Genomic DNA, 1,138,955 nt, shown 5'->3' with positions numbered 1-1,138,955 from the left:
TACACATTCTTTTTTTTTTGTTTTTCACCAGCACCTGCCAGGCTCTCTGAACACTTTTACATTTGCTGCCTAGATAAATGACTGTGGCATGATCTGTCTTCAGAACTCACTGGATTTCCTGAATATGCTATTGTCTTTCTTGCAAGGATTAGAATTTTGACCCAGGAAATGCTCTGTGTATGACCCCTGCAGCGACACCAACCACTGGTGTCCATAAAGTGCTGCTCCATGGCAAGTGAAACGCAGACAGTGGGGAAAGAGTTTTGCAGGCAGGCTGCCCTACGTTAGAGGACAAGCTACATCACTCACCAGCTGTGTGACCTTGAATAAGTTACTCAATTTCCCTGGACCTTCTTCTTTTCTGTCAAAATGTGATGATAATATCTGTGTCATGGTTGTTGGGGCAAGAGAGTTATAAAGGTTCAACGAGGCAATTAATGTAAACTGCTTAGTACATCGTCTGGAATGATAATTTACAAATGGCATGTGGTATAATTGTTTGTAACCTTGTCATCAGCTCAGATTTCCCTGACCAATGGAGATTCAGACAAAACTCTCTAGAACTTTAAATTATGCTGCAATGATCCCCAAAATTCCTGCAGATTCTGGAGGCTTAGTCTCAAGTGGACAATCTTCCCATTTTCCCTCCATCCCCCCTCACTCCCAGGCCACTGGCTTTGTGCCTGCATGTGCTATTTCTGTTTCACTTTGCACCCACCTGGACGTGAATCCCAGCTCAGAGGAGCGATTTTACACTATTCAGATGCTGACAAGGTAGAACAGTTCTCATGCTTCAATACTCATTTTAGTACTTCGACTTCCAAATTTTTCCTTCTAATTCAGAAATGTTCACTCAAATTTTCTGTAAGGCCAGATCAAGAATGTGAAATAAAGAAAATTCAGCACATGGTACTATGGTTGAGTAGTCTCTTCTTGGGCAGCTTTCCAGTGAGAACATGTTCATTTTTATCCTTAAGGAGGTAAATTACTTTGTTATTTTATAAAAATCACCATTCACCCAATTATTGACCCAGACCCTCGGTTCAAAAACAAGAGCAGGATGTGTGTTTGTGTGTGTGTGTGTGTGATTTTTCACACTTTGATATTTTTAATAGAAAATTTAAAACATAAGCAAAAGTAGAGAGAATAATGTAATGAGTTAATGAACCCCCGTATGCCATCACCCAGCGTAGGGAAGAATCAGCTCATGCCCAGTCTTATTTTATCTCTGCTTCCCCACACCACACTAGCCACCCCGTTCAACCCAAATGGATTCTTTTGAGGCAGATCCAAGGCAGCAAACCATTTTGTCCATAACGATGTCCATATGTATTGGTAAATGATAAGAACTCTTCTTAAAAACTAAAACCACATAACCATTATCATACTTAAAAATAGATGACATTCAAATTTCTCTAATTGTATTATTTTTTTCCTTTTTTATTTTTTGAGAGTTGGTTTGTTTCAACATTCTTTTGAATTTTTTTTTTAATGTACAGGTTTCTTCTCTCCTTTGTTTTTCAGTTTATATATGGAAGAAGCAGAGGCATTGTCCTGCAGTTTCTCACATTTGGTATTTTGCTGATTGCAACCCTGAAGTGCATTTCATCTGCAACCGTTTTTTTCTGACCAGCGTTTCTTATAAATGCTAGACTCTAGAATTGGAAGTTTGAGCTGATTCAAGTCCAACTTATTTGCCAAGAATCCTCCATTAGAAGTATCGCATACTTCTCTTAGGAGACGCATACGGACCAGTTGTCTCTGTGATGCAGCAGCTGCTGATGGTCTTTGTTTACATCCATTATTTCAGTAGGGGTTGCAAAATGGCAATATTTTAATTCTATCATTCCTTAATTTATTATTTGAGAGACTTACATAAAGAGAAACTTTACCTTGAAAAATTACCCTGATACACTGTTTATACAGCAAGGACAGGCAAAACCCTTGATTCCTGCCCCGTATTTTCATGTTTATAATGTGGTTCCCTGGCATCCACTAAAGGTGGTCAGTGAGTATTTGCTGTCAAGTGTAATTATGATCTCATGGATTTTAACACATTTGATTTGTTTAAATTCATCAAAGTCATTGTTCTTACTTGTTCTCAAATTTTTCCATACTTTCCAAGTGATAGCCACTTAATTTTGGCTTCTAAATGCTTCGAAACAATCACAGTTTTTAGTAAATTCCTTGGTGTCTGGTATGTCAAATGTGCTAGGCACATGTACTTTTCCTGCCCCAGAACTATGGTCAGCAATTTCTCCAAGGAGGCTTGATTCCTTTAAATATCATTTTCCAATGATTTTTCAAAATTATAGGGCCAGGCCCAGCATTTTGGGAGGCTAAGGCAGGCGGATCACTAGGTCAGGAGTTTGAGACTAGCCTGACCAACATGGTGAAACCCCGTCTTTACTAAAAATACAAAAATTAGCTGGGTGTGGTGGCACATGTCTGTAATCCCAGCTACTTGGGAGGCTGAGGCAGGAGAATCACTTGAACCTGGGAGGCGGAGGTTGTGGTGAGCTGAGATTGTGCCACTGCACCCCCCAGCCTGGGCAACAAGAGTGAAACTCTGTCTCAAAAAAAAAAAAAAAAAAAATTATAAGCTGGCTTTAGGGCTGCCCATTGCTTAAGAATTGGTCATTGTTCCCAGCTTTTTTCAGTGGACAGAATTGAAAACACTACTTTAAAGAAAATGCATCGTGAGTTCATACTAATATTTTGAACTTGAATTTAGTATCACAGCGTTTTTTAAAATTTAGCTCCTTTGATTTTATATTTATCTATCTTCTCTCTTCTACCTAAAATCTTGGTTGCAGACAATATTAACATAATTACTTACTTGCCTTACTATATATATTTTAGAATAATTAATATTGATATCATTGCTAAAAGTGTGATTTCTGAAAACAGTGTAAGATTTCTTTTTGTTTTTGTTTTTGTTTTTTGAGACAAAGTCTCGCTCTGTGGTCAGGCTGGAGTGCAGTGGCACAATCTCAGCTCACTGCAACCTCTGCCTCCCGGGTTCAAGCGATCCTCCTGCCTCAGCCTCCCAAGTAGCTGGGACTATAGGCGTGCACCACCACGGCCAGCTAATTTTTTATATTATTAGTAGAGACGAGGTTTCACCATGTTGGCCAGGATGGTCTCAATCTCTTGACTTCATCATCTGCCTGCCTCAGCCTCCCAAATTGCTGGCATTACAGGCATGAGCCACCACGCTTGGACAACAGTCTAAGATTTTTCTAGGTAAATTTTGGTATCTGACTGTGTACTCTTCTAGGTCTCTTATGCTATTCTGGAATCAAATTGATTACCGGAAAGCTATATCCTGGATGGATCTCATTAACTAACACTGCTATGGAAAGTCTTTACTCAGTTGCCCTTTAATGTTCCGTCCTTTGCTTTCATCAAGGGCGGACATAGAAAAATGCCAATACAGAGAATGTCTCCATATCTTCTACACAATCACTGCAAAGAGATTTCCTCTTATATTGTCAACCTGAATGACAGAGAAATGCTTTCTAAAATAAAATATTTATTTGGGTATAGATCATTGCAATGGGAATATGCCTGCCATAGTAAACTATGCATGGATTCAGGGAGGTAAAGAAAGACAAAGGTTTTTAAAGGAAAAAATGAGGAGGATTACATAATTATTTGGAAATGATTATACTTGACCATAAAGATTAATAACAAGGGTGATCCCAATGCAGTTGAACAGGCAGTTGCTGGGCAGATATCCTTGTAGAAGTATTTTTTGTGTAAGGTTGCAGTGGCCATTGTGCAAGATTGTGGTTTTTGAGGCTTTTGTGATAGTTTTGTTATTAGGCATACAAGCATGAGAACCTGTCTTCATGGTCTTCCACAGGCCTATTTGTCAGGGTTTGTTTTGATTTTTAACAGTGCCAACTCCATTTTGATTCTGGCAATTTCACAATTGTTAGGTGAATCTAGAATTGGTTTGATTTGATCCAGATACAATGCTTTCGGCAAGAATCCTTCCTAAGTAGCATTTCATATCTAGGAGGAGGCACACAATGACCAGCTGTCTCTCTTTCTGTGAGGTAGCAGCCATGGATGACCCTTGCCTAGACTTACTTCCATAGAGGTTTGTGAAATGATAATATTTTAATTTTATTGCCCTCTCTTCGTTTATTAGCTGGAGGATTTCTAGAAGAGAAACTTTTCCTCATGATCCACAGCCCATGGCAAACATGATTGAAGCCTGGAAAAGCTAAGGAAAGTGATCACCAGTTGCCTTCCCCAATCTTAGGAGAAACTTAGTGACTCCAGGCAGCGTCTGAAATGGAGACCAATGTATTTAGACAGTGCCGTCTGGGGGAATTTATGTAAATATGCCGCAGAGGGATAAGAGCATAAGAGTTAATAGGGCTGGTTTAACATTGCCTACTTGAATATTAGAGTTTGCCCCAAGCAACGATTTTAGTTTTGGCATAAATTCTTCCAATTCTTTTTTAGACTGTTGTAAAACAGAGTCAGTTACCTACGAAGGCCTCTTCTGGTTGGTAGCAGTAAAGCCACCACAAGGGCAAGTGATGAGAGAAGGGCATGGCCACGGTGTCGGGGTAGAGGTGGTGACTAGGACATCGCATAGATTAGGAACAGCCTTCACAGTGGCAACGGTTGTGAGTCAGCATGCCTGATTCAAATCCTGGCTTTGTCACCTGCCAGCTATGTGAACTTGAGCAAGATATTTGACTTCCCTGAGCCTCAGATTCCTCAACTGTAAATGGGGATTGGCGATTTGACTTGCCTTTCAGATTTGTGCACATTAGAGATAACATAAGCCAAACACTTTGCCCAGTGCCTGGCACAGAACAGACGTCAGCTAACTAGAGGTCACAAAGTAACTGTTTAATTAAATAGTTAAGTGAAAATTGAGCCCACCCCTAAATCCAATACATGAACATTTCTGGTGGCAAAGTAACCTGTGAGTCTTTAAACTAACTTTAGATAGACTCTATGCAATTCGGCTATAAGTGTGCAAGTTTCCCGCTGCGAAGGGTTCTAGACTTCACAAAATATGAAGACATTGCTGCAGAATTATAAAGTCAGGGCAATGATTTAGTGGCTACCTACAGGAATCAGAGTTCCCACCGTGCTTCCCAAAGCCATTTGCTGAGAAATATTAATAGTACGACAAAATCATGTTCACTGTGATGTCTAGTGACCCATCTTAAGGTCTCTCACTGAAGCTTGCTGTATTTTATTTTTTAAAATAGAAACTTGTAAGAGGATCTGAACTTGACTTTCTGTGGCTTTCTCTGTATTTGGTCTGGTATGTTAATGACACCAGGTTTTAATTTTAGCTTCCTAACGGCCTAGGTAATAGCACGAGATAGGGTGATCGGCCACCAGTTGCTTAGGCTTGTGACAGATAAGGCTAACTGCTATCAGTTTCTGGTCTGAGTGTGGGTGGAAGATGAATGAAAAATACTTTTAAGTCAGGGCAAGTAGAGCTGAAAGGCTCTTTAGAAAAGTAATTTATAGAAAATGTTGGAATCTCCTCTTTATACCTTCAACATGTACTGAAATAACTTGGTACCGTTTTTAGACAAACAGGGTTCAGATCTCCCTAACAAAGACCTGTAATCCACCTTAGTTTTTACTTCCTTGGTTGGGCCATTATATTTATGAGCCCAAACAGACAGAGGAGGGGTGTGATATCGAGGGTCCACATTAGAATTCCCAAACCCATATTGGTGAAGAATATCAAGGCCAAAGAATAGCCTTGGAATTGGGATTCAGTCCCAATTTGCCAGTCTCTAAATTTTTGGTCTTAAATAGTGTTATGCCCAACCCCTATTAATCTTATAGGGATTCAGGGTTCGAAAACCTCTGGCACAAGATTCAAGAGGCTGAAGAGCCCCAGAGCCAGCAAATGAGACATGGGATTTTACTGCGGGTTCACATGCAGGGGGACAGGGTCCAGCAGCAGTGGGCTATACAGGAGAAGTGCAACTACTTGCAAAAAGCATCAGTTTATACAACATTTTCACTTAACACCCTCCCCTAACAACCTCCATCTGGCAACCTTCATTAAACCCAAAACAAAGGACCTCCATCCCCAGTATGGCCCATGTTCCATGGGATGGGGGCGGAGGGTGGAAGGTGCGGTGGGAGATGCTCAGATGTTCCTCATAGACAAGGAACCAATCTCCGCGTTGACCACTCCCGGATTCCCGAGCTCAGAACACACATTGAGGTGCATCTGCCCTGCAGGAGCATGCTCAGATTATGCTTAAGTTATTGCTGTCAGGTGTGTCTACCTTAAAACCAATATGCCTTAAAGAATACCAGCCTAATTATTAGGGAGCTGAATCAAGATTGGGAGAAATAAGTTCTCATTGCCCATGTCAAGCTCAGGAAATATGCCATTGACACTGAGTCCCATGGGACTGGGTCCCTGGTAATTCTTTTTTTTATTTTTTATTTTTTTACTTTTACTTTTGGTAATTCTTTCTATACTTCTTTGCTTTGTGACCAGAAAAGAAAAGGAACCTGTATTCCAGCGATATAAAAAAAATGATTTCAAAAAGTCCAAGGTCCTTACAGACCATGTTAAATTCCAGAACAAAGATCAGCAGGTCAGCATTGCTGTATTGGGAGCCACTTTCTACCCTGGTCCTGAAGAGGATTTTCAATATTGAGGGAGGGTACATTTTAGAAAGTCCACTGAATCGAGATAATTCAGTTATTGCTGGGGGCAAGGTACTCCTGGCATTATGCACAACTCTGAATAGTACCGGTTGGCTACCCCTGGCTTGTCTGAGTTGAGCCGAGCTACACTGAAGTTAACCACTTCCTCAGTAGCTGTGGGAGAGGATGCCTGCCTCCTGGACAGCTGAAAGAGAGCAGCTGCATTTGAGGGGGTCAGGTGGTGCTATTGCTCTGTAACGGGGGTCAGGTGGTGCTATTGCTCTGTAACAAGGGAAATGGGGAGGAAATATAAAGGGATATCAGCTGGAGCGGAGCTGTGGCGGGAAACGCTATAGGGGATAAAGTGGTGGGTATTACTGGTTCATGAAAATGCTACCTAAGCAGGCTTTTCAGCGAAGGCAGGATTCCCAACCATATAAAGCTCAGAAAGATCGAGTGGGAGGGGCGACTGGTGAGCATGTAATCACGGTGGAAGTATGATATTTTGGCTGTGGATCTGAGTTGATCAATCTGCTTAGTGGACTTGAGTCCCCCCACCCCCGCTTGTCTGATTGGGGCTCCTGGGAGGTAAGTAGAGCTGGGCAGGAGGCTCACTCAGCGGCTGCTACGGGAGCTTTGCCGAGGGTAGCAGCTCAGGCTTTATTCTTATTATTTTTTGAATCAGATCCGGATTCAAATCTGAGAGAATCGATTTGTATCTTCTTTGCTCCTGTATTTATTTATTTGTAAAGTAGTAAAAATACCTTCCCGTGTTGCTGTGAAGATTGAGATGCAGAGCAAAATTGCTTGGTAGAGGGTAGACACCAAGCCAGCAGTTCTCAACCTCGGCTGCACGTTGGAACCAAGGGAAACTTTAAGAATGACTGCTGCCAGGCTTCACCAAAGACCAGTCAAATCACAATCCCAGTGGCTCTATGCGGCCAGCGTTGAGAACCCCTGTACTAAAAACTTATTTGTACTGAGAAAAACCTCTCTTTAGAGATAAAGAAGAGGAGTGGAGTTTGGATAACTTCTAGTCAAGTATTGTGTAGTTAACTACCATTGATTTTCTTTAGTATAAAGTGGTAACTTAGAAGAAGTACAGCTACCTCTGTCCTGTAAATCCCTTTAGATATAGTCCTGGTTCTAGGCAATTCCCTTTGTTTCTCATACTTAGGAGAGCAGACTTGGGAAGATCTGAGAATTAAAAAAAAAAAAAAAACAAACCCTCTGGAGCCCTCCCTTTTTGAGAAGCTGGTCTATCTAATCAGGTTTAAAGCAGGAGCATGTGGGCTAAGTGAGACTCCAGCAAGGAAGTGAGGGTCCTCCGCCGGCCTCCTCCCAGGCCTCCTTAGAAGGGATCTGACGCTGGCTGAGGCTCATTGATAGAGCCAGATGGTCTCTCCCAAGCAGGGCTTCTGTTCTCCCCTCCTCCTCCACTGCACTGTGGGCTGCTCCTGTGGACCACCCAAGGCAAGGGAATTACACAGATTGCAGATGTGAGCTTTCATTTCCTGTGTTTCCTCCTGTAGCTATTGGAAAATTCTAGTTTGAAGATAACATGGCTTTTCCAGAAACTCCTGGATTGTTCCTGAGACCAGGCCCAATGTAATCCTGAGTGGGAAAACTAAAGGGAGGAGAATTTGGCCTCCTTGTCTCCTGAGTTACTAGGTTTAGTCATGTAGAAAGAAAATAGTCTTCGTTCAGGCAGGCAGTTGAGTCAAGTTTATCTAGGGCTGAACTGCCTGGGCTGAGACACTATCAGAGGGGCTGAGGGGCCATTATGCCCACATTGTCATTTTCTACTTTATCCAGGGCAAAGATAATCTTTGTGTACTGAAATGTTCTTATTCACATTTTAAAAACACAAAAAACAAAAGAGGTCAAATAATAGGTAAAATTAGTTAAAAAAAAAAAAAAAACCTCGTATACTTAAAGGAAAATAAATGATTTTGGAAACCGTAAGACATTTCCGATAATAGAACAAAATGATCTGAAGGGCCTAGACCGAGGTAACTGAAAATGTTTAGCCTATGTTTTGTATATTTATGTCAGTTCAATTTCATTATTTTGCAGTGAATATGCATTAGTTGCAGGGAATACTTTTTTTAAGAACAGCTTTATTGAGATATAATTGACATATCATACAGCTTACCAACTTAAAGTGCACAATTCAGTAGTTTTTAGTGTATTCTCAGAGTTGTGCAACCACCACCACAATAAAACTTAGAAAATGTTCATCACTTTCAAAAGCAGCCCCATGTCTTTTAGCTCTCAGCTCTAAATTCCCCCTCTGCCCCCCAACTGCAGGCAACTCCGAAATCTTCTTTCTCTGTCTATGGACTTGCCTATTCCAGACATTTCATGTGAGTGGATTATATAATATTAGGCTTTTTTTGTCTGACTTTTTTCACTAAGCATAATGTTTTCAAGGTTTAGTCTTGTAGTATCAGTATTTCATATCTTTTTATATGAATATTCTATTATATGGATAGACAAATATTCTATCATATGGATACCACATTTTATCCATCAGTTGATGAATATTTGGGTTGTTTCTATCTCTTGGCTATTATGAATAATGCTGCTATGAATATTTGTGTACAAGTTTTTGTGTGATGTTTTTATTTCTCTTGGCTATATACCTAGGAGTGAAATTGCTAAGTCAAATGGTAACTCTATATTTAAGTTTTTGTTAAAACTCCCAGACTGTTTACCAAAGTGGTTGTGTTATTTTACATTCCCACCAGAAGCATATGAGGATTCTAATTTCTCCACATCATCTTCAACACTGGGTATTATCTCTTTTTTATTATAGCTGTCCTGGTGGGTATGAAACACCCTGGTGGGTATGAAATGCCATCTTATTGTGGTTTTGATTTGCATTTTGCTTATGCCTAAGGATGAGCATCTTTTCATGTGCTTTTTAGCTATTTGTATATCTTTTAAAAAATTTCTATTCAGATCCTTTATTTTTTGATTGGGTTGCTGTAAGAGTTGTTTATATCTTCTAGATACAGTTCATTTGTCAGATACGCGACTTACAAATATTTTCTTTCCTTCTATGAATTGTCTTTCACTTTCTTAACGGTGTTTTTTGAATCACAAAAGTTCTTAATTTTGATTAAGTCCAGTCCAATTTGTTTTTTTTTCTATTGTTATTTGTGCTTTTGGTGTCATAGCTAAGACATCATTTCCTAATCCAAGGCCATAAAGATTTACCCCTGCTTTCTTCTTAGAATTTTATAGTTTCAGCCCTTATAATTTATGTCTTTGATATATTTTAATTTTTCTGAATGGTGTGAGGTCAGGGTCCAGTTTCATTGTTTTGCATGTGAAGATCAATTTCACAATTTACTAAAAAGAGTATTCTTTCCCAGGAAATACTTCTCTTAAGGGCAGAATTTCCAGAGGCAATCCTGTTTTGGTGTCTAATGAGAGACCCACAGGCACAGAAGGGGGACCATTTAATAAGCCTTAGTGTCCAAGTCTGAGTCCTTCCAAGCAAAGCTCACATGCATGCTGGTCTCCTACTTGACCCCATGACAGTACTTCCTAGGCAGTCACTGCACACTGTCTGGCTAAGTGGTGATGACCACCAGGGCTAACATGAAGGGGTAGTGTTCTAGGAGGCGTATGTTTTGGAGAATTAAAACAGTACAGTTCACTATGGCTGTGTGGAGTTTGTTGTGCACATGGGACACCTTGGCGAAGTTGTGGAATAGTCAGTTGGATATAGAAAACCAGAGCTTTGACCAGAGGAGAGATCTGGTCTAGAGAGAGACTCGAGATGTTGGCAAGTAGATGGGAGCAGAGTTGACCTCCACAGAGTGAGTGACAGGACAGGATAACCTGGGATTGGGCCCAAGGAGTTGGATGAGTCACAAGTAGGACTGCAAGGGACTAGCTCAAGAGGTGGAAGGAAAATCAGAGTATTGGCAAGGAAGCCGGGGTAAAGGGAAATTTGAGGAGAGCTCGCCATGGTGTTGAAAGTTGTGAGAGGTCAGGTGAGGTGCAGACTGAAAAGCGTCCATCTGATTATCATGAGGAGGTTGTTGGCAACCTCGGTGAGGGTGGTTTCAGTGGAGCAGTGAAGATGGAAGCCAGACACTGTGATCTGAGCATGAGCTGGATGGGAGCAAAAGCTTGTTAGGTGAAATCTGATAAGAGACAGAGATAGGTCTCAGAAAACCAATAAGAATGATGGTCATTTCTTGGAATTTAAAGAAAATCCAAGATCAAATAAAAAGCTTAGCTGTCTGAGAAAAAAATGTCTGAGGGAAGATGAGCATGCTCATGTCTACCAGATCCAGCTTGCATGTTCAACATCAGACCGACTGCATCATTATCTCAGACATTCCTGCAGAAATGGGTTCTACATGGTGGGGTAATTAATCTCAATTCAGAATAGGCTTTGCTGAAGAATATTTACTGGAGGATAAAGCAATGATTCCTTAAGCTAGTGTTTCTCAGAAGGGCCTATGTAATCACCTGCATCAGAAATCCAGAGTGCCAGCCAGGCATGGTGGCTCACATCTGTAATACCAGCACTTTGGGAGACCGAGGCAGGAGAATCACTTGAGCTCAGGAGTTCAAGAGCAGCCTGAGCAACATAGAACCTATCTCTACAAAAAATTTTAAAATTAGCTGGTGTGGTGGCACTTGCCTGTAGTCCTAGCTACTTTGGAGGCTGAGGCAGGAGGATTACTTACGCCCAGGAAGTCGAGGCTGCAGTGAGCCATGATTACATGCTGCAGTCTAGCTTGGGCAACAGAGCAAGGGACCCAGGGACATACCCTGAACCAGGATTTCATAGTGTAAGCCCCAGTTTTAGTGAACTTCAGTTTGGAAAGACCTGGAAGGCATTTGTCCAATGTACAACTGATGATGTGAATACTTACTAGCCATCCCATTCATGAGATTCTCCAGCCACTTCATGGCATGCGTAGCTGGAGCCAGATTGAGGGCCCCGCCTGCTGGGCAGTTGCTTGGAGCCAGCATCTATAGATGAAGTTAAAAATCTTCCTGGAATAAACAAAGTACAAAGTGGGTCCACTTCTGTCAGAGTAGATAGTGGGGAAGAAAATCTTTACTAACCTCAAACTATCTTCCTTAAATATTTTTCAGAATATCGCAAGGTGGCTGTCAGCTAAGATTTTTAAACAGCATTATGTATGATTCAGTGTTTCTTACTTAGAACTAGTGATTCATTTTGTTATCTAAGTTTTAAATCTTGTGATAATTCTCTCAAGTGTTCTGGTTTGGAAAACTGCCAAAAAAAAAAAACTCAACAACAGAGAAGCCTCCAAACAAAAACCCCAAACCCAAACTCAGAAGTAAGTATAGGCCAGGCGCAGTGCCTTACACTTGTATTCCCAGCATTTTAAGAGGCTGAGGTGGGCAGATCTTAGACCCCAGGAGTTGGAGTCCAGCCTGGATGGATGAAACCCCATCTCTACAAAAAAAATGGGATATGGTGGTGTGTGCCTGTAGTCCCAGCTACTTGGGAGGCTTAGGTGGGAGGATGGCTTGAGCCTGAAGGGCCAAGGCTGCGGTGAGCCGAGATCGCACCACTGCACTCCAGCCTGTCAGCCTGTGACAGAGCGAGACCCTGTCTCCAAAAAAGTAAGAGCTACATGGAAGTAAGACCTGTTTTGCTTAAATTTATCAGAAAATGGACTCTGTCCTGGCCAGCAAAAGTAGTTAAGAAAGATTCTGCTTCAGCCTAAAACAATGACTAGCAGAAAATTAGTTTCACTTCATTCCACTAAATAAATGTGGAACAAAAACTGTGAACTCTAGGTTTCAGGGGGTTCAAAATTATTTGCTTTTCTGGGTTCCTATTGGCCTTGGTTGAGCCTGCAGGTAATCATGACTATTTAGAATTATTGAATTAAATAACTGAATGGAGTTGAGTCCTAAGAAGTACTTATTGAGTACTAATTGAAGACAAAGTTTCTGCCATCATCAAGTTAACAGAGCAAGACAGATATTAAGTAATTAAAATATTATTTTACACTTCTGTTAGGTGAGGGTTGTGTGTTGATGGACTCATGATAAAATATTCTGAATGTGTAGTATGTAACACATAAAGAACATAAAATGCAAGTACTTGAAAAATTGAGAAATTTACCACTCATAGATTTCATTTTGAGTTTTAAAGAATAAAAATAGGCCAGGAGCAGTGGCTCATGCCTGTAATCCCAGCACTTTGGGAGGCCAAGGCAGGCAGATCACCTGAGGTCAGGAGCTCAAGACCAGACTGGCCAACATGGTTAAACCCCGTCTCTACTAAAAATATAAAAAATTAGCCGGGTGTGGTGGTGGGCACCTGTAATCCCAGCTACATGGGAGGCTGAGGCAGGAGAATCACTTGAAACTGGGAGGCGGAGGTTGCAGTGAGCTGAGATTGTGCCATTGCACTCCAGCCTTGGGGACATCAAGACTCCATCTCAAAAAATAAATAAAATAAAATAAAAAAGAATATAAATATTAGAAATGTAACATGCTTTGACTTTTAGGAATAATTCCAAGTTTTCATAACTTTTTTGTCTGGGAGGCTATCTAGACTTTCTTACAAATGTCCATAAATTAATTACTTATTTATGGACATTTGTATTTTCTAGGGATAATATTGGAGGAATGCTTAAAACATTATAGACAAAAGCGTTGAAATGTTTTCACCACCATGAAGCTGTGAGTTGAAAGCATTAGCCCAAGTCCTTTCACTTGTTCAGTTTTGTTTTCTTTTTTTTTTTTTTTTTTGAGATGCAGTCTTGCTCTGTCGGCTAGGCTGGAGTGCAGTGGTGCAATCTCGGCTCAATGCAACCTCCACCTCCCAGGTTCAAATGATTCTCCTGAGTCAGCCTCCTGAGTAGCTGGGATTACAGGCACCTGCCACCACACCTGGCTAATTTTTGCATTTTTAGTAGAGATGAGGTTTCACCATGTTGGACAGGCTGGTCTCAAACTCCTGACCTCAGGTAATCTGCCTGCCTCAGCCTCCCAAAGTGCTGGGATTACAGGTGTGAGCCACTGCGCCTGGCCTTCAGTTGTTTTCATCCTATAAATCATACCTCCTTTGCTTTGGAAAATTAAATCAGTAATATTTATCAATTACATTTTCCTTATTCCTATTATTAGCAAGTCTATTGAACCAGCAATGTCTCACTTTTCATGAAAATGAGTTCCTAAAATGCAGTGGTGGCTACCTGAAACGTGCACATTCTTAACATTTGGATTTAATCTGGAAGGATGTCTAAACCATGTAAGGAATATATGAACAGCTCTCAGAATCTTGTTAACCTGGTATCCCACAGTACAGAAATAGCTTCTGTAATTCAGAAATGCAATAATCACCTGTTAATTTCTCTGATGGGTGGTTTAGGCATTTTCAGTGTTTAATTAACCTAATTCTTTGAGCTGGAAGCTGGGGGCTAGAGATAGCAAGTGATGTACAGAGGAACCCCATTTCGGAACTTGGCCATCTTCCAACAGGAATGGGCTCATGCAGGGATTTCTGCCCTTGGACTTTTTTTTTTTTTTTTTTTTTTTTTTTTACTCGCATAAAGCTGGAAGGAAAAAAATCTGGCAGAGTCTATAGCTGTAGTGAATAGGATGGGATTTGAATCAGAACAGGGTTGCAGTCCCGATTCTGTAGTCAAAGGCTGTGTGACTTAGACAAGAAATAAAACCTCTCTGTGTCCCCATTTTCTGTCTATAAACTGGAATCTACTTTGCAGACATGCTAAATGAGAAAACAGAATTTTAATTGATATACCAACATGTCACGATCATTGTTATTGTTGCTGAAAAACAATGACTATAAATGATACATATGCACTTTATTTTTGAAAAAAAAAAACTCATAAATTTAAAAGCACTTTATTATTTTAAAATTTTCAAAGAAGACCCAAACTTCTTTATGAACAATGCTGTGTGATGAGATGCTTGCCCTTGATTCCAGGAACTGAAACATGTGGCAAGTGGAAGCGATTTGATTTTGTAGAACAAGCACACTTTATTCAGCTAATGGGAGGGCAGAGGTGTGAAGAATGTGAGAAGTGCTTAGCCTCAATAACCTCATTCTTCTAAATGAGTGATGCTGGCTGTGGGACAAAGCAAGAAGGGCCTTTGCTGAACCCACCAGTCCACCAAGGATGTTAACAGCTGGCATGCAACTAGATGGTTTCACTTGCAGGGTCCTCAGGATAAATGAGGTCTATTCCCACAGTGGCTTAGAGCACTCATGAAACCTTCTCATGAAATCTGGAAAGGAGGGAGCCCTTCTAGAGAGTGGGCTGGGCTCTCTTGCTTTCCCTCTGTCAGATGCACACCTGGAGAGGAATGGAAAACACAACCTCAGCTCAGGAGAAGCCAAGAAATGAACATGAGAAGGTCCACAGAAACAGGGCCAAGTGTAACACACCAGACACAGACATGACATTGATGCTCACCTTCAGTGTGGATTCCCAGAGTGACCAAAGTGTGGAAATCAGGAATTGGTCTAAAAGAAGCCTTGACTTGAGAAATCTGGGGGCATTGGCTTTTATTGGTTAATCAAAAACCTCATTTTGATTGGGGAAAAATAAGTTGTTCCTAGGTAAATCCATTCCCTGAATTGTGGGGGGGAAAAAAGGACTTGGTTTGTGTTTGGGGGAAATTTGCTATCGGTTGTTTCTTGCAGACTTTGGAAGGGACCCTTGGATTTCAAAAGCAGGCACAGCCATATTGTGTCTTTCCTCATGTCTTCTGAGTCATTTATGATATCTCATGTGGCTGGTTATCAATGAACTGTGTCATTGCTCAGACATGGCGCCCCTGCTCCGTCTTTTGTGTTTGAGATGGAATCTACATAAATATTTGCTGATCAAGTCTCCTGTGCTAAGTGTTGGGGGTACAAAATATGGAAAGTCTTTGATGTCATGAACCTCACACTCTAGAGATAGTTGGATACACAAAAACTTTTCCACTCTAACTTCTTGTCTTTTCATTGACTCATCTACATTGAAAAATGTAGCAACCTGTTTTGAGATGGATTAGATGTAAGTTAAACTTCTTTTGATACAAAGTCATTTCTTTCCTGGAGTAAAAGTAATGACACTTTTTATGATACCCAGTGGCTCTCGAAGAGCAATAAAAAATGTTAATGGTTAATGTTTGACTGAAGCTGAAGGGAGAGGCTGGGAGGCAAAGCAGGGAAGAGGGAGTGTTCCCGGGGGAGATACTCCAGTCGTAGCAAGAGTCTCGACCACTGAATGGAAGAAAAGGACTTTTAACCACCATTTTGTGACTTACAGAAAGGTAAGGGCTGACATGTCTTAACTGTGTCAGTAACGTATTTATTCCAGAAGGACAAAGTAGATGGAGGGGGAGGGCACTTAAAAAGTTGCTTGACAAATTTGTTCCTTGAGGTGGGCTATGCAGATGCGGAGAAGGGAAATTTGTTGCTGGCATGACAAGTTTTGCTTATGGAGCACAATTTTTTTTTGTAGTTTCTTTTCATTGGTCCATATTTTATAAATTCATTTGATGAAGTGGCTGCAGTGAAATCAAGCTTGGCAGTGGAATTAAAGGGGAAATTGAGTTCTCTGATGTTTAAACAAGTATCACATCCATTCTTTGTGATGAGTATATAAAAGTCCCTGGTCTTAAGATGCTCTAGGGCTCTTGTATTCTAGAAATTGGGGTTGGAATCACATTCTCAAAAAGCATGTCATTCTATCTACTTCTCAGAGAATGAGATTCAATTTGGGATTCTTAGAATTGTCTAGGACACAGCAAGGGAGGGAACATGCAGAGAAGAAGAAAAGTCTTTTTGTAAAAGTACTAGAATAAGAATTGAAGACAGACAGACCTGCCTTCACAAGTGAGAGAAGAGGCTGATGTGCGTGTTAATCAGCTTCCTGGGCTGCTTTTGGCCTTGGTGGTGGAGTTACCACCTGCTAATGTGTGGTTATTTTTATGTTAAGCCACACACAGCTTATTGGTATCTTCAATGGTCCGATATTTGCCTCTGTCTTGGTCTTTTATGACAGGTGACTTTATAGGGACAGATGCCCTCTGTGGTAGGGGATGCCAAGCAGCAGATTGGAAGGACAGTGCCTTCTCTAATATTTTCTTGTCTTTATTTTTCTTCAAAAGCTTAAATAGCAAATGAGGCATTATTTGAAAGAAGAAGAAAAAACACATGTTTAGATGAAAGGAAGATGAATGCTATTCAGCTCTCACCAGGAAACAAAGCGAGTCCTTTACTGAGAGAGGGTTTCTAGTGAGTTACGGGGCCATATGAGTCTTCAGGGTTGGCCAAATGGGTTAGGCCAGTTTCATCATTTTCCAACCTGTGGGCACAGAACAGAGAGCTGCCACTAGAGACTTGCCTAACTAGGTAGTTGTGAGAAGTAAATTAGATAAGTAGGTAAAGAGCTTACTATGTTGCTTGGTGCATGGTACACATCCAGTGAATGTTAGCGCTCTGTTCCATGAGAAAGTTCAAGTAGGTGACTCAGGATGAATTGAGAAATTTTTGTTTCATTCTTTAGAAAAATAAGAAAAAAATCAGTGATGCCATAAAAATAGCATCTACCATTATGCAAGAGAGGAACTAATTCTATGTTCAGGAAGTAGGATTCAAAAATATGAGAATAATAAAACTATTGGTTTTGCTATATATATAGCATTTTAAAGCCCCTCTCATGGTTCCCATATAAGTCTTTGGGTGAGGTGCAGGTGGGGCATCCTTTGAAACTCACCCAGATGACCCCTGAAAAAAGTCATCACTGTTCAAGGTGAAGGTTACATTTCCGGTACCTCCTCCTTTCTCATACAAAAGGCAAAATATGGCTGGGTGTGGTGGGTCATTCCTGTAATTCCAGTACTTTGAGAAGCTGAGGAGGGAGAACCGCTTGTGCTGGAGTTCAAGACCAGCCTGGAAGGTCTGAACATAGGGAGATCCAGACTGTACAAGAAAATTAAAAATTAGCCAGGCATGATGGCACTTACCTATAGTCCTAGCGACTTGGGAGGCTGAGGTGAGAGGATTCCTTAAGCCCAGGAGGTTGAGGCTGCAGTGAGTCATGATTGTGCCACTGCATTCCAGCCTGGGTGACAGAGTGAGAACCTGTCTCAAAAAAAAAAAAAAAAAAAATCTGGATGATGTGCAAAATATATCCTGGCAGAAACTCTACTTCTCGTTCCATTGTCAAAAAAAATGTCTAGAAGGATGTGTCCCTCATTTTTCTTCCACATTAACAGCAACAGCTCTGAGGAGGAAAGCTGGGCATTGTCATGCTCCTTGCTCTGGAGGCCGACAAACAGTGCTTGAACAGAAGCTGGTTCACATGGGTAGAGATGTATAGATTTGACATAAAATTGCATTGATTCAGAAATCTCTGGTATCAGATTTAGAATGGGGCTAGTTGTTCTGTAACTGCTCGTTGATTATCCAAAGAAAGACACACGGAATTTTAAGGGAATACCTATCTACTTATTTGTTACTTGTAAGAACAGACAGGAAGAAGAAGGAATGTTTACTTAGGTACAAGAAATATTAACTTAATAAAAGCAGATATTCCCCTAGTGGCTGAGGTATTAACTACACTAAAGTTGATTTTTTTTTTTCACTTAAGCAATACGTAACAAGCTAAGCTATGCTTGATTTTTGTGTATGTGGTACAAAGAAAATTTCTCTTCAAATATTCTGTAAGACTGACATGGAATTCTCTCATTCATGATATTTCTGAGTTATTCATTTTTGACCATATACTTATTACTTAAAAATATTAGGACTTGTTCTTAAGTGACGGATGAGGAGAATGGAAATGGTAGATTTGTTCCCTTAACATCTAAGCTAAAGATGAGTTCTCTTCCTCACCAAGAGGCCATCTAGCAGAGTGGCTTGGTGCTTGGCCCCTGCATTCACACCACTTCCTCAAGCGCTCTAAGCATCAGTTTCCTGCTCTGTGGGATAACAACAGGACCCACATTATATGATTGTGTTGTTCAAGTAAGTTGTCCAAAGTGTTTAACTTAGCTTGCATTTGTTGAGCATTTGCTATTTTTTAAAACAATTCCAATGATTAAAAAAAAAAACAATTCATGAATGAGATTTCATCGTGGTCTGGCACCTTTTATTAAGCAGAATTAAATTTATTTTCCCTTCCTCTCCTACCCATCCCAGTTGTCAGTTACGATTTAATTACAGAAATTGGAAAGTGAACCTGCCATACTTAAGCATGACTGCACATTCTTGGCATTAAAATTCCTGCCTTGGGTCACTTTGCAAATGAACTGGTATTAGAGTATTTTTCTTTCTCTTCTCTTCTCTTTTCTTTCTTTCTTTCGATCCTTCAGTGTCTAAATCCTATGGGATGGAACCTAATTTAGATTTACTTCCTACTGAATTTCTAAGGCCAGGATGTGTTGCTTTATTATCTTGACAAAATGCTCATCCGTAAACTTTATATTACATAAAGAAATGTTGTGTAATACATAAAGAAACACTTTGTCAAAAAAAAGTCAAGCCACCCTTTATGAGAAATAGTGATTCCAGTCCTCCTCTTTAGTCCAGGGAAGATGCTTGTGATATTGTTCTGCTAGATCTGGGGGAGAAAGGGTCTCCCCCTGCCACCTTCTAGGGTTTTTGCGGGTATATAGCTGCACACGTGAGGGAAGTCAATGCTGAAATTCTTCCTGGCTACCTGCTTAAAACCCATTTATGCCTAGTGTTCCATTATTGGAACACTAAGCATGTGGGAGTTATTTATATCCTTCTGCACAAGGTCATCGTCAAGGTCTGATTGCAAAAATTCAAAAAATTGCAACCTCAGGTATAAATGGGTTACAACATCAGGCAAGTGCCCTGGTGGGACAGTCACTGTTGTCCCTAGGTCAGTGGCTCCCTTTCCTGTGACTGCTCTGGCCCCCCTTCCATTCAATGCTGGGATGTTTTGGGAGACTTGGAGGAGAGGCCTCTTCTCCCCAGCTGATCCTTCCCTTGCTCTGTCTTGGGGAGCACTGGGGGAACAAACGCCAACCAGGAACAACATGACACCTCTCTCAAATATTTCTTGGAACTTGTTATTCTTTTCTTTAATAAGAATAATTATGCTAGTAATCCCATTACTGGGTATATACCCAAAGGATTATAAATCATTCTACTATAAAGACACATGTACACGTGTGTTTATTGCAGCACTATTTACAATAGCAAAGACTTGGAGCCAACCAAAATGCCCATCAATGATAGACTGGATTAAGAAAATGTGGCACATATACACCATGGAATACTATGCAGCCATAAAAAAGAATGATTTCATGTCCTTTTCAGGGACATGGATGAAGCTGGGAACCATCATTCTCAGCAAACTAACACAGGAACAGAAAACCAAACTCTGCATGTTCTCACTCATAAGGGGGAGTTAACAATGAGAACACATGACACAGGGGAACATCACACATCGGGGCCTGTCCTGGGGTGGGAGGCAAGCGGAGGGAGAGTATTAGGACAAATCCCTAATGCATGTGGGGCTAAAACCTAAATGACGGGTTGATGGGTGCAGCAAACCACCATGGCACGTCTATACCTATATAACAAACCTGCATGTTCTGCACATGTATCCCAGAACTTAAAGTAAAATTTTTAAAAAAAGAAAAAGTGAGACAAACATTTTTTAAAAAAAGAATAATTATGCTAGTAATGTGTATTATAATTGATTATATCAATCTAAACCATTTTAAGTTCTCCAGGGGACCATTTAGCCTCCCGTGAGCCCATCTTCCCTATCATGAACCTATTGGTAGAACAAATCATCACCTCTAATTTTGCATGTGTGTAAATCCAGATTTTCATATACTGAAAGATTGGCATATCTATATTACAGAGTTTAGTGACAGAAAGCTGGGCTTATGTTTATGTATGTATGTTCATCCCTCCCTCCCTCCTTTCCTTCCTTCTTCCCTGTCTTCCTCTCTGCTCTAAAAACAAATCATCCAGCTGCCCATTCCCTCCCCATGTGGAGTAATCTGTTTGAAGTGTGAGGCAGAAGCCCAGATTTATACCTGTCTGCTTGTTTCTAGCTTATTAATGGCCACTTTAATTGGGTCCTTAATTTGTCAAAAGTGCAAATTGGTCAGATGCTTCTGCGGTTCTCTAAACCTTGAGTGATGCAATTGGTGCCAGAGATCTGTGAGCCAGACCAAAAAGATGGGCGTGGCAGATCTGAACATTAATCGATGAAAAATGGTTTGGGCGAGATTTTCATCTGATCTTTATATCTATCTGGCCTTGCCTTATAATTTATGCCGCTCTTAGCAATATACAGTGAGGAGGAAAAATAAATGGCTCACAGGATATTTGGCACTGTTTGGTCCTGGTGGTGTTATGAATTCCAGTCACATCCCTTCCTGCCCACACTACCTTAGGATATTTGAAAACAAATTCTGTAGCTCTCTCCTTCTGCAACTTCTTTGTTCTTTGAAGCTTCATGGCTCAGCCTTAGTGCTAGGTGAATTATTTTAATTCAAAGCCCTTCATGCTTTTTAAAAAATAAATAAATAAGAGATGACTGACTCTAAGATTTGTCTATCACTTAGCTTTTTTCACGGGGGACAAAAATCAATGCTTATGTGTTGACTTGTAAATCTGGAGATCTGGGACGTAGAAACTCCTTGTCCTTACTCAAATAAATGGGTAAATGACAAGAGCGTCTAAACATCACCTTCCCATCTTGCAAGATGGTGGGTGAAAAAGTTGAGAAGCCGGATACTAAGGAGAAGAAACCTGAAGCTAACAAGGCTTTGCCAGTGGCAAGGTGAAAAGGGGAACCTCAGAGCTAAAAAGCCCAAGAAGGGGAAGCCCAAAATCCTGTCCTCATTGGAGGAATTGGCAGATATTCCTGATCTGCTATGTATTCCAGAAAGGCCATGTACGAGAGGAGGTACTTAGCTGCTAAACCCAAGATTGAAAAGAATCTCGCAACCGTTACAAACCCAGTTGAGGTGACAAGAATGGTGATGCCTGGCTATTTAAACTTCACAAAATGCCTTGATATTATCCAACAGAGATGTGCCTCAAAAGCTGTCCAGCCATCGCAAGAAACTCTGCAGTCAGCATGTGAGAAAACTTGGAGCCAGCACGGCCCTCGAGACCATTCTGCTCATCCTCCCTTGGTGCCACCAAGGCAGGAGGGTGGTTTTCCTGGAGCAGCTGGGCAGTAGCTTGTTACTTGTGGCTGGACCTCTGGTCTTCCATGGAGTTCCTCTGTGAAGGACACACCAGAAATTTGTCATCACCACCTCCATAAAAATTGATATCAGGACTGGGTGCAGTGGCTCACACCTATAATCCCAGCACTCTGGGAGGTCAAGGTGGGTGGATCACTTGAGGCCAGGAGTTCGAGACCAACCTGGCCAACATGGCGAAACCTCCGTCTCCATTAAAAATACAAAAATTAGCCGGGTATGGTGGCACACACCTGTAATCCCAGCTACTTGAGAGGCTGAGGCATGAGAATCACTTGAACCTGGGAGCTGGAGGTTGCAGTGAGCTGAGATGGCGTCATTGCACTCCAGCCTGGGCATCAGAGCAAGACTGTCTCAAAAAAAAAAAAAAAATCGATACCAGCAGTGTGAGAAACCCAAAACATCTTACCAATGCCTACTTTAAGAAGCAGTTGTGGAAGCCTAGTCAGTAGGAGGGTGAGATCTTTGACAGAAAAAGAGAAATGTAAGACTACAAAGCAGTGCAAGGCTGATCAGAAAACCATGGACTGGCAAATTTTACCAAAACTCAAAGCTATTCCTCAGCTCCAGGGCTACCTGCAATCTGTGTGTGCCCTGGTGAATGGAATTTATCCTCACAAATTGGTGTTCTAAATTTCTTAAGAAGAACCTAATTATGTAACTAAAAAAAAATAAATGAATGCCGTTAATCCCCTTGGGAGCTTGGAGCCTGGTGGGAGAATCAAGGAAGCCTTGGGTGGGCTGCTGGGATGCGGGGGGTCCCTAGGTGTCTAATGACTGAGCAGAGCCCCCTGTGAGGCCACCTCTGTCCTGGGACAGCAGCACAGGCTAAACAAAAGTTCCATGGGGTCTTCATTTGCTAGGGCTGCCTTAACAAAATACCACAGAACGGGAGGCTTAAACAGCAGATATTTACCATCTCAGTTCTGGTGACCAGAAGTCCAAAATCAAGAGGGCAGTAGGGTTGGTTCCTCCTGAGAGCTGTGAAGGAAGGATCTTCTGTGCACCTCTCTCCTTGGCTTGTAGATGGCTGTCTGTACATTCACACAGTGTTCTTTCTTTGTGGATGAGCCTGTCTCCAAATCTCTTCTTAGAAGGACATCAGTCATTGTGGATTAGAGCCCACTCTAACAACCTCATTTTAACTTCGTTACCTCTGTAAAGACTCCAAATAAAGTCACATTCTGAGGTGCTTGGAAGTTAGGACTCCAACATATGCTTTTTGAGGGGGAGGGAGACACAATTCTACCCATAGCATTTGGATTGATTTAAAAAAGGGAAGATTCCTAAGGTGAAGCACAGAAATGAGGAGAAATAGTGAGACACAGAGATACATTTGCAGTAGAAACAAAACTTCCCAGACCAAGGCAGCCTTTTCCTCCAGGCAGGTCGGGGCAGGTCATGTCAGCATCTGAAAAAAAGAGCAGCTGCAAAGTAGGGGGAAAAAACCTTTTCAACATTTTGGAAAGATCTGTAGTGGATTAAATGATACTTGGTGTCTCATCATCAGGATATTTGTGTTTCAGAGGGAGTGAAAATTAGCCTGGCATTGTGACCTTGGGCAAGTCTCTTAATTTCTGTGGTCTTCATCGTTTGATTTTTCATTTCATCTTTAAGAGGTATATTATAATAGCATCTGCTCCATAGAGTTGTTCTGAGAAATCAGCAAGATAGTTTTTCACCACCAAGTCTTATCGGTGCATGCAGCAAATTGTTTTCAGTCAATGTTTGCTGCCTTTGTCGTTATCCGGGCTGGATGCAGATCCAGGCCGCGGCGGGATTCCCATGTCTTCTGTTGTGTGGTAGATTAAAATGAGGCACTGTTCCTGCAGAGCAAGCCCAGCAGCCCTGGTTCCCGTCTGCAAGCAGGTGCCCTGGTCTACTGTTGAGCAAGTGGTGGTCATGGTGGTGCCCATTGGGTGAGGGGCAGCCACAGTTTGGGAACCGAGGCCTTCTTTTCAAAACTCCTTTTTTTGTAAAAAAAAAAAAAAAAAAAAAAAAAAAAAAACAAAAGATAATAATAATAACCCTCTGATCTATGTTGCAAAGGGTGTGCTTGGTCTCTCAAATAATTGCTGTAGTAACTGTCTGAATTTAGTCCTTGTATCTGAGGGAAATCCTGACAAACGGCAAAAATTCCACGCAGACGGTTGGCCAATTATTACAGGTAGTTCAGATAAAATGCCACAGAATCCTCTGGAAATCTATTTCAATTCTTTTCCAAGTAGTGTTTTTGAGGAAACCTAGGTGTCTGGCTTGGTGGTTTCGGGCAATTTCAGTGATGAAGGATGGCTTCCCATCAGCACCATTGCGACCCAGGGTACCCCACACTTGAATGGTATTGTGTCCATGGAAGGAGGAAGTGTAGGTGGGACCTGTTTGAGAGACCAAAGTCCTCTTTTGACATAATCCTAGCACTAGTGTAGTTTGCCTTGAATCATTCGGGTAAAGGCTTTGCCTTGCTGCCTCATTTGGCTGTGAGGATGTTCCTGTGTAGGCTGTTTTTAGAATATTTTCATTAGTGGGCCACCAAAAGTTGGGAATTGTGAAGAGAAATGTCCTGTTGGACAATGTTTACAGTTTTGACTAAGCAAACGTGAGTGGCAAAATGAATTTTTGGCCAACAGTATTCCAAATATTAACTCGCTGAATCTCTTAACTCTCGAAGGTAGGTATTATTATTATTATCCCTGCTTTATAGATGAGTAGATAGGGCCACGAGTCAGCCGGTGGAGGAGTTAAGACCCAAGCCAGCCAGTCTAACTCCTGGGTCTATGCTCCTAACAACCGCATGGTGTGGTAGATTTGTCTTCAAATAAATCATGGCACCCTACGTGTGGCAATGGAAAGCAGTGACTTCTACTTCCCACTGGAAACCCTCGGTGAGGGGCAGGCCTAAATGTAAATGACAAAATAAAGGATAAGTACATTTCTCCTTCTACTTCCTAGGTTCCATTGAAACATCCCAGACAGTGATCTCTCTGAGCATCTGACCAAAATAAGGCATTCCTTTTATTTTTATTTGCTTTTCTATCATTTAACTTGTGTTTTTCTGGAAGACTGAAGGTGTTAAAAAAAAAAAAATTAGTTCAAGAAGAGATGATCTAGTTCGACCAGTTCTGGGTTATTTACTGAGCAGAAATCTGTTAGTGTATTCAAAGGAGAAACAACTCTTTTCATCAACAATAAAAATGTATTACACAATAAAGCTTTGAATGTTGAATGAGTTTCCTTTAATATATCATGTTTATTGAAAGCTCTTACAGGTGAGAACAAATTAATAAGATATCCATGTTAGGTAATCATAAATGTTTTAGAATTTACCCAACATCTGATGATGGCTTGATATATGCAAGGGATAGTATGAAGAGACCTGATAAGTTAAAAATAAGGCCTCTGCCCTTAAGGATTTTATTTAATAGTGGCAGTAATGCTAACAGACAAATGATAAAAAAAAAAAAATATATATATATATATATATATATATATATATATATATATATATATCAATCAGAACTGGCTCTGAGAGGAAGAGACTGGCTGGAAATCAAGGAAGATTTCATGAAGGAAGTAGGGTTTAGGTCCTAGCTCCATGAAGATAGAACCTGTACCCCTTATTTTGGTACCCCAGTTCTTGGCACGGTATCTGGGACATACTAGAAGTGGTGTAGTTCATTGCTATTTAAATAATTAAGTTGAACTTAGATGGTAAGATGTGAGAAGCAGAAATGAGGAAACATCTCCATCCAACCTCATTAAGCAAATATCCATTGTCCATTTTCTCTGGGCCAGGCCTTGTGCCAGGCAGGGAGAGCAGCAGGGGTGAGAGCTTGGCTGCCAGAGAGCTCAGGGTGCAAAGTCCATCTGGGTGGAGGTGTGACTGGGTGTGGGAAGGGAGTGGCAGATAAGGCTGGAAGAGTTGGGAGCAGCATTTGAAAGATCTTGAATGCTGAGGAGTTTAAGGAGAAAGATCTCCCAATGTGTCATTATTGCCTATATTTTTACTTGTATTAAGCAAATACAGGTTGATAGCTGACCGTGTACATTTTGCTAATATTACAGAAAACTAGTTTGTTAGACTTAATTTATTCATTTATAATTGATAATATCATCTTGCAATATGCTAGAATCTGAGGTTGTTACTTGTTTCTATGTGTTTCCAAACCAAATAAGTACTCTAAAGCAGTAATGTCTTGTTTAACTATGAGTTAATTCTAAAATGATGTTTAGATATGTCAACCAAATTAATTATGTTGCAAAAGCTAATTTTTAAACATGCAAGGAATTTATGAATCTTGGAGTCCTGAAGGGTTTTAATCCTAGCTTTTCCTTAAAATAGTTGTGGAATTTCAGGGCAAGTTGCTTAATTTATATAGCATGTATAAATATATATACATACATACATGATATTTGTATATCTCTACAGCTCTATCTCTGTCCATGCTCTATGTCATACATCTACATCTAGGTAGCTATCAAACTATATAAAGCACAGTAGCAAGAGTTGAAATTCCAGAGTTTAAACTCTGGAATTGATAATCTGGTTGGAGGCAAGGTAATGTCACTTCCTAGCTGTATGTCTTTAGGCAAATTGCTTGACTTTTAACCTCAATTTTCTCACCTACAAAATGAGAAGAACAATTCCCAGCTCATTATATCTGAGAAAATCATAGGAGCACAAACTTTTTCTTTTTTTCTTTTTTTTTTTTTTTTTTTAGACAGAGTCTCGTTCCATCACCCAGGCTGGAGTACAATGGCCCAGTCTCAACTCACTGCAACCTCTGCCTTCCAGGTTCAAGCAATTCTCCTGCCTCAGCCTCCCAAGTAGCTGGGACTACAGGCACCTACTGCCACTTCTGGCTAATTTTTGTATTTTTAGTAGAGACGGGGTTTCACTATGTTGACCAGGCTTGTCTCGAACTGCTGACCTTGTGATCTGCCTGCCTCAGCCTCCCAAAGTGCTGGGATTACAGGCCTGAGCCACCGTGCCTGGCCAAGAGGACAAACTTATTATTGAGCAATGGCTATGTGTTTTCCATGTGAGGAGACTAAGGCACCGAAAGATGAAGTAGTATATCCATAGCCACATAGCTATAGAGAGCAGTGCTGCGTTGCTAGGCCAGCTTTCTGACTCCAAGCCTACCTGCCATACCACTCTGTTACTGTTTTTATTTTTAATTTTAATTTATTATTTATTTTTATTTTTTGAGACAGGGTCTCGCTCTGTCACCCAGGCTGCAGTGCAGTGGCGCAATCATGGCTGGCTGCAACCTCTGCCTCCTGGGCTCAAGTGATCCTCCCACCTCAGCCTCCCAGGTGAAGTGGCATCATTGTCTGGGATAAATACCCGAGGTCATCAACTCAGGGTAGAGAAATAGAAAACCTGGGCAAACAAGAAGTGAGTTTAAGAGCAGAGGTTTAATAGGCAAAAGAAAGAGAAAGCGGATTAGCTCTATCTCCTGCAGATAGAGGGGGGTGCCCGAGTGGGTCTTCCGGTTTTGTGGTGAAATGGCACAGGGTTTTATATATGAACTTGAGGAGGCGGTATCTGATTTACACAGGGCCGGAGAGATTGGTTGGACCAGGTGTGATGTTTGCATAGTGCTTGAAGAAGCTGGCCTAATCTTTTATTATGCAGATGGATTCTCTACCTGGCTAGCACCATATAGTCTGTTGCTTACTGTACACGTGGTTACAAAGAAAAGGGAAGATGGAGCCGCCGTGTTGAACATGCCCGGCCCCCAGATAGCCTTTTCCTATTGGCCGAGCTGCTGGCATTCACCTGTGGAAACTTCCAGCTTGCTTATCTATGTCTGCAGCTGGATTCTACAGGCTGCTCTTTGTTAGAAATGATTTTGGGGCTGCTTTTTGTTAAAAGGAAACCTTACTGAGGACTCTCTTACCCTTACTATCTGCCTAAATAATTTATTTCCAGCTCCTGTATCACAAGTAGCTGGGATTACAGGCAATGAGTCACCCACCTGGCTAATTTTTGTGTTTTTAGTAGAGATGGGGGTCTCGCCATGTTGGCCAGGGTGGTCTCAAACTCCTGAGCTCAAGCAACCCACCTGCCTCGGTCTCCCAAAGTGCTGGGCTTCTGGATGTGAACCATTGTTTCCCGCCTGTTACTGTTTTTAAAGACCTCTCTGCAAATCTACATCCTGGGTGATGCTTAATAAAGGATTGTTTCTTTATCTCCCAGAACATTGGTGAGGCTAAAATGAAATAGCATTTTTACCCTTTAAAGTTCAAATATAAGTTATGCAAATGTAGGGCATGTAAAATTTTCAGGATCTAAATTTTTAGAGTGGTTAAAATGTTAGTGAAATTTTTTCCATGCTGGTGATATTAGTGATATGTGTTCAATGTAGAAAAACTTTAAAGAATAAGATGATGAAGTAAACCAAGATTATTCCTAATCTCTAGAGATAATAAAGTGATTGGAATTTTCGTGAAATAAATACATTGAAAAAATTTTCTTGACTCAGCCAGGTGTGGTGGCTCACGCCTGTAATCCCAGCACTTTGGGAGGCCGACGCAGGCAGATCACGAGGTCGGGAGATTGAGACCATCGTGGCTAACACGGCAAAACCCCATCTCTACTAAAAATACAAAAAATTAGCCAGGCGTGGTGGCAGGCGCCTGTAGTCCCAGCTACTTGGGAGGCTGAGGCAGGAGAATGGTGTAAACCTGGGAGGCGGAGCTTGCAATAAGCTGAGATCGTGCCACTGCACTCCAGCCTGGGCGACAGAGCAGGACTCTGTCTCCAAAAAAAAAAAAAAAAATTTCCTTGACTGTCTTTTGGGGAGGGGCAGTCCAAACTTATGACAGGTAACAACACTGTTTTCCAGGCCATGTGGAAAATTTCTCTCACATCTTAAAATCAATTAGTCATGACATGTCTCATAGTGAAAGTCACAATCTCTGTGAAATGGGAAGCCTTAAGGAGGAAGGGAAAAATAATATCGGACAGGAGACAATAAGGACAGAGTTCAGATTTTTGTTTGATCTCTTTTGGAATAGTAAGAAATTAATTTTTTCTTAGGTTTATTGTGTAGGTAATGACAATATCTAGAAGATCAAAGAGGCAGCTGGTGACATCTTTGAATGAAGAATTGTGAGCATTCTTTAGTTCTTTTCACTTGCGGAATCTCATATGTTTGTGGCTTTGAATCAAAATGTTTAGTTATCCTGGAATCTGCCAAAATACATCTTCTCCATCTGTATAATAGGAGTGAAAGGAATACTCATTGCTGGCTGGGCATCTGTAATCCCAGCACTTTGGGAGGCCGACGCAGGCAGATCACCTGAAGTCAGGAATTCGAAACTAGCTTGGTCACCATGGTGAAATCCTGTCTCTACTAAAAATACAAAAAATTAGCCAGGCGTGGTGATGGGCATTTGTAATCCCAGCTACTTGGGAAGCTAAGGTGGGAGAACTGCTTGAACCCAGGAGGTGGAGGTTGCAGTGAGATGAGATTGCACCACTGCACTACAGCCTGGATGACAAAGTGAGACTGCGTTTCCAAAAACCCCAAAACAAACACTCATTGCCCATCATTTAAGACGCTGAAATGAAGAAGATCATAACAAAGCAAAGCAGTTAGATAAATGGAATTATTGTGAGCATGTTTTGAGATGTTGGCTTGCATATTGCTATGGATGATGTGCATGAAGCTTCTGGAAGACTGGGCTGCTCCATATAGAGGAGAGGCTGGCCTTTTGGGATACCATTTTACTAGATTTATAACTGGATATCATCCATTGATTCTTACTGATTGGAAAGACATGATTTTAACAGACTGGTAACTAACCATTTTTTTATCTGGTTCCTTCACAGGAATTTGAATAAAGAAAACTATGATACTTCAGGCCCATCTTCACTCCCTGTGTCTTCTTATGCTTTATTTGGTAAGAGAAGAGGGTGTTCTTCTCTATTTGTTTACTAGAATATTTTCTGCTATCTTTCTACCCCACACCAGGGAAAGAATGGCTATTATTACTTAAAAAAAGATGACCTATCAAAATTAAGTTGTTGTATAGAATGGAAACATAGCTTGTTCCACTGTGATATTTTCGATGAAATGGCTACAAATCACATGTCTGCCCTCGACTAGGGAATGTATTTTCTTTCCAGCTCTTAAAAGCCAACACCAGTTATGGGTAATGTTGAAAACAAATCTATCTATAGCTCAGGGAATCTGAAATGACATTGCACTGATACATGAATTAGTCTGTGTCCCTTAATCTTGACTTTCTTTTTTAAACTTTGCGCATGAAAACTTACCACCAAAACATCAAGAAAAGCATTTTCTCTATTTTCAGCCTTGCTCTGCTCTATACTTTTCTTCTCATCAAGGGTTTGGAATTTTCTGGTTGTCTTTAACCATTTGTTGGGTTAACCCTATTGACTGACAGGCTTCTAGAGCTCGGAGCTGGATAGAAACTGGGGAGTCCTCACCCTTGACCTTGGGGTAAACAGTAGGTGCCTTTTTTTAAAATCTACGTGACTGCTGAGGTTCATAAAGGTTGCCCCCAAAATTGCTGCATTATGAAACGAGATTATAAGATTTAGAGGAAGCATTTGCTCTCTTTTTTTTTTTTTTAAAGAAGGAAGCTTCTAGATCCTCATACCTCAAATCTTACTTCCTTTCTTCTGGGATCCATAAATAATACATCAAATTTCAAGTCCCAAAAAATACCCTAGAGCTCACATAGTGACAGTGTGAAATTGAATGAAACTTGAAAACTATCAGAGCCTTCCTCCCGGGGGAAATCTGCAGTTCAAACTTTATGAGAAGCCTGAGTCCTCACAGCCTGCAGGCTCAAAGCCTGTCTCCAGGATTGTGGAAGGGCTGGATCAAACATCCCCACTTGACCTCTCTCCTCATGCTACCCCCTCAAATGCCCTTTGTCACCTATGTTATCCCAGGGTAGTGACAAATTCAGACATGGATTCAAACTCGGTGCCTCCACTACCAGTGATAAGAATTTGGTGAGTTACCTAAGCTTTGAACCTCAGTTTTCTGCCCTGTGAAGTGGATCTAATAATAGTACTTGTCTTATGGGATTTTGTGGCAATTCAATGAGATACTGCATTTACAAAGCTCTTGGATCAGCGACTGGTGGTTAAACACACAATAAACATTAGCTACTATAATTACTACAGCATTTTAAGTGTTCAGTGTGTACGTCCACATGGACTCTGACCTCCATGAAAAATGGACTGTGCTTTTATCATCTTTGCAGATTCAGCACTGAGCACACTGCTAAATTATTTAATAATAATATCTAATTATTAGGCCTTATTTGCTTCTTGTCTGAGAAGGGAACATGCATTTTTATTCCTGGATGAAAGGTGAAAATAAGGTTTCCTTCTCTCTACTCTCACCCCAGTGGGATTTCTATCTAGAGTGAAAATACTGCCCAACCACTGCTGGCAGCAGTGCCTTACCCAGGTGAAAGCCACAAGCACAGCTGTCTCTGGGTGAAGTCAGGGAGTGGGATTTCAGGGGTGTTGGGAGGGAGCCACTTCTCTCTCCTACCTCCTCCCAAGGCCTCTTCTATGAAGACTGGAAGTTTGCTTGAAGAATCTTGCCTTCTGCATAGGGCTTTATTCAACAGAAGCACTAATTTACTCCAGACTGCGAGTAGATCTTCTGTTCTTTTCCAAGAGATAGATTTATCAGAGGGTTAGAAACACAAATACGGCATTGATGTACTTCAGGGGCACCAAAGAGAGAGTAAATAAGTGATCCAGGGTTTGGGAAATGGTACTGAACAGGGAATCGGAGGAAACCAAGGCAGAGCCATCTGTTTTGGAGTTATGCCTGGGCCTTCCAGAAGGAAGATGAGTTTGGTACAAATACTACATAATCACTGCACTGAGCTCTTGATGGAGCTACCAAGTAGGTGAACCTGGCAATTGCACATGTCCTTTGACCTGGAAGGCAGTAACAATGTGGTTAAGAGTTGGGGCTTGGTGGTCCAATGGCGCTGGGTCTGGTCTGGAGGTAGCTCTGTCTCTGAATGCTTTGCTTCTACTGTGGGACTTCTCTGGAGATACTTTCTTCATAGCATTGGTCAGAAGAAATGATGTCTTGTGGTGATCAAGTCCCATTACTGCCACATAAAAGATGCTAAAAATGACTTTAAGATGGCAGTTCCATTCTCTTCCTTTCACCTCTTTGTGCAAGATGGAAAACGCTATTCCCTCCAACTCCTGCATAAAGCCGCCATCTTGTCCTTTCACAGATTTCCACCATACCATCTTTCCCACTTCTGGGGAAAGCGGCTTGATGATTCACAGTGTCCACATGCACTTTGAAATCTTTATAGCCCCAATAGTCATGTTTATTGGCAGGAAGAGAGATTTGTTGCCCCAATACAAGCACGCAACTTTGAACCCTGGAACCAAGACTTGATTCTCATTTTCTGATGGGTGAGCCAGCTTGTCCTTGTTGGAATAGTGCAGCCTTGTTTGTGTGTGGCTAATGTAGTTTTCACTGGTGTGACTAACTGAAAGACTGCTTGCTGACATGAGTGCAAAGCTGATAAGCAGCAGCTCCACAGAAAGCACTGACCTCACTTAAGCAACCATGGTGGTACCTGGACATCTGTCCTGCACACCCAGTTCTTATGCCCTGCCTTCTAGAGGAGCTGATGGAACAGGAAAAGATGTGGAAAAGGAGTGAAAGGGATGAAGACCTCCCAAAGGAAGATAAACTTAGAAAGGAGGAGATGGGCTAGAAGTCTGGCAACATTACTTTGTGAGTTAAGGATGCATTTTCTTGGCCGGGCATGGTTGCTCATGCCTGTAATCCCAGCACTTTGGGAGGCTGAGGCGGGTGGATCACCTGAGGTCAGGAGTTCGAGACCAGCCTGTCCAACATGGTGAAACCCCATTTCTACTAAAAATATAAAAAATTAGTCGGGCATGGTGGGGGGGTGCCTGTAATGCCAGCTATTCAGGAGGCTGAGGCAGGCGAATCGCTTGAACCTGGGAGGCAGATGTTGCAGGGAGCCAAGATCGTGCCACTGCACTCCAGCCTAGGCAACAAAAGTGAAACTCTGTCTCAAAAAAAAAAAAAAAAAAAGCATTTTCTTGCAAGTAACAGGAAATTTGACTTATTTGACTTTAGAGCATTTTAAATAAATAGGGGTTTATTTTCCTCAGATAACAAGAAGTCTGAAGTAGGCAATCCAGGGCAGGTTTAGCAATTCCATGATGTTGCAGAGACTTGGGCTACTTTTCTTTGCTACACCATTTTTTGAGCTGGTTTGTCCTCTCAGGGTTCATCACAGCTGCCCCAACTGCAGACACAAGGTACATTGTCTCAGCAAGAGTCACAGGAAAGGGCAATGGCAGCCACAACTACCCTTTTTTTTAAAATCAGGAATATGGAAGCTTGACCACTGCCAGTGGACTTCCCCTCTCATTTCATGAACCAGAACTGGGCCACTTGGCCACCTTCCTAGCTGCAAGTGAGCCTGGGAAAGGGAACTTGGTTTACCGGTCTCTGTGGTGGGAGGAAGAAAAGGAGAGGGCTTGGCAGTGGCCCAGGGGCAGCAAATCTAAGGCCCTACCACAAATCTGAGAACAGAAGACCAAACTTCAAAGCCCCTGTGTTCTCATTCATTATTGCTTTTTTGCCAGACATCCAGCATCCAACTTAGTCAAGGTTCCCCAGACTGAGGGATCTAGCATAAGACCTTTCTCTGATCACTGGCATATTGATGGCTTTTGGGTATTCCCAGCAGGGAGCAGTTTCCATGGCAAGAGTGTGCTTGCTCTCCCTAAATAACTGGAAAATAAATGGTTTTCCCCCAACCTAGTGGCACCTGGACATCTGTCCTGCATACCCAGTTCAGGGAGTGAGAAGACTTTTTACTCTTTTATTTTTATTGTCTAGCTCCAAAAACCATTGGCTTGCCACATCATGCTTCTGATTTCAATCTCTTTCACCCCTGATTTCCACAAATGGGAGACCCAAAGTCGTGCCCAGGAAGGAGAGAAGGCCAGCGTGGGGATGAGGCACTAAATCCCTGGTCCTAGAGGGTGCCCCAACGTGGCTGCATGACTGGCTGTCCCTTCCCGTGGGTGCCCACTCCATCTGCCTTCAGAGGTGCTGTTGTGGTGAGGGCTACAGTGATGCTCCCCATGTTCTGAGACTGGGAATGGTGGGAGTCACACTCTCATGCACATCTTCAGTGCAGCCTGCCAGTTTTCCCTCCAGGTTGCCTTGGCTGTTTCACCCGCTCTGGTGGGTGCTGGTGCATAGAGGCTGAGAGGGCTGGTTCCAGAGTTGCAGGTTCAAATCTTGCTTCCAGCCACTACCTGGGCAAATAATTTAACCTCTTTGGGTCTTAGTGTCATCACCTGTTAAACAAGGGTAACAATAGTAACTTTCTGCCAGAGTTTTTGTCAGGATTAAATGTGCTTAGGACAGAGCTCCACATGTACTAACTTAGCAAGTGTGAGCCACTCTTCTTACCATCCCAGCCACATTCACTACTACTCCAGTCTTGACTTGGGTGTCTGCAGAGCCTGCTTAGCTTTCAAGTTTAGGGTCTTTGGATTTTGGAACCATTGTGGGGCTACTGCTTAAAGTAAACATTTTGTACTTTTATTTTTTTCTAAATGAATGTAAAGAGCTAATCAAATGTTAAAATAGTAAGCTTTGCTTAAAGTTATAGTTCAAATTCAGATTCAAATTTGGCTAAAACTTACCGTGTAACTGTGCCAAGCAAACTTTGTACTAAATACGTCTATATTTTCTTTCTCCCCCTTATAAATTCAAAACACTAGAGTGCTGGCAATCTGCTGTAAATGTCTTTATAAAATAAAAAGAGTGGAGGGAGGTGTTTTATGAAGCTGGAGTAAAAACATATATAATTTAGAAGACAGTGTGGGATTGTGGAAGACCATGGGCTTTAGTTCAGTTAGGCCTGAGCATGTGTGCTGTGTTAACCTTTTTAAGCTTCATTTGTAATATGGGGATGTTAACATTCTTCTCATAGAGTGATTCTTCTCATCTCACATTCTGCTCAGATGTTTAAGAAAAGCAATGGAAAGGTTTGTAACAAGCTACTTTGACGTGGTAGAGCTTCAACAGCTATTACACTCTTTCCTGTTTTGATCAGATTTCAGCCATGATAGAATCCTATGTTTTGTATATTGGTGCTGGAAGCCCTAATAAAATCAATGAGTGACACAGACACTTCATACAAGATGCTAATTTTCTCTTTCTTTTTTAACAGGCAACTGGATATGGCCAAGAGGGGAAGTTTAGTGGACCCCTGAAACCCATGACATTTTCTATTTATGAAGGCCAAGAACCGAGTCAAATTATATTCCAGGTAAAAGCTACCCTTGATCACTGTCCTCTTGATTTTGTATGCTCTCTTGGTGGACTTTTACTTCCTTATCTATTGTATAGCAGGAAATAAAATAAAGGCATGGCATTCTCATTATCAAGAATGATTTCAGAAGCTAAGTTAAACAGAGAGATGAGTGGCCTCAGTATCATAAGAATTGTACCTGACATTCTATTTGGACTTCCTCAATCATCTCTGGGGCGAGTGCTCCCAGCCCTCTGCAGGGAGCTTGGTGGCTGCAGGCTCTGCCTCTCCCCTAGAGTAGAAAGGGAACCTGTCTCTGGAGAGGGGAATGACCATCCACCCTCGAGGCTGTCTGATCAATGAGCTTGCTGCTTCAAGTACTGGAAGATACGGCTTCTCTGGAGTCAGTGCTAGAATGAGCTTTCTGGCCAGAGGACTGCCTTTTCCTTACCACCTTCTCTGAGCCCCCATGTGGGCCATTGTCAAGGTGCACTGGGAGGTGGACGTTTTATTTAGTTAGATAACCATGAACAGTATCAGATGGAGGGGCAGTCTGCAGGTGGGAATAAGGGAAGGGACCTAAGTCCCATCTTAAGTGCTATTAAAGACACAGAAATAATCCTGGAAATGTAGTGGAGAAGGGGAAAACACTACTGTATTTACCAGACATCCCCTGAGAAAGTCACTTGGCCCTGAAGTGATTGGAGGATGCTGATGAGCCTTCTTGGGGGTGCCCGTGACCCCTCCCCGTCCCCTGAACCAGGGAAGTGGCAGAGGTTGCTGAGCTACCTACCTTCTAAGGCAAGTGCCTTCCATTAACTGCCAAAAATTTACAGACGGCCCTCTGTATCTGTGGGTTCATGCATCAGCAAATTCAACCAACAAAGAATCAAATATATTTGGGAAAAACAATAAAAATGATACAAATTTAAAAATACAGTATAATAATCATTTACATAGCATTTACATGGTATTAGGTATTATAAATAATCTAGAGATGGTTTAATGTATATGGGAGAATGCGAGTAGGTTCCATGACCATAATACACCACTTTATATAAGGGCCTTCAGTATCTGTGGATTTTGGTATCTGCGTGGGTCCAGGAATGAGCCCCCACCAATGCCAAGGGACAACTGTATTGTGCTGGACAGTTCCCCTCCACAGAGGAGAGGCTGAAAGCTATCTCTCTTCCCCTTTCTTTCATTGGTACCAGCTTAAGGCAAAGGGCCCCAGAGTAAGAGCTGGCAGGGGCATGCTTGCATGTCTATGCAGCCCGGTGAGGTAGGGTGTTATTAGGGGCCTCCACCTCTCCAGTCAGGGAAGTCAGGGCCTGAAGAAGCAGTGAATGTGTTGAGAGCTGGAGGTTGATGGGAATTAACTTGGTGAGGAAGGGAGGGAAGAAAGCTTAGAAGAGGCCCGGCAGGGATGGCTGCCCTCTGCCAGGAGAGGGCAGGAGACATACCAAGGACTAGCAGAAGGCCATGCAGGTAGGGAGGATGGAGCCAGGAGGAGCAGGTGGGAGAGGAGGCCACAGAGACAGGGAGGACCCTGACTCCTAAGGATCTTGAGTTTTTCTCAAAAGCAATGGATCTGAATCAAGACTCCATTGAGAAAAGGTCACTCTGGCTACAAACTAAAGGAGGAAAGAGAGGATTCAGGGAACTGGCTAGGGGACTCTGGCAGGGGCTCACACAGAGTTGAATTACTTACTTTTTCTCACAGACTTTCTTTTATTAACCATGTACGGAGTGACTACTATATATACCAGCTGCTCTGCTGGGTACTGGGGATATGGGATGACCCCGACTCCATCCCTGCTCCGGTGAGCTTACCAGCTAGTAAGAGAAAACTAACAAGGAAACAGACACATGCACTGAAGCTTCTCATGGGAGGCTGGTGGGATGTGGAGGGGGCAGAGGGTAAACTAAGAAAGAGTGACTGATTTTTATTTGTTTATGTTTATTTTTAATTGACAAAATTGCACATATTGTGTACAATGTGTTTTGAAGTATAGAGAGAAATGACTAAATGAAGCTAATTAACATATGCATTATCTCACTTATCTCTTTTTTGTGGTGAGAACACTTAAAATCTAAGAATGATCAATTTCAAATAAAGATGGTAGTGAGCGAACAGAAGAGGTTTCATTGACTCCTAAACTGAGTACTCAAAAACGAGCAGGTGCTCACAGTCAGGAAGCAGGTGCTGAGTACAGGATGGGAAAAAGCATGGGGGTGTGCACTTGTCAAGAAAATGACAGCTGGCATGTGGGCCAGAGTATAGAGTGGGAGACAGGATGCAGTCAAAGGTCTGCATGCCTGCGGAGGTCAGCACGGGCTGGACTAGCCCTTCGTCCTATAGCAGGCTGCAGGGTGCTGCTGGAGGGTTTCAACAAGGAAAACCGTAACTAGATTTGTGCTGTAGAAGCTTACTGTGTGATCACTCAGAGCATGAGCTGCAAGGGAGCGAGCCTAGACGTTAAAAGGATTTTAGAAAACTGTTTTCAATAGTTCAACGGGAAGTGAGGGAGGCCTGGTTTGAGTAACTATAGAGGTCTGAATGTTGGTGTCCCCACAAAGTTCATATGTTGAAGCCTAATCTCCAATGTAATAATATCAAGAGTTAGGGTCTTTGGTGGGTGATTAGATCATGAGGGCTCTACCTCTATGAATAGGATTAGTGCCCTTATAAAAGACGCTTGGGGGTGCCTGTTTGCCTCTTCTGCCATGTAAGGACACATGAAAGGTGCAGTCTGTGAGGAGTGGGCCCTCACCAGACACTGAATCTGCTGGTTGGATTTCTCAGCCTTCAGAACTATGAGCGATAAACTTCTGTTGTTTATGTTTCTGAATGAGCACAGGGGATGAGGGAACAGAAAGAAGGACAACTCTTAGGTCTCTGGCTTGCTTGACTGGGTAGTTAGTGGTGTCACTGAGTGAGAGAGAGAGAGAGAGTACAGCAAAAGATTTAGAGAAAAGTGAATGAGTTTTAGGCTTATTGATTTTAAGGTTATCTGTGGGGCAGCCAGGTGGAGAGGTCTCAGACAGTGTTAATATGGGTCAGGAGATACAGATTGGGGAGACTTCCTTATATAGGTGCCAATAGAGTGCTTGGATATGACATAGATACCTGTCTGTGGTGAGTTATCTCAACTGCTCTTAGGGGCTAGCTGAGTGATAAATGAAGCCATATGGAAAAAAGAAAAACAACAGCCAAACAACAACAACAAAAAACAGATATGAGAAAAAAACCCAACTGCACAAATATGAAATCAAACGCTTTCTCATACTTGTCTTTAGTATTTGGGACAAGAGGGAGTAGTGGGGACTGTGGCAAACTGAAAGTAAGTCAAAAGGGGATAGGCTTAATTTAGCTCCAGACGATTTTCACGAGTTAGAATTTGGGTACTACTCTACTAGATTTTATAATTTTCCTAGAAAAGGCATAAAATGTTATATTTATATAAAATTCACTGATGTAAAAAAATTGGCATAGTTTTTTTTTAATTACAAGCTAAATAAAACATATTTGTGAAACAAAGTTTGTGGCTACTTCTGAGATTTCTGTATGAAAAGACCCAAGGTCAAAATAGAGTAGGTGTTCTGTGAGTACAGGTCCACACTCCATTGAAGACAATCAGGATTGTACATAGATGCAATCTTCAACTTACAAGCTTTACAACGGACAAACATCCAGACCTAGAAACTGTTCAGTAGGATCATTCCAGAGTCTCTGGGGATCCTAGCCAGTAAAAGTCATGCCTTGGGCTGCTCCACTTTTCTTTTTTTGTTTTGTTTTAGTTTTTCTGTTAGTCATGCTGCAAAGTTATCCCTTCTTAGCAGGAAATGATAGCCTGGTTATCATGGTTGAATGTTTCTTCTTTACAGGGGTGTGTGTGTGTGTGTGTGTGTGTGTGTGTGTGTGTGTATTGGGGTAGGGTGTGGGGTTGGGATGACAGAGTAGTGAGAGGAAGATGAAGGGGATTTTCTTTTTAGAATCACAGAAGCTTCATGCTAGAAAACACACTGGGGAGTTTTGGTACAACCGCTTGTTTTAAAAATGGGGAAACTGAGGCTTAAGTTAGTTAATGGCAGAGCCAACAATAGAACACAGGTCTCCTGACTTCTAGTCAAGCACATTTTGCTCTCTCCATCTTTGTACGTGGAAAGAATGCAGCAAACCCAGCCTTGGTAAGATGTGCTCGGAGCTCTTTGCTTCAGTGGTGGGGAGGAGGTAGGTGTACAGATCCTCTCATCCAGCACCTGGACCTACAGAGGCATGAAGAACACTCATTGCCCCATGAGGTTGGTTCTTGGGTTTTTAATATGTCCTCAAAAATAAAATGAACTGAACCACCATACACTTCTTTCATTGTGGATTTTCAACTAGTGCCAGCTCTGTACTCACCAGGGGCTTCCATATCATCAGACAGTGTGATATAAATCTGAGAGAGGTCTTTTTTTTTCTCATTTTAAATAAGATGTAACCCTAAAAATTCATGCCTCTAAAATTCAGTAGTTTTTAGTATCTAAAAAGACGTGCAAATATCACTGCTATCTAATTACAGAACATTTCCATCAGCCTCCAGAGAAATCCTATGCCTATTAATAGTCACTCTCCAGCCTCCACTCCCCTCAGCCTTGGGCAACCACTAATCTACTCTTGATCTCTATAGATTTGCCTGTTCTAGACATTTCATGTAAATGGAATCATACAACATATGGCCTTTTATGTATGACTTCTTTTATGTACCATAGTATTTTAAACATTCATCCATGTTGGTAACATGTACCAGAACTCCATTCCTTTTTATGACTGAGTGATATTCCATCATCTGGATATATCACATTTTGGATATCCATGTGTCAATTGATGGACATTTTTTTTCATTTATGGCTATAATGAATAATGCTGCTATGGCTATTCATGTACAACTTTTTATGAGGACATGTTTTTGATTCTCTTGGACACACACACACACAAACACACACACACACTCAGTAGCAGGACTGCTGGGTCAAAGTTAATTCTGTTTAAACTTTTGAGAAACCACAAACTGTTCTCCAAAGCAGCTGAACCATTTTACATTTTCACCAGTAATGTATGAGTTCCAATTTCTCCATATCCTTAGCACTTGTTATTATCTGTCTTTTTTTTTTTTTTAATTATAGCTATCCTAGTGGTTGTGAAGTGGTATTTCTTTGTGGTTTTGGTTTATATTTCCCTAATGACTGATGTTGAGTATTTTTTCATGGGGCAATTGACTATTTATATATCTTCTTGGGAGAGATGTCTATTCAAATCCTTTGCCTACTTTTAATCAGGTTATTTGTCTTTTTATTGTTGTAAGAATTATTTACATATTCCGTATACAAGTTCTCTCCCTTATCAGATATGATTTGCAGCAAGTATTTTCTCACATTCTATAAGTTATCTTTTCACTTTCTTGGTGGTGTCCTTTGGAGCACAAATGCTTTGAATTTCGATGAAGTCCAATTTATATTGTTATTGTTATTTGTACTTTTGATGTCATATCTAAGAAACCATTTCCTCATTCGGGGTCATAAAGATTTATGTCTATGCTTTCTTCTCAGAGTTTTATAGTTTTAGTTTTTCTATTTAGGTCTTTGATCCATTTTGAGTTAGTTTTGTGTATGGTATGGGGTAAGGGTCCAACTTCATTCTTTTGCATGTGGATATCCAGTTGTTCTAGCACCATTTATTGAAAACACCATTCTTTCCCCCACTGAATTTAGCATCCTCATCAGAAATCAATTGAATTGTTTCTGGCCTCCCACTATGATTCCATTGATCTATATATGTTTATGCCAGTACTGCATTATCTGGAACTACACCTTTGTAGTAAATTTTGAAATTAGAGAACGTTAAGTCTTCCTACTTTGTTGTTGGCTATTCTGAGTCCCCTGTAGTTCCATATGAATTTTAGGATCAGCCTGGAAATTCTACAAACAAGGCAGCTGTAATTTTGATAGGGATTGTATTGAATCAGTAGATAAACTTGGGAAGTATTGCCATCTTAATAGCATTAGATTTTTAAATCTGTAAACACTAGGTGTCTTTCCATTTATTTAGAACTTGTTTAATTTCTTTCAACAGTGTTTTGTAGTTTCCATTTTATAAGCTTCATATTTCTTTGCTTAAGTTTATTCTGAGATATGTTATTCTTTTTGTTGTGGTTGTAAATGGAATTTTAAAAATATCATTTTTGGGTTGCTATTTGCTAATGGTTAGAAAGATTGATTTTTGTTTATTGATCTTTTATCCTGAAACCTTATAATACTTGTTTATTAGCTGTAATAGTTTTTTTAGGTTCCTTAGAATTTTCCCTATATAAAATCATGGCAACTGTGAATAGTGATAGTTTTATTTTTTTATTTCCAATCTTTATGCCTTTTATTTCTTGTTCTTGCCTAATTCCCCTTGCTAGAATCTCTAGTACAATGTTAAATAGAAGTGGCAAGATTGAGTATCCTTGTCTTGTTTCTGATCTTATGGAGAAAGCTTTCAGTCTTTCACCATTAAGTACAATGTTAGCTGTGGGGCTTACTTCGGTGTCCTTATTAGGCTGAGAAGTCACCTTCTATTCCTGGTGTGTTGAGTGTTTTTATCATGAAAGGATGACGGATTTTGTCAAATGATTTGCTGCCTCTATTGAAATATGTGGTTTTTATCCTTGATTCTATCAATATGGGATACTACCTTAATTGACCTTCATAGATTGAACCAGCTTTGTATTCTGGTATAATTTCCACTTGGTAATGGTATATAATACTTTTCATATGTTGCTGGATTCAGTTTGCTAGTATTTCATTGGAAAATTTTGTGCCTATATTCAAAAGAGACATTAGTCTGAAGTTTTCTTGCATTGACTTTTTTCTGGTTTGGGTATCAGGATATTGGCCTCATAGAATGAATTGAATAAGTGTTCCTTACTCTTCTAGTTTTGGAAGAATTTCTGAAGGTTTGATGTTAATTCTTCTTTACATGTTAGGTACAATTCACTAGTGAAGCCATCTGGTTCTGGGCTTTTTTGTGTGTGGAAATTTTTTGATTACTAATACAATCCCTTGTTATAGTTCTATTCAGATTTTCTATGTGTTCTTGAATCAGTTTTAGTAGTTTTTGTCTGTCTAGAAATTTGTCCATTTGATCTAGGTTGTCTAATTTGTGGGAAAACAATTGTTCACAATATTCTCTTTAATACTTTTTGTTTCTATAAGGTTGGTAGTAGTCCTCTTATATTCCTGATTCTAGTTATTTGAATCTTACCTCATTTTTCTTGATCAGTCCAGCCAAAAGTTTGTCACTTTTGTGGATCTTTTCAAATAATCAACTCTGGTTTTGTTGACTTTTCTCCTGTGCTCTTATATTCTCCATTTCATTAATTTCCACTCTGATCTTTGTTATTTTCTTCTGCTTGCTTTGCTATTCTTCTTTTTCTTGTTTTTCTTTTCTTTTTTTTTTCTAAGTAGAAGATTAGGTTCTTTGGGATATTTCATCTTTGTAAAGTATGAACATTTACAGTGATAGATTTTCCTCTAAGTACTGCTTTATCTGCATCCCATAAGATTTGGCATGCTGTGTTTCATTTTCATTTACATCAAAGTATTTTCTAATTTCCCTTGATTTCTTCTTTGACCTTTGGTTTTTAGAGTATATTGTTATTTTACATATTAGTGATTTTCCCAAATTTCCTTATATTGTTTTTAATTGTATTCAATTGTCAAATACTTTGTATAACTTCAATCCCTTTAAATTTATTGAGACTCGCTTATGGTCTAACATATAACCTCTCCTGGAGAATGTTCCATGTGACTGGCTTTTGTTGGATGGAGTGTTGGGTGTTTGTTAGCTTCTAATTGGTTTATAGTATTGTTCAAGTCTTCTGTTTCCTTATTGATTTTCTATTCTATTATTTAAAGTAAAGTCTTGAAATCGTCAATTATTACTGTTGAATTATTTAATTTCCTTTCCATTCTGTCAGCTTTTCTTTCATGTGTTTTGAGGTCCATTGTTAGGTGCATATATGTTTATAATTGCTATGGTTTCTTGATGGATTGACCCTTATATCATTATAGAATATCCCATTTTGTCTCTGAAAATTTTGTTTTAAAGTCTGTTTTGTCTGATAGTAGTATAGGTTAATTTTATCCTCATTTTGAAGGATAGTTTTGTAGGATTTACAGTTCTTACTTGGCCACTCTTTTTCTTTCAGCACTTTGTTTTTTTTTTTTTTTTTGGTTTGTTTGTTTGTTTGTTTGCTTGTTTTTGTTCGAGACGGAGTCTCACTCTGGGAATCTCACTCTGTCCTCCAGGCTGGAATGCAGTGGCACAATCTCAGCTCACTGCAAGCTCCGCCTTCTGGGTTCACGCTATTCTCCTGCCTCAGCCTCCCAAGTAGCTGGGACTACAGATGCCCACCACCATGCCCGGCTAATTTTTTGTGTTTTTAGTAGAGATGGGGTTTCACCGTGTTAGCCAGGAAGGTCTCGATCTCCTAATCTCGTGACTGCCCACCTCAGCCTCCCAAAGTGCTGGGATTACAGGCATGAGCCACTGCACCCGGCCTCTTTTAGCACTTTGAATGTGTCATTCCACTGCCTTCTGATCTCCATGGAAAATTAGCTGTTAATTTTATTGAGGATCCTTTACATGTGATGAGTCTATGCACTTTTAAGATTCTCTATCTTTCAAATGTTTATGATGTGACTAAATTTGGATTTCTTTGAGTTTATTCTATTTGGAGTTCATAGTGATTGTTGGATATATAGATTCATGTTTTTCTTAAATTTGTGAAGTTTTGGGTCATTCTGTCTTCAAATAATCTTTTTTCCCCCTTTTTCCTTTCCTTCTGGAACTTTTATTATGTATGTGTTTTTCTGCTTGATGGTGTTTCACTGGTCTCTGGGAATCTATTCATTTTTGTTCATTTTTTTTCTTTCAGTAATCTCTATTAATCTATTTTCAAGTTCACAAATTCTTTCTTTTGCTAGCTCAAATCTGCTTTTGAACACCCTCTTATGAATTTTTCCTTTCAGTTATCATCCTTGTCAACTGTAGAATTTCTATTTTAAAAATTTCTATTTTTAATCAATATTCTATATCTGATGAGGCATTGTTTTCAAACTTTAATTCTTTAGAGATGATTTCCTTTAGTTTTTGAATCTATCTAAAATAGATTTTTAAAAATCTTTAGTAAATCCAACATCTGGGCTTCCTCAGGGACAGTTTCTATTGACTTTTTAATATTTTTGTACATTTCATAATTTGTTGAAAACCAAACATTTTAAATAATGTGATGTGGCAACTCTAGAAATCATATATCTTTCTTTTCCTGGAGTTGGTTGTTGATGCTGTTTGTTTGCTTAGTGACTTTCCATAATGAATTCTGTAAAGTCTGTATTCTTTGTCATGTCTGGCCACTGAAGTCTGCTCAGTCAGCTTAGTGTTCAGCTAATGACTAGATAGAGAGTTCCTTAAATGCCTTAAGCCAGTAAGTCTCCTGGTGTTTACCAAGGGGCACTGTGTGCATGTTGGGACACAACCTTCAACTATGTGGCAGGCAGTTTACAACTCTGCCTTCGCCTTCACTTTCTGCTTATGCAGAGCCTCCAAGTCAGCCAGAGGTGAGGGATTAGGGCCTTCTCAGGTCTTTCCCAGGCATGCACACAGCCCTGCTCATGATAGTGGCCTTGTAGATTGCCAGGAATATATTAGAGATTTTCAAAGCCCCTTATGGACATCTCATTTCCCAGCTTTCCCTTTTAAGTGTTTTGGTCAGCTGCTTCTTTGCTTCAACTGTTATCACAGCCTCAGGCAGCTGCAATGTTGAACAATTGCTAATGGTTGTTTTCAACAAATGCCCCAGGGGAAAAATTGTGTGTGGTGTATGAATTCTGAGTCCGGTCAAATGAAGATAAGTGTTGTAAGTAGATGTTCCCAGGGAAATGCCAACAGGATAGATAATGATAGTTCTCTGGTGATGGAGCTTTTGGGAAGCTACAAACGCTTCTCACCCTCTCCATGGTACTGTGGTGTGAGGCTGTTGCTTTCAAGGCTACTTCAGATCTTAGGAAAGGACCATGGGATTAGGGTGCATTAAAACACCACAAACCTTAGTTTTTTTTTTTTTTTTTAATAAACATTCCTTGGATTTTGCAAGCATCTGGTTAATTTCCCATATTCTTAAAAAGATGATATTTACAATTTTTGCCAGTGTTCTCATTGCTTTTATGGAGGAGCAGTTTTCTGTAGGCCCTTACTCCACCTTTCTCACTGATGTCCAGGTCTTTTTCTGAAAACACAAAATAGCAACATGTTCATTTATTATATAAACAATATAATATCAACAAGCAAACATGCACAAAAACTTTTTAACTTACAATCTTACCCATTTAACACATCAACTCTTCTTATATTTTAAATTCCATTTCTTACCTACTGACATGAATTCTTTTGGTACCATAACAGTCTAGATTTACTCTCAAATTTACTTCTGTTACTTTACATCATTGTTTCTTATGTTTCTTCATAATTTGTAGAATGAACATTTTAATGATTAATATTCTGTCAAGTTCATGTGCCATAATAATTTCACTGTCCTTTTTTTTTGACCATTTAGGAGTTTTCAATCTTACTGGTATTATAAATAAAGTTACTTTCACTATAAGCATGTACTTGTTTGAAGAAATATTTCCTTAGGGTAAATTATGTATAGTAATGTTTGCTATCAAAGGGTACAAACATTTTATGCCTCAAGTTATTTCCAAAAGGATTATAGGAATTTATATTTCCATCAACAATGTTTCTTTATATCCATACTAACTTTGATATTGCTTTTAATTTAATAAAAATATATAAAAGTATACTAAAACTTAAGGTTGAACAGCTTTTATGTTTTCTTAGTTTTATGTGAATTTTCTGTTGCTGTGGTCTTAAAAGTGATATAGCCATATCTATGAATATGGTGGTCGGTATTTTCTCCACTTCTGAAAAAGTAATAGATTATCATATAGCATTTGCATTAAGTTAAAGCCACTTATAAATTCTTTTCCTTAACATTAACGTGTCTATTAATCTTTGTCACAATTTTTAGAAGTGCTAAATGACATATTTTATCCTAGAGAGAAAGCTACCCTTTTAATGCTTCTTAGAAGCTAGTAATGTCATAGATTTCAGATATTACCAAAAAGTCTCTTTTAACCCCAGCTATAATTTAAAGCATCAATGACTTTTGTCAATGTATTGAATAATAGTATACAGTCTCTTGAGGAAAATGTATGTTAAATGTTACACAGTTATTGTGCAAACAAACTTTTAGAAGGTACCACTTTAAAAGTTGAGGATTTCTTATTTAGTAATTGAACCAATGAAAATTTTACCTGAAATTGGTGACTTTCTACAAATTCCACAACATTGTTTTTTCCCTTACAACTTAATCTGTTTTTTGCTTTTTCCCCAGTTTAAGGCCAATCCTCCTGCTGTGACTTTTGAACTAACTGGGGAGACAGACAACATATTTGTGATAGAACGGGAGGGACTTCTGTATTACAACAGAGCCTTGGACAGGGAAACAAGATCTACTCACAATCTCCAGGTAAATTGATACCAGCTGAAGGGATCTAACTCCAACCTCTCTGAGCACCCTTTGTTCTGGAAGTATGGCTGGCACCTTCCTTCCTTGCACAGAATCCAGTTACAGCTTTCCTTACATTAATGGGACGCTTTGCAATCCTCACATGTCCATTTCTTACCAACTACAGAGGGGTGTGGCAAACATATCCTTTTCCTTAGGCTTTTTAACCAACGTAACCCCACTTACATTGCCAGGACCCTCTGATGGCATTACTTATCCAAGTAAGACCATGCTTAGGTACTTGGATCAAAAGTCAGCACATCTCTGATACTTCAATGGTATCTGCCTGTGGCTGTTGCATTGGCTTGGGACCCATGAAGAAGGCTGTATCGGTGCTGGGATGGAGCTCCTTTGGGCGTTGGAAGAAGCAGAGGGAACCAGTAGCCAGGAGCTGACTAAAAAGACCCGTCTCCCTCTCTTTCTCCTTTAGTTTTCACCGTTGGTATCTGAATACCTAGGAAAGTCAGAGAGCCTACTATGGAAAAAAGAGTGAGATAAAAGCTTTCTGTCTGGTACTTCTGCTGCAGGCCTTGCAGGCTGACCGCCATAATGGCTCTGGAAGAGAACACAACACTTTCATATTCTCAGGGGTCACAGTGCTCTTGTTTCATGGACTTCAGCCATCCAGAACAGATGCATGTTCAGTGTCCAGAACACCCTGCTGATAGAAAGTCACCATCATGATTAGCCAGGCTTAACTGATACAATCCCTGTTTTAGCATTTCCCAATTTGGCCTTTTGTGAGTTCTTTCTCTCCTACAGTCACCAGGCCATTGGTTCTTTGAGTTCTAATTTCCTTCAAGTGATTTTTGGGCATGTGACATGAAGTTCAGTCTCACCAACATGGTTTCCTTTTCCTCAACATCAGGTTGCAGCCCTGGACGCTAATGGAATTATAGTGGAGGGTCCAGTCCCTATCACCATAAAAGTGAAGGACATCAACGACAATCGACCCACGTTTCTCCAGTCAAAGTACGAAGGCTCAGTAAGGCAGAACTCTCGCCCAGGTAACAGGCAGGGGCCAGAGATATTTATGGAAAGATGGAAGGGTGTCAGGTGGAAGGGGCAGACTTGTGTGGCTAATAGCTGCAGCTGTCACTCAATAAGCACTATCTTACCTACATTTCACACTGATTTGGGAGTTGTTTCACTATCTCTATTGCTCCAGAGCATGGTCTCTCAATGCAGCACTATGTATTGACATCTTGGGTCTGATAATTCTTTTTTTGGTCAGAGGCTATTCTGTGCCTTGTAGGATGATTGGCAGCATCCCCCTGACCTCTATCCACTATGTGCCCCCCTGCCAAGTTGTGGCAATAAAAATGTCTCCAGGCATTGCCAAATATCCTCTGGTGGGTGGAGGGCACAAAATCCCAGTACTTTGGGAGGCTGAGGTGGGAGGATCACTTCAGCCAGGAGTTTGAGAACAGCCTGGGAGTTTGAGACCAGCCTGGGCAACAAAGTGAGATCCTGTCTCTACAAAAAATAATAGTTTGCCAGGTGTGGTGGTGCATGCCTGTAGTCCTAGCTACTTGGGAGGCTGAGGTGGCACAATCACTTGGTCCCAGGAGATTGAGGCTGCAGTAAGTTGTGATCACACTATTGCACTCGGTCTGGGCAACAGAGTGAGATTCTGTCTCAAAAATTACCCCCAGTTGAAAAACGCTTTTCTAGGGTGATCTCTAAGATACCTCAGAGCTCTAGAACACTCTAGAAAGGTAAGCTTACTCCCCTGTATCTTCTTAGGAACCTCCATTGATATTGTCACTGGTGGTTTCCAGCTCTTTTCTTCTCTTACATCCCATCTGTGGCTCAGCCCTTCTCTATGCTGCATTGACCTTCTACCTTTCACTTCCACAAAAGCCCTTCATTAAGCCCTTCATTAAGGCCTTCATTAAGGCGTGAGTGTGTCCAGCAGGCACCTAGGAAGGAGCATCACCTCCTAACAGTTGCACACAACATAAATGAATATTAGACTTCAGAGTTCTTAGAAATATGGTTTATCTATTAACATTTACTGTATTAGAAATTTTAAAGATATTCATTTAAAATAATACTAATCAAGACTTGGGGCCATTTGCATCATCCCACCATCAAGCTTCTTCCTTCTCTTTCTTCAATGCCTGCCTCCGAGAATTCCAGGAAAAAATTCACTTCAGTTTATTATGTGGAGTGATGTCCCTGTCCCTGAAGCTGCATACCAAAGACTCACACAGACTCTGCTAAATGTGTAGGCTCCAGGCCGTACCTTTTCTCTCTTCACTAATAGAATCTGCTAGAGAAATGGCTCTCAAACTTTTTGGTTTCAGGACTTGTATATTCTCTTAAAATTTACTGAGGACTCCAGAGAACTTTTAGACAGGTGGGTTATATCCAGTGGTGTCCTGGTAAAGGCTTAACAGCTATTTTTCTAGGGGGACAAAGCTCTGATTTGTAGAATTTTCTAGTTTCCATGTTGCAAATACTCCTACCATGGCCTATTTCAAGTGACCATTGGTATTAATAATTGACACACAAAATTTCTGAAAATTCAACAACTGAGTCTCATGAGCTGTCTCTAGTACATCACTGGTTATATCTATCAACATTTACTATATTAGAAATTTTAAAAAATTATTAATTCATTAAAAATAACACTAATCAACATGTTTTAATGAAAAATAATTGATTTTAAAGACAAAAATAGTAAGAAAAATGGCATTGTGTTAATCTTTGCAAATCTCTTTAATGTCTGGATTAATAGAAAACGCTTGGATTCTCATGTCTGTTTCTACATTCATTCTCTTGCCATGTGCTAGTTTGGTTGAAATATATGAAGGAAAATTAGCCTCACACAGATATGCAGTTGGACAAGAGAGGAATATTTTAATAGTATTTTCAGATAACTGGACATTCTTTAGTACTATACCCAAACTCAATAAATTGTGGTTTCTTAAAGATTAGTTGCAAAGTGAAATCAAAATTAATACCATATTTTCCATTCTTTTACACTACAATTCATTAAATTATCTTGTACTTTAAATGGATCTTTTACAGAAACATGACCTTTAGCTTTACAGAGCACTTGAACAGTTTCAGGGACCCTTAGAGGTTCTTGGACCAGACCTTGAGAAACCTTATTTTAGGGAAGGGGGGAGTGGGATAAATATTTATTTCCCCACTGGTGTGAATTGTCATACCTTTCCCTATTATATCTCCACTTTTTAGATGGAAAAAGTAGCTATGGTTGGTTTGGGTTTCAATTAATATCTTTTTTTTTTTTTTTCTGGGTACGTCTTGTTAAACAGGAAAGCCCTTCTTGTATGTCAATGCCACAGACCTGGATGATCCGGCCACTCCCAATGGCCAGCTTTATTACCAGATTGTCATCCAGCTTCCCATGATCAACAATGTCATGTACTTTCAGATCAACAACAAAACGGGAGCCATCTCTCTTACCCGAGAGGGTAAGTTCAGGGGTGCCCTGGTAGGACTGTCTCGATCAGAAAAAGGGAGTTTGGTCTGTCTCTTCCAGAGACACTTCCTATTCCCTTCTCCCCTACTTCTCACAGGATCTCAGGAATTGAATCCTGCTAAGAATCCTTCCTATAATCTGGTGATCTCAGTGAAGGACATGGGAGGCCAGAGTGAGAATTCCTTCAGTGATACCACATCTGTGGATATCATAGTGACAGAGAATATTTGGAAAGCACCAAAACCTGTGGAGATGGTGGAAAACTCAACTGATCCTCACCCCATCAAAATCACTCAGGTAGTACCCAAGCCCAAGTAACACTGAGAGCCAACTAGATAAATGGCTTCACTTTGTAGAGACCCACCCTCACAGTCTTCACTGATACACTTATTAGATACCTTTTTCATAGCATGATTATAAAGCAAATTATATAGCCTCTGGCCCCGAGTCACTGGACTTGACCATGCATCATGGGCAGGCAACTTGGATGCAGATATTATGTTAGGCCGTTTTTGTATTGCTATAAAGAAATACCTGAGGTGGGGAATTTGTAAAGAAAAGTTTAATTGGTGCATCGTTTTGCAGGCTGTTCAAGCGTGGCTCCAGCATCTGCTTCTGTTGAGGGCCTTGGGAAAATTACGATCATGGCAGAAGGCAAAGGGGGAGCAGGAGCATCATATGACGACAATGGGAGCAAGAGAGTTAGGTGGGAGGTGCCACACACATTTAAGCACCAGGTCTCATGTGAACTCAGAGTGAGAACTCACTTACCACCAAGGGCGTGGTGCTCAGCCATTCACGAGGGATCTGCCCCCATGATCCCACCTCCCACTGGGCCTCACCTCCAATACTGAGGATTACGTTTCAACATGAGATTTGGAGGGGACAAACATCCAAACGACATCAGATATATACTTTTGCTTTCAGAGAGAACTTCACTCACCCTCACCTTAAAAGTAGACAGCAGTGATGTTTGTTGTTCCCTGTTAGCAGTGTGGGATATGGCAGCCCTGCAGTGGGTCATTTATGGTGCACTATGTATGGACATGGTTTGATTTGGGGGTTGCAAATAGATTTGAAAGGCTGCTGCTTCTTATTGTGGAAAAAATCTTGACCCAATAGACTTGCCCATCTTAGGCTGAGGGACGGAGATAGGACTGGCTAGGGGTAAAAGGATCATAGTAGGGAACCTTTCCCCTTGGAAACTCCCTCACCCCTGGCACTCTATCTCCTGTGTGTGCCTCTCCCCTCCGTTCAGATGCTCCTACTTCCCCACCTCTGTGGCATGTGCTCTTACCCTGGGCCCCCTCCTACCTTAGCTCCTAGAAATTCACTCTGGACTCCACCCAGATTTGATATTTTCTGGAAGCCCAGGAAATTCCTCCACATGAAAGCTGTGGGTTAGTGGGAGATCCCTGGATTTGGAAGCAGATGAACAAAATCATATTCCTGTTCCATCACTTGAATGACTGATCATAAACAAGTCATTTAACTATTCTGAGCCCCAATGTCTCATCAATAAAATAGGGATAATACTTCAGTGTTTTGTGAAGATTAACTGAGACAGTATCTGTAAAAGTAGATAAAAATATTAGATATAAAAGGTATTATTATGAAGAAGTACTAGTCTGTAGTTCCCCTAATTTTTTTTTAATGCTACTATTGTTAAGGGGCCCTGGAATGGCCTATTCCATCATATTTATTGGGATGGGCCCAGGGACATTTATTTATTGAATGTTGAATTAATGAACTTCAACTTCAGGAGGGAAAAAAAAGGAAGAACAGCAGGAAGAATTCTGATTTCCCAGTTAGAAAGAAAGCATGTCAGCACTCATTACCATGAGAATTTCTGATTGGGGGCCTAGACTAAAGTCTTCATAGCTATTATTCAGGTTACTCCCAAAGGGATTGGTAAATGCTGCAAAGAACTCATGCTTAGTTGCCTTGGGGCTGCCAAGGGAAAATTCTAGAGTGCCTACCCAATTTTCAGGTCTGGAAAAAATGCTCTGGGTGTTCTGAAACCCAAAAGGAGAGAGGGAGAAAGAGAGAGGGGGAGAGGGGGAAGGAGGAGCGGGAGAAGGGGAGGGAGGAGGGGGAGGAGGGGGAGGGGGGAGGGGGGAGGGGGAGATGGGAAGAGGAACTCAGACTGAATTTTTAGAACACAAGAGGAGCCCACTTTAGAACCAAGAAGGTAGTCTGCAGGGACAATGGGTGATGCTTAAATAATTAGCAAGGGACAAAGTTGCTGCTGTGATATCTTCCCAGGCTGCTCTGAGAATAGTTTACTGTGGAAATTTCAACTAGCAGTAGGACCTTGGGCAAGTCGCTTAAATTTTTTGTGCCCTAGTTTCTTCATTATAAAATAGAGATAACAGTAGTCTGTACGTCAGAGGACTGTTTGGAGATTAAATGAGATATAACACATAAATATGTTTAGAATTGTGTCTGGCATGTGGCAAACTCAGTAAACATTATTAATATATCAGACCAGGCTCTGTCTATATAGCAAGTAGACTGGTCTTACTTGTGTTTATTTTTTATTTTTGCCAGGTTGTTTACAAACAACCCTAGGAGTTGGCAGTTATTCTCATCCCTGAAGTCTCTGAGGCTAAATATTTAGGAAAGGAATGTCCTTATTTTTGTATCATTTGTCTTACTTAATGGCATGGAGAAGACTTCAGAGTGGCCCCTATTGCCCCTGTTCATCTTCATTGGTGAGTATTAGATGCTCACCATACATTGTGGCTTAGTCCTCAGACACTGCCAGCCACAAAGTACATTTTGTTTCTTAAATGGATGGTTCGTGGATAGAAAGCTTTCACAGTCAGACTTCCAAAAGAAAGCAGCCCAGAAACCCTGTAGAGGGTTTGTGAAGAATTGCTTTAGAGAAGAAACATTTCCTGGTGTGCTTTTTTCGAGCAATATAACTTGGTGGGGGGAAACAGGCTTATTTTAGGTTAAAAGTGAAAAACGTAATTCAGTTGTTACAAGAAACCACAAACATACAAGGTTGTCAGAGATTTCAAATTGAGAACTAGAAAATTATTTCCTTTCCAGTTCTCTCAGTCCAAATACAGCTTTCCTCACAACTGACTTTGGGCCCTGTAGGTGCGGTGGAATGATCCCGGTGCACAATATTCCTTAGTTGACAAAGAGAAGCTGCCAAGATTCCCATTTTCAATTGACCAGGAAGGAGATATTTACGTGACTCAGCCCTTGGACCGAGAAGAAAAGGATGCAGTGAGTAAAAGAGAAGAGTTTCACAGGCGACAAGACAAAGTCCTATGCCCATCTACAGTTGAGAGCAAAATGGATTTTACTTTAAAGAAAAAAAAAACACACATTTCAGACTCCAGCATATTATTGGTTTTCAAAGACATGATAATTTTCACATAATTCTGACCCATCTCAGTTTTTAAAATTTTCCAATTCTAAGTGAATTAAAAATAAGGGAGTAAATGACATAGAAATGAAACAACGATTTTCTCTGCTTTTGACAGAGGGTGGTGGGTGAGTCTTGCCTTAACTCTGACTTTCCTGTTGTAGTATGTTTTTTATGCAGTTGCAAAGGATGAGTACGGAAAACCACTTTCATATCCGCTGGAAATTCATGTAAAAGTTAAAGATATTAATGATAATCCACCTACATGTCCGTCACCAGTAACCGTATTTGAGGTCCAGGAGAATGAACGACTGGGTAAGAAATGAGAGCTGCCTAATGCTGTGTAACTGCCCTCCATTTCTCTCCTCTGCTGGGTAAAAGGTGAGCAGGAGACCTTACTGGGAGTCAGTAATCCATGTCTTCCACAGCATAGAGGTTGACTGTACCTTGGGAGTCACGTAAGGACCGTATTTGGGATCAAACAGTATCTGGATAGTATTCTTAAATTGGGGCTTTTATAGCTACCATTACCGCTACTACCATTATCACTATCATTATCAACCTTACTACTATCATTAGTATCACAGCCACCTACACTAGTATCTTATATACATGTATATAGGGATATCTCATTTGCAGGATTTCCCCATACGTTATTTGACTTCTAATAATCTCATTAAAGAGATAATCTCATCACATTTGCCAAAGAATTTAAACATTTACACCCAAAGTCAGACAGACACCCTGCAATAAGTAAGCAACACCAATGGAAGTTGACTTTTGACCCTTGGGCCCCCCTTTCCAAGAAGCTGATAATATAATTCAAGAGGCTGCTAGATGAAGTCAAATCCCATCTATTTTTATCATTTTTGCTTTGTCTTGCTATGTTTTCTTTTACTGTGTCCTGTGATAGCTTTTTAGTTTTTGTATAGGAACAACTACTATAAGAACATTATAATTTCTGGGAGTTTTATGGCTTCTCTGGGTTTGGGACAATGCTTGTCTGTTTCCCCCTTGGCAGTGAGCCCCTTGACTGAGCAGACTGGCATTTCTTGAACTGTTTTGTTCTGTTGTGCTGTGTACCTTTCAGAGGCTTCCAAGTGTAGCAGCCTCACGACTATCATTTCTAGAGCTTCACTGCCCTTGTGGAGAGATCCTCCTGTGCTTTGTGGATGGGCTCACATTTTCTTTTCGTCCCTCCATTCCTCACCAGACACACCTCTGACAGAGTGGGTGCCTTCCCGGAGGCTTGGTGGGCGCTGCTGGAGCGGCTTGCTCACACTGCTCATTATTTTTCTTCTTGCTATCAGGTGTCGTGTGGGCTGCCTTTTGTCAGTGTGTTCTGTGTCACTGTGTTCTGTGCAGGTCCTCTCTGTTTCATTTTTCTCAACTCTTGCCACAACAGGAAGAGTTAATGCCAGCTTGAAGGACTTCAGTTCGTTATAAGGAAGAATCTTCTCACAGTCACAGTAGTGTAACAGTAGCCAACAAACACGTGTGCCATCACCTTCTTGGGAAATCTGGGATGGTCTGTGACACTGAATAAAGGTGGAAAATCTTTGACAACTTTCTTGACCCGGACATGACACTTCAAGCCTCTTTTACATTGGGCCAATCATATAGTCTATTTGTTACCTATTTCTGCAAAACAGATTGCTCTAAATCTTGGCAGCTTGAAACAACAAGCATGTATCATGTCACAGTTTCTGTGAGTCTGGAATCTGGGTGAAGTTCAGCTGGATACCTCTAATTCAGAGAGTTCTGAGAGAGAGGGAAAGAGTACGGCAGAGCAGGAAAGGACAGGCATCAGTCTTTCTATGACCTAATCTTGGAAGCGATCCCATCACTTTTGCCATTAGAAACAAGTTGCTAGGTCCAGCCTGCACTCAACAGGATGGGGTTCTGAAAAAGCACAAATATCAGGAGATGGGGGTTGCTGGAAGCTCTTTTCGAGGCGCCTACCTCATCTGGGAAGAGGATAGTGCTGGTTTTCTGAGACTGAAGAAGTCATTGTTGGTAGAATAAATTTTGAAGGGGCTCAGCTTGCTATTTGCCTCTCTAAAGGTGAGAATTTATTTTGTAAAAATATTTCAGAGTCTTTAGTGGACCAAGAATTCTTATAAATCAACTGAGCATATTCTATATATGTAAGCTTAAAAGGGTACAAGACAATGCTCCTGCCTTGTGGGGACTTACTGTCTAGCTTAGCTGATAGGACATGAGTAGGTGGAAATATTCACAAATAAAACCTTGATAAAATACTGAATTAGGCCAGGTGCAGTGGCTCATGCCTGTAATCCCACCCAGCACTTTGGGAGGCCAAGATGAGCAGATCACTTGAGGCCAGGAGTTCGAGACCAGCCTGGCCAACATGGCGAAACCCTGTCTCTACTAAAAAAAAAAAAAAAAACTGCAAAAATTACCCAGGTGTGGTGGTGCATGCCTGTAATCTCACCTACTTGAGAGGCTTGTAGAGATTGCAGTGAGCTGAGATCATGACACTGTGCTCCAGCCCAGACAACAGAGTGAGACTCCATCTCACACACACACACAAATATATATATATATATATATATATATATATATATATATATATATATATATATATATATATTCCCCAGTGTATTTACATTCTCCTGTTTGGTATCTTGTGGAACTCGTGTCCCCAAGTCTTAGCAACACTAACATTTATTCTTGAATCCCACTTGCCACCAAGTCTTATGTATTCATACAGAAAATTTAGACTCTCATAAAAACCCCACCTCCCTAAATATTTCTGCATATTTCTAAGAGATGCTACGTATACTCCTGTATCAGTTTGAGCTCCACTTGTTCCAGGCCTCAGTCACTCAGAGACATGGTTTTCCTTTCACTTCCGACTGATCCACAAGGTCCTCTGCTCCCAGCGAGGGGTGTCCTCTGATGCCAGCAGTCCTCATGGTGCCTCTGGCAGCATGGAGGTTTCCTGTGAGTGAGAGGAGGACAGTGTCCTCAGTTTCTTGCTCACTTGCTGAGGGGATAGGGCTATAGCAGGGCTGCTGAGACACCAAAGGACCACAGAATTTAGTAAGACACTCTTTCATCCCAGCACACAGATACTTTTCTTGCAAGGGCATATGCATGCCATATGCACTAGAAACATATTCTCTTCTGTCCTATTCATTCCGATGGTCCCTGCATGCAGCCCATGAGGCACATCTGCATGTGTCCAGCTCTACTGTAGACATACATAGGTACTTTCTTTTTCCTCCCCCAACCCAAAACCAAAAAACCTCTAAATTTCCATATGCGTCAGTGGATGCAAACTGTGTCAGCTGATGGGGGAGGGGGTGTAACTCCACAAATGGGATGAATTCAAGTTTGAGCTCCTACGTGGGATTCTTGCTACATATAAAGAGACCTACAATTCCCACCTCCCAGAGTAGGATGGTCTGGAACCTGTCAGAACTTGCCCAGAGCTGGGTGCAGAACCGAGTCATAGCCACTGGTTTGTAGAACTCCCTGGACTGAAACCCTCACAGGAATAAAATACTTAGGACCACAAACTACAGCAAGGTGGAGAGGATCCTGCCTGGTCCCTGCCCTGTGTTATCTTTGGAGTAGAGTCAGTTTCTGCAATTGTTCCATGAAGTTGCTTAGATGCAATCTAGGGTTGGCTTCTCTTTGTTTAGTGATACCATTTGCCATGTGTATTAGCGTCCTAGGGCTACAGCAACAAATCACCACCAATTTGGTGACTTAAAACAACAGAAATCTTTTCTCTCCTAGACCTGGAGGCTGGAAGTCTGAAATCAAGGTGCTTGCAGGGCAGCGTTCCCTCCAGAGTCTCAAGGGGAGAATCTTTCCTTGCCTCTTCCGGCTTCTGTTGGCATCTGGTGTTCCCTGGCTACTTGTGGCAGCCTATCTCCAACTTCTGGCTTCCTCCTCCAGATCATTTCCTCCTCTGTGTGCATCTCTGTGTTTCCCTTCTTATAGGGGCACCTGTCACTGAATTTAGGGCTGCCTCTAAATCCAGGATGATTTCATCTCCAGAGCCTTAACTAGTGACATCTGTGAAGGTCTTATTTGCAAATGAGTCCCATGCTCAGGTTCTGGTAGACATGAAGTTTTGGGAGGGAGTACTAGGTGTTATGGGCTGAATGTGTCCCCGTGCCCCCCAAATTATATGTTGAGGTTGTAACCCTCTGTTCTAGGCTACATCTTCCCCCTCCCCCAGATTCATAGGGTGAAGTTCTAACCCCTAGTACCTCGGAATGTGACTATATTTGGAGATAAGGTTTTAAAAGAGGTAATGAAAGTAAAATGTCCTTACAGTGGGCCCTAATCCAGTATGACTGGTATCCTTATAAGAGGAAATGTGGACATAGGGAGGTTCAGAAGGAAGGTGCTGTGAAGGCACCGGAAGGAAAAGACAGCCACTCACAAGCCCAGGAGAAGCCTCGGAAGAAACCAACCCCAGCAACACCTTGATTGCAGACTTCTGGCCTCCAGAACTGTGAAAAAATAAGTCTCTGTTGTTTAATCCATGATACTTAATGACAGCCCTGGCTGACAAATACACTATTCAACCCATTACATGATAGGATGAGAAGAACCAAAATAACTCTAAGAGCATTTGTCTGCTATTCAAAGTTATTCATGGTGTTTTCTAGGAATGTGCTTATTTTAGTGAAACTATTTTAATAGATTATGTGGAGCCTGTAATGGTGGGTTTTCCTTCTTTCCTTCCTCATAGGTAACAGTATCGGGACCCTTACTGCACATGACAGGGATGAAGAAAATACTGCCAACAGTTTTCTAAACTACAGGATTGTGGAGCAAACTCCCAAACTTCCCATGGATGGACTCTTCCTAATCCAAACCTATGCTGGAATGTTACAGTTAGCTAAACAGTCCTTGAAGAAGCAAGATACTCCTCAGTACAACTTAACGATAGAGGTGTCTGACAAAGGTTAGTATCATATCCACCGTCTTGAGTGCAAATCATTGTTTTCCTTCTAGCTATGAGTTATTTTCCTGCGCTAATGTCTGGTATGTTATAGAATGATGCCATTTAAACATTCTTTGCTTCCTTTGTGAAACACACATAACACAGAGATAGCTGGTTGAACACTGTAAAGGCCGGAGCTGCAGCTCAGGCACCATTGTTGTGTTGGTCTGGGTCCTATGGGAAGCAGATGCCAAAAGGAGATTAAATGTACGAGGATTTTATTGGGGGGAGCCCGTGAGAAAAAATTGCGGAAGGGCACAAAGAAGGCTGGGAGAGTCATCAGACCTAAATACAAGCCTGATGCCTGACGCTGGGTGAAGGGGAGATGGAGAAGGAAGGCTGGTGGGAATGTCCTAGACTAGGACAGTCTGAGGAAAGCTTGGCACAGCTGTCGGGGAGTCTAAAGGGGGCTGTCAGAGGAATTCATTGTCTTTGAAAATGAGCTTTACAATTGCTGCTTTTCTCAGTCACTGGCTGTGTACAGTCCAGGGGAGTTGAGGTCTCAGTGTGAATGTGGTAATAGATTCCAGAGCACAGCAGTGGAGCTGTTGTCAATTAACAACCCTGTTGTTGGAGGTCTGCCAGGCACATTCTGCAGAACATAATCACAAACAGGAAAATGAATTGTATTTCCCAATTCTTGCTTTCAGACTGAAAGGACTCTACTGTAGGAAAGTGGAGGAGAAGAGCATCTTTCGGAAAGTTCTATCTTACCCTAACAGCTTCTAGTTGGCCGTTTGACAGTATCAGGAGACATTCTTCCCCATACTCCTTATACAATTGCAGAGCAAGTGGTTCTTAATCTCTATTGGGTCACAGGAACCTTTGAGAATCTGATAAAAACTATGCATTCTTAATCAACTGCACACATTGTTAAACAAATGTGCACAGACACACAAAATACCTGGATTCAAAGACAGACTCATTTCAAGGGCACTCAGACTCCTAGAAGGTCCTTTGAGTTAATGCGTACTAATCTTCGATTACCATATAATTCAGTAATTGTTCTGCTGGCAGGCACGGATGACACAGGTATGGAGAACAAACAAGAAACGTTTCACACTGTGCTTCATGTTTCTGTCCTTTACAGGGATATTGAGATACTAGGCAGAAGCCAGGTTTAGTAGGGCCCTAATGCGGAATGTTTGAAACCCAGTAATTTGACAAATATTAAGGCCCTAATATTTGTCTAGCATTATTGTAAGAGATAGAACAGATGTAAGTATAATAAACCTTCCCTATTCATGACGAGCTAACAATTTCACACTATCAACAGTCCATTCTTTCAGCAGTTATTCTGCATTTACCTATTTGAGGCACCATGCAAGGTACTGGGGAGACATAGATGATTCTGTCCTCAAGGAGCACTCATTCTGGTAGAAGAGACGGACATGTGAGTCAGTAAATTGCAAGGAACTGCCCAAGGTAGCCCATGAAGGAAATAAGTGACTCAGTGGAGGGAGAGAACAGGTACTGCTTTCTGGAAGAGGTATTTCTGAGCTGGGCTTTGAAGGATGAATATGACAAGTTACAAAATCATGTAGGACTTATGGGAGAGTGGGAATCCATGTGGAAATACATGAGGACCTGGAGCAATTTGAAGATAGAGTTTAAAGTGGGAATCAGATTACAAATTGTTTATTTGCATGAGTACGTCTATAGAAAATATGGACCAGATTATAAAATATATTAAAATACATGTGTGTGTTGATATAACTAAACATTCAACTGTGCACTACAGAAAACTAGAGACTAGGCTATAATTAACACAGTTTTACATAAAACCAGGGAAGGCCTTTTACCCAGAAAGGCCCACTGCTGGTCAAACGAGGTGTGTGCAGAGCAGTGAGCCAGTGGGTTCTGGGTCTGGGACCACTCCAGTCTTCAGCCATTCTTGTTGTCTACAAACGTTCTGAGGACCAGCCTTAACTTCAATCAATATCCACTTGGTTGTAATTGGATTGTTAATAGATTCTGTCCCTGGGATCATGTCCAGTGCATTGAGCACCAGCTCTAGAGTTAAACTACCTGGGAATATTAGTCAGGATCCCAGCAGGAAGTGGAGACTCCCCTCAAAGAGTTGAAAGAAGGGATTGTTTGCAAAGGTTGTGGGCAGGGTTAAGGGAAACCAACAGGAGGTGTGAAGCACAGTAAGCAGCATTTTCTGCCCTAAAACCTGAAGGAGCCAGGGAGGGGAGCATCCCCCAAAGGAGCAAGGCCTGTGCCTGTCACTAGAAGAGGGCTGTTGGCAACGGGGGCGTGACACCCCCAGCTACACTCTTCCTGTCCTCCCTCCAGTCTCTTGCCACGCCTCTCAGTGGCAGAACCCAACTGTTACCCTCAGGGTGAGGATGTACATTGATGCAGTTCATAAGGTCAGCCCCTTGGGCTACAGAGCACAGACAGAGGAATGGATGGTGGCTGCAGAGGGCAAAGGGAACCTCTGGGTTTGAATCCTGGCTCCATCACTAGTTAGTTGTGTGACCCTGGTTAGGTTACCTGAACTTCTCTATTCCCTGGCTTCCTCATCTGTTAATTAAATGGGAATGACAGTAGCACCTACAACATGAAGTTATCATGAAGATGAATGAGTAACTCGGGTAAACAATACAGTTGCTGCTATATAGAGGCCGCTAACAACTGTATTATGATGAAAACATCTGTTCTGTTATTCACAGTTTACAGATAAATTGAGTGAGGCACCCAAGCTCTCACATACATGCTAAGTGGCAGAGCCAGAGTCCAAACAGTGAATTCCAAGCCCAGAGTCTTAACCATTATACAGTGCAGTGCACCATGGTTAGAACAACAGCAACCCAACAAAGAACCTGTCATTTTATCTCTTGTTCTCTCTCCCCCAGGCATCCTGTCCCCACCTGCACTCCACACACATCTGGAATCTAGCTGAAGTGGCTGTGTGCCTAGGTCTTGGAATTGTGAAACCCATCCCTGAAAGCCTGGGTGATTTCTCCAGGGTTCCAGGAGCTACCTCTGTCCCCACCTTGCTTCCTGCAGGCTGGGTAGCCAGACTCTTGTGAACAGGCCAATGGTGGTAGTTCCTCCCTTATTTAGATAGAAGAGAGCAGGCCCTTGGACCTCACCATCATAGTAGTCAGAGCAGATGTAGGTTGGATGTGTTCAGAGAAGGAGAGACAGCCACTGGGATGCTCACAGAAGGCTTTCTGGAAGGACAGTTTTGCTCTGGACTTTGAAGATTACATAAGTTTCACTAGTCAGAAAAAGACTGCTTCACAAAAGGAAGCCATCCTGCTCAGGAACAAACCTTACCTAACTTTACTTAGGAGGACAGCAGGTGGACGGCAATGAAAAACCTAGAAAAATCTCTCTTAGATCTGTCTTTAGCCACCCTGCCCCACACTTGGTGACCACTTGGGTACAGGTGGGAAACAGAGAGCCCACTCTCTGCACAAATTGCATGTCAATTGCAAAATTGTGGCTATGGCTGTCACTTCACTTGCCAAGTATTTTCTTGCAGATTTCTGATATTAATGCATGGTTTTCAGTGAAAATTTCTATGACATATGACTTTGGTTTTCAGATTTCAAGACCCTTTGTTTTGTGCAAATCAACGTTATTGATATCAATGATCAGATCCCCATCTTTGAAAAATCAGATGTGAGTAGTTGTCATTATTTGTTTTTTCTTTACTTTATTCATTTTACTTCACCCTTTCTTCTGGGATAGAGACACAGACAGTAGCTAGGAAAAGTGCCAGACTTAACAGGTAACCTTGGTCAGTGCACAAATAACCCAGATGCCATCTTCAGTGGAACTTTTTGGGGAACAATAACATTTACTATTACAGGTGTCTGGGAACATTCATTTATAAACTCCTGCCAATAGCTCATTTATTCCAAGGGCTGCTTAAAAACAACAACCACAATCTTTGTCAAATTGAAAAAAGGTGAATGGCGGCTTACAGTTTGTCATTATATATTTTTTTGTGTTAGGACAATAAATAGATTTACTGCTAGGTCTCAAGCATTTTTAGCCAAAAATTTAATATTTGGAATATTGGCGATTTAATTTGTAATAATTGGGTAAGAGAAAGGGAGAAGAAAAAAATTAATCTCTGACTTAAGCCAAAGAAAAATGTGCCCAAGACATTTGAGAGAATTAGAACTGGACAGAAAGAAAAAAGTCAATTTAGAACCTCAAGAAAAATGCAAATTACTGTTTTCTTGTCATCGATAGGGCGTTCAGACTTGGTGATGACTTTATCATTGTTTCCCTAAGGAGGGAAGTCTCTATTTTGAAGGAGCAAGAAGCCTATTTGACTAGACTGTTATGTTATTTTTGAAGTCAGTTATGAGGCAGCCCAGAGCCCTGTGATGATGTTCATAAATCAAAATAGGGACAAGCCTGCAACAAAGAAGGGAATTGATTTATGAGGGGGCTAGGGGTGGGAAGAGGTGTGAGTGGATATGTCTTGTATAACAGGCACTGAGGTTCAGCAGGCATCAAATAACCCATTTCTTCTCAGCCTCCATTCTCTTGGGCTTTTGATCCTTTCCTAACTTTGTGACCTCCTCGCCTTTTATCGAGACAGTGTTTTTTAGATTGAGGGTAAGAATCCTGCACTTGAGGTCTCAGAGCTTAAATACTAATCTGGCTACAGAGAGTGAACCTGCTTGTTTCAATGCTGTGGTCCTCTCTTCTGAGACCTACTTATAACCTTCTTTAGGATCATGATGCCAAGAGAGATAATCTGGGGGATTTTCAGTGGAGTGGGAGATGGTCTAGGCCAGTGTTCAAGAGCATAGGCTTTGGAGTTGCACAAACATGGCTTTGAATCCCAATCCCTTTGACCCACTAGCTGTGTGACCCTTGGTGGGTTTTACTTCTCCAAGCCTTTGCTCCTCGTAAGTGGAGATGGTAACATAACTACTCCGTAAGGTGTTTTGTTGATTTTCTTTATTGAGCACTTACTATGTGCCAAGAATTTAGGAGCTTTACATGCATTGTCTCCCTTAACACCCACAGCAAACATGAAGTAGGTTCTATTACTATTGTCTCCATTGGACAGATGATGAAACTGACACTTAAAGAAGTGAAGTAACTTGCTTCAAGCCACTCAACTAATAAGAAGCAAGCCTACAATTCATATTCAGGCTGTTTAACTCCAAAGTTCAAGCTTTTAATCAACCTCTATTCATTGGTTGATTTAAGAATTAATTAAATAATGTATATAAAGTGCCTACCACCTGATAGATACTCAATACATGGTGGCTATTTATATCATTACTACTACAATAATTAAGTTATTAAACAAATTGGATATGGGAGGGGGAATTTGTTTTAGAATCCTACCAGTAGCTCTCTGAGGTATTGCGTTCTTTGGTACAATGGATATCAGCTCATGAGTATGACTGATGTTAAAATCAACTGCAATATATTCATCAATAGGAAAAAACATGCCCCATGAAGATTGATGCAAACTATGACTTGTGTCTATTCTGAAACCAGAGAGATAAGTTTGTCCTTTGGCTTTGATGACAGCAGACCTTCTCATTGTTTCCTTCTCCATTTTCTCCTTAGTATGGAAACCTGACTCTTGCTGAAGACACAAACATTGGGTCCACCATCTTAACCATCCAGGCCACTGATGCTGATGAGCCATTTACTGGGAGTTCTAAAATTCTGTATCATATCATAAAGGGAGACAGTGAGGGACGCCTGGGGGTTGACACAGATCCCCATACCAACACCGGATATGTCATAATTAAAAAGGTAAATAGCCCATTTATTTAATAGAATTTGTCTTTGTTTGTGGGTTAATTTACTAATGACAGTGTGAAGACCTATAAGCAGAGGTGATGTATTAGCAGCCATCTCTCAGGCATGGTGATGGGTTCCTGGATTCCTGGATTCCTCTTAGTCGTTCCTGTCTTCCTGACAGACGGGAAGTCAGGATTCTAGACCTGGCTCTGTTGCTAGCTAGCCAAGTAACTTTTGCAGGGAGGTAACGTCATATAAAATATATAAAATGCAGGATGAACAATTTTTTAGTATAAGTGTGTTCTATGCAATATTTGGGATGCACTTATACTAAAAACTTGTTTGTCATTTATCTGAACTTCAAATCGAACTTGGTGTTCTATGTTTTTATTTGCTATTTGCTAAATCTCGCAACACTCTTACGGTCTGGGAGTGGCACTCAGGGTCTCGCTTTCACTTCCCCCTTTGCAAATGTGAGGAGTTGGGTTGGATGACCCCATGGGCCTTTTAGGCTGTAAACCCTTTATTCTAATGTGCCAGGCAGAGATACCTTTTGAATAATGCAACTGCTGGGTCTCCTTCCAAGGTTTAATAGACAAGTGTCTTTTTAATCCCCCTCTCCGCTGCTTTACTTTCACCTTTTACTGTATTGCTAAGCCCACGGGCTCTCATTCTGTCTCTCCCTCTGTAAGGACTGGATAATCTGGAGTCAAAGTCTTAATTACCTTGGTTCCTGTCTCTTTGTACAGGATTCTCCCAACCCTCCCTCAATCTACTCCTGTCCCCTGCCATGTATACCTGAATCTTGACTCTTTTCTCTGTGGCTGCCTCATCTGTGTTTAGAGCATGTCATGGGTTTACCAGATGACTCAATTGGAAGCAGCACTCAATGCCGTCCAATGTACTTACAGTTAAGATACTTTCCTAGGAAAGAGAGTGAAACCTCGCTGTTAAAAAGGGCCAGAGAGAATCTGCAAGGGTGGCTAATTGTTTAAGGTTTGCAGTGCAGTGTGCTGGAAGCTGCAAAGGAAAGCTCTGGAGTACAGTTTTGAGCCAGAATAAAAGAAAACTGAAAGAGGCTAAAAATGAAGACAAAATAGAATAATTTCACAGAAAATGGACAGAAGCACAGAGAAAAAAGCACTAGTGCTGAAGCAAGCCCTAGGACAGAGCCTTGGAATTGTGATCCTACTGTTACCAAACATTCCAGCTTGAACCAAGGGCCCTGCTGCATTTCAGCAGAGAGGTTGCTGTGGACCAGCTCAAAGCCTTAGCCTTGTGTGTGAGTCTGACATTTGGAAAAGGTACCATGACAACCTCCCCTTGTGCTCACAGCAGTCTGCATGGAGAGAGAATACCACAGAAAGAAAGGATAAAGGAAAGGGCAGTTTTCAGAGCTTGCAGTGGGTTGGTGTGTTCCTTTGCAGGTGACGGGGGCAGCTTCCTTTTATCCTTTTGCAGGACCAGAGCTCTCTAGGAATCTAAGGGAAGATAGAGGCCCATCCATCCCAGTATGAACAAGGCCCGTATGTCATATTTTTTTGAACAGCAGTTTAACTTGGCCATTTGTGGTTAATGGGCCCTTTTAGGGAGATGTTGGCACCTATCTCAATGATTAGCTGTGGGTGAGAGCTGTAAGTATCCTCCCTCACAACTTGACACGAGAGGTATGCTACAGTAGAGTAGGCCTCTGACCAAACTCTTTGTCACATCCTTACTTTATATGTGGTTCTATTTCAAGTGTCTATTATGTCTCCTGGCATATATTAGAGGTTCAATAAATATTGCTTGACTTAATGAATAAATGAATTCTGTCCCATATACAATTATGAACAAGCAGACACATAAGTGATCATCGAACCTGTGCTTTAGGCCTGTGACATCCCAGCTCTCTGTCCCTTGGGCACTGTGATAACTGTCCTTGAGCAAGTGGATTTGTTCAACCATCCAGAGGCAGGTGATAACTGGCAGAACAGAACTGAGCCCTGGAACTCTGCAGGGTACAATCTGCTGGCCAGGCCAGATATCTATACTCCTGTTCACAATGACTAAGGGATACACTATACTCGTAACCAAACAGCACATCTTTTTTTGAGACAGATGCAGTGCCGCAGTCATAGCTCATTGCAGCCTCAACCTCTTGGGCTAGAGCAATCCTCCCACCTCAGCCTCCTAAGTAGCTGGGACCACAGGTGTGTGCCACCACACCCAGCTAATTTTTTATTTTTGTAGAGATGGGGGTCTCCTTATGTTGCCCAGGCTGGTCTTGAACTCCTGGGCTCAAGTGATCCACCTGCCTCAGCCTCCCAAATTGCTGGGATCACAGGTGTTTGAGCCACTGTGCATGGCCCAAAGTGCATATCTTGGACACCACTCATATCACCAAGAAAATTTATTTGTAAGATCACTTTGCTAATTAACAAACTTTCTAGTTCTAATTGAGATAGTGTTGGCTGAAGGACTATCATAGCTACCTCTGGGATATAGATCTCGGATTAGGTTCTTTCAGATGCTAAGCAACAACCAACCCTGGGCTGTGGATTCTTGATTAGGACACACCAAATGTTAGCCAATTCCCCACTAGGATATAGAATAAAAATATAACAAATGTATGTAGCCATACTATTTGTTATTGAAGTGTTTTATAGACTATATAATTTGGTTTTTTATGTATGGCTTTGTCTTCTAAGTCCTTGCCTATTAAGCCATCAAGGGACTACCACTGTTCTGAACCACTGTGTTAATAATTTTTAAAAGTTTAAGTTTGTTAATCACAATTATATCATTAACAGTTCATCTGAATTACAAATGTGCTAATCACAGGTAAAATTCACTGAGGGACTCATACGTGGCAACTATAGTTTGTTTGCATAAACTCTCTTGCTTCTCCCACTGATTCTGAGGGAGGCAGAAATTCAGGCCCACAGCAAGGTACAGTCAGGCCTTCTGGTGATGGCAGAGCCGGGAACTTGACTCCAGGCCTCCACCTCCTCTCAGGAAATAATTTCTGTGAGTCCTGGTGTTGCCACTTACTAGCTTGTGGCCTTGACCAAATGATGTAACCTCTCAGGCCCCAGTTTTCCAATCTGTAAAAATGGGTAAAATGGTAGCACCTTTCTAGTAAGGATGTTGAAGAATTAAATGCAAAAGTATGTGTATAGTTCCTAACACAGCATCCAGCAGCTTGCAGACTTAAACACGTGGCATCACTTGATTCTAATTAATTAGAGCTAGGATTCTACCTGCGGACAGGTATGCTTTCCCCTGTTGCCTAAGGGGGCCAAACTTGCCTAATTCAAGAGTCAGATGGTGCATACTGAGGACTGCGGCCTCAGCCTCTCAAGGGGAAAGCCTGGAAATGAGTAATTTTGGCAAGTGCCCAAAGCAATCCTTCAGATTAAACAACTGTCAGAAATGCTCCCTGCTCTGTATTTACTTCTGCCCAAGCTCCAGCCTCTCGTGTGCTTGGTTATCATGCTCTTGGGGCCAAACGTGTGTCATGAGCAGGAAAGCTATTTCTTTGAGCCCTGCCTGGCTCAACAATAACTCTCCTGAGATCCTGTTTCTTGAAATTCAGGGTTCTGCCTTATTTTAACTTGCAAATTTTGTCACTTCTCTACTATGGCTGATCCTTTTGAATTCTCAGTTCACTAGCTATTTTTAACCAGACCAAATGTCATCTGGAAAACTAATGTGCACACTTTGATATCATCAGTGATCGCTAGTGAAAATTGTAAATATCCCAGTCTCAACCCCTCTCCTTCAGCATTTTCTTTGCCTCCAGGTTGAATCTAAATCTCTAGGTTTGACCTTTCAGGCGGTTTTGTGCACAAAAGGAATCGTGGTATGAGCAGGTTTTTTCAGTTAACTTGAATATGTCTTGCCAGATGGGACTGAGGCCATTCCAAGAGGCAGTGACGGGTCTCTTGACTTGGCCTCACAGTCATATCCCCAGGTCATGAAACACAATGCACGTGGCCGGACAAGGCTTGTTCTTGGCTCAGCTCTGCTTATTACCATGTGCTAATTTAGCATCTTCCGTTTATAATGATTTCTCCAGAAGATTTGGTTTGATGTTTTTCCAGGTGTGGAAGTTATGCGGATAGAATCCTCAATGGCAGGCTGCTGCTTTTCATTTGTTCTTCCATCCAGTGTTTAGGGAACACTGACACTGCCTTCTAGCTAGTCTTCCCGCCCCAGTGTGGATCACCTCGAATCCATCCCCCATGTAGCTGCTCCTGGAGTTATCTTTCTAAGACACACATCTGACCTTGTTAGTCAAGGATGAAGTTCCAACTCCTCAGCTCGCCGTACAGTCTTGTCTTTCCACTGTCAGCCTTGCACGTTCTCTTCTGGTAATACAGGCTGCTTCTCATTTGCACACACAGTGTCTCATTTCTTTAAACCATTGCCTCTGGGGCCACAGTGATGGGATGAGGAAAAGCCAGGGAGGGTGCTTAGGACCTGCTTGGTGGTGAGGATGGATGCATGTGCTCTGTCTGAGCATATGGACAACTGTGCTGCCTGCCTGGGCCCGGACTTTGCTGGACTGGATAGGAACAGAGAGCTGTGTCCTTTGTCCCCATCACAGGCTCATTCTGGGGGCTGCTGCCTTCCTGCTTGGTCTACTAGGCTTTTATCTCAACTGGACAGTTCTGTCATCCCCTGAGACTGGGAGTGGGTCCTGTGAGTGAGAAACTCCAGCTTGTTCTCCCCACCTCTACTTCAGGGGGAGAAGCCCTAATTGAACCGTGGACCACGTGACGTGTATTGGACCACGTCACGAGGTCGACGAGGGCCAGGCCCTGCAGACAGTGGGTGCTTATCACTATGAACAACCTCTTTTTTCACACTTAGCTGGCTTACATGATTTTATCTCTTATATATTTGAACAAATTTCAATTGATTCTTCTTTCTCAACCCCGAGTCTTCACACACAGTTCCCACCCTTCTACGTGAAAAATTGTCCCACAGCACTTATGAACTAGAGAGTGAGTCATGATGGTGTGTGTTGGTGCATGCATGCGGGAAAGGGGATTCTGGAAGGTGGGGATGTTCTCCAGAATCTCCTCTCCATGGAGGCCCTCAAGGACCAGGCCTTCCTGGTCTTTGTAGTTCCTGACCAGCCCACTGTGGGCACTATGTGTCAGGGAAGAGATGAGAAGCAAAGATGAATATGATGCAGTTCTTCTTCTCATGGAGCTTAGGGTCAGTGAAGATCTAAAATACATCAACACTTAGATCTATTAGGTGCTATGAGACTGCACAGGATGTGCAGCTTGTCAGTTTGAGGATGGAATGTAGGGATCAGGAAGCCGACACGGAGAAGACAGCAGTAAGCCCACTCCTGAAGAGGGGGAGTACTCTTGGGTAGCCCTGTTAAATTCTGCCTCATATTAAACCAAAATTGGTTTCTTGATGTTCATTCCTGGTTCCATCTGGCATGTCCTCAGCAGATCATCTGTCATCTCTGTTTCCCTTTCCCATCCTCCATGAGTTTAAAATCTTTGATTTGGGGGCTTGAGTTTTGAGGCCCTTGGAAAATCATTTCCCATAAAAAATGGAAATCTCTATGTAAGCATTTCTCAAGCTGTCACCTGAGAATGTCTTGGGAGAATCAATACATTTCTGTTGAATAAATGAAGTGTCCCACAGTTAAATAAATTTGAGGACTTCCGTGTTCCAGTTCCTCTTCTAAGACATATTAGCGTAGTGCAAGCTCTGGTAAGACCTGCAGAAAAGACTCTTTCATGGCTCTGTAATCATTCTGAGAAGGTTTTTGCTGACACTCGATTGAGAACCACTGCTATGAAAGTTTGTCTTGTTTATAATTGACAAAAATTGTATAGGAGGACAACATGTTTTGAAATATACATACATTGTAGAATGACTAATTAGAGCTAACTAGCATCTGAATTACCTCACTTATCATTTTTTGTGATGAAAACACTTAAGATCTACTCTTCTGTGATTTTAAAGTATACACTATATTGTTGTTAACTATAGTACCACGTTGTAAAATAGATATTTTAAACTCATTCCTTCTAACTGAAATTTTGCATGCTTTTACCAGCACCTCCCCAATCTCCTCATGCCCCAGCTCCTGGTAACCAACATTCTACTCTCCAAGTTCAACACCTTTAGATTCCACATACAAGTGAGAACATGTGGTATTTGTCTTTTCATGCCTGGCTTATTTCACTTACCGTAATATCTTCTAGGTTCATCCGTGTTATCACAAATGATGGAACTTCCTTCCTTTTTAAAGCTGAACAGTATTTCATTGTGTGTGTGTATATATATATGTGTGTGCGTGTGTATGTATGTGTATGTATGCATATATATACTGCATTTTGTTTATCCAGTTGTTTGTTGTTCGACACTTAGGCTGATTCCATGTCTTGGCTATTGTGAATGATGCTGCAGGGAACATAGGAGTGCAGATATCTCTTTGACATACTGACTTTATATACCCAGTAGTGGGATTTCTGGATCGTATGGTAGTTCTATTTTTAATTGTTTGAGTTTCCTCCATACTGTTTTCCACAATGGCTATTGTAATTTACATTCTTACCAACAGTGTACAGGGTTCCCTTTTCTCCACATCCTCACCAATGTTTGTTTTTTGTCTTTTTGATAAGTCATTCTAACAGGTGTGAGGTAATATCTCATTGGGGTTTTAATTTGCATTTCTCTGATGATTAGTAATGAGCATTTTTTTCCATATACTTGTTGGCTATTTGTATGTCTTCTTTTGAGAAATGACTATTCAGGTCCTTTGCCTAGGTTTTAAACAGGTTGTTTTCTTGCTACTGAGTTGTTTGAGTTCCTTATAAATTTTTTATATTAATCCTTTTTCTAATGTGTATTTGCAAATATTTTCTCCTGATCTGTAAGTTGCTGCTTCACTGTTTCCTTTGCTATGTAGAAGCTTCTTAGTTTGATGCAATCCCATTTGTCTATTTTTGCTTTTGTAGTCTGTGTTTTTGGGGTCACACCTAAAAGATCATTGCTAGGCTGGGCATAGTGGCTCACGCCTATAATCCCAGCATTTTGGGAGGCTGAGGTGGGTGGGTCACTTGAGGTCAGGAATTTGAGACCAGCCTGGCCAACATGGCAAAACCCCCTTCTCTACTAAAAATAAAAGGGTGAGTTTCCTCTATCTCGTGAGATGGTTTGCCCTTCTGTCATAGGATAACACAGCACAAAGTCCTCAACAGATGCTGGTGCCATGTTCTTAGGCTTTCCAGCCTCTAGAACTGAGAGTCAGATAAACTTCTATTCCAGCCAGGCATGGTGGCTCATACCTGTAATCCCAGCCCTTTGGGAGGCCAAGGTGGGCAGATCACTTGAGGTAAGGAATTTGTGACCAGCCTGGCCAACATGGTGAAACCCTGTCTCTATTAAAAATACAAAAATTAGCTGGGTGTGGTGGTGGGTGCCTATAATCCCAGCCACTTGGGAGACTGAGGCAGGAGAATCACTTGAACAAACCTGGGAGGCGGAGCTTGCAGTGAGCCAAGATTGCGCCACTGCACTCAAGGCTCAAGGCTGGGTGACAGAGCATGAGGCTCCATCTCAAAAATAAAAAATAATAAAAAAAGATCATTGCCAAGACCAATGTCAGAGTTTTCTTCTATGTTTTATTCTAGTGGTGTTATAGTTTCAGGTCTTATATTTTGTCTGTAATCTATTTTTAACGGATTTTCATATATGGTATGAAATAGTCTAATTTCATTCTCCCACATGTGGATATCCAGTTTTTCCAATATTATATATCGAATATATGAGAGTTTAAGAAGGATAGGGAATGAATCTTTTAAGGGAGCTAATCACCCCAAAATTAATTTTCTCTCTTTCTCCTACACAGCCTCTTGATTTTGAAACAGCAGCTGTTTCCAACATTGTGTTCAAAGCAGAAAATCCTGAGCCTCTAGTGTTTGGTGTGAAGTACAATGCAAGTTCTTTTGCCAAGTTCACGCTTATTGTGACAGATGTGAATGAAGCACCTCAATTTTCCCAACACGTATTCCAAGCGAAAGTCAGTGAGGATGTAGCTATAGGCACTAAAGTGGGCAATGTGACTGCCAAGGATCCAGAAGGTCTGGACATAAGGTAAAGGGCAACAGTGCTGGGCAGGCCTGGCTGCGTGGTCACCAAAGCCAATGGGGAGGAGGAGGAGCTGGCCTGCACTGACTCCAGGGCTGACCCTCACAGCATACCCAGCAATGATGAAATTGGCTTTGGTTTAGGAAGCTGTCAACACCCTGGGGGCATTCCAAGGGATGGTGGTTCATCAATAACCATCTAGGCTCAGACAAGTGGGAAGCAGCATGAGGTTCCATTCCAGCCCATGAGCTTCAGGTCCCAGCTGAGAGCTGGATGGTTCAGGAAGTGAGGTTCACCTCTGAGAGACTAGAATAACCAGGCCCTGTGTCTAAGCCTGTTATCTAGGCTAGGGTTTAGGAAAGGGTTCCAGCCCTAAAGGTGTATTGGAGTTCTAGACAGAGACCAAAGCCCAATTGGACAGACCATGCCAACTTACAGGGCTGAGGGAATCTTCTGGATGTAGGATACATAGGTTCCTTGGCTCCAAAGAGCTGATCTAGGGCACCCCTGGAGAAGCTGGTGCTCTGGCTGAGGTGGCTAAACAAAATGTGTAAATATTTCCATCTTAGCAATTCCTTTTTTTCAGTTCAGTAAGACCCACACAGATTTGCCTTAAAAAGTACAATGATGATTAACTTAAGAAATATATGTTTGTATATATCTGTATAATATCTATAAAATCTTTAAGATCATGTAGTTAAGACTTGAACTCAGATCTTTCGCTGCTGTTGTACATTACACCTCCTGTCTATGGCATAGGAAATATTTCAGCATGACTTAAATCACGCGTGTGGCTATGAATGGCAGACAATTCCTTAAGTTTCTCTAAACATCTGGAGGGAGTCTTGCCTCCCATTGAGCTGTCCTTCAGGCACTTGGATTCACTTCTAAGACCTTTATCTGATCATTGAGAAGCAAAGTTACCACCTGCAGTTTTACTCTAACTACTTCTGTAGTTTTACAGAGAAGAAAGAACAGTAGGGGATATACTGTATGGTTTAGTGTAGATACTACTGGGTCAAAAATTATGAGAAGACACAAAATGTTTTTAATCTTTATACCATTTATTTAACAAAAGTTCCTATCTTCTTCATGAAAATGCTATAAAAACCATTGGTCAAAGACGTGAATAAAAAGTTTATCAGTGGGAAAAATAAAGGCATGTAAGAAAATTACTGTGATGAAACAAGGAAAGGATACATATACCATTAAGTTGAGGTCAGGAAGAGGAGGTTAGCAAGGGAGACTGAGAAGAGGTGTTCTGTAAGGTACAATTCCAGAAGACAAATGAAGAAAGTGTTTCAGGAGTAAGGAATAATCAATAGTTCAGACATGAGTAATAAGTCTGTTAAGAATTAAGGATGACTCCAGTGTTGGTCTGAGTAATTTAATTCTCCAGCTCCACAAACTTAAAATCTGTTAGCACCCAATGGATTTGAATCCAATCCTTCAGCAAATATTATAGATTCTTTTATTGAAATATATTCAGAATCCACCTGCTTCTCCCTGCTTCCAGCCTGCTCCAAGGCACCACCATGTCTGTTCTGGATTCGTCCTTGCCCCTGCCGTCCCCCACCCCACTCTGAATCTACTCACTGAATTGCAGTCAGTGACCTTTTAAAAAAGTCAATCAGATCATCTGACTCCTCTTTCAAAACCCTCCAAAGCATTCCATCTCTTTCAGGATGAAATCCCAAGTATAAAGGGTTTCATACTCATTACCCATGTATATAACCTAACACAGTGTTTGGCATATGGAATATACTAAAAAAATACATTGTGGGAAATTAACACATCATACTTTTTTAATGATTCTCTTGTCCTTTGATATGTAGGTTGCTTCCAGTATTTTTTATTATAGAAAATGTTTTAAATAGATGTATGCATGTAATTCTTTTTAAACTTTGATTAAATTGGGTTTTTTTAGGTAGCATTTCCAGGAGTGAAATTATTTGGTCTAAAGATATGGACATCCTCATGACTATGATGTGTTGCTTTTTAAAGGACTACCATTGGTTTTCCTGTGGTTCTAGTCTTGTCTGTCTCAACTTCATCTTCCAAACACCTACCAATGAGCTCCGTTGAAAGCACAAATATGGCCAGGTCACCTTCTTGCTTAAATCATTGGCTGGCTGCCCATTGCTTCTTGTGATCTGGCTCTTCAAATCTCTGTGGCTTCACCTTTTGCCACCTTCTGCTTCCCAAGTATACCCCAGCACTGCTGAAATGCCTGACCCCACACTCACCATGCTGTTCCTTGGCCCTTGGTGCTTTATCTCACACTCTTCCTTCTACTTGAAGCGTCTTCTTCTTGCCTTAAACATCTACTACTTCAGAAAGACTTTGCTGATTCCTGTAAACTTCTCTTGGATTCCATAGGGCCCCCTCTGTTGTGTTTACCACATTTTATTGGAATCAACTGTTTATCTGTCTATCTCACTTGCCTAAGAACACCTTTTTGTGATCTCTTCCCTTGGCCCACTGCCTGATCTTCCTCAGCACTCAATAGATGTTTGTTGGATGAGGAATTCACTGTGTTACCAGGGTCTATGAGTATCCACCCATCTCGCCCAACGTTTCCACCACTGGGTGTTCAAATTTTCTAGGTGGGTGGTTTGCTAAGAGGTTTTAAAAGATACTTCCAGGTTACTTTAATTTGAGTTTTTGATTGCCAGAAAAGTTTAACTACTTTCCCCAGAAGTTGTGAACTATACCCTTCCTAATACAAGCACAAACACCACATTGTAAGGATGAACAAATCCTTTTGAAGACAGATGAAATGCAAATAAAGCATTAATAATATGAGATAATAGATCCTTTAAATATGTTTTAAATAATATACAAGTAATGCTGATAATGATAATCTCAGCATTATCATTTGTATATTATTTACAACATATTTCAAGGATGCACAAACATATTTAGTTGACGCACAAACTAGCTTCACATTTTCATGCAAAGTAATGCAGGCTTTCTTTTGCTCTTTTCATTTGATGAAGCTATTCACTGAGGGGAGACACAAGAGGTTGGCTTAAAATTGACCACGTGACTGGTGAGATCTTTAGTGTGGCTCCATTGGACAGAGAAGCCGGAAGTCCATATCGGGTACAAGTGGTGGCCACAGAAGTAGGTAAGCAAAAAAAAAAAAAAAACAAAAAAAAAGGAACACAGATTATCAGAAGATACATGGGTTGAAATGGGAGGGAGGATAAGAAAACTGACAGGGCCAAAACACCAGAATATCACAACCTTAAAGTGGAAGGATGAGAAGGGTACAAAATATAAGGGAGTGCTCATATCTTCCTTTTTTTTTTTTTTTTTTTTTTTTTTTTGAGATGGAGTCTTGCTCTGTTGCCCAGGCTGGAGTGCAGTGGTGCGATCTCCACTCACTGCAACCTCCACCTCCTGGGTTCAAGCAATTCTCCTACCTCAGCCTTCCGAGTAGCTGGGATTACAGGCACCCACCACCATGCCTGGCTAATTTTTGTATTTTTAGTAGAGACAGGGTTTCACCATGTTGGCCAGCCTGGTCTCAAACTTCCGACCTCAGGTGATCTGCCTGCCTCCACCTCCCAAAGTGCTGGGATTACAGGTGTGAGCCACCACGCCCAGCCCCTTTGTGGTTTTGTTAAAGGTGAAAAACACCTGTGCCCCCAGCAGGGCTGCTGCTCACTCTGTGGTTTCCTGTAGGGGCTATGGCCTCTTCTAGAGAGTTCTGTGTCCCTGGCTGAACTACCTCCCTTCTTCCAATGTGGTTGTGGGTTTCCCCCAGGAGCTCTGAGTGGAATCAAACCACTGACCTGTTCACGTAGACCACCACTTGCTCCTTCAGCCTTAAATTGTAACTCTCATCCTTTTTGAAGCAGAAAATGTTTTATGAAATGTTCTCTACTTTGATGTGTGTGAGAATCCCCGGGGAGCTTGTTGAATAACACTAGGAGTCCACCCCTGGAGTTTCTGATTCCATAGGTTTGGGTGAACAAGGGGTATCTGTGTTTTGACGAAATCAGGTGAACTTTTGAAAGGAAAGACAGAAAAGCCCAGGATGTTTGAGCCATTCCTGTGTAATCTTTGTATCTTATTTATTTTAGTTGTGCTGATATATATTGCCTGCTGGCTCCAACTGTGGAGTTCCAGAGAACTTTTTTAAAATAAAAATAAACACATAGGAATAGTATGTTTACCCAATAATAAGCCTGGCAACTAAAAAAGAGTTTCTTTGCATTTTCATGGAATTTTCAGACATACAAGTAGGAAATCTGTTGATCCAATGTTGACCAGTCTCTAATTAGCTAGTAAATGTATCTGGCAGGTTTACCAAAAAAGAGAATTAAACAAATTACTCAATAAATATGTTTTTAGACTCCCCCACCACAGCCCCGGAAAAAAACTTTCAAAATGTGAGGGCCAGGGTTGAGAGCTGAATTGGAGAAGAGAGACAGGAATCATAAAAACGGCCCCTGCATGTGGAAAGATTAAGAAAAACAAAATTACTTCAGTCAAGTCAAACCAAAAAGGGTAGAATGCAGAACGGTGTGCCAGCTTGGGAGGGGTGTGTGTGAATGGACAGGCCCTCTGCTTCTGTCTCTTGCTTGAGTGCAGCACATTCCACTATCACATTGTATACATTTAACTCTTGATTTAAAACCTCCCAGTGAAGCAGCAGGCAGGTTCTGGCTGAGCCTTTATGCTGTGCACACCCCTTTCTCATACCATGGGGATCAGAACTTCACTCTGGATGTGTCCCAAGAGTTTCTCACATTCTAGAAGTTTCAGAAATCAAAACCAGGGTCCAAAACCCTGTTCTGTTTTTAGTTTCTGGCACTGACATGATATAAATAGATACAATAACTTCGAGAACACAGTGGCCTTTTCTTCTTTGGTTAAGTATAGCCATGGACATAGACGATGTTGAGAAGAAAATCAAGAAAACAGGGTTTACTAGAAATGAGCAAGAAAACATTACTGGAATCAAACAAGGTCAGAGTCAGAAGTTGTAGAAACAATGTCTGTGATTGGTGTTGAGGAGGACATGATAACAGTCAGTGTTTATGTTGCACTGACAGCCCCATACTGAGCACTTAGTGTAATAACTTACTCCTCATACAACACTATAACGTAGGTGCTATTATTGACCACATACTGTGAACAAGGAAACCAAAGCACTGAGAAATTAAGTAACTTGCCCAAGATTACATAGCTACCAACCAGTTATGCTGCAGATCCAAGTTTTTTACTCCTATCATATAGTAAATAATGTCTGTGGAGCCTTTTACTATTTTCCAGAACATTCACTCATATGTGGGATTCTTGCAAAGCCACACAGCTGAAGAAAATAAGCTTAGAAAACTCTACTAACATGCCTAAGGCCTGCTAAAGAGCAAGTGAAGGTGTGAGTGCTAGAGTTAGACCTCTTGGATTGAAAACCTCTCTGCCTTGGGCAAGTTACACAACTTCTGAGCTCAGTTTTCACAATTATTTTGAAGTAATATATGTAAAATATTAGCACATATCTCTTAGTTATTATTATGATGGTCAGTAAGACTTTTTCACCAGTAATGAAACTAGGTCTTTGATTCTAAAAGCTTGTCGTCTTTCTAGCATCTCAGTGTACCTAACTCCTTGAATTTTAAAGAAAGGGAAATCTTTCTTATTAAGAGGAAAATGAGTGAACTGATCCCATGTTTCAATCATTCAATTCCTTAGGGGGGTCTTCCTTGAGCTCTGTGTCAGAGTTCCACCTGATCCTTATGGATGTGAATGACAACCCTCCCAGGCTAGCCAAGGACTACACGGGCTTGTTCTTCTGCCATCCCCTCAGTGCACCTGGAAGTCTCATTTTCGAGGCTACTGATGATGATCAGCACTTATTTCGGGGTCCCCATTTTACATTTTCCCTCGGCAGTGGAAGCTTACAAAACGACTGGGAAGTTTCCAAAATCAATGGTGAGTTGTCAGAAATACATGGAAAAAAACATAGATGGATGATGAAAGTAGGTTTTATTTAACTTGGTGGGTTTGCTGTACTCAGCAAAGAGCTTTCTTTCATGCTTCAGGAAGGAAGTTCATGCTTTGGAAGCTTGTACAGGGAAGGACTCCAGAGGGGAAAAAGCCCCAGGATTTCAAGGGAGGAAAGATTATGACCACACAGCATTCTCTTGGTGTAGATGAACAGTTGGATGACCTAAGCATCATTTGCAAAATTTTCAATGACAGATGGAAAGCAGATTTTATAGAAATTTTTTAAAACTTTGAGATAGATATATATATTCAAAGTATACAATTTTATGAGAATTGATTACATGTAAATACCACTGAAGCCATCAGCACAATCAAGACAATGAACATTTCCACCACCTCCAGAAGATATTTCATGCCCTATTATAATCTCTGCTTCCCACCCATCCCCTCTCCCCAGGCAACCATTGAAGTGCTTTCCATTACTATAGTTTTCATTTTCAATAATTTCATCTAAATAGAATAGTATAGTATGTATATTTTTTTTGGTCTGGCTTCTTTCATCTCAGTATTTTGAGATGTATCGGTGTTGTTACATGCATCAGTACTTCATTCCTGATTATTGAGGGGTAGTATTCCATTGAATGACTATACCTGTTCACCTGTTGATTGTAACTCCAACTTTTGCTATTACAAAGCTGCTGTGAGGATTTGTGAACAAATATTTTGTAGGGACAAAGATTTGCAGTTTTCTTGGTTAAATACTGAGGAGTGGAATGGCTGGGTCATATGGGAGTTATATGATTCAGTTGTTAAGGAAAGGTTGAACTACTTTCCAAATTGTTCTTAACATTTTACATTCCCACCAGTGTGTGAGAGGTCCAGTTGCTCAGCATTCTCCCAGCACTTGCTGTGCTCAGCCTCTTTAATTTTAGCCATTCCAGTGGGAGTGGAGTAGTATCTCATAATGGTTTTATTTGTATTTCTCTAATGACTAGCGGTGTTGAGCATCTTTTCATATGCAATTTGCCATCCATCTTCACTGGTGAAGTGTCTTGTTAGATATTCATTTTTTAAAAATTAGGCTGTTTGGATTCTATTGCTGAGTTGCAAGCATTTTTAATATACATAGATGATGTGCTTTGTTAGATATATATCTTTTGTAAATATTTTCTCCCAGGCCATGGCTTGTCTTTTCATTTTGCAAGTCTTTTAAAGAGCAAATTTAAAAATTTTGGTATCTATTTTTTTCATGTTTTATTCATGATTTGTATGTTGTGATGCTTAAATTTTTGCCAAACTTAGGGTCCCTAAAGTTTTCTGTTTTTTTCATTTCCCAAATTTTATAGTTTTAGCTTTTGCATTTAGCTCTATGCCTTTTTAAGGTAATTTTTGTATAGGCATACCTCATCTTATTGCACTTTGCTTTATCGTGCCCAATGGATCTTCCATTTTTTTATAAAATGAAGGTTTGTGGCAACAAAGTCTCTTGGTGCCATTTTTCCAACAGCATGTGCTCACTTTGTATGTCTGTCACATTTAGGTAATTCTTAAACTTTTTCATTATTATATCTGTTATGCTGATCAGTGATCTTTGATGTTATTATTATAATTATTTTGGGACACCCGGAGCCATACTCACATAAGACGACAAACTTAATCTGTCAGTGCGACGTCGACGTACGTTCTGACGCTCCACAGACTGGCTGTTTCCCCATGTCTCTCTCTCTCCTTGGGCCTCCCTATTGCCTGAGACACAATATTGAAATTAGGCCAATTAATAACCTTAAAATGGCATGTAAGTGTTCAGGTGAAAGGAAGAGTCACACATCTCTCACTTTAAATCAAAAGTTAGACGTGATTTAGCTTAGTGAGGATGTTATGTTGATAGCCAAGATTGGCCAAAAACTAGGCCTCTTGCATGAAATGCTTAGCCAAGTTGTGAAGGCAAAAGTTATTGAGGGAAATTAAAAGTGAACCTACAGTGAACACAAATAATAAAAAAGCAAAATAGCCTTATTGCCATTAAGGGAGAAAGTTTGAGTGGTCTGGATAGAAGATTAAAACAGCAACAATAGTCCTTTAAACCAAAATCTAACCTAGAACAAGGCCTTAACTCTTCAATTCTGTAAAGGCTGACAGAGGTGAGGAAACTGCAGAATAAGTTTGAAGCTAGCAGAGGTTGATTTATGATGTTTAAGGAAAGAAGCTATTTCCATAACAAAGTGCAAAGTGATGCAGCAAATTGATGCAGAAGCAAGTAATCCAGAAGATCTGAGATCCTTAATGAAAGTGGCTACACTAAACAAACTTTTCAATGTAGATGAAACAGCCTTCTTTTGGGAGACAATGCCATCTTAGACATCCATAGCTAGAGAAGTAAATGCCTGGCTTCAAAGCCTCAAAGGACAGGCTGGCTCTTGTTAGGGCTAATGCAGCTGGTGACTTTAAGTTAAAGCCAACCCTAATTTAGCATTCCTAAAATACTAGGGTCCTTAAGAATTATGCTAAATCTACTTTGTCTGTGCTCTGTCAATGGAACAACAAAGCCCAGATGACAGCACATCTGTTTACAGCATAGTTTACTGAATACTTTAAGGCCACTGTTGAGACCTACTGTCCCCCAAAAAAGATTCCTCTCAACATATTACTGCTCATTGACAATGCACCTGGTTACTCAAGAGCTCTGGTGGAGATGTACAAGGAAATGAATGTTGTTTTCATGCCTGCTAACACAGCATCCATTCTGCAGGCCCCAGATCAAGGAGTAATTCTGACTTTCAAATTATTTAAGATATACATTTCATCAGGTTATAGCTGCTATTAGATAGTAATTCCTCTGATGGATCTGGGCAAAGTAAATTGAAAACCTTCTGGAAATGATTCACCAGTTTAGATATCATCAAGAACATTTGTGATTCATGGGAGGAGGTTGAAATATACACATTAGTAGGAGTTTGGAAGAAATTGATTCCAACCCTCATGGATGACTTTGAGGGGTTCAAGACTTCAGTGGAGGAATCACTGAAAACGTGGTGAAAATAACAATAGAGCTCGAATTAGAAGTGGAGCCTTGATGATGTAACTGAATTGCTGCACTCTCATGATCAAACTGGAATGAATGAGAGTTGCTTCTTACAACTGAACAATGTGTTTTGTTTGTTTGTTTGTTTTTGAACAATGGAATCTGCTTCTGGTGAAGATGCCATGAACATTGTTGAAATAACAAGCAAGGATTTAGAATATTCCATAAACATAGTTGATAAAACAGTGGCAGTGTTTGAGAAGACTTACTCCAATTTTTGAGAGATGTTGTCTTGTGGGTAAAATGCCATCAACCAGCATCACATGCTATACAGAGGGCTCTCTCATGAAAGGAAGAGTCAATAAGTGCAACAAACTTCATTGTTGTCTTATTTTCAGAAATTGCCACAGCCATCCCAGCCTTCAGCAACCACCAACATTGAGACAGGAAATGATTTGCAGCAAAAAGATTATGACTCATTGAAGGGTCAGATAATCATTAGCATTTTTTGGCAACAAAGTACTTTTAAATTAAGGTATGGACATTTAGGGGTTTTTTATTTTTAGGTATAATGCTATTAACAGTCTAGAGTATAGTATAAGCTGTTATTTCAGTAGAAAAACAAAAAATCTGTGTGACTTGCTTCACTGAGCTATTTGCTTTATTGCAGTGGTCTGGAACCAAACCCATATCGCTGAGATATGCTTGCATAGGGGGTGTGGTAAAGACCAAAGTTTATTGTTTTTAACATAGCTATCTAACTGTTCTAACACCATTTGTTTAAAACATCCTTTTTTTACATTGAATTATCTTAACAACTTTGGCAAAAATCAAGTGACCACCTATACATAAATCTATTTCTGAATTTTTCTGTTTCATCAATCTGTTTCTATTTTTATACCAATAACACATTGTCTTGATTGCTGTAGCTGTATAAGGCTTGAAATCAGGTAGATTAATTTTTCCGACTTTGTTCTTTTTCAAAATTCCTTCATTCTATGTCTTTTTCATTTCTGTATAAATTTTAGAATGTAGCCTGTTCCTTTCTACCAAAAAAATCCTGTTGAGATTGTATTGAATCTACTGGGGAATCTGGAGGAGAATTGATATATTAAGTCTTCCAATTCATGAACATGGTATATGTCTCCATTTATTTAGCTCTTTAATTTCGTTCAGCAATGTGTTTTAGTTTTCAGTGTATAGTTCTTACAAAATTTTCCCTAAGCATTTCATATTTTTGATATTTTAAATATTTCAATTTCTAAATATTTCTAGATATAGGAATATAATGATTTCTGTATACTGATCTGTATTCTAGAGGCTTGCTGACCTTATTTAGATTTCATAGATTTTCTACATAGACAATCATGTTGTCTGTGAATAATGACTTCTTCCTTTTCAGTCTGTATGCCTTTTGTTTATTACTGGCTGAAACCTTCAGTGAAATGTCAAATAGAGGTAGTAAGAGCAGAAATACTTGACTTGTTCATGATCTTAGGAAGAAAGCATTTAGCCTTTCACCATTAAATATGATGTTAGCTGTAGGTTTTTTATTGTAGGTCGTCTTTATTAGATTTAGGACTTTGCCTTTTATTCCTATTTGTGAGGGTTTTTTTTTTCCTAAATTGGAAATGGATATTAAATTTTTCAAGTGCTTTTTCTCCATGTATTGACTATGTGGCTGATTTGATTTTTTGGGCCTATTAATTGATGCATTATTATCAACTTTTGAATCTAAAAATCACCTTATTCCTGGGATAAAGCCTACTTAGTGATGAAATATTACCATGTTTATGTATTGTTGGATTTGCTAAAACTTAATTTTTGCATCTATATTCATGAGGGATGTTGGTCTCTCTCTATATTTTGCCTTGTATAATGAGGAAGCATTCCACCTCTTTATCTTCAATTATCTGGACAAGTTTGCATAAAATTGGTATTACTTCTTCTTAAAGTTTGAAAGAATTTGCCAGTAAAGCTATCTGGGCCTGGTGTATTTTCTTTTTAAGAAGTTTTAACTACAAATTCAATTTTATAGATATAGAAAAATTCAATTTATATATTTCTTTTTGGTTGAGCTTGTACCTTTCAAATAATTCATCTATTTCATTAATCTAATGTATTGATATAGTTCATATTTTATTAATATCTGTAGAATATGTAGTGATATCACCTCATTCTGATATTGGCAAATTATCTTTTTTCCTGATAATCTGGCTAGAAGTTTTATTGATATTTTCAAAGAACCAGCTTTTGGTTTCATTGATTTTTTTTCTGTTTTTGTTTTATATTTCACTGGCTAGATCTTTATTGTTTCCTTTATTCTTCCTACACTGTGTTTTTGTTCGTGTTCTGTTTTCATTAAGGTGGAAGCTGATGCCATTAATTTGAGATCTTTTTGTTAAACAGGCATTTAGAGCTATAAATTTATCTTAGGTGTCACATTAGCTGCATTTTTTTTTTAATAGACAGGGCCTCAGTCACCCAGGCTGCAGTGCAGTGGTGTGATCATGGCTTACTGCAGCCTTGAATTCCTGGGCTCAGACGATCCTCCTGCTTCAGCCTCCCAAGTAGCTGGGACTACACGTATGAGCTACCACACTTGGCTAATTTTTTATTTTTAAATTTTTTGTAGAGATGGGGGTCACACTATGTTGCTCTGGCTTGTCTCAAACTCCTGGGTTCAAGTGAGCCTCCCACCTCAGCCTCCCAAAATGCTGGGATTACAGGTGTGAACCACCATGCCAGGCCCACAAAATTTGATACATTGTGTTTTCCCTTTAGATTTCTTTTGTGATTATGTGTTATTTAGAAGTGTGTTATTTAGTTTCCAAATATTCTGGGAATATTTCCTATACCTTATACCTTTCTAACTTCTAATTTAATTACATCATAACCAGAAAACATGACTAGAATACTTTTAAATTTATTTAGACATTTTTTCTTTCAGTACTTTGAAGGTATTTCACCACCCCCCCTTTTTTTTTATTTATTTTTTATTTTTTGGAGACAGTCTTACTCTGTTGCCCAGGCTGGAGTGCAGTGGCACAATCTCAGCCTCCCAGGTTCAAATGATTCTTGTGCCTCAGTCTCCCTAGTAGCTGGGATTACAGGTGCACACCATGATGCCCAGCTACTTTTTGTATTTTTAGTAGAGACAGGGTTTTTCCATGTTGGCCAGACTGGTCTCAAACTCCTGGCTTCAAGTAATCTGCCTGCCCCAGCCTCCCAAAGTGCTGGGATTATAGGCATGAGCCACCGGGGGTGCCCTGCCCACTATGGTTCTTCCTTGTTCCATTGAATGTTTGTATTCTTTTTTCTCTGGGTGCTTTTAAGATATTCTCTTATTACTTTTAAGTAATTTGATGTTCATATTGCCTTGATGGCATTTTATTCATTTTTCTTATTCCTGAAGTTTGATGATCATCTTGGATCTGAGGATTTGGAGTTTTCATCTAACATGGAAAAAATATTAGCCATTGTCTTATCAAAAATGTTTTTCTCTCCACTATCTTTCTTGGCTTTCAGGAATTCGATTACACATGTATTAGGCCACTTGAAGTTGTCTCAAAGCTTATTTTTTTTCTATTTCTTTTTGGATAGCTTTATTTCTATATCTTCAAGTTTACTGTTTTTTCCTGCTATATTCAATGGCTATATTATAGCCATTCATCCAACCTAGTCTATTTTTATATCAAACTTTGTAGTTTTCTTCTATAAATTAACTTGGGTTTTTAAAATGTTCTGTATCTATCTACACTTCTCAGTCTTGTAGCTTCTTGAACATATAGAATATAATTATAACTGTTTTCATGTCTTTTCCCACTATTTATGTAATATGTATAATTTCTGGGTAGGCGTCAATTGATCTTTTCTCTCATAGGTCATATTTTTCTCTTTTACTGAATGTCTGGCAATTTTTTATTAAATGCCAGACATTTAGATGCTGAATATTTTGTATTCCCATAAATATTCTTGAACTTTATTGTGAAATACAGTTAGATCATTTGGAAAAAGTTTGATGCTTTCATGTGTTGCTTTTAAATTTTCTTAGATAGGGCCAGGGCAGCATTTATTCTAGGGCTAATGTTTTCAAACTTGTGAGGTGAAGCCTTCTATGTATTCTACCTGGTAGCACATGAATTATGAGATTTTTAGCTCTAGGGACCAGGAATGATTCCTGGCTCTTTGTGAGCGCTGTGTTCTCTAATCTTTTTAGGTGGTTCTTTCCCCAGCCTTGAGTAGTTCCTTCATATAAATACACTGATCAGTACTCAGCTAAAGCCTTAAGAGACCCCTCTATAAATCTCTTTAGTGTGCATTCTCTTTGCAGCTCTCTCTGGGACTCTGCTCTGTAAACTCTAGTTTCTTAACTTTGCCTTACTCCTGTGCTCCATCACCTCAACTCAGGGACATCACTGGGCTCTGTCTGAGCTCCTGCTCCCTGCAACTGATACCTGGATATTTGCTTTGGGTGGTAAGCTGAGGCAATTATAAAATTTACCTCATTTGCTTTCCTTCTTTCAGAAATCACTGTCCATTGCCTAATATATAAATCTTTAAACCCATGGTTTCACATATTTTTTGTTCTTTTAGTTGTTTTTGGTGGAATGGTAACTCTGGTCCCTGTTACTATATCTTATCTAGGTGGGCCATAATAATTTTTAAATATGCATATTTAAATCTTCCCAAATTTGGGAAAATTTCTTGGCAGATATGAATAGGGAGGGCATAAGTGTGAATTGTAGCAAAATCAAATTTTTGTTTAGAAATTTGAAGTTTAGTGTTTTTGTACTCTCAATTTTCTATTTTAAAAAAGGTGGTAAATGCCCTGAAAACCAGGTATAATATCATGCATACCCTTATTTCTGGACTCAGAGGGATTTTGAGGCCTATAAATGTTATGACTTACCCAATTACATAGCTAACAAGCAGCAGATTTGAAACCCAGAATCAGGTCTACAGAAGCTCAGTCCCAGGTACTCTCCAATCTTCTGACACATACAGTCGATCCCCATTATTTGCAGATTGTGTTTATAAAATAATCTACATGATAAAATTTGTAACCCAAAAGTCAGTACTTACAGGAGCTTTCGCTTTTGCTTTCATGGACACTGGCAGGGTGGTGAAAAATACTGGACACACATATTCCCAGCTCTCACATTGTTAAGTTAGTTAGGTTTTTTTTTACTTTTTGCAGTTTATGTAGTGCGCTGTTTTTCACGTTTCTGTGCTTTTCATTGGTGATTTCATTGTTTAAAATGGCTCTGAACTGGGTGGGGTGTCGCCTCACCTAGGAAGCACAAGGGTGAGGTGATTTCCCTTTCCTAGTCAAGGGAAGCCATGACAGACTGTACCTGGAAAAACAGGACACTCCCACCCAAATACTGCACTTTTTCCAAGATCTTAGCAACTGGCAGAGAAGGAGATTCTCTCCCGTGCCTGGCTTGGCAGGTCCCGTGCCCACAGAGCCTTGTTCACTGTTAGCACAGCAGTCTGAGATCAAATTGCAAGGTGGCAGCCTGGCTAGGAGAGGGGCATCCACCATTGCTGAGGCTTCAGTAGGTAAAGCGGCTGGGAAGCTCAAATGGGGTGGAGGCTACAGCAGCTCAACAAGGCCTACTGCCTCTATAGACTCCATTTCTATGGACAGGGCATAGCTGAACAAAAGGTAGCAGATAACTTCTGCAGACTTAAACATCCCTGTCTGACAGCTCTGGAGAGAGCAGCGGTTCTCCCAGCATGACATTTCACCTCTGAGAACAGACACACTGCCTCCTCAAGTGGGTCCCAAACCCCCATGTAGCCTAATTGGGAGACACCTCCCAGTAGGGGCTGACTGATACTTCATATAGGTGGGTAGCACTCTGGGACAAAGCTCCCAGAGGAAGGATCAGGCAGCAATATTTGCTGTTCTGCAATATTTGCTGTTCTGCAGCCTCCACTGGTGATACCCAGGCAAACAGGGTCTGGAGTGGACCTCCAGCAAACTCCAACAGACCTGCAGCTGAGGGACCTGTTAGAAGGAAAACTAACAAACAGAAAGGAATAGCATCAACATCAGCAAAAAGGACATCTACACCAAAACCCCAACTGTAGGTCACCAACATCAAAGACCAAAGGTGGAGAGAAACCAGAGCAGAAAAGCTGAAAATTCTAAAAACCAGAATGCCTCTTCTCCTCCAAAGGATTGCAGCTCCTTGCCAGCAACGGAACAAAGCTGGATGGAGAATGACTTTGACGAGTTGACAGAAGCAGGCTTCAGAAGGTTGGTAATAACAAACTTCTCTGAGCTAAAGGAGCACATTTGAACCCAACGCAAGGAAGCTAAAAACCTTGAAAAAGGGTTAGATGAATGGCTAACTAGAATAAACAGTGTAGAGAAGACCTTAAATGACCTGATAGAGCTGAAAACCATGGCAGGAGAACTTCGTGATGCATGCACAAGCTTCAGTAGCTGATTCAATCAAGTGGAAGAAAGTGTATCAGTGATTGAAGATCAAATTAATGAAATAAAGCAAGGAGAAAAAAAGAGTAAAAAGAAACAAAGCCTCCAAGAAATATGGGACTATGTGAAAAGACCAAATCTATGTCTAATTGGTGTACCTGAAAGTGACGGGGAGAATGAAACCAAGTTGGAAAACACTCTTCAGGATATTATCCAGGAGAACTTCCCCAATCTAGCAAGGCAGGCCAACATTCAAATTCAGGAAATACAGAGACCACCACAAAGATACTCCTCGAGAAGAGCAACCCCAAGACACATAATTGTCAGATTCACCAAGGTTGAAATGAAGGGAAAAATGTTAAGGGCAGCCAGAGAGAAAGGTCGGGTTACCCACAAAGGGAAGCCCATCAGACTAACAGTGGATCTCTCTACAGAAACCCTACAAGCCAGAAGAGAGTGGGGGCCAATATTCAACGTTCTTAAAGAAAAGAATTTACAACCCAGAATTTCATATCCAGCCAAACTAAGCTTCATAAGTGAAGGAGAAATAAAATCCTTTACAGACAAGCAAATGCTGAGAGATTTTGTCACCACCAGGCCTGCCTTACAAGAGCTCTTGAAGGAAGCACTAAACATGGAAAGGAACAACCAGTACCAGCCACTGCAAAAACATGCCAAATTGTAAAGACCATCGATGCTAGGAAGAAACTATATCAATTAACAGGCAAAATAACCAGCTAACATCATAATGACAGGATCAAATTCACACATAACAATATTAACCTTAAATGTAAATGGGCTAAATGCCCCAATTAAAAGACACAGACTGGCAAATTGGATAAAGAGTCAAGACCCATCAGTGTGCTGTTGGGAGACCCATCTCACGTGCAGAGAAACACATAGACTCAAAATAAAAGGATGGAGGAAGATCTACCAAGCAAATGGAAAGCAAAAAAAGCAGGGATCGCAATCCTAGTCTCTGATAAAACAGACTTTAAACCAACAAAGATGAAAAGAGACAAAGGAGGCCATTACATAATGGTAAAGGGATCAATTCAACAAGAAGAGCTAACTATCCTAAATATATATGCACCTAATACAGGAGCACCCAGATTCATAAAGCAAGTCCTTAGAGACCTACAAAGACTTAGACTCCCACACAATAATCATGGGAGACTTTAACACCCCACTGTCAATATTAGACATATCAATGAGACAGAAGGTTAACAAGGATATCCAGGACTTGAACTCAGCTCTGCACCAATCAGACCTAATAGACATCTACAGAACTCTCCACCCCAAATCAACAGAATATACATTCTTCTCAGTGCCACATAGCACTTATGCCAAAATTGACCATATAATTGGAAGTTAAGCACTCCTCAGCAAATGTAAAAGAACAGAAATCACAACAAACTGTCTCTCAGACCACAGTGCAATCAAATTAGAACTCAGGACAAAAACTCACTCAAAACCACACAACTACATGGAAACTGAACAAGCTGCTCCTGAATGACTACTGGATAAATAACGAAATGAAGGCAGAAAATAAAGATGTTTTTTGAAACCAATGAGAACAAACACACAACGTACCAGAATCTCTGGGACACATTTAAAGCAGTGTGTAGAGGGAAATTTATAGCATTAAATGCCCACATGAGAAAGCAGGAAAGATCTAAAATTGACACCCTAACATCACAATGAAAAGAACTAGAGAAGAAAGAGCAAACACATTCAAAAGCTAGCAGAAGGCAGGAAATAACTAAGATCAGAACAGAACTGAAGGAGATGATAGAGACACAAAAAACCCCTCAAAAAAACAATGAATCCAGGAGCTGGTTTTTTGAAAAGATCAACAAAATTGATAGACTGCTAGCAAGACTAATAAAGAAGAAAAGAGAGAAGAATCAAATAGACGCAATAAAAAAATGATAAAGGGAATATCACCACTGGTCCCACAGAAATACAAACTACAATCAGAGAATACTATAAACACCTCTACACAAATAAACTAGAAAATCTAGAAGAAATGGATAAATTCCTGGACACATACACCCTTCCCAAGACTGAACCAGGAAGAAGTTGAATCTCTGAATAGACCAATAACAGGCTCTGAAATTGAGGCAATAATTAATAGCCTACCAACAAAAAAAAGTCCAGGATCAGATGGATTCACAGCTGAATTCTACCAGAGGTACAAGAAGAGCTGGTATCATTCCTTCTGAAACTATTTCAATCAATAGAAAAAGAGGGAATCCTCCCTAACTCATTTTATGAGGCCAGCTTCATCCTGATGCCAAAGTCTGGCAGAGACACAACAAAAACAGAGAATTTTAGACCAGTATCCTTGATGAACATCGATGTGAAAATCCTCAGTAAAATACTGGCAAACTGAATCCAGCAGCACATCAAAAAGCTTATCCAACACAATCAAGTTGGCTTCATCCCTGGGATGCAAGGCTGGTTCAACATACACAAATCAATAAACATAATCCATCACATAAGAAAAACCAATGACAAAAATCACATGATTATCTCAATAGATGCAGAAAAGGCCTTTGACAAAATTCAGCCCTTCATGCTAAAAACTCTCAATAAAGTAGGTATTGATGGAACATATCTCAAAATAATAAGAGCTATTTATGATAAACCCACAGCCAATATCATATTGAATGGGTAAAAACTGGAAGTCTTCTCTTTGAAAACCGGCAGAAGACAAGGATGCCCTCTCTCACCACTCCTATTCAACACAGTGTTGGAAGTTCTGGCCAGGGCAATCAGGCAAGAGAAAGAAATAAAGGGTATTCAATTAGGAAAAGAGGAAGTCAAATTGTCCCTGTTTGCACATGACATGATTGTATATTTAGAAAACCCTATTGTCTCAGCCCAAAATCTCCTTAAGCTGATAAGCAACTTCAGCAAAATCTCAGGGTACAAAATCAATGTGCAAAAATTACAAGCGTTCCTATACACCAAAACAAAGAGAGCCAAAACATGAGTGAAGTCCCATTCACAATTGCTGCAAAGAGAATAAAATACCTAGGAATCCAACTTACAAGGGATGTGAAGGACCTCTTCAAGGAGAACTATAAACCACTGCTCAACGAAGTAACGGAGGACACAAACAAATGGAAGAACATTCCATGCTCGTGGACAGGAAGAATCAATGTCGTGAAAATGGCCATACTGCCCAAGGTAATTCATAGATTCAATGCCATCCCCTTCAAGCTACCAATGACCTTCTTCACAGAATTAGAAAAAACTGTAAAGTTCATATGGAACCAAAAAAGAGCCCGCATTGCCAAGACAATCCTAAGCAAAAAGAACAATGCTGGAGGTGTCACACTACCTGACTTCAAACTATACTACAAGGCTACAGTAACCAAAACAGCATGGTACTGGTACCAAAACAGATATATAGACCAATGGAACAGAACAGAGACCTCAGAAATAACACCACACATGTACAATCATGTGATCTTTGACAAACCGGAGAAAAACAAGCAATGGGGAAAGGATTCCCTATTTAATAAATGGTGCTGGGAAAACTGGCTAGGCATATGTAGAAAGCTGAAACTGGATCCATTCCTTACACCTTACACAAAAATTAATTCAAGATGGATTAAAGACTTAAATGTTAGACCTAAAACCATAAAATCCCTAGAAGAAAACCGAGGCAATACCATTCAGAAGACAGGCGTGGGCAAGGACTTCATGACTAAAACACCAAAAGCAATGGCAACAAAAGACAAACTTGACAAATGGGATCTAATTAAACTAAAGAGCTTCTGCACAGCAAAAGAAACTACCATCAGAGTGAACAGGCAACATACAGAATGGAAGAACATTTCTGCAATCTACCCATCTGACAAAGGGCTAATATCCAGAATCTACAAAGAACTCAAACAAATTTACAAGAAAAAAACGACCCCATCAAAAAGTGGGCAACAGATATGAACAGACACTTCTCAAAAGACATTTATGCAGCTAACAGACACATCAACATGATCATCACTGGTCATCAGAGAAATGCAAATCAAAACCACAATGAGATACCATCTCACACCAGTTAGAAGGGTGATCATTAAAAAGTCAGGAAACAACAGTTGCAGGAGAGGATGTGGAGAAATAGGAACACTTTTACACTGTTGGTGGGAGTGTAAATTAGTTCAACCATTGTGGAAGACAGTGTGGTGATTCCTCAAGGATACAGAACCTGAAAGACCATTTGACCCAGCAATTCCATTACTGGGTATATACCCAAAGGATTATAAACCATGCTACTATAAAGACACGTGCACACGTATGTTTATTGTGGCACTATTCACAAGAGCAAAGACTTGGAACCAACCAAAATGTCCATCAATGATAGACTGGATTAAGAAAATGTGGCACATATACACCATGGAATATTATGCAGCCATAAAAAAGGATGAGTCCATGTCCTTTGCAGGGACATGGATGAAGCTGGAAACCATCATTCTCAGCAAACTATCACAAGGACATAACACCAAACACTGCATGTTCTCACTCATAGGTGGGAATTGAACAATGAGAACACTTGGTCACAGGGCGGGGAACATCACACACCAGAGCCTGTCAGGGGGTGGGGGTCTGGGGGAGGATAGCATTAGGAGAAATACCTAATGTAAATGACGAGTTGATGAGTACAGCAAATCAACATGACACATGTATACCTACGTATCAAACCTGCACATTAAGTTCTAGGGTACATGTGCACAAAGTATTAAAAAAAACCACACAGGGTCAAACCTAAAAGATGACCCATGATAAAAAAAAAAATGGCTTTGAACTATAGTGCTGAAGTGCTATCTAGAATTCCTAAGCACAGGAAGGCTGTGATGTGTGCCTTACAGGGAAAAATTGTGGTTTGGGACACAAATTAAAAGTAATGTCCAAAACTGCAATTATTTTCCACCAACCTAAATATGTGTGTTTGATAAGCTTTGTTCAGGAAGTTCTAGTGCTGTTAGATGTGAGTTAAATGTTAGAATGAACAATATATGTTAAATAAGATATCTTTGAACAGCAACACACAAAAAGCAAGGTTATGTATTGATCAGTTGGGGAAAATATGACTAGAAGCTCACAGAAACCTAACCCTGTCTTTCCTCTAGGAGCAATGGTTCAGCATTCATTAATTCAGTGTTTGGGGCAACTTTATAGAGCATAAGTGCTACAAATGATAATTGACTATATTTAGTATAAATTTCTACAGAGAAATCATGAATTAAGAACTTAAAGGATGCTTTAGCCCTTTCTTACCTTATGGGAAGATACATGTGGAATGATGTGGATGATACTTTGGGCAGTTTAACTCATATCTAGCCATGTTCCAGTCAACCTTAGTATGTGATACAAAATGAGCTTTATTCCTGCTAATCCAGGGTCTGAAGTTGTATTTTCATTTTTTTTTCCTGTCCTGGCAGGTACTCATGCCCGACTGTCTACCAGGCACACAGAGTTTGAGGAGAGGGAGTATGTCGTCTTGATCCGCATCAATGATGGGGGTCGGCCACCCTTGGAAGGCATTGTTTCTTTACCAGGTAGATATTCTGCTATAGGCAACTCAGGCTAGTATCTGTCACCATGGGCCGTTTGAGGAGATTCTTGTCTTTGATATGGGATTCTGCAACTATTCACTTGAGAATTTATCCTACCAAATACTGTCCTGCTTTTCAGTTACATTCTGCAGTTGTGTGGAAGGAAGTTGTTTCCGGCCAGCAGGTCACCAGACTGGGATACCCACTGTGGGCATGGCAGTTGGTATACTGCTGACCACCCTTCTGGTGATTGGTGAGTGTAATTTCTTAATTCAAAGAGTCTTATCCTGGGCCTCAGAAATGTGAGCTCATCTCAGGGCCTGTCTTCCTGGACTGGTCTGGTGGCTGCTCAAATGGCAACTCAGGCAATAGCCCAGAAGGTAGATCACCAGCAAATTACATCAGACTTTCTTGATTGGAGTTACAGCTTTAGTACTACCCTCTGTCTCTATTGCCTTATTAGTTTAGAAATATAAGGGGCTTTATGGTCATCAATTGTCATATATTATGCCTAGTTACAAAGCTTTTGTGATAAAGAGGGAAGAAATGCAGTAGCTGTGCCATGTGTCAGGCACTGTGCTTGATGGGGAAAGAGTGACATACACAGATCCTACACCAGAGTTTATGGTCTCACCTGCCATTGTTGTTACAGGCAGAAGTTAGCCTTCCAGTGGCGATGCTGAGATATCTGAAATGTGTAGTGCAGAACTTCCCTATGCATAGAACCCTGATTCTTTACTACCCAGAATAACCCATTGCATCATGACCACAGCCTCTGCCATAGCCCCTTGCTTGGCTAGACAGTACAGTCCCCTGATCTAGCTGTCTTTTTCTTTTTTGCAAACAACTCAGTGCCTATTCCAAGTGTTTCCTTACCCAAAATGCTTGAGAGCAGAAGTGTTTCAGATTTTGGGTTTTTTCCAGATTTTTGAACATTTGCAAATACACGATGAGATATCTTGGGGATGAGACCCAAGTCTCAACACAAAATTCACGTGATTCATAAACATTTTATACACGTAGTCTGAAGGTATTTCATACAATATTTTAAATAATATTGTGTATGAAACAAAGTTTTGCCTGCAACCTGTCACATGAGGTCAGGTGTAGAATTTTATGCTTGTGACATCAAGTTGGTACCCCAAAAGTTTCAGATTTGAGATTTTCAGATTAAGGATACTCAACCTATATAGTAATTGCCCTCTTTCAACTGTTGTCCCCACCACAAGTTAAACATTAGGAATAGATACTTCATTATTTCATGTGTACCTGAGTGAAGGGGTTTATGGTTTCATATCCTTTTTCTTTTAAAAGAAGGACTAGGATTATTCTAAGTATTATTGATTGTTCTCTCAGCATCTGATCTTTTCTCCCATGATCCAGTGTGTCACACTGGACTCTGATTCATGCATCTAAAGGGGGTCTCACTTCTTTATACCCTTCAGTCTGGACTCCCTATGGCATGGGAGGGCCTTCATGTCATGGCCACTTCCCATCCTAATGTGTGCATGGTGATCATCTTTCCTCCCTGAGAACCACTATCTACTGCACACTTTTCATGGTAATTGAGCTGTCTTTTTGAGGTCCCACTCACTTACATAGGTCCCTTCTGCCTCTGTGCCTTTTCTTATTCTATTTGCCCTCCCACCTTGAAAGGATTTTTGAATTTACAAATCAGATAGCAATTTTCTTAACGTATCAATTTAATTCCATAATCTTACCACAAGTTAAAGACTGCTTGAGTTTGGGGACATCCAGAAATAGAAGTAATAGGATTTTACAGTTTCATGACCTTATTTTCAAGATAGGGTTGGAATTATAAGTTTCTGAGCATCCAGACTTTTCTGCCATGATTCCTCCTATAAACTTACTAGCAGGTTAATTTCCTTAAAACAACTCCTTCTTCATAGTGGACTCTGACAGTACACAATCAGTGCTGAGCTGCACAGTGTAATTTTGATGTATCAGGTGGGAGAAACCAAGAAGGTTAAGTAGTCTACCCAGGGTCCCACAACAACATAGGCAGGATCCAGGAGGAAGGCGCCCAAGGAAATGCGATAGTTGGTATGGACACGATGAAAATCAGCTTCAGGGAGGTGAACAGGTCAGAGAACAGCTTTCTAGTTGTGCTAATTGGATTGTTTTCTCTAGGAAAGGGGAAGAATAGAATCAATATTAAGTATATATAAAGTTCAGGAACTTTGTCAGGTGCTTATACACTCTATAGTGTGGGACATATACACTCCATAGTGTGGAACATTAGGTCCTATATTCTTACAGCGAGATCCAGTGAGAGCCACCAAGTCAGCTATGATTTGGGACTTGATACATACATACAACAGGATAAATGATAAGCTCATTTCTCCAAGAAGGCCAACGACTAGAGTCCCTTATTCACTAGGACAGTGAAATTTTGTTGAATCACATACAAAAATGAAGTTGAGTCATTTTTTTCCTACCACAATACTACTTTATAACTGAATGTGACAGTACATTTTAAAAGGTCCCATTTATTTGACCCTGGGTTTTTTCTTTTAGGTATAATTTTAGCAGTTGTGTTTATCCGCATAAAGAAGGATAAAGGCAAAGATAATGTTGAAAGTGCTCAAGCATCTGAAGTCAAACCTCTGAGAAGCTGAATTTGAAAAGGAATGTTTGAATTTATATAGCAAGTGCTATTTCAGCAACAACCATCTCATCCTATTACTTTTCATCTAACGTGCATTATAATTTTTTAAACAGATATTCCCTCTTGTCCTTTAATATTTGCTAAATATTTCTTTTTTGAGGTGGAGTCTTGCTCTGTCGCCCAGGCTGGAGTACAGTGGTGTGATCCCAGCTCACTGCAACCTCCGCCTCCTGGGTTCACATGATTCTCCTGCCTCAGCTTCCTAAGTAGCTGGGTTTACAGGCACCCACCACCATGCCCAGCTAATTTTTGTATTTTTAATAGAGACGGGGTTTCGCCATTTGGCCAGGCTGGTCTTGAACTCCTGACGTCAAGTGATCTGCCTGCCTTGGTCTCCCAATACAGGCATGAACCACTGCACCCACCTACTTAGATATTTCATGTGCTATAGACATTAGAGAGATTTTTCATTTTTCCATGACATTTTTCCTCTCTGCAAATGGCTTAGCTACTTGTGTTTTTCCCTTTTGGGGCAAGACAGACTCATTAAATATTCTGTACATTTTTTCTTTATCAAGGAGATATATCAGTGTTGTCTCATAGAACTGCCTGGATTCCATTTATGTTTTTTCTGATTCCATCCTGTGTCCCCTTCATCCTTGACTCCTTTGGTATTTCACTGAATTTCAAACATTTGTCAGAGAAGAAAAACGTGAGGACTCAGGAAAAATAAATAAATAAAAGAACAGCCTTTTCCCTTAGTATTAACAGAAATGTTTCTGTGTCATTAACCATCTTTAATCAATGTGACATGTTGCTCTTTGGCTGAAATTCTTCAACTTGGAAATGACACAGACCCACAGAAGGTGTTCAAACACAACCTACTCTGCAAACCTTGGTAAAGGAACCAGTCAGCTGGCCAGATTTCCTCACTACCTGCCATGCATACATGCTGCGCATGTTTTCTTCATTCGTATGTTAGTAAAGTTTTGGTTATTATATATTTAACATGTGGAAGAAAACAAGACATGAAAAGAGTGGTGACAAATCAAGAATAAACACTGGTTGTAGTCAGTTTTGTTTGTTGATCCGCTCTGCCTCTGTTTTTATTTGTGGAGGGGAAGGACAGAATAACAATTGTTATTTTTTGTGTATAAAAATTGCCTCCCCAGCAGCCCTAGTCAGGGGCTTATAGATAAAACTCCCATCTCCCTAGACAGAGCACTTGGGGGAAGGGGTGGCTGTGGGCACAGCTTCAGCAGATTTAAATGTTCCTGCTTGCTGGCTCCGAAGACAACAGCTAATCCTGACAAGGAGGATTCTCCCAGCACAGCACTCGAACTCTGCTAAGGGACAGACTGCCTACTCAAGTAGGTCCCTGACCCCAGTGCCTCCAGCCTGGGAGATGCCTCATGCAGGAGAGCTCCGGCTGGCATCAGGCCAGTGCCCCTCTGGGACAAAGCTTCCAGAGAAAGGAGCTGCAGCAATCTCTGCTGTTCTGCAGTCTCTGCTGGTGGTACCCAGGCAAACAGGGTCTGGAGTGGACCTCCAGCAAAGTCCAGCAGACCTGCAAAAGACAGGCCTCACTGTTAGAAGAAAAACTAAAAAATAGAAAGCAATAACATCAACAAAAGGGACCCCCACATAAAAACCCCATCCAAAGGTCATCAGCCTCAAAGACCAAAGGTAGATAAATCTATGAAGATGAGGAAAAACCAGTGCAAAAATGCTGAAAATTCCAAAAACAAGAATGCCTCTTCTCCAAATGATCACAACTCGTCTTCGGCAAAGGAACAAAACTGGATGGAGAATGAGTTTGACAAATTGACAGAAGGTGGGTAATAACAAACTCCTGTGACCTAAAGGAACATGTTCTAGCCCAATGCAGGGAAGCTAAGAACCTTAATAAAAGGTTACAGAAACTGCCAACTAGAATAACCAGTTTAGAGAAGAACATAAACGACCTGATGCAGCTGAAAAACACAGCATGAAAACTTCGTGAAGCATACGCAAGTATCAATAGCCGAATCAATCAAGTGGAAGAAAGGGTATCAGAGACTGAAGATCAAGTGAGAAGATAAGATTACAGAAAAATGAATGAAAAGGAACAAAGCCTCCAAGATATATGGGAAGATGTGAAAAGACTAAACCTATGATTGATTGGTGTACCTGAAAGTGACAGGGAGAATGGAACCAAGTTAGAAAACACACTTCAGGATATTAGCACAGAGAACTTCCCCAACCTAGCAAGACCTATCCGAAAGATAACATTCCAATTCAGGAAACACAGAGAACACTACTAAGATATTACTCAAGAAAAGCAATCTCAAGACACATAATCATCAGATTTTCCAAGGCTGAAATGAAGGAAAAAATGTTAAGGGCAGCCAGAGAGAAAGGTCAGGTTACCTACAAAGGGAAGCCCATCAGACTAAAAGTGGATCTCTCTGCAGAAACCCTACAAGCTAGAAGAAAGTGGGGCCGATATTCAACGTTCTTAAAGAATTTTCAATCCAGAATTTCATATCCAGCCAAACTAAGCTTCATAAGCAAAGGACAAATAAAATCCTTTACAGACAAGCAAATGCTTAGGGATTTTGTTACCACCAGGCTTGCCTTACAAGAGCTCCTGAAAGAAGCACTAAATATGGGAAGGAAAAACTGACACCAGCCACTGCAAAAACACACCAAAATATAAAGACCAATGACACTATGAAGAACCTGCATCAACTAATGTGCAAAATAACCAGCTAGCATCATGGTGACAGGATCAAATTCACACATAACAATATTAAGCTTAAATGTAAATGGGCTAAATGCTCCATTAAAAGACACAGCCTGGCAAAGTGGATAAAGAGTCAAGACCCATCAGTGTACTGTATTCAGGAGACCCATCTCGCATGCAAAGACACGAATAGGCTCAAAAAAAAAAAGGGATAGAGGAATATTTACCAAGCAAATGGAAAGAAAAAAAAAGCAGGGGTTGCAATCCTAGTCTCTGATAAAACAGACTTTAACAAAGATCAAAAAAGACAAAGAAGGGCATTACCTAATGGTAAAGGGATTAATGCAATGAGAAGAGCTAACTATCCTAAATATATATACACCCAAAACAGGAGCACCGGATTCATAAAACAAGTTCTTAGAGACCTATAAAGAGACAGTGGGAGACTTTAACACCTCACTGTCAATATTAGATCAATGAGACAGAAAATTAACAAGGATATTCAAGACTTGAACTCAGCTCTTGACCAAGAGGACCTAATAGACATCTATAGAACTCTCCACCTCAAATCAATTTTAACTTAACCCCACATCAATATTAGACAGATCAACGAGACAGAAAATTAACAAGGATATTCAAGACTTGAACTCAGCTCTGGAACAAGCAGACATAAGAGACAACTACAGAACTCTCCACCCCAAATCAACAGAATACACATCCTTCTCAGCAACACATAGCACTTATTCTAAAATTGACCACAAAATTGGAAGTAAAACACTCCTCAGCAAATGCAAAAGAATGGAAATCACAACAAACTGTCTCCGAGACCACAGTGCAATCAAATTAGAACTCAGGATTAAGAAACTCACTCAAAACCTCACAACTACATGGAAACTGAACAACTTGCTCCTGAATGACTGACTGCTGGGTAAATAATGAAATGAAGGCAGAAATAAAGATGTTCTTTGAAACCAATGAGAACAAAGACACGACGTACCAGAATCTCTGGGACACATTTAAAGCAGTGTGTAGAGGGAAATTTATAGCACTAAATGCCCGCATGAGAAAGCAGGAAAGATCTAAAATTGATACCCTAATATCACGATTAAAAGAACTACAGAAGTAAGAGCAAACAAATTCAAAAGCTAAGAGAAGACAAGAAATAACTAAGATCAGAGCAGAACTGAAGGAGACAGAGACATGAAAAACCCTTCAAAAAAAAAAATCAATGAATCCAGGAGCTGGTTTTTTGAAAAGATTAACAAAATAGACCGCTAGCAGACTAATAAAGAAGAAAAGAGAGAAGAATCAAATAGACACAATAAAAAATGATAAAGGGGATATCACCGCTGATCCTACAGAAATACAGACTACCATCAGAGAATACTATAAACACCTCTACACAGATAAATGAGAAAATCTAGAAGAAATGGATAAATTCCTGGACACATAACACCCTCCCATGACTAAACCAGGAAGAAGTTGAATCCCTGAATAGACCAATAACAAGTTCTGAAATTGAGGCGGTAATTAATAGCCTACCAACCAAAAAAAGCCCAGGATCAGACTGTTTCACAGCCAAATTCTACCAGAGGTACAAAGAGGAGCTGGTACCATTCCTTCTGAAACTATTCCAAACAACAGAAAAAGATGGAATCCTCCCTAACTCATTTTATGAGGCAAGCATCATCCTGCTACCAAAACCTGGCAGAGACACAACAAAAGTTTCAGGCCAATATCCCTGATGAACTTTGATGTGAAAATCCTCAATAAAATACCGGCAAACCAAATCCAGCAGCACATCAAAAAGCTTATCCATCACAATCAAGTCGGCTTCATCCGTGGAGTGCAAGTCTGGCTCAACATATATAAATCAATAAACATAATCCATCATATAAGCAAAACCAATGACAAAAACCACATGATTATCTCAATAGATGCAGAAAAGGCCTTTGATAAAATTCAACATCCCTTCATGCTAAAAACTCCCAATAAACTAGGGATTGGTGAAACATCTCAAAATAATAAGGGCTATTTATTGATAAACCCATAGCCAATATTATACTGAATGGGCAAAAACTGAAAGCATTCCCTTGAAAACTGGCACAAGACAAGGCTGCCCTCTCTCACCACTCCAATTCAACATAGTATTGGAAGTTCTCTGGCCAGGGCAATCAGGCAAGAGAAAGAAAGAAAGGGTATTCAAATAGGAAGAGAGGAAGTCAAATTGTCTCTGTTTACATATGACATGATTGTGTGTTTAGAAAACCCATCGACTAAGCCCAAAAACTCCTTAAGCTGATAAGCAACTTCAGCAAAGTCTCAGGATACAAAATCAGTTGGCAAAAATCACAAGCATTCCTATACACCAATTATAGACAAGCAGAGAGCCAAAACATGAGTGAAGTCCCATTCACAATTGCTACAAAGAATAAAATACCTAGGAATACAACTTACAAGGGACATGAAGGACCTCTTCAAGGAGAACTACAAACCACTGCTCAAGGAAATAAGAGGACACAAACAAATGGAAAAATATTCCATGCACATGGATAAGAAGAATCAATGTTGTGAAAATGGCCATACTGCCCAAAGTAATTTACAGATTCAACGCTATTCCCATCAAACTACCATTGACTTTCTTCACAGAATTAGAAAAAACTACTTTAAATTTCATATGGAACCAAAAAAGAGCCCGTATAGCCAAGACAATCCTAACCAAAAAGAACAAAGCTGGAGGCCTCATGCTATCTGACTTCAAACTATGCTACAAGGCTACAGTAACCAAAACAGCATGGTACTGGTACTAAAACAGATATATAGACCAATGGAACAGAACAGAGGCCTCAGAAATACCACCACACACCTACAACCATCTGATCTTTGACAAACCTGACAAAAACAAGCCATGGGGAAAGGATTCCCTATTTAATAAATGGTGCTGGGAAAACTAGCCATATGCAGAAAACAGAAACTGGATCCCTTCCTTACACCTTATATAAAAATTAACTCAAGGTGGATTAAAGACTTAAATGTATAACCTTAAACCATAAAATCTCTAGAAGAAAACTTACGCAATACCATTTAGGACATAGGCATGGGCAAAGACTTCATGACTAAAACACCAAAAGCAATTGCAACAAAAGCCAAAATTGACAAATGGGATCTAATTAAACTAAAGAGCTTCTGCATAGAAAAAACAAAAACCAAAAAAACCAACAAAAACAACAACAAAAACTGTCAGAGTAAGCAGGCAATCTACAGAATGGGAGAAAATTTTTGCAAGCTACCCATCTGACAAAGGTCTAATATCCAGAATCTACAAGGAACTTATATTTACAAGAAAAAACCAACTCCATCAAAAAGTGGGCAAAGGATATGAAGAGACACTTCTCAGAAGAAGACATTTATGCAGCCAACAAACATATGAAAAAAAGCTTATATTACTGGTCATTAGAGAAATGCAAATCAAAACCACAATGAGATAACATCTAATGGCAGTTAGAATGGCAATCATTAAAAACTCAGGAAACAACAGATGCTGGAGAGGATGTGGAGAAATAGGAACACTTTTACACTGTTAGTGGGAGTGTAAATTAGTTCAACCATTATGTAAGACAGTGTGGTGATTCCTCAAGGATCTAGAACCAGAAATACCATTTCACCCAGCAATCCCATTACTGGGTATATACCCAAAGGATTATAAATCATTCTACTACAAAGACACATGCACACGTATATTTATTGCAGCACTATTTACAATAGTGAAGACTTGGAAGCAACCCAAATGCCCATCAATGATAGACTGGATAAAGAAAATGTGGCACATATACACCATGGAATACTATGCAGCCATAAAAAAGGATGAGTTCATGTCCTTTGCAGGGACATGGATGAAGCTGGAAGATATCATTCTCAGCAAACTAGCACAGGAACAGGAAACCAAACACTGCATGTTCTCACTCATAAGTGGGAGTTGAACAATGAGAACACATGGACAAGCAGGGGGAACATCACACACCCGGGGCCTGTTGGGGTGGGAGGCAAGGGGAGGAAAGCATTAGGACCAATACCTAATGCATGTGGGGTTTAAAACCTAGATAACGGGTTGATGGGTGCAGCCAACCACGATGGCCCATGTATGCCTATGTAACAAACCTGCACTTTCTGCATGTGTATCCCAGATCTTAAAGTAAAATAAAAAAATTAATTTAAAAATTGCCTCCCACGGAGAATTAGCCCAAGAGAAGGAGTCTGTAAAAAAATAAATTCACCCCTCACATGATCATGGATTGAACTGTTTCAGGTAGGTATATCAGGAATTTTTAAATTTTAAATAAGAAGCTTGGTGATTTGAAAGCATTTCTAGGCATGGAACTGTTGTCTGGCTCCTGATTTGAGCCTTGGGAGCATTCAACATTACGTGACCTCTCAAATTTTAACCAGGAATAACTCAACTGTGGAAGGTTGCTCATAGAATGGCTGTTGAAGCAGGCCATGGGGTTGGGTTTTTCATACATAATCTTTGTGGTCATCTATTATATTTTTTAAAAGCAAAAAGACAAAATACCCAAACTGTTTTTAAGACCTCCGTATTGCTTTCTTGTACAAGATCACAGGATCCTTAGGGTGTCACTTCCCCAGCTGGAAACCTCTGTGGCTGGCGGCACCTCTGCTTGGGTTTTGCTTGCACCTTTGGGCTTGTTCCACCCACTCGGCCCAGCAGGCTGCGCTTGGCTTGTGCTATGGGCCCAGATCCCACACCTGCCAAGAACGAGCCAGGCAGAGAGAGCCAAGGGGTGTATGAGTGAGCGATCGTGGGGTCTGGCCACTGTGCACCGCCGGGCACACCGGCACAGACACCAGCTCTATGCAAGGCTGCAGCTGGACCAGATGTACCACAATTCTGCTGTGGACATCAGCGTCTGGACAAGGAATGCGATGGTGCCTGAAAGCTTGGAGATGCCAGGGACTGCAGAGCCCCAAAGAGGGTATTACAGCGTGCCACAGCCCTGGCTCAGCCCCGAAGTCTGGCCTCCCAGAAGGGCCACAGCTCTTCTCGTCGTCACCCACAAAGTGGCCAACAGGGGGAGTGTTTCAGCCCTGTTTGTGTTACAGCTTTTTCAGTCCTGCCATTTGGTGGGTCCCGAGTTCTTGTCCTGCATCCAGGAGGAATGAGGTATGCAGACAACTAGAGGCTGAGCAAGGCAAGAGAGGAGCTTCACTGAGTGACAGAACAGCTCTCAGGAGACCTGAAGTGCATAGCTACCTTCTCCAGCAGGTCTTCCCGGTGAGGGTGTGAGTCTGACTGAGTGTGAGGGTTTTCGTGTACGCAGAATGGAGGAAGTGCATGCTGATTGGTCCATGGGTAGCCATGGGCGGGCCTGGAAAAACCACCATCCGATTGGCTGAACCGTCATCAATGAAGCTCTCACTCCAGGCGGCGGACTTCACCTGGAACTGACAGCCCGCGCCCCAGGCTTCAGGCTGTCCCCTACCTGAAGGTGGGGGTTTCACAGAGGACCTGCCCTACCTTGCCTAGGAACTCCTCTGCCTTTAACATGTCCACTCGCCTAGGCTGTCTGCACTGAGAGGTGCCTGCTGGCCTGTGCCAAGCCGCCCTCAGCACCCTCCCCATTCGGCAGCCTCCCTCTGGCGCTTGTTGGTGCCCCAAGTCCGGAGGGGGCCGAGGCAGCAGGGGGCTGGTATGTCAGCACTCCCCTGAGCTCATGCACACCCGGCTGGGTTGCAACAGTGCCCGGGCTTGGCCACAACTTTGCTCCACCCTGGGGCAGGCATTGGGAGTGGGGAGAGGTCAGGGAGCAGGAGCAGGCACTTTCAAGCCTGTGGAGGCAGAGGGCTTTTTGGGCCTCCAGGAACGTGCAGGGACCACAGCAGCTGTGCCCAGGAGCTAAGGGTTCCCACCCAGCCAGCTCGGTGGGGGGCGGGACTCCCGCCTGTGCAGCCCCGGCTGTGCCTCCCCAACTGCAACTGGCCTCCCTGCAGCGGCCGCTCCAGCAGGGCCGCCAACACCGTCAATATTATACTGTGTTTCAAACGATTTGACCTCTTTCCACCTGGAAATGGGTAAGGTTCTCTCCTGTCTGACCTCAAAAGACAAAACCAAACCAAACCAAACCAAACAAAAGCACAAGAGCACCAAAAGCAAATTCAATTCACAAATTATACTCCAAGCACTGAGGAATAGTAGAACTTTTTAAGCAGCTCTGTAGGTTTTTTACTTGTAAGTTTTTAGGCGATGAGTGATGTGATGTTCAGGTCACTTAAAATTGCATTATTGCTTGCCCTGCTTATTTTCAGGAAATCATATCATTACTAGAAGATACCATTACTCACCCGCTTCAACACCATATTATTCTCTGGACCAACTTGTGTCATGCAATAATAGACTGATCACACAGAACTTTTTCATCAAATCATTGATTCGTATTTATATTGCTTGTGCTATTTCTTTCCTGGGTGGGTCCTTTCCCTCAACCCTCTCATCTTTCCATGACCAGCTCCAACCCATTCTTAAAGACCAGTTTAAATACTGGTCCCTCTGGGAAACCTTCTGACTTCTTACAGGACACCAGGCCACATCTAAACTTCCACATTGTAGTGAGGCCAATGGTTTCCCTGGCCAGGCTCTATTCCCTCTTGTAGTAAGAATAGTTGGATCTCACAATGGGAAATGGCTCCCCAGTTCCCATCCAGTCTATATCATTTGAATAGAGCCAACTCCCCATTTTTCTCCATCCCCTCAGCTCTAGAGTTGGGCACTTTATCTCAGCAAGATTCACTTGGAGAATTTTAGTTGGAACTCTTAGAAGATTAAAGTATTCCAGTTACCATAAGAGGTGAGTCTTCCCCAGAATGATGACTACAGAAAATCAAGAAAGGAGAAAATCTTGAAGCTGTTGAATACTTGGATCCAGCTGTTCTGATGCACGGCCTTGCCCTAGACTTTTCCATCCTATGAGCAAAACATTCTTTTTTTTTTTTTTTTTTAATTTAAAACATGATTTTTTGCCCCTTGCAACCAAAAAGGTGGAGATTGACACTTTGCATATGGCCCTTCTCCTAGTCTACCATTAGTGCCTGTTTGATTTCCCCACATAGGCTGAGACTTCTTAGAATCTCTCTCAATGCCACTGTGTGAGCCCAAGTCCTGGCTCATAGTGCTTCCTCCATGATTTTTTGAAGAAGGAATAAATGAAATAGCTGATTCACTTTGGCCACTTAAATGACAACAGCTAAAGTGCCACCCATTTGACAAAGTCTGAACTAAAGAAAACAACTGTCATCCTTTGTGTTCACCTACAGTATACTCAAAGACCCCTTCATCCCCCACCTCACCACACTCCTTTTCTCTACCTGCAAACCCTGATGCTCCATTCAAATATCCTCAGAGCAGGTCGTAGCTGTGAATGAGGCCTGTGAATGGCAAAGCTCTTGATAATTTCTAGATGATTAAGCAATGATTGTGAGACCGAGAGGTCTCAGGGGTAGGTGGGGATAGAGTTGGAGGGTCTTGTGAGCAGTTATGTAGAAAGTCTTGGGGGCTTCTATGGAGCACTAAATCTAAGAGTGGAGATATCAAGGTATTGATCCATGGTATAGCTAATTCACAAGCAGAAAGCAGAGATTACCTCAAGTATCTCATGCACACAGGGATTGATTCACTTCCAGGATTCTCTACAATGCCATATTCATCATGAGAGCTTGGTAAACATGGAAAAAATACAATAGCTTTCAGTATCAACTTTAAAAACCATTGTAACCATTTCAAGTGTACAGTTGAGTGGCATTAAGTACATTCACAGTGCTATGCAACCATCACCACTATCGGCTCCAGAACTTCATCCTTCCAAATGAAACTCTGTACCCATTAAACAATAACTCCGCCCAGTAACACTATTGTAACTTTGTCTCTATAAATTTGACTATTCTAAGTATCTCATATAAATGGAATCATATTTGTCCACAATGGCAACATTTGAAAACAAGTTTTAAAATAGTAATCAAGAGAGAAAGAGAAAGTAGCATTCAAACCTAGAAAAAGTTGCCTCATGAGACTGTCTCAAGATTAATGCTATTTTTTATTTTTTTATGCATTCATATGTGTCAGACATATTGTATACACATAAATGCACATTTTGTACCTGTGAAGATATATCCACATAATATAGACACAATACACTTGTCCTCCCCAAACACCACACACACACTCAGTGCTCCCAGGTTTCTCCTTACAGAAGTCTGTCTTGTTCTGGCTGAGCCCCAAGGAGCAGTCAGCTGTTGGATGACCAGTTGTCTAGTACAGGGGTTCTTGATGAATGTATGTTAGCATCACCTGGAGGAGCTTTTAAAAAATATGCATTCCAGGGCTCCACCCTCAAATCAACATCTCCAGGCATGGGGCCTTAGCCTTAGTATTTTTTTAAAACTCCCCTGGTAGTTGCACTATGCAACCATGGCTGAGAACCCTTGTTCCAGACAATTCTTGGAAGACCAAGTTAGTACCAGGCTGGTGTGGAATATGATTCTTTTTAGTGTCTAAGGACTGAATTATGTCCCCTGCAAAATTCATATGTTGAAGCCCTAACCCCCAACGTGACTATATTTGGAAATAGGGCTTTAGGAGGTAAGGTTAAATGAGGTCTTCAGGGTGGGGCCCTAATCTGAGAGGACTTGTGTCCTTAGAAGTAAAGACAGGCCAGGTACAGTGGTTCACACCTCTAATCCTAGCATTTTGGGTGGCTAAGGTAGGCAGATTGGTTAGTTCGAGACCAGGCTGGGTGACATGGCAAAACCCCATCTCTACAAAAAAAATTACAAAAGTTAGCTGGGATGGTGGTGCATGCCTGTGGTCTCAGCTACTTGGGAGGCTGAGGTGGGAGGATCACCTGAGCCTGGGAAGTTGAGGCTGCAGTGAGCTGTGATCTCGCCACTGCACTCCAGCCTGGGCAACAGAGTTAGACCCTGCCTCAAAAAAAAAAGTAGATCGACATGAGAGCTTACTCACTCTCTTTCCACACATGCAGAGGAGCAGCCACACAGGTACACAGTGAAGAAACCATCTGCAAGCCAGGAAGAGAGGCCTTCCAGAAAGGCCTTTTCAGATCAAGGCCTGACGGACCTTGATCTAGGACTTCTAGCCTTAGAATTAAGATAATTAAACATCTTGTTTAAGCTGCCCAGTCTATGGTATTTTGTTATGGTGGCCTGAGCTGACTGATACAGAATCTGAATCAGGGTCCTCCTTCAGAACAACATCAGCTTCCCAATGCCCTTAACCTCTTGGGCACTTTTAACCCTAACCGGTCCTGCCCAGGCCTTTCTGATGCCCACTCGGACTGTGACCTGGAACTCAGGGAAGATTCCTCAGCCCACAGAGATCCTTCAACTAAGAGCGGCCTGGGTCACTCTGTCACCATGGCAGAACCTTGCGAACCCCAACCCTGAAGCATGAAGAAGCTGGTTCTTGCCTGCAGGAGAGCAGCCTTCCTTTGCAGACCAGAGCTGAGCAATGAGCAGCAGTGCTTCACTTTCACCATAGATACAGCTCTCAAAAATACACATTAGTGTCAAGTGATTCTTTTAAGTATGTGCTTGGAAAGATGACTTAGATAACATCGACAATGAAAAAACAATATTTTTATAATACAATTAACTCTAATTTTATTGACTTTTTTCTTGTTTTTTTTTGGTCTGCCTTGAATGTCAACCATTTTACTGACTTTCCATGTTTTTATGTTTACTTACCAGCATGATGCAAGCTCCATTCAACATCTCAAAACGATTTCCTGTATCTGCTATGTATGAGTCATTTACAAGCCATCTGGGCCCATAAAACAAGGAGGATGGGCTACTGAGATGGTGGGCTACTGAGATGGTGGGCTACTGACTACTGAGATAGTAGGCAATTCTAAAGGGCAAGGGGCTGCCCTGGAATCCGGGGATAATTATGTTGACGGCAAAAGCAAAGTCATGCTTGCGGCTTCCATGTGTGGCCTCCAAATCATCCTTGGTTTCTTTGGACAGAAATCAAAGCATGTTTTTTCACATGTTCCTCTTCCTGGGCAGGGAGGCAGGAAGGTTGAAGAAAGGAGGAGTGGGCTACAGAAGCAAAAGTTCATCTGACTGAGGGAAAGCACATCCATTTTTTCCATTGCGACATTTGGGCAGATGTGCAAGTCTGGGATTTGAAGGCTACATTAGGAAGAGGAGGAGGGTTTGCAAGTGGGAGGTGGGAATAAAAATAGCACGTGTTTATCCAGCAATTCTAGTTCCTCTTTTTAATTAAACACAGGACTGAAAGGAAATGGAATATATTTTTGGTAGCAGAAGACAAATTGGACCTCTCTCTGGCTCCCGGCCAAGGAAAAATCCCAAAGGCAGAATTTCCCAGGGCTCTGTTCAGTCACAACCAAAGTCAGTCATGGCTTGGGTCATGGAGAACACAAAACTAGGGAAAGGGTCTTGACACGGACAGGTCAGCTGTGGGGCATGGGGGGAAAGGCCCCAGCTGAGGGTTTCCCACTGAGGCCTCTCTCAGTGGTATCTCAGGCAGCCTTCCTGGGGCCTACGAGGAGGGGGGCAAGGATTTATTGATAATATTATCTATTATCAATAATAATAGATAATATGCAGCATTAACAATGTGCCAGGCACTATTCTAATGCTTTACAATGTATTTTGTCGCCGAATCCTTGCAACAACTATGAGACAATTGTTATGTCTATTGTTCACATGAGAAGCTGCCACAGAGAAAGGTTATGTAACTTGCTCAAGGCCGCATGCCAAATAAGTGACCCCAGAAATCTGACTCCAAAGCCCATGCCCAAAGTTAATGGCATTTCACCTAACCTAAGGTGTCATCTATTGTAAGATGTATCTTTACTTTATGTGATACCGGGACAAAAAAGAACACTGTCAATTAATTTCAACATGCCATTATTGGCAAGAACATCTTCAATTTCAGAGAGACTAAAATGTAAAAAAAAACAAAAAACAAAAAACGTGGATTGACAGTTTTTACAAAAAGGTACCATGCCTGTTCTCAAAGACTTGGCAGTTGAGTAGGAGAGACAGGCTTATGGCATTGCCATGTTATGTGGTAAGCATCAACTGTCTCCCGAGAGAAGTGTACAAATTACTGCAGGGGCAGAGAGAGGAGCAAATCACTGCTGCCTGAGGTTACCTGGGAACCCTCACGGAGGAAGTGGCATCCAGCTGAGCCTTACAGTTCCTCCGAAGACAGAAGGGAGGAGTGGAATTGGGACATTTTGAGTATCTTAGGGGCCTTGGTTGATTATGCTAATGTTAATAATATAACAGTAGCTAACAACTTACTGAGTGTTAACCACATGCTGAGCACTGTGTTAAGGGGCTTTTTGTGCATCGCCCCATTTAATCCTCATAGAAACCTTGAGAAGACCCCCCATGAGATCCATTTTACAGGAGAGAGGCTTGAGGCTCAGGAGATTAGCTGATTTACCCCAGCACACAGCTGGCGGATAATGGAGCCAGGACGAGAATCTCCAGTAGCATGGCTCTCCAGTCTCAGCTGTCAACCATGTGGCTGGGCCACCTCTCAGAAGGGAGGTTCGGGACAAGTCATGCTCTCCAAAGTCATTCTTGTCCACTGAGCACTTCGTTTTCTGGGAGAAGGCTGAGAGAGGGTATATATGGCCAAACACAAGGATTGAGAGAGACCTTTGGGAGTCCCAACTCATGCTGAAGTCAGGTTGGGGAGGACTGACGGTCAGGGAGGTTCTGGAAATGCTGGTGCAAGACTGGGGCCTCTGAGTCATTTCACCTGCCAAGTATTGCTGAAAATTCACTCTGAGCGAAGGTCTGTGCTGGGCACCAAGGGGGTTATTGATGGAAGTTGTACACTAGGCACCAAGTGCTGAATGAAGTATAACACTGGCAGGCCTGATGGATCTGGCCCCCTCTCTTCCTGCTGGGCCTCATCTCCTGCCTCCTCCCCTGATAAGCTCTTGGCCTGGCCATCTGCTGCTTCCTTGTGAAGGTCAGCCTCCTTCCACTTCTGTTCCTTTACCTGTGCCTCTGCTTGGAATGTTCTCCTACCCTCAGCTCCTTTTTCATGGCTGGCTTCTTCTCTTGCTTTGGGTCTCAGTGTAACTGTTGCCTCCTCTGAGAAGTTCTGCCTCCTCTGAGAAGTTCTGAGAATTTTCCATCATAGCACCACGTTCATTTCCTCCCTAGAACTTTTCATAATGTGTAGTTATGTGTTTTATTGGTTTGCATCTTCAGGGCAGGGACTTTGAAGATGTACCCTGACAGTGGGATTGCTACATCCAGCAGTGAGCATGCTGCCTGCCATGTCGTAGGTGCTTCATATTTGAATGAACAAACAGCTTTGCTTAGAATTAATGAGTCAAGATGCACATAAGACACAGAAAATAATCAGCTACTGAACTGCTCAAAGAATGGAGAGGTTGATGTGCGCTGAAACTGTCAAACAGATGTAAGAGTTGAACAGGGCAGGTGGAAATCACAGTTAGGGGTGGCTAGAGAGTAAAAAAAACAGCTGGGGGAGAAAAAGTAGTCTGTGTGGGGACAAAAAGTTTTCTATTGGCTGCAGGTTTGAAGCACCTTCATGTTCAGTGTCTGGAATGACCTCAGCTTTCTTCCCTCCTGGGTCCCTCCTCCTACTTACCGAAACATGGGGCTGAGACCACCAGGAACATTTGTCCAGTTTCTCCTCAGTGTGTTTTTGTGGGCTCCCTCGGGAGACACAACATGACTTTGAGACTGAACTCTCATAAGGCTCCTCAGTCTAGGAATGAGGCTATTTGGGGAAAAATCACGATGAATGCTGTCTTCATTTTTGGATCATGGACAGAATGACCCCCAGTAACCAGAAAGGCTCTCAGATGACTGTATTTTAGAATCCCTTCAAGGTTTTTAGAAGTGGAACGAGTTGGGTACAATGTGTGTTATTTAGGTGATGGATAACCTAAAAGCCCCAACTTCACCACTACACGATATATCCATGTAACCAGATTACACTTGTACCTTATAAATTTATGCAAATTGTAAGAAGTACAGCCAGACCTCACCAATTACAGTGTGTTCTATCAGCTATTCCTGTTTTGTTTTGTTTCTCACATAGGGAGATAATAGAACACAACATCTAAATCACTGAATTATGTACTTGTATTGCTCTCAACTCATGGATTTCCATACTTTTGAAAGTAACCAAAGGTCAAGACTTGTTACCATTTTATACATGTCCTGATTGATGTTCAATAGGCATTTTAAAAAATATTGTCTAGAGACATATCTGTTTACAGAGTATCAAGTCTTATTTTTGTTCTGTATTCATGAATTTTCCTCCCCCTACCCCACCTCCTGCAAGAACACACTCTGAGCTCATTGAGGCAGGAGATCATGCTTAATATTGAACTCCAATATCTGCAAAGAATCTTCAATAAAACAGCTGCTTGGTAAATATTGAATTAAACTGAAGTGTTCCAAGACCTTCTAGAAGTTCAGTTCTCTGCTCATGCTAGTAGAGCAAGTTGTCTCTATTCATCTGAGCCCAAAGTTGTTGCCTGTTAACCATATAGATCACACTCTGTATCCTACTTGTCAGAAACTATTAAAGAGCAGGAATCTCATTTTAGCTTTAACTGATCTGTGACTTAATTTGGAAAGTCTCTCCTTACCCCAAATTATACATGATTGAATAAGAGTAAGAACAAACTAAAAATAACTTTTTGCTATATAGTGAAACAACAATTTAAAAATTTAAACAAAATCCTTTGCTGCAAACCCAAAGGAAACTTCTAGCTATTTCAGAGTTTGAAGAGAATATTGATTGCCACATTTCAGCCAAGGACAACACCATGTGATGGAGGAAGAAATGAAGTCATCTGGGTACGTGTTTTCTGGAACCCTGCCCTAAATGGCTTTCTCCTTGACATATGTCCAGCTCTTTCATACAGCTTAACATTAGTAATGCTTATAACTTTATTTATAAAACCACATTTAAAATATAAAGGAAGCATGGAAAAATGCTCAGGGTGAAGGAAAGGAGAGAGAAAAGAAAGGAAGAAAGCATTCATTGAGGGCAAGTGAGCATTCACCACGGTAGCGAATGTGAAGCTTGCTCTGTCAATCAGAGCCTTGTCCAAAGAGTCATCTCAATGGTTGGCATGATACTTGCTCCCTGAATTAGGGTTCTCTGAATTTAGCTAAGTATCATCATCTTCAGATTCAGGCACTATTCACTTATTATAACTTTCTACTTATTACTTTTTTAATTCCTAAAAGGCAGACAGAAAGTAATAGCAGCAGTCCCTACAGCCTTTGTTCTTGTAGTTTCCTACCCATTAATGTTCTCGCTCAACAGAACCCTATCAAGTCTTGGCTAGGTGTGGTGGCTCACGCCTGTATTCCTAGCATTTTGGGAGGCTGAGGTGGGTGGATCACTTGAGGTCAGGAGTTTGAGATCAGCCTGGCCAACATGATGAAACTCCCATCTCTACTAAAAATACAAAAATTAGCTGGATGTGGTGGCAGGTGCCTGTAGTTCCAACTACTGGGGAGGCTGAGGCAGAAGAATCGCTTAAACCCGGGAGGTGGAGGTTGCAGCTGAGATTGCACCACTGCCCTCTAGCATGGGTGACAAAGTGAGACTCTGTCTCAAAAGACAAACAAAAAAAAAACCAGAACCCTATAACCCTATCAGGTCTTCAGAAGGAATTTTCGATGTTCCTAGACTCCAGGCTCAAGGACTCTTCCACCAAATGATTAGTAAAGAAACGCTTGCAGTAATGTTTGCTACCTTCAACCATTTTTGTCTCTGGTATTTTCCCACAATCAGAGCCTGATCCTAATATCGATGGGAAAATATTTAAAGGAAACAAAATGCATGAAAATCTCTCTGTGAGGCCAGATCTGTGGAGTTACAGAAGTACTCAGCAAAGACTCCCAAGCAGCTGGGAACAGTCAGAGTGCTGCAGAATTCCTAAACCATGCTAAGAGTTTTGGTGTCCTGGAAAAAGCTCCAAAATGTTCCAATCATTAAATTGCTCAACTTAAATCACTTTCAGATGAGCAAATTCGGACAAACATTACCGACTTTTTAAACTACATCATATGTTCCAAAAGCAAAATGGGAAACAAAGCTGAATGGTGTGTTCTTTCTCCACTTGCCTTTGCAGGTGATTTCAAATTTAGTAGATGCAAAGTAGAGTCGAAAGAAGTTTTCAGTATGTCTCTCCTAAGAACGAATAATGTGAATGTATATAAACCTTGGACCACTGATTCAAAGGAATTTAATCTTTAAATAGTTCTGCCAATAAGAGTGCTTAATGTCAGGGCAACTAATTCATATTAGATGCTCAGTAAATGTTCATTTAATTCATACTAAATACATGAATAAACAACATCTAATAAGCAGAATAAAGGTGAAGAATAAAGTACTTTGAAAGTTCTACTCAAAGTTTGTCAGAGTATGATGGCCCTGTGAAACAGAATAAAAACAGTGGTCAAAAAAACTAAGATGAAAACTTGCAGACTGAAGTGCTGACAAAAAGTCAGAGAAGAAAATTATAAGAAGGAACAAGTGGTTGACAAGGTGCAATGCAGTAAGAGACCTCAAAATCAGGACCAATGGGCATCAAGTGGATTTCACAACAAAGTGGTAATCTGGGCGGCGATTTACATACATGATTAATTCAGTAGGCAGCCTCTAAGATTGCCCCCAACTCCTGGCATTCATGCAGTTCTGCAATCTCGTACCCTGAGTATGGACTGCATTTAGTGACATAATCCTAGTGAATAGAATCTGGCAGAAGTAATGGGATGTCGCTTTTGATATTAGGAAACAAAAGTTGTCTCTCACTTGCTTGTTCTCGGGGAGGCCAGCTGCTATGTTGTGAGCTACCCTAAGAGAAGCTCATATTTAAAAAAAAAAAAAACCACTGATGTTTTTGGTTAATACCCAGTGAGGACCGGAGACCTGCCAACAGCCACGTGTATCCAAGCACATTCCTGCAATCATTTACTATGTTAGGAATCTGTATTAATAGACATGGATTCCTTTATCTCAACAAGTATTGCTATGTTATTGCTAAAAAGCACATTGTAGCCATTATCTCACCTAATAGCAATGAGCTGTGGCTCTGTGGACTTAAGAAGGAACACAGAAGACATCTTTGCCTAAATGACTAAGCTGAGAAGACAGAAGTCTTCTTAGACTCAGTTTACTCTTTGGTCTGCTCATTCAGGGCCTTAACGTCTGCTTAGAAAATTCCAACCCAATTTGACTGAAGAGACAAAGTAGGCGACTAATGGTCACCAAAACAAAATATTCCCCAAATTGCCATCTTTTAAAATGGGATTTGTTACTTTCTTTTTTAAAAAAGGAGAGATCTGAAGAAAAACATTTTAAGAGGATTGACTTAACACAAATGTCTGGATGTAGCTATTTTGATTTAGGGAATATTTTGATCTAACTGCTTTAACCTCAGTGTTTTGATGCTTCAACAAAATGAAAAATTACTGCTTTTTTAAAATTGCCAAGTGACATAGCCAACAGATTTCTGGATCTCTCTATTCCTGATCCTCCCCCAGCCTAGAACACCCTGACCTTAACTTCCAGGTAGAAGTTGTCATGGGGTGAAATTTAGAAATGGGGTAAAGATGTTAACTTTGTAGGATTACAGAGTGATTTTTAAAATGTAAAATTCCAGTGGGGTAAATTTTTTTGCACATTAAGATAATCTGATTATCAACTTGACATTTCAAAATGTCAAGTACTTAGAGGCACATGGGCTAATATCTTTTGGCTTTTGGGATTTTTACTCAACATGAGCCGTCTCTACTAACTTAACTCCATACAAATGTGGTTTTCCAGCTTTGAATGTTGGTGGACTGCAGTTGTGTAATCTATGTGCCATTCAATAGGCTCCCTAGAATGTGTTATTGAAGTTAAAAGCACAAGATCTGGTGTTAGCATGCCATCTACTAGCAGAATGACACAGGGAAAAACTATTTAATGTCTTTGAACCTTGGGTTTTCCTTTTATAAAATGGATCTAATAATAGTATTTGTGTAGATTAAATGAAATGCTATAAATGAAGTCCTTAGTAGACTGCCTGTACCATATATTATAAACTATTAGTACTGTTTAGTACAGAAATGTTTATTTAGCCAGGCACGGTGGCTCACACCTGTAATCCCAGCACTTTGGGAGGCTGAGGCGGGCAGATCACTTCAGGTCAGGAGTTTGGGACCAGCCTGACCAACATGGTGAAAGCCCTTCTCTACTAAAAATACACAAATTAGCTGGGCGTGGTGGTACTTGCCTGTAATCCCAGCTACTTGGGAGGCTGAGGCAGGAGAATCACTTGAACCCAGGAGGCAGAGGCTGCAGTGAGCTGAGATCACGCCGCTGCACTCTAGCCTGGGTGACAGAGTGAGATTCAGTCTGAAAAAAAAAAAAGGAAATGTTTATTTAAATTGGAAATGTTTATTTAAATTGGACCTGGGAGGGTGATTTCATTAATAACATCATGCTGTTGATAACATATAGATCAAACTAGTGTCAATGTTGTTAATATCAGTGGTCCTCAAACATGATTGCATATCGAAAATTACGTGGAAAAACTTCACCTTTCTCCCATGGAGCAAGGAGGTTTAGACTTAATTTTCTACCATAAACCACTAGAAAACTATACAAAATATGAGCAATTGTTTTCAGACATTGGGCTATACACACCACATGACTGATTCTTGAAGGAAGATAAACAGACAAGGTGAGCCTTGTGAATGCTCCAGCTTGCTGCCCAGAGGAAATTTATGGAGCACTGACACAGGGAGAAGGAACCCAAACAGAGTATGGCAGACTTGTATTAGTCTGTTCTCAAGCAGCTGATAAAAGACATACCTGAAACTGGGCAATTTTCAAAAGAAAGAGATTTAATTGGACTTACATTTCCATGTGGGTGGGGAAGCCTCACAATCATGGCAGAAGGCAAGGAGGAGGAAGTCATGTCTTACATGGATGGGCAGCAGGCTAAGAGAGAGCTTGTTCAGGGAGATTCCCGTTTTTCAAAACCATCAGATCTTGGGAGACTTACTCACTATCATGAGAACAGCATGGGAAAGACCTGCCCCCATGATTCAATTATCTCCCACCTGGTCCCTCCCACAACACATGGGAATTCAAGATGAGATTTGGGTGGGGACATGGCCAAACCATATCACTTGTTGAGTTGAAGAGATGGACAGAAATATTGAGGAGACTGAAGTGGCAGAAACTGTGAGACAGAGCTCCAGAAAGAGGGAGAAACACAGGAAAAAGAACTACAAAAATTTGGATAGGTTTTCCCTTGAATCTTTGCTGAGTACAGTGCTGCATGTGCATAAAATGGGAAATTCCAAAAATCTGGGTACAGAATGACTGGAGAGTTGTAAATTGAACAATTCCCAGAGCTCACACAGGGAGGAGAGAAGTTTCAGCTCTGATCAGTCATACTGATGAGTCCATTTTGATCACCCACAACATTCAGTGGAGAACCTAGAGGTATCACATCATAGAAGATGTGAATGACCTTCTGTGATGATCAGAGAAGATTATCTGATGAATGGCTGCACCATTCTTGGGGTAAAGAATACTCTAGACTCACTGGCTTCAAAGGGATAAAACAGATAAGCAAATAATTGGTTGCAAAATAAAATGCAACACTCCTTAAAGGAATACAATAAAATCCAGCCACTCAACAAGGTAACATTCACAATTTCCAACATCCAATCAAAAATCACTATGCATGGCAAGGTAGAGAAAAATGTGACACATAAGTAGAAGTTGATAGAAACCATCCTGGAAATGACAGATATAAAGAAACTTGTGGAAAAAGATATTAAAACAGATATTATTATATTTAAGTAAAGAAAAAATATAGTAAGGAGAGCAAAAGAAGATGTAAATAAGAACTCAAACAGGAATTAAAAATGTAAAAAACAATATCTGAAATAAAAAACTCACTAGAAGTATTAATAGATAATTAGCCACCACAGAAGATTAATGAACTTAAAGACAGCAATAGATATATCTAAACTGAAGCACCGAGAAAAAAGAATTTTAAAATTAAACAGTTCAAGTGAATGAGATGACAAGCCACAGTCTGGGAGAAAATATTTGCAAAAGACACTTCTGACAAAGCACTGTAATCCAAAATATATGAAGAATTGTTAATAAGAAAACAAGTTGATTTTAAAAATGTACAAAAGACCTGAACAGATACCTTACCAAAGAAGATGGCAAATAAGCATATGAAAAGATGCTTAGCATGGTATGCCATTAGGTTATTGCAAATTAAAATGAGATATCACTACACACACACCTATCAGAATGGCCAAAATCCAACCACTGACAACACCAAATGCTGATGAGGATGTGGAGCAACAGGAACTCTCATTCATTGCTGGTGAGAATGAAAACTGGTACGGCCATTTTGGAAGATGGTTTGGCAATTTCTTATAGAATAAACATGCTTGTACCATAAAATTGAGCAATCACACTCTTTGGTATTTACACAAATGGGTTGAAAACTTATGTCCATACAAAACCCTGCAAACAGATGTTTATAACATCTTTATTCATAATTGCCGAAACTTCAAAGCAACCAAGATGTCCCTCAATAGGTGAATGAATATACAAACCGCAGTACATTGAGAGAATGAAATAGTGTTCAGTGCTAAAAAGAAATGAGCTCTAAAGCCATGAGAAGACATGGAGGAATCTTAAATGCATATTAATAAGTGAAAGATGCCAATCTGAAAAGGTTACATACTGTGTGATCCCAACCATATGGCATCTTAGAAAAGGCAAAACTATGGAGATAGTAAAAGCATCAGTGGTTGCCGGGGTTGAGGGGGAGGGAGGGATGAATAGGCAGAGCACCAAGGATTTTTAAGGCAGTGAAACTATTCTGGATGATACTATAATGGTAGATACATGTCATTATACATTTGTCAAAATTCTTAGAATGTACAATACCCAGAGTGAACTCTAATGTAAACTATGGATTTGGCAGTGGAGAAAGGGAGATGACTCAAAGTAGGTTCACCAGTTGTAACAACTGTATCATTATGGAGCATTATGTTGATAGCTGGGGAGGCTATGCTTGTGTCAGGCAGGACGTACATGGTAGCAGTACTTTTCTGCTCAGTTTTGCTGTGAACTTAAAACTGCTTAAAACTGCTCTGAAAAGTCCTTTTTAAAAATAACAGAGCCTCAATGACCCATGGTACAATACCAAGCACTCTAATATTTGTGTAATTGGAGTCCTAGAAAAAGGGGTGAGGGAGAAAAAATATTTGAATAATGGCTGTGAATTTTCTGAAATTAATAAATACTATAAACTCCCCCAACCCTTCCCTCTGCCCAAAATACACCAAGGTACATTATAATCAGATTCCTGAAAACCAGTAATGAACCTAAATCTTATGAGCAGACAGAGAAAAAAGGCACACCAAGTACAGAGAAACAAAGATAAAAACCACTGCAGACTTGACAGTAGAAACCATACTGGCTGGAAAACAATGACATGACTTTTTAAGAATGCTGAAATAAAACCTATGAATCTAGAATTCTATATCCAGTAAAAGTATAGATAAAATACACAAAATGTTTTGAAAATCTTTTCAAAAATACAGATAAAATAAAACTTCTGCACACAAACAAAAGCCAAGGAAATTTGTCATCAGCAAATACGATCTACAAGAAATGTTAAAAGAAAATTCTTTGGGCAAGAAAAAAATGATACAAGATGGAAATTTGAATGTATGTAAATGAATGGTTAATTTTATGTGTTAAGTTGACTGGGCTAAGGGATGTTCAGAAATTCAGTAAAACAGTTTCTGGGTATGTCTCTGACAGTATTCTGGAAGAAATTAGCATTTCAATCAGACTGAGTAAATTGCCCTCACCAATGTGTGGGGACATCATCCAACCCACTGAGGGCCTGAATAAAACAGGCAGAAAAAAGGCAAATTTGCACATTCTGCTTGACCTGAAACAATCCATCTTCTCTTGCCCCCAGATATCAGTGTTCCTGGTTCTTGGGCCTTTGGACTTGGACTGGGACTAACACCATTGGCTCCCTTGGTTCCCTGGACTTTTTTGAACTAGAACTACACCACCAGCTTTCCGGGGCCTCCAGCTTGCAGATGGCACATCACAGGACTTCTCAGCCTCCATAACTGTGTAAGCCAAAGTCTTAAAGTAAATCTCTTTCTACAGATCTATATATATGTAAATATATATACGTGTGTGTGTGTGTGTGTGTGTGTGTGTGTGTGTGTGTATGTCTGTGTATATCTTATTGGTTCTGACTCTCTGGAGAACCCTAACGTAACAAAAGAATAAAGATACTGGAAATGGTAAATATATGAGTAAATATTAGAGACTTTTACATTTTTATTTGAAACATAGTTGACTGTTTAAAGTGAAAATAATGTATTTTGAAGTTTATAACATGTAGCAATAAAATGTGTGACAAAATAATACAAAGGAAGATATACAGGAAATGGAAATATACTGTTAGAGGATTTTATATTCTGCACAAAATGGCATATTATTTGAAGACAGGCTATCAGTTGAAAATACATATTGTAAACCTTAAACTTTTAAATGCAACAAAGAGATCTATAGAATACATAGTAGAGATAGAATAGAATGCAAAAAATAATCCCAGAAAACCAAAAAAAGAGGAAAATGGTAATAAAGTATAGATGAAACAAATAGAAAACATTTAGTAAAATGGTATATTTAAATTCAACTACATTGATAAAATAAGATATCTTATTAAAGCACAATTAAAATATTATCAGGCTGGATTAAAAAGGTAAGACCCAAATATATGCTGTCTACAAAAAATTTTTTTAAATGGTAAAAAGTAAAAGAATTAAAAACCATATATCGTGCAAACACTAAATGTAAGAAACCTGAAGCAGATATATTAATATCAAACAAAGTAGAATTCAGAACAAGAAACATTACTAGAGAAAGAGGGACATTTAATTATAATGAGTCAATTTATCATATAGAAATAACAATCTTAAGTGTGTATACACCTAAAAGCTTCAAAATATGTAAAATAAGAACAGAAAAATAGAAAAATGTTAATTATATTTGGAGATAAACATTCCTCTCTCAGTAATTTATAGAAGTAGACCAAAAACCAGTAAAGAAATAAAAGATTTGATCTTCTTTAGCAACCAACTTGACCTAGTTGACACTTATAGAATGCTGTACTCAACAGTAGGATACACATTATTTTCAAGGGTGCGTGAAACATTCACCAAGCTAGAACACATGCTGAGCTGTAAAACCAGAATCAACATTTTTAAAAGAATCAAAATATTGCAGAGTATGTTCTTTGACTGTAGTGAAATTAAGCTAGAAATCAGTAACAGAAAGATATATGGGAAATCGCTAAGTCAAACCACATACTTAACTACACAATGTTTTCAAAAAAAGGAAATGGGAAAATTAGAAAGCGTTTTGAACTAAATGAAAAACACAACATTAAAACACACATTAAACACAACATTAAAATGTGTGTGATGCAGCTAAAGAAGTTGTTAAAGGGAATTTTATAACCCCACATGCTTGTATTTTAAAAAGAGGAGGGCCTAAAATCAATGATCTAAGCTTTCATCTTAAGAAACCAGAAAAAGGAGTAAATTACACCTAAAGTAAGTTGGAGAAGGGAAATAAGAGCAGAAAGTAATAAACTAGAAAATGAAAAAGCAATTTTGAAAAATTATGGAAAAGCTGGCTCTTTGAAGGGCTCAATAAACCTTAAGTGAGACTAACGGAGGTGGGAGAGGGGAGAGAGAACACAAATGACCAATATCAGGAACAAAAGAAGAGATATCACTAGATCCTACAAACATTAAATAAGGGAATATTATGGACAAATTTATGACAACAAATTTGAAAACTTAGACAAAATGGACGAATTCTTTGAAAGACTCAAATTACCGAAACTGACTCAAGAATACATAGGTAACTCTTATGAAGCTAATCTAGCACTGATTCACCGAATGCCACTGAAAACCATTGGTTTGGTTCAGATTTTATCTAAGCATATCAGTGAACCAAAGGCATAGAAGATTTGAGTGGGATTAGACTGTCCAAATAGAGCCTAACAACCTACTGAACAATAAAATATACAATTACAGTTGATGGCTACATCACCAAATAAATCTCTGAATATTTGTTCACTGACTTGACTGAAAATTTTGAGTCAGTTATTTAGGAGTTGTATAAACATAACCTTCAAGATTCAGATGTGAAGGCACTGTGGGTGGGCCTTCCCAACACCCATTCCCAATTCCCTTCTTCCTTGCTTACTTTCTGAGCCTCCTTTGCAGCTAGATAAGAGTGGCCATATGCTACCATTCTGGCAAATGAATATAAGCAGATGTTTGCTAAGGGTGGGGGAACATATCTTGATAAAAGGGGACAAATGTTCAGCAACCATCCTGCAAATGAGAAACTGGGACAATCCTGACATCACTGAGCGCTGAATCAGTAGTGACAATAATGGCCTCCCTCTTGTTTTTTTTATTGTTATATGAGAAAAATTCTCATTTCTTTAAATGCTTTTAAGTTGGGTTTTTATTTACTCGCAATCATACACAGTCTTAATAGAAGACTATGACATATTTATATTCCCACAGCTAAGGCAAAAAGGAAAACATCAGTTTAGTTCTTCCCTTGACTATACAAATCTTAGAACCACCTCTTAGCATCAATGCACGTGAGTTTTGTCATCAATAGATAATAATCATAATCATAATAACTATATAGTGAAGATGATGCTGAGGGACAGAACAAACCAGAGGCTTCAGAATCTCTTTCAGCCACTGGAAAGACAGACAGTATGGCAATACAGGAAGTCCTTACACATCAGAATGTTGAAATCTAGGCTGTGATTCTCCTTGTAGCATAATAAAACATCAGTAAGCAGCAGTTTTAGCATGAGTATGAAGAGTCTTGAAATTTTTTAGAGGCACATACACTGAGAGCCAACTCCCAAGAGGATCACGAAAAGTAAATTAAGCACGTTCAATGTTTTTTCCAACAGAAGCCCATGATGATATTTCATATGGAGGAATCTTTGCCTCTGTGATTCATTTTGCAAATCCTATGACCCATGTTTCTTTTCACACGATAAAACACCAGGGTTCTGCAGAAGAACTCCCTGTTCAGCAGATATTTGTGGTCAAAGTTCCGAGAAGATTTTTGCCCATAAATGGCTCACACTCTATCCAGTTAGAAAGAAATGGGAGCTCACAGAATTTCACAGGACAGCTGAAGCCCCAGCAAAACCATGCAAACAAGCTGGGCATGCAAATAAATGGAGCAAGACACAGTCACTTACCACTTCCAGCTGAAGAGGAGTGGCAATGAGATTGATCCACACAACCATGGCATCTTACCTTTCTTTCTTGAAGCATGGAGCCCTGTTAGCTCACCATTCTAACTGATGTCTTGTGTAAGAAGAAAGGACCTAGCATCACCCAGCTCCACCACTTACTAGCTGGCTATGATGACTTTAGGGAGGTAGTTTAAACATGCAACCTCCTCATATGTAAAATACAGATAATGATGACTATGACCTCTTCCTATTGGAAATAAACATTTATTGAGAGCTTACTGAATACAGAACACTGTTTTAAGTATTTTAAATGTGTTAAACTCATTTAGTCTTCACAATTCTGACATATTCTCTATCACTATTTTTATTGCATTTTAAATTGAAGAAATTGGAAGAAGAGTAAGAACTGTTCCTGAGGCTACACAACTGGTATGTGACAAAGATTGGATAGAGGGTTGCTGTCAGGATTGAAAAAGAAAATGCAGGTAAAACTCTGCCTGGCACATAGTAGGTATGTGTCATGATACATGCTAGTTATTGTCTCTCGGTTACCTTCTGCTTGTGATGTCACCTTAGAAACAGCTACAGAAAATCTATTGAGGGTTATGAGTGGGGAAAATGGCACAGATTAAAGTACTGAAGCTTTCTATTGAAAATTGTTAGTGGGGTAGTGACATGCTGCGTAAAGCAGTTATAGGTGTTTCTTAAGAACCCATTGAGGAAAAACAGCCAGCACAAGGCAGATACAGACCCAGTGTAAATGGAGAACTAAAGTTAAGCTCAGGGGAGGAACAAATGCTGAGTTCTCACCCGGGTAGGGGGAGTTATAAATTAATGTAAAGGGATAGCCCTGTAACAGACACTTTCCCAACCCTCCCTAAAATAATCTACAGTGGTCTAATCCTTTTGTTTTTCTTTGCCATAGCTTGAGAGTCATTGGCTATCTTTCTGCCCCACAGATAACCCCACTCTATTAATATGGACTCTTAGAACATTTTTTCCATTCCCCAAGATATACTTAATGCTAATCCTGTTCTTGATTTCATCTTTAGCCAAGCTGAATTTTATGCTTCTTTATTTGTATTGCCTCCAACCCTGTTTAAAACCTTTCACTGTTCTCCTTTTCTTAAAGATGTTTCCTGCAATGAAGAAGATTTATTCTTTAAATGAATGTCCATGGAAATAGTTTTAAAGACTTTCTCTTCAACAACTCTCCAGCATAGCTTTGTGATGTTTTTAGAAATGAGATCATTTGGGACTGTCTTGTGATTTGTAGCATCCTTGGAGAATGACTCCTTTCTTTCCCAGAGCCCCCCCTGCCCCCAACCCCGGCACCAAGTTTACCTGTATCTTAGCTCCATTGTCTCCTTCCCCCTTGATTCTGCTCTTCCTATTCTTTTCCTGCATCATTCATCTCCCCCTCTCCTAGGTCATCTTTTCCTACAACTCTGCAGACTCTGTCTCTTCTCTTGCTAGTCCCTCCAGCTTTCTACCATTTTATTTCCTACAGTGGTCAATTCTCTCCAATAGTGCCCTCATTTGGAGTTTTAGCTTTGTCACAACCTTAGCCCTATTACCCTCTGAGAATCCCCTCTCTAGGGTGACCTAGGACCTCCTATTTATCAAAGTCATAACCTTTCCCTGGTTTCATCCTCCTTGATCTGAGTAGCATTTGGTGCCATTGAGCTACCTCATGCTTCCTGAAATTCTTCTCCTCCTCCTGGAAGAGGTGCTTCCTCCAGGCAGTGATCCCTGATTTCCCAAAACGAGATGTGACCCCCTCCTCCCTGCAAATGCATGTCTATGTTGTCCCTCTCCTCATAGATTATAACCTCCTTGAGGGCAGGAGCCTAGTTTTATGCCTCTCCCCCACCACGCATATACAGCCTGGAGCTAACACAGTGCCAAGTTCATAGCAAGGTTTCAGCAAACATGGTACCAGTACAGAAATAAACTTGGTCTCAGAATGTCAGGATGGAGCTGAACATGGCCCAAAGATGACTTTCATTTGGACAGCCTAGTGATTTTTAAATATCTGAGTTAGTTATCAGCATTTAAAAACTGTGGTATTTTACATGAAAAATTCAGATTTCTTGGTTGTTCTCTTTGACAAATCTGATTTAATCTCATCTGGGTCCCTATTCCTGCATGGCCACAGAAGGCAGGATCTGAGCATCTGCTGTCCCCTTGGGTGAGACTCCTGTCCTGTTTTCTGTTTCATTCATGGACATTTCCTTCATGGCCCCTCTAGGCACTTTAGTCTTGTGAACCCTTGAAAAATGAACCCGTGCAAAGGGTAAAGGCAGGACACACTCATTGGCTCAGTTATCAGTGTTCCTGCCAGCTCTGTCCTCTAGCTACCTGTCAAGAGTTCAGAAGGAATGGGACATTGACCGTCATCTCTGAGCTCCCTGTCACTGGCCTGGACCTGGAGAGAATGCTTCCTCAAGGAAGCTTTCCATGGCTGCTCCTCTTGGAAAACCTCTCCTTCTTTTATGCCCCTACAGCAGGGTGTACAGGTAATACAGGATCCCCCCTGCTCAACATGCATGCACATGCATGTGTGCATGCACACATCAGCTCCTGCTGTATATATGGCTTGACTTTGGCTGCCTGCTGCCAGTGTTACCCCTACATAACACTCAATGCACATTAGGGTTGTTTGCCTTTATTCATAGGTCTGTGAGTGTTTGGGTGGTGAGCAGTGGAGGAGGAAGAACCTAGATAGGGGCATGGAGAGGAAGAAGAGGAAAAAGCAGCCGTGATTTAGAAAGACAGCAGCAATGATTTCATATCTATTATCTTAGGGATGGCCCTATGCATTGAGTGTGGCCTGTGTTGAAGAGAGAAGACCCAAAGCTGACACCACTGTCCAAAGGGGCTTTGACTAGTGCTGCTCTGATGGCCCAGAAGACACAGAGCAGCCAGAGGCCCAAGAGAGTCCTTTCTGGCCTTTGCAAAGAATGTCTGCACCTCCCTCCACTCAGAGGCCTGGAGGGTTTGGATGAGGGGAGATGGCACGCTTGGCCTGGGTGGTGGGCTTCTTGTGATGAGCTGTCACTGTGAAGAGACTTGCTGTGCTGAAGGCAGTGTGGATGGCAGGGAGAAGAAGAGGAAGAACAGAGCAAATGTGCACGGTAGCAAGCTGGTTGGAAGCACTTGTGAAGCACCGCTGGGGGCTCCCAGGGGTAAACTGGGGCTCTCTGCTTAGGTCCCACCACTAGACAGATGGAAGCTACCATGTCATTAGACATTGATTTACAGGTATTTGTGTTCACATCTGTATTCATTGGAATATAAAGTTGGCTTCTTTAACAAAGAGACCTAAGTTAAAGTCATTTACATTAAAAGTTGCCTTCTCTCTCAGGTAGAAGTCCAGGGACATGGTCCATGCTTGCTATGGTTGTTTTATAATCATCAGAGCCCAGGTTCTGCTGCTCTGCCATCCTCACAATGTGGCTTCTACCTCATGGTTCTTCAGGGCATCTCCAGCTCCTGCCGTCATATCTGCTTCCAAGTAACAGGAAGGAAAAGAAGGGGAAAGCATGGGGACATCATTTCTTTTTAAGGCACAACTATATGTTACACAGATCACTTACATCCCATAATCCAGAACGTTGTTATAGGACCACCACTAGCTGCGAGAGAGGCTGGAAGACAGTGTTTGGCTTGGTAATCATATACCCAGTTAAAAATTCTATTACTTTAGAAGAACAGGAGAATGAATATATTAGATTTCAAATATAAGTTTCTTCCAGAGCATCTGTCTCCACTAGACTAGAAGCTCACTGAAAACCAGGGCTTTAGTCAACCATGATTCCACCAAGCTCTAGCATAATATGTACACGTAGTTGACAGACCATAAACCAGAACTGCCATGACGTCCTGTTCTTGCTACTCTGTCACTATGGGCTAGTCACAGTGGGTAGCACACGTACCCGCAATGAAAGCCGAGCCTCACAGAATTGATGCCTTCTCTGCCATTTACTTGCTCTGTGTGTCTGAGCAAGTCAGTCCGGACATAAGTTTCTTCATCAGTTCAGGGGGAATAATAATACCTGCCGTTATAGGGTTGTGAAGATTAAGGGTATGTTTAGTGCCTGGTACTCAGTTGGCATTCAATAAGTGGTTTAAAAAAATTAGACCATCCCATGGCAATGTCAGGGAGAGGCCACATGCAGAATTTCAGTCTCTCTGGGCAGTGCATACAGCTGTTGTTGAGGACAACAGAATAGTTCCAGGTGGGTGTGTACTTGCTTGAGGCAATTATCTGTATAAATGACCAAGGAGAGAACTCAGCTAGTAACCTTAGGAAACCAATAGTCTGAATTTCTCCACCTATTTGTGATAAGACTTTTTCTCAACATGGCATTTTTGCCAGGTACCAAGAGAGATAGGTACTGGGAATCCTTTTCCCTCATGGCCTAAGGGAACTGGGGGGAAGCAAAGAGCATTTCAATTAAAGGTTTCTCTGTGCTGTGGAATTCCAATCCTGCAGGAGGTTTGGCCAAGAGGCTCATTGCATGAGGTTCTCCAGCCCACCCTAAAGGACTTCTCCCTGTTCCAGACAATAAGAATTCTTGGCTCAAGTGCAGCAGACACATAGTGTGGGAACTAACTCAAGGCAGTCACCTCCTTTCTTTCCCTCCAGAAGGGCGAGAATCTAGACCTCTCTCTAAATCACTTAGAGTCATAGTATTGGCCATGCAAGCCACCTTTCCCAAGGTATTGATAAAAATAAGTATGTGGCCTTGAACATGTCACCTGCAGGGACAAGAGTCACACTGACAGTGTGACATGGGAAAAGCATGGGACTGAGGCAGCCCTTGGATCAAGTGTCAGTTTCACCACTTACAAGGGAGATTTGGGGCAAGTCCTGTAGCCTTGCAGAGTCTCAGTTTTCTCCTCTGTAAAGTGGAGGCTACTTCATGCCTCAATAGGATTAAAAAAAACAGAACTGAAGTCATGTATCAAAAAAGCATCTCGTACATGGAAAAGCTCTGAAAATGTTTTCAATATTGTAAACTTGGTCAAGCTCCCTTTAGAGACTTTAGTGCTTCTAAAGGGAAATACAGGGGCCTCTCCCATGCAGTACCACCCATCCTGGCTGCTTAGGGGGCCCTGCCTCAGATTTTTGTTCACCCCCACCTGATGAGGAACACTCAGAGAGCAATTAGATTGCTCCCTTCTGATGTCCCAGCCCCATGAGTATCTGGGCCATTGGTTCCATGGCTCTCCTCCCTGACATGAACAGACCATTTCCAGATTAGTTAGCAGGTTAGAACTTGGCATTAGAGTTGGAGAGACCTGGCTTTCTCAGTCACTTGCTGGAGACTTTGAGTTATTTAGCTGTCTGACTCTTGATTTCCAAGTGGGGAAAATAATAGCAATGTATTAATTAGAATACTTTAGGTTGCAAGTAGCAAAACAAACTCAAACTGGCTTAATCAGTAGGGATATCAATTATCTTACATAACAAGGTTTCTAGAATAATTCAGTTTTCAGGACTGTTTGATTCAGTGGCTCAACTGTGCCATTGAGTAAGCTGGTCTCCCTCTCCTGGCTCTGCCATTCTCATGCTGGCTCTGCCTAATCTGTTAGCTGTATGGCTGCAGCCATCCCAGGCATCAAAGATTAAGGAAACTTCTAAGATCTTCCCCAGGAATGTTGTTCTCTCATCTAACTTTCCAGATAAGAGGTACCTATGCCCATCCCTGAACCAATCACTGGGAAGGAGACAGGTTTAACCTGAGATGAATCAAGCCAGTTGCTGGAGCAGGGGTGCATTTGGTTTTCCCAAGGCCACACTGGGGAAGAATGAAATGGATTTTATTAGAAGTGTTAAATTACATAAGCAGGATGCTATGACCATGATGCTGTCTCCATACTCTGGGTTCCTGGGTAACAAACTGCAACCTAATTTAAAGAAACAGAAACCTCATTTAGGAGCATATTTTACAACAAAGAGCTGAACTTCGGCCATTAACAGACAGCCACCTGATCAGACCATGCTCAAATAAGGCAAATACTTAGCTGTAGCCTATCAAGTAACTTCTCTACTTTGCTTCCGCATTCGGTCCATAAAAGCTCCCTGTTCACATGGCTAGGTAGAGCTCTCTGAATTGCCTTTGGTTTTGAGTGCTGCCTTATTCATGAATCATTCTTTCCTCAAGCTGTTAAATTTGTCTGAAGATTTTCTTTTAACAGAAGAAAGGGCAAAATGGATGCTAAGTGGGCAACCAAGAGTTTCCTCTGCCAGTGACCCATCAGGGTGGTGTCAGGGTTCAAGGAAATGGGGTAGTGAGTGCTTGCTAAATGGCACCTATTAGTATTCTCTTTTTTCATTTTCCCATCAAATTCTATCCTGCCTCCTGCTGCCTCAAGACCCAGATGTGTGATCATGAGGATATTCCAAACGTGGCAGTTCTTAGTATCAGACAGAACTGCGGGGACAAGACAAAGAGCAGAGGGGACTGAAAACAAAAACAAAATACCTTCAAATCATAGCCCTACAGAATTCCCTTTAGGACCATCATTTGTCCTGAATGTCCTCACAGCAGCCCCATCGGCCTCCTGCTACTGTTGCTGTGTCTGCAAAGGAGTGGGCCTGACACACGTTCTCAGACGTTATACTGTAGCTGGGAGAATGTGGCCCATCAGACAGCTCACTCTGTCTTCATCACCACCCCTAGGGCCCTTGCTCCTTTTTATCAGTTAACTCTCTCCAGCACAGGAAGCCATGTGCTTATTGACCTCAATATCCTCTTTGGCAGAGTTATCGCATGAAAAATTGTGAGTGCAACTGGAATATTTTGAAAATATGAATCTGATATAATTTGTTTGTCTTTAGTCTGTGAATTAGAATTTGGAGCCTTAAGCTTATTACTCAGAAAGAGAGGGTGGTTGCTTCTAAAAATAGCAAAAATACTGTTTTTCCATAGCCCATTCTTGAATATTGGTTTCCACATTAGAACATTCCAAAGTATAGAATGTGTTATTTATTTATTTTTAAAGCAAGGCCATCTGGCTCAAATGCCGATGCTTAAGAAGACACATCCTTCATGTTTCCTAGTTTCCTAGTAAAAGAAAACAGCATCACAGAATAAGTGCCCTGCTGAGGGTTCTCTTCTCCACCCATACTAGATTCCTTCACTCTCTTCTCTGGTCTCATTGCTTTTGCTGTACTATTCTTCTACCTATCTTTACTTTCTCTTTGCCTGTCTTTTGTTTTATCCTTCTTTCAAGACCCAGCTCAAAATTCATCTTCAAGAAGCCTTTTGAATGGTTTTTTTTGTTTGTTTGTTTGTTTTTTTTCTGAGACAGAGTCTTGCACTGTTGCCAGGGCTGGAGTGCAGTGCTGCAATCTCGGCTCACTGCAACCTCTGCCTCCTGGGTTTAAGCAATTCTCCTGCCTCAGCCTCCTGAGTAGCTGGGATTACAGGTGCCTGCCACCACGCCCAGGTAATTTTTTGTATTTTTAGTAGAGATGGGGTTTCACCATTTTGGCCAGGCTGGTCTCGAACTCCAGACCTCATGATTTGCCTGCCTCTGCCTCCCAAAGTGCTGGGATTACAGGCATGAGGCACCGCCCCCAGCCTATTTTATAGCTTTTGATTGTACAGAGTCATTTTATATACTGCTTCAGATTCAGGAAGAAGTTTGAAAGATGTTCATTTTATAGTTGTCTAGTTCTGCTATATGCATCTACACCTAGGACAAGAGTAATTGTACATGTGATAAAATAGAAAATAATATGGGTACAATCCAACCTTATTAATTGGACATTTCATTCTAATTAAATGGATGTTACCCTATTAGGTAGATAAATAAAGTGACTGAGAGAGAGGTGGCCAAAAATTAATTGCTTCCTTTTGAAATATAGCAAAACATACCAGTTGTTAGAATAATTAACAGGGAGACCATTAGGCTGAGATGTCTCCAGCACCTTGGGTTCTTATATAAGCAAACCAAACCCCAACTTAATGTAAACAGTAAAACAAAACTTAAGGTTAATCAATCAGAAACCACCAACTACCCTCTAACCAGAGGCTTTACTAATTAGAAGCTACCGAGTAACCTCTAACTAGGGACTCTCCACTTTAGCCAATCAAATAGTTTCATTATCTGGCTTTTACAAACACCTAATAAAATGTCCTCTTGTGCCCCCTTTGGTGGAGCACTGAGCCACTTGTGATCTGGCGCTGCCCAATTCATGAATCACTGAATTCAAATAACTCATTAAAATTTTAATGTGCCTAAGTTTATCTTTTAACACAATCAGCCAACAAACAAAAATTCCATCAAGATACATTGCTTCTAATGGTTCTGTGGGCAGGTCACTCTGACCCTTAAAGTTGATCAACATGGTGATAGCACATCTCTCATCAGTATTCTGAACTGATATAACCCTGACCAAGTAGCACTGGGCATAAAGAAAAGAATCCTCTCTCTTAGCCTAAGAGCAAAACCTCATGCCTGTAGGGGAAAAAGCAGCATATTGTAGGCAAGGCAGCACTGAGAATACATTTTAGTTCTTCTCACATATTAGTTTCCCCTTGGGGTACCTATTTAGGCAAAGTTAATGAACATTTGTCACTCAATAAATCTTCTATACTATATGTCTCCCAAGCATCCAGTTCTCTTCATCTTTTCAATATTTTCAAAACTATGCAAAGATTCCACAAAAATTAAGACATTACCCATTTCAAAAGCTAACACTAAAGACATTATTACATTATTTTGAGAAATTCATAGAATTTAGTCACCAAATTCAAAGGGGCAGAAGGCCATCCTAGAACAGCTGGTCTTGATCACATTGGGGCTCAGAACACAATACCCTAAAGTATGGTGTTTTGGTGTGCTAAGTTCTATGAACTGAAGAAAAATAGAAAAACTCCAGAAGTAAAGTCTTTCTGACTTTCTCCTATCCTTCTGTCTCCTGCCCCTCTTCCCCACCCCAATGCCACCCTTCTCAAAGCAAAGTAAGTCATAGAAACCAGAATTCCTCTTTCCCAAGGTGGGCTATAGAAACTGGAACTCCCCTCTCGCAAAGCAAGCCCCCAAACCTAGAAAAGTCACTCTCTCCCTTCAAGACCCTCATTCCAGAGGGACCCTGCCCCTACAGGAGGCAGGAATGCTACAGAGAGATGCCAAGAAGAATCTAAACAAATTTGCTGGGTTTCACCTGCCCTCCTCTCAGTCTACCATCATTAAACCTACCCTTTTGTCCAATCACATTTCTACAGGGCTGTCCATTCTTCACGGAACCTAACTCTATTAGTCTGTTTTCACGCTGATGATAAAGACATACATGAGACTAGGTAATTTACAAAGGAAAAAGGTTTAATGCACTCGCAGTTCCACATGGCTGAGGAGGCCCCACAATCATGTTGGAAGATGAAGGAAGAGCAAAGGGACATCCTACATGGCTACAGGCAAAGAGGGTTTGTGTAGGGGAACTCCCATTTATAAAACCATCAGATCTTGTGAGACTTAGTCACTATCACGAGAACAGCACAGGAAAGACCCTCCCCCATGATTCAATTACCTCCCATCGGGTCCCTCCCATTATGCATGGGAATTATGGGAGATGCAATTCAAGATGAGATTTGGGTGGGGACACAGCCAAACCATATCACTAACCACAAAAATAGACAGGTTTCCCTGGGTCTTTGGGTCTTTATTTCTGAAGGCTTCTGTGTCACCTAAAACTTTGAATACATTTGTTATGCTTTTCTCCTGTTAATCTGTCTGTTACAGGAATGTCAGCTGTGACCCTTGTGATAAGCGAGGAAAAACATTGCATTTTTTCCGCTGTAATTATGAGATACCGAAGTTCTCAGATAATTGACTTGTGACTGAGGTTTGATAGTGCTTCTACTCCAGACGTTAGTAACCAGACTAGCATTTTTGGATTGGGTCCCTTCTGTTAGAGAGACTTCATCTATCACGCCTACAGGATTTTCCAAATCTTTGCTCATATGCTGGGACTTTCTGAGGTATTTTAAATCTCTTTTTCCTTTGGCCCAACTCTTTGTAGGAATAGTCCTTCTCAAGTTTTAGCATGTTTAGTTTCTTTTTTCGTACATCTTTTATAAGGGGGCACCCTTTTTATTTTTTAAATTTATTTTTAATGATTATGGACACATAATATGGGGTACATGTGATATTTTGATAAAAGCATACAATGTGTAATAATCAAATCGGAGTAATTGGGTTATCTATCACCTCAACCATTTATCATTTCTTTGTTAGGAACATTCTGATTCCATTCTTTTTGTTATTTTGAAATATGTAATAAATTATTGTTAACTATAGCCCATCTTGGGAAAGAGGAATTCTGGTTTCTATGACTTACTTTGCTTTGAAAGCGGTGGCATTGGGGTGAGGAAGAGGGGCAGGAGACAGAAGGATAGGAGAAGGTCAGAAAGACTTTACTTCTGGAAAGTATATATAGAAAATAATTCCCCCCATCCAAATTATATCCCTGTTATTCTTTGTCAAAGCATGCTATTCTATAAGTGCATTTAGAAGAATTCTAATGATGTGGTTGAGTCCTTATTTGTTATATTCATCTCTTTACCCGCCAGGAAGCTCCAAGAGAACAGGAATCACATTATTATTTTTTGAGATATTGTTTACCCACATAAAAGTAATCTTAAGTATACAGGGCAATGAATTTCTATGTAGACACCCATGTATTCATCACCTAGGTTAAGATGGAGACCATTTCTACTACTCCAGAAAGTTCTTTCATGTCACTTTCCAGTCAATATTCCCCATTCCAGAGGTAACCGCTATTCTGACTTGTATCACTATAATTTTTCCTGTTCTTGAACTTCATGTAAATAGAAACAGTATGTATATTCTTTTGTACTTGACTTTTTTATTCAACATAAATGTTTTTGAGGTTCGTTTTTTCTATGTCTCTAACATTTTTTCCTACTGGTTGCTAGTATCCTATTACATGAATACACCACAATGTGTTTACCCTTCTCTTGCTGATAAACATTTGAGTCACTAATACTTTTAACCATCATCAAGAAACCTGCTATGAACAGCCTTACAGAAGTCTATGATACACACCTTCATTTCTTTGGGTATATACCTAGGGTGAATTGCTGAGTCATAGGGTAGACATATATTTAACTTTATTTAACATATATTTAACTTTAGTGTATAGTGCTAAATAGATTTTTCCAAGATAGTTGTACCCCTATACACTTCCTTCAGCTATGATTGAGAGTTCTAACTGCTCCACATTCTCGTCAGCACTTGGTGTTGTCCATCTTTGTGGTTTTAGCCATTCCACTGTGGTATCTCACTGGAGTTTCTATTTGTATTTCCCTTAAGAGTAATTTATGTTAAATGAAAATCTCTCAGGACAATCCTTTTTCTCCCACAATCTGTAAGCATAACTATTTGTTGACAGAGAAGTTAGCATGGTTAAATATAAAGGCAGGTATGATAAAGTCTGTTTCCTATGTTCTACTGGTTTAGTTTTTAAGAGCTGTTTGTTTACTCTAAAAGAAAAGCATGCTGTGCACAGTGACTCATGCCTGTAATCCCAGCACTTTGGGAGTCTAAGGGGGAAGGATTGCTTGAGCCAAGGAGATTGAAACCAATCTGGTTAGCAGAGGGAGACCCTATCTCTACAAAAAAATTAGAACATTAGCTGGGCATAGCGATGTGCACCTGTAGTTCCAAGTACTTGGGAGGCTGAGGCAAGAGGATCACTGGAGCCCAGGAGTTTGAGGCTGCAGTGAGCTATGATCTTGCCACTGCAGTCCAGCCTGGGCAATAGAGTGAGACCCTGTCTCAGAAAAAATAAGTAAAATAAAAGCAAAGCATTTCTATTTAAAGTTTTACCTTTAATTTCCCTGACATGTAGAGAAACAATTTCCTTGGGCCATTGTATTTGACAGTTTGGTTTCACAGAGACCTTCTGTTAGATGATACACTGTGTTGAGTACTATCTGCCCCAAAATTAATGTCTACCTGGAGCTTCAGAATGTGACTTATTTGGAAATAGAGTATTTGCAGATATAATTAGCTAAGTTAAGATGAGGTCACACTGGTTTAGGATGGGCCCTAAATCCAATGATGGGTGTCCTTATAAGGTGCCCATGTGAAGAAACAAAGACCCAGGGGAGAGGAGGCCATGTGAAGATGGAGGCAGAGACTGGAGCAGGGCAGCTACGAGCCAAGGAACTCCAGGGATTTTTGGGAGCCACCAGAAGCTAGGAAGAGGCAAGGAAAGGGTTTGTCCTAGAAACTTCAGAATATGGCCCTGCCAACACCTTGATTTCAGACTTCTGGCCTCCAGAACTGAGAGAGATTACATTTCTGTTGTCTTAGGTCACTAGGAAACTAAGAGATGGCTTTATGGAGAATGCCACATTCAAGGAAACAGCACAGGGTTAGCTAAGTATTCTTGAATTAGCACGCGGTTAAGGAGGCTGGGAGGTCTGGACTGGGCGTAGCAAAGCTGCTGTGGCCAGACTGCTTCTCTAGATTCCTCCTCACTGGGCAAGACGACTCTGAAGGCAATGTAACAGCCCCGGTCAGGGGCTTACAGACAAAACCCCCATCTCCCTAAGACAGAGCACCTGGGGGAAGGGGTAGTGTGGGTGCAGCTTCAGCTGATTTAATCATTCCTGCTTTCTGGCTCTGAAGACAGCAGCTGATCCTGACAAGAGGGATTCTCCCAGCACAGGGCACCGGCTCTGCTAACGGATACTCTACCTCCTCAAGTGGGTCCCTGACCCCAGTGCCTACTGACTGGGAGAGAACTCCCAACAGGGGTTGACAGACACATCATACAGGAGAGCTCCAGCTGGCATCAGGCCGGTGCCCCTCTGGTATGAAGCCTCCACTGGTGATACCCAGGCAAACAGGGTCTGGAGTGGACCTCCAGCAGACTGCAGCAGACCCTCAAAAGAGAGGCCTGATCGTTAGAAGAAAAACTGAAACAGAAAGCAATAACATCAACATAAAGGACCCCCACCCAAAAACCCCATCCAAAGGTAATTAGCCTCAAAGATGAAAGGTAGATAAATCCATGAAGATAAAGAAAAAAGCAGTGCAAAAACGCTGAAAATTCCAAAAACCAGAATGCCGTGTCTCCTCCAAACGATTGCAACTCCTCTCCAGCAAGACACAAAACTGGACAGAGAATGAGATTGACGAATTGACAGAAGTAGGCTTCAGAAGGTGGGTAATAACAAACTTCTCTGACCTAAAGGAGCATATTCTAAGCAAATGCAAGGAAGCTAAGAACCTTGATAAAAGGTTACAGGAACTGCTAACTAGAATAACCAGTTTAGAAAGGAACATAAATGACCTGATGGAGCTGAAAAACACAGCACGAGAACTTTGTGAAGCACACACAAGTATCAATAGCCGAATCGATCAAGTGGAAGAAAGGATATCAGAGACTGAAGATCGACTTACTGAAATAAGGCGAGAAGACAAGATTACAGAAAAAAGAAAGAAAAGGAATAAACAAAGCCTTCAAGAAATATGGGACGATGTGAAAAGACCAAACCTATGATTGATTGGTGTACCTGAAAGTGATGGGGACAATGGAACCAAGTTGGAAAACACACTTCAGGATATTACCCAGGAGAACTCCCCCAACCTAGCAAGACAGGCCAACATTCAAATTCAGGAAACACAGAGAACACCACAAAGATACTCCTCAAGAAGAGCAACCCCAAGACACATAATCGTCAGATTCTCCAAGGTTGAAACAAAGGAAAAATGTTAAGGGCAGCCAGAGAGAAAAGTCAGGTTACCTACAAAGGGAAGCCCATCAGACTAACAGTGGATCTCTCTGCAGAAACCCTGCAAGCCCAGGAGACAGTGGGGCCAATATTCAACATTCTTAAAGAAAAGAATTTTCAACCCAGAAATTCATATCCAGCCAAACTAAGCTTCATAAGTGAAGGAGAAATAAAATCCTTTCCAGACAAGCAAATGCTGAGAAATTTTGTCATTACCAGGCCTGCCTTACAAGAGCTCCTGAAGGAAGCACTAAATACGGAAAGAAAAATCTAGTACCAGCCACTGCAAAAACACACTAAAATATAAAGACCAATGACACTGTGAAGAAACTGAATCAACTAATGTGTAAAATAACCAGCTAGCATCATGGTGACAGGATCAAATTAACACATAACAATGTTAGCTTTAATGGGGCTAAATGCCCCAATTAAAAGACACAGACTGGCAAATTGCATAGAGTCTAGATCTATCAGTTTGCTGTATTCAGGAGACCCATCTCACATGCAAAGACACAAACCGGCTCAAAATAAAGGGATGGAGGAATACTTACCAAGCAAATGGAAAGCAACAAAAAGCAGGGGTTGCAATCCTAGTCTCTGATAAAACAGACTTTAAGCAACAAAGATCGAAAAAGAAAAAGGCATTACATAATGGTAAAGGGATCAATGCAATGAGAAGAGCTAACTATCCTAAATATATATGCACCCAGTACAGGAGCCCCAGATTCATAAAACAAGTTCTTAGAGACCTGTGAAGAGACTTAGATTCCCACACAATAATAGTGGGAGACTTTAACACCCCACTGTCAATATTAGATCAATGAGACAGAAAGTTAACAAGGATATTCAGGACTTGAACTCAGCGCTGGACCAAGCAGACCTAACAGACATCTACAGGACTCTCCACCCCAAATCAACAGAATATACATTCTTCTCAGCGCCACATCACACTTATTCTAAAATCGGCCACATAATTGGAAGTAAAACACTCCTCAGCAAATGCAAAAGAACGGAAATCATAATAAACAGTGTCTCAAACCACAGTGCAATCAAATTAGAACTCAGGATTAAGAAACTCATTCAAAACCACACAACTACGTGGAAATTGAACAACCTGCTCCTGAATGACTACTGAGTAAATAACAAAATTAAGGCAGAAATAAAGATGTTCTTTGAAACCAATGAGAATAAAGAGACAACATACCAGAATCTCTGGGACACAGCTAAAGCAGTGTTGGGAGGGAAATTTATAGCACTAAATGCCCACATGAGAAAGTTAGAAAGACCTAAAATTGACACCCTAACATCACAATTAAAAGAACTAGAGAAGCAAGAGCAAACAAATTCAAAAGCTAGCAGAATACAAGAAATAACCAAGAACAGAGCAGAACTGAAGAAGATAGAGACATGAAAAACCCTTCAAAAAAAAAAAAATCAATGAATCCAGGAGCTGGTTTTCTGAAAAGATTAACAAAATACATAGACCACTAGCCAGACTAATAAAGAAGAAAAGACAGAAGAATAAAATAGACAATAAAAAATGAGCCCATATAGCCAAGACAATCCTAATCGAAAAGAACAAAGCTGGAGGCATCACACTACAAACTATACAAGGCTACAGTAACCAAAACAGCATGGTACTGCTACCAAAACAGAGCTGTAGACCAATGGAACAGAACAGAGACCTCAGAAATAACACCACATATCTACAACCACCTGATCTTCAACAAACCTGACAAAAATAAGCAATGGGGAAAGGATTCTCTATTTAATAAATGGTGCTGGAAAAACTGGCTAGCCATATGCAGAAGACAGAGACTGGACCTCTTCCTATACCTTATACAAAAAGTAACTCAATATGGATTAGAGACTTAAATGTAAAACCCAAAAACCACAATAACCCTAGAAGAAAACCTGGGCAATACCATTCAGGACCTAGGCATCGGCAAAGACTTCATGACTAAAACACCAAAAGCAATGGCAACAAAAGCCAAACTTGACAAATGGGATCTAATCAAACGAAAGCGCTTTGGCACAGCAAAAGAAACCATCATCAGACTGAACAGGCAACCAACAGAATGGGAGAAAATTTCTGCAATCTATCCATCTGACAAAGGTCTACTATCCAGAATCTACAAGGGACTTAAACAAATTTACAAGAAAAAACAAACAATTCCATCAAAAAGTGGGCAAAGGATATGAACAGACACTTCTCAAAAGAAGACATTTATGCAGCCAACAAACATGAAAAAAAGCTCAACATCACTGCTCATTAGAGAAATGCAAATCAAAACCACAATGAGATACCATCTCATGCCAGTTAGAATGGTGATCATTAAAAAGTCAAGAAATAACAGATGCTGGAGAGGCTGCGGAGAAATAGGAATGCTTTTACACTGTTGGTGGGAATGTAAATTAATTCAACCATTGTGGAAGACAGTGTGGCAGTTCCTCAAGGATCTAGAGCCAGAAATACCATTTAACCCAGCAATCCCATTACTGGTTGTAAACCCAAAGGATTATAAATCTTTCTGCTATAAAGACACATGCACATGTATGTTAACTGCAGCACTATTTACAATAGCAAAGACTAGGAACCAACCCAAATGCCCATCAACGATACATTGGATAAAGAAAATGTGGCACATATACGCCATGGAATACTATGCAACCATAAAAAATAATGAATTCATGCCCTTTGCAGAGACATGGATGAAGCTGGAAGACATCATTCTCAGCAAACTAACACAGGAACAGAAAACCAAACACCACATGTTCTCACTCATAAGTGGGAGTTGAACAGTGAGAACACATGGACAAGTCGGGGGAACATCACTCACCAGGGCCTGTTGGGAGGTGGGGGATGAGGGGAGGGACAGCATAAGGACAAATACCTAACGCAAGTGGGGCTTAAAACCTAGATGATGGGTTGATGGGTGCAGCAAACCACCATGGCACATGTATACCTATGGAACAAAACTGCATGTTCTGCATGTGTATCACACAATTTAATGTAAAATGTTTTTAAAAAACAATAAATTGAAAAAAAAGTAGCACCTGGTGCACTGATGTAGAAGCTTCACAGTGGAAACAGCAATGCTTCAGATGAGATATGCTTTTGTAGTTAAACTAAATAATCTGATGGTGCTGATGAAAAGACCAACTTTGATTTTTTTAAGACTTGCTGCATATCGAAGGATTAGGTTCCGTGGGCTCTCAGGAACCAATTCACTACTGTTGAAGACTGTTTCATTTGCCTCAAAGTAGAATGAAAATATCTCAAGGTAGAGCACAGCACAGTGCCCCACACAAAGAAGGAGGTAGCAAATATTGCTCAGTAAACTTTGCAATACACAGGTCTCTCAGTTGTCAAGTGACAGAAACCAACTGGGACCTGCTTTTGTCAGCTCAGAACTGTGAAGACCAGGACACAGCTTGTTTCTGGCAGGGTCAGACCCAGAGGCTCACAAGATACTATCAGGGAATTGTCTTGCCATTTCTCAGCGCCATTCTTGGGAGGATTTTTCCCACCACTCCTTGTAAAGGCAAAGGCAATGACCAGCAGCTCTAGATTTATGTAATCCTTACAGTTAACAATACTAATTTAAAGAAAGAAAGGAAAGAGAGAGGAAAGAAAGAAAGAAAGAAAGAAAGAAAGAGCAAGAAAAGAAAGGAAAGAAAAGAAAAAAGGAAAGAAGGGAAGGAAAGAAAAGAGAAAGATGAGGAGGAAGAGAGAAGGAGGAGAAAAGAAGAAAAGAAGGAGAAAAGAAGAAAAAGAAGAAAATAAGTGCTTCTTAATAGAAAAAGTCCAGTGTAAGTTACTGATTTACCCTGTTTCAGCACCACTGGCTGTGACCTGGGTGGTAGAGAGCTCTGGACAAGCCCAGATCACATGGCTAAACCACGAGGATTGAGAATGGGAAGGAAGGATTGTTTTTCCCCAGACCTTGGCAGACACAAAAACATATCCATCACTCACCTAAGCTGTCACTTGGAGTCATCTTCAGAACGAATTGCCACCGCTGGTCATTGCTCAGCACTTTTTTTTTTTTTAATAGCCTCCCTGGCTGTCTCTAGGAGTTTCATTTTTATGGCATTAAACAGTAAGAAGAGAACAGTCTGTCATCAGCACCAGTCCTTTTCTATAGCAAACTTCCCTGGGCTGACTCCATCTAAAACCCATCAGGATACAGCTACACAATCTAAAAAGGAATAAAGACACTAATAGAAATTTCAAGGAACGAAAGCATTAAGATGGAACCTCATTGGTCTCTAACTACAAAAAAAGACCCATATTAAGATGGGCAGGATGAGATGGCATTGCAAGGAATACCCAAACTTCTGAAACTGAATGAAACGAAATAGAGTGGTTAGTTTAAAAATACAAAGGAATCTATGCCCAGGGTATCAAATTAAGCATTATTTGATAGTTAAGAACTTTCTCTCAGGTCTCCATAGGACAGGAATTCATCAAACTAACTTATAAACTATTCCAAACAAACAAGCTTTGGAATATAAACAGGTTTATGTTTAAAAATGAGAACCAAATTATTAGCAGCTACCATTTATTATAACATGACATGATATATCAGGCACTATGCTAAATGCTTTATATGAAATGTTTAATCCTCTCAACATCACGCTAAGGTGGGTACTCATGCTGTATTTAAGACAGTACTAGGCTTCTCCACTCAACAGTTTACAAGTTTCTTTTTTAAGTTAATAAAAAAATTTTAAACCTCTGTCTCCATGGTCTTTGAGCCTAGAATGGGAAACAGAAGCCACTTGCTCCACACGGATCCAAGAAGGATGAAACCCAATAGCCCACACAAGGAGAGAAGCATCGCCCAGGCCTAACCCAGGGCCCAGAGGGGGCTCCATCCACTTAGTGCCCTTTTGTTGTCTCCTCGCCCATTCTGCGGCCACTCCTATCTCTATATCTGTGTGCCAGCCTTGTAAAAAGTTCATTAGAACAATGACAGTGAGCTGCCACTGTGAAGCAAAAACAGACCAAAAGATGAACACTCTCTCCCAGGGCAAGTCCCAGGAGCCCAGTAGCTGTTGGCTCCAGAGAGTGACAGGAAACAGGCCGGCTGGTGGCTGCCAGGTGTCCTCCTGTGCCATCTTGTTGACATTTTTCTCAGAGTGAATACTGCACATCCAAGTTCTCTCAAAACACAGCATCTCTCTCTCTCAAATGCTTCTCTCAAAACATAGCATCTCTCTCTCTCAAATGCTACTCAAAAGAAGCACAGGGATCCTGGAGCTTCGGATGGTTATAAGAAGTATTCCTGCTATTTGAGAAATAAGTTTTGCATATCTAAATGCCCACTAATTGTTGGGACTTGGGTTCGCAAAGCAATCCTGGACCATGTCATGACTCTGGAAAATTCTACCACAGAGGCCCTTTCCCTGACTCTGTCTATGGCTACTGAACGCTGATTTTTTTTTTAACTTTACAAAAAGATATTGCTTATTTTGCAAAACTAAGACCTCAACAAGTAAAAGAAAACTAGAAGCACTGATAATCTTGTCTGTCTAATACACTAGTTCACGTCCTTTTGTCTCTCCCCAAAGAGGATTCATACAATGCAAACTATTTAGTGGTTTGACTTTTTAATTTAATAATATTCAAGTGAAAGTTTTTCCAAGTCCATAAATATATTGCTGTAACTCAAAAATAATATAGTATGGACACAGCTACTTTTATATTTAAGTAAAACAAAATGAATTTGGTAGATGCTATATATTCTGATAACTCCTTGCTAAAGCTGATATCTAAACAACTGGTTGGAAGAATTCTTAAAAACGTAAAAATGGTTGTTTCCTTAATGGTATATCACAGAATTGCTTTGGTTACTTTTCTCCTGAGAGTGATGACTTTTATTTTCTTATTGCATTAACTTAACTGGCCAGTACCTCTGAGGTTCTGTGTATAGATACTAGATGTCCCTGAAAAGCTAAACAGAAACATTAGCTAAACATCTGATGCAGGTTTTTCTGCCAAGAGATGAGAGTCAGAGCTGTCTGCTTCACTCTCCCTTGGCCTTGTTTACCATCCCATCCACCATGTGATGCCATTAGATGTAGGGGGTGGAGGGGCACATCCAGCCTGCTGTTATGGAGGCACTGTCTCCTCCAACAGACTTTATCTTGTCACTGAAATGGTTGTCATTTGTAAGGCGGCTTCCTGGCAGTAATGTTTAGAGGTGGTGTCTTTCTTGGATTTCTTTCTTATTTTTCAGTATGCTGGTGATGGCCCTTTGCTTATCACAGTATTATGCAGCTGTGGAGGGGAGTGGAAGAGAAAACAGGAAAGAGTGTTTGCTAGAGCTCTGGGCACCTTAGGGACAGCACAATAATTATCATCTTCCCTTTCACGAGACTCAGAATGGCTGTGCTGCCCAAGGCCACATCTCTGTAACTGTGGAACCCATCACACTACAGTGCAGCAATACATCAGCACCGGAGAGGTGTCATGTGCCCTCCACCTGTCACTCACTGGCAGGCCTTCTGGCTCTCATCTCCCTGCCCTTCCGAGGCTGCACCGGCATGGGCTGCCCCCGGCCAGTGGCAGGCAGAGGGGCGGGTTCCAATGTAGGTCAAGATCATCTTTTCTTTGGGGTCAAGATTAGGGGAAACCGCGGCTCCATTTCCAAGGTGCTCTTCAGAAATGTGCAGCCTTGGGAAAGCAGGGAGATGAGCGCCAGAGGGCCCGCCGGCCGGTGAGTGGCAGGAGGAGTACACACAACATCTCCCCCGTGCTGATGGATTGATGGATTGCTGCACTCGAGGCTGATGGGCTCCACAGGGTCTGTCACAGAGGTGAGGCCTTGGGCAGCACAGCCATTCTGAGGCTGCTCTCCACTTCAGATCTGCTAAAGAGCTGTGTCACTAAGTCCTTAGACTTCTTGTCATGAAATAGATGAGTCAGCAGTGGGAGCAGCACCTACTGTCGGAGAGAAAACCAAGACATGGGTAAATTTAGACTGTTGCGGTGCAAGGGGCTGGGCATGCTGGCACGCCTTTAGAGCCACGTTTCCCGCAGAAACCAGCCCCCAGGTCACCGTGTGTGTCCCCAAGGGTGGGAGTTACCCCAGTACCTCCAGCCTGGTCCTCACTCCGGCTCTCATCCTCTCTGCGTTCCAACACCATTCTGGCTTCTCTGGGCTCAGGTGCTCTTGTTTCGGATTCTATCATTTCCCTTGAGGGGAGTGATATTTCCACAACTGGCCCCTGAGGCTTGTGTTTTGACTGTGTCCTTGGCTCTTCTTTGTCACTGCCACCCTAGGCTGCAAGCCCCTCCCTGGGTGGTGTCCTACACCTCCCCAGCCACCTGCAGAGACACCTGACCCTCTGCTGCCCTCTAGTGTCACAAACCATACCGCAGCACCTGGATGCAGAGTTAACTGGCTGTAGAGTTAACAGCCTTTTAAAGGCTGACAAGGAGCCAGTTCCTATACTGGCTCAGCTGCTTCCCACTAGGCTTGTTTAAAATCACCACAGCAGCCTGGTACGGCAGCATCGTGGGGTCTTGGGAGCCTTCCTGCATAGGTGGCTCCTAAGGCTCACTCCACAACCGCTTGCCTCTTTTCCGTATCTGCTTCTGAGTGTGTGAAATAAAAAAGCTGGAGGGCAAATGAATAACCCTCCTTTTCCTATCTCGGCTTTGGTCCCGACAGAGACCATACATAACACAGAAGGGAGAGAAAGAGCCCTTGTTTATTGCGTTTGCCATTTGGGACCAATTATTGAGAAATGGCACATTTACTGAGTGGACAGTTCACTAACTACTGTAGTGATTTCATCTCAAATGATCCAGAGTCTTCCATGAAAAGAGCATGGGAAGCTTTGAAGGGCCAAATAAAAATGAAGACTCCTCATCTGCATTTTTTAGTGTAGTACAAACCCCATACCCTAGTCCAATGCTTTTCAAACTTTAGTGGGCACCAACATCTCCCAGAAGAATTTTTTAAATCCAGATTCCTAGGCCCTGTTTTTAAAGATTCTGCTTTATCAGGTCTGGGCTAGTCCCCGAGGATCTGCATTTCTCACAAGCTCCTGTGTGGTGCTGGTGCTGAGGTCCCTGGACCTCACTCAGAGTAGCACTCCTCCTGTCTGCCAGCATCTCCCAGGAAAATGTCGTGGAGATTAGCATTTATGTAAAAAAAAAAAAAAAAAAAAAAAAAAAAACCCACAAACAGGAACTTAATAGCTTCTGATGTACAAGGTACAATTATGCAATAAGATAGTCTTATAAGCCAGGATTTTTTTTTGAGAAACAATTTTCCATATCTGGAAATCGACCCCTTCTTTTAGCGCATAAAAAGAAAAATCAGACTTGAAACACTTAGCAGAGTGCTAAAAGTATAATTGGAATATTTGTAACACAAAGAAAGGGTAAATGCTTGAGGTGATGGATACCTTATTTACCATGATGTGATCACTATGCATTGCATGCCTATATCAAAATATCCCATGTACCCCATAGATACACCTACTATGTACCCATAAAAATTAATAAAAAAAATAAAGAGCTGGGGGAGGCCAATCCAGCCAGCAAGTGCCACTGGATCCCAGCAAGCTGGGGGAGGTCAGATCGTGACTAGGGGAGCTCTCCAGGCACAGGCTTCTACTGCAAGGGCCAGGAGGGCAGGATGTACCCAGCCAACTAAGGAACAGCCTCCAGAAGACTAGAGAAGTAGAGAATGTTGCCCTGGGCCACTGCTGCTAGCATAGATGATGTCTTTGTGCACATTAGAAGAAGGTACTTTTTTGGGCGGAGGGAAGGCAAAAGGCACCCCCCTGGGGTGGCCAATTAGAAAGAGGTGCCCCTTTCTCCAGGTTGATGCAGCTCTGGCTAGGTCATGGCTTGGCATCTCAATCACACTGTGGCATGTTCAAGACCCAAACAGACCAACAGCAGCTAGACCAAATGCTTCTCTGCCACATCCCTCCCCCTAGACACCATGAGAAAATTAGGAAGAGCAGAGGCTAAGAGCATTTTTATTCCAGAGATTCCATCTACCTAAACAGGCTATTTAAATTACCAGAATGCACTAAGCTTTGAGCAGAGATAGACATATGACTAAAATTTTGTATTTTTTTCTGCTTGGAAAATAGGGGCTCAGGAGAAAGGCCAGGTTGGCGCTGGACTAGAATTTCTGGTAGATTGTTGGTGAAGATGGCTGCAATGATTCCTCCCGCCCCTCTGCACGCCCCTCTGCAAGAGAGCCATGCTGCTCCTCCCAGCCAGAGAGGGAATCTGTTTCTCCACCCCTTGAATCTGGGCTTGGCCATCTGGCTTTCTCTGGCCCAGGAAATATTAGTAAACATGAAGCAAGCAGAGGCTTACAATGTACTTGTGGCTGGGCCTTGCTTTCTCTCTCATCTGGGATGATGACCACGTGCAGAGAAGCCCACCTGAGAAGTGCAGAAGCAATTCGGCCCAAACCCCTGCACTAAGGGAGTCGACTAAACTCTAGCATTGCTTTTAGTAGCCCCCACCGCCCTCTTGAGTTCCTGTCTGAAAAGGGGCAAGGCTGCCAAATAACTTAGTTTGTCCCAGCCAACACCTGGAGACAAGCCCTAGACCTTACTTCTTAGAGCATTTATTTAAAAAAAAAAAAAAAAAAAAAAAGCTTACAATTGTGAATGCCTCCTCTGTCCCTGTGAGATGGATATGTATCTCTACAACCCAAGAGTGTCTTTCTCAGGGACTTGCAGGCCCTTCCTTTGAAATGAAATCATCAGAAAGTCCAGGGCCCCTGCCTCCCAGTCTCGGTGGGAGGGTAGGAGTCTGACTTTGATAAGCCCATTAGCAGACACAGCTGGCCTGATTGCGTTTATGTTGACCAACTCTCTACCTGTTTTTGGTTTTTTTGATTTTGTTTTTTTTGGTAAATTTTTCACCTCCTCACTGTGCTGAGCCCCCACTTGCTCCTTCTCCTTACTCCCTGATTCTCCCTTTAAAACACCCAGTCACCCCTTTGCAAATCTGAATGGAGCTCAGCTCTTGCCCCACTGCAGTAGTTTTTAAATAAAATATCTTGTTACTGCCTTTAACTAATGTCCAGCTCTGTTTGTTTTTGGCAGGCCCCAGCTGTCCCAGAAATCAATTCCTAGCTGAGTGCCCAGAGACCTAAGGGAAGTGATCTTAGACCTTCCAGTTCCAAACCAGCCAGCCAGCCCAGCTCAAAGAACCACTAAACCAGTAATAAATATTTGAGAAATAATAAAACTGCTTGAATCCACTAAATTTTGGGGTAGGCTATTACACAGCAGGAGCTACCGGATAGGATTTTAAAATTATGTTTTTTTCCTGTAAAGTCAGGTTATAGAGCAAGCTAAATTTGTGACTCCATTCCACTTGTTATGATTCTAATAACCCAACTAAAAGCGTGCAAATTAAATCGACTAGGGGAGTTGGATTGCCTAGCAAAATGCAGGGCAGATGGATTTTTTAAATCATTAAGCTGCACTCTGGGCTAAAACAGTCAAGTTTACCAGGGAAAATAAATATCTACCCTCCAGACAAAACAGCCTGGTAGCAGGCTGAGCACTCCGGGTGGCTTAGTACATTTAGGCTGCTATAACAAAATGCCATAAACAGGTAGCTTATAAACAACAGAAATTTTTTTCTCACAGTTCCGAAGCCTGGGAGGTCCAAGATGAAGCCTCCAGTAGACTCAGCATCTGGTGGGAGCTCGCATCCTGGTTCATAGTTGGCACCTTCTCACCGTCCTCACATGGTGGGAGAGTGAAAGAGCGCTCTGGGGCCTGTTATAAGGGCACCAATCCCATTCACCGGGGCTCTGCTCTGGTGGCCTAATTACCTCTCAAAAGGCCCCACCTCCTAGTTACTATCACCTTGGGCGTTAGGATTCCAACGTATAAATTTGGGAGGGACACAAATATTCAGACGATAGTAGTGCCTATCTATTCTATTCAATTATCTTAATATTTCTGGACGATTCTTACGCAGTTAGAACACACTAATGTGTTGCAATCAGTCGCAAGATGGAAAGATGGTCTATAGTAATTATAACTAATTACTATCAGCTTGTTACTAGTGTGTACTAGTACTGCCAATAACTAACTTAAAAATTAGCGTGGTCTCCAGGTTCTCCCAGTTGAATGGCTATCTAGCTCCCTTGCATTTGGAAGTGCTTTCAGGAGTGGGTAAGAAGAACAGAGCTGCAGAGAAGGCAACAGGACTTGCATGCTGCTGCATAGGAGTCATTTGTTTCACATCACATAGAAAAAGATTCAGAACTTTGGTACGGTTTGATTGATTACCATGTCTGCCAACAATGAGTCAAAACGCATTGCCTTGCTACTCCCTAGCTTTGTGCTAATCAATACCTGAGCATGTTTGTCATTTTCTACTAGGCTGAGTATAAGTCTTATTCCTTCACAATGTCCACATTTTACTGTAGCTGAGAGGGCCTTAATTATTTCATTTTTTTAGCAAAATTTACAAATGCAGTAAATTAGCTCCATTTTAAGTTTCATAAAGATTCTTGAAATGTTTGCTCATATCTGGCTCAGCTAAAAAGATGTCATGGGACTGGATGACCAGTTGGAAGTGAGAGAAGGTGACGGGTGATGGATGGAAATGTCTGAACTGCTTTGAAGTTCTTAGTAGGCTTTTGTGAGGGAAATACCTTTACTTATGACCTGGAAGATCAGTATACTGTCGTAATTTATGAAATAAACCAAATTAGAAACCACTTAAATAAAACTAAAGAAGTAAGAATCTTGGACAAAAGCCAAGAATGATTTTCCACTTCAGGAAAGATGTGAACCGCAATCTATAAGGCACACTGATCTGAAATGCTGACTCTATAGATGGGAAATCCCCCAGAAATTGGCAAGGACAGGAGAATATTAATACATTTATGCATTGGCATTAAATGCACAGTTTGTAAACTTGCTTTCTGTTCAGAAAGATTCTTTATGGCATTACTAGAATGTTCACTGCCTTCAAAATTGACAGTTATCTTTGTATAGTGTCATTTTTCATGATTATGCTACTCTGTATGTATTACAAAGGCAATTAAGGTGGCATACATTTATTGAGCACCTGCTATTTTCCAGCAACTGTGCTGAGTGGGAGAACAATTGAAAGGTAATTGTCATGCAGTATAACAAGAGCTAAAATAGAGATAGGTAAAAACTTCGATGGGAGGAAAAAGTGCTTTGTATTCATTTTATCCTAATTTCTTACAAACGTGATCCTATAAAGCAATTATTATTCCATTTTATAGTGAAGGAAATTGAGGCACAAAAAAGCAGATTTTACATCACTAACATTAGAGTCCCACTGTCATCATCATTTATACTTACTGAGCACTTACTAAATGCTTGGGCTTGATATTCATTTTCTCATTTAATGTTCACAGTAACACCCAAGGTTGAAAGAGGTTCATTCATTCAACATTGAGCACCTATTGTTTCCTAGGTAGGGGAATGCAATGATGAATAAGCTGCAGTCCCTGCCTTTAAAGAATGTTTAACCTAATTTATAAATTACTTGTACAAGACACTGGCGCTAGTAAAGGCTGAGCTGGGATTTAAATACAGGTCTATCTGGCTTTAGTACTAGCGGTCCATCCCATACTCACTGACACTCATTCACTCACTTGCTGTGTGAGGTTCCAGGCCAGATAGCCAGGTGACACAGCCAGGAAGTCACCAGGGGATCAAACAGCTGGGAAGTGACCCCAGATCTCCTATATTAGTCCAGTGTCCTTCCTATACCACTGCAGCCCTCATGACCCCAAACTGGGCAAACTCCATGGAAAACACTGGGTGGGGTTGGGATGTGGTCTCACCTGGCTCTGAGGCCCCACTCAAAAATGGCATCCATTTGCCAGTCTGACTGAGAGCCCAACAGCCGCATCCCCTCCCCACTGCTGAAGAGAGGTGTCCACTGCATCCCTCACCCTTTGCTTCTTTTTCCCGGGCTGACTGCACGATGCCAGGGATTTAGTGTAGGCTTTTCTTATTTATTCTTGTCTCCTTGAGGTTTTGCTTATGTGTACTTTTTAGTTTCCAAAGTGCTGAAAGATATATTGTCTTTTTAAATTCCGGGCAGCTCACTGCAGAGCTACTCACAGAAACAACACATTTTTAAAGAAGAGGTTGCTACAGATGTAGCATGCACTTTAATTTAGAGTTGTCCTTGTCACACTGTTGGAGCCATTGGTCTTGACCTCTGGGATTTATCTAGCTTAATGATGGTTGCAGCAAATATTATTTTTGCCTGGATTTTTACATTTTTAGAAGAAGGTTCAGGATTGTTTAAATACAGTTTAAATCTATTTAATTGAGTAAGCATTTTAAAGTTTGTTGAAGTGTAACCATCAATAATGGAATCTCCTAGGTTAGAGGCTAAGAGGATGGCAGGAATAAATTAGGCAGTCTGTGTCCTCTGGGGGGCTCTGATTTAATTGAAAGAGGTTTTTTTTGTTTTTCTTTTTTTTAGAGTAGTGATTGAGAGCAGGGTTTGGTAAACTTTTTTTTGCAGAATCAGATAGCAAACACTTTTGGGTGTGTGGGCCATGTGGTCTCTGTCACAACTACCTAAGTCTGCTTTTTTAGCCTAAGAGCAGCCATAGATGATAGCAAAAAAATGGGCATGGTTATGTTTCAATAAAACTTTATTTACAAAAACAAGCAGTGGGCCAGATTTGCCCATGGGCCATAGTTGGCTGCCTCCTGTTTACAGTAACCTCTCTACCATCAGACTGCCCATTTTACCACCCTGGTTCTGTCTCTCACTGTGGGACTTTGGGAAATCCACTGAATCCCTTCAAGCCTCAGATTTCACATCTATGAAGTGGGGAAGGAATACTGGTTTCCTTGTGGGGTTGTTCTAAGATTGAATGAGAAAGGGCTTACTTAGGGCAGTGGCTGGCTCCTGGGAAGAACTCAATAATGTTAACCATTTCTCCTAAGCCAGGAGCGCAATCAGAAGCCTCTCTCTGGTGAGGACACATAGTAGTGATGACAGCTGTAGAGGCAGAGAAAGGTAAACAATAAATTAAACAATAAAGCATTGTAAACAAATTATCTTTCAAGAGGGGGACTTAAGCAAGGCCATGTTGAAGAGGGCTATAAAGACCAGATAGCCTTTTGAGGCTTTCTCCCATCCCCCAGACAAATATGGCTAGCTTTTGCTCTGTTCCCATCATGCCTTGCACAAGCCTCAGTTAGGATGTTTGGAGGTCCCACCAAGGTGACTAATGGTCAACATCTGTCCCTACTCCATTGGGAATCCTGATGGCATTCTTTTCTTCTGGGATCCCAGGACCCACAGAGCTGGGCTATGTCAGGTGATCTGTAAGTGTTTAGGATTTGATATAGATAAAGAAACAGCAATGCTGTAGCAACCCTAAGATCTACAAAGCCAGTCTAGTTTAGAGGAAGTTTTGGAAGGACTTCCAGAAATGTTGCTAACATCATCCTCCTCCTTTTCACTACAGTTCCTGATTTGAGTCTTCAATATTCTCTGAATGTCTGTTACTTTTCTTTCTGGGGGTTAAGGACTAATCCCTGTAATGTGTACAAGATGTTCTTGAATAACCAATTGTCTTCTGATTATTAAATGAATAATCTTTTACTCACAGAAATAAAAAAGTTATAACTCCAGAGTTGGACAATCTGTGCTTGGCAATTCTATGGTGGATGGAGTCCACACCACTGTGCAGAGACCCAGACAAACAAAGCTTTGGCCAGCCAGCCAGCCAGCCCCACACGGTCACACTCACAGTAGGCACCCTTCAATGCCTTTCTGGCGAAGTGTGGATTGGGAATGCCAAAGGGGGACACAGCTGACAACCACCTCAGTTCTAAACAGGCACCGATCAATGGATCCTGGCACCTGGTTCATCTCTTATTTGAATTGCTTTTGAATGCCCAGGGTAGGGAAAGCCAATAAAGCCTGCAACATAATGTGCTATTGGCCTTGGCCAAATGCACTTCGGCTGTCTGCCTCTTTGCTATGGTGAGTCATCCTAGACGGAGGGAGGAGGGAGAAGGGAGAGAGGCCTCCTTACAAAGAGTGCAGAGGAACTGGGGAACTGGGGCCCTCACATCTTAGTTCTTTGTGCAACCTGGGCATATTTGTTTACTTCTAGCTGTGCCACAGAATCAGAAATGCAGCAGAAGGAAAGAATGAAGGTCTGAAAGAGGAAGAACAAAACTTACATGTATCAGTCCATGGGACAGCATAGTGCTGCATGCTGATACCCTTGAGCACACTCAATCCCCACAAGAAGCCTGAGGCTTTCCCACTAGGGCGCTTTACCCCAAATCCTAGATGGATGGCAAGGATGGCAATTACCAAGCATTAATCAACTTCCACAGACCTCCAAGAGGTTCTGTTACTGGTTCACGCTGTCCTCTAAAGCAGCCAGCGCTTACTAGAGTGGCTTTTATTAAACTCAGCATTTTCTCTTTTGCCACAGGAAATTGACACATGCTAGTTTCTCTACCTGGAACTCTTCTTTCCCTGACTCCTCCTCCCCCAGTCTTTTCTCTAGAAAACTCAATTATCTTAGTTACAAGCTGTATTCCTTCTCTTCAGACTTCTTAGCTCATAATTACATGTTTATTAGTAGTAACCAGTTCATGTAATGAGCATTTCATCCCAGTCCTTGGCACAGTCCCTATCTCCAGAGCCAGAATACTAGGATTTACATCCTATCACCAATACCTACCAGCAGTATGGCTTTGGGCAAATCACTAGATCTCTCTAAGCCTCTATAAAATGCGGCTTAGAATAGTGTCAGCTTCGTAAAATTGTTGGGAGGATTAAATGAATGAACATGTATTCTAAATACCTTAGCACAGTGCCTGGCCCTTAACTGATGTTCCATATATGCTAGTTATCATTATTATGGAAGATACTCCGTAAACATCTTCTGAGGTACTCACGTTGCTGCTTCTCCTTGGTTTTGACACGTGCTTGGATTTCTGCCTTCACAGATGTAGTTGAGACCTTGATTTTAATTGCTCCTGACTTCCTGGTTTTGATGAACCGGTTTTGCTGTCAGATTGATTCATGTCTGTCTGATTTTTCTCTTCAATCCTGGACCCTGTTGACAGCCCCAAAGCTAACTTGGAGATTACTAGCCCTGGGTCTAGTCTAGCGTATGACCACTGCTCCAGAAGGGAGAGAAAGGTGACAGTGATGAGGCAGAGTTGGACCCATCCAGCTCTGATCTGGCGACACCGCCAGCCACAGGCTGCAGGTGAGCTTTTTAGCTTACACATAATTGCATAGCCCATCCCCCTCTGGAATCTCCTCACACTATATTGTGTGTCCTTCAAGAAAAGCTTTTGCTAAATATGCAACTTACGTAAAAATGAGCATCATACATCCCTTTGTACACAAATGATATACACATTGCTCTGCACAACGACATGACTCTTAATAAAGCTGTATCTTTGTCTCATTTTAAAAGATGAATCAAGATGGAAGGAGAAACAAAGACATTCAAAATACCACTTGTCAACCTGTGCTGATTCTTCTAACATTATTGATAGATGACTCATTTTTCCCAAGATAATACAATTCTGTTATTTCAGAAAAGGTCGTCATTTTTAAACCAAAAGAAATCTTTGGTCTTACGCAGGGATTGAATAGCACATGTACGTAGTAGACACCAAATGTTAGCCACTGTTACTGCCATTATCATTACTAGAGTATTTTAGAAGGGAAGGCTTCCCAGAAAGAGCTGATTACTCCTTCTGTGCCACCACTGTTTTTTGCATACATACTATAGTCACATCTATAGTTCTGTATTTATAGTTGCGTGTTTGTATTTATTTCCTTTTGAGTGTTATTTCTCCGTTCAACCCCTACAGACTCTCTAGTACCTGGGAATATAACAGGCAATCAGTCTTTTCGCTCTTACTATGGTTTTAATGTCCCCTCCAAAACTCATGTTGAAACTTAATCTCCACTGTAACAGTATTAAGAGGTAGGGCCTTTTAAAAGTGATTTGGTCATGAGGGCTCTACCCTCATAAATGGACTAATGCCATATCTTGGGAGTGGGTTTCTGATAAAAGGATGAGTTTCCTCTCTCTGTCCATGAGATGGTTTGCTCTTCTGTCATAGGATAACACAGAACAAAGTCCTCACCAGATGCTGGTGCCATGTTCTTGGGCTTTCCACCCTCTAGAACAGGGAGCCAAATAAACTTCTATTCCAGGCAGGCACGGTGGCTCATGCCTGTAATCCCAGCACTTTGGGAGGCCGAGGCGGGCAGATCACTTAAGGTCAGGAGTTCAAGACCAGCCTAGCCAACATGGTGAAACCCCATCTCTACTAAAAATACAAAAATTAGCCAGGTGTGGTGGCAGGCATCTGTAATCCCAGCTACTCAGAAGGACGAGGCAGGAGAATCGCTTGAACCTGGGAGGCGGAGTTTGCAATGAGCTGAGATGGTGCCACTGCACTCCAGCCTGGGCAACAGAGTGAGAATCTGTCTCAAAACAAACAAACAAACAAACCATTTCTATTCCTTATAAATTACTCCATCTGTGGTATTCTGCTGGAGTAGCAGAAAATGGACTAAGACAACTCTCAATCCCCTCGTAAACATACAGTTTCCATTCTTAAATATAAACAGGCAGCCAAGGATCACCAGACTTGACGAAAGCAAAGGCATAGAACCCAGAAAACAGGGAACCCAACACTGGAAAGAGATGAACCAAATAACCAGGATAATGGAAATAACTTCTAAGACAATAGCTCTGCAGCAGACCAAGAAAGAAACCAGAGGATATGGAGCAAGAGGACAGAGGATGTCTTCCAGGAAAAAGTGCAACTAACAGGTTACCTGAAGTATTTGACTACATTGAGGGGAACTTTATAGTTTTGTAAATGAAGCTCTTATAAATTAATGGTAAGTACATAAAAAACTAAGGGAATAAAAAATAGTGCAATCATTAACTCCAGTAAAAAACAAAAAGTTATACAGGAAAGGAGATAAAACAAATAATGAGTGTATAGTCATAAAAATATAAGCACAAAATAGTATTTAACCAAAACTTGGCACATAAATATGATTGAAAGACAATAGATAGGGGAAATTGAGATGACAGAGAAGTATAATAAAAGTTATCTTCCAGAGTATGAAGCTAATAGATAATGTCTATACAACTGAGAAAAAAGTGAACAAGAAATATCTGTAAAAAAAATTACTTAGACTGTACCAAAGTTTCTCAAAAAATTAAAAATTGAATGAGCATATGATTAAGCAATTCTACTTCTGGGTACATATCCAAAAAAAATTAGAAGTAGGATTTTGAAGAGATATTTTCACACACATGTTCATTGCAGCATTATCTACAATAACAAAAAGGTAGAAGTGGCCAGGTGTGGTGGCTCACGCCTGTAATCCCAGCACTTTGGGAGGCCCAAGGCAGGCGAATCACTTGAGGTCAGGAGTTCAAGGCCAGCCTGGCCAACATGGCAAAACCCCGTCTCTACCAAAAAATACAAATACGCTGGGCATGGGGGTGTATGCCTGTAATCCCAGTTACTCAGGAGGCTGAGGTGGAGGATCTAAGGTGAGCTTGAACCTGGGAGGCAGACGTTGCAGTGAGCTGAGATCGCGCCACTGCACTCCAGCGTGGGTAACAGAGCAAGATCCTGTCTCAAAAAAAAAAAAAAGCAACCAAAATGTCCATCAGTGAGTGAATGGATAAAGAAAATGTGGTGTGTGTGTGTGTGTGTGTGTGTGTGTGTGTAAATACACATATACATATGTAGAGAGACAGTGTGTATGTGGTGTGGTGTGGTGTGGTGTGTGTGTGTAAAAATATACATATGCATATATAGAGAGAGTGTGTGTGTGGTGGCGGTGTGTGTGTGTACATAATGCAGTCTTAAAAAAGAAGGAAATCGGCCGGGCCCTGTGACTCACGCCTGTAATCCCAGCACGTTGGAGGCCGAGGCAGGCGGATCACGAGATCAGGAGATCGAGACCATCCTGGCTAACACGGTGAAACCCTGTCTCTACTAAAAATACAAACAAAACAAAACAAAACAAAACAAACTAGCCAGGCGTGGTGGCGGGCACCTGTAGTCCCAGCTACTCGGGAGGCTGAGGCAGGAGAATGGCGTGAACCCGGGAGGCGGAGCTTGTAGTGAGCCGAGATCGCGCCACTGCACTACAGCCTGGGCTACAGAGCAAGACTCGTCTAAAAAAAAAAAAAAAAAAAAAAAAAGAAGAAGGAAATCCTGCCGTGAATGAAACTGGAGGACAAGTTCACATATGCTAAGTGAAATAAGCCAGTCACAAAAAGAGAAATACTACTTGATTTGTGGTTGCCAGGGGTTGAGGGAGGGGAAATGGAGAGTTGTTGTTTAATGGGTATAGAGTCTCAGTTCTGCAAGTTGAAAAATGATAGACTGGATTAAGAAAATGTGGCACATATACACCATGGAATACTATGCAGCCATAAAAAATGATGAGTTCATGTCCTTTGTAGGGACATGGATGAAATTGGAAATCATCATTCTCAGTAAACTATCGCAAGAACAAAAAACCAAACACCGCATATTCTCACTCATAGGTGGGAATTGAACAATGAGATCACATGGACACAGGAAGGGGAACATCACACTCTGGGGACTGTTGTGGGGTGGGGGGAACAGGGAGGGATAGCATTGGGAGATATACCTAATGCTAGATGACAAGTTAGTGGGTGCAGTGCACCAGCATGGCACATGTATACATACGTAACTAACCTGCACAATGTGCACATGTACCCTAAAACTTAAAGTATAATAATAAAAGAAAAAAAAACTTTAAAAAAAAGATGTATATAGAATTGTCAGGTTCGGAAAACAAAAAACAAAAAACAAAAAAAAAAAAGAAAAAGTTCTAGAGATCTATTGCACAACAATGTAAATACAGTTAACTCTGCTGAACTGTACACTTATAAATGGTTAAGAGGGTAATTTTTACATGTGTTTTTACCACATTAAAAAATGTCTTAAACTGTACAGTTAAAATATGAGACATTTATTGTATGTAAGTGATATCTTTAATAAATTTGAAAAGGGCAAAAAGAAAGCATATTGTTTAGAGAAAACACTAGAAAAAACACTTCCTTAAAGAGGTCATCTCTGGTGTTGTGGGGGGTGAAACAAGAGCTACTTTTTCACATTACAAATCTTTGAGTATTAAATCATATTCATGTGTTACTCAGAAAAAATAAACATCGAATGAAAACAATTCATTCAAGGACATGAGAAAACACTAAAGTTTCCATAGAAAAATGGGTCAAGATTATGATCGCAAGAAAGAAATACAAAGAGCTAGTGAAAATGAGAAAAAAGTGGTCAAATATATTAGTAACTAAAGCAATCCAATGACATGCTATTTTTCCTGTCAAACTAGCAAATGTGGATAGAAATCGGTATCATTCAATGATGGTATGGATGGAATGAGATGAACAGTCTCACACGTTGATGTAAACCTTCAAGAGAGCAATTTGGGTATGTGTATTAGGAACCTTCAAGATATTCATACCTTTTTCATCCAATGGTTCTATGTCAGGAAAAAGATTACATTTTTAAAATTACATACAAAAGCATCCATCACTGCACTATCATTTCCAATGTTTTATTATGAAAAATTTCAAACATACAAAAAAGTTGAAAGAAAAGTACAATGAACTCTCATATACCATCCACCTAGATTCAACTATTGATAACATTCTGCTATATTTGAAGGTAAGTTGTCAGCATCACGACACTTCATCCCCAATATCTTCCATGCTGGCACTATTTATCATAGCAAATTTTTGGAAAGAAGCTAACGTATAACAGCAAAGGTGTGTTATATAGCTCACAGGATAATTATGCAGACATTAAAATAATGTCCATGATGCATTTTAATTACCTTGGAAATGCTCATAGTATATTGCTAAATAAATAATGCAAAAGTCAAATTGTACAACCTCAGCAACACCAATAGTTAAGAGTGGTTATGTTTAGGTATTGGGATTATAAGTTATTTTACTTTTTTTCCAGTACAGAGTACGGAGTGCAAATTTTAACTTTTAATATTATAATTTTTTAGTTTTTAGCAAAAACAAATACCAAAAATTCCCAATTAACATTTTAAATTCCCAATTAACATTTTTTTTAAGTTTTCCTGAGACGTGATTTGTTCATTCAACAAATATTACCTAGTGGGTTCTTTCCCATGAGATGTACTGCCATTCTTTACCCCCATTACTAATACCATTTCTAAGAGTGTAGAGTTTCAGTTTCGCAAGCTGAAAAAGTTCTAGAGATCTGTTGCACAATGACATGAACATCATTAACACTGTGGAACAGCATTGTTTGGGTATTTCCTGCAGAGCCTGATGCAATATTCTGCACACACAACTGCTTAAGAATAAGGTTCAGGCACCTGGTGTTCTGTTAGCTGCAAGTTCTTGCTCTCTGGCCTTTGTCCCAGGCTACTCTAACTTGTGAGGCTGCTCAGTACCTAATATAACATAAGGCTTGTTCTACCTCAGTGGCAGGCCAGTTTGGTGCTTTGGGGTAACTTTTTTTCTTTTTAGAGACCGGGTCTCACTGTGTCACCAAGGCTGCTGGAGTGCAATGGCATGATCATAGCTCACTGCAGCCTCCAACTCCTGGCAAGAGAACCTCCTGTCTCAGCCTCCCAGTAGATGAAACTATAGGTGTGAGCCACCGTGCGTGACCTGAGATCACTTTCAAAAGCAGAAAATGGACATGGGATTGAAACCCCCACACATCCTCTATGTTTCAGCCTCCTTCCCAGTATCTTCATGAATGAGCAGACATAAAATCGGGCCGGAAGATCAGACACTATTTAGAAGAGAGCAGATTTATGTAAAGGTCTCTCATAATTAACCTATTTTGAAACATTTACGTCAGGTTGGAATAAGTACTTCTTCTGACAAAATTGGAGAAATAATTACCCTGCAGCTCCCCAGTCAATAGCACCATGGAAACCAAACCAGTGACCTGCTCTGGTAGCCCGTGACTACTGTGAATTTATTTTAAAAAGGCATAATTTTGCACGGACACACAAATCTTGTTTAAAGGCAGGACAATAATAAAATAAAAGTTATTAATGTTTTCATATGACTTTTCTCCCCAAGTGCGTAATATAATTTTTTTTTTTTTTTTTTTTTTTTTGCTGAAATCCAGGGCACAGAGACAAGATCCCAACGATTCAGAATTAATTAAATACCTCCAACTTTGAATATTACCGCTTTGTGACAAAACAGAGAAAAGAGCAAAAGTAGAACTTCGACCTTCATATAGTCATGAAAAGCAAAACAAAAACCATTAATAGAGTGTTCTTACTAGTGCCTTTTATTATAGCCTGCCTGCCTGGCTGCTCCCAGATACGAACTGGCCCCCAGCCCCTAGAAACCTTGAGTACCCCAGAAGTGGTCAGCCCTGCACTGTGGAATAGACGTAGGTCCCTAGTTGGTGCCTTCAAACTGTCTTCCACTCTGATTGTCTTTGACCTCTAGAGTAATTTAAAAACAGATGATGTTTTGCTATGGAAAGTTCTGCTTCTGGAGATAGGCCCAAACTTTGGATTTGGGGAAATTTTGCATCTATTGCTTAATAATTCCCAACACACATCATAAAACCCCCACGATCTGGGCACTTTAGTTCACCGCACTGAAAAAATAAAAATAATAAAAAAACAACAAAGGCAGTTTATTTCCCACAGTAAGTTGAAAGGGAGAGCTGTAGTCCCTGCGGGGGCAGGATAGGCATTTTTCTCCTCTTCTTACCCAGAAGGAAGCCTTTCCTCTCACTCTAGTCCTTCCTTACTCCACAGGAGCTGCTGACCTGGCTGCTCAGATTCTAGGACATTAATTTGGGGTCCTGTTCACCAGGGGGCAAGGGTACTAGGAGTTGGTGGCTCTCTCATCTTCTGCATGTGGCAGTGAATGGATTTGGGGCAGGTGTGCCAGCTTCCTTTCTCTCCTGAAGACTCCCCTGTTTGCCTGAGGCCTCAGCCACTCGCCCCAGTCCTCTTCACTGTCATTTTGCACACAGCAGCAGTCCTCCACATTTAAGGAGCATGCAAACCACAAGACGGGCTTGTTAAGGCACAGACCACGGCACCCTACCTAGAGTGTCTGATTCCACAGGTCAGGGTGGGACCTAAGAATCTGCATTTCTAACAAGTTCCCAGGTGATGCTGTTGCTCCTGGTCCAGGGGCTGCATTTTGAGAACCACTGGCCTAGCGTTTCAGACCTCGTCCCAGTTTATGATAAAGCAGTACATTGCTTTCTTATACAAATTGGGTGTCCCTGGCTGGGTGCGGTGGCTCATGCCTGTAATACCGACACTTTTGGAGGCCGAGGCAGGTGGATCACCTGAGGTCAGGAGTTCGAGACCATCCTGGCCAACTTGATGAAACCCATCTCTACTAAAAATACAAAAAGTAGCCGGACGTGGTGGTGGGTGCTTGCAATTCCAGGTACTCCGGAGACTGAGGCAGGAGAATTGATTGAACCCGGGAGGCAGTGAGCTGATATCACGTCATTGCACTCCAGTCTGGGCGACAAGAGCGAAACTCCGTCTCAGGAAAAAAACAAAACAAACAAACAAAAAAAAACTGAGTGTTCCTGGGACTGTAGATGAATGCCTTCAAAACTTCACTCTGAGGCCTAAGAAGAGTAATAAAATTATTAAATTATCCCAGAAATAGATCATGGGTTTTATGAGGTAATAAGAAGAAACTCAAAAGGGTTTGGAGAGGAAGAGGCCTGAGAATCTCAAGGAGGACTGACCACATGTCCTCCATGAGGCTTCAGAGGCAGGGAGAGAGGGCTCGGCAGACACCAGGAAGTATTTTTGAGCTGCAATGGCAATGAAATAAGCCCTCCAAGGAAGGCTGTGGAAATCCTGTCCCCAGAGGCCTTTAAATACAGGATCAATGACCATTTCACTTTGTCGGCTTGAATCTGGGTTAAAAAACACATAACTGGAACAATCACGATTGATTTGACCCTCACTCTCTTCCAGGAACTATGCTAAATGCTATATATTATTTTACTTTATTCTCATAACAACTGTATGAAGTTGCTGCTAATATCCTCATTTTACAAATGAGACTAAGACCACAAGGGCCTCTTGCTCATGTACCTGGGAAGTAGCAGAACTTAAATCCAAATCCATATCTGTATGATTCCCCATCCCAATTTCAAGTAATGCATGAAGCTATAATTAGGTATTGGCATTATGTACTTTCAGATTAAAGAGTCATTCGTGGCCCAGTGTGGTGGCTCATGCCTATAATCCCAGTACTTTGGGAGGCCAAGGCAGGGAGATCACTTGAGGTCAAGAGTTCGAGACCAGCCTGGCCAAAATGGTGAAACCGCATCTCTATTAAAAATACAAAAATTAGCTGTGCATGGTGGCACATACCTGTAATCCCAGCTACTTGGGAGGCTGAGGCTGGAGAATCACTTGAACCCGAGATGCGGAGGTTGCAGTGAGCCACGATCATGCCACTGCACTCCAGCTTAGGTGACAGAATGAAACTGCATCTCAAAAATAAATAAATAAATAAATAAATAAGAGTCATTCTTGTCCCAGGAGGTTGAGAGGAAGAAAGATCCTTGTAATTGAATGAAAGACACATGATTGATATGTTTTGACAGGTTGTGGGGGAGGGAGGTGGGGCAAGGAGCATTGGGAGCATGAAGGCACTTGCCAGCCAGTGAGGAGCTGGGGGACCTGAGGAGAATGACCCCAAAGAGGGTGGAGAGAATGGAAACAGAGCGTATAGCATTTACAAAAATACTATACTCACAGCATGCATGTCAACACCTGTTTCTTCTTTATTCTTCATCACAACAAATGGCACCACTAGCTACACCTGAGCAGAGAACCTGAGCGTCACCTTCCTGTTCTTCTTGCCCACACTCTAATAGAAAACAAGTTCCATGGAGGTAGAGATGGCCCATGTTATGTTCCTAGCACCCAGTCAGGTGGTGGGTGGGTCAGTCCCTGCTTAAACCCTGTCAAGTCCTTATGGTTCTCAGAATAAAGTTAGTGCTCCTTGGGCGGTTCACAGGTCCTGTGGCCCGCCTCCTGTCCAGCTTTCTCTTCCTTCTCTCTACAGCCTTCTATTTCGCCCCCTGAAACCATTCCTTGCTGCTCTCAATGCCCCACATGTGGCTTGGAGCCTGTTACTGCCCAGAATATCACAGCTACCTGACCCAAACCCATTCCTCAACCAACTATCACGTATTATTCTTCAGGATGCAACTTAGATGTCACCTTCTCCAGAAAATTTTCTTGGATCTACTCTAATTGGAAACCTCCAGGCCCCTCTTCTGTGTTTCTGTATCTGCCTGCACCCTTCTCATTATAGCACTCATCATTTTTCATATCTTCTTGAGGCTGACTTTGTCTCTATTCTCAGAACATAATACCTGGAGAGGAAGAGGCCTGAGAATCTCAAGGAAGATGCCTGATGTGTAGCTTAATAAATAAGTATTTGTTGAGTTGACTTAAAATGGCAAGAATCAAACTGTTCTCAACACTTCCATGTCACGTACCTCTTCAACCAGGGCTGAGTGAAGTGCAGTCAGGACAAGGCTGGCTTCATTTCATGAGCATGTGTTGAGCATCTGCTTCGTGAGTGGGCACGAGCGAGGTACAGAATGATCCTTTCCAACAGGGAGCTCCTGTTCTAGTGGGGAGGACAAGCCACACACACAGCTGGGAATTCTCACAGGACAGATCAGCTCTGAAGGGCCTATTCCCTCCTGCAGGGAATTCCTCCTCCCGGGGCCAGGAAGTGGAGCTTGTGCCATCCTAATGCCCGCATTCCACCAGGGCATGGGGAGGGAAGAAAGTGGGCTGTGAAACTTGGCCTCAGAGAACACCGAGGACTCCTCACTTTCACCGCCACAGCATTTCACACTCTCACCCTCACCTCTGAGGTGAGCTGTGAGTTCTGCCTCTGGCTCAGTACCTTCAAGACATCCCAGGGCCTTTCTTTCTGTCCCTTAACAATGGCCATTAAAGGCGAACAAGGAAAACCTCTCTCCAGCCATCTGCAACTAAAGAAAATGCCCCGAGGCCCTTTAGCTTCAAGTCTGACCACAATAGAGGAGATCTTAGTATTTCTCAGGCTCAGAAAGAACAGGCTTCTCAAATCTGGCAAGAGATCCAAATTGGTGTCCCAACACGTCTGAATTTAAAGAAAAAAGTCACCCTATTTGTTTACTGATATTTGTATAGCGCAGGGTCTGGGCGTTCAGCTTCTGGCTGCCTTTCCTGGGATGGGGGCAGAGCTCGCGGGAGAGAAACACCTCCTATGAAGGAGACTAAGTCTGAGGTCTGAGGCAGCTGCTCTTTCAAATGCATGGCGGGCACTGAGCCCTGCCTTACAGCCAGGTTCCGTGTTGGGCACTCAAGGACAAGGATCCATTCTGATGCGCTTTCACCAGACAGTGTGCAATGATGTATGTCGCAGCATGGTGTTTTGTAACAAAAGTCTGTAGAAAATTTAAATTTAAATGTCCATTGCTAACAGGCCACTTAAATAAATTATGGAACCCCCATAACATGGCATATCAGGCAGCTGTTTAAAAGAATGTATTCGGCTGGACACAGTGGCTCATGCCTGTAATCCCAACACTTTGGGAGGTGGAGGTGGGTGGATCACTTGAGGTTAGGAGTTCGAGACTAGCCTGGCCAACATAGTGAAGCCCTGTCTCTACTAAAAATACAAAAAATTAGACAGGCACGTTGCATGTGCCTGTAATCCCAACTACTCGGGAGGCTGAGGCAGGAGAACCGCTTCAACCCGGGAGGCAGAGGTTGCAGTGAGCCTAGATCGCCCCCACTGCACTCCAGCCTGGGTGACAGAGCGAGACCCGTCTCAAAAAAAAAAAAAAGGCATGTGCTAATATGAAATGATCTCTAAGTTATGTTGATACGTTGTGAGAAAAAGAAGATATAGAACAGTGTTTATAGCTTCTATTAGTATAAAAAAGGGGGATTGCTGGGTGCGCTGACTCACGCCTGTAATCCCAACACTTTGGGAGGCTGAGGCGGGCAGATCACTCAGGAGTTGAGGCCAGGAGTTTGAGACCAGCCTGGCCGACATGGTGAAACCTTGTCTCTACTGAAAATGCAAAAATTAGCCGGGCATGGTGGCATACACTTGTAATCCCAGCTACTTGGGAGGCTAAGGCAGAAGAATAGCTCGAACTTGGGAGGCAGAGGTTGCAGTGAGCCAAGATCATGCCACTGCACTCCAGCCTGGACAACGGAGCCTCCAGAAAAAAAAAAAAAAAAAGAAAAAAAGAAGAGGGGATCTATCTATCTATCTATTGTTGACAGAAAAACCAAACTCTGCAAAAATATTTTAAGAGGTTTATTCTGAGCCAATCAATGCTCATGGCCCAGGAAAATAAACTCAAGAAGCCCTGAGTAAGTGGTCCCCAGGAGGTTGGATTACAGTTTAGTGTTATATTTCAGAGAGGCAGGAGTTACAGGCAAAGACAGAAAGCAATATGTGGAAGGTATACACTGATTTGACCTGAAAAGGTGGGATGTCTTAAAGCATGGGCTTGTAGCTTATAGGCGGATTCAGAGATTTTTAATTTGCAATTGGTTAGAGGAGTAAGGCTCTGTCTGAAACTTGGAGTCAACAGAAAGGAATGCTTGAGTTAAGATAAGGATGCAGTGTCAGAGGCAGCCACAATAAAATGACATGTTTAGCAAGATTGATGGCCTGCAGGCCTGACTCAACCCTTGCCTTGAATAGTACTAGGTCTTGTTTATAATTTGGTGTCTCATTGTCCCAAGAGTCTGTTTTGTCAATCTTATGATCTCTCTTTTAACATGAATGCTGGTCAGTTGTGTCTAAACCCCAAAGTGGACGGGGCATGATGAGGTTCATCCGACCTCTCTTCCCATCATGGCCAGGAACTCAGCCTTTAACGTTTCTCCCTGGGGTTCCCTTGGCCAAGAGGGGGTCCGTTCAGTCAGTTGCAGGGGCTGTAGAATTTTATTTTATTTTTATTTTACACTATCTATCCATCCACATACACACACAAACAAAGGTGGTCTGTTGTGGTTGTTGTTGTTTTTTTGAGACATAATCTCGCTCTGTTGCCAGGCTGGAGTGTAATGGCACAATCTCGGCTCACTGCAATCTTCACCTCCCGTGTTCAAGCAGTTCTCCTGCCTCAGCCTCCCGAGTAGCTGGGACTACAGGCGCGAGCCACCACGCCCGGCTAATTTTTGTATTTTTAGTAGAGACGGGGTTTCACCATGTTGGTCAGGATGGTCTCCATCTCTTGACCTTGTGATCTGCATGCCTTGGCCTCCCAAAGTGCTGGGATTACAGGTGTGAGCCACTGTGCCCAGCACAAAAGTGGTATTAAATGCTTATTGGCTTACTGTTGAAGCTCTGGGTAAGAAACTAGAGAATCTAAGTGAGAAGAAGACTTAACCTTTATTGTATATATTCCAATAATGCCTGAATTTTTTAAAAAAATCTTTAAAATAATGTTCCCTTTTGAATTAAAAGGCATACTGTAAGGAGGGTTTGGGACTCATAATTACTGTCGCACACCTGTTAGGCACTTGGTGGGCATTATCTCATTACCCTGCACAGCAGCCAAATAACAGGTGAAGGAAGACACAAACAGAGCTGTGAGAGCTGACTCAGGCCAAGTTGGTACCAGGCCCAGGGTGTTCAGAGTTGAGTGAGCTCCAGTTTTTTGAGCAAGACAGGAAAGTAAGGACGGGAATGCAGTGCTTGGTGAAGCAAGCCATGATCTGAAGAAGAGGGCGTGGCTGTTCAGGAAGCACATCACAGGGCACCGAGGACGTTTCCTCTGACATCCTGAGCCCGGAAAGTCGAGGAGGATCGGCAGGGGAAGTAGGGGGAAGTGCAAGGGGAGCAGGAACTGCTGGGACAGAGCAGGAAAGGCCAAGGAGTAGAGGTCAGGGGAAATGGCTCCCCAGAGGGGCAGGTACAGGTGTGATGGAGGGTGGAGGAGGCTGTGGACAAGCCTATTCCACACGACAGGGTCCTGCAAGTCCAGCTAAGGACCCAGCTCCATGCCGAGGCTGCAAGGAGCCACCACAGGGTCTGAACAGAGGAGGGGGGTTTGTGCTCACTCCTCACCATCGTCACCATGTTTTCTTCCTTTAACACTTGCTACTGTCTAAAACATTCTGTTTGTAGATTCTTTGTTTATTGTCTTCCTCAAGTACTATATAATCTCTTAGAAAGGAAGGACCACCTGGATCTTGTCTGCTACACCATCCCTGCGCCTAGAGCAGTGGCTGGCATGTGCAGGCACTCAGTGTTAAATCAATAAGTGGATATTGATTGAAGATTTGATGAGCATGTGACATAAGACACGTGCCCTGCCTCCCAGGATGGGAAGAAGACAGCATGCTGGTAGCTTCCACCTGCCTATCTGGATCCACTCCCCCATCTCCCACGATGTGCCCCAGGAAGGTGGGCTTGTAGGAGCTGTGCCCAGCAGCTCCCTTGTGCTCTGGCTTCTGGGAGGGTCTGGCCAATGGGCAGCACTGGCAGGAGATGGGAGAGGTCTTTTTGTGTTCTGTATTCTGATATTTTGCCATCTGGGACGCTGGGGTTCCTTTCTTAAGCAAACCAACCAATCCAGAGTCCATCCTCCCAACTGCCTTCAGTGCTACTCATTGGCCGGACCCTCCCAGAAGCCAGAGCCGCTGGACTCTGCTCCTACAAGCCCACCTACAAGGGAGCCGCTGGGTGCAGCTCCTACAAGCCCACCTTCCAGCAGCACATCAGGAGAGATGGGGGAGTGGATCCAGAGAGGCAGGAGGAGGCCACCCCCATGCTGTCTTCTTTCCATCCTGGGAGGCAGGGCCCGTGTCTTATGTTTTATGCTCTGGGTCACTTCTCTCTGCCCTAATCACCCCAAAGCCAGGTACCTAGGGATAGCCCTGCGCTCCAGAGCCCTCTGAAATTATAAATGAGCCAGTCCTAAGTCTGCTTACCCTGCCTCACCTGTTTCTTCCCAAGGAAACCAAAATAAAGGCTCTTTGCCCACATTTTCTCCTTGCTAATTTTGCCTGCTGACCAACAAGGTGCTTCCCCAGGTGGACCCATAGGTGGCCCCCCTGTGGCATGCCATGCTTCCTGTTGCTAGGGAATTGTGGATGTCAAAACTCCTTCCTTCATGACAGTTGTTTCATGTCTGCCTGCCATACCATGATTTAAACAATTCCTGGTAACCTTAAGACAGGGGCGCGGCGAGGTCGAGATATCTATTCCCTGGACGCCCCATCCAGGCAGCTTCCTTCACTACTACTTCCTGTGTTTGCCCTTACACCTCACCCACTCCTGGGTAAAGAGTCCCTTTATTAAATTCCTCAAATGATCCGACTAATGTGTGCCATCTGCTTCCTGCCAGGACCCCAACTTGTACAGACAGAAATACAAATCATTGTAACACGGTGCCCAGTGCGTACTTAACAGTTACTGAATGAAGATAGAATGAAATGCATCCAATAAGAGGGGCACAAGAGCTGAGAAAACAAAGGGGGCAGAAACCAGTTGTGTTGGGATTGGGGAAGTTTTGAGGCAGGATTTGGCATTTGCGTTGGGCCAGGAGGGATGAAGAAAGTTTCAGCAGGCAAGGATTGGAGACGGAGAAGTATATCCCAGACAGAGAAACCAGCTCAGAGTAGTGATGGCGGGAAAAGGCAGGGGTTGTGTGCAGAACAGTAAGAAATCCAGTTTGGCAGAAGGAGAGCATTTGGAAAAGACGGCACTGGATGAAGAAGCTTGAAAGATGGCTTGGGAGCAAACCACCTACCAGGGGAGGTCAAGCCAAGCCAAGGAATTTGACTTTGTTGCCATTTTGCAAATGTATGGCTATTGGTGGGGGCACCCAAGGGGTTTTAAGCAGAGGTAACATGGTTGGATCTAGAGTTTAGACGACACAAACAGAGCAGGGAGCAGGGGCAGTTGGAGGGAATTCTGCAGGTGGGGAGACCAGCCAGGAGGAAGAATCATGGCAGTCATCCACCCAAAAGTCCCCCAGACGACTAGTAAGCGCAGATTGGTAAAGCGTTCGGGTTTACGAGTCAGGCAGACCAGGTTTGAATTTTGGCTCTGCCACTTACTATGTAACCTTGGATATTAATTTACCTTTTTTATTTCTATTTCTTTGGGTCAAAATGAGGGTAACAATAGTCCACCCTCGAAGCTGTTGTGAGGATTAAACAAGATGCACACAGAAACTGTTTAACACATTGTCACATACTGAGTATGCTGAAGGTGTTAGCTATTATTGTTGTGTATATTCCAGCCATGTCTTTAATAGCATTCTACCATATACCAGCAATGTGTCTATGAAGCAAGTTCTTCTCTGTAGGCTGATGTTTTCCTGCTGTTAGCACACTGAGCACATCACATATCCCTGACAAGTCCTTAGAACTGTCTCCCCAAATCACTGCCTACGGGAAACAAGAAACATAAGCATTAGGTCAGAACTAAACACCAAATACTTCACATGGGCTTAGGGAATTAATTAATTAACTGAAATAGCTGAGAGGAGATTAAATACAGAACTCTTGAGGGAAAAAAATGTGCCACAAGAACAGGCAGAGTTCTATTGTTGTGGTGCTGCTTTTCTGTGATGTTGGTGGTAAGTCAAGTCCCAGAGACAAGGAAGAAAGAGGCTCAAATTCTTAGACAGATAATCTTGTCTTTATTACCCTCAGCAAAACAGATATTACTGAGACTGAAGTGATACAGCATTGCTGTAGAATCTGTGACTGAGGCATTACATTGAAATAACACCCTAAAGGACAGCAAAAGAGAAAGCTATTATCCTCCTTTGGACTCCTGTCCCCCAGCCACCCAGGTCCTCTTCCTAGAAGCAAGCAGTGTTACCAATTTCCTATGAATCTTTTTAGAGACATCCTGTACATAATCCAACAAAAAAACTTTGACCCCCTTTTTTATACAAACAGTAGTATACCAAGTACATTGTTTTGAGTTTTATTATTTAACAGTGTATCCTGATAATCATTATAAAATGAATACATGAGAGCTTCCTTATTCGTTGTACAGTTGCACAGTGTTCTGCCATATGCGTATACCATGATTTAATGAATCTCCTATTGATGGACATTTAGGTTGTTACTAGACTTTTGTTATCATAGCGTGCTATAATAAGTAACTTTATACCCATAACTTCTCCCACCTGTAGAGATAGCATGTTAAATGTGTATCAGCATTAGTATTTTGGGGATGGGGGTCACAGACACTCTGAGAATCTGTGGAAGTGATGACCCTATAGCGGATGCTGTTGGTGCCCTCCCAGATCCCCTTTACCAGGCAAATGCACACAACCCCCAGCTGCTGTGAGTGTGGGCTGCCCATGAGTCACAGCTGCCCCCTTCCAGAGCACCACTGTGATAGTGTGATATCATAAGAAATATGTATTTGGTTTCTGTCCCTGATTCTTGGCACACAGCTCCTGAAACCCTCGTATATGATAGGGGCACTACAAGAATCTTTTGTTCTAATATTTGGTCTTTGACCCCAGTTTCTGACATAGAGCTTCTAAGACCTTTGTAATTTCCTGAGTGATAGAGGAATCTAACCAAGAACTCCTAAATCCCTTGGAATTTTCTGGGTGATGGTACATCTTTTGTTCTAACTAGATGACTGTTGATGGACTCCTGGATAGTGCCAGCATGGGGCCGGTTGCTGGAGAACCAACTGTGCAATTACAGGGTTGGAACTTCTGGGAAAGAGAAAGGGGGTGAAGATTGACCTGTTCATCAATGGACAGTGATTTCATCAATCATGCTTATGTAAAGAAGCCTCCATAAAAACACAAATGGACTGGGGGGAGCTTCCGGGTAGCTGAACACGTGGAGGTTCCTGGAGGGTGGTGCACTGGGAGATGGCATGGAAGTTCAGCGCCCCTCCCCCATACCCTGCCCTGTGCACCTCTTCATCCTGCTGGTCATCTGTGCCCTTTGTAATACCCTTTATAATAAGTGGGCAAACATAAGTTCAGTGTTTCCCCGTTTTATGAGCTTCTCTAGCAAAATAATTGAACCCAAGGAGGGGGTCCTGGGAACCCTGATTCACAGCCGGTCAGTCAGAAGCACAGATCACAGCCTGGGACTTGTGATAGGCATCTGAAACTGGGGACATCTTCTAGGACTTGTAGGTCTGAGCCCTCATCCTGTGGGACCTGATCCTATCTCTAGGTAGACACTGGCAGAATTGAAATGAATTAAAAGGATACCCAGTTGATGTCTGCTGGAGAATTGGTTGGTCTGTCTGCATGAATGGGAGGGTGTCGTTGGGGGAGGAAGATCCCCTCCCATATTTTGGTGACCAGACGTGAAGTGTGTGGACTGTGTAAGAGAAGAAAAAGTGTCTCTCTTACAGCCACTTTACAAGAAGTTGGTCAACAGCCTCCACTGACACAGGAGTATAAAAGCCGGGCCAGTGCTCAAGTCAGTCCCTACTGCAGAACACCATGGGTTCAGGCTGGAGCTGGGTCTCCACTGAGACCGGACATCCGCTGAGACCACATTCTCTTTTGGTCCATTCCCCTGCTCACTCCTGCTCTCCTGAATCCCCCTTTCCTGAGATCACTCTCTACTGCACATAAATTCTCATTTTAGGCTCTGCTTCAAGGGTATTTGACCTAAGAAGGTCTTTCTCTTCAAGAAACAAAAATTTAAAAATACACGAAGGTACCCAGGAAAACTTTACAGATAATTTCAGAGAGTTCAACAGCGTTCTGAGTTCCAGATTGAGGAATTTCACATAGAATTACATGTGGTTCTACTATTAAACATCCTGAAGCATCCCCGGTCTGACAAACAGAAATGCCACCTCATGTGTGGGATTACATTATATTCAACCATTTCTTCTCTACTTCAATTTCTCTATTTCCTTTTCCATGAAAGATGTCAACCTGATTAATTTCCTTTAGAGCTTCAAATATCTAAATCAACAGATGGACTGTCCACAATCCATGAGTAACAACTGGAAATTTTTACTCCCAAATAGGTTTTAGTTCCCAAATGCACTTGCCCAGAATAAAGAATTTTAACTCTTGGAAAAGGGTGGAAATGAGAAATCTTTCCATGTTGCTCAAATGTCCTGATATCATTTTGGGGAGAAATATGAGGAATATATTCTCAATATTTTGAGGTTAAATGCCCCCAATTTCTTTAGAGGTTTATAGAATTCTGGGGGACACATTCTGCTGGAGTTTGCCAATTTCTGTTAACCAGTTTTTAAAAGTTAAAGGAAGACCTCTTTCTTAATAATTGGTAAACACAAATGCTGCAGATTCTGCCAGTCGAGTTTAATGAATCAGATAAATAGGTCATTAAGAATGCCTTTACTTTTACTAACTGTGGCATAATTAATATATATTTGGCCTTTATCCCTGGTTCCTGTTACAGAGCTCCTGTAACCCTTGGGATTTCTTGAGTGATAGGAGTATCTTTTGTTGTTTCTACTGAACCCCTTTCAACCTGAATTTATGCCAACAAAGTGACTCTCAGTGAGCCTGTAGATATGGGGGCTAGTCACCAGAGGAACCAGCCCTGTAATTAGAGGGTTGGAATGTTCAGTCCTATCTCGTGACCCCTTGGAGGGCAGAAGGGCTGGATATTGAGTTCAGTCACCAATGGCCAATAATTGAATCAATCATGTCTACATAATGAAGTCTTCACTAAAACTCCTAAACCACTGGGTTTGGAGAGATTCCTGGTTGGTGAACACATAAGGGTGCTGGAAGGAGGGTTCCTGGAGAGGGCAAGAAAGCTTCCTCCCCCAGGCCCATGCCTTGTCCTGTGCATCACCTCCATTTGGCTGTTCCTGAGTTGTATCCTTAATAATAAATAGTAAGGAAAGTGCTTTCTTGAGTTCCATGAGTCATTCTAGCAAATTATTTGTCCTGAGGTGGGTCATGGGAAACCCTGAATTTGTAGTCAGTCAGGCAGCAAGGTGGGTAGCTTGGGCACTGCCTTTGTGGCTATGTCTCAAGAAAGGGCAGTCTTGTGGGACTGAACTCTTAACCTGTGGGGCCGGACACTAACTTCAGGAGATAGTGTCAGAATTGAATTGAATTGTTGGGCATCCAGTTGGTGTTTGAGAAATGGAGAATTGATGTAGAAAAGACACCACATATATGGTGTCAGAAAGAATCTGAAATTAATCCCAAATGGTATCTAAATACAGCAGCTGAAATTTCCAAAGGGAATTATCAGGTCCTTATCTTTCAGTGCTATCACATATGGAGAGAAGTGACGGATAAGAGGCAGAATAATAAGGACACCATTAATAGCAGAGGTTATTTACTGAGCACCTGATATTAGCAATGTGCTAGGCATTGTGCTAATCAGTTTTCATGAATTATCTGATTTAAATCCTCATAACAACATCATTACGTGGGGCTTACATACGAGGAAAATGAGGTACAAAGAGATGTTCTTTCAACTTCAATGATAAATATGTATATCAAATCAGGAATCTCCAAACGTTTCCTGATGGAATGCACACTGAAGTCTTATAATTGCCCACAGTAGAGATGGGCAGAGGGAAAGAGAAGTCAGAAGTAAAGGGAGATGGGGTAGGAAAGACCTGCTGAAAATTTAAGTTACCCATAAATACGCTGTTGGTGATGCTCCCATCACCCTAACCATGAAGAGGGCTTCAGGGTGGTGATAGCTGACTAGAGGGTCCTCCAGGCCTGTTGAATGATGCTTGTGGGATTTCTTTCCTTCTTCTTCTTTTTTTTTTTGAAACAGAGTCTTGCTCTGTTGCCCAGGCTGGAGTGCAGAGGCGTGACCTCAGCTCATTGCAACCCCCGCCTCCCAGGTTCATGCAGTTCTCCTGCCTCAGCCTCCCCAGTAGCTGGGATTACAGGCACTCGCCACCACACCTGGCTAATTTTTGTATTTTTGGTAGAGACGGGGTTTCATCATGTTGGCCAGGCTGGCCTCGAATTCCTGACCTCAGGTGATCCACCTACCTTGGCCTCCCAAAGTGCTGGGATTACAGGCAAGAGCCACCATGCCCAGCCACTTATGGGATTTCTGAGATACGAATTAATCACAGTTCTCTCCCTTCTGGCCTCCATATTCTCTATCCATTGAGAAATAATTTCCACTTTTTTGAGAGCAAAGCTGAATTGGAGAGCATAATTTGGAACCTCAGACAAAATAGTGGTCCTCCCCAATTCCCCCAACTTAAAATTAGGGGGCTGGGCATGGGAAGCAAGATGGGGAATCAGGCCTGGCCCCACAACTTGTGAGTAAAAGAGATTGAGACACAGGTAGGGGCAGAAAGAGAGCAACTCGCCCCCATCAAAAAGTGGGCAAAGGATATGAACAGACACTTCTCAAAAGAAGACATTTATGCAGCCAAAAAACACATGAAAAAATGCTCATCATCACTGGCCATCAGAGAAATGCAAATCAAAGCCACAATGAGATACCATCTCACACCAGTTAGAATGGCGATCATTAAAAAGTCAGGAAACAACAGGTGCTGGAGAAGATGTGGAGAAATAGGAACACTTTTACACTGTTGGTGGGAATGTAAACTAGTTCAACCATTGTGGAAGTCGGTGTGGCAATTCCTCAGGGATCTAGAACTAGAAATACCATTTGACCCAGCCATCCCATTACTGGGTATATACCCAAAGGATTATAAATCATGCTGCTCTAAAGACACATGCACACGTATGTTTATTGCGGCACTATTCACAATAGCAAAGACTTGGAACCAACCCAAATGTCCAACAACGATAGACTGGATTAAGAAAATGTGGGACATATACACCATGGAATACTATGCAGCCATAAAAAATGATGAGTTCATGTCCTCTGTAGGGACATGGATGAAGCTGGAAACTATCATTCTCAGCAAACTATCGCAAGGACAGAAAACCAAACACCACATGTTCTCACTCATAGGTGGGAATTGAACAATGAGAACACATGGACACAGGAAGGGGAACATCACACACCAGGGACTGTTGGGGAGGGGGGAGGGATAGCATTAGGAGATATACCTAATGCTAAATGACAAGTTAATGGGTGCAGCACACCAACATGGCACATGTATACATATGTAACAAACCTGCACGTTGTGCACATGTACCCCAAAACTTAAAGTATAATAATAATAAAAAAAAAGAAAGAAAGAGAGCAACTCACATGCACGCAAGGGCATTTTACTCATTATCCTTGCCCAACAGAGAACGTGAGCATCCAGGGACCAGTAAATGTCAAACTACTGTCATCTTAGCAATTAGATAAATCACTGCCCCCATAGGAGAAGGGATTGAGAGGTTGGGAGAGGGACTAGAACTGTTTCCTCCAGGGAGTAGAATAGATGTTCCCTCCTCTCTATAAAGATGTGAGAAGACAGGTTCTGCCTCAACCTCCATGTCACCTTGACCTCCTACAGGAACCTCTGCCATAAAGCAGAGGTTCTTACTCAATTTTAATTTGCTTTCCTCTAAGGGATGCTACATATCACAGAAATAGCAAGATCCAGACTCAAATAGAAATAGGTAAAACAAAAACAGAAGCATAAAGAAACAAAATGCTTCAGGCACATTCTCTACCACTGATGAAAGAATAAACACTACCAGCGTGATATGACACTAGATGGGATTCTCTTGCCTACTTTACTTTTTCTTTGGATTTTAAACATTTCAACCTTAAAGAGCATTTTCATAATGCTCTACTCTCACTATCATGGATCCTGTAGGAAAGGGGTCCAAATGGCTATATACATATATACACACATATATATACGTATATATACGTATATATATACGTATATACGTATATGTATATATATGTATACATATACGTATATGTATATATGTATATATGTGTGTATATACGTATATATGTATATATGTATATATGTATATATGTATATATGTATACATATATGTATATATGTATATATATGTATGTATATATGTATATATATATATATATATATATATATATATATATATATATATGTATTTGGGTTATGGCCTGGAACACAGTTGCTCAACTCAAATTTGGTAGAACTCCCCAATCCATGCTGAGATTTTCCCAGGCAGAAATTGAGAAGCAATTTGCATGCTCTTTCACATGTTTGTAAAAAGCATATAAAACAAAGCATAGAAGTGCATTACTCCCTGAAACTAAAATTTAACCCATTGGGGGCGAGGTGGGGGGAAATCTGAATGTTATTCCTCAAATGGGGACATATGAAAATTGTATGCAAAAAACCCATAGAACATATAGCCCTTTGGGGATGGTGAAAATGTTTTAGATAGAAGAAAATCTAGATGACCTTGGGTATGGAGATGACTTTTTAGATACAATACCAAATGCATGATCCATGAAAAAAAATGGACAAGATGGAATTTATTAAAGTTGAAAACTATCTTCTCTGTGAAAGACACCATAAAGAGAATGAGGAGGCAAGCTACAGATTGAGAGAAAATATCTGCAAAAGACATATCTGATAAGGGACTGTGTATAAAATACACAAAGAACTCTTAAAACTTAAAAATATTAACAAACAACCCCATTAAAAAATGGGCAAAAGACCTGAACAGATACCTCATCAAAGAAGATATATTAAAATATACTCAACATGATATGTCATTAGGAAAGTGCAAATTAAAGCAACAATCAGATACCACTATACTATTAGGATGTCCAAAATTCCAGAATACTGACAGCACCAAAAGGACATGGAACAACAGGAACTCTCATTCATTGCTGGCGAGAATGCAAAATGGTACGGCTATGTTGGAAGTTAGTTTGACAGTTTCTTACAAAAGGAGACATCCTCTTACCAGGTAATCTAGCAATTGTGCTCCTTCCTATTTACCCAAGTGAGCTAAAAACTTATGTCCACACAAAAACCTGTACAAGGATGTTTATAGCAGGTTTATTCATTACCATTAAAACTTGGAAGCAGCAAACAAGATGTCCTTTAGTATGTGAATGATGTGGAAATAGGAAACCAACCAAATGAGAAAAGCACAGGCTACTGTATTAGTCAGAATTCTCCAGAGAAACAGAACCAATAGGATATATATATAGAGAGATATATAAAAAGAGAATTATTATGAGGGATTGGCTCATGCAGTTGTGGAGGCTGAGAAGTCCCATAATCTGCCACGTGCAAGCTGCAGGCTTAGGAAAGTCAGTGGTGTAGTTTCGGTCCAAACTCGAAAGCCTGAGAACCAGGGGAGCCAATGGCGTAAGCCCCAATCTGAGTCCTAAGGCCTGGGAACCCCAGAGGTCACGGTAGAAGTCTTGGTCCAAGGATGAAGGCCTGAGAACCAGGAGCATTGATGTCCCAGGGGAGGAGAATATGGATGTTCCAGATCAGAGAGAACAAATTCGCCCTTCCTCCACCTTTTGTTCTATTTAGGCCCTCAACAGTTTGGATGATGACTACCTGCACTGGGGAGGATGATCTTCTTCACTCAGTGGCCAATTCAAATGCTCCTTTCTTCCAGAAGCACCCTCTCAGGTTACCCAGAAATAATGTTTTTCCAGCAATCTGGCTGTCTCTTAGCCCAGTCAAGTTGACATATACAATCAACCATCATAGCTATTTATTCTGAACTTGCTATAGCAAGGGAATCCACCACTGCCGCTTGCATTTTGGCAGAGACTCAAAGGCAGGAAAGAGTGGGGAAGCTTGATAGTGGAGAAAAGGGAAGGCTTCGGATGTGCCCTGTTGGGAGGCTGTTGGAGTTAGGAAGCTACAGGTAGGCTAACTAGAAGCAGAGCATTGTATATGATTGGTTAGGGGTGAATATTTGGCTTTCTCTAGTTGAAATTGGAAGAGGGGACAAAAATTAGGGAAGCCGTCAGTTATTAATCAAGTTCTGGCCATTTGGGGCTGATTGTTACGGAGGTTATTATTTAGCTCCTGAATTGTCACTAGAGATAACAATCTCACTTCCTGCAAGTTGGACTTATATCAGGCTGGCTTCCTGGGTTGTTTATTATAAATAAAAGGGTTGGTCTCCCAGGCAGATTGCTGCAGATTGTGAGTTAAAGTTCTAGTTTTATATATGGTCTGGCCATTGTCCATTTGCATATTCAGTCTCTCAACAAATAAACGATGTGACATCCAAACAATAGTATATAATTCAGTGCTAGAAAGAAATGTGTTATCAAGCCATAAAAAAATGAAGGCAACTTAAATGCATATTACTCAGTGAAAGATGCTAATCTGAAAAGGCTACGTAATGCATGCTGCCAACTATATGACATTCCGGAAAGTGAAAACTATGGAGACAGTAAAAAGATCAGTGGCTGCCAGAGGTTAGAGAGGAAGAAGGGATGAATAGGCAGAGGTCTGGAGGATTTTTAGGGCAGTGAAACTATTCTGTATGCTACTGTAATAGATACACGTCATCTCTTGTGCAAACCCATGGAGTGTATAACACCAACAGTGAACCCTAATGTGAACGCTGGAGTCTGGGTGATAATGACATGTCAATGTCAGTTCACTGACTGTAACAAATGTGTCATGGTGATGGGGTTGTGTGATGGAGGCAGGGTGTACGTGGGAATTCTTTGTACTTTCTGCTCCATTTTACTGACAACCTGAAACTACTCTAAAAGCAGTCAATTTAAAAGGAAAAAAGTTTTAGAACTAGATAGTGTTAATGGTTGCATAACATTGCAAATGTACTAAATGCTAACATAACAAATTACATATTTTAAAATGGTTAATTTCACGTGAATTCTGCCTCCATTTTTTTAGAAAATGGGCATATACTTAAAAAAACACACACATAGTGATCATCCTAGCTTCTGACCAACCACCCTGGTTCATTACTGGGACTCAGAGGAGACCAGGCCTTCTTGGAAAGTGAAGGAAAGGTGAGGCCCCATCTGGGAAAGGATCCATGCCTAAGCGGGGAGAAGGGAAGGCAGGTTTGGTCCAGTGGTCATGAGGAGGGTGATTCAGAAAGTGAACAAGTTTCTGATGCCCACATCTCCCAGGTGTAGCTGTGTGTCTCTTTGTCCTCTTGTCCTACTTCTTGGCCTTTGTCACCCTGGCCTTGAGTCACTGTGCCCTGACAGCAGGATGTCGTGTATGCTCCCAGATAGTGCCAGAGTCCAAGGGATGGATCTACTCACACAGCATGGCGGGTGCCTCTCACCACTTACACCAAACCCTGCCCTGGCTTGTCCTCTCTACACTTCCTGCCAGCCAACTACCTCCACACCATGCCAGCTGCTTCCCAGGGCAGGTTCACAAAACTTTGCCAAAGGCTTTAGTAAGAATGGAATGACACAACTCAACGAGGAATGCAGCTGGGCACCAGGTCTCCCCTTCCTGAAGTCCTGGGGCAAATCTACCCAAGTCAGGTTCCCAGCGGAGGCCTCCCTCTGAGCCTAGTCCATCACCATGCTGTTGGTTCTCTTCCTTCAGAACATACGGCAGTGCTTCTCAAAGGGAGGTCTCCAAACCATCAGCGTCAGAAATTTCTTTAAATGTGGATGTGCAGATCCTTCCCCAGAGCTACTGAATCAGAATCTCTGAGGTGGGAGCATTTTAACCGGCATGTTCGTTAATTCCTCAGGTGACTGATGTTTCCCCACCATCAGGGGCTGCAGGGGCTGCGCTGTGAGGACCACTTGGGCTTTATTTTGCGCCCTCCTCTTCACAGCCTTCTCACTGTGGGTTAGATAGCACCAGGCATCAAAGGGGCCCAAGAATTGTTTTCCAGGCACATTCCAGTGTCAAAACACAAGCTCCTGGTGTCAAAATCCCTTTTAAGAAGCTTTGCTTTGTAGATGTCTTTTGAGCAGGTCGTCAAGGAAGACGTTTGTATCCCTAAGGAGTTGTCATCCTCATTTTTGCTTTAATTGCAATTTTGTGAAACATGAAATTTTGGGTACATCTTAACACAGCTTAGTCCATTACATCCCAGATACTCTTGTGATTTGTCATCTCAAAAATGTATCATAGGAAGGAAGGAAGAGGCAGGGGAGGCAGGGTGCAGAGCTGCAGGCTCCCCCACTCCCTGGCCCACTCCTTAGATGCAGCTCTGCTAGACTTGGGCTCAAGGTCAACTTGGCTTTCAAGATTTATGGTGTTACCTGAACTTTTTCCACGGTCACTCTGTGTATCTCTTCCTTCCCTCATTTTCCTTCCTCAGGTTTTACTATAGAGTAAAATGGTAATAACACAAGAGAGACCAAAAAGAGGATTTTATACATTGGCTTGAAGCTCATGTTACCCATAGTTTGGAATTGTTACCTAGTTACCAAAAGATTCTGGCTTGGACACCAAGAAAATTCATTTGACACTAAAAACTTAAAAATGCCAGATACAATCCAGTGTTTAGACAGGCCTGGCAGATGAAACATTCCAGAGTTGGGAAATGGTACAAGAACAAAACCCACTCAAAATCCACAGGCCTCTGCATTTATGCTTTTTCCCCTAACCCTCCTTTTTTCCCGTCGTCACTTAATGGCCTATAGATTGGCAACACATCTGTGTTCTGCCAAACATCCCTTCGTCTGTCACTAATGATTAATTGTGTCTTTACTTGTGGCAGTTCTACAGTTCTATAAAACCAAAAAATAAATAACTCTGGGCCCTGCTTTAATAAAGAAGGAAGGGGGAATCAAGATCTAGTCCCTCTGCTTTTCTACATATAGAAAAGCCTAGATAAGAAAACATGGCCATTTGTAAATACGTATTTATTTGTACGTCTCCCCTGCTGAACCTGTGTTAACCACAGAGCAAAGTCTGACTCAGGAAGTCTGGGGTGAGTCCAGGAATGTGCATTTCCAACAAGTTCCCAGGTGATGCTGCTGGCCTGGAAACTCCACTTAGAGAACCACTGGTCAAAGCCATGATTCTCTCAACCCTAGCTGCACATGAGAAGCACTGGTGGTGTTTTTGAAAACTTAATGTCTGGGCCCATCTCAGAAGGATAGGTCATTTCAAAGTCACGTGAGCACTTTTGAATCTCTCTAGGTCTGTGCTTGTCAATCTTGGCTGCACATTTGATTACCTGGGGGAGATTTTAAAATCCTGATGGCCAGGCTTCCCCACACCTCAACCCTATCCTCAGACATTAGTAGTTTTCAAAGCTCCCCAGGTGATGCAAATATGTAGCTGGCAGCATGGAGAACTGGAATTCTGGACCTTTATCCCTGAGCAGCTGCCACAGCTCAGTGTGTGGGCTTCAGAGTCACCCCAAGCAACCTCAGGAACAGTTTCTTTTCTGTTAACTGGGTTTTGAAACAGAGGCTCTAAACCCATTTATGTTGAAGCTAGAGGGTTTGGGTGGCATTTTAACATTCGTGCAAGCACGGAGGATCATTACCAACTCCTTCAACGTCAAAGAAGCAACCACTACGTAGCCTGCCTCTTGCTCCTCCCTTCCTCGAGAGGTGGGAGCAGAGGGTGACATTTTAAATAGGCTCAACTGTAGAGCCTCACTGGGAGGGTGACATTTGAGGGACATGGGACAAGATGTGAAGGAGCATGTTGGTGATGATTAATACAAGGTTAATCTGGCCCCACCTGGTGTGACTGCAAGCTGGGAGAGGAGGAGCAGACCCACAAACATCCCAAGAAGTACCTGGGGAGAAAGGTCTGGGAAGGCCTGCTGGGATGCTCAGGACAGCGGGGGCATTCGGGGGCCTGGGGTGCTCCAGGACAAGTCAGGAGGGGACCCACTAGGGACCCAGGGAAGCTTGGAAAACACTATTTGGCTGAGGTCTGGTTGCTAAATATGGCTTTTTTGATGAAGGACCCAAAGGACACACTTTTGGCTGGGTGCAGTGGCTCATGCCTGTAATACCAGCACTGTGGGAGGCCGAGGTGGGTGGATCACCTGAGGTCAGGAGTTCAAGACCAGCCTGGCCAACGTGATGAAATCCTGTCTCTACTAAAAAATACAAAAATTAGCCAGGTGTGGTCGCGGGCACCTGTAATCCCAGCTACTTTGGGGTCCGAGGCAGGAGAATCGTTTGAACCTGGGATGCGGAGGTTGCAGTGAGCCGAGGTCGCAACATTGCACTACAGCCTGGGCAACAGGAGCAAAACTCTGTCCAAAAAAAAAGACACACTTTCTCTTCTAAAGTGGTAGTTTAGACTAAGCCACTTTCGGGAAGAATTCTTGACCACATGGCCTTTAAACCTGAAAGAGACCTGAAAGATCATCTGGTGTCCTTTTCAACCTATGTTTCACAGAGCTCTGGGGCTCCCAAAGTTTCTTTAGGGGATCCAGTAGGAGACAAAGTGGGAGGCAAGAACTGCGGTGGACCCCAGGAGTGGCTTGGGGGGACTTTAACCCCCCATGGCAGAAAGTCTGGTGAGCAGTGTACTAGCTTTGCAGCACCGAGACAATAGACAGCACAGGCTGCCTGCTCACTCCAGCCAGGTACTCTTTTAAGCACTCTGCATGTTTGAGTCCATTTAATACTTAGCAACTCTTTGAGATAATTCTATAGCTTATTACTATTAATAATAAGGAAAGACACCAAGAGAGGCCAAAAACTAGTCTCAGACCACAGAGCTGTAAGTGGCTGAGCTGGGACTCACACTCTGGCAGCCTGGTTCTAGATGCCATGCTCCACCACCATGCTGTGCCCGATCCGTACTGCTGTGCCTACCATACCATCCCAGTAGCAGCCTGTAAGCCTTCTAGCATCCTCTTGGCCACACAAGAAAGGCTCAAGGCTTCCCCACCTACAGTTCAACCAGAGTTCCTCCAAGTTTACCCCAGCGTGGCACGGCCCCTTCTTTTTTATCTCCAAGTGTCTGCCACCATCCATGCCATGACAGATCAGTAGTGTGTCTCCTGATTCCATATGGTGGGGCAGGCAGAGCGATGCAATTCCTTCTCCTCTGGAGCTCTTCCGAACGGTAACTGGTACTGGCAGCATGTGCCTTTCCCAGGTAGCCAGACTCACAGGTTTCCCCTAGGCCAATCAGGCAGAACCACAGTCTAGGGACTCTTTACCAAAAGGCCAAAGGGCCAGGTAAGTGGCAGAATGGAAAAAAGGCAGGACAAAACCTGGCCCTCTCTCTAGCTCAGGTGTTCTCCTGGACTTTGCCATAGAAGGCCCTTCCAACTCCTTCTGTCTGCAAAGAGAAGGCCCCGGCCCCATGGTGTCCACCTCCCTTCCCCACCTCATTTTCTCTCCAGAAGAGAACTGCCCCTTCTTTACCCTCTTCAAATCTTACTCTGGGCCTTACTGCCCCACTTCCCCGACTCTCCATCTTCTGTAAATGGGGAGGATGAGGTTCTGACCCTTGGTTCTACTCACTGGCCCTCAGGTTGCTTTGGATGCTCTGAGGTTTTTCTTGGAGTTTGCAGGGAGAGCTGTGGGGGCACTGAGCCCACTCAGCTGCACTGGGCGCCCCTCTTGCAGTTCAGCCTCCTAGTAGAAAGAGACATTTTGAGGAGGAGGCTGGGCAGTAACCTTGGCAAAAGCACTTTGCTAGTTTCTATTGGAAACCATGCAGCTTCGTATCTAAGGATGCCATTTCTCCTCTTAGCAGACCTTGCACCATTTGGAATAACCTTTATTCTCTAAGTCTGGCTGTGGGCCTTGCCCCTTGGAACCCACTGGGCCCCACAATTATGGTGCTTCTCTGCCTGCCCTGAGGCTGTCTGCCTTGTAGGTGAAATTTCACTCACTATAAATGGACCTTCATTTCTATCCAGGAGGAATGGCACTAGATTCTGTACTTAAACTTTTAAAAAATACTCTGATATTCTTGATTTAGGTGGGGGTGACACAGGCTTTTCATATAGACATACATTTATAGGCATTCCAGGTAAATTTTGGGTTTAAAAAAGAAGCCCATGCTTGGTGGCAGGGCAGGGGAGTGGGGGTGGGCAGAATTCTGAAAACAGATATTGAGTCTTTGTATTTCATTTTATATTTGAGGAAACTCAGCCCAAAGAGATGTCTCTGACAGGGTTACTGAGCTCTCCTTTCACAAAAGAAGAATAAGCCTTATGTTTCCCATGAAGCAGTTTTTACAAAGAATGGGGCTGCAGCTCCTTCTAGAATAACGTGTAGAGTAACGTGTGGGGTCCCAGCCCGTGCTTTGTTCCCCTTGAGCATCTCTCTGACTGGCCATTTCTTTTGCAATAACTTGGACGGAAAGTGTGGCAAGGTACAATTGAATGTTATTATTTCAAGGGTAGAACATGTCTGTGCTCAATCCTTCTCCTTGCTGGGCTGTTTCAAGGCCTGCGCCTCGGGTGTCTGCATTCCTCAAGGCTAAATCTGATCCCTGGGAATGTAGCTGTTTTTCTTCCTAGATTCTGGGCAGTTTGCTTAAGATAAGGAGATGGCAAATAGGCAGAATTTGGAGTTATTAAAGGAAAGATTGGAAAGGCAATTGCACAGTCTATACCTGTACTGGCACAGATGACATCATCCCTGGGGAGGGGACTTCAGGCGTAGGGAGGAGACTGCCTCCAGACAGCGCCTGGTTACTGCCATTATAAAGAGAAATTCAGCCAGGCGCAGTGGCTCACATCACTTTGGGAGGCCAAGGCAGGAGGTTTGCTTGAGACCAGGAGTTTGAGACCAGCCAGGGCAATGTAGCAAGACCCCATCTCTACAAAAACATTAAAAAAATTAGACGGGCATGGTAGTATGCACCTGTTGTCCCCAGTACTGAGGAGGCTGAAGTGGAGGATCACTCGAACCCAGGAGTTTGAGGCTGCAGTGAGCTATGATAATGGCACTGTACTCCAGCCTGGGTGACAGAGGGAGACCCTGTCCTAAATAAATAAATAAATAAATAAATAAATAAACAAACAAACAAGAGAAATCACCCTTCACTTGTTTTCTTTCCTCCTTTGGGAATGTCCCTATATGACTAATTCTTACCCCAAGGCTGCTGTGAGATTGGAGTGGAGCAGAGTGAGAAGCAAGAAATGATAGTGGCTAAGAGCTCAAATTCTGAGTCAAAAACCACCTGCAATCCCAGCTGATCTTCTGCTCCCAGATCTCCATTTTCTCATCTTTATATGGGGTGAGAACAGCATCTCCCTCATATCATGATTATGACAATTCAATCAGATAATGTGACACTTTTGGAAGAAGTTGTCTGTAGTGTGTTTTGCTTCCTTGTCTTGTTGTGTCTCCTTGGCCCTCATCACCTGGTCACTAATGATCTGCACGTGGCAAACCCAGTGGCTGCTCCTCCGTGACAATGATTCTACGTGACCTGTCTGAAATGCTCAACACAGCCGCGGGCCCTCTCCTCTCCTGGCCTCTGCGACAGCACCTTGCCCTCCTCCCCGTTTCTCACTGGCCCCTCCTTGGCCTTTGATGTCTCTTCATGCTCTTTCTCAGGGCTGTGTGCTTCCTTCCCTCCCTTTCATCCTCCCCCAGGGTGATTCTATCCAGTCCCAGGGCTTCAGGTGCCATCTGGAAGCCAACGATGCCCAAATCTGTATCACCAGCCTTGACCTTCTCCAAGAATGTCACACTGAGGTATCCAACTTCCTATTGGACATTGCCACTTAAGTGCCTAATGGTCATTCCATACTTCCTGTGGCCAGAAAAATACCCTGAATTCTTACTCCCCACCCCTCACTCAAAAGAGCCTGCTTCTTGGTCTTGCTTCTAGGAGTTATCTTCAGTTGTTCTTTCCTTTGCAGCCTCCTTCCGCTCACCTCCTGCCACTTCCATCTAATCCATGAGCCTGTCCTGTCAACCACATCTTAAACACTTGCCTTGGATCCACCCATCTCTCTCCATCTCCACTGGTACCACCCCAATCCACGCCCCTTTATCTTGTTCCTGGGCTGGTCACTAACCTCCCTGCTTGCCTTCCTGCCCTGCTGCAATCATGCTCCTTACCCTGGCAGGATCATGTCCTGGCCAGCCCCGACCAGGCCCCCATCCATTCTCTCCCTCATCCATTCCACTGCAGCCATACTGACCCTCTTACTATTCCTCACACTTGCTAAATTCATTCTTGCTTTACAGCTTTTGCTTGACAGGTCTGCTACCCTCTTTGCTCTGACAGGTTGGCTGCTTCTTATCAAGGTCTCAGCTTGTGTCAATTTCTCAGAGAGGCTGTCTCAAACCATCCAAAGTCACCACTGAGTTGTTTGCTATTTCATCATGTTTGCCAGTTCTAATCTACTACATAGCATTTATCAAAATGAGATGGTTTTCTCATCTTTTTAAGTTGCCTGTTTATCACCGCTAGAACATGAACTTCTTCAGAATAGGTGCCAAGGAAACAATGGGGGCTGATAGCCATGTATTTATTCATTTACTGTAGACATATTTATTGAGCATCTACTAGACGCCAGGTACTGAGTGCGCCTCTGAGGATGCAGAGTTAACTGAGCTGGAGCTGCATCCCAAAGGTCCTCACAGCGTGGTAGGAGAGGCAGCCCATGAACAGATGTCTTAATCAGCTTGGGGCGCTGTAGCAAAAATACCATAGACTGGGTGGTTTAAACAACAGAAATTAATTTTCTTTGGGTTCTGGAGGATGGAAATCCAAGGTCAGAGTGCCTGTATTGTAAGGTTCTGGTGAGGGTCCTCTTCCTTGCTTGCAGACAGCTGCCTTCTTGCTGTGTCTTCATAAGACAGAGAGACAGAGTGAGTTCACTAGTGTCCCTTCTTATAAGGGCTAATCCCACAGGACCAAGGCTCCACTCTCAACTTCATCTAAACCTAATGAACTCCCAAAGGCCCTGTCTCCAAAGACCATCACATTGGGAGTTAAGGCTTCACATATGAATATGTGGGTACACAAATCAGCCCATAGTAATAGATTAATAGGTAAGTGGATGATAAGTGGATGGTCTTAACTCTGGGGAGGGAATCAGCAACTCCAGGTGACCTAACAGGGAGGGTGGTACCTGAACAAGAGGTCTTGAAGCATGCATAGGAGCTTACCAGGTAGTCAGAGATGAGATAGGGGAAGGATATTCCTGGTGGATGGATATGTGAAAGGAAATAGAGGTTGGAAATAGCATAATCTTCCTCAAAACGCCAGGTCCCACCCTCACCAAAGCATGGGTGTGAACTTTGTATGCCTCTGTCGTGCCTACTCACCCCCTCTACCATAGCAGCATCCTGCACTTTGGTGGTATATTTTCTGCTACAAGACTAAAGTCACTAGGATTTGGAGCAAGAGGAAATTTTAGTGCACCTTATTTTCTTTACAGATAAGGAAAATTTAACTCAGAGAATCAACAGTGAGCTTCCCGAAGCTGTACTGTTTCCTTATAGCAGAACCAGGCTCAGGCCCCAGACGTCTGACTCTCAGGCAAGTGCTCCTTCCAACATATCATAATGGGTGTTCAGCACATCTCATGTTTATTCCAATATTGCAACTACAGAGAAATGGTGATAGTGGAGACAAGCAATGTTTAATTTTCCCCAGTCCCTGCAATCTCTAAGGCAGTTTTCTTATAAGACATATTTAGCTGAAGTTACCTCTTATTCAAGAGGAACAAATTATTCACTTATCAAAAACATCCTAGTTATCTGTTTGCAATCTGCTTTCTATACTAACTTTCTGGAACAGGTTGAAGGAGCAAGAAAATAAGAGTTGACTGTGCTTTGTAAGCTATGTAAATGCTATTTCATAATAATGATGACTTTGATATTTATATTATGTCATTGGCACCTGTGATGGTCACAGTGTAGAGCAGGCCAGCCTAGCCCACAGCAGTGGGCAGTTGTTGCTGACCTAGAAAAAACTGAAGAGTAGAAGCACAAAATTATCTCTCCCTAAATGCCCTCCATTAATGGATAAGCCAAGAGTGACGGAAATAGAGGAGGGTACAGGGAAGGTGATGGAGGCTTTGGAGGAAGGGACACTTAGAAAGTACTTTTTTTTTAGATGGAGTCTCTCTCTGTCACCCAGGCTGGAGTGCTGTGGTATAATCTCAGCTTGCTGAAACCTCTGCCTCCTGGGTTCAAGCAATTCTCCTGCCTCAGCCACCTGAGTAGCTGGGACTGCAAGTATGCATCACCACGCCCAGCTAATTTTGTATTTTTAGTAGAGATGGGGTTTCACCATGTTGGCCAGGCTGGTCTCGAACTCCTGGCCTCAGGTGATCCACCCGCCTCGGCCTCCCAAACTGCTGGGATTACAGGTGTGAGCCACCACACCCAGCCAGAAAGTACTTACAAATCTCCCCACCACAGACACGAAGCTCAGAAGGGTGATATGTTGCCAGGACCCTTGGTCAAGTGACAGAAACCCAAAGCAAGCTAGTTAAAGAAAAAGGGGAGAACTTATTGGTCTACATAACTGTAAAAATCCAAAAGGATTTACAACTTCAGCCACCCCTGGATCAAGACCCAAGTGAGGTGGTTGGGGTTCCAGCTCTCCTCTCAGGTAGGTGGCTTCCAGGAGACCAGGAGCCACACTTCACCGGATTAGCTACACACCAGCAGAAAACTCCCTGGGATAACCCTGTTTGGCGTGGCTGGGGCCCAGTCCCCAACCCTGAGCTGATCACGTGACAAGTGGGACAGGGATAGTAGTAGGCCCAGAGCTCCACGAAATGGGTCTTCTGCAGGAAAGAGGGGCTCTGCTAACTTAAGAAGAAGGAAAGGATGGTGGGCAGGCTAAAACAAAAGACATCCACCCCCATTATTGAAAGATTGAGCTGCATCTGCTTTGGAGGTTTCCAGCAGAAGTGACTCCACACCGCACCAGCCTCAAGGGCATTCTCAAGTTCTCCTTCCCTGGGGTCACTAGGATTGCACTGAAGGTGCATACTAACCTATTTTTAATATTGGAAAGGAAAATGTGTAATTCAGAAACTCTTAACCCTACTCCCATGCCCTCCCCCAAAACACTCAAAGTTAGAAAGCAAAAGGCACACACAGTTTTAAATTATTTGCCACTTTCGATTGTCCACACCACGGCTGCATTTCTTTAGCTGGGATGATGGGGAGCTGGATGTAATCTCTGTCGAGGGAGAAACACAGACACCCAGTCAAATGCCTTTCCTGTTAATAAGGTGATGGGCTCCAAAAAAGAGGAATTCTATTAAGTGACATGGTCCATGACTCCCAGTGACTCATAGCCCTCCCTGAGTACAAATTGCTTCCTGATGCCAGTGGGAGGTTTCCGTGGGTGATTGAATCAATTGATGTGCGTTACCATGTTATGCCACATCACTTCTTGCTAAGATTTATTTTTTTAAAAAAGTCTCAGTGCAGGCTCCTAAACTTTTTTTTTTTTTTTGAGACAGAGTCTCGCACTGTCACTGGGCTGGAGTGCAGTGGTGCAATCTCGGCTCGCTGCAACCTCCACCTCCTGGGTTCAAGCGATTCTCCTGCCTCAGCCTCCCAAGTAGCTGGGACTACAGGCACCCGCCACCATGCCTGGCTAATTTTTTTGTATTTTTAGTAGAGACGGGATTTCACCGTGTTAGCCAGGATTGTCTCAATCTCCTGAACTCGTGATCTGCCCGCCTCGGTCTCCCAAAGTGCTGGGATTACAGGCGTGAGCCACCGTGCCTGACAGGCTCCTAAACTTTTAGATTGACAACAGGCAACACCTTTAACACAGATATTGTAAGAAAAAGAAAATATGAAGTTTACGAAGGCTGAATGCCATTCTCTTCTCTAAAATGAGACAAAGAGGAAATGGCAGGAAGGACCCACTTCTCCCTGGTATGACAGGCCCACTTGTTCTGTCCAAAGGGCCTCCATCCACACTGCTTCCTCCCAGAGGTGATGGGTGAAGATGCCTTAGACATGTTTGCCATCTGCCAGTGGCTTTCAAGGCTCCCTCTCCTTGGACCCTAGAGTACAAGGTTGCACTCCAGGCTGTCACCAGCAGCTGGAAGCATGCTCACCAAGTCGGGCATTTTCAGATATCTGTGTGTCTGCCCTAGGAAATAAGAGATTGTGGCAAAGATCATTCCTCCACTCCTAGCAGCCTGTGTGGCCAGTGTATTGTCCCACCCAGGGAGAGGCCAGAGACCAACAAAGAGCACAGACTCTTCGAAAGAGGGCACGTGACTCCCTATAGCCAAGGCATTCTGAAAATGTTCATTCCTTTCATCTCGAGCTGTTTCTTATTCACCAGATCACATTACCTTTGCTCTACTTTGCTGACCAAGGAGTCTGAGGCAAAGACCGTGCTGCTGGTGGTTAACAGCACACTGCTCCACAGCAGGATCTTCTGAGAACCAGCTCAAGTGCTGAAACAGCCACGGGAACGACTGAAATTTCAGCAAAACATATAGGCATATGCTGTCCTCAGCAGAGTGGATTTGCATCTACTGTGTGAAGCCCCAGATGTGAATTTCGACTTTTTATTTTGAATTTTTCTAAAGAACAGAAGCAATATGAAAAAAGAGAGTAAAAAGAGACTAATTCCTGGAAGGTTTTTATTCTTCCACTTTGCCACTCTTTTCCCAGCACCATGAGATCAATGACTGATTATGTGGCAGCAAGTTAGATTTGGGGATGAGACTGGAAGGAGAGTCTGCTCAAGGTCGCCAGCCTCCCTTGCATCACATCAGTCCTTCCCTTGCTCCTGCCCTACTCAGCGGAAAACTCGTTCCCCACCTTTCCTAGGAAGAGCCTCTAACGGGCTCTAGACATTCCTTTCCACATCATGAGGACCTTGTCCCATCCATTGTCAACAACAATGGCTACAGCTTATTCATGGTCTGCTATAGGTTTGCCACACTGTTATTACAGGTTTTCTCATCTAAATGCTAATGCTCAAACTATCCCACTGTGACGGGTGTTATTACCCCCATTTAATTGACGCAAAAACAGGCACAGAAAGGAGAGGTACCTCTCTCTAGGTCTATCAACTAGTACATGGCAGTGGGCGTTGTAGGAGGTGGGGTTCTGTGTGACCCCCAGTTCTCTGCTCTGCATTTATTCACATACTCACTGGCATTGACGGCAGGAAAGCCCATCTTTTGATTGCTGGCAGACATGTTTTTCCTAGGTGAATGGGGGATCCCAAAGCCAGGAAAGGTTCATGGTGGTCACATGTGAGATGGTGTCCAAGTGTGATGGAAAATGCCTGGGTCTTTGTGCCCGGGGTTCTACCTCAGAGGGCTAACAGGCCATCTGCACTGACCTTGAAAGCTCCATGTGGGATCTATCCCAACGTCATCCATCTCCCTGCCCAGCCTCTCCCTTGCATGGCAGCCGCACTCACAAGCTCACTTGCATTCCATTCATGGCACTCTGTGATGCTCCGGCCTGACATTCTCACGCATACTCATGTATTTACTTCCTGATTTTCTTTTTTAAATTTTTGAGACAGAGTCTTGCTCTATCGCCCAGGCCGGAGTGCAGTGGTGCAATCTGCAACCCCCACCTCCCAGGTTCAAGTGCTTCTCCTGCCTCAGCCTTCCGAGTAGCTGGGATTACAGGTGTGTACCACCACGCCCAGCTAATTTTGTATTTTTACTAGAGACAGGGTTTCACCATATTGGCCAGGCTGGTCTCGAACTCCTGACCTCAATTGATCTTCCCGCCTTGGCCTCCTATAGTGCTAGGATTACAGGTGTGAGCCACCATGCCCCGCCAACCTTCTGATTTTCATTGCTTAAAACTACAACAAAACAACATTTCACACAGGGTGGAAAACGACAGTATCCAACCAGAGGCAGTCGTGGTGTGATGAAAGAGCACTAGGCTGTGGTCAGACCACTTGGATTCCTATCCTAGCCCCACCACTTACTGGCTGTGCTGTGTGACCTTGGACAGGTCACTAAACTTCTCTAAGCCTCGGTGTCCTTTTCTATAAAGTGTGGCATTAATATGATGATGAAGGTGATATTGGTAACATGTTTAGTACCACGCTCAATAAATGGTGCCTCATCATCATTAGTGTCATTGTTATTTCCCACTTAGTAAAGGAATAGAATTGTTGAAGGTGGGCAGCAGGAAGAAGTGGCCCTTTCCACTTACTGGCCTTGAGAGAAAACATATTAGTTCTGATAAAAACAAATTAGCTGCAACAAGCTACTACAAACTTCTTCCCAATTATTTAAAAAAACATCCCAGGCTGGGAGCAGTGCCTCACGACTGTAATCCCAATAATTTGGGAGGCCAAGGCGGGAGGACTGCTTGAGTCCAGGAGTTCGAGACAAACCTGGGCAATATAAGGAGAGCCTGTCTCTACAAAACATAAACAAAATTAGCTGGGCATGGTGGTGCATGCCTGTGGTCCTAGCTACTCGTGAGTCTGAGGTGGGAGGATCACTTGAACCCAAGAGTTCGAGGCTGCAGTGAGCCACGATGGCACTACTGCACTCCAGCTTGGGTGACAGAGTGAGACCCTGTCTCAAAAAGCAAAAAGGAAAGGAAAGGAGAGAAGAGGGGAGAGGAAGATCCCTGACCATGAGCATCACCACTCCACATTCCTCTGCAAGTGAAACTGTTGGGTCCGTCTTACCTTGTCCCCCTGCTCTGGCCCTTCAGCTTCCTCCTTGCTTTCCCCAGCGCTCTCTGGTGCCAGGAGAGCCTGAGAAGCAGCAGGTGAAAGCCTAGTCTCCCACGCAGCCTCTTCCATTTGCCCCCACCGCCCCTCAATGTTGCTACTTACTAAATTGCTGGCTGGAGAACTCCTCACCTGTGGCAGGCGTTCTGTGGGAAAAACAGGTCAGTTGCTGCCCTGGGGGAGCCCAGCCACAGCAGAAAGGGAAAATGCTGACGGGACAACTTCTACTTTAACTTGCAGGAGGAAAGTCAAGTGCTTCTTGAATTCTTCTGGTGACCCTGAGGTGGGAGGTGAGAAGAGCAGTCCTGGGTGGACTGTGGCCTGGCAGCTACCATCATTGCCCTCTTCAACCACAGGGTCATCAAGGCTACCATTGAGTGGCTGCTTTATCAGTGAAGACAACACAGGGAGAAGATCTCATCAGAGGGGACTTGGCTATTTCAGTGATCAAAACATGCTCCTAAACATGGATAACATCATTAAAAGATGCCACCTTCCTGATTTGGGCCATATCTGCATTCCTTATCACTATGGTTTGAATGTGTCCCCTCCAAAATTCAGGTGTTGCCAATGTGATAGTATTAAGAGGTGATGCCTTTAAGAGGTGATTAGGGCATGAGGCCTACTCCCTCCTTAATGGGATTAAGACCCTTTTAAAAGAGGCTTCTTGCAGCATTTAGGCAGCTTGCCTTCTGCCTTCTATGAGAGTATTGTGTAGCTGAGGAAGCTTGGGTATGTTAGCTAACTTCTGTATAACCTCTCTGTGCCCGAGCTTTCTTATTTATTTATCTATTTTTTAAGACGGGGTCTCACTCTGTTGCCCAGACTGGAGTGCAGTGGTACAATCATGGCTTACTGCAACCTCCACCTCCCTGGCTCAAGTGATCCTCCCACTCAAACTCTTCAGTAGCTGGGACCCCAGGTGTGTGCCACCATGTCTGGCTATTTCTTTATATTTTTAGTAGAGATGGGGTGTCACCATGTTGCCCAGGCTGGTCTCGAACTCCTGAGCTCAAGTGATCCTCCTGCCTCAACCTCCCAAAGTGCTGGCACACCACACCCAGCACATATTTAAATAGGGATTGGCTCGGCAGGTGGCTCATGTCGGTAATCCCAGCACTTTGAGAGGTTGAGGTAGGGAAGGATGACTTGAGGCCAGGAGTTTAAGGCCAGCCTGGGCAACAATGCAAGACCCCATCTCTACAAAAAATAAAAAAATTAGCCAGGTGTAGTGGCTAATTTTTAGTCTGAGCTACTCAGGAGGCTGAAGCAGAAGGATCACTTGAGCTCAGGAGTTCGAGGCTGCAGTGAGCTATGATGACACCACTGCACTCCAGCCTTGGCAAGAGACTGAGACCCCATCTCTAAATAAATTTTTTTTTAAGTGGGAATTATAATAGTGCCTCCCTCAAAGGCCAAATATTTTCTAATATTCATTTTAAAATGTATATTATTAATATATAAAGTGTTTATCCAAACGTCACCTAAAATGATCTTGTAAAATACCAGTTGTCTTCATGCTATGTTTGAGATACACTGATACTACATAAAATAAAGAGAAGGAAGTAAGTGTGCTCAGCACAAGCCCTGCTGCCCCCTGACCCCCGCATCACACACATACCCACTCAATCCACAGAGGAAGGCAGCATTATAATTACGTGACCCGCCAGCATGTTGAGGTTGAGTGGCCTGACACAAGGTGGGGAACAGAGGAGAAACCTGTGCTGTGTCCAAAAGCCCCAGGGGTTTTCCAAGGTGTATGCAGACCTCTGTCTCTCCCAGGCTATCAGGCCCTTTGTGAATGAATTCACAATGACCCTGCCAGAAGTTTAGGCCAAGAATTCCCCTTTGGATAAGATGGATTCTGAGAAATCATTGTATTTCCCTAAACACAAGTCTGTGTTTTTACCCAAAGTCCCATCAAATCTTAAAAGCCCTTGGTCAAGCTTTTAAAGCCTTGCCAATATTATAAAGACGAGACTTATCAGGCTTCTATTAATAAAAACCTAAGCATGAAGAATAAAGGGAAATCTGGACTCTTGGCCACAGGGGAACAATACATTGTAGCTTCCAAATGTATGCATTTTAAAGGCACTAAAGGTATCAAATGTCATATTGCTACAAGTCAGACAGAATTTAACATTTTTTCACCTTCCTACCACTTTTTTCACCTTCCTACCACTTTTTTCACCTTCCTACATGTACATATGTGTAAATTAAGATACATATTTTTGAGAGCTATTGAAAATACTTTTGAGAAGTTTTGAGCTATTTTTGAAAAATGTCTGACGCAAAGTAATGCAGGGACATTTGGATAAAAGAATGACAAGAGCATCCCTGAGAACTGAGAAAGGTGGAGCACCACTCCCCTCACACCTCTGAGCACTCCCACAGGTCCAGCGAGTTCTTTAGTAGAATGTTAGGTTTGGATGATTAAGCAGGGATGGGATCTGAGCTAAATCAGAGACTGAAGGCCAAGGTCTGCACTTTCTAATTCTGTCTCTGCTGGTAACTCCCTGCAGGACGCTGTGTGCTACCTCATAGGAAAATAGAAATAAAGATTTTACTGAGCTAATTACAAAGTGGCTTTAAATAATAAAAATATTTATGATGGAGAGATAAATATATGGCTATACATATGGAGAGATTTTACACACGTGATTTTAGCAGTAAAAGAGACTTTAGTTCGATCATGTTGCTTTTAACAGATGAAGAAACTGGGGAATTGAAATGCCAAGTGATTTGCTTAAGGTCACACAGTAAATTACTGCTGGATTAGGGATCAGGAAATAGGCCTCCTGATGTGATTCCAGGTGCTTTGCGTGCTAGTACATGGGCGGCAATGTAATGGCATAGTGAAGACAGTAGTTGAGTCTGCAGACAGAAAATAAGTAGATGTGGTTAAAGAGTTCTTATAAATTCTTCTTATGAAAAGTAGGGACAGATAATTTTTTTCTTTTCTTTCTTTGATAAGAATAGAATGGAAAGGAAATTGGTATAGTTTTGAAAGGTTAGGTGATAGTAAAATAATAATTGATATTAAATATTATATTAGTAATAATAATAGCAGTTAATAACATGCATTAAATATCATATGCCAGGCACTATGCATGTGAGCCTCACGTGATCCTTATGACATCTCTATGATATTGAGACTATTCTTAGCACCATTTTAGCAAAGAGAAAACAGAGTTTGATGAAAAATTTCCAATTAGATGGCCTCCATATGTGGTTGATTGCATGAGCCAATTCTGCTGCCTTACTTTGGGCATTAACAGATGGAGCCCACCCTAAGAGTAGAAGGCCAGGGGACTTAAAACCTTAAAACCCATGGGAGAGAGATCTGAAGGACTCCTTGTGAATGTTTCTTACTAAGTTAACATATATATAAACTCACTTAATTCTTTCGGCAACCATAAGACCTAATTACTAAGGTTTCATTAGTTCCATTTTATAGATATGGAAGCTGAGCAAAGACAGATCAAGTAATCTGACGGAGGTGGAGCCAGGATTCAATCCTAGTTTCCTTTACTTCGGAGTCCATGCTGTAAACCACCATGCTCAGCTTTCTCCTGATCCTCCATTTTGTCATCTGTAAGACGTGGGTTATAACACAAATAATGTTTGGAAGACGATGATACCTCACGATGCCAGGTAGATGAAGGCACTTTATAGACTATTAGGTACCGAAGGACACTATTTTTGTGAAGATGAGAAGAGAAGCTTTGTTTGAAACCACCGAATTTAAAACTTAAGAGTTTTCCTAGTAATGTTTACTAATTTTTTTTAATTCTGGAAGCTAAAATTCTAGATGCCTCTTTGCCATTTTCCTTCTGCATACATTACTAAAATATGCATGAAACCTCAAGATGCAAATTGAGCTTTCTAATGAAAACCATCACCAGTTAAAACACTTGGTAAGACTGATGAGGGGAGTTAAAAATCCAAATAGCAAGCTGGCTCCCAAAGGGTTGTTCCTGTTGATCTCGGGATTCTGAAAGAAAATAATTAAAGCAAGGCCCTTGTAAGGTTCCCACCAAGATTTATGGACAGAAACTTAAATATCTCAGCTATTCCGCTTCTGTTTAATTGCTCCACTGTCAGTGACCTCCACAATGGAAAATCTGAGTCGCGGGCAGCCGGGGAGGGATGTGAGCGCTCGCAGCAGCCGGGAGATGCAGCAGAGGAAGTGGGAAACCCTCCCGCTGCAGCGGCGCTGCTGCACTCACAGTAATAGCTCAGGAGCTGAAGTAAGAGGTCAAGGTGGGAGGGAAGCAGATCCAACTGCCCATAAATATTCTTAATACATTGTATATCCCTATGCACATTGCTTTGAATTAGTATTTCTTGTCTCCATCTTGACCACAGGTTGTTCCCCACAAACATATTACGTACTCAGACACACATGGTCAACTTTCCAAAACAGAACAGCTTGCTGAAAGAGAACTCTGGGATGTTTGTTGCTTAAAACGGCATTTATTTCTTAGGACAAGTTCTAATCAAAGCCAGCCATGACTTGATGTCTTATAACCACCACAGTGAAACATTTCCAAATCTAGTCTAGAGGGCATTCCAACAATAGAAAACAGAAAGGCTTCCATCCAACCTAGACTGTCACAGCACAAGTAGTATGTTTTAATGCAGATAACTGGCCTTAAGCTTGGCTAGTGTCAAGTCCTTTCTATTTTTTCCCCTCTGTTTTTCTATTTTTTAAAAATTTGTCCTAGATAGTGCTTACATGGCAACAAATATGAATAACCAACTGTACGCTGAAAGACTTTCCACAAGGGGATATGAAAATGAGGGCACAGGGACACCGCCCTTTTGAAATGATTTATCGATGTACTGAAATCTATGTATTTGTGACATCAACGTACTGAAATCTATGCATCTGTGATCACGAGGACATACACACCAGCGCTCACTCACAGCTGAATCCATCCAAGGCTGAGATCTTTATTGTGTGGAGAAGGGAGACAAATGAAACACTTAGGTCAACTCCTCACAGTCTTCTTCCAGAAGTCAACCTCTTTAGCTTTGGCCAAGTCGTATGTATTTATTAGTGGGTGCAAAAGTATTTGCAATTTTTCCATTAATTTTAATGGCAAAAACCGCAATTTAATTGCACCAACCTACTAAGTGGCAGCCCTAATTCCTTTCATGGAGCTGTAGTTCAAAAAGGTTATTGACCTTCTTAGTGAGTCAGTTGGCAGAGAGTCTTGGGGGTGCAAACAAGCACATTGGTAAAAGGAGCACACATAAAAAATGGATGGTGAGCAGTTACACTCCTAGATATATACCCAAAAGAACTGAAAGCCGGGACTCAAACACAAACTTACACACAAATGTTCATAGCAGCACTGTTCACAATAGCCAAAAGGTAGAAACAACTCAAGTTTCTGTCAACTAATGAATAGGTAAACAAAATGTGGTATGTCTATACAATGGAATATTACTCAGCCTTAAAAAGGAATGACATTGGGTTGGGCGTGGTGGCTCATGCCTGTAATCCCAGCACTTTGGGAGGCTGAGGTGGGTGGATCACCTGAGGTCAGGAATTCAAGACCAGCCTGGCCAACATGGTGAAATCCTGTCTCCACTAAAAATACAAAAAATTAGCCAGGTGTGGTCGTGGGTGCCTGTAATCCCAGCTACTCAGGACGCTGTGGCAGGAGAATCACTTGAACCCAGGAGGCGGAGGTTGCAGTGAGCCGAGATTGCGCCATTGCACTCTAGCCTGGGCAACGGAGCAAAACTCCATCTCAAAAAAAAAAAGGAATGACATTCTGATATGTGCCACAACATGGATGAATCTTGAAAACATTATGCTTTGTGAACAAAGCCAGACACATGTTGTATGATTCTATTTATATGAAACACCCAGAATTGGTAAATCCATAGAGACAGAAAGCAGATTAGAGGTTACCAGAGACTGGGGAAGGGGTAGGGGAATGGGGAATGACTGCTGAGTGGATACAAGATTTCCTTGCAGGGTAAGGAACATGTTTTGGAATTAGATAGAGGTGGTAGTTACACAATAAAGCAAATGGACTAAATGCCACTGAATTACACACTTTAATTAATTTTATGTTATATTAATTTTACCTCAATAAAAAGGGAAGAAGCAAATAGCCAGGGAAGGAGGTCCAGACCCTAACAGAGAGGAGGAAACTTGGCTGATTACTCTCTGTCCTCTGTCTCTAGCCCCAGGGCCTTCTTTGCTTCCTCTCACCAAAGATTCTGCTTATTTGGGTTGCTGTGGGTATGGAGCGCTGCCTGGAAGTTGAGAAATCTCCATGCGACCCACTCATTCAGCCTAGCAGTTACCTTCTAGCCCCTGGTCTACATGCCACCTAGGGCCAGCATCCAACGACAGCTTGTTCTCTGTGTCCTGGATTTCTTCACAATCTTTGCCTTGAACCATTCCACGTCAGGCTACCTTGCACCCCAGTCCCCGCTGTGACAGTGACCTCAGAGCTTTGCCTCATGGCCTCTTACCTCAACCTACACCCCAGCCTTGCACTCACCCTTCACACCTGATCATTGAGTCGGCTCCCGGGCTCCTCAGCTCCTGCCCATCTCAGGTAGGATCATTACCCATTAGATGGTAGCTGGAGACCCCTAAGATAACTGCTTTTACCTGAGAGCCACATGTCCAGATCCACTCATCCAGTTTGCCTCATTCAACAACTTCCAAGGGACCAGTGATTTAAAGGGCATGGTAGGATTTAATGCATTCTTCTTGGAGCCAGAGGATTTTGACCTGTATATAGGTGGGTTTTCTACAACAAGAAAGCATTTTTAGATTCAAGTAATGAAATTAGGTTGCTGTCTTAGCCTGAGTTCTTCGGGAAGCAGAGCCTGAGACAAATGCCTACATGTAGTGGTTTATTTGGGAAATGGACCCAGGGAGGGGTGAGGAAGAGCGAAGAGGAACTAGGAGCTGGGCAAGAGGGAAAGTCAATGCCAGGATGCATTCTCAAGCTGGCCCCTGCTACAGGGGGAGCGGTGCCTGATCTTATCAGAACTTTCTGAGGAGCCTCATACAATGAGTCTCAGATCTTCCAGACCCCATTACTAAAGAGAGAAGCATTTGTCCATTGAGTCCTGTGCCCTTTTGATCAAGAGTGTCCCCATAGTCCCCATTTCTGGGCTGCACATGCAAAAGTGCCCAGCAGGCTCCTGTGGGCATCTCATGCCCTGATGTCAGAGGAGCCCCAGACAGGAAAAGAGAGGTGCTCTTGCAGCTGCAATCTACATCAAACCCTGTCTGGAATCTGTTTCAGCAGCAGCAGTGGGAGCAAGAAGTGAGGTCAGGGGGCCCTGTGTCACTGCATACAAGGTGAGCTTAAGGAAATGAACATGTAAAAGGAAAGGAAATGAGATTGTTGAGCTTAAGGAAATGAACATGTAAAATGCTCACCACAACTTCTGTGAATGGCTTACATATGCCGGCAACTGTTTCTGCCATTCCTCTTTACCCACTGACCAGTAAACCATCACCAAATGAGAGGTGCCTTAAACCTCCATTCAGTCCTCAATTATTGATTGTGCTGGGCAGTATTCTAGGAGCCGGAGCACATAGCAGTGAATAAGATCACAATGTCCTTGCTCCTAAGAGCTCATATTCCAGTAGATAGAAACAGACAATATAAAATAGGAAACAGGAAAATATCAGATGGGGGAAGTGCAGGAAACTAAAATAGGGTGATGGGATGGGGACTGAATGGGAACAGCTTATCCTGTTACCTTGAAAGGTTAGACAGGTGGGTGTTTGGCTTCTGGTTCCTGTCTCCAGTAGTTCTGTGACTCAGTCACATTTTCTTTAAAATCCATTTCAATTGCTTAGTCAGACATAATTGTACAATTTTAAGGTCTCACATTTTAAAAACCATATCATGATTCATATAATCATATGACACATACTAGTGATTAATGGAGTTTCTTAGGCAAAATAGGATTTAGTTATTGAGTCATTCTCAATTCATTGCTCCCCCTTGTATCTCTGTCTTTTGCTCTCTTTCTTACACACACACTCATATATGCAATTAAGGTTAATTCTACTTCCTGCTATTTCTCAAATCCACTCTCCCCTCAAGAAGGTCCGCTCCATCCCCACAGCATGTGTGGTCCAGGCCTCTTGTTCAGACTGTCAGCAGCTTCCTGATGAACTGTCCAAGTTCTGCTTTGCTCCAAAGCCTCATCTTCCGGTGTTTAGAAAAATCTTCTTCTTCATAATTTTCACCCACTCATCCTAATTCTGCCCTCTAGAGATTCAACTAATAAATCTAGACCTGCTACCACACAGCTACCCTCCCAGTGATTGAACAGACTCTTCTTGGTCTCCCCTCCATCCTGCACTTTCCCAGTTCCTTGCCTTTTTCATGTATCATGGTCTCCAGACCCTTCTTCATCCTGGTAACCTTGATCTGAACATAGTTAGATTTATTGTTTTAAAAACTAAACACAGGGCCTGGCACAGTGGCTTATGCCTGAAATCCCAGCACTTTGAGAGGCCCAGACGGGTGGGTGGCTTGAGCTCAAGAGTTCAAGACCAGCCTGGGCAATGTGGTAAAACCCCATCTCTACAAAAAATACAAAAAAGAAAAAAATGTAGCTAGGCATGGTGGCATGCACCTGTAGTCCCAGCTATTAAGGAGGCTGAGGTGAGAGGATTACTGAAGCCCAGGAGGCGGAGGTTTCAGTGAGCTGAGATCGTGTCACTGCACTCCAGCCTGGGCGACAGAGCAAGACTCTGTCTCAGAAAAAACGAACAAATAAAACAAAACAAAAACCCTAAACACAGTATATCAAGTGTGATCTGAACAAAGCACAGTGATGCTATTTCTTTCTTTGAATTAACTTTTTAAAAATACATTTTAAGGACAGGCACGGCAGCTCATGCCTGTAATCCCAGTACTTTGGGAGGTTGAGGCAGGTGGCTCACGAGGTCAGGAGTTCAAGACCAGCCTACCAACATAGTGAAATCTTGTCTCTACTAAAAACACAAAAATTAGCAGGGCATGGTGGCATGCGCCTGTAGTCCCAGCTACTCAGGAGGCTGAGGCAGGAGAATCACTTGAACCCAGGAGGCAGAGGTTGTGGTGAGCCAAGATCATACCAGTGCACTCCAGCCTGGGCAACAGAGCGAGATTCTGTCTCGAAAAAAAAAAATTAAGAGTGCAATTCTATGAGTTTTTAAAATAAATACACCTGTGAATATTTCCATCACCCCAGAAAGTTTCCTCATGCCCTTTCCAGTCTGAACCCACACCAGCAGCAATCATTCTTCTGATTTCTCTTTCCATAGTTTAGTCTTGCTTATTCCAGAATTTCATCTAGGTAGAGTCATAAAGCATACAGTCTTTTGTGACTGGCTTCTTTCACTCAATATGTTTCTAAGATTCATCTATGTTGTTGCATGTATCAGTAGGCTGTTTCTATGGCTGAATGAGATTCCATTGTATGTATACCACAATTTGTTTTAAGTTTGGGGCTATTGTGAATAAAGCTACTATAGATAAATTGTTTTATAAACTTTTGTTATCATTAATCTTTTTAAAATAATTTTTGATTTTTAATTCTTATGGGTACCTATTAATAGTAGATGTGTGTATATATATATATATATATATATATATATATATATATATATATATATATTTATGGGGTACATGAGATGTTTTATTTATGCAGGCATGCAATGCATGATAGTCACAGCATGGAAAATGGGATATCCATCCCCTCAAGCATGTATCTTTTGTGTTAGAAACAATCCAATTATACTCCTTTAGATATTTTAAAATGTACAATTGAATTACTATTGACTATAGGCTCCCTGTTGTGCTATCAAATACTATGCCTTATTCATTCATTCTAACTATTTTTTTTTGTACCAATTAACCATCCCACCTTCCCCAGCTCCAACTACACCCACCACCCCTCCCAGCCTCTGGTAACCATCCTTCTACTTTCTATTGTTAATCTTGAGTAAATATTTTGAAGTGGAATTTCTGTATCATAACAGAAAAAAATGTTTATCTAACATTACAAGAAATTGAAAAATAATTTTCCAAAATGGCTGTGCCAGTAACGTAGGAGAGTTCCAGTTGCCCTGCATCTTTGCCAAACTTTAGTATTATCGAATCCTAGCTATTTTCTTAATCTTAGCCATTTTCATGGGCACGAAGTGGTGTTTCATTGTAGTTTTAATTTGTCTTGTCTTTGTTCAGTGAAGCTGAGTGTCTCTCATTTGCTTATTGGCCTTTTATATATCTTCTATCGTAAAATGCCTGTTAAGTCTTTTGCCATTTATTTCATTGGGTTGCTTGCCCTTTTTATTTTATTTTTATTTTTTATTTTTTGAGACAGAGTCTTGCTCTGTCACCCAAGCTGGACTGCAGTGGCATGATCTTGGCTCACTGCAACCTCCACCTCCCAGGTTCCAGCGATTCTCCTGCCTCAGCCTCCTGAGTAGCTGGGATTACAGGCACGCACCACCTCACCTGGCTAACCTTGTATTTTTAGTAGAGACGGGGTTTCACCACGTTGGCCAGGCTGGTCTCGAACTCCTGACCTCATGATCCACCCACCTCAGCCTCCCAAAGTGCTGGGATTACAGGTGTGAGCCACTGCGCCCGGCCTGCTTGTCTTTTTATTATTGAATTATAGGAGTTCTCTGTATTACCTAGATAAAAGTGTTTTTTAATCAGATATATATATTGTGAAGATCTCATTCAGGTGTGGTTTGCCTTTTATTTTCTTAATAATGTCTTTTGATGAGCACAAATGGTTGATCTTGATTAAGTCCAATGTTTTTCTTTTATGCTTAGTGCTTTTTTTTGGCCCTAAGATTTGTCTAAGCAATCTTTGCCTAAAATATAGTCACAAAAGTTTTTCTAGTCCTAAGTTTTCTTCTAGAAGCTTATGTTTGTAACTTTTGTATTCAAGGCTATGACAGATCTTAGTTTTTGTGTGTGGCGTAAAATAAAGGTTGAGATTTGTTGAAGTTTTTTCCCCATTAGTTATTTTAGCACCCTTTGTTTAAAAGCCTTTCTTTTCCCCATTAACTTACCTTGCTTGTTAATATTTTTCTATTTCCTACTACATGGGGAGCTTCTCCAGACACATGTCCCTCACCATCACCATTTAAAAATGTTTCACAGCCTGGGCACGGTGGCTCATGCCTATAATCCCAGCACTTTGGGAGGCCGAGGAGAGCAGATTATCTGAGGTCAGGAGTTTGAGGCCAGCCTAGTGAAACCCCGTCTCTACTAAAAATACAAAAATTAGCTGGATGTGGTGGTGGGCACCTGTAATCCCAGCCACTCAGGAGGCTGAGGCAGGAGTATCACTTGAACCTGGGAAGTGGAGGTTGCAGTGAGCTGAGATTACCCCACTGCACTCCAGACAGGGCAACAGAGTGAGATTCTGTCTCAAAAAAAAAAAAGTTTCATACACATTCAGTTTATATGCCCTTTAGCCTTTACTGACTGAATGCTCTGTGCTGAGCATTGACTAAGAGGATTAGTGGGTACCTAGAACTCTCGTCCTGGAAGAGTTTCCATCTGTTAGTGGAAGCCAACATATAAGCTAATGATTTCTATATATGTAATGATTTCACATGATGGGACAGGACTTTAAAGGGGTTTGTGGAACTACAGGAGAAGGCATGTGACAAGGAGGCAGCGTGTCATAGTGACTAGAGACCATTGGCTTTGGGCTTAGGCAGACCTAGTTTAAAATCCAGACTTCAACATAACCTAGCTGCTAAGGCAGACCTTGAGCAAGCTACTCATGCTTTCAGAGGCTCTATTTCCTCAGGGTTGTTAAAGTCTTGCATGACACAAAGTATGTAATTATTACATTTGCCTGGAACTCAGTTAAGTGCTCAATAAATGGTTGCTATTTTTATCCCATGGGACTCAGGGAGGACACCCTGAAGGAGGTGGCTCTTCAGCTGAGCCTTGAAGAATGTTGAAAGTTGGCTAGATGAAGAAATGAAGGAAGAGCATTTCAGGCCGGAGTACTGGAAAGAACATAGCTACAGCAGCATCAATCAGCACAGTACAGATGGGAATATTGCTAGATCTTAAAGTGTAAAGAGGTGAATGGCCAAAGAGATGAGGTGGCGCCAGGTCATAGAGAGCTTTATAAGCCATGCTAAGGTGCTTGAGCAGTATTTTCATTCAATCCACCTGTGAGCAATTAGGGGCAGTGTCGGCTCCCTCACCTTTTCTCTAGGATCTAAGTCAGCTGCAGTCAACAATAGACTCACCTGTAGGCTCATATATGAAGCTCACCCAGTCGACAGATGAACCTGGGATGATACACTCCATTGCAAAGCCTTGGGCACCCTGTAATGTAGGATGAGAGCCATGAGTCTCCCAGGAGTCCCAAATGAAGCCTGACACCCACTCCTAATTCAACAGCATAGCCCCTCTTAAGAGCAGAGCCCACCTTACGCTTTGTGCTGTAGTTGTATTTAGATGGCTCTTCCCAGATGGAGAGCCTGCCCCCTCCCCATCTGTCCTCTTATTGAAGAAATCCTACCAGATAGGGACAGATGTCCCTCAACTATGCCGCCTTTCAGCTGCTTGTTAGCATTTTAAGCATTTGTTACATATTAGGCCTCTTGCTAAATGCTTGATGTCTGTTATCTCAATTACTTTAAGCCTCCCAGCAACTTCACAAATAGATGTTATTGTTTCAATTCACAGATGAGAAAAATGACCGTCAAAAATATTAAATAACTTGTCTAGAGTTGCATAGACAATAAATGGCAGGTCTAAATTTGAGTCATCATCTTAACACCTACTATTGCCTCCTGTTTCCTAAGTAGCCACTGAGGAAGGGCTCGCCCTGCATCCCTGCTCAACTGGCCTGATGGGACCTCTCAGTCCCAGTCACTCTGCACTCCTCAGGCACACTTTAGGCTGCCCTCCTGGGACTGGCTTCTCTGCTGAGTCACTTAGCAGGTGCTGGGCGTTGGCAGCAACCCTGGTTCATCTTACTCTGTGTTGACTCCATGGCACTGCTATCCTAGCCTACCTTCAGCCTGAACTGAATGTTTTATTAGCCCCATTTCACAAACTAAATAACCAGGGTTCAGAGAGGGTAAGAATATATAACAGCAAATCACAGCATCAAGACTCAAATCTAGATCCCCTGTCTCTGAGACCAGCAACATCTCATATACTATATTGCTTTTCTGGATAGTTAAGTTGCCTGTCGAGGAGGCATTCCAACAGAAGTGGGAGAACAATCTGATAGAAAAGTTGTACGAGGCCCTCCAAACTCTGAGTTTATAATTCTGCCTAGTAACTAAGAATATAAGACCAAACTATAGAAAAGAGAGAAAACAATGTAGAAAGAACCATATTACTAACAACATAACTCATAGCTTGTCTACTTAAAAAAAATATTTTTTAACGTCTGGCCTATATTTGTTTCTAAGTTTGTCCACTTTTCATTATTGTCTTATCAAGAAAAGAAAGAACAGTAGAGGGATGAGTAGACAAGGCATGGACTCAGCATTAAATAACCCAAACAAAGATAAATGTGAAGAAAACATGGAACCCTGATTCCTATTTGCAAAGGCAAGGATTGTGCAACCAAGTCAACATCTGTTCCCCTTATATGATCAGGATGAAAGCCCATCTCCAAAATGACATCATTTTGGAAAAGAAGTCGTATAACCATGTGAGGCATTACAGAATCACAAAACATGGGTTTGCCAGGAGTGAACCAGAGATAGAACCTGACATTTGCTGTTTTGCCCAATTTGCTGAGTTTATAAAGCAAAAATCAAAATCAAGTCTTTCTTCCACATCTTGTCATCTGTTTCTCTGAGTGTGTCAGCAGAGTTCCAGAGTTCCAGGGCATCATTCCGTTTTGACAGCTTTTCAGCTGTGCCCCATGCATAGGAAAGCTAGAGTGGTGTGCAGTGGTGTTCAGTGTAGTGAGGTATTTAGAAGCTGAAAGTGCTGCTAGGCTTCAGGGCCTCCTGGAATGATGTGTATAACTCAGCAGCTCTTAATGGGGTGTGTCATAGATTTCATCTGCTCCAGCCTTTGACTGGGATCACAGGGGCTCTTATGAGTTTAACCATGAGTCATGAGCATGAGACAGTTAAACGGCCAGAGACCTTCATCCAAATTGATAAATTCTATAAAACTGTCTCCACCATAGTTGCAGAAGGTTGTTTTGTGGAAGGCATTCATGGGCATTTTGCAAAAGTCATCAGCAGTGACATGGTAGAAGAGACATATCCCCAGTACTTCCTGCATTACGCATGTTTATATAATAACAAAAACAAGTGGAAATAACCAGAAACATAGAAACACAGTTGATGAAAGAGAAACAATTAGCCTTTATTTATTTACTCCCCCAATCATTTCTTGATCACTTGCTACGTGCCAAGTACTTCTACTTGCTGAAGATACAGAAATGATACACATACAGAAATGATAAACACATTCCCTTCCTTCAAGGGAGCTCATATTTAATGGGAGAAATAGACATAACTGCAAATACTTGGAATCCTGTTGTGATTATGCAGAAAGCACTTTGGGAGTGGAGAGGAAGAATGGATTCGCTGGAGACTGAGGGTGGGTATCACAAATGAGGCTCCATTTGAACTGGGTCTTAAAGGGAATATAGGAGGTTGTCAGACAGAAAGGTTAGGGTGGGAATCCAGGTAGAGAAATTCCACGTGCAAAGACTGAGAAGAATGGAGAGTTTGGAAAATGGCAAATCATTTAACGCACTTCAGTACCTGAGTGTTGAACCACTGCAGTGAGAACAACAAAAAACCCTTTGCAAATCATATACATATATTCTAATGCTAAAGCTATCAGTCCAAACTTTATCCAGGTAGAGCAGCACGAATCATGGAAATGGAGACAGACTATAGCATGACACACGACTCTAGTAACTCTGGACTAAGGGTTTCTCTTAAATCTTAGTGGGAAATGACTGGGTGTCAATATTAGAATCACACTATATACCATCCTACACCCCATGACCTACCATGTGTAAATAGCTAAACGGTTATGCTGCATATATTAATTCCAAAGTGCAGGTTCAGTTGTTCTCAGCAAATCCTTTTCTTATGGCTATAATGGCCTGAAGTAAACAATGCCTTTAAAATAGTGGTAAGGACAGGTACAAGAAATGAGTGGAGCCTACTGATATTTGCCCAGTGGGTAGAGCAGAGGGGTCTTTATAGAACGGTGTCTGCCAAAGATCTGGCACATAGTAAGTACTCAATAAATGGTAGCTCAATAGTGACAAAGGGTCATAAAAAATAACAAGTGGAAACTCAAAGAGTAGCCCAGAGAGGCAGTTGGTTTGAGCTTGTTTTGAGTAACCAAAAGTCAGTTAAGAACCACTGAAAATACAGGTCTGAACATGCACATTAGAGGCCAAATTTATACTATCTGTTGGGGGGCAGACCCCTCAGCTGAATAAAAATTAGCACAGGGACATCGAAAACCCTGGGGCATTAGTAGATATTGATATAAAACTGCCTTGTGGAGACAATTTACCTCTGCCAGATCCCTAGAACCTCCTCAGGAGGAAAGAACTTTCTAACGATGAGCTCATAATAAAAAATTGCAAACCATATGAAGAGACAAACTATCATAAAAGAGAATTAGGAGGCATAAGACCTGGAAATAACAGAATGGCCTGAAAATAACAAAGGATTCAAAGACAGTGCAGACGAATACTCCTATAACTTCTACCCCCATAAAACATTTAATTGAAAACTTAACGAAAAATAAGGTGGCTCCACCTCCAAATTCTTAATGGCTTCTTTAATGCTTAAATCTTGGTTTTTGAACTGACTCACCTGTCAAATTGAAATATAATTTGAGGCTTGGTGCAGTGGCTCATGCCTGCAATCCCAGCACTTTGGGAGGCCAAGGCAGGTGGATCATCTGAGCTCAGGAGTTTGAGACCAGTCTGGGCAGCATGGCAAAACCCCATCTCTACCAAAAATACAAAAAGTAAGCCAGGTGTGGTGGCACGCGCCTATGGCCCCAACTACATGGGAGGCTGAGGTGGGAGGATTGCTTGAGCCTGGGAGATGGAGGTTGCAGTGAGCCAAGAACATGGCACGGCACTGCACTCCAGCCTGAGCGAGAGAACGAGAGCCCGTCTCAAAAAAAGAACTATAATTTGATACCAATCTCGTTAAAATCTACCCAACCTAGTCAAAACTAGTCCTTTAAAAGTTATCTTGGAAAAGGCAAAGAGGTGGAAAATGCCAAAGTAGTTGAGTTAAAACAGACATCCCATTTTACTCTGTTCATTAAACCAGCTCTGAAATTTTACAAACAATTTCATTTATTCATATTTCAACTGGTGCTTTCATTTTGTTTAGGAGTAGACTTCATATCCATTTACTTTGTTAGCAAGATATGTCAAAACTCCAACAAAAACTAAAAAAAAAAAAATTTCTTGGTCTCTCACTGTTTCATTAGAACAACACCCCAAAAGGGGTTTATATAGTTTATTTTTGCCTATAGAATGTTGAACTCTTTCTAGAAATGACTGCCAAACTCTAGCAGATTGAAGGATCAGACAATGATGCTGAAGCAGGAAACCCAAATTTCTGTATGTCCATCTGGAACTCTTTTAGGATAGTAGTTCCTGAACTTGAGGGTTTAGGGATAAATAAAACTAAAAATATATTGAAAGAGTTATAGATAGTTGCCATCTTCTTATTTGCTAGATAAGGAGATTGAAAATAGATATCTACCGTTAACATAATCTCATTTTTAAAAGAACATATTGAAATCAAAATACTAATAAAGAACATAATCTCAGAAAAAAAGGATTGTCCTCAATTTTCTGTATAAGTATCTTTATGAAAAAATACATTACAGCACCCCGGTTTTCCCCATTTTGCCATTAACCAGTAAAGTACTGGTGATGGTTTCAGATTTAGTGCTCTCCAGCTTGGGGATGTAGGGCATGTGTCCTCTTAACTCTAATTTGGAAGCAGGGGCTGCAGAACTCTAAAATCCACACTCGTTTAGATACACATTCAGCCTTAACATGGGCAGACTCTACACCCCATGACCTACCGTTATAACTAGGTTGACCATGAAACTATTGGAATTTCGAGGGTTCCTTGTGGTTTTCATAGCGCTTACATATGTATTCTCTCATTCAATCTAAAAATCAGAAACTAGAACAAAACCCCTTCTTCAGGGAGAAGGTGTTATATCGATTCTTATCTTGTAGATGAAGAAACTAAAATTCAGAGCAGTCATTCATTTATTTGGCCATATATTCAACAAACATTTATGCAATGTCTTCAGGCCCTGCAGCACTGTGCTAACTCCACTGATGTCAAGATGAATAAAAAGCTGTCCATATTCTTGACTTACTCAAGATTACATGCATAGTTAGTGGCAGAGCTGGGACTGGAGCCCAGGTATTTTGATTGCAAATATTGTGCTTCTCTACCAAGCCTGAGCTGCTCAGGAGAGCTCTCCCTTCACTGTGAGCATTACTGTCCACCACAGACAGCCCTCCTGATCCCCAGCCTTGGACAGATTGAACTCCACATTTGTTCAACATGCATTTAGGGTGGCTAAGCCCTGGAATAGCACAGAGGGTGTGGATGGAAAAAGGGGAAGAAGGTCACTAGAGGCAGTATCCCAGCCAGCAAAACAAAAGCCCTGTAGCAAACTGGGAAGTTCAAAGATGAGGTGTTATTATTTGAATATGAATATGCTACAGGCCCTTAACCCCAACATGCCAAGCAGCTTATCAAAATACTCATTCCAAACATATGATGCTCTCCTCTGGAGAGAAGATCTGATAAGTAACATTTTCTCTAACATCTTATATTCTAGTAATACCTAAAATTAGCATCCTGGATGGGCGTGGTGGCTCACGCCTGTAATCCCAGCACTCTGGGAGACTGAAGTGGGAGGCTTGCTTGAGGCCAGGAGTTCAAGACCAACCTGGGTAATAAAGCAAGACCCTGTCTCTACAAAAAATTTTTAAAATATTAGCCAGGCACGATGGGCATACCTGTAGTTTCAGCTACTGGGGAGGCTGAGGTGGGAGGATCACTTGAGCCCAGGAGTTCGAGGCTACAGTGAGACATGATTGCACCACTGCACGCCTCTGGGTGACAGAGCAAGACTCCGTCTCAAAAAAAGAAAAAAAAAAAAGAGAGAGAAAAGAATAAGTTTAGCTTCCTGGTTGCCTACACCTTAATCTTCCGCTGCGCTGGCTTCTTGTTTGAAACAACCTTTGTTCAGTCCTTTGCCAAAACATATTCTCATTATGCACCACCCAAGTCAAAGCCTTTTCTCTTCAATGAGACTGCACTGATGCATCTAGAACATTTCATCTTCCCAGCTCAATTTCAGTGAGTCTCAGCATCTGAAATTCATATATTCAAGGATTATACCTAGCCTGCCACATACTGATCACCAGTATATGATCAGACCTATGGGTGTCCTGGTCACATGGTTGTTATAATTTTGAATATCACCCTTACATATATTGGTATGCAGTTATTTGCATTTGTAAAATATTTGTAGGTATTCTTGTTTCACATGTCTGCCAGACTAAGACATGTTACAAGTCAGAGGCTACTTACAAATAGATATAGATATCTGTTATGTGTCTGGTGCAATGCCAATGATGGATCATTTTGTACAGTGTATTTGTTTATAAGTTTTGGAGTTAAGAGAAAAAGAGAAAAATTAGCCTTTACTCTTCACTTTATTCTATTATATACTCTGTTTAATGGAATGTTTAAACTCTTCTATTCTTTCTGAAAATAGAAAATAATTGGCACCATATATGAATATGTGAATGAGAAGCTATTGTGTCCACCTTGAAAAGTGCCAGTTCAACAGAAAACATTTGAAAAATCTGTTGCCATCTTCATGCCGTGTGGCCTTTCTATGCATGTAAGTGCTTGGTGAAAAACACCTGGAAGGTGAGAGCTGCTCTAAGATGCACTGGACCTTCTTTCAGTAATGGTACAAGCCTCTCTGTGAGGAAACAGTAAAATACTTTTATAACTCACCGCATTGTGGCCTCCACAACTTTATCAGGGGCAATGAGAGAAAACACTTGCTCCTGATCCATCACAAGGCATAGGAGTACCATTGAAAGTCCTGCAGAATGCCAAGTCACACTGACTAGGTAGTCAAGTGCATGTGACTCGAGGTGTTGTGAGCTCCCACGTAAGTTCCTCGACTTCACCTTAACGCATATTGAACAGGTACACTCTCAAAATAGCCCTAACTCATGTGAAATCTGCAGCTGTCATCTTCAAAAATGCTTTGCACAGGCCAGACGTGGTGGCTCATGCCTGGAATCCCAGCACTTTGGGAAGCCAAGATGGGGGGATCACTGGAGGCCAGGAGTTTGAAACCAGCCTGGCCAAGACAGTGAAACCCCATCTCTACTAAAAATAGAAAAAATTAGCAGGGCATGGTGGTGCACACCTGTAATCCCAGCTACTTGGATGGCTGAGGCATGAGAATCACTTGAACCCAGGAGGCAGATGTTGCAGTGAGCCAAGATCACGCCATTGCACTCTAGCCTGGGCAACAGAATGAGACTCTGTCTCAAAAAAAGAAAAAAAAAAAAAAAAGTGCGTCCGGGCACAGTGGCTCACGCCTGTAATCCCAGCACTTTGGGAGGTTGAGGTGGGCAGATCTCAAGGTCAGGAGGTCGAGACCAGTCCAGCCAACATAGTGAAACCTCATCTCTACTAAAAAGACAAAAAATTAGCTGGGTGTGGTGGTGTGCACCTGTAATCCCAGCTACTCAGGAGGCTGAGGTGGGAGAATTGCATGAACCTGGGAGGCGGAGGTTGCAGTGAGCTGAGATTGTGCCACTGCATTCCAGCCTGGGCAACAGAATGAGAACGAGACTCTGTCTCAAAAAATAAACAGACAAAAAAACAATGCTTTGCACAATCAACAAATATTTGTTGAATAAAATTGAAGAAATCAATGAATTAATTAAACTCTTTGCAGCCCAGGAGTTGCTACCATTCTCATTTATGTACATCAAGTTTAAATGACAATTAGATTGATCTAATCTTAGCACTGGTTCTTGGGAGAGACCTATGGTGTGTGCTTGGGTCCTGTGGATTGTCAGTAACCTGTGCTTCTCTTTAAGCCTTTTCATTTTGCATATTTCAAAATGGAATAAAAGTCCATGGGTATATGAATTCCAGGAAGCAGTTTAATTTGGAGAAACATATTCTCCAAAACAACCATTCTGAAAAGAGCACCAACTCAGATTCTTGGGTGAAAGTCATATTCAATTGCTTATTCAGTCCTTCCATCCTCTGTTAATTCCTGTTCTCTTTCCCGGTTGAATAATAGTAAGTAGAAGGTTAGATATCAAAATTCTCTCTCCTCCCCACCAAAATAACAGGAATCCAAAATAATTGCACTCCAAGGGCCACATAATAAACTTGGTTCCTTGTCTACCTTCCAAAGAAGGAAGTAGATGCTCCTTGCAGGGAGAGCGGCTGGAAGAGGCGTGGGATCCTGACTGAATCCCTGTATCTCCTAGGGAATCTTCCAGGGCCAGCTGAAATTAGGCATAGAGGCAGCTGGTGTCAGGCAGCTCCATTCAACACTTTGAGAAGTACATTTTTGTAGCTTGAGAGGACAGGAGAGAGTTACCAGATGTGGGAGACAGGTGCAGGAGAGTGGGTGAAAGGGCATTACAACTGAACCCGACCTTCCTCCTTGTTCCAAAGGATGAGAAAGCCCCAATGCTGCAGAGATTTGTTTACACTAACAAGCTCTTATTTCAAAATGTAATTACCCATGGGATAATTAAACTTACAGGACTAGACATACACATTAAACTCAATTAAGTCTCCTGCTATCAGAGGCATTATTTTTGGGCAAGGGGGAAAAAAGACACACCTTCCAGTTAAAGAGGGATGAAAAAGAAAATAATCTTGGACAGTGTTTCCCAAATCTGCTGCATAAGGACCATCAGCAAAGCTTGTGAAAAGCACAGATTCCCTATCCCTCTTCCCCACCTCCCCACTCCCTATCCCTTCTCTCCATTCTGATTCAGAAAAGGCTGGAGTAAGGGCCAGGAACGAGTAATTTTAAGTGTCCTGCATCATACAATGCTGCCAGCCCAGGGGTGAGCTTTGAGGGGGCACCTCAGAGGCTGGTTTGTTGACCTGACTGAGCATCACAGTCTGACCCTCAGCTTGATGAATACTGAACTTGATGTTGCACCAGAACTAATCAGGGCTGATCAGGGCTGATTCACTTACAAAGTTCACAAGAAATGTATATATAAATCAGAATGCCAGTTTACTCATTACAGAATGGGGTAGTCCTTCCCAGAGATCCAAATGCTCGTGTCTGCCATGCAGAAAACCTGGACAACCAAATTTTTAATTAGATGGCTGCCTGCTGTTGATCTGTGAAATCAGATCAAAGCGATGCTCCCAAAGGCATTTTCATTCAGACTGCAGAGAAGTGCAGTGAGTAATCTTTGTACAGTATGCCCTAGACCAGATAGCCTTAACCTTGGCCAGACCTGGAGAAACATTGCCAAATTCTTCCCCTCAGACTTTTTTTCTAGAGTCTATAAAGACAACCACTCTTTTTGTTGAGTTTATTCTCCTTTCAAATAGAATACAATACATTTTACTGAATTTCACTTTTGGAGTTGAAATCACATTCCATTCGTACATCCCTGGTCACCTATATGACACTTAATTTGTCCGTATCCTCACCAATATCTTAGGTGACTCCTTCGATGGTAAAACTTATTCTCTATCCCTCTACTCTGATTTGATGCTCAACCTGATGGATACGTACAATAAAAATATCTTAAGTATCAAAGAAATAAGAAAGTGTGAGTGCTTTGAAGAAATTAAATTAGAACAAGGGTGACTTGAGGTGGGAGTTGTTCAAGGAAGCCTTCTCTGAAGATGTGACATTTGAGCCAAGAGCTAGAATCTTGTAATTGTGTTCTCAAAGCAAATTTATTTCCAAGGTCATACAGTGCCTGTATCTCCATTATAAATACTAATGTTGCTTAACTAAAGAATTCAGTATATGGTTTTGTAAGTTTTGTTATGAACAATTATTGGGAAAAAAATACTCACCTAGATAATTTGAAAACTTTTCCATTACTAAACACAAAAAATATTGGACAAAATGAGAAATATTTATAAACTTACCATTTTTGAAAAAGATATATTTTTAATAAAAAAAAGGAGCTCACAATAAAGTCAGAGAAATCCCCAGGTAGCAAAAAATAATGAGGGAAATGAAAACCAGTGAGATCAACATGAGAGCTGAAACTAGCTGCTGCAGGAAAGAGGCTTAGATACTAATCCCTGCGTGGGAATAGGAAATAAAGCCTTAGGCCCTAGAGACAGGAAGTTAGAACTAAAACCACAACATGAAGGCAGGATGAGGCACAGTGGAATTTAAAACAAACAAACAAGCAAACATGCCCACCATCTTTAAGTAGGAGTTTAAATATATATGTATATATATATATATATATGTATATCTGTGAAGATTTACAGCCATGAAACTATCTGATATTCAAATTCATGGCATGGGCATAGTCTAGGAAACTTCAGGTTGAGAGGATGGTATAAACGTGGTGCTTAGCTGCTAATGTTCCTGGAGTAGCAAATATAAAGCCTCTCTTGAAGAACATCCCCTTAACATGGTCTCTGTAGGGATTTCCAAAGATTAAGTTCTAATGAAGGCAAGTTCGCAATCTAAAATTATAAAACATACAAGGAAATAATATGATGAAAAAGGGTCAGCAAACAGTTCCTGGACAGAAGGCAGAATTTGAATGTTAAACACTAAAATTTTTGAATAAAAATGATTTTAAAAGTATCTAAAGGATTAAATATATAAAAGAAGGACTTAAGAAAAAAAATCACAAGAGTCTGAAAAAAGATCAGACATAGCAGGTGGAGCCAAGATGGCCAAATAGGAACAGCTCCAGTCAACAGCTCCCAGCATGAGTGATGCATAAGACGGGTGATTTCTGCATTTCCAACTGAGGTACCAAGTTCATCTCACTGGGGAGTGCCGGACAGTGGGTGCAGGACAGTGGGTGCAGCGCACCGTGCATGAGCTGAAGCAGGGTGAGGCATTGCCTCACCCGGGAAGCACAGGGGGTCAGGGAATTCCCTTTCCTAGTCAAAGAAAGGGGTGACAGATGGCACCTGGAAAATCGGGTCACTCCCACCCTAATACTGTGCTTTTCCAACGGGCTTAACAAACGGCACACCAGGAGATTATATCCACACTTGGCTCGGAGGGTCCTACGTCCACGGAGCCTCGCTCATTGCTAGCACAGCAGTCTGAAATCAAACTGCAAGGTGGCAGCGAGGCTGGGGGAGGGGCGCCTGCCATTGCTCAGGCTTGAGTAGGTAAACAAAGCGGCCAGGAAGCTGGAACTGGGTGGAGCACACCACAGCTCAAGGAGGCCTGCCTGCCTCTGTAGGCTCCACCTCTGGGGGCAGGGCACAGACAAACAAAAGGCAGCAGTAACCCCTGCAGACTTAAATGTCCCTGTCTGACAGCTCTGAAGAGAGTAGTGGTTCTCCCAGCACACAGCTTGAGATCTGAGAACAGGCAGACTGCCTCCTCAAGTGGGTCCCTGACCCCCAAGTAGCCTAACTGGGAGGCACCCCCCAGTAGGGGCAGACTGACACCTCACATGGCCGAGTACTCCTCTGAGACAAAACTTCCAGAGGAACGATCAGGCAGCAGCATTTGCGGTTCACCAATATTCGCTGTTCTGCAGTCACCGCTGCTGATACCCAGGCAAACAGGGTCTGGAGTGGACCTCCAGAAAACTCCAACAGACCCGCAGCTGGGGGTCCTGATTGTTAGAAGGAAAACTAATAAGCAGAAAGGACATCCACACCAAAACCCCATCTGTACGTCACCATCATCAAAGACCAAAGGTGGATAAAACCACAAAAATGGGAAAAAACAGAGCAGAAAAACTGGAAACTCTAAAAATCAGAGCACCTCTCCTCCTCCAAAGGAACGCACCTCCTCACCAGCAATGGAACAAAGCTGAATGGAGAATGACTTTGACGAGTTGAGAGAGGAAGGCTTCAGAAGATCAAATTACTCCTAGCTAAAGGAGGAAGTTTGAACCAATGGCAAAGAAGTTAAAAACCTTGAAAAAAAATTAGATGAATGGCTAACTAGAATAACCAATGCAGAGAAGTCCTTAAAGGACCTAATGGAGGTGAAAACCACGGCACGAGAACTATGTGATGAATGCACAAGCCTCAGTAGCCAATGCAATCAACTGGAAGAAAGGCTATCAGTGATGGAAGACTAAATGAATGAAATGAAGCGAGAAGAGAAGTTTAGAGAAAAAAGAATAAAAAGAAACAAACAAAGCCTTCAAGAAATATGGGACTATGTGAAAAGACCAAATCTACGTCTGATTGGTGTACCTGAAAGTGACAGGGAGAATGGAACCAAGTTGGAAAACCCTCTGCAGGATATTATCCAGGAGAACTTTCCCAATCTAGCAAGGCAGGCCAACATTCAAATTCAGGAAATACAGAGAATGCCACAAAGATACTCCTCGAGAAGAGCAACCCCAAGACACATAATTGTCAGATTCACCAAAGTTGAAATGAAGGAAAAAATGTTAAGGACAGCCAGAGAGAAAGGTTGGGTTACCCACAAAGGGAAGCTCATCAGAATAACAGCTGATCTCTCGGCAGAAACTCTACAAGCCAGAAGAGAGTGGGGGCCAATATTCAACTTTTAAGAAAAGAATTTTCAACCCAGAATTTCATATCCAGCCAAACTAAGCTTCATAAGTGAAGGAGAAATAAAATACTTTACAGAGAAGCAAATGCTGAGAGATTTTGTCACCACCAGGCCTGTCCTAAAAGAGCTCCTGAAGGAAGCACTAAACATGGAAAGGAACAACCGGTACCAGCCACTGCAAAAACATGCCAAATTGTAAAGACCATCAAGGCTAGGAAGAAACTGCATCAACTAATGAGCAAAATAACCAGCTAACATCATAATGACAGGATCAAATTCACACATAACAATATTAATCTTAAATGTAAATGGGCTAAGTGCTTCAATTAAAAGACACAAACTGGCAAATTGGATAAAGAGTCAAGACCCATCAGTGTGCTGCATTCAGGAAACCCATCTCACGTGCAGAGACACACATAGGCTCAAAATAAAGGGATGGAGGAAGATCTACCAACCAAATGGAAAACAAAAAAAAGGCAGGGGTTGCAATGGTAGTCTCTGATAAAACAGACTTTAAACCAACAAAGATCAAAAGAGACAAAGAAGGCCATTACATAATGGTAAAGGGATCAATTCAACAAGAAGGGCTAACTATCCTAAATATGTATGCACCCAATACAGGAGCACCCAGATTCATAAAGCAAGTCCTTACTGACCTATAAAGAGACTTAGACTCCCACACAATAATCATGGGAGACTTTAACACCCCACTGTCAACATTAGACACATCAATGAGACAGAAAGTTAACACGGATATCCAGGAATTGAACTCAGCTCTGCACCAATCAGACCTAATAGACATCTACAGAACTCTCCACCCCAAATCAACAGAATATACATTCTTCTCAGTGCCACATAGCACTTATGCCAAAATTGACCACATAATTGGAAGTTAAGCACTCCTCAGCAAATGTAAAAGAACAGAAATCACAACAAACTGTCTCTCAGACCACAGTGCAATCAAATTAGAACTCAGGACAAAAACTCACTCAAAACCACACAACTACATGGAAACTGAACAACCTGCTCCTGAATGACTACTGGATAAATAACGAAATGAAGGCAGAAATAAAGACGTTCTTTGAAACCAACGAGAACAAAGACACAACCTAACAGAATCTCTGGGACACATTCAAAGCAGTGTGTAGAGGGAAATTTATAGCACTAAATGCCCACAAGAGAAAGCAGGAAAGATCCAAAATTGACACCCTAACATCACAATTAAAAGAACTAGAAAAGCAAGAGCAAACACATTCAAAAGCTAGCAGAAGGCAAGAAATAACTAAAATCAGAGCAGAACTGAAGGAAATAGACAAAAAACCCTTCAAAGAATTAATGAATCCAGGAGCTGGTTTTTTGAAAGGATCAACAAAATTGATAGACCGCTAGCAAGACTAATAAAGAAGAAAAGCGAGAAGAATCAAATACATGCAATAGAAAATGATAAAGGGGATATCACCACCAATCCCACAGAAATACAAACTACCATCAGAGAATACTACAAACACCTCTACGCAAATAAACTAGAAAATCTAGAAGAAATGGATAAATTCCTGGACACATACACCCTCCCAAGACTAAACCAGGAAGAAGTTGTATCTCTGAATAGACCAATAACAGGCTCTGAAATTGTGACAATAATCAATAGCTTACCAACCAAAACGAGTCCAGGACCAGATGGATTCACAGCCGAATTCTACCAGAGGTACAAGGGGGAACTGGTACCATTCCTTCTGAAAATATTCCAATCAATAGAAAAAGAGGGAATCCTCCCTAACTCATTTTATGAGGCCAGCATCATCCTGATACCAAAGCCGGGCAGAGACACAACCAAAAAAGAGAATTTTAGACCAATATCCTTGATGAACATTGATGCAAAAATCCTCAATAAAATACTGGCAAACGGAATGCAGCAGCACATCAAAAAGCTTATCCACCATGATCAAGTGGGTTCATCCCTGGGATGCAAGGCTGGTTCAATATATGCAAATCAATAAATGTAATCCACCATATAAAGAGAACCAAAGACAAAAACCACATGATTATCTCAATAGATGCAGAAAAGGCCTTTGACAAAATTCAACAACGCTTCATGCTAAAAACTCTCAATAAATTAGGTATTGATGGGACATATCTCAAAATAATAAGAGCTATCTATGACAAACCCACAGCCAATATCATACTGAATGGGAAAAAACTGGAAGCATTCCCTTTGAAAACTGGCACAAGACAAGGATGCCCTCTCCCACCACTCCTATTCAATATAGTGTTGGAACTTCTGGCCAGGGCAATTAGGCAGGAGAAGGAAATAAAGGGGATTCAATTAGGAAAAGAGGAAGTCAAATTGTCCCTGTTTGCAGATGACATGATTGTGTATCTAGAAAACCCCATTGTCTCAGCCCAAAATCTCCTTAAGCTGATAAGCAACTTCAGCAAAGTCTCAGGATACAAAATCAAGGTGCAAAAATCACAAGCATTCTTATACACCAATAACAGACAAACAGAGAGCCAAATCATGAGTGAACTCCCATTCACAATTGCTTCAAAGAGAATAAAATACTTAGGAATCCAACTTACAAGGGACGTGAAGGACCTCTTCAAGGAGAACTACAAACCACTGCTCAAGGAAATAAAAGAGGATACAAACAAATGGAAGAACATTCCATGCTCATGGGCAGGAAGAATCAATATCATGAAAATGGCCATACTGCCCAAGGTAATTTATAGATTCAATGCCATCCCCATCAAGCTACCAATGACTTACTTCACAGAATTGGAAAAAACTACTTTAAAGTTCATATGGAACCAAAAAAGAGCCCGCATCACCAAGTCAATCCTAAGCCAAAAGAACAAAGCTGGAGGCATCACACTACCTGACTTCAAACTATACTACAAGGCTACAGTAACCAAAACAGCATGGTACTGGTACCAAAACAGAGATCTAGACCAATGGAACAGAACAGAGCCCTCAGAAATAATGCCACATATCTACAACTATCTGTTCTTTGACAAACCTGAGAAAAACAAGCAATGGGGAAAGGATTCTCTATTTAATAAATGGTGCTGGGAAAACTGGTTAGCCATATGTAGAAAGCTGAAACTGGATCCCTTCCTTACACCTTATACAAAAGTTAATTCAAGATGGATTAAAGACTTACATATTAGACCTAAAACCATAAAAACCCTAGAAGAAAACCTAGGCATTACCATTCAGGACATAGGCATGGGCAAGGACTTCATGTCTAAAACACCAAAAGCAATGGCAACCAAAGCCAAAATTGACAAATGGGATCTAATTAAACTAAAGAGCTTCTGCACAGCAAAAGAAACCACCATCAGAGTGAACAGGCAACCTACAGAATGGGAGGAAATTTTTACAATCTACCCATCTGACAAAGGGCTAATATCCAGAATCTACAAAGAGCTCAAACAAATTTACAAGAAAAAAAACAAACAATCCCATCAGAAAGTGGGCGAAGGACATGAACAGACACTTCTCAAAAGAAGACATTTATGCAGCCAACAGACACGTGAAAAAAAGCTCACCATCACTGGTCATCAGAGAAATGCAAATCAAAATCACAATGAGATACCATCTTGTGCCAGTTAGAATGGCAATCATTAAAAAGTAAACAACAGATGCTGGAGAGGATGTGGAGAAATAGGAACACTTTTACACTGTTGGTGGGACTGTAAACTAGTTCAACCATTGTGGAAGTCGTGTGGCAATTCCTCAGGGATCTAGAAGTAGAAATACCATTTGACCCAGCCATCCCATTACTGGGTATATGCCCAAAGGATAATAAATCATGCTACTATAAAAACACATGTACATGTATGTTTTTTGTGGCATTATTCACGATAGCAAAGACTTGGAAGCAACCCAAATGTCCAACAATGATAGACTGGATTAAGAAAATGTGGCACATATACACCATGGAATACTATGCAGCCATAAAAAATGATGAGTTCTTGTCCTTCGTAGGGACATGGATGAAGCTGGAAACCATCATTCTCAGCAAACTATCGCAAGGACAAAAAACCAAACACCACATGTTCTCACTCATAGGTGGGAATTGAACAATGAGAACACATGGACACAGGAAGGGGAACATCACACACTGGGGACTGTTGTGGGGTGGGGGGAGGGGGGAGGGATAGCATTAGGAGATATACCTAATGCTAAATGACGAGTTAATGGGTGCAGCACACCAACATAGCACATGTATACATATGCTATGTAACAAACCTGCACGTTGTGCACATGTACCCTAAAACTTAAAGTATATATATATTAAAAAAAAGATCAGACATACTTTGAAAATAGAACTTTAAGAAATAAAAAATACAGTGATAAAAGCTAAAACTCAATGGATGGGAATGTATTTGTAAATCATATCTGATTTACAGACTTGTATCCAGAATATATAAAGAACTCTCTAACTCAACAGTATGAAAGCAACCTGATTAGAAAATAGAGAAAAGATGTAATCAGACACTTCTCCAAAGAAGAAAAAGGGATCTGTGAGTATATGAAAAGGGATGTTTAGGTGAAATGTGAAATAGTGTTCAACATCACTAGCCATAAGGGAAAAATTCAAATTAAAACCACTATAAGATACACTACACAGCTATTACGACAGCTAAAATTAAAAAAAAAAAAACAGCAACAACAACAAAAACAAAACAGAACAACAACAACAAAACCCTGACACTGGTTGAGCATTCCTGATCCAAAATTCCAAAGTCTGAAATGCTCCAAAATTCAAAACTTTTTGAGTGCCAACATGATGCTCAAATAAAATGCTCACTGGAGTATTTCATACTTTGGATTTTCAGATTAGGGATGTCGAACCAGTAAGTATAATGCAAATGTTCTAAAATCTGAAAAAAAACCCCACAATCTGAAACGTTCTGATCTCGAACCTTTCAGATAAGGGATACTCAGCTTGTAATGCTAACTGTTGACAAGGATCCAGAGATACTAGATCTCTCATACATTGTTGGTAAGAATGTAAAATTGTAAAATCACTCTGGAAATTAGCCTTCCTGGAAGTTTCTTTAAAAATTAAATGTACAATTACTATATGGTCCAGCAATCACACTTCTGGGAATTAGAAGTAACAACTTTTGTTCACACAAAACCCTGAACATGAATGTTTATAGCAGCTTTATTTGTAATAGCCAAAAACTAGAAACAACATACATGTCCTTCAATAGGTGAAAGATTAAGAAGTCTCTGATACACTCAAACAATGGAACACTGCTCAGCATTACAAAGAAATAAACCATTGATACACACAGCAATTTGGGTCTTAAACGCATTATGCTGAGTGAAAAAAGCCAGTCTCAAAGGGCTACATGCACTGTACAGTTTCATTTACATAAAGCTCTTGAAGTTATAAAATTTTAGACAGGGAGAATAGATTAGTGGTTTTTCAGGGATAAGGGAAGGGGAAGGAGGATGTGACTATAAAAGGCACATGAAAGACTTCTTTTGTGATGATGGAGCAATTCTGTATGTTAATTTTGGTGATGGTGGTTACACGAATCTGTCTTTGTGATAAAATGTAATCACAAGTATATACAAAGACATTAAAAATGTGAATATGTGAAAATACTGTGAAATCTGAGTGAAATCTGTAATGTAGTTAGTGGTATTGCGCCAACCAATTTCCTGGCTTCAATAATTCAATAATGCACTATAATTGATAGGTCACCAATGGGGGAAGCTAGATATGATATGGGAAGTCTATGAACTACTTTTGCAATTTATTGTGATTCTATAACAGTGCTTTCAAAATTTAAAAACATATATAATACATACACATGCATATACACACACAGAGATATATATACATATATAGCCTATATATGTATATATATGTGTGTGTGTGTGTGTATATATATATACATATGCTGTTAACCTGTCCATTGAGATATATATATATATCTCATGTTATCACAACGACAGATTCATGTAACCACCATCACCAAAATTAACATACAGAATTGCTCCATCATCACAAAAGAAGTCTTTCATGCTGCCTTTTATAGTCACAGCCTCCTTCCCCTTCCCTTATCCCTGAAAAACCACTAATCTATTCTCCCTGTCTAAAATTTTATAACTTCGAGAGTTTTATGTAAATAAAACTGTGCAGTGCATGTAGCCCTTTGAGACCGGCTTTTTTCACTCAGCATAATGCCCTTAAGATCCATTCAAATTGCTGCGTGTATCAATGGTTTATTTCTTTGTATTGCTGAGCAGTGTTCCATTGTTTGAGTGTATCAGAGGCTTCTTAATATATAACAGCAGATATGGCAGAAGAAAAAAGACAATTACTGAACTGGAAGATTGATCTGAGGAAATTATCCAAAGCCCAGAAAGACGAAGAGATAAAAAATATAAACATTAAGGGACATGTAGGACAAAATGAGGGGTCCCACTAAATTTAATGGGATTTTCAAAAAGAAAAAAATAGAGAAAATGGAAGAAAGAAAATATTTTAATAGACAACGGTTGAAAAAATTACATGAGGTCATGAGTTTGAGACCAGCCTGGCCAACATGGTGAAACCCTATCTCTACTAAAAATACAAAAATTAGCTGGGTGTGGTGGCAATGCCTGTAATCCCAGCTACTTGGGAGGCTGAGGCAGAAGAATCGCTTGAACCGGGGAGGTGGAGGTTGCAGTGAGCAGAGATTTTGCCATTGCACTCCAGCCTGGGCAACAAAAGCGAAACTCCTTCTCAAACAAAAAAAGAGAAAAGAAAAAATTACAAAATTAATAAAAGACATGAATCTGCAGATTCAAGAAGCACAACCATTTGCAAACAGGTTAAAAAATATATATCCACTCATAGACATATTATAATGAAACTGCAGAATATTAAGAAAAGAGTGATCTGGCTGGATGCAGTGGCTCACATGTTTAATCCCAGTGCTTTGGGAGGCCAAGGTGGGAGAAGCATTTGAGGCCAGGAGCTTGAGACCAGACTGAGCAACAGAATGAGGCCCCATCTCTACAATTTTTTTTTTAAATTAGCCAGGCATGGAGACACAGGAGAATTGTTTGAGCCTGGGGGGTTCAAGGTTATAGTGAGCTATGATTGCACCACTGCACTCCAGCCTGGGTGATAGAGCAAGACCCTGTCTCTTAAAAAGACAGAGAGAGAGAGAGGTCTTAAAAGTAACTGGTATGGCTAGTTTTATCTGTTGCTAACCACAATTCACAATTTTCTTTTCACTGAAAAGCCAATTGCCTGGTGTTTCTCTAATACTTACATTTGAAAACTGCCATCCAAATGCACTGCTACCTAAGAATGTCTAGAGTTTATTGCTTTAGAGAAAAAACTTAAAACACCCTGCATTGTCTAAATTTTGGAGCAATCTCCGTAATAAGAGCTGAGTAAATATGACGGGTGCATGATTCTGGCTGGCCAAGAGTTTAGCAAACAAACTGTAAGTCTGCCTTAGTTTCACTCAATTTGTTCTTCCTGCTATAAGCTGTGAGTAAATCAAAACTACCATTTCTCCCAACCTAGTCTGTGTTAGTAGTTCTTCCTTGGCATAATAGCTCAGTGCAAACACCCTTCAGTTAATTTGTTGAGTGCCAGAGGGTAGAGGGTTAGCCCCATGCATCTCTTCCACCTGGGCTACCAGCGATTGAACTGGAAAAACCAAACTGAGACAGTGAAGGATAATTCACCCTTCTTCTTCCCTTTGCACCCCACCTCCCTTCCTTCCTTTTCCTTTATTTTCCTTTCTTTATCTCCTACACGTAGTGGACATGACTTTTCAGTGTATCAGGCAATTTCAGTTAAAATAACCCTGTAGTGATTTACAACATAGAGTAATGGGATGAGAATGAAAAGTTCTGTTTTGGATGCTTCTGGAAATCTTAAATCTCTGAGTCTTGTTTGTACATATCTCTAAAATGATGCAGAAATAAAAACCTATCACATTGCTTATCTCAGAAGAAATATAGTATTATAGCCCTACACTTCACAAATGTATGTGTCTTATCATGACCACACCCCAACTTAAGCTGGAAGGAGAAGGCATTTTTTCATTCATTTATGTATTTTTCTGTAAATGCTTTGTCAAAAAATTAAAAGACAATCCTTGAGGACTAATTGGGATGATGTGGAAGGATTATCCAACTCTTCCTGCTTGAATTCTTGGTGAATGAGGACATCAGGTCAAGTAGCATTTCCTCCAGAGTTGTACAAAAGTGTAACACATATATGCAGCAGGTTCCTAAAGAAAAGGAGTGTGCAACAAATCTACTTCCACGCACATTTCCTCACACTTGGGATTTCTACGACCCTCTCCCATTGGATACCCTCTCATTCTGTGTCCAGAGTTGGTTCCTTCCAGTGCATTCGTGGTCTCGCTGACTTCAAGAATGGAGCCGCAGACCTTTGCAGTGAGTGTTACAGCTCTTAAAGAAGATGGCAGGGACCCAAAGAGTGAGCAGCAGCAAGATTTATTGTGAAGAGCAAAAGAACAAAGCTTCCACAGCGCAGAAGGGGACCCAACCGGGTTGCCACTGTTGGCTGGGGTGGCCAGCTATTATTCCCTTATTTGTCCCCGCCCATGTCCTGCTGATTGGTCCATTTTACAGAGTGCTGACTGGTCCATTTTACAGAGTGCTGATTGGTCCATTTTACAAACCTCTAGCTAGCTACTGAGCGCCGATTGGTGTGTTTTTACAGAGCACTGATTGGCGCATTTTACAAACCTCTAGTAGCTACAGAGCGCTGATTGGTGCACTTTTACAGAGCACTGATTGGTGCATTTTACAAACCTCTTGTAAGACGGAAAAGTTCTCCAAGTCCCCACTCTACCCAGGAAGTCCAGCTGGCTTCACTTCTCAATTCCTCATATTGCCGATGGCTCTCATTGACTTCGGCAAATATATTTCTATAAGCAGCAGTTAGAAAGGAGCAGATTATAAACTTCACGGTTCTAGGTGTGTGGATAACCAGAATGAATTATACAAGGAGGAAAACTGTACCATCTATTTCCGTGTCAAGATCCTTATATGCACATGGTTGGAAAGGGTTCCCAGGCTGCCATCTTAGATCTGGAATAGAGCTTCTGCTCTGTTCCCCAAGGGCCTGCAGAAGCAGGTCGTGTTGATGTCATGCAAAGATGACTCAGTCTCTGGCCAGAGGTCATCTTGATGTCTCTTGGGTGAATCTTCAATAAGGAAAGATTTGACCTGAAATTCACAGTAGAGGCAAACAGAAGATTTTCATTTCATCTTTACACTTAGGGGCACTCGGCTGTACTGTTTTCTCATCTCTACCCACTCATGTATGTCACATGCTCTCTCCCTCTCTCCCTAGTTCTTTGTTTCCTCACCATTTACTTGAAGTGCTAAAATCCTTTCAAAAATTACTGTTAAATAAAAATAATGAGAAAATGGAAAATCACTACCATACTCTATCTAGGGAGTGACTAGCAATTCTGACAATATCAGATAAATATACGTAGGTTTTATCATCATTGTATATCATACCAGTAAACCACAGCTGGCTAACGTCACACCTACTTTCAAAATGTAAACCTTATAGTAATAAGTGTTCCACGATGACATGGAAATATTTTCATTTCCTAAATTTCCTATACAGATGATGCTCATACAGTTGATATTTCCGTTGTCCCAGATAATAAATTACTCCACCAGGTTACATCCTTCATGTACACAAACTTCCAGGCTGTTTGTCTCAATACTCCCTGCAGCTGTTACTTAGGTTTTTGCTACATAATTACTGTTTATTCAAAATCTCTCACTTATGAGGGGATTTGCCCACAGAGCTCTCACATTCAGCTTTCAAAACGTGATGACGCTTATGTTTGGTTCTTTTTGCTAAATATTGAAGGCAGTTTTAGTCCTGACCAAAATATTTGCACGATGCTAATTACATTTCTGTGGACCATCAAATTGAAGTCTGTGGAAGAATAAATGAAAAATGTGCATCAAACTTCATCATTGCAATTTCCAATTGTTTAGAACAAAGGATCTTGAAATTGGAGGAGGTACAAATATGAGCACCCCCCTGCTTAGCAGCAGTAATAATAAAACCAGCTGACAAATGTTGAGTGCTCACCATGACCCAGGCCTGCTCTGAGTGCATCCACATTTAATCTCCAAACAGCCATATGGCATAGGTAGTAGCATCAATCCGTTTTTAAGATGAGAAAATCGAGGCACAGAGAAGTTAAGTCATTTGCCTAAGGCCCCTCAGCTAATGGGTAATCAGCCCAAATTCAAACCTAGGCATTGCATCTCCAGAGCTCATGCTCTTATGAAAGCGATTTCTCCATCTTGGTATATTTTTAGAAGTTCAACATCCTAGGTACTAGACAAAGGAAAGAAAAAGGAAGACAGAAGCCTCTATTCCTGCCCTGTTCCTAGGTCCCCTTTCATTCACCGACCCCCACCCCCCATTCTTTACTATCCCCTACACAAACGGGGAGAAGTTCCCACAGAGCACGCAGCGCCATAATAGCTGCTTCTCCTACTATAGGTGATAGGAAAGATCTGGTCTCTGTCTTCTAGGAGTTTATAATCCAAGACAGAAAACAATATAAAGAGGTATAAAAAGAACATATGCAGCCTAGGCAACATAGTGAGACCCCATCTCTACAAAAAAGTTTAAAATTTAGTTGGGTATGGTGGCAAGAACCTGTAGTCCCAGCTACTCGGGAGGCTGAGTTAGGAGGATTGCTTGAGCCCAGTTTGAGGTTATAGTGAGCTGTGATTGTGCAACTGCACTTCAGCCTGGGTGGCAGAGTGAGACGCTGTCTCTAAGAAAAAGTGATAAAATAAAAAGAACGTATAGGCATGATGAGGGAAACATGGGAAAAATAGGCAGTTTATATCAAATTTGACAGTAAAGCCATAAGATCTGAGGTGTGTAACTGATAAACAGTTGCTGAAGACAATTCCAAAGCTAAGTTCCAATAGGGTTTCTGCCACTTGTCGTGATAGCTGTGAAATGTCAGCCCCATATTTAGATGATTTGTGTAAAAGTATCTCATTATTTTATACATGCACCTTGAATATTAAATGGTTTCTCCCTCTCTCCTGTCCATTTCCCTGGCTTTCCTGATCTCTCTCCCTTCATCTCCTCTTCTTCCTTCTTGCCTGCTTTTATTCCTTTTGTCCAGGCACTTTAATTGCTCCTCATGGAGTGCTTGTCTTAGAAGACCCTGTTTCAGGCACTCAGAGAGCTACCAAGTGTGAAAAGCAGAGACCCCCCTTCTCAGGGAGCTTACCTGCTGTGCAACCACCTTTTAAGGATGTAAATCTAATCTTGCCCATCAGGTTTAGAACCCTCCAGTGGCTTTCCATTGCTCTTGGGATACAGATCAAAATCTATCAGGCACCTTCTCTAAGGCCCTGCCACCTCTCCTCTGAGTTGCATGCATGCCCCCACTGTTTGCATCTCTCCAACCTTTCATCAGCTGCTTGCATGGGCCAGATCAGGCTCTCAGTTTTATGTTCTGACAGCATAATCTTCTTTTCATTCAGAGTCCTTATTGTAATTCACAGATGCATGCTTGTGTGGTGATGGATTAGTGTTGATCCCCCCACTGGACCGTCAATTGCAAGAGTGTTGGGAGAGGGTTAGAGATAAGACAGAAATGTCAGCTGAAGTCAGATTGGAAAGAATTGCTGATGTGCCAGACTGAAGCTTGGAGGACTCAGGAATGAATGGTTTTTAGCAAGGAAGTAAGGTAATCAGAACCGTGCTTTAGGAACAGAGTTGAGCCTAACAGCAGTAAGTGAGGCAGCATGGAGAAAGAGCAGGGCCCCTTTAGGGGGCCATTGCTGTAGTCTGAATAAGAGGCATGAGAGGTTGCACAAGGGTGATGGGAAAGAGAAGGGGAAGAGAGATTCTGAAGATTAGGCCAAGTCAACAACTTGCTTAAATGTGGAAACTGTGGGATAAGCAGGGTCCAAAAAGATTCCAAGTTTTCTAATCAGGGTGTCTGAGAGCTTAAGTGACTTACTGATTCAAAGTAAGAGGAAGGAGGCCCTTTGAAGAGAGGATGGAATCAGTTCTGTAAGCATTCAGCTGGAGGTATGAAGGGACACAGTGGAGAGGCCTGCTGAATGCTGGATATATGGGAAGGGAGGGCAGAAGAAGGGTCCTGGCTGGTAAAGAAGATGTGGGTACCATGTGCATTGATATGATACTCATTAAGGGGATGAGGGGAAGGAAGAGAGGGCAAGACAAAAAGGAGGAAAAGAAGCTGGAAAGTAAGAAGGGCATACAGATTTATAATCCTTTGGGTATATAGCCAGTAATGGGATGGCTGGGTCAAATGGTATTTATTGCGGCACTATTCACAATAGCAAAGACTTGGAAGCAACCCAAATGTCCAACAATGATAGACTGGATTAAGAAAATGTGGCACATATACACCATGGAATACTATGCAGCCATAAAAAATGATGAGTTCATGTCGTTTGTAGGGACATGGATGAAGCTGGAAGCCATCATTCTCAGCAAACTATCGCAAGGACAAAAAACCAAACACCGCATGTTCTCACTCATAGGTGGGAATTGAACAATGAGAACACATAGATACAGGAAGGGGAACATCACACACCGGGGACTGTTGTGGAGTCGGGGGAGGGGGGAGGGATAGCATTAGGAGATATACCTAATGCTAAATGACGAGTTAATGGGTGCAGCACACCAACATGGCACATGTATACATATGTAACAAACCTGCACGTTGTGCACATGTACCCTAAAACTTAAAGTATAATAATAATAAAAAATAATAATAAAATAAAATAAAAAAAAAGAAGAGCACACAGAGAGAATAGAATTGGGGAAGCCAGGGAGGCAGGGTTTCAAGCAGAAATCCATGATTGTCCTGTGAAGAGCTCAGCCAAGAGCTGGAAGAGGATGAAGCCTGAGCAAAGCCGACCAAGGTCACCAGCTATGGGAAAACTGTGGCAGCAGATTTAGGGAGGACGGTTCGGAGGGTAAAAGCCAAATTGCAGGGATTTTATTAAGACTCGAGGTCATCAGAGATGCTACTGCCCTCTGCTGCTGGACTTGATGTAATTAAACAAGGTAAATCACAGTATTTACTGAGTCCTTGCCATGAACCAGATGCTTCATGCTATTTATTTTTCATCAGTCTTATGAAGAAAATACCTCATTTTAGTATTGATTCCTATATAATTTACAGTTAAAATGGAGCTCAGGGAAGTACTATAACTTGCCTGAGGACATACAGTGAGTAAAGTCATGAGACTGGAAGCTCCACAAGGGCAGGAAGCACAAGTTTTGTTCACCATCATCCATGCCTCACTCACAATGCCTGGCACACAGAATGGATTTTTTTAAATAAATGAAGAAATGAATGGAGTCCAGTGTCATAATCAGGTCTGTGACTTCAAAGCCCATAAGCTTTCCAGGCATATGATGCTGCTTCTCATCCACACTTATTCCAATAGAAGACATTGTCCTGGTGCCAATTTCTTCAGAAACAAGATTTAAGATGTTGACTTTGTGAGAAGTGTTGTTTCTAAATTAAAATATGTGATTATATCTTAGCTTTGCCAATTACCCTGTTGATAAATCAATCAAACAATCAAGTCAGTCAAGGCTAAATTCATCTTTAAGGCAGTTTTGCTTTCTAGATCATGTTTATGTCAAAACTCACAAGCAGCTAAGTATGCATAAAATTTAAGAAACATATTTTAGGAATCAATCAATAAAATATGTGATTATATCTTAGCTTTGCCAATTACCCTGTTGATAAATCAATCAAACAATCAAGTCAGTCAAGGCTAAATTCATCTTTAAGGCAGTTTTACTTTCTAGATCATGTTTATGTCAAAACTCACAAGCAGCTAAGTATGCATAAAATTTAAGAAACATATTTAGGAATCACTCATCCCAAGAGTCAATCATGAGCTAAATTTTTTCAAAGTATAGGAGACAACTTCATATATTTTTCTAGAGAAAATTATTTCCCTAAGGTGACATTCCTTCATATATATTTCAGAAGACAAACTCGTAGGAAATAGTGGTCACACACTTGAAGCGGATTATTGGAATTTGAAAGGAAAAAGACTCAAATTTAACTTCTATAGGAGAGACATTTTTAGTCTTTTTAATGAAAACATTTGGAAGAGGCATTTTCTTAATAAAGCAGACTTAAGCCACACAAATCTATTTATTTCTGTTATGGGAATCTGGCATCATATTGATTTTCAGCTTCTTCTAATTACTCCAAATTAAGCTGTGAGCTGGGAGGCTCGATGGTCCACTAAAAAGCACTGCAAATGGAAGCAAATTTCAGATCCGCCTCTAATTAAACATAAGGCTGAATAATAAACTAGACCTTCCAAATATCATCTGTAAAAAGGAACTAAAAGTGTGTGATTATCTAATTTACAGAATTGTTTTAAAGATGAAAGCAGGCAATATAAATATAAACTTGTTTGGTAAGAAATGTAAAAGCACCTTACAAATGCAAAATATCATCATTGCCTGTTCCCTAAAAGATACATCTCATCCATTCCCATGCAGAAAGAAAAAGTATCTTCAAGCAGTAATAGTTGCTGTTGAGCTTTCTTTGTCTCATTATCTTACTGAAACACAGAATTGAGTGGCTCCTCAAGAATTCCACAGGCAACACTGCCCTTAAGCACCCTGGAAAGAAAATTGTCTTTGGTTATCTTACAAAGCCCTAGAGTTGCAAATGTCTGCCTTCTGAGAGCTTCTAGATGGTCCTGAGGTTGTAAAACTCCCCATGAAGCGTTTGGAATCATTTATCTTCTGTAGATTTGGGCGTTGATTGCCCCAGTTGTATCTTTCCCAAAGTAAAATTCAAGGTAAACATGGCCAAAATTAGCTTCAGGCATAACTTTCAGACCAGGAAGACCCCTGATTCTTGGCATTTGGTCTGTGGCTCTTTTCAGGATGGATTTCAATGGCAGTGTTCTCCTTCTTGGTTCCACCCTGGGCTAAGAAGATGGTGAGAAACAGGCCTGCCTCCCAGAGAGTTGGTTGCCTTCTTCCTGGTTCCAGCACTGAGGCTGCCATCTCTCCTATTGCTAGGAGCCAATCTCCAACCTTGGGCTGAAGTGGATAATTAGCTCTTATCAGGGCCTCTCAATCAGGACACCCCTGGAATGGTTCTGAGTGCAAACTTAGATGTTTAGAGGGTCCGCAGGCAAGGACAGGCAGGGCACAAACAGCCACTACAAAGTCCTTGGAAAAGCCCACGGTGTTAAGTCCCAGATTCGCATCTGAGGATTTCCTGGAGAAAGGGAACAGAGGGCAGGGGCAATGTTTTCCAACACAAATAAATAGAATAAACCATCTATTTATTCGGTGATTCTCATGTGCCAGGAACTTACATGCTTTATCTCATTACCCTTCATAACAGTTAACCCTACTAAGTAAATATTATAGTACCTCTTTTACAGATGAACAAATGGAGGCATAGAATCTCATTTATATAAAATATTTTATTGAGCACCTGTTATTTTTCAGACATTGAGAACTGAGTGATGGGTGTGGCACAGTCATTGTTGTTGAAGAACTTCTGGCCAAGAGGAGGTCAAATAATTTGCCCAATACACTGTCACTGATAGGAATTAAGGGCCAGAATTTAAATATAGGTCTGTTTGGCTTGAAGACTTGGCCTTTATTCATTTATTTGTCATTTATTCAGCCATCATTAAAGTATTGAGCACCTACTATGTGCTGGGCACTTTGCCAAGGGCTGAGGTTAATAAGATGAATCGGGTACAGTTGGTTCCTGCCCTCATGGAACTTAACCCCTCTGTGCTGCCACGTGGACCCCTCGCCAGGGAGGCGCAGCTATCCTTCCTCTGCCGGGGAGCTATAGCCCTACTGCCAATTTTAGGCTGATTCTCTAAGGCCCTAGTTCATTCCTACTGTTACCACAGTGGGACATTTCTAGCTTATTTTTCTTTCCATTTAAAGACAAGAACATTTGCTTTGTTAGAGAAAACGCCGATTCTGGAGAGAAGAGATCACTTATAGACGGGATGAATATAACTGAATAAAATAAAGAAAATAAAAGGGACGGATTTCCTGTGTCTTCCCAAGCAGGCCCCGCCTTTTTCTCCATGACGGGCATCCTGCTGGATTGAAGGTAGAAAGCAGGTTGGTTTTGCCCTGGGGCTGCGTCAGAGTCCCCACCGGATCTGCACACATCACCGTGGCGTCAGCTGCCCACGCTTCACCTGCGCTGAGGTCATATTTCTCCGACCACGTTAGCAGGATCGTGTGTGGCGCCCGTGCACATCTGACGAGCATGTAACTGACGGCGTTGACTCCTGCCCCCGCCGCGGGGAGCCGGGAGCTCTGTGCAGACGCCCAGTCCCTGCTGAAATCAAAGGGGTTAGCAGCCTCCCAGCTCCCTCTGTTGACGACTTCAGCCAACTGTCATCTCTTCTCCAAGAGCCCTCTTCTGCTGCCCTGAGCCTCAGATTCTTTTTTGTTCCACTTTCCTTTAGCTTTTTGACTTCAGGATTAATTTGGGGACTAAATTATGTCTGACTAACCCTTGCATTACAGGCAATGTAATTTCGTTTTTGTCCTTAGTATTCAGAAAGGAAACTGTTGACGCCATTATTTCCTGTTCTATCAAAGAGGTGGGCTGATGTTTGTGTGTCTCACGTTCCTGTTAGGAAAGCTATAGTCTGTATCATGCCTATTACTTTCGTCACCTCTCTGGCTCCTTCTTGTAGGGTCTGTTGCTGTCCTTCCTCCTGGCTTTACCCACCTTCCTGGTGTCCCAAAAAAGCCCATTCATCTCCCATCCTCAGTGAGGGCTGGCTATCCCCTTGTTTTCTGGGGTTTGCCTGGGCATGTCTCACCACAGCACTAAAGTGATCACTTCGCTGTTTACTTGGCCCTTTTCTGTAATTCTCCCAGAGCAATGTCCTGCCTTTTGCTCCGCATGTCACATCTCAAGCCAGTCAAGTGTTTTGCTGCATGGATGAATGGATCTCTATACACCTCACCCACTGCTACTCCACAACAGCTACCAATGATAAAGATGGGATTTGTCTTGAATTGCTTTCAGGTCAAAGTTAGCCTTGATAGTCTAGGTTGCCAGATTTAAGTTTAACAACATAAGGGGAAATTCTTAGCCCACTGCCTGACACATAATGAAATTTAATAAACATCCATTTCCTTCCTTCCTTGGAAGAAGTCATTCAGCCTGAATTATCTTAGAAGGAGTCCATTCTTAGATATGAATAAGCCTGTACCCAAGATTAGAGGAATCAGAGCTCCGCTCATAAACATTTCCATCTTTCCAAAGAACAGCTCTAAAATCCAATATGGCAGAATTTGTGAGCTAATAGAAACCTGGAACTAAACAGCCCTTGGAAATCATCTCTATTGACTCTTAGGCAACTTGGCAGGCTTTAAATAGATGGAAAAAATTAAAATATGCAGATATCACAGCAGCTGCCGAAGATTACCTCTTGGCTTTTTCTTGAGCACAGTCTCCAGTAAGCGGACTATAAGCGGACTACAGTCATTGTGCTACTCCTCCCAAGGAACAGTTCACCTTCCCTGGGCTCATCTGCTTTGATACATTTGTTGCTTTGAAAACATAGCTGGCTGGGCACAGTGGCTTATGCCTGTAATCCCAGCACTTTGGGAGGCCAAGGTGGGCAGACTGCTTGAGCTCAGGAGTTTAAGACCAGCCTGAACAACACAGCAAAACCACATCTCCACCAAAAGTACAAAAAATGAGCCAGACACAGTGGTGCGTGTCTGTGATCTCAGCTACTTGGGAGGCTGAGGTGGGAGGATTGCTTGAGCCTGGGAGGTGCAGGCTGCAGTGAGCCAAGATTGCACCACTGCACTCCAGCCTGAGTGACAGAGTGAGACCCCATCTCAATTAAAAAAAAAATAGCCGCTGACTTATGGTGGTCCTTAAGGAGATACTGCAGGCCCCTTGTGAGATCCCATAAGTTTAAGCTCGGATGACTTCCTTCAGAAGTGACAGCACATCTAAACACAGGTCTGCCTGGAAGGAGATGGTTTGGCCTAGGAAAAAGAGCACAGGCTTTGATGTCAGGTGCACCTGGATTTGAATTCTGAGGCACTTTCTGACTGTGGGGCCCAGTGCCAGGGAAGTCAGTAACTTCTCTGACCCTTGCTTTGCTCATCTGCAAATGGGCAAAATTAATGAGAAAAATGGGAAAATTATGAAAAATGAGAAAATTAATACCTATCGCTGGAGATTGCTGGGAAAGTTAGACAACTTTAGGTCAGGCACATAGTAAGCACCAGACTAAGTTCCTTGTTGCACATTTGAACATCACTGGATCAAACAGGCTCAAAAGACGTTCTTGACATATCATGCCATTGAGAATAGGAAAGGATTCAGGAGAAGGCTTTGCTAACCACACTTACACTATAATTTTTTTAGGATAGTCCATATCTACTGGTAAAAATAGGTTTCCTAATAAATATAATAAAGAAGGCGAAATAATAGCACTTTTTCTGTTGTCTTAATTGATTGAATTCCATTTCTGCTATGTAACAAGATATGCCCGGTGTTGGTCTGTACTATATCCATACAATATTTTCTCTTTTAATTTGCTGTCACTTTTTGAGCACCTATCATATATTTCATTAGGTGCTTTACATAGACTTTTCTCATTTAAGACTCCCAATAATCCTATGGAGGGAGTGTTATTATTCCAATGTTACAGATGAAGCTCAGTGAAATTCAGTGATTTTCCTAAGGCTGCACATGTTTGCCTGACTCTAAGTCCCCTCCTGATTTTAGAGGGTGTGTGTATGTGTAGACCACTGAAACATGGCCTTTTTATGTGCATGACACTGGCTTATATTTATCAGAAATGCACTGTGAGTTCTTTCTCCCATGAGGATGGTACTGGTACTCAAGAGATATTTGTTGGATAAATGAATCTTCTCCTTCTCATCAGACCTTACTTGTAATCAGTCATGTCTTTGTGTTAGTAGCCAGAAACATCCATGGCATGGAATTTCCTCCCTCTGAACAAAGATCTTACTTTTGTTTTTGCTAAGCTAACTATGTCAGATGAAGGTCTGGACATCCACTTGACATTCAAAAAGTATCAGCTATATTCTTTTCTTATTTACAAGCCTTGTCTACCACCCCAGCCTCCATGCTCACTACTTCTCTACATTCTGGTCACACTAGGCTGCTTCTAGGTCTTGAAGGCACCATGTTCCTCCAGCCTTGGGGGTCTTCCCAGGCTGCTCCATCTGCCTGGAATATTAACCCTTTCCTGAAGAGTCAAATTCTGCCCAGTCTTCAATACTTAACTTAAATAGAACTTCCTCCAGAAAACCTCCCTGACTCTGTTCCAGTTATCAATTGCTGGGTAACACACCTCTTCAAAATGTAATGGCTTCAAATAACCACCACTCATTTGCTCATGAATCTGCAGTGTAGTTGGGTTTGATTGGGGACAGCTAATTTCTGCTCCATGTGGCACTGGACCAGCTTAACTGAAAGTGGAGGGTCCAAAGTGGCTTCACACACATGTTTGGTACCTCGGCTGGGATGGCAGACTGGGTCCCATTCTCTTTCTATGAGATTTCTCCAGCTGGACCTCTTTATATGGGTTTGGCTTCCAAGGGGAGAAAACAGAAGCTACAAGGCATCTTAATGACTATGCTTGGAAGTCACAGGGTATATTTTCTGTCACATTCTATTGATCAAAGCAAATCACAGGGCCAGTTCAGGTTCAAGGGGAGGGGAAATAGACCCATCTCTTGGAGTGGCAGGTGCTTAGAGGGTTGGGAGAAAAGGCTGGTGGCCTTCTCTGCAGCAATCTTTCACATGCTCCTAGACTAGGCTAGTTCTATCACATAGAGAACTGTTCCCTTCTCTGTAAAACTAAGTGCACTTGTAAATACTTATTCAATGTCTATCTACATTCTCCTATCGCCTCCCACATCAGCCTGAAAAATCGATTAGAACAGGAATCCTGTTTATGTTAATTGCTGATTAGAACTGTGGGATGAATGAATGAATGAGTAGGTGAACATGCATGCTATAGTCCAGGCATACGGTGCAGCTACCACTCATGTAATGTATGTAGTTTTCCTTTGTTGGTAATCATAAGCTTGATACTTAAAGTCATGTGGCACTTCCTCTCCTCTGGAAATATTGACCAGTATCTAATGAGGATTAAAGTTTGATGATTTGTAAGGGCACAGAAAAGCTTACAGTCCTTAAGAGTGCTTGGAAAATTCTTACTTCTCTAGGAGGAAAAGACAATGATTATGTTATCAGCAATTTGTCTTAAAGTTATTGCAACATGCCTTCTTTTTTGGTGCCTGGAAGTCATTACTGCAATATTAGAATAACTGGCCTTGCTGATGTTTGACTATAAGTGGTTGTTCTGAAAACACATTGGAAAATCCCTGCCCCAGTCCCCGTCTATCTTTTGTGTGTGTGTGTGTTTTTAATGTTAACAAAAACCAGAAGGGGAGTTTAAGAGAAAAGCAAAACCAAACATGGTTATGCAGCATTCATGGGAGTTTGTTTCAGAAGCTCACATTTCAAATGCTGAATTAATTGCAGGCTTATAAAAGTAAGAGTGAAAAAGAAAATTTTCAGAACCAGGAAATAAAAAAAGAGCAAGTCTGGGAAATCAACCAATGTGCTTTTCTTTTGAATTTTTTTTTCCATGAAAACAGAACAGGATGTGAGGCACAGGGAAATTGGGACTTTTTTTAGCCAGAGCAGGGTTTGAAAAACCTGGTTTTGACCTATGAGTCGTCTGATGCACAGATGCCAACCCTGGAGCCCTTCTGGTTGCTGCCCATCTCCTCGGCCTTCATCTGCATGACCAGCTGAGCTGAGCCAAGGCCTGTGACAAGCAGGAACTGGATTATCAGCCACCCTTGCATTGTGTCTCATATGTTCCTCTCTATATTAATCATGCTTAGGTGCCAGGAGTATTTGCTAGCATTCCTAAGATGAAATGAGTTCCTGTTGGCAATAAGTAATTGTTCATTTAAAAGACAACTTAAAATGTTTAAAATATGTGTGTGTGTGTTTGGGAGGAGTATATATATGTGTGTGTATACATATGTAAAACTTCATCAGCAGATTAAAAAGAGAGTCTTAAATTAGAAGAATTCAGGCAAGCATGGCCTCTTATCCTCGTAGAGCAAACACTCCACATCTCAAAGCTGAGAATGACATGTTTTTCATTTGGATTTCTAGGCCTAAGTTCAGCATTTATTTCTTTATAAATACATATAAACAAAGTCTCCAGGCAACCATCATGAAATAAAAGCAACTAGTTCTGAAAAGCAGAATAATGGCTTTCATTTTAGTCTTCTTTTTTGCTACTTGGGAAATCTCTCCCACTCTACACCACTCCCACCAATCGCCCATACACATTCCCCAGTAAAAACAATAGTAGTTTATGGGTTTTTTCACCACCAAAGAGGGAAAAATGTCTTGAGCCTCAACATATTAAATATCAGAGTTAAATGGGTTCACAAAATTCCATTGGTTAGTACCCTAAGTTGGCTGATCTTAGCTAAAACAAACATCAAAGAATGCGGGAGTGCTCACTGGCTTCTAGGATCATCTGCCTCATGCAGGTTGCTTTTCTTGCTGTATGGCTGCCTAGCAACCTGCCACCAGCCAGTCTCACTCCTTCCTGCTCATTTCCTTACACTGGTCCCCAAAGGCTTTCCTACTTGTTTGTCCTACAGTAGCAGGATCTAAACACCCAATGCCCGCAAGAGTGGCTTGGAAGTTGTTTGGGATAAGATCGTGGCAGTCCTTGAATGCCAAGCCCTGGAGTCTCCCACTAATTTGAGAGATAATGGAGAGCCACTGTCACTTGGAAGCAGCAGACCAATGTGATCAGAGCTGGCCCCTGTTTAGGAGGCTGTGAGGTAACAGACCACAGTGACAGCCACAGGGATGAAACAGGATGCAGAAAAAGAGCTGCATGCCTGTGGTAGAAGACACGTTGGCTGTGGGAGCCCTGGAGATACCAAAGGCGCTGCCATGCTTCAGGTCTGGGGTGGGGCCATCTGCAGATGCAGTGAGTCAGGAAGCTACACGGAGAGAACTGTAAGAACCACACTGCACTTAATGAGTCTGAAGGGTCAAAGGAACAGAGAGGCTGAGGTGCCCACATTCTCCCCAAAGCTTCCTCTAGGAGGAAAATCACCACAGAGACTATTCGAGGAGCTATGTGACTGTGTGGCTTCCTTCAAATCACAAAAGTGCTGTGAGGGAGTGGACAGGTTGGGACAACTTGTAGTGATTTCCCCAAAGCCTCACTATGCCACTACCGGCCCACAGGGCTGTCCCATGATGCAGGCTGAGCCACGTGTAGTACCTCCTCCCACTGGCCTGTGATTGGCCTAAACTGGGCAAGAGTCTGTGGCTAAGGAATCAGAGTCATTTCTTGGAAATGTCTACAGAGGTCTCCATCTGGAAAGATTTGAGCCTAGAACATGTTCCTCACCAGTGAATGCAGCCCATCTTCAAAAGGAGAGAATAAAACCCTTTTATTATTACCACTTTTATTGCTATTTATTATGAAAATTACCTTTCCAGAGGTAAGCAAAGACAAGAACTTTACCTGGTAGGGATCCAGTCCCTGAGTCCAGCCAACTCTGAGGCTAGGCTTTTTCTTGGCTGGGTCACATGAGCTAATAGATTCCCTTTTTATGGATTAAACAAGTTCAAGTTGGGTTTTAGTCACTTGTAACTTAAGAAACCCTGCATAATATTGCACTGCCATCTTGATTATACAGACAAGGGAACTGAGGCTCAGAGGTCAACTAAATCATCATAGAAACGTATATTAAGGCACAAGGTTTTGAAGCTGGATTTGTCTGGACTCCAAAGCCAGAGTTCTTTTCTTATACCATTTTGCCTCCCAATTGATCCCACAATTGCTGTTCTCAAGAGAAGGGGTAAATAAACAGACATGTTTGGATCTCTTCATGTTGTCCATAATCCCCTAGTGAAGCCATCTGTGACACTGTTTAATGCCCAGTGCCACGGAAAACAGGAGATTTGTTCATTTTGCAGATGTTTTCCATTCTCTCCAGATAGTAACTCTTCTCCCTGCTCCAGCTTTACAAGCAAAAACCTACTTCCAGCTTGGGAAGAAATACAAGACAGGTATTTGCCACCTACCACTTAAAGGGAGTGGTAGAGAACGCTGTGCTTTGATGCACAAATCCTCATTAAGGACCAAGGGTAGAGAAGGGGAAAGGTGCACTGAATGGGGCAAGCATCCACCCTCCAGCTCTCTAAGAAACAGGAGCTGACTCAGAAGTTGGGGAGAGCATGGTTGGAGATGTGGCCATTGCATAAGCTCACAAAAACTTCTCCAGCTACCGTCAACTTCTGAGTCTGTTTCTTCCAGGCTGCAGATTCACAGCAGACCCATATTGCTTGGCACAGCACAAATCAAGGGCCAACTCCAAAATTAACTTCTCATGGTGAGGACTGGGGTCATATAGATCAGTTAGGACCACGGGAGCGAGCCAGAAGAGGGAGGGTGGAGGTGAGTCTACCAGTCACCCCAGGAGATGTCAAGCATGATGGTGGGCCCTAAAAGCAGTGAAGAGGTCCATTACCTACTCTGTAGGCAGGACCACAGGAGATCAGGGAACCGAGTGATCATGGCAGATGCCACTTGTTTGTGAGCAAATAGGAGACACAGCCTGGGGACCCAGGAGGACATGGTAAACATGAGTACAGTAGTAACAAAGATCAGTTACTCAGTCTGCATGGGCACGGTCCTATCTGAGGCTCTTTACCTGCACTCACTATTTAATCCTCACCATCAGCTTATACAATAGACATCATTACATTGCCCAGATGAATAATCAAGCGCAGGGAGATTGAGCAACTTACCCAAGGTTCCACACAGGGGAGAGCTGGGTCTCAGCTTTGAACCCACAGTCTATGACCCAGATGTCCTGTGCTTACCAGTATTTTACTCAGCAGGTGGGGTAATGAAATGTGGGTTATTGTTCTTATGGTGGCCCCATTTGCAGCCACAGGTTATAGTCAGGCCTGATGGGAACATTTGGTTTGTATTTTGTTGCTGTTGTTTCAGATCAGCCTTATTCACCACTTGACAAAACACGTCCAAGGATTAGTTTCAACAGAATGACTTAGAAAGCCTTAACTCTTCAGGCTCCACGTATGTCCTTACATAAGAACCTGTCCACTCTCTTGTAGCTGTAACATTCTTTCCCTATTACAACCCCATCCTGATAATACCCATACCTGATAATCCCATAACATGCAATCAAATAATCCGTTCCATGTACAGATGCTCAGCTGCGACACTCGGCATGGGGCTTGTCTGAGGGGCACTGGAGTCTGGACATGTGTGTTCACATTACCACCTCGTCCTTTCTAGAGGATGGCATGGTGTACACCTGCTGGGGGTTCTTGGTTATTTGGAAGTTGCTGCTTTTGTTGCTCTGCGTTCTTCCTCTGACATTCTTCCTGTCAGTCCAGATGGCATTGACTTTTGAGCCGGACCTTAGGCCATGCTCATATACGTCTGCCAGGGGCATTTCTAAGCCAACAGATATGGATTTTTATACATTTACCCAGAATGGGGAATGGAGCTGGGGTGAAGGAACAGCGTGTACAAGCGGGTTTTTAAAACAGATCAGCCACTAGAGGGAGCGATAGAGGACGGTCTTCAGGGAATGCAGCAATTCACTGTGGGAACCATCCCACCTGAGTCAGTGAATAATGTCTTTATCCGAGAAGGAATATGGTCTGGGCTACATTTCTGTCATGAAGAAGATTTGCCATCTCCTTCCTGCATGTTTGGCTAATTACATTTTCTCAGCTCCCCTTAATTATACAGACCAGATGCTTTATGACTAGAAATAGCATCAAAGACAAATAGTCTGTGACGAAGAGTCATAAATTGGAAGAAAACAACAAATTAAGTAGTCTAGTCATTGTCACACTTCAGTCACTGCAGTCCATCTTCTCTATTCAATTAGTTTTGCATTCAATGAGTGCAGCGGTAAGCATCTCTGAAAATTGGAGCAAAAGTATTTTGGTTGTTTTCATGCTTTCCTTTTTTGTTTTTTCTTTTGTTTCTTTTTTCCTTTCTTTTTGGAATAAGCAGCAAAAAAAAAAAACAGCATTTCAAATCGTTTAATGTAAAAATTCATCAGCTGAAGAGTGCAGTACAGAAAAATCCCTTGGCAGTGCTCATTTTTTAAATTAGTTTTTAATTATTCAAAGAATACATGAATATATTCTCCTCATTTAAAAAAAAAGAAATTACAGATATGTTCCAGTCCCCCACTCCCAGTCCCCCTAACTCAGAAGTTGAAGAGAGCATGGTTGGAGACATGGCCATTGCATAAGCTCACAAAAACTTCTCCCTAAGAGCACTCCTCCCTCTCCCAGAAATAATCATGATTTCTTCCTCGTGTGTTTTCTCCCAGACATTACTCTAATTATTTATTTAGATTTCCCTTAATCCCTTTGAATAGCCAGGCTTATGTCAGGCCTTATAAGATACTAGAAAGAGCACCAGACGTGGAATTGGTAAGCCTGCTTTTGAGTCCTAACTCTGCTCCCTGTTATGTGGCTGACTTTAGGCAAGCCATGTAAGAGCTCTACAAAAGGGGTTAGCAAAACCTCCATTTGTTCAGACATTGGTTCATTCATTTATTCTACAAATATTTATTAAATTCCTCCAAAGGACTAAGCACCTGGGCAAAGCCCTGGCCTAAGGAGGCTTGCAAAGAAGTGAAGAGATCATTGTGGGCATGTACGATAAGGGGCATGTCATGGAAGTCCCAGGACGTGGAAGTCCTCCTTTGGGAAAGGCTTCCAGGAGGACGTTATGGCTAAGCTGCAATCTGAGGAATAGGAAGGAATTAGGCAAAGAGGAATTGGGGTGTAGGTCAATGTGTGAGTGCAGGAGGTGGGTAGAGAAAATGTTATGTTCAAAGGTTCACTGGCAAAAGAGAATAAGTATACTTCAGGCATTTTTTTTTTAAGTCAAAGAGCTAAAATATGATTGAAGCAGAGAATTTGAAGGGGGCATAACTAGAGAGGAGGTGGGAGAGCTTGGCATGGACCATCATAACCACGTAAGGAGTAGGGGCTGGAGCCAGCAGATAGCAGAGAGCCATTAACTTTAACCAGGTTCGTGCATGTTCAGATTTGCCCCGTAAATGGTAAGTGCTAATGATATTAGCTATGATTAATACATTACATTCCTTTAGGCAATACAACCAGTGTTGTCATTAATAGCGGTCACTATCTAAGAAGCAATTTCCAAGGGAAAAAGAAGAAAGAAGAGGCTGGCTGGGGTGGGTGGTGTGACCGTGGCCAATGGTCCTTTGCAATCAACATTCTTTCACCCCAAACCCTCCATCCCAGTTGTATCTTTGTAGTCCTACTGTAACTTTCATCTTTTTTCTTCCCTAAACCAGAGATCTGAGAAACGAGTAAAATAAAAAAGACAGGGAAATTTCAGGAACACAGAATCCAGGGACCCGGGAGCTGCAGGTCATCGGTGGGCCTGTCCTGTTGCCTATTGTGTGAACTCATGCTACTCAGCTGAGCCCCTGGCCGTCGCATGAGTGGGAGCATCTAGCTAGGGAAGCTAGGCTCCGTCAGGCTCACACCATGGGGTGCCCGGAGCTGTGCTGCTCTCGCTGGGTATGTTTCAGCCCAGGCACAGGCAATTGGAGGGGGAGCAAATGGCCCGCAAATTAGGCTGTGTGCTGTTGACCAGGCCACTCCTCATTTTTCCTCATTACCCTCCCCAGGTCTTGTCTCCATTGTTAAACCAAGTCAGGGACAAGGGGGTCAGTGAAAAAGATGCTGGGTATGATCATCTTTTCCAGCTCAAACATTCAGTGATTCTTGCATTTTGGTGAATCTGGCCAAAACCAGCTCCATAGGAGCCAAGGTCTCTTTGCTTACCTTGGGGAAAAACGCTCCACTTGCAGGGGTTTGGAGAGTTCAGTGCCCCAGACCTGGCCAGGCATCTGCCTGGGGATACAGCCACAGAGGCCACCAGCAGAAAACCAGAAGGAAAGCATCATGGGACCCTTCTTATTAAAACCAAACCAGACTTGCTGTGCTAGGAAAGGGAAGACACAAATGAATCCCATGAGGACAGCTGGCTTTGAGTTCCTAAAGTGTCTTGAAGTCACCATGGCTTTCCGTCGCAAAACCAAGGACCAGGGTGGAAGCTGGGGAGAAGTAGATTTCTTTGGATTCAAAAATCTTAGCCGTAAATATCTAGTGTCAAACCTAGAGGATTCAGAGCCTGGAGCAGAGGTGGGCAAACTTTTTCTGTAAAGGGCCAAATAGTAAATATTTTAGGCTTTGCAGACCCTGTAGTCCTTATCTCAATTACTCAATTCTGTAGCAGGCAGCTCACAGACAGTAAGTAAACAAATGGGTGTGACTGTTCCAATAGAACTTCATTTACAAAAACAGGCTGTAGCCAGATTTGGCACACAAATCATAGTTTTCCAACCCTGCCTAGAGTGATTTCGAGAAACCAGAGAGCAAGGAAGAATACAATCCTTTTGTGGGCTGAGAAAAAAAAATCTTGGATGAAACTGGAAAATGAAAGCAAGAAAGTTTAAATGCTAGTGTGGCAATTACCCTTTGCCTTCACCTCAGTGTTGAAACTGAGTGGAAGATAAAGATGGTAATAAAATCCTGGATATGCTTCGAGATTTATGCTTGGAATAGAGGGTCTTTGTGCCCAGTGCATGCTGCCTGCAACTGTAGGAGGAGACAGATGCAAAACACACCTCACATCCACACAGGATGGCCAGGGGAGGTCAGAAAAGGCAGTGTGGTGAGTTTAGCAAAGGAGGATCTGAGCCAGCCCTGCCACAGCTCCAGGCCTTCCTTGGCTCCCATAGGGCAGAGGAAACCTGGACTTTCCACACACCCAAGTAGAGGTATGGAAGGTGGCTCTGGAGAGCGCAGGGTTGGCCAAGAGGATGGTGAAGGACAAGGTACGCAGACCCCATAGCTGAGCCAGGTGGTGGACAGCACAGTGGGAAATCACTGTGGCTGGAGCCAAGTGGATGCATGGTCAGTAGAGAAGCCCAGCTCCCACAGCAATGGCCAAGACTGTCCTCACGAAGAGAAAGGATATGTGGCATCCATTGTGGGTGCCTGGGGACAAGAGCCCATGAAGAACCAATGCCTTTTCCCTGACACCACAGATAATGATGTTTGGTGATGCCCAAACCCCTTGGAGCTTAGATGACTGCTGGGCAGGAGAGGAAAAGAAGAATGCAGAGATTGCCTGAGTATTGGACCCAAAGACACATACAGTCTAAACCAGAATTGATAGAATGACCTTGAACTAGCAAGATTAGCTTTTCTACCACAGGCTAGAAAGGGAGTCTCTGAGAGCTACGCTGGGTTCAAGCACAAAAAAATAAAGTTATATCTAGGAGCTCCAAACTTTCTGTCTGTGAATTTGAACACAAGTATGTAGGAAAAGAAGGGGGCAATCAAAGGAAGACTATGAAAAGGTGGGCTGACTCCTTAGATGGACAATGTCTGAACCTCAGAGATACATACTCAAGTCTGTTCTGGGCTTCAGGTTACACTGTCACCCCAAACCCATCATTGAGGCTCAACAGAGTTTGAAAACAGCACGGTTTTTGAGGGGGAGGATTGCAAAGCCTCAGAGACTAAGGCATAGGGTCTTTCCTAAGCCCAGAGGGGTGGCTGCCCTACAGATGTGTCATCACTTCAAAACAAGCAGGGACACCTCTGGGGTGGAGGTGAGGGAGTCCTGAGCACGTGTGGCCTAGGGTTTCAAACAAATTTCCTTCCACAGCTTCATATCATTCACAAGGTGAAGAATCATCCAGCAACTGACACAGTGCTTGCATGGAGTAGTATGAATTAATGCATGCCATTACCAGCTCCTCCTGGTTCAGTTACATGCTCATGTCATCATTGTCCCATAGCAATTTGAACATGCTGCATGATAATTATTTCTTGAGCCGCTTGTCTCCCCTGATGAATGCAAGAGCAAAAGCAAGGACTGTGCTTTCTGTTCTCATGGCTCCAAGTTTATGTAAATAGATAAAATGTAAAATAAATTTCAAAATCATCAATCCCCACTTCCTGAAAGAGCAGCAGGAGCACAGGGAGATGAAGGGGCTGCTCGTCTTCTGCCTGCCATGTCACGCTGCCTTTTCCTAGCACTGTCAAAAGCCTGTTTTAAATGCCTAGGCCATAATCTAAAACACTGAAGGCATCTTCAATGGAGTATTTGAAGTAGGTGGAATATTTACTGCATTTTACTCTTTTTGAGAGAGACAGAGGGTCTCACTCTGCTGCCCAGGCTAGAATGCAATGGTGTAATCATGGCTCACTGCAGCCTTGACCTCCCAGGCTCAGGTGATCCTCCCACCTCATCTTCCCAAGTAGCTGGGACTACAGGTATGTCCCACCACGCTTGGCCAATTTATTTACTTATTTATTTGTAGGGACAGTGTTTCCCCATGTTGCCCAGGCTGGGCTTGAACTTCTGGGCTCAAACCATCCTCCTGCCTCAGCCTCCCAATGTGCTGGGATTACAGGCATGAGCCATTACACCCGGCCTTTCTATTTCATTTTATTTCCCCATGGGGACTTTCAAAATTTGGGCCGGTGATTAACACTGGACTTAACACAGGAAATGCACAACTGACATGAACTGGATGGGGATAAATAACCTGCCTCATCACTGTGAAAAGGAAGTGACTCTTTTCTGCTCAGAAAGAATATATCAGAAATCCAGGGCAGTTACCACATTGTGATAAGATGCCTATGTGAAATCAAATAAGGAACACACAAAAGGAAGAAGCAGCAGTATAAAAGGCACAGAAAAAGACAAAACTCAACCTCACCCAAAAGTCATGATGGGTTTTGTTGAGACCATTGACCTGTTTCTACAATCTGAGAATCATTTCCCCTAATTACAGGAGTTATAAAACTGGATGATATATCAATGGTCTGCCTGCATTCATTTTCTATTGCTGCTGTTACAAAGTACTACAAACTTTGTGGTTTAAAACAAGACAAATTTATCTTACAGTCCTAGATGTCAGATATCCTAAAATCAAGGTGTCAGCAGGGTTGCATTCCTTCTGGAGTTCCAAGGGAGAATCCGTGTCTTCACCTTTTCCAGCTTCTAGAGGCCACCTGCAATCCTTGCCTCGGAGTCCCTCCCATCACCCCAGCCTCTGCTTGTCATCACACCTTCCTCTCTGACTCTGACACCTTGCCTCCCTCTCCTAAGGACCCTCCTGTTGCCTCCCTCTCCTAAGAACCTTCATGTTTACATTGGGACCACCTGAATAATGTAGAATATGCTCCTCATTTCAACATGATTAACTTTTTTTGATTCTTTTTCATTTATTTATTTTTTTCTCATTCTGTCACCCAGGCTGGAATGCAGGGGCATGATCACAGCTCACTGCAGCCTCAACTTCCCAGGCTCAAATGATCCTTCCACTTTAGCCTCCTGAGTAGCTGGGACCACAGGGATGCACTGCCACACCTGGCTAATTTCTCCGGTTTTTTGTTTTTTTGTTTTTTTTGTAGGGATGGGTTTTTGCCATGTTGTGCCAGCTGGTCTTGAACTCCTGGGCTCAAGCCAGCCTCCCACCAACATCATTAACTTAATCAGAGCAGCAAGTGTCACATATGGTAACACAGTCACAACTCCCAGGATTAAGATGTGGACAGTGGACATCTTTGGGGGGCCATTATTCAGCCTGACCCTGACTCAAGGTCTGGACCAACAAGAAAAATGGGCAGCCAGCACTTTTTTCCTCCTTTCCTCTCCTTTCATCCCATTTTCTACATTCAGTCAGAGATTGTCAGAACACAATTAAAAAAGAAGCAAGATTGGGGCTGGGGACTGACAGAGGTGCATTGCATGCCAGGAAATGTGCTTTCTAAAATCAAGGGCTGTGGATAGGGCCAGTGACCAGAAGAACCCTGGTAGAAGTGCATTCTGGGAGTTGCAGATTGTCATGCCCTAGCTCTGTTACAGTATCTGAAAGCCAAGTAGTGGAGACAGGGACACAACCTGCCTTAGCACAAGAGAAGTGCTCCAGACAAATGACCGCCAGACAGGGTACTGTGCACATACCCTGCCATCCATCTAAGGAGCTGAAAAGGGGCTTTGGTTTCTCCTTCTGGCTTGGCCTCTTTCAGCCTCAGAGTGCATATATACAGTCCAGAGAGATCTTTTCATATCTGAACTGCAACCCAGAGCTAAAATTTTCTCCCTTGGCATTCCTAGAGCCAAGGAAAATAGGAAATAGCTATTTCCACCTCTGGCATGGAAAGTAAAGTGATTAGGATCAATCCAGCTTCCTAGGATAACTAAAAAATCTGGATTACCTTTTAAAGCATCAAACATCAAAACACACTAGTGAGAAATTACTGAGCTCTAATCTAAGAGAGGTTAAGAACCTAGAGAGGTAAGCCCAGTGCTCAGAGGTAAGCCCACTGCCTTTATTCTGAGTGTATTTCATTTGTTGATCCAAAGATACAGTTGAAAACTTAATCTGGCAAATTCCCAAACCCAAGAAGACAAAGACAAAATGCAGAGCCCACCAAAAATAGGTACGGTGGTAGGACATCCCCTCTCCAGGTACCCAGAAGGACACAGCCTCAGAACAAAGTGAATTGGAAGAAAAATCCCACAGTGACCTGCAGCCTGGTTTTACCGTGCCTCGGTGGCCAAGGGAAGCTCAAGAATTGAACTTAGATTAAGGAAGGCCTAGGCTAATAGCACCTCTAAGCACCTAGCAGAAACAAATGAAAATGCTCTCAGGATGAACATGTCCTCACCTTAGGCTTCATATCACTACCACAAACAACTTTTCAAACACTACAATGAATGCATAGTGAAAGATAACCAGGTGCACTCAGAAACCAAATGCTATATGCAAAAAAGAGCAGAAAGACCAAACAACAGAAATAGATACACAAAGACCTACCACTAAGATTATCATATGCAAACTATACAACAACTATGCTATGTTTATAGAAATAATACAGAGGCTTAAAAGTTTTAGTAGAGACCTGGAATATATATTTAAAAGTAGCATGATGGAGCTGAAAAAGAACCAAATAGAAATTCTAAAATTTTAAAATGCAATAACCAAAATCAATAGCTTGCTACAAGATGACTTAATAGTACATTATACATGGCTGGAGAGAGAATTGGCAAACTGGAAGATGGGAGAGAAGAAACTATTAGAATGCAACACAGAGAAACAAAGAGATAGAAAATACAAAAGACAGAGTCAGAGACCCTGAGGATCCACGGAGGAGGTCTAACAGGCTTTTTGAAATCCCAGAAGAATCAAGAGGAGAGTGGATGAGGCAGAGGCAACATTTGAAGAGATCATTGGGATATGGCTGGCATCAGGATCCCTAAATAGCCATCAGTTATGTTCTGCAAGCATTCCAGGAGATAGCCAGCTGGTTGGCTCAGAGCATGCAGAGCTCCTCAAGGGGGCGGTGTTGCCTAGCGCCAGACGCCAGTCTCAGCATCTCAGCTCTGACAAAGTCCAAATGCTCTTCACTGATGGAAGAGAAGGCGGTTAGCTAGAGTTAGAGGAAGAAAGTGAATGGTCCAACCTCAAGAACTTGTATGGCGCAGATATCAGGAGGCAGAGAGAGAGGAAGAGACAGAGACCAACAGAGAAAATGAGTAACTCCTAAAAACAGAAATAAGTTCAGTATGCCTGGGGCATAGAGGCAGGTGATGAGATGATAGAGAAGACCCCAAAGGAACAGGTAGAACTGGGACATGAAGAACCTCATGAACCGTAAAGACACTGAGGCCTCATTCTATGGGTTATAGAAGCTATTAAAAGATTTCAAACAGGGAAGGGATCAGATTCACAAGTTAGAAGAAACACTTTGGGTAGAGCATGAAGAGTTCATTGAAGTGAGGAGTGTGTTGACTGGGGCACCATTAAGAGGCCATTAGATGTCATCCAGATCAGAGCTGACAGTGACCTGCTTTACATAATGGCATTTAATAAATGACAATACCTAAAATCAGACAAAAAAACCATCTATTTGCTGCCGAGTGGTCGAATCAACATGTGTGGCTTAACCACATAAAATCTAGATTATGTGGCCACCTCCATCTGTGAAACAGTCACCAAAATCCAGTGAAGAAACACCACCCATCCAGTACCACCAAAGCAGTTCTCTGTCATGTGTGTTCCCTGCCTGCACAAACCTACATGTACGTATCATGGGATAGAGACTCCTGAAGGACTGAAAGGCTGCTCTGGTGAGGCGGCCTCTGTTTAAACCAGCCCCAGGTGAAGAGAACATCCCTTGAGACGAATTTGGAGGCCAGGATTAAAGTCTTTTGGAGGCCAGAGCAAATTAAGGTTTCTATGTAAGAATTAAAAAGTACTTTGATCATGAGACATGGGTAGCTTGTCTCCCTCACTAAGAAGCAGGAGTGTTGCTCGTGGGGCCCACGTGCTTCTACGTGGTGTTTGACTCTGTATAAAGTCTAGTCCCAAAGTTCAAGGTGTCTGAAGAAGCCAAAGTATGAATATGTGAATATTGACTGTGCCAATAAACTCATCATCTCAACCCAGGAAAAAAAAAAAAAAAAAAAAAGACAGTACCTGATGTTGGCAAGGTGCCAAAAACAGCCACTCCCAATCACTGCTGCTGAGATAGTGAGATAGTTAATTGATGCAACTTTTTGGAAAGCAATTTAGGAATACGTAACAAATGTTTAAAGATGGATATACCTTTTGACTCAGTTATTCCATTACTTGGATTTATCTTAAATAAATAATTAAGAATGTGCAGTCCATTTCAATATTAGTTATAAGAAGAAAATATTGGCCGGGTGCAGTGGCTCATGCCTGTAATCCAAGTACTTTGGGAGGCCGAGGTGCGTGGATCACCTGAGGTCAGGAGTTTGAGACCAGCCTGACCAACATGGTGAAACCCCACCTCTACTAAAAATACAAAAATCAGCCGGGCGTGGTGGCACATGCCTGTAATCTCAGCTACTTGGGAGGCTGAGGCAGCAGAATTGCTTGAACCCGGGAGGCAGAGGTTGCAGTGAGCCAAGATTGTGCCATTGCACTCCAACCTGGGCAAGAAGAGCAAAACTCCATCTCAAAAAAAAAGAAGAAAATATTGAAAACACCCTAAAATGTCCAACATTGGGAAACAATCAAATATATGTGCACAAATAATATTTATGGTTATTAAAAATTATATCATAAAAGATTCATTTTCTCCTTTGTGCTTTTATCTCTTAAACTTTTCTATAATTTACAGGGATTACTTCTGGAATTAGGGGAAAAAAATCAACGGAAAATGTTTAGAGTTTATGAAAACATTTACAAAACTTCACAAAATAACACAAGGAATAAGTATCAAAAATAAAAATTATGCAAGGCATATGCTTTGGACACTATGTAACAAAATTAAAAAGTAATATGGTACTGTATGTATAAACTGCTCCAGCCAGGAGGGATGCAAATAATATCACATTTTCAATTAACTAGAACTGGTTTGAGACCCCACATTGCAGACTGGCAGGAGTCATGGACTTCATTCTTGGGGCTTCCCCTTTTCCACTGTGGGTCTCTTGCAGTCATCAAGGAGTTTACCAAAAAGGAAAATCAACAGGCTTTTATCCTCAAGCAGAGAACAATCTGGATTTATTCAGTTGCTGCTGCATTTGCCATAGTTGTTCCTTGATACACAAGGCACATTTTCCAGCCCAGGTTTCTTCTATCTATCCCGCACTTCTGGTCCCTGTTGTCCCAGAGTTGCCCTATCAGTCACAGTCCTTCAAAGGGCCACAGGGTTGTCAGCAAACCCATTTCTTTGAGGTGAAACTTCCTTCTCCTTGCATGGGCCCCAGGATCGCAGCTCTTGGTATGTGGACCAGTCTGTCACCCACAGCTACTTTTCTCCAAGGTCCTACCACTCTAGAGATGTTTTGCAAAAGGGGGTGCCATCCTCCTCTCTTCCTAAAATCTGTCTCTCTTCTAGGACCTGGGGACAACATCAAAGGCTGGGGAGGTTTTTTTTTGTTTTTTTGTTTGTTTGTTTTGTCCATTCGTGTCGCCCAGGCTGGAGTGCAGTGGCACAATCTCAGCTCACTGCAACCTCTGCCTCCCAGGTTCAAGCGATTCTCCTGCCTCAGCCTCCTAAGTAGCTGGGATTACAGGCGCCCACCACCATGCCCAGCTAATTTTTGTATTTTTAGTAGAAACAGGTTTTCGTCATGTTCGTCAGGCTGCTCTGGAACTCCTGATCTCAGGTAATCCGCCTGCCTCAGCCTCCGAAAGTGCTGGGATTACAGGCATGAGCCACCACACCTGGCCGGGAGCTTTATTTTTCATCCACCATCACATACTCCCACATCCTTCTCTTGAATTAAACTGTCATAACATTCCTTTCTTTTATAATGCTCCTTGATTGTCTATCATGAAATGTCAAACTTTAGAAATGCACACAAAAACACAGGTGACCAAATTTTTAAAAGCGAGCAAAAGATTTTAAGTAACATGTCACAAAAAAATATTCAGATGCTCAATGAACATATGAGAAAGTGCTTGCTTTCCTTAGCCATTAAAGAAATTGATTTTAAAACCACATCCATCAGAATGGCAAAAATGAAAATGAAAGTACCAACTATTAGAGAGGAAACTATTAGAGAGAGGGCAGTCATAACTCTCTGAGACTATTGTTGAAAGTATAAATTAGTTACAACTGGGTGCAGTGGCTCATGCCTGTAATCCCAGCACTTTGGGAGGCCAAGGTGAGCAGATCATTTGAGGTCAGGAGTTCAAAAACAGCCTGGCCAACATGATGAAACCCCGTCTCTACTAAAAATACAAAAATTAGCCAGGCGTGGTGGTAGGCGCCTGCAATCCCAGCTACTTGAGAGGCTGAGGCAAGAGAATCATTTGAGCTCAGGAGTCGGAGGCTGCAGTAAGCCAAGATCGCACCACTGCACTCCAGCCTGGGAGACAGAGCAAAGCTCTGTCTCAAAAAAAAACAAAAACAAAACAAAAAATTAGTTACTAACCGCTTTGGAAAACTGGCAGTTTCTACCATACATGAACATATGACCCACTAATTCCACTTCTAGGTGTATACTTAACAGAAATGCAAAAGTATATTCACCAAAAGACGTGTACTAAAATTTTCATAATTGTACTATTCTCTTTTTTTAATTAAAAACTTTGTTATAATAGAGATAAGGTCTCGCTTAAGTTGCCCACACTGGTCGTGAACTCCTGGACTCAAGCGACCTGCCTGCCTCGGCCTCCCAAAGTGCTGAGATTACAGGCATGAGCCACTACAATCCAGTCATGTACTATTCTTAAAAGCAAAAATGGGCCCCCTCCCCCTCCCCCTCTCCCTCTCCCTCTCCCCGGTCTCCCTCTGATGCCACCAAAGTTGTGAAAGCCGAGGCTGGACTGTACTGCCGCCATCTCGGCTCACTGCAACCTCCCTGCCTGATTCTCCTGCCTCAGCCTGCAGGGTGCCTGGGATTGCAGGCGTGCGCAGCCACAACTGACTAGTTTTTGCATTTTTTTGGTGGAGATGGGGTTTCGCAGTGTTGGCTGGGCTGGTCTCCAGCTCCTGACCGCGAGTGATCTGCCTGTCTCGGCCTCCCAAGGTGCCGGGATTGCAGACGGAGTCTCTCTCACTCAGTGCTGAATGTTGCCCAGGCTGGAGTGCAGTGGCGTGATCTCGGCTCGCTACAACCTCCACCTCCCAGCTGCCTGCCTTGGCCTCCCAAAGTGCCGAGACTGCAGCCTCTGCCCGGCCGCCACCCCGTCTGGGAAGTGAGGAGTGTTTCTGCCCAGCCGCCCATCGTCTGAGATGTGGGGAGCGCCTCTGCCCCACCGCCCCATCTGGGATGTGAGGAGCGCCTCTGCCCGGCCGCGACCCCGTCTGGGAACTGAGGAGTGTCTCTGCCCGACCGCCACTCCATCAGGGAGGTGAGGAGTGTCTCTGCCCAGCCGCCCCGTCTGAGAAGTGAGGAGCCCCTCCACCCAGCAGCCGCCCCGTCTGGGAAGTGAGGAGCCCCTCCACCCAGCAGCCGCCCCGTCCAGGAGGTGGGGCACAGCCCCCGCCCGGCCAGCCGCCCTGTCCAGGAGGGAGGTGGGGGGCAGCCCCCGCCCGGCCACTGCCCCATCTCGGAGGTGGGGGGCACCTCTGCCCAGCCACCCCATCTGGGAAGTGAGGAGCCCCTCTGCCTGGCCGCCACCCCGTCTGGGAGGTGTACCCAACAGCTCATTGAGAACGGGCCATGATGACGATGGCAGTTTTGTCGAATAGAAAAGGGGGAAATGTGGGGAAAAGAAAGAGAGATCAGATTGTTACTGTGTCTGTGTAGAAAGAAGTAGACATGGGAGACTCCATTTTGTTCTGTACTAAGAAAAATTCTTCTGCCTTGGGATGCTGTTAATCTATAACCTTACCCCCAACCCCCTGCTCTCTGAAACATGTGCTGTGTCCACTCAGGGTTAAATGGATTAAGGGCGGTGCAAGATGTGCTTTGTTAAACAGATGCTTGAAGGCAAAAAAAAAAAGCAAAAATGGAAAATTATCCAAATGCCCATTAATCAAGACTGGATAAATAAATGGTAGGATATTCACCCAATGGAATACTATATGGCAATGAAAATAAATGATCTGCTTTAACAAAGTTGACAAGCAATGGGGAAAGGCCTTTCTATTCAATAAATTGTGCTGGCATAACTGGCTAGCCAAACATAGAGGAATGAAACTGGACCCCTACCTTTCACCATATACAAAAATTAACCCGAGATAGATTAAAGACTTAAATGTAAGACATAAAACTAGAGATCTGTTCCAAGATGGCCGAATAGGAACAGCTCCAGTCTGCAGCTCCCAGTGTGATCAACACAGAAGACGGGTGATATCTGCATTTCCAACTGAGGTACCTGGTTCATCTCACTGGGACAAGTTGGACAGTAGGTGCAACCCACGGAGGGTGAGCTGAAGCAGGGCAGGGCTTCACCTCATCTGGGAAGCACAAGGGGTTAGGGGACTTTCCTTTCCTATCCAAGGGAAGCTGTGACAGACTGTACCTGGAAAAATGGGACACTCCCACCTAAATACTGCACTTTTCCCAAGGTCTTAACAACTGGCAGACAAGGAGATTCTCTCCCATGTCTGCCTGAGTGGGTCCCACACCCACAGAGCCTTGCTCACTGCTAGCACAGCAGTCTGAGATTGACCTGCAAGGCACGAGCTGGTGGGAGGAGGGGCGTCCACCATTGCTGAGGCTTGAGTATGTAAACAAAGCAGCCAGGAAGCTTGAACAGGGCGGAGCCCACCGCAGATCAGCAAGGCCTACTGCATCTAGACTCCATCTCAGTGGGCAGGGCTTAGCTGTACAAAAGGCAGCAGACAACTTCTACAGACTTAAACGTCCCTGTCTGACAGCTCTGAAGAGAGCAGTGGTTCTCCCAACATGGCATTTGAGTTCTGAGAATGGAGAGACTGCCTCCTTAAGTGGGTCTCTGACCCCCATGTAGCCTAACTGGGAGACACCTCCCAGTAGGGGCCGACAGACACCTCATATAGGCAGGTGCCCCTCTGGGACGAAGCTTCCAGAGGAAGGATCAGGCAGCAGTATTTGCTGTTCTGCAATATTTGCTGTTCTGCAGCCTCTGCTGGTGATACTCAGGCAAACAGGTTCTGGAGTGGACCTCCAGCAAACTCCAACAGACCTGCAGCTGAGGGACACGACTATTCAAAGGAAAACTAACAAACAGAGAGGAATAGCATCAACATCAACAAAAAGGACATCTACACCAAAACCCCACCTGTAGGTCACCAACATCAAAGACCAAAGGTAGACAAAAACAAAAAGATGGGAAGAAACCAGAGCAGAAAAGCCGAAAATTGTAAAAATCAGAGCACCTCCTCTCCTCCAAAGGATTGCAGCTCCTTGCCAGCAACAAAACAAAGCTGGATGGAGAATGACTTTGATGAGTTGACAGAAGTAGGCTTCAGAAGGTCAGTAGTAATAAACTTCTCCGAGCTAAAGGAGCATGTTTGAACCCATAGCAAGGAAGCTAAAAACCTTGAAAAAAGGTTAGATGAATGGCTAACTAGAATAAACAGTGTAGAGAAGACCTTAAATGACCTGATGGAGCTGAAAACCATGGCACGAGAACTTCGTGATGCATGCACAAGCTTCAATAGCTGATTCGGTCAAGTGGAAGAAAGGGTATCAGTGACTGAAGATCAAATTAATGAAATAAAGCAAAAAGACAAGGTTAGAGAAAAAAGAGTAAAAAGAAATGAACAAAGCCTCCAAGAAATATGGGACTATGTGAAAAGACCAAATCTACATTTGATTGGTGTACCTGAAAGTGATGGGGAAAATGGAACCAAGTTGGGAAACACTCTTTAGGATATTATCCAGGATAACTTCCCCAACCTAGAAAGGCAGGCCAACATTCAAATTCAGGAAATACAGAGAACACCACTAAGATATTCCTCAAGAAATTGTCAGATTCACCAAGGTTGAAATGAAGGAAAAAATGTTAAGGGCAGCCAGAGAGAAAGGTCGAGTTACCTACAAAGGGAAGCCCATCAGACTAACAGTGGATCTCTCTACAGAAACCCTACAAGCCAGAAGACAGTGGGGGCCAATATTCAACATTCTTAAAGAAAAGAATTTTCAACCCAGAATTTCATATCTAGCCAAACTGAGCTTCATAAGTGAAGGAGAAATAAAATCCTTTACAGACAAGCAAATGCTGAGAGATTTTGTCACCACCAGGCCTGCCTTACAAGAGCTCTTGAAGGAAGCACTAAACATGGAAAGGAACAATCAGTACCAGCCACTGCAAAAACATGCCAAATTGTAAAGACCATCGATGCTAGGAAGAAACTATATCAATTAACAGGCAAAATAACCAGCTAACATCATAATGACAGGATCAAATTCACACATAACAATATTAACCTTAAATGTAAATGGGCTAAATGCCCCAATTAAAAGACACAGACTGGCAAATTGGATAAAGAGTCAAGACCCATCAGTGTGCTGTTGGGAGACCCATCTCACGTGCAGAGAAACACATAGGCTCAAAATAAAAGGATGGAGGAAGATCTACCAAGCAAATGGAAAGCAAAAAAAAGCAGGGGTTGCAATGCTAGTCTCTCATAAAACAGACTTTAAACCAACAAAGATCAAGGAGACAAAGAAGGGCATTACATAACGGTAAACGGATCAATTCAACAAAAACAGCTAACTATCCTAAATATATATGGACCCAACACAGGAGCATCCAAATTCATAAAGCAAGTCCTTAGAGACCTACAAAGAGACTTAGACTCCCACACAATAATAATGGGAGACTTTAACATCCGCTGTCAACATTAGACAGATCAATGAGATAGAAGGTTAACAAGGATATCCAGGACTTGAACTCAGCTCTGCACCAAGCGGACCTAATAGAAATCTACAGAACTCTCCACCCCAAATCAACAGAATATACATTCTTCTCAGCAGCACATCACACTTATTCTAAAATTGACCACATAATTGGAAGTAAAGCACTCCTAGGCAAATGTAAAAGAACAGAAATGACAACAAACTGTCTCTCAGACCACAGTGCAATCAAATTAGAACTCAGGATTAAGAAACTCACTCAAAACCACACAACAACATGGAAACTGAACAACCTGCTCCTGAATGACTACTGGGTAAATAACGAAATGAAGGCAGAAATAAAGATGTTCTTGGAAACCAGTGAGAACAAAGACACAACCTACCAGAATCTCTGGGACACATTTAAAGCCATGTGTGGAGGGAAATTTATAGCACTAAATGCCCACAAGAGAAAGCAGGAAAGATGTAAAATTGACACCCTAACATTACAATTAAAAGAACTAGAGAAGAAAGAGCAAACACATTCAAAAGCTAACAGAAGGCAAGAAATAACTAAGATCAGAGCAGAACTGAAAGAGATAGAGACACAAAAAACCCTTCAAAAAAAATCAATGAATCCAGGAGCTGGTTTTTTGAAAAGATCAACAAAATTGATAGGCCACTAGCAAGACTAATAAAGAAGAAAAGAGAGAAGAATCAAATAGATGCAATAAAAAATGATAAAGGGGATATGACCACTGATTCCACAGAAATACAAATTACCATCACAGAATACTATAAACACCTCTATGCAAATAAACTAGAAAATCAAGAAGAAATGGATAAATTCCTGGACACATACACCCTCCCAAGACTGAACCAGGAAGAAGTTGAATATCTGAATAGACCAATAACAGGCTCTGAAATTGAGGCAATAATTAATAGCCTACCAACCAAAAATAGTCCAGGACCAGATGGATTCACAGTTGAATTCTACCACAGGTACAAAGAGGAGCTGGTACCATTCCTTCTGAAACTATTCCAATCAACAGAAAAAGAGGGAATCCTCCCTAACTCATTTTATGAGGCCAACATCATCCTGATACCAAAGCCTGGCAGAGACACAACAACAACAAAAAAGAGAATTTTTTTTGTTGTTCAATATCCCTGATGAACATCTATGCGAAAATCCTCAATAAAATACTGGCAAACTGAATCCAGCAGCACATCAAAAAGCTTATCCACCACAATCAGGTCAGCTTCATCCCTGGGATACAAGGCTGCTTCAACATACGCAAATCAATAAACGTAATCCATCACATAAACAGAACCAACAACAAAAAACCCATGATTATCTCAATAGATGCAGAAAAGACCTTTGACAAAATTTAGCAGCCCTTCATGCTAAAAACTCTCAATAAACTAGGTATTGATGGAACATATCTCAAAATAATAAGAGCTATTTATGACAAACCCACAGCCAATATCATACTGAATGAGCAAAAACTGGAAGCATTCCCTTTGAAAACTGGCACAAGACAGGGATACCCTCTCTCACCATTCCTATTCAACATAGTGTTGGAAGTTTTGGCCAGGACAATCAGGCAGGAGAAAGAAATAAAGGGTATTCAATTAGGAAAAGAGGAAGTCAAATCGTCCCTGTTTGCAGATGACATGATTGTATATTTAGAAAATCCCATTGTCTCAGCCCCAAATCTCCTTAAGCTGATAAGCAACTTCAGCAAAGTCTCAGGATACGAAATCAATGTGCAAAAATCAAAAGCACTCCTATACACCAATAACAGACAAACAAAGAGCCAAATCATGAGTGAACTACCATTCACAATTGCTACAAAGAGAATAAAATACATAGGAATCCAACTTACAAGGGATGTGAAGGACCTCTTCAAGGAGAACTACAAACCACTGCTCAATGACACAAACAAATGGAAGAACATTTCATGCTCATGGATAAGAAGAATCAATGTCATGAAAATGGCCATACTGCCCAAGGTAATTTATAGATTCAATGCCATTCCCATCAAGCTACCAAAGACTTTCTTCACAGAACTGGAAAAAACTACGTTAATGTTCATATGGAACTAAAAAAGAGCCCACATTGCCAAGACAATCCTAAGCAAAAAGAGCAAAGTTGGAGGCATCACGCTGCCTGACTTAAAACTATTCTACAAGGCTACAGTAATCAAAACAGCATGGTACTGGTACCAAAACAGAGAGAGAGAGACCAATAGAACACAAGAGAGGCCTCAGAAATAACACGACACATCTATAACCATCTGATCTTTGACAAACCTGACAAAAACAAAAATGGGGAAAGGATTCCCTATTTAATAAATGGTGCTAGGAAAACTGGCTAGCCATATGTAGAAAGCTGAAACTGGATCCCTTCCTTACACCTTATACAAAAATTAATTCAAGATGGATTAAAGACTTAAATGTTAGACCTAAAACTATAAACACCCTAGAAGAAAACCTAGGCAATACCATTCAGGACATAGGCATGGGCAAGGACTTCATGTCCAAAACACCAAAAGCAATGGCAACAAAAGCCAAAATAGACAAATGGGATCTAATTAAACTAAAGAGCTTCTGCACAGCAAAAGAAACTACCATCAGTGTGAACAGGCAACCCACAGAATGGGAGAAAATTTTTACAATCTACCCATCTGACAAAGGGCTAATATCCAGAATCTACAAAGAACTCAAACAAATTTACAAGAAAAAAAAAACAATCCCATCAAAAAGTGGGCAAAGGATATGAACAGACACTTCTCAACAGAAGACATTTATGCAGCCAACAGACACATGAAAAAAAGCTCATCATCACTGGCCATCAGAGAAATGCAAATCAAAATCACAATGAGATATCATCTCGTGCCAGTTAGAATGGCAATCTTTAAAATGTAAACAACAGATGCTGGAGAGGATGTGGAGAAATAGGAACACTTTTACACTGTTGGTGGGAGTGTAAACTAGTTCAACCATTGTGGAAGACAGTGTGGTGATTCTTCAAGGATCTAGAACTAGAAATACCATTTGACCCAGCCATCCCATTACTGGGTATATACCCAAAGGATTATAAATCATGCTACTATAAAGATACATGCACACTCATGTTTATTGCAGCACTATTCACAATATCAAAGACTTGGAACCAACCCAAATATCCATCAATGATAGACTGCATTAAGAAAATGTGGCACATATACACCATGGAATACTATGCAGCCATAAAAAAGGATGAGTTCATGTCCTTTGCAGGGACATGGATGAAGCTGGAAACCATCATTCTCAGCAAACCATCACAAGGACAGAAAACCAAACACGACATGTTCCCACTCATAGGTGGGAATTGAACAACGAGATCACTTGGACACAGGGTGGGGAACATCACACACTGGGGCCTGTCAGGGGGTGGGGGTGCTGGGGGAGGGATAGCATTAGGAGAAATACCCAATGTAAATGACGAGTTGATGGGTGCAGCAAACCAACCTGGCATATGTATACCTATGTATCAAAACTGCACGTTGTGCACACGTATCCTAGAACTTAAAGTATAATTTAAAAAAAAGAAAAAAAAGACATAAAACTATAAAAATTCTAGAATAAAACCTAGGAAATATCATTCTAGACATCAACCTTGGCAAAGAATTTATGATTAAGTCCTCAAAAGCAATTGCAACAAAAAAATTAACAGGTGGGACCTAATTAAGCTAAAGAGCTTCTGCATAGCAAAAGAAACTATCAACAGAATGAACAGACAACCTACAGAATGGGAGAAAATATTCACAAACTAATATGCAGAATCTAAAAGGAATTTAAATAATTCAACAAGCAAAACACAAACAACCTGCTTTAAGAGTGGGCGAAGGACACACACACTTCTCAGAAGACATACATGTGGCTAACAAACATACGAAAAAATGCTCAGCATCACTAGAGAAATGTTAATCAAAAACATAGTGTGACATCTCATACCAGTCAGAATGGCTGTTATTAAAAAGTCAAAAAATAACAGATGTGGGCAAGGTTGCAGAGAAAAGAGAATGCTTATACATTCTTGGTAGGAATGTAAATCCACTCAGCCACTGTGAAAAGCAGTTTTGAGATTTCTCAAGTAACTTAAGACAGAACAACCATTCAACCCAGCAATCCCATTACTGGGTACATACCTAATGGCAAATAAATCACTCTACCAAAGACACATGCACTTGTATGTTCATCACAGCACTATTCACAATGGCAATGACATGGAATCAACCTAGATGCCCATCAATGGTGGACTAGATAAAGAAAATGTGGTACATATACACCATGGAATATTACACAGCCACAGAAAAGAACAAAATCATGTCCCTTGCAGCAACATGGATGCAGCTGGAGGCCATCATCATAAGTGAATTAATGCAGGAACAGAAAACCCAGTATCACATGTTCTCACTTATAAGTGGTAGCTGAACACTGAGTATACATGGATATAAGGATGGGAAAAATAGACACTGGGGACTACCAGAGAGGGGAAAGAGGAAGGGAAGCAAGGGTTGAAAAACTATTAATACCTATTAGGTACAATGCTCACTACCAGGGTGACAGGATCATTCACACCCCAAACCTCAGTATCACACAGTTTACCCATGTAACAAACTTGCACATGTACCCCTGAACCTAAAAGCTGAAATAAAAAAAATTAAAGTTGCTCCTGCTTTGCCTTCCACCATTAGTAAAAGCTCCCTGAGGCCTCGCCACAAGCAGATGCCACCACGTTTCCTGTATAGCCTGCAGAGCTATGATCCAGTTAAGCCGCTTTTCTTACAAATTAAAATCATAATAGGCCGGGCGCGGTGGCTCATGCCTGTAATCCCAACACTTTGGGAGGCCAAGGTGGGTGGCTCAAGAGGTCAGGATTTCAAGACCAGCCTGACCAAGATGGTGAAACCCCATCTGTACTAAAAATACAAAAATTAGCCCGGCACAGTGGCAGGCACCTGTAATCCCAGCTACTTGGGAGGCTGAGGCAGGAAAATTGCTTGAACCCAGGAGGCGGAGGTTGTGGGGAGCTGAGATAGCACCACTGTACTCCAGCCTGGGTGACAAAGTGAGACTCTGTCTCAAAAAAAAATAAAGAAATGCTGATATTGTCTGTTTCTTGACCTGGGTGCTGGTGACATGAACGTGTTCACTTTGTTAAAATTCACTGAGCTGCACATCTTTGATATGTGCACTTTTGGGTATATTATACTGCAATAAATTTTTTAAAATGTTACCTCATTTTGTGGTCACAATCATATGATAGAGCTATTATGTCTACTATACAGATGAATACGTTGAGGCTCAAAGAAATTAAATAATTTACTCAAGGTCATACTGAAAGTATGTGGTAGAGCCTGAATTGGAACTAAAGTCTGTTGAAATCCAAGGTCGTGCTGAAAGATTACTCTGGCCTTTCTTAAGGTTCGATTTGATCCTTCCCAAAAATCTTCATAACTGTGTCTTTTCTCTACCTGTCTGCTTTCCTAGAGGTTCCATGCCTTTTTATTTTACCAAGAAAATTCCTATCAGTTTTCAAGGATCAGCTTAATTCCCCTCCTCTGTGAAGTCTGCCCTGATACCTCTCCCCATCCCCAGCTGTTTGCAATAGGGATCCAAAACTCACACGCCAGCAGAGGTGCAGCAGATATTAAATGGGGAAAGCAGCTGGATGTGTCACAGGGGGAAGTGAAGTCTGTGACAAAATTGCAGAGGGCAAACCCCACCTGGAGGAAACAACAGCTACTCAGTTTCAGCCAATTGCTGCAACTCAGGAATGCAATGTCAAGATGGCAGAAGTCTGGACTGGTATATAAAATCTTCCTTTTAAATGCTGCCTTTTAAAAATTAAAACAAAAAGTACCATCCGTGTCAGCGAAACATAGCATGTCTGAGGCTGGATTTAGCTTATGGATCCAAAATTTGCAATCTCTGCTTAGAGCTTGGCAAGATTAGACGAGACCCAGCTGATTAAAAACTGACCAACCTCTTCCCTTGAGGTTTGCCTTCTCCCTGCTAGAAGCATTCTTTACATATGGCAGATGGGAGCTGTCTATTAAAATTCCAAGCTTTCATTCTTATCTTCACTTGTAGCCCCCAAAACCTGAGAGGAAGAACTGACAGAAGCATCGTGGGTCCCCCCAAAGCCACCACCATCCCTTAATGTCCTACGATGTACTCGAAGAAGCATGAGAGAAAAAAAGCAGCATTTGAAATAGAATGAAAACTGCCACATTGGGGCAGTATAACTACATCCTGCTGGCAATTGCCAACCACCTGGGCTTCTCAGGCCCAACCCCAAATCCCTGGAGGAGCCTGCCTGATAAATAAAGCAGGCCAAGAGGTGGAGGCTTATAGAGGGTGAAGTATCAATTTAGGACACTATGTTCTCTAGTTTAGAGCAAAAATTGAACTTGAAAATAGCTGGATCCATTTGGTGAGAAAGGATCAGGAAGGGGATTAGAGGAAAACACATTATGAAAGAATCTTACTGGTGTTTTTCCCTTGGGGATTCCTTGCCACTTGCTGTTGGGCTTTGGAAACAACCCAAGTAGAATTTGCTTTTATTAGCAACAAAAAGCCAATTTCTTTTTCCTATTCAATGGAGGGGGAAAATGAATAAACAGACCTGGGCCTACAAAAAGGTCAAAAATTTCCAAAAGTGTACTGTTAGGCCAATCGTTTGAAAGTTGGAATGCATTTTTGCACAGAACCAAAGTGTTATCTAAGAATTAGATTTTCATGAATGTGTCAAAAGAACCTAGTTAGCCCATAATGAAACTAAAATATTAATTTTGCAATTGAGAAGAAAAGAAAGTAATGTCTTAAGAAAGAAGAAAACAGAGCAAACATATTGAATAATTCAGTAATCATTTATTAAATATTTGCTTTGTGCAAGATGCAGTTGATTTGAGCGTGATGTTTAGGAGATCAGCTGTGGCCTAGCAGAGCAGGTTTAGTGGATGAGAGTAACAGAAGCCTGCTTAAAGTGGGTGAAGAAGGAGGAGGAGGTGAGAGAGCAGAGCCAAGTTCTTTATAGGACCTCCATTGGGGAAAAAGAATGTTCTCCTGATAGCTGGAGGAAGATTCAGGTCCAAGGTGTTAAAACTGTTGGTATTCTCTGTTATGCTTTTAGGCTGCTAGAAAGAAGTAAACATAGAGGGAAAGGCAGAAATACAGGTAAAATAGGCAGTATCAACTGATATATGTCCTTGTGCAAAGACTATTAGTTATTCCCTACGGTCTGATCTCTGCCTCCCTTCCTTAGGAAGAGAGCCCTTATTTCAATGCACCTAGCTAGAAGACTACTTCCCCAGCCTCTTTTGTAGCTATGTGTAGCCTTGTGACTAAGTTCTGGCCAATAAGTTACAAGCAGACATTTTAGGTAGACATTTAGGGAAATTACTGACTTGAAGAAAGCCCCTTTGTCTTTCCTACTGTCAAAACATACAAATATTAAAAATATAATTTCCACACATTATCTGAGCACATCCCAAAGTATAATTAATCATTGATGAGGGAAGCCAGTAAGATGACAAAGCAGGTTCAGTAGAAACAAACAAACAAAAAACACCAAAAACTCTGAAATAACAATGCTAAGTTAGATGCAAAAGTGACAAATGTTCTGCAAGGTTAGAAAACCATCTCTGCAGGTTTTCATCTGCATCTAATCAATTCTTCTAAGTTAACATCTAACTCTCCAGTCTGAACTCTAATCAACAGTACCTAAAGAGTAGTTCATTTCCCAAGAGTGAGATGACCATTAGGGGAACTGGACAATGCTTTAGTATGACATTGGCAGGATATGAAGTCATCCTTTTGCATTATTTCCAAGTTTCGGGTAATTTTCCTGAACACCACCTTCCTTCCTCCTGCTGACTGGAATGTAGACACAGTGGCTGGAGCTTCAGTAGCCACGAGGATGGAAGCCACAAACCAGGATGGCAGAACAGAAAAGGAGAAGGAGACCATGTCCCTGGTGACCGTGGAGCCACCGAAACAGCTCTGCACCACCTAATTCTGGATTTGTTTTATAAGATAAAAAAAATAAAGTTATCTCTTATATAAGCCACTGCTATTTTGGATTTCTCTTAGATGTAGCCAAGTCTTATCATCTAATGAAGCAGGAGGGAGATAGAGAGAAAGAGAGAAAGAACTGTGTAAATAATGCTGGAAATTCAATGGGCAATTGCCCTCAATGAGGTTGCCTACAGGCAGACAGAGAGGACTTTTAGTGAAACCTACCGAAGAAGGTATGGATGATTTAGGGGTTTCCCAACCATAGACAAATAAGAGAAATGCATTGTTCATACTAGTGGGTAGTGAAGGTTTTACTACAATCTTGTGAAAGAAACTGAAGAACTAACTAAAGACAACGGAGAAACTGACAAAGTTATCCACAAAAACTTAGGCGATGACACCAAATGGGAAATAAGAATATTCTCAGCCTGGACAACATGTTGAAACCCCATCTCTGTCAAAAAATCCAAAAAGTAGCGGGCGTGGTGGTGTGTGCCTGTAGTCCCAGCTACTCAGGAGCCTGAGGCATGAGAATCGCTTGAACCGACCAGGAGGCAGAGGTTGTAATGAGCTGAGATGGGGCCACTGCACTCCAGCCTGGGCAACAGAGTGAGACTCCATCTCAAAAAAAAAAACAAAAAACAAAAAAAGGAATATTTATAAATTTGCTCAAGTGTTACAAAAAGCTAGCTTGTTTTATTTTCTCAATATAATCCTCCTTGGAATTGTATGCTATATATTATAGTATACATTATATAGTATATATACCTTACACCTATAAATACTATCTACTTGACATACTCACACCTGCATATTACTTTACAGTATTGTATTCCTAAAGCTATGTTTGATCTACTGTTATGGGTGACTTAAGAAAACTTCTGAGTAATTCTGATTATATGTGACTCTTGCCTATGGGCTGACTAAAGAATCTAATCTCCATCTTAAGATGTGATTTAAGTCCAGAGAAGCTGAAAGGTGATCTGATCAATAAGACTGGTAGAGAGATGAGCCTTAAAACCACAGAGAAGGAGGGAGGTTGAAAGCAGGTCAATCTGTTGGCTGGGAAGGAGGAAAGTAAACAAGTTCTCAGCTGATAGCCTCAACATTCTCAGTATGCGACAAGCCATCTGTTGAGAACAGGTGGGCAATGGGAGAGGAAGACTTTCAAGATGCTTGGGAATGTGATGCAGCTTTGGAATCACTGAATAGGGAATGGGTTTGGGAACTGACCAGAAACTTGTAAGGTGACAAGCAAAAGTACACGCCTAAGCATTGTACACGACTCAGCTCTAAATTGGCATCCTCTTCCTTTCCCCCTGTTTCCAGTCCCTGCCAGGGAACCTGGGGGATAGGGAAGGGAGAAGATCAAGCTGTTTTCTATTAAGCCTCATCCACTCAAAGTAAATATGGTCCAATCGGTAAATCAGATAACATGTAGCAAGTTGTGCAATTTGGTTATATTTGTCTAGGAATTGAAGTTTTAGTCATGTGTTTCAAGCTTATTTTAGAATTAAACTCTGTTCCTTGTACAATGTGGACACTTAATAAATGGTGAATGATTAGCCAAACGCAAGCAATTGAGGCTTTTATAGCTGTCCAAGTTCTGCAGAAGTCATTGTTTAGAAGAAAATTTGTCAGGGGACATTGTCTGCAGGCACTCAGAATAGTCCAGCATTTGGCATAGCGACGTAGGCTTTCCTACAATACAGCTTCTAACAAAACTAGGCTGTCCTGAACCCCTGGTAATAGAATTGTTCACCTTTATACCAAGAAGGTTGGGAAAGCACCAAAATCTGCATGTGGTGTGTACCCAGGCCGACTTCGAGGGGTTCGTGCTGTAAGACCTAAAGTTCTTATGAGATTGTCCAAAACAAAGAAACATGTCAGCAGGGCCTATGGTGGTTCCATGTGTGCTAAACGTGTTCGTGACAGGGTCAAGCGTGCTTTCCTTATCAAGGAGCAGAAAATCGTTGTGAAAGTATTGAAGGCATAAGCACAGAGTCGGAAAGCTAAATAAATACGAAACTTTTTTGAGTAATAAAAATGAAAAAAAAGGAGAAAATTTGCCAAGAAGAAAGAGTCCTTTAAATGGCAACAAATTCACCTGTACCCCACCTGTGAAGACCTCTAGGATCCGAGGTCCCTGTTGTTGCTGTTTCTTCTCTCTTCTGAGGTCATACCCTCCTCTTTCTTAAACGGTACTTTCCTTTGAAGTGAAAAAGAACTGGGAAAGGAGTCCTGAGAGAAAAGGGCTGAGCATGAACACTACAACCTTACATAACAGACATTTTTATCTCACGACTTAAACCTAATACTGTTTTCCCTTTAGTGGCTATATTTATTTTTGAGAGCACAGTATTTAAAAATGGCATGCCGTGCTGAATTGCTCTCCACCAGTCCAGTCCGCCATGGGACTTTGTGATATCATCGGAGTGGTTGGCTATGTTTATGTTTGATGGCCACGGGCTAATGAAGCAGTGCAGTGTCTTTTATGGATAGACAGTGGGAAGCGCTCTTCGTGTCCTTCTGGGTTTTAACAACAGCCAAATTTTTAAAAGGCAGGAGGCAGAATCTGGCAGAGACCTTCTAGCATTGGCCACCTCTTCTCATGAACATGGGGCTCAATGTCTTAGTATTTAAAGGGAGAGTGAGCCCAGTTTGCCATGCAAGGAAGGAAACCATTTCTTTCTGAAGAAGGTAAACTTCTCCAGTACCTAAAGAAATTTAGTTGAGCCAAGAGGGTGGCAGACTTACTCTTCGGGACAGAGGCAAATGTGACCCTGAATGGAGAATAGACTGGGTTTAGAACAAAGTTAGCAGACTCAGAGAACTTGGTTTGAACTCCCTCCCAAAGTGACCAAATAGGAATTTTGTACCCAACTTGTGTGACAGTAAGCAGCTTTCATCTTCCTTACTTTCCCGGCCATTGTAAGAGAGCTGTTGATACAACAAAGAAAAGGATGGCAATTTTGCCTCCGGGCTACAAATGCAGAGCCAGATCATCTTTACTGTGTTCCTACTCTGTGCCAGACAGAAACCAACATATAAAGAAAGGACACCCCATGTTCAAAGTCAGTGACCTCAGCTGGACATGGTGGCTCACACCTGAAATCCCAGCACTTTGGGAGGCTGAGGCGGGTGGATCACCTGAGGTTAGGAGTTTGAGACCAGCCTAGCCAACATGGTGAAACCCCCTCTCTACTAAAAATACAAAAATTATCTGGGCATGGTCATGCAAGCCTGAAATCCCAGCTACCTGGGAGCCTGAGGCAGGAGAATCACTGGAACCCGGGAAGTGGAGGTTGCAGTGAGCCGAGACAACACCACTACACTTCAGCCTGGGTGACAGAGCAAGACTCCATCTCAAAAAAAGAAAAAGAATACAAAAATTAGCCAGGCGTGGTCGCGCACGCCTGTAATCCCAGCTACTCGGGAAGCTGAGACAGGAGAATTGCTTGAACCTGGGAGGCGGAGATTGCAGTGAGCGGAGATCACACCACTGCACTCCAGCCTGGGCGACAGAGCGAGATTCCGAGATTCCGTCTCAAAACAAACAAACAAAAAACCACAAAGTCAGTGACCTCAGAACAAGCCCTGGAGCAGCCACAACAAAGTCAGGAAGCAGCTGTCCCCGTGCCTCCATGAGGGTCTTTGTGTTGCTGCCAGTAGACCAGGTTGGGGAGCTGGACATGGGAGGTGAAGGGCTGGCCTCTTTCTCAAAAAGGGATGCATTACCAAAAAACGTGCTAGAGAAAACCATAATGCAGCAATGATCAAACTCACATGCGGAGGAGGAACAGCATGAGGGGGCGTTGGCGAGGAAAGTACAGCCACTGTCCGTAGAAAGAAGATAACTTGCTAGGAACATAGCACACTTTTACAAGAATTCTTTTACAAACTCTAATTTTTAAACACGCACACCACACACAAACAGTAAGATAAAATCTGAAACCTCAGAAATTTAATGTGACTGAAATACATCTGGACAAAAATCACTTGGGTGTTGCGCTCTTCCTCCATTACCTACGCTGCTAACTGCAGAAACGTGGAAGAGAAGGGAGGGAAGGGGTGTTCATGTCAGATCAGATGCACTAGAGAGGACACAGCCAAAGGAGAAGCAGAGGTGAGAGGGTGGGAGAGGGCAAGACACTGGCATTTACAAGGCGCTGCAGAAGTGTTTCTAGCAGAGGATTTTTTTTTTTTTTTTTTGAGATGAGTCTCACTCTGTCACCCGGGCTGGAGTGCAATGGCACTATCTCGGCTTACTGCAACCTCCACCTCCTGGGTTCAAGCGATTCTCCTGCCTCAGCCTCCCAAGTAGCTGGGATTACAGGCATGCGCCACCATGCCTGGCTAATTTTTATATTTTTAGTACAGACAGGGTTTCACCATGTTGGTGAGGCTGGTCTCGAACTCCCAACCTCAGGTGATCCGCCTACCTCAGCCTCCCAAAGTGCTGGGATTACAAGTGTGAGCCACCACACCCAGCCAAGGCAGAGGATTTAAATATTAACCGTGAATTATGACTTAGAGCCTTTCAAATTTTTAGAGCTCTGAGTAAAACTGAAACGCCTGTTTGAGCAGTGCTTCTTCCAATATGAGCCATCCTGAGACTGGACCATGCAGGCTGTGACTCCATCAGTCTTGTCTAAATGAGATAATGAGGCTCTTATTGCCCTTCTGTGAGCAGGTTAAATTGAGAAAAATGAAATCTTTCCCTTTGACTATTTCAAGTACTTTCTTTACCACCCCAGCCCAATCATGTGCCAACCTCTTCATAATCTACATATTACGGTAGCAGAATACATCGTACTTATTATCACCCATTTAAAATTAAGCATTTGTATGCAAAGCAGTTTTCCAAGAATATAGTAATAAGGAATATAAAGCTGTACCCTAAGGGCTTAATTCCAAAAGAGTTTTAAAGTAGCAGTCAAAAGAGAGATACAGATCACATAGCAAATAAACCAGATGTGCATGTATATCTCATATCTTAAAAATGCTGCAGTTACGACGGGTGCAGTGGATCATGCCTGTAATCCCAACATTTTGGGAGGCTGAGGTGAGTGGATCATTTGAGGTCAGGAGTTTGAGACCAGGCTGGCCAACATGGTGAAACCCTGTGTAAAAGAGTTATTTTGTAAAAATACAAAAATTAGCCGGGCATGGTGGCTCACGCCTGTAATCCCAGCACTTTGGGAGGCCGAGGAGGGCGATGACAAGGTCAGGAGATCGGGACCATCCTGGCTAACACAGTGAAACCCCGTCTCTACAAAAAATACAAAAAATTAGCTGGGTGTGGTGGCATGTGCCTTTAGTCTCATATACTCAGGAGGCTGAGGCAGGAGAATTGCTTGAACCCGGGAGGCAGAGGTTGCAGTGAGCCAAGATCATGCCACTGCACTCTAGCCTGGGTGACAGAGCGAGACTCTGTTTCAAAAAAAAAAAAAAAAAATTAGCTGGGTGTGGTGGGGGGCACCTTTAGTCCCAGCAACTCAAGAGGCCAAGGCAGGAGAATCACTTGAACTCAGGAGGTGGAGGTTGCAGCCGAGATTGTACCACTGCACTCCAGCCTGGGTGACAGAGCGAGACTCTGTCTCAAAAGAAAAAAAAAACGGGGGGGTGTGCTGGCAAGATGACCAAATAAGAACAGCTCAAGTCTGCCACTCCCAGTGAGACCAACGCAGAAGGCAGTGATTTCTGCATTTCCAACTGAGGTACCTGGCTCATCCCATTGGGACTGGTTAGACAGTGGGTGCAGCCCATGGAGGGCAAGCAGAAGCAGGGTGGGGCGTTGCCTCATCGGGGAAGTGCAAGGGGTTGGGGAACTCCCTCCCCTAGCCAAGGGAAGCCTTGAGGGATTGTGCCATGAGGGATGGTGCTATCTGGCCCAGATACTACACTTTTCCCATGGTTTTCACAACCTGCAGACCAGGAGATTCCCTCGGGTGCCTACACCACCAGGGCCCTGGGTTTTAAGCACAAAACTGTGGGGCCATTTGGGCAGACACTGAGCTAGCTGCAGGAGGTTTTTTTTGTACCCCAGTGGCACCCGAAACCCAAGCGAGACAGAACTGTTCACTCCCCTGGAAAGGGGGCTGAAGCCAGGAAACCAAGTGGTCTTGATCAGTGGATCCCACCCCCATGGAGCCCAGCGAGCTAAGATCCACTGGCTTGAAATTCTCAATGCCAGCACAGCAGTCTGGAGTCCACCTGGGAAGCTGGAGCTTGGTGGGGGGAGGGGCGTCTGCCATTACTGAGGCTTAAGTAGGCAGTTTTCCCCTCACTATGTAAACAAAGCTGCTGGGAAGTTCAACTGGGCGGAACCCACCACAGTGCACCAAAGCCACTGTAGCCAGACTGCCTCTCTAGATTCCTCCTCTCTAGACCAGACATCTCGAAAGAAAGGCGGAACCCCCTGTCAGGGGCCTATAGATAAAATTCCCATATCCCTGGAACAGAGCACCTGGGGAAGGGGTGGCTGTGGGCACAGCTTCAGCAAACTTAAATGTTCCTGTCTGCTGGCTCTGAAGAGAGCAGTGGATCTCCTAGCACGGCGCTTGAGCTCTGCTAAGGGACAGACTGCATCCTCAAGTGGGTCCCTGACCCCCGCGCCTCCTGACTGGGAGACATCTCCCAGCAGAGGTCGACAGATGCCTCATACAGGAGAGCTCAGGCTGGCATCTGTCAGGTGCCCCTCTGGGACAAAGCTTCCAGTGGAAGGAGCAGGCAGCAATCTTTGCTGTTCAGCAGCCTCTGCTGGTGATACCCAGGCAAACAGGGTCTGGAGTGGACCTCCAGCAGACCTGCAGAAGACAGGCCTGACTGTTAAAAGAAAAACTAACAAACAGAAAGCAATAACATCAACATCAACAAAAAGGATACCCACACAAAACCCCATCCGAAGGTCATCAGCATCAAAGATCAAAGGTAGATAAATCCATGAAGACAGGCCAGGCGTGGTGGCTCACGCCTGTAATCCCAGCAGTTTGGAAGGCCAAATCAGGCGGATCACCTGAGGTCAGGAGTTCGAGACCAGGCTGACCAACAACCAACATGGAGAAACCCCATCTCTACTAAAAATACAACAAAATTAGATGGGCAGAGTGATGGGCACCTGTAATCCCAGCTACTTGGGAGGCTGAGGCAGGTGAATTACTTGAACCTGGGAGGCAGAGGTTGTGGCAAGCCGAGATCACATCATTGCACTCCAGCCTAGACAAGAGCGAAACTCCATTTCAAAAAAAAAAAAAAAAACTGCGAACACGAGGAAAAACTAGCACAAAAATCCTGAAAATTCCAAAAACCAGAATACCTCTTCTCCTCCAAAGGATCACAACACCTCGCCAGCAAGGGAACAAAATTGGACAGAGAATGAGTTTGACAAACTCACAGAAATAGGCTTCAGAAAGTGGGTAATAACAAACTCCTCTGAGCTAAAGGAGCATATTCTAACCGAATGCAAGGAAGCTAAGAATTTTGATGAAAGGTTACAGGAACTGCTAACTAGAATAATCAGTTTAGAGAAAAACATAAATAACCTGAAGGAGCTGAAAAACACAACACGAGAACTTTGTGAAGCATACACAAGTATCAATAGCCAAATCAATCAAGCAGAAGAAAAGATATCAGAGCTTGAGATCAACTTGATAAAATAAAGCATGAAGACAACATTAGAGGAAAAAAAATGAAAAGGAATGAACTTCTCCAAGAAATATGGGACTATGTGAAAAGACCAAACCTATGATTGATTGGTGTGCCTGAAAGTGATAGGGAGAATGGAACCAAGCTGGAAAACACGCTTCAGGATATTATCCAGGAGAACTTCTCCAACCTAGCAAGACAGGCCAACATTCAAATTCAGAAAATACAGAGAACACCACTAAGATACTCCTCAACAAGATCAACCCCAAGACACATAATCATCAGATTCACCAAGGTTGAAATGAAGGGAAAAATGTTAAGGGCAGCCAGAGAGAAAGGTCAGGTTACCCACAAAGGGAAGTCCGTCAGACTAACAGTGGATCTTTCTGCAGAAACCCTACAAGCCAGAAGACAGTGAGGGCCAATATTCAACATTCTTAAAGAAAATAATTTTCAACCCAGATTTTCATATCCAGCCAAACTAAGCTTCATAAGTGAAGGAGAAATAAAATCCTTTACGGACAAGCAAATGCTGAGGGATTTTGTCATCACCAAGCCTGCCTTACAAGAGCTCCTGAAGGAAGCACTAAATACAGAAAGGAAAAACTGGTAGAAGCCACTGCAAAAACATACCAAAACATAAAGACCATCAACACTATGAAGAAACTGCATCAACTAATGTGCAAAGTAACCAGCTAGCATCATAATGACAGAATCAAATTCATACAAAACAATATTAGCCTTAAATGTAAATGGGCTAAATGCCCCAATTAAAAGACACAGACTGGCAAATTGGATAAAGAGTCAAGACCTGTCAGCGTGCTGTATTCAGGAGACCCATCTCATCTGCAAAGACACACATAGGCTCAAAATAATGGGATGGAGGAATATTTACCAAGTAAATGGAAAGCAAAAAAAAAGCAGGGGTTGCAATGCTAGTCTCTGATAAAACAGACTTTAAACCAACAAAGATCAAAGAGACAAAGAAGGCCATTACATAATGGTAAAAGGATCAATGCAACAAGAAGAGCTAACTATCCTAAATATATATGCACCCAATACAGGAGCACCCAGATTCGTAAAACAAGTTCTTAGAGACCTACAAAGAGACTTAGACTCCCACACAATAATAATGGGAGACTTTAACAGCCCACCATCAAGAGTAGACAGATCAAAGAGACAGAAAATTAACAAGGATATTCAGGACTTGAACTCAGCTCTGCACCAAGCGGACCTAATAGACATCTACAGAACTCTCCACCCCAAATCAACAGAATATACATTCTTCTCAGCACCACAGCGTACTTATTCTAAAACTGACCACACAATTGGAAGTGAAACACTCCTCAGCAAATGCAAAAGAACGGAAATCTTAACAGTCTCTCTGACCACAGTGCAATCAAATTAGAACTCAGGATTAGGAAACTCATTCAAAACTGCACAACTACATGGAAACTAACAACCTGCTCCTGAATAACTACTGGGTAAATAATGAAATGAAGGCAGAAGTAAAGAAGTTCTTTGAAACCAATGAGAACAAAGAGACAATGTAGCAGAATCTCTGGAACACAGCTAAAACAGTGTTAAGAGGGAAATTCATAGCACTAAATGCCCACATGAGAAAGCAGGAAAGATCTAAAATCGACACCCTAACATCACAATTATAAGAACGAGAGAAACAAGAGCAAACAAATTCAAAAGCTAGCAGAAGACAAGAAATAACTAAGATCAGAGCAGAACTGAAGGAGATAGAGACATGAAACTGAAGGAGATAGAGACACAGATTTCAAAAAAATCCGTGAATCCAGGAGCTGGTTTTTTTAAAAAATTAACAAAATAGATAGACAACTAGCCAGACTAATAAAGAAGAAAAGAGAGAAGAATCAAATAGACACAATAAAAAATGATAAAGGGGATATCACCACCGATCCCACATAAATACAAACTATCATCAGAGAATACTATAAACACCTCTATGCAAATAAACTAGAAAATTTGGAAGAATGGATAAATTCCTGGACACATACAACCTCCCAAGACTAAACCAGGAAGAATTCGAATCCTTGAATAGACCCATAAAAAGTTCTGAAATTGAGGCAGTAATTAATAGCCTACCAACCAAAAAAAGCCCAGGATCAGACAGATTTATAGCTGAATTCTACCAGAGGTACAAAGAGGAGCTAGTACCATTCCTTCTGAAACTATTCCAAACAATAGAAAAAGAGGGACTCCTCCCTAACTCATTTTATGAGGCCAGCATCATCCTGATACCAAAACCTGCCAGAGACAAAACAGAAAAAGAAAATTTCATCCCAAAATCCCTGATGAACATGGATGTGAAAATTCTCCGTAAAATACTGGCAAACTGAATCCAATAGCACATCAAAAAGCTTATCCACCACGATCAAGTCAGCTTCATCCCTGGGATGCAAGGCTGGTTCAACATATGCAAATCAATAAATGTAATCCATCACATAAACAGAACCAATGACAAAAACCTCATGATTATCTCAATAGATACAGAAAAGGCCTTCAAAAAAATTCAACATCCCTTCATGCTAAAAACATTCAATAAACTAGGTATTGATGGAACATATCTCAAAATAATAAGAGCTATTTATGACAAACCCACAGCCAATATCACATTGAATGGGCAAAAGCTGGAAGCATTCCCTTTGAAAACCACCACAAGACAAGGATGCCCTCTCTCACCACTCCAGTTCAAAATAGTATTGGAAGTTCTGTCCAGGGCAATCAGGCAATAGAAATAAATAAAGCGTATTCAAATAGGAAGAGAGGAAGTCAAATTGTCTCTGTTTGTAGATGACATGATTGTATATTTAGAAAACCCCATCGTCTCAGCCCCAAATCTCCTTAAGCTGATAAGCTACTTCAGTAAAGTCTCAGGATACAAAATCAATGTGCAAAAATCACAACGTTCCTGTACACCAACAACAGACAAACAGAGAGCCAAATCCTGAGTGAATTCCCATTCACAATTGCTACAAAGAGAATAAATTACCTAGGAATACAACATACAAGGGACATGAAGGACCTCTTCCAGGAGAACTACAAACCACTGCTCAAGGAAATAAGAGAGGACACAAACAAATGGAAAAACATACCATGCTCATAGGTAGAAAGAATCAATATTGTGAAAATGGCCATATTGCCCCAAGTAATTTTTTTTTTTTTGAGATGGAGTTTCACTCTTGTTGCCCAGGCTAGAGTGCAGTGGCGCAATCTCGGCTCACCACAACCTCTGCCTCCCAGTTTCAAGCAATTCTCCTGCCTCAGTCTCCCGAGTAGCTGGGATTACAGGCATGTTCCATCATACCTGGCTAATTTCATATTTTTAGTAGAGACGAAGTCTCCATGTTGGTCAGGCTGGTCTCGAACTCCCGACCTCAGGTGATCCACCCGCCTTGGCCTCCAAAAGTGCTGGGATTACAGGCATAAGTCATCGCGCCTGGCCCCGTCCAAAGTAATTTATAGATTCATTGCTATTTTCATCAAGCTACCATTGACTTTCTTCACAGAATTAGAAAAAATACTGTAAATTTCATATGAAACGAAAAAAGAGCCCACATTGCCAAGACAATCCTAAGCAAAAAGACCAAAGCTGGAGGCTTTTGTCTTTTGACTTTGGAGTCACGCTACCTGACTTCAAACTACACAACAAGTCTACAGTAACCAAAACAGCATGGTACTGGTACCAAAACAGATATATAAACCAATGGAACAGAACAGAGGCCTCAGAAATAACACCACACATCTACAACCATCTAATTTTTGACAAACCTTACAAAAACAAGCAACAGGGAAAGGATTCCCTATTTAATAAATGGTTTTGGGAAAATTGGCTAACCATATGCAGAAAACTAAAGCTGGACCCCTTCCTTACACTTTATACAAAAATTAATTCAAGATGAATTAAAGAGTTAAACATAAGACCTAAAACCATTAAAACCCTAGAAGAAAACCTGGGCAATACCATTCAGGACATAGGCATGGGCAAAGACTTTATGACTAAAACACCAAAAGCAATTGCAGCAAAAGCCAAAATTGACAAATGGGATCTAATTAAACTAAAGAGCTTCTGCACAGCAAATAAACTATCATCAGAGTAAACAGTCAACCTACAGATTGAGAGAAAATTTTTGCAGTCTATCCATCTGACAAAGGGCTAATATCCAGAAACTACAAGGAACTTAAACAAATTTACAAGAAAAAAAAAAAACTCCATCAAAAGGTGGGTGAAGGATATGAACAGGAACTTCTCAAAAGAAGACATTTATGCAGCCAACAAACATATGAAAAAAAGCTCCTCACCACTGGTCATTAGAGAAATGCAAATCAAAACCACAATGAGATACCATCTCACGCCAGTTAGAACGGCGATCATTAAAAAGTCAGGAAACAACAGATGCTGGAGAGGATGTGGAGTAATAGGAACGCTTTTACACTGTTGGTGGGAGTGTAAATTAGTTCAACCATTGTGGAAGACAGTGTGGCGATTTCTCAAGGATCCAGAATCAGAAATACCATTCGACTAAGCAATCCCATTACTGGATCAGAAATACCATTCGACTCAGAAATCCCATTACTGGGTATATACCCAAAGGATTATAAATCATTCAACTATAAAGACACATGTACATGTGTATTTATTGCAGCCCTATTCACAATAGCAAAGACTTGGAACCAACCTAAATGCCCATCAATAATAGACCGGATAAAGAAAATGTGGCATGTATACACCATGGAATAGTATGTAGCCATAAAAAAGAATGAGTTCATGTCCTTTGCAGGGACATGGATGAAGCTGCAAACCATCATTCTCATCAAACTAACACAGAAACTGAAAACCAAACACCGCATGCTGTCACTCATAAGTGGAAGTTAAACAATGAGAACACATGGACACAGGGAGGGGAACATCACACACCAGGGCCTGTCAGGAGGTTGGGGGCTAGGGGAGGGATAGCATTAGGAGAAATACCTATTGTAGATGACAGATTGATGGGTGCAGCAAACCACCATGGTACATGTATACCTATGTAACAAACCTGAACATTCTGCACATGTATCCCAGAACTTAAAGTATAATAATAATAATAAAAAGTGCTGTAGTTGATATGCAGACATTAATATCATCAAATTCAATACATAAAAAGTATCAAACAATAATACAGGATCTTGTAACCTCTCTGCAAGAAGATATTCTAATGTAACATAGCACTGCTTGAAAAGAAAAAAAAAGCTTCATGGGATAGATGAGTCTTTACATGTGTCAAGAAGAGAGTACAAGGAAACTAATTAATGTTGCTCCTGTCATATCAGCAGCATTGAGAGAAAGACATAATTCAAAAAAAATCATTGGCCAGGCTCAGTGGCTCATACCTGTAATCCCAGTGTTTTGGGAGGCTGAGGCAGAAAGATCACTTGAGAACAGGAGTTCAAGACCAGCCTGGGCAACACAGGGAGACCCTGTCTGTACAAAAATTTTTTTTAAGTTAGCTAGTCATGGTGGTGTGTGCCTGTAGTCCCAGCTACTCGGGAGGCTGAGGCAAGAGGATCACTTGAACCCAGGAGTAGAGGCTGCAGTGAGTTATGATCGTGCCACTGTACTCCAGCCTGGGTGACCAAGAGAGACTCTGTCGATATCTAATAAATACAAGTCATTTACCATATATATGATTTATAAATATCAATTCTGTGGATGTCAAATTAGAAATATTTTATCCAATCTAATGATGTCCATTGAAGCCCAAAATTTTAATATTGATGAAGTCCAATTTATCATTTACTTTGTCACTTGTACTTCTGGCATCAATCTAAGAGGGCTTAGCATAATGCAAGGTCACAAAGATTTACTCCTATATTTTCTCCTAAGAATTTTATAGTTTTATCTTTCACATTTAGCTCCATGATTCATACTGAGTCCATTTCTGTGTATGAAGTAAGAAAGGATCCAACTTCATTGTATTGCATGAGGCTTTACAGTTGTACTAGCACGATTTGTTGAAAAGACTGCCTTTCCCCCAACTGAATTGTCTTGGCACCCTTGCTAGAAATCAATTGACTATAAATATGAAAGTTTATTTCTGGACTCTCATTTAAATTCTATTGATCTGTATGTCTATCCATATGCCAGTATCACACAGTCTTGATTACTATAGCTTTGTATTAAGTTTTGAAATAGGGATGTGAGTCCTCCAAATGTGTTATTCTCTCACCAGGTTGTTTTTCAAGATTAATGTTTTACATCAAATTTGGGAACTTTTAAGCCACAAGTTTTTTAAATGTGTTTTTTCTGTTACTTTTTCTCTCTCTCCTCTTATTCTGGTACTCCAGTCATGCATATTTTGGTGCATTTAATGATGTCCAACATTTCTCTAATAATCTGTTCATATTCATTATTTTCTTTTTTTTTCCTTCTCCACTCTTCAGGCTGCCTTATCTCTATTGATCTATCTTCAAGTTTGCTGATTCTTTGTTCTGCCAAATCTACTCTTGAGGCCCTCTAGTAAATTTTTCACCTTGGTGTTTTACATTTCAACTCTAGAATTTTGATTTGGTTCATTATTTACATATAAACATACATACATATATGTATATGTACATATATACACATTTATGTAAATACATAAACTGATATTACATATATACATCTTTGCATATGCTGCACTATGTGTAATATAAATTTATGTATTTAAATAAATATATATGTGTATGTGTGTGTATGTATGTATATGTATATATATATATATACACATATGCATGTAAAGAACCAAATGAAAATTCTTGAGTTAAAATGTGTAACAACCAAATTATTGGTTGACATATATATCTTTATTGCTAGTCTCTATTTGATGAGATTGTCATCATATTATTCTTTACTTCTTTAAGCATAGTTTCCTTTAGTTCTTTGAACATATTTATTATAACTAGTTTGAAGTCTTTGTCAAGTCTGACATATGGGCCTTCTGACAGGCAGTTTTGGTTGTCTGCTTTTTTTCCCCTCTGTGTGTGAGTCACAGTTTCCTGATTCTTTGCATATCTTGCCTTTTTTTGTTGAAAACTAGACAATTGAATAATATATTTTAAGAATGCTATATACTGATTCTTCCCTACAAACCTATAGAGCTACTTTTTGTTGTTTTCTTATTTTTTAGTGACATGTCAGGGCTATTTCAGGAAAGTCTATTTTCTCCACAGTGAAGCCTCTGAAGTTGATCTTCAGAGGACATGATCTTGGACATTTGCACAGTCACCCAGAAGTGACAGTGATTTTAGCAGGGCTTTCTTTGCGTCTTTCCCTGATCTCTCTGTTAAGCTGTCTGCCTCTGTTGGTATCACATCCAGCTGTTAGGCTCCACTAATTGCATGTTGATTGCTCTATTGTTTTTGATAATGTCCTGGATGTCCTGCAGCATAAATTACCGTTGGATCCAATTAAATCTGGGCCTATTTGCAGGAGTGGTTTTTGAGGCTAGTCTTTGAGGTTTGTTCCAACCCCAGGAAGGATCTTCTTAGCTTTCTCCCCTACCCCTCCCCTTGTCTCTTTGGTAAATCAGCTGACCTGTGTTAGCTCATAGCTCCCCTGGGGCTACCAGCCTCCTCTTAATTGCTTATCACCTTAACTTCCATTGTTTTCCAGAGAGCCCTCAGGCATCAACTTCCTCACATTTTGCTTAAGATAAAGTCAATTTATTTAAAGATAGCTCAGAGCTCATGCTCTCTCTCTCTCTTATTTATTTATTTAGAGTCAAGGTCTCACTTTGTCACCTAGGATGGGGTGCAGTGGTGTGATTGCAGCTCACTTCAGCCTTGACCTCCTGGGCTCAAGCAATCCTCCCACCTCAGCTCCTCAAGTAGCTGAGACTACAGGCATGCACCACACACCCAGCTATTTTTTTTGTATTTTTTGTAGAGGCAGGGTTTTGCCATGTTGCCCAGGCTGGGCTTGAACTCCTAAGGTCAAGCAATCTGCCTGCTTCAGCCTCCCAAAGTGCTAGGAGTGCTGGCATAAGCCATCGTGCCCAGCCAGAGCTCTCTCTTCTTATGGCCTGCTCTCCCTGGGCAAAACCTCTGTACCATTGCTCCGGAGCTGGGGGTGGGGACAGTGGCACACTTCTTTCAAAATGACACCCTTGTTTTATGAGCAGCATGCTGGACAGGAGCAGTAGCATCTAGTTTTCTTGGCTTGGTTCTTCCAGTGAGCAACATCTGCCCTAAAAGCAAGCCGGGGCAAAAGCAACTGGGGCCTAGTGTTTTCAACCTGTCATGTCTAGGGTAGCAGTAGAGAGCTGAGTGAAGGACAGGAGTCCCCACCTCTTTGGCTGTACTCACTGAGAATTTAGCCTCTGCCACATGGAGAAGGGGATGAGAGAAATGCTGGCAGCCTGAACTCTGGGAGAGACTGGGAGCTGGGTCTCCATATTCTTGGCCACCCAACCTGCAGTGGATCTTCCATCACATGGAGTTTGAGGGTAGCGGGAGGCAGGGAGCAGATCAAGTGTCGCAGACTCTCACTGTCCAAAATTTAGTAGATTTACTTGAATAAATATTTATTCATTTGCTGTATGTTCTCTGGACAATCTCCAGTGACTCTAAGTGTTGGGGTTTTTCTCCTAATAATTTTCACCAATTACTGATGTTTCACTGGGAAGCAGGTCCGAGAAACTTCTCACACTGCCATTCTGGAATTGGATCTCCAGTACTTGTGTTTGGTATTTTGCACAGAGGCACGGAGGGAAAACACAGTTAAAGTCAGGTTGGGAGCCAGAGAAGAAAAGTGAGGGGATGTGCTTTGGCTCTCCAGGTAAAGATGGCAGAGCACAGGTACAGCTTCTTGCTGACTACACTCAGCCCATCTGGTACACTTGTCCACACTGAATATGCTTTAGCTGCTGTAGTGGGAGGAGCCCCTTCAGTGGGAATTACAGCTGCAAATGGTGTGGTATTAGCACTGAGAAGACACAGAAATCCATTCTGTATGATGAGCAAAGTGCACACAAAGTAGAACCCATTACCAAGCGTAGCGGTTTGGTGCACGGTGGTGCGGATCCAGATCAGAGTGCTTGTGCATGGAATTCAAAAACAGCTCAGCAATACTGTAATATCTCCGTACCAATGATAACGACAGGAAGCAGCCAAATGCCTAGGCAGATAGGGGCGGGTCCCCAGTGAAACCCCACCTTTAAACCAAAAACAGCCTAAAGGTTGACAGACCAGACTGCTGGTCCCAGATGAAACCCACAACTCAGAGTGAAAACTTCTGTTCTTGTTTGCCTGCCCTTTCCCAATCGATTCTTTCTGAATAATGCCTTTTAACCAATCAAATGTTGCCTTTTCCAATACTACCTATGGCCTGCCCCACCCCTATTCTGAACTCATAAAGGCATTGGACCTGGCCATGTGGGGAGGAGAGAACCGCCCGACTGCAGGGCTGGGGGCCACCCGCCGTGTCTCCTCTCCACTGAGAGCTGTTCAGTTGCTCAATATAATTATTCTCCCCTCTCCTTGGGCACAGTACAAGAGCTCAGGAACCGCCAAACGCAGGTACAAACTATAACACAGGTGAGCTGGGGCATGCCAGCATGGTCGAGCAAGGACCGGGTGGGGCATCACCAACTGGGGGTCCCTGGCTTGCAAACTGACTGAAAAGAAAAATCCTACATCATTTTGGGGAATAACCCAGGATACCTGAAGGGTGAGTAAATGCGGACGTAGACACTTCACTTTTTTCCGAGGCTTCTTGTCCTCAGACTCTTTTCTGAAGGCAGATGAAGCACCAAACCTCTGGTGAGCCAATTAAGAGCAATGGCGCAACTAAGAGGACAGGATGCTGGAAAGGACCTCGACATCCCCACCTCCATCATCTCTGGGGTTGGGAATGTCAGCCTCATTCCAATCCAGTTTTTCCTATAGCATTTTCCTTCTTTTTTTTTCACAGATGTCATGGCATTATCTCCCTTACAATGTTAAGGGTGTTGTTGCAAACTACAGAAATATTACTAGGTGGAAAGAGCATTTGGCCCAGCCATCAGATATGCAATTCAGAACAATGCAGTTTCTGTCTATTCTTAGAGGCAAAAAGGAAGCACAGATTAAGAATTTCTCTCCCTTTTGGAGGAACCCAATTGCATAGATCAAGAGGCTTTTTCCCCCAGGCACCTTCCCCACCCTGCACTTAAGCTGTTTTTTTCTTTTCTCCACCATGTCAGGAGTTAACACAGTCCTGCAAATACAGGGAGCTTTTTCTATGCTAGAGGATTTTTTTCCTTTTGAAAGGCATCTTACTAGGCCAGGACCCCAATTCTCCCTTTCACTCCCTTGTTTGAGGAAGACCCGGTTCCACGCGTTACCTTAGCATTGGGTTTATGATAAGGAAGCAGTGAAGGAGCAGCCCCACTGGCTGCTGGCTGCAGTCTGGTGAGGGCCACATAGGACTTAATTTAATGCATCCATGAACCCTCCTAAGGCACCTTCTTGCCCCAAACTCAATTTGGAGCTTCAGGTTGAATTCCTAGAAAGGAAAACTACATCGGAGTGATCCAAAGGCAGGTGATAACAGAAGTCAAGGGGCACAGCGCAGGTGAGCATGACTAATTCCTGCTGGTTAGCTCCCCCCACCCATTTCATGGATAAAGGTCATGCTAGCATCCATGGAATAGATGAGGTTACCAAGAGGAGGGAGGACAGGACAACGTGTAAGTGAATGCGATAATTCCTACCCACTAGGCATCCCTGTTAACATGGGTAAAAGCTGCATTGGCACCAATGGGTGGCACCCTGCTGAGGGCGCCAGGACCTGGGGATACAAACCCCAGTAAAATCTCACCTTCAAGCCAAAAACAGCCTGAAGGCTGAAAGACCAGACTGCTGGCCCTGGATTAAACCTGAGACTGAGTGAGAACTTTTGTTCCTGTTTGCCTGCCCTTCCCAATTGATTATTTCTGAATAATGCCTTTTAACCAATTGAATGTTCCCTTTTCCAATACTACCTACAGTGTGCCCCACTCCTATTCTGAGCCCATAAAAAGCCCTGGACCCAGCCACGCAGGGAGGAGAGAACCACCTAACTGTGAGGTGGTGGACCACCCCGCGCATCCCCTCTCCAATGGGAGCTGTTCCATCACTCAATAAAATTCTTTTCCACCCTCCTCACCCTTCAATATCCAGCATATCCTCATTCTTCTTGGGCGCAGTACAAGACCTCGAGAACTGCTGAACACAGGTACAAGCTATAACACACGCAAGCTGGGGCACGCCATTGTGGCCGAGTGAGGGCTGGGAGGGGTGTCACAAGCTGAGGATCCCCTGGCCTGCAAAGTGACCAAGAAGAAAAATCCTACATCACCAAGAACCCATTTCCATAGCTTGGCTGGTACGGAAAGTAGTTTCTGTAACCCAAGAATACACTCACTCAAGTGGTGTTTGTCCATTTGGAGTTGATTTATCTGTGGTTGGAATGAGGGATGACCATGTTTATTTCAGTCAGATCCATCCAGAGCTTACTTTGCTGGAAAACCACAGCAAAGAACTATGTGAATGGGAAAATGCTGAGAAAAGATATAATGAAAATCTGGAACTTGAAGATGCATTCATATAGCTGTAAACCAAAAATAAAATTTTGAGGCCCCCCCCAACCATCTAAATGGACTTCTTCCTCTGTTAGGGCACTCCTAACCTGAAAGACTGCTTCATGCCATGATGGAAAGTCGGGGTCGGACAGGCCTCATTATACCTCTGTGGCATTAACATCAATACAGACCCTAAGTTTGATAAGAAGCATTTAGAGTCTATTCTCTCTGAAGCCTACTACCTGGAGGCTTCATCTGCATGATAAAACTTTGGTCTCCACAACCTCTTCTACAACCCAGACACTTCGTTTCTATTGATCCTAGGTCTTTAGATAAACTCAACCAATTGTCAACCAGGAAATTTTAAATCTACCTATAACTGGAAGTCCATCACCCCAACCTTCAAGTTGTCCTGCCTTTCTGGACCAAACCAATGTATTTCTTAAATGTATTTGACTGAAGTCTCATGTCTTCCTAAAAGGTATAAAACCAAGCTGCACCATGGGCACATGTTCTCAGGACCTCCTAGGGCTGTGTCATGGGTCCTGGTCACTCATATTTGGCTCAGAATAAATCTCTTCAAATATTTTACTATTTTACAGTTTGATTCTTTTTTTCAATACAGCCATCTTAACACCTCAAGGAAAGCTTTGAAGGGCAAATGACAGAGGATAACATAGAAGTTGGAATCTGCAATGAAGCTGATTTGGGAGGATTACTCCAACTGAAGTTAAGGATTACTTGGCTGTCATAGCACAACAATGAAATGACTGAACAATCTGGAATTTCAGATAATCTATCTACTTAAACATGTTTATGGCCAGGCGTGGTGGCTCATGCCTGTAATCCCAGCATTTTGGGAGGCCAAGGCAAGTGGATCACCTGAGGTCAAGAGTTCGAGACCAGCCTGACCAGCATGGTGAAACCCTGTCCCTACTAAGAATACAAAAATTAGCTGGGCTTGGTGGCAGACGCTTGTAATCCTAGCTACCTGGGGCGCTGAGGCAGGAGAATTGCTTGAACCCAGGAGGCGGAGGTTGCAGTGAGCCAAGATCGCACCATTGTACTGCAGCCTGGGCGACAGTGAGACTCCGTCTCAAAAAAAAAACAAAAACAAAAAACATGTTTAAAATATGTTTTGTTTTTCAGACTTTTCGAAAACTTATTTCTACATGGTTTAAATGGACTAATGTTTTTAAAATGACACTTGTAAATCATAATAAACTATAAACCCCTTCCCAACAAAAAACAAAGAAGTAAGAACTTGGCAGCCCAAATGAATCTGTTGGTCATGGTTACTGACCTCTGGGGGACTTTGTGGTTCAGCTCACTCTGGAATTAGATCACTTCTTGGCTGAACTTGCACTGGCAAAGCTGTGAGCAGTGATGCATGACAGCCTAGCCCCACTGGGAAGCATGTGATGGCATAACCAGCTTATTCTTCGGACCAGAGATAAGAAAGGCAGTGGGCTAGTGAGAGACAGCCAAAGTGGGGTGGGAGGGAGCTGAGAGAGAGTCTTGGCAGGGCAGGAAGCTCAGCAATAGATGAACTAGGAAGGGTCAGGGGCTAGGTCTCAGGCTGGTAGTTTTTGTTTGTAAAGTATTAATCTGCCTACTTAAAGACTCCATAAAGTGGAAGTATCACATAGTCATATTCTGTAAATTTCCACTAAAAAATGGAAATTCTCTCTGCTACTAAGAAAAAGAGCAAAAAGCATTAAAAAAATCAAAATCCAGTCACTTAAATTATTACTACTTTTTTAAATATTAAAACTAATTCAGTAAAAAAGAAACCCAACAACTAAATATTAACTCAGGTTATTACCATAAAAACATTGAAAAAATAAGATACGGCTGGGCACGGTGGCTTGCACCTGTAATCCCAACACTCTGGGAGACCAAGGCAGGTGGATCATGAGGTCAGGAGATTGAGACCATCCTGGCTTACCTGGTGAAACCCCGTCTCTACTAAAAATACAAAAAATTAGCCGGGTGTGGTGGCGGGTGCCTGTAGTCCCAGCTACTTGGGAGGCTGAGGCAGGAGAATGGCATGAACCTGGGAGGCGGAGATTGCAGTGAGCCGAGATCATGCCATTGCATTCCAGCCTGGGCAACACAGCAAGACTCCATCTCAAAAAAAAAAAAAAGGAAGGATAATAGTAAAAAGAGCTTCTAGAGCATTTTTGTCTGTTGCCAAGCCTTTCATATATACATTATTCCATGTAATCCTCACAAAAAGCCCATGAAGAAAATACCATTGTTAGCCCCATTTTATAGATGAGGAATCTGAGGCAACAAAAGGTAAAAATGTTTCCAGGAAGTGGTCAACTTGAGACACAAATCCAGGTAAACTTGTGGGTAAGCCACTGTTAATTCCACTCTCCTACACTGTCTCCTGATATACATGGAATTGTATACAATTGTCATCACTGGATAGCAAGATAATTGTTGACTCTGATTATCTATTAATTATGTTTGCTTACATGTATTTTCTAATTTTCTACAATCAACACTTAGGGTCTGTCTACATGATAGAAATAAAGCCTAAAATTTCTTTTTTAAACAGGCTGAGAATAATCAATCACATTCCACCTGGAAATTAAAATAACATTCATGCCCAAATCTAGACTTTATTTTGAGCAATCAAAAAGACGGACTCTTATGCCTCTCTTTTTAACATAAAAGTCTCCATTGCTGGAAATGTTGACAATTTAAACTTATTTACTTAAATTTAAAGTAAGAGGAGAGACTTTACTTCCAGGAGAAGTAAAGTCATTATTTACTTCTGGAAAGAAAGAACAATTAATACTAAAACTATTTTAAAAATTAGATAGTTGCTGGATCATACCTTTAAGAAATTGTAGGGAGGGAATATCCATTAGGAAAAATGTTAATAAAACTGGAAAGTCTTTCAATTTGGTAGGCGTGTTCTGCAGCCCAATTAGAGCTCAGTGTATAGAGCACCTTGGACATAATTATGTAACTCCATCTTAGAAAAAGACTCAATTTGCTTTTTTTTTTTTTTTTTTTGAGATGGAATCTTGCTCTGTCATCCAGGCTGGAGTGCAACGGTATGATCTCAGCTCACTGCAACCTCCACTTTCTGGGTTCAAGCGATTCTCCTGCTTCAGCCTCCCGAGTGGCTGGGATTACAGGCGTGTACCACCAGGCCCAGCTAATTTTTGTATTTTTAGTAAAGACAGGGTTTCAGCATGTTGGCCAGGCTGGTCTCGAACTCCTGACCTCAGGTGATCTGCCCACCTTGGCCTCCCAAAGTGCTGGGATTACAGGCGTGTACCACCAGGCCCAGCTAATTTTTGTATTTTTAGTAAAGACAGGGTTTCAGCATGTTGGCCAGGCTGGTCTCGAACTCCTGACCTCAGGTGATCTGCCCACCTTGGCCTCCCAAAGTGCTGGGATTACAGGCGTGAGCCACTGTGCCTGGCCTCAATTTGCTATTCCATAGGGGACTTTGTCAACAAGGATAAGATGTTTTGCTTAATAAACAGAAAATAAGAACTACATTCAACCAGATAAGGACATAACCAAGCATACTATTCCACTATCAGTCGTCACTAGAGGACTCTGGTCATAAAAAGAGCAGGCCTTCAGCAGCTTCAAACAGCCATCTTAACTGACACTGTCTTGCTGTCACTCATAAGAACTCAGAATCTGCCACTGAAGCCTCTGCCACATGAAAGATTCTTCCTTGAAAGTCCTACGAACCACCCAACCCAAACCAGGAGATTCTTTGCAACTTCCTAGCACTCCCTGGAGTGGTTTGTTAACCAGTCCTAGTTCTTTTCCAGTCCTAGTTCTCCTACTTCTTTTCTCTTGATTTTAAAAAATACTTTGTGGAATGTTTAATCTATTCATTTATATATTGATTAAGTGTACTATTATGTACAGTCTGCAATGTTGACTGACTTGTGAAATGGCTTGAGCCTGTGTGCCCACAGCTCTGACTCACGACTGAACAGGAAATACTAAGGAGACTCACCTCTTTGGGAACTCCATGCCGCTTGTGGCTTTTGTGATTGAAATAGCATCAATAAAAGTCTTACACTGTGGGAAGACACAAATGTGCGTGAACCTGGTTGTTTCTGACCTTGCACCACACATGAAACTCAAGCACTGGGCTAAGTGCCAAGAAACAGAGAGCGAGAGAAAAAAAAAAAATCTGGCGCCTGACCACAGGTGCTTCTGATCTGTGGCTATTATCTACTGACTACAGAAAGCTGAATTAGTAGCTTCAATTCCATTCCCTGTTACCAGATATTTCCAGGACAGGAAGTTGTAGAAAGCTTATTAAATGAGTAATTAAAACTAGATTTAAAAAGATTAAGACTTTTTTTCTTTCATGGAAAACTTTCTGTCAGTGGAGGCCTTTGAAACTGGATAGATGCCCATATTTCTGGGATGCAATTCATCCTACGTAAGTTGTTACTTTTAGGTTGTGTCTTCCTAACACTGATTTTAATTTGCCTTTCAAAGAAAGTAAAAGAAAAACTAATGACTCAAACAATTGTCATACATATAATGTGATGAAACAAGTTAAATCGGGGTTGGTGATGATAGGTAAGCTAGTGCTGGGGAAATGAAGAAGAAAAAATGAGGAAGCTTGGAGTCCATTCTGATGCAGTGGAAACTACAGTGTGCTTTAGTTTCCCAAATTACCAGGGAGAGGGAACAGATCCCTGTAACCAGGCAACAGATGACGCACTCACATCCCACCCAACCCCCACTCCCGCCTACCCCACCCCATTTATAGGCACAGAACCCTGCCTACCCCACCCCATTTATAGGCATAGAACCCTGCCTACCTCACCCCATTTATAGGCACAGAACCCATAATGGGAAACATCAAAGAGGACATAAGGAGCCTTGAATGTTAAGGAGCCTAGGGAATAAAGGGAAAGGTTGACTCGCACCCACTGACTGACTTGTGGGAACCTGTGAGGTATTGCCTGCATCCGGCTGGAAAGAACTGGAAGACACCAGTAGAAAGAAAGCTAATTTGCAGCACTCAAGTTCAGATCATCACACTTCAGGTATAAAAATGATACATGAGAAAATGTGCTCAACACCTTTGGTTGTCACAATGAGATACCACTTTATACCCACTAGAGTGGCTGAAATAAACAACACGAATACCACCCAATGTGAATGAGGATGTGGAGCAATGGTAAACTCTCATATATTGCTGGTGGTGTTGTAAAATGGCTCATACATTTGGGAGAACTGCAGTTTCTTTAAAGTTCCACGTACAACTACCCTATGACCCAGTAATTCCACTTGTAGGTATTTAGCCAGGAGAAATGAAAACATATGCCCACAAAATGACTTATGCAAGAATATTATAGCAGCCTCGTTCATAATAGCCAACAACTGGACAACCCAAATGTTATCCAGAGGTGAGTGGATAAACAAAGTTAGTACAGTCAAACAATGGAATATTACTCAACAACAAAAGGAACAAATTATTAAGATACACATGTATAAATCTCAAAAATATGATGCTGATATAAGATTCCATTTATATGAAATCTAATTTCTATGGTGATGAAAATCAGCATGTTTGCAGTTGCAGGGAAATGCAGTGACTGGAAAGGGGCACAAGGGAACTTTCTGGGACCATGAAAATGTCCTGGATACTCTGGGCACACTGCTTGTTGAGAGAGCCCTGCTCTACAAGGAGCAGTAAATGAAAAAGACAACAAGAAATTGTCTTATATATTATTTTGATGGTGGTTATACAGGTGTATGACATTGTTGGAACTTATCAATCCTCTAAGATCTGGGCTTTTTATTGCATGTTAATCTTACCTCAATTTAAAAAATTATAATGACATGTGACCTTATTTTACAGTCACAGGCCAGTGAGGCCTGATACATTTACATTATATATCACTTATTTATTAACCATACTATTAATTCCTGTAACAAAACTTTCGCCTAAAATGATTTTGAACAGTGTTAAACAGATGTGTTTTCAAATATCGAATTTTAATGTGTAAATATACCTGCTGAGAATCTCAAGGATTAGTAATAGCAAATTAGCAGAAATTACCCAAAGTGAAAGTGACTTGCAGGGGGTCATGGGTTGGCTTGTCAGCTGCTCCTCCCCCAGTGGAATTCCCTTTCATTGACAATCTAGAAAACTGGAGATGCTTTTTTTAAAAACATAAATAAGACCACAGGGCCAGGCGCGGTGGTTCACACCTGTAATCTAGCACTTTGTGGGGACGGGACGATCACTTGAGGTCAGGAGATCAAGACCAGCCTGTCCAACATGGCGAAACTCTGTCTCTACTAAAAATATAAAAATTAGCCAGGCGTGGTGGTGCACACTTTTATCCCAGCTACTCGGGAGGCTGAGGCATGAGTATCACTTGAACCTGGGAGATGGAGGTTGCAGTGAGCCAAGACTGCACCACTATACTCCAGCCTGGGTGACAGGACTGTCTCAAAAAAAATAAATAAAAATAAAGACCGTATTATACAATTTGACTTGTTCTACTACATATGTCTCAGAAGTCTTTTCATGAGAGTATGTATAGATCTACCTCCATTTCTTTGAACCCAAGTGACCTTTAAATATGTGACTTATTTGGTCATTGCACATCTTGTTTACCAGGTAATCCAAGTTGGAGACACAGTCAAATAATCAGTGTCTGTGTGACCAAACTGTAAAATTCTCAAAAGTGTAACAAATTAACTCAAATCTTAGCATCTAAAACAACAAAGTTATTTCTCACGCAGTTTCTGAGGGTTTAGAACCTGATAGCAGCTTTTCTAGCTCAAGGTCATTCATGAGGTCACAGTCATGCTGTTGACTAAGGGTGCAGCCATGAAGACGTCACTGGGACTGCAAAATCTGCTTCCAAGTTCACTCATGTGATTGTTGGAAGAAGGATTCAGTCCCTTTCTCCATGGGCCTCTCTAGAAGGCTGCGCACAGCATGGCTCTTCCTAGAGTCAGTTATCCAAGAGCAAAGCAGTGTCCAAGACAGAAGCTGCAGTGTCTTTTTACAATCTAATATCAGGAGGGCCATCCCATTTCATCTGCTATACTCTAACCCAATCCTAGGAGTGTATTGACTACGCAGGATGTAAATACCAGGAGGCAGGGGTCACTGAGAGCCATCCTGAAGGCTGATTACCACGTATCCCTAGTACCTAAAACAATGAAGGAACCCAATACACACTTGCTAGATTGGACTGAACCAGCCTGTGGCTGGTAATTCAATCCAGCTATCATGGTCCAAGACTTTGATGGATGGCTGGTAGGTTACTCAGGTTCAGTGGCTTTTAAGTTGCCCAATACCTGAGTAGTGTTCAGTAAGTGTACTATAGTAGCCAAGGAACTGAGGGGAACAAAAATATGCCTATGTTTGAATTAAACACCAGGTTACTAAATTTGACTGCAGACCCACGAATGACTAATGGCAATATGCAAATCACACGGATGTTCTCTTGTTTAACCATCAACACTTCCTCACTTAAATCCGTCTAGGCTCCTATCTGTGAGTGGCTAGAAGCCAGATCTCAGCCTGGCACGGGTCCAGCTGACCTTCCTTTGTCCTTCTTCCTCCCACGCCTGCCTCCACCAACTCTTGCATCCCATGCTTGTCTTGGTTGACCTCTGCCTTCTCAAGCAGTTCTGTCTCTAAAGTTTTGCTGGCTGCAAAAGTGCTCCAGAGTGACTGTGTATTTGCTTAGGGCTCTTCTGTGCTGTTTCTACCTTTCCACCTCATCACCCACCACAGCTCCCCACCAGTGCATGTTCTACCCATATGAAAGGCACTCAGAGCTCTTCAAACACGAGTTCTGCCTTCTTCCAAGAAAGTCATCCCTCAATTCTCTTCTTTTTTTTAATTGTTGTTTGTTTGTTTGTTTGAGACACAGTCTTGCTCTGTCACCCAGGTTGGAGTGCAATGGCACAATCTTGGCTCACTGCAACCTCTGCCTCCTGGGTTTAAGCGATTCTCCTGCCTCAGCCTCCCAAGTAACTGGGATTACAGGCATGTGCCACCACACCTGGCTAATTTTTGTATTCTTAGTAGAGAAGGGGTTTCACCATGTTGGCCAGGCTGGTCTCAAACTCCTGACCTCAGGTGATCCACCCACCTCGGCCTCTCAAAGTGCTGGGATTACAGGCGTGAGCCACCAAGCCTGGCCCCTGGATTCTTTTCTGCCTGGCAAACCCCTTTTCCCCTTTAAAATCTCTGCTCAAGCACTGTCCCTTCTAATGAAACTTCCCTGACTCTCTAGGGCCTGCCTTGTCACTATGGCACATCAGGACAGAGTCACTCTTTTTTCTGGATTATTGTTGAAATTTTGTATTTGTCTCAGTTTCTGAATCATCCCTAATTACCAAAGGGTAATTATTATTTTATGCAATGGTAATTTTCCCTCCAAACTGTGAGCTCCTTGAAGGCAGACCCTACCTTTTAACCACCTTTCACCCCTAACACCTATCCTCAGTGCCTGGACAATTGAAACAAGGCACTAAGAAACATGTACCTGTGTATGCAATGCACTGCTAAGTGAGAAACAACTGGTTCTAACCTATAAAACCATAATTCTGTTTTTTCTGCACCCAGCTCACTCCTTCCATCTGTGTGGGGCTCCATTCCTTGTGTGCTATGTTAACTGCTGGGCTATGTCAATCTTGGTTTCTGCTTCTCAAGGAATCACTTGCTTATTGGCCACTTAGGCCTCAGGCTTTCTCGATTCCAAAGGAATCATTCTGGTTACATGGAGAGGCCAGGCAGCATGCTGTGTTGATTAAACATGCCGGCTTTGAAAAACACAGACGTGAATTTGTTTGGTGTGTGATGCTGGACGTGTTACCTAGCCTCTTTGTGCTGGCTAAAATAGAGGATATAATACTTCAGCTTGCTTTGAAGCTTATGTTGGTCAGGTCTCAGCAGGAAACTGACTTCACCCTAGATGTTTCAAATGAATGGATTTCTTACAGAGATTTGAACAAGAGTAAAGGAACAAACAAAGGATGGTGGGGCACCAGGAGACTAGCAACAGTAGAAGTCATTACCCTCCCTAAGGCTGAAAGGACAACGGAAGAAAATAATGTTACCTGGGCCCACTGAGGCTTGGAATCATGGAAGACGAGCAGTACAGTGTGAGAGTTACAGCTAAGGCTGGAGATGCAGCCCACAGCATGGAGGGAATAAGGAAGAAATATCCCAGCCTCTCTCTCATCCCACCCTCTGATCATCTGCTGGTGTTACCTGTTGGTTGAACTGAAATGGCAATCAGGAGGCAAATGAGCCCTGGGAGCTACAGCCTGTAGGGTCTGGCTTCCTGGTCCACAGAGCAGGGCAGGGACAGCCAGAGAAGGGATTGAAGGGCCAGACACTACCTGGCACAAGGATAAAATGAGAACATGTACACAGTGTACTTTTCACAGAACCAGGCACATAGTAGGTACACAAGAAACAACGGTTGTGATTACTGTTAGTATTAGTATGGCTGCAACATCAGTGTGTTTTCTGGTTATGCCCAGAGCCACAGGGCTCTGACTTTATGGTCAACAAGGCCCTGCTTTAATAAACCTCATTCTCTCTGGCCTGCTCGGTCTCACAGCTCTGTCTCTACTGACACCAGGGCCTTAATGATCCCATCTCTGTTTTCATCAGGCTAAATTAGGCTATTTAACTTATCTACAGGTTTGGAGCAAAGAAAAATAATTTCTAAGCAAAGTTCTTTGGAGAAAACTATCCTTCTGGGTACCACAGATCCCTCTCCATGTGGTCAGTTTCAAAGACTTTCCTTTTTGCTTATCTAATGGACCAGGACTAAATGGCCATGCTAATGTCAATTGCTGCTGCCCTACCATAAAATATGTGCACATAAGGGTTGAAAAATGATTGTTTTTTTTTTGAGACAGAGTCTTGCTCTGTCGCCCAGGCTGGAGTGCAGTGGTGTGATCTCAGCTCACTGCAAGCTCCGCCTCCCGGGTTCATGCCATTCTCCTGCCTCAGCCTCCCCAGCAGCTGGAACTACAGGCGCACGCCGCCACGCCTGGCTAATTTTTTTGTATTTTTAGTAGAGACGGGGTTTCACTGTGTTAGCCAGGATGGCCTCAATCTCCTGACCTTGTGATCTGCCCTCCTCGGCCTCCCAAAGTGCTGGGATTAAAGGTGTGAGCCACCGTGCCCGGCCTTTTTTTTTTTTTTTTGAGACGGAGTCTTGCTCTGTCACCAGGCTGGAGTGCAGTGGCACAATCTTGGCTCACTGCAGCCTCCGCCTCCCGGGTTCAAGTGAGTCTCCTGTCTCAGCCTCCCAAGTAGCTGGGATTATAGGTATGCACCACCATGCCCAACTAATTTTTTTGTATTTTTAGTAGAGATGGGGTTTCGCCACGTTGGCCAGGGGGCTCTTGAACTCCTGACCTCAGGTGATTCACCCACCTCAGCCTCCCAAAGTGCTGAGATTACAGACATGAGCCATCGTGCCTGGCCAAAAATGATTTTTAAAGTCCTTTACCTTGTTACTATTTAGCTCACTGCTGTCTTTCCGGTGCTTTGCTCTCATCCTTGTCACTGTTCCAAAGTATTAGGATCTGGTGCTCCCTGACCCCATTACTGCCTCTGTAATCACTACAGCAATTGCCAATACCATTCTTTCCCTTCCCTCACTTTTCTTGTTTTTCCCAGCTTAGGTCTCTTGTCACATTTCCCATTCTTCTCAGTGTTCACGCTGGAAGGCTGGTCTCTGAGGCAACACTGCCAGCAAATAAAACAGTTCCTGGCCTTCAAAAAGACAATCTGGTTCATCGCCACAGATGAGATAAAATCTTTAGTTGACTCTTCTTGACTGCTTGTTGCTAGTGCCCAGGGTTTAAAGTTTCTGAAAGGCTGAATGTGATCACTAACCTCACACTTTAGTATTTGTGCACTTTGAGCATCTGTTACAGGCAGAAAGTCAGTGAACCGGGTATATTTTAGAAAAGCAGGGAACTGGCTGGGCACAGTGGCTCACGTCTGTAATCCCAGCACTTTGGGAGACCGAGGCAGGCAGATCATCTGAAGTCGGAAGTTCGAGACCAGCCTGACCAACATGGAGAAACTCTGTCTCTACTAAAAATACAAAATTAGCCAGGTGTAGTGGCACATGCCTGCAATCCCAGCTACTCGGAAGGCTGAGGCAGGAGAATCGCTTGAACCCAGGAGGCGGTTGTAGTGAGCCTAGATTGTACCACTGCACTCCAGCCTAGGCAAGAAGAGTGAAGCTCTCTCTCAAAAAGAAAAAAAAAAGAAAAGAAAAGAAAGAAAAGCAGAGAACTCATGAGTCTGGGCAGGATCCTGGATAGAAAACTGTCTCCTCCACCCGCCTTTGGGTAGGGGTAGTAAGGTAAACTAAGATGAAATATCCAGTCCTTTTGGAGCTGGGTACCTGATACTCACAAATAGCAGCTACAGTTCCTGGTGGACCCTCAAAGGAACGCTTCTCTCATTCTGTGCATAGGGAGCTTCTGGGAGTCAAGGGTTGGATGGGGACCATTTATGAACCTAAATATTGGCTAAATAACTGAGCCTAAATTGTGTGGACCTTAATATACATGCATTGGATAACCCTTTTTTTTTTTTTTTTTTTTTTTGAGATGGAGTGTTGCTCTGTCTGTCGCCCAGGCTGGAGTTTAGTGGTGCAATCTTGGCTCACTGCAAGCTCCGCCTCCCAGGTTCACGCCATTCTCCTGCCTCAGCCTCCCGAGTAGCTGGGACTACAGGCGCCCACCACAACGCCCGGCTAATTTTTTGTATTTTTAGTAGAGATGGGGTTTCACCGTGTTAGCCAGGATGGTCTCGATCTCCTGACCTTGTGATCCACCCGCCTTGGCCTCCCAAAGTGCTGGGATTACAGGTGTGAGCCACCATGCCTGGCCATGGATAACCATTTTTAATGGCATATGGAGTATACAAATTTCATCATTCCTAATATATTTGTTTTGAAGACTTGTAATTTGAGAGCTATTTAGAAAATAATGCTATGCATTATGATTCAATCCAGGGTTATAAACTGCATTGTCGTAAGAACTGGACAGACAGGATTTAATAGGTTTAAGCTTGCCTTTTAAAGTACATTCTGAAAGGAAAACAGGAAATGATTTTCATACTGTAACAAGCCAATTCTGATGCCATAAAACGTCTTCATTTATTCAGCTTGTTTAGGTAGTAAAAGCACCACTGCATCAATTTTAACAGAATGTAACTTTTGAAGGTCTGAAAAACTCTACAATGAATAGCTATTGCTCTAGTATTTATGAAAAAGGTCAGAATTAAATATGTCAACCTATAGAGAGAATAACAGTTACCTAGATCCTCTTGCTATACCCAAGGACAAATGAACAACCCACATTCAGGTATTTGTTTGACTAGTGAACATGGAAGCTCATTCTAAGCAGTGTTAACTTTGTTTAATGAAAGCAGAAATACTCAAGTCAGTCACCCCATCCCCAACAGTCAGCACTTCATCCTCTTCCTTCCTCATCCCTAGTCATAGCTATGGCCAATGCAGTGATAAACCCAAACCATCAAAAACCAAGCTATATGAGCTTAGGAGGTTGAGGTTGCAATAAGCTGTGATCACACCACTACATGCCAGTCTAGGTAACAGAGTGAGACTCTCTTAAAAAAGACAAAAAACCCACCAAGGTATAATTTGCCATTTTCTCAATTTGTCATTAACACAATCATCTACCAAGCTTAATGAACTCAACAAACTTCTCAGTGGGAGAGGAACAAAGAGGCCAATAGCAAAGGGCCACGCCTTAATCCCACTGAACTTTTCACCATGAAAAATTCCCACCATTTGTTTTAAGGGCATTAAGGGTCCTATCATCAAAGCTTTAACAGAAAACTTACCTGTAATCATTATTTGCAAAGTTAAAGCTACACCTTAACCAAACAGCATTTCTGAGAATTATTAATCTAAAAATTATCTTTAAAGGGGGGCAGGGGGAGACTGACAACATCCATCAATAGAGAATGGATAAATTGTGATACATTCAAACACTGGAATGCTACCCAGTAATAAGGAACAGACTATGAATACAATCAACAACATAAGTGAATCTCCAAAAATTGAGCAAAAGTAAAACATAAAAAGTACATATGTGGGCCAGGTGCAGTGGCTTACGCCTGTGATCCCAGTACTTTGGGAGGCTGATGTGGGCAGATCACTTGAGGTCAGGAGTTTGAGACCAGTCTGGCTAACATGGTGAAATCCCGTCTCCACCAAAAATACAAAAGTTAGCCATGTGTGGTGGCACATGCTTGTAGTCCCATCTACTTGGGAGGCTGAGGCAGGATGATTGCTCAAACCCAGGATGCGGAGGCTGCAGTGAGCCGAGATCATGCACTCCAGCCAGGGCGACAGAGCAAGACTGTCTGAAAAAAAAAAAAAGTACATGTATGATTTATATAAATTTCTAGAAGCAAAATTATGGTGAGAGAAGTGGAATGATACTTATGAGGGGAGGGATTAATGGAAAGGGGCATAGGGAATTTTCTGAAGAAAAAGTTTTATATCTTTGTTGGGGTGTTACCAAATGTTACATCGCAAATTTTAAATCTGTGCATTTTGTTTAAATTATACCTCAATTTTGGCCAGGCATGGTGGCTCACACCTGTAATCCAAACACTTTGGGAGGCCGAGGCGGGTGGATCACAAGGTCAGGAGTTGAAGACCAGCCTGGCCAACATGGTGAAACCCCATCTCTACTAAAAATACAAAAATTAGCCAGGTGTGGTGGCCCGCACCTGTAGTCCCAGCTACTTGGGAGGCTGAGGCAGAAGAACTGCTTGAACCCAGGAGGCAGAGGCTGCAGTAAGATGAGATCGCACCACTGCACTCCAGCCTGGGTGACAGAGCGAGACTCCATCTCAAAAAAAAAAGAAAAAAAATTTTACCTCAATTTTTACAAATTTGAAGTACTATGTATCTACTGGGTCCTAAAATTAAATATAATCTACCACACATAGGAAGCATCTAATCAATCTTGTTATTAAAAACCAACACAGGACATTCAGAAAGCAGATATGAAGCTTTAATTCACCATAGGCATTTCTCCAACCATTCTGTACATTAAACTTTCATGTCTTCACACATATACATCTTTTATAAGACAGTTTTCTTAGCAATATGGTACTCTGTACCATACCAACATTCCATTTAACTAGTTAAGGGTGTATTATATAACATGAACCACTGATTAAATATAAATACAGAAGTTGAATACATAGGTTAGAAAGTTTAAATTTTAAAAAAATTTAAGAAAGGCTAAATACCATGAAAGTTTACATGTATTCTTTAATTCTAGACACCGTACAACAGTGACAACCAATTACAATAAAATCACAATTGCTTTTAGATGACAGTACTTTCAGATTTCTAATACCCAATTACTTTCATTTCCACAATGTCAACTTCATGCTGCATTTTCATTTCTATAGAGCAGACAAGCTTCCAGACTGCAGACCAAGTTTCTTGTGTAATAATACTACTATCTTGATCATGACCACAGGAAACCAATTTTATATTCCCTGTACTATAGAGATGAGACATTATTTGGTGTATATGAAACTCTTCAGTGGTGGTGTTCAAGAATATTCAAATAGTAGCTGAAAATAGGGTTTGCTAGAGCAGTCCACATATTTCATTAAAAGAAAAATGCCCAGTCAAAACATTTAGAAATAAATATATAGTACAGCCTTTCCCTCTCCCAAATACTACCCAGGAAAAAAGTTCCAAGCTGACTTAAAAAAAAAAAAACACACAAATAAAAACAAAAACACCTCAAAAAATAAACATTATATGATATTCTGAGCAGCAATCTTCCTGAGTCTATTTTCAATTGAAACAAATTCTGCAGCCAATAGTACACTGATTCAGTATCCACAGTCCAGAAGGAGTTCTTGAACATCTAGTTCATATCCCCAAAAAATGTGAAAAGACTCCTAAACACCCAAGTTATTACACAATGGGAAGCTGATATTGGCTTGTATTAAAATCCAGGTGAATATCAAACATAATCACAGCCTTAACAGTGATGCTAGAATAAGTGATGACAATATGTGCACAGCTGTATACAGATCACTATTAAACACAGGAACAAAATGCCACTTGATGCATATCAAAAAGCCAATTTGAATATATTTATTTCATTTACATTGATACAGTATTAGAAGGGACTGAATATAATTATGGAGACTGCTGCAAACATTTGATGCCACTAAGTATTCTATTAAGCATCAGGCATGCACAGTAGTTACCTTTTAAAGTTTCTCATGTATATATCTTAACACATATATCTTAAGCTACAATATGTTTAAAGCATTTAGTCATTTTAAACCCAAATATTTTAATTGACCTATGTCTAAATGGAGAAAAACAGAAACTTCCTCCTGTCTCAATACCCGATGGCAATATTAAACCTTACTCCCCAAATTGATATTTAAACTTATTTATGTCATCTTTAAAATTCCAAAAATAATGAAAAGTCTTATCATTACTAAATAAGAAGTACGATTCCCCGGCAGCAGTCTACCCACCACACACTTACGGCATGCCAAGCCTTTGGGGATTACATAAGAGTGATGTGCTGGTGGCTACAGATGACAATAATTGAAGAGATCAGTCTCTTCTTTTTATTCTGGATCTCCTTATTTTAAACTAAAGCTTTTCATTAATACAAATAAAAAAATCTTTTTTTCTTTCTTTAACTTCAATAGAAGAGTAGATAAAACTAAAAACCCTTATTGTCTCCAAGTGTGTGGCAAAATAGAAAATCTTTCAATTACATTAGGAAATCGGGTGGATAACGGAGTATAGTTATTCCACTTAAGAAGCATTCCAGTCAAATAATCACAAAAACAAATTCAGATTGCTTGGATCTTGGTCATTTATGGCTTGAAGAACTGGATTTGAAAACCACTTTAGGCTAAAATAAATGTATATGAATAATGCATAGACTGTGTATCTAGAAAATCATGCAATAAATATATGTTCTCATGTACACTGGAATCTCAGTGAAGAAAGGTGTGAACAGTACTGTTTCTTCACTTTAACCAAGAGACTACACACAGCAAGATACTTGCTTTTGGCCTATTCAAGATCTTATTTGCCAGGTCATCCTAATTTTCTCAGGTTGGTAAAAGAAGCTAATGTTTCAAGACACCTGTGATAAAGAAGTGACTTGCTTCAAGTGCAGGTGCCATGAAATCTGAGCTAGGCAGGACCAGACTCTCCTGACCCTGCCACCCTGCTGCAAAGTCAATTTGGAGTACCTGACTAGCTAGAGTATCAAAAGGGTAAATGCTTAGAATGACCAACTGGAAATGTTTATTATAGTAGTATCTTTTTAAAAAATCTGCCCTTTAAATGTATATCATTTGAGAATTGCCAGTGAAAGAGCCACTCACTATTCTTGGTTTTGATACGCCCCTACAACATGAGAATTGAACTGAACTACAATGATTGTAATGTCATCTCTGTACATTCGAGCAAGCTCTTCAGGAAGACTAAGCATTTTAGAGAGGCGCTCATGATCAACAGTCCCAAACTCGTTGTTGCCCACAGCGTGGCGAATGAGATGGGTTGCTGCGTTCTGATCCTCAAATACCGAGGACATTTTGGTTCTCCTTTCTGTTAAAAGGCCATGCATCTGTCCCAGAGTCACCTTGTAGCCACCAACAGCTATTGGCTGTTGGTGATGCATGCCAGTTAGGTACTCACCCACAATCCTAACCACATCCTGCCTATGCATAGTCTCCCACAACCCATCAGTAGCCAACACCAGAAACTTATCCTGTGGCCTTAATCGGTGGTAAGTTACCTCTGGCTCAGCAGTGAGATAAGGAGGTGTGTGATAATTAGGAGGAATAAACTTGGTATATTCATTGTCATTCAACTGGTCTGGGCCAGATTCTATCACTCTCTTTTGAAGGTCAATGCTCCATTTGAACTTTACATCTCCAAATGCCCTAAATGGCATCAGCAAGCCAAGCAGCCGATCCTGTTTCACGACACTCTTGGCCTCACTCTTTGGATGTTCCAATTTCAGCCGTTCTAGTTCTCTTTCATTTTGAGCATTGTGGTCATTAGACAGCGTGACTGCTGACCATGAGCCGTCCTCTTCCTGCACACCCAGCATGGCTCTGCTATCGCCAGTATTGGCCACATGAAGGTCAACACCATCCACATGGGCCACACAAGCAGTGGCTCCAGAAAATGCCACTCGAAGCACCAGGTAGTTGAGAAAAGAATTAGGATCACCAACTTGCGCCTCCAAGGAGATGTCATTATCAAGCCTCTTGAAGGCATTAATTAGAGCCTCCTTAACATCAATATCAGTCGACTCACCAGTGTTGAGGTCTATAAGCTCTTGCCAGTAAGTCCTCAAGCTGTTAAAGTACAATTTGGATGCCTCCTTACTAAAGTAATCATTGGGGTGCTTGTGCCACTGGAGAATGGGTAGCAGTGCCCGGCCGCTCTCCACTGCATTTTCAATCTCTAGCAAAGTCTCATGGGGTAACAAAGAGACAGCAATATAATAAAAGAGTCTTTCACTGACTGCCTGGGAACAAGCACAACCTGCATGGCCATCAAAAACCCCCAAAAGCATCCCTCTGGTCTGCAAGCAGGTTGCTGCACTTCTCCGGTCCTCAATGGGTGCATTTGCAGGCAGCTGATTGCTGTCAAATCCAAGGATAGAACTGACATTTTTGCCGTCAAATTCTGGCACTTTGAAACTGTATTCATTAGCTTTAAGGATGCTATTGACTTGTGGAGGTGTGAGGTAAAATTTCTGTGGTGTGGAAGCATATCTCCTTCCTTGGGTGTACTGCCACCAGTTCTCCTTTGGCCTGCAAAAGGTAGCATATGCTGGATGAGGTGTGTATCTCAGTCGACTCTGAGGAATGTACGATGAGGAACAACAGAGATGTTTGTGGTGGCAGTAACATGCAGTGCCATAGATCCTGCTCAGTTCACAGTTACGGATGAGAGGAAAAAACAGTTGAGTTGGTGCTGGCATGGCATCAGAGAACAGTGGCAGGCTGGAACTTCTGACTGGGATTCCTAGACAGCAAATTAGACAGATGTACACAAAGGAAAGAGTTACATTTCAGGATACTTAATCTAGCTTTGCCTTTATAACAAATATTAAGCAAGTCAATCTACATGTTAAGCCTTTGCTAGAAGGTACTACATTTTATACACACATCATGTACTATTTCTACAGGGTATATTCTGGCAGGCACAACTCCCAATCATTCGTGGAACCACGACTGAACTCCTGGCTCCTATACTCAAACTTCAATTTTCTCTTTTCTTTGTCGTCCTTTGTGCAGTACAAACTGTGCAGAATGTACAACAGATTTGGCTGGGGAAAGCTGAGGAGATGAAGGTTATATAACATTATGCAGTAGCCGTCTACCTGACCAATCATCCTTCTCCCTCCCTATTCTTAAAAAATGCCTTGAAATCTCCCATTTTACACAGGGACTTCTTCCATTTATGAAGACCCTTTACATAGACCTGTGGTCAATTTTTGGCATGATTACACATGGCTATGACCAAAAATGTTAAGAGGCAGCCAAACATATGTGTATTTATGAATTACGTGTACATCATATACATATATGACTACAGTAATATGCATTGTAACATATATAGAAAAATTTCTACATAATTAAATAAAAAAAGAAATTCCAGTATTTCTCTCCTGTACCCCAGTAGATGGTCTTGCAAAACTTGCTTCTCTAGTCCACTGTGGCAATTTGCCAGGCTAACGGGCATAGGTCTGCCACCAACTCCCAAATAATCTTGGAAAAGTCAGCTCACATCTTTGAGTCTCACTCTTCTAACCTGTAAAGGAACATCAACAGAGCAGATGCTATCTAAGGCTCTTCTAGGATTCATGCCTTTATGCTTATGGAAGTGAGGTTTTTAAATAAAATTCAGGTTTCATTTATTCACTGTTGAATTCTACCGTGCCCTTCATGATTAAAAAAAAAAAAAAAGTTTAAGTATTGCAGTAGCTCTAAAGCTTTGTTAGTAACATAAATGGTTTCAGTCCTAGAACTTAATTTACCTACTAACAATGTTCCCTGCTTAGCAGCTATAAGGAAAACCCATAGAAGTATTTTCATCTACTATGGATCCAAAGTAGAATTAACCCCTAGAAAAATGTTTTCTTGGATATGGTAATCACTCTGATTTGATCATTACACAATGTCTACCAATATATACATGCACTGAAACATCACATTGTACCCCATAAATATATAATATTATGTGTCAATTGTAAATTAAAAATAAATTTTAAAAGACCAAAAATGTTTTCTCTCACATTAAAAAAAAAAAAAAAAGGTATTTACTTGCTCCAGGGAAGCAGTATAGTCAAATAATAGTCTAAGGTTTGGATTGAAAAGGTACAGCAATATAATTACAAACTTAAAAAAAATCCTATCACTCACTATGTGCGCTGAAAATAATTTCTGGGCATTTATTTGGGAAATTTAATGAATATATCATTAATCTAGATAATTTGGGCAAGAAAAAAAATCCCTCTTCTTCCTCAATAACATATATTTTCCCTGAATTCTTGAGATACTGCTTCAAAATAGTCATTTGTACTATAAAGAAACACTTTGGAAATACTTTAAATAAACAAATGCAATAAACAAAAAGGAACACAGAAAATAAAACCATCTGAGTTAATAGCAACTATTCCTTCCCACGGCTAAACAAATATCATAGCATGTGTCAGCCATATATTATTTTCATGTACCTTTTTTGAAGAATAATTTGAGAAAAAGTAATAAATTGGGGTAGAGGGAAGCAAAGAAAACTAAACACTGAATAATCACTGATTCTTGTTTGTTTCTGTAATAAGCACTGCATAAGCCAGCCACACAGATTCTCTTCTGCAAGTAGTAGAAAGTACCATCATTTTAACTGCACTATCTAAGAAGGGATTTGTTTACGAAAATGAAGACAAGATCAGGCAATAGAAAGTAATGGCTAAAATTTTGGAAATAAGAATCCGTAACTAAAAAAGCATTCTGAAATGCACTAATGAAAAACAGAAATTCCAGAAAAACGGGAATCCATCAGGAGTAACCATTTAAATAAAAGAAATTCAAACTGAATACCTGAAAGTCATCCAGAGGTTAAGTGTACATGACTGAGCCAGAAGATGTGCTCAAATGTTGGGCCACATGACAGTGGCTTCCATACTTAAACCATATCTCTTTTTAGGTTTGCGTGCAGAAAGCATATCAACTCATTTTGTGCTTTGAATAAAGGTTTTCTATCATTAAAAATGTAAACTAATGTAATCTTAATGAATTTTTCTTCATAATTTTATGACTGCATTTGCTCTTTCTTTAAAACTTAAGAATCTTACAGAAAAAAACAATGAAAATGTGCCTGTATGGAACGTAAACTGACTCAAAATACTATTTGTGTGGGGGGGAGGGAGGGTTGATAGATGCATAACAGGGTTTGATTGTTTAATTAAGGAATAACAAGTCCTGGAAACCTGCACTTTCCTTAAATTCCTTTGCTTCGACATTTTTTTGCCGGGGGGGGGGAGGGAGGGCAGCGGGGGGAGGAATTTTGCTCTTGTTGCCCAGGCTGAAGTGCAATGGCGTGATCTCAGCTCATCGCAACCTCCGCCTCCCTGGTTCAAGCGATTCTCCTGCCCGGCTAATTCTGTATTTTCAGTAGAGATGGGGTTTCACCATGTTGGTCAGGTTGGTCTCGAACTCCTGACCTCAGGCCATCCACCCGCCTCAGCCTCCCAAAGTGCTGGGATTACAGGCATGAGCCACTGCACCCGGCTTGGTATGACATCTTTTCTACTTTTGTAATTGACTGCAAAATGAATGAAATCTAGTGACAAAAAGCAATGATTGACACAGCAGGTGCTTTTAACAATACTTACGTTCAAACATCAAATTCTCCACTACATTTTTCCTTCAAGGCAAAAATTCTTGAGATTAAAAACAAAAAATGAGAGAGTGAATTTTATTGACTCTATCTTTCAGTTATGCAGAGGCTTAGTACATGGACTGAGATTATATCCTAATGCCCCAACTTCCAACATGCCTTCAAAAGACAAAATTCCTAGGGAAGTTGGAATTTATGAAAACTGTGCTGTAATTAATGAGCGTTCTATCCGCATCGGTACAAGTGATACATTCTCTCCATCAGATCAGATACCCTTGGGAGTCAAAGTACTTTCAAATGCTTTCATAAATAAGTAAGCAATGAAAAACTCTTAATATCCTTCAGATTATCCACTGATTCAACAACAAGAAAACACTCTACATCATAACTTTTGCTGACAAGCTTGTTAAATTAGTGTAGAAGGCTCTTGATCAGGCAATAAGAACAGCATCCAGGTACAACTGTTGGTAAAACAGAGCAGTGTCAAATTTGCAAGTTATTCTTGATCACAATTTTCACGGAAAATTTCCTATTCCATGATCTAGACTCAGCCACGTTGTATGTAGCATCTTCATCCCAGGCAGATTGGGCTGATTTTGCCAATGACTAATAAAGAAAGATGCACTGCAACCAGAAACAGGAAAGAGAGCCGTCCATTCTTACTGATGTGCTTAGCAGAGCCTGTGCCAAGACATTTTTTCCACTCCATCAATAGACCCACGGACCAAATTAATTAGCAAATGCTATTAAGGCACCGACTCCAGAGCCCTTTAGCTTTGCAAAGCTTCTGATGTAAATGAAAAAGAAAAGCTATGCTAATCATTTAATGTGTCGGAACCCCAGTTTATGTAATCCGATTGCATTAAACACTCTACATAAAGACCATCCGCGATTTTTCAACATTTTTCTGGAAATGCCTAGCCATTTCACAGCTCCTGCTATCTTTTTACATAAATGAAGAAAGATACGAAGCACCACACGCCAGTATTTTTTTGATTAGTTTCCTTTGTCGCTACCTGAAAAACTGCACTCACAAAGACATCAAAGCTATCTCAATCCAAGACGCGTTTGTCCCTTTTTCCAATCTATCTCATCCCTTAATACCACGCTGATTCATCTAAAACCATCCATACACAAAAATCTGTCACCATCCTTCCTGGGTACCCAACGCAGGTAGTTAAGTGAATACCTACCAATTCGTCTGGGCCCGGGACACACACACATTCTCCTGTCATCACAACACGGAGCCGACAACATCCACAACCCGCGCGGGCAGCAGCAGCGACAGCAGCACCGGCCCATTGAAAGCAAGGCAGAGATGCTCATTAGAGGAGGCGGCGGCGGGGAGGCGGGAGCGGAGGAGGGGCGAGGTCTCGCTCCAGCCCGGTGAATGGGCTGGGAGGTGGGGGGGAAGAGGATGGAGGAGGGATAAAGGGGTGGAGAGAACAAGGAAGCCAACCAAACCAACCCACCCCGCCGGGGAGGCAAAGCCACAGCCCAAGGCAGCGGGGCCCAGGCGCGAGCAGGGGTGCGCCCCGAGGGCCAGCCCCTCCATCCAGCCGGGGCGCGAAGCCCATGGACTGCAGCCCCGCCCGCTGCCCGCCCCGCCCTGCCCGGCCCGGCCCCGCCCCAGGGGTGCCCGTTTCAGTCCAGACGAACAGGGGCCGGCCGGTGTCAGGCTGCCAGCGGGGCCAGCCCTGACCCGGGGTGCGTCAGGGAGACCCTCAGGCAGTGCCGCAGCCCTACAGCCTCCCTGGAGCTCACTCTGCCGCCGGCCCCGCGGCGCCCTTCGTGCTGACAGCTGGAGCGCAGGGGCCGGAAGACGCTAGGGCTGCACGGCGCCCCCGCCCCCGCCCCCAGCCCCCCGACGGCCCCCAGCGCCGCCACGCCCGCCCCACAGCCCGGACGCCCGGCGCGCACCTGGCGCTCCAGGGCTCGTCCAGCCCTCCGCACGCCCGCGGCCGCCGATCCGCGAGCACGCCCGGCGCCCCCTCACAACTTTGGACGGGTGGAGGATCCCGGACGGGGCGGCTCGTGGCAGGGAGTAGGGAATACGAACCGGGCACGGCAGGAGACCAAACGATTCTTCCCGACGAGGAGGGGGCGACAACGACGCCACCGCTCGGCGCTCTTTCCACGCAGCCCCGTGCAGCTCCCGGAGCGCGAGCCCTCACCCCCGGCCTGCCCACTCTGCTCCCCTACCGTGCGGGGCCGCCACCCTGCCCCGCCCGCACGTTCGGGCCGGAGTGCTTCCCGCCTGCCGATTGGCTGCGCAGTGACGAGTGGGAGGGGAGGCGGAGAGGGCTGCGGCCGGGGGTGGGGCGGGGGCGGAAGAGGAGCGCGCTCCCCGCCAGCTTTGTGACGTCACGGGGGTCAGACAATCCCTTCCATTCGGCGCGAGCCGCCCATTGGTTCCCCGGGCCCGCCTCACGTGACCCCCCCCCCCCCGCCCCCAGCGAGTGGAAGGTGTGGCTGCGCGGCGCTAGGGAGCGGTGGTCTGTGGAGCTCGGCGGTGTTGGCTGAGCAGGCTGCGGGGTCGGGAGAGGGGAGGCGCCTGGGCCGGCTCCAATGTCTTCGCGTGCATGGGGCCCGAGGAACGGGCTGCTCCCCTGTCGTGCAGGCTTCCTAGAATCTCTGGCACCTCTGCGGGGATGCGGTGGTGTGGGTGGCCGGCCCAGCGGCCAAGCCTCCCCTGCGCCTCGCGGTTGGGTGCGGGCTTCCCAGGGTAGGCTGCGGGAGCGGCTCCCAGCCTCACGGGAACCTCAACTCCCTGCGGCTCACCCCAGCCTGCGGTACAAGGCGTAGCAAAGAACCTCGAGAGTAGCTGTTGCTTCGTTCGTTTGATACGTTGCAGATTTTAGGAGCATTAACGCCCATCATGTTTTCTATCGCCCCAGGGAGAGGAAGCAGGTGTAGACAGCAGCAAGAGGGAGTTGTGATGAGGGAATTATCTCTGTAGCGTAGATGTGTGCTCACGTTCTCTGAGGAGTTTTGAAATCAGTATTGTTTCCGTTGCCCTGAATGGTTACAAGGAGAGAACACTGGACTTGGAGTCAGAAAACTTTCATCCAAGTCATTCCCTGCTCTAAGTCCCATTTCTGTTCCATGAGATTGTTTCCACCTCAGATGAGATTAGACTTAAGGTGGCATTGGTATTGTCTGTGGTAAAACAAGATATCTTCGAGGGCTCTTCAGTGACTTACATCCATACATCCCTTTTATGGGATAGTGGCTTCTGAAAGCTTCCTTGGCAGTGGCAGATAGAGCATTGCACTTATCTTCCCTAGTGTTCACCAATAAGTTGACTTTGATTTATTACACATAACTTCTTACTAGCCAGTCAGGTTCACAAAATGATGTGGAGTGAATTTCTTTTTATGTAATAAAAAACGTTATATACCCAAACTGGTCCTTTATAACTCCTGGATCTTTCAAGTTGCTGTATTCTCTGTTCTCTAAATAAACTAGAGGAGACTGTTTTTGCCCATCCCCAGGTTACCCATGGAACTTTTGTGGCTAGTCTGTCTGGCCTTCATCCCAGTTTTTACAGGTCCATCTGCCTCCCTTCATCCTCTCCTTTTTGCTTCTCAAATGGGCTTCCCATAAATTGCAAATATTCTCCACTACTCTTCCTGTCATTTAATTTAAGTATCTGGTTTCTTCTTCATAGATGCATAGGATGGTGTAGCCTAGTGATTAAGAGTGCAGCTGGAGCCAAGCTGGCTGGGTTCCATTCCCAGCTCTGCAGCTTTCTGTGTGGTCATGGGCAACTCTGCATGCCTCATTCTCTCACATATAAGATAAAAATGTAAAAAGTAATAGCAGGGCTGTATTAAGAGAGTTGACATATATAGCTTGCTAAGAAAGTACATAGCATGTAGTGTTATATAAGTGTTAGCTATTCTTGATATTATCGACATGTCCAGGTCAGTGTTTTAGATTAAGAACTCCTAGCAAGTAGGAGACCCAGGCCCCCAAGTGCATTATATTCTATTGTTAGGTACTAATAAGTTATTAATAGAATGGAGAATCTTTGAACCTTAGAATATCAGTTTAAATTCATTTATATAGAGGATCTCTGCCTCTTAACCCTTACTTTGTGGACATAGAGACCCACTTAACTGAAGCTGTGAGTGGAATTTTAAGAGTTTCTGCTTTATGACCCAGAAATGAAGTACATACTAGACTTCTCTGTTGTCTTATCAACTTTTTCCTGGCCAGGCTTGGTGGGCTCCTGCCTGTAATCCCAGCACTTTGGGAGGCCGGGGCGGAAGAATTGCTTGAGCCCAGAGACCAGCCTGAGCAACATAGACCTCATCTCTACAAAGAATCTAAAAAGCAATTAGCTGGGTGTGGTGGCGCCTGCCTATAGTCTCTGCTACTCAGGAGGCTTGCCTGATCCCAGGAAGCTGAGGCTGCTGTAAGCAGTGATGCATCACTGCACTCCAGCCTAGGCGAGTAAGCAAGTTCCCGTCTCAAAAAAAACAAAAAGCTTTTTTTTTTAATGGTTGTGAAATAGAGTAGTAAGAATCCAACATCCAGGCCAGGTGCGGTGGCTCACACCTGTAATCCCAGCACTTTGGGAGGCCAAGACAGGTGGATTGCTTGAGGACAGGAGTTTGAGACCAGCCTGGCCAACATGGTGAAACCCTATCTCTACTAAAAATACAAAAAATTAGCCGGGTGTGGTGGTAGGCATCTGTAATCCCAGCTACTTGGGAGGCTGAGGCAGGAGAATTGCTTGAATCTGGGAGGTGGAGGTTGCAGTGAGCTGAGATTGCAGCACTGCACTCCAGCCTGGGCAACAGAGTGAGACTCCATCTCCAAAAAAAAAACAGAGTCCAACATCCATATCAAATGACCTCTTCAAAGCTGTTACCTTAGTAGCAACCCTTATTCCACACTGACATTGCCATTATTCAGAGCACTTTTAAAACTCCCTTTTCAAATTGTTTTCAGATCTGCACAGGAAACTCCAACTTGTTTTACTATAACCAACACTTTGGTTTTATACCAGAATAGTATTGATTCCCATCTTATTCTTCTTAGTTCTGAATGACCTGGATATTTCTAAAAATAACACCCACTCTCAAAAAAACTGGTATTTGCCACCACTAAATATAGTCAAAAGAATTTTGACATAAGTATTGAATGCCAAGGTGTTTTTGAAATCAGAATAAAGCCTTCCTAAAGTGATAGCTTTGAAATAATCTCATTTACAGGTATAAGTTTTGTCCTCTGGTTGTAAAGTTGTATGGTTCAGTGAGAGGTATATTATAAATAAACTACCCTTCTGCAGAGGTACCAACTGCTGGTACAACTGGAGGAGATTCTTTAGTATCTCAACCTTGATTCTCCTCTGGCCTGGCTTTGTTCCTGTTTCTAGATGGAGCTCCATTTAGCCACCCACTGGGCTTGCTTCAAAAGTGCTGTTTGTTATCACATGGCCAACTGGCCAGGGCCAGAACAGGTCCTTGGGTTTACTGCGTTGACCCCAGACTGTTTTAGCCACCAGAGCACTTGTTGATACTTCAACATTGGAAAGTGTTGGAAAGCAGCACTGAAACAACCCAGGAACGTTGTCGAGAAGGTAGGGAAGGAGAGAGGAAGGGGCTTCAAAAATAGTATGGTACTAAGAAAGCAATGTGCAAAATCACCTGTTTACACAAATGCTTTCTGTGATAAACAAAAATGCAATGACATTTCCTGAATATGAACCTTAACATTTAGTCATCCATTTGCCCTAGGATGGATTTGAAAATGAGCAATGCTTGATCAGATTGGCCTGATGTTCTTGGGGGCAGGTGATAAGACCCTTAGGGGTATTGGAGGTTAGCTTTGACAACATGGAGATGATCCAGCAGTCTCAGTGGTGCCAGCCAAGAAGCTTAAAATAAACCTGCATGTGGGTCTGAGATGCCCTCACCCTGATGGTTACTGATTTACTGTGGCCTTTGCCAAAATCAGCAGTCACAGGGGAAAGAGGCTGGTTTACCATACTCCTCTAGCACCTGTTTCCCTACAGGTCTTGGCTAGGAAATCAGCAAGAAATTGCCAAGTAACTAAAGAATGGCTACCTGTTTTATTACCATGTCAGTGTCGGGAGTTCCTTCTTTGAAATTAAGTTGTTTGGAGTTAGCAGTGAGATTGACGAATCATCTATACAAAAGAAACAACACGTACTGTGGTTCATCTCCTTTGGACCAGAGACTGTTCTAGATGCTTTCACATTTGTCTGATTTTATATTTGGAAAGGAATCCATTCTCATCAGAATTCATGAGACAATAGAATGTTCAAGGGGGGAAAAGCTTTATTCTCTTACAAAATGAGAGACCAAAGGCTCTTGGCTGGCAGGCAGTAAGTTTCTGTGTACTAATTGAACATGACAGAGAATACAAAAAGTAGGTGTCTGGGGTTGCGTAATGATAGAATTCAAGTGCTTTACCAAGAGTATTGCATACCTGTGGACCTGAGATTGGCACATACTTCAAAAATTCCTGTTAGTTAGGCTATCTTCAAATACTAAAGGTGACATGTATGGGCAAGAGGGGAGAGATGAAAGGGGAGGTAGGTGTTGGTGTTAGTATCTGGCCATCAGGCAATTTGGCAAGATTAATTTTTTATTCAGTATAATTCTGTAGGTGGATTCCCCAAAGCACAGAGGGTATGAGGTGGAGGACAGGCTTCCGGGGAACTGAGACATTGGGGTGTGTCTAGAGCACTTCCTACAATAGGTGCCAGTCATGGCTGCCCCGAAGCAGGTCCTGCCAATCTACAGACTTCAGTAGGAGTCCCCAAGCTGTGAACTCAAAAATAGTAGTGGCTGATTTGCATACTTTTTAAAAGCTATAATTCTTTGCGTATCTGAACTACTTAGAGTATAAGTTTTTCAAGAACAGGGAACATGTCTTTTTACCCACCAATACAAACCCATGGCCTGGCATATACTGAAAACTAACAGGTAGCAGATGCTTCCTTTCTACCATTCTCTATTCTAAGTGCACTGACTCCTTATGAGGCAGGCATTTTTCTTATATCCATTTCACAGGAGAGGAAACTGAATCTCAATGAGGGTAATTTGCCCTAGGATCACATAAGTAAGAAGTTGTGGAGCCATCTACTCCAGAGCTTGACACTAAGGCACTATGTTATAGTATAGTGATCACTACGTGTAATAGGAGCTCAATGATGAATAAATGGACTTGTTTTAAATGAAGGAAAAGAAAATGACATGTTTCAACGGGTGAATGAAAATACTTCATGAATGAATAAATGAATATGTCACCTTTTATTATGTTCCTTAGGTTTCAAAAGGGCTTATGTCAGGATTAGGATTTAATTAATTCTAGCTTTGTGAAAACTAAAGAAAGTTTTACGTTTTCATTATGGGTTTGAGGGAAAACTGCATCCTTATAACTGGAGAATTTACACCCATGCTTATTGTGTCTATAACCAGCAGTAAAGTTTGCACAGCTAAGTGTATCACCACTGAATAGCCACTCTTGTTAGAGAGCTGCAGGGTTTGAATATAGTTTATCAGGAGAACCAATCATACCTTATAAAAGCATATTTTCCTTAGAAAACAGATACTGTATTTGTAGGTGAATACCTACTGTATTCAACTCACATTCTAATATAACTATAGTTGATAATATGATTTGAAGTGAACAGTTTGATTTGTTAAAAGCAGTAAGTTAATATTCAGTTCAAAATGTTACTTTTATGTTTAAGCAGTATCAACTGGAGAGAGAAAAGTTTAAGGAGAGAAAAAAAAAACAATGAATTAAAGAGGAACAATAGATATTGAATTATACATCTAGTTTCTGCCAGAAACGATGGGCTCTGGGATTCTAATCAGAACATTCAGAGAAATACTCAGGTGCAATATCTGCATTTTGATTTTATCCCTCTTTAAGGCATACTGGTTTTGTGGAATGAGTATGAGTTGGAGTCAGAGACACTTGAGTTCAAACCCTACCTCTGCTTCTTATTTTCTGGGTTGATCCTTCAAAATTTACCCAATAACTTCAACTTTTTAAAAAATCTAACATGTGTTGTAAGGATTAGGAATTAGCCAAATGATAACTGGCAAATAACGCCAAATGTTAGTACTTAAAAATGAATTTCCTATTGCTGCTGTAACAAATGACCACAAATTCAGTTGCTTAAAATAACACACATATTATCTTTCAGTTCTGAAGGTCAGAAGTCTGAAATGGGTCTCACTGGGCTCAAATCAAGGCATCAGCAGGGCTGTGCTTCCTTCTGGGGGCTCTAAGGGAGAATCCATTTTCTTTCCTTTCTCAGCTTTGAGAAGCTGCCCACATTCTTTGGCTCATAACTCCTTTCTCCATCTTCAATGTTGGCAGAGTAGCACCTTCCAGCCACTCTCTGACTTTGACTTCCTCCTCTGTCTTCATTTTAAAAAGATCCTGATGATTACATTGGGTACACGATGATAATTGAGAATCATCTCTTTATTTTAAAATCAGCTAACTAGCAACCTTAATTCCATGTGCAACCTTAATTCTCCTTTGCCATGTAACATAGCATATTCACAGGTTCTGGGATTATGATGTGGACATCTTTTTTTGGGAGAGAGGGAGCATTATTCTGTATACTGTGGCATTTTTCTCCCTTAACACTCATGTATTTATTAATATATTTATTAAAGGAAAATGAATAATAAATATTTTTATCCTCAAGAAACTTAATATTTAGGTGGAGAGCTTAAATATATGCAAAAGACATTAACCAACAGTACAAGGCAGCAAGCAACAAGCTCCAATATGAGCCATTCAAATTTGTGTCACAGGCTGGACCTGGTGGCTCATGCCTGTAATCCCGGCACTTTGAGAGGCCAAGGTGGGAGGATTGCTTGAGCCTAGGAGTTCAAGACCAGCCTACGCAACATACTGAGACTTTGTCTCTACAACAAAATTTAAAAAATTAGCCAGGCAAGGTGGCACACATCTGTAGTCTCCGTTACTTGGGAGGCAGAGGTGGAAGGATCACTTGAGCTCAGGGGCTCGAGGCTACAGTGAGCTGTGATTGTGCCAGTGCACTCCAAAACAAAAAGAAAAAAAAAACCAACAACAAATTTTTGCTACAGGATTTTAGAGATCACTTAGTTGTGTGAGAGAGGGAAAAAAGAGTCACTAGAAATTTTGATTGTCTAAAAGCAGCAACGTAATGAGAATGCCCCCTTCCCTCTTCAAAACCTAAATGTGATTTTAGGTTGAGTTAGGAACAAAGGAGGTGATAGACTCCCTCCATTCTGCCTTGTTGAGTCCCCACCAAACTTTGAAGGGCATAAAAAATCTACAGTGTAGCAAGAGGAGGGCTACCAGCAGGATAAAAAGTTTAGAATCAGAACATATGAGAAGTTTAGAGATATTCATGGCATGCTCTTCAAATACTTTAATGATAGTCATATGAAAAGATAGCTAGCTTTGTCTTTGAAAACACCAGAGTTTGAAAAAACTAGGCCAGGTGCGGTGGCTCAACACCTGTAATCCCGGCACTTTGGAAGGCTGAGGCAAATGGATCACTTGAGGTCATGAGTTCGAGACCAACCTGGCCAACATGGCAAAACCCCATCTCTACCAAAAATACAAAAATTAGCCAGGTGTGGTGGTGTGTACCTGTAATCCCAGCTACTTAGGAGGCTGAGGCATGAGAATCGCTTGAACCTGAGAGGCAGTGGTTGTAGTGAGCTGAGATCGGCCACTGCACTGTAGCCTGGGCAAAAGAGTAAGACTCTTTCTCAAAAAACAACAACAACAAAACGGCAAGGCGTGGTGGTTCACGCCTATAATCCCAGCACTTTGGGAGGCCAAGGCAGGTGGATCACCTGAGGTCGGGAGTTTGAGACCAGCCTGACCAACATGGAGAAACCCCGTCTCTAATAAAAATACAAAATTAGCCAGGCATGATGGCCCATGCCTGTAATCCCAGCTACTAGAGAGGTTGAGGCAGGAGAATTGCTTGAACCTGAGAACCAGAGATTGCGGTGAGCTGAGATCGCACTGATGCACTCCAGCCTGGGCAACAAGAGCGAAACTCCATCTCAAAAAAAAAAAAGGAAAACAAAAAAGAAAAAGTTAGAATTAAGTGTGTGGAAGTCAGATTTAAACTCAATACGATAACTTTAAAGTGGTTACAGTTTTCTGAAAATGAATGAGTTACCCCTTGAGACAATGAGTTTCCTGTTACTGGAGGTATTCAAATAGACTGTTGTTGTGGGAAGTCAGGGACCCCGAACGGAGGGACTGGCTGAAGCCGTGGCAGAAGGACATAAATTGTGAAGATTTCGTGGACATTTAGTAGTTCCCCAAATTAATACTTTTATAATTTCTTACTCCTGTCTTTACTGCAATCTCTGAACATAAATTGTGAGGATTTCATGGACATTTATCACTTTCCTAATCAATATTCTTGTGATTTCCTATGCCTGTCTTTACTTTAATCTCTTAATCCCGTCATCGTAAGCTGAGGATGTATGTCACCTCAGGACCCTGTGATGATTGCATTAACTGCACAGATTGTTCGTAAAACATGTGTGTTTAAACAATATGAAATCTGGGCAACTTGAAAGAAGAACAGGATAACAGTGATGTTCAGGGAACAAGGGAGATAACCATTAGGTCTGGCTGCCTGAGAGCCGGGCGGAACAGAGCCATATTTCTCTTCTTTCAAAAGCAAATAGGAGAAATATCGCTGAATTGTTTTTCTCAGCAAGCAACGGCCCTGAGAAAGAGAATGCATTCTCAGGGGTAGGTCTCTAAAATGGCCGCTCTGGGAATGTCTGTCTTTACGATTGCAGATAAGGGATGAAATAAGCCCCGGTCTCCCGTAGCACTTCCAGGCCTATTAGGATGATGAAATTCCCGCCTAATAAATTTTGGTCAGACTGGTTGTCTGCTCTCAAACCCTGTCTCCTGATAAGATTTATCAATGACAACGCGTGCCCAGTGGTACATGAAACTTCATTAGCATTTTTAATTTCACCCTGGTCCTGTGATCTCCCCCTGCCTCCATTCGCCTTGTGATATTTTATTGCCTTGTGAAGCATGCGATCGCTGTGACCCACACCCTATCCATATACTCCCTCCCCTTTGAAAATCACTAATAAAAACTTGCTGATTTTGTGGCTTGGGGGGCATCACGGAACCTGCCGACATGTGATGTCTCCCCTGGACACCCAGCTTTAAAATTTCTCTCTTTTGTACTCTTTCCCTTTATTTCTCAGACCAGCTGACACTTAAGGAAATAGAAAAGAACCTATGTTGAATTATTGGGGGTGATTCTGCCGATAGAATGTAGACAACAAATGACAAAGAATGTGCTCTCAAAGCACTTTGTTTGTGTCTTGAACTTTATACTCACATTATCATCATTTGCAGGCCAGTCTCCCTATATAGATGTGACCTCTTCCTAGGCTGAATCTATCATATATGTTTTTAACTTGGCTTAGGAGGTAGCTAACAAATGTTGGCTAGGTAAATGGATGATGCATGGGTGAGGTCGAGAGTTGGAGAGAGTGACCATCAGAGTCCCTCCAACTCTGGGACTCTCAATTCTCTGAGCTGGGATCTGAGCTAGGTGTAGTGAATTTAATTGAGATCCAGAAAGGGGGTGAGGGTGATGGCGCATTCTAGGTGGGAACCACAGTGCAGAAAGGCCAAGAGGAGAGCAAATCTGAGTCAAGGAGCTATGTTGGGTGAAGAGTGGGAATTAAGAGTTGGGCAGAGTCTGGGTCTTGATTCTTGAAGGTCTTTAATTTCAAGGATGTTGGACTTCCTCATTCTGCAGTTGGGATGCAGATTGACACTTGACTGAATTGTGATCAAAGAAGAGAAAATTGCCCTGACAATGATATGCATCATAGCTGATTGGCAATAACTGGAAGTGACTGCCTAAACATGGGTGTAAAGAGTTAAAATGCAGAGCTAGACGATGGCAGCAAGGATGTAAAGGACGGAACAGATAGGAAGATATGTTGCTAAAAAATCAGGACTTGTTGGCGAGGTAAATGAGAAAGGGTGAAAAGGGGGAAGGTATCAAAGAGGCCCAAAGCTTTGTGCATGGGTGGCCATGAGGATGGACATGTATGTCAAACTTTCTTATTGAGATGGAAGTAATATGGAAAAATATTCAAAATATCCAGGATTTTTCCCAAACTGTTTCTATTAAGTTCATGGCTGAAGTGGGCTGTTTTGAATATGTATGAGGATAGAAAGTCAAGAGTATTGCTGAGCGCAGTGGCTCACACCTGTAATCCCAGCACTTTGGGAGGCCAAGGCGGGCAGATCACAAGGTCAGGAGATCAAGATCATCCTGGCTAACACGGTGAAACCCCGTCTCTACTAAAAATACGAAAATATTAACCAGGCGTGGTGGTGGGTGCCTGTAATCCCAGCTACTCGGGAGGCTGAGGCAGGAGAATGGCGTGAACCCGGGAGGCAGAGCTTGCAGTGAGCTGAGATCACGCCACTGCACTCCAGCCTGGGTGACAGAGCGAGACTCTGTCTCAAAAAAAAAAAGTCAAGAGCATTAGCCTGTGAAGGGCAAACATTTTTAAGAGGTGAGCTGTTACACTGGCAAAACCTGATACCGAATAGTAATAGTTATAGTAGCACCTTGTATGAGCCCATTATGAGCCTGCATGATATGAGACACTTTGTATGTATCATCCCATTTTGTGCAGTTACCCATGAGCATGAAGGCATCAGCTAGTAGTCCACACAGTGTCTGCTTTAGGGCAGCTCCCAAGGGAAATTCCCACCCATCTTAGTACTAAGGATAATTATAAGTCTCAGAAGTGATTGGATTCTTTTAAAAATTCTTGGACTCTGAACTGAATAAATAATTCTATATCTGTGTGTTTGAAGGGGTGGAGGAGGTAAAAAGAATTATTCAAAGTTTTAGAGCCAGAATTGTGACTCAGTTATGGAATGTGTGCAATATATTGTTTTTTAAACCTATTTCCTGTTTCTGTTTCATGTCCCCACCCTTGTTTTTCTGCCTCTCTTCTCACTTCTCATTTAACTTACGCTGTCTTTTATTTTATATATCCCTAAAAGTAGTCATAAATTCATTCTGGAATAAAGGAGAGTAATAGAAATGTATTTTTTATTTATATTAGTCCTTGCTTTATAGATGAGGAACAGGGGCTTAATTTATCTAACTTGCCCAAGATTACAGCGGGTGTATTATCTATTGCTGGATAACAAATCACCACCAAAATTAGCTTGAAACAACAAATATTTCTGATCTCACTCTGTTTCTGAGGGTCAAGAATCTGGGAGCAGCTTCCCTGGGTGGTTCTAGCTCAGGGTCTCATGAGTTTGCAGTCAAGCCATCAGCCAGGGCTGCAGAGTCACCTGAAGGCTTGGCTGAGGCTGAAGAATATGCTTCCAGCTCACTCACATGGCTGAACATTTTCATTTCTTGCCACATGGGCCTTTCTATAGGGCTGCTCACAACATGGCAGCTGGCTTTCCCCAGAGTGAGTAATCAGAGAGACAGACAATGAGAGAGAGAGACAAAGACGGAAGCTACAGCATCTTTTACAACAATCTTGGAAGTGACATACAATTACTTCTGTACCCTGGTAAAATTTGAGAAAGCATTCCACAGGGGTATGAATTCCAGCAGAAATCACTGGAGGCCATCTTGGAGGCTGCCAACCACAGTGAGTACATGACATAGCGGAACCTACATGATGCTGCTTTTGCAGAAGTGTTGGATTAGAAGAGCCTCAAGTTTGGTTCTCAGAGCTGTTCCCATTCCTTTCATCTTGAAAAGTAGGGAAATAAGCACCAGCAAGTGCTGATGTTCTGGGTTTCTAGTTTTGTTCCTCTGACCCTGGTTACAATTGCCAGTGCTGCCACAGTTTCATCCATAAAGTTTTGTGTAGCCTCACATCTCCGTTTAATCACTACTAAAAGTAAGTCCAAATTTGAACCTCCAGTCAACACTAAACAACTGAATGTTTGGATACCACTAAGGAGTTAAAATAATAGCTAATGGACCAGGTACAGTGGTTCATGCCTGTAATCCCAGCACTTTGGGGGGCCAAGGTAGGGAGATGCCTTGAGTCCAGGAGTCTGAAACTTCAATGAGCTATGATCATACCACTGTACTCCAGCCTGGGTGACAGAGCAAGACTCTATCTCTTAAAAAAAATAAAAAATAAAAAATAACATAACACTATGTATGCTTACATTCTCTGAATTTAGTAGTGTATGAAATGATTGATTATAATTTTATTCCTTGTACTTTTTATGTTCATGGGAAATGTATGCATATAGAGGATACAAGTTTTTGGTGATTCCACCCCCCATGAGGGGAAATTGTCAATGTAATGAGAAAATCCATAAGGATTTTTTACTGCATTGCTGAACTGTAGCCAGATTTTGTCAGGGAAATAAGAACTTATTGTTTTCCTAGTTTCAGGGAACTGCTGGCTCAGTGTTCAGTTTTCATTCCACAAATCCATGACTCACGAATAAATGACCTGGATAAATGAACACTGAGGATCTCAGTTGCAGCTGGCAATTACCCTACCTTTTGATGGCACTTATTCTATTCTGCATCTGGAAATTCCATTTCCACTTGAAGTATGTATAAATGGATGTCACCCTTAAGGTTTAAACACAACCCCTATTACTTAGCCAAGACTGTTCTGAACAATGGTGTTTACTAATTAGCTCAATTTCAATTTCAGTTTCAGTTCTTGAGCCATTACTATGTGCCTGTGGTATTTTAATGTTCTTATAACTTTCTTTACATCTTGGGGCTTCCCTTCAGGGCCTGTTGTGGTATGCCAGTTTGCAAAAAAGGTGATCAGTTTTGTCTAGGGAGAGAAACTTCTCTTTACATTTGACTTAGTTATATGCAAACTAATTGGATAAACACTCTTTGAATGTTTGTGTTCTAGGGTTTTTGCTGTGTTCTGCAAATGGAGAAAAGCGTAAGACATAGTCTTTATGCCTTTAAAAATTTGGCCGGGCATGGTGCCTCACGCTTATAATCCCAGCACTTTGGGAGGCCAAGGTAGGCGGATCACTTGAGGACAGGAGTTCAAGACCAGCCTGGCCAACATGATGAAACCCTGTCTCTACTAAAAATACAAAACAATTAGCCAGGCATGGTGGTGGGTGCGTATAATCCCAGCTACTCAGGAGGCTGAGGGAGGAGAATCGCTCTAACCAAGGAGACGGAAGGTGCAGTGAGCCAAGATCATGCCATTGCAATCCAGCCTGGGTAACAAGAGTGAAACTCTGTCTCAAAAAAAAAAAAGCAGGCTTTTTTTTTTTTTTTATTTCTTGCAAATTAATTTCCCCTTAACTCAGATGTGGTGAAGCCACTGACAAGCAAATTGCAGGAACTCCTTTATATAGGAGTGTGTCTCTTCCAACTCCAGCTTAAATGTAATCGTTTATAACACGGCTCCTAACTTTTTGGATTTCAAAGACCCGCCTTGGCCTCCCAAAGTGCTGGGATTACAGGCGTGAGCCACCACACCTAGCCTATGCTTGCTTTTTAAAACTGGTTTTCGATGCTTTTCTTGTATGTGTCTGGGGGAGTGGGGGCCAAGGTGAGTAGTAGGAAAGAAAACTTGTACCCACAGTGGTAGAGAATGTGAACTGTAGTTGTGGAAAGCAGCTGTTGCCTACATGGAAATGAAACTGGTTTGGGAAGGATTCCCTCCGCATAAAATCTTAAACAGTTTAGGTAAAATTAGGCCTGATGAATGTAAACCTTCTACTTATTTCTAGGTGTTAGGCTAAAAAATAAAAAGGACCTTTGTATATATGGGTCTTTTTTCCCCTCTGATATTTTGCAAGGGAAGGAGAGAAGGGACAAGCCATTGGATTCGTGTGTCTAAGCAAGTCAGCAGTAATAGAATATTTAACTTGGCCATGATGAAGGCTGACTGCCCAGTGTTCTTCATTCAATGCACCTACAATAGCAGAGCTTTTCATGGATTTGCACATAAATGCCTCTCTGGAATTGAACTATATCCATACTTTTCTGGAATGTGTCATCTTTGAAGTGCGATTCAAGGAGAACCACAAAGATGATAAAAGGACTAAATAATCAAAAAATTCTTATGAAGAGTATAGGGATTCCTCTATCTGAACTCTGAGGCAGTAATCTAACAGGAGTTTATCTGTCCTGGGTTTCTCCCAACATAAGCATTTTAAGAAATGATCAAAGATTTCCTTGAAAACTTGCCAGACAACAATAGTAAATAACAGGCTTCTGTCTCTACCATGCGCTTGGACACATTTCTCATGTGTGTGGTGAAGCAAGGGCTCTGAGGTCAGACCCGCTCCATCAAATACTTGCTCCACCCCTTGCTACTGTCAAGTCACAGCCTTGCTAAGCCTCAGTTTCCTGCTCTCTATAATGGGAATAATGGTTCTTATTTCACAGGGCTCTTGTAAACAGAAGTATTATACATGCACTAGCACTAGCACATGATACTACTTTTTATATTTTAAGTGATATTATTGCTATTTCTTCTGGAAGGAGTGCTTCTCTCCTGACCCCTCTGTCCTCTACTGTTCACTGGCTACCTACCATCTCTAAGTCTGGAGGGTCCTGATTCATATGCACTGGTTGGTTCTTTCAGGTTCCTTGAAACAAAAGGCATCTACACATGAACGATAAATATGCTAATCGTCAAAAGGCAGATAATTTATTTTGTTTAACTGTCACATATTTAAGCAAATTAAAATTTGATATTGGACTATTTCTAGACAAAGTCATGCTGAGAAATAATATGAAGTTTTAAACAAATTACACATTCTATCAACGATGCTCAGGGTGCCCTCTCCTCATGACCTTTAGCAACTCAGCAATGAAAATATTGGAAGGAGGTGAGCTCACCAGTGAGGATGGGTGAGTCCTTCCTGGTTCCAGCTTTGCAAAGAAAAGAAGATACATGGCCTCTAGGAGAGCAATCCTAACCTGATCTGGCACACAGGGCTGTGCCTTGAAGCCTGTCTTGCCTGAAATGACTAGCTGAGCTGTTGGAGGTTGAGAGAGAGAAACTGAAAAGGGCTCCTTTATTCCCCTTTACACACTCCCCAGAAACAAATTTTGTAATTAAGTTAAAAGGGAGTGGAGGAGACAGAAGGTTACATCTCTTGCTTAGAAAGTCTAGGGAAAGGTTGAGTTGACCTAACTTTGAAGAGCACTACTTTTAGTCACTAATTCATCCAGCCAATAATTATTTGACACCCAATGTGTGCCAGACAGTGTTCTTGACACTGGAGATAAAACAGGACAAAGATCCCGTTCTCATGGAACTTGCAACCTAGTGGGGAAAATGATACAAAAAGAATTCCACAGGAATCCCACAGCAGATGCAGCCCCACAGTGGCATAGGAATGCTCTGAGGGTGGGCTTGGTGCGTTTTCGACTCTGAGCACTGTGTTTGAGACTCACTCAGAAACAGGTGTGTGTTTTTAATGTTGTTACACTGATTACCAAAGCAGTAACTTCCATTTAAAGCAGAGAGTATTTTCGACCTCTCAAAAATGATTGACATGGCTTTGGAGATCTATTTTTGTTCTGCATTCTCAAGTTCACATCCTTTGTGGTAGCCAGCAAGGAAAAGATCACCCTGCTGCTAGTGTCACAGAATAAGCTCTATGTTATCCGTGATACTTCGGCCTTGACATGCTGAGAAGCAAAACTTTGATTTACATAATGTCATTTTATGGTTTAAGCCTTGGGGTTACCTATCTAACATTTTGCTCTTTGATGTACTTACCTTTTTATACACATAACTTACCTTTAAAGATACACTTTACCTTTTATGCCGTCTTAAGCTTCCACACAAATTTTAATAGGGGTCAGAAAGCTTAGATGAGGCCAAAACCTGGATAATATTATACATGTACTGATAAAGACATGAGAATGACCTTCAGATGTCTGTAGGCTGGTGGTTTATAAAAGAGGAAAGTTAGTTTTAACCTTAACCCAACCTCCACCCCTGGTAAAACACACACACACACACACACGGTAAAAGGACATGTTAGGGGTTGCGTTTCAGCTATGGAGAGATATCTAATATCAAGTCAATATTGTTTTTAACCCTGGATGTACTGTATTAAATGAGTAAGAACAAGTCTTCTCTCAAATATCCCACACAGATTATTGATTAATTACAACAAGGAAAAAGATACTTTTACAATGGGAATATCTGACAGGTCCCACCATAACCAATGAATCCAACATCGTTAATAAGGGTGATGATTGACTGACACCCTGTTCTTCCCAGTGAGATGCAATCGCCTAGGTAATCAGCATCACCTAGGTAAAATTCTTACCAAAGAATATCTAATCTGAATCTAATTATGAGGAAACAAGCAGACAAATTCAGATTGTGGGACATCACGTAGGGCAAATGTCTTGGACCCTTCAAAAATGTCAATATTGTAAAAGACAAAAAGAATAGATAAATAAACATAAGGTGGGAGAATGCTCCACATTAAAAGAGACTAAAGAGGCATGATGGCTGGGTGGTTTGGGTGGCGGGTCTAAAAATGAAGGAAAGGAAAGCAGAGGGGAAGAAATGGAAGAAAGGAAGAAAATATCTACAAAGGATATTTAGGGGACAATTGGAGAAATGTGAATATGGTCATTTTATTAGATAATGATTTTGAATTGGTATTAAATTTTCTGAATCTGATTGTTATGAGAGTGTCTTTGTCCTTAGGAGATGCATGCTGAAATATTTTAGATATGAAATGTCATGAGATCTGCAACTTTCAAATGGTTCCAGAAAAAAGTAAATACACATGGGAGAAAGTAAAAGGGAAACAGACGTGGCACAATGTGAATCAGTGAATCAGGGTGAAGGGAGTGTGTTCATTGACTTATTCTCTCAATTTATCTTAGGTTTTAAATTTTTCCAAATAAAAAGTTGTATGCAGCAGGGGTCAGAAGACAAGAAAAGTCTATTTGAAGGAAATTATTTTAGAAATCCAGAACAAAAATAAAAGATGGAGAAAACTTACACAGACAACACAGACAACTGATGCATGAAGCCTCAGAGGAAGAAAGCCCTGGACAAAGGACAGAGCTCTGGAATGGGGATGGCAGGGCCTACACGCGCCCGTCTCCTCTGTCATCACAGGCTGTGTGATCGTGGACATTTGCCTAAGCTCTCTGTCTTCATTTCTTAGGGCTGCCATCACCAAAACAACAGGTATTTATTAGGCCGGGAGCAGTGGCTCATGCCTGTAATCCCAGCACTTTGGGAAGCTGAGGTGGGTGGATAACCTGAGGTCAGGAGCTCCAGACCAGCCTGACCAACATGGAGAAACACTGTCTCTACTAAAAATAAAAATAATAAAAATAAAAAAAAAATTAGCCAGGCGTGGTGGCGCATGCTTGTAGTCCCAGCTACTCAGGAGACTGAGGCAGGAGAATCACTTGAACCCGGGAGGCAGAGGTTGCAGTGAGCCGAGATCGTGCCATTGCACTCCAGCCTGAGCAACAAGAGCGGAACTTCGTCTCAAGGAAAAAACAACAACAACAACAAAAACAATAGGTATTTATTGTCTCACAGTTCTGTTGGCCAAAAGCCCAACATGAAGGTGTCCGATGGCCCTTCCCTCTCTGAAACCTGTAGCACAAGATCCTTCCTTGCCTCTTCCTAGCTGCTGGTAGTTTTCCCGCAATTCTTGGCACACCCTGAACCGCAACTGCAATATTCAGCCTCTTTTTCTGTCCTTACCTGGAGTTCTTCCCTCATGCATTTCTGTTCCAGTGTATCTTCTCCTCTTTTAAGGACACCAGTCACATTAGTGCCCACCCTAATGACCTCATCTTAACCTTGATTACCTCTGCAAAGACCCTATTTCCAAAGAAAGTCACATTCATGGATACTAGGCGTTAGGACTTTAACATACGCTTTTGGAGGGCACAATTCAACCCATTCCACTCTACACCAATTTCTCCAACTCCCAGACCGGCATGGGGAATCCAGTAGACGTGGTGAACTGAAATGAACCCTGAGGTCCCTTCAGCTGTGAGTCTGAGGTTCTGTGTATCCACCTGTTCTAAGTCCATACCTCTGTTAACCTTGGGCTACTAAGGAGCCCAAGAGAGACTTGATGAGGAGGAGGTTCCAGGTTATTATAGAACAGATAAGCAATGTGGCCTTTGGAAAGCATGATTCATGTTCAGTTCTTGGCATAGCAGGCTGTTCTATTTTGCTTGTCACAGTCATCCTTTTTGTCCTCATTTTTATTTGTCTGAATGATCGTTGGTCAAAATGTTTTCTAAGCTAAATTGCCATCCTGTTATCCCATAAAATTACATAAAATGGGATGTTAGTGTTTTAAAAAAATAATTGTTACATCACAGATGATTTCAAATGTTGGACAGGCTGCCAGCTGGAGCAGATTAACAAGGAAAATCGAGACTCCTCTCTCTTTCTTTGTCCTTCAGGCTAAAAAAAGGCAAGATAAGAAGAGAGGACATTCTGTAATGAATAAGGGTGGCTGCACCTTCAAACTTTCCCGGGCCCCTCCTGCTGGGTCAGCTCTCAGTATCTGGAGGAGGATACCCTTTGAGGTCCTCGGGGGACTTGCAAGCAGAGCAGGGGGTATGGGGAGAGCATAAATGGAGATGAGACTCTGTTCACACTCTTTCCTGATATCCCTGTGTTTTCAAAGAGAAAACTGTGTCAAAACCAGGGAAGGGGAGGGGGGAGGTGAAAAAGGACATTTTCCAAGAACTCCAGGCCTACAGTCCTTAGTGCAACAGTACCTGTTGTTTACAAAGATTCATCTGCCTCTGTCCTGCATTTCCCTCCGTGGACACCAGGTATGTAAACCAGGACAGGGTAGGGTCTTATCTGAGAAACCTCTCACTTGGGAGCAGGAAGCAAAAACCTCAGCAAAATGAAATCTTATCCCAAATTAAATACAGCACTGTTTTTCTTGACTTTCAGAAATTATTTAGACAAACAATTTGTAATTTAATTATAATGTTATTATGAAAGCCTGTTCCATCACTTGCTGCCAACACTAGGTAAAAATACTGGGGATTCTAAATGTGTCATTATTATTCTAGTCTTTCTTTACCATTCCTTAAGCAGTGGGAGTTATGGATATGTCAGCATTTCCATTATTGCCGCCCATTTTCAAGGCCTCTGTCTTAGTCCTTGAAAATTGCATCATACTGGATGGAAGCCTAGAGGTAATTTCCTTTAATGTTATGGCAGCTGCATTCTTTATGGTTGTGTGTGACTTTGCAAGTGATCTCAATATCTTTTTATTTAAAAAATTAATTCATACATAAGTCTCAACTCTTTTTATGTATGTAGCTCTTATTCAAGATTAGGATATGAATGATGCAAAGTTAAATTTTACAAACAGTGCACACTTAAGAAAGGTTGTGTACTTGGGGTACTTGGTGGCAACAGAACAAGGCATGGCCAAGAAGTAATAAGATCCCGGTGTAGATAATCAGTCACATATCTCTGAGATTGTAAACGTAAAAGATAGGAGAAGAGAGGAAAAGTTCTTAAATTATAAATTTAAATTACATGCATTACACTTATTGCAGACATTGGGATTTTCTCATCAAATCATATAATTTCAGAATCTGAAAAGGACCTTAGGTCTTATCTCCTCAATCAATTATGGATGCTTATTCCATCAATTCCTCTTCTGCCCACCCAACAGTGTATCATTTATCTGTTTCTGCCTTACAAACCAATCCAGAATTTAGTGACTTAAAACAATAATTACTGAGCAGCTCATGATTCCAGGTGTTGGCAATTTGAACTGAACTTAGCTAGGTGGTTATTTGGTTGGTACCGCCTGGGCTCACACATGTGGCTGCAGTCAGCTGGCAGGTCAGCCAGAAGCTGATTGATCAGAGATGGCCCCACTCACACATCTGGTAGTTGGCTATGGTGCAAAAGCAACTGGGCCCTGTGTCTGCAGCATCTAGCACCTACCTCAGGCTACTGGCTACTGTCTTCCAAAAGAAGAAAAGAAGGCAGCTCCCATTGTAGAACTGTTTCCAAGACTCTGTTTGTGTCGCATTTGCTAATGGGTCATTGGCCAGAGCAAATCACATGGCCAAGCTCATAAGCAAGGAGTTGAAGATATAAGACTCTCTCTCAGTGGAATGCAGTAATGTAACTTGAAGTCTGCATCCATTTATTTTTATTCAGAAACTAGTGTCCCATCCTGATAGCTTCAGCTGGGATCTCCTCGTAATTCAGTTGTGCCTCAAAAGAAACAGAAGGGGAAGCAGTTATGGGTGGCCTACTTACATGAAGGAACAAAAAGCCTTAGTTCTTGGACTGTCTTGCAACTCTCTTCTCTTTCCTCAGGATGAACTGAGAATTCATCCTGAGGAAAGAGAAGAGAGTTGCAAGACAGTCCAAGAACATTGAGTCAGTGATAAGGGGTGGCTCTATCAGTACAGCCCTAGTCTGTCCCATAGGTGGCCCCAGTCTTGCCCCCATGAGCTGTACCCAAACCTTGAAGAGAAGAGGCTGCAATCGAAAGTACAAAACAGGAGGCCAGGTGCAGTGGCTCACACCTATAATCCCAGCACTTTGGGAGGCCAAGGCAGGCGGATCACAAGGTCAGGAGTTCGAGACCAGCCTGGCCAACATAGTGAAACCCCGTCTCTACTATATATATATATATGCAAAACAGGGTTTCAGTGAAGTTTCTAGGGAAAACATGGGGATTTAGAGGACAAAGGGAACATTCCTCATTCGGGTCTTAGAACTCGGAATGGGCAAAGCAGCTGAGCAGAGGCATGGGCTGAACCAAGCCTACATCTGGACCAGAGATGGCATGGGAGAGGAAATCAGCTCCAGGCAGGCATCCAGACCTTGCGGGCATGCCCAGGAGAAACTCACAGCCTCAGCAGGTCAAGGAGGGAGAGGATTCATTCTCAGACGTGCACAAGACATCGTCTAATGCCTCCCAGAATGAAGTGGAGGAAATTGAGGAACTTCAGTTCTATAGAGCAAACAAGCCTGGGGCCAGAGAATTGTGTTTTGATGACCATGATCTTGACTCTATTTCTAGGTTCTGGCTGTTATCCCTTGAGGAACGGGGATTAGAGTTATTCCCTATAGATAAACCGTACTTTTTTAAGGTTTAAGCCAGGTCTCAAACACCTGGCTCTAGGCAAAACTGTATATTGTGGTTTGGCTTTGACATGTCTTAGCCTCCTACATAGATTCTCTCTTTCTCTTTCTTGTCCGTATATTTTATTTACTGTCACAAAAGACTCTGCTTTCCTTTATTTGACAAGTAAGTCCCCCCAGGTTTAAATTACTTCCCTGACCTGGGAATATTTGCATATTGATAGGAGATTTGTGATGACCTAAACTCCCTCTAGATCTAAAGAAATAAATGCTTAGTAGAAACCTTCTGTTGTGGCCAGGCGCTGTGGCTCACGCCTGTAATCCCAGCACTTTGGGAGGCCGAGGTGGGTGGATCACGAGGTCAGGAGATCAAGACCATCCTGGCTAACACGGTGAAACCCCGTCTCTACTAAAAATACAAAAAAATTAGCCGGGCGTGGTGATGGGCACCTGTAGTCCCAGCTACTCGGGAGGCTGAGGCAGGAGAATGGCGTGAACCCGGGAGGCAGAGCTTGCAGTGAGCCGAGATCATGCCACTGCACTCCAGCCTGGGTGACAGAACGAGACTCCATCTCAAAAAAAAAAAAGAAATCTTCTGTTGTGACTGGTAGGAGAAGGAGGTGAGGGGGGATGCTGAGCAGAGATGCCTTCTGGAGTCCCTCAAATAGCACTGCATGGGTAGCTGTAGTCGCAAGGCTGTCTCTGCCTCCAGAAACCATGAGAACCAAAGGAAGTGTGAACAGGAGGATGTACCAGTTTTGGAGGATGAAAGAAGCTAATGAACTTATATCCAATATAAGTTATGAAGATTTTCAGAAACACAGGATTTCAGTGGAAGAAAATATGGAAGAATTTAATACTAAACATTCATATACCCACCACCTAGATTCTATCACAGCATGTTACTATACTTGCTTTATCACATATTTACCTATCTATTCATCCCTATCCATCCATCAATCCATCTAATTTATTGATACGTTTCAAAATGAGTTGCAGACATCACTTCTCCCTAAATACTTCAGCATACATTGCATTAAAGTTTAGTTTTATTTATAGTTATTGTTAAGTTATGCATAACGATATGTACAAATTTTAAGTGAACATTCTCTTTTTGACAAATCCATACACTTATGTAACTGAGACCCCTATCAAAATAACAATGATCACCCCAAAATGTCTCATGACCTGTCTCAGTCAGTCTCCATTCTAACTACCCCAGAAAGAACCACTGTTCTGGCTGGGCGTGGTGGCTCACGCCTGTAATCCCAGCACTTTGGGAGGCTGAGGCGGGTGGATCACCTGAGGTCAGAAGTTCGAGACCATCCTGGCCAACATGGTGAAACCCCATCTCTACTAAAAATACAAAAACGTTACATGGGCATGATGACACATGCCTGTAGTCCTAGCTACTCAGGAGGCTGAGGCAAGAGAATCACTTGAACCTGGGAGGCGGAGGTTGCAGTGAGCCAAGATTGCACCACTGCACTCCAACCTGGGAGACAGAGTGAGACTCCATCTCAAAAAAAGGAACCACTGTTCTAATTTTATTCACTATAGATTAGTTTTGCCTGTTCTAAAACTTCATAGAGTTGGAATCATACAGTGCAGACTCTGCTCATTATGCAAGACTTCTTTCACATTGCACAATTTAGACATTTGTTTATGTTATTGCATATGTCTCTGGTTTGCTCCCTTTTTGTTGCTAAACTGCATTCCAATTGTTAAAGTTGCTACAATTGGTATATCTATTTTCCCACTGACGATATCTGGGCTATCTCCACATTTTGGCTATTATGAATAAAGCTGCTATGAATATTCTTATATGTCTTTTGCAGACATATGTTGCTATTTTCTTGGGTAAATACCTAGTAATAGAATTGTTGGATCATAGGGTAGCTGTATCTTTAATTTATAAGAAATTGCCAGGCCTTTTTCAAAAGTGGCTGTATCATTTTATCCCACCAACAATGTATGGACATTCCAGTGGCTCTATATCCTCATCCACATTAAGTATTGGCAGTTTGTCTTATTTTAGTCATTTTGGTAGATGAATAATGTAAAAATTAATGAACATTTAAAAATCAATTTTAAGAAAACCTTAGGAGGACAATGAAATAAGCCATTATGTTTTTTTTTGTTTTGTTTTTCTGGTTTGGATTTTTTTTCGTTTGTTTGTTTTTTGCAGAGACAGAGATCTTGCGATGTTGTCCAGGCTGGTCTGAAACTCGTGGTCTCTAGCATATGTGATTAAGAGGGAGAGTATCCCAAAGAGTAATCAAAGGAAAACCCATGAGGGTAGACTAATGCTTTACTGAGAAACCTGCTCCTTTACTTTTGCTGGGCACTCATGCTTGTTTTACCAACACTTTGTGAGGCTGAGGTGGGCAGATCACTTGAGTCCAGGAGTTCAAGACCAGCCTGACTATCATGGCAAAACCCTGTCTCTGCAAAAAATACAAAAATTAGCTGGGTGTGGTGGTGTGCACCTATAGTCCCAGCTACTTGGGAGGCTGAGGCAGGAGAATTGCTTGGGCCCAGGAGGTCGAGGCTGCAGTGAGCCAATATGACACCACTGCACTCCAGCCTGGGTGACAGCGAGACCCTGTTTAGTAAAAAAAAAAAAAAAAAAAAAAAGCTACTTTGTCTTAGATCACTGTGGTTGAGACATAAGAGAAACTGTAGGATCACAAGAACTTGGAGAGGAGAATGTTCCCATGTGCCCCTAGAGTCTAAATATTCAGAATCACTAGAGAAATCAAGCTACTTTAGCAATGGCATTGGTGAGTTGTTGTCAGAAAGTTCATGAGGGGATACGTGTGTGTGTGTGTGTGTGTGTGTGTGTGTGTGTGTGTCTGAAATGGGGGCAACAAAAAGCGAAAGAAGATGAAGTCTCGAATACAACAATGTATGATGTATAACATTTATTGATATGTGTTTATACATACTCTATCTTGTAGAGACAAGATTGGATGACTTAAATGGATGCATGTAATATAACTAGAAAGCATCACTTTAAGGGTGAAACAATTTTTCCATGAATTTTTTTTAAATGCAGCACTATATTAATAGCTTTGCACTTGTAGGTACATTTGGATGACACATCCTTCTACCTATATAAAAGAAGCGGGTGTCTGTGGTGTAAATTGGGTCCCTTCCGAGTCACCACCTGGTATGCAGCCATTGAGTTCTACAAGCTCACCTAGTTTGGGTTAAGAAATAGGCTTTCCTGGGGAAAGGGTAAATCTATAAGGTAAGTTACAGTGCTCTGCAAGACATGTAGTGTGAGTCCTTATTCTAACAGAGGAACGATATCCCCCCGATTCTACCTTTTCTATAAAGCAAGCTTGAGAAAGCTGCCTTGTCAGTGAAGGGATGCCTAGGCATCTTGGTTCAGGCAGTCTAGATTTGGGGGCTTGGCTGCTTACAGGAGTACCTTGGAAAGCCAGCTGCCTAGCATCTGGGGACCTTGGGGTCCAAAGGATGCTACAGTCCTGCAGTGGGGAGGACACCACCAGTCCTTTGGAATATTGCACTTGAGTGCAGCCCCTTCTGCTGGGAGAAGAAGTTCTTTCATCCCTTCTAGCTCATGGTACTGGTAATCAGAGTGAGCTGCCAGGGTTGTTTTCAGGTCATTATGCGAGACTTCTTTCTCGTATAATGAGCTGTTTTGCTCATCACACTACACTTAGTGAGAAGTCTGCAGCTAGGAAGCCTAAAACTTGCTATGTGGCCTTAGGAGAGTTACTTTACTTCTCTGACCTTAGTTAGAAGTTCTAGTACTTACCCTACTTTGTAGATTGTTATGGAATCAAATGGAAGTGACCGATAGCCAAACAACTAAAACAGGAGGCTGGCAGTGCAGTCAGCAACATTTTTCAGCACACTACTTTTGGAATTAAACAGTAAATCATAGCCAAAGAAACAAATGTTGATCATTTGCCCAAAATGCACCTTCCAAAATACATGTTAGTAGCCAATAAAAATTCAGCCCATTATTCCAAACCTCCTAATCCTACAGCCCATTATAATGAAAAATTGATGCTCACAGTTTAGTGAGCTGAGGTTATTTCAACATCTCCAGTTATCAGAAAGGCAGAATGTGGACCACCACACATGAAAGGAAGATTAGCCAAACATTTGAACCAAAAAAACAAAAAAAAAAAGGATGCTTTTGACAGATATTTTTGGTTGACCACCCACCAGCCAGCCCCCTTTGTTCTAGCTAATAGAACCCGAATTTTGCTTAATCTTCGGGTTTAGGACAAGGCCACTCTGAGCCTAAGGAATAATTCTTGGTTATTCTAAGCCAATCATGGCTTGTGATGTGATTCTGGCCAAAGAGACCTGAGAGGTCTATGGGGACTTCTGGGGGAAGTGTCTCCTTGTTCTAGATAGAGGATGACTGCGTAAATGCCTTGAGACTTGCTGTGTGATGAGGGGATACCTGGGCTTGTGTCACATTTTGGCAACTCAGGAAGCTGCCACTGCTGCTGAAGCCAACTTTCTGAGGATGTTACAGTAAAAAGATACAAAATCATTTGGATCTAGGTGATAACACTGAACTGCTGAAACTCTGACACCACCCAACTCTGGGCTCACTATTACATGGAACAATAGTCTTTATTTTTTTAAGTCAGTTGAGTCAGGGTTTCTCTTACTTGTAGCCAAATATATTTCTAAGTGATGCACTGGTTCAGGTTTGTTTACTTTTTAACCAGATAATGTGAGTAAAATACTTCATTCTAGTTAAATAAAGGTTTTATTGTAATAGATATGAAAGAATCTTTTTAAGAGCTAAAGAAGTACTCTAAGATTTAATTTACTATGATTATCTTTTTTGAAATCTGGGTCTTGATATATTGCCATTTTTTTGGAAATTATTTTTAAGCACTTCTTTTTGCAATATATTGCCAAATTAATTCAGTTTGGTGAGCAACAGAAAAATATTAAACACAGATTAAATTGGAGCATTTTGCTAGAATCCAACTAGGTTCTGCTGCAGTAGAAGTATATTCAATTATGCATGTTCAGAATTCTTGAGATATCCCCCCATGCCAATGGGTGTAGTGTAGCCTAAACTCATTGAGAGGAAACCCAAAGTGAAGGTCATCTGTGTTGTATTTCATTTATTTTTTCTAGTTTAGAGGTGGCCTCAAAAGCACATCTGGGAGGTATGCGTAAATGGTTCACCACAAGCTCTAAGACAGAGAAGATGCCGAACATGGTAGGAGAATATAACTGAGATAGTACATGAGAGCATGAGCAGCAGCAAGAGCCACGAGCTTTGAAATAGGTATGACTACCGCTGGGCCACAGCTTGAATGTTTTGGAAGAGGGGCCTATGGAAACAATGGAGTCCTCTGCTAGATTAAAGGGAAAGCCAAAGTCAGAAAGGGCCTGTGCCTCACTTACAGTTGGAAATGTGAGAGGAGCCCTCCTCACCAGGGAAGGCTGCAAAAGAGCAGAAAGGGCGACGTGGCATGGTCAGGCAGAGAAGGGACCTGTGCGTGGTGTGCAGATGGTCCAGAGATTGCCATATGTCCTGCTGGGACTACACAGAAGTCCCAATGGGCAAGAAGTTGGTTTGGGATGAGGAGAAGGCTCAGTACATAGGTAAATGATATTGGTGCACATTCAAAGGCTAGATGGGAACAGCTGTATCACCACTGACCCAGAGGATGTACATAGACCAGTGATCTCTCTTCTATGGATGGGTTAGGCTTTTCTAATACCTCACTAGCCAAGACAATGTCATTCCATTTGTGCATTGCTGCCCAAAACAAATTGAGAGGTTACTAAGAGAGGTGGAGGGGAGGGATATCGGAGGGCAACCCACCACCGTGACGTCAACACAAGCTTCCTATGCTTCCAGAGTAAAGAAGCAGGGGAGGAGGAAGGACCAGGGGAGGAGGAAGAATATTGAAAGACCCTTTTCCCCAAATATAGTTCTGCTTTAAATAGGACAGTGACTGAAACAATCACAGTTGAATGGTACTGGGAAAAAACAAAAACACTAGTTTAGAATGATAATAGCAGAATGAGATAGGCTTAGTAGTCTGCCTTAGACCTGCATTGTGCATTCGGGTGGTCACTAGCCACATGTGGCCATTGAGTACCTGAAATGTGTCTAGTGCAATTTAAATTTTGTTTAATTTTAATTAAAACAAAAATTTAAGCACTGATACTTGATTCCATTACTGGAAAACTTTGAAGCATGCTTGAGACCACTTAGGTTTGTGAGTCTACTTTTTTCATTGTAAATTTTATGAAATCTAAATACAATATTTCAGAAGAAAATGTAGCGTTCAGATTGAGATGTGCTGTAAGTATAAAATATACACGGAATTTCAAAGACTTAGCATGGGAAAAATGTAAATTACCTCATTAATAACTTTTTATATCAATTACATGCTAAAATGATACAGGTTGATTATTCTTTATTTTAAAGGGATACTTTAGAAACACTCCAGAAGTGTTTCAGGTTTTGAATTTTCTCTGATTTTGGAATATTTACATTACCAGCTGAGGATCCCTAATCTGAAAACACAAAATGCAAAATGCTCCATTGAGTATTTCCTTTGAGTGTCATGTTAGTATGTTGGTGCTCAGAAAGTTTCAGATTTTGGAGAATTTTGGATTTTGGATTTTCAGATTAGGGATAGTCAACCTGTAATATTTTAGATACATTGGTTTTAATAAAACCTAAGATATAATTCACATAATATAAAATTTCACACTATATAAAAATCACCCTTTAAAAATGTTAAATGCAGTGGTTTTTAGTATATTCACAAAGTTGTGAAACTATCACCACTGTGGAATTCCGGGACATTTCTGTTTTGTTTTGTTCCCTGCCCCCAAGATGGAGTCTGGCTCTGTCGCCCACGCTGGAGTGCAGTGTGTGATCTCGGCTCACTGCAACCTCCCACTCCCGGATTCAAGCGATTCTCTTGCCCCAGACTCCCAAGTAGCTGGGATTACAGGCGCATGCCACCACTCCCGGGAATTTTTGTATTTTTAGTAGAGACGGGGTTTCACCCTGTTGGCCAGGCTGGTCTCAAACTCCTGACCTCATGATCTGCCTGCCTCGGCCTCCCAAAGTGCTGAGATTACAGGCGTAAGCCACCATGTTCGGCCTCCAGGACATTTCTACCGCTCCAAAAAGAAACCCCATTGCAGGTTAGCAATTACTACCAGTTTGAGCCTCCCCTCAAACACTGGCAACCACTAGTCTACTTTCTGTCTCTATAGATTTTTCTATTTTGGATATTTCTTATAAATAGAATCATACAATATGTGGACTATTGTGTCTGGCTTATTTCAATGAACATAATGCTTTCAAGGTTTTCCCATATTGTAATATATATTAGTACTTCATTCTTTTTTATAGCTGAATAATACTTCCTTTTATGGATATACCATATTTTGTTTATCAGTTCATCAGTTAACATTTGGGTTGCTTCTGCTTTTTCACTACCATGAGTAATGCTGCTATGAATTAGTGTACAATTTTTTTTTTTTGAGACAGAGTCTCTTTCTGTTTCCAGGCTGGAGTGTAGTGGCGCAATCTCGGCTCACTGCAACCTCTGCCTCCCGGGCTCAAGCGATTCTCCTGCCTCAGCCTCTTGAGTAGCTGGGATTATAGGAACGCACCACTGCGCCCAGCTAATTTTTGTATTTTTAATAGAGATGGGGTTTCACCATGTTGCCCAGGCTGGTCTTGAACTCCTGACCTCAGGTGATCCACCCGCCTTGGCCTCCCAAAGTGCTGGGATTACAGGCGTGAGCCACCATGCCCGGCCAAGTGTACAAGTTTTTGTATGTACATATGTTTTCAGTTCTCTTGGGTGTAAACCTAGGACTGGAATTGCTGGAATATATGATAACTCTATGTTTAACTTTTTGAGGAGCTACCAAATCATTTTTCACAGCATTTTACATTCCCACCACCAATGTGTAAGGATTCCAATTTCTCTACATCCTCATCAACACTTGTGATTTTCTGTCTTTTTCTGTTTTTAAATTATAGCCATCCTAATGGGTATCAAGTGGTAGCTCATGTGGTTTTTGACTAGCATTTCCCTAACAACTCATGATGTGGAGCACCTTTTCACGCAAGTATTGGCCATTGGTCTATCTTCTTTAGAGAACTGTCTCAAATCCTTTGCCCATTTTAGAAATTGGGTTGTCTTTTTATTGTTTATTTGTAAGTGTTCCTTACATATTCTGGATACAAATACTTTTTCAGTTATATAATTTGTTAGTATTTTCTGTGGGTTGTCTTTTCACTTTCTTGCCAGTATTCTTTAGTATACAAACGTTTTAAATTTTGATGAAATCCAATTTATTTTTCCTTTTGTTTTTTATGCTTTTCGTGTCATCTCAAATAACCTGTTGCTTCATCCATGGTCATGAAAATTTACACCCATGTTTCCTCCTAAGTGTTTTATAGTATTGGCTCTTACATTTAGGTCTTTGAACTGTTACAAGCTAATATTTTTAAATACGGTATGAGGTAAGAGTGTAATATAAAAAATATTCCCCAAATTACTTTTACCTAATCTTTTAACTATTTTTTAATGTGGCTACTACAAAATTGAAAATTTACAATTCAATATAGCTTAATTACTTTTCTATTGGACAGATCTGAAATAGGCCAGTGACAATATTGGAATCATAGCTATAAAGTCTATAAAAATGTATTAACCACTTATCATGTGCCAGCTACCATTCTGAGCACTTGGGATTTGAGACAATGAGGCACAAATTCTCCTCTCAAGGACTTGCAAATGTTTTATGGGAAACAGACAAGTAAACAAATTCACCATAGTAAAGGATCAAGTTCTCAGCTTTTTTTTTTCTTTTTTTTTTTTTTTTTGAGACAGAGTCTCGCTCTGTTGCCAGGCTGGAGTGCAGTGGCATGATCTCGGCTCACTGCAGCCTCCACCTCCCGGGTTCAAGCAATTCTCCTGCCTCACCCTGCCGAGTAGCTGGGATTACAGGCATGCGCCACCAAGCCCGGCTAATTTTTTTTGTATTTTTAGTAGAGACAGGGTTTTGCCATGTTGGCCAGGCTGGTCTCGAACTTCTGACCTCAGGTGATCCTCCCACCTTGGCCCCCCAAAGTGTTGGGATTACAGGCATGAGCCACTACGCCTGGCCCAGAAACTCAATCTTATCAGTCTCATAGGAAAGCACACCCTTGAAGACCGACTCACACTTACCATCCTCATGAGAGACTGATGTTTTATATAACCACAATGCCACCATTTATCAGGTGGCAATGAGATCTGTAATAACAACATTCATCATTTATTGAGCGTCTACTACTTGCCGACACTCTTCCAGGTGTCTACATGCATTTTGTCATTTGATTCTTACAATGACCCTTTGAGAGGGTACTATTAACATCCTTATTTTACAGACAGGGAAATTGAGTTGCAGAGCTTTGAAATAACTTGTCCAAAGCCACACAGCTGGAAAGTTTCAAACTCAAGCATGTTGGCCCATGCTCTTCACTGACACACTCTACTGCCTTTTGCCAAATGTGCTGGACATTCATGTTGGCTGCTCAGAGGTTTCTGTTCCTCTGTAGGAGGATCTATATAAAAAGGAGACTTATAATCAATAGATGGCTTGGTGAGTATTAAGTCAGAGCAAGGAGAGTCAGTGATATAAATTAAAAGGCTAATGACATCAAGACCCACACTTGGGTCAAAATACACTCACTTCAGGGATGAGACTGCTGAATTTGGGGGTCATGGGGCACCTTCCCCTGGAGCTGCCAACTTCTGCATCTCTGTGCTTGTGTTTATTTTCTTTTTAATTGTTTCGGCAATGGCAGTTCCCCCTCCACGATACATTCCTTCTTTTGACAATGCAATACCTACAGTCATGTTTTTGCACTTCCTGTTTTGGGCCTAGGAAATATTTTGTGTTCAAGTTGACTGTGATTTACTGTACTCCTCCACTGGGTGCTGGCTTGATTAATCAACATAGCAGAGCTCTGACTAGACCCTCTTAATCTCCCCATTCCTTCTCGTATCTAACCTATGTCCTGAGAATTTTATACCACCACTACCATCTCTGTCATAGTAACTGAGACTGACCTGGATTAAAATGTTAGACTTAGTCTGGACACAGTGGCTCATGCCTGTAATCCCAGTGCTTTAGGAGGCTGAGGTCAGGAGTTTGAGACCAGCCTGGATTACATAGCAAGACCCCATCTCTACAAAAAATTTAAAAATTAGCTGGGCATGGTGGCATGTGCCTGTAGTCCCAGCTAATCAGTAGGCTGAGGTGGGAAGATTGCTTGAGCCCAGGATTTCAAGGCTGCAGTGAATCCCATCTCTTTAAAAAAAAAAAAAATTATGGACCTTCTTGGTTTTCCTGCCTGAAACTTTCCTCTCTCCTGTCCAGCCTCCACACGCATGCTGCCACCCAAAATAGCTTCAATCTTGACCTACCTTTTAGGTGGTTCTATTTTTACCTTCAAAATAAAGCCCAAGCTGCTTACCATGGCATTCTGGGCTTTTCATGTTCTGGCCCACCATGAATCCTACGTCCTTCAGCCCCTCTGCCTTTGTTCATGTTAGTCTCACCACCTAGAAATGCCTTTTCCTACCTTCTCTACCTATGTCCCTTCCTCCAAAATCTGACTCTAATAAGGCCACCTACTCTTATATGGACTTCTCCACTGCTACCCCATCCCCTACCCTGTATCAGAATTACTCTTTCTCTCCTCAAATGTGTCCCATAATCTAGCAGGAAATAATCTAGCTTGAGTTGTGATCAGTACAGTAGTGGTGGAAAAAACATGGGCTCTGGAGACCTGCCCCCAGGGGCGCCCCAGGACCCTGCCTGCCTACTTGGATACCTTTATCCCACTATTCCATAATTATCTGTTTACCTGCCTGTTTCTCCTTTTCTCTGTGCCCCATCTGCAGGGCACTGTCTGATCATCTGGTCTTCTCAGTCCCCGGCAAAGTTCACGGACCCTGACACACCCTGCAGCTGTCTCCTGAAGGAGTCAGAGTGGACCACTGAATCCCAGCTGCTCTTCTTTCAAACGATGTGACCTTGGGAAAGTTACATAACCTGTCTGTGGCTTTGTTTTCTTCCTTATAAATTGGGGTAATAACACCTACGTGTAAAGGTTATTCAGGTAATGTATGTTTAAAAGAAAAAAAATGTAAAAGGAGGAAGTGAAAATGAGGCAGAGTTTGTGTCCTGTGAAAGGTAAGGAACCAGTCACAACATACTGATAATATTAATAGCTAGAACTCTCTCTGTAGCTGCCCCTGCCGAGTGTTTTATACCATTATCTCATTCACTTCTCCCAACTCTTTGAGGAAGAGACTGTTGTACCCATCATATCATCATACAAATTGCTATACCCATCATACACATAAGAAAACTGAGACTCAGGAAGTGAAGTACTGGTCCGAGTGGCAGAGCTGGAATTCAAAGCAAGCCTTAGAGGCTAAGCACTGGCATTTCTGTACCCATCTTGGGGGAGAGCTGGTAGCTGGCTCCAGGGAAGCATCCAGCGGAAGACCTGGTCTTGGCTGTCCTCGTTTGACACCTACTCTTAGTAACCCAGAAGAGTGCAGGCACAGTGGGTATTGCAAAGGCCGGAGAAGGAAACCAACACAGACATCCGAAAAAGCTGGTGCAGAGCAGGAGAGAGGAAATGGGATTCAGTTTGGGGAAGTACAGACCAAGCTAGCCACACAGAGCTAATCCACAGCAAGGATAGAGAGGTCAGGAGAGAAAAAAAAAGAGGAGAGCTGGGAGCTGAAAGCAGCGAGGTGGGGTGGCTGGCTGTAACTGAGATGCTGCTCTGTAAAGTGATGAGGCCGGGGAGGCCACATCTGCTCTGGGCAGCACTCGCAGAGCTGTTGCAGCACAGAGAGGTCTTGCTCTCCTCTTCACGTGCACAGTGGGGAGGCCGCATTCGAGGCTCAGTGCGTGTGCGTGCGTGCGACACACACACATGCTTTGATACTGAGCCCCATGAAACCCCCATGAGTCTTTTTTTTTTTAACTTTCCTCCTTTCTAAGTTTGACCTATATATTTCCAGATGCCTCTAAGGGAAATTATGGGGCTATTGCATTTATCGAATATGGAGTATAGATCAGAGTGGATGTGGAGGCAGCAAGGAAGGAACTGAAAAAAGCAGCACTCAGCCATGCTGATGAGCTAGTCCCAAGTTCCAGATCTCTCTTTAGCCTGAAGCTCCGTTCCTTCCTGTCCATCTAGAAGGCAATGTTGCCTAAAGGCAAGAGCCTGGATTTATGTACGGCTCCTGCTTTTACTGCCTATGTGAACTTAATTATTCTACCTTATCTGGTTCAATGTCCTCAACTTTGAAGTGAGAACAGTAGTAATACCTACCTCCTAGGGCTTCTGAGAAGATGAAAGACCAAAGTGCCGCTCCTATGCAAAACCTATCCTTGGGAAGTGGAGATCATTATTGCCTTTAAATCTGTCCAAGGGTTTAATAGGAGTGCATTCACAATTTGTCTGTAGGCCTTTTATTCAGATGCCTTTAGATTTTGCTAAATCAGACATTGTACAGATTGACAGATTGAAATCCATAGTGAAAAAAAAAGCTAGTTTGAGGGCTTTCTTCTGGAGCTGAAATAAAGCAATCCTAACCTTTGGGAAGCTGGTTAAATGGGTTCAGAGTAGAGCATTTCTATGTACCTCTGGGGCATTTCAGGCCTGGCAGCATCAGGAGGGTTCTCACATGTGGCATGGGCAGCAAAGCTATGTGGGGATTCTGTCTTTCCCAAACCTCACTGCCTTCCATGTCTCCTAAGACTTGGTAGGATATTCAAATACGACACACCTGTCTCTCCCAGCACACAGATTATAGCTGTAGGTCTTCCCATGACAAGGTGTGGGGGAAATCAAGTGAGGGATTCTGGGAGTTTTATCTTTCCCTTGATTTGGGGGGCATAATGCCTGCTGGGAATAGAAGGACGGATTTGGACACTTCAGCTGGCTGATTCCTGGGAGGGGAAAAGGACATCTCTGGCCTTCTAGCCAGAAGGGGCCTCTGGATCACCCAGTCCAGCTTCTAGAAGGCTCGAGGACTAGCATTGTGTGTTTGTGGTCCCTTGTCAGAGTAAGTGATAGGAGAGCCTACTCAACACCCCAAGACTCCTCAGCGAGTGCACTCCCACTTCATCATCCTGAGTGAACACGATGCCTCCAGGAATGTGGGAGACAGAAGCCACAGCGGATTCTTTTTTCAAACCCAAGCAAGGAAAATCAGAGAGAAGCAAGTCAAATGCCATTATCTTCTCTCTGCAGAACTGACTAAGCAAAATTATGAATAGGCCAAGAATGACTTTTCTACTGATTGATGAACTTGAATCTGTTCTTCTAGGATTTGATTATTCAATTAATAAAATATTTACATGCTCTGTTTTTTTCTTTACAATAAACAGATATGTTTCTCCTTAAAATGTCTTAAATAACTGTACTTTTGAATTGAATGTTGCCCTTCGTAGGTGATTTTTTAATGCATATTTGGATGACTATAACTTAACAGCCCTTTTAAAAGTGTTTATTGATAAGGATTATATGGAGCCTCTTGATAGAGAATGAGGGTGACATCTCCCCTCTCCTTAGCCTTTCTGCTTATTTGGCCAAACTACTGCCCTCACAGACCCTTCTTTGAAATTTTTTCTTTGCTTAATGTTATCTGATGGAGATGCTGAGACATTTTGCCAGTTTCCAGGGAAACCAGTGGAGAAGGCGAGTTCCTGCTATTCAGACACGGTGTTAGGAGGTGTGTAGGTGCCCCACATAGCCAGTAAGCCCAGCATCTCTGGCTTAGCACATGCCCTTATGAGCTGTGCAACCCCAGGCAAGTCACCAACCTCTCTGAAGATCCACTTCCTTATTGAAGCAATGGGGATATTCATAGCTGCCCTCCCTACCTTACACAGTTGTTGTGGGGATGGAATGGCATAATGTATGACAAAGGGATTTGTAGAGGCAACAAACTATACAGATGCAAGGGGTAATTATTATGCTGTTATGGTTGCCTGCTCTTAACTGGAGCCAGTCTGGGGAATTCTATCTCCCCAGGTGAAAATGTCTTTGTTGTCAAATTAAAATGGTTAAATTCCATCAAGGTCTATGGGACAAAGCCATCAATCTTTGCTCTCACAATGGAACAGTATCTCCTGGAGACAAGTCCGAACTTTATCTGTGTACCCACTAGTACCAAAAGACACTTCTAGACATTATGTCCTTGGACTTAGAATTCATTTCCCAAAAAAGTCCTTCCTTCCGCAGTGCAGAGCTATTCTGCACCCACACAAAGCTGGCCAGTGTGCAGCTCAAGCTCTCCTCCCAGAACGCCAGACACAAAACTTGCTTGTGGTTGAAGAATATTATTTCAGGAAAGACGCAGGGACTTGAAGGGGTGCAGCAGAGAGGACTTCGCCATACTGACCACCAGTTATTCGTAGAATCATAAATACTAAAGTTAGGAAGTTATCTGGGCCAAACTCCTTCTTTGAAGATGAGAAAAATTATGGCTTAAAATAGACTCAGTAAGCAAAACAGGTTAGGCAACGGGTTAAATAATTACTTAGAGAAAACAGAGCCTTTTGATGTCTAGGCCAATGTTTTTCCCATTGCATTATTAATAATACTAACTATGTCAACATTCACAACAGCTACTGTTTATTGAACAAAGAGTATGTGTCAGACATTGTACTAAGCTATTCACATATATTCACTTATTTAATTCCCACAACAAACCAGCCAGGCAGATATTATTCAAATTTTACAAATGAGGAAAATAAAACTCAGCAATAATCATTGCTTCCCAATATCAGGGCACTGATCTTTACAATCAGCCAGATCTTTATAATCAGTATAGAAAGCAAGAAGGGGAGTGTGTGTTGTGGTTACTGCTATTGTTTGCATATGACATTATATCTACTTTTTTTTTTTGAGACAGAGTTTCGTTCTTGTCATCCAGGCTGGAGTGCATTGGCAGCGATCTCGGCTCACTGCAATCCCACCTCCCGGGTTCAAGCGATTCTCCTGCCTCAGCCTCCTGAGTAGCTGGAACTACAGGCGTCCACCACCACACCCAGCTAATTTTTGTATTTTTAGTAGAGATGGGGTTTCACCACGTTGGCCAGGCTGGTCTCGAAGTCGTGACCTCAGGTCATCTGCATGCCTCAGCCTCCAAAAGTGCTGGGATTACAGGCGTGAGCCACCACGCCCAGCCTATGTCTACTTTTAGAAAACATTTAGAGATGAGAAATCATTCCTTATTCCAAATACCAAACAGTCCTAGAAAATATACTCTGAGTTGAATTGTCACACGATTTCATCCTAAAGTGCAGCCCAACTTTATACTGACAGGGGTTAACTGGAAATGAAGATGTGAGGCTTTCATGCCCTTCCGCATGCCAAACTTTCATAATTCAGACATGAGATGAGTCATAAAAGAAATATGCAGGCTTTTGGCCACAATAGAAACACTCATTTCCCCAATTGCTCAGCAGCAAAACATCAAGACCAACTATTTTTATGTGCTAGGAATGTTAAAAGCTTTTTCCGGTCTTAGGGTTGCTTTTAACATAATTAAACCAACCTTTGCTGCTCCTGCTGTGGCTTCATTCTAAAGATCCTACACTCAGGCTTTTTCTCCTCTTGCTTAATGGGTTGTGATGGGAAATTCACTAGGCCTAGGATCGTCAGCTGCCAAAATAAATCTGCCTGCTCTTTAATCTTGACATCATATTCTGCCAACTTCCGTTAAAAAGCATAACATCTCTATAGTCTTTCCACACTCTGGTACAAGCTATAGTGCTTGAATTTTTAACACCCTGAATATGTATTTAATTATAATTCCAAAGATCCAAGAACATTGTTCAGAAATTCTATCATCCCTAAAATGTTAATTTTACATTAAATGATGCTATGAACAAATGTTCTGGAAGCACCAGAATAATTTCCTGAAATTTCTCCAATACAAAATAAAAGACAGAGGACAGCAGTCTCTGAAATTAGCCAAGGCTCTTCAAGCCCAAATAGAAATGAAACCATCCCTATGGGGTTGATAAAAATTGCATGCCTGATTCTGGATAGAAATATTGTTATGGTTAAGCATTAGTAGGCTGCTGTCCACCCCACTTCCTTGTTGCTAAAAGTCAGGTAGCAATAGATATTGACCATTTGCATTCCCATTCTTCCTGTAGGTAGGATTCCTGACATCAGGGTCATAAGACTGCTTAAGATTTGGTTTGCATCCCCATTGCTCCTCTCTTTTGATACAGGACTTGCTCCAGCTTTCATTTCCCATCCTCTGCCTGCTTCGAGCTATAAGCAAGCCTTTGTTTAAGGATCTTAAGATAGTTTTCAGACCCCCAAATTCTAGCAATAGTTTGAAGAGCCCCACAGAGGAATGGAATCAGCATGAGAATCCAGCTTCTTTCTCTCCCTTTCACATGACTCCACCCTGCACTCTTCAACCAGTCAATCACCTCCACACTTTGGCCCACTTCAAAACCCTTCAAAACTCTATCCCCAGACACCTCTGGGAGACAGGTTTAAGGCTCCCTCCCATCTCCTCATTTGGTGGCCCTCTTTCTCTGCTGGTGTCTCTGCATATTGACTTGCTGTTTGCATCGGGCGATGAACCTATTACAGTTACAGAAACTGAATGAAACTTCGCAAGACTAAAAGAAAAAAAACTTTTGTAAACAATTCCATAGTTGATTATTGCCTATTATTGGAATGCAATGTCTACCATTGCTGGGGAAGAGAATCATAATGTTCATTTAAGAGGACATTTAAAGAGGAGCATGAGCTGTGACCAGTGGGGTCTAACCACCACTCCTGCTTTCTTTGTCTCTTCCATCCTTCTGTCCATGTTTCTGTGTATGTGTTTATGCTCAGCATTTCAGCACTTAGGACTTGAGTCCCTACTATATGGTAGGCCCTTAGGATCCAAAATGGAAACAGCAAGACTCATTTTAGGCCATTCTTCTATTCTAGAAAAACCTTCCCTGAAATCACTTCCCTGCCTGGTCTAGGTTAAGAACCATGCCCATGTGTTCCAAAGCATCCCCTGCACTCACCTATTTGACTCTTATCCCCCTGTACGTGCTGGTAACAGTGACTGCTCATCATCATTGACCATTCACTATCTGCCAGGGTCTGTGCTAAATGCATTAGAGGCCTCTCCTATAATCCTTGTAATGACCATTGGTGGTAGGTACTGTCAGGCCTCTAAGCCCAAGCCTGCACGTATACATCCAGATGGCCCAAAGCAACTGAAGAATCACAAAAGAAGTGAAAATGGCCAGTTCCTGCCTTAACTGATGACATTACCTTGTGCAATTCCTTCTCCTGGCTCAGAAGCTCCCCCTCTGAGCACTTTATGACCCCCGTCCCTGCCCCCAAGAGAACAACCCCCTTTGACTCTAATTTTCCACTACCTACCCAAATCCTATGAAACTGCCCCACCCCTAACTCCCTTTGCTGACTCTCTTTTTGGACTCAGCCCCCCTGCACCAGGTGATTAAAAAGCTTTATTGCTCACACAAAGCCTGTTTGATGGTCTCTTCACATGGATGCAAGTGAGAGGTACTGTGAGGAACTCCATTGTGCTGATGAGAAAACTATAGCAGGAAGAGGTAATTTGCCCTAGGGCATAATTAGTAAGTAGTTGAGCGAAGATTCAAAGCCAAGTGGTTGGACTTTTAAGTCTGTGCTCCTAACCACTGTCATATACAACTTGAATTTCTTTCCCCAAGACTGTGTGCATTATAAGAATAGGAAGCACCTTATCTTTGTATCCATAGAACCTAGCAGAATGCCCGGTGTGTGTATGTGTATATATGTACATATATATATATATATATATATATATAAAGTTTGCTGAATGAATGTAAATAAATGAATGAGTGGTAGAGGCAAGGAGTGAATGGGAGGTGAGAAAGTAGGCACAGCCATCCCAGAAGAACCTCATGAATTTTGGCTAAGTAGAGAGGAAGAGAGAAAAGGAACCATGTTTTCCATGATCAGCCTTCTGCAAACTCCCCACTGGGGACAGGAGCAGCCTGAGGAGGGACAACAGGAGGGCACAGTGAGCCCACATGCTTGTGAGCCCAAGTAGGAGAAACTGGGGCTTCAGTAACTTAAGAGATTTGGGCATATGATTTTTCAGGTCCTCTGGGCCCTAATATTGCATGGTCTAAAGACTCCCTATGTTCCCTTCTTCTGTCACAGGCACTTGTTTGTTCATTGTCCCCATTATATTCCTGCCCTGCCCTTGCCCAGGGTCATGGGAGAATGTACAAAGCCACTGTGGCTATATTTCCTCTCTTGTGATACAGGATTTGCTCCAGGTTTCATTTCCCAACCTCTGCCTGCTTCAAACCTTCTCTTGTCCGGAACTTCCTAGCCTCCACTCTATTGACAGCACTCCCAGATTCTTCTTCCTTTTTGGCTTTCATTTAGCTTCTTCTCGGTGCAGTATTTTTGAATCAACCTCTTTAGCACCAGGCTCAACAGCCAAGGGCAACTAAAGGCCTAGTCTTGGGAACAACCCAGTGGCCAGACCTAGGTCAAACCTAGTGCCCATGCTTTGGGGGAGGTAGAAGGCTTTTTCAATAATATCTAAGTTTTGTTTCTGCAGCAGCCAGTGTCAATGCCTTCAGTTCTCCCCCTTGCCACCCACCCCCACCACTGCCTATCCTTTGTACCCTAAACTTTCAGTATCTGCATCTTCTGTGCCTGAGAATTTTTGGCCCCTTTTTTGCTCAGAAGTGCCACAGCCCCCAGAGCAGCTCTTAACAAAAGCTGATGGGGAGGTGGTGTATAAATACCCCAGCTCCCCGACCCCTCAGGTGGTATGATTCTGAGGAATGTCCTTCACACCAGGGTTCTCCATGGGTTAAGGTCTAATCACTCCCTAGGGTGACTGGTCTCATAATTCACACATTGTCGGCTGCCTTCCCTTCTCTGTCACTTTCCCACTTTCCTGCCAGCAGCCCTTGCATCTCCCCAATAAACCATCTGTACTCAAGTCTCTACCTCAGAGTCTGCTTCTACAGGATCCCAAACTAAGACAGTTTCAAAGTTTTTTCTTTGGTGGAGACTTGGAAACAGGGCCAGGACTAGGTGCTCACTCTCTGGGTGGTGCAAATGCCAACCGTGCATTCACATGGCCCTGAGACTAAGTGCCTCCTTAAATATGAAGCCTCAGCAATTCACTCACCCTTACCCTAGTGCCAGAGGTATCCAATTTTTTGGCTTCCCTCATCCAGATTGGAAGAAGAAGAATTGTCTTAGGCCACACATAGAATATACTAACACTAACAATAGCTGATGAACTTTTTTAAAAATTGCAGAAAAATCTCATAATGTTTTAAGAAAGTTTGTGAATTTGTGTTGGGCCACAGGTTGGCCAAGCCTGCCCTAGTCCTATCAGATAACTAACTCTTATTATCTACAATAGTCTCACCAGCCTGGAGTTGTTTGATCATTTTATATCCATGTGTTTGTTGTTTATACAGGTATCTTCCCTTTCTAGTGGTAATCTCTGAGAGGGCTTATGCTAATTTGGATTGTTTTTACATTATGCAGAATAGTATAGTTATGGATCAAATTGTGTCCCCCTCAATGCCCCAAATTCATATATTGAAGCCCTAACCTCCAATGTGACTGTATTTGGAGACAGGACCTTCAAAGGGGTAATTACAGTTAAGTGAAGGCATAAGGGTGGGGCCCAGATCTGATGGGACTGTTGTCTTTATAAAAGGAAGGGCCCTCCCCACCCCCAACACCTGCACAAAGAAGTCATGTCAGTATACAGCAAGGTGGTGACTGTCCACCAGGCAAGAGAAGAGGCCTCAGTTTGAAACCTGCCTTGCCAGCACCACCTTGATCTTGTACTTCCCAGCCTCTGGAACTGTAAGAAATAAGGTTTTTGTTTTTGTTTTTTGTTTTTTTGGGATGGAGTTTCACTCTTGTTGCCGAGGCTGGAGTGCAATGGTGTGATCTTGGCTCACTGCAATACCAGCCTGTGGCCTGTTATGAACCCAGGCCACACAGCAGGAGGTGAGCAGTGGGCCAGGGAGCATTACCACCTGAGCTCCGCCTCCTGTCAGATGAGCAGCATTAGATTCTCATGAGAATCGAATGAGAAGCCAGCTGAAACTGCCGAAACCAAGATGATGACAGTTAGATTCTCATGAGAATCTAATGCTGCTGCTCATCTGACGGGAGGCGGAGCTCAGGTGGTAATGCTATTGTGAAATGCGCATGAGAAAGATCTAGATTGCACACTCCTTATGAGAATCTAATGTGTGATGATCTGAGGTGAAGCAGTTTCATTCCAAAACCATCACCCACCACCATCCCACCTCTACCCCGCTACTACCCTCCTTAGAAAAATTGTCTTCCACGAAACTGGTGCCAAAAAGGTTGGAGACCGCTGGTTTGAGCCATCCAGTCTCTGGTATGTTGTTGTGGAAGCCCTAGCAAACTGAAATAGATATGGAAACCACCTTCGCAGAAATTATAACAGTGAGAAAATTATGGCAGTGAAAGAGATGGGATTTAACCAACCCTCACCTTTCCTTTAGCTGCCCTTAATTATCCCTGGGCTTGGGCCAAGCTAACTTTGTGCAGTTTAGCCCTTCCCCAAAACTCAACTGCCTTTGTAAACCTAATGAGAGACCACCAGGCTAGGAGGATAGAGGAGCCTGAATTCGGCTAAGCTGTAGACCTAAAGGATTGCCAGCCACTACTCCAGAGGTGACAAGATACGCAACTTCCTCTGTTGGGAACAGGCTCCCCAAAATCTGGCCATAAACAAAATCTCTGCAGCACTGTAACATGTTCATAATGGCCCTAACGCCCATGCTGGAAGGCTGTGGGTTTACCGGAATGAGGGCAAGGAACACCTGCCCGCCCAGGGCAGAAAACCACTTAAGCCACAAACAATAGCATGAGAAATCTGTGCCTTAAGGACATGCTTCTGCTGCAGTTAACTAGCCCAACCTATTCCTTTAATTCAGCCCATCCCTTCGTTTCCCATAAGGGATACTTTTAGTTAATTTAATAGCTATAGAAACAATGCTAATGACTGGTTTGCTGTTAATAAATATGTGGGTAAATCTCTGTTTGGGGCTTTCAGCTCTGAAGGCTGTGAGACCCCTGATTTCCCACTTCACACCTCTGTATTTCTGTGTGTGTGTCTTTAATTCCTCTAGCACCACTGGGTTAGGATCTCCCTGACAGAGCTGGTCTCGGCATTCCTCAATTACTCCTGCAGATGACATCACTCTTGTAAATCCTAAGATTGGTTTTTTGAGCTATCTTTTCAGGCTTTTTGTATATCTGATGACTGATGGCTCCACTTGGACCTGCCACCTGCTCCTGTGGCCCCACCCTGAAGTGGCTCAATGAGCAGGAGGACCATTTCCCACACCTGTATAATTGCACCCCCCAACCAATCAGCAGCAAGCACCCATTGCCTAGCTACCTCGACCCCTTCTCCTAAACTACCTTCAAAAACCTCTAGCCCCCAAATTCTTGGAGAGACTGATTTGAGTAGTAATAAAACTCTAGCTTGCCGTTTAGATGCTCTACATGTGTAAAACTCGTTCTCTGTTGCAGTTCCCCTGCCTTGATAAATCAGCTCTATCTGGGCAGTGGGCAAGAAAAACCCACTGGGTAGTTATGCCAGAGGCATCTGAACTAGAGTGACTCCATCTTGAATAGGGGGTGGATAAAATGAGGCTGAGACCTGCTGGGCTGCATTCCTAAGAGGTTAGGCATTCTTAGTCACAGGATGAGATAGGAGGTCACAAGATACACCTCACAAAGACCTTGCTGATAAAACAGAATGCAATAAAGAGGCCAGCTGAAACCGCCAAAACCAAGATGATGACGAAAGTGACCTCTGGCTGTCCTCACTGCTCATATACGCTAATTGTAATGTATTAACATGCTAAAAGACACTCTCACCAGTGCCATGATGGTTTACAAATGCCATGGCAATGTCCAGAAATTACCCTATATGATCTAAAAGGGGGAGGAACCCTCAGTTCTGGGAAATCCCTGCTCCTTTCCCAGAAAACCCATGAATAATCCACCCCTTGTTTAGCATATGATCAAGAAATAACCATAAAAAATATACAGCTAGCAGCCCTCAGGGCTGCTCTGTCTATGGAGTAGCCATTCTTTTGTTTCTTCCCTTCTCTAATAAACTTGTTTTCACTTTATTCTGTGGACTCACTCTGCATTTTTTCTTGTACAAATTCCAAGAACGCTTTCTTGGGATCTGGATCAGGACCTCTTTCTGGTAACAGTTACAATATCCTATGTTTAAAAATCCAATACAAGGCCAGGCGCAGTGGCTCATGCCTGTAATCCCAGCACTTTGGGAGGCCGAGGTGGATGGATCACGATGTCAGGAGTTCAAGACCAGCCTGGCTAACATAGTGAAACCCCTTCTCTACTAAAAAATACAAAAAATTAGCTGGGCATGGTGGTGGCACCTGTAATCCCAGCTACTTGGGAGGCTGAGGCAGGAGAATCGCTTGAACCCAGGAGGCGGTGGTTGCAGTGAGTGCCACTGCACTCCAGTCTGGGTGACAAAGTCAGACTCCATCTCAAAGAAAAAAAAAATCAAATACTATTATCTTCATTCACATATTCATTCATCCATTCATTTCTTTTCTTTTCTCTTTTCTTTTCTTTTGTGGAGACAGAGTCTCACTCTGTTGTCCAGGCTGGAGTGCAATGGTGCGATCTCCGCTCACAGCAACCTCCGTCTCCTGGGTTCAAGTGGTTCTCCTGACTCAGCCTCCCTAGTAGCTGGGATTACAGGCACCCACCACCACACCCAGCTAATTTTTTCTTTATGTTGTTACTAGAAACAGGGTTTCACTATGTTGGCCAGGCTGGTCTCAAACTCCTGACCTCAAGAGACCTGCCCAACTCGGCCTCCCAAAGTGCTGGGATTATAGGTGTAAGCCACTGTGCCTGGCCTCATTCATTATAGGTGTGAGCCACCGCGCCTGGCCTCATTCATTTTCATAAATGTTTAAGAAACTTCTACTCCGTATGAGTAAAGGTCTAATGATGCTAAAGATGCTCTCTGAGGAGCACATAAATGAATAAGATACTTTCACAACCCTGACTCAAGGGCCATATCATGGTCAGCATCGTTATTTTAAAATGCACATTTGCACATGCTACTCCACTGATGTAGGAAAGATGATAGGACCTGGCTCCTGGACCCTTTCCAGATTTATCTCCTGTCATTCCTCTTCAAGTACCTTGTATTCTAACCACACAGGATTATTTGTTGAACTCTTTCTTTATTTTGGGACTTTGCTTAGTCCCCTGTGGAAATCCTACTTATCCTTCCAGATTTCAGAGAAGTAGTGTGACTTCCATGAAACCTTCTGGATTCTCCCATGCAAAATTAATTACTCTCTTACTGGTCCTGATAGCACTTATATACCTCTATTGTATTACTATTTACTATAGTTCACAGTTTAATTTTTAACACATCTCTTTCTTCCTTTTTTTTTTTTTTTTTCCCAAGACAGAGTCTCACTCTGTCGCCCAGGCTGGAGTGCAGTGGTGCGATCTCCAGTCACTGCAAGCTCCGCCTCCTGGGTTCCGCCATTCTCCTGCCTCAGCCTCCCCAGTAGCTGGGACTATAGGCGCCTGCCACTGCGCCCGGCTAATTTTTTGTATTTTTAGTAGAGACGGGGTTTCACCATGTTAGCCAGGGTGGTCTCAATCTCCTGACCTCGTGATCCACCCGCCTCGGCCTCCCAAAGTGCTGGGATTACAAGTGTGAGCCACTGTGCCCGGCCTAACACATCTCTTTCTAAAACTAGAGTGCAGGTGCCTCTAAAGCAGGGGCATTCTTTCTTTTTTTTTCTTTTGAGATGGAGTCTCCCTCTGTTGCCCAGGCTGGAGTGCAATGGCTCGATCTCGGCACACTGCAACAACCTCCACCTCCCGGGTTCAAGTGATTCTCCCACCACAGACTCCTGAGTAGCTGGGATTACAGGTACCCACCATCATGCCTGGCTAATTTTTGTATTTTTGTAGAGACGGGGTTTCACATTGTTGGCCAAGGTGGTCTTGAACTCCTGACCTCAGCTGATCTGCCCGCTTCGGTCTCCCAAAGTGCTGAGACTACAGGCATGAGCCATCGCACCTGGCTGCTTTCTCTTCTTTAATTTCTTCCTTACATCTAGTACAGAGGCCCTCTCAGAGCAGGAACTTAATAAGTATGAAGAAATGAATATGATGCCTTTGGGAACTTCAGGCCTACTAGAATGAGCCACTCACAAAATTAGTTCATAAGTCAATCAACCGTCACTCATTTTTTAAATAAATATTTTAAGGGGAAATAGTGCACAAAGAATTTCGTTCCTTGGCAGGAGCACAATTTATATAGATTTCTAAGACATATCAGGAATAGTCTTGGATACCTAAGAAAACGAAACAAAAATTTCCAAATAACAGAGATTTCAGGAAGATAGAAGTTTGATTTTTACTCGTATAGAGGGGTTCAGATAAGGGTGTCCACAGCTGATACAGCCAAACCATGATCACCAAGGGCCCCAGCTCTTTTTATCTTGCTTTCTCACCATCCAACATAGCCATTGCATCTACATTCCAGCTAGCTGGCAGGAGGAAGAGCCAGTGTGGGGCATATGTGTTCACCCCACCCCAACACTTTCTGGAAGTTGCCCATCACACCTCCATTTCTATTCCATTGGCCGCAACTTAGTCACAGGAGCACACCTGGCTGCAAGGTATAAACTGTAAAATTCTGGGCACGGTGGCTCACTCCTGTAATCCCAGCACTTTGGGAGGCTGAGGCGGGCGGATTGCCTGAGCTCAGGAGTTCACGACGAGCCTGGGCAATAGGGTGAAACCCTGTCTCTACCGAAATACAAAAAAAAATTAGCCGGGTGTGGTGGTGGGCACCTGTAGTCCCAGCTACTCGGGAGGCTGAGGTAGGAGAGTCGTTTGAACCTGGGAGGTGGAGGTTGCAGTGAGCCAAGGTTGCGCTGCTGCACTCTAGCCTGGGTGACAGAGTGGGACTCTGTTTCAAAACAACAACAACAACAAACAAGGAAACAAACAAACAAAACTGTAAAATTCTGGAGTGGGTGGAATATCTAGAATATCAAGTACCAGAATAGTGAAAGTTCCATTTCTAAGGAAGAAGGCAGGAAATGAATTTGAGATAGACAATTAAGTTTCCGCTCTTCTCAACTTACATATTTCCTGGACCTTGTTTCCTTAGGCAGATAGAAGCTACTGTACCTGTACAATGTAGGGTACCCAGAGCCCTGTGTTTAGCTAGTTCACCAAAGCGGTAGATTTCATATGAGAACATGTGCTCTGTGTTTCGTCCTCTGGAATGAACTTGACATTTACTAAATAATAATAATTAAGAAGAAACCTTTGAAATTGACTTTGGACACTGCATTTTCCTCATTCATCTGAAATATCTCCTCCATAAAAGTCAGCTTTGTTATTCAGAAAGTACAACTTGATACATATTTTCCACTAAATGAAATGCCTGGTGCCACGTTGCCAGTGACTTGTGGGGTTTTTGTTTTTTTCGCGGGTATTAGACCCATATTTTAGTTCAAAACAATGACTGAATAAACCAGCAAACTCAGATTAGGTAGGAGTATAAATTCCCTGCCCCAGCATTGGTTTCTTATTTGTAATGGAAGAACGATACCTTCCTCCCAGAGATTTTATGAGAATTAAGTGTGTGTGTGTGTGTGTGTGTGTGTGTGTGTGTGTGTGTGTGTGGAAAACCTTTCAATTCTCGAAGTATATTACTATTACAGGACTTTGGGGGCAGTAAGCAAATATCAACCTATTTGATGTAAAAGATAAAATAGAATACAATAGCAACCATGCTGGAACTAACAGAGTGGGGGAGCTTCAAAAATAGAAGGTCCTGTTGCATACTGTTTGAATCTCAGGGCTGGACAAGCTTCACAGAGCAGGCACATTTCCAGCATGCCTGGCCACTGGGCAGAACTCCTGGGAGTTCCACACCGCTGCAAGTCCTCTCAGAGATGAGCTGCATCTGTTTCTCACCCTGAAGGGAAGAAGGGAGAAGGGGAGGCCGGCAGGGCTGGGCTGGCCAGACGCCGGCTGAGCGTCCCAGAGCTGGTCTTGGATTGTGGAAGTTGAGGCTGAGAACATTCCCACCCCAGCCAAGGTGTCAAGCCACAGTACCCAGGAGAAAGCCTCAAGCCCCAAATCAGGAAGTGTGTGAGCCTACAGTAAGTGGAGAGGGGCCAGCAATGGAGGCAAGTGAAGGGGTCGCACAGAAGAGCTGGGAGTTGAAGAGGAATGAGATCAAAGCAAAAGGAGAGGGAGAACAGGACCAGGAAAGAGAAGTAGGGGGTGGGGGGACAGGCCTGGGAATCTCCTCAAATACCTATAGGGCCTACAGAGTACAAAGGAATGACCTAACTTCAAAAGCCACGTGGCCGGCGTAGAACACATCAAAGCTGACCTGCCTTGAGACCCTCCCCTTCCCACAATTCTATTACTGTCAGCAGGATTTGCTGCTACAGTGGAACAACATGGAGTTTGATTACAGATACCACTGGTTTCCAATCTGCGTTCCCTGGACCGGCGGTATAGTTTATGTGCTGCACAAAGGTATCCCAGAGGTGGGAGCACACAGGGGAGGGGAAACCCAGTCCATATCTCGGTCACCATGCCCAGGTGTGGGGCTTCACCTGCCCAGAGGGAAGAGGAGGTTCACTCTTTGCTCAAAGGCACCTGCAGGGCTGCTCCCCTCACAAAGTCCCAACATGGAACTGTGGGAGTCCTGGCCTGCCCTTGCATGCTGCAAATCCCCAAGAACTGCAATTTAATTTCATTTCTAAAATATTTTAAACTAAATTTAAAAGTATACTCCCCAAAATGCACTTAAGGGAAGACCATCAGACCGAATTATCTTGTTTGGGGACAGAGACATCTTAGAATAAAGCTTCTTGCAATCTCTAAGCATATATCTGAACTCACTGTCAATGTGTTATTTACTTTGATCATCATCGCTCTGCACTGAACTTAATAACATTCAGGCCTTCATGTAATTGAGTAGTGACCTGGGAGTGGTCTGCACAAAGCTAGAAAAAGGAACCTATGCCCCAAGCGGTGGCTCACGCCTGTAATCCCAGCACTTTGGGAGGCCAAGGCAGGACAATTGCTCGAGCCCAGGAGCTCAAGACCAGCCTGAGCAAATGGCGAAACCCTGTCTCTACAAAAAAATACAAAAAATTAGCAGGGCGTGGTAACACATGCCTATGGTCCCAGCCACTCTGGAGGCTGAGGCAGGAGGTAAGACTCAGTGAGTCACGTTCACGCCACTGCACTCCAGCCCGGGCAACAGAGAAAGACCTATCCAAAAAAGAAAAAAAAAAGAAAAGAGAAAGAAACTCATAGGCCAAGATGGGACACTATGTCTCCGGCCCTGTGGAGATGGGAATGGAGGGGATGGGGTGGTTGCTGATGCACAACTGTCTTGTTCTCAGGAGAAGGGCATTTCTCTTATGGAGGGGAGGGCCTTGGACAGCCAACACCATTTTGGATTTAACTCATACAGTCGTATCTCCTTGCTCTGATTCCACGCTCACTGTATGGGCTTGCTAGGATTGCCATAACAAAATACCACCCACACGTGAAAAGTCTACTGAGTGGCTTAAATAACAGAAATTTTTTCTCTGGCAGTTCTGGAGGCCAGAAGTCCAAAACCAAGGTGTCAATAGGTTTGGTTCCTTCTGAGGGCGGTGAAGGAAGGACCTGTTCCAGGACTCTCTAGATAGCTGTGGATAGCTGCCTTCTCTCCGGGTCTCTTAATATCATCTTCCCTCTATGCATGCCTGACCCTGCAACCAAAATCCAAATAGAGACATCAGTTAAGGCCCACACTAATGACCTCACTTAACTTGATTACCTCTGTAAAGAACCTATCTCCATGTAAGTTCATATTCTGAGGTACTGGGGGGGTTAGCACTCTAACATACTTTTAGAGGAACACAATTCATCCCACAACACCAAGGAATCTTCTAGAGACAATTTGGCTTCCCTGAAGATTCTCCTACATGGAGAGAATCCAGGGACCAAGCAACGAGCACTTCTCATTGTCAATGAATGATTTGTGTTAGTGAAATATTACTAAAAACAAAACTTCCTGCCAACCTAGAAAACCTTTCCACAAAAGTAGAGAAGAAAGGAAACTGTCTTATTATTCAGCAAACATTAAACCAGAATGTAATACACATCACAGGCAAACTGCTAAAAAGACAGCAGAGACAGACAGAAGCCTTAACCTTTATACAGATGAGAAGATACAACCCGGTCCATGCATGTTCTCAAGACGAACAGCAACTAGTCCTCAAGTAAGAGGGCTTGACAGCACCATTTGCCACACAGAGTTCATTGTAAACTCACCTGGGAATTAGGGTGACCACTTTCTTTCTTTCCCACTCTGAGATGTATGTAAACTGCTTTAAAAGCTAAAGAAGCCTGTTGTCAGCTTTTGGCCTTGGAATGACTTTCCCAAGGAACTGGGAGCCATCATTTTAAAATGTAATCATTGTTTTGGCTGGGCACGGTGGCTCATGCCTGTAATCCCAGCACTTTGAGAGGCCAAGGTGGGTGGATCACCTGAGGTCAGGAGTTCAAGGCCAGCCTGGCCAACATGGTGAAACCCCGTCTCCACTAAAAATACAAAAATTAGCTGGGCGTGGTGGTGGGCGCCTATAATCCCAGTTACTTGGGAGGCTGAGGCAGGAGAATCGCTTGTACTGGGAGGCAGAGGTTGGCAGTGATTCGAGATCATGCCACTGCCCTTTAGCCTGGGCCACAGAGCAAGACTCTGTCTCAAGAAACAAACAAAAAAAAATGTAATCATTGAGAAAAATAGTGCCCCTATCTCCAAGTTTTTGTGGGAAAGTAGAAGCCTACATTTCTATTGGTTTTTTTTTTTTCTCTCTCTCTAATAATAGAGACAGGATCTTGCTCTGACACCCAGGCTGGAGTGCAGTGGCATGATCATAGCTCACTGCAGCCTTGAACTGCTAGGCTCAAGCGATCATCCTACCTCAGTCTCCCCAGCAGCTGGGGCTACAAGTGTGTGTCATCATGCCCAGCTAGTTTTTTCTTTCGTTTTTGATAAAGATGGAGTCTCACGATGTTGCACAGGTAGATCTCAAACTCCTGGCCTCAAGCAATCCTCCTGCCTTAGCCTCCCAAAGCACTGGCATTTCAGGCGTGAACCACCACGCCCTGCTGGCTTATTCACTTTAAATCGATTTTTAGAAGTTTTAAAACATATTATGAACACTATTCCTTTATATTTTACAAACATTATTTTCTTTGTCTTTTCTACTTCTATTTATATTGTGTTTTTTTCCTATACAAACCTTTTTGTTTTTAACAAGCTTGTTAATCTTTACTGGTTTTTGTATTTTTTGTTTGTTTGTTTCCCTTTGCTGAGACAAGTCAGTCTCTGGGTTGGGATTTTGTACTGTACGGCCACAGACAGCAGGAATGCCCAAAGCATTGGCTCCAACAACTGTGACCTGGGACGTTCACTGCCATGGCCTGTGACTGTTTGGTATCCTTTTTTTTTTTTTTTTTTTTTGATACTAAATCTTGCTCTGTTGCTCAGGCTGGAGTGCAGTGGAGCAATCTCAGCTCATTGCAACCTGCAACCTCTGCCTCCCAGGTTCAAAGGATTCTCCCGCTTCAGCCTCCCAAGTAGCTGGGACTACAGGCATGCACCATGATGCCCAGCTAATTTTTGCACTTTTAGTAGAGACGGGGTTTTGCCATGTTGGCCAGGCTGGTCTCAAACTCCGATCTCAATTGATCCACCTGCCTTGGCCTCCCAAAGTGCTGGTATTACAGGCATAAGCCACCGTGCCCACCTGACTGGCCAGTATTCTTGTAGGAAACATGCTGAGTCCCTGTGAGTCACAGAAGTAAATTCAGAGATTGAATAAAATGGCCTCCAAGTTCCTTTGAGGTTCTCAGATTTAAAGTCCTTTCTCCTAGCTAAGCCCCAGCCTAGACAGGAATATTAGTCTGGGTTTACACTAAATAAATGATATCATTATCCAAGCCTCTGCTTCTTTGAATCAATTAAGTTATGCTTTTTTCCACCTTGAACTATCTGCATTTCAAAGAAACTCACTGTCAGGTTACTGAAGCCCAATAACATTTAAAGAAAGTTTCTGGACCATACCTGATGTAATTCAGAAAAAATTCAGGCAATATCCAAAAATACAAAGGAATGAACAATAATAAAGCTTGGCAGACCACTCAATGAAATGTCATTTATTATCTTGCAATTTACCTGAAACCCAATGGCACGGGCCCTTCCTAATACTTCATTCCTCCGCTTCCCACAGTAGATCCTCAAGGTTTTCCAACCTTGCTTGTAAAAATTCATCTTTTATTCATCTTCACTGCCCATTTATAATTCTACTTTCTCTTCTTAGCTTTCCTGCATCCTCACTGTCTTCTCTAGGCCTCAGGTATACCAATGCCTTTTGTTTTCAGTATGGACTTCCTAACAATTAGGATGTGGAGGTCGGGGAGACTGGAACAGGTTACCTTGGGAAGCATTGAGCCTCCTCCCAGATTGAAAGTGTAAAATAGAGGCTGGATCGACCGGGCACAGTGGCTCACGCCTGTAATCCCAGCACTTTGGGAGGCTGAGGCAGGCAGATTATCTGAGGTCAGGAGTTCGAGACCAGCCTGGCCAACATGATGAAACCCCATCTCCACTAAAAAATACAAAAATTAGCCAGGTGTGGTGGCAGGCGCCTTAATCCCAGCTACTTTGGAGGCAGAGGCAGGAGAATTGTTTGAACCCAGGAGGCGGAGGTTGCAGTGAGCCGAGATAAAGCCATTGCACTCAAACCTGGGGGACAAGAGCGAGACTTCTCTCACAAAAAAAAAAAAAAAAAAAAAAAAAGGAGGCTGGATCCCACTCAGGAGATGGTGGGGCAGGAATTCTAATTATTACTGGAGTTTGGATTATATGATCTGGACTATTCTTTTCGAAACGAAGACATTGTCTCCAGTATGCCTTAGTGCAGGCACACACAGACTCAAAGACTCAAAACCTACTCTGTAGAGGAGAGGAATGTCTAGGTTAGAGACATTTCAGCTTAATGATATGGACCAGGCCACCTTCAGTCTCTAGTTTAATTCAGCATCAGATAGATGTGCTTGCTACATTTGAAAAGCCTAATGATTAAAAAAAAAAGAGGCTGGAAGGAAATATCTGACTTTATATGCATAGAAGAAATCTGGAAGGGCATACATCAAAATGTTTCAATGTTTCATCTCTGAGATTGGCTGCTATGACTGTGATCTGGGATGTCAGATCCAGATGGATGATTTCAATGTTTAATTTTTGTTATTCACTATGTTTCAGATTTTCTGCATGAAAACAAGAATTATGTTTACAAACTAACTAGTACCCACCCACCCCATCTCTATCTCTATCTTTTTTTTCTCTTTTGACAGGCTGGAATACCAGTGGCATCAGGACTGACTGGTGGAGGGCAAGTCAGAGATCCTGTAAGCAGCGTATAACTGGCAGAAAAAGATGCTAAGGAACACAGAGCGCTACAGACATTATGCTGACACCCAGGGCTAGACCCACAAGGAGTTGTCTGGGGACATCAGGTATGGCAGAAAGACCCAAGGGGAATCCAGGCATGGTGGCTTATACCTGTAATCCCAGCAGTTTGGGAGGCTGAGACTGAAGGATCACTTGAGCCCAGGAGTTCAAGACTAGCCTGGGCAATATGGTAAGACCCCATCCCTACAAAAAATTTTTAAAAATTTAGCCGGGCATGTTGGCACACACCTGTAGTCCCAACTACTCGGGAGGCTGAGATGGGAGGATTGCTTGAGTGCTGGAAAGTGAGGCTGCGGTGAGCCATGTTTGCACCACTACACTCCAGCCTGGGGAACAGAGAGACACTCTGTCTCAAGGAAAGAAAGAAAAAAGAAAGACTCAAGGCCCATGGAGGTCATATCAGAGAGGGAGCAGACTGGCTGTCTATCATACAACTTGGTTTTAACTCAATGAAAGGAAGAGCTCTCTCACCCTCAGAGCTTGCAGAAAACCAAATGTAGATCCCTGTAAAAAGTGATATCCTAAGGGAGCCAGGACGCGATGATCCACTGGGGTACACGAGAAGCAAATAGGTCTTTTTGTCCCTTACACACTTGAGGTGTCCCAAGGGAAGAGCAGGGGTTCCACAGTGTGGAGGGTTGACAAAGACTGCTGCACTCCTTGGCTGGCTTTCAGAGTAATTGTGATGTGTGGCAGGCTTAGTGGACCCAGTGAGGATATTGTCTTGATTTAACTAAAGTAGTTCCAACAAAATGGCTAAACGTCTAAAAACTGATGACTGCAAAACATCTAAGCACAAGACAGCAGCAAGGAAAAGGCAGAGCCGGCATGTCTCCAGCACTGAGAATTAGCTCTTTGTCAGCCACATTATGAGATAAATTCAAATCTGCTTAGAAGTTGGCTGAACACAGTTGAAGTGAACAGGAAACTATTTGAACTATGAATTTACATCTGCTATCATTAGCAATAAATCAAGCTGGAAGGGAATATTATGTCTTGAGATATTAGCCCATCATACTATGAGGCCATCATGATTAAGCATTTAGAACATTATTAATAATAGTATAATTATACTGAGGGCAAAGGGGGTGGATAATGTTAGCAAAATAAAATTTGATACCATTTCATAAGTATTATATATTTCATCTTTATCTCATCATTTCAATTCTGGGTTTTTTTGTTTGGTTTTTTGTTGTTGTTGTTGTTGTTGTTATTGTTTTGCGATAGGGTCTCACTCTGTTGCCCACGTTGGAGGGTAGTGGCATGATCTTGGCTCACTACAGTCTCCGCCTCCCGGCTTCAGGTGATTCTCCCACCTCAGCCTCCTGGGTAGTTGGAACAACAGGCACATGCCACTATGCCTGGCTAATTTTCGTATTTTGTGGTAGAGGCAGGGTTTCACCGTAATGGCCAGGCTGAAATTCTGTTTTTTGTTTTTGTTTTTGTTTTTGTTTTTTTCTTTTTTGAGATAGAGTTTCGCTCTTGTTGCCCAGGCTGGAGTGCAATGTACGATCTCAGCTCACCACAACCTCAGCCTCCTGGGTTCAAGCAGTTCTCCCACCTCAGCCTCCTGAGTAGCTGGGATTACAGGCATGCGCCACGTTGCCTGGCTAATTTTGTATTTTTAGTAGAGACGGGGTTTCTCCATGTTGGTCAGGCTGGTCTTGAACTCCTGACCTCAGGTGATCCACCCACCTCGGCCTCCCAAAGTGTTGGGATTATAGGCATGAGCCACCTCGCCCAGCAAAATTCTGTTTTTGTAAATGTTTTGATATTACTTATATAGAACTCTAGACATATATAGAAGAAGTATTCCTGCATATTAGCATGTAATAGATTACTGACAGGTGTGCCCAGTGCCACATAGGAAAGGACAGTGGATTGCCCCAGTAATTAGACATGGGATCTCACATGCATCAGTTGATAGGAGAAAAATACACAGCTTAGAAATAGGAGGCTTGGAGATAATGAGTTCCTGTCATGGGAGCTGTTCAAACATAAGCTATGATACATGCTCGTTTGATGTCATGGTAGAGGGGATTGTAGGAATCTTTGGAGACTTGGACTGGAGGACTTTTAAAGACTTTCCACCCTGAATTCTACATTTCTATGATTCTTCTGTGTTCTCAATGTACTTCGGTCAACTTATTTCATGGAATTTATCTCATTCTGCCTTTCATTGTGTTAGATTTATATATTTATTTGTCTCTTCTGGTAGATTAAGTTTTTTGAGAGAAAAGTTTCTTTTGTGTGTCTCTTTGTAACCCCAAGTTACCTGAAACCATGCTTTGCACATTGGAGGCATTCAATAAATGCTTGTTAATGTAAATAGTAAAATGTCATTATTTTTAATAAAGCAAATAGTATTGTCTGACTTCTTGGAGAATAAAATTATATATGAAATACCGGGGAAAGAGTGGAGGAAGTTGTTCACAGATTACTTTAAAGATTATTTTCGGTATTGAATGCAGATCATTTTCAGTATTGAATGTACCACCACTTATTAAAATGTTGTTTTTGTGCAAAGATGGTGGGACGGCTCCATCATAAGTAAGTTGTGGCGTCACACGAAGTTTTACTCTCCCGACAAGAATAAATCCACATGTATTTATGGAGCAGTTATCCTGTGTCTAGAGCTGTGTTGTTCACTTTGAGGATTACACAATAAACATCAATATGGCTTCTGTCTCAAAAAGCCCAGGATTCAATTCAGAGGACAACAGAGAAGAGGCATACATGAGCCAAGAATGTTGAGATACCAGGCATTACAACATCATAAACTGGTTCCAACTGAATGTTCTAGAAATCAAGGGACAAGAGGATCCCTGCAGATCAGAACAATTGAGGAAGAATGACTTTAGCATGGCAGGACTGTCAGGACGGCATCCCATGTGTGGGACCACCCCTTTCTTTGTGATCCATTCCAGACATTTGTTAGGATGCTGGGTAGAATCTGAGCCACAAGTCAGAGAGCTTCTTTGTTGTCAGAATCATCAACGATAGCCTTTCATTTGCTGCCACGATTAAGACCCTAACCCAATGTTTGTATCTATAAATGTGGCAAATTGTGGTTGGGATGATGCTGAAAATTCCTTCCAGCTATTAAAAAAATCTGCAATTATGTAAGAAAAGATAATTTCCTGAGAGAGGGACAGATCCCAGAGATCTTGGCTTGCCAGATAGGTCTGTCAATGTATTTTCTTCCTTGCCTGAGGAAGGAAACCAAGCCTGACAGCTACGTGGAAGAGAACACAGCCAGGCTGTCTTCAGGACAACTTGAGCTGCTCTGTGACCCTCGTGAGCCCCCTCTGTCCTTGCTGTGCTGTCGGTGTCTCCAGGATGGGTGGCCCTGCTGAGGCTGTCCTTGCTAACTTGGGTTTGGTAGCTGGCTCTGCAGTAGTGGCAGTGCTGCAGACACAGCGAAAATTGATTTTGTTCCATCCTTCAGTCAATTCCATCCCTGCTGCTAAACATAAGAGCTCAGTTCTTATGGCAGAGACTCTAAAATGACAGTTTCTGAAGGGAGGCTTTGCCATTAATGGATTCAAAGAGCAAGCTATCATGAGCACAGCAGAACTAGAGCAAGTAGAGCTCAGGCAAGCAAAATCATTTTTCTATTTGTTAATATCAGGGATGAGAATGGTTACATAGAAAACCAACTATCAGAGCCACTTGTGTTTTGTTTCTTGTTCTTCCATTTAACAAGTACTAATTGGGCAGTACTTATTTGTTTATGTAACTGTTCATTGGCTCATTAATTCAACAAACTTATTGCTGCTCCAACACATCAGGCACTGTGCTACATGTTTGCAATGTAGAGACCAATAACATTCTGTCCTGCCCTCTTGGAGACACCAGTTTATGGGAAAGGCAGGAGAGAACAATGCACTGTGACAAGTGAATGTCAAGGGAATACAGGGAATGGGTGGTGGCAGCTCAAGGTTTGTAATCAGGGAAGAATCCCAGGCTGAAGCCTTTGTTAAACCTGGAAAGTCTGAAGGTGAAATAGAATAAGAGAATTGAGGCAAAAGGACCAGCTTAGACAGACACAGAGACAAATATAGTGAGTTCTCATATGAAATTCATTCATTTAGCAAACTTGTATTGTGCATCTATTATGTGCCAGACACTGTTCAAGGTACTGGGGATACATCACTGAATCCAACAAACAAAGATTCCTGCCTTCATGGAGCTGATATTCTAGCAGAGCAGACAAATAAGAAATAATAAACATAATAAGTGAAGAATGCAGCATGCTAGGTGTGAAGTGTCTGAAGAAAGGGAATAAAGAAAAAATAGAGCAGGGTGTGGGGTGGGGAATGCCCAGGATAGGATCAGGCCTCTAAAGGGCAGGATGCAAGGGTCAGGGAGAGCACTCAGCGTTGCCGCTATCCTTAACCTTCCAAGTCCTCCTCCCCAGTCCTTCTTCCAACTTGTGCCTGAGCCATCTTGCTGAAATGGATTATGTCCCTCCTCTGATTCGAATCATTCCGTGGTTGTCCTCTGGTTTCAGGCTCAGCTCTAAGCCCCTGAGCATGGCTCGCGTGATCTAACCTCTGCCAACCTCAAGCTTCTCTTCTGGGTTTGGAGACACATGTTGACTTCCTCCCCACCATCTATTTCTTTCTTTCTGTTTTTTTTTTTTTTTTTTTTTGAGACAGAGTTTCACTCTTATTGCCCAGGTTGGAGTGCAATGGTGCAATCTCAGCTCACTGCAACCTCCACCTCCTGGGTTCAAGTGATTCTCCTGCCTTAGCCTCCCGAGTAGCTGGGATTACAGGCGTTAGCCACCACTCCCAGCTAATTTTTAGTAGAGTTGGGGTTTCATCATGTTGGTCAGGCTGGTCTGGAACTCCTGACCTCAGGTGATCCGCCTGCCTTGGCCTCCTTAAGTGCTGGGATTATAGGCATGGGCCACCACGCCCGGCCCCCACCATCTATTTCTCCCTCCATGCTTCCCCTTGGGATCCAGTGGTTCTAGGGAAGTTGGAGGCACCCCCAGCACCAAGCAGAGGCCAATCCACAGCCTCCACACCTGGCCAGGGTAACTAGTTGAAACGGGCTTCAGAGCTAAAGTGATCTAGTTCGGCTTGTTCCAGGAATGCTGGGGATGCAGGGCATTTCTCCTGTTCTAGACAATGTGGTATGCAGAGGTGAGACCTGGAGCTGGGGCAGACACTTCAGCTCTTGTGGGGATAATCAGCTTGCCGGTAAATTGGAAGATGGAGGGGAGAAGCAAGAGACTGGGGAAGCAGAGCCCCAGACCCGTGACACATGCGCGTTCCAGGACACAGGGCTCTCAGAGCAGCCACAGCGTCCCACAGCAGTGGCTGCAAAGCCAAACCTTCGTGTCCCACCCCAGCCCTCCTGAGTCAGAAGCATGGGGTGGGGTCCAGCCAGCTGTGTTTTCACAAGCTTTGCCTGCTCCTTAAAGTTTGATAACCACAGATCTAGAGCAATTGTCTCAGCCAATAAATTCACTTTATAGTTTAAGCCCGTTTGAGTCAGTTTTTCTATACTTGTGTCACTTGCCCTTTGAACCAGTGGACTCAGGTGCTGTAAAGACAAATGGGACTTCACTTGTGTCCCTCATGTCCTTGTAAACCTGCTCAGTGCGGGCCGTCCTCTTGCCACAGGGTGAAAATTTGGGCAGGCTGCATCACTTTTCCACCCTTTCTTTTTCTTTCTTTCTTTTTTTAAAATTATTTATTGTGGTGAAGTACATGTAACATAAAATCTATCATCTTAAACATCTTTAAGTGTATAGTTCCTTTGCACTAAATATATTCACATTCTCATGAAACCATCACCATCATCCATAAGCAGAAATTTTTCATCACCCCTAATTTAAACCGTGTTCCCATTAAACACTATTTCCTTCTCTCCCCACCCCTGGAAACCACCATTCTACTTTCTGTCTCTGTGAATTTGACTACTTCAGGTACCTCATATAAGTACCTACAATAGGTACTTACAGGAAGCATGCAACATTCCATACAACATTCCAAGTACCTCATATAAGTACCTACTCTAGGTACTTATAGGAAACATATTTTACCTTTGTGAGTGGCTTCTTTAGCAGCATAATCTGTTCAAGGTTCATCCATGGTGCAGCATGTGGTAGAATTGCCTTTCTTTTTTAAGGCTGAGTAATATTCCACTGTGCGTACATTCCACAGTTTGTTTATGCATGCAGGCGTCAGTGATCACTTAGGTTGCTTCCATATTTTGACTATTGTGAATAATGCTGCCATGAACGTGGATATTCAAGTACCTGTTCGAGTCCCTGCTTTCCCTTCAGGGAAATTCTTATCACAGATTCACTTCCCCAGTTCGCTCTCACTCTCTTCTCTCTCCCCTTGGAGTGAGAGGTGTCCTGAAATTGGTTCTGGATACTTGGAATATTTTCTCTTGCATCTCAAAGCCTCAGTTGGAACAAGCAACTCAGTATCCTGTTATACAACTGAAAACCCATGAACTGTTGCTAATGTGATCGCTCTGCAAGTCTGAGTCATAGCCTTACCCTCAAAGAGGAAAGAAACTCACATGTAGAGGCTGCCAAGTACTCTGGAAAGGGCTTTACATGTTTTTATCTCATTATACTGTGTAACGACCTTGTCAAATAAGAATTCTTATCTTCTTTTACAGATGAGGAAACAGCTTCAAGAAGGCAAGTAGTGTGAGTTCCCATAGCCAGAAAATAGAATCAAAACACAGGTCTGGGACGGGCACGGCGGCTCATGCCTATAATCCCAGCACTTTGGGAGGCCAAGGTGGGTGGATCTCCTGAGGTCAGGAGTTCAAGACCAGCCTGGCCAATATGGTGAAAATACATCTCTACTAAAAATACAAAAATTAGCTGGGCGTGGTGGCGGGCGCCTGTAATCTCAGCTACTCAGGAGGCTGAGGCAGAAGAATCACTTGAACCCAGGAGGTAGGGGTTGCAGTGAGCTGAGATCACGCCATTGCCTCCAGCCTGGGTGACAAGAGTGAAACTCTGTCTCAAAAAAAAAAAAAAAAAACAACAACAACAAAACCACAGGGTTTTGTTTTTGAGACAGGGTCTCGCTCTATTGCCCAGGCTGGAGTACAGTGGCACAATCATGGTTCACTGCAGCCTCAAACTCCTGCCCTCAAGAGATCCTCTCACCTCAGCTTTTCTAGTAGCTGGGATTACAGGCACAAGCCACTATGCCTGGCTAATTTTTGTATTTTTTGTAGAGACTGGGTCTCACTATATTGTCCAGGCTGGTCTCAAATTCCTGGGCTCTAGCGATCCTTCCATCTCGGCCTCTCAAAGTGCTGGGATAACAGATGTGAAGCCATTGCACCCTGCCTATTATACTCTAGTATCATGTCTAACTGGAGAGACAAAACTGTGAACAAATAAAGTGTGGAGGACTGACCACATGTTAACTCTTAGAAGAGAGAATACCAGGGTGGAATACACTGCTTTGAGAGTAGCCTGTGGTGAAGGTTGAACTTGATCAGAACCTTGGAGAATGAGTAACATTTAGATAAACAGAAGGTAGAAGGAGAACATTCCTGGGGTGAGGGGTACACTAAGGCAAAGTTAGGGAGGACAGCACTTGAGAGACGCACACTGGACCTTCCTAAGTAGTAGGTGCCTGTCAGAGAGCAGTAAGCAATAAGGTTAGATCAGAAGGTTCTACTCACATTTGAACCAAACTGGAAATCCAAGCTTTTTGAAAGCAACATGGCATAACACATACAGTATGGGGTTAGACTTGGACTTGGAACTCTGTCCTGTCCATGTGGAATCTTGGGCAAGTCATTTAAACACTCCGATGCTCTGTTTGCTTCCCTGTGAACTAGGGATCATCATAGCTACTCCGTGTGGCTTTTGTAAAAATCCGTGATGGTGTGTGTATAAAGTGTCTGTCCCAGGCCTGGTACAGAATGCTCAGACGTGGTAGAGGTTGTTGCTGTCATCACTTGCCATCACTGTTATTGTTATCCTCAGCAGTGCATTCGTTGGTAGAGAAGCACTGGGAGTTCCTAAAAGCAGGAGAGGCTGACTAGGAAAACTTGTCTAGCGACAAAATGTAGTCCGGATGGCTTAAGGGTAATGTGGGAGGCAAAGGAGACTAGGAAGAAGTTCTTAGGTTATTGGGACACAAAACCACAAGGGGCTGAGGCAGGGTGGGAGGAACTGGAATGAAGAGGGAGAGATGGCGGAGCTCGCTGGGGCTTGGAAGTAAAGTGTTAAGCAGAGGAAAAAGTCCAAAACAACGCCAAGCTTTCTAGTAAGAATGATGAGGAAGAGGATGGTGTCTACTGGTGTCAGACACTAAAAATAAGGAGGGAGAGCTGATTGTCTGGGAAGTACAGAGGCCCCAGGGAAGCTGTTGGGCTCAATTCTGGGCATGTTGAATTTGGTAGGATGATAAGACATTAAAATAAAATAAAACCCACTTTGTTTTATACATGGGGTGAGTTGGAATTGACCCAGAGTATATGGGGAAAAATCAGAGTGCTCGAGAGAACATAGCAAGAGTGGATTGGGGAGTGAACTGGCAACAACACTCTTCATATAAAAAGTTCTCATTGCCTGAATTTAGTGGCAGAAAGACCGTGCACTTGTTTGACTAAGAAGGAAGCCACAGAGCCCCTGGCACCACGAGACCTGAGTGGCTGTCCTTTCTTACCTAGTCCTTGGATAGTACTGCACCAGGCAGAGTGGCTCATGGTCCATGCTATGGCTGAAGGAGGGAAGCCCATGTTTATGGAAAGTTGCATGTCTTCACTGCTGGGGAACTCCGATCTTTTGTCTATATATACCTCATGTGTCAGTTAATATAATGCAAAGTTAATACAACAGCACTGATCCTCGTGTGGCGATGCTGGCATTCAATATATATTCTATTGGAAATTTCCTGAACATTTCTAGGTTGCTAGGATACTATTCAAGACCACTGCAGTATATATTACTTGAAAGAGTTAATGTCGGTCACCCAGTACTTTTAACTGTGACCCATTGCTTTAGAAAATTAAAATGGAATTAATTTGGTTTAACAATCACATGATTTTATCCTTCTTAGCTTTTTAGAAAAAAAAAAGCTTATTTCAGCAAAAATTACCTAATGCAAGAGCTGTTCTGTGAGTGAAGATTTTCTTTTGATTTCAAATCGTGTCTATTTCTATGTAAATCACAGTGTTGATAATTTCTCCAAAGAGCCAGAACATCAGAATGTGGTCCATTTATTATTTAAATGAAATGGCATGCATCATTAGTTGAATCCTTGAGATAGGTTCCATCTTATTGCTATTCTGAGTTCAAGCAGATTGTAAATGAAAGTCTAAATTTTATACAAGCAATGCAATATCTCTAAAAGTGCCTTCCGGGTAGGAAGGGGGTGAAAGGAGGGAATTTCATTCTTGCTTTTGTTTTGGGGCTACACAGATGTCCAGTGTCAACTTGAGCATTTATTTGTGTGTACAGACAGCAAACACAAACCTGAAATTTTCAAACCTCTAGCTTTTCTTTTTGGCACATGTTGCATTATCATAAGCTGCTAGACCAGGTAAATAGAATACCAACCATACAGAAGGATGTTTTGATTTTTATTTAGAGAATTTGAATAATACAATTTAAGATTTACTGAGGATGCCCCTTCTATGTACTCCCATTTTACCCTAACGATCTCCGGCATAGAAACACTGGGGTGTGTTTATTTAACTCTTCTTCCATGAGATTGTTGGTTCTATGAGAGGAGACCACATCTGTCTTGCTCACCATCAGATCCCCAGTACAGTTCTTGTGTCAAATTGTAATATGCATGCAATACAGATGTGAATATCTAAATCCATGAATGATGGCAATTAAGCTGTTTCATTTAACTAGTTGCATGGAATGCTAAGGTATCTTTCTTGATTATGTCAATACAATATTTTACATGGCCTATTAGAATCATAGAAGTGGCTGGGCGTGGGGGCTCATGCCTGTAATCCCAGCACTTTGGGAGGCCGAGGTGGGCAGATCACTTGAGGTCAGGAGTTCGAGACCATCCTGGCCAACATGGTGAAACCCTGTCTCTACTGAAAATACAAAAATTAGCTGGGCATGGTGGCATGCAGCTGTAGTCCCAGCTACTCGGGAGGCTGAGGCACAAGAATCACTTGCACCTGGGAGGCAGAAGTTACAGTGGGCCGAGATTGCACCACTACACTCCAGCCTGGACAACAGAATGAGACTCCATCTCAAAAAAAAAAAAAAAAAAAAGAATGACAGAAGCTTACAGCTATATAGGCCTTATAAGGGATTTAGTGCAGTGGTTTTCAACTTCAGATGCATATATATATATATATTTTTTGAGATGGCTGCAGTGCGGTAGCATGACCTCAGCTCACTGCAACCTCTGCCTCCCTGGTTCAAGCAATTCTTCTGCCTCAGCCTCCCAAGTGGCTGGGACTACAGGCGTGTGCCACCACACCTGGCTAATTTTGTATTTTTAGTAGAGATGGGGTTTCACCATATTGGCCAGGCTGGTCTCGAATTCCTGACCTCAAGTGATCCACTTGCCTGGGCCTCCCAAATTGCTGGGATTAAAGGCGTGAGCCACTGTGCCTGGCCCACTTACTTATTTTTATTCATTTTTAGAGTATATATTTGTTGCGTACAATATGTTGTTTTGAAATATGTATACATTGTAGAATGGCTAAATCGAGCTAATTAACATATGCATTACTTCACGTACTTTTTTGTGGTGAGAACACTTAAAATCTACTCTCTTAGCAATTTTCAAGAATGCACTCTTCTTACCTATAATGACCATGTTGTACAGTAGATCTTTTGAATTTATTCCTCCTATCTAACTGAAATTTCGTACTGTTCGACCAATATCTCAGCCCCGCTCTCAACCCCTAGGACCCACCATTTTTTTCCTGCTTTTATGAGCTCAACATTTTTAGGTTCCACATATAAGTGAGATTATGTGGTATTTGTTTTTCTGTGCCTAGTTTATTTCACTTAACACAATATTCCCCAATTCCATCCATCTTGTTGACATAATTTCCTTCTTTTTTCAGGCTGGATATTATTCCATTATGTATATATGCAGTCGACCCTTCATATCTGTGAGTTCTGCATCTGTGGATTCAACCAACTATGAATTGAAATATTCAATTCATATTCAAAAATGAATAGTTGCATCTGTATAGAACACGTACAGACTTTTAGTCATTGTTTCCTAAATAAGACAATATAATAACCACTTACAGAACATTTACTTGTATTAGGAGTTCTAAGTAATCTAGAGATGATGTAAAGTGTGCAGGAGGATGTGTATAGGTTATATGCAAATACCACACCATTTTATGTAAGGGACTTGAGCATCTACGGATTTTAGTATCTGAGGAAGGTCCTATGGATACTAGGGGATGACTGTACCACATTTTCTTTATCCATTCATTTATTCATGGACACTTAGGTTGATTCCACATCTTGGATATTGTGATTAATGCTGCAGTGAACATGGGAGTTCAGATATCTCTTCAATATACTGATTTCATTTCCTTTGTATATACACCCAGTAGTGGGATTGCTGGATCCTATGATAGTTCTATTTTTAGTTATTTGAAGGACCTCCATACTGCTTCCCGTAATAGCTATACAAAGTCACATTCCCACCAACAGTGTGCAAAGGTTCCCTTTTCTCCACTCTCCAATAGTTGTTATCATTTGTCTTTTTGATAAGAGTCATTCTAACAGGTGTGAGGTGATATCTCTTTGTGGTTTTAATTAGCATTTCTTTGATGACTAGTAATTTTGAGCATTTTTTCATAAACCTATTGGCCATTCATTGTATGTCTTCTTTTGAGAAATGTCTATTCAGATCCTTTTTCCCATTTAAAAAATCAGGTTATTTGTTTTTTCCTGTTGAGTTGTTTGAGTTTCCTATAGTTTGGCTCTGCCAAGTCATATGTTGAAATTTGATCTCCATTGTTGGAGGTGGGGCCTGGTGGGAGGTGTTTGGGTCATGAGGGGTCTCTCATGAATGGCTGGATGCCATTCTCAAGTGACTGAGTTCTCACTCTTAGTTCCCAAGAGAACTGGTTGTTGAAAACAGCCTGGCACCTCCTCCTCCCTCTCTCTTGTTTTCTCTCTCTCTCACTATGTGATCTCTGCACACACAGGCTCGCCTTCCCCTCTGCCATGATTGTAAGCTTCCTGAGCCCTCAGATGCAGATGCCAATGCCATGCTTCTGGTACAGCCTGCAGAACCATGAGCCAAATAAACCTCTTTCCTTTGTAAATTATCCAGCCTCAGGTATTCCTTTATAGCAACACAGAGAGATTAAGACAGCATTCCTTATATTTTGGTTTTTGTTTGTTTGTTTGTTTTGAGACAGAGGCTCGCTCTGTTGCCCAGGCTGGAGTGTAGTGGCATGATCTTGGCTCACGGCAACCTCTGCCTCCTGGGTTCAAGTGATTCTCCTGCCTCAGCCTCCTGAGTAGCTGGGATTACAGGCATGCACCACCACATCTGGCTAATTTTTGTATTTTTAGTAGAGACGGGGTTTCACTATGTTGGCCAGGTTGTTCTCACACACAATAAATTGTCCCAACACAATTTATTGAAGAGATTTTCCATTCCCCATTGTGTGTTCTTGGCACCTTTGTGGAAGATCGATTGACTATAAACACGTGGATTTATTAATATTTCTGGACTGTCTATTCTGTTTCATTGGACTCTGTGTCTATTTTTGTGCCAGTACCATGCTGCATTGATTACTATAGCTTTGTACTGTATTTTATTTTAAAATATATTTTACTGCTCCTTGTGAAGCAGGACTACCCCATAGGCAGCATGCCCAGAATAGCAGCCTGTGGTGTATTTTAAAGTCAGATAGTATGATTCCTCTATCTTTGTTCTTTTTGCTCAAGATTGCTTTGGCTATTTGGGGTCTTTTGTGGCTTTATATAAATTCTAGGATTTTTTTTCTATTTTTTGTGAACAAATGTCATTGGTATTTTGATAGAAATTGCATTGAATCTGTAGATCACTTTGGACAGTATAGACATTTTAAAAATATTAATTCTTCCTTTCCATAAACTTGGGATATCTTTCCATTTATTTGTGTCTTCCTCGATTTCTTTCATCAATGTTTTATAATTTTCAGCGTATAAGTCTTTTGCCCCCTTGGTTAAATTTATTCCTGTTTAAATTTTTTGGTAGCTATTGTAAATAGGATTTTAAAAAAATTTTAAAATTTTACCATAAAGTTTAATTATGGTTCAGAAAAAAATGAACAAATAACTTTCTCTGAAAAAATATATTGACACTGTATAGATCACAGTTATTAGTGGGGAGGGGCTGGTAGGTTTAATTACCCTGTTTTCTTTTTCTTTTTTTTTTTTTTTTTGAGACAGAGTCTTGCTCTGTCGCCCAGGCTAGAGTGCAGTGGCGCAATCTCAGCTCACTGCAACCTCTGCCTCCGAAGTTCAAGCAGTTCTCCTGCCTCAGCCTCCTGAGTAGCTGGGATTACAGGCCCATGCCACCACGCCCGGCTAATTTTTGTATTTTTAGTAGAGATGGGGTTTCACCATGTTGGTCAGGTTGGTCTTGAATTCCTGACCTTTGGATCCACCTGCCTTGGCCTCCCAAAGTGCTGGGATTACAGGCGTGAGCAACTATGCCTGGTTTCTTTCTTTTTTTTTTTTTTTTTTGAGACGGAGTCTCGCTCTGTTGCCCAGGCTGGAGTGCAGTGGCACAATTTTGGCTCACTGCAACCTCTACCTCCTGGGTTCAAGCGATTCTTCTGCCTCAGCCTCCCAAGTAGCTGGGATTACAGGTGTGCACCACCATGCTGGCTAATTTTTGTATTTTTAGTAGAGACCAGGTTTCACCATGTTGGTCAGGCTGGTCTTGAACTCCTGACCTCGTGATGCACCTGCCTTGGCTTCCCAGAGTGCTGGGATTATAGCCATGAGCCACCGTGCCTGGCCAATTACCCTATTTTCTATTCTGAAAATGATATTAATAGAAAGTCCCATTTCCAGTCTGAGTATAAAGATACAGGTGCCCCAAATGGCTGAGAATAAATACAACAGGAAATGCAAAAGCTGTAAAGCTAAGGGCATGCAAGAGAAAAATCTCAGAAATACCCCAAGTGGCAACAAGGAATGTTTGGCTGGAACTTGAAGTTCTTTCAGTCATCTTCGTCTTTTGCTCCATGTTTTAGGATGCATGTGAACTCAATATAATTGAAATTTCCCTTTTTGTCAATAGGATCTTCTCTATACAGCTCATCCACTTCCTCATCCATGAACCCATCCCCCCATGGTTGTCAGCAGCTCTCACAGGTAATCTTCCTGAATGGTGCCAGTTGCTTCTTCATCAAAGCAAGCAAAAGCATGTCTGATGACATCTTCAGGATCTGTGCCATTTAACTTCTCACCAAACATGGTGAGGAACACGGTGAAACTGATTGGGCCTGGAGCCTCATTCATCATGGCATCCAGATACCAATCAGTTGGACTCTTCCCGGATGAAGCAAGCATATCCTGCAAATCTTCCTTGTCGATGAAACCATCTCTGTTCTGATCAATCATGTTGAAGGCCTCTTTGAACTCCTGAATCTGTGACTGATCAAACACAGCAAACATATTGGATGTCGTGTGCTGAGGGCACTTCTTGGTGGTCTTGGTGTTTGCTCTTTTGCTTGACATGGTGGTTAAATCCCAGCACAGCTACGAGAATCCAAGCACGTCAGCGAGCCCCTCGCTGCCGCTATCTGTAAATAGGATTTTTAAAAATTTCTTTTTCAGATACTGCATTGTACTACATAGAAACTCTACTGATTTTTGTATTTTGAATTTCTATCCTGTAATTTTACTGAATTTGTTTATTAATTCTAACATTTTTCTGGTGAAGGACTTAGGGTTTTCTATATATAAGATCATGTTGTCTGCAGAGACAACTTAAGTTCTTCTGTTCTAATTTGGATGCCTTTTATTTTTTCTCTCACCTAACTGTTCTGGCTAGGACTTCCAGTACTATGTTGGACAGAAATGGTGAGAAATCGAGTATCCTTTTCTTGTTCCTCCACTGAGTGTGATGTTAGCTGTGAGTTTGTCACATATGGCCTTTATTGTATCGGGGTACATTCTTTCTATATCTAATTTGTTGAGAGTTTATATTATGAAAGAATGTTGAATTTTGTCCAATGTTTTTTCTTCATCTATTGTGATAATCATATGATTTTTGTCCTTAATTCTTTAAATATGACGTATCACATTTGCTGATTTGTGTATGTTGAACCATTCCTGCATCCCTGGGATAAATCCCATTTGATTATAGTGAATGATTCTTACGATGTACTGTTGAGCTCGGTTTGCTAGTATTTTGTTGAGGATTTTTGCATCTATGTTTATCAGGAACATTGGCCTATAATTTTCTTTCCTGATAGTGTCCTTGTCTGGCTTTGGTATCAGGGTAATGCTGGCCTTGCAAAATGAGTTTGAAGTATTCCCTCTTCTTCAATTTTTTTGAAAGAGTTTGAGAAACATTAAGTATTAGTTCTTCAAATGTTCTTCTTTATATGAAATTGAGTTTGCTTTTTGAAGAGATTAACAAAATTGACAAACCTTTAACTAGACTAAGAAAAAAAGAGAAAGACTCTCTCTTTAAAGAAGACTTTCTCTAAATAAATGAAAGAGGGGATATTACAACTGATACCATAGAAATACCGAGGATCATAAGAGATTACTCTGAACAAATTATATGACAACAATTGGATAAGCTAGAAGAAATGGATAAATTCCTCAACACATATAACCTACCAAGACTGAATCATGAAGAAATAAAACATATGGCCAGGCGCAGTGGCTCATGCCTATAATCCCAGCATTTTGGGAGGCCGAGGTGAGTGGATCACTAGAGGTTAGGAGTTCAAGACCAGCCTGACCAACACGTTGAAAGCCCATCTCATCTAAAAATACAAAATTAGCTGGTGTGGTGAAGCATGCCTGTAATCCCAGCTACTCAGGAGACTGAGGCGGGAGAATTGCTTGAACGTGGGAGGCGGAGGTTGCAGTGAGCTGAGATCCCGCCACTGCACTCTAGCCTGGGCAACAAGAGTGAAACTCCGTCTCAAAAAAAAAAAAAAAACAAGAGAGAGGTGAGAGAGAATATATGAACAAATCAATAACCAGTAAAGAGATTGAAACGGTAATAAAAAAAGTCTCTCATCAAATGAAAGTCCAGGATCTGATAGCTTCATTGTTGAGTTCTATAAATCACTTACTCTTACCATTTGATATTTTCCTTTAAAGTGACTCCCTTTTAAGCATTATAACTATTTTATAAGAAAACTGTGTATCATTTGATAACTGGGCAATCTGTTTCACCTGCTATACATAGATGAAAAATAAAAATAAAAGTAAGGAGAATAAAATGTAATTAAGTTCGAGGTAGATAAAATTGTCTGCTGATGATGCTCAGCCTGAAACTTGTCTCATTAAAAAGAGCTTGGAAAAATGTCATTAAGTTGAAACTTTCTCCTTGACAAAAGGATTCAAAGAGAATTGAAACAGGGTGACTTTTCTGTTATATGTGAGTCATATAATAAATTCTGGAATAATTAATTCTGTTATTAATGAATACATTCTGCATTCACATAGCACCTATAATTACCTCGGGAACCATGGTGTTCTACTTAACATACTCCATAAAATACCATGCTGCAGGCACAATTGGAGAACTGCTTGTTTTATGGATATTTTTGCAATGGCTGTCTAATCAGAATGATTATAGATCAAAATACATTAAGGATAGAATTCTGGCATTAAAAAATCTGTATAAAATGGGGAAGAAAAGAAAAAGACAACTTTCTTTTGATATGCCCCCAAAAGGAAACATCTACCAAGACCTTCTTTTACTGAGTTTAAAGCTCTTTACAAATTACTAAGTAGTCAAGTCTGATGCTGATTACAAACCAATACACATTGTTTCAGTGCTCTCTTCAAGCAGAAGAAGCAAAAACACTGAGTGCAATTAAAAAGGTGACAAGAAAGAGATGGAAGACAAATCATGAAGAGGCACGAAACTGATGTGTGCTTCCTCAAGCATTACTCTATAATGAGAAAACATTTGCTGGAACAAGCCTTATACTCTCCACAAAATGCAGACTTGGCACTCATTCCATTTCTTTTTTGGAGGCTGAAAATGTCTTTGTCTACTGGTGCTGTTTAAAAGTTGTCTAATCAACATCATCATAATGCTCTGTCCCTCCTGCGAAAGCCAGCTGGGATCTCTGTTTCTATCAGGGAGCAAGTTTTAATACAGCCACTTTCCTTTCAACATATTGGCTGGGAAATCTCCCCTGCTGGGAAGTAAAAAGCTTTAATTTTGTGAATCATCAAAGCTTTTTCTTATACATGGTGTAGAATAACCTTTCCTTTTCAGAAAGTCTAATCCAATAGCCTCCCAGACCTCAGGATGTCACCAAATGGCATGTGCGTGCAAGAAGAACAAAGGAGGAAGCCATTCAAAGCCCAGCTGCATATTGCATAACACCTTGAATTAGAAAATCCACGACCCACAAAACGCTTACCTACTTTGTGCGGTTTAAATAAAGCAGAGTGCTACTCCTCTTTAAAGAACTGCTTTACAGTTATCTTCCTGTCAGAATTCCAATTATTCTATGACTCAGTGGGTAAGTGTTTAGCTTTTTGAAAACTTTTTTTGGGGTAAGAATGTGAACAAGTTTTTATAAGTTTGTAAAGGAAAAGTTTATATAATAATGCTCAGCTGCATCAAATACAAATATATTTTATTTCATTATTTGAAATAAAATATTTTCTTAATGTTTTAAGAATTGGATTTTATCTATAAAATTGATGAACATTTTCTTTGGTACATCTGAAAAACATAGTAATTCCCTCCTATCTAGGAATTAACTGATATTTGTGACAGGGTTGGGAGTATTCAATATGCACCTCTCTCAGACCTTGGGACTAAGGTTTCCATATAAGAAGAATCCCAGGCTGAAAATTTTTATGTACCAGGGATTCATTTTTCCTAATTTTTACAAAACCTGTGCACGGGCACTTTTTGTTTCATCTGTACCAAAGACTAGCTGCTGCTCACTTTCTCCACTTCCATTTAGCTCTGGGGACACAGCTAGATACTTCTCAACTCCCCTTGCAGATAAGCATGGCTCTGTGGCTCATTCTGGCCGAGGGAACTTACACAGAAGTGATGCGCCCACCTTCAGCCTGGCCCATAGAAACCTCTCCCTTGCCAGTCTTCTCGTCCACAATCTACTCGCTGAGTGGCAAAGGATCCAGGCAAAGAAGTAGAGGCTCTAAAAGGGTACCCAAGTCACAAAATGAACCATCACATGCCAATCATAAATATCCACAACGTTGAACTTTGAGTGAGAGATAAATTTTTATTGTGTTAGATCACTGATATGTTAGAGTGCTATTGTTTTTGTTTTTAAAGTAGCTCTTAATATGATCACCCGATGTCCTTGCTTCTTTCTTTTGGCCTCCCTCTGCTCTTTTTTCTTGCTCCTATTATCTTTCCTTATCATATGATTAGGTGTTTCTGATTTAATACCTTAGTGGATTTAGGATTAAACCCTCAACGGTGTTGAAATAATAAGCAGACTCAATTGATTTAATTCGGAGAAAAGGTTTCACCAATTCGACTTCTTAAAAAGCTTACAAGTTAAATATTTGAGATAACTTTTATTAAACAACTGCTTGAGTGGATGAGCATTTATCTAGTTTAGAGATCACATAAGAATCATGGTAATTGGGACAAACGTGGTGATCTCAGCATGAATGACCCAGCAGATGTGTACAAGACAAGCCTCTGCTGATAAGAAGGAAAACTAATGTGCATGAACTTTGAAGGAGAGACTTGGAAACTCAGCCAACTGTCTTTATTTGAATGGCTCTGCAGCTTCTGGTGGGCACATATAGACATTGAAATACAGGGTCAGACATCCGTAAGAGCAGGCCAGGATGAGTGTTAGTACCGCGAATAACTGGGTGAAGTTTCCAAAATCATTAAAGTTTCAAAAAAGCTCTTCACAAACAATCTAAAACTAAAATTCCAGTCTGATTTTGCATGAGCTGCTTTCTTTCAGACTCCATTTAGTGGTTAACTCACCCTCTTCTGTTCTTCATGTAGGTGGTTCTCAAACTGGGCTCAGTTAAACCTGTTCAGAGGCTGTCTCAAGAAGTGGGCTCCAGGCAATTCACTCTGGATTTAACCAGAAAAGCTTCATTTTGAGCTGTTTTGCAAACTGGGTTTTAGCATAAGCATTTATTTTGTGTGTGAGTGGAAAGGTTCCTTGGCTTTAAAGAGCTACAAACCATTGCTTCATGTCTTACCTGGACATCACATCCACTGTCAGAGGTTTAGTCTCACAAATGCCCAGTGATGTCCAAATCTGAATCTATGGCACATTTCTTTTCTGAGCACCCCCCTCATAGTCCCACTCACATTTCACATCTCCGCTTACTGGATGTCTCATAGACACCTCGTCACAATATTCCTGAAATAGAACGTATTATCCTACCTACTCTTCTTCCTTAATTAATGACATCACCATTCACCCGATTACTCAACATAAAACTCTGAATCATTCTGACCCCCTTTCCTCTCTCTCTCTCTATATCCAATCTGTCATTAGGTTCTGTTTTGTAAAGCGTCCTAAATATCCTTTAAATGTGTCCTTTCTCTCCGCCCTCACTGTCACTGCCTTGGCGTAGGCCCTTGTCATCATCCTTCATCTGGATCATTAAAATAGTCTCCAGATGGCTCTCATATCACTCTGCTTCGTGGCTGCCCTGAGGGTTTATATAAAATACAGTAGAACGCATAACAGTTAACATTTACGTTTAGCTTTGTAGTCAACCGATGCTTTCATGTACATTGTCGTATTTAAGTCTCACAACATTTCAAAAGACATTGTTATTATTCTTAATTCAGAACAGGAAAATGATGCCTAAGAAAATTGAACAAGGAGTCTCACCAAGTCATAGGACTGTGATTTGAACTCAGATCCAAAGACTCTAAAGTTTACTCTGATGACATTAAGCTATACCTCCAAACAGGCATCACCATGCCTAAAAGAGAAAGTGCAGAACTTGTAGTCTGAGAAAGCCTCTTTATAGTCATGCCCCACAGAGCATATTTAGTAGTTAATAATAGAGCTGTGGAGTTAGAACTCACATTATAGTGTGAAACCTTAGAGAAATTATGTAAACTCTCTAATCTGCAAAGTTTCTTAGTTTCTTAATCTGTGAAGTGCAGCTAATAATAGAGTTTATCCTACAAGGTTGTTGTGGGGCTTAAATAAGGTCGTGAGTGTGAAGCCCTTCACACTTGGCCTGTCCCGGAGAAAGTGCTCAATGAATGTTGGTTGTTGGTACCGATTTACCAGCCTCATCCTGCACCATTTCCTTTCTGTCTTCCACCCTTCAAACAGACCAGACCATATTCTCTGCTACTTCTTCTTTGAAGCCTCAAAAATTCAGGTTGATGACTCCCCGACCACTTTATACCACCCCTACAGTTAGATACTTGGTTGGTGAGTATAGCCTTTAAGTCAGCAGTGGATTGTTTCCTGGGGTTGGTCAATAGGGCCTTGAGAAAGTCCCCCACACAACAGAATGTTCTTCCCACAAACTCTCGCTGGCCTCCTGCTTTAGGCTTCCCATTTCCTTGCTCTGCCTCTCCCCCATCCCCTGCCATTTCTGACTTCAGATGTGTCCCCTAGGCTTGCCCTGGCTCCACTTTCCAGCCAGCTGCCTGGCCCCAGCGTCGTGGCAGCTATCTGACCTCAGCTCCACACCAGTGCTGTGCTTCTGGGCAAGGCTTTGGCATCTTGGTCCTACTGTCTCTGGCATCTGACCTCAGTCTGTCCTGTTTCTAGCTTTCCTGGAGCTGACAACTCCCAGAGACCAATCAACAATGGTTCAGATGGGACGATAATAGCTCTTATCACACTGTTTCGTGTTATTTCTTTGTCTTTCTCGTCCATTAGGCTAAACCCTTCCAGGACAGAAAGACCTTGTCTTTGATCTTAGTAGATCCTTCATAGCATCAGGTTTAGAATAAGTGAGTGCTTGTTGATTGAATAGACTATTCTTTCTCCACATAGAGGCATCTGATAGCACAATCTTCTGAAACTGCTGTTGTACAACCACATTCAGATTAATGGGAGGTACATACAACTGTGGTCATATGTGAAGTTTTTTTCCCCACCAGAATAATATAAAAAAAACACCCCTAAAATAGTCTTAAAAAATTATTTTCCTGCCAGGCGCAGAGGCTCACACCTGTAATCCTAGCACTTTGGGAGGCCAAGGCAGGCGGATCACCTGAGGTCAGGAGTTCAAGATCAGCCTGGCTAACATGGTGAAACCCCGTCTCTACTGAACATACAAAATTAGCTGGGCATGGTGGCGCATGCCTGTAATCCCAGCTACTCAGGAGGCTGAGGCAGAAGAATTGCTTGAACCTGGGAGGTGGAGGTTGCAGTGAGCCACAATCGCGCCACCACACTCCCACCTGGGAAATGGAGTGAGACTCTGTCTCCAAAAAAAAAAAAAAAAAAAAAAATTTCCATTATATGCTGACAAGTTTCTACAAATTCGACTATGTCATCAATTGTCCTCATTAATTTAGTTTCATTCTATACATTTTCTTTGTTAACCCTTTGCTTTTCATCAAGCACTTTGTTGATATTAATCTCTTACTTCTGTACATAGAGTCCTTGAAAGGAGTTTTATCTTTGTGTTTTCTTGCTGCACCTTGTTGAGTAACTTTTTCCAAGTACAGTACATGCTACATAATATTGTTTAAATTGAAATATACAGAAATTTTTGCAGCTACAAAATAACCTCATTTTGTGTTTGATTAAACTATCACAGCTTTCATTAAGATACATTTTTGTTTAACCACTAGACCTTTTATTTATTTATTTATTTATTTATTTATTTATTTATTTATTGAGATGGAGTCTCACTCTGTCACCAGGCTGGAGTGCAGTGGCATAATCTCGGCTCACTGTGACTTCTGCCTGCTGGGTTCAAGCGATTCTCTTGCCTCAGCCTCCTGAGTAGCTGGGATTACAGGCATGCACCACCACGCCCAGCAAATTTTTGTATTTTTAGTAGAGACAGGGTTTCACCATGTTGGCCAGGATGGTCTTGATCTCTTGACCTCATAATCTGCCCGCCTTGGCCTCCCAAAGTTCTGGGATTACAGGCATGTGCCACCACGCCCGACCTATTTTTATTTTTATTTTTTATTTTATTATTATTTTTCTGAGACAGAGTTTCGCTCTTTTTGCCCATGCTGGAGTGCAATGGCACGATCTTGGCTCACCGCAATCTCCGCCTGTCAGGTTCAAGCAATTCTCCTGCCTCAGCCTCCCGAGTAGCTAGGATTACAAGCATGCACCACCACGCCTGGCTAATTTTGCATTTTTTAGTAGAGACAGGGTTTCTCCACGTTGGCCAGGCTGGTCTCGAACTCCCGACCTCAGGTGATCCGCCTGCCTTAGCTTCCCAAAGTGCTGAGATTACAGGCGTGAGCTACCGCGCCCAGCCTTATCTTTTTAAATCTGTAAAACAGTAAGGTTGCTTAGATGAGCACTTTCTTTTCAACTCCACCGCCTGTAGTGTGTGGTTGTGAGATGTGACTAAAAACTCTGCTGTCTTCTTGTCTCAGGTGATCTTAGAATTAATAGAGGAAATTTTAAAATTCTATTGGTTTACTAAAAAGAAAAATGTACTTTGAAATTATTAGTTTTTAAAAGAAATAAGCTTTAGAAAAATGCAAATTCATGCAACAACAAGATACCACTTTTTAATCTATTACCTAAAAACATATGGGTTAGGGAAATGCACATTAATGAAAAGAGATACCACAAATTGCCTACCAAAAATATGATTATCCCTGGTGTTGGGAGGCATTATTGTACACCACTGGTGGGAATGTAACTTGGTGCAATTTTCATGGAAGACAATTTGACAGTATGTATGCACCAGACTTAAAAATGCATATAACAGCTGGGTGCGGTGGGTCATGCCTATAATTCCAGCACTTTGGGAGGCTGAGGTGGGCAGATCACTTGAGGTCAGGAGTCTGAGACAAGCCTGGCCAATATGGTGAAACCCTGTCTCTACTAAAAATACAAAAATTAGCCAGAAATCGCTTGAACCCAGGAGACGGAGGTTGTAGTGAATCAAGATCGTGCCATTGCACTCCAGCCTGGGTAACAGAGTGAAAGTCCGTCTCAAAAAAAAAAAGAAAAAAGTATATAACCACCCATCTGACAATGGGTTAATAACCAGAATATACAAGGAGCTCAAACAACCCTAAAGGAAAAAAATCTAATAATCTGATCAAAATATGGACAAAATATTTGAATAGACATTTCTCAAAAGAAGACATACAAATGGCAAACAGGCATATGAAAAGCTGCTCAAGTCTGGGCACATGCCTGTAATCCCAGCACTTTGGGAGGCCAAGGTGGGTGGATCACCTGAGGTCGGGAGTTTGAGACCAGCCTGACCAACATGGAGAAACCCTGTCTCTACTAAAAATACAAAAAAATTTAACTGGGCTTGGTAGCACATGCCTGTAATCCCAGCTACTCGGGAGGCTGAGACAGGAGAATCATTTGAACACAGGAGGCGGAGGTTGCAGTGAGCTGGGATCATGCCATTGCACTCCAGCCTGAGCAACAAGAGCAAAATTCCATCTCACAAATAAAATAAATAAATAAATAGAAAAGCTGCTCAATATCATTGACCATTAGAGAAATGCAAATCAAAACTACAATGAGATGTCATCATTGATAGCAATGAGATATCAGCTAAAATGGCTTTTATCCAAAAGATAGGCAGTAAGAAATGCTGGTGAGGATGTGGAGAAAAGGGATCCCTGTACGCTCTTAGTGGAAGTGTAAATTTGTACAACTACTATGAAGAACAACTTGGAAGTTCCTCAAAAAACTAAAAGTTGAGCTACCATTATGATCCAGCAATCCTACTGCTGGGTATATACTCAAAAGAAAGAATATCAGTATATTGGTGAGATATCTGCACTTCTATGTTGCAGCACTGTTTACAATAGCTAAGATTTGGAAGCAAACTAAGTGTCCACTGACAGATGAATGGATAAAGAAAATGTGGTACATATACACAATGGAGTACTATTCAGCCATAAAAAAGAATGAGACCCAGTCATTTGCAACAACATGGATGTAACTGAAGATCATTATGTTAAATGAAATAAGCCAGGCACAGAAAGGCAAACATCACATGTTCTCACTTATTTGTGGGATCTAAAAATCAGAACAATTAAACTCCTGGACTAGAGAGTAGCAGGATTGTTACCAGAGGCTGGGAAGGGGAGTGGGGGCTGGAAGGGAGTTGGGGATGGTTAATAGGTACAAATAAATAGTTAGAAAGAATGAATAAGACCTACTATTAGATAGCGCAGTAGGGTGACTGTCGTCAATAATAGCTTAATTGTACATTTTAAAATAACTTAGAGTATAATTGGGTTGTTTGTAACTCAAGGGATAAATGCTTGGGGGATGGATACCCCATTCTCCACGATGTGCTTATTTCACATTGCATGCCTGTGTCAAAACATCTCATGTACTCCATAAACATATACACCTACTGTGTACACACAAAATTTAAAAAATAAAAAGTAAAATTGTTCTCATTAAAACAAAATAAATAAATAAAAATGCATATAACCTTTAAGCCAGAACTTACTCTTTTAGAATGTTCTCCTAAAACCATCATTGAAAATAGATGCAAAGCTTTAGCTAAATGGTGGTTCGCAGCATTTTAATTAGAAAAGAAAAGCTCTTTGAATGCTTGCAAACTGAATGAAGTACCATTTCCCAAACAAGCAAGGACAGATATTTGAGCCTACTGCTCTGTAAAAATTGTGTGGCTGGACACACAATAGAGAAGAAACATGTAATCACTCCTCTCTGAGGCTGAACCATTGGCGGGAGGGAGGTAAAGGCCACTTTTCTTTATCCCTTCCCCAGCTCCATTTCAGGACAAACCAGAGGAAACTGAGCATCTTGCAAGCTGAGCAGTAAAAAGCTAGAAGGTAGAAAAGGAAGAAAGGAGGCCAGGTCAAACCTACTCCCAGACCCCATCTGAAGGGGCAGGTTCCAGAACACCAAGAAGACTGGGGGCAAGGAAAGCTCTCTTGTGTCACCTTGTAATCCCCATGTGTGTATAAATCAAATAGAAAGGCTCCCTTCTGCTCATAGGCTGTACTGATGGTTAGGATTTATTTTAAAGTTTATGACAGAAAATAATTTAAAGGTCCAACAATGGAAGATGGATAGAAAAAAATGCTTATAGAAGATTTTACTAACATGAAATTATATTTACAATATATAGATGAGTGAAAAAAGCAGGTTACAAAAAATGTATGCAAAGTTATCTCATTTCTGTAAAAAACAATACATACACACATATATATGTACAGCCACAAACAGAAAAAAATATGGAATGGTGATATGGTTTCAATCTGTGTCACTACCCAAATCTTATGTAGAACTGTAATCCCCAGTGTGGGAAGTGAGGCCTGGTGGGAGGTGATTGGATCATGGGGGTGATTTCTCATGAATCATTTAGCACCATCCTCTTGGTGCTGTGCTCGTGACAGTGAGTGAGTTCTCATGAGATCTGGTTGTTTTTAAAAGAGTGTAGCACCTTTCTTCTTCCCTCCTGCTCCTACTCTGGCCACCTGCTTCCTCTTTCCCTTCCACTGTGATTGTAAGTTTCCTGAAGCCTCCCTGCTTTCTGTACAGCCTGCAGAACCATGAGCCAATTAAACCTCTTTTCTTTATAAATTACCCAGTCTCAGGTATTTATTTATAGCAGTGTGAGAACAGACTAATACTAATAGTATACTTTGAGGTGTTAACAGAACTCTAGGTACTGGGGCTAGATTCAGTAGCTAATAAGACAGACAAGACCCCTACTCATGGTGCTTTTATTCTCATAGGGAAATAGATAACATAAACAATAAGCTAATAAATAAATATATAATATATGATACATATTGTTGTCAGTTCTGGGGATACAACTTTGTGAACACACTAGGCAGTTATGGTCCCTGTCCTAACAAGTTTTCTTGTCTGCTATGAATAGGGAAGTGAGGAGGCTGTGGGGACCTAGAAAAGGGACACCTGACCTGGTCATGAGGGATCCGGGAAGGCTTCCCGAGGAGGGAAGTCCAGGCTAACAGCCAAAAGATGAGTAAGGAGTAAGGCAGTTGCAATAAGAGAGAGCTTTCCAGAGAGAGACCAGGGTAGGTTTTCAGACCTCAAGGAGAGAGGGAAGGAAGGAGGGCAGACAGACACACGGACTGGCTGAATGACCAACTGCTTTATTACAGGAATTCATTCTGGTATCTGTGGCACTTAGGGTTTGAGCATGGATGGAGCAATGAGGAGTAAAGAAGCCCGGGAAGTAGGTCATGAAGCCATGTTAAAGAGGGCTTGGCCTTGACCTTGAGTGATCTCTCAAAGGTCATTACGAGTAGTTCAAGGGCTCAGTAAATGAACTTAGCCCTAGTGTGTACTTCTTTAGGAAGGAACCATTTTTTAAATAATAGTATCTTTAAAACCCATTTGTGAAGAATATTTAATTACAGGGAGATATACTTATGCTGTGGTGCTTAAAGAGCAGGCTACAAAACAATGTGTATAGTATACATGGTAACCCCCTTATGGAAAAAAGTATAAATATGTTATATGTTATTTATAATGCAAAGAAAATGTCTTAGGGAAATATGCTAAAACCAAATGTAATCTGTGGTTACCTCTAATGATGGAATTACAGGTAGTTTTTGTTTTCTTTGGTTTTCCGTGGTTTTCAAAATTTCTACAATGAAATGAATATATACTCTTTTTATAATCAGAAAAAAATACTTAAGTGTGCTTTAGGGACAGAGAGCAGTGCCCTAAGGGTTATACATCACCAAGTGTCCTTGCCTATAGGCAGTTATTCAGGGGATAAAAATAGGCTCAACACTGAAGTCTGTCCAGGCATGGTAGCACATGCCCGTAGTCCCAGCTACTTTGGAGGCTGAGGTGGGAGGATCGCTTGATCCTGGGAGGTCAAGGCTGCAGTGAGCTGTGATTGTACCACTGCACTCAATCCTGGGCATGGGCAACAGAGCGAGACCCTATTTCAAACAAACCAAAACAAATAACAAAAAACACTGAAGTCTGGATGGGACTCCAGGACTCAACATTTTTTACTTGCATGAGATTTTACTCACATTTTTCTGGAACAGTTTGAATTGTAGTGTGAACTGCACTAAAGGAAGCGCTATTTTTTGACAGCATGACATAAATTTCTCTATTGGCAGATAGGTTTCACCAGTACAATCAATATGTATGCACATATTTTTGCATGCCTAAGCATGTCATTTGTATATGCTTTAAACTTTTAAGTCCTGTTTCTAAGAATTCTGTGCCACATTCGTCGTACTTGACAAGCCAGGTGAACCACCTAAATTAGATCATTTCTCCATTAAACTATTCTCAGCCTGGCTATGGCTGTCCTGAGGAGACTTTAGCGCTAGCTCTCCACTGAGGGGCTTGCCAGTGACCTTGGACCTACCACAAAACTGCTTTGGGCTCCAATTTTCTGAATCACAAATGAGCGAGGTAAGCTACGATTGCTAAGGTTGCCTAAATTCTATGATTTCGGGACTTATTTCCCATCGTAAAACTTGACAACATCCTAAAAACAGAGTGAAGACCCAACCCTCTTTGAATACTAATAATTTTCATTTCATTTGTTGACTAAAGAAAAAGCATCAGGCATTTTTTTTTTTTTTTTTTTAGATGGAGTCTCGCTCCGTTGCCAGGCTGGAGTGCAGTGGCATGATCTCGGCTCACTGCAACCTCCAACTCCAGGGTTCAAGCAATTCTTCTGCCTCAGCCTCCTGAGTAGCTGGGACTACAGGCGCGTGCCACCACGCCCGGCTAATTTTTACATTTTTAGTGGAGATGGGGTTTCACCGTGTTGCCCAGGCCGGTCTCGAACTCCTGAGCTCAGGCAATCTGCCCGTCTCAGCCTATCAAAGTGCCGGGATTACAGGCATGAGCCACTGTGCTCAGCCAACCATCACGCTTTTAAAGAATTAAGGCTAGCTTTATTTAGAAGTCTTCCTGAGGACTATGGACCAAGGTCTAGAGCCTGGGAGCAGTCTCGGCTCTGGTACAGTTTTTCATCTCACTGCTTATATACAGGTGATGGGGGTTCAGTACATGCAAAATCACATCAAACTTCCTCAGAAGTTACATTAAAGCAGAATCACATCAAGGTTTGGGTGTAAGAGTACATCTGGTTAAAAATTACAGAGGCATAATCACTAACCCCATCTGACATTATCTTATGTGTAGGACAAGGCAAGGACCAGGTCATTTATCTTTTAAGCAGTATAGTGACTCAGGCAAGAGATGTGGGGGGCCTATGTGCTCTCTCCTGTTTTGTCTTCAAAGCATCTTTCCAGAGAGCTGCCTGTCCCACAGAGTCAGTGACTTTTTGAAATTGTGGTGCCAGGAAGAAATGAAGAAATACGGCTTCTTATGTTTGCTACTTTGTCCCACATATTTTACAAGTTTTACAGAAATTGATCAAGTGCTATTTTATTATATTTAATTTTATTAATTTTTTATTTATTTATTTTTTGAGACAGAGTTTTGCTCTATCGCCCGGGCTGGAGTGCAGTGGCGCCATCTTGGCTCACTGCAACCTCTGCCTCCCAGGTTCAAGCAATTCTCCTGCCTCAGCCTCCCAAGTAGCTGGGATTACAGGCGCATGCCACCACACCCAGCTTAATTTTTGTACTTTTAGTTGAGACAAGGTTTCAGCACATTGCCAGGCTGGTCTCAAACTCCCGACCTCCCTCTCCCTCTCCCTCTCCCCCTACCTCTACCTCTCCCGTCTCCCTCTTTCTACGGTCTCCCTCTCCCTCGTCTCCCTCTTTCTAAGGTCTCCCTCTCTTGCGGAGCCTGGACTGTACCGCCATGATCTTGGCTCGCTGCAACCTCCCTGCAGTGGGCGATTCTCCTGCCTCAGCCTGCCCAGTGCCTGGGATTCCAGGCACGCGCCGCCACTTCTGACTGGTTTTTGTATTTTTGATGGAGACAGTGTTTCGCCATGTTGACCGGGCTGGTCTCCAGCTCCTGGCCTCGGGTGATCTGCCCGCCTCGGCCTCCCGAGGTGCTGGGATTGCAGAGGGAGTCTCGCTCACTCAATGCTCAATGTTGCCCAGGCTGGAGTGCAGTGGCGTGATCTCGGCTCGCTACAACCTCCACCTCCCAGCCGCCTGCTGTGGCCTCCCAAAGTGCTAAGATTACAGCCTCTGCCCGCCCGCCACCCCGTCTAGGAAGTGAGCAGCGTCTCTGCCTGGCCGCCCATCCTCTGGGATGTGAGGAGCGCCTCTGCCCGGCCGCCCCGTCTGGGAGGAAGTGAGGAGCGCCTCTGCCCGGCTGCCCCGAATGGGAAGTGAGGAGCACCTCTGCCTGGCCACCCCCTCTGGGAAGTGAGGAGCGCCTCTGCCCAGCTGCCCCATCTGGGAGGAAGTGAGGAGTGCCTCTGCCCAGTTGCCCCGAATGGGAAGTGAGGAGCGCCTCTGCCCGGCTGCCCAGTCTGGGAAGTGAGGAGTGCCTCTGCCCGGACACCCCATCTGGGAGGTGAGGAGCGCCTCTGCCCGGCTGCCACCCCATCTGGGAGGTGAGGGGCGTCTCTGCCTGGCTGCCACCCCATCTGGGAAGTGAGGAGTGCCTCTGTCCGGCTGCCACCCCATCTGGGAGGTGAGGGGCGTCTCTGCCCAGCCGCCCCGCCTGGGAAGTGGGCGCCTCTGTCCGGCCGCCCCGTCTGGGAGGTGAGGGGCGTCTCTGCCTGGCTGCCCCGTCTGGGAGGTGAGGGGTGCCTCTGCCCAGCTACCAGCCTGGGAAGTGAGGAGCGCCTCTGCCCAGCTGCCCTTTGTCTGGGAGGTGGGCAGCACCTCTGCCTGGCCGCCCCATCTGGGAAGTGGGCACCTCTGCCTGGCCGCCCTGTCTGGGAGGTGAGGGGCGTCTCTGCCCGGCCGCCCCATCTGGGAGGTAAGGAGTGCCTCTGCCCGGCCGCCCCGTCTGGGAAGTGGGCGCCTCTGCCCAGCCACCCCGTCTGGGAGGTGAGGGGCGTCCCTGCCCAGCCGCCCCGCCTGGGAAGTGAGGAGTGCCTCTGCCCAGCCACCCTTCATCTGGGAGGTGGGGAGCGCCTCTGCCCGGCCGCCCCGTCTGGGAGGTGAGGGGCGTCTCTGCCTGGCCGCCCCGTCTGGGAGGTGAGGGGCGCCTCTGCCCGGCCACCCCACCTGGGAAGTGAGGAGCGCCTCTGCCCAGCCGCCCTTCATCTGGGAGGTGGGGAGTGCCTCTGCCCGGCCGCCCCATTGGGGAAGTGGGCGCCTCTGCCCAGCCACCCCGTCTGGGAGGTGAGAGGTGTCTCTGCCTGGCTGCCCCGTCTGGGATGTGGGGAGCGCCTCTGCCCGGCCGCCCCGTCTGGGAGGTGGGGAGTGCCTCTGCCCGGCCGCCCATCGTCTGGGAGGTGAGGAGCGCCTCTGCCCGGCTGCCCCGTCTGGGATGTGGGGAGCACCTCTGCCCGGCCGCCCCTTGTGGGATGTGAGGCGCACCTCTGCCCGGCCGCCCCATCTGGGAAGTGGGGGGCACCTCTGCCTGGCCGCTCTTCGTCTGGGAGGTGGGGAGCGCCTCTGCCCGGCTGCTCTTCGTCTGGGAGGTGGGGAGCGCCTCTGCCCGGCTGCCCATCGTCTGGGATGTGAGGAGCGCCTCTGCCCGGCCGCCAACCCATCTGGGAAGTGAGGAGCGCCTCTGCCCAGCCGCCCCATCTGGGAAGTGAGGAGCGCCTCTGCCCGGCTGCCCTGTCTGGGAAGTGAGGAGCGCCTCTGCCAGGCCGCCCCATCTGGGAAGTGTACCCAACAGCTCCTAAGAGACAGCGACCATCGAGAACGGGCCATGATGACGATGGCGGTTTTGTTGAAAAGAAAAGGGGGAAATGTGGGGAAAAGAAAGAGAGATCAGATTGTTACTGTGTCTGTGTAGAAAGAAGTAGACATAGGAGACTCCATTTTGTTCTGTACTAAGAAAAATTCTTCTGCCTTGGGATGCTGTTAATCTATAACCTTACCCCCAACCCCCTGCTCTCTGAAACATGTGCTGTGTCAACTCAGGGTTAAATGGATTAAGGGCGGTGCAAGATGTGCTTTGTTAAACAGATGCTTGAAGACAGCATGCTCGTTAAGAGTCATCATCACTCCCTAATCTCAAGTACCCAGGGACACAAACAGGGCCAAAGGCCGCAGGGACCTCTGCCTAGGAAAACCAGAGACCTTTGTTCTCGTGTTTATCTGCTGACCTTCTCTCCACTATTATCCTATGACCCTGCCACATCCCCCTCTCTGAGAAACACCCAAGAATGATCAATAAATGCTAAAAAAATAATAATAATTAAAAAATAAATAAAAAAAATAAAAAGAAAACTCCCGACCTCAAGTGATCCGCCTGCCTTGGCCTCCCAAAATGCTGGGATTACAGGTGTAAGCCACCCTGCCCGGCCCAATTGCTATTCTAAAAAGAAATGTCTGAAGTTGCTTTCACATTCTGGAAGGTGGAAGAAACAAGTCTGCTCTTTTGCTTGAAAAATACCTAGAGGGGTCTTTTGATTATAGAAGGTGATCTCTCCAAGGCATATTCTGGAAAGAGGAGGTTCTGGCAGATAAGGAAATTGTTCTGTAGGTAAAGTAGAGAGATGGTGGAGTTGCAATGCTAAAATAAGGGGTGGTTGTATCAATGGAAGTGGCTTAAGCTCTTTCCTGTAGCCTCCATGGGTACCCCTACCCAATCCAAGTAGCATACAATCTAAGTAAAAACAGTGTGCTTCAAAGCAAAGCAGACTTTGAGATAAGACCTCTAGCCCCAGTTTCCAATCAGGCTGTTCTCACTGAGCTCCTCCTTCTGTATAGAGAGTTTTTGAGTCACTGCTGGTGAAGGAGAAAGGTACAGGAACCCTGGGGACTCCAAGAAGATGATACAGAGGAATGAGGGTAGAGAGGAAAGTTGGCCCTAGGAGCACAGCAGCAGGCCAGGGCCTAAAAGGAAAGACAGTAATGTAAATTTCCTGTGCTGGAGAGTTGGCTGAAGGACTTGGAGGATGGCAAGACCTGATGTCCAGCTTGAAGTTGTTTTCCAAGCAGTGCCCCTCTCCATTACTCCCGACTTTCAGCAAAGGTTAAAACTTGCAGTTGTCTAATGTTAATGGTGCTTTGGAAAATGAAGGAAAGGTGAAGTGGTAGAAGAACAATAGCTGCAGGGCAAGAGAAACAGGAATTCAGCAGAACCATTCAGAGGGGGAGGTGACTTGACGAACAGAAGCCACCATGCCTTCTGCACATTCAGCTCCTCTGCTGTGACGTCCACCACACACACAGGCACACAAGCACAAACACACACACACACATGCACACACACACAAGCACATGCATGCACTCATGCACACCTTCCCAGGAATCCTCAGAAACCTGGAAGGAGGCAGGGCTTTTCATAATATTTGGGTTGGGGACTAGATACTCACCAGTTCACTTGGATATTACATGACAGGGTATTCTCAAAAGGTTGGAAGATTGGCGAATGGCTTTCACTTGAATGTAAATGACAGAAAAAAATAGTCCTGTTATATTAGTAATATTAAACCATCGTCAGCTGTTATTTTTCTTTAAAAGAGAGTCAAAATGTCCATTGTAATAGAAATCTTTTGCCCAATTGTTGGCAAAATTTTCAACAAGTTCCATGTCTGTTTTAATCTCTTGCTTCATCAGCTGAGCTAAATGCAAACCTTGTACTCACATGTGCTTGTTAACCTGGCCATTCTTTCATTCTCCAGGCCCCCTGTCTTCCCTGGGCCTTTTCTAAGATAACTTTCACTTAAAGGGGCTCAAAGAAAGGCCTGGTCCACTCACATGGGTTGTCTCCTCTTACTTGTCATAGTGATTTTAAAACTGGAAATGATTTTAGTGCTGGGTGCTTTCTATGCTCCCCATGTGGCGTGTGTGAAAGTGGGAGCACCGAACATGTGAGTGTAACAGGAGTGAATATACCAGATGTGCTGTGGGTCTCAAGGACCTGGCTTCATCCAGATTTACTGTTAGTGTCCGTGATCATCACAAGCTGAGGAAGGTCCAGACCCTCACTGTACTATCACTTCTAAAATCAAAGTACGAGATCATGAAATGATTCTGCGAAGGCAGAACTTTCTTTGATTATTCATGGAAATACGTGGGCAAATGCTTTTGTGCATGATGATTATAACAAGAATTCCTACCAGGGAGAGCTTTGCCTGTGTTAGGAAAATACCATCTTGTCTGAGGTAAAAGCTGAGTCTACAGAAGCTGGGCTTGGCTTGTTATATTACAAGAAGCTCCTGGGTGAACCCAGAGGGAGGGTCTAAGTGTGGATAAAATAACACTCAGTGTGCTTTTTCCTATTCTCTTACAACAATCAACACACAAGATTTCTGTGATCAAATGTGTGGGAGTTTCTCCCCACCACCAAACAAGCAATCAGTTCTGCAGCGGACACCAACCTGGTACCCCAATTCAATTCTGACACTATCTATCTGGAGACAGTGTCAGATCCCACGGGTTGAGGGCTCAGTCCCCAAGATCACCCCCGCTCCCAGATACCAGTCACATGTCAGGGCCTCCAGAAGTTCTGACAGACTGGCTTCAATTTGGGGTTGCTACAACCACTCTTTGGGTTGGGTTAATTTGCTAGAGTAGCTCACAGAACTCAGGGAAACACATTGACCAGTTTGTTATAAAGGATATTACAAAGGATACAGATGGAGAGATGTGTAGGGTGAGGCATGGGGGGAAGGGTGCAGGGCTTCCACAGGCACTCCACCCTCCAGGAATCTCATGTGCTCAGCCATTTGGAAGCTCCCCAAATGCTGTCCTCTTGGGCCTTTTATGGAGATGTCCTCGGATAGGCATGATTGACAACCATGTAGAAATGTGTTTGGACAAAGGGATATGATCTAATGCTAATAGACTGAGTGGGGAGACCCAGCAAGGCTTGTCTGTCCAGGTTCTCCTTGGCTTCTTGGTGCAGTTTTCCTTCCTCCAGGTTATAGGGCAGGACCCCTTCTGAAATGGGGGTCTTATGGCCTACAATCAGACAAGGTAGCTCAGGGAATTTATGGTCAGCTCCAAGACGGAAAAGTAGGGGAAGATTCCTGTCTTGGGGAAAGAAAGAAGGGTGGGGGAAGGTCAGAGAAAGATTCTATTTTCTGAGGCCTGATTCTGAGGCCTAAAATGCCCCCCAGGATTATAACAAAAGACTGTAACAAGGGCTGTGGGAGTTATGAGCCAGGAACTGGCTCATCCACCATATATTAAAAATACCACGGAGAGAAGGGGAGAGAAAAAGAGAGAGAAAGAAAGGGAAAGAGGAGATGTTGTGCTGTTCCATAATGGGGCCTCCCGAATTCTCAGAAAGTTAAAAAAAAGTCACAGAACGCTTGGTGAAACTGCATTTCTTGTGGGAACCACAGAGGATCTGAGGAGCCAACCAGCTCTAAGCCTATGTGATCGCAGGGAGAAGAGGCCCCTGGCTGCATTTGAGGGATATGGCCATGCTTAGAGGTAGTTAGAGGAGTAGATCCAGTGAGCAGGAGTGGAGGTGCTGTAGCAAGTGTTAGTGCTTGGGAAGTGAACACGGCTGATTAGTGAAAAGATACACACACACACACACACACACACACACAGAGAGAGAGAGAGAGAGAGAGCACTCATAAAGGAAATCTCCTGATTTTGAGGAAAGACTTGAGTGAGAGAGTTCAAGAAAGTAGTTTATTCTGTCCATTCGGGACATACGGTGACAAATCCTTACAGGAAGAAGAAAACTATGCCTATTTCTGCCCTTGAATGGAGTGCAGGCATTCCTGGAAAGTGCGACCGACAGGTGTACTACCGCAAAGAAGAGCCTATTTTCCTCCTAGGGCAATGATGATAACAGAGTGGCATCCTGACCAACAACTCAGCATCACATAAGCCATAAATAGAACCAACCGCATGTCATAAAAGCAAAGGTAAGTATTAACTTATATAGTTACCTCAAATTGTAAAATTATTTCATAATGTCTATAAAATAGGCATAAATGTAATATACACATAATGTTACAAGAAACTCCAATATGCTATAAAATGAATAGCCATTAAAACAACTAGTGTTAACATAAATATAACATGAAATATGTTATAATAAAAATGAACTAAACACTTGACTAACAATAGTCTTGTTTGCCTTCTTAGCAGTTAAATATAGTTTTATGGCACAACATATAGGTATAACTCTTAAAAGGGCTATTCAAGAAAGTGAGTTAATACTTTTTTTTTTTTTTTTTTGAGACAGTCTTACTCTGTCACCCAGGCTGGAATGCTGTGGTGTGATCTCAGCTCACTGCAACCTCTGCCTCCCAGGTTCAAGCGATTCTCCTGCCTCAGCCCCACCCCCCGAGTAGCTGGGATTACAGGCATGTGCCACCATGCCCAGCTATTTTCTGTATTTTTATTAGCGATGGGGTTTTGCCATGTTGGTCAGCCTGGTCTTGAACTTTTGACCTCAAGCAATCCACCCACCTTGGCCTCCCAAAGTGTTGGGATTACAGGTGTGAGCCACTGCCCCTGGCTTCTTTTCTCTTGGTAAGTGTTCCTGAATTAAGTAGTGCTGCTTGAAGTCAATTAATCAAGAGTTCCTTAAGACACATTGTAAATACTTACTACTTGCTTGTTGTTCTTGTTGTTGTTGGGGGTGATGATGATGATGGTGGTGATGGTGGTGGTGTCTTCTCTGAAAACACTGAATGCATATGGCTACATGTTCTTTTAAGAGGTAGGACCTTCCAGAGGGTGTCAAGTGAAATAAGTTCATACTATGGCACCTGACATGGAACAACTGGGGAGCGGTGGTTTGGAGGTACTTTATGAGTCAGGATTGCATTAAGCTGCATGGAATAGAGACTTGTCTGTAAATAGGGCTTTGTCCTTCCCAATAACAAGAAGTGGATGCAGCCTGGGGCTGGCACAGCTGCTCAAGATAGTGGTCAAAGACCCAGCTTCTCTACCTGCCTGCTGTGCATCCTCACGCTCCTGCATCTCCAGGCATCATGAACACATTCCAGGCAGGAAGACAGAAGGGCAAAAAGTGTGTACCAGTATGTTTATTCCTTTTTATGAGGAAATCAATAGCCTTCTCAGATGCCCCATCAGCAGACTTCTGCTTGCCTCTCATTGGCCACCATGAAACAGGGTTTCTTAGCCACAAGGGAAACTTAGCAGATTCCATCCCAAATGAAACCAGTGTTCCATAGTAAAAAAAAAAAAGAAGGGAAGCCAGGCACGGTGGCTCATGCCTGTAATCCCAACACTCTGGGAGCTGAGGCAGGAAGATTGCTTGAGCACAGGGGTTCAAGACCAGCCTGGGCCACACAGTGGGATCCTCATCTCTACAAAAAATACAATAATTAGGCAGCCAAAAAATTAGGCAAAAAATACAAAAAAAAAAAAAAGAAAAAATACAAAAATTAGGCAGGCATGGTGGCACATGCCTGTAGTCCCAGCTATTCAGGAGGCTGAGGCAGGAGGATCGCTTGCCACCCTCCCAGGCTGAGCCTGGTAGGCTGCAGCTGCAGCGAGCTATGATTGCACCACTGCACTCCAGCCTGGATGACAGAATGAGACTCTGTGTCTTTTTTAGAAAATAAAATAAAATAAAATGAAGAAGGGGAGAATGGATATTCCACAGGCAACTATCAGTATCCTCCTACAGGTTGATTTATTTTGAGGTAATAATTCAGAGCTTTGCTGCAGCATAATTCATACTATGGGTCATGTTCAAATGGCAAGGTCATAACAATTTTTTCGTATATGTTGTCTCAGTTTAAACTGATGTACTTTTTATAAATTCTGCCATGCTCACCTTCTCAAGATTATCTGCCATTTAAAAATATATAAAACTGGCCAGGTGGGGTGGCTCACGTCTGTAATCCCAGCACTCTGGAAGGCTGAGGTGGGCAGATCACCTGAGGTCAGGAGTTTGAGACCAGCCTGGCCAACATGGTGAAACCTTGTCTCTACTAAAAATACAAAAAATTAGCTGGGCGTGGTGGCACGTGCCTGTAATCTCAGCTACTTGGGAGGCTGACGAAGGAGAATTGCTTGAGCCTGGGAGGCAGAGGTTGCGGTGAGCCGAGATTGCACCATTGCACTCCAGCTTGGGCGACAAAAGCGAGACTCTATCTCAAAAAATAATAATAAATAAATAAACATAAAAATATATAAAACTAAATTTTAGGATAAATGACATGTCCAAGAACAAGTGGGCTCTAATTAACATTAATCATCTTCATCCAGCATTTACTTGTAGAAGGTTATCAATTGTGGATCATGACATTAGGGAAAGAAGAGGACTTAGAGATCATTGGGCTTATAAATGAAACAGAAGCCTAGAAAGTGTAATTGATTTAGCCAAGGTCTAGTTATCAACAGAGATAGGACTAAAACCTAAACTTTTGAACTTCCAGTTCAGTGTACTTTCCACTACCCAATTAAACATGTATCTAACCTTGGAGACCATTTCTTTTGGGAGGAGGAAGAATTGAGTCACACAGCTTTCACTTTATCCCCATCATTTCAGATTCTTTCCTAACCCACTTATTTACAGAGTCCCTCAAGGCCTGATTAACTAATCCCAGCACTTTGGGAAGCCGAGGCGGGCGGATCATGAGGTCAGGAGATCAAGACCATCCTGGCTAACACGGTGAAACCCCGTCTCTACTAAAAATACAAAAAACTAGCCACGCGCGGTGGTGGGCGCCTGTAGTCCCAGCTACTTGGGAGGCTGAGGCAGGAGAATGGCGTGAACCTGGGAGGCGGAGCTTGCAATGAGCCGAGATAGCGCCACTGCAGTCCGGCCTGGGTGAAAGAGACTCCGACTCAAAAAAAAAAAAAAAAAAAAAAAAAAAAGACATGATTAACAATGCTTGTTACTTAAGGACTTACTGAACACATCATTATGGAATAAGTTATACTTCCCAAGATAGCACAACTATAGAAATGAGTCTATTATGATCCGGTTATTCTGCCTGTAAGGCAGTTAGCTTTAAGGTTTCTTATTTCAGTTCTCAGAGCTCACCATCATAGGAGGCCAAGTAGGCAGCCTCCTTCGATGTTGTAACTTTGTATGAGAAGGCTGTATGTGTACACCCAAATGGTCAATTGGGAAAGGATGGTGCAATCCATGTGGTCTGTCCCTCCCCCAAGAGAGATAACCTCTCTCAGCATCCCTGTCTCATTTCTACAACGCATATGCAGAAGGACCTAAATGTCACGAAGCCACTCATATTTGAGCAGCTCTAAATTATCTGAAAATTCTTCCCTCTTGACCTGAAATTCACCACTTCATCGCTTTCATTCATTGAGCCTAGTTCTGCAGTTGGGAGCTATATGGATATCAACTCCTTCTTCCATGGGACAATGTTTGAAGGACACCATCATGGTTCTGGTTAATTTTTTCTCCAGTTCCTTCTATTATGCTTCATGGGCATCTCAGCATCCTTCACCGTCCTGATCACCATCCTCCCAATAAAATCCAATTATCAAAGTACTTAGACCCAGACATGTTCAGAAAAAGAAACAATACCATGAATAAGGTGTGAATAGCACCCAATGGGGCCATTTCCTCCTTTATTTTGGACACTCAATTAATGTGGCCTTAAATTACATTAACAATGTCATCCCAGTGTTGTTCCATATTGAGCCTGTGGTCAGTTGAAACTATTACTGTTTTTTCTGGAGCACTGTCCTTGCGCCAGCTCTCCTTCTCTGGAATGTCGCACCTATACTCACCTCAGACATACCACAGAAGCAGTCAAATAAGTAAATGTGTCACATGAATTTGTTTTGTGGCTGTCAAATTAATAATTCAGTCATAATGACGTACTGTATTCTTTGTACACTGACCTATTCCTGGCACCGTGCTAACAACTGTACTTCTATTATCTCCTTCAATCCTTATGACAACGGTCTTGAGGCAGATATTACCCAGGTTGACAGATAAAGAAGAGGCTCATAGGCTGGGTGTGGTGGCTCATGCCTGTGATCCCAGCAGTGTGGGAGGCCAAAGTGGGTGGATCATTTTTGGTCCAGGAGTTCGAGACCAGCCTGGCCAACATGGTAAAACCCCGTCTCTACTAAAAATACAAAAAATTAGCTGCGTATGGTGGCACATGCCTGTAATCCCAGCTACTCAAGAGGCTGAGGTGGGAGAATTGCTTGAACCCGCAGGCAGAGGTTGCAATGAGTCGAGATTGTGCCACTGCACTCCAGCCTGGGCAACAGAGTGAGACCCTATCTCAAAACAAACAAACAAAAACAACAAAAAAAGAGACTCATAGAGGTGGGAGAGTTTGCTTATGATCATATGCAAAGGAAATAGAGAAGTTGGGAATTCAAAGCCAGCCCTGTCAGAATTCAAAGTCTTTGCTCTTAGCTATAATTCTACTGTGCCTCTTTATCCTAAGCATACAGAAAAAAAAAAGTGATTAAATGATGGCTCTTCCTGCAGCTTTATAACCGAGGAGAGCAGACAGAATAAGAGGAATGGGTTTGGAGTTCCATTTTCTTTAGAGAACAGGACAGATACTCTTGTGCACAAAATCTTCTAGCCTTTTACCCTCCGGGAGTTAAAGCTAAAATGTTCTAGTAATTTACAGAAATATTTAAAATGTCAATTTAATGAGTCTCCCTGGCAGCTGGCATTGTTGTGCTTGTGTGATACAAGGTAGCTAGAAAGAATATATGGAAAGCCATCTAAGATCTTATTAAAATATCAAAAATCAAAGCACCATGCAAACACTGGCCATGATTATCTCCAATCAGCTGGCTTGAGTTTCAAAGCTCAATAAGTGACATAAGAGGAAAAGAGCTCTATTATTCATTTTAAAATCTTTTTTTAAAAGTCCTGGTCTGCTACAAGCTGTCCCTTAACTCCTCACAATGAGAGCAGCTGCAAAAGAAAACTGCCAACATGAAAACAAGATCAGAATAACAGCTGACCCCAGCAAGGAGCAGACCTTTCCCAAACAGGATTAGATCATTGACTTTGGCTTTGTGTTCTGAGCTTGGTCTGTCACCCTTCTAGGTAACAATCCTTTGAAAACTGTGTGTAATGATGGCTTTGAGAGAGGCTCTAAAAAATGAGAACTGTTCAGTGGATTGAAAGACATTCAGCTAGCTAAAAAAAAAAAAAAGACAAAATCTTGTTCTGTTTGCTGTAATGGGAAAAACTGAAAACCCAAATAAAATGGAATAAGGCACTTAATTTTCTTCTAATTTTGAAACTATATTCTTGACTCTAAGTAAATCCCTTTTCGAATCTGGTCAATTCTGTCAAATGGTCAATCTAGACCCACTGTAGACAAGGATGCCCCCACATCAGGGCCTTTGCACATGCTGTTCCTTCTATCTGGAAAATTTCAGCCTCATTACCATCCTATAGTCCTGGCCAGCTTCTGCTCTTGCTTTGTCTCAGTTAAAGTATCCCTTTCACAGGCCTTTGCAGACTACCCAAACTATCGTTAAGTATGCTAGTTTTATGTTCTTGTACCCTACAGATAGATAGTGTTCTATATTAGGCAAAATAACGCCCCCACACACCCCTACCCACCCACACAAAAAAAAAAAATCCAGGTCCTAATCCCCAGAGCCTATAAATATGTTACTTTACACTGCAAAGGGGACTTCACCAATGTGATTAAGCTAAGGATCTTGAAATGGGGAAAATTATCCTGAATTATCCAGTGGGCCCAATGTAATCACAGAAGTCCTTCCAAGTCAAAGAGGGGGTCTTCCTTAGAGCCTCCAGAAGAAACCCAGCCAGGCTGACAAGTTGATTTCAGTGCAGTGAAACCCATTTCAGACTTCTGCCACCCAGAATTGTAAGATGATACTTTTATGTTGCTTAAAGCCACTCAATTTTGGTAATTTGTTACAGAAGCAATAGGATAAGAACACAGTACTTACTATGCTTTTATTGATTTGTTGTTCTGTCTTTTAACTATAAGCTCTGTAAAAGTAGAGGCAATGTCTTATCTACCTCCATATCCTTAGCACCTAGTGTCCCATTTGGGGAAATTGTATATAGATAAAGGGCATTATATACTTTAGATAAGAGTTTGATTTTTAAAGAGATTTTAATGTAATATGTATTTCATTAAAATGAAGGAAGATTCCTGAATCATTAGATAATTCGTTCTTAAATTTTTTCTGAAGCATGACCTGTTTTGTGATCCCATTCCCTAGGAGATGGATGAAAGTATATCATCTTTATTTTAGCATTCAATTCCCTAACCTGGGTTTTAAAAACTCAGCACTAGATTTAGAATGCACTGTAGTCATCTGAGCTGCCCAGCACTCTGATGCAGTAAAGGGAGAGACGACAGAAGTTAGGAGGGGGACAAAGAGTGAAGTGGAAGATGGGGAGAATGGCGTTCCTCTTGCCTCCGCCGTCCTGTGAGCACACCTACCTTTGAGCTACAGTCAGAAGGGCCCCAGCCTGGTCCTGAAAAGGTTACTGTGCACTCCACTGCCATCTGCTGTCAGCCATGGGTTTGGTCAAATACAAACTTGAGTCTTCCTGTCTTTAAGATTCAGGATAGTCCAACCAAAAGTTACAGATTAACGCGAATCCCCTCACTTTACATAGTAAACAGTATGAAAGTTCTTTTGCTTCACACATTCTTGCCCACACATGGTATTTTAAGTTTTTAACTTTTAGCCATTTTGTTGGTTTTGTAGTGGTATCACACGGTTTTATTTTGCATTCTTATGACTAACAAGGTTGAGCACTTTTCACAGGTGTTTATTGGTCATTTGGAAACCTTCTTTTGAGGGATGGCTACTTGAGCCTTGCTCATTTTTCTATTGTGTTGCCTGTCTTCCTTATTGATGTGATGAGTTCTTTATTCAGGACAGGAGTGCTTTGTCTAATCTGTTTGCAATTTTTTTTCTCAGATTGAGGTTTGCCTTTTCATTCTTATAATGGGGTCTTCTGATGTACAGTGTTCCTGATTTTAATGTAAATTCCAAATTTACACATATAAATTTACAAAAGTATAAATTTACCACAAATTGTAAAGTCCAATTTACCAATCTTTTATTTTATGGTTCATCTTTTTTGGGTCTTATTTTGAGACAGACAGGGTCTCACTGTGTCACCCAGGCAGGCTGGAGTTCAATGGTGTGATCTTGGTTTACTACAATTTCCACCTCCCTGGGCTCAAGTGATCCTCCTTCCTGAGTAGCTGGGACTACAGGCACATGCCACCATACCTGGCTAATTTTTTGTATTTTTGGTAGAGACAGGGTTTCACCATGTTGCCCAGGCTTGTCTTGAACTCCTGAGATCAAGTGATCCACCCGCCTTGGCCTCCCAAGGTGCTGGGATTACAGGCATGAGTCACCATGCCTAGGCTTTTTGGGGTCTTAAGAAATCTTGGCAGGCTAGGTGCAGTGGCTCACACACAGGTGTGTAATCCTAGTGCTTTGGGAGAATGAGGGTGGAGGATCGCTTGAGGCTAGGAGTCTCTGAGTCCAGCCTGGGCAACATAATGAGACTCTGTCTCTACAAAAAAATTTAAAATTATCCAAGCATGGAGGCATGTGCCTGTAATCCCAACTACTCTGGAGGCTGAGGTGGGAGGATCGTTTGAGCCTGGGAGGTCGAGTCTACAGTGAGCCATGATTGTGCCACTGCACTCAAACCTGGGCAACAGAGAGTGACCCTGTCTCAAAACAAAATAAAAAACTAAAAGACCTACATGAAAGTCATGAATATATTCCCCTTTTATCTTCTAGAAACTTTACCATTTACCCTTTCACATTTAAATTTAGCATCTACCTGAAATTGATTTTTGTGTAAGTGTGACATAGAGGTATGCATTTTTTCCACTGGGATATTCAATGGCACATCTAAAAAACACCTTTCCCTTACTGCACTGCATGCTACCCTTGTCATGTGTGTGTATATACATATCCACACACCCGTGGACTTGTCCCTGGACTTCATTCTACTGATCATCTGTGATTATTTATTTATCCTTGGGCCACAGCCATGTATTCCTTGTAACAATAATAATTACAATGGAAGCAATGATTATTATAAAAATAACAGAAGCAGTTATTTTTTAAAACCCATAGACAACTGTGTGGCAGGCAGTTTGTCTATTGCTACTTCTAGCACACCCAGCAATGAGACAGTGTCTTAATGTAGTCTCTAGTGGGTCTAATCTGGGTCTCTCTTTCTGCACTAAATATTAATGGGAACTACTACTACTATTACTACTACTACACAGCTTATATTCACATAGCATTTACTATGTGCCAGGCACTTTTCTAAGCACTGTACACAATAACTCATTTAATCTTCCCAATAAGTCTTTGAGGTAGGTACTATTTATCTCTTTTACAGATGAGACAATTTAATCATGACTTGCCCAAATTGCACAGCCAGTAAGTGGTGCAGCCGGGACTTGAACACAGGCCAATCTGGCTCCAGGGTCTGTGCTCTCAACTACTACCCTTGGTGCCTCTCTTATGGGCAGTGGGGCAATGTATTTTCTTGCAAACCACAACATGCAGCCAAGGAACAGAGAGCAGGAACACTTATCTCCAACTTGGTTAAACACTCCATGCACGTGATGGAGATGTGGCCCAACATAAAAACCTTTAATGATGTGACTCCTGTTTTCCTTTCCAACCTCATTGCCCTCCAAAGCCCCCAAACATACTGTTCTGTGTCCTTTTATGTAGTGATGAGTGAGGAATGACAAGGGGAGACAGGAAAGTTTCTTACACTCACAGGTCCTAGAAACAGATGGCACGGCACACCATGCACAGCCATGGGGGAAAGCACCAGTCAGGAGGCAGGAGCACCAGGAGCCAGGGCAGAGCCTGGGTGCTTACTGGAGTTTCTGAGGAAATGGCAAGGCAGGGTGGGGTCAACAGTTTGGGATCGGCTCGTTGGAATAATTTCAGTGTGCTCTAAACTACAGAGACTATCCCTAGTTGCCCGTTACCTGGTCCTGGGATGATTTAAGGAAGAGGAACATTGCCTCCTAGGGTTTCAGGGCCAGACAGAGGAGGTGTGGCTCAGGTCTATAGTTTGTATATCAAAGGTATGCTCCCACCTGAGTTCTTTGCTGTCTAAAAGAACTGGGGAGCCCCAGGAGGGACAATCACTCCCCAGAAGGGAAGGTTTCTTAAAATGACAAAACATCTTATACAGACAACTTTTAAAATATAAACAGTACATGTACTCTGATTCAAACTGCCCGTAGTGCCCCAAACTGCCATGTGCTGCTTTGTCTCTGAGCACATACTGTTCCATGCTTTGGTTGCACTTGTTTTTTTTTGTTTATCTTAAAATCTTAGATCAAATCCACTTCTCTGAGGTCAAAGCCCTGATGACCCAGAAGTACAGTTAAGAGCTTTCCTTATATCACACCCCGGTACTGCAGCACGTTTCATATTGCTGTAATTACTGGTTAATTTACCTCTTTCTCTTACAAATTATAAGACCCTTCTGAGGGGCTGGGGAGTGGGAAGAGGTAGAAACATTGTTGGAATGAATGAGCAAATGAAAAAAACCCTCCCTCCCAGAGACAATACTCCACTCTTCCTGTTCTCTCCACCCTCTATCACAAACTGTGTCTCCCACAGGGGTGTTGTCTTCTTTTATGTTTTACATCTATCGGTGACCTCTATCTGGGCCTCTTCCTGGCAGAGCTGGGGGTGGCTGAGGAAGAAGGCAGGCTCAGAATTTTCATTGGTCAGTTATTGAGATCAGTAATCTGAGTTTTAATATCATATTATTAATTTATTAGCAAGAAAAAAATATATTTTGGGGCAGATATTTTAAACTAAAAATAAAAATTCCAGCATTCATAGTTTACTCAATGTTAAAAGCACATTCTAAGAAACTAATCCTGGCCATGTGTAGTGGCTGACACCTGTAATCCCAGCACTTTTGGAGGCCGAGGTGGGTGAATCTCTCGATCAGGAGTTCAAGACTAGCCTGGGCAACATGGTGAACCCTTGTCTCTACAAAAAAAATACAAAAAATTAGCTGGGCATGGTGGTGCACACCTGTTGTTCCAGCTACTTGGGAGGCTGAGGTGGAGGACTGCTTGAGCCTAGGAGGCAGAGGTTAGAGTGGGCCAAAATCGTGCCACTGCATTCCAACCTGGGTGATAAGAGTGAGACCCCATCTCTCTCTCTCTGTCTCACACACACACACCCACGAAACTAATCCTTACAACAAGTGGTAAGCAAAGGATATTATTTTCATTGCAGAGATGTAGAATGAAGCTCAATGATGGCAAATGACTTAGTTCAAGATACCAAAGCTTATGAGTGATGGGCAAAATTCTAATTTGAATCCAGGGCTTCTTTTGCTAAATTTGGAGCACTTTCCATTAAGCCACACTCCTCACTGCTCCTTGACTTACAGTTATTTCCCCTCAGCTTATATTTGTCAATATTTACAAAAAAAACACATGCTTCATGCTTGTAAGTGCTGAGTTAATGATCATTTTGAATGTTCCTCAATGTAGGTCATCAGCAAAGCCTTCTGAAAAGGCAGTTAGGACAGCAATGCCAGAGAAGGAAGCATTTACAAATCTCCCATAACAGAGGCACTGGTCTACAGAAGTATTTTAGGGGCCTGTATGTTTCTAAGGAGCATCCAAAGTACACAACAGCTTATAAAGAACCTCTCTAGGTTTTGTTTCATTATGAAATGAAGAGAAATCAAATGTTTCTAGAAAATCAGTAAAATCAGGGATATAAGAGTCAAAGTATAGTGATTGGGTACTACAGAAATAGACAAAGGGTAATGAATCTAGTGAATAATTATGCACATGATCAGGAAATGTAAATTGTGACAATGTGAACAAAGGAGTCGACAGTGTATGAAAATCTGAACACATTTTTATGCACCTAGCCAAAATAAAAATATCATACAAAATTTAGAATGATTTTAAATGTTTTCTGTTTTAATTTATCAGCAAGTAAGCCAATTGATCCTTTATTGTGAAATTTAATACTTAAAAACTTTTGCACTAAAATTAACTTCTTCTATGTTGAATGATGGTTGAATTTCTTTCATATGCTTCTGAGTGAGTGGTTTTAAATATCCATGCCATATAAGTACATGTATTTATCTCTGCAGCTTTTATAAAGGCATTCCTGTACTGTGATCCTTCAGAAACTGCAGTTTCAAAGACTTCCTTTTCAGTCATCCTCAAGATTCAGGGAAATGTAAAAGATTCAACTTTGGCAATGGCTGGGACCTCTGCCCCAATAATGTTATATTCCTAAATGGTACTCCATCAGATATACATTAATGAAACAGAAAACAGAAATACCAAATGTTTTAGTATATATTTTCATCTGAGAAAATATAAATAATATTTATACAGTATTCCATTTTAAGTATTTACACAGCATTAACATAGAAAGCAGTGAGAAACATGATACATTTACAGTGTTTTGTTTTTGTTTTTTCTGAGACAGGGTCTTGCTCTGTCATCCTGGCTGGAGTGCAGTGGTGCTATCTGGCTCACTACAGCCTCCACCTCCTGGTTTCAAGCTATTCTCATGCCTCAGCCTCCCAAATAGCTGGGATTACAGGCCACCACATCCAACTAATTTTTGTATTTTTTGTAGAGATGGGGTTTTCCATGTTGGCCAGGCTGTTCTTGAACTCCTGACCTAAAGTGATCCACGTGCCTTGGCCTTCCAAAGTGCTGGGATTACAGGCGTAAGCCACAGCGCCCAGCCTTACTGTTTGTTATTTACAGTCTTTAAACGTAATTGAAAAGCAAAACTCTGGAAGAGAACTCTTAAAACATTAAGTAATTAAAATGTATAAAAAATGATATTGGGAAAAATGTCATACGTTATAACTTAATAAATGTAAACTATATTAGAAATGCAAATATATTTCATGGAAAGCGTATACTGACCTAATACAGGTATACAAAGGAATGAAAAGATATCATTTCATGAGATGCATATTAACCCAACAGTGAATTAATCCACTGCCAAAGAGGATGAGCAATTAGAATGATGCAAATTGAATCAGCAATAATACAATTTAAAATTTCTAAGTAAACTTGAAAATATCTTTCAACATTTATTTAACCATAAGCACACAAAACATGAAAATATCAAACTGAAAACTAGTCTTAAACTTGGAATCAAATTACTTTGTCAATGTGAGAAGATTCAGGCAGCTCTCAGTTTATAAAATAATCTACAGAGACAAATGATGGGGACTGTTTTAATTAGCATTAAAAAGTATTATGCTGAAAGCAACATTTAGATTTTTTTTGGCCTCACTGTCAGTATTAATTTATTATTTACTGCATTAAATACTACACACAATGGGAAAACAGTATTTTCTATTATATCAGGTTATATATTCCCAAGTTATAAAAATAAATCTTTCTGCAAATAAAAAACAAAAACAGAATAGTCTGCATTATAAGTTTTAAAAAATATGGCAAACTAACCTGATATCATGACTTTTTTTTGGCCATGATTATACTGAGTCTTTAAGTTATTTATTCAGGAAGTTAAATCAAAAATCTTTGATCCACCAATGTTTTGGATGCCAAATTCTTTTGTCCTACTGTATTACGGATATATCTAAAAATCTGGAAAATTAAAACAATTCAGAATGAAAAGAAATATAAACAGAATTAAATATGCACGTCGATTAAAATATCTAGATTAAATTAGCTAATTCTCTCAACTATTTTCATGTATCAGGTATCTGAATCCCATAGTGATACATAAAATTATTTCAAGATGATAATTTCTTTCATAGTTTCATAGTATGTTCCCATTTAGAGTAAATTCTTATGAATTAATAATACAAATTCTCTCATGTTCACAGAAATACACTTTAAAATATATAGAAAGGCAACTTTCTTCTAAGTCTAAAACTACGGAAACATCAAAAGAATCTACTCACTAGAGATAGAATTTCTTCACAATTCTAGATCACTGTCAAGGACTAATAAATTGCATCTTACTTATATATACTTCTTTGACATAGTGGAGAATATTTAGTTGATAATAACACCATTTCAAGAACAGATTTGCCAATTCTTGAAATCTCTATTTCAGGGTCCACACTCATACATGAAGTTGCTTTTTATCCACACAGGTGGGGGAGGTGTCAAAGCTGCAAGCTTTGGTGCTGAGCCCTGAGCTAGCTCTCCAGTGCTTGTTTTTTTGTTACTTAACGTCTGGAGAGGGTGGATGGGACTCTAATTACTGTTCACTTGTAGCATCTAGGAGACTAGCAGTTAAGTGTCTTCCTATAGGATTCCTCTTCCATGTATAATCAAGCAACTTATGCCCTCCACTAGACCCCAGTATTTCATTGACCCTAAAGGACAGAGTACAGTTGGTTGAAATGTTATTCCTTCTTTTGGTGGGGTTAGTCATATTCTAAACCTTTACAAAATTGTAGTAAAAGTAGACATTGTTACTCTCTGCTATGAAAATATCTACTTCTAACATATTTCTCTCAAGAAAATGAAGGAAAATGTAGAAAAATTTTAAAAGTTTACCTCTTGTTGTAGATATGTAAGGAAGGATGCTAAAATAAAATTTTGGCAAGCCAAATCCACAACACAGAAGAACAGCAGATCAAAAATAAGAAGAGTAGCTTCATTTCCATAATACAGGACACTGCTGAAAGAATAACCTTCATCTATTAAAAAAATTTAGAAAATATAAATTAGAAATTTAAAAAAGGAACAAGTCTGTGATAAACTTCTGGTGACAAAATCTGGATGTTTAAAAACAGCACATTAGAAACATACTGTATACAATACTTCATGGCTTACACAAAAATAAACAAACATTTTAAGATTTGTTCATCTAAAAGAGGTTAGTTAAAAACTCATAAAAACTTCTAAAAAGCAGTTTTAACATTAGGACCAATGGTTGGTAATTGCTAGTAGTGTAAGTTTCAAAGACCATTTAATAAATAGCCTTTCTCTATTTCTTTATACAACTAAAAGCTAAATTAGTCTTACAAACATTCCCTAAGATACAGTAAATCAGAGAAAAAACCAGCAAGGCATAGAGTAAGTACATAGTGTTCAAGAGTTCAAGAATTTATCTCAAATAGTCCCGCTGAGGTTTTGCTCTAAGACCTCTTCTCACTCCACCAGCGAGTTTCATCCTTATTGGGATGTGAACACCCTTTTAAAAAGATTATGATGAGGCCGGGCACAGTGGCTCATGCCTGTAATTCCAGCACTTTGGGAGGCTGAGGCAGGAGGACTGCTTGAGGCCAGGAGTTCAAGACCAGCCTAGGCAACATAGTCAGACTCCATCTCTACAAAAAAAAAAAAAAAGAAAGAAAGAAAAGCTAGGTCTGGTGGGTCTGCTGGTGCACACCTGTAGTCTTAGCTATTTGGGAAGCTGAGATGGGAGGACTGCATGAACCAAGGAGTTTGAGGTTATAGCGAGCTATTAATATGATTGCACCACTGCACTCTAGCCTGGGCAACAGAGCAAGAACCTGTCACTAAAAAAAAACAAAAAAAAGCCCGATGAAAGCTATAGATCTTTCCATTAGGAAAAAAAAAAAAAAAGTATACATAAACTTGGGAGGCCGAGGCGGGCAGATCACGAGGTCAGGCGATCAAGACTATCCTGGCTAACACGGTGAAACCCCGTCTCCACTAAAAATACAAAAAATTAGCCACGCATGGTGGCGGGCGCCTGTAGTCCCAGCTACTCAGGAGGCTGAGGCAGGAGAATAGCATGAACCTGGGAGGCGGAGCTTGCAGTGAGCCGAGATCGTGCCACTGCACTCCAGCCTGGGCAACAGAGCAATACTACGTCTCAAAAAAAAAAAAAAAAAAAAAAGTATACATATACAACTCTTGCAAACAATTAAACAATTTCAGGGAAATCCAGAGAACCACTGAAGCAGCCCATGGACACCCAGTTAGGAACATCTGCTTTATACAAGAGGGCATGTGGAGTGCTGGTAATGTTCTCTCTTGAAAGGGTACTAGTTACAGGGGTATATTCAGTTTGTGAAAATTCACTGATCTATAAGTTATATCCTTACAAAATATGCACATTACACTTGCATATATAATCTTAAAAAACCTGTTTTACATGCTCTCTCTTGGTGATTTTCTACTAACATTGCTCCAGCAATGACTTCATATGATAGCAACTCCTCAATTTATTGTGTGCTTCTACTTTCTCCTACAACCTGGTCCCTTATATTTAATGCCTACTGGATACCTCTTCCTAGATGTCCTGAAGTACCTCAAGATGCAACATACTGAAAACTAAATTCATCCTCTTTCCCTCAAAACCTGATCCTCCCTCTGTATTGCCTCTGTTATTGAAAAGCACCACCACCCACTTAGTCACACAGCCAGAAGTCTGGATAATTTTTGACTACTCTTTTCTCTTAACATTTCTGGCAATCCTTTCTTCTTCTCTAGCCCCACTGCTACTGCCTTAGCTCATAGTCTCATCATCTCTTGATGAAGACGAAGGTAGTGAGATCGGGCACAGTGGCTCACACCTGTAATCCCAGCACTTTGGGAGGCCGAGGTGGGCAGATCTCTTGAGGTCAGGAGTTCGAGGCCAGCCTGGCCAATATGGTGAAACTCCATCTCTACTAAAAATACAAAAATTAGCCAGGTGTGGTGGCAGGTGCCTGTAATCCCAGCTACTTGGGTAGCTGAGGCAGGAGAACTGCTTGAACCTGGGAGGCGGAGGTTGCAGTGAGCCGAGATTGTGCCACTGCACTCCAGCCTAGACAACAGAGCGAGACTCCATCTCCAAAAAAAAGCAGATAGAGAAATGGAAGAACATACTTAGAAAGAAGAGGAAGATAGGAGGAAGAGGAAGGAAGACTGCAGGAGAAGGAACAAAGGAGAAAGGAAGAAAAAAGCAGGAAGAAGGAAGAAAGAAGGTGATGATTGTATTATTAAAAATAATAGGGCCAGACACGGTGACTCATGCCTGTAATCCCAGCACTTTGGGAGGCTGAGGCGGGTGGATCACATGAGGTCAGGGGTTCAAGACCAGCCTGACCAACATGGTGAAACCCCGCCTCTACTAAAAATACAAAAATTACCCAGGTGTGGTGGCACACGCCTGTAATCCCAGCACCTGGGAGGCTGAGGCAGGAGAATCGCTTGAACCTGGGAGGCAGAGGTTGTAGTGAGCCAAGATTGCACCATTGTGCTCCAGCCTGGGCAACAAGAGTGAAACTCCATCTCAAACAAAAAAAATAATAACAATAATAACATTTCCTTTCTGAGTGCCTACCCATAACAGATACTTTACTGGGTTCTTTATATTAACACATAATAACCCCACAAAACTTTTAGAGGATTGTAACCAATTTTACAAAGAAGGCACTAAAGTTCAGAAACGCTAGGCAAGTTTCTCAAAGTTCACAAAGCCAGTAAATGGTAGAGTCAGGTTTTGAATCCAAGACCAGAAGACTTTGAAAGCTACAATATTTTTGTTTGTTTGTTTTTGTTTTACAGAGACAGGGTCTTGCTCTGCCACCCAGGCTGTAGTGCTATGGCATGATCATAACTCACTGCAGCCTCGAACTGCTGGGGTCAAGTGACCGCCTGCCTTGGCCTCCCAAAGGGCTGGTATTACAGATGTGAGCCACTATGCCCTGGAGGAAAGCTATAATCCTAATGTCTAAATTATGCTGTTACAATTTTCCATCTATTCAACTCAACTTGTAACCTACTGACAGAGTAATTCTTCCAATTTACAAATCAGATCTGCTTAGCACCCTTCAATGATATCCATGTTCATTGGCAGTGGTTTCTTTTTCTTTTCTTTACTTTTTTTTTTTTTTTTGAGACAGAGTTTTGCTCTTGTTGCCCAGGTTGGAGTGCAATGGTGCGATCTCAGCTCACCACAACCTCCGCTTCCTGGGTTCAAGCGATTCTCCTGCCTCAGCCTCCCAAGTAGCTGGGATTACAGGCATGCACCACCATGCCCGGCTAATTTTGTATTTTTAATAGAGACAGGGTTTCACCATATTGGCCAAGCTGGTCTCGAACTCCTGACCTCAGGTGATCCACCTGCCTCGGCCTCCCAAAGTGCTAGGATTACAGGCATGAGCCACCGCACCTGGCCCCATTAGCAGTGGTTTCTTCTTTTTTTTTGAGACGGAGTCTTGCTCTGTCCTCCAGGCTGAAGTGCAGTGGTGCGATCTCGGCGCTCACTAGCAGTGGTTTCTAAATCATTTTGATCATGCATCTCTATCAGAATAAGATGTTGAGCATGCAACCCGTAATAGATATAATAGAAATATTTTATTAATTACTACTCTATATAATATAAACTTAAAAATAGATTAAGGGTGATTAAACTGCAAATATACAAATAGACATTTTAATATTTTCTTTTCACACCTCCGTGATCAACTTATATACATCTTGTGGGGCAAAAAAATAAAAAAAAATTTTTTTTGGAAACAACAGGTTTACAGGATAGAGTGAAATTCCTTAGTGTATCAGGCAAGGACTTTGGAATTTGGTCTCTGCCTTCTTTATCTTTCAAGTACTCTCTTCCACTGTGTCCCACTTCATATCAGACTTTATAAAGTTTGTAAGTGCATAATGCACTTTGCGCACTGTTTTTGAATCCCCTTTTCCCTGTCTGCATGAATGTCTTTGCCTCTTTCTCTTACCTTGATCCTCTTGATTGACAAACAGCTACTGATTTTTTAAAATCCAGTTCAAACTTCTCCAGGTTGCCTCTTCTGGCTTTACCTCATATCTGGTTAGATTTTCTATGCTCCCTTCTGTCCCTGGCATAACCTGTGCCTGCACAGACTTCTGTGGCAGTACCACCCTACTTATTCACATGTCTGTCTTCCATAGTCTGTTAAACAAGATACCCAAGGTAGGGATCATTCGTCTGTGTATCTCAGACTGACACAATATCTGGCATGCAATAACATATGGGTAAATGATATCTAGGCCAGGGCACTGGTTATACCACTTCCATTCTTACTCATACAATAGGTTATCAGTCATACTACAAATGACATGTATACTATCTTTTTAATATGAAACCAGTTTTAATCACTACTCCTGTCACAAATAATAGTGATTTTTACAAACTTGGATAAGATAAAAAATTAAATGTTAAAGATTAATCACAAATGTTATTCTTTTAAGTGTTTCATAGTTTGGCATTAAACAAACAGTCCAATAAAATCTGAATTTTATTTGTTTTACTATCTCTTCCATGTGGACTGTTGATTCTGAAATTCACCTGAATACTTTCTTATAGAATCTTGTATGTATTTGTTTCCTGCTACACGACATAATAAAATAGAACACAGAAAAGAATTCATGAGGTTAACTGAGTTCATTATGTTTCCTTTGTTTTTATGTAAAATTATTATTATTATTTGAAACAGAGTTTCACTCTTGTTGCCCAGGCTGGAGTGCAATGGAGTGATCCCAGCTCACTGCAACCTCTGCCTCCCAGGTTCAAGCCATTCTCCTGCCTCAGCCTCCCAAGTAACTGGGACTATATGTGCCTGCCACCATGCCTGGCTAAGTTTTGTATTTTTAGTAAAGACGGGTTTCACCATGTTGGCCAGGCTGGTCTGGAACCCCTGACCTCAGGTGATCCACCTGCCTCGGCCTCCCAAAGTGCTGGGATTACAGGCATGAGCCACCGCACCTAGCCAAAAAATTATTAAACCAAAAGAAAAATATCAGCTGGGGGTGGTGGCTCATGCCTGTAATCCCAGCACTTTGGGAGGCCGAGGTGGGCGGATCACGAGGTCAAGAGATCAAGACCATCCTGGCTAACACAGTGAAACCCGTCTCTACTAAAAATACAAAAAAAATTAGCTGGGCGTGATGGCGGGCGCCTGTAGTCCCAGCTACTTGGGAAGCTGAGGCAAGAGAATGGCATGAACCCGGGAGGCGGAGCTTGCAGTAAGCTGAGATCGTGCCACTGCACTCCAGCCTGGGCAACAGAGCAAGACGCCGTCTAAAAAAAAAAAAAAAAGAAAAAAAGAAAAATATCTACAAGCACTTTTTTCTCAAACTTTGAAAACAGTTATCAAGTTCTACAAAGGGATTTAGAAGATACCATTGTAAAAGATGCTTTTTTCCATTGGTTCCATGAATTCCATTCCAAGAATTCTTTCAAGAAGCAACTTATCTTTTATAAAGTAATCCATTTCCTTATGAACCTAATAAAGAAAAAGACAGCATCATTTCACAAACAGTAGTGAAATAAATGCTTTGCAATTAATGTAAAATCAGCAGGAGAGAAAATGAAAAATGAATAGTATATAAAGAAAATCTGTTCTTCAAAAAGACTGAAGTTACTACATTGAAACCTATAACAAAATTCTCTACAGGAATGTTTTAAATTTTAAATGTCCTTAGTAGTATTTAGGGCTAGATATAGTGAAAATCAATTTATAAAATGCTTTTTAGAAATACAATCATAGCATAACACAAGGATTTCAATAATGAATAATACAGTAATATTTTGGTAACTGGTAACAAAATTCCAGTGCAGACATAGTTTAAGGGAATCATGATTATGTTAACAGACACATAAAATTTCATTTTACTTTTGCGTAACCTAATTCTATCCCTAAGCCATAGTTTGTTAATGGCTAGAAATGTCTTTTAAAAATATATTATTCCTAAGTATTGAATGTGACAGACAAAAAAAGGGAAGGTCTTAAGGTGGGGGTTCTAAGTTTACTGACTTGGTTGACTTGAAGAAATAATTGACATTCCCACTTAACTTTTTAAAAATTGCATTTGATCCCAGCTTAAATATAAATGTTGACATACATACATGGTCAATGAAGGAGCCAAGAAATTTATTCATCATATGATATGCTTTTATACTCTGCTCAAAAGTACTTGCTGATGAACTCAGTAGTCTAGCAGGACCATTTTTCTAATGTAAAAAAGAGAAATGAATACAAAGTGTTATGTTCTTGGTATCTAAAAAACATGAAATATTGACAGAATATATCTGAACTGTACTTTATACAAACCCTTATTAGTGTCTCATGAATTCTGTCATAATGTTGTCTCATCTGGTTAGAAATTGCAATCTCAAAAGTCTGACCATCTGTGTTGGGTACCAAACCTCTCTGGCTACACAAATTTTCCTGAAAAGTTAAAGAATTTAAGTTAAGATCAAAATTATAAAAAATTTCCTGCCTCAAAAAGAAAATACAGAACTTTTTTTTAGCTGTTATCACATATTACAAGATTCAGGTGCTAAGTGAAATTCACTGAAACTGTATTTGAGAAACAGATTCTACCATTATCCAAGGTTCCCAGATTTTGCTAATTTCTACTTTATTCTAATTCATACTCCCTTGCAGGTCTTTATATCATCTCCTTTGCTCTACTTAAATATATATATATATTTATCTATAATAGATATATTATAGATATATATAGATTATAGATATATATAGATTATAAATATATATATTCATCTATAATAGATCTATTATAGATAAATATCTATAATAGATAAATATATATTTATATATAATAAATATATAATAGATAAATATATATCTATAATAGAGAAATATATTTATATATAATATATAAATATTTATAGTAGATAAATATATATCTATAATAAATATATATATTTATTATCTATAATTTATTGTCTATAATATATATGATAATATATATAATCCATAATAGGTATATATATTTATATATTTATCACATATATTTATATATTTAAGTAGAGCATATATATATTTTTAGGTAGAGCATATATATATATTTAAGTAGAACAGAGTAAAGGAGATGATATAAAGACATATATATGTTTATTGTATATTGATATTCTTAGCTTCCTTTATAATTGACCTTATTGCTCTTTTAATGTATGCTGAAAGGTCTTGCTTTGGAGTTAACTAGTCTTATAATTGCAAATGATCTTTTTTGTTTTCTAAACATTTTTAAGATGCTTCCTTAATTAATTCCAATAAAACATAGTGATACATGACCAAACAGTTAATGTTATGAACCAGATATCCATATCCATTTTGGGTTTCCCTGACACAACTTGGATCCTGACAACCACAAATATGTAAAAAAAATTTTGATTTGATTGATGCTTCAAGGTTCGACTCAAGTTCTCTGGCCTTCATAAAGCCTGTCTACCTACTCCACAGGTTAATATTTTCCTTCTTTGTCTAAATCTAACCCGAAAACATAATATGGCACTTGGCTTTCTATACACTTAAAGGAAGAATACATGTAGTGAACTTCTCTATTTAAAAAATTTTTTTCTTGATTAAAAATATTCATGCCATTGCAGAAAATTTACAAAATAAAGAGAAATACAAAAAAGAAAATAAAAATATTACCTAAAATCTCAACACCCAGAAATATAGATATCTTAAGGAATTTCATTTCCAGTATTTTTTATAAGGCATGTACATATAAATAGCATAAAATTGGGATCACAATGACTCCTTTTTCACTTAACGTTATAGCCTGAGCAATTCTCCATGTCATCAAATATTCTACAAAATATGATTTTACCATCTGCTTAAGATTTCACCGCAAAGGTAAACCAATTTATTTAATATTCTCCAATTTTTACATACTTTTCCCCTTACAAATAACCTCTGTGATAAAGATCCTGAATTTAAGTAGCTGTTCATATTGTTAATTTTTCCTTGAGTTAACATTCATAAAATCAGTGAATCAAAGATTATGAACCTTAAAAAGCTCTTGGTATATACATTGCCCAAACACTTTCCAGAAGGTCTGCATAAATTCAACCTGCCACCAGTAGCTTTGTGGTTGCCCATTTCACTGTGTCCTTGATGCTATTAAGTATTAGCTTTTCAAAAAAAGTTTGCTAATTTGAAGAGGGGAAAATCATTATTTTTATATTCAGTTCTTTGATTATGAGTTAAAATATTTTTAGAGCTTTATTAGTGTCTATTGGTCATTTTTCCATTGAGATTTTAATTTAGTGTTTTCTTGATTTGCATAACTTTCAATATTCTTATCAATTTCTTTGTCATATTTGTTAAAAGTATTTTACTCTAATTCACTTTTATAATGGCTTGATATGCAAATGTACTATATTAATAAAGTAACATCAATTAATATTCCCTTTTTGATGATTTCTATTCTTTATCCTTAGAATATCATCTCCCAGTCTGAAATATTCTTTTCTAGGTTCTCATGGCTTCATGTTTTACATTTAACTTTTTAATCACAAGGTAATTTCTATTGTTTAATCAAGTGATCCAGCTCAATGTATTAAATAAATTCTTCTCTGAAATGCCATTATCATGTGTCAAATTCTTACAAGTCACAGGTATGGCCCCTTAATCACTAAATCCTCTTGTTTTTTCCACTTAAGCACATCTTATTATTTAAAAAATTTTATTATGGAAGTTTTCCAAATGTACATAGTAGAGAGAATAGTAAACTACTCATTACCTAGCTTCAGCAATTACTAATATTTTATCAATTTTGTTTCATCTATCCTCCCAAATTTTCTTTTTTCTTAGAGTATTTTAAAGTAAAACCCAGACCATGTCATTTCATCTGTAAATGCTTTGTATGTATTTCTAATAAGGACTTTAAAATAAATAACCATCATGCCATTTTCATACCTAACAAAATTAGTTATTCCTTAACATTTAGTCCACTAAAAATCTCCCAGATTTTTTTAATAGTTGGTTTGTCTGAATCAGGATCCAAATAAAGTCCACACATTGTACCAGATTGGTTTTTCAAACCTTTCTTATAATGTAATAGTTCGTACACTGCCACCATTATCCTTCCTTTTCTTTTCATGTCATTGATTTGTCTGGAGACACTGAGTCATTTATCCTGTGAGGCAGCCTATACTCCAGACCTGGCTAATTACTTCCTATGGTGCTATTTAATTTGTCCCTTTATCGCTTGTATTTCCTATAAACTGGTGATTAGAGCTAGAGGGTTGATTATACTCAGATTCAGTTTTTTAGGCAAAAATACTTCATTGGTGAAATTATATACTTCCTACTGCATCATGGCAGGAAGTGTTTATGTCAGTTTTCCTTATTTTTATTTACAGTGTGTCTAAATTACGTCAACCTGATCCCTCATTATAAAGTTCCCTGTCAACAATCACTTAATCGTTTAGCATCCACTGATAATGGCAGCTTACATTCATCAATCCATTAGTCATTGCAAAATGGTAATTTTTCTAACTTAGAATTCCTTCTACTTTCTTCTATAAGGAGGAACTTTCCCTCATGAATTATTTGATTACTGTGATACAGTTCATACAGAAACTACAGGATAAAATTAAAATTAGATTCTTTCCCTTTATGAATGTTCAGGGTGAGTTGGTCCCTAGCAACTTTCTTTTTTTTTTTTTTTTTTGAGACGGAGTCTCGCTCTGTCGCCCAAGCTGGAGTGCGGTGGCGCAATCTCGGCTCACTGCAAGCTCCACCTCCCAGGTTCATGCCATTCTGCCTCAGCCTCCCAAGTAGCTGGGACTACAGGCGCCCGCGACCATGCCCGGCTAATTTTTTTGTATTTTTAGTAGAGACAGGGTTTCACTGTGTTAGTCAAGATGGTCTCAATCTCCTGACCTCGTGATCTGCCCACCTCGGCCTCCCAAAGTGCTGGGATTACAGGCGTGAGCCACCATGCCTGGCAGTCCTTAGCAACTATCAAAGTGATAAATAGGCCAGGTGCGCGGTGACTCAAGCCTGTAATCTTAGCACTTTGGGAGGCCAAGGTGGGTGGATCACCTGAGGTCAGGATTCAAGACCAGCCTGGCCAACATGGTGAAACCTCGTCTCTACTAAAAATACAAAATTAGCCGGGTGTAGTGGCAGGCGCCTGCAGTCCCAGCTGCTCAGGAAGCTGAGACGGGAGGATCACTTGAACCCAGAAGGCAGAGGCTGCAGTGAGCCGAGATTGCGCCACTGCACTCCAGCCTGGGTGACAGAGGGAGACTCCATCTCAAAAAGAAAAAAAAGTTATCAATGAAGACTGTTTTTTTTTTAAAACAAATCCAGCATTTATAAGAATCCACTTCTCAACTTAAAAACAAAAAGATGTAAAACATTTTCATACCGCTTCTCTTTTAAGGTTCATATTCATTTCTTCCATATTAGTATCTGCATGCCCATGTACTGATCTACCATGAATGTAATATCCAAAACATTTGTGGGATAACAGAAACACTGATATCTATAAAAAGAGAATAAAAAGAAGCAAATAGCAACTCATCTGCAAAACAATAAAAAATTAAGTTTTCCTTAAAATTGCTTTCTTTTTCCCAAAATAATGAAGATTGTATTCTTGGGAAATATATAAAGAGGATAATAAAGTAATGAAGGATAATAAGGTTTGTGTTTTTTTTTTTTTTAAATGTTTGAAAAAGAGATTGAAGATATTTTCCAAGAAAGGGAGAAACAAGTCTGGGCAACATAGGGAAACTCTATCTCTACAAAAAAAAAAAAAAAAAAAATAGCTGAGTGTTGGTGGTGCACACCTGTGGTCCCAGCTACTTGGGAAGCTGAGGTGGGAGGAAAGCTTGAACTCAGGAGGTCAAGGTTGCAGTAAGCTACGACTGCACGACTGTAGTCCAGCCTGGGTTACAGTGCGAGACCTTTTCTCAAAAAAAAAAAAAAAAAAAAAAGAAAAGAAAAGAGAAAAGAAAAGAAAAGAAGAAACAGGGTTGACATAGAAACAATTTTCAGGGGTACTGGAATGAATGAACTACTTGGTAGCATAAGAAATTCATAATTAAGAAACTGCAAATAAAGATGAAAAAAACAGGCTGGGCACAGTGGCTCACACCTGTAATCCCAGCACTTGGGGAGGCTGGATCACCTGAGGTCAGGAGTTCAAGACCAGCCTGGCCAACATGGGGAAACCCCATCTATACCAAAAATACAAAAAAAAAAATTAGCCCAGCATAGTGGTGCACACCTGTAATCCCAGCTACTCAGGAGGTTGAGGTATGAGAATTGCTTGAACCTGAGAGCCAGAGGTTGCAGTGAGCCAAGATGGTGCCACTACACTCCAGCCTGGGTGATGGAGCAAGACCGTTTCAAAAAAAAAAAAAAATGAAAAAATGAAAAAACTAAGGCAGTTTAAGTATTAACTTGTAGCTCATTATAATTATCTCTGGAATTAACAACCAGTGGAAAATTGGCCCAAAAATTCAATCATACCAAATCACTTTTAAAGTCTCTCTTAACAAACTCATGACCTTTAAAAAGGGAAAGTAACAGTTGCAAGATGAAGTCAGAAAGTACTTACATTACTCATAGAGCATAAATCAACGAACTGTCGAATTTTATCTTCTATAAATCTCTCATAAAAGACAGCAAAGAACACGACCTGAAACATTAAGTCAAGTTTATGCTTATTAGCTTTTAGGATTTTAATTTTCTTTTACAGCCACAGTGTAGCATCTTAAGAAAAAAAAGTTCCAACCAAAAGCACAGTGGCCTTTAACAGTTCCTATGTGATAAAGTCCTACTTGTCATTTCTGACTCTTCTGTCAAAGGGAGGAGGATTTTAGAATTGTGTTGAGTCATTGAGGGAGCCTATTTTGAGTTCTGAAAACTGTTGTGTGTCATTAAAACAAGCTATGACAAACACGTGGGAAGAAAGAAAAAGTCTTTTAAAAATGTAGGATATATCAATGCATCGATGGTCAGATTTATGTTTGGGTTTGCAATTTTGCTCATCTAAATTTCAAGACATGAGAAAATGCTCTACTTTTCAAATGAATTTTCTCTGCCAGAACAGCACATAAAAAGCATATATCTAGTATTCTGACTACAAAGTATTAAAAATTCATATGGAATGGTTTCCTGTGTTTTCTTAGATTTAATACTAGAAACAGAAATTTTATAAATAAAAATTTTACATGGTACATCTTTTTAGACATGTTTCAGGAAAAGATAAAACTTCCTAACTCCCCTATTTAAAGCTGTCCCCACTGTCCCCCATTCCTATCTTCCACTCCCCTCCCTTCTAGTTACTCTCTATCTCATGTCCCTGCTGATTCTCTTCACAGCACTTGGCACAATCTGTCATTTGTTCCTGTAACAGCAGATCCATAAGCTCAGCACAGCATCCAATACATAAAATGCACTCAAATATGTGGATGAATAGATAAATGAATCTACACCAGCCGACTGCTGAAAATGTTTTCCTACATACTCTATATACATATTTTAAACCTCTTTAAAGGATGTGAAAAACAGCAATATTCAAGGTTTAAAAATTAAAAGACACCACTTAAAAGCTGAAGAGGCTGGGTTTAAGGAAATAAAAGGAGTGAACAATTATTAGAATCAAGGAGAGTTTAGACAAATTTATGAAACTGTAACAGGTTGTTAAAGGAACCCTTAAGGATTCTTGACAAATATATAAACACTGATCATTTTAGAATATTACCATGGAGAGAAATGCTTTACTATCCAGCTAATGGCAAAGTGAGAAGCAAAGAATGAAGTTAGATGGTGGTGTCTGAGATTGCTAGGTGCTGTCCCAACAATCCTTTCTCTTTAGTAACAGATCCCTTCCTTGAGCAGGATATACTGCTGCCCAGCTGAAAGAGTCTAGTGCAGCTAGGTGTGGCCATGCAATTAAGTTCTAGCCAAGAAGATGTTGAAAGGCACCTCTGAAAAGGCTCTTAAAGAAAAGGTGAGCTTACCTACTTCAATTCCCTCCTGTAACTTCATTGGCTATTATGGACCATGAAGGGACTGTGGAGATGGAAGTCCCTTGTGGCTGGGCAGAAGGACAGGCTTCTGGGTCCTGACAGTAGCACTAAGCCACCATTCCACTCCAGCCCTGAACTTTGGACCTCTGCTTATCTTTTTCATGGGAAAGACAAGGTTCTCTTTGATTTCAGTCACTCTTATTTTGATTTTGGTTGTGTTATATTCAACCAAATATGAAAAGCTTCAGATGATATTGCTTTAGACTCTCTACATCCAGATGAATCTGATATACTCACAAAATATATCGGTATATTGTACAAAATATTTCCTTAACATTGATGATAAACATCAAACCCTATACTCTTTTGATTCTATCTTGTTTCCAATTCTAATATATTTGTCTTCTTTTTCTGGTTGTCAGCTGTCCTTTACTAACTCTATCCCTGTAGTTTCAAGTTTGAGTAAGTCTCATCAATTTAAAATAAGTATATATTTAAAAAGTTAATCCACAGATTACTGAATACCACCACCTGGACCTAATTCTCTAAGAATAAGCTCTCTTAAAAATATTTCAATCTGGCTCACACGTGCAACCCTGGCACTTTGGGAGGCTGAGATGGCAGGATAGCTTGAGCTCAGGAGTTTATGACCAGCCTGGCCAACATGGTAAAACCCCGTCTCTACTAAAAACACAAAAATTAGCTGGGCCTGGTGGCAGGTGCCTGTAATCCCAGCTTCTTGGGAGGCTGAGGCAGGAGAATCGCTTGAACCTGGGAAGCGAAGGTTACAGTGAGCTGAGATCACGCCACTGCACTACAGCCTGGGCAACAAGAGTGAAACTCTGTCTCAAAAAAAAAAAAAAAAAATTGCTGGGTGTGGTGGCATGTGCCTGTAGTCCCAGCTAATCAGGAGGCTGAGGCAGGAGGATTGCTTGAGCCTGGGAGGTTGAGGCTGCAGTGAACTATGATTCCATCACTGTACTCCAGACTGGGAGACAGGGGAAGACTGTCTCTAAAAACAAAAACCAAACAAACAAAAATCTCAAAAGATTCTTAAAAATAGGCTGTTTTAGGTAGATAGCTATTAGCCAGCTATAGGAAGTTAAAACTGCTCTCTAGAGGTCCTATCTTCATGTGCTGATTATAAAAGTTAAGGAAATTTTAAAGTAAACAGAAGGACTCTTTCTGTTTATGAGTATCTGAAAGTTAGATGCTTGCTGCTGCTTCTTTCTTTTTCTTTTCTTCCTTTTGTCTTTTTTTTTTCTTTATGGCCTCTACTAGATACATGGGACCTGAGGCTAAAAAGACTTATTTTTACTTTCAGTCATTTTAATAAATATTTCAAGAAAAACTCCACAAGGGGTACGAGCAATCTGAGTGAGGTTTCATGATATAAATAAATGTAAACAATAAGTTATGTTTCAAAAGAAAAGAACATATTTAGGGTAGCTTATCTGTCCCTGTATTTACATATAAACTAAACAAAGAGTCTGTCCTATTACTATAAAGCTGAGGACTCTCAAAGGCCCTTCAGAGCCCCACTATTGACAAGAACGTGAACTCTGAAATCAGGCTGCCTGAGTTCCAATTCCAGTTCTGTCAGTTACTAGTCACATGACTTCAGGCAATTTTTTTAGCCTTCCTGGGTCTCAGTTTCCTCATCTATAAAATGAGGATAATAACAGAGCTTATCTCCGAGGGCTATTATAAAGATTAAGACATTATTAGGTATAAAGCAATTACAATTGTCCTTATAGTATGTTGGGATTGAGTCCAGAACCCCCAAGTATACCAAAATCCACCCATATTCAAGTCCCATATTCAGTCCTGCTGGAACCCATCTATACAGAAAGTTGGCCCTCTACAGATGCAGAATTTGCATTCTGTGAACACTGTATTTTCTACTCTCAATGAGTTCAGTCAAACAGTTCAACATGGGGTTGAACTATTTGAGGATCAACAGTAATTACACTCGATCTTAGCCTAAAGGCCAAGAAGTGATGGACCAACAGTAATTAATTAGCACAGTGACTAATACAATATAAGAATTGACTACTGGCTGGGTGCGATGGCTCATGCCTGTAATCTCAGAACTTTGGGAGGGTGAGGAGGATGGATCACCTGAGGTCAGGAGTTCAAGACCAGCCTGACCAACATGGTAAAAACCCATCTCTACTAAAAATACAAAAAGAATTATCTGGATGTAGTGGTGGGAGCCTACAGACCCAGCTACTCAGGAGGTTGAGGTGGGAGAATTGCTTGAACCCGGAAGGCAGAGGCTGCAGTGAACCAAGATCATGCCACTGCACTCCAGCCTGGGTGACAGAGCGGGACTCTGTTTCAAAAAAAAAAAAAAAAAAAAAGAACTGACCATTAGCTATTGTTCTTGTCACCTTCTTTCTGCTACAGAAAGAAGGATGTGGTCAATATTTGATGATAATCAGTAATTAGGCAGAGTTATAAAGAAGCAATGTTACTTAGAAGTAATATTACCTGTATAATTCCTTACCTGTATAATTCCAATGGCTAGCCAAAGAGCAGCAGACACTGCATATCTCAAAATGCAGCTATAAGGAGCTATGTAGCTAGGTGGGTTTCTAGAAAGACTAGAAGATGAGTCCATTAATGCTAAGTTCTTGAATCCCACAACCTGGAGTAAAAAGGAAAAGTAGTAATTTAAACGGACATGGATAAAGAAAACTACTCTAGACTGAAAACAGAAAACCTCTCCCTACTCACCTTGAAAAACTAAAATATCTAAGTTTGTATAAACAGTAGAAAATCTAGATAAAAATAATTATTATATAGTATTTTAACTACAAAGTATTTATTACACAATATTTAGTTAGCTCATTTGGCATTCTTCTCAATATGACTAAGGGCCAAATATAACCTTATTGTCATACACACTGACAAGACTAAAAATTTAATTAAAAGGATAAAACTTTCATCAGTAAACTACCAATGAGTGAAACCAACAAGTAGTATTTCATGAGTATTTGACATGTGCCAGGCACTGTACTAAACATTTTTATACTTTAAAACAGTATATTACAAAATGTCTTCTAAAGGACATAAGTTCTTGAAAAAAGAATCTATGTTTAAATACTTTTGGTCCATCCATTACACTCACCTCCATGCCTCCCACCCTTGTAGAATAAAGGCTCTGAGAAGTTTTACAGTAAAAGGTGCTACATGATTATACTGAATCCAATATTTTCCAAACTTACTTGACCATAAAACTTTTTCACATAACACCTTTTAAAGCTGAGGAAACTCTTAAACACACACACACACACACACACACACACACACACACACACACTACTTTAGTACAAAAAGAAAAGATGTGAGGTAACAGATAAACTAGCTTGATTTAGCCATTCCACAATGAATACATATATCAAAACACTGTATTGTAAACTATAAACATATGTAATTTTTATCTGTCCATTTAAGAAAAACCAAAATACCACTTCAAGTGAACTTTGGAAGTCTTGTTCATATTATTTTAAAGCCCTAGGGATACAAACATTCTTCTACTAGTTTTATAAAAGGAAAGGAAGGGAAAGGGGAAAGAGAATGGAAAGAAAGAAGAAAAAAGAGGGAAGGCAGACAGACAGACCTAAGAGTTAATGATTTATATTCAATCTTAATTAAGCAGATAATTCCTGAGAAAACCTATTCCCATATAAACTGTTTCCATGTTCAGTCTTATACTCAGTACTGAATACTTCCTTTAATAATTCCAACCAAATCCATGAAATAACTGCATATGTATCACAAACATGTTGTGTTTTGTTCAGTGTAGCCCCAGCTCTTAGCACAGAACATAGTCTACAGTAAGTGTTCAATACAAATTTGTTGAAAAATATCAAACTTATAATAGTGATTCTAATGCAGGGGAGAATATGGATCGGGGGTAGGGAGCTTTTTCAAAATATAGATACCTGGAGTTACCTCAAAGCTACTAAATCAACACATAGTCTCTAAGGGTGAGCCTGAGCATAGGTATTTTACAAAAGATCCCCAAGGGATTCTGATACAAACCAGTGGTTTTAAAGCTACTCCTTACACCTAGAGCAGTCAAACACACAGAGACAGAAAGTATTATAGAATGGTGGTTGCCTGGGGTTAGGTGTAGCAGGGAATGGGTACAGAGTTGTTTAAGGGGTATAGAGTTTCAGTTTTGCAAGATGAAGAGTTCTAAGATGAATGGTGATGATGATTTTGCGTGGCAATGTGAATGTACGTAACACTACTTTTTGTTTGTTTGTTTTTTTCTGAGATGGAGTTTTGCTCTTTCTGCCCAGGCTGGAGTTCAATGGTGCAATCTCGGCTCACTGTAACCTCCGCCTCCCGGGTTCAAGCAATTCTCCTGCCTCAGCCTCCCGAGCAGCTGGGATTATAGGCATGTGCCGCCATGCCCAGCTAATTTTGTATTTTTTGGTAGAGACGGGGTTTCTCCATGTTGGCCAGGCTGGTCTTGAACTTCCAACCTCAGGTGATCCGCCTGCCTCAGCCTCCCAAAGTGTTGGGATTACAGGCATGAGCCACTGTGCCTGGCCAACTTAACACTATTAAACTCTACACTTAAAAATGCTTAAGATGGTAAACTTAAAAAAAGAATTGTGGTAAAATACGTAACATAAAGGTACTCCTTTTTAATGGCTTCACAACAATATTTCAACCTTTAGAGAAATCTTCCACTGTCATGAAAACTTAGTTGGAATTATATTAGTTTAATATTTATAAGGTACATGTAAGTCGCATATAATCACATCAAACAGTTTATACCTCCAAAAAGAAGAGGACAGTAAGTACTTGAAAGAGTGAATTAATTTTTCTCACAGTCTGAATTTCATTCCATTCATTTGCTACAAAATATGTTCTCCATATGCTTACAGGAACAGTGGCACTTCGTACACCACCCTCACCTGGTCAGGAAAATAAAATGAGTAAAAGAGTTTTACCTCCTTTGCTCTGCAAGGGTAGCAAAAGAATTTTGGTACAAATATTTTTTATTTCAGTTACCTTCAACAGCTTTAAGAACCTTTCCTTTAGGTCGCTCCCAATCAATAAAGAATACATCTATTGTAATCTGGGATATGAGCTTATGCAAAAATTGTAGTGCCTGAGAATGACATATAATAAAACACCTGAAAAAGTACCAGCGTTAAGTCTGCTTATAAAACCAATATTGACTCTTTAAGAAACATACTGTTATCACAAGAACATATAATTTTATGAGTGAATTCACATGAAGTTATAATACCACTAAGGAATCATTAGAAGCTCATCAGATAACCTGGAATCATCAAATTCACAGAATTTTCATATACATCTTAATTTACCTTCCCTTTTTCTTTCTTTCTTTAAAATAGGAATATGAAAAGAGGAGACATTTTTCCTCCTCCTCACATAGGGACTTATATAATTGACTCTTTCCCAAAGATTCTAGAAGCACACTTTGTTTTGTAGATCAGCTGACTTCTTTATAAGTAAAGATATTTTCAACTATAGTTTGTTTTTCCTAATTAAAGTTTTCGAATGCTCTTACTGTCTTTTTTTTCTATTTCTGCTATTCAGATTTCTGATTTTTAAAGAATGTGCTGTTGAAACACATCTTTCTTATTTATACAAGCAATATGTTTAAACTGAGGCATTCTTTCTAGTTGCTGCATTATTCATCAAATAAAGGATAAAAATCTAAGTATGAGATACTTCACCTCAAGAAGCTCCCAGTCAGTGGAAAAAGCAGACACTTAACACTCACAGTAAAATAGGATAAGGACTACCAACAGGCATATAAAGAGATTCACCTACATTGATGGAGAACACTGAGTTGGGGATTGGGGGGCCATAGGAAGAAAGGAGCAAAGGAATCTGGAGACAGACAAAACAACTTTTAAGATCTCAACACTTTATCCAGAGTGGTACCTTTTACCCTTGATTAATGGAGACAAAATTCATGCCTGAAGACATTTTGTCCCATTGTGAATGTATCATCAGACTTTAAAGAAAGTTATATACTGAAATATCATTTTATCAAATAAGCCATACAAATTCATGGCTTCTTTGAAAAAAATATTTAAGGCAGAGTTTCAGACTGAGCATCTACTATAAATAAAAGTAAATTTACCACATAAAATAATTAATGCTTTCTTTCAAAACCAAAGTGAATTTCACGCCAAAGATTTTTGAAAGCATTTTAATTTTAAAGACTTGTTAGTTCATTAGCAGGCCTTTTAAATTTGGTAACCTGTCCTTTAAAACTTACCTTCAGAGCAAAGGCACATCCAACATAAGTGACAAAACGTTCTTCCTGAATTGGCATTGGCAGCAAAACAGACACAGACTTCTGTGCCTATAATAAAAATTACTTGATTAAATATTATCACACACAGTTTTTTTTGTTTGTTTGTTTGTTTTTTGTTTTCGTTTTTGTTTTTTTTTGGGAAAGGAGGGTCTCAGTATGCTGCCCGGGCAGGACTTGATTCTGGACTCACAGGATCCTCCCACCTAAGTCTTCCAATTGAACAAGGTTTTTACTAAGCACAATTTATAAACCAAAGAAAGCATAAAAGAGGAAGATAGTGATGTAATCGATAAGCTCAGCACACTCAAGGAATGGGGAGTTGGGAACTTTTCTTAATACTGTTGATCAAAAATTCTCTCAAATAAAAATAGTTCCTTTATAAAGAAAGCTTTTCAACTATTCAGATATTGGCAGTTGGGGAAAATTCAGAAACTCACTCACTTTGAAGAAAATAAGCCAGTAAAGACCTGTTCCCACTGTGATGATAAAGAAAACATTGGCCAGATCACCAGCATAGTACACCAAGAATTTCACAACTGTCTGCAATTTAAAAAAAAGAATTACAGCTGTTTAAGACTCCATGTATATACCACTTTTAGTAACACTACCACTTTTATACATCATCCACTCCATTTCTTAAGCCTGAAGCCTTGTTTCACATATCCCCATATGATCCAGCTATAAAGACCACCTGCTTCCTCCTCCTTGCTACCTTTTGGCTCCTTACCTTTCTGGCCGTTCCTGGTAGCCTCTTCTTTCAACTCTTCTCATCTTTCACTATCTAAGAAAATTGAACTGCTTCCTAATTTTCTCTTAGTTGGGAATCCTCCCCTCTAATCTCTCCTCCACACTACCACCAGAGTTAGTTTTCTAAGATGTAAATTGGATTGTGTCACTCCCCTTGTTAAAAATGAACAACTCCTCATTGCAATATAAATTCCTGATCCACAAGGTCTTTCACAATATGGGCCAAAATTAACTTTTTAGCCTCATCTGCCAGTTCCAGCCATGTAGTCAATGACTAACCACTCCATACGTTCATCTCAAATACTTTCTGGAATAAAATGGGCATTGTTTTACCAAATATTCTTCTCTTCCCCTCTCTGGTAAGTTCTCATGATTTCTGAGAGCACAGACTATGTCTGTCTTTGCTCACTAACACATTCTCCAGCTCCTGGTAGAGTGCCAGACACTTAGACAATAGAGCCTCAGTGACTATTATAGAATGAACAGATAATCCCACTTAAAGTTCATTTCTCTGGGAAGCCTTTCTGGACTATCCCAAGTAGTAAATCAAGTACCCCTGCTGATTCCTTAGCCCACTGGCTTTGGAATCAGAAAGATACTTTGGTTAAAGCTACCATGTAACCTTTCTCATGTTCTTCATCAACAAAACGGAAATACCTATTACTGAGTTGCAAAAATCAAGTGAGTAGAAAATTTAACCTTTACCTCAATTTCATCACGTGTAAAACGCAAATAATAATAATAACCTAACTTCAAAGAGCTACTGTGCGGATTCAGAAAATTACATACATAAAGCTTTAAAAAGTGCCTGGTACATGGTAAATATTTTTTAAATGTTTAATAAAAATAAAAGGTTAACCATGAAGTGAAAGTATAAAGTTAATAGAATAAAATGTGGACTATCTTTGTGATCTTGATATAGGGACGGTTTTCCTAAACAAGATCCCAAAAGCACGTATCATAACATGAAAAAAAATATTCAGATATGATGATATCAAAACCAAAAGTTTCTGGCCAGGCGTGGTGGCTCATGCCTGTAATCCCAGCACTTTGGGAGGCTGAGGTGGGCGGATCATGAGGCCAGGAGTTCAAGACCAGCCTGAACAACATGGTGAAACCCCGTCTCTACTAAAAATACAAAAATTAGCCAGGCATGGTGGTGTGCGCCTGTAATTCCAGCTACTCAGGAGGCTGAGGCAGGAGAATTGCTTGAACCCGGGAGGCAGAGGTTGCAAGTGAACCAAGATTGTGCCTCTGCACTCCAGCCTCAGCGACAGAGTGAGACTCCGTCTCAAAAAAACAACAACAAAAAAAAACAAAAATGAAAACAAAAACAAACCTGAAAGTTTCTGTTAAACAAAGGACTACATGGATAAAAATAACGGATGGGTCACATATTTATTTGGTCATATATTTCAACATCAGAAACCAAAAAGGGGTTACTATTTAGAAAATACAAAAAAAAATTCTTCAAATAAACAATAAAAACTGGAAACATAATAGAGAAATGGGCAAGGGATATAAACAGGCAGTTCACAGAAGGAGAAACCCAAACGATTAAAATGTATATGAAGAGTACAGAGAAATGAAAATGAAATCAACAATGACATACTACTATATGCCATGAGGTTGGCAAAAAATGAAAAGGTTGGAAAAATATCAAGTGTTGCCAAGTATGTGCAGAAATAAGAAGAGCATTGCTGGTGGGAATATAGACTGGCATACAGTATGGTGGGAAGAAAATGAGGTACACATATACCATATGACCCAGCAATACTTACCCTAATTACATATCCCAGAAAAATTCAATGCAACTTTTTTACTTATTCTCTAGCTGTGTCTTATGAGAAGGATCCAGAATGGTCAAAAGATAAAAATATTCTTAAAAAACTCCTGAGATTATACCTGTAAATCAATCATGGGACTCCCAATGCGCCTCTTCCATCCTGCTGTCTTCAAAAGAGATGCTAAAACAGCTAGCCCACCCAATACACCCAAAGCAATCTAAAAAACAAAAGAACAATTGAGAATTTATGTAATTTCTGTCATCGGTGTTCAAAAACACTGTGAACAAGTAAGGAAGTGCTCAAAAAAATGGTGGGGTGGGAAATGTTGAAAGGACACAGGAGTCAGCCGGGCACAGTGGCTCACACCTGTAATCCCAGCACTTTGGGAGGCCGAGGCAGGCGGATCATGAGGTCAGGAGATCAAGACCATCCTGGCTAACACGGTGAAACCCGTCTCTACTAAAAATACAAAAAATTAGCTGGGCATGGTGGTGGGTGCCTGTAGTCCCAGCTACTGGGGAGGCTGAGGCAGGAGAATGGCATGAACCTGGGAGCGGAGCTTGCAGTGAGCCACCAAGATCGCGCCACTGCACTCCAGCCTGGGCGACAGAGTGAGACTCCATCTCAAAAAAAAAAAAAAAGAAAGGACACAGGAGTCAAGTTGGAGGAACTTGTAATGGCCAAATCTGGGACAATTTGAACAAGAAAACAAATAATAATATATTATAATTACTAGAATAAAATAAATATGAGTTCACACTGATTTAAAAATAAATAATTGAATAAATAATGTGAGCAAAGGGAGTTTCTCCTTATAGTAAAGTTCCAAATTAATAAATAAAAAAGTAATTAGGGAAACAGAAAATCACCATCAGGCAAATATCACAGTGAAACTTTCTGCAGGCAAAATCATCAATGGATGCTATTTAATAAAATTAGAGGGCCGGGCACCGTGGCTCACGCCTGTAATCCCAGCATTTTGGGAGGCCGAGACGGGCGGATTGCCTGAGGTCAGGAGTTCGAGACCAGTCTGGCCAATATGATGAAACCCTGTCTCTACTAAAAATATTAAAAAATTAGCTGGGCGTGGTGGTGTGTGCCCGTAATCCCAGCTACTAGGGAGGCTGAGGCAGGGGAATTGCTTAAACCAGCTAGGTGAAGGTTGCAGTGGGCCGAGATAGCGCCACTGCACTCCAGACTGGGCGACAGAGTGAGACTCCATTTAAAATAAAATAAAATAAAATTAGAGGGCCGGCTGGGCATGGTGGCTCACCCCTGTATTCCCAGCACTTTGGGAGGCTGAGGCAGGTGGATCACCTGAGGTTGGGAGTTCGAGACCAGCCTGACCAACATGGAGAAACCCCATCTCTACTAAAAATACAAAAATTAGCTGGGTGTGGTGACACATGCCTGTAATCCCAGATATTCAGGAGGCTGAGACAGGAGAATCGCTTGAACCCGGGAGGCAGAGGTTGCGGTGAGCCAAGATCGTGCCATTGCACTCCAGCCTGGGCAACAAGTGCAAAACTCCGTCTCAAAAAAAAAATGAGAGGGGGAGAATAAGAAGAATAAGAAGAAGCAGGATGTTTGCATAATTTCAAAGAATCTCCCCCATGAGATACTTATTTTTATTTATTATTATAGCATCACTTTGGTGGCATCTTTGCCAAAACTATATGAACTCAATTTGATCATGGGAAAATACCAGACAAACCCAAATTGAGGGCCAAAATAATGGACCAGTACTCTTCAGAAGTGTTAGGGTCATGAAAGACAAAGAAAGACTAAGAATCTGTCACACATTGTAAAACACTAACGAGATATGACAGCTAAAAGCAATATGTGACCCTAGATTGGGTCCTGAAACAGAAAAAAATTCAATAGTGAAATTCAAATAGTATGTAGTTTAGTTAATAGGACTACATCAATATTAATTTCCAGATTATGATCATTGTACTAAGGTTTTGTATGCTAACATTAGGGGAGTCTGGGGAAAGAATAGCTGGCAAATTTGTTTTAGCAACTTCTTGCACATCTGAAATCATTTAATTATAAAATACACTGTATATATTTTAAAAGGTTAAAATAAACTTACATCTGTCTGGACATGTGCTTCTCCATGATCCATTTCATATGTGACTGAGAAAGAAACCTGATATTTAAAACAAAACAAATTAGCTATACTGAAATTATATGATACAAACTTATTTTTGTTATAAAAATACATTTGTAGCTGGGTTTTACCATAAACACTATAGTTTTTAACTATCAATATTACTAGAGTTGACCTTTAACTTACACGTAAATAGATATGCTTTTGAGAATTACTTGTGCTGCTTTAAATATCCTTTCACATACATTAAAAAAGGGGCTCATTAGGAGATAAGTTAAATTCATGCACAAACTAATCATATTTCATTTTCTGATAGACTTCTGTAACTGAGGAATTTGACTAAACTTGTGCATCAGGAATTTAGCAATTGGGTAAACCACCAGTTGCTAAACCGCAGATTAATCAAAGGTCTGAACAAAATCTTAAAGATACCACTACATTAAGAGACAAGAGAAAGAAGAACCTAGTAAAGGGTCAGAGAAGAGGACTGTGAGGGGTAGGAGAGGAAGATACCTAAGTCTTACCATGGTCACAGAATAGGGAGTTTCAAGAAGGAGGAGGAGGTTGAGTACAGTGTCAAATGTTGTATAAATGTCAAGGTAAAGAAAGCCACTATATGTGGAAATCATTGCTGACTTTCATGAAAGAGGTTTTCAAAGAAGTAAATGGCAAGAGCCAGACTGCAAATGATGAAAGAATAAATGGTTGGGAAATGAAGAAGAGATATAATAGCAAGCTGGGCAGCTGGCAGAACTGAGTAAAATGTTTGTTTGTTTAGTTGGTTGTTTTAGTTTGTTTTTAAGATAAGGCAATCTCAGAGTTTTTATAAGCAAAGGAAAGGGACTTGCAGAGAGACTTGGCTGAATAAGACATTAGGGATGGAACAGGATATTGGAAAAGGTACTGTAAATGAGTTTAGATAGAAGATTAGTTTAGGAAGAGAGGAAGGGACCTTCTTTCTTAGAAACAGGAACAAGAAATGGGAAGGACAATGAATCAGAGATTCTGAAATATTAAAGAGGAAATCTTAAGGAATTCATATTAGATGGTCCTGATCTGCTCAAGACCAGATAAAGAGCAGAGACATAGCTGGATGTTTACAACTGATGTAAAATTTTGCAACAGCTGCCACGAGAAATTAAGAAATGATGAAAGAATTGTATATTTTATAATTAGAATAATTTGAGGTGGACTTCATCAATGTAGTTTCATGACTTGACTTTTTTTTTTTCTTTTGAGACAGAGTCTCACTCTGGTGTGCAGTGGTGCAATCTTGGTTTACTGCCATCTCTACATCCCAGGTTCAAGCGATTCTCCTGCCTCAGCCTCCCAAGTAGCTGGGATTACAGGTACCTGCCACCATGCCCAGATAATTTTTTTTGTTGTTGTATTTTTAGCAGACAGGGTTTCACCGTGTTGGCCAGGCTGGTCTCTAACTCCTGACCTCAACTGATCTGCCTGCCTCAGCCTCCCATAGTGCTGGGATTGCAGGCATGAGCCACTACGACCAGCGGACTTAACTTTTTTCTATTTGTTATTTTTCAATTTATCAAGGCTTAGTTTAGAATTATTTTGGACAAGAATAATATTTAAAGAAAAAAACTCAGAAGTGTTTTACATTAAAAAAAAAATATATATATATATATATATTTTTTTGAGACAGAGTTTCACTCTTGTTGCCCAGGCTGGAGTGCAATGGCGTGCTCTCGGCTCACTGCAACCTCCGCCTCTTGGGTTCAAGTGATTCTCCTGCCTCAGCTTCCCAAGCAGCTGGGATTACAGGCAAGCGCCACCATGCCTGGCTGATTTTGTATTTTTAGTAGAGACAGGGTTTCACTATGTTGGTCAAGCTGAAAATAAATACATTCTTGATTACCCATAATATCACTCCAGGAAGTTTTAAACCAGGCAGTCTTTTGTTGTTACCAAGCATGTTTTGGATTTTCTTCTCCTCTCATTACAGTGTATACAAGCTCAGTCAACGGAAACTAATTTTAGCATTGGATTAGGTAATACAAATGAGGATGGAAAGTCTTTAAAAGTTATACTACATGTGTATTTTTGCTTAATTAAAGTTTGAATCCAATAGCAGTCAAGTACAAGTAGAAGCACAACAGAGAGGCCAAAAGCACTGGCTGAAGGAACTAGAATATTAAAATACAGAAGTAAAATAGTAGAAATTCAAAGCTCTTACAGAGTTTGGAGGTAAGAAATGCTTATGCTCTACTTCTCATGTTTTTAGAGAAAGAAGAGAATAGCCACTTAATCTCTAGGAGGAAAACGTACAGAAGAATTACCTCTGTTTTTTTTTACCTCTATCCCTCTCTCATTTACCCCTCCTCAAAGCAGGGATGCTTTATCTGACTGGAGAAGTTGAGAAGAGGAACTGAGCATGTGTGGCTCAACCTTCTTTAGGCTCATTCTCTGCAGTGCAGCCTAAGAGGTCTCGCTTCCATACGTAGGCCCTCCCAGGCAGGAGAGGCCTTCTGTCCTGTAGTTAAGTTTAATTTAGTTGGTGAAGTAGTGGGAAACCTATTTGGCTGCAGGTCCAAACTACATCCTCTAGTTCATGTTAGCAATACTAGTTATAAAGCTGATAATCATCATCTCTTTCTGCCTGTTGAAGTATGTCTCTATTAAGTGGGTCATAGATTGGTGAGCACACATATGCCCACTGTAAAGTCTGAGTTCCTGGCTTAATTGGGCAAAGACACAAAATCTTTATTTATTTATTTATTTTGAGATGGAGTCTTGCTCTTTCGCCCAGGCTGGAGTGCAGTGGCGCGATCTCGGCTCACTACACCTTCGCCTCCCAGGTTCAAGTGATCCTCCTGCCTCAGCCTCCTGAGTAGCTGGGATTACAGATGTGCGCCACCACGCCTGGCTAATTTTTGTATTTTCAGTAAAGACGGGGTTTCACCATGGTGGTCAGGCTGGTCTCGAATTCCTGGCTTCATGATCTGCCCGCCTTAGCCTCCCAAAGTACTGGGATTACAGGCATGAGCCACTGTGCGTGACCCACAAAATCTTAACAAAAGCAAGGTGGCCAAAAAGAACAGGAGCAGACATTGAACATCTCAGCATATCCCAGGATCCCTAACAAGGATACTCAACTGCTGGTGAGGCTTCTACTGAAAAACATAATCCATTCTTACTTTTTTATACTCAGGATCCATAAGAACTCACCTCTTACCATTATTAGTAAAGAATAATTAAGACTTGACTATATGTAGAGAAAGGTTTATTTAGAACTTAAAAAAAAAAAAAAGACTGTCTTTTGACCAAAATGTAAACTGAATCAGTATTATACTCTATTTATACATACAAGGGCACTAATAAGTCAGGAACTCACCTTCACAGACTGGCTGTTGGCATCTTTGATATCAATGTCACTGTAGGCAATGGTGATTAAGGGAGGGTAGATGTTTCCATTTATTGTGTTGGGTACAAGGTGGACACTATTTAAAAGAAAATGCATTTATAGTAATCAGTATATCCGGGCCTTTAAACATACATTTAACTTACCATTTCTTTTGAATTTAATATGAATTGTCTGATGATCTCAGAACCAAGTAGTTAACAAGGACTAAGGAAGGTTACACATAAACTAATGATGACAACAAAAGCTATCTTCAGTGATCAAGACTTGAACATTAAAATATACCATCTGATGGTGTAAGATTAAAGAAAAAGCAAACCAAAAATGTACCATCTGAGATAAATTAGAAGCTCAATCCAAGTCCTGTGAAGTTTACAAATGAAATCACTGAAGAACTATAAACTATCTTTGAGGAATAATCAAAAGTACAGTGCTACATGAAGCCTAAAGAAAGGCAGATAAGATCTTGATTTTCAAAAGAGAAAGATGAATTCTTAACAAAATAATATGTGTCAAGCCAGGTGCAGTGGCTCATGCCTGTAATCCCAGCACTTTGGGAGGCCAAGGCGGGAAGACTGTTTGAGCCCAGGAGTTCAAGACCAGTCTGGGCAACATAGCAAGACCCCGTCTCAAGATAAACAAATAAATAAATTTTTAAATTAAAAAAAAAAAAGTGTCAGCTGTAATATGGTTATGGCACAAAGTGAGGTTCATTTTGCCAAATTCGATGCATTAGTACTGCACAGTTTGTGAATTCAAAAAGGAAAGTGCCAATCACTAGGGGCCAGCATGGTTTCATCAAGAACACATCAAGTCTGACTAGGTGCATTTTCATTTTTACTAGGAACACCATATTAGCAGACTGAAGAAATGCTGAAAAGACAGTACATTTGGATTTCAGCATGATAAATAACAAAGTTTCTGCACTGTTTATAAGATTATGAGAATCAAAATGAAATAACTGAAAAATAAGTATATTGAAGTACTTCAAAGTACCAAACTACTGTGAGATGATGGTGTTGATTTTCATCAGTGTATTCAAGGTACACATCATAAAATATTATAGTGGGAAAGTCACTAAGATTTTAGAGATCTCACACTGGAAAAGAAAGAGAAATTTAAGTGGCGAGGTACTATCCTAACGTAGGATCATAATGAGATTATCCTAGGAAGAGGGAGGTGTTGAAAATTAATCTGGGTAAACCTAGAACAAAAGCCACTGAAAGAAATGAGGACAGGGGAGTCCTAAACATTAACAATCATCTGGCAAGCTCTTCCTGAAACACCAATTTCAGCTCACTGGTATTTACTTAGCTATTCGCAACCCATTCTAATTCAGCAGGTCTAGAGTGGGACCTATAATGTGCATTTTGACCTAACTCCTCACACTCTTCTGTTATAGTTTTCCCCCTTGGCTATTCACTTTTACTGGTCTATGCCAATCTACACATACACCTAAAATAACCCGACCAACTGTTCCAATTCAGTTGTCCTTATTGTTTTCATCTACTAATGACTGGCAAACACTTCCATTATGATATTTTCCCATAAATAATATCATTAGACATTTGTTTACCTCAGTGATATTTGAGTAGCAACTCGAATTACTCTTGGCTGAGTTCCTAAGTCATTTTCTCGTCCACTTACTGCATCCACTAAGAAAATGCGCCGAGTTAGAAGCCACTTTCCAGAGTTGCTGTCTTTTATTATAAAAAGAAAAAAGTTTACTGCACAAATTTAAAACATGAAATTATTGTTTTAGATAAGATGGCTGCAAAAAGCTACTAGTATAAGAAACACCTGACAATGGCGTTCTCTAACTCATGTGAATGTCTTCTTTTGTTTTTTTTAGACAGGGTCTCACTCTGTTGACCAGGCTATAGTGCAATAGCATGATCATGGCTCACTGCATGCATTCTCAACCTCCTGGGCTCAAGTGATCCTCCCACCTCAGCCTCCAGAGTAGCTGGGACTACAAGGGTGCACCATCACACCAAGCTAAATTTTTTTTTGTAGCAACCAGTTCTAATTATGTTGCCTAGGTTGGTCTTCAATTTCTAGGCTCAAGCAATTCTCTCGTCTTGGCCTCCCAAAGTGCTGCGATTATAGGCGTGAGCCACCGTGCCTTGGACTTGAATGTCTTCTGATTGAACTTTTCATAAATTTGGAAGGCTTTCCCCTGCAAATTACCTGAAAAAGCAGAATTTTATAACATGAATAACAACAAAAGAAACTAATTTGTCCAAAAAAGCATATTCGGGACAGCTTGACGAAAAAGCCCCAATTTACGGTTCTACTAATGTTTCTCAGGATATACCCTCAGCAACAGTATAATTTCTTAACAATATGTCTGGCAATAAAATTAGCAACAGTTTCTAAGTCCACCAGCAATTTATTGTTTCATTTTTTGGCACACTGTATAGAACCACATAAGAGAGAATTCATGACCTTTCTTATAATCAGTGGTTTATTAAATTATCATGTAGGTTAACTTATTTGTTGATTTCTGCTCAGGGAAAAGAGTGGTATGTATGGATGTCTTACCTTGGTTCACAAATATCTTATTATGTTGAAGATTTAGGTTTAACACAGGCACAGCCAAAATATATTGATGTTGATTTTCATCAGTATATTCAAGGTACACATCATAAAATATAGGAGTGGGAAAGTCAATTAAGATCTTAGAGATAGGAATCTCACACTGAAAAGTAAAATTAAAAATAAAAGCACATAAAACAGCAACTTAAAGTACTAAAAAGTAAAAAATAAAATAAAAGATCACAATTGAAAATTAGCAAGCATATTTATTATCTTCAGAGTGTTTTTCTAGTTTTGCAAAATGTCTTTATACTACCTTGTTTATATGCATTTTCATTTGTCTTCCAAAACATGAATACTATGATTATTTTATAAGGACCAAAACCACTAACAGTAAAGTACTGCTTTGAGAATTTTGAGAACTTCTTGAGCTTCAACTCAGATGAAGGAGGTATACCTTCATTCTCAATATTAAGGGTACATCAGTGAAAAGGTTTAAAACTACTGTCCTACGGGATAAATTCCCAATTTTTTCTCCTGCTGTACAATGATGTATATGATCTGGCTTCCATTAACCAAGCCAGGCTTATCTCTCATTACTCCCTATCAGTCTATGGTGGTCCATTCATACTAATCTACTTGTAGTTTCTAAATATGCCATACTACTGTATGTCTCTCTGTCATTACAAATGTGATTTCTGTCTGATATTTCCTTCCCCACTGTGTTCTTCTGGAAAACTCATATTCATTATACAAATCCAAGTATCACTTACTTTGTGAAGCCTTTCTATACTTCCCCAGGAATCAGTACCTTGTACATACCTATAGAATGACACTTATCACATTCTTTGCAATTCTTTGTCTATATAACTGTTTTGCCCACTAGTCTATGAAGGACTTGAGAGTTAGCCAGGTTCAAAGAAATAAAAATGCTTTTTAAACCTGATGATAGAACATTGGCTCCACAGTTTATGTGACACAAGTCTTTGAGTAAATTACCTAATTACACGGCATAATTTCCTCATCTGTGAAGCACAGATACTATGTATCTCATATAGTTATTTTATGAATCAAATGGGATAATAACGATAAAATGCTGAGCACACAGATAGGCATTACATAAGTGTTGATCTTTCTGGCCTATGTTAGAAGCACAATAACATTTATTTTAACAACAACAGCAACAACAACGTGTAAATCATTTCTGACAAAAGAAGTAAATTCATGTTCATGGTAGAAAATTTGGAAATTATAAAAAAGAAAAAAATAATTTCTAACCCCACTATCCAGAGGTAACCACTGTTAGTAGATTCTTCCAATCTACTTTCCATAATGGTATTTTTTGTTATGGTTTTGTTCTATGGTTGTGCGTGGAACTTTATCAAGATGTACTTTTACAGACTAATGAATTGATATGGTTTGGCTGTGTCCCCACCCAAATCTCATCTTGAACTGTAGTTCCCATAATCCCCATGTGTCATGGGAAGGACCCGGAGGGAGGTAATTGAATCATAGGGGCAGTTACCCTCATGCTGTTCTCATGATAGTGAGTGAGTTCTCATGAGATTGATGGTTTTATGAGGGGCTTCTCCCCCTTTTGCTCAGTACTTCTCTTCCTGTCACCACGTGAAAAAGGACATGTTTGCTTCCCTTCCACCATGATTGTAAGTTTCCTGAGGCCTCCTCAGCCATAGTGAACTGTGAGTCAATTAAACCTATTTCCTTTGTAAATTACCCAGTCTCGGATGTGTTTTTATTAGCAGCGTGAGAACGGACTAATACATGCATGTTTTTCAAGTATTGAATGGCTCATAATATTCCTTAGTAAAATAATGTAATTTCAAAATAGGTATCAAAGTAAGGAAAGTCAGAGAAGGAAGGAGAAAGAAAAGAATGGAAGAAGATGAAGGAATTATTTTTATTTGTTATGAGCGGGTAGAAGAAGGGAGTAACTTTTTATTAGTCATTTAAAAAAAGTAGTATTTTTACTTTATTTCAAAATGCTCAGAAGTAAGCATTACTTTTTAAGACCTATAAGCCTAGAAGCAGATAAACAATTTATTATGAAGATGTAATATTATATGATGTTTAAGACTCTAGGCCGGACGAGGTGGCTCACACCTGTAATCCCAGCACTTTGGGAGGCCAAGGCTGGTGGATCAGTTGAGGTCAGGAGTTTGAGACAAGCGTGGTCAACACAGCAAAACCCCATCTCTATGCAAAACACAAGAATTAGCTGGGTGTGGTGGTACATGCCTGTTGTCCCAGCTACTCAGGTGGTTGAGGCACGAGAATTGCTTGAACCCAGGAGGCAAGAGATTGCAGTGAGCTGAGATTGCACCACTGCACTCCAGCCTGGGCAACAGAGCGAGACTCTGTCTCAAAAAACAAAAAACTCTATAGATAACAAGGTGCTCTGTTTATGCCACTTAAATTAAGCTTTTATGTACCCAGGTAATAAAAAATTATATTAAATAGTGAAATTATTCTTCACTATTAAAAACATTTCCGGCCAGGCACGGTGGCTCATGCCTGTAATCTCAGCACTTCGGGAGGCTGAGGAGGGCAGATCATCTGAGGTGGGGAGTTCAAGATCAGCCTGATCAACATGGAGAAACCCTGTCTTTACTAAAAATACAAAAAATTAGCTGGGCGTGGTGGCACATGTCTGTAATTCCAGCTACTCGGGAGGCTGAGGCAGGAGAATCACTTGAACCTGGGAGGCGGAGGTTGTGGTGAACTGAGATTGCACCACTGCACTCCAGCCTGGGCAACAAGAGCAAAACTCCATCTCAAAAAAAAAAAAAAAAAAACCAAGAATAAAAAATTTCCAATCTCAAAAATTTAAGTATTATTCCAATTACTGCTGACATGATATTTTGAAAAATAAAGCTAAAATATAGACTAATATCGTTCAAACTTACATTTTGTTGGTAGGTTGTTCCAAATGAATAAGCAGCATTTAGCCTTGTCTCTGTGTCTGGACAAAGCTGCAGCAAAATAATACAACAGATAAATCTCACAAATGTTTTCTATTCTTATACTCAAGAGTTCTCAAACCCGAACATGGATATATGCTCTACATAATACTTATTTAATGTATCAAGGATATGAAAAGTTAAGGGAACATCTGTTATAAATGAAAGTCATAACTTTAAAGAAATAAAACTTAGCCAGGCATGGTGGCTCATGCCTGCAATCCCAGCGCTTTGGGAGGCCAAGAAGGGCGGATCACGAGGTCAGGAGATCAAGACCATCCTGGCTAACATGGTGAAATCCCGTCTCTACTAAAAGTACATAAAAATTAGCTGGACGTGGTGGCAGTCGCCTGTAGTTCCAGCTCCCAGCTGAAGCAGGAGAATGGCGTGAACCCGCAAGGCGGAGCTTGTAGTGAGCTGAGATCGCGCCACTGCACTCCAGCCTGGTTAAGAAAGCGAGACTCCATCTCAAAAAAAAAAGAAAAAACAAACAAACAAACAAACAAACAAAAAACTTAAGAAAGTCTAATTTAAAGCATCAGAAAAAAAATCAACTGTAGTATGTAACTGATGCTTTATTCATACAATAATCTTTTCCTCTTGGCTTTGTCTCAGGCAAAAATAATGCATGTTATTAATTCTTTAACTAGAATCATGCTTACCTGTAAAACACCTCCTTCTAAAGTTTGCCACTTGAGAAAATTTCCTCTTATATCATAGGAAGCAGCAACAAACTTCAGTTTTGTATTCTGATTAAAGAAAACGAGCAAAATCAGGTCAAATACTCTGAAAGTAATACAATATCCTATAAAGAAATTTTCATTGTTGACTGATCTTTTTTGTTGAAAAATTACATTCAATTATCTTTATTTTGAGGTTCAATTAATCTATTTCTATGACTAAATAGACCTGAAAGAATTAGACTGGTTTTTTGCATGAAAATTATTATTCTAGAATTGAGAGGCAGCACTAGTGACAGATAGCCTCCTTTTGAACCTGTTAAATAGGAGGCAGTGTGGGAGAATAGTATCTCCTCATTCTGGAAGGTCAAAAAGTTACAGGTAGGAATTTGGCCCTGTGAAGTGCTGAGCAATGTCACAGAGCCCCAATCAATCTTTGGAAGCACTTCTTTAAGGTGTGGAAAAAACAGGACAGAGATTTTTTGCATTTGGTGATGAAAACTGCTCTTCCCAACCCTACAAGTACAACTTCTTGCCATAACCACACAATCCAGAAGTATCCACATATTCAGTAAGATAGCTAAACTCTATACTATTTAGTTCTTATGAGTTGTTGACATTTATATTTAGTTTAGTAACTGAGTTTGTACCAACAACCTAAAAAGGCAAGAATTGTAACTTTATTACCTTTTAAAATTATAAATCAAAATGTAGTTATCCTCTAATGATATTAGACACTTTTACCTGGTTTTCTCCTTTAAAACTGAAATTTGTAGGAAGAGAGGTAGAACTGAGCACTTGAGGTGCTAATCCTAACTGGTCTCCATAAAACAGCCAAGGAAGATTCTGTCTCCTATAAACAGTTACAACTGTTTTAATAATGGAGAATAAATATTTCTTATTATTAGTATTTGTGAATATATTAATAACTGCACTGAATTCAGTCAAAATAACATTTCATCAATCAAAATATCCTTACCAAAATGAAATAGAATGAACAGTGCTCAGTCCAGCAGTATTTTCAAAGATAAACTGAAATAGTCCACATGCATCAAATGTGGCAAAGTCGTAAGAATTCATGTTCATCACACACATATTTCCAAGAGCTTGACAAGATGTTAGATTGGCATATACCTACAACAGAACAATGGCAAAGAAAAGTAACATGAACCTGAACAGTCTATGCAAAAGTTGATATAAAAATTTTACTTTGTGCAGGTCTGTTCCAAGATGGCCGAGTAGGAACAGCTCCGGTCTGCAGCTCCCAGCATAATCAACGCAGAAGGCAGGTGATTTCTGCATTTCCAACTGAGATACCTGGTTCATCTCATTGGGACTGGTTGGACAGTGGGTGCAGCCCATGGAGGGCAAGCTGAAGCAGGGTGGGGCATCACCTCACCCAGGAAGCGCAAGGGGTTGGGGGATTTCCCTTTCCTAGCCAAGGGAAGCCGTGACAGACTGTACCTGGAAAAATGGGACACCTCCACCTAAACACTGCGCTTTTCCAATGGTCTTAGCAAACGGCACACCAGATTACATCCCACGCCTGGCTCGGTGGGTCCCACGCCTACAGAGCCTTGCTCACTGCTAGCACAGCTGAGATCAACCTGCCAGGCAGCAGGCTGGCAGGGGGAGGGGTGTCTGCCATTGCTGAGGCTTGAGTAGGAAAACAAAGCAGCCGGGGAAGCTCCAACTGGGTGGAGCCCACCGCAGTTCAGCAAGGCCTGCTGCCTCTGTTGACTCCACCTCTGGCAGCAGGGCATAGCTGAACAAAAGGCACCAGAAACTTCTGCAGAGTTAAACATCCCTGTCTGACAGCTCTGAAGAGAGCAGTGGTTCTCCCAGCACAGCGTTTGAGCTCAGAGAATGGATAGACTGCCTCCTCAAGTGGATCCCTGACCCTGTGTAGCCTAACTGGGAGACACCTCCCAGTAGGGGCCGACAGACACCTCATACAGGTGGGCGCCCCTCTGGGACGAAGCTTCCAGAGGAAGGATCAGGCAGCAATATTTGCTGTTCTACAACCTCCGCTGGTAATATCCAGGAAAACAGCGTCTGGAGTGGACCTCTAGCAAACTCCAACAGACCTGCAGCTGAGGGACCTGTTAGAAGGAAAACTAACAAATAGAAAGGAATAGCATCAACATCAACAAAAAGGACATCCACATCAAAACCCCATCCACATCAAAACCCCATCTGTAGGTCACCAACATCAAAGACCAAAGGTAGGTAAAACCATAAAGATGGGGAGAAACCAGAGCAGAAAAGCTGAAAATTCTAAAAACCAGAGTGCCTCCTCTCTTCCAAAGGAATGCAGCTCCTCACCAGCAACAGAACAAAGCTGGATGGAGAATGACTTTGACAAACTGACAGAAGTACGCTTCAGAAGGTCGGTAATAACAAACTTCTCTGAGCTAAAGGAGGATGTTCGAACCCGTCGGAAGGAAGCTAAAAACCTTGAAAAAAGATTAGACAAATGGCTAACTAGAATAAACAGTGTAGAGAAGACCTTAAATGACCTGATGGAGCTAAAAGACATGGCACAAGAACTATGTGATGCATGCACAAGCTTCAGTAGCCGATTTGGTCAAGTGGAAGAAAGGGTATCAGTAATTGAAGATCAAATTAATGAAATAAAGCGAGACGACAAGGTTAGAGAAAAAAGACTAAAAAGAAATGAGCAAAGCCTCCAAGAAATATGGGACTATGTGAAAAGACCAAATCTATGTTTGATTGGTGTACCTGAAAGTGATGGGGAAAATGGAACCAAGTTGGAAGACACTCTTCAGGATATTATCCAGGAGAACTTCCCCAACCTAGCAAGGCAGGCCAACATTCAAATTCAGGAAATACAGAGAACAAAACAAAGATACTCCTTGAGAAGAGGAACCCCAAGACACATAATTGTCAGATTCACCAAGGTTAAACTGAAGGAAAAAATATTCAGGGCAGCCAGAGAGAAAGGTTGGGTTACCCACAAAGGGAAGCCCATCAGACTAACAGCAGATTTCTTGGCAGGAACTCTACAGCCAGAAGAGAGTGGGGGCCAATATTCAACATTCTTAAAGAAAAGAATTTTCAAGCCAGAATTTCATATCCAGCCAAACTAAGCTTCATAAGTGAAGGAGAAATAAAATCCTTTACAGACAAGCAAAGGTTGAGAGATTTTGACACCACCAGGCCTGCCTTACATAAGCTCCTGAAGGAAGCACTAAACATGGGAAGGAACAACCAGTACCAGCCACTGCAAAAACATGCCAAATTGTAAAGATCATCAATGCTAGGAAGAAACTGCATCAACTAATGGGCAAAATGACCAGCTAACATCATAATGACAGGATCAAATTCACACATACCAATATTACACCTTAAACGTAAATGGGCTAAATGCTCCAATTAAAAGACACAGACTGGCAAATTGGATAAAGAGTAAAGACCCATCAATGTGCTGTATTCAGGAGACCCATCTCACGTGCAAAGACACACATAGGCTCAAAATAAAGGGATGGAGGAAGATATACCAAGCAAATGGAAAGCAAAAGAAAGCAGGCATTGCAATCCTAGTCTCTGATAAAATAGACTTTAAACCAACAAAGATCAAAAGAGACAAAGAAGGGCATTACATAATGGTAAAGGGATCAATTCAACAAGAAGAGCTAACTATCCTAAATATATATGCACCCAATACAGGAGCACCCAGATTCATAAAGCAAGTCCTTAGAGACCTACAAAGAGACTTAGACTCCCACACAATAATAATGGGAGACTTTAACACCCCACTGTCACTATTAGGCAGATCAACAAGACAGAAGGTTAACAAGAATATCCAGGACTTGAACTCAGCTCTGCACCAAATGGACCTAATAGACACCTACAGAACTCTCCACCCCAAATCAACAGAATATACATTCTTCTCAGCACCACCTCGCACTTATTCCCAAATTGACCACATACTTGGAAATAAAGCACTCCTCAGCAAATGTAAAAGAACAGAAATGACAACAAACTGTCTCTCAGACCACAGTGCAATCAAATTAGAACTCAGGGTTAAGAAACTCACTCAAAACCACACAACGACATGGAAACTGAACAACTTGCTCCTGAATGACTACTGGGTAAATAATGAAATGAAGGCAGAAATAAAGATGTTCTTTGAAATCAATGAGAACAAAGATACAATGTACCAGAATCTCTGGGACACATTTAAAGCAGTGTATAGAGGGAAATTTACAGCACTAAATGCCCACATAAGAAAGCAGGAAAGATCTAAAATCGACACTGTTAACACCACAGTTAAAAGAAGTAAAGAAGCAAGAGCAAACAAATTCAAAAGAGAGCAGAAGGCAGGAAATAACTAAGACCAGAGGAGAACTGAAAGAGATAGAGACACAAAAAACCCTTCAAAAAATCAAGGAATCCAGGAGCTGGTTTTTTGAAAGGATCAACAAAATTGATAGACCGCTAGCGAGACTAATAAAGAGGAAAAGAGAGAAGAATCAAATAGACGCAATAAAAAATGATAAAGGCGATATCACCACCGATCCCACAGAAATACAAACTACTATCAGAGAATACTATAAACACCTCTATACAAATAAACTAGAAAATCGAGAAGAAATGGATAAATTCCTCGACACATACACCCTCCCAAGACTAAACCAGGAAGAAGTTGAATCTCTGAATAGACCAACAACAGCATCTGAAATTGAGGCAATAATCAATAGCCTACCAACCAAAAAAAGTCCAGGACCAGATGGATTCACAGCCGAATTCTACCAGAGGTATAAGAGGAGCTGGTATCATTCCTTCTGAAACTATTTCAATCAATAGAAAAAGAGGGAATCCTCCCTAACTCATTTTATGAGGCCAGCATCATCCTGATACCAAAGCCTGGCAGAGATACAACAAAAAAAGAGAATTTTAGACCAATATCCCTGATGAACATCGATGCAAAAATCCTCAATAAAATACTGGCAAACCAAATCCAGCAACACATCAAAAAGCTTATCCAACACGATCAAGCTGACTTCATCCCTGGGATGCTAGGCTGGTTCAACACATGCAAATCAATAAACGTAATCCACCACATAAACAGAACCAATGACAAAAACCACATAATTACCTCAACAGATGCAAAACAGACCTTCGATAAAATTCAACAGCCCTTCATGCTAAAAACTCTCAATAAACTAGGTATTGATGGAACATATCTCAAAATAATAAGAGCTATTTATGACGAACCTACAGCCAATATCATACTGAATGGGCAAAAACTGGAAGCATTCCCTTTGAAAACTGGCACAAGACAGGGATGCCCTCTCTCACCACTCCTATTCAACATAGTGTTGGAAGTTCTGGCCAGGGCAATCAGGCAAGAGAAAGAAATAAAGGGTATTCAATTAGGAAAAGAAGAAGTGAAATTGTCCCTGTTTGCAGAAGACATGATTGCATATTTAGAAAACCCCATTGTCTCAGCCCCAAATCTCCTTAAGCTGATAAGCAACTTCAGCAGTCTTAGGATACAAAATCAATGTGCAAAAATCACAAGCATTCCTGTACACCAATAACAGACAAAAAGAGAGCCAAATCATGAGTGAACTCCCATTCACAATTCCTACAAAGAGAATAAAATACCTAGGAATCCAACTTACAAGGGATGTGAAGGACCTCTTCAAGGAGAATTACAAACCACTGCTCAATGAAATAAAGGAGGACACAAACAAATGGAAGTACACTCCATGCTCATGGATAGGAAGAATCAATATCGTGAAAATGGCCCTACTGCCTCAGGTAACTTATAGATTCAATGCCATCCCCATCAAGCTACCAATGACTTTCTTCACAGAATTGGAAAAAACTACTGTAAAGTTCCTGTGGAACCAAAAAAGAGCCTGCATTGCCAAGACAATCCTACACAAAAAGAACAAAGCTGGAGGCATCATGCTACCTGACTTTAAACTGTATTACAAGGCTACAGTAACCAAAACAGCATGGTTCTGGTACCAAAACAGATACATAGACCAATGGAACAGAACAGAGGCCTCAGAAATAATACCACACATCTACAACCATCTGATCCTTGACAAACCTGACAAAAACAAGAAATGGGGAAAGGATTCCCTATTTAATAAATGGTGCTGGGAAAACTGGCTAGCCATATGTAGAAAGCTGAAACTGGACACCTTCCTTACACCTTATACAAAAATTAATTCAAGATGGTTTAAAGACTTAAATGCTAGACCTAAAACCATAAAAACCCTAGAAGAAAACCTAGGCAATACCATTCAGGACATAGGCACGGGCAAGGACTTCATGACTAAAACACCAAAAGCAATGGCAACAAAAGCCAAAATAGACAAATTGGATCTAATTAAACTAAAGAGCTTCTGCACAGCAAAAGAAACTGTCATCAGAGTGAACACACAACCTACACAATGGGAGAAATTTTTTGCAATAACCCATCTGACAAAGGGCTAATATCCAGAATCTACAAAGAACTTAAACAAATTTACAAGAAAAAAACAACCCCATCAAAAAGTGGGCAAAGGATATGAACAGACACTTCTCAACAGAAGACATTTATGCAGCCAACAGACACATGAAAAAATGCTCGTCATCACTGGTCATCAGAGAAATGTAAATCAAAACCACAAAGAGATAGCATCTCACACCAGTTAAAATGGTGATCATTAAAAAGTTAGGAAACAACAGATGCTGGAGAGGACATGGAGAAATAGGAATGCTTTTACACTGATGGGAGTGTAAACTAGTTCAACCATTGTGGAAGACAGTGTGGCAATTCCTCAAGGATCTAGAACTAGAAATACCATTTGACCCAGCAATCCCATTACTGGGTATATACCCAAAGGATTATAAATCATGCTACTATAAAGACACATGCACATGTATGTTTATTGCGGCACTATTCACAATAGCAAAGACTTGGAACCAACCCAAATGTCCATCAATGATAGACTGGATTAAGAAAATGTGGCATATTATACACCATGGAATACTAAGCAGCCATAAAAAAGGATGAGTTCATGTCCTTTGCAGGGACATGGATGAAGCTGGAAACCATCATTCTGAGTAAACTATCACAAGGACAGAAAACTAAACACTCTGTGTTCTCTCTCATAGGTGGGAATTCAACGAGAACACTTGGACACAGGGCGGGGAACATCACACACTGGGGCCTGTCTTTGGGTGGGGGACTGGGCGAGGGATAGCATTAGGATAAATACCTAATGTAAATGACGAGTTAATGGGTGCAGCACAGCAACATGGCACATGTATACCTATGTAACAAACCTGCATGTTGTGCACATGTACCCTAGAACTTAAAGTATAATACAAAAAAGAAATAAATAAAAAGAGAAAAAGTTTATTTTGTTTTCATTTTGCCTATTCTAAGCCGGGCATGGTGGCTCACGCCTGTAATCCCAGCACTTTGCGAGGTCAAGGCAGGCAGATCACTTGAGGTCAGGAGTTTGAGAGCAGCCTGTCCTATGTGGTGAAACCCTGTCTCTACTAAAAATAGAAAAATTAGCTGAGTGTGGTGGCATGCCCCTGTAGTCCTAGCTACCCAGGAGGCTGAGGCAGGAGGATCTCTTGAGCCCAGGAGGCGGAGGTTGCAGTGAGTCGAGATTGTGCACTCCAGCCTGTGCAACAGGGTGAGGCTCCGTCTCAAAAAAAAAAAAATTTTTTTTAACCTATTTTACTAATAATTTTTTTTATTATTCTTTTGCTTGTTAAAACCTTCCCTCTAGCTTAAGGAGAAAATAAACTTTCCACTTGGGAAGAGAAATAACACAAACATTTTAATTGTAAATTTTAGGTTAAAATATAAAGACAAGAAACTGAAAGAAGAACTAAGGAAAAACTCATAGCATGACATTAAAAAACCTACTAGACTATTTTTGAAAGAACAATAATTTGTATGTTAGATCTTACACATAAAATCTAATCCATTTTGTTTAAGTAATCTGCTTTATAAACAACAAAATGAGATCATTTGTTGAGTTTGCCTGTCAACCATCTTTCTCAGTTTTCCCTATTAGGAAAAGGCAATTCCATTTTTACAGTTATTCATGTGAAAAACTTTGAACTTTTTTTCTCTCTTGCCCCTTATCCAGCTCATGAGTAAATTCTGTCAGCTAAATCTTCAAAGCATAGCTGAAGGTAAATGCTTCTCTCATTTCTGCAGGACCACCCTTGTGCAATGGTCCACTATCTCTCACTCAGATTACTGTAATACTCTCCTAAATGGTCCCTTACCCCAACAAATTCTATTCTCCATGCTACAATGATCCTTTCAAGAACTGAAGTTCTATCATGTCTTCCTTTGCATGAAATCCTCCTATCTCCCTTAAAATAAGCTCCAGGGCCTTGCCATAGCCACTCCCTACATCCCTGACCTCATCTCCACTCCACTTTCCCTGCTCACTCTGCTCCAGCCACTCCAGCCTCCTCCTTCTCTCTTAAGCATGAATAAGCCAGTAAACTGCTTTGAGATCTTTGCTCCTGCTATGGTTTCTGCTTAGAACACTCTTCTCCTTGATGTTTACATGGCTCACTCTCACTTTTTTCAGTTCTTTGCTCAACTATAACCCTCTCAGAGATGTCTGTCCTGATCACTATATAAAATAGCACCCCCCACCCCATCTATGTACTTTACTCTTAACTATTTGCCTTCATAGCACTTAGCACAACCTGACATTTACTTAGGCTGTAACTCCATGAAGGACTGTTTTTTTCTTTTTCTGAAATATCTAACCTGATTTAAGAATTGGGCCCGGCACACAGTAGGTCATCAATAAACATTTACTAAGTGACAGTCAGTTTCCCCTAACACTCCGTTTCAGCTAAAAAAGCTTGGAGACATTCAATTTGTGTATACTAAATAACATCTTCTTCATGTATTCTCTTTCAGCCCACAAGAAAGAGTTTATTCTTCTTATAAGATTATGACCAAGAAGCTATAGCTACTTAGAAATAAAACTTTTATTATCTGGGTAAATAAATGGTATAATTCTTCAAAATAAAATGAAATTTATTTAAAAAATTCAAACTTACCCAACATGCAGCTGCTGATGATTGCAAATACTTTGCAAACCATTCTGAAGTTAAAGACATGCCCTGTAAACAAAAAGATACATTTTATTTTTAAGTTCAAATGACTCCAATATGCATATTGTTGAATGGGAAATGTCTCACATTACTTTCACAATGTTAGTAGAAAAACAGTTACTAATAGGAATACAAGAATTGATTTTAACCAATGTCAGTTATTATAAATAGGACCGCATTACAAAATAATCACACTTAGGCAAAAGATATAACGAGACAAAATGTGTCTGTAATCAAAAAATACTACATGCCTATTTCACTAACATAAAAAATAAAGTGGCAAACAAAAGAAAAAATAACAGATCCTGACTTAGTATTGAGTGGTTAATATTTACTGGTTTATAATTATTATAAATACTGTACCAAATTGGCAAGCAATAAAAAAAATTGGGGGGAAATAATTTCAAATCTCCAAAGTGGTGGTTCTCAAACAATGGTGGACATCACAATCACCTGCAGAACTTTCTAAAAACAAAAAATGCCTGGCTTCATCCCAAACAAAAACGAATCAGTATCTCCAGATGAGACCAAGGCAATTACATCGGTTTTGAAGGCTACAGATAACAAACCTCTGGCTAAAAAACATTACTTTAAAGCTTATCTGTACATCTTGCTAAAATATGAGAAACTAAGAAGCACCATTCAGAGAAAATCGTCTGGGCACACACGTAAGTGATATAACTAAATTATATGAACATGGCACCACAGTGATCAGAGAAATCTATAATAAAACTATGAGGTACTATTTGTGTATATTTAATAAGCAAAAATTATTTTGTAAGAAAAAATATGCATAGAAGGCTGAGGAACACATGCACACAAACTGGTAAAAAATGAAATGCAACACAACAGTACTGACAAATGCATGTAAAATGGAGCCACATACAATGCCACTGATAGTGTGAAAGTTACATGATACTTTTATAAAGCAATATCCATATACTCTAACCCAGAAATTTAGGAACACTTAGGAAATTTATCTTAAAGCAATAATCCCTCTAAATGGGAAAACATATTTATGGTTGACAGCAATATAGTTAATAACTGAAAACCTAAATATTCTCTGGAGATACCATTATACAAATTTTAGTGCATAAGCCAGAATATTATGGAACTATTAAAAATATAATTATACAAGGTGAGTCTGGAACATGGTATAGAGAAACCAAAGAAATCCCTAAAGTCTAAAGTCACGTCAAAACAACACAGGAGCTATGCTGAAAGGAAGTTCAAATTTGGTACAACTTGAACTTCGAAAAGAAGAATAAAAAAAGTTAACAGATTATAACACAATGAGTAAACAAAGATTCTACAGTTCATAATAAAGCTTTTTTTTAAAAAAAAAAAAGCACAGAGAAAAAGTAAAGTGCTTCTACAGAAAATTGCTAGCTAATAAATCTAGAGGGAATAATAGAATTGTTATTAGAAGTGACCAGTTTAGTAACTGATACAGGCAAGATTCATTAATTGCTAAAATGGATATTTACATAGTCTCAGACTAACGTATTAATCACAGTACCTTTACAATGGAGAGAAGTGGCAGACACAACTATGACCAAGAAATCAATATTTTTTTTTTTTTTTGAGACGGAATTTCGCTTGTTGCCCAGGATGGAGTGCAATGGCGCGATCTTGGCTCACTGCAACCTCTGTCTCCTGGGTTCAAGCGATTCTCCTGCCTCAGCCTCCTGAGTAGCTGGGGTTACAGGAGCCTGCCGCCACGCCCAGCTAATTTTTGTATTTTCAGTAGAGATGGGGTTTCACCATGTTGGCCAGGCTGGTCTTGAACTTCTGACCTCAGGTGATCTACATGCCTCAGCCTCCCAAAGTGCTGGGATTAAAGGAGTGAGCCACCGCGTCCAGCCTAGCAATCAAATTTACTATCACCAATAACTGGACAACCTGACAGACATTACATACCTCTTGTTGTGATGCAATGAGCTGTATACAACATCTATATAATATCTTGCGAAAATATGTTTCACTGAGTCTAATCATGAGAAAACAATCAGAAAAATACAGAGGGGAAAAACCACAAAAGCAAAGTGAAGCAGGGATATGTTCTAGATTAAAGGACACTAGAAAGACTAACTGCAGTGTGAGATCCTTGATTGGATCCTAGGTATCCCTTCCCCCAAAAAAGGAAGGGAGAATAAAGAACATTTTTGAACAACTGGGAAAATTTGGGTATGAATGGATATCAGTTAATTCTATTATGTTAATTTTAAATTCCTTGGGTGTGATTCTAGGAAAATGCCTTATTCTTTGGAGATCCACCCTAAAGTATTTGGAGTGCAATGTCATTATGTCTACAACTTATTTTCAAATGGCTCAGGGGGAAAAAAACATTGTGTTTGCGTATATATTTACATATATACAGAGAGATAAAGCAAATGTGGCAAAACATTAATAATTCTTTAAACCAGGTGAAAGACATAGGCATAGTCATTGTCTAATTCTTTCAGCTTTTCTGCAATTTTGAAATTTTTCAAAATAAAAGTTGGGAAAACCAAAAACCATGAAGCTATTTCACTATTAATGTATTTGAGGGAAAGGGAATGGGGAGACACTAACTCATGTATGTGAAAATTTTTTTCTGATTGGCAAGTATATTCCAAGAGTAGGATGAGTAGGATTGGATGCCTTGTTATAAAATTATACAAACAAAATTATGTACCAATTTTGTTCTCTAAGAAAACTTCCAACCTTAACGTTCAAAGTAGACTTTTCCAATTAGGAAGAATGTATGTTATGGAGTCAATACAAATATTTCAGTCTAATTGGCAATTACAGTCTCAACATAAACTAATAAACATGTATTCTGGTTTATCAATTAATCTAATCTCGTCTAAGTTTAATTACTTTAAACAAGCCCTTAGAATCTGACTGACTTACAAGTACATGGATAAAACTGAGTTCTTATTCTTGCAAACTGAGACTAGGCAAGGGTAGTCAAACCATCTTAACTAGATTTTGCTTACACGTTTTATACACTGGCTACACGGAACCAGTCTGAAAAGCAGTTGCAACATGACTTTAAATCAGGAATTCCAAATCTGTCCTTAGGAAAGAATCAGTGTTCAGAACTGGTATGTTTAGCACACAATTGCTGTGGTGATGTCATGCTCTCCCTGGCCAGGTCTGAGCCGCGACAGATGAGGGACAGACATTCATGGCAAATGGAACCGCTCTTCTCATTCCTATGGGCCCCTCGCCTCTCCTCCCTGCCCTTGGGCAGTATGTGGGATGCAGGGATATGGAATCCGGCTGACCTCGCTTCCTCCACCCTCTGCCTCATGGCATCGGCAGGACTGGGGGGTCCTCTGAGGCAGCAGGTACCCCTTGCTCGCCTCCTATGGCCGTTGCCTTGCAGGCAGCCCTTCTTCAAGGTGGTGGGAGCTGCCCCACGAGCCCATCAGGCTGCCCTTCCCTGCCCGCGCCAGTGTTGGTTCTGCTAGACCTTTGCAGTGCTCCTGGAGTGTTCCAGGTTGTCCCTCAGGTGCCCCAGGCTGGGCAGTGGTGTCGTTCCTGTTCCCAGTGCCCCATCCTCTGGTCACGGTTGCAGTGTCTGCGTGTGGGACCAGGAAAGTTTTGGGAAGGGTCGAGGTGGTTTTGTTTTTTTTTTAATTTAGTTTTATTATTTTTAATTTTAAAAAAATCTGGTATGTTTAAATGAAATACATTAACTGAATCAGAACATTAAGGATGGAACAGTTCCTCCCTACCCACCTATCAAAGAAGTCTATAATGGGTCAACTGCATGGTGCTAGCAGAGGAGGGAGAATGTGGAGGTGGAATAGAAAGTGAGGGGGTTGGAAGATTGGTCACATTGAGCATATAAATAAATTGAGGATAATGAACCCCAGATTCCTCACCCCTGGAGAAGATACTTAAAACTTATCAAAGGGAAAGGTTAGAAAGAACCCTGAAGTATTGCTTAAGAATTAAAGGGATCAGTATGAGCTATTTTATTTTATTTTATTTTTTTGAGACAGAGTCTTGTTCTGTTGCCCAGGCTGGAGTGCAGTGGCGCGATCTTGGCTCACTGCAACCTCCACCTACCAGGTTCGAGTGATTCTCCCGTCTTAGCCTCTTGAGAAGCTGGGTTACAGAGGGCACCACCACACCCAGACAATTTTTGTATTTTTAGTGGAGATGAGGTTTTACCATATTGGCCAGACTGGTCTCAAACTCCTGACCTCAAGTGATCCACCTGCCTCGGCCTCCCAAAGTGCTGTGATTACAGGTGTGAGCCACCACGCCCAGCCCTTTTAATATATATACACAGACACAGAAATAGTCATAGATGTGTGTGTGTATGTATGTATGTGTATATTTCCTAGCTACGTTTGGTGAGAGGACATACTAAGTGTGTTAATCTTGGTTTCTAAATATTTATCCTACAAAACTGATTAAAGAAATGGCTGACTCCAGTCGGGTGTGGTGGCTCATGCCTGTAATCCCAGCACTTTGGGAGGCTTAGGCGGGTAGATCATTTGAGGTGGGGAGTTCGAGACCAGCCTGACCAATATGGAGAAACTCTGTCTCTACTAAAAATACAAAAATTAGCCAGGTGTGGTGGTGCATGCCTGTAATCCCAGCTACTTGGGAGGCGGAGGCAGGGAAACCACTTGAACCCGGGAGGTGGAGGTTGCGGTGAGCTAAGATTGCGCCATTGCACTCCAGCCTGGGCAACAAGAGTGAAACTCCGTCTCAAAAAAAAAAAAAAAAAAAGAAAAAAGAAATGGCTGATTCCAGGGCTGAGGCAGGAAAATTACAAGATTAGCCTAGATTAGCCTAGAAATCTTGTTGTACCATAAAGTAAGCAAATGTTCAAAGAATGATGGGGACATGTCAAAAAAAAAAAAAAAATCACGCAGAAGCCAACTTGAAGGGACTTTTATTGGCCAGATATAGGACAATTTGAGCATCAAAACAAATAATGAGTATGCTGGATTATAACTAACTGAATAAATTAGGAACCCACAAATCCACATGGACATTAATTTTAAAAAATAAGTGTATGAATGGGGAAGAAGAGATAGTTCTTCCTTACAATAGAATGTCAATTAATAAATATGGAAGTAATCAAATGTGGATGGAAATCCAAAATTAACCTTTGGCAACCATCACAGTAGTGGTTCAACAATGGAGACTAATGCTAGTGAGTTAAGGGTTAGTGAGGAAGTGTAATCTCAGAAATACTCCTCACAAAATACTAATCAATTACAAATGGAAAATGGTAACTTTATGGTAGTCATGGTGACTTTAAAGCAGGTGATCAAGGTTAACAGCATCAGTGGTGGCACAGGTAGACACTGTGTGCCCCTGGATGTGATGCAGTCCACTGAAAAGAACATGACATCTTTTTTGTGGCTTTCATCTAAGCAGGTACAAAGTGTGAGGAAAGTATCTGTAGGATGGTAAGGCCTGTAATATTCAAAACTGTTGCATTCATGAAAGACAGGAAAACACTGAGGACCTAGTTCCAGATCGGAGGAAGCTAAAGGGACATGACCATTAAATGATTGGGGATCTCAGACCAGAAAGAACAAAGAGTCATTGTTGGGACTTTCAGCAAAATTATTTCAACTTAAATTATTTGAAAAAGGAAAAAAGGAAAATTAAAGGCCTGCAAATTTAATAATCATATACAGATATTCACTCCAATCTGGAGAAGAATGCCCCAGAAGACATGTATCTTGTTACAGATGAGCCAATTTTGGGATAATCCCAGAGCTACCTATGTATTTTAGCTTTTATTTTGTTGTCTGGTAACTACTTGGTACTTGCCTGTCTTCCTCACAAGACTATACTGAGTAGAGGAATTTTTGCCTCATTCATCAAGATCCTAGATCCCACCCTCATCATTGCTATCCTCACAGTCCTCTTAATCACTCTTATATTCAATAATAATATTAACAATAATGATATTAACAACTAGATCACACCCTGTCCACCCCAAACTCTGGCATACTAAGCATCTTCAATGTTCATTCAGTAATTCCTATTGTAACTCCTAGTCATCTAACTCTTATTCTCTTGGATTTGTTACCTCTTTAGTTCCAATTCATCTACTTACTTTCCATTTTATACCCTAGAAGTGGTTATCACCAGCATCTGCTGCCAAAGCTCTAACTCTAGGCCTCAATGCTCTCATCCACAAAATAAGAAACAACTGGCTGGGCGCAGTGGCTCATGCATGTAATCCCAGCACTTTGGGAGGCCAACGTGGGTGGGTCACAAGGTCAGGAGTTCAAGACCAGCCTGGCCAACACAGTGAAATCCCATCTCTACTGAAAATACAAAAAATTAGCCGGGCGTAGTGGCAGGTGCCTGTAATCCCAGCTACTCGCTGAGGCAGGAGAATCGCTTGAACCTGGGAGGCGGAGGTTGCAGTGAGCCGAGACTGCACCACAGCACTCCAGCCTGGGCAACAGAGCGAGACTCCATCTCAAACAAAAATAAAATAAAAAAAAAAGGAAAAATCTGGCCAAATAAGAATAATCCTGATTTCTCTAATGATTACCATGTACAGGCACTGTGGTAAAGGTATTTTTATTATGTCCAACTTACAGACAATAAAATGAAGTTTTGAAATCTTCTCAAGGTCCAAGGATACCAAACTAATGACTTGCAAATCCAGGGTTCAAATCTAGCGTTTCTGGTGCCCTTAAATGTATTATACTGCATCCTATACAGAACATATACCAGATATTTCTGGTGTAAACATTCTGTAGCGCACTGAAAAACAAACAGGCTACGGTACAGACTGAGTACTGTACTTAGAAATTATACTGCTGAATTATTAGACTAATGTTTCTTAGATTGATTTTTTTCTGTTTTAAAATGATTTACACAAAAGGGTTTCTCATTCTAGCCTGAAATTACTAATGGATGAAATGTAGAAAGTTTTTTAACAACAGAACAAAAAAATTGAAACATACTCACAACTTCTCCATAACGTGCAGCTGAAATTCTACGTAGAGGAAAATTCCCTGTGCTGCTGAAACATAATCCCCCTGTCTTCATAAATAAATGAGGGAAAAAATAGAAGCTTATGAAAAGGCATAAGCAACTGAATTAAAAATATATATACTTTATCAATTTGGTTAGCCTTACTAAAATGTTAGGTTCTGAACATGCACAGGACCTGCTGGTATTAACAAATGTTGGCTCACATCGGACGCACCTGTTCAATATAACAAAAATAATTTTAAAAATGTTAATAAATTATACTAAACCTAATAGAAAAGCTGTCTTTCTAAACAATGGATTAGAGTAGATTCATTCAGTAAGCAATTATGTAAATATGTTAAACAAATTTAAAATAACACTGATTTGAATAGTTTTAGGCCATTCTGTGTTACAAAGTATAAAGTAAGTAAAACTAATCAATAATAGAAGAGTATTTTTTAACTACATGGAATGTACATAATGAATAATTCTGAGTATGAAAGATAATTAAGTCACTCAACTAACAAGAGAGCAACAAACTCATATAAATGAAACCCAATTTTTACAATTAGTTATATCAAATATACTTTCCTTATTTTATGTGCCACAAAGTAAAAAGGTAGCATAACCCGAAGAGAAATGTATCTCTAGCTCCTATCAAACCTACAGCCAACACTTTTAAATAAATTCTATTTACCATCTTTGTTTATTTTAGAAAAATACTTCATATTTTTCATTAATGAATGAGACAGAGGGAGGGAGGGTACTGGTCCAATGAGGACAGTGATGAGTGAATATATGGGTATTCATCACTTGCAAAATAGAGCAGGTAGGAGTCGGGCTGGGGCATGACATAAAACACACTAGGCTTGGGGAAATATTGGGCAAAAAAAATTGGTATTTGGATGCCATAACTCAGGTCAGCCTTAGAGAAAAGATGATCCAACACTAAGTAGCCCTCAGAAAAGCTGCTCAACTATTTTCCATATTAAACTTGGAAACTAAAGAAAAAACTGTGCCCGGAGGGAAGTCATGATGTAGGCCTCTAATAAATTAAAGATGCTGAAATTGGTATAATGTGCTTAAATTAGAGGGAAGTATATAGGCAGGCAGGGGTGTGTGTGTGTGTGTGTGTGTGTTTCACAAATACATGCACAAAGGGGGAACAGGAAGCAACAGAAAATGGGACTATAAATCAGGGTACCTGGGCTATTATTAGCATACATTTATGTTTTTCTATGTAACATTATAATACATAAGGGCTTTAGTACAGTACTTAGCACATAATTATATTACAGATTATATACAAATTATGTAACAACAAACAAAAATAGCTACCCTGTACAGAGTGGTTACTATGTAGCACTATACTAAGAACTGTATCTATTTACTTTATTACTTATTATTTCTGAGCCATTACAGCCTATGAAGTGGGTGGTAACATTACCATTCTAAAGACAAGGGATTGTGAAGTAGTGAGCTATCCAAGGTCAGACAACTAACAGACTGGACCAAAATTTGAACCCTAGTGTGTCTCACGCTCTGGGCCTCAGCTTCTGTATCTGTTAATGTCTACTTCTATCCTTCCTTGGGTTATTGTGAAAACTAAGTGATATGATAGGAAAACACTCTTAAAAGTACAAATTATACACTAATATAAGATGATATTAATGAAGTTAGCCCCCATCACACTGCTTACCTGTCTCCTAAAGCATTTACTACCATAAAAGAGTTTTCATTTCCATCACAGAGCTCACAAGTTGCTTGAGACAACAATGTTCCATTAATGTCTCTTTCCACTGAACAGTTTAGAAACAAAATAAAGATGTAACTCATAGTAAACATATAAGCTTCTACATATTCAGAAAATATTTAACAAAACCCAATTGTAACTATTATTCTATTAATTCTCAAAACACTTTATTTGCATTAAAGGCATAACAAGTATCTCCATAATAAAGTGTAGAGAAGTGATCCCTTCGTACCCGTCCATGCCTCCAAAAAAAAAGAGAAGTGATGCCTTCCCTATTCTCACATAGTAAAATATAGAAAATCATTTTCCAAGTCATCGTAACAATTAAGTCAGTATTTTTTTCCTCAAAAATTTTCTTACCTCTTATCTATACATTTCTGTCACACTAGGATGGGGAAGCAAGTATTTTCATAGATTACTGATAAGTTTCTGCAACTTAGAAGGCTTTTAGTAGTATCTATTAAAGTTTCAAATTCACATCCTTATAACACCACAATTTTGTTTTTAGATACCTAACTTACAGAAACACTTGAACATGTATATAAGGATATTCACTGAGGCATTATTTGTTAGAAACAACACGAATATTTAAAATAGCAGAATGATGGTATATCCATGCTACAAAATACTATGGAATATATTAAAAAGAATCAGGTAAGGCCAGGTGAGGAGGCTTATGCCTGTAATCCCAGCCCTTTGGGAGGCTAAGGTGGGTGGATCACATGAGGCCAGGAGTTCAAGACCAGCCTGGCCAATATGGCAAAACCTTGTCTCTACTAAAAAAAAAAAAATACAAAATTAGCTGGGTGTGGTGGCACGTGCCTGTAATCCCAGCTACTCAAGTGTCTGAGGCATGAGAATCACTTGAACCTGGTAGGTGGAGGTTGCAGTGAGCTGAGATCACACCACTACACTCCAGCCTGGGCAAGAGTGAGACCCTGTTTCAAAAAACAAACAAACAAAAAGAATCAGGTAAATCTAACAGAGCATCAGAGCATACCGTTAACTGAAAAAAGTATGCTAGAACAATATTTGTGTATGAAACATTTATGCAAACATACCACTTATGTTTCCTGTGGCTATATAGTGTAGATCCTTATAATAAAACAGGGAAAAAAAATTCTGAATGTGCACACACAGAGACACACACACCAAAATTAGTACATCATGAAGTGTAATAAATTTCATATTGCCATCCAACTCATAAAACTTTCATTAGTCCCATCCCTAAGAATACACCCCCCAAATACCGTGAGAATCAAGTTAATATTTTCAATGGAGGCAACAGTGCCAATGAAACTACTAAGAAGCTGGGTGCAGTAGATTGCTTAAGCCCAGGAGTTTGAATCCAGCCTGGGTAACATAACAAGACCACGTCTCTGAAAAAATAAGACCAGGCATGGTGGCTCACACCTGTAATCCCAACACATTGAGAGGTCAAGGCAGGAGGACTGCTTGAGGTCAGGAGTTCAAGACCAGCTTGAGATATATAGTAAGACCCCCATCACCACAAAAAAAAAAATTGTTAAAAAGTAAAAAAAAAAAAAGGTAAAGATAATTAAAAAATTAATCTTTGGGTAATATATGAAATATAAAAATAAAAGGCACAAAAGGATTTATTTTATTTTATTTTTTGAGAGAGTTTCGCTCTTGTCATCCAGGCTGGAGCACAGTGGCGTGATCTCACTCACTGTAACCTCCACTTCCCAGATTCAAGTGATTCTCCTGCCTCAGTGTCCCAAGTAGCTGGGACTACAGGCACCTGCCACCATGCCCAGCTAATTTTTCTATTTTTAGTAGAGACAGGGTTTCACCATGTTGGCCAGGGTGGTTTTGAACTTCTAACCTCAGGTGATCCACCCACCTCGGCTTCCCAAAGTGCTGCGATTACAGGCGTGAAACACTGCACCAAGCAAAAAAAGATTTAAAATGAAAATTAAGTCTCTTTCCCACTATTCCCAGGCACTCAGTTCTTCACTCAGGAGGCAGCATTGTTAACAGTTTCTTATGAGTCTTTTCAGAAATAACCTGTGCATATACAAGCACATATGCATATATAATGGTCTTTAAAAAGCTAAATAGTGGAATACCAAGTACATAAAATAGTGCTGATAAATAGCAGGTACTCAATAAACATTTGTAGATGAATGAATAAATTATTCCAAATCTTGCTTTTTTACTCAATATATCTTAGATTTCTTTCCATAGCACTATGTGTAGAACTGCCTCTTTATTTTTCCACAATTGCATTCTATACCATTGTATGACTATATCATAATTTAATTGATTGATCTCATCTTGATAGAATCTTATTTTGTTTATAATCTTTTGTCTTAGGAATAATGTTGCAAGAAAAAAACATTCAACACTTCTTCAGGCATACAGTTAAGTGTATCCAAATGAGAAATTTCTAGATGAGAGCTTTCCAGGCAAAGATAATCTGTATTTTTAATTTTGATAAACACCATAAATTTGCTTTCCACAGAGGTTGCACCAACTTAAAATTTTTCCCATTAATACACGAATAACTATTTCCCTGTATCCTTATAAATACATTGTCAAAGTTGAAAAAGTTTCTTTTTTATTTTGAGATGGAGTTTCACTCTTGTTGCCCAGGCTGGAGTGCAATGGCGTGATCTTGGCTCACTGTAACCTCCACCTCCTTGGGTTCAAGCAATTCTCCTGCCTCAGCCTCCAAGAAACTGGGATTACAGGCATGTGCCACCATGCCAGGCTAATTTTGAGTTTTTAATAGCGACTACATTCGTCAGGCTGGTCTTGAACTCCTGAACTCAGGTGATCCACCTGCCTCGGCCTCCCAAAGTGCTGGATTACAAGCGTGAGCCACTGTGCCCGGTCGAAAAAATTTTATAATAAAATCTGGTAGGTTAAAAATAAAATCTCATTTTAGCTTTAACGTACATTTTCTTACTCTGAGTAAAGTTGAACATTTTTTTCTCACGTTAAAATATTTTTTTCTATGTGAACTTTATTTATGACTCTTGGCTATTTTAAAAATTGGGTTATTCATCTTACTTTTATTTATCTGTAGGAGCTTTACATTTATTGAAGAACTTCGACCTCTGTCTATTGTATGCATTAATATTTTTCTTTAGTTTGTAGTTTGGTTTTTGGTATTATAATTTTTATGGCATTTTATAAATTTACCAATTTTTTCTTCTGTGGTTTTTCTTTTTTTCTTTTTTTTTTGTAGACACAGAGTCTCTCTATATTGCCCAGGCTGGTCAGGAACTCCATGGCTCAAGTAATCGTCCCACCTAGGCCTCCAAAGTGACTGAGTATTTTTGGTCATACTTAGGCCTGTTAAACCAAAACTATACAAATTTTTCCTGCATTTTCTTTAAGAACTTTCATATATTCATATTTAGTATTTGACTCATTTGGAGTTTAATTTTCTCAGAAATAAGGTAGAAACCCAACCTGGGTGTTTTCTCAGTTTTCCCAGCATCATTAATCAGTTTTATCCCCACTTATATGAAATGCCACTTTTTTCACATACCAAATTCCTATATGAATTGAATCTATTCTGATTGCCTGTTTTAAGTTCCATCAATCAGTCTGTGTATCCATAAGCCTGTCATATATGTGATTATAGTAGCTATATAACATGCATATTATCTGATGGGGTAGTTCCTTCTTTCCCTTCCCAGAATTTTCTTAGCTTTTCATATAACTTTCCTGTTAAACTTCAGACTCTATTTGTATATTACCCCAAAACAAACAAATAATATCCTGATAGAATTTATTAGGGTCCTTTAAAATATACAGACTGGTAGAAGAGTTGCATCTTTCTAATATTTAATCTTCCCATCCAAAAATAAAGAATGCATTTTCACTTAAAAGCCTGCCTTCATATCCCTCAGTAATACTCACAAATTTCTTCAATTATGTTGTACATTCCTTCTAAAGTACATGCCAAGGTCAGGTGCGGTGGCTCAAGCCTGTATCCCAGCACTTTGGGAGGCTGAGGCAGGCAGATCACCTGAGGTCGGAAGTTCAAGACCAGCCTGACCAACATGGAGAAACCCTGTTAGCCACTAAAAATATAAAATTAGCCAGGTGTGGTGGCACATGCCTATAATCCCAACTACTCGGGAGGCTGAGGCAGGAGAATCGCTTGAACCTGAGAGGGAGGTTGCAGTGAGCCAAGATCACACCATTGCACTCTAGCCTGGGCAACAACAGTGAAAACTCTGTCTCAAAAAAAAAAAAACAAAAATAAAAATTAAAATTAAAAAAAAGGATATGCCTACTTATTTTTTCTTTTTTGTTGCTACTGTATATGAGGTATTTTCTTCCATCACTGTTTATAATAATTTTTAGTCATTCTGTTGGGTGTTTTAAACATACAATCAAATCATCTGTAAACAATGATATTTTACTTTTTTTTTTTTTTTTTTTCATGAGACAGGGTCTTACCCTGTCGCTCAGGCTGGAGTGCAGTGGCGCCATCTCAGCTCACTGTAGCCTTGACCTTCCAGGCTCAAGCGATCTTCCCACCTTTGCCTCTCGAGTAGCTGGGACTACAGGTGCATGCCACCGTAACCAAATAATTTTTTTTTTTATTTGTAGAGATGCGGTTTCACCATGTTGCCCAGACTGGTCTCAAACTCTTGAGCTCAAGCAATACACCTGCCTTAGCCTTCCAAAGTGCTAGGATTAACAACGGCCTACCTTTTCTTTTCCAATGATAAATATTTTTTTTCTCTTACTTAAGTGCATAGTTTGCATCCTTTTCCAGGTCCTGACATTAACAGGAATGCTTACGCTTTTTCCCTATTAAGTATCAAGTTGGCTTTTGAGTTGAGACATATTTTGTCATGTTATGTTAAGGAAATAACCATCTAATCCTACAATATTAAGAGTTTTAAAAAACTCAGACAAAACTTTGTATTTTCTTCTCAATGCCTGCTGATGTTTTAAGTATCATTAATTTGTACAAAAATAATTTTTATAAACACTATTAAGGGCTGGACACAGTGACTGATGCCTATAATCCCAGCACTTTAGGAGGCTGAGGCAGGAAGATCTCTCGAGGCCAGGAGTTCAAGACCAGGCTGAGCAACATAACGAGACCCAGTCTCTACAAAAAATTTAAAAATTAGCCAGCTGCAGTGGTGTTATGTGTGCAGTCCCAGCTACTCAGGAAGCTGAGGCAGGAGAATTGCTTGAGCCACTGCAAAAATATTAAGTAATCACTTAACTATTTAAATTAGTGCCCTTTTCAAATAAAAACAAAAACAAGAATGAAGATTTATCACTACTTCTTTATAAGGAATCTAATTCTTACCTAAAATATGGCCAATGGGACAGTGACATTTTCCTTCGGCAGTTAAGTCACTAGGGCAAGAAATGCAGTTCCAGCCATCTTCTGTAACACCTTTCTAAATTAAAAGAAAAAAAATGCTTTTCTCTTTTTTAATTAACTTTCTTCTTCTAATCATGTAAGTTCAAAATGCCATAAGAGTATGTAACTACAGTGAATATTCAAATAAATCATACATATATGAGCCACATAAAAATTCCCTGGAGAGATAATTCATGCTTATATTCCAAAATGAAGCTCTATATTATCACTATGTCCTGAAAACTATTAAAGGATTAACTCCGGATAATAGTTCTCTCTTCTTCAGGATCTTTAATTCAAATGGATGCCTCTTTCATAATTATTTGTCATTTCGTTTTTCCATTTACAAATATAAAACACAACACAACACAAAAAGATTGAATCAACGGTCAGTTAATAGGTTAATCTTACCTGTTCTAAAACTCTATTCTAATTTTTAAAAATTCAAATACCTAAAAAATTTAGTCCAGGCACAGTGGCTCACGTCTGTAATTCCAGCACTTTGGGAGGCCAAGGTGGGTGGATCACTTGAGGCCAAAGCTTGAGGCCAGCCTGGCCAATGTGGTGAAACCTCGTCTCTACTAAAAATACAAAAATTAGCTGGGCGTGGTGGTGTATGCCTATAATCCTACTTGGGAGGCTGAGGCACCAGAATGGCTTGAACCAGAAAGGTGGAGGTTGCAGTGAGCTGAGATCGTGCCACTGCACTCCAGCCTGAGCAACAGTAATACTCTCTTTCAAAAAAAAAAAAAATTCATTTATGATTCAAAATGGGTAAATTTTATGAAATATATAAATTATACACATAGTTGTTAAAATTGATTTATGAGAATATTTTCTTCTATCCATTTATGGCTTGTACTAGTAAAGGTTTTTTTTTTTTTGAGACAGAGTCTTTGCTCTGTTGCCAGGCTGGAGTGCAGTGGCACAATCTCGGCTCACTGCAAGCTCTGCCTCCCAGGTTCAAACAATTCTCCTGCCTCAGCCTCCCGAGTAGCTGGGACTACAGGCACGTGCCACCACGTCCAGCTAATTTTTGTATTTTTAGTAGAGATGGGGTTTCACCACATTTGCCAGGATGGTCTTGATCTCTTGACCTCGTGATCCACCTGCCTCAGCCTCCCAAAGTGCTGGGATTACAGGCGTGAGCCACCGCGCCCGGCCTAGTAAAGGTTTTTGATAAAGTATGACAGCATTCAAAATTGGGCTTATTATATCATATGGTTTAGGAAAAGCCTGGGGCAAAAAACACAATAATTACAAACACAGATGTAACCAAAGTTTATAAAGAACAAAAATAATGCCACAAATTATTTTAAATTTTGGTTGAAAAGACTGAATTTATCAAGAAATACTCCTATATTTGGCAATACATTTATACAGGACAATTTATTTATTTATTTATTTATTTATTTATTTATTTATTTATATTTTATTTATTTTTTTGAGACAGAGTCTCGCTCTGTCACCCAGGCTGGAGTGCAATGGTGCAATCTTGGCTTACTGCAACCTCTGCCTCCTGAGTTCAAGCGATTCTCTTGCCTCAGCCTCCCAAGCAGCTGGGACTACAGGCACGCGCCACCACAGCCAGCTCATTTTTGTATTTTTAGTAGAGATGGGGTTTCACCATATTGGCCAGGCTGGTCTCAAACTCCTGAGCTCATGATCCACCAGGCTCAGCCTCCCAAACTGCTGGGATTACAGGCATGAGCCACTGTGCCTGGCCTATACAGGACAATTTAAAAATTACAATAACTTAAACAATGTCACTGAAAAAGAAATCTGCTGCGAGACCACTTTTTATTAGCAGCTTTTTATCATGGGTAATTCAGCTAGGATCAATATTTGCAAAGATATAAAATAAATGGTAATCTATTATAATCTATTATAAAGATATAAAATAAATGGTAATATAAAAAGTGGTAATCAGACTTACAAGTAATACAGATAGCTATAAATTGGGACAATTGATAACTTCACATTAAATTCCCAGAATTAATATTTTTTATATGACAATGAGAAGAAACATTACTGTAAATGTCACAACTGTTACACAGACTTTTAATTATCCAACATGATTGAAAAATATATTTATGTTGAGAATTATATATAGTAACTATTTACTAATTTTTTTTAAATTACGATACAATGAAATTACTAACAAAACAGAAACAGACATTATTTAATCTATTAATGCAATTGGTATTTCATGAAATAATTACACCTTAGATATCATTATGAACATCAATAATCATATAAACTGTTGACATGGTAGGTCTAAGACAACTCCACTTGCATCAGTCAAAAGAATATACACATCCCAAATTGCACACATCCCAGACTGCTCTATATATGCCTTATTCATCTAATTTTCTTCATAACCGAGTTATTCTACGAGTAAAAACAAAAACTTAAATTTTTACAGCTTTGTGGTTTTTGGATTTCAGATTTTAAAAGAAATACATTTCTGTTTTCTCCAAGTTTGCATGAAATTTCGCTGATCTCCCAAAACTTACTCTAGTAAAAATAAAATTAGCATAGTAATTTTAAAGTCTGTGGGGAAACATTAAACATTAAATTATATTTTGAAAAATAAAGATATTTAACTTACTACTTTTTACAGGTAAGTTATTTTAAAATAAATTATGCGCACCATGTTTTCTGGGCACTTTTTACAAATAATAGCAGGTCCTCCATTATTAGAGATCATCTGAAATCCTGGTAGACATACACATGAAGTTCCTAAAAAAAAAAAAAAAAAAAAAAAAGCCAATTTTATCCTTGATAAATAAAAATAAAGTTCCCAGATAGTGAAACTTTTAATAAGTCTGAAGATCTTGAGAAGCAGTATAGTGATTAACAGCAGGATTCTGGAGGCAGTACTGCCTGGGTTCAAATCCAGAAATACACTTCTTGAGTTCCAATCGTAGTAATCCTACTCAGTTGCATGACCTTGAACAAGTTACTAAACTCTCTGCCTTGGCTTCCTCTACAATAAAATGGAGAAAAAAAATTGGTACCTACCTCACAGGGTTAGTATGAGTACAAAATTAGTTATTATACGTAGAGGTCTTACACTGGCACACAGCTGGTATTATGCTGCTACCATTTTAAGTGCAAGTATAACTAAACTATTAAACTACTTAACTGCTGCTGGAAATTTTACATTTCTACGTCACTAAACAATATACATGTATTCGGGCCAGGCGCGGTGGCTCACGCCTGTAATCCCAGCACTTTGGGAGGCGGAGGCGGGTGGATCACCTGAGGTCAGAAGTTCGAGACTAGCCTGATCAACATGGTGAAACTCCATTTACGGGGACTAGGGGCCGACCAAGGCGGGAGTGTTACTTTTGCCAGGGCCCACCGCAAACCGTCTTACCTCGGGCATCTTGCCTCTGGTTAGCTCCACAAGGAACACACGAGAGGGCGGAGATATCAAAGTACTGGTTGTTGTCGCACTTCTCCGGCTGCTGGAAAGGGAAAGAGAAGGTCTGGGCCTGTAAGAAGCGAGGGAGGAACAACAGAAGGAACGCGGTCACGGCCCGGGCGGATAAGAGGGACCAAACCGCCATTGCCACCCCAGCCCCACCGCGCGTCGCCATGGTACCGACGCTGGAAGCCTCACAGCCTCCAGCCCCCCATCAGCCTCTGCGGCGGCTTCGCTGAGCTGATTGGACAACCCAAGTCCGGGTACCGGAAGTCACTGCTCGTGTTGCTTGGTTGCTAGGTTACCAACCCTGCGCGAAGTTGGCAGGTCCAGTAAAGAATGGGTTAGAGACCGGTTAACCCTGGAGCCCAGCGATATTTTCAAACGTGTATAGAGTTCCTCTACTTACGATAGGGCTGCCCCCTCCCCGCAATAAACCCATCGTAAGTTGAAAATATCATAATTTGTCGAGTTATAGTTACATCAGAATTTATTCAGACTAGGTAATTTTCACGTTAAAGGAAACATGACTTGTAGTTTAACAATTTGATGTCAAAAAACCCCACTGACTTAAAACCCAGTGAAGGATTACTATAGCTCAAAGACTGAAAAAATAAAAAAACTTTCCTGCCAGGTTTGAGCATAGGAAATCATGTATGCGAGACAAAGTACGAAACGGAAGAAACCATGTTTGCTCATTCTGTTGCCAGCGAAATTTCACAAAGCCCCTGACTCAGTGACTGAACGCAGTCCTCCAGAAGAATGCCCTGAAGACAATAAGTAGGATAGAGCACAAGTTTTCACATCTGTTGCTTGAATCACTTCATTTTTTAAAAAGATACAGTCAGCGATCCTAGCTCTTGCCTCTTCCTGTACGTAAGATAACGTGTGACAGGATTAATGATTATGCCTCTGTAATCTATAACCAGATGTAGTCTCCAAACAAAACTTTGATGAGATTTTGCTCCAACGTAACTTCTGAGCACGTTTAATGTAACTTTTGAGCACATGCAGAACTCCATCCCTTGATGTAGAAACTGGGGGCAGAACAGCTGCTTTGGACCAGTATAACATAAACTCTTTGAAAGACTCTCCAGGGTTGCATTCCTCAGTAAGACTCCGAATAAAACTAACTTTGAGTCTTTAAAAGCCTGATTTTTTTCTTTAGTTGACATGTATATAAAATGAGATCACCTTTACACCTTTTGTGAATAAAGGAATCTAAGCCTGGTGCTGTGGCTCACACCTCTAATCCTAACATTTTGGGAGGCCACAGTGGAAGGATTGTCTGAGCCCAGGAATTCAAGACCAGCCTGGGCAACATAGTGAGACTCCACCTCTACAAATAAAATTTATTTTAATTAGCTGGGTGGGTGGCACATGCCTATGGTCCCGGTTGCTTGGAAGGCTGAGGCGGGAGAACCACTTAAGCCCAGGAGGTCAATGAGCCCAAAGGCTGCAATAAGCTATGATCGTGCCACTGCACTCCAGCCTGGATGTCAGAGACCCTATATAAAAAAAAAAAAAAATCCTGGACAAAAATATGGAAACGTTTAGAGTTAGAGACCACTTGCGAGGCTAAGGTAGAAATCTAGAGTCTAAATTGGAGCCATGGAGGAAGGGAGAGGCAGAAGAGGATGAATAAAGGAGCTATTCAGGAAGAAGAATTATAAGAATTTTATTATTTGGACATAGGAAGTAAACAAACAGAATCAAGGATAACTTCCAGGTTTCTGATTTGGGTGGCTGGGTAGACGGTTGTGATATTAAAGGAAGATACCTGTGGTAGATAGCTTCTAAGCGAAAACTTATTGGATAAAGAAAATTTTAAGGTAGAAATGAAAGTTATAGGAATATTTAACATGGTGGGAGCTAGAGGTATGGATAATAATAGAAATAATAGGTATTAATAGCTTGTTTTTGTTATCAAGCAAATGAGCTCTCTATCCAATGCATGCACAGAAGCCAATACTATGTGGCACAAGCTTTTGAGGAAAAAAAGTCTTTATTTGCACAACTGGTCAGCAAGGAGATAGGAGTGCATTCAAATCTGTTTCCCTGATTTAGAGTCTGGGGTAAACTTATGGGCTTGGAAAGCCAAGGGAAGAATTTAGGAATGTGTCTTGGCAGGCAGAATGGAGGACTTGAAATTTGACCATTTAGAAAAAGGTACGTAGAGGCCGATTTTAGGCCTGATCCTCCAGGCAAATGGACCCAACACTTTTGAAAGAGTTCCAAGTTCAGGTTCCAGTCATGTCCCGGTCTTGGTTCCAAGGAAAGGATTCACTGGTTTTGGGTGTTGTTAGAGGTCCAGGCTTTTTCTATTGCACATGACTGGGCTACATGACTTTCAGTTTTTGGCTCTGTTACATCTAAAAGGTAACACGACATTTTGTTATCAACAGAGTAGGCTCAGTTTGGGCTAGTCCCATGGAGACACTTTTAATGTGTCCGGCATTGCAATATCTCATTTGATCCTAAATTGGGACTGTTATCATCACCTTTAATTTACAGATGAAATAACCAAGGCTTAGAAAGTATAAGTGACTTTCTAAGGTCACACTTAATTCATGGTTCTAACCCTGGTAATTTGACACCAGAGCCCATACTTTTCTTCGGGTTTTTGTTGTTGTTGTTGTTGTTTTAAACTTTAATTTAGGTTCAGAGGTACATGTGCAGGTTTGTTATATAGGTAAATTGAGTGTCTCGGGGGTTTGGGGATCAGATTATTTCCTTACCCATGTGATAAGCATAGAACCCAATAGGTAGTTTTTTGATCCATACTCTCCTTTCACCCTCCACCCTCAAGTAGTACCCAGTATCTATTGTTCCCTTCTTTGTGTCCACCTGTACACAATGTTAGCTCCAACTAATAAGTGAGAACACACAGTATTTTATTTCTTTCCTGTGTTAGTTTGAGATAGGAGGTTGGCAGGACTGATTTCACAGGATAAGATCATAAAGACCTGGCTGATAAAACAGGATAGGTAAAGAAGAGGACTGAAACCTGCTAAAACCAAGATGGTGACCAAAGTGACCTCTGGCCATCCTCACTGCTCATTATATGCTAATTACAATGGATTAACATGCTAAAAGACACTCCCACCAGCACCTTGACAGTTTGCCCCTTGCCATGCCCACTTAGAGAAGTTACCCTACATGGTCTAACAAGGGAGGACGCTCCGTTCCAGGAATTCCCCACCTTTTTCCTGGAAAACTCATGAATAATCCACCCCTTGTTTAGTATATGATCAAGGAATAACCATAAATATACTCAGTCTAGCAGTCCTTGCCATTGCTCTGCCTATGAAGTAGCCACTCTTTATTCCTTTACTTTCTTAACAAACTTGCTTTCACTTTATTCTGTCAGATTGCTCTTGAATTCCTTCCTGCATGAAGCTGAGAACCCACATGGCCACTCAGGCTGAACCCTGATTTTGAGGTTTTCTCTGTGACAAGTTTGCTTTGGATAATGCAGAGCCCACACTCTTAAGCCCTGCTTTTTATTGTTGCCTTTGAATCTCTGGATGTGCTTTTCTGGGCAGGAATAAAGAAAAGCTAAAGGCAAGTAAGTTCAAGATGAGATTAATGAATTAAAATATTACAAAGAAGGTGAAAAACAGAAGTGGAGGTTGTGGTGAGAAAGGGGAATTAGTGAGGTTCAGATCTTACATCTGGGGCACTTTGTGTGGTGAACCCTGTGTTCATTCCCAATCTCCAGACACTTAGTGCCCTTTTGATTTGTTAATCTTTTGTGTGTAACTTGTTTTTTACTTTCTTGAAGTCTTCAGGATGTTCCTCTCTGTGCCCCACCTTCTCATTTTTCTTAATTTTACAGTGATGTGTCTGGGCATGTTTCATTGTCATCTTTTGTGTGGAACACCTGTTGTAACTTTGCAATTCAGCAAAGAAACTCATGTCCTTTAACACTGGGAAATGATCTCTTCTACTAATTATTCCTTTGAAGACTTTCTCTCCGTTTTTTTTTTCTTCTGGACACCCTATTTTTCAGATACTAGACTTCCTGGACTGTTCCTCTAATTTTCTCAGATTATGTTTTCATTTTTCTTTTCTTTTTTCTTTTTTTTTTTTTTTGAGACGGAGTCTCGCTCTGTCGCCCAGGCTGGAGTACAGTGGCGGGAGGCGGGATCTCCGCTCACTGCAAGCTCCGCCTCCCGGGTTCACGCCATTATCCTGCTTCAGCCTCCGGAGTAGCTGGGACTACAGGAGCCCGCCACCTCGCCCGGCTAATTTTTTGTGTTTTTAGTAGAGACGGGGTTTCACCGTATTAGCCAGGATGGTGTCAATCTTCTGACTTCGTGATCTGCCCGCCTCGGCCTCCCAAAGTGCTAGGATTACAGGCGTGAGCCACCGCGCCCGGCGTGTGTGTGTGTGTGTGTGTGTGTGTGTGTGTGTCGGAGTTTTTTTGCTCTTGTTGCCCAGGCTGGAGTGCAATGGCACGATCTCTGCTCACTGCAACCTCCACCTCCTGGGTTCAAGTGATTCTCCTGCCTCAGCCTCCCGAGTAGCTGGGATTACAGGCATGTGCCACCACGCAGGGCTAATTTTGTTATTTTTAGTGGAGTCGGAGTTTCTCCATGTTGGTCAGGCTGGTCTCAAACTCCCGACCTCTGGTGATCCACCCATCTCGGCCTACCAAAGTGCAAGGATTACAAGCGTGAGCCACCGCGCCCAGGCTTCATTTTTCATTTTGTTTTGTTTGGTTCTACTTTCTGGAAGATTTTCCTGCGCGTATCTGTCAAACATTGAATTGAACTTTTCATTTCTTCTATTATAAATTTAATTTCTAAGAGCTCTCTTTTGTTTTCTGGCTATAGCTTAATTATGGCATTCTTGAATTCTTCCATGCTGCAATATCTTATTTCCTAGAATACATTACTAGTGGTGTTTTAAAGTTTCCCTCTGTTGCATAATCTGTTTCTTCAAAGTTATGTTTTGTATAAAAGGCTTTCCTCCTAAATCTTGGGACCTTTTGCCATTTACATACATACAAAAGTGGGTGGCCAGGCGCGGTGGCTCACGCCTGTAATCCAGCACTTTGGCAGGCCAAAGCAGGTGGATCACCTGAGGTCAGGAGTTCGAGACCAGCCTGACCTAAACGGTGAAACCCCGTCTCTACTAAAAATACAAAAATTAGCTGGGCGTGGTGGCCATGCCTGTAATCCCAGCTTCTCAGGAGGCTGAGGCAGGAGAATTGCTGGAACCCAGGAGGTGGAGGTTGCAGTGATCCCAGACTACGACATTACACTCCAGAATGGGCAACAAGAGCGGAACTTTGTCTCAAAAAAAAAAAAAAAGTCGGCACACTGACAAGCTAATTAGAAGCTCTACAAAGATAGGAAGGGCTTGTTGACTGGGCTACAATGTGTGGAGTGATTTGCCTGGGTTGTTTCTTAGGGCAATCCCTCATTCTTCCTGTCCCCTTTCCCTATCCTACTGTGCTGATCAAATTTCTCAGAAAGATTCTTCTCCTTGGAGATTTTAAGCCTGGGTGTAATATTTAGAGGGTGTGAGTTTCATCGTTCACATAACGCCCTTCTTTTACATATATTAAATAGAATCCTTGTTCTTTTGCATATATTAAATAGAATCCTTGTTTGCAAATGCACTGAGAATAAACCTTCAATCTTCTGTTGGAGTTGGGGAGAGACAGGTTTCCAGGTATTGGAAGGAAAGTGCTTTGAAAGTTGATGTTCAACCACTTCTCCTGTTTTCACTCCCCTCCACAAACAGAAGATACTGTCTCCTAAGCCTTTGAGGACTTCTTTGGTGCATGTAAGATTGCTTCTTAGCTCTTCCCACTGTTAATGCAGGATTCAGCTCCCTTGGATCCATAGAAGAAATGGTCACCTATCCACTTGCTTCCCGCTTGCAAAGTTTTATTGCTGTTCCTCTTACCCTATTCTCTTTATTCCTGTTAGTTTTTGTCTTTTTAAAAGTTGCTTCCCTGTTATTTTATTAGAATTTCTGGAAGGAGTGGAGATAAATACCTGTGTTTAAACTGTCACATTAAACTAGAAGCCAAAATAACCTGTTAACCTGTCTTCACAAACATACTCTTGCCACTCTCTACTCCATTCTCCATACCTCAGCTGGAGTACTCTTTTGAAATGCAAGTCCTAATATGTCATCTGCCTGCTGGTTTTCCGATGGAAAGATCAAAGTCCTTAACATGAACCCTAACCCTCAGCATGGTCTGACTTCTTCCTGCAGCCCTGCATTGTCCTGTGTGCTCCTGTGCTCTGTACCTGCACTGGCCTTATTTTCCTTCCCTGGATGCTGCCAAGCCTTTTCATTTCTCTGCCTGGACCACTCCCTCCCCTTCCCAGCAATTTCCTTTTATCTTTTTAACTCCTACTTTCCAAGCAGCTCATTCATTACTTCTTCAGGGAACATCTCCCACCCTTCCTGACCAGGCCAGGGTCTCCTGTGAAATACTTTCACAGTACCATGGACTTCTCGTCCATAGCACTTATCCCTGTAGTAAATTCACATTTAGTTGGGTAATTCTTTCATTGGTTTTACTTTTCTGAACTGCAGGCTTTGTAAAAGCAAGGACCGTGTGTGTGTGTGTGTGTGTGTGTGTGTGTGTGTGTGTGTGTGTGTGTGTGTGTGTTTTGGTCACCACTGCCTCCTCAGCATAGCACTGTGCTTGGCACATTGTAAGCATTTATTTCTATCATTATTTTATTTTTATTTATTTTTATATTTACTTTGAGAAAGGGTCTCACTCTGTCACCCAGACTGGAGTGCAGTGGCACGGACACAGTTCACTGTAGCCTCGGCCCCCTGGGCTCAAGCAATCCTCCCACCTCAGTCTCCTGGGTAGCTGGGACCACAGACAGGCACTAGCATGCCCACCTAATTTTTGTATTGTTTGTAGAGACGAGGTTTTGGCACTTTGCCCAGGCTGGTCTCAAACTCCTGGGCTCAAGTGATCCTCCTGCCTCAGGCTCCCAAAGAGCTGGTATTACAAATGTGAGCCACCTCCCCTGGCCAATTTTATTTTGTTTTCTTATTTTTTCTTAGAGATTGGGTCTCAGCCTGTCACCTTGGATGGAGTACAGTGATGCCGTCATAGCTTACTGAAGCCTTGAACATCTGGGCTCAAGCAATCTTCTTGCCCCAGCCTCCCAAGTAGCTGAGACTACAGGTGTGCATCACCACACCTGGCTATTTTGTTTTTTAAATTTTTTGAGAAGGAGGGTTGGGGGTGTCTCACTATGTTGCCCAGGGCTCACCTCAAACTCTTGGACTCAAACAAACCTCCTGCCTTAGCCTCCTAAGTAGTTGAGATTATTGGTGCGCACCATCACAACTGTTTTACATTGTAAGCATTTAATACACATTTGTTGCAGTGGAAAATAAAACGTGTCTCATTCCTTTCCTTCTTTAGTTTATTGTTGACTTCCAAACCCTGAGGGGAACTTGATGTCTTCTCCTCTCATTTCATCACAAGGAAGAGGACAGAGGACCAATGTGGGTTTGGGTCCAGGACAACAGAGCCTCTGAAACTGCCTTTGCAAAGATTATGACAGTGAGAGAAATCTAACATGGCTTCACCCCATCTTGCTTCTAGCCTCACAGGCTGGGGGTGCTCATTCCTGGGTGAAGGCCAAGCTAACTATGGGAGGAATTTAGTTTCTAGTTTAACTTGAAAGCAAGGATGATAATAGCCCTTTCCTAAAACTAACCCCCCTTGCTCAGGGCCCAAAAATTGCCCTTGTGAAACTAATGAAAGGCCACAAGATTAAGATTTTGAGAGGGGCCTGAATTTTGCTAAACTGTAAATGTAGTTTCTATAATCCCTAATTGCCCAGGAGTCATGTGGCCAGAGGTCACAAGATTTGTGACTTCCTCAATTGCTCCCATAGAAAACATCACTATTGTAAAACCTAAGATTGGTCTTTCGAGATATTTTTCAGACTGACTCCATCTGGATTCATGACTCATGACTCAATTGGTCCTATGCCCACCCCCCAACCCCTCCCCCACCTAGAGGTGGACTCAGTGCAAGAGGACTGTTTTCCATACCTCTATGATTTCATCCCCAACCATTCAGCTGCACCCATTCCCTAATCACCTGTCCACCAAACTATCCTTGAAAAACTCTAACCTCCAAGCCTTTGGGGTGACTGATTTGAATAATAACTCCATCTCCCACATGGCCAGTCTTGCATAATAAACTCTTTCTTTACTGCAATACCATGGTCTCAGTGAATTGGTTTTGTCTGTGCAGTGGGCAGTAAAAACTTTTCAGGCGACCACATCTTGGCCACTGTCCTAAAGGACAGAAGTTTTTTTGTGTCCATATGACATGGTCTTTGTCAGACAGAGTAGGAACAGGACATGGTTTCAGCTCACCCTCACTTAGAGTATTCTTTCATGCATTCCCACTGATCACAAAATCCATACCACTGTCACAATGCTAATAGTCCTTTTACTTAAAGAATTCCAGGAACTGGCCTTAGGAGATAAGCAAGGTTGTGGAGTGCCCTACCTTGGGAAGGAATACTAAACAAATTATTTATAGCCTTGTTGCCTCAGGCCAATCCACCAGGTGGCCCATTACTCAAGATAAGCATTGCAACCAGTAATGCTGACCTGCATACCCTATCCCTGATGACAATTCCCACGCTTTGTCTAATAAAAAAGCCCAACTGACTCTTTTCTTTGGAGAGTCAGTCAGGGAATTCTCTCCCTCTTATGCCTTGGTGTAAGCTCCAATGAAGCCTTGCCTGGGAAAACTTTTTTGGCCTCATGTCAATTTCTATTGCATTGCATTGGGAGCCCAAGAACCTATCGCTGTTAACATTTGAGTTTACACTTTTTGGTCTTCTCCTTAAATTCTCTCTCTCTTTAGAGTTTGTCTTTAGATCCTTAGGTCTTCCTCTTGCTGCTTCCTTCTGTTTTATATACCTGGGATTGGATGGTACCCAGGGGGAAAGGAACACTAAGCAGAAGGACATCCTGTTTTACATGGGGTCTTGCCCCATTTACTAAATGGATTCTCCTGAGATTTGTGATCCAAAGCTCCAGCAGTAAACCAAGAGATTTTATCCAGTATTCTTTCTACATAACTCCTTTCTGAACCTACAACTTTGACAGATTGTCAGTCAAGACCCCAGAGACAAGACTCCCATTTAACTCAGGCAAAAAACTATCCAAGTTGGAATTTGGAGGTCCTGTTCAGTTCTATTTACCATAAATCATTTAATTCTGTTGAGTCTCTTGAATCTAACTTCTGTCACACACAACTGACCAGACCAAGCTCCCTTATTTGATCAGCAGTGTCCAAACTGTGCTCCAATAATCCCTAGGAGTTTTGTAGTTGCATCTCTGAAGACCACTGCAGGGGACAAGTTGGCAAAGAGCATGAGGGACATCAGGGAAACATGCTATCTGGCTTTCTTGGTGTTTTACTACATGTCTTGCTTAATGTTTATATGTATATGTATATGTGTGCTAATTTTTTCTACACAACATCCCTACTATTGTCATCTTCATTTGATACATGACGAAATTAAGGCACAGAGAGATTCAGCAACTAAAGTGATATAGCTGGCAAGTGGCAGAGTTAGGCTTGGAACTATGATATTCTGATTTCTGAGCCAACCTTCTTGATTTCTAAGTTATACTGGAGTTTACTATGTGCTGGGGATTGTGCTGAGTGTTAATGATTTCATTCATTTTTCATGACTGCCCTGTACCGCGGGTACTATTATCTTTACTCTTTTGCTTTTTTTAAAATTTTTTTATTTTTGAGACAGAGTCTCACTCTGTCGCCCAGGCTGGAGTGCAGTGGCGTGATCTCGGCTCACTGCAACCTCCACTTCCTGGATTGAAGTGATTCTCCTGTCTCAGCCTCCTGAGTAGCTGGGACTACAGGTACGTGCCACCACGCCTGGCTAATTTTTTGTATTTTTAGTAGAGACTGGGTTTTACCATATTAGCCAGGATGGTCTTCATCTCCTGACCTGGTGATCTGCCCGCCTTGGCCTCCCAAAGTGCTGGGATTACAGGCATGAACCACCGCGCCCGGCCTTATCTTTACTTTTTCAATGAAGAAATATAAGGAATTTGTTCACAGTCATGAAGTGGCATAGCTGTATTCACACTTGGGTCTGCCTGCCCTGACAGCCCACTGTCTTAATCTCATTATACACACATCTTCCTGTGTGTAATGACTATTGGATTGTGTGTGCTTTCTCCTCTGCTAGAATGTAAGCTTTTTGAGGAAAGAGGACAATATCTTTTCTATCTTTGTCTTTCAGGAGCCTTAGCAAGGTTCTTCTTCTTCTTCTTTTTTTTTTAAATGGAACTGTGATACAGAGGACTTAGCAAGGTTCTTGACTCATAGTCAATGATGCTTAATAAATACTAGATTTGTTACCTACACAACAGGTGGATTTGTTAGCTTGGAAGGTGACAGTCCAATGATCACAACCAAAGCAGATTTAACAAGGGGATTTCATTACTTGCAACAAGTAAGGACGACACTGGGGATAGTTCCTAAAGCAGTGCTTCTCCGAGCAACAGTGAAAACAGTGCTTTTATTGGGCTGGTTAGCTCAGTCATTGTATGTACAGGTGGAGTAAAGGCAGCGAAGACACAATTGCCGATCATGCTTCTACACATGTTGCATGTATAGAAAATGGTGAATAAGCTCTTCCCTGGGTGGGGATTTTAGCAGGATTGTAAGGGGAGTTCACCAAAGTTCATCTTCACTCAGGCATTTCTGGATCTAAATGTTTTGGTTTTTGTTTTTCTGGGGCTGGGCTTTTTCCTAGAACTTTTCTGAAACAACAAGAATGCAAGGTGCAACAGTTACAAGTGGGTACTTTTTCACAGTGCATACCCAAAACCCAGGACCCTGGGTTACAAATTGACTGGAAGTCAAGGTATGGAGGCTCTCAGAGTAGAAATCAAGGCATGAGTTGAGAAGATAAAGGTCCCAGGAGTTGAGAAGATTAAGGAACTCCGAGACCAAGTAATAAAAGGCTCTGCGTGTGGATGCTGAAGACCTAGGAAGGGCAACTGAAAACTCTCTGACACCAAAGTTGTCCGAGAAGGGTGGGTGGCGGTGCAGTGTGGCAAAACACCCGGAAGGCTAATTATCCAAGCAGAGTCACAGAATGGCCACAGCTCAGTGCAGCCACCATGTTTAGGGGCTAGTCTTCTGTTTTTCCACTGGAGAAACTTCATTTTCTCTTGATTCCCCAAAATGATTAGGTTTTCATGCTGACACACCAAAGGCACAAGAAACTGTTCAATAACCAGAATATCATGTGATTATGCTCAAATTACCTTGATCAGAATTTTCTTGTTCTGATTATAATGGTATGACCATCTAAGAAAGGCAAGGGGCAGACTAGAAAAGACATTCAGGCCGGGCGCGGTGGCTCACGCCTATAATCCCAGCATTTTGGGAGACAGAGGCGGGTGGATCACTTGAGGCCAGAAGTTCAAGACCAGCCTGGGTAACATGGCGAAACCTTGTCTCTACTGAAAATACAGAAAAAATTAGCCAGGCATGGTGGCATATGCCTGTAATCCCATCTACTCAGGAGGCTGAGGCATGAGAATCCTTGGAACCCAGGAGGCAGAGGTTGCAGTGAGCCAGGATTGTAACCATTGTACTCCAGCCTGGGTGACAGAGTGAGACTCTGTCTCAAAAAAACCCAAAATGGAGAGACATTCAATATAGTGTCCTCGCTGGAGAAAGACTGTGTGAATAGAAGGAGGATGGTCAGCCCAGAACAATGAAGGAGGCCATGGGAGGCTGGAAACGCCTGTCAGAGCTTGCTCAGGGGACAGAGTCTGACCTGAGCACACTTGGCCAGGTGAGTCCTCCAGTAAGTGGTCATTAAATGATGACTGTTACTTTTGTTAAGATGAGTGAGGATGTCTCCAGGGAGCCTTAACTGAGAATCACCTTTTGAGATTAGGTAACTCATGTTCTATTTCTTAGAGCATTGCTTCTGTATTCTTGTTTAAAGGAGTCCGCTTCCGAGGACAGAGTCCTCTTTCTGTGCAATACAGAGTAATGGCTTCTGCAGGCAAACAAGCAACGTTCAATTTTGCCTGGCTTTTGTAATCCTCTATGCCTCAGTTTCCCTTATCTGTAAAATACGAATAATAATAGTACCTACCTCCAAAAGTAGTTGTAAGAATAAATTGAGATAATGTATACGTCCTGGCACATAATAAATTCTCAATAAATGTTAACTTTTTTTTTTTTTTTTTTGAGACGGAGCTTTGCTCTTGTCGCCCAGGCTGGCGTGCTGTGGCACGGTCTCGGCTCACTGCAACCTCCTCCTCCCAGGTTCAAGTGATTCCTCTGCCTCCGCCTCCTGAGTAGCTGGGATTATAGGTGCCCGCCACCACACCCAGCTAATTTTTGTAATTTTAGTAGAGACAGGGTTTCACCATGTTGGCCAGGCTGGTCTCGAACTCCTGCACTCAGGTGATTCGATCACCTCGGCCTCCCAAAATGCTAGGATTACATGCGTGAGTCACCATGCCCGGCCAATAAACGTTAACTTTTAAGGTCCTGTTCCTGAGACTGCAAGGCCAGGACCAAACTATGGATTATCAAGGTAAATGATATCTAGTCAATGAGCCTACCTCCTCAGAGTGACATCCTCTGCTTCTGTATAGATCACCTTGACATTTCAAACAAGTCACAAATACTTATAATAGTCTCACTTATTTACATATATCTGAGACATACATATTTACTGAATGTTTCCCACAACCCTAAGAGGTAGGTACTAGGAGTATCCCCATTTTACAGATGAAGAAACTGAGGCACAGAGGGGCTAAATAATTTGTCCAGTGAGTAAAAGATGGCTCTGATTTTGTGTTAACTATCTTTTTATTTACTTATTAAACTACCTCTTCTTTCTTATAATCATATCATTAAAGAATGGGTATTTTGCAGTGAGAAAGGGATCCACAACTCACTTTTTCTGTCATCTGTAACAATGTTTTTAAAATGTACTTTCTGCTTAATGAGCTTTGAATCCATCCACAAATACATCAAGTAGCTATACAACGTGGTGGGAAACTTTGTTATTTGCAAATGATAAAACCAAACACAAGGTTGTTCACCAGCTATTACGTAGCAGGCATCACAGAGTACACCTGTAATAGTGCTTTTCCATTACTGAAATTTCAGTACTGGCTCATCTGTTCTCTTGTTTCAAAAATCCAGAAGATGGGAACAAATTTATAAAGACACTTCACAAGGTTATTTATATCTATAAAACCGACTAAGCATGCATTTATTAAGCCCCCAGGTGTTGGGATTGTACTTGGCGAACATCTAAGGCAGTAAAATTACCTTTTCTGTGGTATTCTAGGGTCTACAGGAGCTTTTTTATTTTTGTTTTGAGATGGAGTTTCACTCTTTTGACCTGGCTGGAGTGCAGCGGTGCGATCTCGGCTCACTACAGCCTCCATCTCTCGGGTTCAAGCGATTCTCCTGCCTCAGCCTCCCGAGTAGCTGGGATTACAGGCGCCCGCCACCATGCCAGGCTGACTTTTTTGTATTTTTAGTAGAGACGGGGGTTTCGCTTTTTGGGCGGGCTGGTCTCGAACTACTGACCTCAAGTGATTCGCCCGCTTCGGCCTCCCAAAGTGCTGGGATTACAGACGTGAGCCACCGTGCCCGGCCACAGGAGCTTTTTAGAAGATGTTTTACGCCACACAGTAATGCAACACTGAAAAGACAAGTCGCCTTTTCTCTGCTTTTGCATCTCTTTCCTTAACTTCTGGAAATCTTTAAAGTTTGTCCGCCGTACTTCGACAGTTGTCTACCGAAGATTCTCAGCACATCTACCGGCTGAGCCCTGAATGTGTCTCTGAATTTCTCCCGTTGAAAGTCGAGGTCCCTGGGCTGGGCAGAATCTGGGCATGCGCAGAAGCTCAGCCAACCCCGGGGCTCCGCCTCCCCTCCTCTAGCGAGGGGAAACGGGTGAGCGGCAGCGCGCGTGCGCAAGCTTGGTGGTGGGTTGCGCCTGCAGAGCGCATGGGCAGATAAACCGTACGTCCGTTTGTCCGGACCGGAGGGGCAGTGGGCGCCATCTTCTTCTGGGCTCACTGAGGGTCTACCTGTTTTGGGGAGGCTGCTGCGACGAAGAGTTCCCTCAGCCTCCGGCCTTGTGTGTCCGACTCGGCAGCAGTGGTGTGTGTTTATTGCCAAGTGCGAAGCAGTTCCCCTCGGGGCGCCGGGGGTGGGGAGGGCTGGGCGACCAAGCCGGAAGAACGGGGAAAGGCGGGACCGGCGGCCGCGCCAGTATCTAGCGTAGCTCCTGCCGTTAGGGCACCCTCTTTTCTTGCTAAAACACCGACTCTTCCTTTCCCGTCAGCTTCCATGTGGTGGTGTATGTGCGCTTCCCAGGGATCTTGAGAGTGAAGATCTCGAAGGATTTCATAGGTATATTTTTTTCTTTGCTATGTCATCGTAGTCAGTGGTGGCAGAAAAGCGCTGCAGGCCCAGCTCGTTAGGCTTGAGAAGGGCAAGTGTTTTCAGTTAGATCTGGGGGCAGTTCACCCTCTGGCGAGTTAGGGTGGAATGTTTGCCCTTGAGACGGCGTAACGGAAAGGCACGGAGGTTGGGCGGTCCAGGTTAATTTGAAGGCTGATTTTGGCTGAAAGTCTGGCGACAACATCGGATCCCACGTAGCAACTTTGGCCTGGCGCGAAAGAAGGAAGCTCTGACCCCTGGGAGTTGTGGACAAAGGCTTTGGGCTGTAGAATCGATGCCTTCGGATGATTCCCGTTTGAGGATGTTGGGAGAAATCCTGTGCCATGTGGATTCGTCTTCATTTACAGTTCTTCCTAGGGACTGTGGCTCTCATTGGTCATTCCTTTGGTTTTTATTTTAAACATCTACATTATAAAAGGTGGATCATCGTAAAGAATAATTATGGGTTGGTGTAGATTATTTTCTGCAGGGGAAACTCACGTTTAGAGTGTGAATATGCTACATCATGACCTTGGGCTTTACGAAGTAGTCGCAGAGTTAAAAAAAATTCTCTCCCTCACCATATCTGGAAAATGACTTTTTCTTCGCTAGTTAAAAATCAAATGGATCTGATGAGATATTACTTATTTAAATTCTGTCTCCCTCCCGTTTCCCTCTCTGTATCCCCTTAAGTCTTGATTAGAAGAGGCACGTTACGTATTGTTTAGTTATAATGGTGATTAAGTGGGATGAATCGTTGGATAAAAATAGCAGTTATTTAAAATGCGCTTTAAATTTCACTGACTTAAGTGATCTTTTAGGGACCCACTCTTCTTTTCATAGAAATTTTAACAGATTATTGTCTTCAAATGAACACAAAGGCACAAAAATACTTTTTGCATTCATAACTAGAAAAACGCAAAATTTTAATTGCAGACTACTTGAGGGTAATTTTCGTGTTTTGCTTTTGTGTAATTTAGTGTGTTAAGAGTTGAATTTCTGGAGAATTTGCTTAAGGAAATATAGCATGTTGGAACCACAGAAGTGCCCATTTTGAGAGCTGGTCTCTTACAGTTGGTCTCCAAGGTGTGTTATTGTAGAGGCATAAATGGTACATTACCCTACTGTCTCAAGGGTAGAGAAGTTTAAGCATTAGTTTTGTTTAACTGTGGCAAATGAGAATAAACTTTCTAAATAGTCTGCTTGAATTGGAATTCATGAGATTTGTGCTCATGAAACTACTTGGTTAAAAGATAGTTTTTAAGTGAGGTAGGATAAATTACTAGAGTTTTTTTGAATTTGAGATATAATTATTCCTTGAAACGTCTCTAATTTCTCTTGTAGATGAATTTATGTTCCCAGGGTAAATCCCGTTAAAATTTTTTTAAAAGCTTAGGAGAGACAAGAATATGTATAGCTTATGGTGCTTTCTAAAATATCTTAAAAAGAGTAGCTAAGCCAATTTGCATAGGAGGGAGTCTTGGGACTTTAATATGGATAAAGTAAGTATTCCAGAAGCCATTTGTAGTTTTTGTTGAAGTGTTAGTATGGATATTGGTTTGTTGAAGAAAATAGGCTTTTTTTCTTTTTTTGTTACTGTGCAAATACTTTAATAGCAAACCTGATTAATATTTTTCAGATGTAGAATGTGTGAAGTAATTTGATGTCTTTGCTAGTTTAGCTTCTGGTTAATCTACGTACCCTTTTTTAAAGGAAAACAGACCTCAGTGAATGTATCTTCAGACCCCCACTTTGGGGAACAGTGGTACTTAAGTGTAAGTACTGGATTCTGGATTAACGCAACATTTATTTGTACATTAAAGACATGTAAATTACTCCAGGCGCAGTGGCTCATACCTGTAAATCCTAGCACTGTGGGAGGCTGAGGTGAGCTGATTGCTTGAGCCCATGAGTTCCCTACCAGCCTGGGCAACATGGTGAAACCCTGGCTCTACAAAAAATACAAAAATTAGCCGGGTGTGGTGGTGCACACCTGTAGTCCCAGCTACTGGGGAGGCTGAGGTGGGAGCATTGCCTGAGCCTGGGTAAGTCGAGGCTGTAGTGAGCCAAGATCGCACCAGTGCACTCCAGCCTGGGTAGCAGAGCAAGAGAGACCCTGTCTCCCCCACCAAAGAAAGTGAGTGTAAATTATAATTATTTATTTGGCAAGTCTTCATGAAATAGTTTGGGTATCCCTGAAAGTATTAAACGCAAACTTCTTTAAAAAATTACATTGAGATTTTTCAGTAAACGGGTAATCCCAGTATTCCAAGTTAATTTTTAATTTTACTTTTCTACATCATCATTTGGGTTTCCTTAGTAGAGTGCAGAATAGTTGTTTGAAATGGAAATCTGCTATTGGCATTATTAATAAGATAAATAGCATTTTCTGTTTGGCTTGAGATGAATTGTAACAGTTACTATTTTTGCAATAGGAGTGGTATTGAGATTTTTAACTTTAGGGATATTGTAGTATTTGCCTTAATTATACTGGCTTCATGAAATTTGGTTCTGTGCTTGGATGTATGAGCTGTTTATATAGACCTTTAAATTGTATCCAAACAATAGCCCATAGGTTTGGATTTATTGTTTTAAAAATTGATTTTTGAATTTCAGGCTTTGCTGTTTTATTCATTTATTGTGTAATTTTGAATGGTTGCCTTAATTTGATTTGGTCTTATGTTTTGAAAGGGAGGAGAACAGCACGAGAGTTGGATATAAATATGTACTAGATTTTTGGATTTTCATGTGGCAAAATGATTGAAGTTCTTTTTTTTTTTTTTTTTTTTTTGAACTTTGGGTATTGAGATTTTACTTGTAGAACAGTTTTTTGAAGTAGATGTAAAACTTGTGTACAGCAAAATGTATAGACCCTAAGGATAGAATTCAGTAAACCTTGATAAATTTATACACCCATGTAACTACTGCTGCATTCAAAATATGTAACATTTCCATCACTCCTTTCTTCGTGCTACTTCCAATCAAGAGCAGTTGTTAAATTTTCGGCAAGTTTCAAATTTTTAAATAATTTTTATATGTCTATTTGGATATTGTATCTCCTTTTTGCAGAAGGATGATTAATTTCCCCTTGGAACAAAAGACCATTTTGTAACACCCGTAATTGTGGTTCCTTATTCTGCTTCACTTTTGATAGGTAATTCTGAAATGGATATCCTACTCTGGCGTTGTTTAAGATAAATTACAGGGTTCAAGGATTAATTATATTTCATTTTCTTTCCACAGTTAAGTTGCTTTTACAGAGTTAACAGGTCTCCAAGAAATTTTAAAAAAGGTAAGATATCCAGAGTTTAAGGCTTTGAGGCTCAACAAAAAACATGTGAAGTAGAATAGTACATCTAGGTATCCATGGCTTCTGTTCTTTTTTTTTTAAAAAGACAGGGCCTCACTCTGTCCTCCAGGCTGGAGTGCAATGGCACAGTTGCAGCCCATTGTATCCTGAAAATTTCAAATTGGGCTCAGGCAGTCTTCCTGCCTCAGCCTCCTGAGTAGCTGGGACTACAGGTGCATGCCACCATGCCCGGCTAATTTTTTCTTTTTAGAGACGGGCTCTCGCTCTGTTGCCAAGGCTGGTCTTGAACTCCTGGCCTCAAGCGATCCTCTTGCCTTGGCCTTGCAAAGCCTGGAATTACAGGCATGAGCTATCATGCTGGCCCTGGCTTTTGTTCTCTGTGTCTGGCCAGTGGTAGGCAATTTATTATCATGAGCAGAAATTATATACTAACCATAGATGACTTTTCTAAATATGTAAAATTCATTGCAGTTGATAAAATAATCTACAAAGCTCTCATGTTTCAGTAGAAGATAAGATTCTAAATGAGTCTGAAAGTAGTTTGGTCTTGTGAAGCAGCATTTGGCAGACTTACAAAGGAAGATTTGATATTTTTGATGTTCCTATTGTATAGAATAGGTGATACGAAATGTTTCTTCAAGGTAGTTGGTTTATTTGTATTTTTAGATGGGAGAAAGTTTATCCCTTGTTTTCTTTAATAATTAGATATGATCAGTATTTTTGTGAACTTGTATCTTGTTTTCATTTATAAATGTTGAAGAAAGCAGGAACCAGGTAATTATTAAGCTTAGTTTGGGCTAAGGTACTTCAAAAATAAGACTTGCTATTATGTGTACCTTTTTGTCTGCAGGTCATTATTGCTGTGGTTTGAGCTCAGCATGGCTGTAGTCATCCGTTTACTGGGGCTTCCTTTTATTGCGGGGCCTGTGGATATTCGTCACTTCTTCACGGGATTGACTATTCCTGATGGAGGAGTGCATATAATTGGAGGGGAAATTGGGGAGGCTTTTATTATTTTTGCAACAGATGAAGATGCAAGACGTGCCATAAGTCGTTCAGGAGGGTTTATCAAGGATTCATCTGTAGAGCTCTTTCTTAGTAGCAAGGCAGAAATGCAGAAGACTATAGAAATGAAAAGAACTGATCGTGTAGGAAGAGGGCGTCCAGGATCTGGGACATCAGGGGTTGACAGCCTGTCTAATTTTATTGAGTCTGTTAAGGAAGAAGCAAGTAATTCTGGATATGGCTCTTCAATTAATCAAGATGCTGGGTTTCATACTAATGGTACAGGACATGGTAATTTAAGGCCAAGAAAGACAAGGCCATTGAAGGCCGAGAATCCTTACTTGTTTCTACGAGGTTTGCCTTACCTAGTAAATGAAGATGATGTACGTGTCTTTTTCTCTGGTTTGTGCGTGGATGGAGTAATTTTCTTAAAACATCATGATGGCCGAAATAATGGTGATGCCATAGTAAAATTTGCTTCATGTGTTGATGCTTCAGGAGGTCTTAAATGTCATAGAAGTTTTATGGGTTCAAGATTTATAGAAGTAATGCAAGGATCAGAACAACAGTGGATTGAGTTTGGTGGTAATGCAGTTAAGGAGGGTGACGTTCTTAGGAGATCTGAAGAACATTCTCCACCAAGAGGAATTAATGATAGACATTTTCGAAAACGGTCTCATTCAAAATCTCCCAGAAGAACACGTTCTCGTTCCCCTCTTGGATTTTATGTTCACTTAAAAAATCTGTCCCTCAGTATTGACGAAAGAGATTTAAGAAATTTCTTTAGAGGTACTGATCTGACTGATGAACAGATTAGGTTTTTATATAAAGATGAAAATAGAACAAGATATGCCTTTGTGATGTTCAAGACTCTGAAAGACTATAATACCGCTCTGAGTTTACATAAGACTGTTTTACAATATCGTCCAGTTCATATTGATCCAATTTCTAGAAAACAAATGCTGAAGTTCATTGCACGTTATGAAAAGAAGAGATCAGGGTCACTAGAGAGAGATAGGCCCGGACATGTTTCACAAAAATACTCTCAAGAAGGTAACTCTGGCCAGAAACTGTGCATCTATATAAGAAATTTTCCATTTGATGTTACAAAAGTTGAAGTGCAGAAGTTCTTTGCAGACTTTCTTCTTGCTGAGGATGACATTTACTTGCTTTATGATGACAAAGGTGTTGGTCTGGGAGAAGCATTAGTGAAATTTAAATCAGAAGAACAGGCCATGAAAGCTGAACGTTTAAACCGACGAAGATTCCTAGGGACAGAGGTGTTATTAAGACTTATATCTGAGGCACAAATACAGGAGTTTGGTGTAAATTTTTCTGTGATGTCCAGTGAAAAAATGCAAGCTCGCTCACAGTCACGTGAGCGAGGTGACCATTCCCATTTATTTGACTCAAAAGACCCACCAATATACTCAGTTGGTGCTTTTGAAAACTTTAGACATCAGCTAGAGGACTTGAGGCAACTGGATAACTTCAAGCATCCCCAGAGGGATTTCCGGCAGCCTGACAGGCACCCTCCAGAAGACTTCCGACACTCCTCAGAGGACTTTAGGTTCCCCCCGGAGGACTTCAGGCACTCCCCAGAGGACTTCAGGCGACCTAGGGAGGAAGACTTCAGGCGGCCTTCTGAGGAGGACTTCAGGCGCCCTTGGGAGGAAGATTTCAGGCGCCCTCCGGAGGATGACTTCAGGCACCCTAGGGAGGAGGACTGGAGGAGGCCCCTTGAGGAGGACTGGAGGCGGCCACTGGAGGAGGATTTCAGGCGGTCTCCCACGGAGGACTTCAGGCAGCTCCCCGAGGAGGACTTCAGGCAACCCCCTGAGGAGGACTTAAGGTGGCTCCCAGAGGAAGATTTCAGGCGGCCACCTGAGGAGGACTGGAGACGGCCCCCAGAGGAGGACTTTAGGCGGCCTCTTCAGGGAGAATGGAGGCGACCACCCGAGGATGACTTCAGGCGGCCCCCAGAGGAGGATTTCAGGCATTCCCCTGAGGAGGACTTCAGGCAGTCACCCCAGGAGCATTTCCGGAGGCCACCTCAGGAGCATTTCCGTCGGCCACCCCCAGAGCATTTCCGGAGACCACCTCCAGAGCATTTTAGGCGGCCTCCCCCAGAGCACTTCCGGCGGCCACCCCCAGAGCACTTCAGGCGGCCACCCCCAGAGCATTTCAGGCGCCCGCCCCCGGAGCACTTCCGGAGACCGCCCCAGGAGCATTTCAGGCGGCCGCCTCAGGAGCATTTCAGGCGCTCCCGAGAGGAAGATTTCAGGCACCCACCAGATGAAGACTTCAGGGGCCCTCCTGATGAAGACTTTAGGCACCCTCCTGATGAGGACTTCAGGAGCCCCCAGGAGGAAGATTTTAGATGCCCTTCTGATGAGGACTTCAGGCAGCTCCCAGAGGAAGACCTTAGGGAAGCTCCGGAGGAGGACCCTAGACTTCCTGACAATTTTAGACCTCCTGGTGAGGATTTTAGGAGCCCGCCTGATGATTTTAGAAGTCACCGCCCTTTTGTGAATTTTGGTCGCCCAGAAGGTGGCAAGTTTGATTTTGGAAAGCATAATATGGGAAGTTTTCCTGAGGGGAGATTTATGCCTGATCCAAAAATAAATTGTGGTTCAGGTAGAGTAACTCCTATTAAGATAATGAATCTTCCATTTAAAGCTAATGTGAATGAAATTTTAGACTTTTTCCATGGTTACAGAATCATACCTGATTCAGTTTCGATACAGTATAATGAGCAAGGCTTACCTACAGGGGAAGCCATTGTTGCTATGATAAACTATAATGAAGCTATGGCTGCTATTAAAGATCTAAATGATAGGCCAGTTGGGCCCCGAAAAGTTAAGTTAACTTTGCTGTAGAGAGAGAGCATTTCTAAATTCAGTTATCTTCCTTGCAGTATTGATGGAGTAAAATACATTTGTTTTAAAAAAGTGTTTTTTTTTTAAATTATCTAATGAAATATTTTATTTTTGACCTGTGAATAGAACAAATGTAAATAGTAGAATGTGAATCTGGTTTTCTTTTGCTTGCAAATTGCCATTCTTTTTTTTTTTCAAATTTAAAATTACACATGCTGTTTTTTTCTTTGATGGGGAGAAAGAACTCATTCCCTGAGTTCATTCATTTTTGTTGATGTCATCGGTAATCTTCAAGACTTATTGAAGTAGAGTTGTATTTGGGGAAGATACATTTTATATTCACTTTTTTTTTTCTTTCTGTAGTCTACCTCTTTTACTCAAACTGTATAAGGAAATAGTGACTGATTGTTCAGGTTTGGCATTTTCATTGCTACCTGCCTGCAGAATTAATGCCCTCTTCCTTGTCTAAGATATTACTGTGTTAAGTGTCCTGTTAATTATAAATAGTTCAAAATGGACAGACTGTCAACTTGAAATTTACTTATGTAAAAAGCTTAGGTGATTCTTAGGGTTTCCATGTTCATAACTTTACAAAGCTTTATAAAAATAAAATTGCAACTTAATAGAGCTAATTAACTTGTATTTGTATAAAAAGAAAAAAGAATTGCAGCTCGATATTGTGAAGTTTTTCAATAACTTCATTAAACCATATTTATGATGGGAGGGACCAGACATTCTATAGTAATAATGTATAGTGCTGTGTATAATTCCATGGTTTCTTCAACATCTTATCAACCAAGTAAAATTAATACAAGATACGCAAAAGATAGTAAAATAAGAATCTAATTATAGGTGCAAGGGGACTCAGGCTTATGCTGGAAGAATCTGACAAGTGGTATAGTTTGTTTTTCTAGGAAGAATTTACTGATGAGTCACATAACTTGCATGTAATATTAGGTTCTCATTTTTTAGCTTCGAAACTGTGTCCATGCAAAGACTCTATAACTGTTAAGACTTGTGTGGTTGAATTTTGACTTCTTTGATATTCAGCATTTAGTGCATACATTTTGCAACTAGGGAATTTGATTTTCTATACCCACAATAATATTTATGGCTAACATTTATTAGGCACTTACTATGTGCTAGGCACTGTAAGCACTTTACATGCATAATCTCGGTATTCCCTGTGAGTACAGGGTTAATTATTTACCTCTATTTCACAAATGAGATAATGAAGTGGGATGAAGTGCGAGGTTAAGCAACTTGCTTGAAGTCATAGGTAGTAAATCGTGGGGCCAATTTTAACCCAGACAGACCACTGACTCCAGTTCATGCTTTTGCTGCCTCACTTTTTTAAGTGGTATTTTTAATTAGGAAGACCATGCTAAAGATACTTTCAAGGATAAATGATTATTTTCTCACTTCAATTGTTGGTTTAAAATTAGCATAAATAGGTAAAACCAGCATGCTCAAACACTGAGCTCAAACATTAACATTACTAATAAAAAAAAAAAGAGTGACTTTAAAAGTTTCTTTCTATCCAGGGTTTCTCTTGGGATACTCATATGGTATATTACTGGCTTATATTTCAAAATTATTTTATTCAACATGATTGACTTTGGCCTTTTATAATTTACATAAAACATAATTTTCCTCAGTTCTGTAATCCAGATTTTCCCCATTGAGTAAATAATACAATTAAATTTACATATGGTAATTTAGACATTTAATAGGATATTGCATAGGTAGAATACTTTGTCAGTACTTAGTTACTACCTATATGTATTTTTGTGTTACTTTTCAGTGATTTAAAGAAATCTAACAGAAATCTGCTTAAATTTGTTTTAAATAGTGAATATCCTGCTTGCTATGGAATGAATAAACAGGTAAATTTGATATGAAAAAGCACCTCAGTATGATTCTTTAAAGTATAAGCTTGTAAGTAGCTAGGATAATGTTAAATTGATTGTTTGGAATATCCAAACCAAGCACAATGAAGAAAGTAGAAATGATATTTTTAATTGAGCAAAGATTGTATAGATGGTTCATTTGGTCACCCATTTTGAATAATATATGGAAAGTTAAAAAATGCTTCTCAGATACAAAGGAATAAAGCTAAGATGAAGCTTAACGTGAGGGATTACTTACTGTGGAATTGCATTTCAAACTGGGCTGAGGTGGGATGGTGGTGGTAGATAAGAGGCCAGCTAGAGTAAACATAAGCTTTGTAGTTTTATTATTTTAAGAGTCAGAGTCTTGTTCTGCTGGCCAGGCTGGAGTGCAGTGGTCTGATAATGGTTCACTGCAGCTTCTAACTCCTGGGCTCAAGCTGTCTTCCTGCCTCAGCCTCCTGAGAGCTGGGACTACAGGTGTGTGCCACCTTGTCTGGCTAAATTTTTTATTATTTGTAGAGACAGAGTCTCACTGTGTTGCCCAGGCTGTTCTCAAATTTCTGGCCTCAAGCAATCCTCACTCCTTGGTCTCCCAGAATGTGTTGGGATTACAGGTGTGAGCCACTGTGCCCAGCCTTGTATTTTGATTTTTAAATTAATTTATATGAATATTTCCTTTTACCCTATAATGTATCAGGGCTTAATATTTTTAAACTTCATTATAAAAAGTTGATTACAGAAAGTGGTATCTTCTAGTTGGGAGCCATCTTTGCACATCTCTCTCCAACTCTGCCTTTAGTGATATGTCAATAACAAATTGGCCATGGCAGGAGTATTTTACACCATGGAAAGTGATAAATGCAGCAAATCAAGGAATTCCCCTCCTGTTGTCCCCTCAGAAAGCCAGCTTCCCAGCACCTCATCAATTTCAAATATAAAAAAAGAATAGTAAATTTTCATGTACACATCACTCAGCTTCAGTAATTGTCGTCTCATAGCCAGTTTTTCCTCTCCTATCCTCAAGGTATACCAGGTACACTGGAGGTGTATTCTCTAGCCTGATACCCAGTGGCATTTGTCTTAAAGCCAAACATTTTTGTCTAGAAATTATCTAAAAAAATGTAGATCATGTCTAGAAAGTCAATCCCACAACCAAGAGATAGGTAAAAATCATGTTAGGAGTGCATTTCTATTAATTTACTGAGATCACTGTTAAGAGCAGTGATTCTTGATCCATATATCACCTGTTAAGTAGTGACCTTGCTGCCTCTGTTTTTGCAGTAAATATTAGCTGTTGTTTATTGAGCTGTATTAGATACTATATGATGTATAATTATGTATGAATTAACTATCATTTAATTCTGATAATCCTAGTAAATGTACTACAGGTTGAGTATTCCTAATCTGGTAATCTGAAATTTCACATGCTCCGAAAATCACAAACTTTTTGAGTGCCAACATGATGCTCAAAGAAAATGCTCATTGCAGCATTTAAGATTTCAGATTTTTGGGTTAGGAATGTTGAACTGGTATAATGCAAATACTCCAAAATCTGAAGAAATCCAAAGTCTTAAATACTTCTGGTCCCAAGCACTTCAGATAAAGGATACTCAATTTGTATTCCTATTTTGGAGATAAGAGATGGAGACTTACAGGCTGGGTTGGTTGGATTGGTTGCCTGTTTTTTGTTGTTGTTGTAGTGGAAGCTAGGAATGGTTTTTCACATTTTTTAAGTGTACTTAAGTCTTACATGGTTACATAGTTACCTGTATAATAGTCTTGAATTTGCCTAAACCCACGAAGAATAACAGTATTTGCTATCTGGCCCTTTAAGAAGTTTGCCAACCTAGGCTGGTCTAAATAATGAAAATTTTACATTAATGAAAGTATTTTCATGGATAGTATTCCTTTTGTTCTTAGAATATTTCTTTGAGGTAGGCAGAATGTATGTTTTATTCCAGAATTACTGTTTTACGCAGTTTTAACTTTACAAACAAGGCAAATAATGCTCAAGAGAAGTTGCTATTTAGTAAGCAGCAAAATAATAACTCTGTTGTTTTCCCCCGAAGTACAACCAAATTTAAATACTGAGTGAGGAAGCAGTAAATATCCAATGATATCTTGAGTTTCTTAAGAATATCAATTTAGGGTTTTAAAATGTTTTAAATATTTTACAAAAAAGTACTGAAACAACTTTGTCACTTAGGACTATTCTCAGGAAGGAGTGCTTTGTTAAGAACAGAGCCATGATTGACAAAGTCAGAAGCTTTCTAGAAAGTCTTTATTTTTCTGTTATGAATAATTGCATTTTCTAATTATCCCAAATGATTTTATAAATTCCGTAACTTTTATATGCCTGCCTGGGATCCATGAAATAAAAGTATTCCTTACCAAAAGAGAAGCATCAGATACACTGAAAGGCTCAATGTTTTATATTTTCAGAAATAAAAGTGACTGTATACCCTTTTATTAACTATATGGTAGCTTGGTAAAATTTTTATAGAATTTTTAATGATCTATGGTGTTCTATGATGAGGCAACATTCCACCAAATTAGCCTTCCAAAAGTTGCAGTATCATGTATAATTATGACAGCAGTTTTGTTTTAAAACCAGAGTCAGATTGAATGTAGCTTTTTTACAGCTGAAATTTATGCCTTATGTGTATTCATAAAACATTGATAACTTAGTGTCACATTATCTTTACTCTTTGGTTATACTCTTCTTGAAAAGTAAATTTACTTATCAAATGATAAAGTTTCAGGGAAAGTTAAAAAAAGTTTTTTTTCTTAAGGCTTCATGGAATAGAATTCCATGAATCATAATGACTACGTAAGACCCTTTTCTGGTAATGAAAGCATGGAGTCTTAACCAAAAAGCTAAGCAGAATTGTTAGATCTTTTGGTTTCTGTCATAATGTACTATTGGAACTTCAAGTAGATATAGTACATTAATATGAAATACTTTGAAATACACCATCTTTAAAAAAAAAGGCACTTACACAAAAATCATGTAACACTAGGTAGGATGTTGAAATGACTGGTATGCAATATTTTTTAAAGCCTTCATTTTTGGTCAGCATAAGTTTCCTTTAATTATTTTTCTGTTTCCAGTTGGACTTCACTTTGAGGCTTAACATAGCAAAGTGAGTATAAAGTTCTACAATTTAGTCATTGTGGATTTCAAGTCATTTATGATGAAAATGGAAATGTGTAGTTTACTTAAGAAAATTTTCTTCTTCTGTAACATCTAACTCGTCATCCTCATCATCTTCTGCTTGTTGATCCTTTCTTAGTCGACAAGTGGATACCTGTTAAAAGTTAACACACTTTTTAAAATAAAAATACTAACTTAAAAAAATTTTACATTCTTGGTATATTTTTATGCTATTAAAGGGCACACAACAAATATTTCAAAAAAATGTCCATGTCATAATTTTTAGTAGTGAAAATTCCCTATGAATTTTAAGCTCAGAAGCCAGTTTTTTCATTCATCACATTTTTTTGAATAAAAATGTGTAATTAGCCATTTGATTTTAGTTGGATAGCCATCAATACTTCAAAAACATTAAAAGTATAGACTCTATATTATGAATATTAAAAATAAATTTTGGGTCACAGAAACAGCATTTGAGAATCATAAAATGGATGGCAAAAATAGAAGGATATTTCAGCTAGGCAGTGGGACAGAAATACTGATGTAAAAGTAGTGTGATTTAAATGGAATGAGTTGAGAATCTGAATTCACCAGTTTTAAGTTGCCTGACTGCCGCCACGTGGGGCATATTGCTTAAAACTTCTCTTGAGGGTGATTATATCTAACCCAGGGGACATTTGGGAATGTCTAGAGACACTGTTGTTTGTCAGTATTGGGGCTGTGTGTTTATGTGTGCTACTGGCATGTTGTAGGTAGAGGCGGGGGATGCTAATATCTGCTTGATGTCGTCACAATATACAGGACAGTATTCCGTCCCCTTCTTCCTCCCTGGTGGGCCCAATTATTTGTCCCAAAGTCAGCAGTGCTGAGGTTGAGAAACCCTGGGATAATGCATTCTGAAGTGCTATACAAGTGTTAGCTAAGGTGACATTATTAGTTGTAGTCAAAACTTTATATGGACTATAAAAGTAAATTTATGGAATTTATGTTCAAGGCACTTAATGCCGGAATAAAAAAAATACAATTGGGTTGGGGGAGAGATACATACATATAAAACAAAATAAATGCTTACAGGAGAATCAAATGAAAATAGAAAGTATGGTATCAAATTTACCTAAAAGTTGTATCTTGAAAATAAGTTTGTTGAATTTTATATTCTGAAGGCTAGATATGAAAAGGGCATAGCTCTCTAGATCAGGGTTTGGCAAGTTGCGGCCCAGCCAGCCTCCTGCTTTTGTAAATAGAATTTTATTAGAACACAGTCATACTGCTTTATGTGTTACTTAACAGTTGTTATTTATAGTTGTTGGGGTAGAAACCATATGGCCCACAAAGCCTAAGAATGTTAGTCTCCACATCTTAAAGAAAAAGTTTGTCAGCCCCTGCTCTAGATACTGGGAAACTCAAGCTTTCTGGATATAGAAAAAAAATGAAATGATTTCTGTGTTCAGTAAAAGCCCTTTTTTAGTATAATTTGGTATTTAACTTTATAATTTAATGAGATCCACTAAGTTTTGATAGTGAGATTTAAACCTAAGTTGGACTTCAGAATCTGCTCTTCATATTATAGCAGATAACACATCTGCATTAGCATTCTTTTGTCTTTTCCACTTCTGCTCTCAAGTGTTATGCTTTAGAGAGTAATATGTAATTACAGTATAAAAGATAATTAAGAAATAATAGAGCTGCACTTAATGCAATCTTCTGTCATTTTATAGAAGAGAAGAAATAGGTCCAGGGGAGGATAAGTTACCGAGGTGATATGACTGAGGGGAAACATTTTTAGAACTCAACAATTCCAAAGGCAGCAGCTCAAATTCCTTTAGAGTACGGTTTCTTGCTCACCTGTCCTGTTCCAGATACACACTTAGCTGACAGTGATCTCTGAAGAGGTGACTTTGAATTTGCTCTTACAATATCTAAACGAGATGAATAATCTGGTGCATACAGAGAATTTCGGAAAACCTATTGTAATGATAAAATAGCATTATAAAGTAGATGCTAAACAAAATCAAGACAGTCAAATTAAGTTCCTTAGTTAAGATTTTTTTTTAAAAAAACAACTCCCCCCAAATGGACAAAATTCCAATTATTGTAAATGTAAAAGAAAAGACAACAAAAATAAGCTAGAAAGATGAAAGCTAAAAATTCTATTTGAACTATGTAAGATGATGACAGATATTAAACAGTAATTAGTCATGAAACAATCATTTAAATGCTTTTGCCAGGAGAACTGCAGAAGTTGAGACCCTCAAAGAGCATGCAAGCTAGTAGGGAGGCTGCGACTCATACCTTTGAATCTTTCTGTTCTGCAAATTCTCAACTCTTACCAATTTAACTCTGCAGTACTGCTATGAAAATTACATAAGAGTAAATTGGAACCACTATAATTTATGGATTCCAACCTTACTAGGATCTGGAATGCCATGACTTGTCAGTTCTCTTTCCTTAAGGCACTATTTCCAAATGTTTACCACTTTTAAGCCTTTCTAGCTCCATCTTTTCTACCCTACCCCCACCATTTCTCTATATAGACTAATAGGTAAGGTTATCAGATATGAATCTCTTGAACTTTCCCTCAAGCTTTTCGCCCCTCCTTTTCCTTCTTTCTCTTTAAAAATACCATTCTGATTTAGTTCCAATGTGCATTTTTCCTTTAACCAAAACTTCAAACCCAACCAACAAAAGCTTTTGTTGTCACAGGTTCCCTCTCCTAAAAAACAAGCTCAAGATCAGTCTTTTTTTTTTTAGTTATCTCAAGGTATAACTACTTAAAAAACTTTCTTGAATATTCGACTTCATCTCCATTTTCTTTTTAAACAAATTTCTTTTCCATTTATTTATCAACAAACTACAATTGAGCTTTTCACCTCCCACTAAAATTGCTCTTCCTCACATCACCAAGGTCTTTTTTTCCTCTTCATCCTCACTGACCCCCTTCCTGAAACTTAAATGCTACTAAACTCTTTCATTGTCCTGGCTTCTCTATTTCTTTACATCTCCTTTTCTACTACTTATACCTAAAATATTTTTAAAGGGTTTCCTTTAGGCCACTTATTATATATAAAAACAATGCTGCTGCACACAGTGGCTCATGCCTATAATCCTAGCACTTTGGGAGGCCAAGGCAGGAGGATCACTTGAGCCTAGGAGTTTGAGATCAGCCTGGGCAACATGGCGAAACCCTATCTCTCCAAACAAAAAAACAATCAGCCAGGGGTGGTGGTGCATGCTTGTAGTCCCAGCTACTTGGGAGGCTGACGCAGGAGAATCACTTGAGCCTGGGAGGCAGAGGTTGCAGTGAGCCAAGATCACAACACGCCACTGCACTCCATCCTGGGCAATAGAGTGAGACCCTGTCTCAAAAAAAAAGTTTCTCTGAAAGATCTTATCTACACTGTTAATGACTACCCTTCAACTAATCCCCTGACAAGCATACCCTGTGATAGCTGTATTCATGCTCCCAACTATCTCCTGCTCTAGACCAGCACTGTCCAGAAGAACTTTCTGAGATGATGGAAATGCTTGCTGTTCTGTACTGTACAGAAACGTAGCCACTGGCCATGTGTGGCTACTAAGCACTTGAAATGTGGTTCACGTGGCCGAGGAGCTGAATTTTTAAATTGAACTTTAAATAGTTATATATGCCTAATGGCTACTTTACTGAACCGTGTAGCTCTAGATTAGCTATTACAATGAAAGACATTATCTTTTACCTAGAAGACCAAACTATAAGCCTGGGCATTCTCCCTAAATTTCTCACCTGACACTTTGGGAGGCCAACGCAGGCGGATCGCTTGAGCCCCAGGAGTTCAAGACCAGCCTGGGCAACATGGCGAAACTCCATCTCTACAAAAAATATGAAAATTAGCCAGGCATAGTGGGACGTGCCTATAATTCCAGCTACTTGGGAGGCTGAGGTGGGAGGATCACCTAAGCTCAGAGGTCAAGGCTGCAGTGAGCTGTGATTGTGCCACTGCACGCCAGCATGGGCAACAGGATGAGACCCTGTCTTAAAAAAAATTTTATATATATAAAACTTATACATTTCTCACCTGAGGCACTTCTCTTTTATTGACTCTACATACCCTTCACAGCTTACTTTTTATTTAAGGCCAAAATATGTTATTGCTCTCTTTAGACAGGGACCCACTGTCACTTAGGCTGAATTGCAGTAGTGCAGTCATAGCTCACTGTAGCCTCGAACTCCTGGGCTCAAGTGATTCTCCTGCTTCAGCCTCCTGAGTAGCTGGGACCACAGGGGTACTCTGGCTAATTTTTTCACTTTTTGTGCAGACAGTGTCTCGCTATGTTGCCCAGGCTGGTCTCAAACTCCTGGCCGCAAGCAATCCTCCTGCTTCAGCCTCCCGTAATGCTGAGATTACAAGTGTGAGCCACCACGCTTGGCCTCTTTCTCTATTCTAAAACTTTTTGTGGCTCTTGACTGTAAATGCAGAACCTAAGTTATACTATGCCTTTGCAATGCTGGTTCCTTAGCCTAGAATTACAACAAACTGTCCTTCAAGAATTACTTGTCCTTCAAGCACAATGTAAAACGCCATCTTTCTTCTGCATTCCCCTGTTGTCTGAGTAGCACCTACTGTTCATACCCTCAAGTACTGCTTTTTAACTCAGTGTTTTGTAATTGATTACATATCTGTCTCAATGAGTCTTAAGTTCTCTAGACCAACGGAGCCCTGTTTTATCTATGCATCTCCTCCCTGGCAAATAGAAGATGTTAATTAAATTCATTTTTGCCAAATGAATGATGTTAACAGTTAAGTTGCAAACATAGTTAACATCATTCATTTGGCAAAAGTGAATTTAATTAACATCTATGAGGGGGGGAAAAGGAGACCTAAATTAGGGGGTGGCTACACATTCCTTTAAGAGAACTTCAGGACACGGAAGGAGTCAAGGATAAAAGACAGGAGGTGAGACTTGTGTTTTAAAGTAATTCAGGGGTGCTAATTAGGTTAACAGGTTACCAAGGACCAAATTCAATTTTGGTGCCAGACATGGACCACTGACATCCTGGTATGACATAAAAATGCAATGACTTGGGCCGGGCACCGTGGCTCACGCCTGCAGTCCCAGCACTTTGGGAGGCCAAGGCGGGCGGATCATGAGGTCAGGAGATCGAGACCATCCTGGCTAACATGGTGAAACCCCATCTCTACTAAAAATACAAAAAATTAGCCAGGCGAGGTGGCGGGTGCCTGTAGTCCCAGCTAGTCAGGAGGCTGAAGCAGGAGAATGGTGTGAATCCGGGAGGCGGAGCTTGCAGTGAGTGGAGATAGCGCCACTGCACTCCAGCCTGGGCGACAGAGCGAGACTCCGTCTCAAAAAAATAAATAAATAAATAAAAAATAAATGCAATGACTCATTAGCTGGTATTTGGAGGAGAAACATTTTTCTTAAAACATTAACTTTTCTAGCAAAGATGGAATTTAAAGTGGGAAATGGAAAACAGTATGTAACCCTTGGGATACAAGTCTATACCAGTTAAATATTTATTACAATTAACATTTTACTCCAATTTATTGGCAATAATGCATTTTCCAACATGGTCCAAGATCTCTTCTAAGAGCAGTTCTCAAGATCTGAATGTGCTCTGAAGTTAATACAGAGGTGACCTGACAATATTTTTTTTTTTTGTGAGATAGAGTCTCACCCTGTCACCCAGGCTGGAGTGCAATTGGCACACTCTCAGCTCACTGCAACCTCTGCCTCCCAGGTTCAAGCGATTCCTTCCATCTCAGCCTCTCGAGTAGCTGGGATTACAGGCACGCGCCACCATGCCTGGCTAATTTTTTATATCTTTAGTAGAGACAGAGTTTCATCATGTTGGCCAGGATGGTCTCGAACTCCTGACCTCATGATCCGCCTGCCTCGGCCTCCCAAAGTGCTGGGATTACAGGCATGAGCCACCGCGCCCAGCTGACAGTACTTTTTATGTGAAGAACAATTAAGATGGTTTGTGATATAACTGGAGGTGCCTAACTACAAAACACTGGCTGCAGCTGGAATAAATCTCAGCGGTTCTTACAAAGCATGGACTATCTGGAAGAATAGCAAGTTATTTCTGTCTTTTTCTGCATGTTTTCTTTACTTCTTTCCAAGAAACCTGTATTTACAGGATCTTTCCTCTTGGTAGGTACCTGTTTGATATATCAGTTACATCAATTAGTTACTTCCCCTGGTTCCACAGTTCTCTCCAGACTGTTCTCTCCACAATAATGGCATAATAATAGTTTATGCCTGTGGTTCATTGAACACGTGCTCGTGCCCTATACTGTGCTGTTTTGTTTTTGTTTTTTTCCATGACATGCCATGATTCTCAACTGTGTTGTTTTAAATACACTGTTCTTTCTTCACAACAGTCCTGCCTCAGGACCTTGGTATATCTATCTATGCCCTCTACCTGAAAGTTTTTGCCAGGCATCCTCCCATGCATCCCTCAAGATTCTAAGAAATCACTCTGATTCTCCAGACTATTTGTAACCCTCCATCACACACAACACTTTTTTTTTTTCTTTATAGGACTGGTCATATAAAAAAATCATTACACAGTTTTTAATGTCTGAATTCCCTGGTAGATTTAAAGTTACTGCTTTGACAACTTGGACTGTTTCTTAGAATGCTACATCCTTCACACTTAGAATGGTGCTTGGTGCATATGAGGTGCTCAATAAACAGTTGTTGAACAAACACTATATGAGGTAAGTACTACAGTATCTCCATTTTAGAAAGGAGGAAGCTGAAGAGCGAAGAAGTTAACTTGCTCAGTATTACTTCACTAGAAAGTAGGGGAGTTGATATTAAAAAAAAATCTACCACATATTCCGGAGACCTTTAGTTTTACATAGAGCTCTTCTCCCACAAACTACTTAGATGGCTGATTAAGAGTACTGGTAAAAAGTTATAAAGGAAGTGGTGTGACAAAAAAATATCTAGGACCTCTGGGATGAGGAGGAAAACCTTGGGGACTGAAGGGCTTGAAGGAACTTTAAGGTCAGTTAACAAATGGTATGTCAAAGGTATTATACAAAGAAGAATGAAAATACTTATAAAGTGGACTACAGTCTTGAAGGAGAATTGGGGGATCACTTTTGAAGCTGCCACTAAATGCAGTGTTACTTCTTGCAGGAAATGGTTAATGCCACTCATCAAGAACCATACTTCTGGAAGTCTAATGTAGAGAGGATTAAAGCATAATGGGCCTTGTAGTCAGACTTCCGGATCAGACTTCCAGCTCTGCTACTTACTAGCTATGAGATCTCTGGGAAGTTTCTTAACCTCACTGTGCTTCAGTTTTCTCATCCACAGAAATCAGAAATAAGTACTTTTATCAAAGTTATTGAGAGGATTAAAATGATATAGTTAAAATGCAAAGATCAGTAGCTGACTCAAAGTAATTATATAAACGTTTGCTATTTTATTATTTTATAAATGACAGATGAAAGCTTGATAATCAAGTTTTTTTTTTTGGATGGAGTCTCACTCTGTTGCCAGGCTAGAGTGCAGTGGCATGATCTTGGCTCACTGCAAACTCTGACGCCCGGATTCAAGCGATTCTTCTGCCTCAGCCTCCCGAGTAGCTGGGATTACAGGCGCGTGCCACCAAGCCTGGCTAATTTTTGTATTTTTAGTAGAGATGGGGTTTCACCATGTTGGCCAGGCTGGTCTCGAACTCCTGACCTCAGGTGATCCACCCGCCTTGGGCTCCCAAAGTGCTGGGATTGCAGGTGTGGGCCACTGTGCCTGGCCTTCATAATCAATTTTTAAAAGCAGGACATGAAAAGGAGTGAAAGTTAAGAAACCTTAGCTGTAGTGTTTGGAATTAACACTTGGGAAGTCATGATTGACAAATAGAGAAATATAAATATGTATATATAACTGATATAAAACAAATTAGATTTTGACATTAGAAACACATATACACATACTGTAATATGTACTTTCTTCATTCTCTTTAACCTATATTCTGGTTTTAAGTTTCCTGGAGCCCGTGGAGTAATGGGACAGGAAGGCTCAGAGGGTCTCTTTACTGATAGTTAAGATACAAAAAAAACTAGGCCAGGCGCAGTGGCTCACGCCTGTGATCCCAGCACTTTGGGAGGCCAAGGCGGGCGGATTATGAGGTCGGGAGTTTGAGAGCAGCCTGGCCAACATGGTGAAACCCCATCTCTACTAAAAATAGAAAAATTAGCCGGGCATGGTGGCAGGCACCTGTAATCCCAGCTACTAGGTAGGCTGAGGCAGGAGAATCACTTGAACCCAGGAGGCGGAGGTTGCAGTGAGCCGAGATCGCACCACTGCACTCCAGACTGGGTGACAGAGCAAGACTCTGTCTTGGAAGGCGGGGGAAGATACAAAAAAAAAAAAAAAAAATCGGGGGAATCTTCAAATTTGTTAAGTGGTAGACACTTCCATATTTTATTAATACAGAACTCTTGTTATATGTGGGATTACATGGCTTTTTTCACTTCTATATTAGAGATGAGATGGGGAAAGTATGTCTTGAACAGTTACTTCAGCATAAATACTTTCGTACCTTCATTTTTTCCGTTTGGAAGGTAAGAGGGTTGGATATTTACAGAATTGCTCATTGAGGACCAGTCTTTGATATTTACTTGCTCTAATGTTAGTTGGCCAATCAGAATTATTTGCATTTAACTAAAACCATCAGCATAAAGCAAGCTTACATAACCTACATTTATTTCATAGCTTAGTGATTACATTACACAGTCAGTCAGAATCCTGATTCTGCTATTTACTAGCTAAGTGGCCACAAATAAGTTATTTAAATCCTCTAAGCCTGCTTCTGTAGTTGTAAAATGAGAGTTATAGCAGCACCTACCACCTAAGATTTTGAGGTTTGAATGAGAAAATGCATGTAAAGCTTTGGGCATTGTGCATGATGTAAACACTCAAATGTTACTGAAGTCAATAAATGTTAACTATTTTTTAGCACACTTCAGTGGGCTTATATCACCAGTCAAAATGATACACAGTATTTTATTTAATGGCTTTATGTAAATTATATTTTACTAGCTATTAATAAATTAACTCTTGGAACTTTTGCCATGGTTAATTTGAAAAATTGAAAATAAATGGAAAATCATAAAAGTTCATCTATTTTGGATTACACATAATAACCACTATAGTGTTCAAAGTTAAGATACTAATCATGGCTGGGCACGGTGGTTCATGCCTGTAATCCCAGCACTTTGGGAGGCCGAGGTGGGCGTATCACTTGAGATCAGGAGTTCAAGACCAGCCTGGCTAACATGGTGAAACTGCATCTCTACTAAAAATACAAAAATTAGCTGGGCATGGTGGCGGGCACCTGTAATCCAAGCTAGTTAGGAGGCTGAGGCAGAAGAATTGCTTAAACCCACGAGACGGAAGTTGCAGTGAGCTGAGATCACACTACTGCACTCCAACTTGGGCAACAGAGTGAGACTCTGTCTCAAAAAAAAAAAAGATATTAATCACATACTAATGTTCTCTTTTAAATATTTCCACATTAACAGAAGAACTGAGCTTAGATAGACATAGTCCTACCTCTAAATCTTCATCTTCATCAATGTTTTGTATATTCTGGTAGGCAGCAGTGTAGACCTCTAAAGCTTTGCCGTGAAATAACATTTCGATTGTGATAAATTCAGAAAATATAGTCTAAAAAAAACCAAAGAATTGAATTTAAACAATGATTTAAATTTCTTTATGAATATAGTAACTTTATTCCTCACTATAGTCTTGGTATTTTATAAAATACAGAAGTATCTGTTTTTCTATAGGGTAAATAAAGTACAAAAGATAACTGAAAAACAGTTGTGAAGACCTTTTGCTGCCAAACCTTCAAATAATACAAAGTATTTCCTTTATCACCATCCACTTCCCTCTTATTTTTTATTTTAGTTAGTTCTCTTTATACCTAGTAATTGACATTTATAATAACATAAGATCTGACTAAAATGTATGCTACTATATAATTTTAATACCATATGCTTATTAAGTATTAGAGCAGTTCAGTTATGAAGCTGGTGTTTTAGCAATTCCAACTGATGTTTAAACAGGAGAACGTTTTTTAAACAGGAATTATGTTCCACACTGTATGCTACTTGTATTCTCTAAACATAAAGGAGTTACTTGGTAGTAATGACACTCCTGCCACTGATGATAACACCATATATTTGCATAGAGCGTTCTAGTTTACAAATATTGACTTGCCCAGTGTTGCTCACAGGTCAGACTCTTTAGACACAGATCTGATTCTAAGGCTACAAGGTTATAGCTCATTTAAGGTTTTTTTGCTATTGCCCACTGAACTGTGCTGTTCTTGCCGGAATCAATCATTTCCTTCACAGATAAACCGTGCAGGTAACCTCTATAAGCATGATGGAAACCTATGACAAGGAAGATCATGAACAAAGAGTATGAGTGAAGATGTGCATGTTGATCTAAGCAGGGGGTGAGGTAATCAGTAGGTGTGGAAAAGATGGAAACCAGGCAAGTTTTTAATAAATATGATCTTATCATTTTGTTAATTATAACAAAATAAGCAATGTAGAGAGAACTGGGCTGAATAAGAACAAGGCAGAAAATACTCAAGCATGGATTATATTAGTAGGCAGTAGTCAAATACACATTTTCCTTCATCCCTGCTCTCCTAAGATAACCCAGAAAGGAGTGGTCATATACTTTGGAGGATAGCCATATAGATACTTATCAGTGGCCTGTGATTCTTTCCTCCAGCCCCATTCTTCCTAGATGATTGGAAAAACACTTAAGGGAGCATTAAGAGGCTCTGATTGCTACTCAGTGATATACGTCAGTCTGAGAGGACAGGGCCTAGGTAAAAAAGACTTGTAACGATGATTCACAATGACCCTTACTGTCACTTCATGTAAGTTATAGAGGGCTCAGGTATACCAGGCTGGCAACTGATGGATAAACGGCATTATGCTAAAATACAATTTTGGATTTCATATTAAAGTATCTCTAGATACCCAGGAATACCTTAGAGGAGGAATGGCTTCTGACCAGGGCTGGGACCTACTCTTAGTTGTTAGTGTCCTTATGATAGTTGCAAACCAGAAAGGAGTCAGGTTTTCTTGAGTGTGGAAACTCCTAGAGGGAAAACTGAACGAAGAGTCGATGACAAGCCAATACACCCATTTTTAATGCTCAAGAAGTAAACTAGCCAGGCACAATGGCATGTGCCTATAATCCCAGCTACTTGGCAGGCTGAGGGAGGAGGTTCCCTTGGGTCCAGGTGTCCCAGACCAGCTTGGGCAACATTTGGAGACTTCTGTCTCAACAAGAACAACAAAGTCAACTAGCTAAATTGGATGTAATGACTAACAGTAAAGCATCCATCTTGTTTGATTAACAAAAGAGATCTTTAACGAAAAGGTTTTAAGAACATTTTCGCAAAGAGGAAATGACAGCTCTCCAGCGTATAGGATATTCAATAAAGGATGTAAGAGAACTGTTTATCCATTTGAAAATTAAAGTTATATATCCATGTCGTACCACATGCAAAACACAGCTGCCAGCTAAATATTTAATGTTTAAAGTATTTTAAAAATCAAGAAAATATAAGCAAGTATTTATATAACCTAGGGGATGAAAACCTTTCTAAGCATGACACCAAGGAAGAAACCAAAGATAAGAAGATGGATTTGGCAATAAAAAGAAAACTTAGAGGTGGCAAAAACACTAAGCAGTAAAATGAGAAAATACATTTGCAACATACTTTCTCTTTAATTTGAAGGGCTAATTTTCTCAATATAAAGAATTTTTAGAAATTAGTAAGAAATTCCAACATCCAACAGAAATATAGGTTAAGGAAAAATATAATTTACTAAAGGAATGTATCGCTAAATACATTTAAAAAGCTCAGCAGTAATAACACAAATGATACTGATTTTTTACCTATTATTAAAAATACTGCAACTTATGGTGTCAACATTGTCATATTAAAAAAAAAAAACAACAAACACAGGCCGGGTGCAGTGGCTCATGCCTGTAATCCTGGCACTTTGGGAGGCCGAGGCAGGTGGATCACCTGAGGTCAGGAGTTCTAGACTACCCTGGCCAACATGGTGAAACCCTGTTTCTACTAAAAATACAAAAATTAGCTGGGCATGGTGGTGCACGCCTGTAATGCCAGCTACTTGGGTGGCTGAGGCAGGAGAATCACTTGAATCCGGGAGGCAGAGGTTGCAGTAACCCAAGATCATGCCACCATACTACAGACTGTGTGACAGAGCGAGACTCTGTCTCAAAACAACAACAAAAAAACAAACTCACCATTGTACCTGTGCTTATGCAAGGTTTAGTAGGAACGTAAATTGGTTTAACCTTTGTGGACAGAAGTTTTAAAAATATATATTAAAATTAAAAGTATGCTCTGAAGGAGGAACTCCACTTCTGGTAATTTATCTCAAGAGAATAACTGGGCCAGCACAAAGGCTGCTGTTTAACAATGTGTAATGATGCAGTGACAGCTACAATTGCAAAAATAACCTAGACATTCACCAATGAGGACTGGTTAAATGAACTAGTATAACCATACTGCAGAATATCATAAAGATAACAAAAAAATGATATGGATCTGTTTCTTGGCATAAATATATCCATAAGTTTTAAGAAGAGATGCTATATATACGGTGGTCCCATTGATGTATAACTGTTAGGACTAAAAATAGTACCTTCCTCATAATGATGTTTTGAGGAATTAATGAGTTTATTCATGCAAAATGCTTAGAATGGTACCTGGCACACAGACAATGTTTAAGAAATGTTTGTTATTGTTATTACTATGTCTCTGTATATATGCATAGGAAAAATCTGGAAGGATAAAATAAAAAATGAATATTTTTGGGTGGTGAGACTAAATTTTTGTCTAATTTTATGGATAAGTTTTATGATTTATATTTATAATAAAAATAAAGCTATAAAAATTAATTATGATGTTTCTTGCTCATGTCAGCTACTTCACTACATACTGAGTTCCCATCCCCATTTGTTACAGGAGCAACTCCTGGTTAAGTACCTTTTTTGTAACTGTGAAATTCCCTTGACATTCATCATATACTGATGACTTTTCCTAATACATGGAAACAAACAGGATTGTGATTTTTCTCTCATTTTGTACACTAAGTTCTATGCCAGCCGATTTCAGAGAGACACTCTGCAAAGTTCCTATGAAAAGTCTTCAAAAATGTATTACCTTGCTGTTTAATACCAATACCAAAATTCAAATGGACTTATCAATTAAACTCACCTCAAACACAGTAATGCACTCACAGTTATGAGCAGTGCTCACTACTGCCAATCATTTCTGCTTCCAGAATGGTTAAAGGAGCCACAAACTCTGCCCTTATCAGAAGCAGTAGCCTGATAACAGGTAAGAATAGGAATGTTCCGTTTCTCCCCAAATTAAGAGTGGTATCAATAATCTGACTTTTCCAGGCATTTATCTCACAGAAATGTTTATGAGACATGCTAAGATCAACATGGTAATATCTGACTATTGTTTTTATTAGAAATAAGGGGGCCAGCCAGGCACAGTAGCTTACACCTGTAATCCCAGCACCTGGGGAGGTTGAGGTGGGAGGATTGCTTGAGCCCAGGAGTTTGAGACAAGCCTGGGCAACACAGGGAGACACCAGCTCTATTAAAAAAAAAAAAAGTAAGGGGGCTATAATGTAACCCTTATTGACTGATCTTTGAGGCTACTGTTGTGAGATTTCTACATCCCTCTTTATTATAAAAGATCCCAAATGCGGCTTTACTTGGAAAGGAAGCAATTTGACAGTGATGAGGAATGATGTGCAGAATGGAGATTCAGAACCCTAACAGACTCTGGTATTGATATCTAGTGCTCATATTTCTGGGAGTCTGCTAGGGTTATGGGAGTTTGCATTTAAATTGTAGGTTGTTGCAGAAAACAGAATTTATATGTGGAAAATTGTAACGAATCCACTAAAAAACTATTAGAACTAATAATCAAGTTTGGCAAGGTTGTAAGACATAAGTCAGTATACAAAAATCAACTGTATTTCTATACATTTGTGACAATCTGAAAATGAAATTAGGAAAACAAATCCATTTACGATAGCAACAAGAAGTATAAAATACTTAGGAAGAAGTTTAACAAAAGATGTGCACAATTTATATTCTGAAAACTACAAATAGTGTTTAAAGAAATTAAAGAATATTAAAATAAATGGAAAAATATCCCATGTTCATGGACTGGAAGAATTACTCTTAAGATGTCAATACTCCTCAAATTGATCTACATATTTGATACAATCCTTGTAAGAACCCGAACTGACTTCTTTGTAGAAATTGACAAATTGATTCTAAGATTCATACAGGATTGCCATAGATCCAGAATAGCCACATCAATTTTAAAAAAAGAAGAAAGTACAAAGACTCACATTACCTGATTTAAAAACATACCATAAAGCAATGTTAGGACAGTGTGGTATTGACATAAGGATAGACACATAGATCAATGAAAAGGAAAGGGAGCCCAGAAGTAAAACCACATCAACTGATTTTCAACAAAGATGCCAAGACCATTCAATTGAGGAAAGAATAGTCCCTTCAACAAATGGTGCTGCAACCAGACAGTCATATGCAAAAGAATGAAATTTAACCTTTACAAAATTTAACCATATATAAAAATTAATTCAAATGGATCAAAGACATATAAGGGCTGAAACTATAAAATTGTTAAGAGAACATAGGAATAAATATTCATGACCTTGGATTTGGCAGTGGATTCTTAGCTATAACATCAAAGCACAAGTAAGAAAAGAGAGATAAATTGGATTTCATGAAAATTAAAAACCTGTGCTTCAAAGACACTATCAAGAAAGTGACAAGGCAACCCACAGAATGGGAAAAACTGCAGATTATCTGATAAGGGACTTCTATCTAGAATATATAAAAATCTCTCACAACTCAGAAATAAGACAATCCAGTTAAAATAAGGGTAAAGGAGCCGGGCATGGTGGCTCACGCCTGTAATCCCAGAGCTTTGGGAGGTGGAGGTGGGCAGATCACCTGAGGTCAGGAGTTCACGACCAGCCTGGCCAACATGGTAAAACCCCATCTCTACTAAAAATACAAAAATTAGCCGGGTGTGGTGGTGCATGCCTGTAATCCCAGCTACTTGGGAGGCTGAGGCAGAAGAATCACTTGAACCTGGGAGGTGGAGGTTGCAGTGAGCCGAGATCGCGCCACTGCACTCCAGCCTGGGCGACAGAGCGAGAATCTGTCTCGAAAAAAAAAAAAAAAAGAAAAAAAAGGAGAAAAAAAGGGTAAAGGATCTCAATAGCCATTTGTTCAAGGCAGATATACACAAATGGCCAAAAAGCATCATCAGGCCAGGCACAGTGACTCACGCCTGTAATGCCAGCACTTTGGGAGGCTGAAGTGGGAGGATCACCTGAGACCAGGAGTTCAAAACCAGCCTGGGCAACATAGTGAGACCTCGTCTCTATCTTAAGAAAAAAAAAAAAAAAGCATCATCATGGAATGTAAGTCAAAACTATAATGAGACGACTACTACAATAAAACTACTACTTCAAATCCACTAGGAGAACTACAATCAAGAAGTCTGATGAATAGCAAGTAGTGAGGATGCAGAGAAGTTGTAACTCTCATATACTGCTGGTGGGCAAACACAATGGTGCATTCACTTTAGAAAATGGTCTGGCACTTCCTCAAATGCTTAAGCATAAAGTTACAAATAATCCAGCAATTCCACTCCTGGGTATATATCCAAAAGAAATGAAAATATATGTCTACATAAAGACTTGTACATAAATGTTTATATTAGCATTCACAATAGCCAAAAGGTGGAAACCACCGAAATGTCCATGAAATGAGTAAACAAAATGTGGTATATCCATACAATGGAATACTATTTGGTCAAAAAAAGGAATGAAGTACTGATACATCCTACAACATGGATATGCCTTGAAAGCAGGCTAAGTGAAAGAAGCCAGTCACAGAAGTCAACATATTTGATGATTCCATTCTATGAAATGTGCAGAATAGCTCAATCCATAAATTAGTGGTGGCTGCTTAGGGTTGGGAGGCAGGCAGGGGGGCAAAAGCTAAACTGTACAAGGTTGAAGTGATGACAATGTTCTAACATTGAGTGGTGATATATATCTGTGTATACACTCAAGACCAGAGTTGCACAGTGAATTATAGCCCAATGTTTTTAAAGTGTAAGTTTCTTCCTGTCTTTTAAAAAATTTTTCTTCTGTGACCAAGAGACTTCCTAAAATCAAGAGACTTTCCTCTTTAGGGGGCACAATAGAGAAAAGCTCAGAAGCTCTTTTCTTCTCTGTGCACCCTCCACCATACAGCACCTTACTCCATCTCCTGTTGCTTCAGGAAATCCAAGGTAGCAGGAATTGTAGCTGGGAATGCTGCACTCACTTTCTCTGTGGGGTTTGGTACTGTGTAATGCTCAGGGAATTAAAACCAGCATCCAGGCAGAACATAGAAGTGAGCCCAAAGATCAGAATAGAGACAAATTTCCATGTGTAAATGAAAAATTTGCAGGTCTGAGGAACAATGATGGAGCAAGGAATCAGTTTCCCATCACTAAAGAAGCCTTTATCCAACAGTGGAATCAGGCATAGCTCACAAGTCTCCATTCCCATTTTTCAGGTTAAGGCTAATTAATTATCTTAATAATTCTCCTTCCTTGCTCAGTTTAAGAGGGAATGTCAGCAATTATAAAACTTTATACCCTGACCATACTCTCCTAGCTTGGTAAAGGAATTTGTCTCGGGACAGCCTCCTGAGATGTTCTTCTGTGGGTAGCAATCTACTATTACATAGAAGAGTACAGAGCCTGTGACTAAATTGAGCTCAGAAATCCTTTGAAACTATGACAGGAAATTAAAGAAAATAAAAGATGTAAATGAATACTGTTTCATGGATTTCAGAGATAAATAATATAATTAAGTGGCAGATAATGCTTATTTTATTGAAAGAATATAGCTTATGAAGGAAGATTTGTCAATAGTAGTAAAATAAAAACAAACATATTTAAAGCCTGTTACAGGAAAATCTTCAGTGAGCCAAAAAGAGCCTTAGATGAGTTTTAGTCTGTAAGATGGTCATAAGAGGTCCTTCAAGTGTTTCCAAGATGGTTATCAAAAAGACCTGCTGAATTTCATGATCCCCAAGAAAGTTTCAAATCTACATATGTGTTAGAATAAGGCAATTCTTGTGATTTTGTTGACTAAGATACCATATCATAGTAGATGCAAATTTACGTGGTTGGCTACTATTACCCTGTTTACTTATTTGATGATATGTAGTTACTACAAAATATTAAGCTATAAAAATTAATGACTGTATTATAACAGAAACCACAGATTAAAAAATTGGTTTATAGCTCCTATTTCTGGCTATTGTACTTTGGGTAAAATATTTTATGTCTCTGCTTAATTTCTTTTTTTTTTTTTTTTGAGTCAGAGTCTCGCTCTGTCACCCAGGCTGGAGTGCAGTGGCATGATCTTCTTGGCTCACTGCAACCTCCACCTCCTGGGTTCAAGTGATTCTCCTGCCTCAGCCTCCCAGGTAGCTGGGATTACAGGTGTGTGCCATCACGCCTGGCTAATTTTTGTATTTTTAGTAGAGATGGAGTTTCCCCACATTGGCCAGGCTGGTCTCAAACTCCTGACCTCAAGTGATCTGCCCGCCTTAGCTTCCCAAAGTGCTGGGATTACAGGTGTGAGCCACTGTGCCTGGCTGCTTAATTTCATAACACCACCTCATCCTCATGGAGTTGCTGTGAAGACTGCAAGAATTTATGTAAAGTGCCTGGCATATAAAAACACAATAAATGTTAGTTCCCCTTGATTAAATAGTATTTGTGATAAAAAGCTGAATATCTGGCTTCTGGTTGGAAATGTTGGTCTTTTATATATCACTGTTTCTACTAAAAAAAAAACCAATACATTTTATTTGTAATATTTTTTGCTTTTTCTGTTTTCTTTTTGTTGTTGTGGGGTGGGGTGGGCAGGGTCTGGCTCTGTTGCCCAGGCTGGACTGCAGGGAGTGCAGTGGCACGGTCATGGCTCACTGCTGCCTCGACCTCCCCAGGCTCAGGTGATCCTCCTGCCTCAGCCCCCTAAGAAGCTGGGTCTACAAGCATGTGCCACCACACCTGGCTAGTTTTTTGTAGAGATGGGGTTTTTCCATGTTGCCCAGGCTCATCCCAAACTCCTGGCCTCAACTGATCCACCTGCCTTGGCCTCCCAAAGTGCTAGGATTACAGGCATAAGCCACTGTGCCCGCCCCCTTATTTATCATATTTTCTTTATAAGGGGTATTATGGGCTAAAAAATTTAGAGTAATTTAAATTTTTCATTAAAGTAAAAAAAAAGGTTAAAAACATGTTTTGAACCCTAACAGTTACTTTATTACCTTTATATCCTTCATTTTCTGCCTTTCAAAGTTGTTAATAGTTTCCTCCAGATGACGACTTGTTCGGCTAGCATCCATTGCAGCTCTCTGTAATTCCGTTTCTGCCTACAAAAGTATTCCCCAACCAAGGATATAAAAAAAATCAAATGAGAATTCATTCAATTGAGCCTACTGGTAAATTCTACCATTGCAGTACTGGCTTTTTGGCATAACAGTGTAAATTGTTAATATTATATTTTACCATATATAATAAAATGATCTATGTAAGCACATGCAGAATAAAGAACTTTATTTAGTGATATGATTCATGATCTAGAAAAAAAACCCTAAGAACAAAAACTACCCCCAAATCCTTCCCTTTCTGTCTATAAAATAATTTTTTTTCCAGACACCCTTGGATAACCTACTGTAAAACCATCTCCCATATTTTCTACTGCTTCCCTCTATTTCACTACCTGTGCCATTTATCAAAAATTATTTTTCTTTTGTCTCTCTCTCCATTAGCCATTTCTCCCCTGAAAAGGACTTATGACTTAGTAAAAATTATTTCAATTCTCTCAATTACAGATTATCTCTTTTTTATTTATTTTTTTTTGAGATAGAGTTTTGCTCTTGTTGCCCAGGCTAGAGTGCAGTGGCACGCTCTCGGCTCACTGCAACCTCCGCCTCCTGGGTTGAAGTGATTCTTCTGCCTCAGCCTCCTGAGTAGCTAGGATTACAGGTGCATGCCACCACACCCAGCTAATTTTTTGTATTTTTAGAAGAGATGGGGTTTCGTCACATTGGCCAGGCTGGTCTTGAATTCCTGACCTCAAGTGATCCACCAGCCTCAGCCTCCCGAAGTGCAGGGATTACAGGTGTAAGCCACCGCACCTGGCCTATTATCTCTTACTCTTTATGCTTATCTCATAGGACTATTGTATGGATTACATGAAATCATCTTTGGAAATGACTAAGGAGAGTGGCACACAGTAGAGAGACAGCTATGACAATTTCTACCACTGAGAGTTTGATTTTTGAAATCATTACAACATTGAGGTATTTTGAGTTAGCAGGTATATAACCAAAGACTCTTTCTTTCTACCTTGCTTACTTCTACTTGTTCTCCAAATGCATTAAATATTCCTAATTCTATAATATCCTCATCAGGTGGAATACAATATACACTACAAATATTTCAGCATGGGACTTCTACTTGTAGATTCTTCTTTACAAGACAACCATGTTACACTGCTTCTATTTAGTTAATGCTTATTACAAAAAATAAATACACTAGTAACTAAAATTAGATGGCAAGTCTAACACGCTTGGACATGTACTCATATTATCTGGATCTGTTCTGTCCAATCAATATGGTGGCCACTAGCCATATGGGGCTATTTTCATTAAAACTAATTAAAATTAAATAAAAAATTAAAAACTAGCTCCAAAGTTACTCTAGTTGTATTTCAAGAATTCAACAGCCATATATAGTCAGTAGCTATAGTAATATTTCTAATCTAACTGTGTATCTCTCTTTAAGCATCTCGTCTGCTAGAACAAAAGTTGCCCAAAAACATTTAAGAGTTTTTCTTAAAAGGTAACACAGAAATTTAAAAAGACACAGCCCAGTTTTCGGATTAAATTCTTCCTAATAAAGTTTTGTTTCTTGTGCTAATATTATATTTACTCAAAAGTCACATATATCATCATTTAATAATTAATCATAGAAAAAGTTTGCATTTGTTGTCAAAGTTCTGTGATAAGTAATACTGTGACATTTAGCTTTTGCTTTCTTTTTCAAGAAAATGTATAAATTGAAACAAGTAAAAGGGTTTACTATAAGGATCCATTTCTTGACACACCACTTTATTACCCACCTGTGACTGAAATTTTTCATAAAGGAAAAAATACATTTCAAAGAGAGTATAACAGCTTTTTCAATAAATTTATATACTCATAGAATTATATACACTTACAATTAGGTTATATATTAATTGTAACCATATATCAATTATGGTTACTTATGTAATTCAGTTCATTCAACTACACATTTTCAAGATACTAAGTACTTAAAATTATATTCATTTATACCTCTCTGTGTTTGTATATACATTTACAATATGGGGTGTAGAATTTTAAAAAATCATACAAACTTTCAACTTAATCATAACCAGGAATCAAAAACATTTCTCTGTATTTCTGTGTTTGAGATTCTTTAAACCACAACTTCATCACAGGAAATTCAAAGATAAAATAGAGCTCCTTTGAAGACTTACTACTATGAAAAAATCTCTAACAGTTATTTGATACATGTTAACCTTGTGCTAATGAGAATATTCAAGCAGACTAATTCCTAATACTGTTTATTACACATGACTGATGCAGCTTTTTACTTGTGACTACTTCCTTTTGACTCATGTCTTTACCCTCCTCATTTATTGATATTTTCATTTTAAAATTTAGAAGAGTAAGTAGAGTTGGCTAAATCAGGGAAGCATGGGGAAACAGAAGCCATAACCGGGATATGTGTAGCTTCATCTTCTATCACCCTCCAGCAACTACTATTTATTTCTGAAAGTCTCAAATCCCTTTACTTGAGCATAGCAACTCACCTAAAGTAACACATCCATTTTTAGCAAAGAGAATATAGATTTCTAATATTTCTTCTTTTCACTGAAAATTCTTCAAAATTCTATAATATACCAACTTGAGTAGGAAATGCTTTGGATTAAAATACTAAGATACAACTCCATGAATACAGATATCAGTATATTAAATGGAATTAATTAAGAGTTCAAAATGATTTTTAAAAGGGTAAGCCAGATTGGTATTTCTCACACTGCATTATAGGAAGCTTGTTCAGGAGTCACCTGGAGCCCTACTTGGGGGGTGAGCAGGCAGAGCCATGGGATTCTTCTTTTCCCTATCCTCTCTATCAGAGGGACTCCATTTTATCTTACATATCAAACTTAAACATACTTCTACATAGATGAATTTTAAGAGTTTATCCTGGGAAATATGCCATAATACTATGATCGAATATTTGTATATTTATATTGACTACATTTGTATGTAGATTGTCCTTCATGTTTTGGTCTCAGGTTGTCAAAATACACAAGTTGCAGATCTTACCCAGTGAGCACACTGACTCACCTGTGGCAGTAATCTCTTAGGTTATATTTATTTCCTCACCATGTGAACCCAAAGACCTGCTTCATCTGTGCTCTAAGATTATCTCCCTTCCACAGCAGTGTTTACAGCACAGCATCCAAGTCAGAAAAATGTTTGTCTTAGGAATAGATTCATTTCTGTGTTTACTGTAGACACCAGTACTCCTGATTCAATCTTGCCAACTACTCAGGATTCCAGATGTCTTCATGTATCACCACCTCCCCAACTCCAGGCCACAAAGAACAAAACAAAACAAAAAATTTTCATCCCTAGCTTAATTCTTAAACACTGGTGAACCCCCCCACCCACCCTGCCCCATAGCCTCTGCCTTGATCTCTAGTTATCAGTCATAAATTTTCCAGCATTCTCTGGTTTGTCTGACTTGCTTAAAACACAGATTCTATAATCTCCATTTGCGGATCTTATGCCACTATGACTATCTAGATATTTCTGTCCCAGTCTCCAGTGGGCACTCCCAGCCCTATGGCTGCCCATTTTTGTTTAGTACAAAGTTGGGCTTCTGTACCTTTGGTCCAAAGGAAGAAGGACCAAGCAACTGGCGCAGCCCCAAATCGCTGCTCAAGAGACTCCCCTCAGGAATGGAGGTGTTCTGGAACCTCAAATGCTCTCAAAGAGCCACTCCTCATGTGGTTTCTGGCTGAGCTGGGCAGTAACAACCTTAAGGAAGCAGGAAGGAGACATATAGAAGAAGGAATGGGAAAAAGAGGCAGTAGGGATGTTAGTGCTTTCTTTCTCTTTTTCTTTTTTTTTTTTTGAGATAGTCTCGCTTTGTTTTCCAGGCTGGAGTGCAGTGGTGTGATCTCAGCTCACCACAACCTCCATCTCCCACGTTCAAGCGATTCTCTTGCCTCAGCCTCCCAAGTAGCTGGGACTACAGGTGTGTACTACCATGCCTGGCTAATTTTTGTATTTTTAGTAAAGACAGGGTTTCACTATGTTGGCCAGGCTGGTCTCGAACTCCTGACCTCATGATCTGCCTGCCTCGGCCTCCCAAAGTGCTGGAATTACAGGCACGAGCCAACACGCCCAGCCAGATGTTAGTGCTTTCTACACAGTCCTACCCATCTCAGTTGCTGGCAATTAGGCACTATTTTGTATGCTTTTGTTTACTCACGAACAAGGCACATTGTAGTTTAAGAAAGTCATGTTTAACAGAAGAACCTTGTTATAGTAGACAGTCCTTTCTAGGTTTGTGTCCAACTTGGATCTTAATTATACTCTTAAGACTCCTGAGGTTAACTGGCTGGAAGTCATGATGTCACATAGTTGTTTTATTTCTAAAAGATGAAGGAAATTAAATGGGAAAATTTTCTTTCCTTTTCTCAAAGCAGGGCATAGAGGACACTGATATATTAGGATTAACAATAGATCTTTAATTGTAGAATTAATATTTAGTCATCACCATGTGAAAATAAAATTCAGAAATTTGAATTTACTGTTTATAAAAACATCTGAATTTTTTGTTTGTTCGTTTGCAAAGTCTACTGTGTAAAACAATATAAGGGGATTTGAATTAGGTGGCGTAACCTCTTTAAAATTTCTATAGTGAGAATTCCTAAATGCATTTCTTTTCAATCTTTATATTCAAATTCTCTACTCGTTTAAAAGTAAAAATGCACAATTTCTATATACATTTACTTTTGTACTCCATACCTTAAACATTTTTTTAAAGACCCAAATTCAAAGGATACAATAACATGTCGATCAGATGGGTTTCGCTGACGTGTTCTTTCTAACTGAGTTAATTGCTTAGCTTCTCGATTCCTTGCTGTGAGTGTTGCTTTGAGGTCATCCTGCAAATTGGCATTTTTTTGTTAGTAAAAATGTCTGACTTAAGAAAATTCAGTTTTAAGAATGGAAGAATTCTTTTAAGAATTGTTTTAAGAATGGAAGAATACTTCTTGTGTGATCCTGGTACCATTACCACAGGAATTACAAGTATTACATAATTAGTGTCTATGTATGTGAGAATGTGTTTAATATTCTCTCAAAATAATGACACAATTTCAGTGCAAAACTATTAACCATAATAGATATATGCATATAAATGTGTAATTTTGATTGCGGTAGTGGTTACATGGGTATAAACATTTGTCCAAAACTCAATGATCACTTAAAATGGAAGAATTTTATCGCACATAAATCAAGGGCTCCCAACCCCCAGGCCTATTAGGAACTGGGCCAGCACAGCAGGTGAGTGGTGGGCGAGCTAGCATTAAGGCCTGAGCTCTGCCTCTTGTTAGATCAGAGGCAGCATCAGATTCTCATAGGAGTGCAAACCCTATTGTGAACTAAAGAAAAATTGTCTTCCACAAAACCGGTCCCTGGTGCCAAAATGGTTGGGGACTGCTGATGTAAATTATCAATAAAGTAACTTTTAAAAATAGAACTCTCTCACACATTTTAAAAGTCTAAATGCTATCGCTTTAAAGAAAAACTTATATTCATATAGTAAAGCAATTTCTGTCCATATATTTTTCATAATTATTTTAAAGTTTCCATAATAATGTCTATATTGCTACAGTATACTTAATAAGCTCATTAAAACTATTTCATTATTCTTAAAGATCTAAGTGATCTTTCAGAGTAAAAAGAATGACTATATACTACTTTGTATTTCTTTTCTTTTTTTTTTTTTGAGACAGAGTCTCACACTGTCGCCTGTGCTGGAGTGCAGTGGCGCTATCTCAGCTCACTGCAACCTCTGCCTCCTGGGTTCAAGCGATTTTCTTGCCTCGGCCTCCTGAGTAGCTGGGATTACAGGTGCATGCCACCATGCCCAGCTAATTTTTTTTATTTTTAGTAGAGACGGGGTTTCACTATGTTGGCCAGGCTGGTCTCAAACTCCTGACCTCGTGATCCGCCCGCCTCGACCTCCCAAAGTGTTGGGATTACAGGCATGAGCCACCACTCTTGGCCACTACTTTGTATTTCTTATTTAAAAAAACAATTGGAAACCTCATAGTCTTTGCCAGAGTAACTCACAGTTAAGTGAGAAAATGGATTTACTTACCCGTTTCATTTTCACAATGGTCCCATAAGTTTTCAAGGGTTCAACTACTTTGGCTTCAAGTCTTTCAACCTATTGAAAATTATTAAAATTTTAAATTAGAACGTTTAACATTTTAACCTATAAATAAAAGGCTAATCACTAGAAATTGATAAGACTCAGAATCTAAACTCAAAACACATTAAAAACTGTTAAGCTGCACAGTAATAGTAAAAGTAGAAAAGCACCTGGTGAGCAAAATGACAAGAAAATGTCTCAGGTTTCCCAGGAGCTCATCCTGGCCACATCATCATCTTAGGATTACTTTTTTACCTTAAAGTAGTAGTTTAAGGGTGTTAAGACAGTTCAAATTTTAATACAGCTAACATTTTCAGTGTGTTCAGCACAGTAATGGATACTTTGCATATATTATCTCTGAACTGTAATAGCTCAACTTTTCAGAAAAGAAAATCAAAGCTGAAAGACAGAGCATCTTGGAAACATTTAAAGCAACATAACCTTGAAAAGCAAAAAAGCTTAGAGATCACTGTATTTGCTGCATTTTTTTTTCTGAGAAGCCATTTGTGAATTATCGAAGCCTACAGAACAAGATAAATGGTCTGAGTTGCTGAGCTGTCAAACTGTATGTTTCATCTCTGTTTCATTTAGAATTAAATAGTTTTTCTTAAACGTTACAGGTTTTTAAATCACATTTTGAGTAATTACTTCTTTTACAAGTAGTACTAGTGGAAGGCACTGAAGAGAGATTTTTTTTAAGGCAAGTATTTAAATATAGCATAAGAAAAATAACTCTTGGACATTAAAATTTTTTTTCTCAAGATAGGTGATGTATTCAATTGCTTAAAATGAACATTTTTTAATAGCAGGAAAAGGGCTTTTTAATGATACATATTTATATAATTGACAAATACACTTAATTTCATATTGATTTTTCTTTAGTTTCTGTAAATGAAATGTATATGAATGTTTCATTTTAAAACATGTTAGGAAAATAAAAATCGACTTCTCATCAAGTATTCAAATATTAGGAATCCTAAAATCATGGATATTCAGGACAGTTTGCTTTACACCATTTCTTATAATCCATACTGATTATTCAGTTTAAGGATTATCTAAGTCTTTTTTCTGTTCTCCTTTTTGTTGCCTACCTTTTTGTCATTGTTCATTAGGACCTCCACCATTTGGTAAGCAAGGGAAATAAAAGGAGAACAAATGCAAATCAATTCACTTTGCTATTTGATAAATAGCACAAAGGTTTTCTACAAAGGGGCATTGAAATTATTGGCTAAAATAAGATTTTAGGATTACCTGTGAATATAAATTATCTTTGAAACATTAAGTCCCCAGTTATCATATATAATTGAGAGTTACTTGTTTATTACAGAAGTTTCATGACAAGAACTCCACATTTTTCCAAAAGTACCTCCAAATATGATTACTCTTCAAATTTGTATGGATAGCAATGATGAGTTCAATTTTTTTTATACTCATTCTGTTTTTTGAAAATTGAAATTCCCGTTTTAGGTTCTGAAAAGTATAAAAAAGCAACGCAGTTCTAACTGGGCAACTTCTGATAAGTTAACCTATGCCGTGAAACTGAAAATAAATACAAGTAAAAGTGCTTATTAAGTATTTAAAGGAAAAATATGGGCTTTTAGAAAGAAAACAATCACAAGGACACTTCTCCTGCTACCCAGAGCAAAAAGTCCACACGGTGTCTCAGTATTGGTTTGCTTCCATGATACAATTCATAGCATTTTGTTGTTGTTAGTAAACCATTGGTCAATTTTCCAAACCATGGATGCAGCAATGATGTCTTACCCATTTATTAATAATTTATCCATCCACATTACCATTCCCAACATTTCCATCTCCAGTCATTCTTTAAAACGTACTTATGTGCCACACAAGACATTAAGTTATGCTTATTTTCTTCCCCCTGGGTACTATTCCCACTACCCCCAGTAAACAGCCACCCCTTGGCCAAAAGTTGGCAAATAAAGTGGGGAAATTCAAGACCTCAAGATGCCCTAAAGGTTAGCTTGAAAAGGGTAAAATAAAACACAGAACGCTTCTCTTTAATAGACTCACACAGTCTTATGAAAATGTACGTTTTATCAAGTTTGCATCCACCTCTGCAGTTAGGTAGATTACAAGTGAAAGTTTCCACGGTTCCTTCATCCACTACTTCATGGCTCATTCATAACAATGACACTGTGATCTCACTCCATACCTCTGCTTGTCGATAATCCTGAAGTTTGGCAAACTCATCTGCAAAGTTCATCAGGCCCAGCTTTAAATGCGGGGTCTCTGTAGCAGCATACGCGTTAATTTCATTCACCAGGAGGTCTGCTTTGTCTCTCAGCCTGGCAGTTTTCCGCACATAGGCAGCGAAGATTTGGCACAGTTCTCCAAAATGCTTCTCCACATTTGAGACAGCTGTTTGCAGTTGTTTCGTTTGAGCGTTCCTAGGGAAAAGGTGACACAAAAGGCAAAACATTCTCGTTAGAGATGAGAAGGCTTCACGTTAATTTAACATGCAAACATTCCCCGGGCATTCTGCAGCTTTGAAGGCGTAAACCCATCAACGACCCAGCGTCTCCCGGCGCGGACTGCTCTCCATGGGGTCCTGACCTCACTATCCGGACTGTGTAGGCACAGGAAAAGGCCCAGGCCGGGTGGGCCTGGCCTTAACTGGGGAGGTGGCTGCTCCGGCTGCTCCGCGCAGCGCGGCCTGGGCGCCCGGCTGCCTCCTAGGCTTCCGCACTGCCCGCGGCAGTGTGGGGACCCGAGACCCGGTGGCGTGGGTGGGTGGCAGCCGGCCGGGCCCCGGGCTCCTCTTCGCCGCCGGCGGTGGCTGCAGCCCAAGGAATTAGGCCCCAGGTCACAGCGGGGACCGTGCAGCCTCCCACTCAGGGTCGGAATTCGGCGCAGAGGCCCCATGGACAGAGGCTTCCACTTCCCTCACCCCAGCCCTCCAGTGTGGGCGGCCCTGGGCAGCTGGGCTCGGGCTGTTACCGGTTTTCCAGGGTGCGCCTCATCATGCTGCCTCGCGCACGGCCGGGGACCTTGCGGGGGCCCAAGGACGGGGATTCCAAGGCGCCTGGGCGCGCGCTGGGGCGCAAGCAGCCGCCGGGAGCCTGAAAGCCCGCCCCTCGCGCCGCCGCGGCAGGCCGGGCGTTTCTATGGAAACGGGGCGCGCGCCCCCGCGGTCAATGCCCGAGGCAGCCTGAGCGCGGCTGGGGCTCGGAAAGCGCCAAGCAGGCAGGGACCGAGAGGGGTGATGGCGCGCCCACCCCTGCAGAGCCGCCTGCGCGGTTGTCCCGCGCGTCCCTGCCGGCGAAGGCTGTGAGAAGCACCGCGGGGCTACGGCGCCTCCATCCTCTCTAACAGCCGCGCTTACCAGACAGCCAGCCTCCAGCGCTGCTAGGCTACTCCGAGCAGGGGAGAAAAGACGCCGGTCCGCCGGGGACCAGGAGGGAGACGTGAAACCAGAGGCCCGGGGGCCCCCTCTCCGCCTGTGCGACTTGTAGTCTCGTACCAGACGCGTCCGCTTCACTGCTGAATCTGAAAACGTGGGCTCTTGAGAGCTGCCCTTGGAAGGAGCTGTGCTTTCTGCCTCATCTTTAACTTTTCGTTTATTCAGCAAATATGTATCAAGTTCCGACTTCGTGGAAGAGATTGTGTTAGACACTGGGAGTAATAGAAACATAATTAAGAAGCAGGGGTCCCGGACCTGAAGGGCCTGAGCGTCGGGTAAGGAGGCAACGCTTACACCGAACCTGTGCTGAGATAAATAACGAACAGTTCTGGCTCTTAGAGTTGGCCTGGGGGAACAAAAATTCAAAAAGAATAAAACCCCAAACAAACAGGAGGCTCTCCTTTGTCCTTTGAACGCCTCTGTCCCTTTGACCCTCCTGGCCTTGCGTGTGCTGCTTTTCCCAGTAAATACTGCAAGGACTCTATTCAGACTTTGTTTATTTATATATGTATTTTAGATGGAGTCTCGCTCTGTTGCCCAGGCTGGAGTGTAGTGGCACAATCTCGGCTCACTGCAACCTCCGCCTCCTGGGTTCAAGCGATTCTCCTGCCTCAGGCTCTCAAATAGCTGGGATTACAGGCGTGCACCACTATGCTGGCCTGATTTTTTGTATTTTTAGTAGAGACGGGGTTTCGCCATGTTGGCCAGGCTGGTCTTGAACTCTTGGCCTCAAGTGATCCGCCCCCCTTCAGCCTCCCAAAGTGCTGGGATTCCAGGCGTGAGCCACCGGGCCCGGCCTCAATTCAGACTTTATCTGCTTCAAGAAACCTCTCTGGGATCCTCCGTCACTTCACTTTTTCAGGCAGCGTTAGGGCCTTGTCCTAACGCTTTGGGACGGGGTCCTAATACTGTCTGAAGGAGCGAAGTGTTGGAATGCTCAAACAGTACACTTCGTTGATTTTGTACTGCCTCCTGTACCCTAGACTTTGAACCCTTTGAGACAGATTAAATGTGATTTTGGTCTTGTATTCCTCGCTGCCGTGTGCTGCTGATTAAAAGTTTTTATTTTGTACAAATAGATGTCCTCAGTCCTTTGTTTTGAACTTCCCCTATTCGCTTGTGTTACAATGTGTATCTCTCTTTGCTCCTTGCATTCGCTCAGCATGTTATTGGTTGGATGCCTGGTGTGTTCCAGGTATTATGCTTGGCTTTGAGGTTGGCACAGTAACCTAAGGTCAGAATAGTCTGTGCTTTTAGAGAGCTCACAGTTATGTGGCAGTGATAGAAGCTAATCAAAGATGTGTAAAATTGCCACTGAGGTATGTGCTACTGTATCCACTTTTGCAGTGTAACAAATCACCACAAAACTTAGTGACGTTTTACAATCGTTTGGTTAGCTTGGGATTCTGAGTGAGCTGGGTGGTTCTTTTACCTTGGTTCTGCTCAGCTGGGCTCTTACTCACCTTTCTGGTCAGCTGGCGGCTGGATGATCTAAGAGGCCTCACTTCTGTGTCACGGCATTGGCAGGTCGTCAGCAGGGGCCACGTGTTTCTTATTGTCTAGCACCTCAGCCAGGCTTCTTTCCATGGTTTCAGAGTTCCAAAACAGTGGAGCAGGACAAGTCAACTGCACAAGTGCCTTTCAAGTCTCTGCCTATGTTATGTTTGCTGATACACTATTGGCGGATGCAAGCCATGTGGCCTAGACTAGAGGGATCAGAGTGAGAGGGCAGTGGAAATGTTACGGATGGTGTGGTTGGTAGAGGAATTGGTGGCTACTTTTCCAGTCTACTATTAGGGGAAACTACATGGCAGCAATTGAGTGTATACTTAATATAGAGGTTTGGTTTGAACTCATCAGGGAAGGACTTCATTGAGAAAGTGACATTTGAGCTGAGATCCAAAGAATAGGAAGGAGTCAACTAGGTGAAGAGGGAGTGAAAAACAGTCCCAAGAGAAGGACAGTATGAGCAGTTTGTCCCCTTGCCCTCCCCCAGCCCCATTCCCATCTCTACCCAGAATTTCATATCTCAGAAAATGATGCTATTGCCCAGTTGATTGTTCAAGTCAAAAACTTAGGAGTTACCCTTTCTTTTCTCCAGTCACATGGGCAATTCCTATCTGTTCCATCTCCAAAATATATCCTGAATCATTCTTCATTTTTTTCTACATCCCCATAATCCAAACTGCTACCACCAATCATCCTTACTGCAAACCTCCCTTACTAGTCTCCCCATGTCCACTGTTAAACATCGCAGTGTGAAATCAAACATTAAATCAGATGATGTCAACCCTCCAAAGCCTCTCAGTGTGCTTCAAATAAAAATTTAAATCCTATTCTGGCTATTAAGGCTTTATCTCATTTCCGCTTACCTATCTACCTTCTCTTGCTGCCCCACTGTGCTATAGACACATGCCATATGTGTGTGTGTGTGTGTGTGTGTGTGTATATATATATACACACACACACACACACATATATATGTATATAAGCTTCTCTCTCTCTCTCTGTGTTTATCTATAGATAAACTTATCTCACAGTTAGTTCTGTGTTTGTAATTCTCTCTGCCTGGAATGCTCCTTCTTCAAGTCCTCACATGGATGGCCCCTTCATATAAAATTGTACTTAAAAAACACCTATGAGTGGGGCTTTCTCTGATCACCAAATGATTCTTTCACCCTGTTTTGTTTCCTTTGAAGCACATGTCACGTCCTGAAATTAACCTGTTTATTTACATGCTATTTCTGTCTTCTCCCATCCACGTACTAACCGGGCTGGACCTCACTTAGCTTCCAAGATCAGGCATGTTCAGGTATGGCTGTAGATCTATTTCTGTCTTCTGTGACTAGAACATATTCTCCATGAAACTAGCCACATTGTTACCTGTTCACTTTATATTCCCAGTACAACCTCAGTGCTTGACTCATAGTAGAAATTCAATAATTAGTTGAGTTTATCAATGAATAAATAAATAAATGAGTGAAAACCCCATGACAGAGGAAACACAGTATGTGTGAGGACATGGAAGAAAGCTGATGAGGGTGGAGTGGAGGAGGTGGCATCATGTTCTGTCTGAGATTTAGTTGGAGGGGTAGATGGAAACCAGGTCGTATAGGGCATTTTGGCCATGCTAAGGAGTGTAGAGATTGGTTCTTGTATTAGTCAAGGTTCTTTAGAGAAACAGAACTAATAGTCTGTGTTTGTAAATATAATATAATATAATATAATATAATATAATATAATATAATATATAATATATTGTATAATTTTATTATAAGGAATTGGCTGAAGTAATTATGTAGGCCGAGAAGTCCCAGAATCTGCAGTTCACAAGCTGGAGACCCAGGAGAGCCAATATGTCATTTCAGTTCAAGTCCAAAGGCTGGAGAACCAGAAGAGCTGATGGTTTATTTCCTGTCTGAAAGCAAACAGGGTGGAGACCCAAGGAAAACAGATGACTGAGTCCTACTGGGAAGGCTAGAAAAGATGACGTCCCAAGTCAATCAGTCTGGTGGGAGCAGTTTCCTCCTACTGAGACTTTTTTCCTATTCAGGCCTTCGATTGACTGGATGAGGCCTGCCCACATTAGGGAGGGCACTCTCCTTTATGCAAATTTTAGTCTCATCCGTAAACACCCTCACAGACATGCGGAATTATGTTTGGTGGAATGCCTAATGACACATAAAATTAACCATTACAATCATTGTCTTTGTATCAATGTGAAGCTATTGATGTGTTAAAGCAAGTTATTTATTGTGTAGCTCTTTTTTTTTTTTTTTTTTGAGGTGGAGTTTCGCTCTTGTTGCCCAGGCTAGAGTGCAATGACGTGATCTCAGCTCACTGCAACCTCCGCCTCCCGGGTGTATAGACCGGGTTTCTCCATGTTGGTCAGGCTGATCAGAAACTCCCGACCTCAGGTGATCTGCCCGCCTCAGCCTCCCAAAGTGCTGGGATCTATTGTGTAACTCTTAAAGCTGTTAGCAAATGCTTGGTAAATGGTATCATAATTGTTGAACAGAAGCATATTGAATTATCCCTCTTCAATCTGTACTCAATATATGGAAATGAAAGTGCTCAAGGAAATTTCCTCCTAAGATACGGGCTCTTGATTTTACTCTTCTGTCAACAGATATCTAAAAAACATGCATTAACACAATTGTTCTCAAATCTTTTTACTACTTGGAGGCATGTTCTTTCTTATAGGCTATACTTTTTCCAAGGACACATTATCTCATCAAAGAGGAGCTGGTGGCCTGGGAGGACAAGTGCCTTGGCCAGAATTGCATGATTAGATAGCAGAGGTGGAACTGAATCTTTGTCTTCTTTCTTCAATGTTCTTTCCAGAGTACCAGGATCTCTTTCTCTCTTAAAAGTGATTTTTTTTTTTTTTTTTTTTTCAAATCAAAGCCACAATGCAATACCACCTTATTCCTGCAAGAATGGCCATAATCAAAAAATCAAAAAATAATAGATGTTGGCATGGATGTGGTGAAAAGGGAACACTTTTACATTCTTGGTGGAAATGTAAATTAGTACAACCACTATGGAAAACAGTGTGGAGATTCCTTAAAGAACTAGAGGTAGCTCTACCACTTGATCCAGCAATCCCACTCCTGGGTATCTACCCAGAGGAAAAGAAGTCATTATACAAAAAAGATATTTGTACATGCATGTTTATAGCAGCACAATTCACAATTGCAAAAATATGGAACCAGCCCAAATGTACATCAATCAATGAGTGGATAAAGAAAATGTGTATATATACCATGGAATATGAGTGGATTATACTCAGCCATAGAAAGGAACATAATAATGGCATTTGTAGCAACCTGGATGGAATTGGAGACCATTATTCTAAGTGAAGTAACTCAGCAATAGAAATCCAAACATCAGATGTTCTCACAAGTAGGAGCTAAGCTATGAGGTCACAAAGGCATAATAATGATACAATGGACTTTGGGGACTCGGGGGTAAATTGGGAGGGGGAGACGAAGAATAAAAGACTACACATTGGGCACAGTGTACACTGCTCAGGTGATGGGTGCACCAAAATCTTAGAAATCACCACTAAAGAACTTATGTAACCAAACACCACCTGCTCTCCAAACACCTATTGAAATAGAAAATTAAATAAAATACAAAAAAGTGATTTTTTGCAAAGATTGTAAACAAGTTGAAACATTTTAATGTCATTCCATATTTGGAAGAAGGAGGGTGTGTGTCATAGGATCCATCTATCGCTGAGTATAGCATTTCAAAATCTCGAAATTATTGTTTCAGGTTATAAGCATTATAGGGTCTCACTTTTCTGAACTACTATGTGATATTTGTATATTTATTGTGAAAACAGCACAATATTATTTCGTGTAACGTTGAATGAACTCCAATTTATTTAGCATGTTTTAAGGGGGGCCTAGTGGAGGCGGAGAGTTGCATTAGCTTTATTTAAGTATTCAGCATTACTTGCGGAGAACTTGCCACGTACTAGGTGCTGAATTTAACATTCCTGAACTCAAGTGCTCAGAGCAATGCGGAAAGAGACACTGTAGAGGCAACTGGCTAATTTTGTTGAAGTCTTTTCCAGTCTCATTTCATCAGGAATTTAGAGATGATAATGTAGTTTAAACTAGATTATTTTAATTTAAAGTATATTATTATTTTGCTAATTGGAGTTTCCTCCTTCCCTTCTTCAGTTCTGTTTTAGAAATGAAGATGTTAAGTGACCAATCATGGTATATTGTATTTATTTGTTAAAAGTAGATTTGTGCCTAACAATATCACTCCAAATGCAGCTGTTCCATGTTAAGTAGCTTAAACAAATTGTTTTCATGATGATACATACAAATCAAACTTTTTTTTTTTCCAGCAAAGGATTGAGTGTGTGTTTATTTACATGCTTTTAAAAGGTTCAGCATTTGAGGAATGTCGGGACTCCCTCTAGCGGTAAATTTAATACTTAAAGTTGCTTGGTCAAGCACTGGAAGACAAAGGGAATAGAATGAAACTGCCCTGGACTGCTATCTCTTTTATGACCAGTTTTTAACTAGAAATCACCTATTACTGGTCTTCTTCTTAGTATAATAGGGAGAGAGTACAATTAAGTAATTAAGTACATGGGCTTTGATGGGCTCTGATGTCTAATATCTGGATTTAAAGTCTGGCTCCACTGCTCTCTCAAGCATTAGCAAGAATTACTTGCAGGACATGTTGAAACACAGTTTTCTAGGCCCCAGCCCCGGAGTTTCTCATTTAGGAGGTCTGAGGTGAGGATCAAGAATATGCCTTTATAACAAATTCTCAGGTGTTACTGAACCTGCTGGTCTCTACCACACTTTGGGAACCAGTGGCCTAGACTCCTGGAGTGCCTCACATTCCTCAGGGGTTAGCTCTGAGGTTGTGAAGATTAAGCAGAGTACTAGATGTTAAGTGCTTAGTATGGTACCTGAAATAGTAAGTGGTCCACAAAGGTTAGTGCCTACTAATACCATAGATTTGTCAGTGTTTCTCTAACTTGGAGAATTCAAAAAGGGAGAACTTTGTAATAATATTGTTGAGCTAATATTGTTAGCTAAGTAAATAAACACACACTCAATATTTTGCTGGAAAAAAAGTTTGATTTGTATGTATCAGCGTCTTATCATTAAGGTCTATGTGCCTAATACTACATAAGCACCGTTAATATACCTATTAGCATCAGTCTAATTATTAATACATTCATCTTTTTGTGAATTGATTTGAAAAATTGATACAACACAAAAGAAAAAACACACATGGGAGGGTATGTTAAGGAGACATAGGAGTCAATTAAAAGAGCTCTGGATGGCCAAAGCTCCAACAATTTGAGCAAGAAAATAAAGTAGTAATGGATTATAACCCAAAGTAAAAAATTAAATATTCTTGAGTCCATGCTGAGAGTAAATTAATGAATGAATGGAGAAGAAGAGACAAATCTCCCACAGAATAATTCCAAATAATTTATGTAGCTACTCCATCCTCAAGGAGGTGGAGTAAAAGTCCTGTCTCCTTAAGTGTGGGCTGCACGTAGTGACCTCTTTCCAAAGAGGACAGTATGGAAGGAAGAAAAAAAAGTAATTTTCCCATGGAGAAACATGACAAACACTACCTCAGCCAGGTGATCAAGGTCAGTATCAACAGCTATGGGTTATGTTCCTAGTATGTACCCTTTTTATGACATGATGAAAATGGTATCTTACACCTGTGGTTTTCCACCTCCGAATCCATGACCCCAGTGTAATTTTGAGAAAATGACAGATAAATTCCAATAGGGGGAGATTTTACAAAATACTTGACTAGTACACCTCAAAACTGTCAAGGTCATCAAAAACAAGGATAATTTGAGAGACCATTATAGTTAAGAGGAACCTAAGGAGACATAAACTTCTACTAAGTGTAATGTGGCAACCCAGAACAGAAAATGGGCATCACGTAAAACTAAAGAAATCTGAATAAAATATGGGGAAAAATAAAGCAAAGCCTTTTTTCTTATAATTAATTAATTATTTTCGAGACAGGGTCTCATTCCATCACCCAGGCTGGAGTGTAGTGGCACGGTCATGGCTCATTGCAGCCTCGACCTCCTGGCCCCAAGTGATCCTCCCACCTCAACCCTCCAAGTACCTAGGACCACAGGCAAGTGCCACCACGCCTGGCTAATTTTTTTTTTAATTTTTTAATTTTTTTGAGACAGAGTCTTACTCTGTTGCCCAGGTCAGAGTGCAGCGGCACAATCTCAGCTCACTGTGACCTCTGCCTCCTGGGTTCAAGCGATTCTTGTGCCTCAGCTTCCTGAGTAGCTGAGACTACAGGTGCACCCCACCATGCCTGGCTAATTTTTGTATTTTTAGTAGAGACAGGATTTCACCATGTTGGCCAGGCTGGTCTCGAACTCTTGACCTCAGGTGATCTGCCCACCTCGGCCTCCCAAAGCGCTGGGATTACAGATGTGAGCCACCATGTCTGGCAATTTAAAAAAATTTTCATAGAGCTGATATCTCCCTATGTTGCCCAGGCTGATCTCAAACTCCGCAGCTCAAGTGATCCTCCTGTGTCGGCCTCCCAGATTGTTGGGATTATAGGTGTGAGCTACAGCACCTAGCCTTTTTGTCTTTTAGAAAAAATATTGATACATGATCATTATTAGAAATTTCATTAATACTGAGAAGCATAATATAGGAAAAAACACCAGTGTTTTCATTATAAAATGTTAATATTAGGTGAACATTTTTCTAGATCTATCTATTTATCCGGAAGGTAAAGGTAGAACTTATATATGCGTAAGTTATATATATGTTATATATGTGTATTTATAATGAGAAGAACATATAAATACATAAAAGACAAAAAGCTTTGCTTTTTTATTTCTCCATATTTTATTCAAATTTGCATATATATGGAAATCTGAATACAATTCAGATAAAATTCTGATAAGATATATCCTCCCATGAAGATCACTTGAGCCCAGGAGTTTGAGACCAACCTAGGCAGCATAGGGAAATCTCAGCTCTACAAAAATAAAAAAACTTAGCCAGGTGTGGTGGCACTTGCGTGTTTTCCTAGCTACTTGGAGGGCTGAGGTGGGAGGATCACTTGGGCCCAGGAGGTCAAGGCTGCAATGAGCCATGATTGTGCAGTAAGATATATATAAGTTACATATACATATGTATACATATATAACACATATAGATATGTTATATATATGTTACACACGTCTCTTCCTGTCTACATATATATAACATATCTATATAACTTATATCTATATAAGTTATATAGTTATATATGTATATATAAGTTATATAGTTACAGTTATATATAGGTTATACAGGTTATATAGTTACATGTAGAGTAGACAGGAAGATCTTATAAAAATAGGATTATAAAAATATAATTTTTGTGTTTGATTTCTAAGTTTACTTTGGGGTTTTAAAATGTTTTCACAATATGAAATACATCCAACATACAGAAAATAACAGACACCTATACATTCACTGGGAAGATTTTACTAAATTTATTTCAGAATTTTAGTAATCAAAAGTTCTCATGATAAAAAGTACTCTTCAGACCAGTGGATTTTTTCTCATGATGATCACTATCTTCAAGATGGTGTGTATTCTTTCCATGTCTACTTTTATACTTTCCTTTATATGTATGTATGTATTCATGATATATACATATATGTTTGTTTTTAAACTTTATATAATTGGTATAATATTTAATATACCTTTTTGAAATTTACTTTCTTAACACAACATTAGATCTTAGAGATTGATCCATGTTGTTACATTTAGTATTGTATAGATTTCTATCCTATGAATAATTCACAATGGTTGCTTTCTTCTGATGGATATCAGTTGTTTCCAATTTTTTCTATTGCCAAATATGCTGCAATGCATATGAAATTGATTTTCTCTACAGGATCTACATAGAAATGGCTTGTCTGTTGTTTGCAATAAGTTTTGCAGAACAGGAGTTTTCTTTTCTTTTTCTTTTTTTTTTGAGACGCAGTTTCACTCTTTTTGCCCAGGCTGGAGTGCAATGGTACCATCTCAGCTCACTGCAACTTCTGCCTCCCAGTTTCAAGTGATTCTCCTGCCTCAGCCTCCCGAGTAGCTGGGATTACAGGTGCACGCCACCACACCCGGCTAATTTTTTTTTTTTCAGTAGCGAAGGGTTTCGCCATGTTGGCCAGGCTGGTCTCGAACTCCTGACCTCAGGTGATCCACCTGCCTCGGCCTCCCAAAGTGCTGGGATTACAGGTGTAAGCCACCGCACCCGGCCTAGGAGTTTTCAATTTTGGATTTTCAATCTAGCTGGAAATTTATTTTTGTATATCCTGTGAGGTAAGCATCTAACTTTATCTTTTTCCATATGGGTAGCCATTTGTGCCAAATTTGTTTATTGAATTTATTCCCATACCAACTGATTTTTATTACTACTATTGTGATATACCAAATATCTAGACTTAGGTTGGCCTTTTTCTAAGCATTCTCTTTTACTGGCCTATTTGTCTATTGCTGTGCCAATAACGACCCATTTTAATTAGGGATATTCTGAATAGATCAAGTTACTCAAAACCATGAGAAACTTGTTTATAGATTTGTAAGATAAATCACGTTAGCTTTAACTTGAATAAATCTTTTAATGGATGCAAACATAATTTATTTTCCTAGTCTACTTTTTTGTATAGCTTTATTGCGACATAATTTACCTACTATATATTTCATATTTAAAATGTACAATTTAACCGTTTTTTGTATATTCACAGAGTTGTGCAACCATCACCACAATCAATTTTAGAACGTTTTCAACACCCCAAAAAGAAACTGCGCACATTAACACTCACTTCCTATTTCCCTCCAGACCTCCCAGTTCTAGGAAATCAGTAATCTCCTTTCTGTCTTTGTAGATTTGCCTCTTCTGCATGTCATACAAATGGAATCATAAAATATGTGGTCACTTGTGATTGACATCTTTTACTGAGCATAATGTTTTCAAGGTTCATTCATGTTGTAATGTGTTTTAATACTTCATTCTTATCACTGACTAATATTCTATTGTATGAATATTCCGGATTTGATTTATCCATTCATCAGTTGATAGATATTTGGCTTGTTTATATTTTTTAGCTATTACGAATAATGCTGCTATGAGTATTTGTGTATCACAAATTTTTGTGTGGACATATGTTTGCATTTCTCTCGGATATACACTTAAGAGTGAAATTACTTTGGTTGGTTATTTACTTTTGGGGAGAAAAAAATAAAAAAGTAAAATTGCTGTATCATATGGTAATACTATGTGTAATCTTTTGAGGAACTTCTAGACTGTGAAGTGGTGCAGCCATTTCACTTTTCTTTTTCTTTTTTTTTGAGAAGGAGTCTCCCTCTGTCTCCCAGGCTGGAGTGCAGTGGCATGACCTCGGCTCACTGCAACCTCTGCCTCCCAGATTCAAACGATTCTCCTGCCTCAGCCTCCTAAGTAGTTGGGATTATAGGCGCCCACCACCATACCTGGCTAATTTTGTATTTTTATTAGAGACGGGGTTTCGCCATGTTGGTCAGTCTGTTCTCGAACTCCTGATCTCAGGTTGTCCGCCCGCCTCGGCCTCCCAAAGTGCTGGTATTACAGGCATGAGCCACTGCGCCCGGCTGCCACTTCACTTTTCAAAATGGCTGCACCATTTTACATTATAGTGCTCTAATAGCAGCAATATATCAGAGTTCCAATTTCCTTTATTCCTGTTACTTTTATCTATGTTTTTATGTAGAAACAATATAGTTATGTATTGTTTTATATAGAAAATATAGTTATGTATTATTTCTGTATCCAGTTTGATAATCTTTGCCTTTAATTGGTGTGTTTAGGCCATTTACCTTTTTGTTTGTTTGTTTGTTTTTTGAGACAAGGTCTCGTTATGTTGCTCAGGCTGGTCTCAAAACTCCTGATCCTCCTGCCTCAGCCTCCCAAAGTGTTGGCATTACAAGCATTAGCCACCACACCTAGCCTAGACCATATATGTATATCTATCTATCTATATATATATATATATTTTTTTTTTTTTTTGAGACAGAGTCTCGCTCTGTCGCCCAGGCTGGAGTGCTGTGGCGTGATCTCAGTTCACTGCAACCTGCACCTCCTGGGTTTAAGCAATTCTCCTGCCTCAGCCTCCTGAGTAGCTGGGATTACAGGAGCCTGCCACCACTCCCAGCTCATTTTTGTATTTTTAGTAGAGACGGGGTTTCACCATGTTGGTCAGGCTGGTCTTGAACCCATGACCTTGTGATCCACCCACCTTGGCCTCCCAAAGTGCTGGGATTACAGGCATGAACCACTGCGCCCGGCCGACCATTTATATTTAATGTGATAATGGATCTAGTAATATTAAAATCGACCATCTTTCTAGTTGTTTTTAAAAATATATTTCATGTATCCTTTGTTGAAAGACCTAGGTCTTACTGCCTCTTGATGTTTTTGTTAATGTCCTGAGTCAGGCTTACTCCATGTAATTGGAGTTTGTTCTATGCCTATGATGGGAGATACCTTCTGGCTCCACTGCAGCATGTGGCCATGGGAAATGATTACCACAAGGGATTGCTCTATCATAGTCGTGGTCAACTCTGAGCGCACATTCATGTTTTAAAAGCACCTGAAGGGCTTTTAAAAATAGCAATGCCTGTATCCTACCAATAAAAATTATAGTTTATCTGGATTGTATCCTGGCAATTGATAATTTTAAAAGCTTCCCAGATGATTCTAGTGTGCAACTAGACTGTAGCCTCTGGGCAGATGATGAGTGAGAAGCAGAAAATTCTACTTTCATGGATTTTCCTTGATGTTTTTCTGAGCTGCCGACTTACTACCTTTTCTCACGTCTCTCAAAGTTTGGGGGAATTCCCGGGATTTAGTTGAACTTAACATTTTTCTTCATAACCATTCCTTGGAAGAAGGTATGGGGATTATGATCCTGTCTTGGCTGAAACTTTTCAGTCTATAACATAATTTAGTATCTCTTACTGTGTTTGATTTTTTATTGTATTTTTTGTTTTTTTTTTTACAAACTTTATTTATTTGTTTATTTTGTTAGATATTGGAGGGAAAGGATTCTGTGATCTAACTTTATTCTATCATCTTTACCTGAAATTCTTTAAATTTCTTATTGTATTATACTCCTTTCTCTAATCCTCACAATAACCTTACGAAGTTGCTGCTACAACTATTATTATTATTATTGATTTATTTATTATTATTTTTGAGACGGAGTCTTGCTCTGTCGCCCAGGCTGGAGTGCAGTGGCACAATCTCGGCTCACTGCAAGCTCTGCCTCCCGGGTTCATGCCATTCTCTTGCCTCAGCCTCCCGAGTAGCTGGGACTACAGGTGCCCACCACCATGCCCGGCTCAATTTTTTTTGTATTTTTAGTAGAGACAGGGTTTCACCATGTTAGCCAGGATGGTCTCGATCTCCTGACCGCATGATCTGCCCGCCTCGGCCTCCCAAAGTGTTGGGATTACAGGCGTGAGCCACCGTGCCTGGCCACAACTACTATTATTACTAGTAGTTATCAATTACTATAGTTACTGATTTTTCGTTGTACAGATTCCTGTTTTCTCATTTGCAAAAAGGAGACAGTAATGGTGCCTATCTCGTGTGGATGTGAAGATGAAATGAAATAATGTGTATAAGACATTTTTCATAATGCCTAGAACATAACCAGTGCTCAGTGAATGTTAACTAAGTCATTCTTCCATGTAAGGGCAGACTATCTATGTTCTACTCATGGCCCATTAGTTTTATTTACTGGTCACACTAATTTTAAAAAAGGATACAATTAGATATAAAAATTATTTTTTTTGAGAAAAATATAAAAATACTCAAACTACTCTATTTTGGTTCATTTTATAAGTTTTTTTCTCTGTCCTTTGGACTAGAAGATTATCTTTCTCAACTAGAAAAGTGTGTATTAGCAATCAACTGTAATTTACATTTTGGCTTCATCATTCGACCCACATCCATTTTTTCTTTATTTTCAACGTTGGTATGAGTTTTCTCTTTTTCTGAGTTTTCAGATATTTTAAGTGAGCAGTTGAATTTTTAACTTAATCAGTGTATGACAACCAATTGCAATTATTATTCTTTTTGATGCTCCGATTATCCAAGAGTTGGCTGGTGGGAGCCCATCCAGCTGGCACTGGTGTTGACACATTTCCATTTTTCTTAAATTTGTCCTGTGTTTTGGTACAAGATGTGTTAGGGTCACCTTGTAACTTTTCTGCTCAAGAATTGAAATTAGCCAGTTCTCCAAGGAACAGCTAGACATCATTTTAAACTGAAAACTCCAAATTCCTTACTGAACTATTCTCTCAAGATTGTTTTGGGAATAGCTAGCTTGCTGAGTAGAGTTGAAAGCATCCATTTTGACTGCTAGCTGCACTGGTCACTGAAACAATATGTGTATCTTTTTAACAATAGAATATCACAGTAAGAAAAAACTGAGATAAATCTATAGCTCATTGGGCTGTTATACTTTTGACCTAAGGTAGCGAAATTCTAAAATCATCTGTGTGAGATAATACATTTTTCTTCTGCTGGAGACACGTTTATGCACTTTAACATACAGAATTAGCTGAATGGGAAGAAAGTAACGTTTCTTCAGATCATCAGTTTTTACAAATACTTCTCATTCTGGTAGTTAGAGAATCTAATAAATACAGTGTTTACAAATACCGTGAAGTAAGAAGTTTTAGTAATTTATCAGAATATGTCTAGATCTACTAACTGAAGCATTTACATAATTTTCAGAAACATTTACTTTTTAATCCAGATAATGTTATATAAAAATATATTTTTTCATTTTTAAAAATGACAGTGTACTTCAAACTTTTATTTTCTTAAAAAAATTTCCCACATATCTGTTGCTTTGTAATTACTATAAAAGTTATAATTCTTAGACTGGGCGCAGTGGCTCACACCTGTAATCCCAGCACTTTGGGAGGCCGAGGCGGGTGGATCACCTGAGGTCAGGAGTTCGAGACCAGCCTGGCCAACATGGCGAAACCCCGTCTCAACTGAAAATACAAAAATTAGCTGGGCGTGGTGGCAGGCGCCTGTAATCCCAGCTACTCGGGCGGCTGAGGCAGGAGAATTGCCTGAACCCGGGAGGCGGAGGTTGCAGTGAGCTGAGATTGCACCATTGCACTCCAGCCTGAGGGACAAGAGTGAGACTTCGTCTCAAAAAAATAAATAAATAAATAAATAAAAAATAAAACCAAAAAACAAACAGCAACAAAAAGAACCCTGGGAGGTGTAGAACCACTGTTAATCATTCTGTATCTGATAGGTCATATTCTCCTCTGTAGCACTGATCACAGTTCTAAGTAAATACTTGATTGGTAATGAGCACTACTTGTGCCTGTCACTAAGATTGTAGATTGCATCTCTGCAGATGTGGCTGCACTGTTCACCACTGGATGCCCAGGAACTAGGGCACTTTTTTTTTTCATTTTTCAACTTTTAGTTAGATTCTGGGGGTACATGTGCAGGTTTGTTACAAAGTTATATTGCATGATGCTGAGGTTTGGAGTATGGCTGAACCCCTCACCCAGGTAGCTAGCATAGTACCCAATAAGTAGTTTTTCAACCCTTTCTTCTCCTCCCTCCCTCCTTCTTCCTTCTTGTAGTCTCCAATGTCTTTTTTTTTTTGGAGACAGGATCTTGCTCTGTTGCCAGGGTGGAGTGCAGTGCTGCGATTTTGGCTCATTGCAGTCTTGAACTTCTGGGCTCAAGCAAGCCTACCGCCTCAACCTCCCCAGTAGCTGGGACTGTAGGCTGGTGCTACCAAACCCAGCTAATTTTTGTATTTTTTGTGGAGATGGGGTCTCACTATGTTGCTCAGGCTGGTCTCAAACTCCTGACCTCAAGTAATCCTTCTATCTCAGCTTCCCAAATTGTTGGGATTACAAGCATGAGCCACTGTGCCTGGCACTGGGCAGTTCTTATATGTACTAGACGGTCAATAAATTTCTGTTGAACACATATTTGCTAAAATATTTTGTCCAATTTGTAATTTGCCTCTTAAATTTATGCTTTCAAACTAGCAGATTATTAAATTGATGCAGTCCTTTTTAGTGGTAATATTTTCTGTTGTAATTTGCCTTTTATATTTTGAAAATGCTGTTTCAAATTGATATCAGTTAAATGTTCACTTTTTCTCCCCTATAGCATTTGTAAGATTTTGTTTTATGCAATTAACTTTTAAATCCAACCAAAAGTTATTTTGTTGTAAGTTGGGAGGGAACAGTGTTATGTGATATCTCTAAATGGTAATTTCCCCTGGTACCATTGGTTTAGTAATATGTCCCTTCCCTGATAATTTGGGGCCCTATGTATAATTTCTTTCCCTCCCATTAGTCTCACAGATGGTTCTCTAAAGTATAGGCCTAGAAATAAGACTAAAATCCTCAATCACAAAAGTGTTTTTGACCCTATCCTGATCTTCATTTTTGCACCCTTTGCTCCAGGAATGCTGGAGTTGTTAGAAACAGTGGAAACAGGCACTGAACTGGTCACTTTGGACACCCAGCTAGCTCTGTGTTGTCAGGTCTGCCTTGAGAAAAGTTTTCGTTTTTTAAATAGATAATATTCTGGCATTCCTTCTTTGGGAATTGCATTCAACAGCAGATAACAGGGATGCAAGTGCCTTAGACAAGATCAAAATTTATTTTTCTCTCACATCAAAGATTTACAGAGGTAGGCATCGCGTCTTTTATGTAGGCCCCACAGAGTTATCTAGAATGTAGACTTCTTTCTGTTTTGCAGCGAGATACCATTACATATAGAATTCTGGTTTCCACCAATTTTTGGAAAGGCTAAGAGCAAAAAGGGTGTTCCCTAAAGGTCTGTTTCCTTTTAAAGGAGTCTTTTAAAAGTCCCACACAACCTCAGCTTACACATCCTTGGCCAAAATTAGCCACATGGTCACATTTGGCTGCAAGGAAAGCTAGGAAATGTGATCTTTTAGCAAAGAACATTGTTTATCTGAATAAAATTGGGGTCCTATTAATAAAGAAGAAGAGGAGAATGAATCTGACATGGACAGTAGTATTTTCTGGTGCACCTACCAATTTGTAGATTCCTTAAACAGGCTTCCTGCTTCTCAAAGTATGGTAAATGCCATGATGGGTGTGTCTTAGTCTGTTTTCTGTTGCTATAACATAGTGTCTAACACTGGGTATTTTATAATGAGCAGAAACTTATTTCTCACAGTTCTGAAGGCTGAGAAGTTCAAGAGCAAGTGCTGGCATCTGATGAGGGCCTTCTTGCTGTATCATCCTACGGTGGAAGGTGAGAGAGTGGTAGAGAAAGAGAAAAGGGGCTGAACTTGCCCTCTTGTAATGAACCCACTCCTGTGATAACGAACCCACTCCTGACATAATGACATCAATCCATTCATAAGGATGGTGCTCTCTCCGTGTCCCAAACACTTCCCATCAAGCCCCACCTCCCAGCACCATCATATTGGAGATCAAGTTTCTAACAAATGAACTTTGAGGGACACATTCAAACCATAGCAAGGGCACAGAAAGATGGCATGTAACTGAAAGTGGATACACTGAAAGATATGGGAAATCAGCAAATCCACTTTCAGCTAGCAGGTTGTTGGATTCTGTATCCAGTCCCTGTGAACAAAATATCCAAGAGTCTTCATTATGTAGACTCAAATTCAGCCACTGTGGCATGGACTCTTTGGCTCCATCATTATTGTTATTTGATGAGGAACGACATCTAGAGAATTAGTACACCTTCCTATTTGTATGATAGACATTGGTGAATTCTGAATTCATGCTCCTATAAGCTCTTACAATGGATACATACCCCACTGTCAACAATGAGCTAGTCGGTACCACATAGACATTTCTTTTAAAAAGTATTGCACAATTTTATTTAAGTTTCTTTTCAGAATGTATGCACATAAAATGAGATTGTGTACAATAGACAAGGCTACTTAGAGATCATATTTTTTTTTTTTTTTGAGACAGGGTTTCACTGTATCTCCCAGGCTGGAATATAGTGGAGATCATGGCTCACTGCAACCTTGACCTCCTGGGCTCAAGCGGTCTTCACACCTCAGCCTCCCCAGTAGCTGATCCTACAGGTATGCACCACCACCACTCCCAGCTAATTTTTGTAGAGATGGGGTTTTGCCATGTTGCCCAGGCTGGCCTTGAACTTCTGAGCTCAAGAGATCCACCCGCCTTGGCCTCCCAAAGGGTCAGGATTATCGGCCTGAGCTACCTTGCCAGGTCAGAGACCATATACTGAAGGTCAGCACGCAACAAATTCTTCCACTATCACATCCCCTTTCCACAACGTTGGAAGAGTCTCCTCTGCTTGGCTTTCCAAAAGTTGCCTGTTGTCAAAGTCCCTGATCTTCTGGACTTCACAGCCCAGAATACTTCATTGTGAGTCATTCCACTGACCACTGCTATGTGGCTTACCAGCTCTGGCTCTTTGGTCTGCCCTGTTAAGACCCTCTTCTGCACAATATCCTGGTACCTCAAAGAACAGTCTGCCAAACGGGCAACATGGCTACTCTACCAGCCACTGTATTATTATGGTCATTTTTTACATTAATATTTCATTTCTATTGGCTAGAATTTTTTTTAAAAAATTTTAATTGTAATTTTTTTTTGAGATAGGATCTCACTCTGTCATCTAGACTGGAATGCAGTGGTGCCATCATAGTTTACTACAGCCTTGACTTCCCAGGCTCAATCGGTTCTCTCATCTCAGCCTCCCGAGTGACTGGGACTACAGGCACTTGCCACTATGCTCAGCTAATTTTTGTATACATGTATTTTTTTTGGAGGGATGTGGTTTTGCCGTGTGTGTGTGTGTGTGTGTGTGTGTGTGTGTGTATGTGTGTATGTGTCTGTCTATCATCTATTTTTCTATCTATCTATCTATCTATCTATCTATCTATCTATCTACCTATCTATTTTTAGAGATGGGGTCTCACTATATTGCCAGGCTGTTCTTGAACTCCTGGGCTCAAGTGATCCTCTGCTTCCCAAAGTTCTGGGATTATGGGTGTGAGCCACCTTGCTTGGCCCACTCTCTCATATTTTAATTCACATTTCTTCGAATAGTAGTGAAGTTGAACATCTTTTAAAATACATGATTTCTGGTTCCTTTTAAAAACATTTTATTTGGAAATAATTTCAAACTTAACAAAAGTTGCAAGTATAAAAAACAGTACAAGGAACATACACCCTTTACCTAGGTTCCTGAATTGCTAACATTTTACCCCATTTGCTTTATCATTTGCTCTCTATGCGTATGCATGCATAGCTGTGTGTGTGTGTGTGTGTGTGTGTGTGTGGTGTGTATAATTTTTTACTGAACCATTTGAAGGTTACAAATATTATAGTCCTTTACTCTTAAGTATTTCCATGTATATTTTATAAGAAAAGGAATATTCTTGCATAACCTCAATGAAGCTACCAATTTTATAAGTTTACATTGGTATAATACTTTTTTAAAATATACTTTTTCTTTTTTTGGATGCATGTATCTCATCTAAAATGCAATACTTTAATCTACCATTCATATCCCAATTTTGTTCACTGACCTAATAATGTTCTTGATAGCATTTTTCCCCTCCAGCAAAAAAAATCCAGTCTAGGGTAAGTTATTGCATTTGTCATGTCTCTTCAGCTTCTTTTAATATGAAACATTTTCACAGCCTTCCTTTGTCTTTTATGTCATTGATATTTTATAAAAATATAGTTTCTATCCTCCCCAACTGACTTTCTAAGAAAGAAATTTATATGGTAGAATTTTCATCATTTTGTCCTTGTCTGATGTTTTCTTACAATAAGTTGGAGTTATGCATTCTTGGCCAGGGTTCTGCATAGTTAATATTGTGCCATTCTCAGGATATCACATCTGGAGAGGCACGTGTTGTCCATCTCTCCATTATTGGTGATGGTAGTTTTTTTTTTTTCTTGAGACAGTCTTGCTCTGTTGCCTAGGCTGCAGTGCAGTGGTGGGATCTTGGCTCACTGCAACCTCCACCTCCTGGGTTCAAGCAATCCTCCTGCCTCAGCCGCCCAAGTAGCTGGGATTACAAGCATGTGCCACCCCACCCTGCTAATTTTTGTATCTTTTTAGTAGAGATGGGATTTCACCATGTTGGCCAGGCTGGTCCCAAACTCCTGGCTTCAAGTGATCCTCCTGCCTCGGCCTCCCAAAGTGCTGGGATTACAGGGGTGAGCCACTATGCCTGGTCCTGGCCAATAGTTCTTATTGGTGATTGTAATAGTCTTATGTCAAGTCTCTAATGAGCTTGTCCTACATGGCAGATACATAGGAAGTTCTAGGTTGAAAGATGAATAAGAGAATTCCTTTGCTAATGAGTTTATAGCCTAGAGATGAAGCAAAAATGTAACAGAAAAATGACAATAGCATTGTTGAGTGCTGTAATGGAAGCATGGACAGTGAAGTAACTAAATCTACCCTCAGGAGTAACTCTAGTCAGGGATGTTGGGGAAGCTTCACAGAAATAAATCATTCATGAATAGGGACCACATTTATAGATGTTTTATCCTACATGACACTTTGCCTTATGCTCATTAACTAAGCATTAAATAAATGAATGAAAATAAAAGTCTATGTGCCCCCAAATAAAACTGATGTCAAAATATGGCATGTAGATTATTTAATTGTATCTCTCTTTTTAGCTTACCATTGATGACAGAATCTTATTGCTTTAAATGTTTTAAACACTAAGCAAATATATTTACATGCTGAGAGAAAATGCTCATAGTAAATTATATGTACAAATGTGGTATGTAAGTTTACGATATAAGCTTTTCTAATGTAGTTTTATATTCAGTTAGAGACCTTGATTATGAAATTGAAATATGTACAGAATCATAGATCTTAATGTAGAAAACAATTTCAGGAGTGCATCCATTCCAATTCCTTTTCTTTGAGCAGAAGCCAATTTTACAGATGATGCCTTGAGGCTTAGAGAAATTTAATGCCTCAACCAGGTCAAGGGTATGTGGTCATCTAGGACTCTATAACCCTGATTCAATGCCAAGCCTCTTTCTGGCAATAATTGGTACTCAATCTGTATTTGCGGAGTGAATAATACTCTTTCCTCCTAGTGCATTGTGATTTCCACTATCCATGCTGAACTTTTAGGAAGGTTTAAGAACTTTTAGGAAGTCACAGCTAATCCTCTAAGCCATATACTGAAGTTCCAATTTCTGTTGGTGTGAATCATGTAAAATAGCTCTGTCTGAGATGCTGGCAAGTTTGTGGAGAAAGGGAACACTTATACTCTGCTGGTGGGAATGTAAATTAGCTCAGCCACTGTGGAAAGCAGTCTGGAAATTTCTCAGAGAACTTAAAATGGAACTACCATTTGACTCAGCAGTCCCATTACTGGGTGTATACCCAAAGGAATAGAAATCATTCTGCCATAAAGACACATGCACATGAATATTCATCGCAGCACTATTCACAATAGCAAAGACATGGAATCAACCTAGATGCCCATCAGTGGTGGACTGGATAAAGAAACTGTGGTACATATACACCACAGAATATTACACAGCCATAAAAACAAATGAAATAATGTCTTTTGCAGCAACATCGATGGTGGTGGAGGTCATTATCCTAAGCAAATTCATCAGAAACAAAAAACCAAATGCTGCATGTTCTCGCTTTTAAGTGGGAGCTAAACATGGACACAAAGAAAGGGACAATAGACACCAGGGCCTATCTGGGGATGGAGGATAGGAGGAGGGTGAGGATGGAAAACCAGCTATTGGGTACTATGCTGATTACCTGGATGACAAAATTATCTGTACCCCAAACCTCTGTTACACACAATTTACCCAAGTAACAAACCTGCACATGTACCTGCTGAACCTAAAATAAAAGATTATCTGTACCCAAAACCTCTGTTACACACAATTTACCCATGTAACAAACCTGCACATGTACCTGCTGAACCTAAAATAAAAGTTGAAAAGAAAAAAAACAATAGCTCTGTCTGATAGAACTATAACATAACCATGATTGTGGTTATAAATTTTTTAGTAGTCATATTACAAAAAAAGAGTCAAATTAATTTTGATAATACATTTTATCTAATAAATATATCAAAAATTTTAGCATTTCAAAATGTAAACAATATGAAATTATTGAGATATTTTATATTATTTTTTCATACTGTCTTATGAATTTGGTGTGTATTTTACAGCCCATTTCAATTTCGACTATCCAAATTTCAAGTGCTCAGTATCTGCATGTGGCTACTGGTTACTGCATGGTCCAATATTCAGTATGTATAATGGACAGTGCAGATACAGAATGACCCTTGATAATCCGTCATCTTTGTGCTTTGCATTATTCAATATCAGCTGCCATAGGGCAAATGACCCAGAGAAGGGTTTCTTCTCTCCAACTGACTTTGACATAATCTCAGGGTTGTGGGTACAAATCTTTACATAGAACTGCAGAATTTTGGAGATGGATGGGACAACATAGTAGTACTTTAATAAAAACATACACATGTAACTACTTGCTTCTCACGCTTATGGTATCAACAGCTAGTTGTGATGTTTTCAAAATTAGATCATGGATAATATGTTTATCTAAATTGATTTCCATATCCCTTATATAGCTTGATATAATACAACTTCAAAATAAAATTGCTCACTCCTAGATTTGAGTAGGGGAGTAAGAAAGGTAGCTTTGGTGAAAATGACATTCAGATTTTTTTTTTTTTTTGAGACAAAGTCTCACACTGTCCCCCAGGCTGGAGTGCAATGGCGCGATCTCGGCTCACGGCAACCTCCACCTCCCAGGTTCACGTGATTCTCCTGCCTCAGCCTCCCGAGTAGCTGGGATTACAGGTGCATGCCACCATGCCCAGCTAATTTTTTGCATTTTTAGTAGAGACAGGGTTTCACTCTGTTGGCCAGACTGGTCTCGAACTCCTGACCTCGTGATCCGCCCGCCTTGGCCTCCCAAAGTCCTGGGATTACAAGCGTGAGCCACCGCCCCCAACCTGACATTCAGATTTTAAATTCTTTATTAAATATGTCAATAGGGAACATTTTTCTTGGCTGCTATAAAAGGTAGAAGCCTTTAATAAGATAACGTTTTAAATTAGTGGGTGAAGACAATATAATTAATAAATTATCTTGGGACAACTGAGCACTCGTATGTGGAACTGTAAAATAATAAAGTTGGATCTCAAATTTCCTTCTATACCAACATAGTGCTATGTGAAACTAGAACATTTTTTCTCATACATTGTTGGAGGGGTATGAAAATTGGAGGGAAATTTGGCAATATTGATGAAACTTGTATGCTTGCAATTTTATGAATTTATTCAACATGCATATTTGGCTGGCTCATGCCTATAATCCTAAGACTTTAGGAGGCTGAGGTGGGAGGATCGCTTGAGGCCAGAAGTTTGAGACCAGCCTGGGTAACATAGTGCGACCTTGTCCCTACAGGAAAAAAAAAAAAAAAAAAGCCCTGCATGGTGGTGCCTGTTGAGTACTATCTAAATTTGAAGTGCTCAATATCCATGTGTGGCTAGTGGCTATTGCATGGTCCAATATTTGGGAGACTGAGGTGGGAGGATCACTTGAGTCCAGGGGTTCAAGGATGGAGTGAGTTGTGATTGCATCACTGCACTTCAGCCTGGGTGACAGAAGGAGACCCCATCTCTTTTTTCGTTTTTTTGTGATGGGGTTTCCCTCTGTCACCTAGGCTGGAGTGCAGTGGCAAAGATCTTGGCTCCCTGCAATCTCTGCCTCCCAGGCTCTAGAAATCCTCCCACCTCAGCCTCCTGAGTAGCTGGGACTACAGGTGCGAGCCACCATGCCCAACTTATTTTTGTATTTTTAGTAGAGACAGTGTTTCACCATGTTGGCCAGGCTGGTCTGGAACTCCTGGACTCAAGCAATCCGCACACTTTGGCCTCCCAAAGTGTTGGGATTACACGTACAAGCCACCGTGCCCTGCCAAGACCCCATCTCTGAAAAAAAAAAAACATATATATTCATACATGTGAACACAGAAATATGTAAAATGTAATTCACTGTAGCAAATATTTATAATAGCAAAAAACTGGAAAACAACCAAAATATCCATCATTATAGGATTGGCTAAATAAATCATGATACATCCATATAGTATCTTACTATATATTCCTTTAAAAATGAGACCTCTCTAACGTCCTGATATAAAATTCACTTTAAGATAATATTGTTAAGACAGGCCGGGCGAGGTGGCTCACGTCTGTAATCCCAGCACTTTGGGAGGCCGAGGCGGGCGGATCACAAGGTCAGGAGATTGCGACCATCCTGGCTAACACGGTGAAACCCCGTCTCTACTAAAAAGACAAAAAAATTAGCCGGGCTTGATGGCGGGTGCCTGTAGGAGAATGGCGTGAACTCAGAAGGCGGAGCTTGCAGTGAGCTGAGATCGCGCCACTGCACTCCAGCCTGGGAGACAGAGCGAGATTCTGACTCAAAAAAAAAAAAAAAAAAATATATATATATATATATATATATATATATATATATATATATATATATATATATATATATATATATATATATATACTGTTAAGACAGAAAAACATGACACATGATCTAGATTAGGAGTTGGCAAACAATCCAATTGCTGCCTGTTTTTGTAAATAAAGTTTTATTGGAACACAGCCTCTTCGCTGACATACTGTCCACGGTTGGTTTTGTGCTGTGATGGCTGAGTTGAGCAGTTGCTGTAGAGACCATATGGGCTGAAAACCAGAAAATAGTTACTATTCGGCCCTTTACAAGATATTGTGCTTGGCCCTGTATGCTACTATCTGCGTTATACAACTTTTACTAGTTTTAGAAGAATAGGAAATAATTGCAAACTACATACACCATTTTGCAATTGTAAACCTGAAAATATTCTCATTGGTGTGTTTGTTGAAATGCTCTGCCTTTAAGAAACTTGGCATAAAGATCATCAAGGATATATATAAACATGATTTTTAATATGATCCATTCCATTTTCCTATGAAAATGATCATATTATAGATTCATTCTGTGCCAAGAAGAGCAATTATAAAGATGGAAAAATTAATCAACCAACTCATTATTTTGTATACAAAGTAACTGGTTTGAAGTTTGAAGTTTTTGAAATTTTTTTTATTTTCCTGAACTCACTAAAACAACTGCCTTGTCTTGCTCGAGACAACGTGGCAGCGTAGTAAGAGTTACTAGTTAGCCGGGTAACGAACATCATAAGGTCCCAGAGTGAGAAGGCTGGACGCGATGCTCATTAAAGCCCAGTGCTAGCCTACCATTGAATTATTCTGTGATTCAATAAACTCTGGCCTTCTTGTTACTGTGTCGTCAGCAGGCTCACCTGGCTTTCAGTGCATTGCCGGGCCTTTGAAGGGGTTGGTACTACGCTTAGTCAGGGATAGTTGAAGTTTGCTGGTTTGCTCTCTCTGGACACTAAGATGGTGACTGCAATGATAAGTTCACTTGGTTCAGGCTCCTCTTTTTAATAATAGGAGAGACTGTTTAACCTGAGATTCAGAGATGTCAAAATGATTTATTGAGAAAAATTGTATTCACATTGTGGAAATGAGTTATACTTAGATAACTAGGTGATGTAAGTATTAAAAAATATAAAACAAGGTTATGATAATATCCAGCCATAACAGTGGGGGTGGTGCTGGATTAACAGGAAATCCTCCTCAATGCGATTGCTCTTGTGGGGCTACTTAGCTAGGCTCTCCTCTGGCCCAAGGCTCCTCTGCTTTTCTTCTGAAGTTATCCCAGCTTTGGCCAGTCTGGTTGTTCTGACAGACCCATAAGCATTTTCTTTTTTCTTTCATAAAACACTTTTATATTTTTTTGGACCCCCACACAGAAGAGAGCCATTGTCATCGCCTTGATATCTTGCCCAGGATTTCCTCTGACTCTTATTTCTTTGTATTTTTTGAGTTCTGATCTTGGCGTACCTGCTGCTGACAGTCTGGCCTCTGTTTGCATGGTCCCAGCGCCTCACTGATATCCCATTTCTCAGTATTTAGTCATGCCTGATTGAAACCAAACCAAACCAATCTTTGTTAACGCCTATAATCACAAACATGGTCCTTGCAGAACTGAGGACATCTCAGCCAATAATCACGGTAATAAATCTTCCCCATCACGAGCACCCTACACTGCTCTATGTCTCCCAGACACACTGTGTTCTTTCCTGGTTCTGCTTCATGCTGTTGCTCTGTTTGTCTGTACCCTGCACTCTCTGCCTGGGGAACACCTCTTATCCCAACTCAGTCGTCTCTGACTCTCCTGGAGAGATTTACACTCTCTCCTTTTCAATCCTCATTTTGTTCTTAAATCTATTACTGTTTATTGTATTGAAATGCTTCATTTTTGAGCTTGGTTTGCTTCTTGATCACAAATAGTGCATTAGTCATTTTGTATACCAGGTGCCTTGTACACCAGTCACAGAATACGTCTTTGACACGAGGTTATTGAATGAATGTGCTGTCCTTTAAAATTTCTGGCAGTCTTAAGAGTTGAAGTTTCTACGAATGTCAAGGAAATTATGACAGCAAATTTATTCAGTACCAAATATTTGTTTAGTACCTACTATGTGCCAGACTCTGATAAACTGCTTGGCATATGTCCGTGAACAAAACAAAGAGCCCCGTACTCTTGGAGTGATGAATGCAGGCAAAGAATTATAGATGTAATAAATAATTCAATTCTACAGTATATTAGAAGGAAAGAGGTGCTACAACAATAGAAAAATAATGAGGAGCGATGTGTCATGGTGAGCAACTTGGAGTACCCCCATTGTTGCTTTCTAAGTACGTATCCAGTAAAATCCAACAGTTGAGCCAAATAGTCTAGGCAGTTTCTGAGCTCATTTAATTCTCATACTGGTCATAATAGCCACATGGGGTAGATATTAATCATATCATTCTCATTACACAGATTAGGAAATGAAGAGAAGAGAGGTTCAGCAACTTGACCCAGGTCACACATAGTACAACTGGAATTTGAACCCAGGCAGTCTGATCTAAAAGTTCAGGTTCTTACTATTAATTAGCACCCGAATATCTATGGGAGGTGATAAATTCCCTAAATTCTTTACATCACTTAAAAAATTTAATGAAAAAAATTAATAAAATATCACCCTGATATTCTAATATCCAGTGAAAACACACTGTGATATTAATGAAATATCACTCTGATATTTATAATACTCAGTGTTTACACGTTGTGATATTGATGACATATCGCTCTGATATTTGTAATTACATGTAGTGTTTACACACGGTGATATTGGTGATACATCGCTCCCTCGCTCTGAAATTTGTAATTATGCACAGTGTTTACACACTGTGATATTGACGGTATATCGCTCTGATATTTGTAATTACATGCAGTGTTTACACACTGTGATACTGTCAATATATCACTCTGATATTTGTAATCACACGCAGTGTTTACACACTGTGATATTGACAATATATCGTTCTGATGTTTGTAATTACACGCAATGTTTACACACTGTGATATTGGTGACATATCGCTCTGATATTTGTAATTATGTGCAGTGTTTACACACTGTGATACTGACGACATATCGCTCTGATATTTATAATTACGTGCAGTATTTACACACTGTGATATTGGTGACATATCACTGTGATATTTGTAATTACGTGCAGTGTTTACACACTGGTACTGATGACATGTCGCTCTGATATTTGTAATTACACACAATGTTTACACACTGTGATACCGATGTCATATTGCTCTGATATTTGTAATTACATGCAGTGTTTACACACTGTGATACTGACGACATATCGCTCTGATATTTGTAATTATACACAATGTTTACACACTGTGATATTGATGACATATCGCTCTGATATTTGTAATTATGTGCAGTGTTTACACACTGTGATATTGATGACATATCGCTCTCATATTTGTAATTACATGCAGTGTTTACACACTGTGATACTGACGACATATCGCTCTGATATTTGTAATTATACACAATGTTTACACACTGTGATATTGACGACATATCGCTCTGATATTTGTAATTATGTGCAATGTTTACACACTGTGATATTGATGAAATATCGCTCTGATGTTTGTAATTATGTGCAGTGTTTACACACTGTGATATTGATGACATATCGCTCTGATGTTTGTAATTACGCGCAGTGTTTACACACTGTGATACTGATGACATATCGCTCTGATATTTGTAATTACGCACAATGTTTACACACTGATATTGATGACATATCGCTCTGATATTTGTAATTATGTGCAGTGTTTACACACTGTGATACTGATGACATATCACTCTGATATTTGTAATTACACGCAGTGTTTACACACTGTGATATTGACAATATATCACTCTGATATTTGTAATTACGCACAGTGTTTACGCGCTGTGATATTGACAACATATCGCTGATATTTGTAATTATGTGCAGTGTTTACACACTGTGATACTGATGACATATCGCTCTGATATTTGTAATTACGCTCAGTGTTTACACACTGTGATATTGGTGACATATCGCTCTGAAATTTGTAATTACGCGCAGTGTTTACACACTGTGATACTGATGACATATCGCTCTGATATTTTTAATTATGCACAGTGTTTTCACACTGTTGATATATCGCTCTGATATTTGTAATTAAGCACAGTGTTTACACACTGTGATATTGGTGATATATCGTTCTGATATTTATAATATCCAGTGTTTACACACTGTGATATTGGCGACATATCGCTATGATATTTGTCATTATGTGCAGTGTTTACACACTGTGATGTTGATGACATATTGCTCTGATATTTGTAATTACACACAGTGTTTACAGGCTGTGATATTGTTGACATGTCGCTATGATATTTGTAATTGCGTGCATTGTTAACACACTGTGATATTCACGACATATCGCTCTGATATTTGTAATTACGCACAATGTTTACACACTGTGATATTGATGACATATTGCTCTGATATTTGTAATTACATGCAGTGTTTACACACTGTGATATTGACAATATATCACTCTGATATTTGTAATTACGCAGTGTTTACACGCTGTGATATTGATGACATATTGCTGATATTTGTAATTACGTGCAGTGTTTACACACTGTGATATTTGTGACATATCGCTCTGATATTTGTAATTACATGCAGTGTTTACACACTGTGATATTGATGACATATCACTCTGATATTTTTAATTATGCACAGTGTTTTCACACTATGATATTGGTGATATATCGTTCTGACATTTATAATATCCAGTGTTTACACACTGTGATATTGATGACATATTGTTCTGATATTTGTAATTACACGCACTGTTTACACACCGCAATATTAATGAAATATTGCTCTGATATTTATAATATCCAGTACTTATGCACAGTGTTTACACACTGTGATATTGATGGAATATTGCTCTAATATTTATAATATCCAGGGTTTACACAAAGTTTTTTTTTTTAATGTATTGGTTAAAAAAAGTTTTTTTTTTTATGAAGAAAAGAGGTTTAATTGGCTCATGGTTCTGCAGGCTGTACAGAGCACATGGCAGCATCTGCTTCTGGGGTGGCCTTAGGGAGCTTTCACTCATAACACAAGGTAAAGTGGGAGCAGACGTCTTACATGACAGGAGCAGGACCAAGATAGGAGGTGGGAGAGATGCTACACACTTTTAAAACAACCAGATCTCATGATAATTCACTCACTTCCATAAGACTAGCACCGAGAGGCTGGCACTAAACCATTCATGAGAACTCTACCCCCATGATCCAATCACCTCCCACCAGGCCCACCTCCAACCTCAGTGGGGACAGAGATCCAAACCATATCAGTTGAGATATAAATTTAAATAATTTTTCTATAATGACCTTATGTCCAGTGATATTGCTAAATCATTTATTAATTTTAAATTGTCTACAAATTATTTTGAATTTTAAATGCACACAATTATCTTTTTGGCAAACCCTGAGAGTTTTACTTCTTCCTATCCAAACCTCATGAATTTTGTTCTCATTTTTTCCTCATTGCAAAATTTTATGACTAGTATGATGTTGCAAAAAAAACAAACAAGTGGAAATAGCAGAAATTCTTGTCTCATTGTGAATCTCAGGAAAAAAGCACTTAATGTTTTGCCATTATGATAATTTTATGTAGGATATTATTAAATACTGTTTTTCAGTTTAGGAAGTTCTCTTCTATTCCTAATTTGCTCTTTTCTTTCCAATTTTTATTTTATATTCATAGAGTACACATGCAGATTTGTTACATGGGTGAATAGTGTGTCACAGGGGCTTGCCATTATTTTGTCACCCAGGTAATGAGCATAATACCCAACAGGTAGTTTTTCAATACTCACTCTCATCCCACCCTCCACCCTCTAGTAGTCTCTGGTGTTAACTTCTTTGCATTCATTTGTATTCAGAGTTTAGCTGCCACTTGTAAGTGAGAACATGCAGTATTTGGTTTTCTGTTCCTCCATTATTTCCCTCAGGATAATGGTCTCCAGCTTCATCCATGTTGCTGCAAAGAACATGATTTCATTCTTTTTTATGGCTGCATAGTATTCCATTGTTTGTGTGTGTGTGTGTGTGTGTGTGTGTGTGTGTGACATATTCTTTATCCAGTCCACCATTGAAGGGCATCTAGGTAGATTCCATGTTTTGCTATTGTGAATAGTGTTGTGATGAGCATACACATTCATGTGTCTTCATGGTAGAATGATTTATTTTTATTTATTTTTTCTCTGAAGTTTTTATTTATTTATTTATTTTATTTTATTATTATTATACTTTAAGTTTTAGGGTACATGTGCACAATGTGCAGGTTAGTTACATATGTATACATGTGCCATGCTGGTGTGCTGCACCCATTAACTCGTCATTTAGCATTAGGTATATCTCCTAAAGCTATCCCTCCCCCCTCCCCCACCCCACAACAGTCCCCAGAGTGTGATGTTCCCCTTCATGTGTCCATGCGTTCTCATTGTTCAATTCCCACCTGTGAGTGAGAATATGCAGTGTTTGGTTTTTTGTTCTTGCGATAGTTTACTGAGAATGATGATTTCCAATTTCATCCATGTCCCTACAAAGGACATGAACTCATCATTTTTTATGGCTGCATAGTATTCCATGGTGTATATGTGCCACATTTTCTTAATCCAGTCTATCATTGTTGGACATTTGGGTTGGTTCCAAGTCTTTGCTGTTGTGAGTAGTGCCACAATAAACATACATGTGCATGTGTCTTTATAGCAGCATGATTTATAGTCCTTTGGGTATATACCCAGTAATGGGATGGCTGGGTCAAATGGTATTTCTAGTTCTAGATCCCTGAGGAATTGCCACACTGACTTCCACAAGGGTTGAACTAGTTTACAGCCCCACCAACAGTGTGAAAGTGTTCCTATTTCTCCACATCCTTTCCAGCACCTGTTGTTTCCTGACTTTTTAATCATTGCCATTCTAACTGGTGTGAGATGGTATCTCATTGTGGTTTTGATTTGCATTTCTCTGATGGCCAGTGATGATGAGCATTTTTTCATGTGTTTTTTGGCTGCATAAATGTCTTCTTTTGAGAAGTGTCTGTTCATGTCCTTTGCCCACTTTTTGATGGGGTTGTTTGTTTTTTTCTTGTAAATTTGTTTGAGTTCATTGTAGATTCTGGATATTAGCCCTTTGTCAGATGAGTAGGTTGAGAAAATTTTCTCCCATTGTGTAGGTTGCCTGTTCACTCTGATGGTAGTTTCTTTTGCTGTGCAGAAGCTCTTTAGTTTAATTAGATCCCATTTGTCAATTTTGGCTTTGGTTGCCATTGCTTTTGGTGTTTTAGACATGAAGTCCTTGCCCATGCCTATGTCCTGAATGGTAATGCCTAGGTTTTCTTCTAGGGCTTTTATGGTTTTAGGTCTAACGTTTAAGTCTTTAATCCATCTTGAATTAATTTTTGTATAAGGTGTAAGGAAGGGATCCAGTTTCAGCTTTCTACATATGGCTAGCCAGTTTTCCCAGCACCATTTATTAAATAGGGAATCCTTTCCCCATTGCTTGTTTTTCTCAGGTTTGTGAAAGATCAGATAGTTGTAGATACGCGGCGTTATTTCTGAGGGCTCTGTTCTGTTCCATTGATCTATATCTCTGTTTTGGTACCAGTACCATGCTGTTTTGGTTACTGTAGCCTTGTAGTATAGTTTGAAGTCAGGTAGCGTGATGCATCCAGCTTTGTTCTTTTGGCTTAGGATTGACTTGGCGATGCGGGCTCTTTTTTGGCTCCATATGAACTTTAAAGTAGTTTTTTCCAATTCTGTGAAGAAAGTCATTGGTAGCTTGATGGGGATGGCACTGAATCTATAAATTACCTTGGGCAGTATGGCCATTTTCATGATATTGATTCTTCCTACCCATGATAATGGAATGTTCTTCCATTTGTTTGTATCTTCTTTTATTTCATTGAGCAGTGGTTTGTAGTTCTCCTTGAAGAGGTCCTTCACATCCCTTGTAAGTTGGATTCCTAGGTATTTTATTCTCTTTGAAGCAGTTGTGAATGGGAGTTCACTCATGATTTGGCTGTCTGTTTGTCTGCTATTGGTGTATAAGAATGCTTGTGATTTTTGTACATTGATTTTGTATCCTGAGACTTTGCTGAAGTTGCTTATCAGCTTAAGGAGATTTTGGGCTGAGACAATAGGGTTTTCTAGATATACAATCATGTCATCTGCAAAGAGGGACAATTTGACTTCCTCTTTTCCTAATTGAATACCCTTTATTTCCTTCTCCTGCCTAATTGCCCTGGCCAGAACTTCCAACACTATGTTGAATAGGAGTGGTGAGAGAGGGCATCCCTGTCTTGTGCCAGTTTTCAAAGGGAATGCTTCCAGTTTTTGCCCATTCAGTATGATATTGGCTGTGGGTTTGTCATAGATAGCTCTTATTATTCTGAGATATGTCCCATGATATTAATGGAATATCACTCTGATATTTATAATATCCAGGGTTTACACACAGTGTTGACACACTGTGATATTAATGAAATATCGCTCTGATAATTATAATAGCCAGAGTTTACACACAGTATTTACATAATGTGATATTAATGAGATATCACTCAGATATTTATAATATCCGGTGTTTACACACTGTGATATTAATGAAATATCGCTCTGATGATAGTTATCATATCACAGTGTTTACACACTGTGACATTAATGAAATATCAATATCTGTCTGATGATAGTAATCATCACAGTGCTTACACAGAGAGTTTACAAACTGTGATATTAATGAAATATCGCTCTGATATTTATCATATCACAGTGTTTACAGAGAGTTTACACACGGTGATATTAATAAAATATTGCTCTGATGTTTATCATATCACAGTGTGTACCGTGTGTATTTGTGTGTACATATCACAGTGTGTATACACTGTGACATTAATGAAATATTGCTCTGATATTTGTCATATCACAGTATGTACACATTGTGATAGTAATGAAGTATCACTCTGATATTCGTCATTTCACACTGGTTACACAGAGTGTGTACACACTGTGATAGTAATTAATGAACTGTAGCTCTGATATTCATCCTCTGTGTACACGCTGTGATATGATGAATATCATAGCGATATTTCATTCATATCACAGCATGTACACAGAGTGTACACAGACTCAAAATATCGGTCTGATAATCATCATATCACAGTGTGTACACACTGATATTAGTGAAGTATCATAGTGTGTACACACAGTGTGAATGAAATATCGCTCCAATATTCATCATATCACAGTGTTTACAACACTGTAATATTAAAGAAATATCGCTCTGATATTCATCATATCATAGTGTGTACAGAGAGTGGGTACACACTGTGATATTAATGAAACATCACTCGGATATTCATCATATCACAGTGTTTATATACTGTGATATGATAAAAATATCCTTCTGATATTCATATCATATCACAGTGTTTACACACTGTGATACTAATGAAATATCGCTCCAATAGTCATATCATCTCACAGTGTTAACACGGACTGTTTACGAACTGTGAGATGAATGAAAGGAATTCGCTTGGATGTTTATCAGTCATCTCATGGTGTTTACACAGAATGTTTACTCACTGTGATATGAATGAAAGAAGTATCGCTTGGATGTTTATCAATCATCTCACAGTATTTACACAGAGTGTTTACTCACTGTGATATGAATGAAAGAAATATCACTTGGATGTTCATCCGTCATCTCACAGTATTTAAACAGAGTGTTTACTCACTGTGATATGAATGAAAGAAATATTGCTCGGGTGTTTATCAATTATCTCACGGTGATATTAGGAATATCAAAGATATGCTGAATAATATCACAGGTGTACACACAGGGTGTACAATCGCTGTGATATTAGCAGGAGTATCTATCCAAGATATTTTGGCTAATATCATTGAGGGTACACACAAGGTGTACACCCCCGGTGATATTAGCAGAAGTATCTATCCAAGATACTCTGAATAATATCACCGGGGGTGTACACACAGGGTGTACACCCACTGTGATATTAGCAAAAGTATCTATTCAGTATATTCTGACAAATATCACACACTCTGTGTGTACACCCACTGTGATATTAGCAGGAGTATCTATCCAAGATATTCTGACTAATATCACCAGGTGTACACACATGGACACCCACTGTGATATTAGCAGGAGTATCTATCCAAGATATTCTGACTGATATCACTGGGTGTACACACAGGGTGGACAGTCACTGTGTTATTAGCAGGAGTATCAATGCAAGATATTCTGAATAATATCACCGGGTTTACACACAGGGTGAACACCCACTGTGATATTAGCAGGAGTATCTATCCAAGATATTCTGACTAATATCAGTGGGTGTACACCTTGTGTGTACAGATTGTGTGATGTTAGCAAAAATATCTCTCCAGAATATTGTGAATAATATCACAGGGTGTACACACAGGGTTTACACCAACTGTGGTATTAGAAGGAATATCAAAGATATTCTGAATAATATTGCAGTGTGTACACCCACTGTGATATGAGCAGGAATGTCAAAGATATATTCTGCATAATATCATAGGGTGTGCAACCACTATGATATTAGCAGGAATATCAATTTTCTGCATAATATCACAGTGGGTGTACAAACACTGTGATATTAGCAGTAATATCGAATCTATATTCTGCATAATATCACAAGGTGTACACAGAGGGTGTACATCCACTGTGATATTAGCAGGAATATTGAAGATATATTCTTTACACACCGGGTGTGTACAACCAACGTGATATTAACAGGAGTATCAAACATATATTCTGCATAATATCACAGAGTGTACAACCACAGTGATATTAGCAGGAATATTGAAGGTATATTCGGCATAATACCACCTGGTGTACACCCACTGTGACATTAGCAGAAATATCAAAGATATATTCTGCATAAAATCATGGAGTGTACATCCACTGTGACATCAGCAGGAATATTGAAGATATATTCTGAATAATACCACAGGCTGTACACCCACTGCAATATTAGCAGGAATGTGAGAGATGTATTCTGCATAGTATCACAGGGTGTACACCCACTGTGATATTAGAAGGAATATGGATGATACATTCTGCATATTACAGATATGATACATCCATATTAGCAGGAATATGGATGATATTAGCAAGAATATCAAAAATATATTCTGCATAATATCACCCAGTATACACACAGGGTGTACATCCACAGTTCCATTAGGAGGAATATCAAAGATATATTCTGCATAATATCAAAGGGTGTACATCCACTGTAATATTAGCAGGAATATCAGAAATATATTCTGCATAATATCAGAGGGTGTACACCCACTGTGATGTTAGCAGGAATATCAGAGATGTATTCTGCATAATGTCACAGGGTGTACATCCACTGTGATGTTAGCAGAAATATCAAAGACATATTCTGCATAATATCACAGGGTGTACATCCACTGTAATATTCGCAGGAATATTGGAGATGTATTCTGCATAATATCACAGGCTGTGCACCCACTGTGATGTTAGCAGGAATATCAAAGGTGTATTCTGCATTATATCACAGGGTGTGCACCCCCTATAATATTAGTAGGAGTATCGAAGATATATTCTGCATAATATCACAAGGTGTACACAGAGGGTGTACATCCACTGTGATATTAGCAGGAATATCGAAGATATATTCTACATAACATCACAGGGTTTACACAAACTGTGATATTAGCAGGAATATCGAAGATACATTCTGTATAATATCACCGAGTTCACACACAGGGTGTACACCCATTGTCATATTAGCAGGAATATCAAAGATACATTCTGCATAACATCGCAGGGTGTACATCCACTGTAATACTGGCAGGAATATTGAAGATATATTCTGGATAATGTCACGGGGTGTACACCCAAGCTGACGTTAGCATGAATATCAAAGATATATTCTGCATAATATCATAGGGTGCACACACACTGTATACACCCACTGTGATATTAGCAGGAATATCGAAGATATATTCTGTGTAATATCACAGGGTGTAAACCCACTGTGATATTAGCAGGAAAATCGAAGATACAGTTTGCATAATATCACAGGGTGTACACCCACTGTGATATTAGCAGAAATATCAAAAATATATTCTGCTAAATATCACAGGATGTACACCCATTGTGATATTAGCAGGAATATTGAAGATATATCCTGCATAATATCACAGGGGGTACATACACTGTGATATTAGCAGGAATATCAGAGATGTATTCTGCGTAATATCACAGGGTGTACACCCACTGTGATGTTAGCAGGAATATTGAAGATATTTTCCAATGAGAGAAGGGTATAATGAATTCCAAAGGGAGGAGGGATAATGAGTCATGTTTGACTCCCACTTTTCATCATGGCCTGGACTAGTTTTTCAAGTTAACTTTGGAATGTCCTTGGCCAAAAGGAGGGGTTCATTTAGATGGATGGGGTGCTTAGAGTTTTATTTTTTGTTTACATTGGCTAGTGTGTTTCTTGACTATTCAATTTGTTCCAAGAGGCACATCTATTGGCAGGTTCTTTCAAACTGGGAAAGCTCATTAAAAGAAAAATGAGAAAATCTATTGGCTGGATCCTGAACCCTTGGAAGCTCTGTCTGGATACATTCTTCTCTGGCAGGTGAGTAAAGGTGAGGTACAAATTGATTGCTATTGGGAGAGAAAAAAAAGGTTCTATTTAGTGCAATAAGGTCTTAGCTTCCAACCACTCTATGGAACCCCTGGGCCTGGTGGCCTGGGTATAACTAGATGGGACCAGAAGAGTATCATCTTATGAGCCTTAAGGAGTAGCTAACTACCCTCTATCTTTCCCTTAATTACTGGTCCAGAAACTGTTATTCTATCACAGAGTTCCTCAACCTGGGAACTGTTGACAGATAATTCTCCATGGGGCATGCTGTTCTGTATATTGTAAGACATTGGCCAGGTGCACCTTTAATCCCAGCACTTTGGAAGGCTAAAGCAGGAGTATCACTTGAGCCCAGGAGTTTGAGACCAGCCTGGGCACCATAGGAAGACCCTGTCTCTGTTAAATAATAAAATGATACATTATAAAATTATAAAACTGTACACTGTAGGACATTTAGCAGCATATGTGGCCTCAACCCATTAGCAATCCCCTTTTACCTCCCCAGTGTCAAGTCATGGATACCAAAGAAGTCTCCAGACATTGTCAGTGTCCCCCTTGGGGCAAAGTTGCCCATGGATGAGAGTCACTGATCTACCATGACCCAGAACAGTCAAGGAAAGGAAAATGCAGGAAAAAGTGAGGGGAAGACCCTGGATGTCTTACAGCCCAGAACAGAGTGGACCTAAGATACTGGCCTCTAGTTAAGAGAGTCTTTTCATGAAGAATGAGGCCTTAGGTCCAGAGTAGAAGAAACACCAAAGCACATTTGCTGAATAAACAGATAAACATTTTTAGGTTGATCTCAAAACTCCAGAAGACAAGAAACCTTGTGTGTTCTTTTTTTTTTTTTTTTTTTTTTTTGAGACGGAGTCTTGCTCTGTCGCCCAGGCTGGAGTGCAGTGGCGCTATCTCGGCTCACTGCAAGCTCCGCCTCCCAGGTTCATGTCATTCTCCTGCCTCAGCCTCCCGAGTAGCTGGGACTACAGGTGCCCGCCACCACGCCTGGCTAATTTTTTTGTATTTCTAGTAGAGATGGGGTTTCACCGTGTTAGCCAGGATGGTCTCGATCTCCTAACCTCGTGATCCACCTGTCTCAGCCTCCCAAAGTGCTGGGACCACAGGCGAGAGCCACCGTGCCTGGCCTCCTTGTCTATTCTTTATTCTTTTTTAAGATGGAGTCTCGCTCTGTTGCCCAGGCTGGAGTGCAGTGGCATGATCTCAGCTCACTGCAGCCTCCACCTCCTGGGTCCAAGCGATTCTCCTGCCTCAGCGTCCCAGGTAGCTGGGATTACAGGTGCACACCACCACACCCAACTCATTTTTGCATTTTTAGTAGAGACGGGGTTTCACCATGTTGGCCAGGCTGGTCTTAAGCTGCTGAGCTCAAGTGATCCACCCGTCTCAGTCTCCCAAAGTGCTGGGATTACAGGCATGAGCCACCATGCCTGGCTGAAACCTTGTTTGTTATTTTTTTTTGTTCGTTTGTTTGTTTGTTGTTGTTGTTGTTGTTGTTTTGAGATGGAATCTCGCTCTGTCGCCCAGGCTGGAGTGCAGTGGCGCGATCTTGGCTCACTGCAAGCTCCACCTCCTGGGTTCAAGCCATTCTCCTGCCTCAGCCTCCCAAATAGCTGGGACTACGGGCACCTGCCACCATGCCCAGATAACTTTTTGTATTTTTTGTAGAGACAGGGTTTCATGACCCCATCATGATGGTCTCGTTATCCTGATCTCATGATCCACTCGCTTCAGCCTCCCGAAGTGCTGGGATTACAGGTGTGAGCCACCGTGCCCGGCCCCTTGTTTGTTCTTGATATCTGCTTTTAACCCTGATGCTACTGTGTGGAAGATTTTAAGTAAATATTTGCTAAATTGAATATTCATTCTGTGCTCAGTATGTTAGGCCATTACTCTAAGTGTTTTACACATGTTAACTCAGTTAATCTTCACAGCTACCTATGTGGCATTGTATTAGGCCATTATTGCTATAAATAAATATCTGAAACTAGGTAATTTCTAAGAAAAGAGGTTTAATTGGCTCATGGTTCTGCAGACTTGATGGGAAGCCTGGTGCTGGCATTTGCTCAGATTCTGGGGAGGCCCCAGGGAGCTTTTATTCATGGCAGAAGGTGAAGGGGGAGCAGGCACGGCTTATGGTGAAAGCAGGAACAAAAGAGGGTCAGGGGAGGTGCCACACATTTTCAAACAACCAGATCTTGCAACTCACTATTGCAAGGACAGCACCAAACCATAAGGGACCATCTGCCCCCATGACCCAAACACCTCTCACCAGGCCATACCTCCAACATTGGGGATTACATTTCAACATGAGATTTAGAAGGGACACAAATCCAAACTGGATGGGGTGGGTCCCACTGTTATCTCCATTTTGCAAAAAGAGAAATAGCAACACAAAATGATTCATGGAAATCACTGACTTGTCACTATATTATCTAAAAAATGTCCACTGGCTGATCTTTAAGGCAAGACTTTCCCATAAATTCTGCTTTGGGGACTGTTTGAGGGAAAGATACGTGTCTTTCCTCCTGCTAACCTCCCATCTTCTTGGAGGAGTTCCGTACTCCTTAGGTCTGGTGCAGGAAGTAGGTTCCAGCAGCCTGTATGTTGCAATTCCTTCTACCAGCTGAAGGACTGAGGAGTATGTCTGCATGAAGTTGGCTGAGTCTCCATGGCCTTTATTTAGGGATGTGGAGTCTCCCACTACATAGTTCCATCAACTGGCCAAACTCAACTCTATCCAGGACAGTGTATTAGTCCATTCTCACACTGCTAATAAAGATATACCCACGACTGGGTAATTTATAAAGAAAGAGAGGTTTAATGGACTCACAGTTCCACGTGGCAGGGGAGGCTCCACAATCATGGTGGAAGGTGAAGGAGGAGCAAAGACACGTCTTACATGGCTGCACGCAAGAGAGCGTGTGCAGAGGAACTGCTCTTTATAAAACCATCAGATCTCTTGAGGCTTATTTACTATCACAAGAACAGCATGGCAAAAACCCGCCCCCAAGATTCAATTACCTCCAACCAGGTCCCTCCCACTACACATGGGGATTATGGGAACTACAATTCAAGATGAGATTTGAATGGGGACACAGCCAAACTGTATCAGACAGGACCATCTCCTAACTTCACTGTAAACTATAAATCCCACTCCAAATATGGAAGACCAGCCCAGGAAGAGAAACACAGGAGCAAAGGCTACTGTCCTCCAATTCTGGGTCATACTGTTCTGCAGAAAGGAGGAGACTTCTATCAATTAACCAGATAGGATACCATCTGTGGACAACTCCTATCTCCAACACCTCCAAGCAAATATCTACTCAGGATCTTCCACACAGTAGCATCTGCCAAAAGATATATATATATATGTAAAGTAGAAGGTCTAATGTCTCTAAAAACAAATGAGTGGTGGCCCTCAGGTGTCTTGAAAATGCTGTGCTTTCACCTGCACACCTTGATATCTAAAGGGACAGAAGCCTAGGGCTGCTGAGTAGCTCTGGCAGGATTTGCTGTGTACCAGCCATAAAGACAAAACCAAGATAATTAGTGAGATTTATGGTTTCAAGACCTTTTAAACTTAAGCTGTTTATTCCTAGGATCTGAGTATCTCTATAAAGAATTTCAGTCTCATAAAATAAGCTGCTTTGGTCTGCTGGCATGATTTCATGTTCAGCCTCCCAGAATCATAAACCAAATTTTCTTCCACCTGTGTGCAATGTTCTGTTTCCATCTCTAGGATGCTCTATGTGGCTCTTTCCATGTGTAGTTTCCAATGAAACAGGAAGGACTCTAATTGAGTGCCTGCCCACATCTCTACAGCTCCACACCTTCCACTAAGGGCACAATAAGACCTCCACTGTGAGAGGCTCCACAGTGTACTACGTTGGTGGTGAGAAAAGGATTGGGGGAGAGGGGAGGAGAAGAACAGGGAAAGAAAAGCAGTGGTTGGAAGTCAGGCTTCGATTCTTTACAGGAAAACATGGTTATGGCTGTCAATAATGGAATGAGCCACTGGGAGAAGTGTGATCCTCTCCCATTGGTTGCCTGGAGAAGGAATGGGGAAAATTATTATTATTGTTTATATTAATTGTTAACATAAAGGAGCATTAGGAAATTTTGGGGGGTTCACTTTTTTTTTAGATGGAGTCTTGCTATGTTGCCCAGGCTGGTCTTGAATTCATGAGCTCAAGTGACCCTCCCACCTCAGCCTCCTGAGTAGCTGGGATTATGAGCACACACCATCGTGCCTGGCCAATGGTTCACAATCTTGATTTTCGTAATGGCTTCATAGGTGTATACATAGGCTGAAATTTATCAGGTTGTATACTTAAAAAATGCGAATTTCCCACATGTTAATCATATCTCAATAAAGCTGTTCCCCTTACTTAGATTCTTGCAATAATACACTGGCCTTGTGGCCAACTGCAGAAAAGAATGGCCACTGTGTCTTTTCTTTCCTATATCCAAGCCCCTTCCATGTAGCTGAGGGCCCTTTCACCTTGGGCTCACCCATGATTGCACTGGCTGATGGGGTGTAGGCAAACCCAATACAATGGTACCCTCCAGCAATGTGTGAACAGGCCTAACCTGGATGGCTGGGGAATGAGACATTGAGTGAAGAACAATAAACCCCATCCTACCTAGAAACTGACTGCAGAAGCCAGTCAAGAGAACTCTCAGGCCAAGCACAGCCTAAAATGTCAAGCAACAAACCCTAAATAAATGGTGGTGGGGTGTTGTTGTTGTTTGAGAGGCAGGGTTTTGCCATGTTGCCCAGGCTGGTCTTGAACTCCTAGACTCAAGTGATCCTCACGCCTGGCCTCCAAAAATGGTGGGATTATAGGCATGAGCCACTGAGCCCAGTCTGGTGGTTGTTTTAAACTACTATGTTTGGGGTGGCTATGAAACAAAACCTCATAGAAACAGGACCCTTCATTCTGTTCCCCAATTGGGAACCAGTTACTTTGCTCAATTGCAAATTTCATCAAATGTCAATTGATTTTCATCAATTTCCAACTAACACTTAAATTGAAACTGATAGACTAACATATTGATGTATGTGTGTGGGCTAGGCACAGTGGCTCATGACTAATCCCAGCACTTTGGGAGGCTGAGGTGGGAGGATTGCTTGAGCCCAGGAGTTTGAGACTAGCCTGGGCCACATAATAAGACCCTGTCTCTACAAAAATAAAAAACAGAATTAGTCAGGCATGGTGGCGTGTGCATATAGTCCAAGTACTTGAGAGGCTGAGGTTGGAGGATTGCTTAAGCCCAGGAGGTTGAGGTTGCAGAGAGCTATGATCATGCCACTGCACTCCAATCTGGGCGACAGAATGAGACTGTCTTAAAAAAAAAAAAGAGAAAAGAAAAAGGATATGTGTGTGTTCTACAATCTGTCCCATATTACCCTTCAAGCCTGCCTCCTACTCCAAAGATTGTCTTTTATCTACAGAATGTAACATACTGTCATTTTTTCCTGCGCCTTTGCGCTCAGGATTAGCATGCTTATTTGATTCTACTCCTGAACTCTTACTAAGCCTTCTACACTTAGCTTGTATCATTTCTTCTACTTAGATTTTCTTTATGGTCCAAGTTCAACATCCTCCCCATTTGGGGCCTCCCAAATGGATTCACCTGCCATAATAGGTATCCTATTTACTGTTGATATCCCTCTTCTCCTAGACCTTTACTCCCTTAAAGGCAGGACTATGTCTTATTGATCTTTCTTCCCAAAACCTAATTAAAAGTGGAGGGCAGTTAGCTGATATTCATTGGGTGTATATAGTAGGTTCCCTAGCAGGGAAGAATTCCTGAGTGGATTGGATGTTACCCAAATGTTACACAAGACAGAGATGGTCCCTGCTGGAGAGGCTCCAAGAACTGAAAACAAGACTCAGACAAGAAGACTGTGTTCCTGTAATTAGAAGTTCCCTCCAGAAACTGTGTGATACTCTGTCTATTCTGAGAATTGGCAGGGAAGTGCAGTGAGATCCAACAGTCATGGGTCACTTAGGTTGTACATGGAATTCATTATTGTGATGGAGAAATTGGGCATAGAGGGAATAGTTATGCTGGATTCCCAAGGCTCATTTAAAAAATGGCCGATTTTACTCAATGCTGAGAGAAATTTTACTCAATGCATTTTACTCAATGCTGAGAGAAAGTACGCTCTTCCCTTTGGGCCTGGCCTCTAGGGTACACATTCTTTTTTTTCAAACCCAGCAACACCCAGTGAATAATTGCTATTTCTTCACTAATGAGCCTAGTGACCAAGTCTCGCTGAACATTCAGCATTTTCACTCAGGGATGTAAATTGCCCTTACTACACACCCAAAGTCCTGCATGGAAGCACTGCAAGGGGGAAAGGAAGGGATTTCAGGAAGCCAAATGGAAGACTGTGAGCCCCTCTGTCATGAGCTCTGAGCCCAACAGAACTACTGGTTGATGCAGGCATGAAAGGGGTCAAGAGGTGAAACGAGGGCTGAATGTCACAGTAAGAAATTGATACTGGTCCCAGTTTCCAGCTGGTAAGTTGACTGTTTGCATCTATCTCTTTCTCTGCAGAAAATAAATGACTATCCCCCAGTGTTGCTGGGAAGACTGGTAGAGCTATGTGAAAAGAGCTCCAATCCACCATCTTCTTGGATGAGGTGGAGAAAAATTATAACCAATGTTAGGTCAAAATAACTGTCAAGGTCCAAGGCTGGAACTTCTGTCTCTAGGAAGCAAATTGATTGATTTAGATTCTTGAGGAGTAGCTAGATCAGGTTAACAATCAGTTTTTAGGCTTGGCATGGTGGCTCACGCCTGTAATCCCAGCACTTTGGGAGGCCAAGGTGGGCAGATCACTTAAGGCCAGGAGTTCGAGACCAGCCTGGCCAACATGGCAAAACCCTGTCTCTACTAAACATACAAAAAAATTAGCTGGGCGTGATGGCGCGTGCCTGTAATCTCAGCTACTCCGGAGGCTGAGGCAGGAGAATTGCTTGAGCCCAGGAGGCAGAGGTTGCAGTGAGCTGGGATAATGCTACTGCACTCCAGCCTGGGTGACAGAGCAGGACTCTGTCTCAAAATAATAATAATTAATAATAATAATAATCAGCTTTTATTCTGAACTCAGAAAAGTAGCAGTGGGCTAGTTAAAGACAAATCAAGGAACTCATGTTGCTTAAATGGAAGGATTTTCTTGGGCAAAAGATTAAGATCTTGGAGGCCAAACCAGATAGAAGTGAGTGGACTGGAAGAAAATGCAGATCCAACTGCCTTTAAAAACAAAAATAACCATCAAGTTTTGACAAGCATTTTTCAAATCTTGCAACCTGAAAGTTGCAAGTGAGAGAAACAGGGTCTCATGGAGCAAACAGAAATTGCTCTTGTCATGACAGAAAGAAATGCTTGGGTGATTCCTCAGTAAGGATTCCCAGCCCTCGTCTGTTTTAGGAGAAACTGAAATATACAGGAAAGCTGCCTCTTGAGAATTTCTGGGATGATTTTGTCTCCTAAAAAGCTAAAGTGACCAAAAATGAGTATATGCTGTACACTGTACAAATTTAATGGGTCAATCCCATCTGTCTATACTCCTATTCAACTTTACTCTTCCTCATAGCATTTATTCTTGCCAGTATTTACTTTTCTTCCTAGTGTTTATATATTTGCTTGTACTCTGGCTCCAAAGTTTAACGTCAAGAATCCTATGAATGTGATCTGTTTTGTGTACTGCTGCATTGCCAAAGCCTATGAATACCTGGACGAGAAAGTCATCAGTTAATTCCCAGTATTTATGGGAATGTAGTATGACACCGGTGGCATTTTAATGTAGCTGTTAAAAGTCGTTGTTTCGTAAGTGATGGAGGCAAATGGGTTATCCATTCTGATGAGGTCTCTAAGTACAACATACTCTGCAGCCACACTGAGAACAACTCTTAGACCTTCTGAAGAAACACAATACCCTCACACTCACAGTTTCAAAGGGACTAGGGATCTCCGGTCTAGAAAACCCAAATCCATGCTTAGACACACACTTAACAGTCCCCCAAGGGTTTTTATAAAGAAGAAAGCACAATACATAAATATTTTGGAAGTAAACTGCCTAACTACAAACCCTTGGCCTCTCTACTCCAAACTCCAAACCTAGGTCCCAGGACACAAATATTAAGAATGTGTTCACTCAGGATGTTCACTCATGGATGTGTTCACTCAGGTGAGGAATGATGCCCACAATGGCCAATATGCACAGAATAAGAATGTAAGGCCAGGTGCGGTGGTTCACACCTGTAATCCCAGCACTTGAGGCCAAAGTGGTAGGATCACTTGAGGTCAGGAGTTAGAGACCAGCCTGGCCAACATGGTGAAACACTGTCTCTACTAAAAATACAAAAATTAGCTTGGTATGGTGGTGCACACTTGTAATCCCAACTACTTTGGAGGCTGAGGCAGGAGAATCTCTTGAACCCAGGAAGTGGAAGTTGCAGTGAGCTGAGATCATGCCATTGCACTCCAGCCTAGGCAACAGAGCCAGACCCTGTCTCCAAAAAAAAAAACAAAACCAAACAAACAAAAGTAAAACCACTTAGCTAAGGAAGCTCGAAAATGAAAATGTGAAAATGGGAGAGGGCAGAAGGCTATTGGAGAGGGAGTCTGAGGCCCGCAGAAGAACCAATCATATAAGGAAGAACATTAAGGAATAAATCTGTCCTTAAAGTCAAAGTCAGAGTCCACCACTTGCAGGCTCCCACCCTGGAGACACACTACATCTTGTTTGTGCTGAACTGCAGCAGCTGCCTCTCCACGTGTCAGAAAGAGGGCTGAACAGACCATGTGAGGACATGGACACCATCTCCAGCAACACAGGGGTCCAGGGTCTTCAAAGCCATGAGGTCCCCAACGGCCATCCAGGCTCAATCTCAGTCTCTCTGTCATGGAGCTTGGATTCCTATGCAATTGGGTTCTGCTTGCAGCAGAAGGTGGTTTGAAGACAACCTTTTTTTTTGAGACGGAGTCTTGCTCTGTTGCCCAGACTGGAGTCACTAAATGGATTCGACAGATGAAAAGGACAGAAGAGCTAGTGAACTTTAAGATATGTCAGTAGAAGTCATACAAACTGGAAAACAAACACATCAGAAGAATGAAACAGGAATCTCAAGAGTCCTGTGGCACAACTGGAGTCCCAAAAAGAGAAAATGAGGAAGAAAACAATTTATGAAAATTCATGAGAATTGAAAGCAGGAACTCAAACAGACACTTGCAAACTAATGTCCATATTGTAGGGGCAACAAAATTTCACCTACATCATCTTAGGATCCTAGCTGGGCCCAAGAATTAAACTGACATATGATTAGGTTAACAAGATAAAAGCATATACATTTATGTGTTGTTTGTCACTGGCTGCCCTTTAGATAATTATCTTGAGTTTTCAACAGTTTGACAAACAACACATTACATACAGGGGGTATTGTTAAGAATAATGCTAACGTTTAGTCAGAAACAATGGGGGCCAGAAGACAAAGATATGACCTCTTTAAAGCATATCCAGGCTGCTTGCGGTGGCTCATCGCTGTAACCCCAGCACTTTGGGAGTCTGAGGCAGGCAGATCATCTGGGGTCAGGAGTTTGAGACCAGCCTGGCTAACCTGGTGAAATCTCGTCTCTACTAAAAATACAAACATTAGCTGGGTGTGGTGGTGCATGCCTGTAATCCTAGCTACTCAGGTGGCTGAGGCACAAGAATCATTTGAACCTGGGAGGTGGAGGTTGCAGTGAACCAAGATCATGCCACGGCACTCCAGCCTGTGTGACAGAGACTCTGTCTCAAAAAATAAAATAAAATAAAATAAAATAAAATAAATAAAAAAGCATATCCAGCCAAAGTATTTTCAAAAACTAAGGTGAGGAGACTTCCAGGTAACTAAAAACAATGGCCACTGAGTGGTAAGCAACCTCCCCAAATCTCCTCTTAAATGCTATGAAGTAACTCCACAATGAATCTTCTGCAAAAAACTATACCTTCAACACTGCCTTTAAGACAGAGAGAATGCCAAAATTGCAAAATAACTATGAGTAAAATGAGATAAAGCATGAAATCTCAGCACCACGGTTCCACACATGCCCATCCCAAGGCTCTGTGAGGTAAACTGCAAGAAAGAGGGAGAGCTGGTGGGGGGCCTGAGACAGAGCTGGAGCAAGACCCTCTAACTGATCTACCCTTAATTTGAAAATGCAAAAAAACAAAACAAAAAAACCCTGGCCAATCATAGGAGAACTGAGGAAACGGACTTAAAACTATGTGTCATTTATAGGCCGGAGCAACTGTGTGTCTCACACTGCTAATAAAGACATGCCCAAGACTTTATAAAGAGGCTTAATGGACTTACAGTTCCATATGGCTTGGGAGGCCTCACAATCATGGTGGAAGGCGAATGAGGAGTAAAGTTATGTTTTACATGGCAGCAGGTGAATGAGGAACAAAGTTACGTCTTACATGGTGGCAGGCAGGAGAGTTTGTGCAGGGGAACTCCCCTTTTCAAACCATCAGATTTCGTTAGACTTACTTATCACAAGAACAGCACAGGAAAGACCCGCCCCCATGATTCAATTACCTCCCACTGGGTCCCTCCCACAACACATGGGAGTTGTGAGAGCTCAATTCAAGATGAGACTTGGGTGGGGACACAGCCAAACCGTATCAAACAGTCTTCTAAACACAAGGCTTCTGGAAGACAGAAACGAAGGGAGAGGGATCCTTTGGCAATTGGGTGGTGAAGGAAAAAGAAAATTTTACAGTCTTCCAAGACAAACACCAAATTGAAAGACTCATAACCACTCTCCTACCTTTCTTGAGTTTTCCCTCCAGGAACCCAACTAGGTTCTTACTGTGAAGATTGACCTGGGGGAGGAAAGAGTATTTCTGATTTATACCCAGAACATTCTGTTCTTGGTAAGGTCTGCCCTCAAGGGAAACGATGTTGCCAGAGACTAAACTACTGGGGTTTTAACAAAACCTAACTGACCTAGGGGAAGAGAAATATCCAATTCAGGCTCACTAAAGACTGAGACTTACTCCTGGTATTATAGACACTTCACTCTCTGCACTGTAACCACCACATCAGTAGGGCTCCCGTATATTAATAGGACTACAGTTAGAAGCATTGCAAGCCTTAGCTCCTATTTCAAGTCTCTAGGAAAACTGAAAGACAACAGAAGGAATAAGAGTAAAGACACTAGAGGAAATTTTAGCCTCTGACACCATCACTACAGCAAGCAGTAAACAGAGGCTAACTTCTAGCCAGAACAACCACAGTGAAGGCCTTTTTTACTGCTGTTCCTACCACCGAATGCACCATGCCCGGCTTTCAATAACAAGCTATGAGGCACATTAAAAGGCAAGGAAACACATAAGTCTAAGCCAACAGAGAAAGCATTAGAACTAGCCTCAGATATGGCAGAGATTGTGCAATCATCAGATTGGGAGTTTAAAATAACTATGGTTAATATACTAAGGGTTCTAACGGAAAAAGTGGACAACACGCAAGAACAGATGGGTAATCTAAGTGTGGTAGGAGACAGGCAGGGCTTATTTCCTAGTCTAGACAGAATGAAATAAAGAAAGTGGCAGAACCAGCAAATGGTGCTGAAGGATACTCCAGGTGCGCTCACTGCTCATCAGTGTAAGACACTTACACCAGCGCCATGACAATTTACGACTGCCATGGCAAACCCAGAAGTTACCACTCCTTTTCTAGAGCTATCTGAATAGCCCATCCCTTAATTTGCATGTAATTAAAAGTGGGTATAAATACTGTTATCCAATAGCCCAAATGCTGCTACTCTGGGCACACTGCCTATGAGTAACCCCTGCTCCACAAGGGGCAGCTATTCCGCTGTGCCCTGCTGTTTCAATAAACCCAATTTCTTTTACTACCGCTGGCTCTTGAATTCTTTCCTGAGCAAAGCCGAGAACCACCTGGGCTAATCCCCAGTTTGGGGGCTTATCTGCCCTGCATTATCAGCAGAAAAATGGAAACTCAAAGAATCAGAAGGAAATATTAGAAATCAAAGCCACCATAAGAGAAATGGAAGAATGCCTTTGATAGGCTAATCATCTGAACATGGCCAAAGAATCAGTGAACATGAAGAGACATGCCACAGAGTAGGAGAAAATATCTACAAAACATATATCCACCCAGTGGGCTCACACGTATATAAATCAATAAGACAAGGAAGGCAACGTGAGTATCTTCTTGTCTAACTGCACAGAATAGTTTGTTAGAATATAAACTGTAGAAAACTGGCAGTATCCACTGAAAATGAACAAATGCGTATCATATGACCCAGCAATTTCTGTCCAAGGTATGCACCAAGATAAGTACACACACCATGCACAACCAGAAATATTAAAATGTGCTCATAGCAGTATTAATCACAATAACCCCAAACTGCAAAGTTCAATGGTCATGAATATAAGATGCTTAAATGAATTGTGGAATATTCAAACAAAGGAACAGAATAAAATGTACTAGTTAGAGATACGGGAAACAATACTAATCATTTCACAAAAATATTGGAAAAATTAAGATGGACAAAAGAACAAAAGAAAGAATGCATACTGTCTGGCTGCATTTGCACAGGGCTCAAAACAAAAAGTCAAACCATACTGTCAGAGTCGGAATACTGGTTACCTACAGAGTAGAGAAGAGTGTGTAATTTGGAGGAAAAAAGAGGAGTTATCTGAAATACTGGTAATATTCTTTCTTGACCTGGTGGTTAGGTGGAAGTGTTCGTGTGATAACTGGTTTGTTCACTTACGAATTAAGCACATTTCTATATGTATGTTACATTTCAATAAAACCTGTTTTCAAAAACACAGACACACACGGTATTATTACACGACCACTGTAGAAATGACTTTGGCATTATACTGATAAGATGAACACGCAGAGACCTTACAACCCAGCAACCTCGCACTCCTGGAAAAACGTACTAGTGCTCCGGAAGGCATGTACACCTTACAGCACCACTGTTCGTAATTGGGAAAAATGGGAAAAACCGACTGTTCATTAGCAGTACAAAGCATAATAGTGGGATAACGATAAAATTATTACTGTCTGGAAGTTAAAATGAAACTCCGACTATATTCATCAATGTGACTCTCAAACCACTCCTCCTACTACTTAATCTGGCTGCCATTACATTTCACTTGAATTCTCCAATGACCTTCTAACTGGTTTCTGTTCATATCTCATCCCTCTTTAGCTTATCAACCCAGAAGCCACTGTGATCCTTTTGAAAACTGAAATTGGATAGTTGTCATTCTTCTGTTCAAGATCTAGTTAACCAGCTAGATGCCCTTCTGAACAGTCTGTGATACAGCTTTGACATCATCATCCTCTTACGATGCCCAAGCTTGCCTCACTCCACCACACCAACACCTCTGCTATTGCACGGCTTCCCCAAGCACAATTCTTCTTCATGGCCTTTGATCTGCCAAGGGTGCTCTTCCTGAGATTAAGGGCACATGCTTGCAGTTCCCTGACATCTCTGTTTAAATGCAAGTCTTTCCCTACCCACCCTATAGCTTCCTTCAACCTACATGCTCCCTCCATAGTTGTTTCCATTGCATTTAACACCACATGATACACAATATGTTTACTGGTTTGTTTATCGGGTGCCCCAGCCCCAAGCACCACCAGGGCAAAAATATGGAATCTCTGCATAGACCCTGGACACCACAGAGCAGTGTCTGTGCTGGGCATAAAGGAGGTATAAGCTCCGGAGCCAGACACCAGGGTTCAAAGGCAAACACTGCTACCAGCTAACAGGCTAACCTCAGACAAGTAAATCTCAGCTTTCATGCCTCAGATTCCCCATATGCAAAACAGAGATGCTGACCGTACCTGTCTCCATGCGCTTTTGTGAAAACCAATATACCATGATCAATAAGTCAAGAAAATATAAAGATATATCAAAGACCTGAAATACAATGTCAAAGATTGGTTTAAACAAATGAAAAAACCTATATCCTACAATTAAAAGTATACGTGTTGTGCCCACACATTTAGCTACTAGTTATAAAACTCATCAATGACCAGGTGTATGGGCTCCAGGCAGCATCCAGCTGGGTGTAGAGCCCCCCTCCCACCAATAAATAAATTAAATAGAAAAGCTGGGTGTGGTGGCACATGCCTGTATTCTCAGCTATTTAGGAGGCTGAGGCAGGAAGACTGTTTGAGCCCAGGAGTTTGAGTCTGGCCTAGGCAACATAGTGAGATCCCCATCTCAAAATACACAAATTTAAAAGAAAAACTATGAAATAGCCATAGCAGCTTAAACCCATAATCAGTTTTATTTTTTCTCATGTGATAGGACGTCTGGAAGTAACAAGTCCAGGGCTGGTGCAGACACTCAAAGAAACCACAGGGTAGGCCAGGGTAGCTGTGGGCTTTCTGCAGTCACTTCCTTAGACTGTGGCTTTCATCCGCATGGTCATAAGGTGGATCTTCCAATACTAGGTACCGAATCTCCTTGCAAGGTGAGAAGTAGGGGGTAAAGCAAAGAGCAAAACATACAGGGAAGAATTCAGGTTTAAGAATGACCCCTGTTCAAGAACTTTCTCAGAAGCCCATGCAGCGAATCTGCTGATTTGTCACTGGCCAGGGTTGTGGGACATGGATGGTCCTAGTTGCAAGAAAACCTGTAAGAGATTTTTTAAAAATAGCACACTTTACTAATCTGACAGAACCTGGATTTTCTTGATATGGGAAGAAGATGAGAGTGGACACTGGGGAAGCCACTAGAAGTATCTGCCACTCTTGGCTGGACAGCAGGCTGCAAACATACCACCACTTGATGGAGACATCATGCTCTGGTCACAATGCGTGTAAATTAGGTGCCAGTAACAAACCAGTACTGAGAAATACCCACATGTCACATGGATCTAAATACGTGATTGGTCAAGTAGGTTGTCCAAAAGGCAATTAGGACGTTATCAAGGATGAAGCTATAGTAAAAATACTATATATAAACCTTTTGTGATGAGGCTTTAGGGTTATTTAGAGGAGTGTAACCTTAAAAATAAAGATGAAAAATTTATGAGCGGGGGTCTGTTTTCATGATGAGAGAATAAGTGCAATCCCGTATTCACACGAATATCCTGTTGGGGTTCTCCCCCAGGGAGAATATTCACATGCACAAGTGAGGGGACCATGGCTGGAATCATTTCCACATAGGAATTATCAGCACTGATTGTATTTTAAAGGTTTTGTAAAAGAAATTTCTCCTAGTGTAACTGCTCAGAAGATTCAGAAAACTGAGGAATTGTTGCAGGAAATAATTGAGGAATGACTGCATGATTATTTTCAACCTCAGCAACAGTGACGTTTAGGGGCACATAACTCTTTGTTGTGGGGGGCTCCTGTGCACTGGAGGGTACTCAGCAGCATCCCTGATGTCTTCCTACTACAAGTCAGGAGCATCTTCTCCCAGTTCTAACACCAAAAATGTCTCCAGACATTGCCAAATGACACCTGGACAGAAAAATCACGGCCTGCCTGAGGACCCCTGCTGTAGACAAAGGGTCAGCCAAGTTTCTCTGGAAAGGGACAGATGACAGGAAGTATTTCAGACTTCGTTGGCCATATATGTTCTCTATCACACTTTCTTCCTCTTTAAAGATGAACCAACTATTGTTAGCTTGCAAACCATGCCACAGACAGCCAGCCATGGTTTGCGGACCTCTTCATGACCTTCCCACATTCCCTATTTCACTGATTTCTCTCTTTAGTGTGATTTCTGTCATGAGGAATCGAGTGAGACCAGGAAGGGTTTCCCCAGCCACTGCATTTACAGAGATTCTCCCTAGTGTGCTTATTATTACTCATGGGCCCAGGGGCTAGAAGTAGTGCTGAAGTCATTTTGACATTAAATGCCAAGCTGGGGTTTCTCGCCTTAAGTCCTTCTGTGTTTGTTAAGAGCTGAATGTACCCTGAAGGCTTCTGCATGCTACAGATGTACATTTTCACCCTCTCTCACCCAGCGTGAGTTCTCACAAATCTCCTATGGGATGAGAACACCTCGTCTTCCCACAGTTTTTACAGGAATTGGACTTTTCCCAAGTTACTTGGATTCTTTTGCACCCAGTAAGATGCGGGCTCACAGAGGCTTTCTCCTACACCCGTGAGATCTGTTTCTGGTCTGAGTAATCCTGTTTCTTTAAAGCAGGCGTGCTCACTGGAGCCTTTTCCACATGGACGACTCAAAGAGCTTCTCTCCCCGGTTAGTTTTCACGTGGCTCCTGAAGGAATAATGTTCGCTGAAGGCTTTCCCGTAGACAAGGCATTCATAGGGCTTCTCCCCGGTGTGGATCCTTCTGTGCACGTTCAGGTTGGAGCTGACGCTGAAGGCTTTCCCACAGTGATCGCATTCCTACGGTTTCTCCCTCATGTGGCTTTGCATGTGCTTCTCCAGCGTTGACTGGTTCCTGAAGGCTTTGTCACACTGCCTACTCTCAACGCGTTTCTTTACAAGGTGAATGCTCGTGTGCCTCCGCCGGGATAAATAATCACTGAAGACTTTCCTGCAGGTGGCGCAGTCGTTAACGTCTCTCTTGTGTGTGTATCTTCCTGTGTGCAGTGAGGCTTGAGCTCCCGCTGAAGGCTTTCCCGCAGAGACCGCACCCGTACAGTTTCTGCCCTGCGTGAGAGTTCATGTGAGTCTTAAGGATGGACTGGTTTCGGAAGGTTTTCCTACACTGCCGACATTCCACGGGTTTCTTGACTATGTGAAGTCTCATGTGTTTCCTCCGGGGACATGATAGCTCTTCTCCGCCATGTGGTTCTTCTTGCGCAAATTAAAGTTCGACTTCCAGCGGAAGGTTTTGCCGCACTGCGTGCATGCGTAGGGCTTCTCCGCCGTGTGATTCCTCACCTGCTTGTTGAGGTGGAGGGGTGCCAGAAAACTTTCCCACAGTCGTGACACTTACAGGGCCTCTCTCCAGTGTGCGTTCTTTTGTGTGCAATGAGGTGGCAGCTCTGGCCGTATGCCTTCCTGCACTGATCACACTTGTAAGGGCTCTCACCAGTGTGAAGTCTCGTGGATTTTCAGGGCTGAGAGGGTCCAGAATGCATTTCCACACTGACTGCAGTCAAAGGGCTTCTCTTTGAGGTGAGTTCTTGCATGGCTCCTAAGGGTTGAAGGGTCGTTGAAGGCTTTTCCGCGGTCGCTGCACTCATAACCCTTCTCCCTGGTGTGTATTCTCCTAACCATTCATGAGAAATCCGCCCCCACAATCCAATCACCTCCTACCAGGCCCCACCTCCAACATTGGGAATTACGTTTCCATATGAGATTTGCGTGGGGATACACATCCAAACTATATCAGAGGTTCTCAAAGAGCTAGTGGCCCTGAATACAAATGCAAAAGATTTCGGCATCTAAGTGACTCTGGCAGGATGTGGAACAGGGAGTCCAGAACAGCTGTAGGATCTATGAACTCAGAGACGTTCTGCCCCGTTTCTATGTGATACATGAAACAAAACCAGGATAATCAGAATGCTGTCACCATGGATAAGTTAGAACAGATAGGTTAATTTTTTCAGAGCTGTTAAGGCTGCTTAATTTCTCTTTTAATTTTCTTTACAACATGGCAAAAGCAGTTCTATTTTTCTATTCCTACAAATCTTACTCTATTCTTATTGGGATCTGTTTTTCTTCTCACCAGGGCCAGGACTGGGATGAGGCAACCCAGGCTGCTAGATAAGTGTGCAGTATTTAAGGAGGCACTTCCAGTGCCAGTCGGACAAGCACAGGGCTGGCTCAGAGTGAGTGGCATCTGACACTGCACTCACAAACCTCACCCTCGACCCAGCCCTGTTCCTCAGTTTTAGATCTTCCTCCTCCATCAAGTTTGTGGTCCAAAACAAATTTTGCTCCAAACTGTTCCATTATGAGCTCTCTTGTGACCATAATTCTCCCAATATTTGATTTTATCCCCATATTCAACTTAATCACAGTGTCCCAGGATATTCAGAATTTGCAGATGTAAATATTACAGAGAGAATAATTCTTTTGTTACTTTTACTGACTGGTATTTCTGTCCTTACTAGGACTATTTCTACCACTTTTATTCACGTAAATATAGGCCCGGCACGGTGGCTCATGCCTGTAATCCCAGCACTTCCGGGGCTGAGGCGGGAAGATCATTTGAGGTCAGGAGTTCAAGACCAGCCTGGCCAACATGGTAAAACCTTGTCTCTACTAAAAATACAAAACAATTAGCCAAGCGTGGTGGTGCATGCCTGTAGTCCCAGCTATTTGGGAGGCTGAGGTGGGAGGATCACTTGAACCTGAGAGGTGGAGGTTGCAGTGAGCCGAGATCATGCCACTGCACTTCCAGCCTGGGTGACAGAATGAGACCCTGTCTCAAACACCCCCAAATATATATATTAAATTATATATATAAAATATATAAATTAAATTATATATAAAATATATAAATTAAATTATATAAAATATATAAATTAAATTATATATAAAATATATAAATTAAATTATATAAAATATGTAAATTAAATTTATATATAAAATATATAAATCAAATTATATATAAAATATATAAATCAAATTATATATATAAAATATATAAATTAAATTATATAAAATATATAAATTAAATTATATAAAATATATAAATTAAATTATATATATAAAATATATAAATTAAATTATATATATAAAATATATAAATTAAATTATATATATAAAATATATAAATTAAATTATATATATAAAATATATAAATTAAATTATATATATAAAATATATAAATTAAATTATATATATAAAATATATAAATTAAATTATATATATAAAATATATAAATTAAATTATATATATAAAATATATAAATTAAATTATATATATAAAATATATAAATTAAATTATATATATAAAATATATAAATTAAATTATATATATAAAATATATAAATTAAATTATATATAAAATATATAAATTAAATTATATATATAAAATATATAAATTAAATTATATATAATATATAAATTAAATTATATATATAAAATATATAAATTAAATTATATATATAAAATATATAAATAAATATATAAATTTAAAATTTACGATTTCTAAAGGACAATTACAATTGCTAAAATAAAAGCAAAATGGAAACCCACAACAAAAGCCCTAAGTAACTAGCTTTTAGATTACACACAGCCAAAAAAAAAAAAGAAAAGAATTTGTTTCTTAAATACAGTCTGCTGCATAAACGTCCCCTGGAGCACTTTAAGTAATTCTGATACCCAGATCATATCGGAATTCAATTAAGTAAGACTCTTTGGGGTGGGCTGATGAATTAGTACTTTAACAAACCCTACATGAAATTTTTATGAAGGCTGAAGTTTAAAAGCTACTTGTAGCAATAAATGCAAGGCAAGCAGAAAAAGTTGAGAAAGATAAATACAGCTAAGAACCATGGAGGGGGCAGAAGATAAAGAACTGAACCATTTCTAACTGGAGTTACCTATGAGAGACAGAGAAGGAACACAGGCAATTACTGCAAAATATAGTGGCTGTAGATTTTTCATTTCAGGAGGAAAATATAAACAGATTGAAGAGATAAAAAGAAATCTTAGGCACAAGGAACCAGAGAATACCAATGGTAAAAAGAGTATCTTAGCAGCAACCAGAGGAAAAAAGACAGGTTACCTTTTAAGCAATAGTTCTCAAACTTTAAGTTACATCAAAGTCACCTGGAGGTCTTGTTAAACCACACTGTAAATATCTCTCTATTAAGAAACAAACCAATCCCGGGCACAGTGGCTCACACCTGTAATCCCAGCATGTTGGGGGGCCAAGGTGGGTGGATCACTTGCACGGAGGAGTCCGAGACCAGACTGGGCAACATAGCAAGACCCTGTTTCAAAACAAACAAAACAAAACAAAAATCTCACATTTCTAGGCCCCATCCCCAGGTTTCTGATTCAGAAGATCTGGGGTGTGGGGTCAAAGAGTATGTATTTCTAACAAGTTCTCAGGTGATGCTGATGCTGCTGGTCAGGAGACCACACCCCAAGAACCACTGCTTTAAAGAAACAAACGTTAGACCAACATCTGACTTCTCATTAGCAACGGTGGAAGCCAGAAGATAGTGGAACATCTTCATAGTTCTGAAATAAAATATAAAATCTTATAACCACCAAAAATGTCCATGAGAAAGAGGGAAAAACTGTATCTTTGGGCTTGCAACCCACAGAAAAGAGACATTATCAAAGATGTACTTCAGGGAGAAAGAAGTAATCCTTTGATTACTTAACCAAAGCAAAGAGTGTAAGAATTACATCAGAGTGTAAGAATCAAGTAAAGCACTCAAAATGGCAAATGTGAAAGTATAATGAAACAAGAAATGACGGTATGCAACAATAATAAAAATTTCTTCTGATAGTTAAAAAAATATGGAACTAAATATGTGCAACTATGATATATCAATAAAAAAACCCAAAAATGCATGATGAGAAAATCATGTAAATCAGGAGACTAACATGTATCCAAATCTAGATTTAATGAACAAGCAAGGGTAAGAATTGTTTAGAACAACCACCGAAATAATAGAGTAAATAAATTCAAAATGTACAGAAAATAAAAAAGGAAAATGACAAAAATACGCAAACGAAGCTAGAGAAAAAAAAAAATAGAAGACAAATGTAACATTCAAATATATTAATACAGAAGATGTTAATGGAATAAATGCTTTAACTAAAATATAAATATTCACAGAATAGATCAATCCAATTTTGTGTTATGTACAGGAGACATCTAAAATAGAATACAGTAAGAATGGAAATAAAGGGATATATAAGGTAAGTAGAAAGAAAAGAAAGCTGCTTCGAATGTTAGTATCAAACAATAGATTAAGGCAAAAAGGCTCATAGAGAAAAATAAAGTATTACATAATAAAAAGATCAAGAAAGAGGTGTGTGTATGTATAAAACATAGCCTCAAAAAAATGAAAAAAAATAAAAATAAAGGGACAGAACTCTAAGGAGAAATGATGAAGCCACTACCAGAGCTCTCACAAATACAGTTCAAGCAGACAATTCAATAACTACATGCAGATTGAACATGATGAAACAGCATTTCCTAACTATAAAATCCAACCACACATGGGGCCATGTTTGTCCTAGAAAATGCTTGACCACAGAGCAATGAAGTTAGCAAACAATGACCAAAAGATAACCAGAAAAAAAGTCATAGAAATGAAAATTAAAAGAAAAAATTCTAAATCCGCATGCCAAAGAAGCCATGATATTTGATATTTAGACTTAAAATGCAGTAAAGTATGATACTGCAATTCTTTGCAAAAGTAATTTTTTTCTTTTAAAGCCAGTTTTATTGAAAGATAAGGAATCTCTTTACAGCAGGGGGCAGCAAACGATTGCTTTTGAACTATGTATAGGGCAAATGAAAATTGTAGAGGTAGCTTTTCTGTTTAATTGTAATTAATAAGCCCCCAAATAAGACAATGGAAATCTTCCTTGGTCTTTTCTTTATTCTTTTAGAATAAAATTACTTTCAAGCTAAAAGTAAAACTTAAAAGTATTGCTTTAAAATATTAAATTTACAAAAAGAATATGTAATATCATCTTGACCTGAATCTTAATATAAATGTCAGCATCACTTTTTTTTAGTCTTGCCATGTTGGCCAGGCTGGTCTCAAACTCCTGGCCTGAAGTGATCCGCCTGCCTTGGCCTCTCAATGTGCTGGGATTACAGGTGTGAGCCACTGCATTCAGTGAGGACTTTATATTTGACAAATAACTTTCCACCTCTTTTTCTCAATTAACGAATGTAAGAAGAAGCCCTACTCATAACACATTTGAGGTACCAAGGAAAGTTCTATGCATGGGGAAATAGTATATATTTAATATATGGCCAAACATTTTATATGTAATACAAATATTACATAATATAATATAATATAAATACATAATATTTGTATTACATATATTTGTACATTTTATATGTAATATAAGATTTTATGTGTACAATAATTATATATTTATATTATAACATTTTATATGTACAATACATATTACATAATATTTATATTACATATAATATTTGTACATTTATATATCTGCATAATATTTAATATTTATATGTTTTTCCCTTTTTTGGTCCTGACTGTAGTTGACCCCTGGGTCCCACTTCATTGACTCACATGCTTTGTAAAGACTCCTCTCAAACTTAAGCTCCTACGGAGCGTTGAAAAAAATATTAATTTTATTTTTTAACTTTTTTTTGAGACAGAGTCTCCCTCTGTTGCAGGGTGTGATTATATTTCACTGCAGCCTCAACCTCCTGGGCTCAAGTGATCCTCCCACCTCAGACTCCCAAGTCGCTGGGACTACAGTTGTGGGTCACCAAGCCTGGCTAATTTTTAATTTTTTTGTAGAGATGGGGTCTCACATCTCACTATGTTGCCCAGGCTGGTATTGACCTCCTGGGCTCAAGCGATCCTCTTGCCTCAGCCTCCCAAAGTGTGGGATTACAGGTGTGAACCACTGTGCCTGACCCCTCTGTGGAGTGTTTTTAACTCCCAACCCCACCTCACCCTACCAGCTGAGCCTTCTCAACAATATGATTGCTTCCTTTCCTGAACTGCTATGGAGTCATGTTTGCATCTTTCTTTTAACTCTTAAAAAGTCTACATGATGTTAGTTTCAAGACTTTTGTGTGCTAACCTTCTTGACTAGATGTTAAGCTCTTGGAGTTGATTTCTCTTTCTATCCTCTGTGGTGCTCAGCACTGCGGGTAGCAGAGTTTCTATGTCTAGGCCTTCGCACTTGCTGCTCCCTTGGCCAGGAGTGTTGCCCCCACATACTGGCATGGCTAGTTTTTTCCCTTCATTGAGATCTTGACTCAAAAATCACCTTTTTGGCTGGGTTCAGTGGCTGACAGTTGTAATCCCAGCACTTTGGGAGGCTGAGATGTATGTATCCCTTGAGACCAGCCTGGACAAGGTGGTGAAACCCCATCTCTATAAAAAATACAAAAATTAGCTAGGCATGGTGGCAGGAGCCTGTAGTTCTGTAGTCCCAGCTACTCGAGAAGCTGAGGCCAGGGGATCGCTTGAGCCCAGGAGGTTGAGGCTGCAGTGAGCCATGATTGCTCCACTGTACTCCAGCCTGGGTGACAAAGTGAGACCCTGTCTCAAAAAAAAAAAAAAAAAAAAGAAAAAATGGTGACCATTTCAGTGACTAAAATCATCCTGTGCCACAACATTTTGTAGCTCCTTTTTCTGCTTCATTACTATTTTTTCCTTAGCACATCATACATCTAGCATTCTATATTTTAAAAACTCATCTGGTTTATTTCCTGTCTAGATTGCAAGTTCCATGAGGATAGAGATTTTTGTCTATTGTGTTCACAACTGTATCCCTAGTGCTTAGCACACAGTAGGAGGCCTACAAATATTTAATAAATAAAGGAATAAATAGATCACAGCATTAAATGAATACAGTAGAAATGAATCAGAGTATATAGGCATTGGATCTGAGCCTAGAACTAATGTCAAGGGAAATGAATGATTCCTTCCAACATGTGTAGAAAGGCACTAGCTAAATTAATTCACATTTACCTAGATCAGTTAAGTTTATGAAAAGCCAACTAATTGTCTTTTTTTTTTTTAAATAAAGAGTGAGTGTATAAAGATTTCCAACTTATTTCCACAGACCAAAGGGTCTTTGTCTCCTGGATTGCCAGAGAAATGATTATGTTTCAAAGACATCTGTTCAGCTCATCATTTTTGTTTCCTCCTGTGGTTTATACAATTGAGCCCATTGGTACATATTTGTTTACATAATGTGGCATATGGTATTGGTCAGTTCTGGCCATAGAAGTGTCCTGAAGATTTGCAGTAGCACTAGGCCTCACAATGTGGTTTTTGTCATTGAAAATTTAGATTTCTGTGCTGGTAAACAACTGAGAACTAAGCCTGTTACAGGAATTTTGAATGGAAACATTTAGATTTCTCACTCTATTGCAAAATAGTGAGTTGCATGAAGATCTAGTGAGCCTATACTAAAGAAGCAGTTCTCTCATTCATTGAAGGTAAACTTGGATCTGGGCAAATTTGGGTAACTTGATATGCCACGACGAGACTTGGAAAATACTGAGAGTTTTAGTAGGATTTGTAAAATAAAAATTAATTTCACCTTTCATTCATCTGAACGCAAATATTTCCCATAAAGCCTTGCCCTTGAAAAGTTTTGCAATTTTATTTTGGAGTAAAGAAAAAAATAAGAGAAATAGAAATACTCATAGGAACATTATAGAGTTTTGCTTCTAGAGCAAGAAGGCTTTATCTTATTAAACTCTCATTTATTTAGTCGATTAATCTCAGCTTAAATTAGAATTCTTGGTTTTGTCAAATAAAAAACAAATCCGGGTTTACTAAGGAGACAGTTTATTCAAAAGGATTATTGCAAGGAGGGGAAGAGATTATTGCAGTAGGGAGAGGGGAACTGTTGCAATAAGGAGAATGCTGAGACCATAAAATCTTCTGGTATTTCAAGAATTAGGTTAAAAGGATGTTTTTGCTGCTCACTGCAATCTCTGCCTCCCAGATTCAATAGATTCTTCCGTCTCAGCCTCCCAAGTAGCTGGGATTACAGGCACCTGGCACCATGCCTGGCTAATTTTTTGTATTTTTAGAGACGAGGTTTCACCATGTTGGCCAGGCTGGTCTCGAACTCCTGACCTCAGGTGATCTGTCTGCCTCAGCCTCCCAAAGTGCTGGGATTACAGGCATGAGCCACCATGCCCAGTCCTAGAAAGGGTGTTTTTAATAAGAGGAGTGAATGAGGCAAGAAAGAGCTGGTGTGAGGAAACGGAATGAAAGCAGTGTATAGGACCATGGAACAGGCAGCGTTTTATCCTGATCCAGCCTATTTTCCAGTAAATAGCCATAAATAGGGGTGAGACCCTGGCTTAGGCAGAGGGTGGGCTAAAGTTCAGGGACCTGGAGGAAGGATTAGTTTGGCCAACAATCATTTTGTTTCTATTGATCAATAGGGACAAGAAGTTCATTTATTGTAAGCTAATCATTTATAAGCCAAAAAAAGACACTTTGGAGGGTCTGTGTCTGATCTTGTCATGGGTGAAAAAGAGGTGTCCATAAGTCTTACCTATGCCCTGTAGAAAGGGTGGTTCTTTGCAGGAAACAATTTTATGGAACACAAAAAGTGGGGGCATTAATCATTTAACCTTTGATGTCTTCTGGGAGGACAGGGGTCTGGTAAAATTCAACACTGTTAGCTTCTAAACCTAGAATGGATTCGAATAATACCCTGGCCTTGTTATCTCTTGTTTATGGAAGGACCACAATGAAAACAACTGGATAGCTTTACATTTTGACATTAAAAATTTCCTCTCCAGGGTGTTTCTGGAAAAAAAGGGGAACAAAGTCTTCCTTTCTTTTTTCACATGTGCAGAACGTGCAGGTTTGTTACATAGGTATACACGTGCCATGGTGGTTTGCTGCATCCATCAACTCGTCATCTACATTTCTCCTAATGCTATCCCTTCCCTAGCCCCCCACCCGCTGACAGGCCCCAGTGTATGATGTTCCCCGCTCTGTGTCCATGCGTTCTCATTGTTCAACACCCACTCATGAGTGAGAACATGCGGTGTTTGGTTTTCTGTTCCTGTGTTAGTTTGCTGAGATGGTTTCCAGCTTCATCTATGTCCCTGCAAAGGACATGAACTCATCCTTTTTTTATGGCTGCATAGTATTTCATGGTGTATATGTGCCACATTTTCTTAATCCAGTCTATCATTGATGGGCATTCGGGTTGGTTCCAAGTCTTTGCTGTTGTGAATAGTGCCGCAATAAACATACGTGTGCATGTGTCTTTATAGTAGCATGATTTATAATCCTTTGGGTATATATCCAGTAATGGGATTGCTGGGACAAATGGTATTCTGGTTCTAGATCCTTGAGGAATCACCACACTGTCTTCCACAATGGTTGTACTAATTTACAGTAAAAGGGTGTTAAAAAGGAAAGGTTTGTTTAGAGCTTTATACTTGCAGATAAAGTACATATTAGGAGATACATCATCTTTAGAACACTGATTAACTAAAATTATCATTTAGAAACTTTACCATAAAGCCAAGCACCCAGCCCATCTTAAGCTACTTGCTTTAAAAAAAAAAAGTCTATTTCCTGATTGTCTAGGGAATTTCATTCCACAATGAGTGACAGTGTTATGGCAGAAAATTGCATAAAGATAGAAGGAATTAAAGATAAAAAGCTAGGTGTTTCCTTTTGTTGTGTGTGTTAAAAAAAGACCATAAAAACTTAAAATTTAGATTTCTTCTTTTCAGAAATATATCGTATTAGATACATTGACTTAATGATAACTGCCCATTTTGTTTTCTTTCTAAGCTATGTGTTCATATTAAATTCTGATTTTCCTCAAAATAGTTCAGAGAAAATGAGGAAAGTGTGTATGAGGAAAATGTATAATTCTATTGAGCTTCTGAAATTCCAAGCATATGCAAAAGAAATAGAAACAGAGTAGGGGTGTGGAAACTTTTGAGGACACTTTTGTAGGTATGGCCACCTTACAGGGAAATTTATTCTTACTGGGCCCAATCCGTGAGGAAGTCTGGTATCCAGATGGGGTTTTGTCTCTCACCAGTGGGGTGACCCCAACATCACCCAAATTTTCTTAGCTTGTTTCTTCATCTGTTAAATACAGAGTAGATGGCCTGCAAGGGTAGGCCTAGCTGTAAATGTTCACTGTATTATCCTAAAGCTAGAAATTCCTTGATTTATGAAGCAATTTAAAAAACCTCAGATCATCAATATTTTCAGTTCAAAAAGATTTGCAGGAGATGCAGTTAGGGAGGAGAGTGGGAAAGGAGAGAACAGAAAGATATAAAGTAGATGGCACAGGAGGGAGATTTTCTCTGAAAAGAGGTAAGTGCTCAGAGAAAAAAATAGTTCTTGCTGGTGACACTGTCCCCAGCACCCTGCCTTCCTCCCTCCTTTCTTGGTATCTTTGCAGATTCAGTGCTTGCGCTAAGTAAATCCCCCTCTTCCTGTTTTTCTTCTCTTCCTTCTCTTCAGTCTGCAGAGTACTCAACCTCTCACTAGCCAGGCTCACTTTGCTTCACGTCTTAGCTGCACCTGTGACAACGCATCGCCTTTTCCCAGGGCCCCATGCATACAGTGTAGGAAATGCCTTCCCTTGCTATTTCCATTTCCAGACAGTAGATGTTGCTGGTTTACTGTCAAAAAAGCCTTCCTGATTGTCCATTTATAAATGTTCTGATGTCTCATATAACAAATTCGATGTTGAACTACCTGAGAGTTAGATGTGCTAGATTTTTACTTGTTTGTAATCACATCTTCTAGGCAGTAACTTCACAAATTTATGTAAAATTTGCAAATAGTCCCTCCACATTTTGGATATTTCTATAGAAGAGTTATTTTCTGATTCTGATGGCAAGTGGTAGGGAAAACTAGCTCTCTGCCTTAGAGATCTTCATTAAATCGTGCCGTTCCCCATGAGTTGCCTTTTGGAGTTGTTGTTGTTGTTGTTGTTTTAAAATCTGTATAATTGACAATATCTTCCAGCTAAAATTCTGCAATTCTGATTCCAACAATAGTTTTTAAAGAAACTTCAAATTGTATCACCCATTTGATTTTTTTGTCTTTGTATATTTCCCTTTCTTTTTAAGCCAGAAGACATCCTTTAGTCTTAAAGGATGCAGATGAGAATCAGTTTTCTGGAAACAGTTTGCCATTTTCTTTCTAATGCTGTGGCAATAAGCTAAACAGAGTGTTATAGAGCAGATGTATACATCTGCACAATAGATAAATAAAATGATATACCACCATTAGAAATATCTGCCTACCTTTTGTAAAAATTCCAGAGATGACTTCATGAAAAATGTCTTAAGCATTTTCATGAAAAGCAAAATCGTGAAGAAAATTTATCATTAATAAACTTGTGATTTTTGTAACTCTAGTGACTGATGATTCCAATATGTAATTTTATTTATTTTACTAAATGTTGGTTTAAGTATAAATTAAATCTACTTTAGCAGTTTTTTCTTAGTTAAGTTATAAATGTATTATATTTACATAAATGTGAATCTGTGTATTTAAAATATAAGTTCTTTTTTTAGGGGGGGTGGTATTTGACCAAACGATATTCATAGCCCCAAACCTAAATGCATAAATTAGAATAAGGCAGGTTTAACTTCCATTAAAAGGTTTAAAAAAATTCATTGTTTTTCACAAAACCTTGAATCATATTGGTTTTTCTTAAAAATGTCTAAATAAAAAACCAATCAATCAGTTCTTGATGCTGTTGTTTAAGAGGGTAACCTAACTAAATTTTAGGAGCTAAGCTGAATTTTTGTTGAGTTCTGCTATTAGCATTAAAAACACTTAAAAGTGTCCCATATATTCCCAAATCTAGTGATTTTGAATAGATTATAATCTAAAAATGATCTCTGACATCTCTCCTAACAGTGGAGAGGCTATTCCTGTTCCCCTCTTAGTTTCTAGTTACCTGACGGCCTGAGCACCGAACACAATGCCTCCTTGACTTATGATGGAATTGTGTAGCTGTCAATTCTAGATTTATTGCTTAGTTTGGGAATGAGCCGTTTCAGTAGCGCATGCCCTGCAGATCCTTCAGAACGAGCAAAAACTGTTCATCTGAGACAAAATATTAGTCTACACCTCACATGCCTGCAATTCTAAGATTATGCAGGATTTTTTTTTTCTGAATAAAGTTAAAAATCCAAAATGACAACACAAATTTTTTAACTTCATCCTAACTCGGCGATATTGCTGTCTGGCAACAGCCTCAGCCAACCCCATGATTTAGATTTCAAACTTAGTAAGTGAGAAATCATCTTCAAGAGACAGAATACACAAAGCAGCAGTTGCAACAATATCCTTCTACAACACAGGTTAGAAAGAACATCAAAAACACAGTGCCAAAATTATTAATTTTCTAGAGGAAAATCACATGAAGCAAATCTACTTGTAGAACCAATAGAGTTGCATGCTTTGAAAAGTGCTTTAACTGGTAATAACACACAGTTATTGAATTATATGTTCAAGACATTGGAATTGTTGTTAATTTATACTTTAACTCTTTCATAACTCAATTTACTTGAAGAAACCAAATATCTTTAAAAGCTGAAGTTCTGAGGACTCAGAATATTTTCTGGAGCCGGACTCAGTGCCTCATACCTAAGAATGAGACAAGGAAGGGTAAGGATGCAGGTATTATATTATTTCCTCTTCCTCCCTTCCCCTTCTCGAACCAGTCACTATTGGATAGAATAGTTTTGCTCAGAAGTTCTGTTTTCAATTTCAATATTGGAGACATAAACTAACCTTTCTCTCTTCCAAACAATAGTATTTTTAATAAGATTTATTTCTGTTTCTTCCATCAGGTTCAAAAATCAGTGGCCATTTGAAATCTTTCCTCTCCTTTGGTCCTCCTATAAACCTTCACTACATTCTTTCTCTAAAACGTTTCCTCTTTGGGATCATTAAAATAATTGTCATTCTCTCCTTCTCACACTGGATTTGACAGGTCAGATTCAAATTAGTTTATCTACAACATTGCTTTTTATCTTTTTCCTCATCTTTTCTAGAACTTAGAGTTTAGACCCTATTGCTGGTAAGAGCAAATACTGACTTTTCTCTTAGATTTTTATTTTTATTTTTTTTGAGACAGGGTCTCACTCTGTTGCACAGGCTCAGTGCAGTGGCATGATCATAGCTTGCTGCAGCCTTGACTTCCCAGGCTCAAATGATCCTCCTACCTTGGCCTCCTGCGTAGCTGCGACCACAGGCCTGCACCACCATGCCTGGCTAATTTCTTGTGTTTTTTGTAAGGATGGGGTTTTGCTACGTTGTTCAAACTGGTATCGAACTTCTGGGCTCTAGTGATCTGCCTGCCTCAGCCTCCCAAAGTACGATGACAGGTGTGAGTGAGCCACTGAGCCCAGCCATTGCTGGTATAGTTTGAAGACCCTGACATGACTGTCATGATCCTCACTCTTCCCCCAACAATGGTAAGGCTCCTCTTACACCACACCTCCTCCCTGCCTTGTACCTCTTTCTGTGATTGTTCCACTTCTTGGCCATAGTTCATGCCATCTCTGCCCAAGTTTTCTTTTTGTGTATTCAAATTCAGTATTTTTTCATTCCAGTCACGTTGCAAGTCCCCGTGCTTCATTGTTCCCCTGAGAGTGCCCAACCGACCCTTTTCCTATTGGAAGTTCTTGCTAGCATCTCTAATGGACATTCCATGGCTTTCCTTGCATTCTTCCTATGGCTTCCCATGACTGCTGCTACATCTCCAAGAATATTTCAAACTTGTGCAGGCTGAGACTATTGATAATTTTTCAAGTCGCCCACCATGTTTTTGTTGTGGTTGTTGATGGCATTTGTTTTCTCCCTCAGGATTCCAAGGACTGCTCCCTGGAGCACTCTTCACACAGGAGAAGGTGGTGGCTATTTGTTTGCAGGTTCCTTTCTTTTGAAGAAAGAAAGAGGACTGGTGTGTGATTGGAAACATAGCTTCTACTGATTGACTTTTCTCAACAGCTTTGTTGAGAATGTAATTCACATATCATAAAATGCACCTGTTTTAAGTGTACAAGTCAATGAAATTTAGCATATCTACAGAGTTGTGTAACCTCCACCACAACCTAATTTAAGAATATTTCCATCACCTCCAAAAGAAATGTTGTTCCCATGTTTAGTCACTCCCCTATCGACTGGCATTTAACACACCAATATTTTAAAACAGTGAGTGATTCGCAAAGTCTCCATTCAATAGTATGGCTACTGAGGAGAGGGAACACTATTAACCAATTTCCTTTCTCTTTTCTTTCTTTTTCTTTTTTTAAAATTTACATCCAGAAATCTAGACCTCACAACTATTAACCAATTTTTGATGGATCTTTTACTCTATTATAAATTTTCCCACCACTTATGAATGCTTCAAGCTATTGTTTGGGTATTCCAGTTTTAGAAATTTTGTTTGTTTTTTGATACCTCAAACTCCAATAGGTAAGAACATTCACTTCTTATGCAATTGTAGATTTTTTTTTTTAACGAGAAACTTTTGTCAATAGGACAACTAATTCAATCACCTTTATTGAACAGATAAGTCCATTTGATTTTTACAACACTGAAAAAAGTGATTATTTGATCAAAAACAATTGCTGTTTTATTCAAGATTATCAAATAATTTGTGTGCATATAGTCTTACATCTGCATTAATTAATTAAAAAGTTGGTGGCAGAGACATAGGACATAATATAACAAATAATTTGAAAGGAGTATTACTTAGGAACCTAGCTATGTGTCTCACTCCAAAGCTCAATGTGTTTATCGAAAATTGACAATAGTAATTTAAGACATTTTATTTGACAGATGGGCATGGTAGCAAGTAAAGACACTGGTTTGTAGATGGCAAATCGGGACTTGCAGTCAATCTAGGTACCTTATGCACTTGTGACTACTTCTAATATTTGGAAACCATTCGTCAGAGGCTGACATATTGATTTGTTTATTTCTTTATTACTTCTTCAGGGTTTTCTGTATAGCCTGTGGATTTTACCTTCTAAATCTTTTTTCGTTGTTGTTATTTGTTGAATCTCACTCTGTTGCCTGGGCTGGAGTGCAATGGCACAATTTCAGCTCACTGCAACCTCCACCTCCTGGTTTCAAGCAGTTCTCCTGCCTCAGCCTCCTGAGTAGCTGGGATTACAGGCATGCACCACCACGCTCGGCTAATTTTTGTATTTTTAGTAGAGATGGGGTTTCGCCATGTTGCACAGGCTTGTCTCGAACTCTTGGGCTCAAGTGATCTGCCTGCCTTGGCCTCCCAAAGTGTAGAGATTACAGGTGTGAGCCACTGCACCCAGCCCTTCTAAATCTTTTTTGAATCTGTCCTCTTATCATTGCCCAGCTCTCAAGTCCTCATTATCTTTCTCTTGGATTTTTTTTAGTACAATCCTCACTTATATTCCAGCTTCCACTCTTGTGCCCATTCCCCTGACTCCAACCCTGAGCCTATCCTCACTCTGTAGCCAGAGTGATCCCTTGAAACTAAATCCACCCACGTCAGTTTCCTTCAATGTGCCTCCACCATGAGAACAAAGGCCAAGCTTCTCAACAGAGCAGACAAAGCCCTCCGTGTCTTGCCCTCTGCTCATACCTTGGCCCAATTTCCTGCCAATCTCCCCACACATTTGATGTTCTATGAACACTTTACTGCTGTATGCTTCTCTGCACACACCATAATTTTTCATGCTTCTCTTCACGCAGTTCATATTCCTGCAGTGGTTGTCTTTCCATCTTTCTTTGCATAGGTAATTTTGATTTTTCTTTCAAGACAGTCCAGGTGTCATCTTTTTCAGAAAGGCTTTCCTTGACCACAGATTAGGTGAAGACCCCTCTTCTGTACTCCCATGAGACCTCTTGCTCACTTCTATCACATCACTCATCTCATCATTTTGAATTAATTTGGGTGTGTGTCCCCTCACTGGTATGCAAATTCCTTGGTGGCAGGGAGCATGTTTTAATCATTTCTGTATTCCCAGTGTCTGGTAGGCAGTAGGTACTTTATAAGGGTTTGCTGCCCTGATGTGAACTTTATTGAATAAATGACTAAATTTCTTGGTTCATGGATCATTTCTGGGTTTTATTTTTTGGTGCCCTTTTTCTAGATGTTTGTTCATCTCAGTTTTGTCACCCTAATTTGCAACCAATGTTTTCTAGAATCTGCTGGGTACAAAACCTTTTTAAATGATATTCATGGGAGTAAATTAAGCCTGATCTTAGGATGAAAAATGGTAGATGAAGGTTTGTGTAGTATTTCTTCAAAGAACAGTAATGGCCCTGGGTCAAAAATGCTCCCAGATAGGTTTAGTGCCAACGTGATAATAACTTTTCATATGCTTACATTTATTTGTTGATTAGACATTTTCCAACCTGAAAGTTAGACAACTGATAATGATTGTTATTATTATAGCTATCATTTCATCATATATCAGGCACTCTAGGCCAGCCTATGTACAAGGCACTTCACATTTATGATATTTAAACATTCTATCAACAAACGTAGAAAAAATTGTTAGTCTCATTTTACATCCAGGGAGACTGAATTTTACATCCAGGAGACATTTTACATCCTAGGTCTCAGAAAGATGAAGTAAGTTGCCCAAAATTACACAGCTATGGGCTGCATAGCCAGGATTCAAATCTAGTGACATTGAGCTCGAAAGCCCATGTCTTTTCCACTTAGGCTCAGTGACTCCTGGAAAGGCAATATTTGGAAGAATGAGCCACAAAATAATTCTAAGTAAAGAGGTGGAGAGTGAGCAAGCCACAGTCAGGCACCTTTTAGAGAACAAGCCTTGAAGTAATAGGTCATGAGCAAGGTTGGGGTGGAGCTAGTGTCTCTGGGGGAGAGGAAGGGGCCTATCTTCAGCTGTGAAGAGGACCCTAGGAAGGGAGCTGCAGGACTGCTAAAGACAATGCTCTCGGGCCCTGAGGTTGCAGGTGACTGGCTCTGATAGGAAATATCCTGGTGCTTACTACTCATCACATGAGCTAGGAAAAACTACGAATTGATGAATCCTTCCCCTGCCCCTAATTCCCCTCGCATTCCCCCAGGAAGCAATGAAAAACATGGAAAAGAAAGAATTTAAAGCACAAGAAGGAAAAGTACGTACAGATTGGCAAGGACATAAGGATAAAGGGTTAAGAAATAATTATAACAGAGTTGGGACTGACCACCAGATACTTTTCTATGCAAACATATCAGGTCCTCTTGAATAAATTGTTCCTCTCCAAAATATTTTGGGGGCTAAATTATATATGCCACACATTATTTTTCAAGAAAATCCATTTGTCTTCATCTTAGCTTCAGTATTTAAAAGAACTAAATCATCATTCTATTTTATACTTTATGATTTTTTCAGATTCCATCTTCTCAACATTTGATCAAATTAAATTATTGAAACAGAAATGGAAAAACATGGATTTCTTCCAAATGGCCTGAGCATTACTTTATAATTTGGTCAGTTTGTGGAGGTGAAGGAAGGCTCTATAGTTTTGTCATAAAATCTGAGTGTGGACTTTCAATTTTAAAACCAACATCTTTTGTGAAAGTTGTTATATCACTTGGTACTAGAATTTTTACAATAAATTGTTTTCTTCTTTCTTTTTTCTACTGAGCTGAAACTTTCTGGTAGGTGAGTTTCTGCCCAATATGAATGATGGCAGACTTAAATTAACAATCTTTTTGAAACTGAAAAAATGGTAAGTGTATTGATAAATTGTGTGTGAGGAAAAACCTTGACATTGCATGGTGAATTACAATTTAAAATGACTTAATTTTCATAATATGTATGTATATTCTCATAAGTTACATTTGTTGATAGAATGTTTAAATATAATAAATGTGAAGTGCCTTGTACAGAGGGTGGCCTAGAGTAAGTGCCTGATACATGATGAAATGATAGCTATAATAATAACAATCATTATCAGTTGTCTAATTACATGCCCTTGTTTCTAACTACATATATATGTAAAATAGCATATTTAAAAATGGTTTATTTTAAAATGAGACAAAACTAAAAAATTTGACTCGGAGGAAAATTGAACAATGGGGAAAATGAACTTCCTTTGACCTGAGATAAATGAAAAAGTGATTTCAACCAAAAATAACATTTCTCCCTGCAGAGCAGGAAGGTAATATATGGAGATACCTTTGCAGCATCCAGACGTGTGATTTCAGGATGCTGCCAGATGTTATATGTGTTCCAGGAGACCTCACAGAATTGGGTAAGAATATGCTGCCTGAGCCACACACAAGGAGGGACCACGGGCCAATAAGGAAAGATTGCTGCATAAATCAAGCCTGCTGAAAGCTGCTGTAGGAGGAAGCTCAGGAGCCCCCCAGATGTTTGTGTTAGTTTGGCCCATCAAATAGGAGGCAAGGCTACTCAGGGTGTGCCTAACCAGATCCAAAGTTTACTCCCAATTCCTTTCGATGTCCTCTTCCCTGAGGATGTGGGAGGAAAGAACATGCAAATAAATCGTTCAGATTATGCAGAATTCAGTTCAATTTTAAATTTCAGGCCCTAATGACATCACTGAAATAGTTAGGCCTGCCTGTTATATATGTCATCCTTTTTATTTTATTTATTTATTATTTTTTTAGAGACAGGGTCTCACTCTGTTGCCCAGGCTAAAGTGCAGTGGTGCTATCATAGCTCACTGCAGCATCAAACTCCTGGGCTCAAGCAGTGCCCCTGCCTCAGCCTCCTGAGTAGCTAGGACTATATGCATGCACCATCATGCCCAGCTAATTCAAAACAGGTGTTTTTTTTTTGGTTTGTTTGTTTTGTTTTTTGTAGTGACAGGACCTCAATATGTTGCCCAGGCTAGTCTCCAACTCTTGGCCTCAAGCGCTTCTTCCACCTCCACCTCTTAAAGCGCTGGGATTACAGGTGTGAGCTACCACACCCAGCCTATGTCCTCCTTTTTAGCATTCATTACAAATGGGCTGATTGTTTCATTCATTTCTTCATTTCTTCCTTTCTTCCTTCACTCAGCTGTCAAATGTTGATTGCATTATCATTTTGCTAGGAGCTAAAGATTAAAAAGGGCAGCGGTCCAACCCATGAGGGGCTTATAAACAGGAGTTAATATCCGTGGTTTCAAATGTCCATGGTGGTCAGGGACAGCCTCTTTGAGGAAGGGACATGGAGGCTTAACCTGAAGATTGGAAGAAGCCAGCCATGCAGAGAAGGAGGAAGAAAACATTCCAGGCAGAGGGAGTACTAGAGGCAAAAGCCTTGAGCTCTGAAATCTTTGGGGTACAAAGGAACTTGATACTTTCAAGGTACAGAAAATGACTTTCACAGTTGGAGCTTTTTTGTGAGTAAGGGAGAGTGACACAAACTGGGAGGATGGGTAGGTGCATGCAGACCATACAGGGTCTTTTTTTTTTTTGAGACAGAGTGTAACTCTGCGCCCAGACTGGAGTGCAGTGGCGCCATCTTGGCTCACTGCAACCTGTGCCTCCCGGGTTCAAGCGATTCTCCTGCCTCTCAAGTAGCTGGGATTACGGGTGCCCGCCATGATGCCTGGCTATTTTTTGTATTTTTAGTAGAGACGGGGTTTCACCATGTTGGCCAGGCTGGTCTCCAATTCCTGACCTCAAGTGATCTGCTGACCTCAGCCTCCCTAGGAACTGGAACTACAGGTGTTCGCCCCCACCCCTGGCTAATTTAAACAATTTTTTTTTTTGGAGAGATGGGGTCTTGGTATGTTGCCCAGGCTGGTCTTGAACTACTTGCTTTAACAGTCCTCCCACGACAGCCCGCCGAAGTGCTGGGATTACAGGTGTAAGCCACTGCACCCAGGACTGTAGGGTCTTTCAAGGTGAGGCAAGGAGTTTGGAGTTTCTTTGAAATGAATTTGGAGGTGGCTCAAGGAGCTTAGGCAGGATGAGAAATATAAGCTAATTTATATTTTAAAAAGAATAAGGGGCTACTGTGTGACGAACAGATGGAGGCAGCAAAAGAAGAGGCAAGGAGAGCAGTAAGGAGGCTCCTGTACTGGTCTGTATGAGAGGACAGTGGCTTGTGTTGGGGGGTGACAGGACGGAGTGGGAACGCGGCTGACTGTGCCCATAGAATCAGCAAGGCTGAGTGTGGGGGTGGTTCTTTGCTTGTCCTTATGGTTCACCACTGCAGAGCCCTTTGCTCTGGGAATACAGTTTGAAAATCATTAATTCATAGCGTGCAAAAAGAGGTTGACTGCAAACTTCAGACACATAACAATAATTTGACTGAACTGATCACATTACCTAGTGGTTAGACCTGCAGTTCTAAAGCAAAAATTCTAGTTTGTCATATTCAAAAGTTACAAGACAGTTTTTGATGATGGAAGTGTATTTTCTGAGGTACAAAAAAACTGTTTACCACATGTTTTATTTAAAGTGTTGTGTGGAGGAAATAATTTCTAAATCCTTACTTTCGGCCTCATGATTGACATCTTGTGATTGAAAGTCAAGATCGCGGGAGCAGCATAAACAAGGGAAAAGGCCATCAGGAGGAAAAAAAGAGCAGAGATTGTTGGAGCCAATGATTTAATGGCACAAAGAAAAATAAAACCCAATCATGTTGCTGTGCTTGATCTCAATTTTTTTTTTTTAACTCTGCTCCTTCTTTCGATAAATGGTATTTAGAAGGTTAAAACAACGGCTTTGTGTTTTTTAGGCCTTAGGCAGGGTGTGCTCCTGTATTTAATTTTGCTGCAGTAAAGCACGCCCTGATGGCGCGCAGGCTTGATTATTGTAATTCTCTTTTAGTAGGACCTCCAGCAGGGTTTTTCTGTCACTTGCTGCTCATGCAGAATGCAGCGGCACATCTGCTGGCTGATTTGAGAATGGGCAATCACATTACCCCATCCTGTATAATTTGATATGTGTGGGTCACTGAGGACTCCGGCAACGTTTCTTTGTTTCTTTTCCTCTCTCTCTCTTTATCTCCCTTAAAAAAAAAAGAGGAAAATTACATTTCCTCTGTATCCACGCCTTTCTATTTCCACAATCATTTATCTTTTCTTAGGAAGAATTGTGTGACATTTTACCTACTCCCAAATCATGTCATTTTAGGCTAAAGATATCTATGCTGTTTGTAACATGAATGACAAGAAAAAAAAAGAATATATGACAAGATTATGAGGCATTGTTTTCATATAGTTTTAATATATTTTATTTCTACTTAATAAAAGAGGCTTATATGTCTGGAAGGATGAAAACCTATTCTATTCTATTCTATTCTATTCTGTTCCTTTCTTCATTCCATTCTATTTCATTCTTCTGCTCACCAATTTTTAAGTCTGGCAGTGGCCTGCAGGAGAGGGGCAGCCACTCCTGATGTTGCAGCTTTGCTTGGAGTTGGTAATGTGGCTTTTGACTCACATGGTTAGTGAATGCTAAAAAAGCTGTGGATGCAGAAACAGAGAAGTCAGGAATCATGACCCTGCAGGCCCCCCTGGGCCATCGGTAGTTTCTGTTTATTTTCCCATGAGCATCCTAGTTTAAGATTGTTCAGAATGGGGGGAAATTGGATTTGAAGAAAGATCAGCAATTTGTGTGCACCAGTCTGGGTTTCTATCCCATGGGGAAATGCATGACAAGGCATACAGGTAGGGGACATACATCCTGCCTTCAAAGCAGGCATTCGATGTCTGATTCCCTACTCTGATGTTCTCTTCTCTGATGTTAGGGGCATGAGGGAAAAGGAAGAGGCTCAAAAAGGTGGTAAAGCAGCTCAAATAGAGTATTCCACCTGCCTCTAGTACCCCAGGAGAGAGAGGTGGGCTGATCCTAGAAAAACTATCTAAGTGGCTCTGGTCATAACTAACCATTTCTTGGTTATAACCAATCTTTCTTAATGGTCTTCTACAACATTTGCTGCATTTATTCTTTTGATATACTTAGACATTAGGTCAACGCTAGTCTAACTTTTCAAAAGACAAGAACAAACTTGAGGAAGAAGAGACCATGTGCAAACTGCAGTTGCCATTATTAGATGCTGGTGTAATTCACTCAAGGTGATGACTGAAGTGTCCCCAGGATGACATAGTTGGAGGCTGGGGTGAAAACCCTAGCTTTAAGTCACTATTCTAGTTCTCATTAGTGTCTCTGTAGGCAGATGACTTTACATGTCTGCTCCTCACTTTCTTCATGCGTAAAATGTGGCTAAATGTATCATCTTTGAAGTGTTGGTATGAGGATTAAATGAGATAAGGGTCGTTAGCTCCTACCAGTGCCTTATTTTGACTCCTTCAAGGTTAATATTGAGTTCTGTCTACGTTGGAGAGCACTTCCTGACTAATCACATCCACAATGTGGCACATATTTACTTTATGTTGCTATGTACTACTAGTTAAGTATGTATCTTATGTTCCTAACTTGTGCAGGTGGTTTCTAATGTCTTTGAGAACACAGCCCATGCCTTGTATTTTTTTTGGTGTAGGCTATTGACTCTAGTATGGTGAGTTATATATGAGCCACCCTTAACAGAGATTTGTCCACTGATAACTGGAGTGACTTGCTGACTTTCTAAATTCAGTAGCATCACTAGTGATATTCTTAGGGAGCACTATATAAATCACTGTGTCATGTCTACAGGCATTCTCCAAAGGATTTGGCACTTCTCTTTGAGACAGTAACCAACCTATATACTTGGAGAATTTATCTGTCTCAAGACAGGGTAGCTGAGAGCAGGAAGGCATGGAGAAGAATTTCCCTGGAGCATTTTTCTCAAACACACCACTCTCTTTGGTAGTCTAGGTTCTAACTGTAGTCTGATGATGATGACAATGATGGTGATAACAGTAATAGCGATGATGATGATGATGGCTAGCACTTACAATCTTAACTACATGCCAGCACTGGGCCAGCATTATCTCATATGATCCTCACAGTGACTCATGAGCTAGGAATAACTGTAATCTTTTTTTGTTGTTGTTGTTTTTGTTTTTGTTGTTTTAAAGAGGCAGAATCTTGCTCTGTCACCCAGGCTGGAGTATAGTGGCATGATCACAGCTCACTGTAATCTTGAAATCCTGGGCTCAAGCAATCCTCCTACCTCGGCCTTCTGAATAGCTGGGACTACAGACATGTACTACTATGCCAGGATAATTTTTTTTAATAGATAAGGAAACTGAAGTTCAGAGATCCTAAGTTACTGTCAAGGTCACAAGTAACTTACTCAAGGTCACAGAACTGGTAGATCTTAGTAGATATGAAATATGAAGGATAACTCCAGTGCTTTGGTTTGGACTGTGGCTATAGTATAGAGAAAACTGGAATGTGTGTATACATGCACATCTGCACACATACATACATATACATATATACATATTTTGTGTACTGTTATTTGTGATAAACTAGATGGAAAGAAACTCCTCATTAATTCTGATTGATATATTTAATTCTATCTACAGAATAACTTTTAACTCAATGCAGTAGTTTTTTTTTTCTGTTGTCTAAGTTTGCCTTTTCTGTTTTGTGACATATTTTTGTCTTGGGAAAATAATTTTATTCCAGCAGGTTCCTCCTTCCCTCCCTCCCTTCTTTCCTTCCTTCCAATAAAGGGTAAAAGTAGACAGGCACTGAGACATTCTTTCTTAAATGGTATAGAGGCCAGATTAGTGATTATGTGGTTATAGTAAACTAATCAAGTTGTATGAGAAAGTTTTGAAATATGTTCACTTTGAAGACTATTTGTATTTTTAAAAAATTTTTGTAGACATTTTGTCTTTTAAAAGGTAGAATACTGTATCTGAAGATTTGTCTTATACAAATACAGTGGAAGCAATGTATAAGAGACTAAAGCACACTTCATTAGGGTAAGAAGGGTGAATCAAAGCAAAAAGCATTTTAATAGATGTATAGTCCTACCAAGATCAGAGTGGTTCACAGAAAGGAGTAGGATAGTTTATTAGTCTGCTTTCATATTGCTATAAAGAACTGACTGAGACTGGGTAATTTATAAAGGAAAAGGTTTAATTGACCCACAGTTCGCCATGGCTGGGAAGGCCTCAGGAAACTCACAATCATGGTGGAAGGTGAAGGGGAAGCAAGGCACCTTCTTCATAAGGCGGAAGGAAGGAGAAGAGCAGAGTGAAGTGGGAAGAGCCCCTTATAAAACCATCAGATCTCATGAGAACTCACTCACTGTCATGAGAACAGCATGTGGGAAATGATCCCCATGATTCAATTACCTCCACCTGGTCTCTCCCTTGACACGTGGGCATTATAGGGATTATGGGGATTACAATTCAAGATATTTGGGTGGGAACACAGGGAGCCTAACCATATCAGATGCTACAATTAATGCTAGATGTAAATAGTATAAACAAGGAAGTTATTTCATATGGTACTGAAAGCCAGCCTTGCTGCGTAACTATCATCACTTATGCTGAAATAAACTGTACAGTGTTAGTCTCAGGTTGGTGACTGGAGAACCTAATTCTTGGGACACTTCTCAACCAAAGAGTACTAAAGCTCTTGAGATAATGTGGCTGTTTAAGGATGCTGTTGGCTTTACAGACTTACGGTGATATATTGTGGGACTCTGTTAGGTAATAGAATTGGTTACTAGTTTTTGGAGGGCATTCCATTTAAATTTGGAATCTCCAAATTAAAAGTGGTGTCCCCTCCTCACTGTTCACTATAAAATAAATAAGTCTCCAGTGATTTCCTTTGCCAGAGCCTACAGAGGCAGGGAGCCCATCAATGAATGCATTGTTTCTTGTGGATGAAGGGCTTGTGGAAACTGGATGCTATTTTATAGTAATTTTTTGAACAGTTCAATAAAATTACCCTACAATGTATACTTGGAAGTGACAAAGAAAATGTTTTAGGAGCATATAATAGAATCAGTCACTTCATTAATTCTAATATGAGTGTGCAAAAAGATTATTCAATGCCTCAGCCTATAGCTTCTGCAGGATATACCCATGGCAGAGTCTCAATAGATTCTGACAGACACTGATGTAAATGAAGGAGGCAATTTTGCATGCCGATCCCCCCACCAGGGACTTGAGAAAATTGCTTTTTTTTGGGATCTGGAAAGGAGATGCCAGGCTTGGAAGTGCCAAGGTGAGCTCAGAACATCATCCTAGACAAGTTTCTAGATTGTTGTGATTAATATGCCCCTCACATTTTTTTTTCAAAAACACCTCTAAAGACCTACCTATAAGGGATTTATGTAAATAACATGGGGAGGGTTCTTAAAAATATGCCTAATAAATTGTCTTCTAACTCACAATATCCTAGATTGATGAAGTCCATAAGACCTTTCAAGTGACTGTCAGAACCTTTTAGAAATAGCTAGACTCATAGTTTTTGCTTTGGGATTTTACGGATATTTTCATGAATGTTTGTGATTAATTTCATTTTTTTCCATCTTTTTAAAAAGAGTGTATGTTTGTGTTTTTATTTAGAGAAATAGCCAAAGATTTTATTGAGAGAGTACAAGATGGCTTAGGTTTTAGCTCAGCTTTGACCTGACCTTCTTGTGGCCATGGGCAAGTCAGTTGACTTCCCTGATCCTCAGTTGCTTCATTCTTAAAATGAGAATGCTGACATAGGTGCTTAGATTTGTATGAATACATAAAAATACATTATGCTTTTTGCATGTAAATATGCTTTCAATGTACATAGACTGTTGCATATCTTTTCCATTCATCACTATGAAGTGGTTACTTATGAGTGTGGATCAGAGATGAAGGGGAAATATAATATAGGAGAGGGAGCACTGTGTTCACTTATGACAACAGAGTGCTGTGGGCCCAGGAGTGTTACTAGCTCAACTCTCTTTACTCAGGCCCCGCCCCCCCTTTTTTTGAGAAAGGGTCTCCATCTTTGACCTGGGCTGGAGTGCAGTGGTGTGATCATGGGTCACTGCAGCCTCGACCTTCTGGGCTCAAGTGATCCTTCCACCTCAGCACTGCAGACGTGCACCACCATGCCAGCTAATTTATTTATTTATTTATTTGTAGAGGTGGAGTCTCACTGTGTTGCCCTGGCTGGGCCCAAAATTTTTAAAAAAATGAAGAAACAAAAAAAGAGAGCTGGACAAAACAAGTGGTTCCCAATCTTTTAAATCTCACCAACTAGTCACACGCAAGAGCAATGTTTGAGAATTGACAAATTGTATTTAGTAAGGACATAAACAATTTAGTGTATTACCTTCATTTTATACATAAAATGACATTCAAATACATAAAATATGAGAAGCATATATTATCAGAAAAAAGACAGTCCTTTGAATTCAAAGTTTACCTTCTGGAAAACTCATCACATTGTCCTTATTTTTCTTGCTTTTTCTTGGGCTAATAAAAAGAGTTATTTTATATGGTCATGGGTCCTAGGACTGGCATTTGGAAACCAATGAGTCTTTTCCAGAATTACATTCTATGAGTCTTGTTTGTATTTTCTGGGAGAGAGCAATTGGGCGATGCTCTCCTAGGCTTGTGTAAAATCCTGAGGCTAATGTCTAGGCTGTTATTAATCCAGGGTGGGGAGGGGAAGAAACACTCTGTGTTTGTTGTCTTCTAGGGAGACTAGCTGAGCTTCTCATTGTTTGCGGAGGGAATGCGTGTATGAGCACATGTGTCTTTGGACACAGTGGGGAGCACTGAGATGGAACCTTTGTAACCCTGCTGGTATTATCATCTTTAGATCGAGTTTTACAATTAGAATGGTATGAATAACATAAATAAACTGATGGTGATTTACCTTGCCTTTTTATTTCATTTCCTGGAGTTTTATGACTTGAATTTTGTGAAAATCTCTATTATCGGTCGGCGGGTAGCCCAGCCATCTAAAATTATATGTTGATTGTCTGAGAAATAATTTTTCCCCAAGGAAGACTAACATTGACATAGCACTGATTTAATTGTTAAACCATTCTGCTTATTTTCCCATAGCTTTGTGACCATGGGTAGGTAGCCTTTCTGTGTTCTGAGGGCACTCAATAACATTGAACTAGTAGTATGTCTGTGTGAATCAGGCTACACTTGAGTGTGAAAGCCTGCTGGATGGGGCTCAGTTTTCTCCCTTGTATCTGGAAGGATGATAACAACCAGGCAGTTTTCTCCTGGCGGCATGGATAAGAGCCTTCTTCTGCCCCATCAGGATTCTCTGACGTTACTGAGTTCCCTACCAATGTATATTTACTGTAGGAGTTTCCCATTAGCTGAAGCCAGAATTTCTTCTGCAAAGTCATAGTTGTATAGTGGTATAATAATAAATGTTCCTTAAGAGAAACTAGAAATCACCTTGGAATATTGCTGTTAGCATACGTTAGTCCTTTGGGCCCTGGACTTCTTCTGGTCAGTCCGTTTTGGTAGGCAAAAGGCCAAAGTTAGTTTTGACCCATAGGCACGGTGCAGTGGGGAGAAGTTAGGTAAGAGACATGTCTCCCTTTGTTTAAAGTCACACAGGGGGCTTAAAAGTCATCCTTCTGATGTTTATACTAGGTTACTCTTTCCCTCAAAGAAGGATGTTAAGTTCATTAAGTGGAAATTTCATTCTACTTTCCTCCAATTGAATGTTGTATATAATTAAGCATATTGTCTTTTTTTTTTTTTTAAAGTTTTGTCTTGGTAATGGATTAGCTTTGAAAAATAGCCTCTTTGTTTGGTGAAGACAGGACCCTTCAAAGATGGGAAAACAAAGAAAAGGGGCATGTAATAGATTGAGAGAGTGGCAGCCTAGAAAATGATGTGTGTTTGTTCAGCCAAGACCTCCAACCTCTCCTCTTGTGTTGTATACTTCCTTCTCCTAGAAACAAAAGCCCAGTTTCACTCAAACTAGAACTCTTAACAATTTTTATCCTGCAAATCCCTAGGCCTTAAATGATGAGACCATCTAATTTAAGCCGCCCACAGCACACATTTTAATCCATTAAAAAATCTATCCCTGCTATCAACTTTTCACAATCATTTACTAAGTGTAGGAGCCTTCTTTCCAAATATTTATCTCCATTCTCATCATAATTACGTAATCTAGGTCCTCATAACTTCTTGACTGGACTCAGGCATGATCCTCCTAGTTTGCTTCCCCAACCTCAGTCTCTTTCCCTTCCAGTTCACTCAATGTATTTGTTTTTGGATTTATCTTTTCTCCACCCCCATCATATCATCATCTTCCCTAAATTAACTGGTATCCAGTGCGTCAAGTCTCAACTCTAATACTTGGCTTCTCCATGATGCGTGTCCTCCACATGCACTTACTGAGAATCAACAATGCATCGGGCATGGTGCTAGGACCTGGATATAGGATACAAGTTTCGGCTGGGTGCGGTGGCTCACACCTGTAATCCCAGTACTTTGGGAGGCTGAGGCGGGTGGATCATCTGGCCTCAGGAGTTTGAGACCAGCCTGGCCAACATGATGAAACTCCATCTCTAGTAAAAGACAAAAACTGGCTGGGTGTGGTGGTGGGCACCTGTAATCCCAGCTACTTAGGAGGCTGAGGCAGGAGAATTGCTTGAACCCAGGAGGTGGAGGTTGCAGTGAGCCGAGGTCATGACACTGCACTCCAACCTGGGTGACAGAGTGAGACTCTGTATTAAAAAAACAAACAAACAAAAAAAACTCACTTTTTTTACTTTCTTTCTTTCTTTTTAATTTTTTTTTGAAAGGGGGTCTTGCTATGTTGTGCAGGCTGGAGTGCAGTAGCGTGATCACAGCTCATTTGCAGCCTTGACCTCCCAGGCTCAAGTGATCCTCCTGCCTCAGCTGCCAAAGTAGCTGGGACTACAGGCACATGCCACCATGCCCGGCTAATTTTTGTAATTTTGGTAGAGACAGGGTTTCACCAAGTTGTCCAGGTTGGTTTCTAACTCCTGGCCTCAGGTGATCCCCCCCGCCTTAGCCTTCCAAAGTGCTGGGATAACAGGCATGCGCCACCGTGCCCGGCTACAAGCCTCACTTTTGATGAGCATCGATTCTTGTTGAGAAAAGAGATATTAATAAGGGAGGAAGTTCCAGTATCAGGGAAGGCTTTGCAAAGGAGGTGCCCTTAGAATCTGGTCTTGAGGGAGTGGAATTTATCAGATAAAGGGGATTTTTCCAAGAAGAAGGAAGTGTGTGAAGAGAGATAAAAGGCCACCAAATACAGAGCTGGCATGATTTTACAGGTTAGCTCGGGATGAATAGGAGGGGCTGCAAGTGAGAAGGGTGGGAAAGAGGGGTGGCTGGAGCCTGGTTGGGCCAACCATGGTTCTTATCTTCCCAGCAGAGGACCTCAGCTCCCACCAGGCCCACCTCCTGCCAGTTTGCTCCTTCTGGCGCCTGGGCCCTCACTGAGGTTTCCCTCAGTAGGAATGTGCCATTTTCCCAGATCTTCCTATCTTTTAAGGTGTGATTCTTAAGCCACCTGCTTGAAACAGCTTGCCTAGATGTCTATGGTCCTCTTTACAGTACTTCTGTTTCTAAAATTTGTTTTGGATAATAAAATTTACATAAGATAAAAGGTATTATTGTGATCATTTTAAGGTGTACAGTTCAGTGGCATCAAGTACAGCCACAATGTTGTACAACCTTGACCATTGTCCATATCAAACACTTTTTTATCTTCCGCAATTGAAGCTCTGCACCCATTAAATGAGAACTTTCTGTTTCCCCCTTCTCCCAGCCCCTGGCAACCACTGTTCTACTTTCTGTCTCTATGACTGCTCTAGGTACCTCATATGAGTGGAAACATATAATATTTGCCATTTTGTGACTGGCTTCTTTCACTTAGCATAATGTCTTCAAGGTTCACCTGTGTTAATAGCTTAGCAAGTTTCATCTATGTTGCAGAATTCCCTTCCTTTACAAGACTGAATAATTTTCCATTGTACGTACCACCTTTTATTTATCCATTCATCTGTGAACATGGGTGTACACACACCTGTTTGGGTCTCTGCCTTCACTTTTTTGGGGGTGTTTTTAAACTTTTGAAAGATTTTTCAGGCCAGAAGTGATGGCTTACATCTGTAATCCCAGGACTTTGGGAGGGCAAGGCAGAAGGATCGCTTCAGCCCAGGAGTTTGAGACCAGCCTGGACAACAAAGCGAGACCTCGTCTCTGCTAAGAATTTGGTATGAAATCATTAATTGTCTCATTTATTGCTGATATTATTTTATAATGCTATTGAACACCTACTAAGTGTTATGGAATAGGCACTTCATGTACAGCAGCAGCCATAGCCACTAACACTGATTGAGCACTTACCATGAACCTAGGCACTGTTCTCAAGGCTTTACATGTAGTAACACATCTAATCCTGAGAATAACGTCATGAGACGAACACTTATTATCCCCAGAGGAGAAAATGGAGACACTGGGCAGTTGCGCAATGTTCCCAAGGACACATAGCTAGGAAGGAGCACGTTTCATCAACTCTCACGGCAACCCAGAAAGACAAATGTTACCGTTTTCATGTATTCAGATGAGAAAATCACTATCAGAGAAACCAAGTGGCATATCTGATACCACACAGTTCAGAAACAGCAGAAATCAAATGCACCCTTGCTTCACCTGACTCCAGTTCCCATGCTCTTTCCCCTGCCGAGTATCTTTATTTCATTTTATTTCTTCTACTGGATCACACACTCTTGAGAGAAGAAAACTTCCTTCTGATTCTGCACATTTCTCAGCACATAGCCAATGATCATTAAATATTTGATTTCTCATAGTTAGGTTAATAAGTGGATAAATGTATAGAGTTCAGGGAAAGGATAGAATAGTTCCGAATGGAGACTTGAGGACTTTGAGGACAGGGGAATGGAAAGAAATTATTTAAAATAATACTTTAACAAAGAAATCAGTGCTGAATTCTCATTGTTTTCCCAAGTCTGTGTGTCATAATACATGGCATGTTAAATATGCTGCATTCTGTGCAAAAAGCTATTGATTATTCACAAGAATTACATTTCTCTCGTGAATTATTAAAATTTGCTAATGAGATGACAAGCAGACCAAAACTCCCACCAGGCTGCTGTTTCTGTCCTGCCATGGAGGGACCTTTTCTGTTCAGAGGGGAGAGCTTTGCAGGGAGTCAGGCTGGGAGGGGATGGCTGACAGGGCAAGTCAGTGTGCGGATGGATGGCTCCAGTGGGAGGAGGGCACACGTGAATTGAGAAGTAGGATCCATCCATTATAAAAAAATAAACAATAAGCAACTTTTGAATCGCGGTGCTGTATTTCCTTCTGGGATTCAAATGACTACACAAACCACTTGAGCTTCATTTTTGTGGTTTATGAAGCTCAAGGGAATTATACACTCATAATTTATAGTTGCTGGTTCCACATAGTGTTTATGGCTCCGTATGCTATGTATGATGATATCGTGTGCATGCCTGTACACAGGGTTTAATTAATGACCTAGGGATTATCCTTGGCTTGACTTATTGATGTCTCTGTGTTGGAAAACATGTGCTCACATGCTGAAGGGTAAGAGCAGTTCAGGGCTGAGAGCAGCAGCCTTGGAATTGCAGAGCTGATCTTTGGGATTCTGCATGTGTCGTCACCTTTCCAGCTCATCCTCTAAGCTTTTGCAAAAAGTGAAGCAATTAAAAGTTAGATTAGATTTTGAATCCCTTTGATTCTCTTTCTTTCTATATTTTTTTGGAAAGCACAATGGACATAAAAGTTGCAATTGATTTTTTTGAGCTACTCTTTCTTTCAGAAGCAATTAGCCTTCTCCTTTTCTGCAGTTGGGGGTGAGTCTCCTGTAGTGGACCCTTGCAAGGTTGTCTTTTGGGATGTGAAGAGAAGAGGGAAGATCAGGGATGCGGGTTGTAATTTCATTAAATTTTTTCTTTAGAGTAGCTCTTGTTAGAAGGAGATTTTAGAATGTAAAGGTGGAAAGTGACTTAATTAGATTGAGTTCAGTAGTTTTCATATTTTAAAAAATCCACATATCCCTTCTTTACAGAAACGTGTATGTAGAAGCCAACAGATGAAACAGATAAAATAGTAGCCACTTTAGTCTCTCTGAGCAGTTGAGAGGCAGTGTGATGCGGTGGTTAAAAGAATAAATTGTGGTGTCAGACTGCTTGGGTTCGGGTCCCAAGTTTTTCCTCCTTATGGAACTAGGCAAGTCATTTAACCTCTTTGTGCCTCAGTTTATCCATCTTATGGTGGGGATGATATAATAGAAGCTATCTCATAGGGTTTTGCTAAGCATTAAAGGAAGGACTTAATGTAAGTTAAGCTTAGAATAATGTTTTGCATTTGGTACTTTCTATCAGCTACTGCTATTATTATTTGACCTACTTAAGGACTCAGTGAAGCAGCTTGAAAACCTCTGAATTATTCAAATATTTATTGAATACCTACTATGTGACAGGCACAGTTCGAAGTGCGGGGGACATGGTGGTGAACAAAACACAGTCTCTATTTTTTTGGCTCTTATAGTTCTGTGGTCTAGCCCAGAGGTTGGCAAATTTTTTCTGTAAAGGGCCAGATGGTAAATATTTTAGGCTTTGTGAACCATAGGGGGCTCTATCATCACTACCCAACTCTGCTGTTGTGGCACTTAAGCAGCTGTAAACAATATGGAAATGAGTGGGCATGATTGTGTTCTAACAAAACTTTATTTGCAAAACCAGGAAGTGGTAGGGATTTGATCTGAGTGCAGAGGTTTGCCTCTTGGTCTAACCTAACCATTCCTCTTATAAATAAGACAACTGAGGCTTAGGTCACATAATAGTGGCAAAATCAACACTGGAATCCTGCTTCAGACGTCCTATGGAGTACTGTCTCCATTCTACCATGCTGTCTGATGTGCTGGCTTTGCTAGGGCCTTGGCCTTTTCCCCTCTTGTTTTTCAAGTTGTACAGTGAGTGAGCTGGGTGGAAGAGGGAGTGTTGAGGAGTCCTTTCAGCAGATCCCATGATCTGGTTGCTTTCTTATTCTAATTCCCCAGTGTGCTAGAGAGCAGAGAGGAGTGTGTACATGTGGAGCAGAAGATGAGGTGAGGGGCTGGGCCTGGTGGCTCATGCCTATAATCGCAGCACTTTGGAAGGCCGAGGCGGGAGAATCACAAGGTCAGGAGTTCGAGATCCAGCTTGGCCAACATGGTGAAACTCCATCTCTACTAAAAAAATACAAAAATTAGCCAGGCATGGTGGCATGTGCCTGTAATCCCAGCTACTCAGGAGACTGAGGAGGGAGAGTTGCTTGAACCAGGGAGGCAGAGGTTGCAGTGAGCTAAGATCACACCACTGCACTCCAGCCTGGGTGACAGAGCAAGACTCCGTCTCAAAAAAAAAGAAGAAGAAAAGAAGATGAGGTGAGGATGGGAGAGAGATCATGCATGGGTCGTTTAGCTCAAGTGCAATGGGGAGCCATTGTAGTATTCTGAACAGATCAACACCATGCTCAAGAGAATAGGCTTGTTCTAGCTGCTCTTGATAGTGGAGTGCAGAAGCAGACTTGTTAGGAGGCCATTGCATGGATCCACATGAGATGTGATGTTGGCTCAGGCCGCACCATGGTGATAGTGATGGATGGAGAAAGGGATAGAGGACAGATCCTGGATATATATTTTGAACGTAGAACCAATAGGTATTTCTGACAGATTAAATGTGAAGTATGAGGAATGAGAGGAGTCAAGGATGACTGTCTGCTCATAGGGTTCATAGAGTTCCCAGGCTAATCACATAGCCGAAGAACCTTCTTTGAAGTATGGGAGAAGTAAGAGGAGTGACTTGTTCCAGGTCCCAGCAGCAAGGAATGGCTGCACCTGGTCTAGAAGGCACAGCTCTATCTATCTCCCTTTTCCATTTACCGTCATTTGCTTTTTTGAGTTAATCTTCTTGCTTCTGTAAGTCCACAGAGCTAGGTGCCTGCCATTGTTTGAATGTGTGCTCCCAAAAGCATGTGCTGAAAACTGAATCCCGAATGCAACACTGTTGGGATGTAGGGTCTAATGGGAGGTGTTTAGGCCATGAGGGCCCTGCCTTCAGGAATGAATTAATGCTGATTATAAAAGGGCTTGAGGCTGGCAGTTTGATCTCTTGCTCTCTCTTCCCCTTTTGCCTTCTGCCATGGGATGATGAAACAGAAGGCCCCCACCAGATGCCGGCCCCTTGATCTTGGACTTCACAGCCTCCAGAACTGTGAGTCAATACATTTCTGTTCATTATCAATCACCCAGTCTGTGTCATTCTATTATAGCAATACAAAATGGGTTTGACAGTGTTCCTCCACCCCTGACCCTTTCCACATCATCCTGTTTTTACTTATCCATGTTACAAAATTTCCCTTTCTGTTTTATAATTGCCTGTTTTCTGTCTCCTTCACTAGGTGAGCTCTTTCAGGATTCCTAGCATAGTGCTTGACACATAGTACATGTTTAATAAATGTTTGTTTTATGAAGAAATAACCAAGGTTTTTCAAATTGCCTTTCTTCTCTCAATTACAGCCATTCTATAAAATCTCACTGTTGTTTCCTTACAGTTTCTCTTCTTTCACTGAACTTCTGTTTGGTGTTTTCTTTATATCTTTTTTCTCTTAGGCTCTTTACTTGGGTTTGCTTCATGTTTTCTATTTAAGAATTTCCCCAGAGCCTGTCATAGTGAAGAGAAAAGTCCTTGGATTTTCATTTTAAATTACATCCGATGAACAGTAACACAACAAGTAGTAAGGCATTTGATATTTTAAATCTCCCTTTTTACTTCCTTTTAGTTTCTCAACACAACAGGTCTCCTGGGGGGCATATAAGTTCAGAGCATCTTGAACTTATATGCCCCCTGAGGACTGGACGGAGTTGTAGTAGTGTGGGTAGTACTTGAATATGTGCAGTGCAGCTGGAAAATGTGGGGTCTACGCATGCTCACAGTGTAATGCATCTGCCTAAACCCAGTCTTCTCTTTTGGCATTAATCTTAGTTGAAAATTTGCTGTAATAAACACCAGGTGTCAACAATCTAGGCAACCATGCCTTGACTAAATCTTCTCAGGATGAGGGTGCACCTGCTGGAAGCATCTTCCAGAACTGCTAGTTGCTGAAGCTGCAAATTCACATAACCCTTGCTTTTAGCTAAATCATTGCTCTGTGTCCTGCAAGCTATAAAAAGACAGAATCAGATTAGAGGACATAATGGGTAAAATACCTATTTCTTTATTTTTATTTTTTATTATACTTTAAGTTCTGGAATACATGTGCAGAATGTGCAGGTTTGTTACATAGGTATATGCGTGCCATGGTGGTTTGCTGCACCCATCAATCCATCATCTACATTAGGTATTTCTCCTAATGCTATCCCTCCCCTAGCCCCCCCAACCCCCCGACAGGCCCCAGTGTGTGATGTTCCCCTTCCTGTGCCCATATGTTCTCATTGTTCAACTCCCACTTATGAGTGAGAACATGGCAGTGTTTGGTTTTCTGTTCTTGTGTTAGTTTGCTGAGAATGACGGTTTCCAGCTTAATCCGTGTCCCTGCAGAGGACATGAACTCATCCTTTTTCGTGGTTGCATAGTATTCCATGGTGTATATGTGCCACATTTTCTTTATTCAGTTTATCATTGATGGGCATTTGGGTTGGTTCCAATCTTGCTATTGTGAACAATGCTGCAATAAACATATGTGTGCATGTGTCTTTATAGTAGAATGATTTATAATCCTTCAGGTATATACCCAGTAATGGGATTGCTGGGTCAAATAGTTAACATACCTATTTCTTACTGTGACCTGAAAGATATATTTTTATTCTTATTTATTCTCTTGCACATTAGCTTTTGGGAGATATGAGTCTTTTCATTGTCTTAAGAAGGGCTGTGAGCTAGAAGTAGATGATTTGTTGTCTTATTTTTGGCCTTATGATCATAACATCATTCTTCTCAATTCAATGATAAAATAATAGATAATATTTATCAGCCCGGCATTGTTTTGAGTATTCCACATGTACTCTTATTTAATCCTCACCAAATTTTAAGGTAGGTGCCATTATTATTCCCATTTTACAGATGAGGAATGAACTTAAGTAACTGACTCTGTGATGGTTAATTTTATGTGTCAACTTGACTGTACTAAGGGATACTCAGATATCAGGTAAAATTTATTTCTGGGTGTGTTTGAGAGGATGTCTCTGGAAGAGATTAGCATTTGCATTGCTAGACTGAGTACAGATCACCCTCACCAATGTGGGTAGGCATCCTCCAATCCATTGAAGGCCCCAATAGAAAAGGCAGAGGAAGGAGGAATTTGCTCTCTGCTTGAACTGGGACAGCCATCTTCTCCTGCCCTTGATATCCTGGTTCTCGGGCCTTTGGGCATGGACACTGGGAGTTTCACCGTTGACTCCCCTGGTCCTCAGGCCTTTGGGCCTGGAATTACACTACTGGCTTTTCTCCTTCTCCAGATTGCAGACAGTAGATCATGGGACTTCTCTATCTCCATCATCATGTGAGCCAATCTCGCATAATAAATCTCTTTCTATAAATTTATATATATCCTATTGATTCTGTTTCTCTGGAGAACCCTGACTACTTCAGTCCCCATGACAATATCTTTAGAGCCCAGGGCATAATCATTATCATCAAATGGTATTTGGATATCTACAGGCTCTATGGTATTGTGCTAGCTTACATTCCGTTTTTACTTATAAATGTTTTAAATTATGAGTTTTTTGTGGGTACAGACTAAATCTCAAAAAGCCTAAAAGTTGGCCAGGCGGAGTGGCTCACACCTGTAATGCTAGCACTTTGGGAGGCCGAGGTGGGTAGGATTTCTTGAGCTCAGGAGTTCTTTCGAGGACAGCCTGGGCAACATAGTGAAACATTGTCTCTACTAAAAATTAAAAAAAAAATAAGCCAGATGTGGTAGTGCATGCCTGTAGTCCCAGCTACTCAAGATACTGTGGTGGGAAGATTTACTTGAGCCTGAGGGATTGAGGCTGCAGTGAGCCATGATCATGCCACTGCACTCCAGCGCGGGCGACAAAGTAAGACCCTGTTTCAGAAAAATAAATAAATAAATAAATAAATAAATAAATAAATAAATAAATAAAATAAATAAAGCCTTAAGGTTAATTTGCGTTTAATATGGCATATAATATTTTATAAAAATTCTCAACATTTATATGCCACTGTAGTATTCATGAAGTGCTTTTATAGGCAATATCTCCCTTAATTTTAGTGTTCTGTTGACACTCAACCTATTCTATTATCAGAATCATACTGGTCATCTTAAGAGCAGAGAAATCTCTTGTCCCTCCTTTTCTTTTTTAATTTCTCCCAGTTCCCACCTTTCCCCACATCTATTGCTTTAGAATATTCAAATAATTTCATATCAATTACTCCATGTAATTCTCAAACCAGTCATCTGAGGTAGATGTTTATTCTTTGCTGTTGAAGAAGTTGAGACTTGGAAAAATGATGTGACCATTGGTGGGATGAGGCAGAAGGAGAAGTCAGAGAGATTCAAAGTGCGGGAAGGATTCAATCCACTGCCGCTGGCTTTGAAGATGAAGGGGCCACAAGTCAGGGAACATGGCTTCTAGAAGCTAAGAACAACCCCTGAATTCTGCCAACCACCTGGATGAACCTAGAAGCATATTCTCTCCTAGAACCTCTAGAAAGGAACCACTTCTGTTGACAGCTTGATTTCAGCCCTCTAAGACTCTTACCAGAGGACCATCTGAGCCAGGCAGTGCCTGGACTTATGATCCATGGGCATTGTGGGACAATAAATTTATTGTTTTAAGCCACTAAGTTTGTGGTATTTGTAACAGTAGAAATAGAAAGAGTGTAATCACAAAGTGGTTCAGTGGTGATGCAGGTGATGCCAAATTCCACACTGTTTTCACTGGCTGCCTGGGACAACATCCAGTGCTGTGGTCTTCTAAGGGAGGCAGGGGCATCCACCCCCAGGGTGTGCATATGATGATCCATTGAGGTAAGGAAAAAAATATATCATCTCAACTTTTAAACTTATAGTTCTTTTAAGGTTTTGTAATGTAATTAATGTGTTAGTGTAGTAGAATATTATATAATTTGCACATAGCGTGTTTCCCTTTTTTTTGTTTTTAGTAATAGGATTACATGATCAAAGTGACTGTTCACAGTGACCTAGAGGAGAGCAGAACATGGAGTTGGCATGCTATAGTGGAAAGCTTACTGTGTTTGGAGTTGGAACCACAGATTTTGTTTCCGTCTGTGATGATAATTGGTACGGTGGCTTGGGCTAAGCCACTTGATTTCTTTGGCTTGCATTTCCTTATGGAGCTTGAGGTAGACATCATGTATGTTCCCTGAGCTTTCCTTGAGAATGTGGAGATGCCACATGGACCTCTAAATCAGTAACTACCATCTCTGAACCATGTCTCTTTTCTGAACCTCTGTTCACGTCTTTGCTATTCCCCCAGCATCCTAATTTGGAAACCTCGCAGATGTATTCAAACAATTGCCAAGCTCTCTTGGGTCTACCTCTATAAAGTCGATAGAATTGATCTTGCTCTCTGTTTTCTTATGGCTGAGGATTTAGTTCAGGTCCTCATCAGCAGGCTTGGATGATAGGTACAGCCTTTTAACTCCTCTCCGCCTCTCTAAGCTCCACACAGCTGCTGGTTATCTGTCCAAAACCTAAGCCGAAATTTTTTTTTCTTATGAAAACTCCCTTTACCTTTACACTGCTTTTAGCAAGGCCCTGTGGAATCTTGCCCTTTTCATCATTACATTCTGTCTAAGGAACAAGATGTGCACTTGGTGGCAGTAATCTTGTGTTATCTCCGGAGTACATGAGTATGCTGGTGGTGGCTGGATGGGGTGCACTAACACCTGGGTAAGGGAGCTGCCAACACTGAGATTACTCAGAACAAATGGTCAGAGATTGAGGGGGACTAGAACCTCACTCTCTGGGACCATTAATTTCTGCTTCCATTGCACTTTTCACCTCGTAAATATTCCATTTTTACCAAGGTGTACACAGGAGGAATGAAAGCAAAGCCTAGAGGATTTGCAGAAATCCGTGGAAGGGCTCTGGACACACTCTCCCTGTGAAGATACTGGGAGATACCATGGATATAAGCTTTGGTTTCCAAATACATGATTTATAGGCCTGAGATCCTTTAGGTTATTAAGCTATAATTTAGTGTACTTAAAAGGAATGTATTACTAGTTGTCTTTGTGACTTCTGAAATATAGACAGCATAATCTTCATCACCATTTTATCTATCACCCAAAAGTGTATTTAAATGTTAATTTATTTTCATTTAATGTGTAGGATCCATTCAGCTATTCCCTTTTCCATTTCTTCCCATTGTTTAGGCAAAAAATAAAACTTTGTTCATTAAATTTATAAAAAATATTTCTATAACCCTTATTGTGTATCAGGCACTGTTCTAGGAACTTTGCAAATTTTAACGCATCTAATTCTGTGAGGTAGGCACTACTATAATTAGCCCCATTTTGCAGATGAGGAAACTGAAGCACAGGAAAGTGAAATAACTTGTCCACACAGCTCGTTTGCCTTTAAGGTCAGGTCCTATGTTACAGACCTGATCTCATTGCTCCCTGTTGGTCTCTCTCTTTCTGGTCTTCTTTGTCTCATGACCTTGTATAAGTATGCTGGGCCTAGTATATAGTCTTCTCTGTTCTTCACTTGTTCATTCCCAATGGGGAAAGTATTATGTTATGAATATATTTCAGAATGACAGAATTCTAATGGCCACAATTTCCTTAACGGTGGGAATTGATAAATTTTAATGCAAAGGCCTAAATAGGGTTTGTATTTTCCTCCCCTTTATCTGTGCTTCTCAGGGTGTCTTCCCCGTCTCTGTTGGAAGGACCACCTCCCATCCCCCTGTTCAGGCTACCCCGTCTCTGTTGGACGGACCACCTCCCATCCCTGTGTTCAGGCTACCCCGTCTCTGTTGGAAGGACCACCTCCTGTCCCTGTGTTCAGGCTGTCCTGTCTCTGTTGGGGGAGCCACTGCTCATCCCTGTGTTCAGGCCACCCCGTCTCTGTTGGGAGGACCACTGCCCATCTCTGTGTTCAGGCTGCCCTGTCTCTGTTGGGAGGACCACCGCTCATCCCTGTGTTTAGGCTGCCCCGTCTCTGTTGGGAGGACCACCTCCCATCCCCGTGTTCAGGCCGCCCCATCTCTGTTGGAAGGACCACCTCCCATCCCTATATTCAGTTTATCCTGTCTCTGTTGGGAAGATACCACCCATCTCTGTTTTAAGGCCCACTACCTTGGAGTTTTTCCTGACTCCTCTCTTGCTCCCTTAACCCACATCTCATTCTCTACAGATCCCATCAGTTCTACCTTCCTAGCTTGTCCTGATTCAAACAATCTCTCTTCTCCTTCTCCATTACCAGGCAGGTCTATACCGCAATTGCTTCTTGCCTGGACCACTACAAGAGCCTCTTTTTGGTCTCTTCCTCCCTCGCTCCTTCCAGTATGTTCTCCGCACGCAGCCAGAGTGATCATGCCATTGCTCTTACTCAACTCCAGTGGCTTTGTGTCACTTTCAAGACACAGCCTGGTGTCTCACTGTGGCCTCCAAGGCCCTCACAGCCAGGCCCATGGCTGCCTCCCCATCATCGTTACTTCATCTCTCCCCTGCCTGCTGTCTCAGGTCCACTGGCCTCCTCCCTCCTGCTCCAGCCTCACTCACAGCTGCCTACCACCTCAGAGACTCCTTGTCCACCAGCTCTCCTGCAGCCTGGAATACTCTTCTCTCAGACCTGCCCGTGGCTGCTCCTCCTTATTCTTCAAGTCTCTGCTGTCTTCTAACCCTGTTTGTTTTCCTTCAAGGCACCTGACTTTTTTGCTATACATTTATATGGTTTTCTGTTCTCTCTCTAGAATATAAGCTCCATGGCATCAGGAATTCAGCACCTGGAAAAATAACTGCACATATTAAGGCTTTATTAAATATTTGGAATCAATGAATTGAATGCATTTTTGAAGAATTAAAAATGAATACGGGAGAAGGGAGTTGGATATTTCCAAAAAAACTTCTGGTGAGAGAAGCAAGGGAAATGGAAGGCAGTATCTAGGAGTGAGTCCCTTCCCTCGACAGCAAAAGGAAACTTACCTCCCTCAGGGAACAAAGCAAGCCTGAGTTGAGGGAGACCTCCCCACCTCGTTCCATCTTACCCAGTTCCGTCTTACCCACCTATTGCCTGCCTGTGCGACCCCTAGTCTGTGAGTTGGAGGCTTAGGGGAAAGCACCTGATTGGCCATCACTGAGCAGAGCAGCACTGCTTTTTTGCAGTTCCGCTCTGCAAAGGGTCTCTCCAAGAAAGGGCTTACAGGAGCTTGGTGCATAGGATGACATTCCCTCCTGGGATGGGCTAGCAGGCACTGAGAGGCTATGTGTCAGTTGGGACCAAAGTCCTTTAGGAGAAACTTAATACTTTGGTTGAATAGCAGAGCCTTTCTCAGGGAAACTCTCCAAGGAGTTTCTGCCCAGGCCTCCCAGGGTAGAGCAGTGATTTATAGCAGTTTTAGGTCTCTTTGTATTCTAGTTTCATCTCTCCCCATTGATTTTACCATTTGCGGCTCATAATGGAAATGAGGACAGCAGGTACAGATGAAGCAGTTACTAGACTCTCCTTTCTGTCTTGTAGCTGGCGCACTCCTGGGGAATCAGAAAAATGGGTATTTGCTTCCTTAACTCTTCTCTGGGTTTCACTAAGTTGGGGTCATCTGGAAGGTGGGCATCAATTCTGTGGATTGGTTCATATCGTACAGTGAGAAAACAGATGAAAGGATTAGGACCACCTCCCAACATAAAAGCTTAAAAGAGAATATGTTATAGATTGTGGCAATTTATACTAATTTTAGCAATATACTTTGCCAATACAGGATGAAAAATATGTTTTGTTAAGACATGTTCCCTTCACCCAGGTCTTAGGGAGCAATGCAATGTTTACTGCAGCTTTATTACGATGCTGGCGTCATTAGGAATGCCAGTATGTATTTGCTTTGAGAAAACCCAAGATAAATATTGTAGCATCTCCTGCATATAGAGGTCAGTCTGGAAGACAGCTTTGATCTGAAACAATAAGTGAAAAAGGCCTTTGAGATACAAAACAATAGACTCATTGTCCCTGCGTTAAAGCCAAAAGCTCCTTAGCACTTCCTAAAATCTTCACTGATTTCCATTTAGTATTCTATTTTCAGCCTTTCCAGTTGTCTTGTTTCCCAGCCCAGAGAAGCTAAGAAGCAGAGGGCAGAGGAGGTTGCAAGTTGGAATCGCTCTGATGGAAGAGTGAAATGACAGCTGACAGCCTGACAGCTAGGGAGGTGACAGCAAAGCTTTCACCAGAAATGCAGGGCTGCTGCCACTAGCTTGGAATTGTCGGGTTTGTCTGAAAGGCCAGGACAGACTCAGTGGGGACTGCCTGCAGATGTAACACACGGGAAGGGACATTAGAGGGCATGGCTTAAGCTGGGAGGATGTTAATCTCTAAAAGTGTTTATGAATTTGCCAAGTTAAAGAGCTATGCCTGGGGAAGAAGCTGGGATAGGGAAACTGAGTAAATATTGCTTGGCACAAACTGGATGCTGGAAGATAAAAAAATATAGTTTCCAAGGTAGGTGGGCATGAATGCTAGTAAGTAGATTAAGGTGATTGTGGGTGGTTGGGTTGTTTAGAAACTAAAATAGGAGGGTTTGGGGCTGGCATAGTGGCTCATGCCTGTATGCCTGTAATCCCAGTACTTTGGGAGGCTGAGACAGGAGGATCACTTGAGTCCAGGAGTTCAAGATCAACCTGGACAACATAGAGAGACCCTGTCCCTACAATTAAAGAGTTTGGGTTTTTGTGGCAGGGTTCCTTTTATATAGCTATTTAAAAAAATTTGGCATAGACCAGTACTTTCAACATGGAGAATGTACCCTCTAGGAAGGGCATGTGATAATCTTAGCTAAGTGATATGTACAGTATTTAATGCCTTTTTATACAAATGTAGAAAGAAATTAAGCTTTAGTTAAATAAAAATTGACAGTAGCATTTGCATGAAACTTATAAATAAATATACATATATTTGGGGGTGTACTCAACTCAAGTACTAAATAAACAGTGTTTGGAAATGACTGGCCTACAGAGTAATATAGCCTGATCCAACAACCTACATGAATTCTTTCAATTTCCTTCTTCCAACTTTATGTGCAAATGTATCCATATCCATAACCTTGTTTTCCCCCTTCATGCCTCTTCTATGGAAAAGATGTGTTTTAATGGAAGGAGTGGCCGGTTGCCCTCCTTCTGAGGGTGGTTCCTCCACTTGCATTCAGGGTCCCAGCCCCACCAGTTAATTTTGAAGCCTTACTTCATAAATATGTTCTCTCTCCCTCACTCAAATGTTAACTGCTTTTTGGCTCAATGTATGAATAGTTTCACAACTCTTCCATCTTAAGAAACACTCTCCGACTCTCAGCCTGAATCTCTTGTCCTTTTCCCCCACAACACCCTGCCAAGTTTTTGCAAGTGGAGCCCGAGCTCCCTGTCTACACTCCCTGCCTTCTTTTTACCTCTCTTCCCTTGCAATCCGAGTTCTGCCCTCTGATGTCCCCTTCCTGTGTGTCGCATCTGCAAGCAGTCCCCACTGAGTCTGTCCTGACCTTGTAGGCAAACCCGACAATTCCAAGCTAGTGGCAGCAGCCCTGCATTTTTGGTGAAAGCTTCGCTGTCACCTCCCTAGCTGTCAGGCTGTCAGCTGTCATTTCTCTCTTTCATCAGAAGATATCCAGACACTCAGATTTCCATGGAAGCTGCCCCGGCTTTAGTGCTGTGGCTCTAATGACCAACAATCACCTAATGCCAAATCCAGAGCACACTTTCTACTGCTCATTTTAGTCAATCTCTCTTTGGTGTCTTGACCATTCCTTTTTTTGGAATGTCTTCTTTCAGCTCACCTCTTTGTTAACACTCATGGCCTATATATATCTACTTTGGAAACCATCTCTTTTAGGTAAAACAACAACAACAACAACAAAACATCATCTTTGCTCTAACCCGGTTCCTCCCCCTATATATTTCTATCTTGATAAATGCCAGCACCATCTATCCTATCACCTGAGAGTGAGACTCAGCTCCCCACTACTGAGCTAGTCAAAGGCACTCTTCACTTCTGTTACTGCGTTTTTGATTTCTAGCATTTTCTTTAGATTCTTTCTTAGAGTTTCCATCTCTCTAGTTATATTGTCCATCTCATCTTGCATATCGCCTACCCACTTTTTCCCTTAGAGCCCTTAACAGAGTTCTTGTATGAAATAATTTCCCTGTGTGATAATTCCAACATCTGTGTCATATCTGAGTCTGATTCTGATGATGGCCTTTTCTCTACAGACTGTGGTTTTTCTTGCCTTTTGGCATGCCCTGGAATTTTTTGTTGAAAGCTGAACATATTATGTTGGTAATAGGAAGTGTGGTAAATAGGTCTTTAGTGGGAGGATTTATGTTAATCTGGCAAGGAGTTGGGCTGTGTTTAATCTTGATTTTACTTGCAGGTGCCAGAGGATCAGTTTTCTCTGGTGTCCTTATTTCTATCCTCTCTCTTGGCTTTGAGGCATCCCTATACACTGTTTCTTAGAGACAGTGTGGGTCTTGCACCTCTTTCAGCTGTAATTGGCAGTTATTACACTGGAGCCTGTTGGCGTGGCAGTAGGGTATGGGGAAAGGAAGGGGAGCATTCTACAATCTTCTGATTAGGTCTCAGTCATTTGGGGGGCCTGTGTCTTGAAGCTGTGGCCTTCACATGTGTTTCTATCCCTCCTCCCATGGCATAGCCTTTCCCACCTTGTCCTTGGTCAATCCCTGGCTGCAGCTTTCCCAGTCTATTTCCTTGAAGCACTGTCCCTTGATGACTATGGGATTGCTTTTCTGTCTTAAGTGAGATGGAAAGGCTGAGGGAGCTGGAGTGAGGAGAATTCCTTTCCTCCAGGTGAGATAAGGTTTTGGAATTGTACACAGGTGAAGTCTTTTCCCTAGAGAATAGGCCTTCATTTTGGAGAAGGCTCTGGGTGGGCTTCACGGCAGTGACTCCTCCCTTCCCTGTGCCAGGGCGAGGAGATCTTGCTCAGATCCTCACTGTGAAAACCTAGTGGGTTCCTGAAAGGGATCTGAAGGGAAAAATCCAAGACAGTGTGACCCCCCCAAGACTATGGCCCCCAGGAATTTCTCACTCTTACACTAGTTTACACTCAGCCTCTAGCAATTCATTAAACTTACCATTTAGGTGTTTCTACCAGTTTCCCCGTTCCTGCAGCTGCTGCTCTAAGTAAACAGATCTTTGTTGTTGTATCTTTAGGATGCACCTATTTTTCCCGGTTTTGGGCTGGTGGTTTGATCTGCTGCCTTCATTCTGTGATAGGTCCAAGAAAAGTTGTTGATTTTCAGTTTGCTTTTTCTTGTTTTAAGGATAGGAGTGGTGGTTTCCAAGATCTTTACATGTCAGAGCTGAGATCTAAGTCTGTTTCAACTCCTAGTCTCTTGTCTTCCATATCCAAATCTTATTATGTCTATTTCCAGAATATCTCTTGAGACATCCTCGGCTTTAGTTCAGGGCATGGTGACTTTTTGTCTGAATCATTGCAGCGGTCTGCTGACCATTCTCCTCATCTCCAGTAACGTGCTTGTTCAGGAGATCCTCTAGGTCTTGTCTTAGGACTCTCTAGCCCCCTTAGTGTAGATATGGCATCCTGCTACTGCCCTTGTCCTTTAGTCCCTTGCAATCTAGTAGAAAAGACCAAAGGCTCAGGGTCTGGAGACAATGTTGTGAATGTGTTTTATAACAACTTGAAAATAATTGCTCTCATTTCCGTTGCTTTAATTAAATGATCTCTTTAAACTAGAACATGTTTAAAGATGAAAACAGATCAAAGAGGAATAAAATTCAGGTAGAACAAATTTTAATATATGGCCTTTCTATTTATTGATGTGAAATACATGTTTCTTTGTGATCACACTGACATATTCATAATACTTTGTATTGCATAGAGGAAGGGACTGGATGAAAACATCTTTAATTTAGGTCACGACTGCAATAAAGTTATGGGGGCTGTGATGTGACACACATTCTGTCTGAACATACATGAAGCTAGGCATGGGTAAGCTGAGGGCCCATGGCATAGGCATTTGACCTGTTTGCGACCTCAGGCACTCTTAATTCACTTCCAAAGACTGAATGAAGTGATAACCATAATATGTCAACAGTCCAGAATTTAGATGGCCCTGGAGATGCTGCGTTAGTGTCCTATGGGCGAAGTTTAAATTAGATGGCAGTCAGGTATGTACACAGGATTGGTCATTACTGTGGGCAGATGTGCACAGCTAATGGCTGGCAGTGGGGATTGCTGCAGGGGGAATTCCCTGATAAAAATGAGTTAAAATGAGACAATGGATTATCCAGAAGGGTGCTTTTCCACAGACTACACTTTTATTGGTGAAAGCAATCAAAGGAAAAAAAATTGAGCCATTAAAAAAAAGAGCTGCTATAATGTATTTATTTAATATTATCGGTGTAGCACACAACTGTATGCATAGATACGAATTTATTTCTCTTAGTCTGAGTAAACTAAAGAAAATAATGCTTTTATTCTTTTCCAAATAAATGTAGATGGGAGGCTGGTACATTAAGGCAATGTAGGAACCTAATGTACAGGGGCAGAGGGACTACTTGCAAAAGACTGAAATCTTTATGCATGTAAGCCAAACTGCCCATGATCTCATTACACCACAGAGAGCTTGCAAGCATAGCTCCCAAATCACAAAGAAAAGTCAGCGCACAAGTGACCTGTGTATTAGCATCTCTGCAAATCTCAGGCAGAAGCTGAGATTTATATACACTTTACACACCCCTGAGGAAATACCCATTTTATGCCACTCATAGGCCAGATGTATTTTCCTCTGTGAAATGTGATCAGAATGTAGTTAGAAGAAAATATACTGTGTATTCAAAAGCAAATAGATGGTATTTTTAAAGAACTCCTTAGTAATTTAGAATGGGCAGCAACATCAAATTAGTGGAGTGGTATGGAAGGGTTATTAGTGTGTGACTGGGCCTATGTGGTTATATTTGCTGCAGGGCACTGATTTGCTTCTAGAGCTGAATGGAAAATTTCACATGTCCAAAAAACCTTTTTCTCTGAATATGATTACTAATGTGATAAGATGTCTCACATTAGATAGTGTGATTCCTTGAAAATGCCAGTATGGATTTGAATCTTTTTTTTTTTTCTGAACCAATTTTATATTGAAGGAAAGAAATAAAGATGGCTTTCAGGAACAAATACACATATTTCTAATAGAACTTGCTAGAGTAATCACACAGACTGCTATTATTCTACTGTGTCTGTGCATTTTACTGTAACAAAGTGATTAATATGCTTCAAAATTTGAACTTATGGACTCAACTATTTTAGTGTCATATCATCAAAATACACAAAAACCTGACAAATCTAATTTCTATGTAATCCTAAGTAGTAAAAAATTATACGTGTATTTATAATGCTTAGGCATTTGAATGGATTGTGTGACATAAGCGTGGACAATTATATACAGGAACATGAATAAAACATGTTTAAATGCATACATAAGGCAGACACCAGCCAAAATAATTGTATATGTGCATGATGAATTAGGATGAAAATTCATCCTTTAATCTCTTCTAGACTTTGGATCACAATATTTTATGTAAGTCTAAATACTTTATGGGAAATATCTGGGAAAAAAGGCATAATCTATAACCTGTGAACTACAAGGATTTTAATCCTTAGTTTTATGCGAACCAAAAAGATGAATAAAACATTGTTAGTGTTTTTAAACCTCTCTGAAGAGGTCCAAAGAGAGGATGGATTAGTGACAATGGATTTAAAGACAGGATTAACAAGGGTTGCTCCTGAATTGAAGGCATTAGAAGCCAACTTTACAAAGCAGTGTATTCTCACAAGTGGATTTGGGCACAATTTGGGACTATTGATGGGTCCCAAGGAACCAGTAACCCATAGCTTTGCTCTGGTATTGTCAAAATCTTACAAAATTGAAGAATATCTCGAGAAAAAGAAAGTTTGTAGGTGCCCACTAATGATTAAAACAAGACATGTGACTGTTTAACTAATTGGCCCCAAATTCGTTGATACTCCACCCATTGAGAGGAGGGGTCTGTGATCCTTGCCTTTGAATCTAGGTGGGTGTGTGACTGCTTCAGCCCCTTGGATGCAGTAAAAGTGTTGCCACTTGGTTCTGAGGCTTGGTCAGTAAAGGCCATGCAGCTTCCACCCAGTTCTCTTGGGATATTCACTCTCAAAGAAACCAGCTGCCATGTAAGGAAGTCCTGTCACCGTGAGACTGCCAGGCTGGAGAGGCACATATAAGTGCATAGTTGACAGGCAGCATTGACTGCCAGCTGTGAGTGAGCCTACATGGATGTCCAGTTGAGCCTCCAGGTGGCTGCAGTATGCATTTTTGCAAAGACCCAGGCATTGAGGTGCACAGACAAAGCCATACTCTGTTTTCCTTATCCAAATTTCAACCCATAGAAGGGTGAGAATAGGCCGGGTGTGGTGGCTTACACCTGTAATTGCAGCACTTTGGGAGGCCGAGGTGGGCGGATCACCTAAGGTCAGGAGTTCGAGACCAGCCTGGCCAACATGATGAAACCCCATCTCTACTAAAAATACAAAAATTAGCGAGGCGTAGTGGCGGGTGCCTGTAATTCTAGCTACTCAGGAGGCTGAGGCAGGAGAATAGCTTGAACCAGGGAGGCAGAGTTTGCAGTGAGCTGAGATCACGCCACTGCACTCCAGCCTAGGTGACAAGAGTGAGACTCCGTCTCAGAAAAAAAAAAAAAAATTGGTGAGAATAATCAAGTTGTTATTTTATATTTTATTATGCTAAGTTTTGGGGTATTTGGTTTGTAACAGTAGTGACTGGGACAAATCAAGATTTCCTCAACTTATTTTAAAATAATTATTACTTGGGGAACATGTTAAAAATAAATTCCTGCATTTCACCCATGGAAGTTTCTGACTTAATAATCTGAGGGTGAGGTGAGGGTGGAGAAATCTGTTTTTTCTTTCTTTCTTTCTTTCTTTTTTTTTAATATTCCTTGCATCACTCTATGGAGAAATCTGTTCTTAACAAACAGTATGGAAAATTAACTATATGAAAATGACTCTAAGATGCCACATGATTTGTTGGCCAATTTTGATCTATAAATTTTTCATGACAAACATATTTCTTTGATTACTTGGAATGGCCCCATGGGCCCATTGTTTTCCTTATTTTATGATTGTGCAACACACCACTTAAGGGGATATCTGTCTTTCTAGTCCCACTTGTGAAAAAGCAGCAAACAAGACAAGAACACTCTCATTTAACACTAAATCAGAGTGGCGAGAGGGAGGACAATGAGGCTTGGAATAGGTGGGGAGTTTTGTGGAGAAGGTGGGCCTGGAGTAAGGTCTTTGACACTCAAAGCATTGGAGCTGGCTTAAGGGAGAAGGAAGATGTCGCAGGTGGCAGATGCCAGCAGGAGGACAGTAGAGAGTGGGTGGAGAGGCCACCTGGCCAGAGCCTTGGTGGTAGGGCAGAGATGCCAGGTAGGATCCATCAGACAAAACCAGGAGATGTCTTTTCTCCTGAGTTCCCAGCTTCTATCATAGCTCTAGGGGTACTTTATTGCACTTGTGTATTATTACTGTTGGCTCTAACAACAACGGCAACCTAAGCCATCTTTGACTGTTTTCTGTGTGTGCATTGCCCTTGTTTTGCCCACATGTGTCTCTTGCCTTTCTAGTGCAAAAATATTGTCTTACTCCTCTTTATTCTGTGATTAGCTTGATGCCTGGCATATGGTGGGCATGGTTATAACTATTTGTGGAGTAATAATAAGAGAAAATGATAAGGATCATATTTAGGGGGCACTTGCTGGGCACCAGACCATGTGGTAGGCACTTTAAATGGATTCTTATATTTAATCCTAACAGTAAATCTATCAAGCGTAAGATCATTATTCCCATTTTACTGAATGGGGAATGAGGCTGATTGGCAACCTGCCTAAAGTCATGCAGGTGGCGAATAGTGGTCCCTGCATTCTGACCTGGACAGCTGGACCATGGAACTTGACTCAATGAATTAATGAATCTGTGAAAGGGAATGCATTGTCTGTCACTCTTGACTCCTCCATCAACTGCCTGGGACACTCCTTTTGCCCTTCCTTGCCTAGCTAACACTGACTCATCCCACACTGCTCTTTCCTTGTGGGGGCCTACAATGACAGGGCCCTGGCTGTCCTCTCTCCTTCCCTTCCCTCTCTACCTCCTCTTTCATTGCTCACACTGAAGTTGAAATGACTTGTTTCATGTCTCCCCTTCTATCTAGACTGTAAGCATCATGAGGAAAGGGTTCACGTCTGTCTTATTCCCTCATCACGGCTCCCCCAGCTCCCAGCATAGGGGTGGCACATGGCAAGCTCCCAGTGCAGTGTTCCTGATTAATATGCTTTATGTGTATAGTGCATACTACATGGTAACAGGGTGGCATGTCAAATATTCCATTGCACACAGTATTAAGTACTGGGGATACAGAAATGAGGAAGCCACGCTGTCTATTTTCAGAGAGCTCAATGTTTATCTGGGAGACTGACAAGGAAACAAAGAGATGCAAGCCTCTGAGTGGAGGCTGAGGTGGGAAAATTGTCAGAAAATACAGGCAAGATGAGGAGATTCTTGAGCTGCCCTTGCAGGATAAGTACTGGCTAGTCAGATGAGTGTGGGAAGCAGGGATTGGAAGAGGGTACTCTAGGCAGAGGGAACAGTATGGGTGGAGGTTCAGGGGTGTGAAGGGACAAGGTACGCTCGTGTGATGGCAGGAATATTGGTGATGCTGGAGGCAAGGGTATATGGGGCCATCATAGGACATAAATCTGCCAGCAGCAATGGGGACAAGCCATGAAGGACTTGATCAGGTGTGATGAGATTTGAACTCTCTCCTTAAGGAAATGGGAGTGTCCTTAGATATCACTCATTCAACCAACATTTAGAATAGGTTCTTAAGGAGAGGCTTGAGTAATATGCGGGGGTGCCCTGGGAGGTCATGCTGACTAGCAGCACCTCCGACATTTGGTGGGGGACAGAAATTGTGCTAAATGTACTGCAGTGCATGGAACAATTCAACACAACATGCCGTGAGAACCCCAGTTGAGAAACACCGCATAAAAACTCTAACTAAAAGCTTGAAAGAAAACCCCCAAATATTTACAGGGTCCAAGAAGTGAATACTTTTATATATTTACCAAATCTTATTAATAAGGGAAGAAAATATTTTCTCTTGACCCTCTCTAAGCGTCAGACTTACAGGGAATAATTTATTTAAGGGTTGATTCCACAGAAACCTAAAACGGTAGCATTTTAACTTTTGTATCTTAATCAAGGATATTTTAATTGTCTAGTTCTTCACACAATTTATTCATTTATTCTCATGGTCATTCATTTGGTCAGCAAATATTGATTGAACACTTTTTGTGGGCAAAGCACTGCTCTAGGCTTAGGAGACACAACATGAACAAGATAAGCCAAGATTCTGTCCTCATACAAGAGGGAGTTTACAACCCCAAGGTTCCAAAAGGATATAAAACATGAGACAGATGACTTAATTGTTTTTTCTTTTTTGCAGGCCAGAATTATTTATGTGAGATATCTGAAAATGTAACTAGGGCCACATTTCTTCATAACTAGACAAGCTTGTATCCCCATGGGTGTATGCGTTGCCAATGCCTCGCAAGAGAGGTAGATGTAGACAATGTCATTACTGCCAATGGTGAGCACATACCTAGGACTGTTTGGGGACTAGGAGAATTGAGGATTTATTTAAAACTGGGAGAACAAGAGTTGGCATCTACAGGAAATCTTGCCACTCCAGTTATATTAACTGTCACAGATATTTCAGCATAAAACCCACGGCTAAAAGGACACTAACACTGACGTAACTGGTTGCAAATAAGGCAAAATCCAAAGGTTGCCCAGAATCCTTTCAAAGCGGACTTGGTTTCACTTTATTTCTCTTCATTTTTCTACACCTCTTTGCTGGGGGCAGCCAGGCAGGAAGAAGAAATATACATAGGAGAGAAGGAGGGTGTTCATTGTTATATCATCATCATTATTATTTTATGTATTTTTTGTGTTTATGGTACTTCAGATAGTATTCTTCTTAATTTGGTGGACCAGAAGAAAGAGAGCTGAGATAGTTTCCTAACCACTAGCTCGATGTAACTGAGGGGGAGAGCAAGGGAAACATTTCCTGCAACTAAAGCCAAAGACACAAAAGGTAAAGAGATGCCATAAGTAAACAAAAGTTAGCCACAGTTAATCACACAGAATGCTTACTGCTGTGGCAGATAATTTGTTGAGCTACGACCTGTTTTGCCTTTCCTGTGCACAAAGACAAGGGGGCTGCTCTTTGGGTCCACTTGCCTCAGGGAAAGTTTGGACCAGAAGGGAACTTCTCTTCTTGTCTTTGGTGAAAGCCTTAACTTGAGGCGATTATACTAACGTGCCCTGGATGTCAGGAGACAGATGTAAGAGGACAGGTAAAAGAAGGAATAACAGGAGAGAGATGGGATCCTCCAAGACTGACCAGATCTTGGAGTAGTGGATATCTGTGCTCTGTTCCCATATAGTGGCAGGAGGTGGCAGGGCCTCAGAGGGGAATGGAAATGTGGAAAGCTAGATCCTAAGCACAGGGTTCGCCAGTCAAGGCAAATATTTCATTGTCTATTTTGACACATAGAGGGTCAATATCCCTCTATGAACAAAGTGAGCCTGGACTGTAAAGAACCAGCTGTCATCAGCGGGATGGAAAACTGGAAGCTTATCTCTATTTTCTGGATACCATGTAAGCCTCTCAGGTTTCTGTAAGATTCTGGAGACAGTAAGGTGTCAAGAACTGAGAAGGGTCTGAGAGCTTACCCTACCTGCAAGCTGATAAGTTAACTTATGACTGTTTCATAAATCTGGCAGATATGAGACTCTTGGGGCAGAGATGGAGGGTAGTTTATTACTCACAGCAATACCAGCAGCCAGAGTATTAGCATTTTTGCGTTGATTCCCTGGGGCCCAGTGCCCATAGGGTGATATGAACAGGGCTGGATGATACCCACACATGCAATAGGTTTCATGACAGGAGAGGACGTCTGAGCCTAGGGATCGCCAATTTTGTATCATGGGCAGTCAGCATGCTTGCCCTTTGCTCTGAAGGAGACACCATCGCTACCTTTCAAGGCTGTTTGCTATAGAAATATTTTTGAAAAGATCATCTGAGACAAAGGGCAGTCAGTGCCTCACAAAATGTACAGAAACCCAAAAAACCCATGAGAACGATCTCCCAACAGAAGGAACTTCAACACAGATTGAGGTTGAAATCCTGTCATGGAATAGGGACTTGAAATCAGATTTAGTTTGGTTTAAAGAAAATAAAGAAATATAGAAATATGACATTTCTTAAAAGTAGAGTCCGTGGAATAAGTTTTACACCTACTGCATGCTTCATGTGATTTATCTTACTTAAGAGCATGAATTTTGGAGTCAGCCAGATCTGAGTTCAAATAATGGTCACCACTTCCTGGACGAGTCATTTAACTCTTCACCTTCTGTTTGCTCACCTGTGAAATGGTACGAATAATTTCTGCCTCATATATGATTGAGGAATCGGTGAGGTGATACATGAAAAGAGCTTAGACAAGCTTATCCAACCTGCGGCCCATAGGCCCCATGTGACTCAGGATGGCTTTGAATGCAGCCCAACACAAATTTGTAAACTTTCTTAAAACATCATGAGATCTTTATGGCATTTTTTGGTTTGTTTTTAGCTCATCAGCTATTGTTAGTGACAGTGTATTTTATGTGTGGCCCAAGACAATTCGTCTTTTCCGAATGTGGCCCAGGGAAGCCAAAAGATTGGACACCCCTGGCTTAGCATATTGTCTGGCATAGAGTAGGTGCAAAATCTTTGGGAGCTATTCATATTTAAAAGCACAATAAATGTATATGGGAAATGTAATACAATAAGTGTATGAGGGAAATAGGACAATTGAAGGTAGGAAAAGAGAGATTTATTTTTCAAGTCTTCTGCCTTATCTCTGAGATTCTCATTCTTTTGAATTGGAAAGCTTTTTCACTGGCCAATTTAGGTTGGAAAAAAATTCAAAATTTCCTACCAGTACCCCTCATGCTTTTCTCTGAGTTGATATATCATATAGAAACATTATTACTTTACAGAGAAAATCAAACCTAAAGAATAGGAAGGCCTTAAAATGCAGGCTGACCCAAAGACATACAATTAGAACAATGGACCCAGGCTGGCGGCCAGCCAAGCGCCTTAAGGCAGGGCTATCCAAAGACTGAGTATGCAGACAGGCTGTGGATGGGTTACAATGTGACAAAATAGTGGCACCCTCAGCCCAAGGGTGGCTGAAGAAGGGCCCAAGCCAGCTGGAGGTGCCTCCCTGGACCAGTTGCCTCTGACTGGTAACAGCTATATCATCAAGGACAATTTTTTTTTTTTTTAAAGAGATGAAAGTTTCATTCTGTTGCCCAGGCTGGAGTGCAGTGGTGCAATCACAGTTCACTGTAACCTTCAATGCCTGGACTTAAGCGATCCTCTCGTCTCAGCCTCCTCAGTAGCTGGGACAACAGGCTCACTTCACCATGCCTGGCTAATTTTAAAAAATTGTATATAGAGACAGGGTCTTGCTGTGTTGCCCAGGCTGGCCTCAAACTCCTGGCCTTAAGCGATCCTCTTGCTTTGGCCTCCCAAAGTGCTGGGATTATAGGAGTGAGCTACAGTGCCTGTGCCAGCAAGGACAAAAATTATTTTTCATGTGTGCCATGATGTGAAAAAGGTTCTGAAGCTATGACTGAAGGATTGAGCACTTTAGGCCTATAACAGGCAGTATTGTCTATAAAGGAGGAAAGTGAGGGGTAAAGTATCATTAAAAAGCTCAAACTATATTCAAGATTTATCATGCACAAGCAGGGACAGCATAGATGAATTCCAGGTTTCCAGAAAGACAACTTCGTTGCCACAGAGTTGCCCAGATAGAGCACACAGTGAATGGTGCCCCCTGAAGTTGTACAATGCAAGAGATCCTGTGTGGGGGTCTAGCTGTCAGGTCAGATGAAGCCTGGAGTTTGAAGGTAAAAATTCTACTCCAGCCAGTGGGTTTGGGGGCTGGGACTTACCTCTTGGGCAGATACTGCCACAGGTTACAACGCAGAAACCCATTCATCTGGGAAACCCATTTATCGGCCAATGCCAGGGTGAACCTGGAAACCAGAATGAAGTCCTACCAATGCCCAGGCTGGTGGCTTAAGGCCTCTTAGGGCAAGAGGGCAAGCCTGGTGTCAGACTGGAGCAGAGACAGATTTCAAAGTAAAGGCTTTCCTGGATTTAGGTTTGAAGAAAGAAGCCAGATGGAAAGCCAAGCCCCACGACAAAACGACCCTCTCTTTAGGGCTCTTGCGGCTGTGCTTGCAGATCAGCCGACCATTCCCTACTCCCACATTTAGGTAGCTTTGCTCCTTGCTGAAGTTCAAGAACATTTGGAGTCTGTTCTGCCACATCAGATTGCAGAATTTTTAAAAAAATTGAGTGGGTTAAGTAACAAGCTCAGATAATCATGCTCAGCCCTCATAGCCGCATTTGAGTCATATATTAATGCAGGGACATTAATCTGCTCTCTTATAAATACAGGATGATTACCCAGATGATGTGTGAAACTCTTTCTAAATTTCTTTTCTTTATTTAGTCCAACATAAGAACTAACATATGGTGCCTTTGCCATGGGTACATGTGGATGAGGTCAGTTATGAAGTAAGCAAAAACTGATTGATACCTGGGTGTGATTTTCAGGATCGATCATTGGGAAAGTACATTAAGGCCTTCTTCTACGACTGGAACAAGGCGTTAGGGGCACAGGGACAAACGAAGTAAAAACCGTAGGCACCAGCCCCAAGGGATAGCAGGGGAAAGGAGGGCTAAGCTGAGGAGTCATTAGAGTAGGTGAGAACTTGGAAACCCATGGAAGTGAGACCCTCCAGTGTGGAGGAGCCTGGCAAGGTCAAGCCTGCATGCTGGAGGAAGGTATGCACCTAAAATACAATAGTTTTTTTTTTTTTATAATGACTTTTTGTTTCTTTTTTTAAAAAGTAGAAACAGGGTCTTGCTATATTGCCCAGGCTGGTCTTGAACTCCTGGCCTCAAGTGACCCTCCTGCCTTGGCCTTCCAAAGTGGTGGGATTACAGGCATGAGCCACCATACCTGCACCTGACCAAAGACAATGGTTTACACCTCTGACTTGGCTTCTGGTTAAGGATTCTTAAAAAAAAAAAAAAAAAGAATGGTTTCATCCAATGTAAGGTAAGTGATTGTGGAAAGAGGCAATTTTGGGTTCCATTCTTTTTTTTTTTTTTTTTTTTGAGATGGAGTTTCACTCTGTTGCCCAGGCTGGAGTGCAGTGGCATATTCTCAGCTCACTGCAGCGTCTGCCTTCCGGGTTCGAACTATTCTCCTGCTTCACCCTTCCCAGTAGCTAGGACTACAGGAGAGCACTACCATACCTAGCTAATTTTTGTATTTTTAGTAGAGACGGGGTTTTACCGTGTTGACCAGGCTGGTCTTGAACTTCTTACCTCAGGTGATCCGCCTGCCTCAACCTCTCAAAGTGCTGGGTTTACAGGCGTGGAGCCACCATGCCCAGCCTGGGCTTCATTCTTTTAAAAAACAAACCAAAAAAATAGCAACAGTAAAAAGAAGGCAAATCTTTGGTTAACTGAGCTGTGATATGATTTGAGAAAGAAAGAATGATAGATCTAAGATCCATGCTAAGAATTTGTAATATTTCTTATCTTTTAAGCTTCCTGCATTTTATTTTTTAAGCTTTTTTTCTCCACAGTGATTATCAATATGCTTTGGGGAGAGAAACACATTTCAGGAGATTGGGGGCTGGTGGCTTGTTGCTAACAGGAATTCTAATAATAAGTGTTCGGCTGTTGGCTGTGCTGGACTTCCCTCTGTCACTCCAAAGCTCTGCCTCCCACCTTTGTATGTTGTTGACAATTTGTGGGAGGGTAAAAAGGAAATGGGGGCCACATCTCACACTGGTGATGTGGGCTGAAGAGAAGAGAATGAAGGAGGAAAGATGCAAAACTGAGATAGCGAGAACTACTGAACGCAGAAAATCAAAGCAAAAGGGAACCAGGGAAACAGAATTCTTCGGAGAGTCCTGAGATAGTGGGGGTGATGTTAATTCATGCTTGAGGATTTTTTTTTTTTTAAATTGAAGCTTAGGCTGTCCCAACACCCTTGCCCCCACAGTGCCAGAAAGTTTTATGGGGACATCTGATGGTTAATTATTTGGTTATAAAAGCCCCTGCGTTTTTCTCTGAGCAGCAAGGAAGGAGTGGTGGGTACTACAGAGACCATCCAACTCAACAACCAACCTTGATGGAAAAAACCTCAAGGGATTGAGAGGGTGATATAGGAGAATAGGAGAGCAAGCCGACTTTCCAGCACCGTGGCCTGCAGTGGGGACAAAAAGGAAGCCTGCATATGTGGCTTAAGAAATTAAGAAACCCTTGTGGTTTCCACAGAGAGCAATAGCCGTCAAGTGCCATTTGTCCCCAAAGAAGGCATCAATTAGCAATGAATGCATTATAAATTCAAAGAAAAGGGTAAGAGGAACCACTGAAGCTTCTCGGAAGAGATTTGGCTTCATTTTGATTTTAAAGAGTGAGAGGGATTTGGCCAGGCCAGGAGGAGAAATATTTAACGATAGCTCCCATTCTAAGTATTTCCTATATGCCAGACCTGTGCTATTTTACACATGTTATTCGATTTAATCCTTGGAAGGCTTATTTAACAACTAAGCAAAATGAGGTTGAGAGAGAGAAAGTCCATTTTCTGATGGGTGGTGGGGCTGCGTTTCATATCTAAGAACCTCGGACGCCCATGAGTGTTTTTAGTTGCTATAGCTTGTGGTCTCTGTAGTTCAGACCATGTGGTTTTACATGGGGGACAATACTGCCCCCCTGGAGGGTGTTTTGAAAAGTGGGGGCGAGGGGAAGTTTGGGGTTGTCATATGAATTGGAGGTTCTCTCAGCATTTAGTGGGAGAGATTTAGGGTGCAAACCATTCCACGATATGAGGGCAGTCCTGTGCTGTGAAGAATTGCCCCAAATGCTGATGGTTGAGGAACACAGCAGAGAACAGCGTAAGGGTAGTAGGTTAGGCGACTGCAAATGGGAATCACCAGCAGTAGGTCCATGGGAGCAGAATGGAGACGTGTCTGGTTAATGCACAGAATCACTCTGGGGAGAAGTGTGTGTTTGCTTCTCAAACATTCCATGTCCTTTCCCTCTTCTGCTGGTTGTTCCCTTAAGCTGGCTTTTCTTTGCATGGTTCATTCTTGTCCTTCAGGTTTTAGAGCAAATACAATCTCCTCAAGTAGGTCTTTTTGAACCATGATGCAGTTCTTTGCATTATTCTTGTTTTACTTATCCATTGCTATGTAAAATTGCCCCAAATTCAGCAGCTTAAAACGACAAGATCTACTGTCACACACTTTCTGTGTGACAGGAATCTGGGATCCAGTGGTTCCAACTCAGGATCTCTCCTGAGGTTGCGGTCAAGTGGTCAGCTGGGACTTGGGTCATCTGAAGGAATGGAGGACCCACTTCTGAAACTGTTCATATGGTTGTTAGCCACACGGGCCTCTCCAGAGGGTCTGAGTGTCTTCATCATATGACATTTGGCTTCTCCCTCAGAGGGAGACAAAGCATGAGAGTGACCAAAACGGAAACCACGGTATCTTCTATAACCGAATCTTGAAGATAACACACCATCACCTCCACTATATTCTATTGGCCAGTCAGACTGACTCTACAAGGTGGGTCACTGACTGTGGTCACCAACTCTCCAAGGTGGCCCCAGTGCTTCTGCCTCCAGATATCCATGCCCTTTCCAAGGGTGGTGCACTGGGGCCATCTTGGAGGCTGCTGACCATGGTCCTGCTTATTTTCTTCATAGCACTTATCCCAATCTTGGATTCTCTTGTTTATTTGTTGATTATTAATCTCTTGCCCATTAGAATGAGAGTTATACTAGGGCAGAGATCTTGATCTCGCTCACTCCTGAATCTCTAGCTCCTAGAAGACTGTCTGACACAAAAAGTATTGTTGAAACAATAAATACATGAGTGAACTAAATGGCAAAGTATAGAAGTTACTAATGAACCTCCATTCCTGTCTAAATTTATTTATTTATTATCACATTTGTTGGTGGTTATGTTGCAAGTTGACTTGTAAAATCACTCACTAGACAAAGAGGCAGGAACATGAGATACATATTTAGTTTGACTTTTTAACTTGATAAATGATGTAAAAAGAATTACCTATATTTTTAGTCTTTCTTTTGCATTCTACCAAATATAGACTCTAATAATGAAAATAGCCTGATATAGTACATCATAGTTTTAAAATTGCTTTCACATTTCTATACTTCACTTGATTTTAATGATGCCTTACTTAAATTGATAGAACTTATGTTTGTAGATGAAATATCAAAGGCTGGGAGAGGTCAGTGACTTGCCAAAGGGATACACTTAGCAGGTAACACAGAAACCGAAACAAAGCCTCTGTCATCAAATCAAGAACATTGTCCCTGAGCTCAGGCTGCCTTTGCTTAATGCTTTCCATAACACCTCTCTCATAATTTTTAATAATCTTACATAAAATGTTATTCTCAGAATAGCTATTCTGAGAATAACTTATATTCTTTCAAATGTGCATGGACTATTTCTTGTATACCAGAAAAATTGCATTAACTTACCATTATGACATGGGCTTTGAATTGTTTATTTAATTAGTTATGATTTTTTCACTGCCTGCTGTATACCAGCACAGTGTTAGGTGCTGCATATAAAAAAGGAGAATAAGATATGCACTTTGATTTTGATTTTTTTTTTTTGATATGGACTTTCACTCTTGTCGCCCAGGCTGGAGTGCAATGGTGCAATCTTGGCTCCCTGCAACCTCCACCTCCTGGGTTCATGTGATTCTCCTACCTCATCCTCCTGAGTAGCTGGAACTACAGGCATGCGCCACCATGCCCGGCTAATTTTTTGTATTTTTAGTAGAGATGGGGTTTCACCATGTTGGCTAGGCTGGTCTCAAACTCCTGACCTCAGGTGATCTGCCTGCCTTAGCTTCCCAAAGTGCCACTTGATTTTAAAGAATGACATTTCTTGTATTTTCTTTTCCTAATTCTAAATGCAACTTAGGTGTTGTTAGGAATTTCTGAAAAATATAGAAATGTTGAAAGAAGAAAACCAAATCACTTATAAACCAACCCCCAAGTGTTAACTACTAACAACTTGGCATGTTTTTCTCCAGTGTTTCATATGCATGTATATGTACTACTCTATAATCTGTCAAGTAAGAAAAAAAATCATGTAGGTTTATTCCACATTTCATTAAATCTGACATAGCCCCTAACCTACTTGGTTTTAGGTTGTCTGGTTGTTCCCATGAGGTTGTAAAGGACCCCAAAACTTACACCATCTGGGAAAATTGGGAAGGCTTCTGATTTCTAGCCCATTGTGGCCCCAGCCCTCAGGGACCATTCAGTGATGGAGGCTACCAGGTGTTATGGTTCACCAGGGACTGCTATTCAGGCCTCAAATCTCCATGAGCCATGCCCACGTGGGACACATCAAAGAGGGCCAGGGAGCAGCAGCTCATCCCTGGACTCCTGCTTCTCCCCAGGCTTCAGGAATCCAACTCTTTCCTTGAGTCTGGGCCATGCCCCACCATGACCCGTAAATCATCCCCATCCTATAAAGGTTCAGCTTGTTCACTCTTGCTATGACTGAAACACTAAGATGTTAACACCTTTTAAAAAATATTTTTTATTGATTCTTAATATTTTACATATTTGTGGGGTACATGTGATGTTTTGTTACATGCATAGAATGTGTCATGATCAAGTCAGGGTATTTGGGGTATTTATCACCTTGAGTATTTAGCATTTCTATGTGTTGGAAAGGGTTCAAGTCCTCTCTTCTAGCTACTTTGAAATACATAATACATTGTTGTTAACTATAGTCACCCTCCTCTGCTGTTGAACATTAGAACTCATATCTTATATCTAACCATATGTTTGTACCTCTTGACCAACCTCCGTTCTCTCCCCTCCCACCCACACACCCTTCCAAGCCTTTGTATGTATCATTCTGCTCTACCTCCATGCGTTAACTCCTTTTTGGAGCGATAGAGTCTACAATCTCACAAACCTTGCTGTTCTTTAGTGAGAGGTTTAGAGGGGAAAATTACATTCCCATCCTCTTCCTAATGATTACTCAGCAGAAATGAAGAGCAGTTGCTATTAGTTTATTAATTATGCACCCTACTTTCTATATTTCTTTTTACCTATATTTAAATTTAAACAATACTGAATATAGTTTTGTATCCTGCTTTTAAACCCAATGTTATATCATTAACATATCCCATATTATTAAATATTTTTATAAGAAACATGTTTTTCCTACTTTTTGATGTTATAAAACGTTCTGAAATCAGCATTTTTGAATATAAGTCTTTGCCCAAACCTTATAATCAGTTTTTATTTTACTTATTTATTTAACTTTTATTTTAGGTTCAGGGGTACAGATGAAGGTTTGTTACATAGGTAAACTTGTGCCATGGTGGTTTGTTGTACAGATTATTTAATTACCTAGGTATTAAGCCCGGTACCCAATAGTTATCTTTTCTACCCCTCTCCCTCCTCCTGCCCTCCACCCTCAAGTAGACCTCAGTGTCTGTTGTTTCCTTCTTTGTGTTCGTGAGTTCTCATCATTTAGCTCCCACTTATAAGTGAGAATTTGTGGTATTGGTTTTCTGTTCCTGTGTTAGTTTGCTGAGGATAATGGCTCCCTGCTCCATCCATGTCCCTGCAAAGGACATGATCTTGTTCCTTTCCATGGCTATATGGTGTTCCATGGTGTATATGTACCACATTTTCTTTTTTCAATCTGTCATTGGTGGGCATTTAGGTTGATTTCACGTCTTTGCTATTGTGAAGAGTGCTGTGATGAACATTTGTGTGAATGTGTCTTTATGGTACAATGATTTATATTTCTCTGGGTATACACCCAGTAATGGGATTGCTGGGCTGAATGGTAGTTCTGCTTTTAGCTCTTTGAGGAACTGTCATACCACTTTTCACAATGGCTGGATTAATTTACAATCCCAACAACAAGGTAAAAGCGTTCCTTTTTTTCCACAACCTCACTAGCATCTGTTGTTTTTTTAACTTTCTAATAATAACCATTCTGGCTGGTGTGAGATGGTATCTCATTGTGGTTTTGATTTGCGTTTTCCTAATCAGTGATTGGTGATGTCAAGCTTTTTTTCATATGTTTGTTGGCGGCGTGTATGTCTTCTTTTGAGAAGTGTCTGTTCATGTCCTTTGCCCACTTTTTAATGGGATTGTTTGTTTTTTTTTCTTGTAAATTTGTTTAAGTTCTTGTTGATGCTGGATATTAGACCATTGTCAAATGCATACTTTGCAAATATTTTCTCCCATTCTATAGGTTGTCTGTTTACTCATGATCAGTTTTTAAAATGTATCATGCTTTCTGCTCTTAAAAAGTTCACATCTTGTTTGGGAGTGGGGGTGGGACAGGGAGAAAATGAGAAAAATAATTTTCTTGTAGGCGGTAGATTGGACAATGGAGATAGAATACCAGGTACAAAGGTGACCCAAATGGGGCAGTCTAAGCAGCAGTGATAGATTTGCCAAGATGTATTCAGACACACTCCCTTAAGTCCTCTGACAGTCAATGGTGTATATCTTAGATCTGACCCCGAAAGAGTGGAAAAAGTCTTACTACTTGAAGTGTGGCCTCACACCAGCAGCATCAGCAAACTGGGAGTTGTTACAAATGCCAAATCTCAGAACCCATCTGAGACCTTGATAAATTGTAGATAGCATCACTCTTATCCCATCCTAAGCCTTTCTGTTCTAATCAGCTGATAAGCCTGCATTTTTAGCTTACAACCTAATTTCCCTTTCCATCAACCCAGAACCCATGTTTGAAAATGCGTGAGCAGTTATTGCTATTATGATGATGACTATTATTACTATTACCTTGATTTTATGGTGTATATTTTCTTTTAAGAGCTGAGATAGCTTAAGAAACATTACATATCACTAATCCTTACAATGTTACTGTGAAATAGGTAGGTGGCAAATATGAACAAGTATCAATATTATGCTAAATCATACTTAAGTATATGGTGTGAAATTCTGAGTGATCTAATGAAAGCAATATCCTTTTGCTTCTGGTGAAGTATTTTAGTTTATATCTTTTATGGTAAATCTCTGAGGCTTGGTGACCTATTATGCTTTTCTCTCTCTTGCCAGTATAAATAATGTTTCTTTTGCATTTATATATAATTGGTTTAGGTATATTTTTGTTAAAATTCTAGGCCTGAAGGAGATTTCACAAACATGACCTCAGCAATGCCTCTTTTAGCACCACACATATGAGGAAAACAGAGGTACTTAGAATTATCAAATTGAATTGAAATCAAAGGCTAGACTTGAAACCAGTCAAATCTGGTTTGAGTCAAATCTGGCCTGAGACCAACTCATCTCTGTATCTTGCTGGTTACTCTATCCTGTTAGATACAAATTTTAAATCACTTGCCTTCATTATCACCAGTTCTATCATCTATTTTTTTTTTAAAAAACAACTAATCTTTAACATTTTAAATAAACTTCTTGAAAGGAAATTTTATATTACCACGCAAATGGAAGACCAGTAAGTACTACTTGGTATAACATGAGGTAATACTAAAAATAAACACATGAAACCAAACAATGTTATCAAGTTTTAGTCTGTAGACTTTGAGCCTTGGGCCTGGCTCTCTGTTAAGAACGGGGATTTAGCAAGTACTGCAGTGGTGTTAAAGATATATTGGCACCAAACAGACTATCTTCTTGAGGCAACGAAGAGAATTAACAGAGTTACTACGGGATTATTTTTCTGACTTTGTAATTCAGTGTTATTTAGTGCCTACTTGTGGTACTGCCTAAAATCATTTCCTTTAACTCCCATAGTTTTGGACATTAATTCTCAGCTGTAACCAGAGTGGCTACCTGCAGTTCCTTCCAATTATTCCTACTTCTCCCACTAAATATTTCCTGCCTTGAACCGTTGTAAAGCTTCTCCCACCTGATGAGACTTCTAAAACCATCCGAACTTTTTCAGCCTTCAAGGTTGATCTTAAATTCCTCTTAAAGAAGGTCCTTAATTATCTGGGACAGCGGGAATCTCATCATCTTTTAAATTCCTTTTATAGTATTTAGTTCATATTTATCATACACCAGCTTAATGGCTCAGAACCTTGTGGGAGAACCTGTCTGTGTTATTAGTGAGGTGGTAAGCTTTCTGAGGCCAATGTGGCATCTTGATCTGCATCTCAGGACAGTGCCTCGCCAGTAACAGGTGTTCAATAAGTAACTTGCTTATTTGAGCTAACAATTCTCTGATCCTACTGCATTTATGACTTGACTATCCATTGGCCCACGTGGGTATCTACAGTAGATTGATAGCTCTGAGAGTTCTCATTTGACCTTGTCACTTGGTTCGGTGATATTACAATAGAAGTAGAAACTTTCAGCAGCCTGTAAGTGAGAACGGTAAGTTCCAATTTATTTCTGCTTTGACCTGGAAGTTATGGTTTGTGCTACTTGTGACTGTGGACAATTTCAGTGACCTTAGAAAAGCCCTGTCTGACTCAGAGAAGGTAAATGAAATCAAATTGAAACTTTGGGTTTGGATTCAATCTAGTGGCCCATTCATCTAGAATTCATAGAAACCATTCCTGGAAGAGGCAAGGAAACCATCTTAGACCACCTGACATGGTTTTCATTATTTAAGACATCAGATCATGCTTCTTTCTTCAGCGTGCAATATTTTCATGCCTCCCTATCATGATATGATTACTTTTCAATTTAATCCTTCTCTTTGGGCTCTATTTGCCAGGTTAATTAACTGTATTTGTTGCATCCTGAAAGGTAATTGCTTCTTAGATTTGGATGTGATATTCCTCAACAGATCACCAAATTGACAAACACATTGTTGCCACTGAAATGTTGATATTTCACCAGGGTGAAATTGAAAGTACCAAGATCATTGTGTAAATACTAATACACTTTCTTTGTTCATAATCTTCTTTCCTGTTTGAAATCTTCTTTATGTATGGTTACACTTTGTAGTAGGATTTTTAAGGTACTTGATGACTGTCAGGAGTTTCTTTAGGAATACACTCTTTCTGCAGGGGTCTTGTTTTCATCTGTGAAATTTTCAAAAACAGGTAGAGTACATTTTAAACAATATCAAAGATTAGTGTAAAAGACCGGAACTCACATAGGAACAAAGGATGTCTAATCTAAGCAAGTAAATCCATAGTTCCTTTTTCTTATTTTTAGAGTTGTTGAGACTGTATTTTCATGCCCTTTATAAAATTGCCTGTATCTGTAGGAATGTTAAAGGGTTAATCTGTTTCGTTTACTTAAATATTCCAAACCACGATAAAAACATTTTTGCACCTAAGAGGAAAGATTGTGGGTGAAAAACTGAAGATACATGATTTATCACTCCCCTCACAAATAAAATTTATTCATTGCATCCACCAGCCATCACACAGATGGTCAGAAAATTGGCTTTGTGTAGGGATGTGGATTCAGGCATGAATATTAATATGAGACAGATGTAAACGCATATTAATATGCATTTGCTTTGCATGGACTGACATTACAATATTTTCATTAAAGAAACTGCATTTGAAAAAGAAAGTATAGGTCACCTTTTACAAAGCATAAAATTGTATAGTGGAATGTATTTGTTGGCTCTGGAAAACTGCTGTTGATCAGAAGTGGAAATATTTATGTTGAATCTGTGGTTGGATGTTTACAACAGAAGCATCAGACCGATTTTGCTCCTCTGGATAAAAATTAAATGATATTTTCGAACTTTAGCCACACTAGGTACAGGCTGCCACTTGGGCAACCTAGGAAGCAAAGCCCTGTTTGGATATGATATGTGGACAAGTATAAATTATGAGTCTAAGAGAAACTATCTGGAATAATCCATTCACATCTAAGACACAAATTTTCAGTGTGAGGTTGCAGTGATGGCAGTGATTCATAAAAATATAAGATTTATGCAGGCACAGTACTTTGGGAGGTTTTTTTTTTTTTTTTTTCTGGTGCGGGACAGCATTTACGCTGACATCAGCGCCAGCATCTGTGCTCTGTTAGTATCTGCTTATGGTAGCATTGTGCTTCCTTCCCAAGTGGAAGGAGAGAACGTGATATTGTAAAAAGCTATTCACATGCTGCTGCTTTGTACTCACAAACCATTCACGGGGTGTTTTGCCACTAAAATATTGCTTACTGGAGAGAACAGCAGCTTTCTTCTGTTTGTGAATCCCTTTAAAACTGCTGTGTTGGCCCTTCAGACAAACATGATTACATTCCAGCACATGAACGTGCAAGTTAATAATTATAAATGATCTGTTATAGATTATTCACTTCAGTGGCTTCACTAATTCTTACAAAACCTCCATGAAGCTTCTGGATTCCATTCTCTAACCCTCATTTCTCCCCTCAGACCTCTTCATGCTTTTACAGCTGCCACCCATTCAACAAATTCATCTGGAAGTCCAGTGATGTGTCCAAAAAAGAGGCGAAATCTCCTACCCTCTGCATCCCCTAACTAGCGTGGTCTAGTATAGTAAGCATGAACTCTGGAGCAAGGAAGCTTTGGGTTTAAATCCTGGCTTTGTTTCTGACTGGCCATGTGAGGTAGGCAAATAATTTCACTTTTCTGAGCCTCAGCTTCTTGCTGGGTAAACAAGGGGATAATTTTACCAGTTTCCACAGTTATCTTTATGTATCAAAAGGGAAAACTTATAGAAAAGTGATCAGTATGTTTGACATGTAGCAAGTTCTTAGATTTCTTTCCACAGTTTTCTATTTCTTTCTTTTCTACTTCTCAGCTTTCTTGTCATTGTTTTCTATGTCTTCTCTTCTATTTCTGGCTCCCTAGGTTCTAAGCCTTCAAACTTGGAATGAATGACACCTTGGGCTTGGTGTATTGGGGATGCCATTTCTTCCATCACTCTCTTTACTCAGTTACTGTTCATTTCTGTTTCTTATTTATTTCACCCTCAAATTCTGCTTTAGCCTGTACTATACCTCTCCTGATATTTTGTTACACAATGGTTTCATAACTGGCGTCCCCATGTCCTCATCTAATCCATGGGACAGGTTGACTTTCCCCAAGTATAGCACTGGTCAGGGGTCTCCTTTATTTAAAATCTTTCAGTGAAATCCTGATCCTTAGTTGGCAGCCAGGGTGTTGCTAAGCCTCTAATCTACTCTTTCAGGCCAGTGTCTGTCTTCTTGAGGCACAGCTCCAGGGCTGTAGCTAAGTGTGCTTGTCCACTTTTTCCCAAACCTGCTCTCACCTTCCTGCCTTGGCCTTTGCTTGGATTCCATCCGGGAGAGTGCACCCCTGCACACCCCCAGATGGTGAATTCCTTCCCATTCAAATAATTCATCTTCCAGGAATTTGTTTTCACTGCACACACATAGTATTTGGTTTTAGTCCAACAGATGTGTGATGGTTAATTTTATGTGTCCACTTGGCTGGGCCACAGGATGCCCAGATATCTGGTTAAACATTATTTTTGGGTGTGTCTGTGAGGGTGTTTCTGGAACACATTACTATTTAAACTGGTAACCTGAGTAAAGCAGTTTTCCCATCCCAGTGTGTGGCTGAACATCATCCAATCTGTTGAGGGCCTGAATAGAACATAGAAGTATTCTGTCTGCCTGACTTTCTTGAGTTAGGACTTCAGTTTTCTCCTGCCCTCAGACGGGAACTCATACCATTGGCTTCCCTGGTTCCTAAGCCTTTGAACTTTGACCGAATGACACCATTGGGTTTCCTGGGTCTGAAGCTTGCAAATGGCAGTACAAGGGACTTCCCAAGTCTCCATAATCATGTGAGCCAATCCCTCATAATGAATTCTTTATATCTTTATATCCTATTGATTCTGTTTGTCTGGAGAACGCTGACTAATACAAAATACTTGTTGAAAAATTTCACAAGCACTTTCATAGCCCTCTAATTTATTCAACCTTTATTACAACTCAGTCGTGCATCCATTCTAGAGATGAGGAAACTGAGGCACAGAGAGTAGGTACTTCTCTTGGTCACATGGCTGTTAGGTGGAAGATTCAAGATTCTAACCCAGAGAGTTAGTTTGGCTGCAGAATCGGTAATATTAGCCTCGTGCGTTCTGGGCCATGCTGCTTCTCAACTTCAAAATTTTAAATATTTCATGTGTCTTCCCACCAGTCTTGTTCCTATTAACATATTACTACAGTTCTCTACCAAACCATCCATTAAACAAAAAAGAAAACACCAACAAGATATCTTTTGGCTGGATTATTGAATCATTTAGCTTTCTTTGACATATTTGAGTCAGAAGATTAAAACCAATGTTTTTCTGAAAAGCTATATATGTCTATATATTCATATATATTTAATGCAATGTATATAAAATACAGTGTAAAATAATAAAATATATATATCAGATATTTCTTCATATATTTGCATATTATATGTTCTTCAAGGACTGATATGATAAAATATTTTGACTCTGGTTCTATAATTCTTATGAATCCTTTACACAAGTAGTTCATAAACTGCAGATTTTTAACAAGATGGGACATCTTGCATTAAGCAGGCGAAGAATCTTCCTGTGCCTTTAGGCACTCAGTAGTTTCTGGGTAGAAAACAAGCTTGTTTTTCTCACTGCCTTATTTTCAGTGTCTAGCATATTGCCCAGAATATGGCTAGTAAACAAATGCTCAAAGAACTGTTCTATTTCCTCATGTTGTTCTAAGTACTCTTAGTAATAAGTTATTTATATGTTAATGTATTCCTGCATGTTTGTTATGATCACCCTTGGTGTGGCTCCTAAAGTTCCAATACAGAGTTCTCCATCTAGTCACTTCCAAAGAAACAAAGGAATGCATCTTTATTTCCCACTTGAGGAAGGCTGAGCATCATAGCAAATAGAGCCCAGGGTGATTATAGAATATATTTAATAGGTCCCCTGACCCCACTTCTCTCCATTTGTACAGGCATCCATTTTTGAAAGCAGGAGCTCCTAGTCAGGGACATGAACCCGTCATGAGATTCACAGATAGGCTTTGGGGTCCACAAGATTGCTATAGTTGTGTACAGAATTTTCGTGAATTTTTTTGGGGGAAGAGACTCCACAGATTTTTTTTGAAAGAATTTCTCATTTTATCCTCATTTGCCTTTTTAAATAATAAAAGTAATATATTCACACTATAAAAATTCAAACTGTACAGAGCATATCAACTAAAAAAATTCAAGAGCACAGAAGTATATCAAATATAAAGTTAGAAGCCCTTTTTCTTTACTTTTCACTCTTTTCATCCTCAGTTGCCCTCCTTATAAGGGGATCAAACTGTCATTCTATTTGGCAGTTGAGTTTAGTAATATAAGTACACATTTCTCTATCAGTATATATATGTATCTTCTTAAAACTTTATTTTGCAGTAATTAGAGATTCACAGGCAATTGAAAAAAAGGAGGTCCTGTGTTTACTCCAAAGGTAACATCTTGCATAACTATAGTTCAGTACCTAATCAAGAAAACTGACATTGATACAATCCATGAGCTTATTGAAATTCACCAGTTTTACATGTACTCACATGTGTGTGCATGTGTGTGCATGTGTGTGCATGTATGTGTGTGTAACTCTATGCAATTGTATTACATGCAGTTAAGAGTAACCACCAACATAGCCAAGGCATAGAACTATCCCATAACCACAGGGATTCTTTCTGCTACCCCTTTTATAACCACAGCCACCTCCCTCTCTGCCATTTCTAATCCTTGGCAACCACTAATATTCCACTAATATGGTCTTCATCTCTATAATTTTATTTTAAGAATGTTATATAATGGAATCATATAATTTGCAGTGTTGAGATTCACTTTTTTTTTTAACTCAGTGTTGTCCCTTGAGAGTCATCCAAGCTGTTAAGTGTATCAATAGTTCCTTTCATTTTATTGCTGAACAATATTCACAATTGGGATGGACCATAGTTCGTTTAGCCATTTGCCCACTGAAGGCCATCTAAATTGTTTCCAATTTTGGGCTATTACAAAAAAGCTGCCATGAACATTAGTTTACAGGGTTTTGTGTGGATGTAAGTTTTCATTTCTTGGGGATAAATGCCCAACAGTGCAGTTGCCAGATCACATGGTAAGTGCATGCAGCTTTACAAAATGCTGAAAAACTATCTTGGGGTCCATAGTTTTCTCACAGGTTATCAAAGGCGGCTGTGACTCTAAGATGGTTGAACCAAATTGACATGACCCAAATTTGGCCTGGGACCCAGGATAAATTTGCTTGAAATTGTTAAATAAGGAAACTGCTCTCTTTTCAGTCTTTCTTCTGCTACTCATAGGCATGTCATACTAAAACTTGAACAAGTTCTTTGATTACATTTCCTTGTTATTTACAACTCTGGTCCTAACTCCTTCTATTCATCTTCCAATCTTCTCAGCATTGATTATCCGCAAAAGAAATCAGTTTCAACTCTTGCTTTCTAGGATTTTGGCTGAATTTGTCAAACTATTATTATTTATTTACATCATTGACATTCCACCACTGATTGTTAGTGTCTTCTCTGTTAATTCTGTGTTTGATAGAAAGTTAAGCTCTGTCTACTTGCTCTTGCAGTGCATTCCCAGGTCCTTTTAGTGCAGCTAATCGAAACCCAATATTAACTATTATCCTTTTTGATGATGGTAAAATTTAAAAGAAATCAGCTCTGCTTAGGTTGGTGGTATGAGGTGTATTTTCTAGAAAAGAGAAAGATGATGATGAAAATTGATAAAACCAAAATGATGCAGGTTTAGAATTTTTTCTAAGTTAAGTCTTCATGGGTGCTTCATTACATGTAAGTCTATATGGTTCCATCTGAGGCTGGGATCCAATGTCCAACCATACCTTGTCATCCGAATTGGACAACTTACGCTCTGGATAGTACTTTCAATTTGCTGCAGCTGATTTTTATCAGATCGTCATCCTCACAGATAATCTAGCCTGACAGCAAGTCTTCTACTTCTAGGCATTTTTTCTTTTTTCTTGATCTTGGCTAAAACCTGACTAGATTCCAATGATTGTGAGGAAACTGCAGAAAGGGTCTTTGTCATTTTCTTATTTTCTCTTTCTTTTCAGTTAATGTTTACTGAGAGCTAATTAAGTGCCAAGGATGGTGCTGAGCATTTTGAGTGCATTAACTCATTTAATATCTACATCAATCTTAAGCACTTAGCCCATGGCTGTCTTATCTGAAGCTTCCCATCCCTGTAAAACAAGGGTCCCCAACCCCCAGGCCACAGACTGGTACTGGCCCATGGCCTGTTAGGAACCAGGCCACACAGCGGGAGGTGAGCATGGGCAAGTGAGCATTCTGGCCTGAGCTCTGCCTCTTGTCAGATCAGCGAGAGCATTAGACTGTCATAGGAGCGCAAACTCTATTGTGAATTATGCTTGTGAGGGATGTAGGTTGTGCACTTCTTATGAGAATCTAATGCCTGATGATCTGAGGTGGAATAGTTTCATCCCAAACAATTCCCTTCTCCCACTGTCCATGGAAAAATTGTCTTCCGCAAAACCAGTCCTTGGTGCCAAAAAGATTGAGGGCTGCTGCTCCAAAACCTGTTGACTGGTATTCCCAGCACACTGAATGCTCAAGGCCAGTGGGTGGCTCTCTGGTGTGCTGCGCTTCTCAGCCTCACTCAGCTGAGGGATTAGCTCAGGAGGGCTGGTTGAGTTTGTTCCCAATCTGTTTTTCAAATGTGTGGTGGTGTTGAGATTATATGAATTTATTAAATATTATATACAATAATGATATATGAATGGGGAAGGAAGAAGTATTGTTTTCATGAAAACCAAGTGGAAAGTTTCAAAGGTCTTGGTAAGGAAAGTCATTAAACAAGTTGCTCTTAACTTTAGTGTGGGGAAAAAGTAAGAAAATCTGGAAGGATTTTGCACTTAGGTTGTTTCACAAGTGTTTGTATATTCTTGTTCCTCCTTAAAAAAATGTAGAGCTGGAAATTGTAGATACATTATGGGTATGGTTTATGCAAGAAAGATGACCCTTTAAAGATTTGTATCCCCCCCGACAAAAAAAAGCATTAGTACTATTTCGAAAGCTTAGTGAATGTTCACTGATGTGTTTTTAGTTATTGTAAAATGTTTTAGGTATATTTATATCATTTTGGGACTCCTCTTTTAACTGATATTATGACCACTTCCAGGACTGAATTGTGCAAAATAAGGAGGCTGCAATATTACCATTGCATTTTATAAAAAGGAAACTGAAACTTAGAGAAGTTATGTACCTTGTATTCTTTTACCAGACAATTCCATGATACACCATGGGATACTGCAAAACTGAGATTGGATATACATTCCTTAAATGTCAGAAAATTGCTTGATTCTGTATCAAGTTTTTTTTAAAACCTTAAAAAATATTAACATATTATATGCATATTGGTGCTTAAAACCATTTTGATGGTGGTGATAAATCTAAAGCATGGTAATATTTTAATTAAAATACTCAGGAATTTAAAATACTGAATAGAGAAAAAAGCAGATTACAAACAGTATATATAATGTAAATCAAATTTTTGGGAGAGTTGTATGCATATATACATATATATATCTTTATCTAATTTGGGGGAGAATTATGTGTGTATATTTGTGTGTGTGTATACATACATATATAATGTACATTTTAGATTTATTATCACCATCAAATACATATATCTCCATGTAAAATAGACCAAAAGGATTTGGTCTATTTCATTATACCAAGTATTAATGATTGTTTTTATTTCTGAATTGTGAGAGGAGAAATTACTTATTTCTTCTGGTTTTCTGTATTTTTCAAAATGTCCTCTATGTACACATAATATTTTTACAATCATTCAAAATGTCTTGCAAACCAATCATGGCCTGGATTTCTTCCCTTTCCCCTTTCCCCTAAAAATATGCTGTTTAGCCTATTATTGCAGTCACCTTAATAATGGGGACATGAAGTCAGGGAAAGAGAAGGAAGTTTTGACAATATTTTCTCTTTGTCTGGCCTTTTGGACAAATTGCTATATAAAACAGGCTTCCATTCTGACCTGCTTTTCTGTGATTCCTGACAATTCGTCTCAGATGTTTTTCTCCTGGGTCTACCAGTGCCTTATCAGTACTGCGTTCTGAAGAATTGTATGCAGTATGGGTTGATTTAACAGAGCTTCTGTCATCCCAGATCTCTATTATGTGTAAGATTATAAGAAGTCTCCTGTCTTGTGACCTGGAATGGCCCAGCTAGAATGAATAATTCACCATATAGTCTTTTCCCTTCAACTATTTATCCTTTACCTTTTTAAGGTTGAAGTTTTCTAACAAATGCAAAAAAACCATAGGTAACAAGTTTTCAGATTTCATTTCTCATACACCTTTAGTAGATTCCTGAACTGTATAAATGTGCAAATGAAAGCTGTCTCTCTCTATCCACTTGGCTTTCTCTGTGCAATTCACTTATGTTTCTGTCTTTTCTTTTTCATGTAACAATCGCTGATGTGAGGATGAACTGTAATGTTACTTATCTGGAATCTAACTGAGTCAGGTATGCCTGAGGAATGCAGTGATTAGGTATGTTTGGGGAGTGTTTTTATGTGAAAAAAATTTTTTTTAAAATCAGCATTAGTGGAAAAATTGCCAGCTGGTACATAAAGCTTTTAGTTAAAAAACAAACAAAAAAGCTTTCAGTTATAGTTTTCCACAGGAACATGATAATTTATTAAACTTTAACAATTTAATCAAGGAATCAGGGATGGTGGGGGGCCTCTGTGTGAAGTATAGAAAAAAAAAAACCTCTCTGAGGTTTGGTGCAATTTTCTTGCTTTTAATCTGGAGCTCAGGGTGTTTCCAATCATCCTAGCTTCACAGTTGGGAGTTTTTCCTTCGTGTTCTCAGAGATTGTAAAAGGAATGATAAAACAGCTGTTATCAGGCTGTGGGACAATCTATGTCTTACCTCACCACAATAGGAGAGTGAGGTACAGATGTTGTTTAATAAAGAACTTAAAAGACGAGGTCAGCCTGCCCAGCCGGGATGAATACAGGCTGTAATTACTCCAGGAGAGAACACAGGTTGTACCCCTAGGAGGATTCTCGATGACATCTCTGGCTTTTCTGCCTGAGACTTCTGAGAGGCAAGAATAATGATGTCCGTGGGTATATATTGATGTGTGTATGGGCAAACAGGGAGGGTGGCAGGTGGTAGATTTGAGGGTCACACAATGTTTTTATTAACTTTTCCTTTGTCTTCCAAATTTAAGACACTTGTGGCATAAGAATAGTCCTGAGAGTCCAGTCTTTGACTTTACTTGAACAATTCAATACTCACTGCTAATCCACCTGCCAATCAACAACTCAGAAGTAAATGGGAAATGTGCGAGGATGAATGATGTTCATTATAGAGTTTTCATGGGCAGAGAACAAGAGTTCACTCAGATGATCTCTCTGGACAACATCTGAGAACTTTTGCTCAAAATAATCTGATCCATGAAGCTTAATTCTACTCTTAGTATAGCAGGTGACAGAAGCTTCCCAACCACCCAAGTGCAAGGCTTGATCCCTTCCAATGACTGAACACTTTTTGCACTTTGGTGGATGAACAAATTACATATGAGTGTAATATCTGTAATGAAAAGAGTCTCAGGAGATGAGAAAAATCTCATTTTTCATAAAGTACTATCAATTTTGTCTACCTTTTTAATGGTAAAAGTGAAATATGCTGATTACAAAAAGAAAGAAAAAAATGAAGAGAATAAAGTATCTCTGCATTGTAATGCCATCATCCAATGGTAATTCTTGTTAATATCTTGGTGTAGGTTTTTTCGTACTGTTTCTTAAGCATGTGTAAGGCACCCCTTACACATACACTTACATTGTTTTATGATAATGAGATAATCACATCCATATTGTCTGACAATCTGCTACTTTCACTTGACAATACACCATGGTCATTATTTCACGTCAATACATTAAGCGTATGTCATCATTTTTCATAGCCACATGGTACTCAATGGTATGGATCTATTGTTATTTACTTGGCTGTTTCCCTACTAATAGACATTTCATTCATTTTTACTATTTTGCTATTATAACAAATTCTTTTTTTTTTTTGAGACAGAGTCTCACTCTCTTACCCAGGCTGGAGTGCAGTGGCATGATCTTGGCTCACTGTAGCCTCCACCTCCCGGGTTCAAGAGATTCTCTTGCCTCAGCCTCCCGAGTAGCTGGGATTACAGGCACACACCACCATGCCTGGCTAATTTTTGTATTTTTAGTAGAGACGGGGTTTTGCCATTTGGCCAGGTTGGTCTTGAACTCCTGACCTCAAATGATCCGCCTGCCTTGGCCTCCCAAAGTGTTGGGATTACAGGTGTGAGCCATTGCACCTGGCCTCAAATTCTATGATGAATACCTTTGCAATATTTTTTAAAAAACATTTGACAAATTATATTAGGAAACATAGTTTCTGGAAAAAAATTAATACTATAGCTAAACTGTCATCAAAAGATGTTAAACTAATTTATATTCTTGCCAATAGTGTATGGGAACGCCTGTGTTCCTTGAAACTCTTGCCAACATTAGATTTTGTGTTTTTTTTTAAAAACTAAATTACTCTGTTAGATTAAAAATATTATCAGTTTGTTTTTCTGATTTTCATTTATTTTCTTACTATACAATTGTAAGAAAATATTTTTATATGCTTGTTGCCATTTTTATTCTTTCTCTATGGTCTACCTCTTCATAACTTTTGCTCACTTTTTTCTATATGGTTGTTTATATTTTCCTTATTGATTTTTAAGTTTGTTATATATTAAGCTTATTAATTATTTTGTCATTAATTCTACCTTATAAGTCTCAGTTTGTCTGTCAATTGTTTTCTAAAACTTTGTGAGTGATGTTTTGGATCAAGCAGAAACTTTAAAAATGATATGTAATCACATTTATCCATCTCTTCCCTTCATAAGTTCTACTTTTGGTGTAATTCCCAGTACAAGATTACATCAATTTCTCTTATATTTTCTTATAATACTTTTATTATTTGTTTGTTCCTATTTGAATCTTTAACTGGAATGTTTCATGGTATACAGCATAGGTCAAGAATTTAATTTTTTTCTCTGTAAATGGTTAGCCAGGTTCTCCATTATTATTTGTTGAAGTTTCCTTGATTTTTTTATTGTTTTGAGATACTTTCTTTATCAGATTATTAATTCTGATACATTATGGGTCTATTTCTGAATTTACTGTTCTATCAATCCATCGATTCTGGTGCCATTACCATGCCCTTTCAAAAACTGTAACAGAATATATTGAGTAACTGGGAGGCATATCTTTTTGTCTATTTAGCCATTACATTACACCACATTTCCATAGCAGTTATGAGCATGAGTTTAGGAGTTAAGATTGCCTGGACTTGAATCCAACCCCATTACTTACTAAATAAAATCACAGTGAAATTATCCAACTGTCTCTTAAATAACTCATGCATTTATTTCTTCCCTTGTAAAATCAAGAAAATAATACTTAGCTCACAGAGTTGTTGTGACAAGTGAAATAAAGTAAAGCTCTTAGTGCAGGGTCTAGAATATAGTATGCTCCACAATCATGGTTAGTTCATAATGGAAAGAATTTAGGACATGGTCCTTCTTATGATTTTGCCTATGACTTCATTGGAGAGATTAGACATAGATGTGAAAAGGGAGATGATAATACACGGTAAGGTAAATACTCACATTTCAGCCCTTATTCCTAGGAGGAGGCCGACTCGGGGCCACTATAGCAGGTACAGAGATGTGGTAAGGTGGCTGGCTACTCAAGCCAGGTATTTCAGGCAAGTGGGGCCTTGGTTTGGTAACTCTTGTCCAGGAATTGATTCTCAGCTTTTGTGTTCCCATTGATCTGGAGTCAGTTGAGATTTGGAGTACCAAGTTACATCCACTAAACATATGTTTTGAGTGTTATCTGATCCGAGATGTTGCACAACCCTAATTAAACAGGGCTGACTTTCAGATCATATGCCCTGTCGAGAAAGTGTAGAGACCTGTTTTCTGCTGGCTAGTTTTTTATTCGTTTGTTTTTGAGATGGAGGCTTGCTATGTGGACCAGGCTGGAATGCAGTGACTATTCACTAGCGTAGTGATAGCTCACTGTAGCCTGAAACCCCTGGTCTCAAGTGATCCTCCCACCTCAGCCTCCTGAGTAGCTGGGACTATAGGCATGAACCACTGTGCTGGTTGCTGGCCATTTTTATAAGCACGGCACAAGTCCTCCTCCCCATTTTCTCCATCTACCAATCACTATGATGTCCAAGTTTCCCAAATCAGATGGGCGGTGCACACTGCAGGTGTTCAGATGCAGTTGTAACTTACCTGGTACCCTCTCCCTCATGGAATCTGGGTCATCTACATTGTTTATGGTATGAATTTCCTTTGACTATAGGGCTTGCCTTCAATGCCCTATGTGACTCTAAAATGACTTGATATGACCTACTTATTAGACTCCTTTTCTGTTCCTCAGCTATTTCCTATGCCAGCCTCTCATCCTGGATTAATTATGCCTGCACCCTGAAATAGAGTAATTCTTTCAGTAACAGGAATATTTATTTATTAATACAGTGTTTATCCATCATTCACTATTTTTTTTTTGAGAGGGAGTCTTGCTCTGTCGCCCAGGCTGGAGTGCAGTGGTGCGATCTCGGCTCACTGCAACCTCCACCTCCTGGGTTCAAGTGATTCTTCTGCCTCAGCCTCCCCAGTAGCTAGGATTACAGGCACCCACCACCACGCCTAGCTAGTTTTTGTATTTTTAGTAGAGATGGGGTTTCACCATGTTGACTAGGCTGGTCTCGAACTCCTGACCTCAAGAGATCCGCCTGCCCCTGACTCCCAAAGTGCTGGGATTATAGATGTGAGCCACTGCACTTGGCCGTCCCTCATTCACTACTGAAAACACATTGGCAAATTTATATTCTTTAGCCTTCTTTTTCCTTTACTACACACAGACCTCTCTTCTGTCGATACATCTCTCCTTTATATTTATTCTCAAATACAGTTGATTAGGTTAGAACTTTCATTCCCTACATTCTAGCTGTTGAACTTGTTGGATTCCTAAGTCTATGCAGCAAGCCATTTACATACCAAGTCTTACAACCACTGAATATGAATATGTTAATCTCTTATATGCCAACTTTTTCTACCTTCAGTTTCAGTGGGTGGTTGTTTCCTGATGCTGTCTCCAAGTTCGGAGGGTGTGGACATTTGAGTACAGCCCCCCAAGTGAGTAGAGTGACTTCTTTTATGTTACTAAGTGGAATCTTGTGCTTGCATCCTAGTTCCATTTTCCTGGGGTGACACAAGACAAGGGAGTTACAGCTTTTCACATCTAGTGTTATCTATCTATATCATAGTAACAGGCTTTATTTTCTTTATTTATTTTTTTGAAACAGAGTCTGTTTCTGTCTTCCAGGCTGCAGTGCAGTGGTGTGATCTTGGCTTAGTTCAACCTCTGCCTCCTGGGCTCAAGCAATTCTCTCACCTCAGCCTCCAAGGTAGCTGGGACTACAGGCACCCACCACCATGCTTGGATAATTTTTAGAGGTTTTTTTTGTAGAGACAAGGTCTCACTATATTGTCCAGGCTGGTCTCAAACTCTGTTGTCCAGGCTGGTCTCGAACTCTTGGGCTCAGCGATCTGCTCATCTTGGCCTCCCAGAGTGCTGGGATTACAGGTGTGAGCCACCATGCCCACTCCGGGCTTTATTGTTTTAAACTGCTGTAGAAAGATACAATCACTGCTAAGCCATTACCTATATATTTATCACCTACTATTCATTATAATGCCTTGTGTTCTGACAGTGTTATCAGAGAATTTTTCAGGCATCTACTGGATGAATGACATTGGGAAAGGCACTGTCTGGGGTTCTTATTTAGAAAGAAGCATCACAAAGAAGGCAGGAAGGGTGACTTTTTCTCTACAGCCCACCGCTCTACGCTTCATTGTGGTTTAGGTTAACAAGTTGTTGTAATTGCTCATTTTGTCCCCTAGACCCTGTTAGGATTTCCTAGAAATACGAGTGCATTTGTCATGTGTTTTAGATGGGCTCAGTGCAATATGGCCTCTAGATGAATTTGCAAATGTAATAAGAAAAGATAGTCCCTCCCTTTTTATTTTAACTTTAACACACAACGAAAAGCAAGAAACACTGGTACCTTGCACCAATGATTTGGAAAGCAGCAAAACTTTGAGAAAGGAGAAAGAAATTACATGTGTGCCATCTGTGTGTATGTGTGCATTTCAAGTGGCATAAAAACTTCTACTTCCATTTTAATATGTATGCTGTAGAACTTAATATGAGAGTTGTAAACATTTCTAGACTTATTAGCTGAAATAAACTTAGTTTACTTTATTACACATGATGTGCTGAAATTTCTGGTGAGGCCTTAATATTCTCTTCCGGGGATAGTTTCTGACTTCCTGGCTTCTGATCAGAATAGATTCTGAATTCTCACTTTTCCTGGTCTTTGGATTCAACAGTCATCTTAAGTCTTACAGTGTAGATGTAGCTGTGCTTTACAATCACCCTGTTGGGCTAGTGGGTCTGAGGTGTCTGTCTATGTCAGCACACACTATATATCTTTTGATCCTACTTTCTTTTGGCCTCTGGGGTATCTGTTGTTACAGAATGGAGGCCTGCTAGAAACTCAAAAGTGACAAGTCTACCATAATCTCTTTGAAGTTCTGAGTACTTCTTTTACTGTGAAAATGATGATGGCTTTAGTTACAAGTCATTTCTCATTCTTTGCTCAAAGTATTTTAGCGGAGTTTGAAGCTACCCAGGTAGAGGAATGCCATGACATATTCTTGAACCCTGAGAAGAATTCACATTGTATCAAGGACAGAAGCAGGTTAAGTTATTGGACAAGGCACTTCAGGGCAATGGAACCTACTTTGTATACACAATAGTCATTACTGTCACTAATAATATTGAAAAGAAATGTCGGTGTGCGCAATCACACCATTTTACATTGTATCCAGGTATTTCTTAGACTTTCATTTGCACGATGTATGTTTTTTTGTGTGTGTCCTCTTATTCAACATAGGCAGAGGAGATACCATTGCCTAGTTTGGGGAGGCATCCTGGGGTACTGGAAAGAGCATATGACTGAGAACCAGAAAGACCTGGGGTTGGATTCCATTTAAACTCCTTTATTGACTTAGTAGTAAATATGAGCAATTTATCCTTATCACTGAATTGGGGGTTATAACACTGGGGTTCCAGAGAGCAGACAGAAACCTTACCAGTTCTAGTAACAAAGATAATTTAGTATTAAAACATGTTAACCGGGTAATAGAGAAATGAAAAGATAAAAAACAAACAACTAGATATAATGGAGGTGATCGTGCAGATCCTACCACTTCCCAGCTGAGGAAACAGAAGACAGAAGTTGGGATTACTTAGAACTCAGAAGATTGGAGGAGAAGGTTTCTTGCAGAGCTGGGACGCAGGTCTCTGAGGAGGGTGTATGGTCTGGCTGGGCTGGTGTCCAGAGGTGGCACAATGAGGCTGGTTCAGCGAGTGTTAGAAAAGCTGCACACTTGAATCACTGCTGCTACTGGAATGAAAACTGCTACTGGAAGCTGGAATGAGCTGCTGCTGTCAGGGCTAAGAAGTATTGCTGAGATGCTGCTGACAAGAATAGGAAGTAAAACAACAAGGATCAAAATCCCTCTTACTCCTTTAGCGTCGTGGTCTCTCTGGCGCCCCCTCTTGGCAGAGCCTAATGGAGCCTCTGGCAAAGCGGAAACGACGTGGTCTGCAGAGTTCCAGAGTTGCAGCCCCAGTATCTTGTGAGCAGAGTAGAGAAGCTGGTTTTAAATTGAGAAACCCTCACTTAATAACCAACACGGCGAGATATCATCTACTCTACAGATTGGTTATCATTTTATTCATTATTATTATTAAAATTTATGTGAAGAATCTAGTATTGCGACTGGCTCATAGTAAGGACTAAAATTCATCAGTTTTTTTCAATTTTTGTTAGTTTACAAAATCTTCTAACAGCCAGTTGTAGTTATTGAGGATGGCCAGTTCCACTTTATATTCTGATTCCTCTATTTTAACCCCAACCCCAGACTAGTAGCATTCACGTGTAGGAACTGGTACTGGTGGCTCTGGAATTTATTGATTATTAGCTATGAACGTTGGGCAAATTAATGAAGTTCTCTAAACCTTAGTTTACATTACATGAGATAACATATGTACAGTCCTTAACTTAAAGCCTGGCAAATAGGAGTTTAAAAATGTTAGCTGCCATTATTGTTATCATCACCATCATCATCATCACTATTTAATGGGTATAGAGAATTAGCAACAATAGTCTAAACTTAACATACAACATTTGAGAAGCCAGCTTTCTTCAAAATCACAAATGATTACCTTGGTTCTCTGAAATGGAATCACTATAATAAAAAGTTAATACAGTTCATTTTCCTTTATAGAGATCTCCCGCATTTTTGGTTTTTCGAAAGATTTCCATTTTTCTAATCTTTTAACTGATATTCTGAAAGAAGCCAATATTACCAATTATGTTTTGCATTAAAGGATACTGAGGTCTGAAGTCTCTCTGAGACTTTCCCTGAGTCATGCATATGTTTGTAAAAAGGCCTGGAAAAGATTCAAGAATCCATCACACCGTTATCAGGGACTCTTGATTTCTGAAGCATTCCTGGCTCTCACTTGCTCAGGAATGTGGAGACGGTCCCTAGAAATTCAGCATGAGTGTTCTGCATGGTAATGCGGTACATCACTGCTAGGTCCTGAGGCAAGCTGAGGACATCCTGGGTTGTATGCATTATGCATGAGAGGGTGTAAGAAATAAAGGATCAATCATCTTCTCCCTCAGATAACATTGATCATTTACTACACATTATTTGGCTGGGCTCTGTGCAAATTTATTTTCTCCAATGAGAACGAGAAGCAGATTGCCTGTTTTCTTAATGAGCAATGACATCAATCTAGCCAAATCTATCAATGCATTGGATTGGATGGCTCTCTCTCTCTTTCTCTGTCTCTTTCCCCTCCTTTCTTGTTTCTCCTCAGCCCCCTCTGTCATAGTTAGAAGAAACACGGACAGCTTCTGAAGAGTGTGCCAGCTCCTGTGAGGGTGGTGACAGAGTGGGAAAATTGGGTCTAATTCAGGGTGATGAAAAGTCTCTTTCTCTCTTTTTTTCTTTTTAATTTAAAGCAGTGTTTCACTCTCCATTTTTCCAGATGGCATATTCTGAGGGGCTGATCTGCAGAAAAGGCCAAGTGAAAAGTCACCCAATAATGAGAAAGGAGGAAGATGGCATGTAGAATGCATGAATAGGTAATGATGCTAGGACTCTGAGCAGGCTGTGATGGCACAAGCAGTCACTGGGAAAAATGGCAAACAGCAATCAGAAAATGTTATTACAAGTTAGACAACACAAATGACTTTTAATAACAATAGAATCAACATGTAGCATCCAATGAGAAATTGGAGTTGAAGCTTGTCTTCTGTTGATACAGTGTTCTTTTCATTGTGGTAGCAATAACAGGCTGTTGGAAGTAATGGTGTGATACAAGATTCAAGAAGAGACTGAGATGTCTTATTGGGGCACATTCCCTCCCTCAGCCAGACAAGTGTCTGCTAAGAGAGGCAGGGGCTTTGAAGTATTGACTAGCTGAGGTTGGGCAACTTAGGAATTGGTGAAGCAGACTACTTATGGCAGATCAGGGCTGGCATGGGGTCCTGGCAGAATCAACGCCATTGGAAGCTCAGTTTGCAGGGAAACACCATGCCTAAGGGAGAGTGGAGATTGCAGGTCCCAGTTTAGGCAGACGGTAGACCAAGAGGGATCCCAACTGTGATGGCTAATTTTATGTGTCAACTTGACTGAGCTAAGATATGCCCAAATAGCTAATTAAGTATTATTTCTGGATGTGTCTGGGAGGTTGTTTCTGAAAGGGATTAGTGTTTGAATCAGTAGATTGAGCAAAGAAAATCTCCTTCACCAATGTGGTTGGGTATCTTCCAATCCATTGAGGGCCCAAATAGAACAAAAAGGTTGAGGAAGGGCAAATTTGCTCTCTGCTTGGGCCGGGATATCCATCCTCTCCTGCCCTCAGGCATGAGTGCTGTTAATTCTCATGCCTTTGGATTTGGACTAAATTACACCACTGGCTTTCCAGGTTCTCCAGCTTGCAGATGGCAGATCATGGGACTTCTCGGCCCACAGAATTGTATGAGCTAATTTTTGTGACAAATCTTTCTCTCTCTCTCTCTCTCTCTCTCTCTCTCTCTCTCTCTCTCTCTCTCTCTCTCTCTCTATATATATATATATATATATATATATATATATATATGTATTTGTTGCATTTCTCTGGAGAACCCTGGCTAGTACACCAATAGAAGAGGGGACTACGCCAACAGGTAGATGAAGTACAGAGACGGGGCAACATCTTGGAGGTCCCGTCAACAAATGGCAGTGGCTTGGGCCCAGAAGGAAGAGTTGTGAGAACCAGACAGGGCACGCATCCTAGGCAAAGGCCAGACCGGTAGGACACAAGATCTCCTACATTATAAATTTCCCATTTATACTGTAGCACACCCACTCCCAGTGTCTCAAAGTTACAGAGAAAGAAACATTTTTGAAACTGCTAGAAGCCCATTAGTCATGAACCATGATTGCACATGGAATCAATGCTGTAAATTGTGAAACATAAGTCTTGGTTCTATTTATTTTGCAGAAGTATAAATATGGTGAATTTTCACCAAGCTGAAAATTAAGGACAAAGAAGAGCCGGGGAAGGGCATGTCATGGAGTGCTATATCGCTACTGCATCGGGCTTGCTTCCCAACCTGAAGGTTATCAGAGCTGAAGCTCAGGAACAGGGCCAAGGGAGATTCAGTTACAACAAGATTTCAGTGGAGGAGGGAAAGGAGAGACTGGGGGGTTTCAGAGGCTTAGCTATAAGAATAGCTCACTGCATGGCAGACACTGTGAGGATTTTCCCATGCATTCAGTGTTCTTATCATCCTTCTTTTCTTTTTTTCTCTTTCTTTTCTTTCTCTATTCCTTTTTTTGTGTGTTACAAATGAGGAAACAGTAACATAGACATGAAAATGTACTCTCCCAAGATGACACAACTGGCAGATAGAGACCTGATCTATAAACTGTTGAGTCCAGAGCCTGGTCTTGTAATGACTGTGCCACATGGCATCTCAGTAATCTGATCTGGGATGTTATATCTGAGCCAGACCCTGTTCAGAGACTGCCCTGAACCAACTCACCTCTCTCATCCTAGAGACTTTCCTTTTATGAGTTCATCCTCATATCAACTTACTGTTTGGGAAGTTCAGATAGAATGTGGTGTTGATGGTATTAACTTGTAATCAGCTCCTAAGCTGTTTTTATATTTTGTCCCCAAATGTAGATTTTTACATCTTATTTAAAGTCATCTTGGTATATTTAACCTATTGCTCTAGGCTGTCAAGATCTCTTTAAATTCTTATTGACAGCAGATTCTTCTTTTTTCTTTTTTTCAAAAAAATTCAATACAACATAAAATACAAACCACAACTCCTTTAAAAGTCTTCCTGTTTCCAAAAGCTCTGACACATTCAGCAAAGATCTATTCCTTGGTGTCTGTCTGTGTTGTGTTTATTTTCTGCTTTGCTGATTCGTGGAGTATAACTGTACCCAAATGTGCCTTTAGACAGCAAACTCTTTGGGGCAAGGGCTCTGCTCTTTGTTTTGGCACGTGCTACCTATTATAGAGCTCAATGTACACCTGGGGCTCTGGATAAATAATAACAGTCCAGGAGCATTTCTCACTTGGAGAGCTGCACTGAATCTTTCAGGCAGCATGTTAGCTTTCTGTAAAGAACATCCGCGTGACCGATTTCACCTTGATATTGGAGGTGCCCATCTCTGCACTTGTTCTACCTGCTGCCCGGCTGGTGTCTGCCTCTTTATTGTTTGGTGTTTCTGCACTGCCCTTAGGAGCCATTCCTGAGAAGCAGCACTCTGTCTTGCAGATGGTGCTTGCCTTTATGAATGTTTTGATTCCAACTTTAGCTGGGAGGCATCCTCCTTTTCCTCCCTGCCTCATTGCAAAACCCTTCCCCGCCACATCCTATTGGTGCTGAGGTGTGATCCCAGATGATTTCCAGTGGACAGAGCCGGAATAGAGGTGGTAAAGAGGTGGAAGAGGACGGTCATTTGAATCTCGGCAGTAAAAACAACTAAACAAAGCTGACTTTCACAGATTTTAGTAAACGGGACTTTGATGTTGGTTTTGTTCTCTCTCTTTCTCATGAGGGGGATGGAGTGGGGGGAATTACACCTTTTAGGAGCTTTTAAAAAAGTAGTTTAAATGTAGTTAACATATGTATGATCATCTTCAAAATATAGAAAGAAAGAGATCCTGGTTGGCTTCAGTAGATTTGAAAACAAAGTCGTCTTCTTTGATGGCAGCCAGACTAGATTACCGTAATTGTCTCAAGTGGCACTTTTGCCAACAATTATAGTGAATCTTATAGAGGGGCCAGGATTCAGTTGAGAGGAGGATGTCTTACACCCATAAATCAACTATATTTTCTCTGAGATGTATAGTAAGAATTTTATTTGCCCCTTTGTGTTGCTGTCACATAAGGAGTGTTGCTTTTTAACAGACTAAAGCTTCAACTTTTGGATTACCTGGCTCAATCTCATGGCTTCTGATTCTTGTTGGCAAACCAAACTTCAGCAGCAAATAGTACTTATATTCTCAATCAAATGGACCTTTAAGCATTTCTTTTTATCATGCTAACATCTCATTCACTCACCTCCAAAGTAGTCAGGCCAAAAATGTGTGCCAGGAAACTCCTATATTATCCTGTAGTGTGTGATGTCTACATGAAATTGGTATTAGTTTATGGTTGTATATTTTTGTTCCAAAAAGTAACTTTATTTCTAGACGAATTTTAATTTCTGCCACTGAATATTCAACCTGTTTTTAAATTAAACCAGTCCAGTTTCCTCATTTCTTGATCAAGATGTATAAAATATAGTCCAGCTCAAAGCTTAATGAGTTCAGTATTCAACTGTATCAAGACTGTTTTCCCCATCGAGTTTCTTCCTGTGTTAGTTTATTCTTGTGTTGCTGTAAGGAAATACCTGAGGCTGGGTAATTTATAAAGAAAAGTTTTTTTTTTTTAAATTTTTTATTGATACAGAGTCTCACTCTGCCATCCAGCCTGGAGTGCAGTGGCGTGATCTCAGCTCACTGCAACCTCTGCCTCCTGGATTTAAGCAATTCTTGTGTGTCAGCCTTATGAGTAGCTGGGATTACATGTGTGCACCACCACACGGGGGTAATTTTTGTATTTTTAGTAGAGACGGAGTTTCACCATGTTGGCTAGGCTGGTCTCAAATTTCTGGTCTCAAGCGATCCACCTGCCTCAGCCTCCCAAAGTGTTGGGATTACAGGTGTGAGCCATCACGCCTGACCAAAAAGTTTTTTTATTTTGGCTCACAGTTCTGCAGACTGTACGAGAAGCATGTCAGTCAGCATCTGCTGCTGGTGAGGGCCTCAGGAAGTTTACAATCGTGGCGGAAGGAAAACTGGGAGCTGGCATATTACATGGTGAGAGCGAGAGCGAGAGCAAGCGAGAGAGAAGGGGGAGGTCCCAGACTCTTTTTAACAACCAGATATCATGTGAACTAACTGAGCAAAAACTCACTTATCATCAAGGGGATGGTACTAAACCATTCATCTGCCCCCATGATCCAACTACTCTTCACCAGGCCCCACTTCCAACACTGAGAATCACGTTTCAACATGAGATTTGAAGGGGACAAACATCCAAACCATATTGCTTCCTCTTCCTTTCTCCTAATCCGGTTTCTTTATTATCCCAAGGAGAGAGGGAGTGGCTTTCCTGATAGTGACGGTGGAGAGATACCACATCCGTTTTTCTATTCTGCTGATGTTCCTGTTGTCTATTATCCTATGCTGGTTGACACCCGGGGAAATCACACAGAGAAGCAACTATCCCTCTTCTCATGCTACAGGTGGCTACATTCTCCTTTTTCTCTTTTTGGGAATTCTTCCCCAGGTGGTCTCCCAGGATTGCTTGTTGGCTTGTCCTTGTGTTGGGCCCATGAGATGCTCACAGACCTCCACACCTGGCTTGTGGCTGATGATGGTGGTCAGGGCCTTTCTCACGTCTGTGTGTACATGCCACCCACACTTTTATTTCCTTCAAGTCTCATAGGGCTGAATATGGTTGGAAAGACTGCTGCCCTCCAACTGTATCTGGAAAATATATTTGCAATCTTTTTTTTTTCTCTCACACATTCTCAAACATCACAGGAGAATACCCTAGTATTCCTCAGGTTTCTAATTTGGCCAGAGGAAGAAAAGAGTAAAAAAAATCCTCACTGCTCTTTTCATCTGGATTTCTCTGTCTCTCCTCTTCTCATGTGCTCAAACTCTAATGGAATGGCAGCAGGAAAGGGGTGGTGTGTGGGGAGGGAAGGAAGGGTAGAGACTAGCTCCTTTGCTTTAAAGATATGCACCACGCGGTGGCTCACGCCTGTAATCCCAGCACTTTGGGAGGCCAAGGCGGGTGGATCATGAAGTCAGGAGATTGAGACCATCCTGGCTAACAAGGTGAAACCCCGTCTCTACTAAAAATACAATAAATTAGCCAGGCGCGGTGGCGGGCGCCTGTAGTCCCAGCTACTTGGGAGGCTGAGGCAGGAGAATGGCGTGAACCCGGGAAGCGGAGCTTGCAGTGAGCCGAGATTGCGCCACTGCAGTCCGCAGTCCGGCCTGGGCGACAGAGCGAGACTCCGTCTCAAAAAAAAAAAAAAAAAGATATGCACCAGTCTCCTTTCTCACATCTGAGGCTTTTACCTCAAATTCAAGACTTAGGCATTTCTTCTGACTCCTCCTAGGCAACTACTTCCCCATGGCAAATGGCAACTCAGTGTCTCATGGACTGAATGGGGATGTTGCAGGGAATATGAATACTACCTGCTGCTTGATGTCTCAGATTATTAATCTGCCACAAATACTTTTTATTTCTTCCTGCTGTGTGTGTGTGTGTGTGTGTGTGTGTGTGTGTATTTTGGCAACTAACATAACTGAAGTATTCATATAAGGAACAAAATTCTCAAATATAAAAATGTTTTGTAAAATAAATAATGCCAAACATACAGGTATTTAGGAATATTAATGATGACATCATCTCAAGAACCATCTGTAAGAAAGGGTCAACGTAACATTTTTGTTATGAGAAGGAAATATTCATGGTTATATTAACACAGAAATATAATGGTTAAGTGAATATAAATATTTAGTGATTTTTCTTTCCTTTCTTTTTTTTTTTTTTTGAGACGGAGTCTCGCTCTGTCGCCCAGGCTGGAGTGCAGTAGCGCGATCTCGGCTCACTGCAAGCTCTGCCTCCCGGGTTCACACCATTCTCCTGCCTCAGCCTCCCGAGCAGCTGGGACCACAGGTACCCACCATCACGTCCGGCTAATTTTTTGTATTTTAGTAGGGACAGGGTTTCACCATGTTAGCCAGGATGGTCTTGATCTCCTGACCTCCTGATCAACCTGCCTCGGCCTCTCAAAGTGCTGGGATTACAGGCGTAAGCCACCGCGCCTGGCCTCTTTTCTTTTTTTTTTTTTTTTTTTTGAGCGGAGCCTCACTCTGTCAACCAGGCTGGAGTGCAGTGACATGATCTCGACTCACTGCAACCTCTGCCTCCTGGGTTTAAGCGATTCTTGTGCCTCAGCCTTCTGAGAAGCTGAGATTATAGGCATGAACCACCGCACCTGGTTAATTTTTGTATTTTTTTTTTTTAGTAGATATGGGGTTTCACCATGTTTGCCAGGCTTGTCTCGAACTCCTGACCTCAAGTGCTCTGCCCGCCTTGGCATCCCAAAGTGCTGGGATTACAGGTGTGAGCCACCATGCCTGGCTGGTATATTTGGTGATTTTTCTTTGTCCTGGAGATTGGGAGCGAGGTGACAATCTTCTCTAATTCTGGGCTGGTGTGAGACAGGTGCAGGGATGCTGGGATGGAGGTCTCTTGGTCAGAACCAGATGAAGACTTCATCCTAATTTGGGGATTATTCACAGCAAATATAGAATTTTGAGGTGGTTTTCTATACCATGCAGAATAGGTTGTGTCTCTTTTCCACACTTTCAGTTGGTATGTGGTAGAGAAATTACACTTAATTTCCCTTTAGTCGCTATTCACCCCAGCCCCCTCTACATCCTGCATTGCTAGGGCCCCCTCCACACCCATTCTCTAGATGGCAGCCAAAAAGATCTTTTCGGAGAGCAAAACTGAGCAGACTCTCTTCCATGGAACACTCTGCAACATCTTCCCATTGCTCTAAAAATATAAAACAGCTTCTTATGGACATGAAGCCCTCATGTGGCCTCAGCTGCACTCATAGCCACTCCCTGCAGCTCTCTCCTCTCCCCATGCTAGCTTTTTATTGCTGTCTCCTGCTTGCGGGGGTCTCTTGCATCAGAGGGCTTTTGCCTATGCTGTTTCTTCAGCTGGAAGCACTTCTTTTCTTTTTCAGACTGGTCACAGTTTCAATCTTACCCTTGTTGTGTCATTGAAGTCTATGTTTGTGTGTTTTAAGCCTGGGTCTCTCGCTTGACTGTGAGCTCTGCCTGCCAGTTCTGCAGATGACTGCATTGCTAGGGCCCAGGGAAGTACGTGGCCCAGGGCTGGGGCTCAGTGAATGAGTATATAAGAGGATGGATGCATCAAGGAAAAGGTGCCATTTAACCTGGATCATGGTAGATCGGCAGGAGGTCATTGTGGGAATGGGGAGAAAGGCATTTTGGAAGGACAGCAATAGCATGAGCTATATGGAGAAAGGGCCAGTATAAATTGGTACATCACTGAGGCCCAAGCAAAGAGTGATGGGGAGGTGGACTGGCTACAGAAGAGGCTGAACATGTCATATGGGGCACTGTTAAAAGCCTCGTATGTCTTGCTGGAACATTGGGCCTTTATCCCAAGCAATGGAACCATGGCTTTAAGAAAGAGACTTACATAATGAGATGGAAACTCAACTTGCATGATGCCGTGGGAAAGGAGTGGTGGCTGGGAGCCTCCGGAGGAAACTGTTGCCTAAGCCCACAGAAGAGCTCATGGAGCTTGGCCTAAGAATGTGGCTGTGGAAATACAGAAGAGGAAATGAGAGAATGCACTGAGCTTGGAAACTAATGGGACACCGAGTTGAGGGAACATAGGGAGCTGTAGTCAAGTGATGTGTGAACTAGGATGGCAACTGCACTCCAGACAGCTTGTAGAAGGCTTTGAAAATCTACAATATTCCCCTTGTACCTAGCCTTAGAATGGCAAACAGAGTCAACTCAGAGAGAGAAAGAGAGGAAGGGGGAGGAGAGGAAGAGAGACAGGGAGGGAGGGTGAGGGACACGTTGGAGAGTGGTTTGTGGAAAGGGAAAGATATGAATATGAGTGTCTAGCTCAACAGTGGAGGTGGGCTAAATGGCTTCATTGGCTGCTCGGAGTCCAGCAGTCACTCTTGTCAGCCCAGAATGTCCCAGCTGAGAGGTCTTTTGCTCCAGTGCCTGCCTACATTTGTTTATTTTTCATTTCTGGCTCTCCCTTTAGCTGGTGATGGGGAATTGCTCTGATTCTGCTGGTGGCTAGAAGACACTCTGCTCGGCGTCCTCCCTGATGCTTCCTGAGTATTCTGTTTAGTTTGATCATTTGAAATGGAGTCATATCATTCTTGTGCGTCCTTTGGGAAGCATTTTAGGTGGGTGGTTTAGTTGCTCACTGGATGTCCGAATTATGATTAAAATCCAGAGAAGGAGAAATACATGGCAGCACAGCACCAATCCAGCAATGCATCCAGTCCAATGTGTTTGAACCCAGGGAGAGGCTCTGCCAGGCAGGAATGGAACTAGCATAAGGGGTGTACAGGCAGAAAACACGCTTGAAGAAAGGTGTGATGTCATCCCAAAAAGGTAGATCTTAGACTGTAACCGCATAGGGACAATGTCTTTTGAACTCACAAAGGTCTGAGCTACCATACCACCTTATTTATTTCTTAGGTCTCAACCTTGCTACTTTTGACTCTCAAGGTTGCATTATTGCTGCAAACTTAAAAGCATTAAAGTTTACCCTAGGAATGTGGTGTGGAACTCCTATCAGTGCATCCACGTACTAGGAAAGAATAAAGACATTAAGACAAAAATGTTAAAGTCTTGTCTCTATAGGAAAATTTATCTATAAATTTATCACTGGTTTTAAGCTAAAATAAATTATTAAAATATATGTGTTTTATTTTTTATAATTTCTTTCTTAGATGGCATTTTGATCAACCTACTAAAGATTGGTCCCAGTTGTACTGGATCTGATTTAGGACCATATCATATAAAAACATGTATGTTAAACCTTGGCAATCAAACAGTATGGGAGGGGCATGGGGAACCCAGTTGACTGAAGCAATAGCAGGTTCTTCTCATTCTTATCACATTCATTTTAGAGCTCTGCTCATTGAGTGAACTGTTTTAAATTGTGGTTACAGCATTTAAATTATTTTTTTTCCTGTGCTCATACTTACTCTTATTCTCTCTCTTTGACTGAGATCATAGAGTTAAGTTCGCATTAATTAAGTGCACATTTCCACTTTATTGTTATCTCCTTTTCACAGATGAAGAAATTGAAGCTTAGAGAAGTTCAGAAACTTGTCTGCTTCTCTAAGCTTTAACAATGAAGCATTCTGAAAGCAAGCCCTGGGGAATGTGCAGGCTTGTGGCTGGGGCTGGGAGAGCTGTCTCCCTCTGTGTTTCTTATCCATTATCACCCAACTACTTGATCAAACTCAAAACAGCAGTCATCCTTGATTCTTCCCTCTTTCTCACCCTCCACACAATAGATATTTAAAATGTATCAATTTCCTCAGTTTAGACCATCTTTATCTTTCACATGAATATTAATGAGAATGAGAACATGATAATAGCGAAGGCATGTGTGTGCGTCAAGCATTTACTATGTGGCTAACACTGTACCTCGCACCTGACCCATATGAGCTTACCTATATTTAATTCTCATAGTTACCTTTTGAGCTAAGCACCATTATTTTTCTCATTTTAAAAACAAGCAAACTGAGGCACACTTAGAGAGACTAGAGGCAAAAGACAAACAACATCCGATTTGATTTTCGTACCTCTGATTTGTTTTCTCCAATTTATTTTCTGCAACACAGAGTGATGGTTCATTAAAAAAACTTACTATATGACTCAAGAAGGTAAAATCTCTTCCTCTCTTCTTGGCATCTTGCTGCCAAGTTGGTATCATATTCTGTACCTTCTTTCATGAGATCTTACCTATGTACAAATAGTAAGTGATGGGAAATTAATGGTAGAAGTTGGGGATCATGGCTGGTTTGGGGGAGAGACATTTTTGGAGCAGCCCTGTCTTGGTGTCTTTGACAGACTGTCTGTTCCACAGACAGTTGCAGCAACAGTTCCCTCTCACATGCTGTTCTTACAGTGTGACACTCTGAGACACAGGGGTCTGTGTTCCTGCCTCTTGAGTCTGGGTGGGCTCGTGATTGTGGCCACTATGACTTTATGTGACTTCGAGACTAGATCATAAAAGGTGATGCGGCTTCTCCGTAAATCACTGGAGTACTTACTGTGGATCCCTAAGCTGCCAGGTAAGCAGTCACAATGCCTGAGGCCACTGTGCCGTGAGGAAGGCCAGGTGAAGAGACCACACGGAGAGGCCAGGAGACTGAGTGAGGACAGGGATGTCTGGCTAGCTCTTTGGAGGAAAACCAGCGTTTTGGAGGGTTTTCCTCCAAAGTTTCCCTGTCTGCAATGTCCTTTGCTGTCTTCTGCATTTGATAAACTCCTAGTAGCCTTTCAAGACCCACCTCTTCTCTATCTTACCTGACTTTCCCAGGGAATATATTATTCCTTCCTTAAGAGATGTGTGATGTCATCCCAAAGAGACAGATCTTAGACTGTAACTGCACAGGAACAATGTCTTTTGAATGCACAAAGTTCTGAGCTACAATAGTACCTTATTTATATCTTAGGTCACAACCTGGTTAGTTTTCAGTAGATCTTCATCCTCTCTTCCACTATTGCCCGTGCTCGTGTACTTTTGTTTGCACCTCCAGATCTACTCTCCCATCCTTTCTGCTTTGCCGTTGGCCTGAATGGATCAGGTTGGCCTGAATGGGTCAGGTCAGCCTGAATGGATAGCAATGGACTCTCTTGAACTATGGCTTCTGATTGGGCTTGGCCATTGGCAGGAGAAAAGGGGGAATATGGAGAATAAAATTGGAGTATTTATTTATTTAGTTTCCTTCCTGTGGGATTGCTCTGGGTTGGTTACTTCCCACCACAAAGATTACACGTAGTGATGTGCTGGTGCATGATTAATCAGTATAGGGGTTGGAGAAGCCTTGATTTCTAGTGTTTGCCAATTTCTACAATGTAAATACTCTTACCATGGCCAATTTCAAGCTACCGGTGTGACATCATTCAAGGTATTGTCTGCTTTCTCCAGCTGGCATGAGCCAGATCCAGCACACCACTGTCCCATTCTTTCCTTCCAGCGAATTGTCTCCGCTCTTCCCCAGCCCTTCAGGCCTGTCTGTGCCACACTATTTTTAGCCCTGGGACACTGCACTGTCTCCTGTGGTTTTCCTCACCAAAATGATACCTTTGTAAATAGTCACCTTATTAAACCCTCCTCAAATTATCCAGTTTGAGATACCATCTGTTTCTTGATGAGATCCTAATCAAGTTATACTATCTGGAAACTGGTAATTTGGAAATCTTTGCTCTTGCTATATTGCCAATATCTAGAGTATAGAGAGTATACTTTATTAATTTATGTATCTTCAGCACCTAGCCAATGAAGAGGGTAGGAAGGGAAAGAAGAAGGAATACATTTTTATTTGAATATCTACTATGCATCAGATATCATGTCAGATACTTTAGGAATGTTTTCTCTTTAATCCTAAGAAATCAAATTAATTCTAGGTACTGTCATTTCCATTTTGCAGGTAAGGAAATTGAGATTCACAATGGCTCAGTAACATTTTCAAGTTTACACAGTTAGGAAATGGCTGAATAAGGGTTTGAACCTGTGTGTCTCACTCTAAAACCTATACTTTTTTTCTGCACTGCTGCCTAGTTTATTTTTAGTGAGTGAGCAGATGTTTTAGTCAACAGAGAAGATAGAATGCCATCAGAAATGCCTGATAAGGGAAGTTTTCAAGTGGAAGAGATGGAATCAGCTTCCTCCTCTTCCTAGAAATGAAGTTTCCAGTAATCTAGCAGTGCATGTAAACCGTCCTGTATAAACATTCATGTGAACAGAGGGTATTTGAGATCACATTAGGCAATTCATGAATTAGCCCTAAATCTCACAGATCTTTTTATTGTACCTTGACAAATTCATGTCTCCTGTGGTTTCAATGCATCCCCAAAGTTTATGTGTTGGAAACTTGATAACCAATGTAGAGGTGTTAGGAGGTGGGATGTATAAAAGATCTTTAGGACATGGGCACTGCCCTCATAAATAGATTAATGCCATTATCTCGGTAGTGGGTTCTTTATAAAATGAGGTGTTCAGCCCCATCTCGCTCTCTCTCTCTCACTTTGTGGTGTCTTTTGCCATGTTATGACACAACAAGAGGACCTTCACCAAATGCCTTGATCTTGGACTTCCCAGCCCTCCAGAACCATGAGCCAAAAAATTTCTGTCCATTATAAATTACTTAGTCTGTGGCATTCTGTTACAGCAGCACAAAACTAAGACAATATCTTACAGTAGTATTGGGCAGTTTCTAATCTCCTTAAAGATTGAAAATAGCTTAACACTCTGAGATGAGAGAAACTATGTCTGTGTTGTTGCATTAAATTATGAAGAAACTGCAAACATGATCAATTACAAGATAAATTTTGTACAAGAAGACACTTTGCCTATCTGAAATTTTGTGCTCTAGTCTTCCATCTAGAAGGTACTGGTGATTCTAGTCAAGACTTGGAAGAACCCATAGCAAGTGCCTTAAAAAAGTGTGTAATATATTTCTGATCTGTTAACAGGCCCTAAAGCAACTGTTATTTTTGTTATAATAATGAAAAACATTTACTGGAAAAATTGATGCTGGCTTTGGCAATTTCATTCAGTCTGTTAAGATGCCTCAAGAGGGAGCACAACAGGTCTAATGGGGCTGTTAGAAACCTGAGTTAGAAGACATGAGTCCAGTTCTGACCTTCTCACTTGCCTAGTCTTATTTTATTTATTTATATTTATTTATTAACTTATTTATTTTTGAGATGAGGTCTGGCTCTGTCGCCCAGAGTCTATCCCTCATTGCAACATCTGCCTCCAGGGTTCAAACCCTTCTCCCACCTCAGCCTCTGGAGTAGCTGGGACTATAGGCCTGCACCACCACGCCTGGCTAATTTTTGTATTTTTGGTAGAGATGGGGTTTCACCATGTTGCCCAAGCTGGTCTTGAACTCTTTGGCTCAAGTGATCTGCCCACCTCGTCCTCCCAAAGTGCTGGGATTACAGGCCTGAGCCACCGCTCCCAGCCATTTGCCTAGTTTTAAGTTGTAGGTAAGCCACTTAAATGTTCTGTGCCTCTGTCTCCTTAAAGGTGAAAAGGACAGTTGGATTAGACTAAGGGTAGTTGGATTAAGTTACCTTTCTAGCTCTAAGGAGTTTTTGTAGTGCTTAAGAAATTTTCTTTCTTTTTAGTAAAGCCATTAGTATTTTTCTACACTTGTTAGCTACTGTGTCTTTTCATGTCAATCCTATTTATTTTTCTTTATAGTAATAATTTTGTTACTCATTATATCTCTCTTTTTCATTATCTACCACCTATATATTATCCACCTATATAAATGCTAAAAAGAAAAGCTGCCCAATGTTCACTGTAAGGACACAAAAATAAAACAATCCCTACATATGCTTTGTGTATATGTGTTTGTGCACATATATACTACATATATGTACATACACATATGTATACATCTATATACATGTATAAATATATACACATATATACACACACACACACACACACACTCTCACACACACATATATATGCACTGGTGTTTTGTAAGTGTTTTCCAGTCGGCCCTCCTGGAAGAAAAAAATCCCTGATTTATAGCGTTTGCCGGTTTCTGTGGCGTAGCTACTCTCACCATAGCCAATTAAAGCTACTCAAGTTGAGTCACTGAACATGGAGCTGAGGAAAGATACACAAACTAGACTCTCTTGCAAGGCAATACAAGTTGGTTAGAGCACACCACTGAATATAGACTGTTGGGTGCTACCATCTCTTGTTTATGCTAAAATACCTATTTTTAAAAATTAAATTTAATTTTATTTTAAGTTCCGGGCTACATATGCAGGATGGGCAGGTTTGTTACACAGGTAAATGTGCGCCATCATGGTTTGCTGCACCTATCAACCCACTGCCTAGGTATTAAGCACCACATGCATAAGCTATTTATCCTGATGCGCTCCCTCTCCCCGACCCCCTGACAGGCCCCAGTGTGTGTTGTTCCCCTCCCTGTGTCCATGTGTTCTCATTGTTCAGCTCCCAGTTATAAGTGAGAACATGCAGTGTTTGGTCTGAAATACCTATTTTTTTTCTTCAACTTTTATTTTAAGTTCAGTGGTACATGTGCAGGAGGTGCAGGTTTGTTACATAGCTAAATGTGTGCCATCGTGGTTTGCTGCACAGATCATCCATCACCTAGGTTTAAGACCAGTGTTCATTAGCTATTCTTCCTGATGCTCTCCCTTTCCCCATCTACCCCTGACAGGCCCCAGTGTGTTGTTCCCCCGCAAAGTGTCCATGTGTTCTCATGATTTAGCTCCCACTTATAAGTGAAAACATGTGATGTTTGGTTTTCTGCTGCCGCCTTAATTTGCTGAGGATAACAGCTTCCAGCTCCATCCATGTCCCTGCAAAGGACATGATCTCATTCCTCTTTATGGCTGCACAGTATTCCATGGTGGATATGTACCACGTTTTCTTTATCCAGTCTATCATTGATGGGCATTTGGGTTAATTCCATGTCTTTGTTATTGCAAATAGTGGTGCAATGAACATACGTGTGCATGTATCTTTATAATAGAATGATGTATGCTCCTTTGGGTATATACCCAGTAACAGGATTGCTTTGTCAAATGGTTTTTCTGCCCCTAGATCTTTGAGGAATCACCACACTGTCTTCCACTATGGTTGAACTAATTACACTCCCACCAACAGTGTAAAAGCATTCTTTTTTTTTTTTTTTGGCACAACTCCACCAGCATCTGTTGTTTTTTAACTTTTATTAATAGCCATTCTGACTGGCATGAGATAGTATCTCATTGTGGTTTTGACTTGCATTTCTCCAATGATCAGTGATGTTAAGCTTTTTTTTCATATGTTTCTTGGCCACATAAATGTCTTCTTTTGAGAAGTGCCTGTTTATGTCCTTTGCCCACTTTTTAATGGTTTTTTTTTTCTTGTAAATGTGTTTAAGCTCCTTATAGGTTCTGGAATATTAGACCTTTGTCAGATGGATAGATTGTATTTTCTCCCATTCTGTAGGTTGTCTGTTCACTTTGATGATAGTCTTTTTTGCTGTGCAGAAACTCTTTAGTTTAATTACATCTCATTTGTCAATTTTTGCTTTTCTTGCAATTGCTTGTGGCATTTTTGTAATAAAATCTTTGCCCGTGCCTATGTCCTGAATGGTAATGTCTAAGATTTTCTTCTAGAGTTTTTATAGTTTTAGATTTTACATTTAAGTCTTTAATCCATCTTGAGTTGATTTTTGTGTAAGGTATAAGGAAGGGGTCCAGTTTCAATTTTCTGCATATAGCTAACCAGTTCTCCCAGCACCATTTATTAAAAAGAAAATCCTTTCCTCATTGCTTGTTTTTGTCAGATTTGTCAGGTTTGTGTTCTCTGTTCTGTTCCATTGGTCTATGTGTCTGTTCTTGTACCAATACCATGATATTTTGGTTACTATAGCCTTGTAGCATAGTTTGAAGTCAGGTAGCATGATGCCTCCAGCTTTGTTCTTTTTGCTTAGGATCGTCTTGGCTATTCAGGCTATTGTTTGGTTCCATATGAATTTTAAAATAGTTTTTTTTCTCTAATTCTGTGAAGAATGTCAATGGTAGTTTAATGGGAATAGCAATGAATCTATAAATTGCTTTTGGCAGTATGGCCATTTTTACAATATTCATTCTTCCTATCCATGAGCATGGAATGTTCTTCCATTTGTTTTTGTCCTCTCTTATTTCCTTGAGCAGTTTTTTGTAATTCTTCTTGAAGAGGTCCTTCACTTCCCTTGTTAGCTATATTCCTAGGCATCTTATTCTTTTTGTAGCAATTGTGAATGGGAATTCATTCATAATTTGGCTCTCTGCTTGCTTGTTGTTGATATATAGGAATGCTAGCGATTTTTGCACATCGATTTTGTATCCTGAGACTTTGCTGAATTTGCTTATCAGCTTAAGAAGATTTTGAGCTGAGACGATGGGGTTTTCTAGATATAGTATCATGTCATCTGCAAACAAAGATAATTTTACTTCCTCTCTTTCTATTTGAATACCGTTTATTTGTTTCTATTGCCTGATTGCCCTGGCCAGAGCTTCCAATATTATGTTGAATAGGAGTAGTGAGAGAGGGCATCCTTTTCTTGTGCCAGTTTTCAAGGGGAATGCTTCCATCTTTTGCCTATTGAGAAAGATATTGGTTGTGTGTTTGTCATATATGACTCTTATTATTTCGAAGTATGTTCCTTCAATACCTAGTTTATTGACAGTTTTTAACATGAAGGGATGTTGAATTTTATTGAAGGCCTTTTCTGCATCTATTGAGATAATCATGTGTTTTTTTGTCTTTAGTTCCATTTATGTGATAAATCACGTTTATTGATTTGTGTATGTTGAACAAACCTTGCATCCCGGGGATGAAGCCAACTTGATTGTCGTGGGTAAGCTTTTCGATGTGCTGCTGGATTTGGCTTGCCAGTATAAAATACCTATTTTAATATATAGTTCGAGAACTGCATACTGAATGTAAAACTAAGAACACAAAATGTGTTTTTTATTTGATTTCTGTTTATTATAGTCTTTACTTGGAATTATTTTTAAGTAACTTTCTTACCTTATGCCAAATACCTACACACACGCACGTATATGTACATACACTTACCTAAATTTTGTTAAAATTTTTTTGGGATGTCTATGCATTATGTAACCATGTATAAGTAGATTATACTAAAATGTGGTGCAAATTTGTTTTTTCATAAGTCACCTATCCTTTCAAATTTAAAGTTAAAAGAACTTCCTTAAATATCTGTATTTCTTTAGGGTTCTAAACTTTTAGGGCCATCCTCATGAGTGTACCCAATATTTTCATTGACTAGTTGTTTATCAAAGGACTTAGGGCTGGAAAAGCCCCCAAACTATTAGATCATCAAGTCTGGGAGTGATATAAATTTGAAAAACTCAGAAATCCAAAAAGCTGCATACAGTAATTTGGTATTTAGTCAATCACAGAAAGGCTACAATGCGTTAACTGTTGACTGAATGATGAGCATCAAACATAGAGTGTAATTAACACAGACAGAAGCTTACTGCCAACAACAGTTTGAAACAATTTTAGTCCTCTATTTCCTGCCAACTTTGATATATAAAGAACCCTTCGTGGCATGATTGAGCGAATTTGTTTTTGCATGGGGAATTCAGCTCATACCCCAGAGTCTCTAGAACAGGGGCTCTCACAGGGTAGAAACTGATGGGCATTTTTTGGATTGAACCAGTTGAACCAGATCTACAGTTTTTTTTTTTTAAATTAGTCCTCAGACACAACACTTCTTGTTAGTAAATTCTCATTGCATTTCATGAATCAGTGGTAATATGTTCTCTGTCCCCTTAAGTAGTAAGTGAACTTTTGCTAGGCTAGGGTGCATTGCCTAAGGGAGAAAAGACAATGATGAATACCTATCTGAATCAAGGGAAAAGTTTTACAAAAATTGTTATTAAGAATTTGAAGTGTGTACTGATCAAATGTGCAAGAATGAATATCAGCTCTAAGTTATCCATTAATAGTTTATCTGCTACAACTGGAACCCTGTCTGCCATGTCTGTCCTGATTCCTTGCTGATCAAGGCAATCAGCTTGATTCTAAGCTGGGAACCTGTCAGGACAAGATCTGGAAAAGCATATGTGGCTCAGTAAGCTGCAGGTAGGTGTGTGCGTGTGTGTGTGCACGTGCGCATGTGTGTGTGTGAATGTCAAACATTAAAAGATGTGTATCATTTATCCACACTGATAGAAATAATTGACCTGCTGGGAGTTCCTTCCTTCTGCCCCGCAGATCAGTAGTGCTGAATTACTTGCAGTTCCTCAAAGCAGTCAGGCTTCCTCACACCTATGTATCACATGGGCTGCTTTTACAGCTTGATATCAGCCTTGTCCCATCCCAGCATTCTCCCCAACCCCTGACTGAGCTTGGTAACTACCGTAATTCGTTCTTCTAAACCCAGTTCCGAGGTCTCTTTGTCAGGACGTCACGCTAGTCTGCAATGAATGCCCATCTTGTGAGGTCCATTGCATTCAATAACACATTTATCCATGTCTTTATCACATTGTATTGTGGTTTTTGCTCAGCTGCTTGTCTGTCTCCCTTGTAGATTATAAGTTCCTTGAGGGAGATATTGATTCTTACATCTTTGTATTTCCAGGACCTACCACAGTACTTGGCAAATAGTAGGTACTTATTAATGTTGAATATTTCAATATGCAAATAACTAAAATTAATGAACAAGTGATTTATCAGTTGAGTATTTATATATTCAATCTCAACCTGCTTTTATTAGTCAAAATTTTTAACTTGTAACAAAAACATCTCAAATTCACTTTAGGACAATCAGGAATTTACCACTTTAAGTAACTAAGAGTCTAAGGAGGGGTGCAAACTATGGACATATTGGATCCAAGTCTCAGATGATGCCATCAGAAATCTGTCTCTCTGCAGATCTAATTTCTTTTTCCTCTGGGGTGATTTTATCCAGCAAGGACTCTTTCTACTATAAAGGATGGTCCTGGTAGCTCTAGGCTTATATAGTGCAGCACAACTCACAATTTCAGAAGGATACTGAATATCTACAGGAAGCCACTCAAAATGACTATGCTTGGCTCTACTTGGGCTCCACATGACATTCACCCTTGGACCAGTAACTGTTCCTAGGGTGATAGGGTGTTCTGATTGGTCAGTTCAGGTCATATGCAAACACTAATGGAAAGTAAGCTTCCTTAATTAAAAATTTCCTTGGGGGTAGTTCCTGGGGACAGTTTGCAAAAGAAAATGATATGGGAAGACAAAAATATAAACCGTATCTATACACTGTTGTTGATTTTGCAATATGATAAAATTTTTAAAAGCCTGCCATGTGTCCAGACCAGTTTAACTTCTTCATGCCTTTTTTCTAGGCCCACTGAGATGCACCAAGACTGACATAAAGAAATGTTGGGCGGATGCTCAATTTTCAGTTACTTAGATGCTGAACTAGGTGCATAATTCTCTGTCTATATTTTGCTCCTTACTCCTTCTTTTTATTTATTGTTTTTCAAAAAAATCTTTTAAATTTTGGAATAGTTTTAGATTTGTAGACAAATTGCATGGATAGTGTAAAGAGTTCTTGCTCACAGCTGAAATCTCAGCACTTTGGGAGGCTGAGGTGGGAGGATTGCTTGAGCCCAGGAGTTTGAGGTCAGCCTGGGAAACATGGTGAAACCCCATCTCTCCAAAAAATAAAAAATAAAAATTATCCAGGTGTGGTGGTGCACACTTGTTGTCCTAGCTATTTGGAAGCTGAGGCGGGAGGATTACTTGAGCTCAAGAGGTTGAGGCTTCAGTGAGCTGTGTTTGCATCATTGCACTCCAGCCTGGGCAACAGAGTGAGACCTTGTGTCAAAGAAAAAGAGAGAAAAAAGGCTTTACCTATACCACATAATCCAGTTTTCCCTATTGTTAACGTCTTACATTACTGTGGTACATTTGTCACAACGAAGGAACCAACATGGGTTAATTAGTTAACTAATTAATCTCCGCGGTTTCCTGAGCTTTCACTAATTTTTCCCTAATATCTTTTTTTCTATTCTAGGATCCCATTCAAATTATCCTGTTAAATTTATTTGCCATGTCTTGTTTGTCCCCTCCTGTCTGACATTTCTCGGGCTTTCCTTAGTTTTGATAACCTTGATCGTTTTTAGAAGTTCTGGCCAACTATTTTGTAAAATGTCCCTCAATTTGGGTTTGTCTGATGTTTTTCTCATGATGAGACTGGGTTATTAGTTTTGGGGAAGAAGCCCTCAGTGGTAAGGTGTCTTCTCATCACCTCATGCTAAGCACACATACTATCAACATTACTTATCCCTGTTGATGTTGACCTTGAACCCTGGGATAAAGTAGTGTTTGCCAGGTCTCCCTGCTGTCAAGTCCTTTTTTCTCCCTTTTCCCATATTCTACTCTTTGAAGCAAGTCACTAAGCACAGCTCACACAAGAGGTGGGGAGCTAAGCTTCACTTTCTTGAGAGGAGGAGGATCTACCTCAATTATTTAGAATTGTTTGGAATTCTGCCATGTGGGAGATTTGTCTCTTCCCCATTTATTGATTTATCTATTCAATCACTTGTTCATGTCAGTATAGACCCATGGATATTTATTTTATTCTTTGGGCTATAATTCAGCACTGCATTATTTATTTTGTTGCTCACATTGTCCAAGCTTTAGCAATTGTGAGCTCTTTCACTGGGCCCCTCTGTCCCTTTGCCATGCTCTCAGACTTTTGGTTTTTGAATACCTCCTTACTTTCTGGCTCTACAAGGTGGTCCATTCTCATCTTGTGTATTCTCTGTCCCAGTCATAGAATCATCTATTTCCTCAAAGAGCACTGGTTCATTTTGTTAGAGAGTGGTAAAGACCAAGACCTGGGTGCTGGTTGTGCCCTGTCGATACTGGGGTATCATTACCTCTAGGCCCTCTCAGCAGACAGAACTGGGAAATAAATGTATGGTTACTAACTCATTTCACTACTTCCTTTTAATGTCCTTTGTTACCGACCTTTCCCTGTATCATTTATTCATGCCTTTGCCTTGTCCTCTAGCTTGATGCACATTTTGTTGTCTCCTGTCTTCCAAATTTGGTTCTAGTTCTCGGTTATGCTTTTATTGCATTTTCTCCTTGATTCGGTGATTATGATGTAAGAACAAATGTGTTCAGCTTGACTCAGCTTTTGGAACGTCTACTTTGCTCTTTTCTTGCAGACTACATGGATGACACTCAGATGCTGTAGGATATATAGACAAGGCTTTCTTTCTGGACCCTGTTTTGAGACGCTTATAATCTAATTGTGTAACGCTGGAAAAAATATGACTAGAACATACTGTATACTCTCATTTATGCTTCTTGGTGAGGGGCTGGTCTATTTTCAGTCACTTGTGAACTCACTCAATCATCAATCATTTGTTGAGCACTAATGAATCAGACATGATTCGAGGCCTTGAGGATACAGTTTTGCATCAGCCACAGTCCTTATCACTACCTCTAGCTTCCAAGTTTTGGAAGGAGACCAACAGGCAAGAAATAAAGTGTTAGGATAGAGGTAAGCTGGAGCAACAGCAGGGAAAGAGGGAAAGGATTAATCAGTTCCATCTTGGCGACACCCCCATTGCAGGCACAGTGCTTGATAAAGAAACCAAAGGCTGCTCTAGCAAATTTTATAAAGTCAAACCCATAAAAACAAGAGGCAGAAGATGCTGGAGTGCCCTCTCCCCTTCAAACTCACTCTCTCATCCTCCCCCCGGCCCCCGCTCTGGCCGTCACCAACAGAGTTCAGAGTCTTCAAGTTTTGAAGCATTAACATAATTGAGAATTTTATAAATTATCTTCAAGGGGACATCATTAGATTCCATCACCAGGAAATGAAAAAGAATCAGGATTCTAGAATCCAAGATGGGCTGGGTGTGGGGGAGTGAGGTGTGCCAGAAGGGGGCAAGTTAAAAATGATCTAAGTTACTTGGCCTAGTGAATGGGAGTGAATAATGCTGGGCTGAAAATACAAAACTTGACAGACATAAATGTATTGCAATTATTCAACATAGGTAGCATAGACAGGTGGCATGGGTTCAAACCCCTGCATAAGTTACTTAACTCCTCTGTACCTCTGTTTCTTCATCTGTAAGGTGGAGAGGGTAATTGTACCTTATGTGAGGGTTATATGAGTTAATGTAGATGCGATCCTTAGAATAGTGCTGGATGGATAGTCAATGTTGTATAATTAAGTGTTGGTGATCATTATTTTTATATATTGAATACCTTCTACTTTAGCAAGATACTCTATTAAATACTAGGAACTACACAAGAAACTCCAGATATGATTCCTCCCACTGTAACTGCCCAGTGGGTTCTCCTTGCCCACTGCCCAGACAGAGCTGATTTATCAAGACAGAGGAATTGCAATCGAGAAAGAGTTTAATTCATGCAGAGCTGGCTGTATAGGAGACTGGAGTTTTATTATTACTCAAATCAGTCCCTGTGAAAATATGGGGATTGTGGATTTTAAGGATAATTTGGTGGGTAGGTGGCCAGGTGGTGGGGAGTATTGATTGGTTGGGTCAAAGATAAAATCATAGGAAGATGAAGCTGTCCTCTTGTGCTGAGTCAGTTCCTGGGTGGGGGCCACAAGATCAGATGAACCAATGTATTGATCTGGGTGGCACCAGCTGATCCATTGAGTGCGGGGTCTAAAAAATATCTCAAGAACGGATCTCAGGTTTTATAATAGTGAAGTTATCCCTAGGAGCAACTGGGGAGGTTTAGAATCTTGTGGCCTCTAGCTGAATGACTCCTAAACCATAATTTTGAATCTGGGCTATTTATAATTTGTCAGTCCTACAAAGGCAATCTGGTCCCCAGGCAAGAAGAGGGCTTGTTTCAGGAAAGGGCTGTTAGCATTTTTGTTTCGAAGTTAAACTATAAACTAAATTTCTACTTTTCATGAATACTTCAAAGTTAAATAACAGAATCTTTTGGTAATTCTCTGAGACCTCATCTGTCAATAAGTTTCACAATAAAACTTCAGTGTCTTGAGTTATTAAACTAAAAGGCTACTCACTGCCACATTAGAAGGTACACAAGCCTATGTCTGCTAAAGAAAGAATCTAGAAAATTGCTTTTAGCTTCAAGTAAAAATGGATGTCTTTTAATAGTTCAAAATTAGAAAGTTTTGATTGGTTATAATTTCAAATTAGTAGATTTAAAAAAAAGATGTTTGGGGATCTGAAATACAAGGAATGGTTGCATTTTAAAATACGTTTATGTTATTGAGATACTTTAAGAAATAGAAGTACCAACACAAACTCTTTTCATGGTTCCCTTGATCTCCCAAAAAGGAAATCCAAAATATTTCCTTTTGTCAGGGTTTTCGGGCATCTGATCTTTAAGAAATTGATATGGTACCAGGAAATTTCACTGACTTCTCCCATCCCTGAACTCTCCTTGCTGCTTATAAAGACTTTCAATGGGGTTAGTTTCAAAATTAATCCAGGCTTTTGAGGGCAGTTGGGCCCTCTGCGCTTGAATAGTTAAGTGAATACTATTAAAAAAGGAAAAGACTACACATTAGTAAGTTGGAGGAACCAGAGTGAATGAACCACTTTTCAGAACCTGCATGACAATTTTGAAAATTAAACCCAGTTAATAGAAAAAAATGCTAAATCAATGGCCATAAAATTTAATGGGTTTATAGCAGCCTTAACACAGTAGGACTGAATTATCATGTTAATTTAATTTCCATTTCTAAATGAACCAGAAGGCACAATAAAGGTCAATTAACCAGCTACCTTCCCTGTCTTCTTTTTCTTTTACTGCCGGTTTTAAATCACATTCAGCCCCAAAGCACTCACACTGCTTCTGGAAACTCATTAGTTTTTCTTGAAATTAAAACAAAAAAGAAAAAAGAAGAAACACAAAACTAACAACCAACCATGTGCTGATTGAGACAACCACTGAGTATGTTCCACAATTATGGGGATATATGTATTCAATGAAAAATCCCTACCCTTGTCACAAGGAGGCTACAGACTCAGTCACACCAAGCCTAGGGAAACACACAAGTTAAAGGTCTCAATTATTGTGTGTACCAAGTGTTCATCTACAGTGAAAAAGCTATGTGTGCCACTCTTAACGTTTATGAGGCGAAGAAGGAAGGCAACTCCATCTGTGTAATGTGGGTCTGCTGTTAGTATAGTGAGCACCTCTTAGCATTGAAACGTGTCACTTTACATTAATAGGTTTTAAAAACTCACTTAAAAAATTTACTTAATAGAGAATAAAAAGAACTCAGTTGCCCCCCCTCCCCCACCACCAGCAAAAGGAAAAAGACACAGTTTTTGGTTTGGGTATAATTAATTTATTGTTGCAATGAATTCCTTGCAATCTGATGGAATGTGGATCAAAATTTTTCAAAACTTCTGGTGTTTTCTAGTGATGTAAATAACATTAGGAGAGTAGGTTGGTGAACAAAAAATATCTTTATTTTACAAAATGCTTAGTCACTATAATTGATTTCTAATTCCATTTGCCATAATTTGAACAGTGATAATATAATGTTAGTCTGATTTGATCATTCCACAATGTATATAAGTAACCAAACATCACAGTGAGCCCTATAAATATGTACAATTATTATTTATCAGTTAAAAAATAATAAAACTAAAAATACATATACTCACAAATGCAACTGGTTTTGAGAGGCATCCTTTTTATCTTTGAAACTTTAAATCTAGTGACAGCATTGAGCTTTCTAAAAATTGTGACATGTTTGATCCACTTTTAAAGTTCCCGTGAAAGAACAGAAAAAATTGAAATTTTACTACTGAAATTCTTTAAACACCAGAAATATCTGAATGGTTTTGTTGACCTCATGGGTATTTTCTGGGATGGAAGGAGTCATTGTGCTGTTTTCCTCCCGCCTCCCCTCAGATTGACCTTGGGTCATATAAAGCCCTCAGTCATTGGCATGGGCACGGTGGCTCCTAGCTGAATGCTGACCTCCTCTCCTCCCTTTTCTCCTCCCTCTTCTCCCCTCTCCTCTCCCCTTTCCTGCCTCCTCCCCTCTCCACCACAGCAGCACTCTCCCTGAGCTGCAGAGAGGGATTCTAGGAGCAAGTGTCAGCTAAGTGCCTGCTGTGGCCTCTTGCCACTTGCTCACAGTTTTCTACAGTTGATGAAAACACCCTGTTACAGTGGATTCTCAAAAATTATTGCTGATTAACAGAACAATATGTTCTGCTCTCTCCCTGCCCCCAGCCTGCTTTTGGGACTCAAGAGATTGTTTTTGCACATCAGGCCATTGTATGATGAATCCTATCACGGAACTGTTGGTATGATTTAGCTGCTAGAATCCCTGAAGTCACTGGACTGTGACTGACCACGTGCAGACAGGGACTGTAAAGGAGCAGTTTGGGTACATGGTAGGGTAAGCAAGGAGAGAAGAAAGAAGAAAAATGGTAGCAAAAGGAAGAATGAAAGAAGATGATAAGAATAGAAGAAAGCCATGGCAATGCATGCCCTTCATAACTGCACTCATGAGGCAGAATTACCACTCCCAGGTTTGCAAAGCTCTGTGTGAACAGCCCCTGCCATGCATGTCTTGATTATTGATCTAGCTGCTAGCATCACTGCTGGTATTACTTGCTGTCATGGCCAGGTCCAAAGATTACAGACTTTGAAATATTCTGTTCTGAGGGTTTGAGAAGCTTCCTCCCAGGTCAGGTGCTGACTGGTGTCGCTACCCACCATTATCCAGTATTTCCTAAGCCCATGTCTCCCAGGAGTTGTCCTATCAGAATATAGAACTGCGTTTTACAGCTTTTCTACCATCTGGCTTTGTGACTTTGGAAGTCACTTCACTTTGCTGGGCCCTGGTTTTCTCAGTGGTGAAGGGAAGAATTTGACCTTGAAGCGACTTCTAGCTCCAACACTCTGTGATTCTCTGAAGCCCCATAACAAGCATGGGGCTGTAAGACAGGATCAAAGTGCTCCAGCTTTCCCTTTTTCCTGAGATTCACTTCTTGTTTAAAGTTAAACAGCTGATTTTTTCCTAGGAACCTGTGAGTGTGTGCATGTACACAGACACATATTTATACACACACGTGTATACATACATGTATATGTGTGTGTGTGTATATATATTCTACAGTAGTCTGAAATTTTAATAATGGTGTTCAGTGCTTTAAAGGAAGAATTTGAATGTTCTCTAAGTAAAAGGACAATAAAAAGAGGAAAAAAGTCTGTTTTCTGACCATCTTGAAAATGTTTGGGCCGACAGTTACATTCTTTTATTGAGATGGGCCTTGTGTATGTATAAATGTGTATTTGTTTTTAGTTTCAGCCTGTCAGGGAAACTGGAGAGAAATGGTACTCATTAACCACTAGGAAACATCTGTCCATCTTCGTAGCATAGTGTGTATATATTTTTAGGGACAATATTTTATGTTACACTTAGACCTCCCCAAGAGAACCCAAGACATTATACTGGGGCAGGGAGTCTGATGCCTTATATAAAATGGGCCAGGCTGCTGACTGCTAAAGAAAAACACAAATTGGGTACATAGCAGGATTTGGTTTATTTTCTTAAAAATGTGTTTGCTAAGAATGTAGAGTGGTAGGAACATTTTTGGGATTGTTTCCTTTTTTTTTTTTTTTTTTTTTTTAACATTTGGAATGATTGTATAAATTCCTGATGCTAACAGAGTGTGGGTGGGTGTCCTTCCTTTACATTGTAGAGCCACTGTCAGGAGGGTAAAAAAGAGCCAGGCCAGCATCAGAAGGGCCCTTCTGTGCAGGGACAAGAGCCATTCGGTTCCCTCTGGGCTCCCTCCTGTCCATGTCCATGAGCAGCCAGAGAGGGACACAGGTGAAAACTCTGGGCCTAATGGCCCTCTCTCTATTTTTATCTCTCAGCTGGGGGTTGAATGTTCTTATTTTATAGTCACTTGCCCTTTTCAACTCTGAGAAAAGAGATGGTTTCTCCCTCCCCCAACTCTATTATCTGTGTTTCGTGTTCTTTGTTCCAGAAAGAAAAGAAAAACAAAACCCTAGGATTATTTCTCTGAGAAATTTCTTACATTCAGAAAACTGCACGCGAACATAGCTGAGTGCTGTGTGAGGTGGTGCAGAATGTAGCGAGGTTGTGGGGCCCACCTGCAGCCTGGGGATCAGACAGGTATGAAGGTGGCTTGGGTAGGTATGGGAAGATGAATGTAGTGTGCCTGAGAAACAAGCAAATCACCTTTAATCCTCTGGATGCCACCTCGGGTTCTGCATTGTTGTCAGCGAAATAGTGACTGGTACTTCCATCCATCCATCCATCCATCCCTTCATTTGTTCATGTATTAATTGAATCAATATGCATTTGATGAGCTTTTCTGTGTCAGGAACAGATGCTTGGTATGCAAACTGAAATAAGTCTACCAATGGAAGACACTCACAATAACGAGACCTTTGATTTATTAAGGTTTATAATTTGCCAGGTGCTATGCTGAGTTCTTTATATGTGTCATTTTGTTCATCATTTATTACCCCATTTTTTCAGATTAGGAAACTGTGACACTAAAGGGCTTGCTCAAAATCACATAGCTAGTAAGTGACAGAGTCAGATTTGAACTTGGATCATTGCAACATTGTGATGAATTTATTTGTTTTTCAACTCCGTTTCTTGGCATTCTTTAAATCCTTAGAATCTCCAAAGTGATGTCTTTTTGTATACTAAAGGTTGACTGATGGCTAAAAGCTCCTAAGCAGCTTCTGGATAGAGGCTGGTCACCTGAAAGACCAAGGCATGATTAGAGGGTTGAGACTTTCAGCCCCTCTCCCCACCTTCTGTGGAGGAGAGAGGGACTGATGATTAAGTTGATCACCAATGACCAATGGTTTAATCAATCATGCCTACATAATGAAGCCTTCATAAAAACCCAAAAGGACTGGGTTCAGGAGCTTCCAGACAACTGAAAACATGGAGGTCCCTGGAGGGTGGAGTGCAAAGGAGGGCATGGAAGCTTTGTGTCCTTTTTCCCATACCTCACCCTGTGCATCTCTTCATCTGTCTCCTTTTAGTATCCTTCATAATAAGGGTAAATGTGTTTCCCTGAGTTCTGTAAGCCACTCTAGCAAACTAATAGAACCCAAAGAGGGGACAATGGGAACCCCAACATGAAGCCAGTTAGTTGGAAGTTTTGGAGGCCCAGACCTGCAACTCATGGGGGTGGGGGCTGGTCTTGTGGGACTAAGTTCTCAACCTGTGGGATCTGACCCTATCTCTAGGGAAATAGTGTCCGAATTGAATTAAATTAGAGGACACCCAGCTGGTGTCCACTGCAGAACTGACTGCTTGCTTGTTGTGGGGGAAAATCCTCCACATATTTGGACACAGAAGTCTTCTGTGTTGATTGCTGTTGTGGTGTGGGAGCAGAGAAAAACATAGTTTGAGTTGGTTTTTCCACTCACAATCATCTTACTCTGGAACTTCCCCTGAGGAGAACATTGCACTAGACAATGATAAATGCAATGATGAAGCATGCCTGGGGGCTGAGTAATCAGAGAAGAGGGATTCCATCTACCTTTGAGAGTCAGAGAAAGCATTTTGGAGATAGTGGTTTTTGAGTTTAATGTTTAACTATAGACCTGAAACAGCAGATTCAGCTTCTACTGGAGATTCTAGGCAGACGGGGTAACTTGTGAAAACAAGTGTGTGTGGGAGGAATTGAAAATATTTTGGTGTTTCTGAAACATCACATGCGAGGCAAGGAGTGGTGAGGGATGAGCCTGGAAAGGTGGGGAACAGGGCAAATCATGATGGATCTTTTAGAATCTACAATGCCAAGTGATGAGCTCAGTGGTCTAGGTGAAAAGTGGACATGGCAGGCACAGTTGGCTGGCAAGAGGGAAGAGAGGGAAGACTTGATGACTTATTGAGAGGGTATGGGAGAGATGGAGAGGGTACAGGATGCCTCCAAGACTTCTAGCTTGGTGACTGGATGGATGGGAATGCCAACCATGGATACAGAGGACCCAGGAGGAGGACTGGATTTAGACAAATGTGCTGAGCGGTTTTATTCTTCACCAGTCTATAGTCATAACCACAGATTACTAAGTTTTTTTTTTTTTTTAAATAGCAGGTCAAAATGGTATTGCATGGATTTCATACTTACTATGATTTATAGTTAATTATTAACTTATAATTTCATAAATAACATCTTTCTTGCCTGGGGGAAATGAAATACCTTTGCTATAATCATGAAAATCAAAGAGTTAAGTAAGCCATAATTTATGAATACTAATCATAATAACAGCCACCTATTGAGCACACACATGGTCCAGATATTGTTCTTTATGCTCTTATATTAATTCCATTCCTTTTGCCACTGAGATTTTAGCTTGAAAAACTAAGTGGCAGCTACCCAGGAGTTCAATCGTGTCTTGCTGTGGATGCAGGTCCAGTGGTGTCGTTCTGCCAGGGATGAAGTTGAGCATGGTACAGCCCTCGTGGCCTGGTGACTGAGATCCAGAAGACAGCTGTGTGAAAATCCATCTCAAAGCCTGTGGTGTTCACCATCATTCAGCTTCTGTTGCTTTTGATGCTGGGATTATTTGGAATTCTGCCTGGGATATTCTGGAATATCTCCTGGGATATTGCTTGGGATATTTCTCTGGCACCTATCACTTCAGATTTCTTATCTGAAACAATTGGGCATTGTTATCAATCCTTTCCCATCAATTTATTCTTGAAAGACATCCTTGTTCACTTTTGCTAGAAACACCTCTCCTGGTAGTCTACTGCAACTACAACTTTTAAAAAATGTTTTTATCCTGTTATTTCTATAGGATTTTGTGATAAGAACATAGTGGATTCTGTGATGTGTTGTCAAGATCTCATTAAGGACTGAAGGACTTATTCCTCCAGCTGCCCAAGGTTGGCTCCCTTCCTGGGAAAGCCTTCATCCAATGACTCACTGACACAGAGCTCAACCTTCTCACCTAAATTGGTACAACTCTAAAGGAGACCACCCAACCTCACAGCTTCCTGTGGTGTTGGCAGAGGCCTCCATTGAGAACCATTCAGCCCAGCTTCTCCATCTGTTCATTTTTTGCTTTCTACTCTTCCCTTGCACAGTGTTGATACCCAAACTACTCCCTAATAAACGTCCTCCATGTTAACCTCTTAGTGTCTGCTTCTGCTTCTGGGAAAGCCCGAACTGTGACAGTGAACAAGTGAAAACATGTTCTTATGCAGACACCCTGAAGGATTTCTTTTTTTCCTTTTTGAGACAGGGTTTTGCTCTGTGGCCCAGACTGCAGTGCAGTGGCACGATCTCAGCTCACTGCAACCTCCGCGTCCTGTGTTAAAGCGATTCTTCTGCCTCAGCCTCTCTAGTAGCTGGGATTACAGAAGTGCACAACCACGCCTGGCTAATTTTTTCATATTTTTAATAGAGACGGGGTTTCATCATGTTGGCCAGCTGATCTGGAAATCCTGGCCTCACGTGATCTGTCTACTTGGGGCTCCCAAAGTGCTAGGATTACAGGTGTGAGCCACTGTGCCCAGCTAGACATCCTGAAGGTTCTGCATGCTTTTTACACTGCTTACTCTAAGATCATGGACTTTAAAACAATAAGATAATGAAATAAAGCTAATTCTCCTCTCCAATACCAATTCACTCCTCTTAGCTTTTGATCAGAGACACTAGGCTGTTTGGTTCCCAACTCTCCTTCCTCTCCCGACAGCTGGCACTATGTGACCCTTACGTAAGAGCTCAGCCTCCCATTGCCCAGGGCCAAACGTGTTTCTAAGTGGAAAATGCTTAGCAGTTTGTTTTAAGTCAGATTCTATTAAGCAGACCCTAAGACTAATATTTGCATGTAAATGCTTTGTTATGGAAGTGTCCCGAGAAGAAGGGGCATGGGAGAAGCTGGACAGGGAAGAAAAGGAAGCCAAGCAGTAAGATCTCAGGCAGAGTCCCTTGGAGGGTAGCTTTGACTGATCTACAGAACTCTGGGGTGTCAATTGTACAGTAGTTGTGTGTCATTTGAGATAACTTACTGCAAAATGTTTTATTAGGCAATTCTGTTGTGTGACAGTCACAGTGAACTTATAAAAACCTAGATGGCATAGCCTTCTACACGCCTGGGCTATAGGGTAGCCTATTGCTCCTAGGCTGCAAACCTGTGCAGCATGTTACTGTATTGAGTACTGTAGGTAACTGTAACACAATGGTAAGTATTCATGTATTGAAACAGAAAAGATACAGTAAAATATGGTATAAAAGATAAAAAAATACAACTGTATGGGGCAGCTTCATTATAATCTTATGCAACCACCTTCATATATGCCATCTGTCATTGACTGAAATATCTTTATGTGGCACATGACTATACTCTCTAATTTTCCCACCTCAGACAGGGAAGTTGGAGTTGGGCTTTCATGCTCTTGCACTCAATAGTCACATTGTTTGACAATGATTCCCTGTTGGGGGAGCTGGAATGTAAAGCCTCAACACTTTTGGCTCTCTGACTATGAGGGGCAAAGCCACTCCAGTGCCATGAGGGTTGTTCATCAAAGAACACATACACATGCTGGATGTGAGCACACAGAACCTAGAGAAGGGGCACCCAGGAACAGCAGGAAGGGCATGAGGGGGTTTTGGGTGGAGTAATGACCTTGTCTGCTGAATAGGTCCATTGCCATCATCCTGATCAATCCGGTCTTGGTGCCGTGCTCCAATATTCATAGTGGGTTCTGACAGGAGACTTTTGAACATTGGCCATACAAGTTGTAGTAGTCTGTTCTCACACTGCTATAAAGAAGTACCCAAGACTGGGTAATTTACAAAGAAAAGAGGTTTAGTTGGCCCATGGTTCTGCAGGCTGTGCAGGAAGCATGATGTTGGCAACTGCTCAGCTTCTGGGGACACCTCAGGAAACTTACAATCATGGCAAAGGCCAAGGGGGAGCAGGCAGTTCACATGGCAAAAGCAGGAGCAAGAGAGAGAGCAAGAGGGGGAGCTGCTACACACTTAAACAACCAGATCTCATGAGAACTCACTCACTATCACAAGTACAGCACCTAGGGGATAGTGCTAAATTATCTGTGAGAAATCCACCTGGATAATCCAATCACTTCCCCCAGGCCCCACCTTCAACATTGGGGATTACAATTCGACATAAGATTTGGGCAGGGACACAGATCCAAACCATATCACAAGTATCCTGTCTCTACCATAGTAGAACTTGTAAGCTATTTAATTTTGTATTGGACTGCATTCCAATGAGCCTGTCTGGATGAATTAGTTGCAAAATGCTCCATTAGATAATGAAATGAGTTTATCTTTTCTAAGAGGTGCCCTGCATTTGCTATCTAAATGCTGAAGAGTGTTTGCCAAAAGCAGCAATCCTGGTATTGGTCTAATTGATATTGAGCTGTTCCTCATGGTAGTAATTGCCCAACAAGCATAGTTGCTCCTTAGGCCACTCTCAGAATGAAAATAGAAATGTGACATTAGCATAAAGGAGGATGCTATGACAGGAGGTCATGCATCCAAATTATCAAAAGATGTATCTAATGGTCTGGGTGGAAATTAAGGAGTAGGTGGGCTTGGACATTTGTATCATTTGGGACTGCAGTCTGCTCTGTCAAGAGCTCATTTCCTATCCATTTTGATCCCTTTTTGGTATTACAGTAAAGGCTCCAAAGGACTGTTAAAAGCCAGGAATCAATATCGAGATCATGCAACTTGGCCCATAAATAGCTTCTGTCTATAAAATCAAAGGCTGACAATACAGTAATAAATCCTGCAAGTCTCAAATTATTTCTGAACATTTTTTATAATAAACAAAATAGAGTGTAGTAATAGTCCACAATAGAAAAGCCATCTCTAAAGCATTTGTGCTCTTTCTGTAGGAAATTATATTGAGAAATCCAGATGTGCAGTTGTGCAAGAGCAAGCTGGTGTGGATTTTTGAATGGATATTCTGAAGACAACTAGGTGGTAAGAAAGGACAGAAGGCTGCCCTTCTTTACTAACACTCTATTTTGTAGAAATTATAGTGTAGGTGATTGAGTCAATAATTTTGCATGAGTTGGCACATAGAATTTAGAATAGGATTTGTGGTGGGAAAACTCTTGCTGCTGTAGTTGAACGTAAAGTCATTATTTGAATGAAATCTAATGAGTTGAGGCACTGGGTTTGAATTAGAGAAAGTTTCAGGATGTTTAAAGCATGACATGAAAGTAACAGTTCTAAAGATAAGAAAGAACAAGCACCAATTATTGAATTAATGACAACAGCATGGTCAGGCAGGCAGGTATTGAGATCTGCGTGCTGTAGGCTACAGAAAGGCAACCCAATGAAGGAAAGAATGAGAGAGAGAGAAAGAGAGAGAGAGAGAGAAGGTTCTTAGAGAATGCACAAGGTAAAATCAGGGAAACTCAGTTCAGTCATCAAGTCTAAGACAAGGAGAAAGTACAAGGCTGAAAAACAAACAAACAAAAGCAAGAACCAGGAGACAGACATCTAAGAACTCTAATATTATTATATCATAGTTCAAAAAGATCTTGATAGATGCTAAGTAGCCATTTGTATTCCCTTCTAATAAGGACTAATAACCCTTAGTTAAACTATAAGTAGACTATACTTCCTTAACATGATAAAGAATGTCTGAAACTAATAGCCAAGCTTATGTTTAAGGGGAAATACTTAAGATGTTCTCATCAAATTTAAAAAGTCAGAGCAAGGTACCTGTTATTAACTAGCGTTTGTCTGAAAGTTATAGTCAACAGAGTAAGTTGAGAAAAAGAAAGGAAGTATAAATGTTGGGACTTGGATGATGTTGCCATGGAAGTTTGCTGCTGGGAGTGTTCTCAAGAGAGAACTTGCTGTTCAGCTGCGCAAAGTGCAGTTAGCTGACGATCTCCTCTTCTAGTAACTTCAGGTTTACCTCAGCTTCCCAGGCAGCTCCTGGCCAATGATGGACCCTTGCTGCTCAACATGGAATTCCTCTAATGGACATTTCCCCTGTCTGGAGCTGCTAAGTGGGTTGGCTGAGACTGGGTTGGGTCTCCATCATAGTTGGAGACCCTCCATGACCAGTTTTTCTTCCTTCCCCTTTTACTTTTCATGGGTGTTAGGCCCATGCACTTTTTGCATCTTAACTCCATTTCAGTGTCTGTTTCTCAGAAGCCCAACTGACAGTTTTGGTAGCGATAGTAGCCCAAGAAAGCAGGAGATATGATAGGGCTTGAGAACTGAACCATTCACTGCTGCCTGGCAAGGATGTGGGACATAGACACTATGTCAAGAAGTAGCAGCCCAACTGCTAAATCTGGTAGAATTGCCTGATTGTTACTAAGTTGCACCGATGTCTTACAGAGGAATAATGAAAAGTTGGAGGCAGTTAACAAACAATTGAATATCGACAGAGGCTTTTTGTGGTTTTCAGACTCTTACTTCTTGCAGTCTGTGAGCAGAATAAGCTGAAGACCAACTCAGGATTTAATAGAGTTGCCAAGCTCCTAAGATGATTGACTAGTCCATGAAAGGGATATATGCAAGGACCAGGAGCCTTGTTGAAAACATGTGGGGCCCTGACACATGAGATGGGGACATCTGGATTGATGCCCCCGAAGATTTTGGCTCCTTAGACTCCACTGACTCCTCAGCATTGCAGTTAGTTCACTCATTCCTTCTAAGAGTGGGCACTCTCTGCAGGTGGGAACACACTGTAGAGACATCTTTCTTACAAAGCAGTAGATTTCCTCCTTAGGATCCATTCTCATCTCTTCTCCTAGCCATAAGGTTGATCATTTTGGTTGAGTTGCAGCAAAGCCCAGCTAGGGACACACTGGGCCTTATAAAGGAGGAAAGGGAGCTACAAGAATTAGCTGACATTAACTGGTAGGAGTGGGGAGAGACTCTAGGGGACTGGATTTGTGGTTGCTTGATCAAGAGGTCTAGAACACGAGACTGGATAAGAGTGAGCTTATTAATGTGGGAACTTTTTCTAAAAGATACAGTATTTAATATCCAGGCAAAGACCTTGAAAGCCTTCTGAAAACAGTGACCAACAGTTTAGATGACCGAATTACTATGACACATAATGGAAGAGGGATTAAAAAACCTATGGAAATGGGCATTTTGGATGAATTCTGCAAGGCCAGAAAGACCATCTAAGAAGTATGTTCCATAGGAGTCCAGGGCATACACCAAGCCCAGGTGAGAGAGGCACCAACATCTCTAAGGTCAGTAGTAGACGACAGGCTGAAAAAGTGAACAATGGCCACTATAAAGAGCTTGAGGAGACAAACCCCAATCTTTGTAGCATTTGTCCCAGAATGGTCAGGACTTAGCCAGTAATGGCCAGCTTCATTATTTTTACCTCTGATTCCAACTCAGGACCAACCAGAAGAAGCCAAATCTGCTCATCAAATCAATCTCATAGGATGCCTCACTTCTAGTTAGCCTGCCTCCAGCTTCCTCATGCCAACAACCTCCAAACAGCATACTTGAAGCCTTCCCTTATTTTTCATTACTAATCTTTTTGCTCCCTTGCCTGCCTTTGAGTCTAGGCCAAACACAAGTGATGGTGACTGACTCCCTTGTAGCAAGCTCTGTTTATTATCATTTGGATGGTCTTCAGCTATTTTTACTTGGCTCTCCTCTGCAGGCAAAGGCTGATGGTAGGAGAGGCTGTTACAATCCTAATAGATACTAATGAGGGCGATGGAGTTATGAAGCTACAGAGGCCAAGGTTAAATGGCAGCCAAGAAGGCTGAACCTAAAGAAAGTTGTGGGGAGATAGTTAAGAGAATATAAATAACAATGCTAAGGGATAAAATAGGAAAAGAGTCAAAGAATGTATTGCCCAATACATATATTTAATCATGAAAAGCAATCATGAGGAAGTGAAAGATCTCTAAAAGGAAAACTACAAAACACTACTGAAAGAAATCATAGATGACACAAACAAATGGAAATACATTTCAATGCTCATGCATGAGAAGAATCAACATTGTGAAAATGACCACACTGCCCAAAGCAATCTATAGATTCAATGCAATTTCTACCAAAATACCATTATTATTTTTCACAGAACTAGAAAAAACAATCCTAAAATTCATATGGAACAAAAATGAGCCCACATGGCCAAAGCAATACTAAGCAAAAAGAGCAAATCTGGAGACTTCATATTATCCAACTTCAAATTATACTACAAGGCTATAGTTACCAAAACAGCATGGTACTGGTATAAAAATAGGCATGTTGACCAATGGAACAAAATAGAGAAACCAGAAATAAAACCAAATACTTACGGCCAACTGATCTTCAACAAAGAATGGGAAAACATAAATTGGAGAAAGAACACCCTATTTAATCAATGGTGCTGGGAAAACTAGCAAGCCACATGTAAAGAATAAAAATGGATCCCCATCTCTCACCTTATACATAGATCAACTCAAGATGGAACAAAGACTTTAATCTAAGACCTGAAACCATAAAAATTCTAGAATATAGCACCAGAAAAACTCTTTTGGACATTGGCTTAGGCAAAGAATTCATGACTAAGACCCCAAAAGCAAATGCAACAAAAACAAAAATAAATAAATGGGACCTAATTAACCTAAAAGGCTTCTGCACTGCAAAAGAAATAATCGGCAGAGCAAACAGACAACCCACAGGTGGGAGAAAATATAAGCAAACTATGCATCTGACAAATAACTAATATCCAGAATCTACAAGGAACTCAACAAAAAAACAAATAATTTTATCAAAAAGTGGGCAAAGGAAATAAATAGACATTTCTCAAAAGAAGATGTACAAATAGCCAATAAACATGTGAAAAAATGCTCAACATCACTAATCATCAGGGACAAGCAAATTAAAACCACAGTGAGATATCACCTTACTCCTGCAAGAATGGCCGTAATTAAAAAGTCAAAAAACGATAGATGCTGATGTGGATGTGGTAAAAAAGGAACACTTTTACACTGCTGGTGGGAATGCAAATTAGTACAACCACTGTGGAAAACAGCATGGGAATTTCTTTCTTTTTTTTGTTTTTCTTTCCCTGAGATGGAGTCTTGCTCTATCACTGAGGTTGGAGTGCAGTGGTGCGATCTTGGCTCACTGCAACCTCCGCCTCCCAAATTCAGGCGATTCTCCTGCCTCAGCCTCTCAAGTAGCTGGGATTACAGGTGTGCTCCACCGCACCCAGCTAATTTGTTTTTATTTTTAGTAGAGACGGGGTTTCACCTTGTTGGCCCAGGCTGATGTTGAACTCCTGACCTCAGGTGATCCACCTGCTTCGGCCTCCCAAAGTGCTGGGATTACAGGCTTAAGCCACCACGCTCAGCTGGAAATTTCTTAAAGAACTAAAAGTACAACTACCATTCAACACAGCAATCCAACTACTGGGTATCTACCCAATGGAAAAGAAGTTGTTATATGAAAAAGACACATGTACACACATGATTATAGCAGCACAGTTCACAATTGCAAAGATATGAAACTAACCTAAGTGCCCATCAACCAATGAGTAGATAAAGAAAATGTGGTATATATATGCCATGGAATACTACTCAGCCATAAAAAGGAATGAAATAATGTTTTTTTGTGCAACTTAAATGGAGCTGGAGGCCATTATCATAAATGAAGTAACTCATTCAAAATGAACTCTATTCCAAATGAAGTAACTATTTGGAATAGAAAACCAAATATTGCATGTTCTCACTTATAAGTGGGAGCTAAGCTATGAGGATGTAAAAGCATAAGAATGAGGTAATGAACGTTGGGAGCTTGAAGCGGGGGAAGGTTGGGAGGGGGTGAGGGATAAAAGTCTACATATTGGGTACAGTGTGCACTGCTCGGGTGATGGATGCACTAAAATCTCAGATATCACCATTAAAGAACTTATCATGTAACCCCAAACCACCTGTACCCCCAAAACCATTGAAATAATAAAAAAAGAAAGGCAATCATGGAAGAGTAGAAAAAGGAGGGCAGTCATCGCAATAAAAAGTCATGATCTATTTTTGTAGTTATTGAACCTGAGTCAGTTTTCAGCCTCAGACTTAAGTGCCTGAAGGGGTGTCTGGTTTCCAGTGAGAAGGATTCTGCATCATCATGGCAGGTACATACAGTAATAATTCTTCCAGCCCTTCCACAACAGGACCTATGGCTATTTACTTGGGTGGTTATATAATGGACTAACTGAACTCACTGAATTTTACCACAGCCTCACTGGGTGGTCTTTTTCCCACCTCCTAAATATATAATTTGAATTGACAAACTTGGAAATTGGGTATTTTAGCCTGTGGAGTAAAGCTATGATCATGGGGAGGGCCAAGAAGAAGCCTTTGAAACTGCCTGCTCACATCTCTAGCTGCGATAATAAATAAAAAGCAATAGCACACCATGGGAAGAAAGGTGAAAGTTAGTGCCCCCTTAAGGATCTCAAGAATGTAGTAGTGATGGTCCCCAACATACCTTTATTTAATTAACCAGTCTAGTTTCTGCAGAAACTGGATAGATCCTGGAGAATGATTAGAGACTAACACAGACCCAACCAAGTCATAGCCTTGATTGTGGTAACTGTGGCAAAATGAATCTAGCTTGCTAGAGTGCATTAATATGCCTTTGTTACTCAGTATGTAGCCATTGATTTGGTGATAAGGCTCTTTTCTTTCCCTATCAGGGAAGAGGCTGCAAACAGTTTACATGCATATACAAAGATGAAAAGCAATATACACTTGCAGTTTTGCCTCAGGGGTATTTTAGGTTGTCTGTCCTGTGCGTTAATGTAGTCTGAAAAGATATAGACTGCTGGGACATCCTGCAGAATATCCACTGACTTACTACACCAGTGACATCATGCTGGTCAGGCAGTATGTGCAAGAGAGGTTAGTTAGCACACTGGAGGCCCTTGGTGCTCAGTCTAGAAGGTGGTAGATAAATTCTACAAAGACTTAAGAACATGAAACTTTGGGAACATTGTTACGGGTCCAGTGGTCCCAAGGGCAGGCTGGGACATCTCCAAAGTATAAGGTAACTTGCGTCATCTTCCATGCACTGCTACAAAGAAGGAAGTACATGTCTGTTAGGTTTTCTCAGGTACCAGAGGTTCACATTCCACATCTAGGATTACTGCTCTAGCCCATAAATCACAAGACCCAAGAGGCTGTCAGTTTTGAGAGGGGTGTGGAACAGGAAAGGGCTCTGCAGCAGATTCAGATGGTGGCATAAGCAGCTCTGTCATATGGGCATGTAATCCGCAGACCTAAATGATCATGCATCTGGAACTGCTTTTATGAGTTGGGTTCTGTTGACCCATCATGCCATACAATTGGATGAGCACAGCAGCAATCCATCATAAGGTAGAAATGGTGTAGCCAAGATCACGGCCAGAGGGCATAAGTAGCCCAGACCCCATGTCACTCATCATGGTTTCACCCAACCCATCCCTTAACTCAAACATGGCTATATGGTGGGAAGACAAGGTGGGAAGAGAGCCAAAGGAGAAAGAAAATCCCTGAGGTTGGTTTTTGGATGCGTTGGCTTGGAATTTGAGCCCAAGCTGAAAATAGATGGCAGTAGCAATACAGCCACATGCAGGGGAGGCCTTGGAAATTAATGCTGAGAAAAAAAAATCTTCCCATAGTAGAGCTTTGAACAATGTACTTGGTTATCTACTTTGTGAGGAATAAAAACTAGCCTGAGGTGAGAATATATACAAACTTCTGGGCAATGATGAATGGCCTGACCAACTGGTCAAGGACCTGGAAGGAAAAAGATTGGAAGATCAGGTATAAGATCTGGGGTAGAAGTATGTGGTGGAAAAGATGGAAGTTGGCATGAAATGTGATTTTTGTATCACATGTTAATTAATCCTTACCCATATGCATATACCATTGAAGTGGCATTGAAACCAACAAGTAGACAAAGTGACTGAGACAGTTGACATTAGCCAGCTTTTGTCACTGGCCACTTCAGAACTGCACACTGGGCCCATGAATGAAGAGGCCACAGAGGCAGAGATGAAGGTTACACATGTACATGCATACAGGCAGCTGAGACCAGCTACATGGTGGCAAGTTGACTTCACTGGAGTCTTTTTGTTTTGGAAGCACTAGTGATTTGCTCTAACAGGAATAAATACTTATTCTAGATATGAGTTTGCCTTTCTTGCCTACAGAACCTCAGCCAGGACCAATATCTGGAGGCTTTCTGATCCTTAGCATTTTACTATTTTCTTTCTTTCTTTCTTGTAGATTGGGTCTTGCTTTGTTGCTCAGGCTGGACTTGAATGGGCTTAAGTGATAGTGCTGGCTCAGCCTCCCGAGTTTCTGGGACTACGGGCATATGCCAGTGCGCCTGGCCTGATCCATAGCATTTGTGCAATGAAGGAAATGGGAGAATGCAATTGTTATCATGGGATCTACTGGTTGTATCACACACTACACCATCCAGAAGCTGCTACCCTAATTGAGCACTGGAATAGCCTGTTGAAGATGCAGCTAAAGTGCCACTTTGGGGACAATACTCTTTAAGTGTGGGGTTCCTTGATTAGAAACATAAGGGAAGAGTCAGGTTGCTATTTAACTGTAGACTAGACTGTTGACATTCTCAGGGCTGTAACTTCATTACCACGCCTCTGGAATATGGCTTCCTTATACAGTGTAATAAAGTATACCTTAAAATTCAGTGACCTCCCATTCAGTGATAAAAGAACAGCAAAGCTAAACTGAGATACTAATGTTAGTGCCTTCATGCTTCACCAGAGTGCTCCTCCCTGCCACCTGATTGTAAAACCCTTCTCTCCTGTTATTGGTCTAGGTGAGATCATGCTACAGTATACACAGTTCAAATTAACACACAAACAACATTACAAATGATGATGTGTTTTGGAACTTTAGGGTCACTCAGAAGTGCTCAAAACCATAAATGTTCTATTTGCTGAAGTTTAGACCCCACTGAATTGTGATTGCAAATTCTTTTGATTAAACGGTAGCCTTTTCAATTGCATAGGTTTCTCTAGTCATAGCAATCTTCCAGCTCAGGTCTCTCATGCATTCCATTTGGAGGAATCATTTCCCATCTTTGCATTCATGTCTCTTGTAATATTATGTCTTTTAGAGGATAAAATAAATTTATGTGATGCAAATAATAGCAAGTTGGGACAATGTATTTCATACATATAAATGTAATTTGATGGTGCGACACGTGTCTACCGCATGCTCAGTCCATCTTGTTCGGAAGCAGAACCATTCATTGTGTGATAAGAAGTCCCATCTCCAGTATTCATTTGGATCCTAAGGTTATTAGAAATGCATTCTTTTTTCCAAAATGATTGCCTTGTTTTGAACCCAGCTGTGCGTAAGTTATTTATTAATCCCAAACCCAGAAGGAAACACTTATCTTTACATACGTGGTTATTTTGTTGGAAATAGAATCAATATCAGATGGTTTTTAAAGAAAATGATTATATTCTTAAAGAAATCTGTAAGAGTGTGATCTGCAAAGAGACATTAAGACTACTTAAGGAAAATGATGTATTAGCTCACTAAATTAGCATGAAAATGGCTTACCTTACCTCTTACCTTTTTAGAAAGGTGCTGTTAAACAACCATGGTATATTTTATTTGTTATTATTCAATGCTAAGTATTTTTGTTGGGCTCTCAAAATAGTTTAAAAATTTCCAATTGTACTATTCCTCTGCAAAGAGAACAGTCAGTGAAATAAACAATTCCATAAATATGCTTCCACCAAAGATAGACAACATGCACAAGAAGCCACAGAATTTGTCTTGGTGGAACTCACTATTGGGTTAAAGTAGGACTCTTGTTCATTAATAACTATTTCAGAACTAACTATGGAATATAGAAAATGGTATACTTAGGGATTAATGTCAAATGCCAATGAGGAGCCACAGGACCCTAGAGCAAAGAAAAGTTACAAAGCCTCATTTTCTGTGGAGTCAAGAAGAAGGAAAAGGGAGACAACCTCAGACCATGTTGGTGGTGGGAAAGAACATAAGACACTTCTCAAGATGACTGAGTGATCAATTGCTTTCTGGTTTGAGATGGGGGAGATAAGTCCTCTATCCAGAAATGTTGCCTTCCAAGGGGACTTTCTTGACAGAGAGGGCCAGGTAGTCCCAAGGAAATCTGCTTGGCTCTGGGGAGCATCATCCACTTTCTACAAGCTGACTAACTGAGCACCAACCATTTGCTAGGTACCCTGCTAGGTGCTGTGAGGGTTACAAAGATAAATAAAGGGTAAATTAACTTTTTCGTGTGTTTCTACTTTGTGTCAAGCCCTTGTTAGGAATTCTGTGAAATAAGCTTTACAGTTGCCATTTTTACACATAGGAAAGTGGGGGTTTGGAGAGGTTAAGTAGTGTGCTCCAATCACACAACCAGTAGATGATAACCATATGATCCACTTCACAGGGTTGTTGTTAAGTCCTTGGTGCAAAGTGGAAGCTCAAAAAAAATTTTCTTCCAGGGAGTTATTTTATCTTAATACTGCTTTCAAGCGGTATCTTCCATTTGCCACCTGATTATAACACATTCATCTTAGTGATGGTCTAGAGTTTTAAAATTATGCATTAGTTTCTGCTGCTATGAAAATCTGTAAGCTTTTTGGAGATCTGAGACTATGACTTATACTGAAAGGTAAACTTTCACTGCTCCACAATTTGCCTCCTTGCTCATCAGACATTGCTTAGCGAAGACCTAGGTTTTACTCTTTAGCTGAAGTGCTCATTCATTCATCAGTGAGAATCACTGATGGCAAAAATCAGAATTTTACTTTAGATCAGTATGCTTTAAAAATGACTTTCAAATTTCTGTCTAAAATCTACAGATGTATTTTTCACTGGGCACTGCATATGTGTGCCTACATACACTTCAGTCAAAGGTTTCATGAATCAATACTTACCTTAGTGTCAACGATGAACTCTGATTTGTGCTATTCTATTTTATTCTCCCATTCCATTCCACCCCCATCCCATTAAATGTTTTCCACAATTCATTAAATTGATTTAATAACCCACTAATGGATCATGGTCCACCTTTTGAAAAAACATTTCTTTAAGATATTTAAAGTTTGGGGCACATATGATTTTATTATTTATTTTTATTTTTATTTTTATTTTTGAGATGGAGTCTCGCTCCGTCACCCAGGCTGCAGTGCAGTGGCGTGATCTCAGCTCACTGCAAACTCTGCCTCCCAAGTTCACGCCATTCTCCTGCCTCAGCCTCCCGAGTGGCTGGGACTACAGGCGCCCGCTACCACGCCTGGCTAATTTTTTTTTTGTATTTTTAGTAGAGATGGGGTTTCACCGGGTTAGCTGGGATGGTCTCGATCTCCTGACCTCGTGATCTGCCCCCCTCGTCCTCCCAAAGTGCTGGGATTATAGGGGTGAACCACCACGCCCGGACTTTTTTAAAATTATACTTTCAGTTCTGGAGTACATGTGCAGAATGTGCAGGTTTGTTACATAGGTATACATGTGCCATGGTGGTTTGCTGCACCCATCAACCCATCATCTACATTGAGTATTTCTCCTAATGCTATCCCTCCCCTCTCCCTCCGCCCCCCAACAGGCCCCAGTGTGTGATGTTCCCCTCCCTGTGTCCATGTGTTCTCATTGTTCAGCTCCCACTTATGAGTGAGAACATGGCAGTGTTTGGTTTTCTGTTCTTGTGTTAGTTTGCTGAGAATGATGGTTTCCAGCTTCATCCATCTCCCTGCACAGGACATGAACTCATCATTTTTTGTGGCTGCATAGTATTCCATGGTGCATATGTGCCACATTTTCTTTATCCAGTCTATCATTGATTGGCATTTGGGTTGGTTCCAAGTCTTTGCTATTGTGAACAGTGCCACAATAAACATACGTGTGCATGTGTCTTTATAGTAGAATGATTTATAATCCTCTGGGTATATACCCAGTAATGGGGTTGCTGGGTCAAATGGTATTTCTAGTTCTACATCCTTGAGGAATCACCACACTGTCTTCCACAATGGTTGAACTAATTTACACCCCCACCAACAGTGTAAAAGCATTCCTATTTCTCCACAGCCTCTCCAGCATCTGTTGTTTCCTTGCTTTTTAATGATCACCATTTTAAATGGCGTGAGATGGTATCTCATTGTAGTTTTGATAGGCATGGGCAAAGACTTCATGACTAAAACACAAAAACCAATGGCAACAAAAGCCAAAACTGACAAATGGGATCTAATTAAATTAAAGAGCTTCTGCACAGCAAAAGCAACTATCCTCAGAGTGAACAGACAACCTACAGAATGGGAGAAAATTTTTGCAATCTATCCATCTGACAAAGGTCTAATATCCAGAATGTACAAGGAAGTTAAACAAATTTACAAGAAAAAAACAATCCCATGAAAAAGTGGTCAAAGGATATGAACACCCACTTCTCAAAAGAAGACATTTATGCAGCCAACAAACATATGAAAAAATGCTCATCATCCCTGGGCACAGATGAATTTTGAACCTCCTATAATGCCTAGCATGGTACTAAAATAAAACCTGGGTAATCTTTTGCAGCAGATTGCAAAAATTGCCCCCATTTTTTACCCCCTCCCCATATCCATATTCTTTGCTGTCTAACTTTATAGTGTATACCTATCTTAATGTTAGCCTAGGCCACATGCCTTGCTTTGGCTGATGGGAGGTTGGTAAACATAATACAATCAGAAAAGAAAAGTGTATGTATGCCTGGGCTTGTTTGCTTTCTGCCTTGGTTATGAGAACGAGCCCTGACTTGTTACTAGAGACACATGGATCAGAGCTGAATCGCTTTAGATATCCCAGCTGAGGCTATCTGAGATTAGACCACAGCCAGCCAACACTCACATGTGAGTGAGCCCAGCCAAGATAAGCAGAGGCATCTAGCCATCTAGCCAACCATTCCAGACATGTGAGAAATAAACATTTATTGTTAAATGCCACTAAGGATTTTTGGTTTGTTACACATTATTACTGTGGCAGTAGATAACACACACCTGGCAGTACTCAGTCATATACTGTTCATGTTTGAGTGCATGATGTTTGCCTATGTAACTTGAAGTCTAGCAGAATCAATTAAGGACTCCCCCATCCTGCCTCACTCTTACTTAAGCACCAAAATGTATCCAGCTGGTTGATTGGAGTCAGCTGGTTCCAGGTTTTTCCACTTGAAAAAACAAACAGCAGTTCTCAAATCTTAGTGTCCATCAGATCATGTGATCTTCTGAATCGGAACCTAAGTTAAAAAGTGTGAGAACTGTTGATTTAGTAAATTCTTTGCCATCTTGGACTTGGAAGTGAAAGAATTAATTGATCAAGACGAATGAGTGAAATGCAAATAGTTTGCTTATGCAATATATTTAGGCATATTTATCTTATATACAATGAGTGATAACATATATAACACACGTTTCTTTGCTTAACTGTTAGTCTTCCCACATTAGGTGATTAAAAGTAAAACCTCATCTTTGGTTCTATTGTTTTAGTGCATGATCTCTCCAAAGGTTTTCCCTGTTTTGGCTGATGGAACACCTTCGAGTGGTGGTAACATGCTTAGGTCTGTGTTGTACCCAAAGGCTGCAGAGACTCCTTTTGCTTTTAACAAAACTCAATTTCTAGTGTGCAAAACGTTTTCCCTTTGTTGCTGTTTATTTCTGTTTTGCATCTTTCTCTTTCTGCTTGTATTTTCCAATTGTCAAATTTCATTAACCTTTGCTGTACTTGATTTCTTGGTGTTGGACAAATGTGGGGACACCTTGAAAATCAAGTACTTTCTTTTTGATCATCTAATCATGAGGATAGTCCTTAGTATACCTGCTTTCCTCAGAAGACTTCCCCTGGCTGTGTGGAGATTGTTCACAACCTTGAAAAGACCCCATATTGGCCTCTGAATATAGGGCCATTGATATTGTTAACATGTAAGAAGATTATAGAGCAGTAATGTTAAAATAGAATGAAGTATACTACATATGCATATTTTAAAAAGGGCATACTACTTTATATAGTTTGGATGCCTGACCCCTGCAAATCCCATGTTTAAATGTGATCTCCAATGTTGGAGGTAGGGCATAGTGGGAGGTGTTTTAGTCATGGGGGTGGATCCTTCATGAATGGTTTGGTGCCCTCTAGGTGGTAATGAGTGAGTTCCTGCTCTATTATTTACCACCAGATCTGATTGTTAAAAAGAGCCTGGCCCTTCCTCCCTCTCTTGCTCCCTCTCTCTCTATGTGACAAACATGCCTCGCCTTTGCCTTCTGCTATGATTGTAAGCTTTCTAAGGCCTCACCAGACACAGATGCTGACACCATGCTTCTTGTTAAAGTCTGCAGAACCATAAGCCAAAAGTAAACTTTTTCCTTATAAGTTACTCAGTCTCAGGTATTCCTTCACAGCAATGCAAAATGGACTAATATACCAGTGTTAGGAATTTGATGGTTATTTTAAGTTAAAGGAGCATGACTGCTTATCCTTTTCATCTGTTCTTTCACATTTTCCAGCTTTTTGTTTTAGGACTTCTCTCCCAATTACTCTTGTCCTTATTGGCATAACTCATTTATCACTCCCTCAAGTAGGTATGAATATTCTTCATTCTTCCCTTGTAAAACTTAGACAACTTGGGGTCTTCAAAAGAAGATAGTGCTCACTGCTCTGGAAAATCTGAAATAGATGGGACTATCTGGATATGTTATTTGTCATGGATATCATCAAGAAAGTATAATGACCAAAAAAAGGGTTATTAAAAGACACATGAACCGCCACCTCTCCCTCTGATATCAGAATGATCTCTAAGCCTGAGCCAGAGTGCATAGCTTTAAAACAGCCAGAGTAGTCTCATTATCTTTCACTACAGAAGTCTTCATATAGTTGCTTTACTTATTATTAACCAAATTGAGTTTTGTCTTTCTAAGTTTGCCTGGGACCCCAAAAAGGCCAGGCCTTCTAGAGGGAGGGGCCCCAACACCCTAACAGATATTCCTGGTCACCCCATCTTTCAGGTGCACCAAGCATAGATGTCTTTATCAGTCAGGTCCCAATGACAGAACCAGACTGACTTTCATCTTCACATCTTTTTTTGTTTCCTCTGACTCTTGAGTATTAATGAAATGTCTGGCTTGTGAACTCTGGGATATCAATAAGCCCTTTAGCCCAGTGGCTTTCAATCTCTGCTGCACTTTGGAATCACTTGAGGCACTTTGAAAAATCCAGATGCCCAGGCCACACCATTATTAATTATATCAGGGTCTCTGGGATCTCAGGCATTAATGCTTTTGTCAAACTCTTGGAGTAGTTCAGCATGAAGAAAAGTTGAGAGCCATTGCTCTAATCAGTTTCTCACAGCTCATTCTAAGTTCTGTACTTTCAGTAAATTGGGATGTACCAAGTTTTATGCCTCTATGGTTTGGGGGTAGAAAGTACAAGATTATATACATTGTGCCAATAACAAGACTATCTTAAAATCTTCTTTTTCTTCTCTACTTTTCCTGTTTGTAAAAAAAAAATCTATTTTTTCCTTCAGGGCTGTTAGTCAAAGAATAAAGTAGTTCTGCTTTAAATGTAAAGCATGGGGCTTATGTTCAAACCACTGCTACCCCAGCAGAAAGTCTTGAAACCATTAAGTCTTTCAAACCTAGCATATGGTATGAGGTAAACATATAATTGTTAAATTAAATTGAAACATGCATGTTTCTCCTTCACTCATAACAAGCACATTATCCCACTGCGTCCCTACATTTCTGAATCTCAGGTAATTCTGACTTGCCTGGACTAAACAGGATCCTTTCATCTTGTAGATGTCTAGCTCCAAGTACTCACAGCCATGATGTTTAATCTTCTATGAATTCTTAAGCTCTAAGGAGATTTTCAAGATAAACACAATGTTATTTTGGCAGGCAGTTGTATGTTTGTGGGTGGGGGATGATACATGCCCCTATATTTCTCTTTAACATGGAAGGAGCTTGGTTTATTTTGCTCCTATTTTATTCCCTTAGGAGCCAGAAAGAATACTCAAGAGGCAAAGGGATTTTATTTCACTCTGAGAGGTAACAGTGATAGAAACTTGGAAATGAAAGCAAGTGTGCATAGGTATGTAGGTCATGAATTTTGAAAGTCCGAAGTACTTCTGGTTTATTCATCTAAAATGAAAGTATTCTTCAACCATCAAAATCATGTTTATGGCTTATTTGGGAAAATTTATCTTAAAACCAGATATAGATTTTGGAAGGAAACCAGAATCCTGGACAGTTAAATTCACTTGGGGTCAAAGGCAAAATTGCTGGAAGATTAAATTTTTCTTATTAAGCCTGCAATATTCAGATTTGGGGAATACAGAAGAAATAACTTAAAATATCTTCCTGGAAGTAACTGTATATCATCAACTTTAGATGAAAAAGCTAGGAATTTTATTTGAAAGGATAATTACTCCTCTCTCTAGAGTTTGCTTAAATAAATTCAAGGACCAAATTTACAGCTTCTATCATGTGCTGTTAAATTTTTTTTTTTTTTTTGCAGAATTTGTTAAAGCTGGAATACTTATTAAATTTCTGCTTGTTCGTTCATTTGGGACATGCTTATTGAATGCCTACTATATACCAGGTTCTGTCAGGTCCTGGAAGTACAGTGATGGACAAAAGATGGTCCCTGTCCTCATGGAACGTACAGTTTAGAAAAGAAGAATGTCATTGAACAAATAAGGGACCCATGAAGTGATTTAATGCCAGTTGTGGTAAGCACAACAAGAGGAAAATTACAGTGTGCAATGGAAATCATTAATATGGGAAGTGCCTTATCTTGGGGTTTAGGATGGTTTTCCTGAGGAAATGACATTTCAGCTGGCACTAGTGGGATTAGCAGGTGTTAACTCACATGTTATTTGCTAGGGTACATTTTAATCAAATCACTGGAAGCTGTTATTTGTAGAGGAACCAGTTCTGTGTGACCAGTAGCCTCGGAACTTGTGTAAAATTTAATCTAGGATATCAGTAACTCTGTATATCCATAGAAGCCAAAGGTTAACAGCCAAAGTGGCAGGAATAACTCAAAATATTATATTCATTCACTCAATAAATATTTGCACTGGCAGTACAGCAGTGAATAAACAGAAATCCCTGTCCTCATGGAGGTTGCCTGATAGCAGAACAGAGAGCCGTAAACAAGATAAATAAGTACAATATATAGCATGTTATTGATAACTGCTCTGGAGGAAAAATAATGCAGATAGGGAGTTAGGAAGTGGTGGTGGTTTCAAACTTACCATAGCTTCCTTTAGCATAATGCTCTTGGAAGAAAATGTACTCCGATTCTACTCACAGACCAGGATTGCAGTTGGCTGGGGCTGGTACCATATTTGAAAGTTCATTGGAATTCTTCAGAGCTGTCATCCCTAAATTATTGTGAGGAGGCACTAATGTCATTTTCCTCACGACTTGTGATTTGTAGACTTCAGAGAAGGAAAAGTGCTGGCAGAGACATCCTTGACTGCAGCTAAGTGAGAGGCTCATCTGTTGGCTGAGGGCCTTTGTGTGTCTGCAGAGGCAGGGGAGTACAGTGTGATACGGTGGAGGGAGCTGGGCCTCGGCCCGACAGATCTGGAGTCAGACCCGGGCTCTGATTCATAAGCTGTATGATCCCTGGGAAACTAATACATCTCTCTGATCCTTAGTTTCCTTATTTGCAAAATAAATGGCTTGGACCAGATCTCTCAAACTCTTTCAAACCTAAAGACATCCTAAGCTGAAAGGCTTAGGATTGCTTCTTGGAACCTTTGAAAGCACCTTGTGTACACTACCTTGCCTGCATTCATTCGTAGCCCTTCTCCTGGGAAGGTAAATATATTGTAATTATATTAACAACATTTTAATAACAATAATCAACAATTGTGTGTTACTAGTTATGTGCTAGGTATATTTCTCAGCCTCTCACCTATAGTCCTCACAACAATCTTACAGGGTGAATATTATTCCCATTTCACAAATGACAAATTCAGAGAGGTTAGTTAACTTGCGCAAGGTTTCCCAGGTAGTAAGGGATAGAATTAGAAATAAAATTCAGGCAGTTCACGTCATTTTGAAAACACACATCCCACTAATAAAATAATTTTGAGCACTCATCCCAATATATTTATTGATTTAAAATTATATGTATATATTAATGAAATAACAGTATATACATTATAAAGCCTGCATAAAATAGAAACAAATTATCGGTCAAAGATGAAATAAATTTTAGTTTTATTAACAGCACAAAAAGTTTTTGCTTTCATAAATATGATCAAATATGCTGCTTTTTTTTTTTTTTTGAGACAGAGTCTCTCTCTGTCGCCCAGGCTGGAGTGCAGTGGCTTAATCTCAGCTCCCTTAAAGCTCCGCCTCCTGGGTTCACGCCATTCTCCTTCCTCAGCCTCCTGAGTAGCTGGGACTACAGACGCCTGCCACCATGCCCGGCTAATTTTTTTATTTTTAGTAGAGACAGGGTTTCACCGTGTTAGCCAGGATGGTCTCGATCTCTTGACATCATGATCTGTCCGCCTCGGACTCCCAAAGTGCTGGGAATACAGGCGTGAGCCACCGCACTGGGCCTATATTTTGTTTTGAATTGTGGACTACAGTATGTGATTCAGCTCTTCAAAGATCTATTTCTAAGTTCTTAGTTGAAAAAAATACCTGTGAAGATACTTGGATCTTTATGGAAGAAGTACACCATGAGCTGCCCTTAATTATGATATGTGTTTTGTCAATCATCCACTGTTTATATAAAGGAGTTTTAAATTATTATTGTTGAAAATTCCTATCATTGCTGATTTGATTAGTTGTTCCTGCAAACTCCTTGGAAGGGGGTGCATTTTTATATTTTAACAGGTGAGATTAAAACCAACTAATATGTTATTCTGAGGGTGTTGAAGCTGGTTAGAATATTGTTTCTACCTTTTTTCTTTTTTGGTATAAAGGTTTTAGAGGAAATATCCCTCCTTAGCTTAGTTTTCCCAGAAAGCAGAACCTGAGTTTTATTTATTGACTTTCATATTAAACTTATATTAATTTTTAAGTTCAAGGGTACATGTGCAGAATGTTGTTGCATAGGTAAATGTGTGCCATGGTGGTTTGCTACACAGAACATCCCATTACTCAGGTATTAAGCCCAGCATCCATTAGCTATTCTTCCTGATGCTCTCCCTCCTCCCTTCCCACCCTCTGACGGGCCCCAGTGTGTGTTGCTCCCCCTGATGTGTCCATGTGTTCTCATCATTCAGCTCCCACTTATAAGTGAGAACTCATGGTATTTAATTTTCTCTTCTTGCATTAGTTTGCTAAGGATAATGGCCTGTAGCTCCATTCATGTCCCTGCAAAGAACATGATCTCATTCCTTTTTTATGGCTGCATAATATTCCATGGTGGATATGTACCACATTTATCCAATTTATCACTGATGGGCATTTAGGTTGATCCCATGTCTTTGCTATTGTGAATAGTGCTGCAGTGAACATACATGTGCATGTATCTTTATGACAGAATGATTTACATTCATTTGGGTATATACCCAGTAATGGGATTGCTATGTCAAATGGTATTTCTGCCTCTAGGTTTTTGAGGAATCGTCACACTGTCTTCTACAACAGTTGAACTAATTTACACTCCCACCAACAGTGTAAAAGGGTTCCTTTTTGGCCACAACTTCACCAGCACCTGTTTTTTTTGTTTTGTTTTGTTTTTTGGTGGTTGTTTTTTTAAGATGGAGTCTTGCTCTTGTTGCCCAGGCTGGAGTGCAACGGCATGATTTCGGCTCACTGCAACCTCCGCCTCCTGGGTTCAAGCGATTCTCCTGCCTCAGTCTCCTGAGTAGCTGGGATTACAGGCGCCCACCACCATGCTCAGTTCATTTATGTATTTTTAGTAGAGACAGGGTTTCACCATGTTGGTCAGGCTGGTCTCAAATTCCTGACCTCAGGTGATCCACCTGTCTCAGCCTCTCAAAGTGCTGGGATTACAGGTATGAGCCACCGCACCTGGCTGGTGTGAGATGGTATCTCATTGTGGTTTTGATTTACATTTCTGTAATGATCAATGATGTGGAGCTTTTTTTCATATGTTTGTTGGCTGCATGTATGTCTTCTTTTGAGAAGTGTCTGTTCATGTCCTTAACCCACTTTTTAGTGGGGGTGTTTGTTTTTTTCTTGTAAATGTTTTTAAGTTCCTTATGGATTCTGGATATTAGACCTTTGTCAGATGGATAGATTGCAAAATTTTACTCCCATTCTGTAGGTTGTCTGTTTACTCTGTTGATAGTTTTTTTTTTTTTTTTTTTTTTTTTTTTTTTTTTTTTTTGCTGTGCAGAAGCTCTTTAGTTTAATTAGAGCCCATTTGTCAATTTTTGCTTTTGTTGCAATTGCTTTTGGGATCTTCATCATGAAATCTTTGCCTGTGCCTGTGTCCTGATGGAAGAGAACAGATAAGCAGAAATAGGACCACACACCTACAACCATCTGATCTTTGACAAACCTGACAAAAACAAGCAATGGGGAAAGGATTCCCTATTTAATAAATTGTGTTGGGAGAACTGGCTAGCCATATGCAGAAAATTGAAAATAGACCCCTTCCTTACACCATTTACAAAAATCAACTCAAGATGGATTAAATACTTAAATGTCAAACCCCAAACTATAAAAACCCTAGAAGAAAACCTAGACAATACTATTCAGGACTGAGTTCTATTTAGAAGTGTACAATCCTGTTGAGGATGTGTTATGAAGTTGGCCACTATCTCATATAGAACATGACTGTTTGATATTGAGAGATGACCTTCCTACAGGCTGTAAACAATTGCTTTTCAGGACAGTCTCTTTGGGGAAAGGAATCTTCTCTAGTTCCCATCCTCCACTGTTCAAACCTTCATTCCATTTTTGGGTTGTACTTATGTGGATACTCATGGGGGCATCCTGTAGTCTTTCACTCTCCAAGTCAGCAGGAAAGACCTGGGGGTGGGAGGCAAGAAAGAGACATCTCAAACAGGTACGAGGCAGGGAGCTGTCAGCTTTTGCCTGCTTGAAGGAGATTAGAGCCCATGCACACACAGGGGCTGCACAGGAGAGAGGTGGGGCAGAAAGAGTTGAAGTGATACTGGAAAGACACACTTAAATGATGTCTATGGCAACAGAAATGTTTTCATAGTCACATAACTATGCAAACATTTTTACATAGCCATTTTCAAAATACTCTCTCCTAAGCACTTTTAAAAAACATTTGCATTTTATTGTTAAAACATCATCTATATCTACCTAGGTACAGTGAACTGCAGCATGCTGCAATATATCAAAGTAAAATGGAAAGGTGGGGGGCTCCACTGTGAAATGCTTAAGGGAGTAAACCTTCCCTTCTCCCAGGATGCTCACAGACTGTATTTGAGTGCTCAGCAACTAGACTAATTCATGCGCCAGGATCAACCTGTATATTAAATATTGGCATAACAATATTGGTATTAACTTGTATCTATTAGTCCATTCTCACATTGCTATAAAAAACAACCTGAGACTGGGTAACTTATAAAGAAAAGAGATTCAATTGATTCACAGTTCCACAGGCTGTACAGGAAGCATGGCTGCGGAGACCTCAGGAAACTTACAGTCATGGCAGAAGGCAAAGGGGAAGCAGGCACATCTTACATGGGCAGAGAAGGAGGACGAGAGAGCAGGGGGAGGTGCTATACACTTGTAAACAACCAGATCTCATGAGAACTCACTATCATGGGAATAGCAAGGGGGAAATCCACCACCATGATACAATGCCACCAGGCCCCTCCTCCAACACTGGGGATCACAATTCAACATAAGATTTGGGTGGGGACAGAAATTCAAACCATATCACTGTATATTAAATATCAGCATAATAATTTCTTATTTTTAATTGAAAATAAATAGAAAAAGATGTCTTAATCTTTTCTAAAGAAGTTCTCCTATTTTATTGCCTCCAAACAGTGGATTGTCTTGCCGCATACTTCAGTGATCAGTAGTCTAGGTCTTCTAAGACATAAAGGAATTAAGGCAGCTACATTAGTGATTGTATTAATATATTAATGGATGTCTGTATAGTACGGAGTGTGAGAACATGGGCTTTGCAGTCAGCAGGCTTGGGTGTCAATGCCTTGGTGAAGCTATTTAATTTTACTTTCCTCATCTGAAAATGAGCATGATAAAACTGATCTCTTACGTGGCACACAGTAAATTCTCAATAAAAGAAAGTCATTGTAGTAGTAGCTGTTGACATAACAAGGGACAAGGAGAACTAGTTATGCAGCAGACTGCTGCCAGTGCTCCCATTCTAACCCAAGGTTTACAAAGTACCAGGAAAATGAGTTTTCTGCCACCTCCATATCTTCCAAACCTTCTTCACCAGCAGCAATACTGGTGGGTAGGACAGTAGGCAAGAATTCATGCACATGAAATTACATGATTTATTATCTACATGGACTTAGCTCGGAAGCTCTGGAATATGAAACTCAAATTCTTTTCTTTATTGGTCTCACTTTGTTGATCACAAATTGGTTCCTCCTCAGACCTTCTCAAGATGGAGAAATCCAAAATCCGTGTTGCTCTGTTGATAATTACTATGTGTTCCAGTTGTTTATAATTTTTTCATTTTTTTATCATTATTTTTTCATTTTTTCATTATCTCACCAGCAGGGGAGAAGCATCCTGCTTTCTGAGGGAAGCTTTAGTGGGCCAGGGGTTGTTCAGACCTTGTTGGAGCTTCTTTACTTGATCACACATGAACACTGATATTGACTTGCTTTCATTTTGTGGTCACGAGAATGAAACATTTCCCACAGTTCAGCCTGCGGCTTCTCCCTAGTTTGCGTCTTTTTGATAAAATCACTGACTTGTGTACTTTCAAATTTAAGTCATTTTATATCTACTAAACTTGATAATTTTTACCCATCTGCTATTCAGTGAATTTTATTTCTGGTTTTTTTTTCTGTGATTGATGGGGCCCATGCAACAGTAATAATTTCCAAAAGACAGTTTTTCAAACAATTGATAACTTTCCTAATATAACCTTATCTAATATAGCACAATTTAATATTTTTCTTCTACTAATATGAGAAAAAAAAGATATCGCAAAATATATGAGCATTTAGCCTTCAAGTTTCATGTGTACTTATTCCAATCTGGCCTGAAATCCCAGCCCTCTGTGCAGATGAGCAAAGCTAATGCTATAGAGTGGGGTTTGCATAAAAATGTGAGCAAAAAAAGGCTGTAGTTGAATGTCCTCTGCCTTAGGATTGGGACTAATACTTTCTGTATTGCCAGCTTACCCTAGGCAGTAGGGGCTCCCAAAGCAATGCCAGCATCCCCACCTTTCTGCTTATTTGTACCTATTAGGTCCTGACATTTATCTGAGGCAGGAAGCTCTTCTGGTAGCATGTTTATGACCAATGTCCCCAGTCAAAATCATTTTCTTGCAGTGCCTAATTGAAATTGTGTGTGTGTGTGTGTGTGTGTGTGTGTGTGTGTGTGTGTGTGAGAGAGAGAGAGAGAGAGAGAGAGAGATTGATCCCAGGAGGACAAAAGAGGTTGCTGCCTACTGGTGGTTGGGATGCCATTCAGTGAGTATGGAGAGAAGGGTTGCCGTACAGTGTTAATTAACATTGACTGGGTGGAGACTGACCCTCTCTCCCTGAAAATTGTGTGGACTCTGGTTGAATTTCTTTTTTGTCCCTGAAAACTGTTAATTTTTTTAAAGACATAAATTTATGTGGAAGGAATCTATCCATCCATACCAAAACTTCAAAAAGCAGCTCTCACAGGAAGCTTAAGTTGAAATTCTTTGGATCTCATCACCTTTTCGAAAAGATCTTTTATACTTAGTTTAGGCCCCTGATGCCACAACACTGTGTATTTTTTCTGTTATAACTTTCGACACTCTTTATTTGCTTGTTTTATTATCTGTCTTTGCTGCCAGCCTTTAAGCTGTTTGTTCACCAGTATGTTGCCAAGGGGGCCAGCACTGTGCTTGACATTCAGTCTGGATGCAGCAGTCTGGCTATATATAAACAGTACTTCGCATATGTTTGTTGCATGTTGAGAAAGTGCTTTAGCTTTACTCCTCATAAAAAGGTCTTCAAACACATTGCTTTCATTTCATGACTTTGTCTTTAATATCATGCAAATGTGTAAGAATGATATCATGCGAATCTGTAAGAATGTGCGAAGATCTGTAAGTAGCCCACCTAGATCCATACTGAATATTCTTTACTTCTCTGACTGCTGTTGCAAGAAATATACAAGGAAGTATATTGATTTTTGTTTCTTTTGGGCTACAGCCACACACATTTCTACATAGTTTCAGATATTAACAACCAAGGCAGTCACTGGTGTTATAGTTTTGGGGGTTTTGACAACAAGTTTGGTCTACGCAGCTCGTTCATCTTTGGACATGTATCTCCATCTGCCAGGCTGAGGTGCTTTTTCTCAGAAGCATTCAAATACACTGAGCATGTGTTTGGGTTTGCAGAGATGGTGTGTCAGAATAATAATCTAAGCTGATGCCTCGGCAACAAAGAGGGCTGAGCAGAGCTCTAAGGCAGATGTAGCAAAAGCAGGACACTTTCAGGAGAGCAGCAATGACATTTCTGATGAAGGAACACAAACCTCACTCCCACCCATCCAGCTTCTCCCTTGAGACATCCATATTTTAGTAAGAAACACAGAAAAGGACTGAGATCCAGGTTTATCTGTGTCTGTGGGGATGGGGCCAATTGTATAGCCCTATCTGAAAGCCATTGAGTGCATTTCTTGAAGGGTCTACCTTTGGCTAGAGGACTACAAGTATAATCACTTTCTGTTTTCTTCATTTTCCCTCTTAACTAATTGTTTCCCTTTTCCTTCATCTGATGAAGAGAAAGCAACAAGAAACAGAACTATCATTTCCCCTGTGGTCTTAATTTGTGTTTAAGAGAAAAATAATCCAATGAATGTAATCAATGATGAATTCATGAAACCTCTTGCTTAGTGACTGGGGTTACAGCTGACGCTGTCTAAACATCAGAGCTAGGGAGTCTACCGTGCTTTCAACATGGCACAATTTTCAACTCAGAGGGTAAACATCTTTAGTAGAGTCCCTATGGAGATGGGTGAATGAATTATGTAATTGAGACCTTGCTTAAACATTCACTGTTGTAGTTGACTACAGTGTTGGTTGGAGGTCCACCTTAGACTATTTGCATGCTGATATTTTAAGAGTATCCAAGCAGGGAGGTCAGCCTGGGAAACTCATCTTACCACATGATGGATGCAGAGCACACACATCTTGCTCGGACTACTGCATTTAGCCTCCAAGTTGTTTGCATAAATCCGCTAAGCTCTAAGTTCTCATGCAGGACATGAAAAGTATCTTGAAAAGTGACTTACATTCTTCAGCTTGAAGTTGGACCACAATCTAAAACGGTTTTAAAATGATAAAAATGAGTGTCCTGGTATCATGTTTACATCATTGGCTTTAAAAAATATCAGAACCTACAGCTTCTTTGTGATTCATGAAGGATTTCTATCAAAGAGAATATTGCTGTGCGTGATTCTTAGTTCTCAAGACATGTTCGTTGCTTTTATCATGGTAGCATCAATGTAGACCTTGTTGTGCAAATGTAATTCTGAGATGGAAAACTTTAACATTTCTAACCCATCAGCACCTCCCCTCATGGGTCAAGATCTGATGATATGGAATGTTGAAGTTTCACTGCTTGCTGGAGTCATGCTTGAAGGTGATGGGTCAGGGAGGGATAGCAGAGGCCAAGTTCTAATGATTGTATTAGGCTCCCTCCTAGCCACTTCTTACCACCTGGAGAACAGAAGATTGAAACTGTTTGTTAAAAAGCAGTTTTGGAGATAATCTATGGATTTGGTGTATCTTGGTAGCTATAGGAAAGCAGACAAGATAGAGGACATTAAAGGGACCGGAAAAATAATGAAGGTCACCATGGTAGAAATGAGGGGGAGTGGATTATGTTGGCATTAATGTATATATGCCTCCTTTCTCTCTCTTCTGTTTTCCTTTCATTCTTTTTCTCTCTACTTGTCATCCTTCTCCAAGTGGAAAGATAGATCTGGGTGTGCACAAAGGCCCTGTTTTTTGATCATGTCTTCTGCCCACTATTTGTTCAGTCTACTACATATTGAAGGCACAAATTGCATCTAGTAATACTAAAGTGAACAAACCAACATAAAGTGAAGTCTTGATTTAAAGTATACATGGGGAAATTTAGTGACATTGGGGCACTCTGTAATCTGTGCGTATTGTTATAAAATAATCATTAATATTTACTGAATACCTTCTATGTGTCAACTCCAGCAGGGGCAAAGACATATAGACAGGAATTTCTATGTCACAATTGCCATAATGAAAATATGTAAAAGGCACAATTGGATGTGTCAAGAAGGAGCCTTGAAGTTTGCTTGGAGGAAATCAAGAGATAAGCTTTCATCTTGACAACTGCTGTAAAAGTTTGTCGGGGGGAACTGGGATAATACATTCTGGGCAAGGGAGCACCGTATACAATGGGAAATGTGGGACATTTGGTATGGATGGAATGTGAGCTGCAAGGCTAGAAAAGAGCATGCGATGAATAAGTAGGAAGGGACAAGATCACAGCAGATGCTATATGTTGTACTCCTTCCCCGGAGCACTGGGGGATTGTAAGCAACTAAGAAATAGATTATGAGTATGCATAAGATGGAGTGGGAAAAGTTTATACTGGAAGTAGGGAGAACATTTAGGGTATATGAGTGAGAGATCATTAAACCTAAACCAGGGCAGTGTTTTTTATAAAGAGAAAGGTATGGTTTTGAGAGAAATTTAAGAGAATAAAATGCCTAGGACTTATCAGGTAATTGAATATAGCATGTGTCTTCTAAGACAACTCAGGATTTTGGTTTGGGCAACACATAGGCAATGGTTTCTTTTTCTTTTCTTTCTTTCTTTCTTTTTTTTTTTTTTTGAAACAGAGTTTTGCTCTTGTCGCCCAGGCTGGAGTGCAATGGCGCAATCTCGGCTCACTGCAACTTTTACCTCCTGGTTAAAGCGATTCTCCTACCTCAGCCTCCCGTGTAGCTGGGATTACAGGCACCTGCCACCATGCCCGGCTAATTTTTGTATTTTTAGTAGAGACAGGGTTTTGCCACTTTGGCCAGGCTAGCATCAAACTCCTGACCTTAGGTGATCTGCCTGCCTCGGCCTCCCAAAGTGCTGGAATTAGCAGGCATGAGCCACCATGCCCAGCCCTAGGCAATGGTTTTGTTTATTCATTTGATAAATATTTATTATATATTCACTAGGTCTCAAGAAAAGTATTGGGACTACCTAGATGAAAACACATGAGACCTGCCTCCAAGGTGTTTACACTATAGTAGGAGAGACAGATACCTCAGTGGACAAATTAAATAGGGCACTTGCATAATGGAATTATGACTGTTACTTCCAATAAGGACCCTAACAAGGGGTTCTAGAGGATGTGTTCACTTATAGATGTGCGAGCTTAAGAAACCTGTGAGACAACCGATGGAGATGCAATAGATGCCTGGGGACAGAGGACCAGGACTCAGGAGACACATGCTTCAGACTAATCAGGGTAGTTCACAGCCAACATCTTGTAAGCAATGAAATAATGAGGCAGACTGGGTTGTGTCATAAGAAAAAGTGGGCAAGGAGAGAATAAGATTTTAAGGGGCCACAGAGGAAAAGATGCCAGTGAATGAGTTGGAGGAACTTGTCAGTGGGATAATGGGGAACATTTGTGTCTTATCTCCTATCGCTCTTGAAAGTCCTGCTTTGATGGAAGAGAAGCACCTTTACTATTTCCAATATCTATTGCAGTGCCTAGTATAGAGCAAGTACTTTAAAAATGTTGATTTAATTAAATGTAATATAAACATTAGGGAATTAATTCCATCCTAATGGTGTGATGAAGGAAACAGAAAGAGAGTGAAATATGCAAGATTTGAAAAGAACTGAACTTGGTATTTACGAAATTTGTGACCAGGGAAATTTTAGTTCTAGACTTTATCACTAACCACTGGGCCAGTTTGTTGTTCTTCAGTCTTGTACTATGTATCTCAGTGTCCTCTTAGTAAAATCAGGGGCTTGGGCTAAGAGACAAAGTCCTTTTTGGTTCTAAAAGTCTAAATTTAGAGACACCATTAGAGGGTCAAGCTGAAAATATGATGTGTTATCAACGGAAAGTGTCCTGTCAGTTTTCACTGATATATTATCTTATAAAACATTGAGACATTAAATATTTGATAGGGAGTGGAACTCTGGATATTGATTTTTTCCCCCTAGTCGTAAATGGCCTTTGCTTCTGAAGAATGGTAGGCATTACAGAGTTGTTTATACCAGTAGATTGCATCCCTGCAAAACGAATGTCAAACAGCGCATCTGGGTATTGTCTTGATAAATTACATGACTCAGTGATCACTGACCCACATTTTGTAATATGATTTTATAAAACCCGTGTGACAATGCTAATGGAGATAGATGCACTGTAGTTCTTATACAGTGGGAGTCAACAGTGTTCCTGGGGAAAAAATGAAAACAGGAAATGTTATTACAGATGTGCTATTATAAGATTTCATATAAAGAAAAAATGTCAGGTGGGTAGATATTCTATATAGGGAAGTTGTTAGAATTTCAAGCAAATTTACTGAATGCCAACACATACTACTACTTTGTCAAAAATAACAGTTTAATTCTGTGCTTCTAGAATCTCCACTGGCATTGCACCAGGTGTGAAATAATAGGTTTGTGCTCTGTACATATGCTGGGTGCATGATACTTTGGCTTATGTGGTCTTGGCTTGGGATTTCTGTTTTATGACTTATTTTAGTGGTGGCAGTCTGCATCTGAGGCTTCCCAGCAGAGGAAAGACTCTGACCTTAACAATGAAGAGTTTTAGACCCCCTTATGCAAGGAAGAAGAGTACCTCAAACAATAAATTCACCTGTGTTTACCAAAAAAGCAATAGGACAACTTTAAAGATTTTTTTTTTGAAACACAGCAGCTTGTATTGTTTCATCATGTAACCTGCCAAGATAGAAGGAAGAATTTAGTGAGCTTTAGAATGCAAGACGTGTTACCCCAAATCTCTTTCTAAACAGAACATCTGGATTCCCAGAGTTTTGTATGTCTGCTCCAATCCAGAGTCCAAGTTTTTGCTTATCAAAAAATTAGAAATATTGATTGGCAACTACACACAATTATAGTCACCCTTTTAATTTTATTTTAAAAATAATTGTAGGAGGCAGGACGTGGTGGCTCACACCTGTAATCCCAGCACTTTGGGAGGCTGAGGCAGGTGGATCACTTGAGGTTAGGAGTTCAAGACCAGCCTAACCAACATGGTGAAACCCCGTCTCTACTAAATATACAAAAACTAGCTGGGTGTGGTGGCACATGCCTGTAGTCCCAGATACTCAGGAGGCTGAGGAATGAGAATCACTTGAATCTAGCAGGCAGTGGCTGCAGTGAGCCGAGATCACACCACTGCACTCCAGCCTGGGTGACAGAGCAAGACTCTGTCTCAATAAATAAATGAGTAAGTAAATAAATAACTGTAGCAATCTAAAAAACACTAAGCTTATTTTTATCACCTTTTTAGAACAGAGTTTCTAGTCTCTAATTGCCAAGTGTGTATATAATATTCTGTTATTTTGCATCTTAGTCATCATTGTCAGAATCAAAATGAGGGTGGAAAGGTGAAGCCAAATTAAAAAAAAAACAACACCCAGATAATTTAGGTTCATGAAAGGATGAAAGGATTTTTTTTCTCCTGAATTTTTTTGAGGGTTTGAGGGCAAGGAAACTGATGAGGTGAGTTTCTGTCAGTTTGAAGTCTTAAGCTTAGAGCATATGCAAGCACAGAAGTGAGCCTAGAGGTCAGATGTCATCATCTGTAAGTGTTAGTTGAAGTTTGTGGGTAGGTGAGATTACTCGAGGGACAGCTTGAGGAGTGAGATAAGTAAAGCTCTGAGAGTCAAATCTTGGTAAAGATCAATTTTTAAATGGCTGGTGGAGAGAGACAAGAAAACTTAAAGAGAAGAGTCAGTCAGTCATGAGGAAAACCTTGAAGCTTAAGGCAGAAGAGAATTTCAAAAAAGAAGGGAACAGTCAACAATGACAAATGCTGCAGGGAGATAAAGTAATAATTGAACTGGAACGTGTCCATTGTATTTGTCAACCAGTAGATGTTACTGACCATTGTGAGGGTGAGTTTGGTGGAACAACCATGGCAGAAACCCAGATTGCAATGGATTGAGGAGCAAATAGAAAAAGAACAAATAGAACATACATCATTACCTTTTGAAAAAAGACTAGTTTTTCTTCAGTGAAGTTGCATTATTGCATGTGTGTGTATGTGTGGTGGTGGCAGGGTTGTAAAATGAGATTTCAAGGAGAAGGAAGAGTTTAAGAGTGTTGTAATAATGGAAAGAAAAGTCTGTTGTGATCTAAGCTGGGGCCAGTTTGGGGATTTTATGAAGACAACAGAATCTGACAAAACGCAGACAGATTAGATGCAGCATTATTCAGTAAACTTTCTTGGAAGAACATGAAGTACAAGCAAGAAAACAGAAGGAGGAAGGCAAGAGGCCCAGGGTCTGACTGAGGTTAAACACTGAAGCCCTTTAAAAAAAAGTGTTGGAAGATTGTATTATAGTCCATAACATAAGGGAATCTCAAGGTGATAGGTATGGGACAGTCATCCTCAAAGCCAGAATAAATTTGTCAGTAGCTTTGAACACTGACAATTTCCAAACAAAGAGGACTCTGGAAGCGACAGGCTGTAGAGCTGGCACAGGTAGAGTTTGGAGTAGTGGGATTGGGGTTGTAGGAAAGGGGTGGCCCCAGCAAATGTTTGAAGGATACCAGTGGCTGTGCTTGAACTCAGCCTCCATGTGAGAGGTCAGAGGTGAGTGGAGAGCCACTTTTATATTTGTTTCTTGAAATGTTTGTGATAGAGTGGCATGGTCATGGGAAAGGAAGGTTGCTCAGGGTTTATGACTAAGAAGATGGACAAAAGGGACCACTAGGTCCTACGTAAGAATTCCTTAGAAGAAACTTATCCCAAAAGCTTTGGTATCTTTGGTTATTTATGCTACAACATCTGTCATCATGGAGGTGTCAGAAATTTTAAGAAAACATGAAACATGCGGAAGAGACGTTTGGGATCCTTTAAAAGAATGGGCAATAAAAGAAGGAATCAATTCCTGAAACTGTAGGATAAATATTCAATGAAAGCAGACAAAAATGACTCTGAGGTAGCAATATTGGTGTGGAAGAGTCATTCTCCTCTAGTTCTTCAGTGACATTGAGATGGGGTAGTTATAATGAATTTTTAAAATAGGATCTCAAGGTAGGAAAAGCCAGACCTCTCTTCCAGTGTAAAAATTCCCTTTAAATACTCCTAACAAACTGAATGAACATCTCCAGGATCTTGGGTTCATTACTAGACATGTTACTAGACATGTTAGTGACCATCTCTGAGAGATGGCACAAGCCTCTCTATTGGTAGGAAGACTACAAGCTACAAGGCCACCTATTCCACTTACAAATTCGACATTCATTGTCATCCAGTGCTCTATAGTCAATTACCTCAACCACCCAAATTGTTTTTCCTTCTTTCTTTTTAATCTACAAGTACATCAGAATATTTATTTACATAGAAAAGCATTGGAAAGGAACACAAAATACAAAAGACACAAAATTATTTTCTTCTAAAAATGTCTTCCTTATATAGAGCTTTCATTTGGTGGTCCTATTTCAATCCTCTGGAGTTACTCTCTTAAAAATTAAAGGCTTCTATCCCTGTTCGGTTATATCTTTTTACCATTTTCTTATATCATGGTCCTCAAATACCTTGACATTGGGTATTTGAACCTAGAATTGGACACAGTTCCTAAATGTGAGCTGGTGGTGTTTACTGGAGCCACTGCCACATCTAGAGCCAAACACAGTGATATCACCCACACAGTCTGTGATTGATTTTCCTAGCAAGGGGGGTCACAGTCTTTAGCACAACAGGTTTTTGACTCTTGAATTTATAATTTCACATGAATTGTTATAAAGTGAGGATTTCCCATTTTATTCTTCTAGAAGAGATTATCTTTAAAACATAAATGAAGATTAAAATTTTATCTTGCTGGCATAGGCCCTTTGCTCCAGCCTGTCAAGAGCTTTCTGAATCTTGATAATGTTTCAACAATACTTTGCCTCCTTCTCAGCTTTTTGCAGTCCGTAAAAAAGACTTTGCCACAGTTCTTGATAAATACACTGAATAAAACAGAATCAAAGAACGGGCATAGAAAAATGCCAACAGAATTCTTTTTACTTGCTAACAATTTTATACATTGACATTTCATGCGACAATTTTCCAAATAGTTACAAACTGACCTTCATTGCTACACGTTCATAGTTCTCCATCATATCCACAATAATATGATGAGAGACTGTCAAATAACTTGGTGAAATCAATGTGCATTTTCTGGCTTACAATCCTCCAAAGGTTCTCTATTACTCTCAGAGTAAAGTCTAAAGTTCTTAACATGGCTTTTAGTTTGGACTCTTGTCTGTTTCTTCTACCTTTCTCTCTGCATTCCTTACTCTCCACTTTGAAGTCTATGCTTCAGTCTTCCTGAACTACCTACGGCCTCCTAAGCCACCTCGCTCTGTCAGCTTGAAGCCTTTCACCTCCTGTTTTCTCTGTCTGGCACATTCTTCACCTCCAGTTCCCAGATGTTTTGGCCTGGCTTATTCCTCTTTATGTATCCAATCCCCTTGAGATGCCAACTTCCTACAGTAGAGTTTCCTTCATCTAAGAGCTTCCTTTCATCTTTCCCCATTGCACCCATGCTGAACCCCATGAAGACTGACCTTGTGTTCTTTTCAACTTCTCCCACTCCTGCTAGACTTAAATCCCCTTGAAGGCGACGACTGTGTCTTGTCTGGCATTTTATCCCAAAGGCCTATTATGGTAAACAGCACATAGCAGGGACTCAATACATTTCTTCCTTTAAATCAATCCTGACAGGTGTTTGAATAAAATCTGCCTGTAATATTCTTTCCATCTCCTTCTAATATAGTAAGCGCATAAAAATAATTTGTCATGAATTATTTTTGGCTACCTTATGCTGGCCTTTGGTGATTGCCTCTTTCCCTACTAAGTGCATACACATAATCGAGTTAAGAATACATTTTAAAATGTTGCTGGGCATGAAAGTCAAACTCATCTGGCTTTAGATTATGAAATCCCTCTTTTTGAAATCTAAGGCATTTGCTTAGCTCTGATCTTCTGGCAATTTTCCCATTCCCTCTGATTTTTTTTTTCCCAGGACACGAGCAGCTGCAATAACAGCTGCAAATTGTTTTAATTGTCTTAGATGTAATGCATCTGGACTTGAACACATTTTAAAGCTGTTAGACACTCTCTTACTATCTCCCCTACTAGGATTTGTGTTCTGTCCTTTGTAGTCAGAGTATCTTTCTCTTTCACGGAGAAGAAATGGAATCAAACCAGAAAGAGAATTGTTCTGCTTTTTTTCTTTTATCATCTTTAAATGGACTCATCTATTCTTTTGTCTTATTATTAAAAACACAACTTTAAAACACAAGAACAACATTATTTTGGTCTCATCTAAACTGAGATCTGGAAGTTTTTCCCAGCAAGGTTGGTGGAGGCAGGTGGGGTGGGGGGCGGGAATCTAAATGGATAGACATGAAATGGAGATCATTGTGGGTACCCAAGATCTGCTTGGTTCCAGACATTTCAATAGATGGGGATGTTGCTACAAACATAATTTATTCCCCATCCTTAAAGAGCTCATGGTCAGATAGCGGGTGTTAAAGGCCATAATGGCATATTTCAGTTAGCTGTGAATCTACCTTGGTTAAAAAGAGAGGTGCTAGTAAAACAATTGTCTATTTTGTACAATTTAGTTTTATTTCCTTACATTCATCCATATATCTTTTAAGTCATGGCTCTCAACCATGGATTGAGAATTCCGCAGGGATTCTGAACTGGGTAGCAACAAAGTAGGTAGATTTGTAACTATTTGGGAACTTTGCTAACACAATATAATCAGAACCAACTTAATCAGAATCTCTGTGGGTTGAAGCCTAGGTGGCAGTATTTATTAAAGCTCCCACAGAGATTGTAGATTCAGAGAGGTGAGAAACACTGTCTTAAGCATTACTATGTGTATAAATAGTGCTGTGCCAGGGGCTGAGGAAGATCTATACTGTCTTATGTAATACAAAGGCCTTGTTCATCAAGAGGTTATACTCTATGTGAGTAGACAAGGCGTGCACATGGAAAAGAGCAAAGTAAAACGTCAAGGTAGTGTGTCATATGGTTAAGAGCCAAAGTGAGAGGTAGAAGCAAAAAATGTCATGGAAATTATAGGAAAAAAGAAATCGATTATGGATTAGAGTTGTGAGAGGAGTGGGACTTTGAAGAACATACAGGATCTAGGTAGGTAGTAGGACAGGGGCATGTAGTTCTGACAGGAAGCACATAAATGAGCAAAACTTAATGTCAGGAATGTGTGTGGAATATCCTGAGCATCTTATTGACCAGATGCGCCAGCATTGACTGGAAATTTTATTTTGGAGAGCAGTCAGACTAAGTTTATGGAATTAAGACTGAAGCTTGAGCTATTCATAAAGATGTAGCAAAAAATAATTCTGAAAAGTTGGGGCCAATTGTAAATGGACGAATTAATTAAAAAAATTCGATCAGTAGTAGGGAAACTATGGAAGATTTTTAGCAGTGAAAAGGCATGATCAGAGCTGTGCTGATGTTTTGCATGTTATTTTGAGGTACTTTTACTTTAAAGTATAGGTAATACTTTTTTTTTTAAAGAACTTAACCATAATCTGTAAACATCCTCAAACCTTTTTCAAATTAGCAAATGTTTTGTCATTGATCAGCCTCAGCTTTGGCATTAATTAAGTGCAGAATCTGCAATACAAATTCAGTAAAGGAGGCCAGGCGTGGTGGCTCATGCCTATAATCCCAGCACTTTGGGAGGCCAAGGCAGGTGAATCACCAGAGGACAGGAGTTCAGGACCAGCCTGGTCAACATGGTGAAACTTCGTCTCTACTAAAAATACAAAAATTAGCCGGGCGTGGTGGCATGCCTGTAGTCCCAGCTATTTGGGAGGCTGAGGCAGGAGAATAGCTTGAACCCCGGGAGGTGGAGGTTGCAGTGAGCCGAGATCGTGCTACTGCACTCCAGCCTGGGCGACAGAGCAAGACTGTGTCTCAAAAAAAAAAAAAAAAAAAAAAAGTAAAGTAGAGAGCAAGCCAGATCTCACGGCCAAATGAAAGTACGGTAATGCTCTGATTTGCCTGCGTCAGTGGTGTGCTGGTAAATGTATAACAACCACCTCTCCAGGAGAAAAAAAGCCCTGATTTATAGTGTTTACTGATTTCCATGGTGTAAATACTACCACGATGACGAATTTCAAAGGTACTATCGGTTTAAAAATGTTTGCAATATTCCTGAAAACTTGACATTGACTCTCACAAACTGGTATGAGCTGTTCCCCAGCACGGCACTCTTTGTGTTTACATTACTTCTCTCATCATAACGGTTTGTCTCTGGGAAGATGGGCATTCAGGTATGGAAAATTTGCCTTTGAAAGTTAATATTCGGTTTACTGTAAATTTATGTAATGCATTTTTAAAAGGGGGGATTAAATGATTAAAAAGAGAAAATCCTAACACTTTCAATGTAGGATAATCGAAAGAATATTTGGACATCCAAGTCTCAGAAAATGCCATTGCAGAAGCGTCTTGCACTGAGGGAGGGGCCCTGTAGTGCTCAGGGGGCTGGGCGGAGCTCTTCTCACCTTAGTTTGGTGGTGTTTCCAGTGGAGCAGTGAAGGGTTTAAAAAGCCTGGCAAAAAATATGCATACGGTGAATCAATCAGATTTCCACGCAAGGGTGCTCTGCTTGCCCCCCGAGGAATCCTGGGCAATCTTATTCCCTGAAGCTCTGGCCCCTGCTGCACTAGATCCTTGCAGCGTTGGCCTCTGGGCCCCCTCCCGCTTAGTTCCCGGATAAAAGCAGCCCGGCCGCACCTGCCTTGCCAGTGCAAACTCTGCAAGACTCCCAACGCCATCAGCCCTAGTCTGATTGCAGTCGCCTGTTCACAGCCCCGAATCATTCACAGCGCCAATTAGCCCGGGCTGGGTCCTCCGGCAGAGCGGGGGCGAGCGCGCGGGAGTCCATTTCCAGCGCCCTGACGCCAGCTGAGTCCCGCGCCCGGTAACGCGGGCTTTCAAGGGCAAGGCCGCCGCCGCGTCCCTCCGTGTCAGCGCATTTCCCTTTCTTCCCCGCTTCAAGAACAACTGAAGTGTGGGTAGGAGAGCCATTTAGTCCCAACTAAAGACGAAAATGTTTTTTCCTTCTGATAATGTTCCCTGTTCCGTCACTCGGTATTATGCTCCATAATGTGCCGCGTGCAGCCATTTTGTCATCGCTTTGGGTCATCCTTGCTCACAATTGGTTATTTACTCAGGGGCTTTTGAAATTATTGAGTTGACACATCTGTCAGACGGCAAAAGCAGAAATGCTAAAAGGTCACTTGGAGAGAAACCAGCTGCTCCAGACAAACCTTTCTGCCTCCAAATAGCACAATCATTACAGCCTGGCAGATGGGGCCTTCGCTTTCACTTCAGACGCTCCCCTTGCCTTCAGGTATTTAGCTACCCTACCTCATTGCCAGGTCAGCCGGGCCTCCCTGTAATTACCCACACAATAGGCATCTCTCTGCTTAAGAAGAACAGCTCTATTTTCTCTAAATAGGAAACCAGTTTCCTCACGGATATGAGCTACCCAACGCTTGCCACAAACTTTCCTGTTAACAGATTCGTTTTGACAGTGGTAAGTATGTTTCTATTACTTCTGCAGCCTTCATTACACCCTGAAATGTGAGGCTCGGTCTGATGGAACGGTTTGGAGGGCTTCTGAGGGTCTCCGAGTAGATGGCACCTGGGGAGTACGGCTGAGATTTCCTTTCCCCTCCACCTGAGTCTGCCTCGTCCTCCCCTCGCTCACCTCTTTGCATGCCTCTGAGGCTGTGTGGGGAGGAACAGGGCCAAAGGCCATGCCTGTCTGTGCTGCTCCACTGGAAGGTTTCATGGAGATGCCTTTTTCAGGTAGCCTGACTTATGTGTGAATGTGCGTGTGTGTGCGTGTGTGCGTGCGCCTATGGCAGTGGGAGAGAAAGTAAAATAAAAATCAAAACAAGCTGATGTTGAACTTCAATCATATAGGGAGCGAAAGGAAATTCTTCCATGATCAGATACTTGCAAACTCTGTTTTAGGGGACAATTAATATGTCAGCAGTTGTAATAACATCATCTTAATCTTTCAGAGTAATAACAAATAAATTGATCAACATAAGGATGTGTCTCTCAACCTGGAGTGGTAGTGGGGTGATTGTTAGAAACCTGAGTTTAAACCTGGCTCTTTTCCCTGAGGTAGTAATATTACCAGAGGTAAGATAAAACTTTTCTCTGTCGTTAGGGGGATGCTTCAGTAGGTAAGTTTAAAAAGCACTGCATTGAGCTACCTGTATGAGGCTGAGAGTGAAAGGGGGTTTGGGAGTTGCCACATGATTACAATTAAAGTTCTAAAATCATCACAGATTGAGTAGGTGAGGTGATCTCAATATCCCCTTTCAGCCTGTTGGAACATCACATGTAAATGAATGGGAACCCCGAGACTTCATTTGGAAAATGCTATCAAAGAGCTTCAAACAGAAAAAGAATAGCAAAACCATTAACAGCCTAATACCTTGGCAACTAATGATTGATGCCCCCAGATTGATGATTTGCTTTTAGTTTCCCCCGATCTGCTATCTTGCCTGTTAGTCTTCAGTTTCTATCTGTGCATTTTCTTAATTCTATCTTTTATTCTGGAGGTTAAACAAGTGACTTGCAGTTGGCTTTATGGTCTGTAAGCTGCAAGAGTAACTGTTATTAGCAGCCAAAAAAGGGAGCTTCATACATTGTATCTCCATTACCCTACAATGATTCAATAAAGTCTTGTTATATACCATAGTCTGAGCTTAGCTGTGAATCAAGAAATGGTGAGAAGTTGAGAACTCTGATAGCTTGTGTCAATATGACCTATTATTTCTAGGAAATTCTTTCTCAACAAGATAAAACTGTAAACCAGTAAATAACTTTACTGTTTGCTTTAGGAAATTCTTGCAAATTAATTTATCTGGGCAAAGCATTTGGTTATCTAGGCAAACAGTTCTATCAGAATGATAGGTTTCCTCATCTAAGCAACGGTTCACTTTTCAGATAACGATTTATCACAACTTGCTTCAAGACATGAGTGTTGCTGTATTCACCAATTCTAAACTACTATGTCATAAACATTGTCTAATCTCAATTAGTTCTCCAACTTGAAAGAATCCCCCTTAAGCCAAGTCATAGAATTCTAGAAATATCCATTTTCTGATCTGCATCCTCTGAGACCAAGTAAGTCCTTGTCATGGTGGTATTCTTTACAGCGGTTAAGTCCGATAAACTTCGCTTTGCTCAATCACCAGGTTTTTCTGGTGGTCTTTTTGGGGGAGCTGATGATTAACAAAGTGGACTGGTGTCCAATCTTGAAGCAAATCAGTACAGGAAGAGAAAACACCCCAAAGAGACCCTAGGGAAGTTCTGATACAGCAGTATTTCAGAACATGGGTAATAGGGCGAAGTTAAGATACATTTTGGAGCATATGGGTACTCCACTGGGGTTCCCAGAAATTATATATGGAGGAAACTTGGTTAAAAAAATAGACTTCCTGTGATTCATGGGACAGGATTCAGTCATTATAATTTTAATATTAAATAATAAATGATCTTATTTTGAGATCACTAGCTGTTGAAGCCTAGGGGCATATGGATTCTTAGGCAGAAAGGATATAGTTTGGAGTTTTCGAGGAGGAGGACCTATGGGAGAAGGGAACGGTAACAGGAAAGACTTTATGTAGGAGGTAGGTGGCATTTGGGATAGGCCTTGAAGAATGGTTGAGTTTCTGTGTGTGTGTATGTGTGTGGTTATTTGGGAAGTGGGTGGTGAGGGCATTTGCGTTTGGAATGGAGTAAGTGAGAGATAAAGTGGTTAAGGGAATGGGCATGTAATTCAGAGGCCTGGATTTGAAACCTAATTCCAACACTTAGTATGTTATAGGTAACCATAGGCAAGTTGCTTAACTTCTTTGAGGGGGGATATGATACCTACTTTATTAATGTGTTTCTATGGATAAAGGGAGATAATGTTTGTAAAGGGATTAGAGATTATGTGGATGTAGTGAAGACTCAATAGGTGGTGGCTATTACTATCATTCGTTATTATCATTACAGGGTAACATAAGTAACAGAAAAGAGAATGGAAAGAAAACTTAGGGCATATTCAGAGAAAGACTGAAGCTTGAGCTAGTCATAAGAATATAATAGAAAGCAATTTTGAAAAACTTGGGACTAATTGCAAAGAGCCCTGAATTTATTTTAAAAAAATTATTCATTTGGCAGCAGGGAGCCTATGAAGGTTTTTTTTTTTTTTTTTTTTTTTTAGCAGAGGGAAGGCATGATCAGAGGCATGCTGGATGCACAGGATGGGTGACATTGGAGAAAAGACCAAAGTTAGGGAGACCAATGAACTAACTAGTAGACTAAAAAACCAGTAGGAAGTAACCAGGGTGGTGTTTCTAATATTGAAAATAAAGAATAAATACAAAGGAGACTGTGGAAAGGTTTTTAGGTTAAAATTTTCTTTTGTTCATTCAACTGTCTAAAACACATCCAATGAATTTTATCAAGACTTTAAGTTCATCATGCTGGCATCACAGTTTATGCTTGGATCCCAAGGACATACTGGGAAGGTGAAATGAATGCACAGAAAAAGCGATGAGTGAATACACCTGAACGCTGTCTAGTTTATAATATATTTATACTGCCTAAGAAGTGACCATAGGATTAGGGCCCTTAAAGTAGTAGAGTATGATGCTTCGTTTTACTGTGGTTCTGCAAATTCTAACCTTGTCTTTTTATTATATAGGTAGTTAAATTTGATGCCCTCCCCATCCTTTTGAGTTCGTATCAATTTGGGAAGGAAGCATTAGCAAATCTACTGAATATAGTATTTTTTGAATCAATTCTTGCCATGCTTTATTTATTGGCACTTAAATTTATTTAATTAGTAGGCGCTAATTTGCACTAAACAGAAAGCCAGGACTCAGAGCAAGAATCAGGTGACGCTTATGTTAGCCTAATTGGTTAGATCTGTGTTAATTATCAGGTAACTTGGCTAAATAATAAAGCCATTCCCAGACAAGGACAAAGTGATTTTAAAAGTCTCTCTTAACAAGGCCTCACTTTTCTAGAACAATCTAGCAGCCTTGAGAGCCACAACGTGTTATCAATATTTACAGTGGCCTTTGTTAGAGAGTCTATTTTTAGATGAAGGCTTGGAATTAAGGCTCAGGATTTAAGGTCAGAAGATACAAATCAGAGTAAGTGGAAGATGCACAAGGAAGGGAGATCAGCTTCAAGGGTTTGGATGATATTTAGAAAAGAAATGAAGAAAATAATGTATTTTATGCTTAAATAATTATGCCTTTGAAGAGACTGAGAACAATCTAGATAAAATCCAAACCACCTTCAAGGATTAATCAACAAAAGATAACACCTCCCCTCACAGATTGGGATCATATTGCACCTATGATGTGGTTTTCTGATCCTTTTACTTAACACACTATGAACATTTTTCCCCATGGTATTAATTATTCCTAAAACCCACTTGCTTAACTTTACAATTAAACTAGATAAATTATAGATAACATTTTAGCTTTTTATATGAGGAGGGAAATAACGAATAAGAACAGGGCGAAGAGGGTATCTGTAGGGTCCAAATGGTTGAGTAGAAGTGCTCCATGCAGAAAAGAGGGAGGGAGCCCATCTCTCCTTCATTCAGCCTGGGAAATTAATTAATGATGTTAAGAGGGCAAGGTATGAAGCTATATTAACCAAATTGAACCTTATTCAGATTTCTTACTCCAGAGCAGAAGCCATTCAATAATCTTTTTGTCTTTAGATATTTAATTTGTTAATAACAACAACAAAAAAATGGCCAGTGAGCCAAATTTAGCCCCTTGCTTGTTTTTGTGCAAGCCGTAAGCTAAGAATGTTTTTATATTTTTAAATGATAAAAAAATCAAAAGAGAAAAATATTTTGTGACATTAAAATGACACGAAATTCAAATTTCAGTGTCCATAAATGAAGTTTTATTGGAACACTGCTATACCCGTTTAGTTACATATTGTCTGGCTGCTTTCTTGCTACGATGGTGAGTTCAGTAGTTGAGGCAGAGACTGTATGGCCTGAAAAGGTTAAAGTATTTACTGTTTAGCCCTTTAGAGAAAAAGTTCATCCACCCTTGCTCTAGAAGGTAAATGTTTATCCTCATATCCACATGTCTTCTTGGAATTTTAAAGGGAATTGCAGGCCCTTAATAACAACTTCCTGACATCAGAACCTTGGCTACCAATTGAATATCCACTTGTTATTGAGAATGTTTGTTTCAAATAATTAACCACTACTGATAAGACAATTTCAGCCTGGACTACTTTGACATGGCCAAGTGCTCATACTGTATAGTCTTCTGTCTCACTTCTGGGTTGTCAGGGCTACATATGATCACACATTTAGAATTATTCATTAAGGAAAAATCAACTTTCATTTGGTATTTTATGAAGCTCAGAAAGAACCTTAAAATATTATGTTAACATAGAATGATATGATTTTAATGACTTTGCAAAGCACCTTGAGAGATCTTGGCTGATAATGAGAACTGAATATGTAGTGGGCAAAACTATATGTCGGCCAGTTGTTTATTCAAACACAGACTGGAAGATAAAATTATGTGTCGATTGTACCATCTGATTGCTGTCTTTCTTTCTCACCATGCATGTGCGCATGCACACACACACACACACACACACACACAATAGATGAAATACAAACTGACCACTCTATAGACAGTAGTGACTCTTATTCATGCACTATAGTATGTATTTTCATAATGAGACAGTAGCATTATGACTTATTTACCAACGCTTGCTTTTATTGACTATTCATTATTCATTAAATATGGGGAGAACAACAATTTCATGTTTAGTGTGTCATAAGCACTTAATAACAGTTACTCATCACCAGCACCAGTACCAGCAGCCAGTTGGCTAACGTAAGTATATGTCCAGATAATATTTGGGAGGCCAACTGGCTCTTAGTGGCACAACTGGAGAACAGACCAGAGGATAGAATTCAAATCGTGCTGATGTGTCTCTAATAAGATCTTGTGATATGTAAAACCAAAAGTAAGCTGTTTTCAGTGTATGTAGAGTAACTGAGATAGTGAGAGATATGATTGCTTGTATATGGAGTTTTTGTTTGTTTGTTTATTTTTTGAGATGGAATCTCACCCTGTCACCCAGGCTGGAGTGCAGTGGCACTATCTCAGCTCACTGCAACTTCTGCTGCCCGGGTTCAAGCGATTCTCCTGCCTCAGCCTCCCAAGTAGCTGGGATTACAGGCTAATTTTTCTAGTTTTAGTAGAGACGGGGTTTCACCATTTTGGCCAGGCTGGTCTTGAACTCCTGACCTCGTGATCCACCCACCTTGGCCTCCCAAAGTGTTGGGATTACAGGCGTGAGCCACCGCACCTGGCCATATATCAGAGTTTTATTTATTTATTTATTTATATTATACTTTAAGTTCTAGGGTACATGTGCACAACATGCAGGTTTGTTACATATGTATACATGTGCCATGTTGGTGTGCTGCACCCATTAACTTGTCATTTACATTAGGTATATCTCCTAATGCTGTCCCTCCCGACTTCCCCCATCCCACGACAGGCCCTGGTGTGTGCTGTTCCCCATCCTGGGTCCAAGTGTTCTCGTTGTGCAATTCCCACCTATGAGTAAGAACATGCAGTGTTTGGTTTTCTGTCCTTGCAATAGTTTGCTCAGAATGATGGTTTCCAGCTTCATCCATGTCCCTACAAAGGACATGAACTCATCCTTTTTTATGGCTGCATAGTATTCCATGATGTATATGTGCCACATTTTCTTAATCCAGACTATCATTGGTGGACATTTGGGTTGGTTCCAAGTCTTTGCTATTGTGAATAGTGCTGCAATAAACATACTTGTGCATGTGTCTTTATAGCAGAATGATTTACAATCCTTTGGGTATATACCCAGTAATGGGATGGCTGGGTCAAATGGTATTTCTAGTTCTAGATCCTTGAGGAATCGCCACACTGTCTTCCACAATGGTTGAACTATTTTACAGTCCACCAACAGTGTAAAAGTGTTCCTATTTCTCCACATCCTCCCCAGCACCTGTTGTTTCCTGACTTTTTAATGATCGCCATTCTAACTGGTGTGAGATGGTATCTCATTGTGGTTTTGATTTGCATTTCTCTGATGGCCAGTGATGACGAGCATTTTTTCATGTGTCTGTTGGCTGCATAAATGTCTTCTTTTGAGAAGTGTCTCTTCATATCCTTTGCCCACTTTTTGATGGGGTTGTTTGATTTTTTCTTGTAAATTTGTTTAAGTTCTTTGTAGAATCTGGATATTAGCCCTTTGTCAGATGGGTACTTGTAAAAATTTTCTCCCATGCTGTAGGTTGCCTGTTCACTCTGATGGTAGTTTCTTTTGCTGTGCAGAAGCTCTTTAGTTTAATTAGATCCCATTTGTCTATTTTGGCTTTTGTTGACATTGCTTTTGGTGTTTTAGTCATGAAGTCCTTGCCCATGCCTATGTCCTGAATGGTATTGCCTAGGTTTTCTTCTAGGGTTTTTATGGTTTTAGGTCTAACACTTAAGTGTTTAATCCATCTTGAATTAATTTTTGTATAAGGTGTAAGGAAGGGATCCAGTTTCAGCTTTCTACATATGGCTACCCAGTTTTCCCAGTACCATTTATTAAATAGGGAATCCTTTCCCCATTGCTTGTTTTTGTCAGGTTTGTCAAAGATCAAATGGTTGTAGATGTGTGGTATTATTTCTGAGGGCTGTGTTCTGTTCCATTGGTCTATATCTCTGTTTTGGTACCAGTACCATGCTGTTTTGGTTACTGTAGCCTTGTAGTATAGTTTGAAGTCAGGTGGCGTGATGCCTCCAGCTTTGCTCCTTTGGCTTAGGATTGACTTGGCAATGCGGGCTCTTTTTTGGTTCCATATGAACTTTAAAGTAGTTTTTTCCAATTCTGTGAAGAAAGACAATGGGAGCTTGATGGGGATGGCATTGAATCTATAAATTACCTTGGGCAGTATGGCCATTTTCACGATATTGATTCTTCCTATCCATGACCATGGAATCTTCTTCCGTTTGTGTGTGTCCTCTTTTATTTCATTGAGCAGTGGTTTGTAGTTTTCCTTGAAGAAGTCCTTCACATCCCTTGTAAGTTGGATTCCTAGATATTTTATTCTCTTTGAAGCAATTGTGAATGGGAGTTCACTCATGATTTGGCTCTCTGTTTGTCTGTTATTAGTGTATAAGAATGCTTGTGATTTTTGCACATTGATTTTGTATCCTGAGACTTTGCTGAAGTTGCTTATCAGCTTAAGGAGATTTGGGGCTGAGATGATGGGGATTTCTAAATATACAATCATGTCATCTGCAAACAGGGACAATTTGACTTCCTTTTTTCCTAATTGAATACCCTTTATTTCTGTCTCCTGCCTGATTGACCTGGCCAGAACGTCCAACACTGTGTTGAATAGGAGTGGTGAGAGAGGGCATCCCTGTCTTGTGCCAGTTTTCAAAGGGAATGCTTCCAGTTTTTGCTCATTCAGTATGGTATTGGCTGTGGGTTTGTCATAAATAGCTCTTGTTATTTTGAGATATGCCCCATGAATACCTAATTTATTGAGAGTTTTTAGCATGAAGCGCTGTTGAATTTCGTCAGAGGCCTTTTCTGCATCTATTGAGATAATCATGTGGTTTTTGTCTTTGGTTCTGTTTATATGATGGATTACGTTTTTTGATTTGCATATGTCGAACTAGCCTTGCATCCCAGGGATGAAGCCAACTTGATCATGGTGGATAAGTTTTTTGATGTGCTGCTGGATTTGGTTTTGCCAGTATTTTATTGAGGGTTTTCGCATTGATGTTCATCAGGGATATTGGTCTAAAATTCTCTTTTTTTGTGCGTCTCTGCCAGGCTTTGGTATCAAGATGATGCTGGCCTCATAAAATGAGTTAGGGAGGATTCCCTGTTTTTGTATTGACTGGAATAGTTTCAGAAGGAATGGTACCAGCTCCTCTATGTACCTCTGGTAGAATTCGAGTGTGAATCCGTGTGGTCCTGGACTTTTTTTGGTTGGTAGGCTCTTAATTATTGCGTCAATTTCAGAGCCTGTTATTGGTCTATTCAGGGATTCAACTTCTTCCTGGTTTAGTCTTGGGAGGGTGTATGTGTCCAGGAATTTATTCATTTCTTCTAGATTTTCTAGTTTATTTGCATAGAGGAGTTTATAGTATTCTGTGATGGTAGTTTGTATTTCTGTGGGATCAGTGGTGATATACCCTTTATTATTTTTTATTGCATCTATTTGATTCTTCTCTCCTTTCTTTTTTATTCGTCTTGCTAGCAGTCTGTCAATTTTGTTGATCTTTTCAAAAAACCAGCTCCTGAATTCATTGATTTTTTCGAAGAGTTTTTTATGTCCCTATCTTCTTCATTCTGCTCTGATCTTAGTTATTTCTTGCCTTCTGCTAGCTTTTGAATGTGTTTGCTCTTGTTTCTCTAGTTCTTTTAATTGTGATGTTAGGGTGTCAATTTTAGATCTTTCCTGCTTTCTCTTGCGGGCATTTAGTGCTATAAATTTCCTTCTACACACTGCTTTAAATGTGTCCCAGAGATTCTGGTACGTTGTGTCTTTGTTCTCATTGGTTTCAAAGAACATCTTCATTTCTGCCTTCATTTTGTTATGTACCCAGTAGTCATTCAGGAGCAGGTTGTTCAGTTTCCATGTCGTTGTGTGGTTTTGAGTGAGTTTCTTAATCCTGAGTTCTAGTTTGATTGCACTGTGTTCTGAGAGACAGTTTGTTATAATTTCTGTTCTTTTACATGTGCTGAGGAGTGCTTTGCTTCCAACTACATGCTAAATTTTGGAATAAGTGTGATGTGGTGCTGAGAAGAATGTATATTCTGTTGATTTTGGGTGGAGAGTTCTGTAGATGTCTATTACGTCTGCTTGATGCAGAGCTGAGTTCAATTCCTGGATATCCTTGTTAACTTTCTGTCTCGTTGATGTGTCTAATGTTGACAGTGGGGTGTTAAAGTCTCCCATTATTATTGTGTGGGAGTCTAAGTCTCTTTGTAGGTCTCTAAGGATTTGCTTTATGAATCTGGGTGCTCCTGTATTGGGTGCATATATATTTAGGATAGTTAGCTCTTCTTGTTGAATTGATCCCTTTACCATTATGTAATGGCCTTCTTTGTCTCTTTTGATCTTTGTCAGTTTAAGGTCTGTTTTATCAGAGACTAGGATTGCAACCCCTGCTTTTTTTGTTTTCCATTTGCTTGGTAGATCTTCCTCCATCCCTTTATTTTGAGCCTATGTGTGTCTTTGCACGTGAGATGGGTCTCCTGAATACATTACACTGATGGGTCTTGACTCTTTATCCAATGTGCCAGTCTGTGTGTTTTAATTGGAGCATTTAGCCCATTTACATTTAAGGTTAATATTGTTATGTGTGAATTTGATCCTGTCATTATGACGTTAGCTGGTTATTTTGCTTATTAGTTGATGCAGTTTCTTCCTAGCATCGATGGTCTTTACAATTTGGCATGTTTTTGGAGTGTCTGGTACGGGTTGTTCCTTTCCATGTTTAGTGCTTCCTTCAGGAGTTCTTGTAAGGCAGGCCTGGTGGTGACAAAATCCCTCAGCATTTGCTTGTCTGTAAAGGATTTTATTTCTCCTTCATTTATGAAGCTTAGTTTGGCTGGATATGAAATTCTGGGTTGAAAATTCTTTTCTTTAAGAACGTTGAATATTGGCCCCCACTCTCTTCTGGCTTGTAGAGTTTCTGCCGAGAGATCAGCTGTTAGTCTGATGGGCTTCCCTTTGTGGGTAACCCGACCTTTCTCTCTGGCTGCCCTTAACATTTTTTCCTTCATTTCAACTTTGGTGAATCTAACAATTATGTGTCTTGGAGTTTCTCTTCTCGAGTAGTATCTTTGTGGTGTTCTCTGTATTTCCTGAATTTGAATGTTGACCTGCCTTGCTAGGTTGGGGAAGTTCTCCTGATAATATCCTAAAGAATGTTTTCCAACTTGGTTCCATTCTCCCCATCACTTTCAGGTATACCAGTCAGAAGTAGATTTGGTCTTTTCACATAGTCCCATATTTTTTGGATGATTTGTTCATTTCTTTTTACTCCTTTTTCTCTAAACTTCTCTTCTCACTTCATTTCATTCATGTGATCTTCAATCACTCATACCCTTTCTTCCACTTGATTGAATCGGCTACTGAAGCTTGTGCATGCATCACGTAGTTCTCGTGCCATGGTTTTCAGCTCCATCAGGTCATTTAAGGTCTTCTCTATGCTGTTTATTCTAGATAGCCATTCATCTAATCTTTTTTCAAGGTTTTTAGCTTCTTTGTGATGGGTTCGAACATCCTCCTTTAGCTCGGAGAAGTTTGCTATTACTGATTGACTGAAGCCTTCTTCGTCAAAGTCATTCTCTATCCAGCTTTGTTCCATTGCTGGTGAGGAGCTGCGTTCCTTTGGAGAAGAAGAGGCACTCTGATTTTTAGAATTTTCAGCTTCTCTGCTTTGGTTTCTCCCCATCTTTGTGGTTTTATCTACCTTTGGTCTTTGATGATGGTGACATACAGGTAGAGTTTTGGTGTGGATGTCTTTTCTGTTTGTTAGTTTTCCTTCTAACAGTCAGGATCCTCAGCTGCAGATCTGTTGGAGTTTGCTGGAGGTCCACTCCAGACGCTGTTTGCCTGGGTATCACCAGTGGAGGCTGCAGAACCACAAATATTGCAGAACAGCAAATGTTGCTGCCTGATCCTTCCTCTGGAAGCTTCGTCTCAGAGCGGCACCCGGACGCAGGAGGTGTCAGTCAGCCCCTACTGGTAGGTGCCTCCCAACAAGGCTACTCCGGGGTCAAGGACCCACTTGAGAAGGCAGTCTTTCCGTTCTCAGATCTCAAACTCTGTGCTGGGAGAACCACCACTGTCTTCAAAGCTGTCAGACAGGGACGTTTAAGTCTGCAGAAGTTTCTGCTGCCTTTTGTTCAGCTATGCCCCGCCTCCAGAAGTGGAGTCTACAGAGGCAGGCAGGCCTCCTTGAGCTGTGGTGGACTCCACCCAGTTTAGCTTCCTGGCTGCTTTGTTTATCTACTCAAGCCTCAGCAATGGCAGATGCCCCTCCCCCAGCCTTGCCGCCACCTTGCAGTTCAGTCTCAGTCTGCTGTGCTAGTAGTGAGCAAGGCTCCATGGGTGTGGGACCCTCCGAGCCAGGCACAGGATGTAATCTCCTGGTGTGCTGTTTGCTAAGACCATTGAAAAAGTGCAGTATTAGGGTGGGAGTGTCCCGATTTTCCAGGTACTGTCTTTCAAGGCTTCCCTTGCCTAGGAAAGGGAATTCCCTGACCCCTTGTGTTTCCTGGATGAGGCAATGCCTCGCCCTGCTTCGGCTCATGCTCCATGGGCTGCACCCACTGTCTGACAAGCCCCAGTGAGATGAACCCGGTACCTCAGTTGGAAATGCGGAAATCACCTGTCTCCTGAGTTGCTCACACTGGAAACTGTAGACTGGAGCTGTTCCTTTTCGGCCATCTTGGAACCCCATCCATATATTGGAGTTTTAACAGAAGTTTTTGCAGAGATCACAAACGGGGGCCCCAGAGTTGAATTTGGCCCACAGATAGCTTTAATTAGCAAAGAGACTATTATTAAAAAATACATTTGGATGTTTTTAGGCAGGGCATGAACTCTCAGGTTTGCCGTAGTCTTCACTACTCCTATTGTTTAGCTTTTTACCTGTCTTATTCTTAGAGGCATTGGAGTTTGTAATCCTTGATTAGAAGTTTTAGAACAGTGTTTTAAGGAGCTTAGATAGGTGTGTGTTTATTCATATATATATATAAATTATAAAGTTCATATATGTAAAATTGTGTATATATAAAATACATATTCATTATATATAAAATTATAAAATTCATATATATGAAATAGATATAATTAATTTTTGCTGCTAGATTTCAGCTTTCAAAATAATATAGTTAAATAAGTATTCCAACTGAAAATAACTTAAGGCAAATTCTGTGTAATACATTTCTCTGTGTCTGGTAGTAAAAAAACCACCCACAACAAAAACAAACTCCTCCTTCCCCTTTTTAAATGATGTAGTCTTATTGCCATTTACTGTGCTGAAAAAATAAAAGTTAGAGGGCATCAGCCAAGAGAAAACTGGCACTACTGTGAAAATATGTGCATCCTTGGTGTCTTAGGCTGTTTGGGCTTCTGTAACAAAATTCTGTAGACTGGGTAGCTTATGAATTATAGAAATTTATTTCTTACAGTTCTGGAGGCTGAGGAGTCCAAGAACAAAGCACTGACAGATTTGGGAGCCAGTTGGCCTCCCAGAGTTAAAATGATAGAGGGAAATAGAAATGATTATAGTCCTACTTGTCCTCTATATTTTCTGGTGAGGGCCCATTTCCTGGTTCACAGTTGGTGTCTTCTCACTGTATCCTCACATGGTGGAAGGGGTAAGAGATCTCTCTCAGGCTTCTTTTATAAGGGCACTCATTCCATTCATAAGGACTCTACTCTCATGACCTAGTCTCCTCCTCCCCACCTCTTACTACCATCATCTTGGGGGTTAGGATTTCAACATATGAATGTGTGGAGACATCAGCATTTCATTTGGACCGCAATACTTACTTGGATTATATGAATTTGCTCTTGTGATCTGAGGATGCTATAGTCCCCTTTAGGAAAAAAAGCAGAAGCTTTTCCTGTTCAGAGAATTTTGAACACTAGCTGGAGTGAGTGTCCTCTGGATGAGTGATGAGATTCAGACTTATTATGTAGACATCTGTCCATTAAATACTTGTTAGACACAGTCAGTTTGCTCCACAGAGGCCATGGATAAGTCTGATTTCTTTTCCAGCCACCTATTGTGAGACATTCTCAGGAAGTGACTTGGTTTTCTTGGGGTTCCTAATGGTAAAGGGAAAAAATGTTGGAAAGTGCCTATCCTGGTAGTAAGGTTGAAAAGAGAATTTTTAAGAGTTTACATAATGGTTTCTGTAGCCACAGACCATAGAAAGAAATAGCATTCAAGAGGGGAAGGGAGCTGTAAAATGAAATATGGACCATGTCCATGGTAGAGCAATTCAGAAACATATCTGCTCTGTGTGGGGACTTGGCCCCTTTAAGACAAGGGTATTCCTGACCAGAAAGTCAGATCCAACAGTGACAAAGGTATCCCTTAAACAACCGTCAATTAGTGACTCTTGCCTCTGCATGGGGGACTGGAACTTTAGCTTTAACTTTGGTTCAGCACCTGCCCACTTGCTGTCAGGTTTGCATTGTCAGAGCTTGGACACTTGTCTGTCTGTTTACCCTTTTGGCTACCTGCACACTTTTACCCAGTCTGGCCTTCCTCCTCTCCCTCCTGTGTTACAGAGAACCAACTTTGGATACACCCTGGGCAAAATTTTGAGATAGATAAAAAGATGGAAATTCCTACTGTTTCAGAGTTTAGAGTGAAAGAGAGAGCCATATGTAGAGACTAAAATAGAGATAAATGCAAAAAACTATGAGAAAATGAAGGAAGACTCTGTCCTTGATATTTGGACAGCAAAATGTATTCACAAACATTATCTCACTTAATCTCCCCATTTTCCTGTGGAGCAGGAGACATTCACTCTCATTGAAAGGTGAAGATACGGAGGTTTAGAGGTGAAAGAAGAAACAACGTATGGAAGATTAAAAAGTTCAAAATGTGCTATGATTAGGGAAAAAGTGCTAAAGAAAACTAAAAAAGATTATTTGCTATGTTTGGAACAAAAAAGAGAACAAATAGGCCCATTATTGGAGGATTTAAAGTTAAAATGATAGAGGGAAATATAAATTATTTTAGTTCTACTTGGCCTCTGTATTTTCTAAAAAGGAACAAAAATCCATCAACTGTGGATTCCCTGAAAAGACACTAAAAGACACCTTTGATAAAGCAAAGCAGTAAGAGAGACAACCATTTCAGAGGAAGAACAATGAAAGTCATATGTTTATTAGGTTTTTAGGGGTCTGGTCTAAGGCAGGTCTTTCAATGTGGTGGCCTGATTGGGACCAGACAAAGTTCATGACATAATTGTTTTGATTGATGGCAAGGAGAGGTTTTTTTTTTTTTTCTTTTATACTTTAAGTTCTAGGGTACATGTGCACAACATGTAGGTTTGTTACATATGTATACATGTGCTATGTTGGTGTGCTGCACCCATTAACTCGTCATTTACATTAGGTATATCTCCTAATGCTATCCCTCCTCACTTCCCCCACCCCACGACAGGCCGCAGTGTGTGATGTTCCCCATCCTGTGTCCATGTGTTCTCATTGTTCAATTCCCACCTATGAGTGAGAATATGCAGTGTTTGGTTTTCTGTCCTTGCAGTAGTTTGCTGAGAATGTTGGTTTCCAGCATCATCCATGTCCCTACAAAGGACATGAACTCATCCTTTTTTATGGCTGCATAGTATTCCATGATGTATATGTGCCACATTTTCTTAATCCAGACTATCATTGATGGACATTTAGGTTGGTTCCAAGTCTTTGCTATTGTGAATAGTGCCGCAATAAACATACGTGTGCATGTGTCTTTATAGCAGCATGATTTATAATCCTTTGGGTGTGTATCCAGTAATGGGATGGCCAGGTCAAATGGTATTTCTAGTTCTAGATCCTTGAGGAATCGCCACACTGTCTTCCACAATGGTTGAACTATTTTACAGTCCACCAACAGTGTAAAAGTGTTCCTATTTCTCCACATCCTCCCCAGCACCTGTTGTTTCCTGACTTTTTAATGATCACCATTCTAACTGGTGTGAGATGGTATCTCACTGTGGTTTTGATTTGCATTTCTCTGATAGCCAGTGATGATGAGCATTTTTTTCATGTGTCTGTTGGCTACATAAATGTCTTCTTTTGAGAAATGTCTCTTCATATCCTTTGCCCACTTTTTGATGGGCTTGTTTGATTTTTTTCTTGTAAATTTGTTTAAGTTCTTTGTAGATTCTGGATATTAGCCCTTTGTCAGATGGGTAGATTGTAAAAATTTTCTCCCATTCTGTAGGTTGGATGGCAAGGAGAGTTTTGAAGGATAAACAAGTGTTATGATCAGTCTAGTTGGGAGATGTATCATTGGTATAAGGGGCTATTAACTTTGATGAGGGTAGCAGAGTTGTTCATTGTTTGAAGAAATGGATTTTTGGAAAGTTCTAGAAACAAAAGGCAATGCAATTTCATTTTCTTGGAAAACTTCCTGGTAAAACTTTCATGGAATAGTGAAGTAATATTGTTGTGGACAAGCCAGGTGTGGTGACTGACACCTATAATCCCAACACTTTGGGAGGCCAAAGTGTGAGGATCACTTGAGCCTAGGAGTTTGAGGCCAGCCTGGGTAATATAGTGAGAATCCATCTCTACAAAAAAAATAAAAAAAAAATGAAAAATTAACTGGGCATGGTGGTATGTACATATAGTCCCAACTCCTTGGGAGGCTGAGGTAGGAGGATTGCTTGAGCCCAGGAGTTTGAGATCAGCTTGGGCAACATAGCGGGATCTCATCCCTACAAAAATTAAAAATAAATTAGCCAGGTGTGGTGGCACGTGCCATTCAGGAGCTATTCAGGAGGCTGAGGTAGGAGAGTTGCTTGAGCCTGGAGGTTGAGGCTGCAGTGAGCTGTGATTATGCCACTCTACTCTAGCCTGGACAACAGAGTGAGACCTTGTCTCATTAAAAAAAAAATTCAGACAGGTGGATAGTAAAGTCATGTTAATATAAACCCTGTCACAGATGGTTTCCATTCTGAATTCAAGTAGGAAAAGTAAATAACCTCATTAAGAGTAAACATAAGTTCAAAGTAAACAAAGAAAATAAAATGACATCGCCTACATTTAAAAGGAATTCAATTCTTGACAACCTAGAGAAACTATAAATATTTTCTTGTAGACATGTAAACTTGAAGATGTTTAGATGTTTTCTCAGATTTGCTGCAAGTAATTGAGGATAAATTAAAATATGAGGGAGATGGCAGAATGCCAGAATGCCAGAGATGAAAGAAAGTTGCCTGGATTTTCAGAAAAATAAGGCTGACATTGATCCTATACAAAATTCTAGTCTGCACAGAGGTGTCCAACTTGACTGATCACTTACATATGCCAGGCACTAGAAATACCCTAGTGAACAAGGCAGACATGGCCTTTTCCCACAAATTCTGTTGGTTCCTTCTCAAAATAAATTCAGAATCTGAACCCTATTTTCTTTAAACCTATATCCACTGGGTTCAAGTCAGCATCTCTTGATTCAAGTCAGCATCTCATGTTGGGATCACAGCACCGGTCTCCTAAATAGTCTCCTTGCTTTCACCTTTGTCCTCCATGGGTCATTCACAGCACAGCGCAGCACTCTGAGTGATTCATTTAAATCCCAAATCAGATCATGTCACTCTACTGTTCATAACCTTCCAAAGGTGTTGTCTTAGAGCAAAGGCCAAAGTCCTTACATTGACCTGCAAGATACTACAATATAGTCTGCATGATCTGGGTCCTGATACCCCACTGAGTTCATTTCCTATACTTTCCACCCTTTCCATACATTCCCTCCAGCCACACTGGTGTCCTTGTGCTTTTGTAAATGTCAAGTAAGATCCTCCCTCAGACACCTTTGTACTTGACCCTGTGCCCAGGGCACTTTTCCTTCACTTCTTTCAGGTTTCTGTTCAAATATCACTTTATAAGTGAACCCTCCTCCAATAACCCAATAGAAAAAGGTATTTCCTATCTTGCTTGTACTGGGAGTCATCGTGAAGGGCCTTGTTACTATTTTACTTTGGCTTTTACTCTGAGTAACATGAGGAGTCATTGCAGGATTTTGAGCAGAGGAGTGACATAATTAACATATTCTTTAACAGGATGCCTCTGGATACTGTGGTTAAAAAAAAAAAAAAAGAAAACTGTAAGGGATGGAAACCAAGGTAGAAATGGGGAATCCATTGAAGAGACTATTGTAATAATCCAGGCAATTGGTGATAGTGGCTCATATCAGAATTATAGGAGTAGGAAGTGACTGGATTGTGGATATATTTTAAGACAAAGTCAACAAGATTTTCTGATGGATTTGACGTAAGACATGAGAGAAAAAGGAGAGTTAAAGATAATTTCACAGATTTTGTCCTCAGCAACTGCAGAAAGATGCTATGCATTGAGATGAGGAAGGCTGTGGGTGGAGAAAGTTTTGGGGGGGAAGATCAGGAGTTCAGTTTTGGACATATTGAGTTTGAGATGTCTATTAGACATCCAAATGGCAATGTTGAGTATCAGTTGGATATACAAATCTGGAGTTCTGAAGAGAGGTCTGGATTTTAGACATAAATTTGAATGTCATTGGCATATAGATGGTGTCTTAGCCTGAGTTTCCCAGAGAGTATAGCTTGATGATAGTAGGAGGTGCAATCACAGAGAGTAGAAGAGAGGGCCAAGGGGAGTGAGGTGGGGAAGGAGAGGGAGCCAAAATGAAATGTGTTATCAGCCTGGCTGCCTCAAGATGAGACTGACTGATTTCATGGGGCTGTTGTACAAGAAATTATATAAAGTACATTTTAGGACAAGTTGCTTGGGCTTTATTGGTCAGCTCAAGCTGCCATAATAAAATACCATAGTCTGGGTGACAAACAACAGAAATTTATTTTCTTGCAGTTCTGGGTGCCAGCATGGCTGAGTTCTGGTGAGGACTCTGTACCTGGCATGTGGATGATTGCCTCCTTGCTGTGTGCTCATAGGGTGGTCAGAGCACTCTGGGGTCGCTCTCTCTTTTTATGAGGACACCAGCCCCATCAGATTAGGGCACCACCCTTGTGACCTGTTTTAACTTCTATCATCATCTCACAGGCCCTATCTCCAACTACAGTCACATTAGGGGTTAGAACTTCAACATGTGAGTTTTGAGGAAACAATTTGGTTTACAGCAATGCCCTATAAATCTCCTAAATTTGTGCAAAATGCACTTATTTTATCCCAACAGCCCCGAAAATCTTAATGCAGTCCAGTGTCAACTCTAAAGTCTAATGTCCAAAGCCTTATCTAAATATTTAAATGAGATGTAGATGAGATTCAAGGTACAATTCATGCTGAGGCAAAATTCCACAGTGGGAGAGAAGAGGAAGGATTTATCCATAGGCATCAATCTCCCCTTGTCTAAAAGTTCATCCCCAGGTATAAACTCTTCTTATCTTTCCAGGTTATATATTCCCGGGTATATTAGTCAGCGTTCTCTAGAGGGACAGAACTAAGGGAATACACAAACACACACACACACACTCACACACACACACACACACACATATATGAGTTTATTAAGTATTAACTGACATGATCACAAGGTCCCACAATAGACCAGCTGCAGGCTGAGGAGCAAGGAGAATCAGTCCAAGCTCCAAAACTGAAGAACTTGGAGTCAAATGTTCAGGGGCAGGAAGCATCCAGAACAGGAGCAAGATGTAGGCTGGAAGGCTAGGCCAGTCTCTCTTTTCACATTTTTCTACCTACTTATATTCTAGCCACACTTGCAGCTGGTTAGATGGTGCCCACTCAGATTAAGGGTGGGTTGGCCTCTCCCACTCCACTGACTCAAATGTTAATCTCCTTTGGCAACACCCTCATAGACACACCCAGGATCAATACTTTGTATCCTTCAATCCAATCAAGTTGACACTCAGTATTAACCATCACACTGCGTGCCCAGTGGGGCCCACCAGCATGCAGGAGGAAGCCCTGAATGAGGTGGGAGGCCTACAGTGGCATGAGGCAAGGCTTTGTCACATCGTGCCTGTGTGAAGTTGTTTGGAGCCATGTGGAGCTCGTTGTTGCAGTGGTGGCTGGAACAAGGGACTGTGAGGCCAAAGGGATCTGAAATGGTGCATAACAGAGCAGGATTAGTTAGGAGAGAAAACTTTCCCAGTGGTTTCCCATTCCTTAGTCAACCTAAAATGACTATATTTAAAAATTTCTGGTATTGACTTATGATGCTGGAATTTATTTTAATATAGAGCAAACGTTTTTACTCCACAATAAGGAATCAAAGTTTGAATCATAAATTAATATTTAAGGAAATACATTGACCAAAATTTATCATATTGAAGAGAACTCAAGCGATTATGGTACACTGATCTGATAGCCAATCCTTTCCTGATCTGATGGAAAGAAGGGAAAGTTAAAAGGTACGGGCACTGGAAAGTGGGGATGGACCTTTACCAAAGAAGACACGGTAGAAAAAAGCAATGGCATTCAATCAGCAAATATCGAGCACTCGACCACTCTGTTTTTTCCAGGTGCTCTTCTAGACACTGAAGTACAACAGGTTACCAAACAGACTAGATCCCCTAGGGATTGGAGGAGGGGACAGACAGTAAACAAACAATCCATTGAAAAATATGTCAGTGATACGTGAAAGTCCCTAAAGAGTGGTGCACCTAGAGAGAGCATGGAAGCTCCACACCTCTTCTTACACAGTCCCTTTGCATCTCTCTGTTGCTATCTTTTGTAATATCCTTTATAATAAAGCAGTAAACGTAAAAAAAAAAAAAAAGAAAAGAAAACTATGTCAGTGGTTAAGTCTTATGAAGAAATATAAAACAGAATAGGAGTAAAGAGAGTAATAGAAGGGTGTTATTTGAAATAATTGAATGGGAAATATTGTAGAAGATGAGATTTTAGTAGAGATAGAAAGCAACTCAGGGAAAATGCCATGCCAATAGATGAAAAAAAAATCTTATACAGAGAGAATAGCTTGAGTAAGACCCTGAGTCAGGAGCATGCTAATTTTTCAAGGAACAACAAGAAGGCCAATATATTTGGAAAGAAATGAGGTAGGTAGAAAATGGAGGAGGTAAATCAGAAGATGTTCTTGTGATGGAGGAAAGAGAGCATAGTTTTGTTTTTTTGGTAGATTCACTTTTCTGGGAGTAAGACCTGTTTATTTCATTTGGACATGAATACACAAAAGGTGCAAGGAAAGAGTCCATTGTATAATGTTTTGTATATGCCCAGTTTAATAGAACACTGTCCTGAAGCCCTGTGTGCACTTTTGCTTAGAATATTTCCTGAAGCCCGGGCCCTATGTATGCCTGCATAATCTGTGAATGGAAGCATCGTCACTTCAAAAAGAAAAAAGTCTATCGTGCTGTTACCCACCACGTATGACTTAACTGCACCTGCCTGAATGAATCCTTCTCCTTTCTACCTCAAGGCAAGATTTGTCCTTCTTCCTGCCACTCTGAGCTCTGGCTCCCCTCCTCATAGTGTCTTTGTTTACAAGTCACTCTTTTAATTACAAACTTCTCTTCTTCCATTGATTCTTTTTCTTCAGCTTTGAGAAAGGCTGAAGCCCTGCCCATCTTAAAACAACTCCCCCCAAACATGATGACAAACTCTGTCTTTAGCCCATACCTATGGTGGCATAAACTCATTCTCTGTACTTTTCCTATTAATTTTTTACCTCAGCCACCTAAAATCTCGATTCTATACCACTTCTGCACAGAACGCTTCTCTTAGTTAATTCGCGACTGTTTGTCAAAAGTAGCTCATATCTTTCAGTTTTCATTTTATGTAAACTCTTTGAAGTTTCTCTTTAAAAATTCTTTTCCTGGCCTCCATGATGGCATTTTCCCTGATTTTCTTCCTTTGTGGCTATGCCTCAGTTTCTTTTGTTATTTTCCAGCTGCCTAAATGTAGATGTTTCACAGGACTGAGCTTCCCAACCAGCACAAAATAATGATCCCCTTGGTTCTTGCAGTAGCCAGACTCAGGACCCTTTTCCTGCAGACTTGAGCCACCTTGTCCTTTTATCTCAGTGGACTGCACAAACACTATCAATGTCCGTGTTCCCTGACATGAAAAAGCCTGGAAAACATTGCCCTGGGATTCCATCCTCTGCCCTCCCCATTTGATATTCTAGAAACTCTGTGGTGATATCATTCACTCACCTACCCCCATAGGGAGATGAATTCTAAATCTCTCATTCCAGCTATAATCTCTCTATTGAGTTCTAGATCAATGTAACCTAACCAAATACCTCTTCATGGATGATCCTCAAACTTAACATGTCCAATATTAACACATTTATTTCCAATCCCATTCCTCTCAGTGAATATCATCAACCACATACAAATGTGAAAGTGATTCTTCTTTGAACTCCATTACTCTCACATCTAATTAAACATCAAGTCTTCTTGATTTTGATTGTATCCTACTATTTCCAATCCTGCCTTGTCATCACTCTGATGCCACTTTAGTTTATGCCTTTGAATTCTTTTTACCTGAACCATCGTGGTAGATCTTCTTATTGTTCAAAACATTTGCAGTCCTTCCTTGCAGCTCCCTTCTTTGTAAAGACCCTTCTTGTGGTGGGATTATACATTCCTCCTTCAATAAATTCAGAGAGGGTGGTCAAAGATTTGCTTAGGCTCAGAAAATGCAAATGGAAGCTAGCAAAACTGCAAAGTTTGAGGGAATGATGGTCTTCCAGTCTGCCAGTTCTCCAAAGACTCCTGACACCAACCACAAGAAGTTAGAGTCCAACTACAGTTAGAGGGAAGAGTTTACACAAGACCACCCTTACTCTTACACTACTTGCAAGTTCAGGGGTAATTATCTGTTTGGATAATTTGTTAGAAAGACTCATAGAAGTCACTACAAGCTATTGTTTTCATGGTTATGGTTTATTATAGGAAAAATATACAGATCAAAATTATAGATGAAATATATAGACAAAGGAAGAGATACATAAGGTAGAGTCTGAGAGGTTTCCACAAGCAAAGATTCTGTTGTCTTCAGGATTTGTTACCCTCCCAGCATCAATGTGTGACAATATGCATGGAGTATTGCCAACCAGGGAAGACTGCCTGAGCTTTGATGTTCAGTATTTTCGTTCGGCTCCATCACGTAGGCATGATTGATTAATTGATTGCCCATAGGTCGATTGCCATGTGGTTGATCCAACACACCTTTCCCAAGTCACATGGATGTCTTTCCAGTGACTCTAAAGCTATTGAGTGTGGCTGGCCCCATCCTAAGATTCACGTGGCCAGTCCCTTCCCTAAACAAAGACATTCCTATGAGGTAGAACATAGACTGCATCCCAGAAGGTGAAAACAAAGGCTGACCTCAATTTGGGCAAAGCCAAATTCTTTACTACACAGAAGTGAAGTAGATCAGTTCTTAATAGAAGCTTTAAAAAGCAGAATAGGATTTGGAATATCTCTTTCCCCTCTGTCACCTGGCTGGCAATATTCCAGGGAAAATCAGGCTGGTCCTGAAGTGAAGATGGCATGGAAGTGAATTGCAATTGACCCAACTGTTACATGAGTAAGAAATAAACATGATGTTCATGAGGCCCTGAGATTTTGAGATTGTTTGTTACCATGGCATAACTTCTAGAATGGGATCAGCTAAAGGATGGAGCAGTTGGCACCTGCCTCTTCCTTTTTTGCACTTTGATCTTCCAGGCCTCTTTGAGCTCAGGCATCATAAAAGCCTATGTTTCCAGTCTCTCATGGTAAACAGACCAAGCAATTCACATTTCTCTCAGGCCCAACCAGATCTCTGCTCACTTGGTTCCAGCTTCTCCACTGGCTGTAGGCTGCTTAAGCCAGGAGCAATTAGCTCCCAATTTGGGGAGAGAAAGAATAGAAGCCTTGCTATATTCTATGATCCAGCTTATAAAATAGATAATCTAATCAGGTTTTCTGATCCTCCCTCCCCATGGTTCCTGGCATCCCTTTCAAATGGTTGAAACCTGGAAAGGGAAAGATAATTGCTTAACAACCCCACACTCCAACATTGGCTACCAGGGAAGTCTAAATTGCCAACTTCAATACTTGATGGTGGGCAGGACTGGGGCAAGTAGGATTTGATAGTGTAAGTAGATTTTGTTGTTCATCCATTTTTATTTTTATTTTTATTTTTTATTATACTTTAAGTTCCAGGGTACATGTGCACAGTGTGCAGGTTTGTTACATATGTATACATGTGCCATGTTGGTGTGCTGCATCCATTAACTCGTCATTTAACATTAGGTATATCTGCTAATGCTATCCCTCCCCCCTCCCCCCACTTATCTGATGGCCAGTGATGATTAGTATTTTTTCATGTGTCTGTTGGCTGCATAAATGTCTTCTTTTGAGAAGCGTCTCTTCATATCCTTTGCCCACTTTTTGACGGGGTTGTTTGATTTTTTTCTTGTAAATTTGTTTAAGTTCTTTGTAGAATCTGGATATTAGCCCTTTGTCAGATGGGTATTTGTAAAAATTTTCTCCCATTCTGTAGGTTGCCTGTTCACTCTGATGGTAGTTTCTTTTGCTGTGCAGAAGCTCTTTAGTTTAATTAGATCCCATTTCTCAATTTTGGCTTTTGTTGCCATTGCTTTTGGTGTTTTAGACATGAAGTACTTGCCCATGCCTATGACCTGAATAGTATTGTCTAGGTTTTCTTCTAGGGTTTTTATCGTTTTAGGTCTGATATTTAAGTCTTCAATCCATCTTGAATTAATTTTTGTATAAGGTGTAAGGAAGGGTTCCAGTTTCAGCTTTCTATACGGCTAGCCAGTTTTCCCAGTACCATTTACTAAATAGGGAATCCTTTCCCATTTCTTGTTTTTGTCAGGTTTGGTATTATTTCTGAGGGCTCTGTTCTGTTCCATTGGTCTGTATCTCTGTTTTGGTACCAGTACCATGCTGTTTTGGTTACTGTAGCCTTGTAGTATAGTTTGAAATCAGGTAACGTGATGCCTCCAGCTTTGTTCTTTTGGCTTAGGATTGACTTGGCAATGCGGGCTCTTTTTTGGTTCCATATGAACTTTAGTTTTTTCCAATTCTGTGAAGAAAGTCATTGGTAGCTTGAAGGGGATGGCACTGAATCTATAAATTACCTTGGGCAGTATGGCCATTTTCATGATATTGATTCTTCCTATCCATGAGCATGGAATGTTCTTCTGTTTGTTTGTGTCCTCTTTTATTTCATTGAGCAGTGGTTAGTAATTCTCCTTGAAGAGGTCCTTTACATCTCTTGTAAGTTGGATTCCTAGGAATTTTATTTGCTTTGAAGCAATTGTGAATGGGAGTTCACTCATGATTTGGCTCTCTTTTCGTCTGTTATTGGTGTATAAGAATGCTTGTGATTTTTGCACATTGATTTTGTATCCTGAGACATTACTGAAGTTGCTTATCAGCTTAAGGAGATTTGGGGCTGAGACAATGGGGTTTTCTAAATATGCAATCATGTCATCTGCAAACAGGGACAATTTGACTTCCTTTTTTCCTAATTGAATACCCTTTATTTCTTTCTCCTGCCTGATGGCCCTGGCTAGAACTTCCAACACTATGATGAATAGGAGTGGTGAGAGAGCACATCCCTGTCTTGTGCCAGTTTTCAAAGGGAATGCTTCCAGTTTTTGCCCATTCAGTATGATATTGGCTGCGCGTTTGTCATAAATAGCTCTTGTTATTTTTAGATATGTCCCATCAATATCTAATTTATTGAGAGTTTTTAGCATGAAGGGCTGTTGAATTTTGTCAAAGGCCTTTTCTGCAATTACTGAGATAATCATGTGGTTTTTGTCTTTGGTTCTGTTTATATGATGGATTACATTTATTGATTTGTGTATGTCGAACCAGCCTTGCATCCCAGGGATGAAGCCCACTTGATCATGTTGGATAAGCTTTTTGATGTGCTGCTGGATTTGGTTTGCCAGTATTTTATTGAGGATTTTCGCATTGATGTTCATCAGGGATATTGGTCTAAAATTCTCTTTTTTTGTTGTGTCTTTGCCAGCCTTTGGTATCAGGATGATGCTGGCTTCGTAAAATGAGTTAGGGAGGATTCCCTCTTTTTCTGTTGATTGGAATAGTTTCAGAAGGAATGGTACCAGCTCCTCTTTGTACCTCTGGTAGAATTTGAGTGTGAATCCGTGTGGTCCTGGACTTTTTTTGGTTGGTAGGCTCTTAATTATTGCGTCAATTTCAGAGCCTGTTATTGGTCTATTCAGGGATTCAACTTCTTCCTGGTTTAGTCTTGGGAGGGTGTATGTGTCCAGGAATTTATCCATTTCTTCTAGATTTTCTAGTTTATTTGCGTAGAGATGTTTATAGTATTCTGTGATGGTAGTTTGGATTTGTGTGGGATCGGTGGTGATATCCCCTTTATCATTTTTTATTGCATCTATTTGATTCTTCTCTCCTTTCTTTTTTATTCGTCTTGCTAGCAGTCTGTCAATTTTGTTGATCTTTTCAAAAAACCAGCTCCTGAATTCATTGATTTTTTGAAGGTTTTTTTTGTGTGTATCTCCTTCAGTTCTGCTCTGATCTTAGTTATTTCTTGCCTTCTGCTAGCTTTTGAATGTGTTTGCTCTTGTTTCTCTAGTTCTTTTAATTGTGATGTTAGGGTGTCAATTTTAGATCTTTCCTGCTTTCTCTTGCGGGCATTTAGTGCTATAAATTTCCCTCTACACACTGCTTTAAATGTGTCCCAGAGATTCTGGTACGTTGTGTCTTTGTTCTCATTGGTTTCAAAGAACATCTTTATTTCTGCCTTCATTTCGTTATGTACCCAGTAGTCATTCAGGAGCAGGTTGTTCAGTTTCCATGTCGTTGTGTGGTTTTGAGTGAGTTTCTTAATCCTGAGTTCTAGTTTGATTGCACTGTGTTCTGAGAGACAGTTTGTTATTATTTCTGTTCTTTTACATGTGCTGAGGAGTGCTTTACTTCCAACTACGTGGTAAATTTTGGAATAAGTGTGATGTGGTGCTGAGAAGAATGTACATTCTGTTGATTTCGGGTGAAGAGTTCTGTAGATGTCTATTAGGTCCATGTGGTGCGGAGCTGAGTTCAATTCCTGGATATCCTTGTTAACTTTCTGTCTCATTGATGTGTCTAATCTTGACAGTGGGGTGTTAAAGTCTCTCATTATTATTGTGTGGGAGTCTAAGTCTCTTTGTAGGTCTCTAAGGATTTGCTTTATGAATCTGGGTGCTCCTGTATTGGGTGCATATATATTTAGGATAGTTAGCTCTTCTTGTTGAATTGATCCCTTTATTATTATGTAATGGCCTTCTTTGTCTCTTCTGATCTTTGTCGGTTTAAAGTCTGTTTTATCAGAGACTAGGATTGCAACCCCTGCTTTTTTTTTTTTTTCCATTTGCTTGGTAGATCTTCCTCCATCCCTTTATTTTGAGCCTATGTGTGTCTCTGCACATGATATGAGTCTCCTGAATACATTACACTGATGGGTCTTGACTCTTTATCCAATGTGCCAGTCTGTGTGTTTTAATTGGAGCATTTAGCCCATTTACATTTAAGGTTAATATTGTTATGTGTGAATTTGATCCTGTCATTATGACGTTAGCTGGTTATTTTGCTTATTAGTTGATGCAGTTTCTTCCTAGCATCGATGGTCTTTACAATTTGGCATGTTTTTGGAGTGTCTGGTACGGGTTGTTCCTTTCCATGTTTAGTGCTTCCTTCAGGAGTTCTTGTAAGGCAGGCCTGGTGGTGACAAAATCCCTCAGCATTTGCTTGTCTGTAAAGGATTTTATTTCTCCTTCATTTATGAAGCTTAGTTTGGCTGGATATGAAATTCTGGGTTGAAAATTCTTTTCTTTAAGAACGTTGAATATTGGCCCCCACTCTCTTCTGGCTTGTAGAGTTTCTGCCGAGAGATCAGCTGTTAGTCTGATGGGCTTCCCTTTGTGGGTAACCCGACCTTTCTCTCTGGCTGCCCTTAACATTTTTTCCTTCATTTCAACTTTGGTGAATCTGACATTTATGTGTCTTGGAGTTTCTCTTCTCGAGTAGTATCTTTGTGGTGTTCTCTGTATTTCCTGAATTTGAATGTTGGCGTGCTTTGCTAGGTTGGGGAAGTTCTCCTGGATAATATCCTAAAGAGTGTTTTGCAACTTGATTCCATTCTCCCCGTCACTTTCAGGTACACCAATCAGACGTAGATTTGGTCTTTTCACATAGTCCCATATTTCTTGGAGGCTTTGTTCATTTCTTTTTACTCTTTTTTCTCTAAACTTCTCTTCTCACTTCATTTCATTCATGTGATCTTCAATCACTCATACCCTTTCTTCCACTTGATCGAATTGGCTACTGAAGCTTGTGCATGCATCATGTAGTTCTCGTGCCATGGTTTTCAGCTCCATCAGGTCATTTAAGGTCTTCTTCTCTACGCTGTTTATTCTAGTTAGCCATTCATCTAATCTTTTTTCAAGGTTTTTAGCTTCTTTGCGATGGGTTCGAACATCCTCCTTTAGCTCGGAGAAGTTTATTATTACCGATCGTCTGAAGCCTTCTTCTCTCAACTCGTGAAAGTCATTCTCTGTCCAGCTTTGTTCCATTGATGGCCATGAACTGCGTTCCTTGGAGGAGAAGAGGCGCTCTGATTTTTAGAATTTTCAGCTTCTCTGCTTTGGTTTCTCCCCATCTTTGTCGTTTTGTCTACCTTTGGTCTTTGATGATGGTGACATACAGGTGGAGTTTTGGTGTGGATGTCCTTTCTGTTTGTTAGTTTTCCTTCTAACAGTCAGGATCCTCAGCTGCAGGTCTGTTGGAGTTTGCTGGAGGTCCACTCCAGACGCTGTTTGCCTGGGTATCACCAGTGGAGGCTGTAGAACCACAAATATTGCAGAACGGCAAATGTTGCTGCCTGATCCTTCCTCTGGAAGCTTCGTCTCACAGGGGTACCCGGACGTATGTGGTGTCAGTCAGCCCCTACTGGGAGGTGCCTCCCAATTAGGCTACTCCGGGGTCAGGGACCCACTTGAGAAGGCAGTCTTTCCGTTCTCAGATCTCAAACACTGTGCTGGGAGAACCACTACTGTCTTCAAAGCTGTCAGACAGGGACGTTTAAGTCTGCAGAAGTTTCTGCTGCCTTTTGTTCAGCTATGCCCTGCCCCCTGAAGTGGAGTCTACAGAGGCAGGCAGGCCTCCTTGAGCTGTGGTGAGCTCCACCCAGTTCTAGCTTCCTGGCTGCTTTGTTTACCTACTCATGCCTAAGCAATGGTGGGCACCCCCCACCCACCCACCCAGCCTCGCTGCCGCCTTGCATTTTGATCTCAGACTGCTGTGCTAGCAGTGAGCAAGGCTCCGTGGGCGTGGGACCCTCCGAGCCAGGCATGGGATATAATCTCCTGGTGTGCCATTTGCTAAGACCATTGGAAAAGCGTAGCATTAGGGTGGGAGTGACCTGATTTTCCAGGTACCATCTGTCACTGCTTCCCTTGGCTAGGAAAGGGAATTCCCCAACCCCTTGTGCTTCCTGGATGAGGCGATGCCTTGCCCTGCTTTGGCTCATGCTCCGTGGGCTGCTCCCACTGTCCTGCACCCACTGTCCTACAAGCCCCAGTGAGATGAACCTGGTACCTCAGTTGGAAATGCAGAAATCACCTGTCTTCTGTGTCACTCATGCTGGGAGCTGTAGACTGGAGCTGTTCATATTCGGCCATCTTCAGTTCATCCATTTTTAATAAGACTATTCTAAGTACAGAAAATAGATGATTTACTCACTATTAAGGGAGACAAAAAAGGAGTTAGTAGGGTGTTATGGCAAAGAATAAACATTTGTGTTTAATCAGTTTGGGTCATTTTCTAGGAGGGAATCAGCTAATGGATGATGCAGTCAGCATTTCCAATGAGTGTGAGGCTGTCACATGCATGGGCAGCAAAGCCAGCAAGCAGCTGATGGGCTGGCCATAGTGCAGCCTTTCAAGAGGGTGAGAGAGGCTCTGAGAGAGGAGATGGAGTGGTGGGTGGCTTTGAAGAGGAGGCCAAGAATCTATATTTGATCTAGGAGGTAGAAGCACAAAGTGGCTGAAGCAGTTCACAGAAGAATTAATTTCCAGGGAAACAGGATACTTAGCAAATTGTCTGTTTTCCTGAATTGACAGATATGATAAGAACTATAGTAATACATCTCAAAGGATGAGCAGTTTATTCCCAGAGGTACTTTATTTACTGAAAAGTAAATCTCACTGAGAACCTGGCTGGAAATATCTTTTCATTTACTATCCTCTCTGCCTGCCTTGCCTTTAATAGAAAACAAGCCAGGAATGTTCTCAAATAAAACTAAAGACCATACGGCCACTAGTGAGTTCTAGAGGAACATTTATAACAATAATTGCAGACAGAAGATCATTCTTTCACAGATCATTTCCCAGGCGTCCTTGTTGAAGGGAAACAGACAATACTGTGTAACACTGGACCCGATGCTTCCTATAAAGTTCAGAGATAGTCAACTGGAACTTAAGGGGAAAGAAAATGTGGACAGAAAGAAAATACTCGAGAGAAGGGTTTTGTTTTAAAGGGGAAAAGACCTTACAGGAAGTATGTTGAGCACTTCATGAACTCCTGAGTTACTTTTTCTTCTTTTTCCACTTTGACAGCACCAAACCTTCTGCTTCTCTGTCTCTGCAACCCCCAGAACCCCAGGAACTGTCCCTAGACAGGCACCAAAATGGAGCTTTCTCTAGGATCATGTGATACTATTTCTCGAAACTAGCAGAGGAATGACAATGGTGAAGGCAAGATGGCCATGATGAAATAGACAATTATGCAGAGTGGGTGTCTAGTCTTCACTGATAATCTTGCTTGGTATGTGCTAAGCTTGGCACAGAATGTAGATCTTCCTTCATTTTCCTTACTAAAGGATGGAACAAGCAGCTCCTGCATGGTTATGGTAGGGTTGGAAGTACCAAATGGATCCCAGGCCTCAAGATACTCCCTCTCCAGGTTTGTTCTCAGGATCTGAAAGACACTTTTCTTGCCAATAAAATGATTTCCTGAATGCCTGCTGGAGACATGCATCTTAGATGAAGCCAAGGCAAGAAGTTAGTTCTCTGGTGAGAGTGAGTGCTTGTGTTAAGTCCAATGTGGCCCAGAACACTTCCTTTTCCTCTTTAGCATCATCTCTGTGAGGAGAGAAGCCCAGGGGAGGTGGAGCAGAGGTTAGGTAGTTTGATGGGTAAGCAAGGTCTGGAACATGGATGGACTCCTCTCAGGACCCAGTAGAGAATTTTAAGCTAGAAAAGTGCTTGTAGGATAAAGATATAAAGAAAGTGGGAATAACGGAGGGCACTGGTCAGGCACAGGCTTGTGTGAGGATGCTGTGTGTGCACGCGTGTATGGGAACTACAGAAAGGGGCTGGAGGGTAATAAACAGAGAGGGTGGCATTGTGAGACTTGAAGGTAGATGTTTTCAACTTGATAACTTTAAAATTTTTCTTACCTGGTAGTACTACTTATTTCCTGACCATGCCATATTAATTTATCTCTGGTAGCTCCTCCAGGAGTTTTAATCTATATTTATATCCCTCTCTATATATTTTGTATATAATTTTAACAGTATATAATATTGTATATAATAATTTTATTTTTAGGCCAGTTTCAGATTTATAGAAAAATAGATTTATAGAAAAATTGAGAGATTCTCTCTCCGCCTCCTCACCTCCCAGTTCCCTTGTATTAATGTGGTACGTTTATTATAATTAGTAAAGAAATATTGATACATTGTAAAGGCCATAGTTACATTAAGTTACACTCTTTGTGTTGTACCATTCTATGAGTTTTGGCGAATGCATAATGTCATGTATCTACCATTACACTAACAAACAGAATAGTTTTACTGCCTTATCAATATCCATGCCTAACATATTCATCCCTCTCCCAGGATTCATTTTTTAATTGAATATAGTATATTTGTATATGTGATATAAGAATATGTGTGTGTATATGTCTGTGTGTTTATGTATATATATATATATTCATGCACTGCAAAATGGCATTTTTATCAGTGATGGATTATATGTATGATGATGGTCCCATAAAATTATAATAGAGCTGAAGGATTCCTATTTTTTACTGATGTCCCAGCCATTTGTAAAGTTGTAAACCAATGCATTACTTACATGTTTGTGGTGATGCAGATGTAAACAAACCTACTGAGCTGCCAACCATGTAAAAGTATAGCACATACAATTACGTACAGTACATAATACTTGATAAGGATCATAAAAGACCATGTTACTAGTTTACATACTTACTATACTGTTCTTTCAATCATTATTGAAGAGTGTACTCCTTCTACTTATTGAAAAAGTTAATTGTAAAACAGCCTCAGGCAGGTTCTTCAGGAGGCATTCCAGAGGAAGGCACTGTTACCATAGGCGATGGCAGCTCAGTGTGTATTTCCCCTGAATACCTTCTAGTGGGACAAGATGTGGAGGTGGAAGACAGTGACAATGATGATCCTGACCCTGTGTAGGCCTCAGCTAATGTGTGTATTTGTGTCATAGTTTTTAACAAAAAATTTAAAAAGTAAAAAATAAAAATTTTAAGCTAGAAAAAAGCTCATAGGATAAAGATATAAAGAAAGAAACTATTTTTGTATAGCTTTACAATGTGTATGTGTTTTAACCTAAGTGTTAAATAAGCTAATTTGTTGTTGAAAAAAATATATATTTATTATTATACTTTAAGTTCTGGGATACGTGTGCAGAACATGCAGGTTTGTCACCTGCATGTTTGTTACCTGCATGTTTGTTCCCTGTGCCCATATGTTGTCATTGTTCAACTCCCACTTATGAGTGATAATATGTGGTGTTTGGTTTTCTGTTCCTGTGTTAGTTTGCTGAGAATGATGGTTTCCAGCTTCATCCACATCCCTGCAAAGGACATGAACTCATTCTTTGTTATAGCTGCATAGTATTCCATGGTGTATATGTGCCACATTTTCTTTATCCAGTCTATCATTGATTGGCATTTGAGTTGGCTCCAAGTCCTTGCTATTGTGAACAATGATGCAATAAACATACATGTGCATATGTCTTTATAGTAGAATGATTTATAATCCTTTGGGTATATACCCAGTAATGGGATTGCTGGGACAAATGGTATTTCCAATTCTAGATCCTTGAGGAATCGCCACACTGTCTTCCACAATGGTTGAACTAGTTTACAGTCCCACCAACAGTGTAAAAGCATTCCTATTTCTCCACAGCCTCTCCAGCATCTGTTGTTCCTGACTTTTTAATGATCACCATTCTAACTGGTGTGAGACGGTATCTCATTGTGGTTTTGATTTGCATTTCTCTAATGACCAGTGATGATGAGCTTTTTTTCATATGTTTGTTGGCTGCATAAATGTCTTCTTTTGAAAAGTGTCTATTCATATCCTTCACCCACTTCTTGATAGGGTTGTTTTTTTCTTGTAAATTTATTTAAATTCCTTGTAGATTCTAGATATTAGACCTTTGTCAGATAGATAGATTGCAAAAATTTTCTCCTATTCTGTAGGTTGCCTGTTCACTCTGATGATAATTTATTTTGCTGTGCAGAAGCTCTTTAGTGTAATTAGATCCCATTTGTCAATTTTGGCTTTTGTTGCCACTGCTTTTGGTGTTTTAGTCATGAAGTCTTTGCCCATGCCTATGTCCTGAATGGTATTGCCTAGGTTTTCTTCTAGGGTTTTTTATGGTTTTAAGTCTTATGTTTAAATCTTTAATCCATCTTGAGTTAATTTTTCTGTAAGTTTTAAGGAAAGAGTCCAGTTTCAGTTTTCTACATATGGCTAGCCAGTTTTCCCAACACCATCTACTATATAAGGAATCCTTTCCCCATTTCTTGTTTTTGTCAGGTTTGTCAAAGATCAGATGGTTGTAGATGTGTGGTGTTATTTCTGAGGCCTCTGTTCTCTAAATGTATTAAAAAATACATTTAGTGTAGCCTAAGTGTACAGTGTTTATAAAGTCCACAGCAGTTTACTGTAATGTCCCAGGCCTTCATAGTCACTCACCACTCACTCACTGTCCACCCAGAGCAACTTCCAATTCTGCAACCTCCATTCATGGTAAATGCCCCCTACGCAGATGTACCATTTTTTTTATCTTTTATAATATACTTTATCTTTTCTATGTTTATGTATGTTTAGATACACAAATACTTACCATTGTGTTACAACTGCCTACAGTACTCAGCACAGTAACATGCTATACAGGTTTGTAGCCTAGGAGCCATAGGCTATAACATATAGCCTAACTGTGTAGTAGGCTGTACCACTGAGGTTTGTGTAAGTACACTCTATGATGTTTGAACAATGATGAAATTGCCTACCAATACCTTTCTCAGAACATATCCCTGTTGTTAAGTGACACATGACTGTGTGTGTGTGTGTGTGTGTATACACACACACACACACACACACACAGGATTATTTGTTTGTGTGCATGTATATGTATATGTGTATGTGACTGTATATATACAGTCACATACACATATACATATACATGCACACAAACAAATAATCCTGTATGTAAATGACACCCGTTTCTTCTGGCTGCTTTTAAACAATCTTCAATAAAAAAAGAGGCTGCTTATGTATAAAACCTTTATTCTTCTACCTTGTGTCTGAGGTGTGTTCTTTGGCACAACAATGCAACAGTATTGTCATCTATCATTAAACCCATGCAGTGTCAAACTTATCACCTTGACACTTTCATGATCCTTAAGATGTCCTTGTAAAGGCTTGATGTCATGGCAACCAGTGTGATATATCAGGACCTAGCACTGCTGAACTACTCTTAATAAATCAGGCATAATTGGCATATATGCATTATAATGAATTAAAAGTTATTCAACTGGAATGATTTTATATCGTGTAAAATTAAGTCATTAAATTTGCTTGTCTTGATCTTACTTTGGTGTCAGTATTCTTGTTTAGTTCAAAAAAAGCCCTTACATTTTAGTATCTTGCTTTAAAATATAGCTGTTTATGGATAATGTATTGTTCAATAGCTCAATGCATGATTTATTTATTTGCTTTTGACAGTTAAATTTAAATTCTGGTGGGTTTAGGTCAGAGAGAAAATAAGTTATAAGACTGTCTTTCTATTCTCCAGTGGAGTGAAGGTACTTGCATGTACCTCACTGTACCTGGCTGCTGTGTGGTCAGTCATGGTGCTGGTTAGCTGTTGGGTAGGTAACTGCATGAGTTACAATGCATGTGCCAGGAGTAGTTACCTCACCCCCTCATGCTTTCCTATTGTTTTTTTGATTGTTTCCAAATCAGGGGTGGAGCTAAGAAGAACTAACTATTCAAAGTTTGAAGGCAAGGAAGAATTTAGGAAGGGTGGATGGCATAATGCCTAGCTACTCAGAGTAATCAGAGGACTAGCAGATCTCTGATTCCAGAAGCTTGTTAGAAATGCAGAATTTCAGATCCCTCCCCAGTTCGACTGAATCAGGATCAGCTTTTAATCATGACTCCCAGATAATTCGTATGTACAGCAAAGTTTGAGAAGCAGTACTTTAGTGGTTAAGCACATACACCCTGGAGTGGGAAGGACATGGGTTTCAGCTGTGGCTCCACTACTTTCTAATGGCAGCAATTGGGCAGGTTACTCAGTTTCTATGTGGTTCTTTAACATGGGAATCAAAATTATGCTCTCAGGAGGATAATGAAAATAGATGTAAAGTGTCCAGTACAATCCTTTTACATAGTAGTGTTTGTGTCAGCTGTAATTAAATCTGGTGGGAGACAATGAAATACCATCTTATACCAGTCAGAATGGCCATTATTAAAAAGTCAAAAAATAACAGATGCTGGCAAGGTGGAGAAAAAGGAATGTTTTTACACTGTTGGTGGGAGTGTAAATTAGTTCAACCATTGTGGAAAGCAGTATGGCAGTTACTCAAAGAGCTAAAAATGGACTACCATTAGACTTGGCAATCCCATTACTGGGTGTATACTCAAAGAAATATAAATTATTCTACCATAAAGACACACACATTTGTATGTTAATTGCAGCACTGTTTGTAATAGCAAAGACATGAAATCAACCTAAATGCACATCAATGGCAGATGGGATAAAGAAAATGTGGTACATATAAACCTTGGAATACTATGCAGCCATAAAAATGAATGAGCTCATGTCCTTGTCAAGAACATGGATGGAGCTGCAGGCCATTATCCTTAGCAAACTAATGTAGGAAGAGAAAACCAAATGCTGCATATTCTCACTTATAAGTGAGAGCTAAATGATGACATATGACCACAAAAAAGAGAACAACAGATGTTGGGGCCCACTTGAGGGTGGACGGTGGGAGGAGGGAGAGGTTCAGAAAAAAAAATATTTATTGTGTACTAGGCCTAGTACCTGGGTGATGAAATAATCTGTACTTCAAACCCCTGTGACATGAGTTACCTATATAACAAACCTGCACATGTACCCCTGAACTTAAAAGTTAAGAAAAAAATACTGGTGGTAGAGTCAGTGCTCAAGGAAATGCCGATACAAGTGACAGAGAACAGGCCCCAGCTGGAAAATGTGATAGGACATATGAGTCAAAATCAGTAAGAAGTAATGAATAGCCTTAGAACTTAGGAGGTGCCCAGAGAGTGGAGATAGTCTAACCAAATACCCTGGATGATTTATAGGGTCAGGATCCACCTTACTAGTCCAGCTGAGCTTTTCTAGTTTTGTATTTGCAAAACATCCCAGGTATTCAGGAATTGAGTATCATTGCTTCAGCAGCTCTTACAAAGTAAGAAGAGGGTGAATAAGAAAGCAAGAAAAGAGCCATCTCCCATTAGAATTATAGGAGACCATGTTTGGAAGAAGCCTTAGGGGTTATCTATTCACATCTCCATTTGATATTTTAATTCCCACCAAGTTGTTCCCAAGGCAGATATTGAATAGCATTTTTGCCTGAAAACTCACTACTACTGAATTAACTGGGAGATGACTGCTGTCTGTGGGCAGAGAAGTGCTGTAGAGGTCAGCTGACTCAGAAATTTAGTATCTGACACACAGAGAAACTAATCACAGAATTTCAGATAAATTCTCCATATTCGCAGTAATATTTGTTGAAATATCTACTATGTTCCAGGCATCAGGTTAGGTGCTGGGAATAAAAATATGAATGAGACACAGAAGCTAACCTTTTGTTGAGTTCATAGTCCAGATAAATGACACACATATAAATAATAATTATAATATCATGTAATAAAGGCTATAATAGAAGAATGAACAAGTCAACAGGAAGCAGAGACAGGACGTTCCTTCTGTGGGGGTACGTTGGGGATCTTTTAAGAAGACGGTTTTTGAACTGGGTCTTGATTGTAGGGCATTAGTGCTTGCTGAATGAATGCATGGGCATATGAACTGTGTGTGTGTCTGTGTGTGTGTGTCTGTGTGTGTGTGTGTGTGCTTGAGGGTGTGCATGTGTTCCTGAAGGAAACAGCAGGTATCTAGTATCTTGCAGTCCTGAGGTTGGCTCCTGCTCCATCCCTCCTTTGCTGGGTGATGTTGGGAACATTATTTCTCACCTATGAACCTAAAGTTTAAACAAGGGCAGTTCTTGGTGTTTTCTAATAAATAATACTGCTTTGCAAATTCTGCTTTAAGAAACTCATTGTGCGATAATAGAGATTTATAAAACAAAAATAATTTTATCATTATACACATAAAAATCATTCTTTACTTCATAAAAGAATTTATTTTCAGAATGTTTATAATTTCTCTTTAGTGCATTTCAAATGTAGTTTGACTTAACAAAATCTTTCCTTATAAGTATCTTGCTTTTAAAGAAATATAAATCTCCAATTATATGGTATGGATCATAAAACAAGTGTTTTAAGTACTAGGGAAAAATAATTTATGTTAGAAATGTATGGATCCTAGGAGCAATGAAAAAAATATATTGAATTTTTTAAACTCTAAGGGTATTTCTTCTGTTGAACTACTTATCCTTTCATCCACTCACTAATGTATTCATCTATTGTAATCCAAGAGTTACTCATTTTTTCCTAAAGTTGTAATTATATTGAGCATAACCAACTTAAAAATTAATCTCAAGTGTTGAAAAGTCTAAGATATTGTCTAGTTGTCCAGATTTTTCTCAAAAATAAAATTTAAATCACCCACATCTTTTTTTTGAGACAGTCTCCTTCTGTCATCCAGGCCGGAGTGCAGTGGTGCAATCTTGGCTAACTGCAACCTCCACCACCCAGGCTCAAGTGATTCTTCTCCTCAGCCTCCTGAGTAGCTGGGATTATATGTGCCCACCACCATGCCCAGCTAATTTTTGTATTTTACTAAAGATGGGGTTTCACCATGTTGGCCAGGCTGGTTTCAAACTCCTGACCTCAAGTGATCTACCTGCCTCAGCCTCCCAGTGTGCTGGGATTACAGGAGTGAACCACTGCGCCTGGCCACCCATATATTTATACCTTTGGTGAATCATAAGGTAATACAACAGGTTATCTCTTTTCTATTAATTTTTAGATGAAAATTTGAATTTCACTCTTTGCCTGAAGTAAATGTTACTCTCTAATATTTCAAATGTCCATATATTATTTAATATGCCTGCTACTTGGATCTTAAATATTTTATAATTCATTTAGTACATTTCACCAGGTTTACCCTAAGAAAAACTTCTAACCATCTTAACACTCATAAGGATATCTTTGGCTTTTTGGACATCAACTTGGTACAAAACAGCAGTTTGTTACAAAAGGTGTAAATGAATTAGAAACAGGTGGATTCTATTTTTGTGAATAAATGCAATTAATGGTTTAAGAGCTTGGAGAAAAATATGTGCTAAAATTGAATTACTAGAGAGATAGTCTAGGAGATGTGACTAACCTCAAATAGGTTAGGATCCCTTTCCAAGTCCACCATAAAGTGTTTTTTTTTTTGGTTATTGTTATCTGTGTATCTACATGTTTAGTCAGTATTTGTATTTGTGACTAATTTTTAACTGTCAATTGGTGTTAGATTACCCAGAACACCCATGAAAGGAACTGTACTTTAAACTAGGGGCCCCAACCCCTGGGCCATAGACCAGCTCCGGTAGGAACCAGGCTGCACAACTGGAGGTGAGTCATGCGTGAGAGAGCATTACGCATGAGCTCTGCCTCCTGTCAGATCAGTGGGAGCATTAGATTATCATAGGAGTGTGAACCGTATTGTGAACTGCACATGTGAGGGATCCAGGTTGCACACTCCTTATGAGAATCTAATGCCTGATGATCTGTCACTGTCTTCCATCACTCCCAAATGGGACCATCTAGTTGTAGGAAAACAAGCTCAGGGGTCCCACTGATTCTACATTATGATGAGGTGTATAATTATTTCATTAAATATTACAGTGCAATAATAATAGAAATAAAGTACACAATAAATGCAATGCACTTGAATCATCCAGAAACCATCTGCCACTCCAACCACCCCCTACTCTCCCCGCCCCAGTCCATGGAAAAATTGTCTTCCATGATACTGGTCCCTGGTGCCAAAATGGTTGGGGACAGCTGCTTTAAGCCACTTCCTAATAGCTTAGACCTACTAGATAAATATGGCAGTTAGTAATCACTTTATCATTTCTAGCTTTTGGTTCTGTTGTAAATGTCTACTTGTTGCATTCACTAATTGCCCCCTTTGCCTCTCTGAAGTAGGCATTACTGAGTCACGTCCAGAGTTTGCTCAATTAGATAGGACCAATAAACTGAATTCACAAGCAGATCTGATATTTAATATCCAGAAGAGGGCAGTAGGACACAGAGATTAAAACCCACTCAACTAGATGCTATGACTAACAAAGGTTGCTACCGACTACTCAGTGTTAGATCAAATCCTTACCACCTTCCCTTTGGCATACCATGGGCAGCATGGTGTGGCTAAGAAAAGAAACTAGCACTTACTGATCCCCTACTACGTATCAAGCACTAACCAGTTATTTTTCATGTGTTAAGTCATGACAATCCTGAGATGTAGGTATTATATTATTCCCATTTATATTGATGAGAATATCAGTGTTCAGAGACCTTAGGCAACTTGCCCAAAGTCTCACAGCAAACTAAGGTCCAGACTTGACTCCACAGGCTCTGCTAATCCATATCAGGGTTTGGTTACTGACCCTACTACTCATAAATTTATTGACCTGGGAAAAGTAGTAATTTAACCATTCAGTACTTCAGTTTTTTCATCTGTAAAGTAAGACTAACAATATCCTCTTATTGTTTAAGAATTTGTCTCTAGATCAATTTCTCCATAATCAGCTCTGCCCAAGTGGATAGATTTTGTCCTTGGATAATGTTTTAATTAGAATTTTAGACTTAACAAAGTTAAGTCTAGAAAGGATATAGAAGAGCTTGTCCAACCCTTTTAGAGATGATGAAACCAATGCCTGGAGCGTTCAAATGACTTTAAACTTGAGTAACAGACACTAGAACTCAGGATTGACACCTTTACCCAGATCTCTTTTCTTACCTCTCTTCATCATTTGTTGGGGATACAGACACATAGATGTTGATGATGACAATACTGACGATAAGGGTAAAAATAGCAATAAATGTTCCTTAGGAAATTATAGGAGAGTTAACTTTAGTTTAGAAGGAATTTATTTTGTTAGGAAGTCCTGGTTTTCTGTTCTGTTTAAGAGGCCAATATATGTGATTTGTCTAAGACTTCTGGTTGACAAGTTGGGAAAGATCAGGGTATGCATCTTTAACATACTCTTTTTTTTTTTTTTTTTTTTTTTTTTTGAGGCAGAGTCTCACTCTGTCGCCCAGGCTGGAGTGCAGTGGTGCGATCTCAGCTCACTGAAACCTCTGCTTCATGGGTTTGAGTGATTCTCCTGTCTCAGCCTCCCAACTAGCTGAGATTACAGGCGCCCACCACCATGCCCGGGTAATTTTTTTTTTTTTTTTTTAAGTAGAGACAGGGTTTCACCATGTTGGCCAAGCTGGTCTCGAACTTCTGACCTCAAGTGATCTGCCTGCTTGGCCTCCCAAAATGTTGGGATTACAGGCGTGAGCCACCATGCCCAGCCAACATACTGTTTAAATGAGAAATGCTCACATGCAGCCTCCAATCATAGATTCACATGACTCTCTCTTTATCAGTCCATCTACCTGGCTTTCCCAAGAATCTGGGATGGAGAGGCTGGCTACTTGGAAGCAACATGGGAGATTTATGTAGAAATGTCTCCTTTGAGAGATTTTGAGATAACCAGCTGTATTTTATTTCATTTCTTCTAACTTTTTCCTTTGTGAATTTGGTATAACTTTCTTTTCTTTTAGTTTTAAATTTTTAATTAATTTATTTTTTTGAGACAGAGTCTCGCTCTGTCGCCCAGGCTGGAGTGCCGTGGTGTGATCTCTGCTAACTGCAAGCTCTGCCTCCCAGGTTCACGCCATTCTCCTGCCTCAGCCACTGGAGTAGCTGGGACTACAGGCGCCTGCCACCACGCCCGGCTAATTTTTTGTATTTTTAGTAGAAACGGGGTTTCACAGTGTTAGCCAACATGGTCTCGATCTCCTGACCTTGTGATCTGCCCGCCTCGGCTTCCCAAAGTGTTGGGATTACAGGAGTGAGCCACTGTGCCCGGCCGAATTTGGTGTAACTTTCTAGTACCCAAAGTCTTGCACTCATGAAGGATAAAAGAAAGAGAAAACAGAGAAAGGAAAGAGGAAAGGGGGAGAGAGAGAGAGAGATTCTTCAGTCTTCATCATCAAGAGGCTGAGATGCCAAAGCACCTTGTTTATGTGTTTGAAGGATTCCCCAGGTTCCATTGGCCTGTGGATTTACGGACTATAGCTAGGAAAGCTGATCGTCAATTAAATAGATGCAAAGAGCTTTCTATTTTAAAGTTACAATCAGAATGACTTGTTTCCCTAATTTATCCAAAGGTGGCATTTGTGTTAGAAATTGTTTGGAAAATGGTGATTTCTAGTAGTTTAGGTCATCTATCCCTTTGCTCACCTTGAGGGTGGTTTCTCAGATCTCACACCTTCCCCTTAATCATCAAATCTGTAAGGTTGTCCCTTTTCCTTCCCTTCTGGAAACAGAAGTTCTCAGGGGTGTGGAGAAAGGCAGCTTATGTAGTGAACCATGAACACATGTCCTAAGTACTAGGACATATTCTGGGCTGTCCTGGAGGCTGAGGGGAAAGGACGGGTGGAGACCAGTAACGTCATTCTTCTGAACTCAGCACTTGAACATCTGCAGAACTCGTTGACGATTAGTCATGTGTCAAAGTCTTTTCCAGCTTTCTGTTATCACCAGCCAAATTTATATTTTATTTGTGTTTTTTGGCCTAATACTTTGCCTCCATTCCAGGTATGCCCAATCTGATCTCACATCCAGCACCTAGAACAGTGCCATGAACACAGAGTTACGATGATACTTATTAATCATCTCAAATGACCCATTGAACTGGATGCTTCTGACCTCTAATTTATATGGACTTATTGGAAAACTAGATTTTGAGATGTGAAGTATAAAAAGAAAGAAAAGAAAACTGTTTGGCAGTGCAACATGGTCCCTTTAAATGCAGAGTTTAGCATATTAACAAATCTGACAATATTGCCTGTAAACTGCTGAAATAACTCCTGATATATTTCCTGCTGGATGGCACCAAATTGTTGTACAAGGTTGTGAATGATAACCCTTTGTGAGAGGTGAAGCTTCTAGAGGGTGTGGTCTGCCCATTCTACATTGTATAGAGATGTTGCTGCCTTGGGACACTATTATTTCAGTATGATAGATGTTTGATTCAAGTTGTAATAATTTTATCTTCCACAGAATTCTTGGAAGGAAGTGATGGAGACACACATACACACACACACACACACACACACACACACACACACACACACACACACACACACACACACACGGAGGCATGAGTATAATTTTTCACCAAGAAGCCTTTAGTTACCCATGGAGATGTTATAATTTTAGATGTTAGAAGGATCAGAAAAAATAGCAGATAGTAAAATTTGAGAATGAAATGACCACAATAAGTATTAAATGCTTGTATTGTCTATGATAACAAATGAGGGCTGTTGCTCCTTAAAACATGGTCAGCCATATAAAAGGTTAACATGGTCAGTAGTGTTTAATACAGATTAGTGGTGTGTTGAGTTATGAGAAGAACTAAGGTCTGACTTTGCCATTTTTACAATAGGTCCAATGATGGATATTCAGAATATCCTGTATCTCATCACCCTGTAATACCACTATCATTTTTATCATAAAAGAATTATGTTACTCCATATATGAAAAATGCATTCTTGAACCACTGTGAATTAGTTTTTAATGTACTGTGACCTTGGATTGCCCTGGGATATTAATGTTAAATGATTACTTCTGAATGCTTTTTGAATAGCTGCATAGTGCAATTAAATGTGCAATACATCATGGATGACATAGCTAAACGCCTCTTCTGGTCAAGGAACCCAAAGAGGTCTTGGGAATGATGGTAATTCTGCATTGCTGAGGATGGGAGACAAAAGACTCTTTTGTTAGTAGCGAAATAAGTACAGACTGAAGTAGATGATAACCTTTTCCTGGGGTTAGTCAATGGGAAATAAATTTTTGATTAATAACCAGAATGGAAAATAATTTTTGATTACTGACAATGTAGTGTTCCATTATATCTGCCAAATGCGCATAGTGAATAATTGTTCTCAGTCTTTATGGTGACAAGTTGCTAAATAGTATGTGTGGGCATGTGTGTGTGTGTATGTGTGTAGTGGGTAGATAAAAAAGAATTTGGTTCATATTCTAGCCCATTTCCTAGAATGGGCTTATATTGAATTACAATTTGTGTCAGTGTGGAACCTTGTAAATCTTGCACTTAATCAAATATCTTTTAATCAAATTATTAGGTTTTGGGAAATTATAAGAGATGAGTGGTCGGCATGGAAGAGCCATGGTGAAGTAGAGGACCTTTGGCCTATTGATCAATAACTTAAATCCAACCATGTTGGCTGGTGGCTGAAAGTGATTACTGTCCTGCTGGTTGTGGACAGGTGGTCAGAGCTTAGTTGTCAGCTGACCCCATGAGGCAAGGCCCTGAGTCCAGTGGGCCCCCAGTCAGAACTGGGCTTAGCTGTCTCACAGATGCTCCTTATCCTTTAGGTGAGAAGAGTGACTCTGAAAAGCCTGCTTCAAAAGGACCCAACATTTGCTGGTGCAGTGGCTGGCACCTGTATCCTAGCAACTCCAGAGGCTGAAACGAGAGGATCCCTTGAGCCTGGGAGTTTGAGGCTGCAGTGAGCTAAGATGGTGGCATTCCAGTCTGGGTGACGGGACAAGACTCTATCTCTTAAAAAAAAAAAAAAAGGGCCCAATACTAGAGATGTTCAATGTGTGATCTGAAGATTTCAGTCTTTGAGTTGTCAAGAAGAGGAAATTTTAACTAATGCAGAATTCAATTTTTCTTTAACTTATAACATTTTAGAAAGAAAACATTAATAAGGACTTTGGTTTGCTGTCATGAAAACAAGCTGCAGTTGTGGCAGTCAGCACAATTTCAGAACTCAGACTTAAGTGCATCAACCCAACCAGGTCTAGCCTAGCTGTGGCCTCAAGTAAGACCTACTTGAGGGGCTGAATCAATACTGAAGTGCTCCAATGAGCCTCTCCCAGAGATCCCCTGGAGATTTTATGGGCCTCATTAAGCCCAGAGACAGAAAACAAATTTATCTGTAGGATAGAGTTCCTCATACCTAACCTTTTACTCTCTGTGCCTGCAATTGTAAGCCTTGCTTGCTGTTTGAAGACTATGACCTTATATTTTAAATGTTAGTGTTTTTGAGTAATAGCACCAGCCTAGATGTACGAATACTACTTCTCTAGAATGATACTCATGTAAATTAAATGTCAATATATTCACACTCTGTATTAGTCTGTTTTCACATTGCTATAAAGATACTACCCAAGACCAGGTAATTTATAAACAAAAGAAGTTTAATTGACTCACAGTTCCACATGGCTGGGGAGGCCTCAAGAAACTTACAATGATGGTAGAGGGGGAAGCAGGCATATCTTACATGGTGGCAGGAGAGAGAAGCACGAAGGAGGAACTTCCCAACACTTCTAAAACCATCAGATCTCATGAGAACTCACTCACTATCATGATAACAGCATGGGAGAAACCACCCCCATAATCCAGTCACTGCCCTCCTTTGACATGTGGAGATTACAGGTCCTTCCCTTGGCATGTGGGAATTACAATTTGAGATGATATTTGGGTGGGGCTACAAAGCCAAACCATATCACACTTCCATCTCAACTGACTGACTTCTCTGGGTGAGTCTTCAAGGACCTTTCTATGTGTACACATACATAGCTGCTATTCTAGAGTTTTATTTGTTTATGTATTTATCATGTGTCTCCCCAGTAGACTGCCAGTTTCATGAGCAAAGAACAGTGTTCATCCTATGCACACAGCACCCTAGCACAGTGTTTGCCACATAATGGATATGCAATAAATATTTGTGGAGTGAATAAATGAGTAAATGTATAGATACAGTTGTTAGGATCACATTTACATGCCTGTGTGAATGGAAGAAGGGGCCTAGGAAGAGGAAAGGAGTAGAAGATTAATCCTTTTACCTAATCAAGTTATGAGTTTGGAACGTAATTACTAAAGATACAATGTGAATCAAATTCAAAGTTCTTCATGAGGCAGAGCAGAATCAAGAAATCTTTCAGTGCTTCCTTGCTGGCTTTGAAGCTCACTAGCTATGAGCTAATTCCATTCTTAAATGTATTTGAGAAGCTCTATTTCTCAAGCACAGTTTCTCAAATTTTGATGAGAAACACTGGAATTAATGGCTAGAGCTTTCTAACTTCTCTGATCCAAGAGTGGCCAGAGAAATCTTTCCAAAATGCAAATCTGATCATGCCACTTCCCAGTTTAAAACCTTTCAGTGGAACCCAGTTCCTTTTAGAATAGAATCCAGACTTCTTCATGTAGTTCACAAAGCCTTTCTTGACCTTTTCTTTCTCTAATCTGCACCCTCTTGTCTTACTCTCTCTGGCCATCACCTGCAGTTTCCTGGGAAGCCAAGCTGCCCCACTGCTTTGTGTTTTTGCAAGGGATAGTACCTCCCTTTCTTTTGTTTGGTTAACTCTTTTTTTCCATTCAACATCAAGTTTAGGTTTTACCTCTTCTTTTTTTTTTCCTTTGAGACACAGTCTTGCTCTGTCACCCAGGCTGAAGTGCAGTGGCGTGATCTCGGCTCACTGCAACCTCTACCTCCCGGGTTCCCGCCATTCTCCTGCCTCACCCTCCCGAATAGCTGGGACTACAGGCACCTGCCACCACGCCCGGCTAATTTTTTTGTATTTTTAGTAGAGATGGGGTTTCACTGTGTTAGCCAGGATGGTCTCGATCTCCTGACCTGTTGATCCACCTGCCTTGGCCTCCCAAAGTGCTGGGATTACAGGCAGTTTTTTTTTTTAGTTTTTTTTTTTTTTTTTTGAGACAGAGTCTTGCTCTGTTGCCCAGGCTGGAGTGCAAGTGGCATGATCTCGGCTCACTGCAACCTCTGCCTCCTGGGTTCAAGCCATCCTCCTGCCTCAGCCTCCTGAGTAGCTGGGATTACAGGCACGCAGCACCACGCCCAGCTAATTTTTGTATTTTTAGTAGAGATGGGGTTTCACTAGGTTGGTCAGGCTGGTTTCGAACTCCTGACCTCGTGATCCACCCACCTTGGCCTCCCAAAGTGCTAGGATTACAGGCATGAGCCACAGTTTTACATCATTTTTATACTCTGTCCATACCTTCCTATCAACAGGCTCCAATACGTCTCTCTCCTTTGTGCTCCATGTACTGATGTGGCTCCTCTAGCTCTGTGATTGTGTGGCTCTGGTCTGTTCTTTCACCAGATGTTGAGCACCTTGGGGGAAGGACTCTTCCATCTCTGACTGTCTGGTGCTCATGTAACCTGCACATTCTCATTGCTTGTGCTGGTCCCTGCATCCAGCCATGTGGAGCCACTCCTTTCTGTCTGTGTATTCCATACTTTCCCACCTGCCTTGGTTCATTTGAGCTGCTATGACAAAAATGTTGTACACTGAATAGTTTAAACAGTTTATTTCCCATAGTTCTGGGGGCTGGGTAGTCCAAGATCAAGGCATCGGCAGATTCAGTGTCTAATGAGGGTCTGCTTTCTGGTTCAGAGAGAGCCATCTTCTTGCTGTGTCCTCATAAGGTAGAAAAATAGTGAGGGAGCTCTCTTGGGTCTCTATTATAAGGGCACTAATCTCATCCATGAGGGCTCTGCCTTCATGAACTTATCACCCCCCAAAGGTACCACCTCCTAATACCATCATTAGGGTATTCAATATATGAATTTTGGGGGGACACAAATGTTCAGTCAGAGCACCACCTTAGTGTCTTTGCTCTGGCTGTTCCCTTTGCCAGGGATGATCCATTATTTATCACCTTGGTAGTCATTAGCTAATATAGTTATGTATTTACTAGACAGGATTTATCTGCTTCCCCTTTCTGTCTCCCTCAGGGACATTGCCCAGAGTAGATACCATATAGATATTTGTTGAATGAATGAATGAATGAATAGAATGATGCTGGCAAGAAGACCATAATCTCACCTTGCAGTGAAATTAATGATGTTAGACCATGTCTTAATTCTTTTCCCTGGCTTCTTTTTTTTGGCTCATTGCCAAGATTTGTAATAAAACTTAAGTCCATGGTGGCTTTTACAGATCCGGTGGTAGGGTGGAGAGAGAGATGGAAACAGTTACAAAAGCACTTAGAAGATATCTTCTGGTGCAGGAGCAAAGAAAGTGGAATGAAATATTCTCCTAACACACTTGGAATAGGAAATTTCTGTTCAGTGACCCCAGATAAAACCATTGTATGTATCACTCCGATAGCTTATTACAAGTGTCTTTTTTTCTTCAAATTATTGCAAATTGAATACATAATTATTTCAAAAACTGGGTCTAAAATTTGCCTTGCAAATCCTTAACTCACTGAAGGCATTTATCGAATGCTAAGTGGCAACTCCAGAGCAGTAGTTTACTGGGTAATGAAAATGCTGAAATGGAAAAATCACAAGCTATATATTTTGGAAATCTTGTAATATATTAATGTTTTAAAATAAGTACACTTTCTTTTCTGTAAGCCATAAACAGAATCACAGCTCATCTTAAAGCGCTATGTTCATTTAACAATCCAAAAAGTGACTCGTAAGTCAAGCTAAATGTTACTACTTTTTAAAATTGGAATGTTGTCAAATTCTTGGATGACTGTTCCTCCAACAAGGACAACCTAGGAACTGTATGAGCACCAGCAAAGGAAGAGCCCGGATTCTGGCAAGGCTGGAAGCCTCAAACCAAAGCCAGAGTGGGACTTGGTCTCTTGGTTGGTCCTCAATATGGAGATAACTTGATAAACCTTTTAGCAAATCAGGTTCTTTTTGTATGCCCTGGGTATTAGTTTTCTGTTGCCACTGTAGCAAATTGCCACAAATTTAGTGGCTTAAAACAACATAATGGTATTCTCTTACAGTTCTGGATGTCAGAAGTCTGAAATGAGTCTTATGGGGTTAAAATCAAGTTGCTAGCAGAGCTGGGTTTCTTCTGGAGGCTCCAGGGGAGAATCTGTTTCTTGCTCTTCCACATCTGGAAGCTGCCAGCATTCCTTGGCTTCTGGCTACCTCACTCGAACCTATGCTTCTGGGGTTACATGGCTTTCTGTACAGTAGCCAAAACTCTTTTGACCTTTTGTGATTACATCCAGGCCTGCCCAGATGATCCCAGGATAATCTCCCTATCAAAAAATCCTTAATCATATTTGCAAAGTCCCTTTGCCATATAATATAACATTCAGAGGTTCCAGGGATGAGGGTGTGGATATCTTGGGGTGCCGTTATTCAGCCCACCACACCTTGTCTTTCAAAAAGCTTTTCTGTATCCAGACTACCATTGACTTTTATAAAACACTGACTTTCCCAGAAAAGAAAAATAAGGTGTTTCAAAAGACTATGGGTTGTGGGTGGAGAGTAGGGCAGGAAGGTTCTGATTTTGCCTTTGAATTGTGGCTCATGTGGTTTGGTTGCCACCAGTGCAGATTGTCTCTGTCACTGTGAGCTTGTGTTTGCTTCTATATGCAAACCTAAGGGGGCATGTATACATCATTATGATTTTGAGATATGAGAAACATCATAGAACTCATTTCATCTTGCACAAAATGGATCTGTAGGCACTTAACGGTCTAATGAAGTATTTATGTAGTCCCTCTGCCACACCACCTATTATCCCTGTGCAATCTTAGGGTACTAGGGTCACACTGTAAACCTAGTAAATTACTGCTCAAAGTAGAATTGATTTTTAGTCTGCTTGAAAGTAGAAATGGAAAAATTCATCTCCACCTTCTCCAGTTATTGTATCTTTCCTTATAACTCTGGGTAGAGAATAGTTTAAACCTTAATTCTGATAGTCCTTAATTTTACGAGTTACACTAAAACCCCCGGGAGTCATTTAATTTGATGGAGTTCAATGCTAATATCCAAATGCATTCTCTCTGAAATACATTTTTACCTTCTATTATAGAGATTGAGCTCCCGTTTTTAACACATATGTTCTTAGTGCTTATGCAAATTTGCTGCTTATCTGTAAAATTGGCATATCATTGTTATTGTTATTATTGTTATTATTATTATTGTGTATTGACCAAGTTGAATGCCTCATTCTCAAGGGATTGCTGTCAGAGTTATATAATACAAGAACAATGGGTGAATGTTGTTCATTTTAAATGTGAAATTATAAATCAATTACAGTGGTGGCTAAAACCCCTTCATGACATGCCACAATTTACTTCCAATGACATTTAAACCTATCTCACATGCTGAACAATCTGTAATAAATTATGATTTTTTTTTATTTTGCTTCTGAAATGAAGCTATAATTATGACAGTTGAATTCTTGTTCTGGGAAATAAGGTGGCATTTAATTCCTTGAGAACAAATGACACTCACAAAAGAACAGTTAATTATTCTCAGCTGCAAAGGAAGGGAGGAGGGGAGAGAAAAATTATGAAAAAGAACATGGTAGCACTTTATGTGAAGTATCTATTAACTAATCCTTAACTAAGGCTGAACTACAGTTGAACTTCTGGGACTGTCCCCAGCCCAGGTAACACCTTTTATGATTTTCATTCTCAATAAAACCCAACTAGGAGGAATTAGCAACCTGAAACTTTCTCTATTTCTTGCACATGATAATGCAAATGTTCCACAATCAGCCTTTGGTTCCAAGAATGCAGACTGACACTCTAAACCAGTTAAATGAGACCTAGGGGGTTGGGGGGGGGTAGCATGGTATTAGTTTTCAATTACAGCTGTCCTAATTCAAGTCTTTAACTGCTATAGTCATTCAATCCATATTGCAAATAAAGGAAGGAAAACATCATGCCCCAGAATTTTTTGTTGTTGTTGTGTTTGTTTCTAGTTGAAACAGCAGCTATACTTTCATTGGCTTTTCTCTGACAGCCCTTTCCTGTTCATTCTGGCAAGAAGCCCTGATGCAATTGAATCTGCCAGCAAACAGTAGGCCACTCCTTGTTGCTAGTCCTGACACCATCAGCTGCAATGTGAGCAGCCTGCTATTAGAAACGCCTCTTTCTTTGACTTCCCTTTCTTCCTTGGGAGGAATAGATACTCTAGAGAAGGGCCCTGCTGAGTGGAATTCCCCATTTTGACTGCAATTAAGGATTGTGACTTGATTGATTTGGGGGCTCTCTGAAATGTAGCAGGATCAACACAGTTGCACACAAAACAAGGCATAATCCACTGGGTTAAATTAACGTTAAATCAGAGATGATTGGATTAATTGCTATTACATTTTATCTTCTGTGCACATGTGCTGTTGGCAGGCTTTCAGAGTCTTTTTAAAATTAGCTTAGAACTGGATGGAAATGGTACAGGTGCAAATGATTTGTGCACTGGGTCTTTCAAGTACACAGTGGGCTCATAAGAAGGTGCATTTTTTTTTCCAAATCATATTTTGGATGTGATTTACAAAAAACTGCACGGAGAATAAACTTGACATCACTGTACAGAAGCTATAGATGTGTTAAATGGCAAAAGGATTCTGTTGGCTGGAAGATAATTTGGAAAATGGATCGCCTTCAAATTGGTGGCCTTGGCACTGTCTGCCTGTTCAGTTTGCTCCCCTGACATGATTTTCTGCCCTTGTGGGAGTCTTTAGGGTCCTGGTGACCAATGCAGCAGAGCACTTAGCATGACATCTGATGCCCTGGAATATACACTTCCAAAACTGCACCCCTTCAACAAATTTTAAAGGTAAAATGTTGGCATGATGGTTGCTAACAGGATAAATCTGTTTAAGGGAAATACTTCAGTTATGTGATTGAAAGATTAGTGTGGTGACAAGATCAGGGACACAAAGCAAAGATAATCAAAGGCTAGAGACTTTTTATGTGCTTGTTTCCCCATCAGCCCGTGGCTCAGGCCCACTGTAGGGCTTATCATGTGAAAACTTGTTAAGCTACTTGGAGGAAAGGTTATGTGTTTATATTTTAGGAAACTGGGTGAATCAACAACTCTTTTTAAAATACCATTGTGTGCATGGACTATAAACAGGTACTGTGGAGGAGACAAAGACTTCATTCTGGGGCTGATCAGATTTTGGATCAGTACAAATAAACTGGTAAGTGCATGATGTCTTCTTGTCCTTGACCCTTTAAACTCTGTGGGTAATGTTAGGCTCCTTATTGCAAGCTGTGAATATCAACAGCGTTTTCCCTCCTGGGGCGTCTCCCTTCTGCAGATCCTTTATAGCTTATGCATTCACTTTTGTCTAGTTTCTCTGACCTGCACTTCTTCTTCTTCATCTTTTTTTTTTTGAGATGGAGTCTCGCTCTGTGACACAGGCTGGAGTGCAGTGGCATGGTCTCGACTCACTGCAACCTCCGTCTCCCAGGTATCTCAAGCGATTCTCCTGCCTCAGCCCCCCGAGTAGCTGGGATTACAGGTGTCCGTCACCATGCCCGACTAATTTTTGTATTTTTAGTAGAGATGAGGTTTCACCACGTTGGACAGGCTGGTCTCGAACTTCTGACCTCAAGTGATCCACCTGCCTCAGCCACCCAAAGTGCTGGGATTACAGGCATGAGCCACCGCACCTGGCCTGTACTTCTTGGCTTCTTATCTGCCTTCATTATTCCTGCTGCTGGCTCTGTTCAGGCTGGTGACCATCTGTACTCATGCCCTCCTTTCTTGAACTTGTCTCTGCTTGCCTCTTGGCTTTCAGCCACCCTTATTACCACTTATGGGCACTTGTTTCCCAGCCTCTACCCCAGGCAATATCAGTTCCCCAAAGAAAGGACAGTTTGATATATACAAATATTCCATTGCAACAAACAACTGGGAGCTGGGCCCACAAAGTCATTTCAACATATTAAAAAAAATCATCTTTTAATTTATTATTTTGTAAAAGTAACATACACCTGATTAAGTTCACAAGATGGCGACAAGCATAGTTAAGAAAAAAAGCTCTCTTTCCACCTGGGACTTCTAGTTTCCCACTTCAGAGACAGCCTACTGAGTTTTATTTTTTACCTGCTCTTCCAGGAACATTATAGATATATAGATACCACACATGCACATATTCTTCACCCCATTTTTGAACACAGAGGAAATGACAGCATACTCCGAACACTGTTCTATATCTCCCACTGATTGTTTGCTTACATATATATTGGAGATTGTTCCATATTAGCACACATAGAGATGCCTCATACTTTTTAAAATTTCCATAGTATTCCTGGATGTGCTCACCTGTATTGAATCTATTATCTACTGATAGATATTCAAGTAGTTTTCAGTCTTTTGCTTTCATGAAAAATGCTTGAACCTAATTTTTAATACACTTATGCATCATATCTAAAGAGTAAAATTCCTAGAAATAAAATTTCTGATTTAAGGATATTATTACAAAATTTTAACTTCTTTGTGTGTGTAGTAAACACACTTAAGAAGGGAGGACAGATATATATGTGCCGGCTCAGTGAATCGCACATGGAACACCTGTGTAATTACTGCTTGGGTCAAGAAAGAGACTGTTGTCAGCACCCCAGAAGGCACCTTCCTCTGCCCAGCTGGTTTTCACCTGTTTTGCTCCTCTACTTCCTTTACTTTAATACTGTAGTTTAGGTTTTCTTGCTTCTGAACTTTATATAATTGATTTACACAGTGTGTAATTTGTGTGCCTTGCTTCTTTTGTTTCTTATTGTGTTTCTGAGGATTGTTCATGTTGTTTCATGTAACAGGAGATAGGCCATTTTCACTGCCGTATACTATTCCATTCAATGGATATACCACAGTGCATTTATCCAGTCTTCTGTGGTAGACATTTGGGTTGTTTCCTAATTTGGCTATTTGAAATAACGCTGCAATGATCCAACAATCCCACTTCTAAGGGTATATATCGATTGTCATTGGCACTGTCATTGGGTACATACCCTTAGAAGTGGGATTATTGGAACACAGGTTCTATGTATGTTTAACTTTACTATATAATGCCAAACTGTTTTCCAAATTTGTATTCATACCAGTATGTATAAGAATTCCTATTGCTCCACATTCATGCAAATATAGTTGGTAATATCACTCTTTTTTTTTTTTTGAGACAGAGTCTCGCTCTCACCCAGGCTGGAGGGCAATGGCTCACTGGAACCTCCACCTCCCTTGTTCAAGGGATTCTCATGCCTTAGCCTCCCAAATAGCTAAGATTACAGACATGCACCACCATGCCCAGCTATTTTTTTTTTTTTCTGTATTTTTAGTAGAGATGGGGTTTCACCCATGTTGGCCAGGCTGGTCTTGAACTCCTGAATTCAAGTGATCTGCCTGCCTCAGCCTCCCAAAGTGCTAGGATTACAGGCATGAGCCCCCACACCCAGCCAATTTATTTTTATTTTTTATTTTAAGCATTATGGTAATTTCATAGTGTTATGTCATTGGAATTTTAAATCATATTTTTTGATTACGAAAGAAGTTGAACATGTTTCCTTATTTAGATATACTCTTTGTGAAGGGCCTATGAAAGATTTTTGTCTTTAAGGTTATTAAGAACCATTACAGTGTTTTATATATTCTGGATACAAGCCCTTTGTTGGATTAATAGATGTGACGAAATTTTTCTCCCAATTTATGGCTTGCTCTTTCACATTTGTAATGTGGTCTTTTGATTAAAATTTCCTAGTTTTAATGTAGTTCAACTTACAAACTTTCCCTTTATGGTGATTCTTTTTCTTGTGGCATGTGTGTTGTTGAGAAATATTTCCTTACCTTACCATAGTGAAGATATTCTCCTGTATCATAAAGTGCTACTGTTTGCTTCTACTTACTTGGAATTTATTTTCGTGTGCATGTGAGATAGGAGTTATTTCATTTTTCCCATAAAGATATCCAACTGATTCAGCATCAGTTATTGAAAAGACTATCCCTTTGCCTCTAAATTGCATTATTATGTTGTTATAAATAAAGTGTCCATATATTTGTGGTTCTATTTCTGGGCTTTGTATTTTATTTAATTGGTTTATTTATCAAACCTTGCAACAATATTGAATTTCTTCCATCCAAGTACTAACCAGTCCTGACCCTGTTTACCTTCCAAGATCAGACAAGATCCAGTGCGTTCAGGGTGGTATGACCATAGACTAATATTGCATTTCTTAATTACAGTTGCTTTCTAGCAAGTCTTGCTATCTAGTGGAGCAAATTCTCTCCCCTTGTTCTTTAAGAGAATTTGCATATTCTTAGCCACTTGCATTTCCATATAATTTAGAATTGGCTTGTCGATTTCCTCATGAATAAATGCTGGGGTTTTGTTTTTGTTTTGTAGAGACAGGGTGTTGACATTGCCCAGGCTGGAGTGCAGTGACACTTTCATAGCTTACTACAGCCTTGAACTCCTGGGCTTAAATAATCCTCCCACCTTGGTCTCCTGAGTACTGGGACCACAGATGCAGGATACTGCACCTGGATGATTTTTTTTTTTTTTGGTAGAGATGGAGTCTCTCTTTGTTGCCCAGGCAGGTCTTAAACTCCTGGCCTCAAGCAATCCTCTTACCTCAGCCTCCCAAAGTGGTGGGATTACAGGTGTGAACCACCATGCCCTGCCAATGTTGGGGTTTTGATGATAATCTGTAGAAAACCTGAGGGAAAACTGTATCTTTGTAATATTGAGTCTTGCTATCTATGTGTATTACTGGAATCCTATGTTTATTTGTAAGATTGGCCCATGATTCTCCTTTCTTATAATAGTTTTGACAGGTTTTTGCATCGAGATTATTAATCTCATAAAAATGAAATATTTTTATATATTCTAAGAGTTTATATAGCATTATACCTATTTCTTCACTGATGAAACCTGAGTCTGAAGTTTTCTTGGTAGAAAGTTTTTGATTTACAGATTTCATGAATTTAATAATCATAGGACTATTCTGATTTTTCTGTTTTTTCTTAGTTTTTTTTTTTTTAGGATTTGTGCATTTAATTACATTTTCAACAATAACTTTTTAAGTTTTTTTTTTTTTACAATACCTTCTTAGGATTTTTCAATGTCTCATAATGTTTCCCATTTTATTCCTAATATGGTTAGGAATAGTGCCTTTTGCCTTTTTTTTTTTTTTTTGATGCATCTCACAGGTGTCAGGTTATCAAATTTATTGATTTTTAAAATAATAAAACAACTTTTGGTCTTGTCAATCCTCTCAATTGTATATTTGTTTTCCATTTTATTAGTTTCTATTCTTATCATCTTCATAGTTCCTTCCTTTTACATTACTTAGGCTTATTTTATTGTTCTATTTCTAACTTCTAGAGATGGACACTTAACTCGTTGATTTTCAGCTTTTCTTCTTTTGCGATGGATATTGGACATTTTCCCTCTGGGAATGGGCCCAGCTACATCCTACAGTATTTTACCATAGTCAGTTAATAAAAATAAGTGTGTTTATTAATCTACACACATATGGAGGCTTTCTAGTTATTGTTTTTGCTAGTGATTTTAAGCTTTATAGAGCTCTGGTCAGAGAACATATTTTGATAATTTAAATCCTTTGGAATTTGTTGAGCTTCCTCGATGGCTCAGCATATGGTTAATTTTTGTCAGTGCTCAGTGTGTATTTGAAAGGAATATGTATTCCACAGTTGTTGGGTACTGTTTTCTACAAGTCAATTAGCTTAAGTCTGTTGATCGTGTTGTTCAAAATCTTCTAAATATTTACTGATCTTTTCTATACCGCTATCGTTTGCTAAGAGAATTTTTCCACTGTGATGATGGGCTTTTATATTTCTTCTTGTAGTTCTGTCAATGATTGCTCTCTTTATTTTGAGGCTATGATATTAGCTAAATACAAATTAGGAATGGGTTAAGATGGATTGACCCTTTCATATGAAGTTCCCCTCTTTGTCTCCAGTTATGTTTTTTATGTACTTTACCTGATATTAGTACAGTTTAAACAGCAATGATTTTTGGTTAATGTTTACATGTTGTATCTTTTTTCATTTCTTTATTTTAAACTTTTTGTTCCTTATCTTGAGATGTGTTATTTATAAGCCACATATATTATGTTTTAAAATTTCAGTCTGATCATCTTTATCTTTTAATAGGATCATACTAATATTGACATATTTGGGTTTAAATCTCTCATTTTATGTTTGTATTCAGTTTGCCTAACCTGCTTTATGCTTATTTTCTTTCTTTCTTGCATGTTTTTTTTTGATAGATTAACATTAAACATCAACATCCCCATCAATATCAGGTTGGTAGCTATACAATTACTGACATATTCCCAGGTCAGCCAGGAGGCCTATGTGGCTGGAGTTAAATGAGTGTGGCAAGTATCAGTGGATGATGTCAGAGGGGTAGTAAGGTTTTTATAATGAGGTAGCAAGGTGAGAGTAGAGGAAAGTCTCTAGGGCCTTGTAGAAGGATTTTGACTTATTGTTATGACATAAAACCCAATTTAAGAGAAGATATAGAAGTTGAATGTAAAATACAATTTTTTTCTTTTAACTTCCTTTTTTTTTTAGAAGAATTAATTTAGACCAGGAACTGTATTAAGCACATTACATGCAAGATTTTATTTAATAGTCAATGGATAAGAAGAATGGGGGTTTCACACAGGTTAATTAACTTATGCAAGCTCACAGCTTATATGCAGCAAAGCTAGGAGTAAAGTCCATGTGGTCTCTTAGCGATAATTCTGTATTTTTCTGACTCTCCTTGTCATCCAATGACAGAAAATTTAACAATTCATCTGGAGAGATCTAGCTCTGAACTCTTTGGATGGGCTTGTCCACTTGCTCTTTCAGTATGCATAGCACCAGCACCAGCAAATGATCCCGAGACAGTTGGTTTGTAACATGGATCTATGGTCTAAGTTTTACTTGCCACATGGTACCTATCCAATTCTGGGCATTTGTTTCATAAGTGCCCATTGCCATTCCATAAGGATGGAGAAAGACATCATGGATGGATCAAACTAAATTGAACACCATCACTGAAAAAAAAAAAGCTCATGCCCCACAGAGGACATTGGTGTGTGAGTTCTTTTAATCTATTATAAAATCTTTTGTCTACATTTGAGTGACCAATTATGCTCCTTTTTGACTTCTTATAATATAAAATAAAAATTAAAGTGGGTAGAATATGCAAGAAAAACTTGTGCTTAAGACAATCCAATGTTATATTTGTAATATCATATGCATTCTTAGTTTATCACCTTTCTAATCATGCCCAACGAACCCTCCTCCGAAGGAGGGATGATGGCTAACCCAACCCCTGTGGAACAATCAGGAGGTTGGGCAATTCATTTTATTTTGTACACAATTTGGCTAGAAAGCTGAAGATTTATTGATGCAATGTAAAATATTAGCTGGCAGGTAAAAATAAGCCTGTTAATGAATGTGATTAGAACAGCAGCTGGAATCAATTGCAGCATTTGCAACATCAAAGGAATTAGTAGACCTTAAAATATTCAGGAATCAATTAAAAGTCTTCTTTGGGATTCAAAAAATGTGTGTTCATGTGCTTAACTTTAAAATGAGCACCGGGAGAAGAAATGGCCAAACCTTCTGTCAGAAAAGCGTTTAAAGATTCCAAGGGCATCTGACTGTTTCTGGGCCCAGCCAACTACTGAAAGAAACCGTGGTGGGCTGAACGGCAGGCGTCTTGGAACACAGGCTCCAGACTGTGCTTCCAGGAATTAAACAAGAGCAGCACGTGAGAGCAATTGAAATGGGTGGCCTGGCCACATTCCCTGAAGGTTCTGCAACCTCGTTAACCTTTGAGAAGAGCACAGCTCCCGACCAGGATGAAAGAGTAAAGGAAGGTGATAGTTTCTTCAGCTCGTTCTTCTCTAGTGGTCACCCCAAAGACCTTGAAAAGTTTTCAAGCACGAAGTTTTGAGCTGAGTAGTCTTGTGTAAAAGTTCTTGGGAGGAATTAATTGGACAGCATAATGTACAAGCAACTGAAGATAGATATTATCTAGCTTTTCCAAAACTAGATTAATTAACCTCCATTCCCCCCACTAACAACAAATTAAATAGGCTTTTTCAAGCTAGGCCTTTATGCTTGTACCTTCCAGGAAGAGCCAAGAGAAGCATCTATTTTCCTTATAATTGTTCTACAATGCAAACTTGAAGATTTCTCTTCAAATTAATATAACATAGAAGCATAAGATAATCAAGCTGGGGGCATCATTTAGTCCAGGCCATGATTTGCTAAAACACGTATTTTAATTCTGGGGATAGACTCATGCCCTGTTCTGTGTCTAAATCCAGAAGATATATACTTGTTCACACGTTAACTACAACCTACACAATATCTATGTTGCTTTTTTTTTTTTTTTTTTCCCCTCAGCATATCAATAGGAAGCTGGGCAGGGTCAGAAATCCTGCTGTCAGAACTACTGGTTTTGTGAAGATGACTTCAGGATTTCTGAACTTGTAAAACTTCCTATTGGTTGCTTATTGCCCACATAGCTCCAAGCTTCAATGTCACCCTTAGATCCCAGCAGCCAGGGCCCTCCTTGGTGCCATGCTGCTCATAGACATCCTGGGGACAGTGGAGTTAGCCAGGGGGATGTGCCCACCCAGAGTAGTCTCTTCTAAACCATGCTCCAGGGACCCTGGACCTTGAAATTACTGCTCAAACCTGCAGGTTGGCATTCAAGGCCACAGCTCGTCCTTCCCAGAGTGGACTGTGATGCTGTGGGTGTGTGCACGCATAGGTCTAAGCAGTAGCCAGGGGGTGGCTGCTTATGGGGGAGGAGTGACCAGTGGGGAAGAATGGAGCTTAGACCTGTGGGTGGGTTTCCACAAGCATGCACCCCGGCCCTCCAGGGGGGCCAAATGACACGGGACAGGCAGACAGGAAAACTGGGGCTGCCCACACAGTTAGGGAGCCTCTAACTTGCTGCTGCAGCTAACCCTGGCCACAGCCACACCAGAAGATGGATGTGCTGTCTGAGTCTTTGGTCCCTAAAAAGTGACAGAAGACACATTTGCATTCTCACCAATTTTCTCTAATTGTTTTCTTCAGGAACTGAATTACCCACTTGACATTTTATTGGTGATGTTATCAGAAGCAACAAGGAGTAATGCCACTGTTTGTTCTACCCTAGTCCTAGTCTTGGCAACTTGTTTCCTGTTTCAGCATCTCTTTGGCTCCTCCTGTTTAGTTCTTCCTTTTCTGGCAGTGTCTTCCCTACTGTGATCCAGCCATCAGCCATTGCCTCCATAAATGGCTTTTGTTGTCCTTGCCTTGGTCCGGTCCACTAATGACGGAAATTTCAGGTGGAAGGGGAGGGTGTGGTATCATCATGCTGTGTATGTGCGTGTTTGCCAGAGGTGGGGGTAGGGGAGCACAGTGCATATTCTGCAGTGGATACCATAAAACCACGGAATCATGAGGCTGAACATTCTTTCAGAGTTTATGTTGTCAATTAACCTTTCAAATACCCATAAAAATAAAAATGCATTTCCAGTGAAGAGTGCTAACGAGAGCAGATTATTATTTTTTAGACAAAGCTGAAGAGGTAACATGTAAACATCCTAATCAAGAGCTCAAATTCTCATCTAGGGACAGGAGGGATAGGCAGGTAGAAGTTAGGTTTAAATTCAACAAATTCAGGAAAATGTACCAATTTCAGACCAAGAAAGGGCATGCATTTGAATGGTGAAAACAATGCTCTGAACTCTTCTGAGCAGAAGGACTTAATTCTGTCTCTTATCATCAACTACATGCATGGCCTCAAGCACTTTACCTAACTACTTTCACCTTCAGGTTCCTCATTTATAAAATTAGCATAATTTCTTTCTTGGAACCTCATGAGGTGGTTATAAGGGTGAATTGAAACAGAGAGTATGAAAACAGTTTGTTTACTGGAATATGCTGTGTATACACGTTTGAGCCCCAAGTTCTCTACGGAGTTCAGTTTGTGTCTAAGATCCAGACATGGTCAAGGCCAGTAACATGGTGCTGCTTTTGCAGCTTTGCACTACTGCTTTTGCTTTTTCTTCTGATTGTCCACAAGCTGTTGTTCCCTGGATATAAAAGTTTGTTGTCTAAAGCTAGGAGTGGTAGCATGCGCCTTTAGTCCCTGCTACTTGGGAGGCTGAGGTGGAAGGCTTACTTGAGCCCAGGAGTTCGAGGCTACAGAGTGAGTCCTGTTTTTTGTTTGTTTGTTTGTTTGTTTGTTTGTTTGCTTTTAAAGCTTCTCGTCTCATGAAAACAATGTGGAATAATCTTCTTCTAATTCTGTCATGTGGTCCTTTATTTCATTTTTTGTTTGTTTCATTTTGATAATAGAGATAGGCAAAAAGATCACACCTAGTGTTCCTTATGGGCGGGATAAGTTCTCTTTCCCACAAGGAAACCTAATTTTGAGGGGTGTGAATAGTTTAAGGGTTAGGACAACAGCTTGGCCATTGATGAGCTGTGATGAACCTTGGGCATAATATTAATTAGGCTATTAGAATGCTAGGCTCCCTCAGCTATTAAAATAATATTTTGAGTGATATAATTTCTAGAATCCCTCCTAGGTTTAATTTCTAGGATTTGAAATCTCCTATGCATATCTGCTCAGCTTTTCTTTTTCTTTTTGAAATGATGAATAAGCAAAGAAGAACCAACCAGAATCTAAAGAATTAAAATTATAAACTGTTTAATTAAATAATTTATTCATCCAACAACTGTTTTTTGAACAACTTTATGCCATTTCTAGGTGCAGGGGACATGGGAAAACAAGAGAGACAAGGCCTTTGGAGCTCACTGCGTAGCAGGAAAGACAGACAAAATAGGCATATAAGTAATAAGAAACATGTTGAATAGAACATTTTTCATATTAATAAAATGAAAAAATTGGAAAAGAGAATGGAGAATTTTAGGTTCACAAAATTAACCATAAATTTTTTTCTTATCTCCTTCAAATACCAAGATTTCTGGTTAAGTATTATCTTTTAAGTAGATCCAGAGCATTTGGTTTGCTTGCATGGAATGGGAAAGAGAAAATAAGTTGATAGGGGTTTAGGAAATACTGAATCTTTATTCAAAATCATTGACTCTTCCAATAGTTTGGGCAGAAAAACTAGACGAAAAATGAGCGAGTCCTAGTCTTAGATACATCATTGAATATATGAGGTTTGTTTATGTAGAAAACACTGAATACTAGGGTCATCAACTTAGGGGGGGGTCACAATTCAGGCATTCATTTGCATCTTGATCAAATATATTGATAAGACAGAGGTTCCAAATGAGATGGAACTAATTTGGAATCTCACACATCCTATTAGCTCAGCCAAACTAGTCACTCTAGTTAAAATTTTAAAAATGAAACAGAAAAGAATGCTAGTATAATGCTAGTAAATAAACAAAGCAGAAAACCTAAAAGTGGGTAGGATGTTTTGAATTTTATATTGAATGTCAGCACTTGAAACTAACTGGTCAAACCAGAGCCACATATGACATGAAGTTAGAGAGAGAAGGCTTTGTAGACGTTTTGGAGAGCAGCAGTGGTCGAGGGGCTGGGTCCTTATTATGCCATCTTTCACTTCTGGATATGTGGCTTTCTTTTCCCTGGCGCCATGAATTCTATGCTTAGGCTTCTCAGTCATGATTATAGTCATTTTATTTGACTCATAAATGGAACAATGTAAAGAGGAGAAGAAAGGGCATGAACACTTTCTGCAGAAATGCAGAACGAGTTGAAAAAGGGTTGGGAAGAGAAATGGGATGGAAGGAGACAAGAGTATGCGGATACTTAAGAAGGAGGACCTGTCTGAAATTCAACCAGTAGTGAGGCAGAAAGGCAAGAATGGGAAGAAGAGGTTGGGAAAACAAGGGTATTTGTCTTGTAGGCAGAAAGGAAAAACTATTATAGAAGACTACAGCAATGAATTTAAGATGGTGCTTGGCGCTGGTGACACATTGCAACCTATAATTTCTATTTAGGAATCTTTATAGATCAGATATTGGTAATGTTCAAGTATGTCTATTGTTTGAACATTTGCCTTCGATCTACCAGTGTTTCTAACCATACAGCATTTTTTAAAAAAGACAAATTTAATGGTATTCTTTGTCATGCCCCAAATCTACTGTCAGGAGTGGATGATTTGCTGACATTTTAACACCAACTACAATCTATTTTCCCCACTAAGTGGTGAATTAGACACTTTATGCTCATAATATGGATCTAAGAAATTTCCCTGCAGAGGTTAATGTGTTTAAAGGTCAATGGAGTGGGGTGTGTTTTGGAAGAATATAATATAAAGCATTTAAAAAATATAGAATTGACAGATCTTTTATAAAGTTTATTGTCTAAAATGTAATGCTTAGTTTCTGTGAGATTAATATACCCACAAAAGAAATCATTACTGGTACTTTGACAGAATGAATTGTTTCTGAAGCTACCGTAACACCAAATCCATACTGAGCACAATGTTCACAGGGTGGCAGTGAAGGTGTAACTCAGCCTTGTGTGATTATGATGTTTAAGTGGAAAGCAAGATTAAGGGAAAGTGTTTTGCAACAATGTCCTCTCCAAATAACAGAGTATTTACTGATTCACCAAGAAAATGCCAGTGTTCAAAAGGACTTCAGGTGTCACAAGCAATTAGTGTGTCGACGAAGGATCTTCTGCAATTCCCAGAGAAGATAGGAAAATGTTATATAGAATGTGAAATGTAGGGGTCATTTCAAACGTAATGGATACAGACACAGAGCTACAATTTTAAGGTTTACACATCACTCAAAGAAATTGGATTAGAGCCAGAGAAAAAGATGTCTTATATTATAAAAAAAATCTTAAGGGCATTTGGTGCAAGACAGCGTAATATCTACCTTCTTTTGAAATGTAATATACATGCAAGCAAAGGGCTCTGTCATTTTTGAGGTAAAGTGGTACCATTTTGAGCATATTTTATTTCAAGTCTTTATCCCAACAATAGCCTGAACATATTAAAATAGTTTCCAGATAGTATGTAAATGGAGTACCGAAATTCTAGTGTTCAATCCCCTGCTGAATGAATTTATCAGATGTTTCATAGTCTATGCCTAATTCTCAAATAAGAGCAGACTGCCGTTTGTTTTTCTTGTAAAGACTCACATTTAACCAGTTTAGTGTTTTGACTCAGACTTGAACTCATAATTGCGGGCATTGGTTGACTTGGGAGAGTGCTTGACTCTCTGAGGCTGGACTCTGTAGACATCATGAAAGTTATCTCTATGCAGGTGTTGTAGTGCTTTCTATGGTGGCCCCCCAAAGGATATGTTTACATCTGAATTCCTAGAATCTTTGGGTATTACCTTATTTGAAGAAAGGGTATTTGCAGCTCAGTTAAGGATTTTGAGATGAAGAGATGCTCTTGGATTTTCTGGGTGGGCCCTAAGTCCAGTGACAAATGTCTTATAAGAGAAAGGCCTACCAGGAGCAGTGGCTAACACCTGTAATCCCAGCACTTTGTGAGGCCAAGATGGGAGGACTGCTTAAGGCCAGGAGTTTGAGACCAGCCTGGGCAACATAGTGAGACCCCATCTCTACGAGAGAGAGAGAGAGAGAATGACAGAGGAGAAGGCCATTTCAAGACACAGAAGAGACAATAATGCAGCCACAAGGAAAGGAAGCCAAGATATGCCAGTGGCTACCAGAAGCTGGAAGAGGCAAGGAAGGATTCACCTACAGGAGGTCCTGAGGAAGAGGCTGGCCTGGCTGTTACCTTGATTTTGGACTTACAACCTCCAGAACTGTGAGCGACTACATTTCTATTGTTTTAAGCAGCCCAGTTTGTTGACACTTGTGACAGAAGCCATAGGAAACGAATACAAGAGCCTTTAACTCCTGAGGTTCTTTGAGGCCTATTTACCCATCATGTCTCATTCTGTACTTACGGTAGGTGACAGTAACACACTGGGAGGTGACAACAAAGATGGAGAGTGGTTCTCAATTCCAAATGCCAGATTGTTCAGGTACCTTTAGTTTTGAGTTGAGGAAAGATAGGAACCATTTCTATCTGCATGTTTCCCACTCTATCTCTGCCTGCCTCCTTTTTCCTTGCCTGCTATATACAATTTTAGCCTTGGGAAGAGGAGAGCATGGGAAAGGGAAGGCATGAAAAGAAAGGAAGAAATAACAATCAGGAAGTAGTAACAGCTGTGTTGTTAGCTGTGTACAGGGGTCAAGCTAAATAAACAGAAGTGCTCATTAGCTTTGGTGCTTAGGAGCTCACTGGTGGCCTTTGTAGTAGATCACAGGCCTTTTCAAGGATTTAGCATCCACACAAACACTGTTCCACACTCAGATACGTGTGTGTACATACACACACATACCTATGTATATTTAGGTCTATATATATGTACATATATAAAAAATATAATTTTGACTCAAGACTTTGGAATGCCTAGGCTGGCAAGTCTACTATACTTTTGTAGTTAGGGACCTAGTCTAGGTTCTCAGCACATAGAGATATCTGCCAAAAGTTAAAGGAGGAGGGTATACTCCTGTGCTGTGGATATGATTTTAATCCTAACTCCTGTTGTATGCTATAATCTTATACATTTCATCAGGTTTTCTAAGCTCCATCTGCTTCCCAGGCCTTTGGCTGCCACTGAGACCGATCAGTCATCTGTGGGCACATGCAATTTTGTCATCTGAGGCTGTACTCCTGGGGGTCTCCAATTCCTCCGGCCACTTCTAGGCTTGGATGTACAGGACAACTGCAGCACTGGGATGAGCTTCTTCAGCAGCTAGTGAGGAAGTTGGATGACATGACTTGGAATTTGTGGGGCAGCAACTCACTCTGTGGGAACCTGGGAACTGGGAGATGGTAGGAAACCATACAGATAAATTCTCCCTTCTCCCTTTTTGAAGGAACTGCTTTGAGCTGCTTCTCTGAACAGCCTGTCTGGAGATGTCCCGGGTGGCTGAATCACTGCACCTGCTGAGTGACCAGCTGTGTGTCTTTGAGGCTCGTGGTAAGGCAGTGGCCAGTGCAATGACACTGCAAGTGTGGCTTTCCACCCTGCCCTGTCACTCCTCCTTTTTCACTCTCACTGCCTTGGGACTCCACGTTTCAAATAAAGCACCCAGTCCAGCCCCATTTTCAACAGAACACAGGCTGAGACATTTGTTTATCTCCCATGTCCACTTAGGTTGCTGGTTATTTTGGCAATACCAACAGCAAAGCTCAGACTTTTCTAGCCAATAGCCAATCTGTCATCTCCTTTCCAGCTTCATGGGAATTAATAGAGCAAGGACACCACACAATTTGCATGGCCTGAATAATTGGCCAGGATTCATTTTGACTGACATTCTGCCTGTTACGCAAAAGTTAGAAAACTGACTTGAATACAGACATTGTTGTTTATTTTGGAACAAAAACACAAAATCCACAGGCCACCTCCTCAGTAGAGCACCAGGCTCTGACTTAATTTCCTTAGCTGCGTGTGGCTGGAGAGCAGGGCCATACAAATATCAGGAAGAAGATGATTCTCTCAAAGTTCCACCTATCTGCTGGTTCCATCAGCTGGGCCCCATTGGCGTGGATGTAAAGTTATATTTCTATTGAAACATGTCCTTTAGGTTAAGAGTAATAAATAATATCTTACTTAATTGAGAGGTTGTTGGGATTATTACTTAGGCTTTTGGCAAACTTGCAAGAAGAACAGTGAATCCATATACTCTGGAGGAGAGGGAATGAGTTCAATGCCAAGATCTGGAGCAAATCTCTAAGTAGCTGGACAAGAGCTGGGAGAGGAGGAGAGGTTTTTGAATAGGCATTCCTATATAGGACTCCAGATGGAGGGGAGAAAATAAAATCAGCATGTGCCAGCCTCTATTTCTAGAATTTTGGTTATTTGAGGAAGAATATATAGGATGGTAGAAGCAGAAGCTAGGTCAAGGTTCTCATCTTTCTGTATTGCTTTTTCAATATTAGGTAGACTTTTGTTTATTTACAGGCTGAGGGGAAGGAGCCATCTGTTGAGTTACAGTGTAGTCACAGAGGAATGTTTCCCTTGCTCCCCAGATGGCTCTTGGGATCTCATGTGAATTCTGATATTTTATGATCATTTTGTCTGTCTGGACTCAGTTTTTCTTATTGGCAAAATGAGGACAGGGCACTAGGTGATCTCCAAGGTGATTGTGATAAATGGTGGTTTTATGCACATTCATTTTGCTGTGTAAGGCTGAGTTATGGGGCTTCTATTCACTCATTTTCAGGCCCCCCACCATGTCCTCCTTCCCTGATTCCCAGAGCAGAAATGTGTGTGTCACTGACCACCCTTGTTCTGTTGTGAAAGTTGTGATTCTGAATACTTCACATGATGAAAACATTGGGGTAGGATAGTAACAAGGAATAAAAAAAACAATCTTTGATAGATGGGCTGCACAGATTCTGAAGTCCTGTGGTGCTCAAGGAAGATGGCTGAAATGTAGATGAATAGAGCTTAGGTCAACTGTGAACAGGGTCGGGGGTGGTGCGGAGAGAGAGAGAAAGAGAGAGAGGAGCACAGGGGCATGGGGAGGGAGGGAGGGAGGGAGAGAAAGAGAGAAAGAGTCAAAGAGAGAGACAAAGAGGGAGGAAGAAAGACAGAGAGATATATAGAGAGAACTAATGGCTTTACCATAGAAATAAATACCAGGAATCCAAGGTTTTGTTTTCAGCTGGGCAAAGCTACACTCACTCTCAGACCTACCAGCCCTCTCTAAAATTCAAACTGTCACACCTCACTTTTGTCTCTTTGCCACTCTGTGGGAAAGGTCTGCATAGTCAAGATCTTTGCATCTCCTTCCTGCTTATTCTAGTTCACTGTTGCAACGTATATTTGCTGAGTGCCTCTGCTATGCCAAGCACTGTGCCCCAAGTTGGTGCATAGCAGTGCACAAGACTGTGGGGTCCCTGTACTTGTGGGCCTTCCAGTTTTGGATCAGGCTTTCTATTCAGGACCTGATCACACATTCTGTGAAATGTTCAATACCTTTTTCTAATTTTTCGTAGATAATTTAGAAAAAACTGCAGATTTTATTCATTTGTCATAAGAACATTTGTTGAACACCTGCTACATACCAAAGAACTTTCTAGGTATTGGGGTTAGTGTCAAACAAGACAGACACTGTTACTGCCTCCTTGGAGTTTATGTTGTAGTGTGGAAAACAGAGATTGAACAAATAAGTACATGTGGTAAGTGTCGTAAAGAACTACAGACTGTTGAGGAGCATACGTGGGGGTATTTATTTTTATTTTAATAGAGATGGGGTCTCACTATGTTACTCAGGCTGGTCTGTAGCTCCTGGGCTCCCAGAGTGCTGGGATTACAGATGTGAGCCACTGTGCCTGGCCTCATGGGAGTATTTGATTGTGGGAGTCAGAGAACAATTTCTGAAGATGCCCTGTTCCAGGAGATGAGAGCTCATTCTCAATTACCTGAGTTTGGTAAATTTAATGCAGAGTAAAATCTTCATTTCTCTGACTCCCTGTTCTTCCCTAGTAGGAAAGGAGGGTTTCTCCCTCAGCAATCAGTTGCTGCTTGCTAGGGAGCTATATTCTCATTTAAATGTTAATATAAGCAAAGCACTAGTAGGAAAGTAACTTTGATGTAAATAAATAAATAAATACCCACATGAATAAATTAATGGTTCCAAAGCCCAACACTAATTATTTAAAAATTATTGGCTGTGTTCGATGATCTGTGCCACTCTTTATGAATATGAATGGTTCAGAACTGATTGTAAAAATGCTATTTCTAGCAGCCAACTGATCTCCTCCATAGATCAATTTAAGTTTTCTTATTTGTGTTTGATTTTAAAAAGAGAGTTAATGTTTTCCCTTGCTGTGTATCAAACCATATCCTATGGTGTTCCATGAAAGCATGTCTTAATTCTAGTTTGAGATGCTAATGACTCGCTTTCTGAGAATGTTAACTAGCTGATGCTGCGATGACTAGGGACACAGTGGCGATAGTCTCTCAAATGGGAGAAAAACATCTATGATTTGGGTAAGTGGGGGTGGCACAGCTGCTAGTTTGATTACGATCTGATGATGCTTTTGGGTAGCATTACTTTTCAGGAAGCAGGTAGAACAGGCATTGACATTCCCTAATATAACTGTGGACACTAGAGACAGGCCAATGCCTTGGAAGGCCAATTTTCAGGAATTGAGTTGAGCATCAGGAAAGCAAACCACTTGGGTTACATGCATTTTATGTCAAAGATTCAAAACCATGTGTATCCCAACTCAATAACGAGAGTCAAAATGTAGTCAGAACAAAGATGACCTCAATGAGCTACGAACTTCTTGGGAGATGTTTCTATAACCTAGACAACTACATTGTAAATTTCAAAGCTAATTTCTATCTCTTCCAGGTCTAAACTACAAATGTTCTGGAACCACATCCAAAGAGCCTCTGAAGTGTGGTTCAATCTGTATGCTACCTCTCAGGGCCATTTTAGAATAGAATTGGCTGGGGACTGAACAGCACTGCATCAGAAGGAGAAATAAACCTGGATCTAAAGTCAAAGTCTAAGATTGTCCTGATCTTCCAGAGGTTCTCTGATTTGAGAATAATTTTAACCTTTCCTGTGACTCTGATAAAAGCTGTGGATTCTTTTCTGGGGAATGGAGCATGTGCATATATACATAAAACTTTGCTTGTTGCTTTTTAAGGGACCATGGACTTCAGGTTAAAAAGCCTTGGCCTAGAAGTAAAATGGGGCCTGGTCACTCTTATTTGGACTGGAATATTCTCCCATCAAATCTTCTTTGATATTGGCCTAAGGAGTCTTCAGTCATTCATGGGGAGTTCATGTTTCATTGTATTTGCTTTGATATTTATGATTTCTGGTGTTATTTTTAGGTAAGAGAAGTTTCTATAGTGCCATTCAGTTTCAGATGCAGTGTCAAATAAATTCATAATATATCAAGTCTGGTGTTGTAATAATAATAATAATGCTGACCTTGATTTAATGTCAACTTTTTTCCTCTCAAAATGTAGAACTGGATCCTGGGCTTCTTGCAGACTGAAGCCTCAAGTTTATGACTGGGCAAGGATTTTGATTGGCTTCTTTGCTCTTTTCTATGTGTGTTGTTTATCCTCCCTGATCTTGCCAGCTGTGATTTCTAAGCCCTTGAGGGTTGGAACAAAGTCAAGAAGAAGCGGAGGAAGGGGCAAAAAGAGCCCATTGACAAGTACTGTTGTGAGCTGGCTTCAGTTTGATGATACTATCACTTCTCTACTTTCTTATGGGACATAGTAGATGTCACAGGACTGAATTGAGGGAATTTTTTTTGACAAGAGCTGCTGCTAAAGGTTGAGTGAGTTATTACACACTGTAGCTGAGAATTAATGAGCTCTGTGAAAGAAGGAAATTCATACCCATGCCTCTGACTTACTTTGGTCCTGCTATGGTGTGAATGTTTGTGTCCGCCCTAAATTCATATGTTGAAACTTGACCCTCAAGGTGATGGTATTAGAAGCTGAAGCCTTTGGGAGGTGATTAGGCTATGAGGGCTCCACCCTAATGAATGGGATGAGTACTCTTTTAAAAGAGGCATGAGGGAGCTTTTTGCTCCTTCTATCATGTGAGAAGACAACAAGAAGATGTCATTTGTGAAGAATGTGCCCTCACTGGACACTGAATCTCCTGGTACCTTGATCTTGGATTTCCCAGCCTACAGAACCATGAGCAGTAAATTTCTGTTGTTTATAAATTCCCCAGTCTAAGCATTTTCAGATCTGACTTTTTTCAGCATCAGCTTTGCAGTCTCCAATCAATTTTAGCCTGACATTCTCTTACATGTATAATGGATATGTATGTACAGGTATGTGTTCGTGCGTATGTGTGGAAAACATATTGTGCTTGACAGAAGAGCACATAACAAGGGCTTAATATGTGGTTAAATTAAAATAGTCATAGCCTATTTCCTGCTGTTAGGTCTCAGCTGTTGGATTTGCCGTGTGATTTGGAAACAAAAGCCACTCAATGTTGTGTCAAAGGCACAGGTCATCATTTAAAAAGTGAGGAGGGTATGCATCACCAAGAGTGGGACAACCTCTTGATGTGAAAGATCTCTGCTTCTTAACACTGCATTCTTAGGAGTTATTTGCTGAAGTAGTGAGGGGTGAAGTGGCCTGATATCTGCGCCTAACTTTCAAGTGGTTTCCCAAAATAATACACACATACATGCAGAATAAAGCAAATGTGTCAAAATGTTAACAACAGGCAAATCTAGCTGAAGGGCATATTGTACTATTCTTTCAATTTTTCTGTACATTTGAAAATTTTTGAAATAAGTAGTTGGGTGAAAATTAAAGTCAATGTTAAAAAATATGTGGGTAGACTGGGTACGGAGTAGGTACTTATTAGTGTATACACAAATTCTATGTGGAAATGGTGGTATGGAGAGCTTAGGCACTTGTTTCAAGGTCACCCAATTAGTCTTTAATGGACTTTTTACTTAAAATGAACAATTAATAAGAAACCCAGGTCCTTCTGACAATCAGTAGTCACTTACCGAAGCATCAAGGCAAGGTGCACACTGCTGTCTTCCCTTTCCCCTTTCAGTCCCCACTCTTGGTCTTTCTTTAGCATCTTTTAAGTAAAGCCAGAAATGTTTATCTTAACCTGATTTCATCCACATAAAGATGGACTCAGGATGTGGAAAATCTTCTGTGCCTTCTTTGAGACTCACACCAAAAGGGGATTGCCTAGTGGTAAGGGATTCAGTGACTGCTACTTCCCTTCACCGGGGGCGGGGCTGCATCAGTGGCACATGGAACTTCACAGCCCCTGGCTACCCTCTGCTACTTTTGAGAGTTGAGCAAGCTCAGGGAGTCTTCCCTCATGCAAGTTTTTTCATTTCTAGATGGATAGGGAAGAAAGCATAATGAGTAGGAAGACTGTAAGCTTTGGGGACAAAGGAAATTGTGTCCAAGCCTACCTTTTTCATTTACCAGCTGTGGAAGCTTTGTGAGACAGTTATTGTTTCAGTGGTTAGTTTTCTAATTGGAAAAAGGATAATAGTAATAGCCACTTTGCGGTGTATTGGATAATCAGGGATAATGTTTATAAGGCATATGGCATGAATGGTAGCTAATAAGGTTATTTTGAAAATACCCCGAAGTCTCTTTAGCACAGGAGTCTATCAGGACAGCACATCCTCATCCATTCTCAGTCTCTATCAAATATTCAACATGGCTTCCAACACATTTACTGCTTTGAGAATAAAAAAAAAAATTGAAGCCGAGGTTATTTTTCTTTTCCACATGTGGTTTCTCATAGTTCTACATGTGTGGCTTCGTTTTTGGATCCCACTCAGTCATTATGCAACATCCTGATGTTCCAAAGATGCTGTGTTGGAGAGAGAGGTACACTTAAAACAGACACCAGTATCAGAGTCAGACCCTTGGTGCTGGCAAGAGATGAACTTGACCAGATGTTCCCCAGCCTCCCACAGGCTGTGACTCACAGGTGGCCCCTGGAGCCGTGTGTAGCAGCTCAGAGGATAGCCTGTTCTCCCAGCTGAGTTCTCCATCATGGTTAGGTCAGAGCCCTGGTGTGTTCCCAAATTTATGAGCTCCTGGCAAGAGCGAGTGCAGATGGAGAAAATTTGAACTTTAGCTTTTGTGAGAGGATCAGGAATTACCTTTAGGAATTGTCACTGACATGACTTACTAGGGAGTTCTATCATCTGAACCCTTTCTCCCATGAGTCTCTCCTTGGCTACTGACTTCTTCCCTTTTGTCTTTTCTTATTTCCCCTGACAATCACTAACTATGCCTATGGATCAAACCCTAATTCTTGACATCCTCTGCTCTTGATATTAGTTAGAAGTTTCTTCTTTTGTTTACCATTCTGAACAGATCTGAAATTCCACATGGTCATGCACATTCCCTATTGATGACAGAACTGAGAATATGGGATTGCATCACTCAGAGAGCTTATAAATTGAAGTTGTCTTAGCTTTTTCTTCCTCAGTGGTCTTCACCATGGTCTTGTACCAAGTGAATGGCATTTCTTGGCTGTGCCTTTTGATGCTGATGAAATGTCTTGGTATTGAACAATGTGTCTTGCCATGCATTTCTTAACTCTTGGTCAAAAAAAAAGAAATGAAAACAAAGTGTTTACAGGAACAGAAAACCAAACACTGCATGTTCTCACTCATAAATGGGAGTTGAACAATGAGAACACATGGACACATGGAGGGGAACATCACACACTGGGGCCTGTCGGGAGGGTGGGGGGCTAGGGGAGGGAGAGCATTAGGAGAAATACCTAATGTAGATGATGGGTTGATGGGTACAGCAAACCATCATGGCACGTGTATCCCAGAACTTAAAGTATAATAAAAAGTGTTTAATGTGAGTTGCTTGTCTTTAAATAGAAAATAAATCAAATATCCTAGTCTATGGACCACAAAAGGTTCAGATTAAGTAGAAAATTTTCCACAGAATTCTCTAGAAATGGTCCTTTTCCACTGCTAGCCTTTTTGGTGTATGACTCCTCAGCCTCTGTTCTAGCCAACAGCTGCTGACAATTTAGCAATGAATCTCCCCTTTAATTAATCAATTGGAGTCCACATGGAGGAGGTCTGTATTTACTGTGTCAAAATTTTGACAAAAGCATGCATGCAGGGGAATCAGGCATGCACAGAAAATCCAATTTCTTTCCAATAACATTCAAATAGTAATCAGAAAGCTGCCTACAAGAAACATGCAACTGCCTTTGCATAGACAATGCATGTGTCATTTTTTTTTTTTGAAAAAGAGAGGCAGCTTTGGTTATTAGAATAAACATAACAGTACAATAAAATCAAGATCAGAAGAATATGTTTATGAAAGAAAAACAAAGTTCATTAATCCAAGAATTGGAATAACCAAGAGTTTTTAGAGAATGAGAATCAGAGAGGAGAGGGAGGTTCCCATTCTTCCCCAACATAAACAGAAACATAAGCTGAGGTTATATCTCGCTCCAGAAGTGCTGTTAACGGGACGGTTTTGCTGACAGAGAGTGAGGACAGTTAGGGAGGATGAAGGGTAGGAGGCCCACTTCCTGACATATTCTAAGGCATGTGGAATGTGGGAGAGTGGACACATGAGTCTGAAAAGGTCACAGGGGATGGGGGGTCCTCCTGTAAAAGCCAGATCTCAGTGAAGATGGGCAGCAAAAGATGGGTCCCATGAGGAAGTTCAAGATACAGGAGTGTTTGTTTAGATGGAAAGGGCTCTACATCACGGAATGCATTTTATTATATGCCACATGTTTTGCCTGTGTATATACACATATATTCACCTGTACGTTATCCTAAGTACTTTTTCAATTTCATGTGGTTTTTTTTTGTTAAAAAAATGAAGTTTCCATGACCTCAAAACATTTGTAAAGCCTAGCAAATCTCTTTTACCAAGATGATTTTTTTGACTGTAAAATAGCTGAATTAAAACAAACTGGCCAGGTGTGGTGCCTCATGCCTGTAATCCTAACACTTCAGGAGGCTGAGGTGAGAGTATCACTTGAGTCTAGGCGTATGAGACTACAGTGAGCTACAATTGCACCACTGCACTCCAGCCTGGGTGACAGAGGAAGACCCTGTCTCTATTAAAAAACAAAGAAGAAAGGAAAAAAGATAGCTGAATATGGCACAAAAACTCTGGATGAATGATATATACAGATGAATGGTATGTAATCCATATATTCATATGTGTAATATATATAAAAATATACTATATTTTTATATATAGTATATATAATATACTAATATATATTTTTATATAGTATGTGTAATATATAGTAAAAAATACTATATATTACACATGAATATATGGATTACATATCATTCATCTGTATATACTATATATATAAATATATGCTACATATAATATATAAAAATATATATACTATATATTAGACATATACATATATGGATTGGATAGATATGAATGTAAATACTGGACAAAACATCAAAGAAGGGAGTCAGGAAGTACATGGAGTTGTGTAACACCTATTTACAGTGCCAGGCTTTGATAATGACATGGTTTCTACTTTTTTCTAATCTTTAATCACCAATGTAAAACAGTGCTAGTATCAGGGCCCCTCTGGGACATCTTCCTTTCACAGGGAGTCAGGAGTTATATTCTTGCCAAGATGTTTTGGGTACAGCCTCAGTGGGTGGGTGGGTGGGCTTTTGTCTTTTTCTTCTGCTTCATACTTTGTTTCCCTGCGTTAGAAATGCCACTGCTGACAGTGTTCTTTCTCGGCAGTTTCCATGCCACAGAATGTGCTGAAGTCGTCTGGCAGCTTCCATGATGAGGGTAATCAGGCTGGCAGGCACCAGCCCTTGTGCACCTGCACTTGGCTCCCACGCAGCACAGTGGATGGATGGAGGGAGGGCTCCACCACAGCGCTTCACCCTGGCCCTCCCTCTCTCCCTCCCTGCTGGCTCAGGGCTGCTTTTTTCCTGCAGAGAAGTGTGCAGTGAGGGACTTGGGCAGACAGCATGAGAGGCAGAGTCTTTGCTTACCTGGAGGTTGCCTTCTAATGTACTGGGCTCCTGGGAGTGCATGAAGGCTTCTTAGATGAAGAGTAATGGGGATGTCTTACACAGCAAGATGAGAAAACACAGACCACTTGGCTCTCTAGCGAGGACCAGAATTTGAGTCAAAATTATATGGTAAGAAGCAACTTTTGTGTGTGGTACTAACATCTATTTCTCATGAAATGTTCTCAGAAGCATCACCAAACGTTTATTCCAAAAAGGGAACTAAGCTGTGGCTTGAAACACAAAGGCAGTTCGTTAAATGTAACAAGTAGTTATTGAGTGGATTGAGTGCTGTCTGGTCCTGGACACTGCTAGGGGCAAGGGAATCCTAAAGGAAAGACTAGTTAGTGCCTTTTCTGAGGAACTATCCATGGACAATGTTTAAGAAACAAGTGCTTCATTTCTATTGTTACAAAAATACATGCAATAAGAATTAAGAGGAGGATTTGTTAGCTGAGGGCTGGGACTTGGGAAAGGTTCCCTGTATGGCATGGATTGGATGCTGGATCTGGAAGGAAAGGCAGGATTTACACAAGTGGAAAATGGAAAGATCATGGAACAATGCATTGATTTTAAATTCTTCTAGCCCATGTCAGTTTTTGACGCAATTAGGAATCAGTGTTAAGTTCTGTTTTCTAAGTGTTAAGTTACAGGGTGTTTTTCACCAAAATATGATGGGAGGGGGTGAGCACTAGGAACTGCTTGGGGAGATGTTATTAGAGAATACATTTTCATCCATGTAAAGCTCATATGGTAGGAACAAACATGGAGTGTGTGTGTGTGAAAGAGAAAGAGAGAGAAGAAAAAGAAGGAAAGGAGGAAGAGGAGGAAGATGAAGCAGTAGCAGAAAGAGGAGGAAAAGGAGAAAGGAGAGGAGAGAGAAGGGGAGAAAGGAAGAGAGAGAAGGAGACATACACAGAGAAAAACAGATACAGAGACACAAAGAGAGACAGAGACAGAGAGAGGAAGGAGGTGGAGAAGTGGGGAAAAGGCATAATTACTCCAAAAAGGAGGAATTAAGTCTTGAGATTTTAAGAGTTGAGACATTGTTATTCTCAGAAGGCTTAAGACAGTGTCACACCAGTGTTTGACAAGTGTAATCCCACTGGTTAAGAGCTGGAAAGAAGCCCAGAGAAAGGGTGCTTGTGCTGGGCTGTAGCTAGGAGAAAGGAAAAGAAACAAGAATAAGGAAATCTGCCTCAGTATGAATGGCATCATGTGCCCTCCCTCTTTGATTCCAGGACTATTTTTTAACGACCTATATATTGCTTTGTATTATTCAGAATTTCATAAAAGTTAATTTAGTCATTTTTATTGCATTGTTTCAATAAATGGTACTTTATTTAAACACTGCAGAATAAGCTATCTGGTATAGGAAAACTTGTGTTCTGTTAAGAAAACTTAAATTTCCAGGCCTCTGTTAGGGTGATGAGTACCTGTAATCATCTGTGGCAGGTGAGAAGGCATCTCCCAGTTCCTGGCTGCCATGTTTGACTTCTCCCCTTCCATTGCCCTGTGTCTCATGAGCTGCCCCATGAGCTGCCCCATTTTCTTTCTGTAGTATCTCACATCTTGCCACTCTTCTCCATGTCTATGGCAGCTATCCATGCTAGAATAACCCCTTGATATGATTTGGCTGTGTCCCCACTCAAATCTCAAATTGTAGCCCTCCTGATTCTCACATGTCTTGGGAGGGACCTGGTGGGAGTTAATTGAATCATGGGGGTGGGTCTTTCTTATGCTATTCTCGTGATAGTGAATAAATCTCATGAGATCTGATGTTTTTATCAAGGAGAGTTCCCCTGCACACGCTCTCTTGCCTGCCACCATGTAAGACATGACTTTGCTCCTCCTTTGCCTTCTGCCATGATTGTAAGGCCTCCCCAGCCATGTGGAACTGTGAGTCCATTAAAACTCATTTTCTTTATAAGTTACCCAGTCTCAGGAATGTCTTTATTAGTAGTGCAGGAATGGACTAATACACCCCTGCCTTTCAGCATAGCCTCAATTATTGCAAACACCACCATTTGGGCATCGAGGAAGGAGCTGGGATTACAACTGTGCCTGGGATACAGACCCTGCTTTTCAGTTGCTCACAGTCCAGTTAAGGAGCAGGACAAGCAAGCTGAAAATGGAAATACGATTTTAGAGCAAAGAAGTCAGGATGTTTTTAGGATGTCAGAGGGCTACCCACCCCAGGGAGAGGGGCAGGGGTGATTTTCTGAAGAAGGAAGTAATGCCAAAGCTAGTCAGAGAAAGCAGACTGGGAAGGGAGTGACCCACACAATGGTTTGCAGGCATGAGCGAGCATGGCAAATTTAGGGAACTGCAAGGCATCCTGAGTAACAATAAGACAGTAGCTAAGCAAGTGGACAGGATCAAGCTGTGATAGGTCTGTGTTTCATCCACTTGTCATTTAGTCATTCCTACGATGAAGGCTTTGAGTATTCACCATGCACAAAGCAAGGGATTAAGCAATGTATGTTTAAGAAAACTGAAAAATATGTCAAAAATGTATTAATGAAAGAGATCACAGGTGAGGTATAGTAAGAAGCTGGATGCAGAGAGGAGAAAAGGGTTGATACCTGACTAATATCCTAACCAGGGTTGTCCTTGTGCCTCTGTTCTCTCCAGTTCCTGCTGCAGAGCACAGCTGCAGTGACACTGGGCAACTAAATATCAAGTTAACTTGGCTCTAAAAATATAAATGTAGGAAGGATGATGGGGTATTCAGCAGTAAGGAAATGAGTCAGGGACTAAGTAGAAGCAAGCTAGATGGTTGAGCAATTTTCTTAAACGATATATGAAAGGAGAATCTTGAAAAGGAATGGGTTTTGACTTTATATTCAGAACTTATAAAAATGCGGGGCAACATGCGCTCAGCAGAGCATTAGTGCATTAGGAGCCATAATCTAGTTGAGTTTCTACAAAGTAACTCCAACCAAGAAATGAAAAATGAGGGTATTCGATTTCTGCAGAATCAATTGTTTGAAAAAAAAATGTAGTGAATAATGGATGCAACAGAATGGAATAATTGCATAATACAATGGGAAGGAATTAGGAGCAAAACAGGGAAATGTAAGTGCTCAAAGATAATCTGATCCATGGCAAAGGGTTATAAACTACTATTTAGCAATAAAGATACTTTGGAGCCAGGGAAAAGAATATGAGAAATAAAAAGTGATTTAAAATAAAAAACCCAGAAACGTGAAATATTAAACACTTGCACCATGCAATATTGAAAAGACAGAGCAAAATTAAAATAATATATAAACGTTGACAGTTCCTACTTGTTTCTAAAACCATGTTTCCTGGCTGAATGCAATTATAATCCCAGCATTTTGGGAGGCTGAAACAGGATGGTCGCTTGAGCCCAGGAGTTCGAGACCAGCCTGGGCAAGATGGCAAGACCCCGTCTCTACAAAACAAAAACAAACAAAACCATGATTCCTCAGGCTGACTCCCAAACTCCTGCCTGCCATTTCCTGGTGGTCTTTGCTCACCTCCTTTTGGGGAGACACTGGGAACCACTAGCCTCTTGTGTGCCTCTATCTTCAGGCAATTCAGAGTTCTCTTTCTGCATTCACTGCTCCAGCCATTCAGCTGGATGAGTTCCCGTTAAATTTCAGCTCTTGCACCAGGTTCTTGGAACTCTGGGATAACAGTGCCTGCTCTTAAGATAGTATGGCCAAGGTTCTAGAGACAGAATGATGAATAAAGCAAATGAAGGGAAAATATACTCTAAAAAGAGATGTGGTCATCTTCTTCTGGAACGTGTATTCTAGGGCCAATAAAATCTCTTACCACTTTGACCTTTTCCCTTGGATGATTTTTGTGCCTACCTCAGAGATCCTCTAAGAGTGGTTTGTGGACTGGCAGTGTCAGTGCCACTTGGGAACTTACTAGAAATACAGATTTTCAAGCCCTACCCCAGACCTACTGAAACAGAAACTGGTTCTGGGTGAGGCCTAAAACCTGTGTTTAGAGGAGTTCTTCAGCTGATGCTGATGCACACTGAGGTTGAGAAGAACCACTGCTCTGTATTTTGGTCCAGCTTATCCTCAGGATTCATTCCTCAAGGAAGCCCAGGCAAGAACTAGGTGCTTCCATACACAATCTCTTTCTTAATCCTGGAAACAGCCTTATGAAATAGTTCTTTTTACTTGCCATTTCTACAGAAGACAAAACTGAAGCTCAATTAGATAAAAAGTATGTGCCCAAGGTTACGGTGTTACCAAGTGTAAACGCTGCAATTTAAATCTAGGTCTGGTCTCATTCCAAAGCCCAGGTTCTTCTCTACATGTTGTCGTTTTCTCGGAACATCACAACCTTTACTAATCCAACTTTTCATACTTCCAATCAACAGTTCTTCCTTTGAAGTCTGCTGTATCCTATCTAAAATATGTATCAGTATTTGTTCCTCCCTCACTGTCTCCTGCTGAGAGAGAGAGGGAGAGAGAGACAGAGGCTCCTTTGCAAGGCTAACCCTTCCAATATGTTGCCCTTGGCCACAACTCTGGGACTTTACTCTCTTCCTCTTCCATCTCTCTGCCATTTTCTATCTATTCCTGTCATTTATTTTCTTTTCATTAGCCCTTTGTACCCTGTTTATGTCTTTCAAAAATTACCTAGTTGTCTCTTCCTTTCTTTCAGTTTTTATCACCAGATGCCCCTGTCTTTCCTTCTTGTTTTGTATTCTCTCACTGAGTAGTCACCTCTTCCCAGGATCTCTTTGGATGAATTCCAAGACCTATGTCTCCAGTCCTGGCCTCTTTCCTAAGCCTCAGACCCATGGCTCAAGCTTCTTCCTGGATCTGTTATTCAACCTCAGCTTAACAAGCCTGAAACAGAGTTGGTTGTCTTTTTCTCAAATCTGTTTCCTATCTGGCTAATGATGCCATTCTCCATCCAGTCTAGCTGGAGAAGAAATTTGGCCTCTTCTGTATTCTTCCCTCTCTTTTGCACTCTATATCTGATCAATCTTTGTGACCTGATAATTCTTTCTTAAGATATTTCTCAGAGCTGATCCTTAGTTATATTCTCTAGCTCCGCGAGATATGGGAAGGATCTCACTCTCCTTATATCTCTGTACCTAACTCATTGCCTTGCCTATTATAGGTGCTTAAAAATATTTACTGAATATGTAGATAAATTATGGGGAATAAAATTGTAACAATTGTTATTCTCATAGGAAGAGGAGAGAAAAAGCAGATACTCTAAAGGTAAGTTAAAATAATTTATTGACAGTCAAGGTGAGTGTTAAAATGCTAGCTGAATTATTAGCCCCAGAGGAGCAAGAGAATGGGGACTTGAAAGACTTATCAAATAATGAATCAAAGGACGGTTCTTATAGCATCCTGTTAAGAGACAGAGATATTTCAGCATCTCAAGAATCAAGTACTACAATCTTTTATGAGACTAGAAAATCATTGTAGGTCTCATAAATTTCCCTCTTCTCATTGTTCCAAAGGCTTAATTTAGGATGAGTCACTCCATAAATCTAGGCAAAGATGACTAATGATTATAATAATAATATCATAAATTATATATTGCTTTTCCTGCAAAGGAAAACTGTATCTAATTTATTCTCTCAATATTCCTCATTGGTTGCTAGGGCCAGGGATCATTATCTCTATTTTTCAGATATCTGGGCATGGAAATGTGCTACCAATTTATCCTCATTGCCATAGGATGCCCTATGGCTGCATCCTCACGTTTAGTGAAGCTTACTTCAGAGTAGATTCCCACATCCTCTTCACCTCATTTAGTCTCCAAGCCTTGGCTTGGTTTTCTTTCCTTCTGTTTGCCATACCACATTCCCAACATTATCTGAGAAAATTTTATAACTTAGTCATTTTCTAACTCATTCTAGAATTCAAGGAACCTAACTGGAGGGGGAATAGAAAAGGTGAAAAAAAAAACATAAGAAATATACTGAGGTCAGTTTCTTGCTAATAATTGTAATACTAGTTAAATGCTCTCCTTTAACAGATACTTAAAGGTACTGTAAAACTATGGACATCCTTTGTGGTATATTCGTTTCCAATAATCCAGTGTATTGTCTTCTATTTGTTAATTACAATAAAACAAGAAATATACATGTTTGATATAGCCTCAATCATTGTTTACCAAATTACGTTAGATGGTTATTAAGCACACAGTTGTTTACTAAATGGCTTGGTTAATGTCACATGGTCAATAATACTATGATCATAGTGTTTGAGTCATAAAACATGAATCCATATCTTTTAATACTAAGTTTATCATTTGGTTCATACAACCATTATTGTGTAAAACCTTAAGCAGAACTTCACAATATTTTTTCCCAGTAAAATGCTACTGGTGGGTTAATCTATGAACAATGATTTTTTAATTATATAAAAGCAAAACATAATACCTTGGATTTAATAAATTCTTATGAATTCAAATTGCATTGTGTATGTTATTTAAAATTACTTCATAGGATGTTAACGTAAAGAACACTCATATTCTTGCCTTCCCCTTCATAGAGTTGCTAATACTCTTCATTCATCTATTTATTTATTCCACAAATATTTGTTGATTGCCAACTGTATGCTAGGAGTTCTGCTGGGTGCTAGTTATACAGTAATGAACAAATCAAACATAGCCCTTGTCCTCCAAGAGCTTAGCATATAAAAAGAGACAGGGACGGGGAGCAAAGAGACACATAAAGGGATGCATATCTGGAGATCATGACAAGTGTCATGAAGTGAAAGAATGGGGAGGAATGAAATTTACAATGAGGACTCCAAGAAGCCCTCTTTGAGAAGGAGACATTTTTTTGTGAGGTTGAAGGGTCAGAGTAGGCATGCAGATGAATCAATGCGTGTGAATGACCACAATGCAGCTGAGAACCTGGAAAGCAGAGTGTGGCCTGATGGCAAGGAGGGGAGAGGAGGCAGGGAGAGCCCTTGCCAGATGGCATCTCATCTATTATCCATGTGAAGATTTTGAGATGTTATATTAAGTGCAACAGGAAATTATCAAAAGGTTTTAAGCAGGTGATATCGTTTGGCTGTGTCCCCACCCAAATCTCATCTTGAATATTAGCTCCCATAATCCCCACGTGTTGTGGGAGGGACCCAGTGGGAGAAAATTGAATCATGGGGGCAGTTTACCCCATACTGTTCTCGTGGTAGTGAATCAGTCTCATCAGATCTGATGGTTTTATAAGAGGTTTTCCCTTTCCTTTGGCTCTCATTCTCTCTTGTCTGTCACCATGTAAGATGTGCCTTTCACCTTCTGCCATGATTGTGAGGCCCCGCCCAGCCACATGGAACTGTGAGTCTATTAAATGTCTTTTCATTGTAAATTACCCAGTCTTGGGTATGTCTTTATCAGCAGCATGAAAACGGACTAATACAGCAGGGAAATAAAGAGAATGAAATTTTTGTTATAAAAGGACCACTCTGGCTACTCTGTGGGTGTAAAGGTTGGAGAGGTGTCAGAGTGTGTGTTAGGAAGCTCTTGAGTTAGTCCAGGTGAGTAAATACCAAGGTGATTACCATAAAGGTAGACTGATTTAAACTATAATTTAGAGTCAGATCACCAGAACTTTGTGATGAATTGGATGGAGTCAGAGTGGGGGATATGGGAAAACAAGATTCCCTACGTCATTGAGTCTCTGACTGTTAGAGCCAGAAGGAGGCTTAGATAATAACTGATCCAACTCCCACATTTCAGAGAAATTGGAATTGAGTTTCTGAGACATATATTTTCTCACACAAATATTTTACTAGAGATAAAATGGGTGTTGCTCAGAGCCAAAAGGTTGAACCAATAGAATTAAATGCTGTCTACTTATATGTAATTCTTACCTCTAAGAAAAATACCTGGGTAATTTAATATCATCAGACACTTGCCATTTATTTTATAAATATTTGCAATGTATTAGAGGACATACAGGAAAAAGTTTCTAGTTCTTCTTCCTGTATGTTTAAGTGACTCATCATTTGGGAGAGCCACCTCCTCATCTGGTTGGTTTCACAGTCCAATGCTACTATAAAGTGATTCCTTGATGTTTAGCTCAAGTTTATGCTTGTCCAATGTCCGATGTTATATTTTATTTGGAAAAATAATAGAAACCAGTATTTCCTAACTTTTCCCCTAAAAGGAAGATAGGGAGCTTTATTCTTTTCATGAAGGGTGTTCATGCATACCATTTTTTTTTTTTTTTTTTTTTTTACTGATGCAAAAAGAATTGGCTGCTGGCAAATGAATCACAGTCCTTAGTCCTGTTTTGATCTATGTGGCATATTCCTTAAAAGTTTGATTATTAGTTAAAATAAATTATAATTTATCACCATTCTCTTGGAAGAATGAAGCTTATATTCAGTGATAATCATAATTATGTTTTAATAATGATAGCTAAACAAAAAGAGACATTTCCTATATGCTGGGCACTGTACCACAACTGTTAACATGCACTGTTTGCCTAGAGTCAGACAGCTAATAGTGACAGAGTTGAAATTCAAGCCCAAATCTATCTGATTACACAGTGCATGTTCAAAGCCATTCTCCTGTACATTCATTCATTCAATAAATATCAAGCAGTTGGGCGCCAGGACTGTCCCAGGAGCTGGGTACACAGCAGTGAACAAAATGGAAAAAAATTCCTACCTTCCTAACCTTATATTCTATTTTGAGGTGGGAAAGGGCAAGATAATAAAACATAATCAATAAAGTATATAGTGTGCTATAAAGTGGTAAGTGCTGTGGAGACAAGGATATTTGAGTAAAAGGGAATGTTGCAATGTTAAATAGAGGAGATAGGGAGAGCATCACTGACAAGGTAACATTTGAGCCAAGATTTCAAGGAGATGAGCAATTGAGGTCTGTGGGGAAGACCACTCCAGGCAGAGGGAATAGCAGTGGAAGGCTCTCCCTGAGGAGTTGCCAGTTGCCAGGCATATTTGAGGACAGGCAGGGAGGCCTGTGTGGCAGGGGTGTAGGGAGGGAAAGGGGTCTAACAGAAGGCCAGGTCATCCTGTAGTGTCTTTTTTTGTTTGTTTGTTTTTGTTTTTGTTTTTGTTTTTGTTTTTGTTTTTTTTTAATTATACTTTAAGTTTTAGGGTACATGTGCACATTGTGCAGGTTAGTTACATATGTATACATGTGCCATGCTGGTGCGCTGCACCCACTAACGTGTCATCTAGCATTAGGTATATCTCCCAATGCTATCCCTCCCCCCTCCCCCGACCCCACCACAGTCCCCAGAGTGTGATATTCCCCTTCCTGTGTCCATGTGATCTCATTGTTCAATTCCCACCTATGAGTGAGAATATGCGGTGTTTGGTTTTTTGTTCTTGCGATAGTTTACTGAGAATGATGGTTTCCAATTTCATCCATGTCCCTACAAAGGACATGAACTCATCATTTTTTATGGCTGCATAGTATTCCATGGTGTACATGTGCCACATTTTCTTAATCCAGTCTATCATTGTTGGACATTTGGGTTGGTTCCAAGTCTTTGCTATTGTGAATAATGCCGCACTAAACATACGTGTGCATGTGTCTTTATAGCAGCATGATTTATAGTCATTTGGGTATATACCCAGTATTGGGATGGCTGGGTCAAATGGTATTTCTAGTTCTAGATCCCTGAGGAATCGCCACACTGACTTCCACAATGGTTGAACTAGTTTACAGTCCCACCAACAGTGTAAAAGTGTTCCTATTTCTCCACATCCTCTCCAGCACCTGTTGTTTCCTGACTTTTTAATGATTGCCATTCTAACTGGTGTGAGATGATATCTCATAGTGGTTTTGATTTGCATTTCTCCGATGGCCAGTGATGATGAGCATTTTTTCATGTGTTTTTTGGCTGCATAAATGTCTTCTTTTGAGAAGTGTCTGTTCATGTCCTTCGCCCACTTTTTGATGGGGTTGTTTGTTTTTTTCTTGTAAATTTGTTTGAGTTCATTGTAGATTCTGGATATTAGCCCTTTGTCAGATGAGTAGGTTGCGAAAATTTTCTCCCATGTTGTAGGTTGCCTGTTCACTCTGATGGTAGTTTCTTTTGCTGTGCAGAAGCTCTTTAGTTTAATTAGATCCCATTTGTCAATTTTGGCTTTTGTTGCCATTGCTTTTGGTGTTTTGGACATGAAGTCCTTGCCCACGCCTATGTCCTGAATGGTAATGCCTAGGTTTTCTTCTAGGGTTTTTATGGTTTTAGGTCTAACGTTTAAATCTTTAATCCATCTTGAATTGATTTTTGTATAAGGTGTAAGGAAGGGATCCAGTTTCAGCTTTCTACATATGGCTAGCCAGTTTTCCCAGCACCATTTATTAAATAGGGAATCCTTTCCCCATTGCTTGTTTTTCTCAGGTTTGTCAAAGATCAGATAGTTGTAGATATGTGGCATTATTTCTGAGGGCTCTGTTCTGTTCCATTGATCTATATCTCTGTTTTGGTACCAGTACCATGCTGTTTTGGTTACTGTAGGCTTGTAGTATAGTTTGAAGTCAGGTAGTGTGATGCCTCCAGCTTTGTTCTTTTGGCTTAGGATTGACTTGGCGATGCGGGCTCTTTTTTGGTTCCATATGAACTTTCAAGTAGTTTTTTCCAATTCTGTGAAGAAAGTCATTGGTAGCTTGATGGGGATGGCATTGAATCTGTAAATTACCTTGGGCAGTATGGCCATTTTCACGATATTGATTCTTCCTACCCATGAGCATGGAATGTTCTTCCATTTGTTTGTGTCCTCTTTTATTTCCTTGAGCAGTGGTTTGTAGTTCTCCTTGAAGAGGTCCTTCACATCCCTTGTAAGTTGGATTCCTAGGTATTTTATTCTCTTTGAAGCAATTGTGAATGGGAGTTCACTCATGATTTGGCTCTCTGTTTGTCTGTTGTTGGTGTATAAGAATGCTTGTGATTTTTGTACATTGATTTTGTATCCTGAGACTTTGCTGAAGTTGCTTATCAGCTTAAGGAGATTTTGGGCTGAGACGATGGGGTTTTCTAGATAAACAATCATGTCGTCTGCAAACAGGGACAATTTGACTTCCTCTTTTGCTAATTGAATACCCTTTATTTCCTTCTCCTGCCTGATTGCCCTGGCCAGAACTTCCAACACTATGTTGAATAGGAGCGGTGAGAGAGGGCATCCCTGTCTTGTGCCAGTTTTCAAAGGGAATGCTTCCAGTTTTTGCCCATTCAGTATGATATTGGCTGTGGGTTTGTCATAGATAGCTCTTATTATTTTGAAATACGTCCCATCAATACCTAATTTATTGAGAGTTTTTAGCATGAAGAGTTGTTGAATTTTGTCAAAGGCTTTTTCTGCATCTATTGAGATAATCATGTGGTTTTTGTCTTTGGCTCTGTTTATATGCTGGATTACATTTATTGATTTGCGTATATTGAGCCAGCCTTGCATCCCAGGGATGAAGCCCACTTGATCATGGTGGATAAGCTTTTTGATGTGCTGCTGGATTCGGTTTGCCAGTATTTTATTGAGGATTTTTGCATCAATATTCATCAAGGATATTGGTCTAAAATTCTCTTTTTTGGTTGTGTCTCTGCCCGGCTTTGGTATCAGAATGATGCTGGCCTCATAAAATGAGTTAGGGAGGATTCCCTCTTTTTCTATTGATTGGAATAGTTTCAGAAGGAATGGTACCAGTTCCTCCTTGTACCTCTGGTAGAATTCGGCTGTGAATCCATCTGGTCCTGGACTCTTTTTGGTTGGTAAACTATTGATTATTGCCACAATTTCAGAGCCTGTTATTGGTCTATTCAGAGATTCAACTTCTTCCTGGTTTAGTCTTGGGAGAGTGTATGTGTCAAGGAATGTATCCATTTCTTCTAGATTTTCTAGTTTATTTGCATAGAGGTGTTTGTAGTATTCTCTGATCGTAGTTTGTATTTCTGTGGGATCGGTGGTGATATCCCCTTTATCATTTTTTATTGTGTCTATTTGATTCTTCTCTCTTTTTTTCTTTATTAGTCTTGCTAGCGGTCTATCAATTTTGTTGATCCTTTCAAAAAACCAGCTCCTGGATTCATTGATTTTTTGAAGGGTTTTTTGTGTCTCTATTTCCTTCAGTTCTGCTCTGATTTTAGTTATTTCTTGCCTTCTGCTAGCTTTTGAATGTGTTTGCTCTTGCTTTTCTAGTTCTTTTAATTGTGATGTTAGGGTGTCAATTTTGGATCTTTCCTGCTTTCTCTTGTAGGCATTTAGTGCTATAAATTTCCCTCTACACACTGCTTTGAATGCGTCCCAGAGATTCTGGTATGTGGTGTCTTTGTTCTCGTTGGTTTCAAAGAACATCTTTATTTCTGCCTTCATTTCGTTATGTACCCAGTAGTCATTCAGGAGCAGGTTGTTCAGTTTCCATGTAGTTGAGCGGCTTTGAGTGAGATTCTTAATCCTGAGTTCTAGTTTGCACTGTGGTCTGAGAGATAGTTTGTTATAATTTCTGTTCTTTTACATTTGCTGAGGAGAGCTTTACTTCCAACTATGTGGTCAATTTTGGAATAGGTGTGGTGTGGTGCTGAAAAAAATGTATATTCTGTTGATTTGGGGTGGAGAGTTCTGTAGATGTCTATTAGGTCCGCTTGGTGCAGAGCTGAGTTCAATTCCTGGGTATCCTTGTTGACTTTCTGTCTCGTTGATCTGTCTAATGTTGACAGTGGGGTGTTAAAGTCTCCCATTATTAATGTGTGGGAGTCTAAGTCTCTTTGTAGGTCACTCAGGACTTGCTTTATGAATCTGGGTGCTCCTGTATTGGGTGCATAAATATTTAGGATAGTTAGCTCCTCTTGTTGAATTGATCCCTTTACCATTATGTAATGGCCTTCTTTGTCTCTTTTGATCTTTGTTGGTTTCAAGTCTGTTTTATCAGAGACTAGGATTGCAACCCCTGCCTTTTTTTGTTTTCCATTGGCTTGGTAGATCTTCCTCCATCCTTTTATTTTGAGCCTATGTGTGTCTCTGCACGTGAGATGGGTTTCCTGAACACAGCACACTGATGGGTCTTGACTCTTTATCCAACTTGCCAGTCTGTGTCTTTTAATTGCAGAATTTAGTCCATTTATATTTAAAGTTAATATTGTTATGTGTGAATTTGATCCTGTCATTATGATGTTAGCTGGTGATTTTGCTCGTTAGTTGATGCAGTTTCTTCCTAGTCTCGATGGTCTTTACATTTTGGCATGATTTTGCAGCGGCTGGCACCGGTTGTTCCTTTCCATGTTTAGCGCTTCCTTCAGGAGCTCTTTTAGGGCAGGCCTGGTGGTGACAAAATCTCTCAGCATTTGCTTGTCTATAAAGTATTTTATTTCTCCTTCACTTATGAAGCTTAGTTTGGCTGGATATGAAATTCTGGGTTGAAAATTCTTTTCTTTAAGAATGTTGAATATTGGCCCCCAGTCTCTTCTGGCTTGTAGGGTTTCTGCCGAGAGATCAGCTGTTAGTCTGATGGGCTTCCCTTTGTGGGTAACCCGACCTTTCTCTCTGGCTGCCCTTAACATTTTTTCCTTCATTTCAACTTTGGTGAATCTGACAATTATGTGTCTTGGAGTTGCTCTTCTCGAGGAGTATCTTTGTGGCGTTCTCTGTATTTCCTGAATCTGAACGTTGGCCTGCCTTGCTAGATTGGGGAAGTTCTCCTGGATAATATCCTGCAGAGTGTTTTCCAACTTGGTTCCATTCTCCCCATCACTTTCAGGTACACCAATCAGACGTAGATTTGGTCTTTTCACATAGTCCCATATTTCTTGGAGGCTTTGCTCATTTCTTTTTATTCTTTTTTCTCTAAACTTCCCTTCTCGCTTCATTTCATTCATTTCATCTTCCATTGCTGATACCCTTTCTTCCAGTTGATCGCATCGGCTCCTGAGGCTTCTGCATTCTTCACGTAGTTCTCGAGCCTTGGTTTTCAGCTCCATCAGCTCCTTTAAGCACTTCTCTGTATTGGTTATTCTAGTTATACATTCTTCTAAATTTTTTTCAAAGTTTTCAACTTCTTTGCCTTTGGTTTGAATGTCCTCCCGTAGCTCAGAGTAATTTGATCGTCTGAAGCCTTCTTCTCTCAGCTCGTCAAAATCATTCTCCATCCAGCTTTGTTCTGTTGCTGGTGAGGAACTGCGTTCCTTTGGAGGAGGAGAGGCGCTCTGTGTTTTAGAGTTTCCAGTTTTTCTGTTCTGTTTTTTCCCCATCTTTGTGGTTTTATCTACTTTTGGTCTTTGATGATGGTGATGTACAGATGGGTTTTCGGTGTAGATGTCCTTTCTGGTTGTTAGTTTTCCTTCTAACAGACAGGACCCTCAGCTGCAGGTCTGTTGGAATACCCTGCTGTGTGAGGTGTCAGTGTGCCCCTGCTGGGGGGTGCCTCCCAGTTAGGCTGCTCGGGGGTCAGGGGTCAGGGACCCACTTGAGGAGGCAGTCTGCCCGTTCTCAGATCTCCAGCTGCGTGCTGGGAGAACCACTGCTCTCTTCAAAGCTGTCAGACAGGACACTTAAGTCTGCAGAGGTTACTGCTGTCTTTTTGTTTGTCTGTGCCCTGCCCCCAGAGGTGGAGCCTACAGAGGCAGGCAGGCCTCCTTGAGCTATGGTGGGCTCCACCCAGTTCGAGCTTCCCGGCTGCTTTGTTTACCTAAGCAAGCCTGGGCAATGGCGGGCGCCCCTCCCCCAGCCTCGTTGCCGCCTTGCAGTTTGATCTCAGACTGCTGTGCTAGCAATCAGCGAGATTCCGTGGGTGTAGGACCCTCTGAGCCAGGTGTGGGATATAGTCTCGTGGTGCGCCGTTTTTTAAGCCGGTCTGAAAAGTGCAATATTCGGGTGGGAGTGACCCGATTTTCCAGGTGCGTCCGTCACCCCTTTCTTTGACTCGGAAAGGGAACTCCCTGACCCCTTGCGCTTCCCAGGTGAGGCAATGCCTCGCCCTGCTTCGGCTCGCGCACGGTGCGAGCACACACTGGCCTGCGCCCACTGTCTGGCACTCCCTAGTGAGATGAACCCGGTACCTCAGATGGAAATGCAGAAATCACCTGTCTTCTGCGTCGCTCACGCTGGGAGCTGTAGACCGGAGCTGTTACTATTCGGCCATCTTGGCTCCTCCCCTGCGTGTAGTGTCTTTCAAGCCAGGGTAAAGTTTAAAATATATACATATATATATATATATATACACATATATATATATATATATATATACATATATATATATATATACATATATATATATATATACATATATATATATATATACATATATATATATATATATATATATATATATATATATATAGTGCCATCAATCTTGTATAAGAATGCTATTGTGCTGGGCATCCCAGAGAATTGATCAATGACAGTGTTGCTGCTCTCTGAGAATGTCCGATCTGCCAAGGAAGCAGTGCTGGCTCAGGAAAGCAGTTGTGTAGTGGAAATTTTGGAAACCCAGAGTGGTTTGGGCTTTGTTCAGCTTTAGAACAATTTCCTAAATCTGTCTTATAGTGCTTTAGAGCAGTCCCTTGAAAGTGTATATTGATTACCTTGAGGATCATGTTAAAATGCAGGGTCTATTTCAGTAAGTCTGAGGTTGAGCCCATGAATCTGCATTTATAACAAGCTCCCAGAGGAAGTCAGCGCTGCTGGGTTGTGATCCAGACCTTGAGAAGCGGGGCTTTAGGGTTGCTGCAAGACTTTCCAGTACATCATCTCATTTTAATTTGTATCTTCATTGAAACCCTGAGTTAATTGGTTCAGATATTATCATCTTCCTTTACAAATGAAGAACTCAAAGCTCAGAGGGGTGAGATGACCTGGCAGAGGTCATATGGCCAATTGACAGAGCTGTGACTTGAATTTAGTTCCTTGGCTTCTAGACAACAGCTGCCCCGATGGCTTTTAAGCTCTAATACAGAAAGCACATGCTAATTAATGTTTTTGGCTGGTGCACGCATGTGTACACACACACACAAGCACACATACAAGGCTGTAGTGGGGCATGGGTGGGGGATGATTAGGCCCCCCTAAAGCTGCAGCTGCCCAGAGGCAGGCCTTGGCAGTGGTCTCTGGAACTGATCCAAACATCACAACATGCTCTGGAAATGTGCCTATCTCCTGCACAATGCCCGCCCCTACCTTGGATGGGAGCGTTTTCTTCACAATTACTTTGCACATGAGCTAAATGGCATTTCATCTACCTTGGAGGTAATCTGGTCCCATCCTTTTGCCCAAGTCAGAAAGTTATTTACTGTCAAGCTGGAAAATCCTGTTCTTCTCACCCAAGGAGAGCAGCGTTCTCAGAGATGAAGCACATTGCTTCATACTGAGCTCCAGCTTTCTGGGAAAAGCAGAAATCTTTGAAGCATTTCCAACCAAATCCTTGGAGAGGTAAACATATTTTTCAGCTGCAGGATTCCAGTTTAAAGAAGTATGTTCCCCACTTGTTTACAAAGCAGTGCAGCAGCTGTTAGGAGGCCTCCACCCCCACTGGACAGACAGAGGCATTTGGAAGATGCGCCGAGCCTTCCCGTACAGTCTGCTCAGGCTCACCCCTCTGGGAAGACCTCATCACCATCAGGCACCAGCAGTGCTGAGAACTCAGGGGTACAGGAATGGCAGATGAGTCACGCCTGGCTTCTCAGATTCAGTTTTGGTGTGCTCTTATTATTAACATTTTAAGAAAAACATGCTGCCTCTCAACTGTTTTTTGCAGATGATGGGTAAAGAAAAGCCTGCACCATCTCCTGCCTCCTATTCCCTTGTAGGAAACATGGCTTCAGAGACACAGGCATTAGTTTCTTGGATGCTGTGATGAGAAGGGCTCTAATCCCTCCCTTCTGCTTGTGTGCCCCTGCTTCAAAACCCTGTTCACATCTTGTGTTCTCTATGAAGCCCTTCTTGAACACACAAGGCTGCAGCGGTTGCTCACTTTCCTAATTCCTGGAACACTTAGTGTTTTCTCTAGTCATTGGATATTTATTTTGCACTGCTTTGTATGGTTAAGAATAATAATAGTGACAATAATAGCTAGCCTCAATAGTGTGATTGCTATTTGTTTGACACTGTGCTAAGCACTTTGTATGAATTATCCCATTTATCCTCAGAACGGGCCTCATAGGGGCAAATTGCTTGAGTCCAGGAGTTCAAGACCAACCTGGGCAACATGGTGAAACTCCATGTTTACAAAAAATACAAAATTTAGCTAGATGTGGCGGTGTGTGCCTGTAGACCCAGATACTCAGGAGAGACTCAAGTTCATATGGTTCTTAGTACCCACGATCTCAAATTTGAACTTCTATATCAGTTTCTGATTGGTTTGACCCTGATCCATATGGAAATGTTTATTAAGGTAGCCGAAATGGGAGGACCACTTAAACCCAGGAGGTGGAGGCTGTAGTGAGCCAAGATCGTACCATTGTACTCCAGCCTGAGTGACAGAGTGAGACCCTGTCTCAAAACGACAGCAACAAAAACAACGGACCCTGTAAGATTAGCGTTATTATTTATCCTCATTTTAAGATAAGAAAATCGAGGCATAGAGAAATGATTAGATGTGGCAAAGGTCATACAGCTCATAAATTTGAGAGTCTGGACTGGAATTTCAGTCTGGACTGGACTGTAATTATCATTACATATTGAGAAGATAACAAGGATTCAAACACAAACTGTTTGATAACAAGGATTCAGACACAAACTGTTGTCTTCTCAATACGTAATGATAATGCCTCTTCTATTATGCTGGGATAATAGTGAAGTCTGTGATGAATAGCAGCAGTACTTTAATAAACATTTCCATATGGATTAGGGTCAAACCAATGAGAAACTGATACACAAGGTCAAATTTGAGATTGTGGGTTTTAAGAACCATATGAGCTTGAGTCTATCAGGAGCCATCTTTGCCCCCATATGAATAAAGCCAGCCCAAGAAGAAAGCCACATAGAAAGTAGAGCTGAGAGATGGAAAGATATTGTTTTAATGATATATTTGAACCCCTGATCCAGCTGGGCTTTATTTCTATATTTTTCAGTTATAGAAACAAAGAAATTCGCTATTTTGCTTAAGCTATTTTTGAGTTCAATTTTTTCCCTTGTAATCAAATGATTCCTGACTAATATAACCCATTAGAAAACAACAACCCCCAAATTAAAACTAACACTGAAACATATGACCCCTCTTCCTTTAAATAACAGAGTTGTTTGAAAACCAATAGTTTGCTCTCTCTCTTGCTTTTTTTTTAAATCTAGACCGATGCTGTCCAATGTTACTTTCTGTGATGATTAGGATGTTCTAGAAATGGTCTAGATCTGTACTGTCCAATATAGTAGCCATTAGCCATATGCACAAGTGCTTGAAATGTGATTAGTATAACTGAAGAACTGAATTTTTAATTTGATTTACATTTAATTAATTTAATAGCCAAATATCGCTAGTGGCTATTGTTTTGGGCAGCACAGATGTAGATCATCTCTGTACTTCATGAATGAATACAGAAACACCTGATGACTCCATTGCAGTGGGTGGAATGAATTATAGCTCACTCATTCTTTGTTACTGGTGGGTCCCCAGGAGTCCTGATACGTCTGTGAGTCCAAAGCCCATGCTCCTTCCACCTATGAGAATCAGAGAAGTGAATAATAACTTGCCAGATCTTTTAATGGAAAATGCTTTATTTGCTCTATTAGAGCAATGGCTGATGAAGGAAACTCTTACTTTATAAACATGGTTATACCATCTTGTTCTATCTATCCTGTGTGAGAATTCTTGTGTGACTGGCCCTGGGCACTCATTATAGTTGAAACTTTTCACAGTCTAGGTCATGCGAACACTTGTAGAAATGGATAAAAAAAAAAAAAGAGAGAGAGAGACAGCAATGTCCAGATGTACTCTTATTTGTCTTGAAGGTTTTCATCTAAGTTTTCAGAGAGAAGGTGGAGAGAAGTCATGAGGTATTAATTTAACAAGAAATTCACCTAGTCATCAAGAGCCTTTGGAAACAGGCAGGCTGGGATCTAAATCCTGACTTCTTCTCTTAACACATTTGTAAGACCCCAGTTGAACCACTTATGCTCTTTAAATGGTGAGTTATTGCAACTGAGAAATGGGAATACTAGTATCTACGTCACGGTGTTTTAGTGTGTATTTCATGGAACAATACATATTCAGGACTTAGAGTTCCCAGCATGTGGTAAGTGCTCTGTAAATGTCCACTGTCATCATTGTTTCATATGATTATTGATATCCATGGGTGATATAAGCAACAAAGTGCACAGCCATGTTGATGATTCTCTAACAACTTTCTGCATTGTGGATCCTCACTAGCCTGCAGCATCCTTTCAGTATGAAATTTGGCTGAAAGTTAGAATGAAGTTCCTCTCCACAAATTAGTCTCAACTGAGGTAAATTAAGATTCCTGGTCAGAAAGATGAGCTTCTGCCTGGTGCTCACGCTGCTTTTCGCTGTTTGGCAACTGTCTTTTCATGTTTCAAAGATGTCAAGGCTTCTTGGCAGTGGGATTAAAAAATGGTCCTTGCTGTTCCTTTCCCAAGGCTGAAGTGCTCAATACCTTAACAATGACATTAGGCAGCAGCTCCCCTAAAACACTGGTGAGGAGGCCCATGTCCCCACCCAGAGTAACTGCCTAGGTGCTGTTCAAAATAATTAGATTGGAGTTCAGGAATCATTTACTCTAAAAATATTGATTGAGCTCCTCCTACTTTCCAGACATCGTGCTGGCCACTGAGGATACAGTAATTAACAAAATAGACACAGTCTACAGCTACCCTCATTGAACTTATAGTCTAAAGATTGACTAAGCATGGGGGACATTTTGGTGCCTTGTTTGCAGAAAACTGGTCATCTTTAAACCATCACCTTCTCATTAGGACAGCACTATTGGTGAAGCCTATGGGTATGTACACAGAGTTTGAGAGAACATTATTTGATGAGATGCTGCAACTCCTCTTTTAGCTTTTTATGGTCTTCATGCAAAGCGAAAATTTCTATGTTCAAGTAAGATAATTTAATGGCTGGATTCAGGTATAATGGCATAATTCTATCCATTAGAGGAAAGAGGAAATATTATAACATATTTGAGTCCCACACATTATCAGCTAATTTTATCTAGACTTATCTATAATACTTACTACAAAATAGAATGAAAGCATTTAGCATCTAAACATTAGGAAGCAGGCTCATCAGCATGAAGTATCTCACTAGCTAGAGTAGCCATTCAAAGTATTCATTCTGCAAACATTAATACAATACCCATGTTATGCCAGACACTGACTGGAATGTGGAAGCACCAAGCCTTCTCAATTCTCAGGGAAGAGGCTGTTTTCAGTAGTTTAAGAGTAGTAGAGTTCTGTGCATTTACATGATTGCAAAACATTCTTTTAATGGAATCCTGCTTCTCATTTCTAAAAAAATATTGTGTTGGGATTGCAGCAAAAAAAATATATATCAAGGAATCAATGGGCTTACAAAATGAGTCTTTCATGTCTCATGCTGTATTCAGATTTATCTCCATCATAGGTGACTGTGGCACATGACTGTAATAATTCAAAGGGGACAAAAATGTGGAAATTTAAATTCATTTTAGTTCCTTTTACTTTAGCAGCTATTTATGGAGTCATATGCCCCACGAGGTACCATTAATAATAGCACACATTTACAGGGATTATCTGATGTCCTCTCACCACATTCTGACATAGGTACTCTTTTTGTTGCCATTTAGCAGATGAGAATATTGGGAGTCAGACTTACATTGAAATACCTGAGATTAAGCTGCTAGGAAAAGGCAGACGCGGACTGCATGCAGATGTATTTGACCTCAAAGCCCATTCTTTAAACCACCATATCTGAGAACATGATGTCAAGTTCCTTTTAGTCCCTGCAATGTTTTACCTATAGAGAGAGCTCTCAATAAATACTGACCAATTGTAAGTTTGAGGATCTGTTTCAGAGTGGGGTAGGGGAATGAGAGAGTCTAGCCTTAGTTTTAAAAACATTTTTCAGTACCTACTTGACCTGGCTGTCACCTGCCATTTCTTTATGCCTTTGAAATTCAGGTGAACTGGGTTGGAGTCAGCAGATTTTACATCCTGGTTAATACCACTTTCTACCTCAAGTTTTCTTATCCTGCCACCACACAGGTTCTGTTTCTGAGCTGTCCTGATGTAAAATTTACCCTCTGCAAGTGTCCGCAAGACACCTAACCTCACAGTATGATGTTTTTCTAGTACTTCTCTTGAAGATGTTGGGATTACATTGCATGGCTTACGATATTTTGTTGATACTTTCCCCTTCTACTGCTCCTTATCCCCACACACCTAAAACCACACACACGCTCTGAGTCTTCTAAAAGTCTAAGCTTCAGCCCCCACTGGGATACCCTCTTCTTGCAGCTTCCCCATGAAGCATCATCCGTTCTTCTCTAATTTTCTTCCATAGGAAATGTGGTGAATAAAATTCTCTACATTTTTTTACACTAATAGGTGCTTTGTGATTTTATGTACAGTTTCACGTAATGCTTGCAATTAGATGTTAGTGTTCTCATTTTATGATGAGAGAGAGAGAGAGACAAGAAAAAAAAATAGTCTTGAGTAGTTAGGACTTATCCGAGGCCAGTTGTCACTGAAGGTACTGTGTTGGGAAGCTTAGCTCCCTGCCTGGACTCTGATGATTTTTCTATTCTATCCTGCCTCCCCAGTCCAACTGAGGCATGCAGCAGAGAGGAAGAAAGGGGATTCTGTCTTAGGTAGCCAGCTCTGGCAGTGTTTCTCAATGGAATGCTGTTGACAATTTGAGTAGGATGATTTGCTGCAAGGAACTGTTCTGGGCATTGCAGGTGCCTGGAATCCCTGGCTCCTATCCACTAAGTGCTGGTAGTGTCTTCCACTCACTGTGGCAACCAATGAAGTAACCTCATGCATGTCTAAAGCTTTAAAGTATGTGGAGAAGTATAGATTATCCCTGAGATAGGTGGACTAAGTCTTTATTTCGATACTGGGGTCCTCATTTCCATATTCATAGATTAACTGGAAGGAAGTATGAATATAGCAGCCACTACTAATGTTAAAATGGCAACATGAAACAAAATGCTGAGGGAAGAGGAGAGTGGCAGTAGGAAAACTACAGTCTTTCTCTCCCCGTACTTGACACGTGGGTCCCATGGAAGGCTCAGATTGCAGTGTCCTTCTCACCCCTGGAATTAGGCTGTGGGTAGAAGCCAAGATAGAATGGAAAACAAGGCCAGGAAGGAAGTGGTGTCTTGGGAAGCAGCAGGAAAGAGGGAACCAGCATTTGTTGGTGGGGAGATGACTGGGCAAGCAGGAAGGACATCTAGATAGAGTCTTTGCTTGGTTGCAAGCAATTGTGTAATCTTGAACAGTATCCTCTTGACATGCAGAATGAGAGACTTGGATCAGGGGATGGCCAAGAGTCTTGGCCCTGTTTCTCAGTTCAGGGACTTTGAGGATCAGAAGTACTGGTTATTTTGTTTACTGATATTTCTTAATACTTTGGTTGTTGTGTACAGTTTAGTCTGTTAATGATTTCCATATTTGTCAGCTGCTTCAGCCTGAATCATTTTTATCCTTCAGGAGGAAAGAAAGTCAAAGCCCATGATTTGATTCTGCCCAGAAACCATAACCCTCAGGCTCAGGCTGGGGGCCTGTGCCTCCCTATTTATTCCTGCTGGCAAGTTGCAAGCTCTGGGTGAAGGAGATAGATGATCTTAAGTGTTTGTAGAATCAGATGTGCTCAGTGAAAACAGTCTGGCTGACTCACAACAGATTCCCAGCCCCCTTGGCTGTCCTCCAGAAATCATGTCTGGTAGGATTTCTGCAACAGATCTGATAGTTGCTGACTTAGGGAACTTGTTAGTTGCTTGTGAATTCATGGTGATGGTCCTAATTCCAGACACAAAATCCCATTGACAATAAGAGGCTAGAAATTTACAGAAAATGCATTGAAAGCTTATTTGTGAAATGTGTGTGTGTGTGTGTGTGTGTGTGTGAAAGAGAGAAAGAGAAAGAGAGAGAAAGGGAGAGGGAAAGAGAGAAGGAGAAAGAAGGGGAGGAAAAGAGAGAGGAAGAGAAAGAAATATTATGTAGATGATACAAAATAAAAATAACTTATATTGGTAGAGGCTGGATACCCTGTAAATGGAATATTTTGAAAGATGGCTACATTGGGAAAGAAGTGAGACTAGAATGATGATCTCTAATGATTTTCCTAACATAGAATATAGCCTCATAAGACATTGTTCCAAAACATAGCATGCTCTACCAAAAGGCCAGCATATAACTTTTGAAAATGAAGAGAAAGTGGGTAGGCAGACTGGAGACAGAGGAGAGTTGGTAAACTTTACCAGAATTTCCAGATTGGTTTTATTTATTTTGTGTTGCAGAACATCAGATAAACTTTTTTGGTAGATGATAAGATTACTTTAAGAACTTTTTTTCCTTTTTGAAGCATAAATGACATTTTATTTATTTGTTCAGCATGTGTTTCATAGAGCCTTACTCTATCCAGATAACAAGCACAGACTACTCTCATTTGTATGAATTTGTACATGAGTGTGTGAGGCAAAGGGTAATATGTGGAGGCAGTAGAATAGATGGGAACTGGTTATTTTAATATCTTTTGCAGATTTGCTGCTTGTTTGCAAACGACAATTCCAAAAAAGTGGAGGAAAAATAATATTAATGTCTAATAAGTGATTTGTGGGACTCGGGGCAAAATGTGCTCTTGTTCAAAACTTAGTAAGAATTTTAAGGTGACAGCATCAGAGCATTAAACCAAGCACAGCGTTCTTCCTAGTGTAGGGGCCTGTGTGACTGCACAGATCACATACTTTTGAAGCACCCCTGGTCATGGTACATGACCCTCTGAGCCTCAGTTACATCGTTCAATTGGGAATAATGCTATCAACCTTGTAGGGTAATCATAAAGAAAACTTGAAATCATGTTGTGTGACAGTGTTTATTAAGTTTATTATGTTTATCAAGCTTATTAAGGTCATATTAGGTGTTTAATAAATAATAATGTTAGAATGTAGTGATAGTAAGTTGAATTAATAGCATAAATTAGAATTTACTTGGAGGACTTACTATGCCAAGAGTGTTTTTTCTTTTATTGCTTTTGGTCGGAGGAATCATCTTGCTAAGTACTTTCACTTTTGCCCTAGATTTTTCTTTTCAAGTTAATAGACATTTATTAATTTCCTGTTCAAAGAAGTAAGAGTTTGGTCGCAGGCCACATGTGTATCATAAATCAAACCCCGGGTAGAAAATATATAAAATGTAGAGAAATGCTTGACTCACATGCTTACTCACCTTATAATATTTGCAATCATAAAAGTATCCTCTGACACTTTCAAACTGGAGAAGAATATCTTTTTCACAGAGTACCATAAACAAGCAAGGTTCCAGGTTCTGTAATATTTGTTAGAAATGCTTTAGTTGAGCTATTGAAAATAACTTTTTAAACCAAAACGAGAAAATGTATACAGCTCTTGAATATTTAACAGCTGAAATAATTTAAGCTCAAATCTCATCTTCAGACCCCAAAAGAAGCAACAATAAAAACTTTTAAGCCGTAAAGAATATTTTTATTTTATTTTATTTTATTTTGAGATGGAGGCTCGCTCTGTCACCCAGGCTGGAGTGCAGTGGCGTGACTTTGGCTCACTGCAGCCTCCTCCTCCCAGGTTCAAGCAATTCTCCTGCCTCAGCCTCCAGGGTAGCTGGGACTACAGGCACCCGCCACCACACCTGGCTAATTTTTGTATTTTTAGTAGAGATGAGGTTTTACCATGTTGGCTAGGGCTGGTCTCTAACTCCTGTCCTCAAGCGATCCACCCGCCTCAGCCTCCCAAAGTGTTGGGATTACAGACATAAGCCACCACACCCAGCCACATAAAGAACATTTCAAAAAGTTATGAGTTAATAAAAAACAGGACCATTGATTTTCTGAAAAACACTTTGACATATTTTTCTTACCTGGACCATAGAGTTGTTGAGAAGTCATAGTTACAGAGTTTGAAGGTGAAGATCTGTTATATCTTCATTTTCCTAGTGAGTTATCAGGACAATATTTCAGACAAAATAACTGAAAATCTAATATTTTATTCAAATTTATTAATAGTTAATAGAAATGGAAAGGGAATAAACCCTATGAGGTGATAGTATTTTCTTTCATTTTATTCCAAAGTCATTCCTTCTCTCCCTGTCTAGCACTTTAGTGTTTCTAGATTATCTCTTGGGTAAGAGTAGCAAATGTTTCTATGGTGTTATCACCTCTAATTAATAACGCTACTATCAAAATCTGGTCAAGAATCCATGTATCAGTCTTCTGTTCTCTGCCCAGGGAGCCCAGAGGACATATAACTCCATGAAGTGAACTCTAAGATTTTGAAGGAACTTCCTACCCAGTTCATGGGGGATCAGATGTTCCTGGTAAAATGCCGGAGGTGCTGACCTTGAACACTCTGGATGGATGCGGAATTGCTGCCCCTGTGCAGGATCAGGGCCTGTGGAACAAATCCTGTGTCTTTTATGACAGAAGTCCCCAGCCCCAGGCTGCAGACTGGTACCTGTCCATAGCTTGTTAGGAACTAAGTCACACAGCAGGAGGTGAGTGGCCAGCGAGCATTGCCACCTGAGCTCTGCCTCCTGTCAGACCTGCGGCGGTATTAGATTCTCATAGGAGCGGGAACCCTATTGTGAACTGAACATGTGAGGGATCTATGCTGTGCGCTCCTCATGAGAATTTAATGCCTGATGATCTGAGTGGAACAGTTTCACCCCGAAACCATCCCCACCACTCGGTCCATGGAAAATTGGTCATCCACAAAACCGGTCCCTGGTGCCAAAAAGGTTGGAGACTGACTGCTGCTTTAAGGGGTCAACTAAAGAAGAGCTAAGCTGGGACAGACCAAAGGACATTACATGCTCTGCTCCCCATCAGAAAGATTTCCTGTGTCTTTATGTGTCATTTCTGAGCCTAGCTCCAGGTTGTCCACTGATGCTGTCTGGGACCCCAAAGTCAATCTTCCCAGCTGGTAGTCCCTTCATTCTGTTGCCGACTTTCCCTTGAGCTCCATCAGAGTTTTGTGCCCTCTCATACCTGGCCTCACCTGCACCATTATACCTGTGGGAATTATCACCTGCTTCACATACCTGGTGATCTCTGCCTCATTCCACATCCTACTGACCTGGCCTTCCTCCACTGCTGCAGTATCTGGACATTTCCTTCCTGACTTCGGAGAACGTATTATTCCTATGCACACTTGGCATGGTGGAGTCTTCTAGAGGCCCGTTATGGGTTGGATTGTGTTCCCCTCCACGTTTGGGTGTTCTAGTTCTAATCCCTGGGGCCTCTGAATGTGACATTTCTGGAGATAGGGTCCTTGTAGAGATAACCAAGTTAACATGAGGTCACGAGGGTGGGTTCTAGTCCAATATGATTGGTGTCCTTATAAAAATGGGAAATTTAGGCTGGGTGTGGTGGCTCATGCCTGTAATCCTAGCACTTTGGGAGGCCGAGGTGGGTGGATCACCTGAGGTTAGGAGTTCAAGATCAGCCTGGTCAACATGGTGAAACCCTGTCTCTACTAAAAACACAAAAGTTAGCCAGGCATGGTGGTGCGCACCTGTAATCCCAACTTCTCGGGAGGCTGAGGCAGGAGAATCGCTTGAACCCAGGAGGTGGAGGTTGCAGTCAGCTGAGATTGCGGCATTGTACTCCAGGGCAAGAGTGAAACTCCGTCTAAAAAAAAAAGAAAAAAAAAGGGTGGGGGAGAAATTTGGATAGACTCACATACAGGGAGAAGACCTTGTGAACCTGAAGATGGCTGTCTACAAGCTAAAAAGAGAGGCCTGGAAACAGATCCTCCCCCACAGCCCTCAGAAAGAGCAGACCATGCCGACACATCAATTTTAGACTTCTAGCCTCCAAAACTGAGAGATTATAAATTTCTGTTGCTTAAGCCACTCAGTTTGTGGCACTTTGTGGCAACTTCCTTAGTAATTAAATACAGGGTCTCTTCCAACAGAGCTCTCAACTCCTTTCTTGGTTCTCCTAGAGCACTCAAAGGTTCAAAGCCCATGAGGTGACAACCACTCTTTCTATGCCTGAGAGTATGTTGCCAAGAAGGTGGGAAGGTTCACTTCCATGTCCACAAGCTCACCACTTTCTGAAATGTATTTGGTCTGCGCAGTGCAGGTCTCTCTGCTTTCCTGGGACCCACATTTCTGAAGGGGCTCCTGGAGTGATGATGTCCACATGTCTAGTTATGTGTTGAAGCTGTTTTATTCTTTGAGTACAAAGTATTCAGTTATCTCTTCAGACCAAATTTTTCTCCCTTCACTGGCTTCCTCCTAAGTGGAGTGTGTGAAAGTCAGCCAGCCCTCAAATCCCCTCCAGTGAGGACAGTTGCCAATGTCTGGCTCTGCTGCTTCATCATGGAGGGTGACAGTGGGCCAGTCATGCCATCAGGGGCGCAAATCAAATGTAGTCGATCCCTTGCAGTCAGATAAAATATTGTTTCCTCTGCCCTCCTTACAAGCAAGTGGTCAGACCATAATTACTCCTGATGGCAGGTGGCAGGTCTACATCACATCTTGACATTAGCTTTTAGCTATTTTTTTTTTTATAGCTGCCAGTGTGCTCGGTCAAATACCTGTCTGTCATCACAATCAGACAGGTCTTAATGTCTCTGCATTACAGAGGAGGACCTCGGCTCCCTTCCAGCCCGTTTATTATGGTCCCAGCATAGCATTTTATCACACATTCCTTACACATAGCCTCTTCTCTACCACCACGGAAATCTTCCAAGTTGGCAGCTTTAGTGTCTACTGCCATTAATCTTCACTAGGCTGGGATCATGGGCCAAAGGATGATTTATTGCAATTACCTGTTATAGTGCAGAGCTCAGGTGAGCTGGGCTCAGATGCATTTACTGGGCTCAGTTGCATTTACTGGGCTCCCTTATATTCTCCCACAGCCAAAGAGGAAGGCATGTCTGCCTTGTTTCTAGGTATATTTGCTTTCATTTAGCCCATCAAATGTTAGTTAATTAACAGGGAAGTGGAGAAATAGATTTAGATAGTATTAGGGTTATGTATAGACATGGTGAAGGCTGCCTGTTCAAATCCAGAACTGACACTGACATTTGACAGTCCATTTAGTTTCTTTGTTGTTTCTGCATTTTAAGAAACATCCAAAGGAAATTTGAAATTGCATTTACCTGACACTTTCTGCACCATCTGTTCCAGGTGATTAAAACCAATCTGCATATAGTGTTGTGTTTCATTTCCAATTTCTCACTCCCTGGGATGGCAGGGGGCAGTGCACGAAGTGGGGAATAATGTGTGCTCGGGTGCTGCTAGTGAGGGAGAAAACAGGGGTGATGGTAATGGAAAATAAAAGGGGAGAAGTTCTTTGCAGCAGAAATAAATATGTTCTTAAAAGTGGCCCATTGTTTTCCCATTACCAGCTCTGATGACAGCTTCTTGAATGCTCTGAGTCAAAGAGCCTCAATGCTCTCATGTCCCTGGCCTGGTGAAAAGTGGCAATTGTCAGGACAGATGAATGAAACTAAAAAGCTTTTTCGCTATTGTACCCAGGATCTGCTTCATTCTCAGGCTTTATGTAATCTGTAGAAGATACTATTTGGTGCCCTTATTATGGACGATAAACCATTTATTTCCTACTGGGTGGTCAGTTAGAGGGGGACTGGACTAAATGAGCCTTACAGGATTCTTTCTGGGTTTGTGTCCTTCTAAGACGACAGTAGAGTTAAGGAGAGAATGGCTGCTCTACAATTCCCAGCTCAGACAGATAGAGCATTAGCGTCTATCCCTACATTTTCCCACTTCGTTTTGTTCCCCCTCAACTTGGCCGTAATTCTCTGCAGGGGCTGCTGGGAATGGGGGCGCTGGAATTTTATGTAGTCCCTGCCCCAGTGCACCTTCCTCTCAGCATTGATGGACATCCATTTCCCTTGCATTCTGCTACCAATATGGGCTGCCTGGGATTTCACAGAACAGTTGATGAGGCTGCAAGGAGCCACCAGTTTGCCAGCAAGACCCAGATTTAGTGGATATCCATTCTGCTGGGTTTTCACTGGTTCTGCATCCCAGTGCAGAGATATTATCCTTCAGCATATATTTGAGACAGAAAGAGGGCCCTTTTAAAAATATGTGTTGCCAGGAATGACTGCCTGGCAAACTTGTATCACCAAACTGAAAGTCTTATGCAAGGACTTTTCTTTCACATGTTCTTGGGACATGGTAGTAGGGGAGAACAAGTTTCCATAGTTAGGGATTACTAATTAGGGATTAAGGCAAAGAAGACTGATGCTTGGAGAACTTTCCATGTTAACCATGGGGAGTGGAGGCTTAGCAAAGTTAGGTAATTTGCCTAAGATTGCACAGCTAGTAAGTAGGAAGGTCGGCACTTGACCTTCAACAATCGACAGGTTTTTACATCGACAGATGGGTTAGGTTGCTTCTAAAATGGCTCCCAGCGATCACTGCCTCCTGGTATTTATTCCCTTATGCAGTCTCCTTGTGTGTGGGTTGAAACTGGAGACTAGCTACTAATGAATAGAATATGGTGCAAGCGATAGGATATCCATTCTAAGATCAAATTATAAAAGACTGTGACCTCTGTTCCCTCCACACCCTGCTCTGATGAAGCCGGATGCCATGTTGTCAGCTGCCCTATGGAGAGACCCATGTGGGCAAGGAACTCTGGCCAACAGATGGTCTGGGTGGTCTCTGGTCCACAGCCAGGGAAGAGCTGAGCACCTCTGACCAGAGGCTTATGACAAACTGAATCCTGCCAGCAAGGTGAGCTCAGAAGCAGACCCTTTTCCACTTGAGCCTTGCGATGAGTACAGACCCACCTGACATCTCAACTATGTTGTAAGAGACCCTGAATGAGAGCATCTAACTCAGCCATGCTCAGATTTCTGGCCTGCAAAAACTGTGAGATGGTATGTGTTGCTATAGGCCATTATATTTTGGAGCATTTTGTTATACAGCTACAGTTTGTATGTGTGTTATACATATGTATAATTTATTAGATAACTAATAAAACGAGGAAACCTTAAACACACAGGAATCTTTCTCTAATTGTTTGCTATAGAGAGGGATCTGAGAAAAGACCCATTTGTCTTGGAATCCTGCAAGTAGTACTAAATGAGATCAACGAACAGGTAATAATAAAAGTATTTTAAAATCTCAATGGCACAGACACCAACCAATCCAGAAGTATCAGCCATCTCCCTATGCAGGGTGCCAGAGGACCAGGTTCTAGCCCATTCATTGCTGGATTGCGGAGGACTCCAGGTGGTCTGGGAAAAGGAGTGGAGCAACATGCAGGTACTTGTGAGGCTCAGGGAAGAGGTTGACTCCCCTGGGATGAGTCATGGGATGAATATGTTTATATTTTAACAATCTGCCTGCCCATAAGGCCTCCCTACTGGCTATCAGGCTCGGGCCAATTCCTGGAAGCTCATTTCGGGTAGCATCATCTGAATCAGAAGGCACAGACCTAAGAGGTCAGTGAGATGGTGGGGAGGTGGGAATCCATTTTTGTTCTTCCTTCTGACTTACTGAAGAGACAGTCTTGGGGCTCCAAGGCTCCAAAGACCACAACCAGCTGCCTTTCTGTGTGCTTATCAGTAAAAGTCTATTAAAAGCTCAAAGGTTTTGGAGAACATACCCTCCCACAGCTGGAAGCCCAGGTTTTGCTCTGATATCCTTTCTCCAGTTTTCATGCATTAGTGAATGTTATTCTTCAGTATGCAGGAGCCTGGGCAAAGGCAGGTCTTTTAAACATTCAGCTGCATGCTTGAACTGGGGGAAATCACAGCTGCTCCTTGCTTTTGATAATGCCAGGGAAATTGGTAAATAAATAAATAACTAGGGCCCAGGGTTCATTTACTAAATACCCCAATATGTGCAAGCAAGCCGCATCAGGCACATCAAAGGAAAATAAAAACATAATTTAGTAATAACATGGTCTCCTGCAGCCTCCTGCTTAACTCAAGTGTTAAAAGAGGTAAATCAGGGGTTTTGAAACACAATTTTATACTTAGTCTTCTTTTTCTTTCTTTCTTTTTTTAAAGAATAGGATCTGGGACAGTTTTCCTTTCTGTGAAAGGGAAGAATTTAAAAAATAATTGTTAACAATTATTCTTTACCCTTCAACTAGGGAATTTTCCCACATGCAAGAAGCATGCCATGTTTAAAGTGTTTGCAAGTATTTGAGGGACTTAAGATATTCCCCGTGTCAGAGATTGGTTTTCAGTTTGGGTGTGGCAGAAACAGTGCAGGGCCCATACCCTGACTGAAGAAATTAATCTGCAAGGAGGCAAAAAAAAAAAAAAAAAAAGACACTGGGACACCTTCCAAATTATTCCCAGGGACACCCAGACTCCAGACCTATATTATGTTGGAGAACAGACCACATAACTGTCCTCCAGCTTTTCAGTGCCACTCCAGAATTCACGCCCACCCTGGGGCAAGCCTTCCCGCATTTCTCCCACTCCAGCTCCGTGGATTTATCCCTGCCTTGGATGCCATGCCCCTGTGCGGCCACATCCCTGTGCATCTATTTGCCCATTGTGCTCTGATTTCTCACTCCCTGCCTTCCACCTTGGTGCGGAGTCTTTCAATTTCATCTTGTTGCATGGTTCAATATTGAAAACTGCTTCTTCTGTACCCTCTCCCAGCTAAAATGATGTCTTTCTGTCAGTCATGCCCTTCATTGAATGCCCTTGCTGTGCAAAGATGTGTGGGCTCTGGAGTCAGTTAGCTGGATTTCAAATACCACTCTTCCTACTTATTAGCTGTGTAATCTCAGGCAAATTAATTTGCTGAGTCTTGGCTTCCCCTGATTAAAGTAGAAACTTCTCCAAGTCTTGTTTTTTCCTTAAGTAGAAATCAGTAATCCTTAAACTCAGGTTTGTTGTGAGGATTAAGTGATTTACACGTGTAAAGTGTTTCACATGCTGATTGGCCACATAGGAAACCCTCAATAATTGATATGTACATATGTGATTTAATACTACCCTAATACTGCTGATGTTTTTTTGAACATTAGATAATGTTATCCTGTCAACCTCCCTACTAGATAAGTACAATTATTATTCCCTTTGCACAAGTTATACATCTATAGAGAGAGATTTGAATCTGGGTCTGAATTCAGCGTCCCACTCCAGCTTCTCTTGAGATGATGGATGATTCGCTCACCCTCTCTTTTTTTACTCTTCATCTGGCCAAGAACTGATGAAGTGTTTATGTTTCAAATGGTTTACCCATACAATGGGATAAATAGAGAGAGTTGAGAAGTCAACACAGGTGTAATTAAGCAGATCATCGGCTGTTGATAGCGACTTTCCCAGATGTCAACAAAACAGGCTCTTAAATAGAGCGGATGGTGGTAGTAAACTTGAAAGCGAGCCATACCTTGGAAGATCAAAAATCACTGCTAATGAAAAGAGCAACAGCATAATTAATTCAACACATGGATTAATAATAATTTACTTTTAGATTTAGAATCTGTTTGATACTCATATTGGTTCACGTGAAGATGTTTAATAGTTCCACCATTTAGAGAAAGCATCCTGTAAAGACTTCATCTGTAAGGAGCTCAAACTGCATGCCTATCCCTCCATTTTCTTCTTCCACTTTCATTCCAGAGATGATGCTACACTTTCATCTTAGGGAAGCTCCTTGTAAGTTTCATACCTTCTTGGTGATTTGAAGAAAAGAAGGAAAATTCAGTGTTTTTTTCTTAGACTAAATCTGAAGTAGTTTCATGAGGGGTATGATCACGTCTTGATAACATTAGCATACTCTGATGAGCTCTGTAGTCAATTAAGCATCTGAAATTCCTTTGGGCAAGCTGCTCTTGACTTCAGTTTTGTTAGAGGAAAAAATGAGAAACTCCCAAATTCAAAATCTTTCTCGATTGTTCTGGGCTGCAGAAGAAATGTGTAAATCAACAGGGGATTAAGGAATAATAGAAGTAAAGAGGACCAAAAGCAGAGTCTTTCTGAATAAAGAGGTCAACATTCAGAGTTAATTAAAACTTACTGCCAGATCTGAAGTTGCTGGGTCATGTGTGGGACTTGCAAACCAGAAGCATGCAGACATTACTTGGTCTTTGGCCTTGAAAATAGTTTGAGTTTTACTGCTAATATCCATAGGTTGGAAGGTTTCATATGAAAATCTATATTTCTGATTTTCTTGAAATATAGAAAATTCTGGCAACAGTAGACCTGTATTTTTCTGAATAATAATCAGATGGTGCTGAGTAACAGCTAGCTCCTTAGACAGAGAAGAGGCTCCCCAGTTTGATCCAGTCCTGAGTAGGACAATTTCTGTTATGTCCTGGCTCTCAGGATGAGTGCCTTTGCCAATCATCTTGGTATTCACTTATTATAAGGGTTTTATATATATACACATATACAAAGTATATATTATAAGGGTTATTATAATTTAGGATTTTGTAAGGGCAACATATGAATGGAGAATATACTAAACATGGTATTTGCTAGATAGTTCACTTGAATATTTATCTACCTATAATGTCTAACATTGCTTTATGCCTGGTATTGTATAGGCACATCACATTTCATTAGTTCCTCCTAATAGCCTCATGACAATATGATAACTGTAATAATGTTAATATTGGGTCAGACCCAATATTAACCAACATTTTATAGATGAGGAAACTGAGGAACTAACAGCATTAGTGATGCTCACATTGCCCAGCTGGCACGTAGCAGAACCAGGGTTCCAAGCCAGCAGTCCAACTCAAATGCCCACCTTCTTAATCACCACTTTTCTTGCCTCCTATCTGTAGGGAAGAGGGATCAGTAGTAGCTCCAGGGCACTTCAGGCAATCTCAGGTGGAAGATTTGTGAACAGTGAAATGAGTATCAAGTATGTCTATAGGGACTCCTATGTGAAAGGTGAAAAATAGCAGCACATGTGCCTCCCCTGGTAAATTTGTGCGTGAGCAATGATGGAGCTTTGTTGCCCTGCTGACTCTGACACTAATAAGTAGAGAAACTGGCGGAGTTTCTAGCTGCTTCCTGTATTGCCATTAGCAGTCATGGTAGGCTAGACACTGGGGAAGACCAAAGCAGTAGTTGGTCTTGTGTCCTTGTGGGACTCTAATATCACATTATCTGGTGTTTGCTGGTGTTTTGTGAACTGGTAATGCTGGTAATGCCAGCAACCCCGGCATTGCTGGCTAGAGAGCAGCTGCACTGTGGTGGAAGGCATGCGATCTCTATGTGTTTTATTTTCTTTGTGTCACAGTGCTGATCAAGCTATGGATAGCGTGTTAGAGGAAAACTTAACCACCATCGTCCTGTGTCCTGCTGTAAATGTGGAAAGCCTCATACACTATAATGCTAGAATGGGAACCAAGAAATTGTTGTGACTAAGAATGTGATCTTAGGGGCTCAGTGGACCTGGGTTTGAATTCTAGCTTTGACTGTTAATAGCTGTGTGACTTTGGGCTTGTTAATTAACCTCTTTGAGTGTCAGTCTCACAATTTATAAAATAAGGACTAATGTGAGTAATGTGAGTAACTGGTAAAATCATATTTTAAATATTATTAGGAGCAGATGGAAAAATATGTGGGTTTCTTTTACTAGCACCATCACAGGCTCTGCTAAACCATGCCTCTTTGATTCCAAGTCATGCTTAATAGTACCATTATCAAAATAGTAACTTTTAGTGAGAAAAAGATACACTAGCTCAATGAACCAACTTGTAAGGCATTTTGTTTTGTTTTGTTTTGTTTTTTGTTTTTGAGACTGAGTTTCGCTCTGTCGCCCAGGCTGGAGTACAGTGGTGCGATCTCCGCTCACTACAACCTCTGCCTCCCAGGTTCAAATGATTCTCCTGCCTCAGCCTCCTGAGTAGCTGGGATTAGAGGCACCCAACACCATGCCCAGCTAATTTTTTTTGTATTTTTAATAGACACGGGGTTTCACCGTGTTGTCCAGGCTGGTCTTGAATTCTTGACCTCAGGTGATCCACCTGCCTCTGTAAAACTAAAAAAAATATATATCTCAAAATCATGGAAATGCGACTTATCAAGCCTGAGCTGTATCTGGTCAAAAAGACTTTGCTTTATTAACCTTCCAGATATCGTTCCCCCAAATTGAGCCTAACTGATGACTTTGTTAGTTCTCTCACGAAGTCATTGACGGGCCCTTGTCCATTCTGTTTCACACACTATGGAGTAGCAGAAAAAACACAAGTGCCTCCTGTTGGTGGACACATGGGCAAGTTACTTTTCTCTGGCTGAGCCTCAGTTTCCCATCCTTAAATTGGATATTACCCATCTCATAATTGAGAATTAAATGAGACAACATTGACAAGTCCACCACCCTGATGCCTTCCACAGAAAAGGAGCTCAATGTATTCTGCTTCTTCTTGCTTTCACACAACAGACTGTGTGCTACATGAATTAGAGCTAAATGACTTGTACACGAGGAAGTGGCATGGGATGACATGGAACATTTCTGAATAAAAAAAAAATTAGACCGCTGATAATTCTCAGCCTGTGTATTTAGCGAGCACTCATTGTGTAATGAGCACCAACATGGCAAGCTGGCTGCAAAGCCCCCAATTAATTATGCTACTTGATGTGGGGTGGCCTAGAGATTATGACTCTGGAAGGGTCCACCTGGGTTTAGCAGAAGAGGGGCTCCTCTGATGAATCAGTGATTTTAGGGAGGCTCTGAGAGGTTAAAGCAAGCTTGAGAAACAGCACTCCTACTCTTTCCAAAGAGTCAAATTTTTCATTTATTTGTTTAACTATTACTTATTATTATTAATTTTTTGAGACAGGGTCTCATTCTGTTGCCAAGGCTGAGTGCAGTAGCATGATCATGGCTCACTGCAGCCTTCACCTCCTGGGCTTAGGCAATCCTCCTGCCTCAGTGTCCCATGTAGCAGGGAATACAGGCACACTCCACCATACCCAGATAATTTTTTATTTTTTTGTAGAGACGGGGCCTCACTATATTGCCCAGGCTAGACTTGAACCCTGGATGCAAGTGATCCTCCTGCCTCAGCCTCCTAAAGTGCTGGGATGTGTGAGCCACCATGCCTGGCCTATTATTCTTAAAGCACCTTAAAGTACCTCTGCTATAGTCCAAATCTGTCCCTCTAAAATTCATATATAGAAACGTAGTTGTCAATGTGATAGTATTAAGAGGCCAGGCCTTTACAAAGTGATTAGGTCATGAGGATGGAACCCTCAAGAATGGGATTAGTGCCCTTATAGAAGAGGTGTGAGGTAGCTGTTTGCACCTCTCACCATATGAGGATGCAGCAAGAAGGCGCCATCTTTGAAGCAGAGAGCAAGCCTTCTGAAGACACCAAATCTGCCGGCACCTTGATCTGGGGCTTCCCAGCCTCTAGAACTATAAGCAATAAATTTCCATTATTTACACATTAGCCAGTCTAAGGCATTTTGTTATAGCAGTCCAAAGGATGTAAGACCACTGCCTTGTGCCAGGTATTGTGCTTGGCAGGGTATATAGTGGTGGATGTGAGACACATGTGGTTCTTGTCCTGTGGGGCTTGGAGTCTAAAGGAGCAGATAGACAATAAACACAGAAAAAAAATCAGCAGGGAATTATAACTTGAGATAAGTATCACAAAAGAAAAGAGCAGAGCACGGGGAATAATAAGAGAATGTTGGATGGTTGAGGAAAGTCTCTCAATGGGGCTGACATCTAAGCTGGAAGAAACCAGGAACTCAAAGCACAAAGAAAACTATTCTTGGCTGAGGCAATGGTATGTAAGAAGTTTCTGAGGCAGGAAAGAACTTGGCATGCTTTAGGACCTGAAACAAGCCATTGGGTAAAAGGACAGTGACCAAAGGACAGTCTCTTCTCAAACAGCAGATTCACTTATTACTTCAGTAATGTGTTTTGGTGACTCTTCATGGATCATTATGATATGACCTGAATACTTGAACTCCCATTGAGAAGATGCAGGAAATGGAACATGCAAGGAATATGAGTGGAGAGCTGATTGTCTTTGTCTTCTCCTGGCGATACATGTTACCATGACCCATGTATATCATCTTTGCTGTGATTTGAGTCACACTTTGCCTTTCCAAAAGTGAAAGTTCAGAGAATGAAGCAGAGGCTCCTGGGGTTTGGTTTCTCCAGCTGGTACTTATTTCATTCTGGCTCTGTGGACTGGTCATTTGGTTCCTGGAACTGGAACAGATCTTCCTGGAAGCAATGAGCTAAGAGCCCAGCAGAATGTAAGAAGATTTTCTTCCATTAGCCAAGTTTTTGAAAGCAGTTACATTTGCTTTTCATTGAGGGATTGGTAGTCTAGAACAGTGTACATCTTAATAGGTATTGGATGAAAAATAAAACTAGGGAAAAATAAGTTTGGGAAGCCTTGGGTGGTAAACAATGCTAGATTGCTTTATTACAGGACTTCCTGAAGCCTTTTATAGGCTTACAATTTCTCAATTACTGTAATGAATGTTTATATAGTCATGTATCACTTAATGACAGGGTTATGTTCTGAGATATGTTCTGAGACATAAATTTTTAGGTGATTTCATCATTATGCAAATGTCACAGACTGAACTTACACAAAGCTAGATGGTATAGCCTATGTGCCTAGGCTAGATGGTATACGCTATGGCTCTTAGGTTACAAACCTCTACAGCATGTTACTGTACTGAACACTGTAGGCAATTATAACACAATGGTAAGTGTTTATGTATTTAAATATATCTAAACATAGAAAAGGTACAGTAAAATTGCATTATAAAAGTTTACAAAAAACGGTACCTCTCTACAGGGCTCTTATCATGAATGGAGCTTACAGGACTGGAAGTTGCTCTGGATGAGTCAATGAGTGAGTGGTGTGTGAACATGAAGTTCTAGGACATTACTGTACATTCCTGCAGACTTTATAAACATGGTACACTTAGGCTATGATATGTTTTGGCTCTGTGTCCCCACCCAAGTTTCATGTTGAATTGTACTCTCATAATTCCCACATGTTGTCAGAGGAAACTGGCAGGAGATAATTTGAATCATGGGGGCAGTTTCCCCCATACTGTTTTCGTGGTAGTGAATAAGTCTCACAAGATCTGATGGTTCTATCAGGGGTTTCTGCTTTTGCATCTTCCTTATTTTCGTTTGCCACCACCACATAAGAAGTGCCTTTCGCCTCCCACCATGATTCTGAGGCCTCCCTAGCCATGTGGAAGTGTAAGTTCAATTAAACCTCTTTTTCTTCCCAGTCTCATGTATGTCTTTATCAGCAGTGTAAAAACGGACTGATACAGTAAATTGGTACCAGTAGAGTGGGCACTGCTGAAAAGATACCCAAAAATGTAGAAGTGACTTTGGAACTGGGTAACAGGCAGAGGCTGGAACAATTGGAGGGCTCAGAAGAAGACCAGAAAATGTGGGAAAGTTTGGAACCTCTTAGAAACTTGTTGAATGGCTTTGCCCAAAATACTGATAGTGATATTGACAGTAAGGTCCAGGCTGAGGTGGTCTCAGATGGAGATGAGGAACTTGTTGGGAACTGGAGTAAAGGTGACTCTTGTCATGTTTTAGCAAAGAGACTGGTGGCATTTTTCCCCTGCCTTAGAGATTTGTGGAACTTTGTACTTGAGAGAGATGATTTAGGGTATCTGGCAGAAGAAATTTCTAAGCGTCAAAGCATTCAAGATGTGACTTGGGTGCTGTTAAAGGCATTCAGTTTCAAAAGGGAAACAAAACATAAAAGTTTGGAAAATTTGCAGCTTGACAGTGCAGTGGAAAAGAAAATCCCATTTTCTGAGGAGAAATTCAAGCCAGCTGCAGAAATTTGCATAAGTAACGAGGAGCCAAATGTTAATCCCCAAGACAATGGGGAAAATGTCTCCAAGGCATGTCAGAGGTCTTCACGGCAGCCCCTCCCATCACAGGCCTAGAGGCTTAGGAAGAAAAAATGATTTTGTGGGTCAGGCCCGGGGTCCCTGTGCCTGGTGCCCTGCATCCCAGCTACTCCAGCCATGACTAAAAGGGACCAAGGTACAGCTCCAGCTATGGCTTCAGAGGGTGGAAGCCCCAAGCCTTGGCAGCTTCCACATGGTGTTGAGCCTGCCAGTGCACAGAAGTCTAGAACTGAGGTTTGGGAACCTCTGTGTAGATTTCAGAGGATGTATGGAAATGCCTGGATGTCCATGCAGAAGTTTACTTCAGGGACAGGGCTCTCATAGAAAACCTCTGCTAGGGCAGTGCAGAAGGGAAATGTGGGGTTGGAGCCCTCACACAGAGTCCCTACTGGGGCACCACCTAGTGGAGCTGGGAGAAGAGGGCCACCATCCTCCAGACCCCAGAATGGTAGATCCATTGACAGCTTGCACTGTGCACCTGGAAAAGCTACAGACATTCAATGCCAGCCAATGAAAGCTGCCAAGAGGGGGGCTGTACCCTGCAAAGCCACAGGGGCAGAGCTGCCCAAGACCATAGGAACCCACCTCTTGCATCAGCATGACCTGGAGTCAAAGGAGATCATTTTGGAACTTTAAGATTTTGACGGCCTTGCTGGATTTTTGGATTTGCATGGGTCCTATAACCCCTTGTTTTGGCCAATTTCTCCCATTTTGAACAGCTATATTTACTCAATACCTGTACCCCATTGTATCTAGGAGTAACTAGCTTACTTTTGATTTTACAGGCTCATAGGTGGAAGGGACTTGCCTTGTCTCAGATGAGACTTTGGACTGTGGACTTTTGGGTTAATACTGAAATGAATTAAGACTTTGGAGGACTATTGGGAAGGCATGATTGGTTATCATTGGTTTTGAAATGTGAAGACATGAGATTTGGAGGGGCCAGGGGCAGAATGATATGGTTTGGCTCTGTCCCCACCCAAGTCTCATCTTGAATTGTACTCCCATGATTCCCACACATTGTCAGAGGGACTTGGTGGGAGATAATTTGAATCATGGGGGCAGTGTCCCCATACTATTTTTGTAGTGAATAAGTCTCATGAGATCTGATGGTTTTATCAGGGGTTTCCGCTTTGCATCTTTCTCATTTTCTCTTGCCACCACCACATAAGAAGTGCTTTTTGCCTCCCACCATGATTCTGAGGCCTCCTCAGCCATGTGGAACTATAAGTCCGATTAAACCTCTTTTTCTTCCCAGTCTCAGGTATGTCTTTATCAGCAGCATGATAATGGACTAATACAGCCTACACTAAATTTATAAAAAAATTTTTTTCTTTAATAGTAATTTAATCATAGCTTACTGTAATTTTTTACTTTATAAACTTTTAAAAACTTTTTGACTTTTTTGTTATAACACTTAGCTTATAACATAAACATGTGTACAGCTGTAAATAATATTTTCATTCTTTGTATTCTTATGAGCTTTTTCTATTTTTCCTACTTTTACGTATGTTTTTACATTTTAATTTAAACTTTTTTGTTAAAAACTAACACACAAACATAGGATCATCAATGTCCCTGTCTTCCCCCTCTGTATCTTGTCCCAGTGGAAGGTCTTCGGGGGCAATAACATGCATGGAGCTGCCATCTCCTGTGATAACAATGCCTTTTTCTGGAATCCCTCCTGAAGGACCTGCCTGAGGCTGTTTTACAATTAATGTTTTTTCTATAAGTTGGAACACACTTTAAAATAATGATAAAAATTATAGCAAATACATAAACCAGTAACATAGTTTTCAATTATAATTTGAAGTATTACATGCCATATATAATTTGTGTGTTATAATTTTATATGACTGGCAGTGCAGTAGATTTGTTTACATCAGTATCACCACCAACATGTAAGTAATGCATTTCGCTATTATGGTAATATGGCTATGATGTCACTAGGTGACAGGAATTTTTCAGCTCCCTTATAATCTTAATGGGACCACTGTGTATGTGTGGTCCATTTTTGGCTGAAACATCATCATGTGGTACATGACTCTATTTCTCTTAGGGTAAATATGAAGTAAAAGGAAAAGTTTTAAAATGATATTTAAAATTTCTTCAAAATATTTGGGAAAGACTCAACTTATGATAACATATGCCATAATCAAGATTGATAGCATTGGACAATTAGGAGTGTGAAACAAATTATATGCTACAGTATAAGGAATTAATGGAATGGAATTTGAGCTGTGAATGAAAGGCAATAGTATGTAGCTAAGTTTCAAATTAATTCCCTTCAGAAATAAGCAACACACAGCCATGGTCAGCAAGATATACCTCAGTGAGTGTGTGAGTTAAAGGCATCTCTCATGTGGCTGGAATCAGGGATACATTTGTGAGGATGTGTAGTTTGGGGGAAGAGTCTGTAAATAAATGCCCTCTGTGAAAATAGAATGAGGTGGAAAGTGAGGGAGAGGGAATTATTAAGGGAGAGCGTGCAGATGAGCCTAGCCATATGGTCAGTGCCATAGCGGGCAAGCCTGTCAGGAGTAGGCACTCTGGGAATGCAGGCGAAAGGGAATTTGTCCTGAAAGAACCACATGCATTCCGCCATGAGGAAACGAGGACAGAGGGCTGTGGGCAAGACTCTGCTCGGTGACTGACACTTGCACTGATTGGAGCCAACATTGGATATTGAATCATTTCTACGCAAAGTTGATTAGGATGGATGGGAGCCTTCTAATGCCCTAAAAACATTCCATTCAGGGCAAACCATACTCATCCGAAGTGCCATACACAAGATTGGCTTCTGTTTTGCAATGTATGTGACTAAATTTACTCAACTGATTAGAGGCATATAAATAGATCTTTCAAGAAAGTCCTCTTTTCTCTAACCAATCCCTGTTCCAAATGTCTCTCTATAGCTACCATTTATCTATTAAAGTATTGGTTATATTAAAATTTCAAGCTTTCTGGATTAGGCGGAAAAAATGATAACTTTAGAGATGTGCCTTTGTCTACGCATTCCCTGCACCTTTGGTTAGAAAAAGAGGACTTTCTTGAAAGATCTATTTCTATCCTTCTAATCAGTTTAGCTTTGAATACTTTAGAATTTGCTAAGAGTATGGATGAAAAGACTTTGTTTGTTTGTTTGTTTGTTTGTTTGTTTGTTTTCACCAGCTTTCTATCCCCTCAGCAGGGCACAAGCATGGGGCCGTTACAAGAGACATGGTAGTTGATCATCCCTCAATTCTCTCTCATGCTGTGTGCATGCAATGCTGATGGAAATGCAGCCAGGTATTTGGAAAGCTACAAATGGCACATGCATACTGCTTTTTCCAAACTAAGCCTCTTTCTTGGTATAATAGATGTATATTGGTTATAATGCCATCCATCCTGACTTCTAACATAAAAAGTAGGAAAAAGATTCTAGCTCATTTAAGCTTTGCTTTGTCCACTTCCCCACTCCCTACCCACTGTGCTAGACGTTGCCTTTTCATGAAAAATCACTAACCCCCAAGATTCTCAGGCTGACCTAATAGACCTAGAATTGTTAGCAAATTAGTCTCTCTCACACACACTCACACATAATCACACAAATACATTATAATCTTTTAATGTTCTACTGGAAGGATTACTTGAAATTTTTGCACAAAAGAATAATTATCACAGTTATGGTTATATTATAATGCGTACAAATGACCTTAATGTGATGTAAAAACACATGTCCCTAAGAAAACTCTTGCTTCAAATCCTAATAGCAAAATTGATATTATGAAACAAGGTATTTTATGATATAATAATGGCTTAATTTTCTCACAACGTTCCATAAACAGTTGCTCAAATTACATCATCCTTTCACTAGTGACAATGGTTTAAAATATCTTGCCTAAATAACAATTTGTTATATAATGTCTGGTATAGTTTTCTAGAGACTTGAGTTGTTTTCTTTTAGAGATAGGAATAAAAACTTTCTTTTAAAATAAAATCTAGCTCTTCTCATATGCAGAATTTTAACATAATGATCTTCAGGGGCTGAAGCATCTATTTTATTAAAGTTTTCTCTTTTGATGCCTATGATGTTTTATTAAAAGGGGACCCAAGGAAGGGACTGGTTTGATATAAGGTAAAGTACTCAAATGGCCTTGGTGGATGCTGCATGCTCTATGGTTTTAGGATATTATTTGGGGCAATAAATCATGTTCCTGTTCTTTGTTCTGAGTCTGGTGTTTGGACTGGATGAAAGGGTACTCAGATGGTGAAAATAAGTCTTCTCTTATTTGTCTGTATGTATTTTTTAATACATTTTCCTTCTTGTCAAGAAGTTATCTCTCATACTTTCTTGCTTATAAAGTTCTGGATCTTTGTTGCTTTGGCTTTATTAAGTTTTACCAAATTTACTTAATATTGATGCTGCTATTTTATCCTATATATGTGTCTGAATAAAAATATTAAAAACTTGGCAGCATAAAGCAGATTCAGGCAAGTGTATCACTTAATCAGTACATAGCCAACCATGAAAGTCTGGGATTCCCATTTGAGTCTCTGCAATTCCCTGACTCAAAGGAAAAGATAAAAAATCTTATTCTGAGATTGGGACCTGATCTGCATGTCACTGAACCCAGTAATTGTCTACACTATGGTGGGCCTAGGAATTAGAGAATGCAATTATACAACTGATGGACCTTTTGAAAAGACGCTTCAGAAATTTATAGAAAAACACATCTCCCTTCTAAGTCATTGAAGCTGCACTTTGTGAATATTGTGTTTTTAATGTAGACATCTAAGAATATTGGTCTCAAATGCCCCACTGAGTATATGTATATGTTTGCTATTCTCTGTGGCTTTCTGGAAGTGCCTGTTAGGAACAATAATAACAAATAATTAAAGCTGGATTCTCCATTGATTCTTTATTCCCATCGGGGGGCAATCTAGTTCATGGTTTTTTTACTTTGAATTATTCAATTCAGCTTGTATTTGTAAAGCACCTGCTGTATATCCAGTCCTTGGTGGTGTGAAGAGTTCTCAAAGGCGTTCGAAACTTGATGTCTGTTTGGGAATTTACAGTAAAGTTGGGAGGCAGGACTCACATTAAACAACCAAATGACTGACATGGTAATGTAGTTCCAACATGTATGATCTAGATACCCTAGTCCTCAAAGTGTGAAATGTGGACCAGCAACATCAGCATCACCTGGGAGTTTGCTAGCAATGCAATCTGCGTTCTCACAAGATCTAGATGTTAAAGTCCAAGTTGAAGCACTCAAAACAGTGAGCACCTGGGGATCGAGTTCTGGATGAGGCTGATAGAGACTAGAGTTGTGGGCAAAGGCTTTATGGAAAACCACAGAGGTTCTTGGAAGAAGGGTAGGATTTGGGTAACGTGGATTTTGGACCAGAATGTCTGAACTTGTTTTTTATGTGAAACTCATCTCCCTTTGGGTGCTTGTTTAAAATGCTGATTCCTGCAACTCCCTCTCCATGCCTTACTGAATCAGAATCTCTAGGGAGGGCCCTACGAAATGCATTTTTAACAAACTCCCCAGGAAAGTTTCTAAACTAGATTTGAGAATCACAGATGCAGATAAAAAGGAGTGCATTCAAGTTAGGGAAAGTTTGCCCACAGAAGCCACACAAGTTTTATTGTCTTTGTTTCTTCCCTACTGCCCTAGCCTTCATCATTTCTCACCACTCTCTATTCTAGTTTATCCTCCTTACTGTTACTAGATGAACTATAGAAAACCAAATCCAACTGCCTTGCCAATTGCAAACTCTGCTGTTGCCTAAAGCTAGACTCTTAGAGTGTGATTGTGGCATTAGCAGGCCCTTTAAACACTGGCCTTACCTTGCTTTTCCATCTCATCTCCCAACACTTTAGTTCTATGGCCATGAAATTCCAGGCAAACTAAACTCACTCTTCCCAGAACACACTGGGCCCTTTCAATGCCTGTGGGCATTTCCTTATAATGCCCTTTTCTTCTGGCAAACTCCTTCTCATCCCTCATCCTCAATAGCACTTCTGGCAGGGATGAAAATAAAAATTGTCTTTTTGCAGAGCTGTTTGCTCTCCATAATCTAAGGTTGGCAACTGAAAGCAGCATTAGAAAAGGCAGTATTTCTCTTTTTTGGGGAAAGCAACTTATTGAGCTTTTGATTATTTCAAAGGCCAGGCATATTCTGGAGAGTAGGGTCTGGGAAAAGAGGAGCAAAGCTGCTCTTTATAATAAAGTATGAATGTCTTCTTTGAGACAAGGGAGATTGTTATAATGTTTCCTTTTTGTTTCTGTGTTTGCTTGTTTGCTCTATGTAGCCTGCAGAGCCAGTAAGATGGGCCTGGTGAGGAGATGGGAGAAGGGGAATGTTCTGACCTTCCAGTATCACTGGGGCCAACTAGGGGTAAAAACAGAGTGCCAGGTGGTGACACCCGGGAGGGGCATGGATGTGGTCTTCAGTGATCATCTGACAGCCAGTCAGTTGATCACACAGTTTTAGCTGTGTCTTCTCCAAATTGCAATTCCTCTATGTTATGGTCAAGTCTTCAGTTAAGCTGGCTCACTGGTATTGCCCCATTTTGGTCTTAAGTTGGTACCCCTTGGGAGAAGGAAAGGACCAGCTCTATCCATATTTTGGAACGGCAGCAACTTGGAGAGAGGGTGAGGAGTGGGCACACTGAATTGAGGAAACACTCTGAGCATCGGCCTGGAGACAGAATTTGTGGAGTTAACACAGTAGGTACACACCTGTCACAAATCTTCAGAATCATTCATTCATTTATTCATTCAATAAGCATTGACTGAGCACCTACTGAGTGTCTGGAATTGGTCACCTCTCTTCTTCACTGAGGTCTGTGGAGGAAATGACATAATTTTTCCAATTGTTGTCTAATTCAGACTGGATGCTTAGCAAGTCTTTAACTCCTCTCTGAGTGACTCAATTTTTCAATGCCCTAGAGCAGTTAAAACATTTTGGTATTCTCATTAAGCTACCTATTCCTCAAGCCTTGCCTAGCACTTCACAGAAAAATAGAGATGAATTTATTCTGATTCCTGTCCTTCTGCTCCAATGTTTTGCTATTTTTTTCCCATCTTTATTCCTTCCTTCTTAAGGAAAAGGTGTCTTAGGCCTTTTGAGTTAATATTGTTATGATGATTAAGAAGGGACAAATAACCCAACACAAAAGTAGGTAAAAGCATGAACAAGCATTTCTCATCAGAGGAAATACATGTGGCCCATGCATATATGAAGAAAAGACCAAACATGACATGCACACTTTGCCCAGAGTCTCATCCCCTCTGTCTCTTTTAGAACCTTGCTCTCTTGTACCTATATTTTCAATCTCTCCCACTTCCTTGGCTTTGCCATCTTCAAATCAGCAGATTTCTATTCTGTTTTCCTGGGTGCTGTTAGTCTTTCTTTTCCACCTTGCTACCATAATTCTTGAAAACTCAACTGCACTGTCAGTTTCCTCATGGCCTCTATAGTCCCCATCCCCTGCAACCTGGCTTTCGTCTCTGTCACTCCACTGAAACTTCTCTGGGCAAGACCACAATAACCCCCTTACTTCCAAATCTAAAATCCTCTTTAAATTCTCACTGCCATGATCTAAGCATTTGTGTCCCCTCAAAACTCGTATGTTGAAATCTCAACTCACAAGGTGATGATATATATAGGAAGTGGGGCCTTTGGGAGGGGATTCTTTGGGATTGCTGCCCTTATAAAAGAGGCCCTAGAGAGACCCCTCAGCCCTTCTGCCATGTGAGGACAGAGGAAGAAGTCAACAGTCTGCAACCTGGAAGGGGACCGCGCAGAACCTGACCATGCTGGCAGTCTGAGTGTGGACTTCCAGGCTCCAGAACTGTAAGAAATAAATTTCTGTTGTTTCTAAGCTACTCAGTTTATGGTATTTTGATGTAACAACCTGAACTGACTAAGATACACTATTTGATCTTGATGTCATAGCAATATTTAAAACTATTGATCACCTAGTCATTTCCTTCTTGAATTTTTCTCTTCTTAGTTTTTTTCTTGCCTCTCTGTTTTTTTCTCGGTCTCTTTCAGTACCTCCCACCTCCACATGTGGCTGTGCCTCAAGATACATCCATGGTGTTTTGCTTTGATCTCTCTTTATCTCTGTCAAATACTTTCTCTGAGCAAGTTTATTTATCTCTGTTCCAGACTTTGGCTACCTCCATAGACATTTGGTTCTCAAAACTCCAGCCTCCCAGCTCTTGATTTATCTCATCATATTTCTAACTGCAACTGAAATAATTGTAAATGGCAATAATAGCAATAACTGCAACTTAATGTTGTTGTTGGGGTAGACCGAGTTAGTAACTGTAAAAAGCTTAGCACAGTGACTGGCATATTGTGAGCCCTTCATAATTGTTAGCTGCTGTGTTCCTTACTAGAATAGAAGGATAACAAAATCATCATCACTATGATGGCTACAGAAGAAAGGCAGAATATTGTAAGGCCAGTATAAGGCCAATTTACTCTCCAAGTCAGCTGTGGCTTAAAAGCAAACTGCAAAGGACGTATAAATGGGGTCTTCATGTGATGTTAAAATTAATTCTTTTTGTCAAATATATCCAGATCTCTGCCTTCTGAGTACATGGTAGGATGGTATTTCTTGGATTCCTGAGGTTGGTGGGGTTCTGTGGCCACCTCTGGTCAATGAGATGTGAGAAGAGATGATGTGTGTCGTTTCTGGATCAGGCTTTTAATCGCCAGTGCAAAACTCTCCAGCGCACTCTCTTCTCTCTGCCAAAATGTTCTAGATAACAGTTATTCTATCAGCCAGGCTTGTTAGTACTTATAGACAAATACATGTAGGTTCACTGCTTCTTCTTTATATGACTGGGTGGGTTATAAAGGTTACTAGTTTGGTATACCTAAATATAAATGCCTCTCTGGGGTTGGGAGAGGAAATTCACTACTCCACTGTGTGGTTTTGCTGCTAGTGTTACTACAGAGCTCCCACTATGTAAGCACATATCTAGCTAGGTGGAATGTTCAAAGTTTAGAAAGAATCCTGGCCATGCACAGTTGCTCATGTCTGTAATCCCAGCACTTTGGAAGGCTGAGGCAGGAGGGTCCCTTGAAGCCAGGAGTTCAAGACCAGCCTGGGCAACATAATGAGACTCCACCTCTATGGAAAAAAAAAAAAAAAAAAAGAGAGGAGAGAGAGAATCTTTTATTATAAGTGTGCAGCAAGTTGATTGTTGCTTTTGTTGCTTTTAGTTGCTCCTACTCTAGCTTTTAATAATTATTATTGGTTTCTTCATGTTGATTTAATTTGTTGTGAGTTGTTAAACCATAGAGTGTAGAGAATGCATTTTAATTTCAACAGTATTTTTGGCCTATAATTTTCTAATAATTTGAATGTAAGGCATAATGGTGTTATGGCTGAAATGTAAATAATCTGTATATTTTTCTTAAAAAATGTATCTGTACTTCATCTAAAATTCGCTTGCACAGTAATACTTCATTGGTGATATGCTCTCTGTAAATCTGTGCTACTTAAAACATATGCTAAGTAGTAATAAGATAATAAGATGACCAGGATATTTTTAATTTATAGGGCATTTAAAATACATTTCATGTTATTTAATTCTTACTGTGATTTTGGGAGAAAAATTGCTCCATTTTATAGAAATGGAGATGCAGGGGTAGGATGAAAATTTTGTATAAGATCGTATTTTTCTTTCTGGAATAAACAATGAGCAATTATATTGTGTGGTTAGCAGTACATTTATTGCAGCGTTTAAATTTTGATCCTCTATCATTGTTTTTTATTACTAAGTTGTGAGTAGTGGGAAGGATTGGTGATGTGGGTCCCAGGATCTTTGGCTCTGAGACTGGGGGGCTGAAATATAAATGTTGGAGAGTCACTGACACAAGTCCTCTTAAGTGGCCTGGTGAAGAGCTCAGCCATTGGCATAAACTTGTTGAAAACACCCTCAGGCTTTCAAGATGTGAAGGATGCAAAAGAAGAAGGATTAGATTTTTCTTATGTGGTCCAGAGAAAGGTTGCAGACTCGAGTTACACCCGCGGCCAATAGGCAGGTAGTAGACATGATTGAATAGTGAAGTACAGGATAGAGTTCTGGGCATTGTGTAGAGTATATGACTCACTTTAAAGCAACAAAAGATAAACAAACAAATGACCTCAAACAGCAAAACAGGCCTGCAGGCTGAATTCAGTGCATGGACCCTCAGTTGGTACTCCTTGTTCCAGAGGGCAGACACAGGTCCATGAGAAGGAAAGAAGAGGACTTTGGTTCAACATTAAGACTCATTTCTTGTAACTGCTCCTGCGTGAAGTTGAAAAAAGGCTGCATGTAATCTTGCTGGATGTAGATGCCAAGATTTAATCATTCTTAATCCTTAGACTCTAGAGAATCTACGTTTTTTCCCCTAAAAGGATAAATAATTGATTTATTAACTTCGACTTTTTTTTAGTAATTTCTGTTATCTCTGTATCTTCCACCTTTTGGCCTGCTCAGCCTGCAGCATTTAGTGTTTCTGGCAAGGCAGGGCATCTCAGTACGCCATCGGGAATTTGGGGACAGCAAGGGTCTGAGTGGGCCTTTTTTCCCCAATTTTTATTTCTCCTGGATTATCATCAGTGATTCTGCATTTCATCAGCAAGTTATTGGGGATAACATATATCTGGGATCAAGGACTTAAAAGCTACAATAGATTCTCTTAATTTTCATTCATCATAAACTTTGTAACACCTTGCAGTTTGAAGATTATTTTTCTTGGTGAAAAATGTAAGCAAAACTGATGGTGAATAATTCTGCCTTTTATCTGTCATCCTCTCAACATTATATTACCTACTCCAAACAGTGGGTCAATCCATTCCTTTATACTTCTTACTTCTCCCCACCTCCCAAAATTTTTAACAACATTTGTGTTGTCTTTGGCATGATCCCCAACCTTCCGCTTGTTCTGGACTTACTTAAGATGCCAGTCCTTCTTGTTTGTGCCTCTCCTTCATGTTTGATGACTGACACATTTTGATCAAAATCTTTTAGAATCCTACTTCACCAGAGAAAGCCCTGTGTAGCCACATCTGTGTCTTTGATTGCCTTCCCTCTCCTCTTTCCACCTTCGACCATAATTAACTTGACTGTCAGAAATTTGTTTGATTATAGCTTCCTACTTATGAGTCTAATGTCTGTGGTAACATACCCAATTATCCCCTGCTCCAACACTTTGAAATCTGCTCACGTAAAATCAAGAATACACTTATGGATATGGCTTTAGTTCTTTGCATTACGATTCAAACTTACTGTCAACACAACTACTTCCTTTCAGTATTATCGACATTTCCATGTTATCTACAAATATTCCAGAAAAAGGTCCATGCTCAGTGGGAGGCAGTATGGTATCTTGGAAACAGCACAGCTCTGATGAGCTGTGTGGCCTTGGGCAAGTTGGAAAACCTATACAAACCTCAGTGATGTTTCTCATCTGTAAAATGCAGACAGTACCCACCTTATGGGGTTATTGTAGTAAGTACACATAAGAAATGCTTTCAGCAAGTACCTGTTATAAGAGTTCTGTAAGAGGTAGCCAATATCTTAAGACATAAAACATTCAGTGAAGTGAGTCGAGAGTTTACCAGATGCTTCAATTTTAGTGGAAGAAGTAACTTCTGCCGTCTCGTGGTTAAAGGGATGATGGTGACCATGACTCGAGTTCACATTTACTGAAACACTCACTCTGTGCCACCATTTATCCCTAAGAGCGCCCTATACAGCAAGTAGCTTTTACCATTTCCATTGTACAGTTGGGGAAATTGAGGTATAAAGAAAGAGGAGGTAAGTAACAGGGGTTTAAAGTGGCAGAGACTGGATCCAAACCAGTATGCACCTGACATTGACGTCTGTGCTCTGGAGGTTTGGATGACCCCCAGCACTCGTCAGGGCCAGGCCAGCCATGTCCCCTGGCAAGCCTGTCCACACAGTCCACCTGGAAGCTCTGGGTCACACCCCGCAATGATGTCACTTCCATGCCCCCCTCTTTTATCCTGACCCAGTTTTATTCATAGTGTCTTTGCTCTCTGCTCTTTGTACCTGCACACAAAGAGCAAAGATGCTTCTGAAGTCTCAAAAAATGACATTTCCCTATGTTTCTTTTTCCCCCAACATGGTTACCGTTCTGCGTGTTGAACTCTCCTTTCCCATTCTGCACTTGTCTTGATGACATCTCAGTCCAATTCCACAAGTTTCTAGTCCCCTTCAGTGATTAACACAATTTCATCTTAGTAATTAAGATTAAGTCATGCTGATTTCTAAGCTTTGGTTTTTGATTTGATTCAAAGCTCTCTTCTCTCAGGGCAGAAGAGAGTTCCCAGCATGGGTCTACAGCAGAGTGGGGGTTGTCTGCTCTCTTGCTCTCCCTTCCCTCTTCTCTACAGTGAAGCTATTGGGGTTTGAAAAGGAAGGAGGAAGAGGAAAGCAGCCTGGCATTTTGTCTGTCTGTGATGAGGTTCTTTTTCTGCAGCACAGTAGATAGGAATTGTGATGGTTAATTTTGTCAATTTGGTTAGATTATGTTGACCAGCTGTTTGATTTAACACTAGTCTAGATGTTGCTGTAAAGGTATTTTAAAGATGTCATTAATGTTTACAATCAGTTGACTTTAAGGAAAGTAGATTGCCCTCCATAATGTGGGTGGCCTCATCCAATCAGTTGAAGACCTTAGGAACAAAGACTGGGATTTCCCAAAGAAGGAATCCTGCCTCCAGATGGCAATATAGACATTCTGCCCAAGTTTCAAGTCTTTACGTTTGGGACTGCAACATTAACTCTTACCTGAATCTCCAGCCTGCTGGCTTGCCCTACAGAGTTAGTTGGACAGCCCCAACAATTGTATGTGCCAGTTTTTAAAAATCTCTCTCTTTCTACACACACACACACACACACACACACACACACAGAGTCTTCTGTATTTGTGTATTCTGTGTTACAGCTTCAACCAAAAATTGAGATCAAAAATATTCAGGAGAAAAACATTCCGCAAAGTTTTAAATTTGCCACGTGGTGAGTACTATGTTTAATCCACATGAAAGAAGTGATGTATAGGCATCATATTAGGTACTATAAGTAATATAGATGATTTAAAGTATATGGAAGGATGTGTGTAGGTTATATACAAATACTATACCATTATATATAAGGGACTTGAGCACTGGTGGACTTTGGTATCTGTGGCAGGCAAGAGTGTGTCTTGGAACCAATGTCCCATGGGTACCGAGGAATGACTCTGTATCCCCTTGGTTCGGTTTCTCTGGAGAACTCCGACTCACACAGTGCTGATCCCTCAAATGGGGCATGTATACTCAGGGGAGGTGCAAGATACTCCACTGGGATGCTGCAAGAAAACATGAGAACTTCTGCCTATAGGTTTGTGTTAATCCAAAGAAATAAAAACAATTCAGCTTCATTAATGTTTACTATGCATATAGACACCAGCATCTCCCCTGGATCCATGTGTCAGCTGGTCATGTTTAATGTACAAGGCCTGAAGATTCAGGGTCTAGGAGGGGAGTTTCACAAAGTACAGGATTTGCCTGCAATGCTCTTCCACAGTCACTGGCTTTTTGTGTATTCAGACACTTTGCAATTTACCCTTGGAGAGTTAAATGTATTTATAGATAATATGATCTAATTTTAGAAAAATCAGTCTTGATACAATGGACAAATAATTTCAGATGATCTTTGCAAGGAATCCAGGCTTGGAGTAGATGTTAATAATGTAATCACAAATGAACAAAGGATACAGCAGAGATTTCTTGTGCATCCTGTATAAGAGCTTCTTCCTCTCTATGTTATGGGAATGACAGAAAATCTGAGACACTCCAATTAGAGATAACCAAAAGGCAGCCAAAAGGTTTTTCTAATTATCAAGAGACTCTTAGAAACAGGGGTTTGCATTCATCCCATACCTTAGCTTAAGTTTACTTTACTGTCTAGTCCCTTTTTATACCTGCTGAGATAAACCATTGAAAAAGCATTTCCTGATCCAATTCTGTTGCCTGCTTCCTTTATTCCCTGATATTATATGAATAGATGTAGGGAGGGAAGGATGATTTCAAAGTTTTATAATCCTAGGTGAACGGGTGAGTTGCGATGTGGAAAGTTGGGAACTTAATTGTGGGTGGTGTTGCTTTTTGGACAAGCTACATCTGAGGTCAGAAGACATTTAAGAATGAACTGAATAATACACACATACACATACACACACACAATAGTACATATTGAGGTATATACTTAAAGAAAGAGTCTATTTTGAAGAATGTGAAAAAATGAATTTGTAAGCTCAAATTTCTATAAAGTGTACTGCCATAGTATGTTAAAGCAATGTGCTATATTACACTTTTTAAAATACAGATATTAACTCTTGAGCACATTTATAAATAATAATGCATTGTGAGGGAAAAGTGTTGGTTCCAAAGTGGTGGTGCTTAACAAAGTGCAAGATTATGGTGTTTAATTGTACGTTTTGCAAACAAAGCATTTTTTAATTAAAATGTTTGTTGCTTGTATATACAATTTACAAATCTGATTTTTTTCAAGATGCTTTCCCACTGGAGGTATGTGGACTGGTGAGAGTATAAAATGATAATGCCGTTGTCAGCTCAGAGTGGAGAGAAACCAGAGGACTCTTGGGAGAATCACTGTATCTAAGCAAAGTTAGATGCATTTCATGACCCTGCAAAATCTGAGCCCATTATAAAGAGACACCTTGAGGCTGAGATCAAGTCCTTGTTTTCTTTTGCCTTTGGCCTTTCCATGCCTTTGCTTCTCCACTGCCAACCCTCCTCTTCCTACAACACATACATCTACAGTCTCCTGTGAAACTGGACAGCAAGCCGATAGAAATGAGTCAAGTCAACCTCAGCTGAGGGCTTTTGGACCTATGAGAGTTAACTAGTCTGAGTTCATCTTACTCATTGAGCCTGGTCAAAATTCCCTAAATGCCATATGGCAGCAGTGAGAGTCCAGTGTGGAGCCTGTGTATTCCCTGAAAGAATGAATTGTGCAGATCTAGTTTTTTAAAAAAATAAAAAGAACAAGAAAGAAAACATCCCAAATCACACAGTAGTATGAGGCAAAATATCTGATTACAGAGTCTAAAACTGCTTTGTGTGTGTAATTTTTGAGAAGAAAAAAATTACAAGCCAGCAGCAATGAAGTGCTTAGTGCAAGATTTCAGTTTTCAACCTTGCAGCTATTACATTTCAATCTAAGCAGAAGGAAGATTCTGCTGATCCTAAGCTAACGAATGTCAAGAAGGAAATGGCTGCTTTCTTCTTTTAGCAGGTGGTTATTGTTTTAAAAATGAAGAGCCTTAAACCTGGCTGGAATCCAAGGCATGTCACATAATCTTGATCTGGAGATCTGCAGTGAGACTCCCCAACCCCCGAATATTTGATTAGAGCATATGAAAATCGTCCTATGTTCTTGGCATGGGCTGAACCAGGAATGACAATGTAGATTATGATGTTCTTATATAATCAAAGGTTATTATTACTATTTTTTCCCCAAAGGAAGTAAAACTTGTTTAGTCAGGGGATCTGATGCTGCTTGGTATGGCAGATAATTTCTGCCTATATACAATAAGGAAATAAACAATGAATGGAGCAGTTCATGACATTTTATAAATATAATTTAGATTTCTTGAAAAATTAATAACAATGCTAACACTGAAATATGTAGTCATTCAAAGAACTATCAGCAGTTTTCTTTATTGACCCCAATTTCTAAGGACTATCATAACTGACCATAAGCCCTGAATCAGAAAATTAGATTTTTGATAAAATATATAGCAAACCCATTTAGAAATTGTGTACTAGCTAAAATATGAAAGAGATGCATGTTCTTACTATACAACTAGTTGATGAGGAATTTCAACATTTTATCTACTATGTGTCTGAAGCAGCATCTGGAGAAGTAAAAATCGCAGTAATCTTAAATGCCAAAGTTCAAGGCTCGGCAGAAAACAGCCCCATCCTCTTGCTAATATCCCTGGTTTGTCCCATAGATCTGGCTGTTCAGAGTAAATGCTCTAACCCCGTTCCAAATATAGTTAAAATAATGCTAGGCAAGGCTTCTCTTAGCATAGTGATAAAGACACACAGGAGGCACAAATTTATCAAGAAAATGACATTGCTGTGAGTTAACACAATGAAAAAATGGAATTGTATGTAGCTAATATAACTTGTCATCAACAGAGAATTACTGTGTATCTACAGAGTAAATCTGGGGGTGTGGGCACTTCACACATATCACATGCACGGTTTGAATAACAACCAGAAACATGTTTATATCTCAAAGTTGTCAGTTTAAAAAAAATGCAGGTGAAATCTTTCCTATTTAGCTCTAGAGGTAGTTAAAGTATTAAATTAAAAGTGCTTCTTGCTCATAAGAATGAAAAGGGGGGAAGGGATGGAAACGCAATGCAGACAAGAACCAGTTTTGCCTGGAGATAGAAATGTATGCGATGCCTCAGAACAGACAATAGAAAACTAATGAGGTAAAAAGTCTGGCATGATTGTGATCTGATTTTCACAGATTAAACTAATGTCAATGAGGAGAAAAGAAGAATGAATGAGCCTAAATGGCTTTGAGACACCTGCAAATAATTGTATTCCCAGCGATAGATTATATGGGCATTGTTTTATACAGCGTTTTACAACAGAAGGAATGGAATGGGGATTTGGAGAGAGGTGGTATTCTTTTCCTCCAGCTTCTTCTTGTCCAAACATGTCCCTCCCTTAACCCCCTCTCTCCGTGCATGTCCCAGGAAGGGGCTGCCCGCTGATACCCTCTGCCTTTTAAAATTTTACAATTCTATTGATAAGAAAATAAAATCACTGAAGCTGGAAGCTGTACCCCAATCTTTAGAAAGAAACATTCTTAGTGCTAGCATTTTATAGCACGTTATCTGTACAGTATATGTATGGGTTGCAATTCTTGGCAGAGTTCTAGGGGCTATTTTGGATTCATTCGCTTTATTTTCTCTACTTTGGGCCCTTGATCAAATATTCCTGGTCACATATTTTACTCAGAATTCAAGTGAGGTCCTCTGTAACCAATTGAAATTTTTGACTGACAGCCCTGTATGAGAGAACATGCTCCGAGTCCTATGGGTAACACCTGTGAAACAATATAAACAGTTCTCTGAGCACTAGATAAGGATGGGGGAGAGGTTAAATCTATACAACTAGGCTTATGACCTGAAATCTTTTGTTACCATTTGGAAAACAATAAAAATAAAATGGTTATCATTGCAAGACCATTATACTTTTTGTACTCTCTGGAAATTAATTACTAATGTGGTAGATATGCACTGAAAACTTTATTTCAGAGTTTAACCATACTCAATTATGTGTCTGATTAGCTTAATATGACTTCATTTTACCAGAGAACAGTTTGAACTACAAAGAAAATACAATCTGATTTTAAAAGAGGTAACACAATTCAAAGCAGGGTAACAAATTCATGTTGACTTTTCTATGAGTCTTTTTTTTTAAAAAAAACACAGAAACAAGTTTATTGAGCTATAATTTACATATAGTAAAATTCCCACTTTTAAATATGAGCCCTGACAAACACAGGCATTCAGGTAACCACCGGCATAATAAAAATGTAACATAGTCTCATACCTGCAAAAATGTCTTCAGGCCCCTTTGTATCCAATCCTCTCCCTCACCTCCAGCCCCTTGCAGCTGCTCATCTGTTTCCTATCCTATAATTCTATAGTTTTCCCTTTTCTAGAATGTCGTGAAAATGATATCATATGTATAAGCTTTCTGAGCCTAGCTTTTTTCATTTAGTATAATGTATTTGAGATTCATCTACATTGCTGTGTGTGACAGTTTATTTCTCTTTATTACTAAATAGTATTTCATATAGTTCTAGTTTTTAAAAAGGAACACATCTGCTATATGGTTCTTCTATTTTGGTTATGATGGAGCCAAGGGCAGACAAAGCCTATGTCTGGTGGCCCTGGGCCCTCTCTGCAATTTCTCCCATGAAAAACACCTGGACAATAGGTTTTAGTGTGGGAGAAACCAAACCAAATAAGCATGGTGACGCTATGTATGGACTGTGTTCTCACTGCATTTGGGGGCAATTCTGATGAGAGAAGAGTGTCTAGAGCTGAGTTAGATACTTAACTAACGTACTAATGTTAGCAGTGATAGATTTAAAAAAAAACTTTTCTGCAAATACGCCACTCAACATTTATTGTTTTTCTGAAAGAAATCAACGCAAAGAACCATTTAGAAGGTTAGGGAAGATCTTTAGAGATGATTAAACTTGATGACTGAGATATTATTTTTCAAACTAATAGTGCACGCACTTATCTAGCACTGTCTAATATTGAAAGAATTTCCCACATGTGCTATCTCATTTAATTCTCATAGTGATCCCATGAGGTCAGCAGGGCAGATGTTATTACCCATAATTTACAGATGAAAAAACTGAGAGTCCAAGGACACAGTGGCCTAGTCAAGATCCAGCAGTCCAGAATTGTCAGTGCCTGCTCAAAAGCCTGAGACTTCTGACTCCCAACCTAGTGAAAACTGACAGGACCAAATTCTGATTAATGAATTTAAGCAGCAGTAAATATTGTCAGAGTTTAGTATTTGGGATTGTAATAGCTAAACTGATAAAAAAATTCAGCCATGAGTCTCTTGTTAATTCATAAAAATTGGAATTTTTAAAAGGATACAATTTCACCATGTTATTAGGTTAAGCACTTCTAACACAAACAAGCAAACAGTGATGTATTGTAAGTTAGACCATTTTGGAATTTGTGCAATTTGAATGGTTGAGTTATTTTATGTTAGGGAAGTGACTGCACAATATTCATTAGCTAATTTTCATGATTTAAAAAAAACCACACATTGGGCCAAATTACACTTTCAGAGATGCCCTCAGAATTTTGATTAACATAATAGGTCCAACTTCGATTCTTTATTTAGTACTTCTTTTTGATTCAAGAAGGTGTTGAGAATTCTAACTCCCCCTTTTGTAAGGTAAAAAAAAATCAGTTTTTGCAGGCTGAATTATATACCCATTGTCCAACAGTGAATTGTAGAAGAGTTCATCATAGTTGTGGGTTTCGTGAACGTGAAGTTCTTGCCCTAATAGTGGTGCCAATTGGTAAAACTGGTCATATCCACATTTGTCCCAATGAATGGCTTAGTTATGCTATCTTCCCTAGTCCCCTACCTCTTCTCTTTTGGATTTGTGGAGGTCTGAGAATTATGGAAAGAACAAGGATCTGCGTATATTAAATGAGTTTTTAAAATATCCTAAAAATATTGTAATAAAACTGAAATGTTATTATTTATATTTATATGGCAGCATGTCCCAGCAAAGCTTCGCAAAGATGTCAGTATTAATTGTCACCATCCTCCAGGGAGGTAAGTAATGGTATTTCTAAGCCAACTGGTTTATTTAAATTTAGTTCCTATATGCATATGATTTTTATGTAAATGAGCTCCATGATAAAAGCAACCCTACATAACAATAGCCTAATCTGTGTCATTCTGATGGCCTGCTGGTTTCAAGAATTGAGCGTAAATATATGGAACCTAAACAAATTGCATTCTAGGGTTAGAATCTCCCAGAAAAATAGACTTACCTTTAGCATCTGAGAGCTATTATCACTTGTCTTGTGGATCTATGGTTTAAGAAAAAATATATTAGCAGGAGCTAGGGAGTATTCAGTGCTTAACATAAGCAGCTGTTAATTGTAAAATGGCAGTCATTTATATTTTCCTAAAAATGTTCATATGGCTTTCAAAGAATTTTTAGGAAGACATTAAATCCTTTTCATCTATGCATCTGATATCTACGCTTGCTACCTTCTCCCCACTAAAGAATGCCTGTTCTCCCTTCAGAGCCCTATCCAGGCTCATAAAACCGATAAAATATCTTTTTGGAGGAAGCCAAAATGTATTTGAAGGAATTAGGGCTGACTTGGGAGATGCGATGCTGGTGTTATAGCAAATTAGTCCTGTTAAATATGAGTGGGATGAGTGTTCTGTAGATTGTTTTGCAGTAAAATATATGGTCATGTGTATACATGTATACGAAGGCAGTACACTTACAAAGAAAGCTGCTTGCATGTATCAGCACGTGTTTAATCAAAGTAATATTGTGACAAAAATAAAAGCTTGGCCAAGAACAATAGGTTTTTCTGTAGAAGCTGTAGACGCCACTACAGTGTAAGATATATTTCTCGCATTCAAGCCTGTCTTTTATTTTGTTTACACAACAAAGTTATTATGCTAATTACATAGTAATATGCTGCCCCTGAGGAGTTTCTACACTGATAGCATCTACTTGAGGATGCAGATTTGGAGCCAATATGTGATTATTATGATTTCAAAATGATATGATCAGATTGACAGTTTTGCCTTCTAAAAGGGAGTTCTCTCTGGCTCTTTACTGCTGGGTGTGGAGTTTAACAATGAATGGTAGAAAACATTCAGGAGAGTTTGGGCAATTTTTGTTCATGTTATTTTGAAAGAAGGTGGAGTGGACAATATTTTGGACAAACGAGTCAAATCTGTGTGTGTGTGTGTGTGTGTGTGTACGAGCAGACGTGCATGTATGGAGGAGCTCACACTAATACTTGTGCAACTTCACTAGGGGGAGCTCTTGGCTGGCTGTTCAGCAGCTTGACCATTGTCTGTAGGAGACAATTTTTCTTTGTTTGAAAATTTACAAATCATCAATGAAAATGCCACAGATATGGCAGAAGTTTTGGGGTTAAGTCACTGGTTCCCAGTTCTGCCTTCAGGTGGGATTGGGAGTGATGATGTGTTTTTCCCCATGGTCCCATTGCCCGGCAATGATTTTTCCCACATCCTCATAATTTAACAGATTTCAGAGCTACTGTAAATATTTCTTTTCACCCAGAGATAGGGCTTCTCTGCAGCCCGTTCCCTCTGAAAGGCTCTCCACTGACGCTTGATGGTTAACAGTGAAAAAGTATACATTTCAAAAGCCCAGAACTGAGATCAATTAATTAAACGATGATAGACGTATGATTGCCATAAATGATATTGCAATGCTGATTTAAAAATGGAAAACTTTGTGATTATAAATACACTTGATTAAAAGAGTTATTGGGGGAAAATGATCAACTGAAAAGACAGAGAAATTATTTGAAAATCTTTATAATGTAATCACGTTGGAAAAGAAAAGAGAATATGCCAACTTTAAGAGAATGGTGACACTGGTTTGGACAATTTTAGGTTTTATTGTCCTTATTCTCTAAATGTTCTCTCCCTATCCCTCACTTAGGTGTGTGTGTGTGTGTGTGTGTGTGTGTGTGTATGTCTTTTTAAATTGGAGGAAAAAAATAAAGCTAAGTGCTTCTTTCCCTACCATGTTCCTTTCCTTTTTTCTCCACTCTAATGACATTTGGCAGGCTCGGCTGTGTAATGCTTGACTGGTTTTATTGTTGTCTGTTCCCAGTGGGGAATAGTTGACACTGCTCTCTGTTTTCAATTGATATCCATTTTCAACAATATTGCTTTCTATTAGATTCCTGCACAGTTTGTGCCAAGCAAACTGAATATTTACTGGGCTGACCTCAAAGCCTTCAAATCAACAAACACTAGAATAAGCAAAATATGCATTTTTAAGATAAAATGTTTTCAAATGCTGTTTTCAAAATTATTATTTTTAAATGCACTGTGAGCTGCAGATTAAAGAATATTATATTGCCACTTCTGTCAGCCCAATTTTATTTATTTATTTCCTTACATTAAATAATGGGATTAAACATTGAAAGAATAGTTGTATACATTACCTGGAAAAGGTTAAAAGCAATTCAATTTTTTCATATATAACAATCTCTTCTAGGCAATCAAGCATTTTTTTTTTTGCTTATTACTTTTTAACATAGGCATAGTTAATAATATTCTATTGAGCAGAGCAACTGAATCTGATAAACCAGAAGACAGGAAACCATTTCAAGGCTTCCTGAGTGTCAGGGGGCTCTGTGTTGGAATTAAGGGGTAAAAAATTGAATTTAGCCATAAAGAAAACCAAATAGCAAGTGAGTTACATGAGTTTTTCTAACATCTTTCCTTCAATTTGCTAAGCAAAGTTTTCGGAGTCTTAATTGTACACCCTACCTACATCTGGCTGCAGCTGGCACATAGGGAAGAAATATGCTTTATTTTTGGAGATAATCAAGAAAAAGATTAAAAAAGAAAAGGATTGGTTTTATGACGAGCACCTCACAAGCTATTGCAATACAGCCAACTATGTTTAGTTACTTTAAAAAAGGCTTGTCCTTCTTTTACACTAAAGTTGAAACAACCCATAATAGAAAGGATGTGTCTGCATTAAGTGTTTTGGTTAGGTTGGGGTAACTATTGGTAACTCAAGCAAAGAAGCCCGCACAGGGAGGTGGGAGTTGACTCTTATGAGGGCGGTGTTAAGAAATGTTATGGCCAGAATATATGTTTGTGAATGGTATTTAGACCACTAAAGCCACCATGTTACAGAAGATAAAACCATTTTATGAAACTCCAGCGAGTCACAGGGAAAGGGCATGAACCCAGTTTTCTATTTTAAAAGGCTCTCCCTCCCTCGTTTTTTTTTTCTTCCTTTGTTCTATAAATATTTATTGAGTATCCAGATCAGCAACCTCATTTTTTTCAAGGCAGAGACTAATTTCTCTGTTCCATTTCTTGTGCCTACATTACCTGCCAGCTACCTGATGCCAAGCACTGTCCATATGCATCATTGACTCCTCACAACAACCACATCCTCTGAACCTGTTATTTTACCACCTCTCAAGTATGTGTGTATTGCATTTGAAACACACTGGAGTCTTTAATGCTCATTTGCCATTTGAGGTCTCTTACCCAGAAAATGTGGCCAAGTAGAGATTGCCCAGGCCTGGCAAAGAGTGGCCTGGGTCTGATATGCCAGTGGTTCTGGGGAAATCCCTTACTCAGCTTCATTTTTCACCATCTGTGTTTCAGTTTTTCTATTTGTAAACCAGCCATAATTAAAACTGCCCAGTGTGCCTTTCACAGGCATGTTGGGAGGATTAGCAAGAGGCTGCAAACTTTCCTGAGCTCTTTGACAGAGAGGTGCTATAAGAAATTCAAGGCAGGAGTCTTGCATGCAAGATGTTGGATGCATTTACATTTAAACTTCCATTTTTCTAAATTAACTATGGCATTCTTTGGCTTGGACACAGAGCACAATTAGTCAGATGGGTCTCAATAAAAAATATAATTTTCATGGATTCTAGGAACGCCTGGAAGCTCATGGGCAGTATGGAACTAGCATAATAGATTGACGTGGTGCTGGGTGTCCTGGATGGATGCAACAAATTTGGGTTCCAATCAAACACCGTCACTAACTAGCTGTGTCAACCTTGGCAAGCAACTTACCTCCCTCTGCTTTCCCACTTGCAAAAGCAATGCACTTTCTGACTGCCTCAAAGGATTGTAAAGGGAATAAACTAAGGAATGTGAGAAAATATTTGAAATGATACCATGCATTATTTGTATGTAATATGTGCTATTGGTGGTTTTTGAAAATGGGATGAGATAGTCCCACACTTTCCTCTTTGGCTAATTGCAGTTGCATTAAAAAAGGCATTACAGATTATTTAAAGAGGAAAGAACTCCACTTTTCTCATCGCTCCTTATGTGTCTTTCTTGTCATTAAATATCCTCCTGATTGAGGACTGACACAACTATAAGACTGCAATTTCTCACAGAGCTTTGTCCCCAGAAGTACCCTCAGATGAAAGCTGAGTTTCAACTCTTATGAAAAATGTACATGACATGATCTGAGAGTGTTTTATGAACCTAGTCCAGGAATTTGCAGGTAAAATATGTGGTGTGCTGGCTACACAAATGATTTTCCTTGTGTCCCTCGTACCGTCTTAACATTCTCACATCTATGACTATCTTTCCCAAGTGGTATCAGGATTCAGTTATGCTTTACTTGATTCTTTTCCAAATGTGAATGATTGTTAATCACAGCAGTGAACACACAAATGACAAAAAAAAGAGAATATAAATTTTATTGAGATCTGTTACTTTGGTGAATATAATTCACATTGGATTAGTAAGGTGAAATTTCTATTTTCTCTCCATGAGTTTCAGGCCACCCTTAAAAGTAGACTTGAAGCCAGGACACATGGGAAGGTTGATGTCTCAAGGTACCTAGGATCATCTTGGTGATGGATACTGTAGGTGTGAGGGTATAAGTTATTGCAAGGATGTAAGGACAAAAGAAAGGTATTAGGCAAGGAAATAAAGAGTGGAAGAAATCACAGTATGTTCCCTTAATTCCATTTAGGTAAAATTTAGGTTAAAATGAATCCCTCTACCCTAGAATGGGAGAAACGACAAAAACATTAAGAAAAAGGTAGGCTAAGATAAAGTGGGCCGGGCGCAGTGGCTCACGCCTATAATCCCAGCACTTTGGGAGGCCGAGGCGGGCGGATCATGAGGTCAGGAGATTAAGACCATCCTGGCTAACACAGTGAACCCCGTCTTGACTAAAAATACAAAAAATTAGCCGGGTGCGGTGGCGGGCGCCTGTAGTCCCAGCTACTTGGAAGGCTGAGGCAGGAGAATGGCATGAACCCAGGAGGCGGAGCTTGCAGTGAGCCAAGATAGTGCCACTGCAGTCCGGCCTGGGCGAAAGAGCAAGACTCTGTCTCAAAAAAAAAAAAAAAAAAAAAAGAAAGTTGAAGGGGAGAGGAGAGAGGCAATTATATCCTGCTCCTCTCCCCTTCCTCCTCATATGCCATGGTCTTCTATTATTCCAGTTTGCTAAAGTGTAGGGATGAATCCAAGGCATAGAGGCTTATTTTCATGTCATGCCTTGGTAGGGTTTAGAGTCCCAGATATCCATTGAAAATATTCAGGACCTGACAAAGCATCCGCAGCTGGAGTATGGTAGGATGTGATAGAGTGCTTTGGAACCCAGAGAGGAAAGACTAGAGGGTAGAAGTAGCAAGAGATGAAGGCAGTGGGTGTGGAGATGGCATTGGGGGTCTCAGGATGAAGACGGAGACTGTAGTGGTGGCAGGGATTAGAGCAGAAGTCAGGCGGGGGAGGAAATTGGCACAGGAAGAAGGAACATGAAGCTGGCCTGGTGTACTCACTCAGTTGTCATGCCAACTAAGGTGTCAGAAGATCAGGTACTTCATCTCTAAAAAGAGAATTTAAAAAAGGGTGATCTTTAGAAAAGTTGGAAGTAACAATTGGGATAGGGTATGTAAAGCATTTTGTCCAAATCATCCAATAATGTGCAAACATAAAGCTTGCTTAGGATCGACTGTGAATTTGGTACAACTATAAGAACAACAAGAACAGTCTGAAAGAGTTTTAGGAGTGAAGTTATGGCATCCCACCCTGTCCTCAGCGATCAGGATTATCTGTGGGCAGCTTGCTGTGCATGTCCAGGCTGCTGGATCCATCTCAGCATCCCCTTGGCAGATGCTGGCTGTGCACTGAGCCCCCAGTTAGTGAGGAGAGGGGAACTGTGACAACCTAACTCATGCAGAAAGCTGCTTAGGAATGGAGGTTTTGAGACCAGACCTCACAACCTTGGCCTCAGGAAGCATTCCAGCAGAGGACACTACCCAGGAAGCGTCTTGAGCAGAAAGAAGCAGACTTTAAAAAGTCCTCACAAATGAAGAAAATATCATCAGTTCAGACACAGATTCTTTAAAGGCATAGTTCAGTGTCTGCAGTTGGCTGGATTTTATAAAATGAAGAAAATCAAACCAGAGAGGCCTGTTTGTGAAGTTGAGGTGTGATTGTATTTTTAGTTTTCTTAACTAAATAAATCCATCAGTTGACAAAGATCAGAGTGTAGTGGATTAGACAGGGAAGGTATGATTGAAGACATGAAGGCAGGGTCAACTTGAGACACATTGATCACGGTCTCATTAGGCCTGGAACAGAAACAAAAATGAATTTGAAATGTGAGGATGGGGAGGGGAAGGATAGAACGGGGACTAAAGGGAAATATTGGTATATTTTCCAACAGTGCGATTCATAACACATGGATGATCTCAGACGCGGAGATACAATTCATCTCTTAAATTCCTGACAGACTCTGAGCCAGGGTAAAGTGTTTCTATCAACCCATCTTTCTCTTTCTCATTGTCTTTCTTAGTAAAGTGCCCTGAAATAAATTTCGTAGCATCGAAAAGGGATTCTACTCCTGAGAACTATTTTTAATGTTGTAAGACTGAAAAATATATTCCAAGGAAAGTCCAAGTAAGATGCTGGGAGAGAGACCAGTAAGAGCCCAGGCCATTGTTACTGTTGATAGGTCACTTCTCTGATTTAGATAGTAGGAAACATATATTAGCAATAAAAGAGATCTATAAAAGAGCCGATTGCGTATTTCATTAAATTGGTAGTGAAGCTGATCATAAAATTTAATATTAGGAGGAAGTGGAATAATTGGAGCAGAATTAAAGTAACTGTTATTAAAAACTTAAATTTAGTCTTCAAAGCCCCTCACCAGCTACCTTGCTGTCCCTCATCTAACTCCTTCATTTCTTTCTTTCTTTCTTTCTTTTTTGAGATGGAGTCTCACTCTGTCACCCAGGCTGGAGTGCAGTGGCACCATCTTGGCTCACTACCTCTGCCTCCCGGGTTCAAGCAATTCTCCTGCCTCAGCCTCCTGAGTAGCTGGGGTTACAGGCGTGCACTACCATGCCCAGCTAATTTTTGTATTTTTAGTAGAGACAGGGTTTCACCATGTTGGCCAGGCTGGTCTCGAACTCCTGACCTCGTGATCTGCCCACCTTGGCCTCCCAAAGTGCTGGGATTACATGCATGAGCCACCATGCCCATCCCATTACTTTTCATTTGCTTAAAAAATTTCTATATTCCTCAGGTTAATTTTCCTTCTCTACATACAGCTTCTTTTCTTTGCCCAGGCTGTTTTCTTCACCTTCCTTCTCCTATCTCTTTTATCCCATTCCAGTTACATCCTTCACAAACCGGTGGAAAGCTTTCTTCAGCAGTTTCCCTTGAGTAACCCCTTCTGGGATTCAAGGGAGCCCCAGGATGAACACTTCTCTCTCCCATCTGAGTTCTGATGCATTTGAGAAATCCACAGAAGTAGGACAGATGAAGGTCAAAGGATGATCTTTATTCTGATATGACTGATGCTGGAGAAAGTGGCAAGTGAGATGTGAAATGTATAATCCAGAATCAGAAAGGCATGTCCATCTCTTCACAGGCAGAGCTGCCCCCAGCAAGAACCTGGCCCTGCCAAACCTAGAGTGGAGTGTGTGTTTTTGTTGAGCAGGTGGCTCCCTCCCAAGAGAAGGAGGAAGTGACAGAGCTATGCAGATCCACTTCCACATCCCAGACTCATCAATTAAGAAGGAGGTTGTGGGTGGAGAGAGGCTAGGAGGGTTTTGCAAGTGGGCATCCCCTACATGGAAAAACAAGAAACTTCTGGAGTGGGGTAAGTACTATGTCTCCAAATGCACCCCCATTTAAAAATTTTTCTTCAGGGGCTTCTTCTATGATGTCATATTTTCACATACTTTGATTCAGTGGGATTCAGTCAGGGAAGCAGAGCCATTAAGCATAATAAGGGATAAGGGGTTTATTACAGATATTAGACCTTACACAACTGTGGAAGGAGCTGGAGATGTGGAATCTCAGGGGAGGAGCTGAGGGTCAGAGAAGAGTCACTACCTCTCCATCCTGAAGCACGAGGATACCTCACAGCCTGAGGAGGAAGTCTGAGAAGCCAGGAGATGTCAGCTGCCACAATGGGACCATAACTGGGAAGCTGTTGCCCCTGAGTAGCTCCTGTCTTCATGGTTCTGTCATTAAGCTTCTGGTGGTAGACTCAGGGCTGCTGTGGTCAGCAGTAGCTTGAGCAGTGGCCACCAGCCAAGGAGAAGGACTGGACCAAGGCAGAGGAGAATGAGGACAAGCTAGGACCCTCCTGGCACCTCTGATCAGTCTGTCAGCTCATCTAGTGTGAAAAGCATTGAGAGTCATGGATGCTGCTTCTTTTTCATCTCCTTGGCTAACTCTAGCCTGGAATTATATAGGGGAGGGGATTCTAGCAAAAGGGTAAACACGTTGATGATAAAACAATGCAATACAGTCAGCACCTTGATAACTTGGCATCCGTATACACCTCTTCTAACCATATTTAACTTCAAAATAACGATAAAAGTCTTGCTTCTGCTTAATGTGATACAATTAAAAACACTCTAACTCACTCCCTAAAAGAGCATTTGAGTTTTCATATGTCAATTTACTCACTGGGGAATGTTCATTCCTCCTCTAGCTCAACATATCCACCCCCTGATATCTTGTAACTTAAATGCTGATATATAATGTTAGCAACTATGGACACATCTTACATCAGATAGTAGGAGAATCAGAGAGGAGAAAAAAAGAAAATATATATTTATATCAAAGTAAGAAAGAAATACTAGTAAGTACTACTGTCCTTTTTTCTGCAAGTAGTCACATGGTCTTAGATGGTATTTAGAACTTCCTTCTTCCAGTAGCCATTCCATATCCCTTTGCTCAAGCAAGCACCTCAACTCTTCACAGTTCCTAGCCTGGTGGCAGGAAGGGGACCTAAGCCTTCACTCCTAAAGGTCTGTGCTATCAGCAGCCCCCACCTATGCTGGGTTACTGTAGTTTTCTATTTACTTTTATCAAAAAGCATGGGAGTATTAAAAGGCCTCTATCCTCATTATGCAGTAATGTGGTATAATAAGAAAAGTATTTGGTCTTTGTCCTCAGTTTATGGCACAGAGCTCCTGAAACCTTTGAAATTTCCTGAGTCATAAAGGTGATAGGAACATCTTTTGTTCTCATGTGGTGACACATCTTGGCAGGCCCCTAGATAGCTGCAGGATGGGGGTTGATTGCCAGATGAACTAACCATGTGATTACAGGGTTGGAACTTTCAGCCCACCCCCAACCTCTGGGGATGGACGGCAAAGGGGTTATAGACAGAGATCATCAATGGCCGATGATTTAATCAATTCTGCCTACATAATGAAACCTCCATAAAAATCCCTCAATGACAGTGTTCTGAGAGCTTCTGGGTTGATGAACACATCCATGTAAAAGGAGGATGGCACACTCCAACTTTGAGGGATAGAGGTTGCTGCATGCGGGACCCTTTCAGACCTCACCCTATGTACCTCATCTGGTTGTTCATTTGTATCTCTTATAATAAACTATAATTGTAAGTATAACATTTTCCTGAGTTCTGTGAGTTGTTCTAGCAAGTTATTGAATCTAAGAGGGGGGCTATGGGAACCTGTGACTTTGCAGCCAAGTTGGACAGATGTGTGGGTAACCTGGGGACCCGGTACTTGTGACTGGAGTTTGAAGTGAAGGAAATTTTGTGGCAGTGTGGAGTTCCTTAAACTTGTGGAGTGTGACAGCTCACTGTGGATAGTTAGAGACAGAATTGAGAATTGCATTGAATTTTAGAGCGGAGGAAAAAAACTCTCTAGGGGCAAACCAATTCCTCTCGGTAGAATTAATCACCCCAACCAATGCAGTAACTCTTTCTTCAACTCTTGGTTTTCTGGCATGAAGAGTTCATGTGTCTACATGTCCCTCTCAGCTTCCAGTTTAATGAAATCATTATCTTTTGTGTGCTCCTGGAAGCATTCCTTTATAACAACAAAACTAAATCAGCAGAGCCCAAAGTTGTGAGGATAGGATGCAAACATTCACTAGTCAATGATTAGGGGAAATATGAGAGGAGCCATTCTATTTCCATCCCTTGATTCTCAGGTTCTGAATCCTATCCATGTGGAAAATGATACAATAACCACTAATTTGGAACCTCCACTGCATCCTGGAGGATATCACACCCACTCTGCAAAGTATGGGCACCCAGCTGGCACCATCACTGAGTCTTCAAAGGCCCTTTACCAAGCCAGCTGCTTCAGTGAGATGAGGACCACGGCAAGCCCAGTAAATTTCATGAGCATAAGCCCATGACCCTCTTTACTTATTTCCTTGGTTGATAGCAATACTGTGTAAAGCACTGTGATTGCAAATGAGGCATTCTGTGTTCACGATGGTGGTTTTTGAATAAGTATTATGGGAGTGGAAGGCAGATCCATATCCAGAATAAGGGTCTGTTCCAGAGAGAGCAGAGTGCTGTCTTTCTGTGACATGGACATGGACTAATGTAATCAACCTGGCAGATTTCCCAGGAAATGCGCCATATCAGGGACTCAGTGTTGGTCTTTTTGCTGACTGGTTGCATATTTGGCAATGATTATAACCAGAGAAGCCAAGTCAGTGTGTGGTTGGGCCCAATACAAATTGTTGACCCATAGAACTATGAGGAAATAAGTGTTTAAGCCACTAATTTTTGATGTAGTTTGTTGGGCAGCAAAAGCTAACTAAAACAGAAATTGGTACTTAGAAGGGGGATGCTGCTATAACAGAAACCTAAAACATGTGGCACTGGTTTTGGAGCAAAACAATTGGAAAAATATTGCATGTGGTCACTTGGAAGATAGAACATTTATCTAATAAACTTGTGGATCTAGTTAAGAAAATTTCCAGGCATATTGTTAATAATGTATAGGCCGAAGGAGATGAACTAAATAAAGAACTGTTTCATTTGCAAACAGAAAGTAGAAACAAGATAGAGGGCTCAGGACCTTCTAAATTAGAAAATAAACTTGTTTTTCATTTCAGTCTCTCCAGTTTGCAAAAGATTCTTCTAAAATCTAATTAAGGGAGTGACTTTAAGACTCTTGCAAAGACCTCAGAAGGATTTGTGGTTGTTCCTAGTATATTATATCAACTCAACAAAATAACTTCTAAAGATCTTGAGGGCATTAACTCACAACATTGTGATATACTGCCTGAAGAAGAAAGAATGCTGCATTAAAAAGAATTGTGTGTGTTTCCTTTGTCTATTGAAATGGATGACTCCCTGATACATAGAAAACCCACAAGGTATTAAAGGGGGCTATATAAGCTTGCATTAAGAGACTAAGACAGAATTTCTTAGGGCAGGAGTTAGGATGAGGAAAGCTATTCATCTGTAAACAAGGGCTATTTCTGATGGTCATATGCACATGACTGTATTCCTGAATTGCTGTGGACCTATGGCTCCTATGTGCTCCCCATTTCTCCTTTTTGAATGGGGTGTCTATTATGATTATCCTCTTGCCATCTCACCATTGTATGTTGGGTATGGGAGAGGATGGAGACAAACTTGTCTGTTTGGTTCATAGATTTCTGGATTAAGAGGAGCCACATGCAAGGAGCTGTAATAGAAGGTCCTCATCCACACCTGGACCAAATGCACTTCCTGAGATCCTGGACTTTCAGTTTGATGATACAATTGGATGAGACTTTTGGGCGGTCTTGGGATGGGGTGAATTCACCTGGCATATGGGAGAAATAGAAATAATTATAGCTAATGGGTGACCGTAGTAGATTAAATATGACCACATATTCTTTACAGCTTGACCCATTAAAAGGCGGGTGTAGGTTTCTCCATTTTTTGAATTATAGCTGCCTCATGACTTGGTTTGACCAACAGAATGTGGCAGAAGTGATGATACTCAAGCTGTGAACCTAAGCCACTAGAGGCCTTGCAGCCTCTGCCCTTGTCCACTCTGTGAATAAGCCAGCCCACTTCTTCCAATGAGGAGAAAGATCCAGCCACCCCAGACTTGCTAGCTGTCCCAGCTGAGGCACCAGATATAGGAGTGAGCTCAGTAGACACTATGTAGGGTAAGGATGAGATGTCTAAGCTGAGCCCAACCCAAACTGCCAACCACAGAATCATAATTGAATACATGATTATTTTAAGCCATAAAGTTTTGGGTGGTTTTGTTACCTAGCAAAATCTAGTTAAGACTCACCTACATTTTGCACATCTTTCACATATAGGTCTTCTATCTCTCTACTGACATTGTAAAAACCTTGAGGGAGGCGACCGAATTTTATAATTTTTGTGACTTCTGCAACACTTAGTACAGGACTGGGTACAGAACATTGCTTTATGAATGCTTTTGGTGTGCCTAAGGTTCTCCTTCCGCTGTTTGAAAATACAGAGTTTGAAAAGTAAAAGAATGTCAGAAGAAAAAGTTTAGGTTAGCTTGGGCTTATCATAGTATCTTGTTTACCCTCACCCTTCCCTGAATTTTTTTTTTAACTAGGAAAGAAGTTTGGTCTTCAGGATCAGAGATAACCAGATTTAAATATTTTTTTCTCTGTTAAACTCTCAGTGGGTGGTAAATAAGTGCCCATTGCCCAGGCTCAGTGGCTCATGCCTGTAATCCCAGCATTTGGGAAGCTTAGGCAGGCAGATCACTTGAGGCCAGGAGTTTGAGACCAGCCTGGCCAATCTGGTGAAACCTTGTCTTTACTAAAAATACAAAAAAATTAGCTGGGCATGGTGGCTCATGCCTGTAATCCCAGCTACCCAGGAGGCTGAGGCATGAATCGTTTGAACCCGGGAGGTGGAGGTTTCAGTGAACCGAGATTGCACCACTGCACTCCAGCATGGGCAACAGAGTGAGACTCCATCTCGGAAAAAAAAAAAAAAGGCCTATTACTTAAAAAAGTAAAAATTATTAATAATACATTATTGTTATATAAACATAATAGTAGTAATAATAGATAAAGTGAGAGCCAAAAGTTTTTTGAAGAGGGGAGTATTGGCTCCAATTCTGAATCTTTTAGCCAGTGCCGATGTCCATCACTGGATCTAATAACCAAATAACTAAAATAACCAGGTAAGTCAAAAGCACGCCAGTGAGAGAACAATGGCCTAGAATCATCTTGCTTCCTTCCTGATCTGATTCTGCTCTGCTCCTATTTTCTCCCAGATCCTGATCTCTGGTTTCATTTCCCATTTGCAACTGACTCCCTCCCTTTGAACTTGGCATTGCTACTAAGTTTTCCTGGCTTGGACCATTAGTAATCTGTACAAATACTGGCTTAGACTCACGTTTTGGGTCTTTCAGTCAGAGTTGCCTTAGATGGGATAACCTGCCCTAATTCAGCTCCTCAAAGACTGACCATCTATCCCAGATTTCTCCCAGTGAAGAGGAGTTCAGACTGCCAATAGTTTTCACAGACAAAATAATGGGGTAATGGTGAGGAGGGAATGAGACAGAACAGGGAGAGAACAGGAAGGCCCTGATCTCATCTGTCATCTACGACAGGGCACCACCTGGTTTACCTAGGACCTCAGAAAAATCCTCCCATGGGAAAATTCTTGATGCTGGAATATATGTAATCAGAGGAAGACTCTTCCTTTTATTTATTTATTTTTATTATTATTTTTAAGATAGAGTCTCACTCTGTCACCCAGGCTGGAGTGCAGTGGTGTGATCTCAGCTCACTGCAACCTCCTCCTCCCAGGTTCAAGCAATTCTCCTGCCTCAGCCTCCCCAATAGCTGGGACTACAGGAATGTGCCACCACACCCAGCTAATTTTTGTATTTTTATTAGAGACAGAGTTTCACCATGTTGGCCAGGTTGATCTTGAACTCCTGACCTCAGGTGATCCACCTGCCTCAGCCTCCCAAAGTTCTGGGACTACAGGTGTGAGCCACCGCACCCTGCCGGACTCTTCCTTTTAAATCTACTTTCTAACTCCTCCCCAAGGGCTGTTCAAGCTCTGAAGGAAAACATGTCCCCTCCAGGTCTCTCTTGTTTATTATGTGAGGGGGGCCCTCCAGTGATGCTGCAAGAGTGAGCTGATGGATGGGTGATTTTATGCATTTCTTGTGCTGTTGGGTCTAAGAGGTAGTTGGTTCAAATCAAGGCTGACCAACCAGACAAAAGGAAAGAAAATATTTTGATATTTAAATGCTAGGAATGTAATAATTTCCTTGTGAAATTATTATATGACATATATAATGTATACTGTATAGATCTGGACTTGCTGGAGTTTAGAGAGGAGGTTCTCAGGCCGTGTACAGCTGGAGCAGCAAGTGTCTGCAGAGCTGTGTTGAGGGCACCTGCACCCACACCCACACCCAGCAGAGAGCTCTGCTTCAATCTGCTTAAATGTGGGTGATGTATAAAAGGATGCTGCAAAAGGATTCTGCTGGCCTGCAGAATCCAGTGTAAGGATTTAGATATTAAGTTCACATCCTCTTCATTTTTCAAGCCTAGTACGAGAGCTCATTATAAGAACTTGCTCAGTAAATGTTTGTTGACCAACTGCCTGAATATATCTCCACATTTTATAACGACAATAGAGTTGCTTTAAAGGCCATGGAATGACTTTTAATTTTGCAATAAAGTTGGAATGTGACTTGTTCCCTTTATGTTTCTTTGAAGAGGCACACATGAATCTCTGAAGTGATAGTTACTAAACATGTGGGTGGGCAAAGTTAGCAAATGACAATACTGCCTTTCTATGTATGAGGCCTCATTAATACTTCAACATTCATCTAAAGAGAGAAGGGTGTGTGTCCCATCAATTCCCTTGCCTCTCATTATGTTTGTGCTTGATTACTGCAGGTGTGCAAAAGCGTTTTCCGTGTGAAGCCACATGCCTCTGTCTAGGAGCTTGGGGTTTGGGAGTACATTTATCAAATGCATGCCAGCTCCTGCAAACTCCCTGAGAAAATTGTAGAACACCTGCATACTAATGGTTTTTATTGTTGGAATTATTTTATTGCACAATCAAAAACCTACAATTGTACCATAGAAACATACTACATGACTCCAAGTACAGAAACAGGCTGTGAACTTCACTGCTGACACTTTATTTCTTGTAATTAAACTTTTACTTTTATTTCACCTATTTTATCCCATAAACAGGGAAAGAAAATAAAACATATGGAGTAAACTACAGGATATTGTGGTTTATTCCATGTTTTGGTATTTTTAGCTGCTCCCAGTGAGCCTACAGTTCTGAAGTTTGTATCCGAAGTGTATTAAAAAATAAATTCATTAGCTAAGGAATATTAACAAGTTGGCTATATATTTAGGTAGGAATCTTCTTTATTTTCTTGTTTTGCAGAAAGCAACAGCCCACAATTGCCTGCATTTTCTTTCCTCTTCAAAACCACTTCTGCTCCAAAGACCATGAACCTGAACTGAAGAAACGACTCCTTCCTGCTGGTGTGAGATAATTCAGTCTCCATGATGTCTTAATCCTGGGCCTCCCTTAATTGACTTCTAACTGTGCTGAACTGTGGCTGCTAGGAGTTGCAATGTGGATCGCAATTTACAAGGCACTGGAATCGTTTCTTGTCTTCAAATTAGTCCTGAGCTGTACTGGAGAAAGAAAAAAAAGGGGCCTTTACCCTTCTTGCTGTCTTGTCACCACAAGTGAGACTTTCTTACAGTCTCAGAATGGATGGTTGCCTTTTAACAATTTAGTTAGGGACAGAAAGGAAAAAGAGTTAGGGTTGCCAATACTTCGTCAATTTTGTCTTAATAAAGTTGCCTCACATGGCCTATCTTGTTCCGGGGAATGAAGAACTCCTAATGGTTTTAGGCTTTCATGAAGGGGTAGTCATTATTTTGAAACCCTGTTTTGTGGGAAACAAAACAAGATAGAACAAGGGTCACTGCTTTTTCTTTCTCCATGGATATATATAGGATATATTTATTAATTAAGAAGTTTCTAGTTCTAAGCAGCAGGAAAAAAAGGAGTTATTTCTTTTATGGCCTTTTATAGCTACTTAACATCTATTTCTACTTCTCCTCCCTGATTTCTTCCTTTCCATCTTGGAGCCCTCAGTTAGAAAGCCACGGTATACACACACACATTCCCACCAGTTGGTATAGGCACTCTGTTAGACCTTGGGGGTAAATGTTGTGTCCAGAGTTGGTTCCTTCCAGTGGGTTCGTGGTCTCACTGACTTCAAGAATGAAGCTGCAGACCTTTGCAGTGAGTGTTACAGCTCTTAAATGTGGCACGGACCCAAAGAGTGAGCAGCAGCAAGGTTTATTGTGAAGAGCGAAAGAACAAAGCTTCCACAGTGGGGAAGGGGACCCGAGCGGGTTGCCGCTGCTGGCTGGGGTGGCCACCCGAATTTCTTCCTTTCCATCTTGGAGCCCTAAGTTAGAAAGCCATGGTACACACACACGTTCCCACCAGTTGGTATAGGCACTCTGTTAGACCCTGGGGGTAAATGTGATATGGTTAGCATCCTCAGAGGGAAGATACACATGTAAATGATGATAACACAACTTAGGAAGGTATATACGGGAGATGTTTATGGGAGCATAGAGGAGGGACACCTATCAGAGGCTAGGGTAGAAAAGGGTGGAGGAGGTAGAAACCCAATGGACTCTTTAAGAATGATTCTGAATCAGCCAGAAGAAGAACGTGAAAATGGGATTTCTAGGCAGAAGGAATAGATGAGAAATGTTTAGAATCACATCCTGTTCTATGTCAGAGAAACTCAGAGAGTGAGGTGGAGGAGTTGGGGAAGGGCATCAGGTCAGAGCAGGTAAGCAGGGGTCAGCTATGAGTGGCCTTCCATGCCATGCCAGTGAGCTTGGACTTCAGCAAGTAGATGATGGGGAGACCCTTAAGCAGAGAAGGGAACTGATTAGATTTGTGCTTTATATATATCCTTCTGGCAGTTGTGTGCAGGATGGATTTGAGCAGAGGAAGACTAAAGCTAGAGGTTAGAGTGGAGGCTGGTGCAGTTGTCTAGGACGGAATTTGGAATAACAGAAGTGGAAGCAAGATACAGAGGAGCTAGGGTTGAGAAATAACTAATAAGTTACATTGGCGAGACTTAGGTGGATGAAGTGTATAGAAGGTGACTTAGAGGCTTATTAAGCCTACAGAATTGCCACAGCAGATAATCTGGCTTCAAAGAGAATGGATTCTCTATTCAAGACCTGAAGATCCTTGATCATGCAAGGCAGATCGAATGCCTATCATGGTGGTAAGGCTGGTATTTTAGTGAACCAGGGATTATGGGTGGGCATTTGGGTATGAAGCCAGTTCTTATAAGAATTCCATGAAGTCTGGTCCTTCTCATTCTTTGAACCCTTAAGACATTTGTGGGGTAACTCTTCTAGACAACTGAGGATGAAGAGGACTGGGATGGTTGGGGGCTTTTTTTTTTTTTTGGATGGAGTTTCGCTCTTGTTGCCCAGGCTGCAGTGCAATGGCAGAGTCTCAGCTCCCTGCAACCTCCACCTCCCGGGTTCAAGTGATCCTCCTGCCTCAGTCTCCCAAGTAGCTGGGATTACAGGCACCTGCCACCACACCTGGCCAATTTTTGTATTTTTAGTAGAGAGGAGGTTTCACCATGTTGGGCAGGCTGGTCTCAAACTCCTGACCTCAGGTGATCCGCCCGCCTCGGCCTCCCAAAGTGCTGGGATTACAGTCCTGAGCCACGGTGCCCAGCTGGGGCCGTTACTTAGCCATGAAGTCTAGGATTTCCATTTCTAAGTGTTCCCTAATTGAGAGCCAGTTTTATGTCGGGGGAAAGCCATTTGGCTCCAGAATGATTCCTCAGAACTTCCGGGAGAAAGCCAGTACCCTGGGCTGTGTATGTGAGGTCTTTGGCCAGTCTGTCCTCATGTTCTTCCCTCTTGTCTCATACCACTCCACACATGCGCCCTTTCTCCATGCCACACCATGGAATAATTTATGGACTTTTGCAAATGTTATTCGTCTGAAGTTTTCTCCCATGGTTTTTCATCAAAATACCTTTTATGGCCGGGCACAGTGGCTCATGCCTGTAATCCCAGCACTTTGGGAGGCTGAGGCTGGTGGATCATTTGAGGTCAGGAATTCAAGACCAGCCTGGCTAACATGGTGAAACCCCATCTCCACTAAAAATGCAAAAATTAATCAGGTGGTAGTGGCGTGCGTCTGTAATCCCAAGTACTTGGGAGGCTGAGGCGGGAGAATCACTTGAGCCTGGGAGGCAGAGGTTGTGGTAAGCCAAGATCCTGCCACTGCACTCCAGTCTGGGCGACAGAGTGAGACCCTGTCTCAAAAACAAAACAAAACAAACACCTTTTATGCACCTTTAAAAAGCATCTTGTTCTTTGTAAACATTTCACAAGTCCCAGGTCTGATTTATTTCAGACCCTGCTGAGCCTGTCCATACCCTACTCGTGCACTTACCACACTACTGTGCTTTCTGTAGTTTTCCTGTCAGTCCTGTTAGATGGCAAGGCCTTTAAGGGAAAGAAATGCACTAGAGCATTTGTGTATATGCATGCATCCCCAGTGGCTAGCACAGTGCTTAGCCAACAACTTTGAATGAATGTTGGCAGATACATCTCTTGTCCTATAGCAGGCTCAGAATTGTGAGAATTTATAAATCATGAGTATAATTTAAAACACTCAGCAATAAAAATTTCCTAGAAAAAAATAAAATATGTGACAATACTTTAAAAAATGTAGAGAATTGAATGAAGTACATTATTATATTATACAATGTAAGTATGATAATATTATATTACTATTGTAATGGATGCTGTGTTCATCCACATGTTTATTTAGCTAATACCTATTTGGTGAAAACTGAGCAAAGCACAGATAGAACAGGTAGGGCGTGTTTAGGAGACTTACCTGATTGAGTTCAGATATTGGAAGACTGGAAGTTCAGATACAATGTTGAGTGGTTTACTGACCTCTGTATGTTGTGGAGTGGCTAGCTGTGATTCTGGTGTTTAGTAGGAGACCTGAGCTCTAATTAGCTGATTGGCCTTGAATAAAATGACTTTCTGAGCTTCGGTAGCTTCTTCTGTAAAGCCTGGATAATGTTAAAAACCTCCAGTATTGCAGAGTTATTGTGCTATTCAGTAAAAGACAGGAGCTAATGTGGGTATAGCTGTGCCTGGCACCAGGGTTGGCTGCATGGGTGTGTGACCCGCGCAGCTGCACAGGACCTTGCCTTTCCTCTAATGCTCTGCTCTCGCCATCCTAGAATTCTTCATAATTATTGAACAAGGTACCTCACATTTTCATTTCACTCTGGGCCCCTTGAATTTTGTAGCCAGTTCTGCCTGACACATAGTAGGCACATAATAGTGCTCTCAAGAGAGCCCTGAATTCTCACCCTGACATTAGAAGGGAACCCGAGGAGCTACTTCCAATGAGTGCTGCTCTCTGATGATGTCTTCATTTTGCTTTTCTGCAGAAGATGAGTGGTGCCTCCTTCTATTCCCACACCTGCTTCCTGTGGAGTACATAGATTTTCAATTCTGCCATCCACTTTATCTCATTTATTTAGAAATGCCATACTGTGATCATTCTTTTATCTTAACTACTATTTTTATCCCCCACCTGCCCCCTCTCCCTACCAAGATAAACACATTGGCCACCAGCTGTACATAAAATCAAAACGCAAATTCCTTTTTGATTCCACCAAGGTTTGAGTTGCAGCTTTTTTGTGGTGTTAAAATACTTTTCAAAAATGTAAATTTTTTTTTAAAAAAGAAAACTAAGTTACTGAGATAATTTGATTTTGGCTCCTACCATGTAACTTTAAGATTTTAGTATCTTTGTTGGTCCTAAATTGACTATGAGTTTTGCTCTGATGAAAATTACTTGTGCCAGAAAGCTCCAGTGGGTTGAAACATTCTGCCACAGTAATCCCTATGGATTAGAGCATATTGAAGCACAACCATGGGAAATAGAATGCTTCTTTTAAACCACTGAGCCAACAAATAAGGTCATTTGATGCTGAGAGACTGTGATCATCCATGAAGGGGCTAGTTCACCAGAAACATTAAGCTGGTTTGGGTGGGCTCATCTGTTGGTTGGTGGTGAGAACACTGGGGTTTCTTTTTCCATCAATCCCCCTTTGCTTTTTTATCCCTCAAAGTTACAAGATATAAGATCACAAACTTACAAAATAACAAAACAAGGTGGTTGTATCCACACCTGAGCTAAAGCTAAGTCAACTTTTTGTACAGTCTGTTGCCTTTCAGCTTTCTGTATAAATGACTTAACATGGCAATGTATTAGGCATTCTAAATGGCGAAAATTCCAGGTGTTATTTCTCAGTAACAATTCAGAGATATTTACTTTATATTCCTCCAAATAGTCTGAGAGGGAAAACTGAATGGAAAGAAAACTGGAAAAACAAAACAAGTTGGAATCATGCCTGGCTTGTTTACTTTAGGAAATCTCTTAACACTCATTTTAATCAATTGAAAAGAGATGGTTCATCAGATCATAGAATTTTAGAGCCGAAAGGAACCTTAGAGATTACCTCATCTGATTCTCTCATTTTATGGATGAGGAAACTGGGATGCAGCGAGGGGGAAAGGCCTTCCTAGTGTTCCATGGCTAATTAGCAGCTGGGCAGACAACCCAGGTCTCCTAATGCCCAGCCTGGAGGACTGCCTGATTTTTATACCCATTTAAAGACAATATATTTCCAAATCAAAAAGGCTTACAAAAGTAACTTAGTGAGCACAGGAAGAATATATTTTTCAATTGAATCAGAGCTTTCAAGTTTGTTTCAGAATACTGCCTGTATCGGATATTAAACTATTTTGCATATAGTAGCTACTCAAAAAATGTTGTCAATTGATAAATCTATTCAGAAAATCTTAGTTTATAAGAATAAGGGGAACGAAACCACTACAGAAATAAGTCTAACATCACATAAGGAAAAAAATGCTTATATTTAATATTAAATAAAATAGGTCCCCAAAGAAAATAAAATCCCAAGGCAAGTTCATGTGTCATTTTCAAAAATAAAAAGAAACCTAAATGGTGGGGTATTTGCAGACTCTCTAGGTCGCATATCAAAAAGGTGGACCATACAATGTATTGCCCAAACTGGGACATTTTTGAGAGTGAAAATGGGCATTATAAATATTTTTGTTAAGGTGACAAGTATAAACTGGGACTGTCCAGGGCAACTAGGACATATGGATCATCTTACATATGAAAACAAATAAAAAGTTTGCATTGATTATCTACCCTGTACTAGGGAAGGTCTTAGGGACTTCTATACTTTACTGCTTCTTTTTTATTACTTTTTATTTTAAGTTTCAGGGTACATGTGCAGGATGCGCAGGTTTGTTACATAGGTAAATGTGTGCCACGGTGGTTTGCTGCACCTGTCAACCCATCACCTAGGTATTAAGCCCAGCATGCATCTTTTAGTGGTGGGGCAAGTAAAGTATTTAATAGCATTTTATGATAAGAGGTTCAATATTATATTAAGAGGTAAAGATGTGGGGTCTCATAATTTTCATGTCCTACAATGAACGATCCAGACATCTTTTCTGTTTACCTACATAGAAAACAATAAAGGCTTTTTGTATGTCTCTCCTGCACTCTTCATTCCCTGCCCTGCTGCAATTTCTTATGTAAGTCCCTCTTTCTAAACTTCTATGAGTGGCAAAATTTAAATAGGATTATTCGGTATTGAATATTTCTCTGAAAACAGTGAGGAAGGTTTCTTTGTCTTGACAAGATAGGTTGCTGCTGAATTTGCTTTTCTCACTTTTAGTTGGTCTTATAATGGGGTTGTTGAAAGCAATGAACAGTTTATAAAAATACCCTTGGTGCTGTGAAATAGGGACCATTTCCAAAGTTTGTTCAAAATCTGATTACATTAGCAATTTCTCAAATCCATTGTACTAGCTTTGTAATTTGCTTCCATGACCCACGGAGTCTATTGACTCAGCCAGTGAATTTCGTTTTTATTGTTTTTTTCTTAAAGGAAGAGAAAAAGACCGGTCTCTGTTTGGAAATTACAAACATAGAAGAACTTAGAAACAATGGGTTTCTAGATTGGGTGGAAGGTAAGCTCTAAATCTACTGATTTGCTTGTCTTTGTTTGCTCTGCCTCTGTGGGTAGTTGGGACTATCCCTAAATAAATCTTTGGGGTTTTCCACCATGCTTTGAGTAACACTCACAAGCTGTGCTCTGAGTTTTTTTTTTTTTTTTCTTTTTAATAGGTGATATGGTTTGGCTGTGTCCCCACCCAAATTTCATGTTGAATTTTAATACCTATAATCCCCATGTGTCATGGGAGGGACCCAGTGGGAGGTAACTGAATCATGGGGGCAGTTTCCCCCATGCTGTTCTCGTGATAGTGAGTTCTCATGAAATCTGATGGTTTTATAAGTGTCTGGCATTTCCCCTGCTGCCACTCATTCTTTCTGCTGCCACCCTTGGAAGAGGTGCCTTCCGCCATGATTGTAAGTTTCCTGAGGCCTCCCCAGCCATGTGGAACTGTGAGTCAATTAAACCTCTTTTCCTTATAAATTACCTAGCCTCGAATATTTCTTCATAGCAGCATGAGAAGGGACTAATACGGTAGGGAAGGAGAAATCTAGACATTGGAAAATAGCTAATAGGTTTACTGAACCTAGAACATGTGCCCAAACTTTAGTACCCACTGTTTTCCTCATAGTTTCTCACTTCATCTTTACAACAATCCTCTGAAAATGTAAACCATTATTCAACCCAGTTTGCAGGTGATGAAGCTGAGGCTTAGAAAGGCAGCCTGGCCAGGCACCGGGGGAGCTGTAATTTGCAGGTAGCTTTGTCTGGCCCCAGGGCTGTACACTTAGAGTCTAATTAATCACTCTGCTAGGCTCTGTTTGAAGAATTTCTTGGCTTTATCTCAATTTTGAAAGAATTTTCTCCATGGAAAGCCAACCATCCAATTATCAGAGCCAGAACACTGCCTGTTACTATGGGTTGAATTGTGTCTCCTCAAAAAGGTATGTTGAAGTCCTAACCCCCAGTACTTCAGAATGAGACCTTGTTTGGAAATAGGGTCTTGACAGGGCTAGGCAAGTTAAAACTAGGTCATCAGTGTGGGTACTAATCTAACTCGGTGTCCTTAGTAAAAGCAGAAATTTGGACACAGAGGAATCACAATGTGAAGAAACACAGGAAGAAGATGGCCATTTACAAGCCAGGGCTCCTAGAAGGGACAGAGGCCTGGAACAGACCCTCCCCCAAAACCTTCAGAGGGAGCATGGCCCTTCTGGCCTCTAGAATGGTGAGAGGAGAAACATCTGTTGCTGAAGCCACCCTGTTTGTAGTACTTTGTTATAGCAACCCTAGCAAACAAATACACATGCTTGCCCACATTTCAGTGGGTGTGGACTTGCTAATGAGTGGCCAGCTGTTTCATCTACTCCTTTCTCTGACTGTGGTTGGTGCAAGGAGCAGGAGCCAGGTCCAGGCTGGAAGGACCTGAGGTGGAGAACAAGCCAGTTGCACCCATATCCAGGCTCTAGACTGAAGTGAAGCCCTCATAGCTCCACCCTGAACCTTGGAGAGAGGGAGGGCAGGTGGCCTATATATTGTCTCTGATCTGCCCTCTCAGACACAGGTAGCAGTGGTTCCAAGAAGAGTCCTTCTCCTCCCTCTCCAACCCCCAGTGGTTTCTAATAGTCCCTTCAGTGACATTAATTGATGGGAGAATGATCTGTCACAGCTGTTGAATAATACACATGCTGATGATTTCTTAATAACTTAAAAGCCCTTGTGATGGAGTGAGGAGAAGGAAGAAAAACATGTCTCACCTCTTGCAAAGGGGGAAACAAAAGCCTTTATTCAAATTTTTCACAGAAAGAACCCCAGAACTGCCAGGTGGGACCTAACACCAACTTCTAGCAGAAGGAACCTGGGTTTATTGAACTCACCAGCAACTCTAAGCACAACCAGAAACAGAACACTACTATTAGCTAGAAATAATAAAATGCTCAATAAACCCCAAATTATGAAGGCCCAGCCAGGAAACTCTCAGACATTCATGTTTACAGCACACCTGGCAAGTAGCTTTACAGTAAAGTATAAAATCTGCCCTTTTAAATAGCACAGAATTGGTGGCACAGCATATTTACACTCTTTAAGATGTAAACCAGAATTTGCAAAGTTTAAAAATGCCTTATAAGTATTTGCTACAATATAAAACTTGGAATAAAATGAGTGGTTTGACAAGCTGTAGAGGTCAAAACAAACAGCTTTTCTTGTCCAAAGAAGAGAAAGCTGCAGGGTAACTAAGTATTGTTGTTATGGAATTGCTTTGGCCCAGGGGGAAAAAGCCTGTAAAGACAATTTCATTCCGTCTTCTCTTTGATTTCTAGTTTAGAGTTGAGAAGAAACTTCCAAAGAAGAAAACTGGTTAAATAGGGTGTTAGAATAGTGATGACCCATGTAAGGCCAGCATTTCATCCCATCAACATGGAGGAGCCAGGTGGGGCTGCCTCTGGGGCCTGTGTTCTTTCGGTATGCAATTCTGCTGTCAAGTTGTCATATTTTGTGGTCTTTCCCTGATTCTGGGCTTTTCCATATCCCTGTCAAACCACTCCGCATCTCATCCTTGGACACTCTCTTCCCAGCCCCACTCCAGTTCCTTCAGGGTGTTTTCATTCTTTAAAAAGAAAAACCCTTTGTTTTTTTTAAGAGATTCTTTGGAGGGTCTTGCTCTGTTGTCCACAATGATAACTCAATCATAGCTCACTGCAGCCCTGAACTCCTCAGCGGAAGCAATCCTCCTGCCTCTCAGCCTCCTGGGTAGCTGGCACTACAGGCTCGCACCACTACATCCAGCTAATTTGTACGTATGTATGTATGTATGTATGTATGTATGTATGTATGTATGTGTGTATGTATGTATGTATGTATGTAGAGATGGGGTTTTGCTTTGTTGCCCAAGCTGGTCTCAAACTCCCTCCAGGGAATTTTTTGATATCATCACTAGCCTCAGCAGCATGCTGGGCACTCATTCCTTCCCCACATTCTTCTGTCTTATCTCTGTGGAGAAGTAGGAGTAAAGGAAGCCCCTGTGGGAGTAAAGGAAGCAGGAGGGGGCAAAGAGAACTGATCCTGCTGCAGCAAGGCCTCCACTGGCCCCATGGGAAACTCTTCAGAGTTGTCCCCAGTGGAGACCAGGGGCTGGGTCTTGGTAACCCACCATCAAACAGTGCTAGGGGTGGGCTGCCCTAGGGAGGAGGATGATTTTAGGCAAGTCACCTCTGTTTGGCTGACGGCAGTTCTCTCCTGGGGAGGGACTCAGTTGGGAGCCCTTAGCTGCAAACGTGCCAGTGTCTTGCAGCTGGGGGAATGGGCATTGAGTCTCACAAGGGTGGATCTGGGTGGGTATTACTCTATTGAATACACCTTCACTGTAAAAGTCAAATTTGAGGCAAACAGTATCTTATAGAGAAGGAAGCAAGTAAAGTTAAGGAAAACCTTAAATCTAATTTTTCACTTCTACTGAAATATAACAGTGAAACACATTAAGTCAATGCTGTTTTACATATTGTTATTCAGTAGTAATGTTCTAATAATTAGGTTACTTATTGTTTATCTCCTTCAGGATCTGTCTCCCCAGTTTTAATATGATAAATGTGTTTTTCTTTGTTACAAATAATATAACTACCACTAATTGAGCACAGGCTATATTCCAGATATATTTTATTAAATCTTCATAAGATTCTGTAAGAAAGATAACTTTGTCCCCACTTTATGGATGACAAAAACAAAAATGACTTGTCCAATTCACACATAAATGGCAGAACTGGGATCTAAACCCAGCTGACCCTGGAAACTACTCTAAAATCTATCATGTTGCATTTTATCCTAATAAACGTCTTGTTTTCCTTTTTTCCTCTTTCCAAATATCCAATGCCTCTCTGTTTTGTTTTCACTCCAAGTTATGAAAGTCCATTCCTGAAATATGACTGTAGTCCCAGAAATAAAGACATGGAGTAGACTGAGAGCCTGTACGTAACCTCCTTGGAGTAACTAGGTGGGTGGTCCGCAGAGAGCCCTCCAGGTTCCCAGGCTGGAATGTGGCCTGGGTTTCCTGATGGTGTCCCACCTGACCGCTCCTTCATCCATTAACGCAGGACTGTCTTGTTGGCCTTTCCTTGGTTCTCTGAATCACTCAAGATTTCACTGAAACAACCTCAATCCATACTCCACTATTCTGTTCACTACCCAACCCTCAGTTCTTTTCTTCTATTTGTTAATAGGAATGATTACTGATGACTAAAAATTCAGATCTAAAATCCTCATGACAACAAAAAGAATAAATGTATATGTTCCCCCACCTTAAAACTTCAGACACAGGGAAGTGTGAGTTAGGAATGACTGTTGTGTATATAATGACTTAAAGAGCCGTCTTAGTGTGTCTTTTTACCAGCATGTTGCCTGTCTAAAGCCGGATTTGATCAAGACTAGAAATTCCTAGAGTTTGATATTTCAAGTAAAGAAATTTCTTACTTAAGCATTTCAGAAATTTCAAATTTGAGTCAGTTCTCTCTCTCACTCCCCTGTACACACACACACACACACACATACACACACACACACACACACAAAATATAATTTTGTATTATATATCTGTTATATATAAATGTATCATTTGTAAAATTATAACAAAAGAAAGTTTCAAATTTAAATAGAACCATGACGAGTTGATAGGTGCATCAAACCACAGTGGCACACGTTTACTTATGTAACAAACCTGCACGTTCTGCACATGTATCCTGGAACTTAAAATAAAAAAAAAAAAATAGAACAAATTCTCTCTATAAATACACATTAACACACACATATAAAATATATAGCTATATTATATATCTATTATATCCATATTATATATAGATATGTGTACTTATAATTTATAAAATTATGACAAAAGAAGTCTTCTCTAGCTGGTTCTATCTCAACTTAAAATGTACCATGTGGGCTTTAGAGAAGAAGTCAGAATGAAGTGCTTTGCTGAGGCCCTTTTTTATACTAGAATGGTAGAATTATAATCTCTTTCTTTGAAATAAAAAAAGAAGAATAGATTTTCATCTGTCTTGGATAATTTAATATAACCTACTTGGAGGCAGAGGAGAATGGAGCAAATGATTCTTCCAGTCATTTCTTGCTCTATAATTATATTTTTAGAGGGAGAGAATAAAGATTCCTGCTGCTTCACACATTATTATACATTTTGAAGAGGATTCAGAGTTTAATATTTGTCATTCAGCCACTTTCCTAATTTTATGTGTAATTGGCCAAGAAATTGAAGTTTCAAAAACATTCTCAATGTGCTAAGTTCCCATATGTATTTCAATTCAACACACATTTATTACATTTGTTCTGGGGATTAGGGACTGAGGGAAGGAGGCCAAATGAGGAGGCACAGGCCTGTCTTTGCAGGGTTGGGCATCCATTGAGAAAGGAGGACTCCTTCACAATCTACTTGCATGAGCTGCTGAACTCCCAGCACAAATGTCATTTAACGGAAGCACAGAGGTAGGATCATTGAATTCTGTTGAAGTGTAGGAAGACCACCAGGGAAACTTTTACAAGGGGCTGACATTGGAACTGGGTTAAAGATGAGAAGAATTTACCTGGGGCACAGGAAGGAAGAAAAGGTTCTTTGAGCTACCCCTCCACTGGCCTGTTGCAATTTGCCTTCATCCATTGTGTCTACTCTAGGGTGTCTGACGGATCAGGCAGGAAAGGTCTGCAGCTCTGCCAGGGTTCTTTATTTCAGGATGGTCCATTGTTGCTCCCCATCTGCACTTCAGATTAGGTGAAGTGTTGCATCAGGCCAATGCTGCACTTTTAGTCAACCCAGGTGTTTTGTATGGGAGGCTTCTACTGCATCTCACCACCTCATCACCCCATAATCAGAATGCTCCTTCCCAGTAACCCCACCATTAGAGCAGATTCCTGACGTGAATGTTCCTCCTCTCAAGCCTGCCTTGTCTTTCTAATCTCTAAAAACAATTGCACTGTGTCTTTCAGCCCTGCTGTGCCCATAGAGATAAATCTCTCCTTCCACATTTGTATTATTTTGCAGGATATTGTTAAAAACATCTTTGCCTAAATAACATATAGTAAAGCCCAGGTGTATTTACTTTTCCCTTTCATGAGTTTGACTTTGACAGGCATCATATAGCTGCAAAGGATGCATGCTTTTTTGGGGTTTGTTGCAAACAGACACATGACCACAGAGCTATGCTCGAGGTCAGCACATGTCTCCACATGGAGGAAGTGAACTTAGACTTCAGTACAGTTCACTTTCTTTTGACTTCCTAGCCACCCTCAAACTCAGACTACCCTTCTTGCCATCAGCTAGTTGTTAACTAATCCCTCTAAACTAGTTGTTAACTAATCCTTATCCTCAAGGTACTCCACAGAAACACCATCTAATGGTGGAATCTCAGGCACTGTAACTGGTCTAAGTAGAAACATGTAGTGAAGGACTTGCCAGCCACATGTCAAAGACAGAAATGGCTATTGGGACTATTCTAAAAGGAGCCTTAGCTAAACTTTTATAAAGGCAGTGGCAACTGCCTTTTCTGTACCCACAAATTTTTACCAAAAATATTTGGACTTTTTAACTTCTAGGTACTAATGGTTGGTGGCTTCTTTGACACTGTGAATTAACCCTGCCTACCACCTTTCTTGGGTCTTCACATATAGAGGCACCAGCGACACCGCTTCTTATTCACAGGCGAGCTAGAAGCTCCTCAGCTTTTGAACTCCTCACCATTCTGCTTCTCCACTTCAGAGCGTCTGTGTCTGTGCGTGCCTAAGCATTTCTCCTGCTCCACTGCCTCCTCAGACCCGAAGTAAGCCCATTTCCTTGTGTTCTGGATTACACCCGCTTGCACTTCTCAGGAATCTTTCCATTGGTTTTTCTCTCTCTTTCTTTCCTATATCTTCTCCAAACCCTTCTCACCTGAGTGTCTGTAGTCCCTTCTTTGGAATTAAGGAGATACTGCCTTATCGCCTTTGTCTCCATCTTTGTCTTCAGTTGATTGAAGTTGACATTCTTTCTCTCCAATCTGGTGTGACTCTTCTTTCTAATGTCGCCAATGACCTTGTAGTGGTCGACCTCCGTGGACCCTCTCAGTCATCTTATTGATTTTCCCTGTAACGTTTAACACTGCTGATCTCTCCATTCCTCTTAAATTTTCCTTCCTCATTTTGTTTCTTCCTTGAGTTCCTTGTGCCTTTTCTTGGTCTTCTTTCTAGGTGTCTTTTCCTCCCTAAATACTGATATTTATGTAAATATTGATAACATAAATCTCTCATCAGCCACTTTCTCTTCTTTAGTTCTGGGGCTGTCTCCAAAACTCCAACAGTTTACAATCCCTTTTTATGCTGTTGACTCTGAGCTTGTATCTTCCACCTAGACTTCTCTTCCATGCTCTAGATATATGTACTCAAGTTTCTAATAGGCATCTATGCCAAGTCAATCCAGACATCTTAAACTTGCTCCATCCCAAAATATGTCTTTACCCTTCAACTCTCTTCACCTTACTTTCTCTCTTGTATTTCCTAACAGGTGCCTAATAATACTGTGTGCCCATAGTACTCCTGGACATATTCCCCTTCTTCTTCTTACACAGCCAATTGAATGACAAACTCATCAGTTGTACCAGCACAAGACACCTTTTGGCCATGCCTTCTTCTACTTCTTTACCACTACTATCTCCATTCTGGCGCCCATTACTTCTTATATAGACTGTTTTTCTGTTTCTATTCTCACCCCCCACCAGCCATACACCAAAACACCACTATCTGCCACCAGTTTGATCATGTCAGAATTCTTCAAGGACCCTCATTGCTTACAGCAGAGAGAACCACGGTCCATGAGCCAAATCTAGCCTACTGTCCAGTTTTATAAAAAAATCTTTAACGGAATACAGCTACTTTCATTCATTTATTTGTTGTTATGGCCACTTTAATGCAATGGCTGAGTTGAGTAGTTGTGAAAGAGATTATAGGGCCTGTAAAACCTAAAATATTTACTGCCTGGCCCTTTACAGAAAACATTTGTTGGCCCTTCGGTTGGAGTATTAGTCAAATCTTCGTAGCCTGGCACAAAAGGCCCATCAACACATCTGCTCTGTCTGCCTGTCCAGATTCATGTTCTTTGATGTTCTCTTTAATAGAAAGCAATATTGGATTTTTTTTTTTTTTTGGTACATGAAGCTGTGTAACATGGTGGTTAAAGTAGGATGTACAGCCAGGATACCTGGGCTGAATTCTGGTTCTGCTGCTAATCAGCTGTGTGATCCTGGGCAAGTTACTTAAAATTTTGTGGTTTAATTTCTCCATAAACTGGAACTGATGTGTTCCCTTTTACATTTTAGAGTAGCTGTGAGTGGTGAAAAAGGGTTGGGTGAGATTTCAGATGGTTCCAGTTCAAACTCTTTCTAATTTAGTCAACTGTTGAAACATATTTATTGTTTCAGAGCCTCATTTTATTTGTTTTTAATTTAGAGCTTATAAAATTGTCTTTTGGGTGATAGTTCATGGTGGTAGAGAGTACCAAGATATATTTTTGAGAGCAATGTTAAATATCAAAATATTCTCAGTGAAATAAACTTTCTTGTCTCAACTGACTTATCTGATACTTGGTAGGAACAAGCATCAACGTGACAATGCAAATCACAAAGGGATGAGAAAAGGAAAATAGAGGTATCTGTGAGGAGTGTTAACATTTATTTAAAAACAGAAAGAATATCTCTTTAAAAAAACAATTATTTCAAATGTATGCAAGTGCTATATAAACTGATAAGGACCAAATATAGATAAGGTGTTATATATAGACCTTTAGTGATCACCCATATCTGATTCTCTTCATCTAAGTTCATAGGAGAATGAGCTTTTTTTGTCCTTTTACAATTAGGTAGGGGTCATGTGACTTGTTTGGCCAACAAGCTGTGCCATTCATTACTTCCTGTATGAGGCATTGAATTACTAGTGAGAGACTAGCATTTTTTTCTCCTGCCAGATAGAACAAGGAGGGCACTTTTCCAGATGGTACCTCCAGGTGATGGTGGCACCACCGTTGGATTTCTGAGTCACCCTCTGGGTGACTGAGTCACTCTATGGGGGCAGTAGCTCTGGAGTCACCTGGACGCACAGTGGCTTTTGGGACTGCGAGAAAGAAATGTTGTTGGTTTAAATCACAGCGATTTGAGGCTTCTTTGTTATTGAGAATAACCTAGCCTATCTCAGATTATTATTTTATAAGAGAAGAGTGTTTTCTCCCACTCATGCTCATAGACAGATTTACATGGACATACCTGGAAGGGCAGAGCAGGCTTCCTCACATGGAGCCTCGCATGGGCAGTGAAGGGAGCCGGTCGATTGTTCTGTGCTGATGAGGCAGGGATGCCCCTTTGTGTTTGACTCCTGGTTGTTTTCCCTCTTTTAATTAGCAGTTTTTGTTATTGTACTTGTGAGACGAAGCTTTAGGAGCAAAGGCCACGGCTTTCATGATAAATGCCTCCTCAAACATTTCCAACCTAAAAATAAAGTAACATAAAACCTCACAAATGAATGTGGTAGCAAGCTGCAAATGTCAATTCTGCCATTGTATGGATTTAAAATCAAATGTAAACAATGTTTGAGAAAACATTGACCTGAATCCAGGCTTTTTTCACACTAGTAATTAGTTCTCCAGCAGCAGGCTCCAGCTGAAAGCTGGGTCAGTGCCCTCTCCCCTAGGAAGCCGAGAAAATTCTCACTGCGGCCAGACCACAAGACAGGGCCCCTGGGGATGTTGTCAGCTGCGGTTGCCACTTTGCACACTTGCGGTAAAGGGCAGGCTTCTTGGCAAATGCTCCCCTACCTGGGCTTGCAGGGAGTGGGCAGAAATTCTCTCTTCACTGTGGGCAGTAATTAGAGGGGAGGGGCTGGAGTCGGGTTCATAGAGGTGCAAGAAGGCATCGGCCAAAATTCTAGCAATCAGACAGCAGACTTCACCCATGGTGGGAATATTACAACTGAAAAGATATTTTAATTTTTTTTAAAAGCTTAATAGTCACACTTTTGTAGCCCTTATAAAAAATATTCTGAGATGCAATGCTGGCCATGAAGTCAAATTACCTGGGGATTTCATAATTTGATTTTCATTCTGAAGATTCTTCAATAACCAGAACTTCTGTTAACATATTCCTGATTCATAGAACAATGGATAAGTCTGAATGTCTTCAGAAATTTGAGATTAAATTCCTGGTTTCAGTTTCCCATGGTGAGCACTGTCACGTTAGGCCCAAGAAACAGACGTCAAATTGTGTATAAAAAGCACAAATCAGTTAATAAATAAGAACCCAAGTCTTTGGAGCTATTACTCAACTGTCTGCAGATTCTGACCTGTCCTTATGAACTTCCATGGCATTTAAAAGTTTATCTGAGGCCAAAAGTTTATCTGAGGCCGGGCGCCGTGGCTCACGCCTGTAATCCCAGCACTTTGGGAGGCTGAGGCGGGCGGATGACGAGGTCAGGAGATCGAGACCATCCTGGCTAACACGGTGAAACCCTGTCTCTACTAAAAATACAAAAAAATTAGCCGGGGTGGTGGCAGGCTTCTGTAGTCCCAGCTCCTCGGGAGGCTGAGGCAGGAGAATGGCATGAACCTGGGAGGCGGAGCTTGCAGTGAGCCAAGATTGCGCCACTGCACTCCAGCCTGGGAGACAGAGTGAGACTCCGTCTCAAAAATAAAAAAGTTTATCTGAGAGCCTTTGCTTTAAGACCATCAAGATTATTGTCTCTGTTTCTTACCCAAAGAACTCAGAGAAAATAAGACTCTACTTAATGAGGTGAAAAAAATCATTTGAAAATCAGATAAATTCCAAAGACTTCAGTATTAACAATTTATTATTACAGTATTCACTAACCTTAGGCAGGCTGATAGAAATTTTCTCTAAAGTGCTAAGCAGAAAGAATTTAATGATTTCAGTTTAATTCCCTGTTGCACTGAAGTCCATTCTGGAAAGAAAAAAATAAAAACCATCAGTGTACATTATACTAAAGGTCTGAGTCTTAGGAGCAACTCTTATCTTTAGCTGGGAAAACAAAGTATCCAAAAATGTGTCCTGAGTTTACTGAATTTCATCATGATTGAACAAGGTTAATCTTATCAATAGCTAGTTCCTGTGTTATGACAGTAAATTAAAGTACCATTCTTTGCCTTAACGAGAAAAAATGAATAAGAAGAATAAGAAATTTAAATGACTTTGCCAAATCAATTCTTTGGCTTGCTTTTCCACAGCTCCCATCGCTGAGGACTATCTGATATCCTTCAGATAGACAAGACAGAGAAGAAAATGGCTCTTACCTGTCTGCTGCCTTTTTCTTTCTTCTAATCCTTCTGGACTTTGCTCATCATTTTTTTCAGGTCATTACATCCCTTCGGGATTAATTTCTTTCATATCCCATTGGCTAGGCTGCCAAAACTCATTTCTTCATTACTGTTCTTTGCTTAAGGGTGGCAGTTGCTGAATCCTCCGCCACATCCCCTTTGATCTGCCTTGGATTTTATTTTTTTATAACATCTATTTCTTTCTTTCCTTTGTTTATCCCAGTGGCAGAAAAAGAGGATTAATTATTTCTATGAAGCCAGCACTTCTCTTTGTGTCAAAGTGCTGGCAAACAGAACACATTACCTTAAGAAAGTGCATTTCTCTGTAGGCTGTGATTTTGGGTTCTATGAATTAAATGTTAAATTTCCTGAGAGCAAGATCTCTGTTTACAAATTCTCTTGGAAGGGCCCATCTAACAGTGATAAGTGTCTGCAGGTCTAAGTCCAACTCCAAAATAAGCCTCAGTGCCTCCAAATTCATCCTAGAATAATCTTTCTGATACACAAATGAGATCATGTCACTACTCAGTCCCAAATATTTTCTGGGCTCTCTGCTATGAAACCCAAACTATTTAGAATAGCATTAAGACACTTTTTCCCCCTGCTTACTTCAACTCTTCCCATTCTCTACAGATCTAGTATCTTGCATTCTAGTTCTACTAAAATGTCTGGGATTCCCAGATTGGAAGCATCCTCTTCCATCTCTAAGCTTTTGAACCTGTTATTCTCTCCTGGGAATGCCTTTCCCTCCTTTGTCTATTTGGCAACCTCCTCACAGTTTTTAAGACAGCCTAGAATCAACCTCTCTGAAAACTTTTCCCATTTACCCAAGACCTACAGCTGCACTGTCTTCGTAGCCTTTATGTACAACTTCAGTGTTGAGCTTATCACATTCAATGTCAGTGTCTACCTACCTGGATCACCCAGTAGGTTTTGACCTGCTTAAGGGCAAGATTTCTGTCTAATTCATCTTTGGGATCTCCATGCCCTATTAAAGAACTTGGTATTTCATAGGGCTGAAAAATATTATGTGCTCAGATAGGTGAATGATGGATTGTAAAGTAACTCAATATTTCTCATTAGTTGCATGGCATAAATTATGAATTGGTGTAGTTTTATTTTTCTTTTTGGTAGGCAATAAGAGTATTCCCAAATGCAGGTACTTAATAGTTGTTACTGCTGTTATTCTAATTAATTAGGACTCATGCTTTGAACAATATGAATTGATTGTGTACATGGTCTAAATTTTTCAGGAATTTGTTGCTTCCTTTTTATAATTTTATGGAGCTTCTCATCTTTTTCCTTGATAAGCTACACTTCTGTTGGTTTTCTAGACAGCAAATACAATTTGGACTGTTCACTTTAAGAATGTCCTGAATCCTAAAGAAAAATTGCATTAATAGTCTGAATTTATCAAGGTAGTGTTGGATTAAAAATTGGGGTCATATTATATATACCACTGTTGTTTTTCAACATTTCTCTATATTTCATTATATTGTTTTGTTGTGAGCATTGTAGCATGTTATTAAACAATATAGGTAAATATAATTATTGACTACATAATACATCATTGTGTGATTGTACCCTTTCTTCATTGTTTTATTCCTTCAGTCACCATTTATTGAAGTTAAGTATTGTTTCATTAAGCTTGTACATGTATGTCTTTCTTTATATATTTATCTGTTTGTACTGTGTCATGATGTTGAATGTGTTTCTTATTATAGATCAGGATCAATAGGGTTTAAATGCCACTGACTTACTTATAGGGTAGTTCTGAGACTACCTATTCCCCCTAATATTTTTCTTACAAAGGCAAATTAGGTTATGATAAACCTCAAGGAAGGCAACTTGGAAAGATTTGGTAAGTCTAAGGCATGTGTGTAGAAGTTAAGCTAGTCCTACCACAGGATAATGAAATATATTATTCATAAATATAATATACTTGATTTCCTTGTATGACTTATGGAGACCGTACTCATTATTTTTAAACTTACTCTCTAGACTTACGTTAGGCCTCCTGACTATTCTGTTTCCCCGAGTCCCTGGTTCTCTGTCATTTACGACAACAGACTGAGGATACCCCAAAAGAGGGGCCCAAGGCAGTGGACTCCGTTCAACATGGTCAAGTGTTATTCCTACCTCTGGCCAGCCAGCCTCAACCCCCTGCTGTCATTCCTGCCATGTTCAATCCATTGTCAAAGCTGAGCCATGTCTCAGAAGTGGGTGGCTTCAGTTAAAGAAACCAGAATAGTAGTTGCTGCTTTTAAAAATTACATTCTATATTCCTGCACAGCAATATGATTATTGATATAGTAAATTAATATCTTCACAACTCTTGCATCTTGTTTTCCTACAATAACACCTAGCACACCCCACAAGCGCATGGCCTGGTAATTCCTCTTGTGTACATTTTCCACAATTCATCTTGGTGATTCACCATTTCTAATGTTAGTAATTTACAGTAATGAGCCATGAGCTGACACCCAGACTGGGTGAGACAGAGGCAACTTTCAATATACAGCAAGTGGAAAAGAGTACTTGAGGGATACATTCTCTGCATTCTGAAAGCATCTTAATGATCCTAAGTGGTTTGGATGTTTAGAGGAAGTTCACAGGCACTGAATCAATTGCACATTATTAAAAAAATACAATGCATAAGACTTGGGAGCTAAAGGAATGCTGTTTCTTGTTCCATAGTCTGAGAAGACCGAGAAGGTGGCAGGTTAGGAGAGTATTGGAGCAAAGCTTTTGTTCCCTAGAAGCATGGGATAAATGCATGTTTTGTTATGTGTTCATGGCTGGCTTCCATGTATGCCTGGGCAAAAATGAATGAATCCAGGCAAATTTGGGAATCATGGAACATCCCAATCTATTGTTTTTTTCAAATGTCTTGCATTTAGCAAAGCACCACACATCCTTAGCTGAACACTACTTCATATTAAATTGTTAAATTGATGTGTACATATCAGAAGATAGAATCCACATATTTCCAAAGCCTTTCACATTTTTTTTTCAGTAAGGGTAGTCAGATGCCTTTGGAACTGTGCCTTTTATAACAAATTATTTCTTTTGTGATAATGAGAATGAAAAATCTATAGTTATTAGAACACACACATTATCACCACGTAGATTGAAATACTCAGCTCAGAAGGTCAATTTCCTAATATAAGAACACAAGCCATCAATTTGATGAATTGCATTTTCCTTTTTCCTCAGAGTGGGCCCTTTAATTTGGCTTCATTATTAAATAAAACAGAGAATTCTAGTGTCGGGAAACTCCTGCCAGCTATTTTTAGATCCACATCTATATTTCTCTCCAGAACTGTGGAAGGCATCTAAGTATCTGTGTAGTGGAAAAAACATGGCCATTGGCTTCAGAGAACTCTAGGCTGAAATCCTGGCTTTGCCCCTGTGACTGGTTGAATGGCCTTAGGCAAGTCACTTCACCTCTTCAAGGCTTCGTTTGTTCATTGGTGGAAAGAGCACAATAATCCACCAGACTGTGTTCTTGTCAGAATTAAATATCTAGTATGTGCCAAGTGACTGACACAGGGCCCATAGGGAGCAGAGGCTCATGAAGTAGCAGTTAGCTCAGAGATGCTGATCTAATCACTCTCTCCAGTCGTGCAATCAATGCGATTGGTCTCTCTTTAGTTGCAGAGACCAACGTAGAAGGTGCTCTGCTTTCTCCACCTTGGGCACTTCTGTGTGTTCCCTGACTTGCAACCATTGCTTTGTTGGCTGGTCCAAGACTATTGCAGCTGTGCTGTTTAGATGTCAAACAGGCCTAATGCCAGTTCAAAGTCGAGAGTGTTGCTCTTGATGACCACACCACAGAGCTGTCTTCCCTGAAGCTCTTGATTAGAATTTCTTGCCTCTGCATTCTCTGGCTTGCTATGGCTTCCTCACTGCATCTCACACTCCCACCCTGTTGGCAATGGTCTCTCTTTCCCTGTGCTGAAGGCAGAGTAAGAGAAAACTGAGTCCTTTGTGTGAAATACATCTCCCCCTCTCTTTTTACATTGGTTCAGTGCCCACAAGTGTTACAAGGACCATGAAAGCCAGAAGTAACTATGTCTGTCTAGCCAGCAGACTGGAAGAGGACTAAATGTAGAAGTAGAAAACTGGCAAAAGCCACTGTTGCCTATTGGTGCCTCAGCCCTGTTATCACAAACCTGGTCTTGCTTCCCTTGTCCAAGAGACCAGATGTAGGGGAAAGGTCATTCCTATGATATGATACGATATGGTACCATACGATTATGATATGATATTTATTAGTCAATCTTCATCATTCACCGAGTCCATATCTGTGACTTCACCTCTTCACTAATATTTATTTGTAACTCCGAAATCAATATTGCTGGTGCTTTCACAGTCATTCAGGTACATGCAGAGCATGAAAAATTTGAGACTTGCTATGTACGAATTCCCAGGTGAGGTTTAAACAAGACGTTCCTCTGTTCTTGTGTCCTCTCATACAGAGGTCACCAGAGGATGCAGGCAGTAGAGGGGCAGGGCAGTGTAGGACAAGAAGCTCTGGCTCTGGGGCCAGTTGGATAGGGTCTGAATCCCAACCCTGGTGCCTGTTAGTGGGGTAGCTTCAGTCAAGTCTCAACTTTTCTGAGCCTCATTTTCTCACTTGTAAAATAAAGAAAATAGAATCTACCAATCTATTACCAATGTCTTACCTGTAGCAAAGCACTGCACATCTTTAGCTGAACACTACTTCATATTTAATTGTAAGTTGATGTATATGTATATCAGAAGATAGAATCCACGTTTCCAAAGCCTTTTACATTTTAAGTTATTTTTTAGGATTTAAGATGGTGATCAATCTACATATTTATATCATTCTGTGTATATATATATATATATACACACACAATATATGTATACATTTGTACACACATATAGTGTGTATATACATACACACACACACACACAAGTGCTCATCCTTAGGAACAACAGTTTCATATTTGCTAACTGAGTGTTTGCAGAGACTTTATGGAATACCATGAGTAATTAGAATGTACTATGTCTGTGTGTGTGTGCCACTTTTCTACTGTACTCTGCCTACTCTTCCATTGGAAGGTATATATATATCCATATCTACATATATGTCTATATATGTATATATCTTATATATCTTTCACTGGATATACACATCTTCCAGTGGAACAGTAGGCAGGGAGTAATAACTAGGCTTTGGCTTGAGTTCCATTTCTATCAGTAAGGTCCACTGATGTGTGAACTGAGACATTACTTTACTTCTGTGCCCCATAGTTCCCTAATATATAAAGTTGGGATCAAGGTGTCTGCCTTCCCAACAAGAGGTTGTTGTGGGTATAAAACGAGTTTAACAGACATGAACATCCTTAGTAACTTTTAAAGCACGCTAATAACAGAAGGCATTAGTATTGTCTGGCACATGTCCAGGCAGCAGGAGCAGTCAGGAAGCTATGATGGTCATTCTATGGGGGCTGTAGTCTACGCTGGATTGTTTGAATACAGTGTTCACTCCTTTATTGATTTATTTACTCAATCTTTTAGCAGACTTATGTATTGAAAGCTGATTCTGCCCAGCCCTATGTAGGATGCCAAGGATACAAATGAATAAGCAAGATCCATCTCTCAAGAAACTTACTGTAGAAGGAGACAAACATGCTATATGGATTCTAGGAAGGAGCGCCCTAGGCTTACATTCTTCCACCAGACTCAGCTTTTTCACATGGCCCTGGGTCTCTACCTGACAGTGGGGACTCTCTTTTATTCACGCCAGTTGTGTATGGGTCTGTACTTGCACACGTGTGTGCATGGATATGAATGTGACCAGAGGTAGGAGTGGGGATGCAACATACACTGGTGCTTTCAGTAAGTGCACTCTCCTAGATGTTCCACTTTCATCCATACTCATTCCCTTAGTCTTGTGGAGTTTCATGATCCTTTCTCTAGGATGTTGGTAATATTCCTTCATGTCTACAGCTACCAATATAGGGAAATTTACACATGCCCAGATGATTCCTGAGATATAAATGCATCTGCTGAACAAATGTATGCACTTCAGATGTGCTCTGTGTGAAGCGTGATGTGCTCTTTTTGTATCCAAAGCCTGAAGGTCCCAGAATAAATAAACTCACTGACATGGTTCCCTCAGGTATTATTTATTTAGTAACTTCAATTCTCTGATCTCACGTGAAAGCAATTCTTAGATATGTGTGTATGAGCCAAAAAATATTGGTATAAGGAGCCATAAAATCGCAAGTGTTTTTTTAAACTATCTTGATTACGTATATAAAATAAGGAGAAAAATCTTAGACTCCCCTAGAAATTTGCCTTTCTGTGAGATCTGAGTGGTCACAGAATCTGTCTTAAAAGAGCTACAAGAAAACTGAGTAATTACGTAGGCCAAATCCTTCCTTTCACAGATAGGCTCTAGAGTGATGAAATGGATTCCCAATGTTTGAATTGTTTGCATGAAAATACTATAAAATCTGGCTAAAATACAACATATCTTAGATCTTTTCTCCCAACTTCCTTCTCTTTGATTTTTCTCTTTTTTCATTCATTCATTCTTTTATGCATTAGTTTATTACTTAGAGAGGAACCGGAAGCCTTTATGTGCAAGATACAGTCCTAAATACAATTCCTTTTCTAGAACATCTGCAGTGGGAATAAATGAAGTAGATATCCTGATCTATAGTATTTTGGGGGTGGTTTCCAGCATTATACATCTGCTAAATTTTAGCAAACTCACTCTTATTAAAGGTATCAAATATTTTCTTTCATTTTGTAAAAGTTAAAAATACCTTAGCCAAAGTAGGGTTGGGCTTTCAGTTCGAACACATATTAATTTTAAGATGTCCTCCCTGGCTTCTGGGAGGATAGTGAGCAGGTGAAGAGCAAGGTTGGATTGCCTAGAGCCAAACCCTGGTTTTGCTATTTTCTATCTGTGAAACTGTAGACAAGTCACTTAATTCTTTTACCTCTTGTTATTCTTACCTGTAATGTAAGAATAAATATTCTTACTTTAATAAATATTTTTTAATAAATACTCTTACTTTAGCTATAAAGTGGAAATGATGATATCTACTTCATAGGGCACTTCTGGGATATTAAGTGAAAAGTCCTATAGAGCACACAGTCCAGTACCTCGCCCACATTAAGTACTTGATAGCTGTCAGTTGTTATTGTTGGTGTTGCATAATGGAAGCAATTTCTTTGATTCCTGGATTGATTTGTTAGCATGGTAGATATTGTCTGTCAGAAATTTTATATCTCTACTAATATACTTCTTTGGATAATATAGAGCCCATGAATTAATCATTCCTCAAACCCTAAATGCCAGGTTGGGGCCACAGCATTGATGGGCTGTATCTCTCACCAGTGAGGGAAGGGAGTTGTCTCTTGTAGCTGTATATGTAGAAACAGATGTAGTAAGCTACAGAAACTAGGAGTGGTGGAATGGAAACAAAAAAAAAAATAAATTCATGGAAATTTCACTTATATTTTTATATAAAGGAAATGTATTGGTGGATTTTGCAAACTTAGCCATTCATCAGAATCACCTGGGAGATTTTTAAAAATATGGATTTCTGGGCTTCCATTAGGACTGAGTAAATTAGAATTTTCTGAAATATCCATTAAAGATGTAAGTTCCCTGCCCCACAACTCCCCCGGTAATTTATACGCAGCTAGCTTGATACCAGCATTTGAGTACTGGCATACACTGTGGCTGGTGGTTGATGCCATTATTAGGTAGACATTCTGGACCAGGTAGAAGAGATCATTTGCTCCTTAATTTGGTCTTGTTGAAGGCATCCTAGGGCCTATGTGCCCTTATTTCTGGATTGGTGACATCAGGGGCCTGGGAGGAAAGAGAGAAATGAGGGGCTATTGTAATTTGTGTTGTGATCCTTTGTTTTCTATGAATCTCCTGGAACTTCATCTTAGAGCTTAGAAGAAAGATGTCATCTCTCATCCTTTAGCAACAGTTCCTAGGTCTATATGTAAACAGTCAAATATTCAGTTCATGGTTATAACACCTGGTTTGGCAAAAACCACGAGTAGCTGAGAAACAGAAACGAAAATTTAAAACACCAAAACAAACCACCATTGCCTCAAGAAAACAGTTTGCTTGAACTCTTTAGTTACTACATTTTGTTACTAAGAATGTAGCCCTTCTTGCTTTGACTACTAGAAAGCTCAGAGCCAAGTTCGTGGTTGACTTTTCACAAATCCAGTATAGTATGTTCTGCCAGGCATTTTATGTATTCGTCTCACTCTTGGACTCTTTTTTCCTACCCTTATTTACTCTCTGACATGATTTCTTCAGTTATCTATTTTTTATCCTAATGCACTATGTTTAGTATAAAGCATACAAAATCAGTTTTGGAACAAGTGGGGCTTTGAACGTATAGAAAAATATGCTAGGCAATTGGCACAAAAGATATTATTCCTGCCCCAAAGACCTCACAGTTTAGTAGCCAGAGAGACACATAAAAACATAAAATAAGTTGCAGTACTGTTTTGTAAGAGCTATCATGGTGGTGTAGACACAGTGCTCCAAGGAGTACAACTGAGGATGCATCACCTCAGTTGTGGCGTGTATTCTGTGCCTGTTATGAGCCAGCAATTCTTTTAGGCACTAAAGACACATATTCCCTTAGCCCAAAAGAGCTCAAGTCTAAGGGGAAGACAAATATGTAAGCAAATAATTACAGAGTCACGTGCTGCTTAATAATGAGGACACATTCTGAGAAATGCATTGTTAGGTGATTACATCATTGTGTGAATATCACAGAGTGTGCTTACACAAACCTGGATTGTAGAGCCTACTACATTTCTAGGCTATATGGTATAGCCTATGACTCCTAGGCTATAAACCTATACAGCAAGCTTGTCCAGCTTATGGCCTGCTGTCCACATGTGACTCAGGATGGCTTTGAATGCAGCCTAACGCAAATTCATAAACCTTCTAAATCCTTGAGATTTTGGCCTGGTGTGGTGGTTCATGCCTGTAATCCCAGCACTTTGGGAGGCCAAAGTAGTTGGATCACTTGAGGCCAGGAGTTTGAGACCAGCCTGGCTAACATGATGAAATCCTGTCTCTACTAAAAATATGAAAATTAGCCAGGTATGGAGGTGCATGCCTGTAATCCCAGCTACTCAGGAGGCTAAGGCACAAGAATCGCTTGTACCTGGGAGGCGGAGGTTGCAGTGAGCTGAGATGGTGCCACTGCACTCCAGCCTAGACAACAGAGTGAGATTCTACCTCAAAAAACAAAAAACAAAAACATTATGAGATTTTTTGCGACTTATATTGTTTAGCTCATCAGCTATTGTTGGTGTTAGTTTATTTTATGTGTGGCCCAAAACAGTTCTGCCAATGTGGCCCAGGGAAGCCGAAAGTTTGGACACCCCTGCTATACGGCTTGTTACTGTACTGAATACTGTAGGCAACTATAACACAATGATAAGCATCTGTGTATCTGAACATATCTGAACATAGAAAAGGTACATTAAGATTATGGTATTATAATCTTCTAGGACCCCTGTTGTATATGTGGTCTGTCGTTGACTGAAATGTCATTATGTAGCACATGACTGTACTATAAAGAGATTCATTCTAAAACTCAGTGTGTATAAAATGCTGTGAAAACACAGATGAGGGGCAATTAATTCTATCTGGGAAAGGAAGTCTCAAGGAGAGAGAGTTACAGAGAGGTGATGACATTTCAGCTTGATCTTGTGCATAACAAATGACTTCCTATGAGGTATTTTCCACCTGTTTTGAATTAACTAAAATGATTAGGTCTTAGAATTTATAAAGGTCATCTTTACTAGCATGAAAAAAGAGGATCACTCTTGTAAAATAACCATTTAAAATGCAACAGCCTGATTTTTGAATGGGTACTAGGGTGAATTAATGCTAAAGTTCAGAAGAAAGATTTGGAAATGGAGATGGCTGGGGCTATAATTATCAGGGATTTGACAGAAAATAGTGCTATCAAATATGTACAATAATTAGAATATAATTCATATAATATAAAATAATAATTATAGCTCCCCACCATACAACATTGCTTTTTAGTTTGTGCTTGGCGGATTTAGGCCTCATTATAGGAAAAAATTCACTGACAGATCATCAGAAACTTTATACTCTGGCAGAAACAATGCTGTGTATTCTCCAAACCCGCTTCCTTTTCCTTCTGTGTTTACTGCTAAACTCGATTTACCATTATCCTTGCTGATCTCTGCCACTTCCAGTACTGGCCTATTGAAATCTCCTATGCTTGATCTTTTACTCTCTTGCTTTCTCTTCCATGGGGACTTACAGATCACATGCTGAGGACAACAGTGTCAGGAGGTGAAAGGAGCTTGAGTCCCTAAGGGACACATAGAGGAGAGCACCCTAGGAAAGCTGTTTAACCAGGGATATCTGCAGTGAATCTTGCATGAGTGAGCCAGGTATCATCTTGTACTGTGCACGGCCACTGAAATTGGAGGTTGTATTGTGCATGGCCACTGAAATTGGAGGTTGCTTGTTATAGCAGTTATTCTATCCTAGTACATCCTCTGTGAAATTATGTAAACAGTTCTTCCTTTAGCTCCCTTCCATCGATCCTTATCATCACATAACATGCTGTAATTTAATAAATGTTTACAGAATTCATGAATCAAGATATTCTTTTCAGATATTGAGCAAGGTTAGTATTGCAACCTCAACCTATCAAATATGCATAAGTCAAGAAAATAAATAGAAGAGCATTTAGTTCTCAGAGGAGCTACAATTACATTTGCAGTGATGCATTTATTCTTGTAACACACAAATGGGACATCTCAGAATGTGGTCCCTGGGACAGAAACAGGACAAACACACACATAAGGTGAGGGGAGGATTCCCTCCTTCAATGTGTGAACATGTTTGGTAGAGGGCCTTCCAGGGTGTGAGAAATGAGTCAGGTCACTTGGCCTTAGCATTAGAGACCTGGATTTGTTTGGCAAATCAGTAGGGTTTTAAAATAAGCTATTTCCACTAGTGAGTTATGACATTATTTCTATGGCATTCTAATGGACCTGAACAATTTATTGTATCAAGATCATTTCACAGGACTTCTGCATATTAACTAGTCATTGCTCTTGTTGTTGGGACTAGCACAATGCACAAGAGATATGGACCCTGCCCTCAAGAACCTTATAATCTAATGGGGAAACAGACATGTAAAATACAGTGACAGTTGTTATGGAGGCAATCCAGGATATGTTGCTTTTTTTTTTTTTTTTCAGCATTTCCTTCTCATTCTGGACAAAAAGGCTATCCTTCTTCTGTTGTTTAAATCCAAAGCAACACCAAAAAGAATTTCTCTGTGTGCAAAATTAAATTCAATTATGAAGTCCTTAAATTTGTTTTGTCTCCTTGGTCATAATGGGTGTGGTGTGGGTTAGGAGTTGGAAGTAAGGTTTGGGAGTGGAGGGTACATTTTCAAACATGTTAATTTATTTTAAGGCTGTGATGGGACCATGTATATGCATTAATCTCTAAATAGGTAGCCACGTATTTCTAGGTAGGCAGCAATATACATGAGAATTTCCTTTTTTTATCACTATCACTAGGTTTCTTAGTGGCTAAGTCCTCATTAATTCCTCAGTTAATTCCTTAATAAGCTGTCAAAAATAGTGACTTATTAAACCTACAGTTATTGAACCTGGTTTTCTTGCATTCACATTCCCATGCCTCTAATACATCCTCATATTGCCATGAGATTACTTTCCTTAAGCTCTACCTATTATGCCTATTTACCCTGTTGAAAACACCTTCAGAGGCTCTCATTGCTTAATTAATCATATCCGACTCCATAATAGCATTTCAATACCCTTCACTGTCTGCCACCATGTATATTTCTAATTATAATAGCACCCCTCAATCTATCTCTACCACACACCCAAAGTCTTGAATGCTCTCTCATCTCACAGTCCCTCAGTACTTTTTCTTACCCTTACCCCTTCACAGAATCCTGAGGCTGTCTCATGACTCCTCACCCATTGTGCTTCCTGAGTGCTAAGATGCCCTGCAGAAAGGCCGTGTTGTCAGGGATTGGAGCTGAAGGTAGGGTAGCTGAGCTCAGCCCCTGTGGATGGGTCATTGGAGGAGATCACTGCAATGGTGCTGCCCGAGGGCATCTGTGGATCTTAGTGTAACTGATGTTCAGGGGACCTACTCAAGTCTACCTCTCTGACCTCTTGCTAGAGAGTCTCTGACATATTCCCCACAGTCAATATCTTCTGACCTTCCTTCTTCAGAAAAACGGGTGTAGGGAGGATGGAACCTGAGCCACGGCTGCCTAAGGAGTCAGGATCTGGAAGTCTATCTCCTTCCTTATGGCTGCTGTCAGTCACCTGCCTTGTCATCATCTGGATACTTATAAAATGCAGATTTCCAGGCCCACAGCAGACCAACTAAAACAGACTTTCCCGGGTGGGAGCATCTCTGATATTTTCAACTACAAACAATTATTCTTTGTAGTTGATTTAAGTCTGAGAGTCACGGCTCCCCAGATGGGCAGACAGTCTGTGGGAAAATCCTGGTATCAGTCCTTCTAGTGTCACCATGAAAGTGAGAGCTGGCCAGGCACGGTGGCTCACTCCTGTAATCCCAGCACTTTGGGAGGCTGAGGTGGGTGGGCGATTGGAGGCCAGGAGTTCAGACCAGCCTGGCCAACACGGCGAAACCCTATCTCTACCGAAAAATACAAAAATTAGCCAGGCATGGCGGTGCGCGTCTATAGTCCCTGCTATTTGGGAGGCTGAGGGACAAGAATTGCTTGAACCCAGGAGGTGGAGGTTGCAGTGAGCTGAGATTGTGCAACTGCACTCCAGCCTGGGTGATAAAGTGACTCTGTTTCATAAAAAAGTAAAAGAAGAAAGTAAGAGTTAATTTACTTTCCTTTCTTTGTCTAGTTGATATTAGTGTTTGGCTTTTCTACTGCCATGTAGATAATAGGAAAGTGGAGTCCAAGGAGTGGTGGGGTGAGGGCAAATAAGGAAGATACCTCTCTTGGGTACTGCCCTTCGCTGTCACAAGGAAGAGAATAAAATCTTATTGGGAGGCTGAGCAATTATAATGATATCCTTATTACCCACCACTACCTGTTTTCTTGAACATTAGGTACTGGGCAGGCAAACCAAAAAATGTCCACAGTCTCTGATGTCTGCCATTTCTTGTCCTTCACCCCATCCCAGTACTGTTTCTATAACCTTTATACTTATCTTTAAATCTCAGTGAAATTGCTGTAATCAGTGAAGAGGTATTGAAAGTATTAGGGAACATCTAATTATTCCTTTTTATTTGCATCTTCTTATTGTTGCTTTCTGAGTTTTTGTTTTTGTGTGCATTTTATAATGTACATGATATGTAGTGAACCATGTATATGTGTAAGTGTATATATTCAGGCTGAGTGCTTACTTTTCTTTAACTGATCACGTACACCCTCAAAAAACTTCACTATCAACTCTCTTGACGATGCAGCAACCTGATCCTCTGAGCTTTAGCCAATGACTGTCTCCTTTCTCCTGATAACTAAGGCCTGGGAATTCTGTGCTTTGGACTCTCCCAGGGCTTTAATGAATTTCCTTTTGATCCTCGTCCAATGGAACTAGCATTGCTATTTGACATTCTGAATTTCTCATTTCAGTACGTGACCTTGTAGGGTGTTGTTTTGAAGGAATCAAATCTTGATCTCAATCTAGTGAGCTTAACCCTTGCATATTTCTCTACCAAGGTCATGGCCAGTTAAATACTTTGGTTATTCATATAATGCACCAGAAAATTAAAGCTGGTCCTTAATTAAAAGTTTCTTCTCTTCAACCTATGTATGGCCTAGCTCAAATTATTTGGTATGACCTTATAAATTTGAGACACAAAATGGTTATATTCTCAGCTTCTTGAACCTACACCAATTAGATATGTTAGAATATCCAGTAATCATTAAATAGCAAATACCTGTCTCTATGTATAAAGTGCAGAATGTATATGTACAACCAAGAGTCATTTAATTTCTTTTTAAGTTGGACTCTTTGGGGCCCAGGGATGGTTTTTTTATATAATAGATCTAAATTTATACACTTGGCTACTATTCCAGGACAGCCTTGTCACCGATATAAATCATCTCATTTCAGCAGCTACAGTAAATAATTGGGCCCCTGAGACATTGTTTTCCATCTTCTCTGCAGAGAGCGTCCTACAACCTCTGGGTTCTCCCCTGGGTGTGCAGGGTGACAGTGCCGTTGCCTCTGGCCTTTTCATTTATTATTTATTTCATTTATTTCAGGATTCAGAACAAATTGGAATTGGCAAAAAATGGAGAGAGTCTTTGGAAGGATAAATCCAAGGTTCTCATAATTACCAGAAACTGTGGGGAGAGCAGAAAGGGGAAAAAAGAATAAGAGAAAAACAAGTGAAATATTTCAAATCAGGAGACTTAAAAGAAAGACATTTACAACAGTGAATTTTCAGGTCCCAATAACAAAAAGGCTGTTATAATAAAGTTTTTTTGTTTTGTTTTGTTTTTGTAAGGCCAAACACAGCTTCCACTGCTAGCAGGCCGAGAGGGCTGGGTCCAGGCCAGGGGCTCTACCAGGAAGCTGATACAGACTTTCAGTATTGCCTCCCTGAGGCCAAGAGCATCCCTATAAGCCTCCATTTTTTCCTGTAGTAAACACCCATGGATTATTTTTCCCAGTCCCCAAAGTATAAAAGGGTCAACTTACTACCAAGTTATAATAAAGTTTTCTCTTTGGTTTCTGGTTTATGAAAATACTTCCCAGCTTTTGTTCAAAGATTAATTTGCTGCAATAGAACTTGATTACAATTCAGTAGCTTTTATCATACAACTTTCACCTTGGACCAATTCTTCTAAAAACAGAGAGTTTTTAAGTGATACAATCCCAACTGATATCAAGTAACACATCTTACTCAAAGGCAGTCTAATGTGTATGAATGCTTGTTAGCCCAGGAGCCAACATAGAGTCAGCACTTAATAAACAGTGTCACTCTTCTCTTCTCTATATAAGTATAGATAAAATCAATATGTAAACACACACATACATGCATATATTCTGTCATCCAGAATTTGAGAGTTTGAATAAATTATGGAGAATTATATAGTTCAGCAATGTGGTAGATAGCCACTATTATTATCCATATTCTGCAGATGAAGAAACTGAAGTCTAGAAAGGTGAAATAACTTGGAGAATCACTCAGGATTCCAATGCAAGAGGAATGTGTAACTCCAGTAACTCTGTTCCTAAACACTATGTTAGATTGCCTCCTAGGTCTGCTTAAACTCATGACATCCATTTAAAAGTATTCACTATTTATTAAAGTGTAGCAAATCATCCCCAAAATTAGTGACTTAAAAGAACAATGGCTTATTTTCTTGTACAGTTTCTGTGGGCTAGGAATTCAGGACGGTCTTGACAAAGCAGTTTTGACTTAGCATCTCTCATGAATGTGCAGTCAGATATTGGCTGAGCCTGCAGTCATCTGAAAGCTTGCTGGTGCTGGAAGAGGCACTTCCAAGGTGGCCCACTTGCATAACTGGCAAATTAGTGCTGGCTCCTGGCTGGGGCTTCTGCAGCTCTCCATGTGGCTCTGTCCACAGGACTGTTGAGTGTCCTTATAACATGGTGGCTGGCTTTCCCCATAATGAGTGATCCAAAAGACCAAGGCTGAAGCCATAATGTTTTATTGTATGAACTAGCCTCAGAAGTAACATACCATTATTCCCACCACATGTCTATTGACCACACAGCTAACTCTAACTCCATGTGTGAAGGACTGTACGCAGGTGTGAATACCACAAGGCTACCATAGCAAACCACTACTTATTCTCTTTTTGCATAAACCCCTTCCAACCCTTCCTCTAACCTACCACTCTTAGTCTATATTGGCCCATCATAGACACTTAATAAATATTAGCCTAGCCAATGAACTTAATAAACATTTGGATTCAGGTTAAAAAATCCTTCCAGTTTTTTGAGCCATTGCTAGGGAAATTATATAACTTGAGCTTTTGCCAATGACTCACTTTTTCCATCTACTTTTCCTTTTCAGAAACTCTTGGCCTACCTTCCCTACAATTCTGTAACCCAGTAATTGTGTAGGGAACCTCACAACTGAGGCTGAACCTCACAGCTGCTTTGTCTGCCTCCACTGAGAACATGAGAATAGGTTTGGCATGGTGGTGTTTCTCAACTGATGAGTCTATTCCCTGATCAACTGCTCAGGAGAACTTCTAAAGGAGACTCTAGTCCTAGAGACAGCTGTGAAACAGGTCTCTTAGACACTCCATTTCAGAGCCAATCATAAGCCATTTCTGTAATGATAAAGAGCTATACATATCCCCATACATTAATAATGCTGGTTGGTATGTATTTAGAAATACAACATTTTGAAAAATATCTATTTGGAAAGAAGGCCATTTGTTTTGTTACCGTTAGCTTACTAGTGTTCTTGTCTTATATATCTCTTTATCCTATGTATTACATAATGAAGATAAGTCACAAAAGCACTAGTTAAGACAGGAATTATGTCTTTCCAGAAACAAACCCTGGTGTGATTTTTAAAAGTACAGTGTGCTTCCAGCCCCTGCGTCTTTCTTGTTCCAAGGATGTCATTATCAATACTAATATAAATTTTTCATTGCTTGAGCCATTACAATATACAGAGAATAGATTTTTCAATTTTTCCAGTTCCACTGAGTATATTAGCAAAATTATCTGTCTGTCAGCAGGCACGTGGTGACGCCAGTAGCATCTCTGATTTTGATTGTTCTAAATCTTTTTATATTTACAGGTCTCCAGCGGAGAAAAGGCCAAGGACTTATTTGTAAACCCTTCTCCCATGTGCTTCTTCTGATCACTTTCTCTTACATTTCTTATTCTCTTGTCTGAGTCTTTAAAATGATAAATACTAAAAGCAATCTAAATGATAGGAAGTATGTATATTTCATTGATAAAATTGTAGGCTTTTAAAAATCATGCTTTATTAGTTATTAATATACCTGTAAGTTAAGGGTAGTTAATGAGGGTTCTTGATCTACGCAGAATTTTCCCACACATTAGGGGCAGACTCAGAGTACAGCCATGTTCTAACACCCGGCTTGGTGAAGATTCTGAACTCATATACAATGACCTATGGCAGATTGAACTCTCAACTCTTTTGTAATCTTCATGAACTATAAATGTTGCACATGCCTGCAGAATGAATTTTAGTTTCATTGTGGGGTAGTATGCAAGAAGAAACCTGGAGTGGCATATGTTGGGAGGGATAGATTAGAACATAGCAAGACTTCTTAATTGAAAAGATGAAGTTTCTCAGGCCAAATAGTAATATGATAAAATCATAGAATGGTATATTTGGGAAGTAGCTTCAAAGTATGCCTTTCAGTTTCTTTCAAAATAAAATGAAGAAAGAGAGAGAAAGTGCATGGCCTAATGTCACATGGTTAAAAGAAGATGAGTGGGCCTTAAATCAAAATCTGCCTTTCAGTCACGGATTTTCCCCAATACATTGGACTATCTCATGGAAAAAAAAGAATATGGGATTAATCATGAATTCTTTTTTTAAATTTAGATTTTTCAGGGTTAGAGACTAAAGAATAGAATTTTTGTTTGTTTGTTTGTTTGAAATACCTGGCTCAAACAACTAATTGGATAGATTGAGTTCAACAGGAGGTCCTTTATTGTAGTGTATTGTTTGTATCTATCCACTGAGCTTGAACTTGCAGCATAACATCCATGACATTTTATTATTACATTACCATGCAGACAACCTTACCAATGGATCCAAGGTCATTAACATCTGTATTAGTTTACTATTGCTGGTGTTAACAATTTACCACAAATTTAGTGATCCAAAACAATACAATATAAATTTATTAATGTTCTGCAGGTCAGAAGTCCGAGGTTAGGTCTTATATGGCTAAAAGCAAGGTGTCGGCAGGGCTTCCTTCCTTCTGGAGACCCCAGGGAAGAATCTGTTCGTTGCCTTTGCCGTCCTCGAGAGGTTTCTCACATGCCTTGGCTCCTGGTCATGAGGACCTCTCCTTGCCGTTACACCTCCTTCCCTGAATCAGATCCTCCTGCCTCCCTCTTATTAGAGCACTTGTAATTACATTAGTCCTTCCTTGATAATCCAGGATAACCTCCCCATCTCACGATCCCTAGCTTGCTCACATCTGCAGCATCCATTTTGCCATGCAAGGTAACAAATTCACCAGTTCTGGAGATTAGGCCTTGGACATCTTGAGGGGGCCTATTCTGCCTGTCACATCTATATTTGTTATTTAGTTAGAAAATAATTGAGTATGACTGTAAGAGCCTTGCAAAGAGCCCATAGACTTCATTGTGAGTCTGATTTAGAGTACACCAGCTGGGTAACCTTGGGAAGCTTGGTTAACCTCGCTGAGCCTTAATTTCTTCATCAGCAAACTGGGGTGGACAAAATATGAGCCAAAATGTATTATGCTCTTAGTATATTCATTCACAATTCTTTAAAAAACATGATTGTGCCCTCCTTTGTGCCAGGGAGTGTTAGGTGCTGAGAGGATATGGTAAGTGGAACTCACATGGGGTCTGTCTCAGGCACTTACAGACTGGTGGAGGAGGCAGTCCGTCACAGTTGTAATCCAACAAAGAAGAGTAAAATTTCAAAGAGAACTGCATTCTACTGTAAAGGGACTTGTGTAACGGGAGCTTCTAATGTAGGATTTGACCACAAGGGAGCTTGGGGAAGTCTCCCCTGAGGAAGTGACTCCCAAATGGAGACCTGGAGAAGGTGTAGGCACCAACAAGGCAGAGAAGGGAGGAAAGTGCAGGTGCAGAGGCTCATGGGAGAAGGAAGGAGGCAGGTGAAAGGGGCTTGAAGAAGGCTATTGTCTTGGAGCAGGAAGGTGAGCTATATCAGTCCTAGGCCAACAGTGGAGGATCCAAACTTCCACTGATTTAGGCAAGTGACAGGCAAGTCATGAACTTTTCTATGACTCAGTTCCCACACTGATAAAATAGAGATAACAATAATAGTAGCTTTTGGGGAATGCACAGCTTAGATAAGAAAATGCGTGAAATCACTGTGCATACAGTCAGTGCTCTGTGAATCTTAGTAATTGCCCTAATCATAATCTCACTTATCCTTGCATCAACCTTATGAAGTAAGTAGAAACTAAGGTGGAGAATATTAAGTATCTTGTCCAGGGTCATACAGCCAGTGACAGATCAGGGGATTTGGAAAGAGGTACATCTGCCTACATGGAGCTGGTGTTCTGCACCACAGCATCTCCCACCCCAGAGCATGGCTTCGAGAGATAAATGGGATAGTATACTGAGAGTGCTTTGTAAAGTAAACCTAAATCCATAAATAAAAGGCTTGTGATTATTCACATTATCCTCCTCACCACTATTTTTCTTCTGTTATTACTCATAACAAGGGGAATGTAAGCTGGCTGAAGCTGACCCATTTAATTTCTTCCTCTAAATCATTTTCTCTCTAAATAAATTCCAATAAAAACAAGGGGAACAGGACTAAGCAGAAGATGCAAAGTGCAGTCATGTCTTCATTGACTCTGTGGCCTCATTCATTTTGGCCCAGATGCCAGCGCTTATTTCTGAGGGGCCAGGAAAGAATAGAACAGCTCACTCTCTGTTATACCCTTAGATTGTAGAAATAAGTGTTTGGGGCAATCTGGTAAATTGAGATAACCACATAAGCCATTTGAGGTTTACTTAATTTCAAAGAATTAGAACATTAAAAGTATCAAAGTTATATAAGTATATTTAATCTTCATTTAATAAATTTGAAGACACTTCAAAATTGTGCTGTTTCTCAGGATTCCCACCACCATTTCAATCATCTTGGCCCTGATAAAGTGCAGGAGTGCTGGCTTAATAGGCATTTTTAGTTGGTAGGATGCCAGATAATCATCTCTTACTGGAAATGGTCATAAATTGAAATTTGAATTTGTTGATTCTGTAAATCTGGAATAATACAGTAGGGTTTTGAAATTGTCTCCTTTTAATTTCATCATTAATGTGAAACAATAAAAATGAGTAGATTTAAGTGGAAAATGCATAACCCTAAAATGCTTCCCTAACTAAATCAAACAGAATACAGAAAGAAGAAAGAAGATCTTCCATTTGTCAAGTGATAGATTCTTTTTATCATTCACTGATGTCTGACAGTGTCGGAATATGAGACTTTAGCAATTATGATGCCAGAAATGTATTGAAGGACAGATTTATTTTCACAGACATGCACAAAAAGTATATTTGTATGGCTTTTTCTGTGTGGTTGTTATTTTATGATTGTTTGGTATTGAAGAAGATTTGAAGAAGAATCTAACATCAACTGACACTTTTAAATTTGTGTGATCTGAGATCTCAATCCCCCTACAAATTCAGGGCCAGAATCCAACTAATGAAAAAGTATGACATTAATTATTATGATAAGGTGTATCCTACTGCAAATTTACAGGTTTCAAAATCTGGTCATTGAATAGCTGAGTTAAGAACTAAAGAAGCCACTGACAGCTTGGAGCTTAGCTTTCAAAGTTGGAACCAACAGCGTATCTTATGCATTGACTGAAATAATGCAATGAAATTCTTTTCTCTCTTAACAAGCTTTCTCCAGTCATGAAATTCCCTTTGCTATGCCACAACCCCAATGTGAAAAAGGAGAACATGTTCCGATATTGAAAAACTATATGCCATTGCCTATTTTATCATTCATATCAAAGACACTCAACAGATAGCACATGTACAATTGATGGATTATTCTCATCATGAAAGTCTGATCACCCCACTTGGGTTTTCAAACAAAGCATTTAATAACCACTGCCTTGTTAAAAGGTGGAAAATGATCTGGCTTGTGGCCTGATAGGACGAGGTTTTATTGATTTTACTGAGGCCCTTGACTTGGGAGATCACAGGCTTCTTAAGGGCAAACTTAAAAGGAAGGATTGAGATGGATGAGTAATTACCTGTGTGATGGATGTCATTCTGTAAACATCAGGATCGGGTAGCTTCTCCTTGGAGTATCAGTTGGTGGGGGAGGGAGAGAACATAGTCGAAGTCTCATTTCAACCATTTTTAGTCTTTTTGCATATTTATAAATGAGCTTTGCTCTGTTGGAATATGGGGTTATACATGATTTTGAAAAGATATGCCTTTGTTTCTTAATTTAAATGTTGGTTTACAAAAAGAAATAGATTTTTATGGCTGCTAGACAACACAATGATTCTTCAAATGCTACAAAAAAAAAAAACAAAAAAAACCCAACAACTTGATAAATGTTATTTGTTTTCACGGTTCTTGGTCTATTTGGAAATGCAGCTATCTGAATCCCAGGCTCCAAAAGGGGCCAGGCTGAGCTTGAGGCAGTATCAGAAAAGAGGCCATTGATGGAAGCCTGGGGAAGGAGGTACTGAGTGGTAGTCAGTGCTCAGGAGATTTGGAGGCCTTGCAGGGTGCTAGAGCAAGGAGGTGACAAAGCAGCACTCAGTGATAGAATAGGCAATAGGCAGGAGGGACCACAGGGAATGGAGCTCTGGGTGGGCAGCATTCTGTGGACTGGGAGGTGGCCACCCCAGGGATTGTAGAGTGGGGTTGTTGTCAGGTCTGTCTCCTGTGGCCCTTGCTTTCTTTCAATTGGTGTCACAAAGTGTGACTTAAGAAAGCTATCTTGAGGGTGGAGAGGGAGTAGAGGAAGGAGTTGTGTTTACTGGAATCCACTGAGCTGCTGAACCCAGGTGATACGTGAAATTCCTTTAATGTCATAACACTGAATTGAGCAATCCTTTTGATGTGGAAGAAAAAAACCATTTTTTATCCAATCTGTTGGATACAGTGGAATGGGTGTGAGTTTTAGAGTCAGGCAGATGGGGTCACATGGTTCTAGTTCTGCCCCAGGCACTTTGAGACCTTGGGCAAGTTTAATTTCCCTAATCTTGACTTTCTCTCATTTATCTATCATTCATTTATCAAACATCTATTGGGTAAGTACTATGCACTAAGTACACAGTACTTATATTGCTTCTTGTTTTCAAAGAGATTCTAGTTTAATAGGGACATTAATAAGTAAATAAAGAAATGCAATATTGTTATAGCTACTGTAATATACTGGACAGAAGACATAGAAGAGTGAAGGCCTAAAAAAAGGAAGGGATTAAATTTTCTGAACAGAGTATGGGGCTGGAAACTATACAGAGAGGAGGTAACTGAGTCCTGAAAAGATGACCAGCTGGCAATGTGGTTGCAGAGGCAGGCAGGTACCAAGTCATGGAGGAATTGGAGTTGTCAAGGTGCAAAGAGGGTACTCCCTGTCGGGAGTGTCTTTGAGTGTGTGAGAGATAAATGGGTCTGTATATAGTCTGGGGAGAAAGAGGGCATGTACCTGTAAAATGTTTTGCCTGGGTAAAAGGTTATATGAACTTGTTGCAGAGATTCCTTTTAAGGTTCCAAGTTCTACAGGGAAGAAAAGGGTGTGGCCTTATTTTTGACATCTTGATCCATTTTGTTGATCCGTGGCAACTGAAGTTTTGCCTTCTTGTGGGGATCACAAATTGATATTTTCCTGGAGTATTTAAATAATGTATCGAATCTCCATGCTATGTAATAGAGATCAAGGATGATTTAAACATGATTATTGTTCTCAAAGAGATTCTAGTTTAGTAGGTACAATCAAGTATGTAAGTAAATAAATGCAACATTATTGTAGGAGAATTTACTTTGACTGTCAGGTAGCACATCCTCCATTCCCAAGTGAGAGACTATCTACCTTCTGCAGTTACTTCTGTTGTATGAGATATGGAGTCTCCTACCCATTCCTATAGGAAAGAAGTTTTTGCTCTTCATGCAAGTTGTGACTCTACTGGCTTCCATTCTGTGGGCTGAAGAACAAAGTTTTTGTGCATGATATAGCAGGACAAGTCAGCAAACAAAGAGCTTAATGTGATATGTGAATTCTTTGTAAATATCATACAGGTTTGACTTGATTTATACTAGATGGAAACATCATCAAAGCATTTCTTCCTTAGGAGAGGAAATCCCTTGTTTTATTTCCTACTTTAAATAACATTTTTAAAAGGTAAGATCCAAGAGTGAAATCATGAAGATGAGGTGCCAAAAATATATATTAATTCCATCATTAAATGAACTGATCATTTCTGTGTGAAGAAGGAACATGAGTGGGACAGCACTTGGGAGAATAGTCTGCTAAGTGTTGTAATGAATATATTGCAATTATATTCCAATGATGTGATCCTGTATAGTAGAGGAATATATGGGAGATTATTTTTCTATGTGAGAAAGTACTCAATGACTAGAATACATTTTTATTATATGGATTTTTATATATTTGTGTAAATTGGCTTTTTCCCCACAGAAAAAGTTAATACATAAGGTACTTCACTTTGTCAGAACAATCTATAGTGAAGTATTATTATAAATAATGAATATGTGTGAAGGGTATTTGAACTGAAGGATAATCTCTCTTGGATAGTAAACTGCCAGAAATTTCTTGATATTCCACAGAAAAGAAGAGGACTATCACAGGCCAAGTTAATGTATTTTTTTCATTTTCAGTTTTCCTGTATATTTTAAGCCCACTGCTCATTCCTTGGCTCAGATCTTTGATTCAAGCATATCCACAGACTCTTTCCAAATTGTTTATATCTGATGGGAGAGACTAGATTGGAAGCCCTACTCATATGGCCATGATTTAGCCTAGGAAAAATAATTCTCCATAATGGATTACAGTCGGCCCTTGAACAGCATGAGGATTAGGCATCCTGGCTCCGTATGCAGTTGAATATCTACGTATAACTGTTGACTCCCCCAAAATTTAACTGTTAATAACCTATTGTTGACTGGAAGCCTTACTGATAACATAAATAGTTGTTTGACATATATTTTGTATGTTATATGTATTATATACTATATTATTACAATAAATAAGCTAGAGAAAAGAAAATGTTAGTAAGAAAATCATAAGGAAAAGAAAAAATATTTATTATTCATTAGATAGAAGTGGATCATCATAAAGGTCCTCAGCTTTGTGGTCTTCATACTGAGCAGGCTGACGAGGAGGAGGAAAAGGGGCTGCTCTTGCTGTGTCCAGGGTGGGATGGTAGACAGAAAGAAAACCTGCGTATATGCAGACACGTGCAGTTGAAGCCTGTGTTGTTCAAGGGTTAAGTGTACTTCAGGTTTTATTCTGTGGAAATAATGCATGCTGTTGAAAGGCAGATTCCGTATTAGAAATGTGTTCGTGATTATTTGTCCATTTAGGGGGACATCTGTTTAACGAAGGCATTTTGGACCACAGTTTTTATGAACAATATTTAAATTTCAGCATATGTAATGTTTTTATTAATAAAATTATCAATGTATCTATATATTTTCAAAACATATCCATGAAATGTTGGCGTGTTTGGGGTGATAAAAAGTGGTATTTCTTGAGATGGGTGAGAGTTGTAGAATGAAGGCATTTCACATGGCTTGATTGGAGAGAAGTAAGGCCATAGGAGAGGCCCACAGGCTTTGCAGTAAGTAGGATCTGGTTCAGTTCCAGTTCCACCATCTGTGTGAACCATCTCATGTTTCTTAAACTCTTTAGCCCCTGATTCTTCATCAGTAATATGTGGTTAGCAATATATAATCAAAGGATATTAATAAATGTCCTTACCCAATGCCAGTCACATTATAAGTTTCAACAAATGATGGTTATTATCATTAAATGTAAATTCATGAGTAGCTTTGAAGGAATCTCACCTCTCACATGATAGTGAACTGCCTAGATTATCTGTAAATAACTTGGTTTATTTTTAGAATGACCCTAATTTGAGGATCTCTAAAAGTCTTGTTTTCACATCAGCTGCTTAGATTGGCTGTGGTAATTCACCTAGCAGCCTAGCAGAACAGTTTTCCACATAGTGAGTTGACCTAAGCTATATCAAATTGACCTGTAATAACTCCAAGCAGCAGTGGCTAAGAAGTACCAGGCCAAAAAGAAAAAAATATTATATATGAATTTAAGTATAAAACCCCAAAATATCATTACATGGCATTAAAATAATAACTATTTTTTCCTCACAATATGTGCTTATTATAAGAAATTTAGAAAATACCAACATCAGAAAAAAAATCTTTTCTTCCCATTACTCAAATGTAATTTACAATTGTTAACATTTATTTCAGTATATATCTGTTTAGTTCTTTGCCTAAACATACAGTGTATTTTTCCTAAAAAAATTGAACATATTTCTTTGAAGTAGGCTTTTTTGATGTAATAATGTCTTGTGAACACATTTTTCAAGTCTTTAAAGAACTCTAGCATATTTTTATGAATGTAGAAATATTATAGATATAATAGATACATACAATATTACAACTACAATATTCTATCAAAATTTAATCAACTCCTTATTTTTGAACATTTGTTATGTCTGATATTTTATTGTTATGAATAAGACTGTGATAAACATTCTCATAATTATTAAGCATTTATAAGCATGCATTAAAATTCCTTAGGATAACCTTCTGGATGTGAAATTTTGGGGTCAAATGCCATGACAGTAGACATTATTGGTTGTCAGTATATCCTTTTTCTTCTTTCTCTTTCCTAACAAGGGTCTCAGTTCTCTTTAGTTTTCCATCTCTCATCCATGCAGCCAATTGCCATGGGAGACACTGAGCCCACCCTAACTCTAGGATCGACTTTAATCAGCAATTATATTTCCTTTGTCAATATTTGATTCAGGACTGGCTTGGGATCCTGAGAGAGCAAGAAAAGTTTACCGGGAGCTTCAGAAAAAGTTATTCATCATTTTTGGAGTGGATATTCAGAAGTGACTTCCCTCTTTTGCTCTGGTAGGTATGGATATGAGACCTCAGAAACCCCAGAACTCCTCATTCTTTGCCTGACAGAAAAGCCCACACATGGGAAAGACAGCCATAAAGATCAAAAGTAGAGCCCCTGGACTAAATTAAGAAAGCAACTTGCTCAACCTTTCCACATCTAGTTCCGTGAGCAATCCATTTCCTCATGTCCAAAACAGCTTGACTGGGGGTTTCGGTTACTTACAGCCCAAAGCACACCAACTGGTATGGTCATCAGAATTTAAGGCTTTTAAGTACTTAAAATTCTGATTTTAAGGATGTTTAAATCAGAAAGTACCACTGGAAGGTTCATACTAATTTATTCTCCTACAAGCAAGCAGTACAGTTTCTTGAAAAATATACTGAAGTTTATTTTGGACTGCATGAAAATAAATTTATTATCAAAATGCATGTCTACATATGGCTTTGTTATATTACTGTTCTGGGAGATGCAAACTGTCCTTTCTTCAAACAAGTTGTATCCATTGCTCTTTTCTCCTCTTCCCCTCTCTTCTCCTATCTGCCTTTATGTATTTCAAGGATTGGTCTAAAAGAACATAAGCTGGGCTAGGCGCAGTGGCTCATGTCTGTAATCCTAGCACTTTGGGAGGCTGAGGTGTGAGGATTGTTTGAGCCCAGCCTAGGCAACATACTGAGACTCTGTCTCTACAAAAAAAAAAAAAAAAAGAAAAAAAAATCGGTGTGGTGGCCATGTGCTACTCCGGAGGCTGAGGTGGGAAGATGGCTTGAGCCTGGGAAGTTGAGGCTGCAGTGAACCATGATTGTGCCACTGCACTCCAGGCTGGGTGACAGAGTGACACCTCATCTCAAAAACCAAACAAAATGAAGCCATAAACTGTGTAGTAAGGGTCCTGTGTTCAAATCCCCCCATTTGCCATTAATTGTCCCTATAGTATTCAGTAATTCATTAACTCTGTGACCCTCTTCATTCACTTGCCCTCTCTAACTTAAAATGTTCCTGTTTGGAGTAAAGAAAACAATCAATTCGAAAGAAAGCTTTTTGAAAAAATACACAAGTACTATCAATTTATTTTTTATCTATAACTTATGTTTCTACAATTCCGTTTTCTATTTCTTTTTCTGGTTTTGCTGTTAAACTTGCTCTTGAAAAGCTCCAGCTTCAGATCCCTCAATTTCTCCCCACAAATTCTAGAATCTTGCAAGAACAAGGGGGTTCTCTACTCCCTACCATGTGGCATCTACCATTCTAGTCCCCCTTGGCTCTTGTAGCCATGTTTTTTCCCACTGCTGATATCCGGGCCAGAGCTATGCCAGGGACACACCAGAGCACTACTGTTGTGCTATCCTCACAAAAGCTGCCAATGCCCAAGTGCTGATGTTACAATACTCTTCCATGGGAAGAAAAGGATGTCTGATTTTGAGTCTGCATCATTTGCCAATGGTTCTGATAATACTGGCAACAATCTCCCTGGGCCTTCTCACATATTATCTTTTGCCTCTAAAAATTTTTTCTGTACCATCTCCTCCAAACCCACTTTTCTATACCATCTCCTTCAAACCCACTAATACATTGCTAGCTCTTATGTATTAGTCTGTTCTCATGCTGTTAATGAAGACATACCCAAGACTGAGTAATTTATAAAGGAAAGAGGTTTAATAGACTCACAGTTCCACATGGCTGAGGAAGCCTCACAATCATGGCAGAAGACAAAGGAAGAGCAAAGGGACATCTTACATGGTGGCAGGCAAGAGAGCATGTTCAGGGGAACTCTGCTTTATAAACCCATCAGATCTCATGAGACTTATTCACTACCAGGAGGAGAACAGTATGGGCGAAACCGCCCCCATGATTCATTTATCTTCACCTGGCCCTGCCCTTGACACGTGGGGATTATTACAATTTAAGGTGAGATTTGGATGGGGCACAGACAAACCATATCATCTTGTCCTTCCTTAAAGTGTCAACATAAATGTCTCTTCTTCTGGATTTTTCTCTGCCTCAGTTTTTTTGGCCTCTTGCCTGGGTCTTGGGAAAATAAATCAATGATAAAACAGAGTAAAATCAGTAAATAAACAGATAATAAATAAATAAGTAGTGTCCATATATTCAACCAGTATTTATTTATTTATTTACTTACCTATTTTTTGACACAGGGTCTCGCTCTGTTGCCCAGGCTGGAGTGTGGTGGTGCGATCTTGGCTCACTGCAGCCTCTGGGACCCCAGATGCATGCCATCATGCTTTTTTATTTTTTGTAGAGACAGGGTCTCCCTATGTTTCCCAGGCTAGTCCCAAACTCCTGAGCTCAAGTGATCCTCTAGCCTCGGCCTCCCAAACTGCTGGGATCACAGGTATCAGCCACTGTGCCTGGCCCTCAACTGGTATTTATTAAGTGGCCGCTATTTGCCAGGCCCTCAAGTCCAGGCGGGATATTTCTCTATGAATTTTTATAGCAGTCTCAGAGTATCATTTCATGGCAAGTAACATGTTGTAGTGTATTGCCCTATTTGTCCATACCCACACTGGATTGTATTAATATATTCCACTAGGCCAGGTAACTGTCATTTTTGCTTACCCTTATACCCTGCACTGGAACTCCAGACTCATGTATCTTCACATAGATGTTTAATAAATATCTAAAATGTTACATGACCAAAACTGAGCTCTGGTATTCTTCCTTCAAACCTGTTCGCCTAACAGGTTACTCCTGTCAGAAAATGGCCTTTCTACAGAAAATCTCTTTCTACAAGTTTAAAACACATGGGGTCATCTTGGACTCTTCTTTTTCATCCGCACTTCACACCATCAGCACATCCTGTCAGCGCCACCTTCTGAATTCAACTGTCCTTACCCTGTCCAACAGGTCCAAGACCCAGGTGAGGCGCAAGAGGTGCGTAGGCCACAAAGTTTCACTCTCAGTCATGCAAGTGAAGACCCTGCTGACACTACACATAAACAGCCCTGATGCCGAGTGCCTCCTGAAATTAAACTTCTGCTCTAGGTACTCCTCTTACTTAAACCTCGTGCTGTCCCGCTGTCTATCCTACCAGGACTTCACACCTGGATACAGCAGGAACCTCTTCATAAGCCTCTCTGCTGCTCTCTGCCTTCCTGCGGTTATTTCCACCACATTGACAGCTGATCCTATTAAAGCATGAGTGAGATCATGTCAGTCCTGTTCTCAAATCCTCCAGTGGCTTCTCATCAAGTAAAAGTAGATGGGGCCACATTGGTCTGCCAGGTGCTGATTGGCCTGCCTCACCATTTCACGCTGACTTCATCTTCTTCTACATTACACCTACTCACCCTGCTGCAGCTTCAGTACACCAGACGTGATCTGACTCAGGCCTTTGCATTTGGGAATCCTTCTGCATGGAAAGCTCTTCCCTTAGATCTTCCTCATTTCTTCCAGCATTGAACTCAAGTGCCATTTTGTCAGGGAGACCTGCTTGGCCAGCCTATCTACAATGTCAACACACCGCCTTAGTCTCACATTCCCTCCCCTGACTTTTTTGTTTTTCTTTAGCGCGCGTGTGCACACCCACACACACGTGCATATTTAGCTTATATATATTCTATCCCTACCACTCCCCACTCCCACCGGATTACAAGTTCCAGGTGGGCAGGGATTTCTGGGTCCTTCGATGTATCTAACACTTGTATTATCAGTGCCAGGAACTCAATAAATACTAACTGAATGATTGAACACTGCATCTACGGATGGATGGGTGCATTTATCTATCCACTTATTTATTAATTTTACTCTGCTTTTTGGCATATGCCTTTCCTCAGGACCTAGTCAGCCAAGAAGGCTGAGGCAGTCTTGCTGCACTCAGAATTGCTACCCACCCATTTCCAGCTCCCAGTGTCATCCAGGCAACCTCATGATTCCATACACCCTGTCCCCATGATCTTCCAGATATTTCTCAAAACTCCTCAATCATAGGGCACACCACAAGTGAAACCTCTAGTATATTAAAATGGATAAAAATGAATGAACTCCCATGTATGAAAGAGATAAAGATCTTTTATAGCAAGATTTTGAAATTAGATAGCAACTAATTCTGAGATCCTCATCAAACTTCTTAATATATACCTAGATATATGTAGGAAGGAAAAAAAAACTTTTTTACCAAATGTTAAACATTTCTTTTATAGTGAAAAGTCAGTACACTAGATCTTTTGTTTCATTAAAGCAAAATATATATATATATATATACGGGAGTGACAAATCTAGTATGTTAAAATTTATAATAATTTTATAAAGGCTAGAACCATAGACTTTTTGATGGGTATGGGCAGGTTGTGTCTTTCAAACAGAATTAGTTTTCAAAATTCCTGTGACGTTAGTGGAAATTGCTCACTACTTTGCTCTTCAAATGGTATGCTTGGTTCTTGAGAAAAATTTTTTGAAAGCCTTTATTTGATTCTTGACAGCTGTGCGTTTTTCTAGGCTGCCAGACGAGACTGAATCTTGTCTAAATGTAAATACCTGGTTACTTGATTCTCTGTCATGGAGGGCAGTTTATTCTTTTTGCAGGAAGCCTTGATTTTCAAGGAGGAAGTGACCAAGGGCCTTCATTAGCAGGCAGGCTTCAAACTGTTTCCAGGCTCTTTGTTTACTTCTATAGAGCAGACTTTATTTTCATGCCCAATAAGTTTGACAAAGCAGTAAAATCAGTCCGGTTAAATGGGTCACCAATACAGGTGGGGAGCCCATTCTGGTCTTGCAAAGTACAAAAGTGCTGCTCCCATGAATACGGATGCTCGGAGAGCTCAAGCTTCCGTTTTCCTTGGGCAATTATGTTCACAGAGTGCACATTTTGGGCTGTGGGGAGAGGCGGGTTTAGAAGGAGGATCAGCTTTGACTTAGTCTTATACGATCTTAACAGCTTGGATGAGGGAAACTGAGAACTGCCTCTAATAAAATACACATGTCACATACATACTCATAAGGCCGTTAAATGCTTGTAGTTTTTTTTTGCGGTGGGGGGGAGTTGGAGGGTTGTGAAATTGCACAATTTATGCTGTCATTTTTGCAGCACTTCTAGTGAAGTATCTAGGTGTTTCTTCTAATATCTCCATTGCAACTTCCAAATCATAGTCTTCTTGTGTTAGCTGAAAGCATTAAAACCAGAAATTATCATAATAGTGCTATTTACCCCTCATTTATGGAGCTACTAGCGTTATTTTTCCACTGACTTTACAGAATGCATTTCAACCAGCAGTACTTCTGGTTTGGTTGATGAAACTCGATTGTACTTAAAAAACACGGTTGGGCATTGTATCAGAAGACTAAACCAGCAGGCTTGTCATTTCACAAAAGGGACTTCCAGAGGTTGCAGTCCCTATAATCGGAGAGTATTTCATTTGGTGTTTGAGGCTGTGGACTAATGCCTTATTTCGCAGCTAATCATCTCCATGTGCTTATGTAGCTGGACCAGTGTTTCAATGAAGACTGCACATTTTAACAGCACTGCAAACTAGATGTAAGAAATTCTATTCTGCCTTACGTCAAAACAGACCTGAAAGTGGGGGATGGGTATGGTATAAACACTCAAAGAGTTCCTTAGTGTGAACCAAAAGGTTGAAAGAATAAAGTGGGGTATGTGTGTGTATGGATGTGTGTGATAACCCTAAGGCTGTTAGAGCAGTTTTACTTCATTGATGTTTTTTTCTAAGCCACAGCACTTGGAGACTCTGAACTCACAAGCAGCCTTGATTATGGTGTTTGTGACACTGCCACAGGGTCTTTGCATTATTTATCTCAGTCTGCTTTACCCATCCAGCTTGCTGGGAATATTTTCAGATGGAATCACTAATTAGCACATATGTGGGAACTTCTCAAAGCATTTGGGCCCCCTCCTCATTACTTTTTAATTTTTCTCTATTTGCCTAACGTATGTCAAAGATAAAATTTTAAATGATGGATTGGGGGAACTTTCAGACTGAAATGCCCATGTTCTATGGGAAAAAGATTAGTCAAGTAAGTGAACTTTTATATGATCAGAAAGCAAGCCATTTAAATGTGTACTAACGGAGAGTGAAGTTGGCTTGGCCCATACGGTGTTCTATGGATTATTTTATTAGTTAACCACCAGGAGAGCTTTCTAGAATTGCCTCACAAATATTTCAACAATTCTGTAAACTGTGCTTTATTTCTGGCTGCACAACCTGACTTTGCTAGACCATAGTACCCTACAGCCTTCTTCACCTTCCTATGCTTTAAGTTCTACACACTTTCAGCGTGATATTTTCCTTATTAGATCATAAGGCACATATTTAAGAACTGGTCTTAATGTTTTTTTAATTTTAAAACACTAAGAATAATGTGAAAATAAGGTTTCTGAATCTTTGCATCTCCTTTCCTAGGTTTTTTCTTATCTATGTTAAAAATGAAGTTTTCTCCCATGTCACATAGCAATACATGATAGGAAATGTGAATTCTTAGGCAATGGTATTTTTAAGATGACAGAAAAATCTGGGTTCAACCAGAAGAGAAAATACTTTTACTGGGGAGAAAACCCATAGGAATATTTAAAAATGCATGGTCAAAATGAAACAGATCTCTTAACCAAAGTATTCAGACTTGGCAAAACTATGTTCAATTGGATAGGATGTTATTTTCCAAGTAATATAGGCCTACCAAATATATATTTTGTAAGTATAGCAATAGAATATGTGTGTGTGTGAGTGTATGTGTGTAAGAATCATTGGATTGTTGTTCCTAAGGGATTTGCTACACAGTTTATTTATTACAGTTATGTATATATTCCAGAGAACTTAGTGTAAAAATGTGTGGAAAACTAAATATGTGTGGAAAACCATCAGGGTATTCTCTGTGGAATTCTAAAAACAAATAAGGTCTGTTAGACGGTTGAGTGTAACATTAGGTATAAAGTATATAGTTATTTGGTCAAGTAGCCAAGTTATAATTGTCATCTAGAAGATCTAATCAATGATACTGATTGAAGAGTTTTTTTAAAACCTACTCTCAATAGCTTCTTTTTGCATATATTTCTAGTGTCTTAAGACCTAGTGTTTAAAGCTTGGTATGGAATAGAGACTTAAGATTTACTTATCCATTGTGGTTTTAAAGCAGTGGCTATATGTTCAGGAAAGGGAAGGTGTTTGGACTCACCTTATATGGCAGATTCAATTCTTTCACAATGGCTGCCTGCAGACTTAGTAGGAAAATGTGTTGAGATCTAGGAGTAACATCTGCTGTTGTTACAGTAAAAAGTTGAGTGGCAGTAACAATACAAATGTCAGTCATTTTCCACCTCTTGTCTAAAAATTTATACTCAATTGTGAGATATTGCTATTTTCACAGCTGAGTTACAGATGAAAAGACTGTATAGCATTTGTTCCAAATTTAATTCATTTCAAGATGCTCTAAATCTGTTTTGTCCAATATGGTAGCCATCAGCTAAATGTGAGTATTGAGCACTTCAAATGTGTGGCTGGTCCAAATTAAGCTATGCTGTATCTGTAAAAATACATATTGAATTTCAAAAACTTAGTAAGAAAACAAGAATATAAATATCTTGTTAATATTTTTTATATTGTTACATTTTAAAATGGTAATACTTTGGATATATTAAGTTAAATAAAGTATATCATTAAGATTAATTTCACCTATTTATTTTTGCCATTTTTCCAGTGTGGCTACTAGAAAGCTTAAAATTACGTAAATGACTCACATTTCTGGCTCACATTGTATTTCTATTGGATAGTGCTGCTCTAAATTAACATCTTCTCTTCTTTCATTAGTTCTAATGTTTAAATATTGTAACCTTTAAAGACATATTGTGGTTTCTTTTCTACAAATATGTGAAAAGGAATTGTTAATTTTTTTTCCCAAAATATCTAACCAATTTTCCAGGCAGCTTTATGCCTCTAGTCTCTCACTGTGGCTCTCCCTGTTCTGTCTGGGATGCCACCATACCCTGAAGGGCTCAGACTTACAGTGAAAGCTACTCACTTATTTTCCAAGAATTCTCTCAAGTATCAGTATGGTGTAAGGCCTAAAATTAAGGCCCAATATTAGGTGCTGCCTTGATATCTGGTGAGATTAAGAGGGTCTCAACTAACCTAATCCTGAAGTCTCCTTCCCATGCTGCTCCTGCAAATAAGGTGCTGTAGCCAAACAACCCTCTTTATCAAGGAGATCAAGTGAAGGTAGAATTGGCCGTTGTTACACAACCTGTATAATGTATCTCCTTCTATCTTAGTAACCAGACCACTCAATTGCAGTCATTTGCATGTGCATCTATGCCCTTCTCTTAGAAACTGAAAGCTGCTTGAAGGTAGTAACAGTTTCTCTGTGTTTTTATATTTCTGGATCTGAGAACAGTGCCTGGTACACCATAGGTACTCAGTAAATGTTTTATAAATGAATTTGAAACCCAGGGCTCTCCCAGGCAAGGTTTAAGTTCAAAATACTCTCCTTCACCGATGTGTATAGCCTCTGGCCCCGAGGATCTTCAGGGTTCAGAAGACAGAATTCATGATTTATATTTCTCAGCTTTAGTTTATTTTTCAGTCTGCAGATTGTCCTCTATTTAGAATTAAATTAACTTAAAAAGAAAGCGCAAGTATACCTCGTTTTAAAATCTGTTGTTTGCCTAGTGATTTAATTTTCAGCCTAGATATGATTTGGCCTCCCTGTTGGATGGTGTCTGCTTTCCATTTGCTGGGGGTTGTTCACAAGGTCCAAGGACATGGCAGGAGGCTGCCAGCAGGACAACAGCAAGCCTTGGGAAAGCCAGGCCCCATGCATACTTGTTAACTTCAGAGTCACAGCACTTGCCTCTCAGCCTGCTGCATTCGCTCCACTTCAAGGAGGAAGGTGTGCTTTTTGTTCTACAAAGCGTCTTGCATTATTTTTTAAACATTTTGCCTTTGGGACATACCCAAGTTCTGCACATTTTCCCCCCTTAATTTTTAAACTGACACACACTTCAAGGGAAATTGAATCCATATGTTTCTGATTCATTTACACACAACTCATCAAAATGTTGTTTTAAAAAAGCTAAACTCAAATCCCACGGGGGCTGAGTGGGTTTCAGACTTGGCTGAAGCCTCTCCCTTCTCTGATCATGGCTGGATATGGGCAAACCAACCACAGTGAAACAGGAACCCTCACACCTCCCAGAATTTGAACTGAATAGCACCTTTCTTTGAGGTTTAGCTAAAGAGAGCCTAGTGACTTCTTACCTTGCAGTCAGCCTTCATCTGCACAGCTGCCATGGCCTGTGCTTGTCTTAGTACAGACTGCCTGGAGAAAACCAACAGAAAAAGGAGCTCTTTACATTGGTCTAGCCAAACTGGAATGATCAGAAATCTTCTGGGGAGACTGCTTATGCATGCTGTTCTGCCTGATCGTGGACTCATAAAATCATGGCTCTGGCAGGGACGTTGCGAAAATCATGTTCTTACCTTCAAAGAAGCCTCAGAAAATTCCTAAGCAAACAGTAAAGCTATCCTAATTACTACCACAAGTAATATTATATAGCAAAGGCCATTTCTTATTTCCTTTCAGGTAATTCTGGCCAAAGCTCAACAATTTTCAATGCCAGTAACTTTCTCAAATTTTAGATACATATAAAAAGTTTGTATTCTTGCCCACAACTAAATTCTTGAGGTTCCACTAGTTCTTGGATAATGATCTGTGAAATTGACCCATTATGCTGTCTGGTTTCCGATAACCATTGGAACTAACGAGAGACTGGCAGGGCAGCCTGCAACAAGAGGCTTTGTCTGGGCTTAAGAACTGTTCCCTTTTGCCTGAGTTGATCAGGTAGCTTAGTTGGAATGGGTAAAAGAACCAGGAGCATCTAGAGATTTCCATCATGAAAATGTCCAAGGCAATTGTAAGCATAAATAACAGCGTTTTGGGTTCTATTCTTCCATTGCTAATACAGATAACAGGAATACCAGATGTTTCACAAACCACTGGAAGGTTAGCTAGGTGACTGAGATGCATGAAGGTAAGCAGGAATTCCTAAACCTCCAAGAAGGTTCAGGCCCCTGAAAGCAATACATTTGCTAGCTGTCAGAGGGGGCCCCATACACACTCTCTGACTGACACTCTAGAAGAATGGGTGAACTTTCCAATAGACTTTTTGATTAATGTCAATTAATGTAACTGCTCTGAAATGGTGGGGTCTCATTAGTATCAAGAAGTTCTGTTAGCTGGGACCAACATGGCATCAGGCATTCAGCTAAATTTCTGCTTTCCCCAGGGGCAACCAGCCCAGTTCAATTTGCCTGGGGGCTTTTGACTCTACAATCTCTTCCAACATTAAACAAGTGAATCCTGCGCACCCTGGTGAGTTCGCAAACCCTGACAGATGTTTCTTTCCAAAAACATGCAGGCCCAACATCCCTTGAAAACCTTAAATGTATGATGTTCTTTCTCTCTCTCTCTCCTAACTTTCTCCACGTTGTTTATTTCCTCATTTTACTAAAATGCATAGTAAGCACCCTGTTGAGGTTGGCCCTCAGATAACATTACATGGATATATTTAAGGTTTTCAAAATTAGTTTATTATTGTTTTTTAATTTATTCTTTCATTTATTCCAGGTTAGAACTGTTTAGTGGCCATGGAATATTCCTCTGGACAATTCTTCTGTGGCATCATATTTTGATCTAAATTTATTATAGGGGTTGGTTGGTGTAGCTAAACATAAAGGTACAATGGGACATATCACAAGGGCACACTTTGTATAGGTTCCAAAGACAGCTTTTAAAATCAGCTGAATCACTTATCAACTATATTAGAAATAAGCACATTGATTTCTAAGTATTCAGAGTCTAGATAAAGATAATTATCTTCATAACCTCCTGCTGTAATCAGGATATAGTTAGGCCATGGGATTTGTGTCCCAACCATTTGAAGAGTACTAATAATACAAATATTAGCAGCTAATACCTGTGGTACCCTGATATGTGTCCAGACCTACACTTAGCACACTATGTACATTACCTTATTAAACAGAGACAACGAGGTGAGGTGGGTATTATCACATCTGTTACACAGATGAGAACACTGAGGCTCACAAAAGTTGGGTCATTTATTCAAGAAGCAGGGCTAGTAAATAGAACAACAGAGATTTGGATCTAAGCTTTTCTGATTCCAAAGCCAGGTGATATGGTGTGGATGTTTGTCCCCTCCAAATCTCATGTCGAAGTGCGATTCCCAATGTTGGCGGTGGGACCTGGTGGAAGGTGATTGGATCATGGGGGCAGATCCCTCATGAATGACTTAGCGCCCTCCCCTTGGTGATGAGTGAGTTCCTGCTGTCAGTTCACAGGAGATCTGGTTGCTTAAAAGGGTGTGGCCCCTCCCCCACTCTCTCTTGCTCCTGTTCTCACAGTGTAACATGCTGGCTCCTGGTCAACTTGCACCATGATTGAAAGCTTCCTGAGGCCACACCAGAAGCAGATGCTGACACTATGCTTCTCATACAGCCTACAGAACTGTGAGCCAGAAAACTTTTTTCTTCACAAACAACCCTGTCTCAGGTTTTCCTTGATAGTGACATGAAAATGGACTAACACACCCGGGAAATTAAACAAGAAAATGAAATATAATAAAATTAAAATAGTCTTGGCTGGGAGTGGTGGCTCACTCCTATAACTCCAGCAATTTGGGAGGCTGAGGCAGGCAGATCACGAGGTCAGGAGTTTGAGAGCAGCCTGGCCAACATGGTGAAACCCCATCTCTACTAAAAATACAAAAATTAGCTGGGTATGGTGGTAGGCACCTGTAATCCCAGCTACTTGGGAGGGTGAGGCAGGAGAATCAATTGAACCCAGGAGGCCAAGGTTTCAGTGAGCCGAGATAGTGCCATTGCACTCCAGCCTGGTCGACAAGAGCAAGACTCCATCTCAAAAAAAAAAAAAAAAAAATAGTCTCAGAAATATTAAGCAGTGCTGAGAGTTCTACTTACTATACTTTGAATATTTGAAAACATATTATAAGAAAAAAGGGGCCGGGCACAGTGGCTCACACCTGTAATCCCAGCACTTTGGGAGGCCAAGGCGGGTGAATCACCTGAGGTTAGGAGTTCAAGACCAGCCTGGCCAACATGGTGAAACCCCCTTTCTACTAAAAATTTATGTAATTAGCCAGGCAGGGTGGCAGGCACCTATAATCCCAGCTATGTGGGAGGCTGAGGCACGAGAATTGGTTGAACCCAGGAGGCTAGAGGTTGCAGTGCGTTGAGATTGTGCCACTGCACTCCAGCGTGGGTAACAAGAGTGAGACTCCATCTAAAAAAAATAAAATAAAATACAAAAGGACTATTGCAAAGGTTATTCTGCTTTTTAGGTGAAAACCATGAGGTAAATAATCAGATTTAGTTGACAATGCACTTCCTCTGTGATGCCCTCCCTGATCACTAGGCAGGGTGCCCTCTCTCTTCTCTATAGAGTATCCTCCTATTTCTTTCTACAATTCCCTTTATGTGCTGCTTTTTTATTATTTTTTAATTTTTTTTCCTGGGTCTCTGTCACCTGCCAGACTATATTGCCCTCCAGGGAAGGGTCGGTGTCCCGCCTGGTACAGTGCTTGGCATGAAACACATGCCCTCCAGCAGGTGTAGGTGAATGGGGACATTGAAAAAGCTGATCAGTCTGTTGTGACGTATGAAAGCAGTGGAAAGAAGGAACAGAACAGTGCCCAGAGATCTTTGGGGCTTGAGAGCTGATTAGAGCTGGAGGCTTTCATGAGATGGGGAACCAGTGAAGGACGCTTATGAGTAGTTTGACATAACTATTTTTCCATTTCAAAAAGTCACTTTGTAAGTAATGCAGAGGATGGTCTGTGAAAGGGAAGAATATAGCAAAATAGAATGTGTTCACGATATCTGGTTCATGAATCAACCTGGTTCCAACGGCCACAATACAGCTTCTTGTAAATTCACTCTGCTGGTGATACCAAGAGTCCTGTGAAGACATAGTTTGCTCCCAACCCAGTCATGCAGATGAAGCTCACTAGGTAGCCAAGACACATTGAGGTTAGAGGACACGCAAAGCCTTCTAGATCCAGAAGCGTGCCGCTGTCCAAGCACAAGCCCCCCACAGCAACTCCTTTCGAATCCTTGATGCAGGGGACACTGCCATGGTAGTAAGTGCTCTGCAGGTGGATGGCTGCCCTCCAGGCTCACACTCCCCAGTGCCAGCCACCTGAGGCCCCAGTGCAGCTCCTCTGACCTCCCCCAGGAAATTCAGAGAATATCTGGTAAGGCTTTTAGGGTTTCTTCTGCTATGGTATCCACAGGCCCCCCTTTTTTTAAAGGCTGATGAGTGCAGGATTTGGGGTACTGGTGCTGGAGTCAGGCTGTCTGGGTTGGCATCTTGATGTTTGTACTGGGCAGCTGAAGATTTTGGTCAAGTTACCAACAGGCTGGGTCTTTATTGTCTCATATTGTAAAACCGCCACAAGAAACAACTGCGTTGTTTTGAACGTTAAATGACTAAACACGTGTAAAGTGCCTACAACAGTGCCAGACACGTGGTAAATGCTCAAGGAATAATGCTTTATTGTATTTTCATCATTTAGGGGGTCCTCCTGTTTGGATGAAGGAGAAATGTAAATGATTTTAATTCATATAGTTAGGGGATCCCTTCTGCAGAAATTACAGGACCCTGGCTTAGGAGTGGGATGAGCTATGGGGTGAGCCATAGAATTTGAGATACTTTCCAGCAGCTGGCCTAGAAGAAGAAGTCCAAAATGTCTTCCACAAGCAATGCTCTGTGAGGGCCTCAGGGAAGCCCTGTGTGATCAAGCAGATTTTTACCACAGAAGCCAGCCACCTACAGGTACTGATGGGCCTGCGGCTGGCAGCGATGCTTAGGACCCGGCCACACATAGGAAGATGTTCATTGAAACTTTTGCCACCCTACAGGTGGGGCAGGTGAGGTTCCGGAGTGACTAGGACATGTTCTGTTTCCCACTTATAGCAGCAAAGGGGACATGTTGCCAGGTGGGACATATACACCTCTATTGTATCAACCACTTCTTCCTGGTGTCCTAGCACTATAAGCAGAGTCTGTGATTTATGCTTTCAAAAATTATGATAAAATGTAAATAACAAATGCTCACCATCTTCACCATTTTAAAGTGTACAATTCAGTGCCATTACAGACATCCAAGATGTTACACAACCATCACCACCATCTAGTTCTAGGATTTCTTCATCATACCAAAAGCACTGTTCAAATTTGCAACTTCCAGACAAACCTTCAGGAGAGTGTCACCACCAGCTGTCATACACAATTTCCCCTCTCCCTCACCCCCTGGCAACCACAAACCTGCTTTCTGTCTCTAAGGCTTTGCCTAATTGGAATAGTTCATATAAAATGGAATCATAAAACATGTGGCCTTTTGTGCCTATCATCTTTTACATGGCATAATATTTTCTTTTTTTTTTTTGTCTTGGATAGGCATGATGGCATAATATTTTCAAGACTTATGTAAGTTTTAGCCTATACCTGTACTTCTTCCCTTTTTATGGCTGAATAATATTACATTGTATGGATGGATCACATTTTGCTTATCCATTCATCACAACTGGGTTTGTGGGAAATTGGCTAACCTTTCTCCTTAGTCAAAACTGGCCTGTGGTTGCCAAGTGGGCCTGAGGTTGTCAGGCCTTTCAATTTTTTCAAGATTCACCAGAAATCTATATATTATGGGATATTTCCTATTTTTAAAATGTTTTTCAGGATTTTACATTTTTAGAAAAAACACAATGTGTGCCATCTTATCTGTGCCAAAGGAAACATGTCTTTAGGTGAGGTCTGGCTCATGGGTCACCAGTTAGCAGTCTGGTTAACCTTCTATATAAACAGCCTCTCTTGGTGATATGTTCAGTGCTATTTGTCTTTATTATATTATTAGACAGAATTTTCCCAGCATCTTCCTATGTAGATGGTTCAATACATTACTCTGTATTATGAACTAGGTGTGATTTTTGCAGAGAAAGTTCTAGCTAACCTTTGAGCTATGTAGACTATTAGGAAAATAATCAATGCTTATTAAGAACTTATTTATTTAGACGAAACAGATCAAAATCTTGCTATGTCATGCTTTGTTGAAAATGAATGCTGTTGGCTGGTCCCAGCACAGTCTTTTGGTACAACGCAATAGACACCCCTCTACTTTCAGAGCACAGTACGTGACACAGGCGGACAAGCAAACATAATTAAACACTGGCCCAGATAGGGTTTTTCTTAATTAGTTATGAGTTTCTATAATGAAAATACCTGGAGATTTATCTGACTTCAAAGTCCCATTAAAGCTGTCCTGCTTTTGTTGCTTTGAAAATGTGGGAGTTTAGGACTCCTCGCCTCATGCTTCTTAATGATGATAATTATATGATATACTTAAAAGTGCTTTTGATCTTGGCCTCTCAAAGCACTCAAGTGAGGCATCAATTCCCTCAACCCCACTCTGAGGCAGGCCTTCCTTGTTTACGGGCAATGTGTGCTGACATGTGTGTCGCAGCCATTGCTGCTTCTGAGAGTATCTGCCAACAGCGCCAGTGAAAATGCACGGTTACACAGCTCAACTCTCCAGCCTTCATGTTAATTTGTGGAAATAATTGTAACAACTCACAATCGTGTTGTTTTACATAGCCCTTTATCTCATTTAAACAATAGCAAAACAATTATAGAAGAACCAAGTAATACAGCACCCACTGTTCCTATAAAAATAAGTAATAGAATCTCTCCTTCTTTCTTTTTCTTTTCCTCTTTCTAATAGTTTCTCAAGGCAGTTCACCAATCAGGTGACAGGTGAGTGGGGTAAATCTCCTTTCAGGCTGCAAAGAGCAATTCCCTACCTTCCCTGCAGTGCCCAACCATATTAATGAAACAATTTGGAGTATAGTGAATCTCTTTATACATCTGGAACTGATTTTGTTGACTTTGTCCCTTGCTAGAATGTTAACTTCTATGGTTTCTTCATCCCTGGGGCAGGCTACCAACAGGCATTCATGTCTATTATGGAAAAATGAATTGAAAGTTATATGATTAAAGCTTGGTTCGGACACAGGCTTTTTCAAGGAAATAAACTCTCTTATGGACAGGCTGAAATTGAGTGAGATAATCTTCTAACTGCTACATCTTTACCTAAAATGATTAACAAGTAGCCGATTTGAGCAGATGGTTCATGGGTCTAATTTGGGGAAACCTCTCAAGATCCACAGAGAAGAGAACTTGATATTTTGGCCTTAAGAACACAACCTGAAGAGTAAGCTTTTTTTATTTTTTATTTTTTCACAAGAAGACCCCAGAGTGCCATGCTATCCTTCTACAGCCATCTATGAAGTAAAGGGGCCAGGGTTATACTGACCTCAGGGACAAGCGTTATGAACACATGTAACCATGAACTTCTAGTATATTTGGAGAGATTGATGTAAGTAAAGCATACTCATTTTGTAGATCCAGATCCATGGAGAAACGACAGAATCAGTTAAAGAAACTTATGAGCAAAGTAAATAAAGCACAATACACACACACACACACACAACTCCATAGATCACACTTAAGATTTGTTAAAATTAGGCTAGCAGCAACAATGGAATTGTTGTAATTACTCTACCTGAATGTCTGTCTAAAATGTACATTTTTTAATCTCGAAGAGTCTGATGTGCTGTTTTTCTATGGTCAGAGTTTTAGAAAGTTAAGAAAAGGGAGTAACAGCAAATATTTACTATATTCTTTTACTATGTGCCAGAATTGTTCTAGGCTCTTTAGATGTAATCTTCACATCAGCCTTACAATGTAGCTGTTGTTGCTCTAGTTTAGAGATGCAGAAACTGAGATTCAGAAAGGTTAACTAACTTGCTAGAGGACAATGTTAATTTAAAAAAAAGCAGGATTATTACCCAGAGCTGTCTAAAGCCAAAGCTTACGTTCTTATCTGGTAGATTATTCTGCCTGGAGGATGCAATTTTAACTGGGAGACAGGGGACCTGGAACCAATAATGTTAGCACAAGAAAAATCCATCTCATATATTGTTCCTATGGAAAGGTAAACACACTCGTGCACACACACACACACACACATATACACAGAGAGAGAGAGAGAGACAGAAAGAGAGAGGTGGGGGGAGAGAGAGACAGAGAGAGAGAGACAGGCTATACCATCATATTTTGTAAAGTGGGCGTTAAATGAGTACTCAAAACATAGCTAATAATTCTTTTCTTTAAAAAAGAAAAACCCTGCATTAGAAAAGATTATTCAAAATTTGGAAATCAGGCAAATACAAGTCCTTGCGATGTCATACTGGCGCATTGTTTAACAGACCCTTCTAGGAATTAAATCTTTGCTTTACTTCCTATTTACTTTTGGTTAAGACCAACACTCTGTACATTAAGCTGTAGATTCTCATTCAGGAGAGATGTATATGATTTTTCCACAGAGAAGATAAGCCCAAAAGTTATAATTTTATTGTCTTAAAGGACATTGGCCAGGTTTGTCTTTAACTCAGCGAACTTATTTCAACATGCCTTTCGTGAGTTACTACGTAAATTTCTGCTCCTCAAATTCACCTTTGAGCCAGCTTTAGCACCTTGCCGGATGCCTCATTAATGAGTTCTATGAATTTTTGACATGTGCTGTTTATTTGTATAAGAGTCATGTTTTTAACTATTTTGAAAATTAAAATTTGATATCTGAGAAGGTTGAATAGGTGAAATGGATAAACCTGAGCTAGGATTTTAAAGACAGATCTAATAGAGAAGGCCCTCGATGAATAAAAACTAGAAGAGCAGGTGCATCATAAACCCCTTAAACATGTATAGCTTGAGCCACAATACTAAGTTAGCATCCCTCTCTGCTTGGGCAGGACCTCACTTCTTTGCTGAAGGAAGCTGGCTGGAGCCCATTTGCACAATGCATCAAACAGAAAGAAAAGCAGACTTGATTTCTAATGTTTTCCTAGGGAAACTGAAGAATAGCTACGCTTCCATCATGTCTTATCCTCTAAAACTGAACAGATGAGAATGAAGCTGATGTGCTGCTTGTATTCTAACAGAGACGGATAAGACACTCTGTTAATTCAGGAAGTCAAAGGCCAAATTATCCCAGCAGTCTCCTGAGATGATCTAAGTATATCTTTAGAGAAGTGTTTCTCAAGGATGAGATTTGGCCTGTTGGAGAGCAGCTGTGGCCCTTGTAATGGACTGCAAACGGATCCCAAAACATAAGCCATTTTTTTGAGTGTGAATTATGCACATTTCTTTTTTATTTTTATATGGCCAAGACTACTTGATAGAAATCTATCATGTTTTAATATTAAAAAGAAAATGAGATTTGCCACTCTATGTTGCATATATGCAGCCATATACAATCTTGGTGAGAGGAGAGACTTTGCTGTGTTCACTGCTGTAGCCCCAGCACCTGAAAAGATGCTTGATGCACCTGGTAGGCACTTAACTAGTGTGTATGTACTGAAATATTTGAGTAAATGAAGCCTCCTCCTTCACATAGACATAGGCATCACATTAGATTTCCCACGATTTTCAGGAAGGACATTTTGTTATTAGTACATCGGCAGTTTGTTATGATTTTCAATTGCTGCTAATCTTGTTTTAGAATGATAAATTCCTGTTAGTTTAGCTTTGTGAATTACTAATTTTAGCATGATGTGGGTTGTTTGATGAACCCTACAATATGTAAGTTTGCACATTTGCATCAACATTAATTTGATTTATAATTTTCCAATAAATAGATTTTAAGGCATGCCTATGATGAGTTCAAGAATGAGTTGTCTATACCTCTAGAGATAAAGCAGGCACGTGCATCATCTGCCAAATTGGTGCTGCCTATATGTTTGCTCTATTCAAATAACTTAAAAATGTACTATCAAAGTAAGTGTAACAAAAGTTCTAGATTATTTTTAACTTTATAAGTCATCATTGTATAATACAAAACTGTGTGTAAGCTTGTAATTAACTTGTTCATTTTGTCATCTTCTTTTCTTAGTTGTTGGGTTCTTCATCCATTGAAAGTTAGAAACAAGTAGGAATGGAAGACATGGGTCTTTGGCCTACCTATGTAGAATATGATGTCTTCCACCCCACCTTAGCTGTCTGTGTTCACAAAAAAAGTCAGAACCACTGATTTAGAGCCTGATGCTCATATGTTTAAACTCTGGCCAAAAGTATCATCTTAAAAATTCTTTGGAGAACACCTCCATGTTCAGCTACTTCTTGTCTAATCAGATTCTCCTTTGTATTTGTTTCCTGAGGCTCCTGTAACAAACCATTGCAAACTGGGTGGTTTATAGCACCAGAAATTTATTCTTCCACAGTTCTGGATGCCAGAAGTCTGCAATCCAGCTGTTGGCAGGACTGGTCCCTCCTGGAGGCTCTGAAGAAGAATCTGTTCCATGCTTTTAAGAAGCCTCTCTCCTAGCTTCTGATGGCTACTGGTAATAGTTGGCTTTCTGTGGCTTATAGGTACATCCCTCTAATCCCTTCTTCATATTCATATGATACTCTCCCCTGTATGTCTGTGTCTGCATCTGAATTTCTCTCTTCTTCTAAGGATACCAGTCACTGTATTAGAGCCCACCCTAGTCCACAATGACTTCATTCTAACTTGACTACATCTGCAATGACCTTACTGTATTTTCAAATAAGGTCACATGCACTGGTACTGAGGATTAGAACGTGGACATATCTTTCTTGACAACACAATTCAATCCACAATATCCTTATTTACTAATTATTTTTCTGTCATTAATCTTCTTGCCTCTGTGTCTCGTCTTCCAGTCCTCAATTAGCCCCACTTGATTGGTGAGCTGGAGTTTGAAAGCCCCATGGAACCTTCCAGCTTGACCCCCACCCACCACTGTCCAGCCCACAGACACCTAACATGGAACTTTGCTTCCAGAGTAGACCTTTGGTATGTGTCTGCTGGTGTAACTTAGTGGCTCTTAGCCTCCGAGCAATATTTTCCTTATTTGAAAAAATCAATACGACAGAATGACAGCTTAAAAAATGATCACTATCACAAAAATGATACCAATTTAAAATGGATTTTAATTTTTTTTTCACCAAAAACAGCCATATTCTAATGGTTGCTGGAGAAGACAAAGCATATATTGTCAGTCCATGAATGTATTTCTCTGTGGCTTAGTGCCTCACAAGGCCTTCAGAGGCATGTGTGCTGGCCCAGTCATAGGACATACCCTACCATATCTTTTAGTTTAATTGTGCTTCAGACAGATTGAGTTAAAACACATGCGTTAATTTTTTTTATCATGACTCCAAGGTCATTTTTCTTATGTTCACTGGTATTTTTCAAAATAATGAGTTAATCACAATCACTCTCTTGAGACCCTATAGTGGCTGCAGAGTTGAAGTTGGGGCTTACTTGCCTATTTGCCGTTTCTATGCCAATTAGTGCACACAGAGCCTGGATGTTTTGCTTTAAGAAATCACTGGGATTCTTCTCCAGACAGGAGGGGTATGGTTACAGCCTGGCCTCATCATCAGAAGGTATTTATCAAGTGAGTGTTGTTATCTTAGCATTTGCCACTTTATACTGGAATTATCTGCTTGTATTGATCTATACACGAGATTGGAAGGTATTGAAAAAAACAAACCATATCTTACACAATTTTGTATTACTAGTAGAGTGCCTGGAATATGAGTCACTCAATAAATGTTTGTTGACGCGAGTTGAAGTATTTTCAAATGCATTGCTCTAGATGACACAGAGCAGGGGATAATCCAGAGAGACAAAATGGCCTCCCTTGTGTTATTTTTCTAAATGTTATCTAAACAAGAATAGATCAAAGAATAATTATAAAGAAAGGTCGAAGGTAAAGCCTTGAGAAAAGTATACTAGGCAACTATGAGCTGAAAGAAGGTTGGGTACAATATATTATAATATCAGACATATTGACTTAAAAGTAAAAGCAATATATACATTGAATATATTTAAGATAGAATATTAGAACAACACAATTAATAAACTTTATGTAATGAACATGTATGAAACCCTATAACCAAAAAATTTAGAAATTCATATTTTCTCAAGTACACGTGGAATATTTCTTTAAAAATTAACATATAGTAGGCCAAAACACAAATATTAACAAATACCAAAGAAGCAGTATAGTTAAGATCACATTTTTTTTTACCATAATGGAATAATATTAGAAATGAGAAATAAAAACAAGGCCAAAAGAATGCCATGCATTTGGAGACCAAAAAACACTCTGCTAAATAATGCATGGATTAAAGAAGAAATCATAATGGAAATGTTAAAAGTATGTAGAAGGAAAATAATAAAATTATCAAATATCAAGGTTTGTGGGATAAAGCTAAATTAGTGGTTGAGGGATTTAATAATTTTAAATGTCTATTAAAAACTAAGAAACACAGAAAAAGTTAAAATTAAAAGCTAAGTTTTCAAGTCAAGAAATTGGAAGAAGGGCATCACAGTCAATCCAAAGAAAATAGAAAGAAGGAAATATAAATCAACATAAAGAAATAATTTTTTAAAGCAATGGAATTGACCAAAAAGCAAAAGCTGATATTTGTGAAAAAACTGCTAAGAGTAAGAAACTTTTGGCAAAATCAAGGAATAAAGCAAAAAAGTAGAAAATAGTAATATTAGAAATTTTAAAATAGAACACAACAGCAAAGTAGAAATGAAAAACACAAAAGAATCCTATTCATGATTTATGCCAATAAATTCTAAGCAGATTAAATGATTTTGTAAAAAATAATATCAATTGCCAAAATGAACCCAAGAAGTATTGGAAAAATCTGAATATACTAGGAAATTTCCACCAGTGATTAAAAACCTACCATGAAAGATACCACAGGTAGGGGGTTACAAGTGAGTTTTCTTTTAAAGAATAAGCAACTCATATCTTGCATAAATCGTTTCTGTAAACAGAAAAATCAGAAAGTCTTTATACCAAATCCAGAAGGTACAAGGAAAGAAAATTATAAACTAACCCCATCTATAATGATGAAGATAACAATTGACATTTAAATTGAACATTTACTGGTATGCTATAAGCACTTTGCATGCCTTATCTTCTTAATGCTAACAACAACCTTATGAAGTTGGTACCATTCTTGACTCTAATTCCCAGCTGAGAAAACTGAGGCATAAATTGGTTAAGTAACTTATCTAAGATAATAGCTAAAAAATGGCAGAACTTGGATTTTAATGCAAAAATTATAATTTAAGTGAATGAAATCCAGGTGTGTGTGTAATCTACTGCATTAACTGACCAAATGAAAAAGAACTACATTAATATCAAAAAGAAAACATGATGAGAATTATCACTATGGCTCCACACTGAAATAGAAGTTCTATCCATCATGGTAAATAAGAAAAAAAAAATAAGATACATACAAACTGGAATGTAAGAAATAAAAATAATTGTTATTGACACGTGATAATGATTGCCTACACAGAAAAACTAAGGAAATCTACAAATTACTGAAGTAATAAGAATTCAGCAATGATGTTAGATACATAGCCATGTGAAACATGGCTTATATATAAACCATGCCAATAGTATTCATGTTCTTATAACTAGGAATAGTAGATTAGAAAACATAATTTTAAAAAAGAAAAACATAGCTATTAAAATAATTGTAATGGATGGGAAAATGGAGAACAATCATGATGTAAATAAAGTTAAAAAAAGCAAAAAAAATTATACCTATGTCAGCATTTTGTTTAAACTATATAAAGCCCATTATTCCAGGGGTTTTGGTTGTGATTTTTTGGTATATGTTTATGAAGTCCAATAAAACATCAAATAAGTCATGGGAATTTGAGAGATATTGTTACTTCACAATTTCCTGCATTTTTCAAATGTTTATATTAAGACATATTTTGAAAGTCAGTAAAAATCTCATGAAAAAGTTTAAACTAGGTGTGCTGAATTGGACCTAAAGAAAAGTTTTGGACAAATACTTTTGGGAAACATGGCAAAGTTTCTAATAAAAGAAATAAGACGACTTAATACAGATGCTAATTCAGGAAGTGGGAAATTAAACTCCAGGATGGCCTTATAAAGGCTAGACTTCTAGTACCAAATCAAGGCAATGGATTTTGGGAAAGGAGACCACATGACACTCTAGTTCTTTGAAACAGTTCGTTTCTCAACATTTTCCCGTGTTGAGAATGCCAGCAAAATGATTCCATGCACTGGCCAGAGACCAAAAAAGAAGAAAATATAGATTTAATCATCAAATCAATCAATGATAATTATGTTGTTGGTTGTGATTAAAATTACATACCACAAGGAGAAATGTTGAATTTACATGGAACTTTCCCTCCATCAGTTAGGACTATAAGTCTAGTGGTGGTTTGATCCTCTGGTGGGTATCTTATCCAAAAAATGAATTAAAAAACTGTTATTAGATACAAAATAAAACATAATCTTATAGGAGCTCCAACCCAGAATTTTGATATTAATATTTTACATTTGGTCTTCATGCATTGCAGGGGTCAGCTTGTGGGGCAGGTGCAAGTGAGGGGATCCCTGGGGTCCTTTGGTTGATATGTGCAAGGCTTGGATGCTGGATGTCTCCTTAGGCAACAGAATGTGTTCGTTAAGGGGGTGGGTCTTGGCTTTAGACTTGCTTGGTTTGAAACTTATTCTGTCACTTTCCAGCTATATGACTCTGGGCAAGTCCCTCAGTGTTTGTGAGCCTCAGTCACCTAATTTGTAAAATGGGGTAATGGCAATAACTGGGTCACAGAATTGTTGTGAGCATTTAACTAGGTAACAAACGTAAAAAACTTAGTGTGATCTGACACTTGTGCAAAGGTTAGCCATTATTACACATGCTAAACACAAACTGCTAACCTTTGTGAGATATTCAAGTATTATAGATGTGTCAGTTCATAAAAGCTTAATTGTCCTTTCCGAATACTTTAATCTTCAGAAAATTGCTTTCTTTGAATATATGTATTGCAATAGCACTTATAGATCAAGACTGAATTTCCCTACTTCTGAAAAAAAACTAGAAAATCCTGAAGGCTATACGGACTATGTGTACTTGCTATTTACCTAAGGCTGAGAGGGATGTTTAGAAAGCACTCTGGAAGAGGAAAGTCCAGAAAGGGAGTGCAAGGCAAGTGCTGCTGAGTCTAAAAACCAAGCAAACTGACCACAATCAGCTTGAATCTGTCAACAGAAAAAGGAAACAAAGTCAAATGGTTAGAAGCAGACAGCAGGAAAAGAATTAGAGAATAAAGGAGCAATGAAAGCAAAGTTAGAGGTCCTAAATTCATCTGAAAATCCACAGCTGACTGGTTTGCTGATTGATTGATTGACTGATTGATGGTGGGCCCCAATTTTGGAATGAATGTGCCACTTTTGAAGACTCAGATAGGATGGACAATGCATTTTTCTAATAGCTGTCAACTATGAAATTGATTTTGAAAGAAAAAGAAAATCAAGTCAATAGCTATTATAATAACCAGAAACAATGATAAAATTCTTTATCATCTACTTCTGTGCTGCTGAGGCCCATACAATAATAGATATGAAATGGTTAACAGGTAAAATTTTGGTCACTGGTCCCTGGAAAAAAAAAGTGAAATCAATGGAATTATGCAGGACACATTCATAGTTTTTATTTTGTCTATCTCAGACTAATCCAGGAGTTGCATTTTTTTTTTCTAATAAATGGCATTGGCTTTGTACACTCATCCCTTAAATAGCTGAGCGAGGCATCTTTTGACTGAGAAGCCAGAGCACCAACTCATTCTTAGGTTACTAAATATCTATCTACAGATAGGTATTTTTGAAGTATATTAGAGGAAGTACAGTTAATTTTCTGTGTTTTTTTATGGACTTAGAGTTTTGACTTACATAGAAATTAGGAATTGCGGCCGGGCGCGGTGGCTCACGCCTGTAATCCCAGCACTTTGGGAGGCCGAGACGGGCGGATCACGAGGTCAGGAGATCGAGACCATCCTGGCTAACACGGTGAAACCCCATCTCTACTAAAAATACAAAAATTAGCCGGGCATGGTGGCACGCGCCTGTAGTCCCAGCTACACGGGAGGCTGAGGCAGGAGAATGGCGTGAACCCGGGAGGCGGAGCTTGCAGTGAGTCGAGATCGCGCCACTGCACTCCAGCCTGGGCGACAGAGCGAAACTCCGTCTCAAAAAAAAAAAAAAAAAAAAAAAAAGAAATTAGGAATTGCAAGTATCTAACTGATAAAAGTCTAAAGTTATCAGCATAGGCCAAAATTATATAGAAACTGTATAAAACATAAAATACAATCAGGACCTTAAAGACTAAAGAAGAAAAGTCAAACTGAGCAGTGGCAACAATTGTGTGGTACTAAGAATGTTGAGTGAAAAACAAGGACTGTTCGGCTTACCACCCCCTGATCTATCAACCTGTATCTGTACCTATATAAACTGCTTTTCTACCTATTAAAACAAAATGATTGAACTATCCTTGTATCTTCCTAAAACTAATGTATCCCATTCCCTCTCACCAACTCAGGGACTTAGCTGCTCCAGTGCCTCGTCTGAGTCTCTTCTGCTCTTCATTCTTTTCCCCAAAGACTAAAATGATGCCGAAATAGCTTCCATAAAAGAAACAAAAACAAAACACAAAACACAAAATAACCTCATTCTATTTTAGTCCATACTCACAGGGTGTTCATTTCCCATTTCTTGCTCCCTTTTGTAGCAGACATCTAAAGAATTATCTGCACTCTGAGTTTTTGCTTTCTCATTCTCCTTTCTTTAACCCAATCAGGTTCTCTTCCCACCGCTATGCTTCACTTAGGAGCCTCATTGCCTCAAACTCAGCAGTCTGTTTTCTGCCGAGTGTTGTTTGACCACTCAAAAGCTCACTCTTGACTTCAAACAGATTGCTCTTTCTTTTTGGAAAAATATTCTTCTCTTGATTCCTGAGACATTATCACAGTCTTCTGGTTCTTCCTCCTCCTCCTCCTCCTATGTACTAAATAATGGACTTCTCCAGGGCTCAATTCACAGGTCCTAGCCACTCCTCTATCTACATTTTCTCTTTAGGGACTGTATTCCATTGAGTCTCATGGTCTAAACATCACATAACACTAAGGAAACCCAAATTATCTCTCTTACCCTAATCTTTCCTCAGACAAACTCTAATGTCTCATGAACATCTCAAACTATACAAGTCCATAATGTGACTTTTGATCTTTTCATCTTGAGTCTTCTCTAATTTTTTGAACTAAATTAGTAACACTGTCCTTAAACCATTTGCTCAGGCCAGAAATCTAGGGATCATTATTGCTTCCTCTTTTTCTTTTACTCTCTATCCAATCTAGGAGCTAGTGGATTGCTGTTGGTTCCACTTCAGTTTGTAATAACTTTTGAGTTTAAAAAATAAAATAAAAATAAAAACATATTCAGAAAAATATATTCTCTATTCACCTCCATTACCATCCTCGTCTAAGACCCCAGCATGGCCTTCTGACCTCTGTGATATCCTCCTAGCTGGTTGTCCTGCTTCCCATCTTGTTCACACAGGCCTCTGACACACAGCAATGAGTCTTTCAAAATGCAAGTCAGATCATGTCATTCTCCTGCTCAAAACTCACAGCTTCTACTTCCCTTCAAATAAAATTCTAAATCGTTATTCTGACATATGAGGTCCTATGTGAATTTGCTTTGCCTCTTTTGCTGTGGCTATTACCTCCCTTTTCCTCCAATGCATAATAGGCTTTAGCCCATCATTAGCCTTCTTTTTGCTGGAATACACAATGCTTATTTTGCCTCTGAGACTTTTATATCTGCTGTTCCCTCTTCCTGGAGGACTCTTCCCCGGGCCTTGGCATGGCTGTCATCATTCATGTTTTTCCTGCAATGCTCCCTCAGAAAAGACTTTCCATGCTACCCTACCTAAAATAGCAGCATCCTGTCTTCCATCACTCTCTCTGTTTATTTTGCTTCGTAGCATGTATCACTAGCTGAATTTATATTATTTTTTAGTTTACCGATGTGTTTCTCCCACTAGAGTGTAAACTCCATGAGGAGAGGGACATTGCCTTATTCCTTGTTGTAGCTCCTGTATCTTGAAGAATTTCTGGCACATAGAAGTAGCACTAATAACTTGTGACATGTGTACACAAAAGAGTGCATATCCATGCATGCATAGCTGGCTTTCTCTTTTGTAGGGGAGAAACCCTTTTGTGATGTTTAGTGTGAATATCTAGATGTCCCACCCCCAGAAAAACTAGGTCAACATCACATGATAAAAGACCATCTTGTTTTTTCTTTTCCTTTCATTGCATGCATTAAAACTAACAGGTAGATGACTGACAGATGACCAACTTTAAGTGCAGAGAGAAAAACTAATGACTCTTTTATAAGGCAACAGACAAGAAAACATGTCCAGCAGCATCTACATCATAATTCCTTCTTCCTTGCATCTTGTCCTACCACCCCCACCCCACAGCAGTTCATTAAGAAGTTGTAATCCCATAGACACCAGTGGCAGGTGGCAATGGCTGACAAACAGCAGGTATATTGCTCCAGGGCACCCTGTAATTTAATGTACCAGTAAAACATGTCTGCTGATTTATGGATTGATGGATCACAAGGACCTCCTGGGTATATATTGGAAAGGTAGCATCAGAATCCACAAGGAAGACTGTCTGAAGCACAAACCAATATGCATTTATTAAAGAAATTGGAAGTCTTGGTGTTTCTTTCCACTCAAAACTAAAATGAAAGCAAACTCACAGGCTTTAACAACCAAAGATTTGTATAGCTAGATAAGATCTCAGGTATCTTCTTATTTAATCCCTTTATGTATAGATGAGGAGTCTAAGGTAGAAACGTTAGGAAATTTGCCCACAGTCACACAACCAGCCAAGAATATCTCCCTACCTGTTCAATCCCGTACCAATCCCTGAAAACCACTGGTGCCTGTCTAATGGCTGGCTTTCACCAGAATACCTTCCCATTGGAATTAATGTTCCCAAACTGTTATTCCCTACACCACACTCTATTTATTTCATGTTAACTCCGTCAAATTACCTTGACTTTGGATTCATTAACACACGTTTTGACAGACACCACCTTTTCCATGAGACATGTAACTAAAATTCTTAGCATGGCAACTTTGTGTGGTATTTACCTCACATGCATAAACAAAAATAGCTGTACTGGATTAATCTTTATAAATGAGGTCAAGCCATCCCTCCATTTCTGTGGGGCAGTGTGCATGGTGGTTGAAGCACAGACCCTGCCGTCACATCCCAGGGTCCTATCCACTTTTCTATTATCAGCACTTACTAGCTTTGTGGTCTTAGGAAGGGTGCGTAAGTCTTCCTATGTCTCGGTTTTCTTAGTTATAAAATAGGGATAATAACAGTACCTGCCTCATGGGATTTACAAGGACTAATTGGATTAATGAACATAATACATTTAGAAACAATGCCCGGCATACACTAAGTGCCACATGCATGTCACCAAAAAAGGAAAATCTTTGATGATCAAATATTTTTCAAGGAGTCTTTGTCCTATTACACTTAAGAATTCACTGCAAGAAATATGGCACATTTTATTGAGATTGACTTTCCCAGGATGTAATATAACTAAGCAGTACACATTATAACTACTACTGAAATTTCTATAAGTTTGTAACAAAGGAATTTAATTATAACATGATCCTGCTTAGTGGCTCCATTACTAAAACCAGAAGCACAAATATAAGGCAAAAGTTGAAACTGAGGCAATGTACTCATGATTTCAACATCTTAGGAAGGATCTTTGAGCAATTTGGAAGTGGAATTCTGTTTAATATTTTGGCAACAGTTTAAAAAGCAGCAATAATCCATGCTTGCCAAATCATCACAAGTTTTGTATTAGTAAAGGGATAATTTAACTTTTTACAAAAGTTGTGGCTACATTTAATTTTTCTAAGGGCTTAGTAAAATAATAAGTGTAGACTTCATTTACAACATTCCTTTGCTCCAAAGTTTAGTCTGTGAAAACAAGCTGCAAGGAAGCTCCATTTTACAGAAAAAGTGAAAAAAAGAGAAACTGAGTACAGAAACTTCAGAAAGTTGTCTAAATTCTTACTGTTTGTAAGAAACAAATCAGATCTGGGACTCAAAAAGCAAATACCATTTTTAAAGTATTAATATGATGAACAGTTAAAAACATGAACTCTGAAGCCAAAATTGATGGCCTCCAATCTTAGTTGTCTGACCTTAGGCAAGTTACTTAACACCTCTGTGCTTCAGTTTCTTTTTCTATAAAGTGAAGATACTAATGGTACCTGTAGCTATGTTGTAAGGAGAATTACACAGGGAAGTTTAAAAGGCTCCAAGTAACCTGGGTGGAACACAATTGGGTCTGCTACCCAGAGACTGCCCCAGCCGTGGCTCCAACAGGAAGCTGGTGATGGGCTCCTGGCTTGATTGCTAGGGAGGCGCAAGTACAAAGAGAGGGAAGGCCCAGCCGGGAAGGCCAGTGCTGAGAGTATTCACTTGCTTTCTTGAAGCATAGACACTTAACCCCAAACATTTCTGTCAATTCCACAAATAGTCATCGGAGTGATTTAAATGGTCTCATGTTCTGTCAGAGCAATAAGAAACCTTCAGAGGAAAGCAAACCAATATGTTGTTCGATTTTCAATTGGAAGTTTTAGTTGATTCCATTCTCCCATTTTTTTTAATGAGCTCAGTGAGGGAGCGATGTTAATTTTGTCTTGTGTATAACATGTATAACATTTTCCTAGACGATCTGAGTCACACTCCTCACACTCTACATAGTAACAGAACTCATTCAGATTGCATGTTTTGGTATTTAGGAAGTGGCATCTATATTTATATATTACTATGTATATATAAATACATATGTGTATAGATATAAATATACGTGCATCTACATACTTTTCATTTGCATACACATACACAGATCTATGGAGAGATGTATCACAGGCCAGAGTGCAATTCAAGATGAGCTTTTTGGATTCAGTTTCTGGTTACCAAGCTGCTTATCAGATTACAAATGCATAATGATCTGCACTCTAACACTGCTTACCTAACCTAGACAGTCACCAGGAAAATTCAAAGAGCAATTAGTCTTTTCCTTTATGCTTGAGAGTTTCTGGCAAACTCTAAAATGTCAAGTCATAAAATAGCTAAGAAAATCTAGTTTCAACTTAAACTATTTGTCATCACCATTAAGATGACATTAAGTTTAACTTCAGGGAAATCAGGAGAAGATATCTATGTAAATGGTTTTATCATCAGGAAATAAATATTTTATGAGCTCTCATGAGTATGATTATAAACATAATATTATAGTGGAAGCAGAAGGCCTAGGTTGAAATCTCAGCTCCCTCACCTATTACAGATGACTTGGAGCAAGTCAAACTTTTGGAGCCTCATCTATAAAAAGAGGCTAACAATAAATACCTTTTAGGGTAGTTATGAGAAATAAATGAGATGATATAAAAGAAGGCACTTTATAAACTGTCAACAGCTACATGGTTGTATAGTTTTAGGATCATAATAGCCAGAGTCATAACCAAGGTCAAAGTGATAATGGAAATGGAAGTCATCTATTCCTCAAATTAACTTATATTCTACAGGTGGTGGCTCTGCTGTTGGTGGGTATATTCATTCTAAGGAGAGACAGAACTGCATATCTCTAAAATTTCACAATGAAAAAATCTTTAAAATTATCTGTTATTTGAGGCATTTTCCACTCTCTCATGCCTTGTTATTTCCAAAGTACTGTAATATTTATCTTGGTAATGACAGCACCAGCACGTACTTTTTTCATAACCAGGAAAACACATTAAAGAGGAGTTGTAATTTCAGTATACTTTTAGCTAGTTTTTCTTGATGTATGTAAACACTCCCATTTGCCATATCTGATCCAGAGAGCAGAAAATGTTGGCCATCATCTCCCAATATTTTGGTGCTGTGGGGGGTCTTAGAAATTGACTTCATTGTGCAAATTTCAAACATGAAGGATGCAAAGCCTCTCAGTATTTTCCTGAACTCCTATAAAACTCGTTATCCACTGCCAGTCTCACCTTGCTAATTTTCTCAGCCTAAATCCAGTGTGGTAGGGTCTGTGGCTCAAATCTGTGTATACTTGGGAAGGTTAGTCTCTCTAAGCCTCAGTTTCCTCATCTGTAATCATGAGACAATAGTATGTACCTCACGGAGTTAGAGGCTGTAAATGAGTCATCATGGTCCTTAGCATACAGTAGGCATTTAATAAGTGTTTCTTCTCCTCCTCCTCCTCATTCTCTTTTCATCTTCATTGTGAATGATCTTTAGCAACCCCAGCTCCTCACCCTTTATTTGCTCATTTATTTTAAACCTGATATTTAAATCTGCTTTATCCTAAAACTGGACTACTCTTGGATACTGTGGCTTAGCTACTGTCTAGGCTAAGAGTCAAGGAGAACCTGCACTTATTCAGAAAGCAACAATGAATGTTGCCATTGAGGACAGTTAGAGTGATGTGGGAATGAACACTTCTCTTTACATGCAGGGTCCTTGAGAAGGGCGACAATGTCAGTAACAAGTTATGAGAAAACTGCCTGAAAACACCAGGGATGGTTCCATCCATTTATCTCACGTCACTGGTCACTGTTGGAGTGTTGGTTGTCAGGTTGAACCCTGAAGCAATCCTACTCAGGTGAAAATAACAGAAGACATTGAGATCAAAAAATGAAGAAATTTTATCATAAGGTGGAAAGGAGAAGGATTTACAATAGTGTTCTCTGCTTTTTAAAATGTCACTTAAGAAGAAGTTTATAGGCCAGGTGCAGTGGCTTAACGCCTGTAATCCCAGCAGTCTGGGAGGCTGAGGCAGGCGGATCATGAGGTCAGGAGTTTGAGACCAGCCTGGCCAACATGGTGAAACCCTGTCTCTACTAAAAATACAAAAATTAGCTGGATGTGGTGGCACGTGCCTGTAGTCTCAGCTGCTAGGGAGGCTGAGGCAGGAGAATCACCTGAACCAGGACCCAGGAGGCGGAGTTTGCAGTGAGCTGAGATTGCGCCACTCACTCTAGCCTGGGTGACAGAGCAAGAGTCTGTCTCAAAAAATAAATAAATAAATACAAAAGAAGTTTACAGACAAGCAAATTACTTTTGACTCATTATATTACTAATCTCAAAAGATGTGACCAGTTTTATTGCTTTTATACACATTTGTCTATTTCTTAGGGATCTTTGTATCCTTTTACCTTCACATTAAAAAGGTCAAGGAGAAACCATCTGCCTGGGTACAAATTCTTGTAGTGTAAAATAGAAAGATCATAGGCCTTTGAATCAAAGTCTTGGATTTGAATCCTGCCTTGATCAAATGTTGTGTAAATTTGGAAAAAGTCAACTAACTTCTCTGACCTTCAGTTTATTATTTGCCATGACAGGGATTATATTAGATGGAATGAAGAGCTGTGTGGGTTAAATGAGATTATTTATATCAAAGTGGCTAATATATTCCTAGCACTTAAGTGAGGGTCACAATAAATGCTAATAGTCTCCTCCTACTCCATTAATACAGCTTTCTAGAAAGTTCTCACATTAAGGTAGAATAAAGCAAGGCAGCAAGCATATTGATTTCACCGAAGGGTGAGATATATGGAAAATAATAAACATTTTCCTGCCTTTAGTTTCATCTTGTTCTTTCTCTAGTCCAAAGTTGATACACATTTGCAATTTTATTTTGGTAGCAATAGTTATTTCATCTACTGGGAAATTTCTGATATTCTTTTGGAGAATAGATGATTTTATTGCAATTATACATTTTACATTTACTTGTTTACTGTTTACTGAGTGCCTAGTCTGTTCTGTGGAAGCAGAGATAATTGTCAACATGCTCATGACATTTAATGATCTCAAAGAGTATGCAAGAAGCAATAATAATATATGACTAAATAAAAGTAATAAATTCTTATGAGTGACATCCACTGAAGGCACTGGCAGACTGAAAAGAGGAATAGCCCATTCTTACTGGATGAAATAAAAGATTTCATTAACAAGGCAACCTTGAATTGCATTTTAAAAGATAAGATTTTTCTAGGTGGACATTGTAGATAAGTGAGAAATGAATAGAGAGTGCAGTGGTATGCAGAACAAGGAGTTCCGAGTGGCTGAAGGATAGAGTGTGATAAAGGGGTAAAGGTAAAATGAGACTTGAGAGTTGGGCTGGGCCTCATGGGGGCAACATCATCACATTTGCAATTCAAAAAGATGGTTCTGGAAAAAATATGCAGAACTGCTTGGAGGAATGGCAGGGCTAGAGACCATTACAATTGTGCAATAGCAGATAATGGGACAATTGTCCTGTAGCTATAACCAAGAGCCAAAGAGGAGGGTATGGACTGAGACAGTAAGGAATTATACTATTCAGTATCTGGTGTAAAAGGAAGAGTCCAACATGGGTCTGGCTTAGGAAAATGGACACATGGCAGTGCCCATAACTAAGCATGGCTCACGGGAGAGGGGCATGGGCAGTGTAGACAGAGAAAGGCTTCAGGAAATTGTGCATCCTGATGCGTCTATGTGGCAGGGCATACTGGATATATTTATGTGGATCTGAGGAGACAGGCTTGACCTGGAAAAATGATTTGGGTAACTTCAGCATCAGGTAATACTTAACATTCTTGAAGTAGAAATAAGGTTTAATATGTACAAACCACTGGGCAAGGTAATTTGTCACTTACGTTCACAGTGAGAGATTTGCTTCCAAGCTAGTTTTAACAGGGAAAAAGGCAGAGGAGAGAGTAGAGCCGCATTGGACAGCCCAGGTAGAGGAGGCACAGGGCAGAAAGGTAAGCAGGAAGCTGAAGAGAGTCTCCACCCCCTCATCTCAGCCCACTGTAGAAGATTTCCCATGTGATATATGCACTGACTTTCAGCAGCCTTAATTATTTTTAAGTCTCTGGTCCAGTGATCAATACTATAATAGTATTTCATAGAATCATAAGATCTGAATATAGAAGGGACTTTTGAGGGCAGTTAGTCTACTTGGTCAGTTTAAGCAGTTTTTCCAACATCATTTCTGGAAAATGGCTATTCAGCTTATCTTATATGCTTCCATAATTATATATTGTGCTATAATCTGCATCTAATTCAAGAATGCATCCAACTACATGGATTTTAGAAGAGAAAGAAACCTTAGAGATGATGTGCATCTATGCATTTCAATCTTTCTGCTACCGGAAACTGTCCTCTCCCCATTCAGCCTATTCCCCCTCCCAAACATGCTTTTCTTTGGCCATATTCTGTGGTTCAGTTGCTAGCTTCAGCCTTTAATCAAGTCAGGAATCTGATGGACTTCTTTAAGTCCCTTCGTTGATTTTCACATCCAACCAGTTTATGGACAGAACTCTGGAAAGTGTGGACACAAATCTGGAAAGTAATATTTTGGGAGTTTAAGTATTAATAGGCATCTTCTATAAAGGAACCTGAGAAAGAATGGTCAGAGAGGAAGTAATGCCAGAAGAACAGTGCCATAGAAGTCAGAGAGAGCAGTGTGCAATGTGCAGTGCAGCAGAGAATTCTTTTTGGTGAGGGCTACGTGGCGTTCCTTGGATTTTGCATTTTGGAAGACCATCCCTGAAATATTTGCTGTGGAGGAATTCAGTCAGAAGTTAGTTCCAAGGAACTGAAGAGTGAGTGGAGTGTGAGGAAGTTGAGACAGAAAAAGTATTGACTCTTCTCACCAAAAGCTTGGCTGAAAAGAGAAGTTGAGAAATAGTGTAGAACTATCAAGGGAATGAAGCAACACACGCACGCACACACACACATGCCCATATACATATGCTCTATATGTAATAAAATTACATATGTATTAATATAAATTACATCTATATATATTTTAATTGGAGCAAGCCAAGCCCATTTATAGGCTGAAGGAAATAAGCAATACATAAGAAACTGTTTAAGAAATAGAAAAGAGGCCAGGCACAGTGGCTTACTTTTGTAATCCCAGCACTTTGGGAGGCCGAGGCAGGAAGATTGCGTGAGTCCAGGAGTTCAAGACCAGCCTGGGCAACATAATGAGACTCTGTCTCTACAAAAAGTAAAAAAAAAAAAAAAAGGTAAAAAAATGTTAAAAAAAAAATTAGCCAGGCATGATGGTCTGTGCCCATATTCCCAGCTATAGTCCCAGCTTCTCAGGAGGCTGAGGCAGGAAGATCACTTGAGCCCAGGAGTTCAAGGCTGCAGTGAACTATGGTAGCACCACTGTACTCCAGCCTGGGTGACAGAGGGAGACCCTGTCAAAATAACAAAACAAAACAAAGCAAAAAAAAGAAGGAAACAGAAAAGAGAGAAAGCATTTGAGGATGACTGAGAATGTAAGTACAAGGGCAGACAGGAGTGAGGGTCCCACTGGTGTGAGTCTGGAGGGAAGAAAGGATGAATATGTAGAAATATGATTGACTTTTAGCAGAAAGAAAAATAACATTTATAGAAATTGGCTTAAATGCTTATTAATTCTGGAGAACTTTCATAATTCATATCAGAAGAATTGAATCTTCAGAAGAAAATTCCTTAATGGCCTCTTGGAGTGTGAAAGATGGAGGCCTAGCACAGCATGGCCTGGAGGGTCCTGGAGTTTTGTAGCCCCAGGAACCTCTTTACACTTTTAAAAAATATTGAGGACCCTGAAGAGTTTTTTTATGTAGGTTTTAAGTGTTTACCATATTAGAAATTGAAACAGAAATTGCTTTAAATATATTTTTAATTTATTTAAAACTAAAATCAATCAAATGCTAACAAAATGAGATATTTTATGAAAAATAACTATTTTCTTTTCTTTTTTTTTCTTTTTTCTTTCTTTTTTTTTTTTGAGATGGAGTTTTGCTCTTGTTGCGCAGGCTAGAGTGCAATGGCGCAATCTTGGCTCACTGCAACCTCTGCCTCTCAGGTTCAAGCAGTTCTCGTGCCTCAGCCTCCTGAGTAGCTGGGATTACAAGCATGTGCCACCATGCCCAGCTAATTTTGTATTTTTTTTAAAGTAGAGATGGGGTTTCTTCATGTTGGTCAGGCTGGTCTCGAACTCCTGACCTCAGGTAATCCGCCTGCCTTGGCTTCCCAAAATGCTAGGATTACAGGAGTGAGCCACCGTGCTCTGCCAATAACTCTATTTTCAAAACTAAATAATTAGCCAGAAGAGAGCTACTGTTTTACATTTTTGAAAATGTCTCTAAAATCTTTGTTTTTTGAGACAGAGTCTGTCTCTGTCACCCAGGCTGATGTGCAGTGGCACAATCCTGGCTCGCTAAAACCTCCGCCTCCTGGGCTCAAGTACTCTGCCTACCCCAGCCACCGAAGTAGCTGAGACTATGGGAGTATGCCACCATGCCCAGCCACGTTTTGTATTTTGTGGGGGTAGAGACAGGGTTATCCTATGTTTCCCAGGCTGGTCTTGAACTCATGGGCTCAAGCAATCCTCCCTCCTTGGCCTCCCAAAGTGCTGGGATTGCAGGTGTGAGCTGTCACACCTGGCCTTTTTGATTGTTTGTTTTTGAAGTCTTTCTTGATAGGAGACAGCTGGAGTCCCATGTCTACTTCTGCATTAAGTCTGTAGTCACATCCCACATCATGCAGGCTCCAGAATCTTCACTACACACTAATGAGAAATGACAGTGAAAAAGGCAAATAATTTCTTAATTACATTGTAAAAATAGTTTTCCCCTTAGCAACCACTTAAAAAGGTGACTCTACAGATGAAGATTCTAAATAACACACTGAGAACTGCTGTTCTATGGTTAGGTCAAGATAGAGTAGAACTGCGCTGTGTGACGAAGAAAGATGAGGCCAGGCGTGGTGGCTTAGGCTTGTAATCCCAGCATTGTGGGTGGCCGAGGTGGGAGGATTCCTTAAGCCCAGGAGTTTGAGACCAACCTGGGCAACATAGTGAGACCCTGTCTCTACAAAAAATAAAAAAAATATATAAGCCACATATGGTGGCATGTGCCTGTAATCCCAGCTATTTGGGAGGCTGAGGTGGGAAGATTACTTGGGCCTAGGAGGTGGAGGTGGCAGTGAGCCAAGATCCTGCCACTGCACACCGGCCTGGGTGACAGAATGAGACCCTGTCTCAAAACAAACAAACAAAAAATAAAACAAAATTAAAAAATAAAGTAGGAGGAATTGGTAGTTTCTGGGAAGGGTATTCCTGGAGAGAAGTAAGGAAAATCTATCAAAGAGCAGTGAGAGTTGGGTTGGACAGTTGGGTTATTATTAAGGAGAAAGGCTTGAGAAAATGACAGCAAGCTTGCTCTTTAGGGGGCTCACAGCCAGAACGAAGTTCCAGATCACAGGGAATGGCCAATGGGTTTGAGGATAGTGATGTTTAATATGCAATGTTAATAATGGCTTTTATTGGCCGGGTGCAGTGGCTCATGCCTGTAATCCCAGCATTTTGGGAGGCCGAGGCAGGTGGATCATCTGAGGTCAGGAGTCCGAGACCAGCCTGACCAACATGGCGAAACCCCATCTCTACTAAAAATACAAAAAAAAAAAAAAAAAGCCGAGTGTGGTAGTGGGCTCCTATAATCCCAGCTACTCGGGACGCTGAGGCAGGAGAATTGCTTGAACCTGGGAGGCGGAGGTTGCAGTGAGCCGAGATTGCGCCATTGCACTCCAGCCTAGGCGACAAAAGCAAGACTCCTCAAAAATAAATAAATAAATAAATAAAAAGAATGGCCTTTATTGTTCTGCTCTAAATCCACTTAGTGACCCAAACCATGCGTACATGTTTGTTACACAGCAAAAAGAATGGTAGCCTCGAGTAAGAAAAATGGTTTTCTGCCATAGAAAGAAAGTTTTTAAGTGTGGACAGATTCAAGGAACACATAAACCATTCCTACCTTGGTAAAACATTTTGGTAGTCACCACAAAGTATCTAATGAGGGTTCAAATCTTTTTCTTTAAGTGTTAAATAAAAGGGTTCCCTAGGCAGTGCAACCTGGATGTGAGATCATTAGAAGTAGGATGTTGGGTAATTGAGTCAGGTCAGATTGGATTTTGCCTAAGTCTTCTGGGTGCACCAAGCAAGGTCACCTGAGAGTGAGAGGGATGGGAAGTGGAAAGGAGCTGAAGAGAGTAGCAGACAGTTATTTTTGTTTTGTTTTGTTTTTTGTTTTGTTTTTGTTTTTTTTTGAGAAGGAGTCTTACTCTGTCGCCCAGGCTGGAGTGCAGTGGCGTGATCTTGACTCACTGCAACCTCTGCCTCCTGGGTTCAAGTGATTCTACTGCCTCAGCTTCCTGAGTAGCTGGGACTACAGGTGCATGCTGCCACACCTGGCTAATTTTTTTTGTAGTTTAGTAGAGATGGGGTTTCACCGTGTTGCCTAGGCTGGTCTCCAACTCCTGAGCTCAGGCAATCCGTCCTCCTTGGCTTCCCAAAGTGCTAGAATTACAGGCGTGAGCCACTGCGCCCGTCTGCAGGCATTTTTAATAGTTGCTGAAGGGTGTGCTAGTATTAGTCAGTGTTCTCCAGAAAAACAGAACCAACAGAGAAAGAGAAAGAGACAGAGAGAGAGACAGAGAGAGAGAGAAAGAGAGGTTTATTTTAAGAAATTGGCTCACGTGATTATGGGAGCTGGCAAGCCGGAAATCTGTAGGGTAGGCCAGCAGGCTGCAGACCCAGAAAGAGTCAACATTGCAGACTTGAGTCTGAAGGCCATCTCTAGGCAGAATTCTTTCTTCTTTGAGGGACCTCAATCTTTTCTCTAAGATTTTCAACTGATTGGATGAGGGCCACCCACTTTATGGAGGGTAATCAGCTTTACTCAACATCTGCTGATTTAAACGTTAATCACATCTAAAAAAATACCTTCACAGCAATATCTAGATTGGCATTTTAGCAAACAACTGGGGTAGCACAGCCTAGCTAATTTGATACCGAATTAACTATCGCAAGGTTGAACCAAGAACCAAGGACAAATAAACAAATGTCAGGTAATTGTAAGAGTCCAGGTGAGATTGGGGATCCCTATGTCATTGTATCACTAGTCCACGTGGTTGCTGGGATTTTCTCAAGTAATGTTTAGTAGTCTGAATATAGGAACAGAGAAGATGACATATGGGAATGACCCAAGGATAGATTAAGATCTGATATTGTAAGGATTGTGAGGAAGGTGACTGTTCATAGGATATTTATGTGATTGCCATTGGTCAAGCCTGGTCAGAAAAAGATGTGAGCCTGGAAGGTTCAATCTCCTAATTATTGTGGGATATGGATGGCAGGAGAATAAGATGCCTCCATGAGAGAGGGTCTAAGAAAAACTTTGGATGAGTTTGAAGTTGTAAATGAGAGTTGAAGAAGCCTCAGTTAAAACTTGTTAGAGCAGTAGGAGTTCTAGAATTTCTCTGCAGGAGAGGCTTATGAGTACAAAATATATTGAAAATGAGGGCTTGGAGACTTGTCTTGAAGCTATATTTGCAGAACAAGTCCCTTGTTTACTTAGATTGAGACCTTTGTAATCCATTTCTTGGTTTCTCTGACCATTTAGATGGAGGTAGGGAGAGGGAGGGCGAGAAGAGTTTGGGATGACAAATGGAAGAACTGTGGGACTAATATTTTAGCTAATAGTGACAAGAAGTCTATTGAAACGGGCTGGTATCCAGGTTCCAAGAGAGTTTCTGATGACAGAGTTCAAATAGAATGATAGCTGGTGAGCTTGTGGTGAGGAGGGCCAACTGCAATGGCCGTGTTGAGGCAGAGTCAGGTTCAGGTTAGCAAGTCAAGGGCCTGGACACTTGGTTCTGTCTCTTATACTTGACTTTAGGCTTCTTGAAAGCAAAGGCATTATTTTGTGATGGTTGTTCGTTTATAGTGCCAAGTAGCTTGAAAACTTACCAATGTCACATGGTATGTGGCAAAGCTGAGCTCAACTCATTCATTCATTCAATGAAAATTTATTTAGTACCTACTATGTGCCTGGCACATGCCAGCTTGGAAATACTAATGTGATTATGACAGAAATTGGTTTCTGCATTGATGGTGCTGATTATGAAGATTCTTAATTTTTTGATTCTAGTTAATTTCAGGATGCACTAAGGGGAAGCATGGAAACCTTGAAAAGATATCAGTAACAATATCATGCAGAGTTCAGCTTCATTCCTGTCACCTTAGGATGCTGCGGGCAGGAGACTATCTTCTTTTAAATTCGATTAGTCTCTTTCAAGCCATGTTATTTATTGCCTCACCCCTCAACCTCACATTGTGCATCTGCCTCTTCCCTGATATGCTCCAGTAGCAACATAACACCGAGCACACGGCTCTTTCTCAATCAGAGCAAGGCTGACTGTGAGGACAGCAGGTTTCACTGGGTTGGAATTGCAGTTTTGGAACGAGAGGGAGCTCTCTTGGGAATGGAGCAGGCACAGATTGTATTAGCCAACGTGATTCTAGGTGAATTGGCAAAAGAGAAAGGAACTGTCAGCGTTCAGGATGAATATGGGAGAGAGCAACACAGTGCATGCTGGACAATCCAATAAACAGACAAAGGTATTTAAGCAGCACCCCTCAGGCAGTTGGCTTGGTGAAAGAAAATGAGACTCAGGTCTCATGAGAACTGAAACAGCAATGATCGGCATTGCTTCACTGATGCTTCTTCCCTCTCCCCCTCTCCTTCTGCTCCATATTTGAAGGTATTACCTATTCCTTCTTCATTCTCACTGAGAGAATTGTTTTAACATCCTCCACAGTAATCCGTCTACCAGTGTCAGCCCAGAGTGGCCTGTGGAGTCCCCTTCACCAGCGTTGGCCACGAAGGCACACAAGGTCCAAAGCAAGTAGCTCCTTCCCAGCCCCTTCAGGAAACAGTTCATTCCATGAGACTCTTAAGGAATAATCTTTACACTCTTCTGTTTGCCTTTCATCATGATTCTATTGTTAGCCATGTGAGTTCAGCTGTTAACTGATCACTTAAAAAGAAATGATCTCTTCCCCCATTCTCATTTTCCCCAGTAACAGCCTGACAAACAAATAGCACCTGTGGTTGCTCGCAGAGAAAAATATGAGAAAATAGAAAACCAAAGACGCAAAGCACGAGAATCCCACTAATGCCTGGTGACTGATCTTGTTAGTACGCACAGTGCGTCCTCATATTTTTCCAGAATCTTAGCTCTCTCTGCTGAACAACCACACACACACACACACACACACACACACACACACTCACACACACACAGCCCTCCCCCCCCCACACACAAAAGCATTTTGGGGCAGGCTGCATATGCCCCTCTACCCTCTGCCTGGAGCTTGATTGTCAGTCTAATACACAAGCCCAGACAATGCTCTCAATAGGCGTCTTTTGGGGAGACAATTACAGAAAGCATGATAACGGGATTTGTCACCCTGATGTGGCTGCTGTTTCAGCAAGCGTTTCAATAATGAAAGAAAGTTTTACTAATTGTAAATGTGAATGAATTTCAGCTGTCTCTTCTTAAAAAAATTCTTTTGGAAGAAAGCCAATTAAGATCATCTGCCTAATGCATCTATTCACCCCCACTGCAACAATATGTCAGTTATAATAGATGTCTAAGAAACAGACTTCTCAGGACAGGGTGCTGAGCAGGCTGAAAACAGGGAGAGATCAGAGCCTCTACCTGCAAAATATTTGGAGGTAGCTGATGAAAACTCCTCCCTGTGAAATTTTATTTTTAATCCATAGGGTAGTGGAGCAGGGGGCATTTACAACACACCGACGCATCAAGATGGAGTAAGTTTCAATGCAACCGTCTATAGTATCCAGAGCAAGTCTCTTTCCTACTGGTGGCCTGGTACACAACTTGTTTTCTTTCCAGGGAATTGTGAAAGCTAATTGTCAAAATCCATGGCCTGGCTACTGGATGCCTGCTACCTTACCTCCAGAGGGGAAGTATTTATTTATGTTAAGGAGAATGCACAAATGCCTCCAGGAAGTGGAGCATAGGCAATCATGCTGACAAACTCTCCTTCGAGAAAAAATCATCATGCCTCTTGAGACATCAACTTATTGGGAGGGCGCTGTGTCCTAGAAAGAGACTGCCCGAAGTCACTAGAACACACTAAGAAGTGTGACTAAATATGCAGCACATCATTTGCTTCTCCAAAGAAGGTTGCACACAGTGGCTCCCAAGTCACACACATACCTTGGAGGTGACAGTCTTCCATCATGTATACTGGAAAAATTAATCGTACAGAAAATCCTGGAGAAGTTACAAAGGAAGGATAAATTCTTTTCATGAGCTTAACATTCAAACCGTCATAGACTCATGAGCTACCAGCTTTGTCTCAGTTCCAGATCAATCCACTATGTGACTAGCTATTCTTCCGTAGGTGACATCCTTCTGCCTTTTACATACTTTGAAGGGGACTTCTGTGTAACTGTAGTTTTTGTGTATAAATCATTTCCCCCCACAAGCAAGAAACTGTCTTAGCTTCCCACTGGGCTGACATTGCTTGTTGAAGGCCAGGATGTAGTTAGTCTGGTTGGGGCACTCTGGCCTGTCCTTTAGAGCCATGGGCAAGAGTACTGTGCACTGCGACGTCTAAACTACCATTGAGAGTAAACCCCCTTTGCTGATGTTCCCAGTCCTGCTATTCTGCTCACATTAACACCACCATTGCCTTTGCCAACATCAACGTTGCCTCCGTTGCCACCATCATAGTTTGTACTATCACCATGAACTTCATCAACACTTCTGCTACCATCTGCAGTACCATTACTGCTGTCTTCATTACCACTGCCACCAGAACCACCAATATCAGTGTGGTGAGCTGAATAATGGCCCCCAGAGATATCCAGGTCCTGATCCCTGAAAGGATACCTTCCAGATGTGATTACATTAAGGACTGTGAGATGGGGAGATTATTCGGGATTACCCAGGAGTCCCAGTGTAATCTCAAGAGTCTTTTCAAAAGAGAGGCAGAGGGAGATTTGGCTATAGAAGATGAAAAGGCGATGTGATGATAGCATAAGAGATTGGACTAACACAGACATAAACCAAGGGATGCCTGCAGCCTTAGAGGCTGGAAGAGACAAAGGAATGGATTCCCCCTTGAAACTTCCAGAAGAAACCCACCCTTTCAAAACCTTGTGTAAGACTCATTTTGGACTTCTGATCTTCAGAACTGTAAGAGAATAAATGTATGCCGTTTTAAGCTACTAAATTTACAGTAATTTGTTACAGTGCCAACAGAAAACAACTATAGTCAATAACATTACCTTTGTTTATATTACAATGCTTTATTTTCTTTTCCTTTTCTGGCTTCTGGAGGAAAGTAAACAATCCAAGGGGAGCCTAGAAAGTGCCTGCAGATCCTTGCAGCTGTCCCTGGGTCCCACTCCCTAGGAAGGGAAGTCAGGAATATAGAGTTTCCGTTTTCCAAAACATTACTTGGATATTGTTCTCTACAAGGGAAGAAGAAAGTTAAGATTAGCAGCCTAGACATTTGTGCAAAAGTCCTAGATGGTGTCCCTTCTCTTTTCAATCCAAGAGTGTTCCATTGGGGTAGCACGGGATTGATCTCAAGTTGATATAAGGCAACTGCTCTGCACGTAAACTATAACTACATACTGACCCATACATTTTCTCATTTCAATGGTCTAAACCTCAGAAAGGAAGAAAATTATCTTCGTTTCTGCAATTGCCCTCTACCTGTGGTCCTAGCCAAGCATGGCACATGCAGATGATTTTGAAAATGTTCAGTTGTGGCTGAGTTACATGTGCAACAATCAATAGATGAAGAAATGGCTTTCTTAGTTTGTTTTTCCTTGAAAATAAGCCTATTGAGGAAATTATCTGATGCCTCATACTCCCACATATTAAAAGAAAATAGCTAGAATAGAAGGAAAGTTCTTAATTTTGTTTATTACTATGAGCAGGATTTACTAAATGTTTATTTGCACTTGGCTGGGTCTTGGGCAGGGTGGTTTTACTTTCTTTGAGCTATAATGAGCTTGAATAATTCTGATTAGGTGGCTACACTAATTAAATTTACCACATAATTAGCTCACGATTTTCACTTCGTTTTGCCATGCAAATCCTTTCTAAAAAGTAAAACCCATTCTAACTTATCTTTTTAATAAATCAAATCAAAAGTTGGTCAATCATTTTATGTACTTAGATTAAAAAAAGTCTCTTTTGAGTTAATTTTTTGAAGGTTTTATGTGGTATTTACATACTTATTATTTATTTTTTCTTCATAAGAGTAACATATTACAATTTGGAGAACTAAGGAAAATATGTAATTTTATCCTTGGGGCAAAACCATTTGTAGCAGTTGACTAATTTTTCATCCATTTTTTTCTTGGCCTATAACTGTCCCATAATTAAAATTAGAGTGTTGGTAGTATTTAAAATAAGTAAAACATTAAAAATGCATTATTTTTCACTGAAAGTCATTGATAATCATTATAGCCTATAAAATATTTACCTAATACATAAATCAAAAATATCCTAATTCATAATATTTAGAAATATAATATACTCTTTTTCAGATAATATTCTAAAAAGCAATCTTAGAAAACCGAAGTTACACCTAACATGACCTATTTGTCTCTTCCTGTTTGGTGTAAATGTACCTAACATGACCTATTTGTCTCTTCCTGTTTGGTGTAAATGTATCAGTACCTTTAAGACATTCATAACAATCATCGTTGGTTACATGTAATAGAGTGTTCTCTGGGAAAACTGGAGCCCTCAAATTGTCAATAAATAACTTGTCAATAGAGGTCATGTTCAGCACTCATCAATCTGAGGAATATAGTGCTTAAAGCTAAACTTAGGAGTATTTCCAACAGTTTTTATATGATTTTGGAAGTGCATACTACTAACCATACAACAAACTAAACCTTAACTTCTGTAACGTGATGTTACTACTTTGCACATTGGACTGGATTTAAAATGTTAAAGATGAAAAATATCAGTGTGCATGTAAGTGGAAACTTACTCCTCTAAGATTCCTCAGTTAATATAAATGATCAAAATTATTTCCACTTCTATTTTTCCTTATATAGCTGTAAAATGTCTTCAATATAAGGCAGATATAAAATTTAATGTATCTTTTTTTTTTTTTTTTTACATTTCAGTTTCTGCATCAACCAAATGAAAATGTCCACTTACTGCTTATTTAAAAATTGCATTTGAAAAGAATGGATCTGGAACTATATTATTTCCATAATAATAAAAAATGCAGCAAAATTCAAATTTATGCAAATAGAAGCAGTAAATATATATATCCCCATAAACATTTACAAATACAACAGGTTACCAACAAATACTCATCTCTGTAGCATCTTTAAGGAAGTGTAGAACAATGAAAAGAACATGCAGTTTGAAACACACTAATTTGGTTTATTTGCATTTAAATCTTGGCTGTGTTTTCACTTGGTGCTTATTTTGGGCAAGTCATTTAATCACTTTGAACTTAATTTTGTCATGTGCTGAGAACAACATTCTTGTTTTACAGTGGTCTTTCAAATATCTAATCTTTGCAATAGATATTGTTTTAGAGCTGTTTTATTCAGTACATTACAGCCACTAACCACATGTGACTATTTAAATTTAAATTTTAATTACTTAAAATTACATAAAATTAAAAATTCATTTTATCAGTTGCACTGGCTACATTTCAAGGGTTCACAGTGTAGCTAGTGGCTACTGTATTGAACAGTGGAAATACAGAAAACATTTCTAGCCTCATGGAAAATTCTGTTGAACAACACTGATAAGAGCATAACCATTATGTGAAAAACAACTTGTGGCAAGGTGTGGTGGCTCACGCATGTAATTTCAGCACTTTGGGAGCCTGAGGCCGGTGAGTTACTTGAGCCCAGGAGTTATGAACCAGCCTGGGCAACATAATGAGACCCTGCCTCTAGAAAAAATTTTTTAAAAATACCCAAGGCTGCAGTGAGCCGTGATTGTGCCACTGCACTCCAGCCTAGGCAACAAAGTGAGACCTTATCTCAAAAAAAAAAAAAAAAAGTTTGGTGCTAAAATATTTTGGAAACATAAATTAAACCAAGTGAAGCATATTTCTTTTTTTATAACTGATCAGTTATACATATTTTTGGAGTACATGTGATATTTTGATACATGTATACAAGGTGTAATGATCAAAGCATAATTGAGATATCCATCACCTCAAACACTTATTTTTGTGTTTAGCATTTCAGAAGTGGGTTTCATGTACACTCCTAGCCCAGGACCTGCACGTCCCTTCCCTTGTGTAATGTGCTAAAACATTATAATTCTTCTCTAGTTATTTGGAAATATACAATAAATCAGCTATAATTTCCATATTGTACTATTGAATATCAAACTTAATTTTTTCTATCTAACTGTAGTTTTGTACCCATTAGCCATCTTCTCTTCATATCCTCCTCCTTCCCTTCTCGGACTCTGATAAATACCATTCTACTCCCTACATCCATGAGATCCACATTTTTAGCTCCCATGCAATATGAGTGAGAACATGCAATATTTGTTTTTTTGTGCCTGGCTCATTTCATTTAACAAAATGACCTCCGGTTCCATCCATATTGCTGCAAGTGACAGAATTTCCTTCTTTTTTATGGCAGAATAATATCCCATGGTGTGTATGTGCCAGATTTGCTTTATCCATTCATCTGCTGATTGACATATGTTGATTCAGTATCTTGGCTATTGCGAATAGTGCTGCAATAAACATGGAAAGGCAAACACTTCTTCAATATACTGGTTTGCTTTCTTTTGGACATAAACTCAGCAGTGGGATTGCAGGATCATATGGTAGTTCTATTTTCAGTTTTTTGAGGAACCTCCATACTGTTTTTCATCATGATTGTACTACTCTGCATTCCTACCAACAGTGGATGAGAGTTCCCATTTCTCCCCACCTTTGCCAACATTTCTTATTTTTTTTGTCTGTCTGATAATAGCCATTCTAACTGCAGTAAGATGATATGTTATCATGGTTTTGATTTGCATTTCCCTGATTAGTGATGTTGAGCATTTTTTCATATACTGCTTGGCCATTTGTATGTCTTCTTTTGAGAAATGTCTATTTAGGTAAAATGAAGTGTGTATACTGCAGCATGTCTTGGAGGCTTCGACATGTGACATAGACATCCAAAAGAATGACATTTGGAAGACTGTTGTCTAGTAAAAATATTCTCCCATCTTTTTTCTTGCAAACACAACATGTTTTGGTATTATTTGGGAGGATATTTTTTCTCTTTATTTCAAACTGTTTATAATATGAATTTATATTCATATAATTCTTTATAATATGTCATATGTATATGATAAAATAAATCATTTATTGGGAATAGACTCTTTGGTCTCAGAGAAGGGAGGTGTAGCTCCTGGGCTAAGAGTATACATGAGACCCACTTCTGAAATGCTAAGAGAAATCTAGTACATTTCTGGAATGATTGTAATTCCTGTTAGACAGGCAGAACACTATGGCATGGCACCTTCTTTTTTTTTTTTTTTTTTTTTTTTGAGACGGAGTCTTGCTCTGTTGCCCAGGCTGGACTGCACTGGCGCGATCTCGGCTCACTGTAAGCTCCGCCTCCCAGGTTCACGCCATTCTCCTGCCTCAGCCTCCCGAGTAGCTGGGACTACAGGCACCCGCCACCACGCCCGGCTAATTTTTTTTTGTATTTTTAGTAGAGACAGGGTTTCACCGTGTTAGCCAGGATGGTCTCGATCTCCTGACCTCTTGATCCACCCGCCTCAGCCTCCCAAAGTGCTAGGATTACAGGTGTGTGCCACCACGCCTGGCCCTTCTTATTCCCTTTTTTCCTGATATAAATCAATCTCTCCATTGATTTATAGGTGTAGACTTTGATAAAGTCATTTTGTCTTCATTACTATAGCTTATATTAGATATTGACATCAGGTAGTGTAACTCCTCCGACTTTAGTTTTTTCAAAATCATTTTGACTATTCTAGGCACTTTTCCTCTGTGTAAATTTTAGAATCATGTTTTCAATTTCCACAGAAAAATCGTCTGAGATTTAGATTGGGAATGGATTAAATCTATAAATGAGTTTGGAAAGAGTAGCTTTCTCCATTTTACCCAGTCTTTCAGTCCATGAACATGTTGGCTCTCTTTGTTTATTCAGGTCTTTTAAAAAATTCACTTAGTGGAGTTTTGTAGTGTTCAGCATTTTGGTCTTACACATATTTAGTTAAATTTATTTCTAAACATTTTAAGCTTCTAGACACTACTGGAAATACTTATTATTTAAAAATTTCATTTTCCAATTATTTATTGCTAATTTATAGAAACACAATTGATTTTTGTATGCTGACCTAGTATCTCGTGACTCTTAAATTTATTTATTACTTCTTTAGTTTTCTTCCCCTCTCCTTTTCTGTAACTTACATTTATATGTGTATATATATATGTGTATATATATATTTTTTGTTTGTTTGTTTGTTTGTTTGTTTCCTTTTTGAGGCAAGATCCAGCTCTGTTGCCTAGGCTGGAGCGCAGTGGTGCAATCATGGCTCACTGCAGCCTCAACCTCCAGGACTCAAGCAATCCTACACCTCAGCCTCCCAAGTAGCTGGGATTACAGGTGCCCACCACCACACCTGGCTAATTTTTTAAAAAGGATTCTGTAGAGACGAGATGTCACTATGTTGCACAGGCTGATCTCAAATTCCTGGACTCAGGTAATCCTCCCACCTTGGTCTCCCAAAGTGCTGAGATTACAGGCTTGAGCCACCATACTTGACCACCTATCTTTTTTTAAAATACTGTCTTTTGAAGAACAAATTTTTAATTAGGATGAAGTCCAAATAAACAATATTTTACGTTATAGTTTGAGCTAACTGTGTGTTCTATTTAGGAAATCATTGTTTAAGGAAATATAAGATCCTTATTTCTTCAAGAACTTAATAGTTTTAACTCTTCCATTTACATTTGTGATCTACTTTGAATAAATTGTTGTGTATGGCATGAGATGAAGATTGAAATTCATTTTCCTTACATGTAACTGTAATTATTACAGCACCATTTGCTGAAAAATATTATCCATTTCCTTATTGAATTGTCTTGACTTTTTTTTTTTTTTGAGATGGAGTCTCCCTCTCTCTCCTAGTCTGGAGTGCAGTGGTGCAATGTCGGCTCACTGCAAGCTCTGCCTCCCGCGTTCACGCCATTCTCCTGCCTCAGCCTCCCGAGTAGCTGGGACTACAGGTGCACGCCACCACACCCAGCTAATTTTTTGTATTTTTGTAGAGATGGGGTTTCACTGTGTTAGCCAGGATGGTCTCCATCTCCTGGCCTCATGATCCACCCGCCTCGGCCTCCCAGTGTGCTGGGATTACAGGCGTGAGCCACTGCGCCCGGCCCTGTCTTGACTCTTTTGTCAAAAGTCAAATAACCATATATGTGTGGGTCTATTTACTGACTCTGTATGCTGTTGTATTTGTTTATATTTCTGTCTTTACTCCAGTATTACACCGTCATGATTCCTAGAGCTTTAAGGCATATCCTAAAATCCATCAGTGTACATTCTCCAACTTCATTCTACTTTTACTATGTGTTTTGGCTATTTTAAGTTCTTTTATCTCTATTAGATTAAGAATGAGCTTATCAATTTTTACAAGTATACTTAATATTTTGATGAGTATTGCACTGAATCTATTGTTTAATGTAGAAGGAATTAAAATTTTAACAATATTGAGTCTTCCAATCCAAGAATATTCTATATTTTTTCATTTGTTTAGGACTTCTTTAATATTGTTTAATTTTCAGTGTAAAAATTGCTAAAGAATCACTCCAAGTGTTTGCATATCTTCTGTCAAATGTATCCCTAATTATTTCAAATATTTAATGCTATTGAAACAGTTTTTTTTTCAAATTTTTATTGCTCCTTGATAGTGTATAGAAATATTACAGAATACATTGGTTGTTCAGTGTAGCCTTTCTACACGGGCTGGTCAGAACTTGAACATCTCATATTCTCAGGTGATTTCTAGGAATTCTTCATCCTACAATTTCTTGGTAGTTGCTATTTCCTCAGTAGTTGTTCATTGCTTGGCCTCTTGTAGTCTCATTCTATGACTGTGCAGATTGATATTCAGGCAATGATTCAAAGGGTTCCTCGTGCAGATTTCTGGAACTCTTTCTTTGTGAAGTTGCCTCACCTTTGCTTCTGTGTCGCACACATTTTAGCTGACTCAGGCTTCCCAGACCCAGATCTCTGCTCCCTTATCTCAGTGAGACTTCTGTCTTATATTTGGGCTCCTTCTTTCTGCACCATGAATCAGAAGTCCATCCAGGCAGAGATTGTGGGGACGGTAGTTTCATCTCATTTGTTTCCTTTCTCTTTGCAATAACAGTTACATATTATCTAATGTCTGAAATAGTTGTTTCATATATTTTATCCAATCACTCATTCTTTATGGTGAAAAAGTAGTTTGATGCTAGCTGGAAGCACAATCATTTGTTGGCTTTTGAAATGTGCACCACGTCAACCAAAGGGTTGTGTGTTGTGTGTTTCCCCAGTTGGTGTGTGAATAAAGGCTATTACTGCTTATAAAGAAATTGTTCATTAGCAACCATGCTAATTACTTGATGATGAAGTAATGTTTTCAGTACTTTGCATTCCAATATGATAGCTTTTATTCCTTTATAGGTATTTTATTATTTTTAGTTAATATGGGAAACTGGTTTAGGGGTTTGGCCAAACTGAAAGGCATTTTTCTCACTTAAAATAATGAGAAATAGGCTTCTGTTTAGCCATATCATGGACAAGATCTGAATTTCTAATGTTAACTGGGAGATGCGTTTATGTGTACAAGGTATCAGCTGTTCTTGAACACACCTTACCTTTTTCACAACTGTATCTTGAGGATCTAGAACAGTTTCTGGCACGTATTGGGGACCTATGCAATATTTGTTAATTAAATGAATGACAAATGTTCAAGATGGAATCTTTGATGATGATGATGATGATTGTCTCGTTTGAATGTTATTTGCTCTTTTAATTAAATAAATTACAGTTGACCCTTGAACAACAGGGGTTTGAACTGCATGGGTCCACTTATATGGAGATTTTTTTCAGTAAAAGTTGTGCTGAGTATGCCTGGCTCTACAACCTCCCTTTCCAACCCCTCCGCTGTTTCTGCCTCTGCCACACCTGAGACAGGAAGACCAGCTCCTCCTCTTCTCCACTTCCTCCTCAGACTACTCAGTGTGAAGGCAATGAGGATAAAGACCTTTAGGATGATTCACTTCCACTTGATGAGCACTATATATATTTTCTTTCATGATTTTCTTAATAATTTTTTAACTTACATTGCTGTAACAATACAGTATATAATACATATACAAGGTGTGGGTTAATTGGCTTTTTGTTATTGACAAGGTTTCTGGTAAGCAATAGGCTATTAGTAGTTCAATTTGGGGAAGTTGAAAGTTAGATATAAATTTTCAGCTGCATGGGGACGGGGGGGCGGTGGTCAGTGCCCCAACCCCTGTGATGCTCAAAGGTCAAACTGTAAATTGAACTACTCCATGTACTAGGCTGAACTAACTTACTGAAGGGAGGCATGCTCCTTCTCCATGAGATAGTAAGAATGGAAAAAGAATATCCAGTCAATAAGCATATGTAGCAGGATTTAATAAAATATCAGGTTAGATGGGGCTGTTGGTTTTATTATTTAACTAAATATCTATGAGTATATCCAAACTACAGTCAGTTCTATCAATGTCTAACTTCTCAAAGTGTGCACAAAATGCCAGTTTGGAGATAAAGACTCATTCTCCCAGACCCATGAATTTTTGGCCCTGTCCTATTCCTAATATTTGTATGGCTGGGGGTAAGAATATGAGTGGAGGCCCACATATCATCTGTTTAAATGTAAGTTATCCATCAGTTACCAAAAAGTTCAATAAAATACGTCTTATCCTGCTACCTGAATAAGTATATTCTCATGATGACCAGGTTTGAACTTAGAATTCCTAGACTCCTCAGTGTTCATGCCCCAATGTAGGGGGTCCTCTCAAGTTCCTCATATTCCCCTCCCACAGCATGCCACCCCTTTTTCCCACTTTTGGTTCTGTCCTGCCCTATGAGGATCTTTGCATACACATAAATAAATACCCTGCTCACATATCCAAGTTCTGTCTAAATCCTGTGCAAGTAGCTGTCCCTTTGTCACCCCTCAGGCATTGATGCATTCACATCAATGGTGAATTCAGACTTCAGAAGAACTGACCCAAGGACAAAGGTCCACCCAGGCCATGGAAGAGGCTCCTCAACCGTTTGGGTGGGTAATCCCTTGGCCTGCATTTGGGGGATGATCTGACATGGGTGGGAATATGGCTTCTGTGTAGATATCTCCCCTTGGCCCTTAGAGAGGGTCATGGCTCTGGAGGGACAGAGCAGTGTTTCTAAAGTCCCAGGCCCAGAGCAGGGTTCCTCCTGGCTGAGTCTAAAACACTGAATTCTGAGCATATGGGAGAAGGTAAGAGTTGGGAAGTTAAGTCATTCACACAGGTGAATTTCATTGTCAGGACTTCTTGCCATTTGACTAATATCCGTATTTTCTTTGTTCTTATAAATAGAACCCTCATTTTGTTTAGGGCAGCAATGGTCCTAACTTAGAGACTGTATCTTCTTTTCTTTTCTTTTTTTTTTTGAGACAGAGTTTCACTCTTGTCACCCAGGCTGGACTGCAATGGCGCGATCTCTGCTCACTGCAAACTCCGTCTCCCAGGTTCAAGCAATTTTCCTGCCTCAGCCTCCCCAGTAGCTAGGATTACAGGTGCCCACCACCACACCCAGTTAATTTTTGTATTTTTAGTAGAGACGGGGTTTCACCATATTGGCCAGGCTGGCCACGAACTCCTGACCTCAACTGATCCACCTGCCTCGGCCTATACCAATAAAAGGAAAATGATCAAATTTATTAATTAAATTTATAAATTATATTTTTGTCTGTCCACTACACTTTAAGCTCCTTGAATATAGGAATTGTATTCATTTTTTCCAAAGCTTCCCACATAATCTGAAACATAATCATACTAATAACACAAAATAGAGGTATATTAAAAGTTTGGATGAAAGAATATTAACCTGTATATACTGAGCACTATCCGTTGTACCATGAATAGCTTATAATTCAGATAGGTAGTAAAACAACAGCATCTTGAATTAAAATGTAAACAGAATGATACTTTATAATTTCTGAATGTTCTTCCATATTATTTCTCCAATATTCTTTTTAAAAAATCTCTAAAACAAAAACTAAGATTGGCCAGGCATGGTGGCTCACACCAGGAGTTTGAGACCATAATGGGCAACATAGCAAGACCCCTATCTCTATTTTTTTTAAAAGTTTTAAAAGAAAAACTAATATCTATTCTGAGATGTTTGAATTATACTAGTAAAATGGCAATGAATGTATGTTTTTGTTTCTTAGTGATTCAGTAACAGTTTCAAATAAAATATTTAGGTTAAGTTTACAAGTATTTAAATCATTTATTCTCAGAAATAAAGAAAACATTTTTATTTATGATTTTGTTAAATATATTAGACATCATCTTTTTGGAGATAACAGAAACACTGAATATTTAGACTTATAAGCCATGTACATTTGCAGAAAATATATATTCCGGATATGATTTTCTACCAAAAAATACATAGGGTTTTGCTGAAAGATCAGCATGTACGATGGCAGAATTTAAGATTAGATATTTGGGAGATTTACCAAGAAATATAACTTTCTTCCACCTAATTCATTAAGTGCCTTTTATCTTTTTTAAAGGAGAAAGTTTCTATTTTCTCTGGCCTTTCATCAATGTCTTTTTATATATACATAGAAAGAAAACAAAAATAGAGTCTATAGGACATATCCATATTTGAAGTTCTCTTTGTGTACTGTGATATTGAAATCATTTTGTAAAAAATAACATCCTTTTTTCCCCTGGTGTAGAATGTGTTAGGTATTAGATTAACAGAGGGAGTGTGTTAGAAGTTGGGCAGTCTTATCATTTAGACTTTCATAACAAAGGTACTTGAATATGAAACCATCACTTCTTTGAGGATAGAATTTTTTTATTTTATCATCTTATTTTTCTTTGGATGGAACACATTTTGGTCCATCAAATTCAAGTTCCTTTCTGAAATGTGCCCTGTGGATACATGCCATAAATTCCAACATATTCAGCATTTCCCAATCAAAATGATAACTTGTTACAGTATTCTGTTTCTATTGACATCCATGAGTTTCTTCTCTCTCTTTTTCTTCTGAATTAAAGGTATAAGAAATGGTGTCAAATGTCATTTATTACTTCCTCAGAAGATCTGAACAGAAACTATTATCTCCTTCAAATCTTTTGTGCTATCTTTATTGAAAATTCTCAGGGAGACCTGAACCAGTGTACTTACTGTTGACCTCAGAGCTATGGTACTACAGTTTCTGTTCTGAAAAAAATGTAAAGCATAAAAGAGCTGGAAAGGACACACATTCTGAGTTACAAAGAAAAAAGCAGCCTACAGCATGTGATTGACAAGAACTCAACATATTGCTTTGTCTGAGGCACAATTAGTTTTTTAAAAAAATACCATTGAGTAAATAATGCGATTGTCATAGTTATGTCATAGTGGCCCTTGAAGATTGTATTAGTCCATTCTCACACTGTTATAAAGACATATCTGAGACTGGTTAATTTATGAAGAAAAGAGGTTTAATCAGCTCACAGTTCTGTGGGCTGTATAGGCTTCTGCTTCTGGGGAGGCCTCAGAAAACTTACATTCATGGCGGAAGGTGAAGGGGAAGTAGGCACATCTTCACATGGCCAGCAGTAAAGTGAGAGTGAAGTGGGAAATGCTGCGTGTTTTCAAACAACCAGATCTCATGAGAACTCTATCACTGAAACAGCAAGGGGGAAGTCAGCCCCCATGATTCAATCACCTCCCACCAGGCTCCTCCTCCAACACTGGGAATTACAATTTGACATGAGATTTGGGTGGGGACACAGAGCCAAACTATATCAGGGATGACATAAGAACATTTGCAAAGAAGAAAGTTAGGATAAAAGCAAACTATTTTCTTATAGGCCTAAACATAAAAATATTCATACTAAATAGTATTAAAACTGAAAATGGGCTAAATCTTGCAAACATAATCATTTTTAAGCTTATATCATTGAACTGAGGCATTAATTCTGCATCATCCTAAATTATAAAAGGGAAGGCTTAGTTCTGCTTCCTACTGCTATAATTGATTTCTCATTTGTTCGTTTATTTATTTAATAAATAAGCATTTTTCAGTGACTCTAAATGAGGTAGTTCCTACAAATAAATACAAAACCCTAATATTTGATATAGGTAGTCTCAAAGCAGAGTTATCAATTATCTCTTGGGGAGTAAGACTGACCCTTGAACTGAGTCACAGGTCAGGATGTTTCAGAGTTGAAGCTGGAGAGGACGTTTGATCAGAGTGGAGGCAGTGAAGATGAAAGGAAAATTAGGAGACAATAATTGTTGTGAGATTAGGGGTGAGGGAGAGGGAAACTTCCCTAGTATGAGCAACTTGGTGGGTGGCATTGCTATTTACTGAGAGACAATAATTTGAGCTCATGACAGAAGATGGAGCTGGAGCTAGAAGTCTTGAGTGGCTCTGAAACATTGATAGTGGATGGGCTCCTTTAGGGAGGGCATATGGAGGGCGAATCTATGAAGGGCAGGATGGCCAACAGCTTCATTAGTCGAAGCATAGGACAGGCAAAGGAAAATAGAATAAGGGACCTCTGAATGCCAGGCTGAAGAAACTGGGTTTTGTTTCCTAGATTCTGTGGAATGACTGGAGGTATTTATGGTGCAGGAACTTGATTAGAGCTTGGCTTCAGGGGATTAATTTGGAGTGAAAAGAAAGCTAAAGCCAGATGACCCAATTTGGAAGCAACTGTTGGTGAAAGGTACTGCAGACATGGGGTTCTGGAGAGAGTGTGGGGCTGAGAAAATCCAGTGGCAGATTCTATAGGACCAGGCTACTCACAGGATATGGGGAAAGAAATAACTGGGAAGATGGTTAGCAACATTGTTAGAAGAGAATATTGAGTTTGAAAAGAAGGTTAAACTGGGCACAGTGGCTCACACCTGTAACCCTAGCACTTTGGGAGGCCAAGGGGTGGGGATCACTTGAGGTCAGGAGTTTGAGACCAGCCTGGCCAACATGGTGAAACCCCGTCTCTACTAAAAATACAAAAATTAGCTGAGTGTGGTGGCGGATGCCTGTAATCTCAGCTACTTGGGAGGCTGAGGTAGGAGAATCACTTGAATCTGGGAGGTGGAGCTTGCAGTGAGCCAAGATTGCACCACTGCACTCCAGCCTGGGCAACGGAGGGAGACTCTGTCTCTAAACAAAAAAGAAAAGAAAAGGAAAGAAGGCTATAGGAGGGATGTTGATTAAGGCTTCAGTTTCCAACAGGCTGCATTTGAGGGAAGGGGAGACACTCCCAAGCTTGGAAACCTGACCACAGCTCTGACCAGAGCCTGGGAGATCTGTCAAGGATGAACATGAAGAATTGAGAGTTATCTGAAAAGCAGCAATAGACTCTGTGAGAATCTTTCCTGTTACAGAAATACTGTCCTCGCTGAAGCCTATGGAATAATAGAAGGTGTTTTTTGAAAAAGACTCTCAGGAGAAGTGAAATGCTTTGTGTTTCAATTATCACTGGATACCTCTAGTCTCTACATGAAGTAATAAGGGGCATGCATGACTTTAAGTGACTTTTTGGAGAGTTGGTTGGTAACAATGCTAAACTGTGCACCAATCCTGAACTTTGTATTATTTCCTTTGCCCAGTATTTTTTAACATAATGTTTTAACTCAGGCTTGGTATTTCAAATAAATTCCTCAGTAACACTGGCTGAGGACAGACGCATCCAAAGAGCTGGGCCAGCATCCCAAGCAAGCCAGCGAAAGGCTATGAGTTTCCCACTATCACTTTGGTAATGCATGCACAATGCCTAATGTATTATTAACTATTCAAAATGTACTCTGGTTCCTGCCGTTTCCACAGAACAAGTGTGGCAGCCTGCATTGTTTTGCAAAACACCTTTCAAAACTGGCTCCCAGTTTTGCCTTACCTGCTGACATTTAAAAATAACTGAGTTGTTTACTCTGTTTTCATTTCTTGGAGCAAATAAAAGTAAAAATGATACTGTTAGCATTTGAGTCCTGGAGCCACAGTTGGAGATGGATTTTTTTTTCTCTTTCCTTCTTGCTGTATTTTTTTTTTTTTTTTAAATGAAAGGTTGTTACTTTTGTTGATTGGCCAATTAGAGGAGCCGGTAGCTGCTACCTACTTCTAAGACTTGATTCTATTATGAAACCTCAGAAGCTAATGCTGCTTCAGTCTTGCCCTAAAGAGACATAAAAGGATCCACTTGCAGTTAAGTCTCCCGGCAGATGAAGGAGCATAAACCATTGATCACAATGTGAAATGCTGAAAACTGAAAAGGAATCCAATTTATTTTAAATAAAACTACTCTGTTCTCCAGTGACAGATTCCAGAGTCAGACAACAGAAAGGAACTGACAGCAGATGTTTTAGAGCCAAGACACAGAGAGACTGAGTAATAGTATAGAAAAGAAATTGCTTTGAACTTCACCCCTGCTTTAAATACTTCAAATCAATAGGGTCACAGAGCTCTTTAATAGAGTGATGAGGTCTTGCCCTAGCAGATCTGCACAGTGACAAGTTGATGTGCGTCCTAACAGCAGGGTCATAAAAATGGCAGGCTTCTACCTGAAAGGGAGCTTTGTGTGAGCGGGGTCCATTTGGAGTGACTCCCCTCTACGGCCACTCTCGAGAGCCAGGCCCTAATAGTCTCCATCTAAATGGGACTGACCTCATGAATTACCTCAGGAAACTTAATCTATAAACTGGCTTCTTCTTATGCAGACTGATGAATTCTTGTTTATTCCTAAATGGCTGTCACAAGACCTATTCATCAAACTCTTAAAGGGGGGAAAGGAGGCTTACAGAAGCCAGCCTCGAGTGCAGCGCCGTTAAATAATCATTAGGTTTCATGGCTGGTCTTGAGACCCACTCCAAATCCACAAAGCGGGCTTCTTTTTTATTTTTTAAACTATTCATCAGAACTGCATTTAGATGAGAGTCTGACCTGATAAAGAAAAAAAGAGAGTGCTTTTTGTCACTATCAGTTTCATGGCTGTGTTCTTTCTCTTTTGAGAGTTTTTTTTTTAAACAAAAGTAAAAGAAAATAAAGGCAGATGGCCAACTCTTTTCAATATCCGTTTGCTTTATTTGAGCAGTTTAATGTAGTGAAACAGAGTGAAATGTTGCTACTTGCTAAATGGTAAACAACACCATTACCCAGAATTCTGCTGTAGATTGGTACAAAACAGGGTGCTGGTGATTAATTAAACTGTTGTTGTAATTGTAATTCATGATACATAATAGATAGTGTGCCATGTATTTTAAAAGCAGCAAATTAGCAAATAATAACTTTCCTACATAGCACATATCCATTGCTTGCTGCTAATGCATAAATAATCACAAATAAAAGGCTATTATCCAACTACCTAATAAAATGAATGTATCTGATGTTCACCAATCTGTAAACACGTGCTAGTCAAGCTACACATCATGGCTGCTATGGGTCAGGTGTCCCTGGAGGCAAGAGGAAGACTTTTTTCTCCAGTTGACTTTATAATGTCTGCTGAATTATAATATTCCTAATCCTGCCAACAGTCATACAAGGAGTGATCTCCTCTCTCTATATATATTTAACATTTTTTTTGTGGACATTTACAGAAATGACTGCACAAATACCTTTTTTAGAAGAACTTTTTTTTTAAAAGAACAATTTTATGAAATCTGTTCATGTTTTGTCTACTTTTTCAGTGTGATGACTTTTCAAAAAATGGGAATGTCAAGGTGATTATTTCTCTTTTCCAATTCTTTCGGCATTCTCTAGCATTTGGTAAGTGGAGAAACAGACCTAAGATAAGGTAACTTAAGCCCACCAGTACATACTGGGCACTCCTGTGGGATAAATGAGATAAAAATACACAACTGGCAAAAAGGGGCTCGTGTAAGTTCTATGAACATGAGAAACTTCCAGCCCAGTCTTCTTTTTCCCCTTCCCCTGTCTTGCTTAAGTTGAATGATCAGCCTAAATTTTTTTCTCTGATAGCTTTCTTGAGGTATAATGTACATATCATACAATGGATCCATTTTTTAACTTCACAATTCAGTGACCTTTAATAAATTTACAGAGTTGGGCAACCATTGCCACAATTCAATTTTAGAACATTTCTATCACTTTCAAAGAGCCCATATACTCATTTGCTACCAATCCCTGTTCCCACTCCCAGACCTAGGCAAAAAACAAAAAGAAAAAAACCAGTTTTGTGATACCATGTTCATGTTTTGTCTACTTTTTCACTGTGACAATTTTTCAAAAATCGGAATGTCAAGGTGATCTACTTTATGTCTCTATTGACTTGCCTTTTCTGGTCCATTCATCTAAATGGAATCATGCAATATGATGTCTTCTGTGTTTGGTTTCTTTTACTTAGCACAATATTTTTTTATGTTTACCCACATTGTAGCATATATCAGAATTTCAAATCTTTTTATGGCTGCATAGTATTCCATCACGTATATATACCATATTTTATTTATCTGTTCACCAATTGATAAACATTTGGATTGTTTCCACTTTTTGGCTATTATGATTAAAGCTGCTATAAACATTCACATACATGTACTTTTGTAGGCATATGTTCTCATTTCTCCTTGGTAATTTTCTATGAGTGAAATTATTGGCTCATACAGTAAATTTATTCGACCTGAAATTTTAAAATGATCTCTCCCCACTCCAGAATTTTGTTGTGAAATCGTAATGTAACCCATATGGAAAATGATATTGAATTCCAGGACTGAAGAGTTGTTGAGTCTTTAGTACTCTAGTGGGACTAGGAAATACTGGGCCTGCTTGCATATCCACCATTTGTACCCTTGTGACCACAGCCATATCCTCAGAGGGACTGCTAACAGAGAGGGCCCCAAGGCAGTCCTGGTGGCACTCCTTGAATTCTCAAAGGCAAGAGATGCCTGGAAACAACCAACTCAAACTTGGTTAGCATTGCTTGTTGGGTTATATGAATTGGCAGACTGGCATGAGACAGAAGATATTTTGGCACACAGCAGTAAGCATGCAGACCAGATGCAGTACCCCAATGTCTGGAAACAAGGGAGGAGTCAGAACTGTTAAGTCTCTGTTCTTTTGGCCTAGTACTGTTTCATAAGAAGAGAGTGAGTGAACTGCAAAAGCCCATTGCCAACAAAGCAGCTCCTTTAATGTGATGCTGTTAGAAGAGGCTTTTCCCTATCAAATTGCAGTAAACATATTCCCAGGAGATAAGGAGGTCTGGGACTCCATGTTTCCCACCCCACTCTACCATTTATTCCTGGGGATAAAGAAGGCCTCTGTCTATTTCAATGACTAGGGGTTGTTTTAGGACACACTGATGGCAGCTGTGGGCTGTCTGGAGACGCCACTACCGTCACACCAGCTGCATCATGGAGGCATGACTGGGGCTGCATGCTCCATGGAGCTGGAAGCTGGGAACAAGCAGGACCCCTGCCCATTCCAAGTTGGGGTGGGAGCTCCCTGGATGCTGTTGCAGCTGCTCAAGCCACGGCTGCAGACCTGGGCATCCCTGTGCTCTCAGGGCTCAGAAGCAGGCAGGATCCCTGCCCTTCTGCGTACAGCCGCAGCCACCCAAACCGTGGCTGCAGACCCAGGCCTCCTACTCCACGAAGCAGGTAGAAGCCCTGCACCCCCCAGGTGCAGCGCAGCCAAACAGCTGCTGTGGACCCAGGCATCTCTACAATCTTGGCTGCCCTGGAAGGCACCCCCAAGATCCTTGCAGGCTTGGAAGTTCCTGCTCCTGCTGCCAGGTTTCTCCCTGCTGTCAGCACCTGCTCCAATTTTGGAGCAAAGTTGGGGCCAAGCTCAAGCACTGTCACAGCCTGGCTGGGTGTGCACATGCTTGAGGCAGTGCTGACACGCCAGCCCCTTGCTGTCTTGGCCCCCTCTGGACTTCGGGCACTGACAAGCATAGGAGGGAAGCTGAGATGGGGCTGAGGACAGCTTGGTGCTGGTCTACAGGTGCCCCTCAGCACCTACAGCCTGGGCATCATGAGGAGGCAGACAGGTTCTTGGGCAGGAGAGGGCAGGTCCCTGGTGAGGCCTCATCTTCAGTTTGGGGTGGGCCTGAAGGCTGGGAGCCAGGCTGCCAGTCCTTTGGACTGGAGTGGGAACTTGTGGTGCCTTTTCCAGGCTCACCCATGGTTGCCTATTGACCAATTGGAGTGCATTTCTTCCCCTCTAAGGCCCATAAAAGCCTTGGGCTCAGCCAGAGCTGAGAAGATGTTGGGACAGCCAGCTGCAGAGAGGAGCAACTCACTCTAGGAACTCCTCTCTGCTGAGAGCTGCAAAGACAAGGGAGAGATGATTGGGAGATGATAGGATGACCTGCCTGCAGAGAGGAGCCACCCACTCTAGGGCTTCCTCTCTGCTGAGAGCTGCATAGATGACAGGATGGCCAGCTGCAGAGAGAAGCTATGTCTCTGCTAGGAGCTGAAAACTTGTCAGGACACCCTGGCTACAGAAAGGACCTGCACCCTGCAGCTTTCTTCTGAGCTGTTCTATTGCTAAATAAAGCTCCAGTTCATCTTGCTCACCCTCCACTTGTCTGCATACCTCATTCTTCCTGGCAGGACAAGAATTCACGATCCACCCATGGTGAGGCTAAAAGAGCTGTAACACAAACAGAGCTGAGACATGCGCCTTGCTTGCCATATTGTGGGTGAAGAGAAGGAAAGAAAAACTGTGGCCTTTCTGGGAGCCCAGACTTAGGAGCTCCTCAAGTCAGAGCTGTGACTCCCTCTTTTGGACTCTGGTGTCTTGGTGTTTTGTGCAGTTCCTGGTGTCTCCAAGCTTCTGGGCACCCACCGTGTTCCTTAGTGCCAGCTGTGAAAGCTGCTTGTGGTGTGCCTGGTCTGGCCACAGCCTTGCAGAGAGCCAGTACCTGTGCCGGCACCTGGAGCTGCCTGCCCCACTGCAGCAGCTGGCAAGTTTGACTGCACAGTGGCCGGATCCATGCTTGCTCACATACCCCTCATCATTCTATGCCTGACTCACCCTTGGCAGGCATGGGACCCAGCCGGTAGCATAAGCCAAGAGCAGCCTGCCAGGCCAAGTGGGCAAAATAAGCCCAGAGGGCCCAAGCAAAGCTCAGGCAAAGGCACCACTGGCCACAGAGGTTTCCAACCAGAAAAACAACACCCCCAAATATCCTGTAACAACATGACCATCTAGGTGCTTTCTCCTACCAGTTATTGGCTTGAAGTGCTGATAAATCACACTCTGTCCTACCTATGCTTCCTATAAATATACATAAATGATAATTTCCCCAAGCATAGTAAAACTCTGATCAATGTTATAAAGCAAAATGTAGTTATTGCTGCCTGGCATATAAGTAATGCATTTCAACACTCACTGTCCTCTTTAATAGTCCAGGTAGCATTTAGTCAATAAAGACTCAGTGTGTGTGTGTGTGTGTGTGTGTGTATACTTTTTCTTTCCTTTCTTTGTCAGACACGAGATTCTATTCTCTGCCCCACAGGGGGATGCTGTAGACCTCAAGAAGTTAGCCAAGTGAAACAAGGACATCCTGGGAGGTAAAATCAGTGTAAATCCCGCAGAGTGAGCTTCCCAAACTTCTGTGGGATTCAGACATTTCATGGAACATAGACACTTCCTGGTGGGAGATGAGAACATTATGTACAAATAACTCTGTTTGCTCAGGTTCTGCCTACTTCTATTTGCTTCTTTTGTGACAACATGATTTTTAAAATAGCATAAGGGCAAGGTGATGCTTCTACTTACGTAATATTGCCCCTGCTGGGAGGTGGGATGTGGAGCAGTGTCATGTGGGGCACACGTGCATGTAGAATAGTGCACTTGGGCAAAGAGCAGGGGTGTCTTCAGTCACCCTGCAATGCCAGGTTTGCAGCAGACTCCCTATGGGTGTCTTCCATTGTGACCTCAGCAATGTAGCCAAGGACTGCGATGTACTTGGGGTGAAAGTTGTGCCAAAAAATTTAGTTAGTTTTATTTATCTTGGTTGCTATGATCTGGGATTCACATAAGCCACTGAAAGGAAAAGCAGACTTATTTTAAGGATATGTGTGATGAGAATTGGAAGTGAAAGACCATCCAGGGCTTGGGGAGCTCTACGGGCCTGTTACTTGTGGCCAGCGTATTACTGGGTCTCACAGCACATTGATCATCAGTTTTGCCGCATGCCCAGCTCATTCTCCACCCATTGCTAATTGGATAGTTTCTCCATTTTCTGCAGGACTGAGAAGGCGAGTGCTCATCTGATTGGTCACATGAAAACCATCACCCATACGGTTGTCAGGTGCAAGGTTCCCTCTTTACCAAGCAAATAATTCACTATAGAGTTAGAGCTATTTTATTCAATGTCTTTGATCTGTCAAGGCTCTACTTACCCATAGGGAAAAGGAGTGCATAGCTTGTCCTTTTTTCCTTTCTGTGCTGAGTGGAGTGTCTCTCTCCCAGGATCTTCTGCCCCAAACTATGCTAATTTGTATTAATTTATTTTATAATATTTTATTGGCTTGAAGGGGATGTTTCTTTGATTTAATTTTTAAGAATTATATAACATCATGGGGTATTACAAAACTGTAAGACAAACATTTTATTTGAATTATTTTTTTTCCTGAACTCTGAAAAGTAGAATGAAACTCAAAATGAGCATGGAATGAAAATAGTCTGCTTACCTTGAAAACTAGGCTTTCCTCTTAGCTGGTGATAATTACCTGTGTTCACAGCCTTATTAATGTAACATCTGTATCCTTAAACATTATATTAATAGGAATTCTATTTACATTGTATCCTTTTCAACCAGTGAAGAGTTTTATAAGCACAGTTTCTATGTGTCTTTTACTGAATATTACTTTTAAATGTCATTGTTTTGATGGCATTTATTAGGCGTTATAAGGACCTACCTCTTCATCAAACTTCAGTAAATTTAAGTTTCAAATTTATTTAGATAAATAATACCTAGATAAATATGAAAATTATAATTTACATTAGTTCGGTCCATTGTGCTTTACAAAGCCATCTCAAGTACACTATGGTATCTGATCCTTAAACCAATCATTTGAAAGAGGTAGGATGAGAGTTTCTGAGTTTAAATCCAACTTCCATTAAATGTTGAAGTTGAGATGACAACTTGGATATCTAGTCTCTGATATTATTATTCTTTTCTAAGAGTCAATATTATTGAAAAACAGCATCTCAGAGGCAGGGAGTATAATAGTTTCTGGCTCAGTCTCAGCCAAGACCTCACCGTATAGGAGAAGTTTTATATACCAGACATTCTGAGGGGTTATCATGGGAATAATAGCTTGTGTTCCCATTACACATGTACAAGCTCATCATCTTTGGTCAAAATTGTAATCCCAGCATGAATTCCCCTCGAAGCTCTGGTTCATCTTTCTTTGGTCCCAGTGGTCAGTGTTCAAACATCAAATAATAAGAGTAAGCCAAATACAGTTAGGAAAAGAAATTTACTGTGAAGAAACGTAAAAACCTTTTGTCACGGAGGTCCTTTGCCAGAGGTTTGGCTTATATTGACAGGATTGATCATACTGTTGTTGGTTTCTACTCCTCTAAAAAGCCTGTAAAAATATATCTCACAGAATATCGATTTTCTCTATTCACGATAATTCATGCATAGGTTAGTAAAGACTCTCCTTTATGAAGAATATAACTAGGATGACTACCCCGTTAAAATATTTTTATTATTATTTTTTAAGAGATGAAGTCACACTATGTTGCCCAGGCTGGACTTGAACTCCTGGCCTTAGGGGATCCTGCCTCAGCCCCCTGAGTAGCTGGGACTATAGGCATATGCCACCACACCTGGCTTTACCCCCATAAAATTTCATACTCTTTCCATGATGAGATCTTCTTCACATCAGAGGGCATCAGGTTTAGACTGAACAGACAAAACCTAGTAGAGACATTTTTATCTCCCAGAAACACAACCCAATAAACCTTTAGTTTCCTGTGTTTGACTAGGAATAAGGTTAATCAGATGGAATCAAAATATGAATTTCCACATAATGAATTTTGACCTCTTGAACAATAAAAATTCATTGTAGCATGGTCAGGCAATACTTTGAAATGTTAACTAATGTATATTTAGTGCTCACCCTGGCTGCTTGGCTTATGAGTTTCAGAATCTTAAGTCTTAAGCAAACAGGGAGGATTTATGCACTTAAACATAAATCTGAGTGAATATATGATAGGAAAAAGCATAACTTGGCACACATATTTCCTCCTCAACTTCCAAGACTTGAAACCAATTATACTACACTGAGGAAGGAGAAGAACATAAAGGTGAAACAAAAAGTGAGTAGATAATGTGGATCCTTGAGACAGAAATTCTCTCACCCTGGTTCCTCCACCTCCTGAAAATAGCATTTTTAGGAAGATTAAATATAACAGCTGTCAGAGGGAAGATTTAGAGGGAAGCAAACTCAAAACTTACTTTCAGAAAGCACAGCAACCCTGGAAAAGCTTATAATCTAATATTAAAAAAATAGCAACCAATGCCACACAAATAAATGATTACTGGTTGAAAATAGTATTGGAATTTGTTGAGCTCACTAGCTGTACCAATTGTTGGTAGATTACATGGAGTAAATAATGCAATATTTGACAAGAATGATACCACTTGTTGTATTAATCTGGATATTACTCTCTTTTACTTTCAGGCCAGTGATTAGTTATGTACCCACAGACAAGTTACTAACCATTAGGGTTTAAAAAAAAATATATATATATATATATATATTCTTCAACTCCATAAGCAAAAAGTAAGAGAAGTAAGAGAATTTTGTCAGTTGCAGTTTTTGGATGTAAGCAGCAGAAAGCTAACTTAAAAAAAAGGCAATTTGTTAAGAGATGATGGAAAAGTTTTAGGATCAAAGCAGAGGCTGAAAATCAAGCAGAAAAGGGCAGGAGCCAGGCAGCTTCTAGGGGCTTAGGAACATCACTACACGAATTACTTGATGGTCTTCTCCAAGCACCATTGCAGGATTGAGTCACACGCAAACATGTTCATTCTCTGCCATTCAGCTTATGATTTATATTTCAGAAGTAGAAATTGGGTCACATGCCTGTTGCTTGGATAAGGAAAGAACAGGGTTCCTTCACTGGCAGGGGTACCACCAAGCTGTATTCAAAGGTGCAGTTTCCCTCAAAAGGAAACTGACGTCTAGTACCCAAAGGAGGAGGGAATTGGTTTTACAGGGCTAACCAATTACACATGTTCCCTGCAAATTGTATGGCATTTTGACATTTGTGAATATACAGCAGCAAATAATACAGAAGTATTATCATATTTACATAACAAATATAAGTATGCAATAGTTCCTTGTGTTTCTTTCTATGTTTTCTGGTTTGCAGCATCCATTTGCACAAAGGATGTTAGAATTCCTCTCAAGTTCCAATTGCCTTTTAGAAAATGGAACAACTTAACAGATCCTGAGATGCTAAGACTGGGTCTGAGCCAGAAATACTAAGTGCTGAACATTAACATTTGGCAAGCGACCATGAGGTCTCCTATAGGCAGCCATATATCTCTTCTTAAAAGAGAGAGTGTCCTTCCCAATCAGCTTGAAAAGCATCCCCAACACACTCATCATTTAATATGCTTTTGTAAATTTCTTCTTTCTAACTGAACATTCTTCTGTTGTAAGGAAAACTGCTGTCTCTTCATTCATCACTGAAATTATCACTAGGAACCCAAATATTTAGAATCTCTCAATCCTCACAATTCACAATTAAGTAAAACTTATGTCTAAAGTAAATATCTCTTATTTATTAAACTGCTTTCATGATCAAAGAATGGAAGATGGACATTTTTCATTACAGTCTACAATTTCTAGTTTGTAATAATGACATGCTGATGTAAGTCATGCTTAGCTCTCTAGTGGACTTTCTCCACCAATGTACTGGGCCTTTCAGTTGAACTAAAGACCGATCAGCTGCTTTCTATATAAATGCATTAATCACTCATTTATTCATATCATTTATTAGAAACCAATTATTATAGGATATTCAAAACTCACTTAGGGACCAATTCATTTAAAAATCAATTACACAGTTAGATTGTATAATGTACCAATTAGTCTAAATGATTTTCGGCTTTTGGAAACTATTAGTAATTTACAAAATATATCTCACTAAGCTAATAGAAATGATATATAAATAATTCAGCAACTTGTATGTTTATTCACATCACTTCTTGTAACAGCACTAGTTATAAATGTTGGAGATGGGGGTATGGAGAATGCTACAACTCATTACTTCCTATTTACCTCACTGCAAAGACTACTTGAGGGTAGGCAACAGAAATAGCACCTAAGATGGGCTCCAGCTCCTTCAGGTAATCTAATCTGGAGGTATAAAACCAGAGCAATTGATTCGAGGCCCAGGTTGAACATAGACACAACACATAAACACTTAGACAAACACTGAAATGCACACGTAATATACACACCCACACCCACTTACTGATACACAGAGATCATGAAAGTGCTCATCACATAAGGCCAAAAATGTTGACTCCCAATTATCTTTGAGTATGAGCAGGTTACATCAAGACTATGAAGCTATTTTTTGTTTTCTCTTTGTATCCATTTCACCATTATATTCTTCACTGCACCTAGCATTGTTCCTCCATACTAGTTGTTCAGTTGTGGGTTTTCAAATAAAAAAATCAATTAAAAAATCCACACAATTTAATAATGTCATTTTACAGTCATTACTGTACCTAATTATTTGCTCTTTAAAAGAACGAAGAATTCACTGTTTTATTCCATTTTGGCACCTTTCATTATTTGTTCTAGTGGAAATGTTAACGAGAATTTTATAATCTCAAAACAGATTCTGTTGCAGAAAAGCAGTCCAAAATCATCCACAAGCTGAGAAATCGGCTCCTGGACATTAGAGAGTAAGTCTTCTCCTGACGGAATACCCAAGGATCATATAATGTCCCACACCATGCTTTTTTCCCCCTCAGTAATGTAGAGTGAAACGTAAGTTACAGCTAATTTGTAAGAGAAAATAATACCAAATTTATTCATCCTATGATAAAAAAGGCATGTATATGGAAGACAAATTTCATGCTCAGAATCCATGACATCCCTAATATTGCTCACATATTCCTGTGAAATTCCTGGAATCTTGAATATTTTAACCACGTTAGAGAAGAAGCTACTGTCAGACATGGGCCTTGGCAGTAACTATCCTGACTCTTTGATTTGTCTTTAAATTTTCAGTACTGCAAAGAACTCCAGGGGAACATTTAAATTGATTGTTGGCAATCAGAAAATTGAAATACTAACAAAGTAATCTCTGCACATTACTACTTTTTCAAAGTAAAAACTTGGCTTGTTTCAAAATAAATCATTTTGTCAACCTTATAACCTAGATAGCAGCAAAACTTCATTTTGGAACAATAAAATTGAGTGAGGACGAAAACATCTTAAAAGCAAATGTTATATTCACATACTTCCATATTTAGAATCATTGTCATTCATCGCAAGCAATTGGATGGTCTTTTCTGAAATTCAGTCAACATTATTTTCCTACTTAGTTAGGTATTTGTTTTCAGGGTTTTAAGGATTTCTGGCCACTTCTGTTTTGTTATTTCTTACTTTTTTTCCTTTAAAATAAATAGCCAATAGAAATGACAATGTATTTCACATCTTCTGGTGATACTGTAGCTATAGTAGAGCCATCCATTCCCAAAGAGATTTGGCTGCTGTCTTAGAGTGTTCCTTCTAGAACCTGGTTTCATCAGATCAGAATCACTTTATTCTCAGTGGTATTGGTGTGGACTGATAACAGATAAAGAAGTTCAGAGGGCTCACATTATGATTAGGAAAATAACTCATCACGAGCAATATAGATTGACAAAATGGAGAACTTTGTAATGAAACCATGCCCTCGGTAATGCTAGCACCAAGTAGTTAGTCACCTTTCAGGTATTAAGTGAATAATTTACTCTTAAATTTTAAGAAATGTGGAAGGAAAGGAAGACACTTTCTGGTGAATTAAAGAAATATTGATTACCAGTGTCTACTTCCTTGTGCCTCTAAACATTTCTGTGATAGAAGCATTTGGTCTAGAATGTCTTTCCCATTATGAGAAGAACTTGTCCCTATGACTCTTGGAATGAAATTGCAATGTTCCTGTATTAGTCTGTTCTCACACTGCTATGAAGAAATATTTGAGAGTGGGTAATTTACAAAGAAAAGAGATTTAATTGACTAACAGTTCTGCATGGCTAGGGAGGCCTCAGGAAACTTACAATCATGGTGGAAGGCGCCTCTTCACAAGGCGGCAGTAGAGAGAATGAGTACCAGGAAATGTGGGACACTTATAAAACCATCAGATCTCATGAGAACTCACTCACTATCACAAGAACAGGCTAGGGGAAACTGCCCCCATGATTAAATTACCTCCCACTGCGTCCCTCCCATGACACATGGGGATTATGGGGATTACAATTCAAGATGAGATTTGTCAGGGGACACAGCCAACCCATATCAGTCCCTGTCCAGGGCATTGAATGTTGAGAGTAAAGTAGGATGGTCAGGGAAAATAGGAGGCGAGGGGCAAGAAGAGAGAAGAAAGGAAAATGAGTCCAAGTTCACCTTCTGTAGGAACTGCAGCCCCTGGAAATCAAGCAGTTACCCAACTCCATGTGAAAGAAGTATCAGAGCTCCCCAGATCTTGCCAGGGTGCCTAGGTGCCTGGGTGCTGGCTACAATCAGCTGGGCTAGGTCAGGGACTAACACTTTCTTCTAAACTTCAGCACAAATTTGATCAGATGGAGCATCAGAAATATGATTATCTGACTAATTCAAGTAAAGACAGAATTTTGATTGACCCACGAGTGAACAGACTGAGATCATCCACTCCTATAAACATTCATCCAAAGTTCTTTTTCAGTTCAGAACCCTGTGGTTTCCTGCAGAGAACTAATATCTGAGGGAAAATAGAGAAGATTCTGGGGATTTTGAATGAATACAGGAAACTAGAACTCCAATTCTTGTGTTTGCCTTGCAGAATCCATGAAGTTAATGTAATCAGTTATTGCAAGAAGAAGGGGGTTCAAATCATTGTTTTCTAAGTTCGTGTGTGTGTGATCAGGTTTATTTTAAGCAACAGGACTGATTTGCAGAAGAATGACAGAAATGTTCCTTTCTCCCTTGGTGGTTTACGGCTCAGACCTGTACTTCCTCAGTATATCAAAAGATGGGAGAATGTGTTCTGGCCTTGGGGTGGCCAGATTCAGTAAGTAAAAATACAGGATTCCCAGTTAAATTTGGATTTCAGATTTTTAAATGAATACTGTTTAATATAAGTATATTCCATGCAACATTTGGGACATACTTATATTGAAAAATTTGTTTATCTGAAATTCAAATTAGCCAGGTACCTATATTTCACCTGGTAGTGCTATCTGGCCTCTGCCTGGCCTTTGTTTCTGTGAGTGGCTTATTTGACAGACAATGTTTCCTGTACTATTTTTTCTATGTTTCTGGTCAGAGATCCAGTGCTTTTCAGGCTCCCACATTCACCAGAGCCATCATGGCTTCAGGGTTCTCCCAGACATAAACCATTTTGCTTCTGGTGACAAATCATAAAAGCCAAGATAATTGAAAATTCCAGTGAGAGACATAAAACAACTTATTGCACTGAGTATCTGATAAAACCTTATTGTTTACAATTTTATATTAGTGAAAAAAGAAAAAAGAAATGAGATAGTGTGTACCAAATCTTCCTTGTCAAACTTTGGCAACTGAGATCTGAAACCTTTGAATGTGAATCCCAACTCTGTCATCTACAAGCTGAGTAGAACCAAGTTATTGAACTTCTCTGAGCCTCAGTGTCTTCACTTTTACATTGGAGATAATGACAGATAATAATAGTAGCTACCCTAGGAGGAGGATTAAATGAAATAAGATATATAAAGTACTTAGCACAGTCATAGTAACAGCTCTTTCTATTACTACTTTTACTACTGCTACCTCTACAACTATTGCTGTCACTAACATTATGTGCAAGGCATTGTGGCAGACAATATAAAGCAATTGTTAAAAAGCTCACAGGCTGTTTTGGAAATAGACCAGCTCCTAAAGAAATAAAGAACAATACAAGCCAGCAGGTCCTAAGTGCCAAATGAGTGTCACAGATGGATAAACTACAGGAGCTCAGAGGAAGAAGGGACATTGGCCATATCCCTGGAAGCACATGAGGACAGAATGGTTTATGTCCTACCATGTTCCCCTGGGAACTTCCTTCTTAATAGACACCTCCAAATGCAGATAACTGATTACTTGCTACAGCTCTACCAGCTGCCTCTATTTCCTCCATATTACCTGCAATGCCCTAGGTCTCTTGACTAAGAAACACAAGTGTGCTCCCTAGAATCACCAATAACTTTCTCCAGGTTGAATTTGAAAGCTGCTATTTCTTTCTGTATCCTTCTGAAAACTTTTTTTGACCCTCTGTTGATCATGCATCCATTCCTTTCTTAGTATACTCTATGTATTTACCTGTTTGGCTCTCTTCTTTCTATTCTCTGCTTATGGATGCCAGCCAGTCCCTGGCCTTCTCTTTTTGCTCTTTTTTTTTTTTTTTTTTTTTTTTTTTTTTTTTGAGACAGAGTCTCATTCTATCACCCAAGCTGGAGTGCAATGGCACAATCTCGGGTCACTGCAACCTTGGCTTCTTGGGTTCAAATGATTCTCATGCCTCAGCCTCCTGAGTAGCTGGGATTACAGGTGCCTGCCACCACACCCAGCTAATTTTTTGTATTTTGAGTAGAGATGGGGTTTCGCCATGGTATGGCCAGGCTAGTCTCAAATTCTTGACCTCAGGTGATCCACCCTACTCGGCCTCCCAAATCTTTTTGCTCTTTTTTATTCCTCTGTACACTTTTTACTTTTTAGCTCATTTGTGCAAATGGTTCCTGTTGCTAATTTTATATGAATATTTTGTTCCCTCTAAACAACTTCTTTCCATTAATCACTAAAACAGTTGAAAGAGGAATATCCTGGTAATGTGCCACATTTATGAGAATATTAGTAAGCCTATAGTCTTATACCAACAACAAATTCATAAAATTGGAGTCAATATAGAATTAGCATTGTACTGAACCAGATTAAGGTTGACAGATGTCCACTCAACTAAATGAGTATTTCCAACTTAATTGAATCATTTGGTGTTTTCCTAGCTGACCATTGTGGTTCTTCCCCATGCTTTGCCTTAAAAGGTGTATTATTAGGATGTCACTTTAGTAAACATTGAGAAATGGTAAACTTTCTGTTTTTTTATTTTTTTGTTTTTTTTCCCAATGACATCCACTGATCTACTCTTGGCGTTTTGTGAAACAAGCATGCGCCAGGGACCACAACAGCAGAACGCTAGAGAAAAAGATAGTGTCAGAAGTGGTGGTGACTTGGGGAAAAAAAGTGGAGGGAGTTCTCTGTCTCTCTCTCTCTAACAGATTCATTTTATTTTCACCATGGGGCGCACCCTGTTGGTGAGTTCTCTGGGTCAGACCTCCGGTGGCTCCTAGGTCTCCGGGCTGGGCCTGAAGTTACTCGCTGCTCAGGGAGAGAATGGAGTTGGTTGCAGTCCCCTCACTCAGTGGGTCCGGCTGTGTCCCCTCACTCAGTGGGTCCGGCTGTGTCCCCTCACTCAGTGGGTCTGGCTGTGTCCCCTCACTCTGTTCCTCCGCCTGCGTCCCCTCACTCAGTGGGTCGGGCTGGGTCCCCTCATTCACTTGCTCTTCCAGCTAGGTCCCCTTACTCAGTTTTTCCTCTGGCTGGGTCCCCTCACTCGGTGGCTCCGGCCGCAGCTCATGCTGAGGGAGCTCCTGGTTCAGCGGGACACTGGGGCCGGATGGTGCTGGCCCGCTCCCTTCCTCAGGTGTTCTTACAGCCGCGGTCTTTTTTGGAGCACTTTTCTTCCTGGCTCTCCCTCGACGAGTTGCTTTTCCCTTCTTCGCTATTTTCGGACACTTCTTAGGGCTTCTGGGTCTTGGCTGAGAGGAGGACTTCCTCTTTCGCGTCCCCTTGGTGCTGGCTGGTGGCCCGGCGGTGGGCAGGCTCTCGGCTTTCCATCCGTCTTCAACAAGTCAACGTCTCCTAATGGTCCGGAGATTTCTAATCTATCAAAATAGAAGTCCTGAGACTTTTAAAAAATAAAATAACGTAGATAGCCTTAAGATTATTGTAGAAAAATGTTCCGCTAGTGGAGGGCAAACAAACTTTTCCAGAGCACCAATTGCATGCCTGGTTTCATTTTTCAAATATGACTAAAATGGAAGTCCTGCCCTTTATCCAAATTTTCATAGAGAACATCAGATTCGACTTTTGATCTCAGTAATACTGATAATATTAAACTAATATCTTAACGATATAGACTACTAATAATTAGACTATTTCCAGGTAATCAATTTTTCCATCTGAAAAAAAGGGAATGCTAACATTAGATGTCAGACTAATATTTAATGATGTAGTCTAATTATTACTAGACTAATAAATTAGCCTATGGAGCAAGAGATTTGCTGTTCTACAAAACTAACAAATCAATAGACTGGTTGGTTTAGGGAAACTACTCTTTAGAAAAAAATTTAAAATCCCGACATGAAAAAGGTGAAGTCTGTAGCTCTGCCTGGAGCCTAAAAAGAATTTGGACATTAAAGAACAATAAAGTAAAACCAACTATCAATCAATTGATTACTTGTCTTTTAGAAATGAGGATCTATTCAAAGATATAATCCATAAACCACTTTCCTCAGACATTTTCATCAGAAGAATATTTCATTTTTAATAGAAATAAAATTATCTACAATTCATATAAAGTTTTGTCATTTTCAAAGAGCTTCTTTTCACACATGATGAATGGGACAGGATCTACAGTAAAAACAATAACAACAACATGGCTGTTGGTTCAGGCTCTGCCATTTTCAAGGTAATCAATTCTTCCATCTGGAAAAAAAGGGAATGCTAATACTTCTCAGGATTGTTAAGATGATTTATTGAAGTCACCTAGTAAGTTTGTCCATTGGGATCCATATTTGCATAAGGAAATAAAACCTCAAATATCCAAATTATATAATTGTTATTATTACAATAAAGTATACTAATTTTGAAGCAAATATTAATGATTTTCTCTCATTTTTCTGTCCTTCAGAAATGCCTGTCAATGTATAGAAAGGATTTAGTTAATTAATTACATGTATGTGAGCATCTTGAACATAGCCAGCAACAAATACCTGCTAACCGGTTATAAATGACATTGATGAATATTCAGACAAAAATTTCAACAGGTAACTCTGAAGTTTCTATGTGCATAATGTAAAAGCAAAAAGCACATTTTAGCATTATATCTGGATTACATGTTTTCTAGTGGTAAGGTAGATTTTGTGCTGATTCATGTAACAACAGGCCTACCTGTCATTCAAGGCCAGCATCCATTATGATTGGTGGTTGACTTCCATGCCATAAGTGTTAGATATTTTACATTTCACCCTTCCCTTATAGTTACATAAAAATATTTTTAAAATTGTAAAAAATAATTGGTCAACACATACATGTGAACACACACCCATACATACATTTGCAAAACACAAACTCAACAAAATACAAGTATCTAGAATACATAAAAAACTCTAAAAACTTGCTAGTAAACAAACAAACAATCCAATTAGAAATAGGCAAAAGATATAAAGACACTTTTTTTTGAAGAGGACACACAGATGGCAAGTAAGCTTATGAAAATACGTTAAACATTATTAGCCATTAGGAAAATGCAAATTAAAATCACGATAAAATATCATTACACACCTATCAAGATGGCTAAAATAAAAACATAATGACAAAGCCAAATGCCAGTGAAGATGGTGAAACTGGATCACTCCTACATTGCTGGTGGAAATATAAAATGTAAAATGGTACATTCTGGAAAATAAGTCCGGCAGTTTCTTGAAAACATGCAACAACCATATGACCCAACAATTGCCCTCCTGGGCATTTATCCCAGATAAATAAAACTATATTCACTTTATGGGTAAATGGCCCTAAACTGGAACAATCCAGATGTCTTCAAGCAAGTGAATGAACAGGCAAACTATGGCACATCCGTACCATGGAAGACTACTCAGCAACCAAAAGGAACAAACCATTGATACACATGACAACCTGGATGAATCTCCAGAGAATTATGCTGAGTGAAACAACCAAAATATCCCAAAGGTTATATACCGTATGACTCTATTTAGATAACATTCTCAACAGGACACAATTGTAGAAATGAGAAACAAATTAGTGATGGTGTAGGGCTAAGAGTGGTGGGGGTGAGAGGAAAGGGGATGTGACTACAAGAGCAATGTGAGGAACACTTGCAGTGATGAAAATGTTCTGTATCTTGACTATATCAATGTCAATATCCTGGTTGTGATACTTTAGTTTTACAGGATCATACCACTGGGGGAAACTGGGTAAAGGATAGTGGTGGGGAAATGTTTCTCTATCCTTTCTTGCAACTGCATATGAAATAATTATCTCAAAATAAAAGTTTAATTTTAAAAAACGTTAAAATATATGGCATTGAAATATTAATCTAGGCTACTGAGATTTTGATGTCCTCTTAAATTTTATACCCGAGTACTCAAGGCGAGTGCCTATCTTGCCTTACCTTCGTTCCTGTCCTAGAAATCAGATTAAATGTAGAAGAAGTCAGAATGAATGGGGCTCGAAATGAATTGTCAGGAGTTTCCAAGGAGGATTCTGCAGGCTTATGGTGATAGAGGTGATAGAATGCTTTAACATATTTTGGGAAATAAGAAAGGTAGATAGTAGGGAGACTAGAAACCCCAAGAGGTTCAGGAGAAGTTTAAGAGACAGAGCTTGGGAACAGAATCTTCCTCACAGCACTTGTAGGGAAGCACAAAGAGAAGGGATATTATGCAAATATGGATATTTAGAGGAATAAAACAAAGCAAGATTTTTGTTGTTGTTCCCCTTCCATCACTCCCTTCCCCCTGCTGTGAATCTTGCCAAGAGGAATCTTAGAATGCTAATGTCTCGGTATTTGACACAGCGAGTGATAATTGCACAGTGGCCGATTGATTTCTGACTCACCCCTTTGCAGATCAGCCCTGCAACTTTGCATTCATTCCAAGCCTCAAGGAGTAGAGCACAGCAGCAGCAGGGCCCACCTTCACCCGTCCGTCAGATAATAAAGTTTAGTCATGCAGCTTAAAATAAAATAAGCAAGAAGCAGATGGTGAAAAGGACAGAATGTAGTGTATTTAATCTGTCCATGTTTGCGAGGAAGCAATTGTCTTCTTAGCTTCAGAAAACAGAGCAAGACAAACAATAAAGCTTCTCTTTCCTGGACACATATGACATTGTTGATAGAGATGATCTGGAGTTTGGGGTAATTTGACCCTCCTCTTGCTGAATTCTCTTTCTTGGAACCAGGAAACTGAGCTGGACTGCTTCTTCTGGTAGGCAATCAACGATAGGAGGAGGTTAGCAGCAGTCTGCTCAGTAAACAACTCCGAACACAATGATCATACCCAAATGAAACCAATATTGGACAAAATGAACCTCCCAAGGCCTGGGGTGGTCATCTGTAATAAAAGAGCTGTCAGAGCAAATAGGCTAGTGTTAAATAGTTCAGTGTAAACTGTTAGGCAGCCGCCCCTATGAAAACACAAGGTGGTGAGTAGTGTCATGGAGCGTTTATTCCAATTTGGCTTGTTTAGAATAGCTGCAATGCTGGAGAAAGACGACAGAAAAAATGACTTTGCCTCCTCTGAGACGGCTCTCTGACACTGAAATCTGGAAGGCTGGCTTGAGCCCTTTGCCTGGAATTTATTCTTATTCCAGTTCAGATGGTGCCTGAGTATTTTTTAATGATGTGTCAATTAAAGCCCATTGCTGACTGCCAGAGTGGAAGGATCGGGTAGAAATCTGTGTGTGAGACGAGGTAGAGCCGGGTGGCTAAAGAAGGAGAATCCGCAAGGAAATAGGCAAAGAGTTAGGAAAGCAAATGAAAATGAGGTTCAGCCTGGTTGTTGTTGGTTTTTTTTCTTTTTTTTGAGACGGAATCTCGCTCTGTCGGCCCGGGCTGGAGTGCAGTGGCGCAATCTCGGCTCACTGCAAGCTGCGCCTCCCGGGTTCGTGCCATTTTCCTGCCTCAGCCTCCCGAGTAGCTGGAACTACAGGCGCCCGCTACCACTACCACGCCCGGCTAATTTTTTTTTGTAATTTTAGTAGAGACGGGGTTTCACGTGTTAGCCAGGATCGTCTCGGTCTCCTGACCTCAGATGATCCGCCCGCCTCCGCCTCCCAAAGTGTTGGGACTACAGGCGTGAGCCATGGCGCCCGGCCTGTTGTTTTTCATTAAGTTTAATCGCAAACTGGGGAAAACATTCATAAAATCTACATCTTTGTTTTCAAAAGAACACATTCAAATAGAAGAAACTTGGAGGTGGTCAAGAAGAGAACAGCCCTAGCAGGCCCAGCCCTGACTCCCTTGCCATTGTTCCATATCCTTGGGGAGTGTGAATTCCAAAACACAGGGGAGGGGTATGCTAGTGGACTACCGTCTGGTGAAAGCCAATTCCCTTATCTACATACACTGGACTTTATGCTCTGTCTTATAGTACAATGAGTCAGAAACTGAGTGAGGAAGACGAAAAATGAGCCTCCCCTTCCCATGCTATAGCTGTTCTCGACCCCTGTGAGTCTTCACCCAGTACAGTACACCTCACACTTCCCTTCCTTCTCTGAGTTTCTGACCTACAGGGAATGTAGCACACATCTCAACATTTAGCTTTCTCATGTTTTCATTTTCATTTACTTGTTTGTTCATCCACCTGGCCAGCTGGTTTTGAGTGCTGGGGTTAACACAGTAAGCAAAATAGCCACATGGAGTCATATAGTTCCTGAGTCTCTCATAGAACTTCCTGTTAAGCCAGGTAGCAGACAATACCCAAACTACCTTAAAAACAAGGCCCCTCCCTGCATCTCATGATTTCTCAGAGATAATGGGGTATGTTTAAGTGGTTCCATTGGAAAATAAGTGATCTGAGGAGTTCGCTGAACTCATTCCCTATAATGGTTCCTAAATTACACTTCTTTTATAAAAATACAGACATCAGGCTTATAACTTTGATGATTTCCTAACAGCAAAATATGAGACTTTTAAAAATGGGATTATTCTAAACTATAGTTGTGTCGTGGGCAATAAAACATGAAATCGCCCATGCCGTAACAAAATTAGATATTAGAACCTGTCCTTGACTGTGGTTCTAACCATATGGACAGAGAAAATGGAGGAAGCGGGTCAGCAGGGGGAGAGGAATGAATCAGACACTCACAGGGTCACAGAAGCCAGGGATGGTGGCCAACTTTCTCTGTTGGCCTGCGCTGAGGGGTTTTCCAGGACCCTGCACTTTTAGTGCTAATGCCAGGAATGAGCGAGTTAGCCACCGTACCAGGGGCTGAGTTAGCCACCTTACCAGGAGTTCCTGGACCCCAGCTTTGTTCCTGTACTTGACTCTGTGAGAAATTTCCCTTTTTGCTTATGCTTATCTGATCTGGGTTTCTGTCACTTACTTGCAAACCGGAGTCCTAACAAATGGTTAAGTAGCATTTTCCACTTTGTAAAGAATTTTTGAGTCTCATGACAACTTTTTGAGACAAAGTAGATGACATCCCCATTTTGAAGAGAGGAAAATTGGCTTGAAATCCCAGGCACATTTACCAGCTCATATGGCTAAGTAGGTCAGGTAGCAAAGCTGGGCCCCCTGTCTCCTATCATGAGAGCTTTGTACTTCTGGAAAGCTCCCTCTCAGTGGGTGGGGGGCGGGTATCTTGCAGGAATAGATTCTGTACTGCCTGGGTATCCATCAGTCACAACTTGCACTTTTAAAGACACTTGCTCTTATATACCCCCTCTTCTCTACTTAAGTTTGCGTGCTGCATATACTTCCTCCACCCTACATTGTTTAAAACTCTGCCATTGTAGCACCTTTTCCTATCCATGGTCTTCTTGCCGCTTCACTGAGTGAAAAGGTGGGAAAGTAAGAGTAACCAGAACTCAGAGATGACCTCCCTTACGGGCTTTACGAACACGTAATTTAATCCTCAAGGAAATTGTATGATATAGGTTTTACTCTTTCCTTTTATAGATAAAGAATTTGAATCCCAGAGATGACTAAGTGGCTTTTCCAAGGTTACTCAGCCATTATGCAGTGAAACTGAGATTCCAATTCAGAGTGTCTGACTCCAGAGCCCATTCATTATTTTGCCTATATATAATGCAAACTTCTAGGTAGGCACATCCCTCTATTTTGGAGCACATAATTTATTTCACTGGGAGAACAAAGGTGAGTCTGTGCAAACTCTCAGGACAGAGAAAGCCCGGTGATAATGTCGGGCGACTCTGGGTGCCGAGTTTTAGGGCTGTCCTATGCAGCATAATTCTAGAGCTGCTAGAACAGGGTAGGCCCTAAGATAAAGTATAGCTTCTTTTCACAATTCATTTATACTCACTCTGGAATTTTTTCCTTCAAGCATTTGGAAGGCCCTCATGTTACCAGAAAGGGGTCCCAATCCAGACCCCAAGAGAGGGTTCTTGGATGACATGCAAGGAAGAATTCAGGGTGAGTCCACAGAGTAAAGTGAAAGCAAGATTATTAAGAAAGTAAAGGAATAATGGCCAGGTGCAGTGGCTCATGTCTGTATTCTCAGTACTTTAGGATGCCGAGGTGGATAGATCACTTGAGGTTAGGAGTTCGAGACCAGCGTGGCCAACATGGTAAAACCCTATGTCTACTAAAAATACAAAAATTAGCCAGGCATAGTGACAGTCCTCTGTAATTTCAGCTACTCAGGAGGTTGAAGCAGGAGAATCACTAGAACCTGGGAGGCAGAGGTTGCAGCAAGCCGATATCACGCCACTACACTCCAGCCTGGGCAACAGAGCAAGACTCTGTATTAAAAAAAAAAAAAAAAAAAGAGAAAGTAAGGAAATAAAAGAATGGCTACTCCATAGACAGAGCAGCCCTAGGGCTGCTGATTGGCTAGTTTTATGGTTTATTTATTGACCATATTCTGCCAATAATTCAAGAGGTGGATTATTCATGAGTTTTCTGGGAAAAGGGTGGGGATTTCCTGAAACTGAAGGTTTCTCTTCCTTTAGACCACATAAGGTAACTTCTGGACATTGTCATGGCATTTGTAACCTGCCTTTGCACTGGTGGGAGTGTCTTTTAGCATGCTAACGCATTATAACGGGCAGTGAGGACAACCAGAGGTCACTTTCATCACCATCTTGCATTTGATGGGTTTGGTTGGCTTCTTTATTGCATCCTGTTTTATCAGCAGATTTTTTGTGATCTGTATCTTGTGACCTCCTATCCCCTCTTTTGACTAAGAATGCCTAACCTCCTGGGAATGCAGTGCAGCAGGTCCCATCCTCCTTTTATCCAGCTCCTATTCAAGATGAAGAGATGAAGTTGCTCTGGTTTGACCACCTGTGACATGCAGGATGAGTGTTCCTCCAAAGGAAATAAAACATTTCAAGGAGAAGAAAGTGAAATAGGCATAATCTTCTGTTTAATGTCTAGTATTATATTTACTACCAGATGTTTATTATAAAATTATAATTATTGAAAATAATATAATTTTAAATGTATTTAAAATATATGTGAATAAAACAAATTATAAAAAGTCATCCTAAAAACACTTACCCAAAAACACCTCCCCAAACTCACCACTGTAAAGATGTTGCGGTTCATTCTTCCAGGTTAAATACATACACTCCCCCTGAAAACAGCATCATATAAAAATGGTTTTAGAACCAGTTTGTTTTCCTTTTAACAATAAGTTGTGAATATCTGTACATGTCAATGAACAATTATATTTTTAATAGCATAGAGAATTAATCTCTACCCAGACAGATGCTGGTAGTTACGTTTTATATCCATTCTTTCCTCTTCCCCTTCCCCCATCACCAAAATCCAGGCCCATCCATGAGTAAAGCAGCGTCTGATGAGCTGAAGTATTTAGTAAGCTAATGTTCACTGTCCCCAGCAGGAGGCCTGCACAGCTTGGCTGATGAGAAATGAACTGCCTGAAGCGATCTTTTAATGGCAACTAATTTCCCATATTTGATTCTCAGCTTAGCCAACTAATATATAGTTCAAGCGTGACAAGGCATTCACAGTTCCTTTTGAACGTTCTCTATCTGAGAAGCCAAACAATATGTTCAGGGCCATCATGACCTTCCAAGATCTTGTCCTGTCTACTCCAGAGCAGACTTTGATCTGCCAGGGTCAGTGATCTTTTAAGAAAAAGTTTATGTCTTTATATTGAGCTCTTCTTTTTGATTCTAACTATTTTCAGATAAGTTAGCGCTGAAAATTACTGAGCAACAAAGTTTGTAAATGTCAACTAAGACTCTTCAGAGAAACCATAGAGCTATTTGCATTTTCTTTAGGTTCCTGTAAACTGTTTCGTATCAATTGGTCTTTTTCATTCTTAATGCTTTTAAGGTATCTAATAGGTATTAAGCTCCTCTGTCCTTGCCTTAAACAAATCCTATTACTCTGTGATTCTATCCCATTACACAGTGATTATTGAACAGAGCTCAACTTAATTGGATATGATCATGTCCTGCTATGTAGAATTATCCAGGAAAATTAGTATTTTCAGTTGTCTCCAATAGCCCTATTTGTGGCTGTATTTTACACTTATTTTTTTTTTCTAAATCTACAAATAAGTTCTTTTATATTTTTTTGAAAGTAGCTCTAAAATTTCTTGTTAACAGCTACAGCATGGCTAGATTCAAGGGAGACAATATTCAAGGGTTACTTGATCTTAAGTTTTATAGGCAGAGAGGTAGGTGCAGGGTAGCTTAATGAATATTAGTGCCCTGGTCTTATACATAGGGCTGTGTGTGTGTGTGTGTGTGTGTGTGTGTGTCTGAAGGTTTTAGTATCATCAGAGAAAATTGCCGCATCCTACTTTCCACCTCCCACCTCTGTTTCACATACCTAGTTTTGGAAGCCAGAATTCCAATTATTTATATTTTGGACTAGATTGCCATTTTTCAATTCTGAGACAATCTCACCACTTTTTTTACACCTGAGTAAGAATGGCAATCTCAAACAGTACTATAAATCACTTGCCAAAACCTAGCCTAATGTAGGCAGCATTGCAAGCCTCAAAGAAAAAACCAGTCAGCAGAGGCCGTCACGGGGCACGATAGGTCTCGGGTCCTCACCCTAGATGGACTAAAGCATAAATGTGTTCCTGTCCTTGAGATGATCCTGAACTGTTCATTTCAGGGAAGAAACCGTCACACAAAACCAGACTCAGTGGTTCATTTCAGCTCTTTAGGAAGAAGTGAGATCCTTGTTGCCTTAGAGAGAGGCCATTCCAGATACTCCTCTGTCTCAATAGTCTCTTAAATTGTGCATAAAACAGTTTACCTAGTTTCAGACTCACTGATATTGGTTCATCAGCAGAGTAGTTGTCTAGCATGGAAACTCTTGCTTTTCTATAAAACCTAAAACGTTTTGATAATTTTGCGGGAATATCCTTAACCTTGATGTGGTTCAAGACCACATCACACAGTGGTTATGGCAGTAGGCTCTGGTGCCAGACTGGTCTGGCTTTGAACCTCAGCTCTGCCACATGTTCTTGCTATGACATTGGACAAGTAAGGTGGCCTTTAGAAGTCTCAGTTCTTCAATCAGTGAAATAAGAAAAACAATAACAACCATCTCCTAAGGCTGTCGTGAAGAATAAATTACATAAACCATGATCTTAGAGCAGTGCTTGAAACATAATAAATTATTATTCACTATTATTGTTTCTATATTAATTTTATTATTATTATTTTATCCATGCTTTCAAAGCCCAGTCAAGTTAGGCATGAGTTTTAGGATACAGGATTTTAGATACCTAGTTAGGTCACAAACTCTGATTCATTAACATTCCATCTCAATTAGATGAGAGTCTCATCTCTAATAGTCATCAACAATTAGGTTGCAGGCACCAAAAGCCTTAGACAAGCTCTGCCTTTCTGTTTCTTTCTTTGTTTTGTTTTGGTTTGGTTTTAGGATGGATTCTAATAAGAGTAATTATTTCAGTCTTAGATCCTTGTGCTTTTTTACCTTATCGATGATGACCAGGAATAGGCAAAGAAATGGCTAAAAAAGTGTCAAAGATGCTATGGAAAAGGAGGATTGGCATTATATATTTTTAAAGGGTAGGAGTAAAGAACTGTGGACAGTAGCTGACATTCACAGTCATAGTATGGAGTTGTTACTTGATAAACTGTTTTTTCCTTGCTACATTGTTCAACATGGTAGCCATAAGCCTCATGTGGCTCTTTAAAGTTAAATTAAATTCATTAAAATTGAATAAAATTAAAAATTCAGTTCCTGAGTCCTCCTTACCATTAGCTACACTTCAAGTGTTAAACAGCCACATGTGGCTAATGGCTAACATATTGCACAGTACAGATTATGGGATATTTCCATCATTATAGAAAGTTCTACTGGCCCACTTGACTTTCTAGGGTGCAGGGAGAAAATGGCCAGCTTCTGGGTAGGTTGAGGCTTACGTGCAGATCCTTTCCACCGTCCTACAGTATTCACACTGCCGAGGCTAAAGTGCTCTGAAAACATGCTTACTTTTCAAATGTACAAGATGTATCCAGTTTTGACCCCACCCGTGGACTCTGACATAGCCTGAAGGGACTTTTTTAGGTCTGGAAAAAGGTAGGAAAACTGTGGTTGAGCCTGACCCTGTCTGTCAAGGATGACTTCAATCTAGTTGGATCACCTGTCACCTGGTAGTGAGAGGGGTGGGGTCCAGATTTTCAGCCCTGCCAAGTGAAGGAGATGACGAGATGCTGAGCAGACCAACACTAACAGATGTTTCCTAGGGTTCACCTGGACCTGGCGTAGGCATCAATAAGACTTAATGTTGACACTTCTAATGCAGGATGCAATGAGTAATAACCAGCTCAAGTTTCCATATAAACAAAATTATTCTCTCCATTTTGAAGAACCATGGTTTGGCATTTTTAGGTGACTTGCCTAAGCTTGGCTATCTGGAATTGACATAGTAGCTACATGCGATTTTAAGCCAAGTTTTCTGATTAGAAATTCTGAGACACCCCCCATAAACTTATCTATGTTGTAGTTTTAACAATAAATATAAAATAACAAGTATCTTTGGTAGGGTGGTCAGAGTTTATTTTCATCTTGGGCTAATGATCTTTCATTCATCAGCATGAGCATCCCATTCACACATGGACCCATGATTCCAATAAAAATGTCACAAATGTAATATGACTATAATTATTTTGTTTTTCAAACTAGGATATCATGGATGCAAAGCCAAAAAAAAGTACATTTGTCCTATTATCTCTCACAAGCTCACCTGGCATATGCCAATCAGGTAATTGCTTGTGCAAACGGATCATTAGGTGCACAATTACCTCATTTGAAACACAAATTCAGGGCTGAGTAGAAGCATTCCCTGCATGTGCAATTTTGTGAGTGTACTAATCATTACAGCCAATATGGAAAAATTAGCCCTTCAATTCTTTTTGCACCTATGGCTTTCTGCTTCCTTCGCTGATGGTATTCATTAAAATCAAACAAACGTGATGTGTTTTTCTGGACATAAACAATTAGTCACTTTCCGTCATCGCTACTTGAGTAAACATGTACATAAAACCCTGTTGTGTATGCAAACTTCACCTCATTCAATCTAAGCAGGGTAGTTCTCCTTTTACCACAGGCTTCAGCTGACATTCTAGTTCATAACTGTTTGCATGAAAATGATGAAGCCTGTATTTTATTTTATATTTTTTTCTCTCCAAATACATTTGGCAAAATCTTCCAAGCTGTCTCCTTTATGGCAGAATATTGTCCCTGGCCCATTTATATGCTAATTGCTGAAGTGTTACCTTTTACTGACAAGTATTTACATGTTAATTAACTTTGGGAGGATGGTTAGAAATACTAGTTTGCCCTGTTTAAAGTGATAAAGGGGATGCTCTTTCCTTTCAAGACGAGAACAAAGACAGTATCATAAAAGGAAATTATTTAATTACCTCCTTCTAAGAATTAGAAATATGTTTTCCAGCCTTTCTCTCTGTAGAGGAATTCTCCAGATTGTGACCTGAGGCACAAAAGGAGCAGGGAGTGAACATTCTTCCTTTTAATCTGAGTTCCAGGTGAACACATCTGGTGCATGGAATCTAGGTCAGTAATAGTGAAGGAGGAAAAAGAAAAAGAAAAAGAAAATGAAAAGCAAGCTTGGAAATTGTATATATTTAATTTAAAATACATGAGCATGAATTGATTCCATGAAAACCAATACAAATGAATTAAACATACTCTCTTGACCTCTGATTTTATTATACTGTTGTGTGTCCTGGCAATCACTGAAGGGAAGGGAGTAGGAGAGTTAGGATGTGATAGAAAGATGATGTGGTGGAAATACTGAAGATCTGACAGGAAGAAATGATCAAAGTAGGAGTCAATAACATTAAAACAACTAAAATGAAGAGTACTTTGAACTTAATGAGCAAAAGAAGCATAGTGAAGTATGGCCCATCAAATAGGAGCAACAAGTAGAAAGACACAGTTATAAACCAAAAATAAAAATTCTAGGTCCCGGAACCAACTAAATGAATGCCTCTTCTCAGCCAAGGGCATTCCAAAATAAACCTGAAACACTAGTTCAGGCTACAATGGGAATGGGTGGTCTAACATGACCCATTATACCTTTGTGCCTTTGGAATTCAGCTGACCAGCATTAACATTAAAATAGAGAGAACTTAAGACTAACAAAGCAGATTCTTCAAACCCATAAAATGCCAAAATGACAGCTAGTAGGCCCTGAAAGAAATCAAAGTACTTTACTCCCAAAATATATTTATTTGACATATTTTGAAATGGCCCTGCAAAGCTGTCTCTTGTGTGGAAAATCTCTTTCCCTTGACATGTCTTTTTCCTGATCCAGGAGAGAATTAACTAAGAATCAGGCACCTTTTATAAGTCTGATAAGAAATATTTACAATCTATTCTCTCTGCAGCCTGTTACCTGGAGGCTTTATCTGCATAATAAGAACCTTGGTCTCCACAATATCTTATCTTAACCCAGACACTTCCTTCCTTAGATAAACTCTTTCAACCACTGGCCAATCAGAAAAATCTTTGAATCTTTGAATCCACCTATGACATGGAAGCCCCTCCCACCTCTCCTATAAAAGCAAGCTGTAGCCCCACCACCTCGGGCACATGCTCTCAGGATCTCCTGGGGCTGTGTCATGGGCCATGGTCACTCATATATGCCTCAGAATATATCTCTTCAATTATATTTCAGAATTTGACTCTTTTTGTCCACACAGGAAAGTTGATCCTTGTCAGCATGTAGAAGGATGTTTAGGGGAGTAGATGATTTAGTGAGTCCATACTTAGGCACTCTAAGGCTTGTAAACTTATAAATGTCCATGTTCATTTGATTGATATTCACATAATTTTTTGAAATCTTCATTTTTCAGGTGAATACCAGTGGGTACTGTGAGTCCTGTCTTTATCATCCTCTGGATGCTTGCCCAAAATTCATTCTGGCAACAAATACTGGAGATTTTACCTGTCCCTATTTTTAGAATGTACCTAGCCCCTTTTCTCCATTTCTGCTGCCTTTTAAAAGATCACTACTTTAAAAGATCACTACTTGCCTCCTTAATGTTATTAAAAAAATCTCCTAACTGGTCTTGTAACTTCCAGCTTGTCTAGTCTCCAGTTCACTTTCCATACCTCAGCCAAGATGATTCGCCACATCCTCACTTCATTGATTTATCCATTCAGCAAACATTTTCTTGTTGAAGGCTCAGTGGTTGGTGTGCAATTTTACATGATTGTGTACTCTAAGAAATTTGAATGGGTTTGCTATACAAGTTACATACCCTTTCACTTGCTAATTGGTAGTCACTTTCATAAAACCTAATAAGGTCTAAGAAGACTATGCTGTGAGCTCTGAATTTGGGATTAGAGGCATTTTTGGTGACTAGTTCAATAGAAAAGATAGAAATGTTTGTATTTTTCCATAAATGTAAGTATATGAAGTTTATATTTTTCTTCTCTAGTAATATAGATCTGCCCTACCAATGGAGGTATCTTTAGTGAAGTTACCCACTTAGGAGAAGTGGAAAAACAGAAAGTTACGTACCATCTTCTCCAACTTCTTTATTCTTCAAAAGGGAGGTAGTGAATGCTTAAAAAAAAAGTGAGGTCATTGTGGGGAGGCAGGTGGGAACTTGTGCATATTAGTGTATAGAGAAAAACAAAAAGATAAAGACAAAAGATAAGTTCATGGAGTTGTGTGGGGAGGAATGGGGATAATGGGAGGAGGAATAAGGAATGCCAAAAAGAGAGAAAAGACAAAAATTCTGATTTCAAAGTAGAAAAGTAGTCCCTGATGGGAAACATAAAGAATACAGAGTAAATGTTTTATATGCATCTCAATATGCTTAAAATTCATCCCTGGTAATAGAAGTAACATCATTTTGCAACTGAAGATGGATATATCTCCTTCAAAAGACTTTCTGTTGTAATAAGGAAACATAGTATGCTAATAGGGTTTTATTCATTAATTTAAGCATTGTATGAACTCTTAAACTTCTGATCACTGGAAGAAAGTTAATAACAGTATTTTGTAGAGAGGAAGTAATTTTCTGATTGTGTGCCACACAGACAAGCATTATTGCCCTGTTGCATTTTTTCTTGACTTTTTTTTTTTTTTTCCTTTTCACATTTTGTTTGGTCTGGAGCCAAAAGAAGAAATAGACAGAGTCTGAGTGCCAGAACTTGGAAGGATAATTAGGGCCTTTCCTCTAACTGGTTGGCTGTAAGCAGGCAGTGGGAGCTCTTTCTCTCTGAAGTAGCAATCTGTAAGAGAAGAAAGACCAAGTGTTTTTTTGTTTTGTTTGTTTTTGTTTTTGTGCCAATGTCGATCTAGCTCTAGCAGTATTTACTCCTCCAAGGGGCTGTCTAGACATGGTGATCCCCATGATGACATTATGTAACTATCCTACACAAACCTGATAGAAAGCCACAGGTAGATAAAGACTATGTGTGAGTAGAGTTCAAGTTGAGTAAGAATGGTATGTTGTGAAAATATATATTTACATTTTTTTCAACAAATAGATGAAGTATTAAGTATCAATAACATGTGCCAGACTATGTTCTAGGTGATCAGAATACATCAGTGAACCAAATCACTTGTCCTAATGGAGATTACAGTCTAGTAGAATTATACCTTTTTGTTTGCTTTTTTTCTTAAATCTTGCTTTATTAAAGTATGTTTTCAAATATAAATTATTACAAGTTATGTTGGATTACAATAATTAATTCTAGTATCTTGGGAAAAAGTAATTTATTGGGAGAACAGTCATTTTTTCCACTTAATAAAGAATAGAAGAGCTGTCTGCATCCCAAATCCCTAATTAAACCCCACCTCTCACCCACCCATGAATTTGCGGGAAGTATATTTTAATTACAGACAAAATATCAAGCATAAAATTTGTTTATGTTCTGTTTAGGAACCTAAAAATAAGAGATGAGAATGAACATCACAGTCACATACTCTTTGGAAATGTTTTATATTTATAAAGAAAAAGTTTTCTGTAATACCTTACATTTTGTTAAATTTCTCTCATGATCCACACACACATAAATAGTCCATTGAAGTCTTCTCATATATTGTTCATTTTTACTTCAAAAGTGAAATATAAAAATGAGGAAATTGTTATCTTTTTTTTGAGACGTTAGAAATTTTGTATAAAAAGGAGGATAAAACAGTTCATTCTCTGTCCAGTCAATAGCTATGGTAACTATTTAGTATGATGAAGATGCCGTAAGATATGAAATTAATGAACAATTGTCCTAATTTTCAGTAAACATTATTATTTTAAGGCCTCTATTGCTCAAGTCTCCTATTGTTTAAATTTTTATCTTCCTTTCCTTTTGAATGCTAGATTTAATGACTCAAGTGTTCACGTCAGAATTTTCCCCTTTTATGTAGCCCTCTCAAACCCCACAGTTCACATCCACTTGAAACACACATAATTATAAAAGATGAGAGACCAATTATTATCTTCTCTCCTCCCCTGTATCCTCACAGGTGCCTGGCTACTTCAAGAGTTGAGCTAATCACAGGGAAGATTCAGTCTCAGTTCAGCTGCCTCATTTGATCAGCTCAAGACTGAGTCCAACAAAAGTGGTCTGTCTAATGAAACTCATTTTCATTTTTTCTCATTAGTCTATACACGATTGAGACTGTAGAACGACAAAAGAATAAAAAGAAGAATGACAATTAAAAATCATTTTCTCTGGCCCTTGATTTTTGCCTTCTTTTTTTTAAATGTAGTTACGTGCTCATTTTTTGTTTCTTTTTTATTCTCTGCTCTTCTTTTCTATTGATTTTCCCATTTATGAAGGGGGAATTAGTAAATCCATGGTCTGAGTGCTGAGATGTTCTGATAGGCCTTCAAGTTTTCAGCTGTACTCTGAATCAGAATAATATACTCCATCAAGGAGACTGACATTGGCACCACCTTCCCAGAAATCCAGGAGCGCCTTTGCATGAGGAAAAGCAGAAGGGAGTAAAGTCATGAAACATTGTGTGTGTGTTTGTATAAAACTGTATATTTTTGCTCACATATAATAACTATATATTTCTGCTAATTTTTCCTTTTAAAGGCTATTAAGTTACTTAAAATCCATTGCCTAATAAAACTGCAATTCACCTTTGTAATTCACTCATTTGTTTGCTGTCACAGGGAAGATAGAAATTGAGCACGTTTTCGGCTGGGTGTGGTGGCTCACGCCTGTAATCCTAGCACTTGGGGAGGCCGAGGTGGGCGGATCACGAGGTCAGGAGATCGAGACCATCCTGGCTAACATGGTGAAACCTCGTCTCCACTAAAAATTCAAAAAATTAGCTGGGCGAGGTGGTGGGCGCCTGTAGTCCCAGCTACTCGGGAGGCTGAGGCAGGAGAATGGCATGAACCCCGAAGGCAGAGTTTGCAGTGAGCCGAGATCGAGCCACTGCACTCCAGCTTGGGCGACAGAGCGAGACTCTGTCTCAAAAAAAAAAAAAAAAAGAAAAAAAAAGAAAAAGAAAAAGAAAAGAAAAGAAATTGAGCACGTTTTCTGCTCTCCTTCAATACCAACCTCAGAATAAAGTGATGGCGGAGAGAAAACAAGGATCTTGTTTCCAAAATCCTTTAATTCCATGTAACTGAAAACATGAGTCCCACTGACAGTTTTTTAAAAGGTAAGGAGGGAGTGTATTACATAACTAATGGTCCTGAAGTAGTGGTCAGGTAAAGATTATTACATGGATTAACAAGGTCACTCAAATAACCATTTTTTCCCTTATGTCTTTCTTTCCTGTTGCCATAAGATGGCTTCCTACAGCTAGTGGGAATTATTTGCTCCTAATTCATATTTAGCAGGAAGTAACAGTATGTTTTGTAGCAGTTCTCTGGAGGATCAAATAAACTTTTTTTTCCAGTAAGCCTCTATCTGAGTGTTTGATTGGCACAATTGGTCACATTCTCTGAACCAATCATGCAGTTAGGAGGATGGGACCTGAGTGTTGACTGGCTGAACATGTGAACCACACACACGGAGGTGGGGTGAAGTCAGTACATAGGCTATATGGGTGCCATGCTGATGGCTGAATTATGAAAAACCCAAGGAAAAGGGTGAATGCATGTTGGGAGGTTGAAAACTGTACATAGTCACCTCAGAGATAAACATCGGAAGGGTTAGGCAATTCTTAAAATGTCATTCTCAGTCCTCGAATGACATTCAGAACCTTAGCCTAGTGTAGATCAATAATTTGTCACTCACATTATTAATAATGATAGAGTAACCATTAATTCAATAGCATTTAAAAATTCCTGTAAAATGAATTTTCCATAAGTAAAGTGAATTTTTACATTAGGTGAATTTTACATATACATGGTGAATTCGACTGGTTTTTGTATTTCAAAAAGAAATTTAGGCACAAGGGCTGTATGAGAGTTACATTTTACCAAGTTATCCACCAGTTATTTAATAATGGCTAGTCACACCACATGCCCTGCAGTGACACCAGTCTGTGGGTGTGAACTGGCCAGAAGGAAGTAGAGGATAGTAGGCCTGGCAGGGCCTATTGCACAAATCATAGCTCTAGGGATATATTAACAGGGCCCTGCAATAGTGCTGACTTTAGCACAATACAGGGTTTGCTTTGCACATTATAGAGAAAGCTGTACATGTTGGAGATATCAAAAGAACTTCACTTAAGCAATGATTTTCTTATTGTATAGACTGTTAGTTTTATTCTACAAATGTGAAAGCATAAGAAGCATAATATTCCTCTTTTTAAAAAAAATCAAACTAAATGTAATTTATTTATTAAGTTATTTTTCATTGCCTAATAAAACTGATAATGCAATTTTAGACATTATCAAAAGATTTTTCCTCCTTATTTTTCTTCTCCTCCTCTTGATAGTCCTTCTACCTTTAATTAAACCTCCTTTCCACAACCACAGTTGCTTCAAATTTATCAGTCTTCTAGCCTTTATATCCCAGTAAGTTTTTATTGCATTTTGAAACAAAGAGTTTCAGCACAGTAAGGGATCATAAGGACCAGGCTGTTTCATTTAGAAAAGGGAAAAAATGCAATAAGAATAAAAGATAAATTAATAATCCATTATATTGCCGCATATTACCATAGGCTATATTCTACAAACAGTTACATAGCGTTTTCTGCATTATATATTATAATCCACCTCCCCCACAACAACAACAACAACAACAACAAAAACACACACTAGAATAGGTTGCTAAAGGAAAGTGCAAAATAATTCCCTGGAGGTCTTCATGATAAATCTGAAAAATTCTTACCCTAATGAGTTTAGGAGATACTTTTTAGGTTTTCAGATTCTTCCTACATGGAAGCTTCTTCCCCTCCCTTTTCTGTCTTCACCTAATTCAATCTTGTTTTCCCTAATGACCTCAGGTACTCTTCTCTGTTCAAATTATCCCAGCATATCCTGGGCTTTTCCTTTAGAATACACAGAATTGGCAAATATAATTGGAATGTCATTAATTGGTTAATGTCTATCCTCCCTGTTAGAGAGTCACACTCATTTGGCCAATGGTCATGCCCTATCTCCAGGTTCTAACACAGTGCCTGTTATATAATGTGTTCCATAAATGCTATCAAACAAATGAACATCTCACTTGGTAGACAGAAAATGGAAAGGAAGAAGAAAAAGCATATAGTCTTTTGTAGTGCCTAGCATTGTACTAGGCATTACTTATTATTTTATTCTCATGGCAACCTACAGTGATAGTTGACATTATCTTCTTTTGCAGATGAGGAAACTGGAGCTTTAGAGATCATTTAACTTACCTGAAATCAGTCAGTAGGTATAAGAATATCTGCCTTCAACTAGCAGTGTGTTTTTCCATGACTCTATTTTCAAGATGATTTGCATCTTCTTTCAATAGTTTCTGGAATCTTGAAGGTGGGGAATGTGAAATATTGTTTTCCTCTTAGAAGGAAAAGACAGAAAAGATATTATCCTGAAAAAAAAAAATAAGGGAAAAGACATTTAAACTAGCTGTGGAAATTTAAAGAAAGGTGCAGAGAGTAATTTTACTGGGATGGCTTTTCTCTTAATGTGCCCTGAAGAAAGTACAGTACTGCGTACTGAGTGAGGTTCACTCCCAGCAGCAGGGCGGGTCCGCATGAACCATGTTTCCACCATGCCCTGGGCATTCACTGGCCCTTGCAGCACTCCTCCAATGGAGTTTGTGAAGTTCTCCCTAATTTGGACCTGCTTTAACCTTTCAGTCAAACAAAAGGATCGCTTTTAGTGGGTGCCCTGGTCAGGTGTTTCTCTGAGAATCGGATCTTTATAACACCCAGAAAAGAACACTCAGTAATTGTGCAACCACCCCTGTTTCATTTATATAACTGAGATTGATGAGAAGGGAAGGAAAGTGTTTACAGTGCAGGAAGATAGGAATTTTGGGATTAAGTAGGAAAGCACACCGAAATGAGCTGTCTGGGGTAATTATGAAACACATACTTCATATGTTTTCATTAGACATTACTGCTATACTACACAAGGCAAAGGAGTTTGATTAAACTACAGTTCAGTATATAAATGTATGCATAAATTACAGGGAAAGTGATTAATTCATTACATTTCAAAAACTCTTCAGGGACATTAAGTGAGTAGAAATTTAGTCACTAGGTACATAGCATAAGAAGTAAACCGTAGTTAGGTGATGGGTGTGAAGACACAAAACAGACAACAAATGTGCCTCCAAAACATGGCCAGTAAAACTTGATGCTCATGGATTGAAAACACAAAAGCCAAGGTAACAGTATATTGCAAAATCTAAGAAGCTATAACAACTTCATAGTTATTATTGGAATCTATCAAAATATCATTAAAATAATCTTCTCATGAACTATATGAGTCTACCAATTCCCATTTGATATGTATATGATTTGTACTTTTTTTTTAAACTTACTTTATATTTGGGGATACATGCGAAGGTTTGTTATATAGGTAAACTCCTGTCATGGGGGTTTGTTGTATGGATAATTTTATCACCCAGGTTAAGCCTAGTGCCCAATAGTTATTATTATTATTATTATTATTATTATTATTATTATTATTATTATTTGAGACAGAGTCTCACTCTGTTGTCAGGCTGGAGTGTAGTGGCGCGATCTTGGCTCACTGCAGCCTCCACCACTTGGGTTCAAGCGATTCTCGTGCCTCAGCCTCCCGAGTAGCTGGGATTACAGGCATACGTCCAGCTAAGTTTTATATTTTTAGTAGAGATGGGGTTTCACCACGTTGGCCAGTCTTGTCTCAATCTCCTGACCTCATGATCCACCTGCCTCGGCCTCCCAAAGTGCTGGGATTACAGGTGTGAGCCACAGCGCCGGCCCCCAGTAGTTATTTTTTCTGCTCCTCTCCTTCTTGCCACCCAATACCCTCAAGAAGACCTCAGTGTCAGTTGTTTCCTTCTTTGTGTTCATGAGTTCTCATAATTTAGTTCCCACTTATAAGTGAGAACATGTGATATTTGGTTTTCTGTTCCTGCATTAGTTTGTTAAGGATAATAGACTCCAGCTTCATCCACACTCCTGCAAAAGACATGATCTCATTGTTTTTTATGGCTGCATAATATTCCATGGTGTGTATGTACCACATTTTCTTTATTCAATGTGTCACTGATGGGCATTTAGGTTGATTCCTTGTCTTTGCCCTTGTGAACAGTGTTGCAATGAACATTCACATGCATGTGTCTTTATGGTAGAATAATATATATATTCCTCTGGGTATATATCCAGTAATGGGATTGCTGGGTTGAATCTTAGTTCTGCTTCTAGCTCTTTGAGGAATTGCCATACTGCTTTCCATAATAGTTGAAGTAATTTACACTCCTGAGAACAGTGTATAAATGTTCCCTTTTCTCCTCAACCTCACTAGCATCTGTTATTTTTTGACTTTTTAGTAATAGCCATTCTGACTGGTATGAGGTGATATCTCACTGTGGTTTTGATTTGCATTTCTCTAATGATCAGTGATATTGAGCTTTTTTTTTATATGCTTGTTGGCCATACATATGGCTTCTTTTGAAAAGTGTCTGTTCAAGTCCTTTGTCCACTTTTTAATGGTGCTGTTTTTCCTCTTATAAATGTGTTTAATTTCCTTATAGATACTGGATATTAGACCTTTGTCAGATGCATAGTTTGCAAATATTTTCTCTCATTCTGTAGGTTGTCTGTTTACTCTGTTAATAGTTTATTTTGCTGTGCAGAAGCTAATTTGATGAGATCCCATTTGTAAAATTTTGCTTTTGTTGCTATTGGTTTTGGTGTCTTTGCCATGAAATCTTTTTCTGTTCCTATGTTCAGGATGGTATTGTTTAGGTTGTTTTCCAGGGTTTTTATAGTTTTGGGTTTTACATGTAAGTCTTTAATCCATCTTGAGTTGATTTTTGTATTAATATATGGTGTAAGGAAGGGGTCCAGCTTCAATCTTCTCCATGTGGCTAGTCGGTTATCCCAGCACCATTTATTGAATAGGGAGTCTTTTCTCCATCGCTTGTTTTTGTTAGGTTTGTCAAAGATCAGATGGTCATAGGAGGCATCATGTTATCTGACTTCAAACTATACTATAGGGCTGCAGTAACCAAAACTTCATGGTACTGGTACAAAAACAGGAATATAGACCAATGGAATAGAATAGAGACCCCATAAATAAGGCTGATTTGTACCTTTTTAAGTGCTCAGCTCAAAATAAGTAACTTTTATAATATTATCTCAGGACATCTTTGAGGAAGCCTCAATAAGTGATCTGTTTTTCCTCTGATAGCCAACAGTGCTAGTCATAGTTTCTTCTTCCTGAACCACTCACATGCTGGGCCCTGCAGAGGCCCTGCCTTAGTCTTGAGTTCTAAGAGAGTTGAAGAAGAACATATATTTCCTCCAGCCCCAGCCACATGCATCCCATCTCCTCCTCAAACACTAATTAATAAATATTTTTCTTAGTCAACCACTATATCGAATTGAACTCATTTATTCCTTTCATGCAACAAATATTTCTTCTGCAAATGTTGGAGGGCCTACTAAGTGAAAGGCAGAATGTATTACTTTCTGAGAGCTGCTGTAACACAGGATCACAGGTTTGGCAGTCAAAAACAAAGAAATATATTGTCTTACAGCTCTGGAAGCCAGAAGTCCAAAATCAAGGTGTTGGTAGGTTGATTATTCCTGGAGGCTCTGAGGGAGAAAGCTCCTCATGCTTCTTTCTGAGCTTCTGATATTTGTTGGCAATCCCTGGAGCTCCTTGGCTTGTAGATCAATCACTGCAATCTCTGCCTTCATCTTTACAATGCTTTCTTCTCTATGTCCTTGTGTCTTCTCTTTTTCTGTGCCTTACAAGGAAGGTGTCATTAGATTTAGGGCCCACCTTAATCTAATATGATCGAATGTTGAGTTATCTTAATCATATCTGCAATAATTCTTCTTCCAAATAAAGTCACATTTTGAGGTTCCAGGTGGATATGAATTTTGGGGAAATGCTACGACACCCACTACACATATTAAGTTGGATTTGACTTGAAAAATTACTAGAGCTTTGGAGGTCACACATTTGGGACTTACTCAGTGTGGCACAGATGTCTGACAGGTTAGGCATCACATGAAGCAATTTCAGATTAAAGCTCAAAACCAGAGGTTTGGCCAAATCCCTCTGATTTGGTAGGATCAGAGCAAGGTTTTTAAACTGTGTCTGGGAGAATTCTAGGTCTTGAAAGGGCCATCAAAGGAAAGGGGTGGGAGGGTTAGGGAGCATCTAGGTAAATAACACTTTGATGAGAGCTGCTGGCCTTTTCCCTGTTTTGTATGTTGTGGCTCTGTGTAAGAATTGATTTATAAAGAGTGTCCACTTCAGAAATGATAGAAAATTAGTGGCCAAGAGCACCTCTTGCCCTAAACACTTATACTTATTTCAGAAGTATGTTTTCAAGTAGGGTAACACATTACAGCTTTCAAAGTTTGCTGTGGAATTAACCCCATCATCTCCAAAGGACCTCAAGGCTCATGGGGCTGGTGAGTTTCAAAAGAAGGGAGGACATGAATAGTATTTAAATAGGTTGTAGGCCCAGATGTGTTGGCTCATGCCTGTAATCCCAGCACTTTGGGAGGCTGAGGTGGGCAGATCACGAGGTCAAGAGATCAAGACCGATTGCTGTTCCAAGATGGCCGAATAGGAACAGCTCTGGTCTGCAGCTCCCAGCGTGATTGACACAGAAGATGGGTGATTTATGCATTTCCAACTGAGGTACCTGATTCTTCTCACTGGGACTGGTTGGACAGTGGGTGCAGCCCATGGAGGGTGAGCCGAAGCAGGTCAGGGCATCGTCTTACCTGGGAGGTGCAAGGGGTCAGGGGATTTACCTTTCCTAGCCAAGGGAAGCTGTGACAGACTGTACCTGGAAAAACGGGACATTCCTGCTCAAATACTGTGCTTTTCCAACAGTCTTACAAATGGCACACCAGAAGATTATATCCCATGCCTGGCTCAGCAGGTCCCATGCCCACAGAACGTTGCTCACTGCTAGCGCAGCAGCCTTAGATCAACCTGCGAGGCAGCAGCCTGGCAGGGGGAGGGGCATCTGCCATTGCTGAGGCTTGAGTAGGTAAACAAAGCAGCCTGGAAGCTCGAACTGGGCAGAGCCCACTGCAGTGCTGCAAGGCTTGCTGCCTCTATAGACTCCACGTCTGGGGGCAGGGCATAGCTGAATAAAAGGCAGTAGAAACTTCTGTAGACTTAAACAACCCTGTCTGACAGCTCTGGAGAGAGCAGTAGTTCTCCAAGCAAGGTGTTTGAGCTCTGAGAATGGACAGACTGCCTCCTCAAGTGGGTCCCTGACCTCCATGTAGCCTAACTAGCAGACACCTCCCAGTAGGGGCTGACTGACACCTCATACAGGCGGGTGCCCCTCTGGAACAAAGCTTCCAGAGGAAGGATCAGGCAGCAATATTTGCTGTTCTGCAATATTTGCTGTTCTGAAGCCTCTGCTTGTGATACCCAGGCAAACAGGGTCTGGAGTGGACCTCCAGCAAACTTCAACAGACCTGAAGCTGAGGGACCTGACTGTTAATTGGAAAACTAACAAACAGAAAGGAATAAAATCAACATCAACAAAAAGGACATCTGCACGAAAACCCCATCAGTAGGTCACCAACATCAAAGACCAAAAGTAGATAAAACCACAAAGACGGGGAGAAACCACAGCAGAAAAGATGAAAATTCTAAAAACCAGAGCACCTCTTCTCCTCCAAAGGATCACAGCTCCTCGTCAGCAACAGAACAAAGCTGGATGGAGAATGACTTTGATGAGCTGACAGAAGTAAGCTTCAGAAGGTCAATAATAACAAACTTCTTCAAGGTAAAGCAGGATGTTGGAAACCATTGCAAGGAAGCTAAAAACCTTGAAAAAAGATTAGAAGAATGGCTAACTAGAATAAACAGTGTAGAGAAGACCTTAAATGACCTGATGGAGCTGAAAACCATGGCACGAGAACTACGTGATGCATGCACAAGCTTCAATAGACAATTCGATCAAGTGGAAGAAAGGGTATCAGTGATTGAAGATCAAATAAATGAAATAAATTGAGAAGAGAAGTTTAGAAAAAAATGAGTAAAAAGAAATGAACAAAGCCTCCAAGAAATATGGGACTATGTGAAAAGACCAAATCTACGTTTGATTGGTCTACCTGAAAGTGATGGGGAGAATGAAACCAAGCTGGAAAACACTCTTCAGGATATTATCCAGGAGAACTTCCCCAACCTAGCAAGGCAGACCAATATTCAAATTCAGGAAATACAGAGAACACCATAAAGATACTCCTTGAGAAGAGCAACCCCAAGACACATAATTGTCAGATTCACCAAGGTTGAAATGAAGAAAAAAATGTTAAGGGCAGCCAGACAGAAAGGTCGGGTTACCCACAAAGGGAAGCCCATCAGACTAACAGCGGATCTCTAGAAAGAAACTGCAAGTCAGAAGAGAGTGGGGGCCAATATTCAACATTCTTAAAGAAAAGAATTTTCAAGCCAGAATTTCATATCCAGCCAAACTAAGCTTCAAAATGAAGGAGAAATGAAATACTTTACAGACAAGCAAATTCTGAGAGATTTTGTCACCACCAGGCCTGCCTTACAAGAGCTCCTGAAGGAAGCACTAAACATGGAAAGGAAAACCAGTACCAGCCACTGCAAAAACATGCCAAATTGTAAAGACCATTGATGCTATGAAGAAACTGCATCAGTTAATGGGCAAAATAACCAGCTAACATCATAATGACAGGATCAAATTCACATATAACAATATTAACCTTAAATGTAAATGGGCTAAATGCCCCAATTAAAAGACACAGCCTGGCAAATTGGATAAAAAGTCAAGACCCATCAGTGTGCTGTATTCAGGAGACCCATCTCATGTGCAAAGACACACATAGGCTCAAAATAGAGGGATTGAGAAAGATCTAACTACCAAATGGAATGCAAAAAAAAAATCAGGGGTTGCAATCTCAGTCTCTGATAAAACAGACTTTAAACCAACGAAGATCTAAAGAGACAAAGAAGGCCATTACATAATGGTAAAGGAATCAATTCAACAACAAGAGCTAACTATCCTAAATATACATGCACCCAATACAGGAGCACCCAGATTCATAAAGCAAGTCCTTAGAAACCTATGAAGAGTCTTAGACTCCCACTCAATTATCATGGGAGACTTTAACATCCCACTGTCAATATTAGGCAGATCAACAAGACAGAATGTTAATAAGCATATTCAGGACATGAACTCAGCTCTGCACCAAGTGGACCTAATAGACATCTACAGAACTCTCCAGTCCAGCCCAAATCAACAGAATATAGCTTCTTCTCAGCACCACATCGCACATATTCCAAATTGACCACATATTTGGAAGTAAAGCACTCCTCAGCAAATGTAAAAGAATAGAAATAACAACAAACTGTCTCTCAGGCCACAGTGCAATCAAATTAGAACTCAGGATTAAGAAATTCACTGAAAACCGCACAACTACATGGAAACTGAACAACCTGCTCCTGAATGACTGCTGGGTAAATAATGAAATGAAGTCAGAAATAAAGATGTTCTTTGAAACCAATAAAAACAAAGACACAATGTACCAGAATCTCTGGGACACATTTAAAGCAGTGTGTAGAGGGAAATTTATAACACTAAATGCCCACAACAGAAAGCAGGAAAGACCTAAAATTGACACCCTAACATCACAATTAAAAGAACTAGAGAAGAAAGAGCAAACACATTCAAAAGCTAGCAGAAGGCAAGAAATAACTAAGATCAGAGCAGAACTGAAGGAGATAGAGTCACAAAAAACCCTTCAAAAAATCAATGAATCCAGGAGCTGGGTTTTTGAAAACATCAACAAAATTAATAGACTGCTAGCAAGACTAATAAAGAAGAAAATAGAGAAGAATCAAATAGATGCAATTAAAAATGATGAAGGGGATATCACCACCGATCCCACAGAAATACAAGCTACCATCAGAGAATACTATAAATACCTCTACACAAATAAACTAGAAAATCTAGAAGAAATGGATAAATTCCTGGACACATACACCCTCCCAAGACTAAACCAGGAAGAAGTGGAATCCCTGAACAGAGCAATAACAGGCTCTGAAATTAAGGCAATAATTAATAGCCTACCAATCAAAAAAAGTCCAGGGCCAGATGGATTCACAGCCGAATTCTACCAGAGGTACAAAGAGGAGCTAATACCATTCCTTCTGAAACTATTCCAATCAATAGAAAAAGAGGGAATCCTCCCTAACTCATTTAATGAGGCCAGCATCATCCTGATACCAAACCCTGGCAGAGACACAACAAAAAAAGAGAATTTTAGGCTAATATCCCTGATGAACATCGATGCTAAAATCCTCAATAAAATACTGGCAAATCGAATCCAGCAGCACATCAAAAAGCTTATCCACCACTATCAAGTCAGCTTCATCCCTGGGATACAAGGCTGGTTCGACATATGCAAATCAATAAACATAATCCATCACATGAACAGAACCAATGACAAAAACCACACGATTATGTCAATAGACACAAAAAAGGCCTTTGACAAAATTCAACAGCTCTTCATGCCAAAAACTCTCAATAAACTAGGTATTAATGGAATGTATCTCAAAATAATAAGAGCTATTTATGACAAACCCACAGCCAATATCATACTGAATGGGCAAAAACTGGAAGCATTCCCTCTGAAAACTGGCAAAAGACAGGGATACCCTCTCACCACTCCTATTCAACATAGTGTTGGAAGTTCTGGCCAGGGCAATCAGGCAGAAGAAAGAAATAAAGGATATTCAACTAGGAAAAGAGGAAGTCAAATTGTCCCTGTTTGCAGATGACATCATTGTATATTTAGAAAACCCCATCGTCTCAGCCCCAAATCTGTTTAATCTGATTAGCAACTTCAGCAAAGTCTCAGGATAAAAAATTAATGTGCCAAAATCACAAGCATTCCTATGCACTAATAACAGACAAACAGAGAGCCAAATCATGAGTGACTCCTATTCACAATTGCTACAAAGAGAATAAAATACCTAGGAATCCAACTTACAAGGGATGTGAAGGGCCTCTTCAAGGAGAACTACAAACCACTGCTCAACAAAATAAAAAAGGACACAAATCAATGGAAGAACATTCCATGCTCATGGATAGGAAGAATCAATATCGTGAAAATGGCCATACTGCCCAAGGTAATTAATAGATTCAATGCCATCCCCATCAAGCTACCAATGACTTTCTTCACAGAATTGGAAAAAAACTACTTTAAAGTTCATATGGAACCAAAAAAGAGCCTCGTTGCCAAGACAATCCTAAGCCAAAAGAACAAAGCTGGAGGCATCATGCTACCTGACTTGAAACTATACTACAAGTCTACAGTAACGAAAACAGCATGGTACTGGTACCAAAACAGATACATAGACCAATAGAACAAAACAGAGGCCTTGGAAATAACACCTCACATCTACAACCATCTGATCTTTGACAATTCTGACAAAAACAAGAAATGGGGAAAGGATTCCCTATTTAATAAATGGTGCTGGGAAAACTGGCTAGCCATATGTAGAAAGCTGAAACTGGATCCCTTCCTTACACCTTATACAAAAGTTAATTCAAGATGGATTAAAGACTTAAATGTTAGACCTAAACCCATAAAACCCCTAGAAGAAAACCTAGGCAATACCATTCAGGACATAAGCATGGGCAAGGACTTCATGACTAAAACACCAAAAGCAATGGCAACAAAAGCCAAAATTGACAAATGGGATCTAATTAAACTAAAGAGCTTCTGCACAGCAAAAGAAACTACCATCAGAGTGAACAGGCAACCTACAGAATGGGAGAACATTTTTGCAATCTACTCATCTGACAAAGGGCTAATATCCAGAATCTACAAAGAACCCAAACAAATTTACAAGAAAAAAACAAACAACCCCATCAAAAAGTGGGCAAAGGATATGAACAGACACTTCTCAAAAGAAGACATTTATGCAGCCAACAGACACATGAAAAAATGCTCATCATCACTGGTCATCAGAGAAATGCAAATCAAAACCACGATGAGTTACCATCTCACACCAGTTAGAATGGCGATCATTAAAATGTCAGGAAAAAACAGATGCTGGAGAGGATGTGGAGAAATAGGAATGCTTTTACACTGTTGGTGGGAGTATAAATTAGTTCATTAGTTTAACCATTGTGGAAGACAGTGTGGTGATTCCTCAAGGATCTAGAACTAGAAATACCATTTGACCCAGCAATCCCATTACTGGGTATATAACGAAAGCATTATATATCATGTTACTATAAAGACACATGCACATGTATGTTTATTGTGGCACTACTCACAATAACAAAGACTTGGAAGCAACCCAAATGTCCATTGATGATAGACTGGATTAAGAAAATGTGGCACATACACACCATGGAATACTATGCAGCCATAAAAAAGGATGAGTTCATGTCCTTTGCAGGGACATGGTTGAAGCTGGAAACCATTATTCTGAGCAAACTATCACGAGGACAGAAAACCAAACACTGCATGTTCTCACTCATAGGTGGGAATTGAACAATGAGAACACTTGGACACAGGGAGGGGAACATCACACACTGGGGCCTATCATGGGCTGGGGTGCTGGCAGATGGATAGCATTAGGAGAAATACCCAATGTAAATGATGAGTTAATGGGTGCACCAAACCAACATGGCACATGTATACCTATGTAACAAACCTGCATGTTGTGCACATGTACCCTAGAACTTAAAGTATAATTAAAAAACATTTAAAAAATAAGAGATCAAGACCATCCTGAGCAACATGGTGAAACCCCGTCTCTACTAAGAAGTACAAAAATTAGCTGGACATGGTGGTGCGTGCCTGTAGTCCCAGCTACTTGGGAGGCTGAGGCAGGAGAATCGCTTGAACCCAGGAGGTAGAGGTTACAGTGAGCCGAGATAACACCACTGCACTGCAGCCTGAGCAACAGAGTGTGACTCAAGTCTCAAAAAAAAAAAAAAAAAAAAAAAAAAAGGAGGGAGGAGAGGGGAGGGGAGGGGAAAGCAGAGGAGAGTTGGCTGTAAGGAAATGTCTAGACACCTTAAGGTGCTGCTCGGAAGGACGACCTCCTTTCATCACTGTTTTGAAACCGGCAGCTTCACATAGGACTGTTGCTAGGGGTCATGAATATATTCTGAGAACAGAGCAAAGCATTTTATAAAAGGGTCCTTTCTCTCGAATGCTTAAGTGGTGAATGTTCCCAGCTTAGAGTCAAGCTCATTCATTGCCATCACACTGGCAAATGACTAGTAAACATGAATAGTATTTAAATAGGTTTTAAGAAGTAGACTCAGGCTGAGGTACCATGGTGATTATTCAGGGAAATGGGGAAAGCTTCTTTAACTCAGATTTGGGCTTCTAAGCTCTTTAGCAACCCCAAAGCAGTGAGATTGTTAAAGTTATAGAGGCTTTCTGGACCCTCACATCTGTTTATGAATAACCCCAAACCCTAAGCTAAGCAAATCTATTTAACTCAATGTAATTATAAATATGAGCTTTTATTATTCAAATGACTTCTTCATATGCCAGGAAAACCACCTTGCAAAGCTTATTAAGAACCACAGAAGAGAAATCTTTGTTCTCACGAATGACAGATGTCTTAAAGCAAAACAAAGCAAAATAATAACAAAATACCCAACCTCCTCCAAATGGCAGCTTTTTATACTAGATGAAGAATAGATATTTGACCTCCAAACCAGTGAGACATTTGGAAGGGAAAAAATGACTGTTTGGCCACTTGCTGCTCCATTTTGATTAACAGGCTTCTCCTTCAGTTGGTTTGGGACCCTCATAATTTAGTATTTCCGCTGCAATCATGTGGAGTCAACTCTGACAGCCCCTCACCTTCCCTCCCTCTCCTCCCCACCTGCCTTACTAGCATCACCAAATAAAGAGTAATTGTAAATTATACATTCTCTGATATTACTTTGATCTTAAGGGCATTGTTAGTAATGTTGGATTCTCATTCTGTAGTTTCTAATTAGTCTTATTGCCTTGATTTAAATTTGTCTTTTTGGAGATGGGACTGGAAAAGGAGGTTAAAGCACATGCCTCCATCAAAGTGTGTCTCTGTTCAGAATGAATTTAACCACGAGCACTGGTGGCTTGGTCACAAGGCTATGTGTCGGGGAGACAATAGAGAGATGAGGGTGTGTTTCCAAAGGTGAGCTGGTGGAGTCTTTGATTCTATTCAAGGGGCAGTTCAGGCAAGGTGGTGAAAGGTACATGGTCTGGGTACAATTCAGTTTCATCACCTTTTAGTTGATGACCTCAGACAAGGTCCTATGCTCTCTGTCATAAACATCACAAGAGTCAGCATGTATAAAGCATATGGACTTGTACTTAGCACTTTGTAAATGTTGTCTATTAAACCAGACAAGGATTCTGTCATCAGCTTCAGAATCAATCAATCAATTGGTTAATTTCAGATACTGGTATGAAATAAATAAGGAATAGAAAAGGGACAAGGGCCCAGCTGGAGAAAACAGCTTGGCATGAGGGGGTGAAAAAGGAAAGTATAGCTGGAGCTAGAAAGAGGGGAGAAGAGTGGGAGGTTAGGTGAAGGAAGCAGGCAGGAACCAGACCAGAAGGGACCTCACTCACTCTAGTAAGGAAATTGAATTCTACCCAAATGTACTAAGAATTCATAGAAGCGACACAATCTGATGTATGCTTAAAAAAATCCCTGGTTTGTGTGTGGACTATGAGTTGTAGAGAGCCAGACGCAGAATCAGGAAGACCATTCAGGACATTGGAATCACAGAATGGGTATGGGGATTAGAATGAGAAAATTTGTGTTTGACAGGGAATGTGGTTTTAGGCAAGCTTTATGAATGAGCCTTGCTTTTCTCATTCAGAAACATGGAAGACAATCATACTTACCTTGCAGGGTTGTTATAAGAGTGAAATGAGATCATGTATATGGAAATGTTTGGTGAAGTGTAATGATAAACAAACACCAGTTCTTAACATTGCTACTACTACTACCTACATCTGTTTTTCAACATGTGGTTCTCATACCATCTGTGTTAGAATCATCTGAAGCATAAGCACAGAGGTTTTAGTTCAGACTTCCAAATTTCCACCTACTTTTTCTAGTCACCAATATCATTACAAATAAGGGATTGCAGTATAGTGGTGAAGAGTGGGGCAGGACTACATGTTTCTAGTTCTGGTTCTGCCTCCTTAACTTTCTTTCCCTCTCTGTGTCCCACTAGCCTCATCTGTAAAATGGGAATGATAATTAGAACATGTATTTTCTGGGGTTTTTGAAAAGGCAAATGGATTAGTACATTTAAAAGGCTTAAACTAGAGATCAGCTCATGATAAGCACTAATGAATGTTAACCATTGTTAACAGGAAAGGTCTGATTGGGAGCAGATGTTAACGTTGGACACAACAATTCAAGACTCACCTCTTAACATGCAAAGACCCAGTCCTTGTTTGTGAAGTGCTTACAGTCTTGCAGAGGTGATATATAAATAGGTCAATACATTGCAGGGTAATAATTGGCACAATAAACATTAAAAAAATAACCATACATAATAGAACATTCACACTGATGACTTTTAAGTTGTATTACATGCCAATCTCTTTTTATTCAGGCTTAGTTTAATATTCATCTATCTTTAGACTCGTTAAACCTGGCTAACTTGTCTGGCAGTTAAAATCCCATTTAAATATTTGGTTCTGAGGAATGAGCCTTGGAGAAGAAAAAGGATTGCTTTACTCCCTTTATTTTTCTCATATACTTCCTTCTAGTTTGTGTTCCAGTAAACATTTATATTTATAGCTGACTGAATAAGCTTGCTTCAGCTTTAAAGAATTCAGTGCAGTCTGGCTTTAGATTTGAAAACATTAGCTAAGCTAAAAGTATGAGTAGCAAGCAGAATGTAAGTTGGAGGCTTGGAGAAATGATCTTTAAGAGTTTTGCTCTGGATGTGGACTTTTTAATTTAGTGTTGAGTTGTTTTTAGTATGTTCCATGCAATAATTTATTAAATGCCTATTGTGGTAGAAGGCATATTTCCTTCCTTGGAAATTGTGCATGAATTTCAGGAGGCATAGTATACCCAAAAATGCAATATATAATCAGGCAGGTTATGATGAAGCAAGGATTGTGCGTGCTGTACGCATTTAGAGAGGGAAAAGAGTCAGGAGAAGTGTCACAGAGACAATGGTTCTTGAGCTGGGACTAGGAGGAAGTTTAAGAAAGAATACATAAAATAGGCCAGGCGCGGTGGCTCACACCTGTAATCCCAGCACTTTGGGAGGCTGAGGCGGGTAGATCATCTGAGGTCAGGAGTTCGAGACCAGCCTGGCCGACGTGGTGAAACCCTGTCTCTACTAAAAATACAAAAGAATTAGCGAGGAGTGGTGGTGGGCGCCTGTAATTCCAGCTACTCAGGAGGCTGAGGCAGGAGAATCTCTTGAACCCGGGAGGCGGAGGTTGCAGTGAGCCAAGATTGCACCATTGCACTCCAGCCTGGGCGACAAGAGCAAAACTCCGTCTCAAAAAACAAAACAAAAACAAACACAAAAAGAATACATAAAATATTTTGATAAAGAGACATTCTAGTACTTAGTATAGGATATCTAAACAAAATAAATATTACTGTTTTGATAAGTCCTAACATATAATGAGATAACATTTTTGAAAATGTAATCCATCCCTACATTTCTGGAACTGATTTTTTCATCCTGGACAAACCATTTTATACATTGATTTAGTTTTTAGGTTTTATGGAAGCAATATGCATTGAAGTCAAGAGTAGGGGCTCTAGTACCATATTGCTTGAGGTTTGAAATATGGACTGTACTGGTTCTGTGTCATCCAGGGAAATTTAAATAAACCTCCCTAAGTCTCATTTTTAAAATATGATAATAACAATAATATTTACCTCATAGATGTTTTATGAAGGTAAAATGGAGTTAATGCATATAAGTAATTTAATACTAATAAATGATGGTGATTCTTTAAAAGTATTATTTTCAATAAGTATAGGGTATCTAAAAAGATAAATATTACCTTTTAATATAAAAATTCTTGAGATATGCCTATCCTTAAAAAACAATTATAACAACTTGCAACTTATGATCCAAACTTTTTTCTTACAAATAAACAAAATCCCTGTAGGCTATGATGAAAATTGAGAAAAGCTTCTCTCCAGTTGCCACCTACTGTTATTTCCAAGGATTCAGCATCTCAACTCCTTAGCACACAAACACAAACCATTTTGCTGGTGAGTTATCGATGGCATATTTAGACAGAGGATTGGGTAGAGGTTATGATCAGATCAATTCAAATTATTTATTTATTTACTTATTTATTTATTTATTATTTATTTTGAGACCGAATCTCACTCTGTTGCCCAAGCTGGAGTGCAGTGGCGTGATCTTGGCTCACTGCAACCTCCACCTCCCGGGTTCGAGTGATTCTCCTACCTCAGCCTCCCGAGTAGCTGGGACTACAGGCGCCTACCACCATGGCTGGCTAATTTTTGTGTTTTTAGCAGAGACGGGGTTTCGCCATGTTGGCCAGGCTGGTCTCGATCTTCTGACCTCAGGTGATCTGCCCACCTCAGCCTCCCAAATTGCTGGGATTACAAGTGTGAGCCACTGTGCCTGGTCCAAATCATTTTTATATTTAAGCCCTCTATTCAAGAGAAGAAGTAGATGATGGCCATATTTTTCTTAAATATTACCAAGGTAAAACTGAGTCTCAGGGAAGTTAAAGCCTCCTGGGCTCAAGCAATCCTCCCATCTCAGCCTCCCAAGTAGCTGGGACTACAGGCTCATGGCACCATGGCTGGCTAATTTTTAAATTTTTTGTAGAGATGGGTCTTGCTATGTTACCTAGTCTGATCTCAAACTCCTGGCTTCAAGTGATTCTCCTACTTCAGCCTCCCAAAGGGCTGAGATTTCAGGACCAAGCCATCATGCCTGGCCATGAATAGGATTTGAACAAAACAAATCCTTAATTTCTAGTTAGACAATGTTTTCTGCTGAGAACTTTGAACCTGAAGTCTCTACTCTTTCTGTTACAGAAGGAGTTTAACAAATTTCAAAGAGGCTTTTTGGAGCCTAACTGAAACTTTCTCCTTAATGTGATCCCTGGGATAGGTAAGTGTTTTCTTGATATAATTAAATGTACAAAATGAAATTCATGTGCCCATTAAAATAATATTTTTCACCACTAGTCATCCTGGCTTCGCTCTTCAGGAAACACAAACATACAAAATGAAACCCAAGTCTCAATGCTGTAATGTTCTACATTTCTCTTTGGTACTGGAGTTTGTGTTCCTTTAGTTATTCTTATTCCTTTAGTTATTCTTATTCCAGCTATGTGCTAGCTGACGGACTAGCTCACAGTAGGCACTTGGAAAATATCCACAGACTTGCATAAATTTGACAATATTAAAGTTGGGTTGAGTTTTGGTGAAGGTGCCTTATCTGTATTTAGTTGTACGCAGTATGATAGAAAGGAAACTTAGGAAACTTGTCTGTGAATCAGGGCATCTGAATTTTTACCCTGCTAAACTGAGAGTCTATGAACAATTAATTAATTTCTCTGACTATTTGTGATGATACCAAATCTGTCCCTGTTTATATATGGGGTGTGGGGAGAAGTTCAGGTACTGTGTATTTAAAGGGGCTGGAGCAAATGCCACTGAGAGAGGAAGGAGGACTGGATGGAGTTCCAAAGATAACCCTGCCCGGGGGTAGTCATTAGTCATTATTTGCCCTCTGTACTCAAGTTCTTCCTGCCCTTTAGTTTATTTGTGTATAAGAATAAAAGCATTACGCACCCTCCTTTAAAAGACAAAACGCTGTACTCAACCTGGTTTATTTTCTCATCTTTAAACTTTCTGTTCGTCATCTAGAATAGGGAGATAATGATAGTATTTACCTTCCGGGGTTAATGTGATGATTAAATGAGATAACCTGTGAAAGATTTAATCAGTGTTGAGTACATAGCAAGTGCTCAATAAAATATTAGTTTATTATTTTTACATATTAAACTGTATCTGAAAAACATATTGAACAACTCAGATTAAGCATCAGACTTATAACCCTAATGTTACATATGTTCTTTGTTTGTTTATTCATTTTAGATACAGGGTCTCGTCCTTTTACCCAGGCTAGAGTACAGTGGTGCAGTCACAGCTTTCTGCAACCTGTAACTTTTGGGCTCAAGAGATCTTCCCGCCCCAGCCTCCTGAGTAGCTGGGACTACAGACACATACCACCATGCTCAGCAATTTTTAAATTGTTTGTAGGGATGGGGTCTCACTATGTTGCTCAGGCTGGGATTCCAGGTGTGAGCCACCAAGCCCAGCCAACATACATTCTTATAACTAATGAAATTAAATTTGGTTAGTAACATTTGAATTTGTCCCTGTTTATGTTAATCTCTGCTCCTCCTCTCTGTATCTACTAAACTATATCTCTTTCCAAGGCTTTTGATATCAGTGAACAAACAACCCATAAGCACTTTTCACCTGCAATCAAAACATTGCTTTTCTTCATAGATTCCCAAGGAAAATAAGCCCTAAGGAAGAGGAATTGGCAGGGGGAGTGGGAAGATGGGACAATGTGAGGAAGACAGGTTTGATTTCCTCTGTACTTTAGGCACCTTGCTCTGACATGGTTACTTTACTTTCTGGATAATTTTAATCTCACCCATGACAAAGTTTGTGTCTCTGTCGAGCTAACAGTAAGTATTTAAGGTCTTTTTGGCCACTCAGTCTCACATACTTGTTGCTAAATAAAAAGATATAAGGCTCCTTATTGTCTATATTTGAATTAGCCATGGTTCTCTCTTATTATTATTATTATTAGCTTCTGTCTTTGGTCTCTTTTCTCTTCATTCCCCCTCCACCCCACTCTGCACTTTGCCAACAACCATTTGGATTTATTATTAATGTTTTGGCTGTGGGTTTGATGATCATTAGTTTGTGGTCTATGCCGAAATCTGATTCGTGAGTCTTCTGTCTTTATACCCTCTGATTTCATTCCATGATGTCTCTGTCTGCACTCGTTATTGCTCTGAAATCTCCTGTCTTATTTACTCCAACGGCTTCAATAAAATCTATGGCTACTTCTTCTTTCATTCCCTCTAATCACTTTTAGGCGTCATTATGCTTAAATATTTAGCCTCCCTTGATTTTCACTTGCACATAACAGTTTAGTTAAGACCATGATGTCAAATACCCTTTATAGCTTTCTCATTCCTCTTTTTCCTTTGTCATGCTTCTTTGCTCCTGCATATAATTTTCTTTGAAATTTTCCTGGAGTGACTTTCTAAAATGTGCCTCTATTTTTTTTTCCTTAGGCTGTAGGCTTTCTATTTCACTGCTTAGTACTTTTTCATCTCCTTCTGCTTATATTAACTGTCACTTCTCTCATTTTCTTTCCTCCTTTCACTCACTAATGAACACAGTTCTGATTCTTTATTCAATCTTCTAATTTAAGGAAGTGAATAAAATAGTGGACAAAAAAGTTTTCAATTGCAGCTACTCCAAAATTTCTGTTACATTATGTTGGATCGTAGAGAAAGAAGAAATGTTATTAATTAATATATGAAGGACCGTTATGGTAAGTCATCCACACAAACTAGAAGAAAGCAAAACATTATTTTTGTATGCAGGATTCTGGCCATGAGATGACTAAGAAACAAAGGTGAATGTCTGGATCTCTGAATTTGGGAAGGTAACGTGGGAAAGAGCTTTGCTATTCAAATCATGGTCCATGGGCCAGCAGCATGGACATCACCTAGATGCTTGTTAGAAATGCAGAATCTTTGGTTCCACATCAGACCCACACAATTGGAATCTGCATTTTTAACAGATGTATTCACATTAAAATTTGAAAGCACTGGCATAGAGGAAAGAATCCTTAAAACTCAGATCAAGCTCAGCTCTAGCATTTCTTAGGCAGACTTTGAGTAAGTTACCTAACCTCTTTGAATTTCTGTTTGCTCACCCATGAAATGTGAGCAATAATACCTACTAACCTTTAAAATTGTTGTAGGGAACAGAAATAAAATATGTACTTTGCATGGCAGTCAATAAATAGTAACAATTATACTTGTGGATTTCTTAAAAGAATAGAACGGGAAGGAAATTTCAGCTTCTCTAACTACATTTTAAATTTGTAGTCACTATACGGGGAAAATATCTGGTTAAAAGTATGTATGCAAACCAGAAAAATTGATTAGATGTGAACTCTGGTAACATTGCAAGAGCTTCTCTTTAGTAACAAGAATAATGACTGACTTGGGTTTGAGTCTCAATTCACTTACTAATATTGAGAGACTGGCGAGTCATGGAAACTTTTTGTCCTAATTTTCTCATCTATAAGATGTGGGAAATAATATTTGATTCATAGATTTGCTTTGAGAATGAAAATTATGTGATTTCTTACATATTCCTCCTCCCATTGATCCATCTATCCATTCATTCAACATATAGTTACTGCTTGTTATGTTCTGGGTGCTGGGGAAAGCACGAAACGTTTAAAAGTGAATAAGACATAGTTCTATCCAGGAGCTTATTCTTTTTACAAGACTATGTGTCAGTTTTAGCTACTGGTAATTTTTAAACACATCATAAATGCCAGGCACCACACCAAACATATTATGTTATTCTACTTGTTTCTCAGGAACACTGAGGCTTAGAGAGGCTAAGTAACTTGCCCAAGGGCAAGTTAGGAAGTGGCAGACACAAAATACAATAACCGCTACTAGTTTAAGTTATAGAGCAAGCACTGTGCAAAAGTAAACTATTATTATCAAGGCAGAAGGGCAGAACCAAAAACTAGGTGGCTTTATTGGAGACTCCCCTGCCACTAGATTCCCTGTTTGCATCTTTTGCTAAGAAATGAATTCCTTCCACTGTGTGCTGTTTTCTCTTGTACAGATGCCTCCCAGCTGGAGCTGGGACTGAGAAGTCACCTGCAGAATGTTGAGACTCACTCTCCTTCCATCCCCATAAGAAGAAAAAAAAATCTTCTGTGGTTAAATTTCATGAGCCATTTAACTCTCCAGCAGCCATTTGGTCTTTGCTTTTCTGTTTTGTGGATGAATTTATTTTATGTGCTATTTCCCCCTTAAATTTTAAGGATATGTATCTTCATGAAAAGAACAAAGGAAGAAAAACAACTTGTAAATTATCACAAGAAAAACCCCTGCTAAAAGCAATAAGTTTGCTGACAGATGGCAGAATCAGTTGAAAAGCGAGTACCATATTTACTAAGTCTAACCCATTTAGTAAGCCAAAAAAGTGTTATCTAATTCTATCCCCTGTGTATGCATGTGTTTTGGAATAAACAGATGCCTAATGAGGAATGTGTCTAGTGTAGTTTTGGAGGAACCTGGATAAACCCAGGTTCTGATTCAGGGTTTGATTTTGACAAATATCAGGTGCAAAGTTGAATCTATTGTAAATAAAGTTGTCAGAGCAAAAACAGCATTAAAAGGCTGTCAAAGCAACAATATTACTTTAAAAAACAACGCACCCCAGATTATTATACCACACAAATTTGCTTTTCACAATCCTTTTATTGTTTATATAGTTTTAGAACAACTACAAAGTACTTTTTATTTAAAAAAAGTACACATATTAGGAAACCTGGATGTGTGCCTGGCCAGTCTAACTAATTTGGATATTATCAAGCTTTTTACAAAAAGATGTGAAAAATAGTTCATCAAGACATACATTTGCTTATAATGCATGGAGCATGGCTAAGATACAACCTCCCCACCTGCCCACCCTGACCTCTTTTCCTCCAAAGCTCCAGTTTTCTAAAAGAAAGAAATGCTAATCCTACTACTGTCTTATTTTGAAAACTGAATTTTGAGACTCTGTATTCAGATGAAGATGTATCATGATGGAGTCTCAGTCACAAAGAATAAATAAAGTCTGGGATACTGTATACTTAAGAGGAACTTAGAATAGACTCAAATTCTAAGTGAGCCCATGTACCGTGATTTCTAGAAGGTGGACTTATTGGTTATTATTTAATGCCTCTGTGAGTTTCCTGAAGAATAATATTGAGATTGGTGTTTGCACAGGGTCAGCATAGGCCTAAGTATTACTCACTAGGTAGCCAACACATATGGAGGAAGGAGCCAAGGAATCAATCTTCCTTCCTTCCTTCCTTCCTTCCCTCCTTCCTTCCTTCCTTCCTTCCTTCATTCCCTCCCTCCCTCCCTCCCTTCCTTCCTTCCCTCCCTCCCTTTCTCCTTCCCTTCCTTCCCTTTCCTTCCTTCCTTCCTTCCCTCTCTCTCTTTCCATCCTTCTCTCCCTCCTTCCCTCCTTCCTTCCTTCTTTCCTCCCTCCCTCCCTCCCTCTCTCTCCATTCTTCTCTCCCTCCTTCTCTCCTTCCTTCCTTCCTTCCATTTCCTTCTTTTCTTTCTTTTCATTTATTCTTTAAAAAAATAATTTCTTTAATCTGGAAATATGATTAATTAATCAATCAATATCTCACAAAGAAAACTTCAAAACAAGAAGTAGAGCTAGAGATAAAGAAAAACATGCCATAATGACAAAAGGGTTAATCCATTAAAAATGCATCAGTCATTGATATGTATGCATCTAATAAAAAATTTCAAAGTATATGAAGCAAAAATGTCAGAAATAGAAAGACAAATAGAAAAGAACCCAATCATAATTGAGCATTTTAATACTCTTTCCTCAGTAATTGATTGAACAAACAGACAGTGAGGGAGAAAAGATATAGAGATGAAAAACGATCAACTTGGCTTAATTGACATTTATAGAACCCTACACTTAATAACAGCAGAATATACATTCTTTTTAATGCATATAGAGCATATGGCGTCTCACTGTTTTTTTGTTCATTTGTTTGTTCTAGACAAGGTCTGGCTCTGGCACCCAGGCTGGAGGTCAGTGGCTGGATGATAGCTCACTGCAACCTCGAACTCCTGGGCTGAAGCAATCCTCCGCTTCAGCTTCAAGAGTAGCTGGGACAACAAGTGTGAGCCATCACACCTAGATACTTTTTAAAATTTGTTGTAGAGACAGGGTCTCACTATGTTGCCCAGACTGGTTTGGAACTCCTGGACTCAAGCAATCCTGCTGCCTTGGCCTCCCAAACTGTTGGGATTATAGACATGGGCCATGGTGCCCAGCTCCTCAAATGCTTATTGAGTTTTAATTTTCATTTTTGTAACCAATGAGCATAAGCACACTTTAATATGTTTAGTGGCTATTTTGCTACTGATATAGATGCTGTTGGTGCCCTGTTCAGATCTCCTTAATCAGGATAGCGTAACTTTATCTCAGCTGCTGATAATAGCTTATATTTGCCTCTTCTTAGAGGATTGCCATGGGCTGATGGGAGCCACATAAGCTTATATAAATCAACTTGCTTGGATCACCCAGAAGGTGATACAGCCCATAGCCAGTGACTGATTGATGTGAGGTGCAACAGTACAGCTACCTTGTGTCTGGGCAGAGCAAGCTCTGCTGTACAATTCATGTTGTGGAGTTCCTTACAGGATGAAGTTGAGGCTAGACTTTTAAAAAAAGAGAATAAAAGCAAAGTGCTTGTGCTTTCCTTTTTCCCATGCCTGCCAGGGATGAAAGCTGTGTGGAAGAGGGCAATAAGGTGAGGGGTGTCGCCAATTCTTCCATTTCCACACACCTAAGAAAAGTAGTGAAACAGACTTGAGCTTTCCACTCACTTTAGTCCTTGTTTCTTTAAGGAAGAAATTGCTGAGTGGTGAGATAATCTGTTGTCTGCTTTTCATCAAAACAATGATGCACTGCATTACAGCTAGGGTACCCAACCCCTGGGCCGCAAATGGGTACTGGTCTTTGGTCTGTTAGGAACATGGCTGCATAGCAGGAGGTGAGCTGCGGGCAAGGAGCATTACTGCCTGAGCTCCGCCTCCTATCAGATCAGCTGGAGCATTAGATTCTCATAGCAGTGCGAACCCTATTGTGAACTGTGCATGCAAGGAATTTAGGTTATGCACTCCTTATGAGAGTCTAATTCTTGATGATGTAAAGTGTAACAGTTTTATCCCAAAACCAGCCCCCCAGGACCCCCCACCACTTCATCCCCCGGCACGGTCCTTGGAAAAATTGTCTTCCATGAAACTGGTCCCTGGTCCCAAAAAGGTTGGGGACAGCTACATTAGAGGATCAGAACAATCTTGATTTCTTTTATTTGGAATCCAGAAACCTTTTTAAATCCATGGTTACCAACTAGGCTTGGTTACCTTCTTAAAGCGGGCAGAGCTAATCCTCTAAAACTAGTTAGTAACACACATTTTCCAGGTGATAGCCAGTGCTTTCTCCTTTCTAAAACACAGAAAGTTCTAGCTCATGTAAAGGTCCCAGAGGAATTTCTTGACTTTTGTATGGGTAAGTTAAACCAAGATTCAAGTATATGGCTTCCTGTTTTTTTTTTTTTCTTTCCAGTAATTTGCTGAGCTGTGCTGTGTTGCTTGGCAAGCTACTTAACCTTTCTGAACCTGAATTTTAAAAACTCCAAAATACTTGACACATTTCTCCCAAGGCGCCAGTGGAATTAGCAAATGATTCAGCAAATTTGTTTTATGATTCCTGGAAAAGTAAGCTCATAGTTTTTATAAGCACTGAGCAATGTAAAATAAATCTTATCAAACACTTTGCCCATCTGTCCTAATGTACTATTTTAAATGAATACTCCAGTATTTCTGTTATTTATGTGCTTATTTCATTTATACCTTTCCTCTTTCTAGAAAGCCAACTTATATATCCTTCATAAAGGAAGTCTGGAAAAGCCAAACCTTGAATAGCGTGCATATCATACTGTACTGGTTTCTTTCTTTCTTTCTTTCTTTCTTTCTTTCTTTCTTTCTTTCTTTCTTTCTTTCTTTCTTTCTTTCTTTCTTTCTTTCTTTCTTTCTTTCTTGTTTTTGAGACAGGGTCTCACTCTGTCGCCCAGACTAGAGTGCAGTGGCATGATCATTGCTCACTGCAGCCTCGACCTCCTGGGCTCAAGTGATCCTCCTATGTTAGCCTCCAAGTAGTTGGGACCACAGGTGCAGGCTACCACCCCTGACTAATTTTATTTTTGATAGAGACAGAGTCTCTCTATGTTGCTCAGGCTGGGCTCAAACTCCTGGGCTCAAGCCATACTCCCACTTCAGTCCCCCAAAGTGCTGGGATTACAGGTGTGAGCCACCACAGTTGACTTCTATTTTTTTTTTTTATTGTGAAGCAAAAACATATTCAATCTGTCAAAACTTCAAATATGCACAGGTATGACTTAGATCAGGGGCCAGATAGTAAATATTTTTGGCTTTGCAGGTCATATGGTCTCTGTGATGGCTATTTAAATCTGCCTTTGTAGCATGAAAGCAACCACAGACAAGGTATAAGTGAATGAGCATGGGTGTATTCTAATAAACTCTATTTATAAAAACAGCGAGCTGGATGGCCTACAGGCAGTAGTTGGCCAACCTGTGACTTAGTTGGTGGAAGAATTCCATATTCATTCTACCTGCCACCCCAACACACATGAACGCCCCCTCCCACAACACACACACATTCTCATATCCTTTATTTATCTGTGGTTTTGTGCAAAAGCTTTAAGAGTTTTTTCTTTTTCCTGTATGTATTAATGTAGCAGAATAATCTCACAGGGAAATTAGCTCTATGTAATATTCAGCTGTTGGATAAGAATAAAAATAAGAGAAGTGGTTTTCTCCATCTGAGCACTTCAATCTGTCATTGCCACCATCCCAAAACAACTGAGTCTTCCTATCTTTTCACTTTCAAATTTTAAAATTTTATCTTTAGTCATTTTAATTTTACTTTTATTTTTTATTTAAAATTTGTTACACTAAACTTTTTATTTTCAAAAATTTCCAACCTACAGAGAGGCACAGTGAATACCCACACAATATCAACTTGAATCCACCAGTTATTGACATTTTGCAACATTTACTTTATTTCTCTCACATATATTTACTTTGCCTAATTATTTGAAAGTAAGTTGCAGATATACAAGTATTTTGACAACACTTGACCCCTTTATATTTCAGCATATGTCCCCTTAGAACAAGGACATTTTCTTGCATAAACACAGCATTGCCACACTCTCAAACTGACAATGACAGAGTACTATCATCTGATAGACAGTAGTCCCCAAACATCTCTCAGCTGTCCCTTTCCTGCCTACAGCCCTGAATTAGAATCCAATTAAGAATCACATTTGGCATCTATTTGCCATCTAACTTTGGTTTCCTTTAATCTAGTACAGCCCCTTGCCTTTTTGTTTGTTTTACATGATGCTGACATTTTTGAAGAATCCAGAAATCCAGATGAATTGACGCATAGGATGCCTTCAATTCTGGATTAGCCCAATAGACTCATTATTATATTCAAGTTAAACATTTTCTGCAAGAATACTACAGAGGCACTTCTTGGATTCTGCATTGCATCACATCAGAAGGCACATAATGTCTGTTTGTCTCATTATTAGTAATATTTACTTTGATTATTTGGAACTGTGAGAGCATATCTCCTTGTTTTCCTTTTGCAACCAGGAAATACTCTGTGGTATATTTTGAAACATGTGAACTTCTTGTCCCTCCATAATGCCCCAATCTTGGTGTTCGAGCAAAAGGATGATCACCTAATTTTTTCATTCCTTTCACATTTATTAGTTGTCATTCTTATTTAAATAAAAGATTTACCTTCTGTCTCCCGCACATTTTGGGGCGATCTCACGGATTCTTTCTTTGTTCAATGTGTTATAATCTATTACTGTCATTATTCCTTTTCATGCTGAAATTATAGGCAATTTGGCCAATGAAAGCCCATAGGCTGACTTTTGTTTCTTGTGCACATGACTGCATCATTCTTGGAGTGCTTTAGTGCAGGATTTTCTAGGTGTACTCTGAATTTTCCCTGTCTACACTTGAAATCAAGCATCTTTTCTAGCAGTCTTGTTTTCTTCTAGATAGGAGTGGTATTTAGAAACCAAGATCTTGGCACTAGGTGTACTCATTGCTGCTAGGATGTTATGGCTTCTAGGTTCTTTGAGCAACCAGTTAGAATATTTATCTTTGAAAACATCATGAGTTCATATGGGTGGCTCCAGTTAGAGTTCTTCTTCATCTCCTCCCCATTCCATATTCATATCTCTTTTTTCCCCATAGTGAGGAACCTGATTCTCAAATATCATTCTTTTTACTAGTGTTTTCTATCATGTATGAAAACATTTCAGATTAGTACTCTAATGGCACTACAAGCAAAAAACCCACGATGTAGAGTTTAAAATTTCTTTCCCAGTTTTTATTTCTTTAGACTATATTCCATTAAGGGTATAGAATATAGAAGCTGTGTTTGTTAGTAGCTTAATATTTTTTCTGTGTGATTATACTATCAATTTGATTAAAAATTAGGTTTATTTGTTTCTGTTTGTATTCAATTATATGGTTAGGTTTTCACATCTTTTCAGATTTGATTCTTTTAATTTAAAAATATTTATATGTTTCAAATGTTAAACTATATTTAAAAATATATTAGAGACATTTCATTCTTATCTCTATCCCTTCTACCACATTCTTTACCCCTATAGGTAACAGTTATTGTTGTTGCATAGTCTAAACTATCTAGTTTAGGCATTCATTTTTTTTTTTTTTGGTGAAATTAGCAGCATCTACCAACTCACACTATATATTCATGGTTTTTAATCTTTCTGTATATGCGCATGTGCATCTTACTTTGTTCACCTGACAGTCTATCCTTGAAATCACTTCCTATCACTTCATAGAGATCAACTCATGCTTTTGCATAGCAGTATATTATTCCATTGTACTGATTTTCCATAGTTTATTTAATCAGTCTTCTACTAGGCATTTAAGTTATTTATAATATTTTGCTAGAATAAATACTTCTGCAATGAATAATTTTGTTCATAACTGTATGTGCATTTGTATTTAAGAAGGGATATTCTTATCCTAAAGGCTTAGATTTCATAGTCTCCTAGGAGCCAGGGAAAAAGAAAGAATCAATAGAATTGAGTAAGAAATGAGTGGCAGACCTCTGAAGAAAGGGGTTGGGTTCAATGAAACAGATAAAGGGAAGATGCTAGATTCAGTAGCTGATAAAGTGCTAGACCAGTGCCACACAGTGCCTGAAGACATGCAGAAGCCATACAGGAGAGACTCATGAGGGGAATGGAAAGGAGTTGTAAGGGCCCTGATGTTTGGAGCCTAACAAATTTCCTGGTGGCTGAGTGGACTTGGAAGGAGAGAATTCTATGAACAACAAAGCTACTTATTCTCCAAAATACCTAGACTTGGGCAAGGTTCATCTCCTTAGTAGTCATTATAGAAGCAGGGACAGAATTTGTTTCCAATTTTCATGACTTTTAAGCCCCTAGACCTCTAAAATAATCTAAGGAAAGAAGAGGAAAACTCAAAATATTACTGAGACTGAACTTTCTACCAGGCAGAAGAGAAAAAGAAAGAAAGAAAGTTTCATTGCCTCCACTGTTGTGAAACAAATTCATTCCTGTTCCCAAAATGATTTATTATATGTATGTGTGTGTGTATGCATGTGTGTTTATAGAAATGGTATTCTATTTACTGAATAACATAACATTTTCTTCTATGCCTTTTTTTTTTAACTTAACAAAATATATTGGACATCTTGCATTTTTTCAACACTTGCAAAGTGTTTAACTATATGGATATATGCTGTCTTGTTCTTGATAAGGTGCTTTTGGAAAAAATAAGTACTAAGAGATCCAGAAAGTATTACATTGACTTTCTAGAAGCAGAGTTTGCAGCTGGTTATGCTGTTCTAAGAAAGTTTTAGCTCTAGGAAAGTGTGCATTCATGTTTTTCATAAAGAAAATAATTGCACAGTATTCTTTGTATTTTTTCAACACTGACAGATGGTAAGTGAACAGCCTGGGAGGAGGAGAAGTGACCCAACTTGCTTCTGCAGTATTAGAAAAGATATCAAAGTAAGAGGCAGACACTCCCAGTGCCAAAGATTTTGTTTTCTTTCTTACTCATCTCATTCAAACTGATCACAAATTGCTTTATTGCATTCTACTGTGTCACTTCATAATAAAGTAATTCCTTTCTACCTTTACATAAAGGAGTGTCTTAGCCTATGATGAAATGATTTTCTCAGTTCACCTGAGGTTGAGAGTAATTGGTAATGAAAATTATTCAGAAATCTGTCATAATCATAGCAATAGTATATAGAAACACAGAATATATAAATTTATTATTCGGCATGAAAAGACAAAAGGAAACTTTCTAATGAGCATTATCCTGTGGGTTGCAGGAAGCACAAGAAGTCAGGACAAATTTTGATGCTATTCCCTCCCACCAAATGTTTATGAGAATTGTAATGCTTTGCACAATGCTAGACTTAGGTTGTCAGTTGAATAAACAATAATATTGAGAGTATTTTCTGTATTGCAGGTGAAAATTACTTTATCAACTTTTCCTTTGTGTTTAGCATATTTGTAGAATCGGCCTAACAGTCTCTAAAGTAAAACTCTGAGACATCCAATTTGCATATATTCTTGAAAAAAAAAAAGGTTTGTTAACTCATCGAAAAAGGCTTTTGTCTAATGAGGCTGGGGGTGGTGGGGAAATATGAATAAAAAATAGTCCATATGCTTAATTTATGTTTTCAAATATATCGCATATCCAAAATAGCAGGTAGAATTGACAATAGTAATGATTGAAAAGTGCTGTATAATAGAAAGATTACAAAAACTCAAGTTAGAAAATTTGAGTTTTGGTTCTAATTCTGTCACTAGTTAACTAAGTGACTGTGGGTAAGTCACTTTCAGCGTAATTATCTGACAAAAAGTTTGTGTGTGTGTTAGCGAGGAGTGGTTGTTAGACTATGTGATTGTCAAAGTCCTAATGATTTTTCTGCTTCTCCTGACAACAAGCTTTGCACAAAAGTAACATGTGTTTAAGTTAATGTAATGTGATTTAGCACTCCAAAAATTTCTCTAGAGTTACATGAGCTTTTTTCAAAAATGTATTTATTGATGGCATATTCTGGCAAATAGAGAATATTTATTTCCATGGTATAGGTGATAAAACCTATAATATTCATATACTTTTTTCTTAAAGATCAGTATATTACAGACGTATAACTACAATTCAGAATCTCTAATTATTGATTTATTTCATTCACAAATGCAGTATATCCCCCCTTGATTCCCAATGGATGCCTGAAACTGTGGATAGTACTAAACCCTATGACCTATGCATATTGTGCTATGTGTTTTCCTATACATACATGCCTATGACAACGTTTAATTTATAAATTAGGCACAGTGAGAATAATAACAGTATCTAATAATAAAATATAATAATTATAACAATATGCTATAATAAAAACTCTGTGAATGTGGTCACCTGCCCATCAGTTTCCTAGTAGCTGAGAGATAGCAAGAGCATGAGATTTCAGCATGCTACTCAGAATGGCACGCAATTTGAAACTTACAAATTGTTTCTGGAATTTTACCTTCAATATTTTCAGGCTGGGGTTGATCACGGGTAACTGAATCCTCAGAATGCAAAACTGTGGATAAGGGGAGGCTACCGTATTCATTTACCGCATACTAGGAAGGGACTAACATGAGTTGAGCACTTAGCATGCCAGAAAGTTCGAAAACAAAGGCTCTGGAATCAGAAATGTCTGAATGTTAGTCCTAACTGCTATTTCTTAGCTGTGACCTTGGGCAACTTACATGATCTTTAGGTGGCAGAGAGAAGTTTATGAGGTAAGTCTCAACTCTTTGAAGGTGAAACATAGCTGCTTAAAAACTTTATTCTATTTCTGGTGCAAGTGTGCTATAAAATATTGCTTATGAATCTGGATTACTATAAAATTTCAAGTAGAAAGTTATATGTAATTATCAGAGTATATATTAAGCTTACCTTTATAAATGATCTAAGTTGGTAACAGCCAAGGTCATTAGTTAATATGATGATATTACATTGTGAACTAAAATAGCACCTAGAAGGAAAAAACTATCTGAAATGCTAAGTAAGAACCAACTTTCAAGGTAAGACATCTGGAACACGGGGTCAGGGATATGGAAACCCCACAGAGAGATGACACACTGCCTGGCTATTCAGCCCAGGATCCCTCTGATAGAAGCATCAAGGATTATATTACACTCAGTTTAGCAAAAAAAAAAAAACCTTGAACAGCCACCTAAAAAGATAAAAGCTTTGACCTATGCTCTTGGAGAGCTATTCAGGTTGTTTGATTGGATGTATAGTCTATGAGGGTCTCTGTTTTTTGAGCCAAGAATCAAGAGAAAAAAACAGGTGCTTCCTCCCTCCATTTCTTTTTTTGTTTTCTCTGAGTAAATAAAGATGCGACAAATAATCTTTAAAAATTAAATCTGTGATTTTAGTTTTAGTTCCTGGGCAGCCCTAAGGTAAAAGAAAATAATTTTTTAAAACCTTTAGGTATTATAAATTCAGATCCAAAAGCGATTCTATCTTATAGGCAAGCATAAAATGGGAGTGCTAGTAGTACTTGTTTTACAAGGCTATCTGGTGAATTAAGTGAAATAACTTTCGAGCAACTGAGCTATAACCTTGTAACCAGTCTCTACTTTGCCACGCATTCATGAGGAAAGTAAATGTGAGTCCACACAAAATACCTGAAAAATCATGAATGTTTTCTCTATATATCTTTTGGGAGCACTAGGGAGGAGCTTAGACAGTATGCCACACAGAAAACCAAATCTTTACCCATTTGTATTCCTTAGATCCAACCCCACAGGGCAGCTGCTTCAATCATTCCTAATTCTCCTCTACACTCTTCTTAAAACTACTCTTTCCTTCCTTCACCTTGTTTCTTCTCTTCCTCTTCCACTCACCTACTGTGGCCTGCTCCTTGTTCTATACAACAATCTGGTCTTGGTTCCTTCCAACTGTGTTCCAACTGAATACATTTTCCCTAGTGATCCTCCAATCCCATGGCTTTATATAACATATATATGCTAATGCCCACCAAATTTTCATATTCAGTGTCTATAGAGTTTGATAACCACTACAGACTCTTATAGACAACTATCAACTTAAATGTTAACTCCAAGCAACATGCTTGGAGTGGAACCTTTGATTCCCTCTTCTATTCTGCCCTGTATCAGCAAATGGCACCATCATCCACTAACTTTCTTAAAGGGAAGAGCTAATTTGTCCTTTTCCTTAATCCTTACATTGAATCTATCAGCAAAGCCTTTCTTTTCTGACTCAAAACATGTCACAAATCCATCCACTTCCATCATCCTAGATTCAGAAATAATCATTTCTCAAACCTCAAACTGGACGCATAATTATTGATACTTGACAGTGGGCTTTTAAAACTGAAACTATAATTTTTTAAAAAAAATTTGTAATTTATATCATGAAATTCTTCTGCTTGAATCTCTCCAGTGGCTTCCACTGTATTTGGGGCAAACTGGAAATTCTTACAATACCTAGTTCCTGCTTTCTAACCCCCAACCTCATTTTATAACACACCCTCATCTCTCAGGATGTCTCACACATTCTAGCCTTCCCTTTTGTCTCCTATTTCAAGCAGGGCCTTTTCACTTGCATGTCCTATGACCAGAATCTTCTTCCCAGCTCCAAATGATTGTCTTCTTTTTTCATTCATGTAGCAGCTCAGTTATCACCTGCAATGAGAAGCCTTCCCTTACCAACATTATCTGACAAATCTTCCTTCCAGTCAGTCCATTTTGTTTTCTTAACATCAGTCATAACTCTAAGTAAGAATTCTGTTTATTTGTGTATACATTTGTTCATTTTCTGTCTTCTGTCTGTCTGGCATGTGTCTTATTTGAGGGTAAATGCCAGGGAGACAGGAACCATATTTTTCACGTCTACAGTTATAATTACACAGCCTAGAACACTGAATGGTACAATAGATACTCAACAATTAATAGCAGAATGACTGCTGAATGGAGGAAAGACCTTTACATTTTTTTAAAATCACTGTCACACTGTTTTCCTAGTGAAACATTGTGCCCACTGAGGACACTCAGGCTTTCTTCTAGGCAATCTTCCTTTCCTATGTCCTGCTAGGTTAAGAGAGAGAATTCAAATGCCGTTACTTTTTTTTTTTTTTTTTTTGAGACAGAGTTTTGCTCTTGTTGCCTAGGCTGGAGTGCAATGGTGCCATCTCATCTCACCACAACCTCCGCCTCCTGGGTTCAAGTGATTCTCCTGCTACAACCTCCCCAGTAGCTGGGATTACAGGCATGCACCACCACACCCGGCTAATTTTTGTATTTTTAGTAGAGACGGGGTTTCTCCATGTTGGAGAGGCTGGTCTCGAACTCCTGACCTCAGGTGATCCGCCCGCCTTGGCCTCCCAACGTGCTGGGATTACAGGCATGAGCCACTGCTCCCGGCCGGCATTACTTCTCTTAACTGCATTGTTTATCACAGTTTCTTCTATTGTATCTTGAAGCCAAAGAATTAGAAAATGTTCTTGAGAGCAAATCCAGCAGTTTCAGACTTAATTTCGCCAGCATTCTCCATTATCTACCTAGCAAGAGAAGGGAGATGGGTGTCCATGCAGTTCGCTCCCTTGTTTGTACCTCTTGCCACAGTGAAATACTCACACGGGTATCACCAACCCTCAAGTATGAGACTATCTTGCAGGTGTCAGCAAATCGCATAATCATCCGGAGGTCTGTAAGGCACCCAGAATTTAATGTCCAGGCTTGCACAGACACTCTATTTAAGATCAAATCTGGCACATCAGAAGCAAAAGAGTCATCACAGTCTAGTTTGTCCACATCTTTAACTGTCCCTTACGGGTTTCCTAGGAGTCCCCAGCTTTGTTAAATTGTGATCATTCTCGCATTAATTCTTGCTGATCCAGCCATCCTTGGCACCTTCAATTTATTTATTTATTTTTTATTTGTACAAGTTTATGGGGTATGTGAACCATTTTCTTACATGTCTATAATATGTAGTGATCAAGTCAGGGTATTTAGGGTGCCCACCAACTGACTACAATATATTTTGGTTAAGCATTGCCACCGTACTCTGCTATTAAGCATTGAATTTATGCCATCTTACTGTATATTTTCATCCTTTAACCCAGTTCTCTTCATCCTCACCCCTTCCCCCCACTCACCTTTCCAGTCTCGTTATCTATCATCTCACTCTCTCCACACGATCAAACTTTTTAGCTCCTACGTATAAGAGAGGACATGCAATATTTGTCTTTTTGTGTCTGGTTTATTTCATTTAAGATAATGATCTCCAGTTCCATCCATGTTGATGCCAATTACACAATTTTGTTCTTTTTTACAGTTGAATGGTATTTCATTGTGTGTATATAACACATTTTCTTTATCCGCTCACCATGGATGGACACTTAGGTTGATTCCACATCTTTGTTATTATGGCATATCTGACTGAAACCTTCTTCTTTAGGCTTGATCCCTGAGGGCAGCCATGTTGTTCCCTTTCTCTTTCTCCTCTTAAACAAGGTTCAGTAATAACATGTATTTCAATGACCCCTTCAGTTTGAGGTGAAACCTAAATCTGTTCAGCAGTATTTTGCTGTAAATTGTTCAAAGCCTGACTTGTGTTTCTGATTCTTTAAGCTGTGCTCCACTATACCTTGCCAGAGGGCAGATTGAAGAAGTCAGTTCAGTGTGAATATCAACGGAAAACATTTGTCTACTCTGTGGCCATGTGCAGTTATAAGTTTCACACATGAATCCTACAAACTCCCCACAGCACTGTAGACCAGCAATTCTCAACCTTTTTGGCACCAGGCACCAGTTTCATGGAAGACAATTTTTCCATGGATGGGGTGGGGGAGTAGGGTTTCAGGATAAAACGCTTCCACCTGAGATCATCAGGCATTAGTTAGATTCTCGTAAGAAACACACAACCTAGATCCCCTGCATGCACAGTTTACAATAGGGTTTGTGCTCCTATAAGAATCTAATGCCTCCGCTGATCTGACAGGAGGCGGAGCTCAGGCAGTAATGCTCACTTGCCCATGCTCACCTCCTGCTGTGCCGCCCGCTTCCTAACAGGCCATGGACCGGTACCTGTCCATGGCTCCAGGGTTGGGAACCCCTGCTGTAGACTCTTCTGGAGATGCCTGACAATCCACTATGGGACCAGCTCCTTGGTGGCCTCCAGCTTCAGAATAATTATGATTGAACATGAAGACACTAGCCTTCATCAATTCCTAGCCTCCAATCGCCCCACCAGACTTTCTGTTGTGTGATCTAACTACCATTCTGAGTTTTCTCTCATCTCTAGCAAAAGGTTCCTCATCAGTTTCTCTGGTTTTGAGTAGCAAGCAGTTTAAATCATACATGCTTTAAAGCCTGTATGATTACTTGTCCAGGCTGAGGCAGACATGATTAGACTGGTACAGAACACTTGCCTCAAATTCTTTCACTCTATCTCCTCTAGTATCATCTGGTTCATATTACTGTCATCCTTTCTCTGACTCCGGCATCAGCCTCCTAACTGGTGTCCCTGCATCTGCCATTGCCCCAATTAACCTTTTGTACACTGTATAGCCTGGATGATCTTTTCAAATGTTATGTGTGATCATATCACTCTCTTGCTTAAGCATTTTAAAGATTTCCCATTGTTAGGGTAAAGACCAAAATCTTTAATATGACCTTTAAGTAGAGTGATCATATAATTTTCTTAGTAAACTGAAAACTCAAACTGCATTTGAGAATGAAAGGGTGTGCTATTGTTAATTATACTGAGACAGCAGACACCAAGTGGGGTGTCAGACACACTGGGGCAAATGTCATGTTACTCCAAGCCTCTGCATTTGAGTGTCCCTGACTCTCTTTCCAGCCTCCTGCCTCACGTCACTCGATCTTGCTTTCTACCCTTTGCCACACTGGCCTTCTCTTAATTCTCAAATGTGCTCTGCCATTTTAACTACAGAAGCACTTTTTCCTCTGTCTGGATTGTTCTTGCATCCACCTCAGCCCCATCCTTCTCTTGGCATAGTTAATTACTTTTCTTAAGTAAATCTTACTCTAATATCATGCCTCAACTCATGATCGTTTCTCCAGCAAACTTCACCCTTGCTGCCTAATTTAACCAGTTCTCCCATTCTGCACTCCCTGCACCTGATGCCTCACTGACACTCACTTACACTCTTCTAAAGTTTACATTTATTGATGTTATTATTTCATCAAGTTTGTCTCTCTCTGACTAGACTATGGGAGCAGCAGAAGACATAGCACTATTTTATCTTTGCACCTGGAAATTGCCTGACACATTGTAGTACCTTCTTAACAGCTGTTGAGTAAGCCAATTAATACTGTGCTTACTCTCACAGAGTTTATATAGGAGACTTAAGGTATATATAAAGTACACTTAGACAAGAATAGTCACCATGTTTGTGAGTTGTTTTAGAGCATGTTTTGTTTTGTCTTTTAAAAATATCAAATTAAAGGTATCTTCAATGCTTACCTACATACGCTACATAGCCATTTACATTTCTTCTTCTTTTAGAAGAAAAATAGAGGAAAGTGAATGTTCTGGTCTGCATAGGATGAGGTGACCAGCATGGAAATTCAAATTCATGGTTCAATGACTATTCCACATTCATGAAATGAATAGGCCATAGTATATCCAATATTTTAATTTCAGACACATTCACAATCATTACTGATCATCACAGTCTAGTCAATTGTTCAGTGATCCATGTCGATCATGATGACAGCTGAAATTCATTGATTGGATATGTCCTACACAGGCATAGTTGATGTTGGAAAAAGCATTTTTCAGGGAAGCAAGGCCAAGCTTAAGCCAATTTGTAAAACAACTGTCAATTGTCACATGAGTCCTCAGATCGTCTTGTACCCTCAGAGGATTCCTCCAATTCAAATGCCAAATGCTCGAGATGTATCCCCACCCTGAACAAAACTTACTTTCAGAAAATTATTAGTTATGTACATGGTAAGAATTCTAACTTCAGTTATGAGCACTTCAGAATTTTAAGCATCATCTCAATATGCTGAAGGAATAGGAGATTTGGCATGGGACTTATGGACCATCCTAGGCATTTCCAAAATAAAACCTATTGAGGGCTGTAACAAAGAATTAGTCTCCCTCTCCAGGGAAGGATTCTTTACATTAGTGATTTCACATGCATGTCTAAAATTCTGGTTCCATTTCTTAAGGTTTCAAGGATCTTTTTCCTTTTAAAAAAGCTTTCCTTTCTGCCTGAAGGATAATGGATAAGTTTAAACATAATTAAGTATAAAATAGTTAACCAATGTTGTTTTCAGCAAAAAATTAAAAAATAAAATTTAAAAAAGCCCTCAATTGACACAAAATTTGCTTTAAATAGGTTAGTGATGACAATATCTAACTTATGCCTCCTTAGTAGCTTATACCCAAAAATGTGGAGTTGACTTTGATATAGGCCATCAGACAAGAAAGAGAGAGAGAAAGGGAGGGAGGGATGGAGAGAGAGAGAGAGAGAGTCCCTATAAGTTTTCTATCATCCTCCTTTTCTACCTTATAGCACATGCACACACACACACACATACACAAACACACACACACACACAAACACACACACAGAGGCAGGCAAACATAATCTCATCTTCTGTGACATCAATGCCCAGTCAGCAAGTTGTATCTTCAGGGGAGAAGATCATTAGCTAGGTAAGGTCGATAGGTAGAAATCATGGCGATTCTATCACACTTTGTCATGGCGAATAGAGGCTGTCAAAAATGTCTGGAAACAGAAAAAATTTTATTGAGAAAACTTAATTTGTATTTTATGGACTTTTAAAACACCCTATCAAAGACCTACAGAGATTCCATTACTGTATTAGTCTGTTCTCACACTGCTATAAAGAACTACCTGTGACTGAGTAATGTATGAAGAAAAGAGGTTTAATTGATTCACAGTTCCACAGGCTGTACAGGTAGCATGGCTGTGGAGGCCTCAGGAAACTTACAATCATGGCAGAAGGCAGAGGGGAAGCAACTACGTCTTCACATGGCCTGCCTGAGAGACAGAAGGGGAAAGTGCTTCACACTTTTAAACACCAGATCTCGTGAGAACTCACTAGCACGAGAACAGCAAGGTGGATGTCCACTCCCATAATCCAATCACATCCCACCAAGGCCCTCTTTCAACATTGAGAATTACAATTCAGCATGAGATTTTGGTGGGGACACAAAGCCAAACTATATCAATTACTTTTAAAGTCATTATGTTTTCTCATGTTGAACATGAAAAGAACATAATTAATGGCATAACCCTCTGAAATGTTAGAATATTTGTTATGAAGAAAAGTAAAAGAAACATAATATGCTTCATCCTATGAAAATACAGGGGGAGTTTAAAGATCAAGTGATAAAACTATAGAATGAGATGATAATATTGAAGAGGCATTTCAGCATTCCTTTTTCACTTTAGCTTCATTTTTTGATCAAACTTACTTAAAATTAACTTTAAATGCTTTTTAACTTAAAAGCAGTATAAGTAATTTTATGTCCTTCTAATTTCTTATTATTCCCTGGGTACATATGATCATCCCATGTTAACAGTTGTTATTTTGGGATGATAACATTTTGCATAACTACTTTTTTAGTTAACAATTTGTAGATCATAGTATTGTTTGAATTTTAAATAATAAGCATGCATTATTTTTAAAGTACAATAAAGTCATCTAAAAACAATAAAAAAGGAAGTTAAAATCTCTCATAAATTAATTATCTGTGGATAATTATCTGTGGATAAAGAAGTCTGTTGAAATTCTTCTTTGCCAATGACTAACCTAATCATTTGCCAATGATTAGGTTAATCATTGGTAATTTCATGATGTTTCTTACATGTACATAGAGTTGATTCACTCATAATTCTTATTTTCATTTCTCTTCTGTTGCTGTACTGGCACAAAATCATTTTCTTAAATCCTAAAGTAGAAAAAAGTGTGTACAATTCATATACACAATTTAAAGAAAAACAAAGCTAACATCTAGGTCCTTGCCACATAGCTTATAAAATGGAATGCTCCCAGAGATTTTGAAGTCCGACTCCCTAATTTTTTTTCTGCCTTGCTACCTCGTTGTTCATTCTTTGACCTCTTTCTCCCTTGCTTTGCTTTATGAAATCTTCATGTATTTATGTATCAAAAATAAAATACTACTTAAATTTGTCTATTATTTAGTCTTATAAAAACAAGATCTTATATATATAGTCATTCTTCTGTAACACTATTTTTTGAGATACATTCATTTTATTTATTTATTTATGGATCATACTATATACTATATGCTCATCACTATATAATGCTGTATTGTAAGAATATTTCAATTTATTTATACATGCTTAGTGGACAACTGAGCTGGTTCTCAACTTTTAGCAATGAATACATAATGCTGTTATGAACATTCTTGAACATGTTTCAATGTGCATTTGTAAGAATTTCTCTGGAAGTTAATTCTGCCTGAGTGAATTGCTGGGCTTTAGGAGATGTGCATGATAATATTTACTGAAAATGTCAAATGCTTTAATGTGGCTTTTACCAATATGCATTTCCTCCAGCTGTGTTTCAGATGTACCATTAATCTGCATTGTTGGCAACATGTGGTACTGCCTGCCTTAATCCTGCCAATCTGATTTGTGGGAAATTGAATCTCTTTGTGGTTATAATTTACATTGTCGTGATACCTAACAAGGTTGGAATCTTTTAAAATATAAACGGACCATTTTTTTTCTTCTCTTATAAAATGCTTGTTCATAATTTTTCTTGTTTATTTGGTTGAGCTTGTTTGCCTTTTAAAAATATATACTATTAATTTATAGTAGTTCTTTGTATTCTCTAGCTATTAATCCTTTATAGGTTAAAATTGCCAGAAATATCTTCCAGTCATTTGTGGCATACCCTTTCATTCTTTTTATGGTTAGCAGAAGTTATTTTTTCATGCAGTCTAAAGTTTTGATATTCTCTTTTCTAATTTACAATGATCTGCTCTCCTACCCCAATATCAGAAAACACTTGTTTCTTTCTGAAATATTCATATCCTTAATATATCTAATGCTGAGTTTTAGTTATATATTAGTTACAGATTTAATTTATATTTTTATTTACCACTTTTTTGAGTACTCCTTTCTTCATTGATTTGCAATTCAAATTCCACACTTAAGATTTTCATATTTAAGTGGGTCTGTTACTGAGCTCAGTATTTCATTTATTTGCTATATTTATCAATCTGAATAAATGCCACACTGTCTTAATTACTATAGCCTCATAAAAAGTCTTAACAACTGATAGGATAGATTCTTTGTCTGATTTTTCTACAATAGTGACTTGTCCATTCCTGACTTTCTTACCTGCACTATTTTATAATTGTTTTTAACAAATTTTAGCCAAAATTCTTATAGTTTTTACTGCAATTGCTTTAAATCTATAAATCAAATTTAAAATTCTATCCATAAATATAGTATTGATTTAAAATTTTTAAATGTCTTTCAATATAATTTTTATAATTTTATATATGAAGATCATTGATATCAATTGATCAGCATTATTTTTCAGGTATGTATCTGACCATAATATAAATACATAATCTAAATCTAAATATAATATATATAAAGTTTATTTTTTCTAGTTTAAAAGTGAATTTTTCTATACTACTTCTTTGATTACAAGTCTACATATTTTAACATAAATATATTTAAATAAATTGAAGCTTTTATCTTTACCTAAACAGTGCAATAATTTTACAATTCCTTAATTTTGAGCATCCATTACATGATTATAAATGCTGTGTGCAATCAGTATTTATTTAGATTTACTCAAATTTTAATTTATACACATCCTTTCTTCCCATACCTTTTTGTATATTATATTTTATATTTGGGATAAATTCCCTGAGCCCAAAATACATTATTTAAAATTTGCTTTAATGAGAGTCTGTTAGTGGTAAACTCAGTTATTTTTCAGAAAATATTTTTATTTAACCTATGTTCTAAAAGATTTTCAGTGTATAAAAACTCAAATATACTACTATCTCTCAGTACATTGAAAATATTATCCCACTGTGTTCTGTCTTCTATTATTGAGGTCAGGATGTCAGCTGTCAGTCTAATTGCCATCCTTTATAGAAAATTATTTTTCTCCAACTTTGTCTTTGCTTTGTCACTATAATGGGTCTAGGGCTTGTTTGCTTTATTTTTCCTGTCAGAATATGCTGGGCTTCTGAATTGTAAAATTGTTCTCTCTCAACAGTTCATAAAAATTTGTATTTTGAATATTTCCTTTTAGCAATTTCCACAAATATCCTCTCCTAAAACACCAACTAGATATGTTAAAACTTCTCCTTTTATTCTCTATGTCTTTTAATCTTGCTTTAATATTTCCCATTTCTTTCTTTTGCTAGGTTATAGCCCGGGTAATGCCTGGGTTAATATTCCACTTTACAAATAATCTCTTCTGTCCACTCTTCTTTTCAAACTGTTCATTGAATTTTAAATCCTTGCTTTCGTGTGTTCAATTTATAACATTCTATTTGGATACTTTTTCAAATTTGTATGGTCTTTTGAAAAATAGTGTTCTCATATGTTCCTATTTGTGATTTCTCTTTCATATTTTTAAATATTAAGGACAGGAAAGAGTAGCTGTCTGAAGACACTCTCTCATGGGACTTCATTTCCTTGGGTGGTTTCATCACTCTTAACTATAAGCTCATGTTCCTTAGAACTTATCATCTGTGGAAACACTTTCATTCTGGATTGAAGTTGTGTTGCCCTAGAAAAGGACTACTCAGGTATTGTGAATTTTGATTGTAAAGATACATCCAACTTGTGTTTACAAATACTCAGGGACTATATTTATATTTTTCATCACCCAGTGTCAAGGCCTACACAGGCAAATTTCTACTGTTTCTTCTGTGCAATTAGCTTATGTTTTTTAGAATTCTGGCTTCATTTCCTATCAAACCGCCTACCTTGGATTTCTAAACTCTAGGATTTCTCTCTAGTCTACACTGAACATTGTAAAGAATCCCAATATTCATCAACAGTGTATTGGATAAATCAATTACGATTTATCTATGCAACATGCCCTACACATCAAAGAGAATAAACTATTGCTAGTTGCTACAGCATATATTCATGCTTTCAGACAAAATGTTAAATAAAAGGAATGAAACATACTTTTTTTTTTTTTTGAGATGGAGTTTCACTTTTGTTGCCCAGGCTGAAGTGCATGGCACAATCTCAGCTCACTGCAACCCCCGCCTCCCAGGTTCAAGTGATTCTCCTGCCTCAGCCTCTGGAGTAGCTGGGATTACAGGCATGCTCCACCACGCCCGGCTAATTTTGTATTTTTAGTAGAGACGGGGTTTCTCCATGTTGGCCAGGCTGGTCTCGAACTCCCAACCTCATATGATCCTCCCACGTTGGCCTCCCAAAGTGCTGGGATTACAGGCGTGAGCCATCACACCCGGCCAACATAAAATATTTACAACATGCAATTCTATTTATATAAAATCTAAAAATAGCAAAACTAATTCACAGTTTTAAAATCAGATTAGTGGTTACACCTTAGGGGCATTCGTGATTGGGATGAGAGTGACTGCTGGAGGACTAGCTAAGTTTTGTTTCTTGGTGTCTCTGGTATTACACGGGAATTGTTACGCAGGGGTATGTTCACTTTGTGAAAACTCATTGAACTAAACATCTAATCGTTGCTTTTCTGTATGCATGCTATACTTCGATAAGAAGTTGGCTAAATTTTTCTTTTGCTCCAAAACTGTTTATTGTCTAGCCCATTCTTTCTCCACTAATATGAATATTTAACCTGAGAGAGAGAGGGAGAGACAATCAACATGACTGCAAAAACAACAAATGGGACAGTTGCCTGGATCAGCCCCCTCCTGAATACTGGCTCCTAATTCTGTAGTATGCCAGTGGCATTAGGAACACAGGCTTATATTTGCTCTTTCCATGAAGTAATTGCTGGTTCTGTTTATCTCCTTCTGCTTCCTGACACATAATGATTAGAGGTGCAAGCACTGGTGCAAGCATTCTGGGTTGGAATCCAGATGTCATCTACTAGCTAGTTTGGATTAGATACTAACTTTTTTAAACCTCAGCTGTCTCATTAGCAATTTGGGGATCATCATAGCACCTAAATGAAGGGATTATCCTGAGGATTTAAATGAATAATGTGTATAACTCATTTAGCACTGTGTCTGCATAGTAAACTCTGACAGATTAGATATTATTATTATTATCAGTATTAACCTTTCACTTTTTAAAATTTCTTCTTACATTCTCTTTCTCCCTAATTTATTTAGAATAGAGCATCATCTATTTTGATTCTCATCTATCCACTTTCCCTATTCTCACCCTCCTTTCCATCATGCTACAGACCAAAGTAGATGGTGGCAGAGTGCCTGGGTACGTTTATGATTTCCAAGAGTGCTCTTAAAAGCTAACATGCAAATTGAAGAGAGGTAATAGCTTGATCTAAAATGAGAAAGACTTGTGTTCTCACATATTAGACAAAAGCCTTAAAACTTCTCTAGTATCTAGCAAAATAGTCTGTATTTAGATCTGGTATTAAATAAAATATTTTTGACCAGGATGGTGAGAAAAAGTCTGTTCACTTCACATACAGGTCTAGCATACAATGTAATTACAAATAACCTCCCACAGGAGTGGCTGCAAAGGTGGCTCTGTGCAATTAATGGTAATGCTGTGTGTCATTTATTACCTGTGTTATTTAATCTTTAGTCTTCAATTTGTGAACTTCCTTTAGTTATGAAATTTCATGACTAAATAAAAAGAGCTTTGGTGAGGTGGGCATACCAATTTAAAAGTTCTTTTTGTATTATCAGTTTATTGAGTTATATACATAGAATTACACCGATAAATGAGTACACTAACATATTACAGAGTGATAAAGACTAAAAGAACACATTTACATAAAGTTCCTAGCACAAAGTAGGTCCTCAAAAAATGATGAATTCTTCTGAGATCAGATGAGAGTGTTGACCTGGAGGTATAAACTGAGAAAGGAAAGGAAGAAACATCAGGAACCTACTTCTTAACTCCTTAGAATATCCTATTTCCTGACCCAGAGGTGGAGAATGGCCTCAAGCTGGAGACAAAAAAGACCCTGATGTTGGGCTGTGGACCAAATATCCCACTTTACTCAAGATACCATTTCCAAGTCACATACTGTGGTAATTAACGCTATGTTAGTGACACTTCTGTAATGGGTTACAGATTGTTGCTGTGGTGTATACAAAGCTTATTGGATAAATGTCTTTAGGAAAGGAAAAGACATTAGTCTCTTAGTGATCAATAGGATAATAAATTGTGCTTTGTTTCTTTACCTGGATTTCATGTTTATCTTTAGAATAAATGTTAGCTTGCTCACTGCTTCTGTGGTTTCGAGGCTTGCAGTGTTGTGAAACACATAATCTTTTTCTTCACAGTTAGCAAATCCTTAGCTTCTCTGCTGGACAAATAGTCATGTGAGTAGAGAGAACATAAAATCAAAGCAACAAGAAGCTAGGGCAGAGGATTTAGAGGGCAAGCAAGCATGGGCCAGGACTTTGACAGCATTCATCCAGCAGCATGCGAACTCCAAAGAGAACCCGATCTCCAAAGACAAGTAAGTATCCATTTTCTACCCACCAAAAACACCCACATTTTCCCCTCCAAGATGCTCAGGACTCTGTGACTTATTTTGGAGGAATTGTCCCTTTATCACATTGTCAATATTCATAAAATGGCAGGTTTCTGACTACCCAGTACTTAAGAGCAAATACAAGTAACTTTTTAAAATAATAGCAACTTAACTATGTTATCCATTCAGCTCTAGTTCAGATGTAATCAGGACTTAAGATTCTGTAAGAGCCCATGTGGAAATGTTTGTCATTAGCAAGGGTATAAAAGGAAGAGAGGAGAGTTTTGTTGTTTCTTTTCCTCTTTGCCTTCTTTTATCAGAGTAATTGAAACAATCAGCTTCCTGACATCCTAAAAGATAATGATTCAGCCATAAAGAATGGGAAGAGAGGGCGGGGTGCAGTAGGTCACGCCTGTAATCCTAGCACTTTGGGAGGCTGAGGCGGGCGGATCACGAGGTCAGGAGATCGAGACCATCCTGGCTAACACGGTGAAACCCTGTCTCTACTAAAAGTACAAAAAATTAGCTGGGCGTGGTGGCGGGCGCCTGTAGTCCCAGCTACTCGGGACGCTGAGGCAGGAGAATGGTGTGAACCTGGGAGACGGAGCTTGCAGTGAGACGAGATTGCACCACCGCACTCCAGCCTGGGCGACAGGGCAAGACTCCATCTCCAAAAAAAAAAAAAAAAAAAAAATGAAAGAAGGAATGGGAAAAGAGAATGTAAAATACACCTTTATAGCTTTTTCTTTTGATTTTCCTCTCTACTGACCCATTCTGAAAGAAGGAGTTATCTATTACATTCTTTGCCCCACTTTGGTTAGCTGGCAGAAATAGAGAGATTTCTCTCCTTTTCCCTTTTGCCCCCTAGTAAATAAAATCTGTCCAACATTGATTGTAAATGTAGACAATCATCAACAGATTCTTTGAAATCAAAGTTAAAATTAAACATACTCAAGTGTAGCCAGTAGTCCTTCCAGACGAGAATGTAACATGGAGGCATGGACATTATTTAACAAATATTTATGATCTTCCTACTGTGTGCCAGGCACTCTGCTAGCATCTTGAATCAGAATGGAGGTATTCAGAAGGAACAATTTCAAACCAAAGAGGAGGACCAATTGCAAGATGATTTTAATTTTCCTCACAAATGTTATAAAGAGTATGTCTTTTTTAGTAACCTTCCACACAAATGGGTGTGTTGATGAACAAATGCAGATAAGATGTGCATGGCTTTCACTGAGTTGCATTTATATGCCTCATTATTTCTACATAAATATGCCCAGCCTGGCTTTTGTTCACTGCCATTTAGAGTGATGGTGATTAAAGTAAATACAAAAGTACAAATAAGAATGCTTTAAAACAATGGTGTAATCATTACTAATTCATTTTATATTTATTGTAGTATTAGCTCTAATGAACCTTCTTGATATTAATGTGGGTGTTATAAGTACTCTAAATTTTTTACTGTGTCAGTATTAATTAAATGAATGGTTATTATTACCTGTGTAATGGGCCTAGGAGGGATATTATTTTGGTGTTTATAAAAATCAATAGTAATGCTTTAATAGTAAAAGCTTGTTTTTATTTTTTCATGTTGATTATTGGTACTGCTTAATTAATGTGTGCTTATTGTACAATAATATAGTTAGGCAGATTCCAAGCTCGTGATATTCTTGTAAGGTCTTCTCTGCCCACCGAAGACAGAGAAAACCATATTAAAGTAGCCCTGAGATGGAGTAAACTTTTTTTGGTAACTCTTTGAAATTGATAGCCCATGTGTGGTTTATACAGAATGCTCTCAATTAACCAATTATTAGAACAATCAGCATATTTTCCTGACAGTAAGTTAAATAAGCTGATATAAAAAGGCTTGAAAACTATAAATCAGCATTTTCTTCTACTCTACATTGATAGAATCTTTTATAGCATTCAAAAACCTTTCACAACCATTTTTCTACTCATTATTATTATGACAAACTTTTTTTGGTAAGAAGCAATGTACTTAGTTGATTACAGTGAAGGATTCAGTTAAGAAACTAATTTAGAAATCTTGTTTCTGGGGCTGAATCAATATGACTTTAGTCCATATGATTCATCCTAAGGATTAGTGTTATTATTTATAAAATGATACTAAAAGTGCCTGCCTCATAGATTTATGCAGCACCTCACTCAGTAACTGGCATGTCCTTCGCTTCCCATCTGTGTTAACTCCTACAGTTACTATAGACAGTTAGGTGGGGGATGAATGAAGCTGGAGCAGGTTATGGACCTATCTAAGGTAACACGGTTGTTGGTAACAGAAAAGGGACATGATGGAAGACATGCGGAAGGGAGCAGAATAAGGAAGAAAGTGACAAAGTTGGCGGAGTAAACAGCTCCCCCAGGCAGGTAGGCAGTCAGGAACCAGTACCAAAGGGTACGTCACATGTGGGAATTTACTGCCCAAAGTCGGACTCACTCTTATCAAATTTTATATACCTGAATTAACTAACGATTTGATTTAATTCATGAGTTAGCATGAAATACTGGAAGTAAAAAGTAATAATTCTTTCAACAGTACTTCACAAACTGTGTTTTGCATAAAATAGGATTACGATAAATGTCAAAATGTATAAGATATATAATTTTAATGACTTGTTTGTAATAAAAAATTATATTAGTCATGAGTATGTGAACTCTATATATACCAAAATTACTATTGTAAAATATTAGAGATTAGTTTTTACTTAATGTGAAATACCACATGATGTTTTAAATCTATACATATATATGACTTTCTAGATTTATAGATATCTAGAAATACATATGTATATCATACACACATATATGTGTGTGTAGATATATATCAGTTTCTAGATATAAAATATATATTATAGCAATATATATTACTTCAAAAGCAAAAACCAGACTGATAATTATTTAATAGCATACAAAATGCATATAATAGAATTTTTTCATTAAAACATGTTTAAAATTTAACATATTTGGAAAATTAACCTTAATGCATAAAGTATTGTAAAATCTCAATACATATATTAAATAAACACTCTGTTAATTTATGTTACCAAGAGTTTCATTACATGGTGACTTACAGTACAAATTATGGTGTAAATTGAAATACTCTTAATATCTAAGCACAAAGAATCAAAAGTAAAAGTGGGAAATTTCAAATGGAGAGAAAATTGTAGTTGGTATTGGGTTTTTTTCATTTTGTTTTGTAGAGAATACAAGATTTACAACTCATTTAATATTAAAGAAAAATAAGAACCAGATGCTTATTCATAAATAAAGCCAGTATTTTAAATATTGATAAATTACGTGTAAATTACATGTAATGGTTTGTTCTCTAGAGTAGCAGTGAAGGGTGAATGGTGGAAGAATAAAAGGGAGGGAAAATAGTATGAAAGTAGAGAGATAGAAATATGAAAGATATATTGAGGGGCAAAGGAAGTGATGAGAAATAAAGTGTAATTGAAAAGAAGGAAGAAGAGGAAATAAGACATACAGTCATATATTGCTTAATTATGGGGACACATTCTGAGAAATGCATCATTAGGTGATTTTGTAGTTGTGCGGACTTCATGGAGTGTACTTCACAAACCTACATGGTATAGGCTACTACACTCCTAGGCTATATGGTATGGCCTATGGCTCCTAGGTTACAAACTGGTTTAGCATGTTACTGTGCTGAATACTGTAGGCAATTGTAACACAATGGTAAGCAAATGTGTATCTAAGCATACCTAAACATAGAAAAGGTACAGTAAAATTAAGAAATTAAGATAAAAATATGATATACCTGTACAGAGCACTTACTACGAATGGAGTTTGCAGGACTGAGAGTTGCTGTTGGTGAGTGACTGTGAAGGCCTAGGACATAACTATACATCACTGTAGGCTTGGTAAACACTGTACACTTAGGCGACACTAAATTTATTTTTAAAGACTGGGTGCAGTGGCTCATGCCTGTAATCCCAGCACTTTGGGAGGCCGAGGTGGGCAGATCACGAGGTCAAGAGATTGAGACTATCCTAGCCAACATGGTGAAACCCCATCTCTACTAAAAATACAAAAATTAGCTGGGCATGGTGGCACGCCTGTAGTCCCAGCTACTCGGGAGGCTGAGGCAAAAGAATCTCTTGAACCCGCGGAGGTTGCAGTGAGCCGAGAGCGCACCACTGCACTCCAGCCTGGAGACAGAGCGAGGACTCCATCTCAAAAAAAAAACACAAACATTTAAAAAAATTATCTCTTCAATAATAAATTAACCTTAGCTTAACTTTTTAACTTTATAAACTTAAGTTTTAAAAAACTTTTTGACTCTTTTGTAATACCACAGCTTAAAACACACATTGTACAGCTGCAGACAAATACTTCCATTCTTCATATCCTTATTCTGTAAACTTTTTTCTATTTTTAATTTTTTCTTAAATTTTTAAACGTTTTTTTGTTAAAAGTTAACAGAGACACCCACACATTAGAATCAGGATCACCAATATCACTGTCCTCCACCTCCACATCTTGTCCCACTGGAAGGTCTTCAGGGGCAATAACATGCATGGAGCTGTCATCTCCTATGATAACAATGCCTTCTTCTGGAAAAACTCCTGAAGGACCTGCCTGAGGCTCTTCTTGAGGAGGTGTCACTCTTTTCAAAAATATGTCCATGGTGATTTGCTTGCTCTGTTTCTTTTTTTATCATAGGTTTTTGTAATAATGTATTGTGCTGCTATGTGATGACAGCTATGATGTCACTAGGCAAGAGGAATTTTTCAGCTCCATTATAATCTTATGAAACTACTGCCATATATGTGGTCCATCCTTGACCAAAATGTTGTTATGGGGCACATGACCGTGTAGAGAAAGGTGGGCATAATCATGTGGGGGATCCTGTGGGGATTCCCAGAGTGGGTTTCAGGAATTAAAAACCTGTTACAGAGTTTTGTAATAAAAATTAGATGGGAAACCTAATTTGTTAGCTTTTCAACTATTTTTTCATCATAGCTTACTGTTTAGAATAATGCAAAAAGTTATTCTCTGGGATTGTAGATCACAAAGCACTATTAGACTCATATTACAGGTAGGAAAAAAAAAAAGAAAAAAGCAAAACACCAAAACTGGGACACTGTGAGGTTTTCTGACTAGTACAAGTCCCAGCAATGTTGATAATATTTGCAATTTGTAAAACCACTTTCTCATGACAAAGAAAAAGATAAATGGGGAAAAAGGGGCCTCTGTTCAATTATTAGCACAACGATGGTGGCATCTTTATACATCTTCCACGTAAGACTAAGATGCTAAAATAATTCTAGTCTCACTCTATTTCCTGAAGTGTTAAATATCTCTTACACTTTCATGACACCAATATTACATTTTTCTTTTGATCCTACCATCTCTCTTTTGAAGACAAATGTGGCAAAGAAAGAACTTAAATGTCCACGTAATCAAAATAGCTATGGCTATTTAAAAATAATTGCTTCCCAGAGATATCTGATTCAGTAATTATTGCATTAAGTTGTGGATCAGATATTTGCTTCTTGGGCAGAGTGATGTTTTAGAAGCATGAATATTGAATATTGCTATTGATAAACAAAAAGCAGTCTGAAAGGGTTACATACGAGAACATGCCATGTCTCTGTAGCCATGTACGGGAGCTGTGATATCCACACTCAGCAACAATGACCCCTGGGCCTTGTGACATTCCTGTTGATTTCCTCATCCATGTTCAGGGTTAAATGATGTAGAGTCAATATCAAAAGTACAAATAAATAAATTGATTAAAAATTATTTTTAAAATCTTCTAGTTCACTGTGAGTTTCTCATTAAATCTGTGTCATAGTCATACTTTAAGCTATGTTTGATCTCGGTTTCCTTGGTTCTGTTTTTTTAATAACACTTTTATTTTTCCACTGTTCTTCTCAGATGAACAACACCCCTTCCTTTCATACTTGCTACCTGTTTACTATGTTATTTAGGGCAAATTAACAATATACTCTGAGCTTTTAGGTTTTTTTTAATTTTATGAAGTAGGTGTCATGGTATTTGTCAAAAATATTTTTGGTGACTGTTTAATGCATAATCATGTATACTCTTTTGGCCAGGACCTGGCAGACAGCAGGTATTCATACCTATTCCTGGTAGGTAAGTGTTAGTGTGCCTCCTTTGTTTGTATTACAAATGTACTTTTATAACTCATGATGGACAGAAAAGATACCATAGGCTATTACTGCTGCTTCCAACAAGAGCAAATGAAAAGAGGACAGGTTCCTCCACTCACTAGATGCAGCAGGTATTTACAATAATCAGATTGTCTAGAGAGATTTGCCTTTTGCAAGGTACTTCCACATTGCTCCTCATGGAGATCTGACATTTGGATCTAATATCTACATGCTCATTCACCATTAATACCTACCCTGAGGCCTCTCTATTGCTGTCAGTTGGCGCAGTCTGGATTCCATGAAGTACACTATGGATGCTGGATCTTCGATGCAGTCTCTTCAGCAGTTCCTTGGGCTTGAAAGTCTTTGTAACACCTATCTTCTGACGAGTTATCTGTGTTTTAAATGAATCAGCTTGGGTGGAATTCCTTCTGGAAGAATTGGCAATTGCAGTGACTCACAGAAATTTTAGAGTCTATTTTTCGTTGTCTTGTTAAGTTTAGCTTAAAGCTGTCTCCTTACATATTTTAAATTTGGCCTAAATGTTTCTCCACACATAGTGAACTGTGACCTAACTGGATGTGTAAACAGACTATTACCTGATCTTGTAACAAGTAGTAGAGTCTCAGCCAATCACAGGCAGCCAACTGTTCCAACTGTGTTCACATAAGGCAAGCACTAAGCTGTATACCTCACTTTTGTTTTCTGTACTTCACTTTCCTTCTTCTGTCTATAACTGTCATTGGACCATGTGGTAGTCCCAGAGCTGCTCTGAACCTATTTTGGTTCTGTGGGCTGCCTGATTTGTTAATAGTTTTTTGCTCAGTTAAACTCTGTTAATTTTAATTTGTCTTGAGTTTTTTTTCTAACAGTTTGCATAATAATTTGCCGTGTCAAATACTATTTTGTCTTGTGAATTATTCTTTCTTCTTACCAGTGAAGTGGCAAACTGGAGAAAGAATGTCACAATGAAAATCAAATAATTTATCCACAGCTGAATTACTTGGTAGTGTTTTATAAATACTCTTAAATATAGAATAATGGAGATACAGAATTTTAGAGTGAGGAAGGCATTAAAAGTCTTGATTTACCCTAGCTGTTGATCCAATGATTAACTCTCCCTCCACCCAGTCCAGGTGAAGCAGCAGTCCTGCTAGCATCGTGCTAGTTTAGAAGAAACATCACTTCAGTGACCCCTTACACTCACTTGGTCACCAAGAGTTGACTAATTAGCTATTAAATCTTGTGCGACCATCAGGGATAAAATGGTTTCAGGCTATTATATCCAGTTCCTGAAAAATGCCTCCCGTAACTCTCAATTTAAAAATTCATGGTTGCAGAAAAAGAATGAAATCTCATAGTATTAGAAACTGAAGCTTATAGTCAGCGATTTATTGGAGTCTGGGAGGAATTTTTTTAGTTACAGAATTAATTAGTTTCTCTTTCACTTTTCAAGTCTGTTTGAGCTGACTTTCTGAACCTAATCGGTGTCTTTTGGATACTTTAATTTCTGAAATAGAACCAGGTAGCTGAGCAGGTACAATGAAAGGAAGGGCTTCACCCTACTGTTTGACTGTTTTAGAGATACAGGGTATCTAAAAATTATAAACACTGCATTTGCTCCAGGGCTTTCAGTGACCAGATATGGTGCTTCTTTTTATATAGCTACTCAAAGATCACATTCCTCAGTAGACAATATGCTTAAGGTACTGAAGGCAGCGAGAGATACAGAGAGTCAGGAAGAAAATGAAGACTGGACCCTGTTATTTGCTATTCTGTATACAGTATAGGCTATTGTTTTGCCTGTCCAGAATCCAGTCACCTTTTTGGTAATACCTTCTCTGCCTTTTCTCCTCCTCAATCAGTTCTCATTCCAGGTAAAGACACAGGGCCTAGACCTGGTGATTCAAGGCATTCCATTCCTCTGGTGTCAGCAATTCACTTAGAGAGGGTCATGTTACCCATCTAGGTAAGTAGGACTTATTTCTAGGACTTAGGTTGGAATCGTTGGGAATGAGAAGCCTTCTTCTTCTTAGGGTAGCAAACCTGGTAGGAAGTGAGACTGGAGCTGATTTTGGCCTTTCTGAGAATTGTGAAGAGTATTTTCAGAGAATTAAGCCAACACAGAGGATAGCAGAGTCAGGAGATGGAGAGACAACTTACCTGGATCTAGCCATGCTTGAAGACACATCTTGCTTCTCAATTCCTTGAATCAAGCGGTGCCCTTTCATTTAAGTCTATTAGAAACCCACTGGCAAACAAAATATTCACAATTGACACGTTATCTTTCTCATCTCAGCTCAAGTATCACTTCCTCAGTGGAGTCTTCTGTGACACAGCCATAGCCTCTTTCCCCTGTCTTGGCCCTGGCTAAATCAAGTTCCTCTGTTCTGTGCTCTCATGAAATGGCGGTCATCTCTTTTATCTCGCTGTGAGATTATATATTAATGTATGTGATTATTGGGTTAAAATTTATCTTTCCTCTAATAATAATGATAATAATGATGATGGTGATATAATATATATTGAGACCTAACCATGCTTCAGGCATTGCTCTACTTGCTTGTACTGAACATAAACTCTTCTCACACCTGAAAACTGAGAAGCAAAGGTATAGATGTTCCTACCTCAGACCAACAGGGAAATGCTAATCAACAGTGGAAATTGGATTGGGGGATGGAAAAATAAATCGTCAATTCATTCACAACGTAAGATATGAGAATGGGACTGAGAATCTAAAAGTGGATGTTAGGAACACAGGCAAAGGCAAATACAAAGTATACGTGGGTTTATATGTGTAGAGTCATCCTAAGTCAAGGAGGAATTAAAAATAAATACAAATCAATAACATGGGACCTTTGGGGAAAAAAGATTTTGGCTTGAGTAAAATGAAGTATTATTATATCAAAGTCTCAGAGGAAATTACATGATTATAAATGGTTCGTTACAGGAAATAAAAAATAGACTTCTTGTTTTCAACAAGACAGACAAACTCACAGTCTCTATAGAAAAATAACAATAAAAAACCATAAGAAGAGATCAGAATTAGGTGGTAAAATTTAGGCTGACATGCAGAATGAAACTTTAAAAGGCAGATACTTGAAATAACAAAGTAATTATAATAATAAAATAAAAATTAAAAACCATGGAAACCAAAAAGAAAAATCACAGAATTAAAATTCGTATTGGTAATGCAAATGAACAGAATTGATTTTAGAAAACTGGTTCATTTATGTAATGAATCAACTTGAGAGCCTCTTCCAGGATGATGATGAGGAACAGGAAGACATTGCAAGCAGGCAATCTTGGCTGGCTGACCAACCCCATCCTTCACCCCTTTTCCCAGCCACTGACCAGCTGGGGGGTGGCATGTGACCAGTTCTGGCCAGTGAGGCACAAAATTGGTTTGTGAACTACCTCCTTGCCAAATAAAAAGACAGAACCTCACTGGGAGAAGGCCTCCTTCACCTTTTTGCTCTCCCCACCCCATTTCCTATTTGGAACATAGTTATGATACCTGTAGTTACAGCAACCATTTTAAAACCAAGAGGCAACAAGCCAGCATGCTAAGGCTGGCAGAGCAAAGAGATAGAATGAGCCTAACATTGTGATGTTATTTTGTAGTCATTGTGATGCAGGATTTTTTGCTCTTTAGTTCAGCTAAAATCTGGGTTCTTGTCTAACAACCAGGAAAAATTAGGCACGCGGACATATTGAAAGGTGAGGAGAGTGGAATTTATTAAAAGAAAGCTCTCAGCAAAAAAGAAGGGGTCCTGCCAACAGGCTCCTACCTCACAGATTGAATACCAAGAGGCCAGACTCCTCCCCACTGCATAAGGTGTGAATTCTCAGTGGCTCCACCCTATTCTCCCAGTGTGTAGGTGAATCCCCAGTCCATTGCGCACATGCCCAGAGAAGGCCCTGGGAAGGTTCCCTCATTTGCACAAAAACATCTGATGTAAACACTTGTGGGGAGGGTTGAAGACTCTCCAGGGACCCTCGCTTCTCTGCCTCCTGCATCTATCAGCTGCACTGGGCATAACCTGCCAGTCTCTGGACTTCTTGTTGTGTGAAATAAACAGCCCTATTTGTTTAATCCACTCTTTTGCTATATATTCTGTTATTAATATCTGAACACTTTCCTAACTGATAAAGACTAAAAAGTTTCAAGATAGGAAAGCAGACATGGAAGACAGAGGGTTAAGAGTACAGAATTTTCTAATTAAAAACCAGAGGAAACAGAAGGAACAATCAAAATTATGACAGAAGAAAATTTGCCTGACAAAGAAAATATGAGCTAGCTGATCAAAATATGCCATCGTGTATCAGACCAAATCAATAAACATTGATTCACTTTAAGATATAGATGGGACTTTTTTTAACTAAAAAAAAGAGAAAAAACTCTACATGAATCAAGTTAGAAAAGCAGATCATCTAAAACATAATAAGCATTAGAAATAGTCTCCAGTCCTTTGTCTCTGCAAAATCAAATTCCAGAAAAAATGTAGCCATGTCCATAGTCATATTAACAGCTCTGATTTAAATTAAAAACTCAGGGAAATTTTTGCTTGTGAAGACAATAGAAGGATATCTAGATAGGCAAAGGCTCAGGAAAAAAAGCACCATTTTCATATCATTACCAAAGAAAAACGTTTTTGCAAGATACATCCAATGCTGTATAAAGAGAATTAAAAAGTAGAAAACTGGGAAAATTGGAATTATAGCTAATTCTCAATAAGCCTTTAAGTAAACTAAACATGTAGAGTAAGGGTTGGAAAGGTGTACATAGGATTTTATATAAACAGCCTAAGTAATTTTGAAAATTACTGTTCAAATGCAGTTTCTCAAGCAGAGTCCCCACTTTCCCTTACAGTGGTTGGCCATATATCTGCCATTCTGATTATCTTTCCTCCATCAGGAGAATGACTTGAGGAAGAGTGTGTCCCTCCCAGGTTTAGTCCCTGGTGCTGCTTTAGTTATCTCTTGGTTAACATTGGTTCACTATTGTTACTCCCATTGTGGCAGGCATCAAAATACCAGTTTTTTTTTTTTTTTTTTTTTTTGAGCTCAGACATGGGTTCTTTGGAGGGCATCCACAATGTATTACCCATGTCTTTCATTTTCTGTATTCTTATTGACATCTGGGGACTTCCTGAACCTGGAGGGACATTCCCTTACATGGTTAGCCAATTCCTAGAGATCATAAGCAACTCCCTGGTTTAGGAACACGCAAACTGCTTAATCCAGAGCCCACACCCAATCACTTCCTTCATGGGGCTCTCACAACCCAGGCCACTACCCATTTGCCCTACTCACACCAAGGCCAGGTACCAGACAACTAGGGACAGACCCTACACTCCGGAGCCTCTGAAATTATTTAAATTAGCCAGTCCTACTTACCCTGCGTTGTGTTCCTTTCCACAGAAATTACAATAAAGGCTTTTGCTTGAATTTCCTCCAGCTCCCTCTGCTTCCTAACCAACCCTGGTGCTTCTCCATGTGCACCCCACCAACCCTCCCCACCATGCAGTGGTTATGCTTCCTGTTCCTAGGGAGCTGTGAGTATAATCAACTTTTTTCTTCATAAGAGCAATTTACATGTCTTTTTGTCTTACCATGTCTGATTAAAACAAATCTCAGATACTCTTAAAACACATAGGAATCTCCTTACCACATTATGCCCTGATATGGGTGATGTGTTCTCTGGCTGAGTTTTGGCATCCCTAATTTTTTAACCTCTTGTTGATATCTGTTAATCCCTACTGGCTTCACTTTTGTACACGGTCCAATCACAAGCACCTGAGCCCACGTGACAGGCACACTCCACCAAGCCAGCTGGCACAAGTGCAAGATTCTCCTTGTGGCAGCCCTTGCTTTCATGCATAGGTAGCTTCAGCCAATCTCAGGCCTTCTGAGCTCACCAGGTCAAAAACAAGCACCAGCCTCTGCACTTGGGGGCACAAATCACTCACCAAATCTATTTCCTGGCTCATGGTGGCAACTGCAGGGTCCAGCCAGGCAAGGGGTTTCCTGTCTCCTCTCATGTAGATCCTCCCAGTCTCAAGGGAGTTCTCTTAACTCCTTCTAGTTTGGCTAGAATAAGAGGGAAATGACACAGCTGTTATGTCCATAATGCTCAAATTCAATGGCTCTTCTGACTCTCTTTAAATGGAGATGGGTAATAGGGAAGAGGAACACTGATCATTTAATGCAAGTTCTGTTAACTTTTAGTAAATGAGCATGGGCTACCTAGTACTGCTGTTTAGAATGTAGAAGTACTTTTTCCTAATGACCTCAGCTTTGGGGGCCTAAACTACAATTTCAACACACCAGAAAAAATTCCATCATGCATCCTGTACCCCAACACTGTAAGAAGACTCCATTGTGGTGGAGTTTAATATAATGAGCCTCTGAGCTATTTGAATCTTAAATAAGCAATTTATGCCTTCATCGGATCCCTAGCACTACTGATATTTTCAGAGACTTTTCTTTGAAAGGTTCCACGGCATTTTTTCTAAAGTGGATGAATACAATATCAAATAATTTACCTCTTGACAATCACATTAAAATTCACAACACAATTCTTTAATTACCACTTCAATCTAATTCTCTCAAAAGTTTGTCCTAATTGCATTGTTGACATGTACAGATGCAAATAAGATGTTGGTTGTTTCCCTGTAGCAAATGACTGTTTCTAATCTGCACCTATCTATTCTCTTGCTAGAAAGGCTGGTGGGGGTTCACTGAACCACTGAAAGTTGTCTATCACAGATGATATAGCTAAACCCAGAATGCAAAGAGCACACCATCTGCCCTTCCACCTCCATACATTCACCCACACGCAGCAAAGAAATGTCCACAAATAAGGCAAGGAACAGCAGAATATTCCCTGTAGACAGGCAGGACGGAAGTGCGAATTGGACATTTGTGGAGCAGCAGTTGCCAGAAGGTATGTGAAACAAACAACCCCCAGCTGCTATGCTTTGCTTTTGTAAAAAGATCTTAAGGTTGTTTCACAAACACAGGTGTGAGAAGCAAGAAAGAGAAAGAGAAGGCAAAGGGGGAGGATGATGTATGGAAAACTAGCAACCACAAATAGCATGGCTACTCTTTAAGGGTAAAAATAGATGCCTTGATATCGTGAGGGGCATCTGCTTCATTCCTTTTAGTTATTTCTATCGATGCCTGAGGGACACACCGCAGCTTGGACAGGTGTAGGTGTACGTTGGGAACAGGGCCAGGGGTGACTTGGGGTGGGGTCTGGTTAAAATGCATTTTTTTTTTTGGCTAGGGCCGGCAATAGATGATTTATAATTTGTAAAATTACCTCTCTTTAAAATCATGTTTATATTCCTACAGGGCATAAGTAGGAATAAACATTTCCTATATGAATTTATATACATGTCCACATTGGGCACATATTCATTACTTAGTTTATTTCACTTGACATATTTTGTCCCTCTGCAAAATATCTTTGTTATGGAACATTTTTCAAGTGTGCTATAGTCACACAACTTGTAAAACTTCTATTTTTCCAATCATTATGTGGACTTGAAATTTAATTTTGCAAGTTGAACTATGTGAATGGCCCAAACGAAATTTTGTTTTGTAGATCAGGAATCAGATCTGGATAAAAGAGATCATAATAATCAGATTTTCTTCTAACTTCTGCCTGAGGAATCTTTGAGTGGTGACACACTTCTGATTCTTTAATACTTCAGTGAATTATTTCTTTCCTTAGATGGACATTTTGAAGATTGTTCCACTTATTTTCATTAAAACCTCCTGGAGCATTCAGGTTTATGGAAATAAAGTTGTTTAATAATTGGGGAAGAAGAAAGTAACTTTGTAAGTGAACAAATTGTCTTGACAAATTTTGGAATAATTCATATTCTCTCCAAATGTTTTAAAAATTAGGATTGCAAATTGGCATGTTGTCAGCATGTTACTTGTTTATACTGAAGAGGGTCTTCAATAACTCAGATGGTAGAGTTTCAAAAGGACAGAGATTTATTAGCTTCTTCCCTAGCCTATTCTTGGCAGATATTTGCATTTTTGCATTTTAGTTTGCTGAGCATCTATTCCCCTTTGCATGATAGCATCCCAATTTTCCTTAACAGAAGCACCCACTTTAGAATTGCAGATCAAATATAGGACTCCTAGTTAAATCTGAGTTCACAAAATTAATAGATAATAGGTTAATGTAAATATGTCCCAAATATTGCAGAGGACATACTTATACTAACGTATTATTAATTGTTTATCTGAATTAAAGTTTAACTGGGCAACTCGTATCTTCATTTGGTGAATCCGGCAATTCTGGCCCTTTTCCACTCTCAGGACAATTGGTTAAAGTGCGATTGACCTCCCCATTCAGCTTTAGGGGCAAGCATGTAACCCAGACTTGCTTAATCAAGTTAAAAACATCTCACAGCCTGGCATTGTTTTCAAAATAAAACCCAAAACACCTCCATTTAACTTTTAAGGTTTTCCTTAAAATGGTGTCTTCAACTCCAAATCATATTTCCCTTCTCCACCAGTCCAGCAACCATCCATGCTCACTGCACTTTTTGGCCTGGGCTTTGTATTTACCCTCATCCAGGCTTCTCAACTCAGACGGCCTCTGGCCTCCTTCTCTCTTGTGTGCTTTCCTAAGCCCCATATGTCCTCTCAGCTGTATACATCTATCACCTTTTCTTGACTTCCAAAGCACTTAACGTCTGTATCTTTCGTTTAATGACTGATTGTCTTATATTGCCCTGTAACTGCTTTCTTTTTTCTCTCTTTTTTTTTTTTTTTTTTGAGACGGAGTTTCACTCTTGTGGCCCAGGCTGGAGTACAATGGCACGGTCTCGGCTCACTGCAACCTCTGCTTCCTGGGTTCAAGCGATTCTCCTGCCTCAGCCTGCTGACTAGCTGGGGTTACAGGCGTCCACCACCATGCCCGGCTAATTTTTTTGTATTTTTAGTAGAGACGAGGTTTCACCTTGGTGGCCAGGCTGGTCTCGAACTCGTGACCTCAGGTGATCTGCCCACCTTGGCCTCCTGAAGTGCTGGAATTACAGGCATGAGCCACCATGCCCGGTCTTAATGCTTAATGGCCATGCACCATATTTTCCTAGCCATATTTAAGGTCCAGAATGGCAGGAATGTGTCTAAAAGATGGCAGATGTGAAAAGATAAGAAGTTTAAGGATGGCTGACTTCTGATTCTAATAATGAGGGGTTATGGTTAATTCAAACCAACTGTTCTAGTTTGGTTTAATAACTAGTCTAAAATTTAAGCAAAGATAGAAAATCTGAAACTCAGAGAAGTTAAAGTGAAAAATTGAGAACTAGAAACTATAATAAAAGGATATGTAAGTTTTAAAAAAGAACTAGAGAATTTTAGAAAATTTAAAATTACCTAAATAAAGAACTCAGTTGATGGATTTGACAACATATTTGATGCCACAGAAGTGAGGATTGGTGAACTACCAGATAAATCAGAAGAAAATATTCAAACTGAAAAATGGAGAAACAGAAGATGGAAATCAGAAAAGAAATGATATGAGACATAAGAGAATATAGAGAGAAAGTCTAATATAAGTAACCATACTCCAAGAAGAGAAAGATAAAGAAAATGGAACAGTTGAAATATTTGAAGGGATAATGACCAAAGCATTTACAAAACTAATACCAAGCTTGATTAAAAATAATTAAAATCTTCATTATCACAGATTACATAGTTGTGTACATAGAAATAAATCTACATTCAATATTAGAATTAATGAGCTTAGTAAGTTTGCCGGTTATATACCTACATAAAAAAATGAATTGTACTTCTACATACCAGTACCAAACATTTGGAAAAATAAAATTTTAAATTCTTAATTTCTGTGACACTTTACAATAGTATCAAATTATTAAATTTCTAGAGTTAAACACAAAACACTTTTAAAAATGTGTAAGATCCAAATGTACAAAACTGGCAAAAATTATCAAGCAAATGAGTACCTACGTAAGTGGAGGAAAATACCATATTCATGCATTAGAAGACTCATGTTGTATAGATACCAATTTTTTCCAAATTGACCTATAGATTTAATACTATCACAAACAAAATCTCATTAAGTTTCTTGTGTGTGTATATGTAGTTTGTGAAAATTGAGAAACTAATCCTCTATTTGCATATGGATATGCTAAGGGCCAAAAATAGCGAAAGCAATATTGCAGAAGAACAGAGTTAGAAGATCTACATAATCAGATATCAAGACTGGTTATAAAGCTACAATAATTACAACAGTGAGATATTGGTACAGAAAAATAAATAAACCAATATATCAGAATAGAGAGTCCAGAAACATACCTACATATATGAAGACACTCTGCCTTTCGTAAACGACGGCATTGCAGAGTCTTTTAAATATGTCCTGAGACAATTGGATATCTATTTGGAACCCACATCTCACATGGTAGACAACAAAATAAAAATTCTAGATGAATTTTAGATTTAAATATGAAAGACTAAATCGCAAACCTTCTATGAGTTAATTTAGGAATATATCTTGATTGTCCCAAGACAAAGAACTATTACTTAAATAATACATATAACATACTTATTTGAAAATTAATACAACTAAGAATTTGTGTTTATCACCATTAAGAAAAAAAGGAAGAAGAGTGTAGGATAAGCTATTTGTCACACATAATGAATAAAGAGCTGAAAACCAGAATTTTTTTTTAAAAACACCTCCTTTTTAGTCACTGAATGTTTGTGTCCTTCCCAAATTTGTATGTTGAAATTTTAGTCCCCAGTGTGATAGATTTGGAGGTGAGATCTTTGGTTCATAATTAGGTTTGGATGAGGTCATGAGTAGTTGGGTGAGATGCTTCGATCAGTGTCCTTATAAGAAGAAGAGAGCCCAGAGGTTCTCTCTCTCTGTCTTGTGAGGAAGAGAGCCCTCACTGAACCAGCTGGAACCTTGGTCTTTTACTTCCCTGACTCTAGAACTGTTGGAAATAAATGTCTGTTATTTAAGCCACCCAGTCTATGGTGTTTTGTTATAGTGGTCCAAGTCAGTTAAGACTATAAACTAATAAGAAAAATACAACCAAGTAGAAAAATGGGGAAGCAGCTGTTACAGGCACTTAACAAAAGTGGGTATATTCCAAAACTTGCAAAAAATCTGAAATACTTCTGGTCTCAAGCATTTAGGCTAAGATGTACTCAACCTGTATATGTGTGTGTGTGTGTGTGTGTGTGTGTGTGTAAAGGTACATATACAGACATATATAGTGATTCTATGTATATCAAGTACAAACACACAGTCTTTAGGAATGAATGCTTAGGTGGTAAAGAGGTAAAGGAGGTATTGCAATATACATTGATAGTAGCTATCTTTGGGGAGAGTGAGAGGGTAATGATTGAGAGATTGACAGCAAGGGGCCTCTGAGGCTCTGGTAATGTTTTATTTCTTGACCCGAATGATGATTATGAATGCATGCCTCTTAAACCTTAATATTTAAATATTTAAAATATTTAAAAGAAAAAATATTTAAAATATTTAAAAAGAAGGAAAGGGAGCAGGAAGAAAAGGAGACAAAAAACTTGAGGAGCAGATGTTGAGAATGGTCTGGTTAGCATTCTCTGGCTTGGAGACCTTAGGCAAATTCCATGATCTCCTTGAATGTTATTTTGCTCACCTTTAAAATGGAAATCATATCACCTTCCTCAAAGAAATGTCATGAGGATTAAAAAATCCTGCATGGGAACACACTTTATAAAAATATAAAGTAACTTATACATTTTGGGGAAAATAGTATATTAATATCTAATGCAACTCAGGAATTTTAATAGTCATAAAAATCTTGGGTTTGAGCGTGTCTTCAAAGATTAGAAAACTCTTAGGATAGAATTAACTTCATAGGAAACATTAAATTACATTTTTTTGTTATAAAGTATATTTCTTCAAATTTATTTATTCTGTACAAACAAGTCCCCATCTCACCCCCGCCCATTCTTTATTCTGGATTACATTATCATAGTTCTAGAATTTTGTACTCTCCTGAGCTCTTTTATTTGGACACAAGTAAAACCCCTTTCAGGGAAAGATTCAGAGATGTAGCTGGGGACTCAGTGGATTTGGTTGTTATGAAACACAGAGCAGAGCCCCTGTTGTACCCTGATAGTGTTAGTGCTTCCAGAGAGAAACTCAGAGAAATCCTGAGTTGAGTAAGGGACAGCAGGTCTTCCTAGATCCTTGAATAAATACTCCTCAGATTTTTGCAAGTCTTTGATTACTTTCCAGGTTTCTGAAAAAGTTGATTCTGCCCATTTTTGCCAGTGTTCTCATTGTTTTTATAGGGAAGTGGAGTTTCAGAGGCCCTTAATCTGCCATTTCAGCTGATGAATATCTTGTGTCCCCAGGTCCTGACATAGCCTCCATTTTGTCTACCCTCATTTCAATAACTTGCCCCTTAAAGATCTTCCTCACAAAGCTTGACACAGCTATGCCAGTTGTTACTTTATTCAGGTAAACAGAGTTGCTCTATTCGGGTAAGTAGCTGGTAGCCACTTTCTATTGGCACCACTCTCCTCTTTAAAGACTATCACAGTTCTTGCCTATGGGTTTTCTGTTTCCTTGCTCACATCCTGTTGCTTTGATATCATACTCCAAATATTCAGTCTATTTTGGTAAGATTGCATTTCTCAGTCACCCTTATGAAGCCTATTTTCTTGAAATTCCTATTCAGCCAACCACAGTGCACCTTACCTTTTCATTCCTAAATATCTAATGTCAGTATCTCTATGTCTAACCAAGTCTTGGTGTAGATCACTGCATTTCTTTAGGCTTTAGCCCCTGTGCTTTTTGCTCCTGCACTATATTCCTCAAAGAGCTCTTTCTTCCCCTAGTGTCAGCTGCCACAACCATACAAAGATTTATAAATCTCTCCAAGCCTTCTCTGATCTAAACTCAGGTCATATATCTCTAAATGTCTATAAGACATTTCTGCATTTATATATCTCTGTTAACCCAAACACAGCAACCTAAATGGAACTGCTATGAAACTGGCACATCTACTGTCACATTCAGGAAAGAAAAAAATAGTTTTGACATCCAAAAGCATTTTAAAAGTAATCCAAATAGCACAGTCACTACAAAACAGACAAAAGAAAAGTTTCCTTAATAACAAACAGCAAAAATTCTCTTAAAATTCCCTTTACTTCTCAAGGGGAATACTTCCATCTTTTGCCCATTTAGTATGATGTTGGCTGTGGATTCATCATAGATGGCTCTTATTATTTTGAGGTATGTTCCTTCAATACCTGGTTTGTTGAGGGTTTTTATCATGAAGGGATGTTGGATATTATCAAATGTTTTTTCAGTGTCTACTGAGACATCATATGGTTTTTGTTTTTAATTCTGCTTATGTGGTGAATCACATGTATTGATTTGTGTATGTTGTACCAACCTTGCATCCCAGGAATAAAGCCTACTTGATCATGATGAATTAACCTTTTTTGATGTGCTGCTTGACTCTATTTGCTAGTATTTTGTTGAGGATTTTTGCGTCTATGTTCATCAGGGCTATTGACTTGCTTTTTTCTTTTTTTGTTGTGTCTTTGCCAGGTTTTGGTATCAGGATGTTACTGGTTTCATAGAACAAGTTAGAAGGAGGATTCCCTCCTCCTCAATTATTTGGAATAATTTCAGTAGGACTGGTACCAGCTCTTGTTTGTATGTCTGGTAGAATTCAGCTGTGAATCCATCTGGCCCAGGACTTTTTTGGTTAGTAGGTTTTTTATTACTTGTTTCAAAGGTGTTCCCACTTATAAGTGGGAGCTAAACATTGGGTCCACAGGGACATAAAAATGGGAACAATGGACTCTGGGGACTCCAAAAGAAAGAGGGCAAGGGCTGAAAATCTTCTACTGGATACTATGTTCACTATTTGGACAAGAGTTTTAATAGCGGCCCAAACCTTAGCATCACGGAAACCACACTTTTAACAAATCTGCACATGTACCTCCTGAATTCAAAATTTAAAAAAAAATTTAAAAATTCCTTCATCCATGTATTACCTGAATCTTTGGAAATCATGTCATGGTGGCTAACCAAATATCCCTCCTTCTGTCTCAAAACTCTCCCAAACTCTCCCTCAAACACAGCACATACTAGATACTGCTTTTCTTATTACCGCCCTATCCCCATCTCATGGTCTTATCTATAAATAACTCTGTCCTTGCCAGTATGGATCAATCAGATCAAGTTTTTATATTGTGCCTGTCATCCATTACCCCAATTCTACACAATAAAACCTTAGAAATTAATCAGGCAGAGATGGAGTTCTTCTTGGAGCTTAAAGAAGGAGAAAGAGAATGTGAACAATCACCTAAATGTTATTTTTTCTAACATATCATGATATTCCAAACTAAATAAACCTTTCTTATTTCCTTCCTCAAATGATACCCAGGCACTGGTCTCCTTGGTGATTATCATGGCAAAATCTTTTAAGTGGCTCCTCCAGACTTCATGCACGAACTTAGAAGCAATCTTGAAGAAAAAGTGCCATTATGAGTTGTATTGATGCTGTGATTTTTAATAGAAGATATTATTATAATGAGAAAGAGCATTCCAAATAGCCACCCACAAAAAGAAATATTTTCCTCACTATGATCAGACCAGGAAAAGAACACCTGCAGTGCTCTTGACTCTCTCATTCCTGAATATCTGATGTCAATATCTGTATGCCTACCTGAGTCTTGGGGTAGATCACCGTGTTTCCTCAGGCTATAGCCCCTGTGCTTTTTACTCCTACACTGCATTCCTCAAAGAGTTATTTTCTATTCTGGTATCAGCTGCCACAACCATACAAAAGATTTACAAATCTCTTCAAGCTTTCTTGGATCTAATCGCAAGTCATATGTCTTCAAATGCTTATTTGTATTCAGATTATTCAATAAATTATTGAAATATTTCCCATGCAACTAATATTTTGCAAAGGTGATCCTTTGAATTGACAGCAAAGGAAGGCTCAGCAGAGACTTTTGCAGAAAATGGACTTTGAAATGGGCCTTGAAGAATGGGCACTATTTTATCAGGCAGTGTGGAAAATGTTGGGAGGCCATAGAAAGATGCAAGGCTGGCATCAACTTCTGCCCAGGGGCAGGACAAGTACATTGAACACAGTGAATACTCAGTTTGCTACCAGCTTGGGCACATGGCAGGGAGAATGATATCTGGCAGGATATCAGGAAGTGTTTCAATTAATTAATGGGAATAGTGTGAAATACAGATGGACCAGTAAATTATGGCCATTCAGTTGGCTATTCTGGGAAGCTTGAACAGTTTTTGGTAAACTATAGATAGTAAATATTTCTTTGAAGAAAATGTTTCCATTTTATATGACATTTTTGTACATGAAAGAGTTTGAAAGTTAGTGGAGTATGGTGAGCACAGGCACTATCATCTCTGTTAACTTATGTCTTCAGCTTCTTTTTTAAAAAAATTAAGTTAATTTATTAAGATATTTTTATTGATGCACAATAATTGTGCATGTTTATGGCAGATGTGATATTTTGATACATGCATATACTACTATATAGTGATCAAATCAGGATATTTAGGATATCCACCATTTCAATTATTTATTATTTCTTTGTGTTGAGATACTTCAAATCTTTTCTTCTAGTTATTTTGAGATACACAATAAATGTTTGCTAACTATAGTCATGCGACTGTGCCATTGAACACCAGAACTTGCTCCTTCTATCTAACTCTGTGTTTGTGCCCATTTACCAACCTTTCTTCATCCCCCTCCCACCATCCCCAAGCCTCTACTCTCTACCTCAAAGAGATCTACTTTAAGCTTCCACATATGAATGAGAACATGTGATATTTGTCTTTCTATACCTGGCTTATTTCACTTACCATAATGACCTCTAATTTCATCTATGTTGCTGTAAATGGTAGGATTTTTTTTATGGCTAAATAGTATTCCCTTGTATATATCTATCTCATTTTCTTTATCCATGCATCCATTGGTGGATCTTTAGGTTGATTCCATATCTTGGCTATTGTGAATGGTGCTGCAGTAAACATGGAGGTGCAGGTATTCCTTTGATATATTGATTTCCTTTCCTTTGGGTAAATACCCAGTAGTGGGATTGCCAGATTTTATGATAGTTCCCTTTTTAGTTTTTTGAGAAACCACCATATTATTTTTTATAATGCCCGTACTAATTTACATTCCCAACCCAAAATCATTCCCTTTTCTCTGCATCCTTGCCAGCAGTTGTTATTTCTTGTCTTTTTGATAATAGCCATTCTAACTGGGGTGAGATGATATCTCGTTGTGGTTTTGATTTGCATTTCCCTGATGATTAGTGATGTTGATCATTTTTTCAAATAGCTGCCGGCCATTTGTCTGTCTTCTTTTGAGAAATCTCTATTCATGTCCCCACTTTTTATTTGTTTGTTTGTGTTGGATTATATGGTTTTTTTTTGCTGTTGAATTATTTGAGTTCCTTGTGTATTCTGGGTATTAGCCCCTTGTCATCTTCAGTTTCTTTTTAGGTAAAATACCAATAATATTAAAACAGATTTTTCATGCAAAAGAATAAGTGAGGAAAAATTCCTACTTATCATTTCATGCCAATTGTAAATGAATTAGTTAATAAAATATGAAGAAAGTAATTATTGCTCATAGTTAACACTAATTCAACATGCCTCTTTTTTTTTCTTGCTTACTTTTTTGTTCCTTTCCCCCATTCATTCACAAGTCCTGAACCTTTTCCCTTTGAAATAACTTTTGTAGAATTTCTTTTATGAATTTGGCTGCAAAATTCATCATCTCTTCTTTAAACTCCTAGAAATCATGCAGAAACAATAACTGGAATTTTTTAAGGAAAGGAACCCATTTCAATGAGTCTAGAAGCAGATCTAATCCTCAGACACCAATATGCATATAAGGGCTTCCAAAAGCAACTAGAAGGGAAGGAACCCATGTCAGTGTGGACAGCAGTGAAGAGAAGACATGTGCAAAGTGGAGATAGACCCTGTGCATGAGATGTCAGAACACACCTTTAGAAACATACTGTCAGAGAGTGAGGATCCTTGCCACCCCAAAATGAATATTATAATTTATATTTGCAAGAATGAGTATAGAACTAGGGTGAGCAAGGCAGCCTGGGTGACAGAGCAAGACTCTGTCTCAGGAAAAAAAAAAAAAAGAGAGAGAGAAAGAAAGAGGAAGGAGGGGTGGAAGGTGTGGAGGGAGCATGCTGGATAGGAGGTGCTCAGTATGTATTCAGTATTCAGCAGTTGCAGGAAATGAGGGCAGCTGTCAGGTTACAAAGCTATGAGAACTTCAGGAGGGTCCTGACCACTGCTGTGTGATCCTCATAGAAGAGCTGTTTTGTGGGTGGCCCTTTCAGATTCCATGAGTTCCAAAGCAAGCGCTTCTAGCAATGCTGAGAAAGGTCAAGGCTGCAAACCACCCAGCTTATTACATTAACTAAAGTATTTCTCATTCATTTGGGTCCATAGTTTATCCACCGAATATAATAATGCAGCATTTACAATTGCATTTTGTTGTTGTTGTGAATAGAACACCCAGCAAAATCAGCGGAAGGAAAAACATTTGTAGTTGATCTCTTGCGAGTGTTTAACTGCAAGGTTAAGGAGAGGCACAGTGTGGGCTTTGGAGTCATGAAGATCTAGGTTAGACAGGGTGGGGATTATCATTTAATCATGATGCTAAATTTCTGCCTGATCTGCCTTTAATACCTGGCTCCTGACTCTCGGTTTATCTGGTACCTGGTCTAGTTTAATTCATTTGGCTTCCATCTGTGGTGCCTCTTCTGAACAACATGCTGGGTTTCTCAGACTCTAGATTTTTCATCCACTTCAAAGTATTGACTGTTCTGGTTACAAACTCATCTTTTGTAACCAAACCTAAAAGGAGAGTAACTAATTATAAAATAGGATTGTGGAAGCTTTAAAAAGTTCAGCCTTCTTGACTTAGCTATATGTCATAGGTTGGCATCATACCATGTACCATATTGTATGGTGTGTTTAGGTTTAGGTCAAACAATGTCCTTTCAAAAAAAAATCGGTGCAGACAATATACACTTTCAATTACACAAGTAGCCTCCTTAGACCAAAATTTTAAAGGGGGGTCTCTGTCCTTAAATTGTTTATTTAATTTCATTTTAAGAGAAAAAGAAAAGATCCCAGGTAAATTTAGGGGTAACATAAGATGTAGAGGGATGAAATTGTATATTCCACTTCCAATGTTAAAGATTCAGGAAAGCATCACAAAAAAAAAGGTTGAACTATATTCTGCTCTCGATTTGAGAATTAAGAATTTCCAAAAGTTCATAGTGAGACAACCCCCACCTCCACTGTCCTAAGGATTGTGAGAGTGAACAAAGACCAGGCATTAATCTGTTAACTGGAGTGAGGCTGTGCCTGATTGCATATCTGGCACCAAGAACATGATAGTAAACAAGGTGGCAGAGAGATGGGTACCCAGGTCCAGCAGGGTCTGTTCTGTACTCCCAGGGGAATGCTGGGTCATTTAGGTGCTTGGGAGAGAAACCCCTTCTCACTCATTCCCACCTCATCACACTGATTTTTGAATATCTCCAAAACCTTCCTTATCAGCCGCTGTGGAGGCAGCAAACTCCATGGGAGAATTCTTCTCCTTTTCAATTTGGGTAGATGTAGCCAATGTACCTACTTAATAGTGAGTGAGAAAGAAGAAACAATCATTTTCTGCTGCCTTCTTGGGTTCTACACTCAGGCTTTCCAAAATGCCTCATCATCCTTCTTAACAACGGGGCACAGGCTACGTTTTACTGCGCTCCTCACTAGCTGTAATGTGTGAAACAGATCTTTCAGTTTAATTACCTTTTATTTTAAAAAATAAGAATGGAATTTACATATGATAGATAGAAAAACCGCATAGCAACGGGAGTGTAGAAAAACAAGCAGGTGTTAATAAATTTCCAAGAAACATTAATCTGTTTCTGCAAATACATCCTGCTGTTCATTTAAATGGAATGATACTCTATAAATTTACCACTTGAGTCACTCTCTGAGCTATCAAAATGTAATATATAACACCTTCGATGATCAAAGTGAAAGTAAGTTTAGAAATCCAATTTGTTTTTTTCACCATTTAAGCTCTTTATTTAACTTTTGCATTCCAGCCCTCATTTTAATCAAGCTTCAATTTTATTTACTCACATTCCGTGTTGTAATGCAATTATAGGTATGCTTCAAAAGTTGTCCTGAAGTGTTGCAATTGCCAAAAATAAAATTTCATTCTAAGACAAATATATACAAATAAGAAAAAATATCCTCTGTCACATTTGAAGATTTAAAATAACTTACAATTGTGCGAGTCAAAATTGGAAAACATTGATGGAATCAGAGGTAACCTCAAAGGAACTGGGAATAGAGCTGTAATTTTTTGGATTAAAAATAAAGAAGTAATGGATCTGTGTGGCTTAAGTAGGCTTCCCCTGGTTATCATAACACATGGCCAATAGTTGAATCCTGAGGTCAATAATAAGGAAACTGCAGATGGAATTCATCATTTAAAGGGGTTGGCAAAAACACCAAAGGAACTAAAGCTCCCCAAAATCATATGTGATTGGCTTGGGGACATGGATGAGGGAATGGGCCAGGATGAGGTGGGGCAATAGTAAAAGGGAGAAACTTGCTTTTCATTCCAAATCTTTTTGCCTTATTTGATGTTTCACCACATGCCTATATTACTTTAATGAAATACCAGAATAAATAAGAACAAAATAATCAATTGCTTTAAAGTACTTGATGTCCACATAATTTAAATTATTTTAACGTTTTTATTTTAATGAATAGGTAATTGGGATTTTCATAGTCATTATCATCATCTATGGTCTGTGCTACTCAAATATAGTCCTTAAAAATATGTTATTTTTATTCTTTGTTTGTTTGCTTTTGAGATAGGGTCTCATCTGTCACCTAGGCTGGAGTATAGTCGTGCTATAACTACAGTCTCAACCTCCCCAATTTAAGTGATCTTCCTACCTCAGCCTCCCAAGTAGCTGGGACCACAGGAGCATACCACCACACCCAGCTAATTTATTATTATTATTATTATTTTGTAGAGACAGGGTCTCCCTATGTTTCCCAGGCTGACCTTGAACTCCTGGGCTCAAGCAGTCCTCCCACATTGACCACCCAAAGTGTTGGGATTATAGCCATTAGCCACTGCACCCGGCCTTATTTCTGTTCTTAAAGGAAAGAATGGACACTGTCTCTCAGTCTAGAAGGTGAAGCTCTTTTTATTATAAGGAAAGCAGAGAGAAATGGTTTATATGGTGGCAGAAATGCCAAGTCTGCTTAAAGGGTTCTGGTCTAAAATTAGGGACATGATAACTTACTAATAAAAATACAAAGGCAGGTAATAAGCTCAACTGAGAGGTTTATCAGGCAGCCCTGAGTGAAGATCAGTTCCAAGGAATAACAAGCAAGTAATGAAGTTTTAGCCAGGAAGTAGCAAAAGCTGTTATCCCAGAAAGCTGACATCAGGAAGCAGGTATTAGATAAAGTTTCAGGATAAAGGAACCTCTGATGCGACAAGAAGTCACTCAGGTAAGTCAGTTCTTTTCTTATACATCATTTATTGTGTTACATTTCAAAAGCATTTTCAGGTATCTGACATCGCCAGTTCTCTGCCTTTCTTACCCAGTTTGATTATGCTGCCTAATTCACTATCCACACGACAGTCCACTCTGCTTAGTGTGTGAGGACCTGACCCAAGGGCATCTGTGCATTCCTGTCCCCAGGCATTTTCATTTTCATGACTCTATTTGCAAATGGATCTATTGTTCACGTGGGACAGAAGAGAGTGGCAATCTTGAGACGCTCAAAAGTCTCCGTGGCTCCTAATTCAGTTCTAATGCTTGGTGTTTGATGCAGTTTCCAAGGAGAGCTGTGACACAAGGGCATTAATCTACCTCATGACAGCATGGGGTTTTAATGCGTTTTCTGAATCCACAGAAAGAGACTCCTATGGAGGTGGTGAAGGGAGTTATGGAGAAATCAATATCTTCATTTCACTGGGGCACTGACAATTTGTAGCAATGATACGAGGGATCACTGCACAGGGAGAGCTTGTTGGACAGAATCTAATGTACAGTACATATACTTCTGAAAATTGACACAAAGACTTGCTACAAGAGTAAAAAAGAAAAACAACAAAAACAAGTGAGTGGGCTACATGGAGCCATTATCTTTCTAGAAATATGTAGATAGCCTGTTGTACACCAACAACATGATTTCGGAGCAATGAAGGGTTCATTATAATTCTGTTCCTGGGAAGAAAAATTAATTCCATAAAGCATGTAAAGGAATCAATTGAAAATATGCTGGTCAGACATTGAAATCCCCAAATCAAAACTAAGATAACCAATAGGCTAATAAAGGCACAGACCAACCTAGAAAACCATACCTTAAAGTGCCCAGGATCAAGCATAAGGCCATTCAGCCTTGTCAGTGAGGTTGGCCAAGGAAAGTGAGGCTACATTCAGAGGTATTCTGGGATGGGGCATGAGTTAGAGTGTTTAACTAGACTGGCCTCTTTAATCCTTTGTGAACTACAGATATTAAATTTGATGCTGAAACCAGTACTACTTGAAAATAATATTTAATAGCCATCTATTGATTGCTTTCCTTTTCTTTTTTTCTGGGTACTATTGCTTAGCTTACTCTGATTTCTGTGACATTCCAGAATTCTATGTACACTGCTGTAATTAGCAGATATATATAAGACTATATCCTTATCTATCTGATACATTCCAAATAATTAAGAAAGATATATAAATGCACACTTTTAAAGATGAGTATTTATTGTTTTGGCATCTTCATAGCTTCCATTTGGTCTAAATACATACGTGAAAAAGCTTTTTTGTACCTTAAATTGATATACAATCTTGTTACCCATAGGCATTATTTATCTTATTTTATATACTCATAAAAATGAAATGGGAATGGTTAACTTTTCAATACTTTCCATGAATTTTATTGTTTCTTTTTTTTCTTCTGACAATCAATGTCAAGTAATTTTTAAAAACAGGTCCTTAGATTTGGGTGCTTTTAAGATTCTCTTTTCCTGAGTCATGAAAAAAGATCTTTTTACTGTGTTGCTCAGATATGGTGGCTATTTCTAAAGTAGGGTAGAGACAGGATGCATACAAGATGCAGATATTCAAGAAAATACAGTCTGCTGCAAAATTTCCCAAATGCGTGTTCTGTGGAAAACTAGTCTCAAAAGAGTTCCATCATCAAATAAGTTTGGAAGATGCTGCATCTTATCTCCCTTCTTGGAGATTTATAGCACACTTCAGAATATTTAAAGCTTTGGTAAATTCTGCAGAAAAGGAACTAGTTTAACAAATCCCAGCATTTCTTAAACTTCCTTGACAATGAAACTTGTCCTTGACAATGAAACTTGTCTTTAAAAATTTATAAAATACCCATTAACAACCTGCCTAATTGTGGGAAAATTAGAGTCTAACATCCTTTGCAAAATGATCTGCTATGCATAGGCAGAATACCCTGCACATAGACTGTTGAACTTAAACATATATGATTATTTCTCTGTAATACCCATGGTAGACTAGGGTAGAAGCTACAATATGAATCCCTCTATCACTCACCTGCCTTAATAGCGTCATCCATTTTCATTATCTTCTCCATTATTTCAAAAAATTGCTCTGAAAAATAACCAACTAAATGGTCATTTGGCCTGTCAAATTAAGTGCTATATGAATGTAATAATAATAGCGACCATTAATTGGGCACCCACTGTATGTCAAGCAATGAAGCACTAAGTCAGACACTTAGCATAAACTTCCCCTGTTTCACCAGCAGAGGAGAAATTGCTATCTTCATTTAAAAGATGAGAAAACAGTCTTGGAGAAGTCATACATCTTGCCCAAATTCACTTGCTACTACAGGATCAAGGCGGCATTGCATAACAACCTTTCTTTTGTCTCCCCAGACCCTGCACTTTTCACTATATCATGCTGTTTCTCTAAATAACATGAATTCATCTAGTCCCAGCAAGATAATAAAATATGAAGTGATAAGAATAATGATGCCAATAATAGTAATTAATAACAATCAGAATGGTATTAAAACTCTACATATTGTCATCGTGTAAAATTTATGGAGGTGCGGTGTTTTAATATTATAGAGCCCACTCTCTTTTCTCCCACCCCCACATCCAATTAATCACTAGCTCTGGTTGATTTTTTTCTTTAATATCTCTGCAATCCGTCTACTGTCACTAATTTTTGTTCAAGTCACCATCTTATCTGTTCTGGATCTTTAATACAACCAACACCTAACTGGTATCCTTGCCTTCCTTCAAGTTATTTTATGCACTGCAGCCACAGTGATCTTTCTAAAATACAAATCTGAGTACTCACCATTGTTTTAAAACCTCCAAGGCTTCCCAATGACAATGGGCTAAAGACTAAACTTAGAGGCTTCTAGGATCCCGCATTGATGTAGTTTGCATATGTGTCCCCTCTGACTTTCATGTCAAATTGTAATCCCCAGTGTTGGAGGTGGGGTCTGGTAGGAGGTGATTGGGTCATAGCGGTGGATTTCTCATGAATGGTGTAGCACCATGCCCTTGGTGCTGTCCTTGTGATACTGAGTTCTCATGAGATCTGGTCATTTAAAAGTGTGTGGCACCTCCTCTCTGCTCTTGCTCCTACTCTGACCATGTAATGTGCTTGTTCCTACTTACCTTCCACCATGAGTAAAAGCTCCCTGAGACCTCTCCAGAAGCTGAGCAGATGCTGGCACCATGCTTCCTGTACAGCCTGCAGACCACGAGCCAATTAAACCTCTTTTCTTTATAAATTACCTAGTTGCAGGTATTTCTTTATATGAACACATGACTGACCTGATACACTCATCATCCGGCCCATGTTACCTTTCCAGCTTCAACTTCACACTCTCCTACCTTACTCTAAGCCCTTTCAATAGCAAACTACCAATTTCATTGATTCCAAGTTGCACTTTGATTTCATTTCATATCTTCACACTTCTAAAATTAAGATGTGTTTTACAATCAATAATTTGTCCCATTTAAGTGGCAGCGATTTTTGTTTCTTGTTGGTGTATAAAATGAAGGGCCCTGCTACAGCTGATAACTTCAGAGATTCAGTGAGATGCCGCACTGCCATTTTCCTGATGCATCACGCTTTCTTATTTGGAGAGACATTTTCCTAACTCTTCTTTCTGCCTAAGGTGCTCTTTGAACTCTTCTTCACTTACTACTCCCAGTCTTAACTTTCCTGTGGGAAGGCTTTTCAAATTCTCCAAGTCTAATTTAAGGATGCCACTATTTGCCTGCATAACATTACTTTATCACATTTGTGGATAGTGATTTTAAGGGATGCCCCATAACCCTTTGCCACCCCTTCCTTCACATTAGGTGAAACCTAATTCCCCTGTCCTGAGTTTGGGTTCTACTGAGTGACTTTCTTCTGAAGAATAGAATGTAGTAGAAGTCACTGTGTGTCATTTTCAAGATTAGGTCGTAAAAAGACCTTGTGTGTTCATTCTTGCACTCTCTTGGATTGCTCTCTCTGGGGAAAGCTAGCTGCCATGTCATGAAGAAATTCAAATACCTTCATGAAGAGTTCTCATGGCAAGGATCCAAGGCTTCCAGCCAAGAGCTGTGTGAGGGCGCCATCTTGGAAACAGATTCTTAAGCTCCAGTCAAACTTTCAGATGACTGTAACCCTGGCCAACATCTTGCTTGCAATCTTATGAGAGACCCTGAGCCAGACCACCTAGCTAAGTTACTCCCAAATTCTCTTCCCACAGAAATTGTGAGATGATAAAAGCATGTTATTTTTAGCCACTAAGTTTGGGGTGGTTTGAAACACAGCAAGATATAACTAATATAACACTGAATTGAAATTGTTTCTTTTCTTCTCTGCACCTTCTTTTGGACTGAAAGCTCCTGGAGGAGAGGCCTTGTATGCTGCTTAGGTTATCCAGTGCTAAATGTACAATTTGACATGTATTGTGGATTCAAAAAGTTGTGCTGATGTATACATGTGGAAGAATCATATCTTATTCAGTACTTCAATTTAGACAGCAAATCCTCCCTCTTCTTCCCAAGCAAGTATTTGCAATACTTTTATATTCATGAGAATGTACTCATTTATTTATGGTACAAGGAAGGAAGGAATAGGGTTTTCTTAATGCCAATGTTTTATTTTCCCTACAATAGCCAGAATGATCATTTAAAACTGTTATGCTATCTGCTGAAAAACTTTTGGTGTTTTTTCATTGCACTTAGAATAAGATTTAACTTTCTTCCTGTAGACTACAAAACTCCCCATGACCTAGCTTCTTTCTACCTTTCTGACCTTACCTCTTGCTACTCTCCTAAGACTCTAGTCTTCTTTTTCCTCAAAGACACCAAGCTATTTCCTCTTCAAAGCCTTTATACTCATTCTTTCCTTGGCCTGAAGTTTTCCACTTGCTTCTCTTTGCAAAAATGATATGTTTTACATAAATCGGATTTATAGATTGTCAATTCTTCAAATGAGGCCCATCCAAGTTTCCCCTTTACCTCACTAGATATTAACATCCCCAATACCCTGATATATTTTCTTCCTATCAGAAATTATTCGCTTTATTTGTTCATGTGTTTGTTTTCCCTCCCCTCTCTTAACTAGAAGTGAGCCTGAGGGGAGAAACCTTGACTCTCCAGTTGACCACTGTGTCTCTCGACACACGGCATATGGTAAGCACTAAACAAGAATCATTTTCTGGGTGAATGAATACATGAAAGGGCGATGAATGAATGAAAGAAAAGTAGTACATGGGAGAGACGGAGAGGTGCCAGGGATGTCCAGGATCATGTTTCCTGTCTATATGTTCTCTTTTACTTTATTGGAGATGCTATTAAGAGAGAGGTCAGAATTAAAAGAGGAAATTTACATTTGACATACCTGGTGAGACTTGGCTCAAGCAGAGTTGCATTATGGCACAGGTGAAACGGTGTGATGAGAGGCATGGAAGGCCATTACCTCATTCACAGGAATCTCAGCATGGCTCTGCAACTTCAAAGAAGGCAGTTCGGGGAACAGCAGACACAGCTCCTTTGGAAAGAATATCTGCCGCCCGAGGATGGGCTCTGCCTATGGAGGCAACAGTGAGTGTCTTCAGAGCCCATCAGTGGCAGTGGAATTAATGAAGAAAGCAATGGCAGGAAAAGTTGAATAAAGCAGACCCTTCATGGTAAATCTGGTTGGTAAATTGCCTGTGACCACATGTGGGACAATCACTGGAGGAACCCCAGTTACATTTGGTCAGAGTGTGGCGAGGGGAACCTTCTCAGGAAAGAAAATAGAGGTCCTGTTTTAGGAAAAAAAATAAAGATCAGAAACCTGTTTTCAAGTTTTATTCATACTCTGACAAAATCGGAAACTACTGTTCCCATAGAATAGGAAGAAGAGTGCTGAATTTCGAATCAGAAAACCTGAGGTTTAGTAGTAGCTCCTTTGTAGTCCAGCTGTGTCACTAAGTCTTTGTACTTTCTGTTTCCTCATCTGAAATATAAGAATAATGATATCTACGTCTACTGAAGGGTGTTGTGAGGATCAAATGAGATAAAATTTGAAAATACATATGACATCTTTGTAAAATATAAATTGCCATACATTATTAGTTATTTATGACTGTAACATTTGGAATAGTCTGTCTAGCTTATAAAGATGCCTTTTGACTCTTCAATGCTTCTCTTATTTACATGCCTGGCAACCTCAGGAGCCATATTTGTTCTGGATCCTACCCCCTTGACCAAAGTTATTGGATTAGAAGTCCAATAACTTTGTTTGACCTAAGCTCATACAATCAAACTCTTTTTCCAGGCATTTTCAAATTAGGATGAAAAGAGGAGTCCAGTCTAAGTTGGTTTGTTGAATGACAAAGCCTAAACCCAGAAGCTATAGGATGTCATCATAAATCCACATGTTGCTGGAAGGCAAAGAAAGACAGTTAAAAGAGAGAGAATGAGTAAGCAGATTTTCAGAGGAGATCTCAGATTCAGACATAGAATATCTTTGTGTCTTAATTAGCAATGTCCCTTTCTTTCTAAAGTTAAATAAACTTGATTCCTCTTCTTTTGCAAGGAAAGAGTCCTAATCCATTACTATTTTAGATGCATACACACATACTTACATGGAGATGGCTAGCTCTGTTACTGAGTGATGGTGCTGGTTAAAGAAAAGAGGTTCATTGCAACCTTAAACACATGGAGCTTATTTTACAAGTATGTGGTGCATCTGCTTTGTTGAACTGTGGATATTAACATCTGTATGATAATTTAAAGTTTGTCAAAAGCGACATAATATGAAGTAAGGTGATAACTATAATAACACCAATAATAGTAATGCAGTATTTCATAAAAGTCAGAAAGATTTAAAAACTCCACACATGGCCCATGTGAAATGTTCAGCGGTGGACTATTATAACATGGGACATCATGGCTGGCTTACTTGGCTGTTACTCATATGATCTAGACAGTACTTTCATATGATAATAGCAAGAGCCATTGCGCTTCTGTCTGCACTCCTCTTACTTTTCTTATTTAAATGAATTCCATCTGTTTGGAAAGATTTTTTTCTTTCAGAAGCTCACAGTATCCATATTACTAATCAGACAAAAGAAATCTTCCAGTAAAAGAAAATAATAACATTCACTCCCATTATTTTGTCCAGTCATCTTCGGGAAGGCTTGCAAATGTCCATACTGATCTTTGACTACTATGAAAACCTTCAAGCAGATTGCTGTTTTCATATTTCAAAAATCCATGTGTTAATGAATTTCTAGGAACACATGTTACCAATGCTATATATAATTTCCATCTTGTTCCACATAATCCTACTGCACAACTAATGACCATGAACTGAAGCTTGCTCTCTTGGAATGCCTATTACTTTAGTAACAATAATTTAAAAATCAATAATATTTTCTAAAACAAAGTAATACATACATATTAAAACTCAAATATGGACACATTTTCTGGCACAGTCTTAAAATCAGAGAGAATACCTGGAATCGAGACTACATTGAAGGATCTGAGACCTATGGTGACAGCATGTATGTAAGATTGATCTTTATGATTCTTAAGGTCATTATGAATGTGCCTGTATATTATACATATGTGTATATGAATATAGACAGACTCTCTTAGACTATTTGAGCCTCTGTAACAAAATGCCTTAGGCTGGGTAATTAAAAACAATAGAAATTCCTTGCTCACAGTTCTGGAGGCTAAAAAGCCTAAGATCAAGGCTCCTGCAGATTTATTGTGTGGTGAGGGCTCACTCACTGATTTGTAAATGATGTCTTCTTCCTGCATCCTCACGTGGTGGCAAGGCAAAAGGAGCCAACATAAACATTCAGACCATAGCACAGACCTTTTATAAGGGTCCTACAAAGTGTACAATTCAGTTGTTCCCAAATTATTTTTTAGTAATACTTATCATTACCTTCAAGATCCTATTTTCACTAAGACCTTCTTTGATCAAAAATGTTTGCACACCTGAGTAGGCTGAGGGTAGCTTGCTGATGCCTGAATTAAGAAATCAAATACGCATTACAACCTCACTAATGTGTATGAAGGTGAGTATAAATGTTAAAAAATTTTGAATTATGTAATTTTATATAATAAATAAAAGTATGTTATTAAGTGAGCATTCTTTTCAAGTTTGCTTTAATGAATGATTAATTCTGCTGTTAATAGGCCACATTCATTGTCACACATAAATATGTTAATATACTTTAAAACTTCCTCTCTGAAAGTAGAGGTTTCTATAGAAATGTTTATATTCATTTTTAAAATGATACCCCTGGTTATATTATGCAAAGGCAAGTGGCCCAGTCCAGGCCAAAAAAAAAAAAAAAATCACAGAAAATCTTGAGTCTGGTATTATCCATAATACTCTGGCTCTGTTTCCATTATTTTCCATAACATGTTTTATTTTTCAGTTTGTATGTCCTTTTCTCCCAGTAGAATAAAAACCTCTTTAAGTTAGACATGTATCTTATCCTTTTGATCACTTGTGTATAGCAGTGTGACTTGCATGTCATATCTGCAATGATAATCATTTGTTGGTTGAATGAATGAATGAATGAATGAATGAATCTATGTGTTTGGCTTTCACTGACAATTTTCGTGGATTTCCTTGGTGAAGTAAAGAATGATTTACACACTAAAGGGCTCAGAAAGTTAAGATTCTGACAGACAATGAAGCCAGATAATGAATCTTTTGAAATGACTTTCAAGATAAATTCTTTAATATTTCCCCTTAAACAATTGTTTTTCTATCAAGGCATGTTTATTGGCCTAGAAAATATAAAAGCCAGTCCCATGAAGAATGCTAAGGGAACTTTGTCAGAAACTTTGAAGTAAGAGAAATTTTGGAAGTCGAAGGAAGACCTCATGGCCATTCAGTGCTCTTGGAATTTTCTCTACAAAGAGCCCTTACAGCTTTCTCAAATCGCATTTTCTCTTGAGGTTTAATGACAGTAGTATTTTATTGGGCAACAATATTGCAAAAGTTGATTCTTAAGTGAGCCTATACAAGAAGGCTTATGTTGCCTCTTTTTGTCATTCAAGGGGTCAGGGATCACAGTGCAATTTATAAACTTTGTTTTCAGCAGTTGTTGCTTCTGCAAGAATGGGCTCAATCTTCCTCCAAAAATACCTACATTTTAAAAAACCTTTAAGGGTAACCATTAGTAGTTTCCTACAACAAGTTTGCACAACCACTTTTTTTTAAGTTTTTTTTTTTTCCTTTTGTATTCTAAGTATCTGGAATTAGAAAAGATCGGTTCAATGTGAAGGAACCACAAATCTAGCCACTGGTTAATTCCAAAGCACCTGTATCCACCACTAGTTGTGCCTAAGGAGTGATAATTTTCCATCAGATCTGATGACTTGGAGTCACCATCAGCACAAATAGAAATCAGTTGGAGCAAATGACTGTCTATGTGCTGAATCTGTTCACTGAAGTCTCCTTCCACATGCAGCATCCATTTGCTCATGGACCTGATAACATCCCAGATGATTGCATTATTGCCAATCTCTGTCCCCGTAACTAAGAGATAGAAGGTTCCAGATCTTTACCTTGAAATTTCAGGTTTTCATTTGACATTTGGAAAAAGTGATCAGTGTGTTCAGAGTGAAGTTGGATTCTCCAGGTCATTTTATATATTCACAGAAACAGCCTCTGGGTTTCAGCTGGCATCGCTCCACAAGATGACCCAGGTGTCTTTATTGTAGGTTCCTTGGGGATTTTGCCTTTGTAGCTCTCTGAGAGCACTTATCTGCTAGAGGTGAATAAGATAGCAGATCTCCTCAATTCCTCCCTGCCCTTTTAAGGCAGCTAATGGGATCAGAGCTGCTCTGTGTTTTTATCTACCCTTCTAAGGTATCACCTGAGATAAAATATCAGGATTTTCCCCAAATCAAACCAAAAGGAAACACAAAGAAACACTCAAGGATGAGAAGCCAAGTTGGGACAGGATAACTTGTGCCTGTAGCTTACCTGTTAATGAACCAGAGCCGAGATCCAATCATATGTCATGAAAAAGAGTAGGAAGCAAATAAATTCTAGTCATTTCAAATTAGCTCACTCAATAGGACAGGAGCAAGTTAATTCTTAAGAATTTAATTCAGTCAACTGGCACTCAAACGAGGAGAGGCAGAAACAAATGGTGTAGGCTTTGTAAGGCTGTTAACCTGACCCAAGCTCATAAGAGTGAATTAAATTTTTCAATCTTCCCTCAATTCTTCAGTAGTGTGTAGATACACATTTTTCAAATGGAAGTTTAGTGTCTTACTCTATGACCGGTCTCAGGTTCACTACCACTTACTTGGATCATTTACTTAAACATTTTGTGCCTCAGTTTTCTTATCTGTAAAATGGAGGTACTAACAGTAGCAATCTTTATAAGCATTAACAGTAATGGTACATTTAAAGCATTTACTAAGTACTTGATTGACACGAGCTATCATTATTATTTCTGAATATTCGCACTTGAGACACCAATAGATAGGAATTTTAATACATTTCACCATTCTTCGGAGAGCCTGGTCTTCAATCAGGGATGGGAGTTCTTCCATGCTTAGAACACAGCAATAAATTTTCATGGGTTAATGTCAGCATCTACCTATGTAAAATTTATTTTCTTTATTATATTAAAACTAGATGATTATTAGTATTTTATATTTTTTTCTTTTTCTTTTATATAATCAATACTGCTATTTTACCCTCTTAATAAAGAAAAAAAATGTTGATGCTCGCATTTCTGTACTTTGGTAATTCCCCTGAGTGCCGTGCCTCTGATTTCCCTTCTGCAAAGTGCCATCTGTGTGCAGGGGATCTTTTGTCCGCTCCTTCTGTGATTCACTGTGACTCTTTATTATTGCAACCAGGATGGCCTTTTTTTTCTCTCTCTCTCCTAATAAGGAACAGAACCAACATGACTGGGATCACTTTGAATGCTGGCATTTCTTCTGAATATAGTTCTAACTAGATTGTATTTTTATGCTGTGGGTGGAAATGCCAGATAAGAAGAAACAGATGAAGACAGATGAAAGGGTGAGATGGAATGGGGAGGTCAGTTATTTGGATTTCCTTAGGTGGGACATTTGTTGCGGAAATGGCAACCAGCTCTTCTAAAAAATACATTTGGAGTTCAGTACCATTAACAATAGATAAAGAAACAAGGCAAGTAGCTACGTGGCGTTAATCTCACCCCTCACAAATAATGGCACCAGTGACATTTGACCATGTGACAGATGAGTGAGTGGAGAGCCCTGGGACTGTGATAGTGACAGTTTTCTTTTTCTATCCTTGTAAATTATTCAGCATTGGCACAGCACTGGGAAAACACAAACCTGAGAAAGGGTAGGAGAGAAAGGGAATTCTATTGCAAATGAGAATGGCTGCTGACAAGTCCATTAAAAAACAACCACCCAACATTCAAGCTGTGTCTGCTGCCTTCAAAATGTCCTTCAAAGGTTCGGTTCACTAACCTCTTTTAGACATGTAAGGTGGCAGAGAAGAGAGGAGAGCACCTGTTAAAAGCATCCTATATTGGTCTCTCTTTCTGAGTGTGTCAGTGTCATTATCAAAGATCGGATGGTACTTCTCATAAGATCACGTGAGTGACTAAAGCCCACTGTCCCGGCCACCATTTCCATCCCAGTAATTACATTCTGCTGACTCGAATGCTCCTTGTTGTTTTGGTTAGATGTGACTAACTTCCATCCCCTTCCCTCTTCTGTGTTAGGACTGCTACCCCAGTAGAAGTTGTGTTTCTGAATGTGGTTATGAAATTTCACAGACAAGTTGTAAAAATGCCACGGCTCACTTAAGGAAATTGGAATATATATTGATTTCTGAAGAGCTTTATTATTATTATTTTTCTCTACTTGGAAGGGAGACAGGGCAGTCTTTCCCTCTAAACACTCTCAGCCGAAATGGGAACCCAGTGAGATCTCTTGAAATGAGGCTGTGAACAAGGATTCTGACGGGTGAGCCAAACCAGTTTGCACTGCCCCAACCTTCTCTCCCACTAACATCTGCTGTGCAGCTGGAAGCCTGAGAAACTGATGTTTTTACATTGATTGTCCAGCAAGGGGGGCTAGAAACTACAATTCCATTTCTGTTGGAGGCGATTCCCCTCTGGTATATCCTGCTAGAGAAAAATCACTGGTAACATCTTGTATTTCTATAATAGATTTTATGTGACATTTTCAAAATATTTTACATTAATGTATGAAGCTTACCTTGGTAAGGTATAATAAGTGAACGCTTCATCTCCATTTTCTGGAAGGGTAAAATGATACAACAGCAGGCTTAGTGAGGAATAAATCTGCTGCAGTGTCATGTATGGCCCCCAGATGTTCTTTCCTCTGCCCCTCCTCCCCAGTGTTCTAACATTTCTTGCCCACAGTTTTGTCTTTACAACAATGGTAAGATTTTCAAAGCATGTCCTTTATCAGCCCTTTCCTGTCAGGAAATAACACTAGACGGTAGTGGGAACATCACAGAATGTTGCATGGTTTCACTTATGCAGTTGTGGTGATTAAATGGTAGCATTTTCACCCTTCCTGAGTGACCCACATCTAATTTTAGGCTACTGTGACTTTCCTGAGTCCCACTACAGCTGAGCATCACTAGTCTGGTACAGCATGGGTCTGAAATGTCAATCTCCTGAGGTCTCAATCTTTTACATTCTGTTTTGCAATACCTACCTCCCATTCACTCTCCACTCACCCACATATCCCCACGCACCCCAGTTTTGCCCCTGAACAAATGAAAGATCTTCCAATCAGATCTAATTTAAAACTTTATGTATTTATTTATTTTGAGATGGAGTCTTGCTCTGTCGCCCAGGCTGGAGGGCAGTGGTGCAATCTCGGCTCACTACAACTTCTGACGCCCGGGTTCAATTGATTCTTCTGCCTCAGTCTCCCGAGTAGCTGGGATTACAGGTGCGTGCCACCAGGCCCAGCTAATTTTTGTATTTTTAGTAGAGACAGGGTTTCATCATCTTGGCCAGGCTGGTCTTGAACTCCTGACCCAGTGATCCACCTGTCTCGGCCTCACAAAGTGCTGGGATTACAGGCGTGAGCCACTGCGCCTGGCCCAAAACTTTATTATTTTTTGTTATTATTAATGGTTCAGCAGTAGGATAATAAAATCCCTTTTCTGATAAGCTAGGCCTGCCCAAAGCAAGCTACTGGACCAAGTAACCAGGAGATAGAAACAATGCACCGTGGAACCTTAATCTAAATGTCTGTGACCACTATTTTAGTCCTTTAAGGGACGCATTTTCTTGAGGTTTAAGTAGGAATATATCTTTGCCCCAGATAATTTCCACAAAATGTTAATCCCATGATATTTATCCCCTGATTCTGGATTTCTTTTAGGATCCTATATGGTTATAATCTGCCAAGCTCACTCCTTAGTGAGCCTGGAAGACAGGTCATGTTCATAGAGGAACTGTATCTGCTTTTTATAGCATACCAGGCAAGACTTTGGAACGTCCATAGCAAGTGAGGGTCTAGTCGATGCTTGTCAGAAATCGGAAGCTTTGTTCATCAAGGGTTTATGCTTCAGTCAAAAATTAAATGCTCAAAATGGTTATTAGTGGTTAAATGCAATTTTTGTCTGAAAATTTTAAGACAGCGGCTCTCACAGGCTTGGTTTTAAACTGGATGTTGTTGTATAAGAGGTCTGGTCATTACTTTTTGGTGGGTATAGATCAAAACACGAAAGGAAGATGTCTGAGTGGAGCCCTAATTAGGCCACTCATTGTATTCTTTGCTATCTGAGTAGGGCAAGGAAGGCTCCAGTGTTTGACAGGAAAGAGCCAGACAGAGGTCTACCCTCATGCTCTTACACAATGGAAAGTATCTTTTACAATCCCTCCTCAGTAAAGATGAAGAAAGGTCCATCTCTCTTCTTGTTTTGCCACCCAGAATTCCTCAGGTCATACTAGTGTGGGTTCAAATTAGGGCCATTTTAACAGTAACAAATGACTGCTGGTACAAGGCCTCCAGCCTCTGATTCTCCCCGAATGACTCCTGGGCTTCGCCTCTGATTCTCCCCCAATGACTCCTGGGCTTCCCTCTGCAAACTGGTTTCATCAGGTGCCCTCTAGAGTGCTTCATAGAGAAGAATATCCTCTTCACAAGTCCTTCATACCTGCCGATACACCTTAGGCTGCTGCTGCTCAATTCAACGATTCAACAAATATCTGCCAAATACCTACTCTGTGTCAGAAATTGTGCTAAACTTGGAAAATCTCTTTGTGACTATGACATGGGGTTAATCTGGATTCCTTGCTATACTTTGAAATCAGTTTTTTTTTTTTTTTTTTTTTACTTTGGAAGTGCCTACTGTTTCAGAAAATAGAACATTTTAATTGATTGGCATACAAGTACTAAACTACAATGCTGAGGGTAGCTACGCACATAAATAGAAATAAATAATTAGGCCACAAGGCAAAGTTTTCTGTTTCCTGCCTATTCTTACCCTTGCCAATTGACCAAACAATTGCTGATGAGATGATGCATTCGTTTCACTGAGGGCAAAATAATACTCTTCTTTTTCCAATCAAAACTGAGGAAAAGAAAGCATCTAAAGAATATCCATTGTGTAACTTCTTGGTAAAGAAAAAAAGAAAGGTGTGATCTTCTCATTTGACAGGACACATAATGACTCTGTCATTTAGCCTCATAACTGGTGAGTTGCCTTTGAATTTTTATTACCTGTTACTGAATTAATTGAATTTTTAAAAAATTTCGACCACTCTGCAAACATCATTGACTGTTTCCTAAGATGAATGCCAAACCCCTCAAGTGGATGTCAGACCCTGTGTCTTTGAGAACGCTTACCTTCATCCTTCCTCAGTGACTGCAAATCATGAAGGAACTTGGTTTCTAGGGAAGGTGACATGGGAGACTCACTACCAAAAATATTCCACAATCTAATTTCAGAAAAATACATTTCCCTGAATTATAAATGGGAGAACACAGTTTTATAGGCATATAGATCTAAAATGCACTTCATTTTTCATTTTATATTATATCTGTGCGGGGGGAAAACAGTTCTTCAAGGTGATGCGTGGCAATGGATCTTAAAAAGAAAAATAGACTTGAGGCCTTATCGAAGCTTCAGAAATTAACCGCAGAGAGCTCGTATCCGATCTGCTTGAGCAGGTTCGAGGTGGCTATTAGCTTTATATTTTTATGAGGCTGGAGAAGTGGGATACTGTTCTTTTACTGAATGGGTGGTGTCTCTCATCAGAGGTTATGTCCAAGAGATGACAAAGTGGCAGTGGAAATCGTGTTTCTGCTCTCTCATGTTATGTAGGGCAGATACTGTTTGGTAGAAATGAAGAATCGTGTGGTGTGTGGAGGAGAGAGAGATATATATATATGGAGAGAGACACACACACACACACACACACACAGAGACAGAGAGAAAGAGACAAAGAGAAATCTTGTGTAAATTGTATTATTAGTAATTTTGTCATGATTTTTTGTTTACTCAGGATATATTTTCTGAATGACTTTTATAGGCCATATAGCATCCTAATGTAACCCAAAGTTACTCTTTTGAAATTTAGTTTAAAGATATATCTTGAATGATATTGGATAACCAAGATTAATGGACCTCTTTTAAAAAAAATTTTGAGACAGGATCTTGTGCTGTCACCCAAGCTAGAGTGCAATGGTGCAATTATGGCTCACTGCAGCCTTGACCTCTGGGCTCAAGTGATCCTTCAGCCTTGGCCTCTCAGGCACGTGCTACTCACACCTAATTAAAAAAAAATTTCTTTTGTAGAGATAAAGTCTTACTATTTTGTCCAGGCTGATCTCAAATTCCTGAGCTCAAGCAAATCTCCTGCCTGGGCTTCCCGAAGTGCTGGGATCATAGGCATGAGCCACTGTGCCCAGCTTTACTGGACCATTTTGATTTGCACTGGGGTCCCTGTGCTGTGTAGAATTTGGGACTTAACCACATCTTCCAGCTATCAGGTCTTTGAGGGAGTGATGGACTCAGCACTTCTCAGAGGTGGCTGAGAGCCTGAGAGGATGATGAGTGGTGGAAGGTCTAGATGCTGTCCAGGGTTGTCTGAGATACCAAAGAGCAAGGGGCACTACAAAGTCTGCTAACAGGAAAAGGTCTTAGCTATGGAGGACTTTGGGACAAGTGGCTGCCTCCACTGCCAGGAGGGTACTATCTAGGAATTATTACCACTTAAAGTGCCAAATGCCTCAACACCACCATTCCAGAGGCCACACAGGAAGCTTCCATTTACCATAGCTCATACAGTGTCTGCCTGGAACTAGGTCTCTGCATTTATCTGCCATGCCAATAGGTCACCCTTCATCTCCTGGTACTGACATTTGCTCTACTTGTATTCTTTTTTGAGGAGCAAGAGTGATAATTTCCTACCAGAAAAATTTCATAGACTTGGACTCAGATTTTCAGTTCATTTCCCAAAAAAGACCCACACATTTGATACTCATTTGGAAGTATACAGCCAAGAAAACCTGAGTTCAGAGTTAGACAAGAAATGCATTTTTTATGAGATTTTTGAGTCCAGCAGATGTGCGTCAAATCAATCGTTTAAATGCTACCATCCCCACAGCTGTAGATCAGTTGAAACCTTCTGACCTTGATCTTTTCATGTGGGGATTCAGGGAGTCTAACTTCACTCTTGGCTTCTCCACTCTTCCTCACACTCTTGCCTAAGTCAGAGTCAATGCTATGATCCAATTTTGATACTTTTGGTACTTATGATACAATTTTGGCTTTGTCATAAGATTCAGCCTCATCCAGCACACCCCTTCAGTTGACTGGATCCTTGCCTGGAGCCTGCCTTAGTAACCGGCTTGGGTGCCCTGGTCCTCCTAGGACTGAAGACTTCTGTTCTCAACTTACACATTTCCTTCTGCCCTTCAGTCCTGTGTTTATGTATTAGTCCATTCCCATGGTGCTAATAAAGACATACCCAAGACTGTGTGTTTATAAAGGAAAGAGGTTTAATTGACTCACAGTTCCACAGGGCTGGGGAGGCCTCAGGAAACTTACAATCATGGTGGATGAGGAAGCAAACATGTCCTCCTTCACATGGTGACAGCAAGGAGAAGTGCTGAGCAAAAGGCGGAAAGGTCCCTTATAAAACCATCAGATCTTGTGAGTACTCACTTATGAGAACAGCATCATGGGGGTAACTGCCAAACCATATCAGTTTCTAAAAGTCTATTATGAATTTTGGAATATTGACTATTCCTAGTTTCTCTTTTGATGAGTTTTACCCAATTACAGGACACCTTGTGTGTTGTTCTGCTTTTTGGAAACAACATGAACACAGATAACCTACTTTGCAACATGTCTAATCAAAATTCTTAGAGTTGCCATTTGTGGTTTCTGCTCCACAATCCCAGCCAGCTAACATTCCATCTTCTTTCTTCTGAAAATACTAACCTCAGTTTCTTTTGGGAGACCACTTCATTTCTGTTATTTGTTATGTGTGGGTTTGGGTGATGTTGAGACCACATCTACTTCCACACTGTGGAACACAGTGACACAATACAATTAACACAATGTGACACAATACAATTAACACATTCAATTTCCTGGCCAAAATGATTGGTTCAGATTTGGGAATATGACTAAATAGTCCAATAAGAAAAAGAGTTGGTATTTTTGTTCAAATTATTGCTTGGGTATCTGAGGGTACACTCTTTTCTTCACTTAGCTAACAGAGAGGAATGCAGGACAAAGTGACATAGTAATTTTGAGTCCTTGGTGACATTGGCCAAGTTCTGTTATCCCAACGATGATGGCATTATGCTACCTCCCTCCATTCTTTCCAGTTATATTTGCTAATAAGCTATTTTTGTCCTTGTCAATTTGAATTGAGTTTTCAGATACCTAAAAACTGTTGACTATTTCAGTTCTATTTTCCTCATGACTGAGGGCATGGTGAGCGTCTCTTCATATTGCTGTTTTGCTGCACTTGGACTTACTATTCAATCACATCAAAGCTACAGATAACAGGATAGAAATGTAAGCCACAGGCTGGCCACAACCATTGCGGGATGAATTATCCTAGGGACTAAAGTTCCAGAGAGTCTGCTAGAGTCAAACTAAGCAAAGAATTTATTTCCTTTGTATGTTGAAAAACCAGAACCATTCCTTATCCTGCTTCCACTTCCCATAAATGGCATGTCTGGAATAATGGACAGGGGATGGCAGAAAGTATGAGACACAGGCCTGCTCTCCCCATTAGACTGTAAAAGCTCCTTAAGGAAAAGTGCTCTATTTAATTTACTATTGTATCCCCACAAACTCGGCTAGTACCCGGCACAGGGCAGATATTCAATAAGAGTTGGCAGGCTGAACAAGTAGAAAATACTTACAATAGTGCTGCCTGTGGACATACATTGCTCCACTTTTTGGTCTTTGTTATCTGGGCAGTCTTACTACCCTAAAAGTTGTCCCAAGATTTGTGTGGCATTTGCAAGATATGCTTATCAGTCACAATTGCAACCACAAGCAAGTTCACAGGAGCCAGAACAGCAAGATTGCAGCAAAGTTCAGAAGGCACAGAAATGAACTTTCTAAGCTTCCCCTATTCACGGGATCCTGGAGTGCTGTTGATCTGGGAGCACTTTCTCTCCTTGTGTCAAAAATCAAAATAATGAAGAATTATCAGAGGCCCAGGCTGGAGCTAAATGATGCTTAACTCTCGGTTGTCTAAGTGGTAATGGGGGTCTAAGGGCTTCTTTCTTTCAGGACCTTGGAACACTCAGATACGGTGCTTGTTCCAAATTTAGCCAGCTGCAGGCCATGGGGGTTTAGCATAAGGGAGAAAAGATGAGGGTTACTTATATTTTGTGGAACAGAGAAGCTCAAATCTTCTGCAAGAGGGATTATTATACAGGCCCAAGAAGTGTGAGATGAAGTGCAGAAAGGCTGTAGCTGGGACTCAGCCTCCAGCTGGAGCTGCGGCTGGCTCCTTGGTGATCATGCTTTCATGGCAGATCATCCATTAACTTTGTCAAACCAATCACGATGCTCCCTGGGTTATCCGTACTGATAGTGGGGCAGAACTAATTAGGCAAACATAATCTCCAGGCATCCCAGAGACCACAGACCCTGTGGGGTCTATTAGCTCCTTCTTATCCCAGCCAGTCTAGATGGTTATATTTAAATAAAGGAGAAGAGAGATCAGGGCACATGCAGCTGAGAGTTGTGCCAGGGCTAGGACTGGGCCCAGAACTGCTGGGACAGGACCCAGGTGTTCAACAAGAAGTCTTTCTTGCTCGGAGGTCAGATGGAGTGAAAAACCAGCTTGAGTTGTTCAGGAAAGATGTGCTGGGCCTTTTTGTGACTAGAGGTCAAGTTAAATGAAAGCAAAGTCTTCCCTCTCAGTTCTCTCTCCTCTTCCTGTGTCCTGGCAGCTAGAGTCTAACTAGGGAAAACTTCAGATTATTAGCAACAACCTAAACAATGGCATTCCTCCAAATCATGATAAAACCCTAGGGAATCTTCAAAATGTGCATCTTTTCCAGGATTCGAGTTGTTCCCAGGGCTGGACAAAAGGGCATGAACAGAACAGCTTTGTTTTCTCTAATTTGTATAAACCTCTCCTGAAAATCAGGGCAGTCATGGGAGTTTTGCTGGGGCCACACTACCCAGATGCATGAATGCTTGGGATGGTGCAGAGGCTGCGCTCGCTCTGCTTAGCATACAGCTGAGACAGGTTTTAAACCCACTGCGTAATGTGAAGAAGAGAGGCAGGCAGGGGCTGGAATTCCCTGCTCTTGGCAACTCAGTTGCCATCATGCTACTTGTTGTAGGATTTAAGACACTAAGAAAGAACGAAAAAGAATGGCATTTAAAGTCCAGATAGAATCTAAAAATCAAAGAGAGAGAGAGGGGAAATACTTTTTAAAAATGGTTCTAGAAAACTCCAGTACCATGGCTGAAATATTTTGAATATACTAGTTTCTTCACATGAACAAATAAGCAAAAACTACTTGTGAAGGTAAGAGGGTAAAGGTCAATGGGGGCATTGAACTGCATTATTCAAACCACCTGGATTCTCTGCAGAAATTCTGTGTTATAAAGTATCATTTCTGTGGCTGTCATGACACATGGAATTCTCTGGCTTCTCTGAGTCCTCTTTCTTAATCTCTTCTCTGAATTCCTCTTCCATCTCATCAGGTTTTAGTCCTTGGTCTCTGTTCTCCTTCTATTACACTCTTTCCCTGATGAACATATTTACTCATTCATATTTAACTATTTATACCATTGGCAGTTGACTTTACTTCTGGTTCTGATCTTGTTCTGAAATTATTACCTTTTATTTCTCAATTGCTGTCATCACAAACTGAACATGTCTATGATAAACTTAGTATTTCTCTCATCCCAGTCCTGGTTTCTATTCTGATTTCTGTTAATGAAATCATAATATTCCCAGGTACTCAGGCTCCAAACAAACAAATAAACAAACAACAAACAAACAAACTTAGTCCTTTATCTCCTATTGTCATTCATTGTTCTCCATTAGTTCTCTTTATCTTTTCTTTTTTTCTTTCTTCTCTTTTCTACTGCCACCCCACAATTCATCTAACAATTGAGTTGTTAAATTTGAACTATATAAAATTGCTATTCTTTTATGTCAAACATGGCCAAATAGTGGCAATTTCAAATGGTTCATTCTAATACAGTAACAGCCCAGAGCTGTCTCCCTGGATTTAGGGGAAATAAATGAAGTTTAGATTCTCATTCCTTTAGGAAATGGCTCAACCTTGTCTTAACTCTCAACATTTGAAGCATTTTCTGGTGCTCAGCGTGCATCGAAGAATGTTGGCTTTCCAGGTGTACCTAAATAGTTAATTCAGGCATTCCCATGGCCACGCATCTTACCATCTTCCCAACATCTCCACTCCCAAATTTGGGGCAAGAGGCTCTGGGAATACATTTCCATGACACCACTTCAAATTCTCTTTGGGAGTAGCAACGGAATAAATTTTTAACCAGTCAACCATGGCTTTAATGCCTGTACTTTGCCTACTTGCTTCTGCCAAAAAGAAAAGATTTTGCAAGGAGGGCATATGACTCCGTTTGTTTTGCCCTCTGCTCTGACACAGTCAGCTGGCCTTCAGGGCACAGCTTAAGGCCCATCTGTTCAATCAAGCTTCTGCCTGATTGACATGGGAGAATCATCCAGGTGAGGGAGTCCCTTAGATTATTATCTTCTTCCCTTTGTACACGCAACCAGAGACCTCTGGTGCTGCAGCCTCCTCCAAGTGACCTAAATGAACGAATGCATAAACAATGTTTTCCACAGCAATAACATCCATTCCAAAAACTTCCTCCTCAAATCCTTGGTGGAACAAATCAGCATATAAATATATACATAAATAAAAAATTTAAAATATTTCAAATGATAGCTTTAAAAAATTCTTCCTGCTTTAAAAGCAAAGCTTTTCATATTTAAAACAAGCTCTCCTATTCTCATTTCAGCTGAAAAGATGAGGATGAAGTATTTTTCAGAAAATATTACTATTTGCCTAAGCATTTTAAAGTTTTTATTATTCAAACATATACAGCAGTAGAGAGTCTAGTGTAATAAACTCCCATTTACCTGTCATTCAGCTTTTACAATTCTCAACACTTTGCCAATCACATTTTGTCTATCTCCCCTACTATATTTTTCTTGTAATATTTTAAAATACATTAGTCTATTTTATTCATAAATATTTCAGTACGCATATCCAACTGATAAAGGCATTTAAAAAATATAACCACTTTCATGCATAAAGACTTAATAGTAATTATTTATTTCACTTAAATGCCCAGTCCACATTCAAATTTCCCTGATTATCTCAAAAGTTCCACCTACCGCAAATAGTTATGTCTTTAAAGCCCCATTATAGTTAACAGTGCCCCACCCTGTCCTCTTTTTCTATGACATGAAGTCACCATTTGTCCATCAGCACTTTCCACTCTGAATTTGACGAATGATTTTGTATAGTAGTGCTTAACTTATTATTCCATCACCCATGTCTTCTGTAAACTGGTAGTCAGATCTAGAGGCTTTTTTTCAGATCCAGGTTCAATATTTCAAGGGAGAATATTTAGTAGATGATACTGCAGATTTGCTGCTTCCTCATCTCAGGAAGCATATAACATCTGACAGTTCTACTTGAGGTTGCTAAGATTAATTAGAAGAAACTCAAGACCTCTATCTCAGACATCAAAGAAAGCCTGAAGTGGGGTCCACACCTACCCATTCAACAGATATTTCCGGAAAACAAACTTCAAAGTTCTGTGCTGAGTACTTGAGGACAATTGAGAAGTGTAAGTCTAACATAGGGCATTTGCCTTTAAGAGATTTATATCCCCATGAGAGAGGTAGAGAGACAAGAGACCAGCAAGAGACGTGAACAAGTGATGTCAGCTTTAGAAACAGTACAAAAAGGTATAGCAATGACTAAGAGCTAGAAGACTTTTACAGATGCTATTTGGCGTCGGAATACAAAAACCGGAGAAAGGAATGTGGTCAGGCAGTTTTCCTGAGGAAGTGGGCTCTAAGCTAGATTTGAAGGATCAGGAGGATTCACCAGGTAATGAGAGAAAGAGACGTGGGTACATAAAATGGCCGAGTGAAAGACCAGCCAGAGAAAAACACACAGGAGGCTCTGGGCACAGCACACACTTTAGTACAGTTTGTTCCATTAACACCGCTTCCTCATTATCTCTGTACTTGAATAAGTACCTGTGTAAAAAGGCACTCAGCAGGTACCAGTAATGACTGTAGCTGTCTGAATCAAGGGTGCCTTGTGTCAGGGTCAAATGCTTTGGTGGATGGGCTGAGGGGTGACCTCATTTAGGGCAGCGGTTTCCAAAGTTAGTAAACTTGTTAAAGGTGGAGACTCCCAGCCTGACACTCAGAGATTCCGGTGTCCTGGGTGGGGCCCAGGAATTTGCACTTTTTAAACGCACTCCAAGAGAGGCAGATGCAGGTAGTCGAAGAACTACATTTTTGAGAAACGCAATCTACCGGAATGCGCTGGGTAACAGCAGACAGTCGGCTTCCTGGGATCAAGGGAATTTTCTGAGCCTGCTCTGCTAGTGATGATGATATTGAGCATTCATATGCTAGGAGCCATGCTAAGCTTTCCACATGCTTTTTCACACTGAATTTTCACAATACCACCCAGAGAGTTAGACACTATTTTTATCCCCATTTTACAAATGAGAAAACTGAGGCTGAGAGGAGCTAAGATCACCCAGTAACAGGGAAAGCAAAAATTTAAATCCAGGTGTATTTGGTTCCAGAAAGCAGGCTCCTAACTATAATTCCAGTTTGACATTGAGACATGGACGCTTCCATTGCAAATAGTGACAATGTTTGATCTCTCTGTTCATCATGTGTACAGTATTCTCTGGCACCATTTTAAGGGGATGTACCCACTCTCCTGGTGCCATAGGTTTTGCTGTCGTTTCTGGCAAAGGGTCATGTTTTAGATAAATTCTTTGCACATGAAAAAAAATAAGTCTCTACTGTATGACAGAAATGTTAATTCTCAAGTGAAAGATAAAAGAAGTATGAGGCTGCTATTTGGCTATTTGTTCATAGGTCAAGAAATCTCCCCCAGTCATACCAGTTCTTTCTCATTCCCTAGCAGATGAGAAAGTCTGTTCTCCACTCTATTTGCAGCAGGAGAAAAGCTATGATTTCTGGAGGGTCTCAGTCAATAGCCCGAAATAGAGTGTTTCCAAAGATTTAACTTGCTTTTCTCACACATGGCTTCAGTTAAAGAGATGGAGCTGGGGTTGAAACTATAACTATTTCAGGAAATGAAATACAATTTTATATTTCCATGGTGTCTGTAAAATACTTTATGGCATCCTAATGTTTGTATATATATTTATATATATGTGTGTATATATATATATATATATTGTTCCTTTGAAATTTATAATATACTTTTGTTGGATGAAAGCTACAAAGGGGAAGGGGAATTCGGCACCTTTGCAAACATCTCAGTTACAAATAAGCGTGTAACAAGACTTTGATGTAATGTCAAAATCTTGGAGGTTGAGTGGAGGGTTGGATCACTTATGATAACTTCAGCCCATAATTGGTTTTAAAATGTACCTCCTATAAAAATAGTTGGGGGAAAAAGAACTACCTAAACTTGCTGGGTTGCTTGGCTTGAATGCTATCATATTTCCCTAAAAATATTTATTTATACATGTACTATTTATTCTTTGTATCTAGTGAGATGAATAGGAGTTTTGGGGAAGACAATGATTTCACAAGAAAGGCTGGATTTGCTCTTTATATAAAATAGGAAGCTGCCATTGAACTACCCGATTCTGGCATCCCCATGCAGAGACATACACTTTAACTACAAAACAGCATGTTCTGAGTCTGTGTTTTCTCTGGATGGTAGTAGCAGGAACACAGTGTTCATTTAAATTAAACCAGTTCCTTGGATAATAACAAAGTAATTAAAGAAACCACCAAGGAAAAAGAGCCAATTTATTTGAATCCTGTTCATAAAAACTACATCAAGAGCCTGAAGGTACAAAATAATGTGGATAAGATGGCAGACTGATGATTTTTAAAAATTCTGCATGGGATGCTTCTTGATATTAATTCAAATGAGTATCCCTCATTTGAAAATAATACAAGATGCAAAAATTTTATCCTTCTTAAGAGAAATGAAATTCTATTAAAATACCCACATAAGAAATTGCCACATAGCTCCAAGTCCACTTGACCTCTAGCAATACCTTAACATCAGAACATTATGATTTATTCATATTTTCTACATTCCCTTTGGAATAGAGAGGCCTTTGTCTTTAATGGTTTCAAGAGTTTGAAATTCATACTGATTTATCCTACATGACATTACCTGAATTATAAAGAGATATTTTGGGGCATCAATGAGCTTTCTATTTTTGCCAGTAACAAAAATCTAAATGCAGTAGAAATGTGGATCAAATTCACATTACCATTAAGCACTGAAAGAAAAGCACATCAATAAAAGACCTCTCACCTTTATCTCCACCAGTGCAATGGTGAGAAATTAAATCACAGCCCCCATAGAAAATTTCACAATTGCCCTTTGTGCATTTTAGCAGATGACTGCTTCTTTCTGAAGAGGAGTGAGCATTCCCTGTCATATTCCGCTTCTCCTCTTGAAATACAGGGACCACATGGATTTCATATATGTCAATGAAGGAAGTGAAGAAAAGCAGGCAATGGAGAGGGTCTATCTATGCAAGAATGGAGACTCTGTCTTTGAAGAACAATTTACAGAAAAATATGTAGGAAGAACGTAAAATGAACTAATATCAGAAAGGAAAAAGATACATAAAATTGCCAACTTGTTCATTAACAAAATGAAAAGAAAAGAACTTAAAACTTTATTCCATAAAGTAATAAAAATATGCTTCAGCTCATTGTCACAGCCAGTTAAACAGGAAGAAAGAAGCAGATCGTAAATTTATACATGGAAATAAAGGATAAAAGAGAAAGGTGAAAAACAAGGGAAATGGACTAGGAAGGTAGAATAAAAGGAGAAAGACAACAGGACCCAAACTGGAAGAGGAAATCCAGGAGGAAGCAGGAGAATATCATGGGGCAGGAAGAATCAAGTGAGCTTGCATTGCCTTTACCCTGCAGTCCCATCTCTTAAATCTGACTTACCATCCCTTAGAGCAATTGATTGATCCCCTTCCAGATTCCAAACTCTCCATCTCAAAAGTGTCTCATGCCCTTTGGTTGGCTCAGCCCTTTACGTGCATTCAGCCCCATGGGAATGACTGCTTTAAACAAAGTGCAGGCAAAGGAAGACTGTGAAGAGATTGGACATAAGATGTATGTCTTACCTATGGATTTTTTTCTTTTCCAATTTGTTGCATGGCTTTTGTTAACCTAAAATCCCAGATAGTTTATAGATATTTACTTTTAGAAAAATTTTCCCAATTGACCTAAGGTTCATCTAAGAGCAGAAGCGAGTATGGCTCCCTGCTCATTCTCTAATACTTGTTAGGTTTTTAGTGTTTAAGTGTTGTTGAAATTTTATCCAAAAGGAGTTTTATATTAGAGATCTCTGTTGATTTTCTGTAAGTAATTTTTGTTTATTGTTCTGTAAGTAATTTTGTTTAGTAGTATGTGTAAGAAGGAGCTTATATTTTAAAGGGACATTCTTTTAGTAATTTCTTGTTCAGCATCCTTGGTGGTTTTGCTTTTCCAAATCCTGTGACAGAGCCTATATCTACCATGGATCGTAACTTTTCTTAGTTTGTTTATTGCTCCTTAAAAGCAAGTTAAACAATCTGCTATGTTCTCAAAGATTCTGATGATGCAACATTAAGCTCTGCAGACATGCTAACATTCTCTTGTTAGTGAGAAAGAAAATTGCAGAAGTAGGCTGGCCAAACTTCAAAATGTTGTATGAGAGAGTCATAGATCTATATTTTCAAGACTAATAGGGGGAAAATCTCAAAAGAGTCCTCTGAGCAATGAAACAGTGTCTCTGAGATATTTTTCTGGATAACATAGCTGATCAACATTTAATCAATTTCTACTAAGTTCAATGAACTGTATTAAATTCTGAGGACTTAAAATTGAATTTAAACATTGTTCCTACCAAGAAGGATCTTATAATCAAGTGAAGGATTAATTGAAAATCCATTCTAATTCTCCTAGCCTGCTGTATTTTTTTTTTTTTTTTTTGGAAATGTTGGATAACATCTATCTCAAATTTGTATCTGCAACCTAATTTTGTCCAGAATAACTTTTGCTTCCGTAACTAGGCATCCAACCCTCTACTCAGACTGAATTAGGCCTTTACCAAGTCATTCTTGGTGTGACATCTTACAGCAAACATTCCATAGCCTATGGACAAGATAGAAACCTGATTCTGCCTGTTATTTTTTTTCTGTGTGCTGTGGTGCATTGTGGAGGTACCGTCTCTGGCATAGTGATTAAGGACAACAGGGATTGTCGGCAATGAGAAAGTTTCAGAGAAATGACTGTGATGGAAGGGGGAACCTTAAAAATAGGAGGCCATCCACATGCCATGCAAAGTTTGTGATTGATGGACTACCTTTGATAAAGAATGTTAGCACAACGGGTCATATGTCATACATTATAGTTTCATATATGATGGGTTAAGAATGCCATTTCTAGAGCTAGACTTCCAATGCTGCTACCTCTAGCAATAGGAAACTGGGTGAGTCATTTAACCCCATGATACCTCAGTTTCTTTAACTGTAAAATGTGTATTGCATTTAGAGTTAAATGGATGAATGCTAGTAAATGACATTTGCAGTGGTTACTCTGTGGTACCATACGGCCCTTCTACCCATCACTCTGTGGTACCACAGAGTAAGCACTAAAAATATTAATTTCTCTCCCATTCTCCAATTCTTGTTGTATTTAACTGGCCTGATCCTAGGGTGGATGATGATCAATTGAATTATTCCAGTAATGGATATCTTAGGCTGTTACATGTGACTCATATTCCTTTTCTATTGCTGTTATAACAGATTATCACAAATTTAAAATAACACATGCATATTATCCAAGAGTTCTGGAGATTAGAAGTCTGAAATGGCTCTCTTTATGCTAAAATCAAGGTTTCAGCAAGGCTGTGTTCCTTCTGGAGGCCCTAGGTGAGAAGGGGTTTCTTTGCGTGTTTAAATTGCGAGAGGCTTCCTGTGTTCCTTGGTTCATGCTCCCTTCCTGCATCTGAAAGCCAGTGCATGGCATCTGCAAATTTCTCTCTGACTCTTACTCACCTGCCTCCCTTTTTCACTTAGAAGGACCTTGTGATGAATTGGTCTGACCCGGGTAATCTAAAATAATTTTCACGTCTCAATATCCCTAAATTAATCACATTTGCAAAGTCTCTATTATCATGTAAGGTAATACAGTCACAGTTTCCAGGGATTATTAGGATGTTGACATCTTTGGGGGACCCTTATTCTGCTCACCATAAATATTGGAAAGTATCTGAAACAATGCTCATATACCCCCTCAAATGATAACCGTTATATCTGTTACCTCTATTTGATGGAAAAAATTAGGTATAATAGTACTCATTTGAATTTGTATTATTTGAATATTTATTATGTGCATGCATTATTGTCATTAATTCAATAAATATTTGTCTAGCAACTTGACCGTCTTTAAGTAACCAAACCAGCTTTCTTCTCAATTATACTGAAGAATCAATAAAGAAAATCAGCATCAGAGTATTATAAAGACTCAAAGATTTAGTTTCTTGTCAGAAACACTTGAAGGGCTTGAGTATGAAGCTTGTATGTTGTGCATCTCTGTTTCAAGTACATGAAATTGAGCAAAGAAATTTGAGCCAATGATCAGGGCTTCTGACTTAAAAACAGACAGATTTCTTGAGGTGTGAAAGTACAAGAAATTTAATAATATTTGTTCAATAGGTGAGAAGGTCTTCACTTTGGTGCTTCCAAACCAAGCAAGTATTATCATTTCAGGTAAAGAACAGCAGGTTTAACCTGCGTACTTGGATTTGAATATGTAGAATGAAAGTTAGAATGGTGTTAGCATAGCTTAGAGAATGAGGCTGAGAAACCAGCTATCGTTACATGAACCTCAGGAGGCTGAGGCCCTTGCTTTGAGTTGGATGTGGTTTGTAACATGTTAGTTTTCACTTTAAGTACTAGCTAACCAGTTTCATTTTAGGAATAGACAGTGCTTCTTTCTACCATGCTGCCACCTGAAGTGTGGTGCTTTAAGAATTCAGATACTCTGCAATATAATTTCAATATCTGAATTAATTTGAATAGGAAGAACAGTTAAACATGGATTGTTCACAGATTATTTCAAAAGGCAAGACCTTATTATTGCCATCCCACATGTCACTAGCTGCTGAATGACACCACACATCACATTTCATGGAAATAAAAGGAGAAACTCTTTTGTTGTAAATTCATTCATACACTCTTGGGAAATTAGGACACACAACAGATGTAAATCAGCCTTTAATCCAAGTCCCAGTGTGGACTGGGGAGAAGAGAGAGGTGGCGGGAGTCAGGGGAAAAAGAGAACTATGATATACCAAAGAATAGAAGAGAATATCTTGTTTCTTCAGTTAGGCAGACCATTTATATGTAGTCTTGGACACCACCTTATCTCCACGTTGTGGAATGCTCTCTTTTCTTACTGAAGTTGGAGTGGAGGGTGACCCCAGTTAAAGAAATCCCTGGCAAGACCTTCCCGGCTTAAAACAATAGAGCTTCATCTCACAGAGGGGGCTTGTTTCTAGGCAAGACACTTGGCAGGTTGTAGAAAAGTTATTAGTAGGCTTCCTTAAAAGTGTCTCTGAGTATTGCACTTCCAGAGATATGCAATTCCCACAAGACTAAGTACCCTTTTGGGTCTGGGTCTTGAAGCTAGCATCCTTTTCCTGAGCATGTCAGGAAGCCTCTATTCTCTCTCTTGAGCTGCCTCTGCACAAGCTTGTTTCTGCATGAGCATCTCATGGGCCAGGTAAGGTGGAGATAGTGATGCTTTACTGCTTCTGTTCAGCTGCTTGCTAGATAGTGAGTCTCCAGTGCAGTGCCTACAGATTTCCAATGCCACTCTATTAGCCTAATCACAGTATAATTCTACTTGGATGCAAAATTAGCAGCAGAATCTTATTTTACTTTTAGCTTCTAATTGGCAGCAGTCACATGCTTTTATTAAACTATTCCAATCAAGTCTCCACAGCATCATACATTCTGCTTATCACTAGGCCCACCTGCAGCCAGCTCTCTTCCTGGCCTCTTATCAGCAAAGCCAATTACTTTCTCATGTGCTTGCTTTGTGGTTTTGCTTATAGACTCCACCACACCTCCACAACTAAGCCCACAGGCTATTAGGTAAATTCTATTTCTTATTCTAACTCCCCGCCCTATATGAGTTACTACCTTGAGGTGGTATATAAGTTCCTGTCTTTGTCTCTATGGAGAAGTGTTCTTTTATTTGAATGTTTTCTTGCTTTTCTGGGTCTATTTATTTTTTTCCCCTCTTTTCCCTTCATTGCTTCTTCCTCTTACTCCTTTTTCCCTTCTCCTTAGCAAAGTTTTGAAAGCCTTTTTAAACCCTCAGTTAAGAATGATTTTTAAAACATATAATAGTTCCCTACAAATTCCTGTCCCAAATAACTCTAACTTTTTATTAATTAAGTTTCTAGGGAAGTAGTATTAATGAGAAAAAGCAGGAATTTTAATATCAGAAGTGAGTCCATCACTCACGAGTTAGGTAGATTTAGTGCTCTCGTTAGTTTGCCTTAGCCTCAGTTTCCCCATCTCTCAAATGGGCCCATTATGCCTGCTTGCAAGGGTACAAGGATTGCCTGGGCTGTCAGGTGGGACATGCTGAGACCTGTCATTATTCACTGTGTTGGCTTTCTAGCCCTTCATGGCTTGGCAAGTATATTTTTTAAGCCGTCAAGTAGGCAAGAAACTTTGGAGGATTGGAAAAAATGAAAAAAGTGACCTGTGACTCAGAGAAATTTATAATCTAGCAAATGAAATCGGAAGCAGCAATGTCAAAACCAGATTTAGGAGAAAATGGAACCCTACAAACCAAGCAATTAATTGACTTAAACCTCAAATACATTGTAACAGAAAAGAATATTGCCTTCCAGTAATAACATTGTAAAACTAATTATTCACCCTTATTTCCCCTTTCCTCTTTACCTGGAATATACCCCCTCAAGAAACCATGCAATTAACAGCAATAATATCAACAGTAACATAATTAATATCTGTGAAGCACTCTGAGGCAATAAAGTGGCATAGGAAATCAAAATGGTATGTATGTAATATTCATATTAAATTTAATAACTATTTAAATATTTATAAATTATCTGGCATTTTATGTTTGCAAAATGCTTTACAATCACTTTTTATTAATTATTAGACACTACTTACCCCTTGGCACTCAAGTTTTCAGATGCAGCAGTACTGATTTTTTTATGATTATCAATCTTAAAGAAACATTTAGCTTTATCAGCATTTTTCTAAGTTCTCATATATAAAGTATCAGACCACATGGAATAATAAAGAAATCATACCAATGATAGACATAATGGCATGTAATCTATTGCCATCATTTTAGAGTTCAGAAGAGTGAAATGATGCATTTAAGTTCACAGAGCTAGTCCTGTCGATGGCTGGACATGTAGGAGTTCTGGATTAGCATGATCCCTAGGGTTTTATTTCTGGATTTAAGAAATTCAGACTATTCTGGCTGTGCTAACTGGGTTAGTTAGAACCATAATCTAGTGACTGAATCTAAGCAATATGTTTTCATTTCTTCTGGGTCTGTATAAATCTGTCCTGTATAAGTGGAATAGTGCCTGGAACTGCTGAATGAAGTCCAGGTTCACATAAAGCCATGAATGTTTTCATACTAAATGTACTTCCCCAAATGGGTCATGATGTTTTGGAGGCAGCCTCATTCATGGTTTGCCCCCTACTGCCTGTGTGTTCAAATGCCTTTGTTTCTGCCCTGTGAGGATATGGGCCACATGGTAGAAGTCTATTTCATGTTCATTTCCCTATATAAGACTCTAAACTCACCAAAACCCAGGAACTTTTTATTTCCCTTCCACTTGGGTGATGCCTGGTATATATAAGACATTAAAATATTTTTTCACTACTCTATTGTTAGATGGCAAATCCCAGGGAGGCACAGGGATTTCATTTGACTCTAGAGTAGTACAGTGTTTTGCCTTTAAAGTAGTTTGCCTTTAGAGTAGTACAATGCTTTGTCTATAGCAAAGGTTCAATGGATATTTAGTTTATGAATAAAAAGAAACATATGCAGGCTGGGGACGGTGGCTCTCACCTGTAATCCCAGAACTTTGGGAGGCTGAGGTGGGCAGATCAGGAGGTCAGGAGATCAAGACCATCCTGGCTAACATGGTGAAACCCCATCTCTACTAAAAATACAAAAAATTAGCCAGATGTGGTGGCACATGGCTGTATCCTAGCTACTCGGGAGACTGAGGCAGGGGAATCACTTGAACCAAGGAGGTGGAGGTTGCAGTGAGCCGAGATTGTACCACTGCACTCCTTCCTAGGCAACAGAGCAAGACTCCATTTCAAAAAAAAAAAAAAAAAAGAAAAAGAAAAAAAGGAAAAGAAACATATGCAGGCATTTATTTGCTTATCATGATGCATGAAAGTATCAGTTTTATAATGTTATCTGATATAAATCAAGAAAACACTGACGAATAGCTAAGTAACCTTTCCAACTATGCAGAGGTCAAGCTGGAAGCCATCAGAGGCAGGTTCTAATTTGTCTTTTATATGTCTGAATGTTGCACAACTTTTAAAATTAATATAATTAATATGTTTTATTTTAGTAAAATATGTACAGCACAAAATTTACCAATTTAACCATTTTAAAGTATACAATTTAGTGGCATTAAACACATTCCCAACGTTGTGCAATCATCACCGCTACCTAGTTCTAGAATAGCACAATAGTTTTGTGATTTATAACACAGCTGTTTTATTATATTTGAGGGGGATGGGGGATCAAGTGTACTACAAATATAATATGGATTTTAAGAAATACATAGGAACTAATCAAGCCACAAAACTCCTCATTACATTTGAATAAGTACTTTTACTCTATTCTCATATTAAATTGTAGCCCAATGAGACATCATGGTAAGAGGATAGTATAGAGAGATAAGATACTGGTGAGGACACCATCCTGTCAGGATTCTGATGATCTAATCTGCCTGCTTGAATCTCAGGACCTGGGATACAGTTGTCAATTGGAATGTAACTGGCTTGCTCATCCTCACCATGAATATTTAAAGCTGTTTCTAACTACGAACTTTAAAGGTAAAAAAAACAAAAGGATTGTGGATTACCATAGCCCACACTAGAACAAGAGCTGCATATAATATAGTAAACATTTAACTTCAGCATAATTGTATTATACAGTGCAAATACAAAGGATATAGTGGCTCTGGAATTCACTGCTGCACTTCAACATTAGGAACAGGTGGAAATTTTGCCTAGGTGTGCTAAAGGGAACTACTATCTGAACACTGTGACCACCTATATCCCAGGCCAGCTGATGAAAACTTCGTAGTTTTCATATGTCTTTAACTTTAAGCTAAGAGTAGCCAATATTTGCTAAAAATTCAGGTACTAATGGAAATATATGAATGGAAATTGTCTCATCAACTCTATTTCAATGCACTCTAAAAATCTAGTTCTGGTCTCTTTTTGAGTAATGAAGTAGCTTATCTCTGTATTTCCTGAATTTTCTTCTGAACACTGATACAGCAATGGGAATAAGCTTTGGAATACAGGAAAGTCTTTTAGATTGAGTCTGATATTAAAAACAAGGCTGGGCGCAGTGGTTCATGACTGTAATCCCAGCACTTTGGGAGGCTGAGGTGGGGGGATCCCTTGAGCCCAGCAGTTTGTGACCAGCCCGTGAAACACAGTGAGACCTCATCTCTATAAAAAATATAAAATACATTGTCAGGGCTTGGTCACACATGCCTGTAGTCCCAGCTGCTTGAGTCACTGGAGCCTGGGAGGTAGAGGCTGCAGTGAGCTATGATCACTCCACTGCTTTCCAGCCAGAAATGACAGAGCGAGACCCCATCTCAAATGAACAAACAAAACAAAACAACAGCCCTCTTCCACTGCTTCAGTGAGAGGAAGTTGTGATGATTTCTTAAAGTACTATTGAAGGTCTCCTCTTTATAGCACCTGTTTAGAGTTTTACAGTTTAACAATTTTATTGCTGCTTTTATGCAGGCTAGTATAATAGTTCTCAAATTTCAGCTTGCATATGTTCATCCACAAAATTGCTAGAAATGCAGATTCTTAGGTGTCACCTCTAGAGCTTCTGTTTAGTATGTCTGAGACAGAACCGTGGGGTTTGCAAGTTCCTAGTTCCTTCAGATAACTCTAGTGCGGGTGATCTAAGGATCACAGTTTGAGAAGCAACATAATAGATTTTGTTGCAAATAGTGCCAGCACTTTCAGCTACGTGAAAGCTAAACTAAGAATGCTTTTTTATATCTAGCATCTTAGAACTTTGCCATATTAATAGCTTAGTTAGATAAACTTTTCTCCTTTGAAATGGGGATATAAAACACACTTCACAGGGTTCTTATAAGGACAGGATCAGATAATTTAATCAAAGGGATCAGTAAGTGCCTAGAATTTTGTAAGCACTCAATACATAGTTTTAAAATGTTTTCAATAAAATATCATCACCATCATCATAAACAGCAACAGCACATTAGCATGGATCACCAAAATGCCCTTAGGGAACTAATTGTCTACCTCCAGACTTTCCATTTGCTTTAACCTCATGGGAAGTTAAGGTTACCTGAGTTCAAAGTAAAGGTCATTATTTCTGGCTTCCACCCAATACGTGACATGCTATTGGATTCTGTGAAAATTACTCAGGCACTTCTGATTTCTTGGCTCCAAGAAGGTGAGGAGATATGACATAAATATAGTATTTAAGAAGGATGAATTAAGAAATTAATTTTAGTGAGAGGGAAGAGTCTAGGCTTCCCTGAGATTGTTAGAAGTAGCTGTTTGGGGCAGAGAAAATTCGCTCTTAGATGTTATTGAATTAACAAACTCTAAAGTCTTGTTCTAGTCTTGCCTTTTAATTTTTATTATTTTTTATTCAGTGGTGGATAGTTTCTCATAACTTTTTTTTTTTGTAGAGGAACAGAGTGTGACAGCAAATGTTAACCTTCCAACATTGTGACCACCCTTCCTTTGGGGGCTCACTTTGGAAACTGTTGACTACTTAATATCTTATCTGTAAAGACTGCTGAGGTATTAGTGCTCAGAAACATAATAACTGTAGGTAAACAAAAAGATGGAAAGTAACCATTTCTATTTGTGTAGTTTACAGCTTTCTACCTGTCATTGCTTACGTTAATCTTTTATGAAGGGAACTGAAATGTAACTGTCTAATCTGTGAAGGTGTCTTATTCTCCATTGCCACACCATGATCATGGATAGAGAGACCACAGATTTTCCAAAGGTAGTTTTGTGAAAAAGTAACTTTGTTTGGATTTAAGTTTCCAACTTGCTGACCTTACAACAACCTCAAATAACTTCTTCCTTCTTACTTGGAAAAAAGTACAAAATGCAAATGTATAGCTCTAAGATCTATATCAATGCAAACATCTGTTAGCTAATCCCAGTAAAAGAAATAGGACATTCCAGCACCACGGACCTTCTCCCACACACCTGAGGTGGCTTTTCCTAATCGCCAACCCAACCTTTCCCGTTCACCACAGGTAACCACAATCCTGCCTTTCATGTATTCATTTTTTGCCATTCTTTATCGTTTTGACACCAAAGCAGGTATCACTTAGGGGAAAAAAAAGTTAATATTTTTCATTTGTGAATTTTGCATCAATAAAATTGTAAATATATTTTTCTATATTTTTTACTCAATATTAAGTTTTTGATGTTTATTCATATTGTTTCATGAAGTTGTAGTTTTATTTTATTGCTTTATAGGATTTCTTCATTTGAATATACCATAATTTATCAAGTCTACTCCTGTTGAGCATTTTCTTCCTGTACTTTTAAATTTTTATTTGCTACTTGCATATCCTCTTTGGTGAAGTAACTGTGCTAAAATTGAAAGAAAAGAACCCCTCCCTTTTCCCACAAGCTATATCCCTAAGTGACTTGTGATTCTGACTCTGGTGATCAGTTACTGTTATTCCTATCACCCAGTCCAGGCCCAGTTATAGTTAGACAGTTCTAGTTATCTAAGATAGTGCTTAAAAAATTACTGGCAACTAATGGAGATATATATATATATATATAAAGTAATCCCTTAAAATGCTTAATGAAAAAAGAAGTTCCATGACCAATATCTTTGGAAAACATCATATAAAGGATTTGTCTCTTGGATATTCACAATAAACATATATAATAATAAAAGTTCTAAAGAGTGATGGAGTAGAGGAGCCTGTTCAACATTATTTAATCCAGTTTTTCTGAAACATAGTTGATTTCAGAACATTGAATACCATCTTGTGGAGCTAATGTTCTACAGAGCACATTTTGGGCAGACCTGGTTTAGAACAGTCCCCTCTTGTTGGCTTTTAACATTATAGGTCAGTGAATGGAGAATCATGATTAAAAATAAAGCTTCAATGAGGATATAATTATCTCAGAAATAAATTTACAAAGGATTGAAAATGGAAAAATGATTCATTTAGATTGGTTTTCTGCAGTTTCTTTAAATATTTGAGTGATTAAAAAATGAATAATATTAAAGAATTTGATATAGAAATGATTATAAAGGTCACATTCATACATCAGAAAGTGGAAAATGCAATTACATTTCCGAAATCTATTAACAGCTCAATAAGTTAATAGATCAGATGATTAGATGTTGTTCATTAATGGTGATTTGTGTGTGTGCATGTGTATGTGTGTGCATGCATATGTGTGTGTGTATGTGTGTGATGGAAAAATCACAGCTTTTTAATGTTTAAAGGCAGAGACTCAGGATGAAGTGGAGTTGAGTGTACTTTTTGTTTTAACATTTTTTTGTGGGCTTTTCAGTTTGGGAATGTACAGTAATTTGGCTTTTCCAAATTTCTCACTTGTAAATAACAACATTTCCTGAAGTGTAAAAGTTAACACTCAAAATCTTCAGCTTCTTCATTACGCTTAAAGAAAAAAAAGGTTTAGGACGATTAACTGCCTAAAAATATCGTTATTAAAGAAAATTGTCAATAAAATGGAAGCAGAGTTTTTTATAATCACAAATTTTCACCTATTATGGAGAAATGTGCCACTGTATTAATTAAGTAGATTATTTATTACTGTTAGACTTTTCATTGCTATTTTGATATAACAATGAAATAAGTTAGGCCACTAAATTTGCCATCACCTCATAGCTACTATGTCCCTATCATGTATCTACTATGCCTGATAATGCATCCGTGCAAATCGCACACATCCATTGGCCACTGATGTAGAAAACATTAGAATGAACCTATGAGGAATCCTCTTTGGCTGAGTATGTGATTGGAGATCACATTCACTTATCCATTTTAGCTTCAAGGCTCTTGGCTCTCTCTGCCTGTCACTCAGGGCAATGGTTAGTTACTGTCAGAATGCAGCTATAATTGGGAAAGGCACTTGTTAAACACAGAAGTTTGGGGGAGGTGAGAATTCATATCCAGCCTAGCAAGTCTGGGAAGTTTTCCAATCCTCCCAATGCTGTACTAAAGCACAAAAGCAAATTGAATTTTATTACTTAGGTGACATCAAACCATATTTACACAAGGAGACTCATTGAGAACATCCTTCTTGAGAAACTCATCGCGTTAAACTTCTTTTTTCCCCCTCAAGCTGGTCTTAAAGTTTGCATTCATTCTGAAGTTCCTTCCATTTAAATTCTTTACTTTTTCACAAAAAACTATCACAAAATAATGATAAGCCCATATTGTTATTAAGAGAAAAATTTTGTGATATAAATATTCTAAGCCATCTGGAAAAATAAGTGCAAAATTAGAAAGTGTAACTAAACGGAATGTTGTTAATAATGTTAGTTGCTAAAATTGATGAGTCTGTGCTCACAGATTTGAAAACTTAGTGTTTTTCTTACTTAAATGGGGAATACTTTGAAATTTTAGTCTGGGACTTATGCTTAAAAGTTAGTCACAAACTCTCTATTATCATCAGTACATGCTAATCTATTATTGGACTTTACACAGAATGGTTTTAGAAAGACATTTTTCTAGCTGTCTAGAAAATTAAATTGAGGGTTCCTTTACTTCATTTATGAAGGTCATTTATTTCTTCCAGATAAAACCTTCATCAAAAGTTATTTTAGATCTAGTTGTTTTTCTCTTCAAAATATTTTGCTTAGAACTTGCTGCAATTTTGGGGGATGTGAATTATATGTGTTCCTCCTTCTTCCAACAATTTATTTAATGCCTTCTGTCTTTCTGTAGTAAATTTTTATATGATCATTTTCTGTAATGTCTCTCATGTAGTTAATTGGATTTTTTTCATATTATTATATTTAACACAAAACCCTATTTTTCCTATACAGTTTGGTATTTTTCTTTCCCTCTTCCTTTCACCTTCTTGTAATTTTACAGCCTTTTGTCCAAATGTCTCAGCCTCAACTTCTATCTGTTCTATGTCCTTACATAGCTCATTTTAATTTGTTTTGAACTCATTACACTCACTGGTATTCCCTCTACCTACTTGCTCAGCTATTTAGATCAGTCCATCAAAATGTGCTTATTAAATATCGACAATAAATTTAACAGTGTTTAGATAAGACATAATTCCTGATAAAACCTTGCTTAGTGACATAAGGAAAATACACACTGAATAATTAAAGAGTATCAATTAATTAAGCACTAAACTGTAGTGGAAATTCTACTCTGTATAATCACAGTGTGTGTTTGTTTCAATACCCTTTCCAGCAAAGTTGTCCAAAAGCAATTTGTTGTCCATAGTGCACCACTCTTTATCTCATGAGATGTGGCTACCCTGCCTACCACTGCCTGGGCCAGAAATCTCTACTTTAGCCAAAGGCTTCAGATGAAAATGACACATCCATGGAAGGTCAGTGGGTTATAAGATGGCCTGACATGAACCCTGCACCAGGGAGCATTCTGTATTGAATAGGGTACAACAGAATCACCTTCTTCCTTTTGGGACATTTGGATATTAACTACATGGGAACATTCTGGAAGTTATAATAGTGGTAAAAGCAGTGAAACAAAGAAAGGTTTAGTTACCAATGATATAAAATGGCTAAAGTTTTGGTCAATTATAATCTGAACCCACTCCTGATGCAAGCAATTAAAATGGTAGAAATGTTAAATAAATATAACAAATATCTCTTTAAAAAGAAAGCAAAGCAAAAGTCCCCAGGGACTAATGTTCGAAGAGTGATCTGGAAGCCAGAGTTGAGCTGTTGCTGCTGGGCTACAGAAGCAGGGGTGCTAATGCTGGTATCAGTTTTAGGAATCTACAGGCATGGATTTTAGTTATCATGGGAATTGTTATGGATGAAATGTTTGTATCCCCGAAAATTCCTATGTTGAAACCCTAAACTCTAATATAATTATATTAAGAGATGAAGTCTTTGGGAGGCAATTAGGTCATAAGGGTGAAAGCTTTCTGAATAGAATTAGCACCCTTGTAAGAAGAGACACAAGAGCTTGCTTCTTTCTCTGTTCTCCTCCATGTGAGGATATAATGAGAAGATTGCTGTCTGCAAATCAGGAAGCTAATCTTCACCAGACGCCAGATCTGCTGCACTTGATATTAGACTTCCTAGCCTCCTTAAGTGTAAGAAATAAATATTTTTTTTGTCTAAGTCATGGTGTTCTATTATAGCAATGCAAACAGACTAAGATAAGAATGATTGGATGAGCAGGCCTGAGGCCCATGCAAGGCAGAAAGTTGGAACAGACCCCCAGACTTAAAACTTGGACACTGAAAGGGCTGAGGAAAGAAAAACCAGAAATAATCTGTCTATAAACACAGAGGTGAAAAAGATCCTGGTCTTTCTTGGTCTAGGCCCTGGATAGAAAAATGAAAGTCTACTCTAAGAATTTTTGAACTTTGCACTAGCTACAAGGTCAGATATCCTCCAAGCTGATACATCAAAATAAAAATTGGTTCTAAGGCAACGATAATTCTAGAGTATCTTACAGAATAAATGCAATATCTTTCTGGAGCAATACTTCATTACTTTAAGAAACAGAGTTCACAATCCAAACTTGAAAATGAACAACAACAACAAAAACTAAAAATATTAGACAACCTGAGTGAGAGAGAGGCCACACAAAGAAAAAGAAATATAGAAAGTATAAAAAACAGGTTAAACATAAGAAGTTTGATTAAGAATTTCAGAGAGAGTGGAGAGAATTGTAAGGAAATATTTTAAGAGATAATGACTAAGGAATTTTTGAAACTATTAAAAATATGAATCTTCCGTTCTAGAGAGTACACAAATTCTGAACACCATAATTACTGAGTAAGTGCTCCTATTATAGAGAAATTGTAGAATCCCAAAAAGAGAATGAGAAATAATATGCTACTTTGCAAGGGAATGACAATTATTTGTACAGCAGATTTCTTATTACAGTAATATATGTCAGAAGACAATGGAATACCATCCAAATACAGAGAGAGAATGATTATAACTGGTATACTTTGAATTATATACTTAGCACACTATCATTGAATAGTGAGAGAAAAGTAAAGACATTTTCAGACATGCAAAGACTATTACTATCAAGAGACCTTAATAAAAGATTTATTGAGGAAGGAACTTTAGGAAGAAGGAAATTAAATCAAAAAGTAAAGAATAAGTTAAAAGAGTGAACAAAAATGCTTGGAAATATGTGTCTGAATATAAACACATAATCTTATGTAAAATAAATATCAATAAAAATAATAACAGATATAATATAATATCTAATTTAGGATGTATGCAACAAAGAAAAATTAAGACAGCAATAGCATAGTCTGTGGGATAGAAGTTATCAGAAAGCTTATGAATTTCACCCCAAACCACCTTCCCTACTCCATCTCACACCACATTTCCAAACCTCTCAGTCTTTCTGGCCTCAGGATGTATGTTCCTTTTTGCTTTCAGGAAAATGGCACCATTCCAACATTTTGCCTCTCCTGTGTACCCTGACCTTTACTCTTCCTTCAGTAACACTGTCCCTTAGTGTTTTGAGTAAACAGTCTACTTGTGTTCCATTGTCCCCCACCCCCGACCCCAGAATTCTGTGTCTTAAAGTCTCCTCTCTTAATAACGGTGATCCATCCAGTTGGTTGTGGACTTGACTGGCAGGTCCTGGACACTTCGGAATGCTTGTGTTCTTCATATATGGTTTAGTGAATATTAAACATATAGAGATATATAAATATAGAATTGATATACTTTAGGTGACATCACTTTATTCCATTAATAGAAATGTTCACAAATCTTTTATCAACTTCATCAAGAATAGTTTTCTGGTGCTTTATGGTAGGAAATGGGAAGATCTGGATGAAAGCCTGCCATTCTTTGTTGTTTGGATGGCTGTTTATTCCTGCCCTGCCCTACCCCCACCCCAGGCACATCTCTAAAATAAGTTTATTGGAGAATTAGAGCTTTCAGGTCTTTAGGAAAGAATTTTGGAGTACAGTTTGGGCTCATAGTTCTAGCCCCTGCCTGATTCTATTCTCTTGGGCAATTTGAGTAGGATCTTACAGCAGGAAGGCCCTGGAGACCACCTATCCCAGCATAGTAGATATGTGGAGCAACAGGACTACAGCCTTTTAATTAAATTGTGTTAAATCAGATAACAAATGAGGCTTGAAGGCAAAGTATCTTCATTAAAAGAGAAGGCGGCCTGGCGTGGTGGCTCACACCTGTAATCACAGCACTTTGGGAGGCCGAGACAGGCAGATCACGAGGTCAAGAGATAGAGACCATCCTGGCCAACATGGTAAAACCCCGTCTCTGCTAAAAATACAAAAATTAGCTGGGCGTGGTGGCATGTGCCTGTTGTCCCAGCTACTTGGGAAGCTGAGGCAGGAGAATCGCTTGAACCTGGGAGGCGGAGGTTGTGGTGAGCCGAGATCACGCCATTGCACTCCAGCCTGGTGACTGAGCGAGACTCTATTTCAAAAAAAAGGAGAGAAGCCATTTTTATTAACAATTTATTCCTAAAATTCATATCCAGGTGGATTTATTATATTATGTGTAAATTGGGAAATGGAAATCAGGAGATTGACTTGGATAACCTTACTGAGATATCAATGGAGTACAAACAAAAACAGAAAGGCTGACACTTTCTCCATTAGATAGATCTGGAATGATCTTTGGAAGTATCTTGACTAAATATTTAAAAATAAGTAGGATTCTAACATCAGTTATTAAAGAGATATGAAAATATATTTTCAGGGAATATTTGCTAACTCCTTATTATGCTAGGAGTTTAAGATACTGACTCAAAGACTTTGAAGTGATTAGAGCTTCCTCTAGAGTACTGTGGCCTATGTGTACTAAAACATCTGATTGTCCGTCCAACTTGATAATATACTGCTATCTTTTGGGCCTCTGGTGTATTGTGTATTTCCATTATCTTCTTGCTATGAATCCTTGATGTCAAATGTCAGATATGGACACAGTAATGATGACAGTTACAATGAACCAGTGCTGATCCATGAAGGGAATATGGAGGAAAGAGTAGGAGCGGTGGTACCAGACTCAATGTGATAAAGAAGTGAGTTTGCTATTTGCTGCTGGGTATTTTTGATTCTGTGATAGTTAGTGAAGTTAATTGCTCCTATTTTTTCTTTTTAACCAGTTGATGTTTTCTTTACTTACAGTTCAGCTATCTTGATAATAATCATGCTCATATTGGGAGAATAGTCTTAAGTGCAATAAGATAAAACTGGGAAGAGAGTTCAGAGATCTTCATTGTCCAAAAAATGCCTTTCTCCCTCCTTTGCCACTGTCATTTTTGGTCACGGTAAGATTAACAATGGCCCCCTAAAGATATCCAGCCCCTAATCCTCTAAACCTGTGAATGTTTCCTTGGATGGGACATTGTAGTTGTGATTAAGGATCTTAAGAACATTATCCTGGATTATATGGATGAACCCTAAATGGAATCACAAGTGTCTTAGGAAGAGGGAGGCAGAGGGAGACTTGACACAGATGGCAATGTGACCACTGAAGCAAGATGCCACGCTGCTGACTTTGAATGCAATAAATGTAGCTCTGGAAGGTGGAAAAGATGGAGAAAGGAATTCTTCCCTAAAGCTTCCAGAAGGTGTGCAGCCCTATCAACACCTTGATTGTGGCCTAGTAAAATTTATTTCAGGCTTCTGATGTCCAGAACTGTTAGAAAATAAGTGTGTGCTGTTTTAAGCCGTCAAGTTTGTGATAATTTGTTGTGGCAGCCAGAGGAAAACATATACACCAGTCAAGAATGTATTAAATGCCAACTTTGCTAAAAACTATTTTCAGCATTATCAGATAACAGGAAGAAATGTAAAACTAGGACTCTGCTCTTAAGAACTGCCTTTATGGACTAATTTAAAAAACGCAACTAGCAAACTGATATTTTAAACTAGAATGTATACTAAGTACCAGCCATGTCACAGTGTAAAAAAAAAAAAAAAGAATGCTACCATAGTTAGACATCAAAAGGTGCTTCAAAGAGAAAACGGGCTGTTTCTCAGAGGTGGAGATGAAATGTAGAGGTAGAATGTATGGAGAACATTCCACATGGTTGTCTGACTGTGACAGATATGAGGGAATAGTGCCAAATGAGATTGATTAGGGAAAATGAAACCACAATATGAGAGCCTCAAAAGTCAAGCAAAAGATGTAGCACTTGCTATAGCGCTTAAAACAGTAATTTATTGTAGGTCCCTTCTAAATAGAAGTAATTAAGTATCAGCTGTTCCAGTCTTGCTTGTGCTAGGGGGGCAGATCTGTGATATATGATAGGCTACTTCTAAAATGGACTCCGGTGATCCTGCTTCCTGGTATTAACCCGCTTGCACACTCCCTTGTATTCCAATACTCTTTTGTGGACTGGACCTAGTGATTTGTTTCTAAGGAACAACATGTAATAAAAGAGATAGGACATCACTTCCGAGAATCAGTTATAAAAGACTGTGATTGTGTCTTGCTTGTGCGTGCCTCTTCCTCTCTTGCTTTGGTGAAGCCAGCTGTCATGATGGAAGCCGCCCTATGGAAATGCTTATGTAGTAAGGTCAATAGTCAGCATTGAACTGAAGCCTTCAATCCAACAAATGGCGAGTAGGATCAATCAGCCAACAGCTGCATGAGTGAGCTTGGAAGTGGATCATCCCCTAGTCAAGCCTTGAAATGACTACAGCCCTGGACAACACCTGGATTGCAACCTTGTGGGAGGCCCTGAGTCAGAGGCACACAGCTAAGTCAGGCCCTGACTGATGACTCATAGCCATTGTGAAATATTAATGTTTATCATTGTAAGCTATTAAGCTTTGGGAGTAATTTGTTACACAGTGCGATATAACTAATACAGAGTAAATCACTGTTCTTTTTTTTTTTTTTTTTTTGGAGGTACTACTTTTTCTTTGGTCTCTCTCCATCTTGCCAACAAAGATTGACATCCCTTATATAAGGAATAGTCAACGTCTACCCCTGCCAAAAAATATCACCCTTGATTTGGAGAATAAAGAATAAGATGGCAGGGTGGATAGCAGCAGAGTATAGAAACGTATCACAGAAGAATGTTGAGACCTCTTCCTTTTCAGGGAAGACAGTTCCACAGTGGAGTAGCTCTATTTTCCTATCTGCCTTCCCCATATTTTCTTAATATTGACTGTCCTGAATATGGTGGACATTTTTGTTTGTCAGTTTTTTTTATTTTCTAGTTCTGTTGGTTTGCCTTGTTTTCATTCTTGGCCACCAAGATTTTTTTATTTGGGGTGACTCTGCATTGTTAGGCAACCTTGTTTATTCTCTGTAAGGAACACTGATGTATTTTTATGCAATGATTAATATTCTGTATTATGCAGCCTAAGATGTTTGAACAATGACAATAAATGTTGCTTTATATGAAATAGTAACCAACAAAAGCACTCCAACCCTGGATATAGTAAGGATAAAGTGAAAAGAACTGTGTAACATATACACATGCACAACATATTTGTTATGTATATTAAGCAGCCTGAGAATAAGGTAAAAGTAAAACAAAGACAATAATAAAAATATTAGGCAAATTGGGGAACTGATAAAGTATGAAGGCTAAACTCATACCTACCAAAGTAAGTTGACTTGAAGAACTGACTTTCTAAATGTCACAATAATCAAGGCCTAGAGGGATTTCATTCATCAAGGAAGGATCAGTTGGTGTGATGACAAGTACAGACTATAATGTGCCAAAAAGTGACATCATGGCTTTTTGTTTGGTTGTTTATTTTACCCTTCAGTTTTGAAAGAAAAGACCACTCTGGAAAATGACCCTTTTAGTGAATAAAGCATATAAATCCAGATCTTGAATTAGTTCTATACATGTGAAATATTATTAAAAAACAAAGAGCTCAGAGTCCAGTGCCCTAAGTACATGGTCTAACAAGCTACAACAGCTTCTCTAGTGGTATTATAGCCACGTAACTCAGTCTGCTGCAAACAATAAACAATGCTCCATCCTCAGCCCCACAAATCACACTTGTAAAATGATATAGACTTTTAAATACTTTAAAAATGACTGTTTTAGAAAATTATTTTCCAAATTTAAATTTAAAGTCTTTATATTAATGGCCTGTATCCTGAGAGCTTTCAGATTAACAGTTTTCCTTTATTCTTAGGTTTTGATAGAAGGACTGAGTATATCCTTTATTAGGGAGAATTCCATGGAACTTCTGTTCACTGTCTTTCCCTCTCCCTTTCCTTCCATCCTTCCTTTCTTTCTTCCATCCTCCCTGCCTCTTTTTCTATTTTCTTCTTCCTTTTCTTTTTTTTTTCTTAATAAAACTCCTTTCCCTACTCTGAGTAAAGCCGTAAGTTGCATACTCTCTACATTGAGCAGAGTCAAAATTATAAATGTTGATCTCACCTTCAGAGCCATTTTTACATTAATAACCAAACATATTAATACACAATAAGAGTAGATTAATCCATTGTCCTATGTAATCGCAAAAATTAGATCTTTCTTCTCATATTCTAAAGATCCTCAGAGGACGAATATAGTTTGTGTGCCGTTGCTTGTTATCCTAATTTCCTATTACTTCTTTGGGCTGTTTCTGGGATTTCCTTGAAAAGATGCTGCCACCATTACAAAGGCATCAGTGAAGGGGCCAGGGCAGGTGGTCCTTCTCCTCTCACTATTCTTTTAATTTTCCATAGCAAAACTTTTTACAAATACTTTTTATTTTGAGACAGTTCTTGATTTACAGGATTGCAAAGATAATACAGAGTGTTCCTGTGTGTCCTTTACCCAACTTCCTCTAGTTTAACATCTTACACAATCATGGGAAAAGTTCACAATTTTGAAACAAGAAAGGTTGCCTGTATTTGATGTGAATATTTTTATATATTAATTCAATAAGTGGTTGTTAAGCACCAACTTTCCTAGGCACTGGGGACACAGTGATGAACAAGATAGAGTTCCTGCCTCATGGAGCATTTTGACTTCTTCTATCTCCCTATTACTACTGTAGCCAGTGTAATTGCTGTGTTTGTCAAGCCATTTTATTACAGCCAATCTTATGAAAAGTGTCATCCTTCTTTGAATTTTACTAACACTATCGGTATGACCTGTGCATGTTATTTTGTAAGGCATGTCTTCTTTCCACAATTTCTGTTTTTCACATTGTCTTTCTTTTACTTGAGTGACTGAAATATACTAAGGAGTCTAGATTGTAGAAAGTTTAGCCTGACCTTCATCACCTAATTTTTATGATAACATTGTCTGCTTATCTGAATTGAAATTTACCTTGAGTGATATAGCTAAGGCAGATTTGAAGTCAAATTCAGATATTTGCATATGATGACCATGTGTCTCTTTTTGATTAATGCTTGCGCTTTTTTGGTACAAGTATTATTGATAAAACAACCATTACCTATCAACAGCTACTGAAGCCCATTCTGTAGATTATCACTTCCAACTTTTTCTGAAGTTTAACATACCTATGGCTGTCTATAAATTCGCTGGACAACTTTATTATGCCAGTATCAAAATGTGAAGTGATGAGGAAACAACTTCTTTCCATGTCTCAGAACACATAGGGAGTTAAATAAAATTAAAAAATGAAGATCTCAGTCTTCTAAAGTAGACAATAATTGTTAATGTCAATAATTATTTAAATGATTTATTTTTATTAGCATAAGATGACTAAAAAGATGCTGATTTAATATATATAAGATATACTCAAGTTAGTCTTTTGGAAATATAGATCTCATTTGAGGCTTGGGGTGGTCTTTAAAAATATTTTTTTCTTTGCAAATTTTTATAATTTTCTTTGTCTTTTAAAAATTTTCTTAAAGTATACATATTTATGTATAATAAATGTAATATATTATAATTATATATAATATAATGTGGAAATATTACATTATATATAATTATGTTTATTATATAACCATCTCACTGATTCTTTTTTTTCTTTTTTTTTTTTGAGACCAAGTCTCACTCTGTAGCCCAGGCTGGAGTGCAGTGGCACAAACTCAGCTCACTGCAAACTCCGCCTCCTGGTTCATGCCATTCTCCTGCCTCAGCCTCCTGAGTAGCTGGGACTATAGGCGCCTGCCACCACACCCGCTAATTTTTTTTTTTTTTTGGTATGTTTAGTAGAGATGGGGTTTCACCGTGTTAGCCAGGATGGTCTCGATCTCCTGACCTCATGATCCGCCCGCCTCGGCCTCCCAAAGTGCTGGGATTACAGGCGTGAGCCACTGAGCCCAGCCTCACAGATTCTTTTAATAAAGCATGAGTCATAGTTATGATCATAAATTCTCTGGATGGTTTCTGCTAGTGAGTTAAATCATATAATTAGAAACCATTTCAAATATTTCCCTTATGTTACCCCTAACAGTAGAGAGAATTAGTACTTCAACAATGATAACGGTAGGTAGAATTGGTCTAAGATGGTGCCTCTACCTTGGGTTAAATATTGTATTTTCACTGTTGTCACAGATGAGGAGATGTCCTTCCAACCAAAAGAAGTCACGGTAGTTTTAGCAGAAGACTCTCTTCTTCTTCTTCTTTTTTTTTTTTAAAACAATTTTCTAATTGTAGTCTCTCAAGTCTTGCCACAGTTTCTTGCTATCTGAAGGATTATTGCCATGTTTTGATTGGCATTCTCCCGCTCTGTGCATCAAAAAGTACAGAGAAATTCAAGTGAGGAAGAGTGTACCCACATGAAAATTAAGGCAGGGGAAAATGTTCAGGTTTCACAAGAGATCAGAAAACAAATGTTCAGGGGTATAAAAATAGAATCATGGCATACAGCCATGATGATGTTGCATATGGCTTATTATGGGAGGTATCTTGTGTTCTTTGGTCAAGCATATGCATTCAGTTCTTGCAAACTTTCCAGAAGATAACACTATGATAGAAAATTGGGTAGGGCAAAGACTTGGCTCATCAGATCACAATCTTAAATCTCTGTGATGACATTTCCAGTATCTGTGATTCTCTGAATGCATAATTCACTTGTGAAAATACTCAATAAACTTGCTAGGAGGGATTCAAATTTGCTGTTACTAACGTTCTTTTCGTGGTCTATTAAAATCGCTTTGTTCTTTTTGTTCTCTTCTTCACAAGAAAATCTTGTCTTTATATTCATATTTGTCCTTTTCCATTGGGGCTTGCCAGTTGTAAATTGTTTTGGTAGTAGCGGACTTTAAATGCAGGTCTGCAGAGCATTTTTAACAGTGGTGCACTGGGTTTGGAAGAAAGGTGTGTTTCCTCTTCTGCATTTCAGTAATGGAGGGAAATTTAAGATTCTGGGTTTGTACTGAATAAAAGTGTGTGGAAGTAGAGGTGAAGGGTGGGTGTGGAGGGTGTGTGGGATGGGTGTGAAAAAGAGCGAGTGAGTGAGATTTTTTTAGCATAAGAAACACTGAATACCAGACTCAATAGAGATAACTGAAATTTATCTGTCTTTGAAATTTATCTGTCTTTAAAATTTATCAAAAAATCAATATAGCAGTTTTTTTTAAAATCTCAAATTCAGGTTTGTCTGATAAATAGCATTGCTCGAAACTTCCACTTTCTATTTGGTTCTTTTGCTGTACCTCTCTTAAACATACAAATATCTCAAAGAGAAATATTAGCTTAAAATCAGTTCAATGAAGTAATGTCTAAATTTTCAGGGAAACCTTATTGTCAAGAAGAAAGTTAAAATCAGAATTTGGCTCCCAAGCCAACACAGAGAAAACTCATGTCCTAGACTCTCACCACCAGGAGCCATCTATGCCAGCACACCTGGACCAAACAGCCCTTCCCTTTCCTCCAATTTGCTCAGGATCCCACACATTTAAATAACTCACACCTTAAAATTGATGCTTGCATTGTCACTCCTGTTATTGGCAAATTTTATAAATATTGCAATGTCTCTGTTAAAAAAATTATTTATGATAACAAGTGAAATAGGGTGCTAATTAAAAAGAGAGAGAGAAAATGAAAATCCTTAATTCTTATTGCTAAACCACAGACCAAAACAGCAGGAAATGTGTAGACTGAAACTTAAAGACTAAAGAAAGAAAAGATATAAGAGTCAAGCAGTGTTCCCAGCTGGCTGGAACATTTCCCTGTGGTGCCAGCATGTTTGATCCTACAATTATTCAGAAAGAATGAGAATTATTAACAGGAATAAATCAACCCTCTTAGGTCTTCCAGGATGGATATAATAATAAAAAAAAATTATCGACTCTCTGAAACATCTTTCATTTATGGATCTCATGATATTTATCTGATATTATTTAATTAAAATTTACACTACTAAATTTGGGGGAGAGAATTTCTGTATTTTATAGATTGAACAATTGCTTTGCAGGAAGAGTGAGCATCTTGACCACACTCAAGTTATGGTTAAAGTTGAAATAGACACCACTGCCTTCTTTCTATTTCCAAATAAGGCTTACCAAGCTAAGCAATTAAAACAAGCAATTTTTGAAATCCAAATGATGCAAAACTACCAATGTTGAATTTGGGAGAAGTGTTATGCCTCTTCCTTTACTGAATTCACTGAATATTTTTACATAGCATGAATATTTGCCATTCATACTCAGTCTTTCTAAAAGCTAGTAAATATAAGAAAGCCCTTTCAAATTTCTGGGTTTGCCGACTAAGTATCTTGATCACTTTACAGTTCATTCCTTATCTGCTCTGAGCTACTTTTTTTTTTTTCTATGAAAGTGCTAATAGGAGGAAAATACCTCCAAACAGAGAGATGCAGTAGGATTGAAGGAAAATAACAATTTTTTTTTTTTTTGGACACAGAGTCTCGCTCTGTCGCCCAGGCTGGAGTGCAGTGGCGCGATCTCTGCTCACTGCAAACTCTCCCCCCGCGTTCACGACATTCTCCTGCCTCACCCTTTGGAGTAGCTGGGACTACAGGCGCCCACCACCACACCCGGCTAATTTTTTGTATTTTTAGTACAGACGGGGTTTCACCGTGTTAGCCAGGATGGTCTCGATCTCCTGACCTCATGATCCACCTGCCTCGGCCTCCCAAGAAAAGAACAATTTTTAAGAAAGAAAAACTTCTTTGAAATGTTCACTAGTTTGTATTTGCTATAATGACTGTAAATTAATGTCGGTCTAATATGAAAAATTTATTCAGCTTTGCTTAGTCAAGCCAGTTGTATTGTTAATATATAATCTATCCCTTTTGAATTTCTTGTGTATAGAAGTAGATGGAGTATTAGTAACAATCATGGTAACATCAACAACAGCAATGACAGTGATAATATTGATAGATATAGGTCAAACGTACAGTGTTTATTTTGTGCCAAGCTCTGTGCTAAGCACTTCAGTGTTCCCGTCTCATCATCTTGTTTCATCCTCACCTAGGAGGCAGGTACTATTGCTAATAGGTAAGCTGCTTTTGTTCGAATGTCAACTCTACTGCCTCCCAGCTCTCATACCTGGGATGAGTTACATAAACTCCAGATGCCTCAGATTCATCATCCACAAAATCACATTGATGAAAGGGTTATTGTGAGAACTGAATGATTAATACACAGGAGAACCTTGGAAGAATGTGTGATACTTAATGGAGAAGGACTCAATGTATGTTAACTATGATACAAATGAAGGTACTGTAACTCATCTGTGTTATAGTTAACATATATTGAACTGAACATATATATACCACTGAAATAAAAGAGCCAGGATTTAAAACCACTTCTTTCCAACTTGAAATTCTGGACTATTAACTACAATTCTATTATCACATTTAATTCTAATTGTCAGTAACCTCCAATTAGTTTTGAGTTTCTTTAGCACACAAAATATAATTTACATATCTTCATGTTCCCAGGCCTCTGCCTTTCAGCATAGGTCCTATGCTGCACCGCTTAATTCAATTTGAAGTAAAAAGTAAGTCTATGTTGGCTGTTTTACCGAGCAAGGATACAGCATTCATCAAAAGAGCAAAGATGGTGTTTCATATCTGTTATTTCCCTTTTCTGTTTTTCTGTGTATAAAAGGCATGGTCATGAACCTAGTGACTGCTATATTAAATGCAAATGTAGAGCTAGGAAGAATTAATTCACCTTCATGTTCTTAGTAGTATACCGTGTATCCCAGTTCAGTGCAGGAAATGTCACACAGATAATTGTTAACTAATTCTTCCATACAGAGACCCTCAATCTTATTTTCGTATGACACTAAAATCCTTTAGCTTTTGCATAGATTGTTTGAAAATAATATTGTGCTATTAATTCTTGATAGCAATCTCAGCATCTTTCATCTATAAAGTCTTTTAGTTCTAGCCAAAGAAAATGAAGGAGGTGAGAGTTCATAAAAATATTGAAACGTCTATTATTCTAATTGCATTTTGAGAGAGACTCTGAGAAGTTGAGCTCTTATCTTCTACCAGACAAGATTGTGTATATATTATCCTGGAGAGAGTGTGCAACTGAATAGCAGAGAAATTTCTACACTCTCTCAGACATTTGTTTCAACTACAACTTTGAAAAAGTCGTTATTTGGATCTAACCTATAACTTCTGTATTCATGTTCCACGGAAGACAAATAAATGTTGCCTGAAATATCTTTTGGATTTGAATATACACTAAAAATATATCTTTAACAATAATATGTATTTCCAGTATGGGTGTATCCTGTAACATATTTTGTTTCGGAACTATGATTTTTAAAGATAATATGTCCACTTTTTTCTGAGAAATAATCTGACAAAAACAATAACAACAAAATCGTAGTAGGTAAATTGAAAAAGAAGCATGCATAACTGGCAATGAAAATGAAGTGGTCATTACGTACTTTTTTTTTGTACTTTACTCTTTTGAGTCTGATAATGGTGTTTAGCGCAATTCAAATGAGCAAATTATTGTTAATGCAGAAGAGCATTTTCCACTAGGAAAAACAGAAGTGATTGCATTCCCCATAGAGAGACCAGTAATGCTGCAAGTGAACTGCTTCCAAAATGTGTGGTAATGATTGACCTGAAATCACTTCTCTAACTTATGTGAGTTGAGCTGCTATTGTCATTTGTTATCGCTAGAAATTAAGATTTTGTAACATTTTCCAATGATAATGTTCATTTAAAATGACTTTTTAGAAATTATTTTCAAAGAGTTATGCATTTATTTTTAGCATGCTTCTGTGGCCTGACATAGAAATAGATGGGATTTAAAGGTTGACAAGGGTTTTGTAAGATTGGATATTTCAATGGAAAAACTCAGGGCATCTGTCTTTTGCCTCCAATTCTGTTGTGTTCTCCACATTTCTTTCTTTCCTTTAATATTTGTTTTGGCCTTTTTTTAATCCATAGGATTATAGATTTGGGCTAGATTACCTATTTGGCCCTCTCAAAAAATATTGTGATATGTACAGAGAGTAATTCAAACATGCTCAGCATTGTCCGAGATGAAACAAAACCTTTTTTTCTGTAGCTTCCATTTTGTTAATGTCACTGTGTTGTTACAATAGCATGAATGGACAATTCCTCATTTTTTGAATTTGTCCTCTAATTTACTTCTACCTGTCTTTGCTTATACTGTGCCTTTAAACTTAAAGAAGACTCTCTCCATGTTAACACTGGAATTCATGTTTATTATTCAAGATACAGGCGAAATGCACTCTCTTTTAAGCTCTCACATCTGAATTTTTCCAATTTAACAGACCATGAATGACCCATCTCAAAATGACTTTTAAGGTGTGCCATGGGGACTCCTTCACCTATCCTAATATCCCAGCAAAAATCCAGAGGACTTTAGGACCTAGAGACTCAAACCAAATAGGAAGTCAACACACAACCAAAGCCCTTCAAAGCTGTACTAAAAATCAGATGATCTGAGTTCCCAGTTAAGTGATTTCTTTTGGCATTATGGTAGTCAGCTGAAGGGAAGTCTATAGTCATGTAAAATGATCCACACTCAGGGCCCGTGTGCCTCAATTGGCCCTTTTGTGCTTTTGATTCCCATTTAAAATGAATGATGTAATTCATGAGCAATTCAGTCTTCTCATCTTCGCTGGCACTTATTTTCTGCTCTTAAATAATGGTATGGTCACTAACAGCTTTATACAGAAGCCTTCTTCATTATAACAAGCATCATTTCCTGGGAGGAGTGAGATTGCCATGGGGATTCAGAAGCACATCTACATTGTACAGTTGCTGCTGCACTTGTTATTGAGTAAAAGGAGGCCTACAAAAAATAAAGAGTCTTGAAAAAGATTATTCCTCCCTGTGATTATTATCTTGACTTCGTGAAAAGATGCAGGAGTTAGTAAAGAGTTGTATGGGGCCATATAGGAGTTGAGGGTTGGGGTGCAGTGTTAGCTTGTTTGTCTTTACTTTTACTTTCCTGAAATCATAAATCTTGCTAACCTCAGCCCATGGAAAAGTCTGAGAGTCTGAAATGTGTACGATGTTCTTATGCTATACATACAGATGTCCATGTTCTGTGTCTCCTACTGAACACTACTCATCAAGGCAAGGACCACTGTGTTCCCTCTGCTGTCCTGCATATGAAAGGATCTCAATAATACTTACTAAATAAATAGATATTGGGGCCTTCCCTGTCAAATATTGGAACCTAAATACAAGATGCACAAATGAATCCTCTCACTCCTTGTTTTCACAATTAAACTATTTCTAATAACTTTATGAATATCTATTACTACATAGTTGAGTTCTGTGGAGTGGTGTAAAACCTTGGCCACACAGGAGGAATTACCCAGAGAGCATTAAAAACGCTGATGGCAGGGCCCAAGTCCCAGAGATTCTGATTTAGTTAATCTGGAGTTCAGCTTAAACATTTTGTTTTTAATCTATCTAGATGACTAATGCTTAGCCAAGACTGCGAACCAAGGTAGAAGAGCAACAATAGCAAATAGTTCCAGGACAAAGGAGCAAGGAAATTCAATACCATGAACTACTTGTGGGCAAAATCCTGTAGAGAACAAACGATAAGTAAGGGCTCAAGATGGTTGTGATTAGGGACATGTATTGGACATGATTCATTACAAAGAATCTGTTAAGTGTCTATTTTACCTTACCTATTCTACTTTAACCTTGAGTTAAACAGATACAAAGACTTGGCAATTTTGCATCTTCTAGTGACGATTTTAAGACATTGGTTATTGTCCACCATACAGGAAAAAAATACAAAGTTTCTTCAGTGAAATGA

General features: G+C 40.2%; 5 protein-coding genes, 12 long non-coding RNA genes, 1 other non-coding gene and 6 pseudogenes across 84 annotated transcripts, besides 43 other annotated features; 10 read left to right on the top strand and 14 right to left on the bottom strand.

The window, feature by feature from the left end:
- The first annotated feature begins 7,167 nt into the window (after positions 1–7,167).
- On the top strand, positions 7,168–97,284 carry CDH17 (cadherin 17). 14 transcript variants are annotated; one of them, NR_182224.1, is made up of 19 exons: positions 15,891–15,963; positions 29,741–29,811; positions 35,161–35,259; positions 46,725–46,859; positions 47,767–47,905; positions 50,186–50,344; positions 50,450–50,649; positions 53,461–53,592; positions 53,899–54,049; positions 58,470–58,685; positions 62,284–62,360; positions 64,284–64,475; positions 72,334–72,578; positions 75,572–75,702; positions 78,279–78,518; positions 81,954–82,090; positions 93,454–93,570; positions 93,707–93,820; positions 96,106–97,284. NR_182224.1 is itself a non-coding variant. In NM_001413953.1 (19 exons), the coding sequence occupies exons 3-19, from the start codon at positions 29,761–29,763 to the stop codon at positions 96,204–96,206; spliced, it is 2,499 nt and encodes an 832-aa protein (NP_001400882.1). In that variant the 5' UTR covers positions 15,891–15,963; positions 27,115–27,216; positions 29,741–29,760; the 3' UTR covers positions 96,207–97,284. The 14 variants fall into 14 exon arrangements, 13 of the variants coding, with proteins under 13 accessions (NP_001138135.1, NP_001400882.1, NP_001400881.1 ...); NM_001413953.1 differs by lacking the exon at positions 81,954–82,090 and adding an exon at positions 27,115–27,216; NM_001413952.1 differs by lacking the exon at positions 81,954–82,090 and adding an exon at positions 21,721–22,026.
- Positions 17,165–18,364: an enhancer, noted in NCBI's record as "CDK7 strongly-dependent group 2 enhancer chr8:95218310-95219509 (GRCh37/hg19 assembly coordinates)". NCBI's record gives its function as "activates an origin of replication core promoter dependent on BRD2, BRD4, P300/CBP, MED14 and CDK7 cofactors, with strong dependence on CDK7, by STARR-seq in HCT116 cells {active_cell/tissue: HCT116}" and the evidence as "EXISTENCE:reporter gene assay evidence [ECO:0000049][PMID:35650434]".
- On the top strand, positions 21,374–22,563 carry RPL6P23 (ribosomal protein L6 pseudogene 23; annotated as a pseudogene).
- Positions 56,355–80,690, bottom strand: LOC105375647 (uncharacterized). Its single transcript, XR_007061012.1, has 3 exons — positions 80,173–80,690; positions 58,158–58,227; positions 56,355–56,699 (listed from the first exon to the last, which is right to left on the bottom strand). It is a non-coding gene; the product is annotated as an uncharacterized LOC105375647 (long non-coding RNA).
- Positions 104,217–104,456: an enhancer, noted in NCBI's record as "active region_27626". NCBI's record gives its function as "activates an Ori minimal core promoter by ATAC-STARR-seq in GM12878 lymphoblastoid cells {active_cell/tissue: GM12878}" and the evidence as "EXISTENCE:reporter gene assay evidence [ECO:0000049][PMID:35858748]".
- Positions 162,930–163,493: an enhancer, noted in NCBI's record as "NANOG-H3K27ac-H3K4me1 hESC enhancer chr8:95073181-95073744 (GRCh37/hg19 assembly coordinates)". NCBI's record gives its function as "activates a minimal SCP1, AML or CMV promoter by ChIP-STARR-seq in naive H9 embryonic stem cells {active_cell/tissue: H9 hESC(naive)}" and the evidence as "EXISTENCE:reporter gene assay evidence [ECO:0000049][PMID:30033119]".
- On the bottom strand, positions 185,507–207,616 carry LOC124901979 (uncharacterized). Its single transcript, XR_007061011.1, has 2 exons — positions 203,986–207,616; positions 185,507–185,841 (listed from the first exon to the last, which is right to left on the bottom strand). It is a non-coding gene; the product is annotated as an uncharacterized LOC124901979 (long non-coding RNA).
- Positions 193,283–193,412: an enhancer, noted in NCBI's record as "active region_27625". NCBI's record gives its function as "activates an Ori minimal core promoter by ATAC-STARR-seq in GM12878 lymphoblastoid cells {active_cell/tissue: GM12878}" and the evidence as "EXISTENCE:reporter gene assay evidence [ECO:0000049][PMID:35858748]".
- Positions 193,423–193,552: an enhancer, noted in NCBI's record as "active region_27624". NCBI's record gives its function as "activates an Ori minimal core promoter by ATAC-STARR-seq in GM12878 lymphoblastoid cells {active_cell/tissue: GM12878}" and the evidence as "EXISTENCE:reporter gene assay evidence [ECO:0000049][PMID:35858748]".
- Positions 198,892–200,091: an enhancer, noted in NCBI's record as "P300/CBP strongly-dependent group 1 enhancer chr8:95036583-95037782 (GRCh37/hg19 assembly coordinates)". NCBI's record gives its function as "activates an origin of replication core promoter dependent on BRD2, BRD4, P300/CBP, MED14 and CDK7 cofactors, with strong dependence on P300/CBP, by STARR-seq in HCT116 cells {active_cell/tissue: HCT116}" and the evidence as "EXISTENCE:reporter gene assay evidence [ECO:0000049][PMID:35650434]".
- Positions 232,171–232,465: a silencer, noted in NCBI's record as "tiled region #136; K562 Repressive non-DNase unmatched - State 23:Low". NCBI's record gives its function as "represses a minimal TATA promoter and a strong SV40 promoter by Sharpr-MPRA in K562 cells {active_cell/tissue: K562}" and the evidence as "EXISTENCE:reporter gene assay evidence [ECO:0000049][PMID:27701403]".
- Positions 232,661–232,920: an enhancer, noted in NCBI's record as "active region_27623". NCBI's record gives its function as "activates an Ori minimal core promoter by ATAC-STARR-seq in GM12878 lymphoblastoid cells {active_cell/tissue: GM12878}" and the evidence as "EXISTENCE:reporter gene assay evidence [ECO:0000049][PMID:35858748]".
- Positions 238,407–238,456: an enhancer, noted in NCBI's record as "active region_27622". NCBI's record gives its function as "activates an Ori minimal core promoter by ATAC-STARR-seq in GM12878 lymphoblastoid cells {active_cell/tissue: GM12878}" and the evidence as "EXISTENCE:reporter gene assay evidence [ECO:0000049][PMID:35858748]".
- Positions 238,527–238,646: an enhancer, noted in NCBI's record as "active region_27621". NCBI's record gives its function as "activates an Ori minimal core promoter by ATAC-STARR-seq in GM12878 lymphoblastoid cells {active_cell/tissue: GM12878}" and the evidence as "EXISTENCE:reporter gene assay evidence [ECO:0000049][PMID:35858748]".
- Positions 249,048–249,187: a silencer, noted in NCBI's record as "silent region_19364". NCBI's record gives its function as "represses an Ori minimal core promoter by ATAC-STARR-seq in GM12878 lymphoblastoid cells {active_cell/tissue: GM12878}" and the evidence as "EXISTENCE:reporter gene assay evidence [ECO:0000049][PMID:35858748]".
- Positions 253,778–254,279: an enhancer, noted in NCBI's record as "H3K27ac hESC enhancer chr8:94982395-94982896 (GRCh37/hg19 assembly coordinates)". NCBI's record gives its function as "activates a minimal SCP1, AML or CMV promoter by ChIP-STARR-seq in primed H9 embryonic stem cells {active_cell/tissue: H9 hESC(primed)}" and the evidence as "EXISTENCE:reporter gene assay evidence [ECO:0000049][PMID:30033119]".
- Positions 254,907–254,976: a silencer, noted in NCBI's record as "silent region_19363". NCBI's record gives its function as "represses an Ori minimal core promoter by ATAC-STARR-seq in GM12878 lymphoblastoid cells {active_cell/tissue: GM12878}" and the evidence as "EXISTENCE:reporter gene assay evidence [ECO:0000049][PMID:35858748]".
- RPL34P18 (ribosomal protein L34 pseudogene 18) lies at positions 266,726–267,141 on the top strand (annotated as a pseudogene).
- PSMA2P2 (proteasome subunit alpha 2 pseudogene 2) lies at positions 281,569–284,360 on the top strand (annotated as a pseudogene).
- Positions 291,721–291,770: a silencer, noted in NCBI's record as "silent region_19362". NCBI's record gives its function as "represses an Ori minimal core promoter by ATAC-STARR-seq in GM12878 lymphoblastoid cells {active_cell/tissue: GM12878}" and the evidence as "EXISTENCE:reporter gene assay evidence [ECO:0000049][PMID:35858748]".
- PDP1 (pyruvate dehydrogenase phosphatase catalytic subunit 1) lies at positions 298,378–307,523 on the bottom strand. Of its 11 annotated transcripts, XM_047421909.1 has the most exons (5): positions 306,780–306,891; positions 306,501–306,535; positions 305,303–305,350; positions 303,083–303,219; positions 298,378–302,430 (listed from the first exon to the last, which is right to left on the bottom strand). In XM_047421909.1, exon 5 carries the CDS (start codon positions 302,384–302,386, stop codon positions 300,773–300,775), a length of 1,614 nt encoding a protein of 537 aa, XP_047277865.1. In that variant the 5' UTR covers positions 302,387–302,430; positions 303,083–303,219; positions 305,303–305,350; positions 306,501–306,535; positions 306,780–306,891; the 3' UTR covers positions 298,378–300,772. The 11 variants fall into 11 exon arrangements, with proteins under 11 accessions (XP_047277865.1, XP_047277861.1, XP_047277863.1 ...); XM_047421905.1 differs by lacking the exons at positions 303,083–303,219; positions 306,780–306,891 and adding an exon at positions 307,367–307,523; XM_047421907.1 differs by lacking the exons at positions 305,303–305,350; positions 306,780–306,891 and adding an exon at positions 307,367–307,523.
- Positions 306,583–307,312: a silencer, noted in NCBI's record as "silent region_19361". NCBI's record gives its function as "represses an Ori minimal core promoter by ATAC-STARR-seq in GM12878 lymphoblastoid cells {active_cell/tissue: GM12878}" and the evidence as "EXISTENCE:reporter gene assay evidence [ECO:0000049][PMID:35858748]".
- Positions 307,443–307,782: a silencer, noted in NCBI's record as "silent region_19360". NCBI's record gives its function as "represses an Ori minimal core promoter by ATAC-STARR-seq in GM12878 lymphoblastoid cells {active_cell/tissue: GM12878}" and the evidence as "EXISTENCE:reporter gene assay evidence [ECO:0000049][PMID:35858748]".
- MIR378D2HG (MIR378D2 host gene) lies at positions 307,802–308,712 on the top strand. The gene has a single exon (NR_170280.1). It is a non-coding gene; the product is annotated as an MIR378D2 host gene (long non-coding RNA).
- Positions 308,327–308,424, top strand: MIR378D2 (microRNA 378d-2). Its single transcript, NR_039602.1, has one exon. It is a non-coding gene; the product is annotated as a microRNA 378d-2 (primary transcript).
- Positions 339,570–339,739: an enhancer, noted in NCBI's record as "active region_27620". NCBI's record gives its function as "activates an Ori minimal core promoter by ATAC-STARR-seq in GM12878 lymphoblastoid cells {active_cell/tissue: GM12878}" and the evidence as "EXISTENCE:reporter gene assay evidence [ECO:0000049][PMID:35858748]".
- Positions 343,438–344,637: an enhancer, noted in NCBI's record as "P300/CBP strongly-dependent group 1 enhancer chr8:94892037-94893236 (GRCh37/hg19 assembly coordinates)". NCBI's record gives its function as "activates an origin of replication core promoter dependent on BRD2, BRD4, P300/CBP, MED14 and CDK7 cofactors, with strong dependence on P300/CBP, by STARR-seq in HCT116 cells {active_cell/tissue: HCT116}" and the evidence as "EXISTENCE:reporter gene assay evidence [ECO:0000049][PMID:35650434]".
- Positions 348,687–349,187: an enhancer, noted in NCBI's record as "H3K27ac hESC enhancer chr8:94887487-94887987 (GRCh37/hg19 assembly coordinates)". NCBI's record gives its function as "activates a minimal SCP1, AML or CMV promoter by ChIP-STARR-seq in primed H9 embryonic stem cells {active_cell/tissue: H9 hESC(primed)}" and the evidence as "EXISTENCE:reporter gene assay evidence [ECO:0000049][PMID:30033119]".
- Positions 349,188–349,688: an enhancer, noted in NCBI's record as "H3K27ac hESC enhancer chr8:94886986-94887486 (GRCh37/hg19 assembly coordinates)". NCBI's record gives its function as "activates a minimal SCP1, AML or CMV promoter by ChIP-STARR-seq in primed H9 embryonic stem cells {active_cell/tissue: H9 hESC(primed)}" and the evidence as "EXISTENCE:reporter gene assay evidence [ECO:0000049][PMID:30033119]".
- On the bottom strand, positions 374,163–374,951 carry MYL12AP1 (MYL12A pseudogene 1; annotated as a pseudogene).
- Positions 377,096–378,295: an enhancer, noted in NCBI's record as "P300/CBP strongly-dependent group 1 enhancer chr8:94858379-94859578 (GRCh37/hg19 assembly coordinates)". NCBI's record gives its function as "activates an origin of replication core promoter dependent on BRD2, BRD4, P300/CBP, MED14 and CDK7 cofactors, with strong dependence on P300/CBP, by STARR-seq in HCT116 cells {active_cell/tissue: HCT116}" and the evidence as "EXISTENCE:reporter gene assay evidence [ECO:0000049][PMID:35650434]".
- Positions 391,793–469,602, bottom strand: TMEM67 (transmembrane protein 67). 14 transcript variants are annotated; one of them, XR_001745619.3, is made up of 31 exons: positions 469,309–469,552; positions 468,580–468,668; positions 465,870–465,963; positions 460,505–460,604; positions 458,971–459,040; positions 458,800–458,874; positions 451,795–451,857; positions 443,699–443,853; positions 443,464–443,572; positions 442,702–442,788; positions 441,986–442,051; positions 439,068–439,224; positions 438,100–438,223; positions 436,497–436,602; positions 433,127–433,183; positions 431,150–431,248; positions 428,939–429,037; positions 428,459–428,545; positions 427,213–427,312; positions 426,976–427,115; positions 424,688–424,828; positions 420,762–420,842; positions 419,568–419,684; positions 415,490–415,606; positions 415,285–415,389; positions 414,559–414,661; positions 408,999–409,141; positions 407,931–408,074; positions 404,210–404,327; positions 401,883–401,996; positions 391,793–392,939 (listed from the first exon to the last, which is right to left on the bottom strand). XR_001745619.3 is itself a non-coding variant. In NM_001142301.1 (29 exons), exons 3-29 carry the CDS (start codon positions 465,896–465,898, stop codon positions 407,994–407,996), a joined length of 2,745 nt encoding a protein of 914 aa, NP_001135773.1. In that variant the 5' UTR covers positions 465,899–465,959; positions 469,309–469,426; positions 469,537–469,602; the 3' UTR covers positions 406,327–407,993. The 14 variants fall into 14 exon arrangements, 6 of the variants coding, with proteins under 6 accessions (NP_714915.3, XP_006716749.1, XP_047278365.1 ...); XR_007060762.1 differs by lacking the exon at positions 391,793–392,939 and having other exon boundaries at positions 399,005–401,992; XR_928360.4 differs by lacking the exon at positions 391,793–392,939 and having other exon boundaries at positions 399,005–401,996; positions 404,216–404,327.
- Positions 443,823–444,351: an enhancer, noted in NCBI's record as "H3K27ac-H3K4me1 hESC enhancer chr8:94792323-94792851 (GRCh37/hg19 assembly coordinates)". NCBI's record gives its function as "activates a minimal SCP1, AML or CMV promoter by ChIP-STARR-seq in naive H9 embryonic stem cells {active_cell/tissue: H9 hESC(naive)}" and the evidence as "EXISTENCE:reporter gene assay evidence [ECO:0000049][PMID:30033119]".
- Positions 444,352–444,881: an enhancer, noted in NCBI's record as "H3K27ac-H3K4me1 hESC enhancer chr8:94791793-94792322 (GRCh37/hg19 assembly coordinates)". NCBI's record gives its function as "activates a minimal SCP1, AML or CMV promoter by ChIP-STARR-seq in naive H9 embryonic stem cells {active_cell/tissue: H9 hESC(naive)}" and the evidence as "EXISTENCE:reporter gene assay evidence [ECO:0000049][PMID:30033119]".
- On the bottom strand, positions 479,912–483,363 carry RBM12B-DT (RBM12B divergent transcript). Of its 2 annotated transcripts, none has more exons than NR_183449.1 (2): positions 482,723–483,363; positions 479,912–480,174 (listed from the first exon to the last, which is right to left on the bottom strand). It is a non-coding gene; the product is annotated as an RBM12B divergent transcript (long non-coding RNA). The 2 variants fall into 2 exon arrangements; NR_183450.1 differs by having other exon boundaries at positions 482,987–483,363.
- Positions 483,411–483,530: an enhancer, noted in NCBI's record as "active region_27619". NCBI's record gives its function as "activates an Ori minimal core promoter by ATAC-STARR-seq in GM12878 lymphoblastoid cells {active_cell/tissue: GM12878}" and the evidence as "EXISTENCE:reporter gene assay evidence [ECO:0000049][PMID:35858748]".
- Positions 483,437–496,291, top strand: RBM12B (RNA binding motif protein 12B). 15 transcript variants are annotated; one of them, NM_001377961.1, is made up of 5 exons: positions 483,437–483,565; positions 483,750–483,817; positions 485,561–485,622; positions 487,091–487,139; positions 488,008–496,291. In NM_001377961.1, the coding sequence occupies exon 5, from the start codon at positions 488,036–488,038 to the stop codon at positions 491,039–491,041; it is 3,006 nt and encodes a 1,001-aa protein (NP_001364890.1). In that variant the 5' UTR covers positions 483,437–483,565; positions 483,750–483,817; positions 485,561–485,622; positions 487,091–487,139; positions 488,008–488,035; the 3' UTR covers positions 491,042–496,291. The 15 variants fall into 15 exon arrangements, with proteins under 15 accessions (NP_001364890.1, NP_001364889.1, XP_047277728.1 ...); NM_001377960.1 differs by lacking the exon at positions 485,561–485,622; XM_047421772.1 differs by having other exon boundaries at positions 485,561–487,139.
- RBM12B-AS1 (RBM12B antisense RNA 1) lies at positions 483,627–484,335 on the bottom strand. Its single transcript, NR_027259.1, has one exon. It is a non-coding gene; the product is annotated as an RBM12B antisense RNA 1 (long non-coding RNA).
- Positions 492,919–523,896, bottom strand: CIBAR1 (CBY1 interacting BAR domain containing 1). Of its 11 annotated transcripts, none has more exons than NR_156451.2 (10): positions 523,773–523,896; positions 522,988–523,222; positions 520,758–520,826; positions 519,436–519,537; positions 518,906–519,021; positions 518,250–518,401; positions 514,571–514,675; positions 505,658–505,771; positions 497,933–498,052; positions 492,919–496,241 (listed from the first exon to the last, which is right to left on the bottom strand). NR_156451.2 is itself a non-coding variant. In NM_145269.5 (9 exons), the coding sequence occupies exons 1-9, from the start codon at positions 523,796–523,798 to the stop codon at positions 496,149–496,151; spliced, it is 870 nt and encodes a 289-aa protein (NP_660312.2). In that variant the 5' UTR covers positions 523,799–523,896; the 3' UTR covers positions 492,919–496,148. The 11 variants fall into 11 exon arrangements, 4 of the variants coding, with proteins under 4 accessions (NP_660312.2, NP_001269963.1, XP_047277306.1 ...); NR_104268.2 differs by lacking the exons at positions 518,250–518,401; positions 518,906–519,021 and adding exons at positions 499,851–499,936; positions 516,430–516,435; NR_104267.2 differs by lacking the exons at positions 518,250–518,401; positions 518,906–519,021 and adding exons at positions 497,202–497,315; positions 516,430–516,435.
- Positions 523,548–523,667: a silencer, noted in NCBI's record as "silent region_19359". NCBI's record gives its function as "represses an Ori minimal core promoter by ATAC-STARR-seq in GM12878 lymphoblastoid cells {active_cell/tissue: GM12878}" and the evidence as "EXISTENCE:reporter gene assay evidence [ECO:0000049][PMID:35858748]".
- Positions 523,548–524,268: a biological region, named in NCBI's record as "H3K27ac hESC enhancer GRCh37_chr8:94712406-94713030".
- Positions 523,644–524,268: an enhancer, noted in NCBI's record as "H3K27ac hESC enhancer chr8:94712406-94713030 (GRCh37/hg19 assembly coordinates)". NCBI's record gives its function as "activates a minimal SCP1, AML or CMV promoter by ChIP-STARR-seq in primed H9 embryonic stem cells {active_cell/tissue: H9 hESC(primed)}" and the evidence as "EXISTENCE:reporter gene assay evidence [ECO:0000049][PMID:30033119]".
- Positions 523,858–523,997: a silencer, noted in NCBI's record as "silent region_19358". NCBI's record gives its function as "represses an Ori minimal core promoter by ATAC-STARR-seq in GM12878 lymphoblastoid cells {active_cell/tissue: GM12878}" and the evidence as "EXISTENCE:reporter gene assay evidence [ECO:0000049][PMID:35858748]".
- Positions 524,013–877,979, top strand: CIBAR1-DT (CIBAR1 divergent transcript). Its single transcript, NR_033858.1, has 11 exons — positions 524,013–524,510; positions 541,015–541,092; positions 541,788–541,903; positions 560,998–561,100; positions 564,867–565,019; positions 660,328–660,424; positions 693,141–693,228; positions 833,223–833,375; positions 833,781–833,909; positions 861,868–861,926; positions 877,540–877,979. It is a non-coding gene; the product is annotated as a CIBAR1 divergent transcript (long non-coding RNA).
- Positions 524,028–524,077: a silencer, noted in NCBI's record as "silent region_19357". NCBI's record gives its function as "represses an Ori minimal core promoter by ATAC-STARR-seq in GM12878 lymphoblastoid cells {active_cell/tissue: GM12878}" and the evidence as "EXISTENCE:reporter gene assay evidence [ECO:0000049][PMID:35858748]".
- Positions 524,298–524,377: an enhancer, noted in NCBI's record as "active region_27618". NCBI's record gives its function as "activates an Ori minimal core promoter by ATAC-STARR-seq in GM12878 lymphoblastoid cells {active_cell/tissue: GM12878}" and the evidence as "EXISTENCE:reporter gene assay evidence [ECO:0000049][PMID:35858748]".
- On the bottom strand, positions 577,153–578,380 carry ZNF317P1 (zinc finger protein 317 pseudogene 1; annotated as a pseudogene).
- On the bottom strand, positions 720,735–728,465 carry LOC105375641 (uncharacterized). The gene is made up of 4 exons (XR_928412.4): positions 728,383–728,465; positions 728,151–728,197; positions 725,172–725,263; positions 720,735–720,822 (listed from the first exon to the last, which is right to left on the bottom strand). It is a non-coding gene; the product is annotated as an uncharacterized LOC105375641 (long non-coding RNA).
- On the bottom strand, positions 783,062–783,169 carry RNA5SP274 (RNA, 5S ribosomal pseudogene 274; annotated as a pseudogene).
- Positions 862,991–863,285: an enhancer, noted in NCBI's record as "tiled region #13407; HepG2 Activating non-DNase unmatched - State 12:CtcfO". NCBI's record gives its function as "activates a minimal TATA promoter and a strong SV40 promoter by Sharpr-MPRA in HepG2 cells {active_cell/tissue: HepG2}" and the evidence as "EXISTENCE:reporter gene assay evidence [ECO:0000049][PMID:27701403]".
- A 3,585-nt stretch (positions 877,980–881,564) lies between the features above and the next one.
- LOC105375642 (uncharacterized) lies at positions 881,565–896,310 on the bottom strand. Of its 2 annotated transcripts, XR_007061010.1 has the most exons (6): positions 895,578–896,310; positions 895,138–895,228; positions 894,347–894,498; positions 894,090–894,243; positions 893,542–893,763; positions 881,565–881,683 (listed from the first exon to the last, which is right to left on the bottom strand). It is a non-coding gene; the product is annotated as an uncharacterized LOC105375642 (long non-coding RNA). The 2 variants fall into 2 exon arrangements; XR_007061009.1 differs by lacking the exons at positions 894,090–894,243; positions 894,347–894,498.
- LOC107986956 (uncharacterized) lies at positions 884,188–974,210 on the top strand. 3 transcript variants are annotated; one of them, XR_001745996.1, is made up of 4 exons: positions 884,188–884,270; positions 921,412–921,521; positions 973,692–973,792; positions 974,172–974,210. It is a non-coding gene; the product is annotated as an uncharacterized LOC107986956 (long non-coding RNA). The 3 variants fall into 3 exon arrangements; XR_001745997.1 differs by lacking the exons at positions 973,692–973,792; positions 974,172–974,210 and adding an exon at positions 931,760–931,917; XR_007061008.1 differs by lacking the exons at positions 973,692–973,792; positions 974,172–974,210 and having other exon boundaries at positions 921,412–921,937.
- Positions 914,578–914,778: a silencer, noted in NCBI's record as "peak7108 fragment used in MPRA reporter construct". NCBI's record gives its function as "represses an SCP1 promoter by STARR-seq MPRAs in K562 erythroleukemia cells {active_cell/tissue: K562}" and the evidence as "EXISTENCE:reporter gene assay evidence [ECO:0000049][PMID:32103011]".
- Positions 931,498–935,255: a meiotic recombination region, noted in NCBI's record as "this region was identified as a recombination hotspot within the HapMap CEU population". NCBI's record gives the evidence for it as "EXISTENCE:nucleotide sequencing assay evidence [ECO:0000219][PMID:20981099]".
- Positions 931,498–936,461: a biological region, named in NCBI's record as "meiotic recombination hotspot K".
- Positions 932,507–935,081: a meiotic recombination region, noted in NCBI's record as "meiotic double-strand break mapped by DNA meiotic recombinase 1 chromatin immunoprecipitation followed by single-stranded DNA enrichment and sequencing in the germ cells of some male individuals with the PRDM9 A/A, PRDM9 A/B and PRDM9 A/C genotypes". NCBI's record gives the evidence for it as "EXISTENCE:chromatin immunoprecipitation-seq evidence [ECO:0000229][PMID:25395542]".
- Positions 932,586–936,461: a meiotic recombination region, noted in NCBI's record as "this region was identified as a recombination hotspot within the HapMap YRI population". NCBI's record gives the evidence for it as "EXISTENCE:nucleotide sequencing assay evidence [ECO:0000219][PMID:20981099]".
- Positions 933,212–934,611: a meiotic recombination region, noted in NCBI's record as "crossovers mapped in sperm cells of males of European and African ancestries; recombination frequencies vary with PRDM9 genotypes, with PRDM9 A/A > PRDM9 A/N, where N is a non-PRDM9 A allele. Low recombination frequencies are observed with some PRDM9 alleles.". NCBI's record gives the evidence for it as "EXISTENCE:DNA detection assay evidence [ECO:0005519][PMID:18650392, PMID:20818382]".
- Positions 933,553–933,565: a nucleotide motif, noted in NCBI's record as "nucleotide motif; similarity to the predicted 13-mer PRDM9 A binding motif (LD hotspot motif), CCNCCNTNNCCNC".
- Positions 933,909–933,921: a nucleotide motif, noted in NCBI's record as "nucleotide motif; similarity, but not exact identity (7/8 nucleotides), to the predicted 13-mer PRDM9 A binding motif (LD hotspot motif), CCNCCNTNNCCNC, found near the center of the hotspot". NCBI's record gives the evidence for it as "COORDINATES:motif similarity evidence [ECO:0000028][PMID:18650392, PMID:19165926]".
- Positions 958,029–998,527, bottom strand: LOC105375643 (uncharacterized). The gene is made up of 3 exons (XR_001746003.2): positions 997,837–998,527; positions 964,741–964,926; positions 958,029–958,148 (listed from the first exon to the last, which is right to left on the bottom strand). It is a non-coding gene; the product is annotated as an uncharacterized LOC105375643 (long non-coding RNA).
- Positions 983,634–984,135: an enhancer, noted in NCBI's record as "H3K4me1 hESC enhancer chr8:94252539-94253040 (GRCh37/hg19 assembly coordinates)". NCBI's record gives its function as "activates a minimal SCP1, AML or CMV promoter by ChIP-STARR-seq in primed H9 embryonic stem cells {active_cell/tissue: H9 hESC(primed)}" and the evidence as "EXISTENCE:reporter gene assay evidence [ECO:0000049][PMID:30033119]".
- Positions 1,006,125–1,006,809: an enhancer, noted in NCBI's record as "NANOG-H3K27ac hESC enhancer chr8:94229866-94230550 (GRCh37/hg19 assembly coordinates)". NCBI's record gives its function as "activates a minimal SCP1, AML or CMV promoter by ChIP-STARR-seq in naive H9 embryonic stem cells {active_cell/tissue: H9 hESC(naive)}" and the evidence as "EXISTENCE:reporter gene assay evidence [ECO:0000049][PMID:30033119]".
- Positions 1,019,003–1,019,523: an enhancer, noted in NCBI's record as "H3K4me1 hESC enhancer chr8:94217152-94217672 (GRCh37/hg19 assembly coordinates)". NCBI's record gives its function as "activates a minimal SCP1, AML or CMV promoter by ChIP-STARR-seq in primed H9 embryonic stem cells {active_cell/tissue: H9 hESC(primed)}" and the evidence as "EXISTENCE:reporter gene assay evidence [ECO:0000049][PMID:30033119]".
- LOC105375644 (uncharacterized) lies at positions 1,050,113–1,067,465 on the bottom strand. Of its 3 annotated transcripts, none has more exons than XR_928417.1 (5): positions 1,067,406–1,067,465; positions 1,066,052–1,066,139; positions 1,064,143–1,064,319; positions 1,057,435–1,057,556; positions 1,050,113–1,050,811 (listed from the first exon to the last, which is right to left on the bottom strand). It is a non-coding gene; the product is annotated as an uncharacterized LOC105375644 (long non-coding RNA). The 3 variants fall into 3 exon arrangements; XR_928416.1 differs by lacking the exon at positions 1,050,113–1,050,811 and adding an exon at positions 1,057,015–1,057,104; XR_928419.1 differs by lacking the exon at positions 1,050,113–1,050,811 and adding an exon at positions 1,057,015–1,057,104 and having other exon boundaries at positions 1,064,143–1,064,282.
- On the top strand, positions 1,057,596–1,090,351 carry LINC02906 (long intergenic non-protein coding RNA 2906). Its single transcript, NR_161372.1, has 3 exons — positions 1,057,596–1,057,715; positions 1,089,635–1,089,702; positions 1,089,952–1,090,351. It is a non-coding gene; the product is annotated as a long intergenic non-protein coding RNA 2906 (long non-coding RNA).
- Positions 1,089,028–1,090,227: an enhancer, noted in NCBI's record as "BRD4-independent group 4 enhancer chr8:94146448-94147647 (GRCh37/hg19 assembly coordinates)". NCBI's record gives its function as "activates an origin of replication core promoter dependent on BRD2, P300/CBP, MED14 and CDK7 cofactors, and independent of BRD4, by STARR-seq in HCT116 cells {active_cell/tissue: HCT116}" and the evidence as "EXISTENCE:reporter gene assay evidence [ECO:0000049][PMID:35650434]".
- Positions 1,090,352–1,138,955: the final 48,604 nt, after the last annotated feature.

This window comes from Homo sapiens, chromosome 8 (assembly GCF_000001405.40).
Source record: "Homo sapiens chromosome 8, GRCh38.p14 Primary Assembly".
Classification (NCBI taxonomy): domain Eukaryota; kingdom Metazoa; phylum Chordata; class Mammalia; order Primates; family Hominidae; genus Homo; species Homo sapiens.
The sequence above is the reverse complement of the archived record's forward strand: the minus strand, read 5'-3'. Positions and strand labels throughout refer to the sequence as shown.

What these genes read in the sequence shown, in the direction of transcription:
- CDH17 (NM_001413951.1), top strand. Translation starts at nt 29,761, where the DNA reads ATGATACTTCAGGCCCATCTTCACTCCCTGTGTCTTCTTATGCTTTAT. An exon ending in AAGGCAGAACTCTCGCCCAG is followed by an intron (nt 47,906 to 50,185) that starts GTAACAGGCAGG and finishes CTTGTTAAACAG; the next exon opens with GAAAGCCCTTCTTGTATGTC. An exon ending in GGAAGTTTCCAAAATCAATG is followed by an intron (nt 78,519 to 93,453) that starts GTGAGTTGTCAG and finishes CTGTCCTGGCAG; the next exon opens with GTACTCATGCCCGACTGTCT.
- PDP1 (XM_017013588.2), bottom strand. Translation starts at nt 306,862, where the DNA reads ATGGAGGGGCTGGCCCTCGGGGCGCACCCCTGCTCGCGCCTGGGCCCC. An exon ending in GGCTTTGCCTCCCCGGCGGG is followed by an intron (nt 306,536 to 306,779) that starts GTGGGTTGGTTT and finishes TTGTGATGACAG; the next exon opens with GAGAATGTGTGTGTGTCCCG. An exon ending in TCCCGGGCCCAGACGAATTG is followed by an intron (nt 302,431 to 306,500) that starts GTAGGTATTCAC and finishes TTTGCTGTCTAG; the next exon opens with GAATCCCAGTCAGAAGTTCC.
- TMEM67 (NM_153704.6), bottom strand. Translation starts at nt 469,531, where the DNA reads ATGGCGACGCGCGGTGGGGCTGGGGTGGCAATGGCGGTTTGGTCCCTC. An exon ending in GAACAACCTACCAACAAAAT is followed by an intron (nt 439,225 to 441,985) that starts GTAAGTTTGAAC and finishes TTTACTTTTCAG; the next exon opens with TGTGAGATTCCTATCTCTAA. An exon ending in ATTTATGCTCTATGAGTAAT is followed by an intron (nt 419,685 to 420,761) that starts GTAAGTACTTTC and finishes CTCTTTTTATAG; the next exon opens with ATATCAGTGTTTCTGTTATC.
- RBM12B (XM_011517029.3), top strand. Translation starts at nt 488,036, where the DNA reads ATGGCTGTAGTCATCCGTTTACTGGGGCTTCCTTTTATTGCGGGGCCT.
- CIBAR1 (NM_145269.5), bottom strand. Translation starts at nt 523,798, where the DNA reads ATGATGAGGCGCACCCTGGAAAACCG. An exon ending in CCATTGTGAAAATGAAACGG is followed by an intron (nt 519,538 to 520,757) that starts GTAAGTAAATCC and finishes GCCAATTTGCAG; the next exon opens with GATGACCTCAAAGCAACACT. An exon ending in AGAAAATGAAGGATATAAAG is followed by an intron (nt 505,772 to 514,570) that starts GTAATAAAGTAA and finishes GGTTTTTTTTAG; the next exon opens with ACTATATTTTCTGAATTTAT.